Source organism: Chelonia mydas, chromosome 3, assembly GCF_015237465.2.
Source record: "Chelonia mydas isolate rCheMyd1 chromosome 3, rCheMyd1.pri.v2, whole genome shotgun sequence".
Lineage (NCBI taxonomy): Eukaryota > Metazoa > Chordata > Testudines > Cheloniidae > Chelonia > Chelonia mydas.
In genome coordinates this window covers 67,621,172-68,774,604 of record NC_057851.1, presented here as the reverse complement: position 1 = coordinate 68,774,604, position 1,153,433 = coordinate 67,621,172, and the positions used below count along the sequence as shown (strand labels likewise).

The window sequence follows — 1,153,433 nt, the reverse complement described above, 5'->3', positions numbered from 1 at the left end:
TTGTAGTTACAGTCTTCTGATATCAGCAATGCATACATCTTTTTCCAATCCATGTTCAGAAGGATTGCTTTGTTCCCTAGAGCACATAAGGCAAGGAAATAACAGCCCTGGCAATGGAAAACTGCAGTGGAGGTCTTGTATCCAGCAATATTTCTTCGGCCCAAATAAAGAGCCACATGTATACAAAGGGTGACACTCTGTTGACAAATACCTTATGGTCAACACTGAATAGTTCCTTATGTTTTGTATCCATCACTGGACCAAAGAGGCACTTCTGGGAATGGCATGCTAATGGTGTGAAATGTTGATTGGCTCATGCTATAATATCAGGTGCCTTGGGAGAATTTTACTTCTCAGGATGATTTCACAGAGCAGCAATTCAGTTAGTATTTTGAAGGTACTTGTAGGTATTTATGTGACAGCTCATCTTTAACACTATGCTGCAATGGAAAAAGAAATCTTAGCATCCTGAAGCTGAGTTGTTGAAATAGTAGGAAGAACTCAGTGCAGCTAGTTTCACATAACACTACATCTTTACTACATGGGGGGGGGGGGGGGGGGGGGACAGGGGTGTTTGCAGCAAAAGAGGATCAGCTACCACAACTCCAGTACAAGGAGTCCATTATTGTTAACTATATTATTTATACTGTGATCATATCCAGGGACCCCTTTCCAGATCAGAACCCTGTTGCTCTAGGTATTATGCATACACATATGAAGAGACAGTTCCTGCCCTGATGAGCTTTTACAAATAGTTACTTTAAATACTCTGATCTATTTGATAAGAGCTAATCCTTTAATTTCTGAGATGTGGAGTCTGTCAATGCTCATTGACAATAGAAAAGACAGCCTTTTCCTTTTCACCCCGCAAGTTACGTGTACAAAGGAAAAGGCTGTCTTTCCTATTGTATTTTTGTTTTATGGTTATTTGAAAATATTGTACTGGATGCACCAGGCAGCATAGTACACCAATATGAGTTACTTTGTGCTGCAAATTCACAGAACTCTGAGAAGAATGCAACCATAAGGATTTAGACTCCCTGTCTTTACCAACCAATATCAATTGGAGCTATGACAAAATGTCTTAGTTCCAGCAAGGTAAATCCCACATGTAAATTAATAGATTTCCAAATACTATGATGAATTTAAATGTGTATTTATTCTAAACAATCGCTATTGACTATGTGCACACATTGCATAACCAAAGCATATAGTCATATGCAACTCTTGGCATATGAACGTGATCCTGCGAACACTGACCCACACGAGTAATGTTAGGCACATGAGTACTTCTACACACATGCGTAAAGCTGCTCATGTGCATCATCAGTGTTTGCAAAATCAAGGTGTTACCATGCAACTTCTATTAACACTGGGAGTTCAACCACTGGACAAGGTCATCTGTGGTTGTAACAAAAAAAAAACATTAACCAAAGGAGAATCAGAAATGTACTAGGCACAGTACAGACTTGGAAAGATATAGCCCTAGCCCAGAACAGTTTACAGTCTAAAGCCCCAATCCTGCAAATGCTTGTTTACATGCAGAACTTTACATGTGGACAGTCTCATTGAAGGCAATGGAAATACTTGGATTAGTAAAATTACTCTTGTTTTTAAGTGTTTATAGGATCCAGCCTTAGAAAGATAGCAATGCTACAGTGGCTCACTCCTTTTATATGTGCACTTACCTGTATGCTGAGATTTTCAAATGTCCCCAGAGTTGGCCTGACTCTACTCCCATTGAAGCCAATGAGAGCTTTACCATTGAGTTCAATAAGAACAAAGTTAGGTCAATGTTTGACTGTGTTCAAAATTCCACCCTAACAGTACAAGTTTGAGGACAGTCATACATATTTTTGTGAAAAGTGAAAGTAAATCTCATTACACTTTAAAATCTTTACCCTTAGTCTGCTTTTGGCACCTCACATATTTTAGATGGTGAAATTAGGCTACTCAGTACCACTTCTGGTTCATTCTAGCCTAGGTCATTGGGTCACTGGCTTTGGGTTTTCTAAATGACTGAAAAATGTTTCAATTAAAAAGAAAAAGTCTAACTGAAATATTGGAATCATTTACTAAAACATTTGTATTCAACTTAGATTTTATAACACCTCCGATTCCCTAATTTATTTTAAGAGCCCACATTTGTGGCTAAACTCTTGTGGGTGTTACTTGACTATTCATTTCTCTCAATTCATTTTTCTTTTGTAAATCTTCTGACTAAAGCAAATACTGTTCAAAATACCATAATGGGAACAGCCAGGAGTGGCACGGGGGGGAGGGACAGCTTTTAGGAGCTATAGCCACCCCATAATTTGCCTTAGCCACCCCGTAGCAGCTGCCGCTCTCTGGTTGTCCCGCTGTGAAGGCAGAGCGGAGAAAATGGTGGCTGCTGGCACCCAGCTCCAGCAGCAGCATAGGAGTAAGCCCAGGAGGGGCAGGGGTGCCCAAAAGCAACCCCCAGTTTGTGTCCCCACCTCAACACCTCCTCCCCCACCCCCACGAGTACGAGGCTAGTGAAGCCCCTGGGAACAGCCAATAATCTTATGAATAGTTTTCTCAGAAAGTCTCCCAAATTTGGATAATTGCATATTTATCAGATGAACTATGAGATGATTTCTGCTGTATTTTTGTGATCCTTCTAAATGTTTTTTTTTTTTAAATAGGATTTGCCAGGCAATTTCCCTACATTTTGCATCTGTCATGGTTCTTCCTAGAATGACAAGGTGGGTAAAGTAATATCTCATTTTGGACCAACTTACGCTGGTGAGAGAGACAAGCTTTTGAGCCACACAAAGCTCTTCTTTAAGGGTGGAAAGGGTATTCCAAGCATCACAACTAAATGCAAGGTGGAAGAGATTGTTAGCACATATTCTAAGGACCATTCAAGGAAGAGTGTCCCAACACCTCTGCAGTCATAGGACAAAAACAGGGGGTTGTAATAAGCCAGTGTCTTTATTAAGACCATGATTTTATAATGTCTAGCAGAGCTATGAATTTAAGCTCCTAGGCTTGTCCTAGGAATGCATCCGATGAAGTGAGCTGTAGCTCATGAAAGCTTATGCTCAAATAAATTTGTTAGTCTCTAAGGTGCCACAAGTACTCCTTTTCTTTTTGCGAATGCAGACTAACACGGCTGCTACTCTGAAACTAGGCTTGTCTTTTGAAAGTGTTGTAGAGGTTTCCTTTGAGGATGAGGACTGATAGATCAGACACAGTCATTGCTTGATGAAAAGTGCTCACCTCCAGGTGATAAGGTATTTTTTGGTCTTTTATCATTTTCCTGTGTGAGTTCATTTGAGAGCATAGTGATTGTCTGGTTTCACCCACAGAGTAGTTGTTGAGGTATTTAGTGCACTGGATGAGGTACACCAAATGTTGTGATAGGCATGTGTAGGATCTGGATCCTGAAAGGTGTGCTGGGGGCAGGGGATGGGTGTTGATTATTGTAACAGTGCAGATATGTTTGCAGATTTTGCATCTGTTGTTCTACTCGGGTCTGGTACGCTTTGAGTTGGTGTGTCCTGTTGTGCAGGGAGCTTGCTTGTGGTGATGAGCTTGGAGAGGTTGAGGGGTTAGTTGAAGATGTCCTCACACACTAGTTGTGATGGGTGTGACTGGGAAAGGGATAATTAAGCCATAATACATGACAGGTTGTGTTAGTATGACTGTGCACCACAGAAAGAGCAATATGTGAATTATATAATTGCTCATCCACAGAAGTATGTTATTGGGGTTATGAAATGGTCTTGTACAATTATTATTAAAATGAAAAAGTATGGAAGTATTTTTAAAGGAGTGTGTTATTATTTTAAGTCCTTCCTCACAGCCTGATCCCTCTCCACCAACATTACTAGATAGTTTGTCCTCGGTGTAAATGGGCACAATTTTGAGCATGTTTACTTCATTGGGCTATTTGTCTCAGAAAGGACTTCCGGATTTGGCCTTGAGTTCTTTACTTAGAATTCAGTGAAAATATGAAATTAGAATAAAGATATAAAGTCAATTTCCCACTGCAGGATACCTCAATGAATTTTTCAAGACCTACTGCAGGTTTTTGCTGAACAGTCAGAAAAGAGGACGTAATTCTTTCCCCCTCCCTCTTGACTAGCAGCGACACTCAACAGAGCTTCAGAGGTAGCTAGGCTTCTGTAGTTTTAATACTTCTAATTTACCTTCTTAAGTAAAAGCAAAACTTGAAAGCAACCCAGCCACCTCTGAAGAATTGTACCATGCAGTGGCTGGAATAGAACAGGAACACACTGCGTTTATATTTGAAGTAAGGCACATGTGAAATACAGTTGATTGCATGTAGCTGAACTTCAAAGAAGAAAGCCCTATTTCTCCCCACCTGGCCACTGCAGTCTACAGCACTTTAGAATCGAGAAGGATGCTTTCAAGTTAAGTTTTTGTATTTAAAAAGCTAAATTGGGATCATAGACTGACACCCAATTTGACTTTTTAAACACAACTGCAACTTGAAAGTAGTTCAGCCCTCTTTCCATCACCTTCCTATTTTGCTCACCGTCACAGCCGGTGAGTTAGGTGGCCTTCAGCTTTTTCTTTTATATTTTAGTTTAAGTTAAACTCAAATGAGACTTTTCCAGACACAAGGAAAAACTTGAAGCGGAGCTGACTAATGCACTGTCAACCATGGCTGATGTCCTACAGAGGTTGGAAAATCAAAACTTCCTATTGGAATATTTTTTAAGAAAATCAAATAGTTATAGTCTTGAAGAAACAAAGAAAGTCTGGTTTCAATGAAAAGCTTTTATTTAATTATTACATCAAAACCACTGTGGGTGAAACTGGATTTAGTGCTTACTCATAGCATATCTAAAATCTGTCATGTCTTCATGTCTCTCTAGTCAACATCCTCCATCCTTTGCACTTCCTGTTAGAAACATTCAGAGTCACAATATGGAACAAAGCCATTTAATCACTTTGGGCCTACCCCAGCTCCAAAAACAGTCCTTCCATTGACTTCAGTGGGAGTTAAGTTGAGCCCTTAATGCACAAAACTTTTCCCACGTAATAGCATGTCCAACTGAGCCATTTAGTTTATTTTCATACTAGGTTAGGGTTATTTCCCTACAGTAAATGTACTAATGAATTGTCTAGTTGAGTTTTAACTATCCCAAGCAGTTTCTACCTCTTTTTCACTTCTCTAGGCACTGATCCACAGCCTAATAGATAGCACTTCATCTACTTCAGCAGCTGATTTTAGTGACTTACTGAAAAAAAAGCAATCAAGGTTCTTTGGTTTGAATCTTGTTCTGTATAACCCATTTGATGTATTGCTCATGATTCTGTTATCCTCAAGATATTTAGTTATACTTTCTTTATATGTGTTCCATTATTTAATTTAATAGTCTGTCTTTTCTTTTTAGTAGATTGGTGAAAAGCAAATCTGTTATCAATCTTCCACTTTCTCATACTTTTTCAAAAATAACCACCAAGAACTATTTGGTTAATTCTTGACCTGTGCACTGCCCTAGCAAATCTGGAGGCATAAGCTCCTTGCCAGTGTCCTGTGCAGGAAGAATGCCTCCAGGAACTGCCAATAGTGTCATGCTTCTAAGAAAATCTCCAAAAGCATCTGTAGTTTAAAGACATAATGTGAACACGGAATTTACCACACTAAAAGTCTTCACAATGAACTATGTCCAGTACTGACAAGTTTCTGAAGAGTTTAGACTCTTTACATATTTACAGCTAAAGCTAAATCACAAACATCCAATAAAATACTGACCAGAAACCATTCAAATTAACACAGAAATTAGAGTTCTCTGTTTCCAAGCTTTCGGTTACCACATCATTTCCTTTTAACTTTTATAAATTGAGTTTCTGAAAGTTATTTAGAGTAACCACCTCAGAAGTCTCCTTTGTAGATTTCTTTCAAACATACTTGTGCTCCATACATTTTTCTCTTACGCCGCTCTACTCCCTTGGATTCTGGTATATTTGTATTGAAGCCTGCCCTACTGAAATCAATAGAAGCTTTACCATTGACTTCAGTGGTTGCAAAATAAAGCCCTTAAAGAATCCAGTTAGAGAGTATGTTATATTTAAAGATTGAAAAATATGCATGAATACTCTAGAGAACGCTTGAATGTTGTCTAGGATACAATGCTCCCCTTTTTACTGGTGAACAATTTTATACATTTTGAATGGGAATATACACTAGTGGAGCTTTGCAAAGAGTAAAAAGCAAGATTTTTTTTTTGCTTATCTGAAGCAAAATAGTGTAATAGCATTTTTTGTGAGAAACTAACACATTTTTATTTCTGTCTTTTGGATGCTGGCTTTCTTTTTTATAAGTCATGTCTGCCTGCATTGTTTGTTGTCATATATGTTTTTTTTTTAACTGGGACTTGGGAGCAGAATAGATACCCCTAGGGTCTTTTTAGATCCTCTCTCTGGCTGAAGGGAGGGTACAGCTTCAAATGTATGGTAAGGTGTCTCTGCTCCCTAGAACACATTTTGATTCATTTTGTCACTGCCACAGGTTCTGATAGGTTTCCTCCTGTCCTGCTGTCTGGAGTGACTCACAACAGAGAGTGCCTGTCTCAGGGCAGATAGTAAGAAAACAAGGGCAGACACCCCAAACTGGTGGTATGTTCTATAATTAAATTTCACCAAGCCAGTAACAAATGTGAACTCCTGGATCATTATACCAGTCTTACCGTGGAGTCACAGACAGTCCCCTTACATTCTCCAGCCTATCATGCCACCCAGACAAACTGAACTTTGTGATATAAGGTTATTAAAACTAAAAATAAAATCATATCAGGTTTCTCCCAGTCCCAAGAGAACAGTCACTTACCCCAGATCAATTAATATTCTAGATCTTACATCAAAGACAATGCTGGCAGCCAATTCTATAGTAAACTAACTAAAGGTTTATTATCGTTAAAAAAAGAACAACAAAAAGAAATTAGAGTTATTGAGAGGTTAAAGCAGGTAAAATACATTAACAGGTGAAGCAAAGTTGGTAAGTCCAAATGATAGAGATGTAGTAATCTGCCAGTCTCCCAAAAGTCTTTCCAGGGCTACCCAGAAAAACTGTGGGGATCTCCGTCTCGTTCAGTTATTCTACCCTGTTAGAATCTAAACTGTTCAGAGATCAAGGATTTTCCTTTGAATCAGTACTTACAGCTTCTTCTCCAGACAACAATCTAATAAATATTTTTACTCACACAATGGCCAATTGCTTTCAGTTTAGCACTCCTCTTCGTTTCCATTTGTTGAGTTATCTCAATACAGGCATATGCATAATATAAATGCCTGCCATTACATTATAATAGGAATAGATAAGTGAAAACAATACAAGTAACATTCCATTAGTTTTCCTGAATGTTTAACATCTGAATACACTCTTACATTACTTTGATTGTTATTACTAAGATTATTAAATTACTGGGCATGCTTAATGTAAATATAATGGAATAGTAAACAACAGAATATAGATGAATGAAAACAATACAATTTACATCTCCTTTGATCTCTATTAACACACAAGTGAATTGGCCTGAATTTATATTAATACATTTAACTTCTTGATATTCACACACAAGTGAATTGGCTTATGACTTTGGCTTAAGCTGGTCTGTCAGTGACAGACCTCCAAGTTCCAGTCCTTCCATTTAGTTCACAAGCAAGCTTAGGCCATTTGCTACCTTTCTGCCCTCTCAGGCCAGGTATTTTAGTGTGATCTCAGCAAGGCTTTTGAATGTTAGCTTTGGGATTATACTGGGTCTCTTGCAATGCTTCAGATTTTATCAGATCACCTATTTGGGCAAGGAAAGAATTTACCCACACTGGAAACTGGCCTGTCAGTCTAGGTTTTTCTTCTTCCATAAAGTATCAGTTAGAGGGAAGCTCAGTTAGAGATTTATACAAGACTTCAGTTTATTTATGACTATCACAGTTTTATAGCAGGTATCCATTATGGGAATGGTTAGTTAACACAGTCATTTACTATTCCTGAATCCATATATAAGGCCAGTCAGCATAAATTGGACAGGCTCTTATTCTGAGAATGGAGTGGGGGGAAAGGTATGTGCTTCAATGTCACACAAAGAGCGAGATGTGCCCCAGTTCCTCACATTAGGCTCTGGTGGTCTGGGGGACTTAACTGCTGAACCAAATACCATAGCTTGGATAAAGAACAGCCTACGGATAGTCTTTTTCCTGGAGGTGACTAGGACCTAAAAGCCCAGCTGCCTGATAAAGCACTGGACAATACTACAAGACTGTTAAGGTTAGTATGTTTTCCCAGTTGACTATAGTTGTGTCCATGTTTAGATCATATTAACTGTGTCCATGTCTTCCTTACCTCCATTAAATAAACAAATAATGAGAAGTCAATGAGAAAAAAAATACTTTGATCCAGATCCTCAGTATCTCCATTGACTTCAGTGAAGCTCTGCTGATTATACCGGTTGAGGGTCTAGCCCTTGGTTTGCATAAAAACAAGATGTTTTATTGGGTTAGGGCTTAGTCCTGCAGTTCTTAAGTCCCAGGAAATTTGCCTGCTTAGGGATTGCATGACTGAGGTTAGCTGGCAGAGAGCTCCCACCCTCTCCCCCCCCCGCCCCAAAACCTCAACATAAACACAGATAGTATTTTGCATGTATTTGTAGTGTTCAACTAATTGTTTTGTTCAACCTGCTTTTTGCTACTGTTAATAGTCTTATGTCTGATTATCAACTGTATGGGAAGGTAAATGACCTCATTTGTCCTTGTATGAGTTGAGCAGTCTTGGCAAACAGAAGTATGGGATTGTCAGACTTCTATCAGTAATATTTTTGTTTTAATCCATATCCATTTATTGTTTCTCATGTATTAAAACTCCTCCTTGGTGACTCTAGAGACATTCTTGAAGTCTGTATTTTGCTCTTTAAAGGTTATTCCCTTCTTACTAGATTACCAAAGCCTTCAAAATGCAATCCTGCGTTTGACTCTGCAGGACATATATTTTAGTTTTTGTAATGCTTAATTTGAATTGTCATGAGTTTGCTTTCTCTTCCCTAATGTTAAGTAGAAACTATCTAGGGGCCTGACCCCAATGCCTGTTGAAGTCAATGGAAGCTGTTTCAATGGCTTTTCAATTGAGCTTTGAGATTTTTGGTGGACACAACATAATTGCTGGAAAAAACTTTGATGAAAACCTGTGGCTTTCAAACAGGCCAAGTGCACATGGGGACAGATTGCTGATTAAAGATTGTAAGCCTACTTTCATAGCTTGATTTCTAGGAAACACAGTTCTGTTCAACACTTTTTTTTCTTTTGTTGGCTTGAGCTGTATATTTGGGAATGGATAGGAGTGTACATATACAATATATCTCTCACTGGAAACCTCTATTCTCAAATGTGATACTATAAATTTTTGGTTAGTTGTTGTAAATGACTTTTGATTACTAAAGTATACACTTTGGCTGATATTTCTAGAAATAAGTAGCCTCAAGGAATTGGACTGAATGTTGCAGCTGAGGAATGACAGCTAGCTTATAAAAAAAAAACATTACCAATATATCCTGTTCTACCTCTCTTCATCATGTTTAAACTAAAACTCGCCATAGGTATTGTTGTTGGATACCTGCTAGATTATTTAAAGCTGGTCTTAGAAATTCCGTGAAATATTAGAGATAAAATGAGACGTCTGCTGGGCAGATATATGTGCTCCGAAATTTATCATGTTATTGAAATCTGAAGGGATATAAGTGTTAACAAAAATACTCTTGGAAATTAAATTTGCTGCTCTTTTTTAACTGGATAGCTTCAGCTCTTATATACAAATTACTTCCAGTTTCCCAAAACACAAGGTTGGCTATTGCTAATTTGTATGCAATGCAACAGTTCAAAAGATGCTACTGAGGCATTGGAAAGAGGACAATTATTAGATCATATATGCAGAAAGATTAATTATTTTTTTAAAAGGTAACGAGTTCTACAAGCAACTATTGGGAACTTTATCAGGTATCCAAAATGGTAGAAAAACTCTATAAATACCTATACTAATAACAATAATATTAATATAATTGGACTTTTTAATGACTTCCATCTGACACTCTTAAAGTGCTTTATACATATAAAATTAATTAAAATTCACAATTGCCACATATCCAGCTAAACTCAAAAGCTTAGTACAGTTTATTATTTTGTCATATACTTGTGAAGGAAGAGTAAGGAGGAAAATACCTTATTAAAATCAAACAAAAAACCTAGTAGGAGGAAAACATTTGCTAGAAAATATGGAAACCAAAGTGCATTTTTGTTTATGGAATAGGACTCAAACTACGGCCAGTCACAGTAAACAGATTACTTCTCATGCAGCAGCAAGACAAAATATATATTGTATATTCCATACCTTCTTATTTGTGTGTTACTTAATGGTTGTCCAGTACAATGTCATTGGTCTAGCTATACTTTTTCCAGGCAGATTCATTTGCTGTCTTAGTGTTAATCAACATTGTGATCTACATCATCATCCACCCACCATTCCTTTGCTATGCAGAGGAAGTGGTGAAATATGAAAATGCTTTAGACTGACATTGCTAGGATAAATAATAGTCTGAAATAGCAGCCACTAGGGTATTTTGTGTATTCCCGGTGGGCAAATGACTGCTGCCATGCTGCTTGCCAGATTGAAAGAAAGATAAAGAAGCAAAGTAGACTATGTTGCTCCAATCTAGTCTCAAAGTTGACAAGACCTCAAAGTACCTTCAAAGTATTTTGTTTCTGTATTTCTTCATTCTATTGCTTTTATATTTTGAGTTGTTCAAAAATTGGTGAAAAGAACTGTATGAGCTCAGCTTGAAGCAAAACCAAAGCCAGATCTTGGAATTAGCTCCAAGTTTATCCTGAAGCAGACAGTCTAAGGCTCAGTGATAGCACTGCTCTCTTACATGGAATCTCAGTTGTTAATATTGTGTGGAAGGAAAATATAATATTGACCTTTTGGTGTCTGCATTTATGAAATCTCTTTTGTAGTGAAAGCTTTCTATAAAGCAAAAGCTGGAGTAAAACAGAATATCTCTCTAACTAAGCATTTATGGTCTTAATCTCTGTAGTATCTGAGTGTCTCACAATCGTTAATGGATTTTATCTTCACAACACCCCAGTGATGTAGGGAGTCACAATCCCCATTTTACAGATGGGAAACTGAGGCACAGGGTGGATTCGGTGCCTTGCCAAACATCACATTGGACATTGTGGCTCAGTTGAGATTTGAACCTAGGTCTCCTGAATCCCAGTCCAATGCTCAAATCTGAATCATAATGTAGATGATATTTATGAGGAAATTCTGCCACCCTTATTCATAATGAGTAGCATATTGCTCAGTGAGGGATTCCTTTCAAATCAGCAAGTCTACTTACAGAGGAAGGTGCTATTCAACAATCTGCAGCTAGTGTACATCTGAAGTATACCTTATTTCCAGTCTGAATTTGTCTAACTACAACTCCCTGTAATTGGATCTTGTTATACCTGTGTCTTCTTAATTGAAAAATCCTTTATTATCAAATAGCTATTCCCTATGTAGGTATTTATAGATTGTGATTGTTGCCCCTTAACTTTCCCATTCATAAACTAAGTAGATTGAGTTGTTTGACTCTTTTACAATAAGGTGTATTTTCTGTTGCTTTAACCATTCTCATGGATCTTCTCTGAACCTTCTCCAATTTATTAACATCCTTCTTCAGCTGCGGACACCAGAACTGTATATCATGTATTGGATGTCATATTCCTGTACCATCGCACCAGTGCCAAAAACAGAGGTACTAGAACCTCCATACTCTTACTCAATATTTCAATCTTTGTACATCCATTGTGATCAAGTCCTTCTCTTTCTCAAGCTAAATAGATTGCACTCCTTGATTCTGTCACTGTAAGGCATGTTTTCCAATCCTTTAATCATTCTCATAGCTCTTTTCTGTACCCTCTCCCTTTTGGCCACAGTGTTGCACTGGGCGCTCATGTACAGCTGTTTATTCGTGGCCCACTGTGAGTGGGGGGGGGGGGAAGGCGGAATGTCACCCTGTAATAGAAACACAGTAAGAAAGTTGACCATGTTTATTGCTTCATTTGTCCCAGTGACTCAAGGTTAGTCTCTCTGGCAATCAAAACATGAGTCGAACAGAGACAAATGGGTTCTCATGTTTACAGTGCCCTTAGATCTATAACCGTATTAAAACAAATTTCTTTCTACTGCTATGTATGGGTACTTTAATCTTACACTATTTGTTTTAGCTTAAAAAAAAAACCCACTTCTCCAGAAACAGCCCAAAAAACAATCAATAACAAAAACCCAATAAAAAAAAATGCAAATAGTTCGTGTATAACTAACAAAGCATAATACTTCTAAATGTTGGCAAAACCATTCTCATTTATGGACCAGGACACAATATAACTCGAGTGTAATATTTGCTATGGCTGTGTCACATGGTCCTAAAACAATTTAACCTTCACATCTGTGATTCTTTTGTTTGAGTCACCTTGCTCTAGTTGAGTAAAGATCACAATGCTCTGTATGTCATATCTGAGAAAAAACAACAACATGCTGTCAGAAGAGCTGAGTAACAGGAGAGTTTGATGTGCATGTAGATTCTTTCCCTCAAGGCATTTATACTACTAATTATATTATACCATGAATCTAGGCAGTGACATAATTATGTAGGGTAGGAGTTAGAAAGGTTTGTGTTCTATTTCCTTTTAATGTGCCTACTGAGTATATAAAGACAGTGTTGGCTTTGCCCAGTTTAACTAGTTAGATATCATATACTTACAGTGTTAGTTCTATCTTCTGAAATAGAAAACAATTAAAATTAGCATTGAATCACAGAATTATAGAAATGTAGGGCTGGAAGGGACCTGAAAGTGTTCAAGTCCATCCCACTGTGCTGAGGCAGGACTAAGTAAACCTAGACCAGGGGTCCGAGGCCCCCTGGGGGGCAGCGAGCAGGTTTCGGGGGTCTGCCAAGCAGGGCAGCATTGGACTCACTGGGGCCCAGGGCAGAAAGCTGAAGCCCTGACACCCTGAGCCCCGCGACCCGGAATGAAGCTGAAGCCTGAGCAAGTTAGCTTTATGGGGTCCCCTGTGGTAAGAGGCCCCAGGCAATTGCCCTGCTTGCTACCCCCTAATGCTGGATCTGGCTTTTATATGCAGAAAAAACAGCTGTAGCACAGGTGGGCCGTGGAGTTTTTACAGCATGTTGGGGGGGCCTCAGAAAGAAAAAGGTTGAGAACCCCTGACGTAGACCATCCCTGACAGGTGTTCACCCTATTCTCAAAAGCTTCCAATTCCACAACTTCCCTTAGAAGCCTATTCTAGTGCTTACCTATTCTTATAATTCAGAAAGATTTTCCTAAAATCTAACCTATATCTCCCTTGCTGCAGATTAAGCCCATTACGTCGTGTCCTATCTTCAGTGGGCATGGAGAACAATGAATCACAGTCCTCTTTATAACAGCCCTTAACCTACTTGAAGACTGTTATCAGGTGCCCCCTCAGTCTTCTTTTTTTAAGATGTAACATGCTCTGTTTTTTTTTCAGAGTAACAGCCATGTTAGTCTGTATTCGCAAAAAGAAAAGGAGTACTTGTGGCACCTTAGAGACTAACCAATTTATTTGAGCATAAGCTTTCATGAGCTACAGCTCACTTCATCGGATGCATACTGTGGAAAGTGTAGAAGATCTTTTTATACACACAAAGCATGAAAAAATACCTCCCCCCACCCCACTCTCCTGCTGTCCAGGCCAGTCCTTGCCTACAGACAGCCCCCCACCCCCTTAGACATTCTTGTTAAACCCTGGATTTGTGCTGGAAATGGCGCAACTTGATTATCATACACATTGTAAGGAGAGTGATCACTTTAGATAAGCTATTACCAGCAGGAGAGTGGGGTGGGGGGAGGTATTTTTTCATGCTTTGTGTGTATAAAAAGATCTTCTACACTTTCCACAGTATGCATCCGATGAAGTGAGCTGTAGCTCATGAAAGCTTATGCTCAAATAAATTGGTTAGTCTCTAAGGTGCCACAAGTACTCCTTTTCTTTTTTGCGTTTTTTTTTAATCTTTTATCACAAATTAGGTTTTCTAAACCTTTTATCGTTTTTCTTGTTTTCCTCTGGACTCTCTCCAGTCTGTCCACATCTTTCCTAAAGGGTGGTGCCCAGAACTGGACACATTACTCCAGCTCAATCTTCACTAGTGCTGAGTACAGCACAACAATTCCCTCTTTTGTCTTATGTATAATGCTCCTGTTAATACACACCAGAATGTTATTAGCCTTTTTCACAACCGCATTACATTGTTGACTCATATGCAGTTTGTGAACCAATATCATCCCCAAATGCTTTTCATCAGTATTACCACCTAGCTGATTATTCCCCATTTTGTATTTGTGCACTTGATTTTCCTTCCTAATTGTAGTACTTTGCACTTGTCTTTATTGAATTTCATCTTGTTGATTTCAGACCAATTCTTAAATGTGTTGAGGTCATTTTGAATTCTAACCCTCTCTTCCAGAGTGCTTGCAACCCCTCCCAGCTTGGTGTATTCTGCAAATTTCATAAGCATACTCTCCACTCCATTATCCACATGATTAATGACAGTATTGAATAGTACTAGTCCCAGGACTGACCTCTGCAGGACTCCACTTGAAAGGCCCTCCCAGTTTGACAGTGAACCATTGATAGCTACCCTTTGAATACAGTTTTTCAAACAGTTGTGTGCCTACCTTATTATTTCATCTAGACCAGCAGCTCTCAAACTTCATTGCACTGCGCTCCCCTTCTGACAACAAAAATTACTACATGGATCCGGGCAGGGCAGAGCCAGAGCTCCTCTGCCCCGGGCAAGAAGGGCGGGGCGGAGCCCGAGCCCTGCCATCCTGGGCTGAAGCTCTTGGGCTTCTGCTTCAGCCTGGGGAGGCAGAGCTCAGGCTTCAGCCCCAGGCCCCAGCAAGTCTAAATGGGGTTGTGATCCACTTTGGGGTCCCAACCCACAGTTTGAGAACCGCTGATCTATACCCAATGCTGCAGTTTGCTTCTGAGAATGTCATGTGGGACTGTGTGAAAAGCCTTACTCTAATCAAGATGTCACATCAACTGCCTGCCCCCTCCCCCACTCACCAGGCCAGTAAGCCTGTCAAGAAAGCAAATTAAGTTGGTTTGGCATGATTTGTTCTTGACAAATCTATTCTGGCTATTCCTTATAACTCTGTTATCCTCGAGATGTTTACAAATTGATTATTTTTCAAAGAATAATTTGTTCCAGTATCTTTCCGGGTATCAAAGTATATATTTGTTAAAATGTATATGCTAAGTCATTTTGCAGCTCTCAATAACAACCATTCTTATTGGTCTTTGAAAACCTCTGAAGGATGCTGCGTATTTCTGAGCACCATCTGCTGACATTCTCTGTCTACAGAAATCTCTTATGTACAGCACTCTCATAATATTTATGCTCTACTTTTTACTATTAGTTTTGGATTTAAACTATATTTAACTACTTCCAAAAATGTCAAATATTTTGATACTAGAGATAAAAAGAACACACCCAAGATCCTCCCCTATTCATTTGCAAACATCAGTTTATTTATTCATTTATTTTAACTCTCTGCATCCTCTTTACAAATCAATAAAAGCCCCATAACTAAGAACAAACTCTTAGTTTGGGATCGGTTTGCACTGTGTTGCAATCTCTGACACAGTGAAAACCACTCCACCTGCATACAACTGAATATTCAGGCTCTATGCAGTTGGCAAGGTGATATCCATTCCCTTGACTCAGGATCTGGAGATGGCGTTGTTGCATAGCTTTCCTTCTCCACATGGCTGCTATTTACGGCCTCTGGAATGGAACACGAGATGCATTTCCTCTGCCTCAACTGCCTGGGGTTCGGGAATCATTGGATACATGTAAGAGTGAATCTGCTGCACTGCCCTTAGCCTGGCCTGCCCCATCATACTCACTTTGACCATATGCACTGGACGATGTGGCACTGTCACAAAGACCCTATTTGTGGTGCATAGGGATGCCCAGCTCAGTCCCTGTGTGGGGCTAACATTACATGGAAGGACTCATACTGGCTCGTTGCACTATGGGTGAATTTCACTCATAAATGACTCCTAGCATGTCTGAGGCACAGCATCTACTATATTACAAAAATTACAGAACAGAGGTCTCCTTCCTCACCACAGTTCACAGCACAAAGCCCATTTGCCTGGTCTTTGTATAGGAAGAGGTGAATTTCACCTGATTAGAATACCCATTCCAATGATTTTTGATGTGATATTAGAGTAATTGCGTGTGCAAGAACACGAAAGGAATAACAATTCAATTACTGTTGTTGTTAAAGTAATAGCCTACAATTCCGATAAAATTTGGTCCACTATATAGTAGACAGTAATGGTAATGAGTTTTACTAACTTCATTCAAATCACTATCAGGACTCTCTCTACATGTTTTCACTCTTGGTTTTCTACGGTGAACAGTTCTTCTGTCTGAGGCAGCTGCAGGCTCCAAAATTGCTTTGCACTACTACTTTCTATAGGTGTCAACAGTTTGTGCCAAAAAAAGTGTATATATATATATATATATATATATATATATATATATATATATATAGACTGATTAGCCCTCTTCTGAGGCCAGATCATGAGACCGACTGAACAAGAACAGAGGAGACTGGAACAAACATTATAGCACTATAACTTTGGAGCTGCATCACATTTAGGGCAAAAGACTCCTTGAACTATTTAACCTTTTTTCAAGTGAGAACCTTATTCTGCTCTTACATATCAGGACGCATCAATAAGAATAACACATAGGATATTCTATGCATTTTTTAACATGTGTATTCAACTATGTGGTGATCTATCAGCCATATGGTCCTTATAAAGTGCTCACGTCACTAGAGGAGGTGGGGCTTTGGAAAGGCCATGCAGGGGATGGATACTAAAGCTGGATGAGATGGGGGGGCGGGGGGCAAAACTTTCAGGGAAGAATGCAAACTCAGCAACACCAAAAGGTTCTGTGAATTCATGTCAGTTTCACAAAATTATGCATGCTATGGGGGGGGGGAACACTCAGGGGGGAGGGATAGCTTAGTGGTTTGAGCTTTGGCCTGCTAAACCCAGGGTTGTGAGTTCAATCCTTGAGGGGGCCATTCAGGGATATGGGGCAAACATTGGGGATTGGTCCTGCTTTGAGCAGGGGGTTGGACTAGATGACCTCCTGAGGTCCCTTCCAACCCTGATATTCTATGATTCTAACACTGACATTTTTAAAGGGAAACATTTTGAGTTTTCATTTTGAATAGCCTATGTGTCAAAATTTCCTTCAATTTTATTTTAAAAAATGCAAAACCATTACAATTGCTCAAACATCTAAATTAAACATTTCATTTTGGGTTCACCAGAACATTTTGTCTGACCTCAAACATTTATTTTTTCCTATTTTTTGGAATTGCCAGAAAACCAGAAAAATCAGTTATTCTCACAGCTTTAATGGACACCCTGTAGGAGCCATGGCAGGGAGGGTTTTAGTGGTTTTAGTGGTGATTCAAGGGATACAGCAAATCACTGCTGGATCCATGAACCCCAACCGAGTATTTGTAGTCCCAACTCCCAGGTTCAGGAGGCCAGTATTTGGTGTCTGCATGTTTGTTCCAACCTCCCACCTGGGTGGGTAGTATGCTGGGCTGACATTGGATTTTAAGGCAACTTCCTGGTGCAGATTGCTGCTGAGTGATGCCCGTGGATCAGTGCAGAAGGCTTAAAGCATTGTTTTTGCAGATCAGGCAAGTGAAATTATTTTTCTCATGCATCTTGAGGAACCCTTCCCTGGAATCCTTATCCTCTGCACAGGAAAACTGGCATGGATTTATTTCATCCAATTTGCATGAGGCTGCTAGGGGTAGCCTGTCCTTATTCTGTGTGAGCTACTGAAATCAGCTTTGAAAACTGCACTGGATTAATTTCTGCTGAGTAGCTAGTTGGATTGCTGTTCCCTAACAATGTTTGATCTGGTTAAGGAAATAAAGGTGCAGCCTGAATTTCTCTCATTCATTTGATGATTGTGTCAATATCTTGTGTATTTTTAATTTTAAAAATCTGGCAAGTCAGTTAATAGTTATGAAAACACTTTTTTAAAGTATTTGCTTAAAATATATTATACACATAAGGGAGTCCACTTATTAAAATCACTTTTGTCCAGCATTCATTTTAATCCATTTAAAACAAGATCTCAGTGCTAGCTTTTCAATTACTGGCCTCCTTCTTTTCATCCAGAAGCCAGGTACTTAGATATCAAAGTGACCTCAATTGTTGGTGAAAAGAACCCCAGGCACATTGCATGTTCACAAATACAGACCCAATTAAGGAGTGAGTTGAAAATTTTGGGGTGGGATTTTCAGAAATACATACATGTCTTAGAAGCACAAGTCCCACTTAAAATCAGAAGAAAATTACTTAGCTGCATGGGAAAATATAACCCGTGGCCCTTAGTCATCATATCTGACAGCTGTAACCCAACTAGTTGACAGCTCCTTCATAAAATCTTTGAATTAACCACTGCCAAAGTAGAAGTGATTGAGTTAAGGGGAGAAAATTTAAAAAATACTTGTTTTTCCCAATTGTCGGCACCATATTCACGTTTGGAACCTTAGTAACCCAGTCCTGCTCTTTTCATTTACAGTATAGTGGTGTGGAAAAAAATCTCCTTTGATCTCCCATGTGTAGCCTTCAATATAATCATGACGTAAGCCCTGTGCCCACACATAGTTGACTGCAGGATCAGAGCCTTCAATAGAAGCTGATATTAGCTAAAGAAGAAAGCTGATAATAGGTACAGTGCAGCAAATATTGGAGTACAACAGTATATACATGAAATTGCAAAATGAATGCAGGTACTGAGACATTTATCTGGAAATGTAAGAGGAATATGGAGGTTGTTTTGAATATGCAAGTTCTATGAATTAATAGAGAATGCTGTCTGGATAGACATGTATTACTCCATCCTTTTATCTGTCACCTGTGCCTATTAAATCATTGTTTTTCTGAGACAGACAGTCACACTGTACACAGAAGCAGTTGTTAGGTTAATTTTTCAGTGTTCTATTACTTGTGGTACATTTTCCTAAATAACTTTTTTAAATTCAGGTAATTATGTTTTTATACGTGTTTTTAAAATAAAAAAGTAGCTCATGACAGAAAATATCTAGGGCAGCTTTTTTTTATAGAACCAAAGCAACTTCAAAGGTTCATATTCTTTTGGAGTTGTTTGTAATGGAGGGTGAAATTTATCCTAAAATTTGTATTTTCTGATACACTTGATTCATTCTGAAATATTAACACACGCCTCATTAAAAATGAGGAACAACCAATAAATTTTACATGCAACACTGAGAGGTCACAAATTCCAATTTTGCACTTAGACGTGTGTAGCACTATTGTATCATGGGTCTCCTATATAACAATACTTTGCACTTACAAGGAAGGCACTATATATTCTGAGGGTCTCAAAAACACATTACAAACTTTAATGATCTAGCTTGGGGAAGCTGTGTGCAATGCAGATTATGCTGCCCTATGAGGGCCCTGCTGCAAGTCCTGGCATAGGTTGTGTTAAGGGTGTGGCCAGGGGCAGGAAGGAAATATTGGAGATTGGAAAGAGTGGAGTCACAGTTCATAAAACTCTGGTATTCAGAGGAAGCCAAGGACAAGCTGCTATAACTTAGGCAGGACTCCAGAGCTATATAAACTATGCTGGATGACTCATCCCACTCCCTGATGCTGTAGTTTTTCCTTGGCTTTTAAATGATTTTTACATTTTCCAGGAAGAAAACACAAGGTTGATCATTCTACTAGCTGCATAGAGTGCTTGAATGGCTAATTTAAATGAATGTAAGAGGCTGTGTACAAAAAGTGGGGAGGATTGTGGGTGAGGAGGACCATACCATTTTTCCAGTCTTATGTATGGATGTTTGTTCTCAAAGCCTTTCATATGTTTAGCCTGCAGGGTTCCAATTGGTTGGAACTTTTTACTTGAGAATAATACTTTGGCAAACAATTTTCATAAATGAAATCTTGACCCTACTGAAGTCAATGGGAACTTTTTTCCATGGACTTTAACATTCACCTTTAACATTGGAGTTTTCTATTGTTGGTTTCTGCCAAAAGGCTATTTTTCTTGAGTTTGAGGATGGGAAAGGAGCTTGTGCAAAAAATGGTTCTGATGATTTTGATAGCCAAGGCCAAAAATCAGTGAAACCGCTGGTTTTTTAGGAATATGAAATAAGGAGTCACAACTATGGGAAAGAGGCCAGGATGACATGTTCCTGGACCCCCAGATGCATTTGGAAATCAGCACAAGAGGAGGTGTAAAACCCACACAGGAAGCTTTAAAGTTCAGTATTTGATCTGATATCCAGGATTATGGCTGTAAAGATTGAAATGTTGTTGTGAGTGGCCACAGGGACAGATTAAGGCATGTGCAATACAGGCCCATGCCTACAGCCTCAGCTTTTTAGAGTTGTATCACAGAATTAGAATCTCAGCTGTCAAAGTTTTAGGAAAAAAGTATGTTTCGAGCTCTCATGGATGTAAAGGAAAGCTTGAAAATCTGAAAGGAATTTAACTGGTGCGTAGCAGGTAGCATGAAACAATACTTCCTGCCAGTCCAAGAAGTGGCAGGTCTATGCTGTGAGCATGGAGTAATGGAAGTGCCATGTGGGGTGAGTCTAGGATTGTGGATTACTTGAATGCATCCCTGGATGGGCAAATAGTGTGCCAGCCATTAGATGAGACACAAAGCAGATATCCTGGGCCTGAGGACACAAAGGAATAGTTTGCCAATTAATGTCTTTGTGCCAAGTGTCACTTGGTATTAGAGCTACTCATATGTCACTTAACAAACATACATTGTTTTATGTTTGTTGGCCAGGAAAACAGGGCTTGCATTGTTTCTGTGCTGATAAAGCCTGTCATCTGGAATCAGGCTCTAGCTCACTCTTTTGACTTAATACGATGTTGCACAATAACTCAGTTAACGTGATATATGTATAACTACTAACCTGGTTTACAGGGACACACTATATGGGGAGATATGATTGCTCTCTATAAATATATCAGAGGGATAAATACCGGAGAGGGAGAGGAATTATTTAAGCTCAGTACCAATGTGGACACAAGAACAAATGGATATAAACTGGCCACCAGGAAATTTAGACTAGAAATTAGATGAAGGTTTCTAACCAGCAGAGGAGTGAAGTTTTGGAATAGCCTTCCAAGGGAAGCAGTGGGGGCAAAAGACCTATCTGGCTTTAAGATTAAACTCGATAAGTTTATGGAGGAGATGGTATGATGGGATAACATGATTTTGGTAATTAATTGATCTTTAACTATTCATGGTAAATAGGCCCAATGGCCTGTGATGGGATGTTAGATGGGGTGGGATCTGAGTTACTACAGAAAATTCTTTCCTGGGTATCTGGTTGGTGAATCTTGCCCATATGCTCAGGGTTTAGCTGATCACCATATTTGGGGTCGGGAAGCAATTTTCCTCCAGGGCAAATTGGAAGAGGCCCTGGAGGTTTTTCACCTTCCTCTGTAGCATGGGGCACAGGTCACTTGCTGGAGGATTCTCTGCTCCTTGAAGTCTTTAAACCAGGATTTGAGGACTTCAGTAGCTCAGACATAGGTGAGAAGTTTTTCGCAGGAGTGGGTGGGTGAGATTCTGTGGCCTGCGTTATGCAGGAGGTCGGACTAGATGATCATAATGGTCCCTTCTGACCTTAGTATCTATGAATCTATGAAAATGCAGCAGACTCCGTACAGTGTGTCCCAGTAAGCCAGGTTAGCGGTAGCAGTGTCTATAAGTAAAGTAGTTCTGTGTAGCCACATACTGTGTTTACATGCTGTTGTTGTAGCATTCATTTCAATTACATTCCTATATTTCCTGATTAGTCTTTCCTCTAATCCTGCACCTAACAAAGAATCCTTTCCCTCATTTGTCTCTAGTTGTGTAGCTTCATCATGGTATCCTTCGCAAAGGACTACAAATCAGTGCTGGGTATTTGGGGCTCTGAACAACAATGGTTGTGTTGTAGGAAATCTACGTGGCCTCTAAACCTCTTGTCAAGTCTCTGAGGTCTCAGAAGTGACAAAGATTCAATTGTGAACTCAGGCAGGATAATTTATTTCAAGAAATGGGGATGGTACTTTGCAATCTATTGATTAGATTGCAAGCTCTTTGGGGCAGTGATTGACTTTTTGTTGTGTGTGTTGTACTGTGCTTAAAATAATGGAGCTCTGATTCTTGATTGGGGCTCCCAGGTCCTACTGCAATACCAAATAAGAACTGAGATCCATTTTCCATGTATCCCATCAACTTCTCTTCCTCTTTCTGCCATGAACCATCAATGTTTGGTTTCATAGCATTTTCAGCACCATCTGTTACTCCTATTATTGGCTTGGAGATTTTGCTTAGCCATCACTGCTGCCTATGCGTGGCCAATGGGAGTAGGATTGTCTGGTTTTCAACTGGAACGTCTGCTCGAAAAGGGATCCTGGCAGCTCTGGTCAACACCGCTGACTGGTCCATTAAAAGTCTGGTCGGCGGTGCTTCAGGGCTAAGGCAGGCTAGTCCCTACCTGTCCTGGCACCACACTGCACCCCGGAAACGGCCAGAAGGTCTGGCTCTTAGGCAAAGGGCTATGGAGCTTTGTGCATTGCCCCCACCCCGAGCACTGGCTCGGGAATCCAGAGCCCTCACCCCCTCCCACACTCCAACCCCCTGCCTCAACCCACCGCCCCCTCCTGCACTCCGAATCCCTCAGGCCCAGCCTGGAGCCCCCTCCTGCATCCCAAACCTCTCATTCCCAGACCCAGCCCAGAGCCTGCACCCCCAGCCCAGAGCCTTCACTCCCTCCCACACCCCAACCCCTTGCCTCAACCCTCAGCCCCCTCCCACACTGTGAATCTCTCGGCCCCATCTCCCAGCCTGGAGCCGCCTCCTGCATCCCAAACCCTTCATCCCCAACCCCACCCCAGAGCCTTCACCCCCAGTTAGAGACCTCACCCCCTCCCAAACCCCAACCTCCTGCCCCAGCCCAGTGAAAGTGAGTGAGGGTGGGAGACAGCAAGCCACCGAGGGAGGGGGAATGCAGTGAGCGGGGGCAGGGCCTCGGGGCAGGGATGGGGCTAGGGTGTTTGCTTTTGTGTGATTAGAAAGTTGGCAACCCTAAATGGGAGTGCACTCCCGGCAGGTGGAACTGAGTAAGTTGTACTCCCCACTTTAGGCATGGTTTTGGGTGCAGTTTTTTCCTCAAATGCTTTTTAGTACTGCAGGAGATAAGACAAGGAGTTTTGTCTCATCCTTCACCCTCATATTCCAGGCTAATGTCTCTTCCTTAGGGAAAGAATCTCAGGTCTTCAGATACTCTATCAAAGCTCACAGTTTTGTTATTCTCCAGTAATTAATATGTCACCTCCCACTCTGACAACCTGAATCAGGAAAGAAAAATAAATACAGATCTGTGAGTGACCCTAGTATTCCCTTCTTCTGGATACTATTGTGCACACATTTACCAAAGAGTAGCAAAGTGGGCCGCCAGCTTGACTTCCTTATGAAAGACAGCCATTGTGAGTTTTCTTTGTTCAAAACTGCAGGTGCTCTCTGGCACTGAAAAGAGCCTGTGATCTGATAGCTGTTTTTTTTTTTTTTTCCTATTTCTTTTTTCCCCCACATTCTGTGATCACGGCCAGCTTGCATAATACAACAAAGGTGGAAGATTGTTGCTTTCCCCTGGGTTGCTAAAAGTTACAGTCCTGATCTTTTGACCTTTAATTTCAGCAAGTTTGATTGCTCAAGGAACCCTAGTGTGCGTTCTTGGAGCTAGTATGGTATTTTGCTGTTCAGTTTCTTGTAAACATTGTAAGACGGACATAGGTTTAGAAGAGCCATAGTTTTGGAGACTTCCCTGCACCACATTGAGTTAAAGAATAAAGAACTGCCACTGTAAAATAAAAATCCCCCAAATATACTGTCACTTATATAATATTCCACTACCTGGATTATAAAGACTAATCTGTCATAAGAATAATTAGTGTGACTTTGTCATCCTTTCCCCCTGCAGAATGCTCAGGCTATGAAATCACAAGCTCACATCAAAGGGACAGCAGGGCTTAGTGGACTGAGCACAGGAATGGGAGTTAGGAATTCTTAAACTATGGCTTCCCTGTAGAGTTAACTCAGGTGATGGACCCCCAGGTCTGAGTACCCAGATTAGCCTCACCTAGGTGTGAGCAGCCACACTGCAAAGCCATATTCAATTATTGTGTCTTCACTGGTGCTGCACTCACCTCAGTGTGTCACTAGGATTCTGGGGCATATGCCATGGTTCTTTGTGCTGTAGTAAGCTAAGTCACTCAATTATTCTTTTCTGGTGAATTGTGGGGGAACTTGTCTGTCCTTGGGCACACAGGAGGAACTGTGGGAAGGCACTGGAGGAGTAGCGTCAGTCGAGTAGTTTAGCCTGAGTCCCCACTGCAAGTGGGACATAGCAATGTAGCTTAAACAGGGCATACTCACTACAATCATACCCACCAACTGCTGCTCCTTCTTATAGTTTTCCACTGTACTCTGAGGAGAAGTGAGTAGTTTGATCTAAAGGACAGTTTCTAAACAGACGCACAGCCTGCTCTCAAAAACAGAAAAAAAATCTCCATTAAGACCAGTTGGAGCATTCTGACAAAAGGACCACAGGAGATGGCTCCATATATTTATATAACCTATTCTATTACTAAAGCAGGCTTCTGGTAAGATGTTAAGGGTGGCCAATTTAATGATGAAGTTGGAACTAGAGCCGTGCAAGAAAAAATCTTCCTATCCCATGGGAGTTTTCTAAATTTCAAAATTGTTTCCAGTCCCAAATTGGGACAAAAACTGATTTTTTTTTTTGAGATTTTCACAAATCAGTCATCCAAACATGTTTTTGGGTCAAGTTAAATGACACGTTTCATTTCAATTTCGACATTGGAAATTTAACCTTTTTCTATATAAGTTAAAATTTCAAATGAGAGAGTCATTTTGAATAAAACCCCAAAACTTTGCTTGAAAATGTTGAAAGAGGACATTGCCAATTCAAAACATTTTTTAAAAAAATGTTTTGAATGGGAAGAGATTCATGGCAAACAGTTTTAGTTTGATGAATCAACATTTTCCAATGAAAAAAAAAAAGTTTTATCTGAAAATTCCCAGCCAGCTCTAATTGGAACCTTAATGTTTGCCTTTTCTGACTTTTAGTTAGCTGTGCTACTTTGATGCTGGGACCAGCTTCTCATTGGCTCTTACATGGGGGACGGGAGGGAGGAGGGGGCAGAGCAGTGGCTCTTACAAGGAGGCTTACACACAGGCCCATACATACCTCCTGGACATGAGACGATTGTAGACCCCACACCAGGGGTGGAAAATATTCCAATAGGATGTGGGATTGCTGGGGAGGAGTCAGGGAATGCCACACTCTTTCCTCACACAGAATGTGCTAGGCAGTTTGTGGGAGGAAGCTGCGCCCATTCTGCACCGAACACTAAGGGAGAAGTTTTACTTCCCTGTGGCACAGTCCTTCTCCATAGCTTCCTGGGGAAGTGTAACTACATGCCGTTACCTACACGGGGCTATGACTTAGATACAGTGAGCATATAAGTATTGTAATATTATAAAAAAACAAAAATATCTTTTGTGAGAATGTGCTGCTGTCTGCTTCTCATTATCCTACTGTCTTACTTCCAAGTTCAATTGCTATCCACTCATCTCACCATTCAGACATTGAATCAGAAATAGTGTTGCCAACTCTCACGATTTTTTCACCAATCTTGCTATATGTGATGTTTTTTTTCTTAATGGCACAGCTCTTGCGGTCAACTGATTATGTCAGAATCTCGGCTTTTGTTTAAAAACAAAAATTCTAGCCCTCATTGTTGCAGAACAAAAGCTTGAAACGGTGACCCCATTTCAACCTAAAGGCTCAAAAAACAGGAGCAAAGAAAAAGAATCACACTTGTGTAATTTTTTAAAAATCTCATTATTTTGCGGGGCCTGGCTCATGATTTTTGGGCCCTTGAGGTTGTCTATGAGGATGTACATGTGACACTTATGTCCCCTGGTGGCAGCATGTCAGATGACCATCTACACAGAGCATACAGCTCCTCCTGGTGTCTGCTCAGTCCCTTGTGTTGGATCTGTTTGCCCTCAAGGAGATACAAATATGTATCTGAAATATTAGTGCAACATATTTGTAGGTTTGGTCCTGGTAAAACAGTCTGAAGATTTGCAACTTAGATGACATGCAAGATGAAGGAAAGCTGAAGTAGACTTTGCTTGTGTCTGTCCCCAAGGGAAATACAGTTTCTAGGAAATAAAACATTTTAATTGTTGCTAGCAGGGGTTTTGCTTTGTGTGTTAATCACCTGATTTTTTTTATTTATTTTTTTAAAATTCTAGTGGTTACCAGGTCTGGGTACAGAAAGCAGCAAGATTTGCCCTGAAGTAGAAAAATTGTTGTTGTTCTCATTCCAGTGCCCCTATAATGTCGTGATGGAACTTTAAATCTTGTCCGCAGCCCAGCTGTCAGCATGCTGGGAGGAGAGCAGCACAAAGTGGAAGAAATAATAAGCTTTGCCGTGCAATCAAGAGTTTCCCACTGGAACCATATGTCACATATATAAAACAGGGCACGTGGTAAGTCTTTAAGATGCTGCGGTATTACTAGCCGTCTTAATGGAAATTAGTTAAATTTGATTGCTGAAGAATAGCAGATGTCTTAATTTTCAGCTGTATTTTGATATAGTGTATTCTCCAGTTATCTTAATAATGGGCCCTATTCTGCATTTCTAGCACACCCTAAGCTTCTATTAAATCACTGACTGTACGGGGAGTTATGGAGTAGTTAGTATGCAAAGAAATGCAAGATCGGGCCGGTGTCAATACAGTGTTTGTGGAGAGCAATCAAATTACGCACCACCTCAACAAATTCTGTGCGCTATAGTCTTCATTATACCCTATTTTCAATGTGTAATTACATTAATTTTAATTTTCCAACCCCCTTCCCTTTGCTGCCTATGTTCCCTCTTTCTTCCTTCCTAAAATATTTTTAAGTGAAGTTATTTGTACAAAAAAGACTGGCTTAAAATGAAGTACCATGACCCTTCAGTAAAAATAACTTTCCTTTTTGCTCTGTAAATGGAGGTAAGCCAAATGGCAGCTCTGTCTTTCCCTCTTATTATTCATTTGAGATGTGTCTGCACTGTTTAATAAACACAGAGATGATGTGAGTGCAACTCTGGTAAGCAGATGTTAAAATACAGTTTTTTATTCTAATGCTATATTTTTAAGACTGGGATTGGTGTGAGGAAGAGTGGTCTTGTGGTGAAAGAGCTGGGAGTCAGGAGATTATTATTTATGAGTTGTGCTATGGTAGTATCCAGAGGCCAACCAAGAACACGGCCACATTGTGCTAATCACTGTACAGACATAGGCAATTGATATTCCCTATCCCAAAGAGCTCTAATCCCACCTCTGCACAGACTTAATATATGACTCTGAGTAAATCACTTAACTTTCTGTGCCTCAATTTCCTCACCTGCAAAATAGCTATGATAATTCTTCCATGGTTCTCAGGGAGGTTGTTAAGATAACTGATAATGTCTGCAAATTAGTTTTCGGAGTCTCTGGAACTATACAAGTTTTATTAAGGTAATTTATTTAAAGGGATTTATGGAGAAAAAAATCATGACCACAATCTTTTATAAACAGGAGGGGAAGATTTGTGGAGCATTAAAGTAGTGGTTGTGCGGGTGGGAGAGGGAAATGTGGAAATGCTTTGGGGTTTTATGGAATAATTATTCTGAAGTCCAAATATATTATACACCTCAGTTTAGCTTCCTATCTGGGCCCAGAATGCAATGCCCTTGATTATGCTGAATGACAGCATGAAAAGTCCAACTGGAGTCAACAAAACCATTTGTGGAGTAATATGCTACTCATTGTGAAGCAGGGTATCACAATCCTAAAAATCCTCTGAAAATGTAGGTGCCTGGAATTGATCAGTGACCCTTAAGGAATAATAAGTTTAATAAAAGTCCATAATGCTCTGCCAACATCTGCATACATCCTTAAATCACTATATGGCCCTTTTGTTTGATTTATACATAAGTTTTATTTACCTTGACAATAAAACACTGACATTTCAGCCACTAAGGCTTTCACATCCGTATAGTGATTCACTAGTATGCACTGGTTGATATACAGCATTTTAGATTCAGTCAAGTAAGGGTGAGGCATTCTCAGCATTTCTCAGTAAATCCTAATGCTCTCTCTCTCTCATTTACTCATCTTTCTCTCTCTGGCCTGCAGCTAAGCCAGTGGTCCCCAACCTGTGGGGCACGTCCCGCTAAGGGGCATGGAGGAACGTTCGGGTGGGGGTGTGGCAGGCCCAGGCCATTCCCCAATGAGAGGAAGGAAAGGGAACGCCACCCAGACCCACTCTGCCACAGGTCTGCTTTGTCCCTGTCCCCAGACCCGTCCCCAGCTGTGGCCCCCTTACCTCTGTCCATGTTCCCCCTTCCTCCTCAGAAGCTGCATCCCTGCTCCCAGCCCTGGCTCCTGCAGTGGGTGGGGAGCAGACAAGGTCAAGCGGGGCACAACCCTGAAAAGTTTGGGGACCACTGAGCTAAAGTATAGGACTGGGGACAAAGCAGGAGTGGAGTTTATCTTTATCCTAATAAAAGCCATCGGCTCAAATTCTCCTTTTTGCTTATATCTGTTTAATTCCATTGACCTATACTGAGGTTGCAGCATTTGAGAGCAGAATTTGACCCTAAACATTGGAACTGGAAAAAGCTAGTTAGATCTTGTAGTCCATCTCCCTGCCACATTTATTTATGTACCAGGCAATTAGTCTTTTCCCACATCCCTTGGGAGATTAATCCAGGAACTAATGCATCTCACTGCCAAGAAGGTTTTCTTTTCCATAATTTTGTCCCATTATTCCTGGCTATGAACCCCTTCATTATAGTATATAAATCCTCACTTTCTTTGATGTTTAGACCTTCCAAATAAATGTAGATTGTAAACATATCATATTGTCCCCTTAATGGTTACGTACACAGTTAGCTCTTTTATTCTTTCCCTCCAGCCATTTATATTGCTTTTGTCTAAACTCCACTTGACTTGTCAGTATCTTTCTAAAAATGAAGTGTCCAAAAATAAATAAATTGGGAGGGGCAATGGATCGGAACAATGTTTACCACTGCATCTAACTATGGATAGCTGGATGTTTCTGTTACAGTGATCAACGCTGAAAAAGTTAACGGTGTTAACAACTAAATTATTATGCTTCAGAATGAGACGAATGTTTCAGTGAGGTAACTGGGACAGTTCACACCTTTTTTTCTACTTCTCTTCCTTTCCCCATTTATTCTTCCAGCTCACATCTCTCTCAAATCCCTGCTTACCATAATCATTTTGGGCCTGATATTTCCCATCCCTACTCACATTAAACAGTACATTACTTTGTAAGTAGTCCCATGTTGATTTTTATTAGAAGTACGTGATGCCTAAGGGTAGTGGAATCGAGGCCTGTGTAAGAAGACCTAGCAGATGGACACCTGACTCATCTCCACTCTTACCTTATTATTTTGGGGATTGGTCTCTCAAAAGTATTTTTGCTGCTAGTTCATTTTCCGTGTTCCAGGCCTCACTGCTTGGACAGTGCCCACGAGTCAAATGACTTGAACTGACTGACTGCTCTCGCAGAAAGCCTACCTTCCACCGCACCCTCCCAGTTATTCATCGTTTCAAGTCCAGGAGGGATCCTTCTCTTTATCTAGTCTGACCTCCTGCATAGCACAGAATTTTCAAGCCCACAATTTTCAAGTTACAGGATATCTTTTAGAAAGACTATTTGCAAGCAATAGCTGCTGGAATGTTGTTGGAAACATTACAGCACGCTGATGAAGTGATAGAAAATGATAACATTTGTGCAGAATTTTGCAATGACTTATTTTGGTGACATTCACAAAAACTCTTGAGTATTTTTTTTTTTGTGCTGCCCTGCCCTTGTGGCTACTTCAGTATTCTGTTCCCTCTCCTCCTCGCTGAAATCCTTTAGCCAAGGCCTTGGCTTTTAAAACCCATTTTTGTTTGCTTTGGTATTTTTGAAATCAGAATTAAAACTCCATATGACAGTCCTGAGGCAATGTTCTCTTTTTCTACTCTCTGATTCCCAGCTTGTCCTCTACACAGCAAGGAACAGAATATTCACAAGCACAGCTCATCTAAAAGCTGGGGTTAATGTGGCCCTGGTAACAGCTCACCACAGCTGGATCCTCTATTTTACAGCCTCTGCCTCTCAGTATAATTCCGTGCACCAGTCATGTGTTTTATAAATGTAGTTTCCATGAGTGGCTCTTAGACTATTTGAATAAATCAATTTGACATTGCAGCATTGAGTGTACTGTATTACATGGATAACCTGAACTCTTATTTTACCTTATTACACTAAAGGTTCTTTCAATATCAGCATTTCCACAGGGAGTCACAAACATAATGTGTATCAGCGTCAATTCAGGCGATCTTGCTCTGTTTGTCATCATGCTTTTTCTCTAAATTGTCCTGCAAACAGCAGTGACAACAGAAAAACAGCCATTGGCAACAATCTCCCTCTCAGCTACTACAGCAATCAGGTTCTGCCAAGCAGGGAGAAAATAAGCAGATATAGCCAAGAGCATGGAGCTGAGAAGTAGAGGCAGCATTCAGTTAGTGGAGTCAAAACTTTAAAAGCTGCCAGGTATAGCCCTGCAGTCTCTTATCGTTTACCTTGTTTTCCTTTCTTCTCTTCCTGTGTATTTCTCATACACTAAGTTCAATGTGTAAATATTTCAAAAGGTTTGATTCTGTCTGAAGTTCTTTAACCCATAAAGTTTGAATAGGGTCCCCAGATGAGGGATTTAAAAAGCAGAGTAAAAACTCCAACAGTATTAACTTCCATTTCTCCTGCCTTGGATATTGACCTTTAGACTGAAACCCTGAAGTGATCACTTGGCTGGATTTACCAAGGGCCTTACACAGGAGTAATAACAATGTCCTCATATAAGATGTGGAATTATATTTCTTCCAGCAAGTGCTGTTTCACACACACACACACAGCGTTTAATGGCAATGCTAAGCCATGGGAAGATACTGTGTCCTATCCACAGATGCTTCCATGCTAAAACATCTCTTCTTCCAGAAAAAAACACTACATTTACTTATACAAATAGCACTGGTTGATAAGTGTTGAACACAATGGCCACACAATAATAATTTCTTCTGCAGAGTACATGACAAGGCATGGGAGAACTTCCCAATATTGAGTGGTTTGGATTAAAAAAATGTTTGGATTTGTATGATTCTTACAGAAAACTGCCATCTGATAATGGCTAGATAGGCAGGGAATTGCAATTACTGTGATGCACTTCAAATTGTTCACTGAGCTAAAATGTCATTTTATTATGCTCACCCTATCTTCTCCTCCCTTCTCCCCACCCATGTGTTTGTTTTACCCACCTGTTGAGTCTTGTCTTGAAGACTTTGGGGGCAGGGGGTTTCACTTACTATATGTTGTACAGTGCTTAGCATGATGTTGCTTCCACCTGGTCTAATAATAAATAAATAAGTGAGGGCTGTTATTTTGATTATCCCAACTGTTGCTTGCTGAAAATAGAAAGTAAAAAGTGTTGAGAAAGCTGGACTGTAACATCATTTTCCACTCCCCTCTGCTCAGTTTGAACACTGTCCTTAATAGCTTTGGCTTGGAAAGCAGGATGAAAATCTCACAAGAACAGTTTCTCATGGGAGATATCTCCATTGCTGTCTGATTTGACTTCTCTCAAAGCATCGTACTTCCTTGCTAAACCAGATGTGCAGGAGCGCATACAAATTTTACACAATGAGGTAGAGACAAAGCTTTGGGTTGAGTTTTGGATGTGTACATTCCCTAGCAGAATGGAGCCAGTGGGTGGATCTAAATTATATTGGGGACTGTTTCAGGATTGAATGAGCCGAAAAGTGGCTTAAAGCTATCCTTCCCCTTTCCCCCACCTTCTCTGGTCCTGTGCCGAACAAAATTCAGATGGATCCAGAGACCTGGGAGATAGGACTGTTATTGGAAAACAGACTTAAAACGCAGGAGGCAAGAACTGCAGCTCAAAAGGATTAGGCACTACAGAACATCAGGAGAAATGCCTCTGCAGGCAATAATTAACATGTAGAACACCATCACCAAATGCAGCACTTGAAATTCCAAAAAGCTTAAAGGGCACAATGTTGGAGAGACAGGTAGCTGGGACTGGATAAGGCATGTTGCTTCTTTTGGTCCTGAAATGTTGTTGTTAATATTAATATGAATTTGAGAAAACACTCAAATTATTAGGTTTATATGATGTGTAAATGACTGTGGAGAACAGTTCCTGTAACAAAGAAATACCCTGAAAGTGTCAATATAAATTCCACGGTATGGAAAAGTAGCTACAGCTCAAAAAAAGTTAAGCATATTACTATAATTGGGAAAAACTTTAATTAAAAACTGGAACTTTATTCAGGTGGGAGCTAGTGATACACTGCTACAATGGTGTTGTCAAATGATTGTTTGAGCTTTATTTGGCCCCTTGTTTTTCATGCTCATTAATCTTGGATTCTGATGACTGTCTAGAGACTGACTGATTGTTATGGCCCTGATTCAGCACAATATTTAAGCATGAGCCTAATTTTGACTACGTGAGTACTCTCGTTGAAGTAGATTGATATCATTGGGAGTATTCAAATAGTGGAAGTTAGGCATGTACTCTTTGACACTGAGCCAGAAAGAATTAAGCAACTTGCAGACTAAATGATCCAAATTCTATCTTTAAAGACATATTAGAGACGTATATAAATGGTAATTAAGGCCATTCTTTATAAATAGCTAACAAAGCCATGTTAGCTAGACTAGAGCTTTGAAATGCAAACCTGTATTGTTAGAAAATTAGAGGTAAATACTAATTGTATTTGTTTACTTATTTCTTATTAGATGTTAACCACGTAACCAGACTGTTCCGGTCTATTACTATATTCTATTGATTAAGAACATAAGAACAGCCATAATGGGTCAGATCAAAGGTCCAGCTAGCCCAGTATCCTGTCTTCCGACAATGGCTTATGCCAGGTGCTTCAGAGGGAACGAACAGAACATCTAATCAAGTGATCCATCAAGTGGTTCAGAGATCAATAGGGAATAGTAAGAGTTAGATGGAACTTGGGTGTAATAATATCATTGTCTTTATTTCTCTTTGAAGTTTGTTTTAAATTGTCTATGACCTACTTAATGGAGAATTGCCTTATCCTGATTAATGCAACTAATTACCTGGTATACACAGGAAACAGGAGGTTTTACTTCAAAGCCACTGTTCATCACCCACGGAATACCTGCTGTCAAGAGCCCTGCCAGAGATCTATAAAAGAACTAAAAAGGCCCCCAATCCTGTATCTCAGATCTGGTTAAGCTTCATCAGAGGAAGGCTGAGTCACAAGACTGAGGTCTCCAGCTCTACTCTGGATCACCCTGATATTGGACATGGACCGCCTACTGGGAATATAATCTATGGAACTAATTCTGAAAGAACTTTTTGCAACTCTAAAGTTCACCATCTCTACTATGAAACTGACCTAAGAATTTGATACATGGCTGTATGTATAATGATCTTTTAACCAATACTCTTTTCTTTTTAAATAAATCTTAATGTAGTTAATAAGAATTGGCTGTAAGCATGTATTTGGGTAAGATCTGAAATATTCATTGACTTGGCGGGTAATGTGTCTGATCCTTTGGGATTGGTAGAACTTTATAAGTGGTCTTCTCATCCATCCTCCCCGTGGAAGGAAAAGGCCTGGGTAGAGACCGTCGAATCATGGAAGTCAACGAATGGCTACATAGGTGGTGTCGGAGAGAAGGCTTTGGATTCTTTGACCACGGGATGGTTTCTAAGAAGGAGGAGAGCTAGGCAGAAATGGGCTCCACCTAACGAAGAGAGGGAAGAGCATCTTCGCAAGCAGGCTGGCTAACCTAGTGAGGAGGGCTTTAAACTAGGTTCACTGGGGGAAGGAGACCAAAGACCTGAGGTAAGTGGAGAAGTGCGATACCGGGAGGAAGCATGAGCAGGAGCGCACGAGAGGGCAGGGCTCCTGCCTCATACTGAGAAAGAGGGACAATGAGCGAGTTATCTCAAGTGCCTATACACAAATGCAAGAAGCCTGGGAAACAAGCAGGGAGAACTGAAAGTCCTGGCACAGTCAAGGAATTATGATGTGATTGGAATAACAGAGACTTGGTGGGATAACTCACATGACTGGAGTACTGTCATGGACGGATATAAACTGTTCAGGAAGGACAGGCAGGGCAGAAAAGGTGGGGGAGTTGCACTATATGTAAGGGAGCAGTATGAATGCTCAGAGCTCAAGTATGAAACTGCAGAAAAACCTGAGTGTCTCTGGATTAAGTTTAGAAGTGTGAGCAAAAAGGGTGATGTCGTGGTGGAAGTCTGCTATAGCCCACCGGACCAGGGGGATGAGGCACCTCACAGAAGTTATTAGATCGCAGGCCCTGGTTCTCATGGGAGACTTCAATCACCTTGATATCTGCTGGGAGAGCAATACAGCGGTGCACAGACAACCCAGGAAGTTTTTGAAAAGGGTAGGGGACAATTTCCTGGTGCAAGTGCTGGAGGAACCAAGTAGGGGCAGAGCTCTTCTTGACCTGCTGCTCACAAACCAGGAAGAATTAGTAGGGGAAGCTAAAGTGGATGGGAACCTGGGAGGCAGTGACCATGAGATGGTCGAGTTCAGGATCCTGACACAGGGAAGAAAGGAGAGCAGCAGAATACGGACCCTGGACTTCAGAAAAGCAGACTTTGACTCCCTCAGGGAACTGATGGGCAGGATCCCCTGGGAGAATAACATGAGGGGGAAAGGAGTCCAGGAGAGCTGGCTGTGTTTTAAAGAATCCTTATTGAGGTTACAGGGACAAACCATGCCGATGTGTAGAAAGAATAGTAAATATGGCAGGCGACCAGCTTGGCTTAACAGTGAAATCCTTGCTGATCTTAAACACAAAAAAGAAGCTTACAAGAAGTGGAAGACTGGACAAATGACCAGGGATGAGTATAAAAATATTGCTCGGGCATGCAGGAGTGAAATCAGGAAGGTCAAATCACACCTGGAGTTGCAGCTAGCAAGAGATGTTAGAGTAACAAGAAGGGTATCTTCAGGTATGTTAGCAACAAGAAGAAAGTCAAGGAAAGTGTGGGCCCCTTACTGAATGCGGGAGGCAACCTAGTGACAGAGGATGTGGAAAAAGCTAATGTACTCAGTGCTTTTTTTGCCTCTGTCTTCACGAACAAGGTCAGCTCCCAGACTACTGCACTGGGCAGCACAGCATGGGGAAGGAGGTGACCAGCCCTCTGTGGAGAAAGAAGTGGTTCGGGACTATTTAGAAAAGCTGGACGAGCACAAGTCCATGGGGCCGGATGCGCTGCATCCGAGAGTGCTAAAGGAGATGGCGGATGTGATTGCAGAGCCATTGGCCATTATCTTTGAGGTCCCTTCCAACCCTGATATTCTATGATTCTATATATGATGAACAAGATTTTCAGTAATCCTCATCATATTTGACTTGGCTGTCCCAAGGCTAGATTGCTCTAAGGGAGCTGTGTTTTTGGCTTCTGGATAACCAGTAAAGTAATGTAGAAGCTGTTTTGTTGCTGGATTGGTAAACCGAATAATTAGAAATAACAACCAGTTTTGGGACTTGTCTGCCCCATTCTTTTTAGTTTGCCCTGATTGAGCAATCTCAGTGTGACCCCCCCTAGGACTCCGGTCAAAACTGTATTTAAGTTTCTTGCTATATCAGGGCCTGTATAAATACCTATTTTCAGTACAACAAAGTAACTGTGTGTGTAAACAATCATATTGTTACTTGTTGTTCATCATTTATTTTATATTCTCCCATGAAAAAGAAATGTGGTAGAAAACTGGGGAGCAGCAAACAAAACATGTAATTTAGGTGACACACATTGAATAATGAACAGTAAATAGTAGAAGTGAACACTGTGCATCCCATGTGTTGAAAATTTGTTTCCATAGGCAATTTATTTGGGGCAGAGCTGGGAATGATTAATATATTCAGAGAAATTGGGACTGGTTAGCAAATATATTATGAACAATGGAAAAAGTGCTAAATTCACAAGATGATGTATCCCCCACAAATAATTCAACCAAGTTCAGGTTAACTGAAGCCCATCCTGTCTAGAAGGCAATGGAGGAGAATGGACTTTGTGTCATCTTCATCTGCTGCCAGTCAGAGGAAGCTGGTTTAAAAAAGTAGGCAGTCAGCCTTGCAAGAAATAGGCATTGCTAATAAACTATCTTCAGAAAATACTTGTGTGAGAAGGCTCTAGAGGAAAGAAAAGGAGGAGTATGGAAGAAAGAAAAAGGACTGAGAAGAGAAGCAGGAGAGGTAAGACAAAAAGTGAAAGGAGTATCTATAAAAATATGAGGGGAAAGGAAGAGAGAAGGGGCCCAAGAGGAACAAATAGAAGATGAGACAAAGGGAAATAAACTAAAAGAAAGAAGGTTAGTCAGAAAGAAGAGAAAGTAGAAAAGAGAACATTATATTTGAACTGAAGTCCTTAAGGCCAAACTTCTGGTCCTCTTGAAGTTAATGGAAGTTTTTCTGTTAGCCTCAAGCAGTCAGGATTTAGTCTCTTAATTTCATACTTCCACTCAAAATGTTTAGCTGAAGATCAAATAATACTGTTTTCAAGCAGAGCTTCTTTAACATTTTATAGAACAGGATACTTCTGAACTTCTTCCACATCCACTTATAATTTACTGTTTGCTTAGAGTATTTCCTTCTGATAGAGGATACATCTATCCTGGGTCTGGGTTGCTCCCTTTCTTGGAGAAATATCTTTTACTGGTCGATACATGGCTTAAAACATGGTATACTTATTAGCCATTTGCCGAGTCAGATCTTTATCTCCATTCTCTTGTTTGATTCATCTCTGTTTGAATATTTCCATTGTCTACATCAATCATAATCCTGAAATCTCTGGCATTTTTGTCAGATGTGGAAGTTTAAATTACTAACCAAACACTTAGGAACCTGTATTTGATTCTGATGTTTCCATCTTGCCAGTGAGTTTTGCTTTCACTTTCTCCTCTGATATATAGCATAGTAATCACTATATTCTAGATGCTGTAATGGTTCAGGGTCATCAATCAATGACTGTTCAGTCCAACGTGGTGAATATAGCGACTGGCATGAGCAGTTACTCATCTGAGTGTAATAGACCTGTCATGCTGATTGATGCAATGTGATGTGTGATTGGATTTTTAAGGTCAGGAAGTGCTCAGCAGTGGTTAGCATGACAATTTTGTTGCATCAGAATGAGTCCAGCCACTACCAATCTCACACTGCAGTTCTGCAGAAAAGGACCTAGGGGTTACAGTGGACGAGAAGCTGGATATGAGTCAACAGTGTGCCCTTGTTGCCAAGAAGGCCAATGGCATTCTGGGATGTATAAGTAGGGACATTGCCAGCAGATCGAGGGACGTGACCATTCCCCTCTATTCGACACTGGTGAGGCCTCATCTGGAGTACTGTGTCCAGTTTTGGGCCCCACACTACAAGAAGGATGTGGAAAAATTGGAAAGAGTCCAGCGGAGGGCAACAAAAATCATTAGGGGACTGGAACATATGGCTTAAGAGGAGAGGCTGAGGGAACTGGGATTGTTTAGTCTGCGGAAGAGAAGAATGAGGCGGGATTTGATAGCTGCTTTCAACTACCTGAAAGGGGATTCCAAAGAGGATGGATCTAGACTGTTCTCAGTGGTAGCTGATGACAGAACAAGGAGTAATGGTCTCAAGTTGCAGTGGGGGAGGTTTAGGTTGGATATTAGGAAAAACTTTTTCACTAGGAGGGTGGTGAAACACTGGAATGTGTTACCTAGGGAGGTGGTGGAATCTCCTTCCTTAGATATTTTTATGGTCAGGCTTGACAAAGCCCTGGCTGGGATGATTTAGTTGGGGATTGGTCCTGCTTTGAGCAGGGGGTTGGACTAGATGACCTCCTGAGGTCCCTTCCAACCCTGATATTCTATGATATTCTATATTCTATGTGCTCTCTTCCTATATCAGTTTATGTCTTCATAATTTCAAGGGGTATTTTCAAAGGAAATAGTGATAGTATAACTATAAAAAAATCCACCTCTCGGGGTCCTTTAAATGGTCAATATATTCCCCTGCTAGAGTGCAGCAGCAGTATGCATGCCTGGAAGCAGAAACATAGGTGTCAATGGAGTTTAGATCCAACTTGGGTTCAGCTGGAATTTGGGGAGCACAGTGGATCCTAAAACTGGGAATGATATGACTAAACTCCAGATTTAAGCATGTAGAATGTTGATAAATTGGAGATGGCTCAGAGAAGAGCCCTGAGAATGATAAAAGGATTGAAAATATGCATTATAGTGACTGAGTTCCTTTAGTCTATTTATTTAGCTTAACCTTCCCTTTAATGGGCAATTTGATTAGTGTCTAAGTACCTACATGAACAAATATTTAATAATGGTCTCTTCAATCTAGCAGAGAAAGTTACAACACAATCCAATGTCTGGAGTTGAAGCTAGACAAGTTCAGACTGGAAATAAGGCATACATTTTTAACAGTGAGAACAATTAACCATTGGAACAATTTACCAAGGGTCAAGGTGGATTCTCCATCACTGACAATTTTTAAATCAAAAGTGGATGATTTTTCTAAAAGATCTGTTGTAGGAATTATTTTGGTGAAGTTCTATGAACTTTATTATATAGGAGATCAGATGCCATAATTGCAATGTTCTCTTTTGTCCTTGGAATCGATAAGTCGGGGGGTTAGGTAACTTTGTGGATTGGAACCTATGAAGGTAGGGCAGAGGTGATCATAGAAGGAAACTCTATGGACAGACAAACTCAGGGTGGAAGTTTAGGCTGTGGATTATGTTTGTATTATTTTATGTGTTATTAATAAAGCCAAACCCTCAGAGAGGAATGAGTTTGGATTAACTCAGTCTGTGTTCTGATGTTGATGAGGTTGGGACATGGATCATTCACACTCTTTAAAAGGCCTTATGGATTCAAGAGAATGGATAACAATTCAAAGATGTCCATCTGGGATTTCAGCTTTCAGTAGCCAGATTTGATGTTTGGATGATGATGTCAGTTTGGTTCCATTACTTGTGCCCTTGTGGTTGGTTGGTATTATGTTAGCTGAAAAATTGTTCTGTTCTTTTCATTTGTGCCAAGGAATGATACAGGTAGTCTTTGTAATGCCTCAAATGACCCACTTTTTATAGAAAATGTATCTTCTCAGACAGCAATGTCACATTGGTACCATATATCTCTTTTACTTAATGACACCCATTGACACGTATGCACCAAAAAAGATTACCAGTACAATGAGTAAAAGGAAGGTATGCAATTTAAAGGCACTTGTAGATGTCAGCAAGACATAGTCTATTGCAAGGAATGCCTAGGGGACCAGTGGGTTGTCAGAATATATGTAATGTGAGAGTATAGCCCACAGGCATTAAATTGTAATGCAAGCTTTGACAGCTATGTCACCAATGGACCAGCTCAACGACAAGGGAGTCAAATCAAGAGATCCCAAGAACCAATTTTGCACTTGACCCAAAAAAATGACAGCCAGACAAAGGCTTATATAAAGCAATCCAGTGTCCTTCCCTGGAGCAAATGCAGGAACAAATGCTCGGCATGGAATGGTTTTCTTTGAACAGTGATTCTAATTATGTCTGGCATAGGGGTAGGTAACAAACAAACAAACAAAGCAGAAGGTCAGCAGACTGATAACAGGAATAATGTTGTGAATAGAAGTAGATCAGCTTTTACTGGGTTGAAAGCATCAGGAGTAAGAACCAGGTTATTTCTGTAGAACAGCAGAAAAATCAGAGGTTGGCATCAGTAAGCATTTCCCCATGACAAATTATCTGTGGTGTTGTCACTTGTCCTCCAAGAAAGCTTCTGTTGGGCTGACATGACAGCCTTCTCTAGGCCTTCTCATGTTTACTTAGTAATAAAATGTTTGCAACTATTTGAACAAAGGAGAGGAAGGATTGGGAGTTAGTTATATGATCATCCAGTTAAGGATTGCTAAAGCCTGGAAACTGACATCTGCAATTACTGTGAAGAACAGTTGACTCTTGAATTACACTTAGGTTCAGTGGCAGTGAGAATATAGAAGCTCTGAGTGCACTGAAAATGGGAACCATCAGGAGCCAAAAATGGGCAATTATTCTTTATTGTCATGGGAGTTCCAGATGCAAAGAAACTGAAGATCTAATCAGGGTCTCACGCTATCTGCTCCTTATGCTGGATCACTATCTGGAAGCTGATATTGTTTCTCTTACCTGCCTCGAACCATCTTTACAGGGAGTGCAGTTGCCTCAATTTTTGGATGCTGACCTTGAGACACCAAATGTTGAGAAATTCATTTTTGGAAATATAAACTCTGGTGCATTAGGGATGAACCAGTTGCACTTCTGATTCTCAAATGTATTGGAGTACATCACTTCATTCTAAAGGGCAATGAAAGGATAAAAACACTGAATCGAGGGAAAGAACAGAGGGAAGAGAAACAGCAGAAGTATACTTGAAGGGAAAATGCTTTGTCATGTATTCATATCAATAGAATAGGAGTGTGGTAAACAGAAGGACAGATGAAAAAAAGTGAAAAGCATATAGTTAGAATGGGGTTGAAGTGTTCCTGATGTGAAGATGGATGTATTGAAAGGAGATACCCTCTGAGAATTTAGATGAAGAAGGGAATAAGCACATGGCCATGACTGATGGAAGGGCTACATCCAGAAAGCTGAGTCCAAAAGTATAATTTCTTCACATTGCAGGAAGTACAGAAGATGAGCCCCTTCAGAGTACTGCCTATCAATGGGCTGTAAGGGAGACAGAAAGAGAAGGTAGAACAGAACATACAGAGACAAGCAGGAGAAGGTAGAAACAATGAGAGGGAAATGACAGAGAGAATCTCCATCCTAACAAAAACTGTCTAATTAGTCAGACAAAGGAGATACTGCTTGAGCTAACATTAATTTAGACACTGGGAATGTGCAGGAAGGATAAGACTGGAGTGACTTCCAAATTTTAAAGGGAAAAGAGAAAAAAAGCAGGAAAATGGTTCAAAATTTTCTGGTATTAGATATTTTTCAGAATTGGACCTATTTTTCAAAAAAAATTATGAGGGAGCTCACAAAACATTCTACTTCCCATCATCCTCACCTTCTCTTCCCTGCACTTCCTTCTGCATTAATTAAAATACAGTAGAACCTCAGAGTTATGAACATAGGAGTTACAAACTGACCGGTCAATCACACACCTAATTTGGAACCGGAAGTACACAATCAGACAGCAGCACATAAAAAAATACAGTACTGTTAAACGTAAACTACTAAAAAAAATAAAGGGAAAGTTTAAAAAATATTTGACAAGGTAAGGAAACTGTTTCTGTGCTTGTTTCATTTAAATTAAGATGGAGATGGTTAAAAGCAACATTTTTCTCCTTCATAGTAAAGTTTCAAAGCTGTATTAAGTCAATGTTCACTTGCAAACTTTTGAAAGAACAACCATAATGTTTTGTTCAGAGTTATAGACAACCTCCATTCTATTGTACTCCACATCCTTCCTACCCACTTCCAGCCGTGTTTTTACTCCTCAAAGCTATTGGGAACACAAACAAAAAGCCTGACTGCACCCCTCAATTAGCTAGCTCCAGTTCTGTAATTTATTTCAATAGGTGGGGGTTACAGTTCCTGCACTTACAAAATGAGACCACATCTCTGTGAAAAGCCCACAAGATGGTATGGACCAGACTAAGAAGCCCTTATTCATTCTGGTGAGTAGTTGCTTGCATTATTGGCCTAATTTCAATGGGACTGTTTGGGTGAATACTACTCACCAATGAGTGTAAAGGGCTCAGAAATCTGGCCCTTTGTTTCCCAGAGATTACTGGAGCATTGGCTTTGGTTTAAAGATAAGTTACCCATGAGGAAAAATGTTGCTGTATGCTACTGGCCTGTTTTCCCAGCCAAGGAAGGACTGAACACCACATCCACATCTCTTTCAAACCCTTCCCTCTGGGCACAGTTAATTAATTCAAGCAAAAAAATCAGCATAACACACAATCCTACCTCAGTGCAGGGAGATGGACTAGATGGCCTCTTGAGGTCCCTTCCAGACCTACATTTCTATGAAGCTATTGCCTTGACTAACATAATCTGCAGGGGCCCAGAGGCCTTTCACTCTGCTTCTCTCTTCTCCCCAGAGGCTCTTCCCTTGGTAAGGCGCTCTATTTCTCAAGCTCTCTGCTCCAGGGCCAGTTACTGAAACCAACCTCCCTCCTAAAGCTTGCCTCCCCAGCTGAGCCACTTGCTGGCTTTTATACTCCCATGATACTTTTCCAGCCGTGTCTGGTAATCAGATAGACCTGGTTACCCACCCACCCCCAGGGCCTTAAAGGGGTTGTTTTTCTTTTATTTTTCTGAGCAGTGCATTGTCAGAGGAAATACCATGCATGAAATCCAGGTTGTATTGAACCCAATGGGAGCTTTGCCATTGACTCTAAATTTTGCCATTGAAGCAGAATTATGTTTTCGGTAGAGAGGTTACTGCTTAACCATAAGCATGCATGTGTGCACTTGTGCATGCGTGAATGAGAACAATTAAATTGCATCCAATAGTTTAAAAACTCTTAGGTAGCCACTAACCTTTTCTTTTGCCTCACTTATTTTTCTCAGTACCATTCATAATAAAACTCAATTAAATATATCTTTAGTGGCCCTCAGGAGACTGACAACTTTTGATGCAAACACACCACCATGCTTATGCAGTTTGCATTGCTCAGAAACACGTTATATGTAAATACAAACTACATAGCCTACTATAGTATTTGTCAACAAAATGTCAGGTTCTTTTATGCTATTGAAAATTTATGGCTAAATTTCTGCCCATAGGGATGCTCAGGGTGGGAAAAATCTACACAATTACGATTTGCACAGCTACACAAAGCTCAATACATACATATGCTGGCCAAAAATCTTTCAGTTTGTTCCAAGAATTTGACATAGCACTGCTATAAGATGGCTATTAGCTGGAAGAGCATTCTGTGTATTACATGTGAGCACAAAAACATTCAATTTCTTTTCAAAATTTCTATATCTAGCACTTCCAAAGCAATTGGTTTTAAAAAGAAATAGGAGTACTTAAGGAGAGGATGTAGCCAGGATCACTTGCTACAGTCTTAAGTCCTGTGAATACAGTATGGCAACTGGGCCTTGTTTTTGCAGCAGATACACACACTTAAGTCTCCTGTCCAGTCACACAGCTGGTATGTGGCCAAACTGGGAACTGAACCCCTATTTTGTCAGAGTTTGGTGCCTTAACCACAGGACTACCATCCTCAAATATTGGAGGAATAGTAGCACTATTAAAAATAAGCCCATGTTGTATTTATCAACTGATCTAAACAAAAAACAAATCATCTAGAATTTTGGTCTTAAGTATTTGTAGCTAGTACAGGTTTATTATTTAAATATATAGACCAAATCCTGTAGTCCTTATTCAGGCAAAACTACTCTTGATTTTAGTGAGAATTTGGCCTAAACAAGAACTGAATAAAAATTTCAGCAATTGGCCTGTATAATAAACATACCTTATCTACAAGCCAGTTAACTGTCATTATTTATTACAAAAAAATCTTACTTTGTATGTATAAGAGAAGATACAGTTGTGCAGATAGTGTTTCCAACTATATGTCTCATGAGATTGGGCTAGTCGTGTTAACTTCTGTTACACAGTTTGTCATAAACTTATATGTTTTAGGCTTACAACAATTTAAATAGTAATAAATCTAACAGGAGATGGAGAATAATGCTTAGCATTTCTTAGATTGCACTTTTCATTTTCAATGGTTTTGTACATTAGTATTAATTACAATTTTTCATTTGAAACCTTTTTTAAAATGTCTTTTTCAAATATTTTTTCCTAATATATGCATTTTTTCAAAATATATGCTTTGTTGAACCGAACCAAAATATTTCCTTTAGCATCAGTTCGACATCAAACTGTATCTGCCAATGGGTGCTGTGATGCCATATGGGCATTTGTACTTTGGGTGCTTTATGCCTCATTCTCTACTATGGGCTGGGTGCCTTAGCAGGACTACATCTCTACAGCTGGGCAAAATAATGGAATGGTGGATACAGGACTCGATTAATAAAGAATTAAAGGAGGGTGACATAATTAATGCCTCTTAAAATGAGTTTGTGGAAAACAGATACTACTATCAAACAAACTTTATTTTTAAAATGAGATTTCAAGTTTGGTTGATAAAGGTAATATTATTGATGAAATATACTTAGACTTCTGTATGGCATGTGACTTGTTACTGCATGACATTTTGATTAAAAACTAGAAAGATTCAAAATTAACATGGGACAATTTGGATTAAAAGCTGGCTAACTGACAGGTCTCAAAATATCATTGTAAATTGGGAATCATCATTGAGTGCTGTGTTTCTAGTAGGTCCCACAGGAATTGGTGCTTGGCCCTTTGTAATTTAATGTTTTTATCAATGACCTGGAAGAAAACAAAATCATCACTGATTAAACTTTGCAGATGACATAAAGATTGGGGGAAATGGTAAATAATGAAGAGGATACTGATACCAACCAATCCAGATCATTCTGTAAGCTGTGCATAAGCAAGCAATATACAATTTATTATGGCCAAATGTAAAGATATACATCAAGGAACAAATAATGTAGGGCATATTTATACCATGAGGGACTCCATCCCAGGAAGTAGTGACTCTGAAAAAAACAGGGGGATCATGGTGGATAATCAGTTGAACACCCACCCTGGATATTTCAGTCCTAGCCAACTACCTCCTAACACATAGAGAAGTGTCAAATCTAATACATAGAAAAAGCTCATATTGAAGCTAGCAAAATGCCAACTACAAGTGCATTTAAGTAACCCTAACATTCTAGACACAGCACAATCTGGATTCAGGCAGTTCACAGAACCATAACCACATGAGTGGCACTGATGGCTGATCTCCTGTCAACAGATAGAGGACAGACATCAATTCTCATCCTTCTGGACCTCTCTGCAACATCCGATGAAGTGAGCTGTAGCTCACGAAAGCTTATGCTCAAATAATTTGTTAGTCTCTAAGGTGCCACAAGTACTCCTTTTCTTTCTGCAACATTTGACACTGTTGATCAATAGATTCTGCTGTCTCACTTAAGAAAGATGGTAGGGGTTCAGAGTAAAGAGCTACAATGGTTTGAGTACTTCCTGTAAAGATGCTCCCAGTGAGTGATGATGGGAAACTGCACTTTAACTACTAGGCTCCACACTTGTGAAGTTCCATAAGGATCAGTTCTCCCTCCAGTCCTTTTCAACATCTACAGGCAACCACTAGGTGAACTGGTCAGACAACATGGACTCAAGTGCCAGCAATATGCAGATGATACAGAATTCTACCTATCCTTTTCCACACCAGTACCACCAAGAGGGATGAGATCAGCTTGAATGAAGAACAACTGGCTGAAGTTGAACTCAAGGAAGACAGAAGTGAGGTTGGTGGGGAGAGGAAAGTACTTTGAAGAGCTTACACCCATGATGCAGCCTGTGTGTGTTGAAGATACAGACCCACAATTGGTCAATTCAATCTGTAATCTGGAGTACTCTTGGATTCCTTACTGACACTTAACTCTCATGTAGCAGGATCCATGAGTAATACTTTCTATCAATTCCATTTGGCTAGGAACTCCATCCCATAATGATGGATGAAGACCTGACCTCAATTATTCATACCGCCTTCATCACCTCTTGGCTTAATTACAACAATGCAGTACAGCTGAGCATGAAGCTTCAGCACTTAGGTAATTCCACCTAAAGTACAGAACGCTGCAGAACGCCTCCTCAGCAACACAGTCTACCATGAATACATCATATCTGTCCTCCATTCCCTGTGCTGGCTTTCCACATTGAATCAAGTTGAAGGTCTCAATTCTTATCTTCAAAGCACTCAAAGGCCTGGGCCCAAGATACGAAAAGACCTTCTAAAGCTCTGGGATGAAGACCGTGGTTGACAACTCTGCTCCTCTAGCTCAAGGAACTCTCAACAATAAGAGTAAAATTCATTTATGCAGAAGTCAGAATCTGTTCCAGGGGCAATCTGAGATTGTGGAATGAACCCCCCCAGGAACTAAGGACCATCACAAATCTCACTACTTTCTGATTCAAATGGAAGGTGACTTTGCCTTATCTAACGTAGACACATAGCAAGAAGCATCCTACCCAATCGAGAGACTCCATTGGTTTTGATTTTCCCTATGGGGAGGGAATGAGAGAACAAACAACACGTGATAAATGTGTAGTCATATGGCTTAATGTACTACTGGATGGTGCTCCAGATACTGTGGTGATACGCGTGGTACAAACACCTATATAGAATAGAACACAATAGAAAAAAAATCTTCATCGAATGATAGGACTGCAAGGGACCTCAAGAGGTCATCTATTCCAGTCCCTGCACTAATGGCAGGACTAGGTATTATCTAGACCATTCCTGACAAGTATTTGTCTAACCTGATCTTAAAAATCTCCAATAATGTAGATTCAACAACCTCCCTAGGCAATTTATTCCAGTGTTTAATCACCCTGACAGTTAGGAAGTTTTTCCTAATGTCCAATCTAAACCTCCCTTGCTGCAATTTAAGCCCATTGCTTCTTGTCCTATCCTCAGAGATTAAAAAGAACAATTTTTCTCCCTTCTCCTTGTAACAACCTTCTATGTACTTGAAAACCGTTATCATGTCCCCTCTCAGTCTTCTCTTTTCCAGACTAAACAAACCCATTTTTTTCAATCTTCCCTCGTAGGTCATGTTTTCTAGACCTTTAATCAGTTTTGTTGCTCTTCTCTGGACTTTCTCCAATTTCTCCACATCTGTCCTGAAATGCGGCACCCAGAGCTGGACACAATACTCCAGTTAAGGCCTAATCAGCATGGAGTAGAGCAGAAGAATTACTTCATGTGTCTTGCTTATAACACTCCTGCTAAAACAACCCAGAATGATGTTCGCTTTTTTTTTACAACAGTGTTACAGTGTTGACTCATATTTAGCTTATGGTCCACTACGACCCCTAGATTCCTTTCCACAGTACTCCTTCCTAGGCAGTCATTTCCCATTTTGTATGTGTGCAACTAATTGTTCCTTCCTAAATGGAGTACTTTGCATTTGTTCTTATTTAATTTCATCCTATTAACTTCAGACCATTTTCTCCAGTTTGTCCAGATCATTTTGAATTTTAATCCTATCCTCCAAAGCACTTGCAACTCCTCCCAGCTTGGTATCATCCACAAACTTTATAAGTGTACTCGCCATACCATTATCTAAATCATTGATGAAGATATTGAACAGAACCAGACCCAAAACTGATCCCTGTGGGACCCAATTCATTATGCCCTTCCAGCATCACTGTGAACCACTGGTAACTCTCTGGGAATGGTTTTTCAACTAGCTTTGCTGCCACCTTATAGTAGCTCCATCTAGGTTGCATTTCCCTAGTTTGTTTATGAGACGCTCATGTGACACAGTATCAAAAGTTTTACTAAAGTCAAGATATACCATGTGTACTGCTTCCCCCCTATCCACAAGGCTTATTACCATGTCAAAGAAAGCAATCCGGTTGGTTTGGCATGATTTGTTCTTGACATATCCATGCTGACTGTTACTTATCACCTTATTATCTTCTAGATGTTTGCAAATTGATTGCTTAATTATTTGCTCCATTATCTTTCTGTGTACAGAAGTTAAGCTGACTGTTCTGTAATTTCATGGGTTGTCCTTATTTCCCCTTTTTTACAGATGGGCAAATATAGTGCCATTTTCCAGTCTTCTGGAATCTCTCCCATCTTCCATGACTTTTCAAAGATAATTGCTAATGGCTCAGATATTTCCTCAGTCAGCTCCTTGAGTATTCTAGGATACATTTCATCAGATCCTGGTGACTTGAAGACATCTAACTTGTCGAAGTAATTTTTAACTTGTTCTTTTCCTATTTTAGCCTCTGATCCTACCTCATTTTCACTGATATTCACTATGTGAGACATCCAATCACCACCAACCTTCTTGGTGAAAAACGAAACAAATAAGTCATTAAGCACCTCTGCCAATTCCACCTTTTCTGTTATTATTTCCTCCACACACACCCCATTCAGTAATGGGCCAACCATGTCCTTGGTCTTCCTTTTGCTTCTAATGTATTTGTAGAATGTTTTCTTGTTAACCTTTCTGTCTGTAGCTAGTTTCATCTGGTTTTGTGCCTTAGACTTTCTAATTTTGTCCCTACATACTTATGTTATTTGTTTATATTCATCCTTTGTAATTTGACCTAGTTTCCACTTTTTGTAGGACTCTTTTTTGATTTTTAGATCACTGAAGAGCTCCTGGTTAAGCCAGGGTAGTCTCTTGCCATACTTCCTATCTTTCCTATGCAGTAGAATAGTTTGCTCTTGTGCCCTTAATAATGTTTATTTGAAAAACTGCCAACTGTCTTCAATTGTTTTTCCCATTAGACTTGCTTCATGTAATGCTCTGGCCCAAAGGGCTATTGCGATCCTGGGATGTATAAACGGGGCAATATCAGTTAGGAGTAGAGAGGTTATATTACCTCTGACCTTATGTTACCTCTGTATTTGGCACTGGTGCCACCACTATTGGAATATTGTGTCCAGTTCTGGTGTACACAGTTCAAGAAGGATGTTGATAAATTGGTGAAGGTTCAAGGAAGAACTATGAGAATGATTAAAGGATTAGGAAATGTGCCTTACTGTGAAAGACTCAAGGAGCTCAATCTATTTCATTTATCAGAGAGACAGTTAAGGAGTGACTGAAGCTAGACAAATTCAGACTGGAAATACAGTGCAGTTATTAAACAGTGACACTAATTAACATTGGAACAATTTACCAGTGGTTGTGATGGATTATCTGTCACTGGAAATTTTTATATTAAAAGCAGATTTTTTTTGTAGAAGATATGCTCTAATTAAATCAGAAATCAATTCCGGGAAGTTCAATGGCCAAGCTATAGAGATGGTCAGAATGGTCCCTTCTGGCTTTATAATCTATGATTCTATTAATCTACTATGACATTCTATGGACACTGCTCTGATCAAGACCCCTCTGAACTTTTTGTTCCATGAAAAATTTTGCTTGTTCAACTTTTTCTTCCTGTATGGGATGAAAATAAATGTTGAAAATATTGGAATTTCTGAAGGTCAGCTATTCTGATTTTGGCTCAGCCCCATCTGTAATTGTTATCATGGTTCTGAGCTAGTAGCACTTTTGATGTTTTCATGGTATTGGTGACACTGGTAGATTGAATGGTGACACACTGCCAGCTGCATTAGATCACAAAGGTGAGAAGACAGGCCACACTGGTAAGCAGGGAAGGGGAGACACCAGGCAACAGCAGTAAGTGAAAGGAGAATAGGATTGGGTGGGTAAGGGGTGAGCAGGGCAGCAGTTGAGGGTGCACTGGGATTTGGCTTTGTACTGGAACTTTGTTGTGTTTGGATATCCAAACAACAGCAGTCATCATGTTCCTCTTAGTCATCCAACATCCACAACAAGATTGCAATCTATTAGGATGTGGACCTGGCCACAAGGATCCTTTATCACAGACTGGAGTACACTCATTTATATCATCTCTGTGAGATATTTTTACCATGCTAATTGCAGCCTTATGAAAGTGCTCAGACACCACAGAGTCAAGTTAGATAACTCAGAAATTTCAGCTGGAGCAGAATGCACCTGCCTGTATATTAATTATTGTTACGTAGGGCTAAACGATCACATCACTCGGCTATTCTAGGGAGTAAGTGGAAATTACTGTTTGCCTGCGTGGCACTCCTTAGACTTGGACTCCAGCCATGTTGGAAGAATAAGGGTTACTCCTTTTTTATGGGCAAGTAGGCCAAGAAGACAGAGGGAGTAAGAAAAGAGGGGGAGTGAAAAGAACTTTGGCTTCCTCTCCCACATTAATAAGCCAAACAAGCTGGTGAAGTGCACAGATGGGAGCCCCCTGGTGATGAATGTACTTCCTTTGCAACTTTCCCAGTAGTGGAATACCAGATAATGACAAGTAACTGATCCGAGATCTCTGGTGTGGGAGTACAGAGCATTACCTGCAAGCCAGCAGATGAAATGTTGTCACAAGATGTTAGTATAAAGTTGAGTTCAGTGCTACTTGTTCACATGGATTTACTGTGTATTCTCCTGTTTGAAGTAATTTTTGCACCTCTCTAAAATTTAAACATTAGTAGCTGCTGAGAGGAGATATAGATTGAACTGAGGAAAGAGGTGTCTCCTTTATTGCTAACCATCCTGTCACATCACATTACGGACCATTCCATCTTACTGTGTCAGCAGGGTAGTCAATAAGATGCAACATAAGATGACATGACAGTTAAAACTAAAGGTGAACAAACACTGATCAGATACCTGCTGAAAATGAAGTTGGTTAAATCCAGAAGACACATGGAAGTGTCATGGCCTGGCAAACAAGATAGCTCACTACACATTTATTTTCAATATACCCCAAGATATTATAGGAAGCTGGACAGTTCTGACATAATGAAGGAGCTAGGCTGATAGTCATTTCTTTCTTTTAAATTAACACCATTTGGGGGAGGAGGAAATGAGTTTCAGAATTCTAGAACCTCAGTTTTAAATCTATATCTTAAATTGAATCAGAAAAGGTCTTGAAATTCTTTTTCTTAAACTCTGTATGTGTATTTGAAGTTAGTATTCTTGAAAGGTGTAAGAACAAAAGCCCCATAAAGTTATCTATTTAACCCCTTCACAGACCTAGCACAAGCAATAGTCATGTAAGCTTTCCCCACAAATGTGCCCCAACTATGACAGAAGGGAGCACTTCTAGAGGTAAAAGGGGGGATTATTATTCCTTATTATACAGCTAGCACCATTGCTATACAAATACATCATACTGATATGTACAAAGGCATGTAGAGAGCTAACAATCATTCTCCATGCCTATTCAATCTTTGGTATCTCTGCTGAGATTTCTAGCAAGACTGCTAACTGATGTCAACAGGGATGACACTTTTATATTGTATTGTGAGGCACATACTTGCCACTTGGGAAGTGGACTGAGACTGGTAAAGTAATTTCACATCAGTCATCAAATAGCCATCAGACGTGGGGAAAATATGTTTGTAAATAACTAACCAGGACTGCATTTGTTCTGGCAAGCTAGAGATGGAATGCTCTACAACACAGCTGGGTGTGTCTAGTCCTGTCTCCTGTCCTGTGAAAGTTTTTCAGATATCAAATTTTCCCAGCCCAAATTGTGTCAAAAATCTCAATAATAATAATAATAAAAACATTGCTTTGGGTCTATTCAAACATTTTTTTAAAGATAATCACTAACCATTTCATTTTGCTTTCAGCCTTTCCCCCCTTTCCAGTTCAGAAATATCAAAACAGGAAGTTTTGACTATTTTAAAACTTTTTTTATCCAAACGTATTTCAAGTTGGGAGATTCATCAGAACAGACCCGTTTCACACTCAGGTTTGGTTTTGACAAATTGGCATTTGTCAGCAAAATCACAGTTTATCAAAATATTCTCCACCAGCTCTAGTCTATGGCCTGTTATCAAAACCAAGAAAGTTCAGTATTTACTCAAAGTATTTAGTTTCTAGTGTGGGTTTTGATGGGTCAGTGGAAGGTGCAGTCCCAGACACAAAGCTAACATCAACCTCATGCTCGTCCCCTCCTGAAATCTAAAGGAAAGACTGCCTTTTACATCACTTACAAAAACTCCTTGGGTATTTACTTTAGCCAGCAAATAATGTTGGCTGGACCTCTGCCCTCTAGCCATGAAGTTGCATGGCAATAGCCATTGAGGTGCACTCATTAAAGATATAGAGCCAGATTCTCTCCTGAACCTGAGCTCCACTTGGTGCACGAGACAAGGGTTTAGCATCATGGATCCAATTATATTGCTCCGATCCTGAGGGTCAGCTGTGCTCCACAGTCTCTTATGGTTGTTTCCATTAAGCTCTAAATTGCATCCTTAATGGGCCCTGTTCCAGCGGACAGATGTTGTCCCCATTAATGAACCACTTCTCCTCTGCCATAATCTCTCCCTGCCGTGGGCATGCCCCCTCCATTCCCTGATGTCCCCCCTATAGCACAGGGATGGGGGAGCAGAGGCATAGTCTTGATCTGTCGCATCTACCCCCTCATAATTGTGTCTTGGGAATTCGTAGTCAGATTACAGCCCCTTTGCACCACTTGAATAGTGTAAAGAGGCTATAACATTCTTGCCCCATAACCTCAGCCGTGCAGAACACAATGCCATCCACAACCTCAGAAACAACTCTGACATCATAATCAAAAAGGCTGACAAAGGAGGTGCTGTTGTCATCATGAATAGGTCGGAATATGAACAAGAGGCTGCTCGGCAGCTCTCCAACACCACTTTCTACAAGCCATTACCCTATGATCCCACTGAGAGTTACCAAAAGCAACTACAGCATTTGCTCAAGAAACTTCCTGAAACAGCACAAGATCAAATCCGCACAGACACACCCCTGGAACCCCGACCTGGGATATTCTATCTACTACCCAAGATCCATAAACCTGGAAATCCTGGACGCCCCATCATCTCAGGCATTGGCATCCTGACAGCAGGATTGTCTGGCTATGTAGACTCCCTCCTCAGGCCCTACGCTACCAGCACTCACAGCTATCTTCGAGACACCACTGACTTCCTGAGGAAACTACAATCCATCGGTGATCTTCCTGATAACACCATCCTGGCCACTATGGATGTAGAAGCCCTCTACACCAACATTCCACACAAAGATGGACTACAAGCTGTCAAGAACACTATCCCCGATAATGTCACGGCTAACCTGGTGGCTGAACTTTGTGACTTTGTCCTTACTCATAACTATTTTACATTTGGGGACAATGTATACCTTCAGATCAGCGGCACTGCTCTGGGTACCCGCATGGCCCCACAGTATGCCAACATTTTTATGGCTGATTTAGAACAACGCTTCCTCAGCTCTCGTCCCCTAACGCCCCTACTCTACTTGCGCTATATTGATGACATCTTCATCATCTGGACCCATGGAAAAGAAGCCCTTGAGGAATTCCACCATGATTTCAACAATTTCCATCCCACCATCAACCTCAGCCTGGACCAGTCCACACAAGAGATCCACTTCCTGGACACTACAGTGCTAATAAACAATGGTCACATAAACACCACCCTATACCGGAAACCTACTGACCGCTATTCCTACCTACATGACTCCAGCTTTCACCCTGACCACACCACACGATCCATCGTCTACAGCCAAGCTCTGCGATACAACCGCATTTGCTCCAACCCCTCAGACAGAGACAAACACCTACAAGATCTCTATCAAGCATTCTTACAACTACAATACCCACCTGCGGAAGTGAAGAAACAGATTGATAGAGCCAGAAGAGTTCCCAGAAGTCACCTACTACAGGACAGGCCTAACAAAGAAAATAACAGAATGCCACTAGCCGTCACCTTCAGCCCCCAACTAAAACCCCTCCAACACATTATTAAGGATCTACAACCTATCCTGAAGATGACCCAACACTCTCACAAATCTTGGGAGACAGGCCAGTCCTTGCCTACAGACAGCCCCCCAACCTGAAGCAAATATTCACCAACAACCACATACCACACAACAGAACCACTAACCCAGGAACCTATCCTTGCAACAAAGCCCGTTGCCAACTGTGCCCACATATCTATTCAGGGGACACCATCACAGGGCCTAATAACATCAGCCACACTGTCAGAGGCTCGTTCACCTGCACATCCACCAATGTGATATACGCCATCATGTGCCAGCAATGCCCCTCTGCCATGTACATTGGTCAAACTGGACAGTCTCTACGTAAAAGAATAAATGGACACAAATCAGATGTCAAGAATTATAACATTCATAAACCAGTCGGAGAACACTTCAATCTCTCTGGTCACGCAATTACAGACATGAAGGTCAGTTTCTTACAACAAAAAAACTTCAAATCCAGACTCTAGCGAGAAACTGCTGAATTGGAATTCATTTGCAAATTGGATACTATTAATTTAGGCTTAAATAGAGACTGGGAGTGGCTAAGTCATTATGCAAGGTAGCCTATTTCCCCTTGTTTTTTCCTACCCCCCTCCCCCTCAGACGTTCTGGTTAAACTTGGATTTGTGCTGGAAATGGCCCACCTTGATTATCATGCACATTGTAGGGAGAGTGGTCACTTTGGATGAGCTATTACCAGCAGGAGAGTGAGTTTGTGTGTGTATGGGGGTAGGGGGGTGAGAAAACCTGGATTTGTGCTGGAAATGGCCCACCTTGATTATCATGCACATTGTAGGGAGAGTGGTCACCTTGGATAAGCTATTACCAGCAGGAGAGTGAGTTTGTGTGTGTGTGGTTTTTTTTGGGGGCGGGGAACCTGGATTTGTGCTGGAAATGGCCCACCTTGATTTTCATACACATTGTAAGGAGACAGAGTAACAGCTGTGTTAGTCTGTATTCGCAAAAAGAAAAGGAGTACTTGTGGCACCTTAGAGACTAACCAATTTATTTGAGCATGAGCTTTCGTGAGCTACATCCGATGAAGTGAGCTGTAGCTCACGAAAGCTCATGCTCAAATAAATTGGTTAGTCTCCAAGGTGCCACAAGTACTCCTTTTCTTATTGTAAGGAGAGTGGTCACTTTGGATAAGCTATTACCAGCAGGAGAGTGAGTTTGTGTGTGTGGTTTTTGGAAAAAAAGGGGGGGTGGGGTGGGTGAGAAAACCTGGATTTGTGCTGGAAATGGCCCACCTTGATTATCATACACATTGTAAAGAGAGTGGTCACTTTGGATGGGCTATTACCAGCAGGAGAGTGAGTTTGTGTGTGGGGGGGCGGAGGGTGAGAAAACCTGGATTTGTGCTGGAAATGGCCCAACTTGATTATCATACACATTGTAAGGAGAGTGATCACTTTAGATAAGCTATTACCAGCAGGAGAGTGGGACGGGAGGAGGTATTGTTTCATGGTCTCTGTGTATATAATGTCTTCTGCAGTTTCCACAGTATGCATCCGATGAAGTGAGCTGTAGCTCACGAAAGCTTATGCTCAAATAAATTGGTTAGTCTGTAAGGTGCCACAAGTACTCCTTTTCTTTTTGCGAATACAGAATAACATGGCTGTTACTCTGAAAACTGGTCCTTAGTTGCCATCCATGAAAATACTGGTCAAAACTCTATCAGTCCTTCTCAGAAGGGGCATGATTCTGGATTCAAGATCCTGATATGGGAACCCTGTAGTGGGCATCCCAGGGCCCCTCTCTCGTTACGCTATAAAACAACTCAGACACACACACAAATCCCCATAGATTAAACAGGTTTCATAAAATGTGATGGGAAAAAAACCCCAGCAAGCTCTCTTGACTCCTTTACTAAACGAACAAACAACCAAAACTATCTTGAGCATTTTGCTATTGCCTTTTTCCAACAAGTCACTTGACAGCAAGAGAATGTTTTACAGCGAAGATTGTCTACTAAACAACCTAATCAAAATATTATTAAACAATTACACTGCAGTAGGCTGTTTAATGAAGTGTTTTCAGTGTGGTTTGAACGTTAATAGCAACAGTGTTAAGCTGCTTTGTGCTCTGTGTGTCAAACAGCCTGAAGTAATGTGAGCTGACGAACAGCCAAATAAAATCTTGAAGCACCTTTGACAGACAATATACTCGTGCCAGTCTAAATCTTGTCATGCATTGTTATTGAGCAGGGAAATGACAAAAAGCAATGTCAAGAGCTTCCACATACTGAATATCATAGTTAACTCCATGATAACTGAGGGCCTCCCAGCTTCTTCCTTGTGGTTGGCCGGTGTGCTGACTGGATCTGAGTAGGCATTCAAAGTTACATGGAGAGTGAAGAGTTTAGATTTCTATACAGATTTAGAAATACTCCTGAGGTGTTGCCTAGGGTGCTGCGTCAGTGTGTAATTTACACAGGACTTTCTTCTGAGTGGATCTGAGACATTTGATGGGAGTTAAATGATGGGAGGAATGCACTGGCAAATGAGAGATGGACATAGCTGATGTGTGCTGATTCAGATGTCTCTGGGAGCACTATGCCACTGGAATTTATTTGTTTTGTTTAAGAGAGGGGCCTGAACCCAAATCCAGTCAACTCCAAACTGCAGGGATAGGGGGGACATTACAAGACCATGGCCCAAACCACAAACCTAAATTCATTATTGGGGCCTATATCAGTACTAGAACTTTGAACATGAACTGTCCCAAACTGAATAGGCAAGTTGATGGAGTGTCAAAATCCAGACCCAAATCCAGATTTAAATATAACTTTCATGGGAAGGCTGGACTACAAAGATAAGATGATCTTGTGGCTAAAATATAGGAATGAGAGTCAGGAGATTTGTGTTATGTTCCATTCTCTCTCACAGACTCTCTGCAATCTTGGACAAGTGACTTAACCTTACTGTGTCTCAGTTTCTCCATCTCTGGACAGGGGATAATACTTCCCATTCTGTGGGTTCTGAAGCTTAATGCATTAAATTGATAGAGGTGCCAGTGGTGGTGATTTTATTTTTTAAAACTATCAAAATATTTAAAACTTGTAAGGAAAATGCAGCACCTGATTAATTATACCTTCTATTTCACACATTGCCTAGTGAGAATGATGAGTCTGAGGGTCCCCTCCTCTGTTTCCCAGAATGCCTGAAGTTAGGAATAGCCACTGATAATCACTTTTTGGCAGATTAGCTCCCTAGGAGCCCATAGCCATGCAATAAGAAGGTGGGTTTCTTAAAGGCTATATTGAGGCTACTCTCAGAAAAGTTTGTCTGAATTTGTTAAAATGATAAAAACTGCTAGACTGAAGTATTTTTCTTCATGGCTATTGACAATAGAAGTTGGAACTATTTTTTTGTCTGTCTTCCTCACCTCAGCAAAACAGCTGTGTCTATTCTCTGTTCTAAACAGCATCTTCTACTACTACCAAAATATATATTTTCCATTCATCATGAAACTGTTCTCTAATAGCAGAGAGACAGCCCTGAGGGGATGATTACCATGAGATAATTGGGTAACACACTCCTGAAGTCTGAGACATGGCTTGGCTGTGCTGTGCAGCACATCACCCCAGAGATATGATACAGACTATGGAAGTCTCTGTTTCCACTTCTGCCTCATTGTCTCTGTGTGCCAAGGCACTCATGTAAGCTGTGAGGGATACCTTTGTGTCGAGTGTAATCTATGCTTCCTAGTCCTCCAGCACAAAACCCTCCACAGAAGTTCCATATATACTGCATGAAGTAACATACAATGTTTATCCTTCCCTCCCCTCTTGTTCCCTTCTAATTCTCCCAGGACCTTTCTCAGATGCCAAACTCTCTCAATAATTCACTGTCTCTACTAGCCACTCCATGAAATTCCCTGATGTTGTCCTAGCCCTTCTCATGCTTCTGTGACCACCCACCCCACCCCCAAACATAATCTTCCTGGCTGTTCCCCTGACTTTCACTTGACTTATGTAATAAAGTGACAGGTTTAAGGTCAGAAAGACAAAAGTTCCATAGGGTGCAAGTTAGTATAGCCTCTGTCCTGCAGTTTCAGCTTTTCTACCTTATAGCTGTTAAAACGTTGGTGAAAATATAGTCAATGGGGTGAGGTGATTGAGGAAACAGAGATGGCTCCCTGCTCAGTGCTACTATTGACTCTGCTGTTGCACTGGTAGTGCAGAGTAAAGTCAAGCTGGGAAGGATCTCTGTATCTCTGCCTGCTGCTTTCACAGCCCTGTGGCCTTAACCCAGCATTGGAGAGGTTGTTTCTGAGTGGCTGGCTTAGCAGAGGCTTGAGGACAAATACCTCTCCGCATTCAAGGATATAGCTACTACATTTGTACACCACCTCTTATTAGGTGATTCCCTCCTGAAGACAAAGGGGAATTATCTTATAGGAGAGTCTAAGGATTACCTCCCCTGGGAAATCATTTTGAAAATCCATGGTATTTTGGGCAGCTCAGAGTAAAAGAAAATGGTTTACAGAAGCCTCTTTTGGAGGCAGGGACAGTAATGATCCCAGAAAGGCATGACTTATCAGTCTCCAGAGATGAGATGCATCTAACAGAGTAGGAAAAAAAGCCCTCCCAACTTCCCATCACTTGAAACAATTCATCGCTAGAAACATGATTCAGCAAATGGAACACATTTTAAAGTACATATTCATTTTACTCCCTTTTTTTGCAAACCGAACCAAACCAATGAACTACAGTGTGGTGCAACATTTGGCTCCAGAGCTTGGTTTGGATTTCAAACATCTCAAATTCAAAGACACCACAAATTTAAAGACATGCACATCTGGGATTTATATCTGGCCCTGTCTCTAGTTTAGATTACAGAAATTAATGGGCAAAATCAGCACTTCTGCAGTCACTTTCTGCTGATTCAGCTAATAAAAAGCACCTCAAAGGAGATGTAAATCCCTCCTGATGGCAGGGAAGAAGACCCAGAGATTCTGCACATTCCCAACACAGACCTGTGCCAATTCCTGATTGCCACAAGCCCTGTAGGCAGTGGTGAGCTGGAGCTGGTTCGCACCAGTTTGCTAGAACCGGTTGTTAAATTTAGAAGCCCTTTTAGAAATGTTTTTTCTGCGTTAGGCGCCAATCCATGGGTGCTCCAGCTCTGGAGCACCCACGGGGAAAATTTGGTGGGTGCAAAGCACCCACCGGCAGCTCCCCGCCCCCGGCCCCAGCTCACCTCTGCTCCGCCTCCTTCCCTGAAAGCACTGCCCTGCTCTGCTTCTCCGTCCCCCCAGGCTTCCTGCAAATCAGCTGTTCGTGCGGGAAGCTGGGGCGGGCTGAGAAGCAGGTGGCAGCTTCACACTCAGGCCCAGGGAGGCGGAGGTGAGCTGGGGCAAGGGGCCCGAGGAGGGTCCCCCACGCCGCAGCAGGTAACCTGGGGTGGGGGGCATGCAGGGGAACCGCTACCCGACCCAGCTCAGCTCCAACACTCTCGGCCTGAGTGGGAAGCCACCACCTGCTTCTCAGCCCTCCCTGGCTTCCTGCTGAACAGCTGATTCACGGGAAGTGGGGGGACGGGGACTGAGAAGCAGAGCGGGGCAGTGCGTTCAGGGGCGGAGCGGAGGTGAGGTGAGCTGGGGCCGGGCGTGGGTGGGGAGCTGCTGGTGGGTGCTTTGCACCCACCAAATTTTCCCCATGGGTGCTCCAGCTCCAGAGCACCCAGGGAGTCATCGCCTCAGGCTCCACTTTTGATGTGATCAGTGGGAGGTGGCTGCTCCCCCTGCTCCTCCTGCTCCCCCCCGAGCTACACTACCCCACCCCTAGGAGCCAGAGGGACCTGCCGGATGCTTCCTGGGAGCTGCCCCAGGTTAGCACCACCGGGACTCCCTACCTCGCCCCCCGGCAGGTCCCTCTGGCTCTTAGGGGTGGGGTGGGCAACCACTACGGTGGCCCACGAGACCCTCCTGCCTGGTTCCAGGGGCAGTCAGGGGACGGGGAGGGGGGTGGATGGGACAGGGGTCCTGGGGGAGGGTCAAGGAACACGGCGGGTTAGATGGGGCAGGAGTCCCGGGAGGCGGGAGTGGGCAACGACCCCCTCGTGGGGTGAGGAGGAAACCCACTGTTAAGATTTTGGCAGCTCATCACTGCCCGTAGGAGCTATGTGGGAAGCACAATATTGGTAAAACCAGTGCTTAAAATGCTCTTAAAATGTGTTGGCAAGCAGGGTGATGACAGTCCACTCGTGGCTTGTGGGTGCAATCCAAACCAGTGAGGGGTTGTGTCACCACTTGCCCTGTAGCCCTGGGTGCCTTACAATGCTTTCCTAATGGAGCTCCCAGCCTGGGATGATCACAACCAGCCACAGGCACCGACTCTGTGGGTGCTCCGGGGCTGGAGCACCCACGAGGAAAAATTAGCGGGTGCTCCGTACCCACCAGCAGCCAAGTTCCCGCCCCCTCCTCACCTCTTCCTCCCCTAAGCACGGGGACTTGGGGGAAGGCGTGGAATGGGGGTGGGGAAAGGGCAGTGCAGGGAAGAGGCAGGGCCATGGGTGGGGGGGTCACGGTTGAGCACCCACTGGGCAGAGCAGAAGTCGGTGCCTATGCCCATCCTACAAGAATGAAGGTCACACCCTGAGTTGTCTATGTGCTAGACAGCCCTAGTTCAGCAGCTCTGACCCCAGCAGCCTGTCTACAATCTGGCTTTCACCAGCCTTGGTGACAACTAGCAACATGACCCTACTGCCAGTCCTAAATTTCCCCTGAACCATGTGCCCTGCAATGTCCAGCCCTCTCCTGGACAGTTCTGAGAAATAATGTTAATTTGTTCCTCCAAAGACACAAAAACACATCACAACTTTTAAATTGAATTGGAATAAATACACTCTTCCATTTAAACACAGCATTGAGTTGGTTTATAGTAAGAATATAACTAATGTATTAACAAAAGGACATAGGTTAAGTGATGCCAAGTAAAAAGAATAAAGTTTGAAAGGGTTACAAGTAAAACAAAAGTGAAAACATCCATCTAAAAGTCTAAAACAATCGAACAAGATACAGGCTTTATTCAAGGTGGTTTCTCTCACCAATCATTCTTTTTTCCATCCATGGCTGACTGTCCCTCAATCAGGACCTCCCACAAAAGTACAAGATGCTGGCTTCCCTTGTCATCTTAGATGAAACATCTTTGCCTAAGTGGTTTCTCGTGCATATTCAGTTCCAGAGACTTCAACGCCCCCATGGGCTGAAGGACCTATCTTAGCTTGCAAGAGCACTGTTCCCTTGTGTCTGTCTACTAATGGGCGCCAAAGATGGTGTCTGTCCTTCATTATATTTTCCAAAGTTCAATGAATTTGTATTGAGAGGCAGGATGATCTCATGCTGTCCTTTCCTTCCTGTGGGCTTCCCAACCCCCCCTGTATGATTTCTATGTAAATTGGGTATCCATTGTTTCTGATTCCACCATGCTTAATTTACACAGTAGATATGTAGATAGCTGTGGCATTCCCACCTGTCTGGGCAGGTTGTACAGCCTAATATCAATGAGTATCCATAACTCCTCCTTACATAGTGTTAATACATACATTTCACAATGATATTAATCAACAATGTGTCATTAGCTTTCAGAAAAGACCTCACTATATACACTTTTATAATACAGTAATATTGTACACAAACAGTTGATTCAATTGTTTATCACTTGAGGGTCAGCCTGTCCGTCACTCCCGCCCCCCCTCCACCATATTTATAGACCAGTAAAGCTTTGCAATCTATTCTTTGAAATTTAAAAGTCTTTCGAAGTACTTTGGAACTAATCCAGGTGGGGAAAACACATTCCTTTATCTGGGGCAGACCTGTTTACTAGTCCCCTGGCATGCCTGGTTTAAACTCATTTTAATAATCATTCAAATATATCATACACATACTTCATGCAATAATATTAATGATCATAAGTTAGTTTTCAAATGATACCTCACAGGGCATATTTCGTACAAAGTTTACTACACTAATGTAGGGTCTGAATAAAGGGGTGCTTAGTGTCACGGGGGGAGTCTATTAAAACCTGGGAGCAGCACCTTTGGTAAGATAGTGCTTAAAGTGCAACCCTCAGCAACTCGGGTCAGTCTGTAATTTTGTTTTTGTTTAGGTCTGCAACCCCTTATGCCCCCCCCCCCGTACACACAAACTCTTTAAACACTTCATTAGCTTGCATCAGGGACTCTACCTGCCACATGACACCTAATTACAGGAGATGCAAATTATTTCCTCTCAGTCCTTGTTACCAGTGAAGAGAGGAATCTGGGCCTATGCATCTCTGAAAGCTTGGTGGTGACGGTATTGAAAAGGATAGGAGATGAGGGACCCTGATTTTTTCCTCTATTCAACTGTAAAACATTTTAATGGAGTTGAAAAGTGAAAGGAATACTCCTAATCTTTCTTGGCAGTTTTCTTGACTAAAGGTAGTAGAAATGTTGACATTTAGTTCCAATGAGTTGACTGGATTGCTGCTTTCACACCAAAAAAATAAAAAAAATAAAAAATGATGTTTAAGAATATTTAATGTTGTATTTTCCCTTGCACATAAACTGCTTGCTTCCCTTGCACATAAACTACTGATTGTTCTGTAATGGCAAAAGTTGTTAGCCAGTAACTTTCCACACGCTATTTTTCCCTTCTTCTTTAGAGCTGACGTCTTCCATATTTTGTGTTCCTTATTGAAATTGTGATTATAGCCTCAGCTCCATCTTTCAGAATGTCAGTGGAAATGACTATAAATTACTCAATGAGCAAATGCAGAGTTCTTTGAAAGGTCTGAAATCTGTGGGCCGTTAATGTGAGGTGATATTTCATTTTCAACGCGTAGATGTTACTGCAGTTTTGTGGTCCGCAGTGCCACACAATTTAAGTACCTGTAACTCTGAAAGGACCTACAATAATTTGTGTTGAACTATACTAAATGGAAATATATTTTTTCTTTCCTTAATTGCAGTGGTTTCTAAACACATTTGATCCAGGAAAAGTAAGACAAGAGTGATTCCACTGAGCTATGTGATTAGAACATAACATTTATGTATTAGTCATTTGGCTGCTTTGGTAATACTAAGTAAACTTAGTAATTTAATACATTTAAAAATAAAATAAAATATAAAGTAATAAATACTTCTAACAAAGCAATCTAAAAATAACTGCCTTGCAAGTTCTAACTAGGCAGTGTTCTGGAGAATGTCAAAGACTCATAACTTTCCTTTCCCCCTCCACCCCCGCCCACCCCAAAAGATCTGTTAACCTAGGTTCACCCAAACAAAATTTCCAATGGAGCTTTTGTTTCTGATTGCAAGACCGAACTGCCTAATTGTACTGCTAGGTGTGAATTATTACACTGCATTTAATAATCCTATCTGCTTGTTTTTATTCTGTTAAAAAGAATTATATATCCATTGTAAGAATGATAAAAGCAAAGAAGTCCAGATAGCTCGCTAGCTAGTTCATTCTATCTTTTGGCCATTGCTCTGGAAAGGCAGTACAGTCTGAAAGCGTATAGTAATAGCTGTCTAGCTACCAGCCATGCTCTGATCCAGTATCAGTTACTGTAACAAGCTGGGTAAACCACACATTCTTTCACCTGATGCTTCCATTCATCTGTTTTGTTGCCAGGTAACCGAAACAGTATTGTTAGGTTTGCATGGTATTAACTGCTGTCACACTTGATTATTTTTTAATGTTTTGAAACTGAATGAAAGGCAAGGGCCCAAAATAGGATATTTTTCCTTCAGATATGGTATATTTGGAAGATCATATCATATATCAGCCAGAAGTCAGGTTCTCATTTATTCTACTGATACGTGAATCATAACACAAATCATATGGCCTGATTTTTACTACATTAAACATGTCCTCAGTACTCTCTTTATACTCTAAAAGGGGAATCTGCACTCTTGAACTGTTTACGTTTCATGCTGTCATATGCAATAAACCTTCAGTACTCAGGGCATGACATCATCAGTCTCAGATATGGAACACACTTAGGTACTATGCAGATGGGTACATTAGGTGATGAATATTCAAAAGAGGAGAGACTTTGCTTCCACTTTTGTGGACGCAAAATATTGCTACAAAGCTTTGAGTAACTGCACCAGTATTTACTTTTTTTGCCCCTGTCACAGATCTTATCAAGGTCTCCCTGCTAGATGTTAGGGGATCAAAACACTGAATCCCTCTGCTGGGGCTGGATAGAATTTAATCACTCTATACCTGGCTCTTGGCCTGTAGGAATACACTCCAGGTGCAAACCTCATATCTAATATCCCCACAGCAGTAGGAATCCAATTGCCTAGATCCTTACACTAGTGTTGTCACCACCATCTATCCCAGCAGCATTTGCACATTCCCCGGAATCCCACTAAAGGTGTGAGCCTTCTGATTTACAGTTTACCTTCAGGGCCACATGTTAGAGAAAGCCAACAGATTCATAGACAGAATTTGCTCAGGTTTCAAAAACATCATTGTTCTTTACATAAAAGAGTGAGAGATACACAGATCTAGACAAACTAATAAACACACCTATACACATTTCCCTTGTCTCAGTTTTCTTACAACTTTGGAGAGTTCTTTGGGCTTGGGAATCCTCTGGTGTAGCTAGGGTCTTTCCCCTACAGCTCATGACTTCTCTTCCAAAACAGAGAGACTTCTCTCCCCCAGCTAGCCTTTTCTGACCTGGGCTGGTCCTGCAGTTATACAGAACCCCCCGGCTACAAAAGCATTCCTCTCTCTTCCTTTCTCCTGCCCAAACTTACTGTGTGATTCTGTGAATCTTCCCCTGACCCACCCAGCCTCTCTGATTTTTAAAGGTTAGCATAACACCCTGAGTTCTTTGTTCTGTATCTGAGGATTTTCCACTCTCCAAATGCCAGCCCTTGTAGGAAAAAAAATACTTCTCCTAGGCTTCAGCTAACTCATTGTCCCAAGATCCCATTACTGCTATTTGAATAGGTGGCCATTAAGTTTTAACAAATCACCATTGTATCTGGTCCAGGAAAGTCACCTTTTTCAGTAAATGGTGGCAGTAAATGGTCTGTAATACTACAATGTTCATAATAATTTTATAGCATCAACCAGAATTCGTAAATGATTCTGGCAGATTCCCCAAATCATCACACTTCTTCAGACACATGTAATTGTGTGTGCAAAAATTCAGGTGAATATTTGCAGATGCAAATTGCACCCTACAGAAGGGAGAGTGTTTCATTGAAAATGTGATGATATAATATCTAAAACAGACAGAGTGCTTCTCCAGATTCTAAACACCAAATCAGAGATAAACATAAGATGACCGTAGGGTTGCAAAATACTCAGACAAAAGCACTTAAAAAAAATGTGTGCTGTTACATCTACCTACACACATGGACCTAATTCAGGAAAGAAGCCCTATTCCAGAGAGCACTCAGGAAGTTGCTTAACTTTAAGTCTCAACAAAATTAATGGAATATAAGCACATGCTTAAGTCCTATCCAGAAAAGGGTTAGACTTAAACTCATGTTTAAATACATTCCTAAAACTGGGCCATTGTCTAGATACTACTAGTGTCAAACACACTATTTTAAACCCATTTGGTAGTAGAAAGAGTAGAAAAGCCACTTTATAAACTGAATTCTGTTCTAGACATATTGAGTTTATATACACAACACATTTGATTTATGAGCTGGGTTTGAGGAGGTATGGCATCTAATTCTCAGACATCTTAACATACTTCTCTCAAATCAACAAGTCACCAAGCTTGGGTTTCTTCCATCTTTCTTATTCATGTACTACCTCTGAAACCTTCACAATAGCTTCAATTTACAGCCCTCCAAGAGCTACCACAAGTTTCTTAATGAATTTATGGATTTTCTTTCTCAGTTGGCTCTGGAATCATGCAGACTATTAATCTTATGTGATCCCAGGGTCCATGTTGACAATGTAGAAGATATGTTTGCTTTTCTATTTCTTGTTAGGTAAAAAAAAAAAAAAAAAGCTTATTGGGTTTTCCTACCATCCCTGTTGACTACTTGTGATAGCAAGTTTTCTTGTCTTCTATCCCTGCTCATCACTGTACTGAATGACAGTTTTATTTTCCTTCTGCCAGTGATGCAGTTCTTCTCTCTATAATTTCTCCTAGTTTAATATCAGTTCTGAGACCCTTCTGGCTTTTTTTGTTAATTTTCTGTCTCTCTGTTTTTCATGTCTATTTGGATGCACTACAGCACTCTTATTCCCAATACAGTTTTGACAAGGCCTTTCAGGACAAAGTGAAAAATACTTCTTGCCTAGAAAACTGAGATTTTTAGAGATTCATTGACTTTTGGTTTTTGAATTCCAGAAGGTAAACATGATTCCCAGTAGCAGCATTTGCATTCTTATCCTGACTTTTTTCTCCCTTCAGATCTGTACCCTGCCATCAATGCCTTCTGTTCTGGGACTGTAAGGTTGTCTTTCTATCTTGGCATGTTTTAACTAAGTGTGTGACTTTCTCCATTCCATTGATGGGTTTCCCCGTCACCACTTTTCAGCTTCTTCTCTTCCTCTCTTCTTTTTGTACTGCTTTGGATTTCCAAATATAACTCAAAATCTGTAATGTTGGAGAGTCTAAATTACTCCAGGCTTCTGTTGCTTCTAGTAGCACTGCACATGACTAACATTATTGAATTTTTTGGAGTGGGGGAGGCAGGGATAAGTTCAAATATCAATCACATGAATAGGACCCCTGTGAATTCTGCAATTTCATGATTGGGGAATTTGTTGTGAAATTCACTTTGCTGTACAGTTCTCTAGAATCTGATCTACCTGACTAATGTTAATTGTTAAAGTACACTCTAAAATCATGATGATAAGCACCCTACAGATGCTCCTAATAATAACTGTCTAGGAAATGTCTTGAGATTTAAGTGGTAGGCCTGTGGGCATGTGAGTGTGATAGGGTTCCCAGGGTGCAACCTGAACTGTGGGACCGCTGAGCCCTGTGTCCCACCAACCTTAGGTACCCCTCTCACACTGTGATGCTGTGACAAGCTACAAACCTCTGGCACGTATGGAACTAACATAGCCTGTAACTAGAGCTGATCCAGAGAATAGGAGGGTGTGCTGTCTTCCAGGTGCTAAGATAACGGGATGTAGACCTGAGGTTGAAAAGGATTCTAAAGGGAGCAGGAAAGAATCCCCTAATTATCCTTCATGTGGGAACAAATGATACGGCTAGATTCTCGCTGGAAAGTATTAAGGGAGACTATGCTAGGCTGGGGAAGACGCTTAAGGAAATCGAGGCTCAGGTGATCTTTAGTGGGATTCTGCCTGTTCCTAGAGAGGGCAACAAAGGTGTGACAAGATTATGACTATCAACAGATGGCTTAGGCAGTGGTGCTATAAGGAGGGCTTTGGGATGTATGGCCACTGGGAAGCATTCATGGACAGAGGACAGTTCTCTCGGGATGGACTTCATTTGAGTAGGGAAGGAAACAGAATTCTAGGATGGAGGCTGGCACAACTGATTAAGCTTTAAACTAGGAATTTGGGGGAGATGCTTGGGAGATGTCCAGGTAATCTCCACGCCGGATTTTAGCTTTGAGAGGAAAGAAAACAAAGTAAGAGAGGAGACAGCCGTGGGTAGGAGCAAGGGCAGTGTAGATACCAGTCTAATAGGTTGTACTGGCTGTAGAATGACCGTGCCTAATAGGGTACAGAATGTGAGTGAGGCCAAACAGCAAAGATTAAGATGTTTGTACACCAATGCGAGGAGCCTAGGTAACAAAATGGAGGAACTAGAGCTACTGGTGCAGGAAGTGAAACCAGATATTGTAGGGATAAGAGAAACATGGTGGAATAGTAGTCATGACTGGACTACAGGTATTAAAGGGTATGTGCTGTTTAGGAAAGACCGAAATAAAGGTAAAGGTGGTGGAGTAGCATTGTATATCAATGATGAGGTAGAATGTAAAGAAATAAGAAGCGATGAAATGGATATGACTGAGTCCGTCTGGGCAAAAATTACTTTGGGGAAGAAAACTATTAGAGCCTCCCCTGGGATAGTGCTTGGGGTGTGCTATAGACCGCCGGGATCTAGTTTGGATATGGATAGAGCCCTTTTAAATGTTTTTAATAAAGTAAATACTAATGGAAACTGTGTGATCATGGGAGACCTTAACTTCCCAGATATAGACTGGAGGACGAGTGCTAGTAATAATAATAATAGGGCTCAGATTTTCCTAGATGCGGTAGCGGATGGATTCCTCCATCAAGTAGTTGCTGAACTGACTAGAGGGGATGCCATTTTAGATTTGGTTTTGGTGAGTAGTGAGGACCTCGTAGAAGAAATGGTTGTAGGGGATAATCTTGGCTCAAGTGATCATGAGCTAATTCAGTTCAAACTGAACGGAAGGATTAAGAAAAATAAATCTGCGGCTAGGGTTTTTGATTTCAAAAGGGCTGACTTTCAAAAATTGAGGAAATTAGTTAGGGAAGTGGATTGGACTGAAAAATTTATGGATCTAAAGGTAGAGGAGGCCTGGGATTATTTTAAATCAAAGCTGCAGAAGCTATCAGAAGCCTGCATCCCAAGAAAGGGGAAAAAATTCATAGGCAGGAGTTGTAGACCAAGCTGGATGAGCAAGCATCTCAGAGAGGTGATTAAGGAAAAGCAGAAAGCAAACAGGGAGTGGAAGATGGGAGGGATCAGCAAGGAAAGCTACCTTATTGAGGTCAGAACATGTAGGGATAAAGTGAGACAGGCTAAAAATCAAGTAGAGTTGGACCCTGCAAAGGGAATTAAAACCAATAGTAAAAGGTTCTATAACCATATAAATAAGAAGAAAACAAAGAAAGAAGAAGTGGGACCGCTAAACACTGAGGATGGAGTGGAGGTCAAGGATAATCTAGGCATGGCCCAATATCTAAACGAATACTTTGCCTCAGTCTTTAATAAGACTAAAGAGGATCTTAGGGATAATGGTAGCATGACAAATGGGAATGAGGATATGGAGGTAGATATTACCATATCTGAGGTAGAAGAGAAACTCAAACAGCTTAATGGGACTAAATCGGGGGCCCAGATAATCTTCATTCAAGAATATTAAAGGAATCGGCACATGAAATTGCAAGCCCATTAGCAAGAATTTTTAATGAATCTGTAAACTCAGGGGTTGTACCGAATGATTGGAGAATTGCTAACATAGTTCCTATTTTTAAGAAAGGGAAAAAAAGTGATCCGGGTAACTATAGGCCTGTTAGTTTGACATCTGTAGTATGCAAGATCTTGGAAAAATTTTTGAAGGAGAAGGTAGTTAAGGACATTGAAGTCAATGGTAAATGGGACAAAATACAACATGGCTTTACAAAAGGTAGATCGTGCCAAACCAACCTAATCTCCTTCTTTGAGAAAGTAACAGATTTTTTAGACAAAGGAAATGCAGTGGATCTAATTTACCTAGATTTCAGTAAGGCATATGATACCGTGCCACATGAGGAATTATTAGTTAAATTGGATAGGATGGGGATCAATAGGAAAATTGAAAGGTGGATAAGGAATTGGTTAAAGGGGAGACTACAATGGGTCCTACTGAAAGGTGAACTGTCAGTTGGAGGGAGGTTACCAGTGGAGTTCCTCAAGGATCGGTTTTGGGACCAATCCTATTTAATCTTTTTATTACTGACCTCGGCACAAAAAGTGGGAGTGTGCTAATAAAGTTTGCAGATGATACAAAGCTGGGAAGTATTGCCAATTTAGAGAAGGACAGGGATATCCTACAGGAGGATCTGGATGACCTTGTCAACTGGAGTAATAGTAATAGGATGAAATTTAATAGTGAGAAGTGTAAGGTCATGCATTTAGGGATTAATAACAAGAATTTTAGTTATAAGCTGGGGACCCATCAATTAGAAGTAACGGAGGAGGAGAAGGATCTTGGAGTATTGGTGGATCATAGGATGACTATGAGCCACCAATGTGATATGGCTGTGAAAAAAGCTAATGCAGTCTTGGGATGCATCAGGAGAGGTATTTCCAGTAGGGATAAGGAGGTTTTAGTATCGTTATACAAGGCACTGGTGAGACCTCACCTGGAATACTGTGTGCAGTTCTGGTTTCCCATGTTTAAGAAGGATGAATTCAAACTGAAACAGGTACAGAGAAGGGCTACTAGGATGATCCGAGGAATGGAAAACTTGTCTTAAGAAAGGAGACTCAAGGAACTTGGCTTGTTTAGCCTAACTAAAAGAAGGTTGAGGGGAGATATGATTGCTCTTTATAAATATATCAGAGGGATAAATACCAGAGAGGGAGAGGAATTATTTAAGCTTAGTACCAATGTGGACACAAGAACAAATGGTTATAAACTGGCCACCAGGACATTTAGACTAGAAATAAGATGAAGGTTTCTAACCATCAGAGGAGTGAAGTTTTGGAATAGCCTTCCAAGGGAAGCAGTGGGGGCAAAAGATCTATCTGGCGTTAAGATTAAAGTCGATAAGTTTATGGAAGAGATGGTATGATAGGATAACATGGTTTTGGTAATTAAATATTCATGGTAAATAGGCCCAATGGCCTGTGGTGGGATATTTAGATGGGGTGGGATCTGAGTTACCCAGGAAAGAATTTTCTGTAGTATCTGGCTGATGAATCTTGCCCATATGCTCAGGGTTTAGCTGATCGCCATATTTGGGGTCAGGAAGGAATTTTCCTCCAGGGCAGATTGGAAGAGGCCCTGGAGGTTTTTCGCCTTCCTCTGTAGCATGGGGCACGGGTCACTTGCTGGAGGATTCTCTGCTCCTTGAAGTCTTTAAACCACGATTTGAGGACTTCAATAGCACAGACATGGGTGAGAAGTTTTTTGCAGGAGTGGTGGGTGAAATTCTGTGGCCTGCGTTGTGCAGGAGGTCAGACTAGATGATCATAATGGTCCCTTCTGACCTTAATATCTATGAATCTATGAATCCACAGGCAGGGACACACCCAAATGAGTTACATGAGTGCTTCTCCCAGCCATTCATGAACCCACAATAGAGAGGCTCCAGCCAATTCCCCCCAGCTCCCCAGTCTTGCACCCAAGAACTGTACTGCCTTGCCCTGGTCAGTAACCTGACCAGTGTAAGTTTATTACCCAGTCCACCCTCCCTCGATGTGGAGAGGACACATACTAGCCTTTGTAACCTGAGCTGAGATTTCCCAAGCACTTCAACTGAAATACGCTGTTTAGGTAAAATATTAAAAAGATTTATCAACTACAGAAGGATAGATTTTAAGTGATTATAAGTAATAACTGTAGAGATGAAAGTGGGTTGCCTAAGAAATAAAAGTAAAATCACAAATCTGAATTCTAGAAACTGAACAGGATTTGACTCAAGCAGTGTCTCACCCTGATGAATGGTACAAACAGGTCAGAAATCTTCAGTACACAAGCTGGAACTCTCTTCCAGCCTGAGACCACCTTCCCCAGTTCAAAATCTTTCTCTTCCAGATCTGTTTCCAGGCATTGAGTTGTGGGGGAAGTGAAGCCAAATGACGATGTCACTTCCCCCCTTTTAGTTTCTTCCAGCTTGCTGGAAAGATCTATGCTTGTGAGGTGAGTCAAGCATCTCCATTGTCCACGTGCTCTCTCTGAGAAGTCTCCATTGTGTACAGTTCCTGAGATATGGCTGCTGTGAAAGTGGATTCTCTTTAATGGGTCATCAGCACATCTGGCTACTCCATTTTTGCATCTGAAAGGCTGGTTGTGGATGTTCCTCACCTCACAACATATTTCAGTAACTCACACATAGCAAAACTCTATAAGTTCACATACAATGATAGCACATACAATCCAACAGGATATTAATGTTCAACAGATCAAGACTTTTAAAATGATACCTCACAAGGCAGACTTCATACAAAACATATAACAAATATATGATAGTGGGGAATATGGGGGTTTCAGGGTGCTGCTTTGAGGTACAAAGTGCCACAATTAGTCAACCGCATGAGTGCCAAACTGCCGGTACAGTACACTGCACTGCATTTGCACATGTACACTGCATTTGCTGAAGTGGGTAGGGAAGACTTGAGGGTCCTGCCTGTAGTCATTCTTAGCCCTGCAGAATGGTGGTCAAAGGAGAAGAGCATGATTCAATAGGAGTGTTTTCAAAGGAACTATTTACTGTGGCCAAGCTGCAGGCCCCTTGAAAATTCTGTCATCGGATCATGATCATGGATGCCATGAAAATCTGTCCTTGCAGAACTCACTTCCTTTGTTTGCATGAAGTCTTTCATTCTTTTTCTTCTGGGCTGGCTCAGATGCTCAGAAAAGAGCAGCAGGTTTTGGGTTTTTTTTTAATGTATGTCATTTTTTTAACTTCTCTTCTTCAATATTTGTTTTAATTTCTACTTATGATGTCCCTGTACTGTTATACTAATTGCTCTTTTCCAAAACTATGCTTTTTTGTCTTTCCTGAGGGACTAGTGAGCCAGAGGTATGCAGAACTGCTGTTGAACAACAGCAGTTCTACTTTTACTGTATTATTTATTATAACTATATAATTATAATAATCATTTATTTGTATTATGATAGCATCAAAAGGTACTGATCAAGATCAAGTCCCACTGCAATAGGAGTAATAGACATATTAGGAAACAGTCTCTGCCCACAATTGTTTACAGTCTAAAAGCCCTACTACTGTTCCCAATTAATTCAATGAGAATTTGATCATTGACTTCAGTAGAAACAGGATCAGGCCATAAATAGATAAGACAGACAAAGTGTAGAAGAAAGAAGTATCCTATTTTTACAGATCAGTAAACTGAGGCACAGAGTGAGTAAGTGACTTCTACAACATCACACAGGATGTCTATAGCTGAGCTGGGAAATTAATTCAGATCTCCTCAGTTCCAGAGCCTTAACCACAAGACCAGCCTTCCTCTCTACAGATTTGATTTAAATTCAGACCGTGATGCCTATCTGCAGTAATGTAAATGCACAGAATACGGTTAATGCTTTTACCACACTCTTCCTTCCTGACTGGTAGTACCGTATGTAACAAAACAAAATGTCCAGGAGTAAAACATTTGGGGAGCTGATAGCTTTGCTTTTGTTTGAAGGGAACAACTCATCTTGGCTTCATTGACTGTTATCAGATACAATAAAATTGAAATAAATATCAGAGAATGAAACATTTAAATCACAGAAAATTCCTGGTTTATGTTTTGCTTTAGGTTTACAAAAGCCTTTCACCTTCTCTGTTCTTTCTGCCAGAAAAGCCCAAGTCAGAGGAAAATCAGGGTGATTAGGCTTAGGCCTGGTCTACACTGGAGGGGGATCGACCTAAGATATGCAACTTCAGCTACGAGAATAGCATAGCTGAAGTCAACGTATCTTAGGTCGACTTACCTCACGTCCTCACGGTGCAGGGTCAACTGCCGCTGCTCCCCCGTCTACTCTGCTTCCGCCTCTCTCCACGGTGGAGTACAGGAGTCAACTGCAGAGCGATCGGGGATCGATTTATCGCATCTACACTAGATGCGATAAATCGATCCCCGATATATCGATCACTACCCGCCGATCTGGCGGGTAGTGTAGACATACCCCTATTAGGACTATGCTCAGACTACAGTGATGACGGAGCACCACTATAAAATATGCAGATAGACAATCTTAGGATTCAGTATTTGTTGGAGTTTGAACCTTGATAAGCCAGTCAGTGCCAAGCTTATGTTTTACAAGGCCACAATCTGCTGAAAGCATATGGATGATTAGGCTGAAATTTCTTTTCTCCAATTCCACTCCTGCTGATGCAGCTTCCAATAGCCACATCAGGGCAGGAACATGTGACCTGCAAAACCGGAGGACCCTGACCTTACTTTCACTGCTTGGAAAGCCGTGAAAAAAAATGGTGGCTAATCTGGTGATAGTTGGTTTCATCTGACTTTCAGGGCCTGAAAAAGGCACAGGCTGAAGTATTTCCTGAAGTCTGGAAATCCTGACCATTCTCCCCTAAGCATGTCAAATGGAAATACTTTAAATTACAATCTCATTTTCACAGGGCCAATGCTATGTTTTGAATAATTATTTGATGAGTATTTAACATCGTTCACTACAAAATAAAAATATTATAATCTCATGGAAACATCCTATGTAATTTCATGGACAATAATATCCAGTCTATAGAATTTTTAAACCAACCCATAGAATTCTATGCATAGAGTATAACTCGCAATTAAATTCTGTAGGGAGATCTAAACATTCTCATTTCCACATAAAGAATATCACTGTTAGGTTCTATAGCTTTGTAGAGCAAGATTTTTTAGAACACTAGTTAATTTATATAGAAACCTCTTGGTTGTATCCCTATTCCAGTCTATTGAAACTTTCCTGCAAGGCTAGATGTATTATGTATTTTGTAGTTGTTAATCCTCAAGAAATATCACTTCAGTGACCAATCAGTATTCATTTAGCGTACAACTGACTTATTAAATCTTAATTACATGCAGAGAACTCTCAATTAATTAACAGCATTGAATGTAAAGTATTCAAAAGTATTGCCCTCACTAGGTCAAGGCCAGGTTAGGGGGAAAAGAGGCTTTAATAGCTTGCCAGGTATGGTCACTGTACATACAGTAGTCTTTCTAGTTCTACAATTGTTGCTTCTTTGCTTTCACCTAGAACATGTATAGTGCCAACTATTAGAATCTGAACTTGATTTGCTTTTGATTATCAAAAAAGACACTTCTCTTCATTCCTCCTTACTACTGATGATCAATGAGACATTTTCGTTTAGTGGCTTAACCATGATGTCATACTCCTGGCTGTATAGGTCTCACTACTTTTTAATTAGTGCTGCTTTGCTTATTCCTGAGGTTCTTAGCAGTTAAGACAGAGAAATAAATAACATAGGACACACCCCAGCCAATCTGGTGATTGCAATAGCTATAAATAGATACACAGCCACCAAAAAGAATTCAGTCCATTAATAGAAAAACAATCTGATCTCAGCCACCCAGGTTAGGGATATACTATTGGAGAGAGAAAGAGAAAAAGAAATCTGGGGCTTGCTGAAAACCTGGTAACGTCTACTAAAAATAAACAAAATCTCTTGTGTTTCCTTGTTTTATAGCATTTTGCACACCGGGGATATTAGCTGGCAGCTCCGTCACAGAGCTGTGAGCACAGGTGTGTACCTGGCGTGGTTCACCCCCCTTCCCAACACCTGCCCCTTTTGTGGCATGAGGGAGATCTTGGCACACATTTACACCAAGTGCACCAGGTTGCAGCCCCTTTTTCTGGCTCCACCAAAGCCTTCTCCTTAGGTTCTGGCTGCATTTTCCCCCACATCTCCAGATCTATACTCACCCCATCCATGGCCCCGTGAAGTTGCAACACCTCCTTGTCGACCTGCTCCTGGTGCTAGCCAAGGTGGCCATCCACCATACCAGGAGGAGGCTGTTGGATGGGTACATGCCTTGTGACTGTGGGGCATATTTCCACTCCTCCATCAGGTCACATATCCGGGCACAGTTCCTCTGGGCCACGTCCACGAGCTCCCTTATTTTGATTTTGATCCTATGACCTTCCTCCTGTCCCTGTTTCTCATTAGTTGTCCCTGATCTTATTGCAGCCCTGGGCTTAATGGCTCCTCCCCTTAGACTGGGAAAGAGGCCTTTAGATGCAGGGAGGTAGTCAGGGTCCCTGGGCTGGGAACTAAATGAGAGATGCATAGATGGGGATACAGACTGCTGAGAATCCTGACCTGAGATGGCAATAATAACAAGGATGTAGGACTTTGCCTTTGAGTTCCTGCTTTAACTTAGGTTATTTCTGCCCTTTTGAAGAAAGATGGGAAGAAACCTGTAAAGCAGGCAGCTCTGGAATAGGAGTTAGGAAAGTCCCTGAGACAAAGCCTCAAGCTCCTGGGAGCAAAGGTCTACAAAAGGCACTGGTAGAGTGGGTGGGATGAGACTCATTTCAGTCCTGAAAGAGGAGAGAGACGAGGAACGGAGATGCAGATGAAGATTGAGGGATATAGGTTCCATGCCTGAATCAGCTAAGGAAAACTGAGGCAGGGACAATTGTGGTTCTGTGGTGTCCTACCAGGGGGTGTTAAGGGAATGAGGTCCTTCAGTTACAGAGTGCCTTTCTCCTTAAGGGCTGGAGGCCTGGGGCCAGTCAACCCTGACTACTAAAGGAACTCTTCCAGCCCACCTGTGCTGTATCAAGAGTCTTGATTGGGCCTGCTGGAGGACAATTGATTCCCCTATAAAAGACAGAAGGAAGATGTGGGGGAGAGGGGAGATCAGAAAACTGTAGGGAGTGAAAGAGGTGCCTATAGAGGAAAAACCTGTCACTGGTGGAGTTTAGGAGCCATAGCTCAGGGAACAGGAGGCTCCTGTGAGGAAACATGAATGGGCTGGGCTTAGAAGTTTGAGGCCAGTGTCAGTGCCAGAAGACTAAGCACCAGCTAGGAAAAGCTGGGAGGACAGGCTGTGAGAACAGACTGGAATAGAAGAAGAGCTCTGGCTGTAAGAAAAAAACATCAGAGCTAAGTATGGACTTTTGTGTGGTGAGGGAATTTATTTTTGGACCCCAATGACTGTGAAGAGCTATTTTGGTTATTAAATCAGCCCCAGGCAGGGATGGTAGTAACCCAGAGAGAGGCCTGTGCACAGTTGTTGAGGCCCTGGGAAAAAGGGGAAATATTTGCAGGGTGCCGCATAGATGCCTGGCCATGAGGGGAGCAAGCAGGAGGCAGCCAATCCTGTTACAAACTACCATTTCAGTTTGCCGGTGGCTGTTCAAGCATTTTCTTTAGTTCCAGCTCAACTCTTGTATTTTGCTGGAAGTTTTGAAAAAGTTAAAACTCATTCAAAGACTTGGCTATTACATGGCTTCAGTGCTTCAGGAGAAGGGGTTGTGTACATCTCTTTGTGCATAGTGTATGTCTCCTACCCCCAACTTTAGTTTGGCTTCTGGCACTGATGTAATTAATAATTCATGATGAAACCATAATGGCACAAGTGTGTTCAAACCCGGACTACAAACAACAGGAAAGTTGTTATAACCTCAGAAAACATTCACGTATCTTAAATCAAATTAACTAAACAGAGTTTGGAGCAATAATCTAGCCTGTTAATTTGAAGGTGGCTTCAGGTTTCCATATATAGGCATTTTTTGTTCTGAGACCATTATTATCTAATCTGACCACCGGCATAGTGTCATCTCCCAGCTTCTACTCTGTATTCCTCTGCTTATTCATCCAAGGATTGCATTTACTCTTAGCCACTGCATTACTGGCAGATCATGTTAATCTGGTTATCTACCATAACCCCTAAGAGCCTCTCAGAGTCACTGCCTTCCAAAATTCATTCATTGGTCCTTGTTATATGACCTTACATTTGAGTGTATTAAAATACATGTAGTTTGAGCCCACCTATTTTACCAAGTAATCCAGGCCTCTCTGTATCAGTGATCTCCCTATCATTATTTACCACTCCATCAATCTCTGTATAATATGCAAACTTTATCAGTAATGATTTCATATTTTCTACCAGATCATTGATTAAAAATACTGAATCGTGCTGGGATGGGAACTGAACCCTGCAGAACCCCACTAAAAATAACCCCACTATACTAATTCATGATTTCCTGAGTACAATTGCATTTTGAGGTCTGTCAATTAGCCAGTTTTTAATTCATGTAGTATCACAGTAACCTTGATTGATCTAATATGTTCACAAGTCAAAGAATAGGATAAAAGTTCACTTACCCTTTCCAAGGATAATAAAATATATTCCATAAGGGCCCACAGCTGGCATATTTGCATAGATGTTTTCAACAGTACATTCCATTCAGGACTTGTGCTGTATTCTTTATGTTCTCATGGGTCCGAGAGAACAGAGAACATGGATTTGGAATTTGCCAAGGCAACTCTTGGCATGAAAGGCTGTTTTCTGAAAATCAGAATATCTTATTATTTAATGACTATTCAGTTCATCTACCTAGGCCCAAGGGATTGCACTAGTTTATAAAAAGGAATTTTGGGTGAACTATATATGAGTAAGCCCTTTTTTAGTGATAGCTTAAAAATATTGGCTGTCTTATGTGTCACAATAAATAGTTACATCCTGAAGGGTGCGTGCAGAGTACAGCTGTTTGAAAAATTTGAATTAAACACTTTCCCAATGGTAAGTGGGGTTTGATCAAAATAGACACTTTCTATGGGAAAAAAATGGATTTTTGGCAGAATCTTCCGCCAAGAAAATAAAGAAGAAATATTTCAGGTTGGATTGACCAGAAACAAAACATTTTTTTCATTCTGGCTTGTTAACACAAAACAAAACATTTTGTGTTGGGTCAATAGTAATATCTGTGACCACATGAGGTGCCCCAGGGACTCATGGGGTGGCTGAGGTTAGGGAGAGTCTGTGGTGCATCAGGGAAATGTAGGCTGACCAGGAAGTAGAGCCCACATAGGGGAAAGAGGGACCAGAAGTTGTTGACATTAGATACTATGGTGAAAAAGGTAGACACAGATTAATGTTCACTTGCCCTCAAATGAAACACTTTCATTTTGATGATTTTGATCAAATCAAACATTTTGAAATCAATATTTTTTGTTTCACTTAGTGTTCATATTTTGACATTTTCATCAAATGGCATAATATTGGAATTTCCCATCAAGGAATTTCCTGTCATGATCACTTTCACCCAAATTGCTTTCCACCTTCAGATTAGCAACCAATGGTTGTTTCACCAATGCTATTTTCTGTTACTTTCACAAGCACCATTTTTAAAAAAAGACAATTTTTCTACATTTATTTTGGCAGGAATATTTAGGGAACTTGATTTGTTTATATGTGATGCCGTTGAAAGCCTGCTCCTTAATTTAGTTTCTTCTCTTGATTCAGTGCCAGCCATATCATCTTTCTCACTGGTGTTTTCCAATCTACATATTTAGAACTACCCAGAAATGATCGAGAATAGAACTGCCTCCCCACAAAGAATATACACTGAGGTAATGCATTAGCCATAAAATCCCACATGTAAATGAGCCTAATGATATATGAATAATGAAATGTGACAGCTGTTGTACCACTTCGTACTTCAGGAGGAATATTTTTTGACAAATAGATGGAAATGTTTGTTTTTTGCAGCTTATCTGGACTTGTGCTGGCCTTGCTCACTGTTGCTTTGTTACTGCGTAAAAGTTATTGGTTGATTTGTATTCATTGTTCTGAGGCCCTGGCTTGTTACATACAGTTTGCGAGCAGAGGGGCTGTGTGATTTTTATATGGGGACAATACAGTTGATTTTGCTACATGTGCTGTTAAGTGTTTTGTTCATTCTCACTTGCATCAGTGGAACGGTAGGAGTGTCTGTACCTGGGGCCAGGATTAAAAATAGAATATGCTGCTGCCATATGACCCCACATCCATGTGGCATATCTGCCACCACACACTTTCATATCTTTGCAGGCTAAAATATTGTACAAACTTGAACTATTTACATGCTAATGATCCAGTGTAGCACTCCGCCCAAATGGGGTAGGTACATAGCTCATAAGAAAGGAGAGTTTCTATTCTAATCCGATTAAAGTTTGCATCTAGTAATCTGCTTCATACTTATTTGGATGGGTTTGCATTTTGTTTCAGCTCAGATGTCTGTTCCCAGGGATTTTACTATTAATCTATGCGTGTGTATTGTCCTCTGAGCTTCACATGTCCTCTACCCATCCTCCCACAAATGACCCTATCAACAAATTATTTTTTCCCATAGAAATCTGCTTGCAAATGAAGTTTTCCTGAATTTAGAGCTTTGACAATATGGCTTTGAACCAAGAATTGGAATCGCTATCCAGCTGATCAATAATTACACTGCATTCTGGGATCTTTAACAAATGTATTGCCAATGCTTTTGCCATTTTTTGGTTAGATCACTCTGATGGTTCAGAATGGTTTCCATAAAGATGATGATTCTTGTGCAGAACACTCAAATGGAGAAAATGGACGACAGCAAAAAGTCCACTTCAAAATCTTGTACAAAGGCCTCATGACATGTTTAATCATGCCATGTAAATATCTTTTAGCTAATAAAAGAAACTTTAAAAGCTAAGTCCTGGCAGAAAGATTAGTGAAGTGTCCCAAAGCATCTTCATTTTTATGTATTTATTTTAGGTAATATTTACAAGTGGGTGGATTTAAGAGATAGAGTGCCTCAGGTTTATACAGTAAATGAAACAGCTGCATCTGTTTGTTTTCCTGAAGCTCTCTACTTGAAGGTTTGCCAAATTTTAACGTAAATTTGTGTTAAGTCACAGAGCATATACATTAGACAAGTATAAAGTGGTCTATGTTACATTGTGGGGAGAGAGATTCTTCTAGCTAAATCTGTGATGTGTTATCATGGACATGTTTTGATTTTTGCCAGGGTGTTAAAAAAAAGGCATTTACTACCATGAAGCTGGACAGATTTCAAAACAATGCAAAGTGATTCTTCATTTTCAATGCAGACTTGACTATGTCACCAGAGTAGAGATGGTGACAGGGAGCCCTGTAGAAAAAGATTAATGACACTAGAATCTACCAGCTTGGTGCTTACGCTGCACTTTCAGTGTGCAGGGACAAACTGTTTGTTTTCCCTTTTAGATTGCTCATCACTGCTTGATTTGCTGGGCAGCAGACTGAAGACAAGGTTTTAAATAACTGTGGCCTGGCTACCATTCTTCTCAGCAACCAACCAAAATTCTTTCAGAGGCTGCAAAAGATTACTTGTTTCCAGCAAAGGAGAACACTTTTTGTTCCCATGCCATGAGATGTGACCTTTAAAGGATATTTCAGTTATAACCTACTTCTGACTTTGAATAGCCTTTGGGAACCTTTCAGCAATGAAGAAGAAATTCTTCGACCAATGAAAAAAGATCTACAAATAAGTTCCTGGAAAAGGAATATAGTAGGCAACATCTTCATCCACAGAAGAATAATGTCCAAAACCAAATTGATTAACATAGCTTTTAAATGAGGTTAACAAGTTGCAAAGAGATTACAGAGTTACTGAAGATTTCTAAGTCAGTGTTGTAGCAAGTGCTATTGGATGAAATTCTGCTGTTAACAGTACCCTTGCAACTTCATTGATTTCTACTCAGATATACAGCATACAAAACTGGTGTAAAAAAGGGCAGCATTTGGCTCATTCAGCTAATTGTATCGTTGGTGTAACTCTATTGAAATTGAAGGTGAATTTGATTCATATATTCAAATTCAAGCAAGTAATTCTTTTCAAAATACTTCAGCTCCTGAAATGCACTCACATTTAACAACCCCTGTCCCCATTTAGTCACATTTGCACTTGTAATGGATTTTCTGAGAGAAATGTTGTTCCAGCTGTATGCAGTGTCTCAACAAAATTTTGCAAACTTGCCACTTATTGCCCCCAGGTTTGTAATCTAGATGGACTGTTTTAAAATATGATTTCAGATTCTTAACAAGCACAGAGGATGGCTGTGACACATTTTTAAAATAAAATCTCATCTTCCAAGATAGTTCAAAATTTGTTGTATTTAGTCTGCACTAAATCTTCTTTTAAAGTATGTTAAAGGACAATGTCAAGTCTTTACTGCTGTATGTATAATTCAAACCCTGTTTCAGAAAGGCTTACTTGGACTGGACGAAAGTGGGTAGTCCCTCAGGAGGAGCTTACTATGACCCCAGTAATGAATCACCAGAGAAGGTGAGACTTGGCACTTAAACTGAGGTTGTCTAAGGTTTGATTTCAATATCATTTGCATAACACTGCAAACTAGAATCTTACATTTTAAACACTGTAACTAAGACCTTACACTGCAAGACCAGAATTGCAATAAGGCAGCAGCAACTGCCCCAGGCATGCACTTTCCTTTAGATGACAGACAAGAAGATGGTCATTTTTAAAAGCGTCTCTACTGATACTCTGCATAGCTATGGAGAATAGTAATCATAATGGCTTGTGTAATGCAGAGAAATGTAGTGTATAAGGAATGTAGCATGGCTTTCCTTAAAACCCTACAATTTATTTACACAATTGTATGCCAATTCCATTAGTGGCGGAGTGAAACCAAGCTGTAGTGTATATAGATAAAGTATCCAGACCAAATGAGTGCAAATAAATCTAATGTTTCATAGAAGGTCATTAGCCTCTGTTGAAATGGTGCAATGTTCCATTCTGAGAGAGTGCTGGCCTGTCACATGATTTTCATTTTGGTCTATCTCCTCAGCAGGCAAATACCATTTTAGTGGCAGAGGAAGTAGGTTTACCTTATAATGTAGGTCAGGGTAGGGGAAAGAGGAGGTCTTGTCTCAGAATAACTCCATGAAAGTCAGTTTCTGCAGCAGCTGCTCTGTCTTTTAGGTTTTATACTACCACCGATACCTGTAGAATCTAAGTATCCACTGTCTGCCCATAAGTCCTAAATGGCAATAGGATGGGTCACTTCTCGCACTAGAAAACCACTAGGCAGTGGTAAAAGAGAAGAAAATCTCTAAGTTCTCCCTGTGGAGTTCTTACCCATATTGTGTGACCCCAGATGAACAGTCAGTGGGTCAGGGGTAGCCAGCCAGAACTCCAGGACCATCATATATCCCTGGGGATCAAGAGGAAGCAACCTATGCTGTGAGCCTCTGTGTTGGCGCTGTACCAACAGCAGCCAATTTGCCTGTTGCAGTGTACCTCTAATGAAACTATGCTGACATGTCTTCTGCTGCAGCCTTGGCCTTGGACTTGCAAAGACAGATCCCCAGTGCAGTCCTCAATCTGCAAGGCCAGTGAGAGGATGATGCTTCTTCTTTCCCTTAGCCCTAGCCCCGCCCCTGGCCTGACCACTCACCACCTCTCCGTGACCATGCACAAATATTTGGATTTGTAGAGAGCCCTCTCTCAGGGTCCAGTGAGGGAATGCTGTTACATAAGTATATTGCCCCCAACCCCTTTTGTGCAGGAGGAGAGATCTGCACAGAGGCCTCCTTTCCTTCTGCAGACCCTACAGGATGTGATTCAGCCTAATATTTTCCCTATAAAATGTAACAATGTGGGGAGGTATAAATATGTACACTGGAGACATTGGGCTGAATTTTCAAAATCACTTAGAACCTGAAGTCTCATTGAAAATTGGTGAGTCTTAGACCTTATCTACTCAAGAAAGTAGCACCAGTTTAATGTAAATCAATGTATAACCTGATTTAAATTAAACAGGTGTAAACCTCTGTATGGACACTCTTATTTTAGTTTAAGAATGACATCCTTAAACATGATCCTAATTATCCTAATCTACAATTATATCAGTTTGGTTTAAACAGAAATAAGTAGAATCATATATCCTTTTGTACCAGTTTAAATCAGCTTTAAAATCACACCTTTTGTTAAACTAGTGCAAATTCTCACATATAGTGAAGGCCATAGACTCCTATGTAACTAAGGGGCTTTTGCAGATTTTAGCCACAAGTTACAGTATCTTCTGCATCATCAGAAGACATTACAATTACGTTTCTGCTTGTCAACACTTCCATTTGCTATTAATGATGATATAACTATGGCCACAGGTAAGATTTGGCATGGAGTGATAGAGTTCAGAGCTACAGAACATACATGTGTACATGTGTGAGAGATTTTTTCCCCGTTTTCTCTCTTAATTTTGATTGGCTAAAATAACATCATTACATGCCCTAACATCGTTTTGTTGTTTAGCCTAGAAAAAAAAACCCTAAACAATAACAGACCAAATAAGTCAGTACTGTTGAGATATGCTGTGCTTGCAAAAACAAGTTTACTTGGGGCAACCCCCAACTTTCATATTTAAACCCTTTTTAAAAATTAAATGAAATATGGTAAAACAAATCAGATATAGGTTTCAGTGGTAGCCGTGTTAGGTCTGTATCAGCAAAAAAAAACAACCAAGGAGTCCTTGTGGCATTTTAGAGACTAACAGATTTATTTGGGCATAAACTTCTGTGGGCTAGAACCCACTTCATCAGATGTATGAGGTAAAAGATATAGGAGCAGGTATAAATACATGAAAGGATGTGGGTTGCTTTACCAAGTGTTAGGTCAGTCTAACAAGGTAAGTCAATTAACAGCAGGATACCAAGGGAGGAGAAATAACTTTTGAAGTGGTAAGAGAGTGGCCCAATACAAACAGTTGACAAGAAGGTGTGCATAACAGTAAGGAGAAATTAGTATTGGGGAAATTAAGCTTAGGTTTTGTAATGACCCAACCACTCCCCATCTTTATTCAGGCCTAATCTGATGGTATCTAGTTTGCAAATTAATTCCAGTTCTGCAGCTTCACACTGGAGTCTGTTTTGAAGTTTTTTTGTTGAAGAATTGCCACTTTGAGGTCTGTTATTGAGTGACCAGAGAGATTAAAGTGTTCTCCTACAAGACAGGCCCAACAAAGAAAGTAACAGAATGCCACTAGCCATCACCTACAACCCCCAACTAAAGCGCATCATCCAAGATCTACCACCTATCCTGAAGGACGACCCCTCACTCTCACAGACCTTGGAAGACAGGCCAGTCCTTGCTTACAGACAGCCCCCCAACCTGAACCAAATACTTACCAGCAACTACGCACCACACAACAAAAACACCAACCCAGGGACCAAACCCTCCTACAAACCCAGGTGCCAACTTTGTCCACATATCTATTCAAGGGACACCATTATAGGACCTAACCATATCAGCCAGACCACCCGGGGCTCATTCACCTGCACATCTAGCAAAGTGATATATTCATAGATACTAAGGTCAGAAGGGACCATTATGATCATCTAGTCTGACCTCCTGCACAACGCAGGCCACAGAATTTCACCCACCCACTACTGCGAAAAACCTCTCACCTATGTCTGAGCTATTGAAGTCCTCAAATCATGGTTTAAAGACTTCAAGGAGCAGAGAATCCTCCAGCAAGTGACCCGTGCCCCATGCTACAGAGGAAGGTGAAAAACCTCCAGGGCCTCTTCCAATTTGCCCTGGAGGAAAATTCCTTCCTGACCCCAAATATGGCGATCAGCTAAACCCTGAGATATGGGCAAGATTCACCAGCCAGATACTACAGAAAATTCTTTCCTGGGTGACTCAGATCCCACCCCATCTAATATCCCATCACAGGCCATTGGGCCTATTTACCATGAATATTTAATTACCAAAACCATGTTATCCCATCATACCATCTCCTCCATAAACTTATCAAGTCTAATCTTAAAGCCAGATAAGTCTTTTGCCCCCACTGCTTCCCTTGGAAGGCTATTCCAAAACTTCACTCCTCTGATAGTTAGAAACCTTCATCTAATGTCAAGTCTAAACTTCCTGGTGGCCAGTTTATATCCATTTGTTTTTGTGTCCACATTGGTACTGAACTTAAATAATTCCTCTCCCTCTCCGGTATTTATCCCTCTGATATATTTATAAAGAGCAATCATATCTCCCCTCAACCTTCTTTTAGTTAGGCTAAACAAGCCAAGCTCCTTGAGTCTCCTTTCTTAAGACAAGTTTTCCATTCCTCGGATCATCCTAGTAGCCCTTCTCTGTACCTGTTCCAGTTTGAATGTATCCTTCTTAAACATGGGAGACCAGAACTGCACACAGTATTCCAGGTGAGGTCTCACAGTACCTTGTATAACGGTACTAAAACCTCCTTATCCCTACTGGAAATACCTCTCCTGATGCATCCCAAGACAGCATTAGCTTTTAAATATGCCATCATGTGCCAGCAATGCCCCTCTGCCATGTACATTGGCCAAACCGGATAGTCTCTATGCAAAAGAATAAATGGACACAAATCTGACATCAGGAATCATAATATTCAAAAACCAGTAGGAGAACACTTTAATCTCTCCGGTCACTCAATAACAGACCTCAAAGTGGCAATTCTTCAACAAAAAAACTTCAAAAACAGACTCACTTTTTCAATCAGATCTGTGATCTGTTGAAACATCTTTATTTATTAATCAGTGTGTTTACTTTGACAGCACCCTGAAGGTCCAGTCAATACTCGGGCTCCATTGTGCTGAGAACAGTAACAAAAATAAATAAATAAAAGGAGAGAGTAAAAGATGGTCCGTGCCTCAATGCAATTTCAATCCAATCTAAGAGAAGATAAAACAAGAGAGTGTAACAAATGAGAGGTAACAAGGAGTGAGGATGAGATTAACATCAATAACAGTGGGTAGCTAGATAGGCTAGCTGTGGGCTCCCCAAAACCCACTGCCATGAATGACAGGATTTCCACTGGATGATTGGATCCCAGCCTATTTGGCCCTAAGCAGACCTGCTTTGTAATACACATATTTGTACATTTATCCAGCTTTTAACCTAACTCAGCTATTAGTTGCAGATTAGGCATGTGGAGATTTATTTTGGTTTACATTTTTTAGAGCTGCTGTTAATCACAAGAAAATCTTTCAAATGCACATATTACTTTGCTTCACTATGATTAGTTACAGTGAGGCTATTATTCAGTGGCTACTACATTTTAGTTGTAGAATACGTTGGAACCTGTTATGATTTTGCTAGCTACAACAAAGCATCCTGAACACAACCATGTATGATGTAAGTGTACCCTATAAACGCTACAAACAGTATATAGAATCAGTGTCATCTAGTGGTTCAAGCAAGGGATCATGAAGCAAGAAACATGTCTTCTGGTTTCCACTCCATGACTGACTTACAGTGTGAATTTGGAAAAATCCTTTCCCCTTCTGTGCCGCAAATTCACTACCTCTAAGAAAACTGGGATAATATTTACTCATGTTTTTAGGATTTTCTGAGAAGTCTACAGCATGCTTAACATTATTATTAATTATTAGTATTATTTTATATATTATTTAGTAGTATGTACTGACAACATGCAGAGAGAGCATCTCCCCCACTGTCATTTCTGCATCATTCGAATATGAAAAGCAGACAGAGCAAGACTTCAAATGAGACTTGCCCGCCTGCTGGTGCACAAAGATCCACAGGAAACATAGTTAAAAGTGGATAATTTTCTGAAACTTAGAGGTGGTGATAGCCCATTGGGGACCTAAGCAAGAATATCTCCCCCAATAATAATAATTAATAAAAAGTGAATCTGGGGGCCCACTGAGCTGCTCAGGGCCCGAAGCAGTTGCTTAGTCTGCTTATGTCTAGTGCCAGCTCTGTCTGTAAATAACAGAAACTTTGAAGATACACCTTTTTTAAAAAAAAAATAGATCTCTGAACATCTCTAACTCTCAGTTAATAGCATCGTTAGAGTTAATGAAAAATAGAACACATTTTATTTTTATTTATTTAGTCATCTAACTGTTCATTACCAGTTCAGTGATATTTCAATATACAGAATATATGGTACCAAAGATTGTTGTAATCATGTTCTTGCATTTTAAAAGCATGGTTATATTTTTGATTTTCATGTCTTACTGCAATGTATATGAAATCAAATATTTCTTTATTGTTTCACCAGCATAACAGTAACATGCTGGTGGGGCGACATGTTAGATTGATAGCTTAAATTTCCTCATATCTTTATATGTATAGGCTATTAAAATTCTCCAAAATTGGAGCACTTAATGCAGGGAAACATCAAAGCAATTTCTAAAAACTTTACAACAGTCACAGTGTTGGATTGTGTCAGAAGTCTACTATTTTTTTCTCAAAAAGAAAAGGAGGACTTGTGGCACCTTAGAGACTAACCAATTTATTTGAGCATGAGCTTTCGTGAGCCACAGCTCACTTCATCGGATGCATACTGTGGAAATTGCAGAAGACATTATATACACAGACACCATGAAACAATACCTCCTCCCACCCCACTTTCCTGCTGGTAATAGCTTATCTAAAGTGATCATCAAGTTGGGCCATTTCCAGCACAAATCCAGGTTTTCTCACCCTCCGCCCCCCCACAGACAAACTCACTCTCTTGCTGGTAATAGCCCATCCAAAGTGACCACTGTCTTCACAATGTGTATGATAATCAAAGTGGGCCATTTCCTGCAGAAATCCAGGTTCTCTCACCCCCTCACACCCCTCCAAAAACCACACACACAAACTCACTCTCCTGCTGGTAATAGCCTATCCAAAGTGACCACTCTCCTAACAACCTGCATGAAAATCAAAGTGGGCCATTTCCAGCACAAATCCAGGTTTTCTCACTCCCCCACCCCCATACACACACAAACTCATTCTCCTGCTGGTAATAGCTCATCCGAAGTGACCACTGTCTTCACAATGTGCATGATAATCAAGGTGGGCCATTTCCAGCACAAATCCAGGTTTTCTCACCCCCCCCCCCCACACACACACAAACTCACTCTCCTGCTGGCAATAGCTCATCCAAACTGACCACTCTCCCCACACTGTGCATGACAATCAAGGTGGGCCACTTCCAGCATAAATCCAAGTTTAACCAGAACGTCTGGGGGGGGGGGGGGAGGGACAAGGGGAAATAGGCTACCTTGCATAATGACTTAGCCACTCCCAGTCTCTATTTAAGCCTAAATTAATAGTATCCAATTTGCAAATGAATTCCAATTCAGCAGTTTCTCGCTGGACTCTGGATTTGAGTCCAGCGTCCAGAGTCCAGCGAGAAACTGCTGAATTGGAATTCATTTGCAAATTGGATACTATTAATTTAGGCTTAATAGAGACTGGGAGTGGCTAAGTCATTATGCAAGGTAGCCTATTTCCCCTTGTCCCTCCCCCCTCCCCCCCCCCAGACGTTCTGGTTAAACTTGGATTTATGCTGGAAGTGGCCCACCTTGATTGTCATGCACAGTGTGGGGAGAGTGGTCAGTTTGGATGAGCTATTGCCAGCAGGAGAGTGAGTTTGTGTGTGGGGGGGGGGTGAGAAAACCTGGATTTGTGCTGGAAATGGCCCACCTTGATTATCATGCACATTGTGAAGACAGTGGTCACTTCGGATGAGCTATTACCAGCAGGAGAATGAGTTTGTGTGTGTATGGGGGTGGGGGAGTGAGAAAACCTGGATTTGTGCTGGAAATGGCCCACTTTGATTTTCATGCAGGTTGTTAGGAGAGTGGTCACTTTGGATAGGCTATTACCAGCAGGAGAGTGAGTTTGTGTGTGTGGTTTTTGGAGGGGTGTGAGGGGGTGAGAGAACCTGGATTTCTGCAGGAAATGGCCCACTTTGATTATCATACACATTGTGAAGACAGTGGTCACTTTGGATGGGCTATTACCAGCAAGAGAGTGAGTTTGTCTGTGGGGGGGCGGAGGGTGAGAAAACCTGGATTTGTGCTGGAAATGGCCCAACTTGATGATCACTTTAGATAAGCTATTACCAGCAGGAAAGTGGGGTGGGAGGAGGTATTGTTTCATGGTGTCTGTGTATATAATGTCTTCTGCAATTTCCACAGTATGCATCCGATGAAGTGAGCTGTGGCTCACGAAAGCTCATGCTCAAATAAATTGGTTAGTCTCTAAGGTGCCACAAGTCCTCCTTTTCTTTTTGCGAATACAGACTAACACGGCTGTTACTCTGAAACCTATTATTTTTCTGACTTTATTTGAGAGAAGATTTGTAATCATCACTTCATCTATTAACATTGACTAGAAAGTTAAGGTTCTTTTCCCTCTTCCGTCTCTCCTCCAAGAAATGAAACACAGACACAAACAAATTCAAATATGCAAACTCTTGTACAGGCAGGCAGATATACAACGAGTTCTTTATCAGTGTTGCTCTATAATTACATAATATGGTTGCAGGAGTAATTTACTAATTACTAGTCTGTGATCTCATCTTACTCGGGTATGCATCAAGGGAATAAGTTTCTTCCCAATTCCTTTCCTCAGACTACCTGGATCTTGGATCTGGGTCTGGCATGGAGTGCAGCCTCTGCTTCCTAGATACTCCCCACTGTCAACAAGAGGGTGGGCTGTAGAATAGCCTGAGGCCTGAAAAATAACCCCACCTTTCTGGCTAGAATAGCTGGCTGTGTAGGAGTAGGGGATAATAGGGCTGCCCTTGAACCAAGAGGAAACAATGCTGTCCTGGGGTCAAGAAGGCAAGAGTTAGGAATTGTGACTCTTGAGATAGTTCCTTCATTGGGCTACTGCTGGGTGAAACAGTTATGCACTACCCCTTACTCAGGGCTAAACCTAAGGCTAGGGCTAGTGATTGCTAAACAGCATAGCAATAACAGTTCACAATCATTATGCAGACTGATGTTAAACTGGTTTCCAACAAAATGCTGGAGTAAGTAAATTTCAAAAGAAGCATAGTCTCATAAGATTAATAGCCTCAGGAAAATACGCATTATATAAAACTGATGTTGCAAATGATATACAATATAAACATTGGGCCATATGTTTCAATAGCATGTGCATTAAAATCATGGGCATTTAACACTAAAACTGCCTTGAAATCTTGAACACAAGTTGAAACCTAATAAGTGGTATAACACAAAAAATAAGATTGTGCTGGTGATCCTCAAAAGGTTATAAAGCAGAAATGAGTGTGTCCAGTGGAAATTAAAGGGAAATCAGGGTTCAGCTATATTATTATGTATGATATCCTGGGGAAACTGTGTAACTTATTGAAGAAAAAAACATAGTAAATTACGACTGTCCTGGGTAGCAATCACCAGACATCTGCACTTTGATATGGTATGATATCAACCCTTAAGTGGATTCCTCGGCACACACAAAGTAGTCTTCAAATGGTATGTGTGTGTATGGTCTTCATCTCATACTGGAAGGGGTTTGGTCACATCTGCTCTGAAGTTATGAACTCCCTTGGTTCCCTGTACAGATGTTTATCGTGAGTCTAGTAGTGCCTTTTTCCTTGTCTTCCCTGATTCTCCTAAGCAGCATGGTTTTGCATATTAATGGTCTTGGTTGGAGATGTCAACTGGAGGTGCCAGCTCATTCATTTTTAAAGATGCAGGACTTATAATTTATGCTTAGCATTAATTCTACTAGGTATCAAATGTGAATCGTTAAAACTAATCTGTCAAAAAATCAATAGTCCCCAAATGCCCCTCAACCTAACCAATATTAATTGGCTAGCTGTAACTCCTAACAGTTAAACTGAGACTTTAGGAACAGCTCTGTGTTTGCTTATTTCTATGCGCTCACATACAAGGTTCAGGTAGCCTGCTCAGCAATATAACTGAGGTTTTTATTCCCTGACATAGGTATATAGTCTAAGACACAAAATAGCCTTAAATATGTAATAATGGTGATGAGTGGAAATTCAATGAAGAGGCAATGACTTGTTATCTTTTAAATATTTATTAGAAGGAATATGATTTTCACACCTTTTAATGAATGGTACAGTAGTTATACCACATGAAAAGGTTTGGTGTGGTACAGATAAGTATCCAGAACTTTTGAATAACTATTTGAACCTCTCTGGTCTAAATTACAAGCTTGAAATCTCATGAGAACATATGTCCTCTTCTGATTTCTTGTGCTTCCTGGTTTAATCAGAAATATGGCATCAGAAACATACAGTCGTCAAATTTATCCTTGGTACTTCTGCTTCTGTTGCTTTTCACAGCCAGGATATGGAGAGACCCACAAAAAACGTTAATGAAAATTATTCAGCTTGGGTCCATTTTGGACCCAATTGAAAATCTATGTAGGTTTTTAGTTTAATAGTTAATGGTTTGCCAACTGTACTTGTTTTAGGGATTTATAGAATGAGTTTCAAACAGAATAAGAATCATAGAATATGAAAATAGGAAAAGTTATTATGACACGTGCTGTAGTCCATTGCCAAAGAACTGATGTAAGCCTTTGTCTGAAACAAAATTCAAAATAAATCAAACCTGAGTCTTTTTTTGAAGGTCCAAAATGTCTAGTTAACATGTCTTAAAACAAACAAACAAACAAACAAAACATCTTGTATTAGTTCTTCCCATTCTCGGCTGGGGATAAGCAGTAAAAGTGAAATAATCCAAACATTTCTAATCCAACTAGAACCAAAATATTAATGCAGAAACTAATTCTGAGGGGTATTGATGACAGTGGGAGTGGTTGCATCTTCACAGGACTGAATACAAAGTTCCCCCCTTAATTCTAGAACACAGATAATTGGGTTAGACAATTTAGGATGTGAACCCTAGTGAACCAAACCTTTTGAGGTTCATCCATCATGTTTTGTAGTACCAGTTGTTAGTATATAGATATTCAGGCCTGTCTGTAAAGGCCTATACTCTAATTTAGGTGTATTCTTATCACTTAGCTAGTTATAGAGGTATAAAAGAGAGAATCAAAATCACTGTAAGGGCCTTCTCTTACTGTGATAGTCTGAGGCCCTGTTCTTAGGCTAAGGCCTTTGGTTAAGCAGCAGAGGCAGCCATAAGCTGGGAAGCGAAAGGTCACATCTTCACATTCCAAACTAGTCACATTGAAATAAGGTGCTATTGGGCTGTTAGGAATACAATCCTGTCCTGATAATGCCTATCACCTCCAGAGAAAGGGAAGTGCCTTAAAGATGTAAAAGGAAACTTAGTTTGATAGCATCCTGTCTGGCAAGAGCTCACTTATCAATAGTTGGGATGTGAAATCCTCATTTCTTTGTTGTTCTATCACTCTAGTCCCCATTTCCCTATTGTTTGTCTGTATAATCTCTGTCTGGTTCTGTGATTGTTTCCGTCTGCTGTATAATTAATTTTGCTGGGTGTAAACTAATTAAGGTGGTGCGATATAATTGGTTAAATAATCATGTTACAATATGTTAGGATTGATTAGTTAAATTTCAGTAAAATGATTGGTTAAGGTATAGCTAAGCAGAACTCAAGTTTTACTATATAGTCTGCAGTCAATCAGGAAGTAAGGTGGGGGGAATGGGAACAGAGAATGGGGGTGGGGAAATTGGAATCATGTTTTGCTAAGAGGGGAACGGGAACAGGGACACAGGTAAGGCTCTGTGGTGTCAGAGCTGGGAAGGGGGACACTAAGGAAGGAAACTGGAATCATGCTTGCTGGAAGTTCACCCCAATAAACATCAAATTGTTCGCACCTTTGGACTTTGGGTATTGTTGCTCTCTGTTCATGTGAGAAGGACCAGGGAACTGAGTGGGTGAAGGAATAAGCCCCCTAACACCAGTGTAACACCAACAGATGCTCATTGTCGGTGGGTGGGATCAAACCTGGGACCTCAGGAGCTGAATGCATGAGCCTCAAGCCACATGGCTATTAGCGAAGGCTATAGAGAAGATTCATTAATCTCTCTAAGTGGTCTCAGTGCCACTAAATGTGACAGAACATCACACCCAGGAGGTGTGTGGGTTACATACATCCCCCAGCTGAGGAAGTGCATCCTGAGCTTCAAAGACTTCCTAGCTGAAATCCCGGACAAGCCCACAGTTGTAACACCAACAGACCCTGGTTGTTAGCAGGCAGAATTGAACCTGGGACCTCTGGAGCTGAATGCATGAGCGGAAAGTCATATGGTTATTAGCTAAAGCTGTAGAGCAGACTCATTAATCTTTCTCTCTCTCTCTAAGTGGTCTTGGTGCCGCTAGATGGGACAGAACACCACATCCAGGAGGTGTGTGGGTTACATAAGCACTGTGCTGGAAAGGTGTTTACATAGTGCCAAATTCTGTCACATTTACATTGAGTGTCACTTTATTCGCCAGAAGTCCTACTGAAATAAGTGGATCCTGTATAAAGAAAGGTTTCAGAGTAACAGCCGTGTTAGTCTGTATTCGTAAAAAGAAAAGGAGTACTTGTGGCACCTTAGAGACTAACCAGTTTAAACTGGTTAGTCTCTAAGGTGCCACAAGTACTCCTTTTGTATAAAGAAAGATACGGGTGGACGTAGGAAACAACAACCAGAAAAGACATCTTGCAGTGGCCTACTGCAATACCTAAGCATTACCTCATTGTACACTATTTCACATACCACTGCATATTCAGCGTTACTGTAGCCATGTTGGTCCCAGGACATTAGAGAGATATCTGACTCTCTAATAACACTACATAGTGGAAATATAATTGTATTTACCACTGGATCAGGCCCAGCATATATAATTATTTGTGGCCAGAAAAGCAGACATATCCTTATACGTGTGAAGAAATATGAGTATGTCCTTCTAACATTTCCTGGTTTCTTTTTTATTTCTCTGTAGGGACACCTTTGAGCCACAGTGTTTTCAATCTACCAGATGAGTTTACTGCAGGTTCCAAGTAGGGCTGTTTTTATTGCTCTTCTGTCAATTCAATAATGGAGAAATTAGAATTAAACTCATGTTTCAAAATGTTGATTGCTTCATACACCAGTGTGTGTAATATTTGGGGACTTGGAAGATCAACGGGGGGTGTTCTCAGCTGATGTATTTGCTTGACAGATACAGAAAAGTGTTTCACATTTCTCAGCAGCAGAAAAAGTTACTGGCTCTAAGCTTTTTGCTACATATTTATCTTGAACAGCAGACATGATATTTCCTAGGGAGTGCTCTTTCAAGATTTTTTTATCTTATACTCCACATCAGAATTTAAAATTATATAAAAAGGGTGAAATAATTTTTGGCCTGGAAACTTTTTATTATTATTATTTTAGCAGTCTTTGCTTGCTTAGTTCAGATAAACTGATTTAGCTGGGGAATACAATTCCTTGACAACTGAACAAATAACTTCAAAAATGTATTGTACTGGTCAAATTAAAAGATAGTACATAAACTGTTTGTGGGCCTGATCCTGCTTTCACTGGAGTCACTGGCAAAACTCTAATGTGACTGTGTCTTACATCAGTTGGGCAACAAGAAAAAAAAATTAAATGTGAACACTCTATTGATTCAGAACAAGAACTGCGTTCTTTCATACAGGATACACTGGGCCAAACTTCACCCTTATTTACGAATATATGCTTCATCCAGAGGAATACCGAAATCAATGGGCTCTTGTGGAATGAGGACTTCTCTAAGCCAGCGTTTCTCAAACTTTAGCAACCCGAGGACCTCCATTTTTATTTAATGTTTTTCATGGACCCTCAAGTCCCCTGCTCAGCCCCTGCCACACTCCACTCCTTCCCCCAAAGCCCCACCCCCACCCCACCTCTTCCCGACCCCTCTCTACCCCTGCCCCTCCTCTTCCCCACCTCTTTTCACCCCTCCCCTGAGCAGGCCCTGTCTCTGCTCCTTTCCCTCCTTCCCAGCACCTGCTGCATGCCACTGAACAGCTGTTCCCCGGAGTGCAGAATGCACTGGGAGGGAGAGGGAGGAATTGAGGGAGGGGCAGGGACGAGTTAATCAGCAGGGCCCATGGACCCCCTGGAGTGCCCTCATGGATCCCCCAGAGGTCCATGGACCCCAGTTTGAGAAATGCTGCTCTAAACTATTAGTTTCCATTTTCTGAGATTGAGTCTCATTTTGCTATATTCTGTTATGTCATGTGTTAGCCACTTTAATCCCATTTCTCTGTCATTGTAGTATGCATTACTCTGAGCATCTCACCAGTTCTGGTAACCTTTTCTAATTAATGTAGGAAGAAAGCAAAACATCTAGAGACAATGTGTGTGTCCACTGAGATTTAACATGCAAAAAGAATAATTTTAAAAGATGCAAAGCACAATATGCTAGGATAACTGTTGGAAGTGTTATTATTGCCTACATCAAACTCCTAAGTAAAGATGTGTGATATTTTCTCAGTTCTCTGTGGGTATCAGTGGAAATAGTGCCTTATGTCTGTCAAATGTACTTTCAGGCATATGTAAGATATCATATGTACTTTCAGGCAACTGCATACGTAATGTGTTGCTAGAGTAGTATCACATTTACAAAAGAAAATCTTGAAATTAAAACCATTTTGGTTAGCTATTCTATCATTATTTATTGCTTGCTAAGGATCAACAATTTATTAAGGACTGAACAAGACAGGGTCCCTGCCCTGTAGAATGTAGAGTCTAAATAGATAGGCAACCAAAAATACAGGAGGCCTGGGAGAACCAGAAGGGTGCCTCTAACTTAGAGCAACTTTAATGATACATTTATTCCTTGATGTTGGATGCATGATTGTATTTTTACTGACAGGTTTTAGCATTTGTGGGCATCAATAAAGAAGAATTCTGAGGAAGGATTTAAAAAAAGAATATTTTCAGTCATTCCACAGTTGTGATGTCAGTCTGTGTCTTGAGATTAATTTATCACTTGGTAACCCTCTAAGAAGACAGTCTTGACGTTGTGACAATACTAAGTAAAACCATGTCTGGCTAGATATCATACTGTGGTAACATAGAAGGATATTTCTACTATAGCTCTCTAAACAGAATTCAGGAGGGGAAAGTGCCTATAAATAGATAAGTCTAATGGTGACAGGGATAGCTTTGCAAAACACATTTTAAATCAATGAAATATACATTTAGCTACTAGGAAAATACACACTTCTCGTTCCTGAGGTAGACAGACAACTTGAAATCCTAACAAAGCAATAAGAGACTTAAGAAGAGTGATGGTAACATCCCTTAGGCCTCATCCCACTCCCAGTTTAGTCAGTTGGACTTTTTCCAGTTGTGGCAATGGGAGAGGGTTCAAGCCTCATGCCTTCTCCTAAAATAATTTCTCTTATACGTCTTTAAATCTAAATAGACCTAATACTATTACCTGTGTTTTGATTTTTTCCCATTGTTAATTAAAATCCCCCAATTAACTTCCTTCTTTGTATCCCATTTCATTGAAAAGAAAAATTGCAAGCCCTCCACATGTCTCCAGATTGGGCATAGAAAGCATTAAAGAAATTTCTTTAAGCAGGATGGAGCAGATTAAAACAATTTACTGTAAAATGTATGGAAGTTGACAGGGCATACCATGTGTTTAGAAGAGGGGGAATGCTATATGTTAAAATGTAGACCTATTTAATGATGACTTTGGTAGACATAATGAGTACTTTACGTCATTCTATATTTCTTCCCTCGAATAGAAGAGGAAGATTTGGCATTAGAAATTTGATGTAAATGGTAGCCTTCCTTATTACAAAACCAACAGTTTGAAGGAACCATACTGATCACTCTAGGTTCCTGAATTTCCCTTAAAGAAATTCTATGCAGCATTTTGGAGAATCATATATTTATAGATATATTTTTCACATATCATCTGTTATGTTTTGCCCTGTCCTGGGGTGTATATATCCCATGCTAGCCTGGCAACTAAGAAGTTAATGAAGTGTCTACCAGACAGCTCTGATTGGCGATTTCACCACAGCTGGGAGAATAAAAGAGCTGAGGAGCAGATAGGTGGGGTGACTGCCAGAGGAGCAAACAGACTAGAGGTGTGTCCTCCCAGTGAACTGGTGAGAAACCACAGACAGACCACACCCCAGAGAAGGGGTGACTGGAACTACAGGATTAATAAAGCCACAGAACCGAGGGAGGAACTCAGGGTACAGCAGAGTAATTGTTGAGGGTTGATTCTTCCTACCTGGTTGAAGAGCCTTGATCTGCAACTCAGTGGAGTGGGTGGGCCTGGGTTCCCCCACCAATCCCTCAACAGGGCCTTAAGAATCAAAAGAGATTTCTAGCTAGACCCTGCAAAGTATGATGGGAAACCCCATACACTCCAGATGCATTGAAACTAACACCCTTCATAATCCAGACTAGGACTACCATACAGACTCAAGCAAGAAGGGCTGACTGATTGCCCCACTGGACTGAGTCGACTCTGTGGCACACTATTTCTGACCAAAGGGAGGCACAGAGGCATTAGTGCACCAGCACACAGGTCCAAGTAGCATTTTATTAAAACACCCAAGCTATTAACATTTTATAAGCACTACTGGGTTCTGAGAGACCCAAATATAACTAAGCAGCCAATATGTAAAAAAAACAAAACACAAAACCCATTATTTATATATTTACTGGTGAGTGCATAAGAGAGTATATTTCTTTTAAAACTACTTTTCCCAAAACTCTAGGCAATTGTACATATATTTAAAGTATACAAAGTCCCCCACCTAATATTACTTATTTACCCAACCAAATGAAGCCTCATATAAATTACTCAAGAAAATTGCAACTCCCTCACTTACCCGCTATCTCTCTACTAAAGCCTGGAAAGTAAACAAATCTGCCTTTTGTAAAACCAATAGAAGGACTGAGTTCCACAGCTGAGGACCATTCACAGGAAACCTTTCAGGAACCTCCTCTTTTCTTAAATCAGGAAGCTGTTGGGTCAATTGTCTCTTGATCACAAGGCCACTTTTCAAGAGCATTGTTAGAAAAAAATGTTATGTTGGTATTGTTTAAATGTGTTTAATTAGTTGTTTTAATAATGCATATAAGATAAAGATTATGTAAATCACTGGCTCTAATGAAATCCAATATGGAGTATATCCTCTATGACCCTTGGACTCCATCTTTGTAAGTGAATTTCTTTACAACTTAGACACTGAAGACCCCTGGCTCAAACCGGACAGAATCAGTTTTTCCCACCAAAACCAACCCCCAACACTCTATTCCATCAGAATTTTTCCCGCCTTAAAGATTATATAAGATTGCTCAGTGCCTGCGTTGGGCTGTCCATTCCAGTGGCAGCGTGTGCACGGTCAGGTCTTCCCAATGTTCCAGAGCTAGCAAGAAGAACATCGTCTATCCTGAAGCAAGACAGAGGAAGGAGAGGCCTGTCATCATCATCATTCCCGCCACTGCGAAACCATCTTAACTGTGAGGGAATCCTGCAGCTTTCCTGGTGTCCATCATCCCAGAGGGTCTCCCCACCTGCGACAAAGTCCACCAGTTGTCAGGACTCCCCAGTGGTCCTCCTCGAAGGCTCCCAATCAGCCAAAGAGTTGAAGGTCCTGGGCCTCGCATCTGTGCATAGCATCCACTGTGCCTGAATATAGTAGGAGAGGTTTCTGTATTGGGGTTTCATTTATTATTTTTCTGAACACCAAGGGAGATTTTGTGGGTCTGAGCTTCAAGCTCCTAAAGCCAGTCACTATTTCATTGTATTGGTTAGGTTTGTGTTTCTTCTCCCCCACCTCCCCATTTCTCCCAGTTTTCTGTACCTTTACCCTGAATACACTTACCTTTGTTTGCACCATATCACCTTGGCTTCTCTTTATTTTATTTACCTTACACAAGGAGGGAGGGACACTCTTATTGTCAGCTAAATCCACTGGTGTCAGATACAGGAGGGAGTTGAGTCTGCACCTTCTGAGAAAAGAGCTTTCCTTTTATCTCCCCTTTACCATTTCTAAAGTTTTCCTTTCTGAAGTGTTGCCTTATTCCTCTTAAGGTAACAGAATGAAGACTGGATTGTCAAAAGAGATCCTACTCCCAGTGAAATTCCCTTAGCTTCCTTTATACTTCAAAACCAATAACTTAAACTCCTCTTGAAAGCTGACTAGAAGTGAGTGATATAATGTTCTGTCTGTGTGAAGCACTGCTTATTAAGTGAGCAGCCATAGTTTGCACTAACTTAAGTTCCTGAATTATCTTATGGAGTATATATAGGGCCTGATCCAAAGCCCATTAAAGTCAATTACACTTGCATTCGAGTATTAGATTTGTTTGTCAGGATGGGAGCCAAGTCACAGCAGACTGTGTTTGGCTTCTAGTTAACCAGTCTGGTACTGCAGAAGCTCTTTTATTACTGGCTGGGTGAATCTAATTATAGAACAACCACCAGTTTCGGAGGATTGTCCGCCCTGTTTCTTGCAGTATGCCCTGAGTGTGGCATTCTCAATATGGTCCATCCCAGACAACTGGTCACAGACTGATCTCAAGATGACAAATGAATGAATGAAAATCTTACACCTTACTTGCTGAGTCATCTAGTAAAAGGTGAACCTAGGACAAGTAAGGTTGAATTTGGAAAAGATACTGACAGTTGGGGTTGATTGTTACCCTTATTTTTTGGGACTTTTTTTTCTTTTGTGAACACCCCCACATGTCTTGTACATTTTCATATCCAGAATGTTTCCCAAGAACTCATGTACACAAAAGGAAAATGGATCTTCTAATTCCCAAGCACTGTGCTGGAAATGTATCTGTAAGCCTCCTAGGAATAGCTTTAATAAACTTTGATCCTGAGTTCCCTGATGTGGTTTTTGATGCTTGAAATGTATCCATAAGCCTCCTACAAATAGCTTTAATAAACTGTGATCCTGAGTTCCCTGATATGTGTTTTGATGCTGGCATTTCTTTCCTTTTGAGGCCAAGAGGAGGAACCCTCCAAGACGTGCCAGTCTATTCTTTCAGCCTAAGCAGAAGAGAACATGTATCTACTAAAAAGCATCAGTTCTTTCCCTCCTGTTTTCTGCAATCTGTTTTTGAGGATAAGAAATAATTTAGTGACATACAATTCCTTCTCAATTGACTGGTTTAAAGATGATGGCTATATCTGCAATGTAATCTAAGGCAAGTCAGGTGGGATACATTTTGCAGCGACCTGAAGGATTATTTCCTAGTTAGATAACACTCAGAGGAATGCATTTTAGCAAAGTTTTCCTCTGAAGTCACTGCTAAATTGATAAATTGTTCATGTCAGATTTACAATGCTGTTAATGTCAGATTTCTGAGTCTTTGATGCTGTGGAATTCTCTACAGCCTTTTCACTGTCTAAATTAATTCTAACCTAAATTCTTAGGTACAGAAATGTGAAATACATTGGCATATTAAAGAGTGACAGAGTATTAGTCTGTTTAAAGATTTATAAATAGATGACTATTTATTTAAATTGCACAACCATATACTATAAGCATCAAAACAGTAACATACTGTGATAGAAAACCTCATGCAGTTCCTAATACGGTATATCTTTACACTTGAAAATATCCTCATTACCCATCCATCAACTCTAGTGAAGTTATGAAACTTCATTTCACTAGCGGCCTTGACATTACATTTCTCACTATTTGTTCTGCTTGTCAGCACTTTTTGTCATTAATGGACAGGCACTCAGGTCCAAAATCCCAATTTTTGTCTTAAAAGAGATATTTTTCACATTCAATCATCTACTCAGATAGCCCATAATATGTCTGTGGCTGTACAGCCAAATCAAGGTAATACACTCTGTTGGGTCAGACTTGAAGAATGGCATCAGTGGTTGAGGCCATCGCTGTTTGATTTTAGTCTGTCAAAATCTGATTTTTACTGCCTCTGAAAAGTTATTGGAACTTCTTTTGGTTTACAGAACACTACTGAAGAAGCAATGCCTATTAATGTGCAGATTGCAGGGCCATATTTATTGGAATTCAGGTGAAATAACAGCTTTTTTTTTTTTTTTAAATAAACTGTGAGCTTGAGCTAAAGCTGTCCCATGGAGGCAATGAGCATTCTGTCTTCAGCTGAACGATTACAGAACGGTGGTGTCTGCATAAAAAATATAGCCAGAAAAAATTGATTCTTTTTTTTGCTAAGATAAAGATAAAGAAACAAAAACCTGTGCAGCTTAGTGAAATAGAAACATTTCTGCATGTGTTTAGGTGTGACTGTCAGCTAAGTTATGCCTAAGGTTAAAATCTCCTGACTGCATCATTTTTTTTAATGTTACCTGAATAAATTACCTCAAGCAGGTAGACTTTGAAAAAGAGACCAGAGGCAAAGAGCACACTCCACGCTCCCTGGGGTTGGCACACCAACTACTCCCCAAGAGTTCTGGAAGGAAATATCCCCTGTGAAGACACAAGGGGTAAAATCCTGGTCCCACTGTAAATGGCAAAACTCCCACCGATTTCAATAGGGCTAGGATTTCATCCAATGCCTTCAGAAGTCCCAATTGGGGTGGTGCAGTTCCATAGCATCTCTAGGGCAGACCTGTCTCTAATGGGGCAATTTGGCAAGATGGCAGAGATGAGAGGTTGTGATGTCACGTTTACTTGCAAAAAGCACATCAATAGTTGCAACCTTCTTCTCCCTTGAGAGATGAGGAGATGGAGGGGTTCTGGGTAGGAGAGGGCAATATTCTAAAAGAAAACAAATTACAATGTGAGAATGAGAACCTTGAAAGTGTGTAAAATGATGCCAGTCTAAGTCTGCAGAGAGCCTGAAACAATGTCTCTAAGAGGTGTCAACAGCACCAGCCACCTCTGTCAGGGCCCCATGATCTCTATGATTCTGCAGCTGTGGAATTTAGCTATTTTCCCAGGATACTTTAGAATTCAACATTTTTGTGACATAATTTATTATTTTGCTGCAGCCAGGCATCCAGAATTCTGTTTTTCGTCTTTCTGCTATGCTGGGACCGACTTGTAGCTGTCTCTTGCGTTTCTCCTCATTCCATTCCATGGAGAATTAAATGGATGCAGTGTATGCACCCTTCACTGTTTTATAGAACAAGGAGACTCAGGGAGCTTGGCTTATTTAGCCTAACCAAAAGAAGGCTGACGTGAGATATGATTGCTCTCTATAAATATATCAGAGGGATAAATACCAGAGAGTGAGAGGAATTATTTAAGCTCAGTACCAATGTGGACACAAGAACAAAAGGATATAAACTGGCCATCAGGAAGTTTAGACTTGAAATTAGATGAAGGTTTCTAACCATCAGAGGAGTGAAGTTCTGAAACAGCCTTCCAAGGGAAGCAGTGGGGGCAAAAGACCTATCTGGCTTCAAGATTAAACTCGATAAGTTTATGGAGGAGATGGTATGATGAGATAACATGATTTTGGCAATTAATTGATCTTTAACTATTCATGGTAAATAGGCCCAATGGCCTGTGATGGGATGTTAGATGGGGTGGGATCTGAGTTACTACAGAAAATTCTTTCCTGGGTATCTGGCTGGTGAATCTTGCCCACATGCTCAGGGTTCACTTTTCCTCCAGGGCAGATTGGAAGAGGCCCTGGGTTTTTTTTTGCCTTCTTCTGCAGCATGGGGCACGGGTCAGTTGCTGTAGGATTCTCTGCACCTTGAAGTCTTTAAACCATGATTTGAGGACTTCAATAGCTCAGACATAGGTGAGAGGTTTATTGCAGGAGTGGGTGGGTGAGATTCTGTGGCCTGCATTGTGCAGGAGGTCAGACTAGATGATCATAATGGTCCCTTCTGACCTTAATATCTATGAGTCTATGAGGAGGGAAGTTAGACAGCTTGGACTAGGGTCTAATTTTGCAGCCAGAGATCAAGGGAGCAAGATGTGTGGGCAGAGTAGCTACACTGCCTGAAGAATAGAACAACAGCTAAGGACAGGAGAAGATGAACTGCTGCAGCTTTCCCTTTCTCTCGCTTGTATAGAATGGTGAAAAGATATATCTGAATTGGCCCACCCAGGCAACATTGTAATTTATGAAACCCATAGAAGTGCAATAAATAAATACAATTTAAAAAAAAACAATTATCAAATCTATTGCTGAGACCCATCATTGATGAATTGTATGTGAATGAGTATTTGAGAGGGATGGGAACAAAGATTATTTCATGGAGGTACAATAAAATAACATTGCTGAAGAAATTAGGAGTTTTTCTACTGAATATAGTAGCGTTTGCCGCAGAATTTGTTCTCATGCCACAGAGTATGTGAGGCCCTGCTGTAGGGGCTCATTCCTATTGCAAGTGGGCAGATGTCCCTGGGACTTTTGCTTCAGTTAAGATTTAAGGAGTTCCTCATTAGTGAATTTAGTTCACCTACTGCTAAATGTAATGATCAACTGAGATATTGGTAGAGAAATTGCGGTGAGATACAGGCTTCATCCTGAGGGCACCAGAGAAAGGCCCTTTGTAGAGAACTTTCTGCGTGTAAACAATATTTGGTTCTCAGTCTGAATATTACTAGCTTATATGAACATAAGAACAGCCATACTGGGTCAGACCAAAGGTCCATCTAGCCCAGTATCCTGTCTTCTGACAGTGGCCAATGTCACGTGCCGCAGAGGGAATGAACAGCACAGGTAATCATCAAGTGATCCATCCTGCAAACTGTCACCCATTCCCAGCTTCTGACAAACAGGCTAGGGACACCATCCCTCTCCATCCTGGCTGATAGCCATTGATGGACCTGTGCTCCATGAACTAATCTAGTTCTTTTTGAGCCCTGTTATAGTCTTGGCCTTCACAAAATCCTCTGGCAAGGAGTTCCACAGGTTGACTCTGCATTGTGTGAAAAAATACTTCCTTTTGTTTGTTTTAAATCTGCTGCCTATTAATTTCATTTGGTGACCTCTTGTTCATGTATTACAAGAAGGAGTAAATAACACTTCCTTATTTACTTTCTCTACATTAGTCATGATTTTATAAACCTCTGTCATATCCCCCCAAAGTCATCTCTTTTCCAAGCTAAAAAGTCCCTAATAATTTTTGTTGCCCTTTTCTGAACATTTTCCAATTCCAATATATATATATTTTTTGAGATGGGGAGACGACATCTGCATGCAGTATTCAAGATGTGAGCATACCATGGATTTATATAGAGGCAATATGATATTTTCTGTCTTATTATCTAACCCTTTCTTAATTATGCCCAACATTCAGTTTGCTTTTTTTGACTACCGCTGCACATTGAGTGGATATTTTCAGAGAACTATCCAAAATGACTCCAAGATCTCTTTCTTGAGTGGTAACAACTAATTTAGACCCCATCATTTTATATGTATAGTGGTATTTTGTTTTCCAATGTGCATTACTTTGCATTTATCAACACTGAATTTCATCTGCCATTTTGATGCCCAGTTACCCAGTTTTGACAGAGCTTTTTGTAGCTCCTCACAGTCTGCATGGGACTTAACTATCTAGAATAGTTTTGTATCATCTGCAAATTGTGCCACCTCACTGTTTACCCCTTTTTTACTGATCACTTATGAATACGTTGAATAGGACTGCTCCCAATACAGACTCCTGGGGGACACCATTATTTACCTCTCTCCATTCTGAAAACTGACCGTTTATTCCTACTGTTTGTTTCCTATCTTTTAACCAGTTACCAATCCGTAAGAGGACCTTCTTATCCCAAGACAGCTTACCTTGCTTAAGAGCCTTTTGTGAGGCACCTTGTCAAAGGCTTTCTGAAAATCTAAGTACACTATATCCACTGGATCTCCCTTGTCCACATGCTTGTTGACCCCCTCAAAGAATTCTAGTAGATTGGTGAGGCATGATTTCCCTTTACAAAAACTATGTTGACTCTTCCCCAACAAATTATGTTCATCTATATGTCTGACAATTTTGTTCTTTACTATAGTTTCAACCAGTTTGCCCGGTACTGAAGTCAGGCTTATCGGCCTATAATTGCTGGGATCACCTCTGGTGCCCTTTTGAAAAATTGGCGTCACATTAGCTATCCTCCATTCATTTGGTACAGAAGCTGATTTAAATGATAAATTTAGTACTGCAGTTAGTAGTTCTGCAATTTCACCTTTGAGTTCATTCTGAACTCTTGGGTGAATACGATCTGGTCATGGTGACTTATTACTATTTAGTTTATCAATTTGTTACAAATCCTCCTCTAATGACACCTCAATCTGGGACAGTTCCTCAGATTTGTCACCTAAAAAGAATGACTCAGGTTTGGGAATCTCCCTCACATCCTCAGCCGTGAAGACCGATGCAAAAAATTCATTTAGTTTCTCCGCGAAGGCCTTATCATCCTTGAGTGCTTCTTTAGCATCTCGATCGTCCAGTGGCCCCACTGGTTGTTTAGCAGGCTTCCTGCTTTTGACATTCTTTAAAAAAAAAAATTGCTATTACTTTTTGAGTCTTTCACTAGCTGTTCTTCAAATTCTTTTTTGGCCTTCCTACTTATATTTTTTATACTTCTTTTGCCAGAGTTTATGTTGCTTTCTATTTTTCTCACTAGGATTTAACTTTCACTTTTTAAAGGATGCCTTTTTGCCTCTCACTGCTTCTTTTACTTTGTTGTTTAGCCATGGTGGCACTGTTTTGGTTCTCTTACTATGTTTTAAATTTTGGGATATACATGTAATTTGAGCTTCTATTATGGTGTCTTTAAAAAGTTTGCAGGGATTTCACTTTTTGCTCTGTACCTTTTAATTTCTGTTTAAATAACTTCCTCGTTTTTGTGAAGTCCCCATTTCTGAAATTAAATGCTACAGTGTTGGGCTGCTGTAGTATTTTCCCCACCACAGGGATGCTACATTTATTATATTATTATCACGATTACCAGGTTGTCCAGCTATATTCACCTCTTGGAGCAGATCCTGTGCTCCACTTAGGACTAAATTAAGAATTGCCTCTCCTCTTGTGGGTTCCAGGACTAGCTGCTCGAAGAAGCAGTTATTTAAGGTGTCAAGGAACTTTATCTCTGCAGTTTACAGAGTATATCCTATACAGGAGGTTGCTGAAGAAATGATAAAAGTTGGAATTTTGAAAGGCATCTAAGGGAGTGAGGCATTCAACTGCCATTGCAAAAATATTTTATCCATAGCTACAGCATTACAGGAGCAGAGGGGATACCAGCAAATCAGAAGCAAGCACACACAGTACTTCTGCATAGTATCTGCGCTATGCAGGAAGTCTGAGTTCAAGAGACACTTCACATTCCACAGCAACTAGAATGTTGGGATCCCACGCTCAGATAACTGGAGATTATAATAATCACCTTCCAATAACTGGGTTGGCCTTGTCTGAGACAACGGAAAATGTGCAGAAAACCATTTTTTGTAAAGGGCATTGATAACCTGGGATGAAAAGTTCAGTATATAAGTGCAAGATCTTGTTTAGAAACATAGTACTAATGTGACTGCCTCCTCAATGCTCACAAAGAGATGGAAGTTTGCTAGTCCCAAGGTGATGGTGGCTGCATGCTTGGGAAGGAAAAGGAGTGAAAGGAAAGGAGGAGTGATTCAAGTATTAAGTTGAGCACAGAGAAGTAACATAGGATCAAAAGGAAGAGTTGGTTGAGAGCTCACACTAAGGGGGCTAAGACAGGACTGCTCAACAAATATTTTGCATGCCATTGAGAATAGTCAGACTTAATGCTATATAATTTTGCCATAATTAATGATCTATTCCTCAAGGGGCTGAGCATCTTCGCAGTGTTATTATCTAAACAAAAATAAGAGAAAACCAATATAAAACATTTGTGAAGTTTAACTGAACCCTTTCTGGGGAGTTGATTAAAATTCCCATGATCAGTACACAGCCTGCTCTTCATGAGTTCTCCTCTTTTTTTTTTTCTTCTTTTTTTTTTTTTTTTGCTAAAGAGTCTTATTGAAAGTTTCCAGCTCATTGGGCTATAGAAGAAATTTCCTTTTTACTTTATGAAGGAAGGTCAGGAGGGCTGGGAACCAAAGCTGAATGCCCAATTTCTTCATAACCTCACTGTGGGCCTAATCCAAACCCACTGATGCCTCAAATTTTCAGAAGAAAATGGAACTCTTGTTCTGATTAGTGTACATTAATTAAAACTAGTAGTTAAAATGAAATTCCTGTCATGTTACATATTATATCCATGTTAATATCAAATGAGCTTCATCAAGGAGTTCAGCGATCCTGCATTATTGCTATGGATTAATAATGTGTTATAATTTATTTTAAAGTGTTGCTATGTTATCATCTTCACAGCCTTATTTTGTGCTGAACTGATTAAACCAATAGCACCCAAGAGTTCGGAAGTAATCTCAAAAACCTTGAACTGCAACAGAGTAAACAATTTGGCTGCTCCATCAGCATTTATTAATCACACCAATTACTGCTAGGCCAAATGCCACAGCTACTGTGTGTGATGCTTACACCACAGCAGCGCAGAATTGATTTGAATAACCTTTCAAAAGAAAGAGGAGCTCTTCTGAAAGGGCACTTGTGCTTTGAGGCACCTGGATGCAAGTAGAAAATGGTTTTTAAAATAGACCAAATATTCTTATACTAGATCAGCATCAGATAAATAAAATTAGATTTCAGACATTTGCAAATGTGAATGCATTTTTCCTCTTCGGTTGTTTAATTGGAAAGGTGAAGATGAAGAAGAAAAAAAAAAACAGAGCCAGCAGCACAGTCTGTATGTAATAATGACACAGTGACATTTAAAATGATCCCCATGCACCCTTGAGCAAAATGAAAGGAAGGTAGTGTAGAAAGGGCCTTAAAACAGAGGGATTTCATGTGTATCCAACCTATAATAATCTCATACAATTTCTCTTTGCCAACCCAATTTATATGAAGGAATTATTTCCATTTTTCATCTAGTTAAAATTTTAGATGATCAACCATGAAAATGTGATGGGCTTCAATATTGTTATTAGTCCAAGACCTTCTCACACCTCCCCTTAGCCTAACTTCAAGGGGCAATTTTGCATAGTGTCTTCATGAAATGTTTCTTCTCATAAGGCTAGACTTTAATTTCTCCAGGCTTCTGTCAGCATGAAACAGGATTTCCTCAAGTGCAAGCACCAGAGAAGATGTGGGCTCCTACATCTCAGCACATTCAGTGATTAATTCTGATTTAGGAGACATACATTTTATCCTCAACAGATTAAAGAATAGGTAAAAGAAATTGAAACTGTTGACTGAGGACACCAGGCTTTTGATCTGTCAGGGGAAGACCCTCTAATAAGAAGACTAAATATATATTTTAAAGACTCACAAATCTTCTACTAATCATAATAATTTTCAGATTTGTTGACCCTTTCATCCAGGCACCTCAAAGCACAAACAGTCATTATTTTGGCCCTGATGCAGCAAAACAATGACGTACTGTATATGATTTATATATAAAGAAAAACAAAATGATCAGTTACCATGGTTAAAATATAATGTGGTAATAAAATATATCCATCATATACTGAAAATACAAATGCAGTATCTTTTTAATAGCTGCAATATGGGAAGATGTAGATTAGCAATAAACATTTGTAGCAACATTCTAATACATGTATCAAAATGATCAGAAATATTGTATTGATGTAACAGAGCAGGAGACAGAAGAGAGAAAAAAAGATAACCCCACTCAGTACAGTATTTTCAATTAAAAACATGATCTCTCAAAAGATAAAAATACTTTAAAGTTCCATCTTAATTTCCATTTTAAAGGAGAGGGAATAAAGTTTAAGGGTGACCACTGTAGTCACATATCTATAAATTCTGAGGAGTGAAATCCTGGCCCTGTAGAAGTTAATAATAGTCTTGCTCTCTTTTATGTTGTATGTTGTACGTGTATGTTGTATGTCTAGCATTGGTTGCAAGGTGTTGACAACTCGTTACCATCTGAACTCCAATCAAACATGGGTACCAATTCCTTTACGCAGAGTTCACCCATTTGTTGTATCAAGACATGCTTATATTTCTGCACTGAATAGTTTAACTATGTTTGAAGTCAATACTGCTGATTTACTGTTGGATTCTGATCAACTGAACTCCCTTATAACAAATTTTGGAGAAGCTATTCTAAGGGATTCTCACTTTTCTAATACTGACTAATTCATTTAATTACAAGAGATAATTGGGTTATAATTGCATTATCAGGTATTTAATTGTTATTTTGCTTATACAGTAGTTGCTTGAATAATTAAAACAGCTTCCTAATTAAAATTTATGCAAGCAAGTAATAAACATGAAGTATGGATGTTAATTATTCAGCTTGCTAGTATAACTCTTGTAATAATGTAGTATTTGAAAATGGAAATACAATCTGTTTACAACATGCGTGATAATACATCAGTTGGCACTGCTTAATAAGGACTTCTGAAACTCCACAATCCCACCACAACCCAAATTGCAGAAATTATTCCAAGGATGTGTAATGACAGATTATTTGAAATTATTGGTTCACTCTAGTATTGAACTAATAATAAGCATAGTTTCTATCATTAATTCATACTTTACATACTCTCAGAAGACAATTTCACAACTATGGATGTATTATTTTAATAATAGTTATGTTGTAATGTGGTTGTATGTAATAAAATGAGTGGCAAATATTTAAGACTGAACTTTTGACTTCACTATGCAGATTGCAGGAGTGCTTATGAGGTTGTGTTAAATAATCATTGTAATTGTACAGCTTCCATGCTGTTTGCTCAGCTTTTATGGGTAGACTTGTAAAAAAAAAATCCACTACATAAAATGTCCCACTTGCTAGCTAAGACCACTGCCTATCAAGCTGGCCAGTGTTGTCTCATGGTTTCTTCCTACAACCCCATCTGTCTGTCTTCACTATCTCTTATCTTTTATTTAGGGTTTGCCTGCACTCACAGCGCTGCAGCTTCGCCACTTCTTCCAACGGGAGAGCTCCTCCCCCTTTGGCATAGATACTCCACCTCCCCGAGAGGTGGTAGCTATGTTGACAGGAGAAGCCCCCACCAAAGCACTGTCTACACAAGGAGTTAGGTCAGTATAACTGTGTTGCTCAGGGTGTGGAAAACCCATAGTTATAACATCGTAGTTATACAGACATAAGTTTGTGGTGTAGACCAGGCCTTAGATTATAAATTCTTTGACTCAAGGGCCATTTTATTGTTCTGTGTTTGTACAGCACCTCACACAGATTAAAGAGGCTACAAAAACAGAAACCACAAAAAATAATGGGAGATTTCCACTATCTGCCTATTGACTGGGAACAAGTCACCTCAGGAAGGGATGAAGAGATAAAAATTTCTAGACACTATTAATGACTGTTTCTTGGAGCAGCTAGTCCTGGAGCACACAAGAGGAGAAGCAATTCTTGATTTAATCCTAAATGGCACACAGGACCTTGACCAAAGGGTGAATGTTGCTGAAATGCTTGGTAACAGTGATCATGATGCAATTAAATTTAACATCCTTTTAGGGGGGGAAATATCATAGAAACCCCCCATAATAGCATTTAACTTCAAAAGGGGGAACTACACAAAAATGAGGAGACTAGTTAAGTGAAATTAAAAGGAACAGTCAAAAGAGTGATATGCCTGCAAGCTGCATGGAAGCTTTTTAAAAACACCATAACAGAGGCGCAAACTAAATAGTAAGAGATCCCAAACCCCACAACCATGGCTAAACAGACTAAAAGAGGGAGTTAGAGACAAAAAGATATCTTTTAAATATTGGAAGTCAAATAGAAAAGAGCATAAACTCTGTCAAGTCAAGTATAATTAGGTAGGCCAAAAAATAATTTGAAGAGCAACTAGCAAAAGGCGCACACACTAAAATATTAGATTTTTAAGTATATCAGAAGCAGGAAGCCTGCCAAACAATTGATGGGGCCACTGGATGATCAGGATGCTAAAGGAGCATTCAAGGAAGATAAAGCCATTGAGAAGAAACCAAATGAATTCTTTGCATTCGTCTTAACTGCAGAAGATGTGTGGGAGATTCCCACACTTGAGCCATTCTATTTATGTTACAAATCTGAGGAACTGGCTGACACTGAGGTGTCAGTAGAGATTTTGGAACAAACTGATACATTAAACAGTAATAAGTTACCAGGGCCAGTTGGTATTCACTCAAGAGTTCTGAAGGAACTCAAATAGGAAATTGCAGAACTACTTACTGTGATATGAACGAGGAGTACTTGTGGCACCTTAGAGACTAACATATTTATTTGGGCATAAGCTTTCGGGGGCTAAAGCCCACTTCATTAGATGCATGTAGTGGAAAATACAGTAAGAATATATGTATATATATATATACAGAGAACATGAAAAAATGGGCGTTGCCATACCAACTCTAACAAGACTAATCAATTAAGGTGTGCTATTATCAGCAGCAGAAAAAAAAAACTTTTGTAGTGATAATCAGGGTGGCCCATTTCAAACAGTTGACAAGAAGGTGTGAATAACAGTAGGGGGGATATTTTCATGCGGAAATAGTTTTTACTTTGTGCAATGACCCATCCACTCCCAGTCTTTATTCAAGCTTAATTCAATGGTGTCCAGTTTGCAAATTAATTCCAGTTCTGCAGTTTTTCGTTGGAATCTGTTTTTGAAGTTTTTTTTGTTGAAGAATTTGACTTTTAAGTCTGTAATTGAGTGACCAGGGAAGTTCAAGTGTTCTCTGACTGGTTTTTGAATGTTATAGTTCTTAACATCTGATTTGTGTCCATTTATTCTTTTGAATAGAGACTGTCCAGTTTGGCCAATGTACATGGCAGAGGGGCATTGCTGGCACATGATGGCATATATCACATTGGTAGATGTGCAGATGAAGAAGCCTCTTATAGTGTGGCTGATGTGATTAGGTCCTATGATGGTGTCCCTTGAATAGATATGTGGACAGAGTTGGCAACGGGCTTTGTTGCAAGGATAGGTTCCTGGGTTAGTAGTTTTGTTGTGTGGTGTGTGGTTGCTGGTGAGTATTTGCTTCAGGTTCTGGAGCTGTCTGTAAGCAAGGACAGGCCTGTCTCCCAAGTTCTGTAAGAGTGAGGGATCGTCTTGCAGGATAGGTTGTAGATTCTTGATGCACTGGAGCGGTTTTAGTTGGGGGCGAAGGTGATAGCTAGTGGCGTTCTGTTACTTTCATTGTTGGGCCTGTCCTGGAGTAGGTGACTTTTGGGTATTCTTCTGGCTCTGTCAATCTGTTTCTTCACTTCAGTAGGTGAGTATTGTAGTTTTAAGAACTCGTGATAGAAATCCTGTAGGTGTTTGTCTCTGTCTGAGGGATTGGAGCAAATACGGTTGTATCTTAGAGCTTTGCTGTAGACAATGGATTGTGTGATGTTGATGTGATGAAAGCTGGAGGCCTGTAGGTAAGTATAGCGGTCAGTAGGTTTCCGGTATAGGGTGGTGTTTATGTGACCATCGTTTATTAGCACTGTAGTGTCTAGGAAGTGGATCTCTTGTGTGGACTGGTCCAGGCTGAGGTTGTCGATGGGATAGAAATTGTTGAAATCATGGTGGAATTCCTCAAGGGCTTCTTTTCCATGGGTCCAGATGATGAAGATGTCATCAATCTAGTGCAAGTAGAGTAGGGGCATTAGGGGATGAGAGCTAAGGAAGCGTTGTTCTAAGTCAGCCATGAAAGTGTTGGCATACTGTGGGGCCATGCGGGTATACTTGAAGGTATACATTGTCCCCATTTGTGAAATAGTTGTGGGTGAGGACAAAGTCAAAAAGTTCAGCCACCAGGTTTCGTGACATTATCGGGGACACTGTTCCTGATGGCTTGTAGTCCATCTTTGTGTGGAATGTTGGTGTAGAGGGCTTCTACATCCATAGTGGCCAGGATGGTGTTTTCTGGAAGATCACCAATGGATTGTAGTTTTGTCAGGAAGTCAGTTGTGTCTCAAAGATAGCTAGGAGTGCTGGTAGCGTAGGGCTTGAGGAGAGAGTCTGTGATATGTATCCTATTGCTTAACTCAATCTCTGTACCAGATGACTGGAAAATAGCTAATACTATGCTAATTTTATTTTAAAGGATCCATAGGTGATCCTGGATATTACAGGCCAGTAAGCCTAAATTTCATACTAAATTGGTTGAAAATATAGTATAGAACAGAATTATCAGACACATAGATTAACACAATATGTTAGGAAGAGTCAACATGGCTTTTGTAAAGGGAAATAATGCCTCACCAATCTATTAGAATTCTTTGAGGTTTTTGACAAATGTGTGGACAAGGATGATCCAATGGCTATAGTGAACTTGGAGTTTCAGAAAGCCTTTGGCAAGGTCCCTCACCAAAGGCTCTTAAGCAAAGTAAGGAGCTATGGGATAACAGAGAAGGTCCTCTCATGAATTAGTAACTGGTTAAAAGATAGGACACAAAGGATAGGAATAAACGGTCAATTTTCACAGTACAGAGACCTACATATTGGGATCCCTCAAGGATCCGTACTGGGACTAGTGCTGTTCAACATATTCATAAATGATCTGGTAAAAGGGGAAAACAGTGAGTTGGCAAAGTTTTCAGATGATACAAAATCGCTCAAGATAGTTAAGTCCAAAGCTGACTGTGAAGAGTTACAAAGGGATCTCAAAAAACTGGATGAATGGGCAACATAATGGCAGATGAAATTCAATGTTGATAAATGAAAAGTAATGCATAGTGGAAAACATAATACAAATTATCCATACAAAATGATTGGATCTAAATTAGCTGTTATCACTCTAAAAAGAGATCTTAGAATCATTGTGGATTGTTTTCTGAAAACAACTGCTAAAAGTACAGTCATAGTCAAAAAATCCAACAAAATGTTAGGAACCATTAGGAAAGGGATAGATAATAAGACAGCAAATATCATAAGGTCACTATAAATCCATGATACGCTCACACATTGAATACTGCATGTAGTTCTGGTAACCCAATCTCAAAGAAGATATATTAGAATTAGAAATGGTACAGAGAAGGACAATAAAAATTATTATGGGTATAGAACAGTTTCCATATGAGGAGAGATTAACAAGAGTGGGACTGGTCATCTTAGGAAAGAGATGACTGAGGAGAGGATGGTGCGGAGAACGTGAATAGAAAAGTGTTATTTACCCCTTCAGATATCACAAGAACCAGGGGTCACCTGAAGAAATTAATAGGCAGAGGGTTTAAGACACCCCATGCTCTGGGTGTCCTTAAATTTCTAACTGCTAGAAGCTGGGTTTGGATAACAGTGCATGGAGAACTCGAAAAATTGACCTCTTTTGTTCACTCCTCTGAAGCATCTGGTATTGGCTGCTGTTGGATGACAGGATACTGGGCTAGATGGACCACTGGTCTAACCCAGTATGGATATTCTTGTTCTGGACTGACCCCTGTCAAACCCCACTGGACAAACTCTCCCATGTTGACAGCGAACCAATGATAACTACTCTTTGATGCAAATGTATCCGATGAAGTGAGCTGTAGCTCACGAAAGCTTATGCTCAAATAAATTTGTTAGTCTTTAAGGTGCCACAAGTACTCCTCCTTTTCTTTTTGCGAATACAGACTAACACGGCTGCTACTCTGAAACCTCTCTTTGAATATGGTTTTTCAACCAGTTGTGCAACCCACCTTATCGTAATTTAATCTAGAACACGTTTCCCTAGTTTGCTTAGGAAAATATCATGTATCTAAAGCCTTACTAATATCAAAATATCTCATGTTTACTGCTTCCCCCCTCCATCCACTAGGATTGTAGGCCAACAGCTTTCTCTCTTTTCAGTCAGCTTTCATCCTATCTTGTCACTTCTACCTCTCCAATACATCCAGTATCTCCAAAATCCACCCTTCATCTCCATAACCATTACTAAAAGTCTGGTCCATGTTCTCATTATCTCCTGTATGCACTACTGCATCCTCCTCTACTTTGTCCTCCCCACCTCCAAACACTCCAACCCATAAAACACATGGCAAGCTAAAATCATCTTCTTTGCATGCTGCTCTGATCATATCACTTTACCTGTTTGAATACTTCCACTGATTTCTTGCCTAATTTTTACCGTGAGTTCATGGCCCTCTTCAATTTTGAGGTTCTGTATGGCACCATTCTACATACCCCATTTTGTGGACCACTCCATCCTCACCTTTACTCTGTGCTCTGTGGCTTCTCTTCTGTTTTACTGAAGCCTTTGGGCTAAATTTTCCTCTAAGTTTTACTGGAGTAATGATAAAGCACCTAGTACACTTGGAATTTTACAAGAATTTGGTACAGCTTTCCCTTCTGGTGTCAGTCAGGGTTTTTAGGAACTAAAGTAATTTAGGAACAGCCAGGATCCTTACCAGTATGTGAGAGGTTGATTTTACTTCTTGATCTAGTATACATCCCAATGTTTTAACGGTTACATCCTTAATATTGCTTTCCCTTTAATTACAACCTCACCAATATAAATTACTTTATATACAAGCCTGTTGCTGTCAGCCTCGCATCACTGCTTATGGCTCCAGTTGAAATATTTCCCTTGAAGTTCAGACAAAACTTCTCTTGGGGGGAGGGGGTGTTCAACAACACTTTCCTTTCTCCCAATTCCAAGGAGAAATTTTAACTGAAAGCACAAAGGGCATATAACTGATAGGAAGCAGATTGGAGAAATTCAGAAATGGAAAATATAAAATTGTTATTTGCAGCAATGGAATTGGGATTTTTAACAAATGTACAGTAAAGAGGCAACTTATCTTTATTGACTACTGGATCATTAACAGTAAACAAGGTTCTGCTATACAACCAATAACTTTAGTACTGATTTACTGTATATTCAGGGCACAATGCATGTGTACCATAAGTTGATTTACAATTATTTTGTTTAGCGCCCATTAAATAAAGGAATTACCGCTCTTTGAAATTTACACACAGATCTCATGTAACATTAACGATAATAGCTGGTCCCTCCAAGTCTGATTGCGACACAATGTGAACTGATGTGGGGAAGTTTACAAAATTGATACTTATCAGTGAAAACCTTAACAAATACAGGGTCTGATCTTGCAGTCTGGTCTCATGAGAGTAAGGGTATGTCTACACTACGAAATTAGGTCGAATTTATAGAAGTCGTTTTTTTAGAAATCGGTTTTATATATTCAAGTGTGTGTGTCCCCACAGAAAATGCTCTAAGTGCATTAAGTGCATTAACTCGGCGGAGCGCTTCCACAGTACCGAGGCAAGCGTCGACTTCCGGAGTGTTGCACTGTGGGTAGCTATCCCACAGTTCCCGCAGTCTCCGCTGCCCGTTGGAATTCTGGGTTGAGATCCCAATGCCTGATGGGGCTAAAACATTGTCGCGGGTGGTTCTGGGTACATGTCGTCAGGCCCCCCTTCCCTCTTTCCCTCCATGAAAGAAAGGGCAGACAATCATTTTGCGCCTTTTTTCCTGGGTTACCCGTGCAGACGCCATACCACGGCAAGCATGGAGCCTGCTCAGCTCACCGTCACCGTATGTCTCCTGGGTGCTGGCAGACGTGGTACTGCATTGCTACACAGCAGCAGCAACCCATTGCCTTATGGCAGCAGACGGTACAGTAGGACTGGTAGCCGTCATCGTCATGGCCGAAGTGCTCCTCTGTGAGGTCGATCAGGAGCGCCTGGGCAGACATGGGTGCAGGGACTAAATTTGGAGTGACTTGATCAGGTCATTCTCTTTAGTCCTGCAGTCAGTCCTATTGAACCATCTTATGGTGAGCAGGCAGGCGATACGGATTGCTAGCAGTCCTCTTGTATCATCTTCTGCCGAGCAACCATGAGATGTGGATGGCATGCAGTCCTTCTGCACCATCTGCTGCCAGCCAAAGATGTAAAAGATGGATGGAGTGTATCAAAACAAGAAATAGACCAGATTTGTTTTGTACTCATTTTTAACCTCCCCCGCCCCCTGTCTAGGGGACTCATTCCTCTAGGTCACACTGCAGTCACTCACAGAGAAGGTGCAGCGAGGTAAATCTAGTCATGTATCAATCAGAGGCCAGACCAACCTGCTTGTTCCAATAAGAACAATAACTTAGGTGCACCATTTCTTATTGGAACCCTCCGTGAAGTCCTGCCTGAAATACTCCTTGATGTAAAGCCACCCCCTTTGTTGATTTTAGCTCCCTGTAAGCCAACCCTGTAAGCAGTGTCGTCAGTCGCCCCTCCCTGCGTCAGAGCAACGGCAAACAATCGTGCATCTGAGTTGAGAGTGCTGTCCAGAGCAGTCACAATGGAGCACTCTGGGATAGCTCCCGGAGGCCAATACCGTCGAATTGTGTCCACAGTACCCCAAATTCGACCCGGCAAGGCCGATTTAAGCGCTAATCCACTTGTCGGGTGGAGTAAGGAAATCGATTTTAAGAGCCCTTTAAGTCGAAATAAAGGGCTTCATCGTGTGGACGGGTGCAGGTTTACATCGATTTAACGCTGCTAAATTCGACCTAAAGTCCTAGTGTAGACCAGGGCTAATTTAATTCTTAGAGGTTTAAAAGGTCTATTCCCATAAGCAAGCGTTTCAGGATCAGGCCCACAGACTTACATTCCTCACCCCAAGTAGTGTAGGACCAGATTTTTAAAGGCAGATAAATGTTTATTCAAGTTTTCAAAGGTGCTTATGGCAGTTAGGCACCTAGGCACTTTTGAAAATCCAGCTAGATGCCTCTCTGCATCTTTAGGTATCTAAATACCTTAAAAATCTGGCCCTTAGTCCCCCTGTGCCTCAGGTTCCAATCTGTAAAACAGAGTGTACTATAAATCCCTACATCACAGGAGTGTTGTGAGGATAAAGTAAAGATTTTGAGGTGCTCATAAACCATTGTGATGGGGACAATAGAAGAAGCTTAGATTCACAGATAGAAGAGCCTGCCCTTCTGTACAGGGTGGTGAGAGTCAATCACCCTGTTTTATAAGAAAACTTGATGAAATTGTATTTCTCCTCCACTATTAATAGCAGTTATATGATTGGGTTTGAATACAGATAGCTACACAGCTGTTCTGAGGTCAGGTGAGTAAGGAGATGATAGTTTACATAAATTACAGGGGTTATTCTTTCACCATATTGCAAGGATCAGTGCATTCTTGGGAAATTCTCATTACTTGACTTTTGCACTTTCACTGCAGATATTGCATTGACACTGATATATAGGGACTTTGGCTGGGGCTTATCTCCTTTTATATGATCACTCTGATATCTTCTATTTCATTTTGACAGCTATTATGCAGTACAAGGCCAGTGAACCTGATCTTCATTATTCCTTCTCACTCATCTTTTTGTATCCTCCTCTTTAGACTCCAGGGGCTTGATTATCCCATTCATTTCAAGGCACTGCATAGAGAAAAAGAGTGTGTTACATCACACAGAAAGCACAGTAATGTAAAACACAGCAAATATGCAACACTTTATGTTCACAGCAGATGTGGAGACATGCATTCCCCAGGTGTCTCTGGGCTGCACAAAGCTGGTGAACTGATGGAAAAGTGGGTGCAGTCATGTAAAATGGAGGTGTGGTGAGGAAGAGGTGGTCATGCTCCTGATTTAAAATAAAGCATGGCATAAGAAGAGTACTTTGATTACCTACTGCTAACTCATGTTAAGTGTATTGCTTATAGCATGCACCTTTGAATATGAGCACCGCCAAAAAATATTGCTTTTATTTAGATCCTTGAATGACAGGTGGGATAGAAATATGAGGCATTATAGTGAGTAACAAAGTCCAGTACTAAAAGCCTTCAATGCCTTGAATTCCCAGTGAGTTCAATGGTATTTCTGCATACAGGGGGTTGCAGAATGGGATGTACATCATCATATAAAGATATGTTTCATCTTTGAGACATAAACATCTAGACTAGTAGTCAGGAGCTATTTAGTAATCACATTTAATGATTAATGTACTTTGAGAATAAATAAGGAAGCAAGAACAGGTTTTCAATGAACTGCATAACTAAATGGTCCTAATTATTGTTCCCCTCCCAGCTGCTCTCAAAATGTCCCTTTTAATGAGGCTAATTAAACAGAAGACTATTAAAATCAAATATTCTGCTCAATAATCAATCCAACAAAGATATGGCATTTTGTGGGTTAGGCATGAGTCACATGATGGCTACTAAGTTTGAAATACATGAAGGGAAATAAACATATCTTAGACAGATATCTGAATAGTGCCAGTCAGCATTCATATACTGTATGTGAAACATCAGTCATACTAAATGTTAAGTTAAAACGCACACTCCACAATATGGTATTAAAAATAAGGAAGGAACAAGAAGAATTAGCTTTAGGCTTCTTTTCTGCTAACACTGAATAAGAAACATTGCATTCACTTTCTTAAGCAGTCTCAATGCAATACACACCTATTGCGCAGACACCTTATGATCCCTAGGAGGTAATGGCTTGTGGTCCTACAAAGACACCAATGTGTAATCCTCCCCTTTAAATATAGACAAATAAGACTCTAAAAGCATGAGGCATGAGTAATATATGAGTCAGTTATTGGAATGAGAATAAACATTCAAGGGCAATTGATCATCATGGTTCAAGGAACAGCCTGAATGCTAGATGGAGTAAGGAAGGAATCCCCCTTCTTATATCATAGTAGTGGTGCATTAATGGAGGCAGGTTGGGGTTACATTTTCCTCTAAGGAATCTAGGTTTGGGTGTTTGTCAAACACATGGTGGGCCATTGATCTGTTCCATTATGATAAATGCTAATATGCACCTGTGGGGAAATCTGAGGTCAATTGAAGTTTGGCCACTGACTTCAGTGGGGCCAGTATATGATTCTCGGAATTTATTTCTCTGAAAAATCATCAGGTTTACTGAGTAACATGGTAAGGGAGCAGAAAAGAATGGGAATACTTGTAATTTGTACTGAACTAGCAATCTGAGTATGGACATCATGAGATTTTCATAGTACAGAAGCCTGGGGTTCCTTTTCTAATGAATAGAATACCTAATTTGCAATATTCTCAGAATCCAACATAATACAAGTTTTTAATTTGCAATAGGGACTACAAGTAAATGACAAGAATGTCAAAACATTCATTCATACATTTTTAAACTGTCATTAAGGATGACTTATTCTAACTGTAGGAGAAAGTACACACACAAAAAAATTAAAGCTGAGGTACTCCATAAATTAAAGGTGATTGCATTTTCCTGGGTGTGTGTTTGTGTGTGTGAGAGAGAATATGTTCTTTAGTAATGGTGTGTACTGTTGGAATATGTTTGAGCTTACTTTAATGGATCTAACTTAATTTTATATATTCAGGACACAATTTCTATAAAATAATGAATAGTTATGACAATAGAAAAGGAGTACTTGTTGCACCTTAGAGATGAACAAATTTATTTGAGCATAAGCTTTCGTGAGCTACAGCTCGCTTCATCGGATGCATGCAGTGGAAAATACAGTGGGGAGATTTTATATACACAGAGAACATGAAAGAATGGGTGTTACCATACACACTGTAATGAGAGAGATCAGGTAAGGTGAGCTATTACCAGCAGGAGAGGAAAAAAACCTTTTGTAGTGATAATTAACGTGGGGCATGAAAATGTCTATTAGATAAAAGGTCACTTCTATAAACTGCCATTTGTTTGTACAGGCAATGTATTTTTTCCTTCATAATAGATATAATAATTGTGACTTGTCTCTGCAAAATATTTCTAATTACTTATAGTAGTACTAAATTTACAGTTCCGTTTTACTATTAATCTAGTCAAGTATTATTATTGTTTAAATTCAGCTTCTACCAAAATGACTGTCTGAAATCACTAACAATAGTTAATTAACTGGCACTATCCTGAGAGAAGAAAAACATTAAATTACTAATTTTAGTAGGTCTTATTATGAATTCACAAGCTTTCCAGAGCATTTTTAAGTATTTCCAATTTTCAGGTTCATTGATGATAGATTACTTCATGAATTGTATTTCTTATTTTATTTTATTTTATTTTATTTTATTTTGCCAAAGTCTCTCTTGTGAATGGTATTGATGGTGGGAGAGTGATGTATCTTGATTACTGGAATTTGAGAAGATTGTCACTATTCAGAAAAGGTAAAATCAATAATTTTTAATCATCTTGCATTTGCAATGGCAGTCTGTATATGTTTTTAAGTGCTGAAAAGCAGAGCTTCAAGCTAAAAGAACACCTACTCTAACAGTAAGAGTGTATTTTTAGGACATAAAAAGAAAAGGAGTACTTGTGGCACCTTAGAGACTAACCAATTTATTTGAGCATAAGCTTTCGTGAGCTACAGCTCACTTCATCGGATGCATGCTGTGGAAAGTATAGAAGATCTTATTATATACACATAAAGCATGAAAAAATACCTCCTCCCACCCCACTCTCCTGCTGGTAATAGCTTATCTAAAGTGACCACTCTCCTTACAATGTGTATGATAATCAAGTTGGGCCATTTCCAGCACAAATCCAGGTTTTCTCACCCCCGCCCCCCCCCCCAACTCACTCTTCTGCTGGTAATAGCTTATCCAAAGTGACCACTCTCCTTACATTGTGTATGATAATCAAGGTGGGCCATTTCCAGCACAAATGCAGGGTTTAACAAGAACGTCTCGGGGGCGGGGCGGGGGGGGTAAGGAAAAAACAAGGGGAAATAGGCTACCTTGCATAATGACTAAGCCACTCCCAGTCTCTATTCAAGCCTAAGTTAATTGTATCCAATTTGCAAATGAATTCCAATTCAGCAGTTTCTCGCTGGAGTCTGGATTTGAAGTTTTTTTGTTGTAAAATAGCGACTTTCATGTCTGTAATCGCGTGACCAGAGAGATTGAAGTGTTCTCCGACTGGTTTATGAATGTTATAATTCTTGACATCTGATTTGTGTCCATTTACTCTTTTACGTAGAGACTGTCCAGTTTGACCAATGTACATGGCAGAGGGGCATTGCTGGCACATGATGGCATATATCACATTGGTGGATGTGCAGGTGAACGAGCCTCTGATAGTGTGGCTGATGTTATTAGGCCCTGTGATGGTGTCCCTTGAATAGATATGTGGGCACAGTTGGCAACGGGCTTTGTTGCAAGGATAGGTTCCTGGGTTAGTGGTTCTGTTGTGTGGTATGTTGTTGCTGGTGAGTATTTGCTTCAGGTTGGGGGGCTGTCTGTAGGCAAGGACTGGTCTGTCTCCCAAGATTTGTGAGAGTGTTGGGTCATCCTTCAGGATAGGTTGTAGATCCTTAATAATGCGTAGGAGGGGTTTTAGTTGGGGGCTGAAGGTGACGGCTAGTGGCGTTCTGTTATTTTCTTTGTTACGCCTGTCCTGTAGTAGGTGACTTCTGGGAACTCTTCTGGCTCTATCAATCTGTTTCTTCACTTCCGCAGGTGGGTATTGTAGTTGTAAATGGACACAAATCAGATGTCAAGAATTATAACATTCATAAACCAGTCGGAGAACACTTCAATCTCTCTGGTCACACGATTACAGACATGAAAGTCGCTATTTTACAACAAAAAACTTCAAATCCAGACTCCAGCGAGAAACTGCTGAATTGGAATTCATTTGCAAATTGGATACAATTAACTTAGGCTTGAATAGAGACTGGGAGTGGCTTAGTCATTATGCAAGGTAGCCTATTTCCCCTTGTTTTTTCCTACCCCCCCCCCCCCCCGCCCCCGAGACGTTCTTGTTAAACCCTGGATTTGTGCTGGAGATGGCCCACCTTGATTATCATACACAATGTAAGGAGAGTGGTCACTTTGGATAAGCTATTACCAGCAAGAGAGTGAGTTTGTGTGTGTGGAGGGGGGGGGGGTGAGAAAACCTGGATTTGTGTTGGAAATGGCCCACCTTGATTATCATACACATTGTAAGGAGAGTGGTCACTTTAGATAAGCTATTACCAGCAGGAGAGTGGGGTGGGAGAAGGTATTTTTTCATGGTGTCTGTGTATATAATAATGATATTCTGCAATTTCCACACTATGCATCCGATGAAGTGAGCTGTAGCTCACGAAAGCTTATGCTCAAATAAATTGGTTAGTCTCTAAGGTGCCACAAGTACTCCTTTTCTTTTTGCGAATACAGATTAACATGGCTGTTACTCTGAAACCTGTCATTTTTAGGACATGTTATACCTCTGTGAAATATCTAAACTGCTAATACAACATCGCTTCCCCTTCATATTACAGAAATACTGAGACACAGATTTTCAGTGTATTCAGGATCAGGCCCTCTAAGAACTAACAAGAAGTGCTTAAGCCTCACCTTTTGGAAAGGAGCTTCATGTGATGCATTTCTGTCATGGAATCAGAGGATAGTGTTTAAAAAAAAATCTGAATCCTATGAAGAAAACATATACAATGTTTTTCTCAATGCCTCTGATGCCACAGTTATACTGAGGTAGTAAAAGCAAGCATACTTACTGTAGGATATTAAGACCAACATTTTTTAAAGTGTCCATTGCCTTTCTTGAGACAAGTAGGAGGGTACCCCAAACTAGAGGCGGCTTTTGAAAATGTGGGCCTAAATGTATGAGAAAGCATGTTTTCCCACATAAGTGACATTACCAAGGGAGCATAATAGAGATAAGTAGCTATCTTCTGCAGGAACAGTATTAACATTCTAGTGGTATGAAAGTGTTGCCGGCACCCAGTGCCGAGAGGCTGAACAACAGCTTGAGTTGGTTCGTTACCCGATGTGCTACACCCAATAATCACAACGGGGTGGAGAAGCAGAAAAGTTTATTTGAAGCTTCAAATAGGTACAGGGAGATTTGAATCTCAAATCCTGTACACAGAGCAGGAAGTTACACAGGCTTTTATACATCCTTTTTCCCAGCATACTTATCCAATAGCAAGCTGCCCCAAGTATCCATATAGCCAGCCAATCCAGTTCCCAGCTAGTTCCCTGGTTCTCTGTATCATTTGTTAAACTATACATAAAGCTGCTTTATTCAGCATTGTTCTTCCATATCTCCCCTGTTTGGCCTTGCTTAGTTTCAGGCAGTCTGACTCTGCAGCATATTGTTGCAGATTCTCAGCAGAACTGCTGCGAGTGCCTCCAGGCAGGGGGGCCAAGGACACTTGGGCCTAGTACGCAGAGCTGCTGCGAGTGCCTCCAGGTGGGAGGGGGAGCCAAGGACACCTGGGCCTAGTGCGAGGGGGCTTCATCGACACTCGTGGTCTTCCATCCCCTCGAGTTACCTAGTGGCCATGCCCCAGTGTCCCCAACAACTCCCCCCTTTGAGAACACTCAACAACCTTGGCTCTGAGTTTTCTCACTTGGGCTACTTATTTCTTTACAATAGGACTTTGCATAAGCACTTTGTGATAGCCCTGAAGAGAATGACTTATTAACTTTTGCAAAAGGGCCCTAACACATGATACTGCACGGCATAATACCAGTAATACAAGCAATACAGGAAAGAGAATTTTCAATAGCAGGCTAAATAAACCACCAAGCCAAGACGACAAACCCCAGCCTGAAAACAAGGTTTGCAACCAATCGCTCTCGGGGGCAGTATAGGCAACCTGTGCTCCAGTTCGGGCCTGGGCCTCAGCCTGTACCACCTTTTCATAGATCTCATAACTGCTATCATTGAGATATACACAACATCGGGGCCCGACGAGGGCACAAACCCCTCCTTGGGATGCCAAGAGATAGTCCAAAGCCAGCCTGTTCTGGAGGGAAAACGTCCTGAGCTGCTGTACCTCTTTATTTAATGTTTTTATTGCTGACCCTAAATCACTAACCGAGTCCTCTAACTCTAAGGCCACTTTCTCAAGTACCATTTGCAGCCTTACAGTATAGCAGCCTATGCATGCCATGGCTGGTCCGGAAACCAGTGGCGCTATTCCCAGTACAGAGCACCCTACAAGCTTCTCGGTTGTGAGGGGATTCTTCATATTGCCCTCCAATGCCGTAGTCAGTCGCCGCAGGGTCTTTTCTCGTGACTCAACAGAGGTGTCTCGGGCATTTCTAATCTTTCCTTTGGGCAGTGTGGCAGTTATTGACAGATGAGGAACTTCATGAGCTATATAACAGCTACCTGTCCAATTGGCTGGCAGCACCTTGTAAGCCTTTTGGCCACATACAAAATAGTGACCCTGTAGGGCCCAGTAAGGACTGTTTCTTAAGGGGATTCCTGGGATATTTAAGGCTGCTTTTCCAAACAGTTCATATGCCCCTAGGGGGACATCCCATCCTCCTGATTGGGTACAAGTGGGGGCGTTTCTAATTGTGCCGTTCAAATTACACTCGCCATAGGGACCACTACAAACCCACCATTGGCTTGCTACATTGGAGATATTAACGGGACGGCAAGTTACATTTCCAAACCCCTTTTGTGGTAAGAGTATTTGTAAGAGTTTCCCTAAAAGGGGAGGAACCATTACACCCACACTGCTGACCTCCCCTGTTGGTCTTTATCCAGTACCCATCAGCCCACTGTGTAATAACACAGGAGCTTTTTCCCACAGGACGCCCATAGTGATCAGATTGGTTTCGGGTAAAACATAACACTTTTTTAGTGAGTACTGCAACTGAATACTCCTGATCCTGATAGGTGGCCTGCTGTAAAGAGGTCTTATTCCAGAACGGCGAGTCCGTTCTTTCCTGCTCTTTGGTGGTGGCTAATTCTGCTAGGGTCAGGGGCAGCATGTCAAGGGGCATTCCCATTTGGGTGCACAGTGGAGTTGGAGCACATACCCAGCAATCAGTCTGGTTTGTTAAAGTAGCAACATGGTGCGCAAGCGAAACAAAGGAGTTATGCTCCCGATATGCACAGTTTGGAAATACCAATACAGAGAATAACAATGTTACCCAATTAATTATCACCAGAGTCTTCCCAACCCAGGGCTTCCAGTACCTGGGTGGGCCCATTTTAGCATTAAGGTGCCCGCTATTTGTGTCTTTTAAACAGTAGATTTAGCCCGAGATTGTCACTAGATGAGGAGTCAGCAGGTTGGACGGTCCACTGTTCTGCTGACGAGGGGGCGGGTACTGCCTTCAGACGAGAGTGATGGATCCAGTTCTTGTGTCCCTCCATCTTTGCCGCTGTATGGGAGATCAGCAGGACAGTATAGGGTCCTTTCCACTTTTCCTGGAGAGGCTCGTCTTTCCAGCTGCGAACAAGCACAGAGTCACCGGGCTGTAAGGAGTGGAAGGGAGTGTCCAAGGGGAGAGGCTGGGAATCCTTGGTATACCTGTGAAGAGACAAGAGAACAGCAGACAGGGAACACATATACTGTGACAAAAAAACCATTACCCAACTCCCATTCCCCTGACAGAACCGGGTGCCATTCATAGGCCATGCCCTTCCAAACATAATTTCAAAGGGACTGAGCTCTAATCTACCCTTTGGGAGAACGTGGATACGGAGTAGGACGAGGGGCAAAGCATCAGGCCATCGCAGTGAGGCTTCTTGACACACTTTTGAGAGATGCCGTTTAAGGGTCTGATTGGTACGCTCCACTACACCACTGGCTTGCGGTCTCCAGGGCATATGGAGTTTTCAGGGGATCTGTAAGGCATGTGAGATGCTTTGAATGATTTTTGACGTGAAGTGTATCCCGTTGTCAGATTCCATCCACAGGGGGAGTCCAAAGCAAGGAATGATCTCCTTAACAAACTTGAGGGCCACTGTTCTGGCAGTGCAGTTACGGCATGGGAAGGCTTCTGGCCATCCGCTGAACCGATCCACTGTAACAAGGAGATATTTGAACCCTTGGGTCCGGGGAAACTCAGTAAAGTCTATTTGCCACACTTGTCCAAGGCCCGGAGTGGGTTCTAGGGCAGCTGGTGGCACAGGATGTCCCAGTCGGGGGTTATTCTTTTGGCAGACTAAGCAGTCCGCTTGTACCTGGGTTCGGAGTCTGGAAGTGATAAAGTATTTTCTCATTAGCTGGATAAGTGCTTCCCTGCCAGCATGAGTGGTTTGACGTAGTTTCTGCAGCACTGGCCGGATTAGGCCCTTTGGTAAGAGGATCTTCCCTTCTGGGGAATGGAGCCATCCCTCCTTTTCCCGGAGACCGAGTTTGTCAGTTAGCTGTCTCTCCTCCCCAGAGTACTGAGGGGTTGGAAGCTCCCCTACTGATGGGATAGGGGCATGCATATGGGCGTTCTCAGTCTGAGGGGATGGCAGGGTGGCAGCATGCTTAGCCTCTCTATCTGCCCGGGCGTTACCTCTGGCCACATCTTGATCCTCCCTTTGATGGGCTTTACAGTGTACCACCGCCACTTTCAAGGGAAGTTGTACGGTTTCTAGGAGCTGGAGGATTTGGGGCCCATACTTGACTGGGGAGCCTTGGGCTGTTAGCATTCCCCTTTGCTTCCATAGGCCAGCATGAGCATGCAGCACACCAAAAGCATACTTTGAATCAGTAAAAATGTTGACCCGCTTTCCTTTTGACAGTTCAAGTGCACGGGTCAGGGCTATCAGTTCGGCAAGCTGGGCAGAGGTCCCAGCAGGCAAACCTTCAGCTTCCACAGTGTCATGAAGGGTCACAACAGCATAGCCCGCCCTCCTTTGTCCATTTATTACAGTACTGCTACCATCAGTGTACCACTCATAATCTGCATTTGGGAGAGGTACATCCTTTAAATCCGGACGGCTGAAGTACTGGGCATCTGTGATCTCTAAACAGTCATGTTTCTGTTCCTCTGTTTCTGGCAAGAGAGTGGCTGGGTTAAGGGAGGGGCAAGACTGTAAGGTGACTTCAGAGTTCTCTAACAGCTTAGTCTGATACCGAGCAATCCGAACCTGGGTGAGCCAAAGCCCTCCCTTTGCATCCAATACGGCTCGGACCATATGGGGAGTATAGATTTGCATAACCCCTCCCAATGTTAGCTTCTCGGCTTCCTTAAGCACTAGGGAAGTAGCTGCGACCGCCCGTAAACATGCCGGCCAACCCTTTGCAACCTGATCCAATTGCTTAGAAAAATAAGCCATGGGACGTCTCCATGCTCCTAACAGCTGTGTGAGCACTCCTAGGGCCACCCCCCTTCGTTCATGTACATACAACTGAAACAGCTTAGAGAGATCCAGCAGGCCCAGAGCTGGGGCTTCCATCAGTTTTCTTTTCAGGATTTTAAATGCCCTGTCAGCCTCTGGGGTCCAACAGAAGGGGCCATGATCTGCTCCTTTTACACAGGGGTTTAGCCCACAGTCCAAACTCTGGGATCCATATCCTGCAAAAGCCTGCCATACCCAGAAATGCTCTGAGCCGCTTACGGTTACTTGGGGTAGGAACTTGACAGATAGCTTCCTTTCTTTCGCTTGAAAGCTGACGCTCCCCTTGCCGTATGTGAAACCCGAGGTACCGTATCTCTGGGAGGGCAATTTGAGCCTTACTCCGTGCTACCCGATATCCCCGGAGTCCAGTAAAATTCAGGAGGCTCATGGTGGCTTTAAGGCAAGGGGTTTGGCCCACAGTGGCAATTAACAAATCATCTACATACTGCATAAGGAGGGCCTCCTCATTATCCCACTCCTCTAGGTCCCTGGCCAGAGCCTGGCCAAAGAGGGTGGGGGAGTTTTTAAATCCCTGGGCCAACACTGTCCAGCAAAGTTGCTTTTTAACCCTTTTTCCATCCTCCCACTCGAAGGAGAAGATCTCCTGTGACGGGGTGGCAACTGGGATGGTAAAGAAAGCATCTTTCAGATCAAGGACTGAAAAATGGGTATACTGTCCCCCTATAGAAACCAATAAGGTATACGGGTTAGGGACAAGAGGGTGCAGAGTCTTAACCCGTTCATTGACTGCCCTTAGGTCCTGTACCAGCCGATACGTGCCATCAGGCTTCTGTATGGGTAGAATGGGAGTGTTCCAGGCTGACTGACATTCCCAGAGAATACCATACATTAGGAATCGATCTATAGTTTCCTGTAAACCTTCTCTGGCTTCCCTCTTGATTGGATACTGTTTTACTTGCACTGGGCCTTTCCCTGGTATGAACTGAATAGTAATGAGGGGTCTGGTGGGTGGCCTTTCCTGGAATCCCTGATGCCCACACGAGGGGGTACACCTCGTCTTCCCACGGGCTCCATTCTGGGGCTTGCATGGCTGAGGGCTCAACTGCAAGGGTCATGATCCATGCATTCTCAGGGGGTAAGGTAAGGGTTATTTCATCCTCAGTAAAATGCAGGGTGGCACCGAGGCGACAAAGTAGATCCCGTCCCAGCAGAGGTGTTGGACACTCAGGGAGGTATACCAGCTTGTGGGATATAGTCCTGTTTCCCAAAGCGCATTCCGCTGGGGCATACACTGGGCACTTGGTGTCCCTGCCTGTGGCTTCCACCACAGTAAGGGAATCTGCTATTGGCAACTGAAGAGGCTGATTTACGGCAGTTCGGGCAGCTCCAGAGTCCACTAAAAAATCTATTTCTGAGCTTCCCACCCGCATCTTTACTCGGGGTTCCGGGGGTAGGGTGGTCCATCTCCCGTGACACCCTTATTCCTGCTCCGCCATCGCCATCATAGGGGAACCCCCCTTTTCCTTCCTCTTTGGGCACTCATTTTTCCAGTGTCCCTCCTGTCAACACAGGGCACACTGGTTGCGACCCAGTCGTCTCTCCTGCGGGCCCGGATGGTCGCGTCCACGGCCCCTTCCTCCCCGGCCACTTCTCTTAGTGCCGGCCTGTACCGCTGTTACCATCAATCTCACTTGCTTTCTCTCCTTCTCTGTCTCTCTCAGACTATAAGCTCGGTTTGCAGTCTCTAAGATTTGTGCCATGGTCATGCCCATTAAATCCTCCTTTTTTTGTAACTTTCTCTTAATATCAGGGGCTGCTCTGCTCGTAAAAATTCCCTTAATAATTGACTCAGTTGCCTGATCATCGAGGTCTGCATTAGTGTTCTGTAGAATGGTGTCCCAAATACGCTGTAGAAAGGCCCCTGGGCTTTCTTTTAAATCCTGCATTACTTCATATGGCTTTGCCCAATTATTATGTCAGACAGCCGAGTGACAGAGTCCATGCAAAAGCAACTCCTTATCGGAGGTAAGGCGGGTCATATCCCTTTCATCATTTGGATCCCACCTGGGGTCTGCTCGGGGGACTTACAAGGTGTGGGTGTAGGGGCCGAAGGGGACACCGGCTCTGCCATTACAGTGGGGGTGGGGGTCTGGGGAGTAACATTAGCTGCTACCGAACCAGTCGGAGTCAGATTACAGTGCTGTAAAATATCTGGTCGAGTACATAAAGTCAGAAACAAATGCACATACATATATTCATTCCATTTACCCATTCACTGACAAAACAAAACTAATTGGAGGATCGTGTTGTAATTAATTGACCCTCCTGGTGGCCACCACTCCTGGTCCTCTAGTTGATATTGAGGCCAGTCAACTGTACAGAATTGTTTTAATTGGCTCTTAGTCATCGGATCTGCACCAAATACCTTCCAGTTTGCTAGAATGCACTCTAGGGGCGTACACCGTGCCCTAACCCCTGAGCTCTGTCCCTGTCCCATAACTACAGGGTAACTCTGGGTGTCCCCAGGTTCCAACAGAGCATACAATCCGGATTTTAAAAGGTTCCTACCTTATCCAAGGGACCGGTTCTTCACCGTGGCCTGCAGCTGCTCCTCCCCCATGTGTAAGGGACCGGTTCTTCACCGCTGTCCACAACTGCTTCTCCACTATTTGAGTGCGTTGCACCGTTGTGCCCTCCGGGGTCGATCAAATCGCGTCTCCTCCGAGGCCCCGGTGAACTCACCGGTGCGCACTGGGCGTCGGTTCTCGCCGCAATCCTCGACCTCCAGGAGGGGTCCGGGCAAGGCTAAATTGCAGCCTCTGGCCCACCCAGGGACGCCAAAAGCTGTTGCCGGCACCCAGTGCCGAGAGGCTGAACAACAGCTTGAGTTGGTTCGTTACCCGGTGTGCTACACCCAATAATCACAATGGGGTGGAGAAGCAGAAAAGTTTATTTGAAGCTTCAAATAGGTACAGGGAGATTTGAATCTCAAATCCTGTACACAGAGCAGGAAGTTACACAGGCTTTTATACATCCTTTTTCCCAGCATACTTATCCAATAGCAAGCTGCCCCAAGTATCCATATAGCCAGCCAATCCAGTTCCCAGCTAGTTCCCTGGTTCTCTGTATCATTTGTTAAACTATACATAAAGCTGCTTTATTCAGCATTGTTCTTCCATATCTCCCCTGTTTGGCCTTGCTTAGTTTCAGGCAGTCTGACTCTGCAGCATATTGTTGCAGATTCTCAGCAGAACTGCTGCGAGTGCCTCCAGGCAGGGGGGCCAAGGACACTTGGGCCTAGTACGCAGAGCTGCTGCGAGTGCCTCCAGGTGGGAGGGGGAGCCAAGGACACCTGGGCCTAGTGCGAGGGGGCTTCATCGACACTCGTGGTCTTCCATCCCCTCGAGTTACCTAGTGGCCATGCCCCAGTGTCCCCAACAAAAGGAAAAGGGAAAGGGAATCTAGAGAAGACAGGGAAGGGAATTTAATCTGGATGGGTAAGGGAGAGTCGGGGAAGCAGATCCAGAGAAACATGCACACCATGGAGAGAAGAAAGAATGGATAGTGAAACACTATAGTCTGAAAGCAAAGGAGATTTAATGCCTGAGCCAAGGCCTACTGAAGCCTGTGGGAGTCTTTCCTAAGACCTGGGGGATAAGTGGGTACAAGAGTGAAATATAAGCTTAAAGGATATTGCTAAAGGAGCCCTCTCATAAAGAACAAGCTTGAACCTAAGATAATTTCTATTTACTTTTTTTCAGGACATAAATAACCATACCACTTCATATTTTATAGAAATGCTTCTTTCTCTCTCTTTCTTTCTCTTTCTCTCATTCTGTGTAGTTTGTTTTCCACTTCAGAACATTTTAATTTCATGAAACTCTAATATATATATATTAGTTCTATGTGAAATTTTAAAACTTTGGAACCTTCTGAAGTTCCCCTCCCTTTTGAAGAAATACTGTAAGTATCCCTGACAACTGTAATAACTGGACATTTTTAGAGCAATACTAACAGAGAGGGTTAACAGCTTGTGCTTGTACAAAATACTTGAAGTCAGTCAGAAAGCCATTATTATGACCTTGTGCTGACCACATTCTATGAAGTGTTACATGATCAGGGACAGGGAAGTTGCTTAATGGAAGTTATATAGTATCTAGATGTATCCTTGTCACACTTCATCTAAACTGATACATTGCAATGGTCCGCACTGCTCAGACCTGGCAATTACTGTCCAATTCCAATCTATTTCACACTGCCACTATAATGAAAAATAATTAGGAGCCCGAAAATGAGTTTTCACATGAAATGGTTTCAGTGCTTGGACACAATCGCCTTTGGCAGATGGCTTTGGGTTTTCTTTAATATAATAAAGACAGTTAATCATCTCTAAAGAGTGCACTGAATGAATAAACTTTTAACACTACTTTCTCCATTGAAATTCACATTGTGATTAAATGTTTAATGCTCAGGAGTTCATGGTTTTGTTTTGTTTTTTTGGGGTTTTATGGTTAACTGTTCTGAAACAGAGGACACCCATGAAATCTCTGTACGCTGTAATATATACAGGTGAAGAACAAAAATTAATCCAGAAGTCAATTATCTGACATCAGTGTTTAGAAAATCATACCAAAGCTGAACTAAATAATAATAATACTAAAAATTTGCTCTCCTAAATATAGTAAAGGCAACAAGTGTTCAGGATTTAGAATGGCTTCATGATGTCTGCCTAGGAAAATATGGCTTAATTAAATCTTAGGAAATAATGTAAGGGCTCTAACAATAAGTTAATGCTGTTGGTAAATGAAACTTTCAATGAGAAGCTGTGATTGCTGAAGATAACCTGCACAATAGACATGAATAGGTCTGGTTAAATAATGGTAATAGATTAGATATAAATATAGATAGATAATGAGTTTCAAATTATGATATAGATATACATATACAGAGAAAGAGAGATACATAGATATATATACATAGATATAGATATAGATAGATAATGAGTTTCAAAGTATGGTATGTGTGTTAAACAATGTCACTAAATCATTGACCTCTAGAAGACAAATATGAGCAAAACTTATAATGAAAAACCAGATACTAGTTTTGACTGTAGTTTATGCTTTCCAGTACAGTATTTAATAGCAGTAGAAGAATAAAAATAAATACATCTGATAACACTGTCTATTGACACAAACAGGTGTGTGAAAATATAATATAATATAATATAATATAATATAATATAATATAATATAATATAATATAATATAATATAATATAGTATTCCCCACTTCAGAGTAGGTCTATAATTTGTGAATTTAGTCATTAATATGATTTTTTGTAAAACATTATTTACTGAATATATTTAGGAAAGTGTTCAACCAGTTGTTGGAATCAGAATTTATGGGGTGTGTGTGTGTGTGTGTGTGTGTGTGTGTGTGTACAGAGAGCTAATTAATACTAAAAATGAACAAAAACAAATATATATTTTAGATATAAATATTTGATATATTTTAGAGTGGAAAGTATTTGGAAAGGAGATATTTCTTTCCAACTGGATAATAAATTAAGGTGTACACTAAATTACATTTTACAGAATCATCAATCATATGTGCTTTAGTGATGGTGGTGTGTTTTTTCTTCAAATAGCACTTGTTTAGCAAGATTTGGCTAAACACTTTTCTCTTAAAATCCCTTTTCAGCTGCTTTGCCTGTATTCTTTGAGATCTTCTGCCGTCCTCAATAATTATGCTAGTTGCATTGCTCTAAGAAACAATGTTTAAGTGTTGGGGTTGACTCATTCCAACTGCTTTTTACCTAAATCCACTTAATAGTTGGCATAACATGCTTACTCTAAACTGAACCTGCAAATAAAATAAATAACTCCACCCCCTCTTGATATTAATGCTAACCCACACCCCCCAAAAACCCACCTTTTTTCAAAATAAAAGTAAAGCAGAATTTGAGACTCCTTGTCTTGAAGGAATATTATCATAACTTGCTGTCCCCTATATCTTGACTTGCTATTACTGATTGGAGAGCTGCCGTGTAAAGCACCAAAGTTATGATTGAAGTTCTATCTTGTTTAGCCTTGAGAATCTCTTAGTGTATTTAAAACTCATGTAAAATATCTATTTAATTTAGCTTTTCAAGGATTTAATGATTGTGCCTTCATGTTCTTTGATCTACTTTTATGGCAAAGAACTCTGAAATGCTTTCACTAAAAAACTTTAAATAAAGTTTTCCATTGATACATTAATATAGCATGCTACTATATGAATAGCAATGTATTACTATATGGATAGCAATGCATTTACTCACCAAAAAAACATCTATACTATAAACTATTATATGGATAGCAATGTATTTACTCACCAAAAAACATCACACTCTGGCATTTCAGGTTATTCAACAATATTATTCTTGACAAATGTGGTGAATCTGTTGTAACTCCATTGACATCAGTGGAGTTACTGTGGATTTACTGGTGTGAATGAGAGGAAAAAATTGCCTCATTTCCATTTGGTACAGAAGCTGTCATAGGAAAATGTGGCTTAAAGCCTCCTTCATTCTTCTTGGATTTTTGAGCCAAATGGGGCCCAGTTTGGCCCTGGATTAATTTAGAGCAGTCTCAGGGACCAATTTAGAACAATACTCAGCAAGAATGGCTCCTCAAGGAGGCCATTCCACAGCCAAGAATATCCAGAGCATTGTGGCACTCTGTAGTATGGGATGAAAAGGTGAGAGCTTTATTCTATTTGAACTCTCTTGAGATAGGTGTATTCCTCTGGGGACTTTATCCAGACAGTTATGGCTCATTAGCACTGCTGGTGTGGTTCAAAGATGATATAGTGGACATGTGAGTTGGTCCCTAAAAGTTTTTATTTATTTATTTACCCAAATAATTGAGGAATCAGCTCCCTCTGTGCAACAGTGACAGCTCACAGCAGCCATAGTAGAATAGTGGAAAATGCAAGGCTGAGACAAGTTACCCATGACTGCGAAACCCACTCCTAGCACACATTAGAATGACCAAAAGTCCCTCTGGCTTCAGAACAAAATGCAGAACCCATTGATTTGACTTACATTTCCTCTTATAAAAAAACTGTGCAGGGGGAATGAAATCACTTAAATATATAGAGTTTAGTTTTTAAAAAAGTATAAAGTACTTGGATATCATGGCAATTAGCATGGCATAAGGGCAAAGATTCATATCTCTTCATTTCCAGCCTTTTCCTCTAACCTCAAGAATACATTGTCTTTTCTTTAACCTGAACCAGTGCACCTAAAGTATTCTAATGGCTTAGCCTTTTGGTTTGTTTCCCATTAATTCTGGCTTTTTTGTATGTGTAAACTGTTCCCATGTTCACTGGCAAAGCAGATGGAGAAAAAAGGCACAGGGAGACACTTCCCCCTTCCTGAGAGGCAGACAATATACCTTTCTCATGTGAAAAGAGAACTAGGAAGTTCACCAACCAATAGGCCAGAAGATACATCACATCCTTTAGGGGGTGGAGAAGGAGTCTGTCATTTGGGAGGCATGTTCAGGATCCCAGCTGGATAATATACAAACTTCAGGCACCAGCACCATTAGCCAGGTATACTTCACTGTACTTCTTCTTAGAGGAAGCATAACTAGTACCCAGCAGTGTGTTGTGTTATCCTGCCCTTAGATATCCTGTCATGCAAATATGAGATAGCTCTTAAGCCAGACACATGGCTGGAACTGCTCCATTCTCATCTTGTGTGGATTCCTTAGATTAACTCAAGATTTTGCCCTATATTTAGGAGACAGAGATGAATAGATACAGTTATCATAAACTAACACAGATGTCATCAATATAAAGGTGTTTGTGAATGGTGTTGAATATATTATATTGAAGTCAATGGGGGTGTATAGCCACATGGAGTCAATTGCAGAAACAGGGCCTACATGCTTGATCTGGCTCCCCCTGAAGTCAAGGAGAGTGTTACCAGTGCATGATGGGCCAGGTGCTAAAAACTTGCTCTTCTAGCACTGTGATCACGTTCCCTATGAACCCTTTGAAAAGGATGCACTGGAATAGGTTATAATTATAGTATATTATAAATGCTGGTTCAGTATTATATGTCTTCCATTACATATGTAATATGAACACCTTTATATCCATTTCAGAGTAACAGCCGTGTTAGTCTGTATTCGCAAAAAGAAAAGGAGGACTTGTGGCACCTTAGAGACTAACCAATTTATCTGAGCATGAGCTTTCGTGAGCTACAGCTCACTTCATCGGATGCATACTGTGGAAACTGCAGAAGACATTATATACACAGAGACCATGAAACAATACCTCCTCCCACCCCACTCTCCTGCTGGTAATAGCTTATCTAAAGTGATCATCAAGTTGGGCCATTTCCAGCACAAATCCAGGTTTTCTCACCCTCCGCCCCCCCCCCCCCCCCAACTCACTCTCCTGCTGGTAATAGCCCATCCAAAGTGACCACTCTCTTTACAATGTGTATGATAATCAAGGTGGGCCATTTCCAGCACAAATCCAGGTTTTCTCACGCCCCCCCCTTTTTCCAAAAAAACACACACACTATTGTGTTATATGGGCTATTACCAGCAGGAGAGTGAGTTTGTGTGTGTGTGTGGGGGGGGGGGATGGAGGGTGAGAAAACCTGGATTTGTGCTGGAAATGGCCCAACTTGATGATCACTTTAGATAAGCTATTACCAGCAGGAGAGTGAGGTGGGAGGAAGTATTGTTTCATGGTCTCTGTGTATATAATATTTTCTGCAGTTTCCACAGTATGCATCCGATGAAGTGAGCTGTAGCTCACGAAAGCTCATGCTCAAATAAATTGGTTAGTCTCTAAGGTGCCACAAGTACTCCTTTTCTTTTTATATCCATTGTTCTACAAACTGCTGCAAATATGACAAATGGATATTAGTGTTGATTGTGTCTGGAAAACCAAGTGTCCTAGAAAGATGTTCTAATATCTTATGTGTAAGGAAATGTGAGAAATTTTAAGATACAGAAGTAACCGATTCTGGCAGGCTAGGGAATAGAAACAGCAATTTAAGGATATTCTTGAAGAGAAAAGGACCAAATTCTTCCCTCACACTAACCTCATTGTGTGTCACTGAGAGGATAATTTAGCCTATTATCTTTTTGGAGCTCTTCACATATGTGACCTTTTTGTGAGATAGCTGTGTCAACTTTTAAAATCTTTCAACCAGTGCAAATGTGGCTACTTGAGTTTTAAATGTAAAGAGAAGCACTCTGTACTAAGAGGCAGGGAGTTATATTAAGCTGACACAACAATATATCAACTTCTCCATTGCATAATTTAGACAAACATAACAAAGCACTAAATGCCCCATTTTCCATGTTAAACTTTAACATGTTCACAGAAGGCACATTCCTAGTGGGGATAAAGCTCCAGTACTTCTTCCAAATCACTAGTGCAGCTGCCAAGTGCTATGCATTTTTCTTCTTTTTGTTAATGAGTTTTCTCTTAAAACAAAATGAGACAGAGAGAGAAAGAAAAGTTTTTAAACTGCCTGAGGCCAGAATTGTGTCTCAGTCCAAATCCTCTGAAGTGCTATTTATAAATTCAACACATGTATACACTAAAACCTACTGTACTGCTAAATAATTGTCAAAGGTATTTAGTAACAAAGCCAAATACCATGTTTTCATGGGTTATTTATATTAAAACAAAAAAAATCCTTTATTTCTGGCACCACATATAGAATTATCAGTTATAATTATGTCTGATGGTGTCCTGTTACAGTATCCCTATGTCATACCGCATGGCAAGAACTCTTCCTACTGTATACTCTGTAATGTGATAAAATTGCTAAAATGTCAAATTCTGTACTTGCAATCAACTTCAATAGCTACAAATCATTTTTGTACCCTAGATAATTATGTCAAATGTCTAATTTCAGATTGTAGAAGAAGCTATTGGACATTTGTAGTATTCGGGTGAGGAATAAAATGAATTGTTCTGTCTAGGTAGATACTTTCTTGGAAATATATAGTATCTATAAGTGTTATTTTTCATCTGACTTAGTAACTTAACGCTGTGTATTGTAAAGGTTTGCTTAATTTTTTTCGTTGCTTTTTTCTCTCTTATTATTAAGTAAACAATGGCATACATGTCAAAAGATAACAATTACATTTTAATTTTATTTACTTATCTCAGAAGTGTTTTACAGTGAAGAGGCAATATTTTAGATACATAGCAAAGACACTTTACTTAACTGCACTTTTCTGAATACAATGTTAACAATAATCAATTTTACAGTGCAATTAGCATGTTTTTTCTTGATGAAAGTTGTCGTATGAGACCAACACACAGGATTAGTCTTGAACTAACTTTATTAACAATAAGAGCACAAGATGCATGCATTACATATTTTTGCCTGATACAGTGTTTAATTACACGATCACATACTTTTTTTCCTTTGGGCCCTTGCATCACTCAGTGCACAGAAGAGAGCAGCTATTCAATATTTTGTTTACTCGTCATTGTTCACTGGCCTGATTTAATGCACACTATTCAAACCTTGTTCTGAAGACAGAACCATTAATTTTCTAATTGGACTTTCTATAGTGCTCATCATGATAGTATCTGAGTGCTTCACAAATATTAATGCAGTTATTTTCACAAAAAAAATTGAGGTGAGGTTTTATTATTCCCATTTTACTTATTGGGAACTGAGGCACAGAGAGATTAAGGTCAGAAATATCCATTAAATTGCCCATTTTGAAACACCTAGAACTAGATTCTTCTGAGTACTTAGTATTATGTAGCATTTTGTATATTCAAAACACAGCTCCAACTGATTTAACTTGCAGCAGAGGATGCTCAGCACTGCTGCAAACCAGACCCCAGGGCATCAAGTCAGGCACCCAGAAAATGGAGGACACACAATTGGTGACCATCTTGAGATTTAAGAGACTTGAGTAGCATCACCTCAGAATTCTATGACAGAGGCAGAGATACAATCTAGTTCTCTGGGGTAGCATTCAACTGCATTAAGCACAAGACCATTTTTATTTCTCTTTCAGCAACCCATCTCATTCATTACACAACTTCCAACTTCTGCAACAAATAAGGCAGGGGTCTTATAAGCAACAGTTTCCTTCACTACGCAACCTTGATTCATCTCCAAGCAGATTTGTCCTGTGCAGTGACTGTGGCAAGTGTCCTGTGTAAAGTATTATATATGATCGTGTAATTAAAGATTGTATCCATTAAGATACATAATAGGGGGTTAACTGAGGTTCCCAGAAACCTTAATTTTGGCATTTCCTAACTTTTGAGTGCTTGACTTTGCAGCCTTAATGCTCTTTGAACATTATTTTGGTTGTAAATTTTTGTATATAATTTCTAAAGTTTATAAAAAACTGAAAAACAAAAACAAATTCCATCATATAGAATCATATTGACACCCACATTTATCATCACCAGGGCTGGACCCTTTAAATCCACAGGCCTCTTCCAGTTAAGCTAATGGAGTAACTGATAGCAGTAGTAGGTATATATATATATGTGATATATATATACCAATGTGATATAAGCCATCATGTGCCAGCAATGCCCCTTTGCCATGTACATTGGCCAAACTGGACAGTCTCTATGTAAAAGAATAAATGGACACAAATCAGACGTCAAGAATTATAACATTCAAAAACCAGTTGGAGAACACTTCAATCTCTTTGGTCACTCGATTACAGACCTAAAAGTGGCAATTCTTCAATAAAAAATCTTCAAAAACAGACTCCAGTGAGAGACTGCTGAATGGGAATTAGTTTGCAAACTGGATACAATTAACTTAGGCTTGAATAAAGACTGGGAGTGGATGGGTCATTACACAAAGTAAAACTATTTCCTCATGTTTATCTCCCTCCCCCCCCCCCCCACACACACACAGTTCCTCACACGTTCTTGTCAACTGCTGGAAATGGCCCACCTTGATTATCACTACAAAAGCCCCCCCCCCCCTCCTGCTGGTAATAGCTCACCTTACCTGATCATTCTCGTTACAGTGTAACACCCATTGTTTCATGTTCTCTGTGTATATAAATCTCCCCACTGTATTTTCCACTGAATGCATCCGATGAAGTGAGCTGTAGCTCACAAAAGATCATGCTCAAATAAATTTGCTAGTCTCTAAGGTGCCACAAGTACTCCTTTTCTTTTTGCGGATACAGACTAATACGGCTGCTACTCTGAAACCAGTAGTAGGTTGTCATTGTTTATGTAGACCAGCACTAGATGAGGATCTGACACTTTAACTGTAGATTTTACAGATGTTTGCTGACAGCATAGGAATGGTGATACTCATGAATCTTGGGTTCCATTCTAGGCTCTGGAGGGGAGCAGGTAGCAGCGATTGCATATTACAGCCTACAGGACTTGCATATTACAGCAGCTTCTATTATCTTTTGGAATCTAAGACTGTAACTCATTTATTTGTGTGTTTTCTTTCTTTAACCCTGTAAATAATTCATTTCTTTTTCTCAGTTAATAATTTTTTAGTTAATTGGTTATAGGATTGACTACAAGCTTTGTCTTTGGCGTAGGATCTAAAGTGCAGTTGACCTGAGGTAAGTAACTGGTCCTTTGGGACTGGAAGTAACTGGAATACCATTGTGATTTTTGGTGTAAGGGACTATCACAAAGGCAGGCTTACCTGGGTGGCAAGATAGACTGGAGTACCCAAGGGGACTGTCTGTGACTCCATATTAAGGCTGTTATGGTGCCTGAGGAGTTCACACCTGATATTTGGTTGGTGAAATCTAAGTATAGAGCTCACAACCAATTTAGGATTTATGTGCCGGTTCTTAATGGTCTGCCATATTCCCATGCACCTGAGCTACTCCAGACAGCTTTACAGTGGGCACATACTTTTCTGCCATTCCTCATATGCTTGACCCCTCTGGCTCCATACCAGTTCCAATTTCCTGATCTCGCTCGTAAACGTTTCTACTCCTCAGGATTCTCATCCCAATCCCAGTCTTCTTGCTCAGCAAGGCCTACGTCTCACCCCTCCAGGCTCCACATCTCAGTCTCAGAAACACACTCTCCCAGTTTGACAGTTCTTTCCTAGGCATTTCCAGTTCTTTCCTCCAATCCCAAGCCCTTGTCTCCTTGCCCATCAAATCCCTCTTCCCTCTCCTACTGACTCCTCATCCAGTATGTCTCTCTCCCCTACCTTACCCTTCAGTTGCTTCCCCTCCACATCCTGCCTCCCTACTGGCTCCCAGTTCCACTCTCCTTCCTTTGTCTTTTTATTCAATCTCAGCATACCCCAGCCCAGCTCTTTGCCCAGGCTATACCAGTTCTTTCATAGCATCTTGGCACCTCCATCAAACCTGTCTCCCCTCTTGCCCCACTAATTCTTAGTATTAGTCTTGCCCAACCAGTTTTAGTCTCCCCATGATTCCCCATTTGATCTCAGTCTCCTCCCACCTACTGGTTCACAGTTTTCCTTTTGTTTTTCCTCCTTGGGTCCCAGTCCCAGTCTCCTTGCCCAGTCAGTCTCAATCTCTCCCTACCCCAAAGCTCATTCCCAATTCCTGTCTCAGGCTGAGACAGACACTCGCCATGGAACATTTCATCACAAATACTTAAAGGTTGGCAAAGTTGTAAGCAATAGAAAACAGAACTTTATAATGGGAAGTGTCAGGCTATCTTACTAAGTGGTGCTATCAGCCTAGAAGGGGGGGGAGGAGTATATTGTGGCCTTCTTTGGCATGAGTGGTTAGCCAATATTCTGGGCCTTGGTTGTTTCCATTGGGAAGATAAATTACTGATAAAATTAAGGTATTTCTTTGGTGTAGTCCTACATATTTGCAATAATGTACACAAAGTCTTGCTTCCTAGAACACAGTAGGAACAAACAACAGTAGGCAGTTTCCTTGCTTACAGTTTCCAAGTCTACCCCTGCAGCCTATCCTGCATCCCAAGGAGATCTTGTCCCTCTGCTCCCCCTGGGGGCCACTGCTGCTTCTCTCAATGTCTGCTGCCTCTGAATTTTCTGGCCTCTGCCCCTCTCTCTCTCTCTCACATACAGATTGCCAAACAATACTCTAGCCACTGTATGTGCAGTCTATTCCGCAGAAACCCCTCTGACCACAGGATTTAAACTTGCTCAAGTTTCAGGATGCTGCCAATTGCATTGGGAGTTAACTTTGATTATCTCCACCTGTGTTATTCCATAAAGGGGCTTAATTGCTCCTTCCATTTACCTGAAAGAACAGTGGTTATCACACCCCCATCATCTTTAACCAGGTCTGGGATTGTCTATTGATTATGAACCACTTGATGGCAGCCATTAACTCCTTCTAGCATAATAGTATGCTGCAAGACCAAAATAAATAAACAACAAAAACCTCCCCACTATATAGAGGCTTTGATTCATGAAAGCATCCCTTTTCAGGAACCATTTGAGCACATGCTTATTTCCTCTGATTTTCTGAATAGAGATGTACTTGAGCACACATTTAAGTGTTTTTTCAAATTAAGGACTAAAATAGAGTTAAGGTTAAATTAAGGTAAGAGGGCTAAATCTTGCAAAATGCTGAACAGTCTAGCCAATCCAGAAAAGCATTTATGCATTTTAGTAGTCTCATTGAAGACAGTGAGACTCCTCATATGTTTAAAGGGCTCCTCATGTGCTTAAGGGCCAATCTGGTGAATTTTCAGTGCTTTGCAGGCTCAAACTATGTATCTTTAAAATCCTACTTTCTTTACCTTCAAAAATAAATTTCATTTAATCTGGGACCATAAACACAGTCTTTTACTTTTACATTGTACAAGACCAGACTTAACAGAGACTGAATGGTTCTAGGTCCCACTTTTAGTCTCCGTGAATTCCTTTTACCCAAGGTCTTACGGCCCGTGTACAATTAACATCACGTGACACATACTGCTTACTGTCAAATTCTTTTTTACTTGCTTCTTATAAATGGATACTTGAGGGTCTGGTTTTAGTAGATCAAGTCAAGAATAGAGGCTTCAGCCACAACATATAACAGATGGTGGCTGGCCAGGGCTGATGTGTGGAACATTTCTGCCAATAAATAAGAAGTTGGCTGGTTTCTTTTTCTGAGTGTCCTTTTTGCCTGCATAGTCTATAATCCACTTTTCAACTTTTTAATACACCATTCAGCCAAGCCACTAGAAGATGAATGTTTGGAGCTTGTGGTTAGATGTGTCATTCTATTTTACATCATGAATTCCTGAAATTCTTTTGTAGTAAAATTATAGGCTGTTATCACTGACAATCTGCTCTGGGATACCAGTTCTTGCTAGTAAAGTGTATAGTGCATCAGAAATATGTGATGCTTTTGTGGATGACTTACAAAAATACCTCTGGTCATTCAAATAGTTATCAATCACAATAAAATACATATGGGACTTTCCAAAACCAAGAAATCCATACCTATGCATTAACAAGTGTGGACTGATGCCTGTTCTGGTGTATATCTATAGATATACTGAACATTCTTTATCATTTCAAAGGGGATTTGTGGTAGAAGTGCTAATCACATGGTTTATTGTCTATATTGCCACAATGAGAGCATTTAAAATTAGGTTACTCAGTCCAACACGTTGCAAATTTGACATTATTTTGGTATACAGCACCTTTGCACTAGGTCACTTCATCTGTCTCTTGTTATAATTAAAGTTAGTGGAAAAAAGTTAAATGAAACTTTTTTTTTCTGTTGCAAAATGCTAGTTTGTATAAACTGAAATGTTTTGCAGAAATGCATCAATCTGACTAAAATGTCCTCAGGTCCAGGATGGAAATGAGAGCAAGCCAATGTATCATCTCATAATAGCTTGGTAATTAGGGCAGTTGTGCAATGTGGGAGACCCAAGTCCGTGCCTGAGGCAACACAGGGTTTAAATCTTCTGCATGCAAATAAAAACAAATTTAATATCTACTGCTCAGGAATATGTAGACCAACTTCTGTCAGCAAACATTTCTGTACAGCTTCACGTCTCAGGCCACACACCATGCCATCATACAGATTTGTTACAAATTCACTGTACTAGTTTAACTTCTCTAGTTCTGCTACATATTTCACTTATGGACTCTGCAGGCTGCTGATTCTGCACATGGAGCCAGAACTAACTGACTGTGACAAATCCCTTTGTAATCTCTGCATAATTTTAATCTTTTAACTTTCAGGTGTTGCTAGTGGAAGCAAGATCCCATACATTTTATGTCCCAAAAGGCTCAAAAACAAAGAAAGGTACCTTTTTTGTCATCTGCTACATTATTAACATAAAATCCACTCTTTCAGCATATAATTCCCAGGGGATGCATTGCAGGGAGCCATGTGTCCTATAAACCCAGTGATTCTGCCTCCACCCAGAGAGATGTTAGTATTGAATAAAATACATCTTCGTCTTCATCTTCACTGCCAATTTGTAGTATCTTTATGCTTTCTTTGTGATAAATTGCAGTGTGAGGCTTGTACACGCAGAACCATTCTTGAACTAACTCTCTTAACAGAAAGCAGGAAGAACAATTCACAGGACTATCCCATAGCTTGCTAAGAATACAGAAAAAAATATTAAGAAATCTATGCCATTACATTACTGTGAGCTAACAAAATTAATGTATCCATAAAGACATTAGCTCATTGTGGTTACGAACTAGTTCCCTTTCTATGTCACCAGCTCATTTGTTATGTACATAGAGAACACCCAAAAGTGTTTGTGCAAATGGAGAACATCTTACAGAGTATGGTGAAAGCATTCTTTAGATTTTGGCTTGCGGCTACTTCCTATCATCAGAACAATTTTACAGAAGAATGCTAGAATGAGTGAGAGAAAAGTACAAAAAGGTTTCCTAGTTAATTCATAGCATTCCTCTTACAACTCTTTTGGTGTGTGCCCTCATTGGAAGTCCTGAAATCAGTTCAGAGATATTAACGGTACCTGCACTTTGAAGACTGATATGTGATAGATACAATATGGAGGCCCAAAATAAAATAATGAAAGCAACCATTTAAAAGCAAAGTTGGAGAAAACTTGAGTATCTTTAAGTAACATTTTTGAATGAAGGGGATATAGCAAATCAGATATTTTATTTTCCATGCAACTGTTGAATCCAGTAGTATACCACATGAACATGAGGCATGAGGAATTAAAGACATGGAGAGAAGTGAAAGAGAATGCTTTTGCTTAAACAACATGGGTGAAAACTTGGCTCAATTTAAGTCAATAGCAAAACTCTCTTGGTCTTTGATACCGCCATTATTATAATTACTATAATTTTTCAAAAGTTACTATATTTATTACTTTATTTTTCTGTAGTACAATTTGCAGCCATTTCATCATTTATTTTACTGTGATAAATACATTAATAGAAATTTAACCCACTGGAATACTTTGGGACAAATTCTGTCAGCTACACAGGGGTCATTAATGTTTATTTAATTGGATTTACATGTGTGTAGCTAAGAGCAGGATTTAGCCCTTTAAGAATTGTCTCTCAGTATTTTTAAAGCACCCATCACTGTTGTATATTGTTTTGTTATAAAATAGTATAAAAGGGCTGTTCTTTTGAGGAGGTATGGTTGGTGACAGCGGAGTAATTCATAAAGGCTCCATCTGTTTTCTGCCAAGTTCCAGCTAGTTTTAGTTGGGGCACCTGATGGAGAAAGAGAAGAGAGAACAAATGTAAAAAAACCCAAAACCAAAACAGATATCGACTTAAAGTAATTCACAATGCAGCACAATAACAAGGAGACAAATGTCTCAGCTAATGCTACAAGTCTTACATTAACAAGTTCTTCTTGTTCTGCAAACAAACCTCACAGAGAGGTTTTACTACTTGGTCCCACTGGAAACACATCCCTGAAGAACCCTATGGTGTCACTGCTAAGTAAAAAGAAAAGGAGGACTTGTAGCACTTTAGAGACTAACAATTTATTTGAGCATAAGCTTTCGTGAGCTACAGCTCACTTCATCGGATGCATGCAGTGGAAAATACAGTGGGGAGATTTATATACACAGAGAACATGAAACAATGGGTGTTACCATACACACTGTAACCAGAGTGATCAGGTAAGGTGAGCTGTTACCAGCAGGAGAGCGGGGGGGGGGGGGGGGGGGGGGGCTGGAAAAAAAACCTTTTGTAGTGATAATCAAGGTGGGCCATTTCCAGCAGTTGACAAGAATGTGTGAGGAACAGCGTGAGGGGGGGGGAAATAAACATGGGGAAATAGTTTTACTTTGTGTAATGACCCATCCACTCCCAGTCTTTATTCAAGCCTAAATTAATTGTATCCAGTTTGCAAATTAATTCCCATTCAGCAGTCTCTCTCTGGAGTCTGTTTTTGAAGTTGTTTTCGTGAAGAATTACCACTTTTAGGTCTGTAATCGAGCGACCAAAGAGATTGAAGTGTTCTCGGACTGGTTTTTGAACGTTATAACTGCTAAGTAAAAAAACTATCACCAAAAGTTCACTCTCCCTTTCTTCCTTTATGCTGAATAATCTGATAAAAGACCAACTGCTGTTACAAAGATAAAGACAAAACACACTGGTAACAGGTAGATGGTACATGGAGATGCTGACGTGGTATCCTGCATCTGCTTGATTGCAGACAAGACAATCTCCCATTCTGTTGATGTTTAGTGTTTACAATAAATTGACAATGACTTAGAAACTCCAAATAATGACTTTGATTATTGTGTCTATTGGGGGAGAAGATTAGTGTTGCTAGACAACTGCATTTTAGCACCAAATTTGCAGACAACCACTTACCTAGCTGCTACTTGTGTGCTAGTTAAAGAAATTAAACCCTCCTAAAGGATGTTAAGTTTGTAATTCTGTTTATGATTGCACATATGTAACCATTTCTCATCCAGCATGACACAAACATAGTCACCATGTTCTAGATCCAGCACCTCTGTGAGCTCCTTTCTGACCCCTCCCTTCCCACAAGTACCTTCCACCAGCCGCTCACTGATCGGCGGCCAGCCCTGGGGCCATGCCAAACAGCTGATCGGCGGTCAGCCCTGGAACTGCGAAACCACTGTGGTTGGTGGGTGCCGAGCACCCCCTATATTTTTCCATGAGAACTTGAGCCCCAGAGCACCCATGGATTTACCACCTATGTGTAGAGACTTTATGACTTTGCTGACGCCAGGCCACCACACCACACTGACTGATGGGCACATTCATGGCATTTAGTCAGTTCTTGATGTCCTTTTGTGGATGAGATTTAGGATTTCTTCTCTAATTGCTTTTGGAATTCTGAGGAAATAATTTTTAATCAGGACTCCATTTGACTTGTTAATTGTCCATGTACCTCAGAGTAGTCTCTTGTCACTTCCTTAGTGTCCTTTGGCTACTTGGGCCAGCTGGCTCTAATGTAACTTAGAAGTTCTTGAAGTTGTTTGTCCGTCAAGGTTGCTTTTTGTAGCAGGTGTAGTCTCTTTTCTGACACTGGTCTGTACGTGTTCATAGCATCTACATACACCTGTATATCATCTTGAAGCTCGTGGACAGTTGACAGTGATGCTGGGCTCTGTCACAACGTGTCTTCTGCTACCAGATTTTCCCCAGGAACGTCGTTAGTAATTGCGCTAAATCACATTAGCTCTATCAAAAGATGTTGGCATCTCACTGGTGCTAGATCCAGGTCTTTTCCACTGATGTGGTTTACAAGTTCTTTATGGTCTGTTATCAGGGTAAAAGAAACCAATCCACACGAGTACCTGTAAAAGTTCTCACATGCTCATACACTTGCCAGGCACTCCTTTTCAATCTATGCATATCATTTTTTCTGCTTCTGTGAGTGTGTTAGAGCAAAATGCAACTGGCTTCCTCTCGGATCCATTTTGTCGCAACAATACACCATCATAGCTGCTTACATCGACACTGAACATCATGGGTTTGTTCACATCATAGTACTTGAGAACTGGAGCTGCTGAGATCATTTTTTTTTCCTTTTTGAAGGAAATTTCTTGATCTGTCCCCCATATCGATGATGTGTTAGACTTTCATAGTTCATTCAGTGGTTTTATCACTGTACAAAGGTCTTGTAGGTATCGACCAAGATAATTTACATTCCCCAGTATGCATCTCAGATCTGGTACATTATTTGGTGCATTCAATTCTCAAATTGCTTTTACTTTCTCCGGGCGAGGATTGAGTCCATCTTTGTTTATTGTCTTCCCCAAAAACTTGATTTGGTTTAAGCGGAAAATCCAGTTTTTCTTGTTTAGCTTCATTCCAGACTGACCAATTAAGATTAGAACTTCTTTTAGTGGTTTGTTGTGTTCTTCTGTCGATGACCCACATATTAAAATATCATCCATGAAAACTGCAACTGAATTGGTGTTCATTAACAGCTCTGCCATCTTCTTCAGGAAAATTTCAGATTCACTGGTAATCCCAAAAGAAGCAAAATCTCCCAAAGGGTGTAATAAATGTAGTCAGGTTAGTACTTTGTTTGGCTAAAGAAATTTTCCAGAAGCTGCTTGAGGCATCCAGCTTGCATAATACTGTAGCTCCTTTCACTTTGGAGAGGAAGTCATTCAGTGTTGGGAGGATATATTTTTTTCTCACAACTGCTTCACTAAGTCTTTGAAGATCTATATATATTCATATTTTTTTCCATTTTTCTTTATAACTGGCACCACTGGTGAACACTATGCTATTGACTCAGGGGTTTTCTTCATTATGCCAATTCACTCCAATCTCTAAATCAGTTTCCACCTTGTGAAGCAGTGAGATAGGAATCCTGCGACGTATACATACGCTACATGGTACAGCATTGTTCCTTAAGGTTGTTTGTACTGGATCTCCTTTCAAAAGTCCAGTATCACCAAATACTCTATTTAGTTCTTCCATCTTTTTCACTAGGCTCTGTCGTCAGATGTTTGGCTGCGTGTGTGTTCTCCCTGTGTGCTGTACCAGCTCTGCGCAGACAGGTGGCACAGCAGACCTCAAGCGAACAGCCCAATGACTACAAGATCCATTAAGGTACAAAAGCATCCAACCAGTTTCATTGCTGATGAAGCATGGCCCTAGCTCCCTGGATCAATGTCTACAGTTACACTAACACATGTATACCCGTGATAATGGATGCATCTCAATCAGTGGCGGGACTTTCCACTGCTAGCTAGGCTGGTCAAAGACACTCCCTCTGTCTGAGACTCCATTTTATACAGCAGTACAAACAAGTTATATATTGCCCCTCTGATGTAGCTGATGACCACCCATCACCTTTTACATCTCTATCCATCACACTGTCATCCTGACCTTATCTTTAGATGGGGTCAGTGTGTTCCTGTTATCTTTAGGGAATGTGCTGGTATCGAGGTATTCTGGTACCACCCTCTGAAATGTGTTTGTGTGAGTGCTCTGTGTCTAGCACTTCTTAGGAATGTGTGTTTTTGAAATATCAGCCTTGTTCCTGCCAGATTCTGTAAGCAGGGTCTTCCTTTCATTCGCAACCTGACTTTGCTTTATGTCAGCAAAGCTTTGACCACTACTTTATCTCAGGCCTCATACCAAGCCTCTGATATAAGGGCTTATGTTTCAGACCCTCTTCCTACTACAGGCTCATAGTGACTGCCATTCTGTAGCTGAGTTGGTCTTTAATCCTGTGATCACATATACTCTGAATGCAAAGCTACTGACTTTGTACATTGTTTCTGTGGTGAACTGTCACATGCAGTTTTGAATACCTCCAGGGCTAGTAAGGGCTGTGTCAGGGATTTTCAGCTCCTGGAGGGATTGAAGGTGATTATACATCCCTTTCAGCAGGATCTGTCACATCTGCACCTGAGTTAATTTTAAAGTCAATAATCTTTACCTGAATATTTAGTTTTACTCTTCAGGCAGGCTGTGCCATCACACATGATAGACTCCAGAACAATTGCTCTTGACTGTCTGTAGTAATCTGTTTCCTGACTACCTTCATGCAGCAAACAGATGCAAAATGTCCATATTTTGTGCATTTATTACAGCTTGCATCTTTGGCTGGACACACATCTCTTGGGATATGGGAATTTTTCCACATCTTGTGCATTTAGTCTAAAAGGTTTTGTCATTAGCCTAGGACTTCTCCCTCATTTCATCAGAGGCTTTATAATAATTAAGTTTGTGATCATGTATCTCCTTTACTGCTTGTAAACTAGTTTCTGTTGTCGTTTTTTTATGTTGCCCCTGCCTTTTGTTTTGCTGCTTCACTAGCTCAGTTTTCTCTGTTGTCTGGATAGCTGGGTGTAGGGTTAGAAATCTGTCATTAATTGTAGCTGCTATAAGAAGCTTTTGTCTATAAACCTGATAACCAGACTATCTTTGATATTTTAATGCTTTACAGGCTCCCAAATCACAGTTTTTTTGGACAGTCATGCAAAGCTCTTATAAAAGACCCATCAGAGTCCCCTGGTTCTTGAATTTTCCAGTGAAAACACCTTTTCATAACCATATTTCTATGAAGTACAAAGTGTGCATCAAACATAGCCAGAACTCTTTCATAGTCATGTTCATGACTGTCATGAGTAAATGCAAATGATTTAAAGCTATGCTCTGCCTGCTTCCCTATAGCATAAATTAAAGATGATACCTGAATGTTGTCAGTTTCCTGAGAGAGTTTACTAGCAATGTGAAATATTACAAACTGCTGCTTCCAGTCTGTCCATTCTGAAGGTCTGTCAAAGCTGAAGTTCTCTGGGGCATTTAATAGTGGCATATTGATGAGATAGATCTTGCTACATTTGTTGTTCCTGTTTCCTTCTATTTGCAATATTTTTTATTGTTTTTCTTCTGTTTCTGTTCTCCTCTGGCACCAGTTAGGCTGAATTTACTCTTGATGCCCCAACATGTACTCCTTGTGATAGTAGGTGCAGAACTGCTATTAGCAGGTCAGGTTTATGTACCAGATTTGGACTGGCTACAGAGCTTCCATCATGGAGAAAGAGAGTGTGAGAGAGAGATACAGGAGATGTGTTCTCTTAAGATACTTTAATGCACTATCAGGTACATCATGTCACCTAGTGGCTGAACATAATACAGTTTTAGCATTCCATCAGAGTTAGAACATGGTAAGCACCCTGATAAAAATTGGGTCAAAGCATCCCCATGTCTCCTCAGAGAAGTAGTCCTTTTGGTTCAGAAAAGCTTGGAAGCTAGGGTGACTTTTGTTTGTCATGTGGTGCACATGGAGTGAGCTTGGGACTTCTGGAAACCCCTAGTACAAAAGAAAATTCAATAAGCATATGTTCTTTTAGTAGGATGATTTCCTTTTGATAACTGCTCCACAGACAAGTTTAATTTGAAGAATGGATGAAAGGTAAGTTAGGTTCTTGTTTTATGAAAACAGGTGTCATAAAAATAAAGGAAAGGGTAACCACCTTTCTGTACATAGTGCTATAAAATCCCTCCTGGCCAGAGGCAAAATCCTCTTACCTGTAAAGGGTTAAGAAGCTCAAGTAACCTGGCTCACACCTGAACAAAATGACTAATAAGGGGACAAGAAACTTTCAAATCGGGGGAGGGGGAGGCTTTGTCTGTCTGTGTGATGCCTCTGCCAGGGACAGATCAAGAAAGCAAGCAATCCAACTCCTATAGAGTTAGTAAGTAATCTAGCTAGAAAATGCGTTAGATTTTCTTTTGTTTTTGGTTTGTGAAATTTGCTGTGCTGGAGGGAATGTGTATTCCTGTTTTTGTGTCTTTTTGTAACTTAAGGTTTTGCCAAGAGGGATCCCTATGTTTTGAATCTGGCTGCCTGTGAGATTATCTTCCATTCTAATCCTGCAGAGTTGTTCTTTTATCTTTGTTTTGTTCTTCTAATAAAGTTCTGTTTTTTAAGAATCTGATTGGGTTTTTAGGGTCCTAAAAACCCAAAGATGGTCTGTGCTCATCTTGTTTATTCTCAAGCCTCCCCAGGAAAGGGGGTGTAAGGCTGGGGGGATATTTTGGGGGAAGGCGTCTCCAAGTGGTCTCTTCCCTAATTCTTTGTTAAATCACTTGGTGATGGTAGCGTACCCTCCAAGGGCAAAAAGTTTGTACTTTGGGGAAGTTTTACCCTAAGTTTGTAGAAATAAGCTTAGGGGGTCTTTCATGCAGGTCCCCACATCTGTACCCTAGAGTTCAGAGGGGGGAGGAAACCCTGACAACAGGTTTGAACTATTATTATGGTAGTGAATAGAATAGAAGAAATCAATGTGGATTTTCAGAAAGGAAGTCATGCTTGGCTAACTTGATTAACATTTGAGGAAGTGACAACAAGAGGATGAAATGACACATTAGAAATATATTACTGGGAATTCAAGAAGGCTTTTGATCATTATTGCATAAGAGACATGTTGAGTGCTACAGGGATTACTGGTGGGCCTACCCTTTCTTGAAGTACAATAATAAGGAAGACAGAAGATATGCAAACAATGAACATAGATTTAAAGATCTAAATAGGAAGGCATTCTTATGTTGAATCTGAAAGGAATCGTGAAAAAATGACAGTTTTCAGAGTAACAGCCGTGTTAGTCTGTGATCACTTTAGATAAGCTATTACCAGCAGGAGAGTGGGGTGGGAGAAGGTATTGTTTCATGGTTTCTGTGTATATAATGTCTTCTGCAGTTTCCACAATATGCATCCGATGAAGTGAGCTGTAGCTCACGAAAGCTTATGCTCAAATAAATTGGTTAGTCTCTAAGGTGCCACAAGTACTCCTTTTCTTTTTCCATGAAAAAATGGCAATTTAACATGTAAAAAAAACAAACAGAAAGGTTCAGTTAACAAGGGAAAGTGTTGAGAAAATACAAAAAGAGATTATGTCCTATGTGATTTAGGAAGATGACCTCTGGTAACTAATAGAGGATCAGAAGAGGGAAATAAGTCTGAAAACTAATACTAGGGGTTATATGGACACTAAAACTGGTCAGATTTTTCCCAGTGAATCAATGGTGATAAATCCAGACATATTTTTGACTAGGAGTCACAACACTTTGCAATGGAAGATACACCTAAACATAATTAACTCCGTTTTACAGATGAGGAAACTGAGATACAGAATTTAAGTGACATACTTAAAGGTACATGGTATGTCCAGTGGCAGAGAGAGAACAGAATCCACTCATGTGTTCTATCCACTGGACACCTAATACAGGTTTCACTTGAAAACCGTATGCCTGAATAAATAATAGATTTTAGATGAAGCCGGTTGCCTTAATGACATGCAATACATTGGCTTAAGCCCTGAGAGAACCCCAGTTATTATTCCAGATACAAAAAGACCATGTATACTGAAAGGCAAGACCCGTCTCTAGCCACCTGTAGAATTTCAACAGTAGCAGCAGCAGCTGTGGAGGACAGGAAAAAGGACAGCCTTGGCCTTCAGAAAAGTCCAGTAATGACAGAGGAGGCAGTAGTAGTGGGCCAGGAAGTTCCATTACTCCTCCAAACACCCAAAGGCAGAGGCAGATTAAGATTTATTGGGGCCCTGGGCACAAAGATCCCCACAACCCAGGGGCGCAGGTATACTAGAACCAGGTGGGCCAGCGGGGCCATGCCAACCCACTTTTTAACATAGGTGTAGTAGCCTCGGGCAGGCACAGAGCAGTGCTGGCAGGAGCTGTGCTTCATGGCAGCGGAGCTGTGCAAGCCCTGCAAGTGGCACCAGCCTCTTCCCAACGTGGGGCTAAGGTGGACCTTATCCCTGCTTGCCATGGGACCTTTCCTTCTGCTCCTCCTCTTTCCTCCGAGGCCCCACCCCCTCACCAGGCTGGAAGCCAGAGCTGGGCACTAATGAGAGCTTCCCCCCCAGAGACCCACACAGCTATGGGGTGCCCCAGACCCTCCACCAGCCCTGGGAGGTGAGCCCCAGGGTGGCATGGGCATGTGCTGGGGGCTGTTCTTGGGCACCCTGTCCTGCCCTGCCCTGGGCAGGCGGAGGATCTGGGGGGAAGAGGAGGAGCAGGGGGCAGGGCCACAATTCTGCCACTGGTGGCCCCACCCACTATTACACAGGTTCCAGCACTCCTGTGGGGAACCCCAAATTGGCTGGGGCCCCTGGGCATGGACCCCAGAGGCCCATTTGTTATCCTCCACTGCCCAAAGAGTAGCAGCAGTGGGTAAGGACCTTCTTCCTGACCCCTCCTTCCTTGGTCCAGCTAAAGAGTGACACCAGGCCACCTGATCAGCACAAATGGTTGGGGCAGCCAATAATCTCCAGTGTGGAGTGGTACCCTATCAAGCAGCCTGTTACAAGCCACAGTCTGCTCTTTGCCCCAGGCTGTACATAATGATGTCAATTTTATGACATGGCATACGTTATGCAATCCGTGAGCTAACTTCCTTATGCGTTTAGCTATTGTGCTAGTGCTCAGTCCAGTCTCTGAAGGGGAACTATATAAATAGCTAGACTCAACTCATATGAATTTTGGAGTAATTTGTTTGTTTAGGAGACTGGGTTACTGTCAGTTAACAATCACCTCTTCAGAAGTGTCTGGAGGTCTTTTACAGTTATTTCAAGAAGCGAAATGAAATACTTTAAATTTTTGTTCCCTGTTAAATCAAAATTAAGAAGACCTGTCAGGCCAATCAGAACATGGCTGTTGGTCCCCAGGATCTCACCTCCTAACTTGTGATGTTAATTAATGCACAGACCAAATAAAAACCCGGAGATAATATATTTTTAAATAGAATAAATGAGTTTATGGGAAATCTTCATTTGTGGGGTTGATTTTAGTTTATTCTTTTTTTAGAGAAAAGGAGCATAACCCACAAATGTCTGATCTGCCTCAAATATATCAGTGGGGAGATCTAGAGTTGTATGATAAAAGCAGAAAGGGAAAAGAAAAATATGATGGGTATCTGTATTGGATGTCAGGGTACACAGAAGCAATCAGGGAGGGAATAAAAGAAGACAGTTCACTCTTAGTCATGACAGAAAGTTGTTGGCTGTCTTTCAAATTATTATGCCAGTCCAGATATTTTTTGCATAATAGGAACATCTTTCATGTGTCAGAACAGGTTTTGATTATAACTAAATAAGTGAAAGCAGGGATATGTTGATAAAGGTGACCTCTAATGTAAAGTTTTGGGCTGAGTTGTCTAAAGTATATTATAGAGAAAATCCAAGGCAGCCTGATGAGGCATGCAAAACAAAAGACATCACAATACACAATATTGGAATAGCAGGATTAAAATATCCTATTTCTAAACAACAAAAAAGTTCAGGCATATTTAGAAAAGAAAAACATGCCACTGCCAACAAGCAAATTGTTCATAATTAACAGGAGAAGCTACAGTGGTTATGAACAATACATCCATTCCTCATGCCCACAAGACAACATTAATTGCAGAACCTAGGTGATGGTTGTCATGGAGTATGTGATAGATTTGTCACAATGTATATTTTAATCTCCTCTTCTTTCTGGCCAGCTGTATCCATGCTCTTCTCTTTAGACGTCTCTGACACACTGAAAATTCTGGACATTCTTTTACCCCAGGGAAAGTAGGGAGTGAGGACACTTCATCTTGTGTCAGATTTCAGGGCAGGGCTGGGCAGGGAGTACGGGCTCCACCCTGGAATCGAACTGCAGTGCTCTCTTCCCTCTTTAAAGGTCTGCTATTGATCAAATTCTGGAGTTGGTAAGAGATTTTGGGTTAGCCACAGGATAGGAGGGACGGTACTACCCATAAGGGGCAGCCTATTCCTTCTCCTCTACCTCACACCTCTGGATGGATCTTTGCTGTATGCTCTGAAGTGTTGTTAAGATATCAGACACAGACACAAACACAGAGTAGCTTCTGCCACCAACACTGCATCACTCATCTAGAACTACTCCTCATGGAGCAGGGGTTCCCTTTTGGAAGTGTGTTTGAACAGTGCCTAGTACAATAGGATTCTGGTCCCTGATTGGGCCCCCTAGGCACCAACACAATAATAATTAATATCTTGACCAAGTCAGGTACCAGAGGGTCAGAATCCAAGACAGGCCAGAGGACAAACCAAAAGTCTGACATCAGGAGGCAGGTAGGGTCAGGTTACTGGGAGGTCAGAGTAGGGTTACCATATTTCAGGTTCCCCAAAAGAGGACACTTCGGGGGGGATCTGTGGATGGAGAGGGTAGCTAGGGAATACAGTTGTGGGTGGTGGAGGGGGTACCATTGGCAGGGGTACTCACTGGAGATGGGGGGCAGTGTCGGTCCCTGTCACAGTGGCAGGGGGTCTGGCACAAGCCCAGGATGCAGAAACAGCCATCAGTCAGCACCTCCTTGCAGAACCCCTTCCCCAGGGCTATGTAGGGAGGTGGGTGGGTAGGATACAGCAGCTGTGGCTTGCAGTGCAATGGACCAATCAGCTGCAGATGCAGGGAAATGGGTCAATCAGGAAGCGCACCACATTTTATTATGTTGTTAAAATTCATGACTCAGGGTCACTTTCATAATTTCGGGGGGGCTGACCCATGATATTTGAATGCTTGATGTTAGCAATACTATTTATTTTTAATTTCTACTGTTGCAACTCTCATTACACATATAAAGAACAATGCCCAACAAAACAAATAGTGTATCAGCTGCTGTATAACAGACATCCAGAATATTGCATTATTGTTTCACTTGGGTTTCAGTGCATGTGATCTACAGTACATTACAAATTCATGTCTCATGCTGTGCTGGGGGAAGGATGGGATCCCAGGGAGCCCTCACATGCAAAAAAAAATATCATTTTTGTTTCTGCAAAGTATGGGGAACATACATTTTATTGTCACAAGATGATGTGAAGAAAAACTACTGCCTTTTACTTATCTCTACCCAGGATATTATGCCAACAAGATCTCTTTCCTCACCTTCCCACTTTTGTTATTTATGCAATATTTTATCCCAGCTCTAAAATTACCTACTTTCCTCCACTGCCCTCATGTCCATCCCATATAGATGGCTGATGTTATCACAGCTAGAAATTGAATTGTCTGGGAGATTTTAATTTCTGCCTCTAATCATTTTCTTACAGCTCTATGGAAGACAGTGTTTGGCAAAACATCAATTCCTCTGCTTGTGTTCTCTTTTGTTTGAATGAAAGTAATTATGTTTACAACACATTAAGCATCGTATCTTTCCTTTTGGTGAGTGCAGAAAAGTCTGTTTCTTCTTCAGCTACCAGTTCTCTCATTGAACAGGTCTGGCTTTCATTATAGAAGGCAGAAAAGTTAGAGTACTAACAATAAAAACACCTGAGAGAGATGTAATGTGCCTAGCTGTGGATTGTTAGTGACAATAACAGGGCCAAATAACTCCTCTGAGTAGCAGAAATTGTCCTCTTAAAAAAGGCAAAAAATGAACTGGAAAAAAAATTATCACAAGGTTCAAGGGAAACCTCAGCTGAATAAAGTGAATAAGGTAGAGTTGCAGTTCTATTTCTTTTATTAACATTACTTCTTGGTATCATGTCTTAGAACATAGAAGTCTTTGGAATTTGTTGAATGCAGTTGTTGCAAGCTGTATCCTTCTTCTAATTTCTTCATCACATCTTCTGTCTGATATTATGAGACTCCCTAAATAGCAGAAACTTCACTTGCTTCACTGCTTGGCCATCAAAATATAGGTGTTGTGTACTTTGTGCGTTACTGTATTTACTTAATATCATTCTTTTTGTCCTCCTAATATTAATTGTCATTCCATATTTCTTGCTGGCAGTGTTCACAGCAGTAAGCACATTCTGAAGTTCTTCCTTAGTCAAAGTGGTAAAAACTAGGTCATCAGCATATCTTATTTTGTTGACGTATGTATCATTGACCTGTATTTCCTGATTGGTGTCTTCTAAACTTTTCCCTTTACACCTTCTATGTATATATTGAATAGCTGTGGAGATAGGATACAACATGGCATATACCTTTCTTGATGCTGCAGTACTCTGATATTTCACACTGTTTGGATTGTTGCTTTCTGTCCCCAATACAGGCTTTTTATTAATTGTAGATCTTGGAAATCAATACTATATTCTTCAAGAATATGCATCGTCTTATCATTTTGGATATTATCAAATGCCTTCTCAAAATCTATTAAACACATATGAATTTCCCTTTGCACTGCTATCACACTCTCAGATAAGATTGTCAGGCCAGAAACTGCCTCCCTGGTAACCTATGGGCAGAAACTTCTCGTGTCCGTGTGCTGATGATTCTCAACAAAACTTTGTGTGTGACTTATGAGTCTTATAGTCTGACTTTGTTCACATTGTCTAGCATTATAACCCTTTGGTAGAGGAATGAAGAGTGACTTCTTGAAGTCCTCCAGAAGTTCTCCTTGTGTATGTATCTGGTTCAACAGTTTTAGCAGGTAAGTTTTTGAATCTTCATTCAGGGATGGTAGCAGTTCAACAACAGTATCATCCTTTCCAGCTACTTTTCCTTATTTTATACTTTTTAGAGATATTTCTAATTCCCACACTGCAATGTGTGACATTTGGGGTTCACCCAAGCCAGTAAGGAATTCAGTCAACATGTGCCTTGTAACTCTGGGTGTCTTGTGACTGTGCAGCTTCAGTTCAGAGCTCTGACCCCAGCAGCCTGCCAGCAGCCCACAAGCCTCACCCTGACTTTGTCCAACTTGGATACTCCTTGTAGGCTGACCTTAGCACCCTTCCAGCCCTGAATTTGCCCCAAAATAGTCCTTGGGTCCAGTCCCTTTCACTGGATCCTCACAGAAAAAAATATTAGGTTTGCTGCTTCTACAGGGCAGTAAAACACTCCAACTCGTTAACTTACTAGAAACGCACACTTTCCTGAACTTACCCAGCACTGGTGATTTATAATGAAAACAAAACAAGTTTACCAACAAAAGAGCATGGATTAGGTGATACCAAATCAAAGAGATAAAGACAGAGATAGTTACAAGGAAATAAAAGTGAAACTCACTTTTAAAAGTCTAAAACTTAATCTAGCAAGATACAGTTTTTGTTCAAGATGTTTTCTGTCTCACTTGTAGTCTCCTTTCTGACTTTCTACCTGACGTCCCGGCCAGGACCCATCACTGAGATCAAATCACTTGGTTTCATTGTCTCCTTAAAGTGAAGGATAACTTTAGGGGGTCACAGCCCCACTCTTAATGGTTCAGTGAAGCTTTGAAATGTATTTTTATGAAGGTTACCCCCAGCTAAAGTTTATTAGTTCATGCTGAATAAAGGAGTCATGAGGTCTGGAAGATAAAGCTCCAAGATGGTTCCTTCCCCACTGGTGATTGCTACTATGTAAATTATCTATTCCTCCTGCAACCTCAGATACAAATGAATAGCCCATTTGCGTTTGGGCCACAATTGGTTTGAGGTGTCAGCTTCTTTCTTTCTGCCTAGAGAAAACCAGTTTAAACACCTTTTAGTCACAGACTTTAAAGCAGAGTATTAGCGAGTATCCATAATTTCACATATAGCACTGATACATTTTTACATTTGATATATTTACAATGATATCAATCTGTGTGGTGTTCGTTTTCAAATGTCACCTCATACAGCATATTTTGTATAAAATCATTATAAATAGTCTTCTTAGCATATGTGCAATGTGCCTTAGGTGGCACATGATAAGGATTCATCACTAAATTTGGTCCACTGGTTGAATCATTAGCTTCCCCAGTCCAGGTTAGGTTCTGATGGGGAGTGCAATATGAACGCTGATCCATGCCCCCCATGAATACAGTGGTGCCTAGAGTCATAGTGGTACTCTGTTATCCTCTTTCGATGTCTATATCTTCCATTATTTCAGGATCATCAAAAAGTTCCTTTATGTAGTCAACCCATTGTTCCGGGATGCTGTTGATTTCATAGCGTACCCTGCCATCCTCAGTTTTATTATAGCTAATTGCTTTTTTTTTTTAACTTCATTTGACTCTTGGCTCCTTTATGGGGTGATGAAACTATGTTTGTGTATGATTTCATATTCTTTGATTTCATCACATCTTTGTTCTAGCCATTTTTTCTTTTGCCTCTTTGCCTGCTTTTGAAATTATTTGTAGAACTTTCAATATTCCTCACTTCTCCCATCTTTGCATTCTCTTCTTGCATTTATTAAGTTTACAGTTTAATCAGTCATCTGTGCTGGTTTAGCATTATGTCCATTTTCTCCTAATACCAGTGTAGCGGTTGTATGTTCTGCTGTCTTAAACTTTTTCCAATTTTCCTCTACACTGTCTTCATTGTTGTATTTTTGGGAGGCATCAGTACTTTGGTTGATTTTTGAAATATATTCCATGCATTTTTGTTGTTTTGAGTTTGTCCACATCAATCTGCTGCCTTGTGTGTCTGTTAGATTAAGCATTTTTTTAATCTTTAGTCTCAGCTTCATGACAAACAGACTATGATCACTATTGCAATCTGCCGATGGGAACGTTCTAGCATCTAAAACTGCATTATGAAATCTTGTTGATAATAAAATCTAATCTATTTGATTCCTGCTAGTGTGTCCCAGTTTGCCCTCAGGACTGCAGTATCTATATAATCTTCTTGTGTGATGCTGAAACCATGTATTACAGGTCAATACATTGTTTCTGCTTGCAAATTCAAACAGTCTGTCTCTTCTTTCATTCCTAAATTCTAATTAATAGTCTCCAGCTATGTCACCCAATCAACGTTTTTCTATCAGATACTGGCCAAATTCCCAATATACTATTGGCTAGGGTTTTTCTTTAATATTGTTTCTCCTTTGTGCCTCTGTCCACCTGAATAAATCAGGTCATATCTATTCTGTAATTGTATATGTCCACTAGCTATCCATCTCACTTCGTTAATTCTGAGGGCATCAAATTTCAAAAGCTCAAAAGTTCTTCTAACACTTTTTGAAGTTTCCCTGCTTGATATAGTGTTCTTACATTCCATGTTGCAATTTTCATTTTTTCATGTTTGTTTTCAGTTTTCCAGTTGTCGTTTGCACCCACATTATTGCACCCAGGCATCCATTTTACATTGTCCTGCCTAGGTACAAGGCAACACTGGTTGCTAGTCAGAGCATGAGAATGCTTTGCTGATTTAATTATGAATTTCAATGTCTGGTGGTGATTCACCCAGGGATAGAGTTTCACAGTGAGGCTCCCAACACTCTTCTATGAGCAAATGCCATTGACTCTTTGGGGTTCATCCTCCTTTCCAGAATTCCTTCTGGCAGCACAATTGCCTGCCACTGTGGTTAGGATTGGCTGCTGGCTTATTTAATGGAGGGCTACATTTGCCATGTCCAGTACTGCCTTTGAGCTTTTGTGATATTTTATAGGGGCAGCAGTACCACCATGATTGGTTATTTGACAGGTCTCCCTGCTTAAATTGCAGCTAGTCTTCATATCTGAAGGCAATTCCCGGATAGTTTAGGTTAGTCAAGACTAGAAAAAACTGTGAGGAATTTCAGAGGGGCCTAGCAAAGCTGAAGGAATGGGCAGTGTGCTGGCAGATGAAATGCAGTGTTAGCAAATGCAAGGTAATGTACCTTAGAAGGAATTATTTGAACTGTTCATACATAGTGCTGTCCTCCAGGTTAACTATAGTCTCTCATTAGAAAGAATGTGGAAAGCTCAATAAAACCAATAAAACCTCTGCTTAATGTGCACCAATGATAAAAAAAGCAAATAAATGTTAGGAGATATAAAGGCAGCAGGAGGAAATAATACTGGAAATAGCCAGAAGCCATTGTAGAAACCGATAGTGCACACTCACCTGGAATTGTGCACAGTTCTGGTCACCGTATCCCAAAGAAGATATAGCAGAAATGGAAACACAGATGAAGAGACTGAGAAGACTGGGACTGTATAGTTTAAAGAAGAGATGAGTAAATTGGAACATGGTAAAAGTACACAGAATAATTAATGCTCCAGTGAAGGTAAATCAGGTGTTTCTATTTGAACTTTCTCATAAGACAAGAACAAGGGGGATATTCAAGAATATTAAAAGGTGACTGATTTAGAACTGACACAAGGAAATGCATTTTACTCTGTTTGTAAAAAACCTGTGGAATTCCACAAGGTATGGAATTATCATAAAATATCATGGAGGCTACGATATTGATATGATTCAGAAAAGGATTAGACATTTGTACGGATAATGAGAATATGCACAGTTACATTCATAGGAGTTTTTTTAAAAAGAGATATATATATTTTCATGCACCAGGGCATAAGCTAGCCATTATCTATCTAACAGGGGTCAGAATGAAATGTCAACTGTAGCCAGATCATTCCATAAAGTGTGCACTACAGAGTTTCTTGTACCATCTGATATTGACCACTGTTGGAGGCAGGATATTAGATTAGATGGACCACTGTTCTTAACTGGTATTGCCATTCATATCTTCCTATACTTAGAACAGAAAGTGAATAATGTATCCAAAGGAAACAGCAGTGACATAGGCTAATAATATATTTAATTTTGCCAATACTTCACAGTGATAATCTTCATTAAATATATGCCATAATACCATACATATCTTTTGTGCTTTCAAGAAGACAGGATTGTAGTTGTAGGTCTCATCCAAAAGAAATTACTTCCAACAAAAAGATTACCCCATCAGCATTCTAGGCGCTTGTTCTGCATTCACTCAGTGGAAAGGATGCCACCTATTGAAACATTAACATCCAGATACTTGTTCAAAACTGCTCAGGTTGTGAGATGTGGCTAAGATACAGCAAAGGCTGTCTCTAGGCTAAGGTATTAGTACAGATATTACTTCAGGCTAAGAGTATGATTCTATTACAATTTTATGCCACTGAAATTCCATTTGCTTCAATGAAATTACTCCTGATATATATAGATGTGTAAAGCAGGTCCTAAGATTCCCTCTGATAGCTGTGTCAATACAGTCATGGACTTCAACACTTACTGCTGTTCCAGCTTGGGCATCATCATGAGCAAAGACTTCAGATCAAGAAAAATAGTAGGATGGTTTTCAGATGTGGAAAAACATCACTTCTATATTGGATGAAACCAACCAATTAATTTTCTGTGAGAATGTAAAACATTGTTTGGCCTATGCATTGAGAGATGAAAGACAGGTTTCATATTTTACCACATCACCTGTAGTGTTCAGTTTTTTATTGCACAAATTTTTCAGTGTTTCTATCTTGCTTCCAATTTTTGTCCACACAAAAATATTCATTTGCAGCCTTTGATCAGTTTCACTTGCATGTAATTGATGAAATACGCATGTGCAAACCCCATTCACACTCAGTTTGGGCATGCAAATAGAGATTTGCATGATCATTTCTGCAAACTGGCAATACTTCTAAAACACCAAAAGTGATTGTGAGCACTTCATTCTGTGTTTCCAGAGAGAGACTATGCCTTGAAGTTGCTACCTATTCACATGCACATGGTCAAATCCTCAGCTGGGGTAAATCAGTATAGCTTCATTGTCTTCAATGGAGCTGTGATTATTTACACTAGCTGAGGATCTTGCCCACAGTATTTTAGTCAGCCTTCCAAACTCTTTTTTTCAATACAAATTGGATCTGGATTCAAAAGAAGAGAAAATTAGACTGTCTATTTTTTCTTGTCAGACAAGGAATCTCATAATATAATGGGTGCAATGTAAGAAATCATTAAGACTGATGCTATGTTCCCCAGATTGTATGATCTGAAAATGACCAAGGCCAATTGCATCACCTTCTTTAAAAAAAAATAATTAAGCTTCATCCTCATTTCATAGTGATAGCTGACAGCAAAGGAAATGTATTCATTCAGAACCTTATTTAATGAGGGAAAGACCATTGAGAATAGCTTCTCGTTTACTTCAGTGACCTGCCACTACAGTCACTGGGATCAGTCACTTGGTCAGTGCCAGCTGTCTAATTTAATTTCCTACAGACCATGGTTCCCCCGACTTATATATCTGTAAACTTCCCAACAGGATTTTTTTTTTTTTTTGGTACCAGGAGAAAGCAAAAGACTTTCTCTGCTTCACTTGTATTTCCAGATGTTCTTATTGCTGTACATATGGTGATAGTTGCTCTTTCTCATAAGCAGGAGTTTTAGATGATGTGTGCTGCACAGAACCAAGATACAACATACTAAGCACTAAGAACTGGCTAGGGATAAGTTGAATTCAGAATCTCTCTGATGACTTTTAAGCCGTGGATTAATGTTATTTAAATGACTCTTTCTAATAACCTTGGGTTCTTTTAACATTTATTATCCTAAATTTAGAAATGCTTCAGGATGTGCTAGTAACATCTTTTAAGTTTTCGACTCTAATTGAGGAGTCTGAAATGAAACTATGTATAGAGTTATAACTGTATGTAATATATATATAATATTTATTATATTGCCTTCTTTCTTATACATATTGTGGTCAAGTTCTACTTGCCACGAGCAAGTTGCTATGTTTCTAAAGGACCATTGTATTTGGTAATATCTACATTTTTTCTCAGACTTTTTCAGTCTAGATAGTGTCTCTTTCTGATGGTTGGAACTTAAGCTGGGTGAATGCTACAAAATGTTATCCATGAATATTTGTTCTAATTTGTGAACAAGTTCCCTTCTACTTTATTGATACCCTCTCCATGTTCTCTTTCTGTTAGAATTTTTGCAATTTTGCGATTAGTTTACTAGCAGGAAAGTTCATTGAAAGAATTGATTTTAATCAAGTAATGGAAACTAAACAAAGACATGAAACTAAGAGTTACACACTGAATCAGTCCTTCAACAAAAATATAACATGTTCAATGAAAGTTAAACAATGTTGTTCAAATTTCAGTTATTGAGTATTCACAGTGAGTTGTTCCCAATGTACAAACCAAGAGATATTCATCGAGATAATTTGCCAACCAATGTCAAAGAGCAAATAAATGTGAAAAAAATAATAAAGGATAAGTAATAAACAAGATGGACATGAAAAGAGGGGAAAAATAAGGGGAAAAGGTTGTGAAAAAAAAGAATGAAGAGAATACTATTAAAAACTAGGGAAATAAATAGAAAAACTGAGGAAAAGATGGGGTAAGACAGAGCAATAAAGCATGGAACTGTGTTTATCTGCTGGAGTCTGCTGTGTGGAGAGAGTTGTAGTACTCAGACCTACCACGTTATATTACTTTAACCAATTAAGCTCTGCTTCAGTGCTCTGAGTGCTCATAGCACTAGATAAATGGTTTTGTTCTGTGTTCTCCTTAGGGAGCTACTATTCTGCAAGCAGTTGTGATGCCAAAATATTATTATAAATATGGCACTTAAATTCCTGGGATAAAGCCAAACTGCCTACAGGCTGCAGGTGTTTGGGTACGGTAGGCTGGGTGACAGTTTTCTTGAGAACAGTGACTATTTGGCAACTACTGTCATTCATGTTTTAATTTTCTGGAATCATCGTATGTGCCACACATGGTATCGCAATATAAAAGTACTGTTTAGAGATGGGCCATGGGACACAGCTGTCTTCTGTTAACTCTTCTTGCTAGAACTGTGCTTAAAGCTACAGACATTCTGCTGACCCATTATGACAGTGCAGTTTGTTAACTCCACCCTGGTTATAAAGCAGGTGGCTGCGGCTGAGGAAAATAGGGAGCTGGCCAGGGGAGGTTCTGGTGGGAAATCATAGGGGCAGCAATACTGTCAACTCCAAACATTCAAGAATCATGGGACTTGGGGCCTGGGTTGGAGGAAGTGGGCCAGGTGACCCTCACAGACCCCCCAGAATGATAAGATTTTAAATAAATAAATAAATATATTTGGGGTTCTTTTTATTTGATCTCTCTTTTTTGACACCTTCAGGGTGCACCTGCATTATGTTTTCAGGCTTTTCTCCACAACCGTGAACCATAGAAACTTACTTTAAAAAAAATGCTGAGATTCTCATGTAATCACTTGTTTCCAGGAGCTGGGGCTCTAGGTAAATCTTAAGAGCTGGCAACAAAGCAGCCAAATTCAGGGAGGATGGTTTTGCTCTTGTTTTAGTTACCAGTAAAACTAAACTGCAGAAAAGGAGTGAGGTTTGGATTCTAACTCAGGCTTATACGCTCTGTTGAGGACAGGATAAACCAGGGGTTCTCAACTCCATGGCCCACCAGTGCCACAATAGCCGTTTTTCTGCATATAAAAGCCAGGCTGGTGTTACGGGGTAGCAAGCAGGGCAATTGCCTGGGGCCTCATGCCACATGGGCTCCCACAACGCTACCTTACTCAGGCTTCTGCTTCAGTCCCAGGTAGCAGGGCTAAGGGCCCTGGGCTTCAGCCCCATGCGATGGGGCTTCGGCTTTCTACCCTGGGCCTCAGCAAGTCTAATGCTGGCTCTGCTTGGCAGCCTCCCTGAAACCTGCTCGTGGCACCCCAGGGGGTCCTGTACCCTTGGTTGAGAACACTGGGATAGGCATTCAGCCCAATCACATGCTCAGACTGAAAAACACATCAGAACCCACTTTCCTACCTCCCAAACTTTTGGGGCCACTGGGAGGAAATGGTGGATCCAGAATGCAAGCCAAGGGTATGAGGAGGAAGCTCTTTCTTTTCTATGTCCAAAGAGCTGAAAATATGTGAGACATTATTCTTGAATTTCCTCAGTTGCAGAGTCTGCCCCCTAGCTCCTTGAAACTGTGGCCCCACTTCCCTGCTTCAAACTTTCACATCCCTAATCCAATCAGCCCAGCTCTCCAGGTCACCTCGCAATACATTCATTATATGACAAGGAAGGAAGGAGCTTCCCACCCTGCTTCCCTCTCTTCTCATCTTAGGCTTTTTGAGAAGGGCATTTTTAATGGCTTCCCCCTTCACCCCACTAGATCTTCGGGGGTGGGGGGGCTGCCAAATAAGGACCAACTAATCCCTGGAGTCCAAAACCATAGGCCTTCTGAGGGACTCCCTTTTCTGGCTGCAGCTGCATGACCTGTGCTGGGGTTAGAAAAGTTAATATCCCTGTCACCTGACATGGCTCTGTGTCTCCCACCCCCTCACTCCATGAAATTACCACAAAATATTATAGTAGATTTAAGGATGTTGTAGTCACTGCTGTTCTCGAGGGCCCAAATACCCTTTGTGGTTGGTAGAGAAATCAATTTTGCAAGGGCTTCTAGGTGCAGCAGGAGCAGACTGTGCTGTTCCCTGCTGTGTAAGGCCAATACAGACTAACTGTCATTGTTATGTGTCAAAAAACTAGTTGTTGCCCTGTAAAGGAAAATCTTCGCATGCTAAACATGCATGGTGAATGGGGTTTCTTTTTAAACAGAGTGTCCTAATATTGATAAATTACCCCTTGGGAAACAGGCCACATATTCTCCAAAATATGGCTAATGATATGTTAGGCTCATTGACCTGTGTTATTAGAAATTAAATTGATGAAAAGATGCAGCCCTCTCCTGTATTTAGCATCCTTGCAGATGAAAGTACCACTGTAAGAACACACAGAAAACCTCTGATTTATGTTCACTTGATTGACCTACAGACACTTGTTTCAAGAGCTCATTCTGCGGCTAACATGCAAATTATCTCTGGGACTGGCCAGACAATAGCTTAGACTTTGCTGGCCACCCAGTAAGAATAATAATATGTCGAAAGTTATAGCCTTGGAGAGTGATGAGGCTAAAGTAATCACTAGTATAGGGAACAACGCCGGACAATTGTTAAGGTTAAGTTCAGTGCTGATAAATCACTACTGCACTGGCACAAGTTAGCATTTGTGAATGCTGAGGCTGCCTATACAGACCTTCATCTGAAAGAAGATCAAACATCTTTCACAGGTTTTTTCATTAGTTTAAATCTTCTTCCAAACACTGGGATACAATGAAAGAGATTGAGGAAGTTACTGGGTGATCACCATGGAAAATGAAAGTACAAGACATGCATTGCCTGGCACAAATATAGTTCCATACAAGCTATATTTAAAATTCTCAGTGTAAGATTTTAATATTTTGGGTGCCCTATAGGAGAACATCATAAATGAGTCTGATTTTCATAGGGTGAATGCTCAGCAGTTTCTGATAACTAGGCCTCTTCATGTGTCCCATATTGGGCAAACAAAATCACTAGCCACTTTTGGAAAATATTGGCTTGGGCTCACTAACTATTTTAATGTGGGGTCTGATTCCAATGCCAGTGGTTTTAGAAAGAAATTGCCCAAAGCACATTTTGTAAGGCTAACCTTTTATGCATATGAATGCCTTGACACTTATAATGGAACTGAGCTTTGTTTAACCCGGAGCCACATACGGCTTTTCAGAAGTTAATATGCGGCTTCTTGTATAGGTACTGACTCTGGGGCTGGAGCTACAGGCGCCAACTTTCCAATGTGCCAGGGGGTGCTCACTGCTCAAGCCCTGGCTCTGCCACAGGCCCTGCCCCCACCCCACCCCTTCCCGCCCCCACCCCTGAGTCTGCCGTGCCCTCGCTCTCCCCCCTGCCCCCAGCCTCCTGCATGCCACGAAACAGCTGATTGGGAGGTGCAGGGAGTGAGGGGTTAGGGGCTGCCGGTGGGTGGGAGGGGCTGGGAGTGGGGAGCAGGGCGGAGCTGATGGGGGGCTTCTGACGTATTACTATGGCTCTTTGGCAATGTACATTGGTAAATTCTGGCTCCTTCTCAGGCTCAGGTTGGTCACCCCTGGTTTAACTCGAAGCAAGATCTGGATGTTGTAACTGCCAGTGACTATAAATTAGTGTTTGTGGAGAAACTTATGAATGATAGCTGTCTTTGGACAGGAGAGAATGAAAGATCCTAGAGGGTCCCCTAAAAAGTTATGGAACACAAAGGAACACATTGCTTTACAAAGATCTCCACTTTATACTGGGGAAAGGAATATTGCGTCCCAAAAGAGTTTAATTAATTATTTATTTGATAATTGAAAAAGTAGGTTGACAGAGACTGACATTAATGTACTATATGCCTGTGGCACACTTGGAATGAGACCATTATTCTGTTTATCTTCAAATGATATTCCACAGTGAAATATCAGACAGTTAGAAATGGTGATCTGCTATTATAGGAGGGAAAACATCAGAAACAGGGTAATTTATTATCTATAGCAGGATAGTTTCAAAATGTGTTAAGAGCAGAATGGAGTGAGTAAAACTAAAACCCCTGATGATACAAGAGAGCTACCAATGGCATAGGTAGCTATGTAACTGTCATGATTATTTTTGCTGAAACTTTTATATTTCTGGGAGATGACTATCTGTTGGAGGCAGCTGGCAATTATTTGTTTTGTTCAGATATGGCCCATAACAGAGGAGACACATTCTGTGTTTTCTCATGGAGACTTTACTTTAGTTCTCTCTTGTTTTCCCTTATTTAAATTGAAGGAGTGTGTGTGTGTGTGCATGTGTGTAAAAACTAACTACTCCAGGGCAAAAATCTTCCTTATTATGGAGACTGATAAATTTACACAGGGAGTGTTTCCCAACTGTAATTAATGCTTTGCCCTTACTGCCCTGATTCATTCTTGCAAGAAGGTCTCTAGCTCTCGAAAACCTAATTAAACTAGTTGAGGATAGATGGCACCATCCTGGGTAAATGGTCAAATTTCCCCCTTAGTTGAGAGAACTAAAAATGCCAAAATCAGGGCTGTCAAACTTTTTTTAAAATCCTCATGATTAATCGCAGTTTTAATCACACTGTTAAAGAATAATTGAAACCCATTTATTTCAATATTTTTGGTGTTGGGGGGTGAAAGTGTGTGTGTGTGGAGGGGGGTGCGGGGGGGGAGAGTGCTGTCTCTTTTAGAAGAGCACTCAGGAGCCTGAATGTTTTTTCAGCCAGCAGCAGCTGCTATTGGCAGCAGCAGACAGGCTCCCCCTGTTCCCTGACCCCAGTTCAGCAGTGACCGGGAACAGAGTTGGTGGGAGGGGGACACCCTGACATCAGCCCCCCTGCCCCTGCTCTGCATAGCAGACAGTAGGCAGTCTCCTGGTCCAGAGCAGCTTGGCTCGGGGTGGCTCCATGGGGCAGGAAAGGAGGTGGGAGCAGCAATGGAACCAGGCAGTGGGGAGCTAGGACACTCCTGTCCCTGAGGCATGCAGCAGAGCTCCCCTGATCATGGCGCCCTGGTGTGAGATTAACACATGTTAAAAATATATATATTAATTTGTTCTGAGTTAATTGCATGCATTACTTATGATTAACTGACAGCCCTACTCATGGGCAGCGGGTATAAGAGGCCTCCCCTGGCACTGCCACTGCTGCCTGATGCCTGCTTGTGGGTTTGGCGGGGGGAAGTTTTTGCTTTATTATGCCCCATGCAGGTTCCAGGATGGCTGAGGAGGCAGTATGTGCTATTCAGCTTCCTGGGTTCATCAGTGATGTTCCTGGACTCCAGAGAGATTACTGATGAACCCAGGAAGCTGAGTAGCAGATAATGCCTCCTCAGCTGCCCCAGAACCTGCATGCGGCATATCAAAAGCTCAAGTTCTTCTTCTGAAAGAGAGACGCTTTTACTGCAGGGAGGCTTGGAGTCTGGGAAGGGCAGGTGTGGCACTGCTGCGGCTGGCCCAGGACTCCTCTGGCCGTGGGGGTCTCAGGGTTCCAGCCCCTGGGAGAGGAAGGGTCTTAGGGCTCTGGCTGCAGGGGGCTTGGGACTCTGACCTGGGGGGCACAGGAGGAAGGGGTTGGCTAGCCTCCCCGATGGGGGGCTCCACCTGCCCCCCATGGCCCTAATTATTATTTTTGATACAAATATTTGCACTGTAAAAAAGTTGAAGCATGAAGGGGCATATGAATGTTTAGCATATCTGGCATATAAATACCTTGCAATGCCGGCTACAACAGTGCCATATGATTGCCTGTTCTCACTTTCAGGTGACATTATAAATAAGAAGCGGGCACCATTATCTCCCGTAAATGTAAACACATTTATTTGTCTTAGCAATTGGCTGAACAAGAAGTAGGACTGAGTGGACTTGTAAGCTCTAAAGTTTTACATTGTTTTGTTTTTCAGTGCAGTTATGTAAAAAAAAATCCTACATTTATAAGTTGCACTTTCATGATAAAGAGTTGCACAGTGTCTGAAGTCTGAAGTATTTGTATGAAGTGGACTGAAAAATACTATTTCTTTTATCTTATTTACACTGCAAATATTTGTAATAAAAACAGTAATTTAAAGTGAGCACTGTACACTTTGTATTCTATGCTGTAATTGAAATCAATATATTTGAAAATATAGAAAAATATCCAAAATATTAAATTTAAATTGGTACTCTATTATTGTTTAACAGTGCGATTAAAACTATGGTTAATTGTCACTATTTTTTCTAATCAAGTTAATTTGTTCTGAGTTAATTGCTTGAGTTTACTGAGGTTAATTGACAGCCCTACCCGAAATGTTTAACTTTGCGTCAGCCTCCACACACTGGAGAGGCAAAGAAAGAAAGGAGAACCTTCCTGTAAACTAATTCTTCTAATACCACTAATAGATGAATAATTAGCTCAATTGAATTTAAAAATTCTTTTGTGTGTAAGGTGCTTTGAGGACATATATCAATATCCACGTGTACTGTTACCTCTCACGGTCAAACATCTTTGAAAAATACTTGTAAAATATGCAAAGATCAAAAATAATGTAAAAAATATTTGTTTATTGCATTAAAAGGTATTGGCCCCACCAACCCTCCCCCTCTTTTTATATAGACTATGCCTTGCAGTAACTTTAATAATATTTGGCCAAGATACACTATATTTGCCTTTTGATCCCTATTTTTGTTATTGTAGGGGTGACATGGCATAGAACAATGTCGAGACATTTCTGAAATGAACCCATCCCATCCCACTATCAGCTGAGGTCATCTGATAACCACACTGGGAGCTGCCACTCTGGAAAGCTCTTGCTTCAGCCAGTCATCACCATCTCTCTAGAATTCTTTGGCCAGTGATGGAAAGAAGGGTACTGATCTTTCAGTTCTTAAATCAAAACTGAAGGTCTTCTTTGTTTAACCTTCCTGCCAATCACAGTTTGTAATTAAATTATTACACATCTTTTGTAAAGCACCTTGAGATGGATGAGCACGATAATAAAACGCTATGTAAGCTAACGTAGTTGTTGTTGCTGTTATTGATTTACAAAGCCAAACAATATGTTTTCATGCAGTACAGCTTTCTTTGCAATTGTTAATGTGTAATAAGTTATAGCACAAAATGACTAAGCACACTAACTTGTATAAATAGAGAGGACATTGTTTTATGCACCACATTTTAAGAGAGTTCTGCCTGTGAAATTTGGGTTTCCTCTTGTAGGGTGAGATCATCATTTCATGAGTACAATGGGTAAGAGAAACAGAGAAATCTTGAATAACTTTGGCACCCATACCACTTATGTGACAATATTATGATAATAAAAGAAGTGCCCTAAATCATTTAGAGTGAGATTATGATTTAAGGAGTAGCCCGAAGTAAGGCATAGCAGTGTTGTCAACTCACAATTTTATGATGTGTCTACTGATAGTGTTTTTTCTTATAACCAGCTCCTGGAGTCAAGTGATTATGTGAAAATCTCCTTTTCATTAAAAGGTAAGTTTCTATTTCTCATGGATGCAGAGTAAAACTTGAAAACATGACCTGACTGTACCACAAAGACCAGAAACCAAAAGGCAAAGAAAAAGAATGCATTTTAATCTCTTTTTTTTAGCCAGCCTTGTGATTTTTTTTTTTTGAGGCTTAGTTTGTGACTTTTGAATACTTGAAGTTTCCAACCTTCTCATCAGTTATTTATAATGTGTTCACTGAGGGGGTGGGAAAGGAAATAAATAGTGAAAACAGGAAGGATCCTGCAAACTCCAAAAAGAACTTTAAAGCAACCACACAAAAACAAATACTGTCACCATGTTTGAGGATGATTGAGCAAATAAAATCAGAAATATTTTCTTATGCTTTTCTATCTGATTTTTTGCTTATTCCTATTAGTCACCCTTGCAATGATTTTGCATACTTTACTCTGATTCGTACATAATTATCATCAGAATGTGGCCAATACATGTGAAAAGGAGCATGGTTATATCCTGTTTCTCACTATGCAAACTGCAACTAATACAGCACATGTATCTGCTTTGTTTTAATCATCAAAGTCTCCCTTAGAATCAGCTGCTTAGCCATGATCAGCTAGGACAAAATACTGTTTTCTCTGATCAACAATGCCCTTCTCTGGCACAGACATAAAAAATGCAATCAATCCATTAAAAAAAATTAAAGTTTAAAAAACAAACAAACAAAAAACGCTCCCTCCCCTCTCACTTAAATCACTAATTTTGCCAATGCAATCAAAGGAATCAGAGCAGTATGAAAGCTAAAAGGCTGTTAGGGAGATAAGTGTTAGAAATATCCAATATTTTTTGTCATCTAGAACTGTTTCTTCTACTGATGTAAGAGACTAGTTTGACTGTAAATTTACTTTTCGGCTAACCTTCTTGGGTGAATCAAGGAAGTCAGGCAATTGATTGCAGTCAGGAGCCATTTGGTGTCTGAGTCTCTTCTTGCTTACACTAGTATAATTCTATTAACCTCATTGGAGATGCTTTTTACTGACACCAGTGTTCTTGGGAGAATCAATCTCCCTCTTTGACTTATGCACAGGGCTAGACTCAGCTGACATTTGCCAATTGTTACGGCAGAGTTTCAAGGTTTTGGTCAGTTTATTTGAATATTTACTATGCTTAATTTGTGCATAAGAGGTGGTATATATCTAGAGAGTGATTTTGTTCCGAGTGAAGAGTCTGTGTGACTTGTTAACGAATGTTTTGTGTCAGTGGAGCAGAAAATCAATTAGCAAATTCTGACCTTAGTTAGAACTGTGCATCCTGGGCCCTACGCCTTTTATTATGTTTTTTGGTTAGCCTTGTTTAGGCTATGGGGTGTTATGATTGCTCTCTATAAATACATCAGAGAGAATAAATACCAGGAACTGAGAGGACTTATTTAAGTTTAGTGTCATGCTGGCATCAGAAAAAAATGGATATAAACTGGCAATCAACAAGTTTAGACTTGAAGTTAGACAAAGGTTTCTAACCATCAGAGGAGTGAAGTTCTGGAACAGCCTTCCAAGGAGAGCAGTGGGGACAAAACTCCTAAATGGCTTCAAGACTGAGCTAGATAAGTTTAGGGAGCGGATGGTATGAGGAGACTGCCTACAATGGCGTGTAGACGAGCTGCGACTGCTAGTAGCAAATATCCCCAATGGCCGGTGATGGGACACTAGATGGGGAGGGCTCTGAGTTACTACAGTGAATTCTTTCCCAGGTGTCTGGTGGGTCTTGCCGACATGCTCAGATCCTAACTGATCGCCACACAGTGGAAGGCCTATGCCTCTGGAACTTACTCCCTTAAGAAATCACCATAGTTCAAGTTTGGCAAGGTTAAAATCACAGTATAAATCATATATCTGTTTGGGTGTACTGACCTTACTGCTCTTTCTTTTAACAACAGGAACCAGGCATTACGTTATTTATTTTGTTAATGGCATTTTACTGATGTGAAGTGCCATGTGAGGCAGTAGCTACTAGATGTGGAAGGGAAATGGTTTTCCTGTCTTGTGAATATTTTGGATATATTTCCTGTTCCACATTGGGATGAAACAGAAACATTTTGAAGTTTTTTTCATGAAAAACATTAGAAAAAACAACCGACACACCAGACAAGCCAATAGAATGATAGTTGGTGATCACCTGGAATATGGGGGTTTAAGTCCCTGGTCTCCCTGAGTTGGAGCAGCAACTTGAACCTAGATCTCCCCCCTCTAGTCTGGAGGGTGGGTCTCTGTCTTTCTCACCCTAGCCCGGACCTGAGAAAGTTTTGTGAAACTGGCCCTTTCCTGTGAACAGTTTCAGTTTTGGTGCATTGTTTTTTCATAGGAAAATACCATTCAGTCAAAAAATCTCCGACCAGATCGAGTGGCTACCACAATACATTTCTAAAGAAATAATGACAGATTCTGGACTGAAGGCATACCAGGTCAATCAGGTTGCAACCTCTTACATCTGTCTTACATTTGGCCCATATATATGCTATTAACAGGCAATTATAAAGTATGGAAATATAATTCTATGAAAGATTTCTGCTCACACAGAAAGCCACATAATAAACGTCAGCAATAATCCATGACCATTTCCAGAAGTTCATCTCCTTCTCTTTTCATGCCACTTACTCTTCCTGGAATATCTTCCCTGAACTGTTCAATAAGCCTGCTCCTTTAGCCCTCTCTAAATCCACTTTTTCTTCCAAACTTCTGAGGCAATCAGACAACATTTAATGGTGGGGTTCAGGGTATGTCTACACTGCAATAAGACACATGGCATGGACATGGCTAACCCACATCAGCTGACTTGGGCTTGTGGGCGCAGGCTGAGGGACTAAAAACTACAATGTAGACATTTGGGCCGCAGCTGGAGCTCAGGTTCTGAGACCTCATGAGGGGGTATTCTCCAGCCCAAGCCTGAATGTCTACAGTGCAATTTTTAGTCCCACAGCTTTGACCCATGAGCCTGAGTCAATTGACCCGGGCTTTCAGATTTGGTGCTAAAGATTTTTTATTGCATTGCAGACATACGCTGAGGGGCCATGCAGCTGAGGAAACTCAAGACTAGATATTTCCTACAGTAATTACAAAACTAAAATAAAAGCATATGGACATGAATGTGACTGGGGTTTTCAAAGGGGCCTCTGGGAATTAATAGGTATGAAGATGTACGTGTCTGCCTGGTTCTTGCTCATACTTTGTATGTTGCTCATCTTCTCAGTTTGCAAACTCTTCAGGGCCAACACTATCTACCTCTGTTTCTACTGTGCCTAGCGCAATGGGTCCTGGTCTTAAATGAGGCATTAGGGTACTACTGTAATGTAAATTAATAATTAGAAAAACACAAGACTTAAAATGTTGCCCTCCAGAGTGAGAAGTAGCAGTGGCTGAACACTATTGCAGCAAATGTGAATAGGAGGTGAAATTGTGGTCCCATTAAAGTAAAGGGCAAAACTCCCATTGATTTCAATGAGGCCAACTCTTCACCCTCAGTTCTATAGAAGGTAAAGAATTTATAATAGGTGCTATTAATACACAAATGTAAAAATACTCTGAACAAGCCCCTTTATAAGATTTGCTTAGGTTTATGAAAATTACAAGTGAACCTATGCTGCAAAATCATGCAAAGTTAGCAGTCTGATACTGTTTTCACCAAAAACTCAATAGTTACAAGTGAGTTTCATTGTAAGCTTTTAAATGAGGTAGGCCTTGCATGAAGTGAAAGAGAAGAAATTGTTCAAGTGAGGTGAAAAACAACATATTTTGCACAACTATCCTGGTCCTACTTTACTACCTTCTAGACATCCAGAAATAAGAGGACCCATCACACAGCTAGACAAGATAAGTGTGTATACACACTCTGAGTAGACAAAAAGGCACAAACACACACATCCCAGAAGAAAGATTCCCAACAAAACTGAAGTTTAGTGACAAATTAAATTTTCAAATTAAAAATTTAAAAGTATTATGTGGGATAAAACCATACCAGCGGCAACATCATTAAAAATAAATGAGAGTTGAAAAACCTATTTGGAATCTAAACACATTACAGACCAAAAAAGGTCAAATAATTAAAAAACAAAACACAGACAGCAAAGAGAAATGCTGTTGTGTCGGTGAATAATATCCAAAGCAATATGCTTTTTAGATTTAAGGGAAAAAATAGAGCACTATTTTAGCGCCTAATTTATAAGTTATAATTATTATTTATTCATTATATCAGGTTGAATCTCTCCTGTTTGCCTCAAGCTGATATGCAACCTTTGTGAAGTGTTGATCTTCCCTTCTTTGAATACATTTTCTTTTTGTATTTCCTTTTATTTGCTATATTTGAACATAGCTCTTTTCCTTTTTGTTACCATTTTTCTTCTGTATATAATTATTTCAATTATGTCCATTACATTAATTTAACAACGTGAGAATAAAGAAGCACTAGGCTAATCTGAAGAAAATCAGGGATTTACATAGAAGCAAAGAGCTATACTTTGAAGGTTTTTTTAAAGCTAAATAACACCAAATTTAGCAATTATTTTTGTGTAGAAAAATTAACATGCAAAGCAGCTTGAAGGACTCTTTAACCAGATTTATTAAGGTGATCATGATATTAAACTGACCATATAGTATAAACTCAGTTGTTTGAGCCTAAATTCTCAAACTACCTTTTATCCAAAATAGGGTCATGTACCCCAGTTTCTCTAAATTATGTTGAAAATTCCTTTGATTATCCAAAAACTTGACTATACAAAGGTATTCAGTGTCTCCTATCATATGTGGTTAATCAAGCCTATAGTAAAGAATAAACCATATCTTATTCATTATTTCTAAATAATGAGGTAAATGTGCAGTAATTAGTAATATGGAAGGAAAGGTCCTAAAAGAGCTGGTCAGAGAAACTTTGACAAAACCATATTCTGCCAGAATATGCAGTTTAGGTGAAATCAAAACACTTCATAGAATGGGGTTGCTTTTGCCAGAATTTCAAATTTAAGAGAAAAACTGGGGAAAATAGGTCTGACAATGTTGAAATGACCAGATTCAACATCTTCAGAATACAATATTGAATGTTTTGTTTTGAAATTTTAAAATTTTGTATGATATTATAACTATATTGTAATATAATATAATAATAAATAACATGATACAAAATATGTCAAAATTGAAACAAATATTGAATCACAAATTGATCAACCAGAAATTAAACTTTGCAATTTTTCTTTGAAGAGAATTTTGAAATTATTTGGTTTTGCTCTTATTCAAAATGAAACCATATTTCAAAATCTCAAAGTACTTTATGAAACAGAACTTCTGCCCTGCACCCAGCACTAGAACCTAGCAATGAATCTCTCTCTCCCTCTTTTGACCCCATTTGCTGGTTGGTTTGTGAAGGACCAATGACAGTTCAGCAAAGGCAATTTTAACCCTGCTTATCAGTTGACCCGTTACTGGTAGCTGTGATTTCCTTTTATTTTAACACTCGATTGTCCTATTTGCTGAAGGAAAGAAGAGAGAAAGAGAGTGTCAGTGCTCTCAGACCATCTGAATTTGGGAAGAAGGAATCCTGAGGTAAATTCAAAGTACAGTTTTCCTCTATGATAGTGCCAGGTTCTACAGCAGTGGTGGGCAACCTGTGGTCCGTGAGCCGCATGCAGCCCATTAAGGTAATCTGATTGCGGGTCGTGAGACATTTTGCTGACATTGACCACCCACAGGCACGGCCCCCACAGCTCCTAGTAGCTGTGGTTCGCCGTTCCTGCCAATGGGAGCTGCAGGAAGAGGCAGGCTGCATGGAAGTGCTGGCCACCGCTTCCAGCAGATCCCATTGGCTTGGAACAGACACATGAGCATGGTGTGGTCATGCACAATTGATTTCATTAATTTGGAGGCTCAAAATCAAATTAGATAAAGTCGACTTAATTTTGTAGTGTAGACAAACCCCTAGCTATTTCTCCTCACCATTATAGGGTATGCAGAGCATGTCACTTCTATCAAGTATCTGACTGAGGGGCCATTCAATGGCCTCCCTCAATTGCTTGACTAACACTTCTGCAATGTGTTTTTATTTATACTGTCCCTGTACAGTAAATTAGCTCACCCTTCCCTAGGATTGACTGTGCCCCACTTAGTACTTTTCAGGTGACCCTATTGTCATGTAAACCAATGCTGTGGCCAGTTGAAATAAGCTTTGAATGAAGACTAATAAAGTTTCATTAGGCATCAACCATAGTGGAAAGTAGATGAAGTAACAGCATATATGAGTTGTATCATGACTGGGAAAGTGACTTTGATAGTATGTTTGGGAGGTAAATTTCCTTCATGGACACTGTTTCTTTAAAAAATGCGTCATTCATTAAGCAGGTAATGTTTGGCCTTCTTTAAGGTAAATCAAGGATAATTCTGTCCGGCATGCTAAGACTATTTATATGTAGATGCTGTATGATTTTTTTCAGAAATCAGGCATACTAGTCTGCTATATCTCCCTATTTTTCAGAATGTGGTTTTCAGAGCTGACTCAGAATACGTCTACATTATCTGAAGATAATGTAAAGCATTCCCATGGTAACATGAGATAATGTGATTCTGGTTACCTTTGTTCCAAAACAGCATATACTGTATTTGCCCTGAAAGAATCTTTTGTGAATTGGGGTGAAACTACTGCATACACATCCCTGAAGCCAGACAAGTTTAGCTAGTGAGGTTTCTCTGCTTGTCCAGAAGACTTGGTCTTCTTCAGACTGAATTACCCATTAAGTTCATGAGGCAGAATGAGCCTAAAACAAAAAAACTGAACATCATGTCACTGAGCTAGCTGGAAATTCAAACAGGGGCTTCTAAAAATGAGTTAAGGTGGGGATCTGGTTAAACTCACATCTATCAAGATTGAGTATAGCAGCCTTGTCATAGCTAGATTGTGTGACCTGGGCACAGCTCTGAATCAGAGTTGCAACATCCCAAGGGGAGCTCAGTGAATGGATTTCTCAGAGGCACAATCCATCTCGGAGTTCACCAGTGCTCAGAAGGAGTGCACTGTCCTAACCTTCTGCATGAAATATTGTAGATTACAACTCTAAGTAAGATGGATTAACAAGTCAACTCAAACATATGCACAATTAAAAATCATATGCACAGATAAATCACATTGTCAGTCTTTTGTTGTAGGAGTTATAATACTTTTTAATCTGTTTCTCAGGAGTTTTATAAGGATTAGTTAGTGAATGTTTTTAAAATGCTTTAAAGATGAAAAATGCTAGATGAATGCTAAAGATTTTTATTTATACAGTAATCAGCTATAAGCTTGAGGGCTCTGCATAGGAAGACAGAGCTCCTTTGAGTCATCCTGATGTTTATTTCATGGTTAAAGATGCAGGTTAATTATTGCTGAGTTGTAGTGGCAACTTGTTTACTTCATATAGGACATAAGAAGGGTTGGAATGGCTCTTTTAGAAGCAAAGGGAATAGGAACTCATACCGATGTCCTGTCAGGGAAACTCTAGGAACAGCCAAGTTTAGGGTTTGTGTTATGTTGTTGCCATCTGAGATGTGAACATAATGTCTTCATCACTCATAGCACTAAGAAGACATTGTTCACTACTCTGGCAATCTGTGTGTCCAGGGGCAAAGAGAAACCCAGCATCATCCCAAGGTCTGGTGCCTATTTTGGTTTCCATATTTTAAGAAAGATGTGGCCAAACTGGAGAGAGTCTAGAGGAGAGCAACACAAATGATGAAAGGTTTAGAAAATCTGACCTGTGAGGAAAGGTAAAAAAACAGGGTATGTTTAGTCTTGAGAAAAGAAGACTGAGGGGGAACTTAATAATGGCCTTCAAATATGTTAAGTGCTGTTATAAAGAATATGACAGGTTTCAGAGTAACAGCCGTGTTGGTCTGTATTCACAAAAAGAAAAGGAGTACTTATGGCACCTTAGAGACTAACCAATTTATTTGAGCATAAGCTTTCGTGAGCTATTGCTCACTTCATCGGATGCATACTGTGGAAAGTACAGAGGAGAGTGGGGTGTGGGGGGAAAGAAAACCTTTTGTAGTGGTAAACACCCATTTTTTCGTGGTTTGTGTGTATAAAAAGATCTTCTGTGCTTTCCACAGTATGCATCCGATGAAGTGAGCTGTAGCTCACGAAAGCTTATGCTCAAATAAATTGGTTAGTCTCTAAGGTGCCACAAGTACTCCTTTTCTTTTTATAAAGAATATGGTGATCAATTGATCCACTGAAGTTTGAACAATAAGTAATGAGCTTAATCCACAGCAAGGGAGATTTAGGTTAGAAGTTAGGGAAAGCTTTCTAAGTATAAGGATGGTTAAGTACAGCAAGAGGTTGCTGGGGGAGTTGTAGAATCCCCATTATTGGAGGTTTTTAAGAACAGGTTACAAAAACACTTGTGGGATGGTCTAGCTATACGTGGTCCTGCCTCAAGATGATCTCTTGAATCCCTTCCAGTCCTACATTTTCTTGATTCTATGATCTTTGCCAGACTTTTGGGTACTGTGGTGATAATGGAGCTGAATCAGTAGAGAAGGATACTTTATATGAGTGAGATCTAGTATTGGTGGCACCGGAGTCCATGGCACATTATGGATGATGAGTAACACAACACCAAGTTTTAGCAGCCATACTGCTGGCTCAGTGTCCTATCGCTCAACACTCGTCTTCACCTCATGCAGGATCAAGCTCTACATTTGTAATCTACCTATCACCCTAAAGATGCTTAAATGCCTGGCTAGGAAATTTAGTCCTCTCTGCATTACAAAGCATTTTCCACACTGTGTGCTGCCCTGACACTGTTTTGAAGACAATTTCATTTAAGCAGCCTCAGTGGTATTCAGTGAAGCTCTTTTTCCTCAGCATTCTGCAAAACTGTTGGGGTTAGGAACTGCACTGAAGCTCCCAACCTTATAGAGACCACAGATGTATGGAAAAGAAGTTGTCTCCATCCATCAAAGAAAAAATGGGTTTCAGAGTGGTAGCCATGTTAGTCTGTAACAGCAAAACAATGGGGAGTCCTTGTCACACTTTAGAGAATAACAAATTTATTTGGGCATAAATCCACGAAAACTTATGCCCAATTACATTTGTTAGTCTCTAAAGTGCCACAAGGACTCCTCGTTGTTTTTTCAAAGAAAAACAGCTCTTCAGCTGCAAATGAATGTGAAATCTGGTGTGCCAAACTCCAGTGACCAACAATATTTATAATTGGTTATTTAGATAATATGAACCTCTAAATTACAGAACTGTAAACTTCAGGCAAATAGAATCCAGAGCATCTACTATGGTAAAAAAGACTTATCACATAAAATATGAGAGAAAATTGAAGCATGTTAGAGGGTTTAATACGTGGAATATCGAGCAGTAATAACTTAATAATGTCACCCTTAATCCCTTGACTTCAATGGAAGCGTCTGTGGAATAAGACACTTATTTTTCTTGAATAGTACATCATAATCTAGTCCTTAACTAGCAAATTTAAAAGAACTCCCTTTTGACTAAATGAGGAAATTTAAGAAGCATTGGCAGAAGTTTACAATTAAAATAACCTCATCAAGAGGAGAAACTTTAAAAAGTTGATTTTGTGTGTATACTTTTTTATGAATTGTAAAATCATACTAATGAGTATCAAATATTTTGTATATGTATGACAATGATTTATAGCTTCTCTCATTTTTGTTTATATAGTAAAGTACCAATTATATTATTCCACAGTAATATTTATACATGTGTATGTGCAGTAATTGTGTGTTTGTAAAATATAATAGTATTTATTTTCCTTTCTCTCACTCTACCTTTTGAAGAAATAAAACAGTTATAACAACTGTGTCTGATCCTTTGTCTATGTTCATTTGGATTTGCCAAAGTGACTACGGGTATCGCCAAACAGCAGGCTCTGGTTCCAGTCCTGCAAGTGACATGCTATTGGTAGGCTGCTCTGCCAGCATAAAATGACTTGCAGAACTGGGCCTTGGTCAGTAAGTGACCAGAAAAAAAATTCTGTGAACATCTCAGTTTAACTAGTTTTTAATCTTTGGTTAAAAAACAAAACTTTATTGTAAATAACTTATCATAGTGTATCTAAAAGCTTGAGCAGAAACTTTAATCAGTGATGGGGAAACAAAGGCTGGCTTCCTGATGGTTCATTTAAGGGTGGGGCAAAACATCATCAAAACGCACTCCAAGTTTATACATCATTTGAATAAGTATTCAGTAAAAGCGAATAATAAGCATATCTCCACATCTAAAAAGCTACATTTCAGATGTCTGAATAGCATGGGCTGAGAATGTGCTATCTGGATGCAATTACAGAGAGCACCAAAGTAATGCCATCCATCTCTTCTTCCCCCTCTTTTTTTTCTTCTGCTTTTCATTATATAATTTGTATATATAAACATAATCACCCTGACTGCTGACAATGGAAAAAAAATAGGGATGTGTTCCATGGCGTAGGCATAACACGTGAGGCTAGAACTTTAGAAACATATTTTTTCTTTCAAATTTTATAGGCTAAGTTTTCTTTATTTTCATGCAGCTGTTATCACAAAGCCTGACATTTGAATGCTCCTCTGAATTATATTGCAGAGTGGATCTGGCTTGTACAGGAAATAAATATGTGAGAGGAAGGTAATATGAAGGATAATTACTGCAGAAATCTTCCCACACATATTTTGTATGAATTATTAAGTGTGAAATTCAGTAGTCCCAACTCCAAGCATTCAAAAATCATAAGCCAGGTCCCCCTAAATCATGAGTGGTTTAAAAACCATGAAACTAAAAAAAAAAAAGGTTATTATTTAACTTCTTTGTTTTCAATGATTCGGGTGCGCTCAGGTCACATTCTCAGGCTTTTCTTGGGAACCCTGAGGACATGAAACTTACATTTTTTCAAAGTGAAAGATGAGATTCTCACATACTCCAGGAGCTAGGACTTTAAAGGAAAGCATCAGATATCATGAGACTTGTGATAAAATCATGAGAGGTGGCAATGCTGGAAATTCAACCCCCCTGCACCTGGTCAATATGGTGGTAAGGAAAAAATTCCTTCCCAGCCCCACTTAACAGGGCGGCTAGCGCAATACAGGCAGCAGATATAGCTAATCACCTGGCATATTTGTGACCTAAATAGGGACGGAGGGTGGGTGCTGCTCAGCCTGTTCCGAGTGAATGAGGGGAGGGTCTAGGCCCAGGTTGACCTTTTAAAACCCCATGCTGACTGCTTTTCCAGAAGTTTTACATCTTCCCTCCTCCCCAAGCCAGAAAGCACTGCCCTCTTCTCCCAGCCAGCCAGACAACCCACCTTCCACTTAAAGGGCAGGGTGGTGATTCTTTAAAAGAGTTAGGTCTTGTCTACTTTACTAAATGGAACGTGCCATAACTAAAAACAGATGTGATTACACTTACCCTTTTATATTTCCAGTATAGACAGGGTAAATGTGCCACTTTTAGGGATAGCACCAGACAGTAATTTGTAGTCTATGTATTTTCTGAGGGAAGAGAAAAATTAGTCAATGAAGCATAAAATGCTGAAAAAATGTACTCAATCTTTTATCCTTTAATTTTGCTGATGGAACAATTATGATACATAATCCTCATGATGGTACTCAGTGCTATTAGAAAATCTAATTAGCTATTAAGGGCTGTATTGCCAAATAAATTGTTTATTTAATAAGAAAATGTATACACTTAACATGAATTATCACATTTCCATGTGAAACTTTATGATTTTTTTGGAGTGATTTACAAAGAAAATTTGGCAGAAAACAGGATATACAGGGTAACACACCAATGGACATTTTCATGGAGAAACCCGTCTTTCTCTGGAAAACAATCACCTTTATCTATTGTGAACAATAAGAAATATGAATAAGTGTCCTCTTAAAGTTAGAAGATTAAAGTGCATTTGTGGAAAACATCATTTCACAAGACTTTGCTGCTTCTAGTTTGTCTCCTGATTCATACTCCAAGTGATGTCTCTTCTTCATCTTTTCCATCTTCTCTTCTAGGAAAAAATGCCCTATACTTAGAATTTCTAACCTCCCAGGCCAAGATGGAAATGCCTACTTACTACTAATGTGCTCAGAATGAATGATTCTAAAAATACAAAATAGATCCAGTGTAAACATTGAAATCCACGGAAAATGTGCATTTCTAACTACTGAAAAGACACACAAATGCTTAAAAGTGTTCTACCTAATTAGGAAATTGATTTTTTCTTTTACAATCATTGTACTTAGTATCGGTTACTACAGTGTTTCTCTCGGATCAAAAGACATAATTTGTGAAAGCAGATATAAAACTCTACCAGTTTATAAACTCTACCAGTCACATTTTAATGATTTTTTTTTATTATTACAGTTCAGTGAAAACATTCTCTTGCCTTACTGTGAACCCAAACAATAACAGCATTATGTGTTAATTATCAGAGCAGAAAATGAAATTTACTACCAAATACATAGTGAAGCTGATGTGATTTGTTGCCCAAACTGAGTGTAAGCAGGTTCTGAACAAGCTACCCCCCTGATATCTAGTGATGAGCTGGGGGAAAAGACTTCAGGAACAGACCTTGTTTGCATAGACATGCCCACTCTGCCTAGGTGCATAGCATGATGGAGCTGCTTTGCCCAAATGATCACTTTTGGCTGGTGCTGGATTGCAAGTCACTTTGGTGTTGGATGCAGGGGTGATGAAAAGTTGTTGTCCTTGTTGTATGAGTGTGGGGTGGCAGAGCTATGCTTGTCCTGTCCTGGTTGAGGGAGTCACCCTCAACTAAACTGCACTCATTAAGCAGGGATAATGGATGCCAAATCCCAGTGATAGGAGAGACGGTGGAGATAGGTGTTCCTACTTGGTAGTGTTGGCTCTACTTAAGAGTCTTAGATGCTATTGGACTCTCCATTGTTTAAAGACAGAGCTGATTAGACTCAATTGAGTCTTTCATTTTCTTATGTATCGCTACAGCAGAAAATCACTGAGACAGTGTTTCCCGTGAAAGAGACTGCCCAGCCTGCACTAGCAATAAGGCTCCCACTAAGAGCTGTAATCACTGAGTGCTGTGTTAGGTGGTGGGCCATCAACATGTCACAGAGATTGCAGGAAAGAGGACAGTTAAATCACTGCTAGCCTATATGAAAACAGATTGCAGTGCAATCTTCTCCAAAGTGGCTCAGCTATTCCAGCCAACAAATTGCAGAGGTGAAACCAAATTTCAAACCAGCCCCAGCCACTCCCCAAACATCTACTCCAAAGAGGCTCCACTTACTCCTACAAGCCTGAACCAAAGGTCTAGGTAGCTCAAATAAAGGTATATAAGTGATTGCGTATGGACAAGGTTACTCCCAGTTAGTCTCATGTTTGAGTCACAATCTAGACCTATATGTTGTTCTACTCTGAAAATTGATTACGTACAAATATCTTCTTTTTAGTTAATAGATCTTTTTTTGCTCGTAGATAGGTAAATATGTTTTTAAATTAGTGACAAAATAATTTTTTGCTATTTTTTTTCTCATGTGAGACCTATAAAGCCAACACAGCTATGGGAGAATGAACCTCATCTTGTTTGTACATCAAGAGAACTGTAACCTAATTCTAATTGCATGGTCACATTCTGTCCTCATCTGTCTCTGTGCAACTTTCTGGAAGATATTGGGATTACACAGATGTCACTTCAGGAAAAATTTGATCTGCAGAATCTTTCTTACTGGCGATGATGTACAAGTCAGAAATAATCCAGATGAGCAGGGCTGGAAATTAAAATAGTAATCTGAACAGATATAATCTGGAGTAACATAGAAAATGAATATGAAACCTGCAATGCTATTTTAAAAGTGATTCATCAAAGCAGAACCACATATTATTGGAGTTGGGGAGATTTGAACTATTCAATCCCTCCAGCTCCATTAAACTCTTCCATATCTAACTATTTCATTTTCTAATACAACTAGCCATTGTAATAGGTGAATAAGATGAATCCAGAATCTGAATGTCTTTAGGAAATGCTGCAAAACTTTTCTTTTTGAAAGACCGTCCCACCATAAGAATGACACTCACAGCCCTGACACTCTCTTACAAATTCAAATCCAAAGTAATATCCTAGAAGTGAAAGGCACCACATCCCATCTTTTCAGCCACTTTCTCCCCTTTACTGTGTTTGCTTAAAAACAAAATAGTTGTCTGCACATTTATCATCCTTCATTTGATTGGGCATATCTACATTCCATTACAGGTATATGGGTGCCCAGTGCACTTGAGTTGGAGACTTTTGCCAGCAGTACTACTACGCAGTACATGGGCTCCTTCTCTCCTTGTTCTGTCATGTGAGGGCATAAAAGGGAATGGTTGCCACCTCCATTTCAGTTCCTTCTCACTGCCCATGGAGAGAGTTGAAGCCCCCGGTGGCATTTGCTCCAGACATCTAGATTTTAGAACTTTAGGGTATATAATTAGTATATAGTTATAATTAATATTTCGTGGTGTATAGTTTAGTTTTAGTAGTTACTTGGAGGATTTATTATCATAGAATTGTAGAACTGGAAGGGACCATTGATGCTTCTGGCACCACTGATACACCCAGCACCATCAGTTTAACCTCTGTTACAGTAGTCTCCCTGACTAGTTATGCCACTACTGATCACTTAATTGGCTTTCCACCCACGCAGCCCTCACATTCTTTGGATCCTAATGTTCCCCAGCCCACCTAGAATCCAACAGGAACTGCTCCTCACTATTCTGAGGAGGCATACTTTTGTTTTTCTAACTCTGAAAGAGAGGAACTTGACTCATCTTTAAGATTATTTAGGTCACTTTACAGGTCTTTGACAGCTATGATACCTAAAGATGAGTGCTCGTCTTCCTATAGGGAAATCCCAACATGGGGGTCTACTGCCATGGATGGTTCAGTCTACGCAGCACCTTCCATGCACTTGTTGGTCATGAGATTTCCAAGAGACTCTAGACCTTCATCACCATCACACTCTAGGAGAAAGTTCCCTACTACCCTGCTATAGGAAACCTCAGCATCCTGTTACCATCCCTCAACCCACTTAGGTGGACCCCAAGGAGGAGGGAGAATTAGAGGAGAAACCCTTAGATCTCCCCTCCGCCCCCCCCCCCCCACATTTCTTCATCTTTATCATATGAGGCCATCATTCCAGAGTCCTCATCTCCCTGCCTCCCCCAGAGGACTTCAAAGCCTTTCAGGACTTCATGAGGAGGGTGGCCGCTTCTTTAGGGATGCAGGTGGAACTTGTGTAAGAGAATCCATAAACCCTCCTAGATATTTTACAGACTTCTGCCCCAGGAAGAGTTGTGCTCCCATCAAAGAAGCCTTACTGGAGCCAGCAAAAACTCTATGGCAGATTCTGGCCAATATACCTCTCACAGCCAAATGAGTGGAGAGATGGTATCAAGTCCTTAACAAGATGTTTTCCTAGTTCTTTACACATCCAGTTCCTGATTCTTTGTTGGTCACAGCTGCTAATGAGCAGTTCCATAGAATCCACCCAAAGGCCACTCCTAAAGATAAGGATGGATTTATAGCCTCCCAAGGTTTATTATAGCCTCCTGAAGGTTTAGCGACCAAAAGGTTTATTTCACCATCACTTTTCAAATGAGAGTCACTAATTCTGACTCTTTTATCAAAATATAATTTTATTAATTTCTCTGCAACTTTAAATTTGCTGACAAGTTGTCAGCGGAATATAAGGAACAGTTTTTAGCTTTGGTTTCCAAGGGACATCCTACTGCTCATACATCCCTTCAAGCAGCAATAGATCCCACTGATTCAGCCTTGTGTTCCATAGCTACTGCAATCTCCATGTGGCATTCTTCCTGGCTGCAGGCTCCTGACATTCCAAAGAAACTGCAGAACACCACAGCGTACATGCTTTTTGAAGGTTCTAACCTATTTACTGCTAAAATGGATAATTCTGTACACACACTCAAGGCCTGTCATGAAACACTTCATTCGTTAGGACTCTATATTCTGATTTACAAAAGGAAATAATTTAGGCCACAATGTTACTCCAGACCCTCTTTTCAACCGAAGTCACAGTATTCCTCTAAGAAGTGGTTAAAATCTCTCTGACATTGTCAGCCATCTTCATCAGTGGAAGGTCCTTCTTACCAGATAGCTCGAACCTCTAAGCAATCATTTTAACTTCTTGATCAAAGACAGCACACCGACTATATCTTCTCCCTTCAGATTGCATCTCTCCCTCTTCCACTGTGCTTGGGAAAGCACTACATCAGACAAGTCATGCTCAACACCATGAAGGAGGTATATGTTATCCAATTCACCTCCCACCCTTTTCTCATCCCACCTTCCCTGTCCCTTTTCATGAACCCTTCTCAAGAGACTATGTGACATCAGGAACTATGGTCCCTTCTAGAACTGAGAGCAACAGAAGTTTCTTACTAGCATGGAGGGAAAGTCTTCCATTCCCAGTACTTTCTGGTCCCCAAAAAATCTGGTGGCCACCACCCCACTATTGATGTAAGAAAGCTGAACCAGTTCATCAAGAAAATCAAATTCAGGATGGTCACCCATGCTTCTATTATCCCTAACCTGGAGATGGCTGTCCTTGATTTACAGGATGCACACTTCCGCATGACAATACATCTTTGCCATAGGAAGTACCTTTGATTCATAGCAGGCACCAACCTTTGCCAATACAGAGTGCTTGTCTCTGGATTGCCCGTAGCCCCAGTGGTCTTCACCAAGAGCATGGCAGTAGAAGCAGCTCATCTTCATGATTTGGGCTTTCAAATATATCCTTACCTGGATGATTGGCTTTTTCATGGAGCATCAAATGACCAGGTCCAAGAAAAGCATCCTAGTCATCACATATCTGTTCTCCCTTCTGGGCCTGAAACTCAGTTTGGACAAATCACAGTCATGACCGATACGGAACATAACTTTCATAGGAGAAAACCTCAATACCAGGACTACCATGTCTTACTTTCCAAAGGAAAGATATCAATCTATAGACTTCCTTTCCAAAAGCCTCAGATCCAACACAACAACAACAGAGTGTGTCTGCCTTCAGCTCCTACGTGACGTGGCCTCATGCATGTGTGTAACTTCACATACCAGACTTCACTCTTTGCTTTCTGCAGCTCTTGCTCCATTCAGTATGTCATTATTCCAGGCACACTCTGGACATGCGGATTTGCATATCTTCATGAGTGCTTCAGTCCCTTGAGAGGTGGTTGGGCCCCCACAATATGCGCAAAGGAGTTTCTTTTTTGTCTTCAGAACTGACCATGACTCTGGTAACATATGCATCTACCAAAGGTTAGAGAGCCCAACTTGGTCAACTCCATACACAAGCTCTGTGGCTACCCCAGGAAGTTTTGCTCTACATAAATGTGCTAGAGTTCTGAGCTGTTCATTGACCTATGAGATGTTTATGTCCATCATCAAGAACCAGGTGGTACAAGTTCTTACAGACAACACTACTGCCATGTGTTATCTGAACAAGCAAGGAGGCAAGATTCCCTCAATTATGTCAAGAGGCTATTCTCATATGGAATTTTTGCATTTGTCACAATTTTCCTAAAGGTTTTCCACCTTCCAGGTGTGAGAAATACAACCGGGGATTCCCACAGCAGGATTTCTGTATATCAACATGAACAGTCAGGAAGGAAGGATATTTTCCTTCAGATTTTCTACCACTGGATGTGCCCAGCAATACACTTTTGTTTAACTAACCTGATCAACAAGTACATGAGATTTTGCTCCAGAGAAGGCCAGAGCCCAGGTTCTATTACATTTAGCTTTCTTCTTCCATGGTCCAGTCATCTCCTATATGCATTCTCTCCAGTTCCTCTCATTCTAAGGGGACTCAGGAAACTGAAAAGAGGCAAAGCAACATTAATCCTTCTTGTACTGGCATGGCCTAGACAATAGTGATACCTGGACCTACATCAGCTTTCCATCTAGTTGCCAATAACATCATCACTAGAGAGGATCTTCTGTCCCAGAACCAAGCCAAATCTGTACATCCCAAACTCCAGTCTTTCCACCTTATTGTATGAATGGTCTCTGGTTGAATTCTCATGAGAAATTTTGCTCCTGAGAAGTTCAGAATAATCCACTAGTGCTAGGTACTCAGCAAGTGGAAATGATTTTCAATTTGGGTGCAGTCTCAACATTTATAACCGCATCTCACATGGAGGTTATATACATCCTGGACAATCTGTTTCAACTTAAATAGTCAAGCCTTTCAGTTAGTTCCAGGAGAGCTTTCATGGCTTCCATTTCTGTGCTACCTTAGCTAGTAGATGGGTTTTCCATTTTTGGTTCACCCTCTCATTTTCTGATTATTGGAAGGTCTGCTCAATTTTCCTCTCCTGCATCTGATCCTACCACTGTGTGGGATCTCAGTCTAGTCCTCTCCAAATTTATAGGACCTCCCCTTCAAGCCTGTAGCTACAAGGTCACTATAGTTATTGTCTATGAAGATGGCTTTTCTGGTGGCAATCACTTGTGTTAGGAGGGTTTCAGAACTTCAGGCTTTCTTGGCTGACCCTTCTTTCACTGTTTTCCAATAATGACAAGGTTTCCCGTAGGCCACCCTAAACTTATGCTTAAGGTAATGTCAGTTCTCTGCCTGAGGCAAACTATTCTTTTGCCAGTGTTTTTTTCCAAAACTCCATTTTTCTAAAGCTGAAGAAACACTTCATATCTTGGATGCTCATAGAGCTTTGATATTTGACAGCACTAGATCCTTCAGGACTTTTTCCAGGCTTTCTCTAGCCTACGCTAAGAGAGTTAAGACTCAGTCAGTGTCAATTCAGCAAATCTCACTCTGGATTTCTGATTGCATTAAGCTCTGCAATAATTTTGCTAACATCTCTCCTCCACCAAGAATAACAGCTCACTCAATCAGCGCTCAGTCCATTTCATTGGGCTTTCTGAGCAATGTTCCAACATCTGATATCTGTAAGGCAGCAACGTGGTCATCTGCACATACTTTTTTCAATTCATTATGCCATCATTCAAGCCTCTCATGATGATGCCAATTTTGGCAAGTTGGTGTTACAATTTGTGTTCAGATGATCCAAAGTCACTCCATCTTTTAGGGAACTGATGATGATTCCATTTCAGTAGAATGTATGTGTGCGCAATTATTTGAAGAAGACAAAACAGTAACTGTTGTTCTTCGCAATGTGTTGTACACATATATATTCCATGACTCTCCCACCTTCCCAACTACTTCATATATTACACACAGGCATGCACAAAATGGAGAGGGAGGCAGAGGTCATGCTTCTTTTATGCCCTCGTCTGAGACCATGAGGAGACCAGGAGCACATGTGCCACCTAGTGGTACGGCTTGCAAAAGTCACCAACTTGAGTGCACAGGACACACATACACCAGCAATAGAATGTATAGGGCTCAATAGATCTAGAAGAACAAGAGTAAGTTGTAAGTAACCCTCTTTTAATATTAACTAATGTTTGTGCTCACATATGCCTTCTGTTCTGCAGGTTTTTTACACAGTGTAACTAGTTCTGCAACATATGATATTCTTTTGTCTGGTACAGCTATCATTAGACATTATTAAACCCACAAAAGTCCCACAAAAACTGAAACACAGGCAAATATGAAATGGAGGATTATTAGAATCTGGATGTATGGCAAGATACTATAGTATACAAAGCAGCTATGATATAGAATAATTTGAAAGTTAACTGTATAAATCAAGATACTGTAACTAGACCTTTGACACAGAGAATATTTGTTTATGATTTGTAATATGAATGTTACTTCAAATACTATTTCAGATCATTATCAATTTTTGTGATAAATTTTTGGATTAATCCTACTAACCTATGCTACATTTTAAGAAACCTGGATATCCTGGAGCAGCTGAGAAGTTTTTTATAAACTCATGTAGAAAACCTATTATATTTTGTTTACCAGGGACACATGGAGCACATTCGAATGAAACATTTTTATATTGTTTTACTTTGTACAAATTGAGAAACTAGATCATATCAATGAAAATGTTTTTGCTTTCATAGAGCAGCAGCTATTTCGACTTTTTACATCCTTTTCAAGTTTTGCTTAGTCATGACTACCAAAGAGGTGTGATAAGATATAACACTCATCAGAGAGGCTGAAACTTGAAATGGCCAGAGGTGAATGGGGAATTGCTAATTGTTGTGTGTCACTTGACAACAATATGCTTCATAATAGCAAAGTTGGCATGTTTGGCAAGCGGATGTGATATATACTGACCTAGAAGCTAAAGCAGGCTTCTTATGAACAGTGAGGGAGAGAGAAAGATTGTTATAGTGTAGCTCTTCTCAGACACAGGAAAAGCATCTGGGAAGAAAATGCCATTATATAAACATCTGCACAATATTTATGCCATCTGCACAATTCATGCCATCTGCATAGTATTTGAGCCATATGAATTAAGTGAGTGGTTGGTCCTTCGGCAGATTTACATAGGACCAGGGCAATGGAGTGAATTTCACATTCTATTTGCCTTTCACAGGCCTGTGTATACAGATCTAGCTGTAGATGAAGTATACATCAATTCTTCTGCAAATATGGTCAGTGTTTAATCTTTGCATTTGTCTATATCTGGGGACTACTTAGGTATGTTTGTGACTACTGTATGCCTCAGTCTATACATCTAATTTAGTGCAGGTGTTCCAAGAATGTCTTTGCAAGGTTAGCATACAGCATACAGACTCATTTTAGTAATCTTTATTAGAAGTAAGAAACAACTCTTTCTTTGCATGCATGGCCTTAGAGGGTCCCCTTGCAGGTTACCAGAGCAGTTCCACCGTGCAGGAAAGAATATGATATGTGAGATCATGCAGGAAGGGAATGCCTCCTGCCTGGCATGGAGCTCTGCACTGGGGATAGGAGGATCTGTTTGCTCTAGTGCACAGGAAATAAGTGAAAGTGTGGGAGAACTACACCAGGAGAGGGGCAGAGGGGCAATGTAATATCATCTGGTCTGCAAGATGATATTACGTTGATATTACATTGCACAGATACTCCAGTTTGCCTCACATTAGACCTGCAAAAGGAACATGAAGGTCTACTTCAGTCATAGGTTTAAATAGCCTCAATCAAGCAGCTGCACATCTGCTGTATTGTGTGTTGGGAAGAAGTCTCCTTTTTTTGTCAGCTTGCATACAGGCCAAGCACGAGTGCCAACAAAAATGCACATTTGTTCACCAAAAAATCAGTTTTATAAAAACGCTATTTTCTGTTAAAAAAGATTTTTTGACTAGCTTTATTCAACAGTTTAGCCAACACACTATCTTAACCATTCAGACAATCTTGTGCACACAAGTCATAATCTAAATGTTTAATATAAAAAGCCTCATCTTTGCAGGAGACAGAGATTTGCAGGAAGGAGAGGGGAACAAGTGCCCAAAGGAAATAAGGGAATTCACAAAACTCAGCTCCTTCACTCCAAATGCAAGGTGTGCATCTTCAGCCTTGCCTTCCCTAATATAAATGCATGAAAGTGTGTACATATGTATCTGCTAAATATTATTATTGCTTATTTTCTTCATCTCAGTTGAAAAACCTGTACTTATGAAATAGTATTTTCTAAGGAATGTAACATTACACCTCACATTTCCAGTGTATTTATGACATATCCCTGAGTGCTAGATATTACACATGGGTCTAATTTAGCTAAAAAATGTAAAAACTCCCAAAGTTAAACATCTCTTCCCTACTGGGTGTGCTTATGAGGAGGCTGCAGAACATGTTAATTCTACGAAGGTCAGTTTTATAGTACATACATTAAGTTGGTTGAATTCAGGTGCATCGATCCTTTGTAAATGGTGAAGTGTGAGTAAAGGGGTAGTTTCAAGAACAGCCAATTTTTTTCTGACTTAGAGTGAAAGCCCACAATGGGCCAGGGCATTGGGTTAATGTGTGGTTGTGGGTATAGGAAATGATGCACCATTCTGCAACAACAGCCTAAACTCAGCTGTCAGTCCTGGAAGGGGGGCCCTTCAGGTTACACTCAATAATGAAAAAGGAGAAAATAAAAGGGAAAATTCAAGTTTAAGTGGGCTGCCCAGACAGTGGGAGAATATGTCTGGGAACAGCCTTGGTAGCTAGGTCCTGGGTAGCTAGAATGAGCACCTTTGATAAGCCCTTGGATAAAAAGGATCTGTTGATGTTTTTCCCCTGTGGTGATTATATTTTTGTGGTTTATTTGAACATAGGGATATCTGCTTTTGCCTCCCAAGGCAAGCTATAGCCCATTTCATGGACTACTATTTCACCAGAACTTGACTATCCAATATTATTTGTCTCTTCAAAAAGTATGGCAGTGGGCCAGATGATATGCTGTTGCTAAGTGTACAATTGTAAATGGTTTGCTAAGACAGCACTACACTGCCTAGACCTCTTGGACAGGATAAGTTCAAAACCTGATTGGTCATGACTTGTGCTCACATAGTCTTAAATTTGTGAATTGATATCTTTCAAATCAGTTGTACACATATAGTGGTTGACATTGAGAAATCAGTAGTTACCTTCTTCAATATCACAGTATTTCTCTTTAGTTAGAACGGGAGCTAACTGTGGTATCTCAGTAACTGTCAGCAAATACTTGGCCAGATCCTCAGTTGTGGTCCATATGCCCTGGGTATGATTGAGAAATAAGAGCACAAAGAACCCATTTGTAGCTCCATGATTCACGGATTAGTTTTGTATCAGCATGGTTCCTGGTGTAGTTTAGAGGTATTTTACACTACCTAGAGGTATTTTACACTACCTATTAATAAGAAGTTGTTGCAGTGGCAGGGATCAAAAGAGTTCAAGGTTGCTCTGGTCACACCCACTTTTTCCCCACCATGCCCCCTATTTCAGAACCTGAAAGGCAGCAGCATTCAGCCATGGTAGTCTGACTAGTTTGGATAGTAGTGTACAACTTGACAATCTATACAGCTTGACAATTCCCATTCCTACCTACAGTATACCCTCTTCTGAAGATTTGCTATCAAAAACACAAAGGACATGTGACTCAAGGTCTACATTTTTTAGAGGACAGCAGAATATGGCTGAATAGTATTTTAAGTGTAGTGTTATCTGTCAGATTGTATTGTAGTGAGTTTGCTTTGGCACCATGGAAACCAGGTAGCAGCATTATTCACCTCTGATACCAAAATGTATTTAAAGCTATCAATGAGGAGAAATATCAGCTTATTAAATATTTATGCAATAGTTTATCTACAATCAATTTAAGTTTAATAAAGCATTCCACAAGCATTATTTTGTCCTAATTATTGAAGTTAACTCTCAGCTGAAATTTGTATTCTTTTTAATACAATATTCATTTTACTGTTATTCTCTAAGTGTTTCATGAACTTAGAAAAATATTTCAGCTCAGAACATTTGTACTGAAATTGGGTGAAAAGAAAAGGAGTACTTGTGGCACCTTAGAGACTAACCAATTTATTTGAGCATGAGCAAATAAATTGGTTAGTCTCTAAGGTGCCACAAGTACTCCTTTTCTTTTTGCGAATACAGACTAACACGGCTGTTACTCTGAAACCTGAAATTGGGTGCTAAACCTAACATTTATGTATTTTCAGACAGGTTTGGTATCTCTTCTCAGATACTAACGGGGCTTATGTTTGGATAGCAAATTTATTTTAGAAAAACACTTTAAAGACTAGAATACACTAAACACACAACAAGAAAACATAGAAATGACTATATATTTCTCGTGACTGCAGCCTCCTTTGTTCTGTTCCACCCCCTTATATTGCTTTGGCACAAGGCGGGAATCTTTTGTATCTCTGGGTTCTCACCCCTCCTTCTAAATGGAAAAACACCAGGTTTAAGATAGATTCTAGTACCAGGTGACATGGTCACACGACCTGTGAGACCCCAATCCTTCATACTTCCTGACCTGACTCACAGGAAGGCTTGCAAGTAAACAGAGCCATTTGCAACCAATTGTCCTAGTTGATGGGAGCCATCAAAATTCCACTATTAATGGCCCACACTTTGCATAGTTACAATATGACCTCAGAGTTATATTTCATATTTCTAGTTTCAGATACAAGAATGATACATTTATACAAATAGGATGACCACACTCAGTAGATTATAAGCTTTGTAATGATACCTTACAAGAGACCTTTTGCATGAAGCATATTCCAGTTACATTATATTCACACTCATTAGCATATTTTCATAAAATCATATGGCATGCAACATCACACCCTGTTATAGCCTTGGCCTTCACAACGTTCCCTGGCAACAAGTTCCACATGTTGACTGTGCATCGTGTGAAGAAGTATTTCCTTCTGTTTGCTTTAAACCTGCTGTCTATTAATTTCATTGGGTGACCCCTGGTTCATGTGTTATGTGAAGGAGTAAATAACATTTCCTAATTCACTTTCTCCACACCAGTCATGATTTTATAGAGCTCTGTCATATCCCCTCCTGTCTCTTTTCTAAACTGAACAATCCCAGTCTTTTTAATCTCTCCTCATATGGAAGCTGTTCCATACCCTCTAATCATTTTTGTTGCCCTTCCCTGTACTTTTCCAATTCTAATATATCTTTTTTGAGATGGATGCATGCTGCATTCAAGATGAGGGCATTCCATGGTTTTATATAATGACATTATGATATTTCCTGTCTTAGTATCTATCCCTTTCCCAATGCGTCCTAACATTCTGTTAGCTTTTGTGACTGACACTGCACACTGAGAGGCTGATATCAGAGCACAATGACTCCAAGATCACTTTTTTGACTATCAGGCCTTTGCCTTTAGCTGTAGAGAGTCTTCAGAAGGAAAAACAAACAAACAAACGTTGTTTGACAGTCTCTTAGGCAGTAATAACTGTCCTTTTTGGGAAAGGATACCCCAGCCACTGGGGAAGTGCCATCGTTAAGGGGCAGTGAAAGGAAAGACTGCCTGGGACAGTGGGTCCTGAGAGACTTTGATTCACTCACCCCATCCCACCCCTTCGTAAGAGGACAACTATGGTGACTTGGCTGGAGGGCCAAGGCATGAAGTGGGAGAAGTCGAGTCCCAGGAGAGTGAGACTGAAAAGCAGGCAGTGAGCAACCATAGCCACAGCCAAAAGGGGATGCTCCAGTAGTGAGTTGAGCACCCCGCGACAGCCTCACAATTAGGGTAAATTTTGTATGATCAGTTATAACACCTCCACTCTGGAATTACGTATAAACTACCTGAGGAAGAACAACAGCCTGCACTATGCTGACTATCCGGCCTTTAGCGCCCCAGTAGGAGCTAGAAAACTTAGTCCTTCTTTAATATTTTTATTCCATGACATGATTTAACAGTAAGTTTCCATTTGTACTGCTTTCTTATAAGAAATTGAAAATCACCATTAGTTTTATTCCACTGTATTAGATATTATTATTTTGTATGGCTTCTACAATGTTCTGTGTGCTGCACAAATGTAAAAGGAGGCCTGATCCCCTGTAGAGCTTACAATCTATTTTGGGGATTGTCTATGCTAAGCCAATATATAGAAAATGTACAAACCACTGAAAAAAACAGTAACAAAATTAGCAGGTACTGATATAACATACACATCTCCAGAAAGGAATTAATTCAGGAAAAAAATTGGGCTTATCTGATGATATTTCTAACTTGGGTAATGAAGAATAATACATTGAAGGTCAGGATGTTGAGGCACAGCACATGTTTAGTTATTATAATCGAGCAGGAGATAACCAGAAGGAATATATGTGTGTAGCAGAGAGAGAAAGAGAGATTGTTTAATTAAATGCCTTAATTTATTTGACTTTCAGAATGTCTTTGATAAAACTCCTTATGACAGGCTCCTGCTTGAAGCTACAGAGATCTGTGGAAGGATATGGCAATAGATCATACTTCTCAGCTGTCTCTGTGTTTTCATTTTAAGCTCTCTGGGCCCTTAACTTGATCTGATGCTGTTTCTCAATAATGAAAGGGATTTAAAGACTATACATCTGAACGTATTTCAGATTTCAAAAGTAACAATGGGATTTATTTTATGACATCATTTGACACAGTTTGCTGTCAGTCTTCACAATGTTATTAGTAAAACTTATTCAACAGGACAAAATCTTTTCATTATATGTTTTAACTTAGAAAAGTTTAGATCACTGTTTAAGAAGCTTTGCTGAAATATAGTGAATTAACGTTGTGATTGTTTGATATTGTTGTCTGCTATTTCTTAGGCTGTGTTTTCTCTATTAGTAGTTCACCTTGTATGGAAGTATAATGGAATAAGAGTGTATGACTGGTTTACCCCAGGACCAATACAAAATATCTGAATGGGAACTTGTGGTTAGGTTATGTGTCTGGATACATTGACTTTTGGTATATTGATGTCAATTTTGGGTGATCAACAGCACAGCTGATTGCAGGAAACAAATGAAAAGGTTCTCCACAGCTAAACTAAACCCAGTTTAAAGAGAGATGAGACATAGTAACTGAGAAACTGCCCCCCCTTAATGAGAAAATCACAAGCAGTCTAGACCAGTGCTTCTCAAGCTATCTTATGTGGGGGGCCAGCATTTTTTTCCCCCAATGTGCGCGCAGACCGGCAGCCAATGGCTCACGGACCGGCACCGGTCCGCGGACCACCATTTTGAGTAGCACTGGTCTAGAGGAGATGAGAATGACCAGTGATGGAAACAGAAAAGGATAGACCTCTCTACAGAGAAAGGTTTCAGAGTAGCAGCCGTGTTAGTCTGTATCCGCAAAAAGAAAAGGAGTACTTGTGGCACCTTAGAGATAGTCTCTAAGGTGCCACAAGTACTCCTTTTCTTTCTACAGAGATAGCAATGCAGGAAATCTCCTCTTGCAGCATAACTGTGTATGGCATTAGTGAGACCACTGTTGGAATATTATGTCCATACTTTAAAAAAGATTTGAACAATTTAAAATGGGTTTGTAAAAGAGCTACAAGAATTATTTGAAATCCGGACACCTATCTGTGAAAGGCTAAAGAAATTAAATCTATTTGCTTTATTGAAGAGAAGGATAAGAGGTGGCATGATCATGGTCTACAAATACCTGCACAGGGCGGAAAACTTGTGGTAGTAAAGGGTTCTTTAATCCAGCAGACAAAGGCATAACAAGATCTAGCAGCTGGAAGCTGAAGCTAGAGAAATTCAAACTAGGAATAACATTTTAACTGTGAACGTAATTAGCCATCTAGGGATATGGTAGATTCTCTGTCACTTGGAGTTTTAAAATCAAGACCAAATATCTTTCTTAAAGATATGTGCTATCTAGAAGTTATGGGCTTGATGGAGGGATCACTGGGTGAAATTCTCTGGCCTGTGTTAGGCAGGGATTCAGACTATATCATCAACATGATCCCCCCTTCTGGTCTTAAAATCCTTGAATCTATGGACAAATCAGATGCTACTCTAATCCTCTCACTCTCCCCCAACCTCTGCCTAGGGTTTTGAAATGAAAACTTCAATTAAAGCATAAAAAAAAATAAGGTGGTTTCCCTCCCCAAAATTCATTTAAATGCGTTCAGGTAGCACATTAGATGTCAGCTCTAGCGACCCCACTTTATTGCTATCTGTAGAAAGCAGTATTACAACATTAGCCCCTTTAAAATATCCAAGGCCAAATTACTCAGGCAACCCCAACATGAGATCTGCCTTACTAAAGACTACAAGATTTAGCAGTAATTTAACACAAGCATCCTACCTACATTCCTACACTGATTTACCTACCTTCTCTGTAAAAGGAGACTGTGATACAATCCTATTTGTGACTGCGTATATGGACTTCAAACTTTGGAACACGTCATCAACTAATGTCCCACAAGATCAAATCCTGGTGGTATCTCTGCCATCCAGTCTGCCTTACCTGAAACAATTAAATGGGTTGCCACCTTCGACTTGAACAGCTAACATTACTGTTTTTAAGGCATGTGATGATGATGCCATTATTTTCTTTCCTCCATTACAAATGGTAGGGCAACAGAATTCACAGCTGATGGTGGTTGGGTGGCGTGTGTATGATTATTACTTCATTTCATTCTCATTGTATCCTAATCTTGGGGATTTTGCACACTGGGACAGACTAGTTCTCAGTATATTTTGGCAGCTTTTCTCAAAAAGTGACCGTACCTGATACTGTAGAACAAGGCGTAATGGCAATACAATGTATGTATTGACATCCGTATGGTTACTAACATGCCCGAAAATTAAGCATATACTTATGTGCTTTGATGGATTGGAGACCAACTGCTCAGCACCTTGCAGGCTTGAGTTACATCCGGTTATGCCTATAGACATGGAGATTAAAATTTTGGAACTTTTGAGTAAAAAAGATGAAGAAACATGGCTGCCCACTGCCACACATAGCTGGTTGGTGTAGTAACACTTGTGCAGGTCACCCAAAGGATACTTGCATACGGCAACTCATAACTTTAAGGGGGATCTCTGGAGCAATTAGAGGAGCCATTATCAGCACCCATTAATCACTTTAAAATGACAGGCAAAACATTTATATGTATTATTGCCAGGGGAAACAAACAAACAAATAGTAAACAGGATTAGAATTTTTTCAGCAATCTTATCTTTCTATGGAAGAATGAATGTAACAGCACTATAAAATCACCCATTGGATAATGCTTTGTTTTTGACAAGTTAGAATACTAACAACTGGAACTGTTACACCCCCTAATCCTGTTCTCAGAAGGAACAATGGATTACAACTATGCATGGGCTTCGACCAAAGTGTTGACTTTTATACATGGGTGAGAACGTATAAACCACCTTTGCACTCTCTTGATCCTGCAAAAATCTAGGTGCTGTAAAGGTCATCTCTTCAAATTTAGACTGCCCTAGAGTCCTGTCCATTTTATGGCAGTGTCTCCCCAGTTACCCTCTCTGGCCTGCAGCACATTCCAGAATCTCTGCATTGTTACCTGCAGTGGCCCTACTCTTCACACACTAACACACCCCGGTATACTAGGATTTACAAGGGGGTCCTGAAAGGGCAATTTTTTAGCTGTCTCCCACATCATCTGCCTTTACATGGCTACAGTCCCTTTACCCAGCATAAATATACTGGAGCGGGAGTGAGGATCCCACCCATTGCTGATGCTGCTTCTGCCACGAAGACTTTTACACTTAAAGCAATAAAATCTTACATTCTCTATCACAGCCTCCCACAGTCACCTGCTCTATCTTTAAAATGAAGAAAATCACTCTTAGAAGTTGTGTAGGCAAACAGAACGACATTAAACAAAAGAAAAAGAGTATCCTTCCACCACTGGGCTCTAACCTACCTCTGCATTCTCCCTATTGTTTGCTTTCGTGCCACAAAACATGCAGCTAAATTCAGCTTCAGAAGATGAGCTGCATCAAACAGTTTACCCCTTGACCTTCAGTTCCTTCCTCCACTGTAATATAAACATTTTTGCTTTCCCAAGCTAAAAAAATCAATTTTAACCAATGAAAAATACTTTTAAGTTAAGGCAAAATTCCCCAAAGTGCATCAAATATCAAGTTATTTCTCCACCATCTCATTAAAACCAGGATAAAGCCCAAGCTTCTGTTTAGTTTTGTACATAAAACTTTGCCTGCGTCTGCACCTCCAGCTCTTTTATACCACCCTAAAAAATAGAACAGAATTAAACTCATTTTCAGGCCATAAAACTATAAGCATATCCATAAATGAAAAGAAAACCCATTACACCAACTCTAAAGCAACATAATCTGACTACTTCATATAAGATCTGAATTTAACAAGCCTTTGTTTATGATCTTTTAAGGATATGGCCAGTAGCACCGTTAAACTTCCTTATGACATTAAGTATTGGACACATTATCATTAAATTAAACTGTACCAATGAAAAGGGCCGCTTAGCCTAGTCAAGTAATAAGTAGGAATTCATAGAGTTTGTGCATATGTGTGATCTAGAGGGGGAAAAAATATTAACTACTTTGGGAAATGCAGACCTGACGTGAATTGTCTTTAAAGGAAGGCTCTAGAGAACTGTTCCAATTAGATGTTAGTAATGAAAAGCCCTGTTGTTGACATTAACGGCATTTTCCCCTTCAGATTAAGAAATTCAGTGATTCAGTACTTTAATCTCCCACAATCTTTCTGAATTCCTATACCTTGCTTTCATGTGAAGGAGAGAACATGCCAGAGGCTGGTTAGACACAGGACTAGGAGGTAGGAGACTGTGGCTACATCACTGACATCAGTCTCAGTTGCCTCACTGGTAACCTCAGGATAATAATGCTTCACAAGGGTATTGTGTAGCCCAACTAATTTATGTTTGCAAAACACAGAGGTTCCTAGATGGAAAATGCTATATAATATGTAAGATATTATCTGGTGTGGAAGATCCTCTCTGAAGAAGAAAATTCTCTTACAAAGCCTTCTTGTGAAGTATGGTTTTGAAATCAACATACATCAAGCAACATCAATATTTTCATATACTTAATCCCTGTTTATAAATTTTGTCTGAAATTACAGCTGTGCAAAAAGTCTGTCCAAGTCTCATAATCAAACTTAGTCATTCATATAGGTGTTTACAATAAGGGTTTTTTTGCCTCATTTTGTCAAATGTGGTTAATTTGACATTAATAAGTCAATGCCAGGGTCCTTTTCACAGCATTTTATGACTCAAATTGTTATCAGATTATTGGTGACAACTATATTTCAATATTAGTAAAAAAGAAAAAGCTCTGATAAAGTAAGGAATTAGCTTTTCACACTCACTGAACCAGCAAGCACCAGACTGGCTGGTTTCACTTTCCAGATAAGCCTTGTGGCTCTGTTGTAGTTACAGCCACAGGTGATTTCAGACAAACATCCAAGACCTGATTACTCCCAAAATTTTAGATTCTCGGGACTCAACTTTGTATCTGAAGAATGCAATCCAGGTATTGCCCATTCAGATTTGAGGGTTTCAAAACAAGTGACATTCCCACTTCACAATGTTATGACATCCTGAGAAAGTTCTTACCACATCAAAAGAGCTGAAGCTCTTGAATTCATCCAGCAGGAACTGCCTGTACGGTGAAATGGAAAACCAAGAAGAGTTGTGATCTGTGAGCTCAGCAGTGGAATACAACATGAGAGAGAATACCAGTCATTTTCAAGGGCAATTCTCTTTCTCTCTTGCCTCCCTCACTTCACCTCTGAAGCATGGGCTCTGTTAGGCAAGTGTTATATCATGCTGGGTTTGGGATTTGAACCCAGAGGACAAATCTCTATGCCTTTTCTCTGCTTGCATACTAAACCAGCCTCATCCTCAAATAAAATTTGTCTTACAGACCCAATGGACTGTATTTTCATTGACTGATGAGGGTGAGAAATCAGATTTTGTGCTTTCAATAAAGCAAATGGTTTTAAAGTGTTGGTAATTGGGTGTGGGCTGGAGCACACTTTGTTTAAAATGTAATAAAGGGACTATTTAAGAAGGGACAGGACACATAAACATTGATAATAGCCAGTACAAAAGAGACCTGTACAAAATGATTGTGCTCCATATAGGGATAAAAGGAGAGGAAAGCAGGACTGCACTGGGGGAATCATGAGACTACAGCAGTTATTGGCTAAGAGACCTAAACAAACACCTAGGAATATAGAAATCATGTACTACATCAGTCTAGAAATCCATCTAATCCATCATTCTGCCTCCAACAGAAACCAGTAAAAGATAATTCAGAAGAAAGTTCAAGAAACTCTGTAGTGAACAAATATATACAATATGATGGGGGCTAATTTAGCAACAACTAATCGGGAAAAAGATCTTGGAGTCATCGTCGATAGTTCTCTAAAGACGTCCATGCAGTGTGCAGCAGCAGTCAAAAAAGCAAACAGGATATAGGTATCATTAAAAAAGGGATAGAGAATAAAATGGAGAATATTTTATTGCCCTTATATAAATCCATGGTATGCCCACATCTTGAATACTGCATACAGATGTGATCCCCTCATCTCAAAAAAAGAGATACTGGCATTAGAAAAGGTTCAGAAAAGGGCAACTAAAATGATTAGGGGTTTGAAACGGGTCCCATATGAGGAGAGATTAAAGAGGCTAGGACTTTTCACCTTAGAAAAGAGGAGACTAAGGGGGGGTATGATAGAGGTATATAAAATCATGAGTGGTGTGGAGAAAGTGAATAAGAAAAAGTTATTTACTTGTTCCCATAATATAAGAACTAGGGGCCATCAAATGGAATTAATGGGCAGCAGGTTTAAAACAAATAAAAGGACGTTCTTCTCCACACAGCGCACAGTCAACCTGTGGAACTCCTTGCCTGAGGAGCTTGTAAAGGCTAGGACTATAAAAGGGTTTAAAAGAGAACTGGATAAATTTATGGAGGTTAACTCCATTAATGACTATTAGCCAGGATGGGTAAGGAATGGTGTCCCTAGCCTCTGTTTGTCAGAGGGTAGAGATGGATGGCAGGAGAGAGATCACTTGATCATTACCTGTTAGGTTCACTCCCTCTGGGGCACCTGGCATTGGCCACTGTTGGTAGACAGGATATTGGGCTACATGGACCTTTGGTCTGACCCAGTATGGCCGTTCTTAGGTTCTTATGTTCTGAAATGTGGAATAAGCTGCCTATGGAGGAAGTTTTGTCTTAACTCTGTCACCTAGAGGTTTATATGTTGAAACTTGACAGTTTATATCCCTTTAAAATGTTTTTTTTCAATCCTGTCTAATGTAGGATTTCCTTCCATATTAGGGCAGAGACTCCATGAACTTCAGTGGGACTACTTGTGTGTTAGTTAAGTGTTCACCAAGTTGGAGTAAGGACTTCACAAGCTGATCCTAGTTTATTAGTTTTCATTGGACATATAGGTTATGTGACACTGTTTCTGTGTCCAGATTGGATTAACAAAGTTCTTGCATTCAGGTTCCTTCTTACCCTCAGAAATTACATTTTTCTGTGGATAAATTTGGGGTTCACATTTGCTTGTAAACAATCTACAGAAAAAAACAATTATTTGGCCAAATTATTCAGAGAATAATTTCAGTGAATAAATTTGAAAAACTCAGAAGTTGCTGGACAGACAGTTCATGAGCAGAAAATTCATGGATTAATTATTATTTATTTTGGATTATTTACCCAGCTCTATTGATAATCAACATGTACATTACCTGTTCTTAAAAATGTAGCTACTCTTTCTTAACTAGAATATTAATTTAACTAATGAAAATCTCTCCTTTTGATCAGGCCCATATTTTTGGGAATGAAGGAAGCTTCCTAATTTTTTTAAAAAATGCTTAATTAAAGGTAAATCAATTAGTGAATGTAATATGATGAATAGGAAATCTCTGGGCTACACACATTTTTACTTCATTAAGCCTTTTTGAGTAAATTCTGCCAATTTCAATTATAAATTGTGCATGAAACCACAGCAAAGTGCCCTCAAAATGCATCGGGGATGGAATGCAGTATTTAAAAGGATTCACATTTATTGGAGTACCTCCTATAAAAGGTTTTAATTGAGTAATAATGCAAAACAAGAAACAGAACAGCTGTTGAGGGATATAGTCCCCATGAAGTGGGATATATTGTTTGATGTTAAAAAAAATGTTAGTAGTTTACTCAAAATCTTAAAATCCTTAGAATCTGGCTGTAAATTGTATGGGATTGGCTTGTTTTTCTAGCTGACATTTAAATGTGAGATTCAGAGTTGTTTAGAGTAAATCCAAACAGCTGAATTGGACTTGAAGGGATTTATCCACAACTCCTGCATTATGTAGTATATATTAAAACAATAACTATACAAAGGCAAAAGTCATTTTGTTACAGGAACCAAGGAAAGGATAGTTCCATTTTAGTGCTACCCTGGTGTTGCCACACTGACTGGTAGAAACTTGAACACAGTTCTGGACACTTCAGTACTGGAGAAGTGTTGAGAAACTAGACGGAATTCAGACAAGAATCATAGAATATCAGGGTTGGAAGGGACCTCAGGAGGTCATCTAGTCCAACCCCCTGCTCAAAGCAGGACCAATCCCCAATTAAATCATCCCAGCCAGGGCTTTGTCAAGCCTGACCTTAAAAACTTCTAAGGAAGGAGATTCTACCACCTCCCTAGGTAACGCATTCCAGTGTCTCACCACCCTCCTAGTGAAAAAGTTTTTCCTAATATCCAACCTAAACCTCCCCCACTGCAACTTGAGACCATTACTCCTTGTCCTGTCCTCTTCTACCACTGAGAATAGTCTAGAACCATCCTCTCTGGAACCACCTCTCAGGTAGTTGAAAGCAGCTATTAAATCCCCCCTCATTCTTCTCTTCTGCAGACTAAACAATCCCAGTTCCCTCAGCCTCTCCTCATAAGTCATGTGTTCCAGACCCCTAATCATTTTTGTTGAAGAGCAATAGGACTAGATAATGCCAATTAGGCACATACTGCAGAGCTACAGTAACTCAGGAAAGGCATCAGATCCATTCAGACTCATGGAAAATGCCTCCTTGAATTCCCCAGCATACAGTGGGAACACGCACACTAGCATACTCCTTAATGAACTGAAATCTTGGACCATTGAAATCAATGGGACCTTTGCCATTGACTTCAGTGGGGCCAGGATCGCACCTATGGTGTGTAACTTGCTTCCGGCTGCATGTTAGTCGTGATCCACAGGCCACTGGGGGAATAGGAAGGGTATTTTTCTCGCCCATAACAATTGAGGGATGGCTGGGGGAAAGGTGGGGGGCAGGGAAGTTAATGAGGAAGGATTAAGAGAAATGCATATGTATCACATATGTAACACATCTAGGTAGTTATATTTCAGTGATAAAAGTCATATCTGAGAGTGGCTTGGATAAATGGTATTTAAAATATAGAGATTATGGCTGTCTACAACCATTTTAATAGTAATATTTTGATGCAATGCCTTCCATCAAAGGATTTCAAAGTACATTATCATTAATTAATAATTAAACTTCACAGCACACCCATAAAGTAAGAAATAGTGCTGGGCATGTTTAGTTTAGAGAGCAGATGAATAAGAAGGGACACAATAGGCGAATACAAAACAATGAATGGAACAGAGACGTTAATGTGGCACCATCTTACAATACAAGAACAAGGAGGGGACATTAAATAAAATTGAAAACAACAAAATATAAGTGATAAAAGAAAAGAGAATGTATTTAGCTGTGGAATTCACTGCCACAAGATATCATAGAGGCCATATTTTGATTATTCCCAGTTCATATTGGATATTCATGTCTTGTTTGTTTATCAAATTTCAATGGGGCTATTCACATAAATAAAGCTACTTACACATTGAAGTGTTTGCAGCCCTGGGACATATGCCATCACTTAGCAAAATGATGTGTACTTGATTATTTTAATCTTTACTCTTAAGTTGTTGTTTATTTGTATGACAGTATTGCCTAGAAGTCCCAAATGAGATTTTGATCCTATTTTGCCGGGCACTGTGCAAACACATAGTGGAAGACAATCACTGGCCTAGATCATGTACAATTGACCTGGGAAGGGAAACAGAGGCACAGACAAGTTACTTCAACTCTTTAAAGTCACATGAGTCAGCAGCAATGATACTGACTGTTTGCCCAGTGTCCTAGCCATTAGACACACACAGCCTCCATAGATCACTCTGCTAATCATTTCTGGCTGCCTTCAAGGTGGCTGCTCCTGTGAGTAATGTCACACACATTCATACATGTTTGCAGGATCAGAATCTAAGGTGGGTATATAACTACCTACAAATATTTGAAAGGTGGATGTATTTGTAATAGTACAGTACAAAGGGAATATTATTTAGAGTGAGGGGATGAAACATAAATAGGGAAAAGCTAAGCTCGATAACAGGAAAAACTTCTTGACAGTGATCCCTATCAGGTTGTTGGCTAGCTCCTCAAGAGAAGAGATTGAAGTGAAAAGGGATTATGTTTTGCAGCTTTACTTAGATTAATTTTCAGTAATCTGAAATTTCTCGAAAAATGGAAAATTAGGGAGAAAGGGATTTAAAAATGATAATACATGAATTGGCCACAAACCCTTCATAATTTTTAGTAAAAAGTTTACACCCATTTTGTCAAAGTTTAATTCTAGGATTATTTATGGATTAAATATGAGGATTGTCTACTCATTGAAGCTATGAAGTGTAGATTAATAGTAGTAGATGCAGTTTAAATATTAAACTAAAGCCAAATACAACCAGCATCGTGAAGCAGATACTTAACAAATGTCACACCAGAAGCTTTACCAGACTTACAATACAAAGCCTCCTGAGGCTTTTTTAATTACAGCTGCAGTGAACCTTTTCACCAGTGTTACAAACACTGATAAACAATCCTCTCACAACTTTTAAGCTTTAGATACCAGTATGGCACTCTTCTTTGCGAGCCTGAATGCATTCCCTCAGGCTCACAGTGAGGATTGAGCCTAAAACACTGAAAATTTCACCAAGCCAGTGGGAAATTTATTCTGCTTCTAGTGTTCAAACCAATTGAGCCTCTGAACTGACAATTGACAGGCAACATTCAGAGCAGGAACATTGTGTTAAGGTGTTAAGATCTTATTCTACATGTACTTTTTATTTCATTTTGGTGTTTGTAAAGCAGGCCAGAAGTTGGACTGTCCGTGCTGTTCAAACAGGTGAAAGAAAATCAAAGTTGGTGATTAGGAAAGTTTGCAGTAGAAGGCTGTATATCTTTTAATACAATTTATTGTCCTAGTATATAACCTTGGATGGGAAAAAGAACAACACTCCAGCTTTATTAGAAAACTAGTTATCCAGCTATTTGCTTGAGTGACTGAATCTATGACAGCGTAAAAGACAATATCTTGGACTGAATCCCCAAAGAGAATTTTGAACCCAACAGACCACTTAAATATTAATATAAGAACCAGACAGACTAAGAAAGGAAGAGAGGAGTTAGGCATAAATGTACTAAATAAAATGCCCACATAAATTATTGAATAATTTTAATTTTTAACCAGGCTTAGTGAAAGCTGAAATATCACTTTTAAGTTCCTTCTCCTTTATTTGAAGGTAACCTGAATTCCTGCAAGTTGAAAAGTAGTTTTGTATATTTCTATTTGGTTTATCATGTGAAGGTTCAAACTGAGAAATAGGGTTCAATGTTTCATAAATGTCTTGAAAAAGATGGAATATTTGGGGGGAAATATTGATTATGGTATCAGCTAGTAGGAAATACTGCACTAAAGGGTGAAGGTTGGTTTTTGCCTTGCCTCTTCAGATAGTCACAAACTTCCTCAAAAGCATTTATTTTGAACAGTTTCCCAAATGTGGTCTAAGCGCCAAAGTATTTCTTTTATTTAAGCAAAAATACAATCAATTTATAAGTTATATGGTTGTGGACAAAATGCTTTATCACATGTTTCAGTGGAAATATTATGTTTCTATCTAAAAAGCAACTGAAGTTAGAAATCACAAACTCAACCTGTTTTGCTTATTTTAGAGTTTTGTACCAGAGTAGTGTCCTAGGATCTAAAAGAGTTAAAGGAGCAGTTGAGTCCACTTATATAAGAGATTGTGTCGGTCCTAACTGAGGTGGCGTAGTGGGGGTTACTTCATCTTGGGGTTGTTTGTGCTCTGCCTGAGTTTATACTATCCTCAGCTGGGGAGGTTAGTAGAAGGGTATTCCCTAGAAGGTGTATTTTAATTATTGTTTGATTTACAGTACAGGTTGAACTTAGTACCATATTGTTCAGGAGGCAAGATGCAGAGAGAGATACATATGGTTTTAACAGCTTTTTGGGTGGGGTTGGATGGGATGGGATGGGATGCCTCACTACATCTGTTTTATGTTTCCCATCCCTTGTCATTTATACCCCCCCCCTTTTTTTTTTATCTGAGCTGCTTTTGGTTTCTGCTTAGTTTATGCTGCAATGTGCTACATTGAAATTTGAATCCTTGTTTGCCTTTTCGTATTTCATGTGCATTGCTTGATTGTCCCAATAAAATATGTCAAATAGCATCTTCACTCTTTCTTGTTTCTGATCCATAGTTAAGCCTAACATCTTTATCAGTGTGTCATTTACCTCACTGCCCATGGTGCACCTGAGAAAATTAACATCATCACTCACTCTGGAAAGTCCTGCTGCAACAACAAATTGCTGAAAATGACTTCTTCGTGTTGGTCATGCTGATGTAGCCGCAAAGTTAAAGCTCTACGGACTGCTTATATAATGAATTTGTGGTTTGGTATCATAAGGCTTATTGCTATCTACAGTATTATAACTTCCATTTTTGTATCCATAAGTAATGATAATAATACAGTTTTTAAAAAGACAATATCTGTCAACTGTTAGCACAGAACTGTTGATCCCTTTGCCAGTTGTTTGGCTTAATGATGTCTGTTGTACTTCCCAAGTAGCTCCTTCCCCTCTATAGCATAAATGCTATTTCCAGGTTTTTCGCTACAGTCAGGATAGTATTTTACTTGGCCTCCTTAATCTGTGTCATTGTTGTAGCTTTGTGAATCAGCTGGGAGTGATGCTCTAACATCCAAACCCTGGGAATCAGTGCACAACCTGACAATCAGACTGTGTGCTGGTGATCACAGACAGCCATGGGAAGGAATTGCTTCCCACTCTAATGTTGCAGTATACCACCTCCAAAGTGGGGTGATGAATTGATCAGCCCTTCATCTTGCCTACTCCTGTCACAACCTAATTCCCTCTCTGCACTGCTGTGCAAGATGTTCCTGCAGACCAGGGTTCTACACTACAGAGCAAGAGATGTTTATTCCCGTCTCTCTTGTTCATTAGAATGATACCATTCCACTGCACAGAAGGAGCTTTGTGACATGGAGAAGTAGCCAAGATTCACGCATGTAATAGAAGGTAGCTCAGACAATAATTCCAATGAGGATGTTGTATCCAATATGCATTTCATCTCTACTGCTTCAGAGAACAGGAAAATGGAGACCACTCTAAGGTTGCATATATGGCAATGCAATGCTCTGCTCCAGGCCACCAGCCAGGAATATATATATTCTGAATATATATTATTATTAGTTCTACAATCTGAAATCAACATTTTGCTTATGTGCATAAGAATTTTCCATTTTTTCCTGCATGATTTTTCAACTTGAGTTCTACAAGCCTCTTTAAAACAAATAAAACAAATAAACAAACAAACAAACAAAAACAAATAAGAATTCTTCTTTATGATGGCCCAACATAATAGTTCGGTTGTACATTCTGCCTGACAGAAGTCAATACAGAAATAATATCTATTCCTTATTTGTCATTCTTGTATATGCCATACCACCCTTGGTAGCTGTCTCCTTGAGACTTGAAGATATCTATGCTGCAATAATATAAAAAAAGTTCTGATTACAACTTCCAACATTTAAACATTGTAACTTATCGCACAATAGCAAATGATTTCCCAGGTTTTGCATTTAATACTTCGCAGTCACATTTTGTGTAATGAGAAACATGCAAAATCCCATCCCCATGACGCAACGTCTGCGCAAGCTGGCTAAGCAGAATCTGTAATGAAGATGCTTATTGCACATGACACTAGGGAAATTATTTTTGAAATATGTGTGGAATTCCATGTACCAGGCAGAATTATTTTCACTGTGGACCAGACTTGTTTAAAATAGAAAGAAATAACAAAAAGCAAATTTATTGTAAAATCAAATGGGAAGTCCAATTTCCAAGTACCCAAATGAGACCACAGAAATGGCTGAGATTATTCAGGTTATAAACATGGGCACTCGGCGAGCAATCTGCATATTTATTTTCCTATTTCCATATGCAATCTCAGATACCATTAAAGCCCTCAAATGTCACTTGTGGACACAAAGGGGCAGATTCTCATACCTACTTTATTTTCATTCTGCTGCTCAGGTGGTACAAAGGGAGTAGAGAAACTGGCTACACCTCATTATCTGGGAATTCCCATGAAATGGGTGAGTCTCTGGTGGGCTTTGCCAACTCCTTGCCCACCCTCCCTGAAGCTCCTGGTACAGAGGATATTGGGGTGAGGAGTTTTTATGTCTGGGGCATGCTGTGTTCTGATCTTTGCCAATTAGTGCTAATTAGTGCATGTTCAAGTTACCTTTCGGCCTGGGTCTCTGATACTGCCTTCCCTATTTCGCTCACCTGCTCCAGAAGAATGTGGCCCAAGACCTCCATTTTGGAATATATAGCCCTTTGAGTTCTAAGTCTGACAGAATTTTATACAAAGTTATACTATTTTGTTTTATTTCCCACAGAAAACACAAAGTTATCAGAGCCTATTGTCTACAAGACTATATGAAGTAACCATCTATTTTTTATATAAGAACATAAAACGGCCATACTGGGTCAGACAAGAGGTCCATCTAGCCCAGTATCCTGTCTGCCTACAGGGGCCAATGTCAGGTGCCCCAGAGGGAATGAAGAGAACAGGTAATCATTAAGTGCTCCATTCCCTGTCATTCATTCCCAGCTTCTGGCAAACAAAGTCTAGGGACACCATTGCTGCGCATCCTGGCTAATAGCCATTGATGGACCTATCCTCCATGAATTTATCTAGTTCTTTTTTTAAACCTGTTGTAGTCTTGGCCTTCACAACATCCTCTGGCAAGGAATTCCACAGGTTGACTGTGCATTGTGTGAAGAAATACTTCCTTTTGTTTGTTTTAAACCTGCTGCCTATTAATTTCATTTGGTGACCCATAGTTCGTGTGTTATGAGAAGGAGTAAATCACACTTCCTTATTTACTTTCCCCACACCAGTCATGATTTTATAGACCTCAATCATATCCCCCCTTTGTCGTCTCTTTTCCAAGCTGAAAAGTCCCAGTTTTATTAATCTCTCCTCATATGGCAGCCGTTCCATACCCATAATCATTTGTGTTGCCCTTTTCTGAACCTTTTCCAATTCCAATATATCTTTTTTTGAGATGGAGTGACCACATCTGCATGCAGTATTCAAGATATGGGCACAACAGCGATTTATATAGAGGATATATGATATTTTCTGTCTTATTATCTATCCCTTTCTTAATGATGCCCAATATTCTGTTCACTTTTTTGACTGCCGCTGCACATTAAATGGATGTTTTCAGAGAACTATCCACAATGACGCCAAGATCTCTTTTTGAGTGGTAAGAGCTAATTTCGACCCTATTATTTTATTTGTATAACTGGGATTATGTTTTCCAATGTGCATTACTTTGCCTTTGTCAATACTGAATTTCATCTGCCATTTTGTTGCCCAGTCACCTAGTTTTGAAAGATCTTTTTGTAGCTCTATGCAGTCTGCCTGGGACTTAACTATCTTGAGTAGTTTTGTATCATCTGCAAATTTTGCCACCTCACTGTTTACCCCTTTTTTACAGATCATTTATGAATATGTGGAATAGGACTGGACCTAGTACAGACCCCTGGGGGACACCCCTATTTACCTCTCTGCATTCTGAAAACTGACCATTTATTCCTACCCTTTGTTTCCTATCTTTTAAACAGTTACCAATCCATGAGAGGACCTTCTCTCTTATCCCATGATAGCTTACTTTGCTTAAGAGCCTTTGGTGAGGGACCTTGTCAATGGCTTTCTGAAATCTAAGTACACTATATCCACTGGATCCCCCTTGTCCACATGCTTGTTGACCCCCCTCAAAGAATTCTAGTAGATTGGTGAGGCATGGTTTCCCTTTACAAAAACCATGTTGACTCTTCTCCAACAAATTATGTTCATCTATGCGTCTGACAATTTTGTTCTTTACTATAGTTTCAACCAGTTTGCCTGGTACTGAAATCAGGCTTACTGGGTTGTAATTGCCGGGATCATGTCTGGAGCCCTTTTTAAAAATTGGTGTCACATTAGCTATTTTCCAGTCATTTGGTGCAGAAGCTGATTTAAATGATGTTTTACATACCACAGTTAATAGTTTTGCAATTTCACATTTGAGTTCCTTCAGAACTCTTGGGTGAATACCATCTGGTCCTGGTGACTTATTACTGTTTATCAATTTGTTCCAAAACCTCCTCTAATGACACCTCAATCTGGGATAGTTCCTCAGATTTGTCACCTAAAAAGAATGGCTCAGGGTTGGGAATCTCCTTCACATCCTCTGCCGTGAAGACCAATGCAAAGAATTCATTTAGTTTCTCTGCAATGGCCTTATTGTCCTCGAGTGCTCGTTTAGCATCTAGATCTTCCAGTGCCCCCACTGGTTGTTTAGCAGGCTTCCAGCTTCTGATGTACTTAAAAATGTTTTGCTATTACTGAAGATAGATCATATGTGCTCTATTTTAATCAAATTATTTTTATCAGTATGAATTGCAGCCTTGGCTCTTTTGGACATAACAAATTAGCATTTATTTTTGTTAACATGAAGAAAAATCCTAACAGTGAAATGTCAGCTTTTTGCCACAGTATAGGCTATATTGGAATATTGAATGTATCTGAAGTTTACAGGATTAGAAAAATATAAATGATATGAAATGCACGTAGAGTTAATCAATTGTTCCATTAAGTTTCTATAAAGTGGTAGGGAAGAGTATGAATACAACAAAATAAATATTAATGAGAAAATGCAATGGCAACTTCCAAGGATAACATTCACAATGCATTCTGAACCCCTCTGTGGCCTCAGACAAATCACTTGACTTCTTTTTACCTCCGTTAATCCCAGTGTAAAATTGGGCACAACACAAAATCTCAGTGAAAAATCAGATCTTGCATCTGATTTGAACAAATTAGGATTGATAATTTATGCACACAAATACTGAACTTGAATCACTGTCTATGACTTCAATTTGAGCCACATATTTTGAAGCCTGAAGTCGTTCAAGACTATATTTATCAGTGTGGTAATGGTGTACAATGTGTATTAGTCACAAATGTGTGTAAGAGTCAAAGTTCTAAAACTGCATCAGTTTGGAATTCATCTGTTGGGGGGTGGGGGAGAAAATTCTCCCAAATATGGGCCTAAGATAGTCTTGGGCACTGAGTGGGATTCATTGGAGATGCTTTCCTCTTTCTGATTTGGTTCCGCTGACTTTGGATGGTACCTGTCACAAGAGTTGCCTCTTGTGTTCATTATCTTCTGCTTGCCTCTGAAAGCTGTGTTCTGCAGCACACCTGCCCTGCTTATTGCCACGATCTAGCTCATCCTAACACTGTGTGCAGGACGTAAAACTGCCCTACCCTCTGATGCAACTGATTCAGCTCCACTTGAGTGCATTGATCACTTAAGCCTTTCCATTAGCTGCAGTTGGCGCTGAAAGCAGCCCCTAATTTTGCACCACTGAATCTGGTTTTGTCCAATACTACTTTGCAATCGACTTTTAATCTGTCATTTCTGAATGGAAAACTCTTTGGGGATGAAACTGACTCCTGTGCAGTGGGTTCACCATGGGCCAGTGCATGATTTAAGTCCCATTTTTATTGTAATATTCCTTTACATAATGGCACCCAGAGTAGCGGATGGGGGCCATTTTATGTTGTTATAAATCACTATAAATAAATGATTGATTCCATGTGGAAATGTTGCATTTATAGTAATTATTTACAAGCTCTTTGTAAAAATAAGACCATATTGTACAGTCCATTCTCTTTATATGTATAGCTTCTGTACTCAGAGACATGGTGCATTTTATTTAACATACTGTATAATTTCTAAAGATATTCAACTAGCTTCTCAGTGAAACAGGATACAGGGCAGAGGATTTTTATTTTTGTACAGCCACTTTTAATCTTGCTTATTCATAAAAGTTTTTAAAGTGCATACACTGCAAATGGATGTAAAGTATCTGAACTGTAATTATTATCATTACTTGCTATACCATCTGCATCTTTCAGGAACCAGCAGACTGAACTAATCACCAATAATTGTTTCCAAGATGTTTAGCACATCTTAAATTTAAATGTTAAAACAAACAAAAGTTTATATTTGGCTATTTTTTCTGCCACAGGCTTCCGTTTTCAACACCCTATGTCTTCTCTATAGGGCTAGTTTCAAGCCCTGGATAAAGACCAATATGAGGTCTGCAGTTTAATTCCAAGTCTTTGGGATAATTGGAATATGCTTGGGAGTCTCAAGTCTGTATCTTCTATACAGCATTCCCTATTACAAAACCATCATGCATCATTCTGAACATTTCAAAACCTGTGCTGGGACCATCGGACGGAAAATGAATTACTTTCCAATACAAAGACAATAATTCCTTCTTAAATCAGCTCCTCAATCACTGAAGAAGGAGCACAGGGAAGCTTTATCTGTGTAAACCTCTACCACACTGACACAGAAATGAACAGATCACTTCACTTTCATTGCTGCCAGATCATCACTCTGACATAGTGTTGTTAATAATAGCAGTGTGTCGTTTTGATAGGCCTGCTCCTTACTTTGGCTTAGGTAGACTGAAGATGTTCCCTCTTCTTCAGTTTTGCCTCACTTCCTGATCACCCACACCAAATGGAAATTGTTTGATACTCAAGTTAATTATTCAACAAACACTAGCCAGGATATCTGCATACAACGAAGTGTATTGATAAAATCTCATTCTAATAGTCTAAATCTATTGCACAATTGTCAATAAAAAGGAGAAAACAAGGCAGTTATCTGAAAGGAGTTGTTGTTTTTCCCCAAGCAATGTCCTGGGCCAAGAAAATAGGCAGTTAGCTATGAGGCAGTCACATTTTCTATCTTGCTTCTCTGGGATGTAGCACTTTGAGAATGTACAATACTGAGCAAAACCTCCCTTAACCATCCTGCCGTAGGGTGGCAAGATTGCTCCTGGCCGCTCCTCTTGGCCGATACTGCTCCAAGTCTTTCCCCATAGATTGCCACTCTGCAGTAAATCAGGATTTTTCCTTACTCTACAGTATTCGTTTTAACAGAAGCAAAAGAGCTGAGGTATAAAAAATGTGGAGATAATTCAAGAAGCAGAAGACTTTCTAGATTTTAGAGAGTTTAAGGCCAGAAGGGACTATTAGATCATATAGGCTGACTTCTTTTATGTCACACACAATTACATTTCACCCAGTTGGCCCTGTATTGAACACAGTAAAACATGGTTACTAACCTTTGGTAGCTGTTGTTCTTAGAGATGTGTTGCACACATGCCTTCCACTCTTGGTGTGTGCACGCCCTGTGCACAGTGGCCAGAATTTTTCCCTTAATGAGAGCCATTGGGCAGCTTGAGCGCCCTTTGCTGCTGAATGCATTGGTATTAAGGGCCTAGCTGACCCCGAATTCCCTCAGTTTCTTCTTTCTGAATAACTACAATCTAGAGGGGTAGAAGGGCAAGTCGGGAAATGGACATGTGCAACACACCTCTAAGAACAACAGCTACCAAAGGTTAGTAACTGTTTTTTCTTCGTCAAGTGATTGCACATATACATTCCACTCTTAGTGACTCCCAAGCAGTAATATAGGCGAGGGATGGGAGTTCATGTACACACAGACTGTAGTACAGTTTGACTTATTTTGGCATAATCTCTAGAGTATTGGGTGATAGAATAATAACGTGATGTCCCAGGTCTTGAAACCAGGGCTGGAGTCCCCAGACAGCTGCTGCACCCTGGCCTCCGCCCAATGTCATCTGAAACTTGGTGGGCCAAGAAGCTAGTAGTACTATAGCCTCAGCCAAGGCACCAACCACAGGAACCCTGACTGGAGGATCACCCAGCTCCACCACTTGATCCTACCATGCTATTTAAGGCAGAAAGAGGCGCAGGAAATTTGTCCATGCAACAAGGCGATTTCCGGTTGTGGTTGCATTGGACCATACTTGTACCCCACCCTCCCCACATGTGAAAGATGGGATTTGCAGCATGTCCTCAGGCTGAAGAAATCTGGACTGTTGTAGACCAAAGAGGTATGTGATTTGTATTTTTCAGTATGTTTTTAATCTCCCCTGAAATGAAGTCTGCTGGTAAGCAAAGCATAAACTATTCAAACCCATTCCAAGGATATGCTGGCAATGACCTGTATTTCCTTGCTACTCCCATTCTAGTCAGTTACAGGATCATAGGGGTCATATCCTTAGGCCCACATCCTCAGCTTGACTTTGATGGACATGTGCTGATATGCCCAGTTGAGGATCTAGCCCACAATATTTAAAGCAAGCATTTAAAAGATAAACTAACTATATGAAATCAGCTAGCTTTAGGCTCCTTGCCTCAAAGTATAGCATAAGTGCATATCTTGGAAAGGTAAGTTTCCCAGCCCAAAGAAGAGCTCTGCCTAAGCTCAAATTGGTCCAGTAAAAGATATTACTTCACCCATCTTGTTTATCATGGTATGGGCAATATGAATGGCCTTCTTTGTATGAAAATATTTGCACTCGTGGGACAACTAAGTTTATTTAAAAAAAATCCTGTTAAACCAATACAAACCTAAAGGGCTGTTTAATTGGTGTGTAAAGGTTTCGGCTCAGGCTGGAGCACAAGCTCTGGGCCCTGTTCCTTTCACAGGTCCCAGAGCTCAGGCTCCAACCCAAGCCTGAATGTCTACACTGCAATTAAACAGCCCTTTACCCTGAGTCCTCTGAGCTGACACAGGCCAGCTGTAGGTGTCTAATTGCAGTGTAGACATACTCTCAGGGTCCTTATTTATTTATTTCATTTGAATTTTAAACTCATATCTGAAGTAGCAGATGCTCATTCTTTTCCTAAAGAATTTTTATTTTGTTCATATACAAGGGGTAAAATCGTTACCCATGATTGTTACACCCCATAGTCACCATGTACTGTTTCTCAGAGCACAGCATGATAAGAGTCAAAGGTTGAAACCATGAAGATTGGCCTTGACTGTGTTCCTGATGGTTAAAGTTGGCCTGCTAAGCACACTTTTTAATTTTTCTATATGTTTCTTCCTTTGTTAAGGTTTCCCTCTCAGGAACTGTTTAGGAGGCCATTGATTGTGATTAACACAGTTGTCCTTTGTTTTTTGTGCTTTTCCTTAAATAAGGCATGGATATCGTGGAATGAATTGCTTATAAGTTTTCCCAGAGTTAGGACAGTGTTTTACTCTCTGTATATATATATTATGTAAGGTTTCTATTCTATTCTGTTAAGGGAACTCTATAAATTAGCAAATTGAAATCCTGAGCACCCACCAAAACTAGGACTCAGTTAGTTGATTATCTAAAGTTTGGAATTTGTCTTATGCAGAATTTCGCATACTTCTAATTCTCAACTGCTATGTCTTGTTCTAGTCTTAGGGTATGTCTACACTATGAAATTAGGTCGAATTTATAGAAGTCGATTTTTTAGAAATTGGTTTTATATATTCGAGTGTGTGTGTCCCCACAGAAAATGCTCTAAGTGCATTAAGTGCATTAACTCGGCAGAGTGCTTCCACAGTACCGAGGCTAGAGTCAACTTCTGGAGCGTTGCACTGTGGGTAGCTATCCCACCGTTCCCGCAGTCTCCGCTGCCCATTGGAATTCTGGGTTGAGATCCCAATGCCTGATGGGGCTAAAACATTGTCGCGGGTGGTTCTGGGTACATATCGTCAGGCCTCCGTTCCCTCCCTCCCTCCATGAAAGCAGCAGCAGACAATCGTTTTGCGCCTTTTTTCCTGAGTTACCTGTGCAGACGCCATACCACGGCAAGCATGGAGCCCGCTCAGCTCACCATCACCGTATGTCTCCTGGGTGCTGGCAGACGTGGTACTGCATTGCTACACAGCAGCAGCAACCCATTGCCTTGTGGCAGCAGACGGTGCAATAGGACTGGCAGCCGTCATCGTCATGTCCGAGGTGCTCCTGGTCGCCTGTGTGAGGTCGATCAGGAGCGCCTGGGCAGACATGGGCGCAGGGACTAAATTTGGAGTGACTTGATCAAGTCATTCTCTTTAGTCTGCAGTCAGTCCTATTGAACCATCTTATGGTGAGCAGGCAGGTGATAAGGATTGCTAGCAGTCCTATTGCATCATCTTCTGCCAGGGAGGCAAGAGATGAGGATGGCTAGCAGTCCTATTGTCCCATCTTCTGCCGGGCAGCCATGAGATGTGGATGGCATGCAGTCCTTCTGCACCGTCTGCTGCCAGCCAAAGATGTAAAAGATAGATGGAGTGGATCAAAACAAGAAATAGACCAGATTTGTCTTGTACTCATTTGCAAACCCCTCCCCCCCCCCCCGGCCCCCCGTCTAGGGGACTCATTCCTCTAGGTCACACTGCAGTCACTCACAGAGAAGGTGCAGCGAGGTAAATCTAGCCATGTATCAATCAGAGGCCAGACTAACCTCCTTGTTCCAATAAGAACAATAACTTAGGTGCACCATTTCTTATTGGAACCCTCCGTGAAGTCCTGCCTGAAATACTCCTTGATGTAAAGCCACCCCCTTTGTTGATTTTAGCTCCCTGTAAGCCAACCCTGTAAGCCGTGTCGTCAGTCGCCCCTCCCTGCGTCAGAGCAACAGCAAACAATTGTGCATCTGAGTTGAGAGTGCTGTCCAGAGCAGTCACAATGGAGCACTCTGGGATAGTTCCCGGAGGCCAATACCGTCGAATTGTGTCCACAGTACCCCAAATTCGACCCGGCAAGGCCGATTTAAGCGCTAATCCACTTGTCAGGGGTGGAGTAAGGAAATCGATTTTAAGAGCCCTTTAAGTCGAAATAAAGGGCTTCATCGTGTGGACAGGTGCAGGTTTACATCGATTTAAAGCTGCTAAATTCGACCTAAAGTCCTAGTGTAGACCAGTGCTTATATTCTGTAAAATTCATTATGATCTATTTCTATGACAGCAGAATAGTAATTTACAGACTCAGATAGATTTAAAGGTTTATACTAAGTATAACATAAATAGGAATGGAGGCTTGAGATAACCAGGACTTTCGGAGTTGGGGTGGAGAGGAAAGGGCAGATGGTATGGCTGTTATAAAGGAAGCACTGAAATGATTTAGTAGCATCTTATACATGAGAGAAAAGGCATTAAATGTAACATCAGCATTGTAAGGCTGGGCGATGGGGTGGACGGTAAAAGGATCAAGCGTGATTATGAAGAAGGGAGGAGGAAGAGATTTTTGAAAAACAAGAAACTCATGTTCCTCTCAAAGACAACAGGACAAACTTTCACAAAAACAGTGGGACAGACCTGTTCTAAAGTGATCACAGTCTGATGGCTTGATCTTGCAATCTATATACTAACAAGCAGAATAGAGGAACTATTCATGATAGTAAGCAGAGTAGCCAGTAGGAAATGCTTGTGACTGAAGTTATGTCTACACTACAGTGCTACAGCAGCACAGTTGCAGCGACAGGTTTTCTACTGCAGCACCATAGTGTAGACATTTCCTACACCGACAGGAGTGGTTTTTCCTATTGATGTAGGCAATCCACTTCCCCGAGTGGTGGTAGCTACGTCGATTAAAAAGCTTGCCACCACGGGTGTGTATGTGGTATGTTGGCTTAACTATGGAGCTCAGAGGCATGCATATTTTGCACCCCTGAGTAACATAGGTTGTAAAAGGAAAGAGTGGCCAATCAAGGACCAGCAGGTCTATTAAGAAGGCTTGCCTGCTTTGCTCAGGGGCAGAGCTGGATGGGACTGGGACAGATGAGACATTCCTCAGGGATAACACGTAGCCCAGGCCTAGGTCAGGGCCTTGCCTTAAGTGCTGCAATTCACCACTTGCATTTGAAGATTTTTCCCCGCTCTTCGTTTAAAGGCAGAGACAGCAGAATCCTAAATTGCTATTTTGTTGCTTGATTGTTTAAAGACTGTCACCAAGCTCATGGCTCAGGCCCCAGGCTGGTTGCCAAACCTCGCAGACTGTGGCAGGGAGAACCATCAGTACCGCACATGGCAATACAGGTTAGCCTTCCTCAGAACTATACTCCTGAGCTGCATCATGCTCTCCTTAGTCATGCTGATAGCCAAGGACAGGAGTCTGAATCTTTACATTTTTTTTTATTGACAGAATAGGAAACTTATAAGCAGAAAAATGTTCAAATGCCAGCTTTGTTTCTCTTAAACATGTTGCATACATGGCCTCAAACCATAAACCAGAAAGCAGTATTCCTGGATCTACAGTTTTTTAAAAAGCAATAAGAGGCATTTGTCTTTAGCAACTAGAGATATGTGCCCATGCTCAGTCAAGGATTTGTTTTTCACACCAGCAACATATGGTCTCAGTCATACTGATCCAACTTCCTAAGTCCAATAAACAGAATTGGGCTATTATTTGACCACAAAATTGTCATAAAGTGCAAGCATGCAGTATACTGTTTTATAAGCATTTTCATCCTTATATATTTCATACGCTGTCTCACCCCTTGCCTTCCCATGACAATATATTGCAAGCATCTGAGTTTTATTTTATATCATTTAGGAACATTAGAGGCTGATGTGGATTGCACACTGGGGATCTCAATGGGAGCACTTATTTATTCCATCCATATGGATTCCTTGTAGCAATTACAAGTGAGCCTGTTAAAAGGGCACCTCTGTGACAAAGGAAATGGCATTATTTTTGCATTGTGCATCTAAATGGAAAAGTTCAAATTTCTTCACAAAGAGTCTTCCCACTATATAATTTCACGTCTGCCTTAAAAGCTTCCTTACTATGTGGCACAGACCACATCATTAGCATTAGAAGCAGCAGTTACTTTACCTCCTTTAAAGTTAAATATGGCTTCATGTTTAGAAGCTGCCCTTAGAAATTAATATGAGACAATTTGTCAGTCTCAGTCATTATTCTACTTGGGAAGGCTTGGCATGAACCAAAATATAGCTGTGCCACTTTCTCAGAGTGCCCAGGACAGTGAGTCACCTTGTTACCCCTGGGCCGTCAGCATGAAGGAGTCTCTCTTGTGGTAGCTGGGTGTCAGCGCCTGCACACATCCTCTACCAGTCTTACTTTGCTTTGCAGGTTAACAATAGGGGGATCCCAATTCCCGAGCCCCCTGGAAGAACATTCCTCTGTAGCATTCAGCCCTGTCACCAGACACTCTCAGTAATTACCAGGTTCACTGCTCCCAGGGGAATACCAGCTCATTTGATTCAACTGAGTATCAGCTCAATATAAGAAGACAGCATCGTAATCTATTTATAGTGAAAACAAATATGTTTAACAAAGACTAAGATGTAAGAGATAGTGAGGGAGGGTAATAAGAACAAACAGGTTACAAATAAAACAAAAGCATAATGTTTTCTTGAGACTAAAAACTTAATTTAATAGGCTACAGTCCTTGTCTAAAACAGTCTTATCTCACCTAAGCCTTTTCTGCAGTGTTTCAACCCACATTGGTCTAGATCAGGGGTTCTCAAACTGGGGGTCGGGACCCTTTTAGGGGGTCGTGAAGTTATTACATGGAGGGTCGCGAGCTGTCAGCCTCCACCCCAAAGCCCGCTTTGCATCCAGCATTTATAATAGTGCTAAATATTAAAAAGTATATTAAAAAGTGTTTTTTAATTTATAGGGGGGGTCACACTCAGAGGCTTTTTATGTGAAAGGGGTCACCAGTACAAAAGTTTGAGAACCACTGGTCTAGATACTGTTTTCATGGATGTAACTGCACTGCGCAGTTTACCCACTCAAGTGCAGGATATAAGAGGGGTCCTGGTGCCTACTTATACTCCAAAGTCCACTATTTTTATGACATAAGCTCCCATTAGACACATTGCACAACCCTTTTTGGGTAAATACTATGAAATCAGTACAGTAGATGTAATGAGTTTGTCGGGACTCATAGGCATTGCTGTTACAGATCAGTGAACCCTTTGCCAGTTGGCTTTGAGGGGTTCTTAGAGTCACTATAGTATATACATTTATTCAATTCATCAGCTGATTGTGTTAAAAGACAAAGTAGACAAAGAACACATGTCACTATATGAAGTTTCCCTAAGGTTTTGACTGCGGTAATTCATTACAAGGTGGCAATATCTTTGGTATGTTCAGAGTTATTAAAGTCTATATTTAGGCAAGTTATCGTGCTGTTTACTACACTATCTTTCTAAGATCAGCATCCTGCAGCTGACTGACTAATTTCTCCAATCTAATTGTTGGAGACAGTACATTTGGAAAGCTCAGAAGGGATAATAATGGTGTAGTGACTTTGTTTACATGCCTTGTCAAAGGACTTAGAAACAATATTAGTCAACAAATGTAAGCACTTACTGCATCACAAGGAGAAACTGCTAGTACCACAATCTCTTTCAGACAGGAAATATACTGAAGTGCTGGAGGATTTTGATTCCAAACCAACTGCAAATTATTAAATGAATCAGTAAGCATATGCTTTGAAATGCCTCAGCTGTTCTGAGCGCTGGAGAAGACCAAGATTCACAAACTCAGCACTCACACCTGTGTTCCCATTAGAAAAATAATTTAGCAGATCTACTTAAAGAACTTTGGTTGTACATACACATTAGTTTATATCAATAAGAGAAATGACAAACTGAATTCATCACTAAACGTTGCCTTACAAGTACATCAAAAGGAATTCTGCTTACCCCACCAAGAAGTTGTCCTATTATCTTAAGCTTAGATAAGTTATAATTGTTACCTACTTAATTCCTGAATCAAGAATGTTAACTGGTTTTACCTTCTAAATCTGTTTCTTTTCTTTTTTTCTTTTTTCTTTTTTTTGCAAGACATCAAAGATTGAACTCGTTGAGGGCTTGATCCAAAACCCTTTGGAAATTGATGGAACAACACTTCTTGACCCACTAGACTATAGATCATGCCCTGAATGTACTAGCTTGACTTCTGTTTATTCTGACGGGTCCTAGGTAGAGAATTTATGAAGATTCACTCGAATAAAAAAATGGCACATTTGCTTTGACAATATTTGTGACCCATTTTATTCACTTCCCGTGGAAGTGTGTTTGGAATTTTTCACAAAAATATTAGTGGAAAGATAGTATTGTGATTACTCATGAAAATTCATATATACAATAGTATTTATGTGATCTTTCTGAAAGCTTGAGTTTGGCAATTATCCAATCAGAGAGCAGAAACCATGTCATGTGTTTTAGATGACCAATCATTGCACAGAAATTGAATTAAGAACAATAAACTCTCAAAGCAAAAGTCAGACTAATTTTTTCATGAGGAAATCATGCTGGAATATTAGAGACTAACAAATTTATTTGGGCATAAGCTTTTGTGAGCTAAAACCCACTTCATCAGATGCAAAGACTGGAAAATACAGTAGGAAGATATATATACACAGTACATGAAAAGATGGGAGTTGCCTTACCAAGTGGGGGGGGGTCAATTCTAACTGGACAATTCAATTAAAGTGGGCTATTATCAATGGGAGGAAAAATCACTTTTGTAGTGGTAATCAGGGTGGTCCATTTCAAACAGTTGACAAGAAGCTGTGAGTAACAGTAGGTGGAAATTAGTATGGGGAAATTAGTTTAGTTTTTGAAGTGACCCATCCATTCCCAGTCTTTATTCAGGCCTAACTTGATGGTGTCCAGTTGGCAAATTAATTCCAGTTCTGCAGTTTCTCTTTGGATCTGTTTTTGGAGGTTTTTTTGTTGAAGAATGGCCACTTTTAAATCTGTTATTGAGTGTCCAGGGAGGTTGAAGTGTTCACAGCTACCACTCTGAAACATGCTGGATTATGTTTGCATAATCCATTTAACAGCTAATTTGAATAAGAACAAGGGTGCAAAAACCAAAGACTTGTCTGAGTAAATTTTACAAACAGAAAAGGTGGCTACTGTTTCAAACAAAATACTATATAGAGGATGTCTGCTCTTTGAAAATGTCTGAGTTATTTGCACACTGGTGGATGGGAAATAATTAAAATGTGATTAGAAGGCCTCTTGGTTTTTCTATTTTCTCAAAGGTAATCATGAGGCTATTTGGATTGAAATAACATTTTTCTTGAATAATCTTAACTCTTACAAAAACTGCTCTAAGTTCAGCCCTAACTATAAGTAAACCTGTATAAATGTAAACTTGTTCAACATATATTCCATTGATAAGAATCAAATTAAAATTAAACTATACATTACAGTAAACAAGTTAAGCAAGCCCATTTTAAGTGTCAAGGATCATCTTGTCTGCCATGCTCTTTTCCTTGCATAGATAAGGGGTTAACAATAGGAAAGGTCTGATTCTTTTCTACTGCATGTTGTGAATGACTCAGCAGAATAAATTGGAGAGGAAGTTGTTCTTTCTCTTATGTCATTTTTCTGGCTAATGTGGTAGCTGAAGAGATTACATCAATGTGCTGAAGGCTTTGTGTGTTGTTGAAGTTCTGCATTTCTCGTTTTTAATGATTTATTAGATCAGAAGCTGACATATGCAAGCTACACCATCAATTGCTGTCGTAGAATCCAATGCCCCTGGCAAAGTCATTGTCCCCGCTGTTTGGCAAAACTTATCCTGTATTAAGAAAAAGGAACTTCGCTGTTAGCAGGACTGTACAACAATATCCAACTTACATGATGGTTAGTTTCAGGCCATCATTCTGTCAATTGCCAATGGCATGGTAGATTAAAATGTGACTTTAAGATAGCTATTCTAGAGCAGAAATAATTACAGGTCACTTACATAGATGTTGCTAGTTTTCTAATAAACAACACAGAATAATTAACACAGTAACAGAAATGATCAGATTTAAACCCATAAAAGCTTGGGAATTCCTAGTTAAGGGTTTCACTCCATCTTTAGGATTTACTTTGTTTTGACAAGGTATTTCAGTGATCTCAGACTAGTGCCATGACAGATTTTGCGGTACTGGAAAAGAAAGAGACATGTTAAGAATAAAAATTCGTATTTGAATGTCCTTGCTTCTGTGGTTTAAATCACATTTGTGATACTTATATAGTATTTGTCTGTGTTTCCATTATTTTGTTTGTATAATATTATTTACAATGGCCTATAAAAAGAGATACAAAAAAATCATAGAACTGTATGAGAGAGTCTTTCTATAATTCTTGGCTCATTGGTATATTGGGCCATAATAGAGTTATTACAGCTGATCATGCCAATGTATACGTAGAGTTTAATCCATGGATTAGAAACACAATAGAGCATAGCAGATCCTGTTATGTGAATGGGTGGTGATATGTACATAAATGTATCATTATGCAGATCATTATTTTGTCTAAATTTAGACCACTATTTCCTGACATTTTCAAAGGTGTTTGTTTAGGTATTAGAATGGGAAGATGTGAGGAGGTTTAGCATGTGTTCACATTCATTGACTTTTATGGGTGTCATGTAAAATAAAGCCCTGCACAATGGAATTGAAACACTGGGCAACAGTAGGTGCAGACTTGAATGAGGCCCTGTGAAAATCTGGATTGCTGGAATGTGGGAAGCTTTATCTAAGATGTTTTCACCAGAACCACTAGTCTTAGATTATACTGGACAGTTGTGTATTTTTTTTATAAAGTTACTGTTTGTTTTTCATCTGCATTCTGTAGCCTGCATATGCAGTAAGTGTGTTAGATTTGGTTAGTCTCTAAGGTGCCACAAGTACTCCTTTTCTTTCTATGAAAAGCAGTTATTCTTATGTCCTGCAGCTATTTTAAAACGCCAGTGTCATTGCTTTTGTTTTCTTTCAATGGCCCTTGTGGATTAAAGGTTCCATATACATGCCCACAGAAGGCCATCAGAATTAGGGGGGAATTTAAACCTTTTTTGAAGCGACTGCAGTTTATTTCCTTTGTAGGACTATCTAAACTGAATTCAGCACTTAAAGAAAAAAACAGAAAAGCCTCACGTATTCAACATTTGTATGCCAGCTCAATATTTCTGGGAATGGGTTTATATTACACATTTGTTTTTGTTTTTGATTTTTTTAAAAAAAGCAAAACAAAAATCAAACTCCGCAACACTGAAATGGAAATGGCAACATAGTTTTGAAAAACCTTCATTGTTTCCTATGTCAGACTCAGTAGTAAAACTTTGGTCAATTGGGTCAACAGAGAATGTTACAGACAGTGTCTGACTTCCTACCCTTAGACTCACTGCACAACATTGAATTCAGATAATGGATGATTACTGTTTGCTGCAAAGTCAGGGGGGAAAAGACAACATGAATGGAACCTTGAGGAATAAGGACACTCATGGGTTAGCAAATAAACTTTTGAAGGAAATCAAAGAGACCGAAATGGATAGAAGTTCATGTTCTGTGCATAATGTCAGAAGGCACTGTCCCACAGAAAGGCACTGCTTATGTTTCATCCCTTTTATGCCAAGACATGAAGCTAAAACTCATTGAGAACAAAAGTTTCTTTTCAAGCAATGCTCAGTCCTTAGTGCAAAACTGTGGAGTATTAAAGAAAAGCACCAAGCTTATAGAAATGAATATGGCAGCAGAAGTGTTATAATAGTGAATCTCCTTTAACTAGGCATCATTCATTAGAAACAAGCTTTTGTACTCGGGTCCAATTATTTCTGCAAAATCATAACTTCAAGAGCCTTATTGGCCGGTGAGTTGCAGGTGCAGAAATTTGGGGCCGCATTGTATAGTTCTTGTGCAAGCAAAAGTCCCAGTTACTTCAATGGAAATTTGTTCTTCGTTTAAGGCTTGCAGGATCAGGTTTTTAAAGGGATTAAAAAAAAAAGTACTCAAATTAAAATCTGAAACTGGCATTTGTTCCACCTGCTGTAAAAATTATGTTAAATTGCAAGTTACTTAAGGAAGCAAATATGAGTGAAGGTTCCTTTTGTTAAATATGTTATTTGTATGTGTAATTCCTTTCCTTTGATTATAATCAGGGAGACAGGACAAATTCTCTATTGGTGTAAATTGGTGAAGATCCATTTAAATCAATGCAGCTGTGCTCATTTACTACAGCAGGGGACTTAACCCAATATGTTCAAGGCACTCAAGCCTAAAGCTGGGCTGAGAGAAGACACAGTGCTTCTCATTACCAGCGGGAGAGTGAGTTTGTGTGTGTGGTTTTTGGAGGGGGGTGAGGGGGTGAGAGAACCTGGATTCCTGCAGGAAATGGCCCTGCTTGATTATCATACACATTGTGAAGAGAGTGGTCACTTTGGATGGGCTATTACCAGCAAGAGAGTGAGTTTGTCTGTAGGGGGGCGGAGGGTGAGAAAACCTGGATTTGTGCTGGGAATGGCCCATCTTGATGATCACTTTAGATAAGCTATTACCAGCAGGAGAGTGGGGTGGGAGGAGGTATTGTTTCATGGTGTCTGTGTATATAATAATGTCTTTTGCAATTTCCACAGTATGCATCCGATGAAGTGAGCTGTAGCTCATGAAAGCTCATGCTCAAATAAATTGGTTAGTCTCTAAGGTGCCACAAGTACTCCTTTTCTTTTTGCGAATACAGACTAACACGGCTGTTACTCTGAAACCTCTCATTAACTCCAGGCTCACTCAACTCAGTCAGCTTCTCGGACAAATAGTTTACACTGGACACGTTCAGAGCATCATCATGGAAATTAGCATAGTCATTTGCATATGAACATTACCCTGGGTCATTAACAGAGTACCTAAATGCTAAATTCATTGTCTGGCCAGGTTAGAAGAAAGACAAGAGGCAATGGATGTGGTTTAATTAAGCAGAAACTTTATTCACATAGAATATTAGTGAGTACTCGGCAATGAATTGTACCATGCAGGTTATTTCCTTAGTATTTTCCACATAATTCCCAGCCTGATCCCATTAATTTGAATCCATTTTAAACAATGAGCCTTATTTGGTAGTGGAGAGCATTCAAATAAGTAAGCTGAACATCAATCATGTTGCAGGTGAGCGCATGGCTTAAGGCACTAAGCAATACTACATATTGGCAGTATTTTTTAAGAAAATGATTTGAGGTTTCAGAAAATTGAGGATTAACAACACTCCTGTTGTTAATTGTACAACTGATGGTACAATTACTGCGGTGATTTCCTCTCTCCCTCCCAAAAATCTGTTAACCATGGTGTTGCATGGTCTATTTTTTCTGATGGCACAGCTGTTTGCAGATGGGCTGATCAGAATAGCACTGTCAGACCAAAAAATGTCCCAAAGTGCTTTGACTGACATGTAATTTACCATTTGACCACAGTATACGGTACCATTTGGCACATGGGCCTTTTGGTGAAATTGTCTAGAACTATGCCAAGATGCTAGTATGTGCAAAGGCTCTGTTTTTGAGAAGTCACCATTTCTGTGTGCATATTGGTGACAGAAAAAGTGCTTGGAGGCACCAGAAGAATGGCCTCCCACAAGGATCAGTATTATCTCCAACGTTATTCAACTTATATTCAAATGACCTGCCATATACCGAGTCTCGCAAGTTTTTTTATGCAGATGACATATGCCTAAGCACTCAATCACACTGCCTTGACATACTTGAGAGAGTTCTGAATGCAGATATGGTGGATATGGCAAATATTGTCATCAGTGGCACCTGATACCAAGTGGAAGTAAGAGTGTGTCAACTATCTTCCACTTACATCATGCACAAGCTGGCAGAGAACTGAATATAGTTCTCAATGGTCAATGAATAAAGCATGATTCACACATGGTCTATCTAGGTTTCATGTTACATAGAACTCTCACATATCGTGACCATCTTACAAAGACAGCAGCACTAAGATCAAAATGCCATGTGCAGCAGACATGACTGGAGGAAGAGTTGGTGTATTTCTACATTTGGGTGATCCCCTATGGGTATAACAGCCCCTTGGGAAGGCAGTACCAGCTGTCATAATTCAGAACAGCTCTGACAGTGCTCTGGAGTTTTACAGATCTTAGACTAGAAAGCAAAACAGTGGCATATAGACAGCTCTGTTCCCCTGCTGGTTCCAGCTGCCAGACAGCTTGAATGGACCTCAGAAGTGGGCCAGTGTTTCCACAGTGAAGCATATTTTGCTATGTTGATAGTAGCCATATGAATCAAGGTCCCACTATTCACACTGCATTGAACTCATGGGCTTGATTATCCTCTCGATCCACTGATGTGTAAATCCATTTACTTCATCAGCATTCACTTTAACTGAAAATGGTGTAAGTGAGTTGGACCAGTCTAGTTAACTGATCACTATAATGTAGATTCATTTATATAATTTAAAACAATAGATTACCAGCTTGTCTTCTGACTATTTTTGAGGCAGTGCACACATAGTCTGACATTTTCAAGGGTTTTTCTTTTCATCTTTGATTTAAATATTTTTCCTCTATAATAAGTCTCAGTGTATAGCTGGCATTTCTTCACTTTTCCTTAAGTCTCACCATCAAAAAGTAGACACAATACAAATGCTGGCTGGACTTTATAAGGTAAGAGCACAGAATACACAACACTTATGTATCAAAAGTTAGTAGAGTGATACAGTTAAAAAGAAGAACGAGCACCTAAACTTCAATTGTTCACTACTTACACCTCAATAAATAAGAGAAATTAGATTAAAATTTTAACATAGTAATCACAACCACCTTTAAAGGGTGTGGGTGTGTTTTGGGGGTTTGTTTGTGTGCACTTTCCTCGCTTCAACAACAATGAATCATTTATTTCCTTTCACAGGAATGCCACAAACTTTCTCCACCACAAGCTAAGGATTCTGACAGGCTTCAAATTGTCACAGATTTTGTGTATGACTTCTATCAGCAAAATCTCATCTCCCCAGCCTGTCTGTTCTAGGCCAATAGTCTGTAATAAATCTTAGCATTAGAAATATGAAACAGTGAAACTAGGGGGAGAATTTAAAAAAAAAAACTGACAGGGGAACCCCTAAGGAGCTACATTCTTATAGGTTCTTCAGGTTTAACAAACTAGAGTAAGAGGGACTTCTGAAATTAACAAAGTGCCCTGAACATTATTGCTATTGTATTATTCATCACAAAATGAGTCCCACCATGAACAATACCATGGGGGGAAAAGTTATAGTCTTGGAACCCATCTTTGGTGAGACTAGACACCTGGACTTGCCTTGCCCATCTGCACCCATCAGTAAACCAATAGAAAAAGGTCCAAGAGAATATCAAGAGTTATTGACAAAAAATTCGCAGCCAATAATAATATCTCCACTAATGCTTCCTGTCTAATTACAACAGAATGTTTGTTATAAATTCTAATTTGTAGTAGAATTGGGAGTATTTTTATGATCACAGAGTGCAGTGTATTGTCACTTTAAGAGAGGTCTTTGCTCTTCCTGAAATTCTGTGGAATAGGGAGAAAGCAGAAAGTACTATAAAACAGAAGGGAGAGAGTCCACAGCTGGCCACCAACCTGAAAAGACACTTGCATGAGCTGCTTCTGTTGAAAGCCTGAAGACTGACTTGAACCCCAGGCCCCCAAAGAGAAAAAGCCCCCCAAGAAAGTGTAAAATGAATTTAAATCATGCAAGTTATACTTTGTAATATGTATAAAATAGCATTTCCCTTTAAAATAGACAGGAAAATCTGTTTGAGTAAGTAGCTGCAAATCTATTGAACTCAATAGACCAACTGAACTCAGTTACACTATGGCTGGATTTGGCCTCTTGTGTTTTTCTCTCAGCGACAACAATACATGGATGTTATAACATATGGATTATGATCCTTTTTTTGGAACTTCTAGTTGGATTATCTCAAATGATTAGTCTGTAACTTCAGTAGCAGATCCCTTGGTAATATCATAGATTCTTGGTAAGTTTTCGTCTTCTGAGAAAATACAAAGCACAAAATGTACAGATTCTTGAGAGTATGAATCTGCTACTGTCTGCTAAAGTCTCCTACTAAAGTATTTTAAATAAAATAAAGTAACCTAGGGGCATATTATACTGAATAAAAGACTTTCTTGGATAGCTGAAGAATCCAGTTCTGGACTCAGAAGCACTAAAAACATGTTAAGTTAATAATAGATGCATTTGATATTCCTGGTAGCCTGAAGTAATTTTCTCTCTCTTTCTAATCACAAGGGAAACTGAAGATCAAATCTGGGAGAGATCCTGAGGGAAGCATAAAAAATTTTAAAAAGAATTTTGTGGTCATGCCATAGTAGATAGTTAGAAAACAGGATAAACTGAAATGATGACAACATGCTGAGTGCAAATGAATTGTTTCCAAAAAAATGATCTAGGAAGTAGCAAGAGAACTGGAAATGCAATTGGCAGAGATTTTTGCTAGCTCACAAAGAGAAAGTACTAGAGGACTGCAGGATGACTATGATGCACTTCTCCTTTAAAGAGAGGGGGGAAAAAAAGAGGATGGTACAAACACAGATATCTAAACTTAGCTTCAGTGGTGTGCAATGCATTATAAATATGGGGACAAACTCTACCATGAGATATGTATGTGTAGCTCTCATTGAAATCAATGCGACTTGCAGGCAATTATTCATGGGCAGAATTTGATTTAGGTACCAAAAGAGCAGTTTTTAAACATAAGAATATAACTTGGCAAAGGCCAGGATATAGATTTGTATTCATGACTGATTTGGAAAATAAAGGAAAGTGATGAAAAAGATTATCAGGATTTTTTTTTAAAGTATGCTAAGATGAACCTCTTATTTTGTCTATGTGAAACTGTACATCTAATTTATAGGAAGGAAAAAAACTAGAAAAAAAACCTACAATCTTGAGGATAAAAGAGAGCACAGTAAAAATAAAGGTTATAAACTGCCATGAAGAACAATTTACATCTTCATCAATTTTACTTGAGTTTATGTTAAATATAAATACGACTCCGAGTGGGAGTGTGCCCAGTAATTAGAGAAAGGGACTGGGAGCCAAAACCTCAGACTCATTTTCAGTTTTGCTGCTGACTTGCTGTGTGATTTTTGGTAAGACACTTAATGTATCTAAGCCTCAATTTTCCAATCTGTAATATGAGGCTACCTGAGGCCAGAGATATTGAGAATCATAGAATCATTGCACTGGAAGGGACCACGAGAGGTCATCTAGTCTAGTCTCCTGCACTCAAGGCAGGAATAAGTATTATCTAGATCGTCCCTGACAGGTGCTTATCAAATCTACTCTTAAAAATCTCCAATAATGGAGTTTGTCCAGATCATTTTGAATTTTAATCCTATCCTCCAAGGCACTTTCAACCCTTCCCATCTTGGTATTATCCTCAAACTTTATAAGTGTACTCTCTATGTCATTACTTAAATCATTAATGAATATATTGAACAGAACTGGACCCAGAACTGATCCCTGCAGGATCCCACTTGATATGCCGTTCCAGCTTGACTGTGAACCATTGATAGCTACTCTCTGGGAATGATTTTCCAACCAGTTATGCACCCACCTTATAATAGCTCCATCTAGGTTTTATTTCTCTAGTTTGTTTATGAGAAGGTCATAAGAACATAAGAATGGCCATACTGGGTCAGACCAAAGGTCCATCCAGCCCAGTATCCTCTCTACCAACAGTGACCAATGCCAGGTGCCCCAGAGGGAGTGAACCTAACAGGTAATGATCAAGTGATCTCTCTCCTGCCATCCACCTCTACCCTCTGACAAACAGAGGCTAGGGACATCATTCCTTACCCATCCTGGCTAATAGCCATTAATAGACTTAACCTCCATGAATTTATCCAGTTCTCTTTTAAACCCTGTTACAGTCCTAGTCTTCACAAGCTCCTCAGGCAAGGAGTTCCACAGGTTGACTGTGCGCTGTGTAAAGAACTTCCTTTTATTTGTTTTAAACCTGCTGCCCATTAATTTCATTTGGTGGCCCCTAGTTCTTATTTTATGGGAACAAGTAAATAACTTTTTCTTATTCACTTTCTTCATACCACTCATGATTTTACATACCTCTATCATATCCCCCCTTAGTCTCCTCTTTTTCAAGCTGAAAAGTCCTAGCCTCTTTCATCTCTCCACATAAGGGACCCATTCCAAACCCCTAATCATTTTAGTTGCCCTTTTCTGAACCTTTTCGAACAACAGTATATCTTTTTTGAGATGAGGGGACCACCTTTGTATGCATTATTCAGTATTCATGTGGGCATACCATGGATTTATATAAAGGCAGTAAGATATTCTCCATCTTATTCTCTATTCCTTTTTTAATGATTCCTAACATCCCGTTTGATTTTTTGACTGCCGCTGCACACTGCGTGGACGACTTCTGAGAGCTATCGATGATGACTCCAAGATCTTTTTCCCGATTAGTTGTAGCTAAATTAGGCCCCATCATATTGTATGTATAGTTGGGGTTATTTTTTCCAATGTGCATTACTTCACATTTATCCCCATTAAATTTCATTTGCCATTTTGTTGCCCAATCACTTAGTTTTGTGAGATCTTTTTGAAGTTCTTCACAGTCTGCTTTGGTCTTAACTATCTTGAGCAGTTTAATATCATCTGAAAATTTTGCCACCTTACTGTTTACCCCTTTCTCCACATCATTTATGAATAAGTTGAATAGGATTTGTCCTAGGACTGACCTTTGGAGAACAACACTAGTTATCCCTCTCCATTCTGAAAATTCACTATTTATTCCTACCCTTTGTTCCCTGTCTTTTAACCAGTTCATTTGAGACAGTATCAAAAGCCTTACTGAAGTCAAGATATACCACATATATCACTTCCCCCCATCCACAAGGCTTGTTACCCTGTCAAAAAAAGCAATCAGCTTGGTCTGACACGATTTGTTCTTGACAAAGCCATGCTGACTATTACTTATCATCTTATTATCTTCTAGGTGTTTGCTTAATTATTTGCTGCATTATCTTTTTGGGTACTGAAGTTAAGCTGACTGGTCTGTAATTCCCCGGGTTGTCTTTATTCCCCTTTTTATAGATTGGCACTATATTTGCCCTTTTCCAGTCCTCTGGAATCTCTCCCATCTTCCATGACTTTGCAAAGACTTTGCTAATGGCTCAGATATCTCCTTAGTCAGCTCCTTGTGTATTGTAGGATTTATTTCATTAGGCCCTGGTGACTGGAAGACATCTAACTTGTCTAAGCTTAATTCAATTTTGTAAAGTTATTTTAAATCCTTAGACAAAAGGGACTATCTAGTGCTGATGTCATCTCTTTCAGTTTTGTTGTATGAAAATGTTTGATGTTCTTCTTAAAGCCCCAGCACGTGGTGTAATGGGTTATGTAGAAATGTCATCCTTCATTTAAAAGAAAATATTTCTAGGAGAGAAGATTAATGGGAAACAGTCTTTTTCCAGAGAACATTTCTACAAAAAATATGAAAATCCCAAACCTGAAATATTTCAGGTTTCTCTATATTTGATTAAAAGCATTATTTTGAATAAAAGGTTGAAAAATTGAATCCTATGGCTCAAAACCCAGAAGTCAAATAAAAAGGAACCTAAAAGTTTATTTTTTAAAAAAAATTTGTAATTTTTACTTCAATCCTATGATATTTTTGGGTCAGACTTGGGGTTGTTTTTTTTTGTTTGTTTGTTTGAGGTTGGAAGTACTGATATTTTGTAATGGCAGTTACACAACACCATTTACCAAGAGTTGCAACAATTAAAAGAAACTGTGATGCCCACCATTGTGATACTATGGCTCTTGAAAATGCTGACTTTGTAAAAATATATACTACCATAAATGCAAAGTATTTCTAGAATGAATAGATATGAAAATGTGGGATAACTTTGACAAGTGTTAGAACTACCATAACAAATGTAATTGGTGATGGGTGGATAAGTACATATATCAGTATATTATGTTTCAGAAAATAAGAGCAGTTACGAAAAAAAGGGAAAACCTTGACATCATATCAAATACCTTAGTCTTTGAAAACAAATGCTAAAAATAGACCAAACAGAACACAAAGTAGTTAGCTAGATTTTTACTGGCATACTGCCTATAATCATCCATTGAACTACTTAATCAGGTTGATTTCAAATAACTCAAAAGATGGCGAGATTTAATGTTGGTTACATCAGAAGGGCAATAAGAATAGGATCTGTAGGACAGCAGCAAGAAGTGTGTTACAGAAAACTGTAATACAGAAAAAATGACTTATTTTTTATGGCACCAGAGAAAAGCAAAAGTCCCGTTAGAATGAATGGAAGGAGCGGATGGCAATGAGAGATGTTGTTGCAAAGAGAAAGTTGTCTTGAAAGCATAGAGGAAATGACAGTCAGAACTTGTAGTAAGAAGGGAAGCAAAATCCTTAGTCTTCCGGCAAGTCGCAGAAGCTACTAGATCACATGCCCTGGTTCTCATGGGCGACTTCAATCATCCTGATATCTGCTGGGAGAGCAATACAGCGGTGCACAGACAATCCAGGAAGTTTTTGGAAACTGTAGGGGACAATTTCCTGGTGCAAATGCTGGAGGAACCAACTATGGGTGGAGCTCTTCTTGACCTGCTGCTCACAAACCGGGAAGAATTAGTAGGGGAAGCAAAAGTGGATGGGAACCTGGGAGGCAGTGACCATGAGATGGTCAAGTTCAGGATCCTGACACAAGGAAGAAAGGAAAGCAGCAGTATACGGACCCTGGACTTCAGAAAAGCAGACTTTGACTCCCTCAGGGAACTGATGGGCAGGATCCCCTGGGAGAATAACATGAGGGGGAAAGGAGTCCAGGAGAGCTGGCTGTATTTTAAAGAATCCTTATTGAGGTTACAGGGACAAGCCATCCCAATGTGTAGAAAGAATAGTAAATATGGCAGGCGACCAGCTTGGCTTAACAGTGAAATCCTTGCTGATCTTAAACACAAAAAGAGGCTTACAAGAAGTGGAAGATTGGACAAATGACCAGGGATGAGTATATAAATATTTCTCGGGCATGTAGGAATGGAATCAGGAAGGCTAAATCACACCTGGAGTTGCAGCTAGCAAGGGATGTTAAGAGTAACAAGAAGGGTTTCTTCAGGTATGTTGGCAATAAGAAGAAAGCCAAGGAAAGTGTGGGCCCCTTACTAAATGCGGGAGGCAACCTAGTGACAGAGGATGTGGAAAAAGCTAACGTACTCAATGCTTTTTTTGCCTCTGTCTTCACGAACAAGGTCAGCTCCCAGACTACTGCACTGGGCAGCACAGCATGGGGAGGAGGTGGCCAGCCCTCTGTGAAGGAAGAAGTGGTTCGGGACTATTTAGAAAAGCTGGACGTGCACAAGTCCATGGGGCCGGATGCATTGCATCCGAGAGTGCTAAAGGAATTGGCGGATGTGATTGCAGAGCCATTGGCCATTATCTTTGAAAACTCATGGCGATCAGGGGAAGTCCCGGAAGATTGGAAAAAGGCTAATGTAGTGCCCATCTTTAAAAAAGGGAAGAAGGAGGATCCTGGGAACTACAGGCCGGTCAGCCTCACTTCAGTCCCCAGAAAAATCATGGAGCATGTCCTCAAGGAATCAATTCTGAAGCATTTAGAGGAGAGGAAAGTGATCAGGAACAGTCAGCATGGATTCACCAAGGGAAAGTCATGTCTGACTAATCTAATTGCCTTCTATGATGAGATAACTGGTTCTGTGGATGAAGGGAAAGCAGTGGACGTATTATTCCTCGACTTTAGCAAAGCTTTTGACACGGTCTCCCACAGTATTCTTGTCAGCAAGTTAAAAAAGTATGGGCTGGATGGATGCACTACAAGGTGGGTAGAAAGTTGGCTAGATTGTCGGGCTCAACGGGTAGTGATCAATGGCTCCATGTCTAGTTGGCAGCCGGTATCTAGCGGAGTGCCCCAAGGGTCGGTCCTGGGGCCGGTTTTGTTCAATATCTTCATTAATGATCTGGAGGATGGTGTGGATTGCACCCTCAGCAAGTTTGCGGATGACACTAAACTGGGAGGAGTGGTAGATATGCTGGAGGGTAGGGTTAGGATACAGAGGGACCTAGACAAATTGCAGGATTGGGCCAAAAGAAATCTGATGAGGTTCAACAAGGACAAGTGCCGAGTCCTGCACTTAGGATGGAAGAATCCAATGCATCGCTACAGACTAGGGACCGAATGACTAGGCAGCAGTTCTGCAGAGATGGACCTAGGGGTGACAGTGGACGAGAAGCTGGATATGAGTCAACAGTGTGCCCTTGTTGCCAAGAAGGCCAATGGCATTTTGGGGTATATAAGTAGGGGCATCGCCAGCAGATTGAGGGACGTGATCGTTCCCCTCTATTCGACATTGGTGAGGCCTCATCTGGAGTACTGTGTCCAGTTTTGGGCCCCACACTACAAGAAGGATGTGGATAAATTGGAGAGAGTCCAGTGAAGGGCAACAAAAATGATTAGGAGACTGGAACACATGAGTTATGAGGAGAGGCTGAGGGAACTGGGATTGTTTAGTCTACGGATGAGAAAAATGAGGGGGGATTTGATAGCTGCTTTTAACTACCTGAAAGGTGGATCCAAAGAGGATGGATCTAGACTGTTCTCAGTGATAGCAGATGACAGGACAAGGAGTAATGGTCTCAAGGAGTTGCAGTGGGGGAGGTTTAGGTTGGATATTAGGAAAAACTTTTTCACTAGGAGGGTGGTGAAACACTGGAATGCGTTACCTAGGGAGGTGGTGGAATCCCCTTCCTTAGAAGTTTTTAAGGTCAGGCTTGACAAAGCCCTGGCTGGGATGATTTAGTTGGGATTGGTCTTGCTCTGGGCAGGGGGTTGGACTAGATGGCCTCCAGAGGTCCCTTCCAACTCTGTTATTCTGTGATTCTATGATTCCATGATTCTAATACAAAATATGATAAGAGATAAAGGGAGGGAAGGTATTAAAGAAGTGGTTGACTACAGCAAAAGGTATATACCACTTGAAGCAAAAAAATGCTATTAGGTTTCACAGTAGCTGTCATTAGATAATACAGTGGGTGCACAGGCTTCCACTCCCTCTAACTGCCAGGATGTAACCTGGCTGATTCTCACTTCTTTATGATGGTGGTGTCAGGAAACTCACACATGAATGTTTCAGCAAATTGAGTATTTCTTATATTGTACGGTACAGGAAAGAAATCTCAGCAACAATTTAGACCCCAAACTGCAATGAATCCCTTACTCAGAGGGAGCTCATTGCAGGGTCAGGGCCTTACACATGAATTTCACCTGATACTAAATTCAATACAAACCCTCCCGTCCTCCCACATTAATGAAACAAATAAGGGTGCAAAAGTTCCCCTGGGCTCCAATCCATGTGCCTTTGAAGTTTGTGGAAAGCATCCTATTTCTTTCAGTGGGCTTTGGGTGAATTCCATGATGTAGGAGTTTCAAATACTATGATGAGTGTCATAGAAATAACTGTTAAATGAGAAATATAATTAAATAAAATTACAAGAAGACAGTATAAAGTAAAGTTAAGATTCTGCCATGTTGCACATCCTAGATATGTTATACAGTTTACATCATAAACCCTAATATTCATTCATAAAAACAGAAGTAAAGAATCCTATATGTGTTCAACACAGGTTAACTCACTTAACTTTTCTTTTGGAACCTTGACTTATGTATTGTTTGACTTGCCATCGTTAAGGATTGTATAGATGTAGGATTTCAGTTTTGTTTTAATTTAGTATCTTTACTTTGTCATGGAGAAATCATCTGTGTTTAATAATTTTAGCATTTTAAAATATATCTTGGGTTTTCAAGGTATGGAAGATGGAGTAATTCCCCCTATTTGGTGTGGCTATTTGGCTTCAGACATTTTTTTGAAAAACTAGGTTAGTGTTTTGACAGCTGTATCTTTACAATGGAAGACACACAACCTTTTACTCTGTAAATGGCATCTTAGAATTTTCAGATTCAGAACAAAGCAAAGTTGCAGAGATACCCTCAAATTGCAAGATTTCTTCACTCCAACAAGGGCCCCATGTTAAAATTCCTACTGTCTTTAATGGAGCCATTCCTTCTGTAGACAGTGCTAAACCATCCCTGCCAGAGGTTCTAATCTCTTGGATTTATAAAAGTATTCCAATCCACAATTTATTCCCTTTTAGAACAGATCTGGTTGCAGTAAGTGGTCTTGCATCTTTGATACCTGGGGCTTTTTATTGAGTAGGGGGAAGCTGAAGTTAGAGAAGCTCAAACTGGAAATAATGTGCACATTTTTCACAGTGAGGGTAATCAACCACTGCAACAGCTAACCAAGGCAAGTGATGGTTTCTCCATTATTTGAAGTCTTTAAATGAAGATTTGATGTCTGTCTTATGTTATGTCCCAACAATGAGCTAAAGGTGTAAATTCCCTTGCTCATGCACACACACTTGTGCTAGCTTGATAGCAGCGTAGCAGCAGTAGTATGGGTAGTGGCAGCAGAGGCATGGCTGAGCCAGACCAAATACACACCCAGCCATTCCAAGCAGGTTTGTGCTCAGCATGGCTCAGCTGTACGGCTGCTGCCACTGCTCATGCTACTACAGCTCCACAGCTATTTATATTTGCACACGCTCAATGATAGCTAGTGCAAGTGTGTGTTCACAAGCAGGGAATCTCATGCCTACCCTGTAGTTTAAAGGTAGCCTTAAAAATATACTCTAGTTCAACCACAAGTTATGGGCTTCATGCAGGAATTATTAGATGACGTTCTATGGCCGGTGTTATTTAGGAGGTCAGGCCAGATAACCCTAACAGGCCCTATTAAAAAAAAAATCTATGGAAGATAAAGTTGCAGCCAGTGTGAAAGTTGCTCTCCAGGCTACGTTGATCACTTTCTCCTCACTTCTCTAATGAAATGTGAATCAATTTTTATTTGTTTTTACAGTCTCCCTTAGGAGCCTCTGTTTTTGGCACTTTGCTCCTATGTGTCTTTTAAATTTAAGTTTTATACTCTTGTAGAATCATAGAATATCAGGGTTGGAAAGGACCCTCAGGAGGTCATCTAATTCAACCCCCTGCTGAAAGCAGGACTAATCCCAATTTTTGCCCCATATCCCTAAATGGCCCCCTCAAGGGTTGAACTCATAAGCCTAAGTTTAGCAGGCCAATGCTCAAACCACTGAGCTATCCCTCCCCTCTCTATTCTTCCTGGTTACTTTGAGTCCCTTTTTATGTGCAACACACTGCAATAAATCTCCTATCATCAGACCACCCAGGCAGCATTTAACTCTTCTATTTCTCAATTGCCTTGTTTTAGTTTTGTTGAAGCCCATCAGCTTGCGTTTCATGGTACAAGTCTTTATATCCCATCAGCAACTTGTTCTAAAAAGGTACCACCCACTGCATGCTGTCACCCACCTAACACTTCCTCCTCATCGGTTGTCACAGCTGCATAAGGTTTTATTTATATTTTATTAAAATAGTATGTTGCATATTTCTGTGCTAAAAAGTGTAATTTGTATTTGTAGAGTTAATTCCTTTTCTATCTCGGCATATCAGTTTTCCCAAAATACCTCAGAGAGCAAAGGTACCTGCAAGATATTTTAACACGGACCGTGCATCTTAGACTAGTTAAAGATTTTGTTGATATCTAATAGGAAGTTTCAAAAAATTCTATCCTGAATGAACTGAAATGGAAACTTTTATAGGTGTCATTTACTGTATAAAGTTTAATTTGCACAGGAAGATGAGGGAAGCATCCCTACATTTCTAAGTAAGCATAGCCTCAAACGTAAATATGTGAGCCAAGAGGTTTCACTCCTGTTCTATTCTGGTAGAACTTGTATAAGTCTCAGTGGTTGCACATCACTAGCATTTCATGAAAGTACTTTCTTCATGTTTGATCCACATTGTTCACAATAGCCAGAGACTTTTGCTTTTATATTCAAACAACTTCAAAAATCTGAAAGTGAAATTCACTCCAAACTGTAAAGTTTAACCTGGTTTCACCTCAAAGGCTACATAATTTGGCATGATTTCAACCAGTAACTATAAAACTGGCACAAACTGGATTAAAATTGGGTCCTAGTTTGCTTAAAGACTTAAGTCTTTTATGAACCTGATCTCAGTCTATTCCTTATAACAAAACCAGGAGATTTCACACTCCTCCCTCCATGGCTTTAGTTTTAGGTTACAAACATGTGACCTGATTTTGATCCTGCTTCCACTGATGTAAATCAGAAGTAATTTCATTGAAGTCAATGAGGTTATCCTGGTGTAAAATTGCCATAGATTAGAAATCAAACCCACTGTTTAAAAATGGATGTAAGGATATAACACAAAGAGGAAAAAAACTGAATACTTGCATTATTTAGATAGTCAAAGAAATGTATTTTTTAGTGAAAATGTGCATTCAGCATTCCCCCTTAAACTGGTGTAAATCAGTATTAACCTCCCCCAGAGTCTCTGGTAGTATCTTGGTTTACAACCAGTGATAGTGAGGGGAGAAGTGTATACATGCCATACTTTACAAACAAACAAGTTGTTCAGTTCACAAATACACTACAAGTTTTCTGTTGCTTTATTATTTAATTGTACTGCAATAGCACCTAAAGGTCCAGATAGGTTCAGAATTCTATTGTGCTAGGTGCTGTACAAAACACAAAGTGACAATTTATACACAATGCTGTTAAAACCACAGCTATGAGGAAACATTCTGGTGGAGTTTGTGATTTTGAAATTTGTTCTAGATGCAACAATCCCCTCAAAATTGGAAGTTTCCCATTAACTGAAATTCTGAGAACAATTGCATTTCAGGTTGATAGGAAAATTTTATTTTGATCACACTGAAACATTCCATTCTGATTTTAGAGAAACAAGGTGGGTGAGGTAATACTTTTATTGTATCAACTTCTGAGAGAAAGTCTAAATTCAAAAGCTTGTCAATCTCACCAACAGAAGTTGGTCTAATAAAAGGTATTATCTCACCCACCTTGTCTCTAATACCCTTGGACCAACACAGATACAGAACTGCATAAATTCTGATTTTGACATTTTAAAGTTTCATATTATATTTTATAATATAAAACACTGAAACAATAATTTTGAAAAGGAAAATCAAAGAGTTCCATTCTAACAAAAAAGGTTAGAATGGAATGTTTCAACTTTCTTGAATTTTTCTTCAATTTGTTTCAAAATTGTCAAAGGGGACATTCCCGGGAAACATTTAGCTTTTGAAAAATTGGTGGGTTTTTTATTTTTTTTTGTTCAGCCTATTGTATTGTAGACATCCCAGAAGAAACAAGGTTTGAGGAAAGATTTGAAATAGGATAGGGAAACAATAACTTTATAGATCAGTTCAAAAAAGGAAATACAGAATATTTTGGCTCAAAAGGAGAAAAAAGGGTGTGTGAAAGCATCTGAGAGAATTTTGGGAAATTTCTCTTGATTAAATCTGCATTGGATAATCGGTAAAATGGGGATAATAGCACTTCTCTTCCTCACCAAGGGTGTTGTAAGGATAAACATACTAAAGATATTGAGGTACTGTAATGTAGGGGGACACACCTCTTGAGCACCTTCTGTTGCTGCATATGGTGTGGCAGTCCTTTTTCTGCTCCTGGTGCCCTCTGTAGGCTGTTGACCTCACTTGGTGGATCATAGAATATCAGGGTTGGAAGGGACCTCAGGAGGTCATCTAGTCCAAAGCCCTGCTCAAAGCAGGACCAATCCCCAATTTTTGCCCCAGATCCCAAATGGCCCCCTCAAGGATTGAGCTCACAACCCTAATGCTCAAACCACTGAGCTATCCCTCCCCCCAATCTAATCAATCAATCTATCTATCTATTTATCTATCTTCAATAGCTCAGCCCTCTGCCCAAGTCACACAATGAAAGTGAACCCTTTCCGAGTAGGGAAAGTCCAACAAAATTGTCTGTTTGTCCTCATCTGGATCTTCAACCCCAGCTCTGGGCCCTTTAAATTCATTCCTTTGCTCAAGCTCTCAAGCTTCTCAGGGTTAACACCACTTTGCTGGTAGGGGGACTGTGATGCTGGCAGACCAGATGCCAGCTCATGCCAAGGCCCCTAGGTCTGACAAATACATAGCTGGAAACCAGTCTGTCTCACCTGTGTATTGTTAGATAGGTATTGGACTTATATAAATGTGTTTAGTGTTTAAATGTTATGAAATGCTTGTAAGTTGCTGCATGCATTAATCTCACGTATAACCTCTATAGCCCATGCTATAATGTAATACTTAAGCGTTTGTTCTATAAGTGTTAAATGTTTGTTCTGAAACTCTGTAACTCAAACAGGAAAAAATATCCTGTGAAGTTGCATGTCAGCTCAACAATGCCTCTCTCTAGCCAGATGTGGCACAGAGTCTGGACTCATGTAGTCCAATGGAGGTTCAGGGAGTCCCAACCCAGACCCACCCACTCCACTGGGCTCCAGCTCAGGGCCCTCACATTAAGTAAACAGGGTCAGATGGGTTACAATCCTCTCAGTGCCCTGAGCTCCTTCCTACCTTCCCCTTGGGTCTCTGCAGTCTCTTTAGTCTTCTGGTCAGATTGTCCCCTGCCTGGGGCACAGTTTTTGGGCAACTTTCTGGTAGCTTGCAGACAGAAGCTCCTTCCTCCTACCTCTTAACTCCCTTCTGGTAGCTGTCCCATCTCTCTGCTTCCCAGCCCTTTTATCTCCCCAGTTGTTGAGAGGTTCCTATCAAAAGTGGCTGGAAGGGTCTCTTTTAACCCTTTACTCACTGGGGTAGCATGGGATACATACAGCCTATGGCACTTTACCTAATGCAAAATGCTGGAATGCTACAGAAGGTGTTATTTCTTGCCCATCAGAAAGGATGGTTGAATCCAAATGAGCCACTGTAGAACAAAGACTTTGCTGATTGCTTTCTCCGTAGCCCTGAAGCAGGTAGGGCAGGCAAAATGCCCAATCCCTCCTCCCATCACAGTTTGAATGCTGGGGGAAAATAATACAAATGCCTGTTAAGGAGAATTTATTATTCCTATGCTGCTTGAATACTTGAGGGGTGGGGATTTCTAAGCATAAGCAAGAGTCCCCAACTGTTTAGCTTTGGCTAGCCCTAATAGACATAATATTTGCTTATTAGAAGAGTTTCGATTATCATTTGGAATTTAAGATATTATTTTTGTTTATGTATGTTACTTGCTTTTACTTTGTAAATAACTCATTTCTTTTTCATAGTTATAAACCCTTAGTTTACAACAAGCATTTTCTTTGGTGTGAGATTTAGGGTGCAAATTGACCTGGGGTAAATGACTGGTCCTTTGGGACTGGGAGTAGCCCAAATATTTTGTGATCTTTGGTGTAAACTGACCATTTATCACAGATTGCCTGGGATGATAAAATAGACCAGAGTACCTGACTGGATGAGCCCCTGCAGTTCCTTTTATCTGAGCCTGCTTTAATTGGCTGCTTCCATGAGGCTTCTCTAGGCAGGCCTGGAGAATCCACCTTCACTGCTCCTTTACTGGGGTAGGGTGACCCTGGGGCATCCTGTAGGGATCCACAAAGGGCAGATAACACCCCCCCCCCCCACATACACACACAGGTACTCAGATTCTACAGTAATGGGGGCCATGTAAGTACTTCAGACAGACTACTAACTGAGATTTCCTTATCACTGAGACTTAAATTTTGGTTCCCTCGCAGTCAATAACAGAACAAAGGAATATGCTTTTAAATCAGTTCCTGAAGCATAAATTCTGTTAATATTAATTAATGGGATTTGTGTGAACACTATCCACACAATATCTTGAAAATGAACCCCTAAGATGTTCAGTTTACATTTATTACACATGTGAACTCAAGGAGAGACATAGGGATTTTTTTTAATTCTTTGGTTGCAAGCTGTTGATCAAGCCAAGACTTTATAATGATGTATAAATCCACCCCTCAAGGAAAACATGAAGGTTTTATATATATACACAGTGTAAGTAAGTCACTAAGAACTGAGAGGAGTATCTTTAACTCAGCTAAATTAAACACTGTATAAGCCTGTGCTGCCAGGTATATCCTTATCATAGACATTGTTTTTAATTCAATGAGGAGACTCAGTTTAACTCTGATGGCAGACGTGGGTTTATTACCACAAAACAGTTGGAGGGTAAAATCTTCTTTTCAAAACCAACTGTAAATGAAGTTTTCATTTTAGCTGATTTGTCACTAACTATGAAACTAGTGATTAGTCTGAGATGAGGAATAGATATCCTTCCTGTCTGGGTATCTGGTTGAAAAAAAAAAAAAGATACAAGCTTTTTTGTATCCATCACAGCTTTGACAGCCTGGCTGGAGATAAATGGAATGCTCACATAGAAATAGTTATTTATGATTCCAACCAACAAAATGCAGAACAGCAGTTAGGCAATAGACTGACTGACAATTGTAATAACAACCATTATCTCCAAGTTCTCAGTTGCCTATTACTTAAAGGCACAGTAACCTTTATAAAGGAAAAGCATGCATCATTTATTGCAGATCAGTCCTGTTTTTTTACTGTTAGTTAATTACAATTGTATTTCATTGAAGTACAATCCAGCTCCTATTCAAACCAAAGGCAGTCTTTCCAGTGTCTTTAATGGGAGTTGGATCACTCCCTTAATGAATAAAAATAAATAAATAAGTTTTAGAATCATTTTAAATATGGTGGACAAATGGCTCAGAGTGCTAGTAATGAGTCCAACTTAGGTTATTTCTAGCAGGGATCAAAATTTAATACATTAATAGATTTTAAGGCCAGAAGGGACCATTATGATAATTTATTCTGACCTCCAGCATCACTATGGTCACCTAATAATTTTTTCATCAAGCCTATACCTTCTGTTTGAGCTATAGCACGTTTAGAAGGATATCCAGTCTTTATAAAAAACTGCAAGTGACCATGGTATGCTGTTTAGATGGTTAATTACCCTCACTTTTAAAAATTGCACCTTATTTCTAGTCTGAATTTAATTTCAGTTCCAACCATTGGATCTTGTTATGCCTTTTTCTGATAGATTAAAAAGCCATCTACTATCAGAAATCTCTTTGTTGTAGACCACAAGTCACCTCAACCTGCTCTTTGATAAACTAAATAAGTTGAGCTTCTTTAGTCTCTCATTACAGGCACATTTTCCAGAACTTGACTAATTCCTGTAGTTCTTTTCTGAACCCTTTCCAAGTTTCTACTGTCTAGCAACTGGTAGGGAGTAGATGGATAAGCTGGTGCTTTCCATGCAATTCCTAATGGACATGTATCCATCTGATGAGAACACTGTACTTGGAATCCTTGTTGGCAGTCATACCAGAGAATTCAAGGACTGAATGGACATCAAAGTTAAACTACTCTCTTAACCCAGGTGTTATACTTTCAATTTAGACTGTGGCACAGTGAAGGGGGAGTACGTGAAAGCTTGCCCATGTTCTATATGCCTTCTGATAAAGAACTTCAGTCACCATAACTATCCTTCTCCAATTTGGCATGGTTAATGTGCATTTAGTTCACTAAAATTATTTTTAAGAAAATAAAAATACTTTGATGTCATACAGGTAATTCTGAAATGTGTATACATCTCTTTCCCATCATATGGGAGAAACAATCCCTTAGAATATAACTTTATTCAGTAGTAAAGTGACATCACTGGTATCCAGTTGAAACAAACTTATTAAAATACTTATTGTGTACTTTGAATTAAGCTATTTTTAGAATTTATATTAATATATTATAAATGTCATAATAATGACATTAATATATTATACATATTGAAATGGATGTTCTACTCTTAAAAATGTAGGTTTTAAAACCAAATTTGGTTTGAATTAAGATTTATAATATGACCAGTAAATTGGAAGCTAAAGCTATTAGGGAAATAGTAACTCTTGAAGTTCAGGAGCCAAATCTACCGAATATCATTTAAAAATGAGCCTAGGGAAGTGTGCGCATGCTCATGGGAGCAGAAATGCTATGGTAATGACAGGGTCCATTCGCAGAATCCAAAGGTTTCTCCATAATAAGGTGAGATCTTAGTGACAGAAGCTATTCCCACTCCTCTTCACATTGGCTGCTCTTTTCCTCGCTCTTGCCTGCATTCTACATTCTAACATCTACATTCTACATCCTTTGTTCTTCTTCTAAATTCTCCTCAAACCTGTTCAGTTATTATCATCTCCTCCCTTACTTCCTCTTCTGTCCTTTCATCTGTATCCCTCTCTACTGTCCCCTCTGAAAGCCTCATGCTACCTCTCACGTCTGATTGACTCTCCTTGCCTTCTTTCATTTTCCCTTCCCAGCCCAACTCCACTTGCCTCACTCCTTTCATATCTCCCAGCTCTCCCCTTCAGTGCAAGAGTATTTTTCTTCTACTTTACACTGCTGGATCTATTTTTGCCCCATTTTAGCAAAGCACAGCATGGAGCTTCAGCTAATGGTTCTCTGGAGTCCCAAGGTGGGCTAATGTATTGTTACGCACTAAAGAAAGCACTGGAGCAGTGCACATAAATATAATATAGGATTTTCCCCCCTAAAATAATAATTTGCCCTCATTTAGGAACTTGAATTCAGAGATCTCAGAGATCTTCACAAAAAATAATTGTTAAATAACCTTTACCCCTGAAATGTATTAAAGCAGTTTGACAGATAGATAAAGGGAGAAATAGAAAGTTTCACATGTATAATCACACATTTAAAAAAAATGATTCACCTAAGGTAGAACAGCAGAATCTATTTTGATTTTCCTATGACTGTTGTCTAACTTGCATAAAATACATCTTCCTGAAGGAACAGAGAGTTCCTTAGAGTACCACCCCTGAAGTTCATTACTTAGGGCTGGTTTTCACTAGATCGACACTGCTGCAATCGACAGCACGAGTCAATTTAGCAGGTCTAGTGAAGACCCGCTAAATTGATGGCAGAGCTCTCTCTGTTCAACCCCCGTACTCTGCCTCTCCAAGAAGAGTAAGGGAAGTCGACCAGAGAGTATCTCCCATCGATGCAGCACAGTGAAGACACCAGGGTAAGTCGACATAAGCTACGTCGACTTCAACTACATTACTCATGTAGCTGGAGTAGTGTAACTTAGGTCAACTTACCCAGGTACTGAAGACAAGCCCTTAGAGAGTTTGATAACAATTGGCTTAACTACAACACTGAGTTGGAGGGCTCAATGCCCTACTACTGTAGTTATAACTTTTATGTTCCTAACAAAGAAAGTCTCATAGAATGCATTCTTTATACAACTGTATCCATTGGGTAGTCTGAGACACTGATTGAACATGTGTTTAACAATTATTCCCTACCCTCTAATGTTTTATAAATATCTCAAATACTAAACTGAATAAAATGGATGTCCGACTTTCAGATCCCCACCTATGTCATTAATGGATGTTTGCTCTGAAATGTGCTGCATTTATATCCAGTAGAGACAAGTAAAACTGAAAAGTGTTGTCACTTTTACAGAGACAAGTAAAACTGAAAAGTGCACAACAGGAGGCAAGGGATTCTGTGGGACAGCTTAGAAATTTCCATTATAAATCATTAAGTACTGCAGGGAAAGATTTGCAGAGCACAAGCGGAGATAAACTTGTCAACTGGCTTCAATGGTAATTTTGTCTGAATATAAATAAATATGATTGTGTGTTTGGGGGTGTACATACCTTAGATTCGGATGTACAGACGAACCACAGATATGATGCAGTTAATGTTGGCTGTATGCCAACAGGTACACAAAGAGTTCAGTATGTTAACATGGTAACCCTCTGTTGTCAACTCTCATGATTTTATCATGATCTTCGTTATATTTGGTGTTTTTCTTAAAGTGCAGCTCCTGGAGTCATATGCTTGCCTGAGAATCTCAGCTTTCATTTTTTAAAGTAAATTTCTATCCCTCATTGTTGAGCCCAATAGCTTGAAAATGTGAGCCCTAGAAGCTCACGCACCAGAATGCAAATGAACCCCCAAATTCTCATTTTTAAAATGTTTGTGATTTATAAGTCAAATATGTGATTTTTGGGGAGCATAACACATGGTTTTTGGGATTGGCAATACTGATAATCACAAGAGAAGAAGTGAAGCGATTAGTTGTGAAGCCTGAGTGTAATAAAGCTGTGGAACACAGGGGTGTTGGTAAGGTCATGGACTTTATTTCCTAGCCCCAGTCACTGGATATGAACGATGTTACAAATGGTTAATACTTGTGTCACATGACAGGGGTCAGTATCAACTGGACAATGGGCAAACAAGTTCATACATACATATATATATATATATATATATAGTTGGTCTCAACTGGAATCCAAACATTTCTTTAAATGAGCTCCCCCCACACCTTGAACCTCCTCTTCTGTGTGGCCTTGCTTACCACTTGGCCTCCAGATTTAAATTTAATAAATTTATTGAAATAAATTAATAAACATTTATTATTTATAACTCCTCATAGATGTAAGCAGAGTCAGGATGAGCTCCACCCTGACATCTGATGGTGAGGTGTGGCAAGTTGTGGAAAAGAACTTCAGGGGCTGATCTCATTTGCATAAGCACACCCCACCCGCCTAGAATGAGGCCATAGTTGCCCAAATGGTCACTTTGGCTGATGTGGGATCCCCAGTGTCTCTGTTACTGGGGCAGGAAGAATAAATTGTTATTACCCTGATTATGGGAATCAAGGACAGTGGAACTGTACTTGGTCTTTTGTTATGATGGAGGGACTCGCCATCAACTAAGTAGCGCTCGCTAGGCAAGGGACATGGGTTCCAAAACTCTGTGAATTGAGAGAGGTTGGAGACAGGTGTTAGTACCTGGTGGTGTGGGCCCCTTTGTGAGGGCCTGAAACATCAGTTACACCTCTGTCTCTCTCCACTGTGGAACATCAGAGCTAATTTTGGGTCTATTAGGAGTCTAACTACAGGTGCTGAGCTGAATTCACTTTGACCTTACGGTGCACCAGCACTGGGGCTCCCACTACTACAAGCTGAAATCACTGAGCACTGTGTTAAGTAGGGGGAAGCCTGAAGATCTGTTGCGGAGAGGAGCAGTTCGTGGGACGGCGGGAGCTGCTTATGGGATGTGGAGCGAAGCAGTTCGTGGGACGGCTGGCGGAGCGGAGCAGATCGGAGTGAAGCCCTATGGAGCTGTGGGGCAGTCAGCTTCAGATCATGTAAGGTGCCCCTTACCTCTTCTTCCCCCACCCCCCACACATACACATTTTCACTCAGACTGGGGAGTAACACTCTGCAGATGAACTTTGAACTCGGGGGCTGGACTTTTGGGTTGTTGGACTTTTTGGACTTTGGGTGATTTTTGGATTGCTGGACTCAAGAGACGTTTGGGTTGTTGGACTCAAGAACCCAAGGTAAAGGACATGGTCCAATTTGTTGGGGTGGGTCTTTGCTCATGGTTTGGTTGATGAACCCTAGCTGTGGTGTTTTCCCAATTTAATGCTGATGTCGTTTACCTCATGTTATTAAATATTCTCTGCTACACCGAGACTCTGTGCTTGTGAGAGGGGAAGTATTGCCTCTTTGAGGCGCCCAGGGGTGTGTATAAGATTTTCCCAGGTCACTGGGTGGGGGCTCGAGCCAGTTTTGCATTTGCTTTGATGAGAGGGAACCCCTGTATACTGAACCCGGCCCTTGCTGCTATCAACTCGGCCTGGCAGAAGGGTTACATATATATTAGGAACATGTTGAAACATTTCTGGGTCAAATCTGAGATACCTGTTAACACCATCTTTTAATAATTCACTTCTTGTAACACTAGAGGTCAGCCATTATGCCAGCCGTTATAAGCCCAAGAGGAAAATATTCTATGATAGTCACTGAGGCACATAAAAGTCCTTCTTCAGGACAGCCTCTGTGCACATGATCTCAGCTCTAGAACTAATCTAAAACTGGGAGGAATTTTTCATTAAAATTTTCACAAAAATGTGCCTTTCATTTTTATTAATAAAAATAATAAATCAGCATATTTTGACCAGTTTTACTCAGCACCCCTTCGTGTCTCAAGACTAGCTAAATCTGAGTTACACATTTGGGTCAGATACTGCTCCCAGAGATCAGTGAGAGCTGACACATTTCAAAAATGCCATTTGTCCACAGGTTGTTTTTTTTTTTCTACATATGTGTGCACTGCATTGGCACAGCCTAGTATATTTCACAGATGACTGTGCTTTGCTTTGCCATTTGTGAGTGAAAGTTATCACCAATTCCGGAAAATAAATATTATTTTATTATTCTCTACTGTGCTTTCCTTCAGCATTAGAATAAACCAGTATTATCAAATGGTCTATATCAACCTCTTTAAAAAAAGAAAAGAAAATGTGATAAAAATTGCTTGTGAAAGGTTACAATGATTAATCACATCTGCAGACATTCCATTTTAGCTTTTCTGGTTTTGTTCCAAGCAACATTTCTTTCGAAAATGCATTACACTCAGGTTTCAATGCTGTAATATGGTATTTTCTCTTACCTATAAAAAATTACATTAGAAATGTAAAAATTCCTACCACATAATTATTCTATTTTTGAGAAAATGCTTTCACAACCACAGAAAACTGACTGAATGTGCACATCTATAGAACAAATAAAGGAGTTTTCATAGTAGATGGCTCCAAATTTCCAAACAGATTCCAAATTAATGAGAGAATGTGAATTTCTAGCACAGAGTGAGTGCTGTTTGTTTTGTCTAAGTATTTAGCAATCAGCCAAATTCAGAAGTGGCTTCTTAGGCCAAGGTCCAAGCTCACTTTGTGGGCACAGCAATCTGTTCACATACTTCATTTTGCAGGAGTAAGGTCTTAATATATTACACTGGTTTAGACTCCCTTACCTCTGGGCAGAATAGGCCAGGGGTCGTGTAACTAAGTAGAAGGGGAGTTAACTTATATTATCTTAGTCATCATTTTACTTCAGCAGTTGGCCTTGATGTCTCTTCCCTATCATCGGCAAATACTCTGAGATGTGTTTTTTTTAAACTAAAAGTTTCTCAGTAAATTGTACAGACGGCATTATCAGAACCTAATTATGATCATGGAGTCAGAAAATGGATTGCATTCCCCATATATTATTAATGCTCTTCAGTTCCTCATTTGTCATGTTCAAGGTTATGTAGAAATGATATTCAAGGAACCCTAACTCCTTGCTGCAGTCGCTCCCATAATTCTTGTCCCTCACCCCTCACCACACCATCTTAAACTCCTGGATAACATCAGAATTAGAGTACCATTCTCATGGGATTGTACAGAAAATGTAAGGATGAAAGGAAATCCTTGATGATGAAAATTAGGCTCAGTACTATAAAAATAATTTAATTAACATTCTCAGCTAGATATTAGCTAATGATCTGTGTGTTCGAAGAAAGAATTAATTTGGTAGAACCAGATGATGTTTACTGTATGCACATCTCTAGTCCTTAGGTACAGTATGATCTACAATTAATCTGATTGCATGTTACATGATTAAGGGGTGATGAAATATTATTAATATCTGCATACCAATTCAGTGATTTCATTTAAAGAGTTGTAATTACCAGTTTAAGAGGTAAAAATGTCACAGATGTTTTATGTCACTGGCAACACAAGAACTCAGACATTCTATAAAGCTTTTCCACCTTTACTTATACCAAGTACTCCTTGAGGTGTAAGCGTGGGACAATCTTGCCCTTAGGCCCCCAATTCCAGAAAGCACTCCAGCACATGTTTAGGTCTACCCCTCTTCCTCAAAGCCAAACCAAAGACTGACTTTTGGTGGTGTTAGGTTAAAATAAACTCACAAGAAACTCTGTCATACCACCCAGCTTCCTGCTGAACCATGCAGAATCATGATTGCACAGAGTTCTCATGTGAGTTTTGTGTGGCTCCAGGTTTTATACTGAATAGTGCTATTTCATGAAACACAAAAATGTTTCTCAATGTTACTATTTATTTCAGGTTAAGTAACCTGCAATTGCTAATAGAAAAGGTGAACATATGCAGCTCTCTGTCAAGGATAATGAGAGAGAAAATGTATCATGAAGGCAAGAGTTATACAAACAATCTAAAAAAGTTCCAAAGCCTCTCCCATCCCATTCACCAGCATTTATATTTGCTAAAACTATAAGCCATTTACTGAAAGAAAACTATATAGCAAATTAGATCCTGCCACATAGCCAGTGATCACTTAACACAGAGTTATACCAACAACAGCTGCTTAAACTTTTATGGTACCTTATCATTACAAGCCATCTCAAGGTGCTTCATAATATAACATTAAAACTGAAGGTTAATCCATTTTGTAGATTTGCTGTTTAGATAAAATCTAATGGACCAGATTCATCCCCTGTGTAACTTCCAAGATCTCAGGAGAGTTACAGAAAGGATTAATGTGGTCCATTGAAAACAAATATGTCTTATGTTTAGAGCGAAAAAGGAACTTTCACACTAGAGCAAAAGGGGGCAGAGAGGAAGGCAATTTATTGGCCTGCCTTTTTAATAATCCCTTTGCTATTATTTCAGATATTTGGATTTGAATAAGTGCTTATTATTATTCCTTCATATCAGTTTGGTCATCTGCTTGATCTTGCTGTGACGCCACAACCTTGCCTATATGTAGGTGCCACTATGCCATCTATTGTGATGGAAATGAATGTGATTTTAAAAAATCAGCATTACAGGTTCCCTGTAAGATTAAGAAGGAAAAGAGGATGAGCTGGGAAGAAACAAATCCCCATTTAAATACAAATAATTTTGACAATCAGCAAACATGCTAATTCTAAATGAATAAATACATTCCTTCATCTTTGAACAGGTAAAACTTTAAAATAATTCTCCTGAAAGTCTTTTACATAAAGCAAATGCAGTCATTACTGATATCATTAAGCAATGACACCCATAAGGCAGATAACAGGTAAAAGAGTGATCACTCAGAATGGCATATTTCAGCACTGAAGATTCATAGATTATAAAGGTCAGAAGGGAAAGCAGTGGTCTGACCTTCTCCATAACGCAGACCATAGGACTTCCCTGAATCAATTCCTGTTTGAACCAGAGCACCTCTTTAAAAAAAAAATCTAATCTCAATTTTATGATTTTCCTTGATGGAGAATCAGCCACAACCCTTCTTGTTCTTCCAAAGGTTAATTACCCTCACTTAAGAATTTGCATTCTATTTCTAGGGTATGTCTACACTATGAAATTAGGTCGAATTTATAGAAGTCGTTTTTTTAGAAATCGTTTTTATATAGTTGATTGTGTGTGTCCCCACACAAAATGCTCTAAGTGCATTAACTCAGCAGAGTGCTTCCATAGTACCGAGGCTAGCATAGACTTCCGGAGCGTTTGCACTGTGGCTAGCTATCCCACAGTTCCCGCAATCTCTGCCGCCCATTGGTATTCTGGGTTGAGATCCCAATGCCTAATGGGGCAAAAACATTTTCATGGGTGGTTCTGGGTATGTCATCAGGCCCTCCCTCCGTGAAAGCAATGGCAGACAATCGTTTCACACCTTTTTTCCTGAGTTACCTGTGCAGATGCCATACCACGGCAAGCATGGAGCCCGCTCAGCTCACTGTCACCGTGCGTCTCCTGGGTGCTGGCAGACGCGGTACTGCATTGCTACACAGCAGCAACCCATTGCCTTGTGGCAGCAGACAGAACCCATATCCCTATCTTGGCACTGGAGCACCATATCCCTATCTTGGCACTGGAGCACCAAGCCGGCGAGTACATAAACCGCAAGGGGTACTTTTCAATAGTGCTACAAGCACTGGTGGATCACAAGGGACTTTTCTCCAGCATCAACGTGAGATGGCCGGGAAAGGTACATGATGCTCGGATCTTCAGGAACTCTGGTCTGTCTGAATGGCTGCAGCAAGGGACTTACTTTCCAGAACAGAAAATAACCGTTGGAGATGTTGAAATGCCTATAGTGATCCTTGGGGACCCAGCCTACCCCTTAATGCCATGGGTCATGAAGCAGTAGTCAGGAGCTGTTCCTGGGCAGTAGTCAGGAGCTGTTCAACTACAGGCTGAGCAAGTGCAGAATGGTGGTAGAATGTGCATTTGGACGTCTAAAAGTGCGCTGGTGCAGTTTACTGACTCGGTTAGACTTCAGCGAAACCAATATTTCCACCGTTATTACTGCTTGCTGTGCACTCCACAATATCTGTGAGAGTAAGGGGGAGACATTTATGGTGGGGTGGGAGGTTGAGGCAAATCGCCTGGCCGCTGGTTACGCGCAGCCAGACACCAGGGCAGTTAGAAGAGCACAGGAGGGCGCGGTGTGCATCAGAGAAGCTTTGAAAACCAGTTTCAGGACTGGCCAGGCTACGGTGTGAAAGTTCTGTTTGTTTTTCCTTGATGAAACCCCTCACCCCTTGGTTCACTCTTCTTCCCTATAAGCTAACCACCCTCCCCTCCTCCCTTCGATCACCACTTGCAGAGGCAATAAAGCCATTGTTGCTTCATATTCATGCATTCTTTATTAATTCATCACACAAATAGGGAGATAACTGCCAAGGTAGCCCGGGAGGGGTGGTGGAGGAGGGAAGGACAAGGCCACACAGCACTTTAAAAGTTTAAAACTTTAAAACTTATTGAATGCCAGCCTTCTGTTGCTTGGGCAATCCTCTGGGGTGGAGTGGCTGGGAGGCCGGAGGCCCCCCCACTACTTTCTTGGGTGTCTGGGTGAGGAGGCTATGGAACCTGGGGAGGAGGGCAGTTGGTTACACGGGGGCTGTAGCAGCGGTCTGTCCTCCTGCTGACTTTCCTGCAGCTCAACCATACTCTGGAGCATATTAGTTTGATCCTCCAGCAGCCTCAGCATTGAATCTTGCCTCCTCTCATCACGCTGCCGCCACCTTTCAGCTTCAGCCCTCTCCTCAGCCCGACACTTACTCTCTTCAGCCCGCCACCTCTCCTCCCGGTCATTTTGTGCTTTCCCTGCACTCTAACATTTTCTGCTCCACGTATTCGTCTGTGCTCTGTCAGTGTGGGAGGACAGCATGAGCTCAGAGAACATTTCATCGCGGGTGCTTTTTTCTTTGCCTTCTAATCTTCGCTAGCCTCTGGGAAGGAGAAGATCCTGTGATCCTTGAAACACATGCAGCTGGTGGAGAAAAAAAAAGGGACAGTGGTATTTAAAAAGACACATTTTATAGAACAATGTGTACACTCTTTCACGGTAAACCTTGCTGTTAACATTACATACATAGTACATGTGCTTTCATTCCAAGGTCTCATTTTGCCTCCCCCCACCCTTCCCGTGGCTAACAGCGGGGAATATTTCTGTTCAGTCACAGGCAAACAGCCCAGCAGAAACGGCCACCTCTGAATGTCCCCTTAAGAAAAGCACCCTATTTCAACCAGGTGACCATGAATGATATCTCACTCTCCTGAGGATAACACAGAGAGATAAAGAATGGATGTTGTTTGAATGCCAGCAAACATGCAGAACAAAGCATTGCAGTGTAATGACTCCCAGCTATGTGCTACTGGCCTGGCGTGGTAAAGTGTCCTACCATGGTGGACGGAATAAGGATACCCTCCCCAGAAACCTTTTGCAAAGGCTTTGGGAGTATATCCAGGAGAGCTTTATGGAGATGTCCCTGGAGGATTTTCGCTCCATCCCCAGACACGTTACCAGACTTTTCCAGTAGCTGTACTGGCCGTGAATGCCAGGGCAAATTAATCATTAAACACACTTGCCTTTAAACCATGTATACTATTTAAAAAGGTACACTCACCAGAGGTCCCTTCTCCACCTGGTGGGTCCGGGAGGCAGCCTTGGGTGGGTTCGGGAGGTACTAGCTCCAGGTCCAGGGTGAGAAACAGTTCCTGGCTCTCAGGAAAACCAGTTTCTCCGCTTGCTTGCTGTGAGCTATCTACAACCTCATCATCATCATCTTCCTCGTCCTCAAAACCTGCTTCCGTGTTGCCTCCATCTCCATTGAAGGAGTCAAACAACACGGCTGGGGTAGTGGTGGCTGAACCCCCTAAAATGGCATGCAGCTCATCATAGAAGCGGCATGTTTGGGGCTCTGACCAGGAGTGGCCGTTTGCCTCTCTGCTTTTCTGGTAGGAGTGCCTCAGCTCCTTAAGTTTCACGCGGCACTGCTTCGGGTCCCTGTTATCGCCTCTGTCCTTCATGCCCTGGGAGATTTTGAGAAATGTTTTGGCATTTTGAAAACTGTAACGGAGTTCTGATAGCACGGATTCCTCTCCCCATACAGCGATCAGATCCCATACCTCCTGTTTGGTCCATGCTAGAGTTCTTTTGCGATTCTGGGACTTCATCATAGTCACCTCTGCTGATGAGCTCTGCACTCACCTGCAGTTTGCCATGCTGACCAAACAGGAAATGAAATTCAAAAGTTCGTGGGCCTTTTCCTGTCTACCTCGCCAGTGCATCTGAGTTGAGAGTGCTGTCCAGAGCGGTCACAATGGAGCACTCTGGGATAGCTCCCAGAGGCCAATACCATCTAATTGCGTCCACAGTCCCCCAGATTCGACCCGGCAAGGCCAATTTCAGCGCTAATCCACTTGTCAGGGGTGGAGTAAGGAAATCGATTTTAAGAGACCTTTAAGTTGAAAAAAAGGGCTTCGTCGTGTGGACGGGTGCAGGGTTAAATCAATTTAACGCTGCTAAATTCGATCTCAACTCCTAGTGTAGACCGGGGCTTAGTCTCAGTTTGTCAAGCATCAGCTTCCAGCCAGGATCCTGTTGGAAGGGTTGGCTGGAAGGAGACCTGCAATAGTTGACATAAACAAGAGACCAAGAAAAGAGAGGGGACAAGATTTTCAAAAATGCCTGCCTAAATTATGCTGCTACATCTTCACTAAGGTACCAAAAAATTGACCTATTTTCAAAAGTGCTGAGGTGCCAGCATCTCCCACTGACTTCAAGCCACTTATTTCAGTGACTATATACAGAATTAGCTGCCTAATTTTAGAATTTTTTTTTTAATGTTGGTTAGAGTCACTAATTGAGAAAGGTAACTTGTACCTTGTTCTTTTAGAGTTTTTTGAGTGGAGCTGGTCAAAAAATGATAAATATGTTTCATGACAATTTAATTTTTCAAACTTTTTTCAAATTTGAAAGTTTCCATATTTTTAATAAGGGGAAAAATGTTTTTTTTTGTCAAAATTCAGAAAATTTTGAAAAAAAATAAACAGTGTTTTTCCTAGAAAAGGACATTTTTCACTGAAAAAAGGTTTCAACAATTTTTGACCATCTTTATGAGTAATACATATTAAGTTAACATGAAACTGAATTGAACTCTTACAAAAATCCCTTTTTGAAAGATTTAATTAAAATTAAAAATTTGGTTCACTGTACCGATACGTTTTAAATTCTCTGCTGACTAAATTTTGAATTATGTTTATTAACCAATTAGGTTTAGGTAAACTATACAATGTGGAATAGAATTTGATCCTTCATTTCTTCCACAAACGTAGTTCCTGCTGAACTCAGTGGTGGTTGCAGGTGTACAAAGAAGGCAGGAATGGTGCTTTTGACAGGTGCCAGATGGAGATCACAGAAAGCAGAAAACCTCTGGTTATGTGTAGCACAAAATTGGCAAAACTTGGGTTAAACTCACTCGGGAACCCCCACGTACATCTCTTATGCCCCCTCCCAAAAGATCCTTTGCCCATTGATCAGTCTATGTGGACAGGTTGGATTAGGGTTGCCGATTTTGGTTGAACATATTCCTGGAGGTTTCTTTAATTCTTTAATTAATCTTTACTTCCTGGAGACTTGAGAGTTGGCAACCCTAAATTGGATACTGGATACATACATGGAAAAGCAGGGAGTAATCCTTCCTGCTAGATTGTAAAGTGACTGGAGAGCCACTCTGATTCGTATAGGCTTGGGAACTCGGGCTGCAACACCCCCATGTTTTATGTGGGGCTCTGCTCCTGGCCCAACGCCTGGGATCCCAACAGCTGGCCCGATGCCTAGGGTCCTGGATGCCAGCCCCAGCCTTGCTCCTTCTCCTGTCTACACCCCCACCCCAGAGCCACAGCCCTGCTCCCAGCCCCAGGTCTACGGAGCGGTGGGAGGCTCGGACAGGGGTAAAGGGGTGTAGCACCTCCACTATTAAACATGTTCCAGCGCCACTGCTGATTATGATATTTCAGCTCAATAGCGAAAGTAGTCACCATAGGCCATTTCATGTCCAGGGAGATAGGTGGGATACCTCTGACCTGACTCTGTGCGTGTCCGTGCAAAAAGTTTATGGAGTGGAGGTCTCTGTGACCTGGGGTGATGAATGCCCTCCCTCTTCCCACAAATGTTGTATCCCTAATTGATTCCACTGCCTAGAGGACCTCTGCAGCTATGTAATAGGGGGCTGGATTTAGCCCTTAACATGAAATTTGAGGTGCTGAAGTGATGCATAGGGCCTCGTACTGGGGTGAACTACACCAGGGAGATCCAACCTAAGGTATAAGAGCAGTTCAATCTCCATGTTTAATTCAATCCATCTCAGCTTAGATAGTCAGCAAGGGTAACATCTAATTTATAATGCGGTTACTTGTCTCATCTCCTAGGTACTGGTCTAAGGCCACCAGGAAACTATACAACCAAAGAAAGAGGTGTAACATGACAACAACATTGGTCACAACTAACCTGTGCCAGATTTGAACCTATAGTTTAATGGTTAAAAGCTATGCTTCCTAGAAACAGAGCCATGAACCATCAAGTCCCCCTATATTTATATAATTTAACCTTGTTCTCAGAATATGCTCTCTTCCGTTTTCATTTCAAACATTTTGGGTTTCTGATGCATCCTCACAATAGGAATCACATTTTTTACTATATTCTCAAGATTGATTACTGCAGTTCTTTATGCCTCAGTGGGACATTGCACCATAAAGCATTTTTATTAATGATCTGGAAGAAGGGATAAACAGAGCATTAATTGAATTTGCAGATAATACCAAATTAAGAGGTGTTGCAAACACTACTGAAGCATGAGAAATACAAAGGGATCTAAAACCAAGAGAAATGAAGTATGGGCAGGAAATAACAAAATGAACTTCAGCCAGGAAAACTGCATACCAAATACACCTGGGGATTAATAATAATCCAAAACACAGATATTCAATGGGTGTGAGATACTTGCAAATACAGTAACACTGAATGGGACCCAGGGCTCTAAAGTGGCAGAAAATTAGAAACAAAGTGGCTTTGAGCTGCACATATAGCAATGCAATGTGACAGTGGAAAAAAAGGACAAGTTTGTCTGTGTGCAGTACACAGGATAATCAAATGATAGACCAAGGGGATGAGAGTCCCTCTCCATATGGCAATGTGAGACCATACACCTAGAATACTCACAGTTCTGGGCACCTCATTATCAAAAACTGAAGGGAATTCAGAAGAGGGCAATAAAAATGATTTAAGCAGCCGGAAAAAATGATTTATGAGGAAGATTAAAAGAACATGAACAGAATATATATACAGTATGGCAAAGGGGTTAGATACCCACTAGAATACTAGGAAACTCCCATCTTCTGTGAATCAGGCACAGAAGAGACATGTAACACACACTCACCAATGGGTGGCATACTTCCTCTGGACAGATGCCCTATTGCTTGAAGTACTTAAAATAAGGGTAAACATGTAACCCACTGGTCAGTATGTGTACGTATCCCTCCCTGTGCGCAATCCACAGAGGATATTATGTCTGTTAGCTCCAGAAACTGGCTCTTTAGCTCAAGCTGTAGAGATTCCTGCTTTCAGCTGTGAGAGTACCTGACTGAAGCCCCACTGTGCAGGCCAGGATAATGGCTGTCACATAGGTAGGGGCCTGCCTGGGATTCAATCTGTCCTGGGCCTCTGTACAGAGGAAGTACGCCACTCACTGGTGAGTGTATGTAACATGTTCCCTCTGTGCCTGATCCACAGAGAATGGGACTCTCTTGCAGCCCCAAAAAAACTGCATAAGAATGGATTTGGCCCTAAAATGCTGCAATTTGCCCATTCCCAAGTAGCAAATGGAATATTAGTTTTCACCTAGTGAATTTACTTGTGTGGGAATTAAAGTGTTATGCATTTAATGACAGAATGGGGATGGGAAATAGTTAAGGCTACAATTTAGTCACGGATATTTTTAGTAAAAGTCATGGACAGGTCACAGGCAAAACCCAAAAAATCACAGCCCATGACCTGTCCATGACTTATACCATAAACACCCCTGACTGAATCTTGCGCGGGGGGGGGGGGGGGGGGGGGCGGAAGAGTCTAGGTGGGCCCGCTGCCGGAGGGAGACCTGCGGGGCCAGTGTCAACTCTGGCCAACACTGGGGGTGGGGAGCCCCAGGGGGCCAGCGGCTGCTCTGGCCGCCACTGGGTTGGGGAGTCCCGGGGCCCAGCCACTGCTCTGGCAGCCCCGGGACCACTGCTCAGGTGGTCCCTGGGGGCAGCTACATCAGCCACTGCTCAGGTGGTCCCCGGGCCCGCCAGAGCAGAGGCCGATGTGGCTGCCTGTGGGCTGCCTGAGTAGCTCACTGCAGAGCCACTCCAGCAGCGGCTGGTGTGGCTGTCACCAGGGCTGCCTGAGCAGCTGGTCCTGGGAAGCTCTGGGGTCAGCAACACTGGCTGCTGCAGAAGTCACGGAGGTCACAGGAAGCCATGGAATCTGTGACTTCTGCAACCTCCGTGACAAACAAGGAGCCCTATAAATAGTTTTTTAGCATATTTCCTTTACATAAAGAACTGTAAATGTGATAGAATGATTTTGATGAAATTTAGACACCTAACCTGTTTAGTGGGATTTTCAAAAGCACGTATCTGCCTATCTATATCTAAATACCTTTGAAAATCAGCCCCTACTTTTAAAAATCTATTCTCCCTCTTGCACCATCCTCTATTTTTGTATAAGATCTTGCCAACTTTTTCCAAAGAAATGATATTGATATTGTGATCACCCTCCATTGTGCCTATCTCCTAACATCTTCTCCTTCTTCTGCCCTGTTACCAACAGGGAAGGTTCTTCTCAGCCCTCTCCACTTACCCCAGTGACTCCATTTCCTGTCCTCTTAAAACCTGTCAAGTCTCTACTTGGGTGCTTGTGTAAGCGGGGGAATAGTCCCGCTATTGTGGGGAACTTTCCTGGCTTCTGCACTACTCTGGTAAAGTGGGCTAGCGAAAGGATCTGAGTCCTCGCTCCCACTTCCTTTACCCAGTGGCCTCCCTGCCCTTGAGGACTCCCCTTCCACTCTCTTGTCTGGTAGAGTCCTCGTAACCCCAACAAGGCTGGGCCCAGGATTCCTGGGGGGCTCGACCTCCAACCCTGCTGTGGTCACCTAGGACAGGGGCTAGAGTGTCTCCACTTCGGGGTACTCTCTCTGCCCTGGGCACTTCTCTGACCCACTGACCATTACATACAAGTTAAAGCAAATGCAAGTTATTTAATCAACAATTAATTTTAAAAAGAATAAGGAAAAATGGGAAAGGTTAAAGGAAACACAACAACCCGCTCTGTGGCAGGGAACATCACACACAGTGTCTCTGGAATGTCAGGGCAGTTCACAGTCTGCTCCTTGTAAGTCCCAGGCCTTCTTCTCAGGCCCTGGCTGTGCTGCAGGGATGCTGTGGGTTGGACACTTGCTCAGGTGGTGGGCACACGCTCTCAGTGGTAGGACCCTTCTTCCCTGTGTCGCCCCCGCCCTGTCGGGGTTACGATCCAAGCCTGGTCTGCAGAGCCTCTTGGCTGAGGCGTCTCCCTGTGCTGGGCCCGCTGCCCAGGGTCCCCCTCGGTCTCCCCAGCTGCTCACCACACCCAGCTCCAAACTGCTCCAGCCCCAGCTCCACCACTCTGTCTCTGCACTGCTGCTGCTGCTCTGCCTCCAGCTCCCTGGGCTGCTTCTTTGTCCCCTCTGCCTCTGGTTGCTACAGCTCTGCTCCCAGGACAGGTCTGCTCTGCAGGCTGCTTCTGTGACTCTGCTCCCAGCACTGACCTGCTTCCTGGGCTGCTTTTCTGGCCCCTCTGGCTCTGGTTGCTGCAGCTCTGCTCCCAGGGCGAGTCTGCTCTCTCTGGGCTGTGCCTCTGGCTTTGGGGCTGCAGCTCTGCTCCCAGGACAGGGTCTGCTCTCTCTGGGCTGCTTTTCTGGTCCCTCTGGATCTGGCACAGCTCTGCTCCCCAGCTTAGCTTGGGCCCCTGCTTTTTCCTTAGCTCAGCCCCACTCTGTCTGACCCAGGCAAATCCAGCTCACACAGAGGACGGGACCTCCCTGGCCTCCTGACTCCCTGATTAGCCTGCCCGCCCTGTCATTCAGACTGACCTGGAGCATTGGCCTCTCCCCATTGTTCCTGGGCATTGACAGTCTCAGGGTCCTGATTCCCCCTTCCCCCTTTTTAGTACTGGGAGCTAGCAACTAAAACACCCCCACAGTCCCCTTACACTTGTATAGTGCTAGCATGATAGGGTATTGATCTGATTAGGGTTTCTGGAAAGTCTCAATAATTTTACTATTAATCATTGTTAATAATAGGATCCTTTAAGTGGTGGAGATTCAATCTGAACCTCTGCTTCCCCCACTCTTATTTCTTGTTTTCAGGAATTAGCTAGCTGGTCCACTCCCCCTATTGTGTATGCTTAGAGGGCCTGGCAAGATAGCAGCACCTCTCTCTGCAGCACCTGAAGAGAAAGGCTCTTGTGCTCACTGTGCGAGCAACTGAGTTGTGATGGACTAGTTTAAAGGTTGGAGCAACAATCCAGCCTAGCAGTTATAACTGAATCAAGCGAGAATACGGTCCAGGAGCAAAGCCAAAGATCGGAGCCCGGAGTCAGAAGCTGAAACCTAACTTGAAGGGTTATACATAGTCACATTCAGGAGGCATAGCCAAAGGTCAGAGCTAGGAGTCACAAACCAGGTCAGTTCGGGGGAAGGGAAGAGAAGAGAAGGGAGGAGAGGGATAGCTCAGTGGTTTGAGCATTGGCCTGCTAAACCCAGGGTTGTGAGTTCAATCCTTGAGGGGGCCATTTAGGGATCTGGGGCAAAAATTGGGGATTGGTCCTGCTTTGAGCAGGGGGATGACCTCCTGAGGTCCCTTCCAACCTTGATATTCTATGAGGCTGCACAAGAGACAGGAAGGAGGAGACCAAGCATAGCTGCAGGTGGGGTCCACACTGAGCAGCTACTGTGCTTAAGTATCAGCCTGTTGATTCCTGCAGCCAATCAGGTGGCTAAAGCAATCAGACAGATTTTATCAGGTCCAACTACACACATTAGGTTGCCAGGAAACTGGCTCTACTGCAGGCTAGCACAGGGCACAGTGTTACTGCCACTGCACTGACTTGTCCTCTTTGGGGAAAAAAAGGGAATTTCCTTAACCCTGGTGGATTCTGGCGACATTTCTCAGTCCCAGAGCCAATGCACGTAGCAGCTGCAGCAACAGAAAAAATAACCTTTCCATGCCTAAAGCTGCAGGGCCCATTAAATGCTAGGCTACCTGGTTGGGGAGCAGGCACAACTGGCCCATCATCCTGAAGAAAGAGGTATGAAGGAGTGAAAAGAAGGCCACCACCTTAAAATCTGGGTGCTTCTAAAGAGAATGGGAGATGAGTGGAAAGGTTTGGAACGTAAGACCAGCCATACTTGGTCAGACCAAAGGTCCATATAGCCCCGTATCCTGTCTTCGACAGTGTCCAATGCCAGGCGCCCCAGAGGGAACGAACAGAACAGGTAATCATCAAGTGATCCATCCCCTGTTGCCCATTCCCAGCTTCTAGCAAACAGAGGCTAGGGACACCATTCCTGCCTATTGATGGACCTATCCTTCATGAATAGGGTCCTTCAAAATTCACGGTTCATTTTGGTCAATTTAATTGTCATAGGATTTTTAAAATAGTACATTTCATGATTTCAGCTATTGAAATGTGAAATTTCACAGTGTTGTAATTGTTGAGATCCTGACCCAAAAAGGAGTTGTGGGGTGGTTGCAAGGTTAGTGTAGTGGGGGTTGTGGTACTGCCACCCTTACTTCTGTGCTCCTGCTGGTGGTGATGCTGCCTTCAAAACGGGGCAACTGGAGTGCAGCGGCTGGAAGCCCAGCTCTGAAGACAGAAGAAGCGCAGAAGGAAGAATGGCATAGTATGGTATTGCCACCCTTATTTCTGCGCTGCTGCCTGTAGAGCTTGGCCCTCAGTCAGCAGCTGCCACTCTCCAGCCTCCCAGCACAGAAGTAAGGGTGGCATGGTATAGTATTGCCACCCTTCTGTGCTGCTGTTGATGGGGCGCTGCTTCAGAGCTGGGGGCCTGGCCAACGGCCATCACTCTCCGGCCACCTGCTCTGAAGGCAGCTCAGAAGTAAGGGTAGCAATGCCATGAACTGCCCACCTCAAATAACCTTGCAACCCTCCCCCCCCCACCCCCCGGCAACTCCTTTTTGGGTCAGGACCCCCAATATGAGAAATGCTGGTATCCTCTGTGAAATCTGTATAGTATAGGGTAAAAGCATACAAAAGGCCAGATTTCAGAGTGGAAGACCAGATTTCACAGTCTGTGACGCATTTTTTATGTGGGTCCTAACCATGAACTTATGTAGTTCTTTTCTGAACCCTGTTATAGTCTTGGCCTTCACAATATCCTCTGGCAAAGAGTTCCACAGGATGACTGTATGATGTGTAAAGAAATACTTCCTTTTGTTTATTTTAAACCCGCTGCCAATTAATTTTATTTGGTGATCCCTAGTTCTTGTGTTATGAGGAGAAATAAATAACACTTCCTTATTTACTTTCTCCATACCTGTCATGACTTTATATCCCTTTATCATAGCCCACATTAGTCGTCTCTTTTCGAGGACAAAAAGTCCCACTCTTATTAATCTCACCTCATATGGAAGGATTTCCATAACCCAATCATTTTTGTTGCTCCTTTCTGTACCTTTTCCAATTCCAGTATATCTTTTTTGAGATGTGGCAACCAGATCTGCATGCAATATTCAAGATATGGGAGTATCAAGGATTTATATAGAGGCCATATATTTCCCATCCCTTTCCTAATGATTCCCAATATTCTGTTAGCTTTTTTGACTGCCACTGCACATTGAGTGGATGTTTTCAGAGAACTATCCACAATGATTCCAAGATCTCTTTCTTGAGTGGTAACAGTTAATTTAGACCCCATAATTTTATATGTATAATGGTATTATGTTCTCCAATGTGCATTACTTTGCATTTATCAACATTGAAATTCATCTTCCATTTTGTTGCCCCGTCACCCAGTTTTGTGAGATCCCTTTGTAACTCTTCGCATTCTGCTTTGGACTTAACTATCTTGAATAGTTTTGTGTCATCTACAAACTTTGCCACCTCACTGTTTACCCCTTTTTTACTGATCACTTATGAATATGTTGAATAGGACTGCTCCCAATACAGACCCTTGGGGGACACCACTGTTTACCTCTCTCCATTCTGAAAACTGACCATTTATTCCTACCCTTTGTTTCCTATCTTTTAAAAAGTTACTGATCCATGAGAAGATCTTCCCTCTTATCCTGTGATAGCTTACATTGCTTTAGAGCCTTTGGTGAGGACCCTTGTCAAAAGCTTTCTGAAAATCTAAGTACACTACATCCACTGGATCACCCTTGCTTGTTGATCCCCTCAAATAATTCTCGTAGATTGGTGAGACATGATTTCCCTTTACAAAAATCATGTTGACTCTTCTCCAACAAATTATGTTCATCTATGTGTCGGACAATTTTGTTCTTTACTATAGTTTCAACCAGTTTGCCAAGTACTGAAGTCAGGCTTACTGGCCTGTAATTGCTGGGATCATGTCTGGAGCCCTTTTCAAAAATTGGTGTCACATTAGCTATCTTCCAGTCATTTGGTACAGAAGCTGATTTAAATGATGTTTTACATATCACAGTTAATAGTTTTGCAATTTCACATTTGAATTCCTTCAGAACTCTTGGGTGAATACCATCTGGTCCTGGTGACTTATTACTGTTTAGTTTATCAATTTGTTCCAAAACCTCCTCTAATGACACCTCAATCTGGGATAGTTCCTCAGGTTTGTCACCTAAAGAGAATGGCTCAGGGTTGGGAATCTCCCTCACATCCTCAGCCGTGAAGACCGATGAAAAGAATTCATTTAGTTTCTCTGCAATGGCCTTCTCATCCTTGAGTGCTCCTTTAGCATCTCAATCGTCCAGAGGCCCCTCTGGTTGTTTGCCAGGCTTCCTGCTTCTGATGTACTTAAAAAAAATTGCTGTTACTTTTTGAGTCTTTGGCTAGCTGTTTTTCAAATTCTGTTTTGGCCTTCCTATTATAACTTCACTTGCAAGAGTTTATACGCCTTTCTATTTTCCTTAATAGGATTTAACTTCCACTTTTTAAAAGATGTCTTTTTGCCTCTAAATGCTTCTCTTACTTTGTTGTTTAGCCACGGTGGTACTTTTTTGGTCCTCTTACTATGTTTTTTAATTTGGGGTATACATTTAATTTGAGCCTCTGTTATGGTGTCTTTAAAAAGTTTCCGTGCAACTTGCAGGTATTTCACTTTTAGCACTGTATCTTTAATTTCTCTTTAACTTCCTCATTTTTGTGCAGTTCCCCTTTCTGTGAGCCATTGTGGTGTTTTCCCTGCCACAGGGATGTTAAATTTAATTATATTATGGTCTCTACTATCAAGTGGTTCAGCAATATTCACCTCTTGGACCAGATCCTTTGTTCTACTTAGGACTAAATCAATAATTGCCTCTCCTCTTGTGGGTTTCAGGACGAGCTGCTGCAAGAAGCAGTCATTTAAGGTGTCAAGAAACTTTATCTCTGCATCCCATCCTGATGTGACATGTGCCCAGCCAATATGGGGATAGTTGAAATCCCCCATTATTACTGAGTTTTTATTTTATAGCCTCTCTAATCTCCCTAAGCATTTCGCAGTCATCATCGTGGTCAGGCAGTTGGTAGTATATCCTACTGCTATATTCTTATTATTCGAGCATGGAATTACTATCCATAGAGATTCTATGGTACAGTTTGGTTCATTTAAGTTTTTTACTTCATTTGATTCTACACTTTCTTTCACATATAGTGTTACTCCCCTACCAGTATGACCTGTTCTGTCCTTCCGATATATTTTGTTCCCTGGTATTACTGTAACCCATTCATTATCTTCATTCCACCAAATTTCTGTGATGCCTATTATATCAATATGCTCATTTAATACAAGGCACTCTAGTTCACTCATTTGTATATAAGCACTTATATATACTTGTATTTGTATATAAGCACTTTAAAATTGTCACTTTTTAGCTGTCTGCCATTACATGATGTAATTGATTGGGACTCTTTTTCATTTTATTGTTTCTCATCAGACATCCTATCCATGTTTTATCATCTTCCACCCTCTCCTCCTTACTAGGATATACACAATCTCCATTAACAGATCTTCCCCTAAGGGATGTCTCTGTCCGAACCATTTGCTCCTCCAAACCTGGCAGCTTTCCCCCAGCTTTTAGTTTAAAAACTGCTCTACGACCTTTTAAATTTTATGTGCCAGCAATCTGGTTCTATTTTGGTTTAGATGGAGCCCATCCTTCCTGTATAGGCTCCCCCTTTCCCAAAAGTGTCCCCATTTCCTAATAAACTAAACCTCTCCTCCCTACACCATCGTCTCATACACACATTGAGACTCTGCAGTTCTATCTATCTAACTGGTGCTGCACGTGGAACTGGAAGCTTTTCACAGAATGCTACCATGGAGGTTCTGGACTTCAATCTCTTACCTAGCAGCGTACATTTGGCTTCCAGGACTTCTCTCCTGTCTTTCCCTATGTCACTGGTACCTACATGTACCACGACCATCAGCTCCTGCTCTCAGCACTACACATAAATCTGTCTAGATGTCTCCAGAGATCCGCAACCTTTGCACCCGGCAGGCAAGTCACCATGCAGTTCTCCCAGTCATCACAAACCCAGCTATCTATGTTTCTAGTGATCCAATCCCCTGTTACTATTACCTGTCACTTCCTAATAACTGGAGTTTCCTCCCCTTGAGAGGTATCCTCAGTGCGAGAGGATACCATGACATCATCTGGAAGGAGGGTCCCAACTAAGGAATCATTTCCCTCTGCTCCAGTTTGATGTTCTCCTTCTCTGAGACTTTCATTCTTCTCAACAGCACAGAAGCCGTCAGACTGGGACGGTGATGGGACTGTTCTACTGTCTCCCAGAAAGTCTCATCTAAGTGCCTCTCTGTATCCCTTAGCTCCTCCAGTTCAGTCACTCTTGTCTCCAAAGCCCATACGCGGTCTCTGAGGGCTAGATGCTCCTTGCGCCGAATGCACACATACGCCACCCACACATAGGGCAGGTAATCATACATGCTGCATTCAGTGCAATAAACTGGATAGTCCTCACTCTGTTGCTGGACTTCTGCCTGCATTCTCTTTTCGTTCCTGCAGCTCATTCCTTTATTGTTATTTTGTTTTTATGAGGGGTGTTTATTGCCTTAAGTTTAAAGAATGTTAATGAAATGTATATAGCCCCTCCCCCCCCACACACATACATTCTCCCACTCCCCCTCTAAACTCCCTTGGAAAACTCCACTGTTAGTTGCTTCTGTTCGTTAGATCCTCTGGTTGCTTAGTACTGAGATATAGAAGGCCATCAACTGTATGTGAAGAATCAGGATGTGTTGGAGGATCTGTTGTAAGAAGGATTCAGACACACAATACTTCAACACAGACAAAGAGTAATTCATTTGTGAATAGGGACATTTGGACCTGATTCTGATTTCATACTGTTTTTAGTGGAATTACTCCTCATTTATACAAGTGTAAGTGAGGTATCACACCCATTACCCAGCTATGTATTCTATCTCCTTAGTATCTATTTCAGTAGTGATATTGCTTTTACTACTTAGCAATGCATGCTGCTCCTGTTATATTAAAACATCAATTAAATTATATCAATTTTAATTAACATCTTCAGCATACTTTTTTCTCTGTGATTTTACGACTCCTACAACTGAATATTGCAGTTCAGTAGCATACAATATACAAGACTGAAAACACAAAACTAATTAGTATTTTTCACTGTGATCTCTATTTATTGTTATAGATGGATTCATGCAACTCTGTAAAATTTGAAATCTACCGCTAAGTACAATCAGTCATACTAATATTTTTTCTACAAATTGATTAGTACAATATTGAATATTGACATCCTTCTACCACACATGAACAGCATTAATTAGCATTACCATGTGAATGACAATGAAGACAGATAAGAAAGGAAGCTATCAAAATATATTGCTGTAATCGTACCGTGTCTTCTTGATCTCTTGGATCCAGCACTCAAGTGCATTATATCGAAGGGCTGTCTTCAGCAGAAACTGTTTGCAGTGTTGTTGTTGCCATGTTGGTCCCAGGTTATTAAAGACACAAGGGGGTGGTGAGGTAATATCTTTCACTGGACCAACGATAAGCTTGAAAGCTTGAATCTTTCACCCACAGAAAGTTGGTCCAATGAAAGATATTACCTCCCCCACCTTGTCTAAGCAGAAATTGTCAGTGAAGGCTAAAGAACTGATTTATTTTCTCATCTAAAAATTGGCTAGTCATGAAAGGATTTTTAAAAATGTTCTGGTCCTCACTCCCCATAGAGTTAAAGAGGGGTGAGAAGAGCTTCTTGTAAACTATTATCTTCCTCCACTATTCAGTCAATTCATGAAATTCCACATTACCCCTTACCTCAGCACAGCAGCTACATTCATTTCCAGTTAATCCAGGGTAAACCTGGATCTAGTCCCACAGAACAAGCACAGCGTGAGCCATTTCAACATATGCTGCCATAACAAAAATTACAGCTAGAGCTTATGGTAAATATTGGTTTATACAGAAAATTATATATATACTTTCATTCAGGGTTTGCTCTCAGCATCCCTGGCCATCAGCTGCATATCCTACTACATCTAGTCAAATGAACTAAACCAGATGAGTGCAGAGAAGGACACAGGGGTATTTCAATCCTGCCCATTTAGGCACTCCGCATAGAGGCAAGCTCCTATTGCAGCCAAAGGCAGACTGAGCCAAGATTGGGATATTGAAAATATACTGCTGTGGCTGGTAAATCATCAGTAGGACTCAATGGTTTGAAGGCCTGGTGACCACATCTAGAAATAGTAATTTTTTAATTTATATTTTATTGTTGTTTTTCAAAAATAAAGGGAGAACAGAAACAAAGATGAAAAAAGTAAAGGAATGGGAAGAATGGGAAAGAAAATGAAGGTGGGGGCACGAAGGAGAGACAAGAGTGGCATCTTGGTTTCCATGTGCTAGAAATCAAATCAACGATTTCTAGAAAGTTACATCAAATCTTTTCAAATTTGTCTGAGGACCCTCTTCTCCGAAACATTACCCACTCTTTATCTGCCAGGTTAGACAAGTTTCTGAGCCAGTCTAAGACCACCAAGGATAGAAATTAATGCTATTCACCCCGGACAATCCCCCAACTTTCCAGTGAAATGTCAGAGTTCTTTCTAGTCCTGTTGATTGACAAGATACCAAATGAATAATCAAATAATTCAGATTGGTCATTTGGGAGCTGCAGGTGGTCAGCAACTCTGAAAGTCAGGATGCTTTATTCAAGTGCCTAAATTCAGAATGTAGGTACCCAATTTTAGGCACCTAAATTTCCAGATTTTGGCCCTATTGGCTATTTGTTTTCTTTCTTTCTTTTTTAATCTGATAATTTTGGAAATTTCAAATTCATTCAGACTTTGGTTTAAAATTCATTCATGCAGAAAGACCTTTTAAGGTTTAAAGGTGTTAGATATGGTAAGAAGCAGCCAACCAGCTAGACTCAATGTGTGTATCTATCCATCTTTATGGGAAGGAGAGAGAAAGTTGTAGCAAGTGTCAATGGTTCTCAAATGCATTGGTAGTGCTCATTAATGCCATTGATTAGAAGGTACCGCACATAAGTGGTAGGTGTAATTGACCTGAAAAACAAGACACCCAGGCTAGGGCACTGATTGGTTCTAGAGATTCTGAAGCTTTTACTGAAATACTGTGTAGTTTGTTAAAATATATAACAACATGTGGCAATGACCTGATACTAGTGTAAAAAAAAAAAACAATTTTTTTTTGGAACAACGTGACAAGTCTCCATCCCCTCCTTGCAGGAGACCCTGAACAGTGGAATTGGTGTGGTTCTGCTGCATGATATGAGTGACATCCTGGCTCCATTCAAGTCAATGGGAGTTTTGCTGTTCACTTCAATGGAGCCATGGTTTCACTCTGGCAGCCTACATGGGCTTGTGAACCTGTAGTTTACAACATGGCTGTGATCAGTCACAGCTCTCTATATCCCATTTACACAGCTCTTTCGTGGGGGTAGAACAACAAAGTGGAATAGTTGACCATTATTTCATGTAACTTGCAGGTGCATGTGGCAAAGCTGGGGGCTACTACGTCTGAGAGGCTGAAATAGTTCCCCCTCCTTCCCACACCTCCTTAGCATATAGCCTGTTTATTTAGGTTGAGTACAAGGTTCAAGATTTGCCCTGGGCCTGTATTTTAGGTTCTTAATTACTTCTGCCTTCTTTATCTATTCATTTTCTATTGTCTTCTTTCTTATTTCTTTCACATAACAAATACTTAAATGTAAACTCTAATTATGTATCGTCACTATCATCATGCTTACAGTACTTTTAATTATTCTATAGAATACATTAAATAAAGTTCAAGGTCTGCCATATTTTTTGGCGGTGAATTTGCGGCTAAAATGTACTTTAAAATGTGTGTGGGGAGATTCAGCATTATATTTTAAATCACAAATTGACTGCCATTAAATAATCTACCCTATGTTAACTTTATTTTAACATTCGGCAGGCCATGTGCATGCATTTTCTCTTAGTTGGAAATTTAAAGTATAAGTTTGTCCTTTGATAACTCAGGCAAGTCTTTTTCTATTGAATCAATACTATGATTATAGAAAAAGTTATCTGGCAAAATGTCTACTCATAGCCTTAGTGCAAGCTTTACTTTCTTTGCGTGAATGAGTCATCCTACCTTCTGTTTTTGCAATTTTTTCATTTATATAAAAGAAGACACTTGTTATTTCTAGATTTAAAATGCTTCTGATCTGTGCAGGGAAAATTACAATGGAACTCTTAAGGGAATTGTATTGTTACTAATACCATACTAAAATAGAGCCAGAGTTTCCCTGACCTGTAACTAGGAGTCCTCTAGTTCCAACTCTGCCAGTGACTGTGGAGAATTCAGTTAACCTCTGTATACCCTGGTTTTACTATCTGTGAAATGGAGATGTTATTTACCTATGTTGTTATGAGTGGTGTTATGAGATAGACTACAGTTTTTAAAGATGCTTTTGGGGTTCAACTGCACTATACACGCATGAATTGTTATTCCTACTGATATGGTTTATCTTTTTGAATTACATTTGCTACCTTTTGAAATACAGTACTTTCTGAATCAACTGTTTTGTTTGTATAATTCCAGAGACTAAAGCAAGGGAGAGTGAGAGGGAAAAGGAAGCTAGCATGCAGCTCCTTGTCTACTAAAAGCAGAGGGAGACTCCCACTCTTCCCTAGCTAGTATTATGGAAACTTTTCCTCCTGTTTCTGTACACTTGAACCAGATTATAATTCTTAACAAACATCATTTCTAGCTGCTATATTATAATCATATTATTTGTATTTTGGTAGCACCCAGAGGCTACAATGGAGATCAGGGACACATTTTGCTAGTCACTTTACGTATATATAGTGAGAAACAATCTCTTCCCCAGAGAATTTACACACTAACAAGTCAAGGCAGACAAATGATGGCAGGAGAAAATGAGGCTCAGGGAGGCCAACTAACTTGCCCAGCGTCACACATCAGTTTAATTACATTGCCTAGTTGCACAATGAGGCTCCAATCTTTGTTGGGGTAGCCTACCCTGAGCTGAGGGCTCGCTTCTGTTCTTTTTCGGAATATCAGATTAGTCTACAACTTCTGTAACCTATTACATTATTTTAAATCAATAATGCAGAGACTACATATACTCCCTACTACTATTTTGACCTTTATTTAGCTATGTGAGCCATTACATAGAGTTGGTTGAGCATCTCACTTTGAAGATGTACAACTATTGATTTGTGTGTGTGTGTTTATTTTTCTAAAGATTTTTACCAGCATCAAGGGAATTGTGAACGGGTTGTGTATCTTTTATTTATATATTTAATTAATTTATTGATATGTTTTGAAGTGATGTATGTGCCCTTTGGTAGTTAAGATTTCATTCAATTCTTTAATACAACTGAGAACAGAACTCATTAATCATATGCCAAATTGCAGAACTATAGTTATAACTCTGAAGTTTCAGAGTAGTAAATAGAAAATGTTATCTTTAATGTCCAAACAGATTGATTCACTGGTCAGTGAAAAGTTATACCTGTTAGGCTTGTTTTCTGTAAAATATCACCCTGAACTTTGGATTCAATAATTTATCTGATAGCTACTGTGTCTCTATAGAAGGCAACAGTTGAATTGTTACACTATTCAGTATGCTAAATGTCTATTCAGCAGCTACGTCAATACAATTTAAAATGATGTAGATGAAATTACTTGTCAGTTGAGCACATACTGTGTGATTGGTGCTGAACAGAACACAAATATAAATGTGTCAAATCCTGCTTATTGGTGCAAGTAAATTCCATGCAAGTGGGCAACTGGTCAACATGATGAAAAAAATATTGATCATGCAGACTCAAACATAGAAATTAGAGATGAGTCCAAACTAAAACCTCAGTTCCAGACTCTGGATTCACATACAAAATCCGTATCTCAATAATGGGTATAGATGTTCTTACAGACCCAAATATTCCTGAATTTGGGAGAGTTGAATCCAGATGTGGCTGTGAATTTTTCCAAAAGTTGGAGTGATCCAATTCAGTGGTTGAGTGTATGGGTAAATTTGACCTGCAGACCCCAATCCACTGACTTTCTCAATGTTGATTACAATTTAAAGGAGAGATTAATTTGTGGACACCTCTCCCAACCTTCCATAGAAGCATGGGACCCTCTCCTTCACAGTAAGTCAGACTTTCTACCCTTTGTGATTGCACAGACCACCTGCTCCCATTTCTGATTGCACAGTGTCCCCTGGTAAATAAAACAATTGCTCCCTAGAAAAGGAATGAGGAACGTATTTGATGTGTTTTAAGTTGTGTTCTACTGCACTTTAGCAGCTTGAAACAAGGAGGAGTAGCTTGCACCATATGACCAGGCCACTCTGTTCAAACCATGAGCAATTATTCTGTAATTACCAGGGGTTCATGAAGCACAGTTTAATAACTCTGACTCTAATGAGAATCTACTTTTGAATATATGCAATATTTTTCTTGAGTAATTTGCAATCTTTGAATATTCCCAGTCCACTATCGTATCTTCATGCTTTGGAATGCTCTGATCAATTGGACCGTATATAAAAACAGCCTGCCCAGTGTCTATTCTTCCTGCCTTAGAGTCCTATTCATAAAAATTCTCCTCAATTAATTTTATCCCACCCTCCCAAGTCCTCCAGACAAATGTTAAATCAATGTAACCACTTTTTGCTGAATTTCCTGATGCGTATATCTCCAGTATTTAATAGAGTTTCTTGAGTAATTGGATCAATAATTGAATTAATCTGGATTATAACAGATTAGGATTTTAGGACACTGAAATATTGCCTGTACATGTTGAAACTCTTAACGTCGGAAGCCATTATTTGAGCTGTGAGAGATTAAGAATCCTGCCTGGTGAGTAAGCTTGCTTCTTTAAAAGAAAAAGGGTCACCAGACTGAGGAATCTTATAATTAAAGTCAATGAAGAATTCATAAAGTGGGGAAGGGAGGGGGGAATTAGGTAGCAGGAAATGAAGAAAAGTCTTAAGAACTATATCATGCCCAGAGCCTTGCAGAAGCTAGAAGATTAAGGTTGTAATAACTTTAAGCATGTGAGTAAATTCAGTTCTGTTTTGCAAATCACTTAAAGTATTTAGCTCCCATGGGACTACTCATGGGTTTAAAGTTAAGCATGTGATTAAGTGTTTTATTGAATCAGGGCTTGTGGTGCTAAAAACTGACTCACTTCAATGGGAGTTGAGAACACTTATCACTTTGCAGAATCTGGCCCTTCTTTTGAAAATGTTTCTTCCAGATTCTGCATCTGATTGGTTTATGGACCCTCCCAGTGGGAGCCGGGATCGGCTGAACCTGCGGACACGGCAGGTTAACAATCCGGCCCGGCCCACCTGGGACTTTCCCTGAACAAGCGGCAGCCCTAGTTTGAGAACCACTAGACTAACAATTGAAGTGCTCCCAATATTCAAATAATTCAATAGGACTGCCCTAGCTACCTGAGAGATTCCCACCCCGGCCTTCCACAACCGCAACATTCCTGAAACTGTGACAGCTAAAGGGAAGTTAAGCAGCAGTGGAGGCAAAGCTTTTAAATGAGCTGGGAAAAGACTCTGCAGCTTACACCCTCAAGAGATAAGTATGACTATGGACCTCACTGCATTCAGAGCTAAATAAAAAAATGTACCTCTTCAACTTAGTTTTCCCTCAGTCAGTTGCAGGTGCACACCCATACCCATGTACTCAGGTAACCTAATTAAGTGACTTACTCCTAAGAGAGAGATACTAATATTGTTTTTTTTTTTTTTGTAATTTGGAAAGACAATCAGATACTACAGTGAGAGGAACCATATAAGAATTTAGATAAGTAGTCAAATAAGTGGAAATACCGGACCAAACCAAAATGCTAAATTTAGACACCCCCTCCTCATTTTGTGTTTTGAGCTAAAGCTCTATTTTCCATATGATTGGTAGAAGTAGGAAGCCATTTGGTATAGAGAATCCATGCATGTGGAAATGATAAAGACCTTTTGATGGAATACCTGGTAGCTGGCAACAAAATTATAGATCAGACAGGCTAGTAGTTATGACAAATAGAAGGCCCCTTATTAATTATTTTTGTATGTATATTTGAATGTGTATTTTAACATGCCAGCAGAGTGTCTGACATTTTCGACTAGCTCCAATTGGGGAGAAAATTTGAGTATCTGCAAACTTCCAACCCTCAGGGATGGGGCAATCAGGATAATAAGTACAAACTATTAATACTCCATGGATCCACCCACCCAGACAATACAGCAATCACATGGGGCTATTTGCTTTTAATTAGCCTGATTGGCTTTCATCACAACTAATTGAAGTGGTCTTGAGTTAGTGGTGTGGAGTGTGTATCTGTGATACTCTGAGCCTGAACCTGCCTAAGCCCTGAGCTTTCTCGGAGCCTGAGCCTGCTTAAACATGAGGAGTCAGCCCTGAACCAGAGTGTGTGATGAGTCATCAGAAGCAATTTCCTGCAGGTCTTGTGATCGGCCCACACATTCAAGCAGGAATCAGCCAATCCACAGGCAAGGATGCACCCTGGTGATTCGAAGGCAGCTATATAGGCTCCTAAGGGAAACATTATCTTCAGCCTGCTTAATGTCACTACTTGGTTGGGAACACACACAGTCTGCCCTTGCTCCTGCTCTAGTTGTGGCTCTTTCCACACTAGCCAGCCTATACTCCGGTCTGCATTTGCTCTTGCCTCAGCTGGATGCTCTGTGACTGTGGTAGTAACAAAGCATCTGATACATCAGTCCTAGGACAAAGGAATTGATAAAAACCTGAACCACAGACAGATTCCATCCCAAAACAGTATGACAAGCTGTTAGTTAGCTAGGACCAGAAGGATGACAGGGCTTCTGGCTGAAACAGAAGGTGAGGTTTGTTCGTTGCTTACTGTAACTGAGCTATGAATGGCAGTCTTATAGCCATATGTGACCCTAACCAAGATGATTGCTTTTGTTTACTTATTTTTGCTCTATTTTTGAACCTAAATTTAATGATGTTTAAGACTTGTATTGGAGAAATACCCTGTTTTCCAGCTCCAAGGGGAAAGAACCCTGCAGGTACCCTAATGCAAAGGGACCAATAGGTTAACAGTTTATCGAACTAGGGTAACTTCAAAGGTCCTAGTAATGAACACCACAGAGAGTTTAATCAAAAGGAGCTTTCTGAAATATCAGCTTATCAGAAGACAACAAATGAAAGGACACTCAAATGTTATAACCCTTTGTTGCAAGTATACTAAAAGATAATATTTATTATAAAAATCCAATCTAAAAGCACTTTGTTTCCTTATAATTCCCAAATTCTTGACATTGTCCACAATCTACAGTTTGGGGTATTTGTTTCAAGGAATAATAAAGATCAAGAATATGTCCCTTTTATCGTTCCCTTTTTTACAGAAAAATAAAAATAAAAATGTTTGAGACATTATTTAAAGGCTCAGTCTCTTGCTGTTCCTTTCTCGGCTGATTTGGCTAGAAAAAACATTTAACACTGAAAAGTTGCCAAGTGATAAAGTTTGCAGTCTATATGTCATTTTCTAAGCCCCCCATTATCTATAGAAATTCCAAACAGTAAGCTTAAATACCCAAGAATCCCTGTTACACTGATAACACATGCAAACACTGATAGTTCATACAAACACATTAAAATGTTTAATGATCCCAGGAAAACTAAATGACCCATTGAAGCCAGGCTCATAATTAACTAGAGCAAATACATACCAACTTCTATCTCATCATTTTTATTCCATCAATCTAGTACTTTCTGATTTCTTCCATCCCTGAAAGTGGGTCCAGTGCTCTTGCTCTCTCTTTATCTCAAACTGATTTACAGCCCTTTCTTCTATTGCTCCCTTTAGTACTCTATTCCGTATTTTGACCTGTCTCTTTGTTAAGTAATTCTGGCTGAATTGCATTTAGGCTAGTCCCCTCATTAACTTTAATCCTTGCCTTTTTATTTTCAAATTAGTTATATGCTACTATCATAAGCGGTTTATGGCTATCCATTCATTTCTTTCATTTCCTGAATATAAATACAGATATTGTGTGCCTAATAACACCATCTCCTCCCTTCCACTTAAATGAGAGGGCCGTATCTGGCTAAACTGTCTTTAAATCATAACATATAATCTTAATACTATAGATCATTTTGATAGCTGCCTGTTTCATCTCTATCATGCTCACCTTGTAGCAGAATTGCACACAGTATTTTAAATATAGTCTCACTAGTTCCTTATACTCATGTAGGCTATGATTTAAACCCTTTCCTGATTTTTTAGTAGTTGTTTTTATTTTTAAAATCTTAAATTGGACTTTTTTCTCTCCCATGCCCCTAGAGTTTACTTTACCATGTGATATGGAGGTGTTCTTCTCTGTGATATCTGACAATTTTTACTTAAAGGAGATTGTTTTGTTTAGTGTTTAGAGCAGAGATTTTGTTTAGTGTTTAGAGCATCCTCATCTCTGCCAATGGCTTGCTGTGCAACCCTGGGCAAACTGCTTAGCCACTGGTTCAAGCTACCTTATGGCGTATCTTTTCCATTTGTTAATTAAGATAAAATATGTCTACCTTTTAAAAGGCATTTTCAGAAGCCTATATGCCAGTTTAAAATAAGTATCCTATCTTCCAACAGTGGCCAATGCCAGATGCTCCATCTCTCCTTAGATGGAAGCTTTGCCATACCCCTAATCATTTTTGTTGCCCTCTCTATATTTTTTCCGTTTCTAATGTATCTCTTTTGACATGGGGCGATCAAAACTGCATGCAGTATTGAAGGTGTGGATGTACCATGGATTTATATAGTGGTATTATGACATTTACTGTCATCGCTTTCATAATGGTTCTTAACAATCTGTTAGCTTTTTTGATGGCTGCTGCACATTGAGCAGATGTTTCCAAGGAAATATCCACAATGACTCCAAGATCTCTTTCTTGAGTGGTAACAGGTAATTTTAAACCCCATCATTTTATATGTATAGTTGGGATTATGTTTTCCAATTTGCGTTACTTTGCATTTATCAACATTGAATTTTATCTTCCATTCGGCTGCCTCGTCACACAGGTTTGTGAGATCCCTTTGGAACTCTGCACCGTCTGCTTGGGACTTAATTATCTTGAATAATTCTGTATCATCTGCAAACTTTGCCACCCCATTGTTTACCCTTTTTTCAGATTATTTATGAATATGTTGAAAGGTACAGTACAGTACAGACCCCTGAAGGACACCACTATTTACCTCTCTCCATTCTGAAAACTGACTGCTTATTCCTACCCTTTGTTTCCTGTCCTGTGATCAGGTACTGATGAGAGTACCTTTCCTCTTACTTTGCTTAAGAGCCTTTGGTGAGGAACCTTGTCAAGGGCTTCCTGAAAGTCTAAGTACACTATAACCAAGTACACTGGGTCACCCTTGTTCACAGGTTTGTTGAACACCTCAAAGAATTCTAATAGATTGTTGAGGCATGATTTCCCTTTACAAAAACCATGTTCACTTTTCCCCAAGTGGTACAGTTTGGTTCATTTAAGAATGTTACTCTATTTGACTCTATGCTTTCTTTCCTAACTCATGCCACTCCCCCACCAGCATGACCTATTCTGTCATTCCTATATATTTTGTACTCAGGTATTATCATGACCCGTTGATTATCACTGTTCCACCAAGTTTCTGTGATGCCTATTATATCAATATCTTTATTTAGTATCAGGCAGTCAATTTCACCCTTCTCATTATTTAGAATTCTAACATTTGAATAAAAGCTCTTATAATTTTTTTCAATATTTAGTCCATGTGATATATTTAAATGGGACTCTTTGTCATTTATTAGTTTCTTCTCAATTCCTACCTGTACTTTATCAAATTCTATCCTCTCTTCTCTTTTAATGGGGTTAATGTTAATATTAACATTAATCGTTCACATTATTATTAACAGATAATAGTGTAGCAATTAAAGATTCCAGTAAATATTACTCCTCCCTTTATTATTCTTTTCCAGCCTAAAGACCTTAAAGTCAAGTTAGTGGCAATGCCTCTGCCAAGTCTCTGTGCTCATTAAGCATGTGTCTCCAAACTAGTGGTTTGAAAGTATAACATACCTTTACCATTCTTAATAAAAAGCATCCTGATTTCCACCCACTCCAAAACAAAACAAAACAAAACACTAAAAACAAACAAACACTTCCAAAGTCTAAATGTAGATTTTGAGGGAAATTCCAGCTTTCTGCTATATCACCCTAATCTGTCACTAATTTTCTACTTATGTCCCCTGACAGCTCCATTGACTCCTTTCCTGGTTGTTTGCTTCTCATATTGATCTTTTCCTCCAAAGCTTTAACCTGTCTTAAGCACAACAAACAATTTATGGACTTTATTTGTCTCTTGAGCCTAGCAGTTTTAAATCCTTCTGATGACTTTATCCTTTCAACCTATAAACTCCTATAGTGGTCTTCATTAATGCTTCTAACACTTTCTGCCATGAAATCAGATGCTTTGTCTTTCATTTCAGTTTTCCACAGTTAATATTAAAGCTACTGCTTTGGGCTGCCTGCAAGGTTTGTACTCTCAAGCTCAAATTCAGTAAACATTGACATGTGAACATCCATTTATTTTAATTATCCACATCAGATAGTTCTACCTTGATCTTTCAGAGAACATGCTAAGAAGGTACCTTCCCTTTCTTCTACTTTTCTGTGTTGAAGGTTGTTTGAGATAAAGTTTATTCATATTTTTGATGTGTCCAGGAGGTTATAATTTGTTAGACACCAGAATTAAACAGCATTTTAATTCCCTTGTTCTATTGTCTTTAAATAGGGATTTTCTGGAATCTCTTCATGTTAGCAGCTCTGCATAGAATGGATGTCACCTTTATAAAAAAGACACTACTAAGCTTTGTGTTAGGACAGACACCTTGTCTAGCCACGTTTGTATCACAGATATTAGATTCTTGTTTAAACACACTTTGTCAGTTGCCGGGTTTGACATTTATGTTAATTATTTCCGTTCTGTAAGGGGGACATCTATTTCCAAACTATTTTCTGGGGCTTGTAACACTTACAGCATATTTTTAGACAGATGGATTCATCTCATCTGCTTTTTGTGAGTCACTAAATGCTATTTTAGCAGCAACAGAAAGATCCCAACTCTGGCTATTGGAAGTAAGTGAGTGATAGTACACGTTCATTTTTAAAGTTGCATTAATGATTGTATTAAAAGCTAAAATGGATCTAGGTGACCATCCCAAAGAATATGTAAAAAAAACAGTTGCTTACCAGAGGTCAATCAAAATAGAGTTGGAAACTGGGGAATCATTTATTAAACAGATTGTTTAATGTAGGTTGTATGTAACACACTGATCTCTCTCCATGTATACATAACTAGATAGATAAATAGAGTATAATATGCATATAAAGAGTAAAAATGGTATTTGCTCATGTAATGAAAGACTGTACAGTAACGTGTGCAAGAGGGGAGAGTTTTCTCTGGATAAAGAACCAATTGGATCCAGATCCAATCTAATCAACAGGCCTCTACGCAAAGAAAGCTGTCAACAAAACAGCAAAGGGTCTTGGGCCTTTGTCCACAAATGTGTTTAACTCGTGCATTTCCCAGGTCTGATACAATCTCTCCTTCCTCAGGGCACAAGAATAACCAAAAAAGAGAGGACTTTCTTGCCCATGACTGCATCTCTTGTGGCATGTCTGGTCAGTAAAAGTGAATTAAGGTTCCACTAAACTGGGCAAAAAATGAGAAGGGAAGATATCTGTCTTTTCAGAATGCTGGCAATTTCCAGGCAGGACTCAACCTTGTAGTGCAGATGCAAATGCCTGGCTGAGAGCAGGCAGGAGCAGAGTCAAATGAGGGAAGAAGGTGTAAGACAGAGAGAGAGCCAAGAAATAGATGAGCTCTGGCATTCCCTGCCTCCCAAAGTTGTCCCCAGCTCCGAAGTCCCTGCACTAGAGCCTAGAGTTTCTGGCCATGCGATTTTTCCATGGATTCTTGAGTCCAAATTTTGTGAGCTCTAATCCATCCTTGGAAGAGTTATGGTTGTGTGGGCAAATTGGCTTTGCTATTTCCTCATTTGTCCACACTTCACCTTGCAACTTTAATGCTCTTTTAACAGGTTATTTTTAAAGCATTATAATATGTGCCCAGATACTATGGTAAAATAGCTATGTCACATATATTTTTTATCTATTTGTATATAGATAGATCTATCTGTTTTGTATTACATGGATATGATATGTGTGATTGTATATAATGTATAAAGTGTGTGCAATTAAATTCTTATTGGGTTTGGGCTATTCATTATTGTTATCTCTACACTTGAAGCTCTTTCGCATATCCTATTCTTTGCTATGCTGATTACGCAGGGAATACTAAAAATGTTATGGTACCAGTAATTAGTTATCTAAGGCTGGAGAAACATTTTTAGGCAGATCACAATTTACTTTGTATCTTTCTCTATAACTATATAGTATATTGGGCATGATTCTTGTGTACATAAGGGCACTTTACACTGCTCTAGAGATGAGAACGATCCTTAAAGCAGAAGCAAATTATATTTCCATTCATTGTAAGGCCACTTTGCATTGCCAGAGTGCTATAACATGGCCTCTGTGTATTTGAGAATCAGGCCCACTGTGTTGATAAATGGAAAGTTATTTAATTTGCTGTTCAAATCAATACCGAATCAATGTTTTTCCCTTCCTTGTTGTTTTTCATTATGCATTATCTTCTGCTCTGTTTATTCCTTACTTTGATCTTGTCCTTTCATAAAATCCCATTTCTCTGGAAGTCGAAAACTAAGAAAGCAGTAGGCCCATGTACCCCTAGGTTGTCCTAGATTCCCTTTCTTCCTTACTAATGAAATCTGAACAAACTGGGAGAACCTAGTACAGCATGTCAGACTATGTCCTGAATAGATCTTTCATGTGTGCCGGGCATCTCAAATCGTCCCCAAACAATCTTCAGAATGCCTCATTTCATGGAAACCTCCCTGTCAGCCTAGGACAGCAAGACAGGCTTTCTTTGCACCTTTTCAGTGTCACTCCTGCAGTTGGAGGGGTAGTTGTTTGAAAATAATGTGAGGTGATTATTTCTGGAAGAGTTATACTATTTGCAATGTAGACAATCTCTGGTGGCAATGTAGACAATCTCTGAGATCAGGAAGGCCATGGGGGACAGTGTTCTAATCTTCTTACATTCTTATGCAGCATATCAATGACAGTCATTTGGAGATACCTGCCCATGAATACATTATGAATTTTCCCAGTCTGTTGCTTAGTGCTTACCTAAGGGAAACTAACCAAGTCTCTAAGGTGCCACAAGTACTCCTTTTCTTTTTGTGAATACAGACTAACACGGCTGTTACTCTGAAACCTAAGGGAAAAGAAGACTCTGTCTCTACCCACTTGGAACTGACTCCCTGTGGGATGAGGCAAAGTCTCTTTGCTATCCTCCTCTATGTTGTTTGTTGTTGACTCCAGTTTTAACTGATTGGCTAACTTGAGTTAATTGGCAATATCTTTGTATATGCTAGTCTGACATTGCACAAATGCTTATTCCAGGACACAGAAGTTGTGGTGTAGCTTGATCTTAACCCCAGGCAAACATAGCTGAGCCCTAGGATAAACCACAGACATTTGTGTCCTGGAAAACAAGATTGTGGAGTGTCAAGCCATGTATAAATCTATTAGCTAACTTTAGTTTACTATTATTTTTTGTTTTTGTACTGCCATAGCTCCAATGAGCCCCAATTATGGGCCAGGACCCCAGTGTGCCAATCTCTGTACACAAAAAACAAAAAGACAGTCCCTGCCCCCAATGGATTTACAATTGAAGTAGTTGGCTATTAATTAACTTCAGTTAAAAAAAACTCTAGGGTACACAAACCCACAGGGGCTGGGTTACACAATGGGTCTTGGAACCTTGCTAGGAGGAAGCTCTATTAGGAAGGAAGCTCTGTTAAGAAACTCAGTGACGGTCTCCTCAGAAAGAACAGACAGTGTTATTCAAAGCCTGGAAAAGAGTGGATTTCTCCTTTGTTGTATCTATCTGTCAAACTGTGCTTACAATGTCTTCTGTGTGAGTCTCAATGAAGTGAGTGAGTCTTTTGTGAAGTCTTTTGTGAAGGCCAAGACTATAACACAATTCAAAAAAAACTATATAAATTCATGGAGGATAGTTCCATCAATGGCTATTAGCCAGGATGGGCATGGATGGTGTTCCTAGCCCCTGTTTGCTAGAAGCTGGGAATAGGTGACGGGGTGGATCACTTGATGATTACCTGTTCTGTTCATTCCCTCTGGGGCACCTGGCATTGGCCACTGTTGGCAGACAGGATACTGGGCTAGATGGATCTTTGGTCTGACCCAGTATGGCCGTTCTTATGTTCTCAGACATGTTTCTTCTCTCACAGTTTTACTATTGCACTCTGCACTTTTTTTGCAATGGTCTGATAAAAAACCCCACCACTTATCTAGCTTTGAACCTTTTTCCTCCTTACTTTTCATCCCTTTGGAGCCACCACCCATTCAACGTCTTGTGTAGAACAATAAGGCTCTGGCTTCAATGTGCTGACAATTAGCTTATCTATTCACAGCACAACAGTCAGTTCCAGCGGCCTTATAAAGATGCTGACAGTATACATCACTGTCTTCAGTACACCTTAGAAATCTGGACTGCAGCCAGTGTTTACAAGACCTTGGACAAATTCTTGAACTGGGGCCCACTTTAGGCCTTATAAAGGTCTAGGGAGGTTTAGCCAAACTAGACATTACTTATCTCTGAAGAAGGAAAATCCATTTCCAGTGTCTCTCCATACACTACCAAAAGTTTAAAAAACACACATCAGCATGGAAAATGAGCACAAACAATCTTCGCACTACATTATAAGAGAATTTTTAAGCCCTTCCTCCTATGCAATCACCTGGCAATTCTTGACCCCATCTCCCACACCTAATATCAGGCCTTTCTCTAAGTAATTATACTATATACCTGTACTGTGGAACCTAGGTACCTAGGTGCTTTTGAAAATCCCACAATGTGACTATCTGCATTTTTTTGGTACACAAATATCTTTAAAAATTGGCCCTGACAGCTTTTGCTCTTTGTTCCCACAGTGAGGCATTTTATTCCACGCTTGTGTCCAGTCCCTCTATGCTTCTTCTCAGCTGGTTCTGAAGAGCACCACTTTTGGGAGGTAGCCAAGGCTCCTTGCTCAGATTGGGACAAATATTATCACTATCCCTCAGTACCTGGGATCCTGCCAAAAAAACTTTACTGTACCACCCACGCCACTAAAGGGTAATGGCAGACCACTCAAATGCCTGTCCTCACAAATAGGAGCATACACTCAGAAGATCCTCCTCATCCCCCTACTTCCTCCCCCCGAAGAATACCTAATGAACCAGATTTACTGCTGCCTTATGTTGACTACTATCAGTTTAAATAAGGACACAGGGCCTCCAGTGGCAGAAAATATGCTGGATATGGGGGAAAGGTTGCAGAAGCACATGGTGGCCTCCTCCTCCTCTTCTACATAAGGGGCCTTAGCGAGGTAATGAAGACTAAAAAGTGGGTTGTGTAGTGAGAAAGGAGGTATAGTAGGGCACTATGGGTATGGACTAATTCAGCTCATTCCCATTGCGGAGGTCCTGTGGTGCCCTGGCCCTGGGGGAAGGCTACCCCCTCCCAAAGGGGCAGTGATGGAAATAGTGTGAGCCAGACCCCTAGCTGGTGTATATCAGCTACTATATCTGTCTGCCCTGGGATGAGTTTCCCCACAGACTGTTGCAGGCATCAGTGGCACAGAGATGTATAAATGTGCTCTTACCTATGCCAGCCATAGTAAATACGGATCAATATGTTTAAACAAAATGCAGCAGAAGTGAAAAGAGCACACCAGGAGATAATATATTTATTTTTAAGTAGCTCCTAAAAACAGTTTGTGGAATTCTCTAGTTAAGTCCTACTGAGGCAAAATCAGGGAAGGAGTCCATTAATTAAAGCCATGTGGAAAAAATGTGCACCGTTATTTAAAAAAACGAGCCAAAAATGTACAGAGATATGGAGGGGCTCAGCTAATGAATCAGGGCGGGTGGGGGTGGGGGGCTGAAATCCGGGCCAAGAGAACAATAGGGGAGCCAAAGGCCAGGCTGGAGGAGAGAAAGGGGAGAGAGAGGGCAAAGCCTGGAACTTGGAAGCCAGGAGCATGAAGCCAAGGAAGGCTGAAGGGTTGGATAGATTTACAGAGAGAAAGATCTGGAGAGGAACAGAGTTTCTTAGCCACAAGACGTGAAGTACTATAAGAGAGCAGAAACCGTCTGCAGTTTCATTGGCGCAATGCAAGATAAATACAACCATTAGCTTACTTCTACCCCACCTGAAATGGGCTCTGCATTTGCTGGCTTTGTTTTATTGCTTGGCATCACAGTTAAATTTTAACATATTTTCCTCTTATATTGTAGGTTTATTAATCTATTTTTTCTTTGCGAGATTTTACTGAGGTATTGGATTAATATTCTTGGTTCTTTTATTTCTTTGCTTCAAGCACACATTTTTCACTACTAACACATTTAAACATGGATGAAATGTATTCGTAATAACGGAATTTCTCTGGAATAATACTTTTAAATCCAGACCTTTAGTGAAAAAAGCCCCTGTTCTCATTACAAACCATATGCATTATTTAGATGGATTTTCTTTTTGACTCTTCATGCAACATTTCACTAAGAAAATTCTCATAAAATGTTGTTCCCAAACACTGACATTCATACCAGTACCAGCTTTTGTTTCTGCTACTGTAGAGCCTTTGTCCCTAACACTAAGCCTACTTAAATAAAGTGGCTGAAATACAGAATTGTCATGAAGATTTCAGTTTACTGTGCTATGGTAATCAGAGCACACTTTTGAGTCCCCTTAGTTGTACCTTACCAATCAAGTTCTCTCCTGAGTGCAGAGTTCTGATGCTTCCTGCCTCTCATTCAGCTCTGTGTACACAGTGGAACTTTGGCAGTGCCACATTGCACTTTTGCAGCTCAATGGGAGGCAGTAGAGGGGACTGACTTGTACAGCTGAGTTACTGAAAATTGGTGCAGCTGGCCTGAAAAGGTAGAGGATCTTTACTAGACTAAACAAATTCATATAGGACAGCTAACCCATTGCTATATGGGCATAGCAGGAATAAATACAACAGTGAAATTAACCGTATTCACAATATTTATGGATCCTTCCTGACTTCTGCTTTGAATTAATTAAAATATTCAACATCATATAAATACCCTTCAAGCCAGGAGTAAGGATGCACTGATTAACATACTAAACAATCTTGCTCATCAGTTAATAACTCAAAAAAGCTATATGTAGTGCTCTTCTGGCAGACAGTCAAAACCTAAAGCAAGCAACAGTTTTAAAATCTAAATAAGATTGCCTATAGACTGAGCACAGAATGAAGATCACTATGGACAGCCTGTGTTTGCAACACAGGAAATTAGAGTCTCCGAAAATCTTTAATTATAAAACTCAAGGTCTTAAATGATTGAAGCAATTGGTATTTATCTTTTGAGCCGGACAAGGTGTCTTGTTTTTCAGTTTCATTATTTGCATTAATTATGGATCAGCAGCTTATTTCTTATGCATGAAGTCTGATAGAGGTAAAGAACTATCCTACTGCTTGTTGTCATTGTATCTTCAACAGCAGAAACTATCTGGTGACAAATTTTGTAAAAGATAAGATGGTCATTTTAACTTTTCTCTTGTATATTTTGTTCCCTTTCATCTCTAAATTCTCAGTGATTGGGGTAGAAGATTTAAAGTATTGAATACTGTCGTTTTATCATCTCTGCATTTCAATTTGCTGCATGAACATTGCAATATACATATCTGAATTAAGCTCCCAATTTCCCAGCAAGCATCATTTATTCTCAAAGACGCGTGAGTTTCTACTTTCCAGTTGTCGTTGTAATCAGACACAGTATATGCTATTTAACCATATCATGCAACTGGGGGGAAAGAGAATGAAAATGTGAGGAAGTTATCTAGTGTAATCTCTTTAAAGCACAGTTTGTAAGTAAAAGCCTACATGCACTTGTGTTCTCAAACGTTCTTATCATCACCTCTGTGGGACTTTTAATAGTGAGAGTAATTAACCACTGGAACAACTAACCAAGGGTGGTGGTGGATTTTCCATCACTGACAATTTTTAAATCAGGATTGGATGCTTTTCTAAAAGAGATGCTGTAGGAATTATTTTGGGGAAGTTCTATGTCCTGTGTTACACTGAAGGTCAGAATACATGATTGCAATGGTTCCTTTTGGCTGTAGAATCTATACTGCAGACCTGTATTTAAATTTTCCCAAAGCAGTTAAAGCTAACAGCAGTGTAAAAGAAAAACTGTAAATCTAGGAAAGCATCAAGCCACTGTCTAATGCTTGAGACATAAATTTTAGTCACTGAAATAGAATTTCTCCTTTTCCCTCAGTTAATCTTACTTTGTCTGGATTTTTCCAAGAAGATTTGATATTTTCTAAAGGATGAAATCAGGGATGCATTGCTGCTCTTTATAAAGGATTTAATCCACGAGTGACCAAAAATAGGGTACTTTCAAAATATTTTTCACTCTTTAAAAGAAAGAGGGTTTTTTTTATGTGCTTCCTCTTTTTTTTTTGTTTTTTGTAGAAAATTTATGAGTGTTTAGCCCTGATTTACTGAAGAATCCCGACAGGGGCTGTGCCCAGCAGTGAAAGTAAGCCGGTACAATCCGGTACAACATTGCGGCAAGAGCTGGTACACTGCCGACCATTCCGGCAGGGGGCAGCTTTCCCAGGATGGCAATTTAAAAGGGCCCTAGGCTCCGGGCAGTGGCTGGAGCCCCTGGCCCTTTAAATCGCTGCCAGAGTCCTGCTGCCGGATCCCCGGGATAGCGGCAGCAGCAGGGAGCCCCAGGGCTCCGGCGGTGATTTAAAGGCACCCACCTTGTGTCTCTACTATCCTGGGATCCACATGGTTATAACAACACTGCAAACATAACTTCATTTATGTGAGTTTCTCCTTGTCCTCAGTGCATTAACAGAAAGGCTTTGGCATCACTGTACCACTCAAGCTCCCAACCTGTCAATGTGTTTGTTGAACAATCAAAATGAGTGACCCGTGTCCAAAACTGGAAAGATTTGTTTTCTCTGCCTTGTTTCCCACCCCATTTTTGCTTCCCTCCCCACTTTGTTTGCTGTGTACTCTCTGCTTGCCCTTTATGTCCTGTTAGCTCCCCCATTAGTCCCACCTTGTTTTCTCCCTGATAGCTCCCCCCTTATTGGCTCCATCCTAGTTTCCTTCCCTCTCTTCTTCTCCCTCTGCCACCAGATGGTTGTTTTTTGCCACCTCACTTGCTACCTCCTAAAGCACTGTGGATTGTGACAGCATCTCCAGGATTTCTCAAGCTGGAGATAGTGGCAGCAGAAACAGGGTTCTCCCTGTGTCTGTGGCTTGTGCTTCTCCATGTGTGTGTGGTCTGTGCTTGGTGATTTTACCACACACACCCATACATGCCACATAATCTTCCTTCCCCTATCCTTCCCACCTGACTGGTGTTGCCCTGGCTATTGGCCAGAGCAGTGCATATGTTGAACACTGCCCAAATCAGCTGTAGTGTGAAATGCTATACCGGTGAGAAGTCTGCTCATCACTAAAGTGTAATTAATAGATATCAGACTTTTTCTTCTTTGACTTTAAGAAGGTTCTCTAAATCCAAAAATAAAGATATTTTTAGAAAATATACAATTTAGATTTTTCCAACTTGTAGTCATAATAAGTTTCCAGTCTCACAGAGATGCTATAGTGTCTGTGACCTCCCCATTCAGAAAAAAACAAACACTTAAGCACATGGTTAACTTAAAGTGTAACATTAATTCCTTTGCTGGGGTGGGTTATATAATCAGTCCAGTTGAGACATCTGAGTTGGACCGTGATTTAAATGAGGAGGATTTGAAAGTAATAGTGAATGTCTTTAGAATATATAATAGTAGGAAAAATTTGACAAGGTTAACTTGCAAAACAGGATATTCTTTCAAATAACTTCTCCCCTACCAAAGCTTCTGAGATACTTCATATTTTTATACCGGAAAATTTGATAGCATTTTCCAACTCAGTTTTGTGATGTCTAAAGCATTATGTTTTAAACCTTGCTAGAGATTATGCTCTCAGTTTTGCACCTATGCTCCACTAATCTTTTCTCCTTGATCTTTCACATTTCCCCCCAATGGTTACAGTTCTTTGTTCCAGATCTAATAACTTTGATGATGCCAGATACAACTTTGATTCAAAGAAGTCTAATGTAGATTGCAGAGACTGACTAGATGCTTTTGAAATGACCCCGATTCAGTTTGTTTAGCGGTAGGTCTCTGATCAGTTAATTGGATTCCCTCAAAAGCATTAGTGGCTTGTGGAGAGTGAAGGATGGGGTTGTGGGAAGAGAAAAACCGTCCTCCTTGTATCAACTAATCCCCTTTATTGTCATGGTAAGGTCAGCTGATACAATTTTTTTTTTTGGTAGCTTTTCTCGCTCCTTGACTTACTGCCTTCTTTTAGGAGACAATCACATAGTGAGAGAAGGAAAGCCTGCTCAGAGCACAGAAATACAGCTGATAATGCTAAGGATTTAAAAGAGAAAATAGGATGCAGTAGGAAAACCTTATTTTGAGCTGTGCTGGAAAATCTGCCCTCAAATATAAAGAAGGAAGAGGAGAATATCATGAATACACAACTAGTCATTTATAATCAGTAAAGAAAAACAAGAGCTGCAGCAGCAGAGACTGCGGGGGTGGAAGAAAAACTAGCCCCCCCTCACACCTCCTTCCAATCACTTGTAAATTCTCAGAGGATAAGACCAAGGAGAACAAAACAAGAGCATCACCACTTCTGAAAAGAAGGGCATAGGAAACTAGTAGGCATATGTGGGGTTTTACTTCCTTTTCCAGCTGGGTAGGCCTGGGTAAAAAGACCAACTTCCATTATCAGCCTCCTTCACCTTTTTTCCTTTCATGACCAAATTTGCTGGCCTGAACACATCTATCACTCTTGATGTAGCCAGTGAGAAGTGGCCTTATCCCACACCTCTAAAACACTCACTAAAACATCCGGCTGTACTTTCTTTTAGTTTAATGGATCATACACATTTTTTCCAAATGCAACTAAATACAAATGTCAGACCCCTAAATACAAATCTTAATGCCTCCCTGATGATACCCAGACCCACACTTTTCAAACTCATGCTTACGACATATGCTTCCTACATCATTATGAGTGGAGACATTTCAGAACTGGTGTCCCTCTCTTTGATCTTCAGGATCAGTCATTTTGATTTATGCTAACAAAGGCATGGAAAGGGCGACTGGTTTTTGCTTTTCAATACTGCATTTCATTTTTATGGAAAGAGTGAATGATTCTAGGTGAAACTGCAAGATGTCTTGCTTATCACCTAACTGGTGAAATATGATTTTTAATTTTTTTTCTGGATTCAATTTTAGTCTATTTTTTGTACAGTTCTTATACGTATTCATTGTAGCCATCTGCATTCAATTAGTATGTCTTTTCACGATCAGAAATGTCCATGTACTTATATTTCTTGAAAGACTTTTAGTAACACCTCTGAAAATCTCTTATTTTGGCAGGTTGAAATACTATATGATTTTCAAAATGTCCTGGTTTGCCTTTGCTTCATATACTATTGCACAGAGGCATTAATTCAACAAACCAGTGGCTAATTTAAAGTTCATGGTATGCTCAGCAAGTGGAGATGTTAGCTTCCTGTAATGAAAGAACTGCTCCCCTCGAGATCCTCAGAGCTTTGCACAACTTAGAAGTGCCTTAACTGCTGGAATTTGTATTACTTGTGCTACACCCGATATTTTTTCATAAGAAATGGAAATGTCTCATTTCTGACTAATTAGTGGAAAGTTTGGATCTCATTTGTATATTGATTTTTGCAGAAAAAGTTTCTGGCCAAGATTTTGAAAACTGACTAGTGATTTTGGGTGCTCGGTTTGAGACATCTTATAGGGGCCTGATCACTCGGCACTCTAAAAGCAGGCCTCTTTATCATGTCTAAAGTTGGGCAGCCAAAAAGTGAGGCTCCATGGCATTAATACAATCAGGGCTGGTAGAAAAATGTTGTTTTCCAGGAAGTTTTTTGCAAGAAATAAAACCCGATGATTTTGTTCCAACTTTTGCATGGAATTTTTCAATGAAATTAAGCAAATCAAATTGATTTTTACTTTTTCCTGTCTTCTATTCTCTTGTTTCATTTTCCTTCAAAAATATTTTACAAATTTCAGCCGAAAGAAAAACTGCATGACAACGTTCATTTTGGTCAATCAGCCTCTTTTTGGGCTATGGGGGATGTCAAAAATATTTTGAATTAAAAAAAATGTTTTGATAAAACATTTTTGATCAGCTCTGACCATACTGCTGCTACTACTAATTAATAATAATTCTCCTTTTGTGCAGTTGCTTCAACAAAATAGAAACCATGGACCATTTTGACCAAACCCAATATCTACCAAAATCGCTCCTCAGCTAGGGCTTGATCAGGCTCCCTGTGAGATCAGTAGTAAAACTTCCATTGACCTCAGTGATGCAGAATCAGTTCACTAGTCTGCACCCAAAGTAGAGATCTTAACCAACACAATTCCCATGAATGGTTACCAGGACACAACTGCTGTAGCCAACCTTCATGTGGTTCCTTGGGGTAGGCCCCTATGTTTAACCCATTCTGTGAAAAGTTTCCTATTACTCAATAGCTCACAGCTGTACTCACAGCTCAAAACTAGGCAAAAACTAGGCAAAATGGTTCCTGGAACCATTGCCATGTCAATTTTGCCAAAATTTTGGAGGGGGAAAAAAAGGGGAAAAAGTTGTTTTTGTTTTGAAATGACTTTGTTTAGAATTCAAAAAAAAAACCTTTATTATGTATTGCAATATAAAATAAAAAAATCAAAATATTAAATATTAAATAATATTTCAATCAATCCCCCCAAAAAATCAGATTTTTTTTTGTGGAGAATTTTGAATTTTTCAAGTTTTGTTCTGAATCAGAATAAAAACAAATGTCCAAATCTTGAAATTCTTTACAAAAAAGAATTTCCATCCTCTGCACAGCTCTAATATTGATTTCTTACAGCAAACTTCATACCATGCATTTCACAAGCAACTTTACCATAATCCATTTTATTTACTTATCCATGTATGTTGGAGACCTGCAGCTTTACTGATCTGGTTCATGTTCATCGGAAATAGATGATTCTAAATACAAATTAAAACACCAGTGGACAATCTTATTTCCTCTGGCTCTTTTCTGTCGCCTTCAGAAAGTAATTTAGATCACTCAACAACAGCAACAATTCAGCCCTATATGAGAGGGAATCTAGTTAAACTTAAAACTAGCATCTCAGTGAGCTCATTTGCTTTATGTACTCACGTTTTGAATTTTGTTTCTATCAGAAAAACAACCTGTACTTCTCAGTGTAGATTACTGTTTCTTCACACTGAAGTAAAACAACAAATAGAGGGAACAAATCTTCAGATTCTATAAGCGAGAGAGGGGAGTGAACATGTGATTTACTCTATTACATTCTGCATCTGACCTAAAACACAAAATGGTGGTTGCTTCAAAGCTGGCCCCAAAGCAGGCAGGGAGTGGGTTAGAGAATAATTCTACATTTTAATCTTAAGTATCCAGAATACACAATGGCAGCATCTCCTTTCATTTCCACAGTTAAATACACAACACTGCTTAAGGTCAATAATCTATCGATTGTTGTTTTTATTATTTAACTTTGTGGGGGAGGAGGGGAGTGGTTGGCAGCTACTGAGCTAGGGGTGATTTTCTAGAACAATGGAGGAAGCTGAAGAAAGAAGTTGTTATCTCACTGTTACTGCAGCAATAATGTATGTCTGAGATTTTCTGAAAATTTTGGAGAATTTTCACAAGGTAGAAACTGTAAATAAGATACCCACAGATAAGGCCATCGTTTGAAGTCAGCAAATTGGCAAATGTTTGTATTTCTTACCTTCAGGACACAAGTTGTTGCTGTTTGATTTGAGATGTTAGGAAACCAAGAAGCTCAGCCTACACCTAAATTGTAGCAGGAATAATCTCATGAGTAGAGCTTTAAAAAGTTTTTTTGTATCGTTAGTTTGTCAGAGCTTCTGGAGCTCCTGGTACTAACATGCTCTAAGGTTTACTGTTCAGAGTTCTAGCCTATATATTACTTTGGGATTAGCAGCTATATTTTGGGATAAAGGTATGCTAAGTAATTTTAAGCTCTTTTTTCCCATGGTTGTACTGCTATTGTTTGATAAACCAGGGATGTCTGATTTTCAATAGTGTTGGCCTGCAACAGAACCATGAAATTCATTCTGATCTTATTTGTATGAAACCAGTGCAAATGAGATTGAAATGAGGCTGATACACCATAAACCAGCTACAAAGATCAGGAACTATATCTTGTAATGAAAGACCATTGAGGAGTAGATACGGGCCACTAACGTAACACTCTCACTTTTGCCTATTTTAGACTATATTGCAGGCCATTTATGATACTAGTATCTTGTAGTTTTAACAAACTAATCTAGGGTATTCTATGAAAAGCCAAGTATGCCATTATTATAAGTACAGTTTTCAGGCAGCCATTGGAAATTCTATGTTTACGTTCACATTCTACTTCCACAAAAGGTCAAATTTGCCTTGAGATAAATACCATTGGATCCTCTCAATTATTTACTCAGTTGCTACTTCATATTTTCTCATTTTATTATTCTGTTCATAACTTGAACTGATGGAGGTGTCCACTGTAAGTATTCAAATGCAATGAAAGGTTCAAAATGAATCCCAAACACACTAACCTGCATTGACTTTGGGCTTTTACCATCAACTCAAATCTCAGCCCAAGCTGGCTGAAAGGTGTGAAAAGGTTCCAAGACCCTGAGTGAACCTTTTCACTGAACCTGGTTTCAGTTTCAAGTGAACCTATGTCCACTTTGGAGGAAACATGAGCCAGCTCATGGCATTGACTCAAAATCATAGGAAATTTGCAGAGTCGCATGCTTTTGATGTGAAACTAGGTGTAACCCAGTGGTTTCATCTGACATTTCACTTGGAGACTATAATGTCATTTTGACCTGAGGGTAAAAATGAAACGTTGTAGTGCAAGTGCACAGAGTGAAACAAAAGGAAATGTTTACCTGTCATATGTAACCACCACGTTCTGCACACCCCTAGTGCTGAATTTAGTTCTGAAAGTTACATTGTTGAAAAAAAATCCTGCCTAGGCCACCAATAAATCACTTGCAGCAAAAGATAGACAAGCAGTGGAATCAAAACTAAATGCTGAGATGTTGTCTTTCACAGTATTTTTAACTAATTTAGTTTGGATTGAAACTCTCGATTAGGGTCTCCATCCTGCCAGGTGCTGAGCATCCTGTGGGCCTGATACAGTCAAATACTTATGCACATGCATAAGCTGAGACACAATGAAGAGTGCCCTTGAAGTCAATAAAACTACTTGACTTACAGCTAAATGCTTTGCTGCATGATAACCAAAGTTGTTCAGCATGTTTCATGATTGAATATTGGGTTAGTATGGTATAAGGTAATGTCTGTCTGATACATCAGTGTCCCTGATCCAGCAAATCCACATATATTGTATTATTCTAATGTCTGCATCTCAGCAAATGAGGATTATTTAATATCAATTAAAAAAGAAAAGGCGTACTTGTGGCACCTTAGGGTATGTCTACACTACGGAATAAGGTCGAATTTATAGAAGTCATTTTTTTAGAAATCGGTTTTATATATTCGAGTGTGTGTGTCCCCACAGAAGTGCATTAAGTGCATTAACTCGGCGGAGTGCTTCCACAGTACTGAGGCTAGAGTCGACTTCCGGAGCGTTGCACTGTGGGTAGCTATCCCACAGTTCCCGCAGTCTCCGCTGCCCATTGGAATTCTGGGTTGAGATCCCAATGCCTGATGGGGCTGAAACATTGTCGCGGGTGGTTCTGGGTACATATCGTCAGTCTCCCCTTCCCTCCCTCCCTCCCTCCGTGAAAGCAAGGGCAGACAATCGTTTCGCGCCTTTTTTCCTGAGTTTCCTGTGCGGACGCCATACCACCGCAAGCATGGAGCCCGCTCAGGTAACCGTCACCGTATGTCTCCTGGGTGCTGGCAGACGCGGTTCTGCATTGCTACACAGTAGCAGCAACCCCTTGCCTTGTGGCAGCAGACGGTACAATATGACTGGTAGCCGTCCTCGTCATGTCCGAGGTGCTCCTGGCCATGTCGGCTGGGAGCGCCTGGGCAGACATGGGCGCAGGGACTAAATTTTTGGTGACTTGACCAGGTCATTCTCTTAAGTCCGGCAGTCAGTCCTATTGAACCGTCTTATGGTGAGCAGGTAGGCAATATGTCCTTCTGCACCGTCTCCTGCCAGCCAAAGATGTAAAAGATAGATGGAGTGGATCAAAACAAGAAATAGACCAGATTTGTTTTGTACTCATTTGCCTCTTCCCCTGTCTAGGGGACTCATTCCTCTAGGTCACACTGCAGTCACTCACAGAGAAGGTGCAGCGAGCTAAATCTAGCCATGTATCAATCAGAGGCCAGGCTAACCTCCTTGTTCCAATAAGAACAATAACTTAGGTGCACCATTTCTTATTGGAACCCTCCGTGAAGTCAACCCTGTAAGCCGTGTCCTCAGTCGCCCCTCCCTGCGTCAGAGCAACGGCAAACAATCGTGCATCTGAGTTGAGAGTGCTGTCCAGAGCAGTCACAATGGAGCACTCTGATTGGGCTAAGACATTGTCACGGGTGGTTCTGGGTACATATTGTCCGGCCCCCGTTCCCTCCCTCCCTCCGTGAAGGCAAGGGCAGACAATCGTTTCGCGCCTTTTTTCCTGAGTTACCTGTGCGGACGCCATACCACCGCAAGCATGGAGCCCGCTCAGGTAACCGTCACCGTATGTCTCCTGGGTGCTGGAAGACGCGGTACGGCATTGCTACACAGTAGCAGCAACCCATTGCCTTCTGGCAGCAGACGGTGCAGTATGACTGTTACCCGTCCTCGTCGTGTCCGAGGTGCTCCTGGCCACGTCGGCTGGGAGCGCCTGGGCAGACATGGGCACAGGGACTAAATTTTTGGTGACTTGACCAGGTCATTCTCTTTAGTCCTGCAGTCAGTCCTATTGAACCGTCTTATGGTGATCAGGCAGGCAATACGGATTGCTAGCAGTCGTATTGTACCGTCTTCTGCCGGGCAGGCAAGAGATGACGATGGCTAGCAATCGTATTGTACCATCTTCTGCCAGGCAGGCAAGAGATGAGGATGGCTAGCAGTCATATTGCACCATCTTCTGCCAGGCAGGCAAGAGATGAGGATGGCTAGCAGTCGTACTGTACCATCTTCTGCCGAGCAGCCATGAGATGTGGATGGCATGCAGTCCTTCTGCACCGTCTCCTGCCAGCCAAAGATGTAAAAGATAGATGGAGTGGATCAAAACAAGAAATAGAGCAGATTTGTTTTGTACTCATTTGCCTCTTCCCCTGTCTAGGGGACTCATTCCTCTAGGTCACACTGCAGTCACTCACAGAGAAGGTGCAGCGAGGTAAATCTAGCCATGTAACAACCAGAGGCCAGATCAACCTGCTTGTTCCAATAAGAACAATTACTTAGGTGCACCATTTCTTATTGGAACCCTCCATGAAGTCCTGCCTGAAATACTCATTGATGTAAAGCCACCCCCTTTGTTGATTTTAATTCCCTGTAAGCCAACCCTGTAAGCCATGTCATCAGTCGCCCCTCCCTCCGTCAGAGCAACGGCAGACAATCGTTCCGCGCCTTTTTTCTGTGCGGACGCCATACCAAGGCAAGCATGGAGGCCGCTCAGCTCACTTTGGCAATTAGGAGCACATTAAACACCACACGCATTATCCAGCAGTATATGCAGCACCAGAACCTGGCAAAGCGCTACCGGGCGAGGAGGCGACGTCAGCGCGGTCACTTGAGTGATCAGGACATGGACACAGATTTCTCTGAAAGCATGGGCCCTGCCAATGCATGCATCATGGTGCTAATGGGGCAGGTTCATGCTGTGGAACGCCGATTCTGGGCTCGGGAAACAAGCACAGACTGGTGGGACCGCATAGTGTTGCAGGTCTGGGACGATTCCCAGTGGCTGCGAAACTTTCGCATGCGTAAGGGCACTTTCATGGAATTCTGTGACTTGCTTTCGCCTACCCTGAAGCGCATGAATACCAAGATGAGAGCAGCCCTCACAGTTGAGAAGCGAGTGGCGATAGCCCTGTGGAAGCTTGCAACGCCAGACAGCTACCGGTCAGTTGGGAATCAATTTGGAGTGGGCAAATCTACTGTTGGGGCTGCTGTGATGCAAGTAGCCCACGCAATCAAAGATCTGCTGATATCAAGGGTAGTGACCCTGGGAAATGTGCAGGTCATAGTGGATGGCTTTGCTGCAATGGGATTCCCTAACTGTGGTGGGGCCATAGACGGAACCCATATCCCTATCTTCGCACCGGAGCACCAAGCCGGCGAGTACATAAACCGCAAGGGGTACTTTTCAATAGTGCTGCAAGCTCTGGTGGATCACAAGGGACGTTTCACCAACATCAACGTGGGATGGCCGGGAAAGGTACGTGACGCTCGCATCTTCAGGAACTCTGGTCTGTTTCAAAAGCTGCAAGAAGGGACTTTATTCCCAGACCAGAAAATAACTGTTGGGGATGTTGAAATGCCTATATGTATCCTTGGGGACCCAGCCTACCCCGTAATGCCATGGCTCATGAAGCCATACACAGGCAGCCTGGACAGTAGTCAGGAGCTGTTCAACTACAGGCTGAGCAAGTGCAGAATGGTGGTAGAATGTGCATTTGGACGTTTAAAGGCGCGCTGGCGCAGTTTACTGACTTGCTTAGACCTCAGCGAAACCAATATTCCCACTGTTATTACTGCTTGCTGTGTGCTCCACAATATCTGTGAGAGTAAGGGGGAGACGTTTATGGCGGTGTGGGAGGTTGAGGCAAATCGCCTGGCTGCTGGTTACGTGCAGCCAGAAACCAGGGTGGTTAGAAGAGCACAGGAGGGCGCGGTACGCATCAGAGAGGCTTTGAAAACCAGTTTCATGACTGGCCAGGCTACGGTGTGAAAGTTCTGTTTGTTTCTCCTTGATGAAACCCCCCGCCCCTTGGTTCACTCTACTTCCCTGTAAGCTAACCACCCTCTCCTCCTCCCTTCGATCACCGCTTGCAGAGGCAATAAAGTCATTGTTGCTTCACATTCATGCATTCTTCATTCATTCATCACACAAACAGGGGGATGACTACCAAGGTAGCCCAGGAGGGGTGGTGGAGGAGGGAAGGAAAATGCCACACAGCACTTTAAAAGTTTACAACTTTAAAATTTATTGAATGACAGCCTTCTTTTTTTTGGGCAATCCTCTGTGGTGGAGTGGCTGGTTGGCCGGGGGCCCCCCCCACCGCGTTCTTGGGCGTCTGGGTGTGGAGGCTATGGAACTTGGGGAGGAGGGCGGTTGGTTACACAGGGGCTGTAGTGGCAGTCTGTTCTCCAGCTGCCTTTGCTGCAGCTCAACCATACACTGGAGCATACTGGTTTGGTCCTCCAGCAGCCTCAGCATTGAATCCTGCCTCCTCTCATCACGCTGCCGCCACATTCGAGCTTCAGCCCTCTCTTCAGCCCGCCACTTACTCTCTTCAGCCCGCCACCTCTCCTCCCGGTCATTTTGTGCTTTCCTGCAGTCTGACATTATTTGCCTCCACGCATTCGTCTGTGCTCTGTCAGTGTGGGAGGACAGCATCAGCTCGGAGAACATTTCATCTCGAGTGCGTTTTTTTTTCTTTCTAATCTTCACTAGCCTCTGGGAAGGAGAAGATCCTGTGATCATTGAAACACATGCAGCTGGTGGAGAAAAAAAAAGGGGACAGCGGTATTTAAAAAGACACATTTTATAAAACAGTGGCTACACTCTTTCAGGGTAAACCTTGCTGTTAACATTACATACATAGCACATGTGCTTTCGTTACAAGGTCGCATTTTACCTCCCCCCACCGCGTGGCTACCCCCTCAACCCTCCCCCCTCCCTGTGGCTAACAGCGGGGAACATTTCTGTTCAGCCGCAGGCAAACAGCCCAGCAGGAATGGGCTCCTCTGAGTGTCCCCTGAAGAAAAGCACCCTATTTCAACCAGGTGACCATGGATTATATCTCACTCTCCTGAGGATAACACAGAGAGATAAAGAACGGATGTTGCTTGAACGCCAGCAAACATACACTGCAATGCTTTGTTGTACAATGATTCCCGAGTAAGTGTTACTGGCCTGGAGTGGTAAAGTGTCCTACCATGAAGGACGCAATAAGTCTGCCCTCCCCAGAAACCTTTTGCAAAGGCTTTGGAGTATATCCAGGAGAGCCGCGAATGCCAGGGCAAAGTAATCCTTTCACATGCTTGCTTTTAGACCATGTATAGTATTTTAAAAGGTACACTCACCGGAGGTCCCTTCTCCGGGTCCAGGAGGCAGCCTTGGGTGGGTTCGGGGGGTACTGGCTCCAGGTCCAGGGTGAGAAACAGTTCCTGGCTGTCGGGAAAACCGGTTTCTCCGCTTGCTTGCTGTGAGCTATCTACAACCTCCTCATCATCATCATCTTCTTCGTCCCCAAAACCTGCTTCCGTATTGCCTCCATCTCCATTGAAGGAGTCAAACAACGCGGCTGGGGTAGTGGTGGCTGAACCCCCTAAAATGGCATGCAGCTCATCATAGAAGCGGCATGTTTGGGGCTCTGACCCGGAGCAGCCGTTCGCCTCTCTGGTTTTCTGGTAGGCTTGCCTCAGCTCCTTCAGTTTCACGCGGCACTGCTTCGGGTCCCTGTTATGGCCTCTGTCCTTCATGCCCTGGGAGATTTTGACAAAGGTTTTGGCATTTCGAAAACTGGAACGGAGTTCTGATAGCACGGATTCCTCTCCCCATACAGCGATCAGATCCCGTACCTCCCGTTCAGTCCATGCTGGAGCTCTTTTGCGATTCTGAGACTCCATCATGGTCACCTCTGCTGATGAGCTCTGCATTGTCACCTGCAGCTTGCCACGCTGGCCAAACAGGAAATGAGATTCAAAAGTTCGCGGTTCTTTTCCTCTCTACCTGGCCAGTGCATCTGAGTTGAGAGTGCTGTCCAGAGCGGTCAAAATGGAGCACTCTGGGATAGCTCCCGGAGGCCAATACCGTCGAATTGTGTCCACAGTACCCCAAATTCGACCCGGCAAGGCCGATTTAAGCGCTAATCCACTTGTCAGGGGTGGAGTAAGGAAATCGATTTTAAGAGCCCTTTAAGTCGAAATAAATGGCTTAATCGTGTGGACAGGTACGGGTTTACATCGATTTAATGCTGCTAAATTCGACCTAAAGTCCTAGTGTAGACCTGGGCTTAGAGACTAACACATTTATTTGAGCATAAGCTTTTGTGAGCTGCAGCTCACTTCATCAGATGCATGCAGTGGAAAATACAGTTGGACGATTTTATATACACAGAGAACATGAAACAGTGGGTGTTACCATGCACACTGTAATGAGAGTGATCAGGTAAGGTGAGCTATTACCAGCAGGAGAGAAAAAAAAAACTTTTGTAGTGATAAGCAAGATGGGCTATTTCCAGCAGTTGAAAAGAACATGTGAGGAACAGTAGGGCGGGGGGGGGAATAAACATGGGGAAATAGTTTTACTTTGTGTAATGACACATCCACTCCCAGTCTTTATTCAAGCCTAATTTAATGGTGTCTAGTTTGCAAATTAATTCCCATTCAGCAGTCTCTCGTTGGACTCTGTTTTTGAAGTTTTTTTGTTGAAGAATTGCCACTTTTAGGTCTGTAATCGAGTGACCAGAGAGACTGAAGTGTTCTCCGACTGGTTTTTGAATGTTATAATTCTTGACGTCTGATTTGTGTTCATTTATTCTTTTACGTAGAGACTGTCCGGTTTGGCTGATGTACATGGCAGAGGGGCATTGCTGGCACATGATGGCATATATCACATTGGTAGATGTGCAGTTAAAAGAGCCTCTGATAGTGTGGCTGATGTGATTAGGCCCTATGATGGTGTCCCCTGAATAGATATGTGGACACAGTTGGCACCAGGCTTTGTTGCAAGGATATGTTCCTGGGTTAGTGTTTTTGTTGTGTGGTGTGTGGTTGCTGGTGAGTATTTGTTTCAGGTTTGGGGGACTGTCTGTAAGCAAGGACTGGCCTGTCTCCCAAGATCTGTGAAAGTGATGGGTCGTCCTTCAGGATAGGTTGTAGATCCTTGATGATGCACTGGAGAGGTTTTCGTTTGGGGCTCAAGGTGATGGCTAGTGGTGTTCTGTTATTTTCTTTGTTGGGCCTGTCCTGTAATAGGTAACTTCTGGGTACTCTTGTGGCTCTGTCCATCTGTTTCTTCACGTCAGCAGGTGGGTATTGTAGTTGTAAGAACACTTGATAGAGATCTTGTAGGTGTTTGTCTCTGGCTGAGGGGTTGGAGCAAATGCGGTTGTATCGTAGAGCTTGGCTGTAGACAATGGATTGTGTGGTGTGGTCTGGATGAAAGCTGGAGGCATGTAGGTAAGTATAGCGGTCAGTAGGTTTCCGGTAAAGGGTGGTGTTTATGTGACCATTACCATTGTAGCACTGTGGTGTCCAGGAAGTGGATCTCTTGTGTGGACTGGTCCAGGCTGAGGTTGATGGTGGGATGGAAATTGTTGAAATCATGGTGGAATTCCTCAAGGGCTTCTTTTCCATGGGTCCAGATGATGAAGATGTCATCAATGTAGCACAAGTAGAGTAGGGGCATTAGGGGACGAAAGCGGAGGAAGCGTTGTTCTAAGTCAGTCATAAAAATGTTGGCATACTGTGGGGCCATGCGGGTACCCATAGGGCCTAATCACATCAGCCACACTATCAGAGGCTCATTCAACTGCACATCTACCAACGTAATATAGGCCATTATGTGCCAGCAATGCCCCTCTGTCATGTACATTGGCCAAACCGGACAGTCTCTACGTAAAAGAATAAATGAACACAAATCAGACGTCAAGAATTATAACATTCAAAAACCAGTCAGAGAACACTTCAATCTTTCTGATCACTCGATTACAGACCTAAAAGTTGCAATTCTTCAACAAAAAAACTTCAAAAACAGAGTCCAACGAGAGACTGCTGAATTGGAATTAATTTGCAAACTGGACACCATTAAATTAGGCTTGAATAAAGACTGGGAGTGGATGTGTCATTACACAAAGTAAAACTATTTCCCCATGTTTATTCCCCCCCACCACCATTGTTCCTCACAGGTTCTTGTCAACTGCTGGAAATGGCCCATCTTGATTATCACTACAAAAGTTTTTTTTGTTTTGTTTTGTTTTGTTTTTCTTTCCTGCTGGTAATAGCTCACCTTACCTGATCACTCTCGTTACAGTGTGTATGGTAACACCCATTGTTTCATGTTCTCTGTGTATATAAAATCTCCCCACTTTGTATTTTCCACTGCATGCATCCGATGAAGTGAGCTGTAGCTCACAGAAGCTTATGCTCAAATAAATTGGTTAGTTTCTAAGGTGCCACAAGTACTCCTTTTCTTTTTGTGGATACAGACTAACACAGCTGCTACTCTGAAACCTGTTAATATCACTGCTAGTTCTCATTACCACTGCAGGTTCTTTCTTCCTTTTGATGCTGCATTATTTAAAAAATAAAAATAAAAACACTTGGAGGATTATTGCCTGCCATTACATTGAGACAAAAGTGCATGCAATTGATTAGGGGGGCAAAAAATTATGTGTAGACTTCAGATGACAGTAACACATGTTTTCTTCTATATCTTTCCTTGAATCAGTCTTTTAATTTTTGCAGATAATTGATAAATTGCAATAATTGATAGAATCTATTGTCCACAACATAATTTTCAATTTTTTTAGGAAAATAAAATGAAAAGTTTTGAATTATAATAGATTTACAGGTATTGGGCCTGATCCTGCAGGTTTTATTCGTTGAAAGTGAAATTTGTCCTTTTCGGGAGGGCCAGCAGAGAGCGCATGACCCACTTATGTCCCACTTAAACACTTAAATGGATCTTATGTGATGCATGGAGTTTGTGCTGACCAGGTAAATAAGGAATAATTTCACACTGAGAGCAATGAGTCTCATCACATGGGTAAGATGCGAAGATTGGACCCATGACTTTAAATTGGTGATTAACGATCCTGAAAGCTTGCTTTGGTTTGGAGACTTGTTTTATACAAATACAAGAGAAAAAGTTACAAATGTTTATACAATAAGTTAGCTGTTGATCAGAATCACTTTAAACAATTTTAATTCAAGTCCCTGCTAATGTACTATACTGTACTTATGCCCATCCCTTATTCTTCCTCTAATAAAGCTGTCATTACAATATTTGCCTTATTTTTCTTCATCTTTAAAATTATATGAGGGATCTTACTGCTTTTATGATCTGCTTCCTGAGAATTCCAATTGAATATGAAATACGCTATTAGGAGGTAATAAATGCCATTAATTATTGATCCATTAATATTATATTTTACAGCTAGAAAATCAGTTTCTCTCTAGTGTGTGTGTGTATATATATATTCAAAGGTAAAATATATATATAGCTAGATAGAATATATCATTTTATCTGTGCATACATATTCATGAAGTAATAATAAATCAGATATATTAATTAAAAAGTCTATATATGGCGTAGATCTGCTGCTGGTGTAAATCAGAATAGCTCAACTGAATTAAATCAGCATAGCTCCACGTTAGATCTGCTGAAGATCTGTCCCATTATTTCTAAATGATGTATATCTTAATGCAAGCCTGAATAATAATGAGAAATCTAATGGTCTTAGACAAAAGCACATGACTTAAAGCAGTTTGGGATTCTACACTGTGCATCATCTCACTTCTCCACCTATCAATCACTGATAAAACGGCTTGTTTCTAACATATTACTGTTCATTTTTATGACCTGAGAATTTTTTCTGGTGATGCCCTTAGTTTTTGTTATTTCGCAGCTTCTGGATCCCTTGATTGAAGCTTGTTTTGCAGATATTTGATGGATAATTGCATTTATTATGAAAGTTCGGTGTTTGCCATAGCTAAGCTATGAACATACTCTTTGATTATCTTATGAAAATGTCCTTGTTTCATTAATTGGAGGATTCTCATTACTTTTACCTTTTTGTTTTGCTCAGTTTTTTCTTGCTGCTGTGTATCACTGTGTACCATTTTAATGCTGTTAGTCATTCTTGTGGTGGTGTGGGGTTGGTTTTGTTCAGTGTATTTTTTGTCCTGTAGGTATGGGATGTCTTTCAAACATCTGTTTCCTCCAGGGAAGGAAGATTTTTCTCAGGACAAAAACCAATCCTTTTAAAAAGCCAAAACAAACAAACAAAAGTCTTTCCAGTGCTTTAGAAGTATTATTCCCTATATTTTTTTCAGTCTCTGCTATTCTCCAAACAGTTTCAGATGTACCCAGTGATTTTCAAATCTAAATTCTTACTGTTTTCTCCCAGACGTGCACATTTTCAGTCTCAGCAGCAAGCTTATTTTATTTTTCCTTTTGTTTTATTTTAACAGGATAAGTTTATTTCAAAAGGCATTAAAATACAGTTTTCATAGTTTGTTTGGCTGTAATTGGCTTGTTTGCTCCCTACTCTGAGTGTTTGGGGGAGCTCATTAGAAAAGTCTGTTATACCATAGGTGCAAAGTACACTCACAACTGTCTCAAGTGACTATGCAATCAAATTTGGTTGCTTGATGGAGCTGGTTTTCTAATAAAGATAGAGCAGTCTACACTCAGTATATTTGCAGGACTGCCCACCCCAAGCGGTCAAAAATCATAAATCAGACTCCGAACATCATGCTATTTTTAAATTTTCATAAATTTGGGATTCTTTTTATTTGTCTTCTGGTTTGGGGGCCATTAGGAATCGTATTTTAAAGATTTTTTTTCTCCAACCAAGATTTAGAAATGTACTTCTTTAATGAGAGCTCAGATTCTAATGTAATCACATGATTCTAGGAGCTGGGGCTTTAAGAAAAACACTACATATCTCAACACTCTTGATAAAATTGTGTGTTATCAACACTGTATTTGGGCTTACTGTGGGGCAAGAGGTGGCCTCACAAAAATTGCAAGTGATTGAGTAGGGGTGCCTTGTTGTACCCACACACAATCAGTCACAGGACAAGACTGAGTAGGTGTTTCATTCCCTTTTCATTCTAGTAGTTCTGTTTTGTTCATTATCAACTTCTCTCCTGTAACCTTTCACTCCAGCTAATCCATACTACATGGTCAACGAAACAGCCACTGGCCTGCAAAAAAACAGTAAAATTACTTATAAAACTTAGAAGGATTTCTCCTTCTGCCTATTTTATGACTTTTTTGTATAGCGGTTCCTTTACTTTTGTTTGTTTGGATTCTCCAATCTCATCTTCACTTGTTGGAGCAGGATTTGCTGATTCAATGGGACTTCTTCTGAGTAGGGTACTGGTTCATGTGAGTCAGGGTGGTAGAACTGATTCTAGGGCGCAAATGCCAGTCAAAAAGCCTAAACTGACAGTATTAGTGTGCATGCTTCTACTTGGGAAAGCATTCCTGAATAAAGATGTACAGTTGTTTTGTGCTGCACTTTACAGCTACATACTTGTAGCATAGGTCGGCTGTAATATACTCTGAGCAAGTTGTCCATATGGCAGATTTCCTAGCTTTAAGAGGAACAAGATGAAAAAAATCCAGCTTCCTCCAATGCAAAAGAACAAATTAAAATAACCAGTTGGATAATTCAAACTGTGATTAATTGAGAGGATTATACCCCTGGAAGTATGAGAAAATGCATCAATCTTCTCTAGGTATTACCAAGAACCAGTAATTATGTCTGTATATTTTCTTTTTTCTTTTTTCTTTTTTTTTAGGGCTCATCACAGCATGAAGGAAAAGGAAATAGGGCAGGAGTAGGATATATAGTATTTCATTACTCTATTCTGGCTGTCTAATTACATGCATGAACAATACATTCAAATGAGCTGATTACCAAAGGGCCTTTGAGGTAGCACACTTCTCCATTCTCATAATGACATGGTCCTTGGGAGTCTGCTAGAGAACGTGTCACAGGCTGCATGAAAGGCTATTTGGGAAAATACAAGTTCAGTTAACTATGTGAACTGTATTTGAAAAACAAGGCAAAGTAACCTTATAACCAAGATTCTGGCCCTTGGCTTTACACTCTGCTTTCATTATTAAAACATCCTTGGAGCTAATCATGTCAAAACTGCAAAGGTTCCTGCTATTGTAGGGGATTTACATAAAATAATAACAATAATGGATATCAAAGTACTTTTCCAGGACAAAATAATATGCAATTCTCATCTTCCACCTTTGTTTTTTAAAAAAATCTCAAGTAAAGGTCAGCCCCAAGGTCTTCAGTAAGTTTTCTATTTCACACACACAATATGAGGAGAAGAAAAGTTTAATGTCATGCATGTTTCTGGCAACAGATCCACCAATAGTGGATCTATCATAATAGTCTAGCCCTTACTCACGCTGGATGGCACTTACTCATATGAGTAAGCCAACTCACTTCAATAGGACCTTTCACGTGAGTAAGTACTCAGAAAAGATAAGTGCTCCGTAGTCTGCACCATTATGATGAAGTCTGTCTGTTTTTACTCTTACACTAAGTTCAGGGGAACTAGTTACAAGAGTTAGGATTGCAAAATCGAGCCCAAATATATTACATTGTCCCTGGCTGGAATGATTTAGTTGGTGTTGGTCCTGCCTTGAGCAGGAGGTTGGGCTAGATCAGTGGTTCTCAAACCAGGGCCGCCCCTTGTTCAGGGAAAACCCCTGGCGGGCCGGGCCGGTTTGTTTACCTGCCGTGTCCGCAGGTTCGGCCGATCGTGACTCCCACTGGCTGTGGTTCGCTGCTCCAGGCCAACGGGGGCTGCGGGAAGCAACGCAGGCCAAGGGATGTGCTGGCTGCCCTTCCCGCAGCCCCCATTGGCCTGGAGCAGCGAACCACAGCCAGTGGGAGCCGCGATCGGCCGAACCTGCTGACGCGGCAGGTAAACAAACCGGCCCGGACCGCCAGGGGCTGTCCCTGAACAAGCAGCAGCCCTAGTTTGAGAACCACTGGACTAGATGACATCCTGAGGTCTCTTCCAACTCTAATCTTCTATGATTCTATGATAAGACAAATCTAGAAATATTGTAAAAGATCAATATACGCTTTGAAGTAATTTTAGGCCCATCTGCCAAAGGGTCACATTCTGCCACTCTTATTTATATGATTACTCTATGCGTAGTGCCTTGTTCACTGAGTAATCATATGGATTCCATTTGGACTAATTGCAAAGTAAGTACTATTCATTGGGAGTAAGGGAGTACTATTCATTGGGAGATTCAGAATCTGGCCCAAAGTGGGTAACATGGAGACTGAAGCCAAATGAAATGTGTTTAAATGATTCACTTCAAACAACAACACCAGGAGAAATCCTGCACAGTCTCCTGTAAAACTATTTATGAGCTTTAAAAATTGTTGTAGTGTTGAAGACATAAACAACCTGTTTGCTGGTGCTTGACTGTCTGTGCCAGAAAGCTGTGACTACAACGTCTTGTCTGTAAACTAAAATCTTTAATTGCTCTTTGATCTGTGGCTAACCTATTTGTTTTCCTCATTAATGTTTCTTGGCCAGAGTCCCCAGCAGGCAACCACTCATAACGATATTCTGGAGAGGACCTAGCAACATGCCACCACCTGCGGCTAGTTGAAACATGGTTGCTACCCCATATGGGACAGAATTTTCTTATTATCCATTAGTGACTAGTGCCAGGAAAGAAAGTACATAAATCCTTTCTGGAAATCAGGGCAAACGTAAGAAGGAGAAGAGGCTTTATGTTTAAAACCCTAAGTGCAGCATGCACTCACTTCTGGGGCAGGTCAGCTCAGCTGCCAAGGGCCTCATGGTCAAGACCTTGCCTTCATCTCACACATACACACTCATCCCCTTTCAGACATCTGATACCCATGAGGATGTTTGTGGGAAACAGGGCCTGGTCTCCCCCAAAGGTTTGTGACCAGCATCTGTGCTGGAACACAAGCAAGGGGATGCTTCCTTTTGCTTTTCCCTTAATTGGTTTTTACTCTTCCCTCTGCAGAATTCCAGTTACAAACTGGTCCTTTGTGGTTAGAGACTAACCAACTGTAAATTAGATCCCCAGAAACCTAAAATTCAAAATCCCAAGGGGATTAACTCAGCCCTTCATCCTTTTGAGGGAATCAGTCTAAGGTCCGGGAAGTGCAGTGTGTGTGCAGGGAGAGGGCTGAAATGTTACAAACCAAGTTCCGATCTGTTCTACTGGGACATCACACATCCTATGATGCTTTTCACATGTCCTTGCACAAAAGGTCCCCTTCAACTATTGTGCAGCACGCTGTGCACACTGTCCACCAGATCACAACATCCGCCCCACACAGAGCTGCATGGCAGTGGTACTGTATGTGTGTACAGTTTGTGAAGTGCTTTGGGATACCATATATTTCTGTGTCGACTGATGAATCATGAATGATTTTGATAATTTACAATGTTGTCAATACCTGTTTAACTTTAGCTTCAGCAGCTCACTGCATACAGCTGATCCAATGCCCAATGGAGTCAATAAAAATCTTTCTATCAACTTTAATGGATGTGGGATCAGGCTTATTGGCTCGCTCTCTCTTCCAGCCCATCTGCTCTACTTCCTGGGGACATTTCTCTCCCTGAAACATCCATCTTTTTTTTAAAACAAGATAAATTGAAATTAAGATACTTATTCATTCAAAATATGCCTTATTGAATATTAGCACCATTAGCAGAGACAGAAAAATCGTTATCTCTGCTGATACTCATTCACATTCTTTGTCATTACTGATTTTGGGACTGATCCTATTGTCAGGAAGTCAATAGCAAAACTCCCATTGGCCTCAACAGTGCAGGATCAGGCCCTTAAAGAAACAGATCACAAGTTGGGAATAATCTCTTTGAACCATTTCAGTGCTTGTTCTGTTGCCCATGATGTCAGATATTGTTCATGTTGAAGAATGAGGTAAGATACTAGAGCAGTAGAAAAAGCACTGGCAGGATTTAATGAGCCCTGACATTCTTGTCTTTCATCAGTTACCTTGGATTATGATGTAAATCATATGTGTGTATTATAGTTGGAGATGGGCTCAATCTTAATTTCCAAATCAGACAACCTAAAACTTTGGTTGAAATAGAAGCCAAGTGTAGGATCCCAGTTCCACTACTGGCCCCATCACTATAATGGGCCAAACCAAATTCCCCGGTCCTAACCCTACCATCTTTTTCTCTAGTACAGAAAGAAGGTATTTATTCCTCAGGCAACACACAGTGTGTATAAATTCCACATCTAGTTTTCACTTTCCAGTCTGTGAAATGTCATCACCCTCCCCAGCCTAGGACAACTTCAGATTCAGACTTGAACTTTTCACCATGGGCCCATCACTAGTAGTATGTGCCATTATGTGATGCAATATAATGGAAAGTGACTTGTATAATCAAGATGTGACGTGTGGCAAATTAGTACATCATTTGGTGCTGTAGGAATCATTTCAAAATGGGAGGTGACATTCCACATTTTATATGTGGATTATGTGTTATCTGTCTGTACTAGAATCATAACAAATAGAGCACAGAGGGCATACTTAGTCAAGCACTAAAACAGCCAGGTTTACCTACATTTAGCAGGGCTCTCAATTCTTGTTTAAATATTGGTACATAGTCCTGGATAACTGGTTGAGGCTAAATAAGACCCATCTTGAACATTCACCCATGTCCTAAGTCAAAATCATTTTTGAGATTTGGGAAAGGTTTTTTTTTTTTAAAGTTTATCATTCTTCCTTTCCCTCCCCATCCCTTTCTTCATTCCTCTCATCCACTGTTCAGTGACAAAATAAAAAAAATTAAAAAACAGAGAAGCACAAAAGAAAAAGGAATATGGGGGGAGGATGAAAAAACAAACATTTCAAAAGCAAAAAAATTATGAAAAAATGTCAAATACATTAACATTTCTTCCTGCTTTCCACCTGAAGAATCAAAATAATGTTATTTTTTGAAAATTTTCATATTTCCCCATCTTTCAACCAGCTATCATGCTAATGTAAAATGCAGTGTGAATAGTTTGGGATACATGTACTCAACCAACGACAATCCAGATTTTGTGTTTAGTTTTTCCTCTACGCAGTTTCATTATGATATGATGTTCCATGCATGCCAGTTGGTATCTCATTGCTTCTTTGGAAAGACCAGCTCACAAAGAAATACTATCTTCAGCAGCTGCTAGTACTAGAGCAACTTTATTTGCCAGCATTAGGTAACAAACATAGAGGGATCATTTAGGCTGATATTCAACACTCTTGATCAAGATAGGGAAGAATGTTTGCAGCTGCAGATCACTGCCAGAAAGTACAACTGCATCATCATCTTATCAACCTTCTTTTTTGATGGTTCTGGGGAGTTGTAGACAAGGGGAGGCAATAATTCAAAATATTTGTTTTTTCAACCTGCCCTTTACATACACAAATTTGCTAGGGGACAAGCTGCAAAAGCTCCATGTCTTTTGTAAACTGAACACAACAGAAATTAAGAAAATTTGCTTTCAGGTCTTTACTGATATCATGATACCGTTGTTTATTTTGTAAGGCAATCATGTATCATTTGAACGGGACTCCAAAAATATGAATGAACTTTCTTTGCTTCCTGTCAGAATTGGTCGTAACAGTACTTTTAGATCACAACTGGATCTGAGGGAATTTGCAGACGTTAATATGGAATAGTGGAGACACAGGAGTCATCAAGTTACTTGAAGCATGTGCATCATTTCAAACAAATGAGTTGCCCCGCTGACTTCAAAGGAGCTACTCATGTCCTAAAACTTATACATATGTTCAGTTATGTTGCTGAATCCAGGCCAGAGGGTATGAGAGTCAAATATTTTCACAAAAAAAGGTTATAATTTAATGACCCAGGGGATATGAGATTGTGTTATTTTTCCTATTATTTAGATTTCTCTAAAATTCAAATTGTTATTTAAATATGTATTTAAACACACTTTGTAAAAAATTTAAATTAATATTTGAATTGACCCATGTTTTGTGCAAAATGAACCTTAATAAATAACTATGAAATTCCTAGGTTTTTACATATAATGGTACAAATTCTGTGCTCATTCACAACTAATGTCATTCCAGTTAAGTCAATAAAGTTGTGCAGAGCATAAATCAGTGTAGAATTTAGCCTAACATCTACATAAACCCAATTTAATTAATATATTGCAACTAAACAAAAATAAATAGAGAGAAAGGTATTATATTCCACAATGAAAAGAGCAGATTTTGCAATATGTTTCATCTATGAAGAGGTTTTGCAGTCTACACTGCTTCATAATAATAATCCAACCTACCAAAATAATACAGCTCTTTGTAAATAGATTAGACAAAAATCTCATAATCAATCCTCTTTAAGGAGTCTAAAGGTACTTTTTGTTAAAAGTTGGTAACTAATTTTTCTACAATAATTTGAACTTGCTGATTTTGAATATGGTTATTACCAGCTAAATTTTGATGTGTAAACTCTCAAACTTGCAAATAAATATGGCTGCCAACAGTCACCAGAGATGTTTGATATACTAACAGCATGGGCATGAACTTATCAGCAAAATCAAACTGTTTGGCATCAAGTCTATTAAGAATAGAAATGAGAGGACACACATCATAGTTTGGCCACCTATTGCACCCTGTTATTCAACTTTTTATAGCATTTAGTCATCCATATATCATACTAATAACAATAAGTTAGTCATAACCCAGATGTTATTTTTCCTATAACATATTAAATCGTTTTGTCATTTTCTTGCATGCTTAGTTTTTATTTTATAGTACATAATGCTTTGTAGTTAAAGTAGAGTTACCATAGAAGTGATGGTGATGGTATCTTTTACAAATAGAGAGAGTAACAGTAGTTAGATGAGACGATCATTTATGACACACATATTGTTTACAGTTGTAGGTAAACCATGGAACCAGTAGTGAGTCTCATGAGATTCATGCCAGTTTCCTACAGACTCTGCATTATTTGCCAAGAATCAAGTAAATAATATGTGCATAAAGCAGATGAACAAGGATTGCATAGAATAAGGGAGGCAAAAATGAGTAGAAAGAAACTGCAAGATGTCAAATACAGAGAAGCCTCTGACAGAATAGAGTGAATCTTTTATTCAGAACAGACAGTATCATTCATACGGCACAGAAAGTGCTATGCCCAATACAGACAAAGGCAAAATCCAGATGTTACAGAAGGCAAGAGCATCTGTTACTTATGTATCACATGTGCCAAGCTGTAGTGATCAAATAAAGACACCAGTGTCCATAATACAAGACAGTCTGGTTCTTTGAAACCTATGGACAAGACATGCAGCATGTTTTGTCAAGAAGTGTGCCCTAAACAGAGACTCATCCCTGTAACTACAATCAAGATGAGTGAATCAATAATGAAGGCAGCTGTATTTGACCACAAAATGAATGGTTGATTAGCCTGAGTAAACAAACTCATAGCTGTTGAAGGCAAGTACCATCTGCCTTGGTATATCCCCTTTACAAGAGCTGTGATGAAAAAGACTGAGGGCACCAAAATTATGGACACAGCAATGCTTTGGTTTCAAAACAAGCTTCAGCATGCAGCCAGTCAAGCTATGTTTTGGAGGTATCTGAGGTTTGGCATAGTTTCTGCTGTCTTGCAATAAGGAAACTGGCATTGAAATTCCACCCTCCTACATCAGTTGTAGATCACCATTCAAGGAAATATTCCAAGATCATATTGAGGATTTAAAATATTTCAGTTTCTTTCATTACCTGATTGCTCTTATAGTGAAAGACAAATACTCTTAGTTCCAATCAAGTATAAATATGCACAATTCTCACAAATGACAGATTATTGCCAAGATGATGAGCTGGCTATCCCCATACTCACTACGCCCAACACACTGTTTTCATAATATTTACCCCAAATATGTCATAGAAGAGGTCACTGGAAAACTAATAACTCACTGATTATTAATATGCTTGTTTAATATTCATATGGGGTGTATATAAAAAGCTATGGATATGTGCTAGAATTATGTTCTTAAAATGTGTTTGACAAGCAATGCATAAGCCTTAGAAAAAAGAAAGTGTGTTTGTTTGTCTGTCCAGCCTGGTCATCAGCAGAGACAATGAAGCTTCATTTACATACAAGGTAAACAAAGTTAATAAGAGGGAGAGAAGACAGCATAGTGTCCACACCCCAGCAGGAGACAGAAACATTATCTGGACAATAAAAACAGAGGGTCTTGAAACTCAAATGATACGCAATTGATCAATTGATTGTATACAATATTACTGTATTTAAAAGTGTATCAAGTGATGTCTTTTATGAAAACCTGTGACACACGGAGATTAATCCATTGTGAAATGTATGCATTAACATAATAGGAGAAAGTATGAATGCTCACTAATATTATGTTTTAAAGTCTGTGACTTAAAGCTGTTTAAATCAGGCAGGTTGGGGGGGTGTTGATAAATAGGTTTTCTCCCAGACAGGAGGGAAGGCAGCTATATATCTCTTTCCAATGAAATTAAGCAAGGTGTGACCAAAGACAATGGAAGCTCCATTTACATACAAATCTGCAGGGGAATGGGAAGCCCACAGGCAGAGGAGAACAGCATGAAGTAATCCTGTGTTTGGGGACAAAGCAGTAAGTTTGGGAAAATATAAGGAGAGAAAAGAAGCTATCTTAGCATCCATTACTATACAAACACAAGGGGCCAAAACTCTTGCAAGCTGAGAAAGATGGGTCCTTCAGCCAACAGGATTAAAGTCTCTGGGAACTGAAGATTCTTGAGGAAACTGCCTTGAACCAAGAGTGACAAGGTGGGTGAGGTAATGTCTTTTATTAGACCAACTTCTGTTGGTGAGAGAGAGAAGCTTTCAAGCCACACAAAAAAAGCCCAGTAGAAGATATTACCTCATCCACCTTGTCTCTCTAATATCCTGCTACACAGCTACAACAATACTCCATTGAAAAACAGCCTAAGTTGCTGAAGTTAGATCTGAACCATTAGTAAGAGTATTTTTTACTTTTGTTTGTTTGTAACCTTTTCTACCTTTATTTCTTTTACTTGGTATCACTAACCCTATGTACTTTTGTTAAAAAAAAACTTTTTTTACTCATAATCTAAACCAACCGTGTGCTGTATTTGAATTGAAGTGATAATTCCAGTTAACATTATAAGGTGTGCTTTTGTCTCTTTACAAGAACAAATATACATTATTAGTGTTCCAGGAGAAGGGCAGACGCTTCAGGGCAAACAGTTTTGGGGATATTTGGGACTGGGGTTACTCTGCAAGTAGTGACCAAAGCTGGTGGAAATCAGGGTGGGGCTGTTGTGTTCTAGGCAGGCTGCTGGTGTCAGAGTGCTGAACCAGGGCTGCATAGCACAGTCACTCAGGATCCTGCATGCTTGTCTGCTGGCTGTTGCTGTCCAGCCTGTGAGCTACAGCAGCAGAGCATTTAAGGTTCCCTGCGTTATAGGGCAGGAGGTGATACAACACGCCACCTGCAGCCAATGCCCAGCCTGTAGGGGTGAGAAAAGAAGACAGCCTGGTTCAGTTCTAGGCTGACTGGAGAAGAGGCAGGAACTAGCAGTCTCCCTACCTGAAGGGAAGGAGCACTGGCCTCTCAGCCAGGGCAGCCATATGAGAGTAAGCACTGGTTTCCCAGGCAAGGGAGACTGCAAAGGAGTCTCCAGCACCTGAGGGAACTGAATGAATGAACCCCAGCGACATTGTGGGTCTTGCCCTCACCAACCTGCCACTGCTGCACCCGAAGGAGCCTGGGACCATGGCAAGATACCACCCAAGACCCAAGGGGGGACCCCATGGTAAGCAAGCCACCAAGCAAAGTGGATTATAGGGACCAAAGCCCCAAACTGAACAGACTAGTAGGAAGTAGCACTCCCCGGTGAAGAGGGAGGGTCTGGGTCCCCTACCCCAGCCCCAGCCTTAAAGACTGAGGCTACTCAACCAAGCAGGGGGGCGAGAGCCAGGCACTCTAACCACTAGGCTGCCCGGCCCTCCAAGCTGCCTGTTACAGGCCTTTATCATTAAACCTCAGAAAGAGAACTCAAGATGTGGACAGACACTTTTCAAACAATTACATAGGACAATAGAACCAGAAATAATTACCATGGATAATTTCCAATCATTCAAAGCTCTGCCCATGTGCTAAACACCCTTAATACCGATGTACAGAGATGCAAATATGTATCATCAGAGCTTGGGCACTTGTTCTAACCGTTGATGAAGTTCTGCACTATACATTGATGGAACTGAAATGGGCCACAATAAAAAAAATAAAAAAGTGCTTTTTCCACGATTAGGAAGTCTCTATAACTCAGTGAACTTTCAAAAACATATAAGCCTGCCTGCAGAGGCTTTCCAGCTAGCACAAGTCTGTATTGTACATGGAGTTCTTGAACCAAACTCAACTGAACAAGCTATCAATAGAAAGTCATATGCCAGGGGGATGTGGGCCCACAAACTGATATTTCAAGCACTGTGCTGCCTGCTTCTTCCACAATTCTTGGAGTTTGTGAGCCTGATCAAAAGGTCAAAAGTTATATCATCAAAGCCAAGCAGTTATATTCTTATGGTGAGCTAATGTCAGTTCCTACTTGAAAAAGATTGTGAAATCTCTTCTCCAACATTTGTGAACAGCAAAGATGAACGTTAACTGCAGGTTTGGTGGCAATACGTGGAAATGGTGGCCCTGCTGCTCATGTTGAACCATGCCCAGACAGAAGGAAATTGGGAGCTGTATCTCTTCACCATTCTTCATGAGATACGACCACACAAACTACTCAAGATGGGGTGTCATCTGTATCGCAGAAATCAATCAACTGAAGTGCTCAGCAAGGGAATTTTGTTGTCAAGAGATCGTGTCAGAGGTTCAAAGTCTAGAGTGGCTTAAAGGCATAGGAAAAAACAGTAGGCATAACCAAGGCTTGCTCAGATCCTCGGTAGATGGGCCTTGTCTTACAAACTGAGAGCCCATATCTCAGCAGACACTTGAGCAATGTGCCATGTTGGCTTGGATGACCAACTTATTCACAATGTGACAATCAACACTTCAGAGGTTCAAGGTTTTCTCTGGCAAGGAACCATCCACTTCACTGCCCAATATTGCAACAAAAGATGTGGCTGCTGAATCTGTACTGAACCCTGCTGAATGCAAAAGATCTAGGACAAATGCAACTGAACAGATTTCTGAAGAAACTGCTTGTGACACAAGAAGGGGAGTCTGAACAAGTACACATTCATGGTCCACTGCCAAACAATAATGCTCCAACTTTTGACATGTAATATAAGGTAGAGAAAGAAGTCAAAGGAAAGACCTCAATTCAAAGGCTGACAGAAATATTATTTTGGGACTAATCACAGTCTATGAAGCCAGCAGGACTGTGCGTTTGCAAAAGATTTTGAAACTTTCTAATGTCTGTATCTTTGGCATTAGCACAGACAAATAGAGAACAGGCACAAGAGCAATGTGGAGTTATGTTCTGACAACTGATGTCCACTGCCCATCAACAGTTACTCCGGTTGGGAGAAGCTGTCTTGTGTTAGATGCACAGGCCATAGCACAAGCCATAGGAAAGCCATCTGCAGCCAAAATATTTGGACACTTTGCAGACACATTTGTAAAACAGTATTTAGAATAGTAGCAGAGTTCCACAGAATAGATGTTGCATTTGACAGATACTGCAAGGAATGTATTAAGGGTGGTACAAGGCAAAAACGCTCAAGAAGTACAAGACCCATCCAAAGAATGGTGGAAGGCAGATATGTGCTTCTTCTAAGTAACTGGATGAATTTCATTGTGCTTCCAGAAAATAAGGAGGACATTGCAATATCAACTATTGGCATAAGCACATGGTAAAATCATTTCTGCTGGTGTCTTTCAGGATCAGGCTTTGGCGGTCCACAGCAACAGTTGACACCAATTAGCTGTGCACTCAACAGAAAGAAACAGACACAAGAATGATTTTACACTGTACCCACAGTGATGCTGACAGTATGGTTCTTGCAGCCAAGGACCTTGATGTGCTTATTCTTTTGCTGGCTCACTGTAGCAAATAACGTGTAGGCAGCATTGGATGCAAGTTGGCACATAAAAGGAACTGAAATACTTCCCTATTTCTACCAGTTAGGAAAAATTACAGTATGGACCCACTGTTCTGGAAACTCTGCTCCCATTTCATGCCCAGAGTGGTTGTGATTTTACCTTTTTTATCGATGGACACAGCAAGAAGACTGAAAGGGAAGTTTTTCAGTGACACTATCAGCTTTTAATACACATTGGACAGAGTGACCTGGACTTGGAGAAAGTGAAGAAGAGCTTATTTTTAAGATATAAGGCTTGTCAGAGGTCTACAGCACTGATAAAGCATATGCTACTTTGTTCACAAGCTTGTGGTCATCAGAATCTCTACCTCCAACAAGTAATGTTCTTTTCTTCCACATACAGAGAGCTCATTATCAGGCACTAGTTTGGAGACAGACCCAAATCCAGTACTTTGCCCTCCAAAAACAATGGGTTGGAAACAGGAGGATGGTGGTCTGGTGCCACAGCTCATGTCATTGTGACCCATACCACCAGAGTGCATGGAGGCAGTATTCTGTGGCTGCACAACAGGGTACAGATGTAAGTGATGCAGGCGCAGGATGTCTTGCTTGTGCAGGAGCATGCAAATGCATGAACAAGGGTGTGTCAATGTACCTGACAGTGCTTAAGGAAAGAATGATCAAATATATAGATGTGTCGTAATAAGTGACTTTCATGTCAAGATGCTAATGCTCAAGTAATAAGAGCCATGTAACTATGTTCTTTCATGGTTGTATAACATTAAAATATTTCTAGTACTTCTTGCAAATAAAGAACTGACATTCAATAGCTTTATTAAAAGGTCGTGCATACTACTGATCACTTTTATTATATCATCCAGCTCATTAAGTTCCAGCTGAAGTATGTTAATCCTAAATATAAAGGAAATATTTACACGTTGGTGATTTCTCTGTGTTACTTTGTTCTCTTTTGAAGAGGCCTTTATACACAACATACAACCTTGTGACCAACAATCTTCTTAAAACAAAGTATTTTTATTTCGTAGTTGGACCAAAGCACTAGAGGGGGAAAAAAGGATTGTAAAACAAACAGTTTAAATACATAACTAGCTTACCTAAAGTCCTACAATCCCATAATTGTGATGTATGCAGGCCTAGCTTCTCCACACAGATAGCTTCCTGTGTCTTTTCAGTTTGGTTCCTCATCATCACCCTGCACCTTCTTTTAAATCCTGCAAGGGTTTGTCATTAGTCATTGTAGGTGAGCTTTTGCCTTTCCTGGTCAAACCAATTCCATAGGTTGAAAGGACACTGGTCAAGAGACAACATAGTTAATAGTTCTGGAATTGTCCCTTAACTCTTGCGTTGAAACAAATAGAGCTGGCCAAAAATAATTCCTTTGCTATGATTTGCTGATAGAAAATGCAGTTTCCACAAAATTGAAATTTCCAGGGGAAATATCGATTTTACTGAATATTTTCAGTTAGCTATTGGGCAAATTGAAATGAAATATTTTGGTTTGGGTCAGTTTGACCTGAATCAGAATATTTCATTTTGTTGGATTGACCTGAAATGTTTTATTTTTTATTCAATTCAATACAAGATTTTCCTATCAGCTCATTGCCTTATGGAAGTTATAGTTTGGACTACTATTTTCTCCGATGCGTTGAGCTCCCTGGAGGACTATATCACCAATAATGAATGTGACCAAGCTCTGCACGGTGTATCATTGGAGTTACATGACTCGGGATGCAGCATGGAAGATGTAGTCTGGCTAGGAAGCCTGGTTTACAGGAGAGAGTGGTGGCATCAGGCTTCTGAAATACAACTCCCTTAAGGCAATGAGTCACAATGGGAAAATGCAGTTTAATGTTGAAATAACTCAAAATGAAGTGTTTCGGGTCACTTCAACAAACACAAATAAAACATGTCAATCTTGGGGATAGTGAAATATTTCATTTATGTCAAAAATGGCAAAAGAAAATGGAGGAAACAAGCAGGAAAAATTAATCTTTTTAAAAGTCTGTTTGATTTGGGAGAGATCCCTGATGTGAAATAACATGTCTGTGACAGCCGGCTGTGCTGCAGCTGGCTTTCTGGGTGAAGCTGCAGGTGACTCATTCCCACTAAGACAGCAAAGGTAGTCAGAGGAAGATGAATGTCTGTCAACTCAGTTGTCTGGTAGGAGATTCACTTGATGATAGAAGTTTATATCCCATCTAGCAACACAATTTCCAGGAAATGGACCAGTAGACTTCTGTCTTTTCCTTTGCAGTAAGAAAGATCTATGTAGGGAACATGATGTTGGAAGCCCAGTCAGAACCTCTGATAAATAATTTGAGGGAAAGGCCACAGGGAACATGCAGAAGAAGGTATGAGGTACCATCTACTACTAGCTTGATCCCCTCTTCTATTGCCTGTCAAGTTCTTCCTTCATCTTGAGTTGAAGCAAGGGAGCTTAATTATATGCTTTAATGCTTGTTGAGAGCTAAAGTTTGCTCAGATAAGCCAAGAACCCCCAGATCAAAGTATTTTTATGAAGAGTAATGATTCTCCCAGCAGTAAAAAAAAAGTATCAAACAGAGACCTCGTCAAGGTGTCGTTTAGCCTTTTGGTAGGCCTTCTGACAGCTACTTCGGATCTCTTCTAGTGTTTACTGAGTTTGAAATTCTTGCTCATTCTCTTCTCTTGTAGAATGGTTCACAGCAGCTTCAGGTTATAAATTATACAGTTCACTTAGTGCAGTTGTCACAGGTGCTGCAGAAAGTCTTTTAATGAGGAAGGTTAATACATCAAAAAATCCATTAGAATCATTTATTTTCCCTGTTTTGCTGCCGGTTTTCAGTGCAGAGCTTTTTATTTACCATTTAAATTTATTAGACTGAAGAAGGAATCTACAAAAATAGAGAGACTCGCTTTTCCTGGGCCTGTAAGCATGTTGCTTAGGATTTTTCTAACTTGAAAGATGAGCCATTTGTCAGTGGGTTTTTTTGTTTGTTTGTGTTTTTAGTGCATAAAACTGTGTTTGGCCTGTTTTCAAGATTCCATCTTTACCCCCTCTCTCTTTCTTATCTCAGTAAGTTATATGAATTCTCTGCACCTACGGTGCAGTATGAAACAGAAGGCTATGGGGAAACGTCTATGCCGGAGCCCCAAAAGGTATAATGTTGTACAAAACTGTTATGCTCTGTCCCCCACCTCCACCTAAGAGGGAAGAAGGGAATTGAACAGGGAGCTGTTACCTGCCAGGTGAGTGCCCTAGCCACTGGCTATGGAATAGTTTGATATGGGGCTCCTCAGTCTGTCACTTAGGGCAATTGGAGCCAGTGAGTGAGAGCAGAAGTAATATGAATGACATGACAGCCTGGTGGTTAGAGCACTCACCCAGGATGTGGGAGATCCAGTACCCCTGTTCTGATTATTTATCAACAGTGCAACAGCTTCAACAGGAGAGACTGAGGAAGTCCCACATAGAATCATAGAATCATAGAATATCAGGGTTGGAAGGGACCCCAGAAGGTCATCTAGTCCAACCCCCTGCTCAAAGCAGGACCAAGTCCCAGTTAAATCATCCCAGCCAGGGCTTTGTCAAGCCTGACCTTAAAAACCTGTAAGGAAGGAGATTCTACCACCTCCCTAGGTAACGCATTCCAGTGTTTCACCACCCTCTTAGTGAAAAAGTTTTTCCTAATATCCAATCTAAACCTCCCCCATTGCAACTTGAGACCATTACTCCTCGTTCTGTCATCTGCTACCAATGAGAACAGTCTAGAGCCATCCTCTTTGGAACCCCCTTTCAGGTAGTTGAAAGCAGCTATCAAATCCCCCCTCATTCTTCTCTTCTGCAGACTAAACAATCCCAGCTCCCTCAGCCTCTCCTCATAAGTCATGTGCTCTAGACCCCTAATCATTTTTGTTGCCCTTCGCTGGACTCTTTCCAATTTATCCACATCCTTCTTGTAGTGTGGGGCCCAAAACTGGACACAGTACTCCAGATGAGGCCTCACCAGTGTCGAATAGAGGGGAACGATCACGTCCCTCGATCTGCTCGCTATGCCCCTACTTATACATCCCAAAATGCCATTGGCCTTCTTGGCAACAAGGGCACACTGCTGACTCATATCCAGCTTCTCGTCCACTGTCACCCCTAGGTCCTTTTCCGCAGAACTGCTGCCTAGCCATTCGGTCCCTAGTCTGTAGCGGTGCATTGGGTTCTTCCGTCCTAAGTGCAGGACCCTGCACTTATCCTTATTGAACCTCATCAGATTTCTTTTGGCCCAATCCTCCAATTTGTCTAGGTCCTTCTGTATCCTATCCCTCCCCTCCAGCGTATCTACCACTCCTCCCAGTTTAGTATCATCCGCAAATTTGCTGAGAGTGCAATCCACACCATCCTCCAGATCATTTATGAAGATATTGAACAAAACCGGCCCCAGGACCGACCCCTGGGGCACTCCACTTGACACCGGCTGCCAACTAGACCTGGAGCCATTGATCACTACCCGTTGAGCCCGACAATCTAGCCAGCTTTCTACCCACCTTATAGTGCATTCATCCAGCCCATACTTCCTTAACTTGCTGACAAGAATGCTGTGGGAGACCGTGTCAAAAGCTTTGCTAAAGTCAAGAAACAATACATCCACTGCTTTCCCTTCATCCACAGAACCAGTAATCTCATCATAAAAGGCGATTAGATTAGTCAGGCATGACCTTCCCTTGGTGAATCCATGCTGACTGTTCCTGATCACTTTCCTCTCCTCTAAGTGCTTCAGGATTGATTCTTTGAGGACCTGCTCCATGATTTTTCCAGGGACTGAGGTGAGGCTGACTGGCCTGTAGTTCCCAGGATCCTCCTTCTTCCCTTTTTTAAAGATGGGCACTACATTAGCCTTTTTCCAGTCATCCGGGACTTCCCCCGTTCGCCACGAGTTTTCAAAGATAATGGCCAAGGGCTCTGCAATCACAGCCGCCAATTCCTTCAGCACTCTCGGATGCAATTCGTCCGGCCCCATGGACTTGTGCACGTCCAGCTTTTCTAAGTAGTCCCTAACCACCTCTGTCTCTACAGAGGGCTGGCCATCTCTTCCCCATTTTGTGATGCCCAGCGCAGCAGTCTGGGAGCTGACCTTGTTAGTGAAAACAGAGGCAAAAAAAGCATTGAGTACATTAGCTTTTTCCACATCCTCTGTCACTAGGTTGCCTCCCTCATTCAGTAAGGGGCCCACACTTTCCTTGGCTTTCTTCTTGTTGCCAACATACCTGAAGAAACCCTTCTTGTTACTCTTGACATCTCTTGCTAGCTGCAGCTCCAGGTGTGATTTGGCCCTCCTGATATCTTTCCTACATGCCCGAGCAATATTTTTATACTCTTCCCTGGTCATATGTCCAACCTTCCACTTCTTGTAAGCTTCTTTTTTATGTTTAAGATCCGCTAGGATTTCACCATTAAGCCAAGCTGGTCGCCTGCCATATTTACTATTCTTTCGACTCATCGGGATGGTTTGTCCCTGTAACCTCAACAGGGATTCCTTGAAATACAGCCAGCTCTCCTGGACTCCCTTCCCCATCCCACATCAGGAAGCAAAATCCTTTTGTAGCCCAGTGGTTAGGGTGGTCACCTGAGAGTTGGCAGATCTGTGTTGAAATTCTCTCTTCTCCTCAAGTGGAGAGGGGACTTGAATCAGGGGTCTCCCACATACCAGGTGACTACCCTAACCACTGGGCTAAAAGTTATGAGGGAGGGTAGCTGCCGCCTCCTCCTCTGGCTGTTTTGTGTGAACTCCGCAGCAGGTCCCAATCTGGTATTTGTGCTCTGAGGCCACCTACCAGATTGGACCCTGCATGCAATTTAAGTGGCCAAATGCCTATCTTCCCCGGATTTGTGAATCTCTCTGGTGCTTAGACATCCAGCGGCTAGCGTAAGGCAGCAGTGTGCATGCTCCAAAACAGAAACTGCTAAGTGGACTCCAAAAATGTAGGCACCAAATGTGTTTAGGAGCTTACAAGGTTCAGAGAGAGTTTTGTGCATGAGAGCGGTGCCTCAATCTAGGATTGAGGCCTAACTCATTTTGGGTATCCATGCTTAAATTCACATATATGTAAATACAAAAAAGGAAAAGGGGAAAATTGAATCTTTGGTGATCATTTACGTTGCTTCCAAAGGTCTGCATTTCTCTGTTTGAATTCTTCCTTATTTTCTTCCCCATTGCTGTTCCACAAAAATCCTGATCTTTATTTTCCATTTCCCAGTTATTCCAAGGTTCCTATATAAAACATACAGAAATGAATCCTTTGGCCTGGCAATCTCATCACATGCTGGATGCTCACAAATCAGACACAGAGAACCCCATTTTAAAATGTGACCTTTCTTAACAAGAAGACAAAAGTCCAAATGTGGATATCATGGTTTAGGTTCCTAATATGAGTTCTTAAATTGAGGGCCTGAACATGGACTGGGGCCTCCTCATTTAGGTGCCTCATGTAGGTTTAAATCTGGGTTCATTGTGTTGAGCAATTAAAATACCTGTAAAATTAGAACAGTAATAATGGCATTATGTCCTTATCTTCAGGAAGGTTAAATGGGTACAACTATTTATTCCTGCTGATCATTGACCATATGCTGTGTTTCTGTTTCTTCAGCAGCTATTACGAGTATGAAGCTGAGAGACATGGGTTTGGGGTAAGGTTTACACTTAAATTCTACCAATTCAGCATGTTTATTTGCATATTTTAACTCTGAATGACCAGTAGATGAATACAAATGCAGACTTCAAACTCCCAGTGTTATGAGAGCACAGATTGTAAAATTACTCTTAAAATATATTATATTTTATTACCCAATTAATTAAAATGCAAAATGAGTTCATTTAAAAGGGTAAGCCAATTTGACACTTCCAAATAAGATTTTAAAAGGTAAAACAATAAAAGCATAACGTTATAGAATGATTTTAGTAAAACAACTGGAGACCAGGAAAAAGTGGGAGAAAGCCAACTACGATTACTTGAAGTACTTAAGGACACTTCTACTTCAAACTTTACTTCCTGACTTAAGTGTATTAGTCAGCAATCTGAACATCAAAGCTGCGAGTCAGCATTCACGGTATGGCCTGCTGCTTTCAAGGATAGCTAAAAATGTTGAAGGTTGAAACTGAAAGCCTGATTCTCTTTTATATGAAGGCTTCTTTACCCCAAACTGGCAATGTAAAGGGTAATTTATTCCCACTTGAAGGCCTTTTACACTGCCAGAATGGTGTCAAGGGGCCTTTGTGTAAATGAGACTGGGCCCTGGGAATCAGAAATAACACTTTGTGATGCAAATTGTGCCTTGAACTTGAAATCTTGGGTAATTATTTTTAAATGAAATCACAAGACAGTAACTGACACTTTCTTTAGTTTTTTTTGATGTCCTCACAGTCTTAGAAATGCCAATAAGTGGTTCCTAAAATTATGCATTGTTTTTCAGTACCTTAACACTCATGCCTTCTGTTGTTAAAATACATTTTTGTATCCACCACCCAGCTCTAGCTATACATATATTTCTAGTAAACTTTATTAGTTAAAAATCAACTAATATGAGATGAGTCTAAACATAAAGAACTGGGCCATACATGCACCGTGAGTCAGTGACAGTAAATCAATGAAGGTTCAAGTGGGAAGGAACCACAGACTGAGCAAGCTAGTAACTGATAAGCCAGGGAAGATCAGAAGGGTCAGTTTGCTCCTTTCTTTAGGAAATGATTATGCATGGTGTTGTGATACTACGAAAAGTACAAGCTTCAATTCCACAGATGGCTGCGGGAAGCAGAAACCTAAAGGGAACCAAATGGAATTTTCCCTTCAGTTCAGTGTTTAAAGTTTTTAGTTTAAACATTGAAATCTTGAGCCAATATCTGTTCTCCACTACCTGGGTTCTGAATGCTTGACCTGAATTTTTACAGGTTAGTTTTCTGATGTGAAATAATTAATTCTCTACACCCATAGGTAATGTATAATCCGTTATCATGTTTATCAATATCCACAAATCTCAGTCAGCAATAATATTAAAAGTATAATATGAATCCAAGTACAAAATGAAAAATCAAATAAAGAGAACAGTATTCACTTATTACACTCACACACACACAAGACGAAGGGAGAGAAAATGATCATTTGATGAATGCTAGTCAAAATCCTTAATACACGTCTGGAAATCACTGACACCAGAATGATGAGTGCAGTATAATGATGGGTGCAAAATCACCTTGAATGGAATCTAGTGTAGATATTATTAATTCTGCATAAATTGCAAGTGAAATCTGTATTTTGGGTGTTTATGAATGTATAACAAAATGACAGGTACCATCACTGCATGCCACTGTACTTACTTTAAGGACCTTCTCTGAAGTTTTGCAATCAAAGCGAATGCTACAGTGAAACTTCTTCCTTCCGATTAAATGTGTGTACATTTTGGCAAAGTAATTGTTAATATATTTTGTTAAATGAATATACGTTTAAGTTATCTGGAATCCATATGCTGTGCATCAAATAAGCACAATGAAAGCAAATAGAGATGTACTAACTTACTTTCTGTTAGATCTGAATTTTTTTTCCACAAAAATAAAACGTTTTGTTTTGTCAAAAATTTATCTGAATTTTTTCTAGTTTGTACCAAAAAAACCTGAAAATCAGAATTTTCTCAGGGTCTAACAATAACGGACATTTTTGGTTTTCTTAAAAAAAAAAGCCAGATTTTTTTTTTTTACAGAATGGCATCTGTTTCATAAAAGTTTGTTTTGCTGAAAAGCAGCTTTGTCTGAAAAAGTTGTAACAATTTAAAAAAAAATACAAGGTCTAATTTGTGTTGAGTAGGATCACAACCGCCAGAGCATCAACAGGATATAGGGAATAGCGCCATACATACAGGAACTCCCTCAACCCTAAACACTGAGGCACTAAGATTCTAAGGTTTTCACTGTCCACATTATGAAGGCAGTAGCACACAAACGTCCTCCTAGTCCATAACTGTATGTCTGTACTTGCAAGTAGACACACGTGGCTGGCCGATGTCAGCTGACTCAGGCTTTCGAGACTGAGGCTGTGAGGCTGTTTCACTGCCTACTCCTGGGGGAACTCTGTGTCACTGCACACATGAAGAATTCATGTCCCTGGCCATTTTCTTTTCTTCCCTGCATAAAAATGACTGTCTGACAGGGAAGCAAAGGGAAACCACAAGAGCTGTTATGCACCCCTCCCCAGCAGTGTCATGCTGTCATGTGCCCCTCCCTAGCACATTGTTTCATGCACCCAGAGCAGCCGGTGAAGAGGGGGGATTGAGGATGCCCTGGCAGGTGGCTCCCACCCTGCACTGGGCAAAGCTGCTAGTCCCAGCAGGGCTGGGGGCTGGGACTTCCTCTTCCCCTGCAAGGAGTGACCAGGGCTGGGACAGACCCATCCCCAGAAACCTCCCCAAGCTGCAGGAAGCTCTGTAAACACTCCCCCCGGCACACACACTTCTTGCCCCCATCACTCCTCAGCCACAGGAGGAGTGGTCACTGTACGGGAAGCTGCTCCCCCATCCACCCAACCCCCATGTATCCCCTATAGCCAGATGCCCCTGCTGAACCTCACTACCCCCCCACACCCATAATCCTCCACCAAGTCCCCCCGTATTGAATCCCCACCCCACTGAGCCCCCCACACCTAGACCCCCCCCACCAAGCCCCACCCCGCTGCACCTGGAGCCCGCTGAACCCCAACCTCCTGCATATGGACCCCCACCCCTGTCTGCAGACCACCCCCCACTGAGCCTCCCGGACTCAACCTCCCACCCTGACGAGACTCACCCACCCTGCACCCGGACCACCCCAATAAGCCCCCCACACCTGGTCCACTACCTCACTGAGCCCCAACCAGCTGCACCTGGACCCTCACCCCACCAAGACCCACTCCCCCAGCACCTGAGATCCCAATATCCAGCTCTCCCCTGTTGAGCTCCATCCCTCCATACCCAGACCCCCCTGGTGAGCCCCAACCACCTTCATCTGGATCCCCCTGCAGAGTCCCATTGCATTTGCACCTGTAACCCCCAATGAGCCCCTGTTCATCCAGCCCTCCATTGTACCCAGACCCCTCACTGAGCCACTCTCACTTAGATTGCCTCACACAGAACCCCACAGTTCAATCCCCCCAACAATAAGCCCCTCCATACTTGGATCCTGCTGGGCTGAACCTTCCTGCCCACACCTGGTGTGCCTGGTGCAGAGGGGCAGGGCCCCGGTTGTTTCTGGAGCAGGACTGGACCTTAAGCTGTGTCAGGTCGAGTGCAGCCTCATTGCTGAATCCATGTCTAAGGAGGTCAGGGCGGCTGCAGAGTGATCTCCCACCTCCGTACAAGCAGTGGCATGTGCTCCCCACTGCCATGTTCCAGCCTCCATATTTATTTATTGACAAATAAAATTTGCAGAATTTTAAAATACTGTGTGCAGAATTTTTATTTTTTGGCACAAAATTTTTCATTTTTTGGTGCAGAGCTTTTATTTTTTTGGTGCAGAATTCCCTCAGAGCAATTGCTGTGTAGGAACCTGGAAGGTAGGAGAGTTCTCAAGCTTGGGTTCCAGCCCTAACCTGGAAGTCTACTCAGCAATGAAACAGCCCCACAGCCCAAGCCACAGAAGCCCAAGTCAGCTGGCACGGGCCAGCAGCAGGTTTTTCTTTGCTGTGTAGACATACATGCTTCCTTAAGTGAAGACAAACTGGTGTAATGGCAGCTGGATCAGCAATAGGACCGAGGAAGCTTTGCTTCAGGATGGTCTCTGAACCCTTGATATTAGGAGAATTGTGAATCACACCAACCAAATAAAGGGAGGGGAAGTTTTGAGTTATTGATTAAAGTACTGCAGTGACCACAGGAAGGTGAGGCAAGGAAGAGGGGGATAAAAGGCAGTGACTGAAATAAAAGAAAATAAACAGTCAATGAGGGCTCAATCCTTCACTCACTGAGGTCAATGGTGAAACTCCCATTAATGGTGCAGAAAAATGGAAAAGATTAACACAAAGAGTAAATGTTACACGCTATAGGACAGTAATGCACAGAAGAAAATAAAATAGGCAAGGAACTAAAAATACAAAATGAGGGAGTAAGCAAGTCATTACAAAAGAAAAAGTAGAGAAGTGTCATAACAAGAAATCTAAACAGCCTTAAATAAGCACATGAATAAAAAGCCATAGCTACAATATTTTGGCACTGTGTAAGAGGAATGAAACTATCAGCTCCACTCCATAGCCCCATTAGCCAGTCGGGCTGCCAGACACCCCCTCCATTCTTCACTCTTATATTATCCTCTTCTAGAAATGCCTCCCTGACATTATTAATGCCCCCAACGTTTCCCCACTACTCTATTTTCAGTCTGTGCAACAGCCATGGTTCACGAGTTGATAGTCCCTGTTTGATGAACCACCCATTATTCATCAGACCAGGATTCTCCATGGACAAATGCAAATTGGTTCATTGGTTCATTGGCCAAGGATGTGAGCTCATGGAAGTTTCTAATAATGAATGTGTAACGGGGTACCTGGACCCTTAAATGAAATTGTGCCCAGCTCTCCTGTTCCAGTCCAGGTGCATCCTAGTTTGGTGTGATGAGGAGTGTAGGACTACCTCTGAGAGTTATAAAAGAGAGACAGTCCAAAGCCAAGAAAGAGGTCAGAACCCAGAGTCTAGAGTCCTGATAGCAGAGCAAGCTCAGAAGAATAGAGCTGAGCTGAGAGTTTCAGGAAGGGGGTGCCCCTGAAGGAGGGAGCAGTGACAAGTCCTGAGTGAGCAGAGCAGGCTTATGAAAGCTGAAATCAATTGTGGGGAGGGACGGTCACCTACAAAGTTACCCAGATCAGAAAGCCATGGCTGGAAAGGTGTGAAGGCTGAGAACAGCAGGAGGAGATGCCTGCTGGCTCTTTGAGCTAGAGAATTGAAGCCGTAAGGGGCTGAAGTCTGGGGAATAATGGAGAGATGAGCCCACTGATATTTCTGGGCAAAAGCTGGAACCATACCTGGGATGGAAAGAAGGCAGAGAACCATCCTAACTAGACGGGCAGAGGTGAACTGTGGTGAGAGATACTGGAGCTGGTCCTGAGAATACTGTGAAAGATGCCAGAGCTGTAGTTGGTGTGTTAATGGGCCATTGGGACTTGAAATATTGAATATAGTGGTTGAACTGTGCTGGGGATTTCTGGATTATAGTGGTGGGACTTCTTGGTAATAAATGAATCCCACAAGGGCTATTTATAGTATTGTGAGATGCATGAAACCTTGATATGGGTGGGGTTAAAATCCTATGGACATTGTAGGTATGAATTCACCCTTTAGTTAATATAATTGTAAACATAAGCCTCTCCTAAGACAAAAGGTGTGTGTGAACCCACTCAGGAGCTTTTAGGTTAAATATTGTTTTGTGTGTGTGTGTGTTTGAGTTTGAGAGAGAGAGAGAGAGAACTCACAAAAACTAATGACAGAAAAGAAGAACAGCAGGAGAGGCGGGGAGGGGAAAAGAAAGCACAGGAGAAGCCTGTGACCCTAGAAAGAGCTGGAGCTATCCAGGGTACTTCTACACTGCAGTAAAAGATCTGTGGCACAGCCACAGCTGGCTCCGATCACCAAAGTCAAGGATCCAGCCCAAGCCTGAACATCTATACTGTAATTTTATAGCCCAGCAGCCACATTTCCCCACACCCATCTCTGAGATCTGCCCCAGCTCTGCAATCTCCCTGTCCCATATCCAGTCCTGAGCTCATACCCAGAGAAGTGGTCAGACTGAAGAACAACATACCCACCAGAGGCCAGCCAGTTCTGACAGCCCAAGACCTCATCCTCCTGCTGCATCCCTGCTTCCCCAGGAACCTAGATCCAATCCTCCCACCCTGCTGGGCCCTGGGGATTCCTGGTGCCCCCTGATCTGCTTCTCCCCAGGGGATGGCATTGCCCATGGCCCGGGGCGCTGAAAGGACTGCAAATGTGGTGTGTCAATGGGGCAAGAAGGCACACAGGGTTGCACTGCCACTCAGATTTGTCACTCTGTCTTGATGGCAGGAGCTGCTGGGCCAAATTTCCAGCTTTGGTCAGGGACCAAGGGAGGAGGCGACTTGGTTTCTTCTCACTCTTGTTGCACCCCTGAAGTGGGGGGGGGCAAAGAGTGGACTTTGGATACGAAGTTTGCTCTCTGAGGCAGCTGTGGACAGACTTGGTTGCTGCTCCTGTCACCCTCTTGTGGTGGGCGGAAGATTTAAAATATTGGTGCCAGCATCTCTTTTCCCAGTAGCATTGAAATGATTGTGTCTGGAGCAATTCAGTCTCTGTCAGTATCTAGCCCTGAAAAACTCAAGGTCTAATCTGAATATTGTTTAGCCTCCATGATAGTCAAAAGGAAGCACTTTTGTGTGTCGACACAAGGTTCGTTTCCCTCAACTGAGAAGCAACAACTGTTTCTTAGCTCTGTAAACCTCCCAAATGTAGGCAAGGCCATTCTCACCTTCCTAGCCCTGAAGAAAATCCCACAAAAAGATAATACAACTCCCTGGATGTATTATCATTTCTCCTGAGTCTCTTTTCCTAGGGATGTCTGATGACCATCACAGACAAAGACCCTGATAAGCATGACTTCAGTCAAGCCATGCTGTCAAGGAGCCAGATTTAGGGCTGTTGCCGGGGAGAAAAAGCCAGTGCAGGGTCTGAACACAGATTGCCCTGCTCTCCTATCGATGCACCAGATATGCCAAGTTTTTAATCAGATTTCATTATATTTTTTGAGAGAGGCTGAGTGGGATCTCTGTGAAAGGAAACTTGAAGAGACAACCTTCTCCATGGCCACTTCCTGGGCGGATTATACTAATGAGAAAATAATCTGCACCTCTGAACTCAATGAAAGGTTGCTGTTGATTAAATTGAGAGCAGGATGTTAGGAGCAATGAATAGATACTATAGACACGCGCACACCCACATATATCTGCATGGTTTACGATTTAAATCATACACAATAGAAATGTAAAATATTTAGGGTTTGATCCTGTAAAGTAAACTTTATATGAACGAGCATCTTGTACACACATGAGTAAAGCTAGTTACTCACAGATGTTTGCAGGAAGAGGCCTTCTATCTTATTTTTGGACCTACTTTGGCACCAAAGTCACTTGAGTTTTTCATTTACTTCAGTGGGACAGGATCAGGCTCTTCAAGAACACAGAGTTGTAATGGTGACAAAATAATGCCAACAAATAGGTGATTGTTTTGTGATATAAATTAACTAGGGAACAAAAGTAGTCTTCTAAACTTTTCTCATTTGCACTGCCGCTTGGATTTAAGCCAATAAACCAGCAGGAGAAAAGAAATGGTTATGCACCAGGACATCAGGAGTTCCATCTCTGAGAGCCTGAAGAGTGACAGAAATAATGAATATAATTAAAACCACATGAAGCCAAGACAAAAATAATTAATATACAACTTGGAAGGCTCCAAGGAGCCTATATCGTGACAAAGGCTTTATATAATTTTGATGTCCAAAAAGCTTTTGGCCTTCAAATAAGATATCAAATGTAATTTAAACCATTTATGTTTGGAGCGTACTAAGCTAAAGCTACCATACATAAGTTCCTATTAGAACGTAAAGTAGGGCTGCTCAGATTTTGTGTCATTGTAGCGAATTAAATGAAAACCTCTGCCCAGTGGGCAGCTGCAGTCAAAAAAGCTAACAAGGTTGCATGAGGAATTGGACTGAAGAATAATACTGAAAAGATTATAATGACTTTATATAAATCAATGGTGAGGCCTTATCTAGAATACTATGTGTAGTACTGGTTACCAAATGTCAAAGAGGATATTGCAGCGCTAGCAGGAATTCAGAGAATAGCAATGAGAATGATCAAGGGCCTGGGGGGAAAAAAAACCACCTCACCTATGAAGGGAAATTGAAAACATTGGAATTGTTTACCTCAGAAAATAAATGAAATAAGAGGGAACATGATAAAAATATATCAAATGAATGGAAGGCAGATTAGGAACTTCTGTTCTACCTGTCTCATAAGAGGGACATTCAGTTAAATTAAAAGGGACATTCAGTTATATTAAAAGAAGGGAAATTCAAAGCCAATAAAATAAATATTTTTTTCACACAACAAGTAATTAAACTGTGTAAATCACTGCCACAGAATGTTGTTGAGGCCAAGAATTTAACAAGATTCAAATGGGATTAGACATTTATACAGATATCACAAATATCCAGAGTCATAATTAATTGCAACAACATTTTTGGATGGGATATTAAACCTTGAAAAGGGAAGGAAGAAGACTAGAGGTGCTGTCCCATTGCTCACAGGAGGGGAAGAGGTCAGAGGGAGCAAAGCTGCTTGCCTTTTTCTGTTCCCTCCTTTTCCATCCACTCCTTTGAGAATGGTTTCAGCTCCTGAAGGGAAGGGGCAGAACTCTGCATGCTTCCTGCACCAGCCTTGATTATCTGCTTTCCCCACTTACCCACCTCCTGGGAAGAGCAGCCAATCAGAAGGGGTTTACCCTCAGATGGCACTAAAAATGTGCTCACCTCCGATTCCTGGCTTGCTTTTCAGAAATTTTATTTTCCGGGTCAATGACTTGTTGGACCCATCCCATTTTAAGCACACTTCCCATCACCAAACATGCTGACTAGTGTGGCTGAACTGGTGCAGAGAGGTTAATAAGCTGTGCTAGGAGAAGGGCTTATGCAACTTACTCCCTCATGGAGGACATGGGGAAACAGGGTCTGAATTATGACTGAGTCACTGTTCTACTCCAGGGACAATACAACTCTGTGTAGCTCCTTACTTAGGTTGGATTGCACAGTGCCTGCCAACATACCCCTATTTGTTGTTAACACAGTAGATGGTTGGTCTTCTACACAAAATATTGTTTCTGGTCCCTGATTGGATTATAAACGTATTCAACAAGGATGAAATTTACTCCTGTACCGAGAGCCAGCACAAAGTCTATGCACCACTTAAGTCCTTAAGGCAAGGTTTAAGGGGGACTTAATTAATACATAGGCCTTGTGCTATCCCCTTGAGAATAATGAATGAAGAAAATGGGTATTTGTGCAGGGCAAAATTAGGCCCCATGCAGAAATCTAGCAAAATACGAGTCTGGAGGAGAATGGCGACGACGCTGAAAGGCAGCTGACCTCCCATTTGGCTCAAGATTGAGATTCATGTGGAGGACTCTTTCCATATGTTAATTTCAGAAGGATGATCTTGCCCAAAAACTGTTGGAGGGGGAATGAAAGGAAATGGAATCATAAATTCTCATTGTGCCGGTACTCACATTTCTCAAGGAAATCACAAAGGCAATTCATTTTTCAAATTAGAATTCATTTATTTTCTCTACCCTTTAATATTAAATAATTTAATATCACAAAATGATTTTCTGAACATGTTCATTTATTAGAAACCACAGGCCAGACTCAGATAACAGGCAATTATTTGTAAATTTGTTTTTTACATATAACAGTAATGCCATTACTTCCTATTAATAAATAGAAGTGCTATTTATTTATTTATATGTAAAGCAACATGCTATCCTTTTGGATTAATGTAGTGGTAAGGGTCACATGACATGTTATTTTATTAAGTAACATATCATTTCAACCTTAATGGCACCAATCAAAAATCTATTATTATTTGCCTTTGGAATGTTCACTTCATGTGCTATTTATATAAAAGTTAGTCATCTACTAAATCCCGCTACCCTTTCCCTGCGAAAGGGAATGAGGGTACACATGAAGAGTAGCTCAGTGTGCAAAGACTTAAGACCTACTTTCACTCTACAGGCAAAAAGGACCAACCAGTCCTGTCTGCGTCCTGTGCTTAAGTTCACTCTAGGAGCTGGCCCCTCAAAGCCTCTACCTGGATTGGACATCAGCTGCAAGTTTTAATATTTTAAATTTAATTGTTCCCAGCTCTTGTGATTTTATTGAGAGACTCAGAAAATCTGGTGTTTTTTTCTAATAGGATCCACTCCTAGAATCATGTTGTTAGGTGAGAATCTCAACTTTTATTTAAAAAAAAACTACTGTGAATTTCTAGCCCATTTTGTTGCAGAAAAAATGTGACAGTGTGAGTACCCTGGAGACTCAAAGGCAGAAGGCAATCAAAAAGAGCCCCACATTATTTCAAAAATCTCATGAGTTTTAAGCCAATCCCATGATTATCTGGGGGCTTGATTCAATTTTTGAACATTTGTGGATGGCAATACTGAAACATACTCCCTTTATCCTTATTATCCGTACCAACCAAGTCTCCAGGAGTCTGTGAGGAAGGTGAAAAGACCCATTGGACGCCTTGCCAATTTTGCCTGAAAAATTCCTTCCTGACCACCAAAGGTGATCAAGTTAGATCCACAGCAGGCAGGGAAACACAGCTCTGACAGGCACACCGTCTACAGGGCAGAGTGGTCAGCTCAGCTTTCAGCAGCAAAAATGGCTAGGAGTGGGGTTTCACTAGAGCCAACCAATCATCTCCCTCACCTCACCTCTCAAATTGGCCAATGGGTGTCAGGGAGAGGTGAATCTCTGTTCCATTCTCTGAAGGCCCAGCTCCAGCCCTTGCTTATGATACAAACAATTGCCATGTCTTCTGGGCAGTGAGAGAGGAAATGGAGGGGGGGCCCAGAAGTCAGGCCTCAACCCTCTTTCTAACTAGCACCCCTTTTGGTGGCCATTTCCATTCCAGTCTGAGCAAACATTTCCCCCACCCCACACAAAGATGGGAATAGGCAGTGCATACAAAAAGCAGAGGATGTTGAGACACTAGCAACTTCAGATTATTAGGGCACTTTTTCAAGAACACCGATGTGGAGGCTAGTTCCATGTTGTGCAGTGTAAATTGTTAATTCAAAGACTTGCTCTGTTATTTTCTATAGTCAAATTATGTTAAATCTGTGTTGAAGCACATATTTTGACAAAACCTAAGCGGGTACTGTAATGCATGAGTGTAGTTTTCTATCTATTAATATTAAATATGCCAGTAAACATCAGAAAATGGCTGTCATAGTACAGTGAAAATTTGTATAAAATGGAACAAAATCTCAAAGAAAAACAATGAAAAATTGAATCTTTATTGTATAGTTGCTTCTGTTCAAAATGGACTGAAAAGTAAACTAACCATTTCATACTATTTTGTATATTCCTAATATAAATCATAATTGTCATATATGAAAAGCAATTTACTTTAAAGACCTCATCTTCTGTTCTGGAGTGTTTAGTCATTCTTTGTTCTCATACACTGCTAATTTCTTAAATACAATAGGGTATTCAGGCCTTTATTTGGTTAAATAGCTGTCAGCTATTCTGTACTCAACGAGCAAAATTCAGAAGGCCAATGCAAGGGTTCCGCATCATTCAAGGCCTCCTTTTCTTGCTTAAGACATGGTGCATAGGATGTAGCAGTTATTGTTAGTAGTAGTGGTATTTGTATTATAGTAATACCTAGAGATCAAGCTCAGGGCCCAATTGTGCAAGTCACTCTACAAACACATGGTAAGTGATAGTCACTGCCCCAAAATGGTTAACCGTCTAAAATAATAGAGAAAGAATAGGAGGGAAAACTATGGGGGAAAAGTATCTAGCAGAACCAGGAACCAAACTTTTATCTCCCAAATCCTAAGGCAGTGCCCAGTCCACCAGATTCTCACTGCCATTCATACTTTGATCATTTCACTTCTTGTTTGTCTCTTCAGTAACGAGTAACAACTTTCTCTCTCTCTCTCTCTCTTTTTTTTTTTTTTGCATCAGAAGCCTCTTGTTGGCCTTTTTAACAGAGCTGAATTTCACCTACCAAGGATAACATCCATGCACAAAATGTTAAACTGTTACAGTATACAGAAAATGAGCATGTTCTAATACTGTATAACCAGTTCTACTACAGTGTAATAAAAGCAATAGGAGCCAAGAACTTAAGAATGTGACAATATATTTTATTAGCCACTCTTTTCCTTGCTTCTTGCAACATCTTCGAATTACAGAAAAACAACCAAATAGTTTGTTTATGTTAAAAATACAAAAAGAACCCCTGGTGTATCTAATTATATTAATGATAATACCCTTGTTCCTGTAAACCAGAGATGTTCATTAAAATACAACAATTCAAAAGGAAACAGTAATAAGCATGAGTGACCTACTCATTAGTTCATCCTCCTAAGGCTAAAATCCTATTCCTGTAGATGTACAAGAGCTGAAACACAGAGTGCTTGTGCAAGTGAAGGAAAACAGGTGGTAGAGAGCTTGTTAATAGATTTTTAGCAACCCTATGACGCACAAAGTAATGTGCTGAGACTGCTGTAATGCTCTGGTTCATGGGGCCATCATGGAAGGCTGAAGGTAATTGCTGGGGGCCTTCTGGATGTGTTGCTGATGGAACTGAGTAACACATACGTATATTGGCTCCTTCTTGGAGCATGCAGTACACCGCAGCTCCAACAACAGCCATGAGGCTGTAGCAGCAGCTTTGGCTCAAGTGTCCCATGTTCTACCTCCAGGCTGTAAGGACAGGATTTCATATCCCAAAACCTGAGCAGTTTCCAAGCATTTTTACTTTAACTTTGGCCAAGGGGAACCATAATTTTAACCTACATTGTTAATGGAACACACTTAACAGAGTTAATGGTCACAGAAAACAGGTCAACATTGGCCTTCGTCAAAGCAAACAGAAAAGGTCTCTTGACTGATATAGACCACTTTTCAGTCACTGCTAATTCACGTCAACAAAAGTAGGTTTAATTATTGATTTTGAATTATTTAGTTAGGCCTGCACAATAAATTGTGCAGCAAGTATTACAATCCGTTCTGCCTTGTTCTCTCTCCTCTTGTCCCCTTCCATATTTTCAGTTCAGTGCATTCAGCTTCATATCACACACTGTAATACCATTGTGAATGACTCAGCAACACCTCACACATCACATTACTATTCACAGGAAACTTGAAACATGCGTCAATAAAGTGTTGAACATGTTTAAACCATTTCTGTCCTTGCACATGTAACACAATTCCCACCAAAGTCAGTGGGACCTTGCCCCTGCCTGTCTGAGGTATCAGTGTGACTCTAAGAGGTGAAAACTATCTAAATATTCAGCAAAGATGCCAGTAAATGGCATGTAGCTTCATGGTTAAATTCCTACGTAATGTTTGAACAAGCGGATTCACAGCTCCTGCTTATATGTGGTTATAAAACCCAGAACGTTTTTTTTATTTTTAAAAAAATAAATTCTAGCTGCAATGAAACGTCACAAAGAAAGTAAGGATAGTCAAGTTGCTGGGGCACTAGCCTTGGACTTAAGAGACTTTGGCTTTGTATGAACTTCCTTTAGGGACCTGATCCAGTAGGTGGAGCACGTCTAGCAGAGCAGGCCCCTACATGTGACTTAGGTGGTCAAACTCCCATCTTCCCTGGTTTCTGAATCACTTTGGGACTTAGGCAAGAGATCGGTGTCCAGACACCTATCGTGAGGCAGCAGGGCACATGTTCAGAGATAGGTGTCTGGACACCGATAGGCATTTGGGCTTATAGAGTAAGGCTGCAGTGTACATTCCCAGCAGCAAAAACATGGGAACCAAATGAGTTTGGACACCTACAGGGTTAGGCAGCATCTGAGCAGGAGTTTTGTGGATTTCAGCAGTACCTAAAAATGAGAATTAGGCTCAGAAAAATGGAATTTAGCTGCCTAAGCAACTTTGTGGTTCACACCCTTAGTATCTCTGTGCCTTAATTCCCCATATATAAAATTCGGGTAAGACTACTTACCTCACAGGAGTTTTCTGATGGCAAATACATTAAAGATTGTGAGGTGCTGAGATACTGTGGCAGTCAGGGCCAGACAGATTAAATTGTCTCTGGTACTCTGAAAAAGAAAATAGAAGTCTGCAGTTAGCAAACTATGGCTATTCATACAAATACTAACCCCATTTTTTCCCTGTGTTACATACACTTTACCAGTGGTGCTGCAAAATCCTTTCCAGAAGTACTGCATTTGTAACACGTTTGTTCAGAAATATTAGACCTATATGAGGACTCTTGCGATTACATTACAGGAACCCACTGGGCATCATGTTTCCTCAGTGTGACAGGCTTTAACCATGCAGCCTGGTTTGCACCCTCTACATCAAGTTCTGTTCATGATTTCATTAAAGAATTAAGACAAGGCGCTAAGAAAACAAACTTTCTCCCTTTCTATTTTCATAAAGGAATTTGGAAATGAAATCTCTCATTTTTTCAGTTGTTTCTTTACAATTTACCAGAAACAGAAATCAGCATATTTAAAGGCAGCAAATAGCATGAAGCAAGTTTAAGCTAGTAAATTCTGAAATGCTCTGCCGTGGAGCAAAAGGTGTATGTGCAGCCATGTATAATGTCACTCGAGGTTAATGATGAGATAGATTGTTTCCCCATTTTCAGTGAAAGCATTCGTGAAAAGATGTATTGCTCTAAGTTGGAAATCCATGCTCTGAGACAGCTGCTGACTAGTAATGAGATCTAATGAGCTGTCTCTTTACTGGAAAAAATAACATTTGCAATAATAACCTCTTTGCAAATTGTAAGCGCATGGGAGCAGAGACAACTCCCCTCATCCCAAGCTGATAGAAAGATGTTGTTATCAATTGCATTTCAAAGTAAAGCCGTTCTCAGAGTAAGATGAATATGATATATGAAAATATTGACTTTTAAATTTGATTTTTATATATATTTTTAGCATCTGGCTAAAGTTTTCATTTTTTGTAAGTAATATTAACGCAATATTTACATCCATGTTGTATCACAATAAGCAAAAAAAAAAAGTTTAAGTAGAGTTAGGTTTTGATATACACAGACACAAGGTATTGATTCAAAATTGGCCCTAAGAGTCTGTCCTTTAGTTAAACCACTGCAGTGGAAAGAGGTGACAGCAAAATTTAGGGACATAGGACATGATTGTAATCTCACTAACACCACTGTTAATCAGGAGTAATTCTGTATTGAGTCAAAGCAATTGGCACTTATCCAAAAATGGCAAGTTAGATCAAAGTTGGGACCAGAGACCAAAGACCAGAGTGTCAGTCTTAACTTTGAATTCTTGGCATGTGTCTCATAGTCTTTACTATATTTAGCCATATTTAACTGCTTTTAACAGGCTTTCCCATATTTAATCATGGTTCCATTGTACAGTATTTATTTTCAAAAGAAAAAAGTCCATTTTTGGATGGTTCTGGAAATGAGCATCACTTATATTAGAGCTACAACAGGATGGAGAAATTGTCTGGTGCCATATAACGTAGTTTTTTCAAAACATGTAGTGTATTATTTACCTGTGATTCAGGCTTTCTGATGTCTGGGGTAAGTATTTATTCCATAAAAACATATATTATGTAAAGCAGCTGACAAACAGGAGTTCTGAATCAGATGCTTTGATTTATTGTTTTAGAGGGGGTTTTTAAGTCTATTTATTTGTCTTGTATTTTAACAGGTAGGCAGGAACGGATCACCTATTTCAAAATCCATATATATTTAAATTATGGCAATATATACGTATTAAAACTATATATACTGTCAGTGAGTCATGGAGAGAATAAAGGTAAACTTGTAATACGAAATTTGATTCCTGTAGAATGTTTTGCAGATACAGTAGCAAGGAATTTTTGCCACTAATTTATGCAGTCTTTGATTAAGGTCCTGGAGAATAAGTAGGTGATAAATGAGCCGAAGAAGGGAGCCCATACTGTTTCCTCAAAATGAAATAGAAACATACAGAGATCAGAAAAATTAATCAAACATTTTGTGTAAAGGCATCGGAATGTAAAGTGCATTCCCCAGTTGAAGCAAAAAAGCAAGCAAACAAACACACAAAATGTAATGAAAAAAGAAACAGAATGCTGCAGACACCTGAAGACACCATAACAGAGACTGGCCTTCATTCTGAGTTCCTTGCTTTTTGTGTAGTTACTTTCATATGCACAAGCTTAGTGTAAAATGTTGTGTTCTGACTTAAGAGTATTTTATCCTATATCCACTTTGCACTGTTGTGAATGACTACACAAGGTCTAAGGCAGTGGAGAATCAGAGTTTTTAATGTTTACATGGACAAAGACCACAATATTTATTAGACCTAACAGCCATACTTAACGTCTGGGGAGTTCTTGAAAATGCCTTTAAATTAACATGACGCTGTGAATGCTCCCTATGCATGAGCTCCAACTAGTAAAAAAGAATGTCCTCCAAATGCTTCTTGCTCCTCATACTTCTGTAGTATTCCACATTCCACTCACCCTCTGAAAGTCATCTGATTATGTCCTATAACTTGTCCCATATGGGGCAATGCTAGCCTTTAACAGTCGAACTTGATACGTGAGTTTATTTATTAGATGCACTGTCTTTTACATAACAGTATGATGGTGCTGTATGTCATGTTAGAACAAGTCGTCATTACAAAATGTAACACTGAGGAATGTTCAAATGCTTGTTATTTCCAAAAAGACAAGGTGGGTGAGGTGATATCTTTTATTGAACCAACTTCTGTTTGTGAAAGAGACAAGCTTTCCAGCTACACAGAACTCTTCTTCAGCTAGGTGTTATTACCAAGGCAGATTCTGTATAGATTGGTGTAGTAAAGTTCTTTTTCCTAGCTTAGTTCAAGCTTTTGCCATGCTTCTCAATCTCTGATCTAAAATATTTTCTCATACATTGAAAAGCAAAATGAGAAAAATAAGAATTCAACCATAAAAAGATGAGTGTTATTATCTAACAAATGTACCAATATTCACTGAAATAGTGGATCAAGACATAGTTAGAACTAACTGGATGACTATAATATGCTGAAACTTTAATTGGCTGCTACTGATACTCCTCTGTTTTAAGACAATTGTCATATGACCATGTCACACCTAAACCCTCCCCAGTAAACAGTTTTTATCATAAAAAAAATTAACTAGCTAAACAGGCAATAGTGCCTCATTATTTTCAGTTAAATGGGCTGATCTGAGTGGGCTGTGTTGCTCAATCATTGTTATAAAACTAACTGATATGGTGGGTAGCAGTTAAATAAATATATGCATATAATTATATATTTATATAACTTCTAGGTATCAGTTGTCCAATTTCGTCATCATTAAAAACTTGACAATTATCTGGGATTAAAACTAACTTTACTGTAGCATTCATGGCATCCCTATATTTAAACTGTACTTAGAAAGTTGCATTCTGCATATACAATGTTAATTGTGCGGCAAATATAGTCATTGTCAAGTTTTTTACATGATGACCACTGTACTTGTACTATAGTGTGAATGGGGCTGTTAGATATGCTAATTATGAACTGGAAGCATTGTCTGGCAGAGTCCTTAAAGAACAGTATGTGAAGAGTTTAAAGAGATATAGGATCAGATCCTCAACTGGTATAACTGGCGTAACTTCTTTAACTTCAATGGAGCTTTTTGGGTTTATACTGACTGAGGATCTGGCCCATAGCCTTGAGAAAACTTGAAAAAAGCAGTCATAATAAAGATGAATGCCAAAGGAATACATGCAGGTAGCAAAGAGATAGGACTGAGAAAACCTGACAACTTAAAAAATAAAAGGTATTAGTTTCATAAATCAGGTATGTCACAGAACTATCCAAGGATGTACAATTTGTTTTCATTTGTTAGTGGTGGCCCATTAACTCCTTGTTACTTTCTTTCACTATACCACTTGTGAGTGATCAGACCCCCGTCTCATGAAGACGGAGTTCGTATCCTAGTATACCATACTGGCATATAAAAATATGCCTTTGTTGATTATCATTTTCTTTTGGCAGGAATTTGATCTGAATATGTTCTAATTTTAAGTGTCAACTTCTATCATAGCTAAGTGAACACATACCTTATGTGATTGAGAGTTCTAGGAATCTTTACTTTTCACAGAAACTTCACAGGTTAGCTGCAAATCTCTGATTCAAAAGACAAAGACGTTTCTTCAAATTTCTACATCCTTCCGACTTACATAGAATAGAATCTTGTTAACTGTCCCCCTGCCCACACACACTTAATATAATAATACCTATAAACTAATAGTGAGCTAGAGACTTTCCAGACATTCAAGGACAGTCCCTGCTAGGAGAAGCGCACAATCTAAGGACAGACAGGCAAGCGGACAGATATTAGGGAAAGGAAAACAACAGTAGGCAATTTACATATATACAAGTGAACTCAAATCACTGCAGGGAGCTTGTCAGAAGTGGGTCTTTAAGGGGGATTTAAATATGGATTAGCTTGGGGAAGGACTCTGGGAGGTTGAAAACACACATGGAAGTGAATGTGTGGTGTGGAAGATGTCTGCCTTTGAATGTCAAACAAACTCCTCTTAATAACTCAAAATTCAGTTGCTAAGTTGAGACTGGCACCATCTTTTGGTTGTGTGTTTGTACAACACCTAGGACAATGGGGTCCTTGCCCATGACAAGGACTCCTAGGCACTATGGTAATTCAAGTGATAAATGAATAAAAAGACAAAGTTAGCAATTTATTATTTTTTCATTTCTCAGTACTCTGAATAAGCTATGGTAAATGAATTGCACAGTGGTTTCCCTTATCAACCTTGTAGTTTTACTTTTGATAAATACATAGCACTACTGTGATATTCATAGATTCCAAGGCCAGAATGGACCACTGTGGTCATCTAGTCTGACCGCCTATACTTCACAGGTGTAAAGGGGTTGACTCACTGCTGGTGCCTCCTGGTGGCCAGACATGGCATAGCAGCACTCTCTGTATTGTGTTTTTCCAGCCAACAGCCAATCTGCGTCTGCAGTGATCTGCCTCTTCCTGTAACTTGGCCCTCTGGCCGGGTCACTTTAAAGTTTCTCCCCTTCCATGATAGTCCACGAACAAAAAGCAAGGGGAATTAATGCAAATAAACGGAGTTAACAGGAAATAGATGGGAATGATGGGATGGGCCTTCAGGCAGCAATCATCTGGGAAGCTCCTACCTACACGCAGACTGTTTGTCGGGGGCTGAAGGTCTGTTCTCCTCCCTGGTCTGCCAGCAAGTGAGCTGTTCTGCTCCCCTTTTAAGCTCCTCCACCCTGTGCATGCCTTGGTACCTAGTATAAGAAGTAGTTTAGTCTCCTGTGTGTTGTAATGGTTTGGTCTTATTTCAGTTGTTGGGTTTAGTGTGAGGGTGCTGGGTGGTGTTGTTGGCCTGTGATACACAGGAGGTCAGATTAGATGATCTAGTGGTCCCGTCTGGCCTTAAACTCTATGACTCTATGACCTTCAGCTTAAGGAAAATAGTGCATAGTAGAGTAATGTTTCAATGAAATTCTGAAATTCAAAAGGTGTCAACCATCTCTATTCACTAGCATCAATATCAGTGCTATGAAGGCAATAGAGCTATCTCTTACTGAAATATGAGGCAGCCTAGGACATATAGTAGGAGACTTCTGGATGTATCCATTAAAAATGGTGGAAAATTCCCACTGATCTCTATTTTATAAATTAGTGTTTCAGGGCTTCTGACATTACTTCTGTGCTGACTGTCTATTTGTGTTGGTCCTGTTTTTTAAATTATATGGTCTTCAGGGCAGGGTGTGGCTTTCATTTCATATTTATAGAGACCCTAGCACAGTGGAGCCCCACTCCCGGTCAGGGTCCTTAGGTTTTACCAGAATACAAATAATCATAAAAATAAAAAGCATTACATATACAAAATATGGCCATAAAGCAGCCAGAGCATTACAAGGTCTTGTCACAGCTTATCACAGCAATATTTATTGTAATTGTTATCTGTTATCTCTAATATTAAACAGATGTGTTAGCAAGTTATTGAGGTGTTAGCCTATGTTATTCTATGTAGGTTCTTAGACAAATTAGAGGAATGGGCCCAAAGAAATCTGATGAGGTTCAACAAGGACAAGTGCAGAGTCCTGCACTTAGGATGGAAGAATCCCATGCACCGCTACAGACTAGGAACCGAACTGCTAGGCAGCAGTTCTGCAGAAAAGGACCTAGGGGTTACAGTGGACGAGAAGCTGGATATGAGTCAACAGTGTGCCCTTGTTGCCAAGAAGGCCAATGTTATTTTGGGCTGTAGAAGTAGGAGCATTGCCAGAAGATTGAGGGACGTGATCATTGCCCTCTATTTGACTTTGGTGGGGCCTCATCTGGAGTACTATCCAGTTTTGGGCCCCACACTATAAGAAGGCTGTGAAAAAATTGGAAAGCGTCCAGTGGAGGGCAACAAAAATGATTAGGGGACTGGGACACATGACTTATGAGGAGAAGCTGAGGGAACTGGGATTGTTTAGTCTGCAGAAGAGAAGAATGAGGGGGGATTTGATAGCTGCTTTCAACTACCTGAAAGGGGGTTCCAAAGAGGATGGATCTAGATTGTTCTCAATGGTACCAGATGACAGAACAAGGAATAATGGTCTCAAGTTGCAGTGGGGGAGGTTTAGGTAGGATATTAGGAAAAAACTTTTTCACTAGGAGGGTGGTGAAGCACTGGAATGCGTTACCTAGGGAGGTAGTGGAATCTCCTTCCTTTGAGGTTTTTAAGGTCAGGCTTGACAAAGCCCTGGCTGGGATGATTTAGTTGGGGATTGGTCCTGCTTTGAGCAGGGGGCTGGACTAGATGAACTCCTGAGGTCCCTTCCAACTCTGATATTCTATAATACTGCATTTATCAGCATAGTATCTGAGCAACTTCCACTTCCACTCTCTCCCTCCCTCTGGCAGGAACCACAGTCCAGGAGGGTGCTACTTATGCAGGAGTGTGGAGTGAGACCCCACTCTCTAGATATTCCCTAGTGAGGCCACATAGGATGAGAGCAAAATCTAGCTACAAATCACAGAACATTTATTATAAACGTAATGAACAAATTTTCCAGTCAGATTCAGTGCCATTTACCTGAAAACTCACAGACACTGATCATACCACTTTATCCACATTTTAAATGCTGCAAAATGGATATAAAGGGCCAGACCCTCAGATGGTGTAAATCACTATAACTCTATTGAAGTTATGCTGATTTACACTCATTGAGGAGCTGGCCCAAAGTATGAAGTGATCTGGAACATTTATAGAATAATGGAATAACTGAAAATATGTTGTGAATAAATGTCAGGAATCCAAGATATGCTGAATAAAGAAAAGCCTAATAGCACAGATATTTCTTCTGTCTCTGTGTATGTTCAAAAAGGCAAAAGAGTTTTTGTTTCCCTTCAGTCCCAAAGGCTAGTGTCTGTGGAGAAAAATGGTGGCACAGAAAACCAGTGTATTTTTGCTGCAGTCTCCATCTGTGATTTGGAATAACTCAATGACACTATTAGACACGACCTTCAGAAAGTCTTGACAAGAGCAAAAGATAATTAGCCAATTGTTCTACTCAACAAAGCTTTCATTTTCTGTATCCTTTGGCCATTTTTTTGCCTACACTGTTAATAAAATACCATACATACTTATTGCACTGTATAAATGATAGATAATAATATACTATCTTGAATATATAATACTTTAGATTCCAGAAAGGAGTCTTAGGATGCTTCAGTGCTCCGCCCTTCTACTTCCCATCTCTAAGAATTATGAGAGCAACACAGAAATTAAGTCTGAAGAAGTGTTTTTTTACCCACAAAAGCTTTTGCCCTAATTAATCTGTTAGTCTTTAAAGTGCCACAGGACTCCTCATTGTTTTTATGGGTACGGACTAACACGGCTACCCCTCTGATACTTGACAGAAATTAAGTAGGTCTCAAGAGAGACATAAAACCATACTGATGTTACTGACACTGATTATTGTTTCTGCCACATTTATTCATGTTGAATAATACCTTACTCCAACAGAACCAGTAGGACTACTCATAGAGTAAGGTTATATTTAATGTGGATAAGACTGGGAGAATCATGCCTTAAGATTGTGAGCCCTTGTAGCATTAAATAACCTCAGGAGATGGTGCAATCTATATTTACAGTACTTTGTAATGTTATATATGTACAATACACCCACAGCATAGGTGTTTCTTTAAATGTCATAATGTAAGTCACTTACATGTAAGTCACTGCCTGCCATCCTGCTTCAGAACATGTACTTGTATGCAGCCACACCTACCACTGCTTTCTCCTGTGTGTTAAAATGCTGTGTTCTACTGCCATGCTGTCTATTTCTCAAGATGAAATTGCCATGCAGCCTGTCTCCTGTGCTTAAGTACTTCCCTTCATGACTTTCACCTCGGACCTCATCTTGGCAGCTGACAAATCATTCTTACAGGAACTAAGATAACAACTGTGATGATGAGTAATAATTTTAGGGAACAGCAAGAGTGGAAGCAAAAAGGGATTGCTATTTTCTTTTTCAAGATGAGCATTAGATGAGTAAGAGGTCTATTGCTAATACAAGTGATACTGAAAAGTCAGCTTTAACTGACCAACAACAACAGTTTTTCAGTGCCACATGCTAATATATAGAAAGAGTCTCAAACCAAATCTGAGGATATGAACACAAATCCCAATCTAAATTTTGAAAATGGACCTTCTTTGCAAAAGGAAGTTTAAAGAAAGGGATGAACAAACAAGTAATAATACGCTCTGCATTGTTCATGAGAGCACAGTGTTTGAGACTCACCCTGTAAGAGTAATCTTTGTGAATTGATTGACAAGGATATAAAACTCTGGGTTTTAACTAACATGAATTTTACCTTCTTGAAAGCAGGCTCTGGATCAGAATTTTGAGGTTTAAGCTTATTTGCATCTAAACCAAAGGCAGAGGGTAAAATTCTGGTCCTATTAATGTCAATTACAAAACTCCCATTGACTTCAATGGGGTCAGGATTTCACCCAGGTGATTGTTACCGTCTGAAACTAATGAGTTCAGAAGCATCAGCACACTCATATTGAGCTAAGAGCTCATGCCACTAGTGAAAGTGCTGTCTCTTCTTCCCTGACAAAGCTGACTCATGAGTGCTTATTAATCATTGCCCAGTGTAGGTAAAACACCTGGGATGAACTCAAGTCTTTAATCAGAAAATTTTATTTTATTTTATTTTATTTTATTTTATTTAATGAGAGTTTTGCCTGGGTAAGGACCTCAGGATTTGACCCTGTATTCCTAGTGTACTAATGTATATCTATCCAACTGTGAAGTTAGCTTTTTGTGTGTACAGGACTTTTACCTGAAAATTGGACCCCCTAGTCTGTTGTCTTGGGAATTCCTTGCGAGTTAGTTCAAGATGGCTGCAGTTATAGAGCAAGGCCCCAGTACTGCAAACACTTATGCATATTCTCAAGGGACAGGGACCTAAATCACATACAGTGTTCCCACTCATGAGATTTTATGTTTGTTTCTTCTTTCTTTGTTATTTCTTGTAATCTAAAGCATGTAGTGCATATGCACTCTTTGAAGAAAAAAATAACACATAAAACTCTAAAGGAATATAAAAAGATAGCAATCGTATAAGCCATTGTACAGACATGAGTATACATATAACTAGATAATACATCAAAAAAGAATGAAAATTAAATCAAATCCAGTCCAACTCTAGCTATCATACACAGCTAATCTAAAAAAAACAACAACCCCTCCCCCCAGATTTATATTGCAATGCGTTTTCTGTCTATCTGATTATTGAAGGGAACACTGGAAACTGTAACGAGAAATGTAAGAGCCAATTTCAGGTCTTTTGTTTTGGAAGAGAATTTCTCTTGATATGTTCTGGGAAATTTCCTCAAATCAGCTAAATTGAAGGAGATCCTTCTGTGTTTTATAACTCATTTGTTCAAAAGAGGCAATCTCTGCACGACACAGTCTTGAGGCATGGGAATGAATTTTGTACTCCATTTTCATAGAAATAGCTTTTTAGTATAGGATAAAACTGGGAACAGCCACTTCTTCAATATTTCTGTGTTGGCTGTAATACAGGAATATTTGTGTAAGTATTAACTGAGGTATATATGTTCAGTTTTTGAAACCTAAGGGGAAAACTGCAATGTGGGGAGAGGGGCAAATTGTGCAGAGAAAGGCATTTTCCTACAAAGTCAGCAAAATTCCATTTGAAATGATAGCAGGTTGTATCTCACTGCCCCGTTATGTGGGAATCTTGTTATCTGATATCTAAGTTTTTACATCACACCCATTGTAATAAGAGTTTGACACATGTAACACTGATGAATTTCACTGGTTCTTTCAATGTTATTTGTTTTCAGGAAAACCAACAGAAGTACTGTTCAATTCCAGGCTGGTGAGGAATTCAGGAAGCTTCATTTGTTTTATTTTTATGAGAACTTTAGTTTATTTCTTACACCATATCATAGGGATGTGACATACCCATCTGCAGGGAATCACAGTGCCTTGAAAAGCTATAGTAATCCTAATGAATGGTCTACCAACAGATACATATTTTCTCCTCTCTCCCTAATTCCAGCAACAATACCTTTTTTTAAGAACTTTACAGACCTTATACTTCTATTTTTGTTCTTCTTTTATTCCTCACTCATCTTATTCCAAGAACAGAGAGAGTGATTCAGTTTTTAAAAAATAATGATTTAGTTCCCTGCAGTGTTATTGGAAAGTCTCAGATGCATGGATTACGTAGATCCAGTCTGTGTTTGATTGGATAGAACATAGTTTCACCTACAGTCCAGTCTAATATGCAAAACAGAGTCTTGTGTAAAAGAGAAAAGAGAGTCTAGAGCTGGCTGCCAGGCCTACCAAAGCCAAAAACTGCCTGAATCCCGAAGTCTCAGTGAAGGACTTTGAGAGCCTCCTAACAATGTTGTTGAATTTGGGAGGTTATCCTCTAAAGTCTTATAGCATGCTCACCCTGAGTATACTGTAAAGAAACATATGCCTCAGTAAACGATGAATTAGAAAACCAAGACCGCATTGATGTTTGTCTCATCAAGAGCACAGTATGTGTTGCAATTTTCCTGTACATTCTATATTAGGATCACTAAGTCTTTTACAGATATTCATAAGTGCTGCCTCACAATGCTTCTTCAGGGAAAACGAAGCACAGTGTAGTTAATAAACTTGACCAAGGGCACACAAGACATCTCCCACAGAGTTGGGAATAGAACTTAATTTTCCTTATGCCCCACAAAACCACCCACCCCCCTTCGTCCAATATCTGTTTTAGTATACCTCGCCAGCTGTTATTGCCTAGTATGCATTCTGTTACATTTGGGTAGAAGCAAGCAAAGAATTACCCCATTGACTTCATTAGGTCTTGCTAGGCAGAGCAGTCCTTTAATGTAAGGATCAACCACATAGTTCATGTAAATGGCATGCCTTCGTTTTTTTAAAAAAAGATGAGGATTTCATTTCTGGCTGATAGAATTTATCTGCAAGATGTGAAAATTGCAAACATATTCATCACTATCCTTCCTTTTCTGGTCATAATAATGGGTGCTCATACTCAATGTGATTGCATCCTGTCTCTATCAATTTATGTGTGGGAATGATATGTTATTTTCTATTAAACATCTCCAGGAAAACATATTCACAAACAAGCAACCCTTTTTGTATCATAATGAAATCTATTTTACCACAGTTGAATGAATGCTATAATGTGTCCACTGTTATTATACTGGAATCCAGTGCAAAAATATCTTTTTATACAAAGATAGCATTTGCTTGCAAAGCAACATACATTGTTTTGGTGAAAACCCAAAAAAGTAGTGAACCAGTGACATTGATTTAGCATCCGAGCTGGCAGATGGAATGGCAAAGAATTGTTTAAGGAGGTGACTAAAAATTATCCCTCTCACGTCTGCCTACTGAAAAAAGTAAAGTATTGCAAGTGATGGAATTTGGTTAATTTTAAAGGTGCATTGGACTATGTTTTCATCCCTCTGAATTTTTAGCGTCTATGACTTTTAAGAACAGCAAGAGTAACAGTAATAGAAATATAACCCAGTGTAGTGTTTCTGTTTCAGAAATCTGCTGGGCTGGAATGGAAGCGAGTTACACCATTACATCCCCCACTCCACCTCATTGGGCCTACCTCTACAGTACATTGGCAATGTTGTGCTTCCTGATGGGTCATAAATGTGCTCTATAAGCTGTTTTTCTTCAGATGCTATATCATATCTTAAGTCTGCTGCTAATCAACAGCTGCAGTAAAAAAAATGGTGAAAAAATGCTGCAGTATTTATGTGAAACAGACAGTTTTTAAAGAGATTATATAGTCCTCCAGGTGCCAAAAATGAAATGCAGGAAAACACTTCATTTGAGATGAATAGGTAATAAAAATATTATACTGAGGCTCAGCTCCACTTTATCATGTGCACATGCAAGGGCCAGAAATGGGTTAGCATGTGTGGATGTGATACACAGGCACTTTCCTTCAATTCACCTACGCAGCAACGTGATAGTGCTACACACATTGCTGGACCACTGTTCTGTAATTCTCACTCTTTCTCCGTTTACAGATATGTGTATATCAAGGAGGTTAGGGAGCTGAGCATTACTGGAAAACTCATCCTCTCAGAGATGAGAAAAAGAGCCACCTACTTTCTATACAGTAAAAAGAGAGACACAGTGGAGCTTCCTTGCTCCTCACCAGTCAGAAAGGGTGGATGGAAAGATGGCAGAGGGTTGAGAGAGAAAAACATGGATAGTATAAACCTACCTTTTGCTGACTCCAGGCTTTTGCTGTAGCAGGTGCTTAGGTGAGCAATGGTATAGAATGTGGGGGAGTGGAGATGCGGGCATGAATGTGGTATAGAAGATCCAGAGGGAAATGGACGTGGGATTAAATCTAGGAGAGGGCATGGAGTGGTTAAAGGGCAAAGGCTAGGAAATGGATTGGCACATGGAGAGGTGCTAAAGAGTCATACTCTCTGGTCTTGTAATGGGAGCTTTGGAAGAAGCAGCAAGAAGTGGGGGACACTGAGTGGTGCAGTAGACTGACAAGGCATGGAAGGTGATGAAGGATATGCTAGGAATCTGACCACATGGAGTGGGGACATAAAAGGGGGAAAAGAACTAAATGGCATAGTGGAGGGCACAGAACAGGAGCAAAGTACGTAGAAGGGGATGCAAGGGGTGTTCAAAAGGATTGGGGAGTCTTTGCTGATGTGCTTGCAAGAGACTGGGGCAGGTATAAACAAGGTATAAATTGGGGAGGCATGAATAGGGGTGTGCAAGTGGCAAAGGTAAACATAGAGGGGGGATGGACAGATCTGGCAAAGATACAAGAATATATAAGGGCTTACATTTTCCAGCTATCAAACTTCAAGTTTATAAAGTTTTCCATTTTGATAAAGCATCTTCCTCCATTCCCCTCCATTATCCATATCCCACCCAGATAAAATACATCCCCTCCCCTCACTTTCTTATGAGGGTCAGTAAAGTAGAGCACCACTTTCCCACAAAAGTCACCAGGAAAGGGGGAGTCCTGATTTGATGAGTCTCAGAAGATTGTTCCGATAACTGCTCCCCTACCTCAGACCTTATATACAGACTGGATATGGGCCCCAGCCCTGCATGTCTTCAGCTTTAAACACGAGTAGTTCCATTGATATCACTAGATCTACTCATTTGCTTAAAAAGAAAAGGAGTACTTATGGCACCTTAGAGACTAACAAATTTATTTGAGCATAAGCTTTCGTAAGCTACAGCTCACTTCATCGGATGTATTCAGTGGAAAATACAGTGGGCAGATTTATATACATAGAGAACATGAAACAATGGGTGTTACCATACACACTGTAACCAGAGTGATCACTTAAGGTGAGCTATTACCAGCAGGAGAGCTGGGCGGGGGCGGGGGGAAGCCTTTTGTAGTGATAGTCAAGGTGGGCCATTTCCAGCAGTTGACAAGAATGTCTGAGGAACAGTGGGAGGTGGGGGGCGAATAAACATGGGGAAATAGTTTTACTTTGTGTAATGACCCATCCACTCCCAGTCTTTATTCAAGCCTAAGTTAATTGTATCCAGTTTGCAAATTAATTCCAATTCAGCAGTCTCTCCTTGGAGTCTGTTTTTGAAGTTTTTTTGTTGAAGAATTGCAACTTTTAAGTCTGTAATCGAGTGACCAAAGAGATTGAAGTGTTCTCTGACTGGTTTTTGAATGTTATAATTCTTGACTTCTGATTTGTGTCCATTTATTCTTTTACGTAGAGACTGTCCAGTTTGACCAATGTACATGGCAGAGGGGCATTGCTGGCGCATGATGGCTTATACCACATTGGTAGATGTGCAGGTGAATGAGCCTCTGATAGTGTGGCTGATGTGATTAGGCCCTATGATGGTATCCCCTAAATAGATATGTGGACAGAGTTGGCAATGGGCTTTGTTGCAAGGATAGGTTCCTGGGTTAGTGATTCTGTTGTGTGGTGTGTGGTTGCTGGTGAGTATTTGCTTCAGGTTGAGGGGCTGTCTGTAAGCAAGGACTGGCCTATCTCCAAGATCAGTGAGAGTGATGGGTTGTCCTTCAGGATAGGTTGTAGATCCTTGATGATGCGTTGGAGAGGTTTTAGTTGGGGGCTGAAGGTGATGGCTAGTGGCATTTTGTTATTTTCTGTGTTGGGCCTGTCCTGTAGTAGGTGACTTCTGGGTACTCTTGTGGCTCTGTCAATCTGTTTCTTCACTTCAGCAGGTGGGTATTGTAGTTGTAAGAATGCTTGATAGAGACCTTGTAGGTGTTTGTCTCTGTCTGAGGGGTTGGAGCAAATGCGGTTGTATCGTAGAGCTTGGCTGTAGACAATGGATCATGTGGTGTGGTCTAGATGAAAGCTGGAGGCATATAGGTAGGAATAGCGGTCAGTAGGTTTCCGGTATAGGGTGGTGTTTATGTGACCATCGCTTATTAGCACCGTAGTGTCCAGGAAGTGGATCTCTTGTGTGGACCGGTCCAGGCTGAGGTTGATGGTGGGATGGAAATTGTTGAAATCATGGTGGAATTCCTCAAGGGCTTCTTTTCCATGGGTCCAGATGATGAAGATGTCATCAGTGTAGCACAAGTAGAGTAGGGGCATTAGGGGATGAGAGCTGAGGAAGCTTTGTTCTAAATCAGCCATAAAAATGTTGGCCTACTGTGGGGCCATGCGGGTACCCATAACAGTGCTGCTGATTTGAAGGTATACATTGTCCCTAAATGTGAAATAGTTATGGGTGAGGACAAAGTCACAAAGTTCAGCCATCAGGTTTGCCGTGACATTATCAGGGATTCTGTTCCTGACGGCTTGTAGTCCATCTGTGTGTAGCTGGGAGTGCTGGTAGCGTAGGGCCTGAGGAGGGAGTCTACATAGCCAGACAATCATGCTGTCAGGGTTCCAATGCCTGAGATGATGGGGGGTCCAGGATTTCCAGGTTTATGGATCTTGGGTAGCAGATAGAATGCTCTAGGTCGGGATTCCAGGGGTGTGTCTGTGTGGATTTGTTCTTGTGCTTTTTCAGGAAGTTTCTTGTGCAAATGCTGTAGTTTCTTTTGGTAACCCTCAGTGGGATCAGAGGGTAATGGCTTGTAGAAAGGGGTGTTGGAGAGCTGCCAAGCAGCCTCTTGTTCATATTCCGACCTATTCATGATGACGACAGCACCTCCTTTGTCAGCCTTTTTGATTATGATGTCAGAGTTGTTTCTGAGGCGGTGGATGGCATTGTGTTCTGCACGGCTGAGGTTATGGGGCAAGTGATGATGCTTTTCCACAATTTCAGCCCGTGCATGTTGTCAGAAGCACTCTATGTAGAAGTCCAGTCTGTTGTTTCGACCTTCAGGAGGCATCCATCCAGAATCCTTCTTTTTGTAGTCTTGATAGGAAGGTCTCTGTGCCCTGGTCTACACTAGGACTTAAGGTCGAATTTAGCAGCATTAAATCGATGTAAACCTGCACCCGTCCGCACAATGAAGCCCTTTATTTCGACTTAAAGGGTTCTTAAAATCGATTTCCTTACTCCACCCCTGACAAGTGGATTAGCGCTTAAATTGGCCTTGCCGGCTCAAATTTGGGGTACTGTGGACACAATTCAACGGTATTGGCCTCCGGGAGCTATCCCAGAGTGCTCCATTTTGACCGCTCTGGACAGCAGTCTCAACTCAGATGCACTGGCCAGGTAGACAGGAAAAGAACCGTGAACTTTTGAATCTCATTTCCTGTTTGGCCAGAGTGGCAAGCTGCAGGTGACCATGCAGAGCTCATCAGCAGAGGTGACCATGATGGAGTCCCAGAATCGCAAAAGAGCTCCAGCATGGACCGAATGGGAGGTACGGGATCTGATCGCTGTATGGGGAGAGGAATCCGTGCTATCAGAACTCCGTTCCAGTTTTCGAAATGCCAAAACCTTTGTCAAAATCTCCCAGGGCATGAAGGACAGAGGCCATAACATGGACCCGAAGCAGTGCCATGTGAAACTTAAAGGAGCTGAGGCAAGCCTACCAGAAAACCAGAGAGGCGAACGGCCGCTCTGGGTCAGAGCCACTTCTATGATGAGCTGCATGCCATTTTAGGCGGTTCAGCCACCACTACCCCAGCTGTGTTGTTTGACTCCTTCAATGGAGATGGAGGCAACACGGAAGCAGGTTTTGGGGACGAAGAAGGTGATGATGATGATGAGGTTGTAGATAGCTCACAGCAAGCAAGCGGAGAAACCGGTTTTCCCGACAGCCAGGAACTGTTTCTCACCCTGGACCTGGAGCCAGTCCCCCCCGAACCCACCCCAGGCTGCCTCCTGGACCCAGCAGGCGGAGAAGGGACCTCCGGTGAGTGTACCTTTTAAAATACTATACATGGTTTAAAAGCAAGCATGTGAAAGGATTACTTTGCCCTGGCATTCGCGGCTCTCCTGGATGTACTCCCAAAGCCTTTGCAGAAGGTTTCTGGGGAGGGCAGCCTTATTGCGTCCTTCATGGTAGGACACTTTACCACTCCAGGTTAGTAACACATACTCGGGAATCATTGTACAACAAAGATTGCAGTGTATGTTTGCTGGCGTTCAAACAACATCCGTTCTTTATCTCTGTGTTATCCTCAGGAGAGTGAGATATAATTCATGGTCACCTGGTTGAAATAGAGTGCTTTTCTTCAGGGGACACTCAGAGGAGCCCATTCCTGCTGGGCTGTTTGCCTGTGGCTAAACAGAAATGTTCCCCGCTGTTAGCCACAGGAAGGGGGGAGGGTTGAGGGGGTAGCCACGCGGTGGGGGGAGGTAAAATGCGACCTTGTAACGAAAGCACATGTGCTATGTATGTAATGTTAACAGCAAGGTTTACCCTGAAAGAGTGTAGCCACTGTTTTATAAAATGTGTCTTTTTAAATACCGCTGTCCCTTTTCTTTTCTCCACCAGCTGCATGTGTTTCAATGATCACAGGATCTTCTCCTTCCCAGAGGCTAGTGAAGATTAGAAAGAAAAAAAAATGCACTCGAGATGAAATGTTCTCCGAGCTCATGCTGTTCTCCCACACTGACAGAGCACAGACGAATGTGTGGAGGCAAATAATGTCAGAGTGCAGGAAAGCACAAAATGACCGGGAGGAGAGGTGGCGGGCTGAAGAGAGTAAGTGGCGGGCTGAAGAGAGGGCTGAAGCTCGAATGTGGCGGCAGCGTGATGAGAGGAGGCAGGATTCAATGCTGAGGCTGCTGGAGGACCAAACCAGTATGCGCCAGTGTATGGTTGAGCTGCAGCAAAGGCAGCTGGAGCACAGACTGCCACTACAGCCCCTGTGTAACCAACCGCCCTCCTCCCCAAGTTCCATAGCCTCCACACCCAGACGCCCAAGAACGCTGTGGGGGGCCACCGGCCAACCAGCCACTCCGCCACAGAGGATTGCCCAAAAAAAAGAAGGCTGTCATTCAATAAATTTTAAAGTTGTAAACTTTTAAAGTGCTGTGTGGCATTTTCCTTCCCTCCTCCACCACCCCTCCTGGGCTACCTTGGTAGTCATTCCCCTTTTTGTGTGATGAATGAATAAAGAATGCATGAATGTGAAGCAACAATGACTTTATTGCCTCTGCAAGCGGTGATCGAAGGGAGGAGGGGAGGGTGGTTAGCTTACAGGAAAGTAGAGTGAACCAAGGGGCGGGGGGTTTCATCAAGGAGAAACAAAGAGAACTTTCACACCTTAGCCTGGCCAGTCATGAAACTGGTTTTCAAAGCTTCTCTGATGCGTACCGCGCCCTCCTGTGCTCTTCTAACCGCCCTGGTGTCTGGCTGCGCGTAACCAGCAGCCAGACGATTTGCCTCAACCTCCCACCCTGCCATAAACGTCTCCCCCTTACTCTCACAGATATTGTGGAGCACACAGCAAACAGTAATAACAGTGGGAGTATTGGTTTCGCTGAGGTCTAAGCGAGTCAGTAAACTGCGCCAGCGCGCCTTTAAACGTCCAAATGCATATTCTACCACTATTCTGCACTTGCTCAGCCTGTAGTTGAATAGCTCCTGACTACTGTCCAGGCTGCCTGTGTACGGCTTCATGAGCCATGGCATTAAGGGGTACGCCGGGTCCCCAAGGATACATATAGGCATTTCAACATCCCCAACAGTTATTTTCTGGTCTGGGAATAAAGTCCCTTCCTGCAGCTTTTGAAACAGACCAGAGTTCCTGAAGATGCAAGCATCATGTACCTTTCCCTGCCATCCCACGTTGATGTTGGTGAAACGTCCCTTGTGATCCACCAGAGCTTGCAGCACTATTGAAAAGTACCCCTTGCGGTTTATGTACTCGCCGGCTTGGTGCTCCGGTGCCAAGATAGGGATATGGGTTCCGTCTATGGCCCCACCACAGTTAGGGAATCCCATTGCAGCAAAGCCATCCACTATGACCTGCACATTTCCCAGGTTCACTACCCTTGATATCAGCAGATCTTTGATTGCATGGGCTACTTGCATCACAGCAGCCCCCACAGTAGATTTGCCCACTCCAAATTGATTCCCAACTGACTGGTAGCTGTCTGGCGTTGCAAGCGTCCACAGGGCTATCGCCACTTGCTTCTCAACTGTGAGGGCTGCTCTCATCTTGGTATTCATGCGCTTCAGGGCAGGGGAAGGCAAGTCACAAAGTTCCATGAAAGTGCCCTTACTCATGCAAAAGTTTCGCAGCCACTGGGAATCGTCCCAGACCTGCAACACTATGCGGTCCCACCAGTCTGTGCTTGTTTCCTGAGCCCAGAATTGGCGTTCCACAGCATGAACCTGCCCCATTAGCACCATGATGCATGCATTGGCAGGGCCCATGCTTTCAGAGAAATCTGTGTCCATGTCCTGATCACTCACGTGACCGCGCTGACGTCGCCTCCTCGCCCGGTATCGCTTTGCCAGGTTCTGGTGCTGCATATACTGCTGGATAATGCGTGTGGTGTTTAATGTGCTCCTAATTGCCAAAATGAGCTGAGCAGCCTCCATGCTTGCCTTGGTATGGCGTCCGCACAGAAAAAAGGCGCGGAACGATTGTCTGCCGTTGCTCTGACGGAGGGAGGGGCGACTGACGACACGGCTTACAGGGTTGGCTTCAGGGAGCTAAAATCAACAAAGGGGGTGGCTTTACATCAAGGAGTATTTCAGGCAGGACTTCACAGAGGGTTCCAATGAGAAATGGTGCACCTAAGTTATTGTTCTTATTGGAACAAGGAGGTTAGCCTGGCCTCTGATTGTTACATGGCTAGATTTACCTCGCTGCACCTTCTCTGTGAGTGACTGCAGTGTGACCTAGAGGAATGAGTCCCCTAGATGGGGGAGGAGGCAAATGAGTACAAAACAAATCTGGTCTATTTCTTTTTTTAATCCACTCCATCTATCTTTTACATCTTTGACTGGCAGCAGACGGTGTAGAAGGACTGCATACCATCCACATCTCATGGCTGCTCAGCAGAAGATGGTGCAGTAGGACTGCTAGCCATCCTCATCTCTTGCCTGCCCGGCAGAAGATGGTGCAGTAGGACTGCTAGCAATCTGTATCGCCTGCCTGCTCACCATAAGACAGTTCAATAGGACTGACTGCAGGACTAAAGAGAATGACCTGGTCAAGTCACTCCAAATTTAGTCCCTGCGCCCATGTCTGCCCAGGCGCTCCCAGCCGACATGGCCAGGAGCACCTCGGACACGACGAGGATGGCTACCAGTCGTATTGTACCATCTGCTGCCAGAAGGCAATGGGTTGCTGCTACTGTGTAGCAATGCCGTACCGCGTCTGCCAGCACCCAGGAGACATACGGTGACGGTTACCTGAGCAGGCTCCATGCTTGCCGTGGTATGGCGTCTGCACAGGTAACTCAGGAAAAAAGGCGCGAAACGATTGTCTGCCCTTGCTTTCACAGAGGGAGGGAGGGAAGGGGGGCCTGACGATATGTACCCAGAACCACCCGCTACAATGTTTTAGCCCCATCAGGCATTGGGATCTCAACCCAGAATTCCAATGGGCAGCAGAGACTGCGGGAACTGTGGGATAGCTACCCATAGTGCAACACTCCGGAAGTCGACACTTGCCTCGGTACTGTGGAAGCACTCCGCCGAGTTAATGCACTTAATGCACTTAGAGCATTTTCTGTGGGGACGCACACACTCGAATATATAAAACCAATTTCTAAAAAACCTACTTCTATAAATTCGACCTTATTCCGTAGTGTAGACATACCCTGTGGGTTAGTATGTTGTTCAGAATTGGAATTAATTTGCAAACTGGATACAATTAACTTAGGCTTGAATAAAGACTGGGAGTGGATGGGTCATTACACAAAATAAAACTATTTGCCCATGTTTATTCCCCACCGCCACCCCTCGGTCGTTCTTGTCAACTGCTGGAAATGGCCCTCCTTGATTATCACTACAAAAGGCTTCCCCCCGCCCCCGCCCAGCTCTCCTTCTGGTAATAGCTCACCTTAAGTGATCACTTTGGTTACAGTGTGTATGGTAACACCCATTGTTTCATGTTCTCTATGTATATAAATCTCCCCACTGTATTTTCCACTGAATGCATCCAATGAAGTGAGCTGTAGCTCATGAAAGCTTATGCTCAAATAAATTTGTTAGTCTCTAAGGTCCCCACAAGTACTCCTTTTCTTTTTGCAAATACAGACTAACATGGCTGCTACTCTGAAACCTGACAGTTGCTTAAAGTTATGCTCACGTTAGGTGTCTGTAGGACTGAGGGCTTCAACTGGAAATGCTTACTTCAACTAAACTGTCAGTTCTTATTTAAAAACCCGAACCAGAAATTGACAAAGAAAACCAACGTTAAAAACTTAAGATTGTAAGTGTGGTACAAAAAATTATATTTTCTTTACAAAAACTCTATAGGTACAAAAATAAATTAGTTAAAATCTTGGCAAATTAACAGTTAAGGGATGCAGCCAGTCCCCCACTGCCATATAACCCTCCCTCACTCACCTATGATTACAAATGACTATCCACTCAGATTTAAATTTGATCCCTAAAATTTGCGCAAATATTTTAAAAGACAAACAGAAATCTATACTAAATGAAATCCCCATTTCTTAGCCAAGGGATCGATTTTAAAACACTAGAACACAAGCATATACTGCAATATCAGTCACTACAAAAACTATGCTAGTGGCTACATTGTATATTTAATACAGTTCATAAAAGCAAACTTGCAAGCTGTACATATAATGACATCCCTCCAACACTATGGCCCTGATGCTGCAACGGATTGCACAATGGCAGACCCCTGGCTCCCACAAAGATCTTCAGTGGGACACTTCACAGGCAAAAGGTGAAATGCATTGTAGTACTGAAGTCTCTATAATCAATACATTTTGTAACAACAAGTCTATTTGCCATTCCATTGTTATCCATCAAATTTAAAAATAAATAATCTACTCCATCAGCATTGTGAGAAAACAAATAGCACTCCTAGTCTGGTACTATATTCCTAACAAAATCTTTACTACTATCTTTAATAGATGATATATAAAGTCAATAGGATTTTCCCAATGATATGATTTAATTACAGTCCAAATAAGCAGGCAAAGTTAAGGTTGGATAGTTTTGTATGTTTAGTGGGGTGATAGTGATTATATGTCAGAGGGGAACTGTTGAAATGTTTAACTGTTCATTCTCAGACTTGTAACAATAGAACCTACTTCATATATAGCACTTTCTATTAGTAGATCTCCAGCTGTTTTATGAAGGAGGTAACAATCATTACTCTCACCTTACAGATCGAGAAACTGAGGCACAGAGATGTGCACTAAATCAGTGGGCTTTGGATCAGTCTTCTACCACTGATCTACAAATTAAAATATTAGCAGGCTTCTGAATGGTAACTGTCATCAAAATTTACACTCATAGCAAAATGGGACCTATTTAGCATAGATCTCGATTGACCTAAATATGATATATGGACAGAATATAGATTTAGGACCAGGTTTATAGATTTGATAAATTTGTGTCATTCTGCCTATTTCAATAGCATTGTGCTGGTTTACACCAGCAGAAAATTTCACTCTATTTTTTAGACTAATACATTGTATGCTATATGTTTTGATATATTAAAAATGAGTCAGTGACTTTTCAGCTAAATAAAAAATCACAGTAGCATTTGTAATGAGGTATGCCTCCTTATTTCATTGTTCACTTTTGCTGAACATAATGCTTTGTGAAGAAAAATGTTTGTTCTTTTATTTTAAAATGTTAATACCTAATGCCTAGGAAATATTCTGTGGTTGTTGCTGTTTTTAGTGCTTAGAGCACTATAATTTCCATTCATGGATGCAATACAAAATGTATTGTTTGTATTTATAGAGTTAACAGCAGCTGACTCTGTCGTATATATTTTTCTAAGCTTCTGAGGTCTTGAGTCATCAAAATCACCCAGGGAGAGATTTGCAGTAAATCAGAGTAGGCACTCTTTGTACTTGTTCTTTCCCTGTAACCATATTGTGTAAGTCTTGTTTAAATGTGCTGCTGGTGTTAATTTCAGTATTGCTGTATTTAGTTTCCTTTATATTTTCAGCAGTCTTGATACAATAAAAGATCCCCCATGCACAATAAACTTGTATTTTTTTGCACTCTGAAGTAAAGTGTAGTGCTTAAACTCACCCCAGTCTCCTTGGTTTGAAGGATATTATATGTTATTTTGTGACTTAAGCCCAGGGACAGCCTGACCCAATCTATTAGGGCTATAAATTTTAAAAAGCTCTTGGACAAATTCTGTTCCTATTACACCAATGTAAATCTCAGCTAACACCTTTGACTTCAGTGAAATTACTACAGATTTACATTAGTGTGAAGGAGACGAGACTTTGGTTCTCTGTCTCTATCTTTTTTTTCTTACCCTAAATACGTTATAGTTGTAGGTAAGGCTTAAAGTGATTTTACATGGATCACATATAAGACAGGAAAGTTCACTATCAATTTACAGCAGTGACATGTTTTCTTACCCCTGTGTTTGGCAGAGCCTATAGGAAGAGCTTGGAGAGGGCATGAGATTTAACCATATCTGTATGAAAACATTAGAGACAAATGCAAAGTTGTTGAGAATCTCCATTCTGTCTTGTAACTGGTCTTTTTCCTTCACATTTGATTTGAAATGGGAAAGAAATGAGAAAGTATGCCTAGTTTATATTTAGGTTTGGAAGGAGAGTCGGAGAAGTGTGGCCACATGGGACAATCTTTAATGTTTTGTGTTTGTGAATTCAGTGCCTGCGATGTTCAAGGACTAGCAGTGCTATCTTGAAGCAGGCATGATATTAGTTAATACTGTTAGGCTCTTTCACACATACAGTTTTGTCAATGTACTGTAGCTTGACTTGGAACATCCTGGATATTTTAGCTCCCGTGCCTCTCTCAAACAGAGATGATAAACTAACAATTGATGTGATGTTTTTGTAGAAGACACCAATGGTCAATATGGACAAGTATGAAAATGGCAAGCTCAGGTCTATTAAAAATTAGGACGACATAGCTACATCGGTCAGGGGTGTGAAATGTAGATGTAGCTTCTATCAACATAACTACCATAATTAGCTACCATAATTCAGGAAGATGGCATTACTACTATGACAAAGATTGCTGCCCCATTTAGTATTTTGGGGGACAACTGAGGGACAAACAAATTTATGTTTCATGTATGATTGTGTTCTGCTCCATGCGGGAAGCTTACAACAGTTCTTCCAGGAACTTAAAACAGTAGTGGTGATGATTAAGGTGAATCACTGAGGCTGAACAACTCTAGAGAGGTACCAGCCCCTGGAGAAGTTTGCATATACTGGTTTAACCTGGGTTTTCCAGCGATTCAGACAAAAAAATGGCTTTGATATAAAGAGGCCGAGTTTAAACTGTTACAGGGTCTACTTTCTGATCCAGAAAAGGCATATGCTTTTTTTTCCAGTGGGGGCCCAAATTCTGCTGAAGGAAACACTGTGGCCTACTAGAGCCCTATAAGACAGATGGGCGACTCCTGGTATGTTTAGTGTGTGTTTAAATCTGTTTATTGTTTTAATTATGTTTTCACTGTTATGTGTTTAACTTAAGAATAAATATGCTTGCTTAGAATAAAAAACAAAACTGCGGAGCAATATACTGTTCAGAGCCTTCAGCGAGAGAGCAACACACAGGATCTGGGCCTTAAGGCAGACTCCCTTGCTGGGGATATCACAGTGGAAGGCAGGGAGCTGTGCAGCCTAAAAAAACCCATCAGAAGGTAGTGGAACAAGGGTCCCTGCCCAGAGACTGGTGACAACTGTAGACCTGAGACCTGACTGGCCATGCCTGGAGTGGACCACAGACAGGGGCATACAGGTGCAGTTACCCTGAAACTGTGGAACCTACACAGATGGAAAAACTCCTTCTGTCAGTGTAGGCTGTGTCTATACTACATGGTCATGCTGGCATAGCTACACAGATGTAGCTATGCAAGTATAGTCTGCACAGTGTAGACATACCCTTAGTTTTACTTGTGACCTAAGAAAAGACTTGAATGAAGATTCTACAGGTGAAATGGGATCTTCCTACTAGAAATATAATGGAAGAACCCAAAGTAAGAGCTTCTCCTACAAAATGTGTCACCATTCTCTCCCTTTCTAGTTAGTCATAAATCAGAATCCTTGAGACCTTATACTGTCTGTGGCTTGGGAGACATTCAGTGCACTCTGATATGTGGTTAAAAGGAAAATCCCAGGGTAGCATAAGATTTAAACAGGGAATCAGGAAGACCCATCAGAAAAGCTATCAAACTTACTTCAAGATGCTCAGAGGTATTCGTGGACTCCTTACGAAGATTCTTACCACTGTGGTCCTAAAAAACTACCAGTTCCAAAGAGAGAGAGAGAAGGTTACCTGCAAATTGGGAGGACACGATCACAGATCTTCTCTAAAGATATTCTGCTTTCGGATGAAGATCCTATCATCAACAGAAAGGAGCACCAAAGCAATAGAAGACAAGGCTTTTTGTGGCTAGCATCACAGAGAGTAAGCCACACACTGTCAGAGGTGCACGAGAAAAAAGTTCATAGATTTAGGATTATCTCCATGAGCTCAATCCGATTTGCACAAAATTCAATGGAAGTTTCTCCATTGACCCCAGTGGATGTTGTATCAGGTTACTGATCAGCATCCGAACTTCTGGATGCTTATCAAACCAAACCAAATTTCTGAAGTTTTGAAGTTTGCCTGTTTTCTACAGTGTGGTATCTGGAACAGACAAAGAATATTATTTTGAATTAACAGTGAATCATAGAATCATAGAATATCAGGGTTGGAAGGGACCTCAGGAGGTCATCTAGTCCAGCCCCCTGCTCAAAGCAGGACCAATCCCCAACAAAATTATCCCAACCAGGACTTTGTCAAGCCTGACCTTAAAAACTTCTAAGGAAGGAGATTCCACCACCTCCCTAGGTAACACATTCCAGTGCTTTACCCCCCTACTAGTGAAATAGTGAAATTCCTAATATCCAACCTAAACCTCCCCCACTGCAACTTGAGACCATTACTCCTTGTTCTGTCATCTGCTACCACTGAGAACAGTCTAGATCCAAGCTCTTTGGAACCCCCTTTCAGATAGTTGAAGGCAGCTATCAAATCCCCCCCCCCCCCCCATTCTTCTCTTCTGCAGACTAAATAATCCCAGTTCCCTCAGACTCGCCTCATAAGTCATGTGCTCCAGCCCCTTAATCATTTTTGTTGCCCTCCGCTGGACACTTTCCAATTTTTCCACAGCCTTCTTGTAGTGTGGGACCCAAAACTGGACACAGTACTCCAGATGAGGCCTCACTAAGGTCAAATAGAGGGCAATGATCACATCCCTCAATCTTCTGGCAATGCTCCTACTTCTACAGCCCAAAATTCCATTAGCCTTCTTGGCAACAAGGGCACTGTTGACTCATATCCAGCTTCTCGTCCACTGTCACCCCTAGGTCCTCTTCTGCAGAACTGCTGCCTAGCCATTTGGTCCCTAGTCTGTAGCGGTGCATTGGATTCTTCCGTCCTAAGTGCAGGACTCTGCACTTGTCCTTGTTGAACCTCATCAGATTTCTTTTGGCCCAATCCTCTAATTTGTCTAGGTCCCTCTGTATCCTATCCCTACCCTCCAGCATATCTACCACTCCTCCCAGTTTAGTGTCATCTGCAAACTTGCTGAGGGTGCAGTCTACGCCATCCTGCAGATCATTAATGAAGACACTGAACAAAACCGGCCCCAGGACCGACCCCTGGGGCACTCCACTTGATACCGGCTGCCAACTAGACATGGAGCCATTGATCACTACCCGTTGAGCCCGATGATCTAACCAGCTTTCTATCCACCTTATAGTCCATTCATCTACCCCATCCTTCTTTAACTTGCTGCCAAGAATACTGTGGGAGACCATATCAAAAGTTTTGCTAAAGTCAAGGAATAACACATCCACTGCTTTCCCCTCATCCAGGTGCAGCTTTATTACCATAATTAAAAATATTGTAGCTACTCGGTGGCCATGGACACATTTATTGTCAAGTATTAGGAGATGATAACTGACTCATCTACTCAATTCAGTGGGATTTTCAAAAGCATCTAGGGTGATTATTCATAATTCTAAGGCCAGAAGGGGACGATTATGATAGTTTTATCTGACCACCTGCAGCACACAGGCAATTGAATTTCACCCAGTAATTCAGGAGTTCTCAAACTGGGTGTTGTGACCCCTTAGGGGACCACGAGGTTATTATGTGGGTGGTTGCAAGCTGTCAGCCTCCACCCCAAACCCCACTATGCCTCCAGCATTTATAATGGTGTTAAATATATTTAAAAGTGTTTTTAATTTATAAGGGGGGTCACAATCAGAGGCTTGCTGTGTGAAAAGCATCACTAATACAAAAGTTTGAGAACCACTGCAGTAGTTCCTGCATCAAGTCCATATTTTTTGATTGTGCCCCAGCATATTATTCTTGAAAAACAGATATCTAGTCTTGATTTAAAGACTTTGACTAACAGAAAATCCACTCAATCCTGAGGTAAAATATGAAGAAACAAGCTTGTTTGGGGTTTAGCTTTCATCTAGCTTGACCGTATCAATAAACATTCTGTTTTAATTTGTATTATTTTCTCTCAGAGCTTATTGGTTGGCTCGGTTTATAAGTAGAACTGTAAATAAATATTAGAAAGCTGTAGCTATTAAGATGTTTGGTATTATTCTGTCAGTAATTCATCTTGGCACATTTATTTTTGTGCTATGCCTACAAGACACTTGCTCTGTGAAATGCACAAAATCTAGTTGTCACAGACGAGTGCCCCATGCTGGACACTCACCAGGCTTCTGTATTTGCATCCTGCATGCTTCTAAGTCCACGGACCCTGAGCAGCATCCAGGCACTGGCTCTGACTCTGTCATTTCCAGAGTGCAGATTCCCTGTCTGGTACCTCTTCTCAGAACCCACAGTCCAGCTGTGCTAGATCCAAGACCAGTACTGAACCCCCGAAGTCTTGGTAGTAGCTTAAGCACTGGTTTACAATGTAACCCTTCAGGGACACATGACAATTACAGTAAGTAACCCAGAGGCTTTGAAAAGTAATTTCTTAAACACACACACTTCATTCCTAGAGAAAGCCTAGCCACTCACAAAAACCGGCATGCAAAACCCCTCCCTCTAGTGTCTTCCCCACTCGGGAAGCCTGTTGAGTTTTTGGTCAGTCCTTTCAGGTTCCCCAAGCCCTCTCCTCCTTCTGAGACTTCAGGTTCTCTCTCCCTCTGCCCCTGCAACAAGTTTTCATTAGCTTGTTTGGGTCCTGTGATCAAATAGTCCCCTCCAAATAAAAAAAACATGTCCCTTTGTGTTCACTGAACATTTCAGAGTCAGAGTTTTTATACCTTGCTTCTTGTTCTTTCTTTGCTGCTGGGGAATTTCCACTACTTCAGTTCCCCCTCTCTGCAGACAACTTGGGATAACCAATTTCCTTCATCTTGGCCAATCTTTTTACGATATCCATTGTATCGCGAGGGCAAAGTCATTCCATGTTAACAATTTCTTTTATTGTCTTGTAGCTGTTTCCAGATAAGGTGTGTGATATGGTTCCTGTCAAATGGCTGATTCAATACACACAGAGTTAGAATAATACACAGAGTTCATAGAATCCAACTGAATTCGTAAATTGTGCATAGTGTTGTTGTAACCACATTGGTTCCAAGGTATTAGAGAAACAAGGTAGGTGATGTAGTAACTTTTATTTGACAAACTGCTTAGCTACACAGAGCCCTTCCTGAAGCCTCTTTACCCAAACATGAAGAAGAGCTTTTAGAAATTGGTCCAATAAAAGATATTACCTCACCTACCTTGTCCCTCTAAATTGTACTTAGACAGATTCCCCAAACCATCACACTAGTGAAATAATATCTGGAATGGGTGCGTATCAGAGGAAAAAAGGAGGAATAAATAATCACAGTAGTGGGAATGATTGACACACATTAGAACTAAGAGCTAATATAGAGGAGCTAAATTGTTGTGCAGATTTAGAATACTCTGGGTTCATGGTGGTGTTTGCCAGCCTGCACGGAAGAAGAAAATTTGCAACATTTGTGTCACCTACTTGTTACTGAAGGGTTCAGTAATCTAGTTTAATAGTGAAAATTAAGGGTGCCATTCTGCTGTCAATGCATGTGCAAAATTCTCATTACCTTTAGCGGGAGCTATGTGTGTACATCAGTGATCAAAATGGCTCTGGATACAGATTGCACATGCAGGAGGAACATTTGTGCAAAAGAAACTCACCTCCCCTTGACATAGAGAGCACCCTGCATCACACAGCTCACAAATGGTTTCCAACACTGCTAACAGAACTACAGTTGCCATCTCTGAAATGTGCAACACAGCATCCATGGCAGAAGGTAAAAGAAAAGAAAATCTACGTTTGGACGATTCACTGAACACGTTTGAGAGATGTTGTATTAGTGTGAAAATTGGGCCTCTATCTTAGTCATGCTTTGGACTTCAATATTACCTTTCATCAGTGGACATCAAAGCACTTTACAAATGTCACTGTAATTACTTAATTAAGTCTCACAACACTCCCCAGGTGTTTGGGAAGATGGATGGAGGAAAGTGGGTCTAAGGAAGGATGAAAGAGTTGCGGAGGGCGTGGAGGTGTGCGTATCTTGTGGGGGAAATTAGAGGGGCTGACAGGCCATAGCAACACAGTCCACACTTGGACCACTCTTTCCCTGTCAGCCTCTCACATACGGCTGAAGGAAGAGGAGGAGTCAGAGAGAAGCACTACCACAAAATGTCCATCCCGTCTGTAGTGCATCAGAGGGGACTCCCATTCTTGAAAACCACAGAAGGCTTCCTGGGTGGGGAAGGGAGGAAGGCACTAGTGCTTTATGTCTTCTGCTCTTGAACCCCTGACTGCATCTGTCCTAAGTGCTCCCCCCAGACACTCGTGTCTGGTGGAGGACATATGAGGGCATGAAAAGTACATGTGGGGAGAATGCAACTTTGAAGGGAGTATGAGATGGAGGGCGTGGATATCTTGGAGGGGAGAGCTTGGGGAGGTTTCTAGAAGTAGAGAGGTCCTGATGAGGAAGGAGTATTCCAGAGCTGCTCAGGGCTGCGATAGGAGAAGGTAGAAGATAACATTTTCCTCCCTGCTCCACCTCAATACATCGCTGGTGTTTTGACAAACTATGCTCTCTTGTTGAGAACCACAGGATGTGTCTCTGTTGCAGAAGTCCAGGGAGCTCTAATGCTTCCGACTGCTCTCTCCTGTAGTAATGTGCTATTTCTGACCTATCACATCTAGCCACCTATCAAAACCTGTCTATCTCCATAGCCCTGCTCATCCACAATGTCCTAGGGATCACAGGATTTCAATAACAAAATGTCTGAGGTGGACAGGAGCGATCAAGGATATTCACACATCAAAAACATCACAAAGGAAAAGTTAAGGTTGCAGACAAATATCAGTGTTGTGAATGCATATTATCTTACCAGAACCTCAGCGTTGGAGGAAAGAAAGAAAAACAACCCTTCATACCTTAGAAACTACACTTTGGGGGCATGGACCAGAGTTCATGTCACTCTCCTGTCAGTACCCCACCCAAGCCAAGGTAGCTAATGATCCAACCAGTGGAGCAAATTCAGTGATGAATCCTGGTCATGTGCCACTTGAGGCATGTTGCGCATATATTAAGAAGAACTACACTTAACCAACAGGGTTTCAATAAAAGTCCTAGTTTGTGTGTATTGGTTTATACCAGAATATACTGGGACGATAGGATAAATCCAGCCTTGGTGGATGCATGTGCAACACTATTTTATTTCTACTGAGTTACAACTGCTTTCACAGGGCTCAACCTGGTAGATTAGATACATAGATAGATAGATAGATAGATAGATAGATAGATAGATAGATAGATAGATAGATAGATAGATAGATAGATAGATAGATAGATAGATAGCGATTTCTCTCTTAATACAGCAGTTTAATATTGAAATGCATTAAAAGGAAGATAAATATAAAGCACTGTAAGTTTGACTTATTTCTTAAGTTGCTCTTTATTAATAATCAAATCAGTGATATGAATTAGTTTTAGAGCCTTCACACTAATGTAAGAAGCAATACAGACACACGCTGACATGAATTGCTCCCATGGTGTTTTCTGAACTAGTGAAACGATACAAAGAAAGAGCAGCAGAAGGTATTTCATCTTATATTCCCAGCTCATCTATTTCATTTGAAGAATGAGAGACTTCAGAAGACTTTTTTTTTTTGTTCTTATCTCTAAGGATAGGGAATAAAATATAGTAGAGGAAAATCTTATTAGCAGTATTAAAGAACATTTTCTAGAACAGTCTACAGTGGGATATATTCTACACAGAACAGATTTCCAATAAATCTGGGAAGGCACCAGGGGAAGGAGAGGTTAGTGACCCATGCTGAGTAATCGTATGACCTCACAATATACAGGACGATGATCTCCTTGGTGTTTATTTTTAGAAGACAACTTTATTCTGTGTTGAACTGATTTTTTGTGTGTGGCTAAAATACCAAAAATAAAAGTGCTAGTAATAATCCAAAAAGGCTAATTCCTAATGTACCAGAAAAGAATTAAGTTAGGGTTCTGGTGTCCCATTAATATGCACACATAACTTCAATTGACATCAGTGGAGAGTTACTCGTGCAAAGACTGAAGAATGAGACCTGAAGAGAATAAAAGAAAAGGAGTACTTGTGGCACCTTAGAGATTAACCAATTTATTTGAGCATGGTAACAGCAGGAGAGTGGGGTGGGAGGAGGTATTGTTTCATGGTCTCTGTGTATATAATGTCTTCTGCAGTTTCCACAGTATGCATTCTATGAAGTGAGCTGTAGCTCACGAAAGCTCATGCTCAAATAAATTGGTTAGTCTCTAAGGTGCCACAAGTACTCCTTTTCTTTTTGCGAATACAGACTAACACGGCTGTTACTCTAAAACCTGTAGAGAATAAAACATACCATTGACTATTTTGCATTAAGGCTGAAATGTACAGTGAGCTGAGAGTCAAAGTTTTCATGCGCATGTTCGGATGGAGCTGAGGAAATGAAATATCAGTTGGATGGTAAATTGACAGCATTAGTTTTTTAAGTGTGACTTTAGGCTGCAGATGGAGTAGCAAAAGAAGCTTGAGATCAAATTATTAAATTGATTTTAGAGAACGAGGAAGTAGATATAGGAGGAGAGTGTGAATTAAGCATTAACATTCTAATATAGAAATTTTCTATCTTGTTTAAGCAATTCAGATTGTTAAGAAATGTTCTTTCAAAGTGGAGCTCAAAATTTGCCCACTTAGCAACCCAATTTCTCCTCCAGTCAGACTGAAGAAGAGAAAAAAGGAGGAGACAGTCCACCCAAATGTTGACTAAAGTTAGTAGCAGCATTTTAGCAGCATACTTTGCAGTATTCCAACTCTAATGATTTTATCACAAATCTCATAATATTTAAGCTGGTGTTTTTCTTGAAGCCCCAGCTCCTGGAGTCAATTGATTTTGTGAGAATCTCAACCTTCGTTAAAAAAGAAGTTTCTCACCCTCATGGTTGCAGAGTAAAAATTGAAAATGTGACCTGAGGGTAACCTCAAGACTCAGAATCAAAAGGCAAAAAAATAAAATCCAAAATATACTATTTTTATAAATAATCTTGGGATTTTTAACCCACTCATAATTTTTTGATGCCTGACTCATTATTTTGAATGGTTGGGTTGCCCCTCTCCAGGACTCCCTTCCAGATGGACACCATGCAGTCAGGGTTCCTTGTTCTCCGTGGGGAATATGAAGGGCCAAGGGAGTGAAGCCTAAGAACAGCTCCTCTACCCTGGATATCTGGTGGATTTCAAAGTCTGAGCACATTAGTGTCATCCATGCAGCTTTTACACTCCTCAGGGTGGAGCGAAGGGAATACTAGCAGAGTGACAGCATGGCTCCTATGGGAACCTACCTTCCTGGGTCAGAAGCGGCAGCTTTCCTTATTCACCCCTTGGAAAGCTTTGAGTTAGCCACTAAGTTCCCTCAGGTCTAGGATTCCCAGGCTGCACATACTGTCCCAACTGAGAGGTCTCAAATCCCTTCTGGCTGAAGAGTGAATCCATGGGATCTCTGAGAGTTTAATCTCACAGAATTTGCCAAGCATTCTCCCCTCCCTATACACACTGTTTTCCCCACAAAAGAACAATATACTTCAAAAGAGAGATGAGGGGGATTTTTATCCTTTGATATGCATCTGAGAGATGGGGAGGGGAGACATCCAAGAGAGGGATATTTCTTCAAGTATTTGCTTTTTTTTTTTTAAGTCTTTGAAAATAGGAAATCGGAAGCAACAGGAGCACTCCATAGATTGTTAATGTTTTACTATCTGTTAGTGTTTTATTTATTTATTTAGTGGTTTTTTTTTAAAAAAATATTTATTTATTTATTTATCTCATAGCATGTGCGATTATTTTCATAAAGATGAACCTTGGTGTATGATCCAGTTCAAACCAGACAACAGGAAAAAGAAGGCAATCTGAGTCTAGACTTAAACGTAGTGACTCAAATTCATATAAATTCAAAACTGAATAAACTGAAATACTGAACTTTTTATGTAGGGGGAAACAGAGCAACTACCCCTTGCTAGTTATAAAGAGAAAGACCAATCATAGAATCATAAAATATTCGGGTTGGAAGGGACCTCAGGAGGTCATCTAGTCCAACCCCCTGCTCAAAGCAGGACCAATCCCCAATTTTTGCCCCAGATCCCACAATGGCCTCCTCAAGGATTGAACTCACAACCCTGGCTTTAGCAGGCCAATGCTCAAACCACTGAGCTATCCCTCTGTTGTCTTTGCACTGACAACGTGTGTTTGGTTCATAAACCTGAAAACATATAGTGTATATATGAATTCAGATGCTACCTGCAAGCAGACCTAGAGTTTGTGTTTTCTACTCACAAAGAATTGCTTTACATTCAAGACTTTTGCTTCAGATTAAAAGCAACAGCAGAACAAAAAAGAAAGAAAGTATCTAGAAGAAAAAGAATAAACAAGTATAGGGTGTGTTTCTTCTGTAGAATGCTACATCAGCTTCCCCTGATGGGCAAAGTGCTATAGAATTTAATAGAAGAAAAGCCAATTGTTCTCTATATATTTTTAACCTATTGAATATAAGAGGAAATTATATAAAAATTCAATTATAACAGAGTTCTAGAGGAAGGTTCAATACCTACCAAGACACTGTCATTCTCCATTAAATGCTGTAGGATTTTAAAGTAATTAAAATAGCTCCCTGTTATATTTAAATATAATTCTATTGGTTTCATCCCTATTATATTCTATATGACTTTTCCGAAAGGGCTGCTTCATAAAATAGAAGACAGGAAGACTGTGTAATATGAGGTGTGAAGCAGCTGCTCAACAGATACATGGTCAGGACCAATGAAAGCCCAAAAGACCTTGGAGAGCTCATGCAAATAAGCTACCCAACCTGACCACTAGGCCTCTGTGTATGATCAGGTCCACCAGAAGCCCCCTTCAAGCCACCTTAATGTGCAAGAGAGAGTCAGGGGGCTGTGTATGAGACCAAGGAGTACAGGTGTTTGTTATGTGGGGTTGTGGGATTGGCGAGGTGCTATTCCCTTTTCCTTGGTATGGGGCCTGTTCTTGCTTCATAGAGCCCCTTGTTGGCTAACAGCCCCATTTTGGAGCAGTATTTAGGCTCTGGACATTTTTGGGTGCGGTTGGAAGACGGGGGTTCAAGTGGGGAAACTCCCATCCGCAGGCTGGAACATCAATGGAGGAACATTTGATGTTACTCCCAGTGTCCCCACTGCTACATATAGTCCCAAACACCCTGTAGGTCTATGCCTACTGCCCCAGGGGATCTTCCCCCATGCCCAGGAGAGTGTTTAGTGGTCTATCAGTGCAGAGCCTGTCTAGGGTTCAGAGCAGGGGGCTGGGTTCTATGGCTGCAAAGTTACAGGGTCATGATTCGGCTGAATATAAATAAGCAGAGCGACAAGAGGAGAATTTGGATCATAAAAGCATTGTCATAGATGAACCACTGTAGAAGTAACAAACAGCTAAGGAGCTTGCAGCTTTTGTGTGAATGAATAAGGACTATGGCCCTGATCCTCAAAGTTATGTAGGAGCCTAAATTCCATTGAAATCAATGGGAGCTAGTGGCCTAAATACCTGTGAGGATCTGGTCCTAACTTCCTCACTCCTGAACCTAGGACAGAAAAAATAGAAAAAGAATTGCTGAAAGAAAAATATGTTGTTTAGTTTTCTAAAGTGGATAAAAAGTGAAATTCATGGAGGAACACTTCTTCCCTAGGAAGCACAAATCTCCTCATGATTTATAATCTGTGCCAGAACCTGGGAAACCAAAAATATTGAAGACTTCTTCAAACATTAATAAATAAAGTATCATATATATTCCACACTAGAGGAATGATGTGATACCTGATATAGTCAATATATCCGCTCCATCAGTATTTGAATACCAGATGTAAATTTGTGTGCACCTTAGGCCCCTTCTCATGTCTACATGTACAGATGGAAGCTGTAATTTTGTGTTTTAATTAAATATAGAATGTGCACCCCCTACTTGCACGTTAAACATTAATGACAAAAATGTGACATAAGTCCATATTTATTTTTTTAATAAATGCTGTCCATGGACTTGGAGGTTGTGTTGACATCATAAACTGTTTTTCCCCAAGTTTTATTAATGTTTTTCCAACCTGTTTCTTATTTCCCTTGAACAGAGGCCACCGCCACTCCCAAGAACAATTTCTGATTAGGGTTATAATCAAATGGGTAGTTGACAGTAGATAGAGTGAAGTAATGAGAAGGGGCCCAATATTTTGCTGCAATTAACAAAATTGAAGAGAAAGTCAAGGTTAAAGCACTTTTCTTTTCTCCCTCTTAAATCCCAGGCCCATATAGATTACTTGCAGTGTGTAAAATTAATCATGGGCATAAGTCTTTGTAGGATTGGAGCCTTGATGTAAACTTCTGTTTTAGAAAAACATTTTCACAGTTCCTCTGAGGAAGTGCTCAAGACTTCCTTGTCACAGTTAATGCACTTGATATATTAAGTAAAGAGCACATTACTGACTTCAGTGGGACTTTTTGCCGCTCTCAGGATTTGACCCACAAGCCTACTGAATCTTTTGTGTCTTATGCAATACAAATTGTTTCTTCTCCCAAGATGTTGTTTCTTCTCCCAAGATGAGTCTATCGTTTGTAAAAAAAAAAAATAATAATAATTTCCTGGCTGAGTTTTTAATTTTTGGTTAGTTCATTTGGGTCAGAACCTGGCTGTACCCAACTCTGTATCACCAAAACAGATGAAGCAGGGCTGCCTTGCTGTGCTCTGCACGATACAAACAATGATCTTAAAACTTGAAACATCCCTATGAGGTACTTAAAGCATTTGTAACACAGCATCCCTAGCTGGGTCAAAACCATTAGGTGTCACACCCAGGACCTCTGGATCTAAAAGCTATAGCCTCTAGTGTCAGAGCTCAAAGACCCAGCTACGTTATATCAAAAGCTGTACAAACTCCTAAAGCCATATGTGGTCAAACCACAAGCGAGGACAGAGATCCACACTGCACAAGTATGGGTCACATACCTCCCCTGGTTTGGGAAGCTCTTCCCTGTTGACATTCTCCTTACATTGTCACTGACTGCACATAATAAGAACTTAAATGGACTAATATTAGATCATTCTATTGAAAAAGTAAAACAAGGGAAACCTACTTTTGAAAAAAAACGTACTTAGAAGACTGTGGTATAACATGTTTTTGTTTTACCTTAAAAAATGATTTTGTTAATTTTCTTTGTTCAGCCATGAGACTCACATGGGCAAACACAATCTCTGGGGAAAAGGCAATTCTCTATTCATTTTAAAATCAGTGTCTTTATTCATTTAAATCTTATATCTCTAATAATCTGCAGTGAATTATACTTACAGTGACCCTTCTATCAATCAAAATGTTTATTGTACACCAGTCTAATAACTCCCTGATGATCATATTTCACAGTGAATAATATGCTGTGCTGAAATTACTTGATGATGCTATAATTACAACATCCTACACAGACACTTTCTCCTAATTTTTAAAAATATGATGTTTAACATACAGAAAAAATCCATTTCTATTGCAATCTTTTTTTAAAAAATGCTAATTTGAAACTTTTTACTTAATTTATTGCTTGTGAAATGTGGCAATTTAACAATCAAGAAATTGATCATAGGCAGCAAATTATCCCTGGCAAAAATCTCCCTCCTTTCTGTCCTTCTAAAACCATGGTGCTAAGGAGTAGAGTGGATACTGGGTAATTGCTTCTTGACATAGAAAATGGTGTTGACTTTATTTAAGCCACGTACAGTGTGCACATACAGTACAATGATGGATTCTGTGTAGCTCCTTGCAAAAAACATTTATTCAAAGAACCAGCAGTGGGAGCTTCCAGGGAAACAATATTAATTTTCTGAAGTTCCTGGGCTGGGGCTCAAACCAGTTCAGTTGTTTGTCAAGAAGTACTCTATATTGAAGTTGGCCCTTTTTGGCTTCCATTCACCAACTGGCAGAAGGGTTAGACATATATGATAATGTGATATAAATACATAGCCGATCACCACCTGTATACTTTGTGTTCTGCATTTTTTCCCTTTAACCTCCATTTCTCTGCCCATTTGTTTTCTCTTTTTAGAGTTAAAGCTCTTTGGAGAAGGGACCTTGCCTTGTCTTGGCATTGCACCGCATCTAGCAGACTGAATACCACTGGAAACCAATAACAAATAACAAAAATATATATAATAAGTAAGTCTTTGACTGTTTCTTCCAACAATGATGTCATGTGGTATGAATCATAGTTCTGTACTGTGGACATATATATTCACTGGGAATTCGAAATGATCAATTCACTTCAGATAAAACACTGAACAGCCACCAGTGGTAAGCAACTTCTAGGACCAAATCCTTCATGATATAACTTCATTGTTTTCACTGGATTTACAGCAGGGATTAATTTCGTCCCCAATTACTACGGACCCGGCTCCAATATGAAATTCATAGATTCTAAGGCCAGAAGGGACTACTGTGACAATTTAGTCTGACCTCCTCTATAACACAGGCCATAGAACTTCCCCTAAATAGCTCCTATGTCTTATTTTTTAGAAAAACATGAAATTTTGATTTTAAAATGGTCAGTGATGGAGAATCCACAATGATCTTTGGTAAATGGTTCTAATGGTTAATTACTCTATTAAAAATTTACACCTTATTTCTAGTCTCAATTTGTGATGCTTCAACTTCCAGCCATTGGATCGTGTTATACTATTCTCTGCTAGATTGATGAGGCGGTCATTAATTATGTGTTCCCCATGTAGGAACTTATAGACTGTAATCAAGTCACCCCTTCACCTTCTCTTATTTAAGTTAAATAGATTGAGCTCCTTGAGTCTATGACTATAAGGGTATATCTGCACTACGAAATTAGGTTGAATTTATAGAAGTCGGTTTTTTAGAAATCGTTTTTATATATTCGAGTGCGTGTGTCCCCACAGAAAATGCTCTAAGTGCATTAAGTGCATTAACTCGGCGGAGTGCTTCCACAGTACCGAAGCAAGCGTCGACTTCCGGAGTGTTGCACTGTGGGTAGCTATCCCACAGTTCTCGCAGTCTCCGCTGCCCATTGGAATTCTGGGTTCAGATCCCAATGCCTGATGGGGCTAAAACATTGTCACGGGTGGTTCTGGGTACATATCGTCAGGCCCCCGTTCTCTCCCTCCCTCCGTGAAAGCAGCAGCAGACAATCGTTTCACGCCTTTTTTCTTGAGTTACCTGTGCAGATGCCATACCACGGCAAGCCTGGAGCCCGCTCAGGTAACCATCACCGTATGTCTCCTGGGTGCTGGCAGATGTGGTACTGAATTGCTACACAGCAGCATCAACCCATTGCCTTGTGGCAGCAGACGGTACAGTAGGACTGGTAGCCGTCATCGTCATGTCCGAGGTGCTCCTGGTCGCCTCTGTGAGGTCAATCAGGAGCGCCTGGGCAGACATGGGTGCAGGGACTAAATTTGGAGTGACTTGACCAGGTCATTCTCTTTAGTCCTGCAGTCAGTCCTATTGAACCATCTTATGGTGAGCAGGCAGGCGATACAGATTGCTAGCAGTCCTACTGCATCATCTTCTGCTGAGCAGCCATGAGATGTGGATGGCTTGCAGTCCTTCTGCACCGTCTGCTGCCAGCCAAAGATGTAAAAGATAGATGGAGTGGATCAAAACAAGAAATAGAGCAGATTTGTTTTGTACTCATTTGCTTCCCCCCATCCCCTGTCTAGGGGACTCATTCCTCTAGGTCACACTGCAGTCACTCACAGAGAAGGTGCAGCGAGGTAAATCTAGCCATGTAACAATCAGAGGCCAGATCAACCTGCTTGTTCCAATAAGAACAATTACTTAGGTGCACCATTTCTTATTGGAACCCTCCGTAAAGTCCTGCCTGAAATACTCATTGATGTAAAGCCTCCCCCTTTGTTGATTTTAATTCCCTTAAGCCAACCCTGTAAGCCATGTCATCAGTCGCCCCTCCCTCCGTCAGAGCAACGGCAGACAATCGTTCCGCGCCTTTTTTCTGTGCGGATGCCATACCAAGGCAAGCATGGAGGCCGCTCAGCTCACTTTGGCAATTAGGAGCACATTAAACACCACACGCATTATCCAGCAGTATATGCAGCACCAGAACCTGGCAGAGCAATACCGGGCGAGGAGGCGACGTCAGCGCGGTCACGTGAGTGATCAGGACATGGACACAGATTTCTCTGAAAGCATGGGCCCTGCCAATGCATGCATCATGGTGCTAAAGGGGCAGGTTCATGCTGTGGAATGTCGATTCTGGGCTCGGGAAACAAGCACAGACTGGTGGGACTGCATAGTGTTGCAGGTCTGGGACGATTCCCAGTGGCTGCGAAACTTTCGCATGAGTAAGGGCACTTTCATGGAACTTTGTGACTTGCTTTCCCCTGCCCTGAAGCGCATGAATACCAAGATGAGAGCAGCCCTCACAGTTGAGAAGCGAGTGGCAATAGCCCTGTGGAAGCTTGCAACGCCAGACAGCTACCGGTCAGTTGGGAATCAATTTGGAGTGGGCAAATCTACTGTGGGGGCTGCTGTGATGCAAGTAGCCCATGCAATCAAAGATCTGCTGATATCAAGGGTAGTGACCCTGGGAAATGTGCAGGTCATAGTGGATGGCTTTGCTGCAATGGGATTCCCTAACTGTGGTGGGGCCATAGACGGAACCCCTATCCCTATCTTCGCACCGGAGCACCAAGCCGGCGAGTACATAAACCACAAGGGGTACTTTTCAATAGTGCTGCAAGCTCTGGTGGATCACAAGGGACGTTTCACCAACATCAACGTGGGATGGCCGGGAAAGGTACATGAAGCTCGCATCTTCAGGAACTCTGGTCTGTTTCAAAAGCTGCAGGAAGGGACTTTATTCCCAGACCAGAAATTAACTGTTGGGGATGTTGAAATGCCTCTAGTTATCCTTGGGGACCCAGCCTACCCCTTAATGCCATGGCTCATGAAGCTGTACACAGGCAGCCTGGACAGTAGTCAGGACCTGTTCAACTACAGGCTGAGGAAGTGCAGAATGGTGGTAGAATGTGCATTTGGACATTTAAAGGTGCGCTGGCGCAGTTTACTGACTCGCTTAGACCTCAGCAAAACCAATATTCCCACTGTTATGACTGTTTGCTGTGCGCTCCACAATATCTGTGAGAGTAAGGGGGAGACGTTTATGATGGGGTGGGAGGTTGAGGCAAATCGCCTGGCTGCTGGTTATGTGCAGCCAGACACCAGGATGGTTAGAAGAGCACAGGAGGGCGTGGTATGCATCAGAGAAGCTTTGAAAAACAGTTTCATGACTGGACAGGCTACGGTGTGAAAGTTCTCTTTGTTTCTCCTTGATGAACCCCCCCCACCCATTGGTTCACTCTACTTCCCTGTAAGCTAACCACCCTCCCCTCCTCCCTTCAATCACCACTGTCAGAGGCAATAAAGTCATTGTTGCTTCACATTCATGCATTCTTTATTCATTCATCACACAAATAGGGGGATGACTACCAAGGTAGCCCAGGAGGGATGGTGGAGGAGGGAAGGAAAATGCCACACAGCACTTCAAAAGTTTACAACTTTAAAATTTATTGAAAGCCAGCCTTCTTTTTTGGGGGGCAATCCTCTGTGGTGGAGTGGCTGGTTGGCCAGAGGTCCCCCCACCGCGTTCTTGGGCGTCTGGGTGTGGAGGCTATGGAACTTGGGGAGGAGGGTGGTTGGTTACACAGGGGTTGTAGTGGCAGTCTGTGCTCCAGCTGCCTTTGCTGCAGCTCAACCATACACTGGAGCATACTGGTTTGATCCTCCAGCAGCCTCAGCATTGAATCCTGCCTCCTCTCATCACACTGCCGCCACATTTGAGCTTCCGCCCGCCACTTACTCGCCACTAGCCCGCCACCTCTCCTCCTGATCATTTTGTACTTTCCTGCACTCTGACATTATTTGCCTCCATGCATTTGTCTGTGCTCTGTCAGTTTGGGAGGACAGCATGAGCTCAGAGAACATTTCATCACGAGTGCGTTTTTTTTTCTTTCTAATCTTCACTAGCCTCTGAGAAGGAGAAGATCCTGTGATCATTGAAACACATGCAGCTGGTGGAGAAAAAAAAAGGGACAGCGGTATTTAAAAAGATACATTTTATAAAACAGTGGCCACACTCTTTCAGGGTAAACCTTGCTGTTAACATTACATACATAGCACATGTGCTTTCGTTACAAGGTCGCATCTTGCCTCTCCCCACCATGTGGCTACCCCCTCAACCCTCCCCCCTCCCCGTGGCTAACAGCGGGGAACATTTCTGTTCAGCCACAGGCAAACGGCCCAGCAGGAACGGGCACCTCCGAGTGTCCCCTGAAGAAAAGCACCCTATTTCAACCAGGTGACCATGAATGATATCTCACTCTCCTGAGGATAACCCAGAGAGATAAAGAACGGATGTTGTTTGAATGCCAGCAAACATACACTGCAATGCTTTGTTGTACAATGATTCCCAAGTACGTGTTACTGGCCTGGAGTGGTAAAGTGTCCTACCATGGAGGACACAATAAGGCTTCCCTCCCCAGAAACCTTTTGCAAAGGCTTTGGGAGTACATCCAGGAGAGCCGCGAATGCCAGGGCAAATTAATCCTTTCACATGCTTGCTTCTAAACCATGTATAGTATTTTAAAAGGTACACTCACCGGAGGTCCCTTCTCCGGGTCCAGGAGGCAGCCTTGGGTGGGTTCGGGGGGTACTGGCTCCAGGTCCAGGGTGAGAAACAGTTCCTGGCTGTCGGGAAAACCGGTTTCTCCGCTTGCTTGCTGTGAGCTATCTACAACCTCATCATCATCATCATCTTCTTCGTCCCCAAAACCTGCTTCCGTGTTGCCTCCATCTCCATTGAAGGAGTCAAACAACACAGCTGGGGTAGTGGTGGCTGAACCGCCTAAAATGGCATGCAGCTCATCATAGAAGTGGCATGTTTGGGGCTCTGACCCGGAGCGGCCGTTCGCCTCTCTGGTTTTCTGGTAGGCTTGCCTCAGCTCCTTTAAGTTTCACACGGCGCTGCTTCGGGTCCCTGTTATGGCCTCTGTCCTTCATGCCCTGGGAGATTTTGACAAAGGTTTTGGCATTTCGAAAACTGGAATGGAGTTCTGATAGCACGGATTCCTCTCCCCATACAGCAATCAGATCCCGTACCTCCCGTTCAGTCCATGCTGGAGCTCTTTTGTGATTCTGGGACTCCATCATGGTCACCTCTGTTGATGAGCTCTGCTTGGTCACCTCTGCTGATGAGCTCTGCATAGTCACCTGCAGCTTGCCACGCTGGCCAAACAGGAAATGAGATTCAAAAGTTCGCGGTTCTTTTCCTGTCTACCTGGCCAGTGCATCTGAGTTGAGAGTGCTGTCCAGAGCGGTCACAATGGAGCACTCTGGGATAGCTCCCGGAGGCCAATACCGTCGAATTGTGTCCACAGTACCCCAAATTCGACCCGGCAAGGCCGATTTAAGTGCTAATCCACTTGTCAAGGGTGGAGTAAGGAAATCGATTTTAAGACCCCTTTAAGTCGAAAAAAAGGTCTTCATCGTGCGGACGGGTGCAAGTTTACATCAATTTAACGCTGCTAAATTCGACCTAAAATCCTAGTGTAGACCAGGGCTAAGGCATGTTTTCTGATCCTTTTATCATTCTCGTGGTTCTTCTCTGGACCCGCTCCTATTTGTCAACATCCTTCTTGAACTGTGGACATGAGAAGTTGACACAGTATACCAGCAGCCGTCACACCAGTGCCAAATACAGAGCTAAAATAACCTCTCTAAACCTACTTGAGATTCCCCTATTTATGAAGTGGTGAAGTGGTGAAGTGAAGTGGTGACCTAGAAGTGAGAAGCTCTGTATTTTGTTCTCAGTGAGCCATCCTGTCCCCTTACGGCAGTCTTCAACTTTATATTTGGGGAAAAAATATATTACCTAATATATAAAATAAAAGTTTCTTCTTAGAACATTCAGTGTGACTTTTTCCCACCTCTCTTCCCTGTCCTGCTCTGTTGCCTCCCTTGTTGATGGAGAATTTGATTTTGTTTTCAAACTTCTTTTTTCAATCAAAAGATATGCAGTATAATGATAGGAAAGCTTCAGTCTTTTACACTCTGTGATCCAGTTTCCTTTTGCCTTCAGAGTGTATACATTTTAAAACAAATGATTATTCCATGAAATAGCATGGTGGCTACTATTATAGCCAAATTACTAACATCCACAAATAAAATGAATTAAGCTTGTCTAAAACTGCAACTTTAATGTGGATAGAGGCTCCCAAGAACTGCATTGGGTATATTATTGGATGTATATATTTTAAATGCTTAGCCACTGACTTTTTTTATACAGCTGAAAAATTTAATATCTCTGAAATAGGACATTTGGTGCTGCCATTCCTGTAACCTAAAATGTGTTCAGTATTTTCAGAAGAGCAATATTTTTTTTTCAATTGATTTCTCTAGTTTCAATGAACATGGAAATATTTCTCTCATACAATATGCTTGTATAGCTGAAGCAGAGAATTCAAATGGTTCTCTTTGCCTTCATGTGTCAGTCTCAGGTAATATTCTTCTGGAAACATTGACTGATGTTCAGCAAAATGCTGCAGCAGAAACATTCTCTCTGCTACTGCCTAGATGGCTTCACTGGGCAATCTTCAAAATAAAAAAGTACAATACAGTATTAATATATCATGTATTACCTACGTTTTGATTTTCTTGACATCTTCCGAAGGTCTTGCAACTCCAAATACAAATCATACATGGATTTTTAGACAGATTGCATCTAAATAGGGTAGGGTTAATTATTCATATATGTTATTGTTTTGTAGCTTTGTGAATGTCATATTATAAAACAGAGGTGATATGAAATTTGAGTAATCATTTTAAATTGTATGAAACCCTATCATCCCACAGACTAATTTAATAGAGAAGACTGTTGGAACAAAAAGGAAACTCATGCTGCCATTTGCTGTTTGTGCTGGGTGGTAAAATTAGACTGAGTGCTGATCTACTGGTAAGAGATCTAGGTGTCTGCAAATATGGAATGTCTGTGATTAATACCACTGCATAATACAGCTTTGTAAGAAAAACACAGTGGGGCATGGTATTTATTGAAAATGATTTTTTCTCCTAATCTTTAATTGAAATCTCTTTTATTATCAGTATTCATTAAAAAGAAGCTGCTTCAAGCAACTGCTGATTTATCTTTTATAAATACCTACTAATAGAGTAGTTAGTGGGTATTTATAAATAAATAGATAGTAGAGTCCTGGAGTCTTAAAACTCCACCTGTCCAGCAGGGTGATTTCCATTGAATAACACTGATTTTTTTAAAAAAATCCCTCTCAATTCATGCAGATAATGGGGAAAGTTAAGGCTCCAAAAACGTTTAACAAAAGTCCCTACTGTAGTCACTGTACAAGGGTATCGAAATATACAGAAATGAAAGTGACTCAAGAGACTCTGCCTTTCAAATAGTCCTTCACCTGTCACAAATTCATACATCTTAAGGTCAGAAAAGACCATTGTGATTGTCTAGTCTGACCTCCTACATAACACAGGCTGTAGAATTTTACTCACTAAAAAAAACTGACTAAAAAACAGAGAACAAACTAATCAGTCAAAAGAGACTGAACAAAAAATGCTTGCTAAACCTTGGCAAACATAACCTCTGACCTTAGAAAACCAAGTTTGTGGTGTACAGACAGTAGAAATGTTGTAGATATCATCTGTCTGAGTGCAACATAAGGAAAGACACGGTCTTCTAAATAACTTGTCCAACATCATATATGGGATAAACAATTGTTGTTAGCACATTGGCATTTACCTAAAACTGAATAAGTAGTAGAGGCGGTAGAATTTTTCCAATTTCAGTCCCCCCCACCCCAAAATGTAAAAATCTCTTTGAATTTTGACAAAAAATGGGATAAATTTTCATAATTTTTAATTAGCTGGTTAAAAACCAACATATGAACAAGATATTTAGTTAAAATGTTGATCGTTGATTTAAAAAAATAAAGACAAATGGATCTTGGAAAATTTAGTGACAAATGTTCCCATATTTTTCTGAAGTCAAATCAGCAGCCAGTGGAATTCACTAAATATCAGGGGTATATGCTCAGAGCAACCCGTCCAAGGCAAAAGTCATGCCACTGGATTTTATCTTATCCACAGTCCACTGAAGTCAATAGCAATGTTCCATGGATTTCAACAGGGTTCTGATTGGGTCTCAAATGGAGTTTTGGGAGTCTTCTCAATGGCCACCCTAACTACACCACATTTGAGTGATCAAACTTAGAGGTCATTCACACCAAGAATAATCAAAATACCACAACTATTTTCTAGAAATAGAGTAGTCTTTTGCTAGCCTGCAAACTGTCAAATTCACACTGAAAATAGTTTGCAGTTTATTGAAATACAGATCAAAGAGATTCTGCTGAGGAGGTGCAATTCAATGCAAGTCTAGCCTGTTTAGTCTTTGGTTGAATTTGACCCAGAATTAGGTTAAGTGACCTATTTAGGGCCACACAACAAATCGGTGACAAAGTCAGAAATAAAACTAAGGTCTCCTATCTCCACTTCTGCTGATGTAACCCCTAGGTATCAGTACTTCCCAAAATATTCTAGGAACCAACCCTTCTTTATTTTCCCAGTTAGTATGGCGCACTAGGGAATGTGGCAGTTATAAAGGTGCTTTCCTTTGTGTAGACATTAATCTGAAGCTTTTTTTGGCCTATTTCTAACAGTGTGCAGGAAAACATTGAAGATCCATAATATTTAAAGCATAATATAAAATAGGGGAAACACGGGCTTTAGTTCCTTGATAAAAGAGATTCCAATATCCTCGGCTATATTTGAGCTGTGATGTGCTGCAGAGTGACAAGGTCTTCTATTTTTGCTTTACACAGTCATTGCACTAATAATAATACTTCTTGTATAGTACTTCTCAGTTAAGATTTTAAAGCACTTTATAATGAGGTACGTATAATTGTGTCTATGTTACAGATGGGGAATCTGAAACAGGAAGTGACTTGCTTCAGGTCACACAGCAGGTCAATGGCAGCACCAGGAATAATAGAATCAAGGATTTCTGAATGCAAGTTTAGTGACCTATATGCTGTGTCACATTGTTGTCAAAATCTTACTTATTACTATAGCTTAGTGAATGCTGTAAAAAACATTCAAACTAGTTGCCGTTTCATGCCCCTTTTCTGTTTGCTTCCCAAGAATATTCTAGTTAACGAGTTTACTGAGGGTAATGTCTGCTCAATCAGCAGATTTCCGGTTGACATTGTGTAACACCAACAGATCCTGGTTGTTGGCAGGTGGGATCAAACCTGGGACCTCTGAAGCTTAGTGCATAAGCCTCTACCGAATAAGCTAAAAGCCACATGGCCATTAGCTAAAGCTGTAAAGCAGATTCATTAATCTCTCTCTTAGTGGTCTCCGTGTCACTAGATGGGACAGAGCACCACACCCAGGAGATGTGTGGGTTACAATGGAAGCAAAAGTAAATTCATAATTGTGAAAACTGGAAACCAGAGTCTAAAAGCTAATTTAAACCAACCAGAAAACAGAAAAATGTTATGTGACTTATGTCTAAACAAACCAACTCACATTCTAAATTGCAAATATTGATAACTTGAAGCAATATCCATAATGAACTATGGGAAATGAGCAGAAGCAATCTTCTGTCATGAATATTGTTCTCATAAAGCATAAATTTAAAACAATGAAAATATGTGGAAAGAAGTGAATAAGCTGTGTTTGTAATGGTGCTATAAGTGTGGAATAACATTTATTATTATTATTTTTATAAGGAAGTTTATTCACAAGGAACAGTAGTTAATGTTAGATTTATTGAGATAGTTATATTTTTCATGTATACTGAAGAGTGGATCATTTTGGATATTAATATATGGTAACAGGAGACAAAGTGACAGGGGTCTTTAAATCTAATCCTAAAATGATTATGAAAAAGTACATCAGAAAGCAGGGCATACCTCATGTTATGGGAGTTTTCCAACTTTGCAGCATTTTACAGATGTGTAGGCAGCAAATTATACCACGCAGGGTTTTTTTGAAGTGTTTGCAGATAATCAGAAGTTATCCTCTTCATGCGCATATCCAGGTGGAAAAAAATTGATAGTTGGATATCAACTTTTCAGATGCCTTTAGTATTGAGAAAATATCACTCTTCAATAATGTTTAAAGAAATATAACCAAAAATACACTGGAAATCAACTGCAAAAACAAACCTATATGAGACTTAGGGAATTTTTTCTTTACTTTTTGTTGAAAAATCAGCTGCCCCTGCCACCCCATTTTCACCTGAAAGCTAAAAAAAGGGGAAATGATGGGGTTAAGCCCCTAAAATTTCAATTTGGACATGGTACCATGATTCATCATGGAAGTTATAGTTTGGGCATCTCATATTCTCCTCTGTGGTCTGTGCTCTGTGGCTGAACGACATCTCCAGTGACGTACTATGGACTCTCTTCTTGCTAAGCAACCATAGCCTCAGTCATGTAATTAGAGATCATCATGAATATGCACAGGGTGGTAGAATTAAGGTTGCACAGGCAATCTAAATAGTTGACATTTCTTAACATCTGCGTGCTTGACTTTGCAACCTAAATAAAGTTCTTTTAATGTAGTTTTTGTAAGTAATTTCCTAGTTCTTTTTTTTTAAGGAAAAAGCTACAAAACCAAATTATAATATATACAGCTATAAACAGCATTGTTATGATGCATTGCTTTGCTAGAAGAGGGAGCACAGCTTGACCAAAGGATTAACTATATTTTAGTTGGCGGCAGCAGGATGCTCATATTCCTGGGTGAGGAATGGACTTCTGGGGACATATACTTGGTCCAGAAGATGGTTGGGGAGGCTTGGCTCAGCTCTTTCTCTGCCTTCCCCATGGAAGGTTGGAGAGCTCCTTCCCCAATTGGTACTCCCATGGCTGGGGGATGGGCCATTATTCCTATGCACTGGGCTAGGTGGGGAAAGGGTCTTATTGGCAGAAATCCATCCTGACTCGCTTACGCATATCCTGGAGATACTGTCCATTCACAGGGTTCCTTCTGCTGCTTTGGTGACACCAGGGAACTGACCTGAGGTTAGAATATTCATGCTCAGTTATTAATTTTCTATGCCACCAAAAATTTGCACTCAAGTGACAGAAAGGAAATGGCAATTTCCAACAGTTGGTATCACTGTTAACCCTTAATAGAATTTCATGGGACAAAGAAAATGTGCTTCTCTCACACCAGGGCTTTCACCCTGCCAAATGCTAAAGGACTGATATAAACAATGGACATTATTGCATTTAAAAGAAAGTTGCAAGAATAATCTATAATGAAATGTGTTAAGCAGCCTAAATATAGGGTTCACTACCAGTTCTCCCAATAACATATTTGCACTGTATTGTCTCCAGCTGATGAAGGGATATAAAGCCAATTGAAATCAGTGGGAGTCCTTCCATTGACTACAATGGCCTTTGAATTGTAAATTGAATTGTAAATGGCCCTTAGATTGTAAATCCTTCAGACTGGTATTTTGTCATCCTCTATAGCTGAAGAATGCAACACATTTTGGACCCAATTCAACGTACAGTGAACCTAATGGGAGTCTTTCCACTGATTTCAGTAGATGTTGGATCAAGCCCATTGTCATTGCTTCTTCCATTAAGTATGTTTCATACTTTCAAAGTATGTCCATTAAGTCTCAGAATTTATTAAATACAACTAAGTGTGTAAGCTATGGCCTTTAGGCTTGAACTGTCTTTCTATCTGTATCATAAAGGTCCTGGTACATTTTAACTGCTATCATAAATAAGTGCTGATTATACTAAAGTAAAAATTATATAAGGCAGTTGATGTGCTGGATGGTTGCTTATTACATTTTCACAATAAGAACAGAAGTACTTGTGGCACCTTAGAGACTAACCAATTTATTTGAGCATAAGCTTTTGTGGGCTACAGCTCACTTCATCGGATGCACTCAGTGGAAAATACAGTGGGGAGATTTATATACACAGAGAACATGAAACAATGGATGTTACCATGCACACTGTAATGAGAGTGATCAGTTAAGGTGAGCTATTACCAGCAGGAGAGAAAAAAAACCTTTTGTAGTGATAATCAAGGTGGGCCATTTCCAGCAGTTGACAAAAACGTGTGAGGAACGGGGGGGGGGGGGGGGAAATAAACAAGGGGAAATAGTTTTACTTTGTGTAATGACACATCCACTCCCAGTCTTTATTCAAGCCTAAGTTAATTGTGTCCAGTTTGCAAATTAATTCCAATTCAGCAGTGTTAGGGGGCTTATTCCTTCACCCACTCACTTCCCTGGTCCTTCTCGCATGAACAGAGAGCAACAATACCCGAAGTCCAAAGGTGCAAACAATTCGATGTTTATTGGGGTGAACTTCCAGCAAGCATGATTCCAGTTTCCTTCCTTAGTATCCTCCTTCCCAGCTCTGACACCACAGAGCCTTACACCTGTGTCCCTGTTCCCATTCCTGCCCTTAGCAAAACATGATTCCAGTTTCCCCACTCCCATTCCCTGTTCCCATCTCCCCCTTTAGCAAAACATGATTCCAATTTCCTTACCCCCATTCCCTGTTCCCATCTCCCACCCACGCCCGCTCCCTCCCACCCACGCCCCCTCACTTCCTCATTGACTACAGATTATATAGTAAAACTTGAGTTCTGCTTAGCTATACCTTAACCAATCCTTTTCCTGAAATTTAACTAACCAATCCTAACATATTGTAACATGATTATGTAACCAATTATATCCCACCACCTTAATTAGTTTACACCCAGCAAAATTAATTATACAGCAGACAGGAACAATCACAGAACCAGACAGAGATTATACAGACAAACAATAGCAAAGTGGGAACTATAATGAGAAAACAATACAGAAGTGAGGATTTCACATCCCAGTATTGATAAGTGAGTTCTTGCCAGACAGGATGCTGTTTCCTTTTACATTTTCTAGGCACTTCCCTTTCTTTGGAGGTGATAGGAATTATCAGGACAGGATTGTATTCAGGACAGGATTGTATTCAGGACAGGACTGTATTCCTAACAGCCCAATAGCACCTTCTTTCAATGTGGCTAGTTTGGAATGTGAGGATGTGACTGTTCGCTTCCTGGCTTATGGCTGCCTCTGCTGCTTAGCCAAAGGCCTTAGCCTAAGAACAGGGCCTCAAACTGTCACAGTAAGAGAAGGCCCTTACACCAGCAGACAGTGATTTTGATTCTCTTTTGTACCTCTATAACTAGTCAAGTGATAAGAATACACCTAAATTCTTAGAGTATAGGCCTTTACAGACAGGCCTGAATATCTATATCCTAACACTCCACCCCTTTTTTTTCTTTTTTCTTTTGGGATCCTCCTGCCCAGGTATCCCTGGAAAAGCATAGGACATATGGCGACACATTTCCTGATAGGGCCAGGCATCAAGGTGGAAGGTGTCGATATTCCATTTGTCCCACTGCCCCTTGTGTAGTATAGTGCCCTGCACCTTCTCTCATACGGGCATACCACACCTATTCCAGTTAGTGTTCCAGACTTCCCATTATAGTGGGCCCGAGAAGGTTGAGTCCGGGTTGTCTAGTACACTGTAGGGTTTGGAGGGCTTATTACATTCCTTATAGGTTATCTCCCTATGCAACGTAACACAAGTACAGTTAACAATACAAAATCCACAGCAGCACTGAGTCCTGACCACTGCAGTATGGTCCAACATTCGAGACACCCCCAAAACACTGCCTCTCCTCCTTCGACGGGGTCACGATCTTATGTGTCCAGTTGCTGGCAGTTGCAACAAATTGCCCCTGGAGGTTTTGCTTGCTTTTGTCCATATCATAAGTCCATTGAATGTTCACAGAGAAATGGGATATTGTCCAAACCAGTTTGACCACTTGGTATGGAATCAGGCAGTATGCCCTGGCTTGATTATTCACAGCAATAAGATTCACAGATCCATTTGTGCACCAAAGTCCAGATAGCAGCATGTAAATGTGTGTAGTTTGGTTATGGACTGGTGTAATTGTGCCCCCAGTAATATGTACATTCCCAGCAAAACACCTTATACACAGTACACCCAATTGTCCACCCCTTGCATAGGCTCCTCTATAGTCACAGGAGAGGGGCACATCCAAACATCTTCTGTTGATTTACACTATTTTACACACCCCTCCATTGATTCCCAGTGAGCTCCTCCCCTTCTCATTGGTTCCATAGGGCTTGTGGGGGCCACCTTAGTTGCCATTCCATTTCCAGGTACCACGGTAGCTATTACACAGGTGCTGGCCTCCTAGCTGAGCATTTTGTATTCCCATACACATCTTCCCCTCCAAGGTCAGCCTTTTGAAGCCATCCCCCACCCACATCATGAGATTTTTCTGTTCATTAAAACACAACAATGCTAGCAACAAGACAGACACCACAGACAAACAACACAAAACATAGATCCATGGTATTCTGAGTTATTCTTCCGCTGGCGCCAGCTTGCTTGTAGAGTGTCTGAAAAACAAAAGAAACAATTTCCACCCCCCTGGTGGGGACAGATTATTGCTTAATAATAATACCACTTTCTTTTACAAATTTCCTTGCTAATTGCAGGAAAAACAGAAGAATTACCTCCAGGCTGTCCTTATTTTGTTCTATAGTCAGGCTAGTGAATTACCTCACTCACTGGTCATTTATGAAATTCATGAGATGGTGTACCTCAGTTTCCCCTCTTGTATAACAGACCAAGTTTGCAATAGACCAACAGACCAAGTTTCTCTGCTGTACCAAGCTTTAAGTTTATTCTCAGGTAATAGCTGAGACACAGCTTCAGATTTTAGCACTGTACACACACACACACACACACACACACCCCTTAAGGTTAACCTGTCCCTTATTTTCAGGCTTTACTTGTTTTTTCACCTCCCTTTCCTGGAGGAAATGTGTTGCCATAGTCTTCTAGTAGCTTGTTTGCTGACCAGATGTATTCGTTATTTGCAGCTCCTTTGTGCCCATCAGCTAGGTAATTTGCATTTACACACAGAGGCTTACTAGCTTGCTTTTGGATCCAAAGCTGTTAGCAGCTCAGACACTGTCTTAAAAGGGAAGCATTCCACTTCCACTAGAGTTCTGATTACTTTCCACTTTCATCTCCTGCTCCAAAACACACAGATCTGAAAAAGAAAGCACAACCTATTGTGGCTCCTTTTGGAGCCCTAATAGGATTTTAATTAAATACCATGTTTTATTTGCATTTCTTTTACCCCTTCTCCAATATAGACCACACATGTCCTGGGAATATGCACATTCCTTCCATATAGTTTAACCTCCATAACATTATATTAGCCAAATTAATTTTATACAAGGTGTAACTGCCTCCCCTATGCCCACAGAGTTTTCATGCACACCCACCAAAGCAACAATCTGATCCCCCAGAGCCACCCCAAGGCTCAGTGCTCCCATCATTCCTCCCCTTTTCCTTTTCTTTTACCACACAAAATTCTCTTTTGCCTAACATTTCTTGCACTGTGATTACTCTTTTACACAACTGTACCCCAATTACACTTCCATCTTGTACAACTAGACACAACCAGGGGCAGCCAAGTTAAGTTCCAATAGAAACCCCTTCCATCCTTTAGTGATTTTGATTACATTACCCAAAAGTCAAATAATTTTGATCAGATTCTCTCTCTGCCTGCTGCCTGCAGCAGTCCCCTATAGACCATTTCTGTGGGAAAAGGGCCCATTTTCCCTCAGAATAGCTGTAAACGCTTCTGGGGACAGAAGCATAGTGGTGGTAGTAGCCACTCAACCTGACCCCCTTGGATAATTTAATTACCAAGCTTCCATCCAATGTGACTGCACAGAGTTGCACATACAGTTACATTTATATAACTGGGTTTTATCATTAAACAAAAACTTCCTTCTTGACATCTCACATAAGTATCCAAAGTACCCTCCATTAAAACTTCAGAAAAACAAAAGAGTGGAAAGGCAGGTTGCACTTTGAAACTTTTTTTTTTTTCCATTCCCCCAGGACCAAGTCCCAGATCCAGTCTCTAAAGGTGGTCTGTTAACTCTGCTTTTGACTATAAACCCTTTTGTGCCAAATCATCTTTCACTACCCCTAACTAATTTACAACCCTTCAGCAGCCCCTGCTGAAGCAGCACCAAACTTGAAAGATTCCTGGCAGCTTCCCATAATGCTGCCCTTACTTCAAACCTCTCACAAGCAGACTGAAGTGCCTCCTTTCCCTGGAAGGCATTCAGTCCCCATGGGCAGGGACCTTCTTCCACTACCCATATACCAAGGAGGGAGGGCTCCTCAGCCACCCCCCATACCTCTGGGTCTCCTAACACTTCCTTTTTAATCTCATCCCAGGTTGACCCCTGCACCTGGTATGGGTCCTGGTTCTTCCTTATCCATTTATCCAAAAAATCCTTTACCCTGGCTTGCCAGAACCCGCAACTACCATCATGAGAGTTCGCGATACCCCCTCCAAGCAGCTGCGCGGACTGTTGGGGAGGGGGACTTACAGGCTGCCACTCACCTATCCAATGCGATGCATCCGAGTCACGGCACCAAGATGTTAGGGGGCTTATTCCTTCACCCACTCACTTCCCTGGTCCTTCTCGCATGAACAGAGAGCAACAATACCCGAAGTCCAAAGGTGCAAACAATTCGATGTTTATTGGGGTGAACTTCCAGCAAGCATGATTCCAGTTTCCTTCCTTAGTATCCTCCTTCCCAGCTCTGACACCACAGAGCCTTACACCTGTGTCCCTGTTCCCATTCCTGCCCTTAGCAAAACATGATTCCAGTTTCCCCACTCCCATTCCCTGTTCCCATCTCCCCCTTTAGCAAAACATGATTCCAATTTCCTTACCCCCATTCCCTGTTCCCATCTCCCACCCACGCCCGCTCCCTCCCACCCACGCCCCCTCACTTCCTCATTGACTACAGATTATATAGTAAAACTTGAGTTCTGCTTAGCTATACCTTAACCAATCCTTTTCCTGAAATTTAACTAACCAATCCTAACATATTGTAACATGATTATGTAACCAATTATATCCCACCACCTTAATTAGTTTACACCCAGCAAAATTAATTATACAGCAGACAGGAACAATCACAGAACCAGACAGAGATTATACAGACAAACAATAGCAAAGTGGGAACTATAATGAGAAAACAATACAGAAGTGAGGATTTCACATCCCAGTATTGATAAGTGAGTTCTTGCCAGACAGGATGCTGTTTCCTTTTACATTTTCTAGGCACTTCCCTTTCTTTGGAGGTGATAGGAATTATCAGGACAGGATTGTATTCAGGACAGGATTGTATTCAGGACAGGACTGTATTCCTAACAGCCCAATAGCACCTTCTTTCAATGTGGCTAGTTTGGAATGTGAGGATGTGACTGTTCGCTTCCTGGCTTATGGCTGCCTCTGCTGCTTAGCCAAAGGCCTTAGCCTAAGAACAGGGCCTCAAACTGTCACAGTAAGAGAAGGCCCTTACACCAGCAGACAGTGATTTTGATTCTCTTTTGTACCTCTATAACTAGTCAAGTGATAAGAATACACCTAAATTCTTAGAGTATAGGCCTTTACAGACAGGCCTGAATATCTATATCCTAACAAGCAGTCTCTCGTTGAAGTCTGTTTTTGAAGTTTTTTTATTGAAGAACTGCCACTTTTAGGTCTGTAATCGAGTGACCAGAGAGACTGAAGTGTTCTCCGACTGGTTTTTGAACGTTAGAATTCTTGACGTCTGATTTAAGTCCATTTATTCTTTTACGTAGCGACTGTCCGGTTTGGCCAATGTACATAGCAGAGGGGCATTGCTGGCACATGATGGCATATATCACATTGGTAGATGTGCAGGTGAACGAGCCTCTGATAGTGTGGCTGGTGTGATTAGGCCCTATGATGGTGTCCCCTGAATAGATATGTGGACACAGTTGGCAATGGGCTTTGTTGCAAAGATAGGTTCCTGGGTTAGTGGTTTTGTTGTGTGGTGTGTGGTTGCTGGTGAGTATTTGCTTCAGGTTGGGGGGCTGTCTGTAATCAAGGACTGGCCTGTCTCCCAAGATCTGTGAGAGTGATGGGTCATCCTTCAGGATAGGTTGTAGATCCTTGATGATGCGCTGGAGAGGTTTTAGTTGGGCGCTGAAGGTGATGGCTAGTGGCGTTCTGTTACCTTGTGTTTTCCCACCCCCTTTGTTTGTTGTATATACTGGTTGTTTCTCATCTTATACTTCCATTTGATGCTCTTTGGGGTGGGGACTTGCTTGATGATATATAGGAACAGAATGGGACTTGATCCTTGGTTAGGATCTCTAGACACCAGCACGATATCAGCATCAATACCAACAATACTACTACTACTACTACTAATAATAAAAATAATAATGCAATTAGTTCAGGAAATCTGGGTAAGAGAGAGATTATAAGTAAGCCTATGATTGACTTTGTCATTAGTTCTATTGTGTTTTTTATAATGTGATATAAATAATGCAAAATACCTTATTGTTACTAATATAAGTCAAAAAGCACAATATATGCTGTGTTCTTCAAGTGATCCTAAAGCATTATAAAATAATATAAAAGATGTTTTTCTTTCAGAGACATTTAGCACTATGTTTACTAACTTAGAGTTACTTCCACTGATTTAGCTTTTACTTATGTTGTGCTACTTTCCCACTGTCTGTTGCAGGATCCCACTATATCTGGTAGCCAATACCCCTGGGTGAGTGAACAAGTTTCCTCTGCAGTGATCTCCTAAATTGGATGGGTGCCTGGTTCCTAAATCCCAAGACCATCCTTTGAAATCAGGTCTCCAGCACTGCTGCTATATTACCAGTTGAAAAATTCCAATTTACTTTCCTCTTTAGATCTGCACAGAGAATGAGTCTACATAAAATTGGTATGACCAAGGAAGATATTGCTTGCAGCAGTCTCTCACACGTTTCAAAATGACTCACAAGGGTTGAAAAGCTATATGTGCATCAGTAATAAAGAAAACAGGCGGGGGAAACACATAAAGAATGAGAAATGAATGATCTGAGTCATTGGTTATAACTGAGGAAAGTAAATTTGCAAACAAAAGAAAGGTAAATGGAAAAATATAAACAGAGTATTTCAGAGATAAAAAGAAGGAAACCATTTAAAATGTAACTACTGATGGTACAAGAACATCTTTAAAATTCTTTCTGCTAGGGACAATACTCGCTTTTAAAAGCTAACTTATTTGGTAACAGATTTTAAAAATATGACATGGGTAATGTGCTTGTAGTAGTTTTAATGAGGTGAAAAATCATATGAATTGAATAGAATTCCAGTACTTTCCCACAGCAGTTTTGTCATCCGTTGCAATATTCTTTGAAGAGAATCAATAAACTTCTCTACTGAAAAGAACAAAAATTAATCTCTTCAATTCAGAAACATCAAGAGATAGTCCATTAAGTAACAGGAGAAGCTATCCATTTTACAGGCGCAAACACTAAGAAAACTACATAAAGAAAGAAAAGGATGTCACTTTTAACTGTATTTATTAATTAAATATTTGTTTTCATTGTATCATTACAATGATACAGACCAGATCCCAAGACTATTGATGTCAATGGAAAAATCCTCATTTGAACCCAACGAACTTTAGAACACACCTCAAATGCATGTTTTTGTGTATTTGAGATATGTTCAAATATAGATTGTAACACACATGCACATGTGTGCACACACACACTTTTTCCTCACTATTTTTAAATTCAAAATGGGTAGTCAGGCAAATTCTAAGGCCCATTTTCCCCTTTTGACACATGGACATTTATAGACATCTTTCATCAAGATGAGTTTATACTGCTAGTACTTTACTACATCCATAAGTATTCAGGACATTTTAGGATTTTTCTTGTTGTATTTGAATTTCCTGGCTTTAGTTCTAATCCTGGTGTTGTTCTGCAAGTTTCCCACTGAGTTCAGAAAGCTTTTGCCATTTTAAAATTGCAACTTTAACATTACATTAGTATCTTTGTGTGTGTGAGAGAGATGTAGGCATACACAAGTGCACATGTGAGACTTGCGTGTTAATAAAATCAATGTACACTCATCATGACTCACTACATATAATCACTTAATCATGTGGTTTCGACTTGTGGCTTCAATTAATCAAAGTTTCATGTTCCAGATGCAACCTTAACTCTATTACTGTAATAAAGCTGAGATGCACTAGCAGGCTGTTAAGAAATTGTTCCTTATTTTCTGGATCCAGTTATCTGACATGTCAGGGATCAGTACCCATTGATTCTAGATACTCCCATCACATTCCCCTTGTGCTTATATTTTTAGCCAGATGCTTGAATCCTGAACCAACTCAAGTATATAAGTTAAATATAAGTTGGAAAGGGGCACTCCTGATGTATAGAACCTACTTCCAAGTAATAATTCTATTTCAGGACTGCTCTATTGTAGGCCTAAGAAATACAGTAGCTCCCTGTACTCACTGTAAATGGGAGATTGTGACCAACAGACCCACATAGTCAAAGATATGATGTATTGGAAAAGAATTGATTGTTATTCCTCAGCCTGAAATATTCAAGTCATCAGTGGTGCATGCATCAAGGCCAACTACCTTGGGGGAGTTGAGTATGTGGTCAGGATACTATCTGCCTCCCATGTGGTGGCTAGTGCCTAGAGACCAGTGCTGGAGAAAGCACACGCTGCACCTTTTTGAAAGGTGTAGTAAGTGTTGCTGCTGAGCATGCTTTCTCCAGTGCTTCTGAAGGCATTGTGTCCTCTCTGTCTTAGCGCAATGCCTCCAGCACTGTCATCTGGAACTTCAGCTGCTTTCCCTCCAGCACACTTCTGGCTCAAAAAGCCATAATTTAAACAATACAGAATAACAAAGCTTTACGTTACTGTGCATGACCAAACTACAAGAAGGTATATTACAGTTTGTAAGAGAGTGAGGTTTTTATAAACTTTTCTTTCTTTTAGGAGTTTTTTTTCCAACATGGATCATTCCCCTGAGTTATCCATCTTTTCGTTTACCCTTAATTTTCTAGCAGTATTTGTTCCCAGTGTTAAATTCGATTTTAAACAATTAATCTGTGTACTGAGATTTTCTCTGACATTGTTTCTTTTTTCTTCTTTCCTATCATCAGCTAGTTTTGCCTTCATAGCTCCTGTCAGATAACAGCTTCGTCAGCTCTTTTTGTTTCACAAAAAAAGGAATTAAGTATGAAATATTTATTTGTTACAAATATAGGGGCATGTCACATATAAGATTGTAGTACAGAATGCTAAAGAAGCATTAAGTATATGCATTTCAAATATGAACTAAACACAAGAATCCAAGAAGTTCTATTTCCAGATTTGGGATTCTTCATTTTCCTCTCCTTATTTTGACAAAATAAGATATATTGTTATTCTGGATATGCAAATAACACCAGATGTGGAGGTATTCAAAACTACCAAAAGTTCTTGAAGTAGTTTATTTCTTTTATATTGTATAATTATTTTAATCTTTTAATGTTACAAATTAAGGGAAACATTTGAATTAAAAATATAAATTTCTTTCAATCAAAAATACTCTTAAAATAGCTTCTTTAAAAACAAACAAACAAGTTGGTTTCATTGAACTATTTAAATATAGTTGCAGATTTAAAAAAATGATAAAAAGTGACTTTCAGCTTTCAATCAGCAACCACAGATGAAATCATTAAAAAAGAGATTTAACTTCTCTAATGGTGTTGCCTTTACCACTTTCATTTCATTGGCCAAGGACATATTATCAGAGAAACAATGTAAAGTCCAAATGTAATCATCAGATGTTATTACCAAAATAAATCTTTGAGCAGAATGAAACCAGTCATTGTGCTATGAAAAAAGTTTTAATCTTTAAAAGTTCTTGAAAATATTGTGGTTATTGTAAATAAATTATGTATTATAAACAAACAGGAATGAAATAAATCAAATAATTTAAAATGGTTACAAAAAGGACGTTTTAAATCTTGATAAATCCTCAAAGGTGATTTGCCACAGTTAATGGCATTGTAGATTTTGTGCAGCAACAATTACCAGATAATCCCATTTTGAGATTTTGATGCTGAAATAAAATCAGAGTATAGAATTTTGTGAGACATTATCCTTATTCAAGGCTTGAAAAAGATAATGCTTGATTAATTTAGTGTATTATATTTGTCTGCTTCCTTATTCAGTTTGCAACGTCAACAACTGTAGCTAGGACATTATTATGACAAATAAAATGCAACCATTTAACTCTGATATGGTAAATGTAAAACATTAATATTGACTGAAATTCTATTCTTTTTACTCTGTGCATTGAAAAATGAAAGTTAACTATTGTAATTCAGAAATTTAAATCTATTTTGGCAATATTTGAACATGTTAATAGATTTGATGCCATGAAAAGTTTAAAATAAAATTGATATACTTTTACATGAGAGCATATACCCCAACCACAAAATATGTGATATTTTAAAACATGAAAAATAATGACATCATGTGCTAAAATATAAAGCTTGTCTGGCCATAGTAAGCACAGTATTGTGCAAATATAGTAAAGAAAATAGTTCTCCTTTTCAAGTAAATCCTACATGATGGTATACTTGCTGCTGAAAACACAGCTGTGGAAATACATTTTCTAGAGTGTGTTAACTTGACCATGTTCTTCGGAGGACTTTTCCTGGCACTAGCATGCAGTTTGCATGTGGTGTACCTAATTTTCCTAAACTATGCTGTAACAAATTACACTTACTTTTGCAGTTTTATTTAGATTAATAGATTTCAAAACCAGAAGGGACTATTATCAATTGGCATCCCGTACAATATAGGCCACAGAAATTCACCTAGTTACCGCTGCATTGAACTCATTAACTCGAATTTAACCAATCCATAACTTCCAGAAAAGTGTCTGTACTTGAAGCCTAAAAAATGAAACTTTCAATAGGACTCTCTTAACCACAAGGTGATGCGAGTAAATACTGATGGTTATACAGAGCAGTCTGATTTTTTTGTTTTATATCAGGAAGTAAAGGGGTAAAGGTTCAAATGAGTGATCCCAGCCTTCCCATTTACCAGGTCTCTGGACCAAAGGAGAAGGTTAGTGTGATGCACAGTGCTTCCGCAACATGGGATACAATGCACAAGTGATCCTGGACTCAAATAGCTCTATTGCACTGGACTTCTAAGCCCAGCAGATTATGGCGTACTGAAAATCCTCCCCTAATACATTTCTTATGCTCACATCACAGCAGACTGAGACATTGTTTTAAAATGAAACAGGAAAACAGTGACCAGCCATAAAATTGCGCTATCATTTTTGTCATGCTATTTCCCACCTTTCATAGCACAATTTTCTAGTCTGATTTGAAATAGTTTAAAATAATAAGCACAATTTGTTGGCAGTTTTTTTTTACTTTTACCACCACTGAAGAATGCGGTTTCATGCTGCATTCTTCAGATGCTACTAAATTCTTGGAATATGAATGGTAGTTTTCACCAAAGCCTAAGCCAGGGGTTCAATGAAGGCTCTAGAAATCTTAAAAGAAGAGAAGTGAAAAACTAGCAGTGTATATTATAGTTCAGCAGCACATGAGAGATTTTTAATTTCCTAATAAATTCAATACTAATATAAATAAAGTCCTGGCAAGTTCTTAGGTTTAAAGCCTAATGGTCCTAAATGAATTACAAATTGTACCCCAATATAAATATATTTCAGCTCTTGAGATGGGCTCCTAATTATACTTTTATTAATAAACAGTTCCAGGACAAAGCATCACTTCTGATCTAAATAACACCTAGGATGAAATCCTGCCCCACTGAAGTCAATGGCAAAAAGAAGGCCCGGTTGTGTGACCCTTACCTGTGCTGGTGATCACTTACTCCCATTCCAAGTCCCATTCGGGTTGATGTCAGGGTTAATTATGAGAGTGATCATCAGCCTGAGAAAGAGCTGTGCAGTCATGCTCAAAATGAGCTGAGGAATATGCCAACTGTTTCATTACACATATATTATGATAAGGATAGTCTAACAGTTGAATATGCTATCTATTTGCTTTTGTAACATTAAGGACAGTTGTGTCCTGCAAGGTTCTGTGTATTCTGGAAGTGTGAAGTCTAGGAAGCAGGAAAAGGAAGGAAATAAAAATTAAAAACTATGGGTGCAACTCTGCCCCTAATGAAATCAATTGGAAATGTGTTTGTTCCTGGTATACTCAATAAATGCCAATGCCAAATACATCCCATGGATCACTCTGACAAAGGACATCTTTCCTCCTCATATGTTTTTGGTTTTGTTTTACTTTTCATTTATGAGTTTACTGTTCCAAATGTGAAAGACATTGCCTTAATGAAAAGAAGAAAAAAAACCATCCCTTTAATATTTTTTCCGCTTCTTAGCCTAGAGTAAAATTGTTTGTTCATTTATATTTGTATTTATTATTCATCAAAAGAACTCTAATATTTAAAGCTGTGTTTCAAGGGAAGGAAGGCTAATGATAAATGCACTAAAGTACCTGTTTTGAGAGCAGCTATTTATGGACCCAGCTTTAACTGGTTCTCTTTGGAAGTCAGTCTCCAGCAGGCTTCTGCCCTGTTCAGTTAAAGAGGTGACAACATTCCCTGTTCAATCCAATCTGCATTTTAAATATCTGCATATTAATAATATTCCTATCTATTAGAGAGAACAGGTGGGTGAGCTAATATATTTCATTGGACCAACGTCTGGTCCAACTTCTTGAGGTCTGGGAAAGGTACCCAGAGTGTCACAAGTTACTATAAAATTGAACAGATTGGCTGCAACAATACTGAAAACTTTCCTATCTCTTATCATTCCTAAAATAGATGGATTAGCTCAACAATAGTTCACATGTAGATTAAATATTTTGAAGTAGAAGGTTAAGATTTTCAAAGCCACCTATTTGATTTGAAAGCAAGTTCTCATTATTTTATCATTTATTGTCTTATTAAAATAATTTAAAAAAATGAGAATTGTAATTGAAAATCCTACCTTAAAAGTTCATATGCAAGTAAGGTATGGAATTGAACTAAAATGCTGAAAAAACCCTCTGAGCTAAAACTCAGATCTGAACTCATGCAATTGCTCCAAAGAGAAATGGAGCCCAGGATATGTAATGTTTGTGACTACTGCTAGATTTAAAACATTGAAAAGTTAAGCCATTAATTTAAACATGGAATTAGTTGGCATGGGCTGTAACAGTGCAAGTTTAACCATACCATCAATGTTCCTGAACTCTATCCCATCTTTGGTCAAACCCTGTGGGGACGGATAATCACAGTTTCATTTGGTGTAAATTATGCTGGCGAATACCTGCCCATTGGGAACCAGAATGAAAGCACACACTTGGGTCACACAGGCAGCTGTCGGATGGTAACAGCTTTGTGACCTGATTGTGCAAGAACTCATAGATGAGCTTTACTCTGGCAAATATTCGCATTGAAGGGTTATGTCCCTTGTCACTACTACCAAAGACCAATTTGAATCAGTCACCTGGAGTTGAAAGGCAGCCTATCACATTTTCAGCCTTCTCATTTATATAGCCTCCACTTCTGGGATCTTAATCAATTTTCATCAGTATTTATAGGAAATGAGTTTCTTTTTTATGATTATATTCCTAAAGCAAAATATGTCATGCACCAAACAGTGTAGGTTCGTGATCTATCTATCTATCTATCTAAAAATTATACTCAGTAATCATCATTAGATTTATTGTGTCAGGGCTTACCGAAACAGATCTTGGGCTGTTTGGGGCTAAATACGTCCTAACAGCTTCTTCACTGAGTCTGTGTTACAAATCTTTAAAGGCCTGTGGAAAAGCACTGAACAATGAAAATTCCTTGTCCTATTTCTTTTCAAACTAACTAAGCCATTAGCTCACATTAAGTACTGTGGCTCTGCACTGTCCATTTTTTTAAATATAAAGCCATTCCTGAGCAGTAGGCGTGCCAAATAAATACAACCACCTGTAATCACTTACATCTCTGGGCTCCTGGCACTTACACACAAAGCTTCTAACATTGCAGCCGTGTGTGTCATTTCAGCCAATTGTGGATTTTGTTATGATTGAGCTGTAACCCCTTGAAAGTGAGGATTTGTCATGGAAATGCTGACACAACCTTAATTGAAGCAGGGTGAATGGCATTGCGAGGATATATGTAGCAGCGAAGCGCAGCCTCAGCTGGCACTGATTGTTGTGTACACAGTAATGACAAAAGGGAAAATTCTCCAAAGCATTAGAAAGGCCAGCATGAATTGTGAGTGCTTTGCATGTTCTCGTTGGTGTGTTATTCATTCTAAGTTAAGCTTTCTGTGCTGTCTAACAAGTGGCCCTTGTAAAAAAAAAGTGATCATTGCTTTTCCAGATATTTGTATGGCAGGCAGCTACACAGTAGCGGTTTCTGTAATCCCTTCTCCTGCAGTTAGAGCTACTAGAAAGGCTTAATAATATCCCAGAGGCAAAGATGAAACAGTATCTCACAGCTACTGTTTGTTGTAGAGCGCTTTTGAAGTCAAGCTTAAGATGCCTTTATTTCCCTACCAGAAAGAATTTTTTGCCCTCCCTTACTACACTGTTGTCATGATGACGGCTTTCTGCTTGAAAAATATTCCAAGATGCTGCAGCACTCCCATGAAGCATTAAGGAATGAGAAAAGCTCTTCATCAGGGACTGCTGGAATTGTAAGTACAGTTTGTCACTGAGGAAACCTGCAGCCATACTAGCAGCAGTCTCAATTTGAAAACCCACATTCTTCCTTATCAGGCAGCCACAACTTTCACTAGCACCTTGCTCCCGGCTGTCCTGGCTTTTAACGTTTATTTTAAATTAAGTTTAAACTTAGTTCACTATGTAGCTCCACATTTAGTACTCATTTTTCTTTGGAATGAACAAAACAGCTTGAGCAAGGGATACCACGATGAAGTTGAGGGCCAGCTTGATTAAGAAGAGGGGCTGGTGTGGAGTTCATGCAGACGTTTGGGCAGGACATCAAGACAAATAACAGATTTTTTGTTTTGCTGGATGTTCCAAAATATATCTATCTCTGTTTCTGGTTCAACCACTATGAACATTTTTTGAAATCTTCAGTGTAATGAAAATGTTTAAAAATATTCAGATCAAACAAAACCTGAAATAAAATGTTTCATTTCATTGAGCTTTTAAAAATTTTTATATTTTTAAATAAGTTTGAAGTAAGTTTCAAAACGAAAATTTGTTTCAAACTGAAAAGAACCAAATGTTTCTCTTCAAAAATGTCAAAATAGTATACAGTATTAAACCATACTATATTAAAATAGTATATTTTAATTTTTTTGATCTCCCCCTACAAAACAATTTGATGAAATAGACACAAATTCACAGAATATTTCATTTGACTTGAATCTGCATTTTTGTCAATAAAAAGTTTTGATTGAAACATTTCTCTCTGCTTTACCAAGAAGGAAACGAAACACAGGATCACAGCTCAGGTACTGAAATCACCATGGGAGTAAGATGCTAAGAAGAGGGCTATTAAACTGCTGTAAAAGGTAAAGTCAGCAGAGGATGTAGAGAAGAGTAATACATCAGGCTGGGTGCAAAGGAATAAATCTCTACGTCAAAGGGTTTTCTGATTCAAGCCAGAGTAAAAATAAGGAAATAGTTCACAATATTTAGATTGTCATATTTTTGGGAGTTATCCAATTCCTTCAGAAATATTTGATGTTTATTTACAAAAACTGTGCAATTATCTGCAAGCTGGATAGGAAGAATGTGCTTAAAATATTATCAGTGTAGCACCACTGAAATCAAAGGATCTGTAATGATTTACACCAGGTAAAGATTCAGCCCACTGTGAGAAAGATTATACATTTATGTAAAAAGAAAAGGAGTACTTGTGGCACCTTAGAGACTAACAAATTTATTAGAGCATAAGCTTTTGTGAGCTACAGTAGCTCACGAAAACTTATGCTCTAATAAATTTGTTAATCTCCAAGGTGCCACAAGTACTCCTTTTCTTTTTACGGACAAAGACTAACATGGCTGCTACTCTGAAACCTACATTTATGTAATTATTTTTACATAGTTCAGGGCAGATACTGTGACTGTAAGAGCAGACAGTAAAGTGTATGCAGTTCAGAACATACATAACAGTTATTTTATCTACTTTTGAGGGTTTCCCAGTAACAGCAGACAAGCTACAGAGAAACACGGCATATGATGGTTCCTATGTCTCACAAAATAAAAACCTTAAATGTTATTGATATTGTCTTGCTACCTCATGCACACAAGTCAGATAATAAACTGTGACTGGATTTTGTCTGCGTAAAAGCTGAATAAGGACCTCAAAGTTTGGTGCATTGTCTTCTGTGAGGAACTTGCCTGAATTAAAAGTGAGGGCTGTGTTGTGCATAGGTGCCAACTTTTACTTTTCCCTAGGGGTGATCCACCCCTGCTCCACCTTTTTTCCCTGATGCCCTTCTCTCAGTCTGCCCCCTTTCCCATGGCCCCATCCTTGTTCTGCCTCTTCCCACCCCCACTCTGCCCCCTTCTCTGAGGCCCCTGTCTGCCGCTCACTGGTTTCTGCTCTCCCCAAAGACCATCCCCGAGCCGCCAAACAGCTGTTTGGTGGCGTCCCCAATCACTTGTTTGGCGGCACCCCCCATTAGCTGATCAGGAGCACCACCAAACAGCTGTGGCTGGTGGGTGCTGAGCATACATTATTTTTTTCCCATGGGGCTCCAGCCCCAAGTACCCACAAAGTTGGTGCCTATGGTGTTGTGCCTTTGGAATTCACATGCTGCAGAGACCTTCCACTGAGGGCACCGCTCTCAGATATTTTTCTTCTCATGGGAATGTGGATCAGCTCCTTCCACAGCAGCATTTGCTTCCAACCCCCCACCATCATTCCCATTTGGTGAGGCGGTGGGTAGGACATGGAGAATGAGTAGAATAGCTGGGATGAGCAAGGCTTGCATTGCCACTTTCCAGTGTCCAGTGTCAGGCATAGTGAGGAGACTAACACATACTCACCGTGGGTTACACAAACAAAGCAAAAAATTGATTAACTTCCTCAGGTCCAAGCACCAGTAGGAGATGAGCCTCATGGGCCCCATGCCCCATGCAAAAAGACAGGACCTTCCTGTGGATGACCTGGAGACCCTAGCAGATCTGCAGGCTTTGTGGGATAAAGTCCAGGTTCTTCTGTCGAAAAGGCAGTCAAAATTCTCCTTGACAAAATAATACATAATAAACTCAGAGAGGGGGACATCCTGTCAGGTATTTCCACAGGGATATTGTTATACCAATAAAATAAAAAGCAGCAGGATCTTATTAAAGGGGAAAAGGCAAAATACCACATTTATTGTGAATATATAAAGATCATAGCAAGCAGTTAGTTATAGCTATAACATTCCATTCAATCTCATATTTATTCATACATTCATTCATACACACACACACACGCACAGGTTCTGCAAGGTTGTTATCATAGTTACCAGCCTTAGAGTTGCCCATGCCAAGCCATTGGCCAGGTGGCCTCGACATGAGGAGGGAGCAGGGCCATGTCAGATGCTCATCTGATGCTCCTGGAAGTTGGTTTGCAGAATCAGACCCCAAAGTTCTCACTTTCTAGAGTCCATTTTTATAGGAATTTCTTCCTATGCCAGTCTATGGGAATTGCTTCATCATGCTGTTGTTGAATCAATCAGCAGATAGCACATTCCTGACGGCTCCATGCTGCTAGATGTTATCTTGTTCTTTGGTTCTCCCATTCTTGAGACTGTTGGGTGGATTCCAGTCTGCCCTCCAGGGGTCCTCTTGTTATTTCCACTTGACGCCTTCTTCAGCCGATAGACACTGTATTCTTAGGCTGGCATCTCCCTGATCATTCAGTTATTATCCACACCAAGCATCCATCCACATACATCCTCTATCTCTATTTTAATCACAATTGTTAGCAAAGCAAGATGAATACAACAAAAGGGCGGGGAGTCTCTGGGAGCTGTTCCTGTTGTTACAGAGTATTGCTTTGAGTCTCTCTCAGTGTGAGTAGCTGTTATTACAAAGAATTGCTTTGAGAACAGACTCTGTCTTAGAATGTACTAATGCAATTAGCAGCTTCCAAGTTTAACACATAGAGGGAGAGAAACAGTACCAAAAACCAAGAGACCTCTTAATTAGTAATACCCTGGAATTTAAACTATGGGGAATCAAACTCATTTGTGATTTTAATACAGAACTTCTTTAATATGATCCAACAATATAACATAGGCCTGAGAAAGGACTTCCTGCTTTGACTTCTTAGTAGGTTAGATCTTGATTAACCCATACACAGTGGAGCTCCCTTCTAATGCCCCTATGGATAAATTAACAATGCACTCATGATAATTTGCCAGTAGTATCCATTTTGAGAGCAAATTCAAGATGTCTAAGAATGGGAATGTTTCTCCACTTCACACAGCTCCCAACCTCTGTGATATGTCAGTAAGAATTTTGTAACTGACAATATGTACCTTAAATAGAGAAGTTGCTGAGGGGAAAACCTGGAGGTTTAGCTAGCTGGGGAAGAATCATTAGGGGCTTTTGGCATCCAGGAAAGCAGAGGGGTTTCCATATTCAGAGGCCATTTCAGGCTTTTGACACTGGGGACACAATACATGCCTCTCTTTTTCTTCCTCCTACCTGATCTGGTCTGGAAAGATTATTTGAAATTTTTGCCAGGGTTTAACTCCCATTTCCTAGCCCCAGTAAAACTCAACCACAACCAGTTGCCTATGACCCCTTCCCCCACTATCTGTCCTTTCATCCAACCATGATGGACAAACAAATTAACAGGATGCTTCTTCTATAATGTAATGCAAAATTTAAAAGAAAATAAACCTGCATGATATCTCCAGGATTATCTCCTATGCCACTATTTCTGCACTGGGGTATTAGAAATTAGTACTAATAGATAGATACTAGTGGATTGTAGATTTTCCATCCACCTCCCTGCTGTCTAGACTTTATTCATAGTTGTTAATCCTTTCTCTGCAGCTCTCCTAATCTACCTAACTGGGTTCTAACAACCTTTCCAGCTACGAATAATATCCTGATATTTTGTCCTGAGCTGCTATCTGCAGCAGTATGTGTCCATCCGCCAGCCTTGCTACAGGGCTTCAGGCTTTCATAATTCTTTTCCGGACAACAGCTCCTTCATTGTCTCTATCTCTGTAATGCTGTTTCTCCAGGCTCTGCTTCAATAATGCTCTTTTTTTGTCTTTTTCTCTTATTCACAGTAGGCAGTTTAGCACTGTGCATATATGAATATACCTTTCATAAATACTGTGCCAGTTGACCCACCCTATGCCAGTTGGAAAGGTGTCAGCATTCTGGCTGCTAAACTTCCAGTGGCTTTTAGATAGAGTGAAACATCACTATACTGCTCTATTTGTGCACAAACTTATTGCAATATTAAGAGTTACTTCTTTATTATAGTGCAAGGCAATGAATTTTTTGGCTGCATGAGAAGGTTAAAGCGATAATACTTTCATTTAAAAAACTTTTTGGTTGATGATGGCAGATATTCATTTACATATTCTAATGGGAATTGTTTAATCGTTATCAGATTTGCAGAGTATATTGTTGGGGCCTGAAGTGAAAAAGGAAAAGCCAGAAGTGCAGTGCGTGGGTGCTAGCTGAGAATTCATTAACTTGCTGGCAGCTACGATACTTATTTTAACAGATGATACAACAGCTTCAGTAAAGTGTGGTGTTACTTGCATCTGTGTGAACATGTCTGACTAAAACTTTCAAAAAAACGGGTGATTTCTAATAATTTCATTCTCCTTGTTCTCACTTTAAAATTCTCACTGAGTGAGATGTTACATATCATTTTGGGTGGTGTTAACTTAATTATTTCTTATGTTTAGAGGATTTAAACATGCTGGTGTAGCTGGCATTAATTATTTAATAAAAGAAAAAATGATCTGTACATCAGGATGTACTCTAGCTTGAAGTAATTTATTTTTTAAATCTTGCCCTGAACTTCATCTCTTTTTTTCTAGACTTCAAAAAGAAGTGCTTCTTACCTGCAAATTGCTTTTAGACAAAGCAGGGATCAAAACAAAGGGACATGAACTTTATAATTAATACCCTGCTTCATTAACTAATGCCTTCCTTGTCAGCACCTGCCAGGTTTGTAATACTTCCCTATCAAGCATGATAGGCAATATAGCAGTGGTTCTCAAACTTTGGTACTGGTGACCCCTTTCACATAGCAAGCCTCTGAGTGTGACCCCCCCTTATAAATTAAAAACACATTTTTATATATTTAACACCATTAAAAATGCTCGAGGTAAAGCGGGGTTTGGGGTGGAGGCTGACAGCTCATGACCCCTCATGTAATAGCCTCGTGACCGCTTGAAGGGTCCCAATCCCCAGTTTGAGAACCCCTGCAATATAGAAATGTCAAACCCTCGTGGGAGCTTGGAACAAAATGTATATACATAAACAAAAATCTTTACTTGCATACTGGGATGTCAAAAAATATAGCGATCAAATGTAGATCAGGGAAGATCCATATTTTTGTTTAATAAATATTACAAAAATATATATATTAGCAAATTATTCCACCTGCCCCATCGAATAGAAAATTGACATAGAGTCCAATGACTTAATTAACCCAAATCTTCAGAAAATTCAATATTTTAAAAATATATTTTCTTGGGTCAGGAACTTGTTTTGTCTCTGGTTTGCTAATGAAGTGACCTTCTAACAGGTAGGCTTCCCAGATTGGCTGCGTGCTGCAGTGTGCTATAACTCCCATGAGCAAATGGTGCTATCTTTAGCATCAATAAACTTTTGAACAGATGTTCAGTACCCAAACATAATGACCATAGGGGAAGCATGATAACTGTCTACAAGTACATAAAGGAATGTTATAAGAGGACAGGGACCAATCATTCTTATTAGCCAACAAGGACGGAATAAGAAATAATAGCCATTAGCTCTAGCCAGAAAATGTAACTGTTAAGAAAATCTTTTAATTTTTAAAATGAAGCTAAACAATTAATTAAGATGCCACATTAGGCTATGTGGTTGTCACCAATGGAGATATTTAAAACTATATTTTGGTACTCATATCTCAGGGAATTAATGTAGGGGGTTATTCTATGATTATTTGTGGAAACTTCCATGTACCTTAATAGGGACTATTTAGTTCAGAGAGGCCTGATCTTGTTCAAAACTCCCATTGACTTCAATTATGCAGAATCAAGAACTAAAAAAAGATCAATCAATCTATGTGCACGCAAGCTCTTGAAAACTGAGGGGTTTCTTTGTTTTGTTTTTTGATTACATTTTTTTTTGTTAAAGATATATTTATTTTTTGTCAAAAACGGCAACAAAAACGTGTTTCAACAGAAAAGTCAAAATTTTCGGATGGTGGGGGGGGGGGGGAGGAGGGGATTCCAGGCAGCTCTAGAACATTTGCAGTTTCCCTCCATAAGTTTTGATTATTTTTGTGTCAAAAATACAACTTTTCTTTAATTTTTGAAAAAAAACACTTAATTTTTCCAAAGAAAACCCCCACATTTTCCAAACAGCTCCAGTATGTATATTTTACAATCCGCACACTTTTATTCATATTCTAGTTAGGGTATTTCAGAAGCAATCATGAATTATTTCAACAGGCGAATGTTCCTGCAGGGTTTGATGGGAATTTTGCCAGTGACTTCAATGGAAGCAGAATCGGGCCCTCAAATAACATGAGAGGTAAGATTTTTTAAAAGGTCTATGAAATAGCAAAGTATCAATGATGTAGCACAATCAGATGTAGAACGCCTGTTCACAATTACAAAAATCTGTGACTAGTGAAAGTATATTGTATCTTCAATAAGTTCTTTATTATAAAATATTTTATGCACCATATTGATATCTTGATTGTAGTTTCTGCTCCTATAGATTTCATGATTGTGGTTCATGCTGAGAGAGCCATTCTAAATTAATAGTTAAGTCAACCTACATCTTGGTTAGTTTCTCTCTCTCGCTCCCTTTCTCTGTATAAACGTGTCTGTGTGTGCTGAGTTCATTTCAATCGTATTTCTACTGCTATTGGTTTGGAATTGTTTGTCTGACTCTGAATGTTAACACTGGATGATTGAGATCAATCTAAGAAACAACATAAGCTTCCCTTATAGAGAAAAACACAAGAATAGATTAATAAGACTTAGGATCCGTATTTTCATAAACAAATGAAAATGTATGTCATCCAGCCGTTAAATAATCTCCAATACTAAAGTAAATAAAAAAAGTAATGAGCTAAATTTATCCTTCATTAAGTTAATTGGGTTAACCCAAGGATGAATTTGACCCAAGACACTCCCAATTAAAACATAGTTTACTCTCTGCAATTATTTGTATTTTTAAAATGTAACATTTAGAGCTGGCCAGAGAATAGCAATTCTGTTTTGTGACGATTTTTGAAGTTTTGACATTTGTTTTTTTTTTCATATTGGGGGGGGGAGAAAAACCTTTTGAATGATCTTACAAAATGGGCTTTGAAACATTTGGTTTTCAGAGAAAAAAAGATTTGGTTTTAATTAAAATTTTCTCTCTGTAACAGTAGAAAGCCCTTCCCCTTCCCCCCCCCCCCGCCCCCCCACCCCGCATGGGGACTTCAGAAACCTTCTTTCAAAACCATTATCAAAATGGACATCTCCATGAAACGTTTCGGCTTTGGCTATTTAGATGGGAAAATATTTAGTTGAAAATGCTCCTACTAACTCTAGTAACATTACCCTGAAATATGTCCTAACCCCTTTTCTCAGATGGTCCTTAGGTGGCCAAATACTTTGAATGATTAGAAGAACTAGAATTATCTTCTTATGCAGCAGTAATAAAAGCCAAGAAAGTGCTAAATGGCTTTTATCAGTTAACAGGGTTACAGAAATGACAGAAATGACATTCTGACCTCCTATATTGGGTCCTGTTCTCTCCCCATCCTTTGATGTCCCTGAAGCCTCTCAGACTCTGACAGTAGGTGGAATTTCATGTGATTTTATTTATATTCCCATCACCAACACCACTACAGCCTTGTGCAGCAAAGTATTTACAGTGTTTCTGGCCCTTTCCCACAGGGTCAGGGAGGAACTGCAGTGTCTCTATCTTAACATCTCAGCATACACTAAGCTCAGGTCGCCCAGATCTTCCTCCCTCACTTCCTTCCTGTGTCTTCTTTTATACCTCTAAGCTGATGGCTAATTGGTTCATCTGCCTTTCCAGCCTGACAGCTAATTAGCCACACATACCCAATCATTCTTCTCCAGAGAACTGGTTGGTGCCTAAGTGATCAGAGGGCTGGTTCATCTGTTAGCTTCCAGCACGCTGTCACACCTTCTCATACCCATCGTAAATGGGTCTGGGTTATACACTGCAACAGTAGTTCATACCTATTGTATTATGTTGTAGATGCATTGTATTATTTATGAGTTAATTAGATAGTTTGCCATGTTCTGATTAAAATGCATTCTTACATTCAAAAGTTGGGCATCTATGCCTTTTTCTAGAGCTGATGGAATTGAGACAGTTCTGTCATATATTGCCATCATTACATATAGTTATCAAAATATCTATGCAATTTACTGATTATAGGTTCTTGGATAATTTCCTCTGTGAAACTAGGCTGGTAATTTATTATACAAACCACATCAAACTGACTGTTTCCCAATCTGAAACTGCTTCCAAGTAATGCAGATTTTATATGCTTTGTATGATAAATGTCAAACCATGATCTCATATCAATGATGTGACATGATGACATAATCCAAAATGTGGCACAGCGATAGTATGATTGCACTTTGTAAGGATAGTAATAAATGAAATCGATAAAAAGTAACACTACCTTGCAATTACACTGCAGTGTTTCTTCAATCTGAGAATCTCAAATTGTTTTTTAAAATATTAATGAATTAATTAAGCCTCCCAATGGCCTGTGAGACAGATGAGTACTGTTATAGCCATTTTATGGATTGGTAACTGAGGCACACACAGAAGTTAAATGTTTCACCTAATATCATATGCGAGATCAGTGGTAAAGACTGGAATAGAGCTCAAAAGTTCCAGCCCTGCAACCCTTCCCAATATGAATATTATGTATTCCCCACAAAGCTTTGAACTCAGCCAATTATACGGTCATAACGTGAGGATTAATCCAGTAAAGAATGTGACGATCTAAAGGGGAAAAGCACTATATACAAGCAAGGTATTATTAATTATTATTACTATTATTACTTTATTTTATTATAGGTATAGTGAGACTAAACATGTTAATGTGCTACCCGTCTGACTGCCATTAGAAATACCTAGTGCTCTTTTGGAATGAGACGGCATGCACCGATAAATCACATTGCCTTTCTTTCTCTTTTCATCATACTTTACTGTGGATTCTCTAATTACCGTGCCTGGGAATTCACAGAATTGGGAGGTATGACTTATCACTACAACTGGGCACAGGAAGCAAGAAACGTTTAAATGGGTTCATGAGTATAGTAACATATCAACATAAATGAGAAACAAGCCCTTTTAACAGGGCTTCCATATAGCATTACTAAGCCAGTAGGTTTTTTTGATTATGCCGGCAGTCAAATCCAGGTCCTGTAGGTAGGTAAATTCAAGTCAAATTCAAGTTGTATAGGTAGGTAGAGTGCAGGCTTCACTATAGTGGAATGAGGAGGTGGTGTCACTACTTCTATTATCTTTGGTAGCTGTTTGATTAAAAGACGTGTGCTCAGCGGCCGCTCATACAAAAGTAGCTGAGTGTTGCCTAGAGCATAATGTTTCATACTTTGAGGTGCAAAGATGAGGTTGGGCATCAGCCTCCACTGCATTTTGGGAGCCCTCAGAGGAACCCAGCACAATAAACTTATGGTAGATGGTTCTTCAGATACTATATTCACAGTCATTTCCTGAGATCACAGTCACTGTCTATAATTCTGAGATGATAGAACTACAGCATTTAGCACAAAGACCTAACAACAGATTGTCATCATGATATCCTTATGGAGATTAAATACGCAAAAAATAAAAAAGTGATTTGAACATCTGCTACTTGAATTCCTTACTAATCTGCCAAAAAGAATGCTTGGGATTGTTTTTAGCAATAAGGAAAATACACAGTAAGTTGGAAGATGTTGATAACACTTGAACGGAACAGCTCTTCAGCACTTTGACAAGATGAGTTACTAGACAGATGGCTTCCGTTACACAAGTCTTTTCTGTTTATAGTGCTGCAGGTGGTAGAATAGGAAATGGAGTAAGTAGAGGAAAGGTTAGGACTTGGGGTCCCTCACAGAAGTTAACTGACTAAAATCTATAAAATTTATTTGAGCATAAGCTTTCGTGAGCTACAGTTCACTTCATAAGCTTGTGCTTAAATAAATTTGTTAGTCTCTAAGGTAGCACAAGTACTCCTTTTCTTTTTGCGAATACAGACTAACACGGCTGCTACTCTGAAACCTGACTAAAATCTGTCTCTGTTGAGTGTACTAGGTCCTAATCAGCACTACCACCCAGAGCTGAGTGAAAATTTTCAGCAAATACAGCAGAATTGGTGAAATTAGTCTTTCCATTATTTTTCAGATGTCATCTTGTTGAGGGGGGGGCATAAACACTCTACACTTTGCACTATCACACAAGGAGAGACCTTGGAAATGTTGGGAGGGATCATAAAAGCTGGGGGGAAAGGAAAACAAAAATACTTCATAAAAACTTAGGACCCCCAGAGTGTGGGTGGGGTGATGAACAATTTACCCCTGGGCCCCGTTTAAGCGGGCCCCCAAACCAAGTGATGTTGTGATCCTGCGTGCCAGGTTGCAACACCCAGAGTGGGAAGCCAGGCCCAGCTCCATGGGACAGGAGCCGCCACTGAGGGGTGAGTTCAGGGCAGACATATTTTTCAACAGCCTCTGTCCTGGGGCTTCCCCTCAGTGATAATTTTTTTGGAAGGGTGGGGAACTTCAGTTTCAGATTTTGCACTGGGTGCCAAAAAAAATCTCTGTTCTGCCTTTCTAGGAGCTTTTGCACAAACTCTGGTTCCATTCATTATCAATGCATGGAAAAGAGGTAATAGGAGCTGGTACAGTTTTCTCCCCTTCTGATTATCTACAACAGTCCCTCAATAGTAACAACACTTGTTGTCTCCTCCTGCTGGTTGGGGAGATTTGAGTATAGCTATGGAGAAACTGCTCTGGATGGTATACAGTCAGTTAGAAGAACCCTGAATTCCATGGTAAATGGACAGATAGTTGAATGTTGATCATTGCAGCATTAATTCTGTCTCTGTGGTTTTAATCACTCAGGTAATTTAATGTACTGAGTAGATGCTGTTACACTAATAAAAATGATACCAACAGGATCTTGTAAGAGGGACAAGGCAAATTGCCACATTTATTGTAAATACAACAAAATATTCCTATATGCAATTTCTATATAGATCCATTCACACACACAGACATTCACACACAGGTTCGACATAAAGGTCGTTATAGTTACCAGCCTAGATGTTGCTCGTGCCAAGTCACTGGCCAGGTGGCCTGGACATGAGAGTGGAGCCGAGTCGTTGTCAGATGTACATCCGATGCTCCTGTGGGGGTCGTAGAATCAGACTCAAAGAATACAGTCCCTGGACCCAATTTTTATAGGTCTCTGGTTCAATACAAGTCTATGGGAGTTGCTTCATCATGATGGATTTACAATTGAGATGACCATCAATCAGCTCAGTCAGCAGGTGGTACATCCATGACGGCTCCATGATGGCTAGGTGTTATCTTCTTGTTCTTCCTTGATGCGTTTTGGGTGGATTCCGGTTCACCCTCCGGGGGTCATCCAGTTATCTCCACTTTGCATATTCTTTGGCCCATCGATATCAAGGTTGAAATTCTTAGGATAGTCTGGCACCATTTACTAACCAATTATTTCCCTGCTTCAGGCTCTCAATTCCATGCACTCATCATTCATTCTTTTACTTAACAACACAATTTATAACTCTTGATTCATTTAACAAGTTTTATCCCACTATCTATGTTTCGCTCTTTGGATACCAAGATTTACATAGGCATGACAAGGGGCCCCCGCGGAGGAAGAGCATCAGGGTGTTGTTTTAAAGAACAGCATTGTTTCCTCGGAGTTCTTATCACTTTCCCGCACAGACTCTTTGTCCTGTACCGGCCTGAAATAATTAGCACTTTGGCCTTGCATTTGTTACAGAGTGCAATTCAACATCATGGAACTGATGTTCATATCTTTTTACAATACCTATATACTCTTTTGTCTATCTTTATTTCTACTACTACATAATTATAATTCTATCATACTTATATAACTTTGAGGGCGACCCAACAATGTCACCAGGGACCAATGTCAGCTTGATATCCAAATAAGATATGATGCCATTTGTTGTGTTAAGAGGAGAAAGGAAGAGAGAGGACTGGAAGGTTTATGAAAGCTCTGGAATCCTACAATGATGTCCTGATATCGCTCTGATGGAAACTGTGTGTGGTTATATACCAGACATCATGCCCTTTTTCCCACAACGGGCTAAAGTGGTGGGCTATCTGTGTTCTCTGCCATGCAAATTTCTTATTCTATTATTTCCTCTTATACTTCTGCTCTTAGAATCTCCAAGCTCCACACTTTCTTTCATCCACCTTTTGATTATTTTTCCCCCTCAATCAATCACCTAGATTCTGCAAGCTGCCTCTCATAGGTTGGTCCCTGAGCCCATGCAGAGCCCTGTGGAGCTCTGCATAATGCAGGAGTCTATTTGCATGGAGCAGCTTACAGGATTGGGGTCTAAGTGTGGACTGTGGTTTTAGACATTTTACTTCTTTGGGGGCCAATTGGTGAGATGCCCTTACTTAAGGCAGGGATACACAAAAAGTCTCTCCATACTGTGCAAAGCTGTGAAAAAGCCATTCACAATTGTAGTTCCCAATGTTGTCAGTCCCAGGAGTTAAAAAATCGTGAATCAGGCTCCAGAACCATGAGGCTGGTTTAAATAACGATGAGTCTCTGAAAATAATAAATTGGGGGTTTTCTCTATTTGCAGTTAGGTTTTTGAATAGTTAGGGTTCATGTTTTCAAGCTTTTCACTGCAACCCTAAGGGCTAGTACAAACTGAAAGAAAGAAAGAAAGAAAGAAAGAAAGAAAGAAAGAAAGAAAGAAAGAAAGAAAGAAAAAGAATCTGGGCTTGAATAAAAACATTAGATATCATGAGACTCATGATAAAATCACAAGGTTGGCAACACTGCCTTTGAACTGTGGAAAATGCTGGACTTCCTGTTCACAGTCCTTGCCCCATGGAGTAGGATGCTGAAAAGGAAATAGTGAAGTGTTGGAACAAGGCAGTCTGCCACATTTTACACATAGGCCACAATTTAACCCTTAGTCTTTTCTTTTTTGTTTCCATCAATATTGTACCTTCTCTTTGCACACATTGGGTGAGCGTTCTGGCACATGCACATTTAATGTGAGTTCTGTGAAATGAGAAGACTACAGGCCAAATTATCCTCTTTGATCTGTCTGGCAAGTGTCATCTCCAGTATCTCTCTCACTTTTCCTGCACTAAACTCCTATTCATGTCACTTGCAAGGTGAGAAGGATATCACATTGGGACTTTAGCTTTAGCACCTGGTGAGATGCTGTAGCGAGATCACACATTTTCTTATAAATAATTGAATATTTTCTCTTACAGCAGAGCATGGTGGTTCCCTGTACAATGATTAGAGATACTCTGTAAATCATTCAAGTATCTAGGAATTTACACTGTTGGCTGACAGTTGATTTAGGCAATCAGGCCCTGATTGAAAGCCTACTGGAATCAGTGGAAATCTTTCCATTTTATTGACATCATTGAGCTCACTTCTTAAAGTCAAAGAACAATTATAGCTATAATTACAAAGAATGCTATACATGTTTGTGCACAGTGCCCATATTTCTGCCTGTCCATTCAGTTATGATGTGATTCTCAGCAGTGTACATATGACACTGTGGGGAAATTATGTTTAGAAGAACTCTGGAATCAGTATTTCTGACATAGTAGTGTAATTAATGGAAGTATAGTCTAGCTGAGGCAACCTCTCTTTCATTCATTCTTTGCTCTTCTTTTGTTTCATCAGGATTGATGGCTGTCTGAATGATTTTGGACAAAGTTCATTTAAATATTGTTTATGACTTTGTACAGCCACCCATCGATGAGCAATATAACTGTTAGCAGCAGAATAAAATTATATGAATTGGACACAGAATATTATGTGCTTGAAACAGAGGTTACCCAGACTATGGAATCAAGAGTCTCAAGTTCAGACTTTAAGCTGAACATACTTAAAGTCAAGATATGTGGCACATTTCAGTTTGGTCAACCCAGGAGGTGTCTACACGGTAGCTGGCAGCGAGCATCCCAGGCTGAATAGACAAACTCGTGCTAGTTCAGTTTGAGCTGACCTGACTGCCGGGGTCTGAGCTTGGCTGGCTAGCCTGAGTCTCCCTCAGAGCCACAACACCCACATTACTATTTTTAACATGTGAGACCAAGGCAACCTAGTGCAAGTTTGTCTTCCCAGGCTGGGAAGTTCATTCCCAGCTGCAATGTAGACATACCCCCAAAGGCTTAACATAACAATGCCATTATGAAGCATCCCTAACAGCTAATGCCCAGATTTTTTACTCCTTCAGCTATTCAGGGTTTGGTGTTTTATTTCATTTTTTGTTATGTCTAAGGCATTGGTGTTCTACTAGCAAACTATTGTGTACTAAGATGAAGAAGAGAAAGATAAGAGCAAACTGTTGATATTTTTAGTTGAAATAATAAAAGTGCTTCTTCTGAGCTGGACAATACTGCTTGCAGAAAGATGGCACATACAAAAAGAAGTACATGCACATAAAGATAACAGTTAAAACTCACTGTCATTAATAGACTCCAAAGGTAGCTTTTTATTATTGGACAGTGGAATCCAATAAAAAAAATGGTTCCCCTCAAACATCTAGAGGGCCATTAAAAATTGATTCATAAACTATTCTTAAATGCATACTCCCAATTAAAGGGAGCTCTCTAGTTTCTCATTATTGGAATTTAGCTAATGGAATTATTTCACTATTATAATTTCCAGTGGCAGTGTAAATATTGTACATTTCTCGTGCTTGTAGTCTAAATGTTGTACATCAGTAGTGCATCTTAGAGCAAAAAATAATGAATACGTGGCTATTACAGAAGTTCTTTCTTTAGGTGAAGCCAAATCTACAATAGCCACGTTAAATTGTGAAATATTCACATTGTCACTATTCAACATGTAATTACATAATAAACACTATGGAATAATAGGTTAAAGGTCTAATTGGTTCTGTCTCTGAAGCTGCAGTGTAACAATTAGCACTGGGCAAGTGGCAAAAGGTTGAGAGAGGTCAGCTCTGATAAGACCAAGACAGGCTGAATACTTATCTGAAGGTCACCCAAGCCTCTGAATTCTTTCTTCCTCCCACTTCCTTTTCAGACTTCACTCTCTCTTCTCAACCCAGTGAGATTTTTTTCCCTTATTTTGACTGGGTCCTTTCATTACAATGACCCTCTATTCCCTCTCTACTACTCCCAATGCCTTTTCCCTAGCTAGCACCCTAACCGCCCAAAGCCCAGTCAAGACCCATAATCCACACCTCCTTTTATTTGGCTTCAACACATAGCCAATTGTGATAAATTTTTATGTGAAGAATTTCAGTATTGGCAATTCCTCTGCTTCTGCATCTGCCCTTTTCCAATCTCTCACAGGTTTTGACTTTTCCAGATCAGGAGTGCCCCAGAATGCATTGCCCTACTTCTCTCCCCCAGCTCTCTGTGAAAAATCCGTATCTGCCTGATCTGAATACGACAGATGGCCCAGCAGAGTTTGCCAGACTTCCTGAGACAAACTGCAGCAAAAGTGGGACGTCTGTTGCAGTTCACTACTTATGAGATCTTTATTCTGAAAATGCTATAACAATTATGATTGGAACAGCTTGGACATTTCAAATTTTATTACCAATTAACCTTCAAAATCATGTAATTATTACATAGATAGCTACACTGTATTGTCCTATTTACCATATAATAACCAGCTAGACATATGGTAATATTAGTGATGTAAAAAGAAATTATTTTTTTAAAAGAAAAATTTCCTTCTTTCCTCTTCTGCCCGCACACGTACCCTGTAAATGTTCTGTATGGGAGTTATTTATTTAATATAAAGAAACAAATTTAAAGATGAAATTACAGAAGCAGTTGTCAGGATACCAGCTAATTTCTGAGTTACTTTGTGGTACTGTGAGACACATTAGAAGTGGATAAATGGTGTGTTTTAAATTAAAGACTTCCATCCTGTAAATCTTGCAAGGTCTGCTAAAAGCACTGATCTAGCTAATACCTTCTGATGTTCCAGGTCTGTGCATTGGCAAAAATACTTTGAGAACAATAGTTCATTTTTAATTAAATATGGGGCGGGGGACAGCCCATTTCTTATTTCCAGAAATTTTCACCATAACAAGAGAAAAGAAAAACAATAAGGGACTTGTGAGAATGTGCCATCCTCTCAGGGATAAGAAACAAAAAAGCTGAAAACAACAGAAGTTAAGAATACTTTTATTTATCAGATTAATCAATCTGATAATAAAAGTACTATACAACTACAAGAAAGTGATAGGCAGCTAGCAACAGCCAATTGCAAACTGCCTACTTTAGAATACCGTAGCTACTAGAATACTGAAAGGGGCCACTCACCAGAAAACCATGCTAGGTAAAAGGTTTCCTATCAGAAGACAACTCTTCAGCAGGGAAGAGCAGAGTATAGGTCAGGGGTGGGCAAACCTTTAGCCTGAGGGCTATATCAGGGTATGTAAATTGTATGGCAGGCCATGAATGCTCACAAAATTGGGGGTAGGGGTGCAGGAGGGGGTGAGGGCTCTGGCTGGGGGTGTGGGCTTTGGGGTGGGGCTGGGGATGACGGGTTTGGGGTGCAGGAGGGTGCTCCGGGCTGAGACCAAAAGGTTCAGAGGGTGGGAGGGGGATCAGGGATGGAGCAGGCTGTTGAGGCATGGGGGGGCATGAGGGCTCTGGCTGCGGGTGTGGGCTCTGGGGTGGGACTGGGGATGAGGGGCTTGGGGTACAAGAGGGGGCTCTGGGCTGGGATCAAGGGGTTCGGAGGGTGGGAGGGAGATCAGGGCTGTGGCAGGGGATTGGAGTGGGGGGGGAGGGGGCTCAGGGTGCAGGCTTCAGGCAGCGCTTACCGCAAGAAACTCCCAGAAGCATGTCCCCCCTCCAGCTCCAAGGCACGGCCAGGAGGCTCTGCACGCTGCCCCGTCCGTAGGTGCCACCCCTGAAGCTCCCACTGGCCGGGAACCACAGGCAATAGGAGCTGCAGGGGTGGCGCCTGCAGATGGAGCAGTGGGCAGAGCTGCCTTGCAACGCCTCTGTGTACTACGTAGGAGCCCTAGGGGGGTTATGCTGGCAAGTCCCTGACCCTGCTCCCTGGTGAGAGCTGAGGGCCACGTTAAATGGTTTGATGAGCCGGATGTGGTCCACCGGCTATAGTTTGTCAACCCCTGGTATAGGTAGTCACAAAATTAAACATCTTGTATCACTAGTATGGGTATGTCTTCATGGCAGAAAAGCTGTTTAACTGAGTTAGCTAACCCATGTTAACTAATGGGTTAAAACTGCAGTAAAGACACAGCAACTCAACTCTTAACTTGGGTTAGCAGCTCATGTGCAGCTCCAGGTTCCTCTAACCCAAGCTGCCCTGTCTTCATTGCTAGTTTAACCCAAATGAGCTAACAGGTAAAAAGACATATTTGTATTTTTTTGCAGTGTAGTCATACCTTATATCTCAGGAATGCAGGGAGAGAGAGGCAGAGAGAGGAAAAATATAAGGAGAGTGCAGAGAAAAAAGTAGTGGAACATTTCTGTTGCATCAGATAAGAGGCTGCTTCCTGAATCTAACAAGTAAAGAGACAAAAAGGCTCTCCTGGTGATCTATATTAGGGTTTTGGGGAACAGATTTCTCCCAAGGGAGAAACATACTGGGGCCACCAGCCTACCCAGAGATCCTATGGCTGCTGTCATTTTTAACACCCATATTGTTTGCACCTGCTTTGAATAGATATTAAATGACACAGTGTTAAAAATAATGACACTAGCATTGTCTATACAAGGATTTCCAACATTATTACCACTAGTGAAGCTGCCCTGGTATTAGCAATAGTGGGAAAATGTTGCCTAAAAGCTCTACTGCAGGCACAAAGCATACAGCAGGTTGATTGTAGATCAATGCTTTTCTCCATACACCTCTTGAGGACAAAAATGAATATGCTTTTGCACGATTAAAAGTACAACATACTCTTTTAAGAAAAGGAAGAGATAATCTGGAGAGGTAATAATCTACTGAATAGAATAATCACCTGGGCCTGAGAGAGGTTGTGTTCTGTTCCTGCCTCTGACTTGCTGTGTGACTGTGGGCAAATCTCTGTGCCTGTTTCCCCTCCGATCCTGTGTTTATTGCATCTGTTAAGGTTCCTTCCCCACTCTGAACTCTAGGGTACAGACCTAAATTTATTCTTACCAGCTTAGGTTAAAACTTCCCCAAGGCACAGATTTCTTTCTTGCCTTGGGAACCAGCTTAGGTTAAAAACCTGATATGCTGCCACCACCAAGCGATTTAAACAAAGAACAGGGAAAGAGACCACTTGGAGATTTCTGCCCCCAAAATATCCCCCCAAGCTCTACACCCCCTTTCCTGGGGAAGTCTTGATAATAAAATCCTCACCAATCGGTACAGGTGAACGCAGACCCAAACACTTGGATCTTAAGAACAATGAAAAATCAATCAGGTTCTTAAAAGAAGAATTTTATTTAAAGAAAAGGTAAAAGAATCACCTCTGTAAAATCAGGATGGAAAATACTTTACATGGTAATCAGATTGAAAACATAGAGAATCCCTCTAGGCAAAACCTTAAGTTACAAAAAACCACGAAAACAGGAATATACATTCCATCCAACACAGCGAATTTCACAAGCCAAAAAACAAAAGAAAAGCTAACGCATTTTCTAGCTAGATTACTTACTATCTTTACAGGAGTTGGAAAGCTTGCATCCTTGATCTGTTCCCAGCAAAGGTATCACACAGACAGACAGAAATTCCACCACCCCCGGCCCCAACAAGATTTGAAAGTACCTTGTTCCCCCTTTGGTCATTATTGGTCAGGTGCCAGCGAGGTTATCTTAACTTCTTAACACTTTACAGGTGAAAGGATTTTGCCTCTGGCCAGGAGGGATTTTATAGCACTGTGTACAGAAAGGTGGTTACCCTTCCCTTTATATTTATGACAGCATCTATTGCAAAACAAGACTTACTCTTACTATACATCTAAACAATGACTAACATAGAGGATCCCAAATCTTGGTTGGGACTTCTAGGCATTTGTATTACAAATAATAATAATTAATAATTAATCCTTATTGATGAAGGAACAATTTGATGCTATACAGTGTATACTGTACAGAAAAGTTTGAGGTGCAATTTTTCAAAAACGTGTCTATCAAACCACTTTTTTTATTGGGAATCTGAGGAATACAAAGATCCTTCAACTATTTAGGGAATCAAAAAAGTTAATGCACTTCTTTCAGTTTCAAGAAGGAATTCTTAAGAGAAAGCAAGACTCAGCCCTTTAAATTCATCTACATTTCAGTATATACTGTATATAAAAACAATCTCAATGAAAAACGAAATCAGGCTAAAGGCAAATGATCCCAAACTATTTTATAAGTTTGTTAAATAAGACTTGTCTGGCCAGTCAGCTAATTCTATTCTAATCTATTTGGTCTCTTGTACTGTGCTCATTACTAATGCATCTGAACACCTCAAACAGGCACAGAGAAAAATAATGAAAACCAGTAGAGTTTTGACTGAGTCAGAAGAGGTTTTGACTGAAATGCAGCAAAGTGCTTGCATCCTTGATTATTAATCATTATTCATTATTAGTCATTATTCAGTGTCATTAGTCATTATTCAGGCTCCTCTGTGTCTCTTCAGAACCAGCAGTGAATGGTTAAATTATGAGGGAGGGTGTTTCTATAGCAGCATCTTCTTGTTGCAGTGTATGGTGAGTTGCTAAAACAAGTACACAAGGTGCTTTTTAAAATTTGTAATTGATCATTTCTGAGAGATTCTGAGGACCTTAAAGATTAGACTTTCACAGAGGCTTTCGTAGTTGAAGCGATTACATGGTGAGTGTGAGTGGAAATCAAATGTAGTCATAAATATTCCGCTTCAGTTTACTGCATCACATTTTATCTTTTCATTTATGTTGAATCTATTTCTCTCGCAAAAGCCTTGAGTAGTCAGGCGATATTTGAAACAAGAGTGGGTGAGTTGGAGAAGTGAACCTCACCTCTCAAAATCCGAGGCAAGACCATGTGGGATTCCAGTGCTTCAGGACCATCACTTCAGCTGGCTGGATGAAAGTAGCAATCCCAGCCGCGCCATGCCACTTGTAGCAGCCACTACGTAAAGAGGAATCCTTTGGCCCTTTCCCCATCTGCCCCCGGCCTCCGACCTGCAGTGCCAGTAGGACAACCTTTCTGTAGACTTTATACTTGTGCTGTCACTTCAATTAAGGTATCTCTGACTTAGCTCTATGTGGGGCTTACATGGTGGGAAAGAGTTTGTTCTAGCCCCGGTACCATGATGAATGAATTTCACACATAGTGACTGCTTCTGTATTTTTATTGGGGGTCAACCACAAAATTACATGAGAACCTTGTGACCTTTACCTCGTAGGGGTGTTGTGAGGGTATACACGTTCAAGATTTTGAGGTGCTCAGATGCTAATGGGAACGATGTAAGTCCCTTAGATAGATATTGAACAGCTTTTTCCATAGAGCAATATTTATCACTGTTGCTTTTAGTCCTGGCCACTGTCTGCAGGATGAGAGCTGTGCAAACATAGTATATCTTCTTATAACAATAGCACTTTGGTTTTAAAAGTGAACAGGTCCTTTTCAAACTGCAAATAGTTTTTGTTGAGCTTGAATATGGGGTGAAGGTAGGTGCCATAAAGCTGCAATCAGATCCTCCCTGATGCCTTTAGAGTCCTACTCAAGACAATAGAGCGCTGCATTTTTACAAGAGTCTATCCACATGGATATGGGAGCCTTAGTTTTTATTTGAGCTGAACCAGTTTTCCCACTGAGAATGAAGGAAATCAACTAAAAAATCTCCTAGAAATAATATATGTTAAAAAATACCCAACCCTCTCTCCTTTCCACATTGGTTTCATTGTACATTCCTCAGTGATGTTCTGCATTGGCTGTCTGTCAAGGTCATATACAGCAAAGTTTTAAATATTACTCATATCCTTCTTTAAATGGCTCATTAGAGGTTTAACTTTTTTTAACCTTTCATTACTGTATGATTCAAATAATCTTTGCATCTGCATTTGTAAAAGCAAATGGCTTGCAGTGTCTTGATAAGACATCACTGCTGTCCTTTCTTTGGCACTGAAAAAAAGGCATTTAGAACCACTCTCACAGGAAAAGATCACAAAATACATATTACATAGTTTATCAGTAATATTTATGAAATATCAAACATGATAGTTTATTGTATTTGCATAGCAACTGTGATACTGATACTAGGAATCAAATGAACCCTTGTCTGAGACAGACAAGTTATTACCGATAATTGATCAGTTGTTATAGGAGGAGAACATTAGTGATTATTTTGCCTGTAATGAGAACCTAAACCTGGAGATTTAAAGTCATAGGACTATACAAATCAAACAGTTCATTGAACATTAATGTTTTTCCTTCTTGGCCTTCTACTGCATCCATATATATAAAGTGGTCCTGATCCTAGTCTGACCCAAGAACATGATGTGACAAAGTTCCTCCTCTACTTTGGTGAGAATTGCACTTATTGGCAGATTTGCTCACCTTGGAGCTTCACAGCAGCCCTCAGTTTGGGAGTTTTCATGAATCCACAGTCCAGGTCAACTCCTTCTGCGTCTGACCAGGAGTTAGGAGGTTTGGGGGGAACCCGGGCCCGCCCTCTACTCCGGGTTCCAGCCCAGGGCCCTGTGGAATGCAGTTATCTAGAGTGCCTCCTGGAACAGCTGTGTGACAGCTACAACTCCCTGGGCTACTTCCCCATGGCCTCCTCCCAACACCTTCTTTATCCTCACCACAGGACCTTCCTCTTGGTGTCTGATAATGCTTGTACTCCTCAGTCCTCCAACAGTCCACGTTCTCACTCTCAGCTCCTAGCATCTCTTGCTCCCAGCTCCTTACACGTGCACCACAAACTGAAGTGAGCTCCTTTTTATACCCAGGTGCCCTGATTAGCCTGCCTTAATTGATTCTAACAGCTTCTTGATTGGCTGCAGGTGTTCTAATCAGCCTGTCTGTCTTAATTGTCTCCAGAAGGTTCCTGATGTTCTGGAACCTTCCCTGTTACCTTACCCAGGGAAAAGGGACCTACTTAACCTGGGGCTAATATATCTGCCTTCTATCACTCTCCTGTAGCCATATGGCCCAACCCTGTTCCAATGGCAAAATGCAAACCGTGCAACCTCAAGGCAGTGGGGCGGCGGGGACAGAGGTTACTTGGACTGGTGGGGAAAAAGGGTAGTGGTTTCATTAAGAGTCTCCCCTCCTTCTGAAACTGGGAGGAGCATGATGGAGGGTAGGTGCTCACTCGTAGCCCACAAGGAGAGAGGGCAGAGGAAGGAATTTATCCCTGGGGAAAGAATATATGGTTATCCCAAAGAGGGGAGATGGTTTTCTCCTTCCTCACAGACTAAGGGTAGAGACAGACCCACAGAGGGAGCATGCCATAAGTCCTTTCCCCATCTGACACTGGGTAACTGGAGCCCATGTGTTACAGCTTGGTTATGACAACATTTACAGGTGGTGAGCCACTTGGATACATATCAAGGCTGAATTCAAGAGAGGATACAAACCTATCGATTTCATTGCACATTGGCTGGTAGACTAGGAGTACTGCCAGCAAATGAAACATAGAAAGCCCCATCCCCCTCATCAGACTAGCTTGTCTGGAAACTGACTTAAAGACAGGCAGGTACCTCTACTCACTGCTAAAAACCTGGAAGGGTTGCAGAAATTGTCTAGGAGAGCTGGGGCATTCAAGAATTACACTTTGCATGAACTACAAGCTTGGCCATATTCAGTTTCATACCCCAGGAGGTGCCCTAGGGGTGGGTATTTTGCACTTGGCAGTTTGCAGCCTTCTCATTTACTGCTAGATAGGAAAATTAAGACAAAGAAAATTTCCTGAGTGTTGGACAATCCTTGAATCAGTGTCATAAGGAAGGGAGAATCGGATGCCAGAGTTGGAGCTGAAAGCTGATTTGAATATGTCTCGGGTTTCCACCAGGGCAAGCTATGCTCACTGGATCTGGGAGAGGATCGTAACCCTATAGAAGTTTTTTTTCATGTCCTAATGGCAGTGACTACATGCAAGAATGAAATTGGGTGAGAAAAACAATTCTGGCAGTGGTCTGCACTGATAATGGCCAATTCTTCAAGTCACTCAGAGTATGAGCTGGGCAGAATTTGAGACCTGTGTTGAGATCTGGCACAGAGCCCACTGGGGCACAATTAGACCTCTGGACGTTTGGTTCTTGATTGACCAATTTTGTGTTAGTGCAGAACAACTAGCATCTTGACCATTCAGGTGTATATTTGGAGTGTGGGGGAATGTAGTCTACTCCACTTGAGAGCAGCGGGCATGCCCTCTCAGAATTTGATACTACAATCTGTGGTGGCATGGGTTGGAGGACTGGTTTCTATCAGTGTTAATAAGGCGTTCAGCCATGAATGATTTAGCTAGGGCTTTGGAATTTAGGGATCTGAAATGGGAGAGAGATCTGACACCCTGACTTTCCAAGTGATATAAAACAAGTAAGGGATGGCAAGGTGAGTCATAATACTACAAGCACGTGAGGAGGCTGGGATTTGCCCAATCAGAGCAGTAGAATTGCCTAGTATAGGTGGCACAGGGAAAGGACATCTAATTTTGTGGCAATGTCAAGGAACATGTATTACTGAGGTCCCCCTGCTGAAGTGGGATCCCATTCATTTGGCAGTTGAGTGGTTACATCCACAGCATTGCTAGGAACAGGAGTCCAATTGGTTATACCTATCAATGGAGGCTGGTTCCCCTGGATGTTCTCAGCAGTGAGGTTGCTCTAAGCTGATCTGGATGGAAGGGCACTCTACAGGGAGCAAGGAAGCAGTTCATGAGAATTGCTGTTTGGATCTGTGGGCATTGGGCCCACACAGAGGCAGCCAGTTTCCCTGGAGGCTCAGAGCTGGAGATGGTGGAGAGATGAATTATGAATTGGCTTGGCAAGAGTGGCATGCCTTGGAACCAGCTAAGGCTCCTTCTTACAGTCTTTGGCAGACAGGAAGCAGCCATCTGAAATGACTATTGAACACCTGGATAAAATGATTTGAGATTTTCTAAGGGTGTTGACTAAACCATCAGAGCACAGAGAGGTTTAGGGCAGATTTGACTTTAAACTGGTCTGAAAGGCTGCAACTTAACCCAGACCTCTCTGGGTTAACAAGAAGATATGTGGGAATGTGGAGGATAAGCAATTACCCACCAAAAATGCCATATTTGGTACCTGAGTTATTCAAGATGGTGTACACCTCTCCAACCAAGTAGCAGATATGATATTGGCTGATGGTAGGGAAGGAATGTTAGCTGATGGGAGCACTGAGCTTTGGGGTGGCTCTGGGGGATCAGATTGTTGCTTTGGTGGGTGTGCATGAAAACTCTGTGGGCACGGAGGAGGCAGTTACACCTTGTGTAAAACTAATTTGGCTAATATAATGTTATGGAGGTTAAACTATATGGAAGGAATTTGCATTTTCCCAGGACGTGTGCAGTGTATATTGGAGAAGGGGTAAAAGAAATGCAAATAAAACATGGTACTTCATTAAAATCCTAATAGGGCTCCAAAAGGAGCCACAATAGATTGTGCTTTCTTTTTCAGATCTCTATGTTTTGGAGCAGGAGATGAAAGTGGAAAGAAGCTGGAAAGTGGAAAGCATCCCCTAAAGAAGCTGGAGAATGGGTTGGAGCTCCTAATGTTTGTATGGTGAGAAGACAAGCCCCTTTCTACAGCCCCTTAATCCTCATAAGAGGGAAAAAAGCGGGATCCCAGAAATGGCCTGGGACCAATGTGCAGCTCTGGAGGGCTGACAGCAGCCATCCATCATGTGGAAATGATTGAGGAAGGAACCATGACCTGCACTCTAGGAGTTATTGCTGGTTAGTTCCCAGATTAGTTAAGTAATAAAGTTGTGGCTAATTAAACCACATCCTTGGCATTTGGTACTTCTTTCCACGTATCTGAGACATCTTCCATGGGCTTTAATGGAAACCCGATCTTGCCCATTAACTCAAGGTTGCCTATATCTTAGATAGCTAGGAATTAACTACTTGGATGTGTTGACAGAAAATTCTTGTCCTACTTTTGCATTTCAATATTTTTCTGCTACCAAATACTAACTTTATGTAGAGTACAAGAAAGATGCCACTGACAGCATGGTGTGGAATATTGATACCAAGATGTACCCTCTTGAATGACAAAGCGAATCATATACAGAAGTATTTTGTTTGTGTGCTTGCAGTGATTGTTTAACCATTTTTAATTAAAATGCACTTTTGGGGAGCATTTCTGTTTTGTACATTTGGTGCAGCCTACAGCAAAATGTGAAGAAATAAGTAGCTATGGTCTTTGTTTAAACTGAAATGCTTGACAGTGAGTGTTTAAGTAGAGTGATGAGCAGCTATTTAGAAGTAATTATTATTTATAATTAACATGTTATCATGAGCTCAGTATAAAACTGCTGTAGTACAAGCAGAGTCCATTTGTCATTTCAATGTGATTTTTCTGTAATAATTTCTCTTCATAAGTGGGATGCTCATTCGTTCCTTTGACTTCTTTGCCACTGATTTCTAAACTTCCACAAAGTTTAGAAGGTGAGGGTTGGAATAGGTATTCAAGTTCAGAGTCTCTCATGCTTTTCCTCACATACAGCGGAAGCAGCAACATTGTCAGAAATCAAACATTAGAAAGGTGGTTATTAAAAATGTTTGTTAACAATCCCTCTCCCCCCAGATTCCGTGAACACTTACACACAATGTTTAACTTTACAATTGTCATCTGGGGGATTAGTCATGTAGTCAAGTGTGTCAAGTTTAGCACATGTATATTTGCAGAATTGGGACCAATATCTGTATGTACCACATAATGACTTGTAAAGCCTGCATTAGCTCTGACTACAGTAATATAAATCTGTATGTATAATGAAGGACTAGCATTTACCAGATATAACTTTATTTCTGAATTTCTTCTGTTTTGGGTGAATCCCAGGCCTTTAAAAAGATATTGCTGATCTGAGAACCTCCGATTTGTACATCTACAAACACAATGTAGAAAAGTATTTTGAAAACATAAAATGCTTAAATATGTCTACATCCTATCTAACTAGCAAAGATTAGGCATCTGAAGAAATAGTGAGCCACTTCTTTCAAAGCTGAGTAAGGGCTGGCGGATGTGCCAGAAAGGTGATTGTTTAAGTGATCTTGGAAGCATTGAGAGCCTCCCATCTACTGTATTTAAAAGAAAGAATTTATTCCCCTTATGGGAAATAGAACATCTAGAGTCTTTTCTATCTAACTGTAAACATGTTCCCTCTTATCTAACATAAACATACATGATAAAAAAGCAGATGCTATTCTGAAAATGAAACTTTCTCATAAATATTTAGCTTTGTATGGCTTGTTGTTACTCTTAATGCCACGTCCAGTCACTAAAGAGGCAGTGAAATAAGTATGTGTTAGGAAGTAAAATATGTGCTGTTTTTATGGCTACATCCATTCCAGATCTTATCCATGAGTGCAAAGACACAGATTACCAGGATAAAGCATCTGTAGCAAAGTGTCGGGTATATTCATGTAAACACATTTTCCTCCATGACATAAAACAAACAATACACTCTGCACACAAGCTGGGGATGTGCCTCCAGCTCCGGCACAACAGAATATGCAGGCAGCTAATTTTCCACTTGTGGTAGCAGACTATTCAGTGGCAATTACTGGTGTCCTTTATCCCAACTCTCAAGTAGCAGAACTCTCAGTAGAAATGGCTACTCTTTATATCAGTAAGATAGCCGGGGTGATACCCTGGCACGTTTGTTTCATCTGGATCAAATATCGTTGCAAATGGCCACTGGTAGCTTCCTCTCCTCCCATCCTCCCAAGCAAAAGGGATCTCTCAGGTATAGAATCGGGGACTTCTTACTCTAGTCATAGGTTCCTTCCTATCTCAAGTTATTATATCTCTCTGGTCTCCTCATCTGTACATCTGCAGCATTCTACAGCTACATCATTATTTCACCAATGAGCACACCCCAGCAGCTGTTTTGAATTCAACTAAAAACATGAAAATAATCATATTTGCTATGATTAATGCAAAGGCCTTTGTTCTGTCTTGTGTTTCATCATTCCCAATGTTGAATAATTTCACTAACAGCACTCCTAATTGTGCTCTATTAAATACTAATTTACTGCTTTCTTTAATTCACTGAGGACCCAGTTTTTCCACCAAAGCCAGTGGGAGTACTTGTTTGAGTCAATGTTACTCATCAAGAGTAAAGTTTGTAGAATCAGGAACTTAGTTTGAAGAATTAACTTTTTACAAACACCAAAAGAGAAAAATAGCTGCTTAGTGATGAAGAGTGGCGGGACTGTTGTGTGGTCAAGACACAGGCCAGGCACTCTGGAGATCTAAGTTCAGTCCCTAGCTCTTCCACATATTTATTGGGTGATCTTGGGTATGTTCTCTGCTTCTGTTTCACATCTGTAAAACGGGGACAAAGGTCCTTTTTTCTGTCTTGTCTATTTTGTTTTAATCTCTTCAGGGCAGGGCTGACTGTTACTATATCACATACAATACCTAGTCCGTGGGCCCTGATCAGAAGGTGCTATTGTAATATAAATAATCATCATAATAGGATTAGATATATTGGTGACATTACCAAGACCCAAAGGGCCTGTTATTATTCAAAGCTAATAATGTTTGCATGCTTGAGCAAAGTTTTGAGAAATGCTTAAGTTGTAAAACTCAGACATCTTAGTTCTCCACACACTTTTATTAAGAGCATGTCAGCACTTTTGTTATCTCATTTTTCATGAAACTATAATTAGCATGTATAAAATTCACTTGGGGCTGGAACTTAGCATACAAAGTCTCTTCCGTAAGCAAAATTGCTTACCAATTTGAAAACAAAAAGCTTAACTTAAGCTTTACTAGGGAAAAAACAAGAAAGACCAAAAAAAAAAAGAACTTGTTCTGATTTGTCCTAGTACAATAGAATCCTCTCAATTTGCACATACCAGTGGAAGTCAGAAGATGTGATTAGCAGACTCTGTGCATATGAAATTTATGTCTTCCTGATCCTGTCTTCCATGTCTTCTTCCTTCGTCCTTTATGTTCCTTTTCAAAACTCACTACCTTCAGGTTTCCTATAAATTGTAGTCCTGATGTAATCAGGACAATTTTTATTAGCCTATAAAAAATAGGGCAAAATACACAACTTTTTGCAACTATCAGGTCATATGCGCTGGCCTCCCTTGTAACCATGCTATTTTATCGTCTTCAACTTTGTTCCACCTATTCTGAATTCCTTCCCTTGTTATATTCTCTGCAATCTAAATCTTTACCTAGGCCCAGTTCCTGCACAGACTTAGGCAAGTGCTTAACTTTACACACTGTGAATATTTAGCTCATGTAGGTCTGCTGATTTCGATGGGACTACTCATAGTGCATAAAAATAAGCACTTGCATAAGCCTTTGCAGAATCAGGGTCTTAGCCTGCAACTTCTTATGGGCCAGTCTTTATTTGTTCCATGATGGGCAATGCATAGTTACAGTGATATGGAAATAAAATAAATAATAAATCATGTAAAACATTCAAGTATTTTTTAAAAAAACTATGGGCCATAGCTTGCCATCAGTAACCCTGAAAATTATTTCCTTGGAAGCTTTTACAGGTCCCACAAACTATTACTTTACTGATTGGCCAATGAAGGAATTGACATTCCAATCAGCAAATTTTTTGCACAGAAACACTCACTTGGGAGACTGAGCAAAACTTTATTGTAATAAACTGAAAACAGTCACTTACAGAAATTTGTTAGACTCTTCTGGAAAGGTTGGAATGTGAGCTATATACATAGGAAAGCTGTATTTGAATGAGCACTGGGAAGAATGAAGTGCCTACATCAAGCTCCATTGATTATCAGGGTCAACATAATCACCTGATGAGGCCTCAGTTGAGATGGAGTATCAGGGGGTAGCCGTGTTAGTCTGTATCCACAAAAACAAGAACTTCAGAGTTCTTGCATCTGAAGAAGTGGGGGGTTTTATCCACGAAAGCTTAGGCTCAAATATATCTGTTAGTCTTTAAGGTGCCACTGGACTCCTTGTTTTTTAGTTGAGATTGAAACATTCTGGAAAAGAATGACTTCCCCTACCTGATGAAAAGAGTGTTAAATGTAGCAGCACTGATGGAGTCAGTAAATATTGACCCCTCTCATGTGACTGCGGTATTGACTTTCTTCATCTTGATCCAGAACATTTGACTAGGGACTGGAAATAAAGTGCAGTTGCTGACCTTTCAGTCCTTCTTACATAAAATTTTTAAGAGAGAGTTAGCAAATATATTGCAAATACAAATGGTTCCTTTAGTTTGCCTTCTAAAATTGTTTCAATTGTGTTAAATCTCCTGTTTTAGCCTGTTTCCCTCTGAATAAAATTGTGTGCTTTAGTACATCTTGTTTCTTAGGGTCCTTACCTCTCCTTTTTCAAATAGACCGATGAAAAGATTTGGGCAGAAAAATATTATCACATAATCTTTTGGACAACAGATGAGAAATATTTTACAAAAAAGAAGTCCCCCAAACTTGCCTGCTTTTTTGACCAGTTTCACTATGAATAAAAACTGAATTCTGAACATATTTGGCAAAGTTGGAACTATGCCAACATACAGAAAAAGAGAGAAAAGTGCTTTTTCATTCCATAACTTCCCACTGCTGTGCCTACTCATTTACTCTCTTTTACTTATGCACTGTACTTTTGACCTTTTCTTCCTCAGTTATATAGAATCAAATAAAATAAGATATGGAAAAGTAGCAATAGTTCGTCTAGACTATTCCCCATCAGTGCAAATTTTTTCTCTAAAGTACATTTTCTCATGCTTTACACCATGTATTGTAGGTGATGGCCATTTGTTACAACCAATTCACGTCAAATTTTAAAAACTTTACCATTAATAGTTAAAGGTAACCAGTTTGAAAGCACCCTTGCATGTTTTATTTATTTTATATCTTTTAACACAAAACCCCCAAAGCCCTGCTAATCTCACACTTTAGGAGAGCAGTACTGTTTATCTTAAATAAGGGGCTTAATTTTAAACAGACTACTCACCCATGCTGAATCCAGCCCTCAGTGCGTGGCTGAACATTTTAAACAGTAGAATAACAAGTGAAAAAAGAATGTCTTCAAGCATGAATGTTCAGACAAACACTAATTTAGAATACAATTCATGACACATTTTGCAGTTCTGAATGTTTTCCAAATACACAATAATGAGTGAAATAACAGGAAGCTGAACTGACATATTTTATGCTTTTGTGTGCAAAAAAGTAATGAATTATTTTTTATATTATTTGACTATCTCTACTTTGGGTGCACATGGCATATTCATAAACATTTATATCAACAATCTGTTTTTATATTGTGTATTTTATATTCTTTTTGAATATGTGTTGAATGGTACTATGTTAAAAAAAACCTTAAGAAACTTAAGATGGATAAATATCACTCGCGTGTGTGTGTGTGTGCAGGTAAGGGTGGAACTTATATTTGTAGTTATTGCTATGGGACCTGTTTCAGCAAAGTACTCTAGGATTCACTTAACCTTCAGTCATGTTCTTAAATCCCATTGATTTCAATGAAATGAAAGGCACGCTTAAAGTTGAGCATGTGATTAAGTATCTTGCTTACTCAAAGTCAAAAACACATAAGAAAAGCTAGGGGTATGAGACATTCCTCTTGATATGGCTGGCAACAGTGCATCTCAATGATAGAATCATAAATGTTATAGGTCAGTATGTTGCTAGAAAATGTTTGTAGCTAAATTGGGACACACAATCCAACTGAATCATTGTGGTTGTTTTCTTGTTTTATAAGCCTCAGAAGTTGTGTATTATTATAGATGAATATGGTAGCTCCACCCATAGGTAAGAATGCAGGTGAGTGAAAAATTTTGAGTAAAACATTTTTCCATCATGAAACGAGGTTTCATTGAAACCAAATTTTCCATTGGAAAATATCAATTTCAGTTTTCAGAGTAACAGCCGTGTTAGTCTGTATTCGCAAAAAGAAAAGGAGTACTTGTGGCACCTTAGAGACTAACCAATTTATTTGAGCATAAGCTTTCGTGAGCTACAGCTCACTTCATCAGATGCATACTGTGCATCTGATGAAGTGAGCTGTAGCTCACGAAAGCTTATGCTCAAATAAATTGGTTAGTCTCTAAGGTGCCACAAGTACTCCTTATCAATTTCAGTGGAATTTTCCATCAGCTAAATCACAATGAAATGTTAACTTTTGGTCAGGTCAACATTAATTGGCATCCACCTGAGTCACTAGCATCCAATGAACTGAGCTGTAGCTCACGAAAACTTATGCTCAAATAAATTGGTTAGTCTCTAAGGTGCCACAAGTCCTCCTTTTCTTTTTACGGATACAGACTAACACGGCTGCTACTCTGAAACTAGCACTGTAGTTTCAGGTCCCTCATGCTGTCATTCTTCCCTACGAATCCTTTTCCTTGAACAGATGGAAACTGCATTTCTGCTTCTGGCTGAGACACTGCAGCGTTCATGGGAGTCCACTGAGGCAACTCAGGCAGACACTGAGCTTAATGTTGACCTAACTAGATGAAATGTTTCAATTTGGGTCAACAAAATGAAATAAAATATTTTGACTTGAGAACATTGATTTCTGTTGTTTTGATCAAAGAAGTCTGAATCAGAAGCTCCTGAAGATTATGTTCCATGAAAAGTGTTGTTTTGACTTTTAATCCTGCTTCAGCAAAAAAACTAGAAAATAAAATAAAAATATAGAATTCCCAATTGGGACAGATATTTCACTTTTCAATCAGCTGTAGTTAAGGCTTAAAATTTCCCATTATAAGACTGTTTCAATTGGTTATCACTTTGCCAAACTTTAACTATTTTGGCTCAAATTTTCCATTCTGGATGTCTGATTAAAATAGATTTTTATTATTATTTATTATTATTATTATTATTATTATTATTATTATTATTATTATTATTGGGGACAGGGGTAAACTTTTAGCTAAAATGGTTCCACTGTTATCAAGAATGAGGTTAGTGGCTGAATTAAGGTTGCACAGGAAACCTCAGTTTTGGCATTCTGAACATCTGAGTAATTGACTTTGAACCGTAAGTTTCATTTAACAGCTTATTATATAAAAATATTAGCTTCAAAATGATATAGTATTTTATTGTCTATCCTGTTCATGCTGTTGGGGACATCTTACATGCTTTGTATCATTTCTGATATTACTTCAAAGCGTCAGATTATACATATGGCAGATTGCTTGTTATGTAGTGATTTGGAGTACTGAAGTATTTCTCTGGTAAATATTTAAAGATCAATTAACTTAGAGTCAGATTTCTTTAATGCTAATTAAGGTGCAGTATATATCTATTTTGCCATCATACACTGCATTTTCTTACAAACAACATACTTACCCTTATGTGAGGAAGAAAGTCTGATTTCAAAATCTGTTTGCTCACTATGGTTTCTAACTAGTTGCAAGAAGTATGAACGATATAAACTCCCAAACACTGCACATAGTTACTGTGCAACAGGCCAGCCTATGGGCAAAGGTCAACCTATTACGTAATGTCCAATATTTAAACAGCTCTCGGCAGGAGATGGCAGAACTGCTCAGTAAAGGGAACACTCATGTGAATGAGATCCCTGCATAGCATACCACTTCCTATACTGGATCTGGTCCTTTCACAGACCCTGAGACCAGGAGTAATTCTCCCATGTGAGACAGAGATATAAATAACCTATTTCTTCTAGTAATTTTGGCATCAGAAGCAACAGGGAAGCATTCAGCACCAATCCCATAAGGCCTTTAACAGGAGGGAAGGCACCCTGGCAGTGGATTAGATGGGTACATTGAAGTTATGGAAAATTCCTGTCAGGTGTCTATTGGAAGGCTTTTAGATATGTGAGTGCTGCCTTTTAAAGCCTATTATGCAACTGACAGAAAGAGGTGTACAACACGAATTTTGACACCTGGCTGGAAAGTGAGCCCACCCTACACTCACTCAGCAGTGGCAGCTCCTATACCGTGGAGCTGGGGCCAGGTGTTGCAACATGATGCCTGGAGTCATGTGGCACTGTGATCCCATGCGCCATGTCTGAACACCACTAACTCAAATTTGGCCTGGCTACTCCTCCATCATGACTGAGAGGTGATGCTATGATCCAGTATGCTAGGCCACAGTATACAGAGTGGGAAGCAAAGCACAACCCCATGGGACAGCAGCTGCCACTGCCAGGTGAATGGAGGGCGGGATCATGCCCCTCTCCTCCCTGGCTGTAAAATCTGACTCCACCACCAATTAGTTGTTTCTAAAAAGAAAGTTCCTTCCTCAGCATAGTACTGATTGCAACCTTTATGACTACAGAGTTCAAGGGGATAGGTCACAACTCAGCATTTAAACACATGTTTCAATCCCATTGACTTGAAGTTCAGCTTGTGCTTAACTACTTGGTTGAATAAGAATGGATTTAAGAACATGCTCCTTTAATGAATCGGTGGCATAAAGAGTTTAATTTGATTGGAAAGAGTCCAGTTATTGGAAATGAAAAATCTATTTATAAATCTTATTATAAAACATATATAATTGTATACTTAAATGGATGGCAAAAGCCTATTCTTTTAAAAAATCTTAAATTCCAAAAATTAATAATATATTAGATACCTTCTCAACATTTAAAATTCATAGAGAACATAGCAAACTGTCTATAATAAACAATGCATGTTCAAATTAATACAGCGACAGGTTACTGTTGAAGATTCAGGGTTCTTTTTTTTTGTACAACAACCTAAGTGTCTGGATATATATCCCAAAATTTTCTAGACTATCAAGACTTTTAGAATAGTGTTTTTCAAACTTTTCAAGTTGGTGACCCTTGTTAGAAGTGAAACAGTTTCATGAGCCCCTTTCATTTAGTGTAAAGTACAAAACATATCCGTGATTACAACAGGCCTATATAATTTACATGTACGTATTTTGAGAAGTTGACAGAAAACACTTCACCTAGAAGGATAATTGTGTGGGGAGTGAAGGAGCAAGATTTTCTTTGATTTTAGAATATAATCAAATTTTCAATATGCCATGACCCCACTGAATCCCTTTTGTGAGCTCACAGGGGTCACAACCCAACAGTTGAGAAGCACTGCTTTAGAGTGTGCAAAATCCTGATCCTGCAAAAACTACTGGATAGTGCTTACTTCAATCAATATTATTGAAGTAAGCCTCATGTCAAGTAGTGTCACAATTCAGGGCAATTGCACTTGTATTCCTTCTCTATGATCCACAAAAGGCACTCTCAGGCTTCTGGCTCCCCAGCCATCACCTCTCTTGGGCAGAGACTTGCATCTCTCTCTCTCTCTCTCTCCCTCCTGACCAGTGTTTTTCTAGGCTGCACTGCTCACTGCCTTCATTGTGATATTCCCAGCAAGCCAGACTGTCCAAACAGGCCAGCATCTGTGCTTTGAAGGCTATGAACAGCTGTAATTGCCGGCAGTTACAAGTTACCACAAAGTTCTTTCTAAGCAAATGCATATGTTCTTAAGGTGAAAGCATTCCAGAGAAAACATATTAAAAACAATAAAAGTACCTACATACATACTAATAAACTTACCAGAGATCACCCCATCTGCAACAGGGCTCTTGAATCAGTTCTTCAAACCCCGCCAAGGTGTTTTTCTGTGGTCACAAATACATAACAGCCTTAACTCTGAACACGTACAAGCATTAATAAATCTGTCTCTCCTTTATACAAGTTGGGCCTTTGCTATTCAGATGATGGGAACAGTTAATGGCCTCTCTCGTCAGGACGAAGCTTCCAAATGCTGGGGTTTCGCATAATTAGGGGTGGGAAATTTGCATTCACCTTCCCCAGGAGTTTCACAGGAAATCCACTTCACATATATTGTCCCGAAAGTAGGGTGACCAGACAGCAAATGTGAAAAATCGGAACGGAGGTGGGAGGTAATAGGAAAAAGAAGAAAAAGACCCAAAAATCAGGACTGTCCCTATAAAATCAGGACATCTGAGCACTCTACCCCAAAGACCATTCTTGTCTACCACATTCTTCAGTATAGTCCTTTGATCAATGAGGCCCACAATAATACATAACCTTTGCATTTAACACAATGGACAACAAAGATACTTAATGTAAGGATCCAGGGAGTAGAACCTGGCTCTACACATCCTGGGACAGCTGATGATCCCACAGTGCCATCAAGAGGCCATCCAGAGGAACAGCCAGAGAGTACTGTGGAGAATAGGGTGCTGCGGAAAGTATCATCCAAGAGACCCAGTGTGACAGTACCATGTAGGCCTCTGATTGACCAAGCGCCCTATATAACCCCAGGAATTGCACCAGGAAGTTGTCTAAACAGGTACACAGATTTGGTCTGCTGCAATGTCAGACTTTGCTTGATCTCTGGTCTGTGAGTCCAGCCTGAGTCCGACCCTGATTCTTGCCTCCTGTTTCTAGCCTGGTGCTACCTCTGATCTCTAGTCTCTGACCTTGGCCTGACACTGACCCTGAGTCTTGCTTATGAGACCTGGCTCTTGTGATTCCTCCAACTCCTGCTTGGTGAATACTGTCTCTGGTGTGCAGAGCTCAGCCTGGCTGTGACTGCTAGGCCACATCCTCCCCAACACAGAAACACACTCCCTTACACTTAAACTTAATTTAATATGGTTTTTCTGGGATATTGCAGGAATCTACCCTATCTGTCATAGTAAGTCTTTAAAAGATCAGGCCCTTAGGCTGGAGATCTTCCACAAACAGGATTTCTTGAGGGATTCCCTTTGCTTTCTGCTCCTGTTAGGGATATAAATACTATGGATGAAATCCTGATCCCACTTAAATCTTTGAGACTTTTGTTGCTGATTTCACTGAGGCTAAGATTCCACCCTACAAAACAGCCTTTCCTGCAGTTGATATTTCCACCTCCAATCCCAGCAGCTGAAGAGGAATAGTAAAATGAAAAAAGTATATATTTTTCTGAATCAAAATTCAAAACTAATCAAAATTCTCTTGCACCTTAAACAACTTTTGATTCATTTTCAGTTTTGCTCAGCATTTCTGTGGGTTATTATTTTATCTGAACTGCTTAGACAATATTATATTAATTTATAATGATATAGTAATGTATATTATAATATATAAGTGATCATACATACCAATGTATAAATGTATATAATCATATCATTTACCTACTTTAAACCTATGCCCGCTTATTTCTGGATATTGCTAACAGATATTGTAAGTTATTCCATTTCATACTTCCAGATTAAAATACTCAGTTTTTAAAGTGACTATAGAAGTAAAGAGAAAATGCCATTCCAAATCTAAGTGCAAAATAATTATTTGGTCTATTCCTAGGAAGACATGTTCTCAAGAACTGATTTCCTAATAATAGACAGATACTATTATGAATTAGGACCACATTGTCTTGTCTGCCAAACAATCAGTGGGGCCACTGAATGATTGAGGAAGACAAGGCTGTTGTGGAGAAGCTAAATGAGTTCTTTGCATCAGTTTTCACTGCAGAGGATGTGAGGGAGATTCCCACACTGGAGCCATCCTTTTTAGGTGGCTGTCATAAACATACAGTGTGATGGGGCAAGGCTGGATGGCTATAGAAAAGTAGTGGGAGATAGATAGATTAGCTCCAGGATAAGTGAAATGGCAGCTGCTCCAGGTCAATTAAGACACCTGAGGCCAATTAAGAACTTTCCAGAAGGCAGGGAGAACGCTAGGTTGATTGGGACACCTGAAGCCAATCAGGGGCTGGCTGAAACTAGTTAAAAGCCTCCCAGTTAGTCAGATGGGTGTGCATGTCAGGAGCTCGGGGAGGAAGCTGTGCTGTTGGAGAGGCTGAGTAGTACACAACATATCAGGCACAAGGAAGGAGGCCCTGAGGTAAGGGTGAAGTGGAGCTTGAGGAAGTGAGGGCTGCTGTGGGGGAAGTAGCCCAGGGAATTGTACATGTCATGTTTTTAAAAGGTCAGCTACCATAGCTGATACTATTAGGGTCCCTGGGCTGGAGCCTGGAGTAGAGGGTAGGCCTGGGCTCCTCCCCCCTCCATTTGCCGTGATTAATCACTGAGACTGGGAGACAACAGAGACTGTGCAAGGAAGGATAACTTCTCCTCACCTCCCTTGCTGGCTTATGATGAAAATGGCTCAGTAGACTGTGACCCTTGTCTCTAGAGAGAGAATGGTTACGTGGAAGGTCACAGTGAGCTTCTGAGGCTAGCGAAATCCTCCAGGAAATGCAGGACCCACGGAGGCAAGGACAGAACTTTGTCACAACAGCTAAAGGTAGCATAAAATCCCTTCTTTGCCTGTAAAGGATTAAGAAGCTCAGGTAACCTGGTTGGCACCTGACCAAAAGGACCAATAAGGGGAGAAGATACTTTCAAATCTGTGGGACAAGGTTTTTGTTTTGTGCTCTCTTTGTGTTCTCTCCAGGACAGGGAGGAACCAGGGCAGGGAAAATACATCTCCTAAAGCCATACCTGAACTAAGCAGCTAAGATTACAAATTGTAAATAATAGGAAGGAAATTGTGTTAGATTATCTTTTGTTTTAGCTTGTGAATTTTCCCTAAGCTATGAGGAAGGTTTATTCCTGTTTTTTTGTTGTAACTTTAAAGTTTTGCCTAGAGGGAAATCCTCTGTGTTTTGAATCTGATTACCTGTAAAATTACCTTCCATCCTGATTTTATGGAGGTGCTTCTTTTACTTTTTCTTTATAATAAAGTTCTGCTTTTAAGAACCTGATTGATTTTTAGTGTCATAAAAACCCAAGGGGCTGGTCTGTGCTCACCTTGTTTACTCTCAAGCCTCCCCAGGAAAGGGGGTGAAGAGGCTTGGGGGGGTATTTTGGGGAAACAGAAACTCCAAGTGGTCCTTTTCCTAAATCTTTGTCTAACTCACTTGATGGTGGCAGCGATACCATTCCAAGGACAAGGAAGAATTTGTGCCTTGGGGAAGTTTTTAACCTAAGCTGGTAGAGATAAGCTTAGGGGTCTTTCATGTGGGTCCCCACATCTGTACCCTAGAGTTCAGAGTGGGGAAGGAACCCTGACATGGTGGCAGAGAGGTGGGATCATTTTGAACCAAAAGGACAAATCTCAGGATATTAAAAGGACTTTTTTTCTTCTTTTGGCTGCTTGGAAAGCATGGAGGTTTTTTTTAAAAGGACCCTTTTTTTTTTTTTAAAGCTGAGAGCAGCTGGAGGGTTTTTTTTTCTTTGCCTGAAGGCAGGGGAGTTAAGTTACAGCAAGGGAATTCACAAGCTGTTTTTTTTTTCTTTCTAGCTCTCATGTTAGGCTAGGCTAAGCACAAGGAGGCTAGGATGATGGAAAGTGATGTCCAAAAGAAATTAGTTTTAGTTAGACTGGAAGCAAAAGAGAAAGAAAACAAACATAAGAGAGGGATGGAATTAAGACAATTAGAAATTAATGCAGAGGAAGATGTTGACAAGAGAGCTGTGGAGGCAGAAACAGCCAGGGATCTCCCAAGGATCTGTACTAGGACCAGTGCTGTTCAACATATTCATAAATAATGTGGTAAAACGGGAAACAGTGAGGTGGCAAAGTTTGGAGAAGATAGAAAATTACTCAAAATAGTCAAGTCCGAAGAGGACTGTGAAGCTAGAAAGGGATCTAACTAAACTGGATGACTGGGCAACAAAAGGGCAGATGAAATTTAGTGTTGATAAATATAAAGTAATGCACATTTTAAACCATCATCCCAACTACACATACAAAATGATGGGGTGTAAATTATCTGTTACCACTCAAGAAAGAAGATTTTTCAGTCATTGTGGATAATTCTCTGAAAACATCTGCTCAATGTCCAGCAGCAGTCAAAAAAAGCTAATAGCATGTTAGGAATCATCAGGAAAGGGATAGATAATAATACAGAAAACAGCAACAAATATGGTTAGGAGTTTGGAACAGCTTTCTATGAGGAGAGATGAAAAAGATTGGGACTGTTCAGTTTAGAAAAGAGATGACTATGGGGAGATATAGAGGTCTATAAAATCATGAATGGTGTGGAGAAAGTGAATGAGGAAGTGTTTTTACCCCTTCACATAACACAGAAACCAGGGGTCACTTAGTGAAATTAATAGGCAGCAGGTTTAAAACAAACAAAAGGAAATACTACTTCATACGACACACAGTCAACCTGTGTAACTCCTTGCCAGGGGATGTTGTGAAGGCCACAAGTACAACTGGGCTCAAAAAAGATTTAGATACGTTCAAGGGGGATAGGTTCATCAGTGGCTATTAGCCAAGATAGACAGGGATGCAACCCCATGCTCTTAGAGTCCCTAAACCTCTGAGTTCCAAAAGCTGGGACTGGATGACAGTGGACAGATCTCTCAATAAATTGCCCTATTCTGTTCATTGATTGTGAAACATCTGGCACTAGTCATTGTCAGAAGACAGGATATTGGGCTAGATGGACCATTAGTATGACCCAGTATGGCCATTCTTATGCACCTCAACTTCTTGCTTAGTTGTGATACTAGCATGTACTGAAAGATTTTTATGAGATTCAATATCTAGCAAAGATGACAAATGCCATCTGGGACTGTAATATAGCATTACTGACAACTGGCAGGGCCTTGAAAGTTAGGCATAATGGTTAAATGAGGGCAGTTATCTCTTCACAGTCCTTGAGTTTCTGTGACACCAAATCATTAATAATTTAACTTATGTACTAATAGTTCCAGTTCTTCCTGTTTATTCTTCATATTCCTTGCATTTATATGTAGACATCTAAGATGCTGAACAGATTACTCCACTGGTTTCCCTCTTGTTGCTCCTGTGATCCTATTGTAATTGTCCTGGTTCCCATTTAGATCTCCTTTTTATGCTATCTCTGGGCTTTTGTCACCTGACCTCTTTGAATCTAGGTTAAAAGCCTCTTTCCTAGGTTGGCAAGTCAGTGCATGAAGATGATCTTTCCCTTCTTGGTCAGATGGATCCCATTTATTCACTGCAGACTTTCTTCCCAGAACAGTTTCCCATGGTTGAGGAACCTAAAGTCCTCCCCTCAATGCCATCTGCTCAGCCAATCATTCATCTCCAGGATACATGTGTCCCAACTTGGGACCTTCTCATCCAACCTCCCAGTTGTCGGTAACACAATCTGTGCCTCTAAGTCCTTCACCCTAACTCCCAGAGCCCTGTAGTTACTGCTGATCTGCTCAGAGTCAGACCTGTGGGTATTGTTACCCAGGGTTTTTAGAACCCCGCAACAGTGGTAACTTAATTATTTCACTCCAGGCTGTGTCAGGAATAAATCAATAAAAACACAGCAATTCTGTCTGGTCAAGGATTAAATGCAAGTAAGCATGCTCTTATCTAAAACTACAGTGTATTAGATTTAAGCACACACAGATATAAGCAATGGGTTAGAACATCCCAGATATTTACCTACCATCTGGAATGGTATTGAGTAATTAACAGCAGGTTCACAGTGGCCAGTTGCTCACCTGCTGGGGAGAAAAGATATTAAGAAAAACGTCTCTCAAGATGGCTTCAGAGGACTGCTCCAAAGTACACTCTATTAGCTAATATTTTATAACTAACTTCTACAAAACACATAGGTCATAATAACCCCTGGATCATCACTTTTCCTAACTTTCAGCACCACCCGCCAGTACCTGACAGTAGTGAGGAATGATCCAAATCAGCAAGCTGAATTCCACGGGCACCAGCTCAACGAATCCTGGCACTGTCATCACCGACAACCCCAACATGCAGCCCAGTAACTTCTATGTCGTTGGTCCAGCTCTACATGTGTTGCAACTCAGCGTGGAGGGTTTGTCAGCTACCAAGTGTGATTTACTTGGCATTCTTGCTCATCAACATGCTATCAACATCATTAGCTTGCAAGAGACACAAGTGGCAACTGCTGAAGCCAGGCATTACAGTATCAACGGCTTCAACCTGCTGTGCCATGTGGCACACCCGAAGCATGGCCGAGCCACATACATTCGGTCTGATATTGCAGATGCCATTCGCTGATGTCTGCTGACTTCTGTGACACCATCCAGGTTGGCAGTTTCTGGCTGGCAAATGTATACAAGCCTCCAAGTGTCAGCTGGAACCAACAGGTTCTACCAAGCCTGCCACACCCAGCTGTTTACATCAGAGACTTCAACAGCCATCACACAGACTGGGGGTATAAGGAGGTTTACAACAGTTTTCTTCAGATTTTTTTAAAAAATCATAGAAAAATCACCTTCAGGCTCAGACAAAGACAAAGACTAAACTTTAGCCTGAATGATTAAAGTTTCAGAAAGGTAAGAGTGTTTTGAAATAGGGGCTTAAAATGGGCTTAAAATGGTGTAACCTTAATTATAACTGCTACCAGTGCTCCAGCTATAATACCATAATACAGCGCATGATGAAGCAATCTTGGGCTATGTCCTAACTAATCACACTGAACTGTACTACTTTCCAATATGCAGACCATATATAAACAGAGGACATTAACAAAATTTTATTATCTCAGAATAAGGGAGAATTTAGCTTTCTTTCAGCTGTTCTGGATAAAACAGTATTTAATTCTTAATAAGAAAATATACCACACTGACCAGGGTGTCAAGTACATAGTAGCTCAGATGAGTCATCTTAAAGCAATCTCAATAGTACAGTCTCAAAGATTACAAAAATTGCTTGTTTCTGCAATCACCAGAAATAAGAACTAGAACATCATGTTACACTTACTTTATTGATTGTTGTCATGAAAAGGAAAGAATGAACTTCCAAAATCCAAAAGATAATACAACCATAATTTTTAACTTTTTCAGGAAAAAAAATAGCTACCCGGAGAAAGAAATCCTATACAGTACATGGAAATATAAAACAGGTCTCTGACCAGACTCGAGTGGGCTAAAGAAAAGATATATGATCATGTGTGAAAAAACAAAACAGCAAAATAAAAACAATATATACTTGCCACAGCAGAGGTGGGCAAACTACGTCCCATGGGCCACATCTGGCCCGCAGCACCGTCCTGCCCAGCCCCTGAGCTCCCAGCCGGGGAGGCTAGAGCCTGGCCCCTCCCCCGCTGTCCTCCTTCCCCCACAGCGACGCCACCATGCAGGCAGCACGGCTTGCACCCACCCACCTCCCAGGCTTTCAAATAAACCTGTCCTACCACTCTGAGTGGCATGGTAAGGGTAAGGGGGGGTTGGATAAGGGGCAGGAGGTCCCGGGAGGCAGTCATGGGAAAGGGGGCAGTTGGATGGGGTGGAGATTCAGGGGGGAGGTGGTCAGGAGACAGGGAGCAGGGGGGGTTGGTTAGGGGGTGGGGTTCTGGGGGGCAGTTAGGGATGGGGGTCCTGGGGGACAGTCAGGTGATAGGGAGCGGGGGGGGGGGGTTGGATAGGCATAGGCGTCCCGGGGGGCCTGTCAGGGGGCGGGGGTGTGGATAGGGTTCGGGGCAGTCAGGGGACAGGGAGCAGGGGAGGTTGGATAGGGTGTGGGGTCCCGGGGGGGGCAATTAGAGGTGGGGAGTCCCAGGACGGGACTGTCAGGGGACAAGGAGCAGGGCGGGTTGGATGGGTTGGGGGTTCTGAGGGGGGCAGTCAGGGGGTGGAAAGTGGGAGGGGTGGATAGGGGGTGGCGACCAGGCTGTCTGGGGAGGCACAGCCTTCCCTACCCGGCCCTCCATATCGTTTTGCAACCTTGATGTGGCCCTCGGGCTACAGTATGGCTACTCTGCTCTTTGCAACAACCTAAAGGAAAGAAAACTAGCACATTAATGTAGACACATTTATGGAGTCACCACTTTAACAAAAGTGAAAAACATAAATCCCATGCTCCATACAGCTGAAATCCTCATTATAAAAGTAGGCCATTATGTTTTTGTCTCAGGAACAGCAGCAAGAGTGAGAAACAATTATACAATTTATGCAAAAATGAAGTATGCAAAAACTGGGACATTGGGATGGGCTGTTATATTAACTTCAGTGGATTAAATGAGCCCTAAGACTCAAAGGTATTAACATGACCATGCCACTGTTCAACATTAAACAGTTTTAAACAAGTTTGGAGTTTGGTATACTGAGAGCTCAGCCTGCTTAGTACCATGGCGAACACACCATTAAATATCATTTACATCTTTTTATTAAATATACAGAAAAAGAAGGAAAAATAGTTAAGCTATTTGAAATGTAAGGCACTAGGAACCAGGCTTTCATTTTAACAACATCCGTTGTTCTCTTTTTTTTTTTTTTTTAGCTGAAGAGAGTCTTTAGAAAGAAAAAACCCTGTCTGATAATAATATAATTGCTATCAGTGATGGCAATACTGCTTTCTGGGCGGGAACCTGACAAAATTAGATGAGATGGGTTGGAGCTGCTCTGGTTAAGGTCTGATTCCACATTCTGAAAGACAAAGCAAGACCCAAAAGAGGGGAAAGAAAAGAATAGCAAAGGGTGACAATGCAGCTTTTCTCTTTGGTGTTAACTCTTACTTGCCATCTTAGTGCTGAAGAAATATAGGCACAGCAACAGGTTTCAGAGTAGCAGCCATGTTAGTCTGTATCTGCGAAAGGAACAGGAGTACGTGTGGCACCTTAGAGACTAACAAATTTATTTGAGCGTAAGCTTTCATGGGCACAGCACACAGTCAAATCCACAACTCTGAGACCTGGCAAACGTGTACCAACATCATGCTACTTAGGGCATTGCTTTTAGTTGTCTCTTTGGTCACAGGTTTACAGCGGTGTTGCAGAACATGCAGTGTTGCCTGGCTAAGACAGATTCTTATTAGACAGAAGGAAAAAAGAAGTGGGATAGGAAAGAAGAAATAAGGTAGGGAAGGAAAGGGACACAAAATCTCATACCCTAGGTTGTGTTTGAGTTTCTGCTGGAGCCAGTGGACGTGGTGGTGTCATCTGAATTCCTCTCTCTGGCCCAGTCAGATCAGAACATCTTTCAGGATCAGGGCGATGGTGTCACAGTGGATCCTAGGTTCCCAGGAACAAGTGGGGTGATAGCCATGAGGTAAAGCTCATTCCTTCCCCTTCTTTCAAGTCAATCCTCACCAAAAAGTCTTTTCTTTTAAGGACCCCAAAAGGGAGTAATGCATGGAATAGCCCATTCCCTCATTATTTTGCTCACCAATTAGTCCTAGTTTCAGATGCACCCAATTTCAGTCCATTGATTTCTGGTCCCACACTTCTCTTGTTTACCAGGCACAAATCTTAATGCAATAGGCCTTTTAATGTAAGCTAATTCAGTCGTTCTCCCTTTTGCACCTTTTCCCATCAACTTTTATTGTTATAGGTTATTATAACACTTCATAAGTGTTTATCCACTTTTCCACAGTTAGGGTCACAAGCGGCGTAAGCCAAGCAGGCCCCAATTATCACAGTTTGTAACAATCGGAAAGTCTGCCCAAATTTGTGAACTTGGACCAGATTTTAGATTCTACCTAATTGTGAATCCCTCATCCTGACTCCCCAAGAAAGTTTGAAGGTGGGAGGAGCAGTCGTCTTTAAAGAAGGTTGAATATTTTTCACAAAGGTTCTCACTGAAAAAATTTGGTTCCATTGAAATTGATTTTTTTCAAGGAAAAAAAACTAAAACATTCTTGGGTTTTGGTTGCCAAAAAATAAATTTTGCCAGTTTAAAACTGAATATTTTCGGTCTTCAAGTTTGGTTTTATACAGAAGTTTTTCAACAAAATGGAAAAAAACATAGGGGAAATAAAATAATTTTCTACCCAACCATCTAGCACCTCCTGAGCAAATGCCCGGAAGGAAGTCTCTATACAGCTGTCAATGTTCCTAACTGCCCTACTTTCCCCACAGGAAAGATTTTCACACATATCCCAGAAAACTTATTAAGATAAAATGGGGTCCCAAAGAGTAGCTGAAGGGAGAGGAATGGCTGTGGACAGGAACGTGGCTTGAATAAAGCTGAAAGGACCGAACCAAGAGCTGGCTGGAAAATGGGTTTGACAAAACAATTTTTTTCATGGAAAGCATCTGCTTTCTGTGAAAATTTGAGTTTTAATTTTAAAAAAACCCTGAAAATTGAAAGTTTTTAGCTGAAAATGAAAAGTTTGCAAGGTTTTGGTTTTATGATGTAAACTCAAGGGTTTTTAGGCAGAAAGCAGCCATATTTCACACAAAAAATGTTTAATCAAAAACTCAATTTTCCATTGGAAAGCACTTCTGATGGAAAGTTTTCAACTAGTCCTACTTAAACCTGGTCATGTAGGTTAGTGAAAACCTTGCAAACCAACATGAAGTAGGTTTTGCAGAGATTTAATATATACGACATCACAACATTTTCTGTCTGGACCCCACCAATCTTCTTGACGCTGGCTTTATAAAATTGAGACCCCGTAATTTTTTTTTTTTTGATTCTGTGAAAATAATTTCCAGGAAGTCCTGGGAATGCACAACTGCTGCCCTACCTTGTTTCAGAATATGGATTAAACTTTAAGGTCCATTCAAAGAAGAAGCTGCTCTGTTGTTATAGAGGAGAATGCAGCCTTGGGGAAATTTTGTTAGCCAGCTCTTTCTGACTACAGTATGGGTATCTGAGGACACCAAATTAACTCATGCATCACCCCAATGGAGCTGAAGTTAATAGTTGTTTTTAAAGCATATTTTTTTTTAGTTTGATACTGATTAGGAGACAAACTGTTTATTAAGCCAATATAAATGAAAATTGTTCTGTTCAACTGACTCAGCTCAAAAGAACTGGAGTCATTCTAGGACTAAACCTGCATGTCTCTCTGCACAGAACTCCCACAGCAAGTGGCAGAGACCTGGAAGGAAGGACACAAACATAAATTTGGACAAGTGCCACAACTTAAGAAAACAAAACAGGATGTCCTTAAAAGCAACCCAACCTGGTAGCAATGAAAGAGGGTGAGCAACAGGTACATCTAGGTTTCACCAGACTCCCCACACTCCCCCTCACCACCACATGATTTTTAAATTCAGACACTCTGTCCAAAGACTCACAATGTAGACAGGTTTCAGAGTAGCAGCCGCAAAAAGTACAGGAGTACTTGTGGCACCTTAGAGACTAACCAATTTATTTGAGCATGTATAATGTCTACAGTGTAGTTGTAGCTGTGTCAGTCCCAGGATATTTGAGGGATAAGCTGGGTGAGGCAATATCTTTCACTGAGGCAACTTATGTTGGCTCAAAAGATTGCCTCTCTCACCAACAGAAGTTGGTCCAATAAAAGATATTACCTCACCCAGAAAAACTTACTATCTCATGGACCTCTATGGAACCCCACTTGATACGTCCTCCTACTCTGACAGCCAACCATGGAGAAACTACTCTGAATATGGTCTTTCAACCAGGGCCGGCCCACAACATTTTGGCACCTGAGGCGGGGAGCTCAAATAATGTCCCCATGCCTCCTCGCTTGGGCCAAAACTTTGAAAGGTATCAGTTTTGCCTTCTTCCTGTTCTACTCCTATCATGGTACTGCTCTGCTACCTACCCCGATAAAGGAGAACTAACAACTTAAAATGCCTTGTTCAAAATTTTTAAGTAACCCTTAACTTTCAAACACCTGAACAGCAAATGTAACTTTTCTTGTCTGCATAGTAAACACTGGCATTTTCATCTGTTTGAATAATCAAAGTGGTGCTTTTCGGGCCTTCTTGGTTGCAAAGATTTGAACTGTTTCCTGCTGAAGGTCCACAGTCTGGGCCAGCTCATGCTCTATTTAGATGGTTGCAAGGCCGACCAGCGTCTCGTGTGTCATTGTGGAGCGTAGATGTGTTTTTATTAACTTCAGCTTGGAGAAGCTGCGTTCTCCACTGGCAACTGCTACAGGAAGTGTTAGAAGTATGCACAGAGCAACAAAAGCATTTGGAAAGAGTGTGATCGTCTCATCTGTGCATATATGTTCCAGAATAGCCTTTGGAGTTGATCCTGCTGAAATGTATCTTGAAAGGGCTTTCAGTTCATCACCTAAATGATTCGCATCAATATTGCACATGTCATCATGTGTCAACACTGTCTCTAGTGCCCTGCATTGCTGGTGTAGGTTTTCTTCAGGTATAGTGAGGAGTTTTGGAATATCATACAACATCCCAAATATACTGCTGTGTTCCTTGAGCTGCAAGAAAGGTTCTTCAGCTGATTGTATTGCACAATCTAGAACCTGGTTAACGAATATAACTTTGAATTGTTGTTTGGGGTCTCTTATGGGATTATCCCATGCCTCTTAATCAAAATGTCTTCTTCTTTGGTGACTCTTATTTTCTTGAATGGGTGGGAAAACAGGTTCAGTGTGAAGTTCCTCTGCCAACTTCTGTGCACTCTTTAGAACGTTTTGAAATCCCTCATCTGACCAGTAAGACTGTAGGTATGACTTTGCTTTGTCCAGTTGTTCCATTGCTCCAGATATAACAAGGTCAACACCTTGGAGTCTCTTGCTTACAACATTTATTTCAAAAAGTATGTCATGCCACAACACTAAGCCACATAGAAATGTGAAGTTATGCATGTTTCTGGGGATTCCATTTCCCTCTGCTACTGTTCTCTTACGAACAGTTCCTGTCATATCACTATCCTCCATAATGGCAACTATGGTACCATTTATCTTCCCAATTTGGTGTTTGATAGGCTTTATCACCTTCACTCAACTTTCCCATTGTGTGGAACTCAGTTGTTTCAGTGTCAGAGAGGATGTTACAGATGTTGCTTCAAAATTTGCCATCGATGAGTTGATGCAGAGAAAAATACATAGATGCTTTGAATTACATTAAAAAATTCAGCAGCCTCACTAGAAGCTGATGCTGCATCACTGACCACCAAGTTCAATGAATGAGAATTCCCTGGGACAAAAAAAGCTTGAGGGTTTAACTCTCAGATCTGTGTCTGCACTCCTCTGTTCTTTCCTCTCATGTTGGCACCATTATCGTAGCCCTGATCTCTCACGTCAGCTATCGCAATTCCTGTATCTTCCAGCTTTTTAAGAAGCATATTTGTCATATCAACTCCTGTAGTATCATCAATGTCAATAAATTCTAGAAAATGCTCTCTGACAGTCACCATTGCAGGGACATGTTCACTAGATTCTGTTGTTGTTACAAAATGCACCATTAAAGTAATTTGTTCCGTGTGGCTGAAGTCCAGGTGTACAGTCCAGAATAAAAGAGTAATATCTTGCTGACTTCAGATCCGCTACAATCTTCTGTTTGACTTTTGTTGCCAGTAACTGTATGATCTCATTTGAATTGTTTTTCCAAGGTAGTGGTGTGTGTACATTTCTTGGGTGGTGACTTTTCTTAGATGCTCCTGGAGTACAGCATCAAAGTCAACTATCAGCTCCACAGATTTAAAGAAGTTTCCATTGTTTGGCACATACAGCTGATCTGAAGTGGCACAGTGCTAGGTTTTGGATAGCAAGCATTCTCAAAATGGAAATGAGCCTTTTCAGAACATTTTGCCAGTAAAGAGACTCTGATGCAATCCTCTCTTGATGCTGATCATCTATGGTGGCCTTTAACCTTAGTCTCATTTCGAGCTCTTTCCACCTATGGAATGCTCTCTGGTGATTTGCTGCCTTCTCATGGCATGCCAGATTTCTAGCCAGATTTTTCCAGTCCTTTGTTCCTGTAGAACCCAATGTGGCTGCAACATTAGACTGGAAGAGTTTGCAACAAAAACAGTATGCAGCATTCTGGGTTTTTGAGTACACAAGCCATGGCCTTTCCACTTTGTCACCATTGGGGATTTCACGCCAGTAATGTGTTGGATGGAAACTTCTATTGTCATTGTCTTTGGATAACATGAAGTTTTTCACTTGCTGTGGCCCATGCAGTACAAGGAAGTCCCTCAGGCTACTGCTCAAGTGGGTCCACAGTCCTGGATCATCTAGACTTAAGGAACTAAACTCAGCAGCAGCTGTTTCTTGTGCCTTCACCACACTCTTCTCTGATCTACACTTTTCTTCAGGAATGTGCATGGTTACATCCATTTGAGATGGAGATATGGATGCTGCAGCAGCTGCAAGGTCACCTGCACTCTGACTAACTGGAAGATCAGGCATCTCCTCATTGCTCACATCCTCACTGGGGCTGGAAGGCTCACCGTGAACATTTGTGTCTATGTATCTGAGGAGAGCTCCTTCCTGCTTCGATAGAAAAGCTTCCTTTGCTTTCTTTCTTTCTTTTTCTGAATAGAGGGGCATTTTCTTCTTTCACTCATGACTGCTGTTCTGTACCACTATAGTGGCTCTCAACACTCAATTGAAGAGGACAAATAAGCCAGGCTGGCAGCAGGGCCTGAGTGAGGTGAGATATCAGTGTTAGCTCAGTGTCTTAAGGGCCTAACTGGCTCCTACTACTTCAGTTGACTGCCTGTTCTCCTCAAGTGCGTTCAGGGAAACAGCAGGAAACAGGAAGCTCCCTGAGAAGCTGGTGTTAATCAGTCCAGGCTCCTGGGGGTGCTAGAGAGGTACATAAGAGGCTCCTCCTCCTCTCTCTCCCTGCAGCTCCTGCTGCTTTCTGTTATTTCCTCTCACATTTTTTCCTACCTGCCTGTTATGCCTCTTGTGCCCGCCTTCCTCCAGCACAGTACTCCACCATCTCTGTGCATCTAGAGCAGAGAGAATACATATGCACCAGCAGCAGACACAATTTTCTACACTCTGGGTCCTAGTGCCCCCTCACCCCCAGTCTGGCACCTGAGGCGGCCCCTCAGTTCTCCTCATGGTAAGGCCAGCCCTGTTTCAACCATGCACTGAATCTGTGTATATGAACAGAGCAGAGAAAACCAGGCTAAAGTAGATTTTGGTTTTGTAATGTTGATCAATGTATGCAGGTCTGGATGTTGATGTCCACTCCTGACAAACAGAGTCATTATTTAACACATACACACATGTTCACACACTCACAGTCATACAGTAGTTGTGCCTATCATGTCTCATGCTGGCTGTCCAATAAAAAGCAGTCATCCTAATAATTTTTAAAACCAAGCATAAGAGATGTAGCATATGCAATATCCATTACATGTATTTTATTGTATAGAGTACCAGAGACCCTTCTAGTAGGTCATTAAGTAACATGACTACACTTCTGTCACATAAGAGTAGCAACCAACAGTTACCTGTAAAAGGAGGGTGCAAAAAAGTTCTTCAATATATAACAAAGAATTGTCATGTATTTGTAGTACTCTCTGTATAATAGGGTCCCACTTTGTGATTGATGCTGTCTTAAAAACACAGGACAACACCAACCTTTCTGATCATTATGTACTGGCATGTTTTATAGTGGGGACTGTAGCATTCTATGACATATTATATGTTTAACAAAGAAACAGCCTAAAAGGCAGGATGTGATATTCCATTCAACTTTACGGAGAGACTTTCATGAAATGCTATATCTCCCTTCAAAGTTATTACCATTCTGTTGTTTTCACTTACATGCTTTTAAGAAGATAAGCAAAGTGAAGAGTAATATCAAGACTGTGGACCTCATTGCCCTCTCCTGTACACTGGTTTTGCACTTATTTGATTTACTCCTTATTACACCAGTGTAAAAGAGAAGAGAATTGGGCTCTATATCTCACAGGTTTTTTTAAGAGCATCTTTATGGAGCAATGTAGTCTGGTTTATTCCCTTCAGAGAATATCACAAACTTTTATAAAATTCCTGAGGATAAAGGTTTGAATTCAAATCTCTGATTTAGCTGAAAGATATGTAAAAACTCATATAAGCTGGCAGCTTCCCCTTGGCAACATATCTAAAAAGCACAAGTTAATGGTACTGATGTCAAATATAATTTATGATCATTAACTTGCCTCCAGACACACACTTCTTGCAGATAACAGGCTCCAAAGCATTTTTCTTTAAGACAAAAATGCCTAATTTGGTCCAAATCATGTCCTTTTTGATGATCCGGCTCCACCAGTGTTGCAGATATAGATTAAGGATGGGCAAGTCCTTTAAGAAACCAGTATACTGGTAGATCAAAGATTTAATAAAGAGCTTTCCGTCAGGATATCAAAGTCATATTACCACTATCTGAGATCTGTATTACAGGTTTGTGAGGTGAATTGACTGATCAGCTTCTCTGAGATGGGTTTCTTAGATTCATATACAAATTTAGGAAAACTCAGTTTTACTAAAATCAATACAGGGTCCTAAATGATATTACACAATTACTACAGAAACAATTTGTGGGATGGTGTGACATTGTTTAGTGTCCATTTTGAAAGGAGCACATTCAGTTGTTGAATCAAGCAATTGATTTGTCTTCATAGTAGTCCCATACTAAAGCACTTACTTCCAGATTCCAGGGAAAGTTTTTTTTTTTAAAAAAAGGCTTTTATTTGGTTCTTTATTCCTCCAGACATAGTCAACTCTTGACAAGCAATCTGGTAAGGTAACATAGCCTGTAGAGAAATAACTGTACAAGGCAGACACAAGTCCTTTAAGGTACAGTATTATTATTGTTTAAATCTTTTGTTGATTTGATACCACAAACATAGTGTTGCCTATCACCCATATGGAGAAACATTGGAAAGACTGCCATTTATTTCATATGTAGTAAGACCTGTCATAAACTGAGCACCCAAGAGATCAGAAAATCAGTTCTCTAAAAGAAGTGATCTCTAATAATCGCTGAACAAAACTGCTGAATTGGACATGGACCTTGTACCGTGTTTCATGTTATATTCCGTTACTACTAAGATAGTGTGTACAGTAGGAGTTCTATACCAGCATGCTATACCAGCAAAGAGTTCATCGTGTGGATGCAGCTTATACTAGCAAAAATGTGCTTTTACCAGTATATCTTATTACTCATAAGCCGCAGACCTCAAGTGAAATAAGCTATACTAGGAAAATTTAAGTTTTGCCACTATAACTACTTTTACACAAGATAAAAAATGAGAAATGCAAAATAGCCACTTATTTCCTTGACAATAATAAAGTTCCCAGAAACATTACATTTATGATTCAGCACTTTTCAAAAATTCCAAGGCCAGACGGGATCATTGTGGTTCTCAAAGGGGTTCTCAACCTTTTTCTTTCTGAGGCCCCCCAGAAAATGCTACAAAACTCCAAGGCCCACATGTGCCACAACAGTTTTTCTGCATATCCCACAGATTAAAAGCTGTATTAAATGGATAGTTACACACACACACACACACACACATATATAGGCTCAAAAATAAACTGAATATTATTTTTTTATTTACTCAATGCGAAACTTGTTGGTGCTGATCAAATTGTGTCAAGACGTGGGGGTATGTTTGACAAGCAGACGCACAGATCATGGTCAGTGTTCATCCTGGTTCGGTATTTTGTTTTCATTGGTGTCATGGCTGAAAATCCAGCTTCACATAGGTAAGTGATACTAAAGGGGATCAAAACTTTCAGTGCTGCACAAGAAGCAGTGATGTATTCATTGGAACACTCACATCAAAATGTCTCCAGCCACATTTCTTTGAACCTGGTTCTGAGGGAACTGTCTGACAAAATGTTGATGAGCTCTTCTAACAATGTTGATAGAACATTGGGTGGAAGTTTAGCTTCCGTGTTTTCACTAAAGGGGTTTATAGCCCACAAGTGTGTAGCAGCTAGTTCTGTTGTGAGTTTGGGAAAATAAGCATTACATGTGTTAAGCAGACCAAAGAGATGCGCTTCTAGCTGGGGTTTAATTACATCAAAGTCAATGTTTCATTCCTGATTGAAAGAATGTAAGAGCTCAAACATTATCAGTAGTGCCCCCACAGACACGAACTTTCCAGAGTTGTAATTTTATTTTGAATCCTCCATTTTTTCATGCTGGGCAATAAAATTAGTGTTCCCCCCTTGCATAGTTTTATTCAGCTTATTCATTTCACTGAATATGTCTGTGAGGTAACCTCATTTTGCCAGCCACACGTCATCTTTCAGCACTTCAGCAAATTCAGTTTTCTTATCAGCTAAGAAAGTACATAACTCTTCCTTGAGAATAAATATACAGGCAAGCATTCTCTCTCAAGATAGCCAGCTCACCACTGTATACATGAGCAAGGAATAGTGCTCTGTACCCACCTCCTCATGAAGTACAGAAAAACACCTGGAATTTGTTACCATGGATTTAATAAAATTAACAAGTGTCACTGCTGTATCCAGAACACAGTGAAGACCTGGTTCAATATCTTTTACAGCAAGTGCTTTTCGGTGCATAAAGCAGTGTGTCTAAATAGCGCAAGGTGCAACGGCTTTTATTTTTTGCACCACACTAGAATGCGTAGCTGCGGTTCCATCAGTGCAGATCCCAATACAATTAGTCCACCTGATTTCTGCTGAAATTACAAAATCTTACAGTTTGAAAATGTTGTCTGACTTTGTTGTTGTCTTTAGGTCTTTGCAAAACAAAAAGTCTTCCTTTATTTCCTTATTCCACACATACTGAACATAGGCAAGCAAATGGGACATTTTTGAAATGTCTGTGGATTCATCTAGTTGTATAGGAAAATCATTGTCACACAGCCAATCAATACACTGAGAAACTATGTCTTCTGACACAGAAATGATCTGTCGTTTCACAGTGTCATTTGACGTCAGTATTTTTGTCAGTACCTTAGCCTTCTCTCCAAACATTTCCTTTGTCATTTGAATAACACATGGCATTATCAAAATCTCAGCAATTGCATGTGATTTTTTTTAGTTTTAGCAATTTTTTGCGCTACTATGTAGGATGGTCTAAAAAGCTTCTTATCTGCAGTAGTTGTGGATTTCATTACTGCTTTAGTACAAAGCAGTTCCTTGGACTTTTGCTCAAAAAATGAATAGTGCTTATCCTTACAGATGTCATGTTTTATAATTAAATGCCTCTGTAATTTGAAGGGTTTCAAATGTTCATTTGACAGTACTTGTGCACAAATTACACACTGCAGTTGTGGTATATCTCCACTTCCGTAACAAATAAAACCAAAATTCAAATAGCTGTGTCAGTATTTCCTAAATTTTGCAAGGTTAATAGCGGCTTTATGTTTCTTATTCACATCACCTCCTCGGTGTTCTTCAGACATTACGGTGGTTGAACTTGTTGAAGGAAGTTTGGTATCATTGCTTTGTTGGTTTTGTTGTTTTGAAGCTGATGGTCAAATTAAAAATGTATCCATATCTGATATTTATTGTTTACACTTACAAAATTTTTCCCTGTGCTGTGTAACTTATCCTGCTCTTGTTGAAATAGCTCCTTTACAACCAATAAAGGGAGTGAGCTAACTTGCAAGGCTGGCATCAGAATCACTGAGTCAAGGGCAGAAACCAAGGAGTGAGCCCTCACATGCAAAGTCTCTGGTGCCAGAGCCACAGCTGGGCCAGAAGGTGCTGAGGCTGACCTACAGCCTGGGTGACCCCCTACCCCAGGGGCTGACCTGGAAGTCTGAGCCCCATCTTCTAGGCATAAAGCTGGGGCATGAGCTTCAGCCCACTGGGGGGCGGAGCTTCAGCCCACGATACACAGGGCTCTGGGTTTCAGCTCCTGGCTAGCTTCAGCACTAAGGATCCATGCTTTAGCCTCTGGGTGTCACTGGGTCTCATGGCTTCAGGATTCAGCTCTGGCTCCCAGCTTTAGACCTGCGGGAGTACACGGGCTCTGGATTTCAGCCCCACAGCTCCCAGGTTCATCCCCGTAGCACCGTGGCTCCTGGCTTTAGCCCTGTGGCAGCACCGAAGCTTGGGGCTTTAGTCCGGGCCTCCTGGTTGCAACCCTGCAGCAGTACTGGGGTCAGGGCTTCAGCCTGCAACTCCCGGCTTCAGCCCAGTGGCAGCACTGGGGCTCTGGGCTTCAGACCCGCATCTCCTGGCTGCTGCCCTGCTGCGGCACCAGGGCTCAGGACTTTAGTCTGAGGCTCGGAGTTGCAACCCTGCAGCTCCTGGCTGCAGTCCCATGGTGGCACCAGGGCTCAGGACTGCAGCCCCACTTCTCCCAGCTGCTGCCCAGCCATGCCACCAGGGCTCAGGGCTTCATCCCTCAACTCCCGGCTGCTACCTGGAGGGGGATGTCGGCACTCCAGGCTTTAACCGCGAGGTCCCGCAGACTCCCGGTTGAGAACCGCTGATCTAGTATGACCTACTCTATAACACAGACCTTAAAATTTCCCCCAAATAATTATTAGAACATATCTTTCAGAAAAATGTCCAATCTTGATTTAGAAATTGTCATTTATGGAGAATCTGCCATGACCCTGGGTAAAATGTTCCAATGATTAATTACTCTTACTGTTAAAAATGTACACCTTATTTCCAATCTGAAATTTGTCTAGCTTCAACATCCAGTTATTCCTTTCTCTGCTAGACTGCAAATCCCATTATTAAATATTTGTTTCCCATATAGGTGCTTACAGACTGTAATCAAGTCGACCCTTAATCTTCTCTTTGCTCAATCTCTTTAAATAGATTGAGCTCCTTGAGTCTTTCACTATAAGGTATGTTTTCTAATCCTTTAATAATTCTCGTGGTTCTTCTCTGACCTCTCTCCAGTTTATCAACATCTTTCTTGAATGATGACACCAGAATTGGTCACAGTATTCCAGAAGTCATCATACCAATGCCAAAAATACAGGTAAAACAAAATATCTACTCCTAATTGAGAATCCTACTTAAGGATTGCATTAGCCCTTTTTGGCCACAGGGTCACACTGGGAACTCTTGTTCAGCTGATTACTTACCATGATCCTCAAATCTTTTTCAGATTCACTGGTCCCCAGGATAAAGTCCCCCATCATGTCAGTATGGCCTACATTCTTTGTTCCGAGATGTATATCTTAAATTGTTGTTACCTTTTCTTTAATATTCCATTCTTTCACAACATCCAATAAACACTCTGCACATGTTTCTGCGCAATGTCTCTCTTCTGTTTGCGTTACTGTTAAAGCAAACGACTGCAGTGTCCATGCAACATCAGCCAGGTGTACCGTGACTCCAAGATAGCTGTGATTGCTCATGGATGTCCAGTGATCTATAGTCAGAGCAACAGCTGGTGCATTTTTTCAGAAGCACCAACTTTACAGTCTTCTTGTGATATAGGCCATGTATTTGTGGTGCAGTGGTTTCTCAGAAGGGCAAAGTATATGACTGATTGGAAGATGCAATTTGAATAGCATCTCTTAGCCCTCTGTCATTTACAATGTTGAGTTGTCTGCAGTCCATAGCTATCCACTTTGCAATAGCATTGGTTAAGCTGTTGTACTTTATTTATTTATTCAACACTTCTGCCTTTTCTGCATTACTATTGATAATCCTATCATTTCCATCTAATAATGGGCCAATACCATTGTTAGGGTTCTTTTTGTTCCTAATATACTTAAAAAACTTTTTGTTGTCCTTAACTTCGAAAGCCATAGATTTCTCCTTGTGTCCCTCTGCTTTCCTTATCAATTTTTTACAATTCCTAGCTTGATTTATATTAATTACTACCCACTTCCTGTTTTTTTTTCCATTTGTTGTATGTATTATTATTTTATAGCTGCACTCACTTTCCCTCTAAACTAGGTTGTTTTTTTTAACCAATATAGCTTTCTTCTTTCATTGTGGGACTGTGACTTTTTGGGTATCTCCAATTGTTATTCATTTTTATCTGATTAAATTCTTCCTCCTAGCTCGTTTGGCTCATATTGGTCTCCAGGTCTGTGAAACTGTCTTATCTACAGCATTGTATTTTAAAATGGATCTGGACTTTATTCTGTTTGCACATTATAAATGTGATCAAATCTCATGTACATAAGTTACCATTATTTTGCAGTTCTGAGATCAGTCCTTATTTATCAGTTAGGATGAGATCGAATATAGACTTCCCCTGTGTGGGATGCAATAATTTTTGGGTTAGGAAGTTGTCATCTATAATATAGAGAAATTCCAGGGATGTTTTAGTAGTGGCAACATGAGACCTCCAGAATGTGTCACTCAGACTAAAGTCCCCTATGATCACACAGCTTTTTCCCCCTAAACATTATTGATAGGTGAGTAAATCCCCAGTGTGATTTGGTGGTCTGTAGCAGATACCAACTATCTTGTGCTTTTTCTAAAAGGACATTGATCCATAAGCAATCAAGATAATTTTCCTCTGAGTTATCAGCGACTTGGAAATAGGTAATGCAATTTTTAATTTAGAGTTCCACTCCCCCTCTTCTTTTGCCCACTTGATACTTCCTAAATAGGTTATAGGAATTGATTTTAATATTCAAACTATGGGAATCATCCCATCAGGTTTCAGTAATATTAACTAAATCAAATGTATACAGTAGAACCTCAGAGTTACGAATACCTCAGAAATGGAGGTTGCTCATAACTCTGAAATGTTTGTAACTCTGAAAAAAATGTTATGGTTGTTCGTTCCAAAGTTTACAACTGCACATTGACTTAATACAACTTTGAAACTTTACTATGCAGAAGAAAAATGCTGCTTTCTCTTTATTTTTTAGTGCTTTATGTTTAACAGAATAATACTATACTTGCTTCTTTTTTATTTTTATTTTATTTATTTTTTTGTCTCTGCTGCTGCCTGATTGTGTACTTCCGGTTCCAAATCAGGTGTGTGGTTCACTGGTCAGTTTGTAACTCTGATGTTCATAACAGTGAGGTTCTACTGTACTCATAAATGAGCCATTCCAATTCCATTTGTGTACAGGTAATTCAGAAATTTCTTTTCACGTTCTTTGGTTTCTTGATTAATTTTGTTCCCAACAATTTAATTTTGTGAGGAGTGTTCACTTCTTACCTTTTAACTCTCCCCTTTTGTTATTAGTTTAATATCCTCCTGACCACTCTAGCCAGCTTGTCCCTAAGAAGACTGGCCCCCCTCCTATCAAGTTGGAGGACATCCAAACTATAGATCCCCTTCTCCCTATAGAAGGTGGACCAATGTTCCACAAAATGAAAACCCTTCAACGTATACCACTTAACTTGCCAGCAGTTCACATCCACAATTTTCATATGAATTAATGCTACAGTATCAGTTTTCCTGTGCAGTGGAGGTAAATTTAAGTCTACTAATAAGGGAAATTCTTCATAAGAAAAGAAATATTCTTAACTATAAGACGGACTGCTGCAGCAACACAAAGGTAGAAAATTAATTAGGAAAACAAACAAAGAACACTTGTTCACCTGAGAGAAAATAATAGTGAACGCTTTGTATTAATAATACCATACGTGTCATTTCTGCAACGTGAGTTTTCTAAACGAAGGGCACTTTAAAGGCATACATCCAGCCCCCTTATCTGTTATAACCAGTAACATTTAGCATTCCAGAATCAATGATCTGCACTACAAATCATGGTCATGGGTATCAAAATATAAACTCGGATGCAGAAGCTAATGCACTGTTACTGGAAATAACAATGTTGGTCAAAAAAGTAACAGTATTTCTAGGGGGTTTTGGTATCTTATCTACTACCTATTGTTTCTGCAGGAAAGCTATGTAACTTCACATTACATGGATCTTGATTCAGTAGTCATGTGGACTGAAGGTCTGAGTAGATGTTGCCAATTACTGAATTGTTTTAGCATCTCTACCAGTACATATGGTGCAAATATTTTTAACTGTTCATATGTATGATATATATATGTACAATGTCTGGTGTGTACATGAAAATCAAAGTGGCATGTGTATATGCAGATCCCTGAGCTATGCATACTCGTTTGACATTTCATGTATAGAAACTGGGAGCACACATTTTGCGTGAGCACTTCAAAATATGTTTATTTTATTAATTTCCCGTGTATTCCACTGTTTGTGTATGTCTGCCTTCCTTCTAACCTTCTCTTTAAAAAAAATCCATTACTCTCAGAAGGGGATGGAGTATAAATGCCCTGCCACAAAAGCAACCCCAGGAATGATAATCACAATTCCTCCCTTGATCCCTTCTTCTTTTGAGGGGAAGTATGTTACTGCAGCTATTGAAAGGGTGCAGCATCTATTGGGATAGCTAGTGTGACTAGTGAGGTGGGGCGGTTGAGAAGCAGAGTCAAGGTTCTGTCCACTTTCCACACTCTTGCTTGCAGAAGAAACTATCTGGACAGCAGCAGCAGTTGCACTCCATACCAAACCTGGACCAAGATCCAGACAGGTCAAGCAAGAGGGGATGGTAGGGGAGGAGGGGGCTCCCTTTATTCCCCTGCTTGGCCAACAAAGAAAGGCAGAGTCTAGCCCTAAACAACTTAAAAAATTGAGTAAGTTTATTGTCAATTTTTATTTCAAGGAATTCTGTATCTTTTTTCTTCTTGTATCCATACTTGAAACCTATTTTGTACAAAATGTGTACAGTATGCATCATCCCAGCAGGCGTGATCCTACAGTCCTTACTCAGGCAAAGCTCCCATTGATTTCACGTATACACTATAGCTATATTTACCCTCAGAGGAAACAAACTAGTTATATGGCATTTTCACACATGAACATCACAGTGTAGTCCCTTCTACCTCCAATGACATTTCAGTTAAAGCCATATTTGTTAAGGGCTTTCTCAGATATGTATGTCTCCGTTAAAGACATAGGGTAAAATCCACCAGATCTTGTTAAAGTCAATGGGAGTTCTGTGTTTGCTTTAGTTAACAGACAAATCATTAATTTCAATTAAGGGCAGATGTCTTCAGTTAAGATCTCTAGAGTTCAAGACAGCTGAGATAGGATGACCTCAGTTATAGTTACCCCAGCTCCCAAGTTAAAGACGATCCTATTAAAGCTCCCAGGGCCTTATGCTTCCTTGCACAACACAAATAACCTCCATTAAAGACAATGGAAGATACTGATATCCTGCAGGGAAGAATAGACCCCTGAGATTAGGAATCCTCAATTAACAGCACCTCAGTTAAGCCTGCTTCTCTTTCAGAAGTGCCAGTTACAAGTGGCTGCTAAAGTGAGTTAGGAGCACTCAGGTGCCTCTTTAGACATTTGCTGTAACAGTGTTGAGATGTAACAAAAGCAATTTAACAGCTGTGAGGAAGTTTTAAAGAGACTTAGCAGTGGGGGAGTTTTTCCTTCTCTCTCTCTCTCTCTCTATTTTTTTAAACATTGATGCTTATGCTATTTAGGAGCATTCAGAAAATGCACAAGATATACAATGTAACTCAGTTCAGAAGTTCCAGAGTAACAGCCGTGTTAGTCTGTATTCGCAAAAAGAAAAGGAGTACTTGTGGCACCTTAGAGACTAACCAATTTATTTGAGCATGAGCTTTCGTGAGCTACAGCTCACTTCATCGGATGCATCGGAGCTGTAGCTCACGAAAGCTCATGCTCAAATAAATTGGTTAGTCTCTAAGGTGCCACAAGTACTCCTTTTCAGTGCAGAAGGTTCAAGGGTAGATTGTGCCTTTAAGAATAGCCCTGAACAAAGGGTGGTGCACAAGATGCACCATCCCAGGAGTATCTCTGGGGGCCACAGGTGTAGTAACAGACAGACACCTGAGTCACAGTTCTCCTATTTCTTGCTTGCTGCAGATGGCAGTAATTAACTGACGGCCTATCCCAGAAGTAATTCAGTATCCCCTATCCAGGCATACGCTTAGCTGAACTGAACAACAAATGAGGAAGAGCTATTGTAGAGTAGAGCCTCCTACTATTCCCTACCCCTTCCTCTCTGAGGTGGCAATAAGTAGCCCTGCTTATTTCTGAATATCTGGATCCAACATCCAAGTTGCCCATGTGGGGAATTAAGGGGTGTCTAGGGCATTATAACTCACTGGCCCGGGCATGTAGTCCAAGTCACTGTCCAGGTCTTAGCTCTTCACTGTTAGTGTTTGTAATAGGGTGACTTGCCCCATGGGCTGGAGAGCCTGGGGATAAGCCAACCTGATTGCAAAATAGGCCCCACCTAAGAAGAATCAGGTGAGTTGTATGTAAAAAGGAGCCAGGCTTAACTAGTGGTAGGATACAGCTGGGAAGAGAGCTGGAGGGAAGAGAGTGCAGGTATTAAGAAAGCTCCTACAGAGTCCTGACTCAGAAGGGGGAGAACTAGAGCAGGAAAGAGAGTTAAGAGCAGGGAGGCAAGCTCTCTCGGCAGGGAGGTCTGAGGGAGACCTTGGCTAACCAGGGAAGAGACAGGGGGACTCAGAGGGGAAGAAAAGAAGCAAGGTAGGAGGTGGCCCGGGACTGCAATATGCGTAGAGGATCCAGCCTAGCTGTGCAGTACAGGGCCCTGGGCTGGTATGTGGAGTTGAGGTTGGGACTGGAGTTCCCCTATCCACCCCAAGAAGGGCACATACAAGCTTTTCACAGAGGTAGTTGAGCCCAATAGGGGCAGCAGACTGAAGTGAGGACTGGCTGAAGAATAGTTCCAGAGAGGGTGGGAGTATTTTTGTTTCTGTTAAGGACAGTTTAGGATGTTAGTTTGGACAGTTGGGACCCTGGAAGGGGTGGACTAAAGATTGTGACCAGGCTGTAGGGCTGAGTTCCCTGGCAGAGAAAGATCTGCATGACTATTAATAGGGGGTGCTAGCTCAGTGAGGAGCTGCTACACCATTCCTGGTCCTGGGGGTGGGGTGGGGAAAGCAGTGAATGAACTCTGTTACAGTGTTATTGATATACATTTTTCTTCAAACTACAGATGTTAAAATAAATTTCCATTTAGCAGTTAGCATAAATATAAATTCAGAATTGTCTGCATGTAAAGACAATCTTCAGCTCCTCTTTTCAAAGGGCTGCTCGACCTACAAGCAAGGGTTAGTATAGCAGAGGTCAAGGGTTAGTATAGCAAAGTTTCATTTTAATAGGCTTGGTTTGACTGAACACTGGTTCACTTAAGTAAATCAAGTATTCATTAATTCAGGTATTACCCTAAGGCAGCAGCAAGAGTGTGGGTAAAGGGTTATCATGTAAGCATCATCAGCTATGAAAACCTTTGTGGTGAGCATCTGTCTTGCCTCAGGCTGACGGATACCAAGCACAACAGTCAAACATTCTTAGGTAGGGGAAACAGTGGGTGCATAATTCTTCTATCTCAGAGGCACTCTGTTAGGCCTTGTGCAGACAAGGAAAATAGGTTAGGGTTGAAAATGTTAATTAACATGATTTTAAATATGACTTTGCACCTAACATGGAGATGCTTTAACACCTTTAAAATCACCTTTGAACCATGGGTGGAGCCTAGGCTTGACTGTACTAGCTAATGTGCTTTTTAAAGCATGTGTTTACATTAGATGCAAAATCATGTTTAAAATCATGCTAACTTATTTTCAAAGGTGAATCTGTTCCCTAATGTAGACAGTGCTATAGTGGGTAAAAGTACTAGTACACTGTTGTTGTTGTTCTTTTTATCAAAACGGCTTTTGAAAACCTCATGATATAATATTTATAGTTATCAAACAACCAGTGTATGTAAAACAAACACAAATTTCATTCATATATTCAGCAACTCAGAAAGTAATCTAAAATAGAAAGCCATACAAGCTTTATTATAATACAGAACTGATGAATACTGCAAAATAAAGTGGTGGCATTCTCCTGTGCATACAACTTCCAACATATACAATGAAAAGGAGTGAACAACATCAACAAAGGGACCCATTATATAAAAGTCAGGAACCTTTTAGTCAAGTCTTTAAAAGACCTTGATCTGTATTGTACAGTTTGAGAACATGCACACTTTCAAGGCTGGAACTTCGCATTCCATTCACAAAGTAACAAAAAAGGGTCAAGAACAGATTCTATATTTTATTGCCAGGGGGCTTTTACAGAGAAACAAACTAGGTGATCTGTTAATCTTACATTATGTACCTGTGAGTATAATGAACAACCAATTAGTCAAGCAGTGAATGTTCATACAATAGATTAGAAACAACTTCTAAATATTTGTTTGTTTATCCACAAAGAGGAAATGTTACTCTCCTCGCTTCAGGAGGCTATGAAATCCACTGTCAGGGGATACATCAACTCTTATTCCACATACTGAAAAGCCAAAATGAAACTATCAGAAACCATTGTCACTGCATTAGACTGAAGAATATTATGCCAACTTTTAAGTAGTCAGCTTTGGACTTATGAAGGCAAATGTATAGACATGCACACAATAATAAATTATCCTACTCTATTTCGGTTATTATGGGCCAAATTCTGTGCTTTTGACTCCGGTGAAGTAAATGAAACTATACCAATATAATACTGGTACAAAGGAATTGGAATCAAATCTAATATATTCAGGTCCTTCAAAATATTAGTTTAAAAATGATAGATGTTCATTAGCAAAACCAGTACAGTTTAGGCCTAGTTACCCACAAAGGGTAGCCAGCACAAATCTAGCCATTTATATTTTGAGTTGCTTTTTAAAAGAAATGAAATACACATAATGAAATAAAGAAAAAAAATGCAGTAATTTTTTTAAAAAAACTACAAAAACTTGCTGAAAAGAAAAAAATGTTCTGGCAAATATATTTAAGAATGCTCAGAAATGTACAGTGAATCCAAGGTTCTGGAGGAAATAGTTGAATGAGCCAATATAATTCAGGAATTTACAGACAGCAATTAAAAAAAAATCAAAAGCAGGAAGTCCTCAGGACCAGATGGTCTGACAATAAATTTCTATGAAGCCATGGCAATGAATCTAGTATAGCCATGTTAAATATGTAAAATTCATTGAAAAAGGTTTTATGCTTTAAGCAGCAATTTTCACCAACAACCTGGAGGTTTCAAAAAGGCATCAGCCCAAGAATGATTGGCATCAGCTGTGATTCTTTGTTCTTTGAGCAATTCAAATTGATTCAATTCAAATTCAAAATGAACTGCGATCGTTTGCAAGTGATTCATCTCTTCACAGATTCCAAATCCTTGACCGAACAACAAGTCAGCATTTACTCTTGTCTAACTAGAAGTCTGAATGTGGATTTTCTCACGAACATCATCAAAGCTCTCACTAAATAAGAACTTACAACAGTGACCAGCAGTGACACCACAGTTAAAGAGTCTGTCAGAATTTTCATTATGGCCTCATTTTATGGGATTTATTATCTACAATAACAAAATTTATCTCCAACTTAAAGCTAGCAGATAGTAGTAACTGTATGTGAGTGAGAGAGAAATGATTGCTCTTTTGATTAACTGTACCGTACATTACAATTTCGCACCACTCCGTAATTTATGTTGGAAGTGTAGCACACACATTTTCTTGCCACAACTGAATTTAAATCTACAGCCATATCACTGTGGGGGGAACTGTCATCAGATCTAACATGCAAAATAGGGCCAACCCTGCTGTGTACTTGAATGGGAATCCTTCAAGGAAAATCTGGGGTTGAAACTTGATAGGAGATTTGGTATGGATTTCAATTTACTTCGGTGGGTCCAGAATTTCACCCCAAGAAATCAAGGATAAACTGTTTATGTGATAGAACATATGTCATGCTAGGGGACTCTGAGTCTAGAGAAAATATTTTGGATGAGATTTAAATATGAAAAACTGAACACTCATAAGATATGAAATATCCCGTGGAATTTTTCACAAGAGTACTGGTATAAACCCTGGAGTCCTGCCAGTTCCAAGTAGGATAATTACATTCTGCCTATCAAAATTGCATAAGCAATTTTAATATGCTACAGTAATTCCTCACTTCCTGCTGTAAATGATAGTGATGTTGCTGCCATTCTAATGTATTTTATTCTATTCCATTCAGGTTCTTATGCTGCATTCATCACTATCTAAGCACCTGCCAGAATTAGGATATTAAACACTCCCTTCACCATCATCCCCACCACGAGGGGAGGAGGGGTGAGAGGGAGAGTGTGGGTAGGTGGGAAAGGGTATGAGACACAGAGAAGTAAGGGAAGTTGTTGCTGTTTATTTCAGTAAAGTCAACATACTATGTGGTGTTCTCTAATAAGGCAAAGTCAAATAAGTGCCCTCTTGCCTTTAGACTGGAATATATAGAGGTTTGTGATAATTTATGACCCCACCTTTCGGGGGGGTCAGCCCTTGAGAAAGCCTTATCTCCTACACAAGCGTGTGTCCCTCTTGTGGTAGACAGTTCCATTGTTCCACAGACACAGGTAACTAACCGCTTTCATGTTCTCTCCACAGGTACCATTGCGGAGAGTGGACCAGATGATATGTCTGGGGGGAGAAAGCAGAAGGAGACTCCGCTGGTTGGAAGGCATGAGATGCGATGTCCTGAGGTTGGGGGTTCCACGACCACCACTCCCAAGAGGAGAAGGCGGGTGGTGGTGGTCGGGGACTCTCTCCTCCGGGGGACTGAGTCATCTATCTGCCGCCCTGACCGGGAAAACCGAGAAGTCTGCTGCTTGCCAGGGGCTAAGATTCGCGATGTGACGGAGAGACTGCTGAGACTCATCAAGCCCTCGGATCGCTACCCCTTCCTGCTTCTCCACATGGGCACCAATGATACTGCCAAGAATGACCTTGAGCGGATCACTGCGGACTACGTGGCTCTGGGAAGAAGGATAAAGGAGTTGGAGGCGCAAGTGGTGTTCTCGTCCATCCTCCCCATGGAAGGAAAAGGCCTGGGTAGGGACCGTCGAATCGTGGAAGTCAACGAATGGCTACGCAGGTGGTGTCGGAGAGAAGGCTTTGGATTCTTTGACCATGGGATGGTGTTCCATGAAGGAGGAGTGCTGGGCAGAGACGGGCTCCATCTTACGAAGAGAGGGAAGAGCATCTTTGCCAGCAGGCTGGCTAACCTAGTGAGGAGGGCTTTAAACTAGGTTCACCGGGGGAAGGAGACCAAAGCCCTGAGGTAAGTGGGAAAGCGGGATACCGGGAGGAAGCACAGGCAGGAATGTCTGTGAGGGGAGGGCTCCTGCCTCATACTGGGAATGAGGGGCGATCAACAGGTTATCTCAAGTGCTTATATACAAATGCACAAAGCCTTGGAAACAAGCAGGGAGAACTGGAGGTCCTGGTGATGTCAAGGAACTATGACGTGATTGGAATAACAGAGACTTGGTGGGATAACTCACATGACTGGAGTACAGTCATGGATGGTTATAAACTGTTCAGGAAGGACAGGCAGGGCAGAAAAGGTGGGGGAGTAGCACTGTATGTAAGGGAGCAGTATGACTGCTCAGAGCTCCGGTACGAAACTGCAGAAAAACCTGAGTGTCTCTGGATTAAGTTTAGAAGTGTGTGCAACAAGAGTGATGTAGTGGTGGGAGTCTGCTAGAGACCACTGGACCAGGGGGATGAGGTGGATGAGGCTTTCTTCCGGCAACTCACGGAAGCTACTAAATCGCATGCCCTGATTCTCATGGGTGACTTTAATTTTCCTGATATCTGCTGGGAGAGCAATACAGCGGTGCATAGACAATCCAGGAAGTTTTTGGAAAGCGTAGGGGACAATTTCCTGGCGCAAGTGCTAGGGGAGCCAACTAGGGGGGGCGCTTTTCTTGACCTGCTGCTCACAAACCGGGTAGAATTAGTGGGGGAAGCAAAAGTGGATGGGAATCTGGGAGGCAGTGACCATGAGTTGGTTGAGTTCAGGATCCTGACGCAGGGAAGAAAGGTAAGCTGCAGGATACGGACCCTGGACTTCAGGAAAGCAGACTTCGACTCCCTCAGGGAACAGATGGCCAGGATCCCCTGGGGGACTAACGTGAAGGGGAAGGGAGTCCAGGAGAGCTGGCTGTATTTCAAGGAATCCCTGTTGAGGTTACAGGGACAAACCATCCCGATGAATCGAAAGAATAGTAAATATGGCAGGCGACCAGCTTGGCTTAATGGTGAAATCCTAGCGGATCTTAAACATAAAAAAGAAGCTTACAAGAAGTGGAAGGTTGGACATATGACCAGGGAAGAGTATAAAAATATTGCTCGGGCATGTAGGAAAGATATCAGGAGGGCCAAATCGCACCTGGAGCTGCAGCTAGCAAGAGATGTCAAGAGTAACAAGAAGGGTTTCTTCAGGTATGTTGGCAACAAGAAGAAAGCCAAGGAAAGTGTGGGCCCCTTACTGAATGAGGGAGGCAACCTAGTGACAGAGGATGTGGAAAAAGCTAATGTACTCAATGCTTTTTTTGCCTCTGTTTTCACTAACAAGGTCAGCTCCCAGACTGCTGCGCTGGGCATCACAAAATGGGGAAGAGATGGCCAGCCCTCTGTGGAGATAGAGGTGGTTAGGGACTATTTAGAAAAGCTGGACGTGCACAAGTCCATGGGGCCGGACGAGTTGCATCCGAGAGTGCTGAAGGAATTGGCGGCTGTGATTGCAGAGCCCTTGGCCATTATCTTTGAAAACTCGTGGCGAACGGGGGAAGTCCCGGATGACTGGAAAAAGGCTAATGTAGTGCCAATCTTTAAAAAAGGGAAGAAGGAGGATCCTGGGAACTACAGGCCAGTCAGCCTCACCTCAGTCCCTGGAAAAATCATGGAGCAGGTCCTCAAAGAATCAATCCTGAAGCACTTACATGAGAGGAAAGTGATCAGGAACAGTCAGCATGGATTCACCAAGGGAAGGTCATGCCTGACTAATCTAATCGCCTTTTATGATGAGATTACTGGTTCTGTGGATGAAGGGAAAGCAGTGGATGTATTGTTTCTTGACTTTAGCAAAGCTTTTGACACGGTCTCCCACAGTATTCTTGTCAGCAAGTTAAGGAAGTATGGGCTGGATGAATGCACTATAAGGTGGGTAGAAAGCTGGCTAGATTGTCGGGCTCAACGGGTAGTGATCAATGGCTCCATGTCTAGTTGGCAGCCGGTGTCAAGTGGAGTGCCCCAGGGGTCGGTCCTGGGGCCGGTTTTGTTCAATATCTTCATAAATGATCTGGAGGATGGTGTGGATTGCACTCTCAGCAAATTTGCGGATGATACTAAACTGGGAGGAGTGGTAGATACGCTGGAGGGGAGGGATAGGATACAGAAGGACCTAGACAAATTGGAGGATTGGGCCAAAAGAAATCTGATGAGGTTCAATAAGGATAAGTGCAGGGTCCTACACTTAGGATGGAAGAATCCAATGCACCGCTACAGACTAGGGACCGAATAGCTAGGCAGCAGTTCTGCGGAAAAGGACCTAGGGGTGACAGTGGACGAGAAGCTGGATATGAGTCAGCAGTGTGCCCTTGTTGCCAAGAAGGCCAATGGCATTTTGGGATGTATAAGTAGGGGCATAGCGAGCAGATCGAGGGACGTGATCGTTCCCCTCTATTCGACACTGGTGAGGCCTCATCTGGAGTACTGTGTCCAGTTTTGGGCCCCACACTACAAGAAGGATGTGGATAAATTGGAGAGAGTCCAGCGAAGGGCAACAAAAATGATTAGGGGTCTAGAGCACATGACTTATGAGGAGAGGCTGAGGGAGCTGGGATTGTTTAGTCTGCAGAAGAGAAGAATGAGGGGGATTTGATAGCTGCTTTCAACTACCTGAAAGGGGGTTCCAAAGAGGATGGCTCTAGACTGTTCTCAATGGTAGCAGATGACAGAATGAGGAGTAATGGTCTCAAGTTGCAATGGGGGAGGTTTAGATTGGATATTAGGAAAAACTTTTTCACTAAGAGGGTGGTGAAACACTGGAATGCGTTACCTAGGGAGGTGGTAGAATCTCCTTCCTTAGAGGTTTTTAAGGTCAGGCTTGACAAAGCCCTGGCTGGGATGATTTAACTGGGAATTGGTCCTGCTTCGAGCAGGGGGTTGGACTAGATGACCTTCTGGGGTCCCTCCCAACCCTGATATTCTATGATTCTATGTTCCTGAGGTGTGGAGCTCTCATGGGCAATTGTGGCCCTAGACTGCAAATTGGTGTTTTAGGTATTGTGGGCCCATGCAATTTAGTTCTTAGAAAAGCCATTCTTGCAAGAGAATAAAAGTTGAGTGGATCAAAAAATAGTAGAATGAAGGAAAGGTATTTTAAAAATAAAGCAATGGACTAATAAGCCTATGCTCCTAAACCTTTCAGTGCTTACCACCCTGTGTTGTGCTGCTTTCCACCTAGTGGTCAATGCATTTCTGTGATGGTTGATAGGATCCCACTGAAGTCAGTGGGAGCTGGGGTTACTCAGCAACTTTGAAAGTCAGGCTACTTCTGTTTAGGTGACAATGTGTACATTTAGGAGTCTAATTTAAGACACCCAGGTTTGAAAACCACTCTGCATATACTGGCTCTGCATGTTCAGGAATGAGGATGTCAGGAGACAGGAAGATTACAGAGTACACTGTGGGTTATCTAGAATTTGCAGTAGAGTTACACAACATTTGTGTAAATACAAGAGCTTGTGAACTCCTTGCCAGATTTTTATGTATGAGATGAAGGGGTTGTGCTAGTTGGAGGAAAAGGTTACTGAGTAGCTATTGGACATCTGCTGAGATTAAAGGGCCATATCTTCCATTGGTGTAAATTGGCTCGTTCCGCTGCAATCAAGGGAACTCTGCCACTTTATACCTGTTGAGTATCGAATCCAAAGTGTTGTGTCCAAAACGTAAGTCTAATTTTCATTTTAAAGGTAACAGGGGCCATGTTCTTTTATTTATTTGTAATTAGTTTAGAATTTTCATAATATTTTTAATTTTTCCCTTTATCTTTATCCCTTAAAGGGTGATTACAGACAGAGTTTTAAACCCACTGTTGCTACCAGAAAATACTCTTATGTTGAAGAAACCTTCATTACAGAAAAGCTCTTGCTGAAAATATTACAACAGGACAAAGGAATTTAATTTAAATATGTTAGCTATTAATGGGGAAAGGTGCTTCAGGGGGGAAAGAGGTGACTCTCCCTTAAAGACTTTGGCAGGTTTTTTCAAATCAGGGAGCCAAAAGTGAGGCTCCTAAAGTGCTACTCTTGCCAAGCATAATTCATGCACAGACTGTTGCACCTGTACAGAGCTCCATTTACTTCAAGGGGTGTCTGTGTAAGCACAGAAATCCACCTATACACTACACTTTGTCAGATCAGATTAGTATTTTTAAATACCTAAGTGAGTCAGAAGCCCAAGTCCCTTTGAAAGTAAAAATCCCAGCCTAAATCCATATTTTCAGAAGAGTTTGCTCAGCCTCTCTAAATCTATGTAGGTTCCAAAATATGGCTTTTGAACCCTAATTTTTGCCTACCCTTTAAAAATGTTGGCCTTTATTGTCAACAAAAAATAGTCTCTCTGAGGCCTCCAAGAATTCTCTATAGCACTCATCATCATGGTATCTAAGCATCTCCTGAAAAGAACTTTTAATCACTGTGGTTAAGGGCATGTCTACATTACAAGCTTAAGTCGACCTATATTAGGTCAATTTACAGCCACTGCAGTAACTACTGAGGTGGTTAACATCCACACTGCTCTCCTGTCGTTTGTGTGCATCTTCATCAGGAGCAATTCCACTGACTTAAGAGAGGCAATGTGGGTGGCTGAGAGCCTGGACTCTCAGCTCCTTGAAGCTTCCTGCCAGGAGCCTCAGGGCTGCTGCCCAAGCTCCTACCTCCCTGGTGGGAACCTCTTTGTGTCTTACATTGACCTAACTGTGTAGTGTAGACCAAGGCTAAACTATTCCCTCCTACCTGATCTGTCAGCTGAACCTGTATTGTTTTTTTTCTGATTTATGTTCACATGATTCATCTCAAATAACAGCTATGGGCATCAGCTAGATCATTGGAAAAATTCATTTTACTTTAAATTACCATGATAAAAGTGAGTAATTTGCATGGATAGTTTCAATAAGCGAATAATATTTCTCTAGGAGAAAAAACATAGCAATGGTCAGGAGTCACAAGTTTCAGATACAGACCGTTGATCTGATTTCCAAAATTCAGAGGCGTTCAGATCCAGAGTGTTAGTCTATCTCCCGGAGAAAAAAAAAAGTCAGCACACTATTGGGAAGGTAGCACATTAGTAATACCTGCTGCCCTCATGAGTACTGGCAAAACAACACTCTGTAGCTACTTTTAGTAAAAGAAATATTATAAAGAAGAACTCTTAGGACGACTTTCATTTTTCCCAGATGGGACATGACTAAGCCGAGTTTTCCTCTTGACTGCTTTCATCTGGTTTCTCTTACAGGATGGGGAACTCTGGGAAGTGGTGACCCTGAAAATGATTTGGGGATCAATTTGGAGGTCATGGTGGATGATCAGCTGAACCTGAGCTCCTGTTGTGACTTTGTGGTCAAAGGAGCTACTGAGATCCTGGGATGCATAAACAGGGGAATTTCAAATAGGAGTAGAGAAGTTATTTTACCTATATTTTTGTCACTGGTGCAACAGCTGCTGGAATACTGTGTCCAGTTCTAGGGCCCAGAATTCAGCAAGGATGTTGATAAATTGGAGAGGGTTCAGAAAAGAGCTATGAGAATGACTAAAGAATTGCAAACATGCCTTATAGTGAAAAACTCAAGGAACTCAACTGAATTAGTATAACAAAGAGAATGTTAAGGGGTCACTTGATTATAGTATGTAATTATCTACATGGGGAACAAATATTTATTAATGGGTCTTTCAGTCTATCAGAGAAAGGTATAACATGATCCAATGGCTGGTTGTTGAAGCTAGACATATTCAGACTGGAAAGAAGAGGTGCATTTTTAATGGTGAAGGGAATTAACCACTGGAACCAAGGGTCATGGTAGATTCTCCATCATTGTCAATTTTTAAATCAAAAGTAGATGTTTTTCTAAAAGATCTACTCTAGGAATTATTTTGGGGAAGGTCTATGGGCTATGTTATAGGGGCGGTCAAACTAGATGATCACAATGTTCCTTTTTGCCCAAGGAACCTGTGAATCTAGGATCCTTAGCTATTCCAGTTTATGGAGTCATGGAAATTGTCATTTTTAGTTGTATTTGTTTACACGTAGCCTCAAAGAGTCATTAGCAAAGCTCTTCTGCTCTCTCCAGGATGCTGTTTCTGTCTGCAGTTCAGTCATTATGCTTGAACAACATTAGCTGTTACCCCGCCACAAAAAATGTTTCTTATAGCTACTGCTTCCTTTAAGGATATCCCAGAACATGTTTATATATTTGTTCTGCATTTTGATCTTCACTATCCATGCTGAACTGCTTTCTATATTTATCTTTGCCTATCTTGTTTCCTCACTTCTCTTCCCCTTTAGATTCTTCATTACATAAGATTGTTTTATGAACTTTCTTTTATATCTTGAATCTACTAAGTCAGCATTTTGGCTACAGGATTTCTATGAGTTGCTTGACTTCCCCCCTCTGAAAGCTATTTTTTAAATTTAGCATTTACATGAGCTACATTGTAATTTCAGCAGTGTACCTGGCAGTACTATTTTTCTTGACGCTACTTGGTCAAGATTTTTACTGAAGAAAAGCTAGAGGTTTGTTTGTTTAACTTTTTGAATGCATTATTTTGTAATTGCAGTGCTATACCTTGCTGTATAACTTGATTGTTATTTTCACAGTCTTTGTAGTGGTATATTAGGACTCTAGACTAATTGACATATGCTGTTTTCCTTAACTGATAAGCAAATTCAAGTACAGGTGGTCTCTCCACTCTTACAGACATGGGTACAAAAGTTGTGTATGTTCAAATGAAAGATTTGTGCACACAGATGGATACAAATCACTTTTATGTACATAAATGTAGAGGTTGAATTGAGGGTGAATTATTTGGTTCTCAATGTGATTTTAATGTATTTTTATTAATTGAATTATTCCACATATTGAAATTATGAGAAAGTGTAAACATTTCATCAAGACATTAACATTTGGAAAGTTTTGATGATGTCTATTCATCAGTTCTGAATGGCAAAGAATCCAGATCTCTTAACTCTTTCTTCACATGGGAGATTTCTAAATCATTTTCATCCCTTATCGCTGAACCTCTCTAATTATGCAATAACTCAGAAATATTTGTTATTTAGATTGAAATAAGACAGCTGCCCATACAAAATTTCTAGGCACACTGACAAATGTTACACCATAGTGCCCCAACCGTATTAAAATAAAAACATTCAGACAGGAGAAAATAACTCAACTTGGCCAGCCAGCCAACTACAAAAGAGCTCCTTTCCATCCCTGCCAACCATTCCAGGAACAAACCCCAACTCTTTCCAAAAACTCTATCAAACAGATGATGGCCTTTGCAGTGTAATGATCTCATGCTTATTAAGATGATTTCATTCAACATTTTTATTTGGCTTTATCTACATGCTCTTTCTCCTCTCAATTATTTCCTTTAAAACATCACAGTTATTCACAAGACTATTGCGATATTGTGCAGTGCTAGTTCTCTTGTTTTCCCCCCTAAAGGGATTCATTAATTTCCTACTTCTTAACAAACAGTTGAAAAATCCCTTGTGTTGCTATTCTGCTGCATTCTGTACACTAACTAGTTTGTGTAGGAATGAACATACTATAGATCTTCTACTTTCTCTTACCCCAACTAGCATAAATCTAAGGGATCATACCCTCCTTGTATCACTCCTGATGATCTTTAGAATCCTTTGTCTATTTTGTATTATCTACTTTATTTGAAAAAAATTCCTTGTTCCCCAGCCTATTCTTTGTTGATAATAAATCCAATTTCTGGTGTATTCTTGAGTTCAAAAGTAGAAAGAATTGCAATATTGCTCTGACTTGAGAAATCTTTTTTTCTTTCTTTACCCTCATCTTTTTCAGTTCAACTACATTATACCTGGTATTTTCTACTTGTAATTCTTTGTATCTGCTATCTTCTAGTCGCATGTACCTAGCCAAGGTCAAATTCTTCAGGCAGTCTTATGAACCTCCTGTTCCTTTCTCATACTTGCTGCAGTAATAGGGGATTTCAGAGAAAGTACACTAATAACTGAAGGCTATATAATTGTATATACTTGTGGGTAGATGGCCAGAACTAACTCTGGGCAGGAAGTTAATGCATGTCTTTTCTTCAGGCCTAAATGGGCTAAATTCTGCCTCTGAACCCACTCTGAGCAAACCTAGTTGCTCAGGGTATATATTACAGCAGAATCTGACCCCAAGAGTGCAGAGTTAGCATGATTGTGGGGATTTCCTCACAGTGGTCCGCACTGTAGTTGCAACCCATGAGAAATTATTATTAACACCTCCAGATATCTGTATTAAGCCCACAGCAAATACCATAAGCTGGTTTCTCCTAGGATTGTTGGTGAATATGCTACAAACATAGTCCAAGGCAGAAAATAAAGATGTGTGTTTGAAAGCAGTTAACTTGAATAGACAAAGAAGGTTTAAAGTTTTAGAGAACTTCCCTTATAACAACTCAGCTTCCATTGGGATCAGTGATAGGTGAGCTTGGAGCATATATTTTAGAGATTACTTGGATCTGTCATGTTATAGGAAACAGTGTGCTTGAGCATCACAAGTTGGTAGACTTCCTCTTTTGTATCACTTATTTATCAAACAAAACAAAACAAAACAAAACAAAAAAGAAACCCAAACTTTTCCTAGCTTTCTAACTTTCCTTCTATGAGTTGGGAGAACACAGAGGTCTATCAGTCCCCTCAATCCATGTGTGTAGCTCCAGTTGAATGTAGCAGTAACTATCCATCAAACACCCTGCAGAGCCCTACCTATAGAGCCATTTAGCATTCTTTGACATTTATTTTCCATTTAGAGAACTTTTGAACTCTCCAAATTGCTAGCTGTTCACAATAGCCTGTATCACCTTTCCCAACTTTTTAAACATTTTTTTTTAAATAGAAGTGATTGAAGAGGATTAAGTGCATAAGCAATTAAGTCACTATTAAACAATGGAAGAAAGAAGAAAAGGAGTACTTGTGGCACCTTAGAAACTAACCACAAGTACTCCTTTTCTTTTTGCGAATACAGACTAACACGGCTGTTACTCTGAAACCTGTCAATGGAAGAAAGGTTTCTCTGACAGCAGACTGCACAAAGCCATCAGGAAAATCAGTTGAAGAAATAAAGGGAGAGAGAGGAAGCATTAAATAATGCATGAGTTTTGCAAATAAGTACATCCCCTCACAGGGCATGAGGGTTGGAATTTAGGCTAAGACATAAACCCTGATATGAAATATGAAGCTGATAAAAAGGGGCAAGAAAACAAAATTATTAGGGATCTACCAAAGGGAAAACCACCATTGCAGCAAACAACAAGTCAGAGTTCTATCAGCATCCTGTGCAGTCCAGCCATAATTTCATTCCTACTGAGGGCCAACATAGGGTCTAAGCTCCAATTAAGCCCTCAGTGTAGGGTGCAAGTGGAGTCCATCCGGTGCGTAGGCCTCAGACTGCACCCTAATCTGAGCAGTAACCCTATTTTGTCTCCTCTGGGCCATATTCTATCCACAGAGACATTTGGGTAGCCTCTGCTGACATTGAGAGGAGCGACAAACGTTCAAGAACAAAATTTGGGCTTCGTGAGTAAATCTTTCTCAGACATGCAAGGACTTTGAAATAAAGGTATTTCTGGCTCAAAAGAATTTTGAAAAGATGTGAATGAATTATTTGTGGCCAATTAATTTGTTGGCCACAAATAATGTATTACAGACATTTCCCCCCTCTATTAATAAATTGTTTGCAAACAGATTGCAAGATTAATTATTCCTGTGGTTCATCCTTTAGTTTAGTGTGGGGGTGCTGGGGGATGGTGGTGGCCTATCATACACAGGAGGTCAGGCTAAATTATTTAGTCATCCCTTCTGGCCTGAAACACTATGTTTGTAGATCACCTCAGCTGTAAATTCCAAGCATTTCAATTCAACATACAATTCCCTGTTCATGCTTTAATGTGTGCAATCTGTGTAAACAATTTACTAACCAACAACATGGATTTTTAATTCTATATTCAGTTTCAATATTTGCTATTCACAATTGGCAATTCATGGTTGTTTGTTTAGTCACATAAGTCATCCAATCAGGGAACTGAAACAACACCCTCTCCATGTAACTGTTTTCCCCATTTCTATTTCTCATTGGGTTGCATAAGTCACATTGTTTGTTCAGAGATGTGGCTATTCCACAGTTCCTACAGGTGAAGTATCTGCCTTCTTCCCCCTCCCCCTCATTGGGCTGAAAACCCCTACAAGACTTATGTCTCATTGAATAAGATGTTTGTTTTACCCAACGTTGATCATCATGAACATAAGAATCACATTGTCCTTGAGATATATATACTCCAGACTATGCCCCAATCTGCCTGATCCCTAATGTACAGCAGAATTGCAAGGCTTGTTCAGTGGTCACAGAGGACCACTGATGCAACTAAGAGCTTGAGTATCACTAGGTATAGAGTAGAAAAAATGTTTTTCCATAGAATAATAATCTAACAGATCTTACTCTCAGAATGTTTTCATAACATATTGAGCCTGTTTTTTAATTGATTTCTGTAACCCCTAGTTTTATCCTTTTATCATGCTAAATAGTTCCTCTCTCCATGGGGTAAATACCCCTCAGATACCTGTAGATCTTCATGTTCAACCATCCTTTTGCCCTCCTGCTTTTCCCCTGTCACATATATATTCTTGTGTGTGATATGTAAAATATACGGGTTCTTTTAATTTTTCATACTTAACATTACCTCTTTAAAAACTGCTTCTTGCTGGTTCAGTAGATGATTCAGGTCCTTTCATAAGAAGCATTCCAGATAATGCTTATAAATACTCAGACTAAATCTTCCCATTCTTTCAGATACTGTATTTCATCTTCAGAAAGACATTTGTTATTTGGGAAGGGTGGCTCCCTCAAGATTCTCAAAAGATCTGGACATTGAAGATTTTAGCATAAGTAGAAAAAGGTGCTGTCTTTCTCCCCTCTGGGAGATAGAATTAACAATTACCGCTATCTAGCACCTTACAAAAATACTCTTAAGAAAGAGCATTAATTCAAAATAATAATTCTGCAATATTTCCTTGTAGCTCTAAGTTCCATGGAGGTTTACAGCCTCCTGTAGTAAAAGAGGAAATGTGTCTTTCTAATGTTTTCAGTGTCACGGGTTACTAATACTGAGGTTGCAGCTGTGTATGTGTTTGTGGAGGGTGGGGGATTGTTAGACTTTTTAAACAACCACCAGTTGTTTAAAAAACAACGGGGGGTGGGGGTGGGGGCGGGTTGACTTTAAAAAAAAAAACACCAGTTGTTTAAAAAACAGCTAAAATCATGGATCACGTCTTGTAAATCTAAAGAATGGTTAAGAATTTGCTATTATGTTAGGGGTGACATTCATCCCCGTGCAGAAGGCCAGGACCAGACCTCTACACATCTACTTCAGGCATCAGAATAGGAGTAAAGTGGAGACTGAGCTATGCTTTGGCCTCGTGTTGGCTCTCTGCGCAGGAGTGATTTTTTTCCTAAAGAAAAGGTTGCTGCTCCACAAAACCAATATGAATGAAAGTTTTAGGGCCTATTCCTTATCCATTGGAGTCAATGCACGTTTTGCCATTGACTTAAATAAGTAAAAGAACAGGCCTTTTAAGTAGTAAAATGCCAACATTGGAGGAAGCAAAAAAATTATTTTTTAAAAAAGGTTATCCTTTGTTTTGATTTCAAATGATTGAGCTTTTTCATATTGATGTATTCACCAAAAAAAATTATTTTTTAAAAACTTTTTGTAATGCAAAATTATTGGGTAGCAGCTTACTCTTATGTTGTTCTTTAAGTTGTCTGCATTTGTAAGAATCGTTGACTATATAAGAAGTCAGTTGTTTGCTTTCTCAATGCTTAGATTACGAACTTAGCTTTTTATTAATTAATTAAATATTGGGTAATGATGAGTTTATATAAATGCTACATTTTAGACACTTTTTTCCTTTATGCCTTTGAAATGTCTTTAAGTGCTAACATTGAGCTCTGTTCTCACCTAGCTTAGCAGTTACTGTTCTTCCAAAGCTCTAAGTTTCTTACAGAGATAGCTGAGCTTCATAGTTTGATAATGAAAGTTTCTCCTTCCCTCAAGTCCGAAGAGCATTCTAAAGAGGCCATGAAGCCTGAGGCCTTCTCCATGGCTGCAAGTTCCGAAAAGACCTCATCCAAGGAGTGGGAAAGATTCCTCACCTCATTTGCGTTCAACACGTGCCCATTACAGTAACTGAGGTGGCAGAGGCTGCTGCTCAATCACAAGCTGGATTTTATTTAGTGTCCCATTCATAGGAATTCAGCCTCAAAGACCCTTCCCTCTGTGCCAGGGGTTACTACAGCTTTACAGCTGCAATAACTCCCTTATCCGTAGCAGGGTGGCAGAAAGGAAGCAAATCTCTGAAGGATAGAAGCTCGTGGAGGTAGTGTGATCACAAATTCTCTGCCCTCCTCCCCATGGAAGGGGTGGTGTTTGTTTATTTTTCTCTGGCATACAGAATACAACCACTGAATATCAGTTTACTGCACTTTGATGCCTCAGAAAGCCAGGTCTGTCTGATTGTGCTATAGGTAGAAACTGCATGTTTTTCTTGCCTTCACATTGTATTTGGTGACAATGTTTAGAACAGCTTTTAAAATCCTGTGCTGTTTAGGCAGGACTTGAGGGATTACTATATCACATGTTCAGTGTCTTAAATACATTGTGTCTCCTTACAAATTAGATTTATAGTGTATGCTTCCCAGAGGTGAATATAATGACCTCTTTCACCTTGTCTGAAGGGCAGCCTTGTCAAACTCTCAGTCAATATCCTACAATGTATCCATTTAGCAAAGGAACATGGCCCAAACAGGGACTCTGGACTGCAGGTACTCAGATGCATAGGTCTGACAAAGACAAATAGCATAGGGCTGCACTAACTGAGCAAGGACAAAGGGACGCCTTGCCTCTACTGTGAGAAATTGAAGACCATATAGAGTTCTCCTGAATGCACTTAATGGTGTGAGGAAAGACTTAATTCTTTGAAGTCCCCGATTTAATAAACAAAAAGCAAAGGAATATTTTTGCTTGATCCCACATCTCTTTAAAAAAAAAGAAAAATTTGTAATAGCTAATGTATTTTGAGGATTTACTAATTTTACTAATAATTACTTATATACTAAGCTCCCCTCAATTACGGGTTAAAATACTGGAATGTTGTAGCAACAGGTAAACACAATCTTGATTTAGACAGCTCTGATCTTCTTACTGACTGTCCTAATTAAATCACTTATGCTGGTATTTTCTTGTGAAAAAAATGAACGAGAAATGTATTTTGCAGGTTGATCTGTACTATATTTTCGGGATCTTGAAACTTCATAAAGAGCTAAGCAGTTGAAAATGAAGTGGTGAACAAATGTCACACAAAGTTTTTAAAAATTAAATGAAAAGTTTACCACATTTACACATGTCCTAACCCCCCAAAAAGTTCAGTTAGTTTAAGAACTAAAATAACTGTCAATTTCATTTTTTGTAAATATTATATTTAGACAATAAAAAAACCAAAAAACCTAAATCTGGGACACAAGCTCCCAAAGTGTTTCTCTAATGCCAAATGACTTGCTGCATGTATCAGGTTATTTTTAGTTTTGTTTTTCCCTCCATACAATTAAAGTTTCATAATGATATCTAATGTATTTAGAATTAGGAATATATTCCCCATTTAGGACCAGATTCTGATCTCAGTTAATTTGACATAAATCATGAGTAACGTCATTGAAGTCAATGGAGTAAAACTGGTGAGAGCCATGGTAAGACCCTGTCATAGACCTAGCTGAGCACCCCTTTTGGGCACGCACTAGACTGTTGTGAGGGGATCTCAACTCTGTATTCATCTTTTCGTAAAGGCTTCCAAGTGAGCAGAGTCTGCTCCTGACCCTGGTTTGGGGTCTCTGGGCACATTTTTGGGGTGTAGGTCTCCTGTCCAGGACCCGCTCCGGGGAGCTGAGCCTCATGGTCCAACTGCCCAGCCCTTGGGACTGTTTTGCTTCCTCTCCCCGCAACTCCCCTGTAGTCTGACGTCTCCTGTAGGGTCAGCCAAGAAGGTGCTCTGGGATTACAGTTTACCTCTTCAAAGGCACATGATAGATATAGCACATAACACACACAGACAAACTTTGCGGAAGATTTAAAAGCCTCATTGGTCTTTACATAAGAGACAAAATACAGATAATTTAGAAAATTACCACCCAGAACTTAGTGCCCCTTGCTCTAGCTCACTTCTTCAAGAGGCTCCTACAGCAACTTCCCTCTGCATGAGCTGATGAAAATGACCAAAGGAGCAGAACAGCTCCTGCTATTTTATAATCTTCCAGTCCTTCTATCATGTGACTCCTGGATCAGCCTTCTCAGGTGATCAGACCCCAACCAGGTGACTTCCCTTGCTAGGCAACCTCTCTCCTGGAAAACTAGTTCTCTTGGGTAGGAGCCAACCTATTGGATAGGATGTCTGTATTTGGCTAGATGATCATCTCCATTTAATGACCATCTATTTTCAGCCTGGTACCACTATCCCTTGGAATATCAGTCCAACAAGGAAAAACAGAGAAGGCAAAGGACTGCCTTTCAAAATGGCGTTTGTAGCTTGATAAAGATACCGAGTTCAGGATCAGGCCCCAATACTGCAAGCACTAAGGATATTCTTTATGTAAAGGAGTCACACTGAAATCAATAGGACAACTAACAGTATGTAAAAGTAAGTCCATTCATAAACCTAAGCAGGATCAGGGCTTTAGTGAGCTCACAAACAGGCCTTTGATATCTGCCCATAATCCCTATTATAATTAACAAGGAGAGCTGAGGAAAACTTTTTGGATTAATAGCTTATTTACTGAAAAATGCAGTGGAGAATGAGGAAAATTGTATTTTCCCCATCTATATTTCAATTCAAGATAATGAAGAAGGTTTAAACAAAACTCCTCTGAAGGATAAGCAAACACTGAAAAACAGAGGAAAAACACCATTTTTGCACAGCTTAATTAAAAATGGATGAAGGGTCCAGATGGGATGTAAAAGAAAACCTGATCTGAATTGCCTATGTTCTGGACATGAAACCAATGTTTGTTAAGATTGGGCTCAGCAGACATAAGGAAGCTGCTGCTGTTTGTGGTATGCTGCTGGTCCAAAAAATAGAATGTGGAGGAACCTGCAGGTTTAAGATTAGGTTAATTTAATTTTGTTTGATTTGTGGTGGATGCTCATGAGTTCTTTGGATTGAGACACACAGCAAATTGTGAGACAATTTGTAATTGGACATCTCAGAAAGAGCTTTTGTGGTTTGAGATGGATGGGATCTTAAATGTTAAGTTTGTCTTGCTATCTTGGGACATTTCAAGTGTCCGACCTCAGTATATTGGGAGCAGAAGACCACCAGGGTTTCATTTGTATTTCATTCACAAAAGTTTCATTTTGAAAGGGCTATACTGTTAGGAGACACATCATTGTACTAGCTTTAAGATATTTCTCTACTCAACCTATATCTAGTTATCTACAGATCTCCAAACATCTCATTATTTAAAAAGAACTCAATCATTTCTTAACACATTGACATTATTTGCGTATAATAATAAAATGCATTTGTTTAAACAAATGTCTAAAGGATTTTAAAGTGAATTTAGTGTTATGAGGGACAGATCATTTAAAATTGTCCATACTAATTAGATAATTATCTTCCACTCTGCTCTGGAAGGAACTCTGACAATGAGAGGGTACTAGACTCCATTTTCAATCAGTCTGAGACTATGTTGAGACTTCCAGGAAATATCAGTTGGGATCATTGCATCCCTTCCCCTGCTCCTTCCCCCCCTGCCCGATTTACATGTCAGTCCAAAGAGAGCAATAATGAACCCACAACACCATTTCACATTTCATCTCATGATCACATTCAAATATATATCATTTCTTGGAATGGGACAATTTTTTCAGATTCCAAGAAATGTACCAGTCTTCTACAAAAGTGGAAGGAAATCTGTATGCACATCCTTGAGTCATGGGAACTCCAGCTCTATTGAAGTGTTTCAAAGTATTGACACTGTCTAGTCCATCTAGCCAAGATTTTGCACGTCTGTCATTGTATTATCTGAACACTTGACACATCCACTGGTCCCCAAATTTGGATGAAAACAGTTTTGTACTCTTTGACTCATCTAATGGTACTCATGTCTTGAGTCTCTTGAAGGCCTGACCCTGAGAATAGATCATACAATTGTTTGATTGTCTGACTCCAAAACATATGATGTGTCTACAGCTGTACATAGCAAATTATGTAAGAAGTTTTACCTTCTTTTGATTGGAAACACTTGGATTTGTATGATTGTTTGTTATTTGCAAATATTTTATGTGAACAAATTTCAAAGCATGGATCATTCATACTGAGTTTACTGCAAGTATTTATGATTATTTTCACTGGGATTTTTTTTTCACTTGGGTTACATGGTATTGTTTCTCTTTCCAGATTGAATAAGATACCTCTAGTACCGAAGGAAATGTGTCATCAAATCACTGGACATTTGATATTCTTAAAGAAAGAATGGAAGTAGTTGGCAGAGCTAGAAGAAAGAGTGGAAGTAGTTGGCAGAGCTAGAAGGTGCTAGACTAGCAGGACTAGTATATTTTGGGGACATTTTAAGCTGAGCTTTGAACAACTGGATTCATGGTAACTAAGGCAGCTGGTTCTACAGGAGTAAGGATACAAGAAATAGTTCCATTGAAGTGTTTTAAGTAGAGCTAGTCAGGTACTGGCATTTTTGTTCCATGGGAAATGTAAAAAAATATTCATTCCAAATCACAATAAAAAGCAGAAAACTTGAAGTGTTCTATGAAGCAAAAATTCCAAACATGTTCATTTTGATAGTGTTTAAATATTTTGTTTTGATAATGAATAAACATTCTATTGGACTTTATCATTTCTATTCATGTCATTGACATATTAATTGAATTTGTTTTTGATTTGTCTCTTTTGCATTTAATATACTATATTATTTCTTTATTGTACTTCTAATAATTGATCATAATATTTTGGAAACATTTTTAAAATTTAAATTATGGCACACGGACTCCTAGTGTTAGAGTTTTAAGCTGAAAGGGAAAATAAATTCATGTAGTCTGGCTTCCTGTATCACAGGCCACTAGCATTACCCACAACCCACGTATTAAAGCCAACAACTTTTATCTTTTAATCATGCAGTACAAAAGGACAAGGAAGACTGACTATTTAAAATGCAGTTTTATAAACAGCTTTTTCTTCATTTACTAATTGAAAAAAGTGTTTCACTCTATGATACAGGTGAAGATAAGTACTAAATGCTGCTACTGTATTTAACCTAGATTTGGATTTTGCTGTTGCCTCCGTATTCAAGTTGTTAAGACAGCATACTAGTACTATTTAGGGTTGCCAACCCACCTGGTGTCTCCAGGAGTCTCCCGGAATCAGGCTTTATCTCCCAGAGGCTACTGAAGCCAAACCAGGAGATTTTAGGTGCTAAAAGTCCAGCGGCGCAGTGCGGCTAAGGCAGGCTGCCTTCCTGCCCTGGCCCTGTGCCACTCCCAGAAGCACCCAGCACATCCCTGCATCCCCTGGGATGGGGGCAGGGATCTCCATGCACTGCCTGCGCCCCAAACGCTGACTTCACAGCTCCCATTGGCAGGGAACTGTGGCCAATGGGAGCTGCAGGGGCAGTGCCTGCAGACAGGGGCAGCGCATGGAACCCTCTACCACACCCCGGGGCCGCAGGGATGCGTTGGCTACTTCCAGGTGAAGTGCGCAGAGGGGGCAGCATGCAAAGCCCCCTGGCCCCACTTACCTTGGGCAGCTCCCGGGCTTAGGCAGGCTCCAGGAGTGGTGCGGGGACAGGGCAGGCAGGGAGCCTGCCTTAGCTCCGCTGTGCCACCAACCAGAAGCCACCTGAGGTAAGTGCCATGTGGCCCTCCTGTACCCCAACCCCCTGCCCCAGCCTGGAGCCTCTCATGCACCAAAACTCCCTCCCAGAGCCTACATCCCTCACCCCCTCCTGCATCCCAGTCCCCTGACCCAGCCCTGAGAACCCCCTCCAGCACCCAAACTCCCTCCCAGAGCTTGCACCCCACAGCCCTCCCACATACTCCAGGCTCAGCCCTGAGTCCCCTCCCACATTCCGAACCCCTTGGCCCCAGCCGAGCCCGCACCCTAACCCCCTACCTGAGCCCGGTGAAAGTGAGTGAGGGTGGGAAAGAGCAAGCAACAGAGGGGGGGCAATGGAGTGAGTGGGGTGGAGCCTCGGGGAAGGGGTATTTGAGTATGTGTGATTAGACAACTGGCAACCCTAACTATTAAAATATCATGCCTTTCATTCAAAAGGATCCCTAAGGACTTAAGTTTTGGATCAAAAAATGTTACGTCTCCATAGTGCAGCAGCCACACTATCCGCAGTGTGGAGATGGTAAAGCATTCTCTCTGCCAAGTGCCTGGCCAGATCTACTGGCTGATGTAAGGTGTCAGGATAAGGCAAGGTCCTACCTCCTTCCTGCCACCCTTTAGAGCAGTGGTGGGCAACCTGCGGCCTGCACTGCTTCCCACAGCTCCCATTTGCCAGGAACAGCAAACCGCAGCCACTTGGAGCTGCGGGCAGCCGTGCCTGTGGACAGTCAATGTAAACAAACTGTCTCGTGGCCCATCAGCGGATTACCCTGATGGGCCGTGTGCCACTGGTTGCCCGTCATTGCTATAGGATCTTGCTTCGTGTATGGGATCTTATTCCACCTTAAGCCATTGCACAGAATTGAGCCTTGACCTAGCCCAAGTGTCACAAGTCTGTTCATACCAGAGCACCCCTTTCAGGAGCTCCATGGAGAGCACAAGTATGCAGATCCAATTGCCCCCACCCCAGGCACTGTGGGGTCCATCAGTCTAGCAGGGCCTGCATTTTACCATCCATCTGAGGCCCTCTCACTGCTTCATTCTCTCTTAGGGTCCCAGGTCAAAGAAATAAAACAGTCCATAGTTAACAAACAAGGTTAAATAAAAGCATAAAGGAAAAGAAGGCAAACCATCAGGCACCTTCAGTCAGGATTTTGGCCTCTTTTGCTTCAGAGGGCGTTAGAGATATCTCAATCCACTCCAGATTGCCCACTGGGTCACAGAGAAAATTAGTCTTTACTCTTTCCCCTTCTTAGCTCAGAGGATCCATGTTCTCCTTTCTGGAAGAGCAGCAGGTGGGGGAAAGTGGATCAACAGCCAGCCTGTTCCCTTCCCAGGGTTGCTCCCCATATGTAGGGAGTCCCCTCATTTTAACTCTTCCTCCAGTCCTGGCATGATTTACAGGTGCAGAAGTGTTGGGCAGAAAGGGGCCATTCTACACTGGTGTGCGGTTTCTATAGCCCATCATGCCAAACGTTGGTGTTTTTTAAATATTTAATTTGCTTATTTGTTAACTTAGTGTTGTTATTTTGTTCTTTGGCTTGGGGTGACTTTTTATGATTCATGAAAGTATGAGCATTGCAAAGCTAGACTTTTTAATCCACTATGTAAAAAATGTATTGAGAAAATGTTTAAAATGTACACTACATAACACATAGACTATCTTGGAGCCCTTATAGTATACTGCAAGAAGACATACCAACCATGGCTGATGAGGATTAATTTAGCAAAACTATATGAACTCATCTGAAAAACCAGCTAAAATTCTATACTGACTGTTTGCTGAGTTAAAGATTCTGAGGTTCAGTAGAAAACCAGAGGACATTACCTCCATTTACTTACTTGTAGCATCATTATCATGGTACGCTCATAACGTGCAGGGTGAAGCAAGCATATTAAAGATAGATTTCATAATTATATCTGGTGTACTTGACTAATTAGAAAAATAGATAGACTAAATCTGTATTTCATCAGGGAGAGATGCGTTTCCTCCAGTGCTGTTACCTGTTTGATATATTAAATTGTTGTGGGTTATTTCTAGCACAATGTGTTGATTCACGTGGGTAAGTCAGGCAATGTAACAAAATATATCATTAATGAAATAATGCAGGGCCATTTTGACCCATAATTGCCAGCTGCATTACAAGGTGTGTAAAGTAAAGAAAAACAATATTACAACTAGAAATAGGTGAACCACAAACTACTGATGATTTACAGAACTAATAATAAGTTCACCTTCCTTTCCTTTCAAAATCATTAAGGGTTTAATTCAGAAACAAACCTAAAGATTTCTAATAGCCACTGTTGTGTGTCAGTGACAGCAGAACCTTCCATAAGCGAAGCTGGCACAGGTGGATGAGCTGTATGTATCGTATATACACACATACTTTTTTTTAATTGAAATTTTTCTCTTGATACCTCTCCATGCTCCTTTTTTATAGTAGTCCCTACATTTGTTTTTCATTCTGCCCTTTCTCTACTCCATTCATGATTCTGTCTTGTCACTGGATTTTTTTTTTTGGTCTGCTCCCTCTAGTACTTTTGCTTTCCCAGTCTCTCCTGAGGTAGAATCCAAAGCCACTCTATTTGAGTTCAAACTGAATGTTCAAACCTGCAATAGGTTAAAATGAGAAAAAATGAATTTGCCTATCTTTAACCAAAGTCTAAGATGGAGAGTGAAACCCTGGTCCCATTGAAGTTTAAGGGTTTGGAACGGGTCCCATATGAGGAGAGATTAAAGAGGCTAGGACTTTTCACCTTAGAAAAGAGGAGACGAAGGGGGGGTATGATAGAGGTATATAAAATCATGAGTGGTGTGGAGAAAGTGAATAAGGAAAAGTTATTTACTTGTTCCCATAATATAAGAACTAGGGGCCATCAAATGAAATTAATGGGCAGCAGGTTTAAAACAAATAAAAGGAAGTTCTTCTCCACACAGCGCACAGTCAACCTGTGGAACTCCGTCTGAGGAGGTTGTGAAGGCTAGGACTATAACAGGGTTTAAAAGAGAACTGGATAAATTCATGGAGGTTAAGTCCATTAATGGCTATTAGCCAGGATGGGCAAGGAATGGTGTCCCTAGCCTCTGTTTGTCAGAGGGTGGAGATGGATGGCAGGAGACAGATCACTTGATCATTACTTGTTAGGTTCACTCCCTCTAGGGCACCTGGCATTGGTCACTGTTGGTAGACAGAATACTGGGCTGGATGGACCTTTGGTCTGACCCAGTATGGCCGTTCTTATGTTCTTATGAAATCAATGGGAGATTTGCCAACTTGGTGGTGCCAGAGTTTCACACTGTGTGCTTGCTGTCTGCAGAGGTGGTGTATAAATGACTTATGTCCACTTGTTATGCGATACAAAGCACACAGGATCTTTTATAAGAGAGAAGGCAAATACTCCATATTTACTGAAAATACAACAGTTAGCATATGCTTTTTAGCCATACACACATACACACCATGCACACTGTCCTGCCAGTTGATGTTTTTATAGTTACCAGTCTGGAGTCTGGATCAATCTAGTGGCCAGCCAGATAGGTCGCAGAGGGGAGCCAGGCTTTGTCGGTCACAATCCGATGCTCCTGGAGTAGTGGCAAGACGAACCCAAAATCCCATGGCAAAGCACCCTATTCTTATAGTTCCTTTTCTCTGGTGAAGTCTATGGATTTTGCTGTGTCAGTTTGTGACAGGTTACTTCTTAATTGGTGTTATCTTCTGATGCAAACGTTCCAATACACCTCCGAGAGGGTTATCCTGTCCTGGTTACGATTTAATCAATTATCCTGTCTTTTGGGATGCCAGCCTTCACCTCAGGGTCGTCAATTTTCCCTTCCTTCATTATGGATGCATGTTGATGATTTTCTGGTGTCCCTAAGTCGCTTTACTCCTTTTTCCTTGGCCTTCTGGGTTTAACAATGGCCTTCACACCTTATCTCTTCCTGATGCATACATTCCTCATTCACACAAACTGTCTTTTTACAGAGACCTTTGAAAATGCAAACAGTGTCAGTTATTTTGAATCTCCTTAACATAGACACAATACAAGATCCTGTCTTTTACTTACTAAACCTTAAAACAAAGAAATGTATATTTAACTAGACTGCCTAATTTGTAATACATATAGGAAACCATAGCAGACATTATAACTTATCCTAAAACAAAAGGATGACCATAATCAGTCATAAGGATTGTTCTGGTCTGTCCCTGCCTTAACATCAGTACAGACACTGGCAGTCTGTCAGATGCATTCCTACCAATGTCCCAGAGGGTTATTTCTTTCTGCTATTCAAAAAGGGTGGCTGGTAAAATGAAATCAAGACATACATTAGTACCTCTATTCTTATAGTACAATTATAAAATCCTGCTCCTACACACTAACCAGAGATTACCCCTAATTTCTTACTGGACAACTCATTTTCAGTTACTTCATCATTGAAATGAGCACACAAACACATAAATCTCTTCAGAGAGCTGTGCTCATGAGTTAAGCATGCACCCCAGCTCTCCATGATGCATTACCCCTGATGTTAACTGCAATATTAAGAAGTAAAATGATCTAATTATGAAAACTGAAGTAAATAACTATGAATGCATTCTGTATATACTAAAGAATATTGTATAAGATTTCTGAATGAACCATTGGTTTCAAGATATACTGATGATCCAATATAAACGTATGTAGCCATTTTTTTCCAGTTCTTTAGAGACTGCTTCATATTTGCAGTAGACAATATTAATAGAGTCTTCATGTTTAACTATGAATTGGCAATACTATGCGATACTTTTCAGCAGCCGAGAACAGTTTAATATTATCAAGGTTACAGCTGTACTCATTCATAAATAATTAATTTAAAATGCCTTTTTAATTAAAAAATAGGTCATTTGATTCATGTTCCAGAATCTTGTGAGTAAGCATTAAATCTTGTTTCATTAATATATTCTCTAGGATCTGCAGTGTGTAATACCTCTGCCTTTTCTAGTGATGCATATTTGTTCTTAGCTAAGGTGTGCCTTACACTTTTTGTCACAGAATTCATAGTTGTATCTCTGAACAGCAGACCCATAGATTTAGGAACAATGTGACTTTTGGCCCAGTGCGAAGACAGTCCATCCAGTGCTTGGCAACTTAATAATTTACCAGTCTAAACAATTAGACTCAATAGCTAGAAAATTTACAATATTTTCCTCATTTTAAAAGGCACTATAAATACACCCCATATAGAATAAAATGATCTGGAAAAAGGGGTAAACAGCGAGGTGGCAAAATTTGCAGATGATACAAAACTACTCAAGATAGTAAAGTCCAAAGCAGACTGTGAAGAGCTACAAAGGGATGTCATGAAACTGGGTGACTGGGCAACAAAATGGCAGATGAAATTCAATGTTGATAAATGTGAAGTAAAGCACATTGGAAAACATAATCCAACTATACATATAAAATTATGGGGTTTAAATTAGCTGTCGCCGCTCAAGAAAGAGATCTTGGGGTCATTGTTCATAGTTCTCTGAAAACATCCACTCAATGTGCAGCAGCAGTCAAAAAAGCTAACAGAATGTTGGGTGAATACCATATGGTCCTGGTGACTTATTACTGCTTAATTTATCAATTTCTTTCAAAACCTTTTCTACTGACACCCTCAACCTGGGACAGTTCCTCACATTTGTCACCTAAAAAGAATGGCAGGTGTGGAAATCTCCCTCACATCCTCTGCAGTGAAGACCAATACAGAGAATTATTTTTAGCTTCTCCACAATGGCCTTGTCTTCTTTGAGTGCTCTTTTAGCACCAGTGGCTCCTCCGATTGTTTGACAGGTTTCCTGCTTCTGATGTACTTAAACAAATGTTTGCTATTTAGTTTTTTTGTCTTTTGATAGTTGCTCTTCAAATTCTTTTTTTGACCTACGTAATTGTACTTGACTTCCCAAACTTTATGCTCTTTTCTATATTCTTCAGTAGGCATGCATACACATCAGATGTTACCAGTTTTATATGGTGATTTTTAGGAGCTATTGAAATAACTGTTAAGACTTCTAGATAACAATCAGTTCTGCTCAAAATAATAAAACAGAGCATTTGTAGTTGTGCCACCCCATGAAGAGCCCTTAGGTTCTGCTACTCTTTTTGCTCCCGCGGGGACAGGGATAGTAATTTAGCAGGGTGTGATTCTTTTTCTCTCTTCCCTTCCGTCAGCTCATCTCTGATGACAGCATACTTTGGGAAAGGGGTGAGGGGATGAAGCCCAAACTCCATGTATTGCTTCCTGATTTCCATCCTCTTCCAGTTCATTTGCTCACTGGGTAAGGGTATTAGCAGTACTCTTCCTCCTGCAATCTGACTTGTGATCCATGCATGCCACAGGACCTTACATGCTCATGTTCTCCTGTGGGCTCAGAGACAGGGTCACAGCTGAGCCCTTAGTAGTGAATTGATTATGTTCTTCAACCTGTGTTCTTATACCACCCCTCTCAGCACAGCCTATGAACACCCAAGTAATTGCATAGAAATGCTACATTCAGTATTGCCAACCCCAAGCATTCAAAAACCATGCATTATTTTTCTTGTTTGCCTCCAAGCTTTTGAACTTTTAGAATGCAGATTTTCAAGCTTATCTCAACTATCAGGGTTAGAAATTTACCTTTTTAAATAGAAGCTGATATTCTAATGTATTAAACAGACCTAGAATCTAGTGCTTTAGGAAAAACACCAACATCATGAAACTTGTGATAAAATTGCAAGAGTTGGCACCACTTTTCTGTTTTTTTACTAAATCTTTTTAGTTATCAAATATAACAGTCCACAGTTTCCAAGCAAAGTCCCTTCATTTTATCAAAGAAAGACTTGTAATTGAGTATCCTTTTATAGAGGCTAAATAATAGATTCACTCACACAAAGACTTTAACAGAACTGACTATGTGATTTCAAATCCATGCTTTGAGTATATGACCTAGGGCTAGTTGAAAATTTTCCATTGAAACTTATGACATTGGGTTTTGACTAAATTCATGTTTTTCAAGTAGTATGTGTTTTCTTCAAAATGTGTTGATCTTTCATTGAAAACTGAACATCTGAAACCTTAAAAAAAAAATCCAGCTTTTTTTTTCCCCCAAAACTTTTGTATTTAATTTTTTTCCTGACTAAAAGTTGAAACTATCCACTGAAAATGTCCATGGGAAAAATGGATTTAATTTCTGTTGAAAGTTTCAGTGGGGAAAGAAAAGATTCTCTAATCTGCTTTAATGGGAATAAAACAATCCGATTATCAATCATCCACCATAAACTGTGTCATTGTATGAATTCGTTTGGTACTATTTACAATGCAGTAGCTGTCAAAACCAGACTTTCTGGAATGAAGCATATTTGAAATGAAGTATAAGCAGTGGTAAAAGTACTGTACTGGTTGTCAGTTTACCAGAGTTCTATTCCCTGATCTACCACAATTCATGTGTGAAATTAGGCAAGTCACTTATGTCCTGATCCTGCAGAGGCATATTACTATGCGGAGTGTCATTGACTTCAATGTGACAATGTGTAGGTTTCAGTGGGCACGATCTGGGCCTAAATCTGTCTGGATCTTAATCTCCTCATTGATGCAAAAGGCATAATAAATACTCTCCTGCCTCAGAAAGGTGTTAAGCTAAATGTGCTAATGTTTGTAAAGCAACTTGAGAGTCTCACTAAAGATTCTCAATAAAGTAATTTAGGCACCTGGTGTGCTGAGACCTCTGCTTATTATACTGACCAATATAGTCTCATTTTTAACTTGTGCTCCCCCTCTCAGTCCGTTGTGTCCAGATGTTGTCTCTTACTTGGATTGCAATCTCTTTGTTGTATGTTTGAACAGTGCCTAACAAAATGGGGCCTTGGCCCATCATCATTACTTATTATTTGTAATATCCCAGCATTTAGGAGTCTTAGTCATAGACCAGGATGCCATGTGCTAGGAACTACTCAAACACAGAACAAAAAGATGGTCCCAGCCCCCCAGCTTATAATCTAAGTAAAAAAAAACAGAGATATCAGATGGATATAGACAGGCAGGGAGAACACGGAAGCAAAGAGAGAATTTTGGTCAGCATAACAGGCAGTGGTCTCAGCACACCAACTGCCTAACTCTTGTCAGGTTTTTGTAGACATCATGGGAAAGGAGATTTTAAGGAGGAGAACAATGAAGATGGTAGATGTTCCCAGGGAGTTCCTTCCATGAATGAGGGATGGCTTGAGAAATAGTATGAAGGTGCTTGTTTAAAATTTTAAGAAGTGGGTGATGGTGGCTGGCATCATGGGCTAATTGGAGGCAGGTGTCAACCTCTCAATAGTGAATGAGAGATGATAGGCAGGGTGGGGCTAGAGCATGAAGGACCTTGAAAGTGGAGACAAATAGCTTAAGTTTGATGCAATAGACCAGGGGGACCTAGTGAGGGGATGCAGTAAGAGGGATGACATGATCCAAGCGATGGGCTAGGAAAGCAGCAGCATTCTGAATGGGTACAAATGGAGCAAGATTACATTTGTTAAGGCCAGAGAGAAGGATGTTGTAGTAATTGAGACACAAGATGATGAGACCTTGGGAAAGCGTTCTACCTGTGTGGTTTAATAGGAAAGGCTGTTGTATACAGATGTTATACAGAAGGAATCAACAAAGTTTAGATTCAGCCTGGATTTGAGGACCTAGAAAGATGTCAGAGTCAAAGATATCACCCAAGTTATGGGCCAGACTGATGGCCAGGATAGTGATATTGTCCACAGTGATGATGAAAGAAAGTTGTGCGGAGGGTTTTGGAGGAAGACTAATAACTCTGTTTTAACCATGTTGAGCTTGAGCTGATGGCTAGACATCCATAAGGAAATGTCAGAGAGACAGGCCAAGATTTTTGTTTAGACAAAAGGAGGCTGGTCTGGAGCAGGAAGGTAGTTATGTGAGTCATCAGTTATAGAGATGGTAGTTGCATTTGTGTTTGTGGATGAGATTACCCAGAGATAATGTATATAGGAAGAGGAGAAGGGGAACAAGGACAGAGTCCTCTGGAACCCCTGCAGAAATTTGGGTGGGGGATAAGGAGGATCTTCTGAAGGACACACTGAAGGCGCAACTTGTATTGGTTCTGAGATTTGACTAAGAAGAGGTAATTAGAGATTTTGGTGAGAGCAGTTTCAGTTGAATGCAAAGGGTGGAAACCAGATTGGAGAGGGTCTAGAATGGAACTGGAGGAGAGGAACTCCTGACAGCATTTGTAAACAGCACATTCAATGAGCTTAGAGATAGAAGGGAGAAGAGAGTTGAAGAATTTGTTGGGGAGGCAAGGGTTATCAAGGATGTGTGGGTTTTTTTGTTTTATTTAAGGTGTGAGAGAGACTAAAGCATGATTGTATTGTTAGGGGAACATACCCTAGCAATACAAGGAGAAAGAAGGTTCAGAAGAAGAGTAAAGGAAAGGATGAGAGTGGGTGTGGGGGCACTGCTAGGCATTATCACAATAAAAATAGTACATAATCGTAAACATAATAATTTATCTGATAGGGCACTACAGAAATAGAAGTATTCTTACCATACCTAGTTATTACATTGCAAGGTCCTGGATGGACAGAACAAATATGTTTAGATTTCCCCTACACATTTCTCTGAATTGATCATAATATGTTAGATAATGTATAGTGCACATGTTGATTATAGTTTCCTATTTAATGTTATGTATCTAAGTAAACTGTTAAATGCCACTCTTCTCCTCCAATTCCTCCCCCCACTCCCAAGGAAGTGTAATTAAAATTGCCTACTGGAAATTTTTGAAGAAGCCTATAGCAAGTTGACATACAAGGAACATGTGATTAATAATATAATTGATCAACCAAATTTATGGGTGCAGCCAGCCATATTCTTTATCACTTTCATCATGTTGCTTATATCATGTTGCTTATATCCTTTGAAAACAGGGCAAAATGATTTGCCTATGATCTTCTTAATATTGAGCTGACCAAGACTGAGTCCTACCTATTCTTATATTGTTATCCACCAGAGACAAAGAGAGGGATACCTTCCGATTACTGCATGTTATATCCTCATCTCCTTGCTTAACTATCATGTATATAGTAATTGTGCAATCCCATGTTTTCTTCCATGCATGGAAATATACATAGGAAAGTCCAAGAACCATGCAATATTCATGCATTTGCCATGCAGAGAAGTAATACTATTATAACTGCATTGATCTTAACTTGTATATTTGTTTCAAAAATACTGCTGCCTTAGGAAATTATTATAATCTAGGATTTCCTTTGTCATAGGTTAGGGCTGTTTTACAAAGATGTGGTAGCAGTAACCTAATAGCAGGAATTCTGTAATAGTTCATTTTAATCTTTCCCTTTATAACCGACAATTCATATTACATAAATATTTTGCTCCTCAGTGATAACCTAATAGAATGTGTGATGGGGCACACTCATCTCTCGTGAACGCCTCCTGTCGGCTGGGTGTGAAATTGCACACTCTTTCTCTCTGCTTATGGTGCCCCCTGTCGGCCGTTGCCCTCATCATTCAGGTCTTCAGTGGCTCAGCCCTCTGGCTAAGTCACAAATAGTCTAAAATGGATGAATGAACTCCTTCCAGGTTAAAAGGTCCAACAGGAACTGTTCCTGTGCCCTTGTTAATGTCCTGTAGCTCTGTCTCTGGGCTCAGTTCTCAGTCCCTGCTGGGCTAGCACTAAATCCATACCTGCTGGTATAGAGCAGTGCCCCCAGGGCTTTCTCCCTGCAGAATCTTTGTCCTCAGCAGTTCTCTGGTGTCCTGTTTAAAGTTTAACCCATTTCTTGGGCTTTTAGTACAGAGTCTTATCCCCTTCTTGGGGCTTAGGCTGCTTCCCCAGTGGCCAGTGGGTGGACCTGGGGCCACACACTACTTCAGGTCCCAATGCAGGTGTCATAAATATAAAGGGTAGGATAAACACCTTTAAAATTCCTCCTGGCCAGAGGAAAAACCCTTTCACCTGTAAACGGTTAAGAAGCTAGGATAACCTCGCTGGCACCTGACCAAAATGACCAATGAGGAGACACGATACTTTCAAAAGCTGGGGGGAGGGAAAAACAAAGTCTTTCTCTCTGTCTGGGTGATGTCTTTGCCGGGAACAGAACAGGAATGGAGCCTTAGAACGTAGTAAGTAATCTAGCTAGATATGCGTTAGATTCTGATTCCTTTAAATGGCTGAGAAAATAAGCTGTGCTGAATGGAATGTAGATTCCTGTTTTTGTGTTTTTTTGTAACTTAAGGTTTGGCCTAGAGGGATTCTCTATGTTTTGAATCTAATTACCCTGTAAGGTATTTACCATCCTGATTTTACAGAGGTGATTCTTTTTACTTCTATTAAAATTCTTCTTTTAAGAATCTGAATGCTTTTTCATTGTTCTTAAGATCCAAGGGTTTGGGTCTGTGTTCACCTATGCAAATTGGTGAGGATCTTTAACAAGCCTTCCCCAGGAAAGGGGGTATAAAGGTAAGGGAGGATTTTGGGGGGAAAGACGTTTCCAAACGGGCTCTTTCCCAGTAATATGCTGGTTAGACGTTTGGTGGTGGTGGCAGCGATAAAGTCCAAGGGCAAAAGGTAAAATAGTTTGTACCTTGGGCAAGTTTTAACCTAAGCTGGTAAGAATAAGCTTAGGAGGTTTTCATGCAGGTCCCTTCATCTGTACCCTAGAGTTCAGAGTGGGGAAGGAACCTTGACAGCAGGGATCCTACAAATAGCAGCCACATGGTGCTTTCTTTAAGAGCTGCTGCTGCTGTATTCCCTGGGATACTTCCCACTCTGTCATATCACCTTCATCCGTTACCTTAGGGTTTCTGTCCTTGGGTTCTTTGTCTGTTCCCTGTTTGCACAGGGTCTCTTCCAGGCCTCCTTGCCTGGACAGTTCTTTTGTCTTATCTCTTTTGGTCCCTGCTGGGACCTGAATTGCTCAGGCCCAGTAGCTCCTTTTAAATGAACCTGCTATGCTCTGATTGGCTGCTTTCCTGTAACCATAGGTAATGCATGGGGGGAGCGGGGCTGTGGGGTCAAGCACCCCACCCATATTTCAGTGTGTGCCGAGCTGCCCGTATCTCCAAGGAAAGGGAGCTAAGGGGGTGGGATGAAGCTGCTTCTCATGCCAGCTGACTCCTCGCAGGGTCACTGTCTGCAAGAGAGCCTGGCTGCGGAGGCAGTTGCAGCCCACTCCCCACCCACACCCAGCTTCTAGGGACAGGGACCAAGCAACCCAGAAATATGCCAGAGGATCCGGCCCACTCAGCCCCCATCTCAGGCAGCCAGGGCTGGGTGAAGAGCAGAGGGGCTGCCTCTGCAGCAAGGCTCTCTCGCAGACAAGCACCACGCTGCACAAAGGCAGCGACCCTGAGAAGAATCATCTGGAATGAGAAGTGGCTCCACCCCGCCTGGGCCTGGTTGCTGATGAGAGCTGGGGATAGGATGGGGAAGGGAGGCTCAGAGGGAGAAAGACAGAGCTTCCCCTTCCTGTCCCCCACAGATAACTCTGGGCAGGGAGAGCGTGATGGCCCTGGGCTGGGCCTGGGAGTCTCTGGGGAAGGCAGCGGGAGCAGAGTCCCTCTGCTCAGCCAAAGGTAGGGTTATTGCCCGCGCCCCTCCCACTGCTGAGGTATCCAAGAGGATGAGGGAGCTCTGGGGAGATACTGGTGTTGTGAGTCAGGCCGGGGCTCGCTAGCCTGGCTCAGAGGCACGTGCTCCCAGCTCCTGTTGCCCCAGCCTTCTGGGAACTGGTGGGATTGCCTGCCCTGCCCAAGAGAGGTGGGCTGGAAATTCCTTTCATAGATGACATGTGCCCTGCCAGTATCATCAGGTGCAAGTCGTTTGTGTCCCATAATTGGGACCCTCCTTCCAGATGGTGTTGTGGTATCCTCTCACACTGAGAATACCTCTCCAGGGGTGAGAACTCTAGTTACTAGGAAGAAACAGGTAATAGTTATGGGGGATTTGATCATTAGAAACATAGATAGCTAGGTTTGCGATGACCGGGAGAACCACGCGGTGACTTGCCTGCCTGGTGAGAAAATTGCGGATCTCTCGAGACATCTAGATAGATTTACATGTAGTGCTGGGGAGGAGCCGGTGGTCGTGATACATGTAGGTACCAATGACATAGGGAAGGATAGGAGACAGGTCCTGGAGGCCAAATTTAGGCTGCTAGGTACAAGATTGGAAGTCCAGGACCTTCATGGTAACATTCTCAGAAATGCTCCCAGTTCCATGCACAGGGCCAGTTAGACAGGCAGAACTGCAGGGTCTCAATGCATAGATGAGACGATGGTGTAGAGAGGAGGGGTTTAGATTTATTAGAAACTGGGAAAACTTTTGGAAAAGGGGGAGTCTATACAGGAAGGATGGGCTCCACCTAAACCAAACTGGAACCAGATTGCTGGCACTTAAAATTAAAAAGGTCGTAGAGCAGTTTTTAAACTAAGAGTGTCATTCAATTGCATCATGTAATGGCAGACAGCTAAAAAGTGACACGTTTTTAAAGTGCTTATATACAAATGCTAGGAGTCTAAATAATAAGATGGGTGAACTAGAGTGCCTTGTATTAAATGAAGATATTGATATAAAAGACATCACAGAAACTTGGTAGAATGAGGATAGTCAAAGGGATATTGTAATACCAGGGTTCAAAATCTATCGGAAGGACAGAACAGGTCATGCTGGTGGGGGAGTGGCACTCTGTGTGAAAGAAAGCGTGGAATCAAATCTTAAATATCCAAACTGTACCATAAAATCTCTATGGATAGTAATTCCATGCTTTAATAATAAGAATATAGACGTAGACATATATTACCGACCATCTGACCAGGATCGTGATAGTAACTGTGAAAACCTCAGTAATAATGGAGGATTTCAACTATCCCCATATTGACTGGGTACATGTCACCTCAGGATGGGATACAAATATAAAGTTTTTTGACACCTTAAATGACTGCTTCTTGGAGCAGCTAGTCCTGGAACCCACAAGAGGACAGGCAGTTCTTGATTTAATCCTAAATGGAGCACAGGATCTGGTCCAAGAGGTGAATATTGATGACTGCTTGGTAATAGTGACCATAATATAATTAAATTTAACATCCTGGTGGCAGGGAAAGCACCACAGCAGCCCAACACTGTAGCATTTAATTTCAGAAAGGGGGACGACACAGAAATGAGGAAGTTAGTTAAACAGATATTAAAAGGTACAGTGCCAAAAGTGAAATCCCTGCAAGCTGCATAGAAGCTTTTTAAAGACACCATAGTAGAGGCTCAACATAAATGCATACCCCAAATTAAAAAATCTTGTAAGAGAACCAAAAAAGTGTGAACGTGGCTAAACAATAAAGTAAAAGAAGCAGTGAGAGACAAAGAAGCATCCTTTAAAAAGTGGAAGTTAAATCCTAATGAGGAAAATAGAAAGGAGCATAAACACTAGCAAATGAAGTGTAAAAATATAATTAGGAAGGCCAAAAAAGAATTTTAAGAGCAGCTAGCCAAAGACTCAAAAAGTAATAGCAAAATATTTTTTAAGTATGTCAGAATCAGGAACCCGGCTAAACAACCAGTGGGTAATGCTGGTAAATCAGCAGAGGTCCTCAGAAGTCAATGGAGTTATGCTGGTTTATAAAAGCTGAGCTAGCTATTTGGGTTTGCCTTCTGGAAATTTTGGTGGTAGTAAGGTTCTGTCCATATTTATACTATGCAAATAGAGATGGGTTTGGCTGAAATATATGGGATTGAAGTGGTTAGTAGAGTTTTCCACCCCATGAAAATTTTTGAGATACAGAAAAGATCTTCCTTTCAAATGGGATGAAAAGTAGAAATATCAAAATTTTTAACAAACCAAAATCTGAAGAAAATTGGTCAGTCTAGACATTTTGAATTGATAACTTTGATATGTTCCATTTTGATTTTAACCAGTTATTTATTTATTTAAACTATAATTAGCTTAAATTTTGAAATGAAAACTTGTTTTGAATTTGAAAACGGGAATTTTTCATTTAAAAAATGTAAGCAAGAAATATTTTGATAACTTTAACCTGTTTTCTTTCAAAAAGTTTTCAAGATGAAAATTTGATATAACTGACCCTTTCCATGAAAGGTTTCAGTTTTGATGAATCAACAAAAACATTTTGTAGAAAATTTAGTTAGTGTTAGTTTACTGTATGAGAGATTGTAGACTGTGTGAAGTGTATATTTTGCAGTTAATGTAGTGTAGTGCACTGAAAAGCTTTTAAGAAACAGATTTTTAAAAATAAGTTTTAGTTTAGCTTTTTTGAAACAGAGTTTTCCTTCTCTCACTTTACAACGTTTTAAAACTTCTAATCTAAATGCAGCCATTTGTGTCTGCATCCTCGCACTTGAGGAGTCTATGTACTAAGATGATGACATTGTTCTGCTTGTGCATTCTTCTGGAAGCTTATGTGGACTGTTTTACATTCACTCAATGAAAGACTCATTTCTGAGTTCAATGGCTGTTTTGAATTCTGAGATGTGAAGAATGTATTTTCTGTTATTTAGTGGATTGTCAAGACTCATAGAAGTGCATTCAAAGTTTACATTTTTCATAAGTTTATTTCTTCTTGTACTGTATAGTCACACCATATAATGCCCCCTCCACCTCTCCCAGCAAATCATATGACATGAATCAATTCCTTCCAATCTTTCCCCTAAGCCCAGAAAACCAGCTTCAACATTTTCTTAAAACCACCCTTACCTAAATACCCTCACAACAAAGTGACCATGACTTCAAATATTTCCTCTACCAGCCCTTCAGCAAACCAACTCAGCCACTCTCTAAAAACTCTCAGTTCCGACAAATGTGCCCTTGCTTTTCACGCCAGATACAGCCTCTAAGATAGGAACTGTATAGTCCTTCTACCTGTGAGGACTGAGATGGGGAATGGGTTGGCAGTCTCTTTTTCCCCTATAGTAGATGCAATCTTGGTGGATGGAATTATTCTCTAATTTGTCTTTAAATGCTAACCTGGGCTGGATTCATCACTGTGTTTCTCCAGTGACTTGATGGAGTTACGGTGGTGTAAAACTGAAGCAATGCAATGTTGACTCAAGCCCATGCTAACTTCCATCCGCAGAATGACTTAAATGAGCAGAATGATTGTACCACATGTTTAAGCAGGGGGCGGGGAGCTGTCCGGCTTGCCTGGGGAAAGAGAATAGTGCTTTATGGACAGGGAGGGGAGAGGCTCAGAGGATGCTTCAAAAAAGGGAGTGAGTCAGTTTGGCAATGCTGACTCATCCCCAGGGACCAGATGTGCTAGAGAGTTAAAAAAGAGCAAGACTGGTGGGAGAAGTCACTTTTCCCCAGACCAGGCTGTAACGATGCTGTCCCTGGTGGGACCCAACTGAGAGTGCCAGTTCAGGACAAATTGCTTAAGACAGGGCAGTTACAGCCCAAGGCTGGGATTACTTTGCACACCAAGTTAAACCAAACCAGACTGACAGAGACGACTTTGGTTTTACCCCACTGGCTAACCACAAGTCACACAAGCAATTCCCTTAGACACTCCAGTTTCCCAGTGTCACCACCAGTGCCACTCATTATGGGGACAAATGGTTATGAAAACCAATACAGTAAAAGAAAAACAGGTTCTCCTGATTCCAAAGAACCGAGCCCCAGACCCAGGTCAATATACAAATCAGATCTTACCCACAAATCACGCTGTTGCCAATCCTTTAGAATCTTAAATCTAAAGGTTTATTCATAAAACAAAAAAGATATAGATGAGAGCAAGAATTGGTTAAATGGAATCAATTACATATAGTAATGGCAAAGTTCTTGGTTCAGGCTTGTAGCAATGATGGAATAAGCTGCAGGTTCAAATCAAGTCTCTGGAGTACATCCACACCTGGGATGGGTCATTCAATCCTTTGTTCAAAGCTTCAGTTTGTAGCAAAGTCCCTCTAGAGGTATGAAGCAGGATTGAAGACCAGATGGAGAAGATGCAGCAGTCTTTTATAGTCTCTTGTCATATGACCTCTCTTTCTTTGTTCCAAAGACAAGCATTCGGCACATGGCATAGAAAAACCTTAGCGTTCTGTCCATAGGTAGGTCCCTGCATACCTTGCTGAGTCACAAGGTGTGTCTGCCTTCTCTCAATGGGTCAATTGTGTAGTTGATGGTCCTTAATGGTCCATCAAGTAGGCTAGGCAGAGCTGACACCAACTTGTCTGGGATGTCACCCAGAAGCATAGCATAAGTTTGAAATACAGACAGTATAGAGCCAATATTCACAACTTTAACTACAAAAATGATACACATATACCGATAGCATAATTATAACCAGCAAATCATAATCTTCCCATAGACACCTCACACGACAACCTTTGTACAATATTTGCTGCAAATATATAACAGTGGTTGCAACAGTGATCTATACGATTAGAGATTATGTCAATAATGTCACACAGGTAAAGCAGCAAACCCCCTCTCTCCCCATTGGAGGTGGCAAAATACCAGGTTTGCTGAGGACCTGCTGTGGGCATTGTGCTAGCTGCTCCTTTCTAGGTGGGCTGGGAATGAATTTTTCCCTCACCTCCCAGGTTGAATAAGATGGAGTGTGTGTACGTGGGGGGAAGTTAAGGGGTTCACCTTTCCCTTAATGGTTTCAGGGAGGGCTTTGTTATGGTGAGTAGGGAAGGGTGTTAGGTTATGATGTCACAACTCATTATATAAGGGTGAGGCAGATGTCCAGTGCCAGTGCTCCACAGGGAAGGGACACAGTGAATGGATAAAGGGCTTGGTAAGGACTTAAAAAGGGAGGTGTCTGTTAAAGGAGCAGAATGGGGCCAAAGTTCGGGGTTCCTATGATGTGTACGGCAAGAAGTCAAACCCTGTTTCTTATAGTCCACCGTGACCCAGGTTCGAGGGTGGGGATAAGGTCCCAGCAATGGGTTGGCTGGGGGACCTGGATGGAAAAAGAGGGGGGCTGACAAAAGCTCCCTGGTGGATACTGAATGAACATGGAGTTACCTGCACCGTACACTTTTATCTGCCAGGTAGTCCCAGACATCTAATAATAAAGTTGTGGCCTGATTAAAACCACATCAAATGTCTCCTGTCCTTTTTTTGGTACAGCCAAACAAAGGATGCTGGCTTAACATGCCATGCAGAGGATATCACCTCTAAGGCCCCAATCCTGCCAAAAATGTACTCACCTGCTTAACTTTATGCAAATAGCTCCATTGATTTCAATGAGACTACTTACTTTGCATAAAGTTAAGAACATGCAAAAATCATTGTAGGGTCAGGGCCTAACAATGCAAAATCTGCCGTTAGTGTTGGACTATATTATCAGCACTGTGTATGAGCCCAAGGTTTGAAGTAGGGCTTCGACCAGAACTTTCCCTTCTAGAGGTGAAAATGCTACCAGCACTGCCACATTCAGCATATAAACTGATAAAGAAAGAATGGTCAGTATATTATGCTGGTTTATGGAAATGTCTTAGTTTAACTATTATCCTTGAAAGATTAGACTGTACATATGGAATCTCAAAAATACTGACAAATGCCTGTACATTTAAAACACATCATCTCACCGAATATTAACATGGAAATGTGACACACTACTTATATCCCTCTACGTACTTGTCTTACATTTGTGAAGTAAATGTTTTAGTAGCAAGGTGTTGCAGAAACCTGCTGCCATTGAGAACCATATGTCCTATAATTCTGCAGTCTTTGGCTTTTATTTGTTTGTGCTTATGAAAAATTAGCTCTCAGTGATATGTGTGCATATGTGTTCTGAATGCAGACTGCGGCCACCCATGCTTCTAAGTTGCTCACCTGTGACTGGCACCAAATATAAAATCCAGTGGAAATATAAGAGGAATTAAATCTCTTTTTTTATTTAGCAAAAATATCAGCATCCAAATGTACAGTAACAATAAAAACATTAAGTAACTGAATAGATCTCTTTAATGTTTTCTGGACTGCATTTAGATAATGCTTTGGGGTTTATTTTCCCCTTGTAACTGCAATTAGCTGTTAATGAGGGCGATGCAGAGGCATTAAGAGGAAAGCCCTGCTCTGGTGATGGAGAATTCTTTGTACACTGCTGTATACATATCAATGGCTTTTAGTATCTTTAGAAGAGGCACTGAGAGAACACCAGTGTCAACTTCTCTTAGATAGGACAAGCACACTGCTGCTATTGATAAATGACAAAAATGAGGGAAATTAATTGGATTTCTTTGGCTCTAGTAGGTTTTTTTTCCTCTCAATCTTTTGTGCATATTAAAGACAAATGAACTTTTAAAGTTTGCTTATTGATTTAAGTTACTGATAATGAAGACAAGTGCAGAATTGGAACTTACTGATTTTTTCATCACTTCAAAGTAGTATTGATTTCCATTAAATCTTACTGATAATTAATGAATGATTGTAAATTGCTCTGTGGCTTAGAACTTCAACATAGTTTACATGGCACACATGTTCAAGTGGATAATTTCCATGGGAAATGTTAACTAGTTTCTTACCAATAACTTTCTGTATATAAAACAAAATAAAAGCCCTTTTTTGTAGTCTGATGCAGGTGATGGAGAGAAGGTATTGGGCTACCATTTCAATAAGACATAACACTGAACGTTAAAAATCCCAGGGTAATTTTTGCAACAATAGAGGTACTAACCCTGCTGTGCCGGCCAAATTCCAGTTAATTCTGATTACCTAAATTCCCAGGAACTTTCAATTGGATACAGTATTATTCTCTGCTTCTTTTCCTAAACTATTCCCTTAGTGTTGCTGTGTGTTGGAGAATTATCAAATTGATTCCTGTATGTCATCTGTTAAATGCCTCTAAATCCTTAGGGATGAAATATATTATTAGGCCCATTTTCAAGAGATCTAAGCTCCCATTTAAGAACCTAAATAAGGGCCAGGTTTTTCAAAGTGCTCATCAGCCAGCCATGCTGAACTGTTTTGGAAATCTGGCCCTGTATATAAATATTCATTTTTTATTATGAAGAAAACTAAAATAGTTATTTTTTAAACTGAAAAAAAATGTGTTTAACACTTTATTTATAACTTTTAACAAATAAGACATACAGAAGTCACTAATTTATCGAACAATATCTTACAAACGTATTTCATATTATACAACGAAGGAAATCAACTCTTGTAGTCAATTTAGGATGTCAAAGGAATATGTAAAAGGAAAAGGAGTACTTGTGGCACCTTAGAGACTAACAAATTTATTTGAGCATAAGCTTTCGTGAGCTACAGCTCACTTCATGCTTATGCTCAAATAAATTTGTTAGTCTCTAAGGTGCCACAAGTACTCCTTTTCTTTTTGCGAATACAGACTAACATGGCTGCTACTCTGAAACCTGTCATTATGAAAGGAATATGTAGTTTACCCAGAATGCTCATCAATAAGTCTTAAGATGTCACATCAAGAAATCTCAATCTCAATTCTTATTAAAGGATGAAACAGGGTGTAAAACTTGTTGGCCTCTTCCAAACCCTAAGGATATGTATTTATTTTACATACTCCAACAATGACCTAGTGGATAAAGCATTGAACTGGGCTTCAGGAGACCAGGATTCTGCCATTAGCCTGCTGGGGATATTTGGACAAGTCACTTCCTCTCTCTGTGCCTCATTATCTCCGTCTGTAAACTGGGGGAAATGATGCTGACCTGGATTGTAAAGTGTTTTGAGATTTGCTTATGAAAAGTGCTATACAAGAGCTAGATAATAATAATTAATATTTTATTATCATCATTACTACACTTAAAGGGCTAGTTTACGTCTTTAGACAGAACCCTGAGGTGGTGCGTTAGATGCATCTCCCATGATTAGAGGCATTGTGATTCAGATACACCCCTTCTGAGACACAGTTCCTTTCCTAGTTCCCCTTTGGGTTGGAGAAAGAATAATTTTCAACTAGCCTAAACCAGCAATCAATTACCACCTGTTCTCCCCGGCTCACCTGTGCTGTATGGCCGTTCCCTATCTGCCCACTCCCTGACAATTTCCCCAGGTCATGGGATTGGGGTGAGGGTGAACAAATACCAGCTAACTACTTCTGCCCTAGCCTAGAATGGGTTTTCCAAGACAGCTATACTAGTGGAGACACAATTTAGACAAGCAAGAGTTCTTTTGCTGATACAGTTTATACCAGTTTCCCAAATGGAATTAGTTATACTGGCAAAAAAGACAGTTTTGCTGGTATAACTGCATCTACACTAGGGCTTTTTCCAGCACAGCTATTTTGGTTAGAAGGGTGATTTTTTTCCCCCCATTCTCCTAACCAACACAGATAAACCAGCAAAACTTTCAAGTGTAGACCGGGCCTCAGACTCTACCCTCCCTTTCTCCCCAGCATGGCTATATAATCTAGTATAGCCTGAAACCTTCTTTCAACTCTATAAATATTTTATATGGAAGACTTATTTTCAGAGACTCCAACTTATGCAACTTATGCAAAATAACATTATCGCTTACCAGAGAATTGCACATTATTTTGAAATTTCTCATGTCTTTCACTAATTGTTCCAGGGTTTTAGGATAATTATTCTGTAATTGGTTTGCTGATCATTCACAATTTTGCATTTGTTAAAGTAGCCCATTAATTTTTGGATTCATTTTGTATTTGAATTTTAAAGAGAGTTGCACTACAAAGAAAGAGAGTAATTTCTTTAGTTTGGGCAGTAGCTGAAGTTGTCCTATCAAAGATAACTATAGGCAAGAGGGCTTAACCCCAGGAATCGAACCCTTAGCTGAGATCTTTCCCACCCAATTCAAGGTAGAGAAATTAATCCAGACACTTTTGCTAGCTGGGTGATTTTTCCTTCCTAGGAGCCAGAGCTGGCAAAAATCCCCTAGCAGCACCAGAGGAAAAGTCTCCACACAAATCAACACTGACTAAACAACCTGGAGGGGAAAAAATGATGAATCCCTCAACATAGTAAATATAATAAAAGTTTAAGCATCAGCTACAAACTTCATGCTGGTCCATTTAAGAAAAATACACAATATCTTAAGAGAAACCAATAAGAAGAGAAAAATAATATTTCTCACAATAAGATGATCTCTATAATTCTTATATCTTATAAGAACAGGCTCAAGTACTGTCTTGAATTACAGACTGAATGGGCAAAAGAATCTTCTAAAGACAAAAAGCAACAAAAAACAAACACACAATAGAAAATGCTGAAAGTGACTATGCTACTCCCAACAATAAGGTGTGGAAAATCCCATCCAGTGATTTTAAGAATTCAGATGAACTCAAGCTAACCTACTCAAAACAGCCCTGTGAGCCCCAATTTACAGGAAAGAAAGAGGGTGCAGGAAAATCTGCTGCAACGCTGCCGTTATTCAAAACATATGTGGCTTTTCTTTTAACACCTTTTTAAAACAGTGCCCCTTTTAGGTGTCAAGCTCAATAAAACACTTGTTCTCCAAAACTCAGGATGAATTAGAGAGAGGAGGAGAAATAAAAGCCACACTTTTTATAGTTACATTTTTATTGAAATTTAAACACCCGAGTGAAAGAGATTTACATAAAAGTACCTGACCTACGTGATATACAGTACATGACTGAAAATTGCTTCTCGGTTGTTCATGAAGTTTCTGCTTGATTGGCAGGTACAATGTAAAAACAATATTTGAGCTCTGCTTTCATTTAAATTTTCACCCTCGCATGCCACATTGTATTATATATATTTTGTTTAATATTTTACAACATCAATAATCACCTCCAAGAACATTAGTGTGGTATCCTTATAGGGCATAACCTAACTTGCTAAAAGAGACAGATTTTTGGTTTCCCTACTTAACCCTTAGCATGCTCATTCTCAGGGAAATTGAAAAAGTGCATTGAAATTAATTAAAATACTTTTACTGAATTCAGTGGGCTTTGGACCAGATCTTTGAAGAGGTTTCCCTGATTTTCAGAAACACCTATGGGAATTAGGTGTCCAACTCCCATTAACTTTCAATGAATTGGACTTTCAAAGGAGTTGTATACCTACACATCATGAAGAAATTTAGGAAATCCCACAAAATGGTATATTTCATCAAGAAAATCTTTTGGTCAAAAAATTTCAGCTTGCCCTAATTTATAAGTATAATGAAAGCTGTCTTCGTCAGAAAGTTAAACTGAGCCATGTTTGATTAAGTCTTCCACTAAACTGGTTATTTTTAAATGTCTCAAAATTATGTTTAATGATTTGTTTTGCTAGCATCAGGGGGGAAATACAGTGGGGATGCAGCCCCCCATCTATCTGCGGTGTATCGGGAATGTCTTACACAGTTGGATAAATGCGAAAGTTGGCATAGTGGGTAAACTGAAAGAAAAAAACTTCACAAATATGGTAGCAATGAATGCACTGTAGTGATAGGGCCTGTCCTAAACCACAGGGAAACATAAGGGGGCCTTGATATGCATATGAGCTTTGTGCATGAAAGTCCTTGTAGTTTTGAAGGGATTTTCCTCATTTCCTCATTTAACAATAGGTGGAGGGAACCCAAAGAATCAGTGTTTTAAAGTCTCCTGTTACTAGTTTCAGTGTGCCTGACTTTGAGCACACTGAATTGGCACTTTGGAAGCGGATGTCATTAGAAGGTGATGAATTAGTTCCCTCCATGGCTGGCAGTACTTGGAGTATCACCTACTACTGGAAAACAAAAAAGAATGCCAAGAAAAGATGGAGAGTGTGAGGTTAAGAGCGGGGAAAATAATATATAAGGAGAGGAAAATGAGCGTGGAGGGGAAGAGGAATAAGATTAAATAAAGTGTCATGTCGAAGTAGAGACAAAAAGAAGACAAAATAAGAATAGGAAGAAGAGAAGCATAATTATAAATCATAGGCAACATTTTCAAAAGCATGTAGGTGTCTTAGGAGCCTACATCCCATTTTCAAAGTGAATTAGGCACTTTGGAACCTACGTTCTATTAACTTTCAGTGAGATCTATATGCCTAGATAGCTAAATCTCTTATGGAAATAGGACTTAGGTTTCTCAGTCACTTACATGACTTTAAAAATTTTAACTCAGAGAAAAAGTGTCAGATGTAAAATTAATAATTTTCAGAAAAACGATTCCAAAGATATGCAGGTTCTGTTTAGAAGTTTACCAGGCTGCCAGAAACTATGTAGACTGTTGTGTACTTAATTTGTCATCTTAGTGCATAGAGCTAGTCAGAAACTGGATTTTCTGTTTCATGGGAAATCTGGCATTTTGACATGCACTTTCTTTTCCAATTTGAAACAAAATTTGCAGGTTTCCCTTGAAATAAAGATTCTTAAACTGTAACATAAAAAAAAAAATCCTGATCATTTCAAAACAGACTGTATTAAATATTTTATATACTCATTTTTAAAACACCATGTTATAAATGAATATCATATTAAAATTAATATTATATTTAATATAATATGTATGTTTAAATGAAATTAATCAAAGTAATAAAGAAAAAATAAACCTTATTGAACAAAATTTTGACATTACTGAGATGAATGAGAAGGTCAAAACAATTAGTTCAGATCTTTTTCCATTCAAAAGTTAGTCAAAATTGCATTGTCCCACAAAATGCTTCGATTTCAATTAAATAAAATTTTCTGATGGAAAATTGTTGTTTAATTTTTTTCAACCATCTCTATTAATGCGCATCCATAAAAATGTGTTGTTTGAGGAAGACAGCTGGGCAATTTAAACAAACAAACAAACATACAATGAATGCATTGTGTGTTTATTTGTTTAAAGGCAAGGTTATAAAAATCTATTCAATAAAATATAAAGCAGCTGCTACTCATGAACCCTGAAGTATTCCATGTTTCATTGATTTCAGGGTATAAGGTTTGCTTATCATAAATGGTCACACACTGTATTTTGTACTCAGGTTTTTTAAGCGTGGGTGATAAAAAACATGGAGTGACTGACAGAAAAACAAATCCCTACACGAATTCATCTGTTTTATCTTCTTCACTAAAAAGCAGACAACAGAGCGGGCACACAGAATCCCTGGCTTGGTGGGGAAGGGGAAAATGGGAAATTGTGATGCACATAGAGCTTCTGGAATGAGGTGAAGACTTAGGGAGCATGGCTTTTGGGGAAGAATGAGGAATGGGAGGCACACAGATACCCTGACGTGGTGGGGGAAAATAAAGTCTTGGAATATACTGGGGACAACTTCTTGTTTCAGAAGGTGGACGAAGTAATAAGAGGAACAGCCATTTTAGACTTGATTCTGCGTCTAGCAGGGATGAAATGGTTCTGAAACTGAAGGTTAACGGCAATGTTGGTGAAAGTGATCATGAAATGAGAGGTTTCTTGGTTCTAAAGAAAAGAAGCAATCAGAGCAGCAGAATGAGGACAATGGACTTCAAAAAAACAAAATTCATCTGTAACCGGGTCCCTGCAGGATCCCCGATGGCTCCTGCCCCCGCTGGGCTGAGAAAGTCACACAGAGAACTTGGTGCAGTGCTCACCTAGTACTTTTATTTACAGGTTGTGTTCCCACCACCTTTCCACCATACACATAGTCCCCTTCTTACAGTCCACCAGCAGGAGAGAGGGGGCAAGCTCGCTCGCTCTCACTCGCGCGCTCGCTCTCGCTCTCTCTCTCTCTCTCCTTCCCCTCACTGCCTTTCCTCTAGTGCAGCTTCCCTCTTTCCAGCTCCTCCCCTGGCTTCCTTCCCCTAGGGCTTTTATCCAGCCCCAGCCTGATGAGGCAGCAGCTGTACCAGCTTTCCCAATCAGGGCCAGGTGATCTACCCAGCTCCAATTCACCTCCCTTAATTGGAGCTGGAGTGACAGAGGGTTGGCTAGGCAGTTTTCTGCTTAGGACCTTGTCACATCATCAGATTTGGAGAACTGGCAGATAAGGTCCCATGGGAAGAAAATCGCAGGGATAAGAGCTCAGGAGAGCTCAGTTTCTCAAAGACACAATTGTAAAGACACAACTGCAAAGACACAACTGCAAACTATCCTGATGCAAAGGAAAGATAAGAACAATAAGAGGCCAATATAGCTCCATCAAGAGCTCTTCAGTGACCTGAAAATCCAAACGGAATCACACAAAAAGTGGAAACATGGACAAATTGCTAAGAGTGAGTATTATTGGGCATAAAAAGTTGGGAACCTGAGTCATAAATCCACCTAATTTAAAATTAATCAATTTCTGCCTTTATTTTTACGCTGTCAGACGGAATTATTGTCACTTACAGTGTCTGGACATACATTTATGCAAAAAAACACAATTATAATAACGGACAAGACTGAATTGATAAATGGGCCCAAGTTACCACATTCTGGGACATAGGGAAGTTCTTCCATCTTCCATGATAGTCGTCGACTTATCTGATCCCTTGATCTGGTCCTTCAGTCCCATTTTTTAGTTTCTGATCTGGTATTTGTCCAGTTTGGGCCCACTTGTTCACTTAGGTCTTTTATACATTTCTACATTACAGATTGTTTAATCTTTCTCCAATTGGATTTTAGCACATCGACCCTTGGATTTTAGGTAACCCATACATTACACATGTACAAGCTTCAATTACCAAACATCTGTATTTTTTCTTGCTGGTTATGCAGTTTCTGAGTCATGTTGCTTTTGAGTTTGCCTGCCCTGGGTTTTGCCAGAAAAAGCGTGGGAGGGGTTGTATTTATTAGTACTTGTTTGTGTAGCTTTTACTTACATATTCCAACTCAACTTGTTCTGTAAAACAAGAATAATTCACACTAATTTGTGAATTGTTACAAAGGAGCTTTGTCATAAATTTCCCTGTGATTGTATTTTGAGAGCTGCTTCAGTGTTAGGGCCTTTATATTTAGTTGTTTTTAATGGTACCCCAACCAGTGCAAAAAAGAACAGCACAAGCATGTAGGGACAAAATCACAAAGGCTAAACTACAACATGAGTTTCAAGTTACAACTAGTAAGGGACATAAAAGGCTGTTAGGGGGCTTATTCCTTCACCCACTCACTTCCCTGGTCCTTCTCGCATGAACAGAGAGCAACAATACCCAAAGTCCAAAGGTGCAAACAATTTGATGTTTATTGGGGTGAACTTCCAGCAAGCATGATTCCAGTTTCCTTCCTTAGTGTCCCCTTTCCCAGTTCTGACACCACAGAGCCTTACACCTGTGTCCCTGTTCCCATTCCTGCCCTTAGCTAAACATGATTCCAATTTCCCCACCCCCATTCCCTGTTCCCATTCCTCTCCCCGCCCACCCACACACTTCCTGATTGTCTGCAGACTATATAGTAAAACTTGAGTTCTGCTTAGCAATACCTTAACCAATCATTTTACTGAAATTTAACTAACCAATCCTAACATATTGTAACATGATTATTTAACCAATTATATCCCACCACCTTAATTAGTTTACACCCAGCAAAATTAATTATACAGCCGACAGGAACAATCACAGAACCAGACAGAGATTATGCAGACAAACAATAGGGAAATAAAAAAAGGAGTACTTGTGGCACCTTAGAGACTAACCAATTTATTTGAGCATAAGCTTTCGTGAGCTCAAGCTGTAGCTCACGAAAGCTTATGCTCAAATAAATTGGTTAGTCTCTAAGGTGCCACAAGTACTCCTTTTCTTTTTGCGAATACAGACTAACACGGCTGTTACTCTGAAATAGGGAAATAGGGACTACAGTGATAGAACAAACACAGAAAGGAGGATTTCACATCCCAGCTATTGATAAGTGAGTTCTTGCCAGACAGGATGCTATCAAACTAAGTTTCCTTTTACATCTTCTAGGCACTTCCCTTTCTCTGGAGGCGATCGGCATTATCAGGACAGGATTGTATTCCTAACAGCCCAATCGCACCTTATTTCAATGTGACTAGTTTGGAATGTGAGGATGTGACCATACGCTTCCCAGCTTATGGCTGCCTTTGCTGCTTAGTCAAAGATCTTAGCCTAAGCACAGGGCCTCAGACTGTCACAGTAAGAGAAGGACCTTACACCGGCAGACAGTGATTTTGATTCTTTCTTTTATACCTCTATAACTAGCCAAGTGATAAGAATACACCTAAATTCTTAGAGTATAGGCCTTTACAGACAGGCCTGAATATCTATATCCTAACAAAGGCAATAAGAAAAGTTTGTATAAATACATTAAAAGCAAGATAAAGATGAAGAAAAGTGTAGACCCACTACTTAGTGGGGAAGGAGAGCTAAATAACAGATGACACCAAGAATGCCTATTTTGCTTCAATCTTCACTAAAAGTGTTAATTGTGGCAAGATTTGTAACAGAAATAATATTAACAACAAGGGGGAAGGATCACAATCCAAAATAAGGAAAGAATAGGTTAAAGAATAACTAGATAAGTGAGATGTATTCAAGTTGACAGGGTCTGATGAAATTCATCTTAGGGTATTTAAAAAACTAGCTGAAATAATCTCGGAACTGTTAGCAATTATTGTCAAGAACTCATGGAGGATGGATGAGGTCCCAAGTGAAAGGAGAAGGGCAAACATAGTACTTATCATTAAAAAAGATAGAGGACCAGAGAATTATAGACCAGTCAGCCTAACTAAGTACTTGGAAAGTTACTACAACAATTTTTAGACAATCAATTTTTAAACACCTAGAGGATAATAGATTAATAAGTAGTACCCAACATGGATACATCAAGAACAAACCAACCTAATTTCCTTCTTTGACAGGGTTATTGGCTTACGTGGATAGGAGGAAGCTCTAGCCATGATACATCTTGATTTACTAAGGCTTTTGACACAGTCCCATATGACATATTCATAAACACACTAGGGAAATGTGGTCTAGATTAAATTACTATAAGGTGTGTGCATAACTGGTTGAAAGGCCGTACTCAAAGAATAGTTAACAATGGTTCTCTTTCAAACTGGGAGAATGTATCTAGTAGGGTCTGAAAGGGGTCTGTCCTGGGTACACTACTAGTCAATATTTTCATTAGCAACTTGAATAAGAGAGTGGAGAGTATTTTCATAAAATTTGCAGATGACACCAAGCTAAAATTTTCATAAAATTCCAAGCACTTAGGAGGATAGGAATAGAATTCAAAATGACCTTGATGAATTTGGTCTGAAATCAACAAGATGAAATTCATTAAAGACAAGTGCAAAGTATTTCATTAGGAAAGAAAATTCAAATGCACAACTACAAAGTGGGGGATAACTAGTTAGGCAGTTGTACTGAGGAAAGGAATCTGGAGATTATAGTGGATCACAAATTGAATATGAGCCATTAATGTGATGCAGTTTTAAAAAAAAGGCTAATATCATTCTGTGGTCTCTTAATAGAAGTGTCAGATGTAAGAAAAGGGAAGTAATTGTTGTGCTTTACGCAGCACTGATGAGGCATCAGATGAAGTACTGTGTCCAGTTCAGGTCACCAGACTTTAAGAAAGATGTAGCATGGGGCACGGGTCACTTGCTGGAGGATTCTCTGCTCCTTGAAGTCTTTAAACCACGATTTGAGGACTTCAATAGCACAGACATAGGTGAGAGGATTTTTGCAGGAGTGGTGGGTGAAATTCTGTGGAGGTCAGACTAGATGATCATAATGGTCCCTTCTGACCTAAATATCTATGAATCTATGTGAAGAAACAGGAGAGAGTTCAGCGAAGAGCAACAAAAATGGTAAAAGGTAATCTGACCTATGAGGAAAGGTTAAAAAAAAAACCTGGACATGTTTATTCTTGAAAAAAGACTGTGGGAGACCTGATAAATCTTCAAATATGTTAAGGGCTGTTATAAGGAGGACAATGATCGATTGCTCTCCATGTCCATTGAAGGTAGAAGTAATGGGCTTAATCTGCAGCAAGGGAGATTTAGTTTAGATAGTAGGGAAAAATTCTTACTGTAAGGATAGTTAAGCCCTGAAGTAGGCTTTCACAAGAGGTTGTGGAATTCCTACCATGGGAAGTTTTTAAGAACAGGTTGAACACAAACCTATCAGGGATGGTCTAGATTTACTTGGTCCTGCCTCAGCAGAGGGGGCTGAACTAGATGACCTCTTGAGATCCCGTATAGCCCTATATTTCTATGATTTTGTGAAATGAGGTGTGTGGGGGAAGGGTGGAATAAGAAGGTACACAGAGCCCCTGCCATGGTGTGTGTATAGGAAAATAGTGGACAATGATATGGGGAGGAGGGAGAAACACAAATCCATTGGCATGAGGCCGTAAGGGAATGAGGGGAGGTATGGACACAGAGCCCCTATCAGGAGGTTGCAGGGAGTCCCTGAAATAGAAGGGCATAGGAGGGTGGCACACAAGGAATTTGGGGGTGGTATGAAGGAATGCAAGGAGCCCCTCATGTGTGCAATGAACACAACTTGTTGAGGCTATGAAGTGTGCATGTTTTTCTTTCAAGATATTTTCACAACACTATCCCAATCAATTTTACTCCGATCCAAATTTCCTTGGTGCTTTCATCTCTTTGCCCAATTTCTTTTCAGCCAAATGGAAGAGGACACTTTCAGTAGACTCCTGACAAGTGTCCATTGTTTCTCTAGAGTCTGTTCACTGGGGCAGAATTCACCCACTCTGTTCCAATATAGAATTCATTACTGTCACCACTCATCCAGCCTCAGCCTCCGTGGCTACATTCTCAGTTTCTGAGGACAGCCAAGCTAAGATTCTGCCCCCTGAATACCTTCTCTCATGACTCTTAAAACTGAAAACCCATTTTCATTTAAACAGTTGGATAATTCAGCCTACATGAGCAATAAAGTGCGCAACCCTCTAGTTTTATAATTATTTATTAGTAGCATGTTGAATTGTTACACTATTGGAAGACCAACGCTTCAGGTGATGTGTGAATAAGAAAACTTTAGATGTAAGCGATAACTGGTAAGACACAAAGAGAAAATATGAGCAGGGACAAAATAAATGACAGACACAAGTTAAAGGCTCAGAACTGCCCTCAGTTGCACAAGCTCCTAATAAGGGACAAACTCTATACTCACATGTATCCCATAGAAACTCACTGCGTGAAATTCTGGCCCTGCTGAAATCAATGGAAGAATGTCCATTGTCTTCAATAGGGCCATGATTTCACCAGTTCATTTCAGTGGGATTGTATGAAGGCAAAAAGTAGCTTTCTCACCTAAGCTGTGCGTAGTTTGGATCTTGGTTCTCATTTTATCTGAACCCTAAAGTTTATGATGAGTGGTTTGGATAAATTATTTACTTTGGTTCAGGTTACTTACAGGTCTTCTAAAAGTAATTGGAAGGAAAAGTCTGAATTCTAAGGTTTAGGAAGAACTAAAACAGCACATAAGGGAAAGATATGCAGAAACAGAGTAAGAGAGACAGACTGCATTGAATTTTGAATTTTCATATTGAATGATGTGAATTTTCATGTAGTGTCAGTCATTCTGGGTAGACATTGATGCCACCATGCATGACAAGCAGAACATCCCCAGTCTGGAAGGATTTTACAGTGAGATAGCAAAAACATAGTCATCTGTTCTCATCTACTTCAAATGTGTCAGGTGTCCTTTGTCCTTAGATTGTCAGTAGACTTTTTGTGTTTAACAAGATGACGAAGGGGAGAACTCAAGTCATATAAGTTCAAAAGAAAAACAAAAAGAGCTGCTGACCAGTAGACTGAGGCTGATGTTGAGAAAGATGAGCAGGTGTGACCAGAGACAAGTAAGAGCAGGGTTAATATAACAGAAAAATAGAATAGAAACAAACCTATTAACTTTGCTGGTATTCATGACCCCTTTTACTCATAAACATTAAGCTGAGCGAGTTCTTATTTACAAGAATATCCTTGAGTGCTTTCCATGTAAAATCAAGAGCAATGGTGAAGTCCCTAGTGGACTTCATGGAGCCTCTGGTACTCCTTCCTGAGCAAGGTAAAGCATTTTTTGGGGGTGGGAGTTTCTTTTTTGAATTTTTAGATTTTAATGATTTGCTTTCTCTCTCTTTTTTTTTTTTTAATGATGGTAGGGATTTATTGGGTATACAGGGCTGTCAATCTTATGATGTCATTTTTATTGTGGAAAGGTGTTTTTGAACAGGAAGGTTTTGGAGCATCTACTAAATGAGTCACACTCTGGATTTCCTTGGTCTCCTCTAGAAGATAGTCCTGTAGCTGGCTCCCCTCAATAAACAGTGCTTTCACTGCTCCACACACTTCATCCTGGACTTTACGATTTGCATTGTCCCACATTAGCACAATTCAGACACTGAATTCCAGTCTTAAGGTAGCTGAGGCTTGATCCATTAATTGCTTTTTAAAAATAGGACCAAAGCCTTCATCTGGTTTTGGAAGATGACTGGGTAGAGAGACTTGAGCATGGGCCTGATATGCTCACAGCTGCCCAACCCATGGAGTACGCAGGCAGCTGCATTCTGTACTAGCTTGAACATGGTCCATTGTCTTCACATGCAACCTGAGATGTAGTCAATTACAGTAATCCAGCCTGGAGGGTGACACATGCATGGACTCTGTGGCCATGTCCTCATCTGGGAGGAAGGGACAAAGTTTCCTATAGAGTTGGAGGTGAAAGATTTTTAGGTGCTGATGCTACTTTGTGATCCAAACTTAGTGAAAAGTCAAACAGAACTCCAAGGCTTCTCACCACTTTGAACAATGGGGGCTATATGCCTTCAGTGTAAGTTGGAGACAGTATCTCTGCTAGTTATTCAAACCATTTCTCCTTTCTAACTAGCATCACTTTGGTCTTCCCTGTATTCAGCTGGAGATGAATGTTTTAGGTCAAAGAGCTTGTACACATTCTGACATTTAGTAGCGGCAGTGGTTGCATCAGGGAATGAGATATAAAGCTGGGTGTCATTGGCAGAGTGTTGGCATTGGAGCCTATGGCATTTCACTATCTCTCACAGTGGTCTCATGTTGGTATTGAAGAGAAGCGGGGATAGTATTGATCCCTGTAGGACCCTGCAGGTAAGGATCTTTGGAGAGGAAGGACAGTTACCTATTGCCACTCTCTGAATTCAGCTGGAGAGGAATGACTGGAGCAACTGTAGCGCTGGTCCATAAACTCCTGCCATATCATGTAGATGGGTCAGCGGCAGTACCTTGTTGTTTTCTGTGTCAAAGGCTGCAGAGAGGCCCAACAATATGAGCATGTAGATTTTGCCTGTCTATTGCCATAAGGCAATGTGATTGGAGGGCTCGAGAGTAACTTAACTCTTCATTTCTTGGTTTAAGAGGTTTGAGTGTAGTGAACTAGACATTCTGAAAGGATACAAAGCACTATTGGGCAACCTTAACTCTGCACTAGCAAAGATTTTGGACAGTTCATATCTACGTATCAGGAAAAGCTTTTTAAATGTAGCAGTTATTTATATTTCATTTAAAGAAAGGTGGGAAGATATGTAATGTATGTATATGCAGATAGATGTAATGCAAGGAAATTAATTTGTACCTGATTCTGGCAGAAGACTCCTGGATTTTTCCAATTTCCCATCTTTTACTGTTGCCAGCTGTCTCTCAGTTTTTAGAGAAATTTTTCTTGTAAGTAGCGCAAACGTATCTCAAGATCCAATCTCAAAATCTCCTATTTTACTTGTCTATGGCCAGCTAACATATATCTGTTTCTTACAATGAAATATATACTTACCATTTTATTACAGCACAGACTGTGATTTATTCAGAGGTAGTACAAAACATTTAAGTTTGTGGGTCTTTTGATTAAACACTATGTTTTATGTTAAGGCAACATCATCATGAAATAAAAAGTAATTTTACATGTGAACTGTACAGTCACTAAAACTTTCTGCTTAATCCAAAATCACTTTAGGAAATGAATGTATCACACTTTTACATTAGAATAGTTTGTTGTAAATCCATGTAGGTACAAGACTGACATTGATGGAAAACCTCTGAGAATGCTTTTTGCTCACTAAGCACAAATTTGCATGATGGCAAACACTTTTTCCATTACTGCTGATATTAAAAGGCCTTATTCATCTACCTGACAATTTTGTTGCTTTTTTCTTTTGTTTCTCACAGTTGTTTGCAACATCGGGGAGTGGAGATCCTTCATTTAGCTGTCATCTAGAACCAATGACTTAGTCTGACACCAGAATACAATTTAGAGAATGAGATTATTGTGAGGCAGAAAATAATTTGAAATATCTACAGTTAAGGTATGTGAAATGTATGGCAATGCTAATGGATCTGTGGATGTTGTTCACATTTTCTTATAAAGTGCAGACCACACTTTATAACATATGTTTTAAATTACACAAAAATTCATTTTATGATGTTGTACTGAAAGCCGGGCAATCTGGAGGACAGAATTTCCCAACAGCAACAAATCTAATTTAGCTAAACTGTGTTGCTATATTCTGGATTTTTTGGGGGGTGAGGGTGGGAGTGGGAGTGGAAGGAGAGGTGAGGGGGCAGTCCTTCTGTTGAAACAATGACTCATACAAATTCATGAATAAATCAAAATGAAAATGAATCACTTTCATATTTATACCAGCCAAAAAAGCTGGGGGAAAGCTAATCAAAGTAATATTAAACTCCTGATATACACTAGAGTGTCTTGCTCTGTTTATAAAGCTCAGACACTATTAAAGGCTTTAGCAATAAGTGGATTTAGAATTATAGATTGACTGGATTGAACATATTCAATAGTCGCTAGTACATCTGTGCATTCATGCAATACACACAGATCGATGGCAACACTGAATAGCCAATTAACATAATTATTATGTAAAACTATAGGACTTCAAAACCATCCATGATATCTTTTGTTTCTGGCATTTCTGCTTTATTTGTGAACGTAGGAGCTTCTGAGACAATAGGGAGAATAAGGTTAGGAAGAGCTATCAGAAGCTGATGTTTGTTCCTTTGCTATTCTGGGAACAAGGCATACTGTAGACTCCAGATGTGTTATTCCTCATCTACATCAAGCAAGATGTTCTGTGTTGAGAAAATCTCAGTGATAAGAGCTGATGAGTCACAATGCATTGCTAACCTGCCTTCTGCACACAGAAATGCTGATGGTTGTAGAATTTGCCTCTTTTCTAGTTTAACTACAAGCCACAGATCAATAGAATGAGGAGCAGATGTGTGAGCCAAAGGTCTTTGTTGTGATCCTGCCAAAGTTACCTCTGTGGTCATCACTATCACACACTATCACAACAAGGAGCTCTTGAAAGGAAAAAAGGAAGGTAGTACAGTAATGGGGGTAATCAAAAGAAACCCTTAGGATGTACATATTATTTAATTCACCCCCCCACCCCCCGAATTCTATGCTTTTGCAAAGCTGTGACTGGAGATGCAGGTAGTCTGTTTAAAGAAACTATCTTCAACATAGGTAACTTCAGTAAAGACCCACTAATTGGCATTCCCATTGAGTCAGAGTAACTAAAATGTTCTCAGAGGTTTCACAGGCCCTATGAAATGCTCTGTGTGACCTATGAGATAATTTCATGTCAGTGTCTCTGCTGATCTACAAAAAAATCGAATCAAAGTGTATTTGAAATGGAAGCTTAAACTCACCTTTTCACAACCTGATCCCAGTGTTGGCTCATTCAGGCTTGGGGCCCCTTAATTAGGTTAGTGCAGCCCAAGTTGCTCTAACTGGCATCAGCTGCAGACTTCCCTGAGGAAACAAAATTTTGGCAGGATTCTGCTTTATCAGTCACCGTCTGTATGTATGATTATGGACAACACCACATGTGACATCATCATCAGAACTCTAGCATTTTTACCAACACTCTGTAGCAAGTTTTTAATCTTTTATCTATCTTACTTAGGGTTTTATACAATCAATCATCACCACGATATCTGAGATTGTTCCACATAAAAATCAGCAGTAATAAAGAAATCCTTAGCGGTGTCTCTGGTTCTCCTTCCTTTTCAGGGTAAATACTCTGCTTTGAGTAGTTTTGTTTGGTTGGTTGACGTATTTGTTTGTTCCAGGTATTTTTAGATTTGGGGTTGGGATTTGGGGATAGAAGAGGTGTTATTGTTGTGACTCATGAGTGCCATTATAGCTGTGGTGGAAAGGCTTTTTTCAAAGGGAAGCTTTTGAAACATTTCTTAAACACAGTCAAAATCTGTATTCAGCTAATCTCATCTGGAAATTCATTCAATAGACGGAGCCCCTCAGCTGAGAAGTATTTTCTCCCAGCTCTTCTGTGCTTCATCCTGGAGTCTGTGATATGCATTGTCACTGAGGAGTGCAACTCTCTCACCGAATCTTAAATAGCTTGATCCATTATCCCAATTATTTTGTTAAACATTATCTTGGATAAACATATGAAGCAACTATCAAAGATATCCATTTAACCATCATCCACAGAAATGAATGATTAACCAAGTACCTGTAAAAGAATGCACTGAAATTTACTCAGAGATTGATCCTATACACCACGGGTATAAATTGTAGTTATAAGGAAATCAATGGATCTATGGAAGTCTAGACTAGATGAGGATCTAGCCCTTCATCTTTTCTTTTCCTTTGTTTGTTTAAATAAATACATATTAGTCATATACAACAGCCCTACAACCAAACCATCATTAGCTGTCTGATTTCTTATAGGTTCTTGAGGAAGGATTTGAAGGAGAAGAAGAGAGTGCAGGGTAGTTCCTCATGCTGTAGATCAGGAGCTCGTTGCTTCCATTCACTTCTGTAGGCTGGGCTTACTGCTTGGACTACTTTTTCCATGGTACGATATGGTCTTACCTCCTTGATGAGAGGAGGCAGTGCATGATAGAAATCCTATGGCGACAGTGTATTACAGAAGATGAAGTTTGGCTGGAAGAGCCTAGCCCATAGAGGAAAATTGGAACACTAAGCAATGAAATTACAATCCCATGGGGCAACATGGCAACATGTCTGAATCCAAATATTTAAGCTTTAAGACAAAACTTACCAGTTTTTAGATGTTCAGTTTTTCAAAAAACAAACAAATAAAACACCTTTTTCTGTAGGTAGCAGAGTTTTCACACAGAAAAAAATGAGTTTAATTGAAAACCCAATTTTCTGTCAAAAACAGTTTTGATGGAAAAATTTCAACCAGCCCAAGTTCAAAGAGGTCATTTCATGTACAAGAAATCACATAAGTATTTAAACCTCTAATTTAAAACCTCTTAAATGGCTCCCCTATGAGGAAAGCCTAAAAAGATTAGGACTGTTCATCTTAGAAAAGAGATGACTAAGGAGAAATATGGCAGAGCTCTATAAAATCATGAATGGTGTGGAAAAGGTGAATAGATAAGTGTTATTTACTCTTTCACAAAATACAAAACCAGGGGTCACCCAATTTAAATTAATGGGCCACGGGTTTAATATGAATAAGAGGAAGTACTTTTTCACACAACTAACCTGTAGAACTCGTTGCCATAGGATGTTGTGATGGCCAAAAGTATCACTGCATCAAAAAAGAACTGGATAAATTTCTAAAGGATAGGTCCACTAATAACTACTAGCGAAGATGGTCAGGGACACAACCACATGCTTGGGGCAACCCTAAATCTCTGACTACCAGAAGTCAGCCGTGGAAGACAGGGGTGGATCACTCTATAATTATCCTGTTCTGTACGTAACCCCTAAAACTCTAGTATGGGCCACTATCAGAGGCAAGATGGACCATGGTCTGACCCAGTATGGTAGCTCTTATGTTGCTATGTCCTTACGTTCTCTATCAATCTTCAGACAAATATTTGAAGCAGTATAACTATTAGTATGTTTCCTTTAAAATTTATCCACCCCCTCCTCATTTCCTCACTAGAGATCAGAGAAATATTGGCTTTAAACCTCAAACCAGTTCACACTCAATATGGCTTCAAGATCACATATGTTCTGCAAACAAGGGCAAAGGATGCTTCCAGGGCTAGAAAATTTACAAACTCTGCTCAAAGACAGTTGTCTGCCCTCCTCAAGAGCCTCCTGCTGCCCCTGTGGAAGGTAATGGAATTCTTCCTGTAGAATGGGTGAGAGGACAGCCTCCTTTTGTTCACTGTGTTATTGTTTCATTTAGTTTATTCCCCGTAACCCTACCACATTCTCTCTATGGAGCTCTGTCCATGCTCCCTTTTTTCTCAGTCTCAAGACACACACACACACACACACACACACACACAAAGGAGCTCAACATTAAGTGCTCCTTCAACAGGTTACTGCAAAGAGCATAGTCCTTTTTAGCTTCCATTCCTTAGCTATCCACTTACACATACCCTTCTCCCATAAAACCATATTCAGTAGCAGATCATAATAGAACAGTCACATTCTGAACGTCGCCTTATGGCTTTAAGTCGCTCCACTAATTCCCATGCATGGGTTCGTCTGACATCTTTCACAGCTTCTTGGCTACCTGGCACAGTTTTAATTTGTCGTTCATCACATGCCCCACATGAGACTGGCAGCAAAGTGTACAGCCTAACCTTGATGCTTCTAAAGAGTTTAGTGCAGTGCAGCTCAAGTCTTAGTCAAACAACCTCACTGCTGCTCTAGAAAATATCTGCCCTTCATGAGGACTTAATTATCAGTAATGTGAATTATATAGTATTTATCTATGTGCTACTGTGTTATTTTCAACTGTACACAACGTATTTACTTAAAGTGGTGAACGTTTGAATAGAAGTTAAGATACAGTTCTTCATCCTATATTTGGGGGAGATGGAAACAGGATAATATTCCCCAAGACACTGAATTTTCACAAAATATGTGAACAATAATAAGGAATCAACATTTCCCTAAAAAAGCTGCCCTAAACTTAATTCCTAAATTAGCTCCACAGCAAAGTGGAACAAAGATCTATACAGCAGGCCTGGAAATCATAACTATGTAACATATGCTATGTTGTCTGCTGTGTCAGTATGAAGAGTTGTTGTGATCAAGCTATTAATAAGCACTGATGAACTGGAACAAGCTGAAGATATTTGATGTATAACTTTTCTTCCACAGGAATCCTTTTCTGTCAGTGTAAGGAATATGAATTTCTTAAGACATTAATCCTGAACTCATTACAAAAATGGGGACTTGTAACAGCCATATAGAAAAAAAAGTTCTCTTAACAAACTTTTTGAACCTATATTTGGAATGGTTTTTAACTGATGTTGAATCATAACATTGTTACATCCAACTGGGTTCAGGTAGAGCTATGCTACAGAAGCTAGGAAATGAAAGACTGAAGTTTACTTTAACTTGAACACTGACTGATCTTAAAGAACAGAGAGTGTGAGAGAGAGGAGAATGGGTTTTTGTTGCAACATATTTTTGAATCTATTTACTTTCACTGAAATCTAAAGTATTTTTTTCAAATCCAATTCATTTTAATTCATATGATATATTTCTTGCTCCAACTATTATTTTCACAATGAGACACACTTGTCTGAGCTCAATATATATTTATAGTAACTAACAAATTCTCATTCAGAGCCACTGTACATTAACTTTAACTGATGCATTTTTTTAATCTAATGCATATTAACTGAGACTGGCATTTTTGCAACCACAGAAGACAGTGAAACCAAAATCAATTACAGGTTGTTGTTTTGTAAATTAGTGTTTGCATGTATGGTTCCGGTGAAAATGGTAAGCTGTATTGTCACTTGAGTGCTTGCTGCACTTTGAGGTATTTCCAAGTTTAATATCTCTCAGGGGCATGAGGGGGTCAGCTCTATACCAGCCACTACCAAAATCTTAATTGTAAGAATATAGGCTCTGATTTAAGTGGACATGGAATTTATGCCATCTTTGCCACTATCCTATTCTAGGCCTGGTCAGAGACCACTTTGGCCTCTGATGAAAGTTAGCCACCTCAGGGAAGATCTAACTTACTGTCAGGGGTCTACTCAAATATCAGCTATTCATACCCAGAGAAATTTCCCATATCAGATATGAACAGTGGGGTCATTAATCCATTTTCTTGTCTCTGAGAGTGGCCAGCTCCAAAGGCTTCAAAGACATACATGGCCATAGAAAGCGATTGGTTATATCACAAAGGGTGATGTCCCTTTATAATTTTTTTCTATCTGTGTAATTGTGGATATTCTTATCATACATATAAATAGCAAATCCTTTACTGACTTGTACTAACTTCTTTGACTCAATATTAAGTGTCAATGAGTTGATTGTATATGGTGTAAAAAAAGGAATAATTAAACACTATCACACATTACACCATCACTAATATATCTGAAGGAAAATCAGATCAAAATATATTGGGAATAACCCCTCATAACACAGGGAAGAGAGAGCTGAATTTGACTCTAGGATTATTGACTGTTAATTAATTTAAGACACGTTGGTTAGCTCTCATGCTGTTGTTTGGACACCGTAGAGACTCACATACATTATGTGCCTCTACAATGCTCTGTTCTCAACTAGGCATAGTGTATTATGTGGTGGGATGCCTGTGAGGGACAATTGGCTATTGTTGCTATCCAGCCATTGTGTTTTAGGTCTTTGGGAGATCTTTTCTATCCTTCTTTCATTGTGACAAAGCCAAAGATGTTTCTCTGAAGGATATTGCTAGGTATTTGGAGCAGATGACCTTTGAGAGCACTGGGTGACCATTTGAGAGAGCAGGACTTGTTTAATTAGAAAAAAAGATCTCTTCAGTCAACTTGAATTCATACAATTTGATTTTTTTCAATCATCTAAAGATGCTTCATCTGAATGGTGTCCAACTTCTTTTCAGTCTTTACAGTGAGGGGCCCTCATTTTCAATTTTTGAAAATGAGGGCCTGGCTTGTTCCTCCCCCTTGGACCTCTTCCTCAGGATGACTCAGAAGGTGGCACTCTACTTCTAATCACCCAATGGGTTCCAATTTGGTCACCTTTATGTAAGTGAAGAACCTCCCCATTTCAGTAACTTCAGGCTTGGAAAGTACACAAATCCAGAAATGTATTCAGTCAGTAATTCAGCAGGCCAGTAGTCATTTCAGGGCATTGGTCAGTCCACAGGCATTAATTCAACCATCTGAAAAGTCTCAATTCAAAAATCATTCAAAAAACATGAGGGATTAAGCTGGCCAAGTGAGCAAGTTACTTCACCTCCCTGTGCTTCTGTTTCCCCATTAGTAAAATTAGGGTAATGCTACTAAGCTTCCTTTTTAAAACAAACCTGTAGGTCTAAAAGTACTATCTACGAGTTAGATATTTACTATTATAGCACATATGCAGACGTGTACAGTTTTTAAGATATATTGGGCCATTCCATGCCATTGGATTTTTTAACAAAGCTCTCCATTGAAACCAATAGGGAGTTTTGTGTAAAATGTGATGGTATTATGTGGCCCTATCCCTTTCCAGTCTGAGACTTTAATTTTCAAAGAAGCTTAAGGAGACTGGCACCCAAGTCCTATTGAAATTCATTGGGAGCTGGGGGCCTAACTTTCTTAGGCTCCTCTGAACATCCTGGACAAAATTTATAGCCATAACTAGAGATGAGCTGTACCACAAAATTCAGATCTACATCTGAGTTTCAGCAAAGTCCCGGGGTATTCAAATCTAGACTTTTGGTTTAGGCTATTAGAGAGATGGGCTAGACGCAAAGGTAAGTTCTGGACCTTTTGGACCTGAGCTTCCTTAGGATTTGAGGTGTTCAAATCTAGGAGTTTGGCTCAGGTCTATCTCTAGTCATAAAATATCCATTTTTATCTAAATTTCAGCATCACGGCAAAAACTGCCATGTCAAGCAACAATGTCATGATTCTTCTAATCCTCCACTCATGAGATTCTCATTGCAGGTTCCACTGGGTATTTGCTAAAAGCACACTCTTTTCAGATGAGACTCTTCCAGACAAAATGTATTTTCAAGAACTAATTCACAGACATCAAAAACAAAGAAAATTTGGTGAAAACACATTTGGTGATCCATGCACACGTGTGCCTACACCATTTTTAACTGAAACTACTTTTAACTGTAAAAGCTATTAATAAGTTTTAAATGGGTGCAGTTTCACCCAAACAAATATAATTTAATACCAATACACATTCACTGTTATGAGATTTTTATAGCATTTTTCCTTTATGGCACCTCCTGGGCGTTAAGTTAGCTCAATCCTCTAAAAATGAGGCTGTTTTGAGAACAATAGGCCCATTCACTAGCCATATTAACGGCTTAGCAATTTATAGCTCTTATTTACACTTAGTTTGTCCAATATATGCAGTATAAATCTTCATCTGAAACCCAAGAAATTAATATATTCGGAAACAATGAAATTGAACAAAATATCTAAAGGGACTTTTTCTCCCTTTAGGTCAAAAGTGGCCATTTAAGTGAGTATAGGCAATAGATTTCCCAGTAAACATAAAATACAGTTTGCTCAAATGTTTTTAAAAAAGAAAAAAAGTTGTTTTTCTTAAATACTGTATTGAACAGTAAAAGCCTCCAGAAAAGATGAGGTAGAGATGTGCGGGGAGACATCATCCTGAAATACTAGAGCAGGGAATCTGACAATGTTACCAGCAATGGCAAAGCTCCAATTTTTAAAATTGTTTCATTTAGAATCTAAACACTGATTCCTCATACAATGTTTACAGGCTTCTTAGCCTTCTCTGATTCAATTTAGAGGAAACATTTATGGGGTTCAAATTGTTCCTGACAATTCTGAGCTCTGTTATATTTTAAACAAATGTATTTCATCCAAACCTCTGAAAACATATAGTCCCGAGAAATCTAAAAATATCCAATTAACTCTTATTTGTAGACTACTTTTGCTAGTCAGTGGTTCAATCGTTCTTCCCCGTTGGAACAAAGGGAGGTTTAAAATTGATAACTGTGAAACAGGCATTTCCAGTGTCCCTGTGCCTCAAATGGCACAACTAAAACAATTCTTCAATCAAATAAAATAAATCCCTCAAATAACCATGTAGATTTCTCCAGTACTCTCTAATCAAACTTTACATAAATTTAATATGGCATGATCTGGGTAAGTAAACTCTACTGTTTGTTTGTTCTTATTATTTTACATGTGAAAAAATGGCATACAATTAAATAGCAACCTCCTGTTACATTAAAGACATTATAATTAAATGCCACATAGATTATTCTTGGAAATCTTTTTGCTAGATTTTTCATCTACTCATTTATCTTACATGTCTTATTACCCCCTCTCCCTTGATGATTACTGTGTCATTATATATACCTATAGTTGAAGTGATATAGTAGTGATTTTCCCCATTCATTCTGTGTTTTGTGAGTGTTGTGCAATGAATGAATCTGAAACAACTCCTAAAAATATAATGTATATATTGCTATCAGAGTGCCTATTAAAAGGACATTTAAAGGTCTTATGTAAAGTAATACTTTCCTGTCCTCAGTATAACATATGTCATCTTCAAGTTTGTACTTTCTGTGTCTTTTCTAATTATGCAGCTTCTGAATACCGGTATGATCTTTTTAAAGCATTTAACCTTCTATTAGCTCTTTCAAGTTCTCATTTTCCTTTCCTTTTCAACATTTTGCTTGTCCTTTTAAGAATATCCTTCCTTCCCTTTGACACCAATCTGTCTGCTCAATTTATCCCTTTGAATATGAAATCTTTTTTTCACAAAATCTTACTTTCATTTCATTCTATCTTTTCTCACATCTCTCCTGGCTCCCTCTTTATACTTCTTGTGTTTGTGTTACTTTGAATTCTTACGTCAGAATATTGGTTAAGTTGATTTCACTTTGATTTCATTCTCTTCTACCTTGCCAATACAGATGTGTGTTATCTTATGCTGGTCTATTGAGTGCTTGTTGTTTGTCCCATTTGTTAGTTATTTGGTACCTGAATTTCAAAGATGATGGGCGCTCATAGTTCCAATTGACGTCAGCTGAACTGTAGATTACACATCATTTCTGTAATGTTTTCCTTTCTTAATTTAGTTTTCCTTTTAGCCAAAATTTTAAAAAGTATCCACCTCCCACCTCTCCTACTGACTGAGAACTTTGCAATTCTTTTATTTCAAGCCTTGCTGTTCAAGTGATTGGCAGTACCTCCAATTACTGTAACTTCAGCTAGTCAGGTGAGCAGTTAGAATTAAAAAAAGAAAGATAGAAAAACTTCATAAACTGATTAAAGTTAAACCTGGACATCATTTCTCTTTCTGGAAATGTAAAAGATTTAGACACACTTTAGTACATTTTTGCTTGCAGCTGTCAAAACAAGCTGTCAGTTCAATTATCTGGAATGCCTATTAGTCAACTTTTAATAAAGTTTCAGCTACTTTTTTTTCTGTTGTTTAATGAATAAGGTCCTTTTCCATACCTCTTAAATATGTGTTTCATGACCTCTATAGAATTCTGAAATTATGTAAACAATATTGTTTGATTTACTCATAAGATGCGTTACAATTTCACATGTTGTGTGAAACTGCAACCATTTTCTGTTTCTGGTCCTTCCTGCTCTCTGTTCCTCCTAGTCCTTCTATATTGGAAATAGCACTGTAATTTACTAGCGGTAACAGTATCTGACCTGAATGAGTACTGGTGAGTACCAGAAGTGAGTGTGGGAAAAGGGTCTGGGGAAATTGATCATTCACATTGTGGGTACTATGGTAGTGATGCCACTTCCACGACAAAGCCAACCTTCAAACTGAAGTGGAATTTTTTGTGTGGATGTGTGAGAGAGGATGGTGCCAGCAAGTTTGAGTCTGGTTCATTTCATGAGCCTTCCCTTCATGTGGCCCAAAGGGTGGGGATCATGTGGGAACTCCTTGCCACAAGACTGGCCAATTCCAAAGCAGCTGGGATGCCCCTAGTAGTTCCCTGCCCACACAAATGGAGAGAGGCCCTACCTGTCCACTAGGGCTTAAAGTGCCATTCCAGATAGGGTTACCATATCAGGCTCTCAAAAAGAGGATGCTGCCGGGGTGGGGGGGATCAGGAGGAGTTGGTTCATTTGGGGGGTGCTGGAGGGGTGAGTGTGTACTGGGAGTGGGTATTTGGAAGGTGCTGGAGGGGGTACCTGCAGCCTCACTCTTGAGGTGGGGGGAAGTATCAGAATGCCAACCCATCAGTCAGCACCTTCCTCTGGGCCTTTCCCCCTCCACGGGGCTGGAAGCCAGGGCCTAGATGGGCAGAATCCAGCAGTTGCAGCTGTAGGAGAGTGACCCTTCAGCTGTGGATGCAGGGTGTGGGGACAGCTCTTTCTGAGATGCAGTATCTGCTCCACAAAAATCCTTGACATTTCCTCTTATTTGAAAGTCTACTGGGACAGAGGATCAAAAGAGCGGTCAAGACTGGGAAAACCTGGAGGTATGGTAACCCTAATTCCAGGCAATACAATATCCCTTCTTTCTCTGATGGAAATGTTCCTGGGGTTTCTTTGTCAGAATGTATGTCCTCCTAGGACCATCTGGTTGCATATAGTTTAAGGGATACAGGGGGTTCAGACAGTAGCTGATTTTGTCACCAAAGTCATTGGAGGTTTGGTGGCCAGGACTAATTAGTTTCCTTGGCCTTTCTCTTCCCTGGCAGCTGCTTTCTTAGAGAGGTTTCCCCTGGCAGTAGGATTCTGCCTTCCATCTCTGCTCCTTCCTAGACCTGGGAATGGAAGTTAATTCAAACCTCCAAGAGGAATCTTGAACATCAAGCTTCACCTGACTCATTTAATTCCCCAACCCCTTCCAAATGCCACAGGATTCACCCTTCTTACCTTTGCTGTTTCCAGGGGAGTTCTGGCTCATTGTCTTCCCAGCTGTGCAAATAGCCTAAACTCACTGCTGATTAACTTTCTTGAGCATAAACTGAGTTTTGTGAACTCACTGAACCAAAGGCTCCATTTGAGTGTGTTTGAGGTTTGATTGGACTATTTTACAGAGCTCTATAAGTGACTGAACCATCAAAATACCCTGGGCCAAATTCAGTCCTTATGTACATGGGAGAAGCGTCCATCAAATTCATAATGAGGTATTAGATAGATGCTGTTTGGTTGGGTTTTTTTTAGAAATCCATACAAATACATATAAGAAATACTTTAGAGAAAAGTAGGCCTGATTTAAAACATGTACCCTGCAAAATGGCCTCTAATGTTGGATGTCCAAAAAAGGAACACAAAAGAGATGGTACTTTTGAAAATATGGGCCTTAATTGAACATTTACTGGTCCATTTGGACAAGAGATTAATGCAAGCAGCCAAGAATGAAAATAATTATCACTGTAGCCTGTGTGTTTCTAAGATATCCTGATGTTCTACATTGTATTATACTGTATTATTTCTAAATGTTTTCGTGTATGCTCCCCTCCCATGTCACTGTAGTACTTCAGTTCCATTAACAATAAATGTATCCTCACAATACCTATGTGAGGATGGGAAGTATTATTATCTCTGTTTTTTCCGATGGGGAACTGAAGCACAGAAAGATTTCAGAAATTAAGGTCACAGTGGATTTCTTTACCAGATCTGTAAATTGAATTTAGATTTACTGAGTCATAGACCAGTGCCTTACCCATAAGATCAGTCTCCCTCACTTGTGAAATGTATGTGGTCATATAATTGAAGATGTAATCATAATACCTGTGCACAAGGGACAGAGTAATAGTTGCATGTGCAGCTTTAATTTTGGCATTTCCTGACTTTTGAGTTCTTAACTATACATTTGTTGTTTGGTTGGTTGGTTTTGTTTTGTGTGGAATATATCTTTGAACTGACATTTTACACCATCCGTCTTATCCATCATCTGAAAGTGGTCTCCATTGGCTGAGGATAAAGTCGATTACATAGCATAAAGTAAACTTACTTGTTCTATGACAGGTTTCAGAGTAGCAGCTGTGTTAGTCTGTATCCGCAAAAAGAAAAGGAGTACTTGTGGCACCTTAGAGACTAACCAATTTATCTGAGCATAAGCTTTCGTGAGCTACAGCTCACTTCATCGGATGCATTCAGTGGAAAATACAGTGGGGAAATTTATATACATAGAGAACATGAAACAATGGGTGTTACCATACACACTGTAAGGAGAGTGATCAGGTAAATAAGCTATTACCAGCAGGAGAGCGGGTGTAGGGGGGGAACCTTTTGTAGTGATAATCAACGTGGGCCATTTCCAGCACTTGACAAGAACGTCTGAGGAACAGTGGGCGGTGGAGGGGGGGAATAAACATGGGGAAATAGTTTTACTTTGTGTAATGACCCATCCACTGGTTCAGTATTTATTCAGAAAAACAATACAGGGAGAACAGGAGTCATTGTTCAAAATCGCAAAGTCCTGTGATTTTTAATGCTTGTAATACAAAGTTGTTGGACCCAGGAAGTCAGGCAGACTTTGATTCAGGTGGCTAGCTAGAGCTGGCACCTGTGCCATGATTTCCATGCTTCTCGTTTTAGTGTGCTAGCTAAAAATGAAGTTAGCGTGAGTCTGTCTACTTGGGCTGGGAGACACGCTCCGCGCTGCATCGTATATATATCCTAAGTCATCTAAAGAGATAGGTGACAGTTGAGCAGGAGTTTTGAGGATCTACATTTTGGATTTAGGTGCGTAAAGTGGCAGTTAGATGTCTAAATCCCTCTTTGGCTCTAGCTCTTAATGACAGTTTGTAATTACACCCACACATCAGGTAGGGAGACATCAATTGATTGGTCATACTCTTGTCCCAAGTGTCAAAATGTTGGGCCATCCTGGATGGATATCGTGACACAGTTCTGCTGTTGTTACATGCTCTATTTTTTTTTAATGTGGAAGACCTAGATATTGTCACTTTAACAAGTGGGCTTAAGGCTATTGTGAGAATGGATAACTAGCCTAGATGGGGAGAGTTTGGACGGTACGAAGAAGAATCTATGTGAGGCACTTAGATTCCTGAGCTGCTTCAAAACTACTGTAGGAGTTTAAATCCGAAGTGGAAGGAAATTTACCAATCCTCCTATCCAAGGGCAACTTGTAACAATTTCCTGATCAATTAAAATAGCTTTTGCATGAAGTAGGTGTGGAGTAGAATTATGTGAAACTTCCTTTATGAAACCCACAATGAACTGAGGTTTAAATCTGAGGTTTATTAAGCATTCAAGTGAATCTGGGTCAAGTTTCAATCCAACCCCTTTCTTCCTCATGACTTACAGTCTGATCAATCTGACCTCAATACCAGGCAAAACTCAGCAGTTTCAGATCTTTCCAAGATTGATGAGTGGGATATTTGACTGACAGCTGAGTCTTCTGTCCTATGAGACCAGCCAATGAGCGTCCTATGAGGTCAAACACAGGCCAATAAAAATGCAGTTCACATCATGGTTTTGACAGGAATACATGACAAGAGGATGGCAGGTAGCAGTCCAAATGTGAGACAGGACTGTTTCAGAGTTAGGAGTAATTGAACCAAGTCATTTCTGTCCTTGCCAGCTCCCCTTCCTGCTAGTAGCTTACTCCCTTCATCTTGCACATCTCTTTAACAGGAATTAGGAACTGGGACCATGCTGCAAGTGGGAACAAGTAATATCAGTACCCTTCTGTAGCTGAGAAGGAAAGGGCTGGGGGAAAGAGCTGACAGCTATTAGTAGTCTGCAGCTGAAATCGCTCAGGGAATGAAAGGCATGAAGACCATGTATTCTCCTGACCCTTTCCAGGGCCCTAATAATGTGCAGGTTGGAGGCTGAATTTTGAACCCACCATGTGAAAATAGGCATGATTTAATTTGTGCAAAATTAGTATACTCAGTCCTTCTTTCCATATTTGCAAAGAGTGTGGGAATGCACAGCCAGGCACCCTTTAAACCATAGCTGGACTAGATATAAAGTATATGCGAAAATACTTATGACCACAGTGCTTCTGTGAGTGTCTAAGACCCTATAATATGGATAGCCTAATTTTTTTTTGCATAGTAAGTTACAAGATCATTGTTACACAGCTTGTGGGTCAGATTTCTAGGATTGAATAATGACTTGCAGAGCAAGGATGCCCTTCTGCTATATAGTAAGACCTGTTGCTTGTTATGAACCAGTTATCTATTCCAAATATGCAATGTTAATATTCCTCTAAGTTGCTTAAACACATATTAACTATGTTAGATCAAACTGTAGGTGATACTGAGAGCTTTAACAAAATGTTACTTGACACAAAATGATGAACTACATATAAGGTTAAAGAACTTTCTGGGTTTAGGATCAAGATCTCTGGGTACATTTCTCCACTCTCACACAGACTCATTCCTTGAGCCATCTAATCTCTGTTCCTCCATTTCCCATCTGTAAAATGGCAATAATAATACTCCCTTTGTATGGCTTATCTATATAGCACATACGCTTGAAGGATCAGGGATGGTCTGTTACTAGCACCTAGCAGAATTGGACCCACACTCTCATTTGGAACCTCCAGGTACACCCATACTATTCCTACAAATAATTATGATGTTTTAATAGTCCCCTTTCTGGTAATAGTGTGAAGCTCTTCTAAATAATGGGTATGATTAATCAATTTGCTTCCATGCTGAAAAACAAATGGTTTACGCACAAAAAATGCTAGTACATAATTTGTATACACAATCATGACAAGTTTGTGTGCAAATGACTGGTTAGACATCTAATCAATCATTTGCTTTCAAGAGAGAGAACAGTTATTGTACATGTGTATGAAAATTAAGGGCACAGACTTCTGTGCAAACACTGGACCACATCCTCAGATGGTGAAAATCAGTGTAGCTCCATTGAAGACAACTAAGTTATAATGAATTATGCCTGTTGAAGTTTTGACCCACAGCTTTCTATTACAACATTTATACATCAGAAAGTTAGTTTCTAAATTATAGTAGAATGTGCACCTACTACAACATTCTCACTATGATGCTACTGAGTAGTTTATTCGTTATGGATAACACCATAATTTTTGGTATATGTAGGAGTGATGGACAGATTTCAAAAATGTTAGAAGGCTTGGTTTGAATAAACATTCAAAAGCCCTGCTGCTTACCTGAATTTTGAGTCTGCGGAATTGCTTTCATGGCACTTTGCTGTTTTCCATTGATTTTTGTGCTTTTTTCCCTGCTATGGAGAAAGCCTATGGAATGTCCTTGTTATTAACAGTGTCAAAAGGGGAACAAAAATGCGTATCATGTCAAACACCAGAGGAGAAAGTGGTTCATTTAATTAAATGACAGTGGGAAATAATCCCTGGAATGAATACGTTCAGTCCAGTGGTAACTTCATTTTTGAAAGTGAATGAAGTTCAGGAGGGATAATTTCTGTAAATTATTTTGCTTGATCACTGAGGCCAAAGTTTTGAAATGTAAGTGTCCGAATCCATAGTTATGAGTGAGTGCACTACAGCTTTAGTTAGCCATCTAAACAAAAATGACCTAAAACATGTTAAGTACTACAATTCCTACTGAAGTCATTAGCTCAAAATCCATGCAGTCTTCTACCTGTCCTAATTCCTTACCAGAAAGAATCTTTATTCTTTTCAGCTCTGCTGCAAGAAAACTGGTTATTTCAACTAGTGATGGCTGACCATCAGGGGATTCAGAGTTCAGGTTCTTTGACACACCCAACTGTTCGGGTATTTGCCCAAAGCTTACCTGAACATGTTGAGTCTACAAAACTAAACTGGAAATCTCACCAGAATGGTCTTTCTCATGGTATTTCAGTCATTTTCTCTCTATGGATGGATACCAGAAGTGAAAATCAATTTATCTGATTATTAGCACAGTCACTAAGCAGTCGGGAATTATGTAATGAGTGGATACCTTGCTTTCTGGTTCTGGTATATCTAAAGTCCAACCTGTGATCTTTGTCTTTCAGCAGAGCGGAGTAACTAAACACCATTAAGGTTAATGAGCCTTTGTAACACAAAGAAAAACTGGACTATGATCTCCTGCCAAAACTCCATTTTGATCTAGTTAGCAGGATGTCAATATATTAGATATACTGCATACAACACCTGCATTCTGATCCATTCATAACAGTTCTGCACTAAAAATCCACATACCTCTCTCCAGACTGAAACTACCCATCATTTCCTTGGGGGAAGTGGGTGGAGACAGACTATGTGTATAGCATAGTACTGCAACCAATACCTATTCATATATTCATACTTATATCAAACACAAAGTGGCCCTAATTACCAGTGTATAGCATGTACAAAAGTGCCACACAAAAGATTGTGCCTATCCTTACTTATAAAAATACCAGACCATCCGCCCCCAAGCCCTATATGACAACCAATAAAGCACAAATCAACAATAATAAACTTGTATTTGCATTTTACTGCACTATAAATGAGTTTCACTATTTGTGATCATTGTATTAACCTCCTGTAATTGTCCGTAAATGAGTAGTGCACAACTGTACTGTACATAGAATGCAAAATTTGCAAAGAAATAGACAGTCAAAGTAGTCACTCTGTTCTTTATTCTAAAAATAAGAATTTGAACAAATTGTCTACACGTGAACATAGTACAGGGAGAGTTGGGGCAACACATTCAGTTCCCCTTCTTGTTTCAGTTCAACTCACTACACTATGAACATTTGTCTTGATGAATGAAGGAGTGCTTACAAATACAAATGATGTGTGTTTACTGCTGATATAGCAATAGCAAAGTAATAAACACATAATTATTCTCTCTAGAAACCCGACTGACTACACCAACCGCTATTAAGTGATATCGACAAACATTGCTTTTAGCAACCTTCATGTATTGATCATGATGTACATATTGTGTTCTATTAAAACGTCAAGCTTCTTAGCTTTCTGCAATTTTTCTAATTCTGCTGACGAGTGACAACATGGCAGGGACTCCAAAGCTGCTGTGCACTGATGAGGATGTGGAGGGCCTTTAGGAATCAAACAGGATTATTAGGGGATTAGAGAGGAAAGGTGGTTTTGTGATTAAAGCACTGGCCTGCCTGAGATTCAGGATCTCTGGTTTCTTGACTCTGCCTCAGACTTCCTATGGGATCTCAGGTGAGTCATTTAGGCTACATCTACACTGCAGACAAAAACAAAAACAGCCCTGTGATGCGGTGTCCACCACACACAAGGCCTGGAATGGTTAAAAGGGCCAATTAACTGCCCAGGCTGCACCTGGAGAAGGAGACAGGGACCAGGGATTTAAGTAGAACAGGCTTGTCTGGGCAGGTGGGCTCAATATAAGCCAGGAAGCTGACAACAGAAGGGGGCTGGAATGAAGAAGTCTTCAGTCACTCCCTAGGAGAAAGGAGGCATGTGGGGGAGCTAGAGGAAAATAACCTACAGTTACTCCCTGGGAGGAGGGAGTGTGACTTGGAAAGCCCAGAGAAAGGGGAGACCCAGAGAGGTAGGCATGGGCAGTGGGTGAAACTTGCTCTGGGGGAGTCTAGCTCCCTGTTATGCCTCTTCTGACCACTGCCCCTCCTCTTCCTACCTGTGGCCCAGCCCACATTCCATTCCCACTCTGCCCCAGGCCCTAACCCTATTTTGCCCCAGGCCCTACCCTTGCTTGGTCCCTTCCCCTCTCAGCCTCCCCACCGCCACGGTTCACTGCCTTCCTCCTCTCCCCCACAAGCTTCCTGCTGCTCCCCACATCCCTCCTCTCTTCCCCTCTTCCCCCACGAGGCCCCCACCACCCGTAGGGATGCATTGAGGGAAGGGGAAGATCAGGGACAGAAAGAGGTGGAGTGCAGGCAGGGCCACGATGGCCCAGATGTCCTGTGGCAGGGTAGCGGCAGCTGCACAGGGGGAGGCTTAGCCTCCCCTAGCCTATTATACCCGCCACCTATGGAAATAGGTAAGGCTCAGGGGAAAAGCAATGAGGTGTGGGATAGGTCAAACTTTGGCTACCAATGAGAGGGCCACTGAGCAAGGGCCCAGAATAGAGGGTGGGCCTGTGTCCCTGTACCAGCTGATGATGAAGTGACATTGGTGGGGCAGTGAGCAGGAAGATTGACTGAGACCATTTTTCAAGAAGGACTTTGATATCCCAGAAGGGGGAAACATGTATGGTGACCTGGCCGGAAGGCTGAGCCATGAAAAGGAATGGTTCCTGGAGTGACGGGTCCTCAGGCAAAAAGACAGCAGGAGAGGAAATGCCTGGCTGGAGCTAATCCATAGGAGGGCCAGCAGGAGGTGAATTCACAGTGAGTGAATCCTGTGACAAACCCACCGCAGCAAGTCTCAGAGCCTGGGTCTACTGATTTGGGTTCACGGGGCTCAGGCCCTGGCACTAAATATAGCAGTGTAGACAGTGCAGCCTGCTCAGGCTGGAGTTCAGGCTCTGAGACTCATCCCCCTTGCTGGGTTTCAGAGATTGAGCTCCAGCCCGAGCAAGAATGTCGACACTGCTATTTTTAGTTCCATACTGCCAGCCTTATGAGTTCCAAGTCTGTAGACCAGGGCTCTGAGACATGCTGCCACAGGTTGGTTGGTTGGTTTGCAGTGTAGGCATACCCTGAGGGCCAGATTTTTAAAGGTATTTAGGTGCATAAAGATGCAAACAAGCACCTGGATACTTCTGAAAATTCCAATAGGCACCTGCCTGCACCTTTAGGAACCCAAATACCTTTGAAATCTGGCCCTTAGTCTCTCTGTGCTTCATTTCCCCAATTGTAAAATAATACTCTGTCTTGCACACTTGGATTGTGAGCTCTTTGAGGCTGGGACTATCTCATATTATGAGTTTGTACAGTTCCTACCACAGTATGGCCCCAGTCTTGGTTGTGGGCTTTGGGTACTACCATAATACAAATAATTAAAAGCAGATTGAGGGGCAATATAAGTAGTTGTCTACCTGTTGGTTACAGGTCAGGTTGATTGAGTGTAGCTTACACAGGGGCAGCAAGGATAGGACTGTGGCAGCAAAAGCAATCAAGAGAAAGGTGTAAGATATAACATCTTCTCTTGAGCACACACATATCTATTGGTTATTTTTCCTGCCAGCCCCACAGACTTAACCTGACTTATTGACATGTACCCAACACCATCATCTGTGTAACTTCTGAGTTTGTCCCCACATGTTTGTGTAGGACGACGTGAGAAGTTAACTAGTGCTCTCTCCCTATCTGTAGTCCATGAATCATTTAAATGAGCGCTGGAGAAGGCTTACTAGGTAATTTCACCCATCTCTTTGCCAGCACAAGATTGCTTCTGTCCCCTATAGTCTATTCAAAGTAGGATATGTAGAATAGCAAATGGAGAATGCTATTCTTTACATAATAATTGAGAATGAATGGAAACAATAAGAGCAAAGCCAGCTTCAGCTGAGTTACATCCGATCTGAATTTGACCCACTGACTAAAATACACTAATTAACATATGCAAATGTCTATTTGGAATTCCTGTGCTATTATAATACAGCAAACGTCTACGTTCTCTGAGGTGGCTCACTATAACATAGAAGTAAGAGAAAGGAAAGCAGGTTAGCAGCGGCGAGACTTTTTTCTTTTTTTCTTTCTTTTTTTCAGATTTCCAACACAAGCTGAGTTCTGGAGTTTGCAAGGTTTAAGGTCAAAGTCTTTTGTACCATACTGCTGTCTGTCTATGTTTATGCAACACCTACTCTTGAGATCCCCCAAATCCATTGAATAAATCCAGCTGACAATCTCAGTGGTAATGTATTTCCCACCACCTGACTTAAGTCCAGGGAGGGGACTCAAGTAATAGGCTTGTCTGGCTGACAGTTCTAAAAACATCACAAAAAAGTATCTGTGGATTTGGACCACACTTAGCTAGGAGATGAACAATACCCATATGTTCACCAGATGACCAAGGGGCTTGAGTGAAAGTTCAAGGCCACAACAAAGAATACCTTGTTTTTTTATGACTGTGTTTGATTACAGTGCTGGTTACAAAGAAATGTTTAACAAATATATCTTCCAAAACACTGAAAGGAACATTGTTGCTTATTATCTTGTATTTATTTGAATTAAATACAAACTTTTTACAGTTTGCCTTTAATTAAACATTCATTTCAACTACTGTAATTCACAGTAGGGGAAATTATAGCATAAGCTGGTTTCCTAATTGAGAAACCAGAAACCTGAAAATTATGAATAGAAATGCCAGAGCTTTTATGTGTCTATATAATTATAGCCTCTGTTGGTCTTCCTCTTTTAAGGCATGTATATCTTTTTTACTATTGAGGCTAATTGAATTGAAATGTCCAGCATCATAATAGCCTTGAACAATGTGTTACTGCCTTGGAATGTACTCTAAGTTTGTTTATGTTTCAAAAATTTTTCTTTTAAAATTTTGCAGTAATAAAGATTTGGAGCTCTACTATCCATTTACCCCTTAACTAATGTGCATTATGTAACTCCCAGTAATATCAGTGTGCTAATCTATGACTAGCACTATATGCCCAGGCAGGCAAATTGCAGGAATTAAACACTTCCTTTTGTGCTTTTAGGCAGGCTACCCAGACCTTGGGACTAGGTGCATAAGTATAATCAGGGACTACCCATCACTGAAGAAGGGCAAGGAGGGACAGGAAATGGGCAGAGCATAGGCTTCTACGTCCTACTTGTTGTCTAGCACCATGGTATAGGCTAGCAGCAAATTATTATCCCAAGAAAATAAAAGGAAGCAGAGGAGAAATAATGATGTAGAGGTGTCTCTATGAGTCACATTGCCTTTCAGGGCTGCTCCTGGGATGATGCTTTAAAAGCAAACCTAGCCCAATGAGAATAATGTTTGTGCTCGAATGTGAGAACAAGTCCTTTGCAATATATCCTATATGCACACATGCTGTGTGGTTAGTTCGTATAATCATTATAGAAACTTTAATTAAATAATTGCTTTTCCTTGGGAGAAAATAAGTTAATTTGGTTGAAATAATGATTATAGTTTAAAAAATGAAATTATAACCAGATATCTAAAGCAAATAGGTTGAGAAGCTGATGATTTCTCAAATCATTGAATAACAGACTTGACTAAAAAGGGTACAAGAATATCCTGAAGGCTGAAAAAAACTAGCCATGAAGTTGACACTCATAGAATACTTAAATGCTGTTACTAGGTCACAGCAACTTGCTAGATAAGTGCCTCTTATCTGTCTTGAAGAGGAAATCAATCTAGTTTTCATTTGCAGTTCTGTATATAGTATCTCTGTTAGTATGTTAGGGACAAATGTACCAATTCACTGTAGCTATATGTATCAAGACAACAATACATGACATTCCAACATAGTAACTAGAAATGCCAGCAAAGTAACACAGAATAGATGCAACACAACAGAAGCAATAGCAAAGCTGTTATCTCTAGTCGTCTCAGAAAATATGAAATGAGAACTAAATCAAAGTGGAATGTTGAGTGGAACTCAGATTTTCCCTCTACTATTGTGCATAGGGTTTTTTTTGTTTGTTGGTTGGTTCATATAAAAACTCCACAACATCTTTAAAATAGCATTTTCTCTGTAACAGAATTAAAAATGTAGGCAAAATTCTCAATTAAGTCAAGTTAGAGACTTAAGGATTTGGCCCTAAGCTATTTTAATCATAACAAGCATGTGGGCCAGATTTTCAGATGGTATAAATTGGCATAGATACATTGACTTCAGTAGAACTATGCCGATCTGAACCAGCTGAGAATCTAGCCCACAGATGGCTGATGCTACCTGCAGGTGAAAATGTTAATTTTAATATGATTATTTTCTAATTAGAGGCTGTATTCTGCCACCCTTACTTATAGTGAATAATATATTACTCTATAAATAGTCCTCTTGTAAAGTAGTTTAGGGACAAATACTTAACTTCTAAACTTCCATTGACTTCATCTAGAACTTTGCTTGAAGAAGGACAGAGTAAACTGAGTAAGAACTCCAGGTTTTGGCCTATAGTCATTGAGTCCAGTGAGACTACTTGCAGCATAAAGGTATTAATTAATGTAAGAAAGGGTGGCACACAAGATCTCTAACATTAGATTATAGTAGAAGAAAATAATGTAGATATACAGTGGCCACCCACAAAACTTGTTAACTTTGCCATAAATAAATGGATCAGATTACCTCAGTGTTTGCAGTATTCCCTACAGTTTCTCAGATTTATTATAGAGAATACTTAAAATTCTGAAAATACTGATGTGATTTTTTTTTAGTTACCCAAGGCACTGTCTACATCAACTAGAATATGGAAGGTGAATAAATAGTAGGAAACGAGTCCAGAATCCCAGGAATGAAATAGTCCACAATAATAGAGGTATGTTAGAGGTATTGGAAAAGAAATGATTTCCTGAATCTGATGCAAATGAGTACAGTGTTGCGATGGGCCATGTCCACTAGTGCTCAATTACATCCTTATTTTCAGAAACATGCATGCATGCAAAATGTGCATGTCATTGCCTAGGTAATTTATGTGCACAGTTACCATGATTGCATGTATCAATTGGTGTTTGTATATGTAAATGGATAATTAGGTATCAACCTAGCCATTAACTAGTTTTTGTACATCCAGATTAGGTGTGCAATTTTCTACAATTTGTTCTCACTCAAATGTGCATGCTTATTTCTGAAAATCAGCACACAGACTGAATTATATTGTATCCCTGCAGGCCCATCAGCTCTGAAGTAGTATTTGTATTGATAGATGGTAACAGTCAGTGACAAAAAATCAGCAAGATGACCAGGGATCATATCCATGAAAGAAATATGACCCATGCAAAGACAAATCTGCCATTCGCAATGCCCCACCCTTGCATAAACCTGACCAATATGCAGCACATATCCCAGTCCATATTGGTCCATCATATTCATCTGAAAAAAGAAAAGGAGTACTTGTGGCACCTTAGAGACTAACCAATTGGTTAGGCATTTTACCCTGAACAAATGGCAGTTCTACAGAGCACACAAAGTGCAAACTGCAGATGGCTCCTTGTACCTGCTTGCTCACGGTGGAAATATGGGGGTGAATCCTTTTTGAAGTAACACATTTACTTTGAGGGTCTTAGGCGTAATTTTGACCCATTGTGACAGAAGCACATGATGGGACAATCAGGCCGCATTTGTTTTTGTGTTTGTTTGGGTTTTTGTTTTTGTTTTTGTTTTGGGGCGGGGTGGAGGGGAATGTTATGTACACTAGCTTGCCAGTTATGCAGCTTTGGCTCAAAAAGGATCCATCAGAAAAAACTGAAGAATAGAAAATTGTCTGCCTTATTCATCACTGTTGGCACTACTGTCAAGACTGATAGGCACTGGCTTCAAATCCAATCATTTGCACTGCAGCTGTAACAAAGTAAGTATTTAAAGCAAGTGCAAGATAAGATATATGGGCTGGTGAATGCGGTAAGAAATCGTCACTGGGTAACATGTCCTCTCCCTCTCTCACATTCTGCCATTCTGCCTGATTAATATGGGTGTCATGTTTCACTTTTCATAAGCTGAGAGAGATGTTAACAAGATGTATTTTCAATTTTTATGGTAAACTTACCATGTCTATTTAACTGCAGTATATGGCTCATAACTGAAACAGATTTTTGACATATTTGTTATTATTCAAGCCATAGTCACAAGTGTATATTAATTATTATAAACTGAATGGAATGTTGAGAGATAATTCCATCAATCTAACTGGCTAATGTACAGGGCAACCTTTTTTTAAGAAGTGCCCTGTACATACTAATTATCCTGCATCACCCAAAAAGAAAAATTCATACACCTGTGTTATTTATTCATTTTCATCTCACAATGGTAATAAGTACCTCAAGACAAGATCTTTCCAAGGGATTAATGACCTGCTAGAAAGAGCTCACGGCCTGAGGTTTAGAACTTCAGGCCATGAACTCATTCCAACCAATCATCAATAGTGGGGAAATGCATTGTGCCCCTATCATTATTGCGTATCTTTACTAATGTATTCAGGCTTTAAATATGCCTTTAGACAAGGGCTAGGATAAAGCAACTTTCATTAGAAGAAATAAATGTATAGGATCTGACAAGTATCACATTAAACCAACCTTTTAAAAATTACTTCCTTGGAATATATTTCTCTGTGGCTTTTTTTCCTATGTATGTATGTATTTATTTTCCCTTTTGTCTGAAATAGTTTTCTATTGCATATGTCCTGTGAAATCAGGGTCTCCATCTATCTGAGACCCATGGTCCAAGGTTTTGGCCTTTAGATGAAAACTTTCCATGGATTATATGCTAATGTTATTTAAAGACATTAAAAGAACTCAAATGAGTTTAACAAATATATCTATATAGATAGAGAGATACAGAGGCAGCTTTCCTATTTAAAAAAAACATACAAATCAGGACCTCATTGGGAACAATGAACAGAGAACTACAGCATATCTACTGGTCTACAAAAATCTATCTGTAATTACAATGCTGGGGAATACACAGTAGATCAAATACTGGGCTTTTAGAACACTTTGTTTATAGTGTCACACAATAAGTGTCCATAGAACCTCACAAAAATAAGGTAGATAAGAATTTGCTCCCCCATTAGTCCAAAATCATCTGAACATGGTGACCTTCCAGGCATGATGCAAAGGACATTGTTGGCAGGAGTCCAGCTCCCTCCTCCCTCTCAGTTCCCAGACACAGTTCGCTGGAAAATAACAGTCCAGAGTCCAGTCTGCAAGCAATTCCATGCATTTACTGGGGCTAAACAAGCAAGCATATTCCAAAGCCCTTCACACCAGTCGGGCTTATCTCTACATGCTGATAGATTTTAACCATGTTCCGAAGCCCTCCATGCCTGTTGGGCTTATCTCGAAACGCGATAGAGTTTTCCTCTTCGCCTCCCACAACTACTGTTCTATACACCGATAGAATCCCCTTCTTCTCCTGACACCTAGCTCCACACGCCGACAGAGCTCCCTCTTTCCCCTCCCTCTTCTTGGCAAACTTAATTATACCTGTAGTGCCCCTTCCAATATATGGTCATGTTCTGTTCTGAGGGGTCTTAGGACTGGGGTCAATAAGACCACCTCTTTTGTACCTGATGAGAGGGATAAGGAGCGCGGTTCCTTGTGACCATGGTCACTCTCTTTCAGACTTTGTGTCTCCTCCTCCCACTGCTCAATTAGCCCCTTATTTTCTCTTGTTACTGAAAGGCAAGGCTACAAGATAGGGTGGGGGAGGGGGAGTGGGGTGAAGCCTTGTGCTTTCACTTATATTCTCTTGCTTGCTTATTCAGCCTGTTTAAACTAAAAGCAAGGCCAAAAGCAAGATTATTATTGTTTAGTCTTTACTCTATTTCCTTGACATTCTCCTAACAGACATCCCTTTGAGAGAGATTTGGAAGTCAGCTGAGGGCATGCTTCTTAGATATTTAAGGCGTGGAAAGAAGTCTCACAGGTGGTGTAATGATGCGGCCTTTGGCGGGACACAACTGAGAGTATCAACTCAGGACAAATTGCTTAGAGCAGGGCAGTTACAGCCCAGAGCTGTTCCTTTACTATTAAGGCATGCCAAACCTGCCAAACAGAGAGGACTTTGGTTTTACCCCACTGGCTAACCACAAGTCACACAAGCAATTCCCTCAGATAGTCCAGTTTCCCGGGATCCCCACCAGCACTGCTCCTTATGGAGATGAATGGTTATGAAAACCAATATCCCATTAAAAGAAAAAAGGTTCTCCCAGTCCCAAAGGACCCAGACCCAGGTCAATATACAGGTCAGATCTTACCCACAAATCATGCTGTTGCCAATCCTTTAGAATCTAAAATCTAAAGGTTTATTCATAAAAAGAAAGAAGTATAGATGAGCACTAAAATTGGTTAAATGGAATCAATTACATATAGTAATGGCAAAGTTCTTGGTTCAGGCTTGTAGCAGTGATGGAATAAACTGCAGGTTCAAATTAAGTCTCTTGAGTACATCCACAGCTTTGGATGGGTCATTCAGTCCATTGTTCAGAGCTTCAGTTTGTAGCAAACTTCCTCCAGAGGTGAAAAGCAGGACTGAAGACAAAATGGAGATGATGCAGCTGCCTTTTATAGTCCTTTTGGCTTGTGCTTCCTTTGTTCCAAACACAAACTACCCAGAACATGGCATGGAAAAACCTTAGAATTCTGTCCATAGGCATGTCCCCGAATGCATTGCTGAGTCACAAGGTGTATCTACCTACTCTCAATGGGTCAGTTGTATAGCTGATGGTCCTTAATGAGCCATCAAGCAGGCTAGGCAGTGCTGATGCCAAATTGTCTGGGGTGTCACCCAGAAGCATAACACAAGTTTGAAATGCAGGGAGGATAGAGCCAATAGTTATAACTTTAAATACAAAAATGATACATGCATACAGATAGCATAATCATAACCAGAAAATCATAACCTTGTCATAGACACCTTATGTGACCTCCTTTGTACAAGATTTGGTGCCACTGTAGGACCCAGGTTGCAACAATGATCTATATTAATAACGTTCATATTAATAACGTCACAGGTAGCTGGCTGAGCACCTGCAACAATGATCATTTCAATGTAGCTAAGATCTAAATTGTCTCGTTAATGTGTGTTAGGCTCCTATAGGATTGGATAGGCATCTTTTTAATTGTTTTAAAACTCTAAATAAATCAATAAATAAAATAAATCCACTCTTTGTGCAGGCAAATCTCTCGCTCAGTTGAATGAGATTTTTTTTTCCATATAAGATAAGGCCCTATGTTTCTGCCTCAGAGGGCTGACACTAATTTAAATGGGCAGGTCAAAAATTTTAAAAGTGTTGGTATGGGGAGGCTCTTTGAGCCCTAGGTGGGGATCCCCCACAGACAGAAGCAGTAGCATCACTGCCACCACCCTCCTTTTGGTTTATGCAAATGGGATTTGGGGTAGGATGTACTTCATGTCACAGATAGAACTCCATAGCAGTCCTGCTGGTAGCAGGTGCTGAGGAGATGCACTGATTCAATACATCCCCTTGCTACCTGGCACATCCTCTTCCTTGCCAATGTATTTTGGGCTGCGTTTCCACTTTACAACACATCATTTACCACCCATCCAAAATAGGAGTCAGTTTGTGGCCTTTTTCTGGCATTACCACATCCTTGCCTAGTGGTGTTGCAAATGAGTTCTTGACTCTAGCCCACAGAATAGCATTGATTAATGATCATGCATTTGCTGGAAACAAAGTTATTCAAGGTGGGGGGAGGGTTAGGACGATTATATTTTACACACTTTTTGTTTGGGACCCACATAAATATAACTAAATAATGACAGCATTCTATTACAGACTTCCAACAATATGGAGGCACTTCATGACAAACGAAACATGCAACAATGAGAACATCAATATCACAGCCTTAGTCAAACTCTAACAAACAAGATCTTCTAAAACATCTATCATTTGGCTACTGGTTTTGTGGTGCCAAGTAATCTAGAAGACTGCTAGAAACCATGTATTTTATTTAGTTGTCTAATTCAGTGAGACCAATCAAGATGAGAGAAAGAGAGAGCCTCTATGAGCCCAGAATATAAATAATGTATGTTTTTAAATACTTCATTATTTTCTTGAACTTTCTTTGTTGACTTTAATTAAGCTCTTGCTGAACTTGCAAACTTGATGAGGTTTAAATATATATGTATAGATTTACAAAGTCTTGCTCACAAATTTCCCCAAGTTCTTAGTCTTCTAATCAAAGTTGGACAGATTTTAAAGTATTTACCCAAATGATGGCTTCTAAGTTTGTTGTGATAAGTGACTGTAAAAATAGTTTTGTGGGATTCCATTATTATTTTCTTCCTGTGACTCTGCATAACATTTTCTAAGCTCACAATTAAAAAGATTTTTACATTCTTTTTCTAACTGCCATTATTGCAAATTCATCCTGGGAGATGATGGTCGAGGTGAGTTCATTCCTTCTTGCACATCGCCGTGGGTAGTAAGATCCTGCAGGCAATCTTCTGCCATCTAGAACCTTCAAATCATACCCTCAGTGACACCCATGAAACTATTCTGAAGGCAGGATGTCAGAATGTAGCTCTGCAGTTGGAACATAACCATTCAGTTGATCTGTGAGGCAGAACTGAATCCTGCTCATTCTCTCAGAAAAATGTTGGATCTAGAGTGCAAGCAAGGATAAAAAATGTAAGCACGTTTGTGTCTAAAACAGAGAATGTTTAATAAACAGATATTTATAACTGTGAATACATACAAGGAATGGGGTGAGATAATGCCAGAGCTACACTTGCATATGAGAGATTGGTGGGCCTTTGATTTGGGCTTCCGAAGTCATGTGCAGGATTATTTTTTTTCTACCAGAAAGTGGTCGAATGGACTAGCTTGATTTAAGGGTTTTGTTTTTGTTTTTAAAAGCACTGACTTATTGACTAGCATTTGAGACAGTTGCCCCATCCTGTTCTGAATGCAAATGCCTTCCCAGATTAAATATATTTATTTATTTATTCATTCATTTATTTGGTTTATGCAATCTGGTCAAGACAAGCCACAACATTCTTATCAACAATGTTCATGGCACGAAGAGCTCCAGGAAGTTAACTCATTTTGCAATCCTCAACAATGTGTGTCATGGTTTCTGGCTGCCCACACTGACATAGTGGACTGTCTCTAAAATGTCACCAAAATTCTGTTGCAGCACAAATTTCATGTCTGGTACAAAACCGTTTGAGAAGGCTTCATTGCCTTTGTGGTAAATCAAACCTGGGTTGATGCTGAGAGGTGTCTGAGACAAGATAATTATTTGTCACTTTCTCTGTGGACCATGAGGCTCGCCGCGCATCCCGCCCTCACCGAGTAAACTTATCCACAGCGAGCGCCATGAGGGCAGACGACCATGTGGTGGATTAAACAAGTTTACTGCAATGATTGATGCTGTCTGATATATGAAACGGTCAGTAATGAACCAGGCAGAATTCCGTCTGGGATCTAGAATGAGCAGCTGCAATGGAAGTGCTTTCTTTCCTTTGTTGATGTCAGGTAAGAGTCTCACAAGCTTTTATTGAGCGGTTAAATTGGACATAAACTTAGCACGGGTATGTGATGCCTGCCAATCGCTGTCAGAAAAATGGACAAAACAGCAGAAGACAATAAGCCCAATATCCCCGAGTACTTTAGCTAGTTTGAAATGTTCTCATATAAGTGTATTTGCAGGAATTATACACCTTAGACCAGATCTCCCCCCACCCCCCCAATCGATTTAATTAATTAATTAATTATTGCTACCAGAGTCTCTGCTTTCTGGTGGTGGTGGCAGCAGCAATGATATTGGGCCCAGCAGTTGTGCCTTAAATAAGTACATCTCCCATCATAGAATCAAAGCAAAGCCCGTGTGCTGTGAATGAAAGATATGCAGTTGTTTGGCTCCTTGCATGACTCTTTCTCTGTTGTCTGAAGACATTCCTTGCTTTGGTCACTAAGTTATCATAAATAAAAAGCACGCAATCGGACAGAGTGTTTTGCTTGGGAGGGAATAATACGCCTCAATGCACCTTAAAAGCCTCGGAAGCCAATATTCGTTACAATGTGGTGTGGCTGCAGATCCAGGGCAATTATTTTTCCTGTATTCTGGTGTATAGCTAGTATGGTTGAATGATTTGTGAGATGTTTTGTCTTCTCCTGGAAAACTGCCTGAATAGTAGACAAAGTTGTTGTTTTTTCTGACTCATAGTAAGCCTTTAGAAATTCCATATGCAAGCAGAGGGACTTCCTTCTTTTCTATTTTATCTACTTGGAGTCTGAACACTGTCTCTGTGCCTGCGGAAGCTACTTTATAGAAAATTTAAACAAATCTGGGCAGATATTGATTATAATTAATTCATCTTCCTAATTCTAGATTAGGTTGGTTCTGAATTTTTCAATGAAACATTTTTTTCATCAAAAAATAGCCTTCAATGGCCCATACATTTCTTGAATGGGCTTCGAATCAAGACAAGCGCCTAACATTTGATCCTAAACAGCGGAGAAACTTCCATTCCACAAGATGGAGAAAAGGCTATTCTCTGGACTTGTGCATTGTGTTTTGTGACCGGAAGGCATAGCCTCTACTGGCAGAATAAACTGGTCTTGATGGTTTTCTGTGTAGCCATGACTGTCTTGTCATACATGTTGGTCCTCAAGTCCTCCTAACTACATCACTACCAAAACCATGATGGAGCTTTTTGAAAGCCAATTGGAATGGCTAGATGGAAACCATAATAAAATGGATCACCAAATACCTGGGAAAGTAGCCAGCTGTGACAGGTTCATCAACCTCCTTAAAGTGACTAAAGAAATGAATTTTCTCTGTTTTTAATTTATTCAAAATTATTTTTATCTTGAAACCACTGAATAAGATATTTACAGCTCAACCTTACACTATATTAAATAGTAATGGAACATCTCTCCCATAACTTCTAATAAATTATAACAGATCTGAACTTATACTGAAAAAGAAGAAGAGGAGACTGGAAAGGAAGAAATTATTTCTGTTCTGCATAGCAACAGCATTTTAGTCTACCATGCCATTGAAAGTAAACATCAGTGCAATTGCTACAGATTTGTGGTCCACTGTCCTGCATGGGAAGACAGAATCATTTCAAGAAGTTTCCCATAAAACCAGTGAAACATCCTGCAATTATCCAACCATGCTATCTATATACAAGAAAGTAGCAGAAATGATTCCCCTTCATATGCAGCCATGCCACAGAGGGCATTCTGTGTCATCCCACAAACCCTGAGATGATTCCCACCATAGAGGAAGTATAACATCTGGAAACATTTACACTTCAATTTGTTTTTGTTTGCTAATTTGTTTTGTCATGGATGTTCCCAATTACCTCTCAGAGAAATACATTTTCCCATGTATTTGTTATAAGTATTTATCAAATGCATTCCAGTCTTAGATGGTGGTGGCATTTGTGAATGCTTTGTTAATCAAGAGATAATACAATGCAATTAGAGTTATGTTTTCCATATACAAAGAGCCAGATGTAGAGTAAATACTCAAGATTACTTTATTTTAGATTAAAGAAACAAACAAAGAACAAATATCAAATATCCATAAGAGGGAAAGCAACTGAGTTTAAATCTAAGATCATCCATCTTGGAAAATGTGAAAATTTAATGTTTAGGACATTTTTTTTCTTTTTATTATTGGCAAATAGTGGTCCAGATCCTCAGCTGCTGTAAACTGGTGTAGTTCCATTGAAGTTAGTGGAACTACACTGATATACCCCAACTAAGGATCTGGCTCAGCATGTTTAAATAGAATTAAATACATATACAACTTTGTCTTTGAAAGGTTTGCACTTGTAAACCAACATCAACACTTGAAGGCTGGAACACTTTGATTTAAAGAGCTGTATTCTTCTTACACTACCAGTTGAATTATTCAGGAGGAAAATAACTAGAATGAATATAAACCAATCAGCTGCATCAGATTTTCTCATATGGGAAAGAAGAAATCTCCACTAGTACTGGTCTTCAGAAGTGTAAAACAGTCTTTGGGGTCCTGTAATATTAAAACATAATGTAAAGTTGCAATAAAATTTTCCTACGTGATCTTGGAAATATTTTGGCAACCTATTTCTCTATAGTAGCGTTCTCAGTATTTATTGTTTGGAGTTTAATTAAATGTCCCATTTAGCTCTGAATGTTTGAATCCAATAAACAGTGAAGTACTTTATTAAGGTGAATTTATGCTTCCATAATTAAATAATGTAATTAGTTATCTACCTGTAACTAAATGGGAAGTAAGAATTAGGAACTCTTCATATTTTGTAGCAACTCTTACAGTACACCAACACTGATGTGCAAAATGTACAAAGAAGTATGTTTCCTGGTATTATGTTATTGAGTGATCAGCATAGAGAGAAGATTGGAAAATTGTTTTTATGATCAACCCCTTTGGCCACTATACTCTGTGTCAGTTGTGAAGTGAACATGATGACATATTGAAACATGATTCTTCTCCGCAAGTCTCAGCAGAATACACTTTTCCATTTTTCAGAAAGAAGATAACATATCTTTTCTAACCATATTCATTTTTAGGGAGTTTACTAAAAGAGTTTGCCCTATGAATGTTGAATTGGGCAGGGGTTTTATAGCTTTTTGACTTTCTATAGTACATTTCAGACTCCTGATACAACAAAAAAAGTGCTGTTGGGTAGGTATTTGAAATGATGGTACTAACTGGAAAGACTTTCATCACTACCTTCTTCAGAAGAAGAATCTTTCACTGTCCTTTTTTTTTTTTTTTTAAGAATTGGAAACTGCAACGCAATTGTCTTGTGAAGCTGAGATCTTGAAGCAAGCAGCTGAAAAAGAAGTGCACATACAGAGTACTTGACAAAGCAATTTAAGAAAACAACCATTTCAGCAAAATGGTAGAAGAAAAGCTGACTGCATAAATTGAGGCTAATGAAGAGCAGTGGAAAGCACAGACTGCTGCCAAACCTGAGTGCTAAAGAGAGACTAGCTAGCTGAAGTTTGAAAGAACAAAGATTTCAAAGAAACTACTGAAAACCAAAAGACATCTGAAAACTTTATTTTCCCTGCTCTTTTAATAGCCAATTGTACTGGGCAGTTTTTCCTTTTCTTTTTTTTTTTTTTATTCTCCCCTCAGAAATATTCTTCACACTGATGTAGAGCTTGGTAGTAAGAGCCATTAACTGGAGGTAAAGGGAAGATCATGTCGTGTTCCACTTTTTCCCAAGTATGATGGCTTTCTAAAATTGCCCCTAAAGCTGTGAGAAGTGTTTGTGTCAAAACCAAAGCCATTCAAAACTCACCCAGTTTTGTTTTCACACATAATATTCAAAGCAGCAGAGTTTTACTGGATATTGTTGAGCCTGCAAATGTTTTCTCTAGGGCTGTCAATTAATCTCAGTTAACTCTCGTGATTAACTCAAAAAATTCATCATGATTAATCACAGTTTAATTGCACTGTTAAACAACAGAATACCAATTGAAAATTTATTAAATATTTTGGATGTTCTACATTTTCAAATATATTTATTTCAGTTACAACACAGAATACAAAGTGAACAGTGCTCACTTTATATTATTTTATTACAAATATTTGCACTGTAAAAATGATAAACAAAAGAAATAATATTTTTCAGTTCACCTCATACAAATATTGTAATGCAATCTCTTTATCGTGAAAGTGCAACTTGCAAATGTAGGTATTTTTTATTACATAACTGCACTCTAAAACAAAACAATGCGAAACTTTAAAGCCTACAAGTCCGCTAAGTCCTACTTCTTGTTCAGCCCATCATTAAGACAAACAAGTTTGATTACATTTATGGGAGATAATGCTGCTGGCTTCTTATTTACAATGTCACCTGAAAGTGAAAACAGGTATTTACATGGCACTTTTGTAGCCAGCACTGCAAGTTATTTACATGCCAGATATGCTAAACATTCGTATGCCCCTTCATGCTTCGGCCACCATTCCAGAGGACATGTTTCCATGCTGATGAAAAAAAAATGTGCTAATTAAATTTGTGACTGAATTCCTTGGGAGAGAATAGTATGTCTCCTGCTCTGTTTTACCCTCATTCTGCCATATATTTCATGGTATAGCAGTCTTGGATGATGACTCAGCACATGTTGTTCGTTTTAAGAACACTTTCACTGCAGATTTTTCAAAACGCAAAGAAGGTACCAATATTAGATTTCTAAAGATAGCTACAGCACTCGACCCAAGGTTTAAGAATCTGAAGTGCCTTCTAAAATTTGAGAGGGATGAGGTGTGGAACATGCTTTCAGAAGTCTTAAAAGAGCAACACTCCAATGTGGACACTTCGGAATCCGAACCACCAAAAAAGAAAATCAACCTTCTGCTGGTGGCATCTGACTCAGATGATGAAAGTGAACATGAGTCGGTCCGCACTGCTTTGGATTTCTGTTATCGAGCAGAACCTCTCATTAGTATGGATGCATGTTCTTTGGAATGGTGGTTGAAGCATGAAGGGGCATATGAATGTTTAGCGTATCTGGCACGTAAGGAGCTGTTCAACTATAGGCTGAGCAAGTGCAGAATGGTGGTAGAATGTGCATTTGAACGTTTAAAAGCATGCTGGTGCAGTTTACTGGCTCGGTTAGACCTCAGCAAAATCAATATTCCCATTGTTATTACTGCTTGCTGTGTGCTCCACAATATCTGTGAGAGTAAGGGGGAGACGTTTATGACTGGGTAGGATGTTGAGGCAAATCGCCTGGGTGCTGATTACTTGCAGCCAGACACCAGTGTGATTAGAAGAGCACAGCAGGGCGTGCTGCACATCAGAGAAGCTTTGAAAACCAGTTTCAGGGCTGACCAGGCTACGGTGTGACAGTTCTGTTTGTTTCTCCTTGATGAAAACCTGCCCCTTTGGTTCACTTTACTTCCCTGTAAGCCAACCACCCTCCCCTCCCCGCTTCGATCATGGCTTGCAGATGCAATAAAGTCATTGTTGTTTCAAATTCATGCATTCTTTATTCATTCATCACACAAATAGGGGGATAACTGCCAAGCTAGCCCAGCAGGTGTGAGGGAGGAGGTAAGCACTGAGTGGGGTGGGGGAGGAGGGGAGGACAAGGCCACACTGCACTTCAAAACTTATTGAATGCCAGCCTTCTGTTGCTTGGGCAGTCCTCTGGGGTGGTGTGGTTGGGTGCCCAGACCCTGCCTCCCCACGCATTCTTGGGCATCTGGGTGAGGAGGCTATGGAACTTGGGGGCTGCAGTGGTGATCTGTGCCTTTCTTGAACCTCAACCATATGCCGGAGCATATCAGTTTGATCTTCCAGTAGCCTCAGCATTGCTTCCTGCCTCGTTTCATCACGCTGCCGCCACCTCTCCTGTTGGTCCAGCCATCTATCCTCTCGCGTGTCCCTCCTGTTCTCACATTCATTTTGTGCTTTCCTGGACTCTGACATTGTCTGCCTCCACGCATTCTCCTGGGCTCTTTCAGTGTGGGAGGACGGCATGAGCTCAGAGAACATTTCATTGCGAGTGCGTGTTTTTCGCCTTCTTACCTGTGCTAGCCTCTGAGATGGAGATGCTAGTGGCATCATTGAAACATTTGGAGCTGCAGAAGGAAAAAAAGGGAGAGTAAAATTGAAAAAGACACATTGGCCATTTAAAAGGAGGGGCTGATGTTTTCAGGTTAACGTGCAGCACAAACCCAACTACCCCCCCCCCCAACACACACACAATTCTCTGGGATGATCGCTTCACCCCTCTCCCCACCGCATGGCTAACAGTGGGGATTTCTTTTCAGCCAGCAGGAATGGTCACCTCTGAATGTCCCCTTAATAAAATTCCCTTATTTCAACCAGGTGACCGTGAATTATATCACTCTCCTGAGGCTAACACAGAGAGATAAAGAATGGATGTTGCTTGAATGCCAGCAAACACTGGGGCCATACGCTGCCATGCTTTCTTATGCAATGATTCCAGACTACCTGCTACTGGCCTGCAGTGGTAAAGTGTCCTACCATGAAGGACGCAATGAGGCTGCCCTCCCCAGAAACCTTTTGCAAAGGCTTTGGGAGTACCTCCAGGACAGCTTCATTGAGATGTCCCTGGAGGATTCCGCTCCATCCCCAGACATGTTAACAGCCTTTTCCAGTAGCTGTACTGGCCGCGAATGCATCCCAAGTCTTCAGGGCAAATTAATCATTAAACACACTTGCTTTTAAACCGTGTATTATATTTGTACAAAAGTACACTCACCAGAGGTGCCTTCTCTGCCTTCAAGGTCCGGGAGCCCGGGTTGGGAGGGTATTGGCTCCAGGGTGATAAACAGTTCCTGGCTGTCAGGGAGAATGGTTTCGCCGCTTGCCTGGTGTGCACTATGTTCAACCTCCCCCTCCTCATCATCTTCCTCATCCCCAAAATCCTCATCCCTATTGTGTGAGACTCCCTTGCAGGAGTCCATGTACAGGTGTGGGGTAGTTGTAGGGGCACCCCCTAGAATTGCATGCAGCTCATCATAGAAGCGGCATGTCTGGGGCTCTGACCCCGAGCAGGCGTTTGCATCTGTGGTTTTTTGGTAGGTTTGCCTGAGCTCTTTAAGTTTCACGCGGCACTGCTGTGGGTCCCTGTTATAGCCTCTGTCCTTCATGCTTTTGGAGATTTTTTCAAATATTTTGGCATTTCATCTTTTGGAATGGAGTTCTGATAGCACAGATTCATCTCCCCATACAGCGATCAGATCCAGTACCTCCCATTCGGTCATGCTGGAGCTCTTTTGCGATACTGGGACTCCATGGTCACCTCTGCTGACGAGATCTGCACGGTCACCTGTGCTGATCAGCTTGCCACAGTGGCCAAACAGGAAATGAAATTCAAAAGTTTGAGGGACTATTCCTGTCTACCTGGCCAGTGCATTTGAGTTGAGAGTGCTGTCCAGAGCGGTTACATTGGAGCACTCTGGGATAGCTCCTGGAGGCTAATACCGTTGAATTGCGTCCACACTACCCCAAATTCGACCCGGCAATATCAATTTCAGTGCTAATCCCCTCATCGGGGAGGAGTACAGAAATCAATTTTAAGAGCTCATTAAGTCATCAAAAATGGCTTCATTGTGTGGACGGGTGCAGGGTTAAATCGATCTAACGCTGCTAAATTCGACCTAAATGCATAGTACACCAGAATAAATTGGGGGTGGGTGGAGTTTATAAAGAAGGAATCCTCTCACTAAGGTTATGTATACACAGCAAAAGGTCTTCATGGGCTAGCATACCCAAGATAGCATGAATATAGGACATACAGGTTAAAATAGCAGTGAAGACAACCCAATGCAGACTTTCGAACAGGCTAGTGAGCCAAGTGCATACCCAGGGTCTATACCATGCTTGGTCTCCTTGTGCTAAAGCCTGTGCCGTACTGTCTTCACTGTTACTGTTATTGGTGCTAGCCCAGGTACAGCTTTTGCTATATAGACATACACTGAATTAATCTGGCTATTTTTGGTTTAGATACTTTAATTTCCTGTTGTTGTTGTTGTTGTTGTTGTTTGGCTCCAATTAAAGTGAAAGTAAATTAAATTAAAAGTCATGGCTGGCTAACATTAGGGGGAAATAATTCTCTACTCTATGATGCACTGGATTTTATGGATCAATGCTAAAAAACAATTCTGCTCTGCTGATGTTCTTTGCTGTGGTGCTAAACTGTACTAATTTGACAATTTTTAATTTTTGTGAAATCATTTTGTCTTCCTTCCTCATCCCCTTCTATTCCAAACAACCTTCAGAAAAACCCTTATTCTTTTCTTTGGGCAATTATTTAATAAGATTGCCAACACCTTCTTTGAAGACGGAAATCCACCACCCACCGTGAAGCTCAGAATCGTCCAACCAGTACCATTAATGTACTTGCAAATTATGGCCTAATTTTAAACATCCCTTTCATAAGCAAGCTAATGAAGAAGTTAACAGTTGTCTATACTGCCACCTGTAAGCTGACAGTATCCCGGCCAGGTCATGTGTTTAGGCCAGGGAATGGTCTAGAAGCAGTGTTCATTGCTCTGTTCATTGAGAGGGAGATATCATTTCTCATACTGCTGTACCTCTCTGCAGCATTTGATAAAGCAGATCATCTAATGTTGCTGTCCTGCTTCCAAGAGATTGCAAGGGTGAACAGAAATGCCCTTCAAGAGCTCCTGTCTTTCTTGTCAAAATGAACTCCAGAGAGAAGTTACAGGAAGATGTCCTTTCACCTCCAGAATCCTCATCTGTGCCGTTCGCCAAGGGTTAATCCCCTCCCCCAACATATTCAACTTGCAGATGAAGCTGCTGAGGAGAGTTGGTGAGATAACACAGGCTGAAGTGCCGACTCACTACATCCAGCTCTCTCTGCAGACATTATGTCAAATGCAAATAGCACCACCATGTGTTCTTGGCTGTATCATTTACAAGATACTATCATACTCCAATTCATTCCTAGATAATTCTCTTCTGTAGTAATTAAAACAATAGTCTTTGCTGTGCCTGTAGCTTAATGTAATTTATTTTATTCACAGCTTAAGTCGTCTGCACCCCTGCAGCATACCCTGTATTATATCTACCAAGACATGTTGAGACAAGAAATAAAGTATGTTTCAGGGTGCACAAAATTCCAGTTCAGGTTATTTCAAGTGAGTAACATAGTAAGCAGGGTCTACATGCTTACTATATGGGGAAAACTCATGGGAACCAACATGCTTCCTCTACATGGGGAAAACTCATGGGAGGAGAAAAAGAATTCAGAAAACCCAACACTTCATCTAAAAGACTTAGAATCATAGAATCATAGAATATCAGAGTTAGAAGGGACCTCTGGAGGTTATCTAGTCCAACCCCCTGCCCAGAGCAGGATCAATCCCCAACTAAATCATCCCAGGCAGGGCTTTGTCAAGCCTGACCTTAAAAACTTCTAAGGAAGGAGATTTCACCACCTCCCTAGGTAACGCATTCCAGTGTTTCACCACCCTCCTAGTGAAAAAGTTTTTCCTAATATCCAACCTAAATCTCCCCCACTGCAACTTGAGACCATTACTCCTTGTCCTGTTATCTGCGATCACTGAGAATAGTCTAGATCCATCCTCTTTGGATCCACCTTTCAGGTAGTTAAAAGCAGCTATCAAATCCCCCCTCATTCTTCTCTTCCGTAGACTAAACAATCCCAGTTCCCTCAGCCTCTCCTCATAAGTCATGTGTTCCAGACCCCTAATCATTTTTCTTGCCCTTCACTGGACTCTCTCCAATTTCTCCACAGCCTTCTTGTAGTGTGAGGCCCAAAACTGAACACAGTACTCCAGATGAGGCCTCACTAATGTCGAATAGAGGGGAACAATCATGTCCCTCGATCTGCTGGCAATGCCCCTACTTATACACCCCAAAATGCCATTGGCCTTCTTGGCAACAAGGGCACACTGTTGACTCATATCCAGCTTCTCGTCCACTGTCACCCCTAGGTCCTTCTCTGCAGAACTGCTGCCGAGCCTTTCAGTCCATAGTCTGTAGCGGTGCATTGGATTCTTCCATCCTAAGTGCAGGACTCTGCACTTGTCCTTGTTGAACCTCATCAGATTTCTTTTGGCCCAATCCTCCAATTTGTCTAGGTCCCTCTGTATCCTATCCCTACCCTCCAGCGTACCTACCACTCCTCCCAGTTTAGTGTCATCCGCAAACTTGCTGAGGGTGCAATCCACACCATCCTCCAGATCATTAATGAAGATATTGAACAAAACCGGCCCCAGGACCGACCCTTGGGGCACTCCGCTAGATACCAGCTGCCAACTAGACATGGAGCCGTTGATCACTACCCGTTGAGCCCGACAATCTAGCCAACTTTCTACCCACCTTGTAGTGCATCCATCCAGCCCATACTAACTTGCTGACAAGAATACTGTGGGAGACCATGTCAAAAGCTTTGCTAAAGTCAAGGAATAACATGTCCACTGCTTTCCCTTCATCCACAGAACCAGTTATCTCATCATAGAAGGCAATTAGATTAGTCAGGCATGACTTTCCCTTGGTGAATCCATGCTGACTGTTCCTGATCACTTTCCTCTCCTCTAAGTGTTTCAGAATTGATTCCTTGAGGACATGCTCCATGATTTTTCTGGGGACTGAGGTGAGGCTGACTGGCCTGTAGTTCCCAGGATCCTCCTTCTTCCCTTTTTTAAAGATGGGCACTACATTAGCCTTTTTCCAGTCTTCTGGGACTTCCCCCCGATCGCAATGAGTTTTCAAAGATAATGGCCAATGGCTCTGCAATCACATCCGCCAATTCCTTTAGCACTCTCGTATGCAACGCATCTGGCCCCATGGACTTGTGCATGTCCAGCTTTTCTGAATAGTCCCGAACCACTTCTTTCTCCACAGCGGGCTGGCCACCTCCTCCCCATGCTGTGCTGCCCAATGCAGTAGTCTGGGAGCTGACCTTGTTCGTGAAGACAGAGGCAAAAAAAGCATTGAGTACATTAGCTTTTTCCACATCCTCTGTCACCAGGTTGCCTCCCTCATTCAGTAAGGGGCCCACACTTTCCTTGGCTTTCTTCTTGTTGCCAACATACCTGAAGAAACCCTTCTTGTTACTCTTAACATCTCTCGCTAGCTGCAACTCCAGGTGTGATTTAGCCTTCCTGATTTCATTCCTACATGCCTGAGCAATATTTTTATACTCATCCCTGGTCATTTGTCCAATCTTCCACTTCTTGTAAGCCTCTTTTTTGTGTTTAAGATCAGCAAGGATTTCACTCTTAAGCCAAGCTGGTCACCTGCCATATTTACTATTGTTTCTACACATCGGGATGGTTTGTCCCTGTAACCACAATAAGGATTCTTTAAAATACAGCCAGCTCTCCTGGACTCCTTTCCCCCTCATGTTATTCTCCCAGGGGATCCTGCCCATCAGTTCCCAGAGGGAGTCAAAGTCTGCTTTTCTGAAGTCCAGGGTCCGTATTCTGCTGCTTTCCTTTCTTCCTTGTGTCAGGATCCTGAACTCGACCATCTCATGGTCACTGCCTCCCAGGTTCCCATCCACTTTTGCTTCCCCTACTAATTCTTCCCGGTTTGTGAGCAGCAGGTCAAGAAGAGCTCCGCCCCTGGTTGGTTCCTCCAGCACTTGCACCAGGAAATTGTCCCCTACAGTTTCCAAAAACTTCCTGGATTGTCTGTGCAATTCCCTCAGTGTACTCCATTTAAATGGGAGGGATCTGGGTGATTGTAAAGGGGACAGAGGCAGGTGAGGCCTGGAAATGCCACAGAGCCATAGTCACTATGGGAAAACCAGGCTCCATCCTTTCACACTCTGGGGTCCTCTGAAGCACTGCTGCAGCTTCCTTTGCTTTACCAGCACAACCCCATTAGAAGCCGTGCTGCAATCAGGTTTCATCCTGGTGACTTCACAATGATTGAAGACATGGAGACCAATTACTGTTGGATCTACTGGAAATACGTGAAGTACACGGGGAAGCATGTCCTGGAGAACCCCGCCTGAGCTGCCTGCAACCCATCCCAAAGTAACTGAACACCAACTACTCCATTCTTCTGTGTATCAAATGTCCTGCTCTACATGTAAGAAGACAATCATGTATGGATGAATCCTCCAAAAAATAGTAAACTGTGGAAAGCAAGCACCAAGCAAGAGCATTAGTGTGACTTCTATGGAATTTTGAAGTTATATATGATGATCTGTCTACTCACTGTCGAGGATGGGACCTAAACTTCAAATATGAGGACCCCAGTCCCTTTTTAGAATGAGGCAAGTCACATACCAGAAGTGATATCTAGCTATACTTAGGGAACAATACTTGGAGGAGAACCAAGTCTCCCTTGCAGTGAGCATCTCTGAGGACTAGATTCTGCCAGCTACACTGAGTACTACCATACTATTCAAGTAGTTTGGTTTCAGTGGAAAAGCTCTTGGAGTATTCAACATGAGTAAGGGTATCACAACCTGACTCTGAATTATTAAATATTCTCTCTCATTTTTATAATGTTAAATATTTATATTTTCTATTTTAAAGTTGTGAATGGTCTTTCTCTGCTGACTCAACTCTGTGTTTGAGAGCGAGAGATTAAAGTTAATCATAAAATAGTCTACTTTCTTCTGGATTAGTGTTTTCTATGTGTTTTTTTATGAAGGACGAGTCATTTGACAACAGTTGTCATAAATGTTTAATGAAACGAGTTTTCTTACTTTAGAAGAACATACACAATGAAAATTAACCTAAATAGATTATTAATAGTGATTGATATATATTAAGCTTTAGAAGCAAATGGTGAGGTTTTTCTCTCTCGCGTTTATTCATTTATTTATATATTATTTCCACAGATTGCACTGAGGTTAAATAAAAAGATTTCTCTGGTAAAATGACATTGTTACTTCAATGGCTTTGAAAAAAGATGGAATAACAACTGTAGCTTGTATCAGGAAAAACACTTTTCCCCCCAAATAGCACAGATATAATTACCTGTCACATCTAACTCACTATTCCCTATGTCTTTTCAAATAGTGCCACGCTAGTATTGGCTAATCAGTAGAAGAACAGCAGGCATACAAAGTGTTCTGAGAATGATAATGAAAATACCACACTCTGATTGTTCTATTAAAAATGTAGCAATTCATCATTTAGCATCATTAGTGGCTGATAACTGGGATTGTGTCTATGATATCCTTTTGAGTTTTATTGTATTTCAGTCAATAGGAAGCAACGGTTATCTGTAATAACTGTCTATATTAAAATTTAGATACTGGCTGGAGAAAATGGGTAGTAATTTGGTGATTATTCATATTTCTTAAATTTCTATAATATAGTAATTTATTATGCAAAATTAAATTAGAGTGCATAGACCATATAGATTTTTCTGCTATTTTTTGTACTTCATTATGGCAATGATGAATGGCACATAATTTATAACACTGTAGTTTAATAATTAAAATGACTTTTATTATTTTGTTTACTAGTTTCTTCTTTCTGCAGCTTGTAATTTTGCCTTATGATTAGCAACAAATCTTGCACAGCAGCACCTTCTAATAGAACTCAGCATGGACAATTTTCCACACAGATTCAATCTCTGTCTAAATTCCACTAATCCCTTGATTATTCTCAGGGGAAATGATCGGATCCCCGTAGCATTCCTGATGTACTGAGTATTTGAAAAGATAATAATGAGGCTTAGAGCAGCCAGAAATGTGGGCCTTGTACTTGCTCTTTGGCCTAGGTGAAAAGGGCCACACAAGGAGCCCGGTTGATCATTCACTGAGCCTTTGTGGTGACTAATATAGCTTCAATCTGTGGATTGTGAGTGCCTTCATTAGCGATATGATGTTGAGCTACCCAGAAGACTGGGTAGCTGACAGTCACTGTAGGCCCAATTCTAAAGCAAAATTTGAACTGACTTCAGAGGTCTCAATTCAGGAAAGCACTTAAACACTTGTGTAAGCAGGGTCTCAATGAGTTCTCCCATGACAGCTAGCTGGGAGCCGGACAGACTTCAGGAGCAAACTGTATTTACATGTACACACCTACTCTGCATAGATATCCAGCAAACAGGAGCTGTGTTGCTCAAAAGTGATCAACTTTGGCTGGTGTTGGGTTATAAAACACTGTAGTATTGAATGCAGGGGTAGTGAAATGTTGTTATTCATGTGGTTATCTCTATTGTATGAGTAAAGGGGAATAGACCTATGCTGAGCCTGTCATGATTGAGGGGTCACCATCAGTTTAAAGAAACTCTCTAAGGCAGGGGCTCAAATGCCAGACTCCTGTGAAATGCAGGGGTCAGTCGGTTGATCAATCGGTCGGTCGGAACATAACTATCCCAGCTAGGTGACGTGGATTCTCCCTAAGGGTCCTCAGTCTAGTTTAACCTGTTCCTCCCCACTGTTGAAAGACAAAGCTAGATAGACTTTATTAGGAGCCTTTTGTTGAGAGCTGAAATCACTTGTGGTGGGACAGCATTTCTGCCCAGTCTGCAAAGAGCTGAAAATCACTAAGAGACTGACCTGCAGACGTCACAGCAGGTGGCAGGATAAGGTGACTGACAGTTGGCTGGTGAATGAGTGGTTGGCAAGGCCGGGAGCAGAACGATGAGCTGGTGAGGCAGCCAGCCCGAGCAAGCAAGGTTCCTCCTTCCCCAGGTGGGAGATGTTCCTTTTTGGGGCCCCTCTCTGCTCCCTCACCATACCCCACTTACTGTGGTTGCCCTTGGTCAGTGAGGACCCAGGGTTCAAAGGTGCATCTGATCCAGAGTTCACTGAAAGACTTCCATTGACAACAATGGGATTTGGATCAAGCTTCTAGCGGAACGCATGGAATCAGACCAGATTCTGCATTCCTTGAACTCACCCAAATCCCATTGTATTCAGGCATTTCACACACATACCCCCTTTGAGTTATAATTTTTGGTTGTTCCCCCTGCCAGATAAAAAAGGTGAGTTGGGGGTGGAGGTGGCACTCCCTCCTTGAGCCCTACTGTGCTGAATCCCCAGCCACTTTGGCATCACCGTTCACCCCCACCCCGAACATTCCTTCGCACCCCCATAGGGGGTGCAGCCCACAGTTTGAAAACCTCTGATTTAAAGGTTCTGGTGATATGCAGTGGGGTTCAGAGCAGGACATATAAACCTTGGCAGAAATCTGGGGTCCTGTGACCCAGCGTCCTCCCCTCATGTGTCTCCTCTGATCACAAATGGTACAGACTCATTAAAAGATTTATGAACTAGATATTTTACATGTATCTGTTAACATAAAAGCAAATTCCACAGTGCAGAAATATGGATTTTTTTACTGTGTTATTAAACATAGAAATCAATTTTGGTAGAGAAAACATTAGATACACAACTAGTCAGAAACTGAAATTTGTGCCAGTCCTCATATAAAAATTGGCCTTACAGAAATGTTGCACACAAACAATCAATATTTCACAAACCTTTACAAATAGGGATGTCATGCTATCTGCAGGTAGATTAGGTATTTTCCAAGTGGCTAGGAGGGGACATGACCTAGGTGATCACGGATTCTTTCTTTCTTTCTTTAATGAAATGAGCCAGGGATTTTGACCTCTGGACACAGAACAGATAGGGAATGTACCGTAGCAAAGTTAGCTTAGCCACCCTGACTTGTCCCTGACCTGAGAGAACAAACTCTAGAAGTGAGAGGATATTTTTCATGTTCTTATATGTTTAAATGCTTTGACATGCTTAATGAAGTCACTGGAAGGGTCTCCAGCCTTGGCCTCTCAGATGAGACTCTCAACAGTTAGTTTCAAGGTTGTTAGTAGGTGTTCATGTGCAACCTAATCCAAATCCCTTGCAAGTCAAAACACTGTGAGTGAAAGGCAGAATATGGCTAGATATTTTGCCCTATACAACCATCTTATTTCACTGAATTTGCACAGGGGGAGAGATACCAAAAATGATAGAGGAAGTGTTACCCAGCAAATGGACAGATGACTATCAAGCTGGCATAAGACCTGGAATATGCAGGCAGCATTCAGGCAGCCCCAAAGGATTTAGAATGGCACATTTTTGTGACATTTAGGAAGTAGAAGTGAGATCACTGGCTTATTTGTAATGTTCATTGCATATATCCCTCTGCCTCCAGTATCATAATTCCTAATTAGTTATGATACTGAACTCCCTATTTAAAATCTGGTGTTAAATAAATAAAGAGAAGAATCCTGGACAGTTAGGAAATAAGGGAGATTATACAAAACATAAATAAGAAAAGACATGAAAAAGTAGAATATAGACTAGGGATGTGCATACCCTAGAAAATCCATTCCCAGGGCTGTCATTAGAGAAATCCCTAAGCGTTTGCTCGGCGACTGAGATTCCAACGTGATAGGGTTATGGGACAGACAAGGCTAGATTGCAGGTTTGCCAGCTTTGTCTAGCCACAAGGATACCCGGGATCAATGGAGCCCAGTCCCACCAAGAATAGCTTAAAATACCATGTGACGCTTACTGCTCTACTTCCACAATTCAAAATGTCAGTGAAAAATGGTCATGAAAAATTTCAAAAACTTTTTCATGAAAATGTTTCTGCTTTTTTTCCTTGAGCTCTATTTGGAACACTCTGTCGTTCAGTTATATGTACTGGAATCATCTGTTTCTGTAGGGAGGAATATTTTAACGGGGACTTTTTGAAAAGTTCAGAAATTATGGACCAGTGCTCCTTTCAGTTATTCAAGGTGCATTTCCCACTGACGTCCATTTTAAATAGAGCTGAATCTGAGCAAATATCTTTTCAATTCCTAGTTTGTAAGTATGCTTTTTTTCTGCAAAGCACTTTCAGTTTGAGCCTTGGTTTTTTTTGCAAACATGCTAGAAGCAGCTTTTTTTATCTACAGCACCGTCCATATAGATCTGAAACTCTTTGCATCTAGTAGCCAATTGAACAAAATATCTCTTCACTTACTTTGTTGCAGTGTATAAATACAGCAGATTAGATTCTGATTTCAGTTCCACTGATTTCAATCTAGAGCAGCCTGAGATAAGCCAGTGTCACCAGTGTAAAACTGGTTGTGAGTGGGTAAAATCAGATACAGTCTGACCCTATAATACCAAGAAATTCTTCTTTGCCAATCAAAATGACTGATTCCAGTGATCACAGCACAATTACCAGTAGAATAAAAGAAAAATAAACAGCATTTATTTTTATTGGAATACCCACCTACTGTATCATGTTATGTTAACAAACTCACTACCTACAAAGTTACTACTATTACCTGAACTCCATCCCAGCTCCCACTTTACATGTTAATAAAATAAACTAACTGAATTACTAAGGTGAGTGCCATATCTTCAACACCTCAGTGAAGATAAATCAGTGCACTATTAAACAGATGGGTCCTCGTCTTGCAATTCACTTTGTGAAGGCATATCTTTGTGCTGCATAAGCCCTGTTGATTTCAGCAGAGCTCTGCCCAAGTGCAAGGATGAACTTGCATGTGGTCATTTGCATGGTCAAGGCTACAGACTCTGATCCTTCAAAGATTTATTCACATGTTTAACTTTACACATTGGGTAGTCCAACTGAAGTCTATGGGATTACTCAGAGAGTGTGTGTAATGTTAAGCACATGCGTAGGTCTTTGTAGGACTGGGAAGATAGTTTGTTTTCAACATTGTTGTCTGGCTGCAGGCCATCATGCATAAGTGTTGATTATTTGTTAAATATAATAGTTCTGAACATATTCAGACATAATCTATTACAGCTGCCATCAATTCTAAAGCACACAAAAAAAGAATAAAATGATATGGCTGTGACTGTGGCTAGATCATAGCATACAGAGAAAACAGACAGATCAAGCATGCAGAAAATTAAACTTATTCTCCCCTTCTTAAAGATTTGTTTTACTTTTACCATTTCCCAGATGTTTGTCTCTCAAAGCCATGGAACTGTGGAGGGAATAGATAGAAAACCATAGGTATTAACTCAGCAGTCCACCTGTACACAGGGGTAAATTCTTCAAGAGCACCTAAATGACATAGAAGCTTAAGTCCCTTTCTAGAGAGTGATTTAGGGCCTGATTTTCAAAGGCTTTTAGGGTCCTAAGATCAAGATAGGTGCCTAATGAAATTTTCAAAAGTGCCTAAGCCAATTAGATACATAATTCCCATTGCTTTCAAAGTCAAAGTTAAGCTACAAAGTACCTACTTCATTTCTGAAAATTAGACTTAGGGTGCTAAGTGACTTACATGCTTTTGATAGCTTTCCCTGCCACCAGTTTCAAGATGGGGGCCTAGTTCAGAAGGGAGGGATTTTTAGCACTATCATATATGTTCCCAGTCCTGACTAAAGAGGAGTTAGTGAGGCCAAAGAGATGACTCCTGGGAGATTAGTTATAATATATGGATGCTCTTCCTTATAAATAATGGTTTCAGTGTAGTTCTTTTGCTGGAGGATGAATAACTTCCGTAGGCTTCACAAAGCATTGTATCCCTTCAGTTTGGGATTTGGAATACAAGGCCTGCATATTTTTCAAGTGACTAGTGATTTTGAATGCCTCCGTTTTGGTGCCAAACTTGAAATATTTTAAAGGAGTTTCATTATCAGAAAGAGTACATGCCTTCTGAAAACAAGGCCTCTCTGCAGTTTCTCATATTGAAAATACAAAAACTGAGCTACCCAAAATTTCGAAAATTTTGAAAATGTAAGTCCACCACAGTAGTTAGAAAAACTCATGCCTCTTTGATGGATGGGTGATGGCTCATGTGAAATAAACTGGTAGCTGAAGTTCAGTTCCTGGTGGATAGGTGTATACATCAGATTACACCCATGGCAGATCAAGAATATTCCCATTTCTGGATGCACTGGTTAACTCACTGAGCCACAGTTCCTTCCCAGGGCTCCTGCTGGGGCATCATAGTTATGAGCCATTATTTGGAGGTAGCAGCAAAGGTTCAATTCAGTCCTTAATATCCATATTATGGTAGACCCCAAGGGCTCCAAACAGGATCAGGTTCCCATTGTATAAAGTTCTATACAAGCACACTGAAAGACATAGTCTCGGCCCCATTGCGCGTACAGTCTTTCACTAAACCAGACAAAACTGCTTTACAGTGTTACCTTGTGATGTTGAGATGTTGATATTTCATAGTAACTATGTTACAATATTCAAATAAGTGAGAGCTTTCTTCCCCAGGATATGTGAGGTTGTGGAAAATAATGTCACGATCAATGGCATTTCTGAAGCCAGCTGATGGAGGGAAAATTATTTATTTCATTATCATAGACATGGCTTGGACTAATGCAGCACAGCAAGCATACTCGAGACTCTTTTATTTGGTCATCGTTTATAGTTACAATGTCACATACTAAGTCACAGTGTCACGCTCTTCTTACATTTTCATAGGGCTGATCTATACTACGGGGGAATCGATTTAAGTTACGCAACTTCAGCGAGGTGAATAACGTAGCTGAAGTTTACGTACTTAGATCTACTTTCCGTGGTGTCTGTCGAGGGGAGACGTTTCTCCCATTGATTCCCCTTGTACTAGACATGATAAATCAACCCCTGCTGGATCAATCGCTGCCCGTCAATCCAGCTAGTAGTGTAGAGAGCCCATAGACTTGGAACAGATATTCTTACAATGAGGCCAGTGTTACAGTGTAACTCTGAATGAGGCACATACACAATGGAACTAATATTTGTAGAACTCATTCAATCCCAGCTGAATATTTTGGGTATTAAGCGTATAACCTTTAAAATGGTATATGTCTCACCAGAAGGACACATGTAACACCAGCAGTGGAAACATCTTACTGTGATTGCGCCAGCTGTATCACCACACAATACTATACCAGCTTTGAAGTACTATACCATTTGGTAGCTGTTACCAGATTTGCGTGTTACTTTGGGGAACGCTCATTTATTAGGGTTACTCTTCTGGCGGGGGTGGGGGAGGGTTCTGTAATTCTATCAGTGTACTGCTTGTGTCACTTGTGTTCTCATACAAAGCTCTACTTCTCCCTGCTGCAAATTCTCTCCCAATGGAGCTATCCTGCAGTGCCTAGGTTCCCCAAGGCTGGGTTCTTCCAGCCCCAGAATCAGATGAAAACACAGACACACACTCACACACACATTAACAGAGCACATCTGAGAGGACTGAGTTGATCAGCACTCCCAAGCTGACCCCTTATATGTCCTTGGATTCAGCAGGCTGAGTCGAACAGCACCCCCAAGCTGTCACCCTCATATGCCTGAACAGACTGGGTGGAGCAGCGCTTCTCAGCTGCCACCCTCATAAATTCCATATTCAGCACGTTCCTATCCCCACTTTCACATTACAATTGTTCTGGTAGTAACCCAATTGATCAGCAAACCTCACAGGATTTTGGGGTGCTGCAGGGATCTTTAGCTTAGGTATGAGGGGCATTGCTGCAGAGCAAATGAGGAAGCACAAAAACACCCACGAGGGGTCGTGAGAGAAAAGCAACCAGCTTGACCATGAAAGTTATTTATTGCCAGGTAATAACCATAGGGGAGCCAAACAAACAAAACTGTTATAATATTAAATCTAACTTAAATTTGATTCTAAATGTCAGGTTTAGAAAACTAAATGATCACACAAGTCAGGGTCAGAAGGCTATACTGAGAGAGAGAGAGAGAGAGAGAGAGAGAGAGAGTTGGATTCTCATCACTCTGTGAAGCTTGAATGGATTGGGGATTCCAGATGATGGTGGTAGCTGAGGGTCTGGAGTGCTGGAGATAGGCAGAGCCACCAGCACGATCAGTCAGGAGAAGATGAAGTCCCAGTGGAACTGATGCAGATTTTGGATCCAGGCATCAGAGCACTTACTTGAGCATGGGTCAGGGTTTTGTAGAGAAACAACAACGGTTCAAGGGAGAACACTAGATTTGTTTATGGGTAAACTGATGGCTCAAGGGAGTATACCAAAGTTGTTTTGTTCAGGCTAGACAATAGGAACTGATCATTCCTGGCTCTGGGCGGTGTTTCCTGGAGGGAGCTCAGAATGCAGTTAGGGAGCTTCACAATTTTGGATACCAATAAGGGATTTATTACTAGAATTGGTCTGATAACTACTGAGCTGGATGTGTGCAGGTGTGGGTTCGTTAACATCTGGAGCAGAGATTCCCCATCATGCAGTGCTTCCCCGCTTTTCTGGTCCCACAGTTCCATGTGGTTCTTGCCTTGAAATCTCTGTTCTCCATTCTGTATGCTAATGGAAATGCCACCCTGTCCCATCTTCTATGCAAATGAGGCTAGGGGAGTTTCCTTAATCCTGTCACCCTTGTCCCAGTGGTTTAGGTGTGTCTCCCACTGCCTTTTCATTGCTTTTTGTATGTCTTTCTTCTGATCAGTTTTGGTTCAAGCAGAGGCTATGACGGAGGAGTCTTTTGTGAGTCAGATATGCTGGTTACTGCACCCAGGCTCCCCAAGTACACAGAGCTGACAGGTAACATAGGAGAACTATGCTTTGGAAAGCATGAGAGAGAGAATGAGCTCTTCTTTATTGCTTGTGACATTGCTAAACACTTCCATCAGTCAGTGTTAATACATGGAATGACTCTCACATTACATATCAAAGTCAAAGCTCCTTGGCATCACCTAGTATAAATGTTGTGATAGTACAGTTTGAGGTTTCTCAGTTGCAAATGCTGCAACAACCAAATACCCATAATTTATTGTGAGAAGGCATTAGATGAGGTGGACTCTGACACTATGCAAATGCCTACTTCTGATTTAGCATCATTACTTCTGAAGCCGTATGAAAATGCAACTAGAGAATGCACTGCAGGATCTTCGAGCCTAAAGCAGATAATTTACATAGCAAAGACACTTCAAAGAAAGACCAGATCTTTCATTTTATTGGTATTTGTAATATTGAGCACCCTGCACACTATTTTGAATTGGTTTAAATCTATGAAGGCTTTACCTGAATACCTGTGACCAATTTCTGTTTGACTTTCACTTTACCTCTTTGCTTTGACCATAATTCCAGATTGAAAAAAAATCAGTCTATTCCCTATGGCAGTTTTCCTGAATTACAGTGACAGCTACTGTCATAAGTTCTTGAGCACACACAGCTGAATGGTGAGAAGAAAGAAACTACAGGGGCTTATTTTACAGAAATGGTTACTACAGAAAACCAAACATCTGGTGGATTGGCAGTGACAGGCAGTCCTCAGGTGGTCTGACTGGTCTAGACAACTTAAATGCCATGCTTGGGAAGAGTGCGAGAACACCAAAAGTATCCCATTTTAACTGTCTCAACTCTCAGGCCTCTGCTGAGCAAATACTGGCAGCTAAAGTTTAAAATAAACTATATATAAAACAGTGATCTGATGAAATTGCCTCAGAAGGGTAGGCATTTGGACCATTCCATCTGTGGCTGCTTTGTATTAGCCGGGATGCTCTCCAATCTATGTTAGTTAGAGATAATTTTTAACATGACTGTTGATGTTAGTAGATGGGCCAGTAGCCATGGAAAGTTTTTCAGTGCTGAATAGTTCCTAGCTTTCTCCAGGAGCAGGCCTCTGTGAGTCTGCCCTCTAACCGAAAGTGATGGCAGTGGAACAGGAGAATATGCCCCCCGCTCTTAGGATTGCAGTCACTTTGAAGGTGGCAATTATTTCTCTCGCTTATATGTGCAGACAAACATCAGCCTTGAATGCTTGGCTTGCTATTGGGGTGTATATTGGGGGGGTCGAATACATCCATTTTACCCCCCATTTTCTAGAAAGGCAGGTTGAGGCAGGAATGCTTTTGGACCCTTCTGGAATTGCTGAAGGGGAGTCTTGTAAAAATGTTGAGGAAACTGCCTTTTTCTATAACTGTTGATACTTGCAGCCTACGTTCAGACAAACTGTAACCTAAACACCCACCAATGTATGTATGGGCTTTTGGCCCATACAGACAATATTGTCACCTGTTATGTTAATTCTGTCTGACTGCAAAGAACATGGAGAATATTCAGATAATACAAAACAGCCTTAGACCCTGACTATGCTAGAATATTGAGACAATGGCTCCAGGTGGAATTATTTTTTAAATGGTTTAAGAACTTGCGTAGACTAAAGAACATTGTTTTCCAAAGCAGTTCACACAAACGTGATTCTGACCTTATGGAAGCAAATCTTCCCAGAATGGCTTTGGCTGATCTACACAAGCATTTAATCCATTCTTCAAATCAGTACTTTGTACCCAGAGTTAATTACAACACTTTCTTGCATGGCAAGACAGTGGCACAAACTAATGCATAACGGCATCACTACTTCCAGTTCTGGGATGGCAAGATCGTAACTGTCATGGATAGGGGCTCCCAGCAGTAGGTAGCAGGGACCTAAAGTCAATAGGACCATTCACAATGTGTCAGATTAAGCACTGGGGATTTAAAGGTCTAAATTGTACAACCCTTCCTCACACAGACAAGCACTTGCTCACAGAAATAGACCCATTGAAGCCTATGGGTGTAATTAGGTGAGGAAGTGCTCCCCTCTTATACCAATAAAATAAAAACCAGCAGGATCTTATTAAAGGGGATAAGACAAAATGTCACATTTATTGTGAATACAGAAAAAATCATAGTAGGCAGTCAGTTATAGCTATAACATTTCATTCAGTTTCACATTCATTCACATGTTCATTCATACACACACACAGGTTCTGCTAATTTGTTATAGTTACCAGCCTAGAGGTTGTTCGTGCCAAGTTACTGGCCAGGTAACTTGGGCATGAGGGTGGAGCCGAGTCTTTGTCAGATGTGCATCTCATGCTCCTGAAGGGTGGTAGCAGAACCAGACTCAAAGTTCTCAGTTTCTAGAGTCCATTTTTATAGGAATTTATTCCTATGCCAGTCTATGGGAATTGCTTTATCATGCTGTTGCTGAATCAATCAGCAGATGGCACATTCCTGATAGCTCCGTGCTGCCAGATGTTATCTTGTTCTTCGGTTCTCCCATACTTGAGGCTGTTGGGTGGATTACAGTCTGCCATCTGGGGGTCATCTAGTTGTCTCCACTCTGCACATTCTTCGGCCAATCGATACTGAACTCCTAGGCTGGCCTCTCCCTGATCATTCATTTATTATCTGCACCAAGCATCCATCCACATACATCCTCTATCTCTATTTTAATCACAATTGTTAAGAAAGCGAGATAAATACAACAAAAGGGTAGGCAGTGTCTGTGTGCTCTTTCTGTTGTTACAAAGTATCACTTTGAGTCTCTCTCTGTCTTAGGATGTACTAACACAATTAGCAGCTTGCAAGTTTCACAGAGAGAGGGAGAGAAACAGTAACAAAAAAACAAAAAAAACAAATGGCATGGGGATTTACATTCGTTCCAAAATCTTTTTGGAAACTCCTTACTAATGACATTCTGGATGTCGTTGTTGTTCGTATAAAGGTCCATACTCTTTTTTTAACTCCTGCTAAATTATTAGCTCCAATGATATTTTGTGGCAATAGGTTCCACAGGCTAATTGTAGCTGTGTTAAAAAGTATTGAAATTTTAAATTTGCTGTGTTTCAATTGTGTTTAGTGTCATCTTGTTCTTCTGCTGTATGCTGTATTCACCCTTCCCCTCCGCCCCCATCTGAATTGTCTTTATGTTCCAAAATAAACTGAATTCATATGCATAAAAATAATGGATGGCATGTAAATTAAGCATAGCAGATAGTTAAAAGCAAAACAAAACCCCCGCAAGCAAACAAAAAATGAAAAAGACCTGTTGCAGGAAATTACCCACAGACAATAAAAATGACCTGTTTCAGTCTAGTGATTGTCTTCCAAGCATTTGTCATTCAGACTATTTGTGTCACACAAATTACCATTTTCAACAGTGGAGGTATGTGGACCATTTGCAAAAGTGCGCCAGTGGTTTCACAAGCTATTATTGCAGTTGTGTACACAGAGTGGGTGACAGTACACACAGCTGGATATTTAGCTGCCTAACTTGTCTTATATGGACTCAGTTCTGGTATTTGTGCACACAATTGTAGATTCACTTTTGTGCCTGCAATTTTTGTGCCAGACTGAGCCTCGGTCTTTGAAATTTTGACTCAGAGTCTTTTATAACCATCATGGAATTCACTGCACTAATTCACTTAATGACAGCTACAATTTAGCAGGGGGCAATCCAGCCAATTTGCCAAACCAACACAGCGGGGAGAGATTTGGGTTGAGGCCAGTCCCAACAGGCTTATGTTGAAATGTTAGTTTGGTGTTTACTGATCCTGCTGTACATCCATGTAGTGTTAAACTTCAGATTCTTTGAGCTTACCAAGTGCGTTGTAGTGATAACTCGAGTCTCTAGCGAATTAGACCATTTCTCCTTCTGTCTTGAATCTGGGTGCAGCACCTAGCAGTTCTCCCCTCCCCTTCTTTTAAAGTGAAACCTCCATCTAATTCCCTCTACAAGCATATTCTACAGATGTGGATCTTAGTGGTTCTATTCTCCCTGTGAAGCTGAACCCACCCTCCAAGATTGATATGGCATAGGAAACTAAGTCAGAGGAGGACATGGGCTGAACCATAGGCCTTTCATCCAGGTGTCCCTTGCTTTTATGGTGGGCTTCATCTGCACTTGAACTGCCTGCTATATTAGGTTAGATGTATCTAAGTGCTGTATTTATATTGGATTTATAAGAGATAATTTGTTTGTGTAATGCTATCTATTTCATTTATTTGCTCATGAATTAGACTAATGCATTGTGACAGAAAATAAATTTGAACTTGAAGACTTTTGTACCCGTTACTTTAACTTAAAGGGAGATAAGGAACATGTATAGATTGCCTTGGCTGTAAAAGAGTTAAGCATGCTTCTTCTAGAATAAATACCAACTTTCATTTCAGGTGACAAGTGTCACAAGTATCCAGGAAGTCACCTTAAATCTGGAATGTGCTTCCCCATTTTGGTTCGCCAGCGCCTGGATTTCATTGCTTTCTGGCCATGCTGCAAAGCTCATCTCTTTTCTTGGGCATATTATCTATTTCATGAGAGCCCAACCAAGATTGCAATGCCATTGTGCCAGGCACTGTGCAAATGCACAGTAAGAAGCAGTCGCTGCTCTGAAGAGTTCAGTCTAAATAGACAAAGTGTAGGAAAAGTAACTGAGAGGTCAAGTGATTTATTCAAACTTACACAACAGGTCAGTGGCACAGCTGGAAATAGACCCCAGGTCTCCTGATCCTTAGTTCATTGCCATAGCCACTCCACCCCATGCTACTATCTAATGGACCATATGGCCTGGTTGGATGAGCTTCTTTATAGCATAGCACGTTTACATTTTAGGACCAGAATGATGATGATCTGGGGGGCACTGATGGTGGATTTAACTGACTTAATGTGTTTTCCCTGATCATCAAGAATTTTGAGCTTTGCAAGGGACTTGTAGCACCTGAGATAGGTGCTTCCTACTGTCTGTTTCTTTTATTAACATAAATAAATTTAGATTTGCCACACTATTTTGAAAAGGAACATGAGCTAAAATAGCCGGGCTTTGAAAAACTGTCTACTGCCACTATAAACCACTCTCTTTGACTGCCCCATGCTGTTTGAGAACTCATGTCATTGCAATAGCATGCAGGCATAGGGATGTTTAGGGCAGAACATTATTGACAACGTCTCCTGACCGATGATTTATGGCGTACATCGATGGGCAAAACTTGTCCAGTCTGTGAAGCCTGTTTATCCCACTCTGCTCACTTGGGAGAGACACACTTTGCACAAACAGATACATGCCATGTTCTATCCAGCTGAGCCTTACCTCTCAGCCACCATTTTCTTTCTGATTCATGTTCGCTTTAACCCCTTCTGTCTCCTCTGTGACCTACAAACCCTCCTTATGTGTGACATGCTGGGCTGAATCCCAGGACTTAGGGCTGGCTTGTGAGTCCCTGACTCCTGTTGATGACCATTTACTCATGAAAGCAAGCTCCACTGACTTCAGTGAGGCTACTTTTGTGCATAACTGCTTGCCAAGGCCCTGATCTTGTCCACTGAGGTCAGTGACAAAATACCGACTGACTCCAATAGGCTAGGACCCATATGTGAATAAAGGGTTCATATTCATGAAAAGGGGCTGAAAACATTTCCATACAATACAGCATTTTCAAACCCCGTTAATATGGTTTAAACACTGCAGTGCATTTTAATTAATCAGAGACTATATATTTTGAATACTTGGGAAATTAAGCACATAGTTACGGTCCCTGCTTTAGAGAATCAACTGATATTGTGATAGTAGTTTACATAGATGTAGTTAGCTAAAAGGCATATTAGTTAAAAGGCAAATTCTTCATTGACTGTATCTTTCCTTGCTGTTTATTCCAGGAATTGGAGAACATTTTCCCAGTGTTTTCTTTCTGCATTTCATTGAGAGGGTGTAGTGATGCCTTATTGGAAAACACCAGGAGGCGGGTGGGCACAAGCCCACCCATGTCTAAAGGCCCCTTCCCCAGCCTTGTGGGAGGGACCACTGGACCCAGGATCCAACTAGATACAGGGGACAACTAAGAAATAACAGGAATGCATGGAAGGTCACAGGTTCAAAACTCGGCAAGCAGAGAACCCCGGACAGCGCCCACTACTCCTCAAAGCTGTCTAGGGAGGCAGTGAATGCTGTGCACAGGAACTCTGCCTAGATGCGTTAGACCAGAGAGGAGCAGAAATAGGCCCCACAGTTGCAGAGCACCCCATCGTCTAACATCCTCTTCCTGGTACTGAAGATGGCCACTTTGGCCAGAAGGAGGTTGGTGAGGAGGTCTCACAACTTTGTGGGGCCACAGACAGGATGTGAGAATATAAACAGGTGTGGGGAAAAGTGCAGCCAGAACCTCAACAGGAGGTTCTGGAGGAGCTGAAATAGGGGCTGCAACCTGGCACATTCAAAATAAGCATGCACCAGTTCTCCCTCAGGCCGCAAAAGGGGCAGGCTTCGGGGATGGGGGTGAACCACGCCACGTACATGCCCATGCTCATGGCTCCAAGGAGGAGCCGCCAACTGATGGGCCATGGGACCAGGGTGGAATAGAGGCTGGCTCACTGGGATTCCTCACGCTCCTCAGGCAATAGATAGTCCCGCCACTTGGTATCGGGGTGGGACACGAGGGTGAGGAAGTGAAGTGTGTGAAGCATGAGCTTGTAAAGATGGTCTCGTGGCGTGGTTCGGACATGAACCAGCTGCAGGGCATGCAGCCAGCTTGGGTTATGGAATGGAGGGGGTCGGGAGGGCTCACGGGACAGGGACCCAATGAAGAGGTCTGGAGGCTTGGAGAGGAAGGGTAAAAGGGCAGCATTGGGCAGGAAGGGTGGGATGGAGGTAAAAACCATCAATATGCCTAGGTCCTCAAGGGACTCAATGGGAACATATATGCCAGGCCCTTCTCCACCGTCTCCTGGGCAGTGGCCTCTGATGCCAGGAAGAAGACAACTTTCTCGTACATTTTGGAGGCCACCACCACGGCCATGGGTCCCACCACCCATGCCAACGCCTGCACGTAGGTCTCCATGTGGAGTAAAAAAGGCACCAGGAGGCAATGGACACCGTGCTTCCTGGTCAGGGTGGGGAAGGGACCCTGGCTCCCAGGAATGGAGCTGGAGGCGACAGTCAGGGCAGTTGACATGGTGGCGCATGGAGGGGCTGCAGCCACCGGACCGTACACTCTGGAGGCCAAGAGTGGAACGCCACCAGAGCTGGTGGAGGTAGCAGCAGGGGAAGGGGGAGCCACGGCAGATGAAGGAGCCACAGCAGGGCAGGTGAGCACAGCCAGGGGTTGGTGTGTGTGTGTGTCCCCCACAGCCAAATGTAGCTGGGGAAGGGAAGGTCAGACCAAGAGAGGGTGTGGGGGGGGGCATGTGCGTCCATGTGCACTTGTGATACGCAGTCTGCCATTTGCTGCTGCAATCAGTCCAGGTGGTAAGCAGGGGGGAAGCAATCAGCCATGTCGAGGGGAGATGAGCAGGTCCTGATAGTAAGTGGGGTGGTGGATGGGGCAGCAGTGGTGGTGGTGGAATGGGGGAGCAGTGGCCCTCGGGCAGCTGACTGCAGAGCTGCTACCAAGTGAGTCAGCGTGTTGCAGTCAGGATCCCCACTGACCCAGTGGCAGACCACTCTGCACTGCTAGGGCACTGGGTCAGGACGCAGTGGGGAGAGTGAGTCTGCATCTCCCCTGCCACCCTAATCCGTGGGTGTGAGTCTCTCCCTCTCTTAGGCAAGAAGCCTGCCTGAGTGCAGGCCTGAGCCATCAGACTCTTTACTGCCCCGCCCTGACCCTGGGTCTGGGCTCCCTAACTGCTTAATTGCTCAGCCTGAGTGCAGCCCTGAGTGCTCAGATTCTTTACTGCCCTGCCCTGACCCAGGGCCGGGATCTGCAACTATGTTTGTCATTCGGCCCTGATAAGACCTGCGCTCGTGTCTCCTATTGCCCCGCTGATTCCCCATGCCAGGCGACCTCCCAGAGACATAGTGAGGCGGATTGGCCACCCACAGACCCAGAAAGGGAGGGACCACTCCCCACAACAGACTACGGAGGGTAAGATCCTTGAGTAATGTGAGATGAGAAAGAATAGTTACAAACAATCCTCAGGGATGATCCTTGTAAAATCTTCCAAAAAAATATCTGTTGCACTCACCAGCATATATCTCACTGTACAAACAGGAGAGTCATCCTCCTTAGCATGAGCAGAATTTAACTTATTACATATGCTTTTCTGACAGCTGCCATTATAAATAAATAATATGATTACAGACTTCCCAGATTGCACTGTGTGAAACACTACCTCTGAGAAGTACATCCTCTGAGAAGGCCCATAAGTCAACAATTTGATTAGAATCTTAAGGTTGTCAAGAAAATGTGCTTATCACATTTCTTATTCTCATTGCAATCTTTGTCCCCAGATTGTGGAATCAGATTTTTAATGTTCCATAGTAAAGTCTGTAATGATAATGATGGCGGAGTCTCCCATCAAACTCAACAGATTAGCTACCATCACTTATGGAAGGTCCTGAGGTGAGACCAAAGGCCAATTTCAGACCTGTAGCCCCATGTGCAAATGCCCCAGGTGAAGACAATTGTAGACGAATATGCATTGCTCTTAGCTTATACCTTACACATCTCTCCTTGATTGCAGCAATCCACAAACTATTGAAATCTTCCAATCCAAGATGGAAGAGGTGTCTCAGTCAGATCTTGTCATGGGCTAAGAGCTCCCAGGTGTTAAGGTCGACATTGCAAGATTTGAGGTTGGCTTTGAGAGGGTCTTTGTAACGTTTTCTTGGTCTGCCCGTAAAACGAGGGCCAGTCTCCATAAGATTACCATCAGTATTCTACTACAGACATATAGATCACATGACCATGTCATCTCAGTTGCACTCTCATTATAAAAGCTTCAATGCCTATGATGTTGCAGTACTCAAAGACCTCGGTGTTTGGAATCAAATATTGCCATTTAATTCCCATTATTCACCATAGACATAGATAATCGTTTTATGTGGTACTGGTAAGTAGTCCATATATAGCAGTGATAGAGGAGTGTGGTGATGACAATAAATAAACTAAAATAAATAAATGTGCAATAAACATCAATTTTTGTTTGCAGTCATTCACCATGTTTCTTCTACAGATTATGCTGAAGGTTTGCCAAAGGCTGCACCAATGCTCTTCATAATGTCATTGGCAATCATTGCATCTAGTTAAATGCCATTGTCTAGGTAGCAAAATGCATCAATGACCTTGAGTGGTACATTGTTAATGGACATAATTAGAATAGAATCATAGAATCATAGAATATCAGGGTTGGAAGGGACCTCAGGAGGTCATCTAGTCCAACCCCCTGCTCAAAGCAGGACCAATCCCCAATCAAATAGTTGCAGCACTTCCTGGTTGAGGCTAGACCATAACTTCTCTCTTCTTCTTTAGTCTGATCATTAAACCAAAACATTTTGCTGCATACAGAAAGCAGTCAGTGAGCAACTGAATGTCTCTGAGATTATGGGCCCATAAAGCACAGTCATCAGTGAACAGTAATGTGCGAATAATTGTCTTCATAACTTTTGTCTTCTCATGCAGGCAATGAAAAATCAAGACCCCTCCATTCATATGGTGAAGCATATAAATTCCACAATCAAGGTCTCTGAATGCATCTATTGGAACAGCTACAAACAGAATGCTAAATACGGTCAGATCAAGAACAAAGTCTTGTTTTACTCATTGATGACAAACAAAGGAAGCTGAGAAGCAGCCTTGGTCAGTGACATGAACCAGAATTCCTGCATGAAAAGATTGAATAATGCTGACAAAATTATTGGGGCAACAGAACTTGTGGAGGATTGTCTGTGGGCCATCTCAACTTACAGAGTCAAAGGCCTTAGTATGATCAACAAAAACTACATAAAGTTTTGATTCTGCTCACAACATTTCTCCTGAATTTGTCAGAGTACAAAGACCATGTCTTAAGTATCAAGCCAAGGACAGAAGCCTCGCTGGCTTTCTGGCACTATCTTCTCTGTAAGTTGATCTGTTAGCCAGTTTAGCATCACTTGTGTAAGTACTTTTCCTGCAGAAGCAAGGAGTGAGATGCCACAAAGTTATCATAAGAAGCACAATTGCCTTTCCTTTTGTAAAGGTGAATAACGTTAGCCTCTTTAAGTTCCTGTGGCGCAGCCTCTTGTTCCCAAAACCTTAAGAAGAGGCAAGTGAGCTTCCTGATCTGCTCATGTCCCCCAAACTTGAAGATCTCATGGACCACCTGAAAATTGCTGAGGATCTCGGCAGACCATTTAACGATCATTCCAAATGTTATTTGTACCATTAGCTAACTATTGTAAAGCGCTTTGGATAAAAGCAGTATATAAAGAAAACATAATAATAAAAAAAATTTGTTCTACAAATAAAAGCACACAACTCATATTTTAATATCAGTAGTCTGACCTTTCTAATGTGATGGATGTGCCCTCTCCCCCCCCCGCTGCAACAGCCAAGTTGGGGTGGTCTCTCCCCCGCCACAGAGCTGAGGCTGGGGAGGAGGGCCATCTCTCCCCGGCAGCTGCAGCCCTGGAGATGGGGAAAGTCGCCTCATTCTCTGGCCGCTGCAGCCCTGCACATCCCGAATTCCCCCAACCCCCTCTTCTCACCCCACTGCCTCCTCCCACCTACCCCCTATACCCCCCAAGTCCATGCTGCTCCACTAATTAGGTGGGTGGCCCTTCATTCTCTCGCGTGCGGCTGCCGAGGCACGCATCTTAGAGAGAACAATCCGTGGACCACCTGAATGGAGCTCATGGATCACTGGTGGTCCGCAGACCACAGTTTGAGAACCTCTGATCTAGACCTGCTTCTATTTGACATTTGCTTGACAGCTTTCCATACTTCAGATATGTCTGGTGGAAGTGAGACTTTATCTTAAATTGGAATTTGTTCACGATCGTCAGGCGCTGATGCTGACATGGTGGACAGGCAGTTCAGAACCCTTATTAAAGTGTTCAGCCCACCATTTCAAAATTTGTCCACAATTGATCAGCAGCCTTTCTTCACAAGGGTGATGTGAGGATAAAAAAATCATTAATAATTGTGATACTAAACTTAAGTTATGATACTTTGCGAGAGAATAAAGATCTGTTTACAATATCAGGCCAAAGAGTGTAACAAGAATGCCTTTTTTTACAATTTTTGTGACAACCACTGTAACAAGGATACGGAGTGATAGCAATAGAGACTGTACCCCTCACAGTCTTAAGGCTTGTGTACATGAAGTTTTAGTGTGTGGTAAGCTGGTATGTGAATCAGAGAGCACTAACTTGCGTGAGCTAACTGGCCATGTAGACCCTGCTACATTGCACTAAAAGTTCCATAATGCGCTTTGACCTACTGCTGCTTCAAATGGGAGGTTTAGATTTACAACCTGACTTGCTGTGCATTAAGTTTCCATGTAGACAAGCTCTTAAAATATAATCTGAAAGTAAAACTTGTGGTTCTGTTTAGATGCTATTTTTGGACCAGTTCACTTTACAATGCTTTTCTCTTTTTATGAGGAGGTGACAATTGCAAAAGGTGGTCTTAGACAAGTACCAGTGCTTGCAATTCTGAGGATATCAGATATCAGATAAAATACAGATAGGTCTGAGTTATAAAAATAGTATAATGATTTAACATCACACCGAGGTTGCAAAAATAGTTTTATATGATGGATTTATAATCCACCAATATGGTTAATGGTTGAATGAAAGATTACAGATATCCATGAGGGCAGGGGACAAGGAACATATGACAAACTGAGCATTGAGTGAATTATGGATGTTTTTTTCTCACAAGTGGATTTATTTTCAGTATTTTACTCGATTCTATTATGCTTTCTGCATATACAAGTAAATAAACCAGATCCATTAACTATTTTACAAAGCTGTTTTTATTTTCCCTTTCAAGTAGATGTATCTGTCAGACCCTAACTTACAAAATCTTTACTCACATATCATAAAGGCTGAATGCATTTGAAATATAATATTTCAGAAAATGTAGCTATGAATTTGGTTTGGTTTCCTTTGAGTGTTTCAGATCATGAAATTTTTATTGTTTTCAGCTAAATTTGTTGCTGTTGTACCATTTTCCTGCTAAGTAACAATGACAGGTGTTTGAACTCTGTAAATTCAAAAAGTGGATAAGCAACTTCACAGAAGAGAAGGTTTCAGTTGTTTTTAGCTATCTGACATTTCATCTTTTCAGGTTTTACCAGCAAACTCGAGATAGCTAAGAAATGACCCTGTGAAAGTTGATGGGCGCTTTCTGATTGGTTTTATATTAATAGCATGTTCTGCTTCCTAAGAAAATATTTATAAAGACACAGTGATTTGCATGCATTGATATATCATCTTTTTTGAGAGGCATGCCTAATGTGTATAATTTTTGTATTTAAAGGCAGAAAATTTTGAAAAGGACTAATTATATCCTGCATTATCACTAGATGACACAGTATCAACAATCTATTTTAAGTGACAAGTAATTTGTAGGAGAAGCTTTGCCACTTTTAAATGTCATTTAAAAATAAAATCGACCTCTTTTGGATTATGAATTTCAGGGAAGCATGACAGATTGATACTGAAAACTACTGAAATAATAACCACACAACAGAAGCCACACAAATCTGAATTTGAAAAGTTCAGATATAGTGGGTACCATTAAAAACCTAAATCTGTGCTACTGAAAAATAATCAAAGTATTGTGGCATCTCCTATTGAAAGTACTGGACAATGCTAGTTCCTGCAGGTCTATGGGATGTGGTATATTGAGTTTTTAATGACACCCACCTGCCAACCTCTTCAGCTTCTCTACCCAGAAGCTGCAACATTGGTAGTCTAATTTCTAATTGCCAGAGATTCAGGATCTTCAACACACTCTTGTTATATTTCTCATCATTACTTTACCCCCTCCAAATCTTTGGTAAACTCTTTGCACCCCCTAACCATACATCTATCGAACTTTCACTGCTCATTCAGAATGAAAAGCTGGCTCAGTAGCAAAGCACCTTTTTAAAATTATTATTATTATTCATGTACCGCTGATCAAAGAATGTCTTCCAAGTGATGGCCTGGAACAAAGTAATACCCAAGCAACCACTATAATAATATGGCAATTTGCACTATGATTCAATAAGATATTTAAGCATGTGCATCCATCACTCTGTCCAGCCTACCCGCTCTTTGGATCCTTCCACCATTTCCCCTTCCATCACATTATGTTCCCACTTCTTGTCCTCATCGTCAAAGCCCTTTGCAACTTTGACCCTCCCTAATTGTGTTCTCTCATCTCTTATTATGTCATTGCTATCTTTTCCATGATATTAGCAATACTTGCCTTTATATGCCCATCTGTCAGCTAATCTCACAATCATCGCCATCCTTTTTTCCACACTGCTCTTTATGAATGGAATGCCTTCCTTGAGTTAATCAGTAAAGCCAATATTCTTTTCTCCTCTCTGATAGACTTGCCTTTACTTACCCCTACAAGAAATTAGCCATTATTACATATTGAAAATTAATAAATAATTAGTAACTTCAGAAATAAGCAAGCTTTAAATAACTAGCTATGAAGCCCTGTGATCCTCTTCTAATAATTCAAATTCTCTCTCCACATTCTCTTTTTTTTGTTTGTTGTCTTCCTTGTTGTGTCTTGTCTCAAATCATATAGCAAGCTTGTCTGGAAATGAAGGCTCTTTTACTGGATGTTTGTACAGCATCTAATTCAACCAGGCACTGCTCCTGAGTGAGGTCTATAACAGTACAAATAATTAATAATAGTAATAACTAATATTCCTGACCCTGACTCTCTGTAGACCTTTTTCAAACACCAGTTGTCAATGGAGCACTTCCAAAAATTCTCAGGACAATCGATAGGCTAATTAAATAACCACCTCATTGATCGCAGTGAAACTGGTATATTTGACCCCCCCAAAAAAGTTAAGTCCCTAATTTAGAGTCATCGAGTGCCATGATTCATGCTAACATCCTCACTGATGGACAGAAGGGAGAGTATGCCCCTCAGAGAGGAAGATATGTTTACTTGTCATAACTATTCCCCATTTCTCTTATGATAGACCCCTAACCCCACAGTTAAAATTGGGCCCCGCCATGCCAACTGCTGAACAAAGGTAGAAATGCAAAGTCTCTGCCCTGAACTTACTTTTGTATCTTATATCAAATTAGATTGTAAGTATAATAAACAGTAGGATGGGGAGAACCATGATTTTTTTGCATCTGAGATTAGTAAATTTAGCTGTGCAGTTGATATGACTGTTTTCTCTGTATTGCATTTTAAAATTACTAGGGACTTCATTAGTCCATTGCAAAATAGCTTTGAAAGAAAAAAAAACAAAATATTTTATGACAAATTGTAAACATTATCAACATTTCTCAAGGAAAAAAAAAATCTCTCGGGTATTTACCTGGCCCCCATCACTATAGTATCTATAGTATCTGATTTTCTCACAATCTTTAATGTATTTTTCTTCACGATACTGCCATCAGGAAAAGAAGTGTTATTATCCCCATTTACAGAGGTGGAACTGAGATACAGAGAGACTAAAGAATAAGGAGTACTTGTGGCACCTTAGAGACTCACAAATTTATTTGAGCATAAGCTTTCGTGGGCTAAAGCCCACTTCATCAGATGCATGTAGTGGAAAATACAATAGGAATATATATAATACAATTTATATTATAAATTTATAATATAAATACAATAGGAATATATATAATGATAATCAGGATGGCCCATTTCAAACAGTTGACAAGAAGCTGTGAGTAACAATAGCAGGAAAATTAGCATGGGGAAATAGTTTTTAGTTAGTGTAATGACTCATCCACTCCCAGTCTTTATTCAAGCCTAATTTAATGGTGTCTAGTTTGCAGATTAATTCCAGTTCTGCTGTTTCTCGTTGGATGCAAATTTTTCCCGTATTGTTACTCACGCCTTCTTGTCAACTGTTTGAAATGGGCCACCCTGATTATCACTACAAAAGTTTTTTTTTTCTCCTGCTGATAATAACCCACCTTAATCGATTGGTCTTGTTAAGAGTTGGCATGGCAACCCCCATTTTTTCATGTTCTCTGTATATATATATATATATCTTCTTACTATATTTTCTACTGCATGCATCTGATGAAGTGGGCTTTAGCCCACAAAAGCTTATGCCCAAATAAATGTGTTAGTCTCTAAGGTGCCTTGTTCTTTCTGCTGATACAGACTAACACGGCTGCTACTCTGAAACCTGGCACCATGCAGAGAGACTAAAGTGACTTCTACTAGATAACACAGAAGTCTATAGTGGAGCAGGATCTCTCAAGCCCTAGTGTACTAACCATTGGAATACCCTCTATTATGTGCCTTAAAAATATTGAGAATGTTAAATTGATTATAGAATTGTTCATTAACCAGAAATGGGTAGGCAAAGATGCGTTTATTTTCAATAAAAATGCAATAGATACATAAATACATAAACAGATTCACAGAATATTTAGAGAAGATAAAACATTGGTTGATTTGGAACATTTTTAAACAAGAAGAACTTTGAAATTTTAAAATTCTCCTGCAAATATGTTTTCATGTTTCCATCAGTTGAATTTAAAGAGCAGTTTCATTTCAAGATGGGCTTCAAAGCCCAAGTTTTAACCCGAACTTCACCTTCAAAGTACTTTGTGTACATCAGTCTATTCAGCTATTTTCAGAGCACTAGCAAAAGATCTTGTAGCCTGAATCCATCAGCTTGAGCTGGGAGGTTCACTCTGTCTGGCTTCAAAATGCTGGGTACACAAGCCCACTGTGACCTCTTGATTTTCTTGTTTGCTTTGATCTAAGTCATGCAGATTGAAAAACATTCAGATGCTCTTTGCACATAGAAAAGGGTAAGATAAAGGAAATATAGAAAAATAAAAGTTAATTCTATAAATAGACTCCTTATAAGAATTGCTAAGATTGAAGTGTTGTAAAATAGCCAGACTCAGATGCTATGGAATTGAATATTATTATGGATGACTGAGATTCACAACAGTCAGAACTTGTACAGAGTTTGTATTATGCAAGGGATTTTCCCTCAATCTTTCCAGACTAGGAAAACTAGAAATAAAAGGTGAAATCATGGCCCTATTTCACTTAATGGGGCCAGGATTTCATACCTAGTAGAGCACTTAAAACCTGTTTCGCTCTTCAGTTGCTCAATGAACTGCTCCCACAAGTTGTCAGCTGTTTGGTAACTTTCATTCTGGATGTAAATCCATTCAAACATATGGAGTTACATCAGGGATACATTGGATCATTGTCATCAGAGTAAAGAGAAGGAGGAGGGATATTGAATATAAAGATGCTGAAATGCTTACATAACCAGATTCCTCATTTTCAGATGGGATGGAAAGTAAACTTTTATTGAAGGTCAAGAAGAAGCTAAGAGACAGGAATTGGAAGCATGTGATGCTTTATCTGGTTAGATTGAGGATCTGCTCCGTTGGACATTCACGTGTATTTTTGTTTTCTTTCTGGATGAAGCCTCCAGATTTATCCAAAGTCAAACACAGGATATGGGACTAAAACCAAAGTATTCTAATAATTCAGGCTTGAAAATGTGATGTACAGTATATGTACGGCTATTATGCTCTTGTTTTATATTGGCAGAATTTAAACCTTACATTCACTTTACATAATTTATACCTGTCCTTACAATATGTATAAAGGCTGTATGTTTGTTCAGAAAACTCACTAAGGAAGGTTGTAATCACACAGTTTTCCATTAAATATAGTAGAACTAATTTACCCCTGAAGTAAGTGAGCTACACTAGAGATGAATTTGATCCAGTGCTTCTCATATTAGAGATTGTCTGTATCAATTTCTTGGATATTTGTTGCAGGGATTTACCTTCTGAATATTATTTTTATTTAATCATGATGTTAACTTTAGAGATGGGATACTGCTGTTCCCTTTCACCTACCCTCCTCGGAGCATTAATCAAAGGCATTTCTGAAGTCAGGGATTCTGGAATTAAGACACAGACTTTGTTTGCATGATGATGAAGGAAGGAACTTTTCATCTTTCTTGAGATGAGACAAGACATGACCATTTCCAAAGTCAATGCATAGCTTTTCTGAGGTCAATTTTAAATATATTGTTTAATCATTGAAGAGCTTCATTGTTTTCTCATGGAAAGAAAATCAATTGAAAGATTGAAACAATAATATCTTTAAAGATACTTAAGCAGATGTGTTTCTATTCAAGAGCAACAAAAGGAGAAAAGTAACAAGGGTCTTTGTTATGTATTGACAAGCAAGATGATTCACATGCTTTATAAGTAAAACTAGAGAGCATCAGAGAAGGTAAATAAATATACTAAGATTCTTTTTTAAAAGTTTAGCAATCTTCTGGCTTCCCTTTCCTCTATAATTGCCATTAAAATATATTGTCACATTTATGTATTTTATGGACAACTATAGTATTATGCAGAGACAGTTAAAGTTCTTAGATTGTTAAGGCATAGGAATAAGGGTCTATTCCTACTGCTGATGTCTGTAAAGTTAGTTAATCTCAGTCTCAGTTTTATCCATATGCAAAATGGGAATAATAATACCTACTTCACGGGATATTTTGTGACTTCATTCATTCATAAAAGGTCATGATTTCCTCAGACTGAAAGTGCAACAGAATAGCTAAAAAAAATTCAATAGCAATGTTGTGCTGATCAGGCAAGTATTCCAAATGCAGTGGTTTAGGGGGGAAAAAGAGTGGGATTAACAAAGGGGGGAGGTGAAATAGGTGCTGCAATGTTGAGGATTGCAGTGCCTGACTTTTAGGTTCCCTGCAGTCAAGTGGAGTTCAGAATGGGGAGATTTGCATTCATATTTCCCATTTGCTACAAGAGTGACCTAATCTCTGGGAGATGGGATAGTTTTGAGGCATATCTTTCTCAGTCTCTCCTGTTGAAGATTTCAAGCTATCTGGAGCTGCTCAAGTATGGGAATACCAACCTCAGGGGCAAATTGTTACAAATCAGGGCACAAACCCCAAACTGGTTGTGAGTTCTATTCTATATTTCACCAGCCAAGCATCAAGTGGGACCTCTTCAGGCACTACAACAGCCTTAACATGAAGTCACAGACAGTCCCTTTGGGTACTCCAATCCATCTCGCCACCCAGGTGAGCTTGCCTTTGTGATAGATGGTCCCTTACACCAAAAATCACAACAATATTCAGGTTACTCCCATTCCCAAAGGACCAGTCACTTACACCAGGTCAATTGCACCTTAGATCTCACACCAAAGACAATGCTGTAGCCAATCCTATAATAAACTATCTCCAGATTTATTAACTAAGAAAAAGAAATCAGAGTTATTTACAAGGGTAAAGCAGATAAACATACACACACAAACGAGCTACATTCTTAGGTTCCAAAAGGTGGTAGAAGCTCTGCTAGTATGTCCTTTATAGCTACACAGGCTAAGCAGATGGGCATCCCTTGCTTATGTTTAGAAATCTTTGCCCCTCAGAGTTCAAGCAGCATACAGTTTCTTCCTGTCAGGGATTTTTACTTCCTTCTCCCTGAGTTCAAGATGATGGGATAAATTCTTGTGCATGTCTCCTCTTCATGGGTGTTGGGGGGTCCTCTGATGTTTGACATTGGTTTGTCTGGTGTCTATGGGCCTTCTTTTGTTGGGCAGGAAATAACACTTCCTGTGGCAAACTAGTATTTCACACTTGGTAATTCTTCTATCTTGACTGGGGCAGGGGTGGATGTTACAGTTTCAGAGCAAACACTTTTACAATTACAGAGCAAACACTTAAATATTACCTTGTAATATGGGATACAGATATTATAAGTGAGATAAATGCATGCAGCAATTTACAAGCATGTTGTAAAGTCTAAACACTAAACACAGTTTTATAAATCTAATACCTATTTTATCAATACTGTACTAACACAGAGGTGAGCCAGATTGGTTTCTAGCTATGCATTTGTCAGTGTTCAGTTGAGGCCTAGAGGGCTTGGCATGAGCTGGCACCTGGTCTGCCAGCATTACAGATGCTCTTCCACTGTGTATAAATAATTAAATATGGACTGAGCCAGAGAACAAAATAAAGTAGCTCTCTGGCTTAGTGGTTGGGGACTTACTTTAGGGGTAGGAGACCCAGGTTTTAATTTCCCTTTTCCAATGCTTATTTGTTAAGGTCTCATTTTTAAGATTAATAGATTTTTAAGACCGGAAAGAACCATTATGATTTAGTCTGACCTGCATAAGACAGGCCATAGAATTTCAACAGTAAATCCTGCTTCCAGCCCAGAAATTCTGGTTGAGACAAACTGTATCTTTTAGAAAGACATTCAATATTGATTTAAAAAAACCCAAAACCCTAAGGTCTCTGCCAGTCTGACCTGGAGGAAAATTCTTCCCAACCCCAAATATGGTGATCAGTTACCTTGAGCGTGTGGGTGAGACACACCAGACAGACACCTGGGAAACAATTCTCTGTAGTAACTCAGATCCCTCCCCATCTAGTGTCCTATCTGTGGCCATTGGAGATATTTGCTAATTGCAATTGCAAATGGGCCATATGTCATCGTAGGCAACATCATCATATCATCCCCTCCATAAATTTATCAAGCTGAGTCTTGAAACAAGTTAGAATTTTTGCCTCCACTACTCCTCTTAGAGGGCTGTTTCAGAACTTTACTCCTCTGATGGTTAGAAACCTTCATCTAATTTCAAGTCTAAACTTATTGATGGTCAGTTTATATCCATTTGTTCTTGTGCCAACATTGGCCCGTATATTAACTAACTCCTCTCCCTCCCTGGTGTTTATCCCTCTGATGTATTTATAGAAAGCAATCATATCTCCCCACATCCTTTGTTTTGTTAGGCTAAACAAGCCAAGCTCTTCTCTCATACGGTAGGTTTGCCATTCCCCTAATCATCCTAGTAGCCCTTCTCTGCACCTGTTTCAGTTTGAATTTATCTTTCTTAAACATGGGAGAGCAGAACTGCACACAGTATTACTGGTGAGGTCTCACCAGTGCCTGTATAATGGTAATAACACTTCCCTATCTCATCTAATGCATCCTAAGATTGCATTAGCCTTTTTCACAGCCACTTCACATTAGCAGCTCAGAATCATACTGTGATCTACCAGTACACCCAGGTCTTTCTCCTCCTCTGTCTCTTCCAACTGATACACCCCCAACTGATAGCAGAATTCTTCTTGTTAGTCCCAAAGTGCATGCCTTTGCACTTTGCACTATTACATTTCATCCCATTTCTATTACTCCAGTTTTTAAGGTCATCCAAATCTTCTTGTATGATATTCTGGGCTGCCTACATATTGGCAATATCTCCCAACTTTGTGTAATCTTCAAATTTTATTAGTACACTCCCACTTTTGTGCCCAGGCTGAGGAACTCCACTAGTAGCCTCCCTCCAGCCTGACAGTTCCCAGTGTAGTCTCCTCTTTAATCATTTCCTTACCCACCTTTCGATTCTTGTATCAATCCCCATCTTCTCCAATTTAACTAATAATTTCCCATGTGGAACTGTATCAAATGCTTTACTGAAATCCAGGTACATTAGATCCATTTCCTTTGTCTAGAAAATTGGTTATCATCTCAAACACAGATATCAAAGGTTGGTATTTTATCCCAATTGCTGTTTACATATCCTTAAATACTCTCTCTTTCAACATTTGTTCTAAGACCTCGCATAAAATTTAGGTGAAACCAATGTGACTATAGCAGTGATTCTCAAACTTTTTTTACTGGTGACTCCTTCCACATAGCGAGACCCTTCTCCTTGGTATCTCCCAGTGGCTGGCTTAGGCAACTCCCTGGGCAGTGTGCTGGCTTTTGTGAATTGCATTCTAACGTGCCTGCCCCCCTATTCATTGTAGAGGGAGCCTAGGTGCTGTATCCAGGCTTTGTGAATCCCAGTGATTTTATAGGTGCTTAAAAGTTATTTGTTGTGATGCTGAGTGTCACAACACCAAACTCTTTGTGAATCTAATCCTTTTTGACCATAATCATCATTTAACCTGGTCTTTGATAAAATCAATGATCTACAATATGGTGAAAAAAATCCAGCAATGTAACATATAATTAGCCACATCTTTAAATCAGAGCAACTGTCCAGCAATCCCAGATCCTGGCAAAGTCAATAAACCTTAATGTTTAAACCTCACAGAGCCACTACATTAGCCATAGTGCATAAATTCCTATCCATTCTGGTACATAAGAAAAGATGATTTTTCATTGTCATTTTGCTTTTTTAAGAGAAATGGCCACAGTATTTTAGCTTCTAATGCTTACATCTTCTGCATGTCAAAAAAACATACCATTAAACTGCATAATGGAAGTGCCATTAGTTCCTCCTTCCCCAACAGTCCAAGGTGCAACTGAGACTAAATGTAATTGGACTAACTTGACTATTTGACATGTAGAACTGAGCTGTGTCATCAAGACTCCACAGGTAGTGAACAAATAGTGAGTGATGGGTAGAAGATAATGTAGATTTTAATAAGGGGCCAGGGGGTTTCAGGCATTCTACTGTGTAATTACCTGAAGCAGCAGGTGAGATGGTGCATGTCAAATATGAAAATTACAGTCTCAGAGTGAGTAACAAAGTCTTTGCATGGAAAAAAGAACAAGAAGCAGATAGATTCAAAAATACTAGATGCATTTCATGTTGTTATATGTGTCCTTTGAGATGTATCCCAGTCTCATAAGCATGGATATACCATGTCATACACAGTGGCAGATCAGAATATTTGGCGGGTCACTGTGTAACTCCTTAGTTGCATTCAGTCTGGAGTGGTGGTAGCAAACAAAGGAATGTTGACTTCTAACTGGGCAGGTTAGGTCTGGAGTAGAAGTCCCATTCTTGTTTTAACATGTTTGGATGAAAGTTATAGACGAGTTCACTGGAGTTAAAAAAAAGTTTTCAAATATTTTTTGGCACTGTGTAGGGACCTAGGATAAACAGGAAAGAGATCGAATTTATTTTGCTGGACTCCTCTTTGAGATCGAGTGCAAAGGGCAAAAGTTTAGATGATTCATCTCTAATTTTAAAGGATATTAAGATATAAAGTAATAACTTCAGGAAGGCTTGTTGGCTCTGATACGTTTTAAATAGGTCATCAAAAAACTTGTAGAGCTCTAATTCTTAACTGACATAATTGTGTGGCTCCATGGGATTCACATGAGCTACACCCATTTTCACCAGTTTAGAATCTAGCCTGAAGACTGTGCTATAGCTGTTTTACTTGCTGAGAAGCTTTTAAGTGGGAAAAGGAGAGTTTTTCCACCAGATTAGACACTAATTGGATGAGCTGTTTATAAATCAAAACACATTAAAACAAAAGAGGACTCTCGTATAAACTAACCAAACCTAATGAGCTCATAAAATTGGGCTGAAAATCTTGAGGGAAGAGGCTTCCTATCAAGATTTCTGACACACTGTGTTCCATCTGCTTTGGCAATCAGAGGTTAAAAAGAAAAAAAGTTTGGCTGTATATTTTAAAGCTTCAGGGAAGAAGATTTGGTTTGCATTTGGTTCAAAACAAGATTCATCTGACCTGCTTCACCTGGTTCATTGCTGAATGCTCTGGGGTGCTCAATATCCTACAGCCCATGAATCCATGATCTGATGTATCCTAGGCTCCTTTGTTCTCTGTGATGCTCAACAATTCAGAAGGAAAGCTCTGTGCTGGGACTCAGCCCAGACAAAACTGTGCCCCAAATCCTTTTTTAAAGTACTTTAGAGTGCTACATTGTTGTCCACAGAGCCCCAAAACCTATAGGCTGTTAACATGCTTTGCAAGTACCACAGCCATCACTATCACATATTTTTCCTATGGTATCAAGTTAAAAGTGAACTATATTGAAGACGGACTTATTTTCTTCTCTGCAATGTAAATATTTATATAAAACGCTGCTCTCTATTCTTGTTTTCTCTTCTTCCTTCCAGTATTTAAATTTGTGTTCTCATCTTTCTCTTAGCTTGTGGAATTTGAATCTAACTGCTTGTGTTCAGTCTGCTCTCTCTCTTTTTTTATGTCTCAACAACCCTCCCCCATTTTCTATGCCGATTGCTATGGAGAGAAAGTGTAACACTGGCCCAGCCTCAGGTCTTTCTCAGGATGCCGAGAACCCCTGCCTTACCCAGTAGAACTGGAAAGTCATTGAAATGGAAATCTGATAAAGCAAACAGCAGGTTAAAATAAAAATGACATGTGTAATGAAACCCTAGTAAACAAGTTAGTGATACAGTTAAAGAATATCCTCTTTGCATTCCAAGAGAATAAAAGAGACTGATTGTTTGTCCTGCTAAGCAGAGAAACCTATACAGTTAATGAACATATCCTGCAATTTGTTCAAACTTTATATGTGGTTGCAAAATCCTCTTCCATCTTGATGTGACTGGACTGCATCTGCTTCATTTAACTGAAAGCTTGTAGAAAAAGTGTCATCTAATAAATGCTGAAAACAAGCTATGTTTCATGGATTTCCTGCACAGAGTAGACTTGTTCTATTTTCCCCTTGGACCTGAAGATTTCCTACTTTGAGTTAGAGTGGTGGGATTCCATGGGATTTCCCAGATTATTTTTCTCTGTTAAGCTATTTTAGCTAGATCTGAGAGAGGAAATGAATAGTAGAGGTAGAAACTAAAGTTCTGCTAGCTGGAATGGAAAAAGTTCAAGAAAGGCCTAAGTGCTGATATTAGATGGCAAACTGTGTGTGACCTGTCAGTGTGATTCCATTGTGTCAACATGTAGTACTATTCTTGGATGTAGAAAGAGTGTGTAAAACTAGTGTTGAATGTTGAGTGTGTAAAAGAGTGTTGCTGTTGATGGCACCACACAATATTCAAGGCATAGTTGTAGTATGAGGGCTATCAGCCACACAGCCAGGAACACTGAATAAAAACTAGAGAACATGGGGAAAAGGGCAACACAAATAATACAAAGAATAACTCATGAAGGGTTAAGAAAGACCATGAGAGCTAAATGTAGTAGGCCAGATCCTCAGCCTCCATACCATCAAACAGAGATGCAGGGGATTCCCCTGGCATAAGGAAATCCTGGATAAGGTAAAGCCCCAAAGTCACAGTGGGTGTGATTGGGATGTGCCAACGCTAGAAGGGTGGGAGGGAGTATGCTCTTGTGTTCCTCGGCCAATGGAACAGCTCCTGAGCTCTGTTTCAGCTGGCAAAGATTAGAACAGCCCCAAGGATCATGGGAGTTGAGGCCAGCTATGCCCTTCTCTTCAGGTGAGCCGAGTAGAGCTCAAGAAGTACTAAGAATCTACTGGTTTCAGAGTAGCAGCCGTGTTAGTCTGTATTCGCAAAAAGAAAAGGAGTACTAGTGGCACCTTAGAGACTAACCAATTTATTTGAGCATAAGCTTTCGTGAGGAGCTACAGCTTTTCCTCACGAAAGCTTATGCTCAAATAAATTGGTTAGTCTCTAAGGTGCCACTAGTACTTCTTTTCTTTTTAAGAATCTACTGTATTTTTCAATCTCCAAAAATGAGGAGCAATAGACTAAATATAAAGAAGGGTAAGTTTAAGACAAGTTTTTAGTGGTAAAAGGAGCTGAGCATTGGAATCAGGCTACAAAAGGAGACTACAGTGAGCTCTTCAATGTTGCATCACTGCAACTATTCAAGACAGGTTTAATAACATATGTGACAGGGTCGGGCCAGATGACTACAGGAGAGTGATTTTTTTTTTGAAGCAAAAGATATTTTTATTTGCATAACACACTTACGAAGTAAAAACAGCAGCATATGCAATGTGTAACACAGCAACCAATCACAATTATTTTCACATTAGCTTCAGGGGAGGGAAGTGTTCAAGCTTGCCCGGGCCCAGAGCGGGGGGCTTCCTCGACTCTCGTGGTCTTCCACCCTTCCGAGTTACCTGGTGGCCCAGAGCGAGGGGGCTTCATCAACTCTCGTGGTCTTCCACCCCCTTGAGTTACCTGGCGCCACGCCCAAGTGTCACCAACAATTCCTTCCTCTGAAAGCACCCAACAAGAGGGGCAGGCTGTGGGGTGGACAATCTGGGGGGAGGGGGGTCACGTGCACTCACGTGTGAAAGGACCCCTCTAGGGTGGTGGTGTCCGCAGCAGCAATGGCTGGGGCTGGGGTCCCTTACTCTTTCCCCCAATCAAAGGGTCAGACAAAGGGACCCGGACGGGGACACCGAGCAGAGAACCTCGGACAGCGCCCACTGCTCCTCAAAAGCATCAAGGGAGTCAGTGGATGCCGCCCAGAGGAACTCCGCCCAGATACGTGAACGGACCGAGGATCGGAAAACGGCCCCACAGTCACAGGAAACTCCATTGGCCAACCTCCTCTCTCTGGTTTTATAGATGACCGTTTTAGCCAGGGCCAGGAGGAGGTTAACTAGGAGATCCCGCGACTTTGTGAGGCCACGGATGGGGAGTGCATAAATAAAAAGGTGAGGGGAAAAATGCAACCAAAAACATAATAGGAGATTTGTGAGGAGCTGGAACAGGGGCTGCAGCCTGGCGCACTCTAGATATACGTGCGCCAGGGTTTCCCTCACACCACAAAAGGGACAAGTATCTGGGATGGGGGTGAACCGCGTCAAGTACGTGCCCATGCTCACAGCTCCATGAAGGAGCCGCCAACGGGTCTCGGAACCAAGGTGGAACCCTCCAAAGGTGGCAGAAAGTCTCACCACTTTGTGTCGGGGCGGGACACTAGGGTGAGGGCATGAAGGGTGTGGAGCGCGAGCGTGTAGAGATGTTTCCTTGGTGCGGTTTGGAAGCGTACCGGTTGCAGTTCATGCAGCCAGCTCGCAGTGAAGGGGTGGGGGTCAATTGGATCTGCGGGGGAGGGGTCCAATTAAAAAGTCCGGCGGGCCTGGGGTAGAGGGTGGGCGGGGCGTGCCCTCGAGCAGGACCCGGTCGAGGTAAGCTCGAGCAGCGGGCGGCACAGCGGCCTTCACATCCTGAAGTACGCGCCGGGGGGTACGAGGTCTGGAGAGCCCCATGCGCCGGGCAAGCGTCAGGGGATCCAGTCAGTCTCCCCCGGTCGTAGTCCAGGAGGTCTCCGATACTCGTGACTTCTGCCAGGATCAAGCTCTGGCGCACCGAGCAGGACTCCGCCACCTGCACAAGGAGCTGGTGGTTGTGTAGCAGGGGCTCCGCGAGGAGATCTACCCCCTCGGTGGCCGCCACGGACCTGGTCATTAAAAACAGTTTTCAAGTCCGGAGGATGTCCTGGTAGAAGACTGGCAGCCCGGAGAGGTCTCGCGGAAGACCTCCCGGATGGAGATAAAAGAGCTGCTGGTCATATCGGAGCCCTCGGACGCGGCGCAGGATGGCGTGCGCCAGAGTGCTCCATGCCGAACTGTCTGCACCATAAAGGAGCCTCTGTAGGGCCTGGAGGCGGAAGACATGGACCTGAGTGTGTAGACACTTCAGGCCCTGTCCTCCTTCCTTCAGGGGTAGATGAAGGACCCCTACAGGGGCCCAGTGCATTCCTGACCAAAAGAACCCCAGAATCGATGTCCGGAGGTTGGTCAGGAAACCCGGGGCCAGGATCAGGGTGTTGAGCCGGTACCAGAGCATGGACAGGACTAGTTGATTAAGCACCAGCGCTCTCCCTCGGAGGGAGAGACATTGGAGTAGTCCCGTCCATTTCCGGAGCCGCTCTATCACTCCACCCTCTAAATTTTCCCAGTTCTCCGGCGGAGAGGGATGCATGGCAGAAAGGTAAACGCTGAGGTAGAGCAGCAGACCCGCGCTCCACTGGATGGTCTGAAGCATGGGTGGGAGGGAGCTCGCCTGCCGCCAGTCTCCTACCGCCAAGCCAGAGCTCTTGACCCAGTTGACCCGGGCGGAGGAGGCTGCCGAATAGATGGCCTGGCAAGCCTCCACCCGCGCCAAGTCGCCGGGGTCCTGGAACTTGAGGAGCACGTCCTCAGCGTACGCCGACAGGACCAGCTGCAGCTCTGGCTCCTGCAGCACCAACCCTGTCAACCTCCTGCGGAGGAGACAGAGGAAGGGCTCGATCACCACAGCGTACAGCTGGCCCGAGAGGGGGCACCCCTGACGTACTCTTTGCCCGAAGCTGACCGGTTTGGTCAGGGTCCAGTTGAGCTTAACCAGACACTCTGCGGAAGCATACAGCACCCGGAGAAAACCCACAAACTGGGGTCCGAAGCCAAACACCTGCAGAGTGCTCAGGAGGTACCCGTGGTCCACCCCATCGAATGCCTTCTCCTGATCTAGGGACAGGAGGGCGAATGACAGACCATCTCTACGCCCGAGTTCCAAAAGGTCCCGAACCAAAAATAGGTTATCAAAGATACTGCGGTCCGGGACGGTGTAGGTCTGGTCTGGGTGGATCACGTCCGCCAGCACAGACCCTAGCCGCAGCGAGATTGCTTTCGCTACGATTTTGTAGTCTGTGCTGAGGATCGAGACGGGACACCAATTTTGTAAATTGCAGAGGTGATTTTTCAGCACAGCTCGCCTGCACAAGAGAGGGAGGACCCCGCTCTGCAGAGACTCGGCCCAGACGGTGACTAGGTCTGGGCTGAGGAAGTCCCAAAACACGCGGTAGAGCTCCACAGTCAGCCCGTCCATGCCTGGAGACTTATTAGTGGGCATATGACGGAGGGCTTCCGAGAACTCGGCCAGAGTGAGAGGCAACTCTAGCCGGTCTCGGTCGCTCGTGCTGACCTTAGGGAGCTCCTACCAAAGCACTCTGCAAGCGCTAGAGTCGGTCGGCTCCAGGGAGAAAAGACTTGCGTAGAAGCCTCGGGCCCTCCCGCACATCTCCGCCGGTTCCGTGAGGGGGGTGCCGTCTTCTGCCAGGAGGCAGGTGACGTGTTTCTTGGCCCCCCTTGTTTTCTCCAGGGCATAGAAGAAGCGGGAGCCGTGATCCATCTCCCGAAGGAGGCGGATGCGGGATCGAACAAAAGCGCCCTGGGCCCGATGGTCCTTGAGGGCCCAGAGCTCCTCCCACTTCTCCCGGCACACTCCGCAGAGGAGCGAGTCTTTGGGGTTGGTGGCCAGACGCCTCTCCAGCTCTAAGACCTCCCGTTCCAACTGCTCTATCACTGCATTTCTCCGTAGGCTGGTGCCCCGGGTGTAGTCGCGGCAGAAAAGCCGGGCGCACACCTTCCCCAGCTCCCACCATCGCCATGCCAAGGGAAAGACACGCCGCTGCCCTTGCCAGGCCAGCCAGAATTCCTGGAAGGACATCACGAAGCCCTCATCCTCCAACAGGCTGTTGTTAAAATGCCAATAGGCCGGCCCCGGCCTCTCCGCACAGAGGGAGGCTGTCACGGTGGCTAGGTGATGGTCAGAAAATGGGGCCAGCCGAATGCTGGAGGAGTGGGCTCGTGAGAGACGGAAGCGTGATAGATAAATGCGGTCCAACCAGGAGTGACTCGATCGATGGGCTTCCACCTGGACAAAGGTGAATGTGGAAGTGTCATCTGGGTGGTGGTCACGCCAGATGTCCACTAGGGAGTGATGTTCAACTATCTCCCGGAGGGTGTCCGCGGCGGCCGGGCACTGCTCGGTCCCCGAGTGGTCTCGCTTCTCAAGGGTGGTATTAAAATCCCCTTCCAGGACCAGGCACTCGTGAGAATCTAAGGTGCCGAAGATGGCGGACGCCTGCTGATAGAATTGGAGCCGCTCCGGGCCCGATGTCGGGGCATAGACATTAATGAGGTTAACCACGAGTCCCTCTGTATGGACCCGGAGTTGCAACAGGTGACCCTGCATGGCCTCGGCGACCCCTAGCACCTTGGGCCGTAGGTTGGGGGAGAACAGGGTCGCCGCTCCAGCCTGCCGAATCGTGGAATGGCTAAAGTAGACCCTGTCTCCCCACTCCAGCTGCCAACTATCTTCGGCGGCTGGATCTGTATGGGTCTCTTGCAGGAAAATCACAGAGTACCCTCTCTCCCGAAGGAAGGAGAGCACCTGGGACCTGCGGAGAGCCATCCTACAACCCCGGGTGTTCAACGTTGTGATGGTGAGAGGTGTCACGGGGAGGGCCGGGGGGGATCCTCACTGGCAGGGACGCTCGCGTCCCCCAGCGGGCCGTGCGACAGTCCCTGACCCATTCCGTAGGTGAGTAATTGGTCACGGAAGATGCGGACCCGCCAGTAGGCCACGGCATCCTGCTTCCCCATCCCTTTACCTTCCCCCATGAGGGCCCTTGTGGCCTGGAGGATTTGAAAAAAATCCCCCCATCGCTGGAGAGCAAACTGTACCTTGTTGCGGGAGCCACGGACATCCTCTAAAAACTTCCGCAGCTCTCCTCGCAGCTCATGAAGGGGTAGGGTTACGGTTTCCCAGTTGTTCCCCGGCGAGGCCCTTGGTGCAGCCCCGTGGCCCACTAAAACGGGCAAGCAGGGTGCGTTCCCCCGACGGGGTGCCTGATGGGCTGGAGCTTCTAGGCCCGCCTCAAACCCTGGGGCGATAGGGGGCGGTGGAGGGAAAATAGTAGCCCCTAATGGGTCGGGGCAGGAGAACTCAAAGGCCGCTCCCTGGGGGTCATCAGTTCGAAAAAGGAAGGAGACAGCCCTGGGGGTGGTAATAACATCGCAGGAGGTAGACTGGATAGGGGTAGGGGCAGGGGCAGAGGCGAGGTTCTGGGTTTTGGGAGGCAAGCAGCTGGATGATGGCGCCTCCCGATCAGGCTCGAGGGTTAAGGGGGTAGGGAGGAAGTGCTCAGTGATACCGGGCATGGGCTCTATGGTGCATTTAGCGGCTAAAGCATCAGGAGGTGGATTATCTTCTGTTGGGCCCCCGCCCGGGAAGGAAATCGATTGCTCCCACCAACGGGGGGTGCCCCTGGCGGCTCGTGTCCCGGCCGCGTGGCACCGGCTGTCACCTGAACGGGCTCGGCGGTCGTCAGCGGGGTGCCATCAGCAGCCGGGTCAATGGAGGAGTCCAGGGGCTCCTCAGAGGTGGGAGCAGAAACAGCAGTTAGGGGGAGGGAGCATGGGGAAAAAAGGGGTGGAGTGAGGTCACCCAAATCGAGGTTTGCTGGCAAAAGGTCGTCCTCCCCCTGGGCGACCGGGTTCAGATCTAGGGCGTCGATCTCCTTGAACATGGAGGAGAGGACACTTTCCGTCACCCCGGGGTTCTCCCCGCTGGCACCCGCCATGACGGTTGCCTCACGGTTCACGGGGGCTTCGGGTAGTGTCAGGACAGAAGGGGCTTCCCCGAGGGTCTCGGAGGGGAGGGTCTCCTGAGGAGGGAAGACACTACTTTCCGGTGCTACCACGTCTTTCCTGGCTGACACCGGTGGATGGGACGCACTCGTGGGCAAAGCGGAAGGTTCGGCATCGGTGCCCCCCTTCCTGGTCTTCCGGGGGGCCTCCGCCTCGGGTAGATGAGGCGGAGCTTGAGCCCTCCGCTTGCCTCGCTTCCCCTGGACTAGGGCCCAGCCCTTCATGGCATCATCTGGGGCTGGTTAGCAGGGGTTGTATCAGGGGGTAAAGGCGATGGCTCAGGGGCTTGGGAGGGGGGACGGTGGGGCTCCATAAGGGAGGGAGGATTCTCCCTGGGGCAGGCTGTCTCCCATGCCTGGTGGTATCTCTGCCACACCCTCCTCCATAGGCCCCGCCAGATTGTCAGCAGCGAGGGCGGGGCTCTCCCGCTCGTCTAGGCATTGTAGGGGAGGTGCCCCTTGGCCCTGAGCGGGAGAAGTGGTGGTCCGAAGAGGAGGGGGGGAGGGTTCGGGTATCGGGCGGCCAGGGGCGTCGGCAATGAGGGGGCCGATGTCCTGCCCGGTCTCGGGGATCCCAGGTGCCCCTCCTTACCGGGCTAAGGGGCAGTCCCTCCGGACATGCCCTGACGCCCGGCAGAGGTAGCACCGGGCTTCCCCCGTGGAGAAATACACCCGGGAACGGGCCCCCTGGTGGGGGACTAGGAAGGACCCCTCGAGCACCTCTCTGTCATGCGCCGCCGACGGCAGTAGAAGCTGCATTTGCCGGTGGAAGGAAAAGATGTGACTGAGGTTGGGGTCCTTGCAACCCAACGGGAGAGGGCTGATGACAGAAACAGGTTTCCCCAGGGTGGAAAGGGCGGGTAACAAGGCAGCACTGGGGAGAAAAGAAGGGACAGAGGTCAGGACCAGGCGAACGCCCAGGTCCTCCAGCGGCTCTAGGGGGACAAACATCCCCCCACCGCCAGGTCCCTCTCCACCGCCTCCTGGGCGGCAGCCTCCGATGCTAAGAAGAAGATGACCTTCCCATACATTTTGGAGGCCACCACAATGGCCAAGGGCCCCACCACCCTCACCAATGCCCGCACGTAGGTCTCCATGTGGGGTGAGGCGGGCACCAGGAGGCATCGGACACTGTGCTTCCTTGTCATGGTGGGGAAGGGGCCCCAGCCGCTGTTGATGGTGGCGGAGGCAGTGGGCGGAAGAGATGACGAGGCGGCAGGCGGGGGGGCTGCTGCCGCCTGGGCGTATGTCCTGGGGGGTGAGGGAGGGACACCCGCAGAGCCGGTGGAGGAGGCAGTTGGGAGGGATGCCGTGGTCGGTGGCAGGGCCGCAGCAGCAGGGGTGGCCCCTGCCACGGAGGGCCTGGTGGTTTTAGCGGGGCCCTTCCCCTTCTTCTTACCCTGGCCTTTTCTGCCGGCTGGGGGGGCTTCCCTAGAGTCTGGGGAGGCGGTGGGCATAGCAGCGGCGGAGGTCATCCCGGTGCCCTCCATTGCCGATGCCCCAGCGGGGGCGGTGGCAGGTGGCTAACTGGAATTGGGGTCAGGTAAAAAGGGACAGACTGTGGGATGGGCAGTTCAGGGTGGGGGGAGGCACGTGAACCACCATTAGCTCGTCCAGAGAGTCCTGTTTGGTTGGCTGGTGATTCTGGCCCACACGGTGGAATCAGGGCGAGCAGCTAAGTCCAGAGGCAGATGTTAAACAGCCAGCAATGACAATGGAGGGGGCAGTGATGAGGATAGTAGTGTGTGTAGGGGGGGCACAGGTGGATCAGGGGGCAGCTCCGTGCCACACCCCTTGTGTCCCTACAAACACAGTCACGACACAGTCAAGGCCTCCCCCCACATGAGAGCACAGTTCGAAAGTTACTCAGTCTTGGGCCCCCTCCACGGCAATTTGTAGATTCCCCGGTAGGTGTTCCTCTGGTAGACTGCTATTTCCCTTCCTTGTCCGGGCTTTCTTTTTCACAGCTCCAACATTTCAGGGATGCCGGAGCAGGTGATAAGAAATTCTCTCAACCGGAGACGGGTCCACAAACAAACAGCAAGCGGCTGGGTCTGGGGGCTGGGTCCTTCCACTCCCGCCCTCCAGGGAGCAGGTCAGCAGGCCCCCCCTCTCTCGGGGGGGGGGGGGGTTCAGCTGGAGCAGCAGCAGCGTCCGAGGGCTGGGGGGGGGATAACAGCCAGCCAGCAGCCAGCCAGCACTCTAGCAACAGCAGAGAAAGAAAAAAAAACAACAAAAAGAAAAGAAAGGGGGAGAGCGTCTGGCCCGGTCGGGGGGGAAGCCGAAAGCAGAGGGAAAAAGCAAGAAAAGCCCAGGCCAGAGGGCAGCAGTAGGACAGCAGGCTAAGTAGGTCCCTTTTCCCTGGGTAAGGTAACAGGGAAGGTTCCAGAACATCAGGAACCTTCTGGAGACAATTAAGACAGACAGGCTGATTAGAACACCTGCAGCCAATCAAGAAGCTGTTAGAATCAATTAAGGCAGGCTAATCAGGGCACCTGGGTTTAAAAAGGAGCTCACTTCAGTTTGTGGTGTGTGCGTAAGGAGCTGGGAGCAGGAGGCGCTAGGAGCTGAGAGTGAGAATGAGGACTGTTGGAGGACTGAGGAGTACAAGCATTATCAGACACCAGGAGGAAGGACCTATGGTGAGGATAAAGAAGGTGTTGGGAGGAGGCCATGGGGAAGTAGCCCAGGGAGTTGTAGCTATTGCACAGCTGTTCCAGGAGGCACTCTAGACAGCTGTGTTCCACAGGGCCCTGGGCTGGAACCTGGAGTAGAGGGCGGGCCCGGGTTCCCCCGAAACCTCCCAACTCCTAGTCAGACACAGGAGGAGTTGACCTGGACTGTGGGTTCATGAAAATGGCCAAACTGAGGGCTGCTGTGAAGCTCCAAGGCGAGCAAATCTGCCAATAAGTGCAAGACCCACCAAAGTAGAGGAGGAACTTTGTCACACATATTAGTAAGAACTCTATAGTGAATGGGCCAATAAAATAGAAAATCTATTTTGTTTCCTTTTTATTTAGCTATGCCACTGTTATCAGGTTAGCTGCTTTTGACCCGTCTCAAGTGCAACCTTTCAAATGACAGGCCCTGTATCTTCACTTCTGTCAGAGAAATCTTGAGAATTTCCTGCTCACAGACTGGGCATCGAGCCTACAGGACCACTGTTTACACTGTGAGTCCTCAGCAGGCCCAACTGAATTTGGCATCTGGAAGAAACTTCCCTTTGGGAGCTGTGACCAGTAGGTGAATACAGTGACTCAGAACACCTTCAGAATAAAGTATTTGTTTATCCATTAGAACATGTTAACATATCAAAGTCTATACACCTACACCTTACCTAAAGGTTAGCATTTTTCTCACAGCTTAGGCAGGCCCAGTCGCTTAAAGCACATCCTACAGGTTCTCTCCCTGTGTGTCAATCTGCTCTTCCATGACAACCCACTCCCTTCCTCTGAGCTCAGGTCTCAGGTTTTCATCTATTCTGGAGTTCTTTGTTCCAGGTTCCCTGCCTGAAGACCTCCTTCCCTGTCCTAAACCAGGGTATTGGGGCCAGCTTGGTCAGAGGTAGACTTCAAAGACAACTGTATTGTCAGGTAAGAATCAGTCACTGAGTTATCTAAAGCCATTGCCTGCCTTCCTGCAGACATCCTCTGAGTTCTTGCAGTAATTAACCCTTTGAATCCAGGTAGCAAAAGACACAACAATCAAAATAAAAAGTGGTTCACATATTAATAAAAACAATACACTTATCCCCTATGTTCTTCACAAACTATTTATGACCACATTGTATAAAAGAACTGGAACCCATTAAAGTATGGGGCTAGTATCTACTGTTTTACCAAATATGCAGTCATTTACTATAGCACTATTGTAGTAGCTGTTTGGCCACTGTGTAGGAAGCAGATGTAGAAAATGTGTGTGGATGACATGCAGAGCAGAAAACCAGAGTATGAATTTTCAGATCTGCATAAAGGAGGAATGTTTGATTGTTGTGTCTGCTCCATCGGAAGAGAACTTCAGAAGTCTAGACTGCTTTTGTTACCTGCAGGAAGTGATTCTGTGATCACTGAAGTCCTACAATAAGTGCTAACAGAGCGGGGTTTTCTGAAACTCTCTAGGTTGGCCTAACTCTATTGCCATGTAAATCCAGGAGGGGAACTGGCATTTACTTCAGTGAGAGCAGAGGTAAGCCAATCTTGAACATTTTTGCAAATCTAGCCCCTGGTATTCAGTTTTCTATTTCTGATCCCACTCACGGTTACCTGGCTTTCACATGCACCTTATTGGCCCCTTCAATAAGTATCTTGACAGTGCCATCACTTAAATGGTATAAAACATTCCTAGCAATAAGCATGCTCCTAAAACAGTGCCTGAATAACTCAGATGCCTAACAGCTACTGAAGAGAAATCAGAAACCATGAGGCTCATTTTTCAGTCTTTTATTTTTTCATGGTGGTTAATCCTCTCACCCTCACACGCTGCATCTCAGGTGCCTGGTATTGTACCTCCTGTTGCTCGGCAGGCTCTCTGTTATACCCTGCAAGTGCTTTCAGTGTGGTCTGGTGTTATAATCTGCCTAACTAAGAAGACATCCTTGGCAGTAGCGATTTGACAATAACATTTGTGCAGGTGTACTAGGGACATGAATTCATTTCTGCCCTTGTCCTGCCTGACACAATAGCCAGCATACACCTATCACGAGGCAGGAAAAAACTCACTCTCTACAATTGTGTAATAAATTCCCCTACCATTTCAAACAATCCTTTAATCCTATGACATACAATTATCTAACTTTCCCACCCAATAGTTTTTCACCTGTTGTAGCTGATCCAATGTACCAGATTAATATTACTATCCCACATGTCAGTGTAAATCTTTCATACTCTGTTAAAATTCACTCACCCCTTTTCTACCTCAGGATCCTTTTGAATGCTAATTAGACTGTTACCAGCTTCAAATATTAAAGCTGAAGCAATTTGCCAGGCTCTCTCTTTTTGGTCATAATTTTAAAAGGACCATAGTTTCTTTCTTAATAACTCCAATTTATCAATAATTCCAATCAATAGCAAGTCTGATTTCTTGACAGATAGGATCCAATCTTCCATAGAACATTACACAGAAACTGATGTAGGCATTTTCAAGCATGATAATCCATGGGGACATTAAGCATGGATTTAAACTTTTATTTTTATTCATTTGCCAAGGATCAATAAAGTAATTCATACAAAAAATGCAATGGGTACAATAAGATATTAAGAACTGTATAGGGAATTTCAATAATGTGACATACTACACCTTGATGCTTACAAGATCTACATAGGCCTAATTATATTCTGGGAATGATAAGGTCTCAAAATTATGTGGAAAACCTTGATTTTAAAAATAAAAAGCATAACTCAGCCAGGATCCTTAAGGATTACTGCAAGAAGTAAAAAAATAAAACAAATTACAAGAGGGAGAGCAGATGTGGTGGAGGAGGAACAACCAAACTTAGCAGGAGAGCTGGAGAGAAACTAGTTTCAGAAAGAGTCAGCCTTTCCAGTGTTACTCTGGTGAGAAATTTACTTGCTTTCTTGCAAATGGTGGAGAAAATTTTTAGGTTTATCTAATGACAGTAAATATATTTTTCAACAATTTTAACATTCAGTAACAGTTTGCCAAGTCATTTATCTACGTAAACGTAGCAGTAGAATATTGCAGCTTGGACTCCTGAGTCTAGAGGGTCAGGAGGTGTTGAGACAACAAGCTGCAATGTCCATACTGCTATCTCTAGTACATTAGCATGAGTCTGTCTACCCAGGCTGGGAGGCACACTCCCAGCAGCAGTGTTGACATTCCTCAATGCATTTTGACAGATTTATTTTATTTTTTGCCTACCAACAGTCCCATACATAACAACTGATTTTTTTTATCATGGCTTATTAGTAGCTAGAGCTAATTTAAAAAAAAATAGAAATTATTTTGTGGAATTTTTTGCAAAAATGTCACCCTTACTTTCATAGAAAAATGTTCAACTAGGTCCATAGCTGGTTGGAAAATGTAATGATTTTTTCCTGAAAACTTTAAGCAAAATATGCTTTTGGCTTTCATTAAAATCATGAAATTTGAAAATGTTCTGTCAGCTCTATTAGCAGCCATGAAATTAAGGTTTATAATTCTCTTAATGGCAGGATGTGGGAAGAGGTGCAGATTTGCACCAGGCTATGTTTCTCACTGTTGTTTCTTGAGGTGCCACCTCTAATGCTGAGACTGGAAAAAAGAGACATGAAATTATTGCTCTCACTTACATTAATGTAAATCCAGATTAAGTCCACTAAGGCCAATGAATGCAGGGGCAAGTTCAGCAAAGCACTTAAACATGTGAGTCGTTCCATTGAAGTTAATGGGGCTACTCACATGCTAAAAGTTACACACATGCTTAAGTATTTTGCTTGATGGGGACCTAAGTGAGAGCAGAATTTGAGCCAGTATATATTCTGGGGTTAACTCTCAGAGGACATGGGTAATGGACATTTTATATTTCTATAGTGGCAATAGCATAGAGAAATATAGAGAAGTTACATGATTTAGCTGCATTAAATTTCTGTATTTTGAATATATCTGTCAAATAACCATGCTCTTTTACGTTTTGAAAATCTTTAGTTTGCAAAGGAAATAATTTCTCAATATACTGCAATTTCCTTATTCACATTTCCAATAAGTGTATCAGTCTTCTACTAAAACTCATCAAGTCTAATATGCTTGAATGTATCATCTTAAGCACTAATGTTTGTGAAAGAAGCAGCCCAAGTTTCTTTAGTGTCATTTAATAAAATTAAACAAATCAATCAGTATATTTCTTCTTCAGTTTTATATTAGCTTTGTCAGACAAAATGTTCTTGTTCTGAACTGTGTCTAGAGAAAATCGTGTGACTGCATATCTCCTTCAGAATACATAACCACAGATCATAAACTATCTATCTACAAAGTGTAGAAATATGACAAAATATTTTATTAACATTCTTTCTGGAGACAGAGTGGCAATAAAATATTATCCTTGTGAATGAGTGGAGCTGTTGTGAATCATTTAAATGTAAACATACTGAAGATATTCTAACACATAAGTACATCTTATATGGTCCTTTATTATAACACTGAGTAGTTTGATTGCCAGGGAAAAAGAAATGATAAAGGATATTTAGAAAAGGTAACATCTTATTAGGGTAGGATGGGAGCAAAGGAAAAACATTTTCCTCATCTCTTCTAATAGATAAGATATTGGGTTACATTAATTTTGATTAGCATGGTCTCTTTTTAGTACAGATTGTTTCAGTGTTGTACTTTATGACTAAACTCCCAGAGACCTGACATGGGATTTAGTAAACTTTAGATAACATAATCTCCATCTAATGGGATTTTTTGAAGCCAGTCGCTAAGTATATGAATTATTATAAGAGAAGAAAATCAAATTTAATATCAAAGAACTAACTTTAGAAGTTCAAGCAGCGGACAATATACATTTTCCATCGACAGAATTGTTTAATAAGAATCTATCAGCAGGAAACACTAGGTACTCTGGCAATAAGTGAATCATGATGGCTTATTTCCTTTTAATTCTATGATCCCAGCTGGAACAAGGTGTGATTGGAGAATGGTTTAATTGTTCATAGACATCTGTCTTTGGATTCAATTGAAAAATAATATCCTGGGCATAAAATGTCCTACAAAATTTTTGACATTTTTATATCTTTCACAATCAAGGCATTGTCAGAAAATCAGGTAGTGGAACTCTTAAAAACTTATGGATACATTTAAAGTAGAAAAGAATAAAACCCTGGTAATATATCAATATCCACAGCTGGAAAGCAGATGTTCAACTGAATGCACTCAGTACTTAAAGAAAGCTATTAAAGCTGTTACTTACTCAAATGAGAAATTTTTATAATTTATTGTTCTCGTATTTGTGATTTCCATCTTTTTCCTCTTTATAAACAGACTGTGGGACTTTTTTTTATTGTTGAAGCCAATTACCTTAGAAGTGTGACTTAGTGCAGTACAGTACATGGCTGCTAAGGAATGCCCAAGGCTACTGTCAATCAAATTAGCCACTGACTTATGAGTTGTGTACTGTACTGTAAAATGAAGTGATAAATGTATGTCAACCAGTAAAATGTGACATTTATTATTGGATGTACCCACTTTAAATAGGTTTTGCGTCAGTTTTATTCATTTCTCATAGTACTGGCACATATTTTTAACTGAGTTCTGATTATCAAAGGAGACATATAATCTTAAGCTTTATAAGGTATTGATAATTGTGCAGTTCAAGGCTTTAAAGGTCTGTGTGGTCTCTCTCCCTTTTTCTTTCTCTTTCATTCAGTAACTGAAGTGCACATGAGAGCAGGGCTGACACGCTGCTCTTCGTGCACATTTTTCATCTGCCTCCTGAACAGTGGCAAAAAATAATTGGTTTCCTTGAGCATTATTCCTCCTTTGAGTAAAAAAAATAATTTGGATGGAACACTGCTGGTTCAAACTATTAGTGAACTGGTGAACCAGAATGAGTATAGGGTTTTTTTTAAGCTAAGTTTGAAATTAAAATCAGATCATGATATCATCACTTGATGTAACATGTTATGCACAAGTTCATATTGCATGACTTCCTAGACAATGATTTACTAATGTGTTCCTCAGGGATCACAGTGGAGGGCAACATTAGCCCTGGAGTGCTATTGAAACTTAATGAGTATCTTGCAAAGGAAAACTGGCATTCCTATTTAAACCAGAGTATGCCATGCTGCCTCCAGAGGGAGATGAAGCCCCATTCTCACTGCATGTTTATTTTTTTTTTTAAAAGGATTAAATATCTGTGTGACTGGCCCCATGGCCCATAGGAAAGTCCACATCTCAGACCAGGTTACCAAGCAGCAGTATACTAGTGTAAAAAATATCTCTGAAATTTAGAGATGGAAAAATACTACTAGATTAACTAGTCCATCGACCTCCCAACCATGACTGTTCGCTGCTGTATCCTTTTCTACTGTTCTGGAGGTAAATTTTCACAGGCAGTTTGGCCCTTTTAAAAATCTCCTACTTTGACCACTCCAAATGACTGACCTTTATTTGTGATGTTAGAGTTGTGTATTATTTTATAGCATGGGGTTTAGAAGATGCTTGATAAACATATTTGTACATGTATTCTCTTCATAAAAGTAACATTTGACTTAATTTTTTGAATACTGTGACACTGTTAAATACTGTGTGTCGGATTAGCACCATGATGCCCAGGCAACTATCCCACATCATTGTCAAATATCTAAAAAATCATTCAGGAGCCAATAATTTTTTTTAGGTCCAAACTAGCTCCTCTTGAAGTCAATGGAACTGTTGTCATTCACTTCAGGTCCTTCATGATTTGAAAGTGCTGTAATTTCGTTTTAGACCCACTACCAGCTTTTGCTGTAATATGTAATATACCTGATCGTTTTTTCACATCAAAGCATAACTATATTGATATTAGAGAGACAAGGTGGGTGAGGTAATATATTTTATTGCACCAACTTCTGTTGGTGAAAGTGACAATCTTTCTAGCTAGACAGAGCTCTTTTTCAGGTCTGTGTACCTCATGTCTTTCACCAACAGAAGTTGGTCCAACAAAAGGTATTACCTCATCCACCTTGTCTCTCTGATATCCTGGGACCAACATGGCTATAACAACACTACAAATTATATATTGATATTACATTCCCATTTCTCCTTACAAGACCTGAAACACACCACTTTTAAAGACTTGTTGATGAGTTGTCACAGCAGAATTAGATTCAAATGAATTAAAGATTTAAAAGAATTAATTTGAATTAGAATTAAAAAGAATTAATGACTATGCTGAAGAATTGCATATGTGATGGGAAGAATTTATTTCTTATCTAAAGGGAAACAGATGTGCAGGAGAGAGGTAGATGGGATCTCTGGGGAAGTGGTGTGGGCTTTGTTTTTTGTTGCTCATGCATATTTGATGCAATTACTATCTGTAGTTTAGTATCATTGTTTTAAAATCAACAAAGACATTTTTAAAGGGACTTTTATAGTGAGACACTGTCATAACATTTATAGTCATTGGATCTTATTTTATACTTTGTTTTGTTTCTTTCCTATTTCCTGGTTTATTGCACAGCAAAATAAGACGATACATTCTTCTGATTTTGAAATGCAATTATACTCAAATTATTACAATAAAATATACTACATTATATAAAGACAAGCCAAATTAGAAAAGAGTTAGCCAGGGCCAAGATAAACAAGATACAACTTGCCCCATTCCTATATGCTAACTTAACCCTATGCAGATGTAAACTAAAATACAACATGATTTGGAAGCAGAGGGGAAAGGTGAATACTATATGACCATATTGATTCTTGTTTGAGCTAGCTTACTCTCATTTTGGCTAACTCTTTTCTAATAAGCTGTTTTAACATATAGTAATTTCATTAGGTCAAGACACTAGACAATTTTAAAACAGCATCAAATCAAAACCTTTGAGCATAAGGGGTATTTCAGTATACACATAATATATAACTTGGTGCTTGTTATAGAAGTCACGTTCTTATATGCCTGATCATCATTTTATATGACTTTTTCCAACCTGGTTATTTTTTACACTTTTTCCCCCTTTGTAAAGATAACACACCAAGATAGGAGCACGGGGGGTTGTATCACAGAGCCGATTACATCTCCTTTAATCTCAAAATGAGCTACCCTGGTCATGATCAAAGTTAGAACAGCCTCAGAAAGGAGCTCTGATCTGCCCCCAGCATGCCTCTCTCCACTACAGACACACATGTTATGTCAGAGTGGGAGCCGATGGGTGGTTTCACTGATTTAATTGAGAGCTTCCCTTTGCCTCTGTCCCTCCTCCCAGAGGAGGTCTCAGTCCTGCAGGCTGCAGCCAGATTGTAATCTCTGTGTGCTGCTCAAGCAGTGCAAAGGGGGCCAAGCAGAGGGCGGAAAATCTGTTCTTAGATATTTAGCCCTTCTGAATGTAAATATACACAATAAAAATAAATAATGGGGCTTCCCAGGACATAATCGAACAGAGGGACATGTATGTTCTTGGAAGAGATACGCTGTGGTGAATTTTCAGAGCCCCCTTTACAATTACCATGACATCAATGAGAGTCACTTCGCTAAATCCCTCTCCTCCTCTCTGAAAATGCACTGTGCACATATCTTTTTTCAGTCATGGCTCAATTCTCTAATTTTCCACTGAGTCCCACTCCTCATTCGTCTCTCCTTCTGAACCCTCCAAAAGGCTCCTGTGACCTTCCCGCTCCATGACCCTAAGCCCTAGGTTTTCTTGGGTAACAAGCCTTCTACCCTGGAAAACTAAATCCTACAGTATTCTGCAATATTGAAAGCATCACAGCTGAAAAAGTGATGTACGCTTCCAGGCCTAGGCCTCCAAATACATGTGTGCAAAACTTGTTAAAATCACTTTATTTCTTCCTTAGCCACAAACACTCCTTTGACTTTTCCGGATTCCGCTTCGAACTGTCAACCCTAAAATATCCCCTAATCATTGTCCCTCCTCTGTGGCAACAGCAGTTCAGAAGAGAGCGAGTCAGACCCAGTGCTTAATTTGTCATGAAAGAAGTGCTGGGGCTCAAGCAATTAGGTGCCGGGGCTCAAGCAATTTTTTTTATTTTCACAACCAACCCAGCGAGCCAAGAGGTGCCAGGGCTATGAACTGCCAAGCCTAGAAGTTCTGGGACTCAGCCCTGCAAGCCCGTGCACAAATTAAGCACTGGTCAGACCCTGCAAGGATCTTTAATTGGAGGCAAAGCACGGGGAGGGGCATATGGAAAGGTCAGGGAGTTGCAAAGATGGAGGGGGCACAAGGGCTGCTGCTGGTCAGCTGGTTTCTCCAAGTGCTTGGTTTCAGTTTAAGGAAAGCTCTGAAATGCAGGCTGGCTCAGATTTGAAATGAATCATAATTACACCATCCTGGTTAGTAGTACTGTCCATTCTTAGCACTTGGTTTCTTTTGCTGTCTGACACTCGAAGGCTGAGCCCATAATCTAAATTAATTATAAAAAAAAAAAAAAAGTAGGGCAAAGATTTCTCATTGCTGTTTCTATTATGTAACATACTTACACAGGAACAAGTAGCCTCTGAGGTGAAGCTTTTTCTGTCACTCTGAGTTCATTGACTCCACAGTGTCATATTCAGAGTGATATAAAAATACCCACAGATCTTTGTACACATCTGTATTTTTCAATATAGCAGGATGATGACAGCAAATAGACAAATGGATGTAAATTGAACACTCTGGTAGACCGGATTCTGCCTGCTCTTCTTGACTCTTCTGAAGTTGCTTATTAGGATTCCTTCCTCACTTTCACAAGTTCAATCAACAATGAGTTGCATCAGAAAGGACCCATTTTCCCCTGTTTAGCAACATCTCTGCCTGCAACTGGCTGATCACCCAGCTGCCGGCTCTGAGTGGCGGCAATTCCAGAGGTTGATAGCTCTGTACCTACTGCTGGGGCTACAGTAAACAGATGCTGCTGAGACTGCCTAAAGGCACCTTTATCCCTGGGTAAGGTAACTGGAAGAAACTTGCTGGGAATGGGGTATGGAAAATTCCAAATTTCTGGGGTATCTTCTCCCAAGCGGCCAGCACCTGTTACAGCAAAAGGCACAGGTGAAAATCAGGTCCTTTCATTTGTCCTTTCCCTCTCCTACTGACCTTTCTGGTCACTGGGACCAATGTCCTCTCTTCTCCCTTCTCCCTTCCAAGTAGGAATACATTTTTGCAGCCTCCCGATATCAGCTGATCATTATTTTTCCCACTTGCTGTATTGTCATTGGTTGTTGGTCTCCCTTTCACACCACTGCATTTCTCCAGCTCCCACCCTCACTGCCCATTATGTCTCTGCTTCACTCAGTGCATGTGATCTACAGCGATTTTTAAAGGGAAAAACTTAAGTCTCACTAGACAAATTTGAAATAATGTTAGGCAGGCCTTCTAAACATCAAAGGCCAAAGAATGAAAGAGGCTTCAACCAGGTCTTCCTGGTTGTGCAGCTGCAACTTTGCGCACACAAGAAATCCCATGCACATTTCTCAAGCTCTAGCACTCTCACGTGCAAATGACAAAATCTACGTAGAGCTCACTGAAATTTGTTGAGCAAAATGTATTTTTTTTAAATCACAAAATGGCTTCTCCTCCTTCCCCCCAAAATGAAATGTTTCATTGAAAAATTGTCTACTGGTGAGATTTTCATTTTCACAAAAATTTAGTGTCCATTTTTAATCAAAAACATCAAAGCATTATTGAAATGGCTATTGACCTTTTTATTTCAGAAAAATCCATATTTTAGTAAATGCAAAGTTTCTGTGGCTGTTTTGGTAACATTTTCAATAATATTTTTGACAACAATTTTGAAAAAAAAATTGAAAACAAACCTTGATTTTTTCCCCCCCAAATGGGCATTTCAAATCCTTGGAAACAAAAACAACTCAATGTTTTAACATTTTTCTTTTAAACAGGTTTTCAGTTTTTTACCAGCTCTAATTCTATGGCTTATGTGTGCACTGTTAGGAAAAATGTGCAAGGCAAATACTTGCAGATGCACACACACAAGTGGAGGCTGTGAATAGAAAATTTGATCCCCTGGTGAAATCTTGGTCCCATTGAAGTCAACGGTAAAACTCCCATTGACTTCAGTTTCAGAGTAACAGCCGTGTTAGTCTGTATTCGTAAAAAGAAAAGGAGTACTTGTGGCACCTTAGAGACTAAGATAAACTGGTTAGTCTCTAAGGTGCCACAAGTACTCCTTTTCTTTTTATTGACTTCAGTGGGGCCAGGATTTCACCCAGTATGTCTAAAATATGAGCCATTCAAAACTATGCCCTGTAACCAATCACTATAACAGCCAATCTGACAGCAGAGAACAGTTAACACAAAAATAACACTGCCACTGTGGAGAATATAGCAGAGCACACAGACTTCCTGCCCCGTGCCGATGGGCTCTGCTGTGGGTCACTATGATGCTCTACTCTGTATATGCGACTTAACTTTTTAAATATGTAAAGTAAAACAGTCAGTCTTTCAGGCCAAATGCAGCTTTAGCAGTTGATCAGACTGCTTGGTCCCCGCAAAGACATTGCTACTAATGCTGACTGCAACGCAAAGATTCAGCACTCTGGGGGCTCTCTGTTGTGATGTCATTGTGCTACTGCAGGCTAAACTCTTAGCAAGGCCACAACTGTCATTTTTCAAGTGAAAAGAAAAGGAGGACTTGTGGCACCTTAGAGACTAACCAATTTATTTGAGCATAAGCTTGCGTGAGCTACAGCATCCGATGAAGTGAGCTGTAGCTCACAAAAGCTTATGCTCAAATAAATTGGTTAGTCTCTAAGGTGCCACAAGTCCTCCTTTTCTTTTTGCGAATACAGGCTAACACGGCTGTTACTCTGAAACCTGTCATTTTTCAAGTGAATTCTAATCCCCCTTCCTCTGGTTTTCCGCAGGAATTTTCTTTGTTCTGTTCTTTTTTTTTTTTTTTAAACTCACTGTCTCTTCTACCTCAGTCTGGGTCCCTATCACTCGTGCGATGACTTCCACCGAAGGTCTTCACTCTCACTACAAACCAGCAGTAATAAAAGGCAAAAGAAAATGTTTCATGCCTTCTTTCCTGTGCTCCTCTAATGCTGCTCTCTGTCTGCCTCTGTGCTCTGTGCAGTGTCAGGTGTACCTGCTGCATTATGTGACACTGTGCAAACCAACTGCCTCTGAAATCTGATCCCATCAGGCTGCTTCAGTCCTTTGCTCTATGCTCCAAAGGCTTCTTTTGTCTTTGCCTGTGCTCATACGTTCTGTGCAAGGCTGATTTGTTTTGCTGGGTTAACAATTTGTAATCAACAATAATTTGTCTCTGTAAGAACACTTAGACACGGGAGTCCTGATGACACTCTATCTTGCCCATCTGCAGTACAATGCCTCTGCTGACCTGGGGCCATGGCAAATACCAGTGCCACTTGCAACAGGGCCATCAGCACTCCCGCCACACCCTGCCTATGAAGAGAGCTGTACTCCTTCGAAAAAATGAATGTTTTATATTTTAATTTATGAAAACAGCTGGACAGTGACACCCTGAGAATATTTCATGTAATTTGCTCTCCATTTGGCATCACCTTAGTGTATCCCTTTTGAATGCTCCCTTATTTTCCTAACCAACAAATCACTGCCACTCTTCAAACACTTGCTGCCATTTTCTCTTGCCTGCTCTGAACAGTTTACATTTTACCCATAATATTTGCATTATAACTTTTCCCAAATTGTTCTATTTCCTTAGTAATAAAAGAGCTAAAGATAAATGTCATCCACATAAGATAATTTATCAGACTATCTGAGCAGCCATATTAACAACATAAAGAGAAAGATCTTGGCCTGCCTCCATTCTATTTTATTCAGGATCTTTTCACAAACCACAGTAACTGAGCACCTAAAATTTCCATACACCTGCTAATGAGTTACTTGCGCATACAAATGTGCAGATATCCCACCTATGCATCCCGATGTCAGCATTCTTGCAAATGCATGAAAACACCTTCCCATACAGCTGTGTGAAAAATGAAATTGTTATTATTTATTCTTTTCTGGAGCAGCCAACACCAAGTAAGGAAATGTTTCCAGTCCTGAAGAACTTACAATCTAGATTCAGTATGACACAACATGTGACAGTCATAAAGAGGATGGTTAACTGGTTGTTTGCAGTCTCAGTTACCATGTTTGTATGTGCACCTATGAAGACCACATGAGAAAACAAAATGTACATTTTCATTTCTGAAAAGCTGGGCCATAATACTTTCTTGTTCTAGATTCTAGGTCTGCTTAAGCAATGGCTTGATGTTATGGTTCTTAAACTAAAACAAATTCCCCCTTCAGGAAAGGTGATGTAATAGTGAATAACGGCCTTGAAGCTACAGTAACTTTTGCAATGATGATAGCTATTTATGTATTTTGCTATTTCACCAAAAATGCGTCTGTGACACTGAAGCTGTCTTATGAACCATATGATAATTAATGGCTCACTACTCAGCCCCTGGATTTTTAAGAAATTTTCCACATTTTTTTCCATCTACATTACAAAGGAACTGCTAAAGTGCTTCTCTTTGTGTTCCACAGACAATGATTCTCTATCACGGCTTATGATATAATATGACACAAACTGGAGGTTGTAAGCACTGAAAGAAGTTTCACTTGTCTCAGGTCTTGATGACTATAATCACACTCTGTAATATGAATACAAAAAATACTTCACTCACCTGAATGTGTCCCCATAAAAACACATGACAACATGCATTTATTATATCCCCCTTAGAAACATTTAGAAACTTCATTGAGAAGCACACAGAGAAAATGTGAAACTAATCCAATTGCTATCTGCACAGGTCCAGCCACACAATTATTTTTATAAATAGGTCCTTAGAATCTAGTGAGGCAAGGTTCATAAAAACATTTGAAGATTTCTTTTACCAGCTAGAAACATAATCACCAGCACTTAGTTTCTTGCCTTATGGTCTACAAAGTAATTACCTTCATTTTCATGGCTTCCTTGCAAGCCAGAGAGTGAAGAATAAGTAGTCCACCTAAAAATGTTTAAGATAAAATAAAACATACATTGTTAACTAAGATGATAGGGAATTTTCTATTGACCCATGTTACTTTCACTTCAAAGATCATTACCCAATACAGCAGTCTTTTTGTCTAAAGCATTAGTAGTATTTGTTTGCTAAATGAGTTTAGAGATCTATTTAGACATAATTTAAATATCATTTAAAACTCCATTAGGTATGTTTATTGCCAACATTTAAATAGTGTTTTCTAAGTTCTTCTTCGCTGCTTAAAAAATGGGAAAGGCAGAAATGACTGGCAAAGTTAATTAAACGAATGGTCTTCTACTTTGAGAGGCAAAGGTTCAACACCAGCATGGTCCACTGACCTGCAACAAAATACATTAGTGAGTCTGCACTGAAGTTATCACAAAATGGAATGGAAAGAAATGAAGCCAGTACAGTGTATTAACCTTGTATTTATGTTCCCTGCCAAAGTAAGCACCAAGTAAAGCAACAATGGGAAAGACTGGATGTCATCTCTAAATAATGGCTGAAACCTAAAAAGTGAAATATCATCATCAGTAAGAAAATAAAGATTCTGAGTCATGTTAAGTCCTTTGAAGAATAAGACTTCTAAAATTTTGGCTTGGACACAGGTGTCATGATAAATCTTTTAACCAGATCTTTGACACTGTACTTCATACAACTTTCACACCTCAAGATGACAGAACACAACAGAGCTGTTCAAAAATTCATAAGTAGCTAGCTAAAGAAGCTTGTTCTATTTGGGGAAGGCATGCACTGCCTGTGAACTAAGAAGTACAGTGACACTGAAAACAAGATGCTAGAAGGAAGCAGGAGCATGTGATCCTCTCTGTTTTTCCTCAGGCCAGCTGTGCACCTCAAGAATATTTCAAGTGTTGCATACTCAGTCTTCTTAGGAGAAGCTTTACAATTAACAATATCTCACATGTTGAAGTACAGGCAAAGATGTTAAAAAAAAATGAATCCATAAAAATGAATAAATAGAGAACCTTACAAAAGGTAAAAGACAGTTTGCATTCATTTTGAAATGGTTACCAATAAAATGTTACCATTTACTACAGATGATTGGCAAATTTCTACCAAAAGTTATTTTTCAAACAGTTTGATATTTATCAAGGGTTACTACACCATTGTGTCTGAGATAATACAATTTTTCCTAATCCAACCACAGAGAAATACATGGTTTTCCAGATATCATATTGTCTTAACTGTTGCATATGTGGCCTTTAAGGGCAACTGACCAGCTGTAAGACCTTTAGCAAGTCAGTTCAACTCTCTGTGCCTCTCTTTCCCCATCTGTAAAATGGGGATAATTACACTTTCCTTTGTAAAGACACTTCGAGATCTTCTGACGAAAAGCACTATATAAGAGCTCGGTATTTATGTATGTATGTATAGCCACAAAAAGAAAGTTTATGTAGGTTTTCTAACAAAGTGACAGTGTTTGCTACAACAAATCCTAAAAGCCTTCTTTCATCTGAGCCTCTTCATAATGCCTTATTCCCAGCTCTGATTGATTAGAATCCAGGCTAAACTTCATTTTTTGTTGTCAATTAACAAATATATATATATATTTCTAAAGGCAGAAAAGTCTCTCACTTCTCATCAGAACTCGGTGACAAGTTCTTCTTGAAGCCAAATTCATTTAAAATCAGGATAGGTTCTAATTGTATCCAAACCTGAACAACTGCTGAGGTCAATGAATATTTGGCTGACATAGGTAGATGCTCTTTCATGAATATTTGGTCTTTGGTATTGCCTGCAGGGCAGCTGCACTGGTGCTCCCTGACTTGTGGTGACAGATTAAATTTCTGCAGAGTTCTAGTCAGGCTTTTGCAAAAGATCCAGCCTTTGACTGTAACACTGTCCGGTGAAATCTTCACCCAGGTGAAGTCAGTGGGAGACTTGCCATTGATTTCGGTGAGACCAAGAGTTCAATCTTAAAGCCTGATTCTCAGAGTAAATAGGGAGTAGCTACATTTAAGTCAAAGGAGTTGCACCAGTGTAAAATAAGCTGTAACTCGGGCTGTTTGAGAATTTTTCCTTAACTTATTTTTCAGTGGACAATTTGGGTTTTCACAACATAAACATTTTCATGGAAAAACTTGGCATATCTCAAAATTGTTCAAATTTTTGTTGTAAACCAAGAACCTGAAAATGGAAAATTTATTTGGAAACTCATATTTTTTTTAAATTTTCAGTCCTTTTTTTCCCACACAGGTTCACTGAAAAATTTTGGGGCTTGATGAAAAGTTAAAATTACCCATAAAAAAACTCCTCATTTTATGAACTCCAGCCCATATTGTATATTGTGTCAGAATGTATCATATATTTTTTACATACATAGAAAACATATTGTAACATCAGGGGTATACAAAGGAATGAGACAAGACACATTGCCCAAATAGATCCAATAAACTTTAATGCAGCCAAAGCTCTTACAGAGCAGTGCCTGCCTATGCAAGAGCTGGAGGCAGAACCCCACAGATCCCAAAGAGCACTTTATTTCAGTTCCCATTCCCACGGCTTCTCTTTCAAACAAACCACACTAACCTACAACCCAGCTCATGAGGCAAGGGATGAGCATTACAATATTTAACAAATATACAATGTTACAAAATTACAAGGTGTAGGTTTTACTCCACATTTCTTAATGCTTTCTTTGAATTGGTGTGAACTTCTTGTTGTTGTTTTGCCTTTACATTTCACAGACAAACAGTACTCAAAGCATGAAATCCCAAAGTCACCTTTAGGATAAAGGAGGTGATTTATAAACACTAATAGTCAATTTTTATACTTTTCATCATTAGTCAAGCTGCCAGTACAAATTGGAATTTGAGATTCTGGTGGCTTTTGTGAAGGGATCCACAGATAAATGTAATCAAAGATAAAAGATAATTCCTATCAAAGGATAATGGATATTATACAGAATTATGACTCTGGCTAGGCAAAGGACTTTTTAAAATGTCTTAATGTGACTTAGGAATTTTGTTTTCTACATTCCCCTCTTACATACACTTATAATTTCATTAGGAAGCTGACATTCTCTCTGGATCAAATCCAAAACACCTAACCCCAGCATGAAGCATAAATCAGATATAGAGTTTAGCAGATATTTTGGACTCTATTCCAGCCCTTTACATTTAAAGGACATTGAATTTTGCCATGTCACCTTTATGTTGCTTGAGGGATATTGACGCTGCCACATATTCTGCCTTTCGGCCCAACAAAACGTGTGGTAGCAGAGGTCATGTAGTGTATAGACGGGTTTAATTGTAATTTTACTAACAGTTTATCACAACAGAGTCAGGTATTTATTCTGAAGTCCATGGAAACATACTGTATAGAACATGGGTAGAAATGTTTGTCTGCAGATAACATATACACTCATTTGGTGTTGTCATATATTTTTCTAGAATTCTACGGCTCAGGATCAGAGGTAAAAACAGTGCTATTATGCGCCTGAAGAAACATAATTAAGTCACAGCAAAGACTTTGTTTTAAGGGGAAGAAGGAATTTTCCCCTTGCTAGAGGTAGATGTTTCTAACTCCCTTAAGCTCCTTTGAAAATCCCAGCTCTAATACATCGAGGGAAAAGCGAGAAGTTCCTCTTTGTTGAGTCATAACATATTAGAGTTAAAATACTTGAAAGATTGTGAGGCACTCAGATACTACAGCAATGGGGGCCATATAACTGCCATGGATAGATGCATAAATATATATTCAACAATATAATATTGCTACATTATGAACTGAAAATAAGCAGTCAAAGGATCTGGAGCTAGATCCAGCTCCCATTGAAACTGATGGAAAAACTCCCATTAACTTTAATGAATGTTAGGGTTCTGTCTCTATGGAGTAAAGTATGTTAATTATGCTATCCCCTTTGAGACCCTTTTCCAGTACCCCAAGCACACTGCTTTCAAGTGGCAGGCCTGTGCCTCCACTTCTCTTTGGGGTGGGTTTCCACTATCTAATCATTCTGCCTCATTACACCCCTCGGTTACAAACCGTGTTACCTAGCAGATGCAGTTGGGCTTAGGCACTGCCCAAGCTGTGACCAATAAGAGTATGCAGAGATGCAAAAGCAGTTTCTCCAGAACAAAGTATGATTTATTTTACCCAAATGGCACAGAGAGCTTAAAGAGGAAGGTTTAAAATAAAGAAGAGGCCTATATGCATATTGTATTACCTACTTCTGGCATTCCCCTCAGGCCTCTATGTAGGTATGACTTAGCCTTGCTGTTCCTCTGTTCCCTCTGGAAACCTAGTGACAGTTTGCTTGCTGTAGACCCTGACTCCCAGCAACCTGTCTGTCTGTCACTCTCATAGCCTGCTGACACTTTAACCTTTTCCTTCTGCCAGGCCCACCACTTTAATCCATCAGGGTCTTTTGATTTTAGCGTGAGCCTTTGGAAGAGTAAAACATCTTAAACTGGATGCCAGATAAGTAGCTTCTTTTCCCAGCTGATGGCCCCTCCATTCTTATCTTAACTCCACTGAAACAGGGTACCTGAGAGACTGTCTCATTTGTGTCTTTGTTTTACCCTTCCTGGGGTCCTTTTTTACAGCCTTCTTCAATTTGACTATACCCTTTCAGACAGGAGACAATACCAAACTGAACAAGGAAACAGGGGCATACATAACATGAACACGAAATAATTCAGACATTTTCTCAATTTGTCACATCTGTAATATCATATCTTTCATGAAAAAAGATAGTATGGCTCCTTGGACTTTTTCTCAAGGGAAAATATATAATGAAATTCATAAATAACTGTGGGCCTGTTCCTGGTATTACTGAAATCTATACAAGTCTTTGCTATTAACTTAAATGGGTGCAGGACTGAGACCATAATGAATATGCCTCATGTGACAAAGGTTTCCTAACAAAATGCTAAGGTTATGGCAACCTGACTTTATCAGGCATGTCCTGAAATTAATTTGCACTTGAAGGCACAGATCTTCCCAAGTGTTGCTGATATTCTAAGGAAGATAAGGAGACTCATATAGTTAGATCTGATTTGGGGATAAACTTTTTTTCATAGGCTGAGAATTAAATTGATTTCCTTTTGCTGAACTCTTAACTTTACTAAGCATGAGCTAATTTTGTTCCCTGAATTCTCTTTGTGCTTTTGCTTCCTTGTATAAGCTCTACTACTTAGCAGGATTTAAAAGACTGTTTGTATTTATGCTCTAGCCTTCATTTTTCAATTTCTAAAGCCCTTATAGTGAAAACGTCTAAAATTTTCAAAATAAAACGTATCAGAACAATTGTACTTTCTTGGAGGCCATCTTTGGTGACGTGTTTATATAACCAATGGGAAGGCTCTAAAGTAATTTCTACCTGTCACATCCAACCTTGTGTGTCCGCTGTTGATGCATAACATATGTCCTTATGGTCACCTGGACATATGCAGTGCTCTAAAACCTATATAATTGGTCACTTAAAGAAATAAGTTAGTGTCCCCTATGTGCTGCATTCTTTGGATTAGCTCCCTAACTTGCACTAGCAGAAATCTTTGGTGGTGCAGCAACATATCAGGAATGGTCATTAAAATTCATTTTGACAATCAAATATGCATAATTACTAACATATTTCCAGGCCACAACTTCAAAAATCACAATAAAGGGTTAAATGACACTCATGGCAAGTCACTCCTATTTAAATTAGGCAAATATTGGTCACATGGGACATTTCAACAGGGATACTCTAGGGCCCCTAATGTTTATTGTTCCCACTAAAATGCATGCAATTAAAACAGACACAGCACCCGATGGTATCCTCATTATGCTATGCTCATCCAGCAAAGACAAGACATTACCTAACACTTGAATGGCTCAGTCTGAGCATTTGGAGAGGTGTGCCATGCACTTTTTATTGACATGAATCCAAAAGTATTTTAACGTATTACTTGCCTTCCTCCACCCCTGCAAATGTTTGGCGATTGAACAGTATTCCATACATATTCATGCTTTTGGGACTCAAAAATCTAACGTGCACTTTGCTGTATTATTGTGTCTAATGAGAATGAATTAAAACACAGCAGAGACATGACCCAGAACCTTTTGCTTCCTCTTATCTGTCAGTTTGACTTTCTGTAACACCGTGATCAATGGCTTTCTAAGTGGAAGTTGACACTGGCTCAACTTTCTGCAACTGCAGGTAAAATGGAATGTGAATGGCCTGAAACTCAATGCTGATGTAACCTTGTTCTGCTCCATTACACATAATCGGTATATTCAGTTTTGTACAGCTCCAGTTTCATTTCTTTAATAACAGGGATTTTGATAAGAATCATGAGGGTTTTTTTCCTCTCCCTTCCCCTTCTGGTGTCACATCTAACTTTTGCACAATGCAAGTTCATTTCTGAAAGAAATTCCTGCCATTGGTCTTTAATAGCAGGTTAACGGGCTATAAAGTCTCAAATTTTCCAGACTGATTTTGTTACTAGAAGGGCTATTTCTTATTCCTTCTGTAGGGTCAATAAAGACCTCTTTCTTCAAAGGCCTTAATGCTCAGCACACTAGAGGAATTGTACCCCAAATTGTGTCTAGCCATGAGATTCTCTTTATTCCCGTATATCAGCAACATTTTATAAGAACTGCTGCCTAAGGTACTATTTGTTATTCCTCTGTGAATCAACAAAGCTCTGTGCAAAATACTAGAGGATATGAATGCTGCATGCTTACAAATATTAGCTAAGAGGTTTCAAAGAGAACATATCATCCATAAACTGGTACTCTAATCCACACTGTCATCTGCTGCTTTACTTCTTTCATTATCTGCCACATTTGCTTTATATTTGCTATTTCTTTCTGGGTTTTCCATAAACATCATCTATATATATATATATATATATATATATATAGATGATATATAGATCATATATATCATATATATAGATGATGTCTTTAGATTATATATATACCATCTCAAGTGAGAATGTGCGTGTGTGTGTGTGTGTATAGATAGAGAGCATACATGCACACTCGCACATATTTCATTTTTTTTAAAAATGCAGTACATGGTCATTTATGATAATGTGATATTAGGTGCTGGAAAACGTAAGATAATTTTATAGAACAGGACTTTCACATAAAATTATCTGGCACATTTTCTAAATATTGATAATTGTGACCCATTTGGGAAATTCAGAGAACAGTAATTTGGAAAAATGCACACAAATAGGTTTTTTTTTTTTTTTAATATTTATTGTTCATGAATCCAACTCTTAGTCTGCCTAAAAAATTTCATTATATATTTTTCCAAAGTATGATAAAAATCATTGCTCATTTTATTTAGTGTCACTTTTTACTGAAGTTATAGCCATACATCTTGTCCGTATCACAATATACGCACACACACATATTCATCTTGTACATTAATGTTGAACTTCTCGTTTTTCTTTTTTCATAACATCCCTCTGCCATACTTGTTTAAAGGAGATTAAATAAAGACTGACAATTCTTAACAACAAAGCACAAACAATAAGAAATTAAATAATAAAAGTACACAAATCAACTACTACATTCCACCCTTTGTGACAGACTTCACAAGTGTGTTAATCTTGCAGCATGACCTGAAGGTCAACACTCAAGGTTATTTCATTCTGTGTGCTGTGGAAGCTTGTTCCAGAGCTGAGAATGCCTCATGAAGGTGGCCTATACCAACAGTAAATTATGACATTCCAAGCAGACCATGTGGCTATTTGCAATGTTGCCAGACCCAAACATTCAAAACTCATGTGTCAGGCCTCCCAGAAGTCATGAGACTGACTTGGCTTAAAACTCACAAAATATTATTTAAAATAATAAATGTTGGATTCTTTTAATTTACCTTCTGGTTTTGAGCCTTTAGATTACAGTCAGGTCACATTTACAAAGTTTTCTCTGCAACCATGTAGGCTAGAACTTTTGTTTGTTTGTTTGTTTGTTTGTTTTAATGAAAAGTGAGATTCTCATGCAATGGTTTTTCTCCAGGATTGGGAGTGTTATGTAAAACACCAACTATTGTGATTCTTGCAATAAAATTGCAAGAGTTGGTAATACTGTATTGGCAGCACTATTAATAATTCCCACCTTTCTGTCAGCATGTTAGGAACTTCTGGCAGCTTCCTGTTTCCAGACCTCCCCTCAGATAGCTTATCTTAAAGCAATGCTAGCTTAATGCCCAAAATATTTAAGAAAATAAGGAAAAGGGTTAAATATTCATTATAGAATGGAGTAAAATAAGGTCATAGCTATTTTACCAAAAATATACATCTTTCACTTTGTTATACTCTATGTACAGTTATATTTTATTTTGAAAAACTGTTTTCTAATACTAGCAGTGGATATGTATTTATTGCTGGTATCTGTCTTCAGCTGTCTTATTACCACTATCATTAAAGCATCATAAAATTTGGAGGAATTACCATCCTTTAATATATTCAGGTTCATTAGTGAACATTATCCATCTGACACATTTTGTAAACACTAGAGCTTCAGTGAGCAGCACATCAGAGATCAGCAAGCCCCTCTAGGTTTGCTTAGGAAAGCTCATGAACTCGCTATCGTTCACCTTCATTAGGTATGGGATGAAAAGGAAACCTGAAGACTGCCAGTATTTATACATTTATATTTAGATATTCTGACATTTTTATGTAAGAGTGCCAGACATAGAGAAGGGAATGAAAGTGTTGACATGTTTCTGTTGGAAACGTCTCCACTGAATTTAATTAAGATTCCTTAAAACTCATTATCTTTAAGCATTAAAATAAAATTTGATATTTTGCACAGGTAATAGAGCTCTTATAGCTCTGGTCAGTGTTCAAAATTATGTTATTAGGTAAAATATCCAGACATCCATCACTGAATAGTCATTGTAAGACAAATAGTAGTCTATTCAGGTAATATAAATGTGTTCCAAAGTTTCAGCTAGTGAAGATGTCTATATCCTCTTCCATCACTAGCAAATCAGTTTCTAATCTTGATTTGATGTCTCATCATGGCCCTTTAAATTGTCTTCTCTGAATCTTTGCAGTACAGCTGAAGCGAGTTACTTCAGGACTGGTTTCAGATTAGCAGCCATGTTAGTCTGTATTCACAAAAAGAAAAGGAGTACTTGTGGCACCTTAGAGACTAACAAATTTATTTGAGCATAAGCTTTCGTGAGCTACAGCTCACTTCATCGGATGCATACTGTGGAAAATACAGTGGGGAGATTTATATACATAGAGAACATGAAACAATGGGTGTTACCATACACACTGTGACCAGAGTGATCACTTAAGGTGAGCTATTACCCGTCCCCCTGCTCTCCTGCTGGTAATAGCTCACCTTACCTGATCACTCTCGTTACAGTGTGTATGGTAACACCCATTGTTTCATGTTCTCTATGTATATAAATCTCCCCACTGTATTTTCCACTGCATGCATCCGATGAAGTGAGCTGTAGCTCACAAAAGCTTATGCTCAAATAAATTTGTTAGTCTCTAAGGTGCCATAAGTCCTCCTTTTCTTTTCACTTCAGGACTGTTCACTGTCTGTCTGTCTGTAAAGGTGTGTTGTAGCATATTAAAAGAAGCAAGGAGTTTTCATATTTCCAACGTAATAACAACAAACCTTTAGCCATGCCATCAAAAGGTAAACTGAATAAGAACTCCACACACCCACAATATCATAACCTAAATAAACTGGGGCAGCACAGATATGCATATGGGCAGTAATTAGGCATCCTCTATTGATCTTTTAAATTAACAGAAAGTACTCTTGATTGATATTTCACTTAGATGGTTTATTCTTAAAGGAGCAGTACGGATATATTTTAGTAATTTCCTATCACACGACAAGTCCAGAGACCTGAAACTTAAATTGCACAGGTCTCCATGCTATACCAATGGTGTTTCTGCTAAATAAACAAAACCAAGCAGGTTCAGGTTGCACTAATAAAATGTATTGTTACTTCCACTTGGCAGAATTTCTGGTAAAGAAATAGAAAATCAATTTATATACAGTATGTATTGGGAAAGGGAGCGAAGATTTAATATATAGAGTTAAGCATGTAGCTGAATTCAATAGGCCAGATTATTTTCTGTGTTCACTTTCAGTGCACTAGGGCTGGTGGAATGCACTCTAGAGTGGGAAAGAGGAGTAAAGGAATCAAGGGTGCAAAAGAGGAAAGAATAGAAGGAACTGATATTGAGGCAAGGGAGGAGCAATCTGGAAGAGTGAAATCATGGACATTATTAGACAGGGCTCATAGGAGAAATGGGTGGAGAGGCAGGAACAGAGGTGAGTGGGTGAAGTTGAGGAAAATGAGGTGTTGATCTAAGTAAGGGAAGTTACATATTGCGAGATAAAAGAAAGAACAGTGTTACTGAAAACTAGGTTGAGTGAGTGGCCATTTTGGAAAATGGAGGAGTTGGTTCATCATTGATATTAAGTCTCTGATGATGAGGATAGGAGAAGAAGACAGTTTGAAGGAGTTGAAAGCTCAGTTATTGACTGCTGCTTAGAGAGTAAAGGGAGAAAAGTCTGACATAGTTGCTTGAAGAAGCAGGAGGAGAAGTGATGAGGGTGTAGTGGGGCTGGAAGTGAAGACACAGGAAAGCTAGACCCTGTTGTCCCCAGCATTGTTCTTTGGGGCTGATACAGGGTGTGTGAGTCAGTGGGAAGGGCTCTGGCAATAGGATACTACACTGCTAAAACTAGCAGTGTAGATGTGGGAGGCAATACTTGCGTGTGTAGCGATCACTCTCAGATATATACCAGGGGCATAGCCATGGGTGAGCCTGGGTGGGCCACAGCCCACCCTTTTAGCATCCAGGCCGACCCCCCCAGCCCTGGCTGTGCTCCAGTCCCAGCACTAGCCCCACCCAGACCTGGAGGACACCACATGCCAGGTGCACCCCCCCTCCAGCCCAGCCAGAGGGGTAAGGACAGCAGCAACAAAGCAGTGGAGCGCTGAATGATCATGCCACCCACGCACACCACAGGAGGAGGAGGGTGTGCGAGCAGGCGGCCCAGCAGCAGCAACAGAGGAGATCCTCAAAAAAGATAGGCTTGCTGCCTTGGGGAGCCAGGTCCGGCATGGGGCGGTGGGATGGGGCCAGAGGCTCGGAGCTGTGCGTGCTGGAGAGCAGCATCTCCTCACAGAGCTGGGTGTGCGCGCAGGGCCCTAGTCAGAGTATCCACTGCCCCCTGCAAGGCTGGATGGAAAGGGTGGGGGAGATGGGCCCTCCGATCCCTCCTGCCCCCCGGATCCCTTCTGTTCCCCCTTCCCCTGCCCCCGTCATTGCTCGCCTACCCGAAGTCGGGGCCCACCCAAATGACTCATGCTGGCTATGCCACTGGTATATACCCTAGGGTTTAGACATGTAGGACACTCTACTCCCCTAAGCCACGTCTCACTGTTGACACTGCTATTTGGGACTAGAGTCTCCACTGTGGGAGCCTTTCCCTGCCATAAGAAAAGGAGTACTTGTGGCATCTTAGAAACTAACAAATTTATTTGAGCATAAGCTTTCGTGAGCTACAGCTCACTTCATTGGATGCATTCAGTGGGAAATACAGTGGGGAGATTTATATACACAGAGAACATGAAACAATGGGTGTTACCATACACACTGTAACCAGAGTGATCACTTAAGGTGAGCTATTACCAGCAGGAGAGCGGGGGGGAGGGGAGGGGGAGACGACCTTTTGTAGTGATAATGAAGGTGGGCCATTTCCAGCAGTTCACAAGAACGTCTGAGGAACAGTGTATGTGTGTGGGGCGGAATAAACAAGGTGAAATAGTTTTACTTGGTGTAATGACACATCCACTCCCAGTCTCTATTCAAGCCTAAGTTAATTGTATCCAGTTTGCAAATTAATTCCAATTCAGTAGTCTCTCGTTGGAGTCTGTTTTTGAAGTTTTTTTGTTGAAGAATTGCCAGTTTTAGGTCTGTAATCGAGTGACCAAAGAGATTGAAGTGTTCTCCGACTGGTTTTTGAATGTTATAATTCTTGACGTCTGATTTGTGTCCATTTATTCTTTTACGTAGAGACTGTCCAGTTTGACCAATGTACATGGCAGAGGGGCATTGCTGGCACATGATGGCATATATCACATTGGTAGATGTGCGGGTGAACAAGCCCCTGATAGTGTCTGATGTGATTAGGCCCTATGATGTTGTCCTCTGAATAGATATGTGGACACAGTTGGCAACAGGCTTTGTTGCAAGGATAGGTTCCTGGGTTAGTGGTTCTGTTGTGTGGTGTGTGGTTGCTGGTGAGTATTTGCTTCAGGTTGGGGGGCTGTCTGTGAGCAAGGACTGGCCTGTCTCCCAAGATCTGTGAGAGTGATGGGTCGTCCTTCAGGATAGGTTGTAGATCCTTAATGATGCGCTGGAGAGGTTTTAGTTGGGGGCTGCTACTCTGAAACCTTTCCCTGCCATGTGCAGCTACACATCTCAGTGACAAGTGTGGACTCAGCTTGCTTTCACTGCAGCCTCTAGCTACAGATGTAGTGCCTGTATTCCACACGTCACCCCATAAGTACAGATAAGGCAATAAGGGGAGTTCTAAAATATGCATGATTTTAAGACAATCACATGATTTTTTTTTTTTACTGTACATTTACTTTTTTGAATCCTAAATGAAAGTTCAGCAGGAAGCCTTAATTGTCTGTGCAACTGGGGGAAGGGAGAGGCAGTACCAGCATCAGGGCCAATGTACATTGTTTCCTAGGTCTGTTAATATTTAGTAACAGGTGGCTGCTCCCAACCCCATCTACTGAGATTGTTTTAACGGTACCTGCCCGTCTCTCCTGTGACCAGAGAGGAGTCAGAGCTGATGCAGTTCTGGAGTGGCCACTCTCTCACTAACAGCCATGGCTTTGAAAGTTGTACAGCTCTTATGGACTCCCTTGCCCTCAACATACATACACATACTACACAGGGAGAAACAGCTCTGTGTGTGTGTGTGTGTGTGTTTGTGCATGCACATACACACATATACTAGCATGCAGGAGTTGCTGTGCCGACATAGCATCAGCCCAACTGCACCCGCACCCGAGTCAGGACAGTTTCGGAGTTCATGCTTCTTTAAAGATAGCTCTACCTCCAAACTACCAGGAGCAGCAACCTGGGATGGTAAAGAGCAGCAACCTGGTGCTGGGGGTGGAGTTTGGGAAGATGAATTAAAGTCTTAATTGCTGAAGTGAAGCTAGTCCAGAGCAGAAAAGTTATGGCTTAAAAATAAAATAGCATCATCGATAATGTTTTATTTTTAAAGGGAAAAAAGTTAATTTAGAATCTGGAGTTATTTTTAATTTTAAATATAAATCTTTAACATATAACATTGATTCAGAACAATTCACTATGTGAAAAGGTTCCTCAGTTGATGGCATCATGCTGGGATAGTGCCTCTTCTGTGGTTGTGGCATTCAAGTGAGCATTGAACCCAAAGTATTGTGTCAGGTTTCAGAGTGGTAGCCGTGTTAGTCTGTATCAGCAAAAACAACAAGGAGTTCTTTTGGCACCTTAGAGACTAACACATTTATTTGGGCATAAGCTTTTGTGGGCTAGAACCACTTCATCAGATGCACGGAGTGGAAAATACAATAGCAGGTATATTTATACATAGTACGTGAAAAGATGGGAATACATTCAGTTCTTACTGCTCTATAGTGCTCGGTGCACATCAACCATACATTTTGATGAGACGTAGAACTGTATTCATTAAAATTACAATATGAATATTGAGCTAATTGTTGCCTGCTAGACACAGCCCCCTGTAAGGGACAGTGTGTCACTACTCTCACCAAGAGCACCACTGGGAGCATTGTGCCTTAGAGAGAGACAATGGCTGCTGGAGTTCCTTACCTGTGATATGGAGGTAAATTATTTGATACATCCCTTTGAAGAGTTCCATATACTCCCATACTGTTTGGCCAGCCAGTGTCTGGGGTGGGGAGGGTGTGTGGGTGGGGGGAGGGGTGGGTTAAATTGCTGTCCCTATTCTCTTTTCCTGTCCATCCCATTTTTGATGAGTTGCTCCCAAGCAGGAGGAAGCAACTTGGTAGAAGCTCCTGCAGTCTTCTGAGCTGCAATTCTAGCTTGCACTAATAGGAATTGTGTGGGGTTGGAGAGGTTAGTCCTTACTCACCAGCCCCTCTCCCTGCATGGTTGCCTATAGGCTAGCTACAATCTAAACACAATTACAATACACACATTTTTCTTTGGTTTTTCTTTGTTTGCTTCCCTACCCCATTTGTTGGCCAGAGTAGCTGTCTGGGTGTCCAGTGGGGACTAAACTACCCCATGACGAGGGGGTAGGGGGCAGTAGCTCCCCCGGTGACCAGATAGCAAGTGTGAAAAATCAGGATTGAGGGGTGGGGGGTAATAAGTGCCTATATAAGATAAAGCCGGGAAAGCCCTGAATATCGAGACTGTACCTATAAATTTGGGACATCTGATCACTAGAACCTCCCCTTCTCTCCCCTCCCTCTAAACAAAGGGAGAATAGGGGAGGAATTATGAATGTGAGTCACTGCTCCTTCTGTAGTCTGCTGCAGGCATGGTGCAGCTATGTGCTGCCCCTTGCTCAGAGAAGACTGTAAAGATGCAGTCTAGTCCCAAGTATGTAGTGCTACAGTATAAACTCAAGTTTATATTATACACAACAATGTCATTTACATAGTTACAATAATTTAATGGTTTAATAGGGCACTTAAAGGGCTAGCTAGGAGAAGTGGCAAATATAAAGCCAATTCCAAAACTGCACTTAGTCTGGTTGAAAATGACAAGCAGAAGATGTATTGCAAAAACATCCTTGTGCCCATCCAGTCATAATTAAATTATATTCTCCCTCAACACGGGCCCAGTTCTGCTCTTATGGAAGTCAATCAGAGTTTTGCTATTGAGTCAAAGGGAGCAGTACTGTTGACTTAAATGTCTAGTAGTGAATATAGGTAACTAAAACCTTTCCTTTTCTATTGGAATTTACAGTGGGTTTTATTTCTTTTTATCTGTACTTTTAAAATAATGCTATTTTATTTATCACTAAAATGTTGGGAGCTTAGAGGACACATGAGAGAGTGAGCTCATTCATAACCAGTATTTCATAGTGTGCTATATGATCCATGCCTGAAATGTTTTACTGTACGCAGGTGACAGAATTAGTGGTAAAAGACAGCAAGGCCCCAACTGAAAACCTGGATAATTGCTTCCAGGGAATAAAAGTAGTTTCTGACTCTGCAGACATGCCTTTGATAAATACAGCGGCTGTCCAGGCTAAAGCTGATCTAGTCTTTCAGTGTGTGGCCTTATTAAATTCAGATCTTGTTATAGATCTTAATAGCAAGGAACATGTGGGAAAAATTAGCTTACCTACCATAGTCATCATGAGGATACATTGCTTGTCTTTTCTTTTGGGGTGTGGGCTGATAATTCTTACACAATGACCTAATAATTTTAAATGGATAATTATCACCTAGGTGATAGAGTCCATGTATAGTTCATTAACATTTCACAGCATTGGTGATGAGGGGGCTGATTGGCTCTAGTGCAGCGGTTGTCAATAGGCACACTGGGGGGAAATCTGGACTGCCAGATGCTTTTGAACAGACCCCAAAATATTTTTATTTACTTATTATTATTTTTATTACTTTTTTGTTATTTTCTCTGGAGTCTGGACCGTGACTAAACCTTGACCAAGAAATTTGGACCTTGACAAAAAATTATTGACTACCCCTGCTCTAGTTTTTAGTACTTGCCTACCGAGGTTTTTTTTGCATCCCATTTCAAACAGGCTTACATTAATACGAACTAGGTACCTTTTAGTTTGTGCCAGAATGGTCTACACAGGGCAGTTAGAGCACCATGTGTTAGCATGCTCAACTATTCACTCTCCCATAGTCCACACTGCACCACTATGGGACAAGCCCTAAGTGAAAGGTTCTAATCCACCTGATCAATACTGGATTTGATATGCCTATAGTTTGATAGTTAGTGCACTCATTTGGGAGATGAGAGACCAAGTCCCTGTTATGCTTCATTCAGAGCAGGGACTTGAATCTGGCTGTCCCACAGTCTCTATGAGTGCCCTAACCAGGAGGATGTTGGCTATGCTTGGGTGGAGCTCTCTTGTGACTTTTTGGTTTTCCAAAATTTTTAGAAAGGTCTAAAGGTCTTTGTAACATTAACAACATTTGAAACTTCAATTTTTTTGGGCAAACAGAATGTTTGTTTTCCACTATGACACACTGTATCCCAAAATAACACTTTGTAACCCCCATATTCATCACTTATAAATTATTATGAGATTTTGCACAAAGTACGCCTTGTGAGGGGTCATTTGAAAAGTCATGATTTGCTGAAACTCATTATCCTGTTTAAATGTGTGTATCATCATTGTAAACGAAGTTACGAGAGTTTGCTATATGTTTGTTACAGGAGCATGTTGTAACTCTGGAGAATGCCCACAGACTAGCTCTTCAGGGACAACAAAGAGGTAGCCAACACCTAGCTAGGTGCTAAGAGACCACTATCTGCCTAAAAGGCCATTCACTGGTGGGGGAGTTCTAATTTACAATTCACCTGAAGGATGATCAGCAGCTCATGTACACTATGAGGGCTGCCTAACCCCATGACACAGCATGAATTTTTCCAGCACCTGGAGAAGAGTATAAATTAGTTAAATCATCATCTCACCTGCCTCTCTTCCCTCTTATCTACACAAAGAAACAAGTGTGATGGGTTGGATCACAGAAACCCCCTTGGGAACTGCCACCTGATACCTCTGAGCCCGTTTTCCCTGGCAGTGTGGGACTTCAGTGCCCTGCGTGGTTGTGCCAGACACGCTAGCCTGCTACAAACACAGATGCGGGTCTGAACCACGTCTCCCAAAAGCTGCAGGCTTAACTGAAAACAGCTTAAGAAGTATTCCTGTCTCCAACACTCAGGTACCCAGCTCCCAATGGGATCCAAACCCCAAATAAATCCATTTTACCTTGTATAAAGCTTATACAGAGTAAACTCATAAATTGTTCACTGTCTATAACAGCGATAGAGAGGTATGCACAGCTGTTTTCCCCCCTCTCCCCCGCCTAAATATTAATACAGACTCTGGGTTAATTAAGAAGTAAAAAGTGATTTTATTAAATACAAAAAGTAGGATTTAAGTGGTTCCAGGTAATAACAGACAGAACAAAGTGAATTACCAAGCAAAATAAAATAAAACATGCAAATCTAAGCCTAATACAGTAAGAAAGTGATTACAGATGAAATCTCACCCTCAGAGATGTTCCAATAAGCTTCTTTTACAGACTAGTCTACTTCTAGACTGAGTCCAGCAATCACTTACACCCCTGTAGTTATTGTCCTTTGTTCCAGTTTCTTTCAGGTATTCTTTGGGGGTGGAGAGGCTACCTCTTGAGCCAACTGAAGACAAAATGGAGGGGTCTCCCAGGACTTTATATAGTTTCTCTCTTGTGGGTGGAAACCCCTCCCTCCCCTTGTGTACAATCCCAGCTACAAGATGGAGTCTTGGAGTCCCATGGGCAAGTCACATGTCCATGCATGACTTAGTTCTCTACAGGGACGCTCCCAGGAAAGCTCAGATGTGGACTGGCATCTATCAAGGTCCATTGTTTGCCAAGTACTTTCATTTACTTGAATACCCCTTCACACTATGTTGACCAAATCTGCCTCAGGTGCTTTCTACAGCAAACACTTTAAATACAAGCATAAAGCCAACGCTCATAACTTCAGATATAAAAATGATACATGCATACAGATAGGCTGAATGCATGCAGTAGAACATAACCTTTGCAAAGATACGTGACAGGGCATATTTCCATAAAGCATTATGGGGTGCAATGTCACAACAAGATTGCCTGGGAGACAATGAAAACGCCATTGGGACTTTGGTAGTGGCTGGTCCTAACTAGAAGGCATCCTAGTTAGCATCAACTGCTGTGAAGTTTTGGGTAAGAGAAATCCTTTTATTTTTAGAATTATTAGCTTGGTAAAGTTTAGGATATAAATTGAGGTCTTTCCATTTTATTTCCTTTTGTAACCAATTCTGATCTTCTATGCCAACACTTAATCTCTTAAAATCTATCTTTCTGTAGATAATAAATCTGCTTTATGTTTGGTCTAAACCAGTGTGATTTTGGCTCAAGTGTTTGGGGAATCTACTCGGTTTACAAAGGCTCAGCTTGTATTAATGAGCTTATATTGTTCAGTGAGTATCAGAACAGTATAAAATGGTATATTTTGGGGGTACAAAACTGGGATTAGGAATATGCGGGTGTCACCCTATATGTAATTCAAGAGTGTCTGGGCGTGATTTATATGCTGGAGGCTGATGTGGGTGGCAGAGTGTCATCTCACACAGCAAAGCAGGGCATAGTTCACATAGTTCAGACTGGAGAATTAAGGGGCTATCCTACTTTCTGGATTGTAGCCTGTGGGATGTCATATTCACCCAGCCTTAATTCTCCATGAGGGGCCCTCAGGCTTAGAACTCAGTCCCTTCCCGGGTCCATGAGAATTGGAATCCTTTTGGATATGCTGCAAAACCCATTTTTACCTCAGACATATGGGGAGGAGATAGTATGGATGGGGATATAGTGGCCATGGGTTCTGGTTTACTGGTACTATTCATAATATTAATAATAATCGGTTGGCTTGTTTACTGTGATATACAGCCAGGTCTGTGAATGATTTTCACTTTGTTAAGGAAATACTACTTTTCATTTTGTAAAATGCCTAGCACCTAAACTGGATGCCATAAAATCTAAATTACATTAATTAATTATATAAAATTGTCTGAAGAAATTGTCTTAAATTAGTGAGGAACTAATTATTTGAAGGATTCACTTCTTTTAATATATCACAATATGACATAGCCATCGGGGTAAAGCAAGTAGTAGACAACAATGCCTGGAGTCAAGTCACAGCTCAAGGTTTCTTCCACCTTGCTCCAGTGGGAGGATTGGGGAAGGAAACATTTTAGAAGGGATAACTGATCATTAGAGCCATCTCTAATGTAGCTGGGACCTGATCAGTTATTTGCTGTGAAGGCCTTAAAATACCAGTAGAAGTGGGCTAGGTTTTAGTGAAAGAACTGGAACACCGACTTGATGTATTCAGGTCAGCCAAACTTGTGGAGGAGGCTAGTAGATGCATTTTGTACTGGCTGAAGCCTTTGCTTTGTTCTTACACTTGGCTTTTGATACTGTATAGTGAATTGCAGCATATCCTTAACCAGGATGCAAGAGAGGCTTTGCTTTTTGTGGAAGAGGCTGTTATCTTTTGGTTCTTGGAACTTGTAGAATGTCATAGTTTGGAATCTGAGCTTGAGATTTTCAAAGCCATTCAGGGCATTTAGTCACACAATGCCTTTAATTTTAATAGATCTATGCCTAAAATTCTCTGCCCTGCTTTGAAATTTCAAACATATTTTTACTCTGTCTGAATATTCCTGTTCAATCCCAATAAATTCCCAAAATGGGGGATGATGGGGGATGCCTTTTCAGACTTTGATTCAGAGGGTGGATGTTTTTCTGAAGTTTTCTTTTCTTCCATTTGGACTGGATTTTATTGCACCCTTTTTGCATACTGTGTTTAAAGAATTCAGCTAGGAAAGAAAACCCTTTCTCGTGAGTCACAGTCATATTGTTCTACCTCTTTCTGATCATTTCCTTTCTTCAGGGGACAAAGCTAGAGTCTAGATACAGTTGTTGAGGAAGAGCTATAGTATGTCTTGGATCTATTTTTACAGCTGTTACCTTTTTACCTATTAAAAATATCTATGGCTTTGAGGGAGCTATGTATTCTTCCTCTGCAGGTGAGGTTTTAATTTCTAGTGGTGGAGGCTGCTTAATTTGAGACAGGTAATAAGATAATGAGCCTTCTCTTTATCCATGTTAGAGGACAAAAAACTGGGACTTGGACACAAACATTCATGGGGAGGAGAGAAGGAAATGAAACCTCCTTCTTTGTCTACTGATGACAAAATTAACTTCAGAACCAGAGGAGAGTCTTTGGTCTCCAGGAAATAACCCCTTGTAGGTGGAATAGCTAAGATTCTTTTCGCTTGATAATGAGAAAGTTGTTTCTATCCCCCAGGTGCTGAGACATGTAGGATTCTGACCATGATGAATTGAGAATACACACGTGATATAGAGTTAGGGCCCAAATCCAAAGCCCTTACTCAGGAAAAACTCTTGTTGAAGTCACTTTTTTTTTTTTTACCCTGCTTCAGGATAAGAACACGGGGTATAAAATTCAAAAGCAGTTCTTCAAACTAGAAACAAATCTTTCTTTTCACAGCATATATTTAACCTCTGAAATTTACTGCTGTAGCAAGTCAAATTGCTGTACCTGGATGTTTAAGAGATGGGATAATGTTATGATCTGTAGTACTATTTATAGCTAGGCAAGCTAAGCTGATCTACACAATCAAATGTCAAATCTACAGATATAAACCTGGGGAAATAGAAATGGAATTCTTGTGCCCCACTCTGCACTTTCTAACTTCCTCTTTTTTGTCCAGCATTTCACAGTTGACAAGAGGCACTATCAGGGTGTGATAGGGTGTGTAACCCATACAGCCTCTGAAAGGGTTAATGTGGGTCTCAGAGGCCAATTACTCTATGGCAGGGATCTCAAACTCAAATCACCATGAGGGCCACATGAGGACTAGTATATTGGCCCGAGGGCCGCATCACTGAAATCTTTTCATACAACAATACAAAAGTATAGTCAAAAATGAAAAAAATGAAGAGTAATATAGTATGCTATTAAAAGTCAATGTATTAACTTTTTAAAAACTGTCATGCGAAGAGGGGTTTTAATAAAATATAAGCACCGATAACTATTCCTTATGTGGTCAGTAACACTGATGATGATCTACACTAACAGTCTATCAACGTAGCTGTGATGGCAGGAACTTTTTAAAGTAACTATTCACACAAAATACATTGCCACTTTTAACAAACATTCTTCCCAACTGCTCACAGCAAAGAATCATATATGCTGAACTTCATACCTCAGACCGCTCGTCTAGTCCATGAGGGCCTGCCCCTGCCCCGTTTCTTCCTACCCTTTCCCTGCTCCCATTCCAACCCCTTTCCCAAAGTCCCCGCCCCAACTCTGCCCCTCCCTGCCCCTATTCCAACCCCTTCCCCAAATCCCCACCCCAGCCCCGCTCTTCTCCGCCTCCTCCCCTGAGCGCGCCACGTCCCCGCTTCTCCCCCCTCCCTCCTGGAAAGTCCTAAGCACCACTAAACAGCTGTTTGGCAGCGGGAAGCGCTGGGAGGTAGGTGGAGGAGTGGGGACGAGGTGTGCTCGGGAGGGGGAAGGGGAGAGAGCTTGGCTGCCGGTGGTATCGGCACCTATGGCGGGCTGCAGGAAATAACTCTGCGGGCTGCATGTTTTGAGACCCCTACTCTATGGAATGTACCTGGAGGGATAGCTAGATTTAACTGAGGATGAAGTCCAGCTGGCAAGGAGCTGGCAGAGGACTATCAACAGAGGAAGTAGTGAGCAAAAGAGGTCATTTTTTTTTAAATTGAATCTCAGAACTTGTGGGGATAAAAAGGGGTATCTCAGTGTGTAGAAGTGATTTAATCAGTGAAATTATATTTTCAATCATTGAATTAGTATAGATAGGGATATGCATAAGCACTGACTCCCTGGTGTTCCAGGGCTCAAGCACCCACAGAAAAAAAATAGGGGGTACTCAGCACTCACAGCCACAGCTGTTCGGCAGGGCCACTGATCAACTGTCTGGCAGCTGACGGGAGCCTGGAGGCGCTTGAGGGAGGATGGAGAGCAGCAAGTGGCAGGCGGGTTGGGCGCTTCTGGGCGGGCAGAGTGGGGGGGCAGGAAGAGACGAGCAAGGGTGGGCTTCAGGGCAGAACGGGGATGGAGCACCCACCGGGGAAAATAAAAGTCAGCACCTACGGGGATACGTGTAGCATTCGTGGATCCCAGAGCATATTAGGATAACAGGGAATGAAATGGCAGACAAAGCAGCTAAAAAAACACTATCAGAAATTGAAAGACTGACATAGAAATACCCTTGAGTAAACAGGAATTCAAAAGGCTTGTATAGAAACATTTAAAAGATGAATGGCAAAAACGTGGATTAATGGAAAAAAGATTTTTTGAATTGTGCCCTAGAGTTGAGGTTAACATCACATATCAGGGTCTGGAGAGGAAAAATGAAGTGATTTTGTTTAGAGTACTAACTGTCCATTGTGGGTTAAACAAAAATCTTTTCCGGATAAGTAGACAAAGGGGTGCAGTCTGAGCTGTAATTCTTTTTTCAGGGACTTTCAGTGGAATTTCTTTTTTATTTTGCTTTTATTCTTTTATTTCTTTATTTTTTAGAGAGGAAACAGAGACAAAACTTACATGATATGAAAACAAATTAATGTTCTAGCTTCATCTCCCCAATTCCAAGAAAGAAAAAGTTAAGACAATGTCAGCTACTTTTTCAGCTCTCCTTTGTTTTGAACTCTATTATTTATTTTAATGTTATGAATATTTTATTCTATCTTAAGTGATTCCAAACACTTCACAAATTTTAATTAAAATGCAAACTAACCTTGGATCTGCTCATCCACAAATGAAATGCAGTCACCAATGGGATACAATACAATAAGACAATACTGGGTTTAATAAACATTTAAGACTGGAAGTAAAGAATAGCTTATCCAAAATGTCCTGTAAAGGAGCCATTGTTCCCCCAGTAAAAGCGACAAAGAGTCCTGTGGCACCATATAGACTAACAGACATATTGGAGCATCAGCTTTCATGGGTGAATACCCACTTCGTCGGATGCATGTCAGTTCCTCCAGTGATCATGTGTGGAATGAGCTCTCCCTTTGGCTTCCTCCCCTTGGGCATGGAGGTGGGGAATGTTGTAATAATTCAGCCTGCTAATTTGCCCTCACTGTGAGCTCAGCTTTAAAAAGTGAGCATAAATTTGTAAGATGCCACGATGCTCTATAAGTACGAATGTTGATGGGAAAAGGTACGAAAGGGAGACAGACTGAAGTAGTCCAAACAAAAAGGCCTTCTGATATAACTCAAAGACTGTTAAGATCATGCCTGGTAAGCAAGAAAATGTGGTACCAGAAATTAACTGGGACAGAGAGAGGAACCCAAATTGCATTGCCAGCTCCAGCTGATTCCCAAACACCACCTGAGATGAAATAGGATGGGACTTTAACAACAACAGTTCCAGGCCATCTCAACTTTTTCTCGTTTCCCCAGAAGGACAGTTATTACCATTTTTAATACCATCTAAAAGACTGTCAAACAAGGGGTTTTCCTTCTTTCTAAAATTTTCTCCAGCTAAAAGGAGAGGGAACAAGGGATGATGTTAAAATGAGAGCCTTACTGAATACTTTACATTTCAAATGCTTTAACTGTTTTTCCTTCTTTTCTGTGTCTTTAATAAAGGTTAAAAGAAATTTTAATGGTTCATTTGCCATGGTACCAAGTAGGCTGAAGTCTCTGTATACCAAACGCTGAACCTTGTTTAACCCTGTATAATGTTGAACAGTGACTGAGTTATGTTACCTTTGGCCCATTTATTCTATCTAAATTAATACAACAGGAAATAGGTCTGGTTTCAGAGTAGCAGCCGTGTTAGTCTGTATTCACAAAAAGAAAAGGAGTACTTGTGGCACCTTAGAGAGTAACCAATTTATTTGAGCATAAGCTTTCGTGAGCTACAGCTCACTTCATCCGATGAAGTGAGCTGTAGCTCATGAAAGCTTATGCTCAAATAAATTGGTTACTCTCTAAGATGCCACTAGTACTCCCTTTTTTTTTTAGGAACTAGGTCTGACACTTCTCTGCTGTCCCTGGACCTATGGAGATCTCTCTATGGATCTATGCTTGGGGGGAGATGGAGTAGAGGATAAGGGAGTAAAGCCAGGGAAGGGTGGGGTCTGTTAGCAAAAACTTGCTCATCATTTCCATTCCCTTCCCGTTCCCCTTCTGTTTTTGAAAGCCTTCTTGAGGGAGGCTTGGAAGCTCCCACTTCCTTCAACATACTTCTCCATAACCAATGGAGCTTGCAGACATTTTTAAAATATCTAAATTTTGTCTTTTGTAGAAATTACAAATTTCTGTCCAAAAAAAGAGAACTTGTTGATTAAATGTTCACCATTTCCCCTCAGTTTTGGTTGAAATTGTTGCTTGACATTTGCCACCTTTCAAATTTTGATGAAGAGAAGAGAGGAAGAATGGGTTTTTGAATGTTCAGATTTTTCCCCCCATGTTTTTCAGCCAAGTCTGGAAACCAAACACCCTGTTCAGCAGCCCTAAAGGTGGTTCGGTGCTAGCCCTTCACACAGGTAGACTGTACCAAGCAGTAACAGTGCTCGTCTCCTGAGTACCAGCCCTGTGTCTTAATCACACTAAAGTCCACCCTTCCTCTCTTAACTAAGTTTTTGCTCATTAATTTCTGTTGGGCGGGGGGAAGAGACTTACTGTGTTACCAACAATGCTGGACCTAATCCAAAACTCACTGAAGTCAATTGAGAGACTCTCATTGACTTAAGTGGGCTTTGGATCAGTACCTGTAATTGCTGAATTTATTGCAATATGTCACCATTTATTTTAATATATTGTCATTGATTCAATCACAGCACCCAGAGATTCCTTAAGGAAACTGAGTTTAACTCATTCTCCTTTATGCAGAGTTGTTGTAGCCACGCTGGTCCCAGGATATTAGAGGGACAAGATGGATGAGGTAACATCTTGTATTGGACCAACTTCTGGGGGTAAGAGAGGCAAGCGTCCAGACTTACACAGAAAAAGAACTCTCCAAAAGCTTGGAAGCTTGTCTCTCTCACCAACAGAAGTTGGTCCAATAAAATACATTACCTCTCCCACCTTGTCTCTGTCTCTTTAGCCACGGACGGAGACTTTAATGATGGTCTGTTTGTGTTGCAAAGCACTTTCACAAAGGGTTAATGGGTGTGGCTCACTTCTTGAAAAAACATGCACTCCAAGGGGAGTTATGGGATTAAAAGGGTCTCCCAGGTGCAAACTGAAGGGCAGGGAGAAGACTCTGTATGTTAAGCTGTCAGTTTTGGCTAGGAGTCAATGTGAGTCACTGGAGGGAGATCGAAGGAAGAGAACCCGTTTCTTGGGACAGGACAAAGATGCCTGGCTTGACATTTCTGCTAGAAGTAACTGCCTGTCTGTTTTCTACCACCCCTGCTTCAGTAAACAGGACTTAGGAATATTAAATAAAGAAAGAAATTGAACTAAGAAAATACCCGACTGTCACCAATTCCTGCTCCCAAAGGGACACTGGCCTGCAAGGCCCCAAAAATCTGCTGCAACTCACAAACATTATGAACACACATGCTATATTATTTACATTACTGGAGTGGTACATGGCAGGCCTACTACAGTATTTTCCTGAATACAAAGACAGGTACTGTATTCATCTGGGGAATAAGTTTTGGCAACCTGTATGACACTACAGTGAAGTATGAAGTTTGTGCAACTCCATTTTTCAATCAATGTGAATTAAGGACTAGACCTTGAAGTCTGCTTAAAATGTATGAAAATAATGAACACTTTGTCTCTAGACCAGTGGTGGGCAACCTATGGCCCATGGGCTGCATGCGGCCCATCAGGGTAATTCGCTGGCAGGGTGGGAGACTGTTTATACTGACTGTCCACAGGCACGGCCACCCGCAGCTCCCAGTGGCGCAGTTTACCATTCCCACCCAACGGGAGCTGCGGGAAACTGTGGCCAGCATGTCCTTGATGCTGCACTTCAATGTCCGTGTAATGCATCTTCAGCAAAGTATTTTAGAGACTCAGCTTGAATTACTTGGATGAGATTGGAGCTCAATTGCACTCATATCATAAGACAAACACAGTCTTTTTCTTCACATCTTTGTGAAAAGACTTCATGTGATCGGAAACTCAGCTCCACAAAATGAGATAAAAGAGAAAATAAAACATGTCAGAAAATTCAAGAACCAAATGTGCTCCTTAGATTGGTAACATCAAGGACCCAGTAGTGCTGAAGCATAGATTCCAGTCATACTAAAGAAATAGAAAAGGACATCATCTTGCCCTGGTAGATGGCCTTATTCCTGCCTTCAGTAGTCCCATTGTCATATCAAAAATTATAATCTATAAACCTTAGCTTGAACAGGACATGTTGGGGTGTGTTGGTAGTGAAATATGCACACCATGAGGCAACCACAGGTACTATCCAAATATTTAAATGCTTGCCCTTGGCCTGGCCCAAATTTGGTTGGATGCCCCTTGTTTTTGCTAGAAATCTTACATGTTTTCCTGTTTATTTCAATAACATTTTTATACAGAAGCTGAGATTTTTAAAAAAATAACATTACTGTCTTAAATAGTTGCCTCAGCTAGACAAATACTGCAAAATAGTGCTGTGAACGTACTTAAAATTTAAAACAAGTTAGCTTCAACTGGATCCACAACACTTCTCTGTTCATTGTCTGTGATACTCTAGTGCATGTATTCACTTGTCTGAATGGCCATGGAAATGGATATGTTCAGTGACTATTGGAATATTTATGAAGAGCAAATCTGGAATTTAAAAATGTGAATATATGCACTAGACACCATGCCGTACCCTCAGCTGGTGTAAATCATTATTGCTCCATTGCCTTCTAAAGCTGTGTCAATTTATACAGCTGAGGCTCTGGCCCATGTCATAGGACTAACTTCAGATGAGGCTGGTTGGGAGACCAATCAGGGACCAGACCTACTGTGCAACCTATTTGTCCATTCAAAATCACTTGAATTTTAAATGTAATGAACTCACAGGCATGTTACAGCATAAGTATTATCTGCAAAAACTATTCAGTGAATAATTTTTAATGATTGAATTTGAGAAAATCATAAACTATTAACAGACCAAAAAAGCCAAAATTCATTGAGTAAATTATTCATTATGAATTATTCACCCATCCCTAGTCATGGCATATATGTAACCCTACAGTGTTCTAAAAGCTCTTTCAAGGTTCAAGGTTTTCCGTTTAAGTTCTTTTAAAGCTTGCTTTGGCTTATGACGTTAAGAGATCAGAAGCCCATGGTCCAAATATGAATTTAACAAACTTATTTACTTAATTTCAAGTAATAAGCAGTATTCTAACAACACGTTGTGTGCTAATACAAATATTTTTCATTTCACAAACTTGGTGTGCTTTGCAAACACTACAGGTAGGATGAGAAAGACTTGCTGCACTGGGCAAGATGCAGCCCAGCCCAGACGGAGTCACCTTGTCCCCCTCCCCTGGGCAAGAAAGGAGGCAGTCAAGTTTCGAAAAGGATTGGCTCTGGGCGGACCCCCACACCCATCTCCATGAGGGGATTGAAGCCAGAAGAGCAGTGCAGGAACATTGCACCCAAGCTGCACCAGCAGCCAGGCCTCTGACATGGAACTAAGCCCCTACCTCAGCCTCTCCCACATCTTCCCCATGGGGGAACCAGACACAGCACAACTGCTACCAACGCCAGAGAGTGCCAGAAGGAGTCTCTGGGTCTGGCTCCCTCCTCCAGCTCTCATTATAACTGCCCCCACTTCTCCAGGGATCCCTGCTCATATGCAAGGCTGAGACCTGCAGGGAAAAGCCAGATGTATCTGGCCCTGACACAAATGTCATGCAATAGACAGGGGTTGAGCTTCTGGGAAGCCCATCCTTGAGACATAGGCTAGTACCTTCTTTGAGAGGCCCCTGTGGGGAATGGGAGACAGACAGGAGCAGCCTCTTTAAGGACAAGGCAATTGCTCCAAAAATATTTAAAATGTCTAGTAATCTCCAAGCCCAATTTCATTCCTCCCTCTCAAACAGGATTATGGGGACAGCCTCTGCAAGGGAAATAAATAAATAAACAAACAAATCAGCACTCATTTCCCCTGTTCACCTTCATGGAGTGCAGCATATCAGGTAATTCTCAATGCTCAGTTCCCCCGCTCACCTTCACAGAAAGCAGCATGACAGATCAGTGTAGAAAACACCAGGCCACAGACATATGCTGATCAGAGCTGGGCAAAACTTTTTTCACCAGCACGTATTTTTCAGTGAAAATGAAGATTTGATGAAACATTTTGTGAATTCATATCAGTTTTGCCTAATTGTTTCAGCTGAAAAAACAAAAATGCCCTCCCACCCACAAGAAAAAAAAAACATTTGCTTTTGACATTTTTGAAATGTCACTTTTGGGGGGGGGGGGGGTAAAATGACTTTTTGTTTAATAATTTCCTTGAATTTTTTTTTAAAGGTTGAAATCATGGTGCCAGGAAAGTCAATCACAAGCCTGGGGTGAGGATGAATACTATCCGGTACAAGGTCTCATCTCCATGGTAACACAAGTTGGAAAATAAATGGTGTCACAGAAGCAAAAATCCAGTGCTTATTGGAGACACAATACAAACAGATCATATATATCTGCTTGTGCAACATTCACTCCCTTTGTGCACATGGTGACACTCTGGAATCTTGGATTCCATTCCAGTCTCTGGAGGGGAGTGATCTCCAGTGAGCACAGGCTCTTCTCATTTCCCAAATCCTCCCCAAGCTTGACCTTTTCTGCTCCACCCTCTCTAACCTGTCCCTGTCCCAGTTCTGTCTCTTCCCCGCCCTGACTCCCTGCCCCAGTCCTGATCTTCCTTACCCATTCCCTGTCTCCACTCCTCAGGCTTTTTATCCCAATCTGTCTCCTTACCTAGCCAATTCTAGTATCCCCCTCTGGCCTTGCTCTCTAAGTCGCAGTTGTGATGTTGTCTGGAGTGGCTCACAACTGTGAGTGCCAGTTTTAGGTCAGACTGTCAGAAAAAAAGGGCAGAAACCCCAAACTGGTGGTATGTTCTATAATTAGATTTCACCAAGCCAGTAACAAATGTGAACTCCTGGATCACTATACCAGTCTTACCATGGAGTCTCAGACAGTCCCCATAGGCTCTCCAGTCTAGCTTGCCCCTCAGACAAACTGGACTTATTGATAATGGTCACTATAAACCAAAAATCACACTACATCAGGTTTCTCCCAGTCCCAAAGGACCAGTCACTTACTCCCAGATCAACTGGTTCTCTGGATCTCACTCCAAAGACAATGCTGGCAGCTGATGTTCAAATAAATGTAAGCCCCCAAAGTACTGCCTTTCTTGTCACCAGCACATGTCCTGCATATGTTCACTCTAAAGCTTACTAGATTTATGCAGAGGCTACACCTGGGTTAATTCTGGCATTATGTGTCTCCTCATTTCCATGACTCAGAGTTTATGTGTAGAGATTATCAAATGTCAAATGCAAATGTAACATGGATCCACACAGTATAAACAGTGTCTTGTTGATATCGAGCAGACTATTCCCTTTAAATGTTAATGAAACTGTTGTAATTCCTGAAGCACCAAAACAACTCAGGAGCTAGAGTTCATAGCTGTAACCCGTTATTTGTAAATTGCTTAGCACTATGTCAGTTGGAAGATAGAGTAATGCAAGAACTTCCTCATGTTACTTTCCTTTCAGCTAAGTGATGGAGAACAAACTAAAATTGCATATTAGAGAAAATGAAATGACCGTTTGGACATGCCACTGGGAGATAAGCATCTTTTTTTTTAAATCTTTTTATTTTGTCATTAGAGTCTGGGCAGAAGTGCTGAATATCACGGAATACAATGAAAGAGAATAAAACTCACTAGAACTCATACATTTTGCATGAAAGCCTAGAAATTCAGATCTCTTTTACCTTGCTGACTCTATTCAAAAGCAGGCAAGCAGGCTGGGAGAGAAGCTAGTTAAACAGTGTTTTTATTTTTGTGTTGTTTTTTCAACAGACCAGTGGCAGAGATGCAATTAAAAGGAAAATAAAGTACTTGAACAGGCACAGTGCCCTCAAGACAGAAAAATATGTAACTGCTATGCAGGCATAACTAGGCAGTAAAGAACTAGTGATGTCTATACTAAAGAAGACTGGTGACACCTTGATTCTTTGATCTGTGAACTGTGTGACAGGCTTGCAAATGAGTAGTTTATTAGCCTGGAGGTGAATTTTTTTTTAAAGGACCAAGAAAGTATGAGGGTACAACACAATTCTCCACAGTTAATATGAGTAAAACAGGAATTTAGATGTGTGCCAAGGACTGGATTTGGGAGGAGTTAGCCCCATTTTGTGGGAAAGCTGTGCATATGTATATGCAGTACCGTGACTTAGTCAGATGGTTGCGGCGGCTGCATCTGGGAAGATCTGTAATGAAGCTGACCATCGGATTGGCAAATCCTCTTATTTCACCTTCTGATAACATTGAGGGTGGCCTGAGACAGACCACGATCTTTCCCTTTTTTCGCAGAGGATCACTATTGTTACACTCCATTTAAATTCAGGAATAAGCATCTCATGTCGCCATACTCCACTGCATTGGAACTGTATGAGCAAGGCGGTCTTGGGGAGAGAGACTTTCCATGCTGAGAAAAGAAAGACGCAAAGGGGTTTTTTTTTGAAACACAGAAATTCTGCTTGAAGCTATCGAATCAATATTTCGGTAAGCCTTGTATCCACAGCAACATATTTATTTGTATGAACAGCAGAGCCAGGTAATTTTGGTGTTGTTCCGACGCTGATCTGTTGTTGTTCGGATCACGTAGGGAATTCCAAAGAGCAAAAATCTTCATCACTGACAAATAACTCGCCTTTGACAGAGGCTTATACCTTACCTAAGCTTATTTAACTGAGTAGTCTCTTCTTCGGCACTGACACTGGATTTCTTTTCTCTCAGCAACTTTTAAACATGTCTTTGGTATGCAGTGAACTGTTGTGCTTGCTGCCATGTTTTGTTTTATTTATTTATTCATAAAGAGGTCTCTTAGCTGTAAGCAGATGACAAATAGTGCATTCAAGGACAGAAAATTCATTTAAAGGAGGTAGGGAATATTCTCTGTGCTCTCGGAATGCAAAGACTGGCCCTACATGGGAGGAAGTTCCTTGGACTTTCTCCACCACTACCACTATTATGCACCTTGTCTCAGCATCAGACACAATTTAGCCCCAAGAAGCCAGTCGTGCACACCCATGAAAATGATGGTGGGATAAAGTCTGCAATTAGAATTGGACCACCATTATAAGTATTCAGGGGAGATTTTCTTAGAGACCTCAAAGAATATTATTAGGGAAATGAAAAGGAAAGAGTCTGTTGAAATGAACAGATCATTACAATGGGGTACATGGAAATTTCACCTGACATGGAAAGAGGTAGTTATGATAAAAATGCAAAAATGATCTTCTATCTGAGTTACATGCAAGAGAAATTCTGAACTACTTAAATTCAGATTTCTGCAAATAATCCAGTGATTAAAAAGTCTCTTTTCTCTTAGTATGATAATATGGTAAGGAGCTACACAGGGTCACATCAACTTAATTTCTGGACTTTGCTTTGGATGTGCAATATATTCCCAGCAAAGCAGCAGTTTCTAAGATTGATACCACACATCCTGGTCTTCTTCTGAAATCTCTGGAGTTGTGATAAATCCTCATGACTCTGTATTTTGTAAGAAGAGATTTTCAAGAGTGGCATGTTATACCTTTCATATTTTGAAGATAAAAGAATTGCATTGTGGTGTCTTGGCAGTTATCAATTCTACTTGGCATTAATAATCAAACATAATTAAAAGCTACAGGGAAATAATCTTACAGAACAAAGGTATATACATTAAACAATGAAAAAGTGTCTGAATCCATTATGCCTAATGACCAAAAATTTACGTCTGAGTGTAAACCAAAATAAGATATATACGTTTTTATTTGTTTGTTTTTAAGGTATGTGTTATCCTGTAGTCTCCATCTTCACCATGGAGAACTTCAATGAGCACTAAGGATAGAATGACAGCCATCCTAATAGGATCATCTTTGGCTAAAGGTACAAAATATAAATACATTAGGAACATAGATTGGTTTTACCCTGAATGGCAATGGTCCCTCTGGTTCAATATCTGACAGTAGCCTGTGGCCAGTATCAACCACTTCCTAGGTGCAAGAAACCCTGCATTGGAAATTATGGAATAAAGGGTTAATGGAAAGTTCCTTCCTAATGGCAATCATTAGAAGTTGGGTTATGCCCTGAAGCATGTGGGTTTACATTCATTCCACATGCTGGGGATTTTGTGAGGTTGTTTGTTGTCGTATGTTTGGCTGGAATATTTTTTAATCCTATCCAGGGTAAATGTGGATATTTTCATAATTGATATAAATGTCTAATACTGTTAAGCTGTTGGTCTTAATCATATCATGTAGCAAAGAGTTCTTAAACTTGGTTAATTTCTGGCATGCCACACAACACCATATGAGGCCCATATGTGCTTCTGGAGACAGGTGTGTGTTGTTAATTTTGCTTTGAGTTGAAACTCATGTTGAGAAATTAGATTCACTATAATTTGTAAATGTTTTGGACCTAAACCCTCTTCATAGTCTCCCAACCCTACTTCAGTCAATTTTGCAGAAGATCCAGCTTAATGTGTCCATAGCAACTAAAACTTGAGGTGTGTTCATTAAATTACCTTGACAACAGTTTTTTGTTTGATGTGTTGTCACACGGCCAGAACCTCTGCTCCTTACTAAAGAAATTTTCCTTCAGTGGGAATTTTGTCTTAGAATCCAGTGCAAGATTGGGCTCTTTGCTTCAAATCCTCCCATCCAACAAATGCTGTGAACAACAATCTGTGCCTTCACCTACTAGGTATTCAGGCACATGAATCTACCTCTCCAACCAGGTGATACCCATTGAAGTCAGTCATCCCGAATCCTGGTGCAGAGCAGACCACACTGTTTTCCGTTACCAGGGGATTCTCCATCTCAGCAACAATGGAGGTAGGGCAAGGGTGGGTCCCTTAGTAAATAAGTGCCCCTTTTTAATGTAAATGTAACCCTGAGACTTGAAATAGCTGGATCAAAATTCGCTGCAAAGTTTTTCTTAAAAAGTGATTGCAAGTTAGTCTCAATTCTTATGAGGCATCTATAAAAACTCTGAAATAAAATAGAAGCCAATTAAAAAAATAGGTTATCCCACCTGTAAATATGGAAGGAGGTATGTAGTAAATTGATTGCAATGTATGTTTTGTTTAATAGGCTATCACTAATGTCCTATAGAAAGGTAATTAAAAACGAATGCATCTGGCAGTAAAAATATTTGTCCATCAAAGAAAGAAGTTCAGGAATGGTAATTTTACAGAATTCCCAGCTCTCATGGATTTTGCATGTGGGATGGATGGTCACATGATGAATCACTCTATCTTTCTTATCGTTTCTGCTGATTCACTGTTTGTTTGTTGTTTTTTAAGAAGTTGGTAACATTGGACTGAGGAAAACAGAATCAGTGGGAAATCAAAGAATTGCCACATAGGTATGAAGAAAAGGTTTGAAGAATCTTTAAGGTATGTTGTTAGGCCATAGCAACCACCACACATCCCTTGATCTAAAACTAAAGCCAAAGCCATCCGCAAGCTCTGAGCTCTAGCAGTCAAATTCTTCATTAGGACTGTGATCATTCAACAAGCAGAAGAAAGTTTCTTTGGAGCTAATTCAATTTGTTCCCGTCCACATCCGTATTCAGCTGTAGAAACCCATTCTTAGCTCAAACAGTGGCTTTCCTAGCTGAAAGCAAATGTAACATTTTATTAAGCCAGATTTGTATCAGGTAGATCATGGTCATTGTGTATTTCTGTGGCAAATAGCATATACAAAGCAGCAGAGCAGCTGACCACTGATAACAAACAGACTCCTCTATTTCAGAGGTTGCTTCATTAAAACCGTTGGTCTTCAACTAGGGGAAAGCTTGCAGACAGCTGTATAAAAACCACCACAAACTGACTTTTTTCCACTGCTTTTTTACCTCATGCACAATGGGAAAGCCACAGTTTCAACTGAATTTTTCCCTCAGATTTTAAGCAAAACCTATGCACATAATACTAAGTATGACATACTTATTCAAAATCTATACAACTAAATGTGTGACCTGTTTGTTACAGGGATGAGAATGAAAAGACAAATCAACAAGACACTTTTTTTTTCCTCCTGACTCTTCTTCCAAGAATAATTCTCTCTATATGACTTAATCTTCCCTCTATTAGCTGTTGAGCCACACTAGCATTTTGCCATCCTTAACTTGCCCTCTAAATATAGTACCTACCAACACAGAAGACAGTGGTTAGGATGCGTCTCAATAGACCATCTATTTCATACTCAAAAGTATAATACAGGTAATCAGAATTAAGCACACACTTAATTTTTTGAAACTGTATTAGCAGAGAACCAGCCAATCCTCAGCATCTGGGGACTTTTGCGCTTATGTGATATTTGGCCTTTTACTACCACTGGCACTTGACCTTTCCTTGGCAGTTACATATACAGTGCCTGAAAGTCAGTTGGCATCCCATGAACACCATGAACATTATGTATTGTCCTTTCATAACGGTAAGTCACATATGTATACCAATGCTTTAAAATACCAGACTGACAGAGCAAAATCTAGGTTCCATTTAAATCAGTAGCAAAACACTTACTAATGATATCAAGAGGACCAATATTTGGCTTTTAGGATGAAATACTGTGGTGTTCTTATATGGTGGCTGATATAGCCCTGACTGAGCACTGTACCCCACCCCTCCCAGTGGATTGTCATCCGTCTGTTATATTGGGCTCAACTTTTGGATCCCACTTGCTGCTGAGCTACCTGGGGCTTGATAGTGACTGATCAATGCTTCTGGCTCACTCAAGTGCACACTCCAGGTTCAGACCCCTTGTCTGATACCCCTCTTGATGGTGAGATTCCACAGTCCAGCCACCTAGACCATGGAACCAAGGATTCCTCAGCTTCCCAAGCCCTCAGTTGCTTATGAACGCTCTCCCCAGAGTCCACCCCTGTGGGCACCCTGGATTATAGTTTAACTCACTGGGGACCATGTGGTAGTTGAAATAAGGACAACAGGCTGTGCAAAGGAATTTCTTGAACATACACACTTTACTTATAGACAGGACAAGAGAGTTACAGATCTAGACAAAACAACAGACACCTGAAAGCAATCCCCTTTCGTCTGGTCTCACCCCACTTTTGTGGATCTCTGGGTTTAGTCCAAGTTCTTATGGGAGACCAGGTACCTCCTGCCTCCACTCCTTTTCCTGGGGCTTCTGGATCTGACAATGACATAGCATCTTTTGCTTAGAGAACATGCTATTTTAAAGTAGTGTGTGACACCTTGTTCCTGTGATTCCACAGAGATCTTCCATGCTGCAACCCCATACAAGATTGTTGGCAGAGAGTCATTAAAAGTCCGTGACTCTGCCTGGAGCAATGCCATTGTTTTGACAGTGCAAAGCTAGCCAGTGTTGATGACTCCTTCATGGCTCCGATTCAGTTGTTTCTGCTACAAAATGGACGTTCTAATTTACAGTGAAGTTTACAATCCTAAATGCTGTTCATTAACAAAGATGATATCATAGTTGGACACAGACATATTGCCCAAACTGTCACAATGGCCATCGTCAAGGTCCTATGCTTTCTCTGAGGGTCAAACTCAGGACTTTTAGGTTGAGTGTGCCTAATGCACAAGGGCGCCATTTTGGGGGGACAGGACACAAGGAAGTGTGTAGGAGGTGTGCTCCCCAGTGGAGCTCTTAACAACAGCACAGCATTAGTGTGAAATGTCAGTTCTGCAGCGGAGAGGTGCCCCTGGGGCAGGGAGTCAGTATTTTGTTTACAGACAGAGGCAGGGTGATTAAGATAAGAAAGGGCTGGTGATTAAATTAAGGATCTGGAAGTCTAGCCTGTAAAACAGGAATCTTTGCGGGGAAATGTTGTTTTAGAGAGAACACTGGGGACTCAGAAAGAATAGAGCCAAGTCCTCTGAGCCAAGTTTACATTCAGAAAAGGGGGAAGTTTGGGACTCAGTGTAGGTGAAAAGAAGGGGCCAAACCCAGAGGAAGGGATAGAGGTGGTATAGAGAAGTTCCCACTCTACCTGTGGTACCTATGTGGCCCCATCACCATTGTGTCTGAGCATCTCACAAGGTCTAACCTATTTCTCCTCACAGTCCCTCGGTGAGGTACAGCAGTGCTGTTATCCCCATTGTACATATGGGGCACTGAGGTACACACAGACGAAAGGCCAGATTTTCAGGCATCTAGTGGGATTTTCAAGAGTGCCTGGAAGGTTAGATACTTTGTAAACCCCACTCGATGCCTAGCTGCATCTTTGGGTGCCTACAAGGTTTTAAAACTCTGTCCTTAAGGCACTGGCCCAAGGTCATACAAGAAGCTGATGGGGGGAGCAGAACCCAAGTCTTTCAGGGCTATCTCCCTATCCATCAGACCAGCTTATCTTTCTGCTTCATGCTTCAAAAAAAGAGGACTCTGATAAATGGGAGCAAAACCAAGGTGGCCAGTTCTCTGAAACTCCAGCAATCGGTCCCAGGAGGTTGGGATGGATGTCATGGTTGACAGCATAGAAAGCAGCACAGAGGTTAGGGAGGATGGAGAATGAGAGTCAGATGAGGGGAGATTGCTTAACTCCCAAAAGATGACAGATTCTTCCCTACGCTGGGTTCTAGAGCAGGGATCAGCAACCTTTGGCACATGGCCCACCAGGGAAAGCTGCTGGTGGGCCAGGACGGTTTGTTTACCTGCAGTGTTCACAGGTTCGGCTGATCGCAGCTACCTCTGGCTTCCTTTTAGTCTTTATTAATCAAGGCCCTCGACATTATCTTGCCCAGAATAAATGTCAGAATGAGAGGCTGATAAATTCCCAGGCCATGCCATTTACCTTCTTTAAATAGTAACACCATATTAGCTTTCTTCCAGATTTCTGGAACTTCCCTGGTGTTCCAAGACTTATTGTAAATCAACATTCATGGTCCAGCGAGCTCCTCAGCCAGCTCTTTTAAAATTCTTGGTTGCAAATTATCCAGAGCTAAAACAACAAGGAGATGCATCTGAAGAAGTGGGTTTTTTACCCACGAAAGCTTATGCTCAAATAAATCTGTTAGTCTTTAAGGTGCCACCGGACTCCTTGTTTTTGTGGATACAGACTAACATGGAAACCCCCAATGCTTATCCAGAGCTACTGATTTTTTTTTTTAAAGTCTAACTTTAGTAGCTACTGTTTAATATCTTCCTGAGATACTAGTGGAATGGAAAGTGTTATCATGTGATATAACTATCCATCTCCAACGCACCAGTCCAAGGCAATAAGGGACAACTAGGGAGGTGAGGTGAGGGGAGAGTAAATTAAGAACTTCTCAAAGGCTGTCCCTGGGTTGCATTACACCTTCTTAGGTGCAAATAGCAACCACTGCCACTCTGCACCCTCTGTCCTGAAATTCTGAGCCACTCTAATGACAGATCCTTTGGGCCTATCCCAGCCCAATTCCCAAACTCTATATGCACTGGCTAGTTTAGAAATTCCTCCACAATGCATAAGCCATGCAATATAGGCCCTACGTAGCTGCTCTGCCAATATATGCAATAGACCCTACGTAGCTGCTCTGCCAATAGCCCCACTCCTGGACTGAGATGATGTGAGTAAGTGGCTTTGTACGGGCATCTCTGAGGTTTTGTGTATGTGTGTGTGTTTTTTTAAAAAAAAACAACAACAGTGGAGTTCCTCCTCTCAGCCTGGGAGTAAATAGTAGGGCCACACCACAAAGATTCAAGTCTGCTGTTCCAGCACAGCTGCTTTGCAACAGCTACCTGTTTCCCCATGGGAATAAAATGGTGCAGAGGGATCTCTATCATGTGTGCAAAACTGTTATTTGCTGGTAAGTGTGTATGGGAGGTGAGGGGAGAGCCTCACCTTCTCTCTTTACGATGCCTTATATTCCAGAAAGGACAAGGGCTGCAAATGTGTGCAGTCCTGAGACTTTAGTTAAACACATTCCTGTTTTAAGCAAACCTATCACTGTTAAATTATCGAAAAGTTGTTTGATTTATTTTCTTAATACTTCAGGTACTGGAGTTCTCAAAGCAGTAATGGTGATTTTCTACCATGCATGAAGACAATTTTAAAAAGTACTATAATTAGATTAGTGCTGTCTTTACTGCAGCATCTGTAGGAAAATGAGGGTATACTTCTTCAGATCAGTGAGCAGGCACATTTACTTCCATTCAAACTGAACTAGTCTGCTGGGAAAGCCAAATTTAATTTTATCTTCCAATACATTCTTCCATAGCGTAAATCTTTGGGCTTGCTTAGGTCGTAAATGACAGGATTCTGTTTGTTAGGTTAACAGTGAAAACATTACAACTACAATCCAAGCTTTGTGACTAAGCTTATATATTCTTGAAGGCATCCTATATGTGTGCATGTTTATGCATGTGATACGTGTATGTGGGCATAAATATAAATGTGCCTATGTGGGTGTCTATGTAGGAGTATGACTCATATACACACAAAATATTGGTTATGAGTATGTTTGGTTTTGCCCATCTATTTGTGCGTGCTGCAACTTGTGAATCAAAGCAGTTTAATCTACAAAGATATTCAACGCAATATAGCTTGGTTGCCATATCATTTATTATACCTCCTCTATCCCAAAATGTTTTGCAATGTTAAATAAGTAATACAAGTTGCCGTAAAAACAGTACAGGTACCATACTGTATGTTGAAGCAAAGAATCCGAGTCCTTTTATGAGTCTCTATGCCTCCTGCTGAAAGGACTTTTTGAATTTATACAACCAGAGGGCTTCTGATTAGCAGCTCAAAGGATTTTCTGCTCCTTATATGGATCCATTTATAAATTGTTTGTCCCTGGTTGCTTAATTTAAACCTAAATTGCAACTGTGTATTTTAAACTGAGCAAGTTTAAGATAACAAGTGAACATCATATCTCCTGCTACTGAACCTCTCTCTCTTTCAATTAGGAAGCTTTACTGTACTTTTTGTAACCACCTAATTGTAAGAACCACTCAGTCCCTTGCTTTCTCCTCATTCTCTAGAGCCAGTAGTTGAATAGGGATTTCTGACCTCTGACCTAACCACTGGACAATAGATTTGTGCTTATGCTCTTTCTGGCCAAATGCCTATTTAATTATTTAATATGAAGATGAACAGCTTCAACAGGAGAAAATTAGAACCCCACATCAGACTATCCCATAGCTCACTGGATAGGGCATTCATCTGAGTGTGGGCAACCCGTGTTCAAATCTTTTCTCCTCATAAGGAAGGCGGGAATTGAATTGCGGTCTCCCATATCCTGAGTCAGCTCTCTATCCACTGGGCTTAAAGTTATAAATGAGACTGCTGCCACTTCCCTTGCCTCACTGCTCTTTAGTGTGGAGATAGTTGTTCTCAGAGAACACCTACCAGTCGCCACCCTCCCCGGCTAAATAGGCACTGGCCTCCCTATCTTTATTTGGGTATTAGGTGTGAGATAGGCATCTGCCTGAGGCAGCAGTGCATGTGCCCAGAGGCAGAAACTGAGGTGCAGAGTGGATTTTTACAGCAGAAATTTAGGGGGCTGCATGGATAGGCAACAACTGAGCAGTTATTTGCTAGGCTTGAGGCACACAAGTCCCTTTGTGGCTCTGGGCCTGACTCCACAGATCAGTGCACTCGCTAGGTGGAGGGATACATGGAGTCATTTTGCTGCTCTCCAGCAGGCAGAGTAGGGATTTGAACCCAGGTCTCCCCCATCCTTGGTGAATGCACTAATCACTTGGCTATTGGTATAAAGGGGAAGCATCACAACCACCCTCTTTCTGAGAAAGGGCTGACCTGACTTAGGTGCCTAACTCTAGGAAAGTGTTCACTGCTGTGACGCCCATGCAGAAGGAGGCACCGCTCTCCCTTAGAGGGGCAGCATTTCCTGCAGGCTGGGTTAGATCATGGCTCTCAATTTGCTGTTTTTTTGTGAATCCCATGTTAGGCACCATGCATTGTGTAGGGAGCCTGGATGCCAAACACAGGGCTGTGGATTCCACCAGGTGGCAGGGTACCTAAATGTTAAGCACTGCAATGCTGAGCCTGAGTCCCCTTCATGGATCTAGCCCAGGGGTTCTCAAACTGGAGGTCAGGACCCTTCAGGGGCCATGGGGTTATTACATGGGGGTGGGGGTTGCAAGCTGTCAGCCTTCACTTTGACTCCAGCATTTATAATGGTGTTAAATATGTAAAGAAGTGTTTTTAATTTAAAAGGGGGGTCACACACAGAAGCTTGTTATGTGAAAGGCGTCACCAGTACAAAAGTTTGAGAACCACTGATCTAGCCCTTCCTCCCTCTTGTGTGGGAACATAGACTGGTTTGGCAATTCTGAGGAAAAGTGAGGCTGATTCACCTGTAATACAGTACATTCCACATAATCCAAAGATAGCAGTATTACTTCCTGCTAAGTCCTCTCTGGGACCGTTATTACACAGCTGCAAGGGAACACAGCTCCAGATCCTCAAAGATATTTAGGCAACTAATTCCCATTGAAATCAGGAGTTAGGTTAGGTGCCTAAACACCTTTGAGGATCAGGACCATGGGCAATAGCAGTCTGGCCTCAGAAATAGACAGCCTTCCAGAGTAGAGGAGAGTCTATCAAGTCAACATAGATAGTCGGGGTACCACAGAGGTCAGGAACAGTAGATCAGTCCTTTATGTGATACCACAGAGGTCAGGAACAGTAGATCAGTCCTTTATGTGATATCTACTGGTGGATGACTTATTTCCATGGATCCTCAAAATCCATTTCGGTGAAAGGACTTGTCTCCTGCTCATTCTGCTATGTATACTTGCATAGAAATTCCATTGAGCCAGTTTTCCATAGTTTCCTGGCCCCAGGCAATGAAGAAAACAATATAACAGTGAATAATTAAATTCTCCTCTTAAAAATTGAAAAACTCAGGAACTGTATAGGCAATGTGCAAAAGGAGCGTCTGAATTTCTCTGAGATTAGACAATTATTTTTCAAAATCTATATTTATTTTTATATTCACAGCTACTGCCTGTATATCAGAGCATGTTGGTGCACTTCAGAGTCATTTTTTCACCCAAACAGTACAATACCATTCATTTAAAAAAAATGAGGCAGAGTGTTATAGAATTGTACTTCATTGCATTCTCACATGGTAGTGTTACACTTTGTGAGGCCAAAAGTTGGGGCAGGTCCATAAACATCCTTTTATATACAAAAGGAAGGAAAATGAAAGAGCTAGACCCCGGTAATAGAACCCGGATAGGAATTTACCTAAAGTTCTGTTCATTGCACAGTTTGTAAACAAAATGCAAATTTTAAAATGTAGCTTTTCAGTTCTCCCATTGCAGTTTATTAAAAATTGCTCCATTCTCCCTACTGGTGTGTCACTGTTTGAAGTACAGGTTTAAAATAGACCAAGGGGAACACCTTAAAATAATCATGCTATTGTGAAGACAAGGATATAGTAGCAGATTTGAAATATTTAGTACAGTTCATTTGCATTCAAACTGCATTTCTGCTGTAGATACAACACTGCAGACAGTTGCTTGGAAATGGTTTTATTTGTAATACACAAACAATAAAAATAAAATTATTCTTTAACTAATGCTGCTTGCAGGCCAATTTTAAAGCAGATGGAAAAAGCTTGCAATCCATGCACAAAATAAGGAGGTTGGGTAATAATTCCAATACCGAGGTCCCCAAAAGAAGGGTAGGGAAAGGGTTCTGAAGTATTAGCCTTAGCTGGATTCTCTCTGAACTCCAGCAGAGCCTTGCTGTGAATTCATCAGTAGCTCATTCAATTCCCCATTTCCACCCAAAAATATAGGGAATAAAGACCTAATTCTGCAGTCAATGGGAACATCAGGTGCACAAGGAATACTCAATAGAAATCCAAAGCAGCCAGGGCCTAGTAATTATCTTATTAGGTAGGGACTACTACAGAAAAGTAGAAGCTGGTTTGGTAGATATATTCTAGTTAAACTAATAGTTTGACCTCACACAGCTGGTGAAGCGTTGAGACTGAGCAAGGAAACCTGTGAGGGAAGAGACTTTCCACCAACACATCTTCTGTTACTCTAAAGGGGCAACGGCTCAGGTGACCTACCATTTGTTACATAATGGGCAATCTTTGCATAAAGAAAAGGAGTACTTGTGGCACCTTAGAGACTAACCAGTTTATTTGAGCATGAGCTTTCGTGAGCTACAGCTCACTTCATCGGATGCATAGGCTGTGTGATTTAGCATTGATTGGGAGGGAGACAGGGAGGGGGAGAAGGAGATTGAATTCCAAGATTAATTTGCCAATCTGTAAAAAGCAAATCTGTAGTATCTGTTGGATTAATGTAACTTTCCTTCAATGAGTGGGTAAAAAATAAAGACTTTTGTTTAGGCATTTTGTAGTTATAAAATGGTAAAACAGAGTAAGACCTCTTAGTTAATCTTAGCTATCTGAACATTCAAACACATTGTAGGGTTTTTGTTGTTGTTTATTTGTTTCAGTCAAGTTTATAAACAGATGTTTCATTATTAGGACCCCTGGATATTTGGAAACATTGTTTTTTAAAGGATAATCCTTAGGTTTTTCTGCCTCAGCACAGTGCTTTTTTTTTTTTCCAGGAAATCTTAAGAAATAGACCCAGACATCCAAGTCTTGGGCCAAACACAAAGTGTCCTGAAAAGGCTACTGGGTCATGTCTGAACTTTAGAAGTGGGCATGCGCTTGTCATCCATTTATCTATCTACGCTCATGAAAAATAGCCCTATCTTTTTGTCTTGATACATAGTTGCAATGTCCACTGTGCTATTTCACAAGTCCCAAATTACTTTTTTCTTGGAAATTTTTTTTTCTCCAGTTATATTTAGATTTAGTTAAATAAACAACATCTTAATTTTAAAAAAAGTAATAAAGATCTAAATGGTCTCGTGCTAACTGATATGGATGTACTCCTTGCATTCCCTGTTCTATAATCATGGTATAACTATTGGAAACTTACTTGGTTTTAGTGGATTGTATCTTATATTAGGGGCTAAATCACTGCTGCCTTTGCCTGGGTTTACTGATAAGTGAACCCAGAAGTTTCTTAAACAGCTTTCCAGAAAGAACCCAGGCAGAATTCTGCTATTACCATTCCCAGAGAACTTGGACTGGAGTAGCAACAAGTAGTGTATCCAGTGATTTTCTTCACTTACAGTGGGATACACCCAGTTCCTAACCATCCCATCCCTATACATAAATACACCTGCTGCAATCCACAATGGTCACAGCAGAGTGTACTTGTCTTCAGGCTGACTGGGGCAGAATGACTTGAGGAAAATCATCTCAGCAGCTCAACAGTAGTTCCCTTACTCCTCTCAAGGGTAATGCCAGAATTTAAACCAATCTATCTTTGATAACCTAGTTTTTTTTTTTTCTGGTGATTTACACTCCTAAGTATTTTGATATCTGAATATGTATATAATGTATAACAATTGGTTATCAAGGTATTTTTCCATCATTTTTACAATAATTTTTCATTCACTGTAGGATTCCATGTAAATTTCATACTGAAATGTGTAGCTTTCCTGATTTTTATTTCATCCAACACACACATACACATACACACATGAACATTTGGAAGGGGAGGAAGAATTCATTGGAGATGACCTCCCAGCTGACAAAAAAAAACAGTAGCTATTTTCTCTTCATCCTCCAATGAAGCAACTAACTCTCCAACCACAGCCTCAACCAATGAGCTTAAAATGTTCCAAGATTTCATAAGACCCTTAGCAGAAATTTTAGATATTCTATTAGAAATTATCCAATAAAAACACCAAAAAATTCTGGACAGTCTCCAACCTTTGTAATTAGGCAGAATGGGATTACCCATTAATGAGGGGCTTTTGAAACCAGTAAAAAGCAATCTGTCCCATTCCTATGTCCATTCCAGGACCTCCAAGAGGGCACATAGTAGATATTAGGTACCAACTAAGGGTTATGAATACTAAGGTGATAGACATTTGTCATCCAGTACATTCATGAGAAATCCAAACAACAGCCCAAGTCCACTCCCACAGAGAAGGAGCTGAAGAAGCTGGATCTCTTTGATCAAAAAGTATATTCCTCAAGGAGTCAACTAAAAGTTGCTAATTATCAGGTACTTTTTTCAACATATGATTTCCTACTATGAGATAGATTCCCTAACATAGTGGACAAGCTCCCCAAAGAATATTAGGATGAGTTAAAAATTTAATATGTCAGAAGGCCAAATTATGGCCGGCACAGTGCTCCAAGCAGCACTCTAGTCTCTCCCTCACTGTGCCCTAAAGGTCAGCAACAAGTCCATGTTGACCTTAGCACAAAGCTCTGGATTCATAGTGGCAGTGTTAGATCCCAAATCAGCAAAAGCTTCCATACTTCAGCTCCAGGCACACCCCATGATACAGGTATGTAAAAAACCTATCTAAAATTTCTGGCACACATGGCAGCATACAACTACATCATACAGCATGCCAAACTACACCTTGATCCACTGCAAGGGTGGGTGAAATCAGAGTATCTGTTGCATAGACAGGAAGGTTTTACTCCCCACAAAGGTCCTCTCCTAATTAATTTGATAAGTGCAATTAAACCAAGTATGAGTCTCTATCTGGGCTCTACAGCATCTGTATTCATCTCTGCAAGTGGCAATTCCGACAACACTGGATTATTTACTTGTTCTCTCTAAAGCATTCAGGATCGTCCCTCAGTCCTTCAGCACTGATACATATATTTAGTATTAGAATACATCTGGCAGCAATTTTGGTGACTCCTTTCCCCATATACAAGACCAGAATGTATTTTCATGTCGCACTCTGGTGAAATTTTCTTAAAGGCCTGACCCATGTTTTCCTATCATTCAGGGAAGCCTCTGCTCCTCCCTGGACACTCAACTTAGGGTCCATGTTCTCTGCAAAAAAAGACCCACAACAGTGAGTCTCAGAGCCCAGGTGAACTGAAACTCAGTGAAGACGGAGGGTCTTGGAGCCCAGGTTCCAGACTGACCCAGAATGTCTACATTGCTGTTTTTAATCCCATAGTGCAAGCCCTGCAAGCCCAAATCAGTGGACATGGGCTCTGAGACTTGCTGCAGTAGGAGTTCTTTTGCACTGTAGATGTACCCATATCTGTAACTTCACTAATGTCTTTCCCCACTGTGCTCTCTCCACCATCTTTCAAAGAGGACAGATTTCCTGTTGTCCATCGCTTTATCCAGAAGAATCGGAGAGATTCAGACCCTTATGGCAAGCCGTATGTGATATGGCAGGGCTTCTCCCTGGTCTGACAAGCATACACTGCCATGTCCAGTCTCATTTAAGTAGGTTTATTACCCAAACATAAGCAAATTAAAACAAACAAAAACAAACACAAAAGTCCCTCAGCTTACTCTTTGTTGTAGGATTTCCCAGCCTCCCCTCCCTCTGGTCTCTGGTAATCCTGCTTCTTACAGATTCCCAGTCCCAGCAAGCTCCCTTCTCAGACAGTCCTTATTCAGCCATCTCTGCTCTCATCCAGCTCTGTTGCTTTTCTGGAACAGCAGCTCCAGGTCAACCTTCCTGGGCACCTGGCACCTTGCTCCAAGGGCCCATCACAGGAGTTGACGCCTCTCTTCTCTGATTCCTTTTCCCAGCCTTTCCCAATCAGTCCTGCCCTCTGACAGGCTGTGATGCTGTATGAGTGAAACATCATCATGTATAGCACTGCTATGGGTATCCGCATGGCCCCACAGTATGCTAACATTTTTATGGCTGACTTAGAACAATGCTTCCTTAGCTCTCGTCCCCTAAAACCCCTATTCTACTTGCGCTATATTGATGACATCTTCATCATCTGGACCCATGAAAAAGAAGCCCTTGAGGAATTTCACCATGATTTCAACAATTTCCATCCCACCATCAACCTCAGCCTAGACAGTCCACACAAGCGGTCCATTTCCTGGACACTACTGTGCTAGTAAGCGATGGTCACATAAATACCACCCTATACTGGAAACCTACTGACCGCTATACTTACCTACATGCCTCCAGTTTCCATCCAGGACACACCACACGATCCATTGTCTACAGTCAAGCTCTACGATAAAACTGCATTTGCTCCAACCCCTCAGACAGAGACTGTGGTTCTTTGAGAACCTACAAGATCTCTATCAAGCATTCTTAAAACTACAACATCCACCTGCTGAAGTGAAAAAACAGATTGACAGAGCCAGAAGAGTACTCAGAAGTCACCTACTACAGGATAGGCCCAACAAAGAAAATAACAGAACGCCACTAGCCATCACCAACTAAAACCTCTCCGGCACATCATCAAAGATTTACAATCTATTCTGAAAAATGATGCCTCACTCTCACAGATCTTGGGAGACAGACCAGTCCTTGCCTACAGACAGCCCCCCAACCTGAAGCAAATACTCACCAGCAACCACACACCACACAACAAAACCACTAACCCAGGAACCTATCCTTGCAACAAAGCCTGATGCCAACTCTGTCCACATATTTATTCAAGTGACACCATCATAGGATCTAATCACATTAGCCACGCCATCAGGGGCTCATTCACCTGTACATCTACCAATGTGATATATGCCATCATGTGCAGCAATGCCCCTCTGCCATGTACATTGGCCAAACCGGACAGTCTCTACGCAAAAGAATAAATGGACACAAATCTGACATCGGGAATCATAACATTCAAAAACCGGTAGGAGAACACTTCAACCTCTCTGGCCACTCAGTAAAAGATTTAAGGGTGGCAATTTTGCCACAGAAAAGCTTCTAAAACAGACTCCAATGGGAAACTGCTGAGCTTGAATTAATATGCAAACTAGATACCATTAACTTGGGTTTGAATAGAGACTGGGAGTGGCTGGGTAATTACACAGATTGAATCTATTTCCCTAAGTTAAGAATCCTCACACCTTCTTGTCAACTGTCTAAATGGGCCATCTTGATTATCACTACAAAAGTTTTTTTCTCCTGCTGATAATAGCTCATCTTAACTAATTAGCCGCTCACAGTTTGTATGACAACTTTCAGCTTATCTGTGTATATATATATATATATATATATATATATCTTCTTACTATATGTTCCATTCTATGCATCCGATGAAGTGGGCTGTAGCCCACGAAAGCTTATGCTCTAATAAATTTGATAGCCTCTAAGGTGCCACAAGTACTCCTGTTCCTTTTATCATTAATATTGCCACCGTTATACTATTGCTACAAATCTTATACAAGGTATTTCATGTAAGATATCAATGGAAAAGTTACAATCTATCAAATAGGATTAGCCAGTTTGTATGCATGTATCATCTTTGTATCTAAAGTTATCAATATTGACTATGTACCAGTATTTCAAATGTATTTGCTCGTGGGATAACACCCACAAGGTAGTTTACATCCAGTCTAGCCAGCACATTGTGAATGGACCATTCAAGTTGATGGCCCCTTAAAGAACACAATAGGCCATAGAAGAAGTTTGTCCCCACCCAATGAGCCTTCCTGTGGATGCTTTAGACAAAATATGGGTAATGGCTGCTCCCGCGAGCATCCGCACATGTACGGGCATGTGACTTGCTCATGTGACCCATGTTGGGGCTGTAATTTCCCACAAACTAAGACTGAGAACAACCCTTCCACATGGAGGAAGGTATAAATAACCCTAGAATCATCTCCATTTTGCCTCTTTCCTGCTCTGATCTCTGGAATATGGACTTAGACTAGAAGGAGCATTCCAACCAATGGATTGAGGACCTTCAAATCTTTTGGAAGTTACCAGAGACTTTACAAACCAGCAGTCTGTAACATCACTGCTAGAAACCTGATCCAAGAACTTTGCAATTATTGTATGTATTTGATTTCTTTGACCATTTTAACTCTCTCCTTCTTCTTTTCTCTTATAAATAAACCTTTAGATATTAGGACTGACAACAGTATGATTATTGGGTAAGATCTGAGTTTTATATATTGGCCTGGCTATGTGTCTGATTTTTTGACATCAGAAGAACACTTTGATGAAATTGGTTTTCAATAACAACTCGTCATTAAATCTAGTGTCCAGGATGCCTAGGGAGACTGCAGTTTGGACTTCTTGTTAACCAGTGTGGTGAAACAGAAATTTACTTTTTGTTTCTGGCTTGGTATATCTAATAATAGAATAACCACCAGTTTGGGATAAGTCTGCCCTACTCTCAGCAGTTTGTCTTGAATTTGGCATCCTCAGCTGTGACTCACTGAGGCATGGTGACACAGACATTTATAGCCCCAGATGTACCTCTGCCCCCCTTTTAATTGGTTGGGCACACCTACTGTGACACAGGAGAGATGTACCTGCTCTGTTTACAGGGACTAACTCCACTGTGACACCCTAGTTGCACAATCTCTTATAAAGACAGAGTCACCCTGCAGCTTCATCCTAAGTTTCAGCCTGAAGTAGCCTCAGACTTTTACCTTTATAATAGAACCTCAGAGTTATGAATACCTTGGGAATGGAGATTGTTTGTAACTCTGAAATGTTCATAACCCTGAACAAAATGTTATGGTTCTTTCAAAAGTTTACAGCTGAACATTGTCTTAATACAGCTTTGAAATGTTTCTGTGCAGAAGAAAAATGTTGCTTTCTCTTTATTTTATTAGTAGTTCACATTTACCACAGTACTGTAATGTATTTGCTTTTTTTTTTTTTTTTTTTTTGTCTCTGCTGCTGCCTGATTGTGCACTTCTGTTTACAAATGAGCTGTGTGGTTAACTGGTCAGTGGGACTCTGGTGTTTGTAACTCTGAGGTTCTACTGTGATTAGTCTCTTCACCTGCCGTTTTTCCTCCCCAAGCCACATTTCTCCCTGACCAAGGCAAAACTTCACACACTTGATTCTGTGTAGTGGGGCATTGTCCTTTTATTTAGCCAGGACTAAAGAAATCATTAACACATCCAGATTATTCTTCACATTTGCAAAACCTATGGAAGGGTAACTAATATGCTTGCAGAGACAATACAAATGGGTTTCATACTGTATAACCTGCCACCTATTAGCTAAGAAAGATCCCCTTGGTCACATTAGGTCTCATTCTACTCAAGCCCAGGTAGATTCCACCACCTCATTGATCAGTGTCCCATTATCTGAGATATGTAGGACAGCAACATGTATTTAGTACATACATTCACCTTCCACTGTGTTTTGGTGCAGGCATCTAGATTGGATGTTTCAATAAGGCAGTCTTGAAGTCAATATTTAACTGCTTGCAAGTCACCAAGAGTGGAATCTGTGTGCACAGTCACTTGAAGAAAGAATGCTTACTTACTCAGTAACTGTGGTTCTTTGAGATCTGTGGTCCACACAGATTGCATGACACACCATCCTTCCTCACTAATTCATAGTTCTGCAATTTGGGATTCTTACTGATGCAGGAACTGAGTGGTGGTTGAGACCACCCCATATATCCTCAGCTATGGTGGCCACAAGGGGTCTCAGGGTACAGATGTGGTCCCAGCAGAAACTGCTATTCAAAAAGAATCCATGTGGCAAGGAGCACATGAGCACCAAGAGTGGAGTCTGTGTGAACAATACAACACATCTCAAAGAACCACAGTTACTGTAGGGTAATTCACTGTTCTTTCAGGCAACATGCGCACCTAACAAAATATGAAAAACTCAACACATGTGCCCATTACCATAACAATACTCAAATGCACCAGCAAACTTATGCCCTCTCTGACGGCATGATCCAAAATCCACTGAAGTCAGTTGAAAGACTCCCAATGGCCCACTGACTTCAGTGAGCTTTTGATCAGGTCCTTAAGAGCTAACTTTCAATTCTCAAATGTTTTACAGTGTAACTGAATTATCTCTGTTGTTTTGTATGTAATCTAGTACTGTAGTTACTTGGCTATTTTTGGTGTTGTTGTGCAATGGGATGATTATTTCACTGGTGTTTTATCCCACAGTAATCCCCATATCTTTTTCTTCATAAATATATTGAAAAAATTATTCCATTTAGCACATCTTTCCTGTTTTAGAGCCCAATATGGAGTGGTGCTGAGCTCACTAAACTCCCCGTTGTCAGTGGGAATTGAGGGTACTGTGCACCTTACAGGATTGTGGTTGGGTTTTTCACCTTGCTATCAACAGTTACCATCTGCTGGCCCAAATACCTAAACAACTGAAATTCATTTGACTCTGATTTTTTTCTTCTGAGTTATTAGCACAGCCATTGAATTTTCAATTGTTCTGCATATTTAGTGCCTGATCCAAGCCACTGACTTCAATAGCCTTTTGGATCGGGTTTTTGGAGATCTTATTTTGAATACGCTCATCCAAAGACAAGTAGAGCATAATTAACTGTAATCTTAAAATTGAACCTTGGGTCCTCTGCTCAGTAATTCCAATTTAATATGGGTCTATGCATGACTACCTTTTGTCTCTTGCTTTTTATCCAGTTTTCTATCTAGCACCCTGGTTTATCTCTGACTCTTTATCCTAGTTAGTGATCTGTGATGTGGAACTTTGCTAAATGTTTCTTGAAATCTGAATGTATTACAGCCATTGAATTTCACTTATCCGTCATGTCATTGGTATTTTCAAGAATTCCAGTGGGTCACTTAAGCATGACCTCCCTTGCCTGGAACTATGCTGGCCTCCCTTAACAAACTGTGTTTTATAACATGTTCTCCTCCTGACCTCCTTCCAGGGTTTCTCTATTGTTCATATTAAAGTAACTAGCCTACAGTTTCCTGGTTTATCTCTTGAGACTCTTTTTCAAATAATGGACTTATATTTGTCACTTTTCAGACCTCAAAAATCTCTTTTTGAATCCAGTGAACTTGTAAATATGTTATTTAAAGGTTCACTGAACCCTTGCTTTCATCTTCTGAACAGTAGGTATGAAAGTTGTTTGAATCTGCTGCTGGGTTTTGGTTGTGGTTGTTATTATGGTAGCAGCTGCAGGCTGCAACTGATGCTGGGGCTTTGCTGTGTGAGGCACTGTACAAACACACAATAAGAGACAGCCCCTCCACCCAAAAACTTACAACCTAAATTGAAAGACAGTCAAAGGGTGGGAGGGGAAAGAGGCACAGAGAAGTGAAGGTCACACAGCAGATCAGTGGCAGAGCTGGGAATAGCTAGCTGTTCTCCCATCCCTGGAAATCTGTTCTTACTGCTTGCATTTCATGTTTTCAGATTAATTCACTTGTTATCAATACCCTAATTATCTCCTCCTCTGGTGTCCCCTGGAAAACTGCTCCCTAGTTTAAACAAGTCTGCACTCTCCTCGTGTATAAAAACGGAAACCAGTAACTGTGAAAAAGTTTGGCAATTTCTTTTTCCCCAGGTATGTTCTCTGACATCATTTAAAAAGGGTATGTAATTGGGGGGGAAGGGAGGTTTGGGTTGTGATGGTGTTTTTGTAATATTTAGTCTGCTTAGTGTGTACAGTGTGAAAATCTCATTGTCATTTCATATGCTGTCTGCAGTTAAACTAGATATAGGCTAGACCCTTATGCTAAGTCTTATTAAAAAGCCTAGGGAGTAGGAGAGTAAGTCTGTGGTTAAGGATGAGAGAAGCAAATACAGCAAAGCATGAAGCTCCTTCTTTGGGTAGTGAGGTGGCAGAAATGAGTGAAGCCTGGCATAATCCATGAGCAAGGATTAGGGAGTGTGGTATCATCAGAAATAATCAGCAAGGCTTGTGGAGAACCAGTAGGAAGATATATGAAAATGAAACAAGTCATCAGAGAATGTGCTAGGAGATTCAGAATCTATATTAGGCTGTCTCTGAAGGTGTGAAAATCTGCTCTAAGAATGCAGGGGGAGCAGTGAGAAGTATTCTTAGAGTCATAGATTCCAAGACCAGAAGGGACCATTCTGATCATCTAGTCTGACCTTCTGTATAACACAGGCCATAGAATTTCCCAAAAATAATTCCTAGAGCATATCTTCTGGAAAAATATCCTATCTTGATTTTAAAATTGCCAATGATGGATAATCCACCACAACTCTTGGTAAATTCTCCCAATGGTTAATTATCCTCACTACTGAAAACGTACACTTTATTTCCAGTCAAAATTTGTCTGGTTTCAGATTCCAGTTATTGGATTGTGTTATAATATACCTTTCTCTGATAGACTGAAGGGACCATTGTCATATATTTTTGGTCATGTAGGTACTTTCAGACTGTTAAATTTAATAGATTTAGCTCTTTGTTAAGATAAATATAATCGAACCTCATAGTCCCGAACACCTCAGGAATGGAGGTTGTTCACAACTCTGATATGTTCGTAACTCTGAACAAAACATTATGGTTGTTCTTTTAAGAGTTTACAACTGAACATTGATTTAATACAGCTTTGAAACATGGTTATGCAGAAGAAAAATACTGCTTTCAACCATCTGAATTTAAATGAAACAAGCACAGAAACAATTTCTATATCTTCTCAAATCTTTTTTTTAACTTTCCTTTTATTTTTTCGTAGTTAACGTTTATCACAGTACTACACTGTATTTGCCTTTTTTTTTTTTTTTTTTTTTTTTGGTCTCTGCTGTTGCTTGATTGCATACTTATTCCAAATGTGGTGTGTGGTTGACCAGTCAGTTCGTAACTCTAGTGTCCGTAATTCTGAGGTTCTAGTGTAGATTGAGCTCTTTGAGTCTAACACCATAAGACATTTTTTCTTATCCTTTAATTATTCTCATGGCTCTTCTGTGAATATTCTCCACTTTAACAGTGGTGATTTTATGTTTTCTTTCAGGTCATTGATAAAAATATTACATAGTGTACATCTGCTGCTCAGTGATGATTCCAGCTGATAGCTGTCTCCAGCAGGTCTATGCTAAGTGGGAGGATCCTAGACATGACCTAATTTGGCAGTCACTGGAACCAGGAGAATGACCAGGCTGGATGAGGGAGAGCCACCAGTGGAATGAAATTCAAAGCCAAGAGATGGAGTTATGAAGAAAGGGAATCATAAACTGGAACTATTAGAACCACTGAAGAAGTGACTAGAGAACCCACAAGAGCTGTGTGAGCAATCTACAATCTCTTTGAATAAGTGTAATCCTGCAAGACTGTCTGTTAAAAGGCAGCAGCAGCCTTGAGTGCAGCCAGCAGAGTCCCAGGCAATGGAAACCAGGTGAGGGGAGTGTAGACATGGTTAAGACCAAGCAGTAGGTACAGGTGAGATGGTGTTTGTTAAAAAGACAGTTGTCTAAAAGACTGCTACATCCTTAGGGAGGCAGGGCTTTCAATCCTAAAACTGGGAAACATTTCTCTTCACAGTGGAAGAGGAAAAGGAAATCAATAGCTTGAAGGGAAGTATATAGGAAGCTAGAAAGCTAGGCTGAATGAGCCTGTGGGGTGCCAAATGAAAGAATAATCAAAGTGAGGCACTCCTAGGTTCTTGACTACTACCCTTATTGGCAACACCATATGAGCAGGGCCACTGATTGATCTTAATGGAAGAGAAAACATAATGAAAGGACTACAGTAAGGCCACCAGACAATGACTGGGATATTGGAGACAGATTAACAACAGAAAAGCACCAAAGATTAAAAAAAATCATAAAAACCATACACATGAACAACAAACAAAGCATTTTAAACACTCATAATTCTCAAGCCAGCTCAATACTTTTCACACAGTGGAAGCTAAGGTTTGTAAATATTGATTGTTCAACACTAACCATTGTATGGGAATAATCAGCTGGAGAAGAGAGAGTGAAACAGGATATGGAGAGGAGAAGGCTGGCTGGTGACAGGAGTCTTTAAATGCAATTGGCTGTCACCTGCCTGGTTTTGTCAGTGGGGAGGGTATGATTTGACTATTTGTCTTTTTAGGAGGAAATCTAGCATACTATATGCAAAGTGCTCCATTTTTTCAATCCAATGGTTTCACTTGTGTGGCCTTTAGGGAATCATAATATTTCAATTAGGCATCTTGCTTTTTAGTATCACTTTAAAAGCATATTAGCCAGTTGATTAATTATGAATACATGTGGTCTCTCTCTCTCTCTCCCTCATTCACTTTACCTTGTATGATTATTTTTGTGTGCTCTGACACCATGAGTTACATGTATCATTAACTAGACTTTGAATGTCATTTGCACTGTCTGTAATAAGTGTGTGAGTTTGGTTTTGGTGTGCAATAAGTCAGTGACTTTACAGAGATTTCCCTTGCTCTGTATATCTTATTGCAGCCCACCATAAATATTTAAACAGGGAATCCTTCTTTTAGATGGAGAGGTAGAAAATTGGTGCAAAGATGTTGCCCTCTCAATGTTTATGAGTCTTTTCCAATAGTTTCTGGAAAATAGGGGAAAGTAATCCATTTACTCAACACTTCTTAATAATGTGGTTCATGTGGGGCTGCTTTTGGTTTGTTCTTATACATATCAAATACTTCTTGGTATTCTGTACGATGGATTTAAATGTTCCAAACTGTTTTCAGCTGCGACTGGGCCCTACTACTAAACTGTTTTTCATGGATTCCAAATGGAATGAATCATACAACACATTAAATGTAATGAGGCAAGATAAAGGAGAGGAGATTTCTCACTCCATTCAATAAAGGAACTTCACATGCAAAACTATCCTGTACCCTTTCCAAGTATAGCATTGCCAAGCCCACCATTACCATCTTTGAATTCATCATAGCTCAGCACTATGTGATTACCATAAAACTTTCTAAATGTTTCTGGTCAAATCTACATCATGGTAATAAAATGAATAATAAAATAACTTGATCAGTGCTGATATATTGTCCAATAACTTGTTTCAACGAAAATCCTATTTACACACTGATTTTGTCTTCTCTGGACTGACCACTGTCTCTCTTCACAGACCTCTGCATCTATATATTGGCATAAATCTAATGAAGAGGATATTCCCTCTACTCCACACCCAGAAATACAATCCACTTGCCGCTTTCAGCTTTTCAGAAACAGCACACTGCTCAAGTACTCCTAGAATCTGTCCTTCATTCGACAGAGATAATTAGTTTCAGTTACGTAAACTGAGCAACTCTTTCCCTTCAAAGAGGATATTATATTTGCCTAATTGCATTTAAGTGCTAAACACTGCAAAGGATAATGTTTCCTGAGAAAGACATCCCCCCCCCCCCCTATTTGCTAGTAGAAGGCTAGCTGTCTGTAACAAGGGTCAATGGAAATCTGCAGACAGTTTGAGTAAAGGATGGAAATTCACAGATCACTGAGCACAGGAATATTTTTTTCCCAAGCCACTCACAAAAAACCTTCCCAGTAGGTTACATACTCTTATCACATGCATTAAGTAAGCATGAGTGGTAAATTGTTGACTCTTCTGCTATGTCATGAAACAATCAAGAATAGGCTGAGCTAAGCAAAAAAGAACCCAGCCTGCATATTTCTGGAAGAGAGCCACTGGGACATCAGCCACACCGCTCTTTTTTCACATTATCTCAAGCTTAATTAAAACAACCATTTTCTTTGGCTTCTTCCAGCGAGACATCCAATTTAAGGATGCTGTGGTTTCATTACAGAGTCAGGATAGTGATGTACTGTACAACTTTGCCTTTAAGTTTTGGCTAAACAAGTAAGCAAACAAACAGTAGATGGATCTGATGGAGAGCTTAATTGTATCAATCCATCAACCCCTAAATTTGCTTCCTTTCAGAATAGCAAGATTTGTCTTTAAATCCAAAAGGAGTGATGGCAGGGCACCAATTTTAAAATTCTCCAACTGTCAAAGATTGGTTTACTAATTATCCAGATTCCAAGGCAATCATACAACCGTAATCATTCATCTCAAGCCTGGAAACATAAGTCTTGTTCTTTTGATGAATATTTATAAGACAGTGTAAAGCAGTATACTTTCTTTTCCCTTCAGGCAAGACAATTTGGAGTTCATCAATATGTATTACCAAGGACTTTTATAAAAGGCACTTCAAAGGAAATTCATCAGGCATTCCTTTTGTCTTGATTTCTGTTAGACTGATACTTCCTTTTGACAAGTATCAATAAATTATCCTCTGATGACTAGAAACTTGATGTCTTATTCAGAAACTTCCTCCCACAGCAAAATCTGGGCTTTAAATTTCCGATGAAATTATTAGCATCTACCTTCTAATTTAAGGATGAAGGAGGGTGCAATATGCAAATGAAGAACAAAATAATCAATGTATTTATACAGAGATTCTATGACTTATGTTAGTTTCAGAGATAGGAATTTTCTATAGTTGTGCATTTCCATGACCTACATTCCTTTTACCATTTGGCATTTGACCATATTTGGAATTCCTTGAAAAGAAAAATTAAAACTCTGAGTCCCTAGTGCTCTGAATGAACAGTAAGCAAATTAAAAGCAGATTAGTGCACATATGTAGTGTTGAATGACAAATTCTCTCTGTCCCAAAGGGTTATTGCTTTTCCTCCTTTGGACATTGCCATAAGGACTCATATTTCTTGGAAAGGAGGGTGAGATCTTAAAAGGGAATCTTAAAATAAAGACCTCTTCTGATGGATGTGCTATGACAAAATACTAAAATTTCTCAACTTCCTTCCTTTTATTATTTAAAAATAAATACCACCATTTCATTTTTTAAAATTTTCCCAAATTTGCACATATGATAAAATGATCACGGAGGATGTGAGTAAAATTATTTATATTCCTTCTGGACAACATAAGTTAAAGTAATTATTAGCCTACTGAGTAGTGGATTATTTTGTGGATTAAGTGAGGATTTTTAATTTTCTAAGAAATGAGATAATTGTAAAAAAAAATTGTAACAAGAAATAGTAAAGTATTATAGTTGGTGCTGAAAAAAGAAGACAGAAATGTTGTATAGGTAAAAGTAAAACCAGAAAGTCTCTAGTTAATAATATAATCGTGCTCAGAAAGATAAGGTGTTGTGGGGGCATAATTTTCACTTGTTGCCATGTGCATCTACCCTAGGAAGATTTGTAAGCATTTTTATATATTATTAATTATTTACGAATGATTAGAAGTGATGGCTAAAAAGCTTCTCCAGTAACATACACCACACTAGGACAGTTTTCTAGTATGTGTTACATATATATTGTAGCTGATCTTCATTCAGACTCACATACTTCTGTCTTCAAACAAAATTTCTTACATTAAGAAAGCAATTAAGATATAACTTTAAAACCATTACAGTTTTAGAGGGATCCATATTTTTAACAAGTTTAGGAGGAAGTCTAATTTCGACTTTTAATGGGATTTTTAAAAGTCATTGTTTAATTTAAGTTCCACAGTTTTCTACGGGACTGAGCCAAAATCCATTGAAATAAATGGAGAGATTCCCATTGGCTTCAGATCAGTCCCTAATACAGGTCATTCTCTTTCTGAATCCCTCTCTGGTTCTCTGCAATGGTCATCTCCATGCAGTGTCATTATTTTATACATTGGAATAAAGTTATAGTCATTCCAGTGGGACATCTTGAGAAGCCAGGTACGACTCAGAGGCTTGATCCCCTTCATGTTGCTGAGCATTCGGGCCCTGAACCAATAAAGCACCTGCTTAAATTTAAACATGTGACTAGTCCCACTGAAGTCAATGGGACTACTCACTTGCTTAAAGATAAGCACATGATTCAGTGTCTTGCTGGGTCAGGGCCAGAGTCTCAACACTTTGGAGGATCCCACTGTGAGCAAAGTGTTACAGTAGTCTGGTCCTTCATTTATTTGTTGGTTTGTTTTCTCTCTCTCTCTCTCTCTCTCACACACACACACACACACACACACACACACAGTAATGAGCTAATGAGAAAAATCTTCAAAACAACCAACAGGGAAAATCAGTTGCTGTGTATGGAACTGGATCAGAAAAAGGCAGCACAATGTACCTTGACTGGCAGATCACTGCCAAAAGGCTAACTCACACTAGATTAACGAATGACTTCATTAGTATCCATAATGTGCCTAGTGCCTTCCAAACACAAAGGAACCCCATCCCTTCCCTGATCAGAAGAGTTTATAATCCAAAAAGTCAAAAACAGACGAAGGTTGGGGAAGGAGCTTCATAAAGCAGCAAGTACAGGGCAATGCCTGAGAGATGAATCAAACAGACCTTTCATCACGAGATTTGAGTTCTATTTGCCACTTTCTTTTTTAACATCTGAATGACAGAAATACTATAGCCCATGGGAGGCAACAGGCACCTGAAGTAATTTAATAAAGAAAAAAAATATAGTATGTGTTTCTTTTACTAGAAATAATATATAAGGTTAGAAGCAACATTTGTAAATCTAGCAAGTAAAGTACCTTGACAGAGCTTGGTAACTGAAACTCTGCAGGCTGACACCTATCAATTACACAGTGTTTAGACAGGGAAAAAAATAGTATTCCTTGGCACATTAACAAGTTTTACCCTCCTGAATCGCCACACTGCTGTGCTTTGATCGCAGGTAAACTGGATTATTTGCCAGTTGAAAGATGGGCCAATTATTTTTTTTCCCCAGTTGGCCTATGAAAGAATGCTATTTTCCTCATAAACCTCTTCATCGCTTTGCTGCACTATGAAGTGCTTAATGTTTAGATCTCAAAAGGTGGTTATTATGGCTCTCTAATTAAATAACTCACTGTCTGAATAATTGTGTTTAATGTATTATTCTGAATAAATTGTTGATATCCTACCTCAGGTGCCATGTGTTAGGATTTCCATATCTATTTCCTAATCAGAGTTGAGCAAATTCACGAAAGTGAATTACATTTAGTTTATAATACTGAAGCTCATGCCATGGCCAATAGAATTTGTAGGAAAAAGACCGAGATGCATTATGAAGTTTTCATCCAAGATTAAGCTGCTAAAACTGGGAAACTTTGGATGAAAACAGTTGGCTGCTGGCTCAAAATTCTACTAGTTCACAATTAAAGAGTTATACCTGGACAAGTTTCAAATTCTGACAAAAAGCATTTGCCTCAAACTCAGGTGAAACAAGATAGAGATGCTACAAACAGGAAAAGGGAAACACTTTGAGAAGCTAATTGGGACACTGTTTGCTTGAAGTTTTGAAGGCATCTGTCCTTCGTAGGTGCAATGCATAATCTCTCTTCTTGTGCACTCGATAACAGTAATGAAAAGTGTCCTTAGTATGCCTTGGCTTCAGGAATCAAGAGTTTACTTGATATCAATGATCTCATCAATGCAAGCTGGACAGCACAACGAGCTGCATCCTGCGCAAGGAAGTCTGAGGAGGAAGGATTGAGCAGGAAACAGCATTTGCAAAGTTGTTAACCTCCACTCCAAGCCTAGGAGTAGGTGCTGGAAGCTGCCTGGCCCTGACACTGCACAACCCTTCACCAGAGCAGGTTCCTGCCCAAGCAGAGCTCTTCCCCAGCTAGAGAAAGTGCTGACAGACTGTGACCAGCCACCACAGACGCATAAGCCTTTGCACATGTGAAATCTGTAATGTGTGCACAGTGACAGTGGAACACTGTCCGTTCAACTGATTTTCACATTAAAAATGATATGTTGACCCTGTGAATATTTATCCACATATGTTTTCCTTTGAGATTTAGGAAGAAACAACCCATCACTCACTTCAACAATGCAACAGTTGCATTCAGTTGCCCAGGTTACATATTTTAAGAAAACATTCATATTCAAGTATAGCTGGCAAACTCCTTGGCATTCCTTCCAGAATCTGGTGGTGGGTGTAAATTACCTGGGAATGATAAGTGTTCTTCCCTCAAACGCAGCTGTCTTCTAAAGGGACAGCACATCTTCTTTCTCCACTACAAGATTTTAGCTATTGTATATCTTTTTTTTTAACAGATCATTGATTATGGTATGTGATAGCAATTTTATTTAAATGTACTGTAATTAACAATGGTTGAGCATTAACTACTTCCCCCCCGCCCCAATCATCTGGCCATTATCAATTTCTCAGCACTTCTTGCCTACGGTCCCACCTGCACACCAGCACAAGAGCAAGGGAGTAATGGGGGATAAGTCACCTTCTTATTCCCTTGTCCATATCACTACTTCTGATTTTCAGCATGTCAAAGCCTGTTTAGAGCCTTTATATCTGCCTCTCACACAAGTGGGCAGGTGGGGGATGAAAGCTTGACCTAGCCCCACCTAGCCCCCATCAGTGCACTGGGAAGTCACATGCTGAGCCAGTTGAAAATCCAGTGCAATTTACTCTACTGGTGACCAGAGAACTACAATTCCATTTCACAAAAACTTTTGAGGTTTCACATTTTGCTTTCACTCCACATTGGTATGAAAACAAAATCTTTCAAATGTTTTTGCAAAATGGAATTGTGCGGAAACACCCATTTTTAGATCAAAACAGTCAGGTTTTTCACTTGGGTCTCTCTCTTTCTCTCAGCAGAGAGTCCACCTTGCATGTCAGAAATCTTCCCCTTAAAAACGTTGCTGGGAATGGCAAGTTCCCATGTAATACATGTAATATTTTGGCTTAGATCAAACAGCATATTTTACCAAAAAATCTGAGCCAAAAATGTTCCTACCAACTCTAGTTTACTCCCTCCCCAAGAGCAGCAAATGTTCGTGTCACAGTCTTCACTCCAGGCTGGTCCAGGGGCTAGACAGTAATGTCATGATCTAGTTCTTTATTAAAAATAAAATGAAACAGATAATGAAGTGTTACCTACCCTGTGCAATATACAGGTACAGACAATGTCGTGCACCAATAGAGTGGTTTCCTGTACCTGGAGGCATTTTGCTCACTGTGAAAAGGTTATGTAATAGTTTCAGCTTTCAAGCCACATGCCTCCAAGCAACATTTCAGGAAGATGGATATTCTGAATACACAGGTATATATATAAAGATGCATAGCTTGGGTATGTCTTGCAGATAGGGAAATATTTAAGAAAGTCCTTTAAGAGGCCTGTTACTTGAGCCCTTAAACCATAAGCTTTACTTGCAGCCCAATGTTCATCCAAGTAAACAAGCTCACCACATGAAAAAAATAAAAAGTAGGGCTATCAGACACTGTATTTCTCCAGAGGAGCAACACAGAGTTATACTGCACATTGTGAACCCTCGTAATGTTCAGTGTCCCTCATACTGACAAGTCCAGCTGGGTTAGTGCCCTGTGATAATAGAAAACATATGGAGATATGGGTTGATTCAATGGTTCCAGAAAGTCTTTGTTGTCTTTCATTAACTGGGCTAAGTTTACCTGGGGATGTGTTTTTCCCAACAAGCAGTGGTAGCTATGTTGGTGGGATCTCCCGCCGATACAGCACTGTGCACACTACCACTTATGCCAGTGTAACTTATGTCGCTCATGGGAGTGGAATATTCACACTCCTGAGTGACATAAGTTTTGCTGATATAAGTGGTAGTGTAGACATAGCCTATGTAAAGACTGGAGGAAAACATCTCCTGTAAGAAAACAAAGAAGCAAGGGTAGTTTGAAATTGGAGAGTTTTCTTTACCATAATTAAATGTATTGCTAAAGAGCCACAGGGGTAAGGATATTTTAGATATATTTATAGTTTGAAATGGTTTTGAGTGGTTATTAGCTGAACTTTTAGGGGCTTTTTTAAAAAATCTGATGGGGAGTTTAAAAATGTTAGCTTTTTGTTTTAAGAAAAGTTTTTTTGGACTGCTTTGAGATTTGTTTGTTTTTTACAACCTATCCGATACTTTTAATTATTTTTTGTCTGAATGCAAACTAGGATATTATTAACATAAAAAATTACACTGTCTTTTTAGGCATTTTATTTTACTTTTTAACTGCATAGACATGACAAATAATAGGGGCATTTTTTCAGCCCATGGGGGACCCTGGCAAAACACAACTGCTTTTCTTAAAAGGTAAAAGCAAATTTGTAATTGCTGTCCCAATGTAAAGGGATAGCAAAGAAAACCTTGGCCAAATCCAAAACTGAAAACCACTGGACCCTCCTACAAAGGAGGCCATCATCTCATCACCGTTAGCAGGCTCAAAAATCTACTACTAGCCTTGAAGTCCTGTCATTACTTTTAAGGACCGGCCTAAGGTTTGATTGTTCCACTAAAACCCCTTGGCTCCAAAGCCCATTAATTGTTTCTTTCAGATTTGCTTTTGCATCCTTTGGATACCTATTCTGCTTCTGGGATCAGGGCCTGTAACTAGGATTTTTGCAATCTTATCATATTTTAACTTTTTTATACTATTTTTTGCTGCTATAGCAGGGGTCGGCAACCTTCGGCACGCGGCCCATCAGTGAACTGCAGCCACTGGGAACTGCGGGGGGTCATGCCTGCAGACGGTCAATGTAAACAAAATGTCTTGCGGCTCACCACTGGATTACCCTGATGGGCCGCGTGCCAAAGGTTACTGACCCCTGTACTATAGCTTTTAAAATTTTACTGGCAACATGGTTTTGTGATCTTAAACCTCCTATTCTCTCACTTAGAGTGCTATTTTTCTACAGCATCACTGAGCTGATTCTTATGTATTTTGCATTAATTTTTTAAGGTGTTGCATTTTGCTGGTAAAGACTTAGCCACCAAGTGCAATCCCTGCAACATAGCTGCCTTTTCTGGAGTAACACCAAACTTGAAAGAATACTGACAGCTTTCCCTAATGCTGCTTTTATCACATCTTTGTCTGGTTTTGGCTTCCTGTCATTACAGTGTACTTCAAACCTCTTACAAGTGGTCTCAAGTGCCTCCATTTCCTGTAAGGCATCCTGTCCCCAGGGAGATGGACCTCATTCTGCTACCCACTTAGCAAGAAGGGTGGGCTCCTGAGCTAGCCCCCACCCCTTCTGGTCCCCTTTTTTGGTGTCTGGGGTGGTCATCTTGCTACTTGACCTAAATTGCCTGCACAATTTAAGACTCCCACCCCCTACCCTTCTTTGTGGGTACTCAGGGCACAAGGGACCCAACTTTACCCCTCTGTGGGTTCCAGGCACACACCCATTCCCAGTGGACTCAGGGCTCTATGGGTCTGCAGGGCCTTGTCTCAGTGAAAGAGCCTTCACACAGCTAATATCCTGAAACATATACATGTCAAGAAATCAACAGAATACACACCCCAACCATTTAATGCTCACCACTCCCAAAAAGACAGACGGATATCTCCTGATGGCCAGTCAGGGTCATGTTGTCAGGGGCTCTAGCTTCTACACAGTGTGGTCATGCAGGGGTTAAAATTCAAGCAGCTTGGTCTTGAGCTGTATCCTGGAATTAAGTTCTAATGAGCATGTATCTAAATTTACACCCACCAGGAATCAGGGGCTATGCCCCAACTTTTGTAGGTCCTGTCTCCCTTCTCTTTCTTTTCTTCCCTTTAGCCCTTGCCTTTCTTTAAAATCTTAACTGGGAGGGCTATTGCTTTAAATGAGATTGCTTCATGGAGAGACACAGATCCTTAGGACAGCGGTTCCCAAAGTTGGTTTGCGGCCTGTTCAGGGTAAGCCCCTGGCGAGCCGCAAGACACTTTGTTTATCTGAGCATCCACATTATGGCCACTCACAGCTCCCAGTGCCCATGGTTCGCCATTCCTGGCCAATGGGAGCTGCGGGAAGTGGTGGCCCAGCCCACACCACTTCCCGCAGCTCCCATTGGCCGGGAAAGGAGAACCGCGGCCACTGGGAGCTGCGAGTGGCCGTACCTGCAGACGCTCAGGTAAACAAAGCATCTCGCAGCCTGCCAGGGGCTTACCCTGATCAAGCCGCGGACCAAGTTTGGGAACCCCTGCCTCATGGCCATGAAATAAACAGCAATGGGCCCAGTCCTTCTTTTGTTAATTTAAAAACTGCTTCTAAGCAGCTTTATTGCTGGGCAACCATATTTTCAAGGACAATAAAATACTTTCAGCTGTGGATTAACCCTTAACTTTCAAAACAAAAACTCACCAAGGAAGAAAAATTGGGCAAGGGGGGGCGGTGGCAAGAGGGGAAAGAGAAGAAGTGGAAGGAGGAGAAGGAGGGGGAGAGAGAAGAAGCCAAGAAAAGTACAGACAGCAAGAACAAATCTAGAAGAGGAGCTCCGTGGGCCAAAGCATCTGGGAACCCGTACCCCAGCCCCTATCCTGGCTCCCAGAGGAGAATGGGAGTTGATGCCATATCTACTGGAGTGAGACCAGAGGTGCCAACTATCCTTGCCAGCCATCCCAAGACTGCTCCGTTTTAATGGGCCAACCAATTTCCCTGTGGCTCTAACCCCTACCAATTCTTCCCCTCCTTGGTTACCCCTCTTGGGGACCAATCTTCCTCACTTTGGGGGCTATGGGAGTTGGTGTCTGCAGCTTTTCCACTGTTTCAAGCAAGAAACCATATGGGGACTGCCCAGAAGAGCCCAAAGGAAAAGGAAATTAATGGGGATCACCCCTTTCATACTCATAATGAGAAGGTTATGAGTCAAGATCCAAGGACTTCCTCCCCCCTTCCCAGGTTATGACTCCTTCTGATCGCAGCCATTATTCCCTTTTGCTCTACCAACATGGCTCTAAGAGCACAGCTTTGTATTTTACATTCCCTGTGACCTGCCTGGGTCTTATTCTGGGACTCCTTTGGCAATTCAGATAAAAGTGTCACTGCCATCCACATTCCCACCCTAACCCAGGTTTCCCATTGCTTACAGAGCTGCAGGAATGCTCTGGGGCCGGTAAAAGCTCCAAGCTTCCAAAAATCATTACCATGCTCCTGTACAAAATCAATCAAGCTGTTTTCCAACACTATCTTTAAATTTCCAGATGTTCCCTTTCCTTCTGACATATTTTTTTACTCAACCAGGCTTATTAGCCTGAGCCCAGAATCAGTAATGGAATGCATCTGTAAATCAACTGGGGACTACAACACGAAAAATTGCAGGTTTGCAATTCTGCTCAGTGCCCCCTCCCCTATGCCAAACAAACAAACCATTCGTATCAATTGTCCCCTTCCTCTCCACCATTCCTGGCTGGCTCACCAAATCTGTTATGTACGGTTTTCAGAACCCAAAACAGTGGTAACTTAACTGTTTCTTTTTGGCAGTATCAGGAATAAATTAATGAGAACACAGCACTTTCGTCTGATAAATGATTGATACAAGCAAGCGTGCTTTTGTTTAAAACTACTATTTAATAGATATTAAGCATACACATACTCAGTAGGTTTAGGACATTATAGATATAGTTACTCACAGCCTGAGATGGTTTCAAGCGGTTACCAGCTGCACTTTCAGGGGCCCTCTTTCCATCCAGCTGATGGGGAGTTTAAACGTCAGCTTTTTGTCCGAGGAAACCTTGTTTGGACTGCTCCAAGGTGTTTACTTTTACCTAATTTTTTTAATAGCTAGTTTTAACAAAACACATAACCTAGTTGGTTATGATTTCTAGTTGGTTAGCATAATAATTTTTACTAATGTATTAGGGGCACCTAAAACTAAGGTTGCTATTCACTTACTTTTTTATATTTTTTTTATTTTATTTTTATTAACAAACTACAAGTATGTGGCTGTCTGATCTTGTTTTACAAAGGCCTAAGATTATTTCTAGCTATGTGATATTTGGTTTTCAGCTGTCAGTGACTGAACATATGAAATGGCTGACTGTAGTACTGTCAAGTTCTGGGGTACACACAGGAATGTCAAATTCTGGGGTAACAGTACTGATACACCAGAGGAGGAGGCCTACATGTGTAATTAAGCCATATCAAGGTGGATTTGTCTCTTTCATCTTCTAGAATACTTTTTTATCAGTAATTTTAGCTTATGGATTTTGGTATTTAAAATATCAGAAAAAGTAGAAATGTGAAAAGCGGGTGCTCAGCACAAGTAAATGTGGAAAGCACTGGAAAGGATATGAACTGGAAAGCTCTATACAGGATAACAAATATTTCTTTCTGAGACCTGTATGTCTCATGGAAAGGTAACTGGTTAAAATGCAGTACAGATTGGTGCTGGTAGCCAACTGTTCTCTCTTCATTGGCGTCTGTGAAATTAATTGATGGTTCCACACTATTCCCTATTGGACAAATGTCTTTAGGACCTAGCCTACCACCACAGTTGACATTAACTGGCATCTTTGCTGACAGTGTCATCCATTGGCCCATGCCGCTTCCCACAGCCCCCCTTGGCCTGGAACGGCGAACCACAGCCAGTGGGAGCTGTGATTGGCTGAACCTGCAGACACTGCAAGTAAACAAACTGGCCCGGCCTGCCAGCGGCTTTCCCTGACAGGTCGTGTGCCAAAGGTTGCCGATCCCTGGACTATACCAATCATATTCTTACCACATTCTATCTTCTTCTATAAGGAATAGAGAATAGCAAAAGGCATCAAGATAGACGCCAAATGCATTGTATATGTTGGAGGAGAGAGCAATGTGGGAAGCAATAGATCCTTCTTTGGGGTTGAATTTTATGGCTTTGAAAAGGTGGAGTTACACTGCAGATGTGAAGTCAAGAAATAGCTTAGTTTAGTCACTATTCTTGTTTCCCCAACCGAAGAAAAGTCTAGGTCCAGCTAATTACTGGGGTACTTAGGACACCAAGGAGTCAATGCAGCTGTATAGAAATTCTAAGTCGCAATATGGAAGTTTCTGCCCACTGTGGGTTTCCCAAAACCTCTGAACCTAGGGGACAAACCTCCTGCCACAGAAATACTAATTGATGAACCACAGAGTTACCCACCAGTGGCAGAACTGGGAGAAAAGTGTGCAAGTAGAAATTTGCAGATTTTCTAAGGTCCAGATCCACATGCGTACTTAGGCACCTAAACCCCAGACTTATTTGTGTAAGTCCCTGTTTTGGCTCCACAAAACTCCTGCCAAACCTTGTAGGTACCTAAGTTCTGCCTCTAGGCATGTGCACTGCTGCCTCAGACTGTGCATCTGGATGTCTGTCTCCTGCCTATGACCTAGAACGATCCATGAATCTGGGAAAATATGCATTCATCTGCTTAAATTTCATGTGGGGCCTTGTTAAGAGGTTCAGTCACCACAGGAGCACCTCCTTCTGGCCAGGCATGGTGTAGAAGCTCTCTCCCCATATGACTTCGGCTTCTGACAGTCATTCAGTCGCTGTGATGGTCTCTCTTCCTGCAACTTGGCCTCTCCAGCCAGGTCACACTTTAGTCTACCCCTTCCAGGATAACAGAATCCAACCCAACTGTAGTCCAGTGACCTTACAGCAGGTCTTCTGTCTGTCTTTGGGCTCTGTGGTCCTTACACCCTTTATCTCAGGGGGTTTCACCCCACCTTCCTCGGTGGCTGGTAGGGGAACCTGGGCCCTCCCTGTATACTGTGTTTCAGCCCAGGGACCCTGTAACTGGCAGCCAAAGTCTACTCCCTCAGACTTCTTGCTGACACATGGGACTGTTTTCTACCTCTTCTATCCCCTGAGAGTGACTGAAGACTCTGTCCTTGAAGCCGCTTTCTTTTATTTACTTTTTCTTTTTTTTTTTCTTTTAATGGCAAAGCAGTCTTGACTGAATAGTCTATAGCAGCCAACTATAATTCCTAATTACTTAGTGGTTTATATTTTCTCACTGTGCCCTGTGTGCTTTAGGTAATGTAACAATGCCTTTCTAATACTACTCCACTTCCCCCATAGTTTTACTAAATAACATAATGCAACTTTTGTTACCTGAAGACGTTTGAATTCCTCAGAAAGCTTTTACCATTCTTTATCAAAGTCCTTACATACCCATAAAATGTAATCACTTGTTTCTTCCACTTTACGGAGTGCACATAGTCCATCTTTGTGTCTATTTATTCAAAAAAGATTTTTGTCTAAGCCACAATAGCCAGCTAGTACTCTAAACAAAATCACTTCATTTTTTCTACCCAGAACCTGAAGTATGTTGTTTTCCTCAACTCTAAAGCAGAATTCAAAAAGATCTTCTTCCCCTTTTTCATTAATCCAATTTTTTTGCCATTCCTCTTTTAAATTTTTCGTACTAGACTTTTGAACATGTTTAATCAAAGGTATTTCTATGTTAATCTTTCCATGTCTTACAACACTTTTAGTTGCTTTGTCCACCATTTTGTTCCCTGTTATCCTGATATTCACTACATGCTACGTGCATCCACATATCTACTAACCCTGTTATTACAAATACAATTTCATTGATTAAATCACTTTTTATCATTATAAAGACTGAGATTTAATCTGAAAAAATGACCACCACTGCTGCTGGGCATGCATTCCAGATCCAGTTCCAGCCTCTTTCTGCTACAAACTTCTTAGCTTTATGATCATCACCCAGCCTCCACCCTCCCTCCCTCCCAGGAAAGCTTCATTATTAGTTAAGCCTGGCTTTTTCTCTCTCTTGCAGGCCCACATTAACCCCTTCACATTCTGTGTGGGATACACACTCCATCCCAGGCCTGATCTGGTAAGCATCCTCAGAGGCCACATACCAGATTAGGCCCCATTCAAAGATCTGGCCAGAGGAGGAGGTGATTATAGCCATGCCAGCTCACCACCTCCCCTCTCACCTTATTTCTTTTAGCCAGTGGTTAGAGTGCTTGCCTTGGATATGGGAGACCCTGGTTCAATTACCCACTCTCTGCTAGAGGAGGAGAAAGGATTTGAACAAGGGTCACTTACTTCTCAGGAAAATGCTTGAACCACTGAGCTGAAAGGTATAAGGTGGGCACCTCCTCCGGCTGTTTTGTATGGAGCAAGGCAGGCACCTAACTCATTTTCACAAGGAACACCTTCAATGCCTAAGCCTGACTCCAGGTAGTGGGTTCCTTTTTGTGGATTGCTAACAGAGATACGTGCCTCCCTGAAGCCTAGGCTTAGCACATATCCTTCTGGTCTGGCTAGCTTAGACGACCTGCCTAGCGTGCTGGTTTTTGGGGTCACCTTTCTTCCCATTCATTGTATAGGGAACGCAGGTGCCCAACTCAGGCTCCCCATTCACTTGCACAGGCAGAGCCAGAGCACAGCTGCTGTGCCACCCTGTTGGAGGGATAGAAGACACCTGGGGATCACTTGCTGTAGGGAGAGGTACAGTCCCCCCCTTGCACCTCACCTGGGGCAGGTGGGCTTCACCCCAGCTTGGGCTGGGAGCTCCGTGTGTGGTGGAGGATCTAGTGCTTTTCTGGGGAGAATTTGTTTATATTTCTTTTCATTTCATTTTTTATGGAAAACACAAAGGTCAGCTGTAGGCAGCGGGGAGCGCTGAAGATGCTGTGCCTCGGGGTGCGTAAGGTGTAAATCCAGCTCTGGAAGCATGTCGCCTATGTTTTCTAATACCTGGTTGGTTAGCTACATATCCACCAGTCTCTACCCTACCCTTTCTACCTTCCTGCTCTACCCTGAATATGTGTTTTGTAGCTGGTCACACTTCAGTTCTGTTATATTCAGGTTTAATTTAAATAATTACATTTTAACATAACACTGTAGCCCAGTCTAGCATTACTGTGTCTAGGCAGGATGGAGGCAAAGATAAGTTATACTTACCTGAGATAAAGAATGTGCTTTTTCCCCTCTTGTTCTTTCCCTTATTATAGAAATATCAGTTATATACTAGGAGTGCTGGACTACACTGAAGCTTTGCTTAAATCCTATGTAAGGGACAGTCATTCTATGAGATCCCAGGCTATTAATTATATGCCAGTGAGAATGCCCAGTGATTGATTACACTGAAGATTGGGAGCTGCTCTCACCCTTTTCCCCTTTGGGCTTCTGTCACAGAGTTATCATTATAGAAGCTGCATCCTTGTCCTTCCTTGCACAGACACTTTGTGATACCATCATCGTTTATAATCTTCCTGTAATTTTGGGAGCCTTCTGGATGCCTTCTAAGGTCAGAGAAGGACATGTTGTAACCATTAACCTTTTCATGCAAAGAATGTAAAGGTAAGTTAGTAACACCTAGCAATCTGCTGGAATCCTTATCAACTACTACTTAAAACCATAACAAGAAAATGCATGTTTTCTGAACAGCATATAGTATTAGCTAACAGCTCAAGTTCATCCCCACCATTGTTACTGCGTCTACAAATTAAAACTCATGTACTAAATAAATCATCATGATACTTCTGTTTGTGTTTACTAAGAGAATATGGGAAGCTGGGAGAGTAAAACATGAAGATTATAATAGCTGGACCTGTGACAAATTCTCTGAAATAGACAGGAATACAGAGAACACTGCGTACTGGTGAATTTTTCTTTAGAAGTCAATCGACTCTGTAAAGCTGTCAAATGTTAACTAGCTTACCTTCTGCTCTTTGCAAAAAGGTTAATGGATACAGCCCGTTTGCCACTGTGACTCTGAAAAACAAAGCATAACAAATGGTATTGGCTTGCCTTTATTGTGGCCCCCACTTTTTTTTTTAAAGGCATACTGTATGTAAAAGCTGCTAGAAGTTAAACTGATGTTAGCACACTTGGAAAGTCTTACCTAAGCACAAGAAATGGCACCTGGCCATTATGAAGAATCAAGAGGTAGATTCATACAAGAGAGGCTGTGATGTTTAGTGGATAGGGCACCGGTCGAGGCTTCAGAAGATCTGAGTGCTACAGCCAGATCTGCCACTCACCTCCAGTAATCTGGGCAAGACAATTTGCCTCTCTGTTTCCCCCTAGTCTTGTCTATTTAGACTGCAGGGCTTTCAGAACAGGGACTGCCTTTTACTGTTTCTACAGCACATAGCACAATGGGGTTTAAACTTGGTTGGGGCCTCTAGGTACTACTGCAACACAAATAATTAATAATATTAATCACATGCACATTTTAAGAAATCAGTTTTGTGCATGTGTGTGGTTACCATGTATCAGGGTTCATGTGGCGAGTATATGAAAGATTTAGACAGCCACTCATTATTAGCATGTAAATTCCCTATATGATGTTAATCCTTTACCAGCAGTGTCTGGGCCAGATCCTCCAAACACATACTACTCATTATGGTAGAGATTTTCTAAAATCCTAACGGATTTAGGAGCACAAGTCCCACTGAAAATCAGTGGGATTTGAGCACCTAAATCCTTCAGTTGCTTTTTGAAAATCTTCCCAGCAGTGTTTACTGCTGTGAGTAACTCCATGGAAGTCACTAGGACTATTCGCAGCAGTAAGAACTAATCTCAGAAGTGTTTTCAGGAGCAGACTCTATCTACGAATCCAAGCTTGACAAAGAAACATCCATATCATGCCTCTGTGTGAATAAATATATGTTCTGTCTACAGTTTGAAACACATTAATTCATAATGGATTCTATTTAATGATGCTGGATTTCTGTGCTTTTCTTGCAGGCAGCCCTCAGAAATGCACTGTGAAGGATGCCCAGTCTGAAAAGTTCTTTGAGTAGAAATGAAAACCGATTTTTCAAGTGACTGCTCTGGCTGATGCAAGACTGGTGTATGGTACACTTCCTGGTCCAAGGTGTGAAATACCATTGAGCTGCTATTTAATTTAATATTATTAATGATATATAATTATTGGATGCCGTGTTATAGCAGGACACAATGAAATATTATATGCCAGTTCCACAAATCCAGACATCAGTGGAGATGGGTCCAGTGGATGGAGTGCTGTTATGCCCATAATGTGAGATTGTTTGCTTCCATGTTTGGATGTTTTTCTAAAAGATATGGTGTAGGAATTATTTTGAGGAAGTCCTATGGCCCATGTTATACAGGAAGTCAGACTACATGATCACAATGGTCCCTTCTGGCCTTTGAATTTATGGAACTATGATTGGAGAGGAGTGACATTTAAGACATGGACAACTAGCACGGATGGCTGACAGGGGTGGCCCTGCACATGACACAAAGAAGTGACAGCTCAGGATTAACATGCAAACTTCACTTGGTCTAGCCATCAGGCAATGATGTCAGATATTGTTTGTGGAAGAAAGCTCTCTTTTGAATACTAATCTTTTAGAAACAGGTTACTGCTGCCCCTGTATGCATGAGCCAGTGGTGGGAGAGGTGGAAAGGACCACAGGACACAGCCATAATTTCTCAGCAAGTGCTTAATAGACAGGGAAGTAGGAAGTGCTTATTGTCCCAGAGAAGCCAGGTTGGGATAGAGTCAGGGCTTCAAGCTATTCTAACAGAGATCAACAGCACACACACAACAGCAATAGGATCAGGGCACCACAAAAGAAAGCTTTACCCCATCTTTGCACACCACACCCCAATGTGCTCAATGCATTATGGCCATACCCAAGGATTAAGGCTCACCCCATAATCTTAACTGCAACCCACTTGAATGATGGTCATGAACAATGTCTCAGTGCGAGAACAGAAATAAATTAGTTCCTGTACTTTTAACTGAATGTTTGTATTGTTCCCCTTGTGACCCAAGTAGTTAGCTAAAAATCAGGGACTTACAGGTTGTTTCCATTAAGAGTAGAAATCAGTGTCAGATATTTCTTTGATGCAATCCTGTTTATTTACAAACATGTACATAAAGTCCTGTTTCCCAGGACACAGTAGGAATCAAACAGGAGACAGTTTCTTTGCTCACAGTTCCAAGCCTCTTTCCTCCCTGTCTTAGCTTTTCTCAAGATTATGCTACAATTGGATCTGTAGCTGCGCCTAGCCTTCCTCCTGCCTTCTGGCTGCATCTGTGGTGCTTCAGCTGCAGCTCTCCCACACAAAGAGCCGTACAGCTGCATTTGTTATTAGACCCTGGAAAGCCCGGTAGAATATGTATACACTGCAATTAAAAACTCACAGCTGGACAGTGTCAGTGTCATGGGGCTCTTTAATTGTGGTGCAGACATTTGGGCTCAGGCTGGAGCCTGGGCTATCGCACCCTGGAAGGTGGGAGGGTCCCAGAGTTTGGACTGCAGCCTGAGTCAGAGCATCTATATCACAATTTAACAACCCCTTAGCCCAAGTCCCATAATCCACAGGTTTTTAATTGCAGTGTAGACATACCTTTAGACCACATGGCCCAGACACTAGCAGGTTTGCATGTGGTCTAGTCCTTGGGTGTTGATTTTCCATTGTTTCAGCTATCATTAAGCAAAGGGGATTTAATTGTTCCCTCGTTTAGACTGAATGGAAAGCAGCTGCCAGGCCCAATAGATTTAAGGAGATGGTGTGATTGTCAAACCCTGAGCATAATAATATTTTATATCAAGGACACTTTCAGCTTATTGCATCTTTCCGTGCTGCAATTTCAGATTTACATGGTAAATACTTACAGGCAACTGGAAAACTCTTGAATCAAACTCTCAGGGCATAAATAGCAGAAGTCACAGAAAATCTGACACTCAGCCATGTAAAACCTGTTTTTTCCCCCACTTCAAAGCAAAAATAATCATTACTGTTGTGCTAGGTGGCTGATTTTAAGGAGCCTTTTAGTCTGGCTTGATTTTAATAAAAACATTTCCTGCAGTTTTGCAACTTTCAGAAAATTACCATAGAGATTATATCTCCAGTGATACAGTGCAAATTTTCATAATAGTTTTTAATAGCAACTGGATGCTGCTTGTTAGAAAAGTTTGGAAAACCTGGTTATTTACGGAATTTGATCAAATATTTGTAGCTGCTGCTTTTAGCATTATCATGGAACCTAATTTACATCCAAATAACTGTTTACATCTTGATTTCTGTGAAAAGGACATTTCATGTTGAAGTTTTGATCTGTGATAGGGTTTGAAGCAGAACAACACCCAAAAGAATTCCTAGTTTCTCACAATCTAAATCCAGCTAAGAATGCGTATATGTCTGTAGGGAGGTTATGGCTGTCCTTCTGGCTGGCTGTGTGGGAGGGAGGAGGCCATGCCCCCTTGCTACAAGGCCACTGGAGGGGCACAATTCAGGGGGAATAAACACAGGGGCTCCTGCCACTTGGTGGGGTACAGCAGACAGTCACCTTGGTGACCAACCCCTCAGAGAGCCCTGGCCTGCACTCAGGGCAGAGCAGTAATGAGTCTCTCGGCCCAGGCCCACAGACAGGGTGGGACAGCAAATCATTAGGGGGGGCTCTGGCCTGCAGTCAGGACAGAGCTGCAATGTCTATAAGCCCCAGCTCTCAGGTACGGCAAGGCAGCAACCAGGTAGGAGGCTCTGGCTTGTATTCAGGACAGAGAGGCAATGAGTCTATTGTCCCCGGTCCTCAAACAGGACAGGGCAGCAGACAGCTCTGGCTCTGGTGGACCACCAACAGATGCAGGCCTCTTGACCTAGCGTGGGGAGCCTGCCACTCAGAGGTGGAGTGGCAGGGGGTACGGGGATGGGGGCCCATCCGATTCCACCGCCTCCCAGCCCAGGGCCCTAACAGCGGCCAAGTGGTCCACCACTGGGACAGTGGGGAAATCCGGCCACAACACACTGGCTGTCTGTCAGTCAGCAACGCAGCCAAACTATATTCAGCTCCCCTGGGCTACTTCCTACACTCCCATTCGGGATAGAGTTACCTGGGTCCTAGAGTCATCGTTCATCTCACCGAGGTAAACAACCAAAGGCTGCCCCAACTGCTCCTTGGTGTCTCTGGCAACTGACATCATCTTCTGGCAGTCCCTCCAGGTCTTGGACACTGTAGTAGATGCCATTGGGTCCGAGCTCCAGCAGCAGGTGGGAAACAACCTGCTCCTCTGTCGGCTCCTGTGCCCACTTTTTATATTTTCGGTTCCTGTCCCACCCCTCTGCTTCCAGCGGGGCAGGCATGGGTGTCCCAGCTCTGCCCTCCAGGGTGCAGTCGCGGCTATTCCTCAGCCTGTCTGGGAGGGAGGAGGCCACGCCCCCTCACTACAAGTGGGTTTTAATAAGCTTCAGCAAATAATAATGGATCTGTGAATTACTTATTTTTTTGTAATTCAAGAAATAGGGGATCTGATAGTTTGCTATTATACTAACTCCACTGCACAAAGAATCCATTGGTTGTAGCTAAGGAACCCCGCTGAGAACACCTGAGAAATTCTTCCGGACCATAAAGACATTGTGGAATCACCCCCTCAGCAGGTAGGGGAAGTGGGGGGAGTGCCATACTGGCAGGAAGTGAAGCTGAGAAAGAAACCCAAGAACTGCAAAGGCAGAGAAATCAAGTTGGGAGTCCTGGCTCCTCTGCACTGCCTAGCTGGCCCCTGTGAAGACAGGTATTGAGTTACTAGCATAGGAGTGGCTGACTATGTTAATGATATTATCTAATGCTAGTGAGCTACAGTGGATACCCCTTGAAGCCTGAGCAGTTTCAGACTGTTCTTAGTACTCATACAGGTAAGAAAATGGACTGTGGCCTTCTCTCAACAAATCTGCCTCCTTTGAACTTACTAAACATTACAGTACCAGGCCCTCCTGAAGCTGGACCACCATGGGCCAAGTCCTCAGCCTAACTAGTCATGGGCTGCAAACAATAAGCACAGGCGTTAGGTAAATCAGACAGAGTCCGACAGAATTAAAACTAGAATACAAGCCTTTATCTTTGGAGTTAATGGAGATTTCCCTTACTTGCAGTAGGCCCCATCATCTTTCTTGGATATGTCATTAGAAAATAATATGATCACACACAGAGATGCACACAATACATTATGTTTGTTGAACAACAACATTAACTCCCAATGGGATTTCCAGACAGAAAGGTGCAGGGTTACCCAGCAGTAATGAGGTGGAGAAAGGGCAGTTCCTGGACCCACCGCTTCCAGATCTTGGTCCCACCCCAAATCCCAGAAAAGCAATTGTCAAGATGAAATTCAGTGGGATCCGAGGGAGGGAAGATGATGTCAGAGCCTTTTCCCCTTCCCACAGAGACCTTGCTGCATCTCCACCCCATCATTCAGCTCATAGAAGAGGTGGGCTTGATTAGGCCCCATATAAAGTGGTTGCGAGATTGTTGTTGGTTTGGGATTTTGATTGATTGTTTGGATTGTGGTGCGTGTGGTAGATTTTTTGTTTTGTTTTGTTTTTTGTTTGCTAACATCTTTAGAGATATCTATGCAAAACCTTCTCTTCTCCTAAACCACTACAAATGGAGTAAAAAAAGAGCATTATAAGTATTTCTCTGAATATCTGTCTTTTTTTATTGTAAAAATCTGTGTGAATGGTCTGCCAAAATCGGGCTGTTTAGACATTTCTTCATTTCCCAAACACCGCATCAGTAAGAACAGTGCGTACTGTGAAAAGCAGCAGTTGTTCTGTACAGGTGTACAGGTAATTACAAATTTGGAGTTGGTATACGGACAATTATGCAAAGTGCAATGGAGCTTTACAGAGCTGTGACTCATGGGACCTCTTCCCACCCCAACAGGTTAGGATACTGGTATAGGCCTCTTTAGCCCTAATGTTGTAGGGACTCTTAAAGAAGTTCTGTACTGCCCTTTGTAATCATTACTTAAAGCTATAAAAATGTAGTAAATGATCTCTTTTGATTATGTGCGCTTCAGGATTCCTGGTGTCTACAGTTAGCTTAAAGGCAGCAACAGCTAGATTGTCCTCACTTGAAGACATTTCTGTGCATGTACATTAGATGCTTACATGCTCTTGAACACAGCTCATTATAAGAGCAGAAGAGGAAAGATCAGTGGAAAGAAATTCTGGCAGAAATTGGCATTATCCAAGGAGCTAGTTTTAGCCTGAGAGTAATCGAAAGATAAAATAGAAAGGTTGTGACCTTCATTCTTCATCTCCCTACAACTTGATAGCTTATTCTCGAGTTAAACCCTCCGGGCTAAAATGTAGAGATGATGAAAAAAAGAAAACAAAAACAGATTATTTGTTATGCTGCCTGTGGAGCGGGCCTCAGTTATACTTAGGATACCAGCTCTTTCTTTAGAAGTAAATTTGTTTTGTTTCATTTACTCTCAGAAGCCTTCAGCTTGCATCAACTCACCATACCAGTTCATCAGCCAATTCAAAACATATTGGACTCAGAGACGAAAGTGCAACCTAAGGAACTGGATCACAAAGAGGTATTCGTTATTCACATCTGCATCTTGCTACTGTCCTGTGTTTTCTGACAGACCTCAAATGTAAGTTCTGAAATGAACAGCTAAGTGCATGGACCAGAATAAATGTAGTATTAGGAGAAAGATAACATTAAGGGCAGGAAGGGGAATCTGTACAGACAAGGAAAAGTAGCAGCATCATAGTTTCAGATAAAAGATATTTCATCACTTCTAATTTCCCTCAATAGCACTCTGAAGTTAGAGAGGTTTTTGATTTATTTTGCTTTGGTTGGTTTTTTTTCCTGTAAGGGAATCAATCTGTTGATAAAATACATAGGAAAAAATTCATGTGAATACTCCCATCTTGAGCAATCTATAGGGCAGTTATAAATTGCTAATCTGCCTTATAAAAGAGCATAATTTGGCAGCCTGATAAAAGCCTTTTTTCTTTTACTATTTCGTTGTAAGAGAGCTCAAAACTGGCCATCATTTGAGTTAATTGGGTAGAGCTACTGCAATACTCAAGCATCATTTGAACCGGTATTGTTTTTTTTTTTTTGCATCTCTATCCCCCCTTAGTTGTCTCTTTTCCAAGCTGAGAAGTCCCAATCTTATTAATTGCTCCTCATATGGAAGCCATTCCTTACCCCTAATTATTTTTGTTGCCCTTTTCTGAACCTTTTCCAATTCCAATAAATTTTTGAGATGGGGTGACCACATCTGCACACAGTATTCAAGATGTGGGTGTACCATGGATTTATATAGAGGCAATATGGTATTTTCTGTCTTATTATCTATCCCTTTCTTAATGATTCCCAACATTCTGTTTGCTTTTTTGACTGCGTTGCACATCGAGGGGATGTTTTCATCCAAAATGACTCCAGGATCTCTCTCTTGAGTGGTAACAGCTAAATTAGACCCCATAATTTTATACGTATAGTTGGGATTATGTTTTCCAATGTGCATTACTCTGCATTTATCAACACTGAATTTCATCTGCCATTTTGTTGCCCAATCACCCAGTTACCCAGTTTTGTGAGATCCCTTTGTAGCTCTTCATAGTCTGCCTGGGACTTACCTATCTTGAGTAGTTTTGTATCATCTGCAACTTTTGCCACCTCACCGTTTACCCATTTTTCCAGATCATTTATGAATATGTTGAATAGCACTGGTCCCAGTACAAAATTATAAGCAACTGAAAACAGGGTCTTCTAATAGGAAGTTTCTAGCAATCTAAATAACAGGCTGTGCTTCCAGATCTGCCTTTATTACATAGATTAATTCTCAATGGAGTATTCTCAATGGCCTGATTGCAAAAGCTGTCAACAGAATAGTGTTTTTCAGCCAGAATTTGGTAAGAGAAAAATCTAGGTTCTAATGGTAACAAAGTAGTTAGCACATTTCACTTTGAATGGTCCCTTATGCTACGCTATCTGTTCGATCTCGTATTTACCTGTGGCAATCTAAGGCTACGTCTACACTACCATTTACATCGGTATAACTTTTGTCGCTCACGGTAGGGTGAATAAGCTATCTCTAGTATAGCCATAGTCTTAGTACCTATCCCAGATCTGAAGAAGAGTTCTGTGTAGCTTGAAAGCTTGTCTCTCTGACAAACAGAAGTTGATCCGATAAAATACATTGCCTAACCCACCTTCTCTCTCTGATATCCTGGGACCGGCACGGCTACTGCTAGACTTGTTAAGGGTTGTAATTTTGAAATTAGTATAAATAATTTAAATTGAAGAATTTTTGATTGGTTATGAGTCAAAACTAGTGCTATCTGCTCCTGTGGGTCACTCGTTTGTTTTATAATTTTCTATAAATCACTTCAATTTATATATATAACACTAAAATGCTAATTGTTTCTGATGAATACAGCTATTCTCTCATGTAAGAGAGATACTGTACTGAAAATTGAGCACTGTAATTCAAGTAAAATGTGTGCTTTATCTAAATATTAAAACAAATTAGCTTATGCATCCAATGAAGTGAGCTGTAGCTCACGAAAGCTTATGCTCAAATAAATTTGTTAGTCTCTGAGGTGCCACAAGTCCTCCTTTTCTTCTTAGGGGTAGAGTTATCATTTTACCTGAATATATACATTGAGATGGATATGAATAAAAAATATGTTATATAGGACTGTGCGGTGATATTGGTTATAGCTGAAATGTGATGTTATTGACAAAAATGTGCTTCTTTAAATAAGCAGAGTCATTGTGGGCCAGATTTCCTAGTACCTACTTAGTGCTTGCTCATGCAGTACTCCCTGTAATAAAGACTGCAGCATTTGGTCCATAGCTATCAGCATTCATTTTCCAATTACATTTTAAAAATAGAGGCTGTAAATAGCTTGCATTTCACATATATTATTCTCACACTGCTGCGGTGATTGCTCAGTCAGGGTCCAGCTGTGAAAACGTTAAAACTATTCATCAGACATAAATATTCATCAGGCTGGTATTCATGTTTTGATACGTGTTGTTGGTATGGCAGGGAGGACTCCTACGAAAAATGTGTCGGTGAAATCCCCCAGTCTTGTTAAAATAATTGCAAAAATTTACAGGTCAGACAGTACAGTATGACATTCCATCCATGGAGCCACACAAGTGACACTTTCTGGGTATGCTGTGCCTAATACTGATGCCCTACACTATCATATGCACAGTTCTGCAGCCATTAAAGTTTACTGTAGACAGTAACGCCAGTTGCAGATGTTGAAAATTGGGAATCAGGCCCCCAAATCATGAGATCGTCTTAAAAATCATTAGATGTTTTACAAATAATATATTTGGCATTCTTTTTATTTGCCTTCTGGGATTTGAGTGTTTAAGGGTCACATTTTCAAGCTTTAGAACAATCAAGGCTGTAATCTTTTATTTTATTTATTTATTTGGGTTTTTTGTTTATTTATTTATTTTGCTTTTAAATGAAGGTGGAGATTCTTAAGTAATCACATGAGTCCTAGAGTTGGGGGTTTAAACAAAAGTATCACCTATTGCAAAACTTGTAATAAAATTGTGAATTAGCAACACTGTAAATGCCAAATAACTTCAACAAGAATAGGATTTAGCCCTGATTAAACAGTAAGGTGGTGTACTATCTGAGGGGCAACTTCTGCAGCCCTTCTTCACATTCAGCAGTACTTATTCAGGCGAGACATCCCACTGAGTTCAGTAGGACTACTCACATGAGAGAATACATTAGCATCCAACGAGAGAAAAGGTTGCAGAACTGGACCTGGAGTAAGGAGTACACAATTAGGATTTCTGCTTTCAAGGGCGAATCTTCCTGGAGCTGCATCATATATAACATTATTCACAGCACAGACCTTGAGCCAAATCTTCACCTGGGGTAAATCATTGTAACTAGTGGAGCTACAGCAGTTTACACCAACTGAGGATCTGTTCCACTGACTTCCCAATATCTGTAGAGCACCTGCCATAGTTTTGCCATGACATACATCAGGATAACAATTGAATTAATTCAATTCCATTTTACATGATGTTATATTGGAATATTCACCCAGGGTAAAATTCACCCCTGTACAAAGGTCCTGCACAGGGCGACACACTACTTAGTGATTTTCTGCCACCTGTGTTTTGTATGGGCTCCATGTTGACATGAATTAAACCTCACTTGAGAAGTTGTCTCGCTGAAATCATACTCCATTTCCATAATGAATTCTCTATTGTTAACTGGCACTGATTCACCTAAAAATGTTGGTTTAACATAAATTTATTTAATGTTAATCTTTGGCACTTGTATGTTTTTGTTTAGATGCATGGAGCTGATATTGGTTGAAAAATGATGTGACTGCCTCTATCAGCATGAATTAAACAGGGTTTTAAAAATAAAATATTGTTTTCAATTAAAACAGTCTTCCACTATGTCACGTTTTCCAAAGAGTAATACTAGGGAACATCCTAAGAAGATCATGCGCAGCATATCTTCTCTTGCAGTCACAGCTTTATTTAATGTGATCTCGGAAGTATTTTCAGACCACGCTATGTGAATATAACTCCACAGCTGACATTGTAGACATTTATCTTCCAGTACATTTTAATTTTTTTTTAAAAAAGCATGTATTCAGTTTCTAACGGTTCAACACCAATTTAATACTGCACTACACTGGCAGTAATTAATGTGAGTGCAAGTCTCGGTGAAATCATTACCCTCTAGGCTAAAGCAGAGTGCAGCTAGTTAAGCCATACTGAAACGAACCTGAGAAGATTCAAATGCAGAGATAAGCAATTTTTATTTTTTTTTACTTGCTGTATGGTAGCAAATGTTATTTAGGTTTATTTTTTTTCCTTAAGACGACTCTTCCCTGCTCCCTATTCAATTTTCTTCCTTTCACAGTCAAGCAGTTAATAAGGCAGCAATCAAGATATATTACAACAAGAAACAAATAGTGCTGTAGTTAAAGGAACATTGGGTAAAAGTTTCATAAGCAACTAAATCCCATAATGAGTTTTATGCATTTAGGAGCGTTAGTGTCATGGAAAGCCATCTATAGATATAGACCTCCATAGATATACGTTTAGATTTTATTTAACTTTATACATTCAATGGGAATGTTTCCATATTTTTTTATTTGCAATAAAGTAGTGTTTTGTTTAGCTCTCAATATTTTCTTCCAGTGTTTGCAATTTAAACATTGCAGCACCATGCCAATACAGGAAGGACAGAAAGTAAAGTCACTATCATGTCACAAGCGTCAAGACTCAGGATCAGTGTGCTTTGCCATTATTTGACATTTATAATGTCTCGGAAGCGGAGTTCAAATCCAACATGCGATTACGATAATGGATCAGAAGCCGTGTGAGTGCTGTCATGTGACATGTTTAGCAGCTCAGAGCAAAAATGCTGTGCCATTGCACAACAGGGGTTCACACACTCATAGCCATTTCTCTCAGTGTAACACTGAGAGGAAAAGAAAAAAGGGAGTGAGTGGGTGCACAATGTTTGAATGTAATTCAAACTCCTCACTCATTGCTTGCATTTAACCTGGTCACCCAGGAGCTGCATCCCTTTATGGCGCATTTTGGATTTTTTGTTTTTGCTGCTTCTGTGAGGATTTTTTATTTATTTATTTTAAAGCTGGGATTTCGGTGAAATGCTTTACAGTTACCTCAGTTTCTTTTGGAATATAATAGCTGGATTAAATTGAACAGTTTTGAAGAGATTTCATTTCTTGGCTTTTAAAATCAATATTTTTCACACTGTCATGAATATTTTTTGTAGACGCCTTAGCAGCTATTTTTGTGCACTGTAATTGTGTCTATAGGTGAAGATGGAGTATCTTTCTCTCGTTATTAAGAGTTTAGTAACCCACAGCTAAAGGCTGCAATTCTTCATGTCACCGCTGTGGTAACAAATAAGATTTTTCCATTAAGTTTCTAGTAATCTCATTTGTCAAGGAGACTGTATTTCATGTTTATATAGATTTAAGGCTACCAAAACCGGACAATTAAATGCTTCTTTTGTCATAAATTGAATTAATCCATTAGCAAAAAGTTAAACTAATCAGATATTATGATTGCTGCTACACTAACCTACTTCAGGCTTTATGTAAAGAAGATTCATGAAGTTAATTTAATTGTTAAATCATCTTTTCATTAATGGTGGCTTCAACATGCTGCCAGTGTAGTCTGACTCACTGGCATGAGTTACAACCACAGTTGCCAACTTTCACATGGTAAATAAGCACCCCAACTTTTACAATAAGCCAAAAATCAAGCCAATCCCATTTCAAAACAAGGCCAAAAAAAGCCAATCCCAAAGAACTGCAACACTCTATGTGGCTTGATTCCCTCTGCATGCAGTCTGGGACTGTGGTGGGCATGCTGTGCACCCCTGACTCTCTTCCCCCACCTTGCCCCTGCTTGCCAGGAGCCGATCAAAAAAAAGAAGCAACAAGCTACAACAAGCAACAAGCTAAAAGCCAAAAACTAGCCAACAAGCAACTCACAAGCCAATTAAGCCAAAAACAAGCCCAATTTCTGCTTTTTTTCCCATGGGTTTGGCATGTCTGGTTACAACCCAAAACTAGGGGAATATTCTCCCACCTGGAACTTTAGTCCTTTTTGTGAAATAGTCAGGAATATGGACATATGAAGTTCTACATGGCAGTTTAAGGAGAAATTCAAAAGAAACCAGGGATGGATTTGCTCACAAGTCATTTTTTTTCTTTTTCTTATATTTTCAGTTTTAGTCTGTGATGATCAAGATTAAAAAGGTAATGTGTACCAATAAGAAATGTTAAATCTGTTTCAATTTTAGATGACATGCTTTCTAAGACCAGGGATTAAACCTTACTGCGGGGAAGTGCACACTAAGTGGTAGTGACTGAATGAACTGAAGTTTCTAATCAATGCAACTGTACAAATCTGATGTATGATGTTTCAGATGCACTATCTCAGCCCAGACCATTTTTCAGCTGTTTTAGATTACCACTCCTAAAACCCATAACTGCAAGGCTTTAGCTGCAAGCTTGCGATTTGATACAACTTAAAATTCAGTGAAAGCATGAAATTGCAAATGACTCACAAAACAAAGTTAATATAGCCTGCATATTACACAGTGTACTGTGCTTTCCTCCTCCACCTCCCAGATCCATTTCTTTTTCTCTAAGATTGTTGAGAGGTATTTGAAAATGTCTGGGCAGTGTAGTGGCTTTTAAATTGTGGTCCATGGGCCATCAGAGGACCCAAGAGCACTTTAAGGTAGACTGCTGAGTGAAATATTGTGAACACTAAGCAGTGTTTGGTTTGGGATGCTGGAAAGGGAGTGAGATCACAAGGGGAGCTTTATCTTACTTACAGGATCTACTGAATAAAACAAGTGAGTGAACCATTGATATAACAGATATTATGATTGTGGGGAACACCATGCCACTTCATTGAACAGGGCATTGTAAACATCATTTCTCCTTGTCATCTCAATGTGGTGAGAGGTCCGTAACCTTTCATGTTTTCTTAGCCCTTACTGGCAGTTGCTTTATAGCCAACTTTTCATCAATATCACATTGATTCTTTCTCTCACTAATGAAATTTTCTCCATTCTTTCAATATCCCCATTGATCCAAATTAAGGTTCAAACGAGGGGAGGAAACTAAACTTTTCTAAAACTTTTCCGTTAGATTGAGTCTATTTTTCCCATTGACTGTCATGTGTGGAGAAGATAGAACCAGATTTCCAGGGCAAATATTTGCATTGTGCATTGCATTTTGGTTTGTTGTTGTTTTTTTTTTCAATAGTAACATCCATTGCATACAATTTGTAATGTCAAAGCTATTCTCTTTTTATGACTTCTATTTTATTTATTCTTAGTAAGTGTCATTTTAGTGACTGTGGTCTTTTAAAACCCCTCTTTGCCATTGTTAACAATTGAAAAGTGATTTCTATAGAGAAAACTGTTGGTTTACATAACAAGAGCGATATTTGGTTTTGGTTACTGTTATTAAAAATACCATTTCACTGACAACAAGAACCTGAAAAATTTGTTTTAAATTGATTCTTCTTTCTGAACAAAATATTTCGTTTTCTAGAGTTGATTGAGTTTTGCTTCTAAAACTTGTTCATCATCATGTCATTTTTTTTGTAAGTCAGTATAACCATAAAAGGGGAACATTTCTTTCTCCCATAAAAGAATAAAATTACAAGAACAAATCCATTTTACCACTCCAATGTAGCAACCCATTTCTGAAAGCCAAAAATGCTGTAGTCATTTTTCAGAGAAGAAATCTCTGCCATTTTTTAATAACATAATGTTTTCTCCTCCTTTCAATACTCCAAAACAAAAACAAAACCAAATCATTTAAAAACACAGTTAAGGATTCTAAGCGACCTTAATGTAACTTCCTATCACATCATTTACAAACCAAGGTACTTAAAAGCAAGAAATATGAACAGCTACGGGCATCATTAATCTCATGCTGCCTTCATATTAAAGAAACACATTGTTCCTATTAAGTATAAAGTAATTCATTTGCATCACAACACAACAAGGTCAAAACTGATCTATGGATTGCTGGGTTCACTATATATATTATTTGTTGTTTTCATTTTTGATATCCAAGACCTCATTCTTATAAAGAGATCCACGCAAGTAGACCCTCATGCCACACGGAATCCCACTGATTCCCTTGTGTTTGTATGAGCCAGGCAAACTCTTATAACTATTTTTTATTAGTGGTAATATTCATTAAATGCTAACTATATATTTTGCATGCTGAAGCCTTTTGATTAACTTACAGGCTAAAAGACAACAGGCCTGATTCACCACTGTGTTCACTCCAGATTTATACAGTGTAACTTCACTGATATCATGCTTTAATACTCTAGAAAGTGACTTGAGTGTGTGTGGGGGGGGGAACTTATATTCAATTTCCCAACTTTTAATTGGACAAGGAATCTATTTTTCCCCTCCCACACTACAAATGGCTTTTACACCGTTCTATCAAGCAAGGTACACTTGGTTTGTAGTACTCTGCCTTCCTTGTGGCACAGGACATTATTATCTATTGACTTTAAGAAAGGCACTTGACTTACTCCTAATTAAAGGGCTGACAATTTTCGTTATGGCTTCAGATCATGTAGCTTTATTTTTCACTATGAAGAACCTAAATAAGAAACTTGAGGAAGCCTACAACAGATCAAAGATTTAGCTAATGAGGTTATTGTGAGAGGGGAGATTTGCTAGTGCTCTTCCCCATAATTACTCTTGCCCTTGAGACCTGTTCAGCAGTCCTAACTGGGACAAAACTCCCCTGGACCTAATTGGGAACCTTTTCTGAGAAAGGAGAGAGTGAGATATGATTAAAAGGGGCCTAAGGGTTCAGGGAAATAGAGTCATGTAGGCCCAGATTCAGCAAAACACAGCCTTAAACATGAGAGTAATCCCATCCCTGCTCTGCAAAGAATTTAAGTGCATGCTTACATTTAAGTCTCATTTACTTCAATTTGGATTACTCACATGCTCAAAGTGAAACATATGCTTAAGCACTTGGCTGAACTGGAGCCTACAATATTACCAGTTTTCCTGATGATTTTATCATGATGCAAACTCAATTTGTATTGCATCCTCGGGTTAGAAACTTAAATTGTGAATTGTTATTTTGTACCTCCTTCATAACACTGAATTGCCAGTAATTACAAATCTTGCACATTTACCTGCTCATACAAGACTGAAGAAAGCTGAGGAAGTTTTTTAAATTCATTTTGAGCACTGTAACATTCTGAATATTCTAATTGTCCATTTATGTGCACTGTGTATTAGCACCATGCTGTCTTTCACCTCTTTGTTGATATACCACCTCGTGGTAAATTCCATTAAGGAAAGAGTGTTTGGTTTGACTGGAAATGAACCAATGATATTGTTTCATATATTTGAGTGGAAATACATTATTATTATTGTATGACATTTGTATTCCCACTACTTTGAGGGAGTAGAACTGTTATCTAATCTGAATACTGAATAATTTAAAGAAGTACTCTATATTAAATATTTAATCTATTCAAAATTATGCCATCCTAATATATATATATATCAATTAAATGCATACATTTATGCAAGACCGCTTTTATTAAAGCAAATTAAATATTGAATCAAATTAAATAATTAAACTAGATTACTTATTGTATCAATTTAACACATCAGAATTTCCATTGATGGAAGCATATATTAATAAGAGAGGGATAAATATTGAATGGGTTAAAATAACTATATTTATCTCCTGAAACAATTATTTCTTTTAAACTGAAGATGTAAGAGGGTTTGTGTGTGTGCGTGCGTGCACACACACAGACAATTCCATAGTATACGTTTTCTTTTTATAAAACCAGAAAAAACAATGTGCTGAATTCTCCTGGCCATCGTGGGAAGAAAGATAAGACACCAGGAAGGTGGTTTAACTAGGTTGCAACTTCATGTAGGCTATGTCTACACTGGCAACTGAACAACAAAACTTTTGTTTTGCAGAGGTGTTAAAAACACACACACACAACCGAAGACAAAAGTTTTGCCGACAACTAGTGCTGGTGTGAACAGCGCTTTCTTGGCAGGAGTGCTCTCCTGCTGACAATGCTAACCCTGCTCATTGGGGGTGGAAGTTTTTTGTCAGCAGGAGAGGCAACAAACAGTGGCTACACTGCGTGCCTTTTAGCGGCACGGCACAGCCGTGTTGCTAAAAGCTGCGTAGTGGAGACATAGCCTTAGTAACGCATTTGGGAACTACCCAGCTGTAGCTCATCCAGTGCTGGTTATACTTTGTTCTTTAATCTGGACCACCTGGGCAGGGGGTGCGGGCGATGAATCCCTTAATTGCCCCCTTCCACACACAGCCTGTTAACCTGGTCCCAGCACCATTGCTGGGATCCCATTGCCTTTCCTTCATACAGATATGAAGGTGTTCGGGGAGGCGGGGGTGAATTTCTCAGTCCCAAAGAGGCAGTCAGTGCAAGGCCCAAAAATTCCAGTTCTACTTTAATCCCAAGAGGAGGAGATCTGGACCATTTGCTAGAATGGTGCAGAATGGTGCCTCAGGCAGGGAGAAGAGCCTATAAACCCTTCCTTTGAGTGGACAGGAACTAATAGGCTTATTTTTACAGAAGGTGAAAATTTTCGAACCTTTTTTATTCAGTGAAAAGTACAGATTCAGCAACATGACACAGGTATGTCTACCTGGCTGAAAGTGTTTGCTTATGGGTCCATTGTTTCAAACAATGGGCTATACTTTCCTTATGAGTTCCTAGTTATTTAAATGTTGGAATACATTACTACAACCATTTCCTATGGTCAAAAAATAAATATAAGGTTATACTGAGAATGGTGACAGATGGCAGTAAGAGCTATATGCTTCAGCTTCCCCCTACAATACAATTTTTTCATTCTAACATAGTTCTTCGGAAAAGTATTGCCGGTTCACACTCATGAAAGTAAGTAATTGAGGCGGGCCATATTCATTGGCAGTATGTAAAACTCCAAGTAATACTGGTGTTTGAAAAATGGAAAAGCACATGGCTGGTAGCGAAAGCAATTATGGCCAAAATCGTCATAAACTGTCTGGTATCCTGATGCATGTATGCAAAAGCTGAGATTAGCACGAGCACATGTTCAAGGGCACACACAAATGGTGACCTGCACACGTTCATCTGATACATGCAGAAGTGCACACACCTGAATATTCCAGCATATTTCCAAAAAGTATTATAGTTTATAGAAAGGAAAAAAAAAACATTAAAAGTTGACAGCATGCCTTTCAATAAGGTATCACTAACATTTTTAACAAACATACGAAACAATTTTACCAAACTACTGTTGTTGAAGAATATTTCCTTGGTATTATCAACCCCCTAGAATTGAAAGATAATGAGTCATGCCTCCCAAAATCACGAGATTGTCTTAAAAAAAAACATCAGATTTTTTTTAAATGGTTAATTCCGGGTACATTTTATTTGCCTTCTAGGTTATTTTAGCCTTTGAATTCACTATTTCAAACTACAGCTATGAGGAATAGCAGTTTACTTTTTAAAAAAACAAATGAAAGAAGAGATGCTAACATAATCAGATGACTTGCAATAAAATTGCAAGAGTTGGTAAGACTGCCTCCTTGTCCAGTCTGACACCTCAAGATGAAAAGCTTGGTTACAGATTATTTCCCATCCTATCATGCATACTCACTTTGTGTGACTGAACACATGCCATACACAAACTGCACATGTCCCCAACATAAATGTAAGAATAATAAACCAGCAACGGATGAGGATAATTGGCTATCATCAAACTTGTTATCTGAGAGCTTATTTCTACACAGTAAAGCAGCTTTTTGCGCTCAAACTGCAGACATGTACACACTGCCAAGCCACTTTGTGCGCAGAAACTCCTCAGTTGCAGCGCTGCAAAAAAACCACTTTGACGGGAGTCGTAAGGCTGTTTGTGCAGAGGCTCCAGCTCTCTATTGCCAGTGTAGACACGTGATTGCTTTCTGTGCTGTAATTGGCCTCCGGAGCTGTCCCATGATGCCTCAAGTGACCACTCTGCTCATTGTTTTGAGCTCGGCTGCCCTGGAGACATGCGCCCCTCCCCTTTCAAAACACCGTTTCTGACAGCCATTGAGTGCTGTGCTGATCTGCTCTGGGACACAGAGCAAACCATTAATGTGGAATGCTCCTGCTGTTAAACACAGAGGCAGGTGTCTGTGTGTGTGTGAATGTGTGTGTGAGAGAGAGAGAGATTGTTGTGCAGAGAGCCCAGGGAGGGAGGCAGGGGCTGATGTCGGGGTTTCCCCCACCGCTTGCCTCAGGACTGGTTGCTTCTTGCCGCTGTCTGAACTTACAAGACAGCATGCTGACATACTCTATGTCCCCCAAAACACACTGTCTCTCTCTCCCCACTCCATACACACACACATTCCCTGTTACACACACACACACCCGCTTCAGCTGAAAAGCATCTGGCTATGTAATAGGATGCCCATGGAACAATGGGATTGGGAAACCTGCAACATGTGATGCTGTGCCTGCCCTATGAGGCATTGCAAACACTTCCCAAAGCATCCTGTGGCCAGTTGCACAGTGGGATAGCTACCACAATGCACTGCTGTCTTTGCCATTGCAAGAGCTGCTAATGTGGATGCGCTCCAGCATCACAAGGAGCACAGTGTGGACACGCAGCAGTGGTTTAATTCCAGCATTTTAATAAAAGTGGTATAACTTGCAGCACAGAATCTTGCCAGTGTAGACATACCCTTCGTATCAAATGTAGCCAAAAACTTACCACTGGTGCTGTACCTCTGAAGCAGACAAATAGAAGAGAACAGTCATTGACAAATAAAACTCTGAATTGGGATGTGTCATTTTTCAGACAGCAGCATCCAAAACAAAGTAATATGAGGAAATCCCACAGTAAGAGACATTTATCTTTGGCTTTGATCATCAGGTCTGTGTAGTGAACCAACAGAATTCAATTGTCCATTGGCTAAGGCCCACACAAAGGCCTTCATGTCACAGACCCTTAGTGTTACACATGTGTGCAGGGGCTTCACAGGAGAAGCAAGTGGTGTGGGAATGACTTTGCGTCCTCTGTGCAGCAATGCAGATGGGAGTTGTAATGGAAGATTCACCTTGCTTAGATGGATTGAGTGGTCAGGAATCCCTACATAGAGGATCTAAACCTAAGCCCGCTGGAGTCAATGCAAAGACTCCCATTGACTTTCACAAACTAGGATCAAGTGAATGGGACAACCACTTGTATTTTCAGTCCGGGGAAGATAGAATAACCACAGGGGAGATGGCCTGTGTCCTGCCTATGGGTTGGATACAAAACCACATTTCCCACAAACTCTTGGTTATGCCCCTAAAATATTTACTCCAACTTTGTGCAGACTAGGAAAGGTAGAAGGGCTGAATTTCACCCCTAAAGAAAAGGGATGATCTGAAAACTAATATTTTATAATGCTTTTAATCCTATTTACATTTTTGAGATGCAAATAAAAGGGTTTAAAAAAACCTGTATTTTGAACTACATTATTTTTTTTCCATTAGAACTGTGTATTCTGGAAAATTTGCAAGAAAACCTAAAATGATTCAAATTATTAATTATAGTTTAGCATAATTTAATGTATTGATTCACCCTCATTTTAAGCCTCCCTTCTGATCTTTTCAGTTTTATCAGATTCTGATTCTGAGCCTCTTCATTTGCTGGCAATGCATGTTTAATACGTTTTGGATCATAAACAAGTTTTTTATATATGTAACATGACTATACTGGACTTCTCTACATCCTAAATCCTAGACATCTATGGATTTGTGCAGAAATTTATGCTTGCTGCCTTAACCCCATGGGCAAAAACAATCAGCAGCTTCAGACAATGTGTTACTTGCCTTTACAGCTTCTTCATCCCTTCTCATTAAGCAGGTCTCACAACAGAAAGCCAGAAGAGAGGGTTGTGGAGTTTTTTCTTAGTTTAAAAGATTATAGTACAATCTTCATTGACATTTTTCACTGAGTGTTGAAAAGGAAAAAATATTTTTTTCTAAACTGTTTATTGGAGATGTATTATGGCGAGACAGCTGACAGATCTTTGAATTGACCTGCTGCACTCTATATTTTCCCTCTTCAAAAATGTAAATGAAGACTTGTTCACTTGGGACACAATCCTGTGAGGTAATGAGCAATGTCTGTGTGGTGCTGAGTGCCCTCAGCTCTCATGGCCTTCAGGATTTGGCTCTTGAAGAAAAAAAAGCTAAGCAATGCTGGATATATCTTCCTGTAACATGCCTCAGATGCAGGCTGTAGGTATTCAAAAGGCTCCAGCTATTAGCTTTCAAAATAATTCTTAAAACTTAAAAAAAAAAATGTCTCAGAGATAGAGTTGGCTTTAGGCACAGCCCTGAGTATGGGGTGATGTGTAAAATGCACCACACCAGGTGTAGCTCCAGGAAGCCTTGACAGCCCTCTGATTCATGATTCCTCCCTTGCTAGCTCCTTGCAGTCAGGTGCAGTAATAATTTGCTGCTGGTCAGTACAAACTTCAGCACCCCCTTCCCAGTGACAGCTCAGTTTCACTGATCAGCAAGTGGAGAGTGTGAATTCTTGACTCCTCCTATTCACGAGCCCTCCCCAGCTATTTCCTACCCACTTGTTCTGGGAAGAGAGTAATCAGGTATGTAGCCTGCATGCCTGGCCCCAAGGTCAGAGTACACCAAGTAGGGAAGTAAGAGGGAGTTTGTATTTCCTTGTGTGGGGGTGTGGTGTGAGTCACACAATCTAGCCATACAAGACTTATACAATACCATGTGCAATTTACATTATAACAACTCAAGGTAAAAGGGAAAAGAGCTGAAATCTTAACATCCAAGAGAATCTTTCAAACAATATTTTTTTTAAAAAAAATTGTGTGTGTGTGTGTGTGTGTGTAGCGTGAACACCTCCAGTCCTGTCTATGGCACTTTCTTAGATTTACAGTAAAAAAAGTAAAGAAAGAATATAACATTAAAAAAAACTCCTACATTTCACATTATTGGTGATTTCCTGACTTCTGTAGCATTGTCTGGGCTAGGAAGGTTCGAGGACAGAAAAATATTATTCTGCTCATCCAAATGCATCATCTTTCAAGCCACAATAGCTGCCATATTCCCAGTACTGCATTACTGTGCATACTGGAGCTAAATTCCAACAAAAAGAGTCATTTATTTTCCCCTATGACATTCTCTCAGCTTTTCTTCAGAGCCAGCAACTTCTCACTTGTCTTGGATAGCTGAATGTATGGAACAGGTGTCCAACCCTGCAAAGGCAATACAGTATTTAATGTTCAGAAAGCAAATGATCACGATTAGTATCAAAGGTTATTTGCAAAGGCAAACACTAAGGGCCAGATTCTAGCTATACCTGTACCAGTTTGCAAGATGCAGGGAGAGCACAAAGAGGTCCCCTGCTTACGTATCCTTGTGCTGGGTTTGACCACAGTCCCAAACAGGAGCATGATCCCTTCTCTCTCCTAGCAGCCTGATGTATGTGAGGTGCCTGAAAGAGGTAGGGTGGACTGAACGTGGGGGGATGTGGCTCTGCCTTCCTTTTTTGCATCTACCACATTGCTGGAGAGGATAGTATAGTGCACTGCATTTGAGAGTGATGCCTCCAATCCACTAGGGTATGCATTCTTGCAGCCCTTATGAGGAATTCTCAGTGAACCTGAAGCTACATAATCCTTCCACATTTACTCTAGCACAGCTGAAGTGCAGAATCTAGCCCTAAATAGCCGTGAGTGGGGGATGCAACAAGTATACCTGCCAACCATTTTTAAATAGGAGAAAAATCCCAATGTCATCAAAATATTTCTTCTTCTTCTTTTGTCCTTCCAAAAAATTCTGCAGCCCAGTCAATGTATTGAAAGGCATGCCCCTACTTCTTCTTCAAATATCTTTATAAGCAAAGCATATGAATAACTTGCTAGATATAGAACAGGTAAAACAACAGAAACCCAAAGTGACTGCTCAGCACAGATCTTCTACCACATGGGCCAGCAATGATGATGAATGCTAGCCCTGTCCTCTCCACACAGCCATCTCCCAAAATGCCAGATTTGCAGCTAGTGGACTCCCCCAAATAGGAAGGATAACCTCTTCCTACTTGCCCACCTGCTTACTCCCCACCAGAATGCTGGTCCTTGATTCCATGCCTCTTTCTGTGCCACCCTAACCAAAGCCTTCCCATCAGATGCTAGCCTATGCTGCTCCCCTTCATGCAGAACAAGTCATATACAGGGCACCAAGGGAGTTATGGTAGAGCAGAAAAACAGGCAGATTCCTTGCTGGCTGGCAGAGTGTGACAGATCCCTAGGGTACAATATGGAACTGTGGGACTATTATGCCCCCTTAGCTCTCCAGCCTGGGCTGTCTCTCACAGTGCTTTGCTAGTGACAAACAGCAAACCGCTCCAGGTGCTATGATCACTCAGTCAACAACATGCAGGAACACACAGCTAAATTGTATTAATCCTCTCTAAACCACTCATAAACAATACAAAGGGAAACACCAACAAATCCCCCCAGCCTTGCACCCCAGAAATGTACCATATTACACTGCTTATGACCTTCTCTTGAATGATGCAGGCTCATTAATTAGTTTGCCGCTTCATCAAAGGATAGTGGACATACACCATCCTTTGTAATCCAAGCAGATTCCCAAGCACTTTAGACAAACTCACTGGTAAGGATAAAACATTAAAATAAGTTTCTAACTACAGAAAGATAGTTTTTAAGTGATTACAAGTGTTAGGCATAGAGGTCAGAGTTTGTTACGTAAGAAATAAAAGATAAAATTACAGTCTAAATTCTAAACTTTATCAGACCACACAAGATTTGAATCAAACAGTTTTTCTCACCCTACTGGATGTTGCAGCCAGAATTCAGTTCACAGTTCATACTAGCTAGAAAGCATTCTAGCTAGGACCATCCCTTCTCCCCAGTTCAAGGAGGCTTCTCTTTGTCTTCCAAAAGATTTTGTTTCCAGGTGTTGAATTGGAGGAAGAGAGATGTAGACTCATGATGCCACTATACCCTGGTTTATACTCTCAGTTCATGTGCCTTGAAAATACTGGCTCAAAAATGGAGTCAAGCATCAGGTGTCTTGAGGTACGTTGATGAATCAGAGAGTTGAGCTATCTCTATTGTGTGAAGCTCTAGCAATTGTCTCGTTTTCAATTGTAAATCTCTTTTTTACAGTCCCCTTCTGGCCAATGACTGGTGACGGTCACTTAACACCCATCTGGGTGTGGGCCACCTCCCTTGTTGCCACTGGAGAACTAGCTGTGGGCGTCTCCCAGACTCACAACATATTTCAATAACAACCATATAGCAACATCTTATAACTCCATATATAATGATGATATACATATTTTGAGAGACCAGTGAGTTTCAGCAAATCATGACTTTTCCTATGATACCTTACAAGGTATTCTTTGTACAAAGTATCATAACCATATAACAGAGCGGACTATATGGGTACATGGTGCTATTTTGAGGTACAGTATGTCACACAGGGTGATGGGTCTTATCATGACTAACTCTGACCAGAGGCACTACATCAACATCATTCAGACCTCAAGAACAAAGAGTTTAGGTCAGAAGTATAAAATGCGGAACTGTATCCTAGAAAGCAGTGATTCTGGAAAGGATTTAGGTGACATGGTAAATAACCCTTTGAACATGGAAAGAGTTCAGAAAAGAGCTACAAGATTGATTAGAGGTCTGGAAAACCCGATTTATAGTGAGAGACTAAAGAAGCTCAATTTATTTTGTTTATCCAAGTGAAGGTAAAGAGGTGACTTGACCATGTCTATAAGGTACCTGCATATGGAGTAAATTTCTGATAGCAAAAGAATCTGGCATAATAAGAAAATGCATAATGAAATCTAATGGTTGGAAACTGAAGCTAGACAAACTCAGACTAGAAATAACTATTTTGAACTTTGTGGGTAATTAATCATTAGAATAACTTACCTTCATCTTCAGTCTTTAAGCCAAGACTGGATGATTTTTAAAAGATATTCTATCACTGAAACAGAATTTATGGACTTGATTCAGAAATTATTGGGTGAAGGTCTTTGATCTGTGTTTTGCAGAGGTCCCTACTAGCCTTAAAACTTGGTGAATCTATTAATCTGTAAGAGCGAACCAGGCCTCTCTTCCCCAACCACAGAAATGCCCCCCTTCCTAGAAATATGGCCACTGCAGATCTCCTCAGACCTCTAAGAACTCACCATGCCTGAGGAGTTAAAACCCTAAGAATGTACATAATCTGTGAGTGGATTAATTGAAATCAGTGGGGCTTATCACTGAGTAAGGTACAGCTCAGTGGGGTCCTGCTCCATGACTAGGGCTCCTGGGTTCTATAATAATAGATAAAATTATAATAAGTAATTAATATCTCAATCTGATTAAGTGTATAATTAGCTGGCCTTTAAGGATTAGCCAGTGTCCTAAGGGTTAATATTTATTTTGCAGTTTCCATATTAAAAGACTAGAATTCAGAAATTCGCACCTGTTAAAGCATCACTTAAGCACTTGGCACATCCAAATGTGTCCCCATTAAACAGAAATTATGCTAATCTGTCCTGAAATAAGTAGCAGTTATTACCATTCACTCTCATTAGGCTAAATCAGTTTCTTGGGAGAGGTCCCAGAAAGATGGACATCCTGATTCTGGGCTTCCTATGTAAGTGAAGTGTATCGTATTCTATCCCGGTGTCACTTTCCCATTGCTATGACACAGTAACATCACAATGACAGGTTTCAGAGTAGCAGCCGTGTTAGTCTGTATCCGCAAAAAGTAAAGGATGACTTGTGGCACCTTAGAGACTAACAAATTTATTTGAGCATAAGCTTTCATGAGCTACATCCGATGAAGTGAGCTGTAGCTCACGAAAGCTTATGCTCAAATAAATTTGTTAGTCTCTAAGGTGCCACAAGTCCTCCTTTTCTTTTAACATCACAATGTAATCCTCTGTAAAGTGGCTAAAAATGTTCTTAAAAATAACCACTCATAATCAGCAGCTGATTCTCCAATTTACTATAAATATCTCAGCAATTTCAGAGGTTTATGGGTCCCCCGCTCTCCTTCCCGCAAAATGGAATGAGATCAAGTCACTCAAAAAACTGCAGTAAAATTGCATTTTATATGACATCTTTATGCCTACAGTGTTGGACAGGTGGGAGGAAAAGCATCTGTCATAGTGCAAACTACAGATTGTGGTTTTGCTTCTATATTACTAGGGGTGAAATGTTTATCATAGTCCTATTTTGATAGGTTAAAACAAGATTTCCAAGCTGACAATTTAAATGCAAGTTTAAATTTGAAGTTTCAGCCAAGTGAGGAGAAATGTTTGAAATATTAAGCCCCACCGATTGGGAGATATATCCAATCATAACCATAACCCACATCAGACTCCGTCTGTATTAAACACTTTTATGACATACATGAGAAAATAAGCTGACTGCACTATGAAGCATACTGCTGCTGTAATCTGGATGAAGTTTACTATTTTTACTAGCAAGTAATCTGAACAGAGATTTCATAGAAATAGTTAGCTTTCAAGGGGTAAAAAAACAACAACAAAAAACCCCTTTTAGATAAATAACCTGTTTGTCTCTGGAATACAGATGGAAATCCTGATCCAAACCTGATTGAAGTCTATGAAAAGATTTCAAAGAGCCTTGGATGACATCCAAAAAAATCATAGAATATCAGGGTTGGAAGGGACCTCAGGTCATCTAGTCTAACCCCCTGCTCAAAGCAAGACCGATCCCCAATTTTTGCCCCAGATCCCTAAATGGCCCCCTCAAGGATTGAACTCACAATCCTGGGTTTAGTAGGCCAATGCGCAAACCACTGAGCTATCCCTCCCTCCAGTTGGATATAAGGTAGAAGTGACTAAATAGATAGATAGATAGCATATATTGTCCTTCACTCTATAGTATGTCCTGTGTCAGCCATGAAATGAGTCTGTATATGATTAAAAATTTATGGAAGTACAATGTTAATATATATTTAAAAATATTGGTAGTTGTGTTATACATAAACATTCGTGTTCTGATGCTAGCCTTCCTGACTAAGCTGTAGTAACACAGGGATTTTTTCAGTAGAGAAGAAATGAAAGTACTTTCAAAAAATAAAAGATTATTGGGTATAGAAAATGACACTGTCAATACCCCAGTGAAAGTGGAAAAGTAAATGGAAGCCACAGGATCCAAGTTGGGGATCAATTAGACAGCTTGTTGTACTCAAAGGGAGAGAGGAGATAAGATCAGAGGAATCACAGAGAAGAGAAAAATGGAATCAAAGGAAGGGAGTCGTATCTGTTTTGGTAGAGGGATATGATGGGTGGGTACAGGAAATGCATCAAAGCTTGATGCAAATTCAGCTGAATATCCAAATGTCTGCGGGCTTTTCCAAACCAAACAAAAATGTCTACCCTTTGAGGTTTGTTTATCATGATCTTTGGCATCTGCCTTTCATTATGGGTGTATATTGTAATGGATCGAAATACACATTTTGGAGTCAGATTTGCCTGGAAAGTTCTCCTGAAAGAGACTTCATCGCTCTGGAGAAGTTTTTATGCCCTTTTTCCAAGATTAGGCAGATTCTGGTCTGTTCTGCAAGCAATGGTGCCTCTACAGTTCTATCTCAGAAATCTCTGTTTAAAAATGATATTTCAGTAAGTGTCTTTCTGTTCCCTTACAAAACTTCCCCTATTTCAACCAGGTGACCATGAATGATATCACTCTCCTGAGGCTGACACAGAAAGATAAAGACCAAATGTTGAATGACTGCAACCAAAACCCAGGACCATTCGCTTTCAGGTTTTGTGCTGCAATGATTTCAGACCACTTCCTATTGGCTTGGCATGAGGCAGCCCTCCCCAGAAACCGTCTGCAAAGTCTTTCCGAGTACCTCCAGGAGAGCGTCATGGAGATGTCCCTGGAGGATTCCTGCTCCATCCCCAGACCCTTTAACAGACTTTTCCATTAGCTGTACTGCTGCGAATGCATCCCAATTGTTCCAGGCAAATCAAACATTAAACACAATTGCTTTTAACCCCTGTAGTGTTGTTACAAATGTACACTCACCAGAGGTGCCTTCTCCACCGTCAGAGTCCGGGAACAATAGGCCTTGGGAGGGTATTGGCTCCAGGGTGAGGAAAAGGTCCTGGCTGCCGGGGAGAATTGAGTCTCCACTTGCCTACTGCACATTCTCTTCCTCCTCCTCCACAAAATTCTCATCCATGTTGTGTGAGGCTGCCACCTTGCAGGTGTCCATGGACAGTGTTGGGGTACTGGTAGGGTCCCCCCTAGAATGGCATGCAGCTGGTGATAGAAGCGGCATGTCTGGGGCTCTGAACCGGAGTGACCATTTGCCTTCTTTGTCTTTAGGTAGGCTTTCCTGAGCTCCTTAATTTTCATACAGCACTGCTGTGCATCCCTGGTTTAGCCTTTTTTCACCATGCTCTGTGCGATTTTGGCATATATATCAGCATTTCTTCTCCTGGATCGGAGTTCTGCCTGCACAGATTCTTCTCCCCATACAGCAGTCAGATCCAGTGTCTCCCTTTCACTGCATGCTGGAGCTCATTTGCGATTCTGGGACTGCATGGTCACCTGTTCTGCTGAGCTCACCACACTGACCAAACAGGAAATGAAATTCAAAAGTTCCCGGTGCTTTTCTCATGTACCTAGCTAGTGCATCAGAGTTTAAAGTGCTGTCCAGAGCGGTCACATTGGAGCACTCTGGGATAGCTCCCGGGGGCCAATACCTTTGAATTGCACAGTGCTGCATCTACATTACCCCAAATTCAACCCAGAAAGGTTGATTTTAGAGCTACTCCCCTTGTCGGGGAGAAGTACAGCAGTTGATTTTAAGAGCCCTTTAGGTTGGCAGAACAGGGTTGGTTGTGTAGACGCATTAATTATAAGATTGACTTAATGCGGCTAAATTCGACCTAACCTCGTAGTGTAAACCAGGACTAAAAGAAAGGTTAACTAGAGTTACCAGACATAATATTTTCAATCATAGGACTAACTTCATCCAAGTCCTGTAAAAACAGTAAGATAAAAGCTCTGAGGTATTTAAATATTATGTTGTGTTCCATTTTGCAGTCCAAGAATGATTTACTACTCCAACACCTACCACTGGGCTTATACTCCTAAATATTCCATCCAACTACAGGTGGTTGGGAATTTTTTCAACAAAAACGTTTTTTGTTGTAGTTGTTGGACAATGCAAATTCATCAAAACCAAACTTATCAGTTGATGAAACTTTTTCTGAGAAGTTTCTCAAGTCTAATGTAGAATTCTGGCCAGAAGAGGAGACAGAGAAGCCCCAGAATAGTGGTTAGTCTAGTGATTAGAATGCTTGTTTTGACTGGGATGTATGAGTCCCAAGTTCAAGTCTCTACTCAGCCTAATTTTCATAACAGACTTGAACATGGGTCTTCCACATCCAACATGAGTGCTATAACCACCAGCTGTTCTGGAGTAACTCTTTCAGATTTATTGGGGGTGGAGGAAACACCAAAGGTCTTGGTTAGTCTGAATGTAGAACTTGAAAATTTGTGTGGGAGAGGAAAACCGTTTCCTCCCCATCTCTACTTGAAGCACAATTCTAGCTCAGACTTCAGTCCTCTCTAATACACAGTGTACTTTGCTGTTCTGGGGAAATGCTTCATACAATGTTGCCATCCACAACTCACAAATATAAGTTGGTCATGCCTATAAACTTTCCAATTTTGCCTTGGATAACAGTGTTTGTAGCATTCCCTATACTTCCCTGTACTCAGAACTTCACTTAATATAGGGAATACTACACATATATTCTCTGTAACATTGTTTAGTTATCTAAAGGAAAACTAGATATGTTTTAGCATGATTATTGTACTCCAAGATTCTGCAAAGTTGCTCTCTACTTCTCAGAAGTGCTACAGGACCACATGTGAGGCGAGACAACTAGAAAATATCCAGAAACAATCACACAGGGCACAGATATGATGTTGAATATGGGACTACTCTACTTTTTATGTAATTGCTGCAGCCTTTTGCTCAATCTACCTTTTTTTCATATTCTAAATGTTAGCCATGAGATTTACTGTTTTCCTTCTAACAGGGAAGTGATTAATCCCCTTGCTGCAGAATTTGTTGGATGCCAAATTCCAGGCTGTAAATTCCATTGGTTACCCACTAGAAATTCAGGTACTAAGATGTGTCACACATTTCTTTGTATATTTATTCCAACCAGACTTTAAAACCAAATCAATAAAACTAAGCTACATAGCTTATCAATTTCATAATTAGTAATTAAAAACCCCTCAAAGATATACAGCACAAGGAAAAGTACAAAGCAAATGAAGAAAATAAATACTATTGTGATAGTAGTAAAATAGGTAAACAGAAAAACAATTGCCTGTTGTATCGTAAATCACACACATGGCAGCTTTCTTTAGATATTAAAAGACTTTATTCGGGCAACACACAAATGTCTTCAATGGTTCTGCAGTTGCACTCTCACTTCATGCAGTTCCCAACGAGGAGCAGACCAAAAGGAGACAGCCATGCATTTCCTTGTTTTATGATGGCAGGGGAGGGATAGCTCAGTGGTTTGAGCATTGGCCTGCTAAACCTGGGGTTGTGAGTTCAATCCTTGAGAGGGCCATTTAGGGATCTGGGGCAAAAATTGGGGATTGGTCCTGCTTTGAGCAGGGGGTTGGACTAGATGACCTCCTGAGGGTGCCTTCCTAACCCTGATATTCTATGATCTTCCTACTCCCCTTATTGGCTGATTTATTCCACGCATTGTAACACCAGTATAAACTGAAATTCAAAAAGTCAAAGCCCTCCCTGAAGTGAAATGTATGGCTAGATCTTGCAATCCTTACTCGAGCAATGAGCCATATACTTCAACAGGAGTTCATCTGATTCAAGACTGCAAAACATGGCTTTGGATCATTAAACTTTATTATGGCAAATTATTTTTAAAAAATACTAGCCTTTGTGTATTAACTGGGAGAAATCTTTATCTGTGAATACATTAGCTCTCGCTATTACTGATGTGAATGAACTCTCACCAGGTACACTGCTGGACAAAGCTCCAAGAAACGACATTGAAACAGGAGAAAGATTTGGAAGTCCGTTTGCAATCTCTCTGGATCTGTGTTCCCATCTGCATCCAAGGAAGGTTTACTGCTTCAACTTTTAGCCCTGGGCTTGTACTCCTAAATAGTCCTGCTAATTAATGCTGGATGGGAATTTCTTGAGCGAACGTTTTTTCATCAGTGTTGATTCTTCAAAATCAAAATGTTCATTGAAATGTATTGGTTTTAACAATGCTCCAATAATTTGACTGACACAAATCACACATCCTTAAAAACTGAAGTTGGTTGGGTGTCAAGCATCACTCGTGCTTACTCTTCACTTCTGGAGAATTAATTTCCAAAGGCCCCCTTTGGGATGAATGTTTCTTCACTAGATTTTCTGCGGTGCTTATTTGTGATTGGAGTGCTATCCTAAAGACACAGCTCTCCCTGGAAATCCTTTGAAAGGAATCTTGGGAAACATTACGATGTCTATTTCCCTCTGGTAAATGTTAGCCTTTTCATGATAGATGTTTAGTAACCTGATACTGAGCTGCCATGACAGACTGTGACACACTGTACCCACAAAGGTACATTAAATTAATACAGTACACTCTGCCAAAGATATTGCAGGAAATTGCCATATCTGTCACAAGTCTGAGTTAGATTTGAGTCACATATAAAGGAAAACTCTTGTTCTTTATTCAACCCTTTGCACTCCTTAAGTTTCCAAAAAACTGAAAATGGAGGCCAAAATGTAATAAGCCAAACCTCAGCCTGAGCTCAAATGTAGTCACTTTCAGTCTCTCACTCCTGGGTCCCTGACAGAAATCCCTGCTCCTGGGCAAGCTTACTATTCTCAGTGGGAGTTGAGCTCACTTGCAGGTCTTTGATGGGTCTAATTACTTCCAGTCCCCGGCAGAGTTTCTCAGTTCCAGCTACAGGGTGCTGGCAGAGAGCAGACATCCAGAGCCTCTGTCAGGGCTGTAGTGTCTAATGCCCTCCCCCACAACAAAGCGGGTGGGGTAGGGAAGGCTAATCACTGTCTCAGGCTAGACTAGGCTAGCGGCTACTGGGTTTCCTGACAAACTCTTCTCCACACCCACACTGTGCCTAGTTTTGACTTTTTAAGCTCCCCTTCTCCAGGTACAGCATGATCTGCAGGTACACCTAATTGGCCCTGCCTGGGTGCAGAGAAAAAAAATGACAAGGAGTTCTTGTGGCACCTTAGAGACTAACAAATTTATTTGGGCATAAATTTTCATGGGCTATAACCCACTTCATCAGATGCATGGAGTGAAAAATACAGTAGGCAGGTATAAATATACAGTACAGGGAAAGATGGGAGTTGCCTTACCAAGTGGGGGGTCAGTGCTAATTAAGCCAATTCAATTAGGGTGGGTGTAGCCCGTTCCCAACAATTGACAAGAAGGTGTGAGTATCAACAGAGGGAAAATTATTTTTGGAGTGACCCAGCCACTCTCAGTCTTTATTCAGGCCTAATTTGATGGTGTCAAGTTTGAAAATTGATTCCAGTTCTGCAGTTTCTCATTGAAGTCTCTTTTTGGAGCTTTTTTGTTGAAGAATGGCCACTTTTAAGTCAATTATTGAGTGTCCAGGCAGATTAAAGCGCTCTCCTACAGGTTTTTGAATGTTACAGTTCTTGATGTCTGATTTGTGTCCATTTATTCTTTTTCATAGAGACTGTCCGTTTTGGCTAATGTACATGACAGAGGGGCACTGCTGGCACATGATGGCATATATCACATCGGTAGATGTGCAGTTGAATGAGCCCCTGATGGTGTGGATGATGTGGTTAGGTCCTATGATGGTGTCCCTTGAATAGCTATGTGGACAGAATTGGCAATGGGGTGCAGAGATGCTCCTTTGGTTTACTGTCAGTGGGATGGAGGCATGTCCCATCACAGAGGCCTGCATGTTAAAACCTGCCCATCTTTCTGCTTTTACATTTTTATAATTCAGAGACCCATCAACATGTGAAACTGCCATGGAAACACTTGAAAACCAGGTATATATACATACAGATGACCATTTAAACAGCTAACTAGTCATTTGGGCACACAAATTTCTGACTTGGTGCTATCAGGAAGCTGTGGGGACCTGCATGAAAACCTCCTACGCTTACTTTTACCAGCTTAGGTTAAAACTTCCCCAAGGTACAAATTAATTTTACCCTTTGCCCTTGGATTTCCACTGCCACCACCAAACTTTATCTGGGTTCCTGAAAAAATGGAGTTTGGACACATCTTTCCCCCCAAAATCCTCCCAACCCTTGCACCCCACTTCCTGGGGAAGGTTTGGTAAATATCCTCACCAATTTGCATAGGTGACCACAGACCCAAACCCTTGGATCTTAGAACAATGAAAAAGCATTCAGTTTTCTTACAAGAAGACTTTTAATAGAAGTAAAGGAATCACCTCTGTAAAATCAGGATGGTAGATACCTTACATGGTAATTAGATTCAAAACATAGAGAATCCCTCTAGGCAAAACCTTAAGTTACAAAAAAGACACACAGACAGGAATATTCATTCTATTCAGCACAGCTATTTTCTCAGCCTTTTAAAGAAATCATAATCTAACACATACCTAGCTAGATTACTTACTAAATTCTAAGACTCCATTCCTGTTCTGTCTCCGGCAAAAGCATCATACAGACAGACACAGACCCTTTGTTTTTCTCCCTCCTCCCAGCTTTTAAAAGTATCTTGTCTCCTCATTGGTCATTTTGGTTAGGTGCCAGCGAGGTTACCTTTAGCTTCTTAACCCTTTACAGGTGAGAGGATTTTTCTTCTGGCCAGGAAGAATTTTAAAGGGGTTTACCCTTCCCTTTATATTTATGACACCATTTAAACAGCTAACTAGCCATTTGGGCACACAAATTTCTGACTTGGAGGTGCTATCAGGAAGCTGTGTGCAAAAATGTATGCATTTTTGATAACTTAGGGTTCAACATTTAGTCCTGAATGTCTACTTGTGAGGTTTGGTAGGGCTGACATGGCATTACAAGATTATCTATTACCTTTGTAATTTTCTTCCAGAACTCTTTCCTATTGACATCAAATACCTTCAAAGTCAGTCATTAACATATTTGTGTAGAAATGAAGCCTGACTGAGGAACCTTCACATCTTCACTTTTAAGTTGCATTTGAAATCCAGACATCACTGTCTTTACCTGACATTCTCAGACATGAACATAAGGATGGTTGTACTGGGGGAGATCAATGGTCCGTCTAGCCTGGTATCCCATCTTCTGACAGTGGCCAATGCCAGATGCTTCAGAGGGAATGAATAGAAGAGGTAATCATCAAGTGATCCATCCTCTGTTGCCCATTCCTAGCTTCTGGCATGAGAGAGAACCCTTCCTTATAAAACCTGGATGTCAGCTAGAAAAACCTCAACCTTTCAGAAGAGCACATTGAAGTAATCTTTTTCACCCTGGATGACCTCCAAGTTCTTTATGGTGCAGAGAACTACTTTATTTAAAGGGAAAGATTTTTAGAATGACCACTACTCACTCCATGCAAAACCCATCCCTTTGACTTAAATTTCCTACAATACCCCTCTGAAACACATCAGTATTCAACTATGTTCTCATAAACAAACTAAGGAAATACAACCTAGATGGAGCTACGATAAGATGGGTGCATAACTGGTTGGAAAACCATTCCCAGAGAGTAGTTATCAGTGGTTCACAGTCATGCTGGAAGGGCATAACGAGTGGGTCCTGCAGGGATCAGTTCTGGGTCTAGTTCTGTTCAATATCTTCATCAACGATTTAGATAATGGCATAGAGATTACACTTATAAAGTTTGTGGATGATGCGAAGCTGGGAGGGGTTGCAAGTAGGATAGTATTATAATTCAAAATGATCTGGACAAACTGGAGAAATGGTCTGAAGTAAACAGGATGAAATTCAATAAGGACAAATGCAAAGTACTTCACTTAGGAAGGAACAATAGGTTGCACTCCTAGGACGGAGTACTGCGGAAAGGGATCTGCGGGTCATAGTGGACCACAAGCTAAATATGAGTCAATAGTGTAACACTGTTGCAAAAAAAGTGAACATAATTCTGGGATGTATTAAGAGGAGTGCTGTAAGAAAGACACGAGAAGTAATTCTTCTGCTCTACTCCGCACTGATTAGGTCTCAGCTGGAGTATTATGTCCAGTTCTGAGTACCACATTTCAGGAAAGATGTGGACAAATTGGAGAAAGTTCAGAGAAGAGCAACAAAAATTATTAAAGGTCTGGAAAACATGACCTATGAGAGAAGACTGAAAACAGTGGGTTTGTTTAGTCTGGAGAAGAGAAGGCTGAGAGGGAACATGATAACAGTTTTCAAGAACATAAAAGGTTGTTAAAAGGAGGAGGGAGAAAAAATATTCTTCTTAACCTCTGGGGATAGGAAAAGAAGCAATGGGCTTAAATTGCAGCAAGGGAGGTTTAGGTTGGACATTAGGAAAAACTTCCTAACTTTTAGAGTGGTTAAGCACTGGAATAAATTGATTAGGGAGGTTGTACAAGCTCCAGTATTGGAGATTTTTAAGAGCAGGTTAAACAAACACCTGTTAAGGATGGTCTGGAGCAGTGGTTCTCAAAGCCGGTCCGCCGCTTGTTCAGGGAAAGCCCCTGGCACGCCGGACTGGTTTGTTACCTGCTGCGTCTGCAGGTTAGGCCGATCGCGGCTCCCACTGGCCACGGTTCGCCGCTCCAGGCCAATGGGGGCTGTGGGAAGGGCGGCCAGCACATCCTTTGGCCAGTGGGAGCTGCAATCGGCCTAACCTGCAGATGCAACAGGTAAACAAACTAGTCCGGCGCACCAGGGGCTTTCCCTGAACAAGCAGCAGACCGGCTTTCAGAACCACTGGTCTAGATAATACTTAGTCCTGTCATGAGTGCAGGGGACTGGACTAGATGACTTCTCAAGGTCTCTTCCAGTCCTATGATTATACCTTATACATTTATTTAAAACAAAATCTCTACAATGGATGGGATTTTCAAAAGCACTTAAGTGACTTAGGAGAGAAATCGCCAATATAAGTCCATGGGACTTGTCTCCTGAAGGCTTGTCTATACACTGAGTTAGTGTGAAGAAAGCTGGGGTGCAAACCTAAAGCTCAGGAGCCTGCCACCCACTAACTAGCTATGGGGATGGGGCTACCGTGCACTAAAAGTTCCATTGTGCGTTCCACTGCAGTAGGTCAAAGCACACTACACAGTAGAAGGGTCCACACAGTGACTTAGTGTGCAGCAAGCTAAAGCACTCTAGGTCAGAGGTGACTCATCACTTTTGACAGGTGAAACACAAATCACAAAATAGTTATCTGCATCCCTGTCCAAGGTATAATTTAATAGCTATTATAATATGGTGAAGAAGAAGCAGGCAGACCCAAAAGCTGGAGCTACCATGATCAGTAGTGGGTCCTCTCACACAAACACGGTGCCACCGTGACAGGCTGGAAGCTGGGGAGGTGCAGGGTTCAGGCCCCATACCGCCCCTGAAAATGCCCTGCAGCCCAGACTTAACTGCTACAGTCCTGTCATGGCCACAACAAAGCAGTGGTTACCCCAGCAATGCCCTTACAAAGTGACTCCGGGGTCAGGTAAATTGCCATGGTAACAAGGCAGCTTCTTGAGGCACTATTAGTTACACCTAAATCTGAGCATTTTATGTTCATTGAACTTTCCAGCATTGCATTTCACTACTGGAGAGAGTGAGTTGTGACTTTTAAATCAAATCATAATGTGTCCATCTATCTGAATACATTTACCAATTAAATAAATAAGAATATGCAAAATATATTTTATAGCTTCTGGGAATTCTTGATTAGGCTGTGCCTCACTTGTCTGGCTGACAAGCCATTCCTGCTGCAGGTTTATAGCCCAGCTCACTGTATAGACAAGCTCTCAGGAGTGAAAGTCCCATTGACTTTTATTGGAAGTTGTGCTCCTAAGTCACTTAAGTGCTCTTGAAAATCCCACCCAATAACTTTAAGCTTGTTTCTCTTCTCAGAGTTGGGAGAGAGAGAGATGGTTTTGTTTACTTCTTGTGGAAGGCACTTAGGTACCATGATGACAGACAAACATATAAAACCTGAACAGAAAAGGAAGAAAATGATCATGTTTTCTCCCCATTATCCCTCTTTTGCATCCTTCACTTTCAATATCCTGTGCTGTAGCAATTCCCCTTCTCTGCACTTACAGGATCCCTCTTTATAGACCATTCATTATGTTCCTAGCTTGTCCAGAGGGGATTACCCTCCTTCGCATGTTATTCTGCTGTTTAAAATAAAAGCCTTCCTGATGAGACATTGTCTGTCTCAAAGTCAGAGACAAATAGAAACAGCTACTGCATCTCAGAGAGGGAGATCATGACAGAATGGCTTTGGGGGAGGTGAAGCTTTCATGATATTAGCTCCCCTATCTCATGTCCCTCATTACTTCTGCTGAACTGGTTTGAAAAGAGACTATAAACTACTACTCATCTTGTCAGTGGCAGGCAGGTGAAGTGAAGGTTTCCTCATTCATAATGGCTGATAGGTTTATGTTTGCAGATAATCAGACTTAATGAGGAGATTATGTTCAGCTTTGATAATTAGCCAGGTTTTAGTTAGTTTAATCATGCTTGTCCTTATTTATTTGTGAGACCAAGTTGCAGGAACCACCTCATCTTTTTAATTGTCTCAAAAATCCCCATAATTGTTTTGCATGTGAATCAGTTTATTAACAGACATATGGTCATAATAGAGAACTCACTCCAGTTGGTAAAGCCCTAAGCTAAACCCAAAATAATTTGATCATTTGTAAATCATTGTCACTTGAACGTTTTCTCAATATAGCTTAATTACGATTCAACACAGGGTAAAGCTTCTGGGAAAAGACCTCCATTAGAATGTACTTCCTGGGAAAAGAGGGAAATTGAGAGCTCTCAGCTAGCATTGCATTTTATTATGCATATATAATTCTTCTGCACCACTGAACATCTGCTAATAAATTTGATTCAAGTTTCCATGATAGCTTTTACCCTCATTATTCAATCCCTGCATGAGTTTTCTATCAGTTGAGAATTCATGCCATTTACTTATTGCTAACATTTCTGATCCCATTAACAATTTAGCCAGTAAAGTCCTCAGATAAGTTAAAGATGTTTATAAAAACAAATCCTAGCTTAGATAGCAGAAAGAATTTCCATATCTTCCCTGAAAGCTAACTGACAGGTGGTCACCTTGGAAGTATGCTGCAGTAGCACAACCCAACATGTATTAGGAGTTTCTGATGCAGAAGGTGATCAAGAGCATCAGAAGCTATTACTTCTAACTCTGGGTTTTGTCAATCTTCTGCTCCTTAGTGCTTTCATATTTATAGATAAGCTTAAATCCAGATCAACTATAAAAGTTCCTTTGAATACCTATAGATCTGTCATATTGATTTGGAATTTGACTGTTACATATGATACCATTATTTTACGTGTGGTTAGAGCACAAGGTTGCGGGGTCCAGATTCCTGAGATCCATTCTAAGCTCTGTCCATGACTCACCATCTGCCCTTAATTGAGACATTAAGGCTAAAATTTTCAGAAATGTTCACCTGTTTTGAATGGCTCTGTTTTGAAATGCCCAACTTCACACATCTGTCTTGAAGCACACAAAAAAATGTGGATACCTTTGAAAATTCTGGCCTTAACCTCTCTGTCTTCTAGTTTAACTATCTGTTTCATAATACTACTCATCTTTCTTGGGGAGCCATGAGAATTAATATTTTTTAAACAATCTGAAATTCTTGATGGAAGAGTCAAGTACAAAGTCGTAGTAGTGGTCGAGAATTATTAATAATAAAAGCAACATATAGCAGAAACAAGAATTTACTACAGCTCTAAATTACCCAAACTTCTCACTTAAAACAAAATCCATGGTGCAGAATATTACTCAGCACATGTGAGTTGGGGAAGGCAAAGGTGACTCTAAAGTTCTGCTTGGCTGCCTGCAACTGCTTTAGGAATGGGTGAGATGGGCTAGTGCAGAGCTGGTTACACAGATTATATGCCGATCTGGGACTGCAGTATACTGGGGATTCCCAGTTGACCACTTAAGGCAGATTTTCATCCTCTTTCTACCTGGAATGGAACAAAGGGGCGTGAGCTCTATAAGCAGGCACATCTCGCTAGTGGCTTCACTCTCCTTCACAGATTCTGCAGCTTACATAGTAAGATGCCCTTGCGCCACCCTGACCAGTGGCAGACTGAACAGTCATCAAGGTCAGCAGATGTTGACCAGGCCTCATGAGGTCTGGGACACCTCTCCATCTCCCATCTGCCAGTGGCAGAGAAATAAAGCAATGGGCCCTGCTGAAGCTTTTTATTATGGGGCCCCACATATGTCCCACATTCAAATAAACTATAACTTCCCCCACTCACCCCCCACTCACGTCCTGCATCCCTCCCCCGACTCCATGCCATGCCATGCCATGCCATCTGCTCCCTCTGGCCTGGGCCCTGCACCAGTGCTGCTGCCACTAGAGCCATCCCCACAGCTCCCATCAAAGCCAGAGCTGCTGTAGCAGGAGCCAGACCTGAGAATCATCACAGCAGCTGTCATCAGAGCTAGAGTCAGAGCGGCTAACAACAGCAGTGCGCCGATTCCTGCTCCCTGCATTTGAATTTGCCTGGGCAGTGAGAGGGAACAAGGGGCCTCCGACCAAACTGGAGGCTCTGCCATTGGCATTCTCACTAATCAGAATCCATGCCATAGCCACCTATGGAGGCCACTTGCCCATGCACATTCAAATGTGTGCAGTGAGGACCTCAACACTGCTCTTCCTAGAGGTTCCAGCAGGCTGCAAATAATGGTGACAGCAGTCTGTGCCTGGCATATGTACTGTGCCCAAGTCTGAGGGGGCCCAACAAGTTTGGGGGCCCCCGAGCAGCTGCACCCGCTATTCCTCTGCCACTGCCATCTCTCCCCCTGTCCCTGCTCAATTCTGGGGTCCCACCCTCACACATAACTAAGTCAGTCACCATGGCAAGGGCCCGCTTACTGCCTCAGGGTTGATGAAATTACATGGGCTGTATGTGTCCAACACTGCCCCTCGCCACTGCTTGAAGTCACATAAGCCCTTTTGGACCCACGCGTTTAACTTTCGCCAATCCAACTTCAGCTCTGATGAAGCTTGGAAAGCCGAATGGCATTCACAAGAAGTCACAAACACCTCGTGAAAGACCCGATGCAGAAGATCCCTGACTTTGATCTCCTGCAAAGATCATGGGCAACTCTAAGCCTCAGCCACACAAATCATAGAATCATAGAATCATAGAATATCAGGGTTGGAAGGGACCTCAGGAGGTCATATAGTCCAACCCCCTGCTCAAAGCAGGACCAATCCGCAATTAAATCATCCCAGCCAGGGCTTTGTCAAGCCTGACCTTAAAAACTTCTAAGAAAGGGGATTCTACTACCTCCCTAGGTAACGCATTCCAGTGTTTCACCACCCTCCTAGTGAAAAAGATTTTCCTAATATCCAACCTAAACCTCCCCCACTGCAACTTGAGACCATTACTCTTTGTCCTGTCCTCTTCTACCACTGAGAATAGTCTAGAACCATCCTCTCTGGAACCACCTCTCAGGTAGTTGAAAGCAGCTATCAAATCCCCCCTCATTCTTCTCTTCTGCAGACTAAACAATCCCAGTTCCCTCAGCCTCTCCTCATAAGTCATGTGTTCCAGACCCCTAATCATTTTTGTTGCCCTTCGCTGGACTCTCTCCAATTTATCCACATCCTTCTTGTAGTGTGCGGCCCAAAACTGGACACAGTACTCCAGATGAGGCCTCACCAATGTCGAATAGAGGGGAACGATCACGTCCCTCGATTTGCTCGCTATGACCCTACTTATACATCCCAAAATACCATTGGCCTTCTTGGCAAGAAGGGCACACTGCTGACTCATATCCAGCTTCTCGTCCACTGTCACCCCTAGATCCTTTTCCGCAGAACTGCTGCCTAGCCATTCGGTCCCTAGTCTGTAGCTGTGCATTGGGTTCTTCCGTCCTAAGTGCAGGACCCTGCACTTATCCTTATTGAACCTCATCAGATTTCTTTTGGCCCAATCCTCCAATTTGTCTAGGTCCCTCTGTATCCTATCCCTGCCCTCCAGCGTATCTACCACTCCTCCCAGTTTAGTATCATCCGCAAATTTGCTGAGAGTGCAATCCACACCATCCTCCAGATCATTTATGAAGATATTGAACAAAACCGGCCCCAGGACCGACACCTGGGGCACTCCACTTGACACCGGCTGCCAACTAGACATGGAGCCATTGATCACTACCTGTTGAGCCCGACAATCTAGCCAACTTTCTACCCACCTTATAGTGCATTCATCCAGCCCATGCTTCTTTAACTTGCTGACTAGAATACTGTGGGAGACCGTGTCAAAAGCTTTGCTAAAGTCAAGAAACAATACATCCACTGCTTTCCCTTCATGCACAGAACCAGTAATCTCATCATAGAAGGCGATTAGATTAGTCAGGCATGACCTTCCCTTGGTGAATCCATGCTGACTGTTCCTGATCATGTTCCTCTCATGTAAGTGCTTCAGGATTGATTCTTTGAGGACCTGCTCCATGATTTTTCCGGGGACTGAGGTGAGGCTGACTGGCCTGTAGTTCCCAGGACCCTCCTTCTTCCCTTTTTTAAAGATTGGCACTACATTAGCCTTTTTCCAGTCATCCGGAACTTCCCCCATTTGCCACGAGTTTTCAAAGATAATGGCCAATGGCTCTGCAATCACAGCTGCCAATTCCTTTAGCACTCTCGGATGCAACTCGTCCAGCCCCATGGACTTGTGCACGTCCAGCTTTTCTAAATAGTCCCTAACCACCTCTTTCTCCACAGAGGGCTGGCCATCTATTCCCCATGCTGTGATGCCCAGCACAGCAGTCTGGGAGCTGTCCTTGTTAGTGAAGACAGAGGCAAAAAAAATTGAGCACATTAGCTTTGTCCACATCCTCTGTCACTAGGTTGCCTCCCTCATTCAGTAAGGGGCCCACACTTTCCTTGGCTTTCTTTTTGTTGCCAACATACCTGAAGAAACCCTTCTTGTTACTCTTCACATCTCTTGCTAGCTGCAGCTCCAGGTGCGATTTGGCCCTCCTGATTTCATTCCTACATGCCCAAGCAATATTTTTATATTCTTCCCTGGTCATATGTCCAACCTTCCACTTCTTGTAAGCTTCTTTTTTATGTTTAAGATCCGCTAGGATTTCACCGTTAAGCCAAGCTGGTCGCCTGCCATATTTACTATTCTTTCGACACATCGGGATGGTTTGTCCCTGTAACCTCAACAGGGATTCCTTGAAATACAGCCAGCTCTCCTGGACTCCTTTCCCCTTCATGTTAGTCCCCCAGGGGATCCTACCCATCCGTTCCCTGAGGGAGTCGAAGTCTGCTTTCCTGAAGTCCAGGGTCCATATCCTGCTGCTTACCTTTCTTCCCTGTGTCAGGATCTTGAACTCAACCAACTCATGGTCACTGCCTCCCAGATTCCCATCCACTTTTGCTTCCCCCACTAATTCTTCCCTGTTTGTGAGCAGCAGGTCAAGAAAAGCTCCCCCCCAGTTGGCTCCTCTAGCACTTGCACCAGGAAATTGTCCCCTACGCTTTCCAAAAACTTCCTGGATTGTCTATGCACCGCTGTATTGCTCTCCCAGCAGATATCAGGAAAATTAAAGTCACCCATGAGAACCAGGGCGTGCGATCTAGTAGCTTCTGCGAGTTGCTGGAAGAAAGCCTCATCCACCTCATCCCCCTGGTCTGGTGGTCTATAGCAGACTCCCACCACTACATCACTCTTGTTGCTCACACTTCTAAACTTAATCCAGAGACACTCAGGTTTTTCTGCAGTTTCATACCGGAGCTCTGAGCAGTCATACTGCTCCCTTACATACAGTGCTACTCCCCCACCTTTTCTGCCCTGCCTGTCCTTCCTGAACAGTTTATAACCATCCATGACAGTACTCCAGTCATGTGAGTTATCCCACCAAGTCTCTGTTATTCCAATGACATCATAATTCCTTGACATCACCAGGACCTCCAGTTCTCCCTGCTTGTTTCCAAGGCTTTGTGCATTTGTATACAAGCACTTGAGATAACCTGCTGATCGCCCCTCCTTCTCAGTATGAGGCAGGAGCCCGCCCCTCACAGACGTTCCTGCCTGTGTTTCCTCCCAGTATCCCGCTTTCCCACTTACCTCAGGGCTTTGGTCTCCTTCCCCCGGTGAACCTAGTTTAAAGCCCTCCTCACTAGGTTAGCCAGCCTGCTCGCAAAGATGCTCTTCCCTCTCTTCGTAAGATGGAGCCCATCTCTGCCCAGCACTCCTCCTTCATGGAACACCTTCCCATGGTCAAAGAATCCAAAGCCTTCTCTCCAACACCACCTGCGTAGCCATTCGTTGACTTCCACGATTCAACGGTCCCTACCCAGGCCTTTTCCTTCCACGGGGAGGATGGACGAGAACACCACTTGCGCCTCAAACTCCTTTATCCTTCTTCCCAGAGCCACGTAGTCCGCAGTGATCTGCTCAAGGTCATTCATGGCAGTATCATTGGTGCCCACGTGGAGAAGCAGGAAGGGGTAGCGATCTGAGGGCTTGATGAGTCTCGGCAGTCTCTCTGTCACATCGCGAATCTTAGCCCCTGGCAAGCAGCAGACTTCTCGGTTTTCCCGGTCAAATCATGGCAGGTGCAGATACTTGTTGCGCAAATGAAAAATTCAAGGCTCTCCAGTGTGTGATTGTGGTCACCCAGAACAGGCCGTGGAACATATAACAACTCAATGCCCGATTCACAAATATGAAGGAGGTATCACGGAGATATACTGCACTACTCCTGATGAAATTATCTGGCTTAACCATCTGAATATAAAATTATAGTTCTTGCTCTACATCTACATCAGCTATATGAAGAAGAAGACTGCCCCTGCCCATAATTCCCCTGGAATCCACACCACCTGTCCAGAAATGCCTTGGCAAAATCCCTCAACCTTTGAGCAAGCCCAGCAGTGGCTGGTAGTAGTAGAGGTTTCCTACCCCATCCTGCAAGGGTCACAGCCACTGGGCATGTTCCAGTGCCAAAGGGGCTGCTGTTGAGAAAAGTAATTTGTTTCCCTAGCCTCCATATCCTCCTTTTGCCGTGAGACACTGAGGGGTATCTATCTACCTGCTCCTGCCTGTCCCGAGCCCCAAAGCATTCTCCCCAGCCAGCCCCCCTCTAGTTCTGCCCATCTCTGCTAGATTCAGCACAGAAAATCAACATTTTTTTCAGGATTATCCCCACTACTGACGAATAAATTAAGCAGCACAAAAATACACTTTATTTAGGCCTATACTTCCAACTGAGTTATTCTTATATTGGAAGATATCTGGAAATGAAGGTCAGAAGTACAAATACAAGCCTGGTTTTAGAAAATGAAAAGAAAGAGTTTGTTATTACAAACTTCCTCCAAAGATCCTAAGCAGCAAAAATGATCATTTTATAAAGTTCCTGATCAGCTCCTGCAGACTGAAGTAGAAAGTAAAGAACTACACCTCAATTCAGAAAGCATGAATCTGTTATTGTTTCATGGTTTAAATCAGGAAAATGATTTGTGCACCACTGAAGTTGCACCCGTAGTAGTAGTTGATGATATTTCCAGAGAAACTTTGCTTAAAACCAGCACAACTGAAGACCGGTAGATGAGCTACAAACCAACAAAGCCAAAGATTCCGTAGATCATATTAAAACCAAAAAAACCCCAAAGACCCTGTAGATGAACTCGAAAGGAGCAAAACCAAGGGCACTGTGGAAGAGCAACTCAACACTGAAGCAGGTCAAAGCAGTCTTCTTGCTGAAGTAGGTTTGAAGTTCCCATCTGATAAGTCACTTTTAAGATTCAGTTTTATGAGTGATTTCAAGAGGTAGCTACTCTATTTGGTTTCCTCCTTCCCAGGCAACTTCAAAATATAACTTCAGAAGAGTCAAAGGAGCAAGTTCTTAAACTCATGGGAAATACTAATTTTTCTTTAAACTTGGTTCATGAGATTATGTCTTTCAAGGTATATTATGTTACAAAGTACACAGAGGTGTTCAGTTTCATCATTTGGAGTTCATGGCTCCTTGAATTCATAGCGTCAGGTTCTCCTGATGATGCTTCAAAAGAAATAAAATGGCCTCACCATACCAGTTGGAGTGGCTACTGCTGAACATGCAGTGACTACATTAAGATGTGTCAAAAACTACATGCATTCAACACTGTCACAGACACGGCTGAGTAACTTTGCTCTCCTTGCAACTGAGAAAGATGAGACAACACGGTTGGAGCTGGACAGCATCACAGAGCAATTTGTCAAGGAAAAGTGTCTCTGTGGTGCGAGGTTTCAATAATTGGAAATATACAGGCCAACAGTTGGGGTGAGATTCCACCTTTATTGAGGCCTGTGATTCTTATTTTATGTTTTTTATTTAACTTTTTATGTTAAAGAAGCCTAAGGTGACATGACCATTGGATCCCATGCTGGATGTTTGCTGACTTTGCTCTGACTCTTAAATCTGCCCCAACACAGACAATACTACATGACAATGGTTTTATGTCTTATTACAGACACCTGTAACCCTCTGATACCTCTGCACCAAAGGACAAAGGAGAGTTAATTACCTACTTCATTCTGAATGTTTTTTGCAACATGATTAACTTCTTATGTTTAACAATCTGTTTCTCCTTGTATTTAGCTGTGACACTCTGAGTACTTTTTCCAGACCTGAAGAAGAGCTGTGTAGCTGGAAAATTTGTCTCTTTCACCAACAGAATTTGCTCCAGTAAAAGATATTACCTCACCCACCTTGCCTCTCTCACATCTTGGGACCAACATAGATACAACAACACTGTAAACTACATGACACCAAGTCATACCAGTTTGCTGCGGCTACTGTATTTATTCTGATGCTGAATAGCAAAGATTAACTATGGAGTTTCATCATTGTCAAGTTGCTTCTAGGACACTGGTTCTCAATCAGAGGCCCAGGGCCCTCTGGGGGGCCACAAGGAGGTTTCAGGGGGTCTGCCAAGCATCGCCAGCATTAGACTCCCTGAAGACCAGGGCAGAAAACTGAAGCCCCACTGCATGGATCTTAAGCCCAGGGCCCTGAGCCCCACCACCTGGGGCTGAAGCCAAAGCCTGAGCAATGTAGCTTTGCGGGGGCCCCTCTGGCATGGGGCCCTAGGCAATTGCCCTGCTTGCTACCCCTTAATGCTGGCTCTGGCTTTTATATGCAGAAAACCAGGTATTGAGGCACAGAGGGCCGTGGAGTTTTTATAGCACGTTGGGGGGTCCTCAGAAAGAAAAAGGTTGTTCTAGGACATGATATACTTTCTTCAAGTAGTGTTAAAATGTTAATGTATGGGTTGTGTTACAATAAGTTGGTATATTTCAATTTATATTATTTCTTTTTTTTTTTACTTTTTCATTTTCTTTTTCTTTCTTCCTCACTTCCACCCGACCCTCCCTTCCCCCCCATTTTATTGTTTTTGCAAAATGGCACTCCGAAAACTAAAAAGAGATAAGAGTCAACTTAACTGGAGACATGCATGTCCTCAGTTAGTTCCTGCAATTGGCCATTCGGCCATGCTGTCCACAGACAATACACATTTACAGAAGAATTACATATTTTTTTCTAAATTGGATGCACCTTCTGTATTAACTCCCTGCATGAGACTGCATTCCCACAGCAACATTATTAAGCTCATTTGATTGGATGACTTGACCCTTAAACTGTTCTAGTCTTCCAAAATTACTTCTATGAGGACAGTCCACAATAATTAGAGATTGTATTTAACATTGGTGATTTGCCTTTACATTTCATATTTTAGATTAAAGTACATGCTACTTTAATAATAACCAGACACATCAGAAATTAGGGCAGCAGAGTCTAGGCATTTAAATGTGAATCTGTTTGGTGCCTACAGAACCCTGTTGATCTCAATGTGAGTTCTGTGCATACAGATTGTAGGCAGTATATGTCCTTTTGTATTATGTGAATATTGCTGAAGTTATCACAAGGGAGGGCAGAATAACTACTTTTCAGCAATTCCATCATTCGTAGTTTAAACAAAGTATTTCACTTTTTATATCATGTTATCTTTTTAGTGCTGAAATACATCCTGCTGTTTTAGTAACCTGTAAATTAGGAATTAAGTGAATTAACCAACACAATTCAGATATTGGCTCCGTCAGTTTTTACATGAGATTAGAGAATGGCTGGGGACATTGCTTGTCCTAAAATGCATTCTGATGGGATGGTTGGCACTGTGTGACAACACACCCAGGAAGCAACTCACAAGAGTGCATAGTCAGGGTATCATCACCCAACCACAGTGTCATGTAAACGTATCTCTTCTCCAATTGGTTTTGACTCCCCCATGGCTTTCTTGCAGCTTGTGTAGTCAGTTACATCTGTGTAAAGTGAATGCAAATTGCAAACTTTATCAATTTCAGAATAGTAGAGAGACAATAGTGGTGAGATAATATCTTTCATAGGATCAACTTCTGTTGGTGAGAGAGACAAGCTTCCGAATTTACACAGAGCTCTTCTTCAGCTCTGTGTAAGCACAAATGCTTGTCTTTCTTACCAGTGGAAGCTGGTCCAGTAAAAGATATCACCTCCCCCATCTTCTCTCTCTCTCGTGTCCTGGTACCATCATGGCTACAACACTGCATACAACTCAGAATAGTCGCATTTTACATGCCTGTTACCCTCGCTTTGCATGGGTGTCAATGACTGTACGGGTAGTGGAGATTCAGAACCACTGGGCCAGACTCTCTCCACCTTATGCAATGCAGTTGAAGGGGAGTGGGACGGGGAGCCATATTCAGCTCCCTAATTGTCAGGGCTAGCCCCAATCCCAATGCAATGAAAGTTGCTAACAGTGAGCTTGAGGTTGCACAGCTGTCTTACGTGATTGGATTGCTTCAACAGAGTGTAATTCTGCTGTGTTGGGTGTGGGAGGGCATTGCAGGCTGTGGGTCCAAAGCCAACACATACATAAACCATCAGGGAGTTCTCTAACAGGGGAATTCTCTGCTGGCCAGTTGCAACCAGTTTCATTCTGCTTTGTACTTCCTGAGTGGAATCAAGGATCTGGAAACAGAGACATGACTTGTCCTGGTCTACAGGAGATGCTAAGTGCTGTTTTAGCATCATGTCAGTTATAATTGTTTAATTAACACATTTTCTAACATGATGCTTCTCCCCAGATACTATTATTTACAACACCAAGTACATCAGTAATAATCAAAGTTATGGAGGATAGAGATTCCATTACATACATAGCTGAAGTTATGTATGTGTGTTAAACCATTCCTTTGAGAATGAAAAGTTTAACTATGAAGAGTTCCCTAACTCCTAAATGTAAAGATAAATCATCTCCTCGTCCTGTTGGAAACAAAACAAAACAAAAACTTGGTTTTAATGACTATTCAGTTCTGAGTCCCCAGAATAATGTGCATAACTGGCTGCTATCAGTTACACTTAGAAGAAGTGTTTTTATGTTTCAGTGAGCTACTGGTTAATATTAATTCCATTACCCAACAAGTCTTCCATGTCCATCTGCAGCAGACTCATAAAATCATAAACTTCCGTAGTAGTGAGGTTTCATATGGCTTAGAGACAGAACCTGTCCCTAGCCACAGAGACTCCTAAACCAATTGCCACAGTTCCACTGTAAAAAACAGGGACAGGATGCATGAACTCTTTGCAGGGAACTCACATCTCCTGTATGTGCAAGGGCTCTTTTCCAAGGCAGGAGGTGGTTAAATGGTGACAATGGAGCTGTGGCTGTGCATCTCATCTGATGCGGGGGAGCTCACTGGCTACAGGACTGCTATATACCTGGATCCACACAAGTGGCAGCAGGGTGACTTTACTGCCACCTGGAAGAGGATTCTGCCTTTCCTTTCTTCCTCCAACAGAGAATCCCAAGCTGTAGCCTGGCTACTCAACCCACATGCTGCTTCCAGGATTTGAGTCTAAAACATCATTTCTTTTTATAAAATATACAACAGAACACTGACAGCAGCAGTATTCTGAGAAGAATTCCCAAGAATAATTAACACAGAACTACACTTGTCAACTCGTTGAACAAAGTACATTTTGTGATATATAATCTGTGCCTTTTTATTTTACTTGTTTGTTTATTCATTAATTGGTCAAATCTGGCTATTTGCTGTGGGTTCCTGAGTCACTTCCTTTCTCTAGAAACACAACTGGTGCAGTTTGCTCAGAACTAAATTGTGATTGTCCCAAAGCAGGCGAGGTTCTGTGTGAATGAATGTGGGACCCCATTTGGATCTTATATTGAGGCAGATATAATACATTGCCTGTGCTTCTTGAGCACAAAGGGGGTCTTTTAGTGCTTTCGATAATGCTCAACACCCTGCAGGGAGTGAAACTGGGGGTAGTGAATGCATGGCCATGTTCCTGCACCCAGAACCATCTCCCGGCACCAGCTTGCAGTTAGAAGGATGCCTTTGGGGAAGCAGAAGGTCAAAGGTGTAGGAAAGACACATAGCAAATGTGCTTTCTCCCCATATCCCCTAGAGTCACTGTACCCCTTTCTGCCCAGTCCAGACACTGGGCCTCCATTCAACACCATTCACACTGTCTACTTCTTCTGCCTTCCCCATACTCATCATGCATACATGGAACTGACTTTTTGAGTCATAATTGAACCATAAGGCTGCAATCAAAAACCCATTGGATCAGGCTCTAGGGACCTAATTCTGCTTGTAAGCCAGGGTAAATTGGAAATAATTTCAATGAAGTCAATTGAGATCTACTTATTTAAAAGTGGTGTGAGAGCAGAATCAGGTCCAACCTTTAACTGCTGATTTATTTACTGTGTATAAACTCTAAGACATTATTATTTATTTATATAGTCACACAAAATATCATCTCTTCATGTTTATTTTATGTGAAACCTGGGTCTTCCTGTTATTTGCTTGCTTAAATATGATATGGGATTTCATTCAATAAATAACATAACAGAGATAATTTAGCATTTTTTCACTTGAAGCTTATTTAACATGGACAGGCTCATTCTCTTTGACCAGCCCTTTGCCAGCTTTTTCCTTAATCTTATCTGATCTCTTTGATTTAATTGAGAAAAGTAATTTGAAACAACTGGTATTTTTCTTGTATATCTTTGTAAACAAAAGTAATATAATTAAGATTATGCAAAGCAGAAAAAAATCTAAAAGTGTAAGGGCAGAGGAAAGGCATGAAATTTTTCAAAACTAGGAATTGTAGTCAGACATCTATATGACCTAATTAAGAAGTATTATACCTTGCTGGGGAAAAGAGTTCTATCAGGTAAAAGATTTTTCATGAGCAAATAATTGATAAAACATTTAAAACTGAATCAGTCTTAATATTTCTAACTGAAAATGGGTCGCGGGCTTCTTGGAAGATCACTGAAGTGAACATAAAACATCTGACAAAGTCCACAGTGATATTATCAGCACTGCAAATATAAAATCACCTTTAATTCTAAGTAATGTATAGTAAACCAGGGCTTAGGGCCTGAGCCAAAGCCCACTGAAGTCAATAAGAGTCCTTCCTTTGAATTCAGTGGGCTTTGGATCAGCCCTCTAATCTTGAAGCCAATGGCAAATCTTCCTTTGACTTGAATGGGAGCAGGATCTAACCCCAGTATTGCAAGGCACCAAAAGAAATGATAACAGAGACTGCCACTGTGCTGTCACTGTACAGGCCAGTAGCTATTGTTGGACGAATAGGAAGAAACTCTTGTTTAGATCAGATTAAAGGTTGGATGTACAGGGATTGATATGAACAGCTCCAAGCTACACAGCCCTTCCTCTGCCATTGTAAAACTACAGAATATTTGAATGGCATTCACTAGTTGAATATTGAGCCAGAATACAGGTGACCCTGACCTGCTCTATGTATACATACCTTGGAAACACTTTTCCTGTCAAAAGGGAAACACATGAAAACATTCAGAGCAGCTTTTAAATCCTCCATACGTTTGGTCCCACATTTTGGCTATGGAAGAACTGTATTAAAAGGATATGTTGCTATTCATGGTTAATTGAAATCACATACACGGCTGCTACTCTGAAACCTGAAAGAGATCAGTGTGTGTCCTGTAAGCCAATGAATACCCATGCAGTTAAACAGTGGCTGTGGCTGGGATTTTCAAAGGAGCCTCAAAAAAGTCAAGCATCCGACTCCCAGTGAAATTCAGTAGGTGATAGGCACTTAAGTTCTTTATACTCCATTGAAAATCCCAGCCTGAGTTACCGGTGAGCCGGTAACTGCATTAATTTCTAAATACATTTATTTAGCATGCACTACATGACAGAGAAAGAAGCAGAAATCCTGATTAAAAAGTGTTGGAATGGAATTCAATGGAATTGTTATAGAATGACACAGGTGTAGGCCAAATCAAGAAGCCTACCCATAACCCTCTCATTATGTATGCTCTCTGTGCAAGAGCAAGTCAAATCCTAGTCTTTGTCCTCAGTGGTGTTAAGGGACTGCTTTGTGACAGTGGTGAAAGCGGCTCAAGCCAGCCAAAGAGGGCTCTGAGGAATGTGGTGGAGTCTGAGCTGGGCCCTCACCCATCTTGCTACCAGTCCATTGAGTTGGCTGAACACACAGGAAGGAGCAGACTCCACTGTTGAAGCACAGCATGTACATTCCTTTCATTGGCTAGTTTGCTGGGAGAGGGATTATACCTTCTGAGGCAATCTTATTCTGGGAGCTCCCTCTGCTGCCATGCAGTTCTACATCACACCCAACATAGGCCATGTCGTAAATGTCGTAAGGGTATGTCTACACTACGAAATTAGGTTGAATTTATAGAAGTCGGTTTTGTAGAAAGCCTTTTTATACAGTTGATTGTGTGTGTCCCCACACAAATGCTCTAAGTGCATGTAGTCGGCGAAGTGTGTCCACAGTACCGAGGCAGCCATTGACTTCCGGAGCATTGCACTGTGGGTGGCTATCCCACAGCTCCCGCAGTCTCTGCCGCCCATTTGAATTCTGGGTAGAAATCCCAGTGCCTGATGGGGCTAAAACATTGTCGCAGGTGGTTCTGGATACATATCATCAGGCCCTTGTTCCCTCCCTCCCTCCGTGAAAGCAAGGGCAGACAATCGTTTTGCGCCTTTTTTCTTGAGTTACCTGTGCTGATGCCATACCACGGCAAGCATGGAGCCCGCTCAGCTCACCGTCACCGTATGTCTCCTGGGTGCTGGCAGACGTGGTACTGCATTGCTACACAGCAGCAGTTTATTGCCTTTTAGCAGCAGAGAGTGCAGTATGACTGGTAGCTGCCATCGACATAGTCCTGGGTGCTCTTTTAACCGGGAGCCTGGGCAAACATGGGAGTGACTCAGCCAGATCATTTCCCTTGTTTCGTCTCATGGCGATTGAGTCCTACCGGCAGTGCACTGTCTTTTAACCTCCAGCTAGCAGAAGATGATGGCTAGTCGTCATACTGCACCATCTTCTGCCGAGCACCCAGGTGTTGACGATGGCTAGCGGTCGTACTGCACAGTCTGCTGCCAGCAAGATGTATAAAGATAGATGAAGTGGCTCAAAACAAGAAATAGACCAGATTTGTTTTGTATTCATTTTCTCCTCCCTTCCTCCCTCCCTCCCTCTGTGAAATCAACGGCCTGCTAACCCCAGTTTTGAGTTCTATCCTTGAGGTTTTGAGTTCTATCCTTGAGGGGGCCATTCAGTTTCTCGCAAAGCCACCCCCTTTATTGATTTTAATTCCCTGTAAGCCAACCCTGTAAGCCATGTCATCAGTCGCCCCTCCCTCCATCAGGGCAACGGCAGACAATCGTTCCGCACCTTTTTTCTGTGCAGACACCATACCATGGCAAGCATGGAGCCCGCTGAGATCACTTTGGCAATTAGGAGCACATTAAACACCACGCGCATTATCCAGCAGTATATGCAGCACCAGAACCTGCCAAAGCGATACCGGGTAAGTAGGCGACGTCAGCGCGGTGACGTGAGTGATGAGGACATGGACACAGACTTCTCTCAAAGCACGGGCCCTGGCAATGTGGGCATCATGGTACTAATGGGGCAGGTTCATGGTGTGGAACGCCGATTCTGGTCTTAGGAAACAAGCACTAACTGGTGGGACCGCATAGTGTTGCAGGTCTGGGACGATTCCCAGTGGTTGCGAAACTTTCGCATGCGTAAGGGCACTTTCATGGAACTTTGTGACTTGATTTCCTCTGCCCTGCGGTGCAAGAATACCAAGATGAGAGCAGCCCTCACAGTTGAGAAGCGAGTGGCAATAGCCCTGTGGAAGCTTGCAATGCCAGACAGCTACCGGTCAGTCAGGAATCAATTTGGAGTGGGCAAATCTACTGTGGGGACTGCTGTGATGCAAGTAGACAACGCAATCAAAGATCTGCTGATATCAAGGGTAGTGACCCTGGGAAATGTGCAGGTCATAGTGGATGGCTTTGCCATAGTGGATGGGATTCCCTAACTGTGGTGGAGCCATAGTCGGAACCCATATCCCTATCTTGGCACCACAGCACCAAGCCGGCGAGTACGTAAACCGCAAGGGGTACTTTTCAATAGTGCTGCAAGCACTGGTGGATCACAAGGGACGTTTCACCAACATCAACGTGGGATGGCCGGGAAAGGTACATGATGCTCGCATCTTCAGGAACTCTGGTCTGTTTCAAAAGCTTCAGGAAGGGACTTTACTCCCAGACCAGAAAATAACCGTTGGGGATGTTGAAATGCCTATAGTTATCCTTGGGGACCCAGCCTACCCCTTAATGCCATGGCTCATGAAGCCATACACAGGCAGCCTGGACAGTAGTCAGAAGCTGTTCAACTACAGGCTGAGCAAGTGCAGAATGGTGGTAGAATGTGCATTTGGACATTTAAAAGCACGCTGGCACAGTTTACTGACTCGGTTAGACCTCAGCGAAACCAATATTCCCACTGTTATTACTGCTTGCTGTGCGCTCCACAATATCTGTGAGAGTAAGGGGGAGATGTTTATGGTGGGGTGGGAGGTTGAGGCAAATCGCCTGGCTACTGGTTATGCGCAGCCAGACACCAGGGCGGTTAGAAGAGCACAGGAGGGCATGATGCACATCAGAGAAGCTTTGAAAACCAGTTTCATGACTGGCCAGGCTACGGTGTGAAAGTTCTGTTTGTTTCTCCTTGATGAATCCCCCCGCCCCTTGCTTCACTCTACTTCCCTGTAAGCTAACCACCCTCTCCTCCTCCCTTCAATCACCACTTGCAGAGGCAATAAAGTCATTGTTGCTTCACATTCATGCATTCTTTATTTATTCATCACACAAATAGGAGGATAACTACCAAGGTAGCCCAGGAGGGGTGGTGGAAGTGTGAAGGACAAGGCCACACAGTACTTTAAAAGTTTAAAACTTTAAAACTTATTGAATGCCAGACTTCTGTTGCTTGGGCAATCCTCTGGGGTGGAGTGACCGGGTGGCCGGAGCCCCCCACACCGCGTTCTTGGGCGTCTGGGTGAGGAGGCTATGGAACTTGGGGAGGAGGGCGGTTGGTTACACAGGGGCTGTAGTGGCGGTCTGTGCTCCTGCTGCCTTTTCTGCAGCTCAACCATACGTTGGAGCATATTGGTTTGATCCTCCAGCAGCCTCTGCATTGAATCCTGCCTCCTCTCATCACGCTGCCGCCACCTTTCAGCTTCAGCCCTCTCTTCAGCCCGCCACTTACTCTTTTCAGCCAGCCACCTCTCCTCCCGGTCATTTTGTGCTTTCCTGCACTCTGACATTGTCTGCCTCCACAAATTCATCTGTGCTCTGTCAGTGTGGGAGGACAGCACGAGCTCAGAGAACATTTCATCACGAGTGCATTTTTTTCGCCTTCTAATCTTCACTAGCCTCTGGGAAGGAGAAGATCCTGTGATCCTTGAAACACATGCAGCTGGTGGAGAAAAAAAAAGAGACAGTGGTATTTTAAAAGGACACATTTTCTAGAACAATGGCTACACTCTTTCACAGTAAACCTTGCTGTTAACATTACATACACAGCACATGTGCTTTCGTTCCAAGGTCACATTTTCCCTCCCCCCACCACGTGACTAGCCCCTCCTACCTCCCCGTGGCTAACAGCGGGGAACATTTCTGTTCAGCCATAGGCAAACAGCCCAGCAGGAACGGGCACCTCTGAGTGTCCCCTGAAGAAAAGCACCCTATTTCAACCAGGTGACCATGAACGATATCACTCTCCTGAGGATAACACAAAGAGATAAAGAACGGATGTTGTTTGAATGCCAGCAAACATACACTGCAATGCTTTGTTCTACAATGATTCCCAAGTACTGGCCTGGTGTGGTAAAGTGTCCTACTATGAATATGACAGAATAAGGCTGCCCTCCCCAGAAACCTCTTGCAAAGGCTGTGGGAGTACATCCAGGAGAGCCGCAAATGCCAGGGCAAATTAATTATTAAACATGCTTGCTTTTAAACCATGTATAGTATTTTAAAAGGTACACTCACCAGAGGTCCCTTCTCTGCCTGGCGGGTCCGGGAGGCAGCCTTGGGTGGGTTCGGGAGGTACTGGCTCCAGGTCCAGGGTGAGAAACAGTTCCTGGCTGTCGGGAAAACCGGTTTCTCCGCTTGGTTGCTGTGAGCTATCTACAACTTCATCATTATAATCTTCCTCGTCCCCAAAACCTGCTTCTGTGTTGCCTCCATCTCCATTGAAGGAGTCAAACAACACGGCTGGGGTAGTGGTGGCTGAACCGCCTAAAATGCTCATCATAGAAGCAGCATGTTTGGGGCTCTGACCTGAAGCAGCCATTTGCCTCTCTGGTTTTCTGGTAGGCTTGCCTAAGCTCCTTAAGTTTCACTCGGCATTGCTTCGGGTCCCTGTTATGGCCTCTGTCCTTCATGCCCTGGGAGATTTTGACAAATGTTTTGGCATTTCGAAAACTGGAACGGAGTTCTGATAGCACGGATTCCTCTCCCCATACAGCGATCAGATCCCGTACCTCCCGTTTGGTCCATGCTGGAGCTCTTTTGCGTTCTGGGACTCCATCATGGTCACCTCTGCTGATGAGCTCTGGCCAGCGTGGCAAGCTGCAGGTGACCATGCAAACAGGAAATTGAAATTCAAAAGTTTGTGGGCCTTTTCCTGTCTACCTGGCCAGTGCATCTGAGTTGAGAGTGCTGTCCAGAGGGGTCACAGTAGAGCACTCTGGGGTAGCTCCCGGAGGCCAATACCGTCTAATTGCGTCCACAGTACCCCAAATTCGACCCGGCAAGGCAGATTAAGCGCTAATCCACTTGCCAGGGGTGGAGTAAGGAAATCGATTTTAAGAGCCCTTTAAGTCGAAAAAAAGGGCTTCATCGTGTGGACGGGTGCAGGATTACATCGATTTAACGCTGCTAAATTCGACCTAAACTCCTAGTGTACACCAGGGCAAGAAGTGCTTAGTGAGGTTCCTTTCCTTTCCTTGTGTGCAGGCATGAAGGAACGGATAGTGCTCGTAAGCGTCTGCCAGGATTCTAGGAACCCTGTTTGTTAAAATAGGTATTTCACCTTACTCTGCATAGGTCAGGAAAGCCTGCTGCCTCAGAAGATTTGTCTAATCTTGAAACTGTCCAACTGCAACTAAAGCACATCACTTTTAATATACAATTATATTTAAAAAACAGAAATTAAAATAAAGTTACTCTGAAAATTTGTGTTTTAAATGTCCACATGTTTTAATGTTTTAAACATGGTTGAAATGTACTTCTGTTATTCATCACTGAGCATCATTATTATTTATGATAAATATGTCTGTATACTATATAGTCATGATAATGTGTTATAGCTGCGCAGAGTGAGTAAAAGCTAAGGGAAATGTGGTACTTACAGTGACACAGATTGTATCTATTCTGTCCTTTAGTAGGCATGACACCCTTCTTTGCCCTTGGACATAGTGTTCTGCAGACTTTCAGCAAAAGGGCAGCCATACATCCCCAGAGATGAACATACTCTTGGACATTCTGCTAAGTTGGCTGTTGACAGCAGCAATTGGAACCCAGCAGAAAAATGGTCACATCAAATGATCATTTTCAGAAACATTTCTGTATGCAGTGATGATTGGTTCTCTGCCTAGACTCTGCCTGATTGAATGCACAGATATGTTGCACTAGCAGACATCAGGCAATCAGTTCAGAAGACTGGAAGGTGAGAGTAAAAGGGAATCTGAGGAACAAAGAATCATTAACAAATCCTTATTAGGAAGGAAAGATTTCCTCATTTATCTGTGTTTTTTTTTACCACGCCTTTGCTATTTCCCTATATTTCTCTTCCTTCACTTATTCCTTCTCTCAAGTGTAAACATTTTAAAAAATCATTTTTACTGTTTTTTCATTTTATTTTAATAATTTCCTACTAATAGCATCATGATATTTAGAAGGATTCTCATTGTCCCTCATTTCAGAGTCTGTGGGTTGAGGGATCTGACTGAAGGCCTCAGCTTCCCTATCTGTAAAATGGGTATAATATTTTTTTTAAACTTTCTTAATAAAGCATTGTGAGGTCAATGAATGCACCGTGCTAAATTAAGATCCAGATGTGTCAGTGAGTAGTACCTTACTACCTGAGTAGCCCTATTAAAATCAGTGGGACTGTATGTACAGTGTGTCTGTTCAATGTGAATAAAGGTTGTGCAATTGGAGCTTTTGCTGTTGTTAATAAAAACAAAATGTTAGGCTCCTACATCCATTTTTAGGCACTCAAGAATGGGTTTTTCAAAAGTACCTATGTGATATAGGCACGTACGTTCCATTAAAGTCAAACTGCTCCTAGATCACCTTGGCACTTTTGAAATACCTACACTTGAGTGTCTAAACATGGATGGAGGAGCCTAACATTTTATTTTTATTAACAACAGCAAAAGGCTACTATATTTGAAACGTCTGGCCTTAAACACTCTGCTGATTTTGGCCAGTTGTGTAAATTACACTTCCAATTTATACATAACCTCTAGATTTGGCACACACTTTTATAATCAACTTGGCTTTGTTATATGATCATACTACTAAACCGACTGAAATACTGTTTTAACTCAAAAAAGAGAGCCAACCACCGTGGTTTCTGTGCAGTTTGATCTACAATCCATGCTATATATCCTCTGTGGAATGTTATTGAAAAGTGACTAGAGCAACAAAAGGAAGTTAACATCATGTTTATAGACTTTCCAGCTGCTTTTGATGTAGGCATCAATCAGCACCGTGGATACTGCCGTGTCAGTATGGGGTGCCTGAGGACTTGTGTGTTCCTTGTGAAGAAACTGTACAGTCGTACATTTAGCTATGTGAAGGTCAACGCTTGTATTACAGACGGGTTTTCACTAGAATCAGGAGTATGCCAGGGATGCATTTTCTCATCTACCTATTTAATGTTCTAATAGCCTATCTGATAACAAAGTTGAGGCCGAAGTGGGAGGTGTGAAATTTAAAGTTTCATCTTGAAAGGATCTCAAGTATGTGGCTGACATTCCCTTACTTGGAGAGACTACTGATCAACTACAGCTAATTCTGGGAAAGCTGCAAAAAAATGCAGAATCTATGAGCCTTAAGATCAGTGGTGATAAAAATCAAAGCTATGTACACCTCCTAAAAAATGGAAATGAATGACCTGCCGATGCTGCATCAATGACATTGATTGAGTGAATAGTTTTATCTATCTAGGTATCAGTTGACAGCAGGAGGTTCTAGAACCGAAGAAGTCACATTTTGGATTGGTCTTGAATAAGTGTCTTCAAAGGCCTCTGTTTGGGCACCAAGTTAGCTGCATGACAACTAAGATCCAAGTGTTCAGTGCAATAGTGATGTTTCATGGGCCATTAAAAACAGCTGTATAGAGGACACTAAATAGTTCTGAGTGCCAAAAATTATGGCATATTTTTAACATTCGTTCGGTTTGATTTTGTCCCAAATTAGGAGACACTTAGATGATCCCAGCAAGTTGCAGTCTTGCACCAGCTGAGAAAAGACAACTGCAATGGCGGGGTCATGTCCAACATGCAAAAGAAGGCAACCTCTAGAGAAGGGTTATAGGGCTGTGGTTGAAGGAAATAGAGCACAAGGATGACCACAAATAAGGTTGGAAAATGCAATTTTGAGGGATTTAAGAAGCCTAAATTCTCCCAACTGACACTTGCTGAATGAAGAACACTTGCAAGGGACCATTCAAGACAGAAGTCCATTCTGCACCCCACCACAGCTACATTACAGCCATGAGGACTTGCTGCTGCCGCCATCGCTGCTGCTGCTGCTGGCTTTGTTATCAATTTGAAATCTTCAAGTCAAACATTTGAAGGAAATTGGAAGTACGTGCTTCTCGTAGATTGTAAGCTCTTTGGATCAGGGACCATCCTTTTGCTACGTACTTGTACAGTGCTATAATGGGGTATACAAACCCGACACTGGACAAGGGGCTAAGGAGCTGCTCTGACTTCAGGTGGCTCTGCCCTGACACACTTGCAAGGCACGCACAGGCTGGAGGAGGAGCTTAAAAGGGAAGCACAGCAGCTCACTTTTTGGCAGACCAAGGAGGATAACTGACTCCTGAGGAAAGGGCTGACTGAAGGTATGACTTTCCTAAAAGATTGCTGCCTCTTGGCCCCTTCCTGAGGGAAGGGAGGACCAGATTCTGATGCACCTTGAGAGAGACTCATTCCCCTCTGTTTCCTATTAACTCAGTTTATTTGCATTAAGTTCCCTTGCTTTTTATTCATGGGCTACCCAGGAAGGGTAGAGATTAAAGCAACCTGGCTAGAGGGCCAAGTCTTGGGAAGAGGAAGATTACTGCAAAGAGCGGCTGTTGGCAGAAGATACCTAATGGCAAGAAAGCTGCTATGCCAGCCCATCCACAAGGTAGTGCTAGTGGTGAGTCACCCTTTTCACAAGTGCCTCGCACAATAATAATAAATACCTAGCTCTTGTATAGCCCTTTTCATTCATAGATCTCAAAGCACTTGACAAAGGAAGCCATTATTATTAACCTCATTTTACAGATGAGGAAACTGAGGCATGGACAAGAAAGTGACTTGCCCAAAGTCACCCAGCAGAGCAGTAGCAGACCCAGTAATAGAACACAGCACTCCTAAGTCCCTGACCACTTCTCCGTTCATGAGGGTCCTGATTCCTGATTAGGAGCTATGGCAGTATAATACAATAAAATAATAATTAATTAATTAATGTGCATCTGTCAGCCTGTCCCCAACAATGGGTGGTCACATGATATTAAATCATATTTTAGAGCAATAATAAGACAATTCAAGAATGTTAGCAGGAACGTGAAAACACAAAGTGGCACTGCAAGTAGCATGTATTTACCATTCATTCCAAACACACATCTGTGCCTCAGAGTGAAGGCTAGACAGTTTCCCTTTTTGATTTCTGTTATCGTCTCATGCTGCTCCTTCTTTTCACACAGTCCATAGCAAATTTCTGTTGTCAGTTTACTCCCTTTTAATTTCAAGCTTTAATTTTCTAACCTATTCATATTTTTTTTCAAATACTTATCAACTGCTTTGAAAACTTCCCTTTACATAAAGGCAGCTACCTCCCCTTCTAGTACTTCTGAACTATTATGATGTATCTGCATTCCAAAATATTTAGCCTCTCCTTGATTTTTCTCATTCTCACACTCTTTTGGGTAAGCATGAGATACTAAAATTGCCTCTGCATCTGCAAAATCTTTTAGCTTCCCTTTTTACTTGCCATGATTCACAACAAAACATTGTGAAGTTATCAAAATTAAATATTTTGACTGATATGAACTAATTTTTTTTTAGATTGTCAGTTTGTGAAAATACTCAAGATTTTGACTTTTTGTCGCAATTAAGGACAGGTAAAATTTTTGAATTCTCAAAAATTTTCCTGGATGGGAAAACTTTTTTCCATCCTAAGTATATTTTGTATCCTTTTGGGCCCTGATCCTGCAAACACTTATGCACATGTTTCACTTTACTCATGCTAATAGTCCCATTGAACTCACTTGGATTATTAATGTTCATAAATGTTTGCAGTATCAGGACCATAGTTTGATTTTTTTTCTCTTGATTTTCTAATATGCATTAAGATGACCACAGGCAATTTTTTCCGGGGGGATATACTACGATCAGAGTAAAGGAAAACAAACTCCCCCTGGTCGGAGGCCAAAACGGGGATTCAAACAAATCTAAACAAGTGCATTCAGCTCCAGGTAATAACTCACAAATGTTACCAAAAGGCTGATTGCAATTTATAATTTGTAACTAGAAAGCCTGGGGACATCAAGGAGTGTGAAGAAATAGGATACTGGAAGTACAGTCCTCTTCCACCTACATAACCAGTTGAAAGTGCACTGGATTTTCAGTGGATTATGTCTGATGAAACTTCAACATAAAATATGAAATAAGGCCCAGCCTAGCATTGATAATACTATAAACACAAGAAAATAAGCAAAACTAATAAAACAGGCATAATTTCCAAGTAGCATTGGCGAGATTTTCAATTTGAGTTCCACATACTGTAACGTCACCACGAATATGAGGAGGATGCTGAAGACAAAGGTCAAATATCAACTCTTAAGCCACTTCCTTCTATTTGTCTTTCTATAGCAGAGGACTTATAAACTGTTTTGCTATAAAACTAGATGATTTGCAGTAATCTTGTGACAACTTTCATCAGAGAAATCATCACTAATGATGTGTTGTGAATAATACAGCCACAAATTGATATAACGCAAATCTCCGCATACATTTCTGTATGCTTTACTGCAAAGAGCCAATGTTTTGTTGTGCAGATTGCCTTGATTTTCTACAAAATACCTCCATGCAGGACAATGCTATTCAACTTTCTCAACCATCAATGGGCTTTAAACATTTTAATGAGCATAAGACTCAGTCCTTTCACTCCGTGTAACAACAATGCTGTTTGCAGCCTCAAATGAGATATCCATTTATTACAGCTATTGAGAATGAGTTTGCCACCAATTAGCTATTTTTATCATGTCAGCACATGGAATTTTATGCCAAAAAACCCATTTTGTTATATATATCAGAATTGCAATTTGAGTGAAAACTTCCCTGTACAATGTATTCGCTGACAGGAGGGCACATGCTACCTGCATGAGAATTAGGAAACAGAGGTCATCTGACAGGTTCTTAGAGAGAGAATTACAAAACGTGATGTGTTGCCAGAGAATTTCAGAGGTACAGTGCAGCTGTTGTCTCTTCTCCCAGCTGCATTTGTGATGTGCACTGACAAGGGAAAATCCATGAGGAAAAAAATATATTTACCAGGGAAGATAGGCAAACCATGCAAACTAGAGTTCAACTACAGAAAAGCTGTCTCCAGGAGAGGGTGAGTCATGCTCCTTAGCAGTCCAAGTGATTGGTTTGTGCAGTCAACTAAGTCTGAGCTGTTCTAATGTTTGAAAGCGTAATGACAAACAAAAATAATAATCTCTCCTTCGAGGTCGTGAAACAGCTCCTCTACCAGCATCACAGTGGGTTTCTGATCTAGTGGGCATTCTGGAGCTATGAAGTTGGCGTTGCACTCTCTAATGTCTATATCATGTTTGTGTTTTATAGAAACTGACTGATTCCTAATACTGATTTCCATATCTTCCACCCTTTCCTTTTTATGGTTTCCTGAGTAGTTAAGCAGAGGCAACTAAATATATTAATGGTGTCTGATATTAGGACCAAAGCCTCTAAAAGTTAAGGGTTGGCTTGTGATTATAGGAGTATCCAATGGAGATGCTGTAGCTAGGCATCTATTAGTACAGTTACACTTCAGTTACAACTGCCTGGTTTTAGCAAATTAGAAGTGGAATGTTCAAAATACTACCTCTACACTTGTGACTATACTTGGTAACGTGTATTGTGCCATAACCTGCTAGTGTCCACATCTTAAGCCCTGAAGTACTTTCTTGAAGACTGTGTCGTGGGGTAGATACACCCCATCATGGGGTGTTGGATTGTGTGTAGCAAATAAGGGGTTACAGCTCAAGTGGCTAGAGTAGGTACTGCTGTCCCAGCCTACAAAGCAGGGTAGTGTGGCCTAGCAGCCAGAGTCCTTGGGCAGTGCCCACACCCTGTGGTAGGTGTGAGGCACGGTAGGAGACTCAGGCCCACCTTATCTCACTGGGTCCTGACCCAGGGCCCTGTGAAACCAGTAATCTGCAGCTCCGGCTCAGTTTCCTATTTTAACGGTCACATTCACTACCCTTGGTTCCTGCTCTGACAGTTCTCCTTGGGGTTTCGGCCTTCTGGATCACTCTTGTTCTCCAAGGTCAGCTGTGGATCCCACCGGTTTAGCCTTCACAGCCTGTAGCTCCAGCAACTCCCAGGCAAGGAGCCTGTAGCATACATCTGCTCTCCTCCTCAGCCAAAACTAAGCTGGGACACTCCCTTTTATATCTTGTCTCCAGGTTGAGTATGCCCAGCAGAGGTGAACGGGCCTGGCCTCTTTGGCCCACAGTTGGATCAGTGTGGGGTAGATACATCCCATCACAGACAGCCTTGTATGTGAAAGCTAGCACTCATGAAGAGTGTAAGTATGGCAGACCAGGTGCCAGCTCATGCCAAAGCCCCTAGTCCTCAACTGAACACTGATGAATGCATAGCTGGAAACAGTCTGGCTCACCTGTGTATTAGTATTGGTAAAATAGATATTAGACTTATAAAAATGTGTTCAGTGTTTAGACTTTATGAAATGCTTGTAAGTTGCTGCATGCATTAATCTCACTTATAATATCTGTATCCCATGTTATAAGATAATATTTAAGTGTTTGCTCTGTAACTGTAAAAGTGTTTCCTCTGAAACTGTAACCCCCACAGTCAGGAGAGAAGCATTACCAAGTGTGAAATACTAGTTTGCCACAGGAGGTGTGTAGCGGTGCGGTTACCCCGCTCCGGCCTAGAAGGGGTTAAAACAGCCCTGCAGAGGGCTGTAGCTGGGGAAAGCAGCAAATAGACTGATTGGGGAAGCAGCCACAGCTGCGTCCACGCCCCAATCAGGCCTCAGCTGGCCCTATAAAAGGGCTACTAGGCAGGAGCTAGGGCAGCATCTCTCTCTAGTGGTAGAGAGAGAAGGACCTGGCTGCAGCCGGGCCGGGCCGGGCCGGGCCGCTCCAGCTTGGCAACTCCCCAGGATGCAGGCCTTGAGCAGGACCTAAAGAAGGCACTGGGGCTGCAGAGGTGCAGTCCGGGGGTTAGGTAAGGGCAGCAGGTCCAAACTCCTCTTGCCTATGATGAGTGGCTTTTACACTGCAGTCTACCCCAGGGAAGCGGAGCTTGTTGATGACTGGCAGTAGCCATAGACTGAGGCGAGGTGGGGATAGAGGGTTGGGGGGTCCCCAGGAAGGGGAGACTCAGAGTGTGGAGGTACTGCCAGGGGGCAGAACCCCAGGGTAAGGGGCACTGGGGTCCAGGAAGGACACGGGGGCCAGTGAGAGGCAAGACACCAGCCACCAGGAGGTGAACAGCTAATTCCTGGACTCACCAGCAGGAGGCTCCACAGGGGTGCGTCTCACATCACTACAAGGTGTTATCTCCTGCCCTACAAAAAAGGTCCATAGACACCAGACAAACCATTGTGGAACATCTGTGGACAAAAGATGTGGTTGATTGCTCTTCTCCCCCCCCCTCCCCCCCGCCACACACACTGAAGAGGAGACATGCATGGGGGCTTGAACTCAGGGGGAAGGGAGTAAAAATCCCTGACAGGAAGAAACTGCATCTCTATGCTGCTTGTACTTTGAGAGGACAAGATTTCTAAGTATAAGCAAGGGACTCCCAGCTGCTTAGCCTCGGTTAGCCCTAGAGGATATAGAGAGCTTGCATATTATTGCAGCCTCTATTTCCTTTTGAAACCTAAGACTGTAACTCATTTGTGTATGTTTACCTGCTTTCACCTTGTAAATAACTTTCATTTCTTTTTTGTAGTTAATAAATCTGTAGATAGTTTATTATAGTCTCTTATTGGCCACAAGTTTTGTCTTTGGTGTGAGATCTAAGGTGCAATTGACCTGGCATAAGTGACCACTCCTTTGGGACTGGGAGTAACCTGACTATTGTGATGTTTGGGGTAAGGGGCCATCAATCTCAAAGGCAAGCTTATCTACGTGGCAATATGGATCGGAGCACCCAAGGAGACTGCCTTGTTGAGGCTGTTGTAGTCCTCAGAAGTTCATACTTAATAGTTGGTTGCTGAAATCTAAGTGTAGAACTCACAACCAATTTGTGGTGTGAGCCCTGCTTCTTAACAGTCTGCCCTGAAGTTGGTAATCATGCTCCTGATCCACTCCAGATGGCTTGACACTATGTACATGCATCCACTGTGGCATGGCCCTGTACGCATTTTACAATGTGGTATGGATAGGGGCAAGGGGCGTATACCAGATAACTAGTATCAGGGGGTAGTCATGTTCGTTTGTATCCTCAAAAACTACAAGGAGTCCGGTGGCACCTTAAAGTCTAACATTTATTTGGGCATAAACTTTCGTGGGTAAAAAAAACACTTCTTCAGATTTCATGGTTTTTTACCCATGAAAGCCTACACTGGTATCAATAGTCCTCCAAAGCCATTCCCACAATGCTGATCTCTTTGCACCCTGTCGTCTACCCAAAGGTCTGAAGGTCCCTGATTTTCCTCCCTTGCCAGCACTAAACAGTTTTCTGCTGAACTCTATTGAATAGCACAGATGGTCATGGAACATGGTCTGAGAGCAGTCGCCTGCTCTCTGGAGCACACATGGGTGCTGATCAATGTGTGATCAGAGTACATTATCCTCCCTGACTTCACCAGGGTCAGCATAAACATTTACTTGTATCAGGAGATTTCATGGAGGCTGGAGGAGGCAGTTGTCCCTGGACTCCATCCCAGTCCTAAGAGTATATGAAGCACCTCAGGCTCCTATACTGGAGGGTAAAGGACTCTAACCTTTGCTCTGGGAGGGGACGTAGAACATGAACTTCCTAGGATGAACCAAACTGGGTGCTCTCCAGATTAATGAGCAGCCACAGTGCTTTGGGAATGTCTTTTTCTTTTGTTTCATTTGTTCCTCTTAAAAAAACATTTTAGCTCTATGTTCAATGAATATATGTAAACAAAAGTTACTATTGACTATGCTTGTGTGCCCACCTTGTTTTCAGAGTATGATCAATTCCCAGAGATTTTGGGTGGGGTCGCAGAATTCATAGCTCATAACTGTGATTTCTTAAAAGTCTGGTGCCATGGAAACACAAACAATTTCATCCCTCCCCCGACCCATGAATTTACTTTAAAAAAAAAAAGGATTCATGACAATGAAGTAAGCAATAACATATCACTTGCTGTCCAAAGCATCAGAATGAAAAACAGAAGATATATTAACTGAAACTTCCTAGTTGTAAGAACAGTAGGAGAATGGAACAGACTGCCTCTGGAAGTTATAGGAGCTCCTTCACTGAAGGTTTTCAAAAGGAGGCTGAATAGCCATCTGTCTTGGATGGTTTAGACACAACAAATCCTGCATTTTGGCAGGAGGTTAGACTAGATGACCCTTGTGGTCCCTTCTAACCGTATGATTCTATTAAATGTTGTTATGGCTTTGTTCCTGATTTAAGTGATACTACTGACAAGGAAATCAAAACAAAATTAACACTGAAGATATCTGACAATGAGTCATTCTTTTTTTATCTCCAGTTCCCCAAACAGTCACCACCAGAAGTCATAGGAGTAGCCATGCATAGTACCTGGTAAGTGCTGTGATCAATGGTCTCAGAAAACATTGTGAGGACAGAATGTGTGAAGTTCCCCTCCCTAAACTGTTACTCGGGGTTCTTTCAACCCAAAGCTCTTGGTAACTTTTCCTCTGTGCGAGGTGGTGTCAGAAAATAAATCAGGGGAGACACAGCCGTCCAACCAATAGATGACTAGCACAAACAGGACAACACAAGAGTGTTTTCACTTAAAGCTAAACTTTACTTAGTCTCGAGCACCTATACACACATCCGCAACAGGTTAGTAAAACACCCCCAACCCTTGATAATTACCAAAGCTGAGTGTGGCTCTCAAGTGGCACAGCGGCAGCCGGTGGGAAACACAAGATGCATCCAGAGAGAGAGTCCCACCACCTCAAACTTTTCCCCCTTATTTATACATTAGTAATAGAATGACATGTCGTTTAAAGCAAACTTGTTAAGTAAGCAGTTTCAATGGTCAAGCGAGAGGTTCCTTCTGATTATCGATTAACCAGGTGTGGGTTTTTCCAGAGTTTGCAGCCTTGAGGCCCCAGTAGACATTCCTGGGGCAAATCCTGCTCTTCTAAGATGCATGTATCAGCAACTTCAACACAATTCTTATCAGGAAGGATGCGGGGTCAAGCTGCCCTTTCTGTGGCACCCAAAAAACCCCCTCCCCTCCTGCCTTGGTTAAACTGAGACCGCTGAATGGCCAATTTACAGCCTGCTGACTTGGCTGCTTTTAGCAATAAGCCATAGTGGTTTCAGGTACTTTACTGGTTTGCCAAAGTCTCCCCGTACAAAACCTCACAGAACTTTTTTTAAAAAATTACTTTAACAATGCTTAACCGCTCTCCATAACACAGCCCAAAACAGAGCCGTTAACATATAACAAAAACATTGCTCAATGATGTCCTTAATGGGCATTAAAACTCTCCTCACCACAAAACTACTGCCGAAGGTGTTAACTTTGAGGGCCCTTCCTCAATTATCTGCTTTCAGTAAGTGCATTAAAGTTGGCTGCAAGGGATCGAAACCCACTGAAGTGTCTCACAACAGAAATATGTGGCGATGCTCTACTGAGCTTTTCCAGCAGCACCATAGTGTCACAATAGGGTCCTCAGCACACTCCCATGTCACCTTCTGAGCTCCCTGCTGTTTTATGATGTATGAGCACCTAGCATCACGAATTTCCCTGACCTGCCAGGAACCAAAAGCTATGTGTACATGAGTGGGATCTGGCTGCCTGCGCCCATTTGCTGCAGAAGTATTCCGCTTTCGCCTCACATATGGTGTACAAGGCACAGCAGGCCACAATCCAAACCGCGTTGGTCACATTGACATCCAGATGGATCCCGAGGCATCCCAACCACCATTATGCAGCTACTCAGTCTATTATAGATGAATTCCTTTTTTCTCAGATCAGCAATGTTGGGGCATGGCATCATGAGCCACAATAGGAGCAGGTATGCAGGGTCCCCCAAAATGAAAGTCAGCCCAGACACACCATACATAATCATATAATTTCATGGGGATAAAGTCCCATCTTCCCCTGTTGTGTTACAGCCCTGACCTGCTGAGCAGGCTGGCATCATGGACTTTTCCCAGGTGTCTAACTTTCATGTTCATGAACTAACTCCTGTCATCCACTAAGCCTTGGTGAAACAGTGAATAGTAACCTTTTTTGGTTCATGCACTCACTGGGCCCTTTCAGTGGGCAAAATATAGGGATGTGTGTGTTCTGTCAATGGCACCCCACATACAGCTCAGAAACCCCATCCTCTGAAATTCCACAGTAATTTCAGAGACTGGGGTTATGGCAACCATCCTTCAGTAGATCACAGTATTGATAGCCTGGAAAACCTGTACAGTCACTCTTCCAGCAGTTGACTTCCCAGCCCCAAACTGTTTGCAACTGACCAATAGTTGTCAGGTGTTTCCAGCTTCCACAGGGCAATAGCCACCTGTGTCTGCACTGGTACAGGTTTCTGAAATCAAGTGGTCTGGTGCTAGAGTGGTGTGGTGCAATTCAGTGAAGGTCTGCTTCCTCATTCTGAAGTTCTATAGCCCCTGGTCATCATCCCAGGTTTCTAAGATGATGTGGTCCCAGCACACCATACTGGTTCTCTAGAACCAGAAGCAGCAGTCCATCCACAGGCATACTGTTGCAATCCCAGCATTGAACACATCTGTTCCTTGGCACCACAGTGGATTCCCCCTCTGGGTCAGCAGTCTTTGCCATTTCAAATTTTTCTGCACTGATTTTATCCAGTATCCGGTACTGCACTCTATGAAGATTTCTCCAGCAAGCAGGAGAAGAACCATATCACCATACCCTTGCTGAATGTCTCCTACAGTGTGGCAGAAGGGAGAGATGACTGGGAAGTGCCATCAACAAATGTGTGAAGTACCAGCAACATGCAGCAAGATGGTTACCAGTGATACACAGGACTCTGAAATACTGCCCCTGAAATGGTAACATTACCATTGCATGCCAAGAAGGTGTAGTGTGGGCATGTCACTGTTCACAGTATGCACCAGTGCCCAGCTCAACATATGTGGCCATGTGGCACAGGTACGGGGTACACATGTATATGGAGAAGTACCCAGGGAAGCGCACAAGTGCAGACACAGTCTAAAAGAGAATCCTGTCTGACGTTAGCACACTTTGTCTCACCCATGGGGATTATTAAAAAAAAAGTTTTAAAATGTTCTTGCCATTTTTAATTATTTGTATTGTATTATTTGTTTATATCCAGGTGGCACCCCGTTGCCCCAACTGAGATTTTGGCCCCATTGTACTAAACATTATACAAACTTACAGTGAGATTCAGTCCCTGCCCGGAGAAGTTTACAATTGAAAGAGACAGGGCAATTAAAGGGTGAGAGGGAAAACAGGCACAAAAAGGTAAAGTGACTCACCCAAGGTAACACAGCAAGTCAGTGGCAGAACTGACAATAGCACACAGGTCTCCTGGCTCCCAGTCCAGTGTCCTATCTGCTAAACATGCCAATTTATTCCTTTTAAGTGAGGTGAAGGAAGAAACAAAGGCATGGTGTATGATAATATGAGAGTCTTTCTTGCACTTCTAAAAATCAACTATTTAATTTGAAATTTTTAATTTTACAAAGCCATTTCTTCTCAATGTGATCCCATTGCCATTGGAGGTTTTTTTTAAAAAATAAATAAATAATGATCAAAAACAGAATTAAATCTAAGGCACCCAAGATTTCTATGAAGTCTCAGAAACACTTTTGCTCTTTTATATCTTTCATACATAGTCAAAAATACATATCTGTGCTTCAAAAAATAAGCTATTCCTGACCATCAGGTAGATAGTATATATTCATAGAATCACAGCAGTCATCTAGTCCAGTCCCCTGCACTCAAGGCAGGATTAAGTATTCTCTAGACTATCCCTGACTGGTGTTTCTCTAACCTGCTCTTAAAAATCTCCAATGATGGAGATTCCACAACCTCCCTAGATAATTTATTCCAGTGCTTAAATACCCTGACAGTTAGGAATTTTTTCCTAATATCCAACCTAAAACACCTGTCATAAATATAAAGGGAAGGGTAAACACCTTTAAATCCCTCCTGGCCAGAAGAAAAACCCTTTCACCTGTAAAGGGTTAAGAAGCTAAGATAACCTCGCTGGCACCTGACCAAAATGACCAATGAGGAGACAAGATACTTTCAAAGCTGGAGGGGGGAAAAACAAAGGGTTCTCTCTGTGTGATGCTTTTGCCAGGACCAGAGCAGGAATGCAGGTCAGAACTCCTGTAAAGAGTTAGTAAGCAATCTAGTTAGATATGCGTTAGATTCTGTTTTGTTTAAATGGCTGATAAAATAAGTTATGCTGAATGGAATGTATATTCCTGTTTTTGTGTCTTTTTGTAACTTAAGGTTTTGCCTAGAGGGATTCTCTATGTTTTGAATCTGATTACCCTGTAAGGTATTTACCATCCTGATTTTACAGAGGTGATTCTTTTACTTTTTCTTTAATTAAAATTCTTCTTTTAAGAACCTGATTGCTTTTCATTGTTCTTAAGATCCAAGGGTTTGGGTCTGTGTTTACCTATGCAAATTGGTAAAGATTTTTATCAAGCCTTCCCCAGGAAAGGGGGTGTAGTGCTTGGGGGGATATTTTTTTGGGGGGGAGACGTTTCCAAGTGGGCACTTCTCCTATTCTTTGTGTAACACTTTGGTGGTGGCAGTGTTAAACTAAGCTGGTAAGAATAAGCTTAGGGGGTCTTTCATGCAGGTCCCCACACCTGTACCCTAGAGTTCAGAGTGGGGAAGGAACCTTGACACCACCCTTGCTGCAATTTAAACCTTTTGCTTCTTCTCCTATCTTCAGAGGCTAAAGAGAACAAAGACGATAAAGCCATTGTGGAGAAACTAAATGAATTGTTTGCATCAGTTTTCACTGTTGAGGATGTGAGGGAAATTCCCAAACCTGAGCCATTCTTTTTGGGTGACAGACCTGAGGAACTATCCCAAATTGAGGTGTCATTAGAGAAGGTTTTGGAACAAATTGATAAACTAAACAGTAATAATTACAGGTTTCAGAGTAGCAGCCATGTTAGTCTGTATCCACAAAAAGAAAAGGAGTACCTGTGGCACCTTAGAGACTAACAAATTTATTTGAGCATAAGTTTTCGTGAGCTACAGCTGATGAAGTGAGCTGCATCTGATGAAGTGAGATGTAGCTCACGAAAGCTTATGCTCAAATAAATTTGTTAGTCTCTAAGGTGCCACAAGTACTCCTTTTCTTTAAACAGTAATAAGTCTCCAGGACCTGATGGTATTCACCCAAGAGTTCTGAAGGAACTCAAATGTAAAATTGCAGGACTACTAACTGTCATCTGTAACCTATCATTTAAATTAGCTTCTGTACCAAATGACTGGAGGATAGCTAATGTGATGCCAATTTTTAAAAAGGGCTTTAGAGGTGACCCTGGCAACTACAGGCCAGTAAGCCTCATTTCAGTACCAGGCAAATTGGTTGAAACTATCGTAAAAAACAAAATTGTCAGACACATAGATGAACATAATTTATTGGGAAATAGTCAACATGGTTTTTGTAAAGGGAAATCATGCCTCACCAATCTACTAGAATTCTTTGAGGGGGTCAACAAGCCTGCAGACAAAGGAGATCCAGTGGATATAGTGTATTTAGATTTCCATAAAGCCTTTGACAAGGTCCCTCACCAAAGACTCTTAAGCAAAATAAGCAGTCATGGGGTAAGAGGGAAGGTTCTCTCATGGATTAGTAACTGGTTAAAAGATAGGAAACAAAGGGTAGGAATAAATGGTCAGTTTTCAGAATGGGGAGAGGTAAATAGTGGTGTCCCCCAGGGATCTGTACTGGGCCCAGTCCTATTTAACATATTCATAAACGATTTGGAAAAAGGGGTAAACAGTGAGGTGGCAAAATTTGCAGATGATACAAAACTACTCAAGATAGTTAAGTCCGAGGCAGACTGTGAAGAGCTACAAAAGGATCTCACAATACTGGGTGACTGGGCAACAAAATGGCAGATGAAATTTAATGTTGATAAATGCAAAGTAATGCACATTAGAAAACATAATCCTAATAATACATATACAATGATGGGGTCTAAATTAGCTGTTACCACTCAAGAAAGAGATCTTGGAGTCATTGTGGATAGTTCTCTGAAATCAGCCACTAAATGTGCAGCAGCAGTCAAAAAAGGGAACAGAATGTTGAAAATCATCAAGAAAGGGATAGATAATAAGACAGAAAATATCATATTGTCTCTATATAAATCCGTGGTACGCCCACACCTTGAATACTCCATGCAGATGTGGTTGCTTCATCTCAAAAAAGATATATTGGAATTAGAAAAGGGCAACAAAACTTATTAGGGGTATGGAACGGCTTCCATATGAGGAGAGATTAATAAGTCTGGGACTTTTCAGCTTGGAAAAGTGGCGACTAATGGGGGATATGATAGAGGTCTATAAAATCATGAGTGGTATAAAGAAAGTAAATAAGGAAGTGTTATTTACTCCTTCTCATAATACAAGAACAAGGGGCCACCAAATGAAATTAATAGGTAGCAGGTTTAAAACAAACACAAGAAAGTATTTTTTCACGTAACACACTGTCAGCCTCTGGAACTCCTTGCCAAAGGGTGTTGTGAAGGCCAATATACTATAACGGGGTTCAAAAGGGAGCTAGATAGATTCATGGAAGATAGGTCCATCAATGGCTATTAGCCAGGATGGGCAGGAATGGTGTCCCTAGCCTTTTTTTGCAAGAAGCTGGGATTGGGTGACAGGACATGGATCACTTGATGATAACCTCTGTTCATTCCCTTTGGGGCACCTACCATTGGCCACTGTCAGCCCTGGATGACAACTGGTTCCTAGCCAATGGGAGCTGTGGAGCTGGCGCTCAGGGTGGTGCCTGTGAGCCAGGGCAATGTGTGAAGCCTCTCTGGCCACCCCTTTGCCTACGAGCTAGACATGCCAGCTGCTTCCTGGGAACCGCACAGAGCTGCGTAGAGAGCCTGCATGTCCTACTGCACTGCCAACCAGACTTTTAACCTGGCAGCCTTATGTATGTGTGCAACTGATTGTTCTTCCTAAGTGGAGTACTTTGCACTTGCATGTCCAGCTTGAGGAGAAAACATAATATTGAATAGCTGCTCATTAAGTGAGCATTGTCAATCCTGTATACTGAATGAGGCAGGGATCCAAGGGGAAGAATGTAGTCATATAATTAAACATTGCATCGTAAGCCATATGTTTAAGGGGGCAACCTTAATTCTGGCATTTCCTAACTGTATAGTGCTTGACTTTGCAATCTTAATCATGTTATTTTAATATAGTATTTGTGTGGGTGTGAGTGTAATATCTATTCTGTGATTATTCTGCAAGTTATTTCACATACTATGACTACATAGACTTTGCAGTTGTCAGCAGATATCCCATTCTGACCATCAGCTCAAAAACAATGACCCATACCAGCTGATCTAAAGGAGTTTCTATTAGATGCCCTAGTATCAAGATTTCATCTTCTCTTCTAGCTACTAGAATGAGGCATAATGAAGTTGGATATTCCATACACTAGAGCGCTGTTGTACATTCATTCTTTAACTCAGTATTTCCCATCCAGGGGGCAGGGAGGAGGGGCAGGGGAGAAGAGAAGAAGAGTGGAGGTGAAGAAAGTTGTGTGATTCTTGATCTCTCCTCTCCTTCCCCACTCTGCTCTCCTGTGCTCTGAATAAAGTAGCAGATGGCTCCTTGGAATCCACCTCACTTTCATCTCTCTTCCCATGATGACCTCTGAGGCAGGCAACCACAGGAATAGCTCATATTAACAAGCCTGTGGATTCAAGAAACAGCCCACAGACCCATCTTCTCTCCTCTGCCCCCACAGCATTCAGCATAAACTATAGGAGCATTTATGACTCATGCTAGCCTCATGGAGCCACAAGTGGATGCCCTGCTGAATGCAGAACAGAGATGGAGAACCACAAAATAAGACAGCAAAAACAAAAGAACAAAAATTAGAAAGCACAAAAATTTACAGTGACAAGAACAAAGATGTGAGAGAAAATCCCCACCACAGAGAACAGAAGCAACACAAGGCAAGACATAGAAGAAAAAAAGATTGCAGATCATGCAACAAGGATAGATAGGAAGGGATCACACATCCCGTAATCAGCCAAAGGAAGTCTACCCCAGAGAAGGGTGGAGAACCACTGTATTAGCCAAAACGGTACAGAAAAAAAGCCTAATATATCCTCCCACCACCAAAATGCTGAACAGTCTTCTTTACTGAATTGTGCCTTAAATGTTTATCTAGTCATATGGTCTAGATAAAAATATGCTTGTTTGAAAAACAGAGCTGTCTAAGGGACCTTCAATGAAATTCCATTTCAGGAAAATCATTTGGGGCCTGACTTTGTCATCCTTACATTAAGTAGTTCCTTATACCATGAATAGTTGCACAGATTCCAATGGACTAGGGCTGGCCAAAAAACAGGAATTCTCTTTTGTGAAATCAAGGTTTCACTGCCTGGTTCTGTTCTGATGCAGAACAAAACCAGGCCGTTTTTTCACTGAAAGACCCAGAGAGAGAATTTTCACCCCCAAGTAACCCATAGCCTAGAGAATGGGGAACTCACCTTAATTCCCAATCAGACAGAGCAAGGATTTGAACTGGGATTTCCTAGTGTTAGTTTCTCTTTTGGTCTCAATCTTGCCTGTTGGAGCTGTTCTACCTTGCATAACATTAACATTTGCTGAGCCTGAGAAAACCAGACCAACCCTGTAGGCTGGTGATTAGGTCATTCACATGGGATACAGGAGACAAAAATTCAAGGCTCTGATTTGGAGTCCAGGTAAGTACCCTAGTCACTGGGTTATTAGCTATTCAGGGCAAAGGAAGTTTCTCTCTCTGATTTTGAACAGAAATTCCATCCTGGATCTTAGAAACCTTTCTGAAAGTCTCCATGAAATATTTCAGCTTCTATGTTCTGACCAGGTCCACTTTTGAGTTTTAGCTCATAGACTTCTGGCATTGTCCAGACTGCCAGCCAAATGAAAGTTCAGAAGAAAGTGCTGTATAAAAGTCTGCAGTCTCTAAGGAGTTGAAGAAACTATCCATTGTGGCTTCTTTTAATAAATAAAAGGCAACATGATTTTTTTTTTAAAGAGCGGCTTATGATCCAACCCAACAAAAGTCAGCTAATTCAACGTAAGGCTGATATTGTCCTCACCTCTTCCACTGCTTTGCCTGCCTTGTTCTGTTTTAAACACAATGACTTTAAGGACTCATTTTCAGCTATTGTAATTGCCTAGACTTTGTTAATTTGTGTCATAACCTTAATATTATTTAAATATCGTTTTTTGTACTTACTGTTGATGGAAGGCAGAGTGAGCTGTCTAAATGGTGCTTTAGGGAGAAGGGCTGATGGATTACAGATCTTCACATTTTCAACCAACAAAAGTGAATCTGAATCCATCAATTTCATTCCCTTATGCACAATTTAGAAGCTTCAGTTTGTGCAGATCTGTCAAAATATAATTGCATAAAACACCTAGATGAACAAGCCAAATTAATTTAATTTTTGCAGTTTATACCCCTATTTGCTGGGTTAGTTTTATTCAAACAAAAAGATCTCGGGAAAATCATTTTTCTGACAGCCATCTTATTTGAGTGGTGCTAGCTGAGGATGCATACAGAAAATACAAACATTCTGATGTCCTCTATCTATATAGTGGTGTTGGGATGGTAGAAGGAACCAGGGATTTTCTCACAAAGCACAGGGCCTTGTTAAAAGGCAATCACTAAAAGGCAATCACTGAAAGATCATATAGGCAAAAGTAAGTTTAAGCTGCAGAGTTACTTGAATGGAGCCCCCAGTTAAAAAAGTAGATGCTCCCAATAGTGATTTCACTTCTCTTTTCTCAGAGACTATATAAAATCAATGACCCAGTGTTAGAAGGTTGTGTATTGTCCTTTAAATCAGAAAGGTCCTGAGCTCCTGATACTCCCATCCTGACAAATTGCTGTGACATTTCTTGATGGTTTCCTGCCCATCAGGCAGGGATACTACTATACCACACCAGGAAGTCCTGCCAATGAGTACAGTACAGAATCCTGAGGTGCAGTGCCTTCTATCATGGTTCATTGTCAGTAAATGCCTCTTAAAGGGCACTGAAGCAGACACGGGAAGGGTGCAGTTGGAATAGACTTCAGTTTGAAGACCTCCCCAAGCTCCTCAACAGCATATTCAGCATCTGAAAGATGGGCTGACTCTGAATCAGTCATATTAAAATAGTTCAAGACTCCAGGCACCTGTTCCCTGACACCATTTTCTTGGGTGGACAGAATTCTGTGACTATATCCTTGGTATAAGCCCATCCCCTATCACCAACCTGATACTGACACCAAATCCCCAGCCTGGTGCCCTCTAGTATTATTCCACTCCCATCCCCAGTCTGGAAGGAGGGACTCCATCATGTGACTAAATGTGGGTGTGTAAGATGATACAACTGGTTATTAAGGTTAGATTCTGATACACTTACTTTGTAAATAGCCCAGATGAAGTCAATGGGACTGCCTATGTGGTAAGGCACTACCCAACGTCAGGAAGGGTATTAAAATCTAGCTCTAAATGAGGAAAGCCCTGTTTACTTATGGATTTAAGAATGGTCATGCAGGGTCAGACCAATGGTCCATCTAGCCCAGGGTTCTATCTTTGATAGTGGCAAGTGCCAGGCACTTCAGAGAGAATTAACAGAATAGGGAAATTTTCATATATCCATCCCCTGTTGCCCAGGCCCAGCTGCTGGTAATTGGAGGTTTAGGGACACCTGAAGTATGGAGTTGCAGCCCTTATCATCTTTGCTAATAGTCATTGATGGACCTATCCTCCATGAACCTAATTCTTTTTTTAACCCAGTTATAATTTTAGCCATCACAACATCCCTGGACAATGAGTTCTATAGGTTGACTATGCATTGTGTGAAGAAGTACTTCCTTATGTTTGTTTTAAACCTGCTGCCTCTTAGCCCTGGTCTACACTATGAGTTTAGGTCGAATTTAGCAGCGTTAGATCGATTTAACCCTGCACCCGTCCACACGATGAAACCACTTTTTTTAACTTAAGGGCTCTTAAAATAGATTTCTGTACTCCTCCCCGATGAAGGGATTAGCCCTAAAATCAACATTGCCAGGTCAAATTTGGGGGTAGTGTTGACGTAATTCGATGGTATTGGCCTCCTGGAGCTATCCCAGAGTGCTCCATTGTGACCGCTCTGGACAGCACTCTCAACTCAGATGCACCAGCCAGGTAGAGAGGAAAAGCCCTGGGAACTTTTGAATTTCATTTCCTGTTTGGCCAGCGTGGCAAGCTGATCAGCACAGGTGACCATGCAGAGCTCATCAGCACAGGTTACTATGGAGTCCCAGAATCACAAAAGAGCTCCAGCATAGACCGAATGGGAGGTCCTGGATCTGATCGCTGTATGGGGAGACAACTCCGTTATATCAGAACTCCGTTCCAAAAGACAAAATGCCAAAATATTTGAAAAAATCTCCAAGGGCATGAAGAACAGAGGCTATAACAGGGACCCGCAGTAGTGCCGCATGAAACTTAAGGAGCTCAGGCAAGCCTACCAAAAAATCAAAGAGGCAAATGGCCGCTCCGGGTCAGACCGCCAGTCATGCCGCTTCTATGATGAGCTGTATGCAATTCTAGGGGGTGCCCCTACAACTACCCGACACCTGTACGTGGACTCCTGCAAGGGAGTCTCATGCCACAGGGATGAGGATTTTGGGGACGAGGAAGATGATAATGAGGAGGAAGTTGAAGATAGTGCACAGCAGGCAAGTGGAGAAACTGTTCTCCCCGACAGTCAGGAACTGTTTATCACCTGGAGACAATACCCCGCCCCCGCCCCAACCCTCCTAACCCGGGCTCCCAGACCTTGAAGGCAGAGAAGGCAGCTCTGCTGAGTGTACCTTTGTAAATATAATACATGGTTTAAAAGCAAGCATGTTTAATGATTAATTTACCCTGAAGACTTGGGATGCATTCACAGCCAGTACAGCTACTGGAAAAGTCTGTTAACTTGTCTGAGGATGGAGCGGAAATCCTTCAGGGACATCTCCATGAAGCTCTTCTGGAGGTACTCCCAAAGCCTTTGCAAAAGGCTTCTGGGAAGGGCAGCCTTATTGCCTCCTCCATAGTAGGACTCTTTACCATGCCAGGCTAGTAGGACGTAGTCTGGAATCATTGCATAAGAAAGCATGGCAGCGTATGGTCCCGGTGTTTGCTGGCATTCAAGCAACATCCATTCTTTAACTCTCTGTGTTATCCTCAGGAGAGTGATATCATTCATGATCACCTAGTTGAAATAGGGTAATTTTATTAAGACATTCAGAGGTGGCCATTCCTGCTGGGCTGTGTACCTGTGGCTGAAAAGAAATCATCCCCGCTGTTAGCCACGTGGTGGGGGGAAGCGGTGAAGCGATCATCCCAGAGAATTGGGTCTAAGGGTGGGTTTAGCTGGGTTTGTGCTGCATGTTAACCCGAAAACCGCAGCCCCTCCTTTTAAATGGCCAACCCATTTTAAATGGCCAACCCAATGGGTGCTTGGTATGGGAAATGAGGGCGCTGCTGTTTGAAACCATTCCCACATGTTATGAAGGTTAAAGAAGCCAAAAGACTGTGGCTTACCATGGCTGCCTGCAAGCCAAAGTCTGTTGCCCGGCCCTGCGTGTGTGATCTCTCATACCAAACCAGCAGGCCCTCAATATAAGAGGCAAAATGCGACCTTGTAAAGAAAGCACATGTGCTATGTAATGTTAACAGCTTGGTTCACTGTGAAATGTGTCTTTTTAAATACTACTCTCCCTTTTTTCCCTCCCGCAGCTGCAAATGTTTCAACACTCCCCGTATCATCTCCGTCCCAGAGGCTAGCACAAATAAGAAGGTGAAAAAAAAACTTGCGATGAAATATTCTCTGAGCTCATGCAGTCCTCCCGCACTGAAAGAGCTCAACAAAATATGTGGAGGCAGACAACGTCAGAGTCCAGGAAAGCATAAAATGAACGTGAGGATGGGAGGGATGCGCAAGAGGAAAGATGGCTGGAGCAAGAGGAGTGGTGGTGGCAGCATGATGAGAGGATGCAGGAAGCAATACTGAGGCTACTGGAGGATCAAACTGACATGCTCTGGCATATAGTTGAGGTGTAGGAAAGGCACAGACTGCTGCTTCAGCCCCTGTGTAACCAACCGCCCTCCTCCCCAAGTTCCAGAGCCTCCTCACGCAGACACCCAAGAATGCAGGGGTGGGGGGCTCCAGGCACCCAACCACTTCCCCCCCACCCCGAAAGGACTGCCCAAGCAACAGAAGGCTGGCATTCAATAAGTTTTGAAGTGCAGTGTGGCCTTGTCCTTCCCTCCTCCCCTCCTCCACCACCCCACCCAGTGCTTCCCTCCTCCCCCACCCCTCCCGGGCTATCTTGGCAGTTATCCCCCTATTTGTGTGATGAATTAATAAAGAATGCATGAATTTGAAACAACAATGACTTTATTGCCTCTGCAAGCGGTGATTGAAGTGGGGAGGGTTGGGGAGGGTGGTTGTCTTACAGGGAGGTAGAGTGAACCAAGGGGGCGGGTTTTCATCAAGGAGAAACAAACAGAACTTTCACACCGTAGTCTGACGAATCATGAAACTGGTTTTCAAAGCTTCTCTGATGCGCAGCACGCCCTGCTGTGCTCTTCTAACCGCCCTGGTGTTGGGCTGCACATAATCAGCGGCCAGGCAATTTGCCTCAACCTCCCACCCCACCATAAACGTCTCCCCCTTACTCTCACAGATATTGTGCAGCACACAGCAAGCAGCAATAACAATGGGAATATTGGTTTTGCTGAGGTCTGAGCAAGTCAGTAAACTGCGCCAGCGACCCTTAAAATGTCCAAATGCACACTCTACCACCATTCCGCACTTGCTCAGCCTATAGTTGAACAGCTCCTTACTACTGTCCAGGCTGCCTGTGTACAGTTTCATGAGCCAGGGCATTAAGGGGTAGGCATTTCAACATCCCCAACAGTTATTTTCTGGTCGGGGAAGTAAATCCCTTCCTGCAGCTGTTTAAACAGACCGGAGTTCCTGAAGACGCAAGCATCATGAACCTTACCTGGCCATCCCACGTTGGTGTTGGTGAAACGTCCCTTGTGAGCCACCAGTGCTTGCAGCACCACTGAAAATTACCCCTTGCAGTTTGTGTACTGGCTGCCTTGGTGCTCCGGTCCCAAGATAGGGATATGCGTTCAGCCTATAGCCCCACCACAGTTAGGGAAGCCCATTGCAGCAAAGCCATCTGCTATGACATGCACATTTCCCAGAGTCACTGCCTTTGATAGCAGCAGCTCAGTGATTGCATTGGCTACTTGGATCACAGCAGCCCCCACAGTAGATTTGCCCACTCCAAATTGATTCCCGACTGACCGGTAGCTGTCTGGTGTTGCAAGCTTCCAGAGGGCTATCACCACTCGCTTGTGAACTGTGAGGGCTGCTCTCATCTTGGTATTCTTGCGCTTCAGGGCAGGAGAAATCAAGTCACAAAGTTCCCTGAAAGTGCCCTTATGCATGCGAAAGTTTCGCAGCCACTGGGAATCATCCCAGACCTGCAACACTATGCGGTCCCACCAGTCTGTGCTTGTTTTCCGGTCCCAGAATCAGCATTCAACATAAGCCTGCCCCATTACCACCATGATGTCCAAATTGCCAGGGCCCGTGCTTTGACAGAAGTCTGTGTCCATGTCCTCATCACTCTCATCACCATGCTGCCGTCGCCTCCTCGCCTGCTTTTGCAGGTTCTGGTGCTGCATATACTGCAGGATAATGCGCAAGGTGTTTACAGTGCTCATAACTGCTGTAGTGATCTGAGCGGGCTCCATGCTTGCTGTAGTATGGCGTCTGCAGGAGAGCAGAGTGGCAGCGGAAGTGGTCATTCGGTCGTTCGTTGACGATGGTTTGCAGCCCTATTGTACCGTCTGCTGCCAGCAGCACCCAGAACACAACAGCGGTGACTGAGCTGAGTGGGCTGCACGCTTGCTGTGTTATGGCGGCTGTGCGGAAAAAAGGTGCGAAATGATTGTCTGCCATTGCTCTCACAGAGGGAGGGGCGACTGACGACATGTACCCAAAGCCACCCGCGACAATGTTTTTGCCCCATCAGGCATTGGGAGTTCAACCCGTATTCCAATGGGTGGCAGAGACTGCGGGAACTGTGGGATAGCTACCCACAGTGCAGCGCTCCGAAAGTCGACGCTAGCCTCAGTACTGTGGACCCACTCCGCCGACTTAATGCGCTTAGTGGAGACACACACAGTCGACTGTATAAAATCGCTTCCTAAAAAATCACCTTCTATACATTCGACCTAATTTCGTAGTGTAGACATACCCTTAATTTAATTGGGTGATCCCCCGTTCTTTTGTTATGTGAAGGATTTAGAGTCTTCTAGCTTAAGAACTCATGTCCAAAAGGCAATTCCATTTCTTTACATGAACTGGAAGAATTACAGAAGAACCTAAATATAAGAATAATGTGGGGTAGCTTGCATTGGAAATGGAAAACATAGTAGTAGCATTTTGACCATTCAACAGAAATCAGCAGCAGTATAAAGCAAAACAAAAACAAAAACAACTTAAAAAGAAAAGGAGTACTTGTGGCACCTTAGAAACTAACCAAGTACTCCTTTTCTTTTTGCGAATACAGACTAACACGGCTAAAAACAACTTAGAGAAGCAATGGAAAACAAAACACTAAAAGAAATAAGGGGAGGAAATACAGAATCGTACAAGTAGTAGGAATAAAACAGAAAAAGGAATGAAAAGAAAGAGAAAATGTGTAATGAAAAAATATTAAAGTGAAAAGCCAATACATCTGAAAACAAAGTAGACAAAGAGGTAAAAAGAAAAGTGAAGGATGGGAAATCATTACGTTGAAGAAAAACATACATTACATACGCTAGGTAATTAATCAAACAATAGGGTTTGGTGAGTGGACCAGTGGAGATCATTTTAGCAATGCTGCCTCTGGATAAAACAATATAAGAATAACATGTTTGGGTGAAGAAGCAAAAACAGAGTGTACATTGAATCTGATCTTCATGAAATTCTGCATATACTTACAGCTGGATGCAAAGAGGGGAGTAGTGCTGGTCAAATATCAAACTATGGAGTGTTTGTGAACTGCCCACTTCGGCTAGTCATTATTCATGGTATATGACTGTTCCCCTGAGACACTTGGGATTCATTGTTTTCCCTGACTGGATGACTAAAACTTTTTAAATAGGCAAATAAGGAGTAACAAATAGTGAATAATGAACACATATACAAAACAATAAAATAATTTTCTAATGATTAAGAGGCCAGTAGCAAGGAATCTGCCCATTGTGACTGACAAATGGGCTGCCACGCCTGAATGAATGTATGCGTGTCTATTTTATGGGGACTAGGTTACCAAAACAGCGTCCCATAAAATATACCAGAAGTGAAAAAAAGAGGAGTTTGTGGGAGCAATGGTATCTCTGCAGAATTCAAAAACTGGGAAATGAATGCCACATGATGCAGCTTGATCCTTTCATATTGTTGTGTCTGTTCCCATAGACAATTTTGACTATAAACCACATCTTTAAGGTTTCCTGATGGGAGTTTCCCAAGCTCCACTTCCACAAACAGTCTTTCCATCTGTAAAAAAACACATTAAAAATAAAATAAAACACATCAGTTCTGCAGCCGTGCACTAAATAACAGACTAAATGGCTTTAATTTAAGTGACAAATTGGTACAATAATGCAATGTACACCCTCAGAGACTGCCTCTACCAACTACTGACTCCTCGGAAAGGACAAGTTATAATAACTTTTTTCTTTGGAAATCTCTCAAAACTTACACTGAATTTTGTTTTCCCTTTTTCTTTGCCATTAGTTTGTTGGTATAGTGACCATAGGCCTGATATCACACCATGGATATCAATGAGTTTTGGCCGTTAAATTCCCTGGATGCAGGATCAAGCTCTATATCTTTGGTCACCTGTGGCTCATAGAGATTAAATATTCTCAAATGGGAATAGCAAACATGATTTCTGGTATTTAATTCACCCATCATGCCAGCTACCACTTCCATTTTTATTTTCCTTGTGGACATATATTGTCTTTCAGTTTTCCTGTTTTTTGTTTGTTTTTCAATTAGTGAGTGGAAAGTGAAATAAGGAGTAGCCTTAAGAAAATGAAATGCCTGAATCTTTCATGCAAATGACAGCTGACTTTAGTGAGACAGTCATCTCAAGAAAATTGGGCTGAGTAGATTGAAACTCCTTTTGTGAAATCTTTAGCAAGGTGCTCTTTGCCTTTGCCCAAGCTAGCACATGTATACTGTACTTGAAGAATACTATACGAAAAATTGCAGTGGAATTCCAATTATAATTATTAAATGACACATTATTAAAATGACTGATGTTTCCTGCCAAAAGCTTTTTAATGTCTTCTTGTCCCTAATCTTAAGGTGTTGCTACTATTTCTTTTCGGGAAGTGAAATTTAGACTGTAATTGTGAATATAGTGATTTAAAAGCATTCATAATATTACTTCACATTCCTCCAGATGAAACTTAATTGCATTGTATCCCAGACCTATTTCTAATTAATAGATTTAGGAGAAAAGCTCTGAAACTACATTCTTGGTCTTCTTCCCTTTGTGGAGCCGAGCTTTGCAGACATACATGGGCAGAGAGAGAGCAGAGCCAGAAATAAGTTGGCCTATGCAGTATCTCCTCTGGCATATCCATGGGGAAATACCTTTCGGAGTTGAATTCCGACCTTGCCAGCATTAATCCTCATGGAATCCTAAGTTCACCTTCCAACCTACCTTGTGGCCAGAGGGTTGTGATCCTAGTGTGCAGATGGACGCACTCCTGAAGGATGTGGGCTGCCGTGGGACTTGGGTATGATCGTGGAAAGTTTGAGTCAGTGTGTGCGTGATATCCCAGCCATCCCCAGAAATCCATAAGCATTCTTCAGTGATCTTGGAACACCCACAGGGTCGCCTCTTCCAAATAGCAGCCATGCAAAGGATAATGTGACAGAGTTTTCTGGTTAACTTTGACCATCTGGGGTGGCTTTTTGCATAGGAGGACATGGTCTGACCTATTAACTCTCAATGAACTTTTAAGGGTAAATCCCAATGTATTGTGCTCCAAAATATAATACAGACGAATAGACGCTCAAATGAGACCACTCACCTGTAATGTAAATTGGATTTTCAACTCAGGTCCAGAGAGGTGAAATGCACCAGTCCACTGCATAAGCACAATCTTACAAGATGTAAACACTTGTTCTTTGCAGACTTTCAGAAGTTGTACTCCTTGCATATAATATGTTCCACATTGAGGTGGAGGGGGTTGTTTTGTTTTTTTTAATTTTCTCTCCCTTATGTGTAATCTGCTTTTGACTTAGAACCAGGAGAAAATTCTTCCAACTAACAGGTAGAAAAATTGCTTAAGGCTAAACTCTTTTTTTTACAGCTTTATTAGGTGTTTTCCTTGTGAACTATGTGTACGTGCCCACTTTCATAGTATAACATCTTTATTCTGGCTAAACAACCAGTTTTGATGGAGAAAAAAATACGGATTAGTCTACCTTTAATGTCAGCAGTAGAAAAAGAAGTGGTGAGTAAAGATCACTACATTTAATATGTTTTCCCTTTGGTGTCAATTATTTCAAATCCAGGTTTCAGTTATTTCTATAAATGTGTGGTAGTTATTTAGACCATGAATACCCTTAAAGAGATCAAAGCCTTCTTGAAGGTTGATACATGCTAGAGAAATACATTATTTTATTTTCCTCTATCCTTCCCAGATCCTTAAAGTATAAGTCAGCAGAGCCCACTATTAGTATAAAAAGTAAAACTGTTTTTCCCCTCCAACCACTTGGACTTTGCATTAGAGCTAAACCTTAGCAAGATAAAATCAGCTACCTGAAAGTAAGGAGCCTATGTACATAAATATCTCCTATTTATAGACAAGCAATCTAAACCTTGTGACATACTAAAATGACATTTGGGTTGCCAACAGGGATAAAAGCAGTTGTTTAAGTTCTAGGCTCCATTGGAGTTCTGATCTTGAGTTGTGTGTGTTCTGTGTTCCAGAAATTTTAAGAGTTGTTAAAGATTTTGTTTTCCCTTTTACAAAAATTAGTTGTAGCACAGAGCAGAACAAAACAGTAATTGTCCAAACTGTTGCATACTGTCAACAAATAAAATTATTATTCACTAACATTTTTGTGCCTCAATATTTGAGTATCTAACTTAAGACATTTTAAGGGTTCTGAACTTCAGATGGTCTCTGCTGAGCATTTTCTGAAAATTAGGCCCCTTAAAGGTGTCTCAAGTTCGGTGCCCCAAAGGGAGGCACCCAAAATTTATTCGTCACTTTTGAAAATCCTGTTATGTTTTATGAAGCAACAGTTGGGTGGATGGTGCTATATAATCAAACAGGGAAATTCAGTCCTTTTCAGACACAGATAAAACAGTTTAGGCACTAAATACACCCAAAAGACAATTTATCATGAGGTTGTGCAGTTGCCTTTTGAGAGATGAGAAGTGAAAGCTGTCATGGAAGAAGTATGTCCATGGGGGGTATGAAAGATGAAAGGGAAGTCTCTTGACACTTGAGAAGAAGGAGCAAATCCACTTTGCCTCAGACACACACTGAAGAGGGCAAGGAAGCAGCTAAGAACCATAGCTGCAAGAATGCTGAGATGACAGGAGACTTTTAAATTATTCTCCTCTAAACTTCTGGTTCTAGAAGAAATGTTAACAACTAAGGGGCAGGGGTATAAATGGCCAAAAATAGCTGGAAAAATACATATGAGAATGTTTCCTTTTTAGTTAAAATAAGATATTAAGACATTAAATACTCAGGCTCTGTTGTTTCAGTCCCAGTAGCTGTCAAATGAAGCATTCTATCTCTACTGCTACCCCCAAACTGTTTGTGTCTCAACCTACAGACACAGTCAATAATCCAGTACATCCTGTTTCCTCTCTCACACACCCATCATTTATATTTTTTATTTTTACTGAGTGTTTGGAACACAATAAATTACGGCAGGTGACCAAGGTGCTCACAAGCAACAGCAGCCTCCTTCCCCTGTTGGGCCAGATTAGGCGCTGTGTTGCTTTGTGGCCTGATGCAGTGGCCCTAAAAAAGCATTATCAGATGCAGGAAGACCATGACAGAGACCCTTTAGGGGTGCAGAACTGGGGTAGCAACTGGGGGAACAACCTGTGCCAGCCTAATGCCTAGAGCAAAATGTGCATCCTCGGTGCACACTAAAAAGTCCTGGGAGAAACTATGCTTGCCTGAGACATAATTGCCTCAGTGCTGTTCCCTGGGCAATAGCATAAATACCACAATCTAGACTTGAATGTTTACTGATACACGTGGGTGTGCAGCTCAGGAGATATCAATGGCTCTTCTCAATGCAAATGGATTTTTCTCTTTTTCATTTTAAATTGCTTTTCAGTTAGCTCTGTATGATAAATAATACATCATAGGGAGAATGAATTCAGTAGGAATTAAACCAGTTGAACACAGATATATTTATGTAGCATAATGTGGACAAAAGGCTGACTCCAAGAAATCCTTGGGTTTAGATTTGGCATAGCTTCTCTGCTGCCACTGCCCATGCTACCACGGCAACACTGCTATTTATACTCACTTGAGCTGCATGAGTAGGGTGACCAGATGTCCCATTTTTAAAGGGACAGTCCAGTATTTAAGCCCTCCTGCAGGTGTCCCGACTTTTTCTTAGAAACAGGCAAATTGTCCCATATTTTCTGTTTCCCAACCATCAATACTGGCAGGTGCTGCTGCTGGCCAGATCTCCGCTCGCCAGCCACCTGCCCTCCAGTGGCGAGTGTGGGGTCCAGTGGCCAATGATGGGGGTGGGAATGCAAGGCTGGCGGTGGGGCAAAGCTGCAGCGCATGGGGCTGGCTGATCCTCCTGCTGATCCATCAGTGCAGCCCCCACTGCCTACCAGCTCTCAGCCAGCCGGGCCCCTGAATCCATCCCTGTTTCCAGCCAGCACAGGCTGCGAGCTGCGGTGGCTGGTGAGTTTGGGCAGGCGCCAGGCGGTGTCTGGTTATGTGTTTACTCTGCTGCCCACCCATTGGCCCTTTATATGCTTCCCCTCTAGCTGTCCAATCCCTGTTTTGCCCCGTCACCCCGTCCTCTCCCCAGCCCTGCTGCTCCTTCATGTCTCCCCCGGCAGGGTGTGTCCCACTCCCAGCGCTGTGCGGAGAACCAGCCCCTGGTCAGAGTCCTCAGTTCACCAACATCCTGGCCGGCAGGCTCCCTCCTTCCTCCACTGCCTCTAGCTGGGCCGGCGTCCAGAGAAAGCTTAAGAGCCTCCGGCCCAGGTGCTGGCCAGGAGGAGCTGAGCCCTGTGTGTGCCAGAGCCCCACACAGCGCTGGCACGGGAAAGCCTTTCTTCCCCTCAGCTAAGCTTTGGAGTGGCGAGAGGGAAGCGATTTCCAGCCTGTTTGTACCCTGACACTGCGGGCTCCACAGAAGTCGCCCGGGGTAAGGGCTTAGCACCCTCTTCACCTGCCTCCCTTCAGCCCTAGGTCCTGCCCCCAGGGATCGCAAGGCTGCTTCATCCCCTAGGCACCTTCCCCTCCTAAGCCACATCTCTGGCCGGGTTTGCTGAATACCCTGCAGTCAGGTTCCCTGAGTCGTGGTACACAATGCATCCTTTGGGCTTAACCCCTTCCTGCCCACGCTGTAGCTGGGGGACAGGAAGCGACTGGGTTATGTTGGTGGCCAGCAGCAGCCTGGAGGTATTAGCGGCCTTTCAACATTGTGCAGGCAGGAAGGGACAAGCTGCTTCCAGCCACAGGGGTGCAGGGGTTAGTGGGGAAGAGATGAGCTCTGCAAACACATGAGGCAGGTCATCCCCCCGTGGCTGGAAGCAGTTCCCGTCGCTTCCCTCCCTCACAGGGCCGAAAGGCTGCTGCTGGCCATATTCTGGTGTGAACCCTGGCAGAAATCTGGGGAGGGGAGCATATGACCCTGCATGCTCCCCCACGTGTTGCCTTGGGGAAACATGGTGCCAGGTACTAGGAGAGGTGGATCCATCCTGGGGGCCCAGCCAGGCGAGGAGGGTGGAAAGCGCCAGGCAGGGAGGGTTGGGTCAGTCGGTCTCACACACACACACACACACACACATGGTATGAGAGAGGTGTACAGGAGTGTAGATGTGTCACCTCTCCCAGTGTGTATATGTGGGGGGTGTGGGGATCTGTGTCACCCGTCCCCATGTGAACCCTAATGCCTTCAAGATAAAGTAAATAAAAGGAATCCAACTATGCAGTATTTCTTTTTAACAGGGGCTCAGTCAACTTGATGTTAATTTGAATATTTGTATTGCATAGTTCTGACTGATTGCAGTTGAACTCGCTTGAATACGACTAAATTTATCAGGTGTCCCGTATTCAGCATAGGGAAATATGGTCACTCTATCCATGACAGTAGTGCAAGAATGTGTACACAAGCAGAAGAATCACATACCTAACTCATAGTGTAGACATAACCTTAGAAACTTTTTGAAAAAGTCTACACACAGGAAAGCTCTTAAATATCTCTCGAGTGGCACACAGTGTACCTCCAAAAACATGGCCAAAGAGAGAGAGAGAAAGCCCATGTGATTATTAGGGACTTAGAAGATGTGGATCTTTTTTGTATGACCACACAACTATATATATATTTTTTTCTGGTTGTTTCCATTGTGTCAATATTGTGGAGAGTTCATTTAAACCTGACCCTGCTAAACATCTCCTGTGAGACCTCAGTGAGAGGTGCTGAGCAATCCTCCACAACCACTAAAGAAAACGGAGGTTGCACTTCTAAATCACCTAAGTGCTGTTGAAAACTCATCCAATGGGAACTGAGGGCACTCAGGAGTCACTCAGCACTGTAGCATTAGTTATTTAACCAGTCTATGTAGGGGAGTCACTGATTTCCATCTCCTCACCATGCCTCTTTTAGCTGGCAGTGTAGATACAGATATTCATTTCTTAATATTGTTTGGAAATATTAATTCATCCACTATTCCTAACAAACAAGTGATGGTTGCATGCAAATAACTAGCATTGAGGTAAGAGCTCTAAATAGGCTGTTTCAATCATTGCACAGCTTATGGCAGCGGTAAAAAATATGTGACAAACTAGCCTGCTGCTGTCTCTGTCTCCAGCATTTTCTGTGATTAGCTAAACCAGCCTTAAATAAGCACTTTGGAGTCCAGGACGCTCTGTTTAATTTCTTATTTTGAGAAAAAAAAAGCCCTTCAGATATAAAGAACTTAGGATATTTTTACCATTTTGCTATATGGTTTCACAGGCATCAGCAAAGACAGGTAGGATCATTTCTTTTGCCATTTATTTTAGGGTCCAAATTAAGTGGAGAATATAGAAAGTTCTGCCACTTGTAAGTGTTTCTGACAAAATGATTTTTGTTATATTTTTTATATGTGTCTGTCTGGTTTTATATATATATATATATAATGTCTGTCAATGTGGAATCTTAGCACATGTTTTGGATCACTAATCTATTTTTCTATTTGTCAGGAGTCACGGTGCATATCTGCTTGAAGATTGCAAGCACTAGTAAACATTGGAAGTAAACATGGTACCGCTGCAGAGAGCAGTAAGCAAGGCCAGACCAACATCTGTCATGCTTTGACAGAATGTATTGTTGCCCCTTTTGATCTGAATGGTTAGCCAAATGTGGGGTATTGTGGGTTGTTCCAGTTAGGAGGAGAAATTGATGATAGAGGCTGGTATTTCTTTGATGGGGTCTTGTTTATTTACAAAGAATACACAAAGTCGTCTTTCCTTGAAAACAGGAGGAACTACTCAGCCAGAGAGATAGTTTCTCTGTTTACAGCCCCAAGCCTCTTTAGTCAGACCCAGAAGCCCGCTTTCTTGGCTTCTTTCTTGATTCATACACCATGCTTGCCCAGGCTGTGTGTCTCTCTCTCACACACACACACTGGTTAAACAATACAAATGCACACTGGTTAAATAATACCTAGCGAAACCCTCTGTCTAGATCGTTTGAGTTTCTGGGCAGCCTTGTATTTTCCTTAGTGCCCAAATCACTTAGTAATCCCTGATTTGTGTGTTTTCAAAGAAATTAAAATCTATAAATAAATCCATACAAGAACAATGACATTCATATAAAATAAAATACAGCCAATTAGCCCTGGCATCCTTTTGATGTTTAGATATTTCATCACTTACACACACAACATATACTAAAAGAAGCTTCCCATTCCAATTTTATTATTTCTTTCTTTTCTTAGCCTTTTTTTGTAGTATGTTCTCAGTACACGTTAATATTTTCCTCTTTTAAATCTTTGTTTGAAAAGCAACTGAAAAAAGTCAGTTGGAAGGATTTCCCCCCACTGATCCTTGTACAGCATCCTGAATACTCTTAGACCATGTCTACACTACAAAAGTACTCTGATTTTACAGAAGTCGATTTTTGGGAACAGATTGTATAAGGTCGAGTGCATGCGTCCACACTAAGCACATTAATTCGGCGGTGTGCGTCCACAGTATTGCACAGTATTGTGCAAGCGTCGACATTCCGAGTGATGCACTGTGGGTAGCTATCCCACAGTTCCTGCAGTCCCCGCTGCCCATTGGAATTCTGGGCTGAGCTCCCAATGCCTGAAGGGGCCAAAAATTTGTCGCAGGTGGTTATGGGTAAATGTCATCAGTCAACCCTCCCTCCCTCCGTGAAAGCAACGGCAGACAATCATTTTTCACCCTTTTCCCTGGATTCCCTGAGCAGACGCCATAGCATGGCAAGCGTGGAGTCCGTTCAGCTCACCGCAGCAGTTATGACCATTGTAAACACCTCCTGCATTATCGTGCAGTTTATGCAGAACCAGCACCTGAAAAACCAGGCGAGGATGCGACAGCAGCGCGGTGATGAGGACATGAACACAGATTTCTCTAAAACCACGGTCCCTGGCAATTTGGAGATCATGGTGTTACTGGGGCAGGCTCATGCCATGGAACACTGATTCTGGGCCCGGGAAACAAGCACAGAGTGGGGGGACTGCATAGTGTTGCAGGTTTGGGATGATTCACAATGGCTCCAAAACTTTCGCATGTGTAAGGGCACTTTCAGGGAACTTTGTAACTTGCTTTCCCCTGCCCTGAAGCGCAAGAATACCAAGATGAGAGCAGCCCTCACAGTTCACAAGCGAGTGGCGATAGCCTTCTGGAAGCTTGCAACACCAGACAACAACTGGTCAGTCGGGAATCAATTTGGAGTGGGCAAATCTACTGTGGGTGTTGCTGTGATGCAAGTAGCGAACTCAATCATTGAGCTGCTGCTATCAAAGGTAGTGACTCTGGGAAATGTGCATGTCATAGTAGATGGCTTTGCTGCAATGGGCTTCCCTAACTGTGGTGGGGCTATAGGCTGAACGCATATCCCTATCTTGGGACCGGAGCACCAAGCCAGCCAGTACATAAACCGCAAGGGGTAATTTTCAATGGTGCTGCAAGCACTGGTGGATCACAAGGGACGTTTCACCAACATCAACGTGGGATGGCCGGGAAAGGTTCATGATGCTCACGTCTTCAGGAACTCCGGGTCTGTTTAAACAGCTGCAGGAAGGGATTTACTTCCCCGACCAGAAAATAACTGTTGGGGATGTTGAAATGCCTATAGTTATCCTTGGGGACCCAGCCTACCCCTTAATGCCCTGGCTCATGAAGCCGTACACAGGCAGCCTGGACAGTAGTAAGGAGCTGTTCAACTATAGGCTGAGCAAGCGAAGAATGGTGGTAGAGTGTGCATTTGGACATTTAAAGGGTCACTGGTGCAGTTTACTGACTCGCTCAGACCTCAGCAAAACCAATATTCCCATTGTTATTGCTGCTTGCTGTGTGCTGCACAATATCTGTGAGAGTAAGGGGGAGACGTTTATGGCGGGATAGGAGGTTTATGCAAATCATCTGGCCACTGAATACGCACAGCCAGACACCAGGGCGGTTAGAAGAGCACAGCAGGGCGTGCTGCGCATCAGAGAAGCTTTGAAAACCAGTTTCATGACTGACCAGGGTACTGTGTGACACTTCTGTTGTTTCTCCTTGATGAAAACTCATCTCCTTGGTTGCCTCTAAATTCTCTGTAAGCCACCCGCCCTCTCCCCTTTGATCACAGCTTGCTTGCAAAGGAAATAAAGTCACTATTGTTTAAAAAACATGTATTCTTTATTAATTGATTATAAAAATAGGGAGATAACTCACAAGGTAGCCCTGGTTAGGTGTGGGAGGAGGGTAGGAAGGAAGGAAAAGGCCACTTCAAAACTTGTTGAATGACAGCCTTCTGTTGCTTGGACTGTCCATTGGGGTGGAGTGGTTGGGTGCCCAGAGCCTCCCACCCCCCAAGTTCTTGGGTGTCTGGGTGAGGAGGCTATGGAACTTGGGGAGGAGGGAAGGTGGTTAAACAGGGGCTGCAGCGGCAGTCTGTGATCCTGCTGCCATTCATGAACCTCCATCAGATGCCGGAGCATGTCCGTTTCATCCCACAGTAGCCCCAGCGTTGCTTCATGCTTCCTCTGATCCTCCTGCCGCCACCTCTCCTCATGTTCATCGGCCACTGTCCTGTACTCTGCTATTGTGTCCCTCTACACAGCTCTGTCAGTGCCAGACAACTGCATGAGCTCAGAGAACATTTCATCGCGTGTGCCTTTTTTTCACATCCTTATCTGAGATAGCCTTTGGGACAGAGGAGGGAGGCTTGAAACATTTGCAGCTGCTGGAGGAGAAAAAGGGAGTGAAGTATTTAAAAAGATACATTTTACAGAACAATGGCTATACTCTTTCACGGTGAACAACACTATTCACATTACATATCACATAAGATTTTGGTACAAGGTCGCATTTTGCATCTTATATTGAGTGCCTGCGGCTTTGGTGTTAGAGATCACACATGCAGTGCCTGGCAACAGAATTCAGCTTGCAGGCGGCCATGGTAAGCCATAGTCTTTCGGCTTCTGCAGCCTTCATAACAGCAGTGCCCTTCTCTCCCACACCAAGCAAAGCACGTTGAGTTGGCCATTTAGTGCTGCAGTTTTCCTGTTAATGTGCAGCAGCAGAAACCAAACTAACCCCCCCGCCCCGCATCCAATTATCTGGGATGATCGCTTTTCCCCTCACCCCACCGCGTGGCTGGTATCAGGGAAGATCCCTGCTAGCCAAATGCGAACAGCTCAGCGCCTATGCCCCCGCTTCCCACCACGTGGCTAACTGCAGGGAGGATTTATTTTCAGGCACGGCACACAGCCCAGCAGAAACGGCCACCTCTTAATGTCCCCTTAATTAAATTCCCCTATTTCAGCCAGGTTACCATGAATGATATCACTCACCTGAGAATAACACAGAGAGATAAAGAACAGATGTTGCTTGAATGCCAGCAAACACCGGGACCATACGCTGCCAGGATACCATGCAGTGATACCAGATTACTTGCTACTGGCATGGCATGGTAAAGTGTTCTACCGTGGAGGACGGAATAAGGCTGCTCTCCCCAGAAACCTTCTGCAAAGGCTTTTAGAGTACCTCCAGGAGAGCTTCATGGAGATGTCCCTGAAGGATTTCCGCTCCATCCCCAGACACGTTAACATACTTTTCCAGTGGCTGTACTGGTCACGAATGCATCCCAAGTCCTCAGGGCTATTTAATCATTAAAAAATGCTTGCTTTTATAACATGTATTATATTTTAAAAGGTACGCTCACCAGAGGTCCCTTTTCCAGCTTCGTTGGGAGGGTATTTCAGTCAGGGTGATAAAAAGATCCTGGCTGTCGGGGAGAACGGTGTGCTGTGTGCTCTCCTCAAGCTCCTCCTCCTCCTCCTCCTCATCTTCGCCGTCCACAAAATCCTCAGGCATGGCGGAGAGTACCCCATCATCGGAGTCCACGGAGAGGGGTGGAGTAGTGGTGGCAGGCCACCCTATAATTGCATGCAGCTCAGCGTAGAAGCGGCATGTCTGGAGCTCTGTCCCGGAGCATCTGTTTGATTCTTTGGTTTTCTGGTACACTTGTCTGAGCTCCTTAAGTTTCACACAGCACTGTGTTGTGTCCCTGCTGTAGCCTCTGTCCCTCATGGCCTCAGAAATTTTTTGAAATGTTTTGGCATTTCATCTTTTGGAACGTAGTTCTGATAGCACGGATTCCTCTCCCCATACAGCGAACAGATCCAGTACCTCCCGTTTGGTCCATGCTGGAGCTCTTTTTTGATTCTGGGAATGCATGGTCACCTGTGCTGATGAGCTCACCTGGCCAAACAGGAAATGAGATTCTAAAGTTCCCGGGGCTTTTCCTTTACACATGGCCAGTGCATCTGAGTTCAGAGTGCTGCCCAGAGCGGTCACAATGGTGCACTGTGGGATAGCTCCCGGAGGCCAATACCTTTGAATTGCGTCCACACTAACCCTAATTCGAAACAGCGATGTTGATTTCAGTGCTAATCCCCTCATTGTGGAGGAGTACAGAAATCGGTTTTAAGAGCCCTTTATGTCAAAAAAAATGGTTTCGTTGTGTGGATGGGTGCAGGGTTAATTCGATTTAACGCTGCTAAATCCAACATAAACTCATAGGGTAGACCAGGCCTTAGTATTTCCAATTTAGCACCACAAACATTCAGTCTGAGCAACATGCCCTTATTTTGGGTGTTATGGGAATTGAGCTTCATTCTAGCCTCTTGTGAAGCTGCACACAGCCAGGAGAAGAAGTATCTGCTGAATCTATAGGGTTAGAGGCTGTGGAGCCTTCTCCAACCATTATATTGCAGCATATGGTCCCTGAACATCTACCCAGTTCCCAACCTGGCTGTAAGTTTCACATCTATCCAGTAGCTGGCCTGGCAGTTACAGCCAACATTTGGACAACACATGGACAAAATGCGTACAGTGAGAGACCAAATAGATTTCTGAATCCCATAAAATGGCTTGAAGCGTGGGATATCCTTCATAAACCACAGAGCTGGCAGCTTTTTTTTTCACTTTAGTGTTTTTAAAAAACAGTTCATGAATGAATTTAGCATTTGGGAATATTTTAATGTAATAGCATTCACTAACACCAAGAAGATAGAAGCTTTACCACACAGCTCTTTGATGCACCTCAATCCTATCATGCAACATGTATGTTGTGACAGGCTTAGACTATCCTTAACCCGAGGTTGCCAATTTTGGTGGAAATTCCGACCCCACTGCAGTCAAGGGGAGTCTTGTCACTGCTTCAGTGCAACCAGAATTTTACCCTGGATGTTGATTTTGTCATATGCATATATGGTGACAAAGAGAAAACTATCAATTTTATCTTTACTAGTGTCCTACAACAGGTTCTGATTTTGGATCTTGGCTGCTGCACCATCCTCCAAGTTGTCCTCCTGATTAGACAGTTTTACAGTGAATTTAATACTCGTGAACAGTGCCAGATTGATAGTCCTGGAGAATGAAGTCCTCTATAGATCCAAAGAAGAGTTACATCATGGACTGCACCAGTACAGACTGCCCCCATGCAATCAGTGTGATGACCTGCAGTGAATCCAAGTGCTTCACACAAACACAATTATTATATAAATTAGTCATTCCATTAGGGAGCCGGGACTGGAAACACAGTCCTTCAACTCCCAAAACACAGGTCTCTCTGAACCGATCTCAAGGTGAGCTTGTTTAGCCTGTGGGAGCAGCACACCCCTTATTCTCTCTTTGAGCCAGCTGCTAGAGGGCAACATTGTATAAACCCAAAGCCAAGACATAAAACAACCTCAAAGAGGGAGAGGGTGGTTCAGTGTTGATGATCATTCAATCACTGGCATTTCTACTGAGACTGTCAATATGAGTGCAGATGTAATGGGGTCATTTCCCCCCCTGCTACCCAAAGCAAGTGAAAATGAGGCTAGGAATTTGTTTCACATAGCCACCAAATAATTTTCAGGTTTAGTATCTTGTAAGAGGCAGAGAAGGCACTATACAAACCAGTGATCTAGGGATGAAAGGTTCCAAATACCATTATTACCAGTCACAGGGGCCACCAGTCTCCCAGTTAGATTTTACAAATACTAATAATTTAGGGCCTAGTCTTGCTGGCACTGAAGAAAATGGAAAAGCTCTTACTGACTTCAATGGGAGCAGCAGCAAGCCCATAAGAAAAACAGATTGTCCATTCTTTTGTATCTTTGATATCTAAGTGCTGTTTTTCTTTCTCCTGATGAAGAGTCAGTGAACTTTGCTCCCTCATTAGAAACCTGGAAAAATACAAGAGCCCAGTAATTCATTTCTCAGTCCCCAGGCCATACTATCTGATCCTAAAGCAGCTTAAAATTGTTTGCCTGAGATGAGAGCCATGGTGGTAGTGATGATCCCTTCCTCTGAAAGCTTTCTGAGATAACAGTCAAGTTCTATTTCTGCTAAGCCTGGCAGTGAACTTTGGGTATAATCTCTTTAAAGCGAAAACTAATCTTACCAATCTTTGCTGGGTTCTCCTTCTGACAACATTTTACATTTTTTTTACATTACATTTTACAAGAAGGTTGTAATGAATTCTTAGTTCTTGTAAACTCTACTCCAACTGCAGTACAGCATCACATACACAAAGCACCTTTGGAATGTTTTCCCATTGCAAGTCTCCTCTGTGCCCACTTATCAAAATTACAATTTTAAAGTCCCCTGCTTGCTCAGCTTGTCCCTTGTTGTGAAGTATTTCCTGATAAGAAGGGCATCTGGGCTGATTGCTGGCATTATGCCATTACCAACTTACTTAAAAACAAACAAACAAAAAACAATGTTCAAAGTTATCTCTGACATCTACTTCTTCTGGTGTCTGGTCATTGTCTTTTCAGTTGTAAGCTCTTGATACAGGGACTCTGGCGTAGGCTCTGGAGAAAAAGGGAGCTCCGTTGTTTGACTCAAGCTAAGCTTCGGACCCACCACCCTTTTTTCTTTTGGTTTAGGCCTCATCTACTCTACACATTTTTTCTGGTAGAATAATGTTGGGTAGGGGGTGTGATTTTTTTTACATTTCTATACCAGCAACAGCACTAATGTGGACAAAGCTATGTCAACAATAAAGTGGTTTTGCCAGCATAGCTTATTTTGTTCAGGTAACTGGTATAAATTATACCAGCAAAAGCATTCTTTTTCTGGTATAACCGCACATGCACTAGAAGGGTATGCTGGTATAGACTAGGCCATAGACTAGACCAAAAATAGCTTCAGATATACTGTAAAGACAAACATTGATAATAATATTGCCCTTTTGGTATGAGTGGTTAGACAATGCTCAGGGCCTTGAAGGATTGTTTCTGTTAAGAGGAGAAATTAATTATTTGAATCAGGTATTTCATTGATGCAATCCCTTTTATTTACAAAGCATATCCACAAAGTCCTGTTTCTCTGAACACAGTAGGAAAAAAACATCAGCAAGCAGTTTTCTTGCTCACAATATCCAAGTCTGCCCCTCCAGTCAGTCTTGTGCCCCAAGTAGCTCTTTCTTCTTGCTCCTGCTCAGGGCCACACTCAGGACTGCTTCTCTCCCTGTCTTCTGGCTTCCTTTAGAACAGGCACACAGTTTGCTAAACAGTGCCCCATCCCAGCCCCTGTATTTGGAAGAACCTCAGACCACACGGCTTAGACGTCCCAGGCATTACCATGAGACTTAGGCTACGGATACACTGACGCAGCTGTGCTGCCATAGCTCTGCTAGTGCAGATGCTCTAAGCCGACAGGAGAGAGCTCTCGCATCAACGTAATTACTCCAGCCCCTGTGAGCAGCAGTAGCTATGTCAGCGGGAAAAGCTGTCCTACCTACATAGCACTGTCCACATTGGCACTTAGGTCAATGTAACTTATGTCACTCGGGGGGTAGCTTATTTACACCCTTGAGTAATGTAAGTTATACTGATGCAAGTGGTAGTGTAGACATAGCCTTAGTGACTTGCGCAGTAGCCTCCTATTGTTACCGGCTCTCACTACTTAAAGAGACATTCAATTGCTCCTTCCATTTAGCCTGAAAAAAGAGTGCTTAGCACATCCATCAGTTGTAACCAGGTCTATAACTATCTATAGATCAAAGACAGGTTTGGTGGCAGCCATTATCACGTTCCAGCATAACAATAATATAATAAATAAGGAAAGGACAGGACTACATTTTCAATCAACCTATTTAATTTTGCCTACAGCACTTCTGGTGCTGTCTACCCATGCAAAAAATGTGCATTTGTGTGGTAAAATACTAACAAACTATGTGCCTGGGGAACTGGTTGGTGTGATTAAGGGGGTTCATTTAAAATGTAAGTTTCAGGACACTGGAGCATCTGGAACAACAAACAGATCTTGAAGTTGGTTCTGTGTCACAGTCAAATAGTTTATTTTGATTGTACTCCAACACCATAGATATTATTTCTATAATATGAAAAAAGGAGATTAATCAAATTTAAAAAGTGACTATACTCTTTAATGTTTACAGCAGGGTGTGGGGAAAAGGGCTCCTAACTTCTACTCCTGATTATGCCAATGTCTTATTGTGTGTCTTTGGGAAAGTCATTTACACTTTCTGTATCTCAATGTACCCATCTCTGAAAGCGCTATCCTCATAGTGACACCGTTATCCATCACCATGTTGAGATTTAATTCATGTTTGTAAAGCACTTTGCAATACACAGCTGAAAGACAGGGGTATACTTCCCATAGATGATACGGTATTGCGGATAGGTATTGGCCTTGGCTTCCTATTTACCTAGAATACCATGCTTTAATTGGAAGAGTGAATATATTTGGTTTAGAATTAAATCTGTTTTGTGTGGGTTTGTAAAACCAACACTGCCAGGGTCTTTTTAAATTTTGTGTGTGTGTGTGTGTCTATCTGTCTTTTGGCATGATTTTATACCAGTGTTCATGATCAACTGATGGGAAATATATGAGTGTATTTGGGGACTCTTGAGTATAGACCATTTTTATTGTATATAATGTAAATCACCAATAGCAAATTGTTCCAGCTGTGAAATCTTAGACATACTCTGCAGATCCCCAAGGGTCCTCAGAAAACAACTTGAAATCCCCTGTTCTAGTGCATACAATATTAGTTATGAAATATCTCAGACACTGAGAAAATGCAGGAATTGTATTTTTTTCAAAACTTTCTGGGAGAGAATCTCAGAACACTCCTTTCATTCTCATCCTTCTAGTTCCCCACAGGTTTTTTAATTGATCTCATCTTGATGAAACAGAATGCAGCAGAGCCAGAGAAAACAAAAGCAACATGCCTTTATACCCATAAAGAACTCTTGAGCAAAAGTACACTGCATGCAAACACACACACACACACACACTCACTCACTCACTGTTAGCAGCACCCAGTGATGTGCTCAACTAGCCTTCATGGATTCCAAGCCAGCCCATGCAATAGTCTTTGATACAGCTATTTGTGACAGATAAAGTTCATTTCACGAGGCTCAAATGATCTATGGAGAAATGGCGCTTGTCTTGATCATGATACTTCATTATTTCTGTGTACGATACTAATTGCTTACAAATCTTATAGATATTTCCTCAGAGAGTGGTCAAACATTTATTGCCTGTTTAAGTCATAAAGAAGTTATGCTCTGAATACAAGTTTTTCTTCAGAGTTTACAAATAATATGACCTAAACTGTCCACCTCATTCTCATTCAGTATGTAAGAAAAAAAGTAATTCCCTGAAAGATACATATTCTAATCTATACTGTACTCAGCCTGTGGAGAAAGACATAACAATGAACCCTAAAAACTGGGGAAATAGTAATTTTAATGGGATATGTTTTTCCTGTTGAAGGAGTGGTTAAATAGACACAGACATTTCTCATCACACATTGGGGTATATCCTTTAGGAAAGTTCAGCAGAATCAGCACAGAAGCTCAAGGATTCAATTGTAATAGAGCTATGGAACAGGTAAAAAAATTAAACCAGAATAACTGGAGATTGTGGTGTAGGGCTGGAAGTGCTAAGTCAGGAAGCTGACTTTGGGCTAGCGATAGAGTTATTGGTAAAGGTGATTTTGTTGTGGAAGAAGTCTGCAAAATTATATTCCTTCGATGGCAAAGCTTTTAAGTCCTCCCAATTGCTGATTTCCAGTCTAACAGCCAAGAAGTTGGATATCTCCTTTTCAAGGCTTGTCATTGCTGCTGATTTAGGTGTTCATTTTGGGGAGAATGTAACATTCATGTTGTCTTGCTGGACATAAATTGATCTAGGTATCTTTCTGATGTATATCAGAACTATCTGATATTATAGTGCTGGTGTAAAACACTTCAGTGAAAGAAAAATGAACTGTATGTCAGAATAGATTAGTGAGGTATGGAAACTAAGGGAAAGGCTAGAAATTCCACCTGGGCCACATCTAGTTCTGACCAGTCACAGAATCAACATAGAAGCAGCAGGACCATACACATGGGGGAAAGTAAATATATGAAACATTTCAAGTATGCCAGATTAAAACACTAAGGCAAACTAAATAAAATAACGACCAACTGCAGCTCAAAAAAGCCAACCAACCAAACAAAAAAACCCATGTAAACCAGTGGCAAATTTTCCAAAAAGTGTAAAACAGCACAAATGCATTCATTTTTAGAGCCAAAGGAAGGACTAGTAGGCCATTAAACTTTGCAAAACATTAGGATAGCTTAGTAATATCGTGCAAAAAATGTGCAACCTGATCCACCTTAGCAAAAGCACACAAGGTCAAAGCAAGAGAGACTAGCGGTTCTATTAACACAACAAAAGAGCAGATATCAAAGCAATCTCTGGATCATTTACAGCAAGGGAGGTGCTGCATACCAAAAATGGACAGCCAACAAAATGCAATGAGAAAGCAAAAGAGAAATTATGCAGTGGAAAAAGCCCAATTTCCCTATCAAACTGGTGATCAAAATGTAACTCAGAAATGCTCAACAACTGAATGGACTTACTCCTGAAAGCAGCTTTCCTATTCATGCTGAATACATGATGCAGCAAAACCCTTCAAAAGTGAAAGACATTCCATGGACCAAAAATATATGATACTGCTGAACTCCAAATGGAAACATTCTGATTTTATATGCTACTGCTGGGATTAGTTCTGCTAGCAACACCATGTCGTCCTCTTACACTGAATGGTGTACAGCACAATCCATCTCCCACTCAAATCAATAGAGGGCTTTCCTTTGACTTCTTTGGGGTCATCCACTGCCATAAGCTGGGAGTGGATGACATTGGATGGATCACTCAATGATCGCCTGTTCTGTTCATTCCTTCTGAAGCATCTGGCATTGGCCACTGTCGGAAGACAAAAACAATGAGGAGTCCTTGTGGCACCTTAGAGACTAACAAATTTATTAGGGGATAAGCTTTTGTGGGCCATAACCCACTTCATCAGCTGCATGTAGTGAAAAATACAGTAGGCAGGTATAAATATACAGCACATGAAAAGATGGGAGGTGCCTTACCAAGTGGGGGGTCAGTGCTAACAAGGCCAATTCAATCAGGATAGATGTGGCCCATTCCCAAAAGTTGACAAGAAGGAGTGAATATCAACAGAGGGAAAATTACTTACATTGGCCAAACCGAACAGTCTTGACCCAAAAGAATAAATGGACACAAATCAGACATCAAGAATTGTAACATTCAAAAACCAGTAGGAGAGCAATTCAATCTCCCTGGACACTCAATAACAGACTTAAAAGTGGCCATTCTTCAACAAAAAAACTTCAGAAAGAGACTTCAACAAGAATGTGCAGAACTGGAATTAATTTGCAAACTTGACACCATCAAATTAGGCCTTAATAAAGACTGGGAGTGGCTGGATCACTACAAAAAGTAATTTTCCCTTGGTTGATACTCACACCTTCTTGTCGACTGTTGGGAATGGGCCACATCACCCTGATTGAATTGGCCTCATTAACACTGACCCCCCACTTGTTAAGGCAACTCCCATCTTTTCATGTGCTGTATATTTATACCTACCTACTGTATTTTTCAGTACATACAGCTGATGAAGTGGGTTATAGCCCATAAAAGCATTGCCCAAATAAATTTGTAGTCTCTAAGGTGCCACAAGGACTCCTTGTTGTTTTTGCTGATACCGACTAACATGGCTATCCCTCTGAAACCTGTCGGAAGACAGGATACTGGGCTAGTTGGACCGTTGGTCTGACCCAGTATGGCCATTCTTATGAAATATGGGAGGGGAGGGTGGAAAACAAATTACCTACTAAATATTTAGGGCAACATCATTGTTTGCAGTCTAGCTCAGTATAAGAAGCAGTGTATTGTTGTATTGCCCCTGCAGCAGCCTGGGAGGAAGATTGTGACTTGAGGAATCACAACCAGCCTCCGTCCCAGCTGCCAGCTGCTCCAGGGAGGTAGTAAATGGTGACAGATATATACCCAGTGCAGTGCACACTCCTTGGTGTGCTGGTTTAAATATCCTGTAAGAAACTTTGAGAAGGGTAGAGTCAAGGCTTTGCCCAACCCCGCTCATTCCTGGAATGTCTTACCCATGTGCGTGAGGTAGGGGTGTAGTGGTTCTGCAGAGTCTGCTTCTCCCCACATACAAGAACTGGTGGCATGACTCACCAGCAAAGGGAGGAAGGGAATGACTTATGCATGGTCTGCTCCCTTACACTGGTGTGGCCACATGGTCTGGCCCATAGGAGCGTATTCTCTTCCCAGTATACATGCATAAACATTCATTAATGTCAATAGGGAAAATAGTCTCCTCATACCCCTTTAGCAGGTAAAAAATAATGACAGTGGCTATATATTGAAGTGACATGACACAGATAGTTCTGTTTAAATGACAGTGTCCTAGAGCAGTGGTGTGTTCTTCATTTTTCCGTGCCATTCTCAGCTGGTTTGCCAGAAGCATTCCATTCTTACAGAAAAGAAACGAGCACAAGAAATTGTTGTCCTTCCTTCCCCCTTCACAGAAAAAAAAAGTTTTGTTTAATTAAAATACCTAAGAAACAAATACTTCAATACTTCCATTTTTATAAAACTTCTGAAATACTAAGCCTGACTAAAAACAAATCTTTAACATATGAAAAGTCATTATTAGTGGAGCCATTGATCTACCTTCTAATTACCCAGGACTGAGGGGATATAAAAAAGTAAGTTTATTATATTTAACTGACATCTGGTGTTTTGGTATCACAATTTAAAGCAATACACACAACTATGAAAAGTGGAGCATCTACTGTACACAAGTGGGTGACACAGCTCAAAGCATTTCAATTAGTTTGCTAAAAGACAACGCTACTGTATCTGGGACCAGGTTGAACTAAAGAAGTGATCGCTTAATGCTGGTAATATTGCACTGCATTATACTTTGAGGATACCTTGGGATGGTCATTTAGGACTGATGGTCACTTCATAAAGATAGTTTTATTTAACAGAGGATTCCCTGTAATTATTATTTTTCCTTTAATTTTAATACATTTTATTAAAAATGGATTGGGATGAATAATTGGACTTTCTGTGGCCAATCCTTTGCTGGCAGCACCAATCTTTAGACTATTTATAGCACGGGAAAATGTTATTAGATTAATTTACTATTCATCATGAATAATAAATGAACAGAATGATTTTCTATTCACACGTCTCTAGTTAAATGTACAGGCAGTTGCTTGTTTTTGTATATTGCTTAACATGTTCTTATGATGCTTTTAGGTTTTTTTTTCTTTCCACATCAACTATGCTATTCACAGCATTGTTTCAATACACAAGTACTTAGAATTTGATACCTCTCAGCTGTTTCACAATCTCCTAGTCGTTTGAAATTGTGCTTGCTCCATGTCTGCCTAGGCTCTGGGAGATTTTTTTGGCCAACTTTCCTCCAATACTTTCAGCAATAATTAGTTTAATGTAAGATGCCTCATAATGAAGGGATATTTTATTTTCTTCTTCACTCCACAGAGCACAATGGGACTGATTCAGCAAGGTGCTTAAACACGTGTTTAACCTGAAGAACTCATACCTAACTTGAAGTACTCATTTCCCTAAAGTGAGGCATCTGCTTAAGATTTTGCTGTATGGGGGCCTCGGTGGGTATATCAGTCTCCAGCTGCAGTGTGTGATCACGCTGCATGAAACCAGCTCCTCTGTTAGTAGTTCATCAACGTTATTCTCAAATACCTAGAAGGCTGGTTCCACACTATCCCTTGTTCCACTCTGAGAACCAAAAACATTCTGAGACCAGCCTCTTGTCCATGCATTGGTCTTGTGACAGGCATGGCAGTTACTGGAGTAAAGTAAGCCCTTTCTGCTGGGAATTATATTTGGTGGGGATCAGAAAAATTTCCTCTCAGTCTCTCATTGTACCATTTGTGTAGGTTTACCACTCTTCAGACTACCTTTTCAGCAGGCATCTGCTTGGACAGGATGGTGGGAAGCCTTAAGGCCCTTTCGTGGAGAGCTCCCTACTTGTTCTATTGATTGTGTTAAGTTGCTCCCCATTTCCCTCCCAGAGTGACTTCCTCCGTCCACTTGTCTTATAATTCTCTCTCTTCTCATTCTGTCTGGCCACAGGAAATGAGAAAAACAAAATGCTTTCATACACACTTTGCACATCAATCCGGAAAGAACTGTAGAAGTTAGAAAGTCAGATCACTCATTACTTTCCTTTGCAAGCCTAAGAAGGGCCAATCTGACTCTAAGAGTTCAATATCTCACAGGTTGAAGACTGCATTATAAAGGCTACTTCATCCAGGAAAAACAGGTTTTACTGTCTCTCAAGGCTCACTCCACCAAACAACCATTATCTCCCACTGAAGTCAACATAAGGCTTTCTGTTAATTATAATGGAAATTGAACTAGACACCAGAGGAGAGAATAGGTGATTCCCCTCTGCAACTGTGTGAGGCATCTTCACATATTTCTAGTGATTCCACAAGGGCAGTGTATCACGTACTGCATGCTGAGTAATAACATGAGATGACACCATGTTTCTAAAACTAAAGTAGCTCTTTATTAAGACAACTATTTACAGAAATCCTGCAACTGAAATTAGTATTCAAGACACACACACTGACCACCTTGTGCCTCCTCCAAACTCTTTCCTTCTGAAACCTGTGCTCCTTCTTACAAGTTCCATGCAGATTGCTGCAGTATGGGGGTTTCTCTGAGGTAGCATGTTAGCGCTAGGTTTTCTCAGGTGCCCAACTATGTGTCTTCTATCAGAAAGAACAACCAGTACTGATGAAGCTTCTAATAACTGGACTGGCATGGAGGGATGTTGAGTAAGATACTCATTATAGAATCATAGAAACATAGTACTGGAATGGACTTTGAGAGGTCTTCTAGTCCAGTCCCCTGCACTCAAGGCAGGATTAAGTATTATCTAGACCATCCCAGACAGGTGTTTGTCCAACCTCCTCTTTAAAAACTACAATGATGGAGATTCCACAACCTCCCCAGGCAATTTATACCGGTGTGTAACCACCCTGACAGTTAAGAAGTTTCTTGTAATGTCCAACCTAACTGCCCTTGCTGCAATTTAAGTCCATTGCTTCTTGTCCTATCCTCAGAGGTTAAGAAGAACAATTTTTCTCCCTCCTCCTTGTAACAACCTTTTATGTACTTGAAAACTGTTATCATGTCCCCTCTCAATCGTCTCTTCTCCAGACTAAACAAACCTGATTTTTTCAATCTTCCCTCATAGGTCATGTTTTTTAGATGTTTAATTGTTTTTGTTGCTCTTCTCTGGACTTTCTCCAATTTGTCCACAATGTGGTGCCCAGAACTGGACACAATACTCCAGTTGAGGCCTAATCAGCACAGAGTACAGGAGAAGATTTATTTCTTATGTCTTGCCTACAACACTCCTGCTAATACATGCCAGAATGATGTTTCCTTTTTTTGCAACAATGTTACACTGTTGACTCATATTTAGCTTGTGATCCACTGTGACCCCCAGGTCCTTTTCCGCAGTACTCCTTCCTAGGCAGTCATTTCCCATTTTGTTTGTGTGCAACTGACTTTTCCTGCCTAAGTGGAGTACTTTGTGTTTGTCCTTATTGAATTTCATCCTATTTACTTCAGACCATTTCTCCAGATTGTCCAGATCATTTTGAATTTTAATCCTGTAATTCCCCAGATTGTCTTTATTCCCCTTTTGATAGATGGGCACTATATTTGCCCTTTTCCAGTCCTCGAGAATCTCTCCTGTCTTCCCTGACTTTTCAAAGATCATCATTAATGGCTCAGATATCTCCTCAGTCAGCTCCTTGAGTATTCTAGGATGTATTGCATCAGGCCGTGGTGACTTGAAAATCTCTAACTTGTCTAAACAATTTTTAACTTGTTCTTTCCCTACTTTACCTCATTTTCACTGCCATTCATTAAGTTAGAAGTCAATTGCTACTAAACTTTTTGGTGAAAACTGAAACAAAAAAGTCATTTAGCACTGCCATTTCCACATTTTCTGTATTGTCCCTCTGCTCCACCCCCCATTGAGTAATGGGCCTACCCTGTCCTTGGTCTTCATCTTGCTTCTAATGTATTTGTGGAATGTTTTCTTGTTACGCTTTATATCTCCAGCTAGTTTGATTTCATTTTGTGCATTGGCCTTTCCAATTTTGCCCCTACTTACTTGTGTTATTTGTTTATATTCATCCTTTGTAATTTGACATAGTTTCCACTTTTTGTGGGATTCTTTTTTGAGTTTCAGATCATTGAAGATCTCCTGCTTGTGGTCTCTTACCATACTTCCTATCTTTCCCAAGTAATGGGATAATTTGCTCTTGTGCCCTTAATAATGTCTCTGAAAAAATGCCAACTGTCTTGAACTGTTTTTCTCTTTAGCCCTAGTCTACACGGGGCGGGGCGGAGGGGGAGGATCAATTTAAGTTACGCAACTTCAGCTACAGAAATAATGTAGCTGAAGTCAATGTACTTAGATCGACTTACCGTGGTGTCTTCACTGCAGTGAGTTGACTACTGCCGCTCCCCTGTCGATTCCACCTGCGTCTCTTGTGGCGGTGGAGTACAGGAGTCGACGGGAGAGTGCTTGGGGGTTGATTTATCGCATCTAGACTAGACACGACAAATCGATCCCCCACTGGATCGATCACTGTCCACCAATCCAGCAGGTAGTGTAGACATACCCTGAGATTTGCTTCCCAAGGGATCTTACCTACCAAATTCCTGAGTCTGCTAAAGTCTGCCTTCTTGAAATCCATTTTCTTTATTGTGTTGTTTTCCCTTCTACCATTCCTTAGAATCATGAACTCTGTAATTTCATGATCACTTTCACCCAAGCTGCCTTCCATTTTCAAATTCTCAACCAGTTCTTCCCTATTTGTTAAAATCACATCTAGAATAGCCTCTCCCCTAGTGGCTTTCTCCACTTTCTGAAATAAAAAATGGTCTCCAATACATTCCAAGAACTTGCTGGATAATCTGAGCCCTCTGTTATGTTCCCAACAGATGTCTGGGTTGCTGAAGGCCCCCATCACCACCAAGTCCTGTGCTTTGGATGATTTTGTTAGTTGTTTATAAAAAGCCTCATTCACCTCCTCTTCTTGGTTAGATGGTCAGTAGTAGACCCCTACCATGACATCACCTTTGTTTTTTACTCCTTTTATCCTTATCCAAGTTTTTTTACCCTTTTATCTTTACCTTTCAACAAGTCTTTCTCCTATTTCCTCTGTCCAAGTGTATACATTTTTGTTATATAAGGCAACACCTCCTCCCTTTTCTCCCTGCCTATTGTTCTTGCGAGCTGTACCCTTCTATATCAATATTCCAATCATGTATTATCCCTCCAGGTCTCTGTAATGCCAGCTATGTCATACCTGTGTTTATTAACTAGCATTTCTAGTTCTTTCTGCTTATTTCCCATACTTCTTGCATTAGTATACTGACATCTAAGATACTGATTTGATTTCCCCCCTATGTTCTCTCTTGTCTCTCCCTTATCCGATGCTCCCCCTCAGATTCTGACCCTTCTCTCTCTTTTTTACTTACCTGTGGGTTTTTGTGTCCTGCATCCATCGAATATAGTGTAAAGCCCTCCTCACTAGGTTAGCCAGTGTGTATCCAAATATGCTCTTCCCCTTCCTTGATAGGTGGACCCCATCTCTGCTTAGAAGTCCTTCTTCCCAGAACAGCATCCCATGGTCAAGGAAGCTGAAGCCTTCCTGGGTGACACCATCCTGGTAATGCATTTGTCTCTGCCTGGGCTCCTACTCTTGACTGGAAGGATCAAAGAGAACACCACCTGCACCTATTTTGGTTTCTCTAAGTCCCTTTATCCAATCCAGACATCTCACCATCTTTTTGTGGTGTTCTCAGAGTTAAGGCTGCTTCTATTTTTTTCTCATGCCAGTTTTGGGTTTATTATTAATGTGTATTGTTCAAAGTCTCTAGCTGAGCATGACAAGTCAGACAACCAGCCCTCTTTGTAAGATAGAAAGATATCAGAAGAGCTTTTCTTTATTTCCTTTCTCCCTCTGCTTGCAGGAGTATTTATACCCATTCTTTGGACTGGCAATAAGGGACTTGGAAATACCCAATTAACAAAACAAAACAAAATAATAATAATTTGTATCAATGTAGGAATAATGTATTTAAATAATTCTCTCAGACTTCCTTTCTACCAACTCCTTGGGCCATTTTGTAGAGCATTCTGCAGTTAAATTTTAAACTTTCCAGAAGAGAATGTACATACTATTTGCAAAAGGAGTGATTCTATAGAGTTGCGGGAGAAAGAGGATCAGACAAATAAAATGGTCTGAACCCAGTCAAGCTCATTTAAAAAATATCTTTTCTAACAAGTTTGGGCTTTTTTCGGTTTAATACATATGAATGTGTCTGTTCAATTTGATAATTTCAAACTGTTAAAAACAAGTCCACACACAGACCAAATTTCTAAATATAAACATACAGTTTTGACCTCCAAAGTAAGCTTTTAGAGGTTCATTGTCCATTAGATGTCCAGGACTTTGGCCATCTACCTCCATTAATATTAATGAGAGTTGCATGACTAAATCCCTGTGCATCAACTTGAGAATTATTAGTCAGCTATTTTCCATTCTATAATAGTTGCTCTCTCTCTCTCTCTCTCTCTCTCTCTCTCTCTCTCGTAGCTTGGCCTATCTCTGCACAGAGCTCCCTCCCCTCCCTTTTTTTTTAAAATAAGTCTCTTCCATGGCTTGGCCTATATTAAAATAAGAACAAATTTATTAATGACAATGAATACATTCAGGTAGAATTACACCACTGGAATTTTAGAGGAAATAAAGCATCATGAATCATACCCCAAATAAATTCACTTTAATTTTCATTATACTGTCCCAGAGAACCTCTTAACTACAGGCAAGATGTTGTAATGCAAAGGCTCCCAGGCACATATTGACTGTGCCCTCTGTGACAAAGCTCTGTCCTTGCCTCCGTGGGTCCTGCATTTCCTGGCGGATTTCACTAGCCTCAGAGGCTCACTGTGACCCTCCACATAACCCTTCTCTCTCTAGAGACAAGGGTCACAGTCTACTGAGCCATTTTCATCATAAGCCAGCGAGGGAGGTGAGGAGAAGTTATCCTTCCTTGCACAGTCTCTGTTGTCTCCCAGTCTCAGTGATTAATCAGGGGGCAAAGGTGGGGGAGGCTGAACCTGGGCCCACCCTCTGCTCCAGGCTCCAGCCCAGGGACCCTAATAGTATCAGCTATGGTAGCTGACCTTTTAGAAACATAACATGTAAAATTCCCTGGGCTACTTCCCCCACAGCAGCCCTCACTTCCTCAAGCTCCATTTCACCCTTACCTCAGGGCCTCCTTCCTTGTGCCTGATTATGGTATGGTATGGTATGGTATGGTATGGTATGGTATGTACTACTCAGCCTCTCCAACAGTGTAACTTCCTTCCACAACTCCTGACTGACCTACCTGACTGACTTGGAGGCTTTTAACTAGTTTCAGCCAGCCCCTGATTGGCTTCAGGTGTCCCAATCAACCTAGCCTTCTCCCTGCCTTCTGGAAAGTTCTTAATTGGCCCTAGGTGTCTTAATTGACCTGGAGCAGCTTCCATTTCACTTAACCTGGTACCAGGGATTTGTTTAGCCTGGAGCTAATATATCTATCTCCCACTACTTTTCTATAGCCATCTGGCCTTGCCCCATCACACCTCCCTCTCTGCCAACAGCAGAAATGAATTATCTTAACCTGATATCAGATACTATTTTCTCCTTTCCTCAAGTCTGTCAGATTATGAGTTGTCTCACTTTTGTTTCCATTTCAGGGGTTTCTCCCTAGTTCCTTCTCTTCTCAGTTCCTTTGTTTATTAACTGAATAGAGGAGGAGGGCCTAAGTGCAATACAAATTTGGTGGGAAATGATTTAAGCCCAGGGATTTGGGGTGGGAGCAGCTGAGATAAAATCAGATGACTGGAGCACAGGTAACCCCTTACATTTCTGGGATTGGCTATTAAAGATATATGGGCCTGAAGTGCCTTGAATGATTAATAACCAGGGATCCTTGAAATCCATTTCCCATGGAAAAATGTGGAAAAACATGAAATTTGTGTTTTTACAGATAATCTTTAGTTTTTACATTTTGTGAAAAAAGAAAAACATATATTAACTATTACCTACATTTTACTGAAAGTTAGGATGACCATATTTCCCAAAGTGAAAATGGAAAACTGTATGGGCTAGCCTGATCCCCTACCCCCACATGGGGTTGGCCCTAACCGACTGGCCTTGTTGCTCGCCTGAGACCCACCACCCAAGACTGGGGCTGACAGCCCGAGCTCCGCCGCCAAGCACCTGGTGTTGCTGCTCACCCCACCCCCAAATGTTCCTCCATGCCCCTCTTGGTGAGTGTGCCCTACTTTTTTGGCAAAACTGGGCATTTGTCCCATTTGCTCTTGCCAGCTGATGATCACGTTGGCAAGAGCAAACAGGACAAAGTCTCAGTTTTGCCAAAAAAGTCAGGACATCTGGAACAGGACTTAAAAAGGAGACTGTCCCAGCCAGAATGGGACATATGGTCACCCTAGTTCATCTGATAACAATATATTTTGGGGATAGAGAAAATAAAGTTCAGCATTTCATTTTAATCATGGAAAAAAGTGAATTTTTATGGTTCCTTTTCAGAGAATTTGAGGTGGAGGGGTTATCACAGAAAACTAAGATCTCGGTTAATAACTAATGATTTCTTCTGGCCCTCAAAAATTAGAAAAGCTATCCCACCTCTGTTTATCCCAAAATAGAATCCACCCATGCAGACAATAAGAAATTGGTTCAATGTAATGTGAGACACTTTGGGCTTGTCTGCACTTAAAATATTACAGTGGCACAGCTGTGCCTCTGAAGCACTGCTGCTGTAGCACTTCAGTGTAGATGCTGCCTACAGGAGAACCCTCCCATCGGCATAAGTAATCCACCTCCCTGAGAGGTGGAAGCTAGGTCGACGGAAGGAGTGGGAATTAGGTGGGCTTAACAACACTGCTCAGTGGTGTGCATTTTTCACACCCCCTGAGCGATGTAGTTAAACCTACTACTACTATAGACCAGGCCTTTATCTAGGGACCCACAGATCAGCCAAGGTTGGTCACTCCCTCCCCAACTATAGAAATTAAAATAGCTAAATGAGGGTATTGTTAATGACCCAGCGGCTGTAAGATTGAAGATCATACTAGGCAAACTGTCACCCCAAGAAATCCATGCCACATATTTTCACCCCAAAATATAAACTATACACTGTTTTCTTATAAATAAAGAAAAGGAGTACTTGTGGCACCTTAGAGACTAACCAATTTATTTGAGCATAAGCTTTCGTGAGCTACAGCTCACTTCATCGGATGCATACTGTGGAAACTGCAGAAGACGTTATATACACAGAGACCATGAAACAATACCTCCTCCCACCCCACTCTCCTGCTGGTAATAGCTTATCTAAAGTGATCACTCTCCTTACAATGTGTATGATAATCAAGTTGGGCCATTTCCAGCACAAATCCAGGTTTTCTCAACAGGAAACAGGAGGGGATCTCCCGTTGGCACAGGTAATCCACCTCCCCGAGAGGTGATAGCTAGACCAACAGAAGAATTATTCTGTCAACTTAGTACTTTCTACATGGGGATTTAGGTCAGTTTAACTATCAAGGGTGTGGATTTTTTCACACCTCTGACCAATTTAGTTAAACCAACCTACTTTTCTAGTGTAGACCAGGCCTAAGAGAGCTGAAATCAGAGGACCCACTTGGCACATGTCCAGCAGGAATCAAAGGGTGCCCTCCTCCAATGAGCCCTGAAACTAGGATATATAAACTGAGGTCCCCATGTGCTCAAGAGAATTGACTGAACCCAGCACAAGAAGCTGCAGAATCCTAAGTGCAACTGACACCCGGGCCAGTCATGTGGAAAGGACTCTCCCCCATCCTGTGGTTAAGAGGATAAGAAGAAGCAGTGAGATTTCATCTCAAAGACTGTATTTCTCCTTTTATTCTTTAATATAAATAATTGTAGGTTATCTTTCTGAGTCTACACTCTCAAGTGAGGCCTCAAGTAACCAATTTTAGATTTTTAACTCTTATAAATCCAAGCAAATTGGCTTGAGAGAGATTGAAAATAATAGTTTTAATCAATTGCTTTTAATATTCTAAATGTGTCCCTTTTGACCAACCAAGTCAAAGAGAAGTAACCACACAAAGTACCTTAAAGATAAATGCACCTTTGGAAGTGTGAATAATGTCTTAGATACTAAAGAATTGAGAATTGCTGATCATAAGTAAATGTATTAATAAATCTTGGTAATTTGCATTGTTCTTTGATATAACTGTGATGCAGGCAGGCCAAGTGCTAACTCTTGCCCAGGTTGCAGGCATTAGCTAAGGACTGACACCCTCATAGACGGAGGCCAGACCAGGTCACCTATATGTTAGTTTTGCTCAAAATAGGTATTAGTTTTATAAGAATGTATTTAGTGTTTAGACTCTATGAAATGCTTGTAAATTGCTGTCTGCATTAATCTCACTTGTAATGTCTCTATTCCATGCCATAAGAAAATATGTAAGTTTTGCTTTATATATTTGAAAATGTTTGCCCAAAACTTATGAACCCAGGTGTAGGAATCATTCCCTACACACCTCTATCCAGAAGAACTCTCAAAATCAGATGGGCCATCAAGAATCATTGCAATACAAAGGACTATGTATGGCACTGGAAAATGCTACATGCAAGGAAATTCTTCTGATGGGCTTGAAATCTGAATGAAGGAAATAAAACGAAGCCAGAGGAAAATTTTCCATCTTTTTTGGCTGTTTAACTCTGAAGGGCCACAGATCTTCAGGGGCTGCCACCTGGGGCTGCCCTGAGAGACACTTTGAATTGACAGATCACTACAACTCTGTCACTCTTAGGATTTAGATGGTAATTCATTTGTGTGTATATGTTTGCTTGCTTTAACCTGCCAATAACTCTTATTCCTTTTTCCTAGTTAAACTATCTAAAGATTTGTTATTACAAGACTGGTGACAGGCCTCTTCTTTGGTGTAGGATCTAGAGTACTAATTGATCTGGGGTAAATGACTGGTCTCTTGGGACTGAATGCATCCGATGAAGTGAGCTGTAGCTCACAAAAGCTTATGCTCAAATAAATTTGTTAGTCTCTAAGGTGCCACAAGTACTCCTTTTCTTTTTGGGACTTGAAGCAACCTAAATGTGGTATGATTTTTGGTGTAAGTGACCATCATCACCAAGTCCAGTTTGTCCAAGTGGCAAGATAGACAGGAGAGCCTAAGGGGACTCTCCATGGTTCGACTGATATAGTGACCCTGCTGTTCACATTTGTTACTGGTTTGGTGAAATCTTAATTATAGAACACACCACCAATTTGGGGTGTCTGCCCTGTTTTTGACAGTCTTCCTTGAGGTAGGCTGTCACAGTCATGAGCTATTCCAGACAGTGTGACAATAATTACTGAGCCTCAACTCCAGTCTGTGCTAATTGCTTGCAGGACTGTATTGTTTTTGTACTACACACCATTGGCTGTGTCTACATTTGAGTGGTGAACTGTTGATTATATACTAATGTGGTTCTGGGTGAATTAATAAGTTGTTGGTTGGTTGAGAATAAGCAAGAGTCCTGATTTGAGAAATACTGTTTAAGATAAAAGTTGACCTGAAAAGAAGCGAGCGTTGAACTAGTAAGCTAACACTTCCTGGACTCAATAAAAGGGGTTAACCTGGTGGATTCTAATATAGTGGCAGACTTAGCTTGTTATATTTCAGCTTTAAAATCTAACTGGCACCCTGGCAAATTCAGCAATTGATCCCCTTTCATGCTGACATGGCTCTGTAGATGTTCAACTTTGTCGTACTAAATGACAGCTTTGCTCCTATAAAATTGCCTTGTGTTTTTACAAACAATTTGAAATGAGAACAAATATTGTTTCACTTTTTCACAAACGCTCCGATGCAAGATTTTTGATAACTTTGCTAGAAGTGTTTTTTTTTCCCCATCTCTGAACTAGATTTGCATGATCAACTAGGTTTGTTCATAGTGTGAAATCATGATGACTTGTTTAAAATGTGCCACTGCAGATGTTATTCCAGCTTTGAACTGCTTTCCACAAATGCTGCAAACCAGCTGGCTCCAGCCAAGTCTTTTTCAATTAGTATCAGGATTAACCTTTCTTTCTTTCCATCACTTGATAATACAGCTCGCTGGTAGACAGAGGGCATTTTTTTCATGTTTTATGGTGCGGAATATGAATCACACAAAGCTTGATCCTGTTTCCATTTAAGTCAATAGGAGTTTTGCCATTGGCTCTTTTAGTAAGGATTTTTTTTCTAAAAATACCATACTGTATTTTGAAACAGCCACATGTAAATCACACTAGGAAGAGCAGTAGTTTTCTCAGTATATATAGTAGGGGATTGTAAAAATGCAAAAATGTAAAAAAAAATTTCATATTGTAAACTCACCACTGTATCTGAGAGCTACTAATCCATTCTTCTCAATGTACTCACCTAAGGTTCGGTCCTGTGGAATGCTGAGCACCCTCAACTCCTATGGACTTCAAAGAACAGTTAAATAATAAATTTACACAGTCTTCAGGTTTGTACTAGATCAGCCTCATTTCCACATGCAACATTATTCTCCACTGCAATTATCACTGTATGAGGATCCTCAAGGTACTCTTATCAAGCTTTCTCCCTGCTTGTTTGATGAGTTTGAACAATAGAAGTAATGTGTTACCCAACAGATTCTCTACTAGAGAGAGAGAAATCAAACACATTCAGTTACTATTTCTGCTGATATTCTTCAAGACCAAAGAAAAAGAAATGCGGATGATCTGAGTTGACTGAATAGTACTATGCGTTTCATGCATATTTAAACTCAAACCCAAATGTTGCTTTTACTTGAATAGGAATGCTATTCACTGCTGTTTCCACTTAGACTGGTATTCATTGCTCACATCTTGGCCAATATTTCACAACTTTCTTTCTTCTCTCAACAACTCTTTTTGTTTCATTTGTCTTGTTACTGTAGGTAGTAAACATTTTACCTAGCTTGTTTTTTCACAGGCAATTAGAAGGTCATTTAACCCCTCAGGGGCCTGATCATGCATTCCTTGTATATGCCATAGTTCCACTTTTCTCAAACTCCTTTCAGTTCCAATGGAGATCTGAGATAAGTTTAATAAAATACAGGATTATGCACCAAAAGTAGCTAAAATGCTCTGCACCCTGATTTCCATGGGTTGCTCCCATTGATTTCAAAGGGAGTCACAGGAACACATCGCCAGACAGAATTTGGTCCTTCGGGTTATACTTCCATCTGCCTACTGCGACTGTAGAGCATGAAGTTAAATTGTATGGGATGTCTTCTAATACTTTGCTTTACCATATTGAGATGAATTCATCTTTCTCAAGGTGGCAGAGATTTAGCAGAGAGAAAACAGTGGAATGGAAAATGGGATGCTGGTAAGAAACCATGATGGTCTGTTTTGTGACACCTTTGCTTGCAGGGTCATCTATGCCTCAAGGCTCAGTCCTGAGCGTGGCTGAGAAACCTCAACTCCACGGCTGCTACTCCGAAACAAGACATTAAAGTTACTCAGCACCTCACAGGCCTTAGACCAGGAGTAACCCCTGAATATTTTTAAACCCTATCTATTCATTTTAATGACATTTCCTTTTATCCTCTTCCATTTCACTATCCCCTTCTCCCCTTTCAGATCTGATTTATTAAAGTATTAAATACAACCAATGCTTTCCCTCTTCCTGCACCAATTATAGCTGGTGGGATCAGGACTAAATGGTTCAGTGGATTTCTTTACCACATGGGTGGTCTCCAAGCTGCAGAGCTGAAGCTTGTAACTGAATTCAGCACTAGGAAACCGAAGGCACAGCAGGAGAGGCAAAAGGAAGGATGATTTATTCTTTTCCATATTTTTCTAAATTAGGCCTAGAAACCAAATTATTGCCTTATAAAAAGCAGCATCTGACTCATTATCCCTCAAATAGTGGAGTGCACTTAATTTATACTAGTAGTTTAATTCTAGCCTAACAAAGCATGGTATGATAAAAGTAATACAACACAGGGCACAGTATTACCTTTATCACAGGGTCAGTTATGGATCACTGGCTATCTACTACAGAAGATTTTCATTCAATAGAAAAGTGAGATCTGCATGAAATAGAGCAGATTAGTGATAATGGGTAAACCATACTAGAATCAGAGCTTGGTTTCAGTATGGATAATCACCCACAGATTTGGATGTTTACTCAAAGCTCATCTGAACCACTTGAGTCTGTAAAATTTGGCAGAAATATTACAAGAGCAGTATATCTTTTAAGATCTCTGGTACTCCCTGATTCTGATTGTCTCCAAAATACAATAGGAACAGTCTTTGTGAACTTCCATATTAGGTCTCCTGAAAATAAATAAACAAAACAAATATTTCAGAATCTATTTTTCTCTTTTACTATATTTTGTTTGAAAATGTTTCATATAACATGACAAGACAAAACGCCAAAGCATACATTTCTATTGCCATGGGGCCAATCCTGGCTCACCTCACATTAAAATCAGTGAGATTACGTGGATGACCAAGGGGAACAGGATTCACAAGAAATAAATATGCTTGGCATTGTAGAGGTCAGTGTAAATTGCAAGAGGGAGACTAAAAGGGCAGGAAAGAGCTAGAAATAAGCAAAAGTTCACAAAGAGGGTTTTTGTTTTGTTTGTTTGTTTTTATTTATGTATTTATTCATTTTTAACTAATTTGCTGTGCCCTGTTGAGGGTACCTGGAGTATATGTTAGTAGAAAATTCTAACTGAGAGTGTGTGAATACAATAGACAGAACCAGATTAAGGGCCTTATTATGGCTAATCCCTGTTCCTTCCCACCTTTGTGTTTATATTCACAGCCTGGGCACAAATGAGAAGACCAAGCACAGGACCCAGTGTATCTACAAGCTGTCCAAAAGCAGTGGGAAGGATAATGGCCCTGACCCCCATGCACATTGCTAGCAGAGTGGGCCAACCACGAAGGGGAGCACACGTTGCACCCTCCTGAGGGGTGGCCCCATGGCTGCGCTCTCAAGGACCTCCAAGGTGGCTTGTTATAATATAGTCACTACTCTGCCTCCCTGATGTCCAATGCCTCAAAGAATTCCCTAAATTGCTGTGGTTCCACATCATCCATTACTAAGAGTTGTGTATTAATGGCACAATCTGCCCAACGTGATGTTCTCTCTGATGCACAAAGCATATTCTAGTACAGAAAATGGTATTTTTGGATGTTGGAAAGCCAGGGATGCCATAATCAGATGTAGCACAATCATATGCTAATAAGACAACATGTACCTCAAGACAAAAGGTAATACCGTGGTTAAGGCTCTGACTAGGATTACGAAGACTTGCATTCCATCCCCAGATCTGCCACAGATTTCCTCTGTGAGTTTGAGCAAGTCATTTAATCTTTCTGTGCCTCAATTGCAAACTGGGGATGAGAATGTTTCCTTACTTCCACTCTTTTCTCTGGCTTGTCTATTTAGATTTTAAGCTGTTTGTGTCATGAATTGTCTCTTTTTATGGTTTTGCACAGAACCTACGACAATGAGTTCTGCAGATACAATGATACCGCAAATTGATAAACAAAAATAATTCATAGATTTGTAAGGTTTAAGGCCAGAAGGGACTGTTAGATCATCTAGTCTGACTTCTTCTGTATCACAGTCCCTTAAATAGTCACCCGATTACTCCTGTATTGAGCCCATTAATTTGTGTTTGACGTAACTTGTGTACCTAGGATGGAAAAAAAATTGTAAGGAAATAGTTTTCAGTTTCAAGCTTCAAAGATGTTTTCTAAGGGGAAAAGGATTTATTTAAATAAAGATGACAACCAACTTGACACCATCCATTTTTTTAATAATGATGTACTACAAGGTACAGCCTTCTATATAAAAACTATGGCTATATTAGGATTAGACATAATTGAAGAGGCTGAGTTGATGAAGAAAAGAGAATGAACTTTTTATAGAAATAGATCCCCAGCACATTATTTGTGCATTAGCAATAGGGATTCCAGTTGCTTGCAAAAGGCTGGGAACAGTCACAACATTCCCACTGCCACCATATGTTATTAGTATTCTTTGTCTTGCTGTCTGGCAACTGGAAAACTAGAGACCTGATGTCAATTAGAATGGTGATGATGAGCCAGCCTAAAATAGGCCACTGAACAGGGTAAGTGCCCCTGTGGTTTGCCAATTACCTAAATTATTTTCAGTCGTTTTAGTGAACATCTACGATGAATACAAATAGAAAGCACATGCTGTCTGGAATGCAACATGTTTAAGATCAGCTTTGGTGTCAACAAAGTAGGGGAAATAAGTGACATGGCTCTACCCAAATATTTCAGAAGAGCAGCTCTCATTCATATCCTTCTTCCCTTCCTCGCACTGACTCAAATGAAATACAGTCTTCTGTGTTTAGCACTTCTGTTAGGGTAGAATCCTGATACACTGAGGAGCAGCCCTGCCTATTCTGTATTCAGTGACATTGGTCAATTTCACAGATTGTTCTCAATAATTCACACAGAATGATCATTGAAATTGACCGACAGCATTGAATGCAGAGGTAGCACCATGGGAGTTCAGCTCAGTAAGGCTTTCTTTACGAAGAGAATTCTATAGGAGACACAAGAGGGTGAGTGAAAGAAAAATGGAGAGTTAGGGAGCTCAATTCTCTTGAATTCACCCAAATTATAGAAAATGGCCGAGAAAGAAGTGATTGTTGTTTTGTTGCATGTTCCTTAAAAGTTTCCAGAATGTCTTTTGGAACAATTTAGTAAGAAACCTTTGCATTGCCACAAAAAGCCCCTGCAACTGTAACAATGACCAAACACCATTGGGAGGGGAAACAGTTTGACTTCCATTTGTTTGAATAATACTAAAACTGACCTCTCTTTCTCGCTGGTTTCCCTTTTTAGCTCTTCCCCCCTCCCCAGCTTTCTTTTTCTTTTTCTCTTTCTCTTTTTGTTTCATAGAAACATGTGTAATTTTGTTGCCTTCTCACCCCCATTTCCTGACTCAAACCATGTTATAAAGGAAAAGCAACTTCTTTGTTTTTTACTCTGGAAAGTGGTTAGATATTGACACAGAATTCATTTGTTTTGTGTTCCTAAGTAAGTGGAATAAACTTTTATAGGAACTGAGAATTATCCATGTTTTAAGGGACATGTCATGTAGATCAGTTCTGGACCAGATTATACAACATAATGTTTAATTCCACATGTACAGGCATTTTTTAGATTAGGAAAAAAGATGTTTTCTTTTTCAAACAAATTAAATCAACTGTGTTAGTTTAGTGAGTAAAGCTAGCTGGATTGAACTAACTGGATTGGGGGGAAAACACCTTTTTTCCTAATCTAGACAAGGTCATAGTCAGATATTATGAGAGGATGTTTTCTGCCTACTATTAATAGTAGATGTTCCTCATATCAATGAAAGAACAAAATATATTACAATTTAGAACCTAGCAAGATGCTTAGAGTTCATTCACTTCATAATGAGTTTAGTGTGTACAAAAACAATTTAAAAAAAAAAGGTGTATGCTAAACCACTTATAATTTTTTGTTAAAGCTTTCAAGATACAATCAGTTGAGTCACATATTGGGATACTGCAGATACACAGCAATAGAATTTTTAAGCATTTTACTGCTTGCTACACATGCTGTTGTCATACAAATGAATATAAAAATTATCAAATAGCCAGTATAGTTACTAAATTCTACACTGACTGTTTTATTATGCTAATTGATAATCTAGTGTGCTCCACAGATTAAAGAAAAATGAAATTAAAGCTGCAAAATCAAAGGGTAACAACTTTATAATGCCTCTTTAATTTAGCAAAATACAATTAAAGTCACACAGTGATAGAATTGACTATGAATACCAAGATGAATGCAATTGGCAAAGTAAATGTTACAGAGCATGGCTGCGTAACAGCAAAGGAAAATGTCAATAAACTTCAGTGCCACGGAATTGTCTGAACAGGCGCATTGAACATGAGAAGTCTACAAGTCCTTAGGGAGACCCAATAGCATAGAATACTGTGATGAATGTTTGTCAAATAACTTACAGATAATACTGTAATGGTCTGAGTTTATAGGCACACCAAAAAAGCACTAGAAACACAATGTGGACTGTAATTATAGGAGAAGCTTGACAGTGCATAAGAAAAATGTTTCATTGACTGGAATAATTTGAGCTGAACATACTGTAATTTGTAAAAACTTTGACATTGGCAACATGCACTTGAAAAACTGGAAATGGCTTCTTATTGTCTGTCGTCTATATAGACGTTTCCTTGATTATTGTGCTGAGCTTCCTGAAGTAAAAGGAGACACTATATTCTATTCTTTCCTGTTCATGGTAGGGGGACTGGTGAGGAAGGAAGATCATAGAATCATAGAATCATAGAATAGAATCATAGAATATCAGGGTTGGAAGGGACCTCAGGAGGTCATCTAGTCCAACCCCCTGCTCAAAGCAGGACCAATCCCCAATCAAATCATCCCAGCCAGGGCTTTGTCAAGCCTGACCTTAAAAACTTCCAAGGAAGGAGATTCTACCACCTCCCTAGGTAACGCATTCCAGTGTTTCACCACCCTCCTAGTGAAAAAGTTTTTCCTAATATCCAACCTAAACCTCCCCCACTGCAACTTGAGACCATTACTCCTTGTCCTGTCCTCTTCTACCACTGAGAATAGTCTAGAACCATCCTTTCTGGAACCACCTCTCAGGTAGTTGAAAGCAGCTATCAAATCCCCCCTCATTCTTCTCTTCTGCAGACTAAACAATCCCAGTTCCCTCAGCCTCTCCTCATAAGTCATGTGTTCCAGACCCCTAATCATTTTTGTTGCCCTTCGCTGGACTCTCTCCAATTTATCCACATCCTTCTTGTAGTGTGGGGCCCAAAACTGGACACAGTACTCCAGATGAGGCCTCACCAATGTCGAATAGAGGGGAACGATCACGTCCCTCGATCTGCTCGCTATGCCCCTACTTATACATCCCAAAATGCCATTGGCCTTCTTGGCAACAAGGGCACACTGCTGACTCATGTCCAGCTTCTCGTCCACTGTCACTCCTAGGTCCTTTTCCGCAGAACTGCTGCCTAGCCATTCGGTCCCTAGTCTGTAGATGTGCATTGGGTTCTTCCGTCCTAAGTGCAGGACCCTGCACTTATCCTTATTGAACCTCATCAGGTTTCTTTTGGCCCAATCCTCCAATTTGTCTAGGTCCCTTTGTATCCTATCCCTGCCCTCCAGCGTATCTACCACTCCTCCCAGTTTAGTATCATCCGCAAATTTGCTGAGAGTGCAATCCACACCATCCTCCAGATCATTTATGAAGATATTGAACAAAACCGGCCCCAGGACCGACCCCTGGGGCACTCCACTTGACACCGGCTGCCAACTAGACATGGAGCCATTGATCACTACCCGTTGAGCCCGACAATCTAGCCAACTTTCTACCCACCTTATAGTGCATTCATCCAGCCCATACTTCTTTAACTTGCTGACAAGAATACTGTGGGAGACCGTGTCAAAAGCTTTGCTAAAGTCAAGAAACAATACATCCACTGCTTTCCCTTCATCCACAGAACCAGTAATCTCATCATAGAAGGCGATTAGATTAGTCAGGCATGACCTACCCTTGGTGAATCCATGCTGACTGTTCCTGATCACTTTCCTCTCGTGTAAGTGCTTCAGGATTGATTCCTTGAGGACCTGCTCCATGATTTTTCCGGGGACTGAGGTGAGGCTGACTGGCCTGTAGTTCCCAGGAATGTTACATGATCATCTCTTTTACTCTGTGGACTACATATTTTAAATATCATCTCATGCACTAACATCTCTTCCAACCTTCCAACTCCCCACTGTTTATTTCCCACAAGGAGCACAAGAGTGGCCATACTGGGTCAGACCAAAGGTCCATCTAGCCCAGTATCCTGTCTTCTGACAGTGGCCAATGCCTGGTGCCCCAGAGGGGATGAACAGAACAGGTAATCATCAAGTGATCCATGCCTTGTCGCCCATTCCCAGCTTCTGGCAAACAGAAGCTAGGGACTCCATCCCTGCCCATCCTGACTAATAGCCATTGAGAAACCTATCCTCCATGAATTTATCTAGTTCTTTTTTGAACCCTATTATAGTGTTGGCCTTCACAACATCCTCTGGCAAAGAGTTCCACAGGTTGACTGTGCATTGTGCGAAGAAATGCTTCCTTTGGTTTGTTTTAAACCTGCTGCCTATTAATTTCATTCGGTGACCCCTAGTTCTTGTGTTATGAGAAGGAATAAATAACACTCCCTTATTTACTTTCTCCACACCAGTCATGATCATAGAATCATAGAATATCAGGGTTGGAAGGGACCTCAGGAGGTCATCTAGTCCAACCCCCTGCTCAAAGCAGGACCAATCCCCGACTAAATAATCCAGGCCAGGGCTTTGTCAAGCCTGACCTTAAAAACTTCTAGGGAAGGAGATTCCACCACCTCCCTAGGTAACGCATTCCAGTGCTTCACCACCCTCATAGTGAAAAAGTTTTTCCTAATATCCCCCACTGCAACTTGAGACCATTACTCCTTGTTCTGTCATCTGCTACACTGAGAACAGTCTAGAGCCATCCTCTTTGGAACCCCCTTTCAGGTAGTTGAAAGCAGCATTCAAATCCCCCCTCATTCTTCTCTTCTGAAGACTAAACATCCCCAGTTCCCTCAGCCTCTCCTCATAAGTCATGTGTTCCAGTCCCCTAATCATTTTTGTTGCCCTCCGCTGGACTCTTTCCAATTTTTCCACATCCTTCTTGTAGTGTGGGGCCCAGAACTAGACACAGTACTCCAGATGAGGCCTCACCAATGTCGAATAGAGGGGAACGATCACGTCCCTCGATCTGCTGGCAATGCCCCTACTTATACATCCCAAAATGCCATTGGCCTTCTTGGCAACAAGGTCACACTGTTGACTCATATCCAACTTCTTGTCCACTGTAACCCCTAGGTCCTTTTCTGCAGAACTGCTGCTGAGCCATTCGGTCCCTAGTCTGTAGTGGTGCATTGGATTCTTCATTTGTCCTTGTTGAACCTCATCAGATTTCTTTTGGCCCAATCCTCCAATTTGTCTAGGTCCCTCTGTATCCTATCCCTACCCTCCAGCGTAAACTCCTCCCAGTTTAGTGTCATCTGCAAACTTGCTGAGGGTGCAATCCACACCATCCTCCAGATCATTTATGAAGATATTGAACAAAACCGGCCCCAGGACTGACCCCTGGGGCACTCCACTTGATACCGGCTGCCAACTAGACATGGAGCCATTGATCACTACCCGTTGAGCCCAACAATCTAGCCAGCTTTCTATCCACCTTATAGTCCATTCATCCAGCCCATACTTCTTTAACTTGCTGGCAAGAATACTGTGGGAGACCGTGTCAAAAGCTTTGCTAAAGTCTAGAAACAATACATCCACTGCTTTCCCTTCATCCACAGAACCATTTATCTCGTCATAGAAGGCAATTAGATTAGTCAGGCATGACTTGCCCTTGGTGAATCCATGCTGACTGTTCCTGATCACTTTCCTCTCCTCTAAGTGCTTCAGGATTGATTCCTTGAGGACCTGCTCCATGATTTTTCCAAGGACTCAGGTGAGGCTGACTGGCCTGTAGTTCCCAGGATCCTCCTTCTTCTCTTTTTTAAAGATAGGCACTACATTAGCCTTTGTCCAGTCATCTGGGACTTCCCGCGATCACCATGAGTTTTCAAAGATAATGGCCAATGGCTCTGCAATCACATCCGCCAACTCCTTTAGCACTCTCGGATGCAACGCATCCGGCCCCATGGACTTGTGCTCGTTCAGCTTTTCTAAATAGTCCCAAACCACTTCTTTCTCCACAGAGGGCTGGTCACCTTCTCCCCATGCTGTGCTGCCCAGTGCAGCAGTCTGGGAGCTGACCTTGTTCGTGAAGACAGAGGCAAAAAAAGCATTGAGTACGTTAGCTTTTTCCACATCCTCTGTCACTAGGTTGCCTCCCTCATTCAGTAAGGGGCCCATACTTTCCTTGACTTTCTTCTTGTTGCTAACATACCTGAAGAAACCCTTCTTGTTACTCTTAACATCTCTTGCTAGCTGCAACTCCAGGTGTGATTTGGCCTTCCTGATTTCACTCCTGCATGCCTGAGCAATATTTTTATACTCATCTCTGGTCATTTGTGCAATCTTCCACTTCCTGTAAGCTTCATTTTTGTGTTTAAGAGCAGCAAGGATTTCACTGTTAAGCCAAGCTGGTCGCCTGCCATATTTACTATTCTTTCTACTCTTCAGGATGGTTTGTCCCTGTAACCTCAATAAGGATTCTTTAAAATACAGCCAGCTCTCCTGGACTCCTTTCCCCCTCATGTTATTCTCCCAGGGGATCTTGCCCATCAGTTCCCTGAGGGAGTCAAAGTCTGCTTTTCTGAAGTCCAGGGTCTGTATTCTGCTGCTCTCTTTTCTTCCTTGTGTTAGGATCCTGAATGCGACCATTTCATGGTCACTGCCTCCCAGGTTCCCATTCACTTTTGCTTCCCCTACTAATTCTTCCCGGTTTGGGAGCAGCAGGTCAAGAAGAGCTCTGCCCCTAGTTGGTTCCTCCAGCACTTGCACCAGGAAATTGTCCCCTACATTTTCCAAAAACTTCTTGGATTGCCTGTGCACCGCTGTATTGCTCTCCCAGCAGATATCAGGGTGATTGATGTCTCCCATGAGAACCAGGGCCTGCGATCTAGTAACTTCTGCGAGTTGCCGGAAGAAAGCCTCGTCCACCTCATCCCCCTGATCTGGTGGTCTATAGTAGACTCCCACCACGACATCACCCTTGTTGCTCACACTTCTAAACTTAATCCAGAGACTCTCAGGTTTTTCTGCAGTTTGATACTTGAGCTCTGAGCAGTCATACTGCTCTCTTACATACAGTGCATGATTCTTTAGCCCTCTATCATATCCCCTTTTAGTCATCTCTTTTCCAAACTGAAAAGTCCCAATCTTATTAATCTCTCCTCATACCCCTAATCATTTTTGTTGCCCTTTTCCAAACCTCTTCCAATTCCAATATATCTTTTTTGAGAGAGGGCAACCACATCTGCACACAGTAATCAAGATGTGGGAGTACCATGGATTTATGTAGAGGCATGTCTTATTATCTATCCCTGTCTTAATGATTCTCAACATTCTGTTAGGTTTTTTGACTGCCGCTGCACATTGAGTGGATGTTTTCAGAGAACTATCCACAATGACTCCAAGATCTCTCTCTTGAGTGGTAACAGCTAGTTTAGACCCTATCATTGTATTTGTATAGTTGGGATTATGTTTTCCAATGTGCAACATTGAATTTCATCTGCCATTTTGTTGCCCAGTGACCCAGTTTTGTGAGATCCCTTTGTAGCTCTTCGCAGTGTGCTTTGGACTTCACTATCTTGAGTAGTTTTGTATCATCTGCAAATGTTGCCACCTCACTGTTTACCCCTTTTTCCAGATCATTTATGAATATGTTGGAAGTACTGATCTCAGTACATACCACTGTATAGACACCACTGTTTATTTCTCTCCATTCTGAAAACTAACCTACCCTTTGTTTCCTATCTTTTAACCAGTTACTGATCCATGAAAGGACCTTCCCTCTTATCCCATGACAGCTTACTTTGCTTAAGAGCCTTTGGTGAGGGACCTTGTCAAAAGCTTTCTGAAAATCTAAGTACACTGTATCCACTGGATCCCCTTTGTCCACATGCTTGACCCTTTCAAAGAATTCCAGTAGATTGGTGAGGCATAATTTCCCTTTACAAAAACCATGGTGACTCTTCCCCAACAAATTATGTTCATCTATGTGTCTGACAATTCTGTTCTTTACTATAGTTTCAACCAGTTTGCCCGATACTAAAGTCAGGCTTACTGGCCTGTAATTGCCGGGATCACCTCTGGCTTTGAACTCCACAAATCAATTGTGGTCTGCAGACCGTGCGTTGAAAACTATTACTCGCTACTCTAGATTTCTGGGACAGATATAAAACCTTTCACCTGTAGATTGCCAGTTCAAATCCACTCCAGGTTGGTGGTAACCGAAAGATGTTACTTTATAATGGCTGTTTGGTGAGTGGTACCATTGCCAAATTAATTGGTTCAGCTCCCAGCATTGTATTTGTCACAAATGTTATTAGCATAATTGGAACTAAATGCCCCTCTACCCCTATTTACAACCCCTTCTGGATACTGATTTACCTTCTCATCCCTAAAAGTAGAACTTTCATGTCTCAGTTGAATCACACTAAGGAAGCTTGTGCTGATGATCCTGCCTTTACCGAGCCTTTTCTGTGAATAAACAGAGGAGTTCAGTCCCCATGGATGTCAAGCTGGCATATTTCTGTGGCAGTAAATCCCAAGTTAAATAAAAAAGAACAAAAAATGAATTCATGGTTTACCTTTGCTCAGTGTACTCTACTCAATGGATTACAGATTAAACAGAAATATGAATTAGTATGCCCATGACCTGGTTATTTTTAAACTATTTAGTGAACAGTGATGAGCACTATGAAAGCAGAAAGTCCAGTGATTGTAACTAATTTAAGTACAATGAACTAATGTTAATACATTGTAACTAATGAAGACAAGGTCCAAACACAATGAAGCTCTGGACTGGAGTAGAGCATTTTCCTAAACCCATAATTTTATTGGTCTCTTTACTGAAATACTTGCTACCAAGTATGCAATTTTCAGAACTCAGCTTGGCATGTCTGTGGCATTCTTATATGTGGAAGCTTTCAATATCTGTATGTGTGCTACCATTAGTCTAAAGAAAAAGAAAGACAGATAGTTGTTTAACCTGACATCCAAGGCCTTAGGAAGAAGCTGCTGTCATAAATATAAAGGGAAGGGTAAACCCCTTTAAAATCCCTCCTGGCCAGAGGAAAAACTCCTCTCACCTGTAAAGGGTTAAAAAGCTAAAGGTAACCTCGCTGGCACCTGACCAAAATGACCAATGAGGAGACAAGATACTTTCAAAAGCTGGGAGGAGGGAGAGAAACAAAGGGTCTGTGTGTCTTTCTTTATGCTGCTTTGCCGGGGATAGACCAGGAATGGAGTCTTAGAACTTTTAGTAAGTAATCTAGCTAGGTACGTGTTAGATTATGATTTCTTTAAATGGCTGAGAAAAGAATTATGCTGAATAGAATAACTATTTCTGTCTGTGTATCTTTTTTGTAACTTAAGGTTTTGCCTAGAGGGGTTCTCTATGTTTTGAATCTAATTACCCTGTAAGGTATCTGCCATCCTGATTTTACAGAGGGGGTTTCTTTACTTCTATTTACTCCTATTTCTATTAAAAGTCTTCTTGTAAGAAAACTGAATGCTTTTAAATTGTTCTCAGATCCAAGGTTTGGGTCTGTGGTCACCTATGCAAATTGGTGAGGCTTTTTATCCAACATTTCCCAGGAAAGGAGGGGGGGGTGCAAGCGTTGGGAGGATTGTTCATTGTTCTTAAGATCCAAGGGTCTGGGTCTGTAGTCACCTAGGCAAATTGGTGAGGCTTTTTACCAAACCTTGTCCAGGAAGTGGGGTGCAAGGTTTTGGGAAGTATTTTGGGGGGAAAGACGTGTCCAAACAGCTCTTCCCCAGTAACCAGTATTTGTTTGGTGGTGGTAGCGGCCAATCCAAGGACAAAGGGTGGAATATTTTGTACCTTGGGGAACTTTTGACCTTAGCTGGTAAAGATAAGCTTAGGAGGTTTTTCATGCAGGTCCCCACATCTGTACCCTAGAGTTCAGAGTGGGGGAGGAACCTTGACAGCTGCCTAAACAGGTCATGGGATATGGTACCTCTATTGAATCCCAGTACTCGGGAAGAATATTAACACTTGCAATATGTCGAAGAATATCATACTAAAAGAAGGTAAAATACATTGATGGATTACTGTAACCACTCCCTTCCTGTTACTGCAGCAGATATTAACAGAAAGGAAATGAAAGACCATTGGGAATGATGCTTTCTGATTGGCCATCCAGTCTAGGGTTGAACTCAATCCTAAGATTCCTAATAAACCTCTAGTAAGGAAAGTGTGGGCCCCTTACTGAATGAGGGAGGCAACCTAGTGACAGAGGATGTGGAAAAAGCTAATGTACTCAATGCTTTTTTTGCCTCTGTTTTCACTAACAAGGTCAGCTCCCAGACTGCTGTGCTGGGCATCACAAAATGGGGAAGAGATGGCCAGCCCTCTGTAGAGATAGAGGTGGTTAGGGACTATTTAGAAAAGCTGGACGTGCACAAGTCCATGGGGCCGGACGAATTGCATCCGAGAGTGCTGAAGGAATTGGCGGCTGTGATTGCAGAGCCCTTGGCCATTATCTTTGAAAACTCGTGGCGAACGGGGGAAGTCCCGGATGACTGGAAAAAGGCTAATGTAGTGCCCATCTTTAAAAAAGGGAAGAAGGAGGATCCTGGGAACTACAGGCCAGTCAGCCTCACCTCAGTCCCTGGAAAAATCATGGAGCAGGTCCTCAAAGAATCAATCCTGAAGCACTTAGAGGAGAGGAAAGTGATCAGGAACAGTCAGCATGGATTCACCAAGGGAAGGTCATGCCTGACTAATCTAATCGCCTTTTATGATGAGATTACTGGTTCTGTGGATGAAGGGAAAGCAGTGGATGTATTGTTTCTTGACTTTAGCAAAGCTTTTGACACGGTCTCCCACAGCATTCTTGTCAGCAAGTTAAGGACGTATGGGCTGGATGAATGCACTATAAGGTGGGTAGAAAGCTGGCTAGATTGTCGGGCACAACGGGTAGTGATCAATGGCTCCATGTCTAGTTGGCAGCCGGTGTCAAGTGGAGTGCCCCAGGGGTCGGTCCTGGGGCCCGTTTTGTTCAATATCTTCATAAATGATCTGGAGGATGGTGTGGATTGCACTCTGAGCAAATTTGCGGATGATACTAAACTGGGAGGAGTGGTAGATACGCTGGAGGGGAGGGATAGGATACAGAAGGACCTAGACAAATTGGAGGATTGGGCCAAAAGAAATCTGATGAGGTTCAATAAGGATAAGTGCAGGGTCCTGCACTTAGGATGGAAGAATCCAATGCACCGCTACAGACTAGGGACCGAATGGCTAGGCAGCAGTTCTGCGGAAAAGGACCTAGGGGTGACAGTGGACGAGAAGCTGGATATGAGTCAGCAGTGTGCCCTTCTTGCCAAGAAGGCCAATGGCATTTTGGGATGTATAAGTAGGGGCATAGCGAGCAGATCGAGGGACGTGATCGTTCCCCTCTATTCGACACTGGTGAGGCCTCATCTGGAGTACTGTGTCCAGTTTTGGGCCCCACACTACAAGAAGGATGTGGATAAATTGGAAAGAGTCCAGCGAAGGGCAACAAAAATGATTAGGGGTCTAGAGCACATGACTTATGAGGAGAGGCTGAGGGAGCTGGGATTGTTTAGTCTGCAGAAGAGAAGAATGAGGGGGGATTTGATAGCTGCTTTCAACTACCTGAAAGGGGGTTCCAAAGAGGATGGCTCTAGACTGTTCTCAATGGTAGCAGATGACAGAACGAGGAGTAATGGTCTCAAGTTGCAATGGGGGAGGTTTAGATTGGATATTAGGAAAAACTTTTTCACTAAGAGGGTGGTGAAACACTGGAATGCGTTACCTAGGGAGGTGGTAGAATCTCCTTCCTTAGAGGTTTTTAAGGTCAGGCTTGACAAAGCCCTGGCTGGGATGATTTAACTGGGACTTGGTCCTGCTTTGAGCAGGGGGTTGGACTAGATGACCTTCTGGGGTCCCTTCCAACCCTGATATTCTATGATTCTATGATTCTATGATTCTACAATATTAGTTCTACTAGTATGTCATACCAGTTCTAACAAATGTCAAAGAATTGTAACATTCAAAGACCAGTTGGAGAACACTAAAATCTCTTTGGTCACTCGATTACAGACCTAGGAGTGGCAATTCTTCAACAAGGGGACTTCAAAAACAAGCTCCAATGAGAGACTGCTGAATTGGAATTAATTTGCAAACTGGATACAATTAACTTAGGCTTGAATAAAGACTGGGAGTGGATGGGTCATTACACAAAGTAAAACTGTTTCCCCTTGTTTTTTTCCCCTCCTACTGTGCTTGTAAAGTTCTGGAAATGGCCCACCTTGATTATCACTACAAAAGGTTCTTCCCCCCAACCCCCAGCTCTCCTGCTGGTAATGGCTCACCTTTCCTGGTCACTTTTGTTACAGTGTGTATGGTAACACCCATTGTTTCATGTTCTCTGTGTATATAAAATCTCCCCACTATATTTTCCACTGTATGCATCTGATGAAGTGAGCTGTAGCTCACGAAAGCTTATGCTCTAATAAATTTGTTAGTCTCTAAGGTGCCACAAGTACTCCTTTTCTTTTTACGGATACAGACTAACACGGCTGCTACTCTGAAACCTAACAAATGTGGGTATCAGGATCCAGATACAAGGGTCATAGAGGGACAAATGTGCAGTGAGTGATTCTCTGGTGCCTATATGTCTGATGTCAGGGAATTCCTAAAGGATTTCAGAAGCAACTAAACTTCAAACTGGAAAAATGCAACCTGTAGGTCACACAACAAAGCGTACAGGGACTTTGATTTGTGGGTAATATCAAAGCCAGGAAATAAAAATTCCCTTAAAAAAAATTTAGACTCTAATCCTTGATGGCTTGGCCAAAAAGGTGACAGACAATAAATTTACAGCCACTACTAAGTCTTAAAATTTTTCACTGGCTTCTGATTTCTCTGGGATAACTAGAACCAAAGACAGGTTTCAGAGTAGCAGCCGTGTTAGTCTGTATTCGCAAAAAGAAAAGGAGGACTTGTGGCACCTTAGAGACTAACAAATTTATCTGAGCATAAGCTTTCATGAGCTGCAGCTCACTTCATCGGATGCATTCCTTTCTGTACGAGTTTTTTCATGAAGTTGATAGATTTCCACTCCATACGGCTAAATGCATTGCCTTGCATAATGACAGGTTTCAGAGTAGCAGCTGTATTAGTCTGTATTCGCAAAAAGAAAAGGAGTGCATCCAATGAAGTGAGCTGTAGCTCACGAAAGCTTATGCTCAAATAAATTTGTTAGTCGCTAAGGTGCCACAAGTACTCCTTTTCTTTTTGCAAATACAGAGTAACACGGCTGCTACTCTGAAACCTGTCATTATGCAAGGCACTGCATTTAGCCATATGGAGTGGAAATCTATCAACTTCATGAAAAAACTCGTACAGAAAGGAATGCATTCAATGGAGTGAGCTGTAGCTCACGAAAGCTTATGCTCAAATAAATTTGTTAGTCTCTAAGGTGCCACAAGTACTCCTTTTCTTAGAACCAAAGAGTTTGTCATGCTAATCAGTTTCCTCAGTACACAATATATGACAGTAAAGCCCACATATAACTCCTTTGGGAATACTGATGTTTTCTACATTGTCTTGGCTTAGTTGACAAATACACTTGCAGTATCAGGGATTTAGCTACTAAATTGGTTTCTGGTTTAGTCCATCAGGATGATGGAACTGTCCTTTAAAAACACATGCACATGGGATGAAGCCAATGCTAGAAGGATTTGAATTCCTCCTATCTGGGTGGACTAAAACTCAAACTCTTGTATCTTTGATTTATCTTGATAAATGAGCCAAGATCCAGGATCCCCCCTTGTCTAATAAATATATTAAAAAGATCTGTTGATATGGTTCATATAGACAAGCACTGTGGGACAGCTGCAACTTCTTGTAAGACTGTAACTTCAGATACAATTTGGTCATGGGTTTAAATCCCATCTGAGTAACACCGTTCTAGAATTGTCCAAGTCTGAGTTCCACTTCATCAGATGAAGCATTTCATCTGCAGCAGTCAGTAAGGAATGTATCAACTCACAACGCTGACATTAGCACATTGGTCTAAGATAGGACCTTTGTAAAACATTACTGAAAACCTTTAGATGACATCAATTACAAGCTGGTAAAGTTGAATCTCAGATACTAGAAGGTGATATTTCCCAACAATAGAAAAATGATGGGCATTCCATATGATATAAAAACATATAACTTTTGATTCCATATTTTGAGGAGTTATAATGATACATTATTTTCCCTGCCATAACATAATGCCTAGAGAGAGAGAGAAAGATCTGGAATATTTACTAATTCCTCTTGCTTTGATAGTTGAAGGTAAGCTTGCACCATTTTCTTTTCTTCACAGACAGAAAGGAGATATAGTGGAAAAACCTGATTATTAAGTGTAAAATCTGTGGACATAAAATCTCTCTTATGACACTTTTTTAAGGTCAATTGGGATTTCATCTGTTGTGGACTTGGTTTGAGATATGAATTTTAGTTTCAGATATGTTTAGTTACTCTTCTACGTAGAATATTACTGCATTTTGGGAAGCAGATTGTATCTATTTGGGAAGCAATATAGCAGATGTAATTCAATGTTGATAAGTGCAAAGTAATGCACATTGAAAAACATAATCTCAATTACACATAGATACTGACCAATTCTAATTTAGCTGTTACCACTCAAGAAAGAGATCTAGGAGTCACTGTGGATAGTTCTCTGAAAACATCCACTCAATGTGCAGTTGGAGTCAAAAAGGTAACACAATGTTAGGATCCATTAGGAAAGGGATAAATAACAAAACAAAAATATCATAACACCACTGTATAAGTCATGGTATGCCTATACCTTGAATACTGCATACAGTCCTGGTTGCTCCATCTCAAAAAAGATATATGAGAATTGGAAAAAGTACAGAGAAGGACAACAAGAATGATAAGGAATATGGAACAGCTTCCATATAAGGAGAGAGAAAAAAACCTGGGATTGTTCATCTTAGAAAAGAGATGACTAAGGGGTGATATGACTGAGGTCTATACAGTCATGACTGGTATGGAGAAAGTGAATAAGCAAGTGTTATTCACACTTTCACATAACATAAGAACCAGGGGTTACCCAATGCAATTACTAGGCAACAGGTTTAAAACAAATATAAGGAAGTGCTTCTTCACACAACACACAGTCAACCTGTGGAACACATTGTTAGGGAATCTCATGAAGGCCAAAGTGAAGGCAAAAAAGCATTAGATAATGGAGGATAGTTCCATCAATGGCATTAGCCAAGATGGTCAGGGATGCAATCACATTATCTGGATGTCCCCAAACCTGTGACTGCCAGAAGATGGGACTAGAACACAGAATATGAATCATTCAATAATTGCCCTGTTCGGTTCATTACTTCTGAAGGCAACTGGCACCAGCCGCTGTTGGAAGACAGGATACGGGGCTAGATGGACCATTGATCTGACCCAGTATAGCCATTCTTATGTTTTTATACACATTTTTTAATGTATGGAAGAGAACTAACTTCTCTTGTTGATATTTTTTCCTTATCTATTTATAACACGGTTTTAATTTCTTTCTTTCTACTATGTTGATGGTGTTTCTCTACAATTGAGGAAATGTGTTGGACCAAGTTTTGGTGTTAGTTACAGCAAAGTAAATCCAGAGTGATTCTATTGACTAGCATAACTGAGATCAGAATTTGGGCTAGTGTATTTTACAGATGCTGTAGTCTAATTTTCACATACATGCCTGATTCAGAAATGGCCTTGACTAGAAGGTAAATTCTTACATAATGGAACAGATTTCAACATTGATTATGAGATGTCATTTTGAAGGTGCAGGTGAGTGTCTAATAGCGGACAAATAATGTTTAATTAATTCCCCTTGAACAATCAGAATTATTGGTTTTTATGAATGGAGAGTAATCTGTGTTTAAATGGAGTATAATAGTAGTTCCACAGAACGAAGTTGTGAGGATTCCTGGGAGCCTGTTTGGATTGGGCTATAACTAAATGCATGAGTAGAAGATACACACATTCCCACAAACTCAGCACACCGAAAATCTCCAGGCAAGACATAGTGTGGAGGACTACAGCTTTATTTGCAGCTATTTTTTTCATTCTTATGCATGCACCTGGCTCTCTCTCACTGGAAGTTGGTTATGCATCTACAAGTAAAATTTGGCCTATGGTCTATAATCAGTTTTCTTTAATTAACAATTCAGACGCTTAGCTGAAATGAACCAGACCCTGATACTTTAAAGTTTGTCCATTGCCATACTCTGGAGATTTTCAAGGACAAATTAAAGTGGAGTTTGTAAACTAGTTCAGAGTTGACACACAAATTTATATCTGTTATTTTTTTCCCAAACTGGTAATCCATTGTACAGCTAGATATATTGGTCAAGTATAATAATTTCATCCAGCTGGCTACTATGGAGAAGTGTCTTTTAATGCAAATTGAGTATTTCCAGGGTTTGAAGAGAGTTGGTCACCATTTCAGGGAATGTATGACCGAAAATGGACAGATGACTTATGCTGCTATGAAAGTCTTACTATGACTAATCAGTGCTTATAGAATCATGATTTAACCCAGATGCCTCCTTGTTCACGTTAGATAATTCCTTTTTTCCACAATCTTTATCAAATTCTGTCCTACTCTTCCTTTCTCTCATCTTTTTTTGTTTTGTTAATATTTTATATATTATTCTCTGTCAACCCTAGTTAAAATGCTAGACTGAACATATTTTTATCCATCTCAAATTCACATACAATTATTTAATGTGTAAGTCATCATAACAGTGACTTTTAAAACTCATTTGTACAGTAGTACAAGTGTTGATTTAACTGACACTGTAAATATAACATTTATTAGCAGGATACAAAACTTACAGGATATCTGCCATGTACAGAATCACAGACATTTCCGACGGAAATAATATTGACTCATCAAGATCTTCCCCCTTCCTGTCTTAATTCATATATTACACAGTCTAACTGAATACTAAGCAGTGAAAGGGATGCCATTTTGCAGCATCAAGCTTTCCTTCCACAACAACAGTGTTAAAATATACTGTTAAAACTAGCACTTTGTTAACCTAAGAAATTTTGCAAGATGGGGGGTCAGAAAAGCTGCAAAATGGAATTCCTATCGTATTAAAAAATACAAAAAATGTTTTACTTAGAAATGTAAGTTTTGAGGTCCAGATCTCATTCTCATTCTCTCTCTCTCTCTCTTCCCCCCTCCCCTCTTTTCGATACAGCTTTTCACCAGTCTATTTAACTATATTGTCTTAGAAACTGATATAATTATATTGGTGTAATTTCCAGTGTGGACACTCTTATATTGCTATCAATGTGTTTATACTGGTATAGCTTTTTTTCTGTAAATTTACTTATTTGTTTAAGTTTATGTAGTTAAAATGGTGCAAAAACTATATAGACTAGCCCTCCACAAACACACAGTCACATATAAAAACAATGATCTAACACAATTCATACAAATACATTCACTGATCTATTGAGCACTCAGGTACATATCTGAATCTTGCCACACTGGGATAGAATTAAAATAACAATAACAAATAATGAATATCAGCAGCATAGAAACAATTAAAGAAATTAAAGAAGTGTTAGTCCTATTACATTTCATGTCTTTATTATTAGCTGCCTTCAGATCACACCACCTATTTGCCTCACCACCGGTACATAAAATTATTTCTTTGACTCATCAGACTATTAGGACTTTATAATCATCTTAGTTACTAAAATGAGATAGTACAATTATTTATTCATTTATTCTTTAGAGCTAAGCACTCCACACGAAAGAATACCCATTTAGAGCTCTGAACACCCTTAACCTAAATGTAGAAGCAGAATAAATCAAAGTTTTATGATCAATTAAAGTAGTCACAGCAGCTCGTCTCCTTCCCAGACTATATCTTTGACCAATTAGCAGTTGGCAGACCCAATATGGATCACAACTCCATTCCATGTCATATCTTCCCCCAAAGAGAAATTCAACTTTAACTATATCAACCTTTGCCTAGTGCCCATTCCAACTGATTGGCTTTGCAGTATGCCCAGAAAATCAACTTGTTTGTGCTATTTTGGACCAGATTGTGGGAAAAGAGTTTTCCAAATGAAAGGGCCCTCACTGAGAATGTTCTGCTCAACAAACATTGGCCTGGGCAAATAGATTTCATGCCGCATGCACTGAACACCAATAAATCTGAGCTATTTCATAATGAAGGGAGGAGCTGTATGCTGCTGCTATTTGTGCTGATGTGTAGGAGTCCATTAAAGGGATTTACACCATAGCTGGAAACCTGGCCTTTGGAGCATAGGTCAGGGTGGAATTGCAGTGGAACAGTCACTTACAGCCCTAACTCTGGTGCTGTGCTGGTGCAGTAGGGGTGGACGACATCCATTTAAGAGGACTCATCATTCAATAAGGACAAATGCAAAATACTCCACTTCGGAAGGAATAATCAGTTGCACACAAACAAAATGGGAAATGACTGCCTAGGAAGGAGTACTGCGGAAAGGGATCTGGGGTCATAGTGGATCACAAGCTAAATATGAGTCAACAGTGTAACACTGTTGCAAAAAAAGCAAACCTTATTCTGGGATGTATTAGCAGGAGTGTTGTAAGCAAGACACGAAAAATCATTCTTCCGCTCTACTCTGAGCTGATTAAGCCTCAGCTGGAGTATTGCATCCAGTTCTGGGTGCCACATTTCAGGAAAGATGTGGACAAATTGGAGAAAGTCCAGAGAAGAGCAACAAAAATGATTAAAGGTCTAGAAAACATGACCTATAAGGGAAGATTGAAAAAATTGGGTTTGTTTAGTCTGGAGAAGAGAAGACTGAGAGGGGACATGATAACAGTTTTCAAGTACATAAAAGAGGAGGGAGAAAAAATGTTCTTAACCTCTGAGGATAGGACAAGAAGCAATGGGCTAAAATTGCAGCAAGGGCAGTTTAGGTTGAACATTAGGGAAAACTTCCTAACTGTCAGAGTGGTTAAGCACTGAAATAAATTGCCTAGGTAGGTTGTGGAATCTCCATCATTGGAGATTTTTAAGAGGAGGTTCGACAGATACCTGTCAGGGATGGTATAGATAATACTTCATCCTGTCTTGAGTGCAGGGGACTGGAGTAGATGACCTCTCAAAGTCCCTTCCAGTCCTATGATTCTCTGATTCTATCACTCTGGATGGAGTCTTGAGTGGTGAAGAGATGGGCTGGGATGGAGTCCCAGTGGACCCCATGAAGGGATGGATTCACACCCCTAGATGAAGTCCCAGGCCATGGGGGCTATGGTGGGCTGAAGCCACGATGGAGCAGGGGCTTTCAGCCCCAGCTCTGTCACAGCTGATGGCAGTTCTGTGATGGAGAGATGGTGTCAGATGGACTGTGGGAGATGGGCTTCCCTGGAGCAGCAATACAGCGGTGACTACTACCCCCTGTTGCTGCCAGGATCCCTTTTATGGGGGCTGTCACCCTGGATCAGTCCCAGCTGGCAGAAGGGTGGCAGGATGAACAGCTGAACTAGAACCACATTCATGCAGCATCCCTTGGAACTGGCTCCACGCTGCTTGGTGGTTGTCAGAGAGGGACCTCTTTAACCCTTGAATTTCTGACAGTTAGGGGAACTAAATCTGTGAGATCTGGAGTCACACTCTCATATCTAGCAGAGGTGTCATGCTTTTTCAGGGTGTCCAGGACTATGAGTCACCTTGTTACTCCCTGCCTCTAGCATGAGGGAGTCTTTCTTGTGGTAGCTAGACATCAGCTCCCTGATACTCCCAGTCCTTCAGTCACTCAAGCACTCTTCTCAGGACTCTGCCAGCCCCTGCTTTGCCTTGCAAGTGAACACTTGGTGCATCCCAGTCCCCAAACTCCTCAGAAGTAATTGCCAGATTCACTATTCCCTTGCGAACAGTATCCACATGTAACCCTTATGCCAGATGGAGTCCGCAGCAACAAGGGCTGGGTTCAGTATCCAAGAGTCCTTTTTAACAATACAATACAGAACTGGCTCGAGCCCCCATCCAGTAATCTGGGAAAAGTACACACCACCCTTTGGGCACCTCTAAGAGGCAATACTTCCCCTCTCGCAAGCACAGAGTCTGAGTGTAGAAAATAAACTTTTAATAGAAGGAGAGAAGTAGCCCAGCATTAATTTGGGGAAACTCCACAAACAGGATTCATAAACGTAAAACCATGAGCACAACACCCACCCCATAGTACGTTGGACAGTATCTTTTGTCTCAGGTTCTTGAGTCCAACAACCAAAAATTCCTTTAATGTGCCCCTCCCTCCTCCCACCGCACTCCAGTCACAGTTGTCTTTGGTCAGTGAAGACCCAAAGTACAGAGGTGGATCTGCATGAGTTCATCTCCCACCCTGGTGGGGAGGGGAGGAAAGGCATATTTCTCCCTCCACCATCTGAGCATTTGCTGTGGCATCAGCTGTCCTGCCGACCGGCTAGCCACCTGCCGCTTCGCTCTGCCACCTGCTTGCCACTCAGCTCCACCAGCCACCCTGCTGGATGTTCACCGCTTTGCTCTGCCAGCCGCTCCGCTCCACTGGCTGCTCATCACTCCTCTCTGCTCTGCTGGCCGCCCTGCTGGCCATCACCGATGCACCCCATCACCTCCTGCTGACACCTGCCTCTTTACTGTGACCTCTGCGGCTTGGCCTCTTGAGATTCCACCAAGATCTCAGTGATTTTCAGCCCTTAGTGAGGGAACCTCACTGCTGAAGCAAGCTGGGCAGAAACCCACAACAGAGGATTTCAGCTCTAGTGATCACTTAACCAAGCAAAAAGACCGCATGGAGCCTTAATTAGCTCTATTTTTAAATACTGAGAGGGCAGGTTAAAAAATGCCTAAGACTCTTAGGCAGAGCCCACACCTCCAGGCAGCAACATCTGTCCCCATCCCATCTTGCCCTTCACAGTGGTCTGGCATTTAAGCCCCCTGCTTAGCAAATTCAGTTCAGTTGAGGGTGACCCCCTCAGTCAAGACAGGCTAAATACTCTTCTGCTGCTCTTCATTCATACAATAAGGATAACAATATTTGATTACTCCTCATTCAAATTTAATATTTTTTATTAAAGCTAATGTTAAAATTATCTAATACACAGGTTAAGGAAAGAGTGTCTGTACACCTGGGTATAATGCGTAAATTATCCAAAAGTACAAAGTTTGGTTTAAAAAGTCATAAAATACATATGGTACTAAAGTGATTTTGTAACCCAATGGCAACCAAAATTAGTCACTTTGGCAACACAGTTCTGTCTGCTGCATACTTAGAAAGAGTAGGTATGTTCATGTAATTACAGTCTGGTCCTGAAGCTTTTTCTTCCCTCCAGCTCATCACTAGCTGTCAAGGGAGAGGTCATTCAGACCTTGTTTACACCCACTAGCTTGTTTGATTCAACTGGGGATTCACACCTTGCTTAATACCATAGCACTGAGATGTATTTATAATAAAAAAAAGAATAAGTGTATTAACAAAGAACAGAGATTCAAATATTCAAATGAGTAGTAAGAATACTGGAAGCAGAATTGGTTACCCATATAAAACAAAACATAAGACACAATCCTAGGTCTATCCTTATTAATGTTTACCTTTGCTATTTAAGAGAGAAGAGTGTCTCCCAAGCATTGAAAGCTGGACAGAGGTGCTGGTTGTCAGGAATAATCAGAATAATCAGGTTTTCATGAAACCCCCACACTCTTCCAACGATTCCTCAGTAAATGGATGTTGAAATATTATTTCTTCTCCTTATATTTCCCCAAACTCCTTGTGTTGTCACCAAAAGCCAGGGTGACCCCTCCTGGGGGTACTGGCTCCAAAATGACTTCCCACACTCCTGTTTGTTTCACATCCCCCTTCAGGCAGTGATGGTTGAGTTTCACATGTAAATGGTCCTTCCATTGTGTTGGCTTTACAATGCTTAATTGACATCAGAGACACAGAAAGGTGATTAAAGATACTTTGGCAGAAAACCTATTTGTCAATCCTGCCTGGTTACAGATTTTAAAACATATTTTTAGTAGGGATACATAAATCCTTACACACCAATTATATGTATATCTCGCAATGCTTATGATAACCATGATGATATAAGCTTGCACTTGATACCTCAAATGACACTCTTTATAGATAAATATTATGGCAGCCATGTGTTAGGTGTAGTGACTTTGTCAGGCCTGATAGGTGTTGCTATTACACAACAGTGAACCCTTTGCCATTTGGCATTGAGGGGTCCTTAGGGTCACAACAGGACTGAAAAATAAGGCTAACAAGTTCTAGTAAATAATCCTGCTCCCATTCAGGCCAACAGCAAAAGTTCCATTAACCCCAGTCCAAGCAAGATATATCACTATGGCCCTGGTCCAAAACCTGTCAATGGAAAGCACCATTAACTTTAAGCTTCGGATCAGTGTTTAAAGCCCTCATTCAAGAAAGTGAATAATTACAAGCTAAAGTTTCAACGTGTGCTTAATCCCCATGACTTCCATAGGACTTAAGCCCATGCTTAAGTATTTTCCTGACTAGGGATACTTTCCTCAAATGGAGCTTGAATGAGAGGGAAATATCAGTCCTGAGTACAGTATACACATCTATACTGGTGACTGTACAAACACAATTTCAAAGTTTTCACTGGATCACCATAGAACAAAAAATCAACACATTTTACATCAGCATAGCTTGAAGTTTATTCTTGGAAAGGTAAAATAAACTACATTCCTAATGTTTCTGTATAAAAAAAAGCTGACTAAGAAAATCTTGTGGTGCTTACACCCAACAAAATGTGAAAACACCAACAATTTTATTGTTCAGTAAGTTCACACAAGAGGGTTTTTTCATACAGAACTACTAAGAAACATTATAAACCCTTTCCCCCTGAGTTCTAGGATGACAGTTGTTATTAGTCATTGTGTGCTAAAGTGACTACCTGTGAAAACAGGTAGAGTATAATTGAAGCTTACATTTGAAGTTCCAGACCTTTGGTGAATATGATGGATATGAAACAGCATAAGTTTAACAATACACACATGCTACTGCAAATGCTAGAATTCATGTCCTCAATAAACATCCTGAGATAAGGGCTTAAGATGTTTTTTGTGTGGTGCACTAAACTAGCGACCTTTTAAAACCATAAAGGGTCATGTTTATTCATATACCTATATAAATAAATGTATAAACCATATAGTTTTATATGCAATTTTTAGGATCCCCTACTTATGTTTTAGAAAGAAAAAAAAATCAACAGGTTTCCTCCATATATTTTAAAGGACATAAAATCCATTGCATGCTGCACATTCACTAATATAGCCAATGTTTCCGCTTTAGATCTTTGATGGGTGAGAAATGGTCAAAGTCACCTTCAGACTTTCTGACCTTAGGGATTGACTCATCCTGCAGCTGCCTCCCTATTTAACTCATCTGCCTCATCCATCCCATCAGATTCTGTCCTGATGTCCTGTGATCTCTGCTCTCTCCCCATCATATCACCCTGAATATGTCAACCATTGAACTGCACTGAAAAATTGTGAATGGGAGGAGATATTAGTAACCCTCTTGCTCCTGGATGTGGGGCTTCTCTCCATCTTAATCTCTGGGGCAGGGCTAAGAAAGGGCTCTTTCTGTCTCTAGCTTTTCCCGTCTTCCTTCTCTCAAAACTAATGTCCTCCCCATGTCCTCTTCTCTCACTTTAATTCTGTTTTCAGCCTGAAAAGAGAGAGCTCTCTACAGACCCCAGTGCCCCACTCTGATGTTTCCTGGGTTTGTTGACTCATTCTAGTCAGGTAGCTACAGCATCTGCCTGTCAGTTTCAGGAAGCATCAAACAGAGGCACTGCAGTTGTATGGGAGATGGCTAATAGTAGAAATGGGGTAGTAGGTCCCACAGAGATTTGCTTCCTACAGGAAGAAGGACCATGGGTGAGAACAGGAATGAGCAAAAAGAGAGCAAGAGAGAGGCTAGGACCCAGACCTATTTTGTTTTTGTCTTTCCCCTTTCTAGTGGATGGACTCTGTATCATTCACTCAAATGTGCAGAACCCAACAGCAGAATGGATGTTGTGGGGTCACACAGCTTATTTCCCTCTTGCAGAAATCACACTTTTCCTCTCCCATGCATGTAACTGAAAGTGGTAGGGGAATGAGAAAGGGAAAAATTCCCCCAAAATGTGCCACTTGCCGCAAAAATGCAAGATTGCCAATTTAGGACAGGCCCCACTTCTACACAGAGAGAATCTAAGAAGTGGATCTGGTGTAAGTGCATGGCTCTGGTAATGAAAGCCACACAAACAGGAATTCTAAAGGCCAGTCCTAATATCCCAAAAATTCTCCTGAAGAAATCATCTTCTGTCTTATTGTTAGCACCTGTAGGATCGGGAGCACTATACCAGAGGCCTCAAGCATTTGTGTAGTATCGTTGGAGAACAGATAGATGATAATATGGGACAATTATGATTTATGAAATGGACCACATTCTTGAGATACAATATCCTGCAAAGATTTGTGGGAAGTGAAGGCCAAAGTGCCATGGTCAGGGGTTCTCACAAAATTATCCATTTAACTCAACCCTAAAGGCAGGCATCCTAGAGATTTCAAATACAATACTGGATCAGTTATATTTCTCCCTCAGAGAAATTATCTTTGCCCTCTGCATGAAGCGTTCTTACTGTAGGACCAGAGCTGCATGATCATTCTTCTTAACAACGTGGACCACGATTTTCAAACAGTTAGGCTCCTAAATGATAGTAGGAACCTACCTGTTTTTCAAAAGAGCTGAGCACCGAACTCTGAGCTCATTTAAGAATTAAAGAAAAAGGCCAGTGGGAGCTATTGGGTGTAGAATACTTTTGAAAATCAAGCAGGTGCCTTATTATGACCTTATATTTATCTATCTGTTTCTGAAAGTCTTGGCCCAGGAGTAGAGTTGGTTTTCTGTGTGGGGAGAGGGGAAGGGATGAGAAAAGGATGTGCAATTACTGGATCAGTATTATCCCTTCATAAAAACAAACAAAAAAGGTCTCTTCACTCCTAAGAGTATCTGACTATCCACTCCAACATGCATCTCATTATTGGTTGGGATGGGAATGAGCATTCATTCTGCTATGCAAAATAATACATTAAATGAAAGCATTCTCTGAGCAGCATAATTTGTGCCAATAAATGTGTTGAAAACATTGTTTTGCTGTTGACAAAGGCAATGGGCCAAATCCAAACCTGGTATGAGTGGGCTCAGCTCTATTGGCTTCAATGGCATTGCGCCCGTTCACACCAGGTCTTTAATTGGTCTATTATGTTTAAAAGGTTTTCATTATCCAGGATGTTTCATAGTGCAGATAAACTCTTCAGTTTGGAAGAGCTTTGTTCAGGGTCAATGCTAATTTTCAGCTCACTTAGCAAGCATAAACTCCTTCTGGTTGCACAAGGTGCTGTTACTGTACCAACTAACTAACGTACATCATAAAAATCCTTCTGCTCAGGAGTGGTGTCAGCTCCCTTTCACCTGCTGCATTGCTGGAAGAACCATCTCTTTTGGAAATGATATCTCAGTTAAGGATGGGAAAACTGGACTGGTTAAATAAGAGTTGACCAGAACCTTCATGCAGATTTAAACTCAAACCCAAACAAAATCTTTGATGTACAAAAATGTTTTATTTTTTTCCATTATTTTATTTTTTCTCTCCTCTGCCCTACCAAAGTGAACAGAAGTGCCAAATACCATGACAAAGGCGTCTCTTACACTATTCCTGGCTAGACCAAAAGAAGAAACACAACAGAAATCTGATGAGGTTCAACAAGGACAAGTGCAGAGTCCTGCACTTAGGATGGAAGAATCCTATGCACCACTACAGGCTGAGGACTAACTGGCTGAGCACCAACTGGCTGAGAACCAGTTCTGCAGAAAAGGACCTGGGGATTACAGTGGATGAGAACCTGGATATGAGTCAGCAGTGTGCTCTTGTTGCCAAAAAGGCTAACGGCATATTGGGCTGCATTAGTAGGAGCATTGCCAGCAGATCGAGGGAAGTGATTATTCCCCTCTATTTGGCACTGGTGAGGCCACATCTGTAATATTGCATTCAGTTTTGGGCCCCCCACTACAGAAAGGAAGTGGACAAATTGGAGAGAGTCCAGCAGAGGGCAACAAAAATGATCAGGGGGCTGGGGCACATGACTTACGAGGAGAGACTGAGGAAACTGGGCTTGTTTAGTCTGCAGAAGAGAAGAGAGAGGGGGGATTTGATAGGAGCCTTCAACTACCTGAAGGGGGGTTCAAAGAGGATGGAGCTCGGCTGTTCTCAGTGATGGCAGATGACAGAACAAGGAGCAATGATCTCAAGTTGCAGTGGGGGAGGTCTAGATTGGATATTAGGAAACACTATTTCACTGGGAGAGTGATGAAACACTGAAATGGATTACCTAGGGAGGTGGTGGAATCTCCATCCTTAGATGTTTTTAAGGCCTGGCTTGTCAATGCCATGGCTAGGATTATTTAGTTGGTGTTGGACCTGCTTTGCGCAGGGGGTTGGACTAGATGACCTCCTGAAGTCTCTTCCAACCCTAATCTTCTATGATTCTATGAAAATGTACACAAAGGTCTTTTCTGTGAGATTTCCAGCCCAGTTTTACAGTCCTAAGATGTACAGATAAGCACTGAAATTTGTAGTGCTTCGACAGACCAAACCAAACCTCAAAAAGAAAAGGAGTACTTGTGGCACCTTAGAGACTAACCAATTTATTTGAGCATAAGCTTTCATAACCCTTTGAACTGTAGATTTGACATTTTAGCCTCAAAATCTCATTTATCTTGGAGGTATTAAAGCAGTGAGAGCCAATTCTATTCTATTCTATTCTATTCTATTCTATTCTGTTTCTTTTTACCACATCTTCACCATGCTATTCATTGAAATGAAAAGCCTCACACATGGCAAGTAATTGATGGGGTAGCTGGCAACACATCTGTCCCACTAATGGTGTAAGAACACTGTCACTTTCAGAGGCGCTTAAATTTGTAGAGAAGTACAAATATCTCTAAGGATAAGAAAATGGTTAATATAATATCCAGATTCCAGGGAGAAGGAAAGAGAGATGATATCAAAGATTAATGTGAATCCTGTGAAGATGAACAGAATTGTATGTCATGTAAGAAACAGTAAATGTGAAATGATGCCATTTCTTATTTAAGCAGACTTCTTTAGCTTTTTTTAGAATGTAAACATGAAGCTGGCTGCATCAGATCAGGTGACCTGTTGCCTGGGGAAAGCAGCCTGAATTTCATTACCTTGTTGATCTCCAGTGGTATACCTCCTGATCTTTACTCTTCAAGAGGTTGAAAATCCTGATCTCATTTATTTTGTCTCATGTGCTGATTTCTGACTTTCACATCAAAATGTGCAGCCTTTACATACAATATCGGGTTCTATTTCGTGCAGCTGAAAAAGCAGGTCTCTTCCTATACAGGTACCGCATAACAGCAAATAGTCCAATTAAATCAAACCTGAGATAAGCTGCAGTTCTACTGACAGATATCTGCGCATAACTTCAATGTGACTCATATGCAAAGGTAATGAATTCTTTAATGCAAATTTACACATGGGGTCAAATAAGGAACTTCTTTGTATTTGACAGTACATTGGGTATTAGGTATTTGTCACAAAATAAATAATTCATCTTGCACAGCCACTTGTTATGTAAATGATAGTCTATGTATGTTGAAGCATTTAGCACTTAGAATAAAATGGACAGCTGGGGCCAAATGAATATCTCACAGGACACATTACCATTACAGTTCCCCTGTGAGTTTTTGACTCTTTTCATTTATGACGGTTATAATAAGGACATTAATTGAATATGGCACAGGGTCATTTTGATGCATCCAGAGCACAAAAAAAAAATAATAATTTAAAGCAAGATATTCATTTCAGATTCTATTTTCCCCCATCAAAAATGTTTATGAGGTCTCTGGAATAATTTGGATCCAGTTCAATTTAGGAAAAAATAAAGGTTAAAGATTTTCAAAATATCAAGTAGATGGCAATCAACATTAAAAAGAAAAAGTTAACATTAATTCATACTATTGGTGAAATTTTCGGTCCAATCATACCCCAAGCTGCATGCACTGAAGGACCTTCCTTGTTCATATCTTTCTGTCCCTGCTCCATGACAGCATTCCTTCTGTGTTCCTTTGGACTCCACAGAGGCCTGTCCCCATCAGTAGGTGCCCATCAGCACCATGGCGGGGCAGATGGGCAGGCTCAGTGGGAGTGAGAGGCCAGTATGGGTGGAACTAGTGGAAATGGAAATGCACATTCTCCCCCAATCATACCTGCAGAATTTTCCCTGGAAAAGTAACCGGGCCTCAGGCTGTTTTATCTTTCTGTACCTTGTCCCTGTGGTTGGGAACCCCTTGCCCCATTTAAAAGGGATCTCAAGTGCATTGCAATCAGAATCAGACCTTTTGCTCTCAGTTTCATAGTAATTAATCCAGAGCAACGTCACTAAAGTCAATGGAGTTACTCTGGATTTATATTCAGGAGGCCAATCCCTCAGCATACCTCCAGTTACTTCCATGGTATTACACTGATAAAAATTCTGCTGATCCCAAACTCTGTAGGCATCTTTGAGCATAGAATGATCTAGACTAGGTTTGTCTGCTCTAGTTTTTATAGACATTTGTAATTAATTTTCCTTGCTGGTTTCAGGATGTTTGTGTGGTATTGATGCTAACAGCCCTGGCTTCTCTTTGGCTAGTTTAACAGCCGTGGGTCAGATTATATAGAATGTATTATACAATATACAGAGAACTCTTAAAATAAAGGGTTAGCTTGTTCCAAAATTAAACTTTTTTTTAAAGCCCAAACTAGTTTGGTTAAATTTGATTTTGGTATTACACACTGATACTTTACTGAACATCAGTGCCTATTGGAATGATGCATGCAAAATCCCCTGTGAGCCTGTCCTTACCATGAACCACATTCAGCTTTGGCTTAAGCCAATGAAATCACAGGAGTTGTGCCTGCTTATGTCAGGCTCGAGTTTGGCCCAATATTTCTGGTCCAACTGGAAACCAATACCACTGGCCATGTCTGTTCTCAGGGGATTTGTGGGCCACTTCTGCAGAACAAAACAATGGGAATAATTAGGGTTAGATTTGCAGAAGCGCCCAAACCTATTCACATCTTTCTCAGAATTTTCTGAGGTTCACTACAAAAAAAGGCTACTCAGTCTCTAGCCTTTCTACGTCCCAGTTCTTGGAGCTTCTAAATGTGGATTTAAGGGGGCAGCTCCTCTTCTTGGTTCAGCAATTCAAAATAGCTGAAGATTTGCCCCAAAAACTCTAACATGTTTCACCATATAATTTCATACAATAATTATTTTGAACACATCTTACAAGCTCCTTCTGGCAAAAAAAGAAAAAAAAAGTTAGGAGCAGGGACAATTCTGATTTAGAACAGAGTCTCTTTCCTCCTACCACCCCTGTCTTTTCGAACTATAAGCTAAAAACACAGAAGTTGAACTGTGATGCCTAACAAGGATGTTTGGAATGATTGTAACCATACAGGGGATCTGCGTGTCCCTCCATGCAAGCTCAGAGCTCTCATTAATGCTAATGCTAATGAGAGATGTACATGCTCATTGAGAAGAGGAATAACCTGAAAGAAACAACAGTCTGAAATTAGAAAACAGTAGGTCCACTCCAAAAAAACAGTCTATTAAAAATTCAATTTCTCTAAGGCTGGAAGTTGTACAATTCCAAGCCTCTTGTCCTTTCCTGTGTGATCAGAGGATTAGCCTTCTTTGGTTTTTTAAACGTCTGCCCATCATCCAAAGATGGCTGACTAGTTAACAGTGTAGAAAGAGAACCCTGAAGGTTATCTAGTCCCTTTTTGTAGTCCTAGTAGTCACAGTACAGGGCAACAGCACTTGTATTCCCCCTCTGTAGTCCACCAAGCTCACCCACTGTAGGCTACCAGCTCCCAGATGCCACCTCTCTTGGGCAGAGATCCACATCTCACTTCTCCCCAACCGGGGATTTGAAGGCTGCAGAGTTCCCTGCCTAACACTGTAATATTCCTAGGAAGCCAGACTGCCTAAAAGACTAGTGTCTGTGCTTCGCTTTTTCTCCAAAGGCTATGTCAATAACGTCTTTCAAGTATATTTTGGGAAATTGCTGGATCTGTCACACTTCTAAATTGTAGTGATCTGGCTCCCATACAGTGAATATGTTAACACTGCAATCACGAAGTGTTATGCAGCTTGTATAGACATACCTGAGCTAGCTTTAATCTATCTTGCTCCAATAGCAGAGAAGTGAAGCCATCACAGAATGGGCTTCAGCATGAGCTAGCTACCTGACTAACTACCCAGGGCTCCAGGAAGGCTTGTACAATTCGCGCTGAAGTCTATGCTATAGCAGCTTCACTGATCTGGTACCTGAGTTAGCTAGATCAAAGTTAGCTTGGGTATATCTACACAAGCTGCATAACACCCCATGGTTGCAATATAGTCATATCCTGTTGTTGTTTTTTTTAGATGGTGACAGCTGGCACCTAAAATATGACTCTAAAATCCATGGCTTACAAAAAGAGGGTTTTGTAGCTAAGGCAGAGGTTGTACTTAAGAGACAATTCCTGGGAAATGACTCACAACGTGAGTTAAAGGGTTTCCTCTGTGAGGCAATGGCTTGGAGCTGAAAATCCTAAGAACGACCATACTGGGTCAGACCAAAGGTCCATCTAGCTCAGGACCCTGTCTTCCAACAGCGGCCAATGCCAGGTGCCCCAGAGGGAATGAACAGAACAGGTGTTCTGTTCAAGTGATCCATCCCCAATCGCTCATTCCCACCTTCTGGCAAACAGAGTCTAGGGATACCATCCCTGCCCATCTTGGCCAATAGCCATTGATGGACCTATCCTCCATGAAATTATCTAATTCTTTTTTGACCCTGTTATAGTCTTGACCTTCACAACATCCTCTGGCAAGGAGTTCCACAGGTTGACTGTGTGTTGTATGAAGAAATACTTCCTTTTGTTTGTTTTAAACCCGCTGCCTATTAAAATGGCTTCATTAGTCAAAATCTTCAGCCCAATTCTGCCTGTGTGCGTGAGCACAGCTGAGGACAATAATCTGGGGTATGGATGTGGCTTGCTATTCTTAGCTATGTGGGATTTTGAACCACCTGATATGCAAGTCACAGGCTCCACCAAATTCCTCCTGTAAGCATGAGCAGTGGAGAGCCCCTGCTTAGCATTACACAATATCTCTCGGGTTGTAGCAGAGTTACACTGTTGGACTCTTCACTGCCTTTCCCCCTCTGAAGTGGAAACGTGCTTTTTTTCGTTTCATTTGTGCACCTGTGTGAGAGCCCCCCAGGTTTTGCCCACAACAGAATGCTGTAGAGAGGGCGAATGCAGTACAGTGTGACAGCAACATTATCTTTTTCCTGATGTTCTTCCCTAAATACTCATTCTCAGTCACTACAGGCTGAGGGTATTTCTGAAGCCAGGGGGTGGGTTTCAGAGACCAAGCGGGAACATCGACATGGCTACTTTTAGTGCTGCAGCACAAGCCCGAGTCGGCAGACCCAGGCTCTGAGACTTGCTGCTGCATTTTTGTTTGTAGATATACCCTTAAAATACCACACAGTGCTGGAAGTAGAGCTGTGGGGAGGATGGAAATTTCATTTTTGTGAAAGATTCTGAGATTTCAGAATTTTGTTTCATTCTGAATCAGAACAAAACCCCTAAATCTTGAAATTATCTGATAAAGAAAATTCTGAAATAAATTCCTTTCAGATGGATCAAAACATTTTGTTTTGATAAAAGCAGGAATATGTCATTTGTACTTCAACATTATATATCTATGTCTATATCTTATAACCCAACATCAAATCAAACTGTTTCACTCTGAAAACGTCAGAATGGTTCTATTTTTACATTGCCAGAACTTTTTTCTTTTGCAGACACTCCCTGGGTTACGCAAGACCTGACTTGTGCAAATCCGCATTTAAGGAAAAGGTTCCATAAGTTAGAAATAGGAGTTTGTTGCGGGGGGGGGGAGGTGTTTGTTGTTGTTTTTTCTGCATAATGGTCGAGTATACGTTTCCGACTCACGCAAAATTCGAGTTACGCAAGGCATTCGGGAACAGAATGATTGCGTAAATCGGGGAGCGTCTGTATTACCAAAACAAAATTTCATCAGCATTGACACAACTTTCATATCTAGGTCCCAATCCAAAGCTCACTGATGAAAATTGAAGTCAATGAAAAGACTCCCATGAATTTTGGATGAGGCCTTTAATTTGCGAGTGAATTTAGTGTTCATGAGACAAGCATAGTAGCATGGCCTGGCACTTCACATGCTCCCCTGTGTAGCTCGGTTCATAAATCTCTATCCTAACCAGCAAATCTCTCCAGAATTTAAAGCCCTGGGCCTCTCTTGAGTAAAGACTATCATGTGTGGTAAACTATGAGGTGGTTTTCTTGTGATGTGGAAAATTGAGGATGAAAATTAGACTATTTAACTCATATTCACCTATGAGAGTGACTTGAATTTTTATCTCAGAAGCCCAGGGCACTAATCTACTCAACCAATGAGACACTCTTTCCCCTTCTATCTTTTTGATTACTTTGGAAGTCTGGTTTGTTGTTGTTCATTATTTGTTATTAATTTATTATTTGTTATTCATTTCTTGGTTTGCTCACACTATTTGTCTTTCTTCTTTGTAATTCCTTCATTTGTTTGCATTCTCTGTTCCTACATTTTTTTCCCCTTTGCCATTATTTTTCTTCATTAGTTTCAGTGACATTTTATCTCTGCATATTGTGTATCTTGTTTTTATTTCATTATTTCTAGTGTTTGTGTTCCACAACCATCATAGCTAAGTCTTGCAATGACTTCTTAAAGGCAGGTCTTATCAATACAGCTCCACTGAATTTTGCTGATAGTGTTTTATTAAATGTTACATTGAAGCTGAAATCTCACACAGCAGGTAGCATTAAAAATCATTACTAGCTTGAATATTTTCAGGACCAAGATGATAATGATAAGCACAAAAATCCCAACAGGGGACTTGCCACTTATTACTTACTGTACAAACCCCCTGTAGGTGTGTTTTGGTGTCTTTGAATGCCCACCCGAAGGTTACATAAAAGTCTGAAGCTAAGACATATAAATAGTTCTATAAAGATCTTATAACACAGTATAAACTCTCTGGTTTTTAGAGACTTTATTTATTAATAAAAAGTTAAAAAGAAGTAAAAATATTGTGTAGGAAACTCATACACAAAATCCTTGTTTTCTTTATGGGATTGTTTGCATGGATCTCTTCCACAGAAGTGCTTGGGAAATGGCATCCTAAACTATTTTTCTGCTTTAAAACGCACTCATGTGTCTTTTTATATAGAAGGAATATTTAGATATGGAATATAAAAGGGCTTTGCGAAACAAATAATGTCTCCACGCATTCTGAGCTCTTCCAACCATTCCAAGTGCAATGTTATTCTTTCATAATCTGGGCAATACTTCAGGCACAACATGCCAAAGAGATTTAACATTTCCCTGACCAAAACTATCAAACAAACAAACATTAGAAAAAAGATAGTACAGTTTTTCCTCTCCCTTTGTCTCTTTTTGTATCATATAAGTATAGAACTAGATTCTAGATCCAATATTCTAAACATACAGTTAAGTGAGATCACTAGTTCTCCAAGGCAACATGACAATTCTCTATCATAACAATGGGCATTTTCATGCAAAATCTGCCCCCAAAGCTAGTAAGTATTTCAGTCCCAAGGAACTAATCAGGTCTATATCTGTGCCTAATATTATTAAAATTATTTTTTCTGGAGACCTGAGGGTTCAGTGAGCTGAACTGCACATCTCTATTTCCCCTGAAGTCTTTTTTAGAAAGGCCATTGGCAGGATGTCTCTTGGTTCACTTTTCTATGGTTAGAAAAATATCGTATTTTTCCTTCTTTTACCTCTAGATACATAGTTCAAGTCCAGTGCATGCTAGCCTTATTAATGTTCCAGGAAGTTTTTATATTATTCTAAGAAGTATTATTACAGGTAAATAAATTGTATGCCGCATAATTGTAGCTTTGTTGGTTCTCAGGATGCTAGAAGGACAAGGTGGGTGAGGTAACGTCTTTTATGGAACCAACTTCTGTGGGTGAGAGAGCTTGTCCAATAAAAAGTTGGTCCAAAAAAAGATATTACGTCACCCACCTTGTCTTTCTAAGTACGTTGTCAGTGCCAGGAGTCTAAGTATTGAGCCTAATTTGCATAAAGTAGCAGGTTGCTGCATCATCCCTCATTTTCAATATGGAATGCTGGCTACGAAGACTTTGGATCCAGGGTACAGTACAATACAACACCAGAACATGCGTGAATTTCTGGCCACATTGAAATCAAAGGCAAAATTTCTATGGGCTTGAATGATTCTAGGATTTCATCCACACCGTATAGACAGAGCATTGCATACAAGGGCTTGAAATTCTCCACAGGATGCTCAGTGTTAAATGGCCGTATTGTAGCATTCTGTAGATCATATCTGCCCTGAAGGCTGCAGTTTAGCCACCATGAATTTCGGTGTATGATAAGAGCTAGTATTCAAGTGTGAGAGACTTTTGCACTCCCCCAGGCAAGACTCAAAGAGGACCCTCATGGTTTGTGGCCAGCAGCTCTACTAAGCCAGCTTCCCAATGGAAGCTTCCCTCTAGCCAAGTCACAAATTGTGTTATTGTTTTCTCTGTGGGAGGCGATGCTTAAAAACATCAAATACGTATTACAAAGGGCAAGTCTATAATAGACTTCAATGAAGTGGGACCCAGAGTACGGCACCAATACTTACAGTAGCGAGGTATCCTAACAGAGCTTTAGGGAGAGAGCATTGCAGTTTAGATTACATTTCTGTGATTATACCTCTATGTAATGGCCTGTTTCTAATTCTCTTTCATGCTAAATTTTGCATTTCCTTGAAGTGGTCAGTTCCTAACCATTCAAATCAATGTAACACCAATTCAAAAAGGATTATGTTTCTTTCAACTAAATAATTTACTTTATAAAATTGACATGTGGTAGACGCCTTGCAAAGGGGAGATTCTGGATAACAAAACCTGCTCTTTGCTTCCAATAGCATGGAGTAATTGCACAATAGGTCATTTTTTATGGATGTTGTTGACTTGCAACATTGGATGCTTTTAAAAATTAATAGCTGAAATAATGAACACTCCCCAAAAGTCTCTGAACGGTCAACTTCATTAATTGCTTGAAATGAAATGTACTTTGACAGATGCAATATTCTCAACTGAAATTTTCTGTAGCCAGATCGGACTACAATCTAGACTTATCCCACGATTATATATTGCTTGTTTTGTTTTTATTTTGTGCAAGAAAACTCCCACCCCATACTGCATTTTCCTCAGATATATTCCTTCCAATAAAATTAAACAATGTTTTCTTTTTGTGGAAATATTATTGTAAAGGCATAATAGCACTTCCACAATACAAGTGACATTGTTTCAGATTAATATTGCATTTTAGTCAAACTGATAAGAAAGTCCCTGCACTGAAGAAAATGTGCACAGCTTTTTTAACATTCCTCAGACAATGAGCCAGATCCCCAGATAATGTAAACAGGAATAGATCCATTGGATTAAATGGTTCCTCACCAATTTATACCAGTTAAGGATCTGGCCCATTGGTTCTAAGTATTTATCTCTATATACAGGTTCTTATGTAGTGCACATACCATAATATGCCTCCCAAGAATTTAAAAAGAAATAACATTAGCCATTTCTCTCTCTATCTTCCTACCCACAGGTGGGATTAAGTTACCTGATTAGCTTGTTAGGATTTTATTTTTGTTCTGTTTTTTTTCTTAACTGTGTCAACGTCTGTGAGAAGAATGTATTTAGTAAAAGGTTAGCAGAAGAAATGAGTTTTTCTTTTATTCTTAGTGCAGTGAAGTTAGTGATCTTTTTTTTAATCTCTTATGAGAGTGAATTCCATAGTCTTGGTTCATTTCCTATAAAAGGTCTGCCTCCTGCGCTCATAAGCTTTCACTGCTAGTCAAGCGTTTCATCCTTCAGTGAAAGAAATCTCCAGTGGCAGGTCATAGTTGTAGTAGGTGTGTCTACCTATTAGGTTTCAGAGTAACAGCCATGTTAGTCTGTATTTGCAAAAAGAAAAGGAGTACTTGTGGCACCTTAGAGACTAACCAATTTATTTGAGCATAAGCTTTTGTGAGCTACAGCTCACTTCATCGGATGCCGATGAAGTGAGCTGTAGCTCACGAAAGCTTATGCTCAGATAAATTGGTTAGTCTCTAAGGTGCCACAAGTAGTCCTTTTCTTTTTACCTATTAGGTAACCCACGGAAGGCTTCTCATATCAAGGCAGATAGAGAAGCACTGCGATGATGCACTCAAGGCAATTTGTGCTGGAGCAAACTTCTTACACTTGGAGGAAAAAGTGGTCTGACCAAGACAGGGGACAGTTTTGTATTTCTTTAGTCCACATCCAGCTCAAAGGTAGGCACACACATTCAAAGCCAGTCAGCCGGCAGCTTTTGTGAGCGGGGTCTGGCGGTTTATTGGTTAACAAGACATGAAGACCAGTCTTGCCTCTAGACTTAGGGAGTTCAAGAAATTTTGTTTAGAATGAATACATTAAGCATCTCAATTATGCAATGAAAAAAAAATAAAGTTAATTAAAATCCACCACTGCAATCTGTAACAGATATTTCACAAAGAAACATTTACAAGAGGTTAGCACTTTTTACACCAGCCTGCAGGCCATTACTAGAGTAAGCCTTCCAAACACATGTCCACACTAATTAGATTCAGATACATGCATTTAATTACATGAAAACATGGAATGTCAAGGCAGAAAGATATGCAACAGGGCAGCAATGGCCATAGAAATATTTCTGGGAAGCAGGAAAACAGAAGATGCTGGAGACTTGGTGAGGTATGTAAGAAAGATTGGTAAGTAGTGGTAAGAAACTTGACAAGCATGCAGGTTCATATCTAGTTCGGCTCTAATCACTGCATGCCTCTTTGTTCAACTGTAGTTACATATATGCCTGAGTGACTGGCACATGTCTCGAGAAACATAACAGTGAAAAGGTCTTTATCATCTGACAAATACAATCTGTCAGATGCTATGGCTAAATTCTGGCTTTGCTTGTGCATGGGATAAGGGAATAGAGTTGAAGGTTCCCTAGCAATGGCTCATGAGAGCGGGCACCAGCATGATCCTTAATCATACTGCAGTGTGGAACAGTTTGTGCTATCCCCAGAACTAGCTTCTGATGGCTGTAGATCAGGGATGGCCAACCTGTGGCTCCAGAACCACATGTGGCTCTTCAGAAGTTAATATGCGGCTCCTTGTATAGGCACAAACTCCGGGGCTGGAGCTACAGGTGCCAACTTTCCAGTGTGCGGGAGGGTGCTCACTGCCCAACCCCTGGCTCTGCCACAGGCCCTGCCCCCACTCCACCCCTTCCCGCCCCCTCCCCTAAGCCTGCCATGCCCTCACTCCTCCCCCTCCCCCTCCGAGCCTCCTGCATGCCATGAAACAGCTGATCGGGAGGTGCGGGAAGGGAGGGGCTGCCAGTGGGCAGGAGGCACTGGGAGTTGGGGTGAGCTGAAAGGGGGCTGCTGACATGTTACTGTGGCTCTTTGGCAATGTACATTGGTAAATTCTGGCTCCTTCTCAGGCTCAGGTTGGCCATCCCTGCTGTAGAGTATATAAACATGAAAGTGTGCACTATAATTAGATCTAAACTACACTGAAGGTGCCTTTTAAGTATCCCCACTCAGCTTTCCAGATTGTTCTGTAGATTTGCAGAGGCCTGTAGAAATATCAGATGTCAAGGTCCTAAGACAAAAGAAACCATGTGGACCCAATGATGTGGGTAGCCCAGACAAAAAGCTCATGCTTCCTCCCAGCATAACACCTATACAGCAAACTACATCAGCACCAGAGCTAAAATAAATGCCACTGAGTGATATAAAAACAAATAATAAGGTAAATAAACAAAAACATCATTAGGGCAGAAAAGGAGCCAGAGCCAGATAAAAAGAGAGAGATTTATTCACAGTTCAGTCTTAAAATTCTGTTCCCCTACTAATAATCCACATGTCTCTACAAAATGTTAATGCTAGATATATAGTAAAACTAAGGATGGATGGCAAGTGTGTTTAAAATTAACTCTGGATAGTACCTAGCAAGACAAACCTGCTCCAACCAGCCTCTTCGGCCATGAAAAAAGCAGGCAAACCCCAGCTATACAAACCTATCACATTAGCCCCTTGCTGCAACTTATGCCAGGGGACCAATCTGACACAGAGCAGGCTGAGGACTTGGGGGGAGCACAAAGGAGTCTGAAAGTTTGTCTGTTTCTCATCTTAATTGCTTGGCCTATTAAACAAATACATGCGGTGTTGATGTCTCTGGAATACTGTACTTTTTATGTATTGAATATGCCACAGCGATCATACTTTTATGGGCTGCTGAGTTAGGGTTTGAAGGTGTTTTTTATCTACTAATGAAAATCCTATTTCATTGTTTGGGGATATTCTTTTTTTTAGCCTTTAAGGCTTTGCATATTGCCTTTATTTTCTTCTTCTTCTTCTTCTTCTTCTTCTTCTTCTTCGCTATTTGTACAGAAGGAATTAAATAAAGAAAAATTCCATTTCTAGCAGGGTTTGAATCTATTTAAAAAAAGGAAACAAGTTTGCAAAATTTCAGTATACGGCTAAGCAATTATTAAAGCAGATGCTGCTTCTTATTTGTTCAATAATGTTTTTGTATATTTAAATCTTTATGAAGGATTGATTTGATAAAAATATCCTTGGATGATTGTGACCTTGGGTTGCCTGCACTGGAGGACTTTGATGGGTTTCAAGGACCTGAGAGAAATAAAAATAGAAAGAGAGGAGAAGGTCATGAAGAGTTTGGATTTGGATGGGGCTAAATGCACAAATTTCTCTGCCTGAGTATCCAGAACTGTAAAGTGGGTATAATAATATTTATATGTTGTACAGGGTGCTGAGAATGTCAATAACTTAAAGTTAGGTTGTATCTTTTAGTCACAGCCCTGTGCTGATAGGGCAAGAATATGGAGGTGCTGATTACCAGGGGGAATATTGGCTGATGCAGCTAGAACTCCTCAAAGGTCTCTGCATGAACAGCTTCTTCAGCTAGAACCTCATCACTCTCTTAAAGGGGATCATTGCTATGTCCTGCCAGTTCTTCTGAATGAGGTGGTTAGTGGGAGACAGGGACATACTCCTACCTTATTTGGAGAGGCTAACTATCCCACAGGGAAAGCTTTGCTTATTACTTTCCCCAGAGGTGGTCCTAGCCCACTGGGGGCCTTAAGCAGGAATATTTTTGCCCTTGCCCCCATAACACATAATAAAAAGCAAGGAGGGGGCCCCCTTCAGGGCTTTAAGCAATTGTTCAGTCTGCTTCTGCCTAGCACCAGCTCTGGCTTGCCCTGTCCCCCTTATTATGGTGGGTTCTTGCACAGGAGCACAAGGTGTGGGAAGGGGAGAGAAGACTCTTTGTGCACTCTCCCTTTCCTTGCAAACCCATGATGTGCCAGGAACAATATGGCCTTTAATGTTTGCACAGTGCTTTGAAGATACACGGATACTCAGTTATTTTTGTGTGTTGGTGATACAGTTTTAAGTTATTACTAGAGTGGGTGGGAACCAGTTCTTCTGTCCAATGATTATTTCTGAGAGTTTCAACATTTTTCCTGTCATCAATTGGGACAGTCAAAAACTTGAAAAATGTTGCAAAACAAACAGAAAAAAAAAAAAGTCCGTTAGGGCCAATGAAAACATTTCATTTTGATAATTTTGGAATGTTTAATTTCAATGTTGACCTTTTTTTTCTTAATCTTTTTTAGTCTAAGTAGCTTACATTTCTATACAAAAAGCCGGAAAAGCAAATTTTTTCATTTTGAAAATCTCAAAATAAAGCGTTTCAACCACTTCAAACCTTGTTCAAAAAAAAATGTCGTATCAGGAGATTAGTCAAAATGAACCTTGTTTCACAAACCATTTCAGATCCGGTGAAAAAAAAATGTTTAATTGAAAAATTCCCAACCAGCCGTATTTGTTACCTATATTTCTTGATATCAACCAGCATTTGCTTTTCTGATCAGTGCTCCACAATTATTTGTTACAAACAATTTATTGGATTACTTTAGTTTTTTACTGTTCACAAAATAGCTGAAATGAAAGAGGATTTATTTAGTTCTTAAAATTATTTCACAATTTTTTCCCCAAACATATTTGAACCATGGAGTACTCACTATTGGGAGTTCACAGTTGGAAGATTCAGAGTAGTACTCTACATTTCAGAGTATTGTTTCTTTTCCTGATGGAATGATCTATCCATTATAAATTACTTCCACTGCCACTCAAACTTTGTTTCCTGATTAAATAGACTGCAGTTAGTTAGTAATGATAAAAATTACTTTTCATGGACATTCGCACAGACAATATTCCAGTCATACGAATGTTCTCAAGCAGTACTTAATAAAGTGATACAAAGATGCAGAATTGACAGTCAGGTTCTTACTTCATGGATTGTTTGTAGACAGGCTTTTAGAATATTTGGCTACCTACTTCCACAATGCATCCAAAGCATGTGGGCAATTAGTATAGCTGCACTTCTTGATTAGAGAGAGAAGATTCATCAGCACTTTAAATGGATGGGTTAAAGATAATTTCCAAAACTGCAGAGCTCACATATTATACCCTACAAATAAAATGGTCTTTCAAAAATAGTAATGTGACTTGCAATGTAAACCCTTTTCAGGATCAAACTTTTTAAAAAGTGTGCATATGAAAATCCTGGGATTAGCAGCAGAATTCTGATTGTCCTTAAAGAAGTTTCCACTTTAACATACTTAGTTTCTCTGATGCTTGTTTTGAGTATTATCTAAAACAACAAATGTGCTATTCAGTTTGGTAGATATTTTTCTGTAACTTTTGTGACAGTTTCAATGAATGTGAGTTGAATAAGTCATGCTGAGTTGAAGAACTATGGTGAGGTTAAAACAGCATATGTCATCTCAGAAAAAAAACAGTACCCGTTATAATCCTCTTTCACACATGCACAGGGTCAGTAGTAGTCAAGGTGAAGTCAATGTTTCTGAACTTAAAAACAGTCAACCACCTACAAAGCATTCTTTAACTTTTGATGCCAGAAATACTAGGGCTAATGAACTGGGATTTGGAACTCATACTTTGTACTAATAATCACTTGTTGAAAGAGAGCAAATGAAGGAGGGAGGACAAAATTGGCTATGTGAACAAAAAAATAAAATGGGGTAAAGAAAGAGAAATGACTAAATGGAAAATTCTGGACCTTATGTCTTTACTAATTTAGGAGAGACAGATAATACTTACTTGTCAGGGATTGCAGCAGAGGGATAACACTATGGGATGGAGAACCATTAAATTCAAATTACATACACAGATAACAGAACACATGGGAGTTATTATCGGTACATAATATTTTATCTAAAACAATTAGTAATGAACATAATAAACACAAAATATATGTTTCAGAGTAGCAGCCGTGTTAATCTGTATCTGCAAAAAGAACAGGAGTATAGTGGCACCTTGGAAACTAACAAATTTATTTGAGCATAAGCTTTCGTGGGCTACAGCTCACTTCATCAGATGCACTCAGTGGAAAATATAGTAGGAGGATTTTATATACACAGAGAACATGAAACAATGGGTGTTACCATACACACTATAACAAGAGTGATCAGGTAAGGTGAGCTATTAACAGCAGGAGAGAAAAAAACCCTTTTGTAGTGATAATCAAGATGGGCCATTTCCAGCAGTTGACAAGAACGCATGAGGAACAGTGGGAGGAGGAAATGAACATGGGGAAATAGTTTTACTTTGTGTAATGACACATCCACTCCCAGACTTTATTCAAGCCTAATTTAATGGTGTCCAGTTTGCAAATTAATTCCAATTCAACAGTCTCTCGTTGGAGTCTGTTTTTGAAGTTTTTTTGCTGTAATATTGTGACTTTTAGGTCTGTAATCGAGTGACCAGAGAGATTGAAGTGTTCTCCGACTGGTTTTTGAATGTTATAATTCTTGACGTCTGATTTGTGTCCATTTATTCTTTTACGCAGAGACTGTCTAGTTTGACGAATGTACATGGCAGAGGGGCATTGCTGGCACATGATGGCATATATCACATTGGTAGATGTGCAGGTGAACGAGCCTCTGATAGTGTGGCTGATGTGATTAGGTCCTATGATGGTGTCCCCTGAATAGATACGTGGACACAGTTGGCAACGGGCTTTATTGCAAGGATAGGTTCCTGGGTTAGTGGTTCTGTTGTGTGGTGTGTGGTTGCTGGTGAGTATTTGCTTCAGGTTGGGGGGCTGTCTGTAGGCAAGGACTGGCCTGTCTCCCAAGATCTGTGAGAGTGATGGGTCATCCTTCAGGATAGGTTGTAGATCCTTGATGATGCATTGGAGGCGTTTTAGTTGGGGGCTGAAGGTGATGGCTAGTGGCGTTCTGTTATTTTCTTTGTTGGGCCTGTCCTGTAGTAGGTAACTTCTGGGTACTCTTCTGGCTCTGTCCATCTGTTTCTTCACTTCAGCAGGTGTATTCAGAAACAGATAGACAGAGCCAGAAGAGTACCCAGATATATGCCATCATGTGCCAGCAATGCCCCTCTGCCTTGTACATTATAACATTCAAAAACCAGTCAGAGAACACTTCAGTCTCTTTGATCATAGATTCATATATTCATAGATACTAAGGTCAGAAGGGACCATTATGATCATTATGATCATCTAGTCTGACCTCCTGCACAACGCAGGCCACAGACTTTCACCCACCCACTACTGCAAAAAACCTCTCACCTATGTCTGAGAATCCTCCAGCAAGTGACCCGTGCCCCATGCTACAGAGGAAGGTGAAAAACCTCCAGGGCCTCTTCCAATCTGCCCTGGAGGAAAATTCCTTCCCGACCCCAAATATGGCGATCAGCTAAACCCTAAGCATATGGGCAAGATTCACCAGCCAGATACTACAGAAAATTCTTTCCTGGGTAACTCAGATCCCACCCCATCTAACATCCCATCACAGGCCATTAGGCCTATTTACCATGAATATTTAATTACCAAAACCATGTTATCCTATCATACCATCTCTTCCCTAAACTTATCAAGTTTAATCTTAAAGCCAGATAGATCTTTTGCCCCCACTGCTTCCCTTGGAAGGCTATTCCAAAATTTCACTCCTCTGATGGTTAGAAACCTTCCTCTAATGTCAAGTCTAAACTTCCTGGTGGCCAGTTTATATCCATTTGTTCTTGTGTCCACATTGGTACTGAGCTTAAATAATTCCTCTCCCTCTCCGCTATTTATCCCTCTGATATCATAGAATCATAGAATCATAGAATCATAGAATATCAGGGTTGGAAGGGACCCCAGAAGGTCATCTAGTCCAACCCCCTGCTCAAAGCAGGACCAAGTCCCAGTTAAATCATCCCAGCCAGGGCTTTGTCAAGCCTGACCTTAAAAACCTCTAAGGAAGGAGATTCTACCACCTCCCTAGGTAACGCATTCCAGTGTTTCACCACCCTCTTAGTGAAAAAGTTTTTCCTAATATCCAATCTAAACCTCCCCCATTGCAACTTGAGACCATTACTCCTCGTTCTGTCATCTGCTACCATTGAGAACAGTCTAGAGCCATCCTCTTTGGAACCCCCTTTCAGGTAGTTGGAAGCAGCTATCAAATCCCCCCTCATTCTTCTCTTCTGCAGACTAAACAATCCCAGCTCCCTCAGCCTCTCCTCATAAGTCATGTGCTCTAGACCCCTAATCATTTTTGTTGCCCTTCGCTGGACTCTTTCCAATTTATCCACATCCTTCTTGTAGTGTGGGGCCCAAAACTGGACACAGTACTCCAGATGAGGCCTCACCAGTGTCGAATAGAGGGGAACGATCACGTCCCTCGATCTGCTCGCTATGCCCCTACTTATACATCCCAAAATGCCATTGGCCTTCTTGGCAACAAGGGCACACTGCTGACTCATATCCAGCTTCTCATCTACTGTCACCCCTAGGTCCTTTTCCGCAGAACTGCTGCCTAGCCATTCGGTCCCTAGTCTGTAGCGGTGCATTGGATTCTTCCATCCTAAGTGCAGGACCCTGCACTTATCCTTATTGAACCTCATCAGATTTCTTTTGGCCCAATCCTCCAATTTGTCTAGGTCCTTCTGTATCCTATCCCTCCCCTCCAGTGTATCTACCACTCCTCCCAGTTTAGTATCATCCGCAAATTTGCTGAGAGTGCAATCCACACCATCCTCCAGATCATTTATGAAGATATTGAACAAAACTGGCCCCAGGACCGACCCCTGGGGCACTCCACTTGACACCGGCTGCCAACTAGACATGGAGCCATTGATCACTACCCGTTGAGCCCGACAATCTAGCCAACTTTCTACCCACCTTATAGTGCATTCATCCAGCCCATACTTCCTTAACTTGCTGACAAGAATGCTGTGGGAGACCGTGTCAAAAGCTTTGCTAAAGTCAAGAAACAATACATCCACTGCTTTCCCTTCATCCACAGAACCAGTAATCTCATCATAAAAGGCGATTAGATTAGTCAGGCATGACCTTCCCTTGGTGAATCCATGCTGACTATTCCTGATCACTTTCCTCTCATGTAAGTGTTTCAGGATTGATTCTTTGAGGACCTGCTCCATGATTTTTCCAGGGACTGAGGTGAGGCTGACTGGCCTGTAGTTCCCAGGATCCTCCTTCTTCCCTTTTTTAAAGATGGGCACTGCATTAGCCTGAAGTGATATTAATATTATATTAATATATATTAATATTAATATTAATATTATAACACATGAAGTGAGCTGTAGCTCATGAAAGCTTATGCTCAAATAAATTTGTTAGTCTCTAAGGTGCCACAAGTCCTCCTTTTCTTTTTGAGAATACAGACTAACATGGCTGCTACTCTGAAACCAATCATATCTGAGGTGCAGTTATTTATCATTCTGAGACACTTTGGAGTGGAAGTCAGCCAACTGCAGCAGAGATAGATATCTCAGGACAGGAAACAAGAAAAATACAGTTACTTTTTAAGTAATAATGCTCTGAATGCACCTATAGCCTGTCTATAGCATTGAGGGCATTGGTAAAGTTAAATGAATTTGAGACTTTACCTTTGCAGGTCACCTTTACTTTATCACTGCTGAATCAAATCTGTTAGGTAGGAGCACCATCATTAACCTCCACTAGGTTAAGTGCATCCATCAACTCCTCAATGTATTTATCATTATTATCAGTGAAATCATCACTCCTAAGTTCACTGTGACTATTAATTTCCTACACATTAGGATATTCAACCTATATTATCCATAAAACTGGAAAGTGCTGCAACGCCGAGCGGTCTACATGGATTATAAAATGAATAACCCTTGACTTTGACTTGTTTAGAAATATGTTCAGTGGAATTGCATTCATTATGGTCAGATGAAAATGAGGCTGTCATAAATATACAGGGAAGGGTAAACCCCTTTAAAATCCCTCCTGGCCAGAGGAAAAATCCTCTCACCTGTAAAAGGGTTAAGAAGCTAAAGGTAACCTCGCTGGCACCTGACCAAAATGACCAATGAGGAGACAAGATACTTTCAAAAGCTGGGAGGAGGGAGAGAAACAAAGGGTCTGTGTCTCTCTGTCGGTATGCTGCTTTGCCGGGGATAGAACAGGAATGGAGTCTTAGAACTTTTAGTAAGTAATCTAGCTAGGTATGCGTTAGATTATGATTTCTTTAAATGGCTGAGAAAAGAATTGTGTTGAATAGAATGACTATTTCTGTTTGTGTGTCTTTTTTGTAACTTAAGGTTTTGCCTAGAGGGATTCTCTATGTTTTGAATTACCCTGTAAGGTACCTACCATCCTGATTTTACAGGGGTGATTCCTTTACTCCTATTTACTTCTATTTCTATTAAAAGTCTTCTTGTAAGAAAACTGAATGCTTTTTCATTGTTCTCAGATCCAAGGGTTTGGGTCTGTGGTCACCTATGCAAATTGGTGAGGATTTTTACCAAACCTTTCCCGGGAAGTGGGGTGCAAGGGTTGGGAGGATTTGGGGGGGAAAGACGTGTCCAAACTACGTTTCCCAGTAAACCCAGTTAGAGTTTGGTGGTGGCAATGGTTATTCCAAGGACAAAGGATAAAATTAATTTGTACCTTGGGGAAGTTTTAACCTAAGCTGGTAAAAGTAAGCTTAGGAGGTTTTCATGCAGGTTCCCACATCTGTACCCTAGAGTTCAGAGTGGGGGAGCAACCTTGACAGAGGCCTTAGATGAAATGTCAACCTTCCTTTTAATAAAAAATACCAATGCTCCTTATGTGTTCTTAACTCAGCAATTTAAAGAGCCTTTTCATGAAGTTTTATGCTCTTCTAAGACATCAGGAGTAACCAACTCAGAAACTATATAATCTATTCTCCACTCAATGAGTGTTAGTAACTCCTTTTAATGTTCATGAAAATTATGGGCATGAATCTATAATAGAATATACGCCCATCTCATAGATTAAAGTATTTAATAAAAAACTGCAGCTATGTGTACTTATTTATGACAATTACTATCCCCAATGAGGGAGAAGGAAAGTATTCATATCCAGTAGTCTAGAAACAAACTAATATCTGAGAATAGATTAGGTTCAATCAGTAGACAGAACATCAGCTTTCTATTAAACTGCTGAACTCATTCTAAGGTGCTCATCAATTTATTTCTGAATAATGTACATATACAGTGGTTGCCATTTAAAGGTCAACATTTGCTAACCATTACCACATCACTGTATCTGTTAGACCATATTAATTTACTATTTTAAACATAAGGAAGATATTTCATTAGACACATATATTGGTTCTAAATGACAGATGTGCACAAACCAACATCTGAAATCTGCAAAAAGAAAAGGAGTACTTGTGGCACCTTAGAGACTAATCAATTTATTTGAGCATAAGTTTTCTTGAGCTACAGCTCACTTCATCGGATGCTCAAATAAATTGGTTAGTCTCTAAGGTGCCACAAGTACTCCTTTTCTTTTTGCGAATACAGACTAACACGGCTGTTACTCTGAAATCTGAACACTTATGAAGTCTAATAGATTTGGAATATGAACTTAGAACTTGAACCCAACTTTTTGTCTTGTCTATTGCCCTTTAATGGGCTAAACCAAATCTCTGAATCTGTGAACCCCTTAATTTTGAGGAACATGAAATGTAGATCCACATTTTGTATCTTGGGTGCATCTCTCCTTTAAGTTGATATACATCACAATATACTAGTTTAGTATGGAATAATTTCTTCATTTTCTACTAAGTGTGGATTTTTTGTGTTTATTTTTAAGTTTTTGTGTGTGATTTTAAGTGCATGTGAAAGATACCAGATTGACAGCCTTAAAAATCCCTGATTTATCCACAAAGCAGATACAATGCAACGTAGGCAGCAGCAGAGCAAGCAGTCTACTAATACACTTCAATCTTGGTGTGGAATCACTACTGTCGGGGATGGAAGGTTAATTATGTTGCCTTGCCCACTAGTATTTGGCTTCTCTGCTTAGACTACCAACCAGGGTGCCACTGTGGAACAAAGGAATTGCCATACTGGAATAGACCATGGGTCCACCTAGTTGAATATCCTGCCCCTGATAGTGAGTGATACCAGATGCTTCAGAGGAAGGTGGTAGAAACCCTGTAATGGAAAATTATACAATAAGCCATCGGGGGGGGGGGGATTCTTCCCTATTCTAATCAGTTTGTGGGTGGCTTATGCCTTGAAGTACATCAGATCTACTGCATTCCCCTTATCCAAAAAATCAGTTCTTTTCTTAAAGAAGGAAATCAGGGTAGTCTGCCATAATCTACCTTTGGTAAACCCATGTTGCACTTTACTGTTTCCCTCCATGAATGTAATTATTCTTTCCTTCACAATTTGTTCGAAAGTATTGCATATTACTGAGGGTCTGTAATTGCTTGGATCACTTTTTTCCACTTTCTTAAATGTAGGTATGACATTAGCTATTTTCCAGTCTTATGGTACTAACCCTGAATAGACAGATTTATTACAAATCTTTGCTACAGACCAGCAATCTCATGTGCCAGTTCTTTCAATATTCTGGGATGGAAATTATCTGGTCCCCCCAGTTTGAGCACATTAATCTCTTTACATTTTGCTTCCATATCAGATGTGGTAATTTTCATTTCTATACATTCATTTTCTTCCTGCCTTCATGCACAAGTTCCAAATTATCATCGTTACTGAAATTGGAACCAAAATATTCATTTAGTTTGGGGGCCATACTAGGTTATCTTTAATCTCCTTCCCATCCACACCGCGTAGTGACCCAACCTCATCCTTCCTTATTCTTTTTATTAATAAAACAAAAAACACCTTTTTAATTTATTTTAATTTCTTTGACAAGAGCTAATTCAACCTGATTTTTAGCGATTCTCCCTTTACGCCTACATTTTCTATCCTCCAAGATGTAGCTTTCTTTGTTGATCAAACCATTTTTCCATTTCATATAGGCTCTCTGCTTGCTCCTAATAATCTTTTTTTGAGGTGGCTATCTATCGAGCAGGGTCTGGAGCCTTTCCCTACAAGTTTTTTTGCTTGGGATGCAAATTTCAGATAGCTTTTATATAGTTATTTGAAGAAATGCCAAGTTTCCTCCACATTTAAGTCCTTGAGGTAAGTCCAGTTGATCTCTTTAACTAATTCTCTTAATTGTCCAAAGTCTTCCCTTTTAGAAAAAAAAACATAGTTGACAACCTGGTTTTGATTATTCTTTCATTTAATTTAAATTGAATCAGCTCACAATTTCTTGGTCTAAGGTTATTTCCTATGATCAGCTCTTTTGTAATGTCTTTGCTACTTACCGAAAGCCAGTCTAAAATGATATCACCTCCTGTTGGTTCAATGACAATTTGATGAAGAAAACTGTCATCTATCACATCCAGGAATAACTGGGCCCTACCAGGATTAGGAGCATTTATACTCTAATCTATATCTGGGAAGTTAAACATCTCCCATTATGACACAATTCCCAATAGTATTTATCTTTCTAATAATATTAAAGAGATCTCCGTGCATATCCAAGTCTGACCCTGGGGTCTATAGTGCAACTCTAATGCTATCTGAATAGAACCTCTTTTACAATCCTCGCCTGCAGATTCTGTTTTGTCCATACTATCACTTCATATTTCTTTACAGTTTACCCCTTTGTTAATGTACAATGCTACCCTACCACATTTACCTTTATTCCTATTTCCCCGATCTCCCTTCCATTCCTGTATTCCAATCATAAATAATATTCCACTATTTCTGTAATATCTATAATATCCAGTTTGACCTTGTGTGCCAGTAGTTCCAATTCCTCCATTTTATTGCCCAGATTCATTGCATTCATGTACAAGCATTTCAGTTGTTTCCCTTGGACCTCAACCAGTTTTCTAGCCAGATTAGGTATAGTCCTTTCACTAACTGTAATGCCTACCTGACTGCTACTACTATCAATATTGGTAGGTCATATTTCTTTGCTGTCCATATGTTTACCTTGTGGTGTTCCTTTACCCCTTACTAAATCTTCATTTAGCTGATTTTCCTCCTCCTGTGTATTGAAACCAGACATGGAGATTTTTTGAGTCTCTCCCAACCCTCAACTCCTGTGACATCCTGAGCCCCCGCATTGGTTACAGCCACCTGGAGTCTGCTCTAAATTATACCAGCTCTTCACAGTCTGTAAGAGAACACATGCAAACTAAACATATCCATACTCCAGCCACACTCTGGAGAGGTTCTCCATTCCTTGAGAATTCTGAGCAGGCCAGATCAGCTGCTTTTTAACCCTTTGCACCACTGAGGCAGCAAAAAGAGATCAGAACACAGCTGGAAATCTTGCCCTCAATATCAAATCCTTTTCTGAATCCAACTAAGCTCTTGGCATCAGCGATCTCGTGTGGAAGTTGAGTTCCATGGGTCAATTGTGCATTATACAAAAATGTATTCCCTTGTATCATTTTAAAATGTATTAACTTTCAAATTCATCAGCTGACCTCTTGTTCTTGTATCATGAGACTTTGTATACGGAACATGTGATCTACCTTCTCCATGCCTTTTTTTTAAATTATCTTTTGCGAGGTAGACAATTGGGCTGTGATATTTAAAAGATCCAATAGAATTCAGGCATCTAATTCCCATAGGCCCCATTGAAAATCCCAGCCTTGATTCCCTAGGAACGGGCAAACATCACCAAACCAGACATCATGTTAACATCTTTTGACCACGACTGACTTGGACTGGATTCAAGCCTGTAACTTAGAGTTGAAAAACCTAGTATTTCATTACCAATCCACCAAACCATTCAAGGCTCCCAGAAAATGGACAACATTGTATTAATAAAATGATTCCACTATTCTTACATTAAATAAGGCTGTTTAATAAAAACCTGATAGAAATAATAGAGCAGATCCCGCAATCATTAAGCAGGCCCACTGATCGGGTCCAATATGCGGTTTCCACTTGAGTGCATGCTCATAATCCAAAAAACTAGACTTGCCTAGGAAGGAGGAGATGCTGACATTTTGATTCTATGAGGACTCTAATTTTTTATAAACTTGACAGATGGGGGGAAAAAAATACAAAAAATGCGACCTGGACAGATAGGGCAACATCTGTAACACAGAGACCATTGGCAGCACTTGGATAATATTTCTACCTTGAATAAAAGTATAAAGGCTAGATCAATCAAATACACAATATTGTGAACTAGCAGAGGCACTGTAATCATTTCCTTTCATTGCTTCTTTCTCCTTTATGGACATGAATGAAACAACCTAAGGCAGGATGAAGAAGCTGAGTGTGATAACCCCCCAAAAATTCCCTAACCTTTTCAGATTCAGTAAAGTACTTTTTGATAAGAGCTCTCCAGTTAGATATATACAAATACACAGTGAATATTGCCTCCAGCACTACATAATTGGTGTAGCTGTACGATTACTCATTCTTCTCAACTCAGGGGCCTTCTTTTATATGTGGAACCTAACACAATAACTGCTGCTACCTGTTAAATTATTCAAAAGTCAAGGAGCAAAAATTCTTAATCAAGGAGTTATCTATCCAAACAGAGCAAAAGTGCCTGTGACCAGCATGGAAACGAAGGAAGTTGTACTAATGTCAAAAATAGCGTGGACTGACTGGTGGTGTCTGGATGTCGATATGACCAAAGTTAGAATTCAGGGTTTGGGTTTTTAGCTGAACCCAACAGCCCTTTGATCCCATATCACATCTGGCATAGGAAGCAAAGGGGAAGAAATCTTGTGAGAACAACTAGTCTCATACATTTTTGCCCATTCTGCCTGATCCCTCAACTGTATCAACTTTCCATCAACACCCTCCATTTGAAGCTTTCATTCATTGTTCCCGTTTTCATAAGCAGAAATCCTCAGGTAGCTACAGCCCTCCTAACCTTTTCAAGAGTCACTGCTGGCCACACATCACAGTCACTCTTAAAGGGAGAGTCACTCAGGGAGCCATTCTTCCTAATCCAGCAGGAAGTTTCAGGAGGCCAATACCCAGCCCTGCCTCTCCACCCCAAACATACACAGTTCAACCCGAGTGGCTGTAACGCACCCACGTATACTGGAACTAGACAGAAATGCTAAAAGTGGAAAGTGTCCTTTAAATGGTTTTGATCCAACCTGGAAGTTGGTTCTTGGGTTCTGGTATGGGCCCATCTAAAACTATCATGAAAATGTAGAAGTTCAGGAAAAATCTAGTTGACTGTCCTTTGACTTGAGGAGAATCATCATGACAAATCAGGGATATTTGACTCACCCACAAAAAGATTACTCATTCCTGATAAGTGGGTGAATGGATTTTTTCAACGCTGATGTATTTGTTATTTGATTTTTTTTTCTTTTCTTCTTTGCCTGTCAGAAGCAGAGAAAAAACCTAATTATACTAATTTGATCACTTTAATCAGCAGTGTGAGTTTAACAGTTTAAAGGATAATGACTTTTAACAAATGACCAGTGTAGTGCTATTATAGTGGTACAATTTGTACCCTATTCTTAAAGTTGTATGTGGCTTTCCATTCTAATCCTATGCAATTTCAGGATTTTTCTTTTCATTCGTAAGAAGAACTCTAAGTAAATTTTCATCTTGGAAGCAATTTAATAAAAATTGAATGGGAAAAAATAGCTTGGTTATTTTTAATGTACACAGCAGAAATCCATAAAAATAAAAGTTCAGGTGCTCCCTGTGTTCACAAGACCCGAAAACCAGCTTTGTTTTTGTGGGGTTTTTAACTGAAATATTTCTAGTCATTAGTCAACAATGTGTACGACTGCCTTGAGGGAGTTGGGATAGTATTAAACCAATTGAGTTATTTCATTAGAAAAGCACCTGATGTGCAAAAATAATGTTGATGGCGTCCTCGGAGGGTTCCAGAACCATGGGCTCCTCTGGGTCGCCAGCGAGGGGTAGGCTTGGCAGCTCCTCTGGATAGCTGGCGAGGGGTAGGTTTGGCCGCTCCTCTGGGCGTCGGTCAGCGTCAGGCATTGGCCGGTCTGGCCAGTCCTCAGGTTGGCCGCGGCTTGCCGGGGTCTCCCAAGCCGGAGCCAGGCCACGGGCGTCTGGTCTCTCCGACTGCTGTCGCCCAACTGAGCTCCAGGGTTGGACTTTTCTACTTCCTGTCCTGTGCCTTGACCTCTGGGGGATCCACTGGCTCCGCCCACTTTGGTGTCTGGGGAGGTTCTTCCTGCGGCGGGGTGGTAGGGCACCTCACCGCCTCACTACACCCCTGTACTCAAGGACAAGCACAGTCTGCACAATAGCATAATTTGCCTGTCCCAAAGCAAGTGCACATAACCCACAGGAGCCCCAAAATGGTGAGTAAGCAGAGGGTCAAGCGGGACTGATTGTTTCACGGCTGTACTGTCCTCTGGGTTTCTGTGCCTTGGGGAGAGCCAACAGCGGCAGGGGGGTCCTATACTGAGCACTGTCCCCACATTTTCCACAGGAGTTCATCCTGGAAGATATCTTGCTGCTGAGGGTGACCAGGGAAGCAAGGGAGGGTCTTCTACTGCAATGTGGCTTCCGCCCTGGCTCATATGCAGCTTGCCTGTGTGCAGTAATGGTCCCCCCGCCCCTCACGGCACAGTGGCGCAGACAAGTTAGCCTTATTGGGATGAGGACAACAGTGGCTCTCCCGAAAAACCTGTGCAAGTGCATTGCCCAAGTTCTGGCTGAGACTTTTAAAGAGATCACTGAGGCGATGTGAGAGAGCACATCAATGCCCCATTCCACATTTAGGCATGCATGCAGCCCTAACCCTCCTCACTCCAAGAGCCCGCACCAAATAACTTCCTTCCCAAAATAAAAGCTGCTGACCAGGAACCTCCTCTAGTGTTTGTCCTTCCCGAAGCACCGGCTGCCGCGACTGGCTACCTTCCTCCTGGCTTGAGAACAGCTCCTGGATGCATGCATCTAGGGATTCCGGGGTGTCTTCCTCTGCTGGAGCACCCTCGCTCCCGCTTTGCTGCTCCTTCTCCACCTCCTGCCTTGTTGCACTTGCCTCTGAGGTGTCCATGGTTGTACTCGGCATGGAGGTGGGGTCGCCCCCAAGTATTGTGTCCAGCTCTTTGTAAAAATGGCAGGTCACAAGGGCAGCACCGGAGTGGCTGTCTGCCTCTCGGGCTTTGCAGTAGGCATTCCGCAGCTCCTTCACTTTAACCTCGCACTACAGTGCGTCCCGGTCATGGCACCTTTCCAGCATTGCCCTTGATATCTGCTCTAAAGGTATCGTAATTCCTGCAGCTAGAACGCAGCTGGGATTGGACAACTTCCTCCCCCCAAACAATGATGAGGTCCAGCACCTTGCCATTGCTCCATACTGGGGATCACCTGGCGCATGGAGGCGTGGTCAACTGGAAAGATTCGCTGAGAGCACTCCACGGCTGGCTGAGCAAACAGGAAGGGGATTTTCAAAATTCCCAGAGAATTTAAAGGGCAGGTCTGACAGTTGGTCACCTGAGGGCAGGGCAGTAGAGTTCAAAGTGATGACCAGAGTGGCTAGAACAGGCATTGTGGGACACTTCTGGAGGCCAATCACAGCGCAATAACAGACCAGGGCATCCACACTGGCGCCACGATGCTCCAGCAGGGGTGCAGCAAACGTTATTCCACTCGCTGAAGTGGAGTACCAGCAGCGCTGTAGCTGCAGAGACAGAGCGCTCTACATGCCTTGCCAGTGTGGATGGGTAGTGAGCTAGGGATCCCGGGGCTCCTTTATTGCGCTATAACTCGCAAGTGTAGCCAAGCCCTATGCATGCTTACCTCAACAAAGCAGAAAGCACTTATTTCACCTTAAGCATTTGCTTAAATGCTAAGGTAAGCATGGGCTTAAGTGTTTTGCTGAATAAGAATAGGGTGCTAAATTGAGCTGTTCAAGCTGTTTAAATGCTAGCTAAACAAAGCACATGAAATTACTGAGATTGTTTTGACTTTCCCATTATTTCCAAGTTTTCTTCTTCTCCATCCAACCTGCAAGATCTGCAAACCCAAGTAAGGAAGAGCAAGATTGATGCTCCTAGAAATGGCCTAACTTTTGTAGAGGGTCTTTAGGGATGAGGCTTCTAAAACAGGATACATTCAAAAGTAAGATAGTAATACAAATGGAGAGAGGGAACTTTATTGGTTTTCTTTCTACTCTAAATTCATAATGGATTATTTCTCTCACTGGGCATAGAGAAGAATACTGTGGGGTTTTTTAAATTAGTAACAAAATTTCCCCATCTCTCAATGCTTTACTTAAAAAGTACACAAAAACCCATTAAAAACAAACAAATAAATGCTTCACTCAATGACTGCCCCATACCACATCAAATATCGCTAATCATTCCTATGCTCCTGAGGTTTTCCTAATAGTTCAGAAAGGGATACGATTTCTCATCAAACTTTGCTATCCTATTTTCTATCCTTTACATCACTTTTTTCACAGGGAGAAAAATCTGGCAATTTGACAGTGTATGTTCTCTCTAGATGATGATTATTGAACTGGTTTGGTTCTGGTGACCTGTATGTACATCACACTCCGACAACTTGAAGCACGGAGGGGCAGTGGGGGGTGTGATGGCACGGTCAGCTGCCTTTGTGACATTGTCTGTCTGTGGAACGTGTGTGTGGGAAAGGCCACAATGTGTTATTTTTAACATGGATCAGATTCACAAGCTGGGTTTGTGCTACTCTGATAGTGCAACTGGGCCACAACTCATTTGTAAATGTCCAGTAGAGAATTCCATTCTTAAAGGAAAACTTCCCAATAGTGCATCTTCACCCACTTCTTGGCACTGGGTGTATACTGAAAGAGGATCCAGGGATAGGGTAATGCCATATCCGAGCTCTGCTCCACCACAACACTCCTCCTCTAGCTTAAGGTCCCTCAGGATCTGACTAGCAACAGTTTAAAACTACATTGGGTCCCTCCTGAGAATCATGGAGCCAGAACTTGGTGCAGGCAAGAAGCTAGCCTCATACTCCAAAGAAAATAGTGAGGATCTGCCTGAAAATGAATACCTCCTGAGTCTGTTTACTTTGCAGAGAGGCTCCCTGTACGGTAGAAATCCCCTTGAGCTTTCACTGTAAGGGAGTATTTCCAGGAGGCCTGAGACAGGCTATACAATCCATACCGTAGATAGGAAGGGCTTAACGAGCAGCAGTGGGCTCAGTTGAGCCCCTCCCCCACTCCCTCACACCTGTGAAGCATGCCAGACTAGGAGAGAAGCCCAGGTCTTGGGGCCCTGGCCCTGGCAGGTGGACAGGCCTCTCATTCTCAGCTTCCAGAAAGCAGAGAGCCAAGATACTTCGGTTTCCTATGAGCATGGCTAAAGACACTTCTGAGACAGGAGTGCTGGTGCTGGCGTTTATTTCTGTTTACTTTTCTTTCCTTTGTCACCCTGGGAACTGGAACCAGGGGACTGGCCTCAGAGCAGGCCCCTTCTGCAAGTGTGATCTCCCTGACAAGAAGGCAGGCTGACGTAGAAAGTAATCCAGAGACGAAGCAAGAAGCCTTACGAAACAGACCTTAACTGCTTCCTACAGGGTCCCTGGGCTGAAACCCAGCTTAGAGGGTAGGAGCGGGTTCCCCTACAGCCTCAGTGAGGAGTCTAGTTTTACAACCCCAGATGCAAGGGCTGGAAGGGCTATTGGGCCAGAACCCATGCTGATGACTTGACTTGAGATATTGGAACTATTGTTGAGTTGAGCCCATGGTTTACCCCAAACGGGGTGATACTAAATGTGACCTGGCTGGAGGTCACAAGACAAGACACAAGACAAACTGTGGGACCACCAGAAGACCCGAAGAGCTGGTCATAGGGGCTGAACAGAAAAAACCCTACTAAGCTGCACCTGGCCAGAAGGCATCATACCACCCAAGGAGCCATTTTGTTGCAAGATCTCTTTGGAAAGGTTCCTCTTTGCATTATTTGCTAATGCCAGGACCAGTGGAATGGGAGAATTTAGCCTGAAAACTAGTAGCATCTGAATATTAGGGTAGTAAAAAAAAGAAAAAAGATTAACATTGTACTCGGTTCCTCTCATCATTATGCCTAAAGTTGAACTTGTCCACAAAGGTTCCATGTATGTAGAACATTAGGGAGAAGTGCAGTCCATGGGTATAATTTTTTAAAGTACCTAAGAGACTACAAAAGTGACTTGGGACCAGATTTTCAAAGGTGTTTAGGCACCTAAAGATGCAGATAATAACGTAGTGGGATATTCAAAAGTGAGTTAGTAGGTTAGCTGCCCAATTTCAGTTTCAGTGGCAGTTAGGTGCCTTACCTGCTTAGGCACTTTTGAAAATTTCTTTAGGTACCAATCTGCAACTTTGAAATGCCTGAATACTGTTGAAAATCTGACCATTGGGAGCTTTTAAAAACTTTACCCAGCATGGCAGTCGAACCAATACAATTCTCTGATTTTTTTCAGAAGCTTATTTGAGGGGGATGGATTTCTCATTTTAAAAGATTTTAAAATGGTGACTAGTGTTCATCTGTACACTCACTGATGCAAACTCCCTTGCCTTGACACTTTCGTGGAAAGTTCTGGCTACTTTACATTGATTTAGATATGAGATTGTTTTGAAATCTAGGGGGCACTTTCTAATATAGTTCACATGGGAGAGGATGTTTATTTTTAATTGAGGACAGATTAAAAAAATCCAGCTTCTGTTTAGCTTCAGTTAGCTTTCAGGTGAACAGAGAGATGCAAAAATAAAATCACTAAGGGCTACATTCTACTATCATTACATTTGATTTGCACATTTTTCTGGAATTAGCCCTATTGAAATCAGTGAGTCTACTCACAAAATACGGTGCTGTTCAAAGTGGATATATGTGTGAAAGTGACTGAATCTGGCCCTGCATGTTAAAAATAAAGAAAAACTGAAACAAAAGGCCAGGTAGCAACTGTATAGTCCAATGGCAAATCATACGGTTCTTTGTCTGGAATTACACTTCGATGCTTCCTGTGTCAAGCTCTCAAGCATAACTACACTGATCTCAGGACCTGTTAAAGTTTTGAGTTCAGATCTTTAGTAACAGATGTGACCTGAGCTGGAATTGCACTATTTCATGTTCAAAGACCTGAGAGAATTGACATGGAGGAGGAACATCTGATATTGTGCTTGCAAGAAAGATAGTTACAATTTCTTTGGTTTCACATAGCTATTTTCCATACTGTTAGGCATTTTGCCCTTAGGGTCCACTATTTTGCACAGAATGAATTGTTGAGCTTTATTTCCATTAGTCTGAAAGACAAGAGAGTGACACTGAGCAGAAAAGCGAGTGAATACTGAAGTGGGTGTTCAAAACAAATCCAGTTTCAAAAGCCTGTGCTGCTCAAATAGTAAAGAAATACAGACATTATTTCTGAGTGTGGTGTGAATGTGTTTCATTGCAGTAGGTGGCAAGACATTTCGCCGAATGACAATGAAGTATTGGAAAGCAATGACATTCTAATCATTGCTTCAAATGTCAGCACAAGGAGAAGGTGGGCTGTGGGTCCCCAGTGCACAAGTTAACAGTTTTACAGTAAAATCACCAGGGAGCAATTAAAGGGAAACTGTTGCTAAGCTTCATGCATTCTATTGCTGAAATGTCTAGAGAAAAAGATCTAATTATAGTCCTAACCTTTCCCAGTGGGCCATGAATGATTCTTCAAATACAGCATGTTGTATTTGGAGGAAGGGTGGGGCGGGGGGGGGGGGGGGGGGGGGGGAGGGAGAGAAACTTATACTGATGTTACAGTATTTGCACATAATTGGAATCACCAATAGGATGTACCAGTAATATCATATTCTGATAGTTTGTGCCTATGCCTGGTACACTTCTCATTAACTAAAGATGAACTATGTAATAATCATAAATAATGAACTGGAAAAAAAACACAAAATAAAAAATTCAAAGAGAGGGGACTAGAGTTCAAGCTTGTTTATATTCTGTGAGGTGCTTGTCTGTTCAGAAAGATAATAATTGTGATTTTATAAAAGCAGAGGACTGCAGAGGGTCAAGCAGTTGAAGAAAATATCGAGCTTAAAACCTGGGGGAAATTTTCTCCAGCTTCAATTTGCTCATTTTCTTGTCCCATTTTTGCAAAATTTGGTGCAAACAATTATTTGGTTGCGGGTGCCAAAATTCAAAATTATGAAGTTTTAATATTAAACCAATTTTACTTGAAATAAGCCATTTCTCATGAGTTATTTTAGTATGGAAACTTCACACAACTGGGACCAATTTTGAATTTACCATTAAATGCATATTGAAAAAAAATCTCTAGTTTAAAGCATGTTGCATTTCATTGTTCAGATTTTACACTCAGTTCTAGTCACAGGTTGTGTGAAGACAGCTGGATAGGCCTAGCCAACTGGGAGTTGAGTGCTTTTCCACATAGACATTAATTTCACTCACATTTTCCACAACAAAGAACAGATATTCAGAGTGAAATTCTGTCCCCATTAAAGTCAATAGCAAAACTCCCATTGACTTCAGGAGGGCCAGGATTTCACCTTCCATCTTCCTTTCTTTTTTATCTGTAGAAAAATGGGATACTACCAGTAGCAGTGGTATAGAAGAGGTTTTTTGTTGTTGTTTTCCACAACTCACTTTACAATATGTAGGTTCCTCTTCTAGTGAAGTAGCAGCTCCTGTTAATAAGAGGTGTAATTTGCTCATGTATGGAATACTGAATGTGCAGTGCAGTCTGCCTTTTGGTCCATTTGCAGTCTTTATGTCACTTAAAAGGAGTTAAATTCACCTCTGGTGTGAGCAGCCATATAAACAAAAAAAAAAATTAATCTCTCCTGTGGCTTTTTGTTTTTTTGTGATCGGTAACAGGCTGTGTAGGCTCTTCAACAAGTCTCAGGAGCTTTAAGAAAGGGGGCTGGAAGGTATCTCTTCTCTAAAGGGTATGAGGTACTCCAGCAGAGGAAGTGAGGCTGCTCTAATTTGCTGCTGCTGTTCATGAATCCAGAGAACCATTCTTGCAGCCAGGGATCACAGGAGCTCAGGGGCAGTTTGTGCATGCCCCCTGTACTCTGACCATGCCTCCTATGCCAGTGGTAGCAATGTAGGGATCTCTGTGCCAATCTTATGCTGGGCTCAGAGATTCTTCCATGTGATGGGACATACTCCCTCCCCACTAGTGGAAAGGCTAACGAGCATTCCTTCAGTCAGGCAGCACCAATTATGTGCACCTGCAGAGCATGCTCCACCTGGAGAAGTGGAACTTAAAGGAGTGGCCACAGAGGGGGGTAGTTTTTTCCAGGAACAGGGAAGCTTCCACGGACTGCTAGTTAGCACAAGTAACAAGGGCAGTACAGCCTGAGGCCATTGCAAAACTTCTCCTTCAACCCTGCTACCCTTTGAAGTAGATGGACACTTGCTCAGTATGAGTGAAGGCCTTGGAGGGCTGCTTCCAGTCACTGTTGTGTGGGAGTCATAGGAAGTGCTACCAAGGGCTAGAGACAAGGGGACTGTAAATTGGGCTCTAGAGAAATCCTGAAAGTGAGCTCTCTTGCTGGGACCAGCAAGATTGCCCTGGAGTGGAGGCTCCATTAGGGGACCCTGAGGCAAGAGACTGAGAGATACTTGAGCTCCAGCCCAAACTCAGGGTCGGCCAACTAGATTGCACACCAGAGAAACTTTCACCATCTGGATAAGATGGCTTTGCAGCTGCTAAACACCACTAGACTCTGCAAAGTGGCCACAGCAGGGGCAGGATATGGTCCATAAACTGGTATAACACAATTCTGGTGTAATACAAGATCTGCTTCAGCCTGCATTATCTCTCAGTGCATCCCTTCTTTTTCCCTTACTCCATTGAAATCTTGTAACTCCCACTGCCAGGGAGAGGGGAGATAATAGAGAATGTAAAGATGGTGGATAGCCTAATTGGCTAGGCTAGGCATGTAGAGGGGAGAATGAGAATGGGGGAACCTCCATCCAGGGGTACTTTTTACAGAAGGGTTATGGCTCCAAGTGCTGTTCAGGGGGAAAAAGCAAGGTTCATATGCTCTTGAGAGACTTTCTCCTCGGGTGCTAGCATATTGGCTTGAGCATATTCTTATAAAATATTGACAGGAAACAGCAGATGGCCAAATTGCTTGCAAATGCTTTTCTATTACAATTTACATTCACCAAGACACTTCCACACTGACATGAGCATGTCATTTTCTGGTAATGTTTGGAATTAGTCCCTTGGGTCACCAATTCTCAGATGATAACTCTGAAACTGTGATTACTTAAATATTTTTCAAATTCTGAAGTACTCTTAAAAGGATACAATTTGCAGCCATGGGAGCCTTATTATAGTGTTACCATCCATAGAGCTACCGCTAACGTTGTGTTTGAGTCTCCATCATAAACCCTTAGGTTTTATAGCTGGGTAGTAAGAATTTACTTTGTGTGAAGCATGTTTTACAAGATCTCAGTCAAGTGCATTTTATCCTTTTCCTTTAAAAAAAAAAAGCAACACAAACTTTTTTTTTCTCACTTTGACAGCTTTTAAATTAAATAGAGTAGAAGCTGAAATATTTGTTAGTTATTGCAGGCACTTTGTGCTTCAACAACTACAAATCTATTTAAAGATGTAGTGGAGTTTTCAAAGGTGCCCAATGAAATTAGGTGCTCAAATCTCATAGATGTTCAATTGCTTCCTACTCCCCCATAAAGATGGATTATGGTTAATTCAACAGATTATTTGGATCAATTTTTGAATATTAAACATTAACCCCAACTCCAGAATTATTCCCTGACCTCCTCCCTCGAATGCCAAACCTAATCCAAATATTATACAATTCACACTTTGCTAATAAATATAGTAACATTAGGGCCTGATCCTACAAAACTTACACAGGTGAATAAAGTAACTCATGCACATACTTGTTTTCAAGATCCAATTCTAAAATTGTCCCATGTGAGTTTTGATATGTTACTGAAGGAAAACAAATCAGATCCCAACTAGCTTTGCTTTTATTCCATCAAAAAAGTAGAAAAGGAATAAACAAACTAAAAAGTGGCTTTACATTTACTGCTAATCTTAGGCATTGATTCGGGGGGGGGGGAGAAAAACCACACGTATAAGTCCCATTGGTTTCAATGAGACATAAATACATTCTTAAAGTTAAAGTAAGTGTGTAAGTGGTTTGCTGAATTGGAGCCCAAGTCAAGATGTTTTGAGTAAAAGGGGAGAAGGAAGAAAGAGAGAAAGGGCTGTAATGTCAAAAAGAGGTGCACCTTAAACAAGCTGCCTTTTATTAATAATATTAACAACTGTAGTAGAATATACAATACAGTGCTCAGGGTACCAAAGGGAAAAGAACAATATGTATAAATAATAGTTAAACTATAATGAAATTTACTATACTTATTTCTAAAACAACAAACAAAAAACTAAGACAGAATGGCATCAGTGTAAGTGTTTTTTTACATGGTTCCTAAATCCTTGCCATAACATTCTAAGTGTATTGCTAACATCTATATAAAATAAACAAGTAATAATGTATTAAATAACATCTTGACATTAACTCAAAATAGTTACTAGCATCCTCTGTCAAAAATCTAGTGCTGACACACATGAAATGGTTCTGGAATTCAAATGTTAATAACTTTCTTATTAAAGTTGGTCAGAACATTTCTAACAAAATGCAATTTCCTCACAATATGCCCTTTCTTCAAAGCCAAAACATTTTGTGGAGACATATCAGTTTCCACCAATATGTCATCAGGAAGGATTTTTGTAGTCCAGCTCTCCCTGATCACTTCTATCTATCTATATATATATATATATATGAGAGATCCGAATGAAAAAACTTAGGTTTTTGATCAAAAAACAAATGTTTTGACAAAATTCTGTTTCATGACATTTTGAAGGTTTTGTTTTTCTTACAAGGCAAATGAAAACAAACTTCAGAACCTCAAAAGTTACCATGAAATGGAATTGTCCTCCTCCAGGCAGCTTGAACTCTTATTTTCAGACCAATTCTTTGTCAGTTTATAATGAATTCTGTGCTGATCCAAAGCTGGTTGAAGTCAAGGGAGATCCATCTTTCGACGCCAGTGGGCTTTCTATCAGACTCTAACTGAACTAATAAAGGTAAAGTGGAGAGCTGAATATTTAAAGCCATCTTTGTACTCTTTGATCCTGGACCAGCTTGAGGGCTGCTCTATCTTGTGCCTGCTTTATGAAGCCCAAAGGGTAGATACCAGATAAGCCCCAGCCTGGGAAATCCCATGTGTCCTTCTCCTTTGCCATGCCTCCAACAGCAATAGCTGGAAGAGGGATGCCATTGGTGTAGGAGCTACACCACTGGAGGATCCTCCTACATAGATATGGCCCTTCCAAGGCCTACTATGCCATTTTTAGGGTCTGATTGAATCTATGGTGTAGTATAAAGAAGCACTGCACAATGGAGAATCTAGCCAAGAATTGTTCAACATAAAGGAAATGTAGACATCAGTCCTTGTGTTACAGAATGTTATTGACTTTATTTATCTGTACTGGGTATGAGCAATAAAGAAAATAGTTAATAAAAAAGTGATAAACTGTATTACCCTTCAGTACTTGATAAAACCAATGACTCCCAACTGATTGCAACATAGCAATAATGGAACATAAGGGTGTGGGCTCTGAATTTCTTTTGTTTATTCAGGGAGGTTATATAGTACCTGTAGCCACTGTAGTTGTGCATCTATTTACACCTTAACCCCTCCCACACACACACACAAAAGCATAAGTTGTATAAGGAGCCTTGCCACAGGCTGGCTAGCCCTTTAAGGGAGTTGGACTTAGCCATGCCCAGTGGATCAGATGACTTCCCACCTGAACCTGATCAGCCGGGGATTAGATGGTTGGGGTGGGACCGTGGGAGGGCAGGCAATCAGTAGGCTCTGCTGGGAAGAAGCTGGGTAACAGAACTCAGCTGAGAGACAGTTGTAGGAGGAGACTGAGTTGAGAGGGCAGTTGGAGAGAAGGAGGCCATGGAAAAGACTAAACCCCAGACAGACATATGGGGGTAAAGATCTCACATGGGAAGAGGTAGACAAAGGGAAATGACTACATGGAAGAAGACCTGAGAATCAGTGACTTGGGAGGAGCTGGGCCTCCAGAGAGAAAGCCCTATGAGTCAGCGCTCTGTAAAAATAGTGGGAAAGTCTGCAGAGCCTAAGATGGGGTTAAATAGTCTATGTTGTACGGAATTCAAGAAGGGTGGTAGAGTTTATGTTCTGTTATGCTTACTCTGGAGAGTGGAATTGAAGATGGACTCTGGTAGGGTGGGATATCTTGTGTTTTTTTATTTTGATTTGTGGAACACTAATTGGTTTGGACATTGGCTGCCCTGGAAGGGGGCAGAAGTAAACAGTGAGGTTACTGGGGCACTGAGTCACCACACCAGATCAGCAGCACTTCCTGAGCTATCACAGCACATCAGGCATGCTAACAACACCCCCCATTCCTCTTGAAAGTGTTTAATTCTTGATAAAGAACGGAGCAGGTGAAATGTGGGGAGGAGACTAAATAAATAGAGCAGTGAAAAAGGGAGAAAGAGATGTGGGGAGTTGTGGAGGGTGGGGAACAGAGAAGTGGTGAAATGGGAGATGTATAAAGTGGTGTAACAATGAGACAAACAAGGAAGGCAGTGGTGAAAAAAGGAGAGATTAGGGCAGTAGTGAAACATGGAGTGAGAAACAAGGTGGAGGGGAGTGCAATGGAGGGCAAAAGAGGAGGAGAAGAGTAGAATAGGAATGGAGAGACACCATGCTAAGAAGTGAAACAAGGTGGTGGTGAAGAAACATGCACAGGGTGGGAGAAATAAAGTGAGGAACAAGAAGGGGGGAAAATTGTCTCATGAAGTATGTTACTCCTTTTTACACTGGAGTAACCCCATTGATTTCAGTGGAGATACAGCTGCATAACAGTGGAGTAATGAAGTGGCAAATGAGACCTCAGTGAATAATTCTTGTTCCGTAGATTGTTCACAAGCAGTTCTGAGTATTCTATAAGGAAACTTGAGTTGTTTCTATCTGGCTTGTTGTTATGTTGAAATTATTCAGCAAATAATCACAAATACATCTGAAAAAAAATGCAGTCTTCTCCTGGTCAATGAACAAACAGAGAAATAGATTAATTACTGTGACTAAAGTGTTAGGAATCATTCACTAGTGCTGGCAGATAACACATTCCTTCTCCTGAAAAACTTAATGGTTTTGATATTTGGTTTGATTTTTGATCAGAACAAAACAACAACAGACCTTTTGAAGTTTTTAATTAAAAAAAGAAAGAAAAGACCCACTTGAAACTAGCCAAAGGCTGAGCAGAGCCTTGAACTTAGGTCTCCACCAGGCTAGCTGAATATTTTGATCACTTGGCTATAATGGGGCAGGTGTAGCCCTCTGCTTTTGAACAGAAATTTCAGCCTGGGTCAGAGAAATGTTCCTAACAAACGCTTTTACTGAAATGTCTTGGTTTCGATGGAAGTTTTGGATTTCATGAATTAGCATTTTTTGACAAGTCTACTACTCACCCATTTCTGTCTTAAAAGTCAAAATCTGAGAGTTCTCAGTCTATCTGTGGGAGTTAGAGTCCCTTTCATAAGGTTTGCATATGAGTTACAAAAATAGTATTGGTAAGGAGTCATGCTTTGAAATTCACTTCACAGGAAGCCACCTCTTTGCCTCATCACAGTTCTCAATATCTACTAAAAGCCTTCAGTATTAAGACTTAGTTATGTGGGTCCAATGCAAACAAGCAAGAAGAGATGGAGGTTGCTGACTTGTACATCAATCTATTTCCTGACATGGTTCTCTCTATCAGACATATCACTGCTAACTCACGGAGAGAGTTATTACTGGTGCCAAAACAAAAATGAAAGTGACATTTCAAGGACAATTCATCTCTTACATAACAAAACCCTTTTAGCTATAGTGACACAGCTAGCTAATGCTATTAAAAAGGAGTTATGACTTAATTTCCGTTACACACAAAAGTACTACATTTAAAGAACATGTTAAGGTTGCAAAGAGAAGCACTCAGAGCATAGGAAAAGACAGAATTAAGGTTGCCCTATGAAACTGTACTTTGGCCCTCTTGTGCATATGAATTAAGATACAGTCTTTAATTACACGATCACATACTATTTTGGAATGGACCTGTTCTGGGGATGAATCAAAGTGGTGTACTATTTGTAGTACGGGGACAGGCAGGTCTAATCACACGCTCCCATAGGACCCACTTGAGAGAAACGGGGGGGAAAGACTGCTCTCACCTCTTTTAACATACGGCAGGGGAAATGCAATGTGGGCAGCCGCTTTCACTGGTTGAGTACCCTGGGGTCCATCCAGTCCCTCATAGTCCAGGAGGTCTCCAGTTCTGGTGGCATGTACCAGGACCAGCTTCTAGTGCGCCAAGGGGGACTCCACTAATTCCCCAGCCATAGAGCACTTCTGCAACCCTGTTTATCTTCCTCCTTCTGGTGTGATGGATGGCCATCTTGGCCAGTGCTAGAAGGAGGCTGATGAGGAGATCTTGTAACTTTGTGGGGCCATGGATGGGGTATGTAAGGCGTGGAGAGAAGTGCAGCCAGAACCTCAGTAAAAGGTTCTTGAGGGGCCAGAAGAGGGTCTGCAATCTGATGCTCTGCATGTGGCTTTTGCCACAAGAGGGGCAAGTGTTGCGGAGTTTGAACTGTGCCAAGTACACACTCGTAGAATCCTCCAGCTAATATCCCCAGCTGGCTGTGGGACCAGAGTGGAGTATAGACTGGCCCACTGGAGTTCCTCATCCTCCTTTGGTGGCAACAGGTCCCACCACTTGGTGTCAGAATGAGACATAAGGGCGAGGAAGTGAATAGTGTGGAGCACGTACAGATGTTTCCTGGGTGTGGCTCAGAGGCAGACAGGCAGGATGGCATTCAGATGACTGAGGTTGCGTGGTGGGGGTGGCTGAGGAGGCTTATGGGGCAGGTGCCCGATCACAAGATCTGGAGGGCCAGGGCTGAGATGCAGACTGGGAGCACCATCCCACAGGGCTTGCTTGAGGAAAGTGAGAGAAGCAAGAGTCAAGGCTGCCCTGACCTCCTGGAGCACATGATGGGGGACACGTGGGGTGGACAGCCCCATGCACTGGCTAAGTGCCACTAAGTCCACCCGGTCCCTCCAACCATAGTCCAAGAGGTCTCCAAGTCTGGTGACTCAGGACCTCCATTATACCACCGTGGATTCTGCCACCTACTCACTAAGGGGTGGATTGTGTAGCAGGGGCTCTATAAGGAGGTCTTTCCCATCGGTGACTGCTGCTGACCTGCTCACTGAAACAAGCTTCCACGTCCTGGTAAAAGATCGGCAGCTCAGAGGGATGTCAGGGGCGACCTCTTGCGGGGAGAAAAAGAGCTGCATATTGTGTCAGAGGCAGCAGCAGAGGAAGATGTGCCAGCATGCTCCATGCTGGACTACCTGAACCGTAAGGGAGTTCTGCAGGGCCTGAAGGTGGAAGGTGTGGACCTGGCTGTGGATACAGACCAGGCTCTGGCCACCCTTGTCCAGGGGAGACTCAGGACCCCTGCAGAGACCCAGTGCAGTCATGTCCAGGAAAATCCAGGATCATCTTCTGGATGTTGGCCTTGGAAAGTGTGTAGTGAATGAAATGGGGGACTCAGGAAGAGAAAGGACAATCTCAGGGTTAAGGCAGTTGAATACGGCCTTCGGGAACTGGATTCTATCCCTGCCTCTTCCACAGAGTTCCCATATGATGCTAGTCAAATCTCTTAACCGCAGATTTTTACAGGTGGTCACTAATTGTGCTTCTCACTTTATGGCTGAATTACTTGAATTCCCAGGTTGTGATTTGCAGAATCACTGAGTGCTCACAGTGCAACTAAAGTTAATGGGAGCTGCGCTTTGAACATAGATACTGCTATATAATGCTAAAGTGCTCTGAATAATCAGGTCCTACGTGTCTCAAATTGGGCACCCAAAATTAGTGAATACTTTTGACCTTAATCTGTCTTTGCCACAGTTCCCCATCTGTAAAATGAGATAATACCCCCTCATCTCACAGGGGTATTATGTATTTATTTTTACTAATAGTTGTGAAACACTCAGATGCTACAATTACAAGTGCCATAGAAAAGCTCATGAGGAAATCAGTAATTCTGTCTTCAGAGCGACAAACTTAATAGGTGGTGCTATCAGACCTGCCTATAAGATCCAGCAACATTATAATGAGGCTAAATGCTCAGTTAGCTCCTCTTGAGGCAAAATCTGCAGGAACAGGGTAACAGGAAGGAAATCTCCAATAGGTTCACTTCAGAGAGATTTGTCCCTGTTCCCGCATTGAAAGGAGAGGGTGTAGGATTTAGGGAATAAGCAGGAGGCCAGAACCATTTGCAGATATGTCTGTGCCAACTGTGTGTCCTTTATGTCCCTGTATCACACTCCATGGGAACTTCACTGTAAGGGGTTCTCAGTCCGATGGCTGCCCATTGGCCCTGCTGTTAAGGAAGGATCCCCACCATGGAGTGGAACCAATACTGAATGGGGGGGGACATTATCTTTCTGCTCTCTACAGATTCTTGTACTGTTTCAGTCACATTGTATCTGACCTGAATCTCGTAAGGCAAGGAGTGGGACAGTGTCCATCCCCACCAGCCTTGATCCCACCCCAAACCAACTACTGCAGCACTCCCTGCCCCCTCTCTGCCACACATCTTTGGACCTGTAGAGTACCCTGTATGTCACCTTGTGGAAGGAGGACTGTTGTCACTCTGGTGCCTAAGCCCTGATTCTGCATATGGGATCTGCATAAAGACAGTTCTATCCATGCACTGATCTCGGGATTTCATCAAGACTAAGCAATTATATATTGCTTGGTATAAGTGCTCCATTGTAGGGGGAACAGGGAAATAATATCTCTTCAAATTGTCACAAAGTATGATGACAACATCATTAAATATGGATTTTAGTAATACTGATATATATCAATGGTAGCTGGGCCAGGCTCATCAACGGCAAAACTACTAAAAGCCAGTCCCCACCCGTTTTCTACAGCGTAGCTGCTCTTAGTGGTGCCTAAGAATCAACAGGCCAAACCACACTCATGCTGGTGCACTTCTTTCTGTCACTGTCTAAAATGGAATAAAGTTTTTTCTTGTAAAGAGACAATGTCAGTTTAAAGGTATTGTACTTTATCACTGTTATTAGTGACATGAAAAGGAGTACTTGTGGCACTTAAAGAGACTAACAAATTTAGTTAGTCTCAAACAAATTTGTTAGTCTCTAAGGTACGCCCACAAGTACGCCTTTTTCTTTTTGCGAATACAGACTAACACGGTTGCTACTCTGAAACCTGTCATTAGTGACATGGTACAAGAAATAATGTAATCATTCAACAGGAAATCAACTCTAACTACCGAAAGGGACTGAATAAAAATGTCAATAACATTATGAGATTTACAGCTCTCCAGAAATGACGAGGATCAGTTTAAGAGGAAGTTCTGTTGAAAGGAAACTGTAACCACGAGGTATTGTGAGTATGTGAAATTAAAAATGATGATTAATGAACACAATTAATAGATAATGAACAAAGGCACAAAAGGTAGTATATCAAAGAGCAGGCAAAACATTTATGTGTTGTAAAGCTTATGTGAAGTGAAAAGTCTTCAAGGTAAATTCAGCCAAAGTTTGTCAGTAGGATCCACAGAGGGTATTTAATTGTTCTACACAAATAATTCCAGCACTTGAGTCAAATAAGAATTCAGAAAGAATAAACAGATGCTGATTCAGAAGTTATAGTGGTTTCATCCTGCTGGGTTTGAACCAAGTTTATTATGTTGGAGAAATCAGGAGACTGATAGTGCTGGACTGTGGACTGATAAGTTATATGGTCTTTAAAGTTTTCTTGGCTTTATGTAAAGTGGATTTTGAAAAGAAGAGACACTGCAGTAACAGAAGAAACACAAGGCCTGATTCAGAACCCCTAGAAATCAGTCAAAGGACTCCCAGTGATTTCAATAGGTTTTGGATTAGGCCTACAGAGAGTGCCAAGTTATCTAAGGTGCTATAACACACCAAAAAACAGCCCTTGTGGAAGCATTGCAAAGACCATTGAATTGTGAATGGCAGAGGAGAACCCAGGGCCTCATTATTGAAACCTCTGAAATTCTAAAAGCAAAACACCTGCATGTGATCTGTTACAGTATGGACCTTGGGTTCTGGGAACAGAATTCATAGTACTGTAATACATTTACAAATCTAAAGCACTAAAGGACTGTTAAAAGAAAAGGAGTACTTGTGGCACCTTAGAGACTAACCAGTTTATTTGAGCATGAGCTTTCGTGAGCTACAGCTCACTTCATCGGATGCATAGCATATCGTGGAAACTGCAGAAGACATTATATACACACAGAGACCATGAAACAAAACTTCCTCCCACCTCACTCCCCCGCTGGCAACAGCTTATCTAAAGTGATCCTCAAGTAGAGCCATTTCCAGCACAAATCCAGGTTTTCTCACCCTTCCCCCCCCCCCCCCCCCCCCCACACACACATACAAATTCACTCTCCTGCTGGCAACAGCCCATCCCCCTTTGAAACCCCTCTTTATAATGCGCATGATAATCAAGGTGGGTCACCTCCAGCACTAATCCAGGTTTTCTCACCCCCCCCCACACCCCCCCCTTTTCCAAAAACCACACACACAAACTCATTCTCCTGCTGGCAACAGCTCATCTTACAATGTGCACAGCAATAATCCAAGTTTAACCAGAGCGTCTTGGGGGGGGGGGGTTTGCAGGAAAAAAAAAAAACAAGGGGAGACAGGCTACCTTGCATAATGACTTAGCTCACTTAACTGTGTAAAGATGTGATGCAAAACTTCGGTTTTGATGGCACCAGCTCAACACTTTGTATGAAACAAGGATTGGACTTTGATTGTTCCACACCATCTTTTCAAAAAGGTTACCTGTCAATGAGCCACCTAACACTATGGGGGCAGTGGGGGGAAAGACGCTTAATGCCTTCAAGAAATTGCTTAGCAGAAGCTGAAAAACAGTAAGATTGGAAACTCAGTCATTTGTCTGTCTACCAAGTATCCTTGCTACTGATAACAACAAAGACACAGTTTCCTTCTGAATGCTTTCCTTTCCCTACTCTTTTGAAATATTTTGACCTTGATTGATCCTTCCCTGCTATCGGAAAAATGTGCTCTAGTTTGATCATGAATTTTGTAATGTAAGTTGTCAAGCAGCACTGAAGTAATTTATTAATTTGCATAATGTTTTTACTGTTGAAGGAAGATAAACTGCACATTCTTAAGTTAATACATATGTCGCCCCCCAAACTGACACCGAATGTATGAACTTACAAAATAATGAAGGAGCAGTTGTCCTCTCCATATTTGTCAATCTTCTCTTTATCGGTCTTGATTATTTTTTTCCTCACTGACACAATAGCATAAAATTGTTAAGAATAGGCAAATAGGTTGGAATAAATTATAAGCCTACCTAATACTTGTGCCTTTTAAATGTTTCCATGAAGCTGAACATGATCATAAACATATAGTAGCATACTGACAAAAAGAACTGTTTAATTCCATTGTGAACATTGTATTTTTCTGGTAGGTCCAACTGGACTCTGTATGGACCTGATCCTATGCTGGGCACTGATGAGCACATCCCATGACCTATGTTCACATCAGTGGTAGCTGAGGGTGTACAACACCTCACATGAACATCAGACCCTATAGGGCTCCAGCTGTCCTCTCATGTAGTGTCATCAGTATATGGGTCATTTACCTATATACTTGTATGTCCTTTAATAGAACAACAAATAACTTAGAATAGGGTAATTACCCATCTAGATAAGCATTAAACATTATAGTATACTGAAGTATAGTCTGGAGGAATGGCCCCAGTGATTGGACACAGGCACTCCTGAAGTCTAATCCTGTCTCTGCTACTGATACTCTCTGTGGACTTGAGCAACTCACTTCACTTTGCTGCCTTAGATTCACCTGGATGTGAAATAGGGATAATGGAACTTGCCTATCTGCCTTTCCAGGATTGGACAGCAAAGATGATGTGGTGACTTGAAGAAGCTGTCTATGTACAACTTAAAAATACCAATTGATTTTATGAAATTGCTGTAACATTGAGTGCCTCAGTAGATATGGAATCAGCCATCTGCTACCAAGACTGGTGTCACATTTCTCCCAGACCACAGTCAATGGAGTCATTAACCTAAATAGTCTCCCATTCAAATGGGAGCACCTTAGAAAAGTGGGATGACTTTATCCTAGGGGAAGCCAGTTATCCCCAACTTGTCTGCTTGGAGCGGTGGAAATTCCCCATCAGGACAGGAGAACAAAGGCAGAGGTGTTTACTGCTGGCTTGTAAAAACTCAGAGGCTGGGAAGTTCAGGAACACAAAAGTCTTGCATTCTGACCTAGGGGAACCATTTGATTGCCAGAGAAACACAAGCTGAAGGGAGCTTGCTGCAGAATCAGAGAGGAAACTCCATGATAAGGAAGAGAAGAATGAGTCCAAGAGAGGGGACCTGGGACCCTGAAAAGACCCTGAGCAAATCCTAAGGAATGCTCGAGAGTGGTAAGAACTCTGAGGGAGGGAACTGCATGCTGGTGTGTAATTTTGCCTAGATCTCTCTATCTCTTGCGATTTGTCTATGAGTAAAATGTGTGTGTTTAAAAGTTACTTTTTAAAGCATCTAAGGTCCAGGCTTCAACTGTCTTGTATCCCAAAGGATTAAGATGTAAACCAGAGTACCTATGAGGGTGGAGCTCTGGACAGGGTGTGCTTAAACTACTGGGGAGAGTTGTGATGGGGGACGGGGAGACAGGTCATACCTAGTCTCCGACAGCTGGACTACATGCTACCACTGCTGAGAAGAGGTACCAAACAGGGATTCTCGATCAATGGAGTGGGCCTTGAGGCCAGAGCCAGTGTCGAGCCTGCTCAGGGGAACTCAGAAGTGGATCCATCATGCGGGTCTAAACCCAGCAGCCTAGTAAGAGTTCAGCAGGGGGAGCTCAACCAAGACTGTGACAGAAGCCCTTACAGAAGCTCTACATAGCCTGAGGATTCCCCTACCCACGTGGAATACTTCTGGGGCCAGTTTGACCAGATTTTGGGGTGCTTTGCATCAGCAGAGCTAAACCAAGCAGCTCTAGTATACAGGCATAATGTCTTACTGGTGTAGACATACCCTTGTAGACATACCCTGAATGACTACACTGGAGCTGCAGGTGTCATTTCCAGCTTGGGTAGATATACCTCTGTACTCCAAAAACAGCAGTGTAGCCACAGGGACCTGGGTGGTGGGATGGGCTGGCTGTCCCTAGTACAATCCTGTTTGAAACCCTAGATACGTACTCAAGGTAGCTTGTGCATCTCACCACCCATGGAACTGGGATAACGCTGTTACTTTTGAGCGTAAGCTTTTGTGGGTAAAAACCCCAGATGTATCTGAAGAAGTGGGGTTTTTACCCACGTAAGCTTATGCTCAAATAAATATGTTAGTCTTTAAGGTGCCACCGGACTCCTTGTTGTTTTTGTGGATTCAGACTAACACGGCTACCCCCAATACTGTTACTTTTAGCATGCAGGTATGCCTACCCCAGCTGAAAATTACATCTCCAGTTCCAATGTAGACATGCCCTTGGAACCATACCTCTGTGGAATGTAAACTTAGATTAGATGAGACAGATGAAAGTCCACTCTCCTCGCCACAATGTATTTCTTTAGTCATCTCAGGGGAGATCTTCAAAAGACCACTTACCCACCCAACTCCAACTGGCAGTCAACAAGACCTGGGTGCCTAACTACCATTTGTGCCTTCCCTTAATCTTTTCCTCCCTCCACTTCCTACTCACATTTCCCCCACCTTTCAGAGGGAGCAGGATGGACTCTTAAAGGAGTGACCACTCTATTGGGAATCAGGAAGGAGTTTGGAAGGGAGCGCCTGCTATGCAACGCTTTTGCTCAGTGAACTGTTAGCAGGTATGCTGCTTTATCTAGTGAAGTGGAAATTTTAAATGTCAAGCAAGCCAGTGGAAGGAGCCCTTGGAGGCAAAAAGAAGATGAATGATGCCTCCCTGTCTACATTTCCTTGCTTCACAGTAACTAATAGAGTAAGCATTAGTTTTCTTTAGGGGCATTGCTCCAAACCTCACTTCAATATCCTGCTTAAGTGTTCCAGTAAAATCCTCAGTCTTTTCACAGTTCTCTCTCATGATACCATATTCTGATGAATGTTGGCAGTGACAAATGACAGCATGGCTATCTATGTAGCAGTTCTCATTTGCATTCTCTCCACTTCCCCTCCATCATCTCTTTGGAATAAAAAAATTAAATTTAAAGACAGCACTTCTGAGAATGACATTAACGCACCAAACACTGCGGCAGTTTTAGCAAGGCATTATTGGGGTACCTGGCATTGGCACTGTCAGAAGACAGGATACTGGGCTAGATGGACCTTTGGTCTGACCCAGTATGGCCACTCTTAAGTTCTTATTACCATGGTATAAAATACCTTCTGATTGCTGTGGATTCGCAGGTGTCTGACTGTAGAGACATCTGAAAAATGGGAAACATGTTTGCTTGAAACATTCCTCCATTTTCAGTGGAAAAAATATTTTCAAGAGAAATTTTGCTGCTCAGAAAATGTGAAAATGTTTCCCATTTTTCTGAAAAAACTGTTTTGAGGGAAATTTGGACTCGATAGTATTTTACATGCACTAATCATGGGAGCCATGATTCAGCACATGCTTAACAACCTTCTGCTTGGTTTGCTGAATCAGGGCCTAACTTTGCACTGGTTAATTCCTATACAAGGGGCAAGACAGTGGAGAATCAGGCCCCTTATGAATTGGACCAAATATATATATATCTATATTAGGGCTGTCAAGTGATTAAAAATATTAATCACGATTAATCATGCTGTTAATAATAGAATACCATTTCTTTAAATATTTGTGGATGTTTTCTACATTTTCAAATATATTGATTTCAATTACAACACAGAATGCAAAGCGTACAGTGCTCACTTTATATTTTTTATTACAAATATTTGCACTGTTAAAAACAAAAGAAATTGTATTTTTCAATTCACCTAATACAAGTACTGTAGAGCAAGCTCTTTATCATGAAAGTTGAACTTAAAAACATAGAATTATGTACAAAAAATAACTGCATTCAAAAATAAAACAGGGGATGGATCAATTGATGATTACCTGTTTTGTTCATTCCTTCTGGGGAACGTGGCATTGGCCACTGTCAGAAGGCAGGCTACTGAGCTAGATGGACCTTTGTTCTAACACAGTATGGCCACTCTTATGTAAAACTTTAAAGCCTACAAGTCCACTCAGTCCTATTTCTTGTTCAGCCAATCGCTCAGACAAACAAGTTTGCTTACATTTGCAGGTGATAATGCTGTCTGCTTCATGTTTACAATGTCACCTGAAAGTGAGAACAGGTGTTCTCATTGCACTGTTGTAGCTGGCGTCACTAGATATTTATGTGCCAGATGCACTAAAGATTCATATGTCCCTTCATGCTTCAACCATCATACCAGAGGATATGCGTCCATGCTGTTGACGGGTTCTGCTCAATAACGATCAAAAACAGTGTGGCCCGACTCATGTTCATTTTCATGATCTGAGTCAGATGCCATCAGAAGAAAGTTGATTTTCTTTTCTGGTGGTTTGGCTTCTGTAGTTTCAGCATCAGAGTGTTGCTCTTTTAAGACTTCTGAAAGTATGCTCCACACCTCGTCCCTTGCAGATTTTGGAAGGCACTTCAGATTCTTAAACCTTGGTTTGAGTGCTCTAGCTATCTTTAGAAATCTCACATTGGTACCTTCTTTATATTTTGTCAAATCTCCAGTGAAAGTGTTCTTAAAATGAACTGTGCTGGCTCATCATCCAAGACTGCTATAACATGAAATATATGGCAGAATGCGGGTAAAACAGAGCAGGAAACATACAATTCTCCCTCAAGAAGTTCAGTCACAAATTTAATTAACAAGCATCATCAGCATGGAAGCATGTCCTCTAGAATGGTGGCTGAAGCATGAAGAGGCATACGAATGTTTACCATAACTGGCACATAAATGCCTTGGAATGCCAGCTACAAAAGTGTCATGCGAATGTCTGTTCTCACTTTCAGGTGACATTGTAAATAAGAAGCACACAGCATTGTCTCCTGCAAACGTAAACAAACTTGTTTCTCTTAGCAATTGGCTGAACAAGAAGTAAGACTACGTGGACTTGTAGACTCTAAAGTTTTACATTGTTTTGTTTTTGAGTTCAGTTATGTAACAAAAAAATCTACATTTGCAAGTTGCACTTTCACAATAAAGAGATCGCACTACAGCACTTGTTTGCGTTGAATTGAAAAATACTATTTCTTTTGTTTATCATTTTTACAGTGCAAATATTTGTAATAAAAATAATATAAAGTGAGCACTACACTTTGTATTCTGTGTTGTAACTGAAATCAATATATTTGAAAATGTATAAAAACATCAAAATATTTAATAAATTTCAATTGGTATTCTGTTTAAAGGTGCAATTAAAACTGTGATTAACCATGATTATTTTTTTGAGTTAATCACGTGAGTTAACTGATTAATCAAGAGTGCTACTCTATCTATCTATAGCAAATTGCTGGCATAATTTTTATACATGTAATTGCATGCAAAATACTGGACATCTGAGATGCTTGCAGCAACAGGTGTGTAGCTCCTGTAAATTTTGACTTATCTAGTTAGTTTTGTTGCCACATCAAAGAAAACTGAATGGGCATCATTTTCCTTTTTATTTCATCAAAATGTTTGTTTAGCTCAAGGCTATAATATTGAATACCTCCCACTTGCCTGGCTGTTTCCTACAGTCCTTTCCTAGGTTCTTCCTTCTATCCTTCCTGCTGATTTTACATCCTGAGGAAGAGCCCACTGCTACAGTTGTGTGGGATGACCATTGTTCTGACTGGGTGGAAAATGGCTCCAATTATTGTCATGATACTGGATGACTGGAAAATAAAACTGGTTGGAAAATATTGAGGAAAACAAAATTTAAATAAGAAAGGGAAACAAATGTGTGTGGGTTTTTTTTTCCCAGCTAACTCTAGTGGCAAATGAGCATGGGAGGAAAAGGAGGAGGAGGAGCAATTGTTTCTCTCACCAACAGAAGTTGGTCCAGTAAAAGGTAATACCTCACCCACCTGGTCTCTCTTATATAATCAGTGGAAGAGATACCATGGTCCATTATTTATTTATGTTGGGTACCAAACCTAAAGTGGAAGGGTGAAATATTTAAAGAGTGCAAACTGTAAGGAGGCAGAAAAATTGCTTTCAAGTGCTTCAAGAGGAAGCTCCATCCCTTGAGAATTTTACAATTAGAATGAATAAGACAGAAGAAAAATATAACGTGGAACATAATCCTACTATGGTGTAGGGAATAGATTTGTAACTGATCTTTTCCATCTTTAATTCCTCTGATTCAAAAACTGTGTATTGGGTGTCTTGCTGCCTCAACCCACTGTGGGAATGGAATGAGTGGTCAGCAAGAAAACATAAAAAAGAGATTAAAAGAAGCAAGGGGGTGGGGAAGCCTCCCACTATAGATGTATCTGGCAATGCTAACAGATATGTCAGGAAGACTGAGTTCTCAAGTGACCACCTTGGACATCTAGACCTAGGCAGCCAAACCGAAATGGATGACAATAATAATTAGATTCTGACAAGTGAAAGACCCACAAGAGGGTAATTTTTTCCAAGAGGAGTTAATGAAAGGAGAAGGACACATCTGAATTTTGCAAAGAATCTAAAATGTAAGCGTATCATCAAAGAGCCTTCTAAGTATCTGGACCCTTCCCACTAACCTAACAGTGTACATAGAAATGCCTGGTACATTGAAAATTGATCACAACTGAGGAATGTTAATCTGTGTTCACTTCCTGTACAGTAACATTCAGGGTGACCCACAGCTATTATTCAGTCAGTATCAGACCATTTAATTTTCTGCTTCAGTTCCTTTCCTGCTCCTCTCCCCCAACCTCAGCCTTAGCCATTCACCATCTTCCCTTTTGCTGTTCTTCCTCCTTTGTAACCTCTGTGTATGCCCTAGAATATGTTTTATGAGAGGTTGAAGCCCCCAAGTGCAGTATCCATCTTCTTTTATCAAATCCCACTTGCAGAGAGTGTTAATAGCACAATAAGCATTTAATAGCCAATATATGTAAACAAAACTTGCGCTACGCAATCCATTGAATTCTTAGCAAGATGAATGCTAGCGTTGTTGGTATAGCTTTGATTCTGGCTGACTTTCAGGTTGTTTGGCTTCTCTACTTTAATTATTAAAGAAATAGCCAGAACCCATTTCAGGTGGATAAATACATCAAAACTGATATTAAATTTGTGAAGTGGGGGAAAAGTTACCTTCATAAGACTGCACTTGAATCAGATGACATCTGATAGAATATGCCAGTCAATTGCTTTACTTGAAATGCAAAGTTCCAGTAGATACGGCTTCTTTCACTGCTTGCTCGTATTATTCAGCTTTTCCTCATCAGTAACATGTGAACTGCACTCTATTTACACATCAGTTGCAAGACACCAATTCCCTACTTCAGTGTGAACTTGTCTCCAGGCTATTACTGAATGCAGGTGACATAATACTCAAGAGCTGATTCAGTAACACCATCCAGCTGATCCTTCCATTATCCAAGCCTGACTGCTCCCTGTTCTGTTCATCGTGGAAGCAAAATTCAAGGAGTTTGAGAGAAAAAAAGGAAGGAGCAATTAAAAAAAAAAAAAGCTGCTGTTATCATGTGAGAGTTTATACGCAGAGAATGATTCAGAATAACAGTATTTGTCAGACGGGCAGATTACCTACAAAAGGGTCCAGATTCTCAAAATTGGCCACATCGTTATTACAACCTTATGTGCAGCTTCAGTAACTTAGTGGATAAATATGTTATTGCACACACAATTGCTGCAGTCACACACTCACAATTTTGAAAAACTGGACCACACATGGATATTTGATAGGGACAGTGACAAGATCCTCCCCTTTATTAGTAGTGACAGATTACTAATGTAGAGAGAGCTAGGTGTTGTAACATGATAGTGCACTAACCTCTGGATTCTAAACCAAAATCTGGCATTTATCACAAGCATCTACAACCAGGGCTTTAACAATCTACCCAATGCGTACTCTAACCCAAGAACAACACCTACTTGACAGTCTAAAACACACCAGTGATCCAAGCTACGTTGCCTCCCAAGACGGGGCCCCTTATAACCAGTCTCCCACTTCTGGGGTTCCTCTTGCTGTTTGGGCCCTAAGACTCCAGTGTCCTGCTGGCGGACCTTGTGTCAACAATTAGTGCCACTCGCCCACACCAAAACACACACAAAATTAATGCTTCCCCTGCTCCCCTGCCGTAGAGTCCACTCCCTGCTGTTGGTTAATGCTGAACCTCCTTCCCACACCCAAACAATTAATGCTGGCCTCTCAATACCTTGATGCCGGGCAGCTCCCCAAATAAATACATTTCTACTAGACCCCCATTCCATAAATTAGTACTGGACAGCTTCTGTCCCCAATAAATCACTTTAAGCTGCCTTCCAATGCACATTACAATTAATGCTGGGCAAGTCCCCCACCAATAGATCAGTTCAGGGACTGTGATACTTTTAAATATAAACTGTACAAATGCCTCATGCTGTTAAGCATCAGGAGCTGGACTTAGGGAACTGATTGCACACTACAGTTATTTTAAACAAAGCCACACAACTGGTGTAACAAAATGTCAGGTATCATCAACTCCACCCCTAGAATAAAACATTGTTTATAGAATTATACAACCACCTCCTAAAAGCCGTAGAACTTAAGGGGCATTTACAATGCCATAGAGGCCATATTTGTTCCTCATATGTAATCATTGTCACTTCTTTGGCTTCCAGGTTCTTGGAAGGATGTATTGCCTATTCTCAAGTTCAGCTTTATAGAGTATATGGATAAGCTCTACAGGTCCACCACTTCTCCCCATCTGTTCCTGCAGTGAGGCATGTTGGGGCTGCTACTGACAAGAGGCTCTCAGATTTGATCCTTAGACTCAGTTACTTTCCTTTACACTCACTAATATGTGTCTTAAACCAAGTAACACAGCATCTCTGCATTTGGCCTATAGAATTACAAGACTCGAAAGACAGCAAAACTCTATTAAACTATAGATTTGTAGATGCTAAGGCCAAAATGGATTGTGATCATCTAGCCTGACCTCCTACATAGCTCAGGCCATAGAACTTCCTGGCAATAATTCCTGTTTGAACAAGGATATAAATCTTTTAGAAAAATATCCAGTCTTTCTTTGAAAATCTCCAGTGATGGAGCATCCACCATGAGCCTTGTTAAATTGTGCCAATGGTTAATTACCCTCACTCTCAAAAATGTTTTGCTACTCTGAATTTGTCTATCATCTACTTCCAGCTATTGGATCTTGTTATATCTATGTCTGCTAGACTGCAGAATCCACTATCAAATGTTTTCTCCCCATGTAGGCACTGATCCAGTCCCCCTTAACCTTCTCTTTGTTAAACTAAAGAGCTTGAGCTCCTTGAGTCTATCACTATAAGGCATGTTTTCTAATCCTTTATTCATTCTCATTGCTCTTCTCTGAACCCTCTCCAATTTATCAACATCCTTCTAGAATTGTGGACATCAGAACTGGACACAGTATTCCAGCAGTGCCAACTATAGAGGTAATATAATCTCTATACTTCTACTCGAGATTCTGCTCTTTGTACATCCAAGATCACATTAGCCCTTCTGGCCACAGCATTGCACTGAGCGTTCATGTTCAGCTGATTATTCATCATCACCCAAGTCTTTTTCAGAGTTGCTGCTTCTCAGGACAGAGCCCACCATCCAGTAAATATGGCCTACATACTTTTTTACTATATGTATAACTACATTTGGCCATAGTACAAAGTGTATTGTTTGCTTGTGCACAGTTTACCTAGCTATCCTTGTAGCTCACCTGCCTCTCAGTGCAGGATTGTTCACTACTTTATATTTTCACCTGGTTTGTCCATTCATTTCAGCTTAAAAAGTTTCATGTGATTGGGATTCCAACTCATTCCATGAGTGTCTAAGACAGTGCCACAGTTAGGAAATTTGGTGGGCCCCAATTTATGGTGGACAGGAAATGACCAAAGGTCTGATGACACTGCAAGTAATTTATACTACATATTATATACTATTGCATATTATATTTGAAGGCCAAAGGCAGGATTGTAAGAGGTGGAGCTGAGTGCAGAAAAGAGATCTGAGTTCAGAGAACCTGGCAGCTGGGCTGGCCAGTGTCGAGGGGCAATCTCTGCAGCCTCACAGGCAGGCACAAGTTAAACCAGGGTGGGGGAGGGCTGTGAGTACATGCGTGGGGCTTAGAAATGAAGTTTCAAAATGACTCTCAATGAAGTTGTCTGGGTCCAGGAGAAGTTTGCAGTGCTGAGCAGAAGCAATTGTATTGCTGGCCCAATTGCGCTGCTCTGCTCTGCTCCCAGCTGGTCAGGGCATTCCTCAGACAAGCCAAGAGCCACCCATTCTTCAGCCAGGAGTTCCTGACCCACAACCATGAAGACATCAGCTTCTGCATTCACAAAGACTCAGATTTGGGTGGCTCTGGGTGCTAATTAGGTGGGCGGTGGCCCACCAAGGTCCACCTGTGGTTATGTCCTTGGTCTAAGAAGTTTCATTATTAGCAAATTTCCCCTGATATCTGTGCTAAATTTTCCTGTACTTAATCTCTTTATTCCAAGCCTCTCAACAACACTGCTAAGCAATGTAAATCAGATTTGACACATATCCTGCTCAGCAGAGTTATACCTGTCAATCTGTCAGTGCCTAAATGTGTGACACATTATGGGACAAAGACTTGAAATGAGTTACTGAAGGAAAGTAATGCAGGTCACAAAGCACAAAACATGAGTCAGCATGTGTCCCTCTCACCGTATCCAACTATGGCAGTCAGTGGGGGAAAGGATGAATTTTCGCCACCAGCACGACCCATGAATAGGTCAGCCAGAATGGCAGCAGCTGAACTTGTGGAGTACAGAGGCTCCAAGTTGCTCTCCCAAAAGAAGACAGCGAGGGGCAGCTAGAGCCATGACTCTGTCCCCTCTCTCCCCCACCCACACACACACATCAGTGAATATGCTGCACCTGTTAAAGGAGAGTTGCAGATTGCTATCTCCACAGCAAACTCTGAGAGTTCTGGGAGCTATTGTGCCTCTCTAGGTCAGAATGCTTCCCAAAGGGCTATGACTAAATGCCATGGCCTCGCCATATGGAGTTAATTTCTTAAGCATTTCGCTAACCTGAGTCCCATGATTCAGCAGGTCTTCTATGAACTCGTTGCAATAGTAAAAGTATGGCAACACCAAACCATTATCAAGTGAGAGAGAGGTGTGAATTTTGGTGTACAATATGAGCTGTCCCTGGTAATGAGGAACAGTTGGGGGTAGGAACAAATCAATGGGCAATGAAATTCAGTCTTGATAGGTCCACAAGGTGATGCACAATGAGACCAGAGCATTAGACCTACCAGGGTTTATACTGTAACAATATACGTATAAGCTCTAAAATTACCCAGTTTTGTCTCTACAAGGCAACTGGGAGAAGAGTTACAGGTGGTGAGGACGTTATAAATGAATACTCAATTGGAAATATCACAATTAATTCAATAATTGTTTTTATGAAGTGCTTTTTGAGGCAAGTGCTAAATTAAATGGGCCCCAGAAGTGCCGTAGAGTTAGCAATGTCATTTATAGCAGAGAAGAGGAATGTAAATCTTGTAGCAGTTTACAGATGTTTTTATTTAATATCTTTAATCCAAGAGATCTGACAAGATGAGGCCACCCTGGAGTTCTTCAATGCCAGGACCTCACGGGCTTCAACACTTTGCAGCTAGTAGCAAATCCCTATAAATCCCTTTAACATTTGTTGAAATAACATTAATCAGGATGAACTCTCTTGGTATTAATGTGCATGTCACAAATAATTCCATGGGAATCCCACTGCAATTTAAAAAAAGCAAACCCCTTATAATTGGAGTAGGAATCATAAAATAACTCAGTGTTTCAATTTTAGTCAAATGAATTTGTTCATCACTGGAAGAGCATTGATTATATTCAATTCATTTGTGGGTGTCACACTTATGGAGGACATACTTTGGCATGCCATTGCAATCCAGCACCAGTCAATGGACTTAAAGAACTAAAGCAACTGAGAAGTTAATCACAACTTAAACCACTTGTTATTTTATACCTAATTTTGTGTCATTATGGCATGTATAATCTGCCAGATGAAAGATCAGAAATGATGCAACAAAAACTGTTTGTACCGGGGGTGTCCCTGTTTAGAGTTAGACTTTAATGGTTTCTCAGGTCCAGGTTGAAATTTCTGGTCAAAACAAGAACAAATAGACACCCAGAAAGCCAGTAGTCTAGTATTAGGGCATGCATATGGGATTGGAGACCCAGGTTCAAGTCCCTTCTCTGTCATATTTGGAATAGGAACTTGAAGCTGGGTCTCCCACATGCCCGCTGACTGTCCTGGCCACTGGGCTATAGAGTCAATCTCTCCTATTGGAGCTGATCCACTTTGTATAAATGAAATATTCCACTGGGCCAGCAAGTACAGAACTGAATGTATAGCTTGGTGCTTAAGGCATTCACATGAGCGATGGGAACCCCAGGTGCAACTCCCTGCTCCAAATCAGGCAGATCAGGGACCCGTACCTGGGTTATACACATACTAGGTAAATGCCCTAACCACTTGGCTATTTGGTATTATGGGGTGGGCGCTTTTCTCTCTCTTTGACAGGTTTCAGAGTAACAGCCGTGTTAGTCTGTATTCGCAAAAAGAAAAGGAGTACTTGTGGCACCTTAGAGACTAATCAATTTATTTGAGCATGAGCTTTCGTGAGCTACAGCTCACTTCATCGGATGCATCCGATGAAGTGAGCTGTAGCTCACGAAAGCTCATGCTCAAATAAATTGGTTAGTCTCTAAGGTGCCACTAGTACTCCTTTTCTTTTCTCTCTCTTGTGGTTTTTTGTGAAAAAAATTCAAAAGGTCTCATTTTCAGTCTAAATGAAGAATAAAAACAAGTTTTGAAACTTGAAAAACAGAATTTGCTAAATGGAATTGTTATTTTTCAGCCAGCCCTAGCATGTCGTCCTCAGTAGCCATGCATGTTTTCTATTGTCATCATTGTGAGTTGCATCATGTGTCAATGGGGTATATGAGTATTAATTTGTAACTTGATGACTCCTTATTGATTCTCAGAAAGGTCCCATTCAGAAATGACACATGTAATCCATTATTCCGCAAACAAAATGCTCCATTTAAAAAAATATATAAGATTGCTATGTGACAAAGGGAAGTTGCCTGTCACATCATTTACAAATTGATTTTATATCAGAGATAAAGTGTCTGTGTTCAGGGAAGGGGATCAGTATACATCTTAGTATAGAATCAGAGAGACTGTCACCAGTCCATAGAACCTATTTTATATATATGAGTTGCCTTTGGCTTTTATTACTTAAGCTAAAGGAAGAGTTTTTATTATTTATGAGATGAACTCATAATCTTTTCAAAGCTGCTACCAGCTTGCATGATCACTCAGATATATAGTACTTGTTCTTCTTCCTACTGAAGTCAATGACAACGAATGAGATTGGCCACAACAACAAAAAGTTGCAGGGAAATATTGCTCAAATACAATCTATTTTCTGCAAATATGGTTGGCATTGGCTGAACAGACCAATTTTTGAGCAAGATGGAGACAAACAAATGTTAGACAAATGGCATTTTTTTCCAATCAAAGTAATATTTTATGAGCTGTGTTTTAAACCAGTGATTGTCAACCTTTTTCATTTGCGGACCTCTAAACATTTTCAAATGGAGGTGCAGACCCTTTTAAAAACATTGGACATAGTCTGTGGACCCCCAGGAGTCTGCGGACCACAGGTTGAAAACCACTGACTTAAACAGTTTGACAAATTTTCTTTAAACCTGGCAGAAATACTCTTTTGTGCAGTATAAGTAAATATGGCAATCTTCAAGCCCAGCCAGTATTCCAAGACAAAGTTTTTGGAGGTAAAACTGGACTTTGTAATGGTAACTAGTTGCAACCTTTACTATGGAATGTCTCGGTTTGAACTCTGTGAGGCTGCAAGTTTACAAATCCTTTGATTAGCAGAAAGAAATGGAAAGAAAAAAATAACTTAACTCCTCATAGCATAAAAGAAAAGAGACAGAAAAGATTAAAACTGACAAGTATAAAATCTTTAAATACCACAAAGAATGCTAACACAGAATTTTCCAACATACTTTACAGAATGATGGATATAAATGGAAACTGAAGAAAAACAAATCAGAGCAAACCATTTTTTCAAGCAGAAAATGTACCTGGCAAGATTGCTGCTACAAGCATACTAAGATTACTGAAGAAACAGATTCCATTCTCAGGCAGCAACAGTGGTATGTCATGTATAATTTTGGTATGTCATGTACTTAAATGGCAGGATGAGCATCTACATGAAAAGATAGTCTCTTGAAAAATTTATATCTGGCTAACAAATCTGGGCAGTTATCATATTCCAAAAAACCTAAAAACCTTTTTAAAAAGCTATACTGACTGCAAATTCTTACACTTCATAAAAGCTTTACAGCTCCTTTTTCTGAGATGGAGATTTCATAGTTATTTTCCACTCTGCTGATTACAGACAGCTCAACAGACAAAAATAAAAGGATTTTTAAAAGGCAGCAGCTACTAATGTGTGCTTTGTCAATGCTATTCATTATAAATAAACCTGCATGTTATCTTGCTATTTTCTATTTAACAGTGTCATAAAAGCAATCATGGAAACTCTTGCACTAAATGCATCATACCAAGGACCAGTGGAAAGTGGCTTCTGTGATTCTACTGGGACTTAGTAAATCTCCTTTATAGTCATTTCTATCATTTCCTGCAAGGCACGATCTAACAGAAACTATTGCACTTTTCACTGGTTATCATTGTATCAGTATATGATTTGGCATGATACTGACAGGCAATATTAGTCTAACCCAAGATAGTTTCAAAGTACTGGACCATATCCTGTCAACTTCATATTGCAATACAGTACTTTAAGCCCACCACCTTCTGCCAATTTCTTGGAAGATTTAAAAAAAACAAACAAAAATTACAGGAACTTAGTGAGTCACAGGTGACTTAAATGTTTACAAAATATACAAGCTTTATACTGCAGCACCCACAGTTAGGAACATTTTTTTTTTTTACATTCTGTTCGGTGTGGTGTTTGACGCATCTCTTCTCACAGTGGAAGCCTTTTAATAACACAATCCAGTACATTCTTCATCAAAAGGACAGCTGAAAATGCCCATTGCAATAGGTTGTTAGCTTATTACCATCTGCAAAAACAGTTATGTAAAACAGAAACCACAGGCAGAGGGGCTTAAAACTACACATTGCAATACCCTGGGCAATTTGCTTCACATGTGATGTGTCACATGATGAAACCACAAATTAGGTTTCTAACTGATCCATATTGTAAGGCTGTGATATGGATTCTTAATATCCTTTCCTTTTAATCTTTTGTGGGACTAACTGGTAGATGCTTATCTAGTATTCACTGGTTTACCCAATTTTGGTGAAACATTAACATTATATTATAAGTGTGCTGTGTTCCTGTTACAAACACTAATGAAACACTCAAACCTTTTTTTAAAAAAAATATTATTCTTTTTTGGAAGCATCCCCAAGGCTTCTTGATCAAGATAAACAGCATAATGGACAAGCGAGCTTTAATTTCTAGGCTACTCGCATTCCAAGTGCTTGACTCACATTGTCATATGGAATTATTTGGTATTCCGTATGAAACACGACTTCTTGATTGTTTTTTTCCCAGACAACCAGCCACCGGGAAATTATTGTCAGAGTCTTAAAACTATTTCTCAACGATTGCTCGTTAGGAAAATGAAATTTCTCTCTTCTCTTTCTCATTCCTTCTCTTTTGGGGAGGGATAAATCCCTATACTCTTACAACAAGGTGTGCAAATACTGTATAGATCGATCTCTCCTTCTCTTTCAGGAGCAGTAGTAACATCATTTAGCAGGGAATCAGTGAACTAGTTTCAGAGAGAGGGTGGTGGAATGAGGGTTTAACGTGAAGAATGGGCTCTTGAGTAAACAGATCTGACATCAGAACGAGGGGCTCATCAGTATGACAGCAGGCAAAAAAAGATATAGTAGCAAGGGTGATGGAAGGTGTGGAAGTGGGCTGGCATAAATAAAATAAAGGGAGGCAGAAGAGACAAAAGGATGGGAGGTGCTGGAAACAGAACAGGGATGTCTGAGGTGAGAAAATCATGGCCAGCAAAGATTGTTGAAGGAATGAATCTTGGGAAATACTTCCATCTAAGGAAGCTGTGAGCCTGAGCATGTTTTTTTTCTAAAAGACATGAACTAATCTATTTAATTAGTAAAACATCTTGTGTTGTATTCTGTAATTTCCCAAGGAAAAATGCTGTTTCTTTTAACTGTACGATAAAATATCCCATACTGTGTCTGACCCCTGGTCTGCACAGTCTATCTCTAAGGCCCTGCCAATATTAGGGTTCCAACCAAGTCAGGAAACCATGTTTAAACACTGTCTCTGGATAGAGAAGTTTCTGGCGCAATTTGGCTGGTCTATGTGGACAGGTCATCACGTTCTAGCATAGGTAAGAACCATATTATAAAACATAGGAATATTAGACTAACATTATTAAATCTGTTGCCCTAAAGAGAGACATGGGCTAAAATACACCTTGAATTATAGTTCTATAGATCCACATGGATCAGTCAAACTGCATCAGAGGAAGTTTATCTGGAACTGCATTTAAACAAAATTTAAACAGGACTCTCAAAGGTAGGATAGACAGAGACTAAGTGTGGACAAATAATTGTGTTTTTATGGGCCAGATTTTCATAGGTATTTAGGTGCCTTAAGAAGCATCTAGTGGGATTTTCATAAGTTCCTAGGTGCCTAACTCCCATTGAAATCAATAGGAAAACATTAACTACATTACAACTACATTGAAATCAATTGGAAAGCATTACATTACATTAGAACTACATTGAAATCAATGGGAGTTAGGCACCCAGGTGATATTGAAAATCCCACTATCCACCAATCTGCATTTTTAGGTAAATAAATACCTTTAAAATAAAATAAATGCCTTAAAATACCTTATATTTCTTCTGCCAATGGCCTATATGCTACCAAAAGCATGGGGGTGGGTAGGAGTTGTTTGTTTGGGGTATTTTTTTTGCCAATTGTGATGTGGGCACTTCTTCCATGTGAACTAGAAAGAGAGCACCAATATATTTCACTTGTTGTAGGTCACTGAAAGCCATTAGTGGTAACAACTTTCAGTCACCATTTACCTAGACAGAATGTGGACCAATGATTAGCAGATAAAGGCTCTGTATTCCACTACCACTCTTCTGAGACATGAATTAAGGCAACTCTGCTTCTTTCAAATGCCTTGGGCCAGAGCCTCTGCCGGTCGAAACTGGCCAGTGAATTTAGTGGAGACACGTCTATTTACAGCCGCAGAGGATCTGACCCCTAACTCTTGTGAGTTTAAATCCCAGTATTCAGATTATATTAATAACCCTTTTTTTGCACTGAATACTCACTGTAGTTCACTGTATTCTTTGGGGGGAGATGACATAGAAATATAATGCCGTGATATGGTTCTATTTCATGAGTTATTAAAATGTACAGACAGCAAATTAGTTTCCCTTTTATATATGCATATCAGTCTCAGTTAGTACATTTCTTTGATGGACAGTCCAAGTCCGATAAAAGTCAATCTTGGTTTGCATTCATTATTTTTTTAATGAACTGGTGCAGGGCATGAAATCCTTCTTGCACCTGGCACTAAGGTCAGCTAAACTGATCATAGATGTGTGCTTCACAAGCGGGCAACACCAAAGTGAAGTGCTATTGCTACGGTTCTCTTGCTTGGGACTTGCTGATTTCATACCAGATCAACCGTGTTTGCCTCAAGCACTAGCATATGAGCTCACGTAAAAGATCCTTATCTCACGGGCAAGCCACCTTTTACTTTTACTTTTGGAAATCCTGATCATATTTGCCACTTTATTCACTTCAGTAGCAAATATGTCGCCCAGGTTTTCATGGGGAATTAAAGGATTATGCAGCCCGACAATAACAAGTATATTTTTAGCACCTATGATAGGTATTTAGTATTTCTGTGTCTAAACATCCTTAGTCCCAATTCCCTGTGCAGATATCTTGGAAATAACCCATGGTGACAACTCCAGATTTTTCTTCTTGCCTGATGGTAAACTGTGCTATACAATGTGAGCCCTCTTAATTGTCACTATTATGTTACTGTAGTAGCAATATAGCAACTTGCTAGAGTAAATTGTTATAATAATTTACCTACCACAGGCACACTGCAGTAATCTCCTTGGAAAGTAACAAACTCCACTGTGGTGAGTTCTGTGTGTGAAAGAAAAGAATGCAGTTTCCTGACTGGTGGTTAAAGAAAAAAAGTCTTCTCAGCCACTGCTGCTAGCTGGATATCCAGAAGCAGTTGATGATCCTACAACAGTCCAAGTTGCAAACCGGAGTAATAAAAGATGAGGAAATACTCACAAGTGAGAGACCTGATATCACTTCCACTGTTTCTTCCACTTCTTTTCCCCAGCCTAATAAATCTTGGTCCCAGCAAGGCCATCTCTAATCCCTAATGAGATGGGTGACTGTATTAGTAGGTCCAGTGACACAGAAGCATAGAACTGTGTGTCAGCCACGTTTTGGAGGCAATGCAGCTTCACTATCTCCCTTAACATCAACAGCCCTCAAGGACCCCTCCACAGAGAGTCCTAGGCAGATGAACAAACTTGTGTCCGCTTAAGAGAAAAGAGAATGAAGCCACTTAAGAGTGAATTCATGTATATCCCTATCAGGGTCTGCAACTGCGTCAGCAGCACATCATGGTCAACAGCATCCAAGTCAGCTTATACATTTAAAAGAATCATCATGGGTGTCTGCTTCTTGCCCTTCACCAAAAGTAGATCAGTGGAATTACAGCAGTCCAATATCATACCTAGGTGGGTGAAGAATTAAAGATGTTCAAGGACTTCAGGCATTGGCGGAACTGCATCAATAACTACCCCTCTGTGACCTTCACCCAGAAGGACTATTTAAGTCACATCACCAGAAGATCTTGCCTTTTAAAATGGGCTTTTCTAAGATATTCATCACCATAGTATCTAGCACTTCACATGTATTATTGAACTTAATCTCATAACACTCTTGTCAGGTAGGTAAATATTATAACTCCTTTATCTCCCTGCCACCAACAAGCCTGTTACTGTTAGAGGTCTGTGGCCAGGGAACTCTAGAAAGATTAGAAAGTGTTCCTCAAAGGTAGGGCTACCATCTTGCTGTCTTTTTATCTACTTCGATGGGGCAAGGATTTCACCCTAAGAACCTAAATCTCATTGACTTTCAATGAGACTTGAGCTCTCACATGCCTAAGTTGCTTTTGCAAACAAAACAAACTCCTAAGTCACGTAGCTGCTCTAGAAAATTCTCTTTTTCCCCAGATTTCTGAAATCCATTTTTAATATGCTTTTAATAAAATATTGCAACTCCTATGGGTTGTTAGTGACAATCTGTATGAAAGAGGACCTCGCTGCAGCAACAGAAAGAGCCATCACTTGTGCACGGTTCTGGAAAAACACCTAGTTTGTGACAAGCACACAAGAAGAAGAAGAAGAGGAAGACTACTGTGGGTGGATCCTTGGAGGTGTTCAATACCTTCCACAACACGTTGAGGACCATCAGTTTAAATGGTATTTAACAGGAACTGGTATTACTTTATTATTGTTATTGTTAGGCATCCTCTAGATTTTATAAAGCTTCCTAAAATGATCCCATTTGACATTTATGCCAAAGGTATTTCCACATCTATCTTGAAAAATAACAATATGGGTATTTTCCTGCAAGATGCTGAGCTCTCTGGCCCTGCTCCAGAAAACCACTTAAACATGATCAAATTTAAGCACATGAGCAGTCTTATTTGGCTAAATCCTCAGATGATATAAATAGCCATAGCTCCACTGAAGTCAATGAAACTGTCAGTTTACATCAGCTGAAGATCTGGCTCATTAGCCTCAATGCAACTATTCACATGCTTAAACAACTGTCTGGATTAGGAACAGAGTGCTTAGCACCTTGCAAGGTCTAGCCCTACATGGGCTTCTCTGTCGGTCAGGGTGTGAATAACTGTTTCTTTGTCCTTCATCAATGGCTGCACCACTTTGCTGGGCCCATACCACTAATCCATGGTCTGCCTCTATCCCATTTTGGCAGGAATCAAAGGTGGTGATGTTAGAATAACATTCTGTCTAAAACTCAGCAGACTCACACACTTGATTGAATTTGCTTTCAGTGATGCTTGATTGCTCCATAATTATTAAGGACTGCCAATGTTCTCACTGTATACTCAGGCAATATTGACATGCAAGCACACAGCCTTGAGTAAACTGTTTACAATGTTTATTTGCTTGTTGTAAACACTCAAGCTATATTATTTAGTGTGGGGAAAAACTGAAGTGTAATAGTATGGGACAGTATATTAGTTTCTTTATATTCCAAAACAAGCAATTAATGCAGAATGCAGTTTAATCATTTTGGGGCATTTGGGATATTTAAAAAAAATGTAGGTGCCAAAAGGCTGCATACATAGTAGCTACTTCTCTGTTTAATAAAAAATCATTACACTCACACTGTGTGAGGACACTCCCATACAATACAGCATATGTGCTAATAGGTGTGGGCCCATTTTCTAAATTAGGGGCACGCAGTTGAGTCCAGATATTTGTTCATCCCTAAAGTGTTCTGTCAAACCCCAACCGTGCACACACAAAGCACATACCTTGTGCATGTGTAACCCATACACCTTCTGGGTGTGGTGTTGTAATAAATGAAGGGGGTATAGCTCCCTTTTATGGATACCCAGCCAGCCAGTTAGCTATAAAGTCCCTCTTGGTGGCTGTTCTCTGCTTGCTTTCCCTGTAAAGGGTTAACAAAGTCCCACAGGTAAAGGAAAGGGAGTGGGCACCTGACCAAAAGAGCCAATGGGAAGGCTAGAACTTTTTAAAATGGAAAAAAAATAAAAACTTCCCCCTTGTCTCTGTTGTTGTTTTCCGGGAAAGAGGGAGCAGTTATGCTGTGAAGAAGCTTTAAGCCAGATATGAAAATCATCAGATCATATCTAGAACTACTATTAACAACTCAAATATGTAAGTAGATCAGGAATGTTTAGAAATACGTGATTAGGTTTATTTCTTATGGCTAGTGGACTCCTCTGTGCTAACCCCAGATGCTTTTGTTCGCTTGTAACCTTTAAGCTGAACCCCCAAGAAAGCTATTTTGGGTGCTTAATTTTTGGAATTGCTATTTTAAAATCTAGCAAAAGCACACATTCCAGATGTATTTTTTCTTTTTGTTCTTAATAAAATTTACCTTTTTTAAGAACAGGATTGGTTTTTTTGTGTCCTAAGAGTTTGTGCATATGTTGTTTAATTAGCTGATGGCAACAGCTGATTTTATTTGTTTTTCTTTCTTAACTCTTCCCCAGATGGGGGATAAAGGGCTTGAGGGTACCCCACAGGAAGGAATTCCCAAGTGCGCCTTCCTGGGTTCCAAGAGGTTTGCAGTTAGGTGGTGGCAGCATCTATTCACCCAAGGTCAGAGAAGAGAGGAGACAGGCAAAGCGCTTGGAGGCGGAAATACAGGTGAAGCGCTTGGAGGCGGAGTTGGAGCTGAAGCACTTAGAGCTGGAAAGGGCTAAGCTGGATCAATCAGGTAGCCCCTAACAATCTTTCTCCAAGTACCGCTCCCCATTCCGAAAAATTCCCCACATACAAGGTAGGCAATGATACAGCGGCCTTCTTAGAAAATGTTGAAAGGGCCTGCCTTGGTTACAACATCCCTACAGACCAGTATATGGTGGAGCTAAGGCCACAACTCAGTGGACCCTTATCAGAGGTGGCAGCTGAAATGCCTAAAGAATACGTGAATGAGTATGAACTTTTTAAACACAAGACCAGAATTAGGATGGGACTAACACCCAAGTTGGCGATTCAGAACCCTCAGGTGGAAACCAGACGTGGCATTTTCCTGACACACCCTATCACATTGTAAAAAATTGGGATGCCTGGATATCAGAAGCAAGCGTTAAATCTCTGGAAGATCTGTCTCTGCTAATGCAAATGGAGCAGTTCTTAGAGGGTGTTCCTGAGGAAATAGAAAAGTACATCCTAGATGGGAAGTCCAAAACTGTAATCGAGGTGGGGTAGACGCACACACACACACTCCCCCTCCCCGAACAACAAAAGTTTTGCTGACGAAAAGTGCTGATGTGAACAGCACTTTGTTGGCACGAGGGTTCTCCTGCCAACAAACCTACTGCCGCTTGATGGAGGTGGATGACAAACAGCGGCAACACTGCGCACCTTTAATGGTACGGCTGTAGCAGCACAGATGTGTCGCTAAAAGGTGCGTCGTGTAGACATAGCCTAACAAGGTTAATGGTGACCAGATACTCAGCACAATTAATGGGGGAAGGAACACAAGACAAAATAGGAAAAGAACAAGTTTAAGAATACTTAGATAAGTTAGATGTTTTAAGTCAGCAGCGTATGACGAAATTCATCCTAGGATACTCAGGCTGAAGCAATCTTGGAACCATTAGCAAGTATTTTTGAGAACTCATGGAGGACAGATTAGGTCCCAGAGGACTGGAGAAGGACAAACATAGTACCCATTTTTAAAAAAGGAGAACAAAAAAGACCAGGGAATTATTGACCAGTCATCCTAACTTCTATACCTGGAAAGATGCTTGAACTAATTACTGAACAATCAATTTGTGAGTATCTAGAGGATAATAGCTTTATAAGGAATAAGCAGCGTGGATTTGTCAAAAACAAATCATGCCAAACCAACTTCTCTGACAGGGTTTCTAGCCTGGTGGAGAAGTGGGGGAAGCAGTAGATGTGATATCTCTTGATTTTAATAACACTTTTGACACAATCCCACATGCCATTTTTACAAGCAAACTAGGGAAATATTGTCTAGATTAAATTATTATAAGGTGGGTGCACACTGGTTTAACTATTGTACTCAAAGAATAGTTATCAATGGTTTTCTGTCAGACTGGGAGGATGAATCTAGGAGTCCTTCAGAGGTTAGTCCTGGGTCCCGTATTATTCAATATTTTCAACAATAACTTGGATAATGGAGTAGAGAGTATGCTTATAAAATTTGCATGTAATACCAAACTGGGAGGGGTTGAGAGAACTTTGGAGGACAGGATTAGAATTCATAATGATCTTGACATATTAGAGAACTGGTCTGAAATCAACAAGATGAAAGTCAATAAAGACAAATGCAAAGTACTACACTTAAGAAGGAAAAATCAGAAGCACAACTACAAATAGGAAATAACTGGCAAGTGCTGGCTAGTGCTGAAAAGGATCTGGCACTCACAGAAAATCACAAATTGAATGAGAGTCAACAATGTGATTCAGTTGCAAAAAACGCTAATATTCTGGGGTGTATTAACAGTAATGCCATACGTAAGATGCAGGAGCTAATTGTCCTGTTCTATTTAGCGCTAGTGAGGCCTCAGCTGGAGTACTGTGGCCAGTTCGGGGCACCACACTTTAGGAAAGCTGTGGAGAAATTGGAGAGTCCAGAGGAGAGCAACAAAAAATGATAAAAGAAAACCTGACCTATGAGGAAAGGTTTAAAAAACTGGGCATCCTTCGTGTTCAACACAGAAGATGAGGGGACCTGATAACTGTCTTCAGATATGTTAAGGGCTGTTATAAAGAGGAATGTGATCAATTGATCTCCATGTCCACTGAAGGTAGGACAAGAAGTAATGGGCTTAATCCCAGCAAGGGAGATTTAGATGAAATATTAGGAAACTTTCTAACTATAAGGGTAGTTAAATTCTGCAATAGGCTTCCAAGGGAGGTTGTGGAATCCCCATCACTGGAGGTTTTAAAGAGCTGGTTGGACAAACACCTGTTAGAGATGGTCTAGGTTTATTTGGTCCTCCCTCAGGACAAGTGCTAGACTCGATGACTTCTTGAGGTCAGTTTCAGCACTGCATTTCTATGATTCTGTGATCTCTGTTATTCTAAGGTCATGTCTACACTTGCAAGCTTACAGTGGCATAGCTGTACCGATACAGCTGTGCTGCTATAAGAGTGATTGTGTAGCCTCATTATGCCAACGGGAGAGAGCTCTCCCATTTACATAATAAAACCAGCTCAACGAGTGGCGGTAGCTATCCTGGCTGGAAAGCGTCTCCTGCTGACATAGTGCTGCACACCCGAGCATTTATTCTGGCAAAATTTATGTAGCTCAAGGGAATTTTTTTCACACCCCTGAGCGACAAAAGTTTTGCTGACATAAGTGCAAATGTAGACATAGCCTAAGTTAGAGCAGTTGCTGGATGATGGACAGGGCTGAAAATATGCAAGACACATTTCATAAATATAGAGGGAAGGGTAAACACCTTTAAAATCCCTCCTGGCCAGAGGAAAAATCCTTTCACCTGTAAAGGGTTAAGAAGCTAGGATAACCTCGCTGGCACCTGACCAAAATGACCAATGAGGAGACAAGATACTTTCAAAAGCTGGGAGGAGGGAGAAAAACAAAGGGTCTGTGTCTGTCTCTGTGATGCTTTTGCCGGGAACAGAACAGGAATGGAGTCTTAGAACTTAGTAAGTAACCTAGCTAGAGATGCGTTAGATTATGATTTCTTTAAATAGCTGAGAAATTAAGCTGTGCTGAATAGAATGGATATTCCTGTCTGTGTGTCTTTTTGTAACTTAAGGCTTTGCCTAGAGGGACTCTATGTTTTGAATCTAATTACCCTGTAAGGTAGTTACCAACCTGATTTTACAGTGGTGATTCTTTTTTACTTTTTACTTCTATTAAAATCCTTCTTTTCAGAAACTGAATGCTTTTTCATTATTCTTAAGATCCAAGGGTTTGGGTCTGTGTTCACCTATGCAAATTGGTCAGGATTTTTATCAAGCCTTCCCCAGGAAGGGGTGTGTAAGGTTTTGGTGAGGATTTTGGGGGGAAAGATGTTTCAAAACGAACTCTTTCCCAATAATAAATACCTGTTAGACGTTTGGTAGTGGCAGCGAAAGTCCAAGGGCAAAAGGTAAAATAGTTTATACCTTGGGGAATTTTTAACCTAAGCTGGTAAAAATAAGCTTAGGAGGTTTTCATGCAGATCCCCACATCTGTACCCTAGAGTTCAGAGTGGGGAAGGAACCTTGACAACACAATAGCACCTTTTGTTTTTCACACAAACACTCCCATTTCCTGTCCTTAGTGCAGGAATTTAGGAAGGAGAATCTGTCCCTTAGTGTCCACACATGTTAATTGTTTGCAGCCAATTTTGTCAATGTATTTCTGTTCATTTGTCTAAATTACTACATACATTATTAAGATTTTTTTCCTTAAAAGAGAAGACAGTTTACAAATAGAAAGGCTTCTTTACCGTCACTATTCTTCAATAAAACTGGCTTAATTTATGAGGACACATTCCCCACTGTGTATAGAGGTATGGTACAGCTGATTTACAATGTGGAGCTCTTCACCTGTTTAATGCTGCTTGTAGCAGAACTATGCACTCACTACACATTAAATTCTTTATTAAATGAAGCCACCACGTCATTAGCAATCAGATTAAAAAATCTGTTCATGTAATGAATGAATATGTTTCTCCCTGTAGTGCTGGGAACTGTGTTTGTGTGCCATATTACTCCTATATCGGTGCATTTCACCCTATATCCCTGACCTAATGTTTTGTTCCATAGAAGCAGATTGCAGTGGCAGAGATGGGGACACGTTTTTATGAAATTCCAAACCTGTGACCTCAAAAATCTGCAGCAGCAAGGGACTGCCTAGAAGAGGTCACACCAAATCTCATCTTGATAGCCGGAAACAAAAGGTTATTTGAGGACAGAAAAAGCCAAATGCTAACTAAAAATTGCAATGGTTTTGCTAGAAATACATATAGACATTTCCAGCAGAGTTTTGCTTGAGAATTGATCACTATCTCTCCTTTGCATAATCATTGACAAGTTGATTGTATCAAATATTTTGGCATTTTTAATTTAATTTCCTCCCACCCCTACAACCTAGCTCTCTTTATCAGAAACTAAAGGGAGCATAAAGGAATATTAACAAAGAGCAAATCTCTGGTAATGATGGCCTACAATGGAGTGAGTGAGGAAAAAGTCAGCTGGAAGGAAGAAATTGCATTTGACAATAAGGAGCCTGCTACTGGAAGTACCAGTGCTGCAGTGGGAAACAGTGCAAGGTGAAGCCAAGAAACAGAGAGAGAGAGACAGACAGAGAGAGAATGGAGTACAAGAGACTGCTTTACTATCCTACTGTTTCAGGAAATCCCTTGTGGATAAGGCGTAGCACTGGAGTAAGTCAGATAAATCCAGAGTTTTGTTTAGCAGACGGGGATTAATAGTGTGAAGAAGAAATTGTGTCTGAAAAGATATTCTTAAATAATAAGCTGCTATAACTTGCTAGGTCACTAAGCAGCATGTGAATGTGCTGCAGAGGAAGTTAAACAAGGGACATTCTAATTGTAGACTTAATCGATTTGCTAGCTATCATTGTTTGTCATAACCAGACATCATGCCCCAAAACCTGCCCTTCCCTTTTTCTGTGGGTATATAAGGCTACCTGCTCCTTTAATTCCCTTCTCATAACCCATTTCTTCAAGGAAGCTTTTCAAGTCTTAATAATACATGTGTATCCAATTTATAATGAAAATGAAAACATCAGCAATGTAGTTCTCAAGATAGGCAGGTTAGCCTCCAAAGCGTCTGCCCCTTGTGGCAGTGTATGCAAGCCCCATCCTCTGTTGCCACAGGCTATGAGTGTGCTGACACCGCGGTCACAGTCTACTCAACTGATTCGGGCCTCACCACAAAAAGGCACAGTGGTCAGGTTCAATACAGCTGCCCTTGGGGTTGGGGCTATGCGGCCTAGTGGCCAAAGTCAATAAGGTGGCCCTTGGAGTCCAGGCTGGGTGGCCTAGTGGCCAGAGTCAATATCATTGCCCTTGGGGGTCAGAGCTATGTGGCTTAGAGGCTAGAGTCAATACAGTTGCCCTTTGGGTCAGGGCTAAGTGGCCTAGTGGCCAGAGTCAAAGAAGGGCCAGCCAACAAAGGGGGGTGGCAGCAGGGGTGGTAGGGGGACCCAGCCGCTCCCTCTCCATGGGTCCTGGCCTAGGGTCCTGTCAGCAGAGTGTGTGGTCACCACCCAGTCAGTGGGGATCCTACTGCAATACGCTGACCTTCTTTGAGTGCGAGGTATCACTCACTACACCCCTTGGGCCACTTCTTACCGTGTGTCCTGAAGCCGGGGTCTGTTCATCGTTGGGGTCCCCAAGCTTGTTGGTGTCGGTAGCTTGTTGCAGCTCTGACTCAAGTCGACTGGTTGTGGGCAACCGGTCTCTGGTCTGTGCCTCCGGCTTTCTGGTCTCTGTAGTCAGGGGCTGAAGTGGCTCCCAGACTGGAGCCTCCACCAAGTGTCCTCCTTCCCCAGCAGTCTGAGCTGGGCTGCACTCCTTTATACTAGTGCAGCCTTTGGAGCATGCCCAATCTGATCTAAGGGGTGGGACTTCCGCTGGCCATAGTGTGGGATTAACCCTCTTCTGCCTAGTGTGGAGTATGCACGTCCCGTCACACACCCTCTCCCTTAAGAGGGACCCCCGTGGGGGTCCATCTTCCGCCCTACCCCTCCCAGCCTGGAGAAAAAGTCCACGTTGGCGTGAGACTTACCTGGTCAGTGAAATGCACAGAAATCGTAGGGTTGGAGGGAGAGGTACCAATGCATGATCTGGGGATTTGTATCCATCATGCTGTGTAACCATCTGAGGGGGGCATGATCAGTAATTAGTTTGAAGGTGGTCCCAAGCAGGTAGTAACATAGGGGATCAATAGCCCACTTCAAAGCCAGGGCTTTCTTCTCAATCACTGAGTAATGCTCCTCCCTAGGGAATAACTTGTGGCTCAAGTATAAAATGGGGTGTTCTTCCCCATCAACTTCTTGAGACAGCCCAGCTCCTAAACCTATCTCTGAGGCAAAGGTTTGAAGCACGAAGTCTTCCACAAAATTGGGATGTCAAAGGACTGGTTCTTGTGCGGCCACTCTTTCAGCATCTGCAAGGCCTCTTCACACTCGTCAGACCATCGCACTTGCCTGGGCTGGGAGCTCTTAGTCATGTCAGAGAGGAGGGCCGAAATCGTCATGAACTCTGTCACAAAGCGTCAATAGTATCCAGCTAATCCTAGGAATTGGTGTACCTGTTTCTTTGTCTTCAGCGTTAGAGTATCAGAAAGAGCTTGCACCTTAGCGACCAGCGGCCGTAACGTACACCCTCCCACTACGTACTCGAGGTATGTCACCTCTTCCTGTCCAAGATGGCATTTTGTGGGGTTGGCAGTGATACTGGCTTCCCAAAGTGCCTGGAGCACACTGGCAAGGTGCTGAAGGTGGTCCTCCCAGTTGCCGCTGTAGACCACAGTGTTGTCTATATAGGCTGCCATGTTCTGGTCATGAGGTTGTAACACCTTGTTCATCAGCTGCTGGAAAGTGGTGGCTGCCCCATGTAGCCCGAATGCCATTGTTATGAACTGGAAGAAGCCAAATGATGTGGGAAAGGCCGTCTTCACCTGGGAATTCGGTGTCAGGGGTCTTTGCCAGTACCCTTTGGTTAAATCCAGAGTCAACAGATATTTGGCTCCCCGCAACTGTTCTAGGAGCAATTCGATACGGGGCTTTGGATACATGTTGAACAGAGAGATGGCATTAACCTTGGGGAAATCAATACAAAACCGGATGGCCCCATTTGGCTTAGGGACTAGGACAATCGGGCTTCACCACTCGCTTCTTGATTCTTCGACCACCCCCATCTCAGGCATCATGTCTAATTCCTGGTGTACAGCTGCCCACATCTTCCGGGCAGAGGTCAGTGGTCATTCCTCACTCTCTGCCCTGGGGTTGTTGCAATGTGGTGACTTATGAGGTTGGTCTGTCCAGGGTGGGTCAACAGGACGTCCAGATAGTCCTGTAAGAGACATTGTGCCTGTTCCCATTGGGTGGTACTGAGACCTTCCCCAAGTACAGCTGGTTTGATGTCTGGGGTCTCTCTCACTGGGGGTCCCAATTCTGGTTCTGGGGGTGATGGTGTGATCACAAGGCCTCCCTGGTCCTCCAGGCTTTCAATAAGTTCACATGGTACCTACGTGTCTCTTTCCGTCATCCAGGTAATCGGACCTCATAGTCCACTGGCCCTACATGACAGGACACCTTGAAAGGACCTTGCCACTTGGCCAGGAGTTTTGATTCTGTAGAGGGTAACAAGAGTAAAACTCAGTCCCCTGGCTCAAAGCTATGCTTCTTAGTTCCCCTGTTATATTGTCATTCTTGGGCCCTTTGGGCTTATATCAGGTTCTTCTGAGTGAAGGCACCCAAAGCCCGGAGGCACTCCTGGAGGCGCAGCATGTATTGAGCGGTTCTCAGGACTCGCGTCTTTTGTGCCTCCCAGTCTTCTCTCAAGAAATTGAGGATCCCCCCATGGTTGTCTGCCATAAAGAAGCTCAAACGGGGGGGAACCCAGTCGAGGCTTGGAGTACCTCCCTTATGGCAAAGAGCAGGGCTGGAAGCAGTGAATCCCAATGAGAGGAATCATCCTCTATGAATTTGCGTAACATGGACTTCAGGGTGCCATTGAAACGTTCTACTAGTCTGTCTGTTCAGGGATGGTATACCAATATCCGGAGAGTCTGTATGCTCAGGAGACAGCACAACTCTGCTATTAATTTGGAGGACACGTTGGTGCCCTGATCAGTCAGGATTTCTTTGGGTATCCCAATCCAAGTGAAGATCTTCACTGGCTCAGTGGTGATGGTGGGTGCTGTGGCCAAATGGAGGGGGACGCTCTCGAGCTATTGTGTTGCGTAATCAACGATTATGAGGATAAAGTGATTCCCGGTCTTACTTTTGTCTAGGGGCCTGACAAGATCCATTCTGATGCATTCAAAGAGTAAGCCAACCACAGGGAGGGGTAAGGGGTGCTCAAGCTACCCCTTTGGGTGTGGCCTGCTGGCATTCGGGGCAGGAAGCGCAATAGTCCCTGAACTGTTGATGTATGCCAGACCATAAGAAACAGCAGGCTATTCTCTGGAGAGTCTTTTCTCGACCCAGATGGCCCACCCAGGGTGTCACATGGGTTAAATGCAGGAGGCTCCAGCATAATCTTCTGGGGACCAAAAGCTGACAGATAGGCTCTAGTGTTTGTAGTTCTTGTAGCACCTGGTATAAGCGATCTCACTGGGTCTTGAATCATGGCCTCTGTAGGGGTCTCGGCACGTCGTCCCCTTTTGGATCTGAGGCTGCTGCCTGCTCCCAGGCTCTACTCAAGGTCGGGTCTTCTCTTTGTTCCTGCACAAAATCTCCATCTCATTCCAGCTCCACCTCAGTGTTGTCTACGGGGTGATCAGCACCTGGCTGGGCGTTAGCAGTCAGCTCAGGGGGGTTGGAGAGTCCTTACCTGGGGCCTGGTGGCCATCACCTTCTCATATACTAGACCATCCTGGGGGTCTAACCCACAATAAGCCGCCTGCACTGGCCTGGTCAAATAAGGGGCCAAAAGAGTGGCCCAGTGCCCTAGTGGCCATCCAGCAGAGGTGGACACCCATTCAAATGTTACCAGGAATGCCTTGGGGTCATCGCTGGGTCCCATTTTTGACAGACGCAGTGGGAGGCTGGCATGAAGAGTCCCTGGGTCCAGTCTGGAAGGGCTGGGCTTCGGCATCCCAGTGGGAAGCATCAGCATAGCCAGCTGTTGAATCAGGTGTTCTTGCTGGGCTTGATGTTGTGCAGCCAACTCCCTCAACAGCCGTTGCTCCTGAGTTGTGATTTCTTGTAGTAGCTGCACCTGCTGTTGCTGCTGTTGGGTGGCTTGTTGCTGTTGGCTCTCCAACAGCCATTTCTACATCTTCTCCATCTCCATCTTGGGTAAGGTGGTGAATAGGCGGGCAAAGAAGGGTTGCTCTCCTAGCGTTCTTCTCCCCCTGGACCTTTCAAAAGGGCCTGATCACTATGCCTGCATTCTCCACCATGTGTGGCAGTGTATGTATGCCCCGTGTCCTGTTGCAGCAGGCAATGGGTGTGCTGACACCACGGTCACAGTCCACCTGACTGTTTTGGGCCTCACCACGATAAGGCACAGTGGTCAGATTCAACACAGCTTATCTCAGGGTCGGGGCTAGGTGGCCTAGTGGCCAGAGTCAATATCACTGCCCTCGGGATCAGGGCTGTGTGGCTTCATGGCCAAAGTCACTATCACTACCCTTGGGGTCAGGGCTATGTGGCCTAGTGACCAGAGTCAATGCAGTTGCTATTGGGGTCAGGGCTATGTGACCTAGTGTCCAGAGTCAAAGAAGGGATCGGCACCAAAGGGGGGTGGCAGCAGGGGTTGTAGGGGGACCTGGCCCCTCTCTCTCCACCAGGTCCCAGCCCAGGACCCTGTCAGCAGAGTGTGTGGTCACCACACAGTCAGCAGGAATCTTACTTCAACACTCTGACCTTCTTCGGGTGCAAGGTATCACTCACTACACCCCCCTGGGCTACTTCCCACCGCGTGTCCTGAAGCCAAGTTCTGTTTGTCGTCAGGATCCCCAAGCTCCTTGGCACGGGTAGCTTGTTGGGACTCTGAATCCAGTCAACTGGCTTTGGGCAACCAATCTCCGGTCTGTGCCTCCGGCATTCTGGTCTCCGTAGTCAGGGGCTGAAACAGCTCCCAGGCTGAAGCCTCTACCGAGTGTCCTTCTTTCCCGGTGGTCAGTGTTCCTTTCTAATACTGCAACCTCTGGAGCATGCCCAGTCTGGTCTAAGGGTTGGGATTACCATCACCATAGTGTGGGATTAACTCTTTCCTGCCTAGTGTGTGGTATGCACACCCCATCACACCCCTTTATATTGTTCTTATCTTTAGCCCATGCTGCCTTTTCCTCCTCTTTTTTGGCATCACCTCCAGTTCTGATCTTAACACTATATATAACCTCCTTGGGGCAGGGATTCCACCATGAACTGTTTTGTAAAATGCTCTGGTGATCTATAGACTATAAGAATTATTTGGCCCCAAAGACTTTGGAACGACCCAAGGGCTCAACGGGTAGTGATCATGGCTCCATGTCTAGTTGGCAGCCGGTGTCAAGTGGAGTGCCCCAGGGGTCGGTCCTGGGGCAGGTTTTGTTCAATATCTTCATAAATGATCTGGAGGATGGTGTGGATTGCACCCTCAGCAAATTTGCGGATGATACTAAACTAGGAGGAGTGGTAGATACGCTGGAGGGCAGGGATAGGATACAGAGGGACCTAGACAAATTGGAGGATTGGGCCAAAAGAAATCTGATGAGGTTCAATAAGGATAAGTGAAGGGTCCTGCACTTAGGACAGAAGAACCCAATGCACCGCTACAGACTAGGGACCGAAAGGCTAGGCAGCAGTTCTGCGGAAAAGGACCTAGGGGTGACAGTGGACGAGAAGCTGGATATGAGTCAGCAGTGTGCCCTTGTTGCCAAGAAGGCCAATGGCATTTTGGGATGTATAAGTAGGGGCATAGCGAGCAGATCAAGGGACGTGATCATTCCCCTCTATTCGACATTGATGAGGCCTCATCTGGAGTACTGTGTCCAGTTTTGGGCCCCACACTACAAGAAGGATGTGGATAAATTGGAGAGAGTCCAGCGAAGGGCAACAAAAATGATTAGGGGTCTGGAACACATGACTTATGAGGAGAGGCTGAGGGAACTGGGATTGTTTAGTCTGCAGAAGAGAAGAATGAGGGGGGATTTGATAGCTACTTTCAACTACCTGAGAGGTGGTTCCAGAGAGGATGGTTCTAGACTATTCTCAGTGGTAGAAGAGGACAGGACAAGGAGTAATGGTCTCAAGTTGCAGTGGGGGAGGTTTAGGTTGGATATTAGGAAAAACTTTTTCTCCAAGAGGGTGGTGAAACACTGGAATGTGTTACCTAGGGAGGTGGTAGAATCTCCTTCCTTAGAAGTTTTTAAGGTCAGGCTTGACAAAGCCTTGGCTGGGATGATTTAATTGGGGATTGGTCCTGCTTTGAGCAGGGGGTTGGACTGGATGACCTCCTGAGGTCCCTTCCAACCCTGATATTCTATGATTCTATGATTCTAAGAATTCTCTATGTGGGGAGGCAGAATGAGTCAAGCAAATGCAAGAGGTCTTCCGCTACTGCATGCCATGGAATTTCTACTCCATAGGGGTCCAATCTGCTGCTGTGATACAGAGAATGTTTGAGGGAAAACAGGAGAAGTGTTAAATTGTGGCCACTGGACATAGAGAGATGAAGTGGCACAGTCTTCAGAGCCTCCATTTAAGCCCTGGAATCCCCTTTAGGGAAGGCCTGTTTACTTGATCTTTAAGCAGAAGAGAGGATCTGGGCCATTTAAAAAAAGAAAAGGAGAGAACTGGAGAGAAAAAGGCAGGAAGCAGGGAACAATAGGGTGTCGTTAGTATCAGAGCAGTTTTCATTTCAGGTTCTTTGAGGGTCAGGTAAAACATGCAGATTTCACAGCCTTTCAGCTAATGCTGAGGGTACTTCCTTCCAGCTAGTCTTGAAACCTTAAAGCAGGCCCTACTGAGCAACTGTGGGAATTCCCCTAAGGGAAGGTGTAACAGACTATCTGGCCCTTTATGTTAAAAATAATCAGGAAGGATAGGGTCTAGGATACCCCAAGTAGCAACAGCCACACAAAAGCCCTGGGCACAGAAGGGGCAAACATGGGGAGAGAGAAAGTGATTCCAGGGTAAAACTGAGTCTCAATGAGAAGAAACAACTGTTTCTTTAAGGGCCAGAAGCTTTGTAGTGGCAAGACTCTCATCTCTCCCAATCAGCTCTCTGAGGAATCAGGACAAAGCCCTGAGGGAAGGAGTAGAAGAAGAGACTGCTCTGTCAGTTAAGTCTTGATCCCCTGGAAGGAAAAGGGGTGAGCTGAGTGTCCCTTCTGGAACCACTCCCTCCAAAAGGAATGCTGGGAGGAAGGACTTTTCATTTGCTATCAATGTCTGAGTTTAAAGTAATTTTTGATTTTGAAAGACTTGGACAGCCAGACCAGGTATAGCTGGTGCCAGGAAATTTAAAGGATCCACCAAGAAATATCATAGCTGAGGGCTGTAAGCCCACCACAGGAAGATAATACTTTTTTTCTTTTGAAATCTATTCCCTGCTGTGATAAATGAAGAGGGTGGGGAGTAGCTCCCTTTTATGGACACTCAGCCAACCAGTAGCTATAAAATCCCTCTTAGTAGCTGTTCTCTAGTTGCTCTACCTGTAAATGGTTAAAAAGTCTCACTGCTATGCACAGGTAAAAGGAAGTGATTGGGCACCTGGCCAAAAGAGCCAATGGGAAGGCTAGAACTTTTTAAAATTGAAAAAAAGTCTCCCCTTTTGTCTGTCTGTTGTTGTTCTTCCGGGGAGAGGCAGACAGGGCAGCAGCTACATTGTAAGAAGCTTGTCCAGGTATGAAAAATCATCAGTATCATATCTAGAAACTACTCATTTAAAACCCCAGATATGTCAGTAGATCAGGAAATGTCTAGGACGACGTGATTAGGTTTATCCCTTTTATTTCGTTGTGGCTTGTGGATTCTTCTGTGTTAACCCCAGGTGCTTTTGTTTTGCTTGTAACCTTTAAGCTGGACCTCAAGAAACCTATTCTTGGTGCTTAATCCTTGTAGTTGCTCTTTTAAAATCTAGCAATAGCCTGAGTTCCCAGATGTATTTTCTTTCTTTTTTTAATTAATAAAATTTACCTTTTTTAAGAACAGAAGTGGATTTTTGTGTCTTAAGAGGTTTGTGCACGTTGTTTAATTAGCTGGTGGCAACAGCTGATTTATTTTTTTCTTCTTCTCAGCTCTTCTCAGTTGAAAGGGCTTGAGAGTACCCCACAGGAAGGAATTCCCAAGTTCACCTTCCCGGGCTCTGAAAGGGGTTCTGCACTTGGGTGGTGGCATCTACCAATCCAGGGTCAGAGAAAGCTGTAACCTTGGGAGTTTAATACAAGCCTGGAGTGGACAGTATTAATTTTTATAATCCTTGCAGGCCCCCACCTTCTGCCAAATTGGGGAATTAGCTTTGACATCTGCTCTGAAACATTTTAGGATGTCCAACCAATCAGAATCCTAGAATTCTGGCCTTTGTACACTGCAAAAGAAGGTGCCTCATCTTGCTGATTTAGACCTTTTGGGTTGTCCTGACTCAGTGGTAGTCTACTGCACAGTAAGAGAACAGGGTGTTTATGGTAAGAGTTTTACTTTTTTTTTAATGTTATTTCTTTTCCTTTATCCTTGTGCTTTATAATACACATTGTTCTGAGGTCACCTGAGCCCTGATCCTGCAAACATCCATGCATGGGTTTAACTTTATGCATGTAAGTAGCCTCACTAAACACAGTAAAGTCAAGTGCAAGCATGTTTGCAGGACTGAGCCCTAATGTGCATTACAGAGGACACCTAATTTCCAGTTTGAGAACGTAATAGAGCTGTTCAATATCACTTTTTGGCCTTCTGTCATCCCACACCCAGAATGTTAAGAGTCAACCTCTCTAGCCACCATGAAACCTAGAACATAGCAACTCCGAAAATAGGTTCCTTTGGTTACACAGTGGAGGGATACATTCTGTACCTGTGTCTCCTTTTTCCCTTAGCAATCACTAGAAATCTTACTCTTTACTCCTCTCATTTCCTAGATCTTCCTATTTAGGGAAGAGTTACGAGCTGTCAGAATGGAAAGGGACCAAGAAAGAGCCAAAAAGAGCTGTGGGTTCATCCTATTTACAGAAAAATCATTGGGTTTATGATTTTGAGGTTTCTCTAAAGGTGAGCATTTACTATGAGTCTGCAAGCCAATTCACATCAGCATGCTTTAGCAAACAAAAGCAGACAAAAAGTTGTAAAAATGAGCTATAATTCAGCTCTCTGGGAAACAGCCACACAAATAGATAGTACATGGTCAGTGCATCCCAGTGCATTTCCATGTGGGCATCCAGCCAAGCCTCCTTGTCCATAACTAAAACTTATCTTTTTAATGTGCTGTTATGTTAATTTATTGATTTGCCAGAGATGGATCAAAAATACATCTGTTTTTTTATTTATTTCCTTGGAGGCCATGTTCAGACTGCCTCTCCTGCTAGTGGTAACCTCCTCTGTCTAATAGTTTAGTTTTAGTATCTTTCTTTCTTTAGTTGGAAGAGCACCATGATGTCTATTGACCTAAATTAGCTAAGTGAACTCTCACCCCGTCTGTATCTCCGTTAATTTTGCTGGTGGAAAATGTACTTGAATCTGTACTTGAATCTTTCTCCTTCATCAATATATCTGCTATCCAACATTACTGGGCTTTTTTCCACTCATCCTGGCGGTAGTTCAGGATATGTCAATCCTGGATTCTAGAGGGGGAAATCCAATGATTATACAGAAAACAGATCCATTCACTCACATATAATCATAAATAAGCAAACAATTATATATGATTCAAGTTATTTCTTCTACAGTCTGGGAAGGAAGACAGTTTTATTTATAAATACTTTGGGAGGTACTCAGATACTGCAGTAATGAGAACCATGCAAGCTGCAAGTATCTGGATAGATAGATAATCCATTTACATCTAGATGTTGTGCCTCTTCAGTTGTTCAACCCTCTCCCACTTTCACAAATAATATCTTCAGTTAAGTACAGAATGGAAAAAACCTAGATACTGTATATTCTTTAAATTCATTCCGTTCTTTCCTTTCTCTGTTTGTGGTTAAAATTGTTGGATACTTTTTTCACTCCCCAAACCACTTGTAGTATCTCTTGCACTGCCATCTGCATCTCTGGGGCAATTATGTAGTGGCATATAACTCCAAATCCTGGTGAAACCTTCCATGCAAAGTCACCATCCTGCCTGGCTCTGAACGTGTCTGTGCTTAGCTTACAGACAGAAGGGCTGAAGTGAATAAGAAACTCTGAGTCTGAACAGGAGAAATAGGTCCTCACATCAAAGCTGTGTATGGCTTTGGCTTCCCTTCTGTTGCCTAGGTAGCACCTCTGCTACATCTCAAGGCCAGATATCCTTGACCACTTCAGGGACTTCCTTCCTCTGTGAGAGGTTTAGCCAAATGGAGAAAGGGCAGTAGGCAAGTTCTTTAAACAATTTCTAAATGCAAGATTCCTTTGATAGTAAATAAATGCTTCAGATCCACATCAATGTTGGAAAAGAGTAAGGTACCAACTATATGGATTCTAAGAGGCAGTATAACATTTTGAATAAGTACAACCACATTTCCAAGGAACGGTTTTCTTGATGTGGTAAAAGCTGAGGATGCTTTAAGGAAGAAGTAATATTCTAAATCCTTTTAAAAGACAGCCTTAAAATAATTCAAATTCTTTAGGTATATAGCTATAGATATACTGTTTGGGACCAAGTCTAAAAAGAAGCATTCATCCAACAAGGAAATAGGACAGCAGAACTTCTATAGGAGAAGCAGAATTAATGGCTCACAACCTGCAAGCTCGGACCTGAATAAACAGGAAAGATTGTTCCTGATGGAATTTTTGACAAAATATTCAGGCAATTAATAAACACCCACAACGTTCAGGAAAACAAGGCAGATAGAGCAAAGAAATCAAAACAAAAATTCCCTTACAATAAACAGATTCTGAAGACTATTATTTTCTTTATACTCTTCATTCAGTGACTGATCATTCTAGGAGAATTGGAGCATCTGGGTGAGGGCAGATGGCTAAACTATCAGATAATGACATTTTACAAAATTTCAGCAATCTAAGTGCAATATGGTTCCAATCCCAAAGGTAAACAATGGTGCTGAAGTTACACCCCTAGCAAAAGATTATTGATTCTAATTATTCTGAGAGAAGATTTCTTCCCTGAAGACTAAATTGACAGGAAGATTGAGAGCCCCCTTAGAAGGAATTTTTGGCTGCCTCCTTGGTACTGTTCTGACATCTTTTTCCACCACATGCTTCAACAGTGGCATTTGCTTGCTGTGGTGAGCAAAAAGAAATGAGAATCTCCAAGAATAAGATATTCATGTCCTTCATTAAGAAAATACCTCTTCTATGAATCTTTCAGAGATTTGCCACAAGGAAGACACTGTTGCTAGGATAAACATCTGTCTCTGTCCTTGGAATGTGAAGAGACTTGGAATCTAAACAAATTTTATCATCTGCCAAGTTCAAAAGAGGAAATTTGTTTGCAAAGATATTAGAAAGTGGTAGCTGAGCCCGGGGCAGAAACCAAGAAATCCTTGCCTTTAGTGAAGTCCCAGGGAAACAAAAGTAAGAGTGCTGGATGGACACTTTTATAAATCTAAATAATTAAATTAAGCTTTTACAAAGAACAAAGAAGTTTTTAGGGGAACAAGGATTCAGGATACAAAAGAAACAAGTTTTGGATCAGAAGAAACAAAACAGGCAAGTCAGGACAGGATAGTTTTTTCTTTTAAACAATAATTCCCATTCTACTGTACTGTATGACAGAGAATAGCATGGAGAATTAGCTGTAATCTATGGTTTATAATTTCACTCTGGTGAAGGACACAGTTAAAGAGACCCAGCTGATTTGGTTAGACCTGTCAACACCCACTGATACCATCGACCATGTAGTTTTGTTGACTGTCTGGGGAGTCTTGAAGAAGTGACTGAGAAAGCCCTTCCATAGATTGTCCCTTCCTCTTGGTTGTAAGGTACACTTGATCTTCACCCCTGGAGTACTCATGTGTGAGCTCTGCAGACTGCCAATTTGCCACCTGCCTTGTTTTTAATTTGTGACTATGGGGATGGGGTCCATATAAGTCCCTTCACTGATAATAGACAGATGCAGTAGACAAATAGATGGCCTCTGGAGAAAACAATGAGATATTTTACTGTTTAGTGTTATCAATATACAAATAACACTCAAGCCTACATCTGCTTTTTATTAAACTCACATGCAGCAATTTCCATGTTTTGCAGTGCTTGACAGATGAGGAAAAATAAACTAAATGGAAGTGAATTAGCTCATGCTCAATCAGACAAAACCATCGTGATGCTGATAAGTAAAGGAAAGTACCTAAAGGAATGAGCAAGGGTAATAAGTAAACCTTGTGTTGGAGGTGTATATCTGTCCTTTCCAATACGATTCACAGTTTCCACATCATATTGGATGCATCACTGTTCCTGGAGCTTCAATTGAAACAGTGACACAGAAGCTGTAAATACTTCTCTCTGAGGTAGATCCTACCATAGCGATGCAGGTCTTCGTAATCTTCAGGGTAATTTAATACAACACACTGCACCTAGGTCTGCCCAAGGAAATATCCAGAACCTTCAGGTATACAAAGATCCACCTCTAGTGTGTGTGAACTATCATAAACAAATAACACTAGTGATCTTCACTCTTGATTGGCTACCTATTTGCATCTGAGTGAGAGTCAGGATGCTGGTTGTGCTCTGTAGCAATAAATCGTCTGGGAACCATTTAACTGAGAGATTGCTTCTTTCCTTTTTTCATGTCCTGAGACAAACCACTGGGATATGCTCACTGTTGGTACTTGGAATTAAACTTTTCATGCCGCGGACGGAGCATTCTCAAGGAGGGCCTATGCCTCTGGAATTTGTTTCCTCCAGTTGGCTCAGCAAGTTCCCAAGGTTAATGAGCGTCATGGCATAAAATAAGACTAATCTGTTTGGTAAAATATTTGTATAAAATATCTTTGTAGCACTAGCTGAAGATGTGGCTCTGGGTTGTTTCTCTTATGGAGCAGAGAGTTCATTATTGATTTTCAAGAACTGGCAGGCTGGTATTTTGCTGCTTGTAACTGATCCGTTTTTTAAAAGTAAATTGCTTTGGTTCTTCACAAGGGGAGCCAATATAAATTTCCCAGGGCTAGATTCTGCCAGTCTTATGAATGTTGATTAATACCTTACTCCATGAGTAGCCACACTGATTTCAATTGCGCTCTTTGTAGAGTAAGGTAGCTCTCTACGTGAGTAAAGGCAGCAGAATCTGTTACGGGTGATGGTGTTTTGCAGTAATGACTACTGGTGGCAAGGTGACTCAATACTTGTGTTTTGGTCATGCTGGCAGTGTGCTTGTTCTTTTAGAGTATTTTATAAATGATTACAGTGTTCTGCTTTGCCATTTGTGCTCAGTCCTAGAATTGGAAAACTACCACCCCAGGGCACAAGGTCAGGTGTAAAACTGAGCATGATTTAAATGTCGTGAGCACAGTCTGACCTGCAAGGGCAACAGTACTGTTTTATTCAATGACTTTTTTTTATTCTCATTCCATCCCTGGAGGATCTGCACCTTGTTCCTTATTTCTAAATTTTACATGCAATGCCCTCTGGCGATCTGTAAATAGAGTTTCCTCCACCTATGGATCTCCCACTCTAGGTAGAAGGGTACATCAGCCACGTCCAAGGCACTGTCCCTGAAAGAGTAAATACCCAATTGCTAGCACATGAGTGATTGTGCAAATAAGTTAATGTTAAGTTTTGACCGAAACTCTAGATGGGCTCAAACACACTGAGCAAGATAAGGGAAGTGAAAAAGAGACTGAATAAATGTAAGTTAACACACATTGACCGACACAGTCTAAGCAACTCGTATGTGCTGATTGGCTCTGAATGTACAAGTCCTCTGAGAAACAAAATGATTCATAGGATAGCTTGGTGGGGCTATTTGTCCAGAGTGCAGCATTAAATGAAACAGTTAATTGGAGGGTACATTATGAAAGGGGGACAATAGAAAAAGTATTTGTGTCACACGGTATTGAATAATGGTATGCCCTCATTTGGGTAACTGCAGTTTTGTCACCTTTACCTTTAAAAAGATACATGGCCAGATTCTTCAGTGAGATCCACCCCTTTGTATCACTCATAAAGTGTACAGAAACCATAACCGGGCTGCAAATTCCTAGCAAGAATTCTTCCTCATAGAAGAACTCTTTGCTGGACATAATTGTTGGATTGCATGTGTGCCATTAAGAAAAGGAGTACTTGTGGCACCTTAGAGACTAACCAATTTATTTGAGCATAAGCTTTCGTGAGCTACAGCTCACTTCATCGGATGCATACTGTGGAAAGTATAGAAGATCTTTTTATACACACAAAGCATGAAAAAAAGTTTACCACTACAAAAGGTTTTCTCTCCCCCCACCCCACTCTCCTGCTGGTAATAGCTTATCTAAAGTGATCACTCTCCTTACAATGTGTATGATAATCAAGTTGGGCCATTTCCAGCACAAATCCAGGTTTCTTCCCCCCCTCCCCCCACAAACCCACTCTCCTGTTGGTAATAGCTTATCTAAAGTGAAAACTCTCCTTACAATGTGTATGATAATCAAAATGGGCCATTTCCAGCACAAATCCAGGGTTTAACAAGAACGTCTGGGGCAGGGGGGTAGGAAAAAACAAGGGGAAATAGGTTACCTTGCATAATGACTTAGCCACTCCCAGTCTCTATTCAAGCCTAAGTTAATTGTATCCAATTTGCAAATGAATTCCAATTCAACAGTCTCTCGCTGGAGTCTGGTTTTGAAGTTTTTTTGTTGTAATATCGCAACTTTCATGTCTGTAATCGCGTGACCAGAGAGATTGAAGTGTTCTCTGACTGGTTTATGAATGTTATAATTCTTGACATCTGATTTGATTAGTTTTTCATGCCCTAGTATACGGGGCTGTAACCGTGCCTTAGTGGGTCACAACTAAGGATGCCAAATTCAGGACCAACTGCTGAGAAATAGGGCAAAGAGAACCCAAAACTGGGGGTTATTCTTTTATAAGATTTACCAAACCAGCCACAAAAGTAAACTCCTGTTTCACCACAGTGGCTAACAAGAAACCATAAAGGCAGTTTCCTCAGGCATTCCAGTTCTTATATCACCACCAAAAATTCAGAGGTGAGTGGTTCTTTACAATCAGTCTCATCAAATAATAGGTTCTTCTGATCCCAAAGGACCAGCCACACACCCAGATCAATATATAACTTAGATCTTATCCAAAAATCACCTGGTGCCTGTTAGGGGGCTTATTCCTTCACCCACTTACTTCCCTGGTCCTTCTCGCATGAACACAGAGCAACAATACCAGAAGTCCAAAGGTGCAAACAATTCGATGTTTATTGGGGTGAACTTCCAGCAAGCATGATTCCAGTTTCCTTCCTTAGTGTCTCCCTTCCCAGCTCTGACACCACAGAGCCTTACCTGTGTCCCTGTTCCCATTCCCCCCCTTAGCAAAACATGATTCCAATTTCCCCACCCCCATTCCATTCCCATTCCCTCCCTTAGCAAAACGTGATTCCAATTCTCCACCTCCATTCCCTGTTCCCATTTCCCCCCACACACACACACACTTCCTGATTGACTGCAGACTATACAGTAAAACTTGAGTTCTGCTTAGCTATACCTTAACCAATGATTTTACTGAAATTTAACTAACCAATCCTAATATTGTAACATGATTATTTAACCAATTATATCCCACCACCTTAATTAGTTTACACCCAGCAAAATTCATTATACAGCAGACAGAAACAATCACAGAACCAGACAGGTTTCAGAGTAACAGCAGTGTTAGTCTGTATTTGCAAAAAGAAAAGGAGTACTTGTGGCACCTTAGAGACTAACCAATTTATTTGAGCATAAGCTTTCGTGAGCTACAGCTCACTTCATTGGATGCCAGACAGAGATTATACAGACGAACAATGGCAAAGTGGGAACTATAATGACAAAACAATACAGAAGTGAGGATTTCACATTTTAGCTATTGACAAGTGAGTTCTTGCCAGACCGGATGTTATCAAATTAAGTTTCCTTTTACATCTTCGAGGCACTTCCCTTTCTCTGGAGGCAATAGGCATTATCAGGACAAGATTGTATTCCTAACAGCCCAATAGCACCTTATTTCAATGTGACTAGTTTGGAATGTGAGGAGGTGACCAGTCGCTTCCCAGCTTATGGCTGCCTCTGTTGCTTAGCCAAAGGCCTTAGCCTAAGCACAGGGCCTCAGACTGTCACAGTAAGAGAAGGACCTTACACTGGCAGACAGTGATTTTGATTCTCTCTTTTATACCTCTAGAACTAGCTAAGTGATAAGAATACACCTAAATTCTTAGCATATAGGCCTTTACAGACAGGCCTGAATATCTATATCCTAACAATGCCAATCCCTTAGTATCTAAAATCTAAAGGTTTATTTATAAAAAGAAAGAAAGAAAGGTGAGAGTTAAAATTGGTTAAAGAAATCAATTACATCCAGTAATGGCAAAATTCTTGGTTCAGGCTTGCAGCAGTGATAGAATAAGCTGCTGATTTAAGTCAAGTCTCTGGAGTACATCACAGCTTGGATGGGTCATTCAGTCCTTTGTTCAGAGCTTCAGTTTGTAGCAAGGTTCCTCCAGAGGTAAGAAGCAGGATTGAAGACGAAATGGAGGTGTTTCCAGGGCCTTTTATAGCTTTTGCCATGTTGAGGGCATCCCATTGTTCTTACTGTGGACAGCAACAAGATGGAGTTTGGAGTCACATGGGCAAGTCACATGTCCATGCATTTTGCCTAGTCACAGCAGGAAATTTCATTAAGTGTAGATAGGCATATCCCATGGTCCATTGTCAGTTAAATGTTCTTTCGATGGACCACTCAATTTGAATAGTCCCTCTGAGATGTGCTGGCTAATTACTTTGTGGGCGTTACTCTAGGAGCAAACATTTGAAATCCAAGTATAGAGCCAATACTTATAACTTCACATACTAAAATGATACAATGCATACAGACAGCATAATCATAACCTGCAAATCATAACCTTTTCATAGACACCTCACTCGACAACCTTTGTACAATATTTGCTGCAAGTATATAACAGTGGTTGCAATAATGATCTATATGGTCATATTTTAATCATATAATGTCACAGGGGCATATTGTGGGAGGGGACATGGTGGAGTTCTTCTATGTTACCCTATTATCCTTCTCTGCAGAAGGGCTCACTAAGGACCTTTCTATGTGGCACAACTTCGAATTGACTAGCTGCATCTCTAAATGGTGGCAGAACTGGTGATAGTTTTGAGTATCAGAGAGTCATAACCAGCTGTCTGATGCCCAGGCCTACCCCTCTGCCCTGCAATCTTAAAAGAGAATCTGACCCAGAACTGGGACTGAAAAGATCCACCGAAAGGCAACAAATATAATTTGAGGCAAGGTGCGACTTTGTGTATATATATATTTACATATATCTGTATATATAATAAAAGGAGATTGCAAAAAGCTAGGATAATTTAGCCTGGTAAAGAAGAGGGTAGAGAAGGTATCTGAGATGTTCAAAATGTTGATGGATACAGTGAAAACTGTTCAGCCCCTTCTCCTTACCTTTTACTATAATATCAGACTGTCAGGAAGGTCAATCGATTAAACTAATAGCAAGAGAATATACAAGCAATAAAAGAAATGCTACTTCATATAGCTTATAATCAACTACTGGAATTTACTACCACAGAAAGTCATCATCAAAATATTATGTGACTGGAGTTTAAAGGGTTGGATAATTTTCTGACTGGTAATAACATTTGTAGTTATAAAAGCTAAGACAAGAGTACAATTGAATCTCATGCTTCAGGGCATAAACTGATCACCTGTAGTCAGGAAGGATTTTTTCCCTCATAATGTGAAGAATTACACAGTTGGCTAAGTGCATTATGGTAGGTTTGGCTTTTCTCTGAAGAATCAGTTAATGAAACTGCCAGAGGCCAGATAGAAAGACAAGGTGGGTGAGGTTAAGGTAATGTCTTTTATTGGACCAACTTCTGTTGGTGAGAGGGACAAACTTTGGAGCTTACACAGAGCTCTTCTTCAGGTCTGGGAAATGTACTTAGAGTGTAACAGCTAAATAGAAGGTGGAACATATTGTTTCGCATAAGTAGTTAACACATCTATTTCAAGGGGGCATTCAAGGTGAAGTGGCCCGTTAACACCTCTCCAGTTACAAGGGGGAAAGGGAGAAACAATCTGGGTGTGCGGCATTTAAATGGATTATAGATTGTTCTAATAAACCATAAATCCAGTGACTCTATTCAGTCCAGATACTGTATCTGATCGACCAATGTTCTGTTATAGTATGGCAAATCCTATTGTATGTTCCAGTGGAAAATGTTTATTTTTATGAAAGGGTGATTTGATTATGTACTTAAGTCTTTTGTGGTAAAGCAAATAGAAATTCTGCAAGTGATCAAAAATCTTCAAAAACAAATAAAATTATGTTCAATAAATAGATAAATACTGCCACAGTTGTGGTCAACTGAGCGTTGGAGTCCCCTTGGTGTAACAGAAAGTGGGTCTGGTGATGGAGTATTCCCCATAAGGGAGCCCTGGAATAGGCTGTTGACCTTTGGTGCCCATTTGCAAGGTCTATCCTATTACCTGGGTATCTGAAAAGAGTGGGGCCTCATTACATTAATGTTTATGGGAGAGAATTTTGGCAGTGAAAGAAATCCCACCTGTTTTGTTGTGTTGGGGGTGAAGTTTTATTTAGGGGCTTCCTGCTGCTTTTGTTTTGTTTTGTTTTGTTATTTTCACTTGGAGAGAGTGCAGAAAAGAGACACCCAAATGATTTGAGGGCTGGAAAAAATGCCTCACCATGAGAGTTAAATAGCTCAATCTGATTTGTTAATCATAAAGAAGATTGAAAGGTGACTTGATTTTAATGTGAAATTATCTTCAAGGGGAGAAAATACTGTGTGCTAAAGAACGCTTTAATTTGTGACAGGCAGAACAAGAACCAATGGCTGGATGTTGAAGCCAGACAAATTCAAATATGAGATTAGGCACACATGTTTAACAGTGAGAGTGGTTAACCATTGGAACAAACTGCCAAGAGAAGTGGCAGGTTCTCCATCTCCATGTCTTTAAATCAAGATTGGATGTCTTTCTAGAAGATATGCTTTAGTCAAACGCAAGTCATTGGGCTCAGTACAGGTGCAAAAGGCTAAAACTGCATGGTGTGTGATATCAGGAGGCCAGACTACATGATGTAATGGTCCCTTCTGCCCTCAAACTCTATTGATCTGTGAATAATGTTAAGGGTGCCCAGAGAAGCATACTTTTCTGTGTTGGTCTGTGTTAGAAGGAAGAAAAATAATATAATATGAAGATGGTTTTATTTCCTCCTAAGGCTGAAATGTGAAGAGATTTCAGATGTTGCACTTCTTTTATAGAAGAGAGGCTATTGAGATGGCTGTGGGAAATGAAGTTAAATACTAGAAAACGCTGTGAATTTTTCATTTATATAGTCACTATGCACAGACACAAAGTTCACAATATTTGCAACTATAGGGCCCAATTCTGCACACCTTAATCACACAAGAAGTCCCACTAAAGTCAACATAGCTACTTTACTGACTCAGGTGAGCAGGATTTGGCCCTGAGGCAAACTTTTCAACAGATCCTAGTGCAAAGCATACTAGATGAGTTTGTCACGGGCTACAGCTATCCTACATGACTGAACTAAAGTAAGAAATCGAGGAGGTCAAAAGATTATCATAATACCAAACCTTTAGAATAACAGTGGAGATTAAAGAGAAGCCCAGTCACTCGACTCCCAATCAATAATAAACCAGTTCTCATTTTTCCAGCAGTCAGATTGGTTTTCTGCCTCTGTCATGAATAAAAACAATCTGCTCAGCAGGATACCCTGTGAGGCACCATACAGCCAGACCCAGACCTATATGTATCACATTCTTTCATCAAGCCCAGCCGAGATTTTATAAAGTCATTTTGCTTAGTGAATATACAGCTCAGAGCTAATGAAAAGAATACCTGCTCCATGGAAAAGAAAGCCACTACTAGGTTTCATATTGTATTTGTTTGTTGTCTTCTTTCTCTGTCTCCACCCCCCTACAGTGTTTTGGATTCCTCTATTACAGCTGGCAAAGCACAGAAAAATGGGGATAATACACCAGTGGTCAACAAGCCAGCCTTTAAAGAAAAACACTGCTGACAAGATAAACAGTTTGTGATGTACTTAATTACAATATTTCATATTCATTTAGCCATCTACAAATGCAGCACTAACAAAGTGGATTCAAACAGAAAACAAGACTCCTTCCCACGAGCCCCGAGGGCCAATTATAAAATAGCTCCAATTTTTTTTTTTTGTAGCTAGTGTATTTTTTTCCAACAGAATTTATTGAGCTCATTACCAAGCTGCTTATGAAGTGATTTGAAATGAGGCAACATTAAAGCATTCTGAAAATCCCTTGTACTTAGTCATCCTGACACTTTGTTTGAACTCAGAGCATTAATATGAAATAACTGCCACAGCCCCATAGTTCTGATTCCATTGTTTGACAGCACATTTAAAAGCTAAAAGATGATATGATCAAGCTTTTTTAATCAGCACAGTCATTTGTAGGAGTGTCTCAAGTATTCATAACTCTGAAAAGACCAAAGGGGCATGACTGTGAGAAACAAGACAGGTACAGGCAGTGTCTGCCTAGGGTAACATGGCAGCGTTATTCAAGCACTATAGCACTGCTGACACCATTTTTTTTTTTTTTTTTATTTTAAAGCAAGACAGAAAGTTGAGAGATACACATCAAAGCTGCTAAAGAACTCCATATACTGGACCTTATTTGCCTGGTTTTACCTTCTGTAATCACATTATACAATATGCATCACCAGATTAACCTACTCAGGGTCAGCAGAAGGGCCACCGTAAATATATTTGAAGTCAAGTCTGTGCAGGTTTCAAAGTAAAAAAAAAAAAAATCTACAAAGAAGAGTAGTAAAATCCATGGAAACCTATAGTGTTTTAAAGTGAACTCGGTGCATCATTTTGCTTTTCATCGCGTTTTTTTCTCTTCAGTTTTGAAACTAATAGTTAGAGTCAATGGAAATGCTTCTATTGAAAGAAAAGGTTTAACATCAATCTTCACTCCAGCTAAATTCTGGTGTTCAGCTCACAGTGTTACAAGGCCCTTCAAAGGAAAAGGAAAAGAATTTGTAAAAGAACAAACAGTCATTGGGAATACAGGTACCGAATGATGAACTTTGCTCTATCCCAGAAAGAGGAGACTACCTCTAGTTTGGCCATTGTTATGCAACAAATAGGAGACAGATTCCAGCCAGCCCTTGCTCTGGTGCACAGAGGAGTTGTGGAGGGCACAAAAAGTTCCCTCTTCTCTTCACTTCATTCCCATGCAAGAAAGGGTCAGGTTCCCACTGAGAAGCATATTCCCTGCTCTGTAGCAGTACCTATACAAATGCTAGATGTCTGAAAGGGACTGTGGAGGGGTATGAAAAGGAGGGTAGCTCATCTCCTTACCCTCTCTGCGCCAAGCAGCAGAGCTAGATCAGAGACCCAAGGAAGAATGGTTTCAGAGTGATAGCCATGTTAGTCTGTATCATAAAAAACAACAAGAAGCCCTTGTGGCACCTTAGAGACTAACACATTTATGTGGGCATCAGCTTTTGTGGGCTAAAACCCACTTCATCAGATGCATGTTTTAGCCCACAAAAGCCCACATAAATGTGTTAGTCTCTAAGGTGCCACAAGGACTCCTCGTTGTTTTTGCTAAGGAAGAATGTTGATCAAGTCAGAACTCCATCTACTCTGCAGCCCCTTGAGTGTGCTGTGGGGTTCTAGTCTGGTCCTAAGCTACGTAAATGATTGTTTGCATCACATAAAAAAGAGCACAGCTGGCACCAGTTGGTCATTAATTTAGCAAGGACACTGACTGAACTAGCATCTGACTTCTAGAGATCATCATGTCTCTGGATTGGTTGTTGAGGCACATGGGTGGGACAATGTCAGGAGGCCTGCATTGTTGAGAACTGGGCAGTATCTGTTCTGTTGATAAGCAAGGGGCTTCAATCTCCAGTGCTGTCAGGCCAGCTCCTTTCACAACATTACATCCACCTGGAAAACATTTAAATAAATGGCGGGTTTTTTCCTTCATCATGCAGGCAAAAATACACAGTGCAGTGCAAGGGAAAAAACCAAATGTACAAATGAGGAAGATAAGCTATTATATAAATGGATACTTGTTCGGGGGCAAAGGCAATATAATATTGCTCAAGGCTAAAGTTTACACAATACTATGAACTATTTTTATCCTTGGGCAATTTATCTGCTATTGTCCCTGGAGGAAGTGACCACTTGTTTTATTATCAACTCATCTTGGATGCATTTTGCATACACTGGAGTCACATTCAGGAGAACATCCGGGCTGCCGGTTGGCTCCTCTTGTTGGTGGGAAAGCTTAGGATAGTTGTTCATCTCCTCTCACCAGGGCGGAAGTTGGGGAGGTGGCTGGCTCCATTTGCAGGAGACTCAAAGGAGCTATCCAACCCGTTTTGCAGGTTTCCCTGTGGAACATCAGTTACATTAGAGAGGATTATGTTTTTAGAAGGAATATAAACCCTCATGCTAATAACTCATGGTGGAAAAGAAGAAAATTTCCCTGTGTGCAGGATATTCCATAACTGTCTGCTGAAGAGCTTCTTGCACCTTCCTCTAAAGCATCTGGTACTGACTACTGTCAGAAATGAGATATTAAACTAGACAGACCTCTGAACCTGAGCCAGTATGGCCATTCCTGTGTTCCAATGCGTATTATTGCTTATTTAGGATAGGAAAAAAATGAATCTCATGTTCATCATGTCACCAATTTTTAAACAGCTGGATTGGTTAAAAATAAATGAAGAAGTTTATATGGTGTGCAACACTCAGTAATGCTGTTGCAATAAAACCAAAAACAAACATCATTTTGGGATATATTAGCAGGAGTGTTGTAAGCAAGACACAAGAAGTAATTCTTCTGCTCTATTCCACACTGATTAGGCCTCAGCTGGAGTGTCCAGTTCTGGGCACCATGTTTCAGGAAAGATGTGGACAAACTGGAGAAAGTCCAGAGGAGAGAAACAAAAATGAATAAAGACCTAGAAAACATGATCTAGGAGGAAAGAGTGGGTTTGTTTAGTCTGGAGAAGAGAAGACTGAGGGGGGACATGATAACAGTTTTCAAGTACATAAAAGGGTTTTACAAGGAGGAGGGAGAAAAATTGTTCTACTCAATCTCTGAGGATAGGACAAGAAGCAATAGGCTTAAATTGCAGCAAGGGTGGTTTACGCTGGACATTAGGAAAAACCTCCTAACTGTCAGGGTGGAATAAATTGTCTAGAGAGGTTGTGGAACCTCCTCCATCATAGGAGATTTTTAAGAGCAGGTTAGACAAACTCCTGTCAGGGGTGGTCTAAGACAATACTTAGTCCTGCCATGAGTTTGGGGACTACACTAGATGACCTCTCAAGGTCCCTTCCAGTCCTATGATTCTATTATTTTATATTGAAATGAAACAACAGTGAGTTAGCAAACAATATTTTCGGATGCTCAAAATAATAGCAAGCGTTATAAACATAAATGTATATTGGTTGAAAATATATAGTAGGCCATGCTATATTTTCAGATTTCAAATTCTCTGGACCCAGAGGTCTCTTTCTTATGATCAGCTGATTTTTATTTTTAAAGACTAGGTAACTAATAGTAATGGCAACTATTGCCATAGTAATGTGTGAGCATATCATATCTGGAATTTGGGGTGCGAAGCTTCATTGTTTTGGAAGCAGAGCTGAGCAAAAGAGTTTTGAAGGATCAATGAAAGTTGCTGCTGCCTGGTTTATTCAACTTCAGCTGATCTTTTTCTAGTTAAACATACTATAAAACCTTTTTCCAGCTCAGAGAAATGGATCAGGGAAATAACTCCCCAGATGTTTTTTGCTGATATCTAAAAGCACTAGAAGAACACTATCGCTGTGTCCTCTAGGAGTTCCTAACTACTACCCAAAGCAGCACTTTGTATTAAGAGACCATAACAAGACTCTTCTAACAATATTGTAATCCCTGCATGAGGGAACATTTCACATTCGTACTGTAGTTATGGGTACTCAAAATGCATTATATCTGTTGTGCAACTATTACAAGATATTTGATATGAATCTGAAGAAGTACATCATTTTAAGTAAAAGATATCTAAAAAGTCAGATATGCAGAGCTGTTGAAAGAAGGTAAAAATTAAATTATGTCCTATACAGACCTAGATAATACAACAGACGATATAGATCAGAATGTACCTTAAGGGTCCAGCTTTTCTCTTAGAGGAGCCTTTGGAGATTCTTATCCACCAGAATCTTTCCTGAAACTCACAGATGGGCAAATTCTGTTGTACAGCCCCAGTGGGCTCTCTACTCTTCAGAGTGCCAATTGATTAGAGAGTTGGCAAGAAATCTCTCCCCTTGTATACCACTGCCAGCTCTCTTCTCATTGGAAGATGGGCCAGCCACTGAGGAGAAGTCCACGGGCTGTAAGTCACAGGGAGGGGAAAGACACTACTGCTGATGGGACACTGCAAGCCCAAAAGCAGTTTCAGCACAGGCCTGGGAGATAGGCACAGGGATTCGCTTGTAGCTCTCTTGCTTTATCCAAGGAACAACACAAGTGCGTGGCCACTACAACCTTGCACCACATGAATCATGAATCCCAAATGGAAGGAGGTGCCTAACGTTGAACTAAATGACCAAGAGTGAAGGGGCAGTTTGGAGCCGTTGTTCCTTTGCATTAGAGTTCTTTGTGTTAAGCATCTGGGGTTTTATATTGTTGAAAGGCACAGTTAATGACACATAAGCTATGTCTATATTGTAATCATTGTGGCATTAGCTGTGCCTTTCGACAATGTAATCAACTCCAGGTGCTTAACACGTGAACCCTAACGCCAATGAACAAAGAGTCCAAATAGCCCCATCAACCTTGGTCATTTAGTTCAATCTAGCTTGCTTGGGTCCGTGACCACTGGCACCATGACAATACAGGTTTCAGCATGAGCTAGACCCGCAGGTAATTACCCAGGGTTCCAGGCAGACTTGTACAGCCCACGCTGCAGCATACACTGCTGCAGCTTCACTGATCCGGGACATAAACAAGCTAGATTAAAGATCGTTTGGATCTGTCTACTCAAGCTGTAATCACATTTTTTTGATTGCAGTGTGGGCCTGTCCATGGTGATAAAAGTGTAGGAGTATATCTGTACATTGAAGTTATTTATGGATAAATTCCTGCCTCCCCAAAAGTTGTAGATGGAGGTCTTCACTCCAAGGCAAAGGGGTGGGAATTTGAGCCAATCTATCAAAAAGAGGAAGGTTTTGCAGTGTTTCTTAACAATGGCAGATTCTGGATTTGCCCAGTGTCCTCTGGAAGTTCATGCCAGAGCTAAATCCCTTTGTCCAAGAATGCTTTGTGCCCAGTTCTTGTGCATTTCATCCTCAGTTTTGTGATCTGCATTGTCACAAAGGAGCGCAGCTGCCTCAATACATTGTAGATTAAAATTCAGTCTTTATTGTAGCTGCATCTTGATCCAATAAGTGCTTTGAAGATTAGGACTAAGGTCTTAAACTAGCATCTGAAACTGAGTTGGAGCCAGTGCCAGGGACTTGAGAAAAAGCCTGATGTGGTCAGACATTTGTGCAACTGAGTTTAACTGGCACAGACATACACAAAAAGCCACCTGTAGAGGTACATGGCTGAATATCTGAATGGAAGCAAATTTTAGATGTGAACCTGTGACTATCAGACTACAAGTGATTGTGCCCTTATCTAATCAGGAAACAGAAATAATACCACCACATAATGTACCTAACTAATCAAAATTGGCCAGCACAGAATGCATACTAAATATTCAGAGAAAGCTGTTTGGGATCAATCCATAGAGTTAAAGAAGTCACAAAAGTATTATAAAATAATGCTGAATAAAGACCACACTTGAGAAAATCACGTATCATGACTTAAGCAGAAAAAGGGGCTAAATTTGTTGGACAAATTATTCATTGTGAATTATTTGCTTGGATCTAATACTTATCTTGATCCCCTGATTTAAAAACACATCCATGTTGTGACAAAAGCCACAATCATTCTACCACTTTAATTTAATTTTTCTGTCTGCTGTGTAGCAACTTTAAACTTTTCCATTTTTTCAACCATTGCAATTAGTAAGACTGCACTTGTAGGTCATGAAATGCCTACTTATGCTCAAAGGAAACGTATCCGAGAGAATTGATTTTTACATTCTCAACCTTTCTCATACACTTTACAATTCACCTATTGCATCTCCCCAATATCTTTTTGAATTAGATTCTCTTTCAGAGCCATTTCTCATAGTAGTTAATTGGCCACCAGGTGTAATTAATTAATCAGCCAGTTAGATATCATCCAGCAGGGGAAGTAAAAAAGGTGAAAACTCTCTACAGTTTCTATGCTTTCAAAGGAGCAAAAGCTGCTTTCCAATGGGTCTTTCAAATGCGTCTTCTCCCCTTTCCTTAGAACAGTCCGTCTGCACTGCTAAAGTCAAGGGTCTGCCAGTTATTAAACCTATTTTGAGCCTCTGTACCTTTTTGAGCGTCTATATCTTCTGAGCATCTGTACCAATTCACTTCAAGCTGAAGCAATAGCCAACAGGATTTCAACTCGTGTTTCCCCCTCCCCCCGCCCAGAGGTCTAGTAAACCAGAAAGAATGGCTTTTATGGTTGTGATACTTTTTTTTTCATTCCATACCTCAAAAATGGCCTCACATTTTTTTCCAGATAGACTTTTTGCTACCCACAATGTAAATAAATGTTCTGGTTTGGAGGTGATGAGTAAAATAAATTACAAAAAAAAAAAAAAAATACAGCAGCCAAGAATCAAATGATGAGCTTTGGAATGCAGTCTTTTTGCACGAGCAGTAAGTGCGCAGTTGCTTTTCATAATATTTTTGTTGCCCGTACATGGAATAGGAATCTTCTGTGCACTTTTTTGGTTTGTTGGTTTTTTATTTTTTTGGAGGGTTTTTTGGTTAAAGGAAGATAGACTGAATATGGCATCGGGTATTGATGGGTGTCTGATTGCCTTGACGTAATATTTTTCAGGCAAAGCACAAGCTGGATGGAGCCTATGGGGCTCCCATGTAACTGCATATAGAGTTGGAAGCCTCTGAAAGGGCAATATGGGATAGTGAGGTGGCAGGACACTATCAAATTTTATATATATATATATTTATAATATAGAAGTGTTTAAGACATTAATTTTAAATATGTATATTTATATATTAATTATATATAATTAATGTCTTAAAGACTTCTATATTTAAAAAGTTGTACAAGGAATATATATGACGCCTGAAATATCTAGTAGGACTTCAGTCTTACAGTGTTAGGCCCTGATCCAAAGAAGCAGGTAACCATATGCTTAACTCTAGCTTCAGTGGCCACTCATATGCTTAAGTTAAGAACATGCTTAAATGGTCAACTGGATCAGGATCTTATAGCCTGATCCAAAGCCCAACAAAGTTTATCTCTAAAATGCCTATTAGTCTATTTGGATCAGACGTATAAGGCTTCAGTTCTTCAAACGTGCATAGTTTTACACACATGAGTAGCCCCATTGACTTTAATGGAATTATGCATATGTATGAACTTAAGTACATGCTTAAGTGTTTGAAGGATAAGGGCAACAGGGCATATGAAAGGAATCATCCATTTTATATTAATGTCCATATTTTTCAAAAGGTTTGTTATGTGTCTCCAATTGTAAATTCATTGGTGGCACACTGTGAGAATTCTGAAGTCCATTTGCAGACCATTGGGACCTTTTCTGACTCTCTTTGCTTTGTGGTACAAAGAATTGTACAACATGAAATCATGTACAGAAATATCTGTTTATGAGTATCATCTTTAGTAATAACTTGCGGGAGCAACATCCTTGAATCCAGGGAAAAAATGTGATTCTGTTACAACAATTCATATGTGTTTTATAGAGAGGAGTAGGGAAACCTGGAGCCATGGCCTCTTCTTTTCCCCATTCATATCAATGCCCAACACTGAATTGTGGAGCTGGAGAGGTATGTAGTGGGGGATAAACCACAGAGATTATTAGTCACTTGGAACCCAAGTTAACCAAAGGCTTAGTAACTTTGAAAATTTTTAGGAGAAATCTGAACTTTCCTAAAGTAAAACCCAAATTAATTAGCATTTGATGGAGCCCAGGTTACATGACTCCTAACTCCACCCACCTAGTAAACTAAGTTCTATGTTGATTATTACCTGTTAAGAGCAAATCAGAAAATGAGGTCATAAAATATAGTTCAATTTTACAATTTTTACATTGCACTACAAAATCAGCCAAAAGCCATCTTATACAGCATCGTATTTCCTTCAGTTATTGTCAGTTACTGCAAAAACAGGCTCCAATTAGGCAAAGCTTTGTTGTCACAATACTGAAATAAGGTGTTAAAACAGAAGTTACTTAACAGTTATTATTTTCTCCTGGAAATCGCCAGGGACTTTCAGATTACAATTTGTGTAGTTTTAAGAATTTGTATCTGATGGCAGTTGCATCATTGGAAACTGAGAGTTGATCCTGGATGTAGTAGAGGGTTGGAATTGGGAACACATCACAAATCTGGGAGGAGAATATGGTAATCCCCATGTTTTGTCTATTGAGACTGTGTCATAATAAATATATTCAGAGACTGCATGCAGATACTCTAATTATTTTAGGTATTGTGCATAGCCATATGAAAAAGCGATTTGTATCACAGAAATAAATAGGCATTTTTCTTAGTTCTTTCAAAGAGATAACAGACAAGAGAAGAAGCATCCCTTTCTTAATTAAAAAAACAACAAATGAAAAAGTAAGTAGACTGGAAAAACTAAAGAGTGGAAAGGAGGGAATATTCTCAGCCTTTCTACTAACATTTTTTTTAAGGGATGTGTTGTAACAGATATGTGGGCAAATGAGAAACGTCCAATTGCTCTTCAGGCAAGGGAGAATGATTTTCCTGTAGCTATGAGCAGCATATGTGTTGGTGCCAATGGCATGGCATGTTGGAACAATCATTTATTTTTCAGCCTTAGCTAGAGTAGGGTCTTTCTTGAGTTCCCTGTTTGTCTGGGGAGGGGAGAAGTAATTTAATTTAACAAACCAACAAACCTTTGCTATACATATTTCTATACTGCATCCTGCTATAAACATTATTAGTTTAAAAAAAACAGACTTTGTATTACCAACTCTGTATACTCAGAAATAATTCCATCATATCTTTGTTCCCTCATTCAGTTCATAGGACATTTGATGGACTACAGAGATGAATCTCAGAGATCTACATCCTCTTTGACATTATTATCTCTTGCATTAAGAAATAAATTATTGCTCTACTATTATGTATTATAACTGAGATTTACAAAAGAGCCTAAGAGAATTAGGGACCCAAATCCCTGAACTGGCAACCCTCCATGAATACATCCAGGAAAACCTAGCCAAGGACTTCATTGGGCCTTCCACCTCCCAAGTAGGGCCTCCAGTCCTATTTGTCAAGAAAAAGAATGTAACTCTATGCCTTTGGGTAGACTATCAGGCCCTAGGCCAGGTAACGATCTGGAATGGGTATCCTCTACCTCTAATCCTGCAGTTACTAGATCATGTGTGGTCCGCCAGAATCTTCACTGAACTGGACCTCTGAGGTACTTACAACCTAGTGCGTATCTGGGCAGGGGATGAATGGAAGACTGCATTTTGAACCCACTATGGGCACTCTAAATATTTAGTAATGCCCTTCAGTCTCACCAATGCCCCTATAACCTTTCAACACTTGGTGAATGATGTATTTAGAGACATCCTGGACCAGCGTGTAGTCATCCATCTCGATGACATACTTGTATTCTCAGACACTCTTAAGGAGCATTGTTACCCCATTCATTCCATCCTGGAAAGACTATAAAAACATGACCTGTTAACGATGTTGGGAAAATGCACCTTTGACCAGTCCTCTACAGAATTCCTGGGTTACATCTTCTCCCTGTAGGTTGTTAAAATGGACCCCCAGAAGATGGAGACCATCTGTAGCTGGACTGTGCCCAGGTCCCTCTGGGAGTTACAGCACTTCATGGGATTTGCCAGCTTTTACCAACAATTCATTCCAGGCTATTCAGTACAAATACCTCTATGACCTCCGCAGGACCACTAAATTTGTTTTGACATCCAGGGATCACCTTCCTTTTGAACAACTCAAGACAGCTTTCACCACTGCCCACATTCAAGCACATCCAGATCCGGCCCAAGAACTCATAATGGAAGCTAATTCCTTCAATGTAGCCATAGAGGCAATCCTCTCCCCGAGGTTTGGCCCACAGCAAGTCCTGCAGCTCTGCACCTACTTTTCCCAAAATCTCACCTCGACAGAATGTAATTATGAAATATTGAATAAGGAACTACTTGCAATTAAATTGGCCTTCAAAAATTGGCACCATTTTACCATGGCCTGGCTACAGCTCTTTGGGGCCACCCCCAGGCCAGAAGCTGTGGGGAGCTGCAGACCGTCCACTTACCATGGGGGCTGCTCTCAGGCCCACCACACCTGAGAGGTGGAGGGGCCTGGGCTCCAGCTTCAAGCTTGGCCAGGGGGCAGGGACTTGGGGGGGACAAGGAGGGATGGGGCGGGGCCACAGAGGGGGCAGGGCCTCATGGCCTCCTCACTTTTAAGAAGAATCCATCCCCCCGGGCGCATATACATTCCACCGGGGTGCTCCTGGCTAGAAGCACTTCATCTCTCGCCATGACACTTCATGGGCAGGCCACTTTGGCTGCCTCAAGACCTTCTTCATGGCTTCCCATTTCTTCTGGTGGCCTCATATGTAAGCCAAGGTCCAGGACTAAGTTGACTCTTGTGACTTGTGTGCATGCACTATGATGCCACATGCTAAACCCCTCGGCACCCTAGACACTCCATCTAATCCTTGGGCTTCTATCACCCTGGACTTCGTAGTAGAGATCCCTGACAATGCCAGACTTTGCCTTGTCTCCTGGTCTATTACTGCAGCCTGACTTCAAACCTCATTACTGCCTCTCAGTTCTAACATGGTACTGCCTCTGATCTCCAGTCTCTGACCCTAGTCTGATTCTGCCTCTGAGTCTTATTCATTGGCAGAGGGTGGAGCCCTCCCATAGAGGAGGCTCCTTCCCATCCACCCGTGCACCCCAAGACCCCCTGCCCCTCCTCCACAGCCGGAGCCATGTGTTCCCCCTCGGCTGGAAGAATCCCGGGCTGGCTGAAGCCCCGAGCCTCCCTCCCCCCCAACACCTGCCCAGAGGAGCCCTGGGCCAGCCGCAGCCGCGTCACTCCTCCCCTCCTCCGCCCCCAAGCTGCTGCAGGGAAAAGCCTCTCACTCTGGTCCAAAGAAGTTTTTGATATGCCCCATGCCGGTTCTGGGGCAGCTGAGGAGCCAGTATTTCCTACTCAGTTTCCTGGTTTCCTCAGTAATCTCTCTGGAGTCCAGAGAGATTACTGCTGAACCCAGGAAGGTGAATAGCACATACCACCTCCTCAGCTGCCCCACAACCTGCATGGGGCATAATAAAGCAAAATCTTCCCCCCAAAACCAAGCAACCAGGGGTACAGTGGCAGCCGATTATACCCACCGCCCATGCTCTTATTTACAGAACCTGGCCTTGCAATTCCTCTAACTCTGGTCTGGCCTCTCCCACCCCTGGTGGCAGACCACATCCCAGCTACAACCACCCCAGTCCCTTAAACAGACAGAGTCCCAGGGCTGGGCCTGCATTTCCTTTCAAGGAGAATTTTGAAATGTTGAGGGTTTGTTCTGAATTAAAATAAAACCAGATTATGAAATAACCAAATCCTTCATGAAATGGAATTATCTTTCTCTGCCCAGCTCTAGTAGTAAAACATTGGGTTGTTAGTAAATTCCACCTTAAGGCTTGGTTGAATCAATAGAAGTAAGGCTTCTCTCATAGTATCTGGAGCCTTTGGGTGAGCCCTTCCTGAGAATTTCTAAGCTTACTGCTTTGCTTCAACTTGGCACTTCATACTGTGCCAACATTATGTCAAACATTTTAATGCAAACTCTGAGTTTTCAGCACAGAGTTTAATGCTCCAAGCCTTGATTTTTGGCTGACGTCTGCGTCTCCATCTCTTCACACACATAAAGGAAAATATTTGAACTCTGTTCTTTCTAATAAATATATTAATAAGAAAAAATGCTTTTTTTTCCTTCCCGTAAGAAGGATATGTTTTATCAACTCTGGAGTCACTCCATCTAGGTACAAATATCTTATACTGAAAATTGAGTGTACTGTTACATGAATGGTTTCAGAGTAGCAGCTGTGTTAGTCTGTATTTGCAAAAAGAAAAGGAGTACTTGTGGCACCTTAGAGACTAACAAATTTATTTGAGCATAAGCTTTCGTGAGCTACAGCTCACTTCATCAGATGCTCAAATAAATTTGTTAGTCTCTAAGGTGCCAAAAGTACTCCTTTTCTTGTTACATGAATGTACCCCATTCCATTCTTATGCCAGTCCAGAGGGAGTAGCTGTGGAGCTGTCAGGAGTTAATTTTCATAAATTAATAATATCGATTCTGTTCTATTTTAGCTACCACATTTGCTGCTTAGAACAGAGTAATTACAGGCTGAGACTGTCTCAGTAGGAACAGCTTCAACAAAAAATAAAAGATCTACACAATAGCAGATACAATAGATGCCCTGTATTTGGCATGAGGTACCAAAACATTAGGTGTAGAGCAAAATACAGAGACACATTGTCAGCTATTGATCAGCTATTGAATACTGTAACCTGCTAGGAGATCATAGGAATCAGAGATGGAAAAGATCATTTTCTATTAGTAGAGTCAATGAGATTGTTTTAAAACTATGCCCTCGGCCATACCCTCCACTTTTAAGGACAGATGGGCCCCTATTATAGTGAATCTCTCCTGAGGGAAACAAAAGGGCATGGTTCAGGAAGGAGAAAATCTTCCAAGGAGGGAAATGTGGTAATTGGGTTCCATTCATTTTGCGGGTTACCTCGGTGGTGTGTTTGGGAGGAGCCTTATCCCCTCAAATGGCAGTATACACCTGGATTTAAATTAGATTCCACACTCTCACACCAGCGAGAGAAGGGGGCTTTGCGCAGGCATGGCCAAGGGTAGCACAGCTCCTGTAGGGGAAAATTGGGCTAAAGAAAGTATATGCAGGGTACAACCCACTGCCAGGCCAGGGATTCCAGAGATATGCATTGGATGGCCATGTCCCCTGTCTCCTCTATGACCTGGCTCAAACACTCCTCTGCCTAGGAGGGACAGTTTACAAATTCCAAAAGATAAATATCACATGGTTTCCTCGATCAGTTGCTATACCACAGTAGGTATTTCTGTGGGAGGGTATGATTTGGCTTATGTTAATGTAAAATTCAAGTTGACGTTGCAGCAAATGCAAAAGTTAACGTTACTATTATTAGGTAAACCCTTGTCAGCAATCCTAACAAGGATGCTTTGTTAGTGCGTTGATTTGTTTGGGTTTGTTTGGTTTAGTTTTTGGTCAGCCTAACAGGTAGCATATTGGAGACTATTTTGGAGCCTTAACAATAGCAGCCAGCAAAAGCTATAATTCAAATCATGCAAAGGGAGCATGCTCACTTACGGGGAGATGGGTAGAGGTGGGAGTCTTAGGTTGCTCAACATAAACACCTCCAGAAGCTCAAATGAATATTGTTGACAGCCTCCAAAAATAATCTCATGCTGTCCAAGGATGGACAGTAATCACAAGAAGGTGCAAAGAGTTCAATAAGGTGCAATGTTTTTGACCCCTCGGAAAGTTTTGTGTTTCTGTGGGTACATCTTGCAGAATGCAGCTCGTTATCTGAGATATTATTCCAGTCTGAGAGGCACAGGAAGAGAAAAAAATTATGAGAGAACAGTTCAGAAAACGTAATTTCCATCCTACAGAAAATTCCAATATTTCAATGTTTGTTTTCATCTTGAAATGGGACAAAAAAAGTTGAAATGCTGGAAAAAATTGTGCAATGAAAAACTCCAAAAATCTTTAACCTTTTTCAGCAAAATTAAACTTTTTATGTGAAACACTGACATTTTGAAATGTCAACATTTTTCACAATGAGGTTTCATTTCTAAATGTCAATTTAAAAACCACACCAACTTCACTTTCACCATTCCTGCTTAAAAATCAGCAAAATGCATTAACCTACATTTGGGGAAACCATTTATTTCAATGAAACCCCATATTTCAGCAGGGAAAACAAATATTGAAAAAATTCTACCTGTTCTATTTACTGCCCCTAATGTCCCTACTCTACTTGCGCTATATTGATGACATATTCATCATCTGGACCCATGGAAAAGAAGCCCTTGAGGAATTCCACCATGATTTCAACAATTTCCATCCCACCATCAACCTCAGCCTGGACCAGTCCACACAAGAGATCCACTTCCTGGACACTATGGTGCTAATAACCGATGGTCACATAAACATCACCCTATACCGGAAACCTACTGACCGCTATTCCTACCTACATGCCTCCAGCTTTCACCCTGACCACACCACACGGTCCATTGTCTACAGCCAAGCTCTACGATATAACCGCATTTGCTCCAACCCCTCAGACAGAGACAAACACCTACAAGATCTCTATCAAGCATTCTTACAACTACAATACCCGCCTGCTGAAGTGAAGAAACAGATTGACAGAGCCAGAAGAGTATCCAGAAGTCACCTACTACAGGACAGGCCTAACAAAAAAATAACAGAACGCCACTAGCCATTACCTTCAGCCCCCAACTAAAACCTCTCCAACGCAACATCAAGGATCTACAACCTATCCTGAAGGACGACCCATCACTCTCACAAATCTTGGGAGACAGGCCAGTCCTTGCCTACAGACAGCCCCCAACCTGAAGCAAATACTCACCAACAACCACATACCACAAAACAGAACCACTAACCCAGGAACCTATCCTTGCAACAAAGCCCGTTGCCAACTGTGCCCACATATCTATTCAGGGGACACCATCACAGGGCCTAATAACATCAGCCACACTATCAGAGGCTCGTTCACCTGCACATCTACCAGTGTGATATATGCCATCATGTGCAAGCAATGCTCCTCTGCCATGTACATTGGTCAAACTGGACAGTCTCTGCGTAAAAGAATAAATGGACACAAATCAGATGTCAAGAACTATAACATTCATAAACCAGTTGGAGAACAATTCAATCTCTCTGGTCACGCGATTACAGACTTGAAAGTTGCGATATTACAACAGAAAAATTTCAAAACCAGACTCCAGCGAGAGACTGCTGAATTGGAATTCATTTGCAAATTGGATACAATTAACTTAGGCTTGAATAGAGACTGGGAGTGGTTAAGTCATTATGCAAGGTAACCTATTTCCCCTATTTTTTCCTACCCCCCACCCCCATATACACTGTTCCTCAGACGTTCTTGTTAAACCCTGGATTTGTGCTGGAAATGGCCCACCTGGATTATCATACATATTGTAAGGAGAGTGATCACTTTAGATAAGCTATTACCAGCAGGAGAGTGGGGTGGGGGGAGAGAAAACCTTTTGAAGTGATAAACACCCATTTTTTCATGGTCTGTATGTATAAAACATCCTCACTGCATTTTCTACTTTATGCATCCGATGAAGTGAGCTGTAGCTCACAAAAGCTTATGCTCAAATAAATTGGTTAGTCTCTAAGGTGCCACAAGTACTCCTTTTCTATTTACTGTGTTATCCTCGGCTTCTAAAAAGCAGTGTACCGAACTATCAATGAACATTTCTCCAGGATCGAGTGCTTATATATTTAGTTACACAGAATTTATAACAGTAGGAACTGTACAAAAATAATTTAAAACAAACAAAAATCCACCTGTTATTCCTTTCAGAAATTTGGCCCATCTTTCTAGTAGCCTGCCCGCTGATTATAGCTTTGAAACTATATATGGGCCCTAGCCACAAATTTCACATCCAGATATTTTCTGAAGCCAAAGATTCAGAGTGTTTGGAGCAGGAGTTTTGGTTCGGCTCAGTCTCTGTAAGAGACGTTGACTGGTAAGCTTGAATTTGGTCATGTGACTGTATGTAGAGTAGTTGTAGCGGTATTGGTCCCAGGATATTAGAGAGACAAGGGGTGTGTGGTAATATCTTTTGTTTTAGTTGGACCAATAAAAGTTATTACCTCACCCACCTTGTTTCTGGGAACTACAGGCCAGTCAGCCTCACCTCAGTCCCTGGAAAAATCATGGAGCAGGTCCTCAAAGAATCAATCCTGAAGCACTTACATGAGAGGAAAGTGATCAGGAACAGTCAGCATGGATTCACCAAGAGAAGGTCATGCCTGACTAATCTAATCGCCTTTTATGATGAGATTACTGGTTCTGTGGATGAAGGGAAAGCAGTGGATGTATTGTTTCTTGACTTTAGCAAAGCTTTTGACACGGTCTCCCACAGTATTCTTGTCAGCAAGTTAAGGAAGTATGGGCTGGATGAATGCACTATAAGGTGGGTAGAAAGCTGGCTAGATTGTCGGGCTCAACGGGTAGTGATCAATGGCTCCATGTCTAGTTGGCAGCCGGTGTCAAGTGGAGTGCCCCAGGGGTCAGTCCTGGGGCCGGTTTTGTTCAATATCTTCATAAATGATCTGGAGGATGGTGTGGATTGCACTCTCAGAAAATTTGCGGATGATACTAAACTGGGAGGAGTGGTAGATACGCTGGAGGGGAGGGATAGGATACAGAAGGACCTAGACAAATTAGAGGTTTGGGCCAAAAGAAATCTGATGAGGTTCAATAAGGATAAGTGCAGGGTCCTACACTTAGGATGGAAGAATCCAATGCACCGCTACAGACTAAGGACTGAATGGCTAGGTAGCAGTTCTGCGGAAAAGGACCTAGGGGTGACAGTGGACGAGAAGCTGGATATGAGTCAGCAGTGTGCCCTTGTTGCCAAGAAGGCCAATGGCATTTTGGGATGTATAAGTAGGGGCATAGCGAGCAGATCGAGGGACGTGATCGTTCCCCTCTATTCGACACTGGTGAGGCCTCATCTGGAGTACTGTGTCCAGTTTTGGGCCCCACACTACAAGAAGGATGTGGATAAATTGGAGAGAGTCCAGCGAAGGGCAACAAAAATGATTAGGGGTCTAGAGCACATGACTTATGAGGAGAGGCTGAGGGAGCTGGGATTGTTTAGTCTGCAGAAGAGAAGAATGAGGGGGGATTTGATAGCTGCTTTCAACTACCTGAAAGGGGGTTCCAAAGAGGATGGCTCTAGACTGTTCTCAATGGTAGCAGATGACAGAACGAGGAGTAATGGTCTCAAGTTGCAATGGGGAGGTTTAGATTGGATATTAGGAAAAACTTTTTCACTAAGAGGGTGGTGAAACACTGGAATGCGTTACCTAGGGAGGTGGTAGAATCTCCTTCCTTAGAGGTTTTTAAGGTCAGGCTTGACAAAGCCCTGGCTGGGATGATTTAACTGGGAATTGGTCCTGCTTCGAGCAGGGGGTTGGACTAGATGACCTTCTGGGGTCCCTTCCAACCCTGATATTCTATGATTCTATGATTCTCTAGAGTTCCGTTATGTCTACTGAATAGAAATGTGTGAGGAATTCAGACATATACACTTATGATGGTGCATCTTTATCCTGGTGAATTTGTTGCAGATGAGTTGAAAATAGCTTGGCATTTAAGGAACATCCACTTGCATCAATTAGCATTACAAAAGACTAAGAATTATAAAGAGAGCCTCTGAGGACTTTAGCATATGTAACAAGTGTGTAAGAAAAGAGTTAAGTAAGAACTATCTAGTAAATCCTCAAAATGCTGGAATGACTTAATTTTGAAGTAGTCTAATAATTAAGTGCTAATAGCAGACAGATTGAGAGTAAATTCGAGGGTTTATTTCAAAACCAGCAAAACCTGCATGGAGAGAAGGAGACACACAATGAAGGAAGAGTCAGCCTGCAGGGAAAAAAATTGAAAGCTGTAGGGAAGATTTAGAAACAGCAGTGGCTTTAGGGCAAACTTTTAAAGTGTGTCACTATGTTTTAAGTGGGCCCTTAAACAGTGGCTGCAAGTAAAATGTTGTTATTTTACTGTTTGCAAGTAGTTAGCTTTACCATTGCCTGGTAATACATTATTCCCTCTACTAAAGTATTGTTTCATGCACAAGATCTGAGACCCTCACCATGCATTTCTATCTCCTTGAACGCTTATGTACACAGATTTTGGAATGTGTGCTGGAAGTCAACAAATCTGGGCTTTGACAGCTCAAGGAGGAAGCACATCCCAGAGGTAAGAGGAGAAATTATGATTATTTGTGGGCAGTGAACGTCACCATTTTAATGGTAATCTATGCTCTCTTGAAACACGCGTTCCCGTTAGAGAAAGGTTCTGTGGAAATCCCTGCTCTGAGACTGCATTGCCACTAGTTACCAGACTTGCAAATCTGGGGAATGCTATATCAAACTCTTATCTGAGTAGCTTAAAAATTGTTTACTTCCAAGGCATATTTCCAATCCTATCTATGTTGTGGAGCATATAAGGAATGAAGGGAATAAACATGCAGGGTATTGTTTTTGTAGGTTAGGCACTTTCCTTGGCATTGCCCCAAATTCATTCCTTGTGTAAGTGGGTGTAATTCCGCATAGCTAACAGTACCCAGGGGGAAGAGCCAGAGATGAGGCAATCACTATTATGAGCTTTTGCTGTGGAGATAAGATTGAGCCTATACTTCTCCTTTTGTAGACCTCCTTGGAAGACCCACCTTTTTGCACCAACCTTCTGTGACACTCTACAACCCTGGTGTGCGCCCCATATTTATCATTTGTATATAACTGTGATATTGCATATAAAGCATTCCATGTGAGGTATCACAGGAAAGATTATGATCTGCTGAAACTCATTGTTCTATCTAAATATGGATATCATTAGTGCATGTGAAGTTATGAGATTGTGTTGTATGGTTGTCACTAAACTATGCTGTGAGTTGGGGCATTGCCCAGATATTAGATCCCCACAGACAAGGACAAGGGAGCTAACCAATGCCCAGGCGGGTTTCAAACAACTATAAAAAGCCATTGTCCTACAAAGGAGTTACAGTCACTTGCACACAGCCACACCAGGGAAATTGCTCAGTCTTGCCTGATGACTCAGCAATGCCCACCAGACATGCCTGGATTTATGTTCTCCATGGACTAAGGGTATAAAACAGAACACAAGGGCCCTATGCTTTCCTTTTCTCCTCCCCACACTTATGCTGCAAGCAACAAGGAACCTCAGAAGACTGAAGACTCCAACAGAGGAGACTGGCCCAGGTTTCAAGAGTGAAACCTGTGTTCTATGAACTGCAATATCCAGTGGGGTGAGAAAAACCTCCTAATCTAGATGTTACTCAGTCTAATAGGGTTGAGAATTTAGACTACATGCTTATATTTTCTTTTCTTTTGGTAACTAACTCTGGCTTTTTGCCTATCACTTATAATAATCTAAAATCTATCTTTTGTAGTCAGTAAACTTGTTTAACTGTTTCTCTTTACCAGTGAGTTTGCCTGAAGTGTTTGGTGAATCTGTTCAGGTATACAAAGGCTGGTGTATATCCACTTTCCATTGATGAACCAATTAATAAAGTTGCACTGCTCATCTTGAGCGGTGCAAGATGGTATATTCCTTAGGTACAAGGTTGGGAGGTGGGGGGATTTGACTGGTGCCTTTCTCTGTGTCATTCGTGAGTGACTCTGGGAGCACTCATGCAATCTAGCTGGGTGTGGGGCTCCACATGCAGTTGTGCTGAGTAATCACAGCACCTGGAGGGGTTTGCAGCTTGTCACTAGCAAAGCATTGTGAGAGACAGCCCATGCTGGAGAGCTAAGGGGGCACAGCGATCTCACAGTTCCAGGCTGCAGCCCAGATATCTTAATTTCTATATTTGGCACCTGGTTATTTTGTTGATGAACACCCAAAAAATTACAATAGCTGTAGATAAATGGACACACAGACACAGAGAGAGAGAGAGAGAATAATCCACTCTTTCTAGCAAATGGAGGTACTTAAAATGCAAATCAAAAATACCAAGGAGGCACCTTGAGCAAGAATAGTCCTTCATTATTTTGTTTTGTTTTTAACCAGAAATATTAGGTCTGTGTTTCTGAACACAATGATCTACACTGAGCATTTTTGTTTCTATTACTTATTTTGTATCTGTCTTTTAAATTAACCTGTTACGAAAAAATTAAAATCAGGCCTCTAAAGAAGTTTTAATAATATTTTAAATTTCCACATAAAGATGGGGTGACAAACTGAAACGATCATTTTGTTCATATAAGCAAAGGTGGTCTCTTCACCTCTAGAAGACAGTAAATGGAATATGAGCTCAGAGGTGGCTGGTAGCTAGAGCTAGAAGGGGCTAGGAAGGAAATCTGACTCTGAGCCACCTTACTGCCTGGCCTCCGGTGGCACCAGGACCAGTTGGGAGCTGAGCCGCCCGGCTGCCAAGTAGCAGAGAGTCCCTGGGGACTTGTGAAAGGCAGTGAAAGAGTTCACGTGGTGCAGCAGGCAAAGTCTGTCCTGCATGTGGCCAGCACCCAGAGAGTCAGACCCATCCCTAGTCACTGGAGTGAGACTGTTGCTCCCCAATGCCTGAAAGCAGAGCTGGAGCCAATGAGGGGGCTGGAATCCTCCACCATAGCCCCCAACCTGCCCCTCACACAGCCACCTACTCAACCCTCCACCACAGCCCCCCAAAATGCCCCGCCCACAGTTCCCACCAACCTCTTCTCAACCCGCCTCCCACAGCCCTCATCTAACCCCAAAATAACCCCCCAACCTTCCACCCAGTCCCTGCTTAAATCTGTCCACCTGCTACTTCATCCCCAAATAAATACACATCAACCCACTCCCACCCCGCAATAAACCCAAACCTCACAAAACTTCCTCCTGCCACAGCCCCCACCCATCCCACCTTCCCACCAACCTCTGTCATGCCAAATAAACCCATCATCATCACACGGCTCCACCAAATAAATACCCTCAAAAAGTTTTAAACGTCGCCCTGCCAAAACCCTCCCTCCAGTCCCCAAAGCCCCATGTCCCCACCCCCAAACCTTTCCCTGTTATTGCTCACCATTCCCCCAAGGAGCTCCATTCCCCAATAAATGCACCTCTTAAAAACTCCTCTAGTCCCCAACCCCCCAATCTCCCTCACCCGCTGCCACTCCACCACCCCTTACCCCACCACGCAGCGCCCTGCTGCTGCCCCCAACACCCAAATCCATCTACCGTATAGATCAGACCAAATGTCCCTAACTCTGGGCTGCACAAGCCCCCCTCTCCCTTCTTCAGTTGCTCCAGTCCCTTAGGGCTGACCCAGGAACCCCCTGCAGGGACCCCTCACTCCTTTACCCTCATCATCTCATATTCACTTTTGAGTGTGACACACACACTGGTGAGCGGGGCCTCACAGTTTTACTCAGCCCCCTCACCCCCCAAGAATATTTTCAGCAGCTGTATTTTGTGGGTTTACACTCAGTGAGCTTTCACAGGAAACTAGAACTATTGCCTGGCCCTGCAATCTCATGTCCCCTAATGGGAAAACTCAACTAAAACAAGGTCAATCTGCTTTTATTTATTACATTGTCTAACTTGGAGCTTGTAAGCAAGCACCTAGCAAGTCAGGGCTGGGGGCGAGTAGGAAAAGACAGTGAATGTATATCCTATTTTTGAACTACTGAACTGAACAAATTCAGCCTGTGTAGAAATGCCTTTCTACAGAGAAAAGGAGTACTTGTGGCACCTTAGAGACTAACCAATTTATTTGAGCATGAGCTTTCGTGAGCTACAGCTCACTTCATCGGATGCTGTAGCTCACGAAAGCTTACGCTCAAATAAATTGGTTAGTCTCTAAGGTGCCACAAGTACTCCTTTTCTTTTTGCGAATACAGACTAACACGGCTGTTACTCTGAAACCTTTCTACAGAGAAATTCAGTGATTTCACTCCTTTGTCTGTACCCCAGTCAATGTCACTCTCAGCAGTTTCCTCAGACTCTGGTACCTCTCAATTTCAATACTTTTCTGTTTCTGAAAACATAGTCCCACCTAACTATGAGCTGATCCTGAAAAGTGTAGCGCCTCCGTAACTTCCAGTGAAAACAGAGTTGCATCTGCTCCGCAGATATTCAGCAGCACCTCTCTAGACCAAGCCTTTCTTCTGTGCTACTCTCATAAAAACTCCATTACATAAACTGCTTGAACCAACCCGCCAAAGGCTACCAAAATTGCAGCATTGTTGCATCAGCCCACCCACTTCCGTCTTCCCCCTTCAGAATGAAAACCTGCAAGCACATGCCATAGAATGAGGCTTCAAGTCTCATGAAATATTATGCTCTTTGTGATTTCTGTTATCCTGGATATACCGTGATTCTCACAGTAGTTTTGGCTAACATACCAGACATGATAGATTGCTATCTAGTGATAATGAAAAATACACTCTAAAATAAAATACAATGAAAGTAACCACTCATTTTGGAACTTTAAAATGCATTTTGTTCTAGAAATGTGCAATCTTTAGGGGGACATTTTAAAAAAAGAGATTAATCTGTTTCTTGATTTTAGAAAGGCCTTGAGGTAATAAGATCACCTTTTTTCTGGTGAACAAGGGGTAAAATAGCATGAAACGCATTTTTCTTGGAGTCTTAAAAGTTTTATAAATTACCCATGGAGGCCTCTGAACCACGGTCATTCTGTTTGTTTTCATTCTCTTAATTATCTGGTTCCAGCCTGCTACATTAACCACACTAATTGGACATGGAGAAATCTCTTATCAGTAAAATTAGAGAAGGACCAGTAAAAGGGTGTTGGAGACCTCCATAAATCAAGGAGGAGAAAGTGAACAGAAGGAAAAAGGGGAAATAAGCCAATCAGCCATGCCCTTCAAAACGGTAAGCTTATCTGCAGACTAGGGCCAGGTGGGCAGGGTGAATAACTGGCTGGCAGGCCTCCAAGGAAAACTCAGTGTTACAGGAAGTGTTGTTGTTGAGCCAGTAGGTGGCAATCTTCCTTCTGGCTCAGTACTGAAACAAAGTCGCAGCATGATGATAATGGGTTTTGTGTTTCTGGTAGTGCTGCTGTGTATTGACAATGGAGATGTAAACCTGAGATCCTGACCACTTTGGTCATTGACAATTCCATGACATTTTATTCAAAAGAAGGGATGCCACTCTAGTGTCCTGGCCAATTTCTAAATAGGAAATAGGAGACCAGAGCCCTGAGGTAAGTGTGAGAGTGGGATAGGGATACTGGAAGGAAGCATGAGCAGGAGAGAGCAAGAGGGGTGGGCTCCTGCCTCATACTGAGAAAGGGGGACGATCAGCGAGTTATCTTAAGTGCCTATGCACAAATGCAAGAAGCCTGGGAAACAAGCAGGGAGAACTGGAAGTCCTGGCACAGTCAAGGAATTATGATGTGATTGGAATAACAGAGACTTGGTGGGATAACTCACATGACTGGAGTACTGTCATGGATGGACATAAACTGTTCAGAAAGGACAGGCAGGGCAGAAAAGGTGGGGGAGTTGCATTGTATGTAAGAGAGCAGTATGACTGCTCAGAGCTCCGGTATGAAACTGCAGAAAAACCTGAGTGTCTCTCGATTAAGTTTAGAAGTGTGAGCAACAAGGGTGACATCGTTGTGGGAGTCTGCTATAGACCGTCAGACCGGGGGATGAGGTGGACGAGGCTTTCTTCCGGCAACTAACTGAAGTTACTAGATCGCAGGCCTTGGTTCTCATGGGAGACTTCAATCACTCTGATATCTGCTGGGAGAGCAATACAGCGGTACACAGACAATCCAGGAAGTTTTTGGAAAGTGTAGGGGACAATTTCCTGGTGCAAGTGCTGGAGGAACCAACCAGGGGCAGAGCTCTTCTTGACCTGCTGCTCCCAACCCGGGAAGAATTAGTAGGGGAAGCAAAAGTGGATGGGAACCTGGGAGGCAGTGACCATGAGATGGTCGAGTTCAGGATCCTGACAGAAGGAAGAGAGGAGAACAGCAGAATATGGACCCTGGACTTCAGAAAAGCAGACTTTGACTCCTTCAGGGAACTGATGGGCAGGATCACCTGGGAGAATAACGTGAGGGGGAAAGGAGTCCAGGAGAGCTGGCTGTATTTTAAAGAATCCCTATTGAGGTTACAGGAACAAACCATCCGGATGTGTTGAAAGAATAGTAAATATGGCTGGCTTAAAAGTGAAATCTTTGCTGATCTTAAACACAAAAAGGAAGTTTACAAGAAGTGGAAGCTTGGACAAATGACCAGGGAGGAGTATAAAAATATTACTCAGGCATGCAGGAGTGAAATCAGGAAGGCCAAATCACACTTGGAGTTGCAGCTAGCAAGAGATGTTAAGAGTAACGAGAAGGGTTTCTTCATGTATGTTAGCAACAAGAAGAAAGTCAAGGAAAGTGTGGGCCCCTTACTGAATGAGGGAGGCAACCTAGTGACAGATGATGTAGAAAAAGCTAATGTACTCAATGCTTTTTTTGCCTCTGTCTTCACGAACAAGGTCAGCTCCCAGACTGCAGCACTGGGCAGCACAGCATGGAGAGGAGGTGACCAGCCCTCTGTGAAGAAAGAAGTGGTTCGGGACTATTTAGAAAAGATGAACAAGCACAAGTCCATGGGGCCAGATGCGCTGCATCTGAGAGTGCTAACGGAGTTGGCGGATGTGATTGCAGAGCCATTGGCCATTATCTTTGAGAACTCATGGCGATCTGGGGAGGTCCTAGACAACTGGAAAAAGGCTAATGTAGTGCCCATCTTTAAAAAAGAGAAGAAGGAGGATCCTGGGAACTACAGGTCAGTCAGCCTCACCTGAGTTCCTGGAAAAATCATGGAGCAGTTCCTCAAGGAATCAATTCTGAAGCACTTAGAGGAGAGGAAAGTGATCAGGAACAGTCAGCATGGATTCACCAAGGGCAAGTCATGCCTGACTAATCTAATTGCCTTCTATGACGAGATAACTGGCTCTGTGGACTTGTTATTCCTTGACTTTAGCAAAGCTTTTGATATGGTCTCCCACAGTATTCTTGCCAGCAAGTTAAAGAAGTATGGGCTGGATTAATGGAATATAAGGTGGATAGAAAGCTGGCTAGATCGTCGGGCTCAATGGGTAGTGATCAATGGCTCCATGTCTAGTTGGCAGCCGGTATCAAGTGGAGTGTCCCAAGGATTGCTCCTGGGGCCGGTTTTGTTCAATATCTTCATTAATGAACTGGAGGATGGCGTGGACTGCACCCTCAGCAAGTTTGCAGATGACACTAAACTGGGAGGAGTGGTAGATACGCTGGAGGGTAGGGATAGGATACAGAGGGACCTAGACAAATTAGAGGATTGGGTCAAAAGAAATCTGATGACGTTCAGCAAGGACAAGTGCAGAGTCCTGCACTTAGGATGGAAGAATCCCATGCACTGCTACAGACTAAGGACTGAATGGCTAGGCAGCAGTTCTGCAGAAAAGGACCTAGGGGTTACAGTGGACAAGAAGCTGGGTATGAGTCAACAGTGTGCCCTTGTTGCCAGGAAGGCTAATGGCATTTTGGGCTGTATAAGTAGGGGCATTGCCAGCAGATCGAGGGACATGATCGTTCCCCTCTATTCGACATTGTGAGGCCTCATCTGGAGTACTGTGTCCAGTTTTGGGCCCCACACTACAAGAAGGATGTGAAAAAATTGGAAAACATCCAGCGGAGGGCAACAAAAATGATTAGGGGACTGGAACACATGACTGATGAGGAGAGGCTGAGCAAACTGGGATTATTTAGACTGCAAAAGAGAAGACTGAGGGGGGAATTGATAGCTGCTTTCAACTACCTGAAAGGGGGTTCCAAAGAGGATGGATCTAGACTGTGCTCAGTGGTGGCAGATGACAGAACAAGAATAATGGTCTCAAGTGGCAGTGGGAGAGGTTTAGGTTGAATATTAGGAAAAACTTTTTCACTAGAGGGTGGTGAAGCGCTGGAATGTGTTACCTAGGGACGTGGTGGAATCTCCTTCCTTAGAGGTTTTTAAGGTCAGGCTCGACAAAGTCCTGGCTGGAATGATTTAGTTGGGGATTGGTCCTGCTTTGAGCAGGGGGTTGGACTAGATGACCTCTTGAGGTCCCCTCCAACCCTGATATTCTATGATTCTATAATTCTATGATCTGCTTCTACATTTTTCCCTGAACTATCAATTAGATAAAGCACTGCTCACTTCTATTGTGTGGTTTTGCTCTTTGATGCCAAACAGTGTGTTTCTTCTTCACTGTGTTTCTTCTTAGAGGTGACTGCATTTCAGTGGTGGATAAAGTGAGCTCTCTATAAATGTAATTTGTAAAGGACATTGGGAAGTAGTGCCTAGCTTCATATAAAAAGATAGAAAGAACCACTGTTTGTGTAGTTACTCTGTGAAGCAACACATGAGCACCATAAAGCTCCTGAAAGATTGGAGTTGTCTCCACTCACCATTTCATCAAGGTTTTTGTGGATGTTAGAGCTGGACAGAAAATAGAATTTTCTAAAATTGACTAAAACTAACATCCCAAATAAGGATGAAAAGTCAAAACCTCAGTTTTTCACAGAATGGAACTACCACACATGTTCCCTGGATTCCTGGCTGACCAAGAAGCAGGGGACCTGGAAGCCCTGAAAGCTGCTTTCTAAAATTAACTTCATTCTTGTTAGTTTCACTGCTGCCCACAATTGAATAGCAGCAGTGAAACTGACCAGACTCTTGTCAAATTAACGAGTCTGATCAGTTTCTGGACCCTAATGCTACTCAGTCCTGGGCAGCTGTGAAACATAAGAATTATGTCAGTTTCAGTCCTCAGCTTCCAGGGTCTCCCCAGCTCTAATGCAGCCTACCGGATAGGCTGCTGGCTAGCCTGAAAGCCCAGGAAGCTCTGGATCCTTAACAGCCTGTCTGGAAGGCTGATGGGGAGCGAGGAGCCTGAAAGCCACTTCTCCAGCTCTGAGGCTCCCAGCTCAGCCAGGGCTTTCAGGCTTGTGGCTCCACTTCAGCCCACCTGGTTGTTTTTTTGTTTTGTTTTGTTTTTCAAAATTTACATTTTATTTGTTTAGTTAGTTTTATGAATGGTCAAATTCAAAATGAAACTTTTCAACTGTAGTGAAACAAACATATTCAGAATTTCATTTAACAAAATTCAAAATGTTGTCTTTTCATCCAAATTTGTAGCCAAAAAAATGAAATCTCTACATTTTTGCAGGATGAAAAATCTGTTTTCTCTTTAATATCCAGGTCTGGACCCAGATTAGGTTGTGGCTGGATTGAGTAGCTCTAAGCAAATATTTTGGTTTTGTACATATTTTCTATTTCTCTTTTTCATTAACTGTAACAGGCTTATAATATGTATTTCTGTAAGTATCTATTTTATCTTTTAGGATGTTCTTTTTCACAAAGGATATGTCACTGCTGGGGGTTTTGTTTGTTTGGGTTTTTTTTGGTTTTTTTTTTTTGGGGTGGGGGGAGGGAGCTGTTTGGTTTTTTTTCTGAACTCTGTTGTACTGCTGGCTGCCTGTGGGTATGACAGGTCCAGATCCGCCTTCTTCCTCAGCTGGACAGCACAATGAGGGGTGGGAAAGATAAGAGCAGAGAAGCCTTGAGCCTCCCCCAGCCCCTCATCCACACTGCTTCCTGCATGAGGGTGTCTGAGGCGAGTGAGGCTTCAAGCTGGGGGATGAGGGCTCCTGAGAGAGGAAGAGGAGGGTCAGTATAGAGGAAGGGGGGCCATGGCCTGTTTTTCTGTATCTCAGGTTGTCACCCTAATCCACACCCCAACTCTGAAATAGACTCTGCTCCAGCTCTGCGTCTGGAAAGCATGGACCCAGGTTCAGCTCTAGGGATTCACATCTCATTTTCCACTTCCCTGTCTCTGTGACCTCTTAGTACCAACTGGCAGAGGACATAAGGGTGCATGAGGGGTAGAGGGATCTCCTGAGTCTGGTGTCTTCATACTAGTTGGCCAAAGGGTGTCATGCAAGGTTTCTACTGAAAGCCTGTGTCACACTGGTCATCTTAATCATTGTGAAATGTATGTATAGGTAATATGTTAGATATATACTGAAAATTATGTTCTTGGGGTCTGTGAATTGGGGCTGCTCACCAGAAGAGGATAAACAAGGGTTTTTTTCAGGCAAGAGATGTTTATCTATCTATCTGGCTATATGTAAATTGAGTACTGTATGAATCACAATGGGTACCCATTTACAGTCTGAACCCAATGTTAATGAAAAGATTGTAAAATCTTCATGGGAAGGAATTTACAGGGGAAAGTAAACCAGCCAGAAGGAGCCCTGTTTACAAGTGAAAAAAATTGATTTCTGGACTGTGACCACAGGTACAGGGACTCTAAATCTTTCACCTAGGAAGTAAGTTTACAGCGTGTGGGTTTTTTCCCCCCCATGAAGAAAGGATAATAGCCAGGCTTGGCTGAAAAATTCTGGAAAGACTTTGGGGTGAGCTAAATATTTTTAGACAAGGGGGTTTCTAGTTAAGTAAGTCTAGGTTCTAGAATGCATGTTATAATTTTAATTTATATGTAAGCCTTTGTTTCAAGTACTTCTACTTGCTACTCACTTGAATCTGTGCTCTCTGTTAAACAATTTCTTATTTTTACTATGAATGTATCTAAGTGGTGTGTGTTAGGTGGAGCTGTGCTCTATGGCATAACTGGTCATCTAGGGAGTACTGCTCCTTTGAGAGCAAAGCATTGGGATTCTGTAAGTGTCCGGTGGATCCGGGACTGGGCACTTCAGGGGACACTCTGAGGACTCCAGGGTTGGTGTGTGCCTATCATTAACCTGTAAAGAGAGAGTGGGGCCTGTGAAGCCTAGAGGGGAGTGCTTGTGTTGTCACAGGTGAGATTGCATTACTGACCTCTGGCAGGCACTTCCTCATGCTAAAGGCAGACAATAGGGAGGTGCCTCACAGCCCTGGGTACCCCCAGGAAGAGTCAATCATCCCATCACCAGCCAAAATTTTAAATAGGTTCAGATTTGAGGATCCATTTTTTGTCCATTTTTGGAATTAAGTTGCTGGGCTTTGGACGTGGAAATGAAATAACAAAATGCACTATACACATGACTATCAGACATTACAGAGCACAGCACGTGCGACCCTGTTACATGAGGTGTGCTGAGAATTAGTGATGGGTGAACCTCAACGAGTTTGCTTTGATTTAGATACGAATGCTAAAATGTAGACATTTACCTGAATGTACTCAGTTGAGCAGTACCTCACGAAAGCTTATGCTCAAATAAATTTGTCAGTCTCTAAGGTGCCACAAGTCCTCCTTTTCTTTTTAGCGGATACAGACTAACACGGCTGCTACTCTGAAACCTCTCATGAACAGAGGCTCTCGTGGGATTGCTGGTTCAGTATTTCAGAAGTATGAGAATTGCCTCTCTTGCAGTATTTCAGCCGTTCAAATCCCAGCAAAGGAAGAGAAAAATAGTTTGTAGGTCTCATTTTTACAGCTGGGCAAAGGTTGAGCTCATTTTACCCATTCTCCCTTAAAAACAGAGATTCACACTGAAGAGCAGAACAATGATAGTATATTCCAGGCTGAGGCTTTCAGGTCCCAAGGGGAGACAACATTCCCCCCTCTATTACAGTAGCCAAAGAAAATGAACAGAGGCTTCCAGTAATAAATATAGATATACAGACTTCTGGTTCCTTTTTTGCCTCAGGGGCTATCAAGAAAATTTAATCAAGCCTTTCTTTCTAGTCAATCCACAGATTATTTTAAGACTCGCACATTCCATATTGAAATCCTGTCATTCTCGTCATTGCCTTTGCCTGATGGCTGCACGCAGTCATTGCTGAACAATTTGTAAAAGTGTTATATTTTTAGAGACGTCGACTCACTTGCCATCAAATGGTAATGCCAGTTTGCAGATGTCGTGAGGAAAAGAACATATTTATGATGAGAGAGATTAAATGAATGGCTGAAAGTACATGACTATCTACCCATCTTATCTTCTCTATCTACCCATCTTATCTGCCCTACTCTTTCTTTTCTCCTGTAAAAAATGCCACCCACCAGCGAGACCTTTAACAGATATAAACCCAGTATGGTGTCTTCTTCCCTACACTAAATTATGTAGTGCTTCTAAACAAAGTGTGTACAAGAGCTGAATGTAAATTAGAAGGAAAGAGCTACAAGGAGCTCTAGAAGTAAATCAGGCTAGAGTAGTCACTACCATTTACTCAAAGAAACCACTCAGTGGTATCTGAGCTGCTAATTTCCCACATTTTAAGTACAGAGGAATACTGTGGTCTCTCCAATGCCATGGAGTGCTAGCTGTAGGAAAAAGGTAACTTTCTGATGGTGACCACGGTATAAAATAAGTGATACAGAGCTATGAGAATATAGCTTATGTGGAAATGAAGGGGTGAATTTCCCCTGCAAGGTGCATCAAATTCAAGAATATGAATCAAAAAAGAAAAGGAGTACTTGTGGCACCTTAGAGACTAACAAATATTATTTGAGCATAAGCTTTCGTGAGCTACAGCTCACTTCATCGGAATGCAATATGAATGTATCATAAATTCTGGGTTCTTTGTGTATTTTCTTTTAAATACAAAATGTTGCCACACTCTGTTATTCCAAATCAGAAAGGAAGAAGCAGCAACACGAGGGAAATATAATACATACAACACAAGGGAAATATACTGCATAGAGTTTTGATAAACCTGATTAATTCTCTGCTTCATCGTGAACTTTCTTTTCTATTGACCTTTCCTCATTGTTCCACAGTTCATCGTGGGCTATTATGAAAACAAACACTTGGTGGGAAAATTACCAGTTAAAAATATGACTACTACGGTGTACGCATTCTGTAGCCAACCTTCATTATCTTTTAGCTGAAGTAAAGTAGCTGGATTGCAATCCTGTATGCAAAATAAAGCAAGTACTTACTAAGGTTGCCTTATTCTAAAACATTTCACAACACCCTCCACCACACCTCCCACAAGCACACACCCCTTGTTTGATCAGTTACAAAAGAAATATATGCAAATATTGTTTAGCCACTTGAGGGTCTGTGAATGCATACTTTATAACTCTTAAGCAACCCTTCCACCACCCTCTGAACAGATGTTTTCTATTCTCTATTTCCTATGCCATGAATGGAGCCTGGAAGAAAAGGGATTAAAATTAAATCTTATTTGGCAGATCCATCTTTCTGGTCTATGCACACATCAAAGGGTACCGGATGAGGGCTCACCATTCGAGCATAGGTGAAGAGGAATTTAATGAATAAGAAAAGTATAGCCTCTGCTAATGTTTGAAGCATTTTTCTACACTTGTGATGAGTACAGTCTCATGCAAACCCACATAAGTGCTACATAACTTGATAATGAGCCATTTACTGGTCTTTCAAAAGGCTCATGTGTGCTAATGAAATGGCTACTTTCTGCTGCAATGATTATATGGCTATTGTAAAAATGGGATCCATTTACTTTCTCACTTGCTTACAAAGGAAAGCTGATTGTTTTCTGTGAAATGTAAGAGCATCCTTGATGAGACGTTTAGTTAAAATCAACCGTTTCTCCTAAACTTGAGCTGGGATTTCTTTTGTGTTTGGCTGGATATGCTATCTTCCTTTTGGATCTGGTGTGTAACAATGTCAGATATTTGTGAGAGGAAATTGAAAGGAAATATTTTAAACAGACTGTTGAAACCACGTGAGACTAATGAAGCCTTAATGGGGCCAATTGCACTGCAAATGCCTATAAAATAGAAGACCATACTCCTAATGATTCTAGTGCATATTATACACTGAGCATGACTGAAATTTAGGGTACGCAGTGTTATTGTAGCCATGTTGGTGTCAGGATATTAGTGAGATAAGGTGGGTGAGTTGATATCTTTTACTGGACCAAATTCTGTTGATGAGAGAGATAAACTTTTGATTTCTGTGCAAGATGTTCCCTCACCCACCTAGCCTCTGAAATGTAGGGTGGCATCATTCCCACCTTCACACTGGTCTAATAGTTCAGTGGGTGGGGAAAGAAGAAAGAGAATATATTTGCCTTCAAAATTTTACACATGTTCCCACATTGTTTTGCATATAGTCTCTTCTAATTTACCTGTTCTGGATATTTCAAAGCATTTTGTCACCCTGCTAGTTAAGCAGGTGCTGGGAAATCTCCCAATCCTGCTCACTGCAGAGATGTGTGTGCATGTGCTTGATATTCTGATATTTCTCAGCAGGAGCTATGATCCACATAACTAATTATTCCTGTCACTTTAGTGATATGGTGAATCATGTAACCTTTTTCTTCAGAAGATTATTTCATCAGTGTTTTAGTTTGTGCAGTTATTTCTTCACTGTTTCCCTTAACTGAACCTTGTGTGTCATGAATTCATTAATGCCTGGTAATGAGGTGGAGATTCCAACTTCTAGAGCAGGGATTCGCAATCTTTGGCACGCGGCCCATCAGGGAAATCCCCTGGCGGGCCGGGACAGTTTCTTTACCTGCAGCATCTGTAGGTTCGGCCAATCGCAGTTCCCACTGGCTGCGGTTCGCTGTTCCAGGCCAATGGGGGCTGTAGGAAGCGGCGGCCAGGACATCACTTGGCCCGCGCTGCTTCCCGCAGCCCCCATTGGCCTGGAACGATGAACTGCGGCCAGTGGGAGCTGCGATCGGCCGAACCTGCGGACACTGCAGGTAAACAAACTGACCTGGCCTGCCAGTGGATTTCCCTGACGGGCCACGTGCCAAAGGTTGCCGATCCCTGTTCTAGAGGAATCTACAGAGAGAATTGCAACTAACTTATACTAGTTTTATCTATTTTATTTAGCACAAAATGTATACAATCTATTTAAATTAAGCATGGTGGTCAGAGTAATTATTAAATCTTTCATTTTGTCCCAAACATTCTGATAAATAAGGACGACATTATTGCATTCGGCCTCAAAAACAGGTAAACTATTGTAAACCAAATGGCTCCGTGCAAGTGTTTTATCTACTCTATTACTGACTTCATCATTCTGTTTGGTGAATGACACATTCTAAGCTAAATGCTTCACTTTGAAAGCTGCGGGGGTCAGCACAATATAAATTAACATATACACAAGCAATAAAAAAGTGTTTCTAAGATGGGTGGGTAATGATTTTCCCAACTTGTGAAACTTTTCAAGATATCACAAAATTTTGTTGTCTCAAATAGGACAAAAAGTCAAAATCTCAACTTTTTATGACCTGAAGATCTGAAAAAGTTTTTGAAACATTTCTTTTTGACTGTTTTAAAAAAATATATTATAATTATTTTAAATTTCAAAAGAAAGTCATTTCAAATGGGAAAACCAGAATTTTTTCTTTTGAAAAAATATTAAAAGAAAACACTGACAATTTTGAAACTTTTTAACGTAATGTTTTTGAGTTAAACAAGTGGTCAAAACCAGACTGTTTCTTGCGAAAAGTTTCAGATTTGACAAATCAACATTTTCCAAGAAAAAAAAGTTTAATCAAAAGAATTCTCGAACACCTCTAGCAGCCACATAATAGTGTTTAGCCCAATGGGCCATCTTCAGTCCATTCATTATGCTTTTCCAGGATGATGGATAAACATCATCCCTATAAAAAGAAAAAAAGCAGGGGAATGTAGTGGGAAGAGTGCCTAAGACATAAGCCCTTGTATCAGAGGCCTGCTATGAGGCAAGACCTGCTCACAAAATCTGGCAAGAACAGGGCTGATATTGCAAAAATACACATTCCTAAGAAGTGCTAGTCAGAGAGTATTCACGTAAACACATCCCGATATCAAGTGGTCCCAAAACATCACAAAATCAAAAATGGTACAAAAACATTCCCCAAGAATAAGAGGAACACACTGACCCCTCCTAAAAGATAAGGTCAGAATAACAGTACATAATAGAAATGTTTTAATTGAACCAATATGTACAAGGTAATAGGTAATAACTGACCACTTGTTTGTATCGGGGTATAAAGATGTATCTCAGAGGGAGTATCTTTGTCTAGCCTAGGGAGAATGGAAAGTCCTGCCATTCACTGAGCTGGTCCATTGTTATGGGCATACATATATTAGTGGTTCAGTAGAGTCTGCAGGATACTATAGTACCGTGCTTGGTCGACAATAAACTTAGCTGGGTGCCTTTGTCCCTTAACAGCTCTTGTAGTTGTTGGGCGGTTCACTCAAGGTCTTCCATGCCAGCTGTCTGCACAGGGCTGGGGCAGCACACAGAGGAAACGCGCACACACAGCCAAACATCTATCAACTTCTATCCACAGGAGGGTAACTTTGGATAAAATGTTCTGGCTTTGGCACATCTCACTTAATGCCTGATCCTGCTCCATTGAAGTAAATGGGAGCTTTGCCCTTGACTTCACTGGACTCAGGATCAAGCCTTTAAATTTTATCACAAAGATCTGTTTGCTGAAATTTGAAAATAGAGAAAAGATGAATAGCAAATCTTAATGAAGTGATAAGTGATCCCAAGATACGTTTGCATGCTTTGATCCAGCATGCTCCATATTCTAATTTAGACCAACAGTTGTGATGATAAATAGCAAGCAATTCAGAAGCCTCACTATTCCTATTAACCCACCATGCCATATTCCTTGCTGCCACATGCAGTAAGCATGAAATGTAGCAATAGATTAACAGGAACAGCAATTTAAAATATCAGCTTGTCATTGCTTTCCTGATTCTTGTCCTAAATATCAAATGTTCCCTGTGGGGGTCTCTCTCTCTCTCTCTCTCTCTCTCTCTCTTTCTCAAAAAAATAAAAACTTAGTAAGGTTCTGTATAAATCTAAATAAATAAACAACCTCTACTTCTACTTTGAAGACTTTGAAGAGGGAAGCAGAGCAGTTTTGCAAAACTTTCTTGGTGGCCAGCACACAGAAGGCAGCCCCTCAGTAACAAGCTTCAGCAAAATGAAAACCATACCAGCCAAAAAATGAAAAAATAAAAATAATCCACTAAAAATAAAACAGAAGATATGATCATCTTATTCTGTTGCCAAAAAGTATTAAGTAGCAGCAAAGAGTGCTAATTTCCCCTGTAAATGGGACTCTAGACAGAGAAATCCCATTTACAGATGAAAATTTATTGTAACTGGGCAATTGAGAGACCTTCAGTGAAGACAGTGACTTGTCTAATCGGCAGTGCATTGTCATATCAGCAGCATTTTCATATCAAGGCATTACTGCGGAAGGAAGGGAGACATAGGTGCTGGAACCAGGGATGTTAGGGGTTCTGCCACATCCCCTGATTTGAAGTGGTTTCCATTATATACAGGTTTCAGAGTAGCAGCCGTGTAGGTCTGTATTCGCAAAAAGAAAAGGAGTACTAGTGGCACCTTAGAGACTAACCAATTTATTTGAGCATAAGCTTTCGTGAGCTACAGCTCACTTCATCAGATGCATTCAGTGGAAAATACAGTGAGGAGATTTATATACACACAGAACATGAAAAAATGGGTGTTTATCATACACACTGTAAGGAGAGTGATCACTTAAGATGAGCTATTATGGTGTGTGGTTGCTGAAGTGAAGAAACAAATTGACAGAGCCAGAAGAGTACCCAGAAGTCACCTACTACAGGACAGGCCCAACAAAGATAATAACAGAATGCCACTAGCCATCACCTTCAGCCCCCAACTAAAACCTCTCCAACGCATCATCAAGGATCTACCACCTATCCTGAAGGACGACCCATCACTCTCACAGATCTTGGGAGACAGGCCAGTCCTTGCTCACAGACAGCCCCCCAACCTGAAGCAAATACTCACCAGCAACCACATACCACACAACAGAACCACTAACCCAGGAACCTATCCTTGTAACAAAGCCCATTGCCAACTGTGTCCACATATCTATTCAGGGGACACCATCATAGGGCCTAATCACATCAGCCACACTATCAGAGGCTCGTTCACCTGCACATCTACCAATGTGATATATGCCATCATGTGCCAGCAATGCCCCTCTGCCATGTACATTGGTCAAACTGGACAGTCTCTACGTAAAAGAATAAATGGACACAAATTGATTTCAAGAATTATAACATTCATAAACCAGTCGGAGAACACTTCAATCTCTCTGGTCACTCAATTACAGACCTAAAGGTCGCAATATTAGAACAAAAAGACTTCAAAAACAGACTCCAACGAGAGATTGCTGAATTGGAATTAATTTGCAAACTGGATACAATTAACTTAGGCTTGAATAGAGACTGGGAGTGGAGGTGTCATTACACAAAGTAAAACTATTTCCCTATGTTTATTTTCCCTCCTCCCCCCCCCCCCCCCCCCACTGTTCCTCAGACATTCCTGTTAACTGCTGGAAATGACCCACCTTGATTATCACTACAAAAGGTTTTCTTCCCTCCCCCGCTCTCCTGCTGGTAATAGCTCATCTTAAGTGATCACTCTCCTTACAATGTGTATGATAACTAATATCCATTTTTTCATGTTCTGTGTGTATATAAATCTCCTCACTGTATTTTCCACTGAATGCATCCGATGAAGTGAGCTGTAGCTCACGAAAGCTTATGCTTAAATAAATTGGTTAGTCTCTAAGGTGCCACTAGTACTCCTTTTATTATATACATGGTTTATAGTTTGTTTCAATGGCTCTCAGAACCCCCACTATAATAATTGTTCCAGTACCTCTGAGTAGGGACAGGATTCAAGGGGGATATTCAAGATAAAAATGCTATAGCTTTCAAAATGTTGAGGACTACTTAGTGGATGGGAAAAATGTCTAAGTGACTTAAGTGAGGTCAGTGGGACCTATAGGGTAAGAAAAGGAACATGAGTGAGGCCCTGTTAAATGGCATTGCTCTGGAATCATTGAAGAAGCTCATGACACAGGAAGTTTCTTACAGGAACCAGTTCTGCTGTTAAAAGAGAAAAGAACAGCTGACACTGATCAACCTATCTTGAACTTTCAGGTTCATCAGGCTTCAGTTAGATGGGGGTTCTCACAGATTACCCCTAGGGGAGAGAGAGGGTTACAATCAAGCGTCACACCAGAAATGGAACAAAAAGCAGAATTTCAAGGATCACAGGTTAGTTGTTATAACAAGGAATGGGGCTTCTCACCAGAATCTATAATTCTAGTTAAATTGTCATTCTTTTCGTCTCATCCTCACTGTTGTCTTTTATGCAAGCACACACAAAATACTGGGAGATAAAACGATATGGACAATCTGCTTACAGGGAGTAGTTTCTCACAGATTAACAAAAGAGATTCTGCTAATGTACAACAGCTATAATTCTATTTTGTCCACTCGAAACTAAAAAAAAGCCCTAGGAAAGGTATTATAAGGAACACTCTTGCACAGGGAGGGAGATGAGTTAAATTACCTAACTGGGCTTTTTCATGTTTAACTGATATGATTCTAAGTGGTAGAGCCATAGTTCTGCCTACGTCCTAGCACTCTCCTTTCCCAAGGGAGCAGTTTTTGGGCTCTTGAACAATTCTGCAGGCTACACGAAGAAAGAAGGTGCTGCTTGTTCCCTCACTCTATGGCTGCACAACTGTCTAAGGCATAGGCCGAATCTAGCCCTAAATAAGCGTATGGGTTGGGTGTGGTCTTTTTCTGGTTGATACTCCTTTTCAGTGTCTTTGTGAACCATTACATGCATGAAAGGATCAATACATATAATTTAAACATGTGCTGTAGATAGGAAAAAAAAACAGGGAGGGATTTTCAAAAGCACTCAGCAGCATTGATCTAACTTTGCTTTCAATGAAGTCACTGGTAAAGTTCCCATTGATTTCAATGGAAAGAGAGTAAGGTCAACGATGAGCACTTTGGGTCGTCTTAGATTCCTATATTAACAAAGCTTGACAATCAAGAAATTTCCATAACATACACTGATGTCAAATTGGTGGGTAACATTATATTAAAAATAGGGCCAGATCTTCAATTGTTAGTTCTACTGAACTATGCTGATTTACACCAACTGAGAAGTAAGTGTGTGGTAAGTGCTCATGTGAAATGGCTGGCCACATTTGTTATAACACTTGATGGGGACAAGATAAGTACCCAGATTATAAACAGGTAGAAAGGAAGGTATATGGATAGATTCACTATTGTACTAGCCTGTGTTGTTTTAAATAATCTACATTGGTTATAAACTTTTTCTTTCATAAGAAAAAAAGAAGAATTCTAAGGTATAATTCCACATATTATTGGGAAGTACTTTTGAAAATCACAGTAGTGCCACAGCCAGAAATGCATGACAGCAGGGAAGGACATTTTTCTTATTCACATGCATATATTGTAAAAAAAATAATAATACAACTAAGCGACCGTGTATAACAATGCTGTCTTATCCATCTCCAGGATCTGGTAACTTCACACACTCTTTCACAGAACCCTTTGGTAGAATAATTGTCCTGTTATGCACAGTTGCGTATCTATTTTTGTCTTGGTTTTGTGCTCACAGAAATGCAAAAAGGAAAACCCTCTGTTTTTCCTATTTATTTATACTTTTTAACCAATAACAAATGCACAGTTGCTCTTACCCAACACATTTTTCCTTCTCTTGTTTTTGTTAAACATCCATTTCTGATGCTGTCTTTTAAGTAATCTCTAATAAAAAAAAGTACAGAGAGGAACCTGTTCATTCTGAATCCAAAGTTATAGATTGGACAAAACATCAATCCTATTTAACATCTTCATTAATGATATGGAGAAGACAAACAACATGTTAATAAAATTCAGAGCTGATGCTAAATTGGGGGGTGCTGCAAATATTGGTGAGGACCAATATCTAAGGTCACTCAAGACACTCCTATAAAAGAAACATTTGAGAGGCGTGTAAGTTAATGGAACAGCACAAAGACCTGACCTATATGAAAACCAGAGTACGGGGGACCACTTTTGCATCTGTATTTTAGCATAGATATAGGAGATGCTTTTGACAGTTTCTACAGTGATGTTGTGAAAGAGGAATGGGGAGGAGATAAGGGGCAGTTTCTTTTCACTATAACCCAGATGGATAAAAAACAAATAAAACCGTCTCTAAATGTCATGAATCATCCTTTGTCATTTACACAATAACGGGACATTCACTGGAGTGTGTTGGGACCAGCAGCCTGTCCATGTATGGTAAGGGCTATTTAGTTAAATATGTAACTGCTTACTTAATGGGAAAAGTTTGGATGGATACATTCTCTTGTTACACGAAAGGGTGAGTATGCCAACAGCCCTATACAACCCTCCTGAAAGCTCACAAAATTCCCAAAACAGCACTGGGAGGAGTTATCAATGTTTGCTGGATCAGTCAAAAGCATGTCCCCCACACCTACAATGGCTCTCTGCAGCAACTTACTGTGACACGGAGGCTTTGTGTGGCTTTGCCAGCTCACCTACTCAGCTGTCTGGCCATAGGAAGAAATTGTTTATCTCTTCTAATATGATTGAGCCAAGATATGAGCAACAATCAACAAATTTTGAGAGGCTAAATGTGACTGTCTCCTCTCCCCCAATGCCAGCACATCATTCCCTTTCCCAGCACCTGTCGCTACGCAGCAGCCAGGACAGAATGCTGATATTGCTCACAGTCTCTAGATGCACAAATAAATCACTACACTTCTTTGTACTTTCCAAAACCTCGCCTATCTGTGTTTCACTGAGGAGCTAGCGATGGGGATTGAATTCTGTGTCCAGACCCAGACTGCAGTGTGAGGCAGAGGAAAAAGAAAAGTCTACATTACACATTCTTCCATGCACCGATTGGTACAAACAGAGAGCTTACAGCGGCGACTTAATCCACCCCCAATGAGCGGCGGTAGCTATGTCAGCGGGAGAAGCTCTCCCACAAATGTAGCACTGTTCATACTGGTGCTTAGGTCGGTGTAACCTATGTCACTGGTCGGGGGAGGGCTTATTCACACCCCTGAGCGACATAAATTATACTGCCATAACCCGTAGTGTAGACATAGCCTGAGGCCTGCTTTCCCAGCAGCTACATGCAAACTATTCTAAATAGCAGCCCTGCAGAGCCAGAGAAACTGAATGTCTGCTATATTCCCAAAGTATATCTTGCATTCATGGTCAAAAAAGCCACCCTCCCAATATCTGAGGATATCAGGAGCAGTGAGGGAAGGCATTGTCAACCCTCCTGATCCGATAGTAGAGAGGCAGGCAGGATTAGGTAAAGGCATAGTAAGCAAAGTAAATCCGCTGTGCTGCCTTTGTTACCCTTTGATATGGGTTGGGCTGGCCAATGAATGACCTGAATACAGGGCACAGACACAGTCTCGGTCACCCAAGAGGAATAGCAGCGGAGAACAGAGACCTGAGTGTTCCACTCTCAGTGGAATGTTTAAAAACACCCAAACAAATATCCTGGCTGTCAGGATATGCCCCAATTTGATATATTAGGATATGCTAATGAATGATGCTAATAACCACTGGAAATCTAGCGGCCCACAATTTAGCAGTAGGCAATTTTCAGCCAAATATGAGAGCCAAATACAACTGTCACAGCAGGTGAATGAGGGAATGGCAGACAAGACATGGGGCATGAGAAAAAGCTAAGCTATACAAATGGTGAATAGGCACCTTCTTAACTGCAGTAGCTCCCCTTGAAGATGACTTCTTGCAGAATACTCTCAAGCACTCTCCATCACAGTAAAACACAGGTTGTGGAACCAGACTGTTAGATGGGTAACAGAGGCAAAGTGGAGGAACTTCTGCAATGAAGGGACATCACAACAACATTAAAGACCACTAAACTAACCCCATAAAACACAAGGACCCAGAGGTCCATCCCACCACCTCAGTTAGGGAGCTTAGCAATTGGATGCCATTTGAATGGGGGTCAGGAAAAAATATAATTCACTACACAAGATGCAAAGCAATGGAGAAACTAGCCCCCTGCACTCCACAAAACATTCTAATCATTTTAGCCACCATGCTCTGCAAACAGTTCCAGTGAAGAAAAGGGAACTACTCAGAGTAGGACACTGCCTTTTCAGCATGAATAAAGGTGTCAGAATCTGTCCCTTTGATCTCATATACAAAGAAATCCCTCTACCTGGAGAGCAGAATCAAGTTGCCTATTCAATTTCCTGTATGCTGTACTGTCTTATATTTCTTTCACAGTTATACTGATTTGTATATTGCACACATTGCACTCTTTCTCACTAGACACTGCATCTCCCTAAATACGGAAAGAATTAATGTCTCCATAGTATCCCAGTTTATGGCCATAAGGCACTAGTGTAATCTCTCTTCATACTGTCATTGTCCTAGCAGCGACCAGGGAGGTTATATTTAATTAAACATCACTCATTTTGAAATAAGACTCATTAATCAAAACACCTAAGAATGGAGAATAAGTCAAGCAATTAAAAATGTTTTTTCTTTATAGGAATTTTGTAGCAAAATAATAAAGAATAACTCGCAGTAGTGTGTATTGTGTAACAAATAATAACTATAACAGAAAATATGCTTTAGAACTGGGAAAAAAATTCAAATTCAGAAATTTTCTGGGGAAGGGGAAGGACTATGCAAAAATCTTTCCCAATTTTTCAATCAGCTCTGGTAAATTCATAAACACCCAAGGAAACTACAGAGTTGACAGCTACTAAGATAAGACATGCACCTGCTGCCTTCTGAAGACCTATGACTGGACGTAGAGAAAGTAAATAAGGAAGTGTTATTTACTCCTTCTCATAGCACAAAAACTAGGGTCACCAAATGAAATTAATAGGCAGCAGACTTAAAACAAACAAAAGGAAGTTTTTTTTCACATAACACATAGTCAACCTGTGGAACTCCTTGCCAGAGGATGTTGTGAAGGTCAAGACTATAATAGGGTTAAAAAAAGAACTAGATACATTTATGGAGGATAGGTCCATCAATGGCTATTAGCCAGGATGGACAGGGATGGTGTCCCTAGCCTCTGTTTGCCAGAAGCTGGGAATGGAAGACAGGGGACGAATCACTTGATGGTTACCTGTTCTGTTCTTTCCCTCTGAGGCACCTGGCATTGGCCACTGTCAGAAGACAGGATACTGGTCTAGATGGACCTTTGGTCTGACCCAGTATGGCTTTTCTTATGTTCTTATTAATCATTATTGAACTACTGTAGTGTCTGTAGGCCCCAACCAAGACTTGGGCCCCACTGTGCGAGGCACTGTAGAAACACATGGTAAGGAAAGTCCCTTCTCCTAAGAACTTATTGTTTAAACAGAGAAGACAGACAACTTTGTGAGTGGAAGCCAAGATGAAGAGACTTATCCAAGACCACACAGCAGGTCAACAGCAGGAATAGATCCCAAGTCTTCATAAGCCCCGTCTGGTGCCCTCTCAACCGGCCACTAGCCTGACAGGAGCTATGGTGTCTCTCATCACTCACTATTATCACATGTACATTTTTTTCAAAGTGACCCAAACTCCCAGTACAACCCAAATGTGAGCACTGGTAAAATATAATGATAGGAGTGAGTGCAGCAGGGTAGGGTAAACTGCTATGTCAATTGAAAACTGTCCCATGTAAATTGTGTTATTAGTATGGTAGAAAAAGTGGGAAAAGATATTAATCCTATGTTTATTTTTATAAGATATATTTGAAATTTGCAAGAGAACCCTTCAGAAGAGGTTAACTGTCTTTGCAGGTTCATCTAGCTCACACCAAGTTGGACTAATTAGTGAGGACAATAGATGCCTTTGAATTTAATAAGCCGATACACATAAGGGCCCAAGTGGCTTATGTTAAGTGGAAGGATTATTGATAGCTGAATTACTTTTATTTTGCAAAATGTCCAGAGCCCTGTATGCTTGACTTTGAGTGACAGCCCAACAACATGTTCTTAAAAAAGATTTCAATATGTGTGAGGTAAAAATGCAAAAAGACAGACAGAATCATGCAATCATTGGGACAAGCTTTTTATTTTTTTAAGAGAACCTGCATTAATTATTATTCATCTTCAAATTTCTCCCTAGAGCCAATTATCTACACTTTCTAGAACCACTCTTCTGAAATAGGATCCTCGCTCTTTTCCGGAACCAAGCAATTACACTCTTGGCTGCTATCAATGAATGATTAAACCATTCATTATTCAACACACTACCTGAAATATTCTACATAAGCAAGGTCACATCCGACCACAGCTTTTACTCCAATTGATACGTCCAATACATATGCATGAAGGATCCTTTTGTTTTACATCCATTCTAACAGGACCCAATCCTGTGAGGTGCAGAGCACTTAGATTCCCAGGCAAGAAAAGTCAGAGGGAGTTGGGGAGTGGTTTAGCACCTCACACAGGATTAGGTCCAGTGTGGTGAAAAGAATTTATCAACATGACAGTAACAAATAAATTCTTTATAGGACATTGACCTAAATTTCTATTAAGCTACAGGAACTAGACTGTTTTGTAATGTATTTCCAGATATAGAGCCATTTGCCCTCTAAGTGCCCCAAGAATGTTTACAAACCAGATTTGATGAAAACTTTGCACAGTCTAGATAGTAAAGCAACTCTGTTTCAAAGGAGAGTTAAAGGATTAAGGGTACTAATGGTCCACATTATAGAAGGTGGGGAGGCAGGGGCCAGGCAAAAGTAAGGATTGAAAATGGAATGTACTAAAATTGAACTTCATTCAACTGTTCCGTCCTTCCCCCACGAAATCTCCTTGTGACAACTAAGTTTACTAAATGAAAAAGTTGAAGATTGGAAAACTTGTCTGGGAAATGGGCAAATGGTCAAATGACTGAGGTAAATGAAGCACTTCCAGCTGCTTTTGGGGGTAAAAATGTGAGAATTTCATTATCTAGAAGAGGGGACAGATGGTCTTGTGGTTAAGGAAATGATCACTTCCTAGCTCTGCCACTGACTTCCTCTGTGACCCTGTGTATGGACTTAAGATGGGATGTCCTCAAGTGCTGAGTGTTGGTTTAACTCCATTCCCATTGAAGTCAATGGGAGTTTTATCATTGACTTTAATGTGAGCAGAAATAGGCCAACTCTGAGTGCTTTCGAAAATCCTCACACCTAATCTTTGTTTCTCCATCAGTCAAATGGGTACAACATTTGTCTACTTCGCACAGTAGTTATGAGGCTCTATTCAAAACTAATGGGGAGATACTCAGACAGTATTATGATGTATCTAGGTAGAAGAAAGAGGCCAGACTGATGGATCTAGTACTAGAACTAAACTATTCTATTTATCCACAAGATTGCTACAGCACAAGTAGCCACAGCATAAACTTCCCTGGGAACAATGCTACAGATGAGAAGTGCAGTTCCTTTTCTATGCCTATTTGGCCCATCTGCTGAGATTGCCAACAAGGGTGCCAGTTCTGGTGGCAGTTATTTGTGATGTGGACACCTGCCCACTGGGCACAGCACTGATCTACCTAACTCATTTCACATAGCTTTCTAAACACCAATTAGCCCACTGCTAAACTAGGCTGAATTTGAACCAACAACCCAGAGGTGAATGTTCTGTTACCTTATCACTGAAGCTCCTTACTTTTAGCTGAGAAGGGATATGTTCCAAAAGCCAACAAAATTATCCTTAGCAAATGAAAATATTTTGACTCAAGCTCCATTATGAGCCAGCCTGCTGTATCACTGCCCATTAATAGAGACTAAAGTCAGAAGCTGTCAGTTTTGTCTTCCTTTCTCCAGTTCAAGAGATGCCATTACATTGCATCAAGTGATCTTGGAGTCATGGGTGGTTCTATGATACTAAGGAGTCAAGCTGATGTCTAAGGAGCCTGGATGGGATGCCAGCTAAATACAGTAAACAGAAATATGTGGAGAGGATAAACATTCTCAATGCAATGATTCTGCAAGCTAAGTTTCTATATAAACCTTGCCAGTGTGATTTTTTTGAAGTTAAACAGCCCTCTGCCATGCTGGAAAGTGCCACGGCCTCTTCCTCTTTCCTTTTGGATAAGCTTGTAGTTGTAGAAGATAATTTGTATACCTAATGGTAGCTGAGAGATATACAAGACCACATCCCAGGTAGGCTAGTTTCAGTTTAGAGCAGTGTGGGTTAGTGGCTTATGCTCTAGACTTGGAGACCTTAGTTCTAGTCCCGGCTTTGCTACTAACTTGCCGCATGAGCTACAGCACGTCGCTTCACTACCCTATTCCTCTGTTTTTCTGTCTGTAAATTGAGGATAATGATATTGACCTGTTTTGTAAGGCATTTTGAGATCTACTAATGACTAGTGCTATATAAAACGTAGGTATTATAATAATTATTTATTTATTTATTAAAATTTCTGAGTGATTTTATGTCAGAAGATATAATAAGATGCCACCTCACAATCCCTTGTTTTGAGTGGGATGTGCACCATGTCTTGAGAATTTGCAAGACATCATAACTAGGGCTGCAGCTGTTTCATATTGGAACATTTGGGAGAAATTATATATTACATCTATTTTAATCTGCTTCAATGGAATTTACAACATCATAAAACTGGTGTATTGTAGTGGAAAATCAGGCCTAGGAAGCTTTGACAGAATCACAAACTTTATCAAAAATTGTCTCACTTATGATTTTATTCTAGAATTTCCTAGTTGCTCTCACTCCAACACTAACACCACTCCTTACTTCCTGTGCCACTTACAAGGGCTCCCTGTCTCGGACTTGTTCTTATTAATCACTTTTTTTTCTGCTATTGCTCAACAAAATGGTTTGTATGACCAAATCTCACCGAAGGGTTTATTCACAAACTTGAATGAGTATTCATTAGTTGTCATGCTGCACAGTACAATTGGCCACCTAAATCACATCAGATAGTTTCTGTTCCTTGAGTCTTTTCTTATTCCTATTCTCAAATTATTTGCAAACATTCAGCACTGTTTGGATGGATCTCTTAAGCCAACAATATAAAAAGTGCTTTGCAAAAATGACCTTGAGAGAACTTTTTAGATGAATATTTTTGGAAGTATTTATTTGCAATATTTTTCAGAAGCATTTGCTTCCAGACTTTCTGGCGAACATTCACCTGAACTTGCACAAATACACAAACATAATGCCAAAGAGAAAAGAATCAGTAGGGTTTTTTCACAAGCATATTTGCTTTTTTTTTTTTTTTGCTGAAGTGGCCCAACTGAACCATGAACACATCACAGCTGCAAATCTGATGCCAAGAAAGTGTATCCAAATCTTTTCAGAGACGATTATATCAAGAAAGGAAAGGAAAGGAGAAAGGTACATATTATATTACAAGTGAAGAATTTTTTTTAAAAAAACCTCAAGATGACTTTCATGTTTTCTGGGAAGAAACTTCTGTCTACAGGCTGCAAGTTCAGCATTTTGATGTTCCAAGGCAATGGAAAGCTAGGCCAGCAGGGAAATGTCTGACATATGCTTCCAGAGAAGGAGAATTGTTTTTCTGACAAGAAGCAAGAAGTGATGAAGGATGTTCTTGGTGTGTGAATTAACTTCAGTTTTCCCAACAGCATCACAAAGATTAATTTAAAAATTATTCCCAAACAGTAGAAAAACTAAAATGATTAAGGCATAGGGTGACCAGATAGCAAGTGTGAAAAATCGGGACAGGGGGTGGGGGGTAATAGGAGCCTATGTAAGAAAAAAGCCCAAATATCGGGACTGTCCCTATAAAATCGGGACATCTGGTCACCCTCTTAAGGCATCCTGTAGTAAAAATAGATATTAGAATTCCATTTTCATTTAAAACTTAACCCTTGTATGATCTGACACTTCCAATCTGGCATGTATATCTGTAAGCACATAGTCTCCCACAGGCATATTGCTAACCCTTAAGAGGTGAAAAGTTCCCTGCAGATGTAAACAGAAATGCCCTGCCATGGGTTAGATCCTTCCTCCCAGACCAAATCTAGGGCATTGTTATGTGAAGCCGCTCTCCATTTTCAAAGTCCTCACTGATGGAGTACCATAAGGCTCAATCCTCTTCCGCAGAGCATTCAGCTTTCACCGGAAGCCATTGGTAGAACTGGTGAGAAAACAGGAACTGAAGTGCCAGCAATACACGGACAACCCTCAGCTGTACATCTCCTTTACAGGAACAGTGACTTTTCAACTTTCCCATGGCCTAACCAAATCAGATGGGCCTTAGGAGGAGGGAAGTACTTTAACAAACTTGCATCCTCTATAACATCCCTCCACTATTAAAGCATCTGCCCTCCTGCCATTAAAATGGTCCACAGCTTTGGGGTCTTTTTTGACACTCAATACTGGTGGTCACAAAATCACCTGTTTCCATATATACCTTGCTGGTAGATAGCATCCGAATCTATCAGACTCAGACCTGGCCACAGTAATGTACATCTTTGTGACCTCCTGGCAAGGCTATTGCAAGTTTCTATATTTATCAATGAAGCCAAACACTCTGACAAATTCCAACTTGTACAAAATGCAATACACCAGCTGCTTAGCAACACAGGCCACCAGGAATCCATCACTCTGGTGTTCCACTCTCTTCACTGACTCTCCATTGAATGTAGAGTCCAGTTCAAGGTCTCGGCCCTGATCTTCAATCCCTGGGGCTGATCATAGCTACCTGAGAGCTTGCCACTCCCTCCATGATCATGACTTTCTACAATAATTATGTTTCACTGGAGTAATGAAATTATATAGTCAAGAAACATAACCTTCATGAGAGCTGGACCTATATGATTCACTTCCTCAACAGACAAGAATGATGGCTAATCTCACCAGTTCAGAGCTGAATGCAAATCACATTTGAGACTTAACTTTCCCTCAGTAAGTTCTTCCCATAGGCACAAATCACACCCACTCATCCTCAAATATAAAAGATGTAAACAATCAGAAAGCTTATGAACTAATCAAGCTGTTTCTCCCACAGGCTGGAAAGGAAGTAAAAGACAAAGAGGTTGTCTGTATCTCTATTTACAAAAGTTTGGGAGGTGCTCAGGTACTTAGATGATGGGGACAAGGTAGGTAGACAAGATCCCCACAATGCCATTTTTACAGAGTCACTTTTTAAAGTAGAACCATGTCTAAATAATCCTATTTGCTCCGTTGGAACTCTTTCCATGCAGTGTTAGTGTTCCCTGGTGTGGTGCCTATTGTAATCTCTGTTCCTGGCCCCCAAATTCTATTTGCCTCTCTCCCTTTTACACCCAGTCTCTACTCTGGAACCCTGGACTGCTGGAAAGTATCAACATCCCTACACATAAGAGGCTGGTGCAAGTAACTATGCGGACTGACAGCTCTGGACAGGGTAGCATATATTGTCATAGCTCAAGACATACAAACAGTTTGAGAGGATATTATTTTCATTTCTTGATATGTATAATCAGGGATCCTTTGCTGTACAATGACATTACTCTCCCCTCCTGAGGGGAGAGAAATTGCGGACTTTTCTCCATTCTCCAAAAATGGTCTTTCTGTCTCATTTTCTCTCTCTCTCTTTCATCCTTGGGTTATTACTCATATCATGTCCCCAATATGCAAAGTGCCTCACAGATAAGTAAAGGAGACTCATTCCCTTCCCTAAGGAGCTTGCAGCCAACATAACACAACAAGAGAGAGCAAGAAATAAAGAATGGCAATAGGGAATGAGAGTACAAGAACACAACAATCAGGGTTTCTTACTGAATGTCTTTAAAGTAATAAAAACATTCAATATGGGAAATGGGGAAATAGATGCTGTCTTTTTGAGCAGCTGGACAACAGATGGTGCACCCGGTGGACTCAGCCCTCCCACACTCCATCTACACCCCTGGATTTCTCACATGTGGGAAGCACGTCAAGTGACTCCCCTTGCTTTCCAGCACTAGACCCAGCTGATCTAGGTTGAAGGAGAAAGCCAGGATAGTCCAGTGATTAAGATACCAGTGTAGGATTTGGGAGACCTGGGTTCAGTTTCTTACCAGACTTGTTTTGTGACCTTATACAAATCCCTTAGTCTCTCTTCTCAGTTGCCAATCTACAAAAGCGGGATGATATTACTTCCCTGGGATATGGTGAGGCTAAAAACATTAGAGATCGCAAAGACCGCCAATACTACAGTGACGGGAGCCACAAGTGTACCTACGATAGAGAGATCTGCTGCTTTTGCAAGTCATCTACAAAATAGTGAACAGCACGCCTTACTAAAGCTGGTCAGCACATTTTTTGTGAAATTTTTCTCCAGAAAGATGCTATTTTATCAAAAACATTTGGTGGAAACTATTTTGACAAAGATTTTCAACAGGAAGGTCTCTGAGGTTCAGGGTGGACTCTGCAGTCAGAGAGAGAGAGAGAGAGAGAGATGAATCCAAAGCCTGACTTTTTCAGTCTGAAAACAGACATTTTGACCCCATTCCTTTTCCCAAAAACATTTGAAAGGTTTTGGTTTTGTTGCACTGTGGAATGAAAGAAAATTTCAGGACCACAAAAGTTCTCATGAAAGAAAATTGTGGTTCTCTGGACTGCTCTATAATTCAGAACACACAAAAGGAGCACAACTTGTGCTACATGACTAGTGTGCAGGTTTTGAACTGCTTCAGGCTAGTCTGTTCTCAGCTGAAATTACAGGTTTCATCGACCAAATGAAGGACATTTAGGAACAGTGATATATATGTAGCCAGATTTTTTTCAAATCCGCCTCCATCTTTGCAGACATAATCTTGCACTCAACAGTGAATTGTATCTATGCTACTGTACCTTGGGGAGGCAAAATTCTAGGCATGAAATAGAGGTGCAGTTTGAAAATCAGGCCTGAAATACCCTTTTGCAGTTACTATGGTTACCCAAAATTATTTAGCCAATATTATGTATTTCTAAGAGGATCTATGCTTATGATAAAGTAAGCTTCCTATCATCTTCTACACTGAAATACATTTAAAATGGTGTGTCAGCTTTTGTTCTTGGTACATGCAAAGCTAGTCCAGGACAAGATAGTATTCTGCTAAGCTTTGTGAAAATAACAAGCAGTTAGTGTAATTGTTGCTAAAAACTGGATACAAATTTTCAGTAACTTTGGACAGCAAGTGCAAACTGCATGGGAACTGAAATATTAGGGTAAGAATGATGCAAACTAATTTTGGGAAGTTTGTGCCCCACAGTGAGGGCAGAATGAAGGCTGCATTGGAATATATTTTAATTCTGCATTTTCTGATTTTCAGAAGTTATCATTTTAATTACCTTAACTCTTTATTTCCTGGTTTTCAGAGGTTTGATTTTTGCTGAAAACAACATTCTGGTAGGCCATGAGACATCATTGAGCAATCTTAGTTCTGAGTTAACAAGTATTTTTTGGTCCAGTAATTACTTCAGGTGTTCATGTATTTTTTATTTTTGTTTTATATAGAAAGAGGTTTTTTGGAGGATCATTGAGGCCACTAATAGTGAAGGATGCTACGTGATTCCTAAGGGGTTCCTAGTCTATCCCATACACTTTATTATAGTGGAATGAGGATTATGATCATGCTTTGAAATGTTTAGAGTGTGGCGCTACTGACAGGGCAGGGAGAAAAATTAAAGACACTGTCTGTGTCCTAAAATCTTGACAGCTTTATTCTGTGTTTTTTATAGTAACTTTATACGCATGCGAGAAGATTGATGTGTCTCTCTCCTTCTCCATCCCCTTCCACCACCCCCTCCACAATACGTAGCCCCCTGGTACATTTCCAGCTAATCCTTCCCATCCTATTAAGCCATTAGCACTTTAGAAACTGTTAGCATATAAATACATGTTTCTCGTAGTGTGGCATACTCTGGTCTTGCATACACATATCATGGGCTTCAGCTTACTAGAGAGTGTCACACTTCCTTGGTTATGAAGGTCAAGCTGTACACCAAGCATTCTGCAAAAGTAAGCAACCCCTTTGACGGAGTTGGACAGCAGCAGCATAGGTAAAGATCATTCTCAGAGTTCTTCTAAGGGTTGATTGTGAACTTCTAGTAGCTCAGGTTCAATGGCCGCAGCGTGTCCCCTTAGGCTTCCAAGCTCATGTGAAGCCAGTACCTCTGGAAAGCCCCTTAGCAAGGGCTTGTCTTCATATACAGCCCTACAGTGGTGTAGCCGCACTGATGCAGCTGCACAGCTGTAGCACTTTAGTGAAGACACTACGATGCCGACAGGAGAGTGTCTGCCACCTGTGTAGTTAATCCACCTCCCCAAGAGGTGATAGCTATGTTGGTGGGAGAAGCTCTCAAGTCAACACAGAGCTGTCGACACGGGGGGTTAGGTTGGTATAACTACGCCACCCGGGATGTGGATTTTTCAGACCCCTGAGCTATGTAGTTATACCGATACAGGTCTGTATTGTAGACCTGGGCTAAGTCTTTCTGCACATACACCATGGCCTTCGATTTGGTGCATGAGTGTTTTGTAGGCACTAATCCAGAGAGCCTAACTCTTCTTTTAATAATGATTTCAATATTGCTTTCCCAAAGGGCAGTGGATGCCAGGCACCTGCTGAGTTAAATGTTGAGCAACTGAAATCAGCTGGGGAATGATCTGAGCCATGGTTTGACCCCCATCTGTGCACAAAAAAAGTTAGTAAAATCTGTGGACTTTATGAAATGCTGTTTCTTTCGGGGGGGTAGTATCTCAAGAACCCCTTGCTCAAATCACACTAAATATGGACCACTAGCCCTATCCTCCTCTCCTACGATGCACAGCAAATTTCAAGAGAATCCAAGTAACCATGTGGATTTTATATCCCTTCGAAGAGTTGACCTTTAAACAGAAAGAGGTTCTCAACTTTAACAGAATCTAAGCTCCGCTATAATAGAGAGGAAATGAATGAACCTGGAAAGACCAAAGAATTCAGGCTCCACCTAGTGGGCAAACATTACTATTCCTTTAAAAAACAAATTTTGAACAGAGAATGTTTCAATACCTGGCTAGACACCACAAACACACTGAACAAGCACAACTACAAACTTATTTTAGAGCTGTATCTGCTGAATTCCTCATAGACAGGCCATGATCACTTACCCAGTGTGCTCATTGATTCCTGCTTCTTCCTGAATCACAACTGTTGCAATTATGTAAAATTGTTTCCTTGAAGTATCAGATGGTAAGGTTTAAAAAGACGACAAATTTAAGATACAGAATATATATGCTGTCATCTGCAGGCTTATAGCAAGAATGCTTATCAGAAAAACTTCAGCCTTAAAATGTCTGCTTTCATAGTCTTTTAAGGTGGAGTTATGCCATGCAACTGAATAGAGACTGTCCCTCACAGATGCAGTCTATGACTCCTATCTCCTTGAGTCAGTAACTCAAAGAAAATGACCCTCAAAGAGTATGATTTTCTGCTTCACACAAAGCTCTTTATCCTGGGGCTGTTCTTCAGTTTCTTCTTTCCCTTTGTATCACCCCCTCACAAACACAAAAGATCATACAAGTCATCAGAACCAGGCTTGACTGGAGATGCCTTTGGTGTATTGTTGTTTTTTTCTTTCCCCTTTAGCCAACCTTATTTGATCAAGAAAAAAATACTTTTTTTTTTCAAAATAATTTTAGATAGTATACAGTTGTCTGATGCATTCATGAATTGAGGTGTGCTGCTCGCTGCTCTGTTGGAAGGATGTGTGAAGTAGCAATCACATAACCTTTTCATTTTTCCATATATTATAGTTAAGGTACCTGGTTTTAATTATTTCGCTATTTATTTTTATTTTAAATATTAATTTTTAGGAAAATTATGCCTTCAGAGTAAAAATTAGGGTTTAAACAATGTTGTAAAAACCAGTTCTCCTTGAATTAATGAAAAAAAATTGGACATCTCAAAGTCCTGTGTTTCTGAAGAAGCGCATAGAAAATCGATTCTCCCCTTTTCCTCGAAACAAGTTGCAACACCGCCAAAAGGGTACAGTCAGGCAATTTTCACTATATATTATCAAAACAAGATAGAAATAGAAAATAAAACTCTGGATCTGAAGTTTGTAACATAAACCCATTTCTTATATAAACCTATATACACCCACTCATGTGATTAAAGTAAATCATGTGCTTAAGACCTATACCCTATAAAGACTTAAGCACTTACTAAACATTACACACTGTGAATAGTTCTATTGAAATCAATGGGACTACTCATACTTCATAAAGTTAAGTACATATTTAAGTCTTTTCAGAATCAGGGCATTAATATTTGTCAGATTAGGCCCCAAATCCGTGAAGCTGAAAGCACGCAACTGCTCACATGAGTAGTCCTATTCAAGCCTATGGAAGTACTCACATTAAAGCTGGTCAGAAAACAGGAAGTCCTTAGAGCAAAACATTTCAAAAAAACAGCTAATTTTCATTTTTTTTTTGCATAAATTTTGAATTAAATGAAAACTTTCCACATACATTTTCATTTAAAAAAAAGATATTTATCAGTAAAAAAAATAGATGGAAAAGCTTTGACGAACTCAGCCACATACATAAAGTTAGGCATATGCATAAGCATTTCAAGGTCAAAACATTAGTCTTTGGTTTGCTTTATCCTGTCTCATGGTTCAGAGGCCCTTGATAAAATATCTTTGCAATACATATAGGCAGAGCACCACTGTTGAGCCTACATTTATGAGCCCACACACCGTTAAAGCTGAGCTATATTAATGTTACATCCCCTAGTGTGTATGGCCAGAATCTGACGAGTTAACAAAAAATGTGCTATAATGAAATGACCTGTTTCAAGGAGAGTTTCATAATGAAATTTCAGTTGATTAGCTGATGTCCGAAATAAATGTTTCCATTCATTGCTAATATATAAATCTTCTTACAGTGTAGAATTCTGCAGAGAAACAAATAAGAACATTTCAAACAGATAATTCACCAAATATTGTCATTGTGCACTACTGACGACCTATACTGACTACCTATACAATAGTGTGTAATAAAAGCCTATTTGGACTTCAATAGTTCAATCATTTTATATATGAGTGGTCATCATTAAAATGTTAATATTTCCTAGATGAAAATAATTATCATTAATTACCATCATCACAATATTGCACGTATTTCCTAAATTACATTTTTGCCGCATTAAATGTGTTTACATCATATCAGAAGCTGTCAATATTTAGCATTAATGCAGCATTAGGGAACACTGGTAACGCTGCATTAATGCTAAATATCAGCATTTTTGGTGACCACTGATTTTTAGGGGGCGGAGGGAGGCAATATCCAAATTGAGCCCCTGAACCTGCAAACCCTTATGCATATGCTTAATGTTACATTTGAGAGTCATTGCACTGACTTATATGGGACTATTTACATGCATAAATATAAGCATGTGGAAAAGTGTTTTCAGAATCAGGGCCTAAGGGCCTGCAAATTTCACTGTTCTAAGCCTTTTTTATTATTACGTTTTTTAGGTTATCAAGAATAAAACATTTTCTTAGCCAAACTAACCAAAATAATAAAAATAAATAATAATAAATTACATAAAACGGTAAGAGAGAAAAATGATTGCCATGCTGAGCAACTCCATGAGGGGAAAGATAGCCTTGTGGCTAAAGGACAGGACTTGACATCAGGGTATCTAGATTTGAATGAATCTCTGTGTCACAAACTTCCTGTGTAACCTTGACACCGGTGCTGGAACTAGGGATGCTGCGGGTCCTGCCGCATCCCCTGGCTTGAAGTGGTTTCTACCATATAAAGGGTTTAGAGTTTGATTCAATGGCTCTCAGCACCCCCACTATACAAATTGTTCCAGCACCACTGGACCTTGAGCAAGAAACATTGGCCAAAATTTTCAACTGTGAGTACTTCAAGTTGGGTATTAAAAACCATATTTAGGAACATAAATAAAAGTAGTCTGATCATTAGAGTGAATGAGCACATACCACTCCCAAATGAACTTCCCTGTATGGTAGTTTTCATGTACGGTCATATATATGGAATTGGCTGTTCTTGTTTTCTTGGAACCCCTCACCTTATTGTGAGATACTGAATCCTGATGGAAAAAATTTTAATGGGTTGTGAGAACTCATTGGGGTAGTTGGCTCGCTACTCTACCGTGGTGGTTGGGCGTCTCATGAGAGAGAAAGAGAATATGTCTAATCTAGGATGTACACTGAACAATCCTGAGAACAACCAAGCCTGAGGAGCAAACTCAAGTATAAGGTCAGCTCATTCTATTCTTAATGTGTTTGTTGATAAAGGCAGATCCCTGGAATGGGGTGCATTTTTGACTGTATCACTTACGCTTTAGAGTACATAGGGAAAGACACCTGATCGCAGTTTGTAAGGTGTTATGAGACACTTAGATGGAAAGAGCAATGGGAGCACAACATATTATTAATGTTACCAGGACTGATGGAAGCTCCCTAAAAGTGGGGGGGCCACTGGCACCCACACTGTGGCCCTCACACCGTCCCTTCTCCGCGAGCCCCACCCACATGCCACCTCTTCCCACCAAGACCCCGCCCCCGCACTTGCTCATCTCTGTCTCCTTTATTATCTTGCTTGGTTTTTTTTAGCATCCCCCTTTTCAGACACTTTTCTTTCTTCCCATCTGTCTCCACAAACCCTTCTTTCTCTTGTGCCTTGCCATACCAGTCCCTTTTTGGTTTCCACTACTTCTCTTCAGATCCTCTTATTTCTCTTCTCTTGCCTCCTTGTCCCATTCTCATTGGACTCACCTCCATCTTCCTGACATGAGTGTTATTAACTGATATATAGTGCCTGCTCCCACAACATCCTCATAGTTGGCAGAGCAGAAGAAAATGCAAATCATATTTTCTAAGCTGGTGCTGGCTTCTTACCATCACCAGCTTGAGAAGAAGGATTAATTCATAGGTAAGGTACTAGAGATGTGCACTGAATTCCTGGCTTCTTGTGTGATGTTGAGCAAGACACTTTACAGGGATGTTCATACTTTCTTTTTCCCACCCTTTTTCTGCTCTGTCTATTTAGACTTTAAGATCTTTGGGGCAGTGACCATCTCTGACTGTGTGTCTGTGTGAGTGCCTTCAGAAGCTGTCAATCTCTAAACAAAAATGCTGTTGTGTAACCGTGGCTGACAGGACAGTCATTTTCTGGAAACCACATTAGACATCGTTAGATATATTGCTGTCTATTTCCCTTAATAAATGCTCCTTTCTCTGCTGGTGGCTGTTTCAGAGGAAGACATCATGACTATTTAACTAATCATATTAATTTAAAAATATAGAGGGCAGCCTAGCTACATTAGATTAGTTATACAAACACTGCTAGGGTTAATAGCTATGTGATAAATTGCAGAGCCATGTGATAAATTGCATTTATTATGCACTTTTGACTGCCTCACTTGTACTCTACCTAGTAATCCATCTCTGCCAGGATCCATTCCAACCTTCAAAACCTTTGAACAGCTTTTAACTAGCTGCTTTAAAAAAAACGAATCACTTTGCTACAAAAATATTTTTCCTTCTCCCCTCCCCTCCCCCCATATGGAATTTCTTCTCCAAATTACACCACTCAGAGGGGCAGGATGGACAGTATTCAGTTCCGGACCAGTAAGAGGCTGAAGGTTCAATATCTTCTTGCATATCATCAGGATGAGAGAGACAACAGGAGTGAAATAATATCTTTTATTGGACTGACTTCTGTTGGTGAAAAAGGCTAGCTTTTGAGCTTACACGGAGCTCTTCTTCCGGTATGGGAAAGATAAAGTGTCACACTCACAACTAAATACAAGGTGAAACAGATACTGTAGCATAAGGAGTAAGTCAGAGTTGTAAATAGTGTTCAGAGGGCTGTAGATGATGAGTCCTCAGAGGATGATGGTTTGTTTTTTGCATTTGCTCAGGAAGTAGACATCACCGTTAAGTTTGACTTTCTCTTTTCTTCATGTTGTAGACTTTCCATTTCATATGGCAAAATTCAATATCTTCCATTCTTATTTGCAGTGTTGTTATAGCTGTGTTGGTGCCAGGATATTAGGGAGACAAAGTGAGTGAGGTAATATCTTTTATTGGAAAACTTGTCCTGGTGAAAGAGAGAAGCTTTTGAGTTTACACAAAGCTGTTCTTCAGGTATGGGAGATTAGTGACACCTGCTTTGTTGCAGTAGTAATCGGCACTTTCCAATGGGACATAGCATGTATCTAGCCCAGTTATGTAGTCATAGTCCAGATCTTAAAAGTGTGATATTGTGATTTATAGACAAGACACTTAAGATCATTTTAGAGGGTTCAAAATTGTTTTGGTTCAAATATTTCTCTTATTTTGAGGCCCGGACACTTGTACTTATGGTACTATGTCAATCTGTCTTCACATGTGGAAAGAAGTGCCAAAATAACATCAATAAGAAATCTTAAACCTCCCAAAACCATTTCAAAAATATATTTTTCTATAAAATTTGTGGCATGAATGAAATACATAACATGTGGTATAAAGGTTTGGACTGATCTGTATAACACACTTTTCGCTACACCACTAGTGTGTAATATATAAGCAACTTGTGCCAATACAGGGCCAGATAGAGCCTCTGCTAGTGTAAATCATCAAAGCTCTTTTGAAATATATAGATCTATGCGTATTTACACCAAGGATCTGGCCCAAAATTTTTGCACAACACCATTATTGATATGTATCCCGATAGAGACAGATGGCATGTATACAAAACCATGTGTATATTGTACATATGTATAAAACATTCTTCAATGGGAGTCTTTGATAGAATGAACTGTTTTGTTCTTATACCACTGAGGTGAGAGTCCTGTTTACCGGTATTCGGACACTTTATGCATTCAGTTTGATCAGCAGTACTTACTGCATGTTAAATTACTGCACCTAAAAATACTATGTTAAAAAAACTTTAAGGTCGCAAAGTCGCGCACTCAAATGTTACGAAATATCAGTATTAAGGTTGCCTGTGCAACTTTGTTTCAGCCCTTTCATAAGGAGTGTCATGAGCAGAACATCGATGGCCTGGTCTAGTGGATAGGAGCGGGAGTCATGCCGAGTGGTCAGCGCAGGAGTAGAGCCCGGTGGTTAGAGTAGGAGATGGAGTTGGGAGTCAAGCCAGGGGTTAGAGACAGAGTCAGAAACCAGGAGCAGGCCTAAAGTTGGAACCAGAATCTGGGATCAGGAGCCAAGTTAAGGGTCAAACCAGGAACCAGAGCCAGAGTCTGAAGCAGGGAATAAGAGTGGGGTCTGTTGGAGCATCAGACCAGGACTGCTGAGTTGCAGCTTCCTGGAACTCCCTCCATGCTTAAATAGTGTGCCTGGACTAATCAGAGGTCATGGGTAAGGGCTGCCAACTGGGTATTCTGTTGGTGGCAGTTCCTGTGGTGCTTAGTCCCTTAAAGTCCCTAGTGCATGAGGCAAAGCTCTGCCATAGTTGCCAAGTAGCATCAGTTCCACAGACCTGCATTCTAGTCCTCTGGATCCTTGCAGAAAGTTGCATTAATCCCTCTCCACAGATGTAAATATTGCGGAGGGATAATATGTAATGCAACACATTAAATGCAATTTGCCTATTTTTTTCAATTGCAAATTGTCCAAATTGCAGTTTTCTCATTTATTCATTTAACAAAATTATTCACATATTTATCAAATGACTAATTTGTAGTCAGCTTGTTCAGTTAGTTGTGAACATTTGAATTCTATTTTGGGGTGGTTAGCTATGTAAGTCAAGTGATATTATTTATGTTCCCTGATTGGATGATTTATATAAATTATCAGCCTAGCAGCAAGAAGAATTTCAAATATGACAGTTGAATATAAAATCCGACATCTGCTTTCAGTACATATTGGAGCATTTGGGAGTAAATTTGCTTATCGCAAATGTTCACACTAGTTAACCTCATTTGGTGGATATTTGCAGAAAGAAAACTCAAGCATGGTATCAATACACTTGAAGCAAACATGTTTAAAGGAAGATACATAATATTTCCCAAGTCAAGAAGTAAACTACATGGTTATCAACAGTGCTTAATTTGTGCAAGGGCTTGCCAGGGCTGAGTCCCAGCACCTCTAGACTTGCCGCGTCAGTTATGGAATTAAATAAATTGCTTGAGCCCTGGCACCTCTTTCATTACAAATTAAGCACTGGTTATCAACACATCATAAATACTATACAAAGCTTTTGGACTCCTTTGGTAAGACACATTATTGTCACTGGCTATGTTATCAGGCAGGACATAAGCCGTTACTGTAAGGTTCTCTCTTATCTAAAATTTCACAACAGCAAAGTAACTACCAATGGATGACAAATTCTAAAATTGCTCCAACCCAGGGAGTAAGGTACTTAATTGGTTACTGAACCTTATCAAAGACAATATATGTACTAGAATGATAGTTTTAAAAAATATTATATTTGCAAAATTTTATACGACTGATAAAACAGTTATATTGTATAATGTGCATAATATATTCCTGAATATATATATATCCGCGCACAGATGCAAGCTATTTTTCTGAATCAAATACTTTTTAAGAATTGATTTCCAAATGCAGCGATAGAAAGAACTTGGTTAAGAAAAATAGCTTATGCAGTTTGATTTTACTAGGTTCTATAAATGTTCCATTGAAATCAAACAAAACTGATTATTGAGACATTTCTCATATTTCTAGTAATCATGTTTAGGATTTTTTAAATGATCAACCAGAATATAAAATTTGAAAGAACGAAGAAAAACTGCAAAAAGAATTTTCCTTTATACTGTTTGTCTGTAAAATATAGGAATTCCCCATACATCTGGGAAACGCCCAAAATTCTGGAGAGCAAATCAGCTGGACAAACACCCATCAGGGTATCTCAGAGAAGACATAAAAGACAGTCTTTTACTGAGGAAGGAGCTTTCATTCTCTGTGAGTGGCAGATCTGTGAGAACGAAAAGCACTAGATTGTTCTCTAACTGAAGTGAAGGTTCAATTTAACTGGTTTTGTACTGCTGCAAGACCAAAGCTTATCAGCTTTCATATATTGTAGGAAATGAAAAAGGATAGAACTGGATTACTTTCTTTTTGCAGATCTGAGGTCAACCAAGAACAGCTTTAGGATCAATCTGACTGCCTACACTTTCTGAATGACCAAAGCATAGTTAGACATATAGGAACAGGAGTACTTGTGGCACCTTAGAGACTAACAAATTTATTAGAGCATAAGCTTTCGTGGGCTACAGCCCACTTCATCGGACGCATAAAATGGAACATATAGTAAGAAGATAGATATATATACATATATATATATATATATATATATATATATATATATACAGATAAGTTGAAAGTTGCCGTACAAACTGTGAGAGGCTAATTAGTTAAGATGAGCTATTAGCAACAGGAGAAAAACACTTTTGTAGTGATAATCAAGATGGCCCATTTAGACAGTTGACAAGAAGGTGTGAGGATATTTAACTTTAGGGAAATAGACTCAATATGGGTAATGACCCAGCCACTCCCAGTCTCTATTCAAACCCAAGTTAATGGTATCTAGTTTGCATATTAATTCAAGCTCAGCAGTTTCTCATTGGAGTCTGTTTTTGAAGCTTTTCTGTTTCAAAATTGCCACCCTTAAATCTTTTACTGAGTGGCCAGAGAGGTTGAAGTGTTCTCCTACCGGTTTTTGAATGTTATGATTCCTATGTCAGATTTGTGTCCATTTAGATTTTTGCGTAGAGACTGTCCAGTTTGGCCAATGTACATGGCAGAGGGGCATTGCTGGCACATGATGGCATATATCACGTTGGTAGATGTGCAGGTGAATGAACCCCTGATGGCGTGGCTAATGTGATTAGGTTCTATGATGGTGTCACTTGAATAAATATGTGGACAGAGTTGGCTGATTGCTACTTTAGATACAAGGCTACGATGCCTTCCTAAAACCTCTGAAAATCTTTGATGTAACATAGAGAGGCACGAAATGTCACAGCCACATCTGAGTGGCATATGCAGTGTTAACACTACAAGTAACTTGTTTTCAGAATTTTTGCTTTGATAGGAGCCAAGAGAGAAAGAGGTATGTTTAGTTGGGAAGGAGATAACAAACAATGCAGTGCCACATTCTCTGTGTGTGTTCTTTGTTATCAGCACAACGAGCAGCATCATGTACTGTACAATGAAAGATAACCATAGAATGAGAGATAGCAGGCTTTGTAGCTCTATAGATTAAACAGCACACCAGGGTAATCAGACAAAGAATGTTTTAGGGGTGGGAGTTGAACCACTCTGGAATCCTGAAAGTTGATGGCAATATCTGCAATGTTAATTTTTTGAATAAAATTGTATCTCTGAAGCATTGTTTTCTTACTGTCCTATGTGTTTTAACTACTTATATAACACTGCTCAATACACAACTAATTCTGCATAGATAAGCATTATGATTTATCCTCTCTATCTAACAGAGACAGGCATGAGCTGAAACAGTATGTATTTAGAACCAATGCCCAAAAGAAAGAGTTCAGGTCTAATGTTTTGGTTCTGGCCATTATAGAGATGCAGTTAACTTCATAACTACTGTGGAAAGGGATCTGGGGGTCATAGTGGACCACAAGCTAAATATGAGCCAACAGTGTACTGCTGTTGCAAAAAAAGCGAACATCATTCTGGGATGATGTTGTAAGCAAGTGTTAGCAGGAGTGTTGTAAGCAAGACATGAGAAATAATTCTTCCGCTCTACTCTGCACTGATTAGACCTCAACTGGAGTATTGTGTCCAGTTCTGGGCGCCACATTTCAGGAAGGATGTGGACAAATTGGAGAGAGTCTAGAGAAGATCAACAAAAATGATTAAAGGTCTAGAAAACGTGACCTATGAGGGAAGATTGAAAAAATTGGGGTTGTTTAGTCTGGAAAGAGAAGACTGAGAGGGGATATGATAACAGTTTTCAAGTACATAAAAGGTTGTTACAAGGAGGAGCAAGAAAAATTGTTTTTCTTAACCTCTGAGGATAGGATACAAAGCAATGGGCTTAAATTGCAGAAAGGGAGGTTTAGGTTGGACATCAGGAAAAACTTCCTTACTGTCAGGGTGGTTAAGCACTGATATAAATTGCCTAGGGAAGTTGTGGAATCTCCATCATTGGAGATTTTTCAGAGCAGGTTAGACAAACAGCTATCAGGAATGTTCCAGATAATTAGTCCTGCCAGGAGTGCAGGGGACTGGACTAGATGACCTTTTGATGTGCCTTCCAGTTCTATGATTCTATAATAATGTGGATCCAGGTTCAAGTGTCAAACCTCTCCAAACTTTCCTGGTATAAAAATCAGACATTTGGACAGGCCTCTCTCTAATATTCAATGTTTATATTTTTCCTTTTTAAATATAGGCCCTTTGTGTTAGTTTTTTGTATATATATGAGCAATTACACACTTTAGAACTCAGTCATGTCCATACAAAAACCCCATACTATATTGGTAAGTTTGCCAGACACGTCCCTTTTTCAGTGGATTATAACTTTGCCAAAAACCTCTCAAATTCTGAGTCTTGAAAAATTTCATTCCACGTGTGCTTAATAGCAACTTGTTAGAGTTTGACAGCTAATTCTCTGAAGTTTCTGACTGCACTGAGCATGCTCCAGTTCTTCACAGCTCCTGTGTACTGATTGCAACGTGCATGCACCATTCCCACAGAATGACTGTGCATACTCCATCCTGGAACTACAAGGACTGACCGGAACTGAATATGCACCATTCCAGGGCTGCAGGGGCTGAGCCGTGGAAATTGTATGTAATCATGTAATTATTATATGATAATCTATATGCATGAGGGCCAAATTAAATGTACATAGGTAGCCTTTCTGAAATTCCCTTTTTAGTGCTTGACTTTGCTATCTTAACATTCTTTTAACATAGTTTTTTTTATATAATAGTTATACTGGTTGAGATTTTCAACCCTGTTCCAATCGTGTACATTTGAGGAGAACTCCTCTGGCTCAGAAACTGAGGAAGACAAGCTATAGGCTGTATTACAAGTACCTTCTTATCCTGGTGCATAGGATGTGCTGGGTGGGCAGGACTACACTGATCTAGTATGTTGCATGAACTTATACATTGGTGAATGTGTCAAACCTGACTATGTAGGATGACGTATCTTCTGTTCTAATTGGAAGTTAAACACATTTCATTCCCTGTCCCATATAATGTGGCTATACTTACAAACAACTGATAGAACAAATGATAATATCTTGGTGCCAAATTGTTTTTCTTTTATAAACAGTGACTACTTAATGCCATTTTAACAAAATAATTCACTCTTCCACTCATTCCTTTTACCCATTTGCCTGCATCCTGCAACTCTGCAGCCCACTAATAATCCAGCATTAGGGCTGCAAACTTGCTTTTGTCAAAGAAAAGCACTAAAACCCTCAGACTCATTCCGGGTTTACTCTTTCAAGGAAAGAATTAGGAAGCAAATCCTGACAAAGTTCAGCACATATTGGTGATTCACAACTTGATCCTGCTCCCACTTAAGTCAATGGCAAAACTCCTATAGATTAAAGTGGGGGCAAACCGATGCCTGCTTTTTTATTATATGGACACTCACACACATTTCTCCACTCTTCTGTTTCTCTTCTTAGACGCCTCATTGCGAGTTCATAATTCAATGTAACTAGTTCTTCATACAAGTCTGCTTCTATCTGGTACCTTGATCTGGAGCCAATTGAAATTGATGGAGACTACCCCCTTGATTTCAATGAGTTTTGAATTAGTCCACATTCGCATTGTCATATCATTTGAAATTTGGTTCCTTCATATTTCATAATGGGAATACAGTACATCTTTTTTTTTCAAAATCCTGAGTTCTACCAAATGACAAATCAATACGATCTAAAAGAAACAAATAACCACTCCATTTTTTTAACTTAATGGTCACAAAAATGATTTGAAAATAATAGGCCAAATCATGAAACTTGACTTCTTAGGCCGCATCTCCACTTGGAGCAAGGGGATGATCACAGAACTAAAAATTAATGGCAGTTTAGATACAAATGATCATGATTTGATCACATTTATAATGTTCAAGCAGAATAAAGTCTAGACTAGTAATATATATATATATATATTTATATATATATATATATATATATATATATATATATATACACACACACACACACACACACACACTTGGTGCTTTAATCAGGCCAGTTTCATAAAGCTGAAAACAATTATGAGCCCAATCTGCCGGAAGGAAGAATTTTAATCAGAAAAAGAATGTGAATGATCATTGGCAATCAATTAGGAATACCTAATAGATGCCTAAAAGCCACAATTAAGAAAAAAAGATGTACTGGTTAAAAAAAAAAACCACAGCCTGGTTTACAGGGGGAGTGAATGCAGCTGTAAAAATAATTTATATATATCAAATGGAAGAAAGGGGAAGCTGATAGTAATGAATATAAATCAGAAGATAGAAATTGTAGAAAATTGATAAGGGAAATCAAGGGACACAAGGTGAAAACTATGGCCATCAGAATTAAGAACAATAATAAAGAGGTTTTTTAAAGATATAAGGAGCAAAAAGAATCCTGACAATGGTACTGGACCCTTACTAGATGGAAACTATCAATAGTAATGTGGAAAAGGCATAAGTGTTGAATAAATATTTCTGTTCTGTAGTTGGGGAAAAACAGATTATGTAATTTCATCATATGGTGTTAGTGCTCTTTCCATTCTACTAGTATCTCTGGAGGGTGTTAAACAGAAGCTACTAAAGTTACATTTTAAAATCAGCAGGTCCAGATAACTTGCACTCAATATTTTTAAAAGAGCTAGCTGAGGAGCTGTCTGGACCATTAATGTTGATTTTCACTGAGTCTTGGAGCATTGGGGAAGTTTCAGAAGACTGGAAGAAAGCTAATGTTGTCCCAATCTTTATAAAGGGTAAACAGGATGAGCTGGGTAATTTTAGGCCTACCAGCCTGACAACAATTTCAGGCAAGATTATAGATCCTGTCAAACTAATTTTTTTTATCAGATTACTAGTTTCATAAAAAGTAACTGTGTTGACTTAATACACTTAGACTTCTGTAAAACATTTTACTTGGTACCACACATTTTGATTAAAAAACTAGAACAATATAAAATTATCATGACACACATTGAATGCATTAAAAACTATCTGACTGGTCTCAAATGTAACTATAGATGGGGAATCATCACTGAAGGAGTACGATTCCAGTGAGGTCCTGCAGAGATCAGTTGCTCGTCCTAAGCTATTTAATATTTTTATCAGTAACCTGAAAGAAAACATAAAATCATCAGTGATAAAGTTTGCAGATGACACAAAAATTGGGGGAGTGTTAAATAATGATTCAGAGAGATCTGGTCACTTGGTAAACTAGGCACAAGAAAATGATGTTTTAATGCTGCTAAATGTAAATATATACATCAAGGAAAAAAGATTGTAGGCCATGTTTACAGGATGTGGGAGTTTATCCTTTGAAGACTCTGAAAAAGATTTGGATGTCATGGTGGATAATCAGCTGAACATGAACTCCTCGTGTTATGCTGTGGCTAAAAAAGCTAATGTGATCCTGGGATACATAAACAGTGGAAATTCAGTAGAAGTAGAGAGGTTATTTTACCTCTGGTTTTGGCCTTGGTGCAGCAGCTGCTGGAATACTATGTCCAGTTCTGGTGCCCACAGTTAAAGAAGGATGTTGAAAAAATTGGACAGGGTTCAGAGAAGAGTCACAAGAATGATCACAGGATTAGAAAACATGCCTTACAGTGATAGGCGCAAGGAGCTCAATCTATTTAGCTTAACAAAGCTTACTGTGATGTTCATGAACATCTGTTCTACTCAAACTGTGGATCCAAATCTGTTTTCATTGAAGTCAATGAAAGTTTTATTGTTGACTTAACTGGCAGCATATACAGGACCCTTCAGGTGCCAGTAGCTCTACTATGAGTACATACCACCTGGCTGGCAAATTCATCTTACCTTATCTCCTAAATAGTCTGAAAGAGTCCTGATCTGTAGGCAACTTTCCCATTGATGTAATATGCAGCAATGTCACCACCATTTGAAGGTCTAGATTGAGCAATATTGTTCCTACTGGGCTGGCTAATATTAAGCACGTCTTAAATATTAAGCTGGTTAAAGCCAGCACAGAGCACAAGGTTAATAAGGACAGGCTTACAAATAAGCATGTTGTGCAGCTCTTACCTTCCTTTCTGCCTTACTCCTCACCATTTTGAAGATTTGCTTCAGTTGGTGGTATTTTGTTTGCAGATTTACTTGGGTATTCACAAGTCTTTTTCCAGTGTCAGCCAGAAAACTAGTGACCATTCTGAAGTCAATTGGCTCATGCCAAAATTTAATTAAACGTTTCACTGCATGTGTAGAGGAAACTGATTTCACTCAACATCATTTATGTGGATAATATGTAGAATTAATTCTCCTTCACTAAGTTATCATTGCACTAAGCAGATAAACACAGATATAATGTTATTAAAAGTAATGAATTAGGTTCATCAGCAGTTAACTTTAATGGCTTGTATCACTGTGATCCTGTGTGCAGTTTAAGAGAAACTACTCAGCCTCTCAGTTTGAACAGGCTGAAGGTCAATGACTAGGGTTACCTGATTCTCCAGACACCAAAGTAGAATGGTTTCTGTACTGCTGAGATCTGAAGGGTTTGTGAAGGTCCCCTGCTAAAAGCCTAATTATACCTAGCTCTTGCATCCTTGTGTCAGTGTGGGAGTGGGAGTGGGAGGGGGGCTTAAATGCTATACTCTAGCCCTAATTTTCCAGCTGAGTTCGGCAAGGATTTCAGACTAAATAAGGATAAAGCCCAGGAGAAATGTAACTGAATATAAATACCTGCCTTCTTCATTCAGACTTTGTAAAGTGAAACCCTGACGCTGCCAGGCTAAACTAATGCACTTCTTTCTACTGCACATCAGCCTCTCAAGTCCTTATATCACTTTAGCTGCCCTTCTTTCAAAAATCTTTTTTTAACATATTGCTAAAATATGGTAGGGCTTTTCTTTTTCTAAGTTAATTGCTAAATCCAAGACACCATGACATTATGGACTGATTCAGTTACTGGACTATGTGTCAGAATATACTGCAGAATTACTCAGAATTAGCTTAGACACTAATCCTGGCCAAATTCCAACACAGGTGTTTACATTCTACCTGCTGGACAAAGTTCCTCCTCTACCTTGGTGGGTCCTGCGCTTATTGGCGGATTTGCTTGCCTTGGAGCTTCACAGCAGCCCTCAGCTTGGCCGTTTTTCTGAACCCACAGTCCAGGTCAACTCCTCCTGTGTCTGACCAGGAGTTGGGAGGATTTGAGTAGTCTTCTACTCTGGGTTCCAGCCCAGGGTCCTGTGGAATGCAGCTGTCTAGCGTGCCTCCTGCAACAGCTGTGCAACAGCTACAACTCCCTGGGCTACTTCCCCATGGCCTCCTCCCAACACCTTCTTTATCCTCACCATAGGACCTTCTTCCTGATGTCTGATAACGCTTGTACACCTCAGTCCTCCAACAGTCCGCATTCTCACTCTCAGCTCCTAGTGCCTCTTGCTCCCAGCTCCTCACACACACACCACAAACTGAAGTGAGCTGCTTTTTAAAATCCAGGTGCCCTGATTAGCCTGCCTTAATTGATTCTAACAGCTTCTTGATTGGCTGCAGGTGTTCTAATCAGCCTGTCTTAATTGTCTCCAGAAGGTTCCTGATTGTTCTGGAACCTTCCCAGTTACCTTGCCCAGGGAAAAGGGACCTATTTAGCCTGGGGCTAATATATCTGCCTTCTATTACTCTCCTGTAACCATCTAGCCCGACCCTGTCACACTACCTACATTTCCCCTATTGTTTCAATTAACTTTTATTCTTCACTTCCCCCTGCTAGAACACTGTTGTGTCATGTGGCTTGCCCAGAATGGCTTCTATCATTCCAGAGGTGGCTGTATTTCAGCAGTGAGTACAGCAATCTCAATATACACAATGTAAAGTACTTGCGCATCACTCTGGGTAAAGATTTATTTAGATGTAAAATGTAATAGTGAAGCTGTCAGCCTGTTATACATAAAAGGGTGAGGGACAGCAAAGGGGAAAGTTGGTAAGTTAGACAGAAGTAACATTTCAACCCTGTACCTGTGTATGCAGCTGTTCCAGGGCTCAATTAAGTTAGGCCAGATTATATTAAGTGTCCCAAGAGAAATATTCACCACCCCCCTTCTCTTCTTTAAAGGTGACAAGCAAGCACCAACTGGGATGTCCAATGCACTGTATCTTTGATTCTAATTTGTGTCCTGAATGGAATGGGAAGTAGACATTCCTGGAATCTTATTAACTACAGGGTATTGCAATAATTCTATAGAAAACCAATATAAATACAAATATAAAACTGCCTCTACCTTTAAAAAAATCCATATACCTTTGTGTAGGGATTTTGTTTGTTTGTTTTTAGCTGCTTACAATAACAATAATGACCTCAGTGCATGACATTTCCTGGGAACTAATGATTAGCTGGGGTTAATGGCCTGAAGTGCAGCCATGGGCCATCAACTCCTCCCAGCCCCTCCTTAATCCTACAGAAATACCCTATGCCTTCACTGTAATTGCTTAATGCAGTCTCTCTAATTTTAGTATCGCCTTAAAAACCTCATGACAGCCACTGAGCAGCTCTGCATTTTATTAGGCTGCATGACTGTTCCTGAGCAAGGGTTGCTTTCCTAGCCACTGATCAACTCTAAATACAGAATATAGTTTATTAAAAGTTGATTACCAAGCCTCTGAGCATCTCTAGCCATTTAAATACTTTATACAAGTTTGCTTTGAGTGGCCCTGAGCAATTAATAGATTGTTTCATTAGGAGGGTTTTTACTAGCCACTAAGTGACTCTAAACACCTAATATATTTCACAAGAAGTTTCTATCCCAGCCATTGAGCAGCTTTAAACACTAAATTGGCATCATACATTTTTAAAAGAAATATTCAGTGTTTCACATTTGTCACAAGCAATTTCCTGCCTCTGTACCCCCTAAACATTATTCTTCTGCTATGTGGGGGTTTTTTTTAACTGATAAATTCCTATTTTAGATGTTGGACCACCAGTACATTTCATTCTAAAGCACAAAGCTACATTGGAATTGGCTTTGGTTCCTTTCCCTCATCTAACTCAGGGGAAAAGAGCAGTAAGGGGGCAATATACACATTGGGTCCCTTCCTGATTAAAATTAAGGGCTTAAAAACTATTCAGGAGGCTCAGGCCAAAATTATAATTGGTATTGTAGACATAAAAATGCCTGTGGTCTATCACTGCATATGTAGCCACAGTGTGACAATCAAAAGTGCAGTGATTCAGTAAGAATTCTTAATCACTCTTATAGGCCTGATCTAAAGTCCACGGAAGTCAACAGAAATACTCACATTACAGCAATAACTGTTGAGATTAGCTAATGTGCTCTCACTCAGGGTATGTCTACACTACAGCAGTTATAGTGTCAGAGCTTTGGCACGGCAGCAATGCCGCTGTAGCGCCATAGTGCAGATGCTTCCCACATCAATGGAAGGGATTTTTTCCATTTATGTAGTTAATCCACCTACCTAAGAGTTGGTAGTTAGGTCAATGGAAAAAAATTTCTATCAACCTAGCTGCATCTACACTGGGGGTTAGTGTAGTGACCTAACAACATCACACAAGGTGCAAAATTTTGCACAGCTCTAAGCAATGTAGCTAGGCCAGGGCTGGGCAAACTTTTTGGCCCGAGGGCCACATCGAGGTATGAAACTGTATGGAGGACCGGGTAGGGAAGGCTGTGCACATGTCCCCAAACAGCCTGGCCCCCGCCCCCTACCCAATTCCTCCCACTTCAAGCCCCCTGACTGCCCCCCTCAAAATACCCCACCCATCCAAACCACCCACCCCCCCTCCTTCTCCCCTGACCACCCCCTCCCTGGACCCCTGCCCCTAACTGCCCCCTAGGACACCATCCCCTATCTAACCCCCCCCCCGTTCCCCGTCCCCTGTTCCCCCTCCCAAGAACCTTTGCCCCATCCAAACGCCCCCTGCTCCCTGTCCCCTGACTGCCCCCAGGGACCCCCTGCCCCTTATCTAACCCCCTGGCCCCAGCCCCCTTACCATGCCGCTCAGAGCAGCATGTCTGGCAGCCGTGCTGCCCAGCCAGAGCCAGACACGCTGCCGCACTGCCCTGCAGGAGTGCGCAGCCCCGCCGCCCAGAGTGCTGCCCGCACAGCTGCGTGGCTGCAGGGGAGGGGGGACAGCAGTGGAGGGGCCAGGTGCTAACCTTCCCGGCCAGGAGCTCAGGGGCCTGGCAGGACAGTCCCATGGGCCGGATATGGCCTGCGGGCCGTAGTTTGCCCACCTCTGTGCTAGGCAATCTGATTTTAAGTGGAGACCAGGCCTACTACAAGACAGGCCCAACAAAGAAAGTAACAGAACGCCACTAACCATCACCTACAGCCCCCAACTAAAACCTCTCCAGCGCATTATCAAGGATCTACAACCTATCCTGAAGGATGATCCCTCACTCTCACAGATCTTGGGAGACAGGCCAGTCCTCGCTTACAGACAGTCACCCAACCTGAAGCAAATACTCACCAGCAAGTACACACCACACATCAAAAACACTAACCCAGGAACCTATCCTTGCAACAAAGCCCGTTGCCAACTCTGTCCACATATCTATTCAAGGGACACCATCATAGGACCTAATCACATCAGCCACACCATCAGGGGCTCATTCACCTGCACATCTACCAATGTGATATATGCCATCATGTGCCAGCAAGGCCCCTCTGCCATGTACATTGGCCAAACCAGACAGTTTCTAAGCAAAAGAATAAATGGACACAAATCAGACGTTCAAAACCAGTTGGAGAACGCTTCAGCCTCCCTGGACACTCAATTACAGACCTAAAAGTGGCGATTCTTCAAAAAAAAAACTTCAAAAACAGACTCCAACGAGAAACTGCAAAACTGGAATTAATTTGCAAACTGCACACCATTAAATTAGGTTTGAATAAAGACTGGGAGTGGATGAGTCATTACACAAACTAACAACTATTTCCCCATGCTAATTTTCCCCCTACTGTTACTCACACCTTCTTGTCAACCGTTTGAAATGGCCCATCCCGTATGCATCTGATGAAGTGAGTTTAGCCCATGAAAGCTTATGCCCAAATAAATTTGTTAGTCTTTAAGGTGCCACAAGTACTCCTCGACTCTTTTTGCTGATACAAACTAACACAGCTACCACTCTGAAACCTGTCACCATAGATTACCTGTGTACGCATAGGAAATTGAATGTTAGCTTCAAAATGGTGAGTCAGTGTGTGCTCAACAAAGAAGAAAAATCCTCAAAACAATAGCCTGCTTCAGCTATAAAAGTGAAACCTTGGGCTTGATCGTCATCTCTAGTCTGCTGAACTTTAAACAGGGAAAGTTTAAGCCATGGGACTGAGATCTTCCAAGTAGTTGTTTGGAATACCCTGGAAAATGCCTGGAAAGACATTAACAGACTTTACATCTAAGCTGCATTTGGAGTCTGACCTTTTAGGATGATTCCAGAGAGACTTTTGCAAGCCAGCAGACTCATCCATCGCTGCTACAAATCTGATGTAAGGACCCTGCAAGCATTTGTAATGTACTGTATATAAACTTTTAACCACTCAATAATTCTCCTCTTTTCCTAATACCTGTAAGTTTTTAGTTGATTTACTAAGGATTGGCTAATAGTGTGATATTTGGGTAACATCTGAGACATATATTGACCTGAAGGTAAGTGTCTGATCCTTTGGGATTGGTAGAATTTTAAATATGGCAAATAGGGTTTTCAATAACTTCTCACTATATTAGACCAATTTCTCTGGATGGGAGCCAAAGGTTGGAATGCCTAAAAGGGACCGTGTCTGACTTCTTGTTAACCAGTGTGGTACTACAGAGGCTCTTTTCTTACTGGCTTGGTGAATCTAATTATAGAATAAATGACCAGTTTGGGGGATTGTCTGCCTTATTCCTTGCAGTCTGCCCTGGAAGTGGCATTCTCAGCATGGTCCATCCCAAACGCCTGGTCACACTGATAATCCCCAATGAGCCATAATTCTTAGAGATCTATTAATTCAGCAAGCTTTCACTGCTGATGTTAAACAGAGAGGCAATTGTTCTACAGTTAACATGTAAACTGCTTGATGTGTCCATCCATTTTATTGACTGTTTGTGCCATTTTATAATGCACAAAAACACCTACCTACCTTGCCATGATTCAATCTTAATCAAACCCAGACTTCTCAAAGCTGCTTATTCTTTGGGGCAGCTGCATGAGCTGCACATACCTAGCAAACTGTTACAATTAATGACATGGATGATGCATCTCTGTGTGATGGTCCAGCCTATTGTTTCTTCCTAGAGACCTCCTGAGATGAAGTTCATGACTTGAAAGAGCCAGGGCACAGCTTGAATTCTGAGGTGTATCTTTCATCTGTGTAGTACACATTGTGAAGATTTATCCCTTTATTGAGAGTGGTTCTCTTTTGCCTGCCTTACGTGGCCTTAAAAGATCTAAAATGTCCTGTTCACGATTATCTCCTGAAGCTAAAGTAAAGATTTCAAATCACTTCTTTTGTCTGTAATGTTCTTCATCCACCAAAGAAAGCTGTGTGACATAGACAAGATCACTCTGTCTTTTTGCTTTCTCCATTTATCTTAATTAGCATATTTCTCAAGGCGTGGTCAGAGAAGTATCTGTATACTTGTATTTGACTTTTCTGTTATATTTTCTATTTCTAATTTAGTTGTGGCTCTCTGCTCATGCTATCTTAAAATGGCACCATCTAAAAAACTGAATTACAAGACTTCTGCTTCTTAAGATCTTCTAAGATAAGAGATTTATAATCACCCAGCAGTTCATTTTTAAAACTCCTAGATGAGCTTTTACCAAAGCTATTACTTTAGAAACACATGCTCCGAGTGTGTTCTTTGTAGGCTATTCTCTATTTGAATTGTATAGAGTCATAAAGTTTAAAGCCAGAAGGGACAACTAGATCATCTGACCTTCTTACATCAAAGCCACCAACACTATCCGGTGCCTGCACATGAAACTCAACGGCGGAAATCCATGTACATCCTGTCTTAGGTGGCAAGTGGAAATGAGTTGGGTGTTCTCTTTATAGTTCCCACTAGTAAATATTTCAAAATTGTCTCACGCTTCAGCACAATTGTCAGGATCTCTTTGAGGGCAGTCCCAAACTGGAATAGCAGTGGAGGTAAGGTGGGAAGAAAGAGGTATTGTCGTTTGGAACCAAGAGGTATTGTAATAATCAGGGCCAATGCAAACATGTTGGGGCACCCCATGAAGACACTCAATTGACCTCCCTCTGTGGCAAGGCCTGAGATGGTGGGCCTGACTCTCAGGTTTTCTCTGGCTGCTTTGCAACATACTGGTGGCATAAAGCATCAAGAAACCCAACAGATACAGCTTTCTACAATGGGGGAATCCTGAGGAAGAATCCCTAGGTGGCAGAAAGCTTCTCTGCAAGCCCTGAAGCCCATGATACAGAGGGCATTCCTGGGAGGGAAAGGATGTGACTAAAGGGTCATTGTGCTCTAATGACACCCCCTCCTCTCTGCTGGAATAGCTTCTGCAGGATGTTGGCAGCTTAGTGAAGGCCTTCGCTATTGCCAGGATCAGAGGTCTGCAAAGGTGACACACAACTAGTTTTACCCTGGCACCACCCCACAGCTTGACTGGGACAGACTCTAGATGCCAGTGTGCAACTTTGCCTATCTTGCCATACTTGCTCCCAAACTGCTGTGCCTTGCCAAGGAAGTTACATCCCTTGACTTGCCAAGGAAGTGTGACCACACAAACGGTACAGAACTGGGATGGAGCTGTGGAAGGACTTAGGGAATCATTACTACATTCTTCAAAGTAGTAGTCTACTGAAATGAATACACCCTGCTTAGCCCCTTGACCTTAACAATTACCAAGTTGTTAACCATAGTTTTGTAGAAGCAGGGCTGTCACAGTTAAAACTATTACTAACATTTGAAAGTGAAAGAAATAACTAAGAATTTTTCCATGTGGCAATGGCCGGGACAGCCATAGAAGCTGCTGGTAACTCAGTGACCCTAAAGACAGCAGTTCATGGAGAAATTAAACCCAGGCCAGCAAAGATGCCTTAATGCCATCTTAGTTCTCCAGAGCCCTGATTAGGTAATCTTATGGGCATGCTGAAAAGGCCATCTTTTTTTCATTCTTTGCTAAGGCTGTTGAGGAGGGTGTGAGCTGGGCTAGATACTTTTATGGGCAGCCCTTTATTTATGGTGCAATTTTTAATTTATGGGAGAGGCACCAGTGCACTGGATGCACGTCTACAGCTGTATTTTAAAAAAATTGAAGAAAAAATGTTGACAAAATAAATAATGCTGACTTATTAGAACATTTGCGTAATAGAGCAATTTAAGTATTATGGGCCAAATCCTGCCCTTACATGGAAAAAACTACATAGGATGAGTCTGGGAGCCTCCGTGTTATGGAGTTGCCTCTGCTTAATTCCATCAAGGTATTTGTCCCCCCCAGAAAAGGCCCTCTTTCTCTGGATGTTTGGACATCTTCCTGAAAGTACCAAAGCCCGGAAAGATTTAATGCTCTATATCAAATCATGTTGCAGTGCTATTCAGAGTCTTTTACATACGTCCCCTATACCATTAGTGGCACAAACCAACATGGCTGCCTCCAGCAACCTCTTAGCACTGATTACTAATATTGGTTGTTTCCTGTGGAATGCTTATAGACTGACTGATTTTCCAGGGAAGTGCTTTCTTTTCCTTCTTGTTTGTCTTCTTCCTTTCCAGGAACTGTTAGATGACATTTCTGAAGATATAAGATAGCAAAAGGAAGATTAAAACAGAATTTTAAAGAGGAATAAGGAAGTCAAATGTCAGACAAGTGTAAGAGTTTTGAGTGAAAGACTTGGAATCTGCTTCTTTCTCTACGCCATTCCAGCAGTCTCCTTCTTGCTGCATCTGTCTCACAGCCTGCTTCAGAGGTAGGTGTGCAGAGATTATTATATTATCCCAAAGCCCAGGTATTTTGCATTCAAACCATGCCTGAGACTGAATTTTTACAGCATGCAGGATTTACTTAAAATTTGCAACCTAGTCCTAAGTAACACATATGATTAGGTTCAAGAAGAAACTATAGTTGAGCCACTAAGTTACAGTGATCACAGTGTAATTACGTTCCACATCTCTGAGGAAGGAAAGGTATCCAAAAAATGCATAGTGACAATAAACATTAGAAAACAGGACTTTTAAAAAATGAACAGGCTAGTCAAAGTGAGACCTGGAGTCAAAAGTAAGGAAATAAAAATCCGTAGACACAACATGGAGGTTTCGTAAATATACCTTAACAGAGTCACAGAAGGCGAGCATACCTCTACACATAAAATGAAACAGAAAGGCAAGAAATAAACCTCAACAGTTGAACAGCAAGGGCCCTGGAGTTATGAGAGCCAAACAGAAAGTGAAAATCCAACCGTAGTGAAGCCAATATAAAGGAGCATAAACAATAGTAGATAATGTGTAAAATAGGGAATTAGGAGGGTTACAACAGAATTTGAAGAGCAAATAGCCAAAGATATAAAATAAAATAAGAAAGTCTTTATGCATATTGGAGGCAGGAAGCCTGCAGAAGAACGGGTAGGTCTACTGGACTACAAAGGAATAATGGGAGAAATGAAGGAGTCCAATTTTTTTTCATCAGTCTTTACCACAAAAGATATTAGGGAGATACCTAACCTGGACTAATCCTTTTCAGGTAATAGAGTTGACATAGTGTCATCAATTGAGATTGCCAAAAGTAGAGATCCAGACATAATGTTGGGATGCATAAGGATAGGATGGAGCTAATGCTGAAAATATTATAATGCCATTATACAACTCACTGGATCACTCTCACTTGGAATATCTCGTTCATTTTGGGTCACCCGATAACAGACATAGGGGTCAGAGACAGAGATGGAAATACTTAGGAGTGGAGAAAAACTTCCATATGAAGAGATATTTAAAAGATTATGGTCTTTCTATCATGGCAAATGTGAATAGGAAAAGATACTGTTATGTATCTTTAATATTTAGCATTGAGAGAACTGCCATACAGGATGAAACAAATAGAATCAACAACTGTGTCATCTTAATCCCTTGATATTCAGCATGTTAAAGATTCTTCAGCACAGTTTGTTGCAGCATGATATGTTTATTCTCTCTCTGGCTCTCTGACATAAAAAGTTTCATGTCCATCTCAGAATTTTAGCATCTATGAAAATATATCAGTACAGTTCCTTCAATGTCATTTCCGGGAGTGCCCTGTCATTGCATTTTAACAACCCATTTGTAATGGAATACTCTGTAGCTTTTGTCAGGAGCCTAGGTTAAGAAAATCAGTATGGCAGAACAACAATCCGAAATAAAGCATGCAGAGGGGGCTATGAGGTCAGAGTTGTAGGACTGTAACAAGATCAGGTTTTTCCCAATCTCACGAGAATCATTGTCATGAGAATGGATTCATGTGGAGTCACTTTTTTGTTCTCACTAGTGTCTTTTCCATGAGGATGAGACATCGCCGTTTGATTAGTTCATTGTAGTCTGTGAAAAGGAAGGCAAAGTACTTCTGGGAATGATGTCATAGAACCAGTGAATAAGATCTTTCAAAGCTTTAATGTGATGCTCAGAAGTATTCACTATTGGGACTGGAGTGCTTGCAGATAAATAAAAACAATGAGTGATTAAAGCACATTTCTTCTCTGAAAATGACTAAATACACATGGAACTGTTTTACTGATCAGATGTACTCTGTGGATCTTTTGAGTAGTTCTATTTGCTAACTTCAGTAAAATTTATTTATTCTACTAATTTTGTATTCCCATTGCACTTCAGAGCCAACACAAGTCAGCTGGAGTCTACTGTGGTTTGTGCATCCTTAATGGGATTGGGAACTAAGGCATAATCCTGAAAACACACATGTTTAATTTTAAGCACATGAACAATCCTATTGAATCATTGGAAGCCACTAAGAAACAATAAGTGTAAAGGTCCACCGTGCCATTTACAGAGACACTTTTCAGAGCAGAAGCACACTTTAAGGCAAGCACCTTTTCCACAAAATATTCTCCCTGAAATATATAACTTTCACCTTCTCATTATTATGTGTATTGATGGACTGGCCATTTTACATCCCCCTCCTAGGGTACTGAGGCTAAAAATAGAAGAGAATGGAAATGGCTAGCATACCAAATTGTAAAACATTGAATAGGTCAAAGTCATAGAATTTACTATGACCTTCCCAAGAATATATGCAGCAGTATTACATCTTGTGCTTCCTCATTTTTGTTCTGATAATTTTAACAAGTCTATGAAATGCAACAATATGAACCCATTCTCATGACAATTACTATGTGAGAAAAGAAAGTACAGTGCAATCCATATGTGCTACAGATATCACAGTCCTTTTTAAAAATCACATAATCTTGTAGTCATCTTCAAATGTCCTTTAAAACTTCTGTTTTCTCTCATTTTGCTGAATGTTTAGAATAAAAACAATAACTGCACTGTGTAAGAGCATCCAAAAAACTGTCAACTCATTGAGACAGAAGGCTTCTTAGTAATACCACTGTACGTATGGTTACTCATCCTAATTAAAATTGTAATAAAGCTAAGAGCAATCAGGTAATAAATTTGAAGATGACATCAAACTAAAGCATCAGCTGCTTTTCTATACAACATTAATGACTGCTTCTTGGAGCAACAAGTCCAAGAACTCACAAGGGGAGAGCACAGGATCTGATCTAATCAGTGAATATAGTTGAACCATTCTGTAATGGTGACCATGATGTAATTAAATTAACCTCCTGGGGGGAACACCAAAGAAACCCACCACATTAGCATTTAACTCCAGAAAGGAGAACTACACAAAAATGAGGAGGTTAGTTAAATAGAAATTAAAAGGAACAGTCACAAGAGTGAAATGCCTGAAAGCTGCATGGAAACTTTTTTAAAACACTACTGTAGAGGCTCAAACTACATATATACCCCAAATAAAAAAAGCAGTAAGAGGACCAAAAAAATGCCATCATGACTAAACAGTGTAAAGGTCATGGTTAGAGACAAAGACATCCTTTAAAAACTGGAAGTCAAAACCTACCGAGGAAAATAGAAAGGAGCATAAACTCTGGCAAGTCAAATATAAAATTATAATTAGGCAGGCAAAACCAAATCTTAAGAGCAACTGGCAAAAGAGACAAAAACTAATAGCCAAATATTTTGAGTACATCAAAAGCAGGAAACCTGCAATCAGTGGGATCGCTGGACCATTGAAGTACTAAAGGAGCACTTAATGGAAACAAAACCATTGCTGAAAAACTAAATGAATTCTGTGCATTGGTCTTCACTGCAGAGGATGTGAGGGAGTTTCCCACATCTGAACCATTCTTTTCAGTTGACAAATCTGAGAAGCTGTCCCAGACTGAGGTGTCAGAAGAAGAGGATTTGGAACAAATTGATAAATTAAACAGTAATAAGTCACCAGGACCAGATGGTATTCACCCAAGAATTCTGAAGGAACTCAAATATGCAATTGCAGAACTACTAACTGTGCTATGTAACTTATTGCTTAAGTCAGCCTCTCGTCCAGATGACTGGAGGATAGCTTACATGATGTTGATTTTTTTTAAAACAGCTCCAGAGGCAGTCCTGGCAATTACAAGCCGGTAAGCCTAACTTCAGTTCCAGGCAAACTGGTTGAAACGATAGTGAAGAACAAAATTATCAGATGCATAAATGAACACACTATGTTGAGAACAAGTCAACACAGCTTTTGTAAAGGAAAATCATGCCTCATCAATTTATTAGAATTCTTTGAGGGGGTCAACAAATGTGTGGCCAAGATTGAACCAGTGGATATAGTATACATGGACTTTCAGAAAGCCTTTGACACGGTCTCTCACCAAAGGCTCTTAAGCAGAGTAAGCTGTCATGGGATAAGAGGGAAGATGCTCTCATGGTTCAGTAATTGTTTAAAAGATAGGAAACAAATAGTAGGAATAAATGTTCAGTTTTCATGATGGAGAGAAGTAAATACGGGGGTCCCCCAAAGATCTGTACTGGGACCAGTGCTGTTCAACATATTCATAAATGGTCCTGGAAAAGGGGGTAAACAACGATGTGGGAAAATTTGCAGATGATACAAAATGATTGAAGGTAGTCAAGTCCAAAGCTGACTGTGAAGAGTTACAAAAGGATCTCACAAAACTGGGTGACCAGACAAGGAAAATGGCAGATGAAATTCAATGTTGATAAATGTAAAGTAATGCACATTGGAAAACATAATCCCAACTATTTTGGAGTCATTTTGGACAGTTTGCTGAAAACATCCACTCAATGTACAGCAGCCTTCAAAAGAGCTAACAGAATGTTTGGAACCATTAGTAAGGGATAGATAATAAGACAGAAAATATCCTAGTGCCACTATATAAATGCATGTTACGCCCATCCCTAGTGCCACTATATAAATGCATGTTATGCCCATGCATTTCTAGTCACCTCATCTCAAAAAAATATATATTAGAATTGGGAAAAGTACAGAGAAGGGCAACAAAAAATATTAGGGTTGTGGAACAGGTTCCGTGTGAGGAGAGATTAAAAAGATGGGGACGGTTCATCTTAGAAAAGAGCCGACTAAGGGGGTCTATAAAACCATAATGGTGTGGAGAGAGTGAATAAGGTAGCGATATTTGCCTTGTCAAATAACACAAGAACGAGGGTTAACACAACTAAGTTAATAGGCAGTAGGTTTAAAACCAACATAGGAAAGTACTTCTTCACAAAAGCTGTGGCGCTCATTGCCAGGGGATGTTGTGAAAGTCTAAAGCATAGAATCATAGAATCATAAAATATCAGGGTTGGAAGGGACCTCAGGAGGTCATCTAGTCCAACCCCCTGCTCACAGCAGGACCAATCCCCAACTAAATCATCCCAGCCAGGGCTTTGTCAAGCCTGACCTTAAAAACCTCAAAGGAAGGAGATTCCACCACCTCCCTAGGTAATGCATTCCAGTGCTTCACCACCCTCCTAGTGAAAAAGTTTTTCCTAATATTTAGCCTAAACCTCCCCCACTGCAACTTGAGACCATTACTCCTTGTTCTGTTAACCGGGTTCAAAAAAGAATTCGGTAAATTAATGGAGGGTAGGCCCATCGATGTCTATTAGCCAAGATGTCCGGATGTCCCTAAACCTCTGAATGCCAGAGGCTGGAACTGGAAGACAGAGGATGGATCATTCAATAATTGCCCTGTTCTCTTCATTCCCTCTGAAACATCTGGCCCTGGCCACTGTCAGAAAACAGGATGCTGGGCTAGATGGACCACTGGCCTGACCCAGAATAGCCATTCTTATGTTCTTTATGCTCGAAGAGCTCTCATCTGCTTGGAACAAAGGATCAACTGAACATGAGCTGAACTCTGTGCAGAATACTCTAAGCCAGATCATATGGCACTAATTTCCCTGCCATCCTGACTTAGTTTGGCCCTATCACATAAACTGAAGGCTGAAAAACTGAGAAATATTTAAGGCACTAATTTTGAAACAGATCCATGATCTTTTAACTGGCTGAAGGCCAGTGATGAAGATCTAATTCAGAGAAATGAACCTGCTATCCTCACTGAAGAGTAAAAAGAAAAGGACTACTTGTGGCACCTTAGAGACTAACCGATTTATTTGAGCATAAGCTTTCGTGAGCTACAGCTCACTTCATCGGATGCATAGTCTCTAAGGTGCCACAAGTACTCCTTTTCTTTTTGCGAATACAGACTAACACGGCTGCTACTCTGAAACCTGTCACTGAAGAGTGTAATAGTCCAGTGAATCCTCAGAGAGCCAACATGTAGTGCAAAAAATCTCTCCAGGTACTGCCCTGTCTCCAGTTTCCCATCCAAAGGCAAAGCCATTGGCAAAGCGGACAACTCAGCTCTAACAACATGTGACGTCTGCCAACATCTTGTATCTCAAAAGTCCTCAAAGGATATACCCTGTTTCCCCTTTTACTTATATTTACGTGATAAGGCCTGAAGCGGTTGTGAGATGTCATGATCTGCAATGTCAACAATTTGTTTATGACCTCCAGATAAATACTGGATGAGACTAGAACAAAATTAAGTGGATAGCACAACACATTTAGTGATATAATAGTTATAATCTATTAAAATTAAAATAATCTAGGTTTATGTTTTTAAATTATTAGCCGTCAATGATAAATCCTACTTCACTACTTATGCATTTATTTTAAAGAATATCTATCTTGGTTGTGTTCACATTGTTCATGAACAATACACAAGATTGATATATCAAAAAGTACCATTGAAAATTATTACATACAGGAGAAAAAAAATCTAGGCTCATGATGGGCCAAAAACAGTCATCCGATGTATAATCATGTTTTTATCCTTCACTTCTTCCCAAGGAACTGAACAATATAGGCAAATGAATTTATCCTGATTACCTGCCTCTGCACTCGTGAAAACTCCTATTTAATTCTGATGAGCCAATCAGAGAGCTTATACACATTTTTGCTTCTTGACAGACTCACCGGAGGTGAATATCAGCTTTTTCTAGATCTCCAACTTCATCTCTTCTTTAGAATGTTAATTTAAAGGGAGAATTGATGGAAACTGAATATGTTAAATGACTTTAGATGAAGAGATTTCCAAATAGCTTAGATAAAAGCATTCTGAATTTATACATATACTGATGTCACTCTTGTTATTGTGCCTATTGTCTCATCACCTTGGTCAGTCTTTTTACCCTTTGAATCAATAAATCTTGATATTTACTTCAACAGCAATCAATACGTGTTTTGACGAGCTTGTAATTAATGAGATAAAGCTGCTGTACAATTAGATGGAACACCATGAAATAAGTTTGGAGCACCATTTACTAAATCCATGTTTTTTTCAGATATGCAATTTATTATATGATTTGTGACTAGTCACATCTTTCATATGCAGAAGCATGTCAGAATGTGAACAGGCAGGAAATAAAACAAAGAAAATCTAAAGCATATGCGTTTCCAGAAATATAGAGAGAAATATATCTGTGATGTTCCATATATGAATTTTCATTTACAGGAACACTGTGTTGAGAACCAAAGAGAGGTTAGAGTTCATCTGACAAAGTGTTGAGGTGCTGGTTTTAGTGTATGATCATATTCAGAAATATGCTAATCAAACTTGGGTGCTCACTAATTAAATTTACAAATGATTAGAAATATTTGCCACTGAAAGATTTAAAGTCATTTTTTGAATCCTAATGAAAGTTCCAACATTATGCGTATGCCTCTTGAGGGCCTACTGAGGATAAAGTGTATTAAAAATATAATTGGCTTTAAAGCATGCTAGATTAAGTTTTTGCTGTGATTTATGCTGTCTGCTTTGCATTCACCGTGAGAGTTGTTTTTCCCTCTCTGAACCATGTATATTGATAGCTCACATGTAAGATGCTAACATCTGTTGATTTGCTTATATTGCATTGATTATTATAATGGCTGAAAAGTCTGTCTCTTGCATCTGATCTTACTCATGTATCCTTGAAGCTGTGGTTTTAGCAAAAATGACGTTGGCATTACTGGCAATACTTTGAAAATATTGTATCTAAGAAAAAGAACAAAAGTGTATTGTTACAGGGTCAATGAAGAAGTTGGTAAAAATTATGAAAATCTGTTAAGCTTTACACTCTGGGATGTTTTAGTATTTCCCCTGAATCCCAATCATTTCATTTACATAACACATAAAAAACTCATGGAATTGAATTTAAAAAGGGATGGATTTATTTTTCATTTGTGTTGAAAGTGGATTTTAACAAAGAATCCCCCAAAACACTTGCTTATGAACCCTCCCTCCCCCCGCAGATTTGAAAGTTTTCCATTGATTGTAACTAACAGCCCTTTGTGGTGTATTCCTTTGAAAACACATATTATAAAAGGGTCAAAGGTCTCTTGGCAAGCATTATCAATGGCACCCTAGGCTGACCTGGTATATACTTGTGTGGATAACACAGCAGTAAAAGCAACCAGATAATTAATCTGTGTGTGTTTATTTTGATCTATCTATGAAGGGTCAATCTGATTTACTAACATCTACTGGTGATTATTGAAATAAAGATGATGGAAAGGTGTTAGAATGTTTTTGCAACTAGAAACAAAGCAGGGCTTTCATGGAACTGTTTACTCAGCATTGTATCGTGATTAAAAAAAAATTCCATTAAATTGTATAGCTAACTGAGGAAAAAACAGATGTCAGAAGGAAGGAATGTAGGTGTGAGTATTCTCTCCGCCCTGGATGATGTATGGTAACAGCTAGTGCAAAATTATGGGCTCAGTAAACTTGTAGATTGTAATATTTTTGTACTTTCCCATTTTTTCTATGTGGCTGGAGTGTCACTGTTATAATGCACACCAGGAACAACAGTACTCTTTTCCCAGCCTAAGCAGGCATGTCAGAGAACTCCATCTAGGCCTGAAGTCAGTGGGAAGACTCTCATAGAGTATGTTTACACTGTGATAAAAAACCTGTGGCACTGAGTCTCAGAGCACAGGTCAGTTAACTTGGGTTCATGAGGCTCAGGCTGTGGAGCTATAAAGTGCAGAATAGGCATTTAGAGGGTCTCCAAGCTCAGGCTCCAGGCCAAGCCCAAACACCTACACTACAATTTTATAACCCCACTGCCTGAGCCCATGAGCCTGAGCCTGCCACGGACATGCTGCAGATCTTTTATTGCAGTGTAGACAACCCATTGACTTCAGTGGGTTTTGGATTAGTCCCCTAAGTAAAATGCTTTTTCCGGCTACCACAAAGCAGATATTCAATTGGGGGCAGAGAGGGAGGAATGGCTTGGCCTTCAGATGTTTAAAATAAGCCAGGGAATTGAGGAAGGAAGAGGAGAGGGAAGATCAAACAGAAAAGAGAACAGGATGAGAAATAAAGAAAACAAAGATAGAAGGCAGAAGAGAGGCAAAGAGAATGAGAAAAGTGCAAATGAACAGAGAAGAATGGAACATGGCCCTGATTCAGCACAGTATTTAAGCAAGAAGGTAACTTTAAGCATGTGATGAGTTCAGCCACTGAAGTCTACCGGGCTATTCCAATGTTTAAACTGGTTACATGCAGGCTTTTGTACCTTACTGAAGCAGGGCCTCTGAGAAAAGGGGATACAGGAAACAAAGACTTGGATCTGAAAAACATTTTTCAGATCATTAGCATTAGTAGAGTGTAATTGCTCTTCCTCTTTTTATTTTTAAGGGAAAATGTCAGATTAAAAATTTATGGTGTTTTTAATTGATTGATGCACATTCAGAGTGATTCAGCATTCAGAGACTGTTGCAGACTTTTTTATTCTGCACTCGATTATTACATTTGTATTTGATTTTATATTGCGTGTTTGTACGTCTGAGTACATAGGCACGCATGTACAAATCCATGAGATGAAAACTGACCCCTGCATTTTATATTTATGGATCATAGCACTGGTCAGGAATTTTCTATTAGAATGTGTTGAACAGAAACAAATGGTTTCTTCCAAAAAAATCAAAATAAAAGTTTGATTTTTCCTGAAAAAAATTTCAGTTTTCCACTAGGAGTATTTACATGAAATATTTTGTTTCAGATTGCATCGTCCCACATCAAAACATTTTGGTTTGTCTTTTCATTTTAGGTCAGTTAAACATTAATCTGTATTTGCTTAAATTGCCCTAAAGCCAAATGGAAGTTGCAGGTCAGGTGCTACATGCCCCATTCTCTCCTATTGCCCAAGCTCTCTTGCTGGATTATATCTCCCATGATGCACTGTAGTTTCTCTTCCGGTTGAACACTGACCATGTGCCATGAAAACCCCATAACCAAAGAGTATTATGGGAGATGTGGTCCAAATCAGGAGCCTTGCCCATACAGCATGATGCCCACAAACTACAACTCCCATAAGCTACCCTGGCAGCTTAGTGACAGTTCAAAATTAAATGGAGCCCAATTTAAACATTTTGACAGCTCCGAATTGAAATCTTTCAAAATTTTATTCAGCACAAAATATTGATATTTTTAATATTTATCATGATTTGGGATGAATACAAATGTCAAAATATCCGAATTTTCTGTGGGAAGAAAATCTGAATTTAGATTACCTCTAAAGAATTAATAATTACTTTACAACAATTCATAAAAATTTAAAATCAACTATTTTGTCTGGATGGGTAGGGTTTCTTTAAAATAAAAATCATTAGCAAAACATTTGTTTTCTTTTCTAAGATTAAAAGATCAGCAACAAACAGACATGCCCTCCTTTCTCATGTACCTTCCCTCCTCACACACATAAACATTCCTTGAGATATCCTGATAAAGAGTTCTTGCTAGCCATTTCTTCATTATGGTGTGTATTCAGCAGAGCACTTAAGTATATGTTTAACTTTAAGCACTATAAGTGGGACTTGGGCACATATTCAGAGGTGAAAGTAAGCCGGTACGCCTACGGCATACCGGTAGGAGCCGGTGCACAGTACTGGGGCAGCCCGGCTTCCACAGGGGGCAATTTAAAGGGCCTGGGGCTCCAGCTGCCTCTACTGCCCTGGTCCTTTAAATAGCTGCTGGAGCCCCGCCGCTTCCCCAGGGCTCCGGGGGCTATTTAAAGGGCCAGGGCGGTAGAAGAGGGCCCTTTAAATTGCCTCCAGAGCCCCGCCGCTGGAGCCCTGGGGTAGCAGCTGCAGGACTCCGGCAGCTATTTAAAGGGCCTGGGGCTCCCTTGTTTCTACTGCCCGGGCCCTTTAAATAGCCACTGGAGCCCCGCCGCCATTACTCCAGGGCTCCGGCGGCTATTTAAAGGGCCAGGGCGGTAGAAAAGGGGAGCCCTGGGCCCTTTAAATAGCCCCCGGAGCCCCGGGCTGCTGCTGCTACCCCGGTGGGAGAGGGCACTTACCTTACAGGGTGGACTGGGGCTGGCTCTGACCCCCTCAACCCCACCCCTTCTGCCCTAGGCCCCGCCTCTTCCGGGGGCCAGAGCTGGCCCCAGAGTACCGGTAAGTCACTGGACTTACTTTCACCCCTGCACATATTTAAAGTTAAGCACATGTTTAAGTGCTTTGCAGAAACAGGACATTACACTGAACTGTCATGGCTGCTAGAATATCTCCTCTACTACACCCACTTTGTAAAATGCCCTGCTATCTGAAATCTGATAAACAGATTTGGTACATATTTATACAGCTGCACTCAAGCATTATTCTTCCAGGCGAGCATGTGAGTAGGACTTGTCCACCTACTGACTCCATCATAATCTTGATAAATCTCCTGTTTTGATAAATACTGTGAGATACAGTGCCACCACTTTGAAATGCTGTATCCCCACAGGGTCCAACCAAGCTGTAAAATCCTTGCTTCCATTTTTTATTTGCTTCTCTGAGGGACGAGTCCTCTCAGACACTGTTAAAACTTTAAAAGCTTCTTGTTTTGCAAAGGCCTATCTAAGCTGCATATTTTGGGCATACAGCTACTGCACTTGCATGCAACAAAGTGCACTCGCAACAGGCATTGGCATTTCTTGATGGGCATACAAAGCCATTCATTGTAGGGTTACCATATCTGAACATTCAAAAAAGAGGACAGTCCACGGGGCGGGAGGGTATTTGCTCATGCCCCCCACCCCCCAGCCCCGTTCCCATTCCAACCCCTTCCCCAAAGTCCCCACCCCAACTCTGCCCCCTCCCTGCCCCATAGGACCCCTTCCCCAAATCCCCACCCCAGCCCCGCCTCCTCCCCTGAGCACACCGTGTTCCCCCTCCTCCCTCCTCCCTCCCAGCTGCACAAAACAGCTGTTTCTCAGTGCAAGCGCTGGGAGCTAGAAGGGAAAAGCGGGCACTCTCTCGAGTGATCAACATTCACTTTCTTTCTCGAATGATCAACGTTCACTCTCTTTCTTGAATGATCAACTCTTCTTTGGGGAAAAATAATAATGGCAAAGTCCCGGACTTTTTTAGATATTTAAAAATTCCTCCTGGGTGGCAATTTAAGAACCAGAAAGCCAGACATGTTTGGGAAAATACGGACGTATGGTAACCCTAATTCTTTGCTAATGTCCATGTTAATGATTCCAGTCCAACAGTGTCACTACGCTCTGTACAGCACCAGCCTAAGAATTTTGGGGAGGGCAGTGGCACTTTTCTTAGGGATACTCCCCAGACACAACTAGTTAATTTTATATTAAAGCTGTGTATGTGAGACATGGGGTAGGGAGGCTTTAGGTTCCCACTCTCCCTGGAGCCCCATGCTGCAGAAGTGGAGTCCAGCTGCTTCTTCTTTCCATCCCTGATGACTGGGTTACATTTTTAATGCTGTCTTTGCAAGGAAAGAGGCCAGAAACTAACTTTAAAAATAATAAGAATCAAAATTGAGATTCTCCTTTACATTTACATTTCTGTATACTTTCCTAAAGGATGTCTCCATCTTTCACACAAAAGGCCATGACCAAGCCCTTAGGGCCATATTGTCAAACACACCTAGAAAATTTGCAAGTTCATCTTTTTGCATATGCTGAAAGACCAGATTTTTTTCCCTGCCTACATGGGCATTTCTGCATGCAAACTGCACAAGTACACACTGGAGCACCAATTACTAGTGAAAAACACATGTGCGTGGTTTTATTTGAGCAAACAGACTTGCAAATGTAAACTTAAAAATGTAAACTGATGCAAATGAATACATTTTAAAGGCTTATTTGAAAATTTGGACTGTTAGAAATTTACTTCCTTATTTATCATAGTCACCCAGCATATCAAGGGAATCAATGAATAATAAAAAAATACTTGCACAAACACTACATTGCCAACATTTGTTATTTTTATTTATTTATGTCTTTTATATTTTTCAACAGATTAAACTTTTTTGTTTTGTTTTCAAAACAATTAAAATTGGGGTTCAAAGCCTGGCAATTATTTTTCTAGTCAAGACAATACTCCCCTGGAGAATGTTTTTAAAAAGATATTTGATTCACTTTAAGTAAAAAAAAAAAAAGATCCAATTTAAAATCTCTCCTTGTTGTTGTTGCTCTTGTCAGAGCTTCAGATGACACTGGAATATGTGACCAAATGTTTTTGCTGCTTTGATTTCAAAGTTCTTCTGCCTTTTTTGAAATATTAAATGAGTGACCACTATCTAAGCTTTCCTGGGTTTTTGTTTGTCTTTAAGTGCCACTAAAGGGATGCTACCTATCTAAATCCCTAATCCAACAGCTGATGCAACTGTGGTGAAGGGTGATTAATGGGAAGCAAGTTGGGGAGCAGTCAAATCACATAAGAAAGTGAAAAAGAAAAAAGGATGAAGGTACTCCTGGGACAATTCTAAGCTCTCAGGGCATGTCTACGCTAGAAACTTAAGTCAACCTATGTTAGGTCAACTTACAACCACCACTTACCTCTCTTACAGCCGATGTAAGTAACACAGTAGTGTCTACACAGACACTGCATCACCCTAACTACACCGACATAAGCCCTACGCCTCTCACGGAGGTGGAGTTATGTCAGTGTGGTAGGGCACTTACATCGGAGGGAGCAGGTCTGTAGTATGTACACTGACAGAATTAGTATGTACACTAATGCTGTACTGTAGACCAAGCCTCTACAAATCAAAATAACAGATAGAATAAGCATAAAAAGTTCATGAATATGTTCCAATTAATCTGTATGCGCACTGCAATGCTCTGTAGTTTGGTTCATTTAAATCTGAAATTCCCTTCCCCGTTGATGTCAGCTAGTTAGCCAAGATGGTGCATTACTGTTATGATCACTACAGCGCACGTAATTTAGATTTATCTCTTTAGGGATTCAGCTCCACCCCCTGCTAGCATATATCCTCACCATGTTTAATGATGCAAAAAATTTCCCTGAGTACAGGTTATTTATCTTTATCAGGGACTGCTTTTGGCTGGCTGTCAGTTATCAGCCAGAATATTTGCTCCTAAATGGTTTGTACTCATCCATATTCCAGGGGAATCCTGAGGCCCATATTATCACTGATGTTTGCAATAAAAATGTTTCAGCTCTTGAGATACACCTTAGTAATACTGATTTATGAGTCTGTACTAGCTATATTTCTGATTCAGTGATATGAACCCTGAAATCTCTGTCAGAGCGGTAAAATATCTCTCCAAAATCTCAGAAGCAAAACTAGGGTGTTACAGTTCTGCAAAAACACAAGGAATGAAGATACTTCTTTGAATATATGTGGCGGGGGGACAAAAGAGTCATAAGTGACTTTTTTGACTATGACAAGAAGATCTGGAAAGAGGAAAGACACAAGCGTAATAAGGAACAGAAAGGTGGAAAGGAGACAAATAAAAAGGAGAGGAAAAGGAAAGGTGAGAAGACAAAAATATTGGGCAGAGAATTAGGGAAACCAAAAGGAACAAGAAGAAGAAGCTGGAGAGAGAGCGAGAGAGTGCTAGCTTTCAGTGCATCAGATGAATGCTGAGATGAGAATTAATCTCTACTTATCAGACTTTATTGATAAATGGTTGTGGCAATAGCAGAAAACCTAGGAATACCTCATAAAAGTATTTGCTACAGAACCGCAGCCATTGGGAGCTGCGGACGGCCGTGCCTGCAGATGGTTGATGTAAACAAACTGTTTTGTGGCCTGCCAGTGGATTACCCTGACAGGCCGCATGCGGCCCGTGGATCAAAGGTTGCCCACCACGGCTTTCACATATTTGAATATTTATCAGATCCCCCCTTAGTCTTCTTTTCTCAAGACTAAACCTGCCCAGTTCTTTAACATTTCCTCATAGGTCAGGTATTCTAAATCTTTTATCATTTTTGTTTCTCTTATCTGGACTCTCTCCAAGATTTTCTCCGCATCTTTCCTAAAATGTGGCACCCAGAATTGGACATGGTACTCCAGCTGAGGCCTCACCAGTACTGAGCAGAGTGGGACAATTACCTCCCATGTCTTACATATGACACTTCTATTAATACATCCCAGAATGATATTAGCCTTTTTTAGTAATTGCCCAGATTGTGATCCACTATAACCCCCAGATCCTTTTCAGCAATACCACCATCTAGCCAGTTATTCCTCATTTTGTAGTTGTGCATTTGACTTTTCCTTCCTAAGTGAAGTGCTTTGCACTTGTCTTTATTGAATTTTATCCTGGTGATTTCAGACCAATTCTCCAATTTGTCGAGATCATTTTGAATTCTAATCCTGTCCTCCAAAATACTTGCAACCCCTCCCAGTTTGGCATCATCGGCAAGTTTTATAATCATACTCTCCACTTCATTATCCAACGCATTTATAAAAATGTTGAATAGTACCGGCCCTGGCACTGACCCCTGTGGGACCCCATTAGATAGGTCCTCCCAGTCTGACAGGGAACCATTGATAACTACTCTTTGAGTACAGCCTTTCGACCAGTTGTGTCCCCAATTTATAGTAATTTCAAATCAGAAATTAACCGTCCAATTTGTTAAAACTATGACTAAGATGACAACAGGAGCAGCAAGTGAGTGTTGGATTTAATGTATACAGTAAAATAAGCCAGATCTTCTTCTCTGGGATCGGGGAAAGATGAAATCCTCCCGTCATGGTCTTGGAGTCACTCCACATCTCATAGTCTGAAAGCTACAATAGCCTCCAAGACCACCGTTTTCTCCTGCTCTCCACACACATGCAGGGCAAGATTGGTTAGCAGGTAGATCCACATAATTATAGACAGATGAAGAAAGTCCTCCACCCCCCACCATATATGCCCCCTGTCAAGGTCACTACATACCATTCCCTCATGGATAGTGTAACCATGTTGGTTCTGCTACAAACAGGCCACAGAGGTTTGGGGAAGAGCTTAGCTGGTTTGTTGTCATATCATATTGTTATACTGAAGGTTGGGTGAAACCTGGTTCAAGCTGGTGGGTATACCAGCTGCTCTTCATGCAGGACAAAGGTAAAAAGAAATTGAACTCCGTTTATGGAATAGACAGCTGAATTAATAGAACCACAACCCAAATCACAAGCCACATGAAAGTCTGGAGTTGAGAATTGTGGCCCAAAGATTTCCCAGGGGTTGAATACCAATGGCAGAAGTAGGGGATTGATTGGATTGCAACTGTGTGTGTGGGAGAAAGAAGCACCAGTGTAACACACAGAGAAGGCCACAGAAATCCAAGGACAACCAGAGACAGACTTGTAGCATGACTGTGAAATAAAGCTAAGAGAGAGAGAGAGAGCTTTGGGGGCAGAGTGCTAGCTGGAAAGAGGTCTGGAACTGTGAACAAGAAAACTGTCTCCTGCTGTTTGATTCCTACTGTGTTCAGGGAAACAAGACTTTATGTAGATTCTTTCTAAATAATTACATCAAAGGATTACATCAAAGAAATACCTGACTTCAGCATTAATTTCTCCTAATGGAAACAACCCACAAGACCCCAAATTTTGGCTAACACCTTGGGTCAAAAAGAGGAACACTATAATTTCTCCCATGAAGAAATTTAGAACTATCATTATATTTTTCAAGAATATCTAAGGGATCTCAGAGAGAAAGAAAAAATGTTGACTCACACAGTCAACCTGTGGAACTCTTTTTCAGGGGATGCTGTGAAGGCCAAAAGTATAACAGGGTTCAGAAAAGAACTAGATACGTTCCTGGAGGATAAGTCTATCAATGGCTATTAGCAGGAATTAGCATGCAACCCCATGCTCTGAGTGTCCCTAGCCTTTATTTGCCAGAAGCTGGGAGTGGACACAGGATGGATCACTTGATGATTACCTGTTCTGTTCATTCCCTCTGGAGCACCTGGCATTGGCCATTGTTGGAAGACAGGACACTGGGCTAGGTGGACCACTGGTCAACCAAGTATGGCTGCTCTTATGTTCTTATGCTGTGGGATCAAAACAAATTCAAGGATGGAATGTGTAAATCCATTATTCTTCAGCCTAAGTCTGAGCACACTGAAGTCATTGGAAGTTTTACCACTGACTTCAGTGGGACCAGAGTGATTTGAAAACCCCATCCCAAATTCATCCAGGTGGTAGGCCCACCAAATTATACTAAAAATTATCCTTTATTATTTAAAATGTTAAAAGTACATGCCAGCAATGATGTCAGCAGTCTGATTGCAACAGGCAGGTGCCAACTCATGCCAAGGTCCCCATGTCTCAGTTGAAGACTAACAATACATGACTGAAATCAGTTTGGCTCACCTGTGTGTTAGCATTGTTAAAATAGGTGCTAAAATTATCAGAATGCGTTTAAAGTTTAGATTTAATTGAATGCTTGTGAGTTGCTGCATGCATTAATCTCACTTTTAACATCTGTATCCCATATTGTAAGGTAATATTTGAGCAGTTGTATTGTGAGCATCTGTAACTATGTAAATCACCAGACAGGAGACAATAGAAGGCATTATGGCCTTCCCAAAAGAAAAGGTCCATCAATACCAGATGAACTACGGTGGCATGTTGCAACTTGCATTTCCCTCTGTAGCATCAAGGGAAAGACAAAATACTTTTGTTGTCCTGCTTTCCTCCCATGAAGATGAGTAATGCAAGTGGACTCCTCCTTTCAGCTAAGTTTGCAGCTCAGAGCACATGACCGGAGGGGGATTAAAAACCCCAGACAAAAAAGAATTTGGTATCTCAATACTGCTTGGACTCTGGGGGACAAAAAGTGTTTCTAGGCATAAGCAAGATATCCCCAGCTGCTTAGTCTGGATTAGCCCTAAGGGACATAAAAAGTTTGCAGATTTTAGAAGCTTCTATTATCTTTTGAAACTTAAGATTGTAACTCATTTGTGTATCTATGTTTACCTGATTTAACCTTTGTAAATAGCCTTCTGGTTTCCTTTTCCTGTTTAATAAATCTGTAGATAGTTTATTATAGGTTTGGCTACAAGCACTGTCTTTGGTGTGAGATCTAAACTGCAACTGACCTGGGGTAAGTGACTGGTCCTTTAGGACTGTGAGTAAGCTGAATGCATCCGATGCAGTGAGCTGTAGCTTATGAAAGCTTATGCTCATATAAATTGCTTAGTCTCTAAGGTGCCACAAGTACTCCTTTTCTTTCTGAGTATTGCTGTGATTCTCAGTGTAAGGGACCATCTATCACAGAGATATGCTCACCTGGGTGGCAAGATAGATCAGCATACCCAAGGGGACTGTCTGTCACTCCATGTTAAGGCTGTTATAGTGCCTGAGGAGTTTATCCTTGATAACTGGTTGGTGAAATCTAAATATAAAACCCATAACCAGTTTGGGGTTTGTGCCCTGCTTCCTAACAGTCTACCCTGAGGTTGGTACACATGTTTTTGAACCACTGCAGGCAGTATTACAGCATTATTGTTACATTTTTAATTATTGTTGATACAAAATTATTTTAAATTAAGTGTCTGGGCCAACTATCTGCATGTATGTGTTTGTTTAGAACTCTTCTTTACCATGTGTAACCCGCACAAATATATATTTATAGTGCATGTGGTTCCTGGGCATGATCTACTGAAGAGATAAAATACTACATTTGAACATGAGAAAAAAACAATTAGCATTAGAGCATAATTATTCTTTGGGTAGCATCTAGAGACCCAAGGTCCCCACTGTGATTGGCATTGGATGAACACGTGGGAAGAGACTTTCCCTCCCGCCCAGAAGTTTCAGTCTAATTAAACAAGATGCGTGAGGATGATCTTCACCATCCCCTATTTTGCAGATGGGGAACCAAGACACAGGAAGATTACATACCTTACATAGGTCACTCAGGAAGCCTCTAGCAAAGTCAGCAACTAAATATCACTCTTCTTAGTGCTGGACCACTGCCTTTACCACAAAACCATCCTTCCTCTCAGTCTTAGTGGTGAAACTTCTGTTACATATCCTACAACCAGGGGCAAATGGCCTGCTTTCAGGTCTTGTTAGAATTCCAAAACCCATCTCAGATTTTCAAGCCTTTTCTGAGAGCAGGACTGAGTTCTGAGTAACTCTGGCCCATTTTATTGCTTCAGGTGGAAACAATGGGGAACTCAGTGCTTTCACGTGGTTTTGATTAGAAAGCAGGCAAACTCAAGGGTTTAACCACATTTTTGCATTGAGTTTTGTTCAAAATCGAAATTAAAGCAAAATCCAGAGGCTATGAACCCCAAACCAGAAGAATTGTCACACAAATGCTTTTGAATAGAAATAGTTGAGTTTTCTCACTGCTCTAATTCACACGCAGGTGTTCCTGTTGTGTCTAGATCCAGAATGTGGCTGGGAAAAGGTTGACCCTCTCTCCCTCTAACTAGAAAAGGACTGGAAGTGTCTGCTCTGAGTTCAGCAATTTGGAGGTATCAGGGTTGGGCCATCTAAGGGGAATTAGCCAAGTCCCTCTAGCACAATATAAAAGGGATATGCTCGGATGAGTTAGGGATTTTATTCTGTTAGGGAGACTTGAGGGAGCTCTTGAAAGTAGATCCATATGAATGAATGAAATAATTCATTCTCTTCTCTAGAATTTGGCTAAAGTGCATCCTGATTTATACCTTTCCTTTGAGCTTGGCTGCAGCAAGTCATGCTTCTTCCCTTGGCTTTGGACATTGTCTAGCTAAAGCCCTGATGCATTTGTTTGGTCCTTAGAAGAACAAACCATTCTCTGCTTACTTGTTTGCCTTACAGTAAAGCTCACCACAAAGATGTTTAAATTTCACCTATATTCATGAATTCTTTCATGCGCTGAATGACCTAATGCAGTTGCCTTAAATCTAATCAATCAAATTTGTCCCTAGTAGAAGCCAATTGAAGTGAATGGAGCTATGCCAGGGATGAATGTGATGTAATAGCTCTTGAAATGCTAAATCCTGTTTTATTTACTTTAAACATTATTTTTATTGCTGAAGAAAGCTCCAATGCACTGATGCATAAAGATAGGGTTTCTTTCAAAATACGGTATATTGGGTTTTTTCTGCATGAATAAGCCTGACACAAAATACAGTGAGATGTTTGTTCTCTTCAGAAAGTCAAATATACTGATCAATACTTCAGTTCTGTTTAATATTACACAAAATTTAAATAAGTAGAAAAGGTTTTCCAGTCCTCCTACAAACCAGTGGAGTTTTAACCATTGGCTTAAGATCAAGTCCAAAGCAACCAAGAAGAAACCATTAAAGGCGGGGCGGGGGTGGGGGGGAGAGACAATGGAAACTGTAAAAATATATACTGCAGAAAATAAAGGAAGATAATCAGGATACTTGTACAGAAATACATTCTGAGAAGCTAAATTACTTATAAGATGTTTGAAAATAAGATTAGAAGGTTGAACTAATTTACTGAAACCAAGCTATAGTGACTCTATTGTGGAGGTGGTATAGCAACCTCATGGAAAAGAGTGAGATTAGATTTTCATTCTAAGCCATGTTTTCATTCCCCCTCCAACCTTTTATTGGAGCAAGTGATTTGTTTTCACCTTAGGAAGCGTAGAATGGGTCTGGAGAAGAATCCTGAGAAACTGGAAAAGAATGCAGCATTATATACTTATTCACTGTTTAATCAGAAGGTGTTATTAATGCCTCCCCTTTGTGTTATACATTTTCAGTCCCAATATCAGCAGAATTCCCACTTCTGAGCAAGAGGGTCCTCGGTCAAATTTCAGCAGGTTCTTGCTCTCCAAGTGTACAAAAGTGCCTGGCAAAAACATGCTTGTTTCTTCCACCGTCATGTTCTGTCAAAACTGTCTGTCATTAGAGAGAAACAACTCAGAACTGTGGCTGGTTTTTTTCCCCTTCCTACTTCAACATTATTCTGTACCACTATCCTGATGTCTCATTATACCTGTACAAGAAAGGTTATTATCCCCTCACACGTTTAGCTGACGATTTAAATTATCTAAGTAGTTGAATCAAGGAGCATACAAGTAAAGCTTATTTCAGTCTGATCTGTATTTCTTGGTGCTTTAGCAGGTTAACAGCTTCTTTTGAAAATTACTTCATTCAAAGGTTTTCACCATAATTTCGTCCTAATGTGGTCTAGACCAAATGGTAATAAGAGCCTACAGAAAATTTGCTATTCATTTTCATTTTCATGTCCTCTTAAAAAAGACAAAAAGGTGGGGGGGGGGTCATTTTCCAAATAATTTGGACAGTGTCTTCAGGAATAATATATGTATGGTTGAGGAGAATGCTATATTGAAAAGGAATTTGTTTAACAGAGTAATATTTGAAATACTTATCATAACATACAGATATTTAGTATTGCCTATTAATATAAAAGAGATTCAGGTTGCTACATTCCTGAACATTGTGCTGAATATTTCCCCCCAGCAATCTTGAAAATAATGTATGAATCATATTCTATTTGGGAGGTGTTTCATGTTAATTTCAAATAGTCACAGGATCACATTGGCACCATCATAGTAATCTATTCATGCCAACAGACATTGTTATCTTTGTGAGAGTTTATATCGTAGATTTGTTGCCATTAATCTAGGTCTGTGTGAAATGTCATAATGGGAAGAGCATGTGATGGCAGAAAACAGCCACGTTTCTCAAATGTGGCCACCGTGGCCGCATGCGACCAGGAGGAGCTTTTCATGCAGCCACAGCTTCCGGGGTGGGGTGGGGTGCAAAGCAGTGTTAAACATACACAAAAAACTTTTCACAGAAACAGACTTACTAGCTAGCAAGTCTAAAAACAAAAGGCAACCCCTCCCCCCCCCCCCCCCCCCCCCCCCCGCCCAAAAGCAAAGGAAACAACAGCAACAAAAGGTCAAGAATGTGCAAAGCACATTATTTGTTTCTATTCTGTTTAGGTCCAGTAAAGAATGGAGACAACTGTACATTATTTGTATGATTGAGTGTGCAATAAAAAACCCTACATAAATAAATTACAGTGATTTGGACATGTATATGTGCCTATTTATTTGTTTTTCCTGAAGTTAATTTAGTATTTTAGGAAAAATTGTCAGAGCGGCCACCAGGAAGAATTGGCATTCTGAGGCCACCAAAATATTTCTTGTGAGACTCCCTGCTCTAAACACAAACAGAGCAGACTCTACATATTTGTTATATTTTCATTCAGTATCTGTTTACTTGTTGCAATGCTAACATTCTAACAGAGGGTGAATTCTCTTATGCAGATTGCGAAGCCAGTCAACTTTTCTGAATATTCATATTTGGATATTTGATTTTCTTTAGGCTTAAAAATAGCTCTAAATAATTTTTGGTCTTTAATTTTAGAATTAGTCAAAAATATTAACGTTTCACAAAGTTGTTTGCCAAAAAAATCCCTTTTTTCACTGCAAAATTAAAATTCAGAACATTTCAAACCGCTCTGTTTGTTTGTTTGTTTGTTTATTAAATAGAACAGCTAGCTTCCCCGAGAGTATACTACATTCCAGACAAATTCAGCCCTTCCCCTAAAGATAAACTAGAGGCACTTAGCCCTCTCCTTGGCTTTCTCTCTTCCTTTTTCCAGTCCTCCTTCATATGATTATGTCCCGCTGAAATCAATGGAATTTAAGCATATGCCTAAAGTTAAGTGCACGCTTTAGTGCTCTGCTGAATTGGGGACCTGATTCTGTAATCCAGTATCAATTTCCATTATTGCATGAACTTTACTATCTTTGTGCATTTTGTTTTTCTGGTACAGTTTCTGCAAATTTTCTCTGCTATAAGACTCGTGTTCCTGAAATGTCCTGTACAATACTTCCAGTGCCTACTGTTGTTCTTTGCTCATTCTGCTCCTTTTTTTATGAAACTTTTCTAGCAGCTGGTTTCTTTAATTAACTACTCACCATTTTTGCTTCTTTATTTTTTTTTAGGGGGGGGTCTGCCAGGGTTTTATTTATTATTATTATTATTCTGTATTAATATTGTGCTCAGAAGCCTGGATCAGAACTGAGCCGTGGTTGTGCTAAGTACTGTCCAATAAAGTGTACAGAGGAAGACCCAGTCACTATCCCAAAGAATTTACAATCTAAGTTTTGGGACTAAACGTTTGTCTTTTGCAAATGTGTGAAGGATTTTAACTTAGCTCTGTCAAATCAATTTCTTATGTACTTTAATCCTTTTGGGAACTATTTTTCTCCTACAATTTAGGTTTGACTGGGAAAATGAATAAAACCAGCAAATCTCTCTGGAGGATTGAAGGATATAGTAGTGGCCACTATGAACAGAACATATTCCTCTTCATGGAGAAAATACCAGTAGGAAATTATCATCAAATATTTTTGCACATCACTGCTGCAAAATAAAATAGGTGCAAAATTCATAGCGCCGAGCTGAAAGGGACATCATGACATAAGGGATCATCTCCATATCTTCTGGGAAATTGAAAGGCTTCTGGTGTGATGTTAGAAGAGTGATTTCAGGGATACCTACCCCATATTCCTATTACGGTGTGGCCTGATTTGTTGTCATTAGACAAAGGTGGATTTTTTTGTGGCAGCAGCCAAAAATTGGTTGCAAGAAGAAATATCATTTATAGAAATGTGGTTATCCAGAATAAAAGTATTACAATAAATAGAATGACTTACTGCTTCCATTAGATTAACAAGTGACCCCACTCAACATTTATTAATAAAGTTAATGATTGATTGCCTTGTACAACAAGGTGCTGCTACTCAGTATTTTACTCTTAGCTAGTTTAGGTGGCTCCCCACTTAGTGTGCTAGCTTCTGAGGATCCCTTTCTTAGGCACGTAACTCTCCCCATGCATTGTATGGGTTACCTACATGCCTAGATTGGGGTGGAGGATTGCATCAGGTGGCAAGCTGCCTAGGGGTTATGTGTTGCAATCCTGAGCACAGCAATGCCTAAGTACCTTTGAGGATCTGATTTAGGTGCTTTGCTGGATTTGGGCCTAAAAGTCTACTTCTACAGTCACTCTAATGAAGTGAGCTGTAGCTCACGAAAGCTTATGCTCAAATAAATTTGTTAGTCTCTAAGGTGCCACAAGTACTCCTTTTCTTTTTGCAGATACAGACTAACACGGCTGCTACTCCGAAATCTAAACACAGAATGTCTCATCGAAAATCAGGATTTCCATCCCATGGGAAATTCAAGTTGTGACAGAGTGCTGGGAACCAACAGCTGCGCCAGCACTCTGATTACTTGAACACTAATTAACTCCCCTGTGATGGACCTGACTGTGCTTAATTAACAGCTTAGAGTGGTCTGGGGAGGACTAAAGAGCTAATTTGCCCATTAATGCAGAGGGTAGAAGAAGGTATAGGAAGGAAGTGCTAGAGGGAGAGAGAGAGGCTAGCAGAGTCAGAACTAAGAAGGATCTCTGGGTGGAAAGCTCTCTTCCCACTCCTCGGCAGAGGACTGAGGAGGAACTGATATTGAAAATGCTGTGGTTTATGGATCAGTAGAGGTGGTAGAAAGAGCAATATAAATAATCTACATGGTGGTGATTAATGACTGGAGGTCTCCAAACAGTCTGTGGAGACAGAGCAGAAGACAGGAACAGGTCCTTGCCCTGTCACACCAATATTTCAACATTTATTTGCATCCTGAATCATGATGAAAAGTCAAACTGTAATCCCACGATGCACTGCAGTGGCTCAGCCCACATGGAGATACACTTTATCTTAGTAAGTACTTTAGGTTTTATGCAATTAAAAGATTTTGTATTGCATTAATCCTTCACCTAGAGCAGCTATTTTAGTCTTCTTTAACTAAAAATTCTAATACGACAGATATGAAGTATGAGATAGAATGATAATAAGGAGAAGAAGAGGTATTTTTGACAGATACAGGCAGAGCTCTTGGAGTTTTTCTTTGGGTTTCATCAGGTCTAACACTAGTCCTACAAACCTTTATGCTATCAAAATGCAAACATACATACATACATAAAAACCCCACTCAGCAAACAAGTGTCAGAAGTTAATTCATGTTCTTTTTCATCTCCAAAGTAATATAGACTATACAAATACTCATCTAAGTGAATTATGGGGTTGGCTACAAGTGAAATAGAAATCTGCCACCAAAGAAGGATAACAATGAAGGATTCTATGTAAGTGTTTCTTTAAAAGGAAACCAGAGCTTTTTGGCACAAATTACTTTCTTTCCCTATTGGGTCCCTCATTCTAGTCAAGTTCTATAGTTATTTGAAAGAAAAAAAATAAAGTGAAGGCTCACTTTCTTTCCTGTGTCATTGATATGTTAGAAATCATTCTTGGAATAAAATAGAGGAAGATAGGAATTACTACATAGTCCAGCTCATTCAGTATCCTGTTTCCAACAACAGTCAGTACCAGATGCTTTAAAGGAAGCAGCAGGAAACCCCACAACAGGTAGATGGGGGGGGGGGTAATCTGCCCCTGTAAAGGTCATGTCCTACTTTTAAGAGTGTGAGATTGTTTTAAGACTTGAAACATGAGGTTTTATCTCCCTTCCTGTATTCTTTTTGTGACCATTAATGATTGTAACACTGGGTATTGTTTTAATCTTTTAATCTTGCTAAATTCTTGGTCTCAGTGATATCCTGTGCCAATGAGTTCCACAGTTTAATAACTGTTTAATAACTGTAAAACATCTTACCGTAGATTAATAATAATAATACTTAACAATACCTAGCTCTTATATACCACTTTTCATTTCAAAGTGCTTTATAGACTCATCATCAACAGTTTGACTCCAGTCATGTAGTAGTTCCCAACCAAATATCTTAGAATATTGGGTGGAGTGGCAAAAATCCTCCACTTACACATTGCTTTTTCATATAACACAGAATACTGACATTCATTATAACAGGGGGCTTGATCCTGCAATCCCTACTCAGTCATTATTGCCACTGAAATCAATGTGTAGTTTTGACTGAATGTGGAGGACAGGATCAAGCTAAGAAAGAAAAAAAGAGCATGAGGAAAAATATATGTAATCTGCGTAATTGTATTCTCTTTCTGAAATAATGCTCTCCGGTCTCCATTAGTGTAATTCAAGGGTATATTGCTGAATGGCATAGTGATTTATTTCAGTTTTTCTTTCTGTAGAATTTTAAAACATCTATCATGCTAAAACATTTTAAGCTGCACAGCCTGTTTACTATCATTAGCTCTCATTAGTTGTTATGCTCGTGTTCAAAATATATTATTTAATTTTCTTCTTAAACTCCATATAGATTTTCCATAATGAAGCAGATCTACTAGCTTCACATGACAGGAGGAAATCTTAAATAACACTCCTCCCTTTCAGCAACAAATGGTAGGCTGAAATGCAAGACTAAAGTGCTGAATTAATTTGCTTTGTAACAAGGATGGGGGAAAATAGATTAGAAACAAAAAGTGCAATCTAAATATCCATAATTTGGAGGGAAAATAGGGTCACAAACAAGATTTCAATCAGTTAAGATTTTGGATAACAATAATTCCTTGTGCATGGAGATCAAAAACCCAGGCTCAGCCAAAAACTAAAGTACGCTTCCTAAGGAAGTTTGATTAAAGAACTAGTTTTAGCAATAGAAAGGAATGATGGTATTTTTTGATCTGTAAAGAAAAGTGCAATTATTGTATTCCATGGTAACTGGAAATTTCTAAAGGTGATACAATATTCTCCAGATAGAACCCTTTCCTTTAATTTGGGTCCTATCCTTCCCACAAGTTATCATAAACAATCTCTTCTTTCTTAATGTACCAAACTCTCATTTAGGGCCAAATTCTCAACTGGTAATGCTCAGTTTTGCATGAAAAATTTCATGTTTGGAAAAGAAATTTTTTTCAACCAAAATAATTTTCATTCAAAGCATTTTGACTAGCTGAGTGTACATTGTGGGGAAAATATTCAAAACACTTAAGTGACTTCCTATTGCCAAGTTCTATTTTCAAAAGTGACTTAGGCATTAAAAAGCCTAAGTCCCATTGATTTTTCCATCGTAAATACCTAGATAATTAAGTTAACTCTGAAAATGGGTTTTAGGTGATTTAGAACATTTTATCCTGTGTATCTGAGGGTAATAATAGTCTATGACAAGGATTGACAACCTTTGGCACATGGTCCATCAGGGAAATCCTCTGGTGGGCTGGGACGGTTTGTTTACCTGCAGCGTCCACAGGTTTGGCCAATTGTAGCTCCCACTGGCCGCATTTCGCTATTCCAGGCCAATGGGGGCTGTGGGAAGTGGCAGCCAGCAAATCCCACTTCCCGCAGCCCCCATTGGCCTGGAACGGCAAACCACGGCCAGTGGGAGCTGCAATCAGCCAAACCCGTGGACGCTGCAGGTAAACAAACCATCCTGGCCCGCCGGCGCATTTCCCTGATGGGCCACGTGCCAAAGGTTGCCAATCCCTGGTCTATCATGATACACAAAAATGGAGCCCAGACAGATCCATCATATCCAGCCACAGCACTCTTACTGAAGGAATATCGGGCTCATAGAAACCATCCTCAAACCACTCTCTACACAAAGGATATAACTGACTTCCTTCACAAACTCTGCAATATTAACAATCTCCCTCAGAACACTATCCTCACCACTGTGGAGTCACTTCCCTGTACATGAACCTTCTTCACAATGACTGCATAGCTGCCTGCTTCAAATATCTACAAGACAATGGACAATCTTCACATAGCACCCCCAAACACTTCACCAAACTCATCCATTTCATCCTCACCCATAACAATTTTACATTCAACAACAAACACTTTGTCCAAACCGTGAGAACACCATGGGTACTGGGTGGCTCCGCAATATGCCAACCTCTTCATGGGCCACCCTGAAGAAGAATTTCTGGACAAATGCACCACAAAACCAATGATATACCTGAGATACATCAAGGATATTTTCATCCTCTGGACAGATGCCTTAAATTTCCGCACAGATTTCCACCACAGCTTCAACAACCACTACCCATCCATTAAACTTTTTCTGGAACACTCTCACACTAGCATCAACTTCCTGGACACTGAGATCAGCTTCATCAATGAAATCCCACAGACCATCATATACAAGAAACCCATGGATCACCACACCTACCTTCATAGATCCAGGAACCACCCCAAACACACCAAGAAATCTGTTATCTACCACCAGGCACTCGGATACCACAGAATATGCTCCTAGAAGAAAGTATGGGATATACACCTTACACACTTAAAACTGCCTTCACCAAGAAAGGTCACTCAACCAGAGAAGTAGATCACATCATAGAATGGGCCACCCAAATACCCAGAGAGAACCTGCTTCTATACAGAAATAAAACCCCCTTTGACTGCACCCACCGCTAGTTGTCACCTGCCACCCCCCACTGGAACCCATATGGGTAATAACCCACCATCAATGGGAAGCCATCCTGAAATAAATCTTTCCTGGACTCCCACTTCTGGCCTTCCAACAACCCCCCAACCTCTCTAAGCTCATCATCAGAAGCAAGCTCCACAAAGACCAGCACACACCAACTCAAAGTGGCACCAAACCCAGCCAGAACAACAGATGCAAAACCTGCAGGCATATCTCCAATGCTACAATGAGCAACACCCCACACAACACACCTTTCAAGATCCATGGATCCTGCACATGCTTATCACAACATATGGTACATCACATTCAGTGCACTAAATGCCCCAGCTATGTGGGTGAAACCAGACAATCACTACGCTCTCAAAGAAACTCACACAGGAAAATGATAAAAGAAAAAACACCACATCACCTCTGGGTGAATACTTTTCACAAAGCGATCACTCTACATCAGTGGTGGGCAACTTCTACATTTCTGTCTCCACTTCTCATTTTTTACTTTGAAACATCACTGTTTAGCTCTGTGTGATGCTTGATGTGAAAAACACCTTACACAATAAAGCTGTGTTCTATTGTACTCTCCATACCCACTCTATGCATGGGGAACTAGTATAAATGAGGAACTAGTATGACAGAAGTTTGAACCACCTGCAAATTATGAATCCCTTTCTCTGCAAATCCAGAGAGGAAATCACAGTAATCAATCATGCTGGCTAAAAAGCTCCCAAATCCATTTTGGATAACATGCAATGGACCAGTGTATTCCCAAGTATATCTTCACATTTCAACTGGGAATAAATTGGCCCAGTATATCTAAGCAGATAACACTGTGATTTGCTGATATTTTTAATATGAAGCTCAAAAGAGAAACTGGGAAGAAAGAAGATCTTTAAGATTCCAAACATAGGCCATAGGATCAATCATATCAGCAGAAATATAGACAGAGGGAAGGAGATGATAACTTTAATAAAGAAATTTTAATTGGTTTTTTAAAAGTATGATTTCTGGGACTGTAAAGTATCAAACTAGTCAATAAGAATGAAAATAGTTTTAGGTAATTGCAATCAATTTTTATTGTATAGCACGATTAAGCCCAGGAAAATAAAAATTGTTCTAAGAGATAACTAGCACATAATGAAACATGTAAGGACAAAGAATAGGTTTCATCAAATGGTCCTGAGGAACCTCAGAATGTGCAGTTAGTGAGTGAGAATTCTGTGTAACTATTGAGAAAAATGTTAAGAAGCAGAGTGGACCAATAAGAAAAGAGCTGTCCCGCACAGTCTAGCCATCAGCCTCAATGGTATAAAGAATCCACACACAGCTTTTTAAACATTAGTTGAAATTTTGCATCAACTATAAGCAGAGAACAAGCGTTTGTTAGCCTATTATTAAGATCATCAGTGGCCTTCAGTATATTTCTCTTTACTACGAGATAAAAAAAATCAGACTGAAATTTGTATTAGATTTCATAAATTACACTATCATCAATAGTTATCTCCTACAAGACACTGCTTAGGAGTAGAGATTTTATTATAAAATATGTCCTTTATAATGGGTAGGGGGGATAGCTCAGTGGTTGGAGCATTGGCCTGTTAAAGCCAGGGTTGTGAGTTCAACCCTTGAGGGGGTTAATTAGGGATCTGTGCCAAAAATTGGGGATTGGTCCTGCTTTGAGCAGGGGGTTGAACTAAATCTCCTGAGGTCCCTTCCAACCCTGATATTCTATGATGTCTCTCCTCCACTTGGAATAGAACTAGAGCCACAAATTTGCTTTATAAAACAGGGGTGGGGGCAGATAAGTGTTGTTTGCTTTAAGTTTCAAAGTTCTCTAAACTCTGCACTGGAGCCATGATGTAAGTATCCTTTTATCCTGTTAGCTTTAGGTGTTGAAGCTCTGAACCTCCTGCTGTTTTTGTAATTCCTGAATAATCATGCAGTTCCCAGTAATCAAAACTGATGCACATACTGGCTCTCTGGCATGACTGCATTTATCCCCATCTGCTAGGCTAATGTGCCCACTAAGAAGATGCTATTCCATTATTTAGAGGCCATAACGGCAAAACAAGGATGGACTTAGGCAGGTCTTCAAAGCAATGCTAGTACTATTTCTTCTGCCAGAATAATCCTTCTGTCCGCATAGAAACGTAGGCTCACAAGGAATGGTACATGGAATTAAAACTATAAATGTTGTGGACAATCTCTATCTCAGCTACTTCTTGTGACCACAGGTATGTGAAGAACATAAAAAAAAATTATTTGCAAAACACTTCAAATGAACTAAGTTCAGCTATTGGCTGTTTGCCAATATTCACCTCACTATTCACCACAACTACTTGTAATTTGTTGTTCATTATTTGTAGTGTGTGTTTGGAAAACTCCAAGACACACAACTGATTCTGTTCTGTTCCCTGAGTTGATTATTTAGATTTGTATAAACAACAAGTGGAGAGAAATTGAAGAGACTTCAAGATGGCTGCGTAACCATTTTCAGCATGGGCATATAGTCACAGAGGTCATTGTGACACTTTGCTTTCTGTGTATATTCCTACTAACAACTGTCACTCTACACAAACAGAAAATGACATTGCATGAATGTTTGTGGAAAACACGATGTTTCCTTTATCCTCTAAATGTTTAGTGATTGTTGTCTTTAATGATTCTTCCATTGTTTTACTAGGCACAGAACTTAGATTTATGGGGAAACAGATTAATATACAATGCAAAATGTACATTGCCTGTCCAGCCGACGAATGAGGGAGAGGAGGAAAAGGAAATAATGCAGTGAGGGAAAAATAATCTTTAATCGTTTTGAGTTCTTTATAGAATTTCTACCATGTCAGGGTTCCCTCCCCACTCTGAACTCTAGGGTACAGACGTGGGGACCCGCATGAAAGACCCCCTAAGCTTATTTCTACCAGCTTAGGTTACAAACTCCCCAGGCACAAATTCTCCTTTGTACCTTGGGTTTAAGTAACGCTGCCACCACCAAGTGATTTAACAAAGAACCAGGGAAAAGGACCACTTGGAGTTCCTTCTTCCACCAGCCATCCCCCCGAGTCCTTACACCCCCTTTCCTAGAGAGGCTTGAGAATAATATCCTAACCAATTGCTTACAACATGATCAAAGACCCAAACCCCTGGGTCTTGGAACAATGGAAAAATCAGTCAGGTTCTTAAAAGAAAGATTTTATTAAAAAAAAAAAAAGGTAAGAAATCATCTCTGTAAAATCAGGATGGAAAATACTTTATAGGTATTCAGATTCAAAACGCAGAGGATTCCCCTCTGGGCAAACCCTTAAAGTTACAGAAAACAGGAATAAACCTCCCTCTTAACACAGGGAAAATTCACAAGAAAAACAAAAGATAAACTAATCCGCCTTGCCTGGCTTATCTACTATACTGGTTGCAATATTGGAGACTTGGATTGGGATGGGTTGGAGAAGATGGATTTCTGTCTGGCCCCTCTCAGTCCCAAGAGAGAACCCGCACACACAAACAAAGAGCACAAACAAAACCTTCCCCCATTCCAACATTTGAAAGTATCTTCCTTCCCCATTGGATCTGTTGGTTAGGTGCCAACCAGGCTATTTGAGCTTCTTAACCCCTTACAGGTAAGGAGGAATTCTAGGCTACCCTTAGCTGTATGTTTATGACAGACCTTCTATACCCCCTGGTCACAGCGCGTTATGAGAAATAAAAAACAGCAAGCCTGTAGTTCTCGTGAAGTGTTTTTCAAATTATTTCAAATAAATTCATAAAAATCAGAAACTGTGTGTAATGAGAACAGAGAAAAGGATGAATTTCACTTAGGGTGCATCTACACAGCAACTGGGTAATGCTTCCCAGCCCAGGAAGACAGATACCCCCTATCTCTACTTGAGCTAAGCATGCTAAAAATAGCGGTGTAGCTGCAGCAGCATGGGCAGCAGCTCAAGCTAGGCACCGAGTATGTATGCAGGGGGTCCAGTGGGTTTGAACTCAGGTGCCCATGCCTCAGTGGCCACACTGCTATTTTTAGCATGCGGTCTCAAGCAGAGCTACAGTATGTCCGTCTACCGGCACTGGGAAGCACCTTCCCAGCTTCTGTGTAGACGTACCCTACTATGCTCATCTCTAAGCACATCATGGAGGAATGAGGAAATGGTTCTTCTCTATTTGACTTCAGTAGAATTGCACCTGGGAAATTGAGTTAGCTTCTCTTCATGCAGCAGGATCCCAATTACAAGGCACAGATCGAGGCCGGGTTGAAGGGGACTCGATAATGAGGTCTGAGTTCAGTCTAGGCCAAAAGCAGCCATCCACACTAGTGTAGCCATCCATACTAGCTATAGGATCAGGGCAGTGTCAAGGTCCATGAGCTGCACTGGGGCAGAGCCAAGTAGGTCAGCTGAGGTAGGGACTGTGGAGCAGAGACAGGCGAGGTGTCAGGAGCGGAGCAGGGGGCCAAGCACCAGGCCCAGAAACGAGGCCAGGTATCCAGAGCAGGGCTGGGGCAGGATATAAGGAGAACACAGCAAAGCCTGTTGCAGCAGCAAGCCAACACTCTGCCTAATTGTGCATACAGCTTTCAGGTGTTTACCCTAGGCCTTAAATAGCATGCCTGGGCCATTCAGGGAACACGGTAGGCACTGCCAGTCAGAGCCTCTGTGAGCAACACATCCAGTGGTGCTTCAGCCCAGAGGGCTCATAGGCTGCTGTTCCCCACTTTGCCAGAGATTACGGGGGACAGGAGGGACAGAGCAGTTACCCAGAAGCCATCAGAACTGCGTTCTGCAGATCTTCACAATGAGGAGCTGGAAGAACTTAATTATTAGGAAAGCATTAAATGTAGCTTGATTAAGACATGACAAAGGCAAGGGCATAATAAAAGCCAATAGTCTCGGGGTATAAACCCCAAGCAAGGAAAGGGATTACAGAGAATTGCTGGAGGGGATAAAACTAAGAGAGATGAGGTGAGATTAAGAAAGGGAAAATGTATAATGAATATCAGGAAAAATGTGCTAACAATGAGAGCTGTATTAGGCAGCGAAGTAGTCTCCCAAAGGAAGTGGTGCAACGTTTAAACTTAGGCTGGACAAAGCTCCAGTAAATGCACAGAGAGGGACTAAATCTGCACGGGTAAGGAGCACGGCTAGATTCCCTAACCGGTCTCTTCAATCTCTAACAGCTAGGGTTCTATTCTGCAAATTTCAGTCTCCTTTTTTTAATGAGGATGCACCCAATTCCCTTAGCCTTTTTAAAAATCATTTAGATTATTCAGACTTAGTATCATTTTTATTGCCCTTTGCTGCTGCATTGGGCAGTAATATCCTTCCTGTAGTACTGTGAAGAGTATTGTACCCCATATTCAGGATGTGGCATAGCAAGAAATACTTTTGTCCATGCACTGTTCCTTTCCTGCCATATCTGAATATCCAGGAGGCAATGCAGTGTGTATAAACACTAGCTTTCCCCACTTCCTATTAAATCTGACTACTAAAAAATAATAATAAGCATAAACTCCCACATACCTGCTGAGCACATTTTCTGTGTTTCTTTTCTCATCATTGTTGATTGCCAAGATAATTGTGTTGATCTTTCTTTCCCCTTAATAATCATCTCCTTTTGCTGCCTCAGGGCCTTGTTCTGCACACCCTTTCTACTGAGCGTAGTGCTTACTGGCTTGAAAATAGAGTAAATCCTGGAAATAAGCACTGTGGACTTTACTTTCTGTCTTGAGGAAGGGTAGCGCATAGCTGTGCTGCCTCAGGAGCAAAAGAGAGAATGAACTGCAACTCAGAGTCACAAGTCCACTTGGGGAGAAGTAAGTCACTTTACCCTTTTCTGGGTACAGCTTACCTCTCGGTGTGCCTGGCCAGCTACTCAGACTGCTGAGTAAAGTGGGGAAGAGTCAAGGCATCTCCCATTCCCTGCTCCTCTTCACAATTTTCCCACCTACCTAAGGTGTGGAGTATCAGGCAGTAGCCCATGCTCTCCCCTTCACACCTGGGGCTACAATTTAAACAAGGCTAAGTATGGAAATAAGGGGAGAGGGCTGACGTCATCTTATGCTCCTGCACAGCCGGATTAGAACTGTGACAACCTAATACCATGCTTGGAATTGTTTGCGGAATTGGGTCTTTATTCCGTAGGTATGTATTGCCCTGCTATGTACATGGAACCCCCACTGGTGCACATGAACATTATGCATGTGTGATGATAGGAAAATTGTGATTCTGCAGCCCAGTGAATTTGTGACATAACAACTATTTCCATAGCAGTGCAATATAACCAACTAAACAAGTGGATTATGATATTAGAGAAGGAATTTGGCAGCAGCAAGTATAACGTGTCAGATTCTGTTGGCCTTTGCAGTAAAATTAAAACTGAAACAGGATGAGTTAAGAGATTTATAGAGCTATACAAATAAAAACAGCCCGAATCTGCTCATACAATCTATAGCTTGCTATTAGTTTTTTTAAATATTTATTCAATTTATTTTGCTTTTTGACTTCTCACATTTATTCCTACTTTTCTCCCTCTAGTTTTGTTACTATTCTCAGTGAGGCCCAAGTCAAGAAATCACTTCTGCTGGTGCTTATGTTCATCCAGGTTCAAGCACTTAAGACGTGCTTAAATTTAAGCATGTGCTTCAGTCCCATTGGCTTTAATTTAAGTGCCTGCTTAAGTGCTTTCCTGAAGAGCGACACTTGCCTGAATTGGGGACCTGTCTGTAGCTACTCCGCAGCTTTATTTTGGCTTTCCTCTGAATGCTGGAAGTTTAGTAATTTAAGAATAAAATGCTGGGTTTTTAATGGAGTATTTTTTTAGTAAAGAGTTGCAAAGATTGAATATTGACAAAGTATTGATATGCTTTAGTTCAGTGGTTCTCAACCATGGATACATGTATCCCTGGAGGTACACAGAAGTCTTCCAGGGGGTACATCAACTCATCTAGATACATGCCTAGTTTTACAACAGGCTACATTAAAAGCACTAGCAAAGTTAGTACAAACTAAAATTTCATACAGACAGTGAGTTGTTTATACTAGTCTATATATTATACACAGAAATGTAAGTATAATATATATCTTGCAATTGATTTATTTTATAATTCTATGGTAAAAACAAGAAAGTAAGCAATTTTCGGTAATAGTGCGCTATGACACTTTTGTATTTTTATGTCTGATTTTGTAAGCAAGTAGTTTTTAAGTGAGGTGAAACTTGAGGGTACACAAGACAAATCAGACTCCTCAAAGGGGTACAGTAGTCTGGAAAAGTTGAAAGTCGCTGCTTTCGTTCATAGTGTGACATCAGCTCAGTGTGTACTAGCTGCTGCTGATTCCCCACCCACTGTCCACCCCTCCTGCATTGGACGTGGGGCAGTAGCCCCATAAGGTCTGCTCTCCCTGCACTGTAAATATCCATTCAAGTAGCCCAACAACCCTGCATGGGCTCATTGGTCAAGTCACATGCTTCCCCTTAATGATCAACTGAAAAACAAATCTGCAAAGCAATTAATTAAACATTACTCTGATTTTTCACAGTGTGTGTTTTTAAATGATTTTTCCCAATTGTATTCACTTTCATTCATATCAAATAATATTAACCACTGGAAATGTACAATCTTTAGGAATCCAAAGCTCCCGGTGTCTGCTGAAATACACACATGCACTTCTGGCCTCACCCAAGTCACAATGTCTGTTGCCTTTGAAGGCTCTGAAATAACCATGGCTCGGACTGAAGGCACTTTTGAATAGAGAAATCCATGGGCGGGGGGGTTAATGCTCTAATTCTGCTGCTCACAGTCGAAAATGTGGCTGCATGAAAAATTAAAGTTTTTTTTTCTCCCGAACGGCCAGCTTTCCCTTCAGAGCAGCTGCCATCTGAGCTGTGGATACTTCAAAGTCTTCAAAGGCAGCTGGGGCTGACAGTGAAAATTCTGGTTTCAGCAGACACTAGAGGTTTCTGGATCCTGGGGGTTTCCAGTGGCTTCATTTGTTTCAAACGAATTAAAATGAATATCAAAACTAAAAAAAAACTGCAAGGTGGGAAATCATGGAGACACTGAGCTGAATTATCTGCTGCATCCAGCTTCTGCTGAGGCATCAGGGAGCTAACTATTGCCTTGTGGGTCAATATCCAGCCCAGGCCCTGAGGGCAGCCTTACACCATCTGGCAATGACCCCAAGGAACCACGTGCCAGTTTGAAATCACCAGAGTGCATCACGGTTCAGGCACTCCTCCTCCTAGACCCAGATACGCTCCTGGGGCTGGAGGCTGTGGAAGAATGGCATAGGAACCAGCTCCATTATCCACTGGGGACTGGGCACTCCCCAACACTGCGGCAGTGTCCAATATCCTCCTTTTGTACAATCTGAGTGCTGCAAAGGGACCAAATCAAGATACAGAATGTACCACTTTCTCTCTGCCATGTTCCCTTTAGGTTGTATTGATCCAGGGACCATGATATGGCTACTGCCTTGTGAACCAAGCATCTGCTGTCTTATATCAGTAGCAGAGGTCAGAAATTTTGCCAACCAGCCCTCTATTTTCTACGAATCGTTAGTATTCAATGAAGAAATTTTTTAAATAATCCTAAAACGCTAATGTTTTATTTATACAAATACCTGAAAGTCTAGCTGAGTCTCGTGAATTATTCATCAGGGTTGGCTACTGTGTGAATTTCATTTTAAGTGCTATGCTTCTATGCGCACTGGCACAGCTTTTTGACTAGTGCAAACCAGCAGCCATGGGCTGGCAGTGCAATTAGTGCATAGCGACTCGACATCTTTTATTTCAAAGGAGTCTGGGTTTTCAATTTTGGGGATTAAACAATTTTAAAAAACTAAAAATGGTTTGAGTAAGAGCCCTTCAAAATGAAAAATGGCTTTCTTAGCCAGCTCTGGATGAACGGCTCTGGCAAAAATGAATATTGTTTAATTTTCATTTTGAATTAAAGACCTGGAAAGCTAAGTAATACGGAGGCTAATGATGAGCTGAGGTGTGCTGCAGCTCCTCTGAGGGCCATAAAAATGTATTAAAACAGGAATTATTTTGTACACTGTGCTGTACTTCAATGTTTAATTCTCAGCAGCCTATAAAATCACTTCCAGGATAATGAAATTACAAAAGAATTTTAATTTCACTTGAGATCTCTTCTCATTACAAAATATTAAGAAAACATGGATGGAGAAGACAATGTGCAAAATTTCCACTGTGGATCTTCAGACTGGACATGTTTTTTTGACAGGATTACCTGTGAAAGATTTTTCTAAACGAGAGGTAGTGCAGAGACCTTGTAATACTGCTGGCTGACCTCACTTCATGCACTATAAACATCTCTGCCCCAAGGGACCCAATGCACACCCCTTGCAAGCAATATTTACAGAGAAGAGACTCATTATCAGGCACTAAGATGTTATAGTAAAGGCTGAATGTAGCAAAAAGAGAACAAAGCTTATATGTTATTATTAGCTTAATGGAAACAGCTGAAGTTTACATTTCTACATTATTTCAAGTGAAACTAGCAAAATGTTGCTAACTATAAATATTTCCTCATGACCAGTGAAACAATCAGGTGCTTGCACCTGAGTCCACAGCCATTGTTTAGGCCAAACACTGTCAAAGGGGATATTTCAAGTTTGGGTGTCTTTCTAAACAATATGCTGTAGCTCCAGCAGAAGCTATGGACTTGATGCAGGAATTACTGGGTGGAATTCTATGGCCTGTGTTATACAGGTCAGACTAGCTAATCGTAATGGTCCCTTCTGCCTTAAATTCTATCTCTACTGTTTGTCTGAGTAACAGACGGCAGGACTGATGCTGTAAAAATATGTTACATTTTTGCACTTCTAAAAGTCTGTCTAGAGCTAAAGGTAAAGGCTAAAACTTTCCACTCTCTGTGAAGCCTAAGTAAATGAGGAGAAGCTCCCCAGTTGTCCGAGAGAGGGAAGGAACACTCATGAAAGATCTGATCAATGGATTGACACAGCGGCAGGTCCCCTGGCTCTGCCCCCTCCTCCCTAAGACACTCACCTTTCAGACTGCCTCTGAGCAACAGCATTCATTAAACCCCATGATGCAAAGTTTTACAACAGGCAGAGAATAATGACACCTTGCTGCATGGGCTCTCCAGTGTCTGCTTCCAACTGCTCAGCTGAACTGCATCAGTCTTTTGCTTTTAGCCTGACCGAGAGGTGGAGAAGTATGATACTGTTACAGGCAGAGGGACAAGTTTGGGGAAGGAAATGTTAATATTTGTAAGCCCTGCTGTAATATTTTACTAGAATGGGGATTTGGGTTTAGTACAGTAACCTGAACAGAAATGTTAGGAAAGATTAACATAAAAGCACTTTGAGTTCTGCCTTCTAAAAAACAAAACTGGAATGGGGCCATAAATGTAATCACAACCTGAGTTTGTATTTGCGTTTCTCACCCTGGCAGCCTGGATTCAGCACAACCTAGACTTTACTAAAAGCAAAAATAGAAATGGAGGCGTGACATGTAAAACATACTGGGTTTCAGGAAAAGTGAGTTTTCTTCATAGAGTTTGGATGAGGAAAATTGTGTGTTGCCATTCAGATTGAACATGGATGGAATCATGATCACTCTCTCTGACCTGTTTCAGAGTAGCAGCCGTGTTAGTCTGTATTCGCAAAAAGAAAAGGAGTACTTGTGGCACCTTAAAGACTCACCAGTTTATTTGAGCATAAGCTTTCGTGAGCTACACCTCACTTCATCGGATGCTTTCATCAGTGGAAAGTACTCCTTTTCTTCTCTCTGACCTAAGGTTTTGTATGGTCACCCATCACCACAGAATACCTGTGCCTTCCACATGTTATAGCTTAGAAAACTCAAACAAACAAAAGGATTCCTTTTTTCTATTTCCAGAATTCATTTAGGATTTAGGCCCGAATCCACCCATCGTCCAATAATAGCCTGGGTCCAATGCTACCTCAATAATGCATTGTACTTCTATAGCACTGTCCTTCCAAGGATCTCATTTTTCAAATATTGATCATTAAGACTTTCAGTGGGAGTTGGGCAAAGTCCTTTAGGCACCACTGAAACTCCAGTGCCAGACTTTTAGTGCTATGTCCAGAAAAGCTCATTGATAATTGTCAATTTTTGAAACATTGATGACATGTTTCTTTGAAAATTCAAATTTGGATGGAAAAAAAAACTGAACGCAATTTTTGCATGAACATTTTCCTTCATTTTTTTCGACCAGCTCTGTTATCCTGAGACAAGAGGAAAAAAAGAGAAAGCAGAACACCAGGGCAGTGCTGGGAGGCCACACAAGATCTGGAGAAGGAAATAAGTGAGCATGGAGAGAAGACCCAAAGCTGGGATAAAGAGAAAGGAGGGAGGAAGTGCAATAATAGACATTTGAAAAGGGATGGTAGACAGAGAGAAGACATAACAGATGGGAGGAGGAAACAAAAACAAAGGAACAGAAAATAATAGGAGCAGGATCCAGGATACACAGGGGAAGAGATAGAGAACCAAAATAGAACTATAAGGGAACAGGGTGAAAAAGACATTAATTATTCCTGTACTCCATCACCTGTAGACCCCCAATCAAGCTCCAGCCCCATTCTGATATTCACAGTGCATATATATAGTCAGATACAGTCTAACTGAACAAAACATAGACAAGGAAACAGTCACAGAGAAGAGACATGCTGAAGGTCAAACAGCAGGATATTGTTAGAATTGAGAATAAAATCCAGATCTCTTAAATACCGTTACATAGCCTTAGCTGCTGGGCCACACTGACTCTGTGAAAGGGGTGAGAAACTAAAATAGGGGTACAGAGGAACAAACAGTGGAGGTAAGAGGAGATGGGAGAAAAGCAAGAGATAAAATAGCAAAGTGTCTTGGTTTTTCATTTTGAAGATGTAATTATCGTATTCAGGTTCATAGAGATGATTTTTTTAAAAATGATTTATGCCCGCTTAATAGGTGCATTTTCAGTGCTTAATTTGTGCCAGGGCTGAGCCCTGGCACCTCTGGGCTTGGCAGTTCATAGCCCCAGCACCTCTGGGCTTACTTGAGCCCCACCACCTTGTTCATTACAAATTAAGCTCTGTGCCTTTTCTCAGCTCTCATGGACCTTGTGTGCCAGCCTGCCCCCATCTCCCCCCCGCAAAAAGAAAACTACAAATGTGCATGATGAGGCACATGAGTGCTCCTATAGCTGCTGACTGAGCCATATTTCATTTCAAGTGCAATACTAGAACATTCTGTGTTTATTTTAATAGGTTCTCTACTTAATTTGTATAATTTAGTTCAAACCATTACTTGTTTAGTCTAAGATAGCCAAATTTATGGGGAACATTTATCCTGGTCTTTTAAACAGTTCCATTGTATCCATACAATGAACACTAAAAGAGATGTGATTCCAGAAGCTGTGCAGGCTTCTATTCATTTGTGCCAAGTTCCACATTATATTTATCTTCCAGCTATCACCCAAACACAGGCCCAATTCCTACAAAACAGCCTTTGTGCTGCCACGGTGCTTGCTTTTCTTAGGCCATATAAAATGAACTATGAGTTTCCTTTGCCTTCCCTCCACCCCCCTTTCTCTAATACCCGCTCCTCTTCATTTCCTTTTTTCTTCCTTTGTTTTATTTGTGCTGGTGTTAAATATACCAAACTTCTTAAAACATTAATTTGGGTATCCTGAATCTTGGATCCAGTAGTAGCTCCCATCACTTCCCCCCAAATGAGGTTAGTTAAGCCAACTAGGTACAGTACTTACTAAATTAAATGCTACATAACATTAATATCCCTGACATAGAGTGCATGTTTTATATTTTCAACTGTACAAAACTGTGGGAAGAAAAATGGTAAATGGACCTGTCATTCTGCAAAAGAGCCCAGAGATAAATGAAACATGATTGAGATCCAAGATTAGGTCATGTAATTTCACTTGCCAAATAACCTCCAAAATTATGGCCACTGCCAGTGATATCCTCCCCTCCCAAAGCTGTGCTAGCTGGAATGATGTCACAACTCACAGCAAATCCATGTCAGTCTCTATTAGGAATTCACCAACTTGTTTGGGTGATTTGAACACTGCCATGCGTTTGCAAGTTTGACTCAGACTGATGTATTTTGAGGTTCATGCGCTGCTTAGGAGAGGTTATTAAATAAGGAACAGAGAATGGAAGACAGAAAAAGTCTAAGGGAAAATGAATATGAGACATAGGACACCTAACCTGTGCCTGCCTAGTTTGTGGTGGTGGAAGAGAAGAATTCTTTTATCTGTTGGTCTTATGGCATAACTAAGGTATCTGGCTTTATATCAAGAGAGGTATAAATATTGGCCAGAATCAATCAATCAATCAATCAATAAAATATTTCTAAAACATGTGCCACATTCTGAAAAACAAGATAGATTAGTATGGTGCCAAAGTTTTATCATCATTTGTTTAGGGTGATGCACACATGGAACAATGCCTCAACTGTTCACTGTTGAGGTCTGTGATGTTATTGACATGGACTGTGACCGTTTAGATCATTGTTGCAACCAAGGTCCTATAGTGGCACCAAATCTTGTACAAAGGAGGTCAAATAAGGTGTCTATGACAAGGTTATGATTTGCTGGTTATGATTATGCTATCTGTATGCATGTATCATTTTGTATTTAAAGTTATAAGTATTGGCTCTATACTGTCTGTATTTCAAACTTGTGCTATGCTTCTGGGGGAGACCCCAGACAGTTTGGCATCAGCACTACCTAGCCTGCTTGATGGCCCATTAAGGACCATCAGCTATACAACTGACCCACTGAGAGAAGGCAGATACACCTTATGACTCAGCAAGGCATGCAGGGACATGCCTATGGACAGATTCTAAGGTTTTTCCATGCCATGTGCTGGGTAGCTTGTGTCTGGAACAAAGGAAGCACAAGCCACATGGCAAAAGGACTGTAAAAGAAAGCTGCATCGTCTCCATTTTGTCTTCAGTCCTGCTTCTTACTTCTGGAGGAAGTTTGCTACACTGAAGCTCTGAACAAAGGATTGAATGACCCATCCCAGTTGTGGATGTACTCCAGAGACTTGATTTGAACCTGCAGTTTATTCCATCACTGCTACAAACCTGAACCAAGAACTTTGCCATTACTATATGCAATTGATTCCATTTAACCAATTCTAGCTCTCATCTATATTTCTTTCTTTTTATGAATAAACCTTTAGATTTTAGATTCTAAAGGATTGGCAACAGCATGATTTGTGGGTAAGATCTGACTTGTTTATTGACCTGGGTCTGGGGCTTGGTCCTTTGGGATCAGGGGAATCCTTTTTCTTTTACTGAGGTATTGGTTTTCATAACCATTCATCCCCATAACAAGTGGTGCTGGTGGTGATACAAGGGAACTGGAGTATCTAAGGGAATTGCTTGTATGGCTTGTGGTTAGCCAGTGAGGTAAAACCAAAGTCCTCTCTGTTTGGCTGGTTTGGCATGCCTTAACAGTAAAGGAACTTCAGCTTTGGCCTGTAACTGTCCTGCTCTAAGCAATTTGTCCTGAATTGATACACTCAGTATGTGTCCGCCAGAGGCCACTTCGTTACAAGGTCTCTCCCCTTTATCCCTAGAACCTGTCCCTACTGCTTCAGGTCCCATCAAAGCCATACCCCAGCTAGTGAGATGAAATTTAAAAAAAAAATCATATAAATAGAAAACTATGCTGGCTGACTTTGAAAGGCCACACTTACTTCAACTGTGAATTGAATTTTGCAGTGTCTCCTGTACTCTGAAACTTACCTGAAAAAAAATGTAACTCAATAATACGTTACACTAAGGAACAGCACTAAATTGAAGGGACCTATATGGGGACTGAAGGAGCTTCAACGTTGTCCCTTCACTCTGTACCCATATCCTCTTGAAAGGGTTTTGGCCTGTTGATCAGGGTAGTTGTGGACTCACTGCTACTTCCTGTCCTGTTCCCAATTGTTCCACAGCCATCAGGCATGACTGATTCCTCCTGTGTAACTGTCATAGGCTCCAACTCCGTGGGTGCTCCAGGGCTGGAGCACCCAGGGAGAAAAATTAGTGGGTGCTCTGCACCCAGCAGCAGCCAAGCTCCCCTCACCCCCCGCCCCACATCTTCCTCCCCTGAGTGTGCTGCATCCTGCTCCTTGGCCTACCTCCCAGCGTTTCCAGCCCAGCTCCTCCAAACAGCTGTTTGGCATTGTTAGCACACTCTGGGAGGGTCAGGAGGAGTGGGAACATGGCACACTCAGGGGAGGAGGTGGGGAAGAGGTGGGGCCAGGGCGGGGATTTGGGGAAGGAGCTGGAATAGGGGCAAGGAGGGAGTGGAGTTGGGGAGGGGACTTTGGGGAAGTGGTGAGGCCTCATGGAAGGGGTGGAATGGGGGCGGGGCCGGGGCAGAGCGGGGGTCGAGCACCCACGTGAAAGAGGGGAAGTCAGTGTCTATGATAACTGTGACCCTAATAACCCCTCAATGCCAGCTGGCAAAGGGTTCGCTGTTCTGTAACAGCAACGCCTATCAGGCCTGACAAACTCACTACACCCAACACACGGCTTTCAGAGTATTTACACAAAAAGGGTTGTGTGAGCTGTCTAATGGAAGTTTACATGATACTGATCCTGGATGTATGTATGAGTGATATTTAAGACATTGTGTGTATGGTTTGAAATATGTTTAGAATCTGTGTCCCCAGTGGCATTGACTAGCCAGTTTTGCCAGTCAAAGGGGTGTGGAATCACCTATCTGCCCTCACTCTGCTGTAAGTTAAGCATTGTGAAGCCAACACGAAGGAAGACCCATTTGCATGTAAAGTCAAAAGGGAAAAAGAAGTTGGTGGGGGGATGTGAACTCAACACGGTGCGGGCACACGGGAATACAGACAACAAGAACGTATTTCAAAGGTTTACTGGACTACAGCAGGGGAGGGAAGGGCAACAGCCTGTTAGCCGTTTCACTCAGGAACTCCCTGGGCAGACGGAGGTGGTTTGTGAACATTCTGGATCCTCACCAGCAAGCTCTGCAGAAAGACTCTGAGGTCGAGAAACTGCTTTAGACAAGGATTGTGGCCTACTAGGTTAAGTCTTAGTCTGTAGAAAGTGTGTTATACTTTTGTTTTATTTGTAACCTGTTGATCTTATTACTCTTGCTCACTATCTCTTAAAAATCTTAACCTTTGTGTAAAAAAACCCTATCTTTGATTTTACTATAGATAGATTATAGTACTGTGTTATTCTATTGAGCTGATACTCACTTGAATCAAACAAGCTGATGTGTAGGTACTATTCCCTTGGGAGTAGCAAACTTGATCATTTCTGTGAGTGTCCAGTGACAGTGGAAGGATGCTACAGGGATACGCTCTTCAAAGGGGCTTCAGGGCTGGGTTACACCACACGTTAACCTGCAAAGCAAAGTGAGTGCTGGCAGAGCTCCTGAGGAGATTGTATGGGTAGCTAACAGACTGAGGTAGCAGGGACCTGACCCCCAGTTTAGCACCAGCAAATCTCTCTCTCACTGAGGTGGGGGGTTACAGTCCTGAGTGCCCTGAGAAAGCATTACAGTAGCCTCTCTTTGGCTGCCGCTATCCTCCTCCTCCATTCTGTAGCAGAACCACAGTTGTTTAACTGCCTTAGCAGACTTGCACGGCCACAATCACACAGGTTTGTTTGTTAGACCCTTGTCCAACATACTGTAAAACAATTTATACTGAATGGTCATACAATGCCTTTTCAATTTCTGAAGACATTGACTAATCTCTAGCAGAGATTAGGGCTACAGTAAATGCCTTTAGTGCTCATATCTTCCTCAACAGTAGTTTATGCCACCTCGATGCTTATGTTTGGTACTGTCATGCACATACCCATTTAAGAGTATATTTTTAGCACCGGGATTTAGCCATCTGATTCTCATTAACAGTAATGGGAACTGCCTGACTAAGTAAATTACCACAAACTGTGCTGAGCTTCTACTGTTTAGTATCTATCTTTTGTTTTCCCTTTAAAATATTCTCTAGCTTTTTTTGAATTACTGTGCTAAGTCTGGGTTCAGAGCTGGAAATGGAACAGAGAAAGGGCTGCTTGTATTGATGGACATTTGTTGTCATATCCATGGACAGAGACAACATGCCCATGCTAATACTGCTTGATTCATCAGTTGCCTTTCATCCCGTTTATATGGTTCTTCAGACTCATCTACAAAGTCAGGGCCGGGTGGGGAGGAGGGGAGATGGAATTGTATTCTCTGATAACGTCTCTCTAATGTACCCCAAATGGTCATAGACAACTGCTTTTCTTCTCTCACCTTTGGATTCCCACAAGGCTCAATCTTGTTACCGCTCTCATTCAAGCACATGCAAAACATGTGGGGGAGATCATAAGACACAATAGCTTCACTACTAACTATGTGCTGGTGACATCAAGCTCTGTCTCTTTTCTATCTAGTGTCAGCAACACCATTTCCCACCTGTGGCAATGTCCAAAGGAAAATGGAGACTGGATGAAAGGAATTTGGCTAAAGCTCAGTCTAGGTAAGGCTGAGTTTAGCAGAAAAAGGAGAACGTTCTGAGGAACTGATAAAAGCCACAACCCTGTCTATTGCTTCCATCTGCTCGCCAGTCGTCAAGCTTGTGTTCTGTCTTGAGGTCCTACAAGATTCATCACTGTTTTGGGATAGAGAGATAGCAATTGTGGCTGGAAATGCCTTCATCCTCACCCTCCCCCCCATTAAGTCAGCAGCAAAAAGGGGCTGTAGTAAGGGAGTCTGTAGCTACTGTCTCGGCATTAGAGACAGAAAGGAGGACTCCTAAATGGAGAGTAGAAACCCCAGGGATCCAGGCTGTAAAGGAAGAGTTTCCCCTGAAGGGCGGAGTAGAAAAAGGCTTAGGGTAGCAGCAGCAAGGTGAGATGTTGTAGAGCTTGGCCACTGATTAGAGGTTTCTTGAGCTGGAACCTGGAGTAAATGGTGGCCCCAGGTTTCCCTGCCAGTCACTGAGGAAGTGACACAGTCAGGGCAGTGGATTTGAAAACTGCCTAGGACAGTTTATCCTGTGGAAGTTTGATACTATGGGAGGAAAACATATAGTGACTTGGCTGGAGGGCCAAGCCATGAAGAGGGAACAACCAAGTTCCAAAGATGAAGTGCACAAAGTCCCAGAAAGCAAGTGGGACTGCAGTGCGAGTGAGATGATGGAAGGGGGCATCAGACCTGGACACACCTAATCCCCAGAGCAGCTAAGAGGAGAAGGAGGTGCCACCCTACCAGTGAGTGTACCTGTGACAATTCCCAATAAGGCTAAATCACCATTTCTCTCTCTTGCTGCATACTGCTTTAAAGTGCCCTGAAATGGTTCACCCTTTTATTCAATCTTATATGTTGTTATTAAATGTATTGCAAATTAGTTCACAAAATGGCAAAAAGTCTGGGGGGGGGGGGGGTTGCCAAAAAAAGGTTAAAAAAAATGTTGCCCGGTTCTAATCAAAGTACATTTTATGTGGCAATTGAAGCAATTCAGGAATGAAGCAAACATTCAGCAGAACCGTCATTCTGCTCCTTACGTGTTCCCGCAGCACATTATCTTCTCTACATGGGCAGGGAGGATCTGTTCCCTACCCATTAAGAAATGGCCTGAAACTACCAGCTCATTTCAAATAGGATACCAAGCAGTCATTATATGTTAGTGACATTTTGGTTGCTAACAACTTGGACCAGATTTGAATTGATGCCCAGAGGTAAAAGGCAGCCTATTCCCCTTTCTGCATTTTGATTTTTAGTGCTGTTTAGACCTGGTTGGAAAGTATTTGTGACTTTTTTTTCCTGATGGAAAACAACATATTTTTTCCTACAAAAACTTGCACAGGAAAAAAAGTCATGTTTTTCAGCTGTCTCTCCTTTTGTTTTTGTTCTCAAAGTGTTCGTGTGGTATCCCCTGCTATTCTCAGACTGTACCCCGGCCTGGGATTTGGGTAATGTTTGACCACCTCGGATAAGTTACCATTTCATGTTCAAGCATGACACTTCACAAGTCAAGTACTGTGGTGTCAAAAGAACACAAGGATAAAAGGCAAGTGACTTAGCAACTGGAGTAATGCAGTTATTTCATAACACCCCACCCCTTTCAATACATCACTGTGATTATAAAAAGACTGAAATACTTTCTGTTTGTATTATGATAGTGAAGGTTTCTTCATGTTATACCCGTGTCACTTCTGTATCCCAACCAAACTGCTACTACAGCCTATTATTTAACTGGTTGCTTAGCATTATAATTTTTTTGGTTTTTGTCCTTAGCTTCATTGCTTCAAATTCCTCCACACTGAACAGCAAAAGCCATTTAACAGCCCGATGCATTTGGTCTATTCAAGTCATTTTGAAATGCATTGCCCTCCCGGACTCCTCTTCTGTATTGTCCTCTTGCCAGTTATCCTACTTCATCACCTAACTGTGGTTAGCTGGTACTAGAACTTTTTTTTTTACATCACTGCCATATAAGTGGACAAATTTGGTTCTACTTCTGATCCTTGTGAGTCATCTTGTCTCAAGCTGTGACCTCCCACAGGCTCCCTTTGATATTCAAGCTAGCTCTTTATCACTCAAGTAGTTCATTCTTATGGGATAATTATTGATCTTGTATTCTTTTCCACGCTGTTTTATCAAAAGCTTGTCAATTCTGTTTGTTCCTTCTTTCAAAAACTACATCAGATTTGTTACTGCCTCAGGTTTGTGGTTCTGCACTCTCATTCCTTTTCAGGAATTCTCCCAAATGTCTCTTTTTAGTGTTCCCAGTACCCTTCTTTCCTCCCCCCCCCCCCCCATTATTGTAGTCAATTTTAAAGGTCTGTACGTGCTTGCATCTTCCAGACTATTTGTTTTGTACTCAGATCTATCGGTACACTGCACCGCCACTGTTGGTAAACAAGTTTTAATCTCTATTTAGATCATGGTAAAAGCATTGGACTGGACTCTCATGAGCCGGGTTTAATTCTCAGTTCTGCTGCAGACCTCCTGTGTGCAGTTAGGCAAGACACTTCATCTCTCTGCCTCAGCTTCCCACCTGTGAAATAAGGATGACAATACTTCCTTGTTCTGATCTTTCCTCAATCTCCTCTGTTTAGACTGTAAACTCTTCAGGACAAGGAGTGGCTCTTACTGTGTGTGAATTCAGTGCCCAGCAAATGGGGATCCAATCTTGGCTGGGACTCCTAGTTGCTACTATAACAGTATATATCAGTGTATGCCTATCTCTTTTGCCATTCCCACCAGGATTTAAGAATGGACTCTGTCCCAAATGATGAGTTCTAAGGGTTCAGACAAACTAGTTTCTTTGGCCATGATCAGCTCCCTTTCCTAGTAGAATTTTCTTCTATTTTGGCTAGAATCCATCACTCTTCTTTGGGACTAATGATGCATCGAATGAATGTATTTGTTTATCAAGGCAGGCCCCTTCTAGCAAATAAAATTACATTTGCCACTTTTATGTACTTGACAGTTTGCTTAGAATTTATCATAAAAGCGTAATGAAAAGTTTGATGCTGTAGGGCAAAAACAAAAAAAATTAACCACTATGTTGGTTCTCACTTTAAGATCTTATCTGAAATAGTCCCTCCTTCTATTTTTAAGCAATTATTCTTGACAGCATTTCCTCTTCAGTGCTTTGTGCCATTCAATTTCACTTAACATGTCCTGCATGCTTCCAAAATTTAACCTCTTAGAATTAAAAATTATACATTCAAAAGATTTTACATCGTTTTTCAAATGGTTTTTTCTCACCATTATTTATAATAAGCACTTGGAAGTTTGAAATTGTTTCTTTACTGAAGTATTTACTCCATCACACTTGTGCCGATTGCTTTGTTGTTTGCAGTTACTGAGCTGCAACACTTATTTTTTGTAGTTTTAGAAAATCACACAAAGCATTGCCTGCATTTTAATATAAGTAAACTGAAATGAAGGCTGTATGTTAGGCTTGATATTAAACATTATTACCAATTTGTCAGTGAAGAGATTTTAAAGCAAAGCCAATACACGTTACTGGAGATTTGCGGGGAAAAAAGGCACCATCAAATTTTCAATGTGCTAGTCGGGAAACCATCATTAACTTACTGGGTATCAGAAATAAACCCAAATTAGACATAAGTTTCTTTGAACTAAGAGTGAACTGTAAAGCAAAACATAAAAGTTTATGACCATTTACTATACCTTTCTACAGAAGCTTCAAAGGTGGGTTTTTCCCATTAAAAACATGTATGTGTCTAGGTCAGAATTTGCCTCTTTATGTAGGAGGACTGTGTACATCTGGCAAATTGGAACTCAATTTTGGGGGTAGCAGTTCTCTGAGCTGTGTAGGGGGAAAACTGCCTGTGTAGGAGAGGGCCGGTACTGAGGAAGATACCAGCACATGGAAGAGCCCATGGACTGTATGGCTACTTAATAATGTTTCCTTTAGAAATGCCTTTTCCTTTTGTGAATGTAGAATTACCTCTGCTACCGCTTTTGACCCTCTTCAATGTTTAAATAATGCTTCTGATACTATAACAGAACAGAGGAGAAAGCTGAACTTTCCTAGATGATGGTGTGTGATGTTGCACTCTATATGATTTTATAAAAATATGCTGATGAGTGTGAATATAATGTAACTGGAATATGCTTCATGCAAAAGGTCTCTTGTAAGGTATCATTATGTAGCAGGGGAATAGTCCCGCTATTGTGGGGAACTTTCCTGGCTTCTGCACTACCCCGGTGAAGTGGAGTCCTCGCTCCCACTTCCTTTACCCAGTGGCCTCCCTGCCCTTGAGGACTCCCCTTCCACTCTCCTGTATGGCAGAGTCCTCGTAACCCCAACAAGGCTGGGCCCAGGATTCCTGGGGGGTAAGACTCCCAACTCTGCTGTGTCACCTAGGACAGAGGCTAGGGTGTCCCCACTCTGGGGTACTCTCTCTGCACTGGGCACTTCTCTGACCCACTGACCATTACACACAATTTAAAGCAAATGCAAGTTATTTAATCAACAATTAATTTTAAAAAGAATAAGGAAAAATGGGAAAGGTTAAAGGAAACACAACAACCCGCTCTGTGGCAGGGAACTTCACAAACAGTGTCTCTGGAATGTCAGTGCAGTTCACAGTCTTTTCCTTGTAAGTCCCAGGCCTTCTTCTCAGGCCCTGGCTGTGCTGCAGGGATGCTGGGGGTTGGACACTTGGTCTTTTGGTGGCCGCACGCTCTCAGGCTCTAAGTGGTAGGACCCTTCTTCCCAGTGTCGTCTCCACCCTGTCGGGGTTACGATCCAAGCCTGGCCTGCAGAGCCTCTCGGCTGAGGCGTCTCCCTTTGCTGGGCCCGCTGCCCAGGGTCCCCCTCGCTCTCCCCAGCTGCTCACCGCACCCAGCTCCAGACTGCTCCAGCCCCAGCTGCACCACTCTGTCTCTGCTGCTCGGCCTCCAGCTCCCTGGGCTGCTTCTCTGGCCCCTCTGAATCTGGTTGCTACAGCTCTGCTCCCAGGACAGGTCTGCTCTGCAGGCCGCTTCTGTGACTCTGCTCCTAGCACTGACCTGCTTCGTGGGCTGCTTTTCTGGACCCTCTGGCTCTGGTTTCTGCAGCTCTCTTCCCAGGGCAAGTCTGCTCTCTCTGGGCTGTGCCTCTGGCTTTGGGACTGCAGCTCTGCTCCCCAGCTCAGCTTGGGCCCCAGCTTTCTCTGTAACTCAGCCCCACTCGTCCGACCCAGGCACTTCCTGCTCACATGGAGGACGGGACCTCCCTGGCCTCCTGAGTCCCTGATTAGCCTGCCCGCCCTGTCATTCAGGCTAACCTGGGGCATTGGCCTCTCCCCATTGTTCCTGGGGGCTGTCAGTCTCAGGGTCCTGATTCCCCATAGACTCTTCCCCCTTTTTAGTACTGGGAGCTAGCAACTAAAACACCCCCACTGAATGTTAGTAAGGGGGCAACAGTCCCGTTACAATTACAGAGTTTATAATCTACTGAGTGTGGTCATCCTATTTGTATAAATGTGTCACTCTTGTATCTGAAAGTAGAAATATGAAATATAACACTGAGATCCTATTGTAGTTATGCAAAGTGTGGGCCATTAATGGTGGTTTGGAATCTTAATGGCTCCCATTAACCAGGAAAATTGACTGTAGATGGCTCTGTTTTACTTGTAAGTCTTCCTGTTTACCTGTGTGCTGGCAAATGGGTAATGAAGTCTTACAGTGACATCTGATCATGTCACCTGAACGGAATCCATCTTTAACCTGTTGCTTTTCCATTGAGAAGGAGGGGTGGGAACCCAGAGAGGGACAAAGGATTCCCACCTTATGCAAAAGATATATAAGTGGGTGGAACAGAACAAAGGGAGCAGCCATCATGAGAAATCCCCTAGCTACCACCTGAGCTGGAACAAGGGCTGTACCGGGAAAAGGATTGTGTCCAGACTAGGAAGGCATCCAGTCTGTGAAAGAAACTTAATGAAACATCTCTGAGGGTGAGATTTTATTGGTATTCAATTTTATTACTGTACTAGGCTTAGACTTGCGTGTTTTATTTTATTTTGCTTGGTAATTCACTTTGTTCTGTCTGTTACTACTTGGAACCACTTAAATCCTACTTTCTGTATTTAATAAAATCACTTTTTACTTATTAATTAACCCAGAGTATGTATTAATAGCTGGGGAGGGGGCAAACAGCTGTGCATATCTCTCTATCAATGTTATAGAGGGCGAACAATTTATGAGTTTACCCTGTATAAGCTTTATATAGGGTAAAATGGATTTATTTGGGGTTTGGACCCCATTGGGAGGTGGGCATTTGAGTGTTAAAGACTGGAACACTTCTGTAAGCTGCTTTCTGTTAAGTCTTCAGCTTTGGGGCACATGGTTCAGACCCGGGGTGTATGCTGGAGCAGACTGGTGTGTCTGACTCAGCAAGACAGGGTGCTGGAGTCCCAAGCTGGCAGGGAAAGCAGGGGCAGAGGTAGTCTTGGCACATCAGGTGGCAGTCCCAAGGGGGTTTCTGTGATCCAACCTGTCACAGTGGTGTGTGCTGTGTTCCCCTTATAAAATTACATAACTACAATAATAAATGTGACACTTCTTAAAATCTCAAAGACTGACAAAAAACTCAGCTGCTAGGCTGTAAGTGAGGAGACTAAACAGGAAAATAGTCTTGCGGAGTATAGAACTCATTAATCTGATTGACATTATGCATCTGTTGCACCAAAACAGATTATCGGGGTCCTGTGCCCCTTACAGAATGGTATGGCAATAATAAGTGTTGTCCTTATTAGAATCTCAGATCCTGAGATAAAACTATTGAGAATCTCAAGCACCGAAAAAGTAACAGAACCACTCATGGGGGATTGTTGTATTTCTGTTGCTCGCCAGCAATATCTGTAAGAAATCAGCCAGTTAATGATGGCTAAATTGAGACAGATAAAGTAAATGTCAACTGTCTCAGCTATTTATATTGTCAAGAAAACAACAAATGGGTATATACAATAGGTGTATATTTGATTATATCTTTCTTCCCCTACCCTTTATATGTCATTTGTTTTCATGGATTGTAAACTGTCTAGGGCAGGGATCCTGTTGTATAAAAGTATACAGCATATAGCAAAATGTGGCCCTGAACTTGATTGGGGGGCCCCAGGGTCACTAGTGCAGTATGAGTATGATTAAATGATAAACTAAGTAGTACAAATAGAAAATATTATTAGCACCACAAACTAACAAAATGGGATCACTTGGAATGCTTCAGACATCAAGATGAATATTGTTCACAGCCCTTGACTGTAGTATACTATAACACTTCCTTATAGAAATGAAAGGATTTATTGGGACACTGCAAGTAACAATTCCAGCGCACACAGCTAGGACTCAAACTTCCTGCCAATCCCCCTCAATCAGATACAACATAATATCCAAACAGAACAATATGTTAGCACTAAGATAAAGATACAGCACCTCTTAGTGATGGAGGTCCTGTTTGCACTGATTATTACAATTTTCTTCCCTTTAGCTTAATAAGACTTCAAAAACGGTAACAAAAGTTTTATCATTGTAACTCCTAGGAATCCAGGTAGCCTGCCATTCACACAGACTGTGTGCTTGCTCCATTCCTATATTCAGTCATGGAGAGGCATCACTCCAGTTGTATATAGATCATCAGCAAGTGCTGGGTTCATATTCTCTAAATTGCCTATCGTTTGTGGACAGATGGATAAGGATTGCAGTGTAACAAGGTACTGAGGACATATCAGCAATTTCTCCTCCAAAACTGATCTCTCATTACAGGCCACAGAAACCTGCTGGGGTACTTCCAAATCCTCCTCTACATCCCTCTGAGAAGATGGTTGTGTCCCCTCAGTGTTTGTCCTCCCCTTTCTTTCAATGAAGCTGTGCACCAGTTATTGATGCAATACAAAGGCACAAGCTCTTCCTTTTTGAATCAGCAAGGATCAGTTTTACTTAAGTGCTGGGTAAGGTCCCCTCCAAAAAAGGCACACATTTAGGATTTTTTTCTGGGCTCCTGTTTCTAGCTGCATAGCCACACCTTTTCCTTCCTGGAAAGGCACATAGTTCTCCTTTTTCCTGGCATCTTGTGCCTGCTATGCTCACTTCCCAGTCATCTGTTCCTCCATTTGCCATTTCTCCAACTTGTGTCGGTTCAGGGGGTCTTGCCAGTTCTTGCTGCCTGAACATCAAGTTATATGGAGGTAAAGATTTGTCAAGTCCAAAAATAATCTAATAGGGACAGTAATGAGTAGCTGAGTGCCAGCTGGTGGCAAAGATGTCTTCAAAGTTTGGATCAGTTTTATTTGTCTAAGGGCTTTGTCTACATGACCAATTAGTTTGTGGCAACCTGGGGTGTGAGTGTACTCCACACTAGCCTGCTGTAGAATGATTGTCTGTGTGGCCCAGTTAGCTAATGTGCTTTGATCTATTTCTCTTTGAAATGGGCCTTGCCACAAACTAAATGTTCATGTAGACAAACCTTTAGGTTCCAAGCATAAAACCAATGGTGTGGTTTACTCTCCACTCCCCCATTACCAGCACTTTGGACAACACTGATTGTCACCTTGGTTATCTGGAGTTGTTGGCAAACTGTGTAATAACCATGATTCAGATTCCTTTCCATGATCGTTGCAGAAGCAGCTAGGTGGGCCAAACTGCAACAGAGAAGGTTTCATCAATGTGGCTGGCTGAGACTCCACATCCTTTGAGAAGGCGTCATATGCTACCAGCAAATATCAGTTTCCAGCTGGTGTTTCTGGAAGTAGGCCTTTCAAGTCAATCTATATGAACTCCCAGGGTTTACTAGATTGGAGCATTTCCCCTAAAGGAGTTCTGCCTCTCCTTGCTGATACTTTGCTGTCTTACCTGGCAAGGAAGGAAAGTACCAGTTCTTAACATATGCAGCCACACTCAGCCAAAAAGATCTGTTGGAAACCTGACTCAGGGTCATTCCATGCCCCAGGTGGCCAGCTGCTTTATTATAATGAAAACATTATAGTTCTGTTCCCTGTAAGCTTGCTGGCAAAAGAGAATTCTGTTACTTTCATACACCAGCAAGTTCGTAGCCAGATTGATGGATAATCTTCATTTCATAGATTCATAAGATTTTAAGGCCAGAAGGGATCATTAACTGCTGAATCTCCCCAGTCTGAGGCTCCTTCTGTAGACTCTTGCACCAAAAGTAAGTCAAGGTCCTTAGACTGTTCTTGCCAGATAGCCCAGGCTGAGGCTGTTCTCACTGCTTTCCCAGCTGAAAGCATCTGCAACCACATTTTGCTTTCCAGGTTTATGGTGAACTGTGACTGTATATTCAGACTGGTTTGTGAATCCATCTCTACAGGTGTCCTTCTGGGTTGTTTCACAAGGAGCTACTACAGGGCACTGTGGTCTGTGTACACTGTAAATTCCATACCTAGTAATCAGGGATGATAGGCCTTGAGAGCCTCCACAATAGCCAGACACCCCAGTTCTGAAATGAATACTTGGTTTTCCTCTCATTTAATGGGCAACCTCCAATAGCCACCAGTCTGAACCGACCAAACTCATCAATGTGTTCAAATGCAAATCTGACAAAGCAACCTTTGAGACGTCACAGGTTACTACTGATGGATGGGTTGGAGCCAGGAATTTAAGCACAGCATGGTTTAGAAGACCTTTCTTCAGTCACTGAAATGCTGGGTTTTTCTTTAATTTGGTATTCTCCTGTCCAAACAAAGTCACTCTGTTAGCTGGTATAATGGCATTGTCCACTCTTTGAAACTTGTTACATGTGTTTACAGATTCTACAGGAGATCTGCAAACCTCCTCCATGTTCATAGGCTCCTTCCAGTCCTTAATAATACATTTTCTGGGATTGGCTCTCCAACCCATCCTCACTGACTGTGTCCTAGGAAGGTTATGTCCTAGGAAGGTAATGTAACTCCTTGCAACTGACATTTGTTTCCTCCACATTTAAATCCTGACTCCCTGAGAATCCTTAGAATTTCTTCCATTCTATCAGATGTTCCGCCCATATTTTATGGAAACAAATGAAGCCATCTTAGTATATGAGGATGTCTTCAGTTCTCATAACTTGGGTTAGATCACTTTACTGCCCTCTTAAATGTCCCTGGTGCATTTATAAATCTGAAAGGCATTCTGAGGAATTGGAACAGCCCAGAGGGTATCACAAAGGCAGTTTTTTTCTCAGCCCTCAGGTGCCACTTCAAACTGATGATATCCAGATGCCAAAGCAAAATGACTAAAATATATTGCTCCTCGCATTTTATACAGGTGTCTGCTATGTGGGAAAATGAGTAACTATCTTGAACTGTCTGCAAATTAAGTCTCCTGTAGTCAAGGCATATCCTTAAGTCTCCATTGGCCTTTTTTGCAATTATAATTGGGGATGCTTCAAGTGATGATCAGGTCATCCTCCAGCATGGGATTTAGCTTCTCTTTCACTGTGACCTGATACACCGGTGGAATCCAGCGTGGGGCTGCCTCAGAGGTGCACTCCCTGACTTAAGTACAGTTTGATGTTGCATCTGATCATATCTCCCAAGCTCTTCATTATTCCTGGAAAACACACTAGCATATCATAAGAGCAGCTGTTTTAATCACTTCCTTTCATTGCTGTCTGGATGCTTCATCAAGTCAATCCCCAGCCTGTTTACTGGCTGGGCTGCTTCACAGTTCTTGATATCTGCCCAAGAGGCTTTGAGACACCAGCTACACTAGACAATGTCCCTGTGGTTTGATGTTTTCACTAGCTGCACTTCTTGATCTGTCACATTAATTATGCTAACCCAGAACTCCCCTTAGCTCCAGCTTGAAGCAGAGTCTGCTAAACAACAATCCTGAGTGGATGTTGGTAGCTTCAAACATTCCCACAGGTCCACTGCAGCTGTCCTTTATCCATAGGGGTATTATTGAAGGATGACCTGGCTGACCACAACTTGCTTTCCAGCCGCCACAAGGAGCAATTCCTCTGTCATGTTGTAGGCATGGTAGAGGAATCTGAGGCCCTAATTGTTGCATCCCAGTGTCCACACTTCCTCCTACCCACAATCCAGTAGGGATATCTGAATACTGTCCAGGACCATGTTCATTCTATTAATACCCCCTGAAGTTCTTGAGGTGCCCTCCAGTGAAATATACTCCAAATACAACAGCATTAGAAATATTGGTCACCAGAACTAAAGTACATGGAAACTGAATTTCTCCTGTTTGCTGTGGCTGATGATTGATAGTCAGCAATTTAATTCCTGCAGTACACTTTTTTTTTTTTCATTTTAGCACTGGTTGTTCTCCTTGGCTCACGCTTATCTGAAATCCTGCATCCAGCAGCAGTGTGGTTTTCCAGCTGTCAGTTTCTCCAGACACAGTAATGGGTATCTGGGCAGCTCTTCACATGGGTCATTCTAATGGATACTGATAATGAACCTACTTCTGCTTTCTCTGATCTCTTCCCTCTGCCTGGGCAATTCTATCCCCAGTGGTCTTAACCTTTGCAGGCAATGCAGAGGCAATCTGGCCTGGGACCCGCTCAGGAAACAGTCTCTCTTATCTGACCCACAGGATGTCTGTGAATAACTTGAACTGGGGCTGATTTCAACTTTTTTAGCCACATCATTAGCAGACACTTATTGAAGTGCTGCATCTGGTATAAAGGAATCACCCTGGGGCTGGGAATTGACAGTTGGTCCCTTAAGGAAACACCCCAGTTTCTTCTTCCACATCTTGAACTCTGTATACAATCTGCTCTATAAGTTTATCCAGTATGTTATCTTCCTTCACCAGCAGATTATGAAGTTCCTCTGTTAACCCTTTTCACACAGGATTCTCTCTTGGCTTGCCACTGGGCATAGACCCTCTCTCAGCAATGCTAGTTCCAGATTTGGCACAGGTTCTGCTTTACTTGAACTATCTCTTGGACTGGAAGGTGCAGGAAAAAACCCCTACCAAACAGTCTTCTCAATGCACACAAGTAACTATACAGGGATTTCCCTTCCTGTCACCTCCTGGCTTTCCATTCCTTCTGGTATTTCAAAAGGGCCCCTCATAGTGAATATGTAAATGTTTGTGCAACCATCTATAAGATCCATGATCTGTACTGGAAAGCTGCTGGTAAAAGGCTTTGCATACACAATCCAAAAACACTGCTAAGGACCACACTGCTTTCTCATCAGTTCACTCTCTCACAGAGAACAACTTCTCAAAGTCTGTCAAGTACTCATAGATTCCAGAATCATCTGCATGTGTAACCCACAAACCTCCAGGGTGTGGTGTTCTGTCCCATCTAGTGGCACCAATACCCCTTAGAATTAAATGAGTCTGCTCTACAGCCTTAGCTAAGAGGCAGTTGGTGTTTAGCTCATGCAGTAGAGGCTCATGCACTAAGCTCCAGAGATCTCTGGTTCAATCCTGCTGACTGGGGTCTGTTGGCGTTACGCATGACCAGTACATTTTTTTCAGATGAAAATGCTCTTGTCATCTTGAAGCTGCTGTAACCAGTTGTAATGCTCACTTATAAAATCCCAGGTATTTATGGAACACTGCAAGCTCTAATTCTAACACGCATAGAATTCTAACACACTCAAACTTCCTCAACCTGCTGCCCCTCAGTTAGATACAGTAACATGATATCAAAAAAGACAATTTAGCATTAAGATAAAAATTCAGCACCATATGTTGAACATAAGAACATAAGAATAGCCATACTGGGTCAGATCAAAGGTCCATGCAGCCCAGTATCCTGTCTACCAATAGTGGCCAATGCCAAGTACCCAGAGGGAGTGAACCTAATAGGTAATGATCAAGTGATCTGTCTCCTGCCATCCATCTCCACCCTCTGACCAACAGAGACTAGGGACACCATTCCTTACCCATCCTGGCTAATAGCCATTAATGGACTTAACCACCATGAATTTATCCAGTTCTCTTTTAAACCCTGTTATAGTCCTAGCCTTCACAACCTCCTCAGACAAGGAGTTCCACAGGTGGACTGTGCGCTGAGTGAAGAAGAACTTCCTTTTATTTGTTTTAAACCTGCTGCCCATTAATTTCATTTGGTGGCCTCTAGTTCTTATATTATGGGAACAAGTAAATAACTTTTCCTTATTCACTTTCGCCACATCACTCATGATTTTATGTACCTCTATCATATCCCCCCTTAGTCTCCTCTTTTCCAAGCTGAAAAGTCCTAGCCTCTTTAATCTCTCCTCATATGGGACCCATTCCAAACCCCTAATCATTTTAGTTGCCCTTTTCTGAACCTTTTCAAACAACAGTATATCTTTTTTGAGATGAGGGGACCACCTTTGTATGCAGTATTCAAGATATGGGCATACCATGGATTTATATAAGGACAATAAGATAGTCTCTGTCTTATTCTCTATCCCTTTTTTAATGATTCCTAACATCCCGTTTGCTTTTTTGACTGCCGCTGCACACTGCGTGGATGTCTTCAGAGAACTATCCACGATGACTCCAAGATCTTTCTCCTGATTAGTTTTAGCTAAATTAGTCCCCATCATATTGTATGTATAGCTGGGGTTATTTTTTTCCAATGTGCATTACTTTACATTTATCCACATTAAATTTAATTTGCCATTTTGTTGCCGAATCACTTAGTTTTGTGCGATCTTTTTGAAGTTCTTCACAGTCTGCTTTGGTCTTAACTATCTTGAGCAGTTTAGTATTATCTGCAAACTTTGCCACCTCACTGTTTACCCCTTTCTCCAGATCATTTATGAATAAGTTGAATAGGATTGGTCCTAGGACTGACCCTTGGGGAACACCACTAGTTACCCCTCTCCATTCTGAAAATTTACTATTCATTCCTACTCTTTGTTCCCTGTCTTTTAACCAGTTCTCAATCCATGAAAGGGTCTTCCCCCTTATCCGATGACAACTTAATTTACGTAAGAGCCTTTGGTGAGGATACCTTGTCAAAGGCTTTCTGGAAATCTATGTACACTATGTCCACTGGATCTCTCTTGTCCACATGTTTGTTGACCCCCTCAAAGAACTCTAATAGATTAGTGAGACATGATCTCCCTTTACAGAAACCATGTTGACTTTTGCACAACAATTTATGTTCTTCTATATGTCTGACAATTTTATTCTTTATTATTGTTTCAACTAGTTAATGGAGGTGCTGTCTACACTGATCACTACAATGCTTTTTAGTTTAGTCAATTTCAGTTTAGATTCTTTGTTTTCTGCACAAGTTTTGTTTATTCTTCTTTTCTACATATTTTATGGACTCAAAGAATCCCATTACAGATATGCCACATCCTTCTTTACTAGTTAATAGAGTTACAATATGATCAAGCGTAGACAGCTAACATGACACACATTCTGGTCTAAATCCAGAATGGGTATGTAAAGGGTGTAAATTAAACTCTCTTAGATATAAATTGCAACCTGAGGAGCAAAGAGGAAGTGTAAGAAGGTGTAAGTTAAAGTAGGGAAGCTGTGTTCACATTTTGAGATCCTGAAGGACTTGACCCAAAGCCTGTTGAAATCAGTCTTTCCCTTTACTTCAGTTGCATTTAGATCTAACCCTTGGTGTGTAAGCCACATTAATGAGAAACCACTTACACATTAGTAGAACGAATTTAAGTATGTCTAAGAGAGCCTAGCTGAGGTAAGTGGGACTATTTACTGTGAGGATCTCCAACTACACATCCTCTCTGAATTTTGCCCAATATATTTGCACTTTTTTAAACTCAGAAAAGATATACCTTAGACATAGACTTAGTTGCAGACAGTGTCTGGGTAGAGATAATGAAAGAAAATATTATTTTTATATTCTATATCATCTGTCAGATATCAACATCCGTCTTTCTTATCTCTTCATGCTGTTCTTTATTAAAGCACAGTTCTTCATCAAATGTTGCAGAAGGGTAAGATGGGGAGGGGATTTGGGTGTTTCTAACTAACATATATAGTTGAACTGCCATGAAGATAAGATCCACCTACATCTTATCACTCTTTTCAAACTCCTTCTGCACTTATTTTTCCATGGTACAATTCTCCATTCTGGGGATAGAACAATGGGTATCCCTGTGAACTCCAATATTATCTGAACATAAGTTTTAAAAAAAAGTCTGTACTTGGATGTATGGGCTTTGGGCATGTGTTCAAGTAGCTGATTCATTCTGGTATTTCCAGTTAATCTTTGAAGAGTCTAATGAATGCTTGGCTAAAATAGAATAACTGTATGGTATTTATTTAAATGCACTGAGGGCAAACATTAGTGACTTCCATCTTGTTGCTCAATCTTTTCCCTAATTCTATCTGTATGTCTGTAACTCTGGGCATCTTTTTTTTTTACAAGCATCCTGAGTTTTCTAAAATTATTTTCTAATGGAGAAGTCAAACTCTATATCCCCTTTTTGATTAATTTTGGCCTTTTTTCAGTTTCCTATCCCCCACTCTGAGAGCCATACAGTTGCCCCAAATTAGCTATTATTTGCAAGTAATAATACCTGGAGATTATATTATCCTACTTTTATCTGAAGGCCATTAGAAGCTTCTGAGATAGAAAGCCCCCCACAGAGATGTTTTTCCTTCCAAGTTCTTTTATCACAGGCTTCCTCTTATAGCTGTGCAAATTTCACAGCAGATGCGAATGCTCTGGAATATTCTGGACCATATATTTAATCTAATTTTTAATGGTAGTTTTACCATGGCCAATCAGCGGCAGGCAATTTGTGTGTGTGTGTTTGGTAATCAGGAGGATGATGAACTAGTCATTGGCTTGGGTTCCTCTGCCCTGTTCTCAAATTGAAATCTCTTCAGCTGAAACCAAATCAGGTTTATTTCATGGGCATCAAATGTCCAGTCAATTGACTAAGAAGTAGTAAAAGGTAGGATATAGTTCTAGATTAGGAAATCCATCCGAAGTTCCCTTTTCCTTATTCCAGCCACAATTTTTTATAGAGCATCGTGTCTTTCCAAACAAAGACATCAAACAGCCTGCATCATTTCTTCAGCAACTTGTTATGAACTTTATTTTATTCCACTGTTTAAAAAACAAAACAGAAAAATGTAAGTCTCTCCCACATCTTTAGCAGACACCACCAAGGCTGCAGAATTCAAACTGTGTATTTTTCCAGTGGCTGTAACTTAATACCTAGGTACCCATGTTTGAGGCCAGAATCTTTCCATTTTAAACCCTAAACCATCAATCTCCTCCTATGTTCAAGCTAGAGCTTCCCAGACAAGATCAAGGATGATTTCAGGAGAGACATTATTCTGGCATATGTGGCTATCTGCATCCTTGTTTCTCTAATAACATCTGGGTCTTTAAGAAGTAGATTATTGAATTTTCACTGCTTTGGCCCATGGATATTTTTGCTTATTATTTTAGGCTGGGATTCTCACAGGAGGCTACGGGACTTAAGTACCCAAATCCTGTTGAAATTGAATGGGATTTGAGTGCCTAACTCCCATAAACTCTTCTAAAAAACCCAATATTAATGTATAATTTACCATTCACTATCCCTGATTGTGTTCCTCAATCTAGACATCATTAAAAGCTGACATCTCATAGGCATCACAGCAGAAGAGGGTCTGGTCTTGAGAAAACATATTAAAAAATGAGACAATATGGCCTTAAAGTGAGTTCATGGAGGCCATTTCACACGTGAGAGGCTTTGTGGAAAAAAGTGCAGAGCTGATCATGTGAGAAATGGACATGTGAGAAATGGACAAAAAAAAGTCAGTGACGTCAGTACACAGAGGGAAGGGTAGGCAATGCGATAACAGATTGTGACCTACTGTAACCTAAAGCTAGCAGTGGGAATTGTGAGGAATGATCTGTAGCAATCACGGATTGATCAACTGCCAATTTCTTATAGAAAGTGTTTGTGGAAGATATTGAATGCAACAGTCATTAGCTGTCTTACTTTTACACTTATCCTTTATTTCTTATTGGGCAGCCACTGACCCTGAATTTCCAGTTCCGTACATCTTGGATTCGCTCACCAAGTGGGACATCACCAGAGCTTCCCATTTACTTAATTTGAACATTTGGGTTCACTGACTGAGATTGTGTGATTTTTGCCTACTCAGGTGCTTTGCTTCACAGCTTGATTCCCTTTGGGGTCCCTGCCTCTGTTAGAGGAAAGCAATCTGGCTAACGATACATTAACACCTACCCTTACAACAACACCCAAAACTACCACATTTGCCCCCACTTTTCCACTTCCCTTACTGTTGAATGACACACACCTTTGCGTTAAGGTTTTATTTGCATTGCAGACACTTGTCTCTCACAGAATGATACTGTTCGTTTTTTCAGAGCTTTTTCTCCTGCACATTATTTGTTCAACAATCTGAAATAGAGAAACATAGGGATGGTTCTTCTGTTCTTTGTCCTTTATACTGTATTAGCACCTATACAATTCTCAGTTTGAGCACCACACTCATCTGTAATGATCTTCCATTCCATCTTTGACACTTCTATCAAGCTATCCTTCCACTTGGAGTTTGGGGAAGTTCTTCAGAGTTTTCAGAGCAGCTATCTTTTATTCACACCGAAGTTCTGGCTGATAGGATTTGGGGGTTTGGTTTCTTTTGCATTCAGATCTTGGCTTTAAAAAGTTGATGGCCATGCCTATTTTAGGTCTCAGGAGTAGCTTTGTCACAAGGTGGAGGAAGGTGGAGGGTAGTACATTGTGATGTTGCTCTTGGAACAGATCAGAAGGCAGATCTGCGTCCTACTTTATCTCATTTCTGCAGGAATGTGTGCCTATACCAGATGCCACATATTTACCCTGGTGTACCAGCTAAGGAAACTCTGCCTGCAAGCATACAGGGAGCAGAGCCAAAGCTCTGACTATGCTCCACGCAATCCCACGCGCTTGTGCCGGTAGAACGTAGTCATCCACAAGGGAGTCAGGAGAGATTCCCCCCTCTGTCCCCCCCCATGTCCTTACTCAAGCTGGGCCACACTCTGGCACTTAATATTCAGTGATATAAACTGCACTCTTTAAGGTCCCACTGTGCACTTCTCTAAACTCTTTCGTTGCTACATTTGGATCCAACACATTTATTTTTTATATCGCCAATTATTCATTTACTGCTCTTATCAGCTTGTTCCAAATCTCACTGATGTCAAAGGGAGCCTTTCCATTGACTTCAGTAGCTTTGGATTAGGCACTTAAGGGTTCCACCCTTTAAAGTTGCTTTTAATATATTAGTTATTGTCTACTATTTTGTGACAACTTTTTAAAACAATATCCCTCTTGGATCGCCTCATGGCAGGCTTGCAAATGCTTCTCAGTAAGATGATTTTATAGGACCTCATGTGCACCGTATTATGGTACACCATGAAACAGTAATATGCATTAGGAGGGTACCCGAGCATTTGTTCCCACTAGTGAAAGACTTGACTGGAAAACCTGTAGAAGTGATGCAGACAAGAAACTACCAGTTAATGCAAAAAGAAAAGGAGTACTTGTGGCACCTTAGAGACTAACCAATTTATTTGAGCATAAGCTTTCGTGAGCTACAGCTCACTTCATCGGATGCATACTGTGGAAACTGCAGAAGACATTATATACACAGAGACCATGAAACAATACCTCCTCCCACCCCACTCTCCTGCTGGTAATAGCTTATCTAAAGTGATCACTCTCCTTACAATGTGTATGATAATCAAGGTGGGCCATTTCCAGCACAAATCCAGGTTTTCTCACCCTCCGCCCCCCCCCCCCCCCCAAACTCACTCTCCTGCTGGTAATAGCCCATCCAAAGTGACCACTCTCCTTACAATGTGTATGAAAATCAAGGTGGGCCATTTCCAGCACAAATCCAGGTTTTCTCACCCCCCCCACCCCCATACACACACAAACTCACTCTCCTGCTGGTAATAGCTCATCCAAAGTGACCACTCTCCCTACAATGTGCATGAAAAAGCACAAGATCAAATCCGCACAGACACACCCCTGGAACCCCGACCTGGGATATTCTATCTGCTACCCAAGATCCATAAACCTGGAAATCCTGGGCGCCCCATCATCTCAGGCATTGGCACCCTGACAGCAGGATTGTCTGGCTATGTAGACTCCCTCCTCAGGCCCTACGCTACCAGCACTCCCAGCTACCTTCGAGACACCACTGACTTCCTGAGGAAACTACAATCCATCGGTGATCTTCCTGATAACACCATCCTGGCCACTATGGATGTAGAAGCCCTCTACACCAACATTCCACACAAAGATGGACTACAAGCCATCAAGAACACTATCCCCGATAATGTCACGGCTAACCTGGTGGCTGAACTTTGTGACTTTGTCCTTACCCATAACTATTTTACATTTGGGGACAATGTATACCTTCAGATCAGTGGCACTGCTATGGGTACCCGCATGGCCTCACAGTATGCCAACATTTTTATGGCTGATTTAGAACAACGCTTCCTCAGCTCTCGTCCCCTAACGCCCCTACTCTACTTGCGCTATATTGATGACATCTTCATCATCTGGACCCATGGAAAAGAAGCCCTTGAGGAATTCCACCATGATTTCAACAATTTCCATCCCACCATCAACCTCAGCCTGGTCCAGTCCACACAAGAGATCCACTTCCTGGACACTACAGTGCTAATAAACAATGGTCACATAAACACCACCCTATACCGGAAACCTACTGACTGCTATTCCTACCTACATGCCTCCAGCTTTCACCCTGATCACACCACACGATCCATCGTCTACAGCCAAGCTCTGCGATACAACCGCATTTGCTCCAACCCCTCAGACAGAGACAAACACCTACAAGATCTCTATCAAGCATTCTTACAACTACAATACCCACCTGCGGAAGTGAAGAAACAGATTGATAGAGCCAGAAGAGTTCCCAGAAGTCACCTACTACAGGACAGGCCTAACAAAGAAAATAACAGAACGCCACTAGCCGTCACCTTCAGCCCCCAACTAAAACCCCTCCAACGCATTATTAAGGATCTACAACCTATCCTGAAGGATGACCCAACACTCTCACAAATCTTGGGAGACAGGCCAGTCCTTGCCTACAGACAGCCCCCCAACCTGAAGCAAATACTCACCAACAACCACATACCACACAACAGAACCACTAACCCAGGAACCTATCCTTGCAACAAAGCCCGTTGCCAACTGTGCCCACATATCTATTCAGGGGACACCATCACAGGGCCTAATAACATCAGCCACACTATCAGAGGCTCATTCACCTGCACATCCACCGATGTGATATATGCCATCATGTGCCAGCAATGCCCCTCTGCCATGTACATTGGTCAAACTGGACAGTCTCTACGTAAAAGAATAAATGGACACAAATCAGATGTCAAGAATTATAACATTCATAAACCAGTCGGAGAACACTTCAATCTCTCTGGTCACGCAATTACAGACATGAAGGTCGCTATCTTACAACAAAAAAACTTCAAATCCAGAGTCCAGCGAGAAACTGCTGAATTGGAATTCATTTGCAAATTGGATACTATTAATTTAGGCTTAAATAGAGACTGGGAGTGGCTAAGTCATTATGCAAGGTAGCCTATTTCCCCTTGTTCTTTCTTACCCCCCCCCCCCCCGACGTTCTGGTTAAACTTGGATTTATGCTGGAAATGGCCCACCTTGATTATCATACACATTGTAAGGAGAGTGGTCAGTTTGGATGAGCTATTACCAGCAGGAGAGTGAGTCTGTGTGTGTGTTTTGGGGGGGGGGGGGTGAGAAAACCTGGATTTGTGCTGGAAATGGCCCACCTTGATTATCATGCACATTGTAGGGAGAGTGGTCACTTTGGATGAGCTATTACCAGCAGGAGAGTGAGTTTGTGTGTGTGTGTTTTGCGGGGGGGGGGGGGGGTGAGAAAACCTGGATTTGTGCTGGAAATGGCCCACCTTGATTTTCATACACATTGTAAGGAGAGTGGTCACTTTGGATAAGCTATTACCAGCAGGAGAGTGAGTTTGTGTGTGTGTTTTTTGGAAAAGGGGGTGGGGGGTGAGAAAACCTGGATTTGTGCTGGAAATGGCCCAACTTGATTATCATACACATTGTAAAGAGAGTGGTCACTTTGGATGGGCTATTACCAGCAGGAGAGTGAGTTTGTGGGGGTGGGGGTGGGGGGCGGAGGGTGAGAAAACCTGGATTTGTGCTGGAAATGGCCCAACTTGATTATCATACACATTGTAAGGAGAGTGATCACTTTAGATAAGCTATTACCAGCAGGAGAGTGGGGTGGGAGGAGGTATTGTTTCATGGTCTCTGTGTATATAATGTCTTCTGCAGTTTCCACAGTATGCATCCGATGAAGTGAGCTGTAGCTCACGAAAGCTTATGCTCAAATAAATTGGTTAGTCTCTAAGGTGCCACAAGTACTCCTTTTCTTTTTGCGAATACAGACTAACATGGCTGTTACTCTGAAACCTACCAGTTAATGGATACTTTACCACAGGTTCCTCTGCATTTCTTTGTTTTAGTTACCCAAATGTAAACTGAAGCTCTGAGGACATCACCAATTTGCTATCAGCCTTCCTGTGCTCCCCAAACATTGCCTCCTGGGGAAACCACTCAACTGGAATTTCTAAACAAGAGACTGAATGTTCAGCCAAAGCTGCACAATAGTTAAGGGCAGGTAGAGGAAAAACAAATTGGCATTAAGCTACATGTAATTGTTCATGTCACATGCCAAGGAGCAAAAAAAGTAGCTAGTGTCTCTGATGTCCCTGAGACTTCATTTAATCTAGCCAAACAGCCTCAGCCACAAAGGAAGACTAGTATATGTCATTATGCTATCTATATTCTGTGTCTCACTCTGTAGCTCTTTCAATACCCTGCTTTGAGCATACTTACTCTGCTTTTGTGCAGCACACTGTCGTGTTTGCGTACCCAAACAGTACAGAGACAGTGTCAAAAGTCAAATATTCATAAAGTAAACACTACTTGAAGAGTTTTCTCTGCAGACACCAGAGACCATTTTGACACAATAGAGATAGTAGGGCAAACAGAAGCATTCCTCTTACCCTCCATCAGGAATTATGATATGTCAAGCATTCTTATTTACTGCTGCTTGAAGTAGAAATAAGTCACCTTCAACCTGTCTTCACCATTATGGAGGGGGATTTTGCATTTGGGGGGGCAGGGGAGGCACTAAACGCAACACCATAGAACCAGCATGAGAACTGGGAGACTCAAGAAGGCAGAGATACACACATTTCCATTCACAGATCCTAACTTCTGCCCTCCTTTAGCCACTCACCCTCTTTGGTCTGGCTAGATGTGAAGGGGATCCATCTTCAAGAGGGGCCATGTACCCAAGCAACAGCCAGTTAAGAGCTGTGGATCTGCCTTCCCATTTTTTTGCTCCTGAGGCAAGAAAGGAGGCTTTGGCCCTAAATCCATCATGGCTGATCTCCACAATTCCTAGAGTAGGAGTTCAGATTCAGTGGCTTCCAAAGTGAGCTCTTCCACATGGGATACTAGTCACTACTTCTGATTATTTTAATTAGTGTTTTATCGCTATTTAATACTAATAAATACAGTAATGATCAACAGATTCCATTAATGATGTTCATACAAAGATTATGAAGTTACCTGGCTACCATAGTTCACTAATCATCATCATATTATAGTGGGAGCTGGTTTTGGCTTCATAACAACTTTCAGTGTAGCCCCCTTCATTCAGTTTCTCATAACTTTCAGGGGTTAAGGTGTTCAAAAGTTCATGTCTAAAGATGGGCTCCTAAATATGATTTCCCAAAGTGCTGAGTACCTAGTAGCTCTAATGAATTTCACATAGTTCTCGATTAGGAAATTTGCATCCATTGCCTTTTTTTTTCTTTTGCAAGCCTGTGGTGCTGTGAGATCATTGAAAATAAAGCTCCTGTGTGTTTTTTTCTCAAAAGAAAGAAGATTCCATACAAAAAGCGGCATAAAGAGAATAGCAGTTAACCATTTAAAGCCAAGAAATACCAAAAGTTAAGGTTGCGCATGCAGTTTAAACTCTGCTATGTCATATGATTTGAGAAACAGAACATCAGCATGAAATTGAGAATTGTATCATAAAGTAATGTGGATCTGGGATGTGTTCCTGAATCCTTCACTCTTATATTTGAGAATGTAATTGTGCAAACTTAACATTCCCTTAACTTAATTTTTGCATGGAATATATAATATCTAATATTTTATATCTCCAAAATGTTGTACAGTTTCCAGTTATCACAATACCCTATGAGGAAAATAAATGTGATTGTTCCCATTTTACGGATGAGGAAAGTGAGTCTTCCCAAAGACATACAGAACTGCAGAGAGAGGCAAGTATAATAAGCCAGAGTAAGCTGCATTTTTATAGCTTTGTATGCTGAAACAAGAAAAGTTCTGGTTTGATCTATGTAGTCAGAGGTGTAGGGGGAAATCCAGCTTGGGGTTTGTGAGTGGATACAAATAAGAAGGTGGAGCAGGAGTATAAAACATCTAGGTCCTACTGAAACTTGCAAGTGGGGCTGTGGGAGAGGTATAAATGTTTACAGATATCTGCAGGGTTTAAATAGTATGAAATGTTTATGAAAAACTATGCATAGGGTCACACAAAGAGGTGTAACTAGGAATAAGGGGATGAAAGACAGCAAAGAGAAATGTAGGCTAGATATTGGGCTCAAAGCCTAATAATGAGGTTTGCTAAACTGGGATTGTCTCCTCAGGAAAGCAGTGTACTCCCCATGGCTTCAGTCCAGACTGGACAGAGCATTACAGTATTAAATAATGTACCGAAAAGGACAAAAGCATAATCACACCTTCTCAGGAACATGGATGAGGTGACTCAGTAGGTCCTTTCCATCTTAGATTTCAACGGCCCAGGTCCTACAGGAGACAGTGTGGTCCAATGGATAGAAGATAGAATTAGGAGTGCAGAGACCTGGGCTTCGGATTTTAGTCTTCAGCTTAGCTTTGCCTAAGGATTCAGTGATTGACACTTATGGTTCTGTGATAATGGGAATTATTTTCCTATGCCTTGGAACTGCCTTCAAATAACTGTCTGCTGGGTGTGAATTTACACTCCATATTCTTTATGAAAATATGCTTATGATATGGATATCATATAACCAAGATATACTTTATGCAAGATGGTTCATGTAAGATATCATTGGAAAGGTTATGATTTACTGAATGTGATTATCCAATTTGTATGTATGTATCATTTCTGTACCTAAAGTTAGGAATATTGGCAATGTAACAATTACAGCTGTGTGTGTATTTGGGAGACAACTGGCCATCTCAGCCCGGATAGTCCATCAGAAAGAAGAAACAAGACTGTGAAGATACTAATCTCTCTCCTTCCTGAGAGTCATCCAGGGACTAGCCGTGACACTACTAGGTCAGGTGGTCCTGCTACCTGGTACTAAACACTATCTTGGACTTCTAGTAATTTTCCACTCACAGGAGGGGGAGGTCAAGTTTGGAATACAAAAGGCTTCCTGCCTTATGTAAATTCTATTTAAGCCTGGGAGGGAAGGCATTCCAGACCCTCCTCCATGGCCTACCCAAGAAGAAGGACTGCTGAAAGAACCTGAAGGGACAAAAGAGACTAACCTGAAGGGAAAGGCAGGGATGAGTCCAGCCTGAGACCGGGATCCAGTCTGTAAGAAGAAATAACTAGATCTCTGAGCTACAGAAACTCTGCATCCTGCCTAATTCAACATTTAGTGTGAGAAATTACATTTTGTAACCTGTTTCTTTAGTGAATCGAGCTTAGTTTACGTGTTTTGTTTTATTTGCTCCGTAATCTGCTTTGTTCTATTTGCTACCCCTTTAACTACTTAAAATCTGCCTTTTATAGTTAATAACATTTGTTTTGTTTGTTATTAAACCCGTTGCTGTAATTTCTAACTTGGGGGTGGGGCGTGCAAGAAGCTGTACATATCTTCTTCCACAATGAGGGAGGGGGCGAATTCATGAGCTTGTGTTGTATCGATTTCTCTACAGCGCAAGACAATATACCTTTGGGTGTGCACTCCAAGGGAGGTGGACACCCGAGTGCTCGGACAAGTCCCTTAAGCTGAGTCTACCCAGAGCTGATCTCAGTGTCTGTGTCTTTCTGCAGCAGGGTGTGGCTCTGCCTGTGTGTGTGCTAGAGGAGGCTTAAGAGCCTGGCTCAGCAAGACAGGTTAAAGGGGGCCCATGTTGGCAGAACAGTGGTATCTCAGCACATCAGGTGGCATCCTGAAGCAGGGCAACCCATCACACTGGGATGAAACAGAATCAGTATAATTATGGGGTACTATTCCAAAGGACAAATTCATTTTCATATCCTAAAACAGAGCTATCTGGGACAAAAGACGGCAATGCCAATTAATATGAGGCTCATATGCTCATCAGATGAACTGCAATTCACCCCTAAGCCCCCATATTCATTTTCCATGGATATTTATTAAGTAAACATTAAATATGGGCTGATCATCTTTTGACCCAAATATGATGCATTTCTTTAGTATCCTTTTATAATTAAAAGCAACTGAAAAAGAAAACAAAATAAAGAATGGTTGTTTTAATAACATAATAGACCAGCAATGATTTGTAGTATTAAAATTGGGAAAGGGGTTAGTTTTAAATATATTGCTTAAATAACTGGGAGGCCTTAATCTTTCAGAAGTAGTCCACTCAGAACTCAGGGTAAGCATGGACTCTATTGAACTTGGGTATACAGCCAAGTCCCAAATATTCAGGATTAGCTCAAAGTACTCAAACTGTGTCATAGCAAGTTCATTCACAGAACACTAGGGCCATTCAGAGCAATGAAAAGCTTAAATCTGGTAGAACAGGAAACAGACTAATAAGACACAGTTCTGATGGGAAACCCATTCCTTGCATCTTGCACACGATGGTATCCTTATGGATAAGGAATGCCATGGGCTTTTTAAACAACAGAAATGTGCAATTTCTTTCCCAAATTTACATCTATTTGCTTTTGTCTTGTTGACAGGACTCTTCATTATGTCCATAAAGAATAATTTTATGTTTTTGTCTTGTCTGTACAGATTTTGGGACTTATTTTGTAATCTGCTAGAAGGCAATATCATCCCTTAATAAAAGTTTATTACACTCTGATTTCACTGATATTGTGTATGTGTTACTTTTTTTTTCTTTTGCTCTAGAGCCCAAACTATTCCAGCTAATTTACCGCAAGACCGCTGTGAGCAACTGGCAATGCAAAAGACTTGTCAATTTTTTGATACAGATTTTTCCCTTGAAATAATCATTTAGGGCTAGATTGTCACAGCCCTTACTTGGTCATGCAGGGATGCTTAGAAGAGTAAGTCATAGGAGGAGCATATCAAAGGCACAAATTTGAGCTAGATAACAACTCCCCCTGACTTTCAATAGGAGTTAGGTGCCAGACTTCCCTCTGTGCCTTTGAAAATCTCTGCGTGTCCACAGTTGCTCACATGTGCTCTTTAGAAATGTGCATCATTTGCCTCATTTTATTTGCCATTATTTTGGGGGTTTATTCCGTTAAGGTTACAAGTTGCCCAGGTGTTTACTTGGCAAGTCAGGGCTTACCTCCTGGCCTGGTACCTTCCTTCACCTCCAGCAATGTTCTGTAAAAGTGGCTATGGCCTTTTGGTAGGGTGGGATTTTCTATTGAATTCTAGGAAGTGGGAGCTCTCCTCATGCCACTAATATGTCAGACCTTGTCTACACTACACAGTTTTGTTGACAGAAGGCAGCTTTTCTCGACAAAACAGTGGAGGTGTACACACTACAGTTCTCCTCCTGCCAACAAAACTCTCCTGCTTTGCTGACAAAATAAAACTCAACGAGAGGCATAGATAGGGTTGCCAACTTTCTAGTCACACAAAACCAAACACCCTAGCCCCGCCCTTCCCTGAGACCCCACCCCCTGCTCACTACATTCCCCCTCCCTCGATGGCTCGCTCTCCCACACCCTCACTCACTTTCACTGGGCTCAGGTGGAGGTTTGGGGTGAGGGCTCTTACTGGGGATGTGGGCTCTGGGGTGGGGCCAGAAATGAGGGGTTCAGGGTGCAGGAGGGGGCTCCAGGCTGGGGCAGGGAGTTGGGGTGCAGGAGGGCTCCAGCTGAGGGTGTGGACCCTGGGGTAGGGCTGGAGATGAGGGATTTGGGTGCAGGAGGGGGCTTCAGCCTGAGGGGGTAGGGCTAAGGGATTCGGACTGTGGGAGGGGCTGTGGATTGAGGCGGGGGTTGGGGTGAAGGAGGGGGTGAGGGCTCTGGACTAGGAGTGCTGACTCTGGGGTGGGGACAGGACTCTGGGCTGGGGATGAGGGGTTTGGGGTTTGGGCTCCCTGTTTGGAGGGGCTCAGGGCTGGGGCAGGGGGTTGGGGCTTGGGGTTGGGTGCAGGCTTACCTTGGGCACCTCTTGGTCAGCGGTGCAGCGGGGGGGCTAAGACAGGCTGCATGCCTGTCCTGGCACCCCGTGGTGCTGGAACATTTATAGTAGTGGGGGTGCTAAAAGCCAGCCCCTTTTCCCTGTCCTCCCCTCCCCCACCCCCGAGGCTGGGAGCAGGACTGTGTCTCTGGGAGTGGGGGACCAGACTGGGGGCTTAGGCCACAGCTGGCCCGGACAGTGGGCATGGGACCAGGAGTGGAGACCTAGGTAGGGGCCAGCAGCTGGGACCCCAAGTGCAGGGCCAAGAAGAGCCAGATCCCCTGCCATGGGGCCAGGAGCAGAGCCTCGGGAATGGGGCCAACGGCTGGGCCTCCAGGAGCAGAGCCCCAGGTGTGGAGCCGGTGGGCCCCAGGAATGGAGACCTGGAAGTGGGGCCCCAGGGCCAGCGGCTGGGACCCGAGGCACCTCCCCCCCCTCCCCACAGGTGAAGAGTTGGGGAGCGGAGGGCTGGGAGCAGGGCATAGGCATGGGAAGCACGACCCTACTTCCTGTGCCTATTCTGGCACTGGTCTGTGCATGCCCCAGAAGCAGCAAACAGCCAGGAGGTCCAGGTCCTAGGCTGGGGGCCAGGAGGCTCCACGTGCTGCTCTCACCCACTGACCAATGGGAGTAAGGAGCCGGGGTTTGGGGCAGGGGTAGCACATGAAGCCCCATGGCCCCCCCCTCAGGAGCTGGACCTGCTGGCTGCTTCCGCCGAGCAGCGCAATGCCAGCCTGGACTGGTAGGAGCTAGCCTGCCTTAGCACCGCAGCACCACTGACCAGAGTCACTAGGGTCCCTTTTCGACTGGGTGTTCTGGTCGAAAACTGGACACCTGGTCACCCTAGGCATAGAGGTTTTTGCTGCAAAGTTAGAGCGACAAAGTGTTAGTGTAGACACTGCGTTCATTACGTTGCTGTAAATGGCCTCTAGGAGGTATCTCACAATGTCCACCATGACCGCTCAGCTCACTGTTTTGAACTCTGCAGCCCCGCATCCAGCTACATAGGATTTCACCCCTCCCTTTCAAAGCTCCTGGAAGTGTTGAAATTGCTCAGGTGGAGGAGAGCTCACATAGCTACTGCCCAGCTAAGCATAGCGGCTCCCGGCAGCAAATGCGCTCCTGCCTCTACTACAGGGTATTGGGTGGTTCTCCTTGGTCTGTGGGGAGAGGAAGCTGTGGGAGAACTCAGAGGGAATCACAAAATCAAAACATTTATGCAGAATCCTGCTCTACCTGTCACTAGGACCGAAGCAGCTGGAAGGCAGGGCGGGCTGATGCTGTGGGAGAGGGGAAGAGACGCATGCTGGGCTGTGCAAAGCCAGGGAGGGAATCGGGGCTTGGTGTCGGTGGTGTTCACCTCCCCCAACCAGTGTACTGGTCTCTGTTGAACTGGGGTGGGGGACAGGGGACACCAGTTGTCTGTGCACCAGCTTCTGCCTCAGGATTGGTTGCTTCTGACTGCTATCTGAACTTAAAGAGACAGCATGCCAACATACTCACTCTCTCCCAACACACACACACCCTGTCACACCCTCTCCCAAACTTCAATTGAAAAGCTGCTGGAAATCTAGTAGGAGGCCCATGAAATGATGGGATTGAGAAACCTGCCTCATGTAACGCTGTACCTGCCCCAGAAGGCATTTCAGACCCTTCCCAAAGCCCCCTGCAGCCAGTTGCACAGTGGGATAGCTATCTTGTGGATGCACTGTGCCAACACAAGAAGCATAACATGGACGGGCAACAGCGGTTTAATTACAGTGGTGGCTGTATGTCAGCATTACTTGCATCAGCAAAATTTTGTAGTGTAGATAATGCCTTAGCCTGCTGCAGGTCCATCTCCTTGATCAGGGCTCTGTGTCTCACCTTGCCTATGAGTGTATATATGCATACACTGTACACAATAGAGATGATCTGGGGAGAATTAATTAAAGTAGCATACGCTGACCGTCCATCAACTTGCCTTTCCCATTCTAAATCTAACGAGTCTCAGTATAGGTTAAAATGAGTAATACCTTACAGCCAATATTCCTGACTGTTGAAGGACATAACTGAGCTGGCAGGCTTTTGAGGAGAATGGAATTGGCAACACTCATTTAACAACCTTTGGTGATTGGTGGCAAGGCAGTATGGCTTCAGATGCTGAATGGACACAGCTGCCTGGCCCTGCTAGAAAGAGATAGGAATTAAGCCATGAAACTAATGAACAGTAAAGGAGACAGACGGCAAGGTTATGTTGTCTTTCACCGAATGCTGAAGTCCAGGATTTTAATTCTTTGCCCTGCATCCTGCACTGTCAAAAGTGGTAATCAAACAAGGTTAAAACAGACTTCTGCAGCTATCCTGTATTTGTGTTCTCTTCATCATTAGAAATTTCTCCTCCTTTGGCCTCCACTAGAGCTAGAAGTTGTCCTCTGCACCACGTAGGCTACATCAGCCTCTAGTATACAAAGAGTACAAGCCCAACTCTATTAGCAAGATACTGATGAAAGGCATCTACTGCAGCCCGTGACCTTTGAGGGACAGAGACACTCTGTTGTACCAATAAAATAAAAACCAGCAGGATCTTATTAAAGGGAAAAAGGCAAAATACCACATTTATTGTGAATACAGAAAGAATCATAGTAAGCAGTTAGTTACAGCTATAACATTCCATTCAATCTCATATTTATTCACACATTCATTCATACACACACACACACACAGGTTCTGCAAGGTTGTTATCATAGTAAGCAGTTAGTTATAGCTATAACATTCCATTCAATCTCATATTTATTCACACATTCATTCATACACACACACACACACACAGGTTCTGCAAGGTTGTTATCATAGTAAGCAGTTAGTTATAGCTATAACATTCCATTCAATCTCATATTTATTCACACATTCACACACACACACACACACACACACATTCACACACACACACACAGGTTCTGCAAGGTTGTTATCATAGTTACCAGCCTTAGAGTTGCTCATGCCAAGCCACTGGCCAGGTGGCCTGGACATGAGGAGGGAGTAGGGCCTTGTCAGACGCTCATCTGATGCTCCTGGAAGTTAGTTGCTTTGCAGAATCAGACCCCAAAGTTCTCACTTTTTAGAGTCTATTTTTATAGGAATTTCTTCCTATGCCAGTCTATGGGAATTGCTTCATCATGCTGTTGCTGAATCAATCAGCAGATAGCACATTCCTGACGGCTCCAAGATGTTATCTTGTTCTTTGGTTCTCCCATTCTTGAGGCTGTTGGGTGGATTCCAGTCTGCCCTCCGGGGGTCCTCTGGTTATTTCCACTTGATGCCTTCTTCAGCCGATGGACACTGGATTCTTAGGCTGGCACCTCCCTGATCATTCAGTTAATATCCACACCAAGCATCCATCCACATACATCCTCTATCTCTATTTTAATCACAATTGTTAATACAACAAAAGGGCGGGGAGTCTTTGGGTGCTGTTTCTGTTGTTAGAGTATTGCTTTGAGTATCTCTCTCTGTGAATTGCTTTGAGAACAGACTCTGTCTTAGAATGTACTAACACAATTAGCAGCTTGCAAGTTTCACACATAGAGGGAGAGAAACAGTACCAAAAACCAAGAGACCTCTTAATTAGTAATACCCTGGAATTTAAACTATGGGGAATCAAACTCATTTGTGATTTTAATACAGAACTTCTTTAATATGATCCGACAACTCCAGGGCCAGAAGCTCAGAGGTCTGCAACATTTAAACGGGTACCATCTTGGCTTTATTACAACATATGTTTACAATTATATAAATACACATTCTAAGACCCCAGTCCATGGGTGCACTTGAGCTCCATAGGGAAGTGAGGAAAAAATGTTCTAAACTATGCTGACCTGCAACCGCCCGGGGGGCCATGCCAGCTGCTGAGACTAACAGAAGTGCAGTAGCTTTCTGGCCATGCCTGCCTCACCCTAGTCATACTCTCAGAATCTGGGGCTATGAGGGGGAAGTGGTATAGAACCATTACGCTGGCTCTGGGCTACCCAAATTTTACTATGGGTATCCCCTGCAAGTGGTGAGTTTATTGCACCTTATCTTTGCTGTGGAGATGCACCAAGAGGCTGTGATAGACTGAAAATTGGGCCCATATCATGGGCTTACCTAGAACATAAAGCCAACTTGGGAGAGAGAGCCTGTTTCTGCTCTCACTTGCAACGGTATAAATCAGGGGTAACTCCACGGATATCAGGGGAATTACACCCATATGAAAACAGTGTGAGGTCAGAATCAATCCCAAAGCTTTCACATTGATTTGGCTTTGCATTTGTGTCTTTCTTCTGTTCTGTGTCTTTCTTCTGTTCCCCAAAACCCCTACACAGGAGAGCTTATATGCATCTCTATAGCACACTTTGTTCATAGATGTAATGGAAGCACACAATATCATGTGCAGTCACTACTTTGCTTCCCGAAGTGTTCCAAGCATGCCTGGGCCCTTTTTTTATCTACTGGCTTGTGGTTTGATGCCTTCAAAATCTGGAAATTATTTTGCTGCCAAGAGTACAGAAGAAGGTGGGGGACAATGTGTGGGCTTCTGCTTGAGCAAACACAAAGGGCCATTCTCTCATCTAGCAAAACAATAAGATTAGCCCTTTTATCACTAATTTTTTGCAATCCTCTACTGCTTTGTACACACTGCTTGTATGACTTTGCCTCTTATCAACTAGAAACTGAATCTCATTTTGTTGAAGCAGTGTCAGTCACAAGGGTTTTTCTGTCCATATGCTTAGTGGTATAACTGATTGAAAAAGAAGACAGACTTTCATTTAGGTCTGCAATGTGTGACACTGTCACTGTTAGAAATGGAGAGAAAAAAACAAAAAGGACCCATTCTGTACAGCATAACCCAGAGTTCACTTTCTCCATCAAGCAGATTAAGATAAAACTGGAGGAGGTCAAAGCTATTAACATTTAGACCTCAGTGTATATAACAAGTTAGCATCTAGTTAAACATTGGCTTTTTAATTGGAAGAGCTTGTTTCTAACTTATGTAAACACTAACATTAGCTAAAGCCTGGGTGGTCCCAATTGTGTAACCCAGAGGCTATATTTGATCCACATCTCCCTGCAAAATATCCTTTATGACCAAACTCACATTTGAATTGTAAATGAGCCTTTTGATTCTTCTCTTCTCCCTACTACAGCATTTGCAAACGGAAAACTTCACAGTTACTTGTGGGCTTGCTTTACATTTGCTTTCCCAACAGCCAATTTCTCCTTTCCATGATGCACTCTGTGACAGCCTTATTTATGGTCAGTTCTTTTGACTTAGCAATAAGGATACTGGGGGCACTGGTAAGGACCACAGGCATGACTTGCTTTGATTAACTATTTTTTGTAGCAAAGCCTTTAGCAACAGCAAGTCACATACTCCCTGTCTTGTTTATGGAACATCCTTTACATCTACACTTAACATTTTATACATTACTTCTAGGGTGCAGTTATATTGCCATTTCCTCAAAATCCAAGGCTGGGTGATACCAGCTGGGTCATCCAGCCAAAAAGCTAGAGAGCAGTCAGGTAGGCATGAGAGGGTTTAGCTATTGGTGAGTGGGAAATGACTTGGTCAAGTCTTCAGTTGCACTTAGGCAAACAAGGCGCACGGTGTCACCTATCCCCAAACCAGGTAATCTTTTTTTATAATCTTCCTATACGCTTCAGGACACAGACCTACCAAAAGGGTATTTATGTGTTGTTGTTGTTGTTGTACTGTGTCAGATCCAGGATATTAGAGAGAGAAAGTGGGTGAGCTAATATCTTTTATTGGACCAATAAAAGATATTACCTCACCCACCTTGTCTCTTTACAAGTGTATTTACACAGGATGGGGAGGCATTTATAGGGAATAGGCTGCATGCATTTCAAAGTGGAAATACATCTCAGGGAAATATCTTTGTTTACCTGCTGGTATTTGAATTCCGGGGTTGTCAATATAAGCATTTTCCAACCACAGAGCATCATGTCAGAATCAGCTGCACCACTTCAAATACTCATGCAGCCACACAACGCTCCTCAAAAAGAAAAGGAGGACTTGTGGCACCTTAGAGACTAACCAATTTATTTGAGCACAAGCTTTCGTGAGCTACAGCTCACTTCATCGGATGCAACACTCTTCAGTTGGCAAAAGTCCACCATGTTACATAGGCATATCTACTCTGAAAAACACTCCTCTTACTAAGCAGAGGGAACTTTAGCACTATCCACTTCACTTAAACAAGTGTCATAAGATTAGAGCTGGGCGGGACACTGTTTTCCTCATCTATGAAAATTTTCAGCCTATTTAAAAATGTTCCCATAATGAATAGGGGTGAAAATTTAATTTCACATTTTTGTAAACTGAAAATCTGAAAACAAAAATGTGGTTCAGATGAATCAGAATGATTCATTTTGATAATTTTTAAACATTTTGTTTCAATTTTGACCTCTTTTCTTTTTTCTAACCTTTTTTTTAAAATTTGCTGACAAAAAATTGTTTTGACTCAAAAAAACTAAAGTTTCCAGATTAAAATTGTCAACTTTTTTCCAAAAATTTTTCAAGCAAGGAGATCTGTCTAAACCAGCCCTGTTTTGTGGACAGTTTCGATTTTGAGAAGTTGGCATTTTTGGGCAAAAAAGTGGTTTGTAGAAAAATTCCCAACCAGTTCTCCTTTGCATTTAGGTATGAACAATGAAATTCCTTTTTCAGGCAGCTACAGGCCCTGTACTTCTTTAAGACCTCTTTAAATCCTGTCTAAAGCCCCCAATTCCTCACAGAAGGGAACTCCTTGCAGTAATATCACATCTTTTAAAATGTATTGCAGAACTTTGATATCATAAAAGCATGGAGTGTTACATTCACACCATCCCTTTGGAGCACAGTAACATCAAGTACAGCAAAGGTCATCAAAGCCTTTCAGGTCCAATTGTCTAGAAGTTAGGTGTCTGACTCATAAGAAATTAAGATTTAGACCTCTTTATCTGTCTGATCCATCTATCATATGTCTATCACTGTAATTTCATTCCTCTCACACAGTCCGAACAATAACAATTGTCACCATAAGAGGTATGACCTTCCAGTCCAATTTTAATTTTACCTGATGCATTTAAAATGATGATTGTCAGTGTAGTATTCTCTGTGAATCTGGGTTGCTGTGTTAATTAATTTGCAAACTGGATACAGTTAACTTAGGCTTGAATAAAGACTGGGAGCGGATGTGTCATTACACAAAGTAAAACTATTTCCCCTTAAAAAGAAAAGGAGTACTTGTGGCACCTTAGAGACTAACCAATTTATTTGAGCATGAGCTTTCGTGAGCTACAGCTCACTTCATCGGATCATACTGTGGAAAGTATAGAAGATCTTTTTATACACACAAAGCATGAAAAAATGGGTGTTTACCACTACAAAAGGTTTTCTCTCCCCCCACCCCACTCTCCTGCTGGTAATAGCTTATCTAAAGTGATCACTCTTCTTACAATGTGTATGATAATCAAATTGGGCCATTTCCAGCACAAATCCAGGTTTTCTCTCCCCCCCCCCACAAACCCACTCTCCTGTTGGTAATAGCTTATCTAAAGTGATCACTCTCCTTACAATGTGTATGATTTTCAGAGTAACAGCCGTGTTAGTCTGTATTCGCAAAAAGAAAGGGAGTACTTGTGGCACCTTAGAGACTAACCTTTTCAGTGTTCTTGTAAAGTGCTGGAAATGGCCCACCTTGATTATCACTACAAAAGGTTCCAAACCCCCCGCCCCCGCTCTCCTGCTGATAATAGCTCGCCTTACCTGATCACTCTCGTTACAGTGTGTATGGCAACACCCATTGTTTCATGTTCTCTGTGTATATAAAATCTCCCCACTGTATTTTCCACTGAATGCATCCGATGAAGTGAGCTGTAGCTCACGAAAGCTTATGCTCAAATAAATTTGTTAATCTCTATGGTGCCACAAGTCCTCGTTTTCTTTTTGCGGATACAGACTAACACGGCTGCTACTCTGAAACCTTTCATACAAATGTTAATTAGGAATGCTCTAAGAAAGCTGTTAAAGGCTGTCTTTCATCAGATAAAGTGAGATTTAAGTAAAATAGGTTTCAGAGTAGCAGCCGTGTTAGTCTGTATTAAGTAAAATAGTTATGCAAGAATTGTGAGAAAAACAAATAAGTTAAATTGTACTTTGTTTCAGAGAAGTGTGTGTGTCTAAATAGACTATGATTATTATTATTTACCATATTTGCTAATATGTGTTAGGCACTTTCCAAATACAGAGAGAAGCAGTTTTTTCGCCTTCTGAAGAGCTTACAATCTAAAAAGAAAAGGCAGATGAATGGTGGGGAAAAGGGACTATAATGTATATGCAAAATGGTCAGGCTGGTGATAGACACACCTTGGTAGTTACATGTTTGCTTGGGGACAATAGACATTGTCATGGTTTATTGGATTTAGCTATGTGTTAATCCTAAACCAAGACCAGACACAAGAAGTTACTAATGTTGTCTGAAAGAAGGGATGTTCATTGAGAAATGTAATAGGGATTTTCATGAAATGTAAATGAACTAACACCGCTGTTTATTGATCTGACTTGAAAAACTGGATCGGATAACACACAAATGCAAGTGTTTCAGATTAAAAATACAAAAGTGGGTATTGGGTCTTTGAAATGGCTTGAGACAGAGGAGGTTTCTTTCAGTAATGCACAGCTCTTAATTTGCAGTATGGTGTCATTCAGAAAGGCTTAAGAGAGGTTTGCGTGAAAAATCAGGAAAAGTTAAGAACTGAAGTAAGCCTGGCAGTGAATGCCAAAGAGGATGGAGCTCAGCTGTTCTCAGTGGTGGCAGATGACAGAACAAGAAGCAATGGTCTCAAGTTGCAGTAGGGGAGGTCTAGGTTGGATATTAGGAAAAACTATTTCACTAGGAGGGTGGTGAAGCACTGGAATGGATTACCTAGGGAGGTGGCAGAACCTCCATCCTTAGAAGTTTTTAAGGCCCAGCTTGACAAAGCCCTGGCTGGGATGATTTGGTTGGGGTTGCTCCTGCTTTTCCTGCAAACCTAATTTTCTATGATTCTATGATTCTTCTATGATTCTATGAATTACATGCCAAAATCTCATCACAAGATAGATTTTGTAACAAGGACAGGCTTTCCATATTTGAGAGTGTAAACTGACTCCCAACCAGGCTACCCAGTTAATGGATAGGACAATTTGTTAACTGGTCAGGGTTAACCACCTGTAACATTGCCATTGATTTGATTATTAGTTTCACAGGCCATACAGATTGCTCAATTTACTACATTTCTCTGTTAAAATTAACATTTTGAATCAGGGGCATCATTCTGAATCATTTAGAATCAGGTTGATCCTAGTACAAGAAGTCCCTTGACCTCCTCTCCATCTGTAAAAATAAATACATAAATAAATGAAGCTGATTTTTAAAAGCCTGCATGTGATTTAAAACAAAATATGTTGTTGTTATCCTATATTAATATTATTTGCTCTATTTAATTTATGCCAAGTTATGAAATGCAACAAAATCTATCATTACTGGGCCTAGCCTAATGGGAGAACTAGGGCCTCAATCCTGCAAATACTTACGCATATGAGTACCTCCATGTACATCAGTAGTTTCTTTAAACTGAATGGTTTCAAAGTAGCAGCCGTGTTAGTCTGTATTCACAAAAAGAAAAGGAGTACTAGTGGCACCTTAGAGACTAACCAATTTATTTGAGCATAAGCTTTTGTGAGCTACAGCTCACTTCATCCGATGAATCCGAGGCATCCAATGAAGTGAGCTGTAGCTCACAAAAGCTTATGCTCAAATAAATTGGTTAGTCTCTAAGGTGCCACTAGTACTCCTTTTCTTTTTAAACTGTGTCATAAATATAAAGGGGAGGGTAAACACCTTTAAAATCCCTCCTGGCCAGAGGAAAAATCCTTTCACCTGTAAAGGGCTAAGAAGCTAGGATAACCTCCCTGGCACCTGACCAAAATGACCAATGAGGAGACAAGATACTTTCAAAAGCTGGGAGGAGGGAGAAAAACAAAGGGTCTGTGTCTGTCTGGATGAGGTTTTTGCCGGGGACAGAACAGGAATGGAGTCTTAGAATTTAGTAAGTAATCTAGCTAGATATGCGTTAGATTATGATTGCTTTAAATGGCTGAGAAAATAAGTTGTGCTGAATAGAATGAATATTCCTGTCTGTGTGTCTTTTTGTAACCTAAAGTTTTGCCTAGAGGGATTCTCTATGTTTTGAATCTAATTACTCTGTAAGGTATTTACCATCCTGATCTTACAGAGGTGATCCTTTTCTTTTTACTGTTTCTTCTATTAAAATGTTTCTTTTCAAGAACTGAATGCTTTTTTTCATTGTTCTAAGATCCAAGGGCTTGGGTCTGTGGTCACCGATGCAAATTGGTAAGGATTTTTACCAAACCTTCCCCAAGAAGTAGGGTGCAAGGGTTGGGAGGATTTTGGGGGGGAAAGATGTTTCCAAACAACGCTTTCTCAGGAACCCAGAGAAAAGTTTGGTGGTGGCAGTGGAAAACCAAGGGCAAAGGGTAAAATAGTTTGTACCTTGGGGAAGTTTTAACCTAAGCTGGTAAAAGTAAGCTTAGGAGGTTTTCATGCAGGTCCCCACATTTGTACCCTAGAGTTCAAAGTGGGGAAGGAACCTTGACAAACTGAATGAGTGTATTTGTGCATGTAAAGTTATTCAGCTGAATTAGTGTTTCTAGGATCAGGGCCTGAATTTAGGTCCTGAGCTCAGTGGGCTGCACTAGAGCTCATAGATCCTAGGGAGAGCGAGAGCCTTAAAATTGGGCTTTGAGGCAATTCCTGTCTTCTCTGCTGATGTTTGGAATACTGATTGCTCTCTCCACTCCTGAGCTATGTCCCATCCTTCTCACCTGAAATTAGGGTTAATGTAATGCAAGCCTTTCAGGGTAGAGAAGCAAAGAGAGATCCTACCTTTACTTTCCCATCTCCATACCACTCTCTTCCTCCCCCGCATTCTGATGCACAATACCTACCATGATGTTGCTGATATTATTAGTCAGCTTGAATAATCCCTGCTAATTTAGCTGACCTTCACTTAAGACATCCCTAAAGTTGAGACACCGTCTGATTAAATATCCCTAGGCATTTGTAAAGGATATATGGATCATGGATGATTAATACAGCAATCACATGCAAAAGTTTTATTTCCTTATCCTTAAGTTAAAGACAAGACAGATCGTCCCTGAACACTTTAATAGCTACATATGTTTTCCACTGACTGTTTTGTAAAGAACTATGCGTCCCTTGTAAAAAAGGGGGAGGAAAGGATATTGCTTTTATCTTGCACATTAAGAAGGAGTAGAGAATGGGAAGCAGTTGCAAATGTGGTAAAAGAGCAGGTTAAATGACTACCAGCAGCTGAGATCTTTTTATACTTATTGAGCTTAGTGTCACAAACTAAACAGTACACACAAATGCAAGTCACTGAGCAGCTACATCAGACTCAAGAAGAAGAGGTCTTCATAACTATCACCCTCCATCCATGTTGCCATTCCACCTTGGAAAAGTATCTATTAAGCCTCCCAGCCTCAGCATCTTCCTTCTGCACAAGTCTCAGGGGATTACACTCAGTTGTCCTTTTAATGTTCAGAAGAGAAACTTTTCAAAGGAATTCAAGTTTGTCTGCAGCCTCAAAGGCTGTATTTTGAAGAAATAGCTTTATTACATTCTTATGCCATCAAAACCCATAAGAAGAAAATCAATCATGTTTTGATTTCTGCAACAAAGTGGGGATTATTTGGGCTATTTCCGTATACCTTATAAGGAAATATCTTTACATTCATAATACAGTTAGCTGGAACTACAACTAAAATAAAAGGCTCCAAACCACTACTCATCAAATCAAGAAAAATCAGAACAAAAAAAGAAGCCTGATATATTTTAACCCCTGAATACAAACCAGAAACCACTCTGAAGTTCCTCTTGCAAAATAATATTTTATGTTATAGGAAGTTGCTTGGAGACAGTGGAAGTAATAATGGAATCGCATGCATTTGGAATAAAGTTTTTACCAGCAATATTATGCAGTAAACGAAAAGAATCATAAAAGATACATTACAAGTTGTTTCTCCATAGTGATCCATCCAAGTGGTTTTTACAATACCATTTTCCTTCTTTATAGATCCACTGCAGCTTTAAATGAGAAAAGTCCAGAGAGCTGAGACGCATAGTGGCACCGCAATGAAGGAAAGTCAGATTTGCAAAAATCTGAAGGTCCACCCGCTACAAGGTCAGAGGAGATATGGGGCCAGATTGTCAAATTGCAAATCAATTTACGCCATCTGAAGATCTGGTCCTTGGGTATTTCACCTCTTTCTCGAGAGGCTGAGTCAGTGATGACAAGTGTACCATATGATGTTGTATGGTTAAAAATATGACCATGTAGATCATTGTTGCTGCTACTGTTATACAATTGCAACAATCTTGTACAAAGTATGGCATGTAAGGTGTCAATGGAAAAGTTATGATTTCCTAAGCGTGATTATCCTGTTTATATGCATATATCACTTCTGTATCTGAAATTTTGAATATTGACTATATCCCTGTATTTCAAATGTGTTTGCTCCTGAGGTAACACCCACAAGGTAGTTTGCATCCAGTCTGGCCAGCACATTATGAATGAACTATTCAAGTTGATAGCCCATTAAAGGACAATTAGCTCACACAATAGACCATAGAAGAAGCCTGACCCTGCCTGATGGGCTTTCCTTTGGATGCTTTAGCCAGAATAAGGGTAATGGCCCTGCTGTGACTCATCGAAGCATGCAAGGACATGTGACCAGTGGCAGATTAGCCATTGGGCCAACAGGACCCAGGCCTGGCCAACTGGGGGGCCCTGGGAAAAATGGGTGCCCCTGCACCCGGACCTGCTCTGCCCACCGGGTGCTCCTGTTGGGGAGTAGGGGAAGCCTGCATGTCCCAACCCCACTCCCTGGCAGGAATGCCAGGCAGGCAGAGCAGGGCAAGCCCCTGCACCTTGACCCCACTCCCCGACTGAAGCACTGGGCAGGTGGAGTGAGGGAAGCCCCCATGCCCTGACCCTGCTCCCCAGCAGGAACATCAAGCAGGGAGGTGAGGAGACTGCAGGCGGAAGGGGTGGGGAGGAGTCCCCACTTGCTCTGGCCCAGGGCCCCACAAACCATTAATCCGCCTCTGCGTGTGACTTGCTCATGTGACCCTGGACTCCATCTTGTGCTTGTAATTTTCCACAAACTAAGACTGAGAGTGTTCCCTCCACATGGAAGAAGGTATAAAAAAAACCCTGGAAGCATCTTCATTTTTGCATCTTTCTTGCTCTGATCTCTGGAGTATGGACTTACACTAAAAGGAGCATTCCAACCAATGGACTGACGACCTTCCAATCTTTCAGAAGTTCCCCGAGATTTTACAAACCAGCAGTTTATTCCATCACTGCTTCAAACCTGATACAAGAACTCTGCAATGGTTGTATCCTTTAACCATTTTCACTCTCTCCTCTTTCGTTTCTCTTATAAATAAACTTTTAGATATTAGGTACTAAAGCATTGGCAACAGCGTAACTATTGGGTAATATCTGAGTTATATATTGACCTCGCTATGTGGCTGATCTCTTGGGATTAGAAGAACCCTTTGTTTGATTAAATTAGTTTTAAATAACCACTCATCATAAAGTCTAGTGTCTGTGTGGTGAAATAATGGCTGGGATACCCAAGGAGACCGTATTTCTGACTTCATGTTAACCAGTGTGGTGAGACAGAAGTGTACTTTTGTTACTGGCTTGGTATATCTTATGGAAGAATAACCACCAGTTTGGGGTCGGTCTGTCCCATTTCTCAGCAGTTTGTCCTGAATCTGATATTCTCATCTGTGACCCACTGAGGCACGGTGACACACCACTCAGTAGCATCTCTTTCCAGGTGGTCAAAATCATAGTTTTCTGAAGCTTTAGAATTTCTGCATTCTACCAGAAGTCTGAGTGGGCAATAGGAATCAGCAACAGGGGCTGAAGAAAATAAATGAAGATGATTTCACAGAAGATATGAGCCCTCAAGAGTTATGCTGTTGTTTTTGTCCTTCTTCCATAACTCTTGCCTGTGTATGTATTTTATTACTATGGTCACTATCTGACTCCTCTGACAACCCAGACATTTATTCGTCTTTTTCACAAATACAGGTTCATACTCACAGTTTGGTTCACTCCTCTGTCCCTTACTTTTTGAGGATTTACCAAGGCTGTCTGGGCCTGCATGCTATTATTGGGGTTTTTAATATTCTATATCTCTTTCTTTCTAACAGAATTAATCAGCATCCATGGCTCATTGTGATGACATACCTTCTCCTGATACTTTTAATATTCTCTGTTGAGAGTCAGGAATCAATTTAGGATTAGTAAATATTCACATTTCTAACATGTCACTAGCTATTAGACAATATAAAATTATAACTGGTTGAAACTATAGAGTCTTCAAAACTGATTTTTTTTTTTTTGGCAAAAAATTAAAATTTTAGAAATTTGTCATTCTCACAACATCTTTGGCAAACAATCTGAACTGAAATCTTTACTGAAGACATCACTGGTGATGTGGTTATGAGTATTTTCCATTTACTGAAAACTATAAATGAAATGTTTTGATAACCACCTCAAAACCCACAATGTTCTTGATAACGATAAAAATAACTGGTAAAAACATTCCTTGATTTTTTTAAAAACAAATAATTGGTCTATTTCAAGCACTCTGAACCAAAACCAATTTGAAAATTTAAAAATTTTCATGAAATTTGTTTTTCATTTTTAAAATGGCTTTGTAAAAATTAGATATTTCATTGAACAAAAGTTTCAGATTAACCTTAACCCAGACGGTGAGTTTGATGTTCTAACTTAGTGCTCCTTTAAAAGGCTTTTCATTATTAAGTGACTTCTGATAGAAAAAAGGTCACTGTGCTGTACTACCTAACCTCTATTGACTTCTGTTATAAATTTCCCCTTAATGCAATGCACAGTCAGAGTGAGCATGATACATAAAGGAATTGAATTCCATATCCAAGGAACTTAGTGTGCCAATTCACTGGGTTCATAAAACACAGTCCACCCACATGGAGCAGATTAAAGGCATTTCAAAGGAGAATGAAGGGGACTAATCTGGTGAATACATACATAGGATGCAGCCCTATCCTGTAAAACTTTTTCTAAATGAGTTCCAAAATGTTTAAATTAGCCCACTGCTTTGCTGAAGGCCAATAGCGTGCTCTTAGTTATATACATAATGGCCCAGATTCAGACTTTGTGCATGTGACTACAACTCCATTGAAACCAAGACTTAACCTACCAATGTCAGAGAAATGACAGCTGAAACATCAGCAGCCCAACCACAGACAACTCCAGAGGAAATGAAAGGATATTTTAAGCTTACAGCACCCTGAGTCAGGCAACCAACCAGCAGAAATGAACTTTAAAGTTATACAACTAATATGTACTTTACAAAAAAGCTGTGAACCGTCAGTAACTCCATCATTCATAGCATTATCTGGATAATAAATTACCACTGAAAGCCACCAGAGAGGAAAATTTAAGATTATTACAATGGGGAACCAGTCAACAGCAGCTCATATTTAAGCTTATATTTAAGAAAATATGAAGATATGCACAACTTCATCAGGAAAAGCACCAAATTGATTCCAGGAGAGCATGCTAGAGACTCACATGTATACAGATAAACTATTCTGGATCTACTTCAGGAGATTCAGGACACATCAGAGCCATAAATCTGCTGGACCCAGGTCATCCATTCATTAAGTGACTGTTTTGAGAACTTTATGGCATCCACATGCAACCACTAGTTGAACTGGTCAGACTACATGGACTCAAGTGCCAGCAATATGCATATGACACACAAACTGTACATATCCTTCATCACATGCGACCATACCTCTACCACCAACGTGGCCCAGTGCTTGGACGAGATCAGCTCATGGATGAAGAACAGCTGATCCTGAGCTAAACAGAGGAAAGTATTTTGAAAAGCTTTCAGCCACAGCACAAGCTTCTTTGGTTGAAGGTACATGCCCATAATTGAGCCATAAGTTCTGTGGGTTTCTCACGGATACTAACCTCTCACAAAGTAGCATCCGTGAGAAATGTTTTCTATCATCTCTGCGTGGCTAGGAGACAGTCCCATCTCAGTGAATGATGATTTGGCCTCAATAATTGCCCGCTTCATCACTTTTTGGCTGGACGACAGCAATGTGATATATCTGGACATGAAGCATTCAGTGCTTAGGAAACACCAGCTAGTACAGAATGCTTCACTATGTCTCCTCAGTCACACAAGTTCCATGAGCATCTCTTTCCAGATATGTATTCCACTACCTACACTGCATTCCCATAGACTATTGAATCAAGTTCAAGGTCTCAGTCCTTATCTGTAAGGCGCTCCGTGGCCTGGGCCCAGCATATCTAAAAAACAGCTTAAAGCTCCGGGATGAAAACGTGGTCAACAACTTAATTCCTCTGGCACAATGGAACTCTCCAAAATAAGGGTAAAGCTCATCTGAGTGAGAGGCAGAACTTTACCGGTGAGTGGGTCTGAAACTGTAGAATGAACTCTTCCAGGTACTAAAGACCATCACAGATCTCACCACCTTCCCCTCCAAGTGCACGTGCCGTTTGTAACATAAATACATTGCAACATGTGTATTTAAATCAAAACAAAACACCCTACAAATACAAGATATTCTACAGCACACATTTCTCCCCCTAGGAAAAGGAGACAACAATCATGTGACAGATGTGTAGTCACATTGTATTTAATATACTACTGGAAAATTCTCAGTATAGGAACCTGTATAGAATAGAACTGTATTGATTCAGTTACTGGTGAGAGTATCTCCATCCTTAATTCCCACAAATGTAGCCTTCCTTAGGGGAAATTTTACCTTTTTATGTATATATCCCAGAAAGCTAAAAAATGTTAATAAATATCAAGCCCACACTTCTCTCAGCAGCTGGGTTTCCAAAAGTGGTTAGAGCAGTGGATTAACCACTGCATGCACACACGCTAATCAAGTCTCCATCTGAACAGGAGGCTGCTTAGCAATATAGACAATTATGTGACTCCATGCAATGCTGCTCAGGGAATGGGGAACAGATGGAAAAAATTGAGTTCCCAGGGCCTGTGACTGCTAAGGGATTCCCTCAAAGCACTTAAGCCTTTGAAATAAAAAACAGAACGTTTCCTAAACCCTGAAAAGAAAGCCTTCCTCCCTGGAAACTTCTCCATTTATTTCAAAGACTTTTCCAGCAGAGAAAACATTTCTCTGCAGCAGATATAACTGCCCCAGACATGTGGAGTGATCCCATGGTACACTCAGTGGTTGTCCTGCCAATTTCCTTTTCAACTAAACCAGGAAATTATGGGATGCCAGCCACAGGACAACTTCATATCCTGATGATTGGCATTTCTGTGTAGAGAATGTTCAGTATCCTTTTTAATGATTAATTATTCCTTTGGCACTGCACAGGGGAAGGATTAAGTAATAGATGACTGTGGGATGGGGACAGGCAAATGGCATGTGGGCCTTCCAAATGGCTCAAGGAGCAGAGATCTGTCTCTTGCTGCCTATTGACTATACAAGTCTGTGATGTTATGAAAGTTATTTGGGATGTTATGGCCAAACACCCATAGAACTACTCAGAGGATGCTCTTATTCTTTAACAAACCTATAATGACACTGATCATTGGAATACGTTATTCCAGTGTGGAGAAGAGGGAAACTGCTGATATATTTTTAGGGAACTATAGGTATGACTTAGGCTTTGTCTACCTTAGCACTTTTGTCAGCAAAACTTTTGTTGGTCAGGGGTGTGAAAAAACAACCCAACTTTTCATCCACAAAAGTGCCAGTGTGGACAGCACTATTTTGGCAGGAGACGCTCTCCTGCCAACATAACTACCACCACTTGTTGGGGGTAGTTTAAGTAGGCCGGAAGGAGAGCGCTTTCCTGCCGGCATAAACCAGCTGCACAGGAGACCTTACAGCAACACAGCTGCAGCGATACAGCTGTGCCGCTGCAAGGTCTGTAATGCAGACATAGCCTTAGTGTCTCATCCCTCCTTGTAATGTTACCTCCTGGAAGGGATGGGATTAATTTCTTTCCTTGAAATAAGACGAGCAATGCAGTTACTGAGAGGAAGTCACATAAAGCAAGAATGAACTAAAATCACTAAGGACTAACTAATGCAAATCCCTAGAGTGGTAAACAAGTCTGCAGAAGTACCATGCCCTCAGGGAAATTGCATATACTGGTTTTGACTGAGTTCAAGAGGCCCAGCAAACAAAGAATTGAGAATTGTATAAAATGGCCAGCCTGATATAGAGGGAAGTCACCTTCACTGGGTCCAAGAGCTGAACTGAGACTGTGACACAGAAGTACAGCCCCAGCAGAAAGGGTTTGAAGGACTTTGAGACCTACCAGGGTTTCCATCCCAAGTGGAAGACAGGTGACACCTAGTAAGACAGGCATGCATATAAGCAGTTATTGTTTTCAGGATGTATTTTCTCTGTAATGCTTTTGTTCAAAATAAATAGTTTGGTTTATGAAGTCTGGCTGGTCACTAGTTAACCTTGTCCTTGTCCCTGAGAGAGACCTGGGTGGCAGGTGCTGAACACAACTCAGAATTGCTAAGGTGATCACAGTGAAGGGCAGGAGAAACTGCAGCCTAAATCTCTGGTCTGGAGAGAGAGGAACATGAGTTCCCACTCTGAGAAAGGTAATGGCTAGAGGCCTGACCCTGTTTGGGGCACCTCAAAGAGGCTACAAAGGGATCAGAAAGGCAGTGGCCTCAGGAAATGTGACAGCTAATAATGACTGTGGCAGGTGGGGCTGCCCTGCAACACTTCCTGTGGGACCAAGTGTGGTACTGCAGGTGTAACCTGCCTTAGTGCATAAGTTTTGGCCGCATGCTCGTGACCTGTGCCATAAGCTCAGTGTCAGTCTCTCAGCAAACCAACAAACTCAGGATTCGGTTTTCTGCACCTTTAAGTGAAAAAACTCAGCCTCCAATGCAAGCACTTCATTGTGCTCCTCTTCCACTCCTCCATCTATAGTTGCCAAGGGGAGAACCAACCAAGAAGGTGCCTGAACTGTGATTTTTGCTGGTGGCAACAAGGCAAACAGTCATAGCGACGCTGGGGACTCCTGGCCAGACAAGGAGATTGTCCTTTAGTCCATGCAGCTTAATGTAGTTAAAATATTCATAATTGTTTTAGGGATTCATCAAAGCAGAGCAGACTAAACTCGTATTGCAGTGAGTGAGCCCAGAAATCATGGCCCAGCTATATCAGAAAGGAATTTATTAGTATTTATTATTTTTGTAGTAGTAGCTAGAGGCCCCAGTCAGGACTGGGATCCCCATTATAGTAAGTATTATACAATCACAGAGTAGAAGACAATCTCTTACCCGAAGAGCTTGCAATTTAAGGCCCTGATCCTGCAAAGATTTGCCTGCATGCATCTCTTCGCAGGACTGGAGCCCTTAAGGGACTGGAGTTGGAGGATGGTTGCTCTTAAGACATGGGCAATACACAATCCCCTGGCTGTGTATCAACAGTTGCAGAAGGGGATTCTGACTGAGATCATGTAGTTTATTTAGTTATCAGTTTCAGTTTATTTTTTAATATGTTTAATGTAAACATTGGATATAGAATGCACCAATATTAGAATATAAAGCTCTTCTCTCCTTCTTTTCTTTATCACCATTAACAAATATCCTCCCTCCACACCCCTTTCTCAAGAGCCTGGGGGAAAAAAGAGATCAGCCTTGTAGCTTCAGAGTAACAGCCGTGTTAGTCTGTATTCGCAAAAAGAAAAGGAGTACTTGTGGCACCTTAGAGACTAACCAATTTATTTGAGCATAAGCTTTCATGAGCTACGGCCCACTTCATCGGATGCATACTGTGGAAAATACAGAAGATGTTTGTTTTTATACACACAAATCATGAAAAAATGGGTGTTTATCACTACAAAAGGTTTTCTCTCCCCTCACCCCACTCTCCTGCTGGTAATAGCTTATGTAAAGTGATCACTCTCCTTACAATGTGTATGATAATCAAGGTGGGCCATTTCCAGCACAAATCCAGGTTTTCTCCCCGCCCCACCCCACACCTCCCCCAAAACAAACCCACTCTCCTGTTGGTAATAGCTTATCTAAAGTGATCACTCTCCTTACAATGTGTAGCTGACCCTGAAGATCAACAGCCTCGGGGAGTATCAGACCAAAGGGCTGAAATGAGTTCTAAAGTCAAAGGCCCTTCACTAAAAGGATGTTTCCAGCAGCTCCCTCCAATTTAAACCAGGGAAATGCCAGCACAATCACCTGAGCTGATCTCAACTGCAGCTGTGCCACACAAGGGTCAGGAGGCCTCCCCCATACCCAGGAGCCCCAAGCCATTTAGGTCTGTATCGATTGAAACTAACAACACGAATTGCACCCAGAAATAAAGCATATCTTGCAGATCTTGGATCATCTGTGTAACGTGCTCCCTATGAGAAGCACTGTGAAGCAAGCGAGCAGGGAGAGGCAAGATGATAGGGATAGGGAAGGTGCTGACTCAGCAAGCAGAGATTGAACAGTACTGTACAGGACATGAATACAGACTTTCGATAAACCAACTGTTTTCTGAATCAACATGGTGTGCCACTAAGCAGGGACACACAGGTCCAAATAAAATCTCTTACAGTACCAAGCAAATGGAGGTCACAGATTGAAAACTAATACCCACAGATCATGTTTAGACAAACATTTCAAGCAAGGAAACACACAGCTTTTAACCCTGGGGCTGGCTTTCCACATATAGACTATTTATCTAATTGTCCCTAGACTGTACTCTGCCATGAAATGGAATAAACCTCCCCATAAATCCATTCTTCTGCATGACCAAGTAAGAAATGTTCAGCTTCACTAATGGCTTCAGTTTTGGGGAGTGCGGGTGGGGGAAACAGGGGTAAGCAAGTGGAGAGGGAGTGGGAACAGGTTGGGAGAAGCTTTGGCCCCACCTCCTACTCACTGGCTAGGAGCAGAGTAAGCTGCACCATGAAAAGAGGTGAAGTAAATTAACTCTGTATTTCCCTGAAAAAGGAGGGAGAAAGGAAAACATCCGCCTCTCTGAGGTTCAATTCCTTCCCTGAGCACATCATGGGGCAGTGCAGTTACCAGTCTAATAGCTCAATCTAGCCCCGGGTAAATAGTTATTCATTCCTAGGAAATGCTACAGCTATCCAGCAGCAAAATGTGATGAGCCAGTGAAATTATTAATTCATTGTCTGTCTATCTATACACACTCACGTGCATTTTTACAGCCTCATGAAATTTCATTTATCTAGGCCCCCTTTTTAGTGAGGATAGACTAATGGGGGACCTACAAATGTAATACATTCAAATATAATTGCCAGGAGTAAATGTTAAAGGATAGGGATGAACTTTTTCTTTTACTTTATACATATTAATAGGCACTCTTTTTGAGAAAAAATGACATCAGACATTGATACATTTGACAGAAGTGGGCGGGGGGGGGGAATACTATTATTAGGAACACTCTTGAGGTGGTAGAGATGGTATTTTTGATACATCAACCTTCAGTCTCTGAGCACATCCTTATTAACTCACGTGTGCACCCAGAATTCAAATGAGCTACTGCTTTAGATGCTGGTTTATAGCAGCAGTCCCAGGAGACATGCTGGAATCAAACTCACCATTTTAGCGTGTGGTATAGTATAATTTTCTGAGTACACTTTGTGCCTTCTGTAGCTCTCTGCAGATTAGAGGAAGAGATGGCACACTGCAGATTGTTAAAGAGCCGTAGAAGGCTGAAGGGTAAAAAATCTTCAACTAGTTTCAGAGCAGCAGCCGTGTTAGTCTGTATTCGCAAAAAAGAAAAGGAGTACTAGTGGCACCTTAGAGACTAACCAATTTATTTGAGCATAAGCTTTCGTGAGCTACAGCTCACTTCATCGGATGCATGCAGTGGAAAATACAGTGGGGAGATTTATATACACACAGAACGTGAAAAAATGGGTGTTATCATACACACTGTAAGAAGAGTGATCACTTAAGAAATTGAAGATAATCTTCAACTGAGCACTATGTTCTGACCACAAACTTTCTCCTCTGCTGAGAGATAAGTGCAAGATTGTGTATTTAATACAACTATCATCAGAAAGATGGCAAATTCCCTGAAATGGATCCACTCAAAGGCTGGGGCGGCTCTACCAATTTTGCCACCCCAAGCAATCGCCGCTGGATTGCCACTGCAGCAACAGCAGCGGAGCTGCCGCCGAAAGCCACCGCGGTGGGAAGAGCGGCAGAGCTGCCGCCAAATTGCCGCCGGGGGACACGGACTGCCACCCCATTCTAAATGCCGCCCCAAGCACCTGCTTGGAAAGCTGGTGCCTGGAGCCGGCCCTGCTTAAAGGCATATGAGGGCTAACCACTGATGTCTGACTACCGTTCGCACAGTCTTACAACATGAACACACTGAATAAAAACCTGATTACAACTGTGAAAATTATCCTAGATACAAGCAATTCATACTATAACTTTGGAACCATATTTATATTTCATCATGCCAACAAAGTTATTAAAACTGGTTCTGAACCTGCAATATAATCTGGCTTCCCAGTTGAGTATGAGAATACCGTACTCAGTGTGGGCTGCAGAATTTAACAAAAAGCTATGGTAATGCACCTTTTCTTACCTTCCCCATCCTTTTCAGTAGTTGGAGGTGGGGAGGTCGCTTGCTCCTTTGATTTCTGAAGATACTGGTTAATACAATTAACCAGTGTCTTTTGATGTCAGTGTCATCTTCAAAAGAAAAATAGAAAAGGAAGAGGCAAAGGAAAAGGAAGTGGAAGAGGAGACAGTGAGGTGACAAGGAAAGGAAAGGGAAGAGCTGAAAAAAGAGAAAGAGAGGGAAGGAGCATGGGGGCAGGAACGGCATGGGAGCATGAAGAGAGAACAGAGGAAATAGGAAAGAGGAAGGAAAAAAAAGAGGAAAATAATGATAATTATTATAATAATTATCTGGCTCTTTCATAGCTCTTTTCATCAGTAGATCTCAAAGCACTTTACAAAGAAGCATCATTATCTCCATTTACAGATGGAGAAACTGGAGAAGAAATTAAATGAAGATAGGAGGCAAAGTGCAAGACAGAGATGATACCCATAGGGCTGGTTAAAAATGTTCAATCGAAACAATTTTTGATGAGAACTTGGGTTTTTTACAAAATGACATTTTTGGTTAAAAAAAATCTGCTTTCCATGGAAAATTTAAAGCCTTCTTTGGGCAGGAAAGAATTTGAGCCAGCTCTCCCTATGTACATAGTGTCCATCAATTTTTGAAACCAAAATATATTCAGTTTTTCATTGTTCATTGAAAAACCAGTAAATTTCTGACAAATATTGCTATTTTTTTTCAAAATTATTCATAGAAAAAACACCCATTTTTGATCAGATCTAAAATAGGTTGTTATACATTTATTGGGTGTTACATTATAAATCCAACTGCAGATATGTTGAGAAATTAATTCTATTTTTAACCAAGATGGTGAATGAAAAGTATAAACAGTATTGTGTATCTGTGTAATAAGTAAGTGTTTCATTCCACAAAAGACAAAGAATGCTATCAGATCTACAGTATGCTAAAATATTTCACTGAGGATATACTTGAATGCTTCCCATTAGAGCACCATTATGCTGTTTTGTAGTTAAGGATAATTAAAGTAATAGTACTAATGTTATCCTGCGTACATTATACCCATCAACAGAGTATCTTGTATAATTAAAATAAAACTCACCGCATAACAACAGTGGGGGTGAAGACAAAACTAAATCTGCACACTACTTGGTCCTGCCAGCTAAAAGGAGATTCATAAAGCTATTATTTCATAACTGGGATAAAGCAAGCATTCTCAGATTTCATAGAACAGGCACCACGTATTACTAGAATGACTCTCTCATGGAATAATTTCCCTCCCATTCAGGATTGCCCAACTCACATCCCCTCCCATTCGCAATAATACTTTCTCTCTGTGGAAACTATACCAATTGCTTACATGGCAAAGTGATATTAAGAAGTACTAAATGTGTTTTTAGCCAGTGTTAATGCAATTCTGAAGCTGCAAGCAAGGAGAAGAGTTAGTACCATGAGACTAGCCAGTTCTCACCAGCTCACCAGCAAGATAGTTTACAGAACCACAGTTGGGAACCTCTGTACCAAAGCATATCAGAATAGAAATCATTTATTTTAACTTATCTTGCAAAGCCAAGTGGGAGCTATCCCTTACAGTATATATCTTATGCCCCAAATTTTTTCATTATAATTTTATCCATATTAATTTGTGTTCAGATGTTTCAATTTTCTGAAATACATGTTACTGTAATTTACCTGATATTGCAATGTCTTTCCTAGGCAGTTCTTCTTCTTTCGTATGGCTTGGGTAGGTAGCAACAACTACAAATTTATATCGACGTTTGATAGCCAGCACGTTGCCGCAGCAGTGAGCTGATGAATGTCCTTCACGCCCCCTAGGGAGGTGGTGGAATCTCCTTCCTTTGAGGTTTTTAAGGTCAGGTTTGACAAAGCCCTGGCTGGGATGATTTAGTTGGGGATTGGTCCTGCTTTGAGCAGGGGGTTGGACTAGATGACCTCCTGAGGTCCCTTCCAACCCTGAAATTCTATGATTCTATGAAAAGAACAAAGGGGACATTCAGATATGATGTTCTCTATTGTTTGTGTCTGGTGACCACAGTTGCATACAGGTGTTTGCCTTGTTTTCCATTTAAAGAGGGTTTGTCCACTTCTCTCATGAAATGTCCTGATGCGATTCAATCTGCACCAGTCTTTCTGACATAAATCAAAACCTGGTGGTTCCTCAACAGGATCAACGATGAGCTGTTTGTTTTGAGTGGTCGAAGTGCTTCATGTGACTCTCCATTGAGCCTCGGCATCAAAGTTGGGTGTAAAGATCTTGATACGGTTCCATAGAGGGTTGAGGGGTTTTAATCCAGTCTTTGGTGGGTTCAGTAGGTCATGGTGTAGTGGGATCCTTGTATTTGCATTGACATGATTAAGAAAGCGAGATATCTGAATAGCTCTACTAATCTGTGGAGGCTAAGGCTGGATGTGCAATAAGACCGGGAGCCAGTCAACTGGAATAGATTTGAGCGTCCTTGACACTATGCACATAGCATTATTGAGTTGAGTGTCGAGGAGTTTAATGTGACTGCTATGAAACCACACTGGTGCACAATATTTAGCTGCAGAATATACCAAGGCAATTTTTGTGGTTCGTAAGGTCTATGATCTGGAGCCCCATGAAGTTCTGGCCAATTTTCTGTTAAGTTCGACACGAGACCTGACGACAATACTCATGTGATGCTTCTGTTAAGTGCTGGTGTTTTTGTGCTCTGTGTTTTGTGCAAATCCACCAACATACCAATGTCATTAACTGGCCACTGGACGTCGTTTTACCGACCTCCCAGTGAATGTAGCAATGATTATACTTCCTCCCTAGGAAGTGTACGTACACTATATATTCATGTATTCTACTCCATATGCATTGGGCACTGTGGCCTAGAAATAAAGTACACCTGTCCCAGCTTCATCACACAAAAAGTATTTCTGTCTTCCTCATTGTACGTCTTCATTATAACTGAAAAAGCTCCAGCATTCAAATGTTCCTTTGATTCAGAATCTCAGATTCCTTCCTAATTATTGCAGTGACTCCCAAATAACATATCATGGGCACATTAGAAATGGATGGATGGATACAATGGAAACAATTCTTAAGAAGTCTACTTTATGAAATGAAGCATCTATCTTTATTGATTAGTCCTGGGTGTTTAATCTTTACTTGCTACAGCAAGTGTTTTGCTTATGAGTGGTAGAGGCTGATAATCCACAATGGTAAAATATGTACACACTTTCCCCCTGTCAGGCTTCCTTCCCCATTCTGAACTCTAGGGTACAGATGTGGGGACCCGCATGAAAGACCCCCTAAGCTTATTCTTACCAGCTTAGGTTAAAAACTTCCCCAAGGTACAAACTTTGCCTTGGCCTTGAACAGTATGCTGCCACCACCAAGCGTTTTAAACAAAGAACAGGGAAAGAGACCACTTGGAAATGTCTTTCCACAAAATATCCCCCCAAGCCCTACACCCCCTTTCCTGGGGAAGGCTTGATAAGAATACTCACCAATTTGTACAGATGAACACAGACCCAAACCCTTGGATCTTAAGAACAATGAAAAATCAATCAGCTTCTTAAAAGAAGAATTTTAATTAAAGAAAAGGTAAAAGAATCACCTCTGTAAAATCAGGATGGAAAATACTTCACAGGGTATTCAGATTCAAAACACAGAGGATTCCCCTCTGGGCAAAACCTTAAAGTTACAGAAAACAGAAATAAGCCTCCCTCTTAACACCGAGAAAATTCACATAAAACAAAAGATAAACTAATCCACCTTGCCTGGCTTACCTATACTGGTTGCAATATTGGAGACTTGGATTAGGATGGGCTGGAGAAGATGGATTTCTGTCCAGCCTCTCTCAGTCCCAAGGGAGAATAAACACATAAACAAAGAGCACAAACAAAAGCCTTTCCCCCTCCAAGATTTGAAAGTATCTTGTTCCCTTATTGGTCCTTTGGGTCAGGTGCCAGCCAGGTTAGCTAAGCTTCTTAACCCTTTACAGGTAACAGGATGTTACCTCTGGCCAGGAGGGATTTTATAGCACTGTATACAGAAAGGTGATTACCCTTCCCTTTATATTTATGACACCACCCAACTCCTAGATATGCATTCTCTGTATATTGTCAATGACCAACCCCATTTAACACTGTTTGTGTCTGATATTTGTTTCTAATCAGTACTAGTAGGTTTGGAGAAACATCTATAGCCTAGCACAACAGAACAGTGAAATCAGTTCTGATTCATTGGTAGTGACTTTTCATCTCTGAGTGTGCAAGCTAAGATGTCTTTTACTTAGAATAACCTGGTTAATGAGACCCAGAGGGAAGGAACCTAAGGAACAAGTGGGTTTGCACCAAGTGTTGACATTATGCCAGTGCTGCTGAAAACTCATTGGGTCAGAATAAATTAAAGAGGAACAGTCTGGTTCTGACAGATGAATTCCAACACTTCTTGCACCATTTAGCCAGTTCACATGCTATGAGTGACATGCTATGTGACATGAGTGACATGCTATGTAGTCAGCAGTGACAGGGATTTACCATATAAAAGCTTATAGGAAGTATTTTTTGGTCCTGGCATGGCAAAGCCAATTTTAAAAAAAAGTTATATAAGTATTATAAGCAATGAACCAGTTTGTCTGAGATGTACATACAATGTCAAGTTTGCTTTGATTTTATAGAATTTGAATCACCAACATGGGATTTCTTCCTCACCCTGAAATCTTACAGTGTATCTCAAGACAAAATCATTGGGGAAAAAACCTCATATCCCAGAGCCCTTGAACATGGGAAACCCAACATTTTTCCTACTGACATATCTCCCTTAGGACATCAGTGGCATCTTTTTGGAGGTGAGAACAAAGCAACGTCCCCAAAACTCATTCAGATCTGACACTAGATAGTTTTCAGATCTTGAGATGGGGTAAAGAGAGTGAGCCTTTATTTTATTATATGCTACTATAACAATACTGAATATTTTCCTTTAGGCTTCAACTCATATATTTCTATGTAATATGGCAAAGAAGCAATTCAATTCTTCTGTAACACCTGATTCTATTCACTTCAGTTCTCTTCCTCGTGTACTCATTTCAGTGAATAGTTCCCAGGTATGAGTAGACTCAAGGCATTTCTTTATCCAGCTGTTTATCCGAGGGGTAGATTTTGAGCCTGCTTGAGCCTGCTGAGGCATTTCTCGGCTCAGTTTGATAGATCTATGGGGTAGTTATTTAAATAAACTGTTGTTCCTGGCTTGTCTTGAATTTCTGGATGACAGTATTTTCCTCTCCCCATCCCCCACCCCACCCCTTAAAAATCAGACTGTATGACCCTATGAGAAACCTGTCTATAAAATAAAAACCAAGCAGGAAAAACTGTATTCCTGACAAGCAGTCATTATTTGGAGATACATGCATCTCACAGGGTATTAGTTATATGCCAGAGACTACAAAACAAAAGACACAAAGTGCCAAGTAAAAGTTGGAAGCACTACCTTAACTCTGCCTCCTACTGTGTTTGCATTATTATAATCCTTCACTACATGACAACTGTGACCGTTGGTGCCTAGGGGGGCCAAACTGAGGTTGCTCAATCAGGGCAAACTGCAAAGAATGGGGCAGACAATCCCCCAAACCAGTGGTTATTCTAATACTTAGCTTCATCAAGACAGCAACAAAACAGCTTCTACAATACCTTATTGATTATACAGTTCCCTTAAAGCAACCCAGCCTTTGGCTCCCACCTGGCCAGTCAAGTCAAATATGATGAGGATTATTGAAAATCTTGTTCATCATATATAAAGTTCTACCGATCCCAAGAGATCGGGTACATTACCCACCAGGTCAATTAATATTTCAGCTCTTACCTAAATACAGGCTTACAGCCAATTCTTATTAACTAAATTAAGATTTATTAAAAAAGAAAAAAGAGAGAGTATCGTGGTTAAAAGATCATTATACATACAGATATGAATATACTTCATAGGTCAGTTTCATAGTAGAGATGATGACATGCTGAGTTGCAAAAACTTCTTTCCAGAATCAGTTCATCAGGTTATAGTCCAATAGGCAGTCCATATACAGAGTTTGTTCAAATTCTTCCGGAGAATTAGCAGGGTAATCCAAAATAGAGCTGGAGACCTCAGTCTTGTGACTCAAGCTTCCCCTGATCAAGCTTAAGCAGATCTGAGATGCCAGGATCAGATCCTAGAGGTTTTTTTATAGGTCTCTGGCAGGCTACTATAGCCTCTTGACAGCATGATAACACAATAGGCATTCCTTGAATGAGGAATAGGTAATGCCTTATGGCTTTGAAGTAAAACCTCCTATTTCCTATGTTTACACAGGTAAACTAGTAGTATTAATTAACATACAGCAATTATCCATTCAAACTATCAAGGCATTCCATTATGGCACAGACAATTCAAACTGAAGACAATATAAGTAATATTATTTCCTTCAATATCTTACATCTTTGATCTTAAGGTTAACTGAACCATCCACATGCATAATATAATGTAAATAAGACACAAAAGTGAATTAGCACCCACAAGCTAATTTGGTTACATGGTTAACATCTTACAGGATATAAGTAAACACACAGGAATACAATTAGCATTTACCTCTAATTCTCTAACAATACAAGTTGGCATTTCAAAGCTCTTGTCTATCTAACATGGCTTTGTTAGCTATGTATAAGGAATGACCCTAATTACCATTTATATACTTTTCTAATATGTCTTTAAAGGTTGAATTTGGGCCATTTAGCCTGCTAGTTGCTTAACCCTTTCTGGCTCATTGTCACAACCACATATTATTTCACAAACAGAATATATAACACAATTTTTCTGCCATTTTATAGATTAATATGCTTAGATTATTTTAATAATTTGTCATCCTGACATACGTCAATAACTTTATTTTTATAATGGTTCCATATTTCAATATTGACTTGGACACTGTGTGGTAAGTTCTCTTGTCTCTAAGGTATGCACGTTAATAATCTTGTCTGCACAGATATACAATACATTCAAGAGGACATTTTTTTTCCCTTTGGAGACTGATACATTGTTGAACAGCAATTGATTGCTTAGCCTTGGTCTAAACAATGTGGCTCGTTGGCTGCCTCCTTGCAGCTCTTTGGCTTCCCCCTTGCGGGCAGCCATTTTTTGAAGGGGTGCTAGGTGCAGGCTCTGGCTGGGAGGTGCTTCCCACAGGTGGCTGCCTGCCCTGGCCCCACACTGCTCCCAGAAGCAGCTGATTACTGGCATGTCTCCATGCGCTGCCCGCACCCGCAATCTCTGCCCCCGCAGTTCCTATTGGCCGGTTTCTGGCCAATGGGAGCTGTGAGGACAGTGCTGGGGATGGGGGCAGCACACAGAGCTGTCTTCCCCCCTCCCCCACCCCGCCAGGGACATGCAGACCAGCCAGCCGCTTCCATCTTCCACTCCCCAACCGCCAGCCCCAGGTCAGACCCTGCAACCCCTCCTGCACCCCAATCCACTACCCCAGCCCAGAGCCTCCTCCTGTTTATATTCAAATTCAAATGGTTCATTACCAATTATTGTCTACCAATAAAATTCTTGGAATTTCTTATGAAAAGAAAGCGGATGTGCTCTGTCTTTACTAGTATGTTCCAACGTCCAACAGTTAGAAAAAGTCTAGGGTCAGAAATAAAATAGATCAAATAAATACCTTCAATCAAAAAAGGTATTGGTGAGTAGAAATAACTTTAATATGTTTAATAATTATTAGTTGATAAATACTAACTCGACAAGTAGCTTTGCGTGTGATGCGGCTCTTGAAAAATTTTAGTCAAAGACAAAAACAAAAAAATTGCTCTTCTTCTTTGAAAGGTTGCCAATCCCTAGCTACATCACTCAGGGCTGTGAAAAATTTCACACCTAGAGCACAGTAGTTAAGTTGACTTGACCCCCCATGTTGACACAGCTAGGTTAAAAGGATTCTTCCGTCAACCTAGCTACCACCTCTTGGAGAAATGGATTACCTGCAGTGATGGAAAAAACCCATCCATCAATGTAAGAAGTGTGTCCCTGCAGTAGAATACAGACCCTGGACTTCAGAAAAGCAGACTTTGATTCCCTCAGGGAACTGATGGGCAGGATCAGAGGGACCTAGACAAATTAGAGGATTGGGCCAAAAGAAATCTGATGAGGTTCAACAAGGACAAGTGCAGAGTCCTGCACTTAGGATGGAAGAATCCCATGTACTGCTACAGACTAGGGACCAAGTGGCTAAGCAGCAGTTCTGCAGAAAAGGACCTAGGGGTTACAGTGGATGAGAAGCTGGATATGAGTCAACAGTGTGCCCTTGTTGCCAAGAAGGCTAACAACATTTTGGGCTGTATGAGTAGGAGCATTGCCAGCAGATCAAGGGACGTGATCATTCCCCTCTCTTCGGCATTGGTGAGGCCTCATCTGTAGTACTGTGTCCAATTTTGGGCCCCATACTACAAGAAGGATGTGGAAAATTGGAAAGAGTCCAGCGGAGGGCAACAAAAATGATTAGGGGACTGGAACACATGATTTATGAGGAGAGGCTGAGCAAACTGGGATTATTTAGTCTGCAGAAGAGAAGAATGAAGGGGGATTTAATAGCTGCTTTCAACTACCTGAAGGGGGGTTCCAAAGAGGATAGAGCTCGGCTGTTCTCAGTGGTGGCAGATGACAGAACAAGGAGCAATGGTCTCAAGTTGCAGTGGGGGAGGTTTAGGTTGGATATTAGGAAAAACTTTTTCACTAGAGGGTGGTGAAGCACTGGAATGGGTTACCTAGGGAGGTGGTGGAATCTCCTTCCTTAGAGGTTTTTAAGGTCAGGTTTGACAAAGCCCTGGCTGGGATGATTTAGTTGGGGATTGGTCCTGCTTTGAGCAGGGGGTTGGACTAGATGAACTCCTGAGGTCCCTTCCAACCCTGATATTCTATGATGCTGTGATTCTATAAGGTGCTACAGCACAGCTGTGCTGCCACAGCTGTACGGTAGACATGAGTTACTCACAAGCTGCTTCTTTGACAAATAAACTCTTGGCATTTTATTATCACCATTTTTTAATGATTTCTTTTGTGTCACTATGTCTTATATGAAGAACTGTAGTTGGGGCCTGTTCCATAGCTTATGGAAGTCAGTGGGAGTCTTTCCATTAACTTCAGAGGGCTTAACGTCAGGTTCTTAATTTTTGAAGTGACCTATCCTGGAATTGTCTTAAATAAAGTTCATAAAACTATTTTCTCCAAGTATTGGATGTCCTTTTTATAAAAATGTACAACTGTTTCTTCAACATCAAAGAGTTTCTTTAATGAGAATTTATTCCTGTAGACTGCTGAATTGAGAATATCGATTTACACCAAGCTAAAAGAGAGTAAAGTGTGTGTTTAAAGTGGATTAGTTAAATTGCATTAAACCTCTGTGTGGACATTCTCATTCAGAATTAAAGTGGTTTTAAAATGAATTAATCCACTTTACATTCACACCTTTTGTTAATTCAGATTAATTTTCCTGTGTGCCCCCATGTAGACTAGCCCTAAACTGAAAGTTTAAGTATGTTTCCAGATGTTACTAGTAATAAATCATAATATCAGATGGGATTTTCATAAGTGCCTAAGAGATTTATGAGCACAAGCCCTGTAAACTTTCAACACAATTTGGGCTAATGCCTAAGTCACTTGGGCATGTTTGAAAATTCCACCCAATGCATTTACATTAAGCTATATTCACAAAGTATCGCTTATAGAAACAGTGGCTTTGATCCAGCAAAGAATTTTGCTAACACGAACCTCAGCATTCGTACACAGCCCTATTAACTTTGTTGGTGTAGAGCTCCATGCATATGCCCAGGTTGCCCATGCAGGTCTGGGGCCATTGTTACTAAAGGACTTAATACTTAATTCTATAATTTAATTCTAAATCTCAATATATGCCAGCACATTTTCATTAGTACTCTGTCTTGTTATATTTGATATATAAAATGTTGTCTAAGTACTATATGGTCGACTAGGTGGATTTTAGATACATAACTGTGATGGACTTTGTTTCCCTCACATACACAGAGTAATTCTCAGTACTGTCAGATGCAACAGGCTTATCTGAACTGGAGAAAAATAACGTATGATAACGTAAAGAAGCAGTGGTAACTACTCTATTTGTAAGATTGAAACCAGTCACCCATTATAAACCCAGCTTTTCAACACTGTCCTTAAAGAGAGATCCCTGACATTTTCCATAGACTTCTCTGTTAAAATCAGAAAGGGAGTTTTACAATTATAGTGTTTTGAAAATGTGCCTGTGTCAAGGTTCCTTCCCCACTCTGAACTCTAGGGTACAGATGTGGGGACCTGCATGAAAACCTCCTAAGCTTACTTTTACCAGCTTAGGTTAAAAATTCCCCAAGGTATAAACTATTTTACCTTTTGCCCTTGGACTTTCACTGCCACCACCAAACGTCTAACCGGTATTTATTATTGGGAAAGAGTTCATTTGGAAACATCTTTCCTCCCAAAATCCTCACCAAAACCTTACACACCCCTTCCTGGGGAAGATTTGATAAAAATCCTCACCAATTTGCACAGGTGAAGACAGACCCAAACCTTTTGATCTTAAGAACAATGAAAAAGCATTCAGATTCTTAAAAGAAGAATTTTAATAGAAGAAAATGTAAAAAGAATCACCTCTGTAAAATCAGGATGGTAAATACCTTACAGGGTAATCAGATTCAAAACATAGAGAGTCCCTCTAGGCAAAACCTTAAGTTACAAAAAGACACAAAAACAGGAATCTACATTCCATTTAGTACAGCTTATTTTCTCAGCCATTTAGAGGAATCAGAATCTAACGCATATCTAGCTAGATTACTTACTAAGTTCTAAGACTCCATTCCTCTTCTGTCCCCGGCAAAAGCATCACACAGACAGAGAGAGCCTTTGTTTCTCCCCCCTCCAGCTTTTGAAAGTATCTTGTCTCCTCATTGGTCATTTTGGTCAGGTGCCAACGAGGTTATCCTAGCTTCTTAACCGTTTCCAGGTGAAAGGGTTTTTCCTTTGGCCAGGAGGGATTTTAAAGGCGTTTACCCTTCCCTTTATATTTATGACACGCCCCCCAGATCACAGATAGGGTGAAACGCTGGCTGTGATTTCTTCCTGGAGCTCTAGGAAAAAACAGAGTTAATAAGACACCTGCACCTCTAAATATACTACCAAGTATATAAAGACTAACAATATTTTCCACATCTCAAGGACAATTTTAACCAGTTGATTCTGGGAAACTTTCATGGGAGAGTGCATCAGCCACTTTGTTAGAAACTCCTGAGATGTGTTGGATGTCGAAATCAAAATCTTGGAGAGCTAAACTCCACCGAATAAGTTTTTTGTTATTTCCCATGGCGGTATGAAGCCACTGTAGCGCAGCATGGTCAGTTTGCAGGTGGAAATGCCGTCCCCAAACATATGGGCGTAGCTTTTCCAGAGCATAGACATTGGTGTAACATTCTTTTTCACGGACTGATCAGTTGCTTTCCCTCTCAGACAGCTTCTTGCTGAGAAACACTACAGGGTGGAATTCTTGATCCGGTCCTTCCTGCATTAAAACTGCTCCCACACCACCCTCGGACGCATCTGTGGTTACTAGGAACGGTTTGTCAAAGTCTGGGGCCCTTAGTACAGGGTCAGACATGAGTGTTGCTTTAAGCTGGTTAAAGGCCTTCTGACACTCTTCAGTCCACTGAACGGCATTTGGCTGTTTCTTTTTGGTTAGGTCTGTCAGTGGGGCGGCGATTTGGCTGTATTGCGGTACAAATCGTCTGTAATAACCGGCCAAGCCTAAGAAGGATTGAACCTGTTTCTTTGATCTTGGGACAGGCCACTTTTGGATAGCATCCACTTTGGCCTGTAGGGAGTTGATAGTTCCTTGACCCACCTGGTGTCCAAGGTAAGTCACTCCGTTTAGGCCTATTTGACACTTCTTAGCCTTAACAGTTAGTCCTTCCTCTCTTATGCGCTCAAAGACTTTTTGTAGATGTTGCAGGTGTTCTGCCCAGAAATCCGAAAATATGGCCACATCGTCAAGGTAGGCAACTGCATATTCTCCTAATCCCGCTAGGAGACCATCTACAAGTCTTTGGAAGGTGGCGGGTGCATTTCGCAGCCCGAAAGGGAGTACATTAAATTCATACAGCCTGAGATGTGTGGTGAAGGCTGACCTTTCCTTGGCAGATTCATCTAGTGGTACCTGCCAGTACCCCTTGGTTAAGTCCAAGGTAGAGATGAACTGGGTCTGTCCTAGTTTCTCTAATAGTTCATCTGTGCATGGCATTGGATAGTTGTCTGGGCAAGTTACAGCATTTACCTTACGGTAGTCCACGCAAAAACGTATCTCCCCATCTGGTTTGGGAACTAGAACCACTGGAGATGCCCATGCACTGCCAGAGGGGCGGATTATACCCATCTGTAACATATCCTGGATCTCCCGTTCTATAGCAGTTTTAGCTTGAGGAGACACCCGGTAAGGTTGGACATTAATTGGGTGAGCATTACCTGTGTCAATGGAGTGGTATGCCCGTTCAGTCAGTCCTGGGGTGGCTGAGAACGTTGGCGCGTAGCTAGTGCACAGCTCCTGGATCTGCTGTCGCTGCATACGCCCCAAGGGTCATGGAGAGTTTCACCTCTTCCACGCCACCAGCACTTTTCCCTTCGTAGTAGACACCTTCAGGCCACTCAGCGTCGTCTCCTCCCTGGGCTGTAAACTGACAAACCTTTAATTCTCTGGAATAAAAGGGCTTTAGAGAATTAATATGGTACACTTTAGGCTTTCGGTTGGAGGTGGGGAATGCTATGAGATAATTAATAGCTCCCCGGCACTCCTGAACAATGAACGGCCCTTCCCACAACGCTTCCATTTTATGGGCCTGGAGCGCCTTTAACACCATGACCTAGTCCCCTACTTTGAAGGAGCGCTGTCTGGCATGTTTATCATACTAGGCTTTTTGCTCTTTTTGAGCATCCTGTAGGTTTTCTTTAGCAAGGGCTAGAGAGGTTCGGAGGGTGTTTTGTAGGTTGGTTACAAAGTCCAGAACGTTAGCTCCTGGAGAAGGTGTAAATCCCTCCCATTGCTGCTTCAACAACTGTAATGGCCCCTTAACCTCGCTGCCATATACAAGTTCAAATGGTGAAAACCCTAAACTGGGATGTGGTACAGCTCTGTAGGCAAAGAGCAACTGCTGCAACACTAGGTCCCAATCATTGGAGTGCTCATTTACGAATTTACGTATCATGGCTCCTAAAGTCCCATTAAATTTCTCCACCAGGCCATTTGTTTGATGATGGTAAGGGGTGGCAACCAAGTGATTCACCCCATGAGCTTCCCAAAGGCTTTCCATAGTTCCTGCCAAGAAATTAGTTCCTGCATCTGTGAGGATGTCGGAGGGCCAACCTACCCTGGCAAAAATGTCTGCTAGTGCCTGGCACACACTTTTAGCCCTGGTGTTGCTTAGAGCTACTGCTTCTGGCCATCGGGTGGCAAAATCCATGAAAGTCAGTATGTATTGCTTTCCTCTGGGTATCTTTTTCGGAAAAGGACCCAGAATATCCACAGCTACTTGCTGAAATGGAACTTCAATGATGGGGAGTGGCTGGAGAGGGGCTTTGACCTGGTCTTGGGGTTTTCCCACTCTTTGGCATACCTCACAAGACCGGACATAGGAAGAAACATCCTTGCCCATTCCCTCCCAGTGGAATGACCTCCCCTAACGGTCTTTGATCCTGTTCACCCCATCATGGCCACTAGGATGATCGTGGACTAAGCTCAAGAGCTTGGCCCGGTACTTAGTTGGAACTACCAACTGTCTCTGAGGATGCCAGTCTTCCTGGTGTCCACCAGAAAGAGTTTCCTTGTATAAAAGTCCTTTTTCTACAACAAACCTGGATCGATTAGAAGAGCCGAGAGGTGGTGGGTTGCTCCGTACCGCCATCCAAGCTCTCTGGAGGCTTTCATCTGCTTCCTGTTCGGTCTGGAACTGTTCCCTTGATGCTGGAGACATCAGTTCCTCATTGGATTGTCCCTCTGGAAGCGATGTAGGGGATGGGGCTGTTTCCGTTGACTGTGAACCGCTCTCCGCTGGTGCACTATGTTGGGGTTCAGGCTCCGGCTGAGCCTCTTGGATAGGGTTTTCAGCTGCTGCCAGTTCAGGTTCGATGGGGCCCTCTGGTGTTGGGGTTGCAAGTACTGGGTTCAGTTCTGGCAATGGGTCTGGTGCTAGTTGTTCCTCCGGTTCCGGTTCTGGGACTGGTTCTGTCTGGGTCTCTGGGACTGGATCCACTACTGCTGTTGCAGACATTGGCCTGGGCTCCGGGTCCATCACCTCTGACTGGGTCCTGGTAGAAGTTTCCGGAACAGCGCTAGGCGTGACGGCTGGTTTAGCCTGGCTGTGAGTGACCATTCCCACCCTCTTGGCTAGCTTCACATGATCGGCCAAGTCTTCCCCCAACAGCATGGGGATGGGATAATCGTCATAGACTGCAAAAGTCCACGTTCCTGACCAGCCCTTGTACTGGACAAGCAACTTGGCTGTAGGCAAATTGAAAGAGTTGGACTTGAAGGGTTGAATCGTCACTTGGATCTCTGGGTTGATTAAATTGGGGTCCACTAAGGAAGCATGGATAGACGACACTTGTGCTTCAGTGTCCCTCCACGCGGTGACCTTCTTCCCATCCACACTCACAGTTTCCCTCCGCTCCGAGGGTATCTGGAAGGTATCTGGGCCTGAGGACCTCTGATGTGATTCCGGTGCAATGAACTGTAATCTGTTGGGGTTCTTGGGGCAGTTGGCCTTTACATGCCCCGGCTCATTACATTTAAAACATCGTCCAGCTGACGGGTCACTGGGGCGAGGTGGGTTGCTGGAGAACGGTGTGGCAGGACGGTAAGGTGTCTGGAGTATTCCTTGGTGTGTAGTTGGGGCCTTGGGCTGCCCCCGGTAGTAGGGTGTGGTCTGAGGTTGTCCCTTCTGGTATCCGCTCCAATTGTGACCAGTTTTTTTAGTTTTCTGCCACCTCCACCCATTTGGCTCCAATCTCCCTCACCTCGATTACAGTTTTGGGCTTCCCATCTAGGATGTACCTTTCTATTTTCTCGGGAACACCCTCTAACAACTGCTCCATTTGCATTAAGAAGGGCAAATCTTTGGGAGATTTAACACTTGCTCCTGATATCCAGGCATCCCAATGTTTCACAATGTGGTAGGTATGTCAGGTAAATGACACATCTGGTTTCCACCGTAGGGCTCTGAAATGCTGATGGGAATGCTCGGGTGTTAGCCCCATTCTGACTCTCACCTTTGTTTTAAATGGTTCATACTGGTTCATTGGTTCCTTAGGCATTTCAGCCGCCACCACAGCTCAGGGTCCATTGAGCTGTGGCCTCAGCTCTACCATGTATTTGTCTGTAGAGATGCTGTACCCAAGGCAGGCCCCTTCGAAGTTTTCTAAGAAGGTCTCGGTATCATCGCCTGCCTTGTAGGTGGGGAACTTTCTGAGATGAGGAGTGGTACCTGGAGAAGGATTGCTCGGGTTTGTTGGTATATTCTGCTGAGCCTTTGCCTTCTCCATCTCCAGTGCATGCTTCCTCTCTTTTTCCTTCTCCTCCTCCACATGCTTCCTCTCTTTTTCCTTCTCCTCCAGTTCTTTGGCCCTTGCCTCCATAGCTCTCCTGTGGGCAGCCTCTTTGTTCTTTTCTACCTCCATAGCTCTCCTGTGGGCAGCCTCTTGGTTTTTTTCTGCCTCTTTCGCTGCCTCCAGTCTGGCTAACTCCAAGCTGTGTTGTGTCTTGGTTTCTGTCATCTTTTCCTCTCTGTTTTTAATTAACTTTACACCCAAGAGTTAGAAATAAAACAAACAAACAAAAAACTTGGCTTGTAAAATTGTGCTGTGCTGTAATATGATACCTATATTCTCTGATAGTGATTGTCAGCCTACAGAAAAATCCTAAAAATGTTTGGAAATGTCTTTCCCCCCAAAATCCTCCCAAACCTTACACCCCCTTTCCTGGGGAAGGTTTGATAAAAATCCTCACCAATTTGCACAGGTGAACAAAGACCCAAACCCTTTGATCTTATGAACAATGAAAAAGCATTCAGATTCTTAAAAGAAGAATTTTAATAGAAGAAAAAGTAAAAAGAATCACCTCTGTAAAATCAGGATGGTAAATACCTTACAGGGTAATTAGATTCAAAACATAGAGAATCCCTCTAGGCAAAACCTTAAGTTACAAAACGACACAAAAACAGGAATCTACATTCCATTTAGTACAGCTTATTTTCTCAGCCATTTAAAGGAATCAGAATCTAACGTATATCTAGCTAGATTACTTACTAAATTCTAAGACTCCATTCCTCTTCTGTCCCCGGCAAAAGCATCACACAGACAGAGAGAGCCTTTGTTTCTCCCCCCTCCAGCTTTTGAAAGTATCTTGTCTCCTCATTGGTCATTTTGGTCAGGTGCCAGTGAGGTTACCCTAGCTTCTTAACCGTTTACAGGTGAAAGGGTTTTTCCTTTGGCCAGGAGGGATTTTAAAGGTGTCTACCCTTCCCTTTATATTTATGACAGCCTGTACTTAATATTTTCATCTTGTCTGGTTCAACATTTATCAAAAATTTTCAGGCTGCAAATTTCTTTCACTTTGCTGGGGGGAAATTACTTTAATATTTTGGGGAGTAACATTACAACATTATAAATTGTGGACAACATTACAAAAATATATAATACAATCCGTTTAATAAGGTTATTATTATTATATCATTAATTTGCATTACTGTAGTGCCTAGAGATCCCAGTCATGGATCAGGAGTCTATTATGCAAGCTGCAGTACAAACACAGAACAAAAAGATGGTAGTGATAAACTTAATACTAAGGTAGGGAAGGAGTTCCCTTGGGGTTCATTGGAGCAGAGATAGAAGGCACAGGAATTCTGGTGAAAAAAGCCATAGATATAAAACATGGTTGCCATTCTTTCCCTGCCTATCAGGAAAAGCCGGAAGGGAAGGGATTTAAACAAGAGAAAGAACATGTTTACATTCTATCTATGTTAGCAGGTCATCCTAATAAGGATGAATCATAGAACAGCCTCCACTGAACTTCCTTGCTTCAGTAAAACAATTGTTGAGCTGCATATATTTCCATATTTGAGCTGCATTAATACTAAAATCCTCCTGAACTTTCTGGAAAGATTTACATGTCAGAGAAATCCCTTCTTATGTTATACGGTAAGTTGATTCTTCTTAAAAATTCAATAAATATTTGATTTTAACAAACAAAGCAAAAGTGAAGAACCACAAAAAGTGCCATATGACAAGAGAGACTCAGATACTGAACGGTTAGCTCCATTTGCTATCTACCACCTACTGTAACAGTTACCCAGGCAAAACCCACAGCCACTCTACATGAAATACCAGATAGAAGATTTGTTATTCACTCGTTTTGGTATTCAGTGTTTTTCTGTCAAGCAACCAGGAATTAGCAGGGATTATTTTCTCCTGGAATTACATTACTTGTTGACTGCAACACCGGATAGATAAATAGCAGAGAATAAGAATCAATAGGCATCAGTACAGCAATATGGCAGGGTCAGGATAGCAAGTGGCATGTGGTCAGTCAGTGGGATGGGACAAGACACAAAACATTGGCAATAACAAGTGTTAGGTTAACCTCAAAATGTTTCAGATTTTAGTTTAGATGAGCCTTGAAGAGCTCAGATGTTTATTTATTTATTTATTTATTTATATTAAGCCTATTTTCTGTTTCTCATCAGCCCAGGGATTATACAAGAATAACCTCTCAAAATCTTTCAGCATTTCCAATTCCATCTAGTACCCAGTAATCAAGTTTGGGGGGAGGCAAAAATGAAAAAAAATTGATTGTTTTTTTACATAGGACCAAATATTAAGTAGTTGGCTGTGATTCAAGCCAAATTTTATTTTATTCAAATTTAGCAAAGAACTTAGGAAATGTGTGCTGTCTAGAGAGTGCTCTTCTCACTCCTTATGAATCTCATCTCTTTGTCTTTCACTGCCTCTCCTTTCATATCTGCCACATACTGAGATCCCCCTAAATTAGTGGAATACAGAATCCCTATTATTTATAACATTTTAAACTTCCTGGACAAATCACTAGAGCATATGCTATAGGGAACTATTTTACAGTGACAGGGAAATAGACTCAATTATATAAGAGGTCTTCTCAGTTTCTAATTTATATTGGACCAATCAGCCATGCCTGTGGAAAAATCCATGAGAAAAGGAGTGAAGAAGGAGAGGAGAGAAATCCCATACGGCTCTTCTGAGTTCTCCCTTTCGGATGTTGGAATTTAGCTCCTACCCTCCACAGAGAAACAAGAGGTTCAGTCCCCAAGGCTCATACATTCATCTAGATACATAGGAGACCAGGGCTGACTGCATGAGGGTTTATGCCTCCATGCAGCCTCTCAGTTCCCTAGCTCTGACCCATTTTCACAGCCACCTTTTCCAGGCAGCAATTGCCCCTGGAGCCTTCCTCTCTCCCTTAAAAGGGTGTTCAACAGCACAGAGGCAGATCTAGAAGGTCCACAGACAGAGATGGGAGATACTGCAATGGAGACATCTGATTTCCTTACCTCACTGGCAACACAAACCAAGGGGATTTGCTCAGGCTGTATGATTCTATGATAATATTAACTTCTCTAGCTGTTAGAATTATAATTTCAGAGCAGACATCAGACTTTCTAGTTTATCAATAGTAAACAACAGCGGGCTGCATAAATCCATGTGTCATGCAAAAAAACCCTGAAGCTTGGCATGTATGTCTTTATGCCACACACACAGTCAAATAGCTCTTATCCTGTCATGAGATATGCCTGCTCTGAGATTTTTTAAAATTATTATTTGACATTCTCTTTTCGGAGTGCTAAACCAGAGTGAGCTCTTTTACCCTGTCCCACTTGACTAAGTAGCATCTGTATATATAGTTAGGGGTGGGAAGTGATGCTATACCCATGAAGGTGATTCACTCAGCAGAAAAATTCTTGTTTATCTCTGGTTGTTGTTTCAACTCACCACTTTCCCTTTCTCCCCATTCTCCCCCTACTCCTCCATGTAATCAAATAATTCTAAGTCAGTTCCCATGCCTGTGCATCACTGCATTTCATGCTGGTGGTTATCAGCCCCCTCCAGTCACCAAACACTTTGGCAAAAGTCATTGAGTTCAGTGGAGATGCCCTCACGTGAATTTGGTACAGTCAGGCTTCAAAAGGAGAAAATATTCCACATCAGCCATGCACCAATTCATTGTGTTTACACTGGTAAAAATGTTGGGCCTGACTCTCATTTACATGAAGACCTCTTTAAACTACTCTGGCAGGGTAAAGAGGCTTTAAAATGCACATAAATAATTCCCATGGACTTTAAGGCCCCTTTGTGTTATAAGAGTGGTTTAAAGCAGTGTTTCCCAAAGTTGGGACACCGCTTGTTCAGGGAAAGCCCCTGGCAGGCCCGGCGGGTTTGTTTACCTGCCGCATGCACAGGTTCGGCCAATCGCGGCTCTCACTGGCCACGGTTTGCTGTGCCTGGCCAATGGGGGCTGCGGGAAGTGGTGACCAGTACGTCCCTTGGCCCGCGCCACTTCCCGCAGCCCCCATTGGCCGGGCACAGCAAACCGTGGCCAGTGGGAGCCGCGATTGGCCGAACTTGCGGACGTGGCTGGTAAACAAACCCGCCGGGCCTGCCAGGGGCTTTCCCTGAACAAGCGGTGTGCCAAGTTTGGGAAACAGTGGTTTAAAGGACATAAATGATTATCTGGCCCTTTTACCTGATGTGAACCGATGTAGCTCTACTGGAAATCTCAATTTACATCTTCTGGAGACCTGTCCCTAAATCTTTAGGTTAAAAAAGAGCTTTGGGTGCATTTATCTTACCACATTATCCTGATTATAGGAGTAATTTTTATTTAGAAAAAAAAGTTTAATACAAGAATGTCAGGTTTTAGTCTCTGTTTTGCATGAACAATTAGATATGCCCAAGATTTTTAGTTTAAAAATTTCCTGCAGGATTATCTTTTAATGTCTTAAACAAAATGAAACAAACTAAAATAAAGGACTGATGAACACCCTAATAACTGATCTTAAGGAACAAAGAATTTTGTATTATTTGATTAAGACTGTGTCCTGAGGTGAAAAAAATCAAAGCTCACACAAAATCACAACCATTACCATTCATAAACCTTTATTTAGAGTTAAAAAGATGAATTGGGATGTAAGAAAAGTAATCCACAATCTAAAATTAAATAGCTTGTAGTGTGCAGTTAAATTAAATGAGTTAAAAGTACAATCTGTGAGAAAATAGAGCATTCATTTCATACCTATTACATGGACAGATACTGGTGGTAGTTAGGATTATAGTCACACATGCTCACATCTCTCTAACTCCACTGTTCAACTGTTCAGGAGTTATGACTATGACATTACTAGATCGTCCAAAATCACACTACAACATCTTGCAATTTTCTGAGATACCGCAGCTGCAATATATTCATTCTAATAGCTTAAAACTGAAGTACACTGATGACAAGGGAAGCTGAATGCAATTTACCTTTTCATGCAAAGAAAATGTAATTGTTTTCTGCAGAAAAGGACCTAGGGGTTACAGTGGACGAGAAACTGGATATGAGTCAACAGTGTGCCTTTGTTGCCAAGAAGGCCAATGGCATTTTGGGATGTATAAGTAGGGGCATTGCCAGCAGATCGAGGGATGTGATCATTCCCCTCTATTTGACATTGGTGAGGCCTTATCTGGAGTACTGTGTCCAGTTTTGGGCCCCACACTACAAGAAGGATGTGGAAAAATTGGAAAGAGTCCAACGGAGGGCAACAAAAATGATTAGGGGACTGGAACACATGACTTATGAGGAGAGGCTGAGGGAACTGGGATTGTTTAGTCTGCAGAAGAGAAGACTGAGGGGGGATTTGATAGCTGCTTTCAACTACCTGAAAGGGGGTTGTCAAGGTTCCTCCCCCACTCTGAACTCTAGGGTACAGATGTGGGGACCTGCATGAAAACCTCCTAAGCTTACTTTTACCAGCTTAGGTTAAAACTTCCCCAAGGTACAAATTAATTTTATCCTTTGTCCTTGGAATATCCACTGCCACCACCAAACTCTAACTGGGTTTACTGGGAAACATAGTTTGGACACGCCTTTCCCCCCCAAATCCTCCCAACTCTTGCACCCCACTTCCTGGGAAAGGTTTGGTAAAAATCCTCACCAATTTGCATAGGTGACCACAGACCCAAACCCTTGGATCTGAGAACAATGAAAAAGCATTCAGTTTTCTTACAAGAAGACTTTTAATAGAAATAGAAGTAAATAGAAGTAAAGGAATCACCTCTGTAAAATCAGGATGGTGGATACCTTACAGGGTAATTAGATTCAAAACATAGAGAATCCCTCTAGGCAAAACCTTAACTTACAAAAAAGACACACAGACAGAAATAGTCATTCTATTCAGCACAGTTCTTTTCTCAGGCATTTAAAGAAATCATAATCTAACGCATACCTAGCTAGATTACTTACTAAAAGTTCTAAGACTCCATTCCTGGTCTATCCCCGACAAAAGCAGCATATAGACAGACAGAGACCCTTTGTTTCTCTCCCTCCTCCCAGCTTTTGAAAGTATCTTGTCTCCTCATTGGTCATTTTGGTCAGGTGCCAGCGAGGTTACCTTTAGCTTCTTAACCCTTTACAGGTGAGAGGATTTTTCCTCTGGCCAGGAGGGATTTTAAAGGGGTTTACCCTTCCCTTTATATTTATGACAGGGGTTCCAAAGAGGATGGATCTAGTCTGTTCTCAGTGGTAGCTGATGACAGAACAAGGAGTCTCAAGTTGCAGTGGGGGAGGTTTAGGTTGGATATTAGGAAAGAGTTTTTCACAAGGAGGGTGGTGAAACACTGGAATGCGTTACCTAGGGAGGTGGTAGAATCTCCTTCCTTAGAAGTTTTTAAGGTCAGGCTTGACAAACCCCTGGCTGGGATGATTTAGTTGGGGATTGGTTCTGCTTTGAGCAGGAGGTTGGACTAGATGACCTCCTGAGGTCCCTTCCAACCCTGATATTCTATGATTCTATGATTCTATAATATACTGCAGTTTAAAACAGTTAAGCATTCATTTAACTCTATAGGGACTGATAATGCTTCTACGCCTTCCCCTGTATGAGAGTCAGTATGTAAATGCACCACTCAAGCAGTACAGGGAAAGAGCCATGCCTTAGATTATGTTTACACTATGAAATTAGATCGAATTTAGAGAAGTCAATTTTTTAGAACGCGATTTTATACAGTTGATTGTGTGTGTCCTCACTCTAATACACTAAGCGCATTAAGTCAGCGGAGTGCGTCCACAGTACTGAGGCTAGCATCGACTTTCGGAGTGTTGCACTGTGGGTAGCTATCCCACAGTTCCCGCAGCCTCCACCGCCCATTGGAATTCTGGGTTAAGCTCCCAATGCCTGATGGGGCAAAAACATTGTCACGGGTGGTTTTGGCTATGTGTCATCAGTCGCCCCTCCCTCCGTGAAAGCAATGGCAGACAATCGTTTCGCACCTTTTTTCTGTGCGGGCACCATACTGTTTTCAGCAGACGGTGCAGTTTGACTGCTAACCATCGTCGTCGTCATCCACCGCTTCTGCTGCCACTCTGCTCTCCTGATGCTATGAATCCACCTCGCAGGTCCTCTATATGACCGTCGTCATCCACCGCTTCCGCTGGCACTCTGCTCTCCTGGTGGTCTCTCAGGGCGGCTTCTGCTGCAGCTCTGCTTGGCTGCTCTTGTCTCGTCATACCACGGCAAGCGTGCAGCCCACTCAGCTGTTGTGTCCTGGCAGCAGACAGTGCAGTAGGTCTGCAAAACTGGTCATCCAACCACCACTTTCCCTGCAACCCTGCTCTCCTGCAGACACCATACCATGGCAAGCATGGAACCCGCTCAGATCACCGCGGCAGTTATGAGCATTGCAAACACCTCGTGCATAATCATGCAGTATATGCAGAACCAGAACCTGCAAAAGCAGGCAAGGAGGTGACGGCAGCACAGTGACGAGAGTGATGAGAACATGGACACAGACTTCTCTCAAAGCACGGGCCCTGGCAATTTGGCCATCCTGGTGGCAATGGGTGGGCTCATGCCATGGAACGCCGATTCTGGGCCCGGGAAACACACACAGATTGGTGGGACTGCATAGTGTTACAGGTCTGGGATGATTCCCAGTGGCTGCGAAACTTTCACATGCGTAAGGGCACTTTCATGGAACTTTGTGATTTGCTTTCCCCTGCCCTGAAGCACAAGAATACCAAGATGAGAGCAGCCCCCACAGTTCACAAGTGAGTGGCAATAGCCCTCTGGAAGCTTGCAATGTCAGACAGCTACCAGTCAGTCGGGAATCAATTTGGAGAGGGCAAATCTATTGTGTGGGCTACTGTGATCCAAGTAGCCAATGCGATCACTGAGCTGCTGCTATCAAGGGTAGTGACTCTGGGAAATGTGCAGGTCATAGTAGATTGGTTTTCTGCAATGGAATTCCCTAACTGTGGTGGGCAATAGACAGAACACATATCCCTATCTTGGGACCAGACCACCAGGGCAGCCAGTACATAAAGCACAAGGGGTAATTTTCAATGGTGCTGCAAGCACTGGTGGATCACAAGGGACATTTAACCAACATCAACATGGGATGGCCGGGAAAGGTACATGACGCTCACATCTTCAGGAACTCTGGTCTGTATTAACAGCTGCAGCAAGGGACTTACTTTCCAGACCAGAAAATAACCATTGGGGATGTTGAAATGCCTATTGTTATCCTTGGGGACCCAGCCTACCCCTTAATGCCATGGCTCATGAAGCCGTACACAGGCAGCCTGGACAGTAGTCAGGAGCTGGTCAACTGTAGGCTGAGCAAGTGCAGAATGGTGGTAGATTGTGCATTTGGACATTTAAAAGCACACTGAGGGAGTTTACTGACTCAGTTAGACCTCAGTGAAACCAATATTCCCATTGTTATTACTACTTGCTGTGTGCTCCACAATACCAGTGAGAGTAAGGGGGAGATGTTTATGGCGGGGTGGGAAGTTGAGGCAAATCGCCTGGCAGCTGATTATGCGCAGCCAGACACCAGGGCAGTTAGAAGAGCACAGCAGGGTACGCTGCGCATCAGAGAAGCTTTGAAAACCAGTTTCGTGGCTGACCAGGCTATGGTGTGACAGTTCTATTTGTTTCTCCTTTGATAAAAACCCGCCCCCTTGGTTCACTCTACTTCCCTGTAAGCCAATCGCCATCCCCACCTCCCTTCGATCACCATTTGCAGAGGCAATAAAGTCATTGTTGTTTCAAATTCATGTATTCTTTATTAATTTGTCACACAAATAGGGAGATAACTGCCAAGGTAGCCCGGGAGGGGTGAGGGAGGAGGGAAGCACCAGGTGCGGTGGTGAAGAAGGGGAGGAGGGAAGGACAAGGCCACACTGCACTTCAAAACTTATTGAATGCCAGCCTTCTGTTGCTTGGGAAGTCCTCTGGGGTGGAGTGGTGCCCGGAGCCCCCCGCCCTGCGTTCTTGGGAGTCTGGGAGAGGAGGCTATGGAACTTGGGGAGGTGGGCGGTTGGTTACACAGTGGCTGCAATGGCGGTCTGTACCTTTCCTGCACCTCAACCATATGCCGGAGCATATCAGTTGATCCTCCAGTAGCCTCAGCATTGCATCCTGCCTCCTTTCATCATGCTGCTGCCACCTTTCTTCTTGATCCCACCACCTGTCCTGTTGCTCCAGCCATCTATCCACTCACTCATCCCTCCTATCCTCGCGTTCATTTTGTGCTTTCCTGGACTCTGCCATTGTCTTCCTCCATGCATTCCTTTGGGCTCTTTCTGTTTGGGTGGACTGCATGAGCTCAGAGAACATTTCATTGCGAGTGCATTTTTTTTTTTTGCCTTTTTATCTGCGCTAGCCTCTGAGACGGAGATGCTAGTCACAGCGTTGAAACATTTGCAGCTGCGGGAGGAAAAAAAGGGAGATTAAAATTGAAAAAGACACATTGGCCATTTAAAAGGCGGGGCTAATGTTTTCGGGTCAATGTGCAGCACAAACCCAACTAACCCCCCCACACACACACACACACACACACCCAATTCTCTGGGATGATCGCTTCACCGTTCCCCTCACCGCGTGGCTAACAGTGGGGATGATTTCTTTTCAGCCATAGGCAAACAGTCCAGCATGAACGGCCACCTCTGATGTCCCCTTAATAAAATTCTGCTATTTCAACCAGGTGACCATGAACGATATCACTCTCCTGAGGATAACACGGAGAGATAAAGAACGACTGTTGCTTGAATGCCAGCAAACACCGCGACCACACGCTGCCATGCTTTCTTATGCAACGATTCCAGACTACATGCTACTGGCCTGCCCTGGTAAAGTGTCCTACCATGGAGGACGCAATAAAGCTGACCTCCCCAGAAACGTTTTACAAAGGCTTTGGGAGTACCTCCAGGACAGCTTCATTGAGATGTCCCTGGAGGATTTCCGCCCCATCCCCAGACACGTTAACAGACTTTTTCAGTAGCCGTACTGGCCGCAAATGCATCCCAAGTCTTCAGGGCAAATTAATCATTAAACATCCTTGCTTTTAAACTGTGTATTATATTTACAAAGGTACACTCAGCAGAGCTGCCTTCTCCGCCTTCAAGGTCTGGGAGCCTGGGTTGGGAAGGTATTGGCTCCAGGGTGATAAACAGTTCCTGGCTGTTGGGGAGAACGGTTTCTCCGCTTGCCTGGTGTGCGCTATGTTCAACCTCCCCTTCCTCCTCGTCTTCCTCGTCCCCAAAATCCTCATCCCTGTTGCATGAGACTCCCCCCTTGCAGGAGTCCACGTACAGGGGTGGGTCAGTGGTAGGGGCACCCCCTAGAAGTGCATGCAGCTCATCATAGAAGCAGCATGTCTGGAGCTCTGACCCCGAGCAGGCGTTTGCCTCTTGGGATTTTTGGTAGGCTTGCCTAAGCTCTTTAAGTTTCATGCAGCACTGCTGCGGGTCCCTGTGATAGCCTCTGTCCTTCATGCCCTTGGAGATTTTTTCAAATATTTTGGCATTTCGTCTTTTGGAATAGAGTTCTGATAGCATGGATTCGTCTCCCCATACAGCGATCAGATCCAGTACCTCCCGTTTGGTCCATGCTGGAGCTCTTTTGCGGTTCTGGGACTCCATGGTCACCTCTGCTGATGAGCTCACCACACTGGCCAAACAGGAAAAGAAATTCAAAAGTTCGTGGGGCTTTTCCTGTCTACCTGGCCAGTGCATCCGAGTTGAAAGTGCTGTCCAGAGTGGTCACAATGGAGCACTCTGGTATAGCTCCCAGAGGCCAATACCATCGAATTGCATCCACACTAACCCAAATTCAACCCGCCGATGTCGATGTCAGCACTAAGCCCCTCGTCGGGGAGGAGTACAGAAATAGATTTTAAGAGCCCATTAAGTTGACAAAAATGGCTTCGTTGTGTGGACGGGTGCAGGGTTAAATCAATCTAACGCTGCTAAATTCGACCTTCACTCATAATGTAGACCAGGGCTTAGATGCATGATTCCTCCTTTCCCTCTCTCCGTTTACTTCAAGAGGGTCAATAATCTGCTACAGTACTGGCACTTGCCAGAAGTGGAAGTCCAAAAGAATGGGAAACTGGCTTGAAGGGCTTCCAATGATCCTTGATAAGCCAATATAGTAAAGCCTTTATCTTACTGTAATTAATTTTGATTCCCCAAAATTCACCAAGCGACTCAAATGATATGCAGTTGTGCAAGTGGAAGCCATTTCTTACAGGTACAGGTGGGAGGGAGATGGGGAGCCAGTAGCTAATGGGGGGGCACGTGACCTCCTCACGTGACCCTCCATGTGACTCCACCCTGCCCCCAGCCCAGGGCCCTCATGCTCTCCCCATGATTCACCACCCCCTTACCTTGAGGGGGGCCTCTGTCCTCCTCCCGCTGCACTGGAGACTTTGCAATAGCAAAAGGAGTAGAACGTGGGTGTAATGATGCTGGTTCTGGCAGGACCCAACTGAGAGTGCCAATTCAGGACAAATTGCTTAAAGCAGGGCAGTTACAGCCCAAGGCTGGGGTTTCTATGCACACCAAGGCAAACCAAACCAGCCAAACTGAGAAGACTTTGGTCTCACTCCACTGGCTAACCACAAGTCACACAAGCAATTCTCTTAGACACTCCAGTTTCCCAGTATATCCACCAGTGCCGCTCGTTATGGGGATGAATGGTTATGAAAACCAATACCCCAGTAAAAGAAAAAAGGTTCTCTCGATCCCAAAGGACCAAGCCCCAGACACAGGTCAATATATAAATCAGATCTTACCCACAAATCACGCTGTTGCCAATCCTTTAGAATCTAAAATCTAAAGGTTTATTCATAAAAGCAAAAGATATAGCTGAGAGCAAGAACTGGTTAAATGGAATCAATTACATATAGTAATGGCAAAGTTTTTGGTTCACGCTTGTAGCAGTGATGGAATAAACTGCAGGTTCAAATCAAGTCTCTGGAGTACATCCACAGCTGGGATGGGTCATCAGTCCTCTGTTCAAAGCTTCAATGTAGCAAAGTCCCTCCAGAGGTATGAAGTAGGATTGAAGACCAGATGGAGGAGCTGCAGCAGTTTTTTAAATTCTCATGCCATGTGCTCTTTCTTTCTTTGTTCCAAAGACAAGCTGTCCATCACATGGCATGGAAAAACCTCAGAATTCTGTCCATAGGTAGGTCCCTGCATACCTTGCTGAGTCCCAAGGCATGTCTGCCTCCTGTCAATGGATCAGTTGTATAGCTGATGGTCCTTAATGGACCATCAAGCAGGCTAGGCAGAGCTAATACCAACTTGTCTGGGGTGTCACCCAGAAGCGTAGCATAAGTTTGAAATACAGACAGGATAGAGCCAATATTCATAACTTTAACTACAAAAATGATACATACATATTGACAGCATAATCATAACCAGCAAACATAACCTTGTCTTAGACACCTTATTTGACTCCCTTTATACAAGATTTGGTGTCACTACAGGACTTTGGTTGCAACAATGATCTATACGGTCCCAGCTTATGTCAATAACGTCCCAGTGGGACTGCTAGGTGGCTCCACACCCGCAGTCCTCCGGCATGGCTGTACCACCCCAGCCCTTCCACGCAGGGTCTCCTCTGTCTGTAAAGCAGCCTCGCCGAAGGACAGGGCTGGGGGCGGTACAGCTGCGTCGGAAGAGCTGCCGGCATGTGGCTGCCCGGTGGCCCCATGTATTGCTCCTTTCCCTGCAGCAGTTCCCGGGAGAGCCCTGCAGTTCAGGGCTCTCCCAGGAACCACCGTAGGGAAAGGGCAGAACGCCGACAGCTCCTCTAGTGGCTGTACCGCCCACAGCCCAGCCCCAATCCCCCAGCCCTGTCCTCCAGTGGGGCTGCTGTACAGATGGAGGAGACCTTGCGTGGAAGGCCTGGGGGCAGTGCTGGCATGGGGCCGCCCAGCGGTCCCACGTTCTGCTCCTCCTGTGTCTTTCCAGTACGCTGTACCGGCTATAAATATCTTGCTGGTACGGCATACTGGACTGGACCGCCCTACTTGCACGGCTGGTGATACATATATTGGGAAGGGGCCCTATGGGGCTGCTGGCAATAAGGTAATGCAGTGATTTATCTCCCCAAACTTTTTATCACTAATGCTTACAGGGGCAAATTCTTTGAGCCAAATATTTTGTAGTTAGAGCAAGTAATGAGGAAGAGAAAGGGAAGCCCTGCCTCATACCACAGATCAGGTCAAAACCTTTGTATCCAAACTAATTAATAAAAAACCTTGTACATTTGACCCTGTACATTAATCTTGTCTAGAAAAGAGATTTTATTCACTGATCTTCCTCAGGCACATTCTATAAAAAAGGTCAGACTTAGCCAACTCTGCTATGTTCACAAATGAAAACTAGTGTAAATTAAAGCACAAAGGAAATTTCACACAGCATGTATACATTTGCAATTGGAGGTTTTGGGGGGGTTTTTTTGGTCTTATAGTTGCTCAAAGATTTATTGACACATTTTCTGTCCCTTTGGCTGTAAATATCTTTCTCTTCATTCATTGACACGCCATCAATAACCACATTTTGGATACGTCTTCCATTAGATGAACTCCCTCTGGTTCATCTTCCAGAAGAGCCAGCAGGCCCTGGCCTGTTCAAAAATCCCTTCAGGCCAGATTCCTTAATAGGAGTTCAAGCAAATCATGTAACAGCAGCTTTACCCCTACGTAGTGGCACCAATGGGTGCAATTCTTTCATTGTACCCCCTGTACTTGGTTTTGGCACCTCCTTGGGAAGTGCTAAGGTACCATTACTAATTTCAGCATTGCAGAAGGTGTGATGACAGGCCTCTATGCTCAGCCAAATGGCTAATTTACTTTCCAGTCTGTATTTTGTCATGGCCACCAGCATTTTGTAGCTGACATACTATTAATTGGACCATGTGCTCTTCTGCATTTGGTTCTGTTGCCACTCACCACTTGTCATGTATACGTACTTTGCATTAGAAGACTGTGTACCTGCTTGTGTTCAACCCACCATCCACCAGGTTGTCCCATCAGAGATCAGCAAGCATTCTATGCCAATAGGAGTCACACACCATGTATTTGGCCTGGCATTTTTATCCTGCTGACACATCTGTAATGCAGTCTTGGTCTGTTATCACTATTCTTGCTTGTTTAAATGGGCATTTACACTGAGCTATGCCTCCAGCTGCTTTCCTTTATCATACTTCACAGATAGGGGACACGTCCTGTTTATCAGCCTGAAGGAATTCTGCTAGACCCTGGCCATGTCTATATTTTCCCTGGTGAAATACCAGGAGACTATAAATTAGGCTTCCCAGAGCAGTATATGGGCCATATGAAGACCATAGTATTTCAGCATATTATATTCAGGACAATGTGTATGTCTTGAAAGTTAAGCCCACTGGCCCTCCCAGAGGTGACCAAAAACACCAGACTTTCTCCGCTGGCGAATTGGCCATAAAATTGCCTCACAGACCCTCTGGGGGCCATCTTCCAGAATACACTCAGATACACTCCCTGCTTAATCAAACCCATGTAACCCATTTTATCCATGTTATTTTCTTGTTAGTATTTCCAATCACAACCACTCATAGTTTGCTCCCTCTCATCCTCAATAAAGAAAATAGGAGAGCCCACTTCTGATCTTCCTGTAGCCACATCACTCTATGTATGATGTTGCCCATTAGGGAATGTCCTTGATGGTTCAGCACTTGTGAGTTAGTTTATGGTCTGTGCCAAAACTCAGTCCCTTGAGGAGAGCATTTCTTCCAGCTCCTGCAGGGCTTCTGCTCTTTGGAGATTTAGTTGCATAAGCATTTTGGCTATGATCGTCTCAGCAGTGATAATCTGATCTTCTACTCTTCCCATCTTATTATTGGGTGAGTTGGCCGCATGGTCCGTGGAAGTTTCTGTTGCTTGAATACACCCTCCATATTTGTGCCTATTGACATCTGTGCCTTTGCTGGATGATCACCTCCTCCCCTTAAAAAATCCTCTCAGACACCAAAGTCATCACGCCAGTTGCCTGTGTAGACCCCAGCCTCCTGAGGAGTTACCACTGTGTTTTCTATCGTACCACACATAGTAGTCCCCTTGTCACAAATCTCTATCCTCACCAGAGAAGCCTTTTTTAATTTCTCCAGCACCTTAATCTGTTCCCAGATCTGCACCTCTTCTCCTCTGAGTTCCATTCCTTCCTAGTTACTTTCTTCTAACTGGCATTAGAAGAAAGCATGTAGGCTTATCAGTCCCCAAAAATATTCTTCTAGACTACTGGCTGAGCTGCCCATATCCTGGCAGTCTTTGTGGAGTATTTCATTCATGAGCTGTATGGCTTGCTCAGAATCTTTAATCTGAGTTCTAGGATTACTTGTCTTTTGGATAATTCCTCACCTACTTTGGCTAACAAGTGGCTAGCCACCTGGTACTTCTTGGAAGCTGAATCCACTGCCCTTCTAGCTATGTGATCCTCACCTCTAAAGTAACAAAGGAATGCTCATGCCATCTCCTAAAACTTAACCCTCAAGACTGCAATTACTGGAGCAACCTGCAGATTTATTTTCTTTTCTGTTCCCTCTACAGCTTTTTCTCAAGACAAATGTTCCTTAGCCATAGGCATTAGCACACCATTCATTCACATCCTTTAGTCATTCAGCTAGCTGAAGCAATCTCAGAGCCATTAGCAATTATCTTCAAAAACTCCTGGAGGATGGAAGAGGTCCCAGAAGACTAGAGATAGTACCTATCTTTAAAAAGGGGAACAAAGAGGACCTGGGGAATTATAGACCAGTCAGCCTAACTTGAATACCTGGAAAGATACTGGAGCATTTTATTAAACAATCAATTTATAAGCACCTGGAGAATAATAGAGTTACAAGAAATTGTCATCATGGAGTTCTCAAAATCATGCCAAACCAACTTAATTTCCTTCTTTGATAGGATCACTGACCTAGTGGATAGTGGGGAAGCAACTGATGTCATATACCCTAATTTTAGCAAGGCTTTTGACACAGTTCCACATGGCATTCTTGTAAGTAAACTAGGGAAATTTCAAACTACATGAAATTACTATCAGGTGGGTGCACAACTGGTTGAAAGACCATACTCAAAGAGTGGTTGTCAATGGTTTGCTGTCAAATTAGGAGGCTATATCTAGTGGGGTCCTGCAGGGTCAGTCCTGGGTCCAGTACTATTCACTATTTTCATTAATGACTTGGATAATGGAGTAGAGAATACGCTTATAAAGTTGGAAAATGACACCAAGCTGGGAGGGGTTGCAAGCTCTTTGGAGAATTAGAATTAGGATTAGAATTTAAAATGACCTTCACAAATTGGAAAATTGGTCTAAATTCAACAAGATTAAATTCAGTAAAGATAAGTGCAAAGTACTTCACTTAGGAAGGAAAAATCAAATGCACAACTACAAAATGGGGGGTAACTGTCTAGGGAGTAATACTGCTGAAAAGGATCTGGGGTTATAGTGGATCACAAATTGAATATGAGTCTGCAGTGTGATGCAGTTGCAAAAAAGACTAAAATAATCCTGGAGTGTATTAACAGGAGTGTTGTATTTAGGACATGTAATTGTCCCACGCTACTTGGCACTGATGAGGCCCCAACCAGGGTACTGAGTCCAATTCTGGACACCATAATTTAGGAAAGAAGTGAACAAACTGGAAAGACTGTGGAGGAGAGCAACAAAATGACCTATGAGGAAAGTTTACAAAAACTGGGCATGGAGAAAAGAAGTAGGAGGGACCTGATAACAGTCTTCCAATATGTTAAGGGTTCTTATAAACAGGAAGGTGATCAATTGTTGTCCATGTCCATTAAAGGTTAGGACAAGAAGTAATGGGCTTAATCTGCAGCAGTGGAGATTTAGGTTAGATATTAGGAAAAACTTTGTAACTATAAGGGTAGTTAAGCTCTGGAATAGGTTGCCAAGGGAGGTTGTGGAGTCTGCATCACTGGAAGCTTTTAAAAACAAGTTGGACAAACACCAGTCAGGGATGGTCTAGAGGTTTACTTGATCCTGCCTCGGCACAGGGGGCTGGAATTGATGAATTCCCAAAGTCTCTTCCAGCCCTACATTTCTATGATTCTATGATTCTTTTTGGGTAAAACCTGATATTCTGACCCTTTAGCCTCGATGAATCCCTCCTACCATTGGGCTGTTTCATTCATAGCCTGCTCAGAGAAATGCTGAATCTTTGTCCTTAAGTGTTGGGTTTCATGGAGGTTAACTCAAACTCTGCCGCAAAGAATGCCATTTTCCTTTTCTAGACTGTTAATCCACTCCCTAATCTTCACCACAACACAGTGGTTTTGACCCTTCTTAGTGATTAGCTCTCTCTGCCCAGACTCCAAGTGCTGTATTTGTTTGCTTGGCCAAGTCTAACACAGGCCTGCAAATTGTGTAACTATTAAGCCTCACCCTTAAAGATCTCATTGTGTGTATACTATTTCCCAGGGGTGCTCTCAAGATCTGTCTTACACCTGGTTCCGTCAGACTGGGAAACCAGCGGCCCTCACAAGCAACTGACTGAACCTTTCCTATGAGGCTTTTTTTCAGGTTCCTGTAATAGGCTAATCAGACTCACCACATTCTCATGTTCTGAGGCTGGGGCCAAATTTTGGGTATCTTCAGCAACTGGGGGTAAATCTGAAATGGAGGGCTGCCCTCTGCCTATTGGGATTACACTCCAGAGCATCTCTCATGGGGTACCCTTGGTGAACCAGTACAATAGAAGCCTACTTCCTTCCCTGTAGTGACACCCCTTTGGTGCAAAGTCCAAGCTTCTCATGGGGAGCATTTTCTAATATTCCTTTTTTTCCCCGCAGTCAAAACAGATTACTTCCAAGGCACCCCTTTAATTTTGCCCTAACTGATGTCCCTTCAGCCCTTTAGTCAGCTTTGGCTGCCACACTGACCCTGGGACTCTGAGGCCCTATGCCTTTAATAGTTAGAATCTCCCCCCTAGTTGCAAACTTAAGCATCACCCAGCAATCCCTATAGACCCTCCAGGGGCAGACCCAACTTACATGTCCCTCCTGTCTACAGTCTGTGCACTTAACTGTTTGGGCCAAAAATCACCATCACTTGCGGCATCCATGTCAACCAGTCCTCTCTTGTCAGTGTTACAGCCACTATGCTCCCTGCCAAGCTGTCTGTAAGTGAGCACTGGCCTGTCTGGACCCATGGGAAAGAGGCCCTTGAGGAATTCCAGCAGGATTTCAACAATTTCCACCCCACCATCAACCTCAGCCTGGACCAGTCCACACAAGAGATCCACTTCCTGGACACTACGGTGCTAATAAGCGATGGTCACATAAACACCACCTATACCGGAAACCTACTGAATGCTATGCCTACCTACATGCCTCCAGCTTTCACCCAGACCACATCACATGACCCATTGTTTACAGCCAAGCTCTAAGATACAACCGCATTTGCTCCAATCCCTCAGACAGAGACAAACACCTACAGGATCTCTATCAAGCATTATTAAAACTACAATACCCACCTGGTGAAGTGAAGAAACAGATTGACAGAGCCAGAAGGGTACCCAGAAGTCACCTACTACAAGACAGGCCCAATAAAGAAAATAACAGAACGCCACTAGCCAACACCTACAGCCCCCAACTAAAACCTCTCCAGCGCATCATCAAGGATGTACAACCTATCCTGAAGGATGATCCCTCACTCTCACAGACCTTGGGACACAGGCCAGTCCTCGCTTACAGACAGCCCCCCAACCTGAACCAAATACTCACCAGCAACTACACACCACACAACAAAAACACTAACCCAGGAATCAAACCCTGCAACAAACCCGGTGCTAACTCTGTCCACATATCTATTCAAGGGACACCATCATAGCACCTAACCACATCAGCCACACCATCAGGAGCTCGTTCACCTGCCCATCTACCAATGTGATATATGCCATCATGTGCCAGCAATGCCCCTCTGCCATGTACATTGGTCAAACTGGACAGTCTCTACATAAAAGAATAAATGGACGCAAATCTGATATCAAGAATTATAACATTCAAAAGCCAGTAGGAGAACACTTCAATCTCCCTGGTCACTCAATATCAGACTTAAAAGTGGCAATTCTTCAAACAAAAAACTTCAAAAACAGACTCCAACTAGAAACTGCAGAACTGGAATTAATTTGCAAACTGGACACCATCAAATTAAGCCTGAATAAAGACTGGGAATGGATGGGTCATTACAAAAACTAATTTCCCCATACTAATTTCCCCCTACTGTTACTCAGACCTTCTTGTCAACTGTTCGAAATAGGCCACCCTCATTAGCACTACAAAAGTGATTTTTCCTCCCTTGGTATTCTACTGTTAATTGAATTGTCTCGTTGGCACAGACCCCCAACTTGGTAAGGCAACTCCCATCTTTTCATGTACTGTGTATATATACCTGCTACTGTATTTTCTACTCCATGCATCTGATGAAGTGGGTTTTAGCCCACGAAAGCTTATGTCCAAATAAATTTGTTAGTCTCTAAGGTGCCACAAGGACGCCTCGTTGTTTTTGCTGTTTTGACAGACTAACATGGCTATCACTCTGAAACCTATGCAAGTAAAGTGTCTTATTCCCATTGAAAGTCTGCTGCTGCACTAAGTCATGTGACACGTTAGTTTGCACAGCAACATGTTAGTTAACACACTGTGTCAAGAGCCTCAGTATAATCCCTATTAGCGCTACTTCCCAACAGCCATGCAGATACCACTAGTATTTTGACATGCTCATGTTGTTTTAGCTACCCTGCACACTAGCATGTTAGTACTAAGACTTATTTAATCATATGTAAAACACCAACATTTGTTTCTCTCTCAAAATACCAGTGGTGAAAAATTGGCTACGCTCTGTCTAGTCCTTAGCATTCTGTGTGGTAGGCTTACTGCACTTAAACAAAGAGGCCTTGATCCAAAGCCTATTAAAATGAATGGAAAGACTCCTATTGACTTCCCTTGGCTTTGGATGAGGCCCTGACTGTATGGCATGGAGCAATTAGTTTGAAATGGATTAGGCACCAGCATCCTTTATTCAATAGTATGAATTATTTCAAAACCAACTGACGCTCACATTTGTTTTGTACAAGAAGCTAAAGCATCAATAGCAACAATACAGACATTAATCAACACAGACTTATTTCCTGCTCCTCGCAGGTATTTTGCTTCATATTGCTTTACAAAGGCTGTCAGTCATTGTCTGCCGTTTAGAAAGCACTTGCAATATAATACAGCAGTTTCACAGTGCATTTTCCAGACACTGGCATCATCCATATATAGCACTTGTACTTCAGGCTTTTCAATCGCACACTGATGTTGCAAATTTGCAGTGATGAAGTAACCCATACAGTACTTTCTTATCTTATCAACTGCCTACTTCGTACTCATCACCTTGGTATCTCCACTACAGTGGTATAGATAGCATATGGTAACCTCTCTGTTTTCCAGCTGTTCTCCAGCAGAATACCCAGCCATAAAATGCTTTGATATGAAGTGTGTGACAAGATGGCTGCAAATGTCAATATACACAGCATGTTTCAGCTTCACATACTGTGGCTGTGAAAGCTTCCAGGGTCCATCCATGTTCATTTGTATTGTATGATACAAGTGGCATCTATATCTAATGGCATGGTAGATGTGTTAGTGTGTGTTATTTGCCATTACTATTTTGATTATATCTCCCATGATGCACTGCGGTCTCCTCTCTGACCCACATGCATCATGAGAGTCACATGGCTACAGCTGCATCATGGAAGATATAGTCCAGCCAAGGAACATAGCCCTTAAGGGAGAATGGCGGTATGAGGCATCCAAACTATAACTCCCATGATGCACCATGGTACCATAAGTAGATGGAGTTGACTCAAAATGAAATATCTTGCCATTTTCAAACTGAAAATTTCTAGAACATTTGCTCTGTGAAACATTTCACTATTTTGAATTTGCATTCCAATTAGGGATGAAAATAAATGTCAAAATATTGGAATTTTTCACAGGACAGAAATTCTGATTTTCCCTCAGCTATCGTTTTCAAGCTTTCACGGGAAAAAAACCCTAAACACCAAAAAAATCATATTTCATCAATTAATTTTGTCCATTTTTTTTTCAGGAAAAGAAATAATTTCCCAACAGTCACTAACCTCTTTCCCATTTCACCTTTTTGCCAAAGAACCTCATGGCAAAGTAGAAAAACAACAACAACAGCTGAACATCTGCTGAATAGATTGGAAGGGTAAATAAACTCTAATAAGTTATAATTAGCTTATAGCAACTGTCAGGATTTCTTCCCCACTCTGAACTCTAGGGTACAGATGTGGGGACCCGCATGAAAGACTCCCTAAGCTTATTCTTACCAGCTTAGGTTAAAAACTTCCCTAAGGTACAAACTTTTCCTTGGCCTTGAACCCTGTGCTGCCACCGCCAAGCATTTTAAACAAATAACAGGGAAAGAGACCACTTGGAGACGTCTTTCCCCAAAATATCCCCCCAAGCCCTACACCCCCTTTCCTGGGGAAGGCTTGATAAGAATACTCACCAATTTGTACAGATGAACACAGACCCAAACCCTTGGATCTTAAGAACTATGAAAAATCAATCAGCTTCTTAAAAGAAGAATTTTAATTAAAGAAAAGGTAAAAGAATCACCTCTGTAAAATCAGGATGGAAAATACTTCACAGGGTATTCAGATTCAATACACAGAGGATCCCCCTCTAGGCAAAACCTTAAAGTTACAGAAAACAGGAATAAACCTCCCTCTTAACACAGAGAAAATTCACATAAAACAAAAGATAAACTAATCCGCCTTGCCTGGCTTACCTATACTGGTTGCAATATTGGAGACTTGGATTAGGATGGGTTGGAGAAGATGGATTTCTGTCTGGCCCCTCTCAGTCCCAAGAGAGAACCACCATGTAAACAAAGAGCACAAACAAAAGCCTTTCCCCCTCCAAGATTTGAAAGTATCTTGTTCCCTTATTGGTCCTTTGGGTCAGGTGCCAGCCAGGTTAGCTAAGCTTCTTAACCCTTTACAGGTAGCAGGATGTTGCATCTGGCCAGGAGGGATTTTATAGCACTGTATACAGAAAGGTGGTGACCCTTCCCTTTATATTTATGACAGCAACATATTGCATTGGGACAGATGAAGAGATCTAACTGCTCAACCCCTTACTTAGAAGACTATCGTGATTAGTTGCTTAATGCAATTATGGACATGAGTAAATTAAAATGCTGGATAATATTTAAAATTATATATTAACAATTATATTTAAAGTAAGACAATAGTGATTTTTCTTTATTTAGAACACTTACTAATCATGACAGATATACATCCCACATTTATGCATTAAGGGTGAAATTCACCTCCCTGGAACATAGGGCTGTCGGGGCACTCTTCACCCTGTGCCACACACAACTGCCATGGAAGACATGCAGCTACTATTCTAGCCCATAAGATGAAGAAGCAGCCATGAGGGTGCTGCATGGCAACTCCGCACTCTGGCTCTGGGCTGAGGGGATTTCACTTTCCCAAACTCCCCACACCATCCACATACAGTCCAAATCTTTTATGCAGGTGGAGTGAATGTCACCATATGTATAAAATTCAGAGTTGCAGTAAGTGAATGCCGCTCCTGTAAAGTCAATAAAGTTACACTCACAGTAGGAGTGAATTTAGCAATAAATCGATACAGAAACGCGAAATGTTCTCTGTGTTCTTGTATGTGTCCTTCAGCTGAGGATTTCAACATCACTTAGAGAATCGATGTGATGGTAGAAAATAAAGTGTGTTTTCAATAAAACTGAAGATGTGAGCAGCTTTAGGATTGCATAATTATTAATTTTCAGAAGTAGTGATTGAGTTCTAACCATTTCCATTAAATTTCCAAAGGAACCTGCAGTACTTGGGTGATTATCAAATATGCAGGTATTAAGCTACTTCCCTCCATCCCTCTACATATGCAGAAGCCACTTGGTATGCTAGTAGTATAAGCAAAGATATACTTCAGCCTGGAAAGTGATGGTGCTTCATTGCTACTTATTTCCAGGATAGTCCTATGCTCATTCTGCCACCTTGTGTGATCCACATATATTGCAGCAAAATCTCATTTTAAGAGTTCTGTTTTCTTACACTGATAGTATATGTCTTTCATATTGTGTTAGTACTATCTAATAGCCTGGTCTTGGCTGAATATTGTAGAAACGTAAATCATTTTTGTGCAGATATATACAAACTATTAGGCTGAGGCAGGTACAGTATTTCATCTACAGAAGAATGCAATGTTTTAATTAGAGCAAATGAATAATCCTCAACAAATAATGTTTTGAACAATTTCATCTTTCTTTCTCTTTTTTCGTCATCAGCAAATCATGATTTTCTTGAATTTATAGGTTATTTGAAATGATTTGCTAAATAATATCTGTGAATAGTTCTTGCCTGTAATACAATAAAAGCTGTTTGTTGAAAGAAATGAATATTCACAATTTGATGTCACCTAAGCCTCATGGTTTGTTTCTCCATTTTTATTAATCATTCTCTGTTCCTACAGTCATGCTTATCATGATTGGACACATAAGTGCTGGAACTAGAGGTGCTGGGAGTGCTGCCACACCCCCTGGTTTGAAGTGGTTTCCATCATATACAGGGGTTAGAGTTTGGTTCAATGGTTCTCAGCACCCCCACTATACAAATTGTTCCAGCACAACTGATTGGACAAGTATGACATATTAAAATATTGAGGTTTCAATGTAAAAAGCTCATGGAAAGCAAATGCAAAAAATTGTCTTTGGGAAATCTCCAATATTTGCTTAAGATTAATTTTTTCCATGAACATTCCTCCCATTAAACTCAGTCATTACAATAGCCACAGAAAGCAAACTCAAAAGAGCAGAATAACAGTCAAAATGGATTCATGTACAATTTCAAAATAATATTTGCCAAAAGTGTTTTGCCTTTATTCATTCTGTTCTTGTGTTAATAGAGGGCAGAAGCAGTGGCTGCTACAAATATTCCCAGAGATTAGCTGAAAAAACCCATGATTGCTTTGGGGTCAGAACATCAGAGGACCATGAGAGGGGGATTCATACTGCCATAACTTAATATGGTCAAGATGCAGATCTGTTGAGTTTCGTCAAGTTGATCCCTACGGGTGAAATTCATGCAAGGCCCATGAACCATTTTGGCTCCCAAAACAGAGATAAATGAGCCTACAGTGGTGCACAGGTTTGTTCTCTTCACAGTGGTGAATTTCACCACTCAGTATGTTCAGAATGGATATGCATTTTCATTTGTGTGTGCTGAGCTGCTGCTAAATTAGGGTGAGAGAATGTAGGAAGCAGAGAAAACAAATACTAAATGTTTTTTCTAAATCCCACAAACTCAGCTCTTGACAGCTATTATTCCCTTATGTTCTACAGGTGTGGAACTGGATTTCTTATCTAGAAAGTGAACCATACCTCAAACTAAATTAACCAGAACGGCCATGTCCACAAAATGTATGCTGAGAACATGGTAAGTGCAAGCAAAGCAAGACTCATTCAAGCACTCTGGTGTACATATTTTTCCCATAGGAAAATAATTATATTTGAAATCTGGTTTGTGTGCTCTTTTTACCCAAGCAAATACAATTAAGCTTACATCTCATGACCAGATTACATTGTGGTTGTGATCATAAAAGTAACTACGAAATAATGTTCCTTCTACTCAATATACATGTTCCCTGTATGTTGAGCAGGAAGGAAGGAATCAAATTACAGGCCCGATTCCCAGTCTTTCTCCAAGGAAAGCCAATTGAGTTAATGGTTAGGCTCCCACTGAATTCATCGGGCTTTGGATCAGGCCCCAGCAGCAGAAAGCAGCCCTGAAACTGTCGCATATAGTGAGCAGAGTGGAACACAAACCAACACAACTAGAAAGTTCAAATCTTTGTACTGTCTTCTTGTGGAGCTTTGGCCAAGTCACTGAACTTCCCTATGTCTCTGTTTCCCCATGTATTCAGTGGGAATAATAATACTTACCTTCCCCATAGGGAAGACAGTAATTAAGTCAATGTTTTGTATAGCACTTCAAAATGCAAATCTCTACATTAAAGTTCTAAGTGTAATTGTTATTATTATCATTATTTCTGATTACCATTAAGCCCAAAGCCACTGTATAATGCATATGTTCTCAATTTGTTCCCAGAAATATATCCAACTGCCATTCTAAGCTAATTATACTATCCATTCTTAAATACGGAAGTATACCTTTTGCTGCCTTTGCAGTCCCTTCTTTCTTTCAAACACTCTTTGTGTTAAGAAAGGTGTATACTTAACTAATGCCTTAAAGGAGGTAACAGCACTGCCAGATTAGCTCATTGCAATTAGTATGTCAAGTTTCACTGCAATACCAGAGAAAATAGCAGCAGTCATTGATGCAGTTAATAATTCTGACTTAGTAAGATAAAACTGGAAGGCTAACATTCAGAGGCCTGTCAGAGAGCAAAGGGCCACTTTTCAAATGACCCTTAAATGGTTTACAACTCCTGTGGAGGATGAGAAGCAGGACTGAGTGACCAAATGCTTTTTTCAGTTCACTCACTTTTGGCAAAGCAACGAAACATTTTCAAAAAATGCATTCAACAGTCATTTCGGCATCACTTTATGATACAGGACACAGGTCTGAAACAGGTCTATGAAACTGGGTGAACTTCAGGGACATGTAGAGTGGCAAATAAGCAGGGCTCAGAGAGAGTGAAGTGTTCATTGCATAAGGCAGAAGAGAAGAGAAATGTATCCCTTGAGCATCAAATGTGAAGGGCATCTAAAAACCATGAGGCTTTAAAGGAACAGTGTCACTGCCAGTGTTTGTCTAAAGTCAGACATATTGCATTATGTGTTTTGGTTGCAGTAGCACTTGTGCATGTTGTTACTGTCCCTCCATGCTGTCTGTCCAGAAAGTTTGATGTGTACTGTCTGTTTGTAGGAAGTTTGATGTGTACAGGTTCCAAATCTCTGGGCATTATAATGACGACAAATCAGTATATTTCAAACCCTGCCTGCCACAAGAATAGAAAAAGAAAGGAAAAGTGAAGAGATAGCATGGTATATGCAGGCTTGCAGGCATGGAGAAATCCAGTGCCTTGTTTCTGCTTGTTTGTTTGTTTGTTTGTTGTGACAACGTATCAGTGAAAATTCTAAAAATAATACATTTGTATGGATAAAGTGAAATTTGACAGCTCCAGCCTTGAAAGGGTCTCTTCATGACATTTTGCATTTCTATAGCACTTCTGTCTAAGGAGCTCAGTGCATGTTATAAACATTAAATAATTAAGCTGCTTAACAAACCTGAGGGGTAGAGTATCATTTTACAGAAAACAAAACTGAAGCACAGAGATTTAGTGACTTCCCTAGGTCATACAGTGTATATCTACACTGCAATTAGATACCCGTGGCTGGCCCATGCCAGCTGACTCAGGCTTACGGGGCTGTTTCATAGCAATGTAGAGTTCTGGGCTCATGCTGGAGCCTGAGCTCCAGGAACCTGCGAGGTGGGAGGGTCCCAGAGCCCAAGCCCAGAAGTCTACACTGCAATTAAACGGGCCCGCAGCCCGAGCCCTGCGAGCTTGTGTCAGCTGGCACGGTCCAGCTGTGGGTTTTTAATTACACTATAGAGATACCCATAGTGAGTGAATGGCAGAACTGGAAAGGGAACTCAAATTTCTAATGTCTAGTTCTGTGTCTTAACTCAAAGGGAATGCCATCCTTTCTTCCTTTCCTTGAATGTGACCCCTTAATTTCACAAAGGGTGGACAGATGAATGTTGCTTGCGTGACCTAATGGACCCAAGAGATTAATGAAGCAAGAGAAAGGATAGCAGCAATAATCATAATCGTATTCATTTGTAACACACATTTCATCCAGAAACCTTAACTTTGAAATGTCTTGCCTTTGGGGGAGTTTCACAGTGCAACTACAATGTACACTTAGGGCTTCTGGTTTTCAGTTTTAACTGACAAACCCCAACACAGCACTTTGATATTAAAAAAAAAAAAGAAATAGGTGTTTATCTAATAAACACTGGAAAAACACTGGAAATGGTTACTTGTATATAAGGGCTTGTCTACATGGAGCAATAATGCAGCGTATAGGGGTGTGATTTCTACAGCGCACTAATGTGTTGCACATTAATTGGTATGTGTTGATTCTGCTCGTGCACATTAAAGGCTCCCTAGTGTGCTTTAACGTAGTGCTGTTTGAAACAGTACTATGTTAAAGTGCACTAGGGAACACTACAAAGAGTTTACTCATTACAGCATATGCTACTATATATATCACTCATTACGGTATATACAAAGAGAAAGCCTTGAGAACCCCCAATTTTTGGACACCTACATAAAACTCAAAAATTGCAAAAAATACACCGCCCTCCCCCGCCCCCCAATGAAATTAATTAACCCTGAACAACTGAACCCCTATGTACATATTACATACAGTTGTGTGATATAAGAATAGTAATCACAATAACAAACGGATTAACTATATTAAACATTTTACTTTCTCCTCAAGAGTAGTTTCCGCTCTTGGTCCAAAATAGTCCAAGGTTGTTGATCCTCTAGACATGCTGCAAGGATTATATTTTTGCTCAGGCATCTGAAGCCTGGGGGAGGTGGGGGAGACAGAGGTTTGGTGGGGACAGTCCCACTTATTCAGTTGTGTTAGGGGTGCAATTTTGCCAGAGTTTTTGGGGAAAGAATTCTTGCTGAGTTTATTGTTGCTTTAAATAATGGCAACAAAATATTAGATGAGGATAATTATATGTCTCTAGAAATTGAAAGTTATTATGACTATTATTGAGTAACCCATTTAAAGTGGTAAAATGTACAATAAGTAACAACACATTTTATATCATTATGTTTTAAATGCTAATGTATTTGCATACCTTTAAAAGTATATATACACAATTTCAGGGTAACACGGTATCCTCCCCTCCATGGAGCATCCAGTCAGGATTCAGCTTTCCAACTGTCACCTGTCCCTGGGCAGGGACTCTTGTCCCACTGCCTTCTGACCAGGGGTTGTAAGAGTGCACAGCTCCCTGCCTTCCTCTGTGATATCCCCAGCAAGCCAGTCTGTCTAGCAGCTAGCATCCATGCTTTGCTTTCTCTTAAACGACTACAGTATATTGGCAGCAGTTAAAAGTTACCACATGCGCACACACACACATATATGCACATCTCTCTCTCTCTCTCTCTCTAATCTATTTAGACATATACATCAGAGTTGAATTAATTAATTTAATTGATTAATCTAGTTTATGAGCAACATTTTCTATTGCGACTAAGCAATTTAGGATCCTAAGTCCCATCGACAGCCAATGAATGAATCCCACTGACATTTGACACTACATAAAAAATAATAATAAAACCCAGAAAAGGAAAGCACATTGCTATGAGGAATGGAACCTCTATATAAATGGCACATGCAAATCTATTAAATGCTGAACTTCACCATATGCTGTTGTGGGTGAATAAAAGTTTTACTATTAGCCAGCTTAGTGTAGCTGTTTGTTCAGCTCCTCTTTGAGGTGTATATTCCTCTGCTTTGGAACTTAGGTCTCCAATTGCAATCAAATTGCTCTTGCATGAGAAATCCAAGAGCATTCCTTAAAAATATTATTTCCAAGTGCTTTGAGGTGTCCCTTCTTCTCTGTCTGTCTTCCATGAGGTTTTTTAGGTATAATTAATCAGAGGTAAATAACAGTAACAAAAAAGACAACAGGAAAGTTTTAGAATCAGATTAATTTAAACAATTAAAATTATTCATTCCTTTAAAATTGTTAAGAACACAAAGATTGTGTCAGCAAAGATAATGATTCCATATTTCTTCCCAGTGCTCACAGAAACACAACACTGGCAAGCTTTAAAATATAATTGGAAAACTTTTCATCATGGCTGTTTATATCCATTCATTAGATAAAGCTGCATGCTGCTATTTACCTTCATTTTGTTTCAAGGCAAAACATTGTTTTTAAAAACCCCACCATTTTAGCAGGCTCAAAAATGGCTGAAACTTGGAATCTGACTTCTGACAGATCTGAGAGACCCCTGGCCATTCCTATCGCACTAGTTTTGCTCCTCAAAGCATCAGGCTGATAGCTCTGGAAATTAAATTGACCCATATATTCAAAACTGCAGTAGGGTATAAACCTCAACAGTGTGATTGCCATCATGTTAGCACTGCCAATGACCTAAGTCTTGAATTTAAGAGATTGCCCCAGCAACACTTGATAATAAGTGGCAAAACATTATTACTTCCTTTGGTACTCATTATAATAACATTAATTGGGGTGAAAGGTCATCCACTTCATATGCTAAGCCATGGAACTTTTCTAAAGGGAACAGGGATTGCAAGAATAAGTATGCCAGGGTGATTTGATGCAATAATATGTTCTCAGAGCTCAACTGATTTGCGTCTGGGGATGGGAGAATGGGGAGAAAATTTCTTCTGATTCAGGTTATCTAGATTTGATCAAAAAGGTCATCATCAAATGAGAATGCAGTGATTGAAAGGGAGGAAATCAGAAATCTGCACGATTTATGAGAAACGCTTTAGCCCATTACATTTTTGCTATTGTTCCCATCTTTTTTGATGTTTAAAATCATTTGTGAATTTTGTTTTGAGGACCACTCCATGTGCCTCATAGTGGTACCATTAAAATTCACTGTCTCCCTGTTCTTCCCCTACACTCTCTCCCATCCCATCCTACAGCCTTCAACATTTCTCCCATTTTAGCATTGGACACTTCTACTGATTTTTCCAAGAAACATATGCTGCAGCAGGCAGCAATTTTCCCCAGCTTGAGTATTGTCACTATACAACTCTGTTTTCAGTTCTACTTTACCAGTTTCATAAAAGTCCATTCTCCATTTCTATGAACACATAAAATTCCCATTAACGTTAGGGGGACTTATGCATGTATAATGAGGAGGAAAAAGATCCCACAGCCTAAGTGGAGAAACAAGAATCCCAAGACAAACTGGTATCCATCTAAGAAACATCACTGCAAGTAATCAATAGGCTACCTCAGTTAAGCCAGTCATATGGTTTCCAAATTCCCATCTGAGCGTGCCCTGCCTTGGAGACATTTCAGTATTAAAATGGACTCAGCTCAACTTATCTTGAAATACTTGTCTTGAAATACTTTATCTTGAAATACTTGTCTTTCATCTTCATGGAAGGGAAAGTATTTAAAGACAAAAATTTAAATAAAATCCCAAGCCTCATAAAGAGGCATCCCAGGGGCTGGCTACTGGCAGCGCAATAGAAAGCGGTACTGCCAAATGGAAAATCTGAGTTGGCAAGTGGGCTTGAAATCTTAGACTCTGAGCTCATAGATCTAAAAAGTCTTGGCATTTGGTTACAGATACTGGAATGCAAGGCTTGTGAACAAGTTTTTCCCTCAAGAGTATAAAAAATACATTTGATATGTGCAAAGAAACCTTCCCTTTATCATCTTTACAAGCAGTACACATGGGGTCTCACATACTGTGCAGTATTCTTTAGAAATCTGTTGATTTTGCCTAGAAATCCAGTCTTCATTTGCCTTGTTTTATGTATCGTGGGGGCCCCCTTGACTGTTCGACCTTCCAGTAAATTTTAGCATCACTCAGGAAGGTCAAATAGTCAATGGTACCAAGAATGGATTCAAATATAAAGCCACAGAAAAGAATTTCAACATTTATTACAGCCTCAAAGGAAGTGTATTTCAGATGGTAAGGATTTTAACAGTAGTGAACTTTAAAGAAGGCAATATACCAGCCACTGGGTTTACTGAAGAATGCAGGACACTGTTAGTTTTCCATGCTAATCTCTAATTATCAGGAAATACAATTACAAAAATCTTCCTACAAGGTTTACACACAAATTAAACTTTCAAAAATATTGAAAAAAAAATCAGTTTCTTAATGATAGATAAAGAAGAATTCTGACATATTTGCTTAGCCCCCATAAATCTCAAATGGTTTTGGGTCAAATTTGGGCCTAATGATTTCTGTCATGCTTTTTTCCCTGCACAAAGAACAACCATATATTCTGTCAGAATAATCTTTATTTTATATTAAGAAAACAACAAAAAAAGAGAGAACAAATGTGAGGTCTCCATGAGCAAGCACAGTGTGTATGTCTCCTTTATAGTAGAGATCAGAACACCAAATGGGAGGTGTCTCTGCAGCAAGAAGGAGGACTTTTCTTCATTTAAAGGTGCAATACATATAAAACAAGTCATAATAAATGCAAGCTATAGTAGCTGGGTCTGATTCTCCTCTAACTTCCTGAGCATCACTGTAAAACAGGAATCATTACATTGACAACAGTGGATTTACATCACTAAAAAACTGGTGTATGTGATGGAAGACTCAAAATCCCCAGTGTCAATGGAGTTGCACCTGTAGGAACACAGGAATTGCCATACTAAAGTAGACCCATTGTCCATCTTTTTTCAGCATCCCATCTCCAACAGTGGCCAGCACCAGATGTTTCAGAGAAAGACGCAAGAAGCCCCACCGGAGGCAAATGTAGGATAATATGCCCCTCGATGATTTTGTCCTCGTTAAATTGACTAACCCTGAAGGATGAGTTTTATATCCATTCTGTTGGGTGACAAATCAGATCTGCTCCAAGTTAGACTTAAACAATTTCTTGTAGCCTTTATTCTGTATGTTTTAAGACAATGCAATTATCACCTATGAATTACATGTACAAGCAAAAACAGATAAGGTTAGAAAAGTAATTGATCAAGTTACCTCTGCTGGGGACAGGGTGACTTTTTTCATATCTCTGGTCTCTGCAATGTTTCTTTTCCAGTGTCTTCTCCATTTTCCTATTGTCAATCACCTATCTTTTACCCCCCATTCTGTACCTTTATGCAGACTCAGTTACCTCATCTGTGTGCTTATCCTTTCTAGACCCACGAACAAAACATTTTTCTGCGTAAATCACAATACCTAACCTAAACAAATACATTTTTGCTTACCCTACTAAAACTTACTTTTATCAATCTATTTCTATCTTCTATTCTCTGCTGTTAATCCCACTGGCTCCTTCCAGTTATTTTTGTCTTACTGGTATGTTTTATGGCCTTGGGCTTTTGCTTGTTAGCTTATCTTGGGGCACAACTGAAGTTATCAATTCCCTCTTGACATTCTGTTTCCCCATGCTGTTTACACAGATCAAGGTTTTGCAAAGTAAGACACACACACCAGGTTTCATGCTTTACACAATCCTGAAGCTCTTTAAGCTAAATTCTGGACTGCAGCATCTGCAGGGACACATATGAAAATAGAAAATCCTTTATATTTTTATATTTCACTAACACAATTCATTACATAGTTTTCCAACACTTCCAATACTCTTTTCTTAACATTAAATATTGTAACTCTGGACATTCTTGTTATCCACATATAATTATGCAATTCCTCTTTGAATCTTGCTAGGTTCTTATACTCAACAAGCTCATGTGTCAGTGAGTTCCATAGTCGAATCATACATACTGTTCAGTGAAAAAGTTTTTCTTTTATCAGCTTTGAATTTGTCACCTTTTAATTTCATTTGTGTCCCCTTGTTCTTGTGTTGTGAAATGGGAAGAGCAGAAGCTCCCTATCTACCTTATCTAAACCACTCATTATTTTATATATCTTTGTAATTTCCCTTCTCATTCAATAACTTTCTAAAATAAACAATCTCAATCTTTTCAATTTCTTTTTATATAAAAGTTTTTCCATTCCCCTAATCATTCTCATTAGCCTTCTTTGAACCCCATATTATTCTGCAAATTATAATTTTTGAGATCTGGTAACCCTTACAGCGATAGTCTAGATAAGGACATACCATTGGTTTATATATTGGCATTCTAATATTTTCTAGAAAAGTCAAATCCCTGATAATTGGGAGGGCTTGGGGTGAAAGGATTCCATCAATTTTCCGTACTTACCATGATGATGAGAGGTAAACTGTGGACGAAGGAGAGATATAAAAGCCAAAAGACTCCCAGGGGAGTGATTCTGTTGACATGAATATTGTAGTGTGTCTCTTTCCTTTTGCTTTTCTTATTTTCTGATCTATATTTCAGATCTAATAGATGTTAAGCTTATTGAACTCTGTATCTCTAGGGGTTTGATAATACAGTATAGCCATTTTGAGTGTGGTCCCTGCCTGTACATTTAATGTTGGCTTTGCTGGTACTGCTGTTGGGACAGAGCAGGAAATTTGACAGCTGATGTCAAACTTGACAAATTGGTGTCACGACCAGCTCCCCATTCTTCAGCCTGACCTGAAAGTCCATAGTGAATGCTGTTCTTGGGTGCCTGAGAAAATGAGCAACTTTGACTTGATGAACAAACTCTACACCTACCTTTTCGTATCTGGTCATAATAGAGCATCTTTACATAAGAACATAAGAATGGCCATACTGAGTCAGACCATCTAGCCCAGTATTCTGTCTTCCAACAGTGGCCAATGCCAGGTGCCCCAGAGGGAATGAACAGAACAGATAATCATCAGGTGATCCATTCCCTGTTGGTCATTCCCAGCTTCTGGGAAACAGGCTAATAGCCACTGATGGACCTATCCTCCATGAATTTATCTAGTTCTTTTTTGAACCCTGTTATAGACTTGGCCTTCATACCATCCTCTGGCAAAGAGTTCCACAAGTTGACTGTGCACTGTGTGAAGAAATACTTCCTTTGTTTGTTTTAAACCTGCCGCCTATTTATTTCATTTGGTGACCCCTAGTTCTTGTGTTATGAGAATGAGTAAACAACACTTCCTTATTTACTTTCTCTACACCAGTCATGATTTTATAGACCTCTATCATATCACTCCTTAGTCGTCTCTTTTCCAAGCTGAAAAGTCCCACTCTTATTAATCTGTCCTCTGTTGAATAGGACTGGTCCAGTACAGACCTTTGGGGGACACCAGTATTTATCTCTCTCCATTCTGAAACCTGACCATTTATTCCTACCCTTTGTTTCCTATCTTTTAACCCGTTACCAATCCGTGAGAGTACCTTCCCTCTTACCCCATCACAGCTTACTTTGCTTAAGAGCCTTTGGTGAGGGACCTTGTCAAAGCTTTCTGAAAATCTAAGTACACCATATCCACTGGATCCCCCTTGTCCACATGCTTGTTGACCCCCTCAGAGAATTCTAGTAGATTGGTGAGGCATGATTTCCCTTTACAAAAACCATGTTGACTCTTCCCCAACAAATTATGTTCATCTATATGTCTGACAATTTTTCTTCTTTTCTATAGTTTCAACCAGTTTGCCCGGTACTGAAGTCAGGCTTACCGACCTGTAATTGCTGGGATCACCTCCAGGGCCCTTTTTCAAAATTGACATCATATTAGCTATCCTCCAGTCATTTGGTACAGAAGCTGATTTAAATGATAGGTTACAAACTACAGTTAGTCATTCTGCAATTTCACATTTGAGTTCCTTCAGAACTCTTGAATACCATCTGGTCCTGGTGACTTATTACTGTTTAGTTTATCATTTTGTTCCAAAGCCTCTTCTAATAGCACCTCAATCTGAGACAGTTCCTCAGATTTGTCACCTAAAAAGAATGGCTCCGGTTTGGGAATCTCCCTCACATCCTCAGCCGTGAAGACCAATGCAAAGAATTCATTTAGTTTCTCTGCAATGGCCTTATCGTCCGTGAGTTCTCCTTTAGTATCTCGATCGTCCAGTCGCCCCACTGGTTGTTTAGCAGGCTTCCTGATTATGACGTACTTTAAAAATATTTTGCTATTACTTTTTGAGTCTTTGGCTAGCTGTTCTTAAAATTCTTTTTTGGCCTTCCTAATGATATTTTTACACTTTATTTGCCAGAGTTTATGCTCCTTTCTATTTTTCTCACTAGGATTTAACTTCCACTTTTTAAAGGATGCCTTTTTGCCTCTCACTGCTTCTTTTACTTTGTTGTTTAGCCATGGTGGCACTTTTTCGGTTCTCTTACTACTTTTTTTTAATTTGGGGTATACATTTAAGTTGAGCCTCTATTATGGTGTCTTTAAAAAATTTCCATGCAGCTTGCAGGGATTTCACTTTTGGCACTGTACCTTATAATTTCTGTTTAACTAACTTCCTCATTTCTGTGTTGTCCCCCTTTCTGAAATTAAATGCTGCAGTGTTGGGCTGCTGTGGTATTTTCCCCACCATAGAGATGTTAAATTTAATTATACTATGGTCACTATTACCAAGCCAGCTATATTCAGCTCTTGGACCAGATCCTGTGCTCCACTTAGGACTAAATCAAGAATTGCCTCTCCTCTTGTGTGTTCCAGGACTAGCTGCTCCAAGAAGCAGTCATTTAAGGTGTCAAGAAACTTTATCTCTGCATCCCGTCCTGAGGTGACATGTACCCAGTCAATATGAGGATAGTTGAAGTCGCCATTATTGAGTTTTTTATTTTAATAGCCTCTCTAATCTCCCTGAGCATTTCACAGTCACTATCAACATCCTGGGCAGGTAGTCAGTAATATATCCCTATGGCTATGTTCTTATTATTGAGCATGGAATTACTTTCCATAGAGATTATATGGTACAGTTTGGTTCATTTAAGATTTTTACTTCATTTGATTCTATGCTTTCTTTCACATACAGTGCCCCTCCCACACCAGCATGACCTGTTCTGTCCTTCCGATAGATTTTGTACCCTGGTATTACTGTGTTCCATTGATTATCCTCATTCCACCAAGTTTCTGTGATGCCTGTTATAGCAGTATCCTCATTTAATATGAGACACTCTAGTTCACCCATCTTGTTATTTAGACTTCTAGCATTGTTATATAAGCACTTTAAAAACTTGTCACTTTTTAGCTGTCTGCCATTACATGATGTAATTGAATGGGACGTTTTTTCATTTGACTGTTTCTCATCAGATCCTACCTGTATTTTATCATCTTCCATCCTCTCCTCCTTACTAGGACATAGAGAATCTCCATTAATAGATCCTCCCCAAAGCGATGTCTCTGTCTGAATCATGTGCTCCTCCGCATTTGTCAGCTTTCCCCCAACCCTTAGTTTAAAAATGCTCAACAACCTTTTTAATTTTAAGTGCCAGCAATCTGGTTCCATTTTGATTTAGATGGAGCCCATTCTTCCTTTATCAAAAGTTTCCCCAGTTCCTAATAAATCTAATCCCCCTCCTCTGTAAACCATCATCTCATCCACGCATTGAGACGCTGCAGTTCTGCCTGTCTATCTGGCCCTGTGTGTGGAGCTGGAAGCATTTCAGAGAATGCTACCATCGAGGTTTTGGACTTCAATCTCTTACCTAGCAGCCTAAATTTGGCCTCCAAGACCTCTCACCTATCCCTCCTTACTGTACCACGACCACCACCTCCTCCCCAGCACTACACATAAGTCTATCTAGATGTCTCAAGAGATCTGCAACCTTTGCACCAGGCAGGCAAGTCACTGTGGTTCTCCCTGTCATCGCAAACCCAGCTATCTATGTTTCTATTGATCTAATCGTCCATTACTAATAACTATCTCTTCTTAAAAACTGGAGTTTCCTCCCCCGGAGAGGTATCCTCAGTGCAAGAGGATACCACGACATCATCTGGAAAAAGGGTTCCAACTATGGGCTCATTTCCCTCTGCTCCAGTTGGATGTTCTCCTTCCCTGGGACTTTCATCCTCCTCCACAGCACTGAGGCTGTCAGAGTGGGGGTGGGACTGTTCTACTGTGCTCCAGAAAGTCTTATCTATGTACCTCTCTGCCTTAGCTCCTCCAGTTCAGCCACTCTGGTCCCCAAAGCCATACACTGTCTCTGAGGATCAGGAGCTCCTTGCACCAAATGCACACATACGCCACCTATCCATATGGCAGGTAATCACACATGACGCATTGGGTGCATAAACTGGATAGCTCTCACTCTGTTGCTGGACTTCTGCCTGCATTCTCTTTTTACTCCTGAAGCTTGTTCCTTTGTTGTTGTTTTGTTTTTATCAGGGGGTGTTTTTGGATTTAAGTTTCAGGAATGTTAAGTGTGTCTAGCCCCCATCACAATCTCTCCTGTAAACTCCCTTGCAAAACTCCCCTGTTAGCTGCTCCTGTTCACTAGCCCCTCTGGTTGCTTAGGAGTGAGCTTTTTAAAGCCCTGGTCTTCCTGAGTAGCCCTGCCCCTTGGTTAAGTGTTGATGGGTGCTAAAGAAGATAGGGATCAAAGCCTCGTTAAGAAACTCTCAGCCTTGTCTAGCAGGCCTCTAGGCTCAGCACACACATACACAGTCAGCACACGGTCCCCCAAACAAACAGACCACATGGTATACTTAAGTCAAGCAGCAAGCACACCACAACACAAACACACACTGTACAGACAACAAACTTACCTGAAGGGTCACATAATCGCTCCTCCTTCACCTGGAGAACTCCCTCCCAAAACTCCCATTAGCCGCTCCTGTTCGCTAGCTCCTCTGGTTGCTTAGGAGCGGGCTTTTTAATCCCTGGTCTTCCTGAGTAGCCCCACCCCTGGTTAAGAGTTGATGGGTGCTAAAGGAGTTAGGACACATCTTTCTTTTTATTTTCCCTCTATCTGCGTCTTCTTTATCGTTTGTTTGTTTGTTTGTGCTTGGTTAGGGGGATTGATTTAATAAAATCACAGCTTTGTAAGTGAGTCAAGAATATTTTGGTTGCAACAGTGTCATCATCAGCTCATTAATGTT

At 41.1% G+C, this 1,153,433-nt stretch overlaps 2 long non-coding RNA genes across 2 annotated transcripts; one reads left to right on the top strand and one right to left on the bottom strand.

Annotated features, from left to right (window-relative positions):
* Positions 1-133,843: 133,843 nt before the first annotated feature.
* On the bottom strand, positions 133,844-139,961 carry LOC122464805. Its single transcript, XR_006289194.1, has 2 exons — positions 139,917-139,961; positions 133,844-135,673 (listed from the first exon to the last, which is right to left on the bottom strand). It is a non-coding gene; the product is annotated as an uncharacterized LOC122464805 (long non-coding RNA).
* A 525,975-nt stretch (positions 139,962-665,936) lies between these two features.
* Positions 665,937-677,239, top strand: LOC122464804. Its single transcript, XR_006289193.1, has 3 exons — positions 665,937-666,020; positions 673,860-674,010; positions 675,428-677,239. It is a non-coding gene; the product is annotated as an uncharacterized LOC122464804 (long non-coding RNA).
* The last annotated feature ends 476,194 nt before the right edge of the window (positions 677,240-1,153,433 follow it).